This window comes from Chiloscyllium plagiosum, unplaced genomic scaffold, assembly GCF_037043375.1.
Source record: "Chiloscyllium plagiosum isolate Xiang-an unplaced genomic scaffold, Cpla_swu_hap1 HiC_scaffold_22, whole genome shotgun sequence".
NCBI lineage: Eukaryota > Metazoa > Chordata > Chondrichthyes > Orectolobiformes > Hemiscylliidae > Chiloscyllium > Chiloscyllium plagiosum.
This window is the reverse complement of record NW_028270160.1, coordinates 33,643,422-34,651,285: the sequence shown is the minus strand read 5'-3', so window position 1 is coordinate 34,651,285 and position 1,007,864 is coordinate 33,643,422. Positions and strand designations below refer to the sequence as shown.

Below are 1,007,864 nucleotides of genomic sequence, written 5' to 3'. Positions count from 1 at the left end.
TAAATTTGGCCACAATATATAATCTGGCCCAGCAATGAATATCAGGTCTTGTATGTCTTTTTGAAGCTTGAAATATGGTTTCAGTTACTTGATTTAATTGGATCCACCCTCTAATAATTGGCTGGGTTGGTGTTTTAGTTGCCTAGCTGCAATCATCTGCTGCTGTGCTCGACCTAGACAGGAATGTGCTGAGTATGCAAACACTACTTCGATTATCTTTAACACCTAAATTATACTTTCTGGCCTGACAATAATTAGGCAGTCAAGTTATGAATGTTTTGAAAATTTGCCCAAAATCTATGCAGATTTAATTTTTTGCCGAATGTGTTTCCATATTTACTTAAATAATACAACTAACTTAAAAGCCATTTTAGCCTTCACTTGAACTATCGGCTACTTGAATCAAACATCAGTTTGACAGGGAAATAATTAAATGAAATTGAATTCAAATTTGTTGTCGAATCTAAACTCTTATTGACCACCAAGCTGCACTTCAACTGATCTCTGGTCTCTATTAATTCTCTGATATCCCTTCTACTTCTTGCTTACTAATTCCAATTAACAGTGACTCAAATTCTATACTTTTAATTCTCTAAGTGCTCTCTTAATTCAATAATAGCCGCTATTCTGTTCTCATAACAACAGTTAGAGCCGTTGGTTGCTCAGTAAATTATTAATATAATCAGTAGTTCACTTGTTATTGGAGACGCGTGATATACAGTGTCAGGATAACATTGTAGTGAGCCATTCCAGGCTCGGTTCAAAATATAAGCTGGGTTCACAAAAATCAAGCTAACTCTGTGGCATGGATTTCACTTTCCTTGCAACTAATTTTAGTTTGGGTCCAGGAAGAGTGACACCATCGAAGAGGCTAAGCTGTCAATCACATTGAAGAATTCTCACAGAGGAATATAAGAGCAAGATTTGGACATTAAGTTCCTGCACTGTCATTCTAGACTGTAGATGATCACCTACCTCTATGCCATCTTCCTGCACTAACTTTATATCCCTTGTTGTCATTGCTAACTAGAAATCTAGCAATCTCTATCTTGAACTTACTTAATGCCTGAGTTTCCACAGTTCTTTGGGTAGATAATTACAAAGATTCACCACCCTCTGAGTGAAAACGAACCTCCTCATCTCAGTCCTAAATGGTTTACCTTTTCTTCTGAGACTGTGTCCCTGGGTTCCAGATCTTACAATTGCTGGAACCGTTATTTCTGCATCTCCTCTGTTCGTCCCTTTAAGAAGTTCGTAAGTTTCAATGAGATTACCTCACATTCTTCTTTACTTTAGAGAATACAGGCCCAATCTCTTCAATTTTATAAGACCATTCTACATTCCCAGGAATCAATCAGCTGCATATCCTCCTTAGCAAGTATGCCCTTCCTTCGGCAAATGAATGAACTGCGCACAACATGCCAGGTGCAGCCTGAACAGGGTTAAATATGATTGAAGCGAGTTTTCTTTCCTCCTTTACTTAAATAATCTTGTGATAAAAGCTAACACAATGTTAGCCACACCTGCACGCAAGTTTTCACTGACTGATGGATCAAGACACCTAACTCTTTATAGCTATCAACGTTTTCCAATCTCTCACCTTTCAAGAGGTTCCTCGCACCTCCATTCCTCCTAAAAGGTGGATGATCTCACAATTATCCACAATGTATTCCATCTGCTTTATTCTTGCCCACTCAAGCAGTCTGTCTAAATCCACTTGAAATCTCTTTGGATCCACCCCAGACAACAAAACAGGAAGCAACACACTGGTTTTATCATGCATTTATTATAAATTTTAAAGAAACAATATGTGTATTAAACAAATACAATTAAAGGTAGAAACTGAGATACCAAATTTCTTCTTCTTCAGGTCACATCCTTGATTACCCATAGGTTGCTGATCCAAGACTTGTGTCCAGTTGCATTCTGGGGCAGGAACAGGAGGCAGGCCCCATGTCTACCTCAGTCAGAATAATGATTGGGCCTTGACTGACCTTGCACAATATTATATACAAACATTTAAAAAATAATATTACTCTAAGGATCTGTCACAATTTTATTACTTGATAAAATTTTTATAGTCTCAAATTAGTTTTTCAGAGGCAGAGGTTGTTCAACAGCAATTAGGATTTAATAAATTGTGAGAAAGAAAATATCCTTATGAAACTTCATTGCATGTTCAAGACTTTCTACAGTGAGGACAATAGCTTAAAAGAAGATATTAATGACAGTTCAGTGACATCTAATTGATTTCCATCTGTGAGACCTTCACTAATGTATCCTGGAGAGGAATAGAACCTGACAGCAACTTCTTGATTTCGGAGTTTACCTGTGAATGTTTGGATGGTAGAAATACTGCCAATTTGAAAGAGTGAACACTGACAATATCACTATCTTTAGAACTGCAATGTCAGAGCTAGTGATTCATCATTTAATTTGTGACACCAATGTTGGGTCTGTCATTTACATTCAAGGTAAGTAATTGACTGTCTCCAATAGTGTTCAACTGAGGCTGTAGAATGTATGTTCCATGCACTGCAGTAACTCACTAGGGTCAACATTTCGGACACAAGCCCTTCATCAGGAATGAAGCTTATGGGCTGGGGGGCTGAGAGATAAATGGAAGGGGGTGGAGTTGGGGGGAAAGGTAGCTGAGAATGTGAATGGTAGATGAAGGTCAGGGAGAAGGTGATAGGTCGGAGAGGAGGGTGGAGCGGATAGATGGGAAAGGTGATGGACAGGTCAGGAGGGCGGTGCTGAGTTGGAGGCTTGGGACTGGGATAATATGGGGGGAGAGGGGAAATGAGGAACTTGTTGAAATCCACATTGATCCCGTGCGGTTGCAGGGTCCCAAGGTGGAATATGACGCATTCTTCCTCCAGGCGTCAGGTGGTAAGGGTTTGGCAATGGAGGAGGCCCAGGACCTGCATGTCCTTGACGGATTGGGAAGGGGAGTTGAAATGTTCAGCTACGGGCGGTGGGGTTGGTTGGTATGTGTCCTAGAGATGTCTTCTGAAATGATCCGCAAGTAGGTGTCCTGTCTCCCCGATGTAGAGGAGAGTTACACACTGTCCTGACTTGGTAATGTGTGCTACTTCATTGTCACTTGCTAGTATCCTGAAAGTCCCTATGAGAAATACCAGTGTGAGATCATCAACACCAAAAGGACTGCAACAGTTTGTGGAAGGGTCTCCACCTTTTTTTTTTAGGACATGGGAAATAAATGTAACCTTGTTACTGTTGCCCACTGCACAAAACCAAATTAAAAACACCATGCAGAAATCATGAAAACCAAATTATTGTCCTGAATACAAATCTTAATTCTGTCTAAATCAGAATGCACTTTTAATATTAACTCAGATCAGAGGTAAACACTTTTGGAGGCACAATTTTGCTTGTGCACTAACTGTTAGGGTGTAGTTTAAGATTAGATCATTGAAATGAAATTCAAGTATGTTTAAATTTGAGAAGAATCAATGCTGAATCAGAAAGTATTGAATTCTGTTACCCAGCACTTTCCCAGCTGTTTTGACTTGCTGTGATATCAAAGAAAATGAATATCAACATGCCAGAGGAGTGACTGCTTTTCCCCTGCTGGGAAACTGGCTGTATATCATAGCATGGGGTGTTGTACACTCCTTGTAATGTTGTTGTTGATCATAGAGTACACTTCATAAAATCTTTTTTTAAAGAAAAAGCGCTGTAATGTTAGTCGAGTAGCCAAGAATACTTGTTTTCCTGGTATTAACAGAGAAACTGTGTAAAAATAAAGAAATATTGTTTACCTCTGTTCATGTATAGAATTCAACAGGAACCTACATTGTTAAAAATGTTATTGTGTGAACTAATGTTGGAACTCTTGAGGATCATTTGTGGGATTAGAAGGCACCTCCTGCGTGGGTAGCTCTTGTTATTCAGAATTTAGGTGGGATTGAAGAGCAGGGTTGATGCCTGGAATTTGAAGGAGCTGTAGCAACTTCCTGGAAAGCATTCAAAGTGTGGAAAAGCAATGATGCAATGGTCATGTTACATCTACAAGGAGGTACACACACACTGTAGCCAAACATGTTAAGTTTACTTCAATAAAGATTTTATGTTAAACGCACTATACACACAAATCATAGTATCGGAAGTGACACTATGGTGAGTATTGCAGAGCTATGAAAAAACACAGTTATAAAGTCACAGAAATCTACAGCACAGAGAAAAGCCCTTCAGTACACCAAGTCTGTGCCAGTCAAAAGCAAGCACCTAACCATTTAATCCATGTTCCAGCACTTGGCCCATAATGTTGCATGCCTTGGCTTTGTAAGTGCACATCTAAATATTTCATGTTACAGGCAGAGAGACACAGGTATGTGCAGAGCTGTGAGCTGCCACCAAAGTAAACAAAACTGAAGATCAACAAGCAACTCACATTAAAACACAGCTGAAGAGAAAATGGGTTTTCCCTATGCTGTCCTGTTCAAATGACAGGCAATATGCAGCAAAACCAGATTTCCTTCCACATACAATGGCAGAATTATGAAATAGTAACTGATTTATTGAGCAAACCAGAAATGTTTCAAGATGTTACGTTTTCACAATTGGTGTTTCAAAACATATTTCACTCTAAATCTTTCTGAAGAGCAGAAAAAAAATGAGTAATTGTTCAACAAGCTTTGAAGGCACATTTGGAATCCTAAGTGAATGTTATGTGTGAATAGTATGTATTCAATACTAAGGAAAAAAGTGAAAAAAAAATCAATGATCAATATATAAAATCATTGACACAACTCACAAAAGCCTGTGAATTTGCAAAATTAAAGGATGATCTAATTAAAGATAAGATTGTATGAGGCATATGGGATCATGAAGTGAAGGCACACCTACTGAGAGAGGAGAAACCTATAGTCATGACAACAATCTTCATCCAGTCATACGATATGCATCTGTGTTGTGTGCAATGATAGTTCTGTGTGTGGTTACCATGCTCATTAGTTAAACAGTGAAAGGGTTGTGCCTGAAGCGGCGACTCTGTTGCTCCACAGATGCTGCCTGACCTGCTGTGCTTTCTCCTGCACCTCACTTTATTGACTCGGACTTTCCAGCATCTGCAGTCCTCACCATCTCCTAGTCAACCAAAAGACACTATCAAAGATTGCACATGACTAAAGGTATTGGGGAAGGTATAGAGAGCAAATGATGTCCATAAATAGAACTTACCAATATTTCAATAGTAACTCTTTCCACTATCTTCTGTGGAGCCTATTAATTGAATTAATCATACCCTCACTGAAGTATTCGAGAGAATCTTACAAAGGTGACTTTGGAGGCAGGAGAGGCAGGGTGATATTTGCCTGGCAGTGACAAGTAACTAGCTATCAGCAGTTAGGTGCACACTTAGGTTCAAATTGGTGATATCACTGGGATCTTGCTATTGAGACTAAAGTCTAGCTGCTGACTGGAGGTGACCTCCAAAGAGGGCCACAACTGTTGCTCCTACTCCTCAATGCTGGCACAGTAGCTACATTTGCAATTTACTAAACCTTCTTTTGAAGTATTCAGAGGAGTCCTTCACCTTAAAGCCCCTCATGGTCTTTCTTATACATAGGCAGGTCTCCCGGAGATCCTGGCAGACACCCAGAGCATAAGATGCTTCCACAGATCCTCCTTGACATGCTTCATAAGACAAGATAGTTGGAGGTGTCCTCTCAATTTGTCACCCCCAGTAGAATAACAAGCAGGTGACCCACAAGTCCTGGGTATGTCCTAGAATTTGTTTAAAAACTAAGGTAACAATTTTCTGCCAGTTTCTTTTAGTTTTGAATTTATTCCTCCACCAAACCTTTAAGAACATTTAGCAAACAGCTATGGTACATAAAACAGATTATATGGTCAATATTCTTGCTACCTTCATTTAAGTCACGTGTCTGAAGTTCTGCTGCATGAGTCACTCCATTATGAGTTGTTAACAGCTGTGCTACAAGCAACAGCCTGTCAAAATCTGGCTTCAAGTCTCCCAGCTAAATCCTCTTGGCTTATATTTTAATATTTACCTTGGACCAAATCCTCCTTACATGTCAGGATTGTTACTGCCACAATTTCCAGATTCTGTCTCCCACTGTGACCATTTTGTAGGTTTGAGCAAAGGTAGTGTTGGAAACCATCTGCTTCTGTGTACGTGTCCAAGATGTTAAGCAATAACATCAGAAAAGTGCAACCATGTTACTGTGGAAGGTGTTCCTGGCCATTTTATTTTTAGACAAATGTTTAAAGGTATAAGTTGAACAAATTTTGGATATTAACTTTCCCAAATAAGTGATTAAGCACCAAGGGGGCAATTGCAAACTTTCGACAATCCATTTACAAGATTTTCTGAATAGGTGCCATATTTCAATTGCAGGATATTGCTGCTGTTCAAGTGTTGTTTACATCTGATCTCCTTCTGCCAACAACCCACCTTTTGGAATTTTTAATGGGTCTTTCAATTTTTTGGGGTAAACTATTGGAAACTCAAAATTAACTTATACCATATTGCAGACAACCTCTGCTGTGTCTGTTATAAAATACTCCTAATAACTGAACCTTTATGAAAATGAGCCAAGTCCCAACTAATGCTCTGTAAATGGGAATCTTGACACTTATACATTGGGTGTATTCTCTCTAACCCCTGAATAATGTGGACCATGGTGGAAAGGTTGGGAAAATTGCGTGAGATATTCAGCAAGGACCTTTTGATGTTGAAAAAATGCAATCCCATTTTCCATACAAATATTGAATGGTGAGATGAGATTCTTGTTAATGAGTGGTGAAGACCTATTATTGAAGATTATAACTTATTAAAACCCTCATTGCTACCTAATCTCACTTCATTAATATGCAGTTTCTCACACTCCCACCTGCTGGATAGAAACTAGATGTGAGAATTACCAACACAAAAGTCAAAGCAGTTACCTGGAGACTCCAGCTCACCTACTGCTCCTCTGGACTTACATCTTTGGGCACCCGGCATTAGCATCTCAAGGCACATACCAAGGACAGTGACTGTCCATAGAGCTTGGCTTCTCACAGACAGCAGCTTCACCACATTGTTGTGGCACATCTCCAATACGCTTTCAGTAAAGTTCTGAGCTTCAATGTTGTACTTTTCAGTGCACTGGCATCTTTTATTGCAATGCTGCTGCAAGGACACTCCATGTGCAGGGACTAGCACCCAGCTCACGGTTTGGATCAGACAGTGTTTCAGGGCTGCTTGCTCGCTCTAACATTGCTAACTCAATTTGTACTTACTTTGATGCTCACAGCATGCCTGCCTTGCTTTACCAGTGCTTTGCCTCATCAGCTGCACCTGAAATGACTCCATTTCAACATGACTCTAATATGCTGACAGAGGTGGAGCATAGATATAATGTAGTTCATTCTTCAACTAGAGTGATTGTGGATAATACTATAAACCACCTGAAAATGGATTCTGTTGCTTCAACCACTCTAGGACAGGGTAGGAGGTTTTGTAGTACACTCCAAACAGATAATGCCTCATAATTCTAGTGTGCCAGGCTCTGCATAATTGGAGTAGGCAAAGAGGGAATGTGACGGAGTTAGAGGATCTGGGACAGATGGAGCAGTCTTCCAAAGAGGAAGATGAGGACATTGCGTAGGAAGAAAGTAACTTCCTGCCTGATAGAGTGCAGCAGTGTCATGCATAACAAGCCAGACAAAAGTTAATTGATACTCAGCTCCTAAATGAAATCACCTGGGTATCCATGAGGTACTGTGGGCCATCAGTAAAAGCAGAATTGTATTCAACCACAATGTGTAACCTCATGTCCCAGTATATCCCCCACTCCCCCACACTGTCAAGCTAAAGGGTCAATACTGGTTCAGTGAAGAGTGCACAAGGGAATGCCAATCTTCAGCCAATTTGGCACAATCCATTGATGTCAAGAAATGCCTGATGGCACTGGATATTGCAAAGGCTATGAGCTGTGAAAACTAAAGACTTGTGGTTCGGAAAGAGCTGTGCCCCAAGCCAAGCTCTTCCAGTACAGCTACAACATGCCGCCTACTTGAAATTGTGGAAGATGGCATAGGTCTGTCCTGCATACAAAAAATAGGACAAATCCACTCTGGCCAATTATTGTTTACTCTAGATCATCAGTAACATGAAGAAAGGTATCATCAACGGTACTGTCAAGTGGCACTTGCACAGATCCACCTGCTCATTCATATTAAAAGTTTCCACCACAGCCATTCAACACCTGACCTCTGACAGATCCTGACGTGGGCAAGACATGAACTCAAGAGGCAAGTTATGAATGACTGGTCTTGACATCAAGGAACCTTAGGAAAAGTTAAGACAATGAGAATCTAGGGGAAAACTCTGCACTGATTAGGATCATATTTAATACTCAGGATGATGAGAATGATTATTGCAGGGCAATCATCTGAGTCCCAGGATATTGCATCAGGAACTCTTCAGGATAATGCTCTAGGCCAACATCTTTAGCTGATTCATCAGAAACAGCAGTAACCATGACTTTGTCTGTAATGCTGCTGACCTCTGATTGCCTGGCAGCTCCAGCTGGGAGGAACATCATATTCTGGGTTCCTCAGACAGGAAGAGGTCTGGCTAGTGTTCACCTCAGTGCCTTCTTTCTAAGAGCGAACCTGAGTCTTTCAGCACTTTTCAAGGCAGTGCACAAGACACCCATCTAACTCAGAAGATCTACCCTATGTTTCAGTTCTTATCTGCAATATTAACCCAATTTTCCCTTCTCCAGAGTTACCAGTGGACTACTGGGTATTTCTAGAAATTTCTGTTTTTATCTCAGATTTCCAGCAATTGCAGTATTTTGCATTTTGATCTGTTTCTGCATTGATATCTACTATGCTCATCTGCGTTCAAGAAATCTAAATTAAACTTAAGCTTGAGAGCCTTACAGGTGAAGAAGGGAAGAATAAAATAAAGAAGATATGTTTGTGGTGGGACCACACCACGGAGAGAGGTGAATTCATTCTTATAAAAAGGAGCCTTTATTAACTGCTTAGACTATATACATAATTGGATAAGACAGAGCATTCTTTGAACCATGTTGGTTTTGTCCTGGCTCCAAATGTGTTTAACATTAGCAGGCAACATTTTATATATATTTGTACATTACTGTATTAGAGTTTAATTATTATCCTGAAATGCTTTCTTAGAAGAGGGCTGTATTTTAAACAGAAAATTTGAGGTAAATACATAAAAGGGTACAGTAGTAGGGAGAGGAGCTAAAGAATTTAGTTGAGATTTAGATGATCATATGAGTCTTTTGTAATGCACATTCAATGAAGAAAAACCAGGAGGCAAGAGTGCATGGAAGGATAAAGGTAGAGTAAGTGACAATGCAGCAAAGGGGAGGGACAGGAGGATACAGAACTTTGGGTCACTGAAAGACATGAATTAGTGAGGGAAACATAGGGTTGGTTGGAAGGGAAATGCAGTTTGGAAAGGTGACAGGAACAGGATGCAGCTGAAATGAGGCAGTGGGAGGAAGTATGTGTGGATAAGATAGGAAATGGGCTGCTTACAATCACATATTTTAAATCCAGAAAGAAAAAAAAAATCACTAATAGAAAAAGAAATAACACCAAAAAGGCACAAAGAACATAAAGATAGCCAACATGCCAAAGAAAAAAGAGATAATAAGCAGCGTGAAGACATCAATGACCTTTCAGAGAAGTGCTTACATTCTTTGACTTATCAGGTAGGATTTCATGACCCTCTTTGAAGCAGTTGAGTAAGTGAAAGGACCAATGTATCATAAAATATACGGGGTGGTAGAGAGACCATCAACTTCCTGACCACCCCCGATCAAGTCAAAGGCAGAAGAGGTTGCGGTTGGCTTACCTACTCCTAAAGCAAGCGAGGCTCTTATCTTTGCAGTCACCACATGGACTTCTGATCAGGCATCCTGCACATCACAGAGGGTCTCTCAAGTAGGAAGGGCATCTCGACTGGAGAATCTACTCCACTCCATTGCTGTCTGCCCTGATGATCCCCACACAGGTAATGTCTTGGACCTCCATCACTGGTTGCCAGACTGATCCTGTTGCAGAAACTAGCAGTGGCCAGTACTCCTGGTGGTCCTGCTGGGATAAAGAGCAGTCAGCCCACTGATTGGTTTCTAGCTTTCAGAAGCAGACTCTTCACACTTAAAAGTCCAGGATTCCTGACAGCACAGCAGTTAAATGGCTCATTATCATTTAATCATGTCAGTGTTCCCAGAATGTTACGACTGGCTTAACAGGGCAGTATCATTGGCACAGTTACTAAATCCAGTTCTTCATGTGCAATGTTTTGAAGGAATGATTAGATTAGATTAGTTTCCCTACAATGTGGAAACAGACCATTTGGCCCAACACTGATCCTCTGAAGAGGAATCCACCCAGACCCAATGCCCTACATTTACCCCTAACTAATGCACCTAACACTATGGGCAATTTAGCATCTCCAATTCACCTGACCTGCACATCTTTGGACTGTGGGAGGAAACTGGAGCACCCGGAGGAAACCCACGCAGACACAGAGAGAATGTGCAAACTCCACACAGTCACCCAAGACAGGAATCGAACCCCAGTCCCTGGCGCTGTGAGCCACCGTGTCACCCTTATTATTATTGAATTAATCATTAAACCAGAGTTGGTGGGATTAGTGGAAGAGTACCTAATTAGCAGATGATATATACACACACAAGTATTTCCATTAACAAATCTCCAGTGCCTCTCTTGTCCATGTCCCCAGAAACCTTGACATTCACAAATTCATGGTAAGGAACCAATGTCCTGTCCCCCCATCCAATCCTGGCTAGGTTTCCCTCAGCATCACAAATAAGAAGGTTCATCTGGAAGTTTTGAAAACTTCCTTCCGTTGAGAGTAAGGGTCCCAGTCTTGCATATGTCCAACTGATGAAGCCATAATACTCCCTTTTGGATGCTGATATATTGAATCTTAAATTCAGGATATTGCCCCCTCCCCCCCCCCCCCCCCCCCCCCCCCCCCCCCCCCCACCACCACCCCCCAACAGATATGCTGGATTCCTATTCAAATTTCCAGATAGTTAGAGTTCTGTACTGAGCTACACTTGCTTTGTTAATGGAGAGGAAGCTTTTCTTTCCCCTCACAAGGTACTCAGAAATGATACAAGACCCAATTGTTCTAGGTCTCCACCATTATTTGGGAAATTCTAATAGTCTTCTGCTGGAATTCTCAGGGCTTTGATCTCTTTAGAAACTTGCCTCAGATAAAATGTTTCAGGTCATGCTTTTATGGTGTTCTGTCATTTTTAAAAAAAAATACAATGTCCTGCCCTGCTTTTAAGATTTTCCAGGGCTTTTAGTCCTAATTTCCTGGTCAATTGTTCATCATTGATAGCAGGGAGAGACATTGGAAATCATTAATAGCAAGTTTGAATCCACTTTGTACATAACCAATCTCACTGTCAATGGTGCAATAACCCTCGGTGACTGTAAGATCGATTCAGAATGTTCCAGTCTTCTTATTCAGTCCTTCACCTCAGGCTTTAAAACACCCATGAAAAAAATTCTATTAGAGAAAACTCAGACAATCAAAAGACTTCTGTATAAATAGGTTGAATGATTTTCATGTAAAGATTGATATCTTTCATTCAATTAAGTTGCAAATCTTATTTCTAGTACATTTCTCAATTAGAGAGAAAAAAATGGTAAGTTCCAAGAGATCGGTTGTGTTAGGGGACTCTCTAGTCCGAGGCACAGACAGACGTTTCTGTGGCCAGCAGCGAAAAATCAGAATGGTGTGTTGCCTCCCTGGTGCCAGGATTAAGGATGTCTCAGAGAGAATGCAGAATGCTCTCAAGGGGGAGATGGCCCAGCAGGAGGTCATTATACACACTGGAACCAATGACATAGGAAGGGAAAACGATGAGATTCTGAAGGGAGGTTACAGAGAGTTAGGCAGGAATTTGAAAAGGAGGTCCTCGAAAGTAGTAATATCTGGATTACACCCAGTGTTGCGAGCTAGTGAGGGCAGGAATAAGAGGAGAGAGCAGATGAATGCGTGGCTGAGGAGCTGGTGTATGGGAGAAGGATTCATATTTTTGGATCATTGGAATCTCTTCTGGGGTAGACGTGGCCTGTTCAAGAAGGACAGATTACACCTGAATTGGAAGGGGACTAACATACTGGCAGGAAGATTTGCAAGGGCTGCTCAGGAGGATTTAAACTAGTAAGGTGGTGGAGGGAGGGAGGACCCAGGGAGATAGTGAGGAAAGAGATCAATCTGAGACTGGTACAGTTGAGAAAAGAAGCGAGTAAAACAGTCAGGGCAGGCAGGGACAAAGCAGAGAACAAGATAGGACTGATAAATTAAACTGCATTTATTTCAATGCAAGAGGCCTAACAGGGAAGGCAGATGAACTCAGGGCATGGTTAGGAACATGGGACTGGGATATCATAGCAATTACAGAAACATGGCTCAGGGATGGACAGGACTGGCAGATTAATGTTCCAGGATACAAATGCTACATGTAGGACAGAAAGGGAAGCAAGAGAGGAGGGGGAGTGGCATATTTGATAAGGGATAGTGTTATAGCTGTACTGAGGGAGGATATTCCCAGAAATATATCTAGGGAAGTTATTTGGGTGGAACAGAGAAATAAGAAAGGGATGATCACCTTATTGGGATTATAATATAGACTTCCTAATAGTCAGTGGGAAGTTGAGAAACAAATTCCTAAGGAGATTTCAATTATCTGTAAGATTAATAGGGTGGTTATGGTAGGGGATTTTAACTTTCCAAACATTGACTGGGACTGCTATAGTGTTAAGGGTTTAGATGGAAAGGAATTTAAGTGTGTACAAGGAAATTTTCTGATTCAATTTGTGGATGTACCTCCTAGAGAAGGTGCAAAACTTGAATAACTCTCCTGTTCCCTGGATGCTGCCTGACCTGCTGCGCTTTTCCAGCAACACATTTCCAGCTCTGATCTCCAGCATCTGCAGACCTCACTTTCTCCTCTTGGGAAGTAAGGCAGGGCAAGTGACTGAGGTGTCAGTGGGGGAGCACGTTGGGGCCAGAAACTATAATTCTCTTAGTCTTAAAATAACGATGGAAAAAGGTAGACTAGATCTAAAATTTGAAGTTCTAAATTGGAGAAAGACCTGTGTCTCAACCCTCCACTTTACTAGTTTTAAATCCTCATGAGCAGCTCTAGCAAATCTCCCTGCCAGTATATTAGTCCCCTTCCGATTCAGGTAGAATCCATCCTTCTTGTCCAGGTCACTTCTACCCCAGAAGAGATTACAATGATACAAAAACGTGAATGTGGATGGTATTAGGCAAGAACTTTCAAAAGCTGATTGGGAGCAGGTATAGGGATGGCTGGAAAATGGGAAGCCTTCATAAATGAGATAACGAGAGTCCAGAGACAGTATATTCCCATTATGGTGAAAGGAAAGGCTGATATGTATAGGGAATGCTGGATGACTAAACAAATTGAGAGTTTGGTTAAGAAAAAGAAGGACGCATATATCAGGTATAGACAAGATAGATCGAGTGAATCCTTAGAATGGTATAAAAGCAGTCGGAGTATACTTAAGAGGGAAATCAGGAGGGCAAAAAAGGGACATGAGATAGCTTTGGCAAATAGAGTTAAGGAGAATACAAAGGGTTTTTACAAATACATTAAGGACGAAAGGGTAACTAGAGAGAGAATAGGGCCCTTTAAAGATCAGTAAGGCGGCCTTTGTGTGGAGACTCAGGAGATGGGGTAGATACTAAACGAGTATTTTGCATCAATATTTACTGTGGAAAAGGATATGGAAGATATAGAATGTAGGGAAAAAGATGGTGACATCTTCAAAAATGTCCATATTACAGAGGAGGAAGTGCTGGACATCTTGAAACGCATAAAAGTGGATAAATCGCCAGCATCTGATCAGGTGTACCCGAGAACTCTGTGGGAAGCTGGGGAAGTGATTGCTGAGTATCTTACTGAGATATTTATATCATCGATAATCACAGGTGAGGTGCCAGAAGACTTGAGGTTGGCTAACATGGTGCCACTATTTAAGAAAGGTGGTAAGGACAAGCCAGGGAACTATAGACCGGTGAGCCTGACGTTGGTGCTGGGCAAGTTGTTGGAGGGAGTTCTGAGGGACAGGATCTACATGTATTTGGAAAGGCAAGGACTGATTAGGGATAGTCAACATGGCATTGTGCGTGGGAAATCATTTCTCACAAGCCTGATTGAGTCTTTTGAAGAAGTAACAAAGAGGATTGATGAGAGCAGAGCCATATCCGTGATCTACATGGACTTCAGTAAGGTGTTCGACAAGGTTCCCATGGGAGACTGATTAGCAAGGTTAGATCTCATGGAATACAGGGAGAACTAGCCATTTGGATACAGAACTGGCTCAAAGGTAGAAGACAGGGTGGTGGTGGAGGGTTGTTTTTCAGACTGGAGGCCTGTGACCAGTGGAGTGCCACAAGAATCGTTGCTGCGTCCACTACTTTTCATCATTTATATAAATAATTTGATTGTGAGCATACGAGGTTTAGTTAGTAAGTTTGCGGATGACATTGGAGGTGTAGTGAACAGTGAAGAAGGTTACTTCAGATTATAAAGGAATCTTGATTAGATGGGCCAATGGGTTGAGGAGTTTAATTTAGATAAATGCGAGGTGCTGCATTTTGGGAAAGCAAATCTTAGCAGGACTTATACAGTTAATGGTAAGGTGCTAGGGAGTGTTGCTGAACAAAGAGACCATGGAGTGCAGATTCATAGCTCCATGAAAGTAGAGTTGCAGGTAGTTAGGATAGTGAAGAAGGCATTTGGTATGCTTTCCTTTATTGGTCAGAATATTGAGTACAGGAGTTGGGAGATCATGTTGCAGCTGTATAAGACATTGGTTAAGCCATTTTTGGAATATTGCATGCAATTCTGGTCTCCTTCCTATTGGAAGGATGTTGTGAAACTTGAAAGAGTTCAGAGAAGATTTACAAGGATGTTGCCAGGGATGGGGGATTTGAGATATAGAGAGAGAGGTTGAATAGGTTAGGCATGTTTTCCCTGGAGCGTCAGTAGCTGAGGAGTGACCTTATAGAGGTTTACAAAATCATGATGGGTATGGATAGGGTCAATAGACACAGTCTTTTCTCTGTGGTGGCGGCAGCGGGGAAGGGGGGGGGGGGGTGAGCGGAGTCCAGAACTAGAGGGCATATGCTTATGGTGAGAGGGGAAAGATATAAAAGAGACCTAAGGGACAACTTTTTCACTCAGAGGGTAATGTGTGTGTGGAATGGGCTGCCAGAGGATGTGGTCAAGGCTGCTATAATTACAACATTTAAAAGGCATCTGGATGGGTATATGAATAGGAAGAGTTTGGAGGGATTTGGACCGGGTGCTGGCTGGTGGGACTAGATTGGGTTGGGATATCTGTCGGCATGGACAAGTTGGACCGAACAGTGTGTTTCTGTGCTGTACATCTCTGTGACTCTATGACTTTAATCATGTCCTTTTCTTTTGCAACTTTTGTTTGGCTCCACTTTCATACATTCTTCATAGTTTTCTTGTGAGGTTGTTCCGTTAATTTTGGTAAATCCCCTATATAATCAGTGATGATTTAATGCAGCTTTATGAATACAAATGCATTAGCCATAGAATCATGCAGTAAAGAAGAAGCCTTTTGTCCCGTTAGGTCTGTACCAAAATAGAACATTATCTGCACTAGTCACACTTTTCTGCCCTCGGCCCGTAACCTTGAATGTTTTGACACTTAAAGTGCTTATCCAAGTGCTTTGTTAATCCTGTGATATTACTCGCTCCAACTACCATTCCAGGCAGAGCATTCTCAGTCCCACCACTCTCTGGGTTAAAAACCTTTTCTTCAATTCTAAACCTCCTGCCTTTCACTTTAAAAGTCTGTCCCCTTGCTCTTCAACTACGGGGAGCAGGTGCTTTCTAACCATCCTCTCAATGCCCATCATAATGTTATACATCTCTATCAGGCTCCCCCCTCAACTTTCTCTGCTCCAAAGAAAACAACCTGAGCTTATCCAGCCTGTCTTCATAGCTGAAACTTTCTAACCCAGACAACATCCTGATGAGAAAGGTAAAAACAATGACTGCAGATGCTGGAAACCAGAATCTAGATTAGAGTGGTGCTGGAAAAGCACAGCAGGTCAGGCAGCATCTGAGGAGCAGTAAAATCGACATTTTGGGCAAAAGCCCTTCATCAGGAATACATCCTGATGAGTCTCCTTTGCATCCCCTCCAGTTCAATCCTTCCTATAAATTAGTTCCTGGAACACCACATTGTACTGCAGGTATGGCCTAACCAAACTCTGGTACAGCTCAAACATGATCTCCTTGTTGCTATAATCTATGCTTTGACTGATGAAGGCAAGCATCACATATGCCTTCTTAGCAACCCTAATAACTTGTCCTGCACACTCTGAGCACCCCAAGATCTCTCTGTTCCCTTGAACTTCCTCGTGTACTGCCATCTACATGAATCAAGATAAGTAGATACAAGTTCCAAAAACTATATATACATATCTGCTATTTTTCCTTTCTAAATTAATCCACAAAGTTAAAACTTTTCCTTATTTATGAATTTTTAAATACATTTAAATTACCTCAACAACTTTCAGTAATTTTTTTTTCTGGCGATTATCTTATTAACTTCCCACTAGTTCAAAAGAATGCAATACCAACTGAGCTTACAAACAGCACATCCAGGACACGCTGTGAATGGAAATTCCTGTTAGCAATTACCAAAACAATGTCTAAGTTCAAGGTACAGCTGCAAGCCGGAAGCTATGGCTTTAGTTTGGTCAGTCTCATCTGAAAATGATGTTTCTGGGATCCATCAGAAAATCTGTACTGAGGTTGAATTAAGCACAGGCCTTTGATAGGAAACATTGTAACAATTATTTGTGATACAGAAATTAATGTTGTATAGGCAATTAAGAATTTTCCTATAAATTTAGATGTCCATTAGATGCTTGTAAGTTTACAAATCCTACTTACCACTACAAATTTTCAATTACAAGAAAACATGGTGGCTGGCAGTAATTGAAAACAAATTGGGCGATTATAACAGTTTGTCTTCTTTTTAATAAGTGTTGCAGACAGTCCATTTTTGTCTTTATGGACTATAATTTAGATAAGGGTCTTGAGGGTGCACAGGGAGTGTGAAACACATTTGCCTCACCAAATAAAAGTTATGCAGGCTTCACGCATACCATGATGCCTGTTCTTCTATCTGATTATAGCACTCATTCATTCAGCAGGGACTCGGTTTCACATGAGACTAGCACCAAGTAAAGCTAGCCTGCATCTCTCAAATCCAGCCGGTACCACTTAAAAGGAATGTGCATTCTGGCGGAAAGTGGTTTTGGACAAACCTGTGCAAGTGTTTCTCAGAGGGATGAAAAGAAAGTAATGGAGCAGCAAGGCAGAGACAAGGCTGCCAGATTCTTCGAAATAGTGCAAGGGACCTCAGTGCAGGGAGGACAGTGGTCAGAAGACCATAAAACATAGAAGCAGAATTAGGCCTTTTAGCCCATCAAGTCTGCTATGCCATTTGATCATGACTGATATGTTTCTCAAACCCATTCTCCTTCCTTCACTCTGTAACCCTTGATTCCCTTAGCAATCAAGCAACTATCTATCTCTGCCTTAAACACACTCACTGATTTGGCCTCCAGAGCCTTCTGCAGAAATAGGTTCCATAGATGAACCACTCTCTGGGTGGAGAGAAATTCCTCCTCATCTCAGTTTGAAAGAGTCATCCCTTCACTCTGAGGCTGTGCCTTCGGGTCCAAGTCTCTCCTACTGATAGAAATATCTTCTCATCTCCACTCTATCCAGGCATCTCAACATTCTGTGGGTTTTAATAAGATTCTGCACCCCCTCCCCACATCAATCTAAACTCCATTGAGTACAGACTCAGCATCCTCAACTGCTTTGCGTATTCATTCATCCCAAGATCATTCTTGTGAAACTTCTCTGAACGCCCTCCAATGCCAGCACATCCTGATAAAAAGTCCCTCTTCAGTTCCTCTGCCATTTCTTCATTCCACATTACGACTTCTCCAGCCTCATTTTTCAGTAGTCCAATATCCATTCTTGCCTCTTTCTTGCCTTTTAGAGAATCTAAAAAGCTCTTACAATCAACTTTTATTTTACTATCTACCTTACTCTTATATTTCATCTTCACTCTCCTTATTGCTTTTTTAATTATCTTCTGCTGTTTTTTAAAAGGTTCCGAATCCTCTGGTTTCCCACTAGTCTTCACCACGTTGTATGTCTTTTCTTTTGCTTTTATGCTGTCCCTGCCTTACCTTATCAGCCATGGTAGCCTCGTCTTCCCCTTAGTGTATTTTTTCTTCCTTGGGATGAATTTCTGCTGTTGCTCCTGAATTACCCCCATAAAGTCCTGCCATTGCTGCTTCATCATCTTCTCTGCTTGGTTCCCCTTCCAATCAACTCTGGTCAGCTGCTCCCTCATGTCTTCATAGTTACCTTTACTCAATTATAATACTGTTACATTTGATTCCACTTATCCCTCTCAAACTATGGGTTGAATTCCATCATATTATGGTCACTACCCCCTAGCGATTCCATTGCCTTAAGTTCCCTAATCAAGCCTGCCTCATTTCACATCATCAAATCCAGAATTGACTGTTTCCTATTGGCTCTACCACAAGCCACTCCAAAGATCCATCTCATAGACATTACACCAATCTGATTTTCATATTAAAGTCCCCCATGATTATTGTAATTGTGCCTTTCTTACAAGCCTATTCTATCTCCTGATTTATTTTTTTCCCCACATCCTGATTAATGTTAGGAGGCCTGATGAAGGGCTTATGCCCAAAACAGTGATTCTCCTGCTCCTCAGATGCTGCCTGATCTGCTGAGCTTTTCCAGCACCACACTCTCGACTCTGATCTCCAGCATCTGCAGTTCTCACTTTCTCCTCCCTATATATAACTCGCATCAAGGTCTTTTTCCTTTGTGGCTCTTAAACTGAACCCATGCAGATTCTACTCCTTCCGACTGATTGATTTAATTTCATTTCTTAATAACAAGGCAACTTTGTCCCCTCTGCCTATATGCCTGTCATATCAATTGGATGTGGATCTTTGGCTCTGTTGTTGTCAGCCATGATTCCGTTGCAGCCACATGTCTGTGATACCCAGAGCATCGCACCTTCCAATTTAAATCTACACTACAAGGTCATTTACCTTGTTTCATAGATGACATCCTCAGTCTTGCATTGACTGACCTCTTCTCATATTTGTCCCCCTATCTGCTGTGCCTGAAATTAGATTCCTGATCCTTTCCATACTCTATATTCTATTACTTGTTCTGGACATTTTAATAACCCCGCTGAGCAATCGTCTCCCACCACCCCCCCCATAACTTTTCCCATAATCTTCCAAGTTGAAACTTTATTGCTGGAACAGCACAGCAGGTCAGGCAGCATCCAGGGAACAGGAGATTCGACGTTTCGGGCACAGGCCCTTCTTCAGGAATCTTCCACACAACTGAACGCACACCCCCACTATTTAGTTTACAGCCCTATCCACAGCCCTAGTTATGTGATTCGCTAGGACTCTGGCCCAGCATGATTCAGGTGGCAAAAAAACCCTACAGAATTGTAGTTGCTGGAAATCAGAGACAAATAAATTGCTGGAAGAATTTAGCAGATCTGGCAGTATCTGATGGAGAGAAAGCAGAGTTGACTTTTCAGTGTTAGTGATCCTTCTTCAGAACAGTATAGCCTGCCCCATCAGATCGGCTCCCTCCTTCTTCAGTACTGATGCCAAAGTCTCACGAATTTGGACCCATTTCTCTCACACCAATCTTTTGAGTCATGCATTTACCTCTTTAATCTTGTTGACCCTATTCCAATTTGCTGTGGTTCTGATTTTCCATTTAGTCCCTAGCTGCTCATAGTCCACTTTCTATCTATATTGTTGCTATCAATGTGGACTTTGACAACTGGATCTTTCCACTCTCATTCTATGTTTCTTTGGAGACTAAATGAGACCTCCTGAACCCAGGCACCAGGCAGGCAACACGGGTTTTGGAACTCTTAATCCTGGCTACAGTCAGGAAAGCATACCAATGCCTCTACTTCCTCAGAAGGCTAAGGAAACTCAGTATGTCCACAATGACTGTTATCAATTATTATAGATGCACCATAGACAACATCCTATTAGGATGTATCACACCTTGGTATTGAAACTGCTCTACCCAAGACTGCAAAAAATTATAGTGTTGTGAACATAGTCCAGTCCATCACGAAAACCAGCCTTCTTTCCCTTGACTCCATATACACTTTCCGCTGCCTCGAGAAAGTAGCCAACATAATTAAAGAGCCCTCCTACCCCAGTTATACTCTCTTCCATCAGGCAGAAGATACAAAAGTTTTAAAACATGTTCCAACAGATATATAAGCAGTTTCCTCCCTGCTGTTATCAGTCTTATGAATGGGCTTCTCATATTTTAGGGTTGATCTTTCTCCATACCTTCTTTGTAGCTGTAAGACTATATTCTGCATTCTGATCTATTACTCTGATGCACTTATGTAGGGTATGATTTGTCTGGTTAGCATGCAAAACAATATTTTTCACTGTTTCTTAGTACACGTGACAAAAATGAATCAAATCAAATCAAATCAAATCAGCTTGTGCGAAGCTATTTGTGTAGGGAGCCATACAATCCTCCAGACAAGTATTTAGCAGATAGTGAGATCAGAGTTAGTCTGAGACCTAATAACACTGTATTGGAAAATGATCAAAAACTTCACAGGAGTGGTTAAGGTTAGGAAATGTTATCTTCTACTCAACACTTCTCAATGAACCACACTACCATTCACCACATCTACCAATAAGCAGCTGTGCCTACCTCGCCTTCAAGCAATTATTAATGCTGCAAACCTTACACCCACATCCTGAACTTCCACACACTTCCAGCTATTCAGATACATCAATAAAACATATTACACGTTATGCACTGTCCCTTTTCCTCTCTCTTGGAGGTCAAGATAGTACACAGCAGGAGGTAGGAATGAAGAACTAGCATGGAACATGGATCATTGCATTTCCTTGGCACCTTAGAAGGGATGATTTTCCAAATTATTGGTTGGGCAGTCTCTGAGGCCTTTCCAATAGCATCACAGAAACCACCCAGAATGATGGTATTTTCCTGTCTTACGTTCCTTCAAAATTGCTGTTTATTCACATCTTGTAATTGTGTATGAAATACAAACCTTTTGCTTTATATCCACCCTCATGTCCCCAAACCCAGCAAACACTCCTTTCTGCATCGATTATTTCAGACATCAACATGTTCCATGGCCAGACAGTGCAATTTGAGAAAGAAGGGGAAGTGGAAAAAAGACATCTGATGAAGAAGCATTGTTTCATGATCGGAGGCTTGCAACCATCAGTTCAGAAACTGGCACTGTGCCAAACAGAGTATCAATGTAGGATCTGCATATGGTATGTCACTGGGCACATAGAGGCTCAGCCAAGCCAGAAGGAAAGGGCAATGCATGGGCCACCTCACAGGTATACAAGTTCTACCATAAGAGACAAGGAGACCAAAGAGGCGCCTGTTTTATAGTTGATGACCCTACACTTAGTAGCAAACCTGTATCGCAGTTCTGTACCCACTTCCTTGATGTCCCCTCAATCATTGCTCCCGATCAAATACTATAAACCAGATGCAATTAGAGAGACCTAAGTCACGAATGGGGATGAAGGGGATCCAAATAAAGAAAGCGAAAATATACATGACAGGCTGTGAGTAAATTGGCTGAGAGATAGGATTCTGGGTAATCCAAGATGGAGGGCGGGAAAAATTTCTAGTTGTATCTAGTTGAGGTATTTTAGGTGCGGAGATGATTTCCTCAAATTCCAGGAGCAGCAATGACTGCTTTATACGCTGTTGCATTGTTTTGGAACGTTGGAGAAAAAAAGTCAAAACAACCGCACTTTTAAAAGGGAGAGGAACAGACAAAAGTAGCAACATGATGAGGTCTGTGTAGGAGAGAGGCAGGAGGGGGAGAGAGAGAGAGAGAGAGAGAAAGAAAGAAACTCACACACTGCTAATCAACACAGCAGTGAACCTGCGCAGTTACTGCCTTTGCTGTTTGAATTCACGTATTGCTGGACAATGGAGTGTGTCTGGGATAATTAACAAACATTGAAATTCACAACTAATCTTGGAGGAACTGTTTAGAAGAGGTCACAGCACATAAAAAGATAAGTGGATATTTTTAAGTGTGGCCTTACAGTAAGTCTGCAGTAGTGAGTAGAGTGGGTTTTTTCTTGATTATAGGTTTTATTGAGCTATGTCTTTTGATTAAACTTAAAAATCTAAGCCATAAGTATTAAGTTAGCCTGGAGCAGTGTTTTGTAGAGGAATAAGACAGTGCTATTTTCTGGGACTGTAGATTGGAAGAAGGAAAAATGACCTTTAGTAGAGTGATTGGCTCTTCTTGTCGGATGTGGGAGTTTAGGGAGAGTTTACGTGTTATTATTGAGGATTATATCTGCAATATGGTTGGTTGCGAATCCTATCAGATCGAATGGATTGGTTGGAGAGACAGTTAGAGACAATGAGGAATTTACAAGAACAAGGGGATGTGATGGATGGCAGTTATAGGAAGGGGAAAAAACTGCAGATACAGTCTCATGGATGGGTTAACTCCAGGAAAGGTAAGAGAGCTAAGCAGGTAGTGCAGAGGTGTTCTGTGGCTATCCCCATTTCACACAAGTATGTGTTTTGGAAAATGTAGGGGGTGATGGATTTTCAGAGGAGTGTAGCAAAACAGCCAGGTTTCTGGTATCGAGACTGGCTCAAATGCAATGAGGGGTATGTCGGGTTCCAAGAAATCAATTGTGTTCGGGGACTCTCTAGTCTGAGGCACAGACAGACTTTTCTGTGGCTAGCAGTGAAAAATCAGAATGATGCATTGCTTCCCTGGTGACAGGATTAAGGATGTTCAAGGAGAATGCACAATGTTCTCAAGGATGAGAGGGACCATCAGGAAGTCATTGTACACATTGGAACCAACAACATAGGAAGGGAAAAGGATGAGATTCTGAAGGGAGAATATGGAGTGTTAGGCAGGAATTTAAAAAGGAGCTCCTTGACAGTAGTAATATCTGGATTACTCCCGGTGCTGCGAGCTCGTGGGAGTAGGAATAGGAGGCGAGAGCAAATGAATGCATGGCTGAGGAGCTGGTGTATGGGAGAAGGATTCACATTTTTGGATCATTAGAATCTCATCTGGGGTAGAAGTGACATGTACAGGAAGGATAGAATGCACTTGAATTGGAAGTGGACTAATATACTGGCAGGGAGATTTGCAAGAGCTGCTTGGGAGGATTTAAACTATTAAGGTGGTGCGGGGGAATCCAGGGAGATAGTGAGGAAAAAGATCAATCAGTTGAGAAAAGAAGCGAGTCAAACAGTTAAGGCAGGCAGGGACAAGCAGAGAACAAGGTAGGACTGATAAATTAAACTGCATTTATTTCAATGCAAGAGGGAAGGCAGATAAACTCAGAGCATGATTAGGAACATGGGGCTGGGATATCATAGCAATTATAGAAACATGGCTCAGGGATGGACAGGACCAGCAGCTTAATGTTCCAGGATATAAATTTTACAGGAAGGACAGAAAGGGAAGCAAGAGAAAAAGGGAAGTGGCATTTTTGATAAGGGATAGCATTATAGCTGTACTGAGGGAGGATATTCCCAGAAATACATCCAGGGAAGTTATTTGGGTTGAACTGAGAAAAAAGAAATGTATGATCACCTTATTGGGATTGTAATATAGACCTCTAAATAGTCTAAGGTCTATATAAAACCATAAGGGGCCTGGATAGGATAAATAGACACAGTCTTTTCCCTGTGGTAGGGGAGTCCAGAACTAGAGGGCATAGGTTTAGGTTGAGAGGGGAAAGATATAAAAGAGACCTAAGGGGCAACTTTATCATGCAGAGGGTGGTACATGTATAGAATGAGCTGCCAGAGGAAGTGGGGGAGGCTTGTATGATTGCAACATTTAAAAACATCTGGATGGGTATCTGAATAGGAAGGGTTTGGAGGGAAATGGGCCAGATGCTGGCAGGTGGGACTAGATTGAGTTGGGATATCTTGGCGGTATGGATGAATTGGACAGAAGGATCTGTTCCCATGCTGTACATCTCTTTGACTTTATGACTCTATGATCTGAAAGAAAAGAATGTCAATGAGAGAATGTTACCAACATTACAGACAAATATGGATGCTTTTATTATAGAATAGGATTTTACTGGTTGACATAAGTGTTTTCCTACATTTTGAAATGGAATGTTGTAACCTGTCAGTCATTCTTAACATATTCTCCACACAGCTGCTAGATATTGTGAATCAATCTTCGGCACAAAAATTGAAGTGTTGCGAGGGCACATTGCTTTCATTGTGTCCACTAGATCCTAATGTTCTGTGACATGAGCTTAGTTAGCTAGTCACTGGCATCTAAGCTGGTGGGAGTTTTAGGAAGAAACCAAGCTAAGATTGCTTGCTTTAAACTTTTGACTGAAGATACCTGAAAACCTCTTTACTTGTCTTTTGGACTCACATGCTGGGTTTTACTATCGTTGAAGATGGGAAATGTTCATGGAATTTCCTCTTGCATTATTTGACTGGTTTCTTGCCACCACCATTTTGAGGATGCATTAGAGTCATAGAACCTTATGCTGATTTATTGTTACCCCAATGAGTTCTGTTTCATTTTTGTGTTTCAGTTTCTATTTATAGTTGGTGTTTTAAATTGGCAACACATGTAACTGGTGTTGTAGCTTCATTACACTGCTACCTTCTTGTGATGTAAGTTAACTTCAGAAACACATTAATGTGATTATGACAGAATTAGTCATGACAGAAGTATTAGGTCTCATTTTCAAATCCAAGCTCATGAAAGATAAGTGAACTGAGAATCCTTTAAGAATATACTTCACATTTTCTGCTGTAACCATAGAGGAATATAGGACTAAGGTGGAGGATTATGCCATTTGGCCCTTCAAGTTCGCTTCCCCATTTTATAAAATCATGGCTTTCATCTCATAATAATATGCTATCCCCTTGCTTCACACGAATTTGTCTCTGCCTTAAAAATATTCAAACTTTCTGCTTTTATTATTTTCTCAGGAACAGTGTTCCAAATATTCATGACCCTTGTGAGATAAACAAATTAATCTCATCTCTGTTTTAAATGTGCAACTCTTTCAGCAGTTATCCCTAATACAAGATTCTGTCATAACAAGAAACATTCTCTCCACATTTACCTCGTCAAGAACACTGAGGATCTTGTATGTTTCAATCAAGTCAACTCTTAGTCTTCTAAACTCTAGCAGATACAAGCTTAGTCTGACAAACCTTTCCTCATTAGACAACCTGCCCATTTAAAGTATTAGACCAACAAAATATTGCTGAACTAGTTCCAACACATTTATATCCTTTCTTAAATAAGGTGTCCAGTCCTGTACATAGTACTCCACATGTAGTCTTACCAATGCCCTACATAACTGATGCATAAACTCACTATTTTTGTATTCAATTCCCTTCACAATATCTGATAAGTTTGATTTGCTTTCCTCATTACTTGCTGTATCTGCAGACTAACCTTTTGTGATCCATGTACTAGGACACTCTAATCCCAGTGCATGTCAGAGCTTTGCAATCTCTCACCATTTAGATAATATGCTTGCTTTTCATTTATCCTGTAAAAATGGACAATTTCATATTTTCTACATTATTCTCCATTTGGCAGATTTTTATCCATTCTCTCAACCTATCCCAAACCTCTTGTAGCCTCCTATGTCATCTGCCCTACACCAAAAGACTGGAAGTTGACTAAGAATGTGCCACTATTGAAGAAAGGTGGTAAGGAAAAGCTAAGCAAGTATAGACCGGTGAACCTGACCCCTATGGTGGGCACATTGTTGGAGGGCATCCTGAGCGACAGGATTTATACATATTTGGAAAGGCAAGGACTGATTAGGGATAGTGAACATGGCTTTGTGCTTGGCAGATTGTGTCTCACTAACTTGATTGAATTGTTTTGAAGACGTAATGAAGGGGATTGATGAAGGCAGAGCGGTGGATGACATCTATATGTACTTCAGTAAAGCATTCAATAAGGTTTCTCATGTAGACTGGTTAGCAAGGTTAGATTACATAGAATACAGGGAGAACTAGCCATTTGGATACAGAACTGGCTCAAAGACAGAAGACAGAGGATGGTGGTGGAGGGTTGCTTTGCAGACTGGAGGTCCTTGACCAGTAGCGTGCTACAAGGATTGGTGCTGGGTTCAGTACATTTTGTCATTTATATAAATGCTTTGGATGTGAACACAAGAGGTATAGTTAGTAAGTTTGCAGATGACACCAAAATTGGAGGTGTAGTCAATAGCGAAGAAGGTTATCTCAGAGTACAATGGGGATCTTGATCAGATTGGCCAATGGGCTGAAGAGTGGTAGATGGAGTTTAATTTAGATAAATGTGAGATGCTGCAGTTTGGAAAGGTAAATTAGGGCAGGGTTTATACACTTAATGGTAAGGTTCTAGGGAGTGTTGCTGAACAAAGAGATCGTGGAGTGCAGGTTCATAGTTCCTTGAAAGTAGACAGGATAGTGAAGGTAGACGGGATAGTGAAGAAGGCGTTTGGTATGCTTGCCTTTATTGGTCAGTGCATTGAGTTTGGAGGTCATGTTGTGACTGTATATGACATTGGTTAGACCGCTTTTAGAGTACTGCATGTGATTCTGGTCTCCCTGCTATAGGAAGGACATTGTGAAACGTGAAAGGGTTCAGAAAAGATTTACAAGGATGTTACCAGGGTTGGAGGGTTTGAGTTATAGCAAGAGGCTAAATAGGCTGGAGCTATTTTCTTTGGAGTGTCAGAGGCCGAGGGGTGACTTTATAGAGGTTTATAAAATCACGAGGGGCACGGATAAAGTAAGTAGGCAAGGCCTTTTCCCCAGGGTTGGGGAGTCTAAAATTAAAGGGCATACGTCTAAGGTGAGAAGGGAAAGATATAAAAGGGACCTAAAGAGCAACTTTTCCACGCAGATGGTGGTGGGTGAATGGAATGAGCTGCCACAGGAAGTGGTGGAGTTTGGTACGTTTACAACATTTAAAAGGCATCTGGATGGGTATATGAATAGGAAGTGTTTAGAGGGGTATGGGCCTATTTGCTGGCAAATGGGACTAAATTTATATCAGATATCTGGTTGACATAGAGGGGTTGGATCTAAAGGTCTGTTTCCGTGCTGTATATCTCTATGATTGTATGAATCTACATCGCTAACTTTCCTAATTATCTTACTTAACCTAACCACATCTTTTTGTCATCAGTAAATTGGCAAACATACCTTCTGTTCTTTCATCCAAGCTATTTATTGTAAACAGTTGAGGTTCCAACACTGACTCCTGGGGCACATTGCTCATTATGTCCTGTCAGTATGAAAAATACCTTTTTATGTCTATTCTGTGTTTCTTACTAAGCAGCTAATCTTCTATCCATGTCAATATATTACCCCCATACCATGGGTTTTTCTTAAATACCCAATAACCTTTAACATAATACTTTATCAAATACCTTTTGGAAATCCTAATACACCCACCATTTCCCCTTTAAGGAACTCCAACAGACCAGTTAAACGTGATTTCCCTTCACAAAACCATGTTGAATCTGCCTTAAACTAATCTATGCGTCCTGCTACAATTTAGTTAATGACAGCTTTTATTATGTTCCTTATGACAGATGTTAAGCTAACTGGCATGTAGTTTCCTGTTTTCTGTTTCACTCCTTTTAGAAAATAATATTTACATTTTCTGTCTCCCAATCGAATGGGACCTTCCCTGAATCAAGGGAATTTGGGAAAACTAAGAGCAATGCATCAATTATTACACTAGCCACGTCTTTTAAAATCTTAAGATTAATTCCATCAGGATTGAAATATTTTGTCAACCCACAGTTCAAATAATTTACTCAGTATGACTTCTCTGGTGTTTGTAGTTTTCCTGAGACCCTCCCCTTCCATTTTCTGATCTAAAGCAGCTTCTGGGATTTTGTATCGTCTATGATGGGGACTGATGCAAAATACCTATTCTATTCAGTTGCCATCTTTTCGTATTCTTTTATCAATTCTCCAGACTCATTTTCTATAGGACTCCTCTTCTATAAATATTTATAGAAACCAATGTTTTTTATATTTCTTGCTATCTTTCTAGTATATTCTAATTTCTGTCCCCTCCCTCATTTTTTTTGGCCATTCTTTGCTGTTTTGTACTCTGTCCAATCTCTTGAAGTGCCACTTGTCTTTGCACTGTTATATATTTTTTCTTTAATTTGCATATGATCTTTAACCTTTTCAATGAACTACACATGATAGGTCCCTTACTTAGAGTTCTTCTTACTCATTGGAATTAATCTATTCTGCAACTCTGAAATATCCCCTTAAATGGAGAAAGTGAGGGCTGCAGATGCTGGAGATCAGAGCTGAAAATGTGTTGCTGGAAAAGCGCAGCAGGTCAGGCAGCATCCAAGGAACAGGAGAATCGACGTTTCGGGCATAAGCCCTGAAGAAGGGCTTATGCCCGAAACGTCGATTCTCCTGTTCCTTGGATGCTGCCTGACCTGCTGCCCATATCCCCTTAAATGCCTACTATTGCTTCTCTATTTACCTATCCTTTAAGCTAATGTGTCAATTCATGTAATCACCTCTGCTTTCTTGACTTTCTAATTGTCCTTATTTCTTGAAAAATAACAGTCTTGGACCCACTCATCTCCCCCCACAAACTCAATGCAAAATTTAGTCAGATTTTGGTTGCTACTACCTGGGTGCCTTCACTAGGAGCTACTTAATCAATGGAGTCTAGATTAGAGTGGTGCTGGAAAAGCACAGCAGGTTAGGCAGCATCCGAGGAGCAGGAAAATCGACATTTCAGGCAAAAGCCCTTCATCAAGAATAGGCTACTTAGTCAATGCTGCTTGTTGCACATTATTAGGTTTAGTGCAGCTTACTCTCTGACTAGCTGTAGAATATACTGTGCTAAGAAACTATTCTGAAAACATTCTGTGAACTCTTCATCTCGGCTACGTTTGCATATTTGACTTATCTAGTCAATATGTAGGTTAAAATGTCCTATGATTATCCTCATGTCTTTCTGACAAGTTCTTACTCTTTCTTTCTTTACACTCCATTGTACCGTGTGTTTACTGTTAGGGGGTTGGTTCCACATCCTGGCTTCCTTAATTTAAGCCATTCCATTCTATTAGGATAATACCATAATTAACTAACTGAGTCACACCAAGCATTTTCCTAACTCCCTATACTTCTAAATGTTCTATATCCTTCAATATCCAGGTACAAATCCATGCCACCCTGCAGCCATGTCTCTGCAATTGTTACCAGATTGCACTTATTTATTCTATTTGTGCTCTCAGTTCATGTTTTGTTTCAAATGCATTCAGATACAGACGCTTTAGTTATATTGTTTTATTCTTTTTGTAACTCTTGTCATATGTTGATTTTCTATCAGATTTGTCCTCTCTATTCTTTCCTGTCACAGTCGGTTTAACACTTCCTGTGTTAATATCTTTCTTTCTTCCTGTATCACACTCTGATTTATCACATCTTCTCAGATTTGATCCCTTGCCCTTTCTACTTAGTTTAAAAGCCTGTATAATTCCTTCATTATGCAACTTGCAAGAACATCAGCTCAACATGGCTCATGGAGACCATTCCATTAGTACCCAGGACTGGTACCAGTGCTCCACAAACCAGAACCTACTTCTCTCCCACCAATTGTTAAGCCACACATTATTCTCCCAATTCAGATTTTCTCTGAACCAATTTACATATGGCTCAAGTAATAATCCAAATATCATGACCTTTGAAGTTCTTAAAGTGGTACCTCGCACCTAGCTTCTCATACTGACAGTGCAGAATTTCTACCTGTGTCCTGCCAATGTGGTTTGTATCTAGGTGGACCATAACCACTGGATTCTTCCCCTCCCATCAAACATTCCTCTCTATCTCTGAACAGATATCCTGAACCCTGGAAATAGACAGGCAATATAACCATCTGAATTCACAGTCTATGCTCAGAGAATGCAGTCAATCTCTCTGACTATATTGCTCCCTTTACTAATACGTTCCTTTTTGCTCCTCCATTTGAATGGTTTCCTGTATCACAGTGACATGGCCAGTTGCTCATCACCCTGCAGTGCTCACTCACATTAAAACAAGCTGAAAGAACCTCAAACCCATTGGACAACTGCAAATGCTGAGGCTCCTGTCTCCAGCCCTTCATGACCCTTTACCTACCTCACAAAGCCTCAATTTCCAGTCCATGAGGTCTGACCTATTCAGAAGATCCTGTCAAAACAGTTGTGGCTGCATCCTGGTACAAAGTATCCAGGCAACTTTCCCAGTCTCTGATGCACTGCAGTGACCATAGTTCACCCTGCAGCACATAAGCTCTGAGCCTATGGCTTACCGCAGACATGTTTATCTTGGATCCAGGAATTCTGACATGCTTTAGCTGTGATCCATCCCTGTCTAGCCATCGTTAATGTGTTCTGAGAAAATACTTTATTATTATTTTCAATTAGAAACTTATGTTTTTACATATTTTAATAACTATACCACCAGTTGCTGTATTACTTTAGACCTGAGAAATAGAATAAAATTTAATCAGTTACCAAATACTCATCAAATAACTAGATTTTCCTCCAGTAGCAGAATAAGAACCAATTCCATGAGGCTGAAAATTTCAGGAAAAGCAAAACCAAAGGAACACCTTTGAATCTTCCTTTCCTCGTTCCTTTAATCGCTCACTCCCAGTACTCAATTAGAACTTGCAGTCAAGTGCTAAATCACACTTGCTTCTTTACTAACTAAGCTCAACTGCTCTCTCTACTCATTCTGAAGAAGGGTCGCTCCATCTGCAACATTAACTCTGCTTTCTCTCCACAGATGCTGCCACATTTTCTGACATTTTCTGTTTTTGTTTACAACTGCTCTTTCACTGGAAACCTTGTTAGAACCAAGCTTAAGGCTAGGAACTTTACAACTTAATATTTAACTGAAATTTAACTATTTGTTTCACTACAAACAAAATAAGACGATATAAAAATATTTAGACTTTTACCCACCATCTGCAAGCATTTAGTCCCTCTCATCTGGGTGCTGCTGACTGCCTATCATAACCTGCCTCTCTCTGATCATGGTATCACATTACAATGGAACAGAAGCCAGCTCAGATTAATGAATGACATTCCTATTATGCACAAAGAGAGTGAAGAAGAACACACCAAGGGGAGATGCCAGTGTTGGACTGGGGTGTACAAAGTTAAAAATCACACAACACCAGGTTATAGTCCAACAGGTTTATTTGGAAGCACTAGCTTTTGGAGCGCTGCTCCTTCATCAGGTGGTTGTCTTGTGTAGTGATGTTGAGTGACAGTAACCAAGTAAACAAGAAAACCAAGTTGTTAAACAAGTTCAACAGAGAACAACAGGTATCTCTCCAGAAGGGTACATGGTTACCAGATCAGGATGACTTGTCTGAACTCCATAGCATTACATGTTAGTCTTGTAAACTCTTTCTTACTTGTTTGTATAATTAGTGATTTGGCAACATGTTATGCTTTTGTCTTTGTGGGATAATAAGGTTGTGTTATGTTTCATGGTCAGATATCTTTGCTCCTGATATTATCACTGTACCACAGCATGTAACTTGAGGATATAAAGGTCTCAAAATCAACCTTACTTTGGAGTACTTGAAGCATGACATGTTATTGAAACCACACTCTGTTTTAATGACTTAATGTTAGTCCAGGTACTCATGGTCCTGTACTGGAATATTTGTATATAATAGTTAGCTATAATAGATGCGTGTTGGATTATTTTATACTGCAATATCCAGGCCCAGTTTATTTTGTTAAGCGAGATAACAAACATTGGCACATCAGGTAAAATACTCTGCTGGGACAAAATCACATCACAAACAAGATGGAAAACTGGGACAATGCCATATGTACAACATAATGCAATTGTAACTATTTTGAGACTGATGGTGAAATTATAACAATTTTATTTATACATCACTGCATCACACTTTCCAGACCGATTCCAAAGCAATTCAGAGAATGAATTATTCTGAAATTGCGCAGACATGCGGCAGCAATTTTACATAATCACCAATGACCAGATAATTTGACTTTTGGCGATCCTTTTTAATAGGATGTGGTTCAAACCGGGAAACGTCCCTCCGATAGTGCCATGGGATAAGTGGCACTCAGAACAGGGGAATCCTGGTATTAAATCACCTACTTTACTGAAGATTGCAGTAAAATACTGTACGTAAAAATGCTAATTACATCTCCAAGTTATAGACATTTATCTCTCTTCCAGGACAAAAACTGTTTCAATGTAAGAAGAATATTGAGTATTTCATTAAAAGTATAATTGAGGGTGTGATCACAAACAGGGTGAAAACATTCTTGCTCGGTGCCACTGTTTTGGGGGAGGGAGTCATGGTGGGCGCACAGATAGTTTGTGTCGCTGGTATTTGTGTCTCAAACTTATCTTAATTTTTCTGTGAAGTTTGGAAAAGTTTGTTGTGGAGTGTAATAGGAACTCCCCTCCCCCTCCACACTTCCAAAAAGTGAACAAAAACCGAGTTGAGGCTTCCGATTACTAAAGATACGCGCACTGCCTACCGCCTCGATCCTTTCAGCTTCACTTGTCTGTACTACTGTGCGCGCGTTGTGACTGAGCCATGAAACATTGTTGTACACTACCATCAAACCCGCGCCAGGGAGCTTTTTGAACTTGTTAAAAATACCGCTGCAATCCCAATCCCTCGGATTTTTTGCTGTTTGTAAAAGTTTCAGAAATCCGCCATCAGGTGTGGAGAGATACTGGCCAGTCCGTAGGACAAATTGCTGCTCTCCTTTCAGGCTTTAGGAAAAAGTCTCTCTCTTTCTGCTCAAAGAGCCGTTTAAGAGGACGTTTTATTTTGATTACGTCAGCAGGATTGGCCCATTCATATTTTCAAACTGATCATTGAAGTGGCCGGGCTTTAGGACCACGCGGAGACGTGCATTTGTGGTCGGGCGGATAGCTTCCCTGGGAGGACAGAAGCTGCTAAAGTGGCATTTTCAGAGCGGGGTTTCCCGTCTGGGTCTGGAGCACATGAATCGGGCATCTGAGCCGTGTCCTGCTGCTTTGGGAACACATGTCTCTCCAGCCCTTGTCCCTAGTGAACTTTGTGACAGTAACCGTGATCCTGCCTAGTCTGGGAGGGCTGAATGAGGCGAGTCACCCTCTGCCGGAAATCTCCCACGTCCTGATCTCGGCTCCCTCTATATTATGGTGCTGATCTCCCTCCTCCAGTCACATGAAACGATCGCAAAGTTATCTCACAGTCTGCACAAGATGACAAGAAGACTTGGACGCAATGGTTTGGCAGCAAGGCTGCAAATACTTTATGTTCTGATCAACGTAACCGATGCCTTCGTAGCATCGACCGATGGTGAGATTTTTTTTAAAACAAACAATCTATATTTGTATAGAACCCCAGAAGAATTATAACTTTTTGTGTATTGCTTTTCCTTGTATTTTATGTGCAATGCAACCCTCTTGCTACCGCGCTGTGCCCACTGCTACTAATTCACGTTAGTTGCAGCCATCCAGTGGCCGTTGCAGCATCTGGCTCCTATTTGAATTAATCAAAATACATTGGGAACAAACTTCTCTCCTGTGTACTCCATCAGCGAGACCGTTTACTTGGTATCCTGGGAGATATGGATTCAATCGAGGTGATTCGTGCCCTGGTAACAATGAACTAGACTGGCTTTCTGCCTCTTGGTTAATTTCCAGTATCAGATTGTTGACTGTTAAGAATTTGATTGCCAGATCTAATAATTACTCTGTTCCCCAGTCTCGTCTGCATCGTTTACAGCGCAAAGCAGTTCCAGTTTGTTACACTCTGCACTCTGGAAAATCTAATGACCATTTTTAGGTGCTAAAAGTTGGAAGTATCTTCAAACCAAATATTCTCCTTGTAACGTTTGTCCAGTTAACTCATGCATAATAATAGGACCTCAGCATTTTACTTGTAAAATAACAGGATACTGAACAGAGTGGCTTTGATTGCACCTTTGAATAGAATCAGCTTTTAAATGCAATGTTCTGTGTACCTCACTAACATTCTGGTTTAGAAATATGAAACAAATACATTTAGCACTGTGTAGAACTTTACTATAGGTATCCTAATTAAATGTCGTCATTACATCACCTGTCATCCATCTCTTCCTTACTAGTGTGACCAGCAGTGATTCAGACTTACATGTGCTAGCAACAATAGTTGCCTTCAGACATCAGTACCAAATGTCAGTTTTTGCCCCAAACCTCTGGCTTAATGCTCCAAGGGCAACATCCTTTTCTTATCTGTTATAGTTAGAGAAATGCTCACTGGTATTCTCCCAGTGAAAATGTATGGACTTAAAATATCTTCCAGTACTCTATGAAATTACTGTAGGGCACATGTCTCAGCTCAACTGGTTACACAACAGGAGTCACTTGATGTGTTCCTTGTGCATGACTGTAAAGTCTTCAGGTCTTCTTTTTGTTGAAATATACTCTTCATCTTTTATCAAAAGCTGGGACAAAACATTACTGCTTCCAAGGCTGGACAGACAATAAAATATTCCGTTTATTTCTTCACTTGGACAAATTACCTCAGAATTTATGAATTAGTTCAGCATCACAGGCTAATTGCTTCTCCAGTTCAAGCAGTTGCAGTAATCAGCTGATTATTTTCCCTGCAATGATAGTGAATGCTGTTAGGATTTAGAATTTCCTCCACCTTTATGTCTGAATAAAATTGTTCAAATAATCCCTCTCTTCAAAGCAGAAATCTGGACTTTTGCAAGCTGCATGATTCTGAATTGTTTGAACATATCCTTTTGAAGAAGGCTAGAATCTAATTAGGTGCCATAAGGATTTTTTCAATGTCTTACACAAGGAAATCAAAAAGGATGAAATATTTAATTATAGACGATTGTCCAACTCCTTTGGAAACAATATTGTCAGTTCTGTAGACAATAATAGAAACCAATGAATTGTTTTTGTGTGTGAAATCCAATTTTTTTTATTTCAATGTCAGTGAGATTAATACTCATAGATGAAATACCATTTTTGTATGTGGTCATGGAACCTCAATGTTCCATATCACAGACTGTTTCAAATTCTTTCCCAGACTCAGCAAACAATGAGCTTTCAACCCTTGGTGGGTTAGTATAGGAGATGCTGATATCAGCGCAAACACTCTCCTGCACAAGAATATGACAAATTCTAAAAGAAACTCACTGGAAAGTCAGTAAGAAATCTTGAATTGGTTACACAATGACATGACAGAAGCGTATGAGCTGCTGCCCTTTCTAATTCATAAATAATATGCTTTGCATCATTATAGGGAAGACAAACAAGCACTTTGAAATTCTTCAGAGAAAGAATATTATATTTTATATCTTGTTGCCACCACGTTTACAAAGAACTAGTACTAGTTTTCCTTCAGTCTCATTGAATTTTGAGGGTTATTTCTTAATCAGAGAATGATAGGAACATTATCATGGCACTACAGCAATTATTTAGGAGAATATTGCCAAGCACCTTCACCAGCCACTCCAGAGCACAAATGAAGCTGACTGTCTAGTACAATACTGAAGGGGTGTTACACTGTCAATGGCATCCTCACTTGGATGAGATGCTAAACTGAGGTTTTACCTTCCTCTTGGGTGGATGTAAAAGATTGCATGACACTATATCAAAGAGGAGCAGGAAAGTTATATTTATGGTTTTCAGGCCAATGTTTAAACGTGACTGAGAACCAGATCAGAAAATTTTGAAATACTCGACACATTTGGCAGCATCGCAAAACATAAACTCTGTTTTTTTCTCTCTCTACAGATGCTGCCAGACTTCCTGAGTATTACTCATATTTTCTGTTTTATTTTTGTTCTCCATCCTTTGCAGTATTTTGCTTTTCTAAGAAACAGTTAACATAGTCATAATCATATTTCTAAGGTGGGACCTCACTTTGTGTTTTGCAATCACAACTACAGTTTGAAAATACTTAATCAACTGCACAACATTTTAGGAAGTCTTGAGGTTTGAAAAAAATATATAAATGCAAGTCTTGCATAGTTTTTTATTTCAAAAATGTGCTTTGTTCATAAAAATCATGTATTAGTACATACAAAAGTTCTAAATCATATCTGTACAGTCTTTGCAGAGAAAAAATAAACAAAACATTGGAGTTTTGACATATCTCCGAGTTCTTAACATTTAAAAAAAATCAAAGGCATTTCCTACTTATGCAGGTAACGATTTATGTTCATTTTGAGGCACCAACTGAATAGACCCTTGTTATATTTGGCAAAAAGTCTATAGACAGTGGTCTTTCCCCACTGCACTTCAGCACGTCCCTCAGCACATGGTCGCATGGAATGAGCAAGTCTGAAGCACTCGGGAAGACCAACGAGTTTCAGGCAGATGAAAGGGCATCTTTCACCAAGTTGATAGTCCTCCAGGTGCAGTCAGTGTTGTCTTGGTGTGTGTCTTGGCGAACAGCCCATAAATAGAGTCCTACATCACAGAACTGCTCAGAACAAATCTCGAAAAAACCCATTGCATTTCTCTCCTGACGTCCTTTGCAAAAGCACATTCCGCAAGGAGGTGACTGACAGTTTCTTCAGCAGTGCAGCTGCTTCAAGGGCAGCTTGCAGTGTCACACAGAAATTGGGCATTCATGAAGTATCTGATGGATAGTGCCCTTCTCACCACCAACCAAGCTACGTCTTGGTACCTGTTGGAAAGTACTGGTGATGAAGAATTCGACCAAACGACTTTAACAGTCTGCTCAGGGATGCCCCCGAACCACCCTCAACAAGATTCACACTCTCTCCTTTGCCCACAGAGTCTCAAGGAAGCTACGTGCTGACCACTGCCAGTTGGACTTGTGGTCAAAGGCTTTTTCTTTGCACATTTTTCCACAAGGCACAGGTGATATGGAATGGTCCAACTGCTTGGAGCATTCCACAGTGCCAAGGCCAGAGGCCAGACCCATCACAACACCGGGGGTAAGTAGAACCTTAGTATGTAGTGACACTTGATTTTGCATCCCAAGAGGGTATGCACAGCTTGATGCAGCCACATACAAAGGTGGCAGTCAGGATGAGGGCAGCATTGGATATGTCCTTTCCCCCACTTTATTCAGAGTGTTGTATATGGTGTCACTGTGGACGCAGTCTATCTTTGACCTCCAGATGAAGTGGAAGATGGCTCTGGTCTCAGTTGCTCATGAGTCTGTGCACTGACAGCAGATCTGAGCAGAAAACAGGATGTTGTTTTCCCTCCATGAACAGGGAGGCTTTGACCTGCAGGCCTCCGCTGCCTGGAGTAGCAATCCCTCTGAGGCTCATTTTGGAGAGCACATCCGTCATGTAGGTGTGTGATATCCTGTCAAAGGTCTAGGATGATGAAGCAGACATCCATCTGCCTGTCATACACTTAGGCTCTAAGAAATCTTCTGTTTCAGTACTGCACTGGTTTGGTGGCAGTGAATCACCGACCCACTACAGACCTGATGCGATTGGTAGAATTTTGTAATTGGTCATCAATTTCTGATTTCATCCCTCTCCGCCTGTAGTTGAGGGTGATGATACATTTCCTCATGGATTCGCACATGCTACCAGAAGCTTACTGCTGTACACCTTCAGCAGGTCTTAGCCAATCAAGTCCCACAGAGCTGAACATAACACAGCTGGTAAGCTGTCAGTTCTGGAAGTTTCAGTCTTCTCAAAGGACCCGAGGGCATTGGTCAGCTCATTGAGCTCACCATAATGGCTGGTCCAATCTGTCCTGCATAAAAATCATGATAGAGGACAGGAATAATTGGGAGGCCACATTGTCTATGGGCGTCATGTCATACAGTCTGGCATAAAAGGATTTGCTGACCCTCAGGATGTCAGCCTGAGATGACGTTACTGAGCCATCTTCTTCCTTCAGGTTACTGATCACAGAGCTCTCCTTGTGTACCTTCTGGAAGAAGAAACACAAGCATATCTGATCTTGCTCCGTGGAATGGACCCTGAACCAGGAGATTATGTTGAAGACCTCAAAGGCAAAGATTGAGGCTTGCTGGCTCTTCACCTCTTAGAGATTCTCCTTGACATCAACACCCATTGTCTGCAGCAGGAGTAGGTTCTGCAGGCTTTTCTGGAGTTTGGACAGTTTTCCTGATATCTCTTGCCTTTTGAATATCTTTGAGGATGAAGACCCTCTTGATGTTCCCCTTGACTGTTTCCCACCAGTTCACTGGAGATTCAAAGAGGGGTTTCATGGTTCCCCAATCTGTGTATTCCCTTTCAAATTCCCTAATGTGTTCTGGGGTCAAAGGTTTCACATTCAGCTTCCAGATTCCCTTGATGGCCTGCTGGTTGTCCTATTGGTGACAGCTGGATATCAATAAAAGCTCATATTTGGACTTGTCTTAATGCTTGCCTTTATGTCATGCTTGTAGCACGTGATAAATGGAACTGAAATCGGACATTAGGGATCCCATGGGGGCAGATGAGATACTCAGTGAGGTTTGTTTGGTAAGATATGATGAGAAATCTTTTTTGGGCCTCATGGTACAATTCCGTCCAAAATACTCAACGCACATCTAGAATTAAGAGTTGTAATAACCATGAAACCATTGCTGATTGTCAGGAAAAAAAACCATCTGGTTCACTAGGTGTCCTTTAGGGAAGGAATCTGCTATCCTTACCTGGTTTGGCCTACATGTGAGTCCAGACCCACAGCAATGTGGTTGACTCTTAACTGCCTTCTGGGCCATTAGGGATGGGTATCCCACAAGTGAATAAAAAAAACTTACACTAAGCCAAAAATAATAAGGTACAGCCCATTGTTGTGCCCCAATTTCATGTTATTGTTCTTGGAAATCTATATTTGAATCTCTTCAATAAAGGGTTGAATTTTTTGCTTTAGCTCAGTGTAAGTTATATTGAATTTGTTATAATGATTCTTGCTGCAAGGTCAGGTGAGTTTTCTCACTGTACCTTACCAAACTCACCATATTAATTGGCATGTCTGCCCTTATGGTGAGTACCATGTTTAATTTCCACCCATCTTACCATGTGCCATTCTTGGAGCAACTTTTCACTCTCCATCAATCCCAGAATTGACCAGCAACCCTGGTGCCAGCACCATTTTTAAAAGGCTGTTGTGCCCCTGTACAAGCACTGTCAGGCTAGAGCTGCCCTTCATGGGTTCCTGACATTTGCCCTGGACATGGCAGATAGGGAGAAATGCCCTGCTTTGTGGGCATTATCCTAGAGCCCCTGCTGATGGGGTCATGCGCAGGGGTACCTTTCTTTTCCCCCAGGATGAGCAGTGGAAGCCACTATACCAAACCATGCCAGCTGTTCTGGGGTTCCTACCCAGATTAAAGCAATTTCATTCATTTGGAGGGATACCCAGCATTGTAGGTAGAAGTTCAATGACCTGCTGCATTTCACCTATATAAATGTCATGATTTTCTTTCTAAAATCTCACACTCTATCTCTGCTACTGTACCCACCTCCCCCACCAAATCCTATACTCCACCATTTTCACTCATGCTTGCAACATCTTCCTAACTACCCTCATCCACCTCAAACGGTGGTACCATTCACCCTGCATGTCCTCTGCATGATCTTCTCACTCACTTGGGATACCTCCCCACCTGCGCCGCCAACATTCATCTTCCATAAAATCTTGTTCTGTCTCATTCCAGGAGCAAAGCAGCCCACGGTAAGGCAGAAAGAGTCAAGACCAGTGATGTGCTGCTCATTATTCAGTTCCTCATTTCCTTATGAGCAGAGGAACCTGACTCTGACTGCCCCAAGCAGGACCTTGACTGATATCAAAGGCTGCACTTGATTTACTGTGTCAGGAACCCTGAGCGATGGATATCTCCCTTGACTGGACTGAGACCTACTGACATCCATGTCAAGTTTCCTGACTTTATGTCTGCACTAAATGGCCCAGCAAGACAGCAGTAATTTGAACTTGGTATTTTTGGCTGATGGGTCAGTGTGCAAATAGGAAAGGCATCCAGATTAGGTCAGATTGAGTGAATGCTACAACACTGAGTGAAGAGCCCGGAGTTGTAGCCGGGTCAAGTCCATGATTGCACAATGTCCTTGCTACAGTATTACCATGAGAGTTGTAGTTGTAGCACAGGTGCTACAGTGAAGTGCAGAAGCATCCTGCAAGTGGATTAGAGATATGACATGAAGATTCATAGAGGCTGGCACATGTTAGATGCCGGGGTCTATGGCCATGGGATGCATGTGGCAGGTACCTATGGAGTATATCCGAGATGATGGTCAGTGACTAAAATGGGGGTCTTGCAGCTAGTAGTGAGTTGAATTCACGATATACATACCCTGGATTCCATGTTGAGATTTTCCGACAGCTGGTTTGTATGGTGAGTTTGGTAAAGTTGTAACCTGTTGGGTCGTTAACAAGGTATTTAATAAGCAGTAATGGATGTAATTGGGGAACTTGCTAGCAGGAATCTCACTATGCCCCTTGAGAAAAGTGTACAAAATACAGTGAGATGATCGCGACATTACGATGGCTTTCATTGAACATCTCAGTTATTTCTGCAAATTTCTCGCTGTACCCCACATCACTCAGAGCCTGATCAGATTCCACCCAAGGTTTTCATCTCTGTTATATTATTATAATGGCTCTTATCAAAATCAAAATGTAATAAAATCCCCCCTCTTCTTCCTTGACCTGTTTGCAAGATTGATCTCACACTCTCACTCCAAACCTAGCAAATGTTATTCAGCTGAGTGGGACTGCTGTTACTTAGTTCAGTTCTTGTCTGTTTAATTCTAGCAAAAGAGTCACCTGCAATAGCTTCTCTTCCAGCTTCTATATTGTTATTTATTAGTTCCCGAAGGTTCTGTCATCCTTTTTGTCCACATACTGACCGTTAGCACCATCTCTGAGTACTCAGCGTCAGATTCCACAAGTATGCTGACAGCATCTCATTCCTCTTGATCTTGAACCACCTCTAAATTTGTGAACTGCTTAACAGTCATCCAGAACACAATGAGCTGCATTTTTTTCCAACTACTGTCATTGTCTTTGGCCCCTCCGCAAACACTACTCTTCAGACCCAGCTCTATTCCTCTTCCTGATAACTGTCTGAGGCTGAATCAGACAGTTTGTAAATTTGGTGTCAAAGCGGGCAAGATAATGAGCTTCCAGACACATACCCACACTACCATTAAGATTGTATATATGTACCTTTGTAATATTGCCCTGTTCTGATGTTGCCACCATTGTTCTGACTCAAAAACCCTTATCCCTGCCTTTCTACCTCTTCATTTACATTGTAGAAATATTGCATGCAATTCTGGTCTCCTTCCTATCGGAAAGGTGTTGTGAAACTTGAAAGGGTCCAGAAAAGAATTACAAGGATGTTGACAGGGTTGGAGGATTTGAGCTATAAGGAGAGGCTGAACAGGCTGGGGCTGTTTTCCCTGGAGTGTCGGAGGTTGAGGGGTGACCTTGTAGAGGTTTACAAAATCATGAGGGGCATGGATAGGATAAATAGACAAAGTCTTTTCCCTGGGGTTGGAGTGACCAGAACTAGAAGGCATAGGTTTAGGGTGAGAGGGGAAAGGTATAAGTAACCTAAGGGGCAACTTATTTCACACAGAGGGTGGCACGTGTATGAAATGATCTGCCAGAGGAAGTGGTGGAGGCTAGTACAGTTGCAACATTTTAAAGGCATTTGGATGGGTATATGAATAGGAAGAGTTTGGAGGAATATGGGCCAGGTGCTGACAGGTGGGACTAGATTGGGTTGGGATATCTGGTCGGCATGGACAAGTTGAACCAAAGGGTCTGTTTCCATGCTGTACATCTCTATGACTCTATAACTCAACTTTGATTGGCTTCCTGTGTGAAATCGTTTGTAAATCCAAGGTCATATGAAACTCTGTTGCCATTATCCTCATTCACATCAAGCTTTGTTTGCCTATTAGCCCTGTGTTCACTGAGCCACACTGACCAATCAACAGCTTGATATTAAAAATTCTCATCCTTGTTTTCAAATTCCTCCCTCTTTTGTTTGTCTCAAAAAACCCACAAATATTTTACATTATAATACTCCAGCAATCCACCTGAAGAACTAGAGGTATGATGTAGATCACAGGGTACTAATAGGAGACTCTATGGAGCTGAAAACCAAGATGGATCTATCAAGCTGATTGATCAGTTTGATGTCCTGTAAAATTCTAGCTCTATTTGCTTCCCTGTTAAAGAAATTTATCCAAAGTGTATGATAGTTGATTGATTTCATGTCCATTATTGTACTGCATAATAACCCAAAATTACCTCAATGCTGCTTCTCTGTTATCATTTTATTAGCATTCACATTTGCTTATAGAAATTTAACCAATTTATAACTGGTAGAAGAATACACTGTAGCTAATTAATATTACAGTCGATCATTTAATATTCAAATGCTAGAGTAGAATAATAGATTTTATTGCAAAGAATGTATTAGGTACAAATTCAAAAAATGGAATACAAAATAAGAATTGAAATACTCATGAAGCATAGTGAAATTTATATGAATGCAGGAGAAATATTAAAAAAACAAAAATTAATTTGTAGCTGAATTCTTCAAATAGACTTCTCAAAATTTTAACAAGGTAGTATACGATTATTGGTAGTGAGAAATTCAGTGAAAAAGATAATAATCCAGACGTTATTAACTTTTGACGAAGGAACTATTCTTCTATGTTTCTAAGATCATAATATGCTTATCAACGTTCATAAAAATATGACGTTAAGTATATAGCATTGTGAAATAAAATGTTTTACGTAAGTCAGTCTTTCTTACCTTTAATTCCACTTAAGATGCCCATCCAAGGAGTCTTCTCTAACTCAGATCCTTACAGAACATGTTCAAAGCTTGTTGATCAACCCCAGATGTGTTAGATGTTAAACCTAAAATACCAAAGCTGGCAAGCATGTTGTGCATAGAGTCATCACTTTTTTGAAGAGCAATAAATCATTAATATTAGAAGAGACTCACTTAAGATACAAAATAAAAAAAATTCTGTTTCTAACAATTTCAGTTATAGCTTTCTATACTATATATTGTATGCGCTGTGCTGAAAGGTGGATCCTTGGTTCATAGTCAAGGTACTTAATTCTCAGCCATTTTAGGGCACTTTTTGCTAGTGGTGACTTGTCAATGTCTTTCATTCTCAGAGGTAAGGTGAGAAGGCAGATCCCAAGATCACCTCATTTGGAATGGGAAGCAAATCCATGCTGTTGGCATCTTAATAAACCATTCATTAGCCATTTGACCTAATTGTGCTTTGTGTGTGTGTTGCTCTTAGTGAAGTAATATTCTTTATCAGTATATTCATTGCAGTTTACCTTGGAATTACAACAATGAAAAGATTATTACAAAAGAAGTAGTCCAGATCCTTGAATATTTTGTAGAGTCTTGCCATTTTACATTATTTCTGGTTAAAATGTCTTGATGTGATTGTGAAAAACCTCTATATTATCAAACATTTTGCCAAACGTTTTGGCAAAAGGAAGAATGTATTTTAAGATTCTAATGTTTGTCCCACAATATCCCAACATTTTCTTGTAACTACCAAGTTTGAATTACAACAAAAAAAGTAATGTTCTTGACATGGTTTTTGGTTCATTGTGCTATCACCTGTTTGTTTTTTTTTACATTTCTGTTGTCTTCTCCTTACGAGTCTGTGTGTATTGAATCATTGTGGGCCCCTGGCTCCAAAGACCTAGGGTGGTATCTGGTATTTCATCCAAGTGGTCATTCTTCATGACTATATGCAAGGAATTTAGTCTTGAACCTAACGAAGAATTGACACTGAGATGAGTCAACTTGCAACAAGTCAGAGAGTTTCTTTTAAAAGCACAAAATTCTCAATCCTTACAAACCATGTGCAGGCTCAGACAAACTTTGCTTCCCACTTGTGAATGGTGGAGCTTTCTAGAACTCGTCAAGCAGTCTTGCTTGTTCCTTGCCTTTCACTGTGAGGCTGTCCTTTGTGATGATGTTCCTTGTCCACTGTGACTAAGGTTTTTGGCTTGATGTTTTATATAACATTGAGGTGAGAATCTCCACTTGCATGATCATTTCTAGTTGGTGTAGACAGATTTACACAAGGATTACATACAAGTCAGATTGGAACCATTGATGCAAAATTGAAAAATCATTTGCATAAAACTGTTATTCCCTCAATATACCTAGATTGTATCCAAATGCTATTTTGGTATGAGGGCATCATAGTTGAGTCTAATCCTGTCCTCATCAAATATCCACACATGCAGTTGCAACAGAAATCAGTCAGTGGCAACCAGTAGTGAAAACATGGATAGATTCTCTGTACTCTAGCCCAGGTTTACTGAAATCAGTTGCAGTGTGTGCTCATCACACATGGTTGTGATTGTTGAGCTTACCATACAAAGAACCAAAACTACAGTTTCTGGGGCTTGGAGTTTCAGCAAACCTTTCAAACCCGGGTGAAGGCAAATCAAGAGAACCTTATGACTAACCATTTATATCCTTGCACAAGTTCAACACTCCGTTTGTAGAATCAGGGCAGAAAAAACATTTCAATTACAGTGATCCTTTGTTGGAGTTCAAAATAGCAGGGTAAAGATGGCATTTATGCTGAAGGTGGGGGTGAGGTTAAGGAGGGTTGGAAGAAAATAGAGTATGTGGAGACACTGCTCAGAAACAAAGAGAGAAAAAAGGACAGGCAAATAAAGACATTGTTGATGATGAGTCAAGAGAGATAATCGCTCGAAAGATGCAAACGAAAAGTGTAAATGGTTGAAAGTGAGTTGGCTATGAGTGGAGCAGCCTATACACAACAGGATTTAGGGGTTTGGCGAAAGGTAATGAACATGGAGAGGATGTTCATGTCCTCAAATTGTTAACCTCAGTGTTGACTTCTGAAGGCTGTAAGATGCAAGGCAGAAGACAAGTAGTTATTCCTCCAGCTTTTATTGAGCCTCATTGGAGCACTGCAGCAAGCCTAAGATAGAAATGTTGGCACAGGAACATGGCGGTGTGCTAAAGCGGCAAGCAACTAGAAACTCAGGGTCATTTTATGGACAGGGCATATGTGTTTGCTTGGAAGGTGCAATTGAGAAGTGACCGCTTTGCAGATTATCTCTCCCTTGGTTTGTCAAGAGTAATCTCTTTGTTTGCCTATCCCTTTTTTTCTCTCTCCCTCTCTCTCTCTCTCTCTCTGGTCACTACCTCCATGTACTCTGTTGTCTCCCAACATTCTTCCACTCCACCCCCATCATTGGCATAAAGACCACAGCTATTTTGAAATATTAACAGGGCTTCTCTCTGCACAGATGCTGCCAAATGTGATGAGTTTCTCCACTACCTTCTGTTTGTGTTTCAGATTTCCAGAATCCGCAGTTTCCTTATTTTGTTTCACACTTCCCTTGCCTGAAACTGTCCTTATCCACAAAATAGTTAGTTTTACCAAGATGAAGTTGCACTCTGACTTATTTGAAGATATGTATTAGCACAATACCAAATATAAAGTCTGCATGTATCAGTGTAAATTTCAATTTCTAAACAGAACAGAGCCAATTGTGCCTCAATGGTCCGGGGTGGAATGGTATAAAAGGGCAGCAAAAAAAACTGTTCTAAACCAATTATTATTTCTGTTGCTGAAGGACTGATTTGGTCTTAATTGACTGCCTCCAGCTGGGAAAATGAATTGTTTCCACTTGTACTTTTTATTTGGGAGAGGGGAGTGTTCATCACACTGTATTCATATTCTCAAGTGTAAAAGCGCTCCATCGTCACATGAATCCAGCGTGTGTTACCTGACCACCAGACAATTGAGACAAAATCAGTCCTTCAGCAACTGAAATAATAATTGGTTTAGAATGTTTTTTACTGCCCTTTTATACCATTCCACCCCGGACCATTGAGGCACAATTGACTCTGTTCTGTTTAGAAATTGAAATTTACACTGATACATGCAGACTTTATGTTTGGTATTGTCTTAATACATTTCTTCAAATAAATCAGAGTGCAACTTTATCTTGGTAAAACTAACTGTAACCAACATATTATCAGCAGATGCTGATTGCACGCCCAGCAGAAACTCCAGACTTTGGATTTTATGGCATTGGACTATCTTGACCAACTGAGCCATTAAGCAGATCAAACTTTAAAATGTTATTTAAGCCACGTTTTAACCTATGTAATGGTTCATAGCGAATTCACAATCCCCCAAAATTCCCTTTGAAACCATGTCCAGCTGAAGCTGATTTATATCTATAAAAGGCTCCAGTTTACATGAACATTTGATGTTTTCAGGTTTTACTTCAGGCACAAATCTAAGGCAGGAAATGAAATGCAAAACTATGTGTTGAAAATGCTTGTGCTTATCTTATCCCTCGCGTGGCAGCTTGGCTCAGCTGATAATGCTGTCCTCTGAATCTGAAGGTTGTAGGTTAAAATTCCACTCCAAATTTTGAAAATGTGCAGTCAGTTGAAGGAGTTGTTACATTGTCGTGTGTGTCACCCTTTGGGTGAGATATTGAATCCTGCCCCATTTGCTTGTTCAGCCAGATATTAAAAGAAAATCCATAATACCATTTGAAGGAGAGCAAGAAGTTGTTCTGGTACAAAAACAGAAAATATTGAAAGAACAGGCAGCATATACTGTAGGGAGATAAAAAGAGAGTTAAATATTTTTGCTTGATGTCATTTAAGATTTCTCACATCTCCAGAATTTCGCATTTGTATTAAAACTCTCCTGGCTTTCTTTGACAAAAATGGATTAACTGATTCTTCATCTCTTTTGCTGTTTGTGATCCTGCTATATGCTAATTGCTTGTCACATTTCTTCAGATGATAACGGTATTCACAAGTCATTATTTTTCAGCAATTTGTTGAAGGTACTATTTAATGCAATTTCTTTTTTCTGAGTTCAATATGCTTGCATTTATAAACCACCTTCCATCGTGTTGAAATGTCTGAGACCACAGTGAGTGATATTTGAAGAACATTCTTGTAAACACCAGACGAGCTGTGCCAGATAGCTGCAAGAATTTACACTTATGAACTCCAATCCCTTTTTCTGATTAAATCGTGTTAGTTTTATAAATTATATATAGTACACAGTTCTTTTCCTGGTAAACATTTACAATAAATTGTCTTATCTGTTTCACAGTCTTAAACAGTTCCTTCTTGTAGTGGGCTCCAAATTTCACAACCATTTAATGATCCAGGCATTTTTGGGGGGAAGGGTTAAAGATAAACCTGAAACTGATGTCCAAACATTTTAAATCCACATATTTCTATTCAGTAGAAAGATAAAGCTTTGACATATCAGGAGTCTGTCTGACCTTCCAAAGTAGGAAGCTTAGATAGTTGGTTTCTTAGATAATTTATACCATCGCCAAATATAACCTGAAAAGGAACATGCAGATCATGGAGGTGGTGTGGTGAAAAGAATTTATTTTCTGTGGACAACTTGCAATGCCATTAATATTATCTTAAAATAACACTTCCAAAATATCTTTATGAATTTAAAGCTTGAAAAAGTAATCTAATTCAAATAACTTTAACCAAACAGAAATTCTTATTTCAAGTTTGCTAATCTGACAATTAACAGAACTAATAATAAAACTTAACCCATTACTACAATTCTAATGCAACATCTAAATGATAAAATGCAACTGTCCACAAAGTACACATAAATAAATAAAATGATGATGCCTTAACTAGAAGATATTATCTGAACATTTAAGTACTGTAAGCCTGTTTATATTTAAAGTGATTGAAATACATGTAGCTGTGAAAAATAATGGGAGACAGATTTCTTAATGGTTCGTTTCACGGCTATCCTCAAATCTTTTCAATGCAGAAAACATCAGCAGTGTTCCTCTGCAAATTTAGAAACAGTTATAAATTAACATACACTGTGTATATCATATTTTCAAATTACATTTACAATTTGAATGCTAGTGACAAGAAGAAAATGTAATAATTATTAATAATGGTAATTCATTTCAGAAAGAAGAAACAATACACTAGATTGTTTTGAATAGGTCTGGTTTGATTCAACCTGTCAAAATGTCTCTTAATGTGGTTTGGAACCATAACTGTTGTACTTAGATGAAGTGAGTACTTTGCTTATAGCTGTAACATCCATTTGGGGATCGGTGCTGGACAACTGGATTATGATGGGAAGTGATGACAGCAGCGCAAGTTCAATTGCTGCACTGGCTGAGGTTACCATGAAGGACTTTCCTTCTCAACCTTGCCTCTCGCCTGAGGTGCAGTGACCCTTGGATAAAGCCACCAGTTGTATCTCTGTAATGAGGGAGCAGCATAACTTTACCTTTACTTAACATTCATTAAGAATTGGTGAAATAAGATGGCCAAACAGGTGGTTTTAAAGGTGCAGAAATCCCATTGGGGATTAGTTGCTCAATTGCCAGCATTGTGGTGTGCTAATTACACATTGTGTTTTCTGTACTTCGATTGTGTATTCCAACAAATTATTGAAGTAAACTTAAGTTTCTTGTACATCTTGATTTCAGACATAGTAAATTTGGTTAATTTACTTCATGGACTGGAGCAATTTATTTATTGTCATTGGAATTTGACTATTGCTAGAGCAATCCAAGGTCATAAAGTAATATCTGCAATGAAGTCTTTAGGTATATTGCTGTTATAAACAGTTACAGCATGGAGAGTTGCTCTCAGTTAAGGATTTGCAACCAGCTGTGTTTAGTGCCAGGTGAGTATCTACTTATAAATTTTGCTACGTATATTTTCCCATCAGCCTAGTTTAGAGGCAAAATATAGTTTTTGTTGTTTCCCAAAGTCTTTTAGGAGTTAGAGAAAATACGTGACATAAACCTTATAATTGCATTCACTTCCGTAAATCTCATGTAATGCAATTTTCTACTCCCACCTCCATAATGAATTGGATACACATCCAAATTTGCACCTGCAACAATGCTATTGTGCTGGTATGTGCAATTAGGTGTAAATAACATTAGAATCTTTCTAAAATCTGCCACTTGCCATTCTGATATGAATGTAATGCCAATAGCACAAGAAAAAGCCAATTTCAACAGAGTTCCAATAATAAGTGAGGACAGTCAAACCCAACCTTATCTTCAGCTTAAATCCAAACTTGAAAACAAGTCATTGTTGTCATTGGCAGAATTCTTCCACCTGTGGAAGATGCTGGTGATGTGCAGCAAATCCAGTTGTTGAGAATGGTTAGCTTCATATAGTGCACTTTTGCTGATAACTGAAGAGATTAAACCATCAGAGGCACATTCTATCACAAATCCCTGTATGAAGTGATTATTGGGTGTTGTTGTGAGTTGACATTTTTAGTGTTGGTGTTTCTTGGCAAGCTGTGCAGACACTGATTTTCATGGTGATGTGCATACATTGGTGAATTGATGAATTATAACAAGGATTATTAGATAATAATAATTCGACATGATTTACCTCCTACAGCAGTTGATGCTTTTAGTCATAATGTGCTCTCATAGCCAGAACTTATATCACAAACACCATTATGAACTTATAGATTATTGTAGTACAACGCACCAGACCAACAGCACCATTTTATAAGGCCATAATATATAGGAGGTGAATTAGGCCATTCAGCCCATTGAGTCTGATCCACTATTCAATCATGGCTGATATGTTTCTTACCCCCATTCTCCTGCCTTCTCTCCATAACCCTTGATCCCCTTATTCACTGTACATACAAACATAAAAACCTTGGAACAGAAAACTGTAAGTTAGAACAGGAGCACCCCACTCCAAATCTGCTTTGCCATAGAATATCATCATGGCTGATCACCTGACTAAAGGAGTAATAAAGCCATTGAGGTTGTGGCCTATATGGGCAAGTCTTTGTTGAATGAAGGCAATTATTATTTCTTAATATATTAGAAACTAAATCAATAGGTAACGTTATATGATATGGCTACGGAGGAAAGCCTTTGGATCTTTATCTCAGTCCAATTATATGATTATATTTAGTTTGCGTGACTGGAATAGGCAATATAACTGAGAGTTAAATATATAAAAGCAAGTTAATAGGAAAGTTGTGTAAAGCTAAAATTGAAACATTATCTTAAAAACAAGAAAACAACAACTGGTGAATTTAATTTTTTTCCACATAACTCAGCTTGCTTGCATTTCAGTCATTTTGCAAGTTGATTGGATGCATGATATATAGATGGTGGATGAACTTCAGCTAGTAAAGCTTTGAAAGCCAGTTATAATTTTGGATAATTTGTTTACCCAAGGAAGTAATACTCAATACTTATAATGGCTCTCCAATTTTAATCATTTCAATATAAGTAGCCCTTCTTTCTGCTGTCTAGGCCCTACACTGTGGACTACCTCCCTAATCCTCTTTGCTTCTCCATTCCCATATCCTCCTTTCAGGTGTTTCTTCTCATATCTCCATACGTGGCCTGGTGTCAAATTGTTTTTAATAAATGCCAGTGAAGTGCCTTGAAAAGTTTAATTGTTTTAAAAGTGCCACATCAATGCAAGTTGTTGTCATCTTGGCCAACGTTTATTGTTTAAATGACATCAATAATTTAGATGGTTTAATAACTTATCTCATTGTTGTTTGAGAATAAAATGGCTGTCATGTTTTCTGACATTGTGAAAATAGCATTTGGTTATGCCGTGAGTACTGACAATGCTTGGAGTGTGTGTCACTTCTGCATTGACACGATTATATTTATAGTGGACATTCTGTGAGTGGTAGCCATTTTTGCAATTGGTACAGACGGATAGTGTTGGCTTAAGGCTGACTGTGAATTTTTTAACCTTCTCTAGGCTCTCTTTCCCACCATCTGTCTGTTTTCCCCAGAAACCCCTGATTCATTGCTTCCAAGTACTCCAGTCAGCATTGAGGACTTGAGTTTGGTAGAATGAGGGTGGGCTCTGATCGAAACTTACAGAATAATGAGAGGGCATGATAGAGTGGAATGTAGAAGCTGTTTCTATTCGTAGGAGACACTAGGACCTGAGAGCACAGCCCCAGAGTGAAGGAACAACACTTTAGAACTGAGATGAGGAGGAATTTCTTCAGCTAGAAGGATGGTGAATCTGTGGAACACATTGCTGCAGAAGGATGTGGAAGCTAAGTCTTTGAGTGTATTTAAAACAGAGATAGATAAGTTCTTGATTAGTAAGGGATCAAAGATTATGGAGAGAAGGCAGGAGAATGGGGTTGAGAAACATATTAGCCACGATTGAATGGTGGAGCAGCTCTGATGAGCAGCTATATCTTATGAATTTCCCATGCACCGACTCTGATCCCAGTAAACTTGAAGTCTTGCATGCAACCAACCTTGCATCGCAGATGTGGGAAAACAGTTAACCTCATGTTGCTAGCAAGCTCAATAGAGCTGGTGTTTGGCATATTGGCTGTCATCTATTCAACTTCCATGATGTAGCCAACAGAGCACCACTGAATCAAGAAGGCAAACATGCTGGGGATTCCTGCATGATGACATACTTCTGTATTTGCCACAGAGTCTTGCAAGGCAAGGCCCAATAATGGTCTGAGGAACAAGTGGAAACTGTTGAGCCACTTTTCTCAGTTTGCGTAAGGCTTTACTGCTACAATCTGGTGAATTTAACATAAAAGTATCTGGTTTAGTGTGGGAAGAGTGAAAAGGCTTTGCAGTGGGATGTATCAGGCCCTCAGGAAGTTTATGCCAAATCAAACACATAACCTCTCTTTTGCATTTAGATTGCTGGGCCTGGGATGTGCTCCCTTTTCTCCGGAAGGCAAAGGCAGGACCCAACATGTCTATCATCTGCCTTTGCCCCTCATACTCTGCAGGTAGCTCCTGCATCCTGTTTACACTCAGCACCATTAACTGGGCAAGGAAATTACCTCAACACTCACTAAGGTATTTACATTTTGAAATAGCATCAGGTTTTTCACTATTGTTTAAAATACATCCCAATAGCTAAAAAGACTTCACTGTTAAATATCATTTAAATTTGGTAGAAGACATGCATAAGAAGATTCTTAAATAAAGAATGTAACTAAGCCAACCAGTTCTGTAAAAGATGACTGTTTTAAGACTATAGCATGGAATCAAAAAAAGGTAGCATAAAAGGGAAGACGCTGTGTTGAAATAATAGAAAAATGTAAATTTTTCCCTGTTGATCAATAAAACAGAGGGCATAATCTCAGAGTATCATACCATAGAAACCCTATACAGTGTAGAAACAGGGCATTTGGCCCAACAGGTCCACACCGACCCTCCAGAGAGTAACCCACCCAGACCTATTCCCCTACTATACATTTCTCCTGACTAATACACCTAACCTACACATCCCTGAACACTATAGTCAATTTAGCATAGCCAATTCACCTAACCTGCACATCTTTGGTCTGTGGGAGGAAACCCATGCAGACACGGGGTGAATGCGCAAAACTCCACACAGACAATTGCCTGAGGCTGGAATCGAACCTGGGTCCCTAGCGCTGTGAGGCAACAGTACTAACCGCTGTGCCAACCCTAAGGAAGTGCCAATTTAAGACTGAGATGAGGATGAATTTCTTCTCTCAGAGGGTTGAGTGGCTTTGGAGCTCCTTGCCACAGTCAGCCATGGAGCAGATTCCTTGAGTATATTTAAGGCTGAGGATGGTAGACATTTGATCATTCGGAAAATCAAGGGTTACAGGAATTAGGCAGGAAAATGGCTGTGAGGAATGCCGTATCAGCCATGATCCTATTGAATAGTACAGCACACTCATGGGGCTGAATGGCGTACTCCTGTTCTTATTTCTAATGGTCTGTGGTCTCACAGGGAATCACTTTGTTTGTATGAAGTACTTCTTTTTCTCATCTCTGTTTTAAGATACAATCACCTATGATTCAGTTTGGATTGTTTAATTTGAAGAGATGATGGCATTCTAATAGGTGCATAATATTGAAGATGAACAAATTAATTATTTAGAATGTCCTTGTCATGCAGTTTTCAAGAAGAGAATGAACAGAAGTACAAACAGTTAAATCACCTTGTATACGCTACAATTGTGAATTATTGGAAATCAATTACATAGATGTAGGGCCTTATTATTCAGTCTGAGAGCAATGAGGTTAGGACCACTGCACTTGGGAACAACACATACCGACAGGGTATAAAACTGATCACAATGTCTCAAGGCAAGGTCAGTTTCTTCAAATTAATATCCATTGTTCATTGTAATGCTTGAAATATCAAAACCAATGCCTGGGGATAATTGAGTGCTGAAAACCCTTTAAAGGTCCTTTAAAAGGGAAACAACATAAAATTTTTGGAATGTGATATTATCTTTGTGTTCAAAATAAAAAATAAATTAGTAAGCTACCTGGCTCTGCATGAAAGATCAACACGCAGCGAGACATCGAACAATTCTTCCGCCGCCTTCGCCTCCGCGCCTCCTTCTTTAACCAGGACTCTCGCCCACCCTCTGACGACCCCTTCTCCTACCTCCAACAGACCACATCCACCTGGACACCCATGCTGGCTGCCTACCTGCCCTCGACCTCTTCATAGCCAACTGCCGCCGCGATATTAACCGCCACCTGAACTCCCCCACCCCTCTCACCCACTCCAACCTCTCACCCTCGGAACGCGCAGCCCTCCACTCCCTCCACTCCAACCCCAACTTCACTACCAAACCAGCAGACAAAGGAGGCGCGGTAGTAGTTTGGCGCACCGACCTTTACACCGCTGAGGCCAAACTCCAGCTCGCAGATACCTCCTCCTACTGCCCCCTTGACCATGACCCCACACCCCACCACCAAACCATCATCTCCCAGACCATCCATAACCTCATCACCTCGGGGGATCTCCCATCCACCGCCTCTCACCTCATAGTCCCACAACCCCGCACAGCCCGCTTCTACCTCCTGCCCAAAATCCACAAACCTGACTGCCCCGGCCGACCCATTGTCTCCGCCTGCTCCTGCCCCACCGAACTCATCTCCGCATACCTTGACACGGTCCTGTCCCCCTTAGTCCAAGAACTCCCCACCTACGTTCGGGACACCACCCATGCCCTCCACCTGCTCCATGATTTTCACTTCCCCGGTCCCCAAGGCCTTATTTTCACCATGGACATCCAGTCCCTGTACACCTCCATCCCCCATCACGAAGGACTCAAAGCCCTCCGCTTCTTCCTTTCCCGCCGTACCGACCAGTACCCTTCCACTGACACCCTCCTTCAACTGACTGAACTGGTCCTCACCCTGAACAACTTTCTTTCCAATCCTCCCACTTTCTCCAAACGAAAGGAGTAGCCATGGGCACCCGCATGGGCCCCAGCTATGCCTGCCTCTTCGTAGGATATGTGGAACAGTCCATCTTCCGCAACTACACTGGCCCCACCCCCCACCTTTTCCTCCGCTACATTGATGACTGTATCGGTGCCGCCTCGTGCTCCCACGAGGAGGTTGAACAGTTCATCCACTTCACCAACACCTTCCACCCCGACCTCAAATTCACCTGGACAGTCTCAGATTCCTCCCTCCCCTTCCTCGACCTTTCTATTTCTATCGCAGGCGACCGAATCAACACGGACATCTACTACAAACTGACCGACTCCCACAGCTACCTGGACTACACCTCCTCTCACCCTTCCCCCTGTAAAAACGCCATCCCATTCTCCCAATTCCTTCGACTCCACCGCATCTGCTCCAAGCAGGACCAGTTCCAAAAACGTACAACCCAGATGGCCTCCTTCTTCAAGGACCGCAATTTCCCCCCCGACGTGGTCGACGATGCCCTCCACCGCATCTCTTCCACTTCCCGCTCCTCCGCCCTTGAGCCCCGCCCCTCCAACCGCCACCAGGACAGAACCCCACTGGTCCTCACCTACCACCCCACCAATCTCCATGTACAGCGCATCATCCGCCGTCATTTCCGCCACCTCCAAACGGACCCCTCCCCTCCCCTATCAGCATTCCGTAAAGACCACTCCCTCCGTGACTCTCTCGTCAGATCCACACCCCCCACCAACCCAACCTCCACTCCTGGCACCTTCCCCTGCAACCGCAGGAGGTGCAAGACTTGCGCCCACACCTCCCCCCTCACCTCCCTCCAAGGCCCCAAAGGAAACTTCCATTTCCGCCACAGATTCACCTGCACCTCCACACACATCATCTACTGCATCCTCTGCACCCGATGTGGCCTCCTCTATATTGGGGAGACAGGCCGGCTACTTGCGGAGCGTTTCAGAGAACACCTCTGGGACACCCGGACCAACCAACCCAACCACCCTGTGGCTCAACACTTCAACTCCCCCTCCCACTCCACCAAGGATATGCAGGTCTTTGGACTCCTCCATCGCCAGACCACAACAAAATGACGGTTGGAGGAAGAGCGCCTCATCTTCCACCTAGGAACCCTCCAACCACAAGGGATGAACTCGGATTTCACCAGTTTCCTCATTTCCCCTCCCCCCACCTTGTCTCAGTCAAATCCATCGAATTCAGCACCGCCTTCCTAACCTGCAATCTTCTTCCTGACCTCTCCGCCCCCACCCCAGTCTGACCTATCACCCTCACCTTGACCTCTTTCCACCTATCACATTTCCGACGCCCCTCCCCCAAGTCCCTCCTCCCTACCTTTTATCTTAGCCTGTTGGACAAACTTTCCTCATTCCTGAAGAAGGGCTTATGCCCGAAACGTCGATTCTCCTGTTCCTGGATGCTGCCTGACCTGCTGCGCTTTTCCAGCAACACATTTTCAGCTCTGATCTCCAGCATCTGCAGACCTCACTTTCTCCTCTGCATGAAAGAACCTATCATATGTTTGGAAATAAATCAGCAGGTAGTAAGTGGAATTTTATATTAGGAACCCATTGTCTGAATCAAGACAAACATTATCCCATATCAACTCTTAGAACAACTATTTGAAACAACATTAAGCATCCATGGCAATCGTCAGGCAACGAAGATCTGCTACCGAGTTTTCCCTTGTTTACATAAAATTTAGGACCTTAGCTTTGAGCACAGTTCATTTGTACATTAGTGCATTGGGCAGTAAATAGAGAAATCAACAATACAGGGTGGTTTGGCATCATCATGGCTCGCATTATTGGCCTCATGGAGCTGTGGCAACAGTATTAAGTGCTGTTTAACAGAGTTAAAATCTGTTGTTTATTAAAAACCCTAGAACGCAATGTCCGAGACAGATATTATTTTTCAGAATTCATACTTTGCATTGCTACTATTTCACATTTTGAGTTTCTACTTGCACGGGTTCACAATGTTTCCTATATAGTATTTTGTTATATGTCATACGTTATAAAATTTATATTCATTCCTCAACTGTTAACAACAGTGATTCCATGAGGCAGAATATAATTCCAAGTTGTTGATAGTGTAGAGATGAAACTTGTTTTCATGTAAAGTGTCTCGCAACCATGGTACCCAGTAAATATAACACAATTTATCCCTTCTGTAAGCTGTATCCCAGCAACCAAAAGGAACCTGAGCATTGCAGGAAAAATTGGATGCCATAGAGTTTGTTCTTTTGAAAATTAGTTAATACCAGGTCTGGGCAATAATCGTCCCTGGAACTGTCCAGGGTACCAGACAGATCTTAGCCACATCAAATATGCCAATCAGGGTCTGTAAATCTATTATAAACCCTTGTACAAAATTGATTATAAACCACACATACTTCACACAGCTTTTCTAGTTCTACAACAACATCACCAGTGGTTTTTAAACAAACTGTTGGAAGCCACCTACAAAAAGGTAGCTGACCTTTTATTAACTTAATGCTTATGTGGAGGTAACAGGAATGTTTTGTGGTGCTTGAGGTAGTATCCATGCCTCAGAGGCTAATGCTTTCAATTTCCATCACACCGAGAACTTAATGGCCATAATACTATTGTGTATCATGTGGCCAAACAGAATGATTTCCAACCTGTAATTTTTTCCATTTTGCCTGAAGAATAGGAGAGTTCTTTGGATTGCCATGCTGCAGAAATATTGGCAAACTACTACAGTACTTTTGCAAGCATAATCATGGACTAGCATAAACACTATGGAAGTCCAGCATGGTACCTGAAGAAACAGAGAGAAATGGAGAGAGAGAAAAAGAGCAAATGTGCTTATATTCATTCCACAAAACTACTGTTGATCTAAGCCCTCTGACCCCAACTCACTTTCCCCCTTGCCTGTATACTTGCTCAGTGTTGCAGCAGGTGAGTTTCTTGAGCCTCTGCATCAGGAACAGTAAGATGCCTAATTGGTGTCTGCAACTTGATGCCTTTATGCAGGTGAGGCACGAAACCCAATTTGCATTAAACCTTGTGTATGGATGTACATTTTAGTCTACCAGCAATAATTTCTGAGACTGTTTGCCTCCTGTGGAGTCTTCTGAGGCAAAACAGACTACGATAGTGGATGTGCTGCTAATAATTCTCTGTCCATTGCCCTAATAAGTCAAAATGTTGCACACAAAATGCATGTGTTTTTCTGATATGTTACTTGTTAAGTTCTGGGCTTTATTGGCAGGAGTGAAGATTCAAGTATCCATTGGTTTTGTTTTACAAGTTTTCCATTTAAAAACATACTGTCATGGTAATTGGAGATTATTGATATTCCAGAAAGTTAGTTAGTGAAGGACAGAACTGGAACGAGTCTTCAGAAACTTTTCTAAGTGTTTATTTACATGTCAAAAGTTTACATCTCCGAATGCAACAACCGAGCAACCTGAGAAGTCCCACACAATCAAGGATAAAACAGCTCACTTGGCTGCAACTCTATCCACTAACTTCAGCATTCATTCTCTCCACACGTGCATAGTGTATTAGTGTGTGTCATATGCAAAAGGCATTGCAGCAACTCACTAAATTTCTTCGACAGCACCTTCCAAAGACACGACCTCTATCAGCTAGAAGGACAAGGGCATCAGATTTATTACCGCCAACTTGAAGTTCCCCACCAAGTCACACATTATCTTGACTCAGAAACACATCTCTGTTCCTTCCCTGACAATGGAATCAAAATCCTGGAATTCCCTTTGTAATACGATTATTGATTTTACTTGCACTGGATAGAGGTCAAAGGCTATCTGGGACAATTAGGGACATGGCTCAGTCAGTGGCACTTAGTTCCCATGAAAGATTTAAAAAAAAAATGTAATTGCAGCCTTTGTCTATTTACAGGCATCACCACCTGAATTTGTATGCAATAGAAAATTGTTACCTTTGTGTAAATGCTTTCTGCATTATCACTGAGTTTGCTTTGTCTTCACTTTTTCCTCAAGAGTAAGAATGGAGAAGGAAACATATTTGACAACCCAGCTCTGTCTGTCAATTAAACCTTTCTTTTGCCAGGATCCTCTCTGCCTCTTCATTCTCCTTCTGCTTAACCTGCTTGTCAAGCCTTCTTTGCATCTGCTCTTCCTTCTTTCAGTTAAACTTGAGTGATGGAGCTGTTTACATCTTGGCCTAAGATACTTGATCATTTTTCACCTTGATGACCTCTGTCCCCTCCTTCAGATGCCTTGTGAAAACCTATCTTTTCAAAATTTGGAGATGCCGATGTTGGACTGGGGTGTACAATGTTAAAAATCACACAACACCAGGTTATAGTCCAACAGGTTTAATTGGAAGCACACTAGCTTTTGGAGCGTCGCTCCTTCATCAGGTGGTAGTGGAGGACACAATCCTAACACACAGAATTTATAGCAAACATTTACAGTGTGATGTAACTGAAATTATACATCAAAAAATTGATTGTCTGTTAAGTCTTTCATCTGTTAGAATACAGTGATAGTTTCACTTCTTTCATGTGTAAAAGACAAAATCTTTTTTTAAAAAGTTGCATTCTCAGGTTAGCTGTTAACAATAGTGATAGCTAGACAATATGTTGAAGGTGTTGGCCCCCTGTGTTCTCTGTCTATGACCTGATGTTTAGATTGATTCTAATCTAAAAAGTGAGATAACGGAGTTTTACATGAATTCGTGCTGTTTTTGAGCTCAGAGTTCCACATGAATGCATGCAGTTTTTGAGTAAAGTACAATGTAACCCGCAAGTACAAATTCACCCCATAAAATATATGTGTGCATGTGGGTCTTTGTCTGTGTCTGTCTGGGTTGGGGGTTGTGAGTATGAGAAAGTGTGTGTGTGTGTGTGTGTGTGGTGAGTGCAGAGTGTCTTAAGTCTGTGAGGGGGTGCATGTATGAGTGTGGGAGTGAGTGTGTCTGTAAGGGTATGTGTGGGTGTCTGTGTATATGTGTGTCTGTTTGTATAGGATTTAGATTTAGATTAGAGTACAGTGTGGAAACAGGCCCTTCGGCCCAACAAGTTCACACCGACCCGCCGAAGCGAAACCCACCCATACCCCTACATTTACCCCTCACCTAACACTACAGGCAATTTAGTATGGCCAATTCACCTGACCCTGCACATCTTTGGATGGTGGGAGGAAACCGGAGCACCCAGAGGAAACCCACGCAGACACGGGGAGAACGTGCAAACTCCACACAGTTAGTTGCCTGAGGCGGGAATTGAACCCGGGTCTCTGGCGCTGTGAGGCAGCAGTGCTAACCACTGTGCCACCGTGCCTGTGTGTGTGTGAGTTGTAGGATGGTGTGTGTGTGTATAGTGCAAAGGTGGTCACCTGTAATGTGACATGAACCCAAGGTCCCAGATGAGGCCCTCCCTATGGGTACCGAACTTAGCTATCAGCCTCTGCTCGGCCACATTTCGCTGCTGCCTGTCCCGAAGTCCATCTTGGAGGATGGTCACCTGAAGGTCCAAGGCTGAGTGTCCTGGACCACTGAAGTGTTCCCCAGCTGGGAGGGAACACTCCTGTCTGTTGAATGTTGTGCAGTGCCCATTCATCCGTTGCTGTAGCCTTTGCTCGTTTTCCCCAATGTACCATGCCTCCAGGCATCCTTGCCTGCAACGTATGGTTTTGTGATTTACACATGAAAGAAGTGAAACTATCATGATATTCTAACAGATGAAAGGCTTAACAGACAATCAACTTTTCAATGTATAATTTCAGCTACATCACACTGTAAAGTTTTGCTATAAATTCTGTGTGTTAGGATTGAGCCCTCCACTATCACCTGATGAAGGAGCGACACTCCGAAATCTAGTGTGCTTCCAACTAAACCTGTTGGACTATAACCTGGTGTTGTGTGATTTTTATCTTTTCAAATGCATAGTTAGTCACTCCTCTAAATATTCTACTACTGCTATGTTACTGATAATGATCGGAGTTAGGAATCTTGACTGATTTTCCTATGCATAACTTGAGGACAGTAAGGCCTACTGCCACATTTCTGCCAGTGCCCAGCAGATAGCTAACACAGCTTTGACAATCAGGCTAGAGATCATATTGCTACCTTTCCTACCATAGATAGGTCATACAATTGTTCATTCACATGGATTTATACTTCTTAATCTGTTAAAAATGATAGCACAGAAAATACAATCTGTGACATGGAAGCAAGTATATTATACAAAATTCAGCATGCAGTGTATATAGTGCAAAATCCCTGTCATTAGGGAGCAAGTTAAAGATTCTAACCTACTTCATCTTAGTTACAGCCAAATATATCAGCTGTCAATTATCCAACATGTAATACACATTAAATGAACAAAAGATTATTATAAAATATACTTAAGTGTGCACAATATTGGCATAATCTTCTGATGCAAACATATTTCAAAACATGGTCTTTCTATGAAACGTTTTTGCTTTTAATATAAGCCAAACATGTGCTTACCATGACTGATGAGTACAGATTTCCAAAGTCATATGGTTTGAATGAAGCCATTTATTAGGTCCAGACTTGAGGTTTTCAATACACTGAAATTAGAAGCTTAACATATTCAAACTGCCTAAAGTTAGGTACAGAAACTAGATGTGATACTTCCTTTTTGGGATGATTCTGTGAATTTAGAATTGTGTTTCATGTTTTTCAAAATGTTTGAAGAAAAATGGATTTTGCAGAGTTGGAACTATTTTCAGTATAATAGATAAATAAAAGTACTTCCGTCAAGGATGAAAACTACTCAGTTACATGCTTGAGTACAGAACCAGAGGAATTTGAGAAGTTAAGAATTTTTTTTATTACATTGCATTTTGAATCATAAATTAACAAATATACTGAAACCATATGTAAAATTTTGTGAAAACTTTAGAAACTGCTATTCACTGGGAGGATGGTAACTTATCTGCTATTGCTTTGCGTGCATTTTTTAACAAATCCAATTTTACCCTAAGCAATTTTGCCCTGACAACCCAATGGCGCATTTATTTATCGTGCAATGCAATTATCATTTTATTTGCTTTCAGTTTTTCTCCAGCACTGCTCATAGTGGAAGTTGCTGAAAAATTAGAAGCTCAATTATTGAAATTGTAATGGAGCAACTGCAAGGTGTGTGTAGATGTTGATATTCTGCAGGAAAAGAACTGCCCACCATTAAAGGGCACAAAACTGTGAATGAAATTTGAGTTTAGTTTCAGCAAACAGCCATGGGACCAAGTAAGTTGAATACTCTGAGTTTAAGCCCAAAAATTCAAATCAATTGATGAAACCTCAGTATTTGAGTATGAATTTGCTTTCAAATTGACAACAACGACATGCACTTGTATAGCAGCTTTAATGTAGTAAAACATCCCGAAATGCTTCATATAAGCATTTCTGAATTTGTTATCAGACCACATCGTGAGATATAAGGGTAATGATCAAAGCTTTGGTCAAATTGGCAGATTTTAAAGAGCTCATAAAAGCTACAAATATAGAGGTTTAGGGAGGGAATTCAAGTGCTATGGTGGCTGCAACAGAGCCATCAGTGGTGGAGAAACTGAACTAAAGGTTACTTAAGAGGCTAGAATCAAACGAGTGAAGATCGCTGAGAGGTTTGTAGGGCTGGAAGAAATAGGGCGTGGTGAGGTAATGAAGGCTTTGAAAAGTACGATCAGAATTTTTAAAATAGGGCATTGCTTAATTTGGATCCACTGTAGATCAGCCAACATAGTAGTGGTAAGTGAATAGGACATGGCATTATAAGGATGCAAACAGAAGAGATTTGGATGACCTCAAGTTTAAGGAGAGCAATAATGACATGGTAAAGGGTTTCAACAACAAATGTGCTGTGGAGGGAGTGGCAGTGGGCAAAATTAATATCAATTAATGAGGTAGAAGTTGAAATTTTAAATTAACTTCAACAATTTCACCCACTTTTTAAAAATGGACATACAAAGCAGCCTGTTGTGTAACCCAAATTGTAGTTTGATAGCCAGTTTAGAAATTGAACTAAAAATACCTGTGTTGTTTTAAGATTGATGCTTCCCTGTGTCTTGGTGGAGGTATTTTTATTTTGTACTCTACTCATGCTACATTGTTCTGAAGTTTATTTGATTCTACCACTGGATACAAAGGTAAATTAATATTCCTTTCTTCAGTTTTGATGTATTTGTTTTGATGCTAATGAACAATTATCTCACTTTTCCAGAGAGAAAGATAACATGCATCACCAAAAATCATAATTTTCACAAATATCAGCATGTTTCGTTCTGATGAGACCTCTAAATTGAATATAACTCTATAACTTTGAACTGAGTTATCAAAAAAGCTTTTACAATGGCTGCGTATTATCAGGAAATGGGATAAATCCCGCCATCAGGATCGCACCAGCAATTTGAACCCACCTGCACGCGAAACTTTCTATCAATTCTGATCCTACGTGACCTGCAGACAGATTGAGTCCAGAGGAAGCAGCTAAAAACCCTCACTTCCATTCTGAAAAACCTCTGCCCTATGATTCTGATTCAATCAGTGGCTCATCTATGCACAGATAAACCTTCTTACTATTTCGAATCATAGAACCGCTACAGTGTGGAAGGAGGCCATTCGGCCCTTGGAGTCCACATAGACCCTCCAAAGAGCATGCCACCCAGACGCACTCCCCTACCCTATCCCTATAACTCTGCATTTCCCATGGCTAATCCACCTAACCAACACATCTTTCGACTGTGAGAGGAAACCAGAGCACCTGGAGGAAACCCACGCAGACATGGGGAGACTGTGCAAACTCCACACAGACAATCACCTGATGGTGGAATCAAACCTGGGTCCCTAGTGCTGTGAGGTAACAGTGCTAACTACTGAGTCACCATGTCATCCCAAAAACTTCAAAACCCCCCTCATCTAATTCCCACATCTCTTTAGCCTTCAACCTCGTGCACCCTCACACTTTCATCCTCAATCCCACCGGACCTTTCATTCCCTCACCCTTTATGAACAGAACTCACAAACCCTATAAGAAATAGTGGTCAGGTTTTACAGAACTTTAGTATTACTGAAAATAGACACATTTTGTTGAAGCTTTTCACTTTGCACTCATCAGGAAAATTCATTGGAAATACCAATGTAAAGGCAGATCAGTGCATGTGGTTTTATTGGATTTTCTAAAAACTTTTAATAAAATCCCACATAAGAAGTCATTGTGCAACATCAAAGCATATGGGATTGGTAGTAATGTACTGGCACAGATTGAGAACTGGTTAACAGTCAGGAAACAGAGAATAGGAATGAATATGTCATTTTTACAGTGGAAGGCAGTAACAAGTGGGGTGCCACGGGGTTGATGCTTGGTGCTTCCATCTACCCACAATATATATCAACAGTCTAGATGAGGAATTAAAATGTAATCTTTTCAAGTTTGCTGGTGACGCAAAACTCATTTGAAGATTGAGTTTTAAGGAGTACGTAAAGAGGCATCATGACAAATTAAATCAGTGAATAGGCAGTGAATCACAGACACAGTTGAATATGAATAAGTGAAGTTGTCCACTTTGGAAGGAGAAATAGAATGATAGAGCCTTGTTTAAATCATGATAGGGTTGGAAATGTTAAGTGCAGAGGGACGTAGGTGTCCTTCTAGGTTGGACACTGTAAGCAAGCATGCATGTGCAGCAGCAAGAGGACGACTGGTATGTTGGTCTTCATTGCATGACAGTTTGTGCACTGAAGCAAGGCAATCTTGCTGGAGCTGCGCAGACACATCTTGAAAATAATGTACAGTTATTGTTTCCTTACTCAAGATAAGATGTACTTGCCATGGAAGGAGTACATTGATGATTCACCAGACTAATTCCTGGGATGGCAGGTTTGTCGTATGAGGAGATTGGGCCTTTATTCAGCAGCTATTAGAAAATTTAGATCTCATTGAAACACAAATTTCTAACAGACCTGGCCAGATAAGAAGCAGGCTTCAGGGATCCAAATCAACTCGTCATTGTTTAAGAATATGCAGTAAGTTACTTAAGACAGAGATGAGAGAGTTCTCGACTCAGAGGATGTGGAGGCCATGTCACTGCATATATTTAAGAAGTAAATAGATTTATAGGAACCAAAAGATGTCAAGGAGTATGAGCAGAGAATGAGAGTACGCTGTTGAGATGCAGCACCAGCCATGATCATACTGAATGATTTAGTGGGCTAGATAGTTCAAACGGCTACTCCTATCCCTATGCTCTATGATTCTAATGAACATTTATGCTGTTTGAGAGGGGAGTGCTGTATTAGTAAGAGGCGTTCCCATGAACAATGCACTAGATAAATGATGACTGATAGCTGCCAAGTTTTGTTCAAATTTTAAAACAGACAGTTTGTCTCTGATTGGTCAAAGCATTGTCCTGAGAAATGAACCAGAAAATGCTGTCACCTAAAGAAAACAAACACAGGTGCTGTATTTTTTTCTGTCTGCAAAGAACAGAACTCTGTATTAATATCTCTTTTGTAGTGTAGTGTGCTGTGAGCCAGGGACAGACAGATCGAAGTTAGTTGTTGACATAATTCTTTACACACTCAGGAATTTTTAGCAAATATTGTCCATTTATGGAATCACATCTAATGTTAGACATTGTTTTGAGTTTTGCAGGCATGGGCTGATTGCTCACGGTTAATGCTTTGCTTGCTGCAAATGGCTGAAGGGATTTTCTGTTTGATATGATTTGCAAATGTTTGGACATATAGCCTATCTATCTCACATCACACCGACACTGAAATTCATCTGCCACCTTACTTATTTGTGTGATAGAGTGAATGTGTTTCGGCTTGATGTCAGGATTATATTAGTGGCAAACATCACTTGTGGTGCTACTGCATAATAGGAGCAAAAAGCAGCTAGCTTCACCTGTTGTGCAATATTTCATATACATTACCCTTCGATAATAATTTGAGGTAGACTGGGCACTAGATCAAAGTTGACAGCCTTGTGATGACTCATAAATATACAGCGAGAAAAAATCTGATCAGAGTGACCATTATCCCACAGAACAACTTTGATGAGCCCTCAGTACATGTCTAGACAGAATGTATAAAAGCAATGGGAAAAGATTAAACATTAGCACATTGATATCATACCAGTCGATCCTTTCAATGGTGAGACGTACACTGTACCTGTATGTACATGAGATGAACTTGATTATCTGAAAACTTTTCCACATTTGTAATATTGCTTCTTTACTTGACATCTTGCCAGTTGGCAGAGGTAACAATCTGTAAAACACATTGTTTTAGGGGAGTTAATTTTTCAGTCACATTGTCACAACTTGCCTTCCAGAATACAAACACAAGTTATACTGCCACATATAATGTAAAAGGAGGCAAAACCATTTTGCATGACTTTTAAAATCTTGCTACCTCCAGTCTATGGTTAACAGCTCCATGTACATAAGAACGTAGGAACAGGAGACGGCCATTCAGCTCCACGAGCCTCTTCCACCATTTACTGAGATCATGGATGGTCATTGGCCTAACTTCATATATCTGCCTTTGACCCATATCCATTTATACTTTTGCCTATTTATCTCAGATTTGAAAGTAACAACTGAGCTAGCATGCACTGCCATTTGTGGAAGAGAGTTCCAAATGTCTACCACCATTTATGTGTAGAATAGTTTCCTAACATCTCTTCTCAACTGTGTGGCCCTAATTTTTAAAACATGTCCCCTAGTTCTAGTATTCCCAGCCAGTGGGAATAGTTTAACTATACTGTCTTTTGCTGCTAATATCTTGAAGACTTTAGTCAGACCATAAACTTTTAAATTCGAGGGAAAGCAGGCCTAAACAATAGGAAAATGTAGAAACAACAAATCAAAACATTGTTTTTTTTTCCAGGGGTTGCTTGCATTTTGACCAATAGCAAATGTACACTGAATGAATGATGATTTCATTCAGCTCAGATCTAATGGAACTTGATGGGCTGAATGCCTGATTCCACACTTTGGAGATTTTATGATTTTATGATTTTATTAAAACATGTCCCCTAGTTCTAGTATTCCCAGCCAGTGGGAATAGTTTAACTATACTGTCTTTTGCTGCTAATATCTTGAAGACTTTAGTCAGACCATAAACTTTTAAATTCGAGGGAAAGCAGGCCTAAACAATAGGAAAATGTAGAAACAACAAATCAAAACATTGTTTTTTTTTCCAGGGGTTGCTTGCATTTTGACCAATAGCAAATGTACACTGAATGAATGATGATTTCATTCAGCTCAGATCTAATGGAACTTGATGGGCTGAATGCCTGATTCCACACTTTGGAGATTTTATGATTCTCAATTTCTCTGTACCATGGCCACAGAAGCGATAACACTTGCTGCAGTTGGATCGATTGGTCACGATCTTGATGTGTGGAGAATATCAGAAACAAAACAGTTCCTTAGTAACAGAAATAATCAGCATTCACATCACAAACAAGTAACAGGTTACCATAGTCCTTAAACAGTGAGATATGGTGGACTCTGATAATTAGGGCCAGGAAATGGACTGTTGACATAATGGGCCTTATTCTGATGTATACAACACAATCCAAGCCACACAAATTGAATAGGAGATTGTAGATCTGGGAGGATATCTGGGTGAGAGAAGGCCCACAGAAGACTAATTAAATGTCACCTATGATTGTTTATGCCTCACGGATTTTCTATGAACAATTTATAATAACCAGTGACATGTTTAAGGTTGCTTATGTCGATGATTTGTATTCAACATAGTTATTCAATGCATACACTTTACATGCAGAATCCTGTGATTACAGATGTCTTTAACCAGTACTGTGTAAGGAGAAAGTGAGGACAACAGATGCTGGAGATCAGAGTCGAAGAACGTGGTGCTGAAAAAGCACAGCAAGTCAGGTAGCGTCCAAGGAGCAGGAGAATCAATGTTCCGAGCATAAGCTCTTCATCAAGAATGAGGAATGTGGGTCAAGGGGGCTGAGAGATGAATGGGAGGGGGATGGGGCTGGGGAGAAGGTAGCGGGGAAAGCAATAGGTAGTTAAAGAAGGGGGTGAAGGTGATAGGTGAGAGAGGAGGTGGAGTAGATATGAGGGTAGGAAGTTGGACTGATAGGACATTTCAAGAAGATGGTGCCGAGTTGGAAGGCTGGATCCGGGATAAGGTGGGGGGAGGGAAAATGAGGAAACTGGTGAAATCCACATTGATCCCGTGTGGATGAGGCGTTCTTCCTCCAGGCAACTTGCGGATCAATTCAGGGAACATCTCTGGGACACCCAAACTAAACAACCGCACCGCCCTGTGGCTGAACACTTTAACTACCCCTCCCACTCTGCCAAGGACATGCACGTCCTGGGCCTCCTCCTTTGCCAAACCCGAATCACCTCTCCCATTTGTCTCCCAGCCCCCTTGGCCCACAAGCCTCATTCCTGATGAAGAGTTTATGGCCAAAACATCGATTCTCCTGCTCCCCAGATGCTGTCTGACTGGCTGTGCTTTTCCAACACCACACTCTTTGACTCTGTATTTTTTTTTGGAGGGAGAAATAATGCACTCCACTCCCTGCGGCGCCCACCTCTTTCCTCTGAATTATATTTTTTTTAATTATTTTTTTTTTTTTCCTCTCCATTTTTCTTTTAACCCCCACACTACCACCTAAGTGCAGTAGTGCTTATTTTATCCCCAGCACCCATGGTGTGTGTGTGCAGGTGTGAGACACATCTCCTGTTTATTTTATTTTTTTTTCCTTTTTTCAAATTCCACCACCAGGAAGACAGGAAAACAACCGTGTGGCCAGTGACAAACACTGCCCTTCACATCAAAGGGCAGTGCTGTGTGATCAAAACAGTGAAGGGGAGGGGAGGGGAGGGGAGGGGAGGGGAGGGTAGGGACTAAATCAAAATAGTCTTTGACTCTGTATTGTGTAAGTGCCTGATTAAAGCAATTGTTGCTTGTAGGGTCTCTCATCACTCACAAATAGAATCCATGTCCTCTGGTGGAAACAAAACCATTTACTCTGCCCTTTCTGGGTGTGTTGGCAACTGTTTTTCATTTCTATTGCAGATTGGAAATTTGGAAAAGATAGAAGGCAACACAGGTAGCACTTCCTAGATTAACCCCAGGTTCATCCTATTAATCTGAGTGACACCCCCATCATCCTTTACTTTCTTCCTTGCACTGTCTGCTCCATTAACTCTGAACTTCCACATACTCCCACCCAACTTGTTCGTTTACGTCTTCATCTCCCCACTGTACCTCTTGATTAGATTAGATTACATTACAGTGTGGAAACAGGCCCTTTGGTCCAACAAGTCCAGACCAACCCGCAACCCACCCATACCCCTAATTTACCCCTTACCTAACACTACGGGCAATTTAGCATGGCCAGTTCACCTACCCTGCACATCTTTGGACTGTGGGAGGAAACCGGAGCACCCGGAGGAAACCCACGCAGACACAGGGAGAACGTGCAAACTCCACACAGTCAGTCGCCTGAGTCGGGAATTGAACCCGGGACTCTGGCGCTGTGAGGCAGCAGTGCTAACCACTGTGCCACCATGCCGCCCATTGAGCTTCAGGTTAGTTATTCCAACCATCATGATCCATTGTCTCCCTGTCAAAGCCAGTGTGATGGTGACGATGGATGACAAGCACTCCCGCAGTAACTTGTGCCTTCCAGTTCTCTATGGACCTGTCCATACCTGTGAGTTGCCTCTATTCACACATATTACCTCTTCCAATATGCCAGCAATTCTCACAATTGAATTCCCACATTTTTATATTACAATAGTAGCCCCTAATAACCCTCCCTTGACTTCCAGGACTGACCATGGTCCATCTCCTGACCAACTTGGAAGGACAGCCCTGAATGATGACTGGTCAGACTGCTAACTGATTTATCACTATTCCCCTAACTGTACATGTGAACCTACAGAACTGACCATGGCCCATTCCCTGGATTATAATCACACATAACCACTGACTCTAAACACCCTGTGTGAGCGATTGACTATGTCCAAGCCCCTGGACTGAGATTGGATGGTGTGCAAGACTGACTGTGGCCAACCCTCTGACTGATGACAGTCCCCCTGGACCTGACTGAGGACTACTCCTTGTAGACTTTGTAACATGTCCATTTGGCTGAAGTGCATTCAGTGTGTTTGCCGTGTACACTGTGGGTACATGATGTGGGCAAGAGATTGATGTACGGGTACAGCAACATGATGCCACCCTCTTTGCTGCTGGCAACCATGACACGCTGCCTGGCTTTGTGTCGACAATGAGAGGTAAAGCGAAACAGAAATAACTGCAAGTTATAAATTCTGAACAAGATAACAATGTGCCAACAGGCAAGGCAGGGCCAGTGTTAGTGTCTAAGCAATGGCAAAGTGAGTGAACACTAAGATAACATGTGCAGAACCCTGAGATACACCCGGTTCCAATAAATGGGATGGTGCTTGTCCCTGTGCAGTAGGCGGCCTGGCAGCATATAGCAATGGAAAGTGTTGATGATCTCCAAGTACAGTATTGAAGTATTGAAATGCATTAGAAATGCATCAGAGATGTGCCATGATGCTGTGAGACTGATGAATGCTCGAGCTGAAAATGTGTTGCTGGAAAAGCGCAGCAGGTCAGGCAGCATCCAAGGAACAGGAGAATCGACGTTTCGGGCATAAGCCCTTCTTCAGGAAGCCTGCTCGACGCATGTTCGATGCTATTTTCTTTGGATAAGTGATGCAGCTGCCCACAAAGCACTGGCCAATATGTAGTCTTGAAAGAGCAACCACTGAGCTGAAGCTGATAGGGACCCCCTCTGACTTTCGTGTTGGAAATTGTTATTTTTTTGCTGCATGGGGAAAGCAGAAATTTGTGTATAAATAAGGCAATATTAGATAATAATAAGTAAGCCCCTCATTGTTCACTAGCGAAACTCTTTCCTCACTGTTAAAACCTTTGGTGGAAAATTATACATTTTCTCTTGATGATGAAAATCTAACTTTACCAACATTGCTATATTTTTACAATTGACGAGCCATTTTCCACATCATTCAGACATCGGGAAGATTTCACCCTAATGTTTTTCAATTAAGAGTAATAAGCCTGTAACTCAATATTCAGGGAAGATTATATTTAGGATGGATGAATTCTCGTCAAATTTCATCCATACATACTGAACGAGTCCCAATTTATTGCCGTCTAAGCAGTGGAGTTGTTCACATCGCAAGTCTGATTCAGAGCAACAATTTTTGTTTGTTCCAGTAGATTGGTTCTATGTTACTAATTTTTACCATTTTCTGCACGTAACTGTGGTTTTGTCATGAACAATTTCCATAAGCATAAGTGAGATTTCTGGGCAATTCAGTCCATTTTCCCAAAGATATTGATGAATTGCGGGTGAGAGTCATACTTGATTGTCAAAGCCATGTCAAGTACTGAAGTGTTTTGGCTTGTTTACTTTGTAATTGATTATTGATTGGCTTGTTAAAATCTTGGCTCTCACATTGTGAGGTATAATCTCTGTATAGTTTCAGACAAAAATATTTCACAAAAACCAAAGATGTGAAAGATTTAAAATGTTTGGCATTTTTAGCAGGAAGGAACTGAGTAAGAGTATTTATAAATAAAGATGGGCAAGGAAGTTGCAGGAGTATTAAAAATATTTGTTAGAAATTAAATATACATTACCTATTCGTGTGGCAATCATTATGCTTAATTAATATGTTAACTGAGTTATTTCACAGTTATGGTAGGCTATTTGAAGAGAATGAGAAATTTCTTTATTGAGGGAATGGGAATCCTGTAGAATTCTCTTCTTTGGAAGCACTTGAGACCAAAATATTGACTTCTTTCAGGAATAGGATACATATAGTTCTTTGGGCTAAAGAAACCAAAGGGTATGGGGAGAAAGGGGGAACAGTTTACTGAATTGGATGATTAGCTAGGATTATATTGGAAGGTGGAGAAGATTCGAATGACCTATTCCTACTTTCTATGTGTCTATTCTTCAGTATGCATGTAGAACTCTATGGTGTACTGTATGTAACTTGCAAAAATATTGACAATTCCATTGATCCCCTGTTGCATTTAAAAATGTGTACAATACACTGCATACAGATAATAAGACTGACAATTTTACATATTGGTTCAGCATTTTTGAACTAGTTTTATATTAGGGACAATTATTCATCGTTCGGTTACTAGGGAATATTAAGTAAATGAATACTATATACACACCCATACAACAAACACAGAACAGAATCAATCTTCCAGTCTTTTTTTGGCCAAGTGTAAGTGATGTTGAGTTTGGTGGAGTGATTCTCACCACAAGGATGAACAGGTTTTCTTGCTGTATCTTACCAAACTTGCCATATTAATTGGCATTTCAGCTCTCATGGCAAGTATCAAGTCAGTTTCCTGTCCAATCTTATCACATGCTGTTCCCAGAGAAACTCGCTGTTCGCTGGTGATCCCAGAAATGACCGTCATTCCTGGTGCCAAGGCTGTATTTAAATGACTGTTGTGTGCCCTGACAAGCACAATCTGCCTAGAGCTGACACTTACCTTGGACAGGGGGAAATTGGCAACTCAGTTTGCGGACATGGTCCTGGAGCTTCTGCTGGTCGGGCTGATGTACAACTGGGGACAAAAGACCATAGACACAGGAACAGTAGTAGGCTATTCAGCCCATTGAATCTGCTCTGCTATTCAATGTGAGATCAATTCCACTTTCCTGCTTTTTTCCCTGTAAACCTTGATTCCCTTATTCTTTATCAATCTGTCTATCTCAGCTTTGAATACACATAATGATTCAGCCTCAACAGCCTCAATGGTAAAGAATTCTGTAGAATACTACTCCTTGATGGAAGAAATTCTTCTTTATTTCTGTCTTAAATGAGTGACCTTTTGGGGGACTTCTCCCTCCCCTGGGACCAGTAATGGAGGCCAAGAGATCAGACCAAGCCAACCTGGTACAAGGTTGACACCTATGTCGAGGCAGTCTCAGCTATCTAGAGGCATATTCAGCTCTGTAAGAAGAAGGTCAATATTCCTTTCTAATACAACAGCGTAAGTGCCACCATTTCTCGCTGACACCTCACACTCACTCTATCGCTATTACTGTATCCACCTCCAACCAAAGCACATGTTCAACTACTTTAACTAATGCATGCAACATTTTCCCCACTCACCTTTACCCACGCTAAAGTGTCTCAGCACTATTCCTGCGTCCCTTTTTGTTGCCAACTTACTCTCTTGGGAAACCTGCCCCGCTCGCACCAAGGGTAGTAACTGTGCCATCCGCTTTCATCTTCCATCATATCTACTCCTGAGTCCGCAGCACAACAATCCACAATAGGGCAGAAAGAGTCAGGCGAGTGATATGGGCACCTCATCCTTTATGAACAGAGGATCCTGACTCTGACTGCCGTGAGTAGGGTTTGGGATGGTGTCGGAGACTGCCCATGGCTAACTATGCCAGAATGGCATGGTAAGATTAGTAATATGAGCTAGGTGTTTCTGCCTGAGGAGGCAATGTGTAAAAAGGCAAGGCAATCCAGGTAGGGTCAAAGTGAGTGAGTGCTATGATAGGAGTGAAGAGCCCAGAGACACAGTCTGGTCCAATCCCTGAGTGCACAATGTTTTTGCTGCAGCATTACAATAATAAGTTGTCAGTGAAGCTCATAGTGCAGCTTTGAAATACAAAAGCGTCCTTTGAAGCAGATTGAGATGAGTCACGAGGGCTGTTAGAAGTTAGTTGAATCCAAACGCTAATGTCCCTGAATGTGAGGGTGAGTTGGTTGGTGCCTATGCACCATGTCCAAAATGTTGGTACCCAGGGTCCAACATGGAGGTCTTTTGGAACAAGCAACAAACTGAATCTGTCAAGAACCCACTCTGCTTTCGATGTCAAGTTTTTGTATGTCAAATGTGGTCGGATCACAACCAATGGTGCGTGGAATGTTAACAAAGTGTTTAACCAGCAATAAAGAACATCAATTGGGAACTCACCACTCTCTCATCAGAATCTCACTGCATTACTTGGGAAAAACAAATGATGAGATGATCTCAACATCGAGATGGGCTTCACTAAACATCTCACAAGACTCTATCACTCACCTTCCCATACCCCTGTCACTCAGAACCTAATCCAATTCTCTCATAAAATACATACTAGATTACTCATAGATGTACAGGAGGTGACGCTGAAGCATGCACATAAGTGAATTGCTTGTTTGGCCTGTATTAAATTTAGAAGCACATCAAAAGTGTCGGCTGACAAATATATCAATCATTTGATAACTGGCCAATTATGTAAAATGACTTGAAGTGAAATGTTCTATCATATGCAAATTCTTTAAAAATCAAGCAATCTGGTTTTAAAGAAAAGATGAGAAGTGGAAGAGCCATTGTCTAAAAGAAATTATTAGAAAGGTTTAATATTGAAAACTTCATAGTTGTGTAGAAAACATGATCATCGTATTTTGATGAATATATTTTAGCTAATACATTGACTGTTGGTGATTAGAAGAAACTTAATGTTATCTCGTGTGCTTTTCTGGGCATAATAGTATTCTGCAATGGGTTAGAAACAACAAGAAAGTTATTCGTTATCAGATTTGAACAAAACAAAGTAGCTAAATCATATTTTTTTGGCAGAAAAACAGTATCATTATCAAGTTGCCTATTTTAAAATGATCAAAAGGTAAAGGTCTAATTTTTGTTTTACAAATGAAATCCTCCAAAATATTGCATTGTTTTGAAATCATTGACCAGTGTGGAAAGATGAAGCGTGAAATTTTCCACTCCCTGGAAGTGGTGAGGACATTTGTATGAATGGGAAATAATTATGTGAATTGGCTCTGGATGGATACTCCCTCCCCCCACTCCTTGCTAGCTTACCAATCAAGATCCACTGGGGACTCTCACAACTAAATCCCTTAAGTGGTCAATTACAGTCACCTAAAGGCTTCAAGCTGCCACGTACCTGTGCATCTACGCCTGGCAACAAAAAAAGAGCTGATTTCTCAACTAGGGGGACCATCACAACCTGCCTATCAGTTTGCGAAGGGGGTTTTATTTGCCCCAATCTGGGGGCAAACAGACAGAGGGCCAGATGGGGCAAGTGTGTAGCCTCTGAAAGCTTAACCTCTGCCCTTATGTGTCCAACCCCTCAACACCCTTCTCCCCATCACTCCCCATGAAAAGCAAAAGGAAACTATTTACCTTCTCGTCTTCTCCCCTGAAGATGAGGTTTTGACCAAATGGTCTTTGGACCAAGAAGCTGATTGTCAAGGCCTACAACAGGCTGAGATGCTCACTAGGCAGCTCTTAACAAGCTGACTTATAAAGAATTACACTAAGAATGAAGTTATACAAATAAATAAAAACATTAAGATAAAACTGGAGATCAGAGTAAATTGTTGTCATTCTTCTTTATTGTGTCAGGAGTGGGCAGTTTTGGAAGCTATTTATAAGGTTGTTGCACCAATCATAAACTTCCTGTTAGTTGGTTTAATCAGATTAGAGTACAATTTCACATGTGGGTGGATGTAGGTTAATGTAATGCATAAGAGAAAATTATGGCCTCCACTAGGATTTTGCCATTGCACAGCATAATTAAAGGATGTTCAGGCATCCCATGTTTAGTAGTTGGTAGAAGCAATCCAAAAAATGCTCTCAAAGATACCTTGCACTTTCCCAAAATGTAGGTATGGAAAAATCCCTTAAAAAGATTTTTTCTTTAAATTAGCACTCCAGAAGTTTCTTGTCTTGTTTTTCTGTAGTAGGTTCCTGAGGCCTATTCTGTCGAAATATTCACTTCAATTTCAAGGGGAGACCCATTGATTTATTTGTGGGTGGTTCCATGACAAAATAAAGCCTGACCTCCACACTTTTGCCTATGCACCTGAATTGAGGGATGTTAATGTACTGCGATTGGTCCATGTAAATCTGGCACTGGAGTAGGTTGCATGCATTTGGGTTTCTGTAATGTATTTTAATAGCGACTACTTCTAAAGTAAAAGGAATTGGCAGTAGAATCACATGACTATAACAAGCCACAATTATAAAACATAAAAATGCATTTCTCCAACGATCACCCATTTCCTGCAGTTAGAAATTAGACAAGTTACCCCTATATATGGTCAACAAAGAAAATTGGCATTCATGAACTAACTCATGTATTTATTCCATTTCAGACTCTGCAAATACATTTCATCCCTGATTTTGAAAGCTTTCAGATCTTTAAATGGCACGCTATGACTTAAACTGGTACCTGCTCCAACATGGAAGTCGTTCAGAGCAAACTGGTGAGCTGAATCTGCCAGGTGTTCGCTCTGGCTTCCACGTCGAGTTTTCTCAATGTCTAGCTTAGTTAGTGAGCTTGGTAAAATGGGAGGCTGAATATTGATGAATCAAGTTGCAGTGATTAACAAGCAACAATCCCCCTTAATTGGTAACTCACTGTTTCCTCATGAGAGACTCACCAAGCCGTTTATGAAAAGCATAAAAGATGGAGTGGGATGCTCCCAATGTTGGGATTGGCCTCACTGGACTTTTTGTCTGATTCAGCCACAAACCATGTTATGTCATCTACACCCTATAAGATTCAGCCCATGCCATTGCTGGGTTGACTTCTAAAGTTTATTGTTATTTATTGTTTTATTTGAGTGAGAGCTGCTTCTTGTTCTGTGCATTAATACCACTGCACATCATTAGCAAAGAGTTTGCATATAATTTCATACCCTGATGGCCCAGACTGTCAGGAAGTTCACAAACCCAAACACAACTTTCACATCTATTGGTTGCTACATTTCTGATACAGCACTTACCTTGTCAGGATCATGTGGAATCCTTTTGCTGTCAGTATATGTTCTATGTACTTGACATCAAGCATCTTCAATTACATATTTTTAACTCATCCATTTTTTCTGAATCATACTTTCTCTTCTGTTGCTTTGCGATGACTGTCTCTTATGCTTTTGTTTGCTTACCATCAACCGTCAGCTGTTCAAAGAACAATTTCTTTGTCTGCTTGTCTTTTCTTCCATACTTTCAGACCTTCTGAGTTGGTGGAGCTACTGGTCCCTCTATCTTATCTTTTAGGCTGGGCTTAAGAACGATTGGAACTCTCCCTGGCAAATACTGAGTGGATGGCTCACACTCATATCTACCTGGAAGACATCCAAGACCTGCAAATACATCTTTGCAGTCTCATTGGATCTGTTCAACATTCATTTGGTGACCTGTGAAACATTGCACATCTCTTCTTGCACATGTAGTGTTCCCAACTCAAGTATTAGACTTGCTTCAGCTGAGATGAATGGAGTTTGCTGACTGTCAATTATTTAGAACTCCAGTTTTTCCCATTCTTCCTCTTGCACAGAGCTGTAGCTTCATTTGTTCTTGTGGGATGAGTATCATTCCATTATATAGCCTCAGTTTTATTTTTGAAGACTTCATTTTTTTACCAATTTATATAGGTATGTGAAGCTCATGATGTTTCATGAAGCACTGGTATCTAATGCTTCACATTCACCTGATGCTCTCCTGTAGTTATCTAACAGTCATAAACCATATATCACCTTTAGACGTGATGTGCCAACCAGTTTCATGATATGGAGTGACTCAGTAGAATCATTGTTAGATGTCTCTCCAACGACCATCCTCATTGGCTTCTCTCGAGCTAAGGACATATCATAGCAATAGATCACAAGTCTGGATTGCCTATGGACATATGGAACTTTTTAATTGCAATATATTCTATAAAAGAGGGCATATGGTCAAAAGGTGACTGCAGATATAAATTCAGTGGCCATTTGTCAAAACCTGTGTGAACCAATGGAATGTCACACCTGTAGAGTGTCAAGGAAACTTTCTAAACAGGGAGGCATAAAAGGAAGAGATAATGAGGGGCTGAGTACTTCAGTAAACAGTTAACACCTAAAATTATGTCTCAAATTTAAGACATGTTTATCTTTCATGCCTTCAGGAATATACAAAAAATGTTTAAATCCTACTACAACCCTTAGTTTATACGTTGCTACTGGGCTGATGAGCTGTTGTTGGCTACTGTGCTGTAAAGGTCACCACTTGATTACAGCCAATAGGCACAACTCTGCTGCCAGTAGAAGAGAAATAATCTCTCACTTTGGAATGCTAGAAACCATGCAAACCAGTAATGTCACAAAGGAAATGGGACAAAAGCCAGTCAACTAATTGCACAGCCAAGAATCTTGAAAATAATTGCTTCGCAACCAGTGTCAATGTTACCAACTTAAAGGCCACATTATTCCATCATCGAATCTTCATGGAACACAGAGATTGACTTGTATACCATGTAACTGTTGCATCTTACTCAATTCATTTTTATAATCTGCATGTACGCATGCCGTGTTTATAGTTATCTTTTATTGTGTTTAGCAGCTTATAAAGTTACCCCTTCCTTAGCATAAGAAAGTCTGGTTAATTTGGCTTCTTTTATGGCTTAAATACATTTAGATTGTGAAGGGGTATCTATGAGGAAATTATTCCTTTTTAAATTCAGCTTGTTGTGACAAATTGAGAGGGGGCTGAATTAAAATGGGAAACTACTGCATGCCTTTTCACCTCGGAGGTATCTCATGTGGAATCAAACTGGGGACCCTTGTTTGGGGACCAGACATAACAAAAATCATTCTACTTTTCACAGGTAGAGCACTGCTTCCCTCAAGCTGAACATGCTTCTTTTTGTGTGGTGTTCGCTGTAACTTACACTCTGGCGTTAATCTTTCTGCTTGCCCGTCTGCAAATATTTCTTCTTGTTTTCCAATACGTTGTTCTTTTTTGATCTGGAATGTCTCTTAGTGTAATGCGAGCATCAACAGTTCCCTGTTAATACTTTCTAACTGATGGTTGACAAGCTCAGAGCTTCTGGACACTTTGGTAGCCTGTTAGCTCTATTGTTGAACACGTCCCTTTCTTTGAGGGTTCAAAATTTGTCTTTATGCCCTCCAAACTTTCTCCAGTCAGGCTTTTCTACTTCTCAGAACTAGATTTCAACATAGCTTGTAGAACTATGTCTTTACACTGATAACAGAGTTGCCACTCTTATTTGTTACAGCATTTTAATCAATTCTGTACCTATTTCAGAGTTTTGCGACTGAGACGGAAGAAATTCTAATTCTGTCTCATGTCACATTTTATTTCCTCAATAGTAGGGAGGAAGACTCAGAGCCATTCTAACTCAATCAGGAAAATCTAACTATATAATGTCTGCACAATGTTAGCTTCACACTTCTAATATCATATTTCAGCTCGTGTGTTTTACCAGCAAATACTTAAAAGTGAAATTAAGTTGCATGAGTATGACAAGCTGCAATTGTATAATAAATTTCACCAAACAGTCTGCTAGGAACCTGTGAGTTAAAATTTAATTCTAATATACTTTACTCCACTGTTTTTACCTTTTCCCAAATAGCTATAATTATAAATGGTCTCTAACATCAATATAGGTCTTAACACTGTACAAATTTTGCAAAATATTAATACAAACCTTTCAGATTTGGAACTAATGTCTGTTGCTAGGATTTTTTCTTAAAACATAAAGTATGCTGAAAAAATATTTTGCTTAACAAGTCATTTTAACACTTCTTACTCTAATATTTCATAATTTCTGCTGTGAAAACCATTTTTTTAAAAATTGCAACAAGCTGAGCTCTGCCTTTTGTTTCTACCTGTTACCATAGCATCAGGATCTTTGGCTGGAGATCAGTGGTACAGCCACAACAACAAAAACTATGTGTTCCTGTTATCTCTAGGTCTAGGCAGGCTGTCTTTAATAGAATGACAGGCAAAAGTGAGGACTGCAGATGCTGGAGATCAGAGTCTAGATTAGAGTAGTGCTGGAAAAGCACAGCAGGTCAGGCAGCATCCTGATGAAGGGCTTTTGCCCGAAACATCGATTTTCCTGTTCTTTGGATGCTGCCTGACCTGCTGTGCTTTTCCAGCACAACTCTAATCTAAACTTTAATAGAATGACACTTTAGTGCATATATTTATGTTGACAAAAATACTTTTCTGACTGCTATGGTGATTTAAATGTAAGCATGTTGAAGAAACTATTGTGTATTTGGAAACAAAATAGTTGCCATTTTATTATATGTGTCTTCAAAATTGTTTTGGTCTCTAAAATTCATTGTCAGGTTTTACATACAATGCGACCATTTTTGATTTTCATTTCGCAGATGTGAAAGACCTCCAACTGTTTTGGGCTTCTGTGAGCATGATCCATTTACAATTACAATGATGAAAAATGTACATTCTCATTTATTGTAGATTTGTGATACACGTTTGCTTAGGTATACAAAGAGCTGAACGCATGCATAAATTTGGATAAGATGGGAAACCATTGTGTGCATATGGGAATTTGGAGTGAGACATATTATCTTAAGCTTTTTGTAACCTTTTCAAAAAGTGATTTATGTTATAAGAAATAAAGCCAGATTTTTGTTACAAAAAGCAAAATCTTGAGTTATTATTTCTTAAAAAGAGCATGTTTTAAACATTTAGTGCTTTACCAGCAAGACAGATGAAACATCTTATATTGTACCCTTGGGCTAATCCTCTGTGTTTAGGGATGAAGAGAAATTTGTGGTTCAGATGTTCCTTTACAGCTGGTTTTATGACACCAGAAGGCTAAAATCATTGATCTATCCCATTTTGGTAAAATTTATGAAATACTTTCATGTACAGATGTGATATTAAGAAAACAGAGGAACAGTTATGCAAAATAATATATAATTCATAGGATAAGATACCTTCCCTTGTATTGTACTTAAACCTAATTGTTATAACATCGCAGTAAGGACAATAGGCAGAATTTATGACCCAGTGTAGTGGTGTGGAAGGGGAGGCTGGATGATGCCATAAAACTGAAAAGGTGAAGTGAAATGGACTGCCCGTCCATAGTCCAGGTGCTTCACTCAGGCTTGGGGAGTGCTGAGCATGGCCTTTTTGCCTAGAATTTAAGTGGCCAGTTAAGAGCAGCTTTCCACTATTTCTAGCATTCAGTGCGCACTGAGAAACCATTCTTCACTTTTCTCAGCAGCAGTCCAACCTTAAGATGGAACCAACCTGAATAGCCTCAAGGAGGCCAACTGCAATAACGTCCATTCTGCAGCCTATTCTACATTTACTTAAACACCAAAAATTTGTTTTTAAATAAGATTTAGCTTCATACATCTATGTAAGGTACATAAGTTTACTTCAGTGTATTTGAATCTGTTCTTATCAAAGAGATGCTTTTACTTGCTCTAGGATCACTCAATGTCTTCTGTTCTCCTACATAAATAATATATAGCTTCAGTATTTGATTCATATTTTGGTAAAAAAAAAAGCACAGATCCCTCTTCAGACATTTCAGCTAAATGGACTATTCTTGTGATACAAAAGTGTTGGAAAAGATGATGGTATTGGGAATAGTTTTCGGTTGCTCTAGACATGAATTTGAGTCTTCTCCTATGCTGCAAGCTTTTATATGGTTCTTTAGGCAATATCTGTGACCTTTATGTGTTTAATGTATTAAATATTTGAATAGAGGCAATCTAAGAAGAGGTTTATTTTTGTGGAGTTCTTCTGAGATTATGTCAGGCAGTTGAACTCCAGTATCATTAACAAAAGTAGAGAATATGGACTGCACCTCATTTTCACCAAGGAAGGAATTCTACATTTATCCTTTGGCCTGCAGTTTTAAAGCATAAAGTGCTGGAAAGAGTGAGGTTTGATAAACAATGATACAGGAACAGTACCTCCCTTTTGATATCTTTTAGAGTTAAGTAAATGTTTTGGTAAATGCATCTTAAACCTAAGTAAGAAATTAAATTAAGTTGTCTGTTATTTTATGACATCATTGCTCTGAAATTGTCATTGACATTTCTTTGCAAGCTATTCATCTTTGTAAAAATCAATAATGCTTTTGCTCACAAAACCAGTATCGACTGTGCCATTCAATAATTATTGAAACTTTAAGCTGTTGAAAATGTCTTTAAATTAAAATTGCTTTCTAGTTTTCTTTTCAGAATTGTAAAAAAAATTAGCAGCCTTTCTGCACTAACAATTGAAACTAACTGTAACTGTACTTTAAAATGTCATACTGTAGTAATAAATACTGACTACTTATCATATCTTCATTTTTAAGAACTCTCATCCTGTGAAATGTACAATGTAAAAGAGATCAAGGTAGATCATTAGTATCTTGCAACAAATACTCTACCTCCTTTGTTTTACTTCTAGCCACATATACCAGTATCTCAGCATCACTGACCAGTTAGCTTGAGAAAGTATGCTTAACATGTTGCATGCAATGCCTTAGCAATTGAAGTCAATGGTAATAGTGGATGTTTAATGCTACTTCCATGATGTAGTCAGCTTTCTAAGGCAAATGTGTTTGTTTTCATGGTATGGGCTGTATTTATCCAATTTCCTTTATAATTTTATTAAATCTGCTTCCACAGCCTTTCAAGCATTACAGTCGAAGTTAAAACATAATCTCCCCATCTCCTTCTAAATCTCCTTTGTAAATCTTTTGTCTGTTATCATCAATCTGTGTGTTCTTGTTACTCCCCCTTTTAACAATGGGAACAGTTTATCCTTATTTCCGCAATTGAAACCCCTTCATAATCACTTCCTAACCGTCCCTGTTCTAAGTAGATAAATTTCAGTATCTCCAGTCTCTCCACAAACCAGAGTTCCTCCTTTCGGAGAATTCTCCAGACCCTCTCAAGACCTCAACATCCTTCCTAAAGGGTGGTGCCCAGAATTGATTATAATGCTCCAGCTGAGGCCTAACCAGTGATTTATAAAGACTTGGCGTAACTTATTTGTTTTAAACTCTGCCTTTGTTTATAAAACCAGAATCCCACTTGCATCTTTTATGGCACATCTGGACTTCAGAACAGGAGAAGGCTACTTGGCTTCTCATTCAGCCCACCTTCATTTCATACCACTAAATGTCTTTGTAAAACTAAATTCCAGCAACCTCTGATTTAAGATTTAAATTGATTTATCATTGTAGGGGAGCTCCAAATCTCTACAATCTTTTGTGTGTAGAATTGTTTATTAATTTCACTCCTGAAAGGTCTTGCTCTAATTTCAAGATTACATCCCCTGTTCCTAGATCCCTCCCATCTCCTTTCAGCAGGAATAGTTTCTTTCTATTTGCCCTATCTGCTTCACTTAATATTTGAAATCTTGGATAACAGGTTTCAAAAAATGCAACCCTAGTTACTGTAATCTCTCCTTATAATTTAAGCTTTTATCATTCTAGTAAACCTAAACTGCACTCAGTCCAAGGTTGCTAAAGTTTGTTAAGTTTCTTTTTTTAAGTTGTTCTTTTTATATCTGAAGTTGATGACCTTACAATTACCCCTACTTTGGATTCCAGTTCCATGGTTTTACCCATTCATTTAATCCATTAAATGTCTGCAATGTCATGCTTTCATCTACATTACTGATACTAGTGCCGATCATATGTCGTTGGCAAATTTGAAACTATGGCTTTCTCTCTTATCATTTAAATTGTTAGTAAACACAAACTATCATAATATATTACTGATATCATGGAATCCCATGTAGATCCTTGAAGAACACCATTAGTCATTTTCTGTCAATTATCCTTTCACTCTGTTTCCCACCACTCAAGTAATTATCAAACCAGATCAATAACTTTCCTTCAGTTACATGGGTTTCTGATGAGGGACATCATTGAATGCCTCCAGAAATCCGTATAAATAGCATTGATAGACCTTATTTTGTACACTACTTCTGCCATTCTTTTGAAAAGCAGTTCAGTCAAGGTCACAAACCATGCTGTTTTTTTCCTAACGTAATTGTAAATAAAAATCAAGTCGATTTTGATATTCCCTTCAAACTTCTTTTCATATTCCCTTTTTGTAGCTCTTACTATCTACCTTGCCACATTTTGCATTTTTCTCAGTTTGTTTTATTCCTTTAAAGAATAGAGGCAATGCACGACACGCTAGCATTTATTATCCATCCCTCCTTGCTCTGGAACTGAGTGCTTGCTAGGCCATTTCAGAGGCAGTTAACAGTCAACCGCTTTATTATGGAACTGGAGTCACATGTTGGCCAGACTAGGCAAAAGAAGATCAGATTTCCTTCCCTAAATGGCATTAATGAACCAAATAGGCTTTTATGATAGTTCACAGTAGTTACATAGTCACCATTCAGCTAGATTTCGGTTTCAAATTTTGATTGCATTCAGATTTAACAATCTGCTATGGTGTGACTGAAGCTCAGGACACCACAGCATCGAAGGCGGGGTCACTTTACCACTATGACTGCACACCACCACCATCCCCCACCCCGATCTGTTTCTTTTTAATGCATTTTGCTTTATTTTCTCTTCCAGTTTTATATTGTCTCTTACCTTTCTAGTTATCCATAGCTGTTCTATGTAGGCATGTAGAGTTCTTGCCTCTTGAGAGTATTGATGGTTCTTTAGTTTTAACTTTTTCTGATTTTCTGACATATTGTAAGGAGACTTTTTTTCAGTTTGCCATAGACAGTCTCTGTCTCACCCCATTTAAATCAGCCTTACCTAACCAATCCTGTCTTAGCTGTTTTATACTTTTACCTTTCAAATGCTGCAGTCACTTCAGCCATATTAGAATTACTATTAAGTAAGTATTCTCATCTGTAGGTTCAGGAATTCAGGAAACAATATTGACATTTGTGGATAAGATGATAAATTATTCTGAATAGTGTGACAATAGGCTAACATGGCAACTAAGTAATCTAGAGTTGCAATTTAACGTAAAAGATGAATACATGTGTTTTGGCAGACTAAGAAAAGTAAATGTAACATTTTAAACATTGTTACAGCTATAGTACCTTGCCTATTTTTACTATAACTACAAAGGTTAAGGAATTACTCAACGCTTTTGGAGATAACATGTAAGCATCACCAGACGATTGGCTGGATGGCAAAAAAGCAGAGATTATGCATAATAGGTCTGTGTCTGATTGGCAGGATGCAACAAGTGGAGTCCCAGAGGACTCTGTGCTGGGGCCTCAACATTTTACATCAGTGACTCAGGGAATGAAGACAGGGCAACTAAATTCGCAGATGACACCAAAATAATAAGAAAGTATGGTGTGAAGAAGACATAAGAAAGTTGCAGAGAGATATAGATAGGTTGAGAGGCTGGATGAAAATCTGGCAGATGGAATATAATGTGGGAAAGTGGGACAATGTGACTACAACTTGCTGTTGTTCCATCTGGTCCACTCACTGAGAGAATTTCTTGCACTCATCATTATGTCAATACTGCTACTTCTATTTCTGGTGTATCAATTATGATAGTAAAAATATTATCTCTGATCTTTTATCTTCTTGCATTTGATAATGAAATATTTTTGTTGTTATTTTTCTGGGTGTGATAATTTTGTAAAAATTAAATCTGTTTTAGACACCTGCTTCGCATTGGTTCTCATTTTGTTAATGCCATGATGTTATGATTCTCCCTTCAACTTTGTCTTTCTTGCTTTCGAGGAGTGCAGGTCTTCCATGTGGTTTAGCCCTACGCAGCAAGCTGCATCATATGAATCAATAGTAGGATTTTACCCCCTACAATATATGGGCTGGTCTAAAAGTAAGCACATTAGCGAAAGGAAGAAATCATCCTTGCTGATAACATTTAGAAATATCCAGGGATGCAACTGTATTTGCTGGACGAAAGCTGTGATGTTTATATGTTGTATGGCAGAAGTTGGTTTTAATGAGGGAAATTTGTAGCATTGCTTATTTGATTTTAAGTCAGAGAGAATCTTTGTTGCAAGAATCTTGATAATGCATGGCTTAATATACTTCACTTTGCCTACTGCTGCAAGGTATAAACTTATATTTTTCGTTCTTGACATATAAAAGCCTGAACAATGTGTTACATTATGTACATTTAGGAGCATAGTCCATTTCCGATCTTTAACAATGATGTGTTTACAGGTAATACATTGTCCAGTAAACTCTCATCGCCTAGGCAACAAGGCCATCTAAAGCAGCTGCAACAATATGAACAAATAGTTCCTTACCTCCTGGATGGAGATCACCAGAAACAATCTAGCAACCTGCATGGAAAGGTCAGCATCTTTATTTTCCTGTTTCTAACTTGAAAAAGTGACCTATGCCTGATCCGACATAAATCATTCTTCATAGTGGATCAAGTAGATATAATTGCCACTGTGTACTTTTAATATCTTTCTAACATGACTTACAGTGCTTTCTGTCTGGATTTTTAAGATTAGAGTTTGTATCCAAAGAAAATTAAATATTGCCTAGTTGGGCAAAAACAATCATAGCATTTTGAGAAAAAAATTATAATTTCCAGTAATGTTTATATTAATGTTTAAGATCAGACACAGGCCATTCGACAGAAATATTCTAATTTTCACAGGGGACAGCATGCAGCCAAATCTGACCTCAGCAAATTTCATGCGGCTTAAGTTTACTATAACCTCTAGGCTGAGGACTGCTGCCCAATCCATTCATTATTTTCATTGTTACTTATTACTTTCCTGAGGATAATATCTTCCTAACATTTTGGTACCTTTACAAGTCTACTGAAGATTTTATAAAAAGACCAGTACCTGGTATACTGAGGTCAATGAATGCGGGCATGTAGTTGGAAAACTAAAACACATTCAATTAATGTAAAGTTTGGTATCGAGTACCAGAAGCTGGACTTTTTTCTTCTGTGCTCTCTAGTGTTTTTTTTACTGTTTCTTATCTGATGTTAGCGCTACAATGGTAGAATTCACTTTTAAATTAAAGTTCAGAAGAAGCCCAAACATGGTTTACACTACATAGTCAGAACTGAATTCAAATTGAAGTTTTGTGACCATTGTTATTCAGGATGTGACTAGTGATGTTCCTTAGGGATCTGTGTTGAAACTTTATTGCTGGAACAGCACAGCAGGTCAGGCAGCATCCAGGGAACAGGAGATTCGACGTTTCGGGCACAGGCCCTTCTTCAGGAAAGAAGGGCCTGAAGAAGGGCCTGTGCCCGAAACGTCGAATCTCCTGTTCCCTGGATGCTGCCTGACCTGCTGTGCTGTTCCAGCAATAAAGTTTCAACTTTGATCTCCAGCATCTGCAGACCTCACTTTCTCCTTAGGGATCTGCACTGGGAGGCTTTTCATGATATTTATAAATGACGTGGATGAAGGAATAGCAAGGAGAAATTTGGCATGTAATACACAGATCTACATCAATTCCTCAGAGCGGGTAATGCTAGGGGCTACTACCTGTGTGGTCCATGTAGTGTTCTACTTTGATCTCGATGAAGAATGGCATATGAACTATTCAGGGAATAGCCTGTGGTGCTGGCTGCTCTGGGAACCAACCTAAGTCTGCAGAAGCAGCGCTACATGAACACATTTCTCTCTCAGAGGGTGGCACAATAAATAATATAGATTGGAGCAGAAAGTTGCAATAGGGTTTTGATGGATTGTGGATTTTGTGGAAAATATGATATCATTCACTCTGGACCTAAGAAACATGGAACAAAGTAAAATAATGAGAAATTAAGATCATTGGATAAGAAAAGATATATCGGTCCAAATACAGAAATCACTAAAAGCTAGTGGACAAGCACAAAAATAATTTAGAAGGCTAGCAGAATGTAGAACTTTACCTAAGAGAGTTGGAATACCAAGGGTTGAAAATTGAAGAAGTCTTAAACTCTGGTTAGATCCCATTTGGAGTACTGCATCCAGTTCTAGGCATCATTCAGCCAGAAAGATATATCAGTCTTCAAGGCAGAGCAGTTCAACTTCATAAAATGATAAGACAATGAGTGTTAAATTATATTATCTGGGTACATAAACAAGATTTGCATTTTCTTGAATGTAGAAGGTACATTACTTGATTTTATTGCGGTGTTTCCAGTGTGTTTTTATTGTTTGGATCAGGATTCTGGTAATTTGGATTTACTTTATTCTTTTACATGATATAGGTGTCGCTGGCTCGCCCAGTATTTATTGTCCTCTTGATAGCTGACAAAGTACTCCCATTGATTCAGGACCTCAGAGAAATCTAGACATCCATCTGTAATGCCATACTTCCTACTAGGGGACACTCCATACCCGACCAACTGTCCTACATTTTGATGCCACACCTTCTGGTTGACTGTAGACATCAACAACTGCAACTTAGTAACTGATCGGAATGAAGTTCTATGTTTAAATAATGCTCAACCTCCTGAAGGGAGATCAGAGAAGATGTGTTTACTTTGCTTCACAAGTGGCACATGAGGAACAGGTCAACTCATGACTATGCCCATCAATGTCAGACCATCTTCCACATTGTGATAGAATCATTCCTGCCCACATCTCGATCATTCTTAGTGCATCAGCTGAAACTGTTGAATGGATTGCTAATCTCGACATTATACTTCCCAGCCATATGAATAGTAATAATTGAGGTGTTAAAGATGATTAAAGAATTTGAGAGAGTAAATAAGACAAACTGATTCATCTGATGGGAACAAGGGGCCATAATCTCAAAATTAGTGCTACACTTTCAGTCTCAAATCAGAAGTAATGTCAGGAAACAATTGTTTGAACAAAGGGTAGTGGAAATCTGGAATAAAATAAAGATCTGCAGATGCTGGAAATCTGAAACAAAACCGTAAATTGCTGGAGGAATTCAGAACGTTCTGAAGAAGGGTCACTGGACTCAAAATGTTAACTCTGCTTTCTTTCCACAGGTGCTGCCAGATCTGCTGAGCTTCTCCAACAATTTTGGAATTGTCATCTCAGTAGACCAGTGGAGAATTTAAAAATTGAGATTGATAGAGTTTTGGCTTTTCAAATATATTACGGGTTAATAAATGAGGATTGGTAGAAGGAGTTGAGATTCAGACTAACAATGACTGAATTAATTGGTTAAACAGGCTTGAGGGGTTGAATGGCCAACTGTTGTTTGTGAGTTGCCACCTGCAAATTTGATGTAGCACTGTCAAGTGTCTTTGCTGAAGTGATAGTGAATGATATAATTGATTGCACTGGAAGTATACTTACTTTCATGTCTATATGGAAGAGAAACTATTTGGCAGTAATGGAATAGCTTACTGAACTTCTTTTGGAGTGGATAGCAATGATCTTTGGAAGGAGGGCATTTTATAATACATTTCTAATATTCTTATGACCGTTACTATTTATTCCCATTTATTTTACCAACAAGTGGGACATTTCCTTATGATCACAAAGCTTAATAACATTTGCAACAGGATGCCCTAGCAATTTTCTTTAATGGGCCATTCAGTTGTTCTTCTAAGCACTTGCATGAGCACAAAAGAGTTACGACATAAAATATCAAATTCTGAAGCTCACATAGATAAATCTCTTTCTATGCTAAATTGCAATCTATCAGCTTCAATTTGATGAGTCCATTTGAATTTTTTTGTCTTGTTTTGCAAAAATACTGGTTTTGTAGCCCTCAAGTTATTTGCAGTCTGTAACTTAGATATCTCTGATTCACAGCAAAATAACTTGCGACTATGGTCTGCATTATTTTTTCCTTCACCATCATTCCTCAGGGCTCTATACTTGTTCCTCTCTGATGTTGGAAAGGTAGAACTGCGTGTTGTCTGCAAAAACATGAAGCCGTCTTTTAGTGACATTATCCACAGGCACAGGACTATTTTATACGCATATGTAGCTCTGCTTCATCACCACTGACTTGAAATTCCTAGCTGTCCCTTTGTTGTCAGACTGCATATTTTGGATGAGATGCTCTTCCTTTCAAAGGAATATTGATAATAATGAGAATATTGGGTGGAATCTTCCTAAGCTCTGTGCTATGACGAGAAGTTTGGCAAAATCAAGTGAGATTTCAAGAGTAGCCTTTCTCAACATCAAGACCAAAAAGTTGGATTTTCAACCAAATCCCAGATCCCAAGATGAGATGCTTACCAGTGAGTAAAGACAAGCCTATTAATGGCAATTTCTCATCATAACCCTCATTATTACCGAACCTCACCTCATTAATACCATTCTCCCACTCACTGGGTAGAAACTAAATGCAGTCTGAGCTAGGGACAAAACTGCAGATGCTGAACACCAGCTCACTACCTGCTCCTCCGAACGTTCATCTTCAATAGCAGGCACCAGCATTCCAGGGCGTGCTAAATAGGGAGTGACCAAACACATCCCACACCCACAGACATTGGCATCTGAAACATGCCAGCCTCCATCATCATGGCACATCTCCAGTGCACTTACAGTAAATGCCTGCACTGTGCTTTGGAGCCTCTAATTGCAATGCTCATGTTAGGACATTTTGGACAAGCATCCAGCTGATGGATTGAATCAATTTACAATCTCAGGACTCGCCACTCAGTATCATAGCATACACTTACTGAACGCCTATCTGGATGCTCACAGCATCCCTGGCTTCGCCTGGCATTGTCTTTTGGCACTATGCCCCCGCCCAGCCAAAACCTGAAGGCTTACAGTACATCAAAGTTGCTGTTTATCACAGACACAAAGTCAGGTAGCCTGTCACAGTTGTCAGCAATCAGTCAAGGGGATGAACATCTTGGTGTACTACGCTGTACTATGCCAATCTCACACCTACAGCGTGTGCCAATAGCCTACGTGGCAAACAGACTCCATGTGCTTCAACCAAATGGCTATATTCCAAAGTCGAAGGGGAATAGTCCTTTATAAAAGCAAGGGGTCTGCTGTCACTCAAGAAACCCTGGTACACTAAGGGCAGCATCTGTCTACATTCAAGGGTTTGCCACAGTCAGCCATCCACTCAGACTTGTCAGGATCTATAATCAGTCCGGTAAATCCAAGACACGTAGTTAGGGGAGTCACGGATCCTCAGTCAGTGAATTGTATGGAAAGTGTTCAGGGTCTGGTCAGTGATCAGTCAGGACTGTCCATCCAAGTATGTTGGGGGTTAAGTCACAGTCAGTCCTGAGATTATCAATTAATATCGGGGGAGGGGGTACCAGAGGATACTCTTATGGCAGGAAATTGGGGGGAATGAACACTGGAGATGAGACATAGCAACATGGGACGCAGACAGTGAATGACAGTGAAGGGAAAATATTTGACTTATGAGGGTGATGGGAGCTGAATGTCCATGGGAGGACATGGATGCAGAGAGAGGGTTTTGGGTGGTCACCACCAGTGTGGCCTGGATGAGGAAAGTATGCGTCATGATGATGGGCGTGGCTAAACTGTACTGACAGGCTCAAGGGGTAAGGATGAGAATTGCAGAGGGATCAGTAGAATGGGTATGCAGGGAGTGCGAGGTAGAAAAGTACATAGATGTTGGGGAAGGGCAGCTACTGATGACCAGACCAAACCTGGGACCATTATGGTGAGCACATTGTGTATTGTCTTCCATGATCTCTCCATTCCTACAAACAACCTACAAATGGAATCTAGTTACAATGAAAGGGGCCCAGGAATTCTGATAGCTAGCTCACCCCCTGCTTCTCCAAAGACTTCCCACTATCTACAAGGTACAAGTCAGGAATGTGATTGAATAGTCTTCACTTCCCTGGATGACTGCAGCTCCAACAATACTTAACACTCTCAAAATGAGCCAGTACAGAGCAGTTCACTTGATTGGCACCACCCACTGTCTCTAACATTCATTACCTTCATCATCAATGTACAGTAACAACGGTATACAACATGGGTAAAATGTACTACAGTAACTCATCAAAGCTCCTTCAACAGCCTCTTCCAAACCCATGATCCCTATCGGCTAGAAGACCAACTGCATCAGAAGCCTGGGAATACCACAACCTGCAAGTTCTTTTGCAAGCCACACACCATCCTGAGCTGGAATTGTATTCCTGTTCCTCCAGTGTCCTTAAGTCAAAATTGTAGAACCTGCTTTTTGACAGCACCGTGGTTACCTTACACCCCAAAGACTACAGTGGTTCAAGAGATCAGCTCACCACCCCTTTTTCCAGGGTAATCAGGGATGACTTTGCTACTGATTCTTTTTTTTTAAATTGAAACACTTTAAAAACAGAAGGGTGCTAAAAGAATTTATACAAGTTTGTAGGTCGCAGATTATACTCAGTTGGGACATATGTAATCTTGATAATGCCATTGTTTGTCCCTTGGTTTTCATTTTCAGAAACCTTTTGTTAGATACCATCACTATAAGTGGGCATTTTAAATGTTTTCAATATATTTTACAGTATCTTCTAGAACCAACTTGGAAGATTTGCAGAGTGGCTAAAACAGGCCATTTTTTCCCCAACTTATTTATGTGCAGAGACTATTAATGGCACTCTCAGGGAGTACTTGACTACTTAAAGTACTTCTACTCAGTTTACTTTTGCATTGATGAGAGCAAATGCACACTTTTCAACAGGAGCATCAGCTGTTTAATGTGTGTTAGTTGTCAGTTGGCACATGCCATCATTACTGTTAACATAATATTACTGCAACAGATTCATAGAATCCCTACTGTGTGGAAACAGGCCATTCCACCCATCAAGACCACACCAACCCTTGAGGGCATCCCACCCAGACCCACCCCCTTCCAACCGTGTAATACTGCATTTTCCATGGCTAGATACAGTGGGCAGTTTAACATGGGAGAACATGCAATCTTCACACAGTCATCTGAGGGTGGAATTGAACTCAAGTACCTGGTGCTATGAAACAGCAGTGCCACGGTGCCATCCCTATTACAATGTTTATGATCGGATATCACAGAGCATTGAATTCAAGAATGATTTTAATGTAGTTTATTTAGGAGCAGCAGTTTCTAAGCCGCATTAGCTAAACCCAAAAGCAAAGGCTTATGACCTGTGACAGGTTAGGATGATTTATTGAACGAGAGCGTGAAGGGACAGGTGAAACTGAATTTGGTATTAGGGACTGTAGTTTCTGTTTGCAACCTTCTGTTTTGTTCTCTTTCTGCTCAAGCTAACCAAGGCAGGGATCACTTTGAAAAGCTCTTTTTTTTTCTGCCTCTCAGAAGTTTGGTTTTTAACCTTTTCTCAGATAGTTTGTTTATACATGGATCATGAGATCCAACCTTATCAGGAATGTCTCTGCAAGAGACTTATCCTTGGCAGGGATAACAGGCCAGTCCTATGTTTCTCAGACAACAAACTGCGATGATAGCATTCTTCATTACATTTTTATAATATGTGATAAACTTATTAAAACTTTACAGTGATTTCTGATCAAATTCACCCACTGCTGCAAGACATGAAATTTTTTTCCATTTTTAGTATTTTTTTTAAAATTCACTCATGGGACATGGGCTTTTCATAGCTGGACCAACATTTATTCCCCATCGCTGGTTACCCTTGAGAATGTGGTGGCGAGCTGTCTTCTCAAACCGCTGCAGGCCATGTGCTGTAGGTATATGCACAATATCCTTAGGTAGGAAATTCCAGGATTTTCACCCAGTGACACTGAAGGAACAGCAACATACTTCCAGGTCAGGATGATGAGTGACTTGGAGAGGAACTGGCTGATAGTGGTGTTCCCATTTATCTGCTGCCATTATCCTTCTAGATGGAAGTGGTCATGGGTTTGGAAGGTACATCTAAGGATATTTGATTGAATTTCTGCACTGTATCTTGTAGATGTTACACACTGCTACTACTGAATGTTGATGTTGGAAGGAATGGATGTTTGTGCTGCAGTGCTAATCAAGTAGGTTGCTTTGCCCTGGATGGTGTCAGGCTTCTTGACTATTATTAGAGCTGCACTCAACCAGGGAAGTGCGAATATTCTATCACCTTCCTGACTTTAGCCTTGTGGATGGTTGAAAGGCAATGGGGAGTCAGGAAGTAAGTTACTCACCATAGTATTCCTAGCTTGTGGGCTCATGTAGCCACTGTATTTATTTATATGGCTAATCCAATTCAGTTTCTGATCAATGGTAAACCCCAGAGTGTTGATAGTGTGAGGTTCGGTAATAGTAGCACCATTGAATATCAAGGCGTAGGGATTAGATTCTCTCTTATTATAAGCAGTCTTTTCCTGGCATTTGTGTGGTATGATTGTTATTTGCCACTTGTCAACCAAAGCATGGATATTGTCCAGATCTTGTTAGATTTGAACATGGACTGCCCAAGTGTCTGAGGATATGTGAATAGTGATAAATGTTGTGCAATCATCAGTGAATATCCCATTTCTGACCTTATGATGGATAGAAGGTCATTTTTGATGCAGCTGAAGAGTATTTGGCCAAGGATATGACCCTGAGCAGAGATGTCCCGGAATCGATGACTGACCTCCAACAATCACAACAATTTTCCCATGACTCCATGCATTGGAAAGCTTTTTCCCCCATTTCCATTGACTCCAGGTTTGCTAGGGTTCCTTGTTGCTACACTGGGTCAAATGCAACCTTTAGGCCAAGGGCTGTCACTCTTACCTCACCTCTGGAATTCAGCTCTTTTGTCCATGTTTGAACCAAGGCTGTAATAAAGTCAGGAGCTGAGTGACTTTGGCAGAACCCAACCTGAGCGTCAATAAGTAAATTATTGCTGAGCAAAATATATTAGGTCATACATTGCAAAATGAACCTCTAGGAATATTACAAAAAGCATTAAAAATGGAGGAACTACATAAAAAGCAAGGACATTATACTAAATCATTATAAAACATTTGTTAGACTTCAGGTGGAGTAATGTGTTGTATTTTTGGGCAACACGCTTTCAGGAACGGTATTGAGGCCTTGAAGAAAGTTCACAGAAACTTTATTAGAATGGTATCAGGTATGAAGGGCACCGGTGACATAGCGAGACAGGAAGAAGCTGAAGTCACTGTTTTTTGAGCAGAGACCTTAAGAAGAGTTGTTTCAGAGGTGTTAAAAATCCTGAATTGTTTTGATATAGTAACTGAGAAGAATCCGTCTCCAATAGCAGCAAAGTCAATAACCAGAGGTCATGGATTTAAAGTGATTGGCAGCAGAACCAGAGGCACCAAGTGGAAGCTTGTGGTTTATACAGCAAGGTAATATGATCTGAAATGTACAGCCTGGGAGGGGAGTGGAAACAGATTCAATACTAATATTTAAAGGACAATTAGATGCATACTTGTTTGGAAAAAGGTTCCAGTGTTATGGGGACAAGCAAAAGGCTAGGATGAATTGGATAATTCAAAAGAGCTGACATAGATATGATGGGCTGAGTGAACATTCTGTGATTCCATTTGAATTTTGGCTGTAAGAAGGACATTCTCCAGAGGCTGCATTGCAGGATAAGTTATAGAATTTTTTGTTGTTGTTGTGGGCTGTGTGTATTCCTACATGTCAGTGAATGTGATGGAGGACAACTAAAAACAGGATGACATTTGCCCCAAGCCTGATTAACAGCACTGGACTTTACCTTTCCTTACTTCATTGATGCTGTCATAGCAAAGGATATTAATAGTCACATCTTCAGTGGGAATAAAGGGTTTGTAATTTGAATCTTCTTATAGTTTGAGTGTCAGCCAGGATTCTGTTGGTAGTACTCTCACCTCTGAGTCACAAAGTTTTGGGTACAAGTTCTAGCCGTTACTTGATTTTTAAAAAATCAGAACCTGGCACTGCAGGGCAGTATTGAGGGAGCACTGCAATGTAATATGATGCCATCTTCTTGATAGTAACATTCAACTGAAGAAACATCTGCCCAAATGGTTAGATGTGAAAGATCCTACGGTACAATTTCAAAGAGCAGGGCAATCAGCTCTGTGTCTTGGCCTATATTTCTAACTCAATCAACATCACAAACAATTATCTGGTCAATCATCTTGCCTCCTTTCATTCCTCTCTCCTTCCTTTCCTTCATTCCTTCCCTCCCTCATTTTCTCCTTCCTTAGTTGGTTCCCTCTCCTTTCTTCCCTCTTTTCTTCCTAGTGCAGTTTAATGGCCACCTAAGGACCCAATTGTTTTGTTCTGTTTAAGCCAATATTAGAAGTGTTTCCAGTTACTAACTTGAAATGGACATTACATTATGCATGTATTATGCATATTCCTTGCTGAATTTCAGAAGTAATTTGTTCAAAAAATGAGAAGTAATGGCAACTGTTTCTGAGAATATGAAAAAAGACTGTTCGATTTAATTTGGGGCTCTGAAAATCCCATGAGATGAAACAGATTTTCTCCTGGTCTGTGGTTTGCCAGCTGTGCTTCTCATTCTGAGAACTATGAAGACAGACACTGAGTGCAGTCTGTTAATGATAAACAGCAACAACTTGCATTTAGTTAGCAGTCTGTCAGAAAGCTCCAACATTGGTCTAATTAAGTTTCATAAAATACAATGTCTGATGTTTATGTGCATTTTTCAGACCCTAAGAACTCTCAATGGTGCAAATACTTCCAAAATCTGATATGAACAGGGCAATTTTACAAGACTTTAGTTCATTGCCTAAGTCAGTTACTGGACATCTGGGTCTTCACTTAAAAGAGCTTGAAATTGAACTGCTAGGATCCCCATTTCCAACAGGGAAGCAATTGAATCTTGTAGTTGTGCAGTTAGTTTGGAAAAACTTAGTTATAACCTTAATGGAAGATGCTCATTTCAGGAAGATGGAGCAGTGCCATAAACTGCATTTATGACTCCCTTGGAGCCCATGAGCTCCTTTAACTGACAAAGTTAATGGTTCCCATGCTATAGAAAAAGGAAGTGGAAAACATAAAGTAGAGAAAGAATAGATATAGTGAAAAGTGAAATACGCAGAATTTCCCATTTTAAACCAATTTCATTGGTGACACATGGTTTTAAACTGTATATTATTCATTAATATAAAGTTTTATTTGTGGTGATATTCACTTCTGATAAAGACTGTGAAAGTCAGAAAGGCAGAATAACTTAGAAATGAATTTATGCAGTTAATATCAGACACCATCTAATGGTCAAAATTTATTTGTTCAATATCTTAGTAGCAATCAACCATTCATTTTAATACATTAAACTAGAAGATAAAAGAAAACCATATGCATAAAGGTTTGCATGCTAACATTGTAAAGAGTGTTTTCCAGATTAATTTACCCTATGCCTTATTCTGATACCTTATTATGCTTTCAGTGGATCTCATAAACTGGGCTTGAAAAACCATCAATAAGCAAGCAACTTCTCAATCAGATTTGTGCATTTTTTGGTCTGTATGACTTTACCTAGTCCTCTCAAACTAAGATGTGCCGAATGTTCGTTGTATAGGTATACAAATCAAAGAACTGAAATGAATGATTTATCTGGGATGTAAACTTAGGAAAATACATATGCAAAAATTAAAAATCTTAAGATTTAAAATTTTAAAAAATAATATTTCAAAGTTAATATAAAATAAATAGAGAAAATGCTAGAATCTACTATTGAAATTGAAAATGATGGTAAGATTGAGAATAGCCAACATGTATTTATGAATGAGAAATCATGTTTGACAAAATCTGTTGTTGTTTCTTGATGATGGATCTAGAAGAATAGATAATGCGCTGGGAGTACAGATTTAAACCCCACTATGGCGGCTAGTAGAATGTGAAACAACGGAGGAGGCGATAGTCTACTGAGATTGGGGGAATGATGACTTTGTGAGATTATCATTGGACTGTTATTCCTGAGACCCAGGTAATGTCCTGGAGAAAACAGCAAATGCTGGAGATCACAGCAGGTCAGACAGCATCCACAGAGAGAAAGCAAGCTACCGTTTTGAGTTCAGAGGAGTCTTCATCAGAGCTGAAGTGAAGTGTGGAGGGGGCAGCACAGTTGGCGGGGGCAAGTTCCAATCACTTAATCTGAACTATCAATATATTTTCTCCCTAACAAATGTACCCCACCGTACCAACACCTCCCCCACCTCCCCAAACTATAGCATAAACGCTGCCTCCTCCTTGTTTCATTTCAACTCTGATAAAGAGTCATCTGGACTCGAAACGTTGGCTTGCTGTCTCTCCCATGGATGCTGTCTAACCCATTGTGATCTCCAGCATTTGTTGTTTTCAGTACAGATTCTAGCATCTGCAGTGATTTGGACCTGGGGTTGAATCCTGCCACAGCGGATGGTGGAATTTGAATTCAATGAACATCTGAAATTAGGAGTCTAACGATGACCGTGAATCCATTGTCAATTGTCAGAAGAACCCATCTGGTTCACTAATGTCCGTTAGGGAAGGAAACTGCCATCCTTACTTGATCTGGCTTACATGTGACTCCAGATCTTTTGGTAACATTGGTTAGGCCACTTTTGGAATATTGCGTGCAGTTCTAGTCTCCTTCCTATCGGAAAGATGTTGTGAAACTTGAAAGGGTTCAGAAAAGATTTACAAGGATGTTGCCAGGGTTGGAGGATTTTAGCTATAGGGAGAGGATGAACAGGCTGAGGCTGTTTTCCCTGAAGCCTCGGAGTCTGAGGGTTGACCTTATAGAGGTTTACAAAATTATGAGTAGCATGGATAGGATAAATAGGCAAAGTCTTTTCCCTGGCATCGGGGAGTCCAGAACTAGAGGGCATAGGTTTAGGGTGAGAGGGGAAAGATATAAAAGAGACCTAAGGGGCAACTTTTTCACGCAGAGGGTAATACATGTATGGAATGAGCTGCCAGAGGATGTGGTGGAGGCTGGTACAATTACAACATTTAAGAGGCATTTGGATGGGTATATGAATAGGAAGGGTTTGGAGGGATATGGGCCGGGTGCTGGCAGGTGGGATTAGATTAGGTTGGGATATCTGGTCGGCGTGGACAGGTTGGACCGAAGGGTCTGTTTCCATGCTGTACATCTCTATGACTCTATGACTCTTAAACTGCCCTCTGAGCAATTAGGGTTGGGTAATAAATGCTGGCTTAGTCAGCAATGGCCTCATCCAATGAATCGATTTTTAAAAATCTGTAAAATAAAGCTGATCGTAATTATCGTGATCATGGCAAATCTCATCAGTTGCTGTAAAGTCCATCTTTTTCATTGATGTCCTTTAGGGAAGAAAATCTGCCTTTTTTAGCTGACTTGGCCTATATGTGACTCTGGATCCATAGCAATGTTATTGGCTTTTAACTGCACTTCAGTTCAAAGACAATTAGGAATGAGTAACAAATGCTGGCCTTGAAAGAATAAAGAAGAAGCAATTTCAGCCTGTGACTAGTGAGGAACTTCAGTTCAGTGTGAAGGAGGGCTATTAACAATGCATACCAATCATTTGGATGTGGGGGCTAGATGCAATATTTCCAAATTTGCTGATGACACAGAACTGAGTGTGAAAGTGAATTTATTAGAAAGAACAGGAGTGCAGAGGATTTCTCAAAAGGTGAGAGATTGGAATGTGTTGATGCTCAAAAAACCTAGGTGTCCTTGCTCATAAATTATTTTAAGCTAACATGCAAGTCCGCTGGGAGTGCAATTGGTATGTTGGCTTTTTTTACAGAAACATTTGAGTCCAGGTGTGAAGAAGTCTTGCTGCAATTGTATAGAGCCTTGGTGAGACTGCACATGGAACATTCCTTCCCTGAGGAAGTGCAATGAAAATTTAGCAGACTGATTCTGGGATAATGGATTGCTTCATGAGGACGTACTTAGGACACTGCGTATTTATTGATTAAAACTTAAAAGACCGGGAAGGGATTTTATTAAAGCATACAAAATTGTAACAGGCCTCATCAGAGAGGTTGAGGGAAGAATGTTTCCTCTGGGTGCAGTGTCTAGAACCAGGGAACACAGTCTCGTGATAAGAGATAGATCATTTAGGAGTTTGAGGAAGAATTTCTTCAGAGGTTGATGAATGTTTGGAATTCTCTAACCAAGAGGGTTATGATGATTCAGTCATTAAGTATATTCAAGACAGAAATTGACACATGTCTAGATATTAAAGATATCAAGCAATAAGTAAATGGTGCAAGAAAATGGAATTAAGATCAAAGCCCAGCCATAAATTAGGTGATGGGGAAGCATCCTATGGTCCTATATAATTGGCTTCAGGTTTTTCTGGAAGTTAATGTTTAATAATACAATAAATCTTTTGGTGATCAAACAATTAAAAAATATAGCTCTCAGGGAGAAAGCAAAATTTAACACTCCTTAGATGCATTTGAAGGAAGCATCTCTGCTTTGAGCGTGTCTGAATTTCAATTTTTTGGCAATATTAGTTTCAGACCATGCAGATTACATTACCCACAGATGCCAGAAGTTCAGCCAAACTGAAAAAAGATTTCTTCATCACTGTGGGGTTTATTCTTGAGGCAGCTGTACAAGTATAAATCATCTGTTTTAGCTTTCTGTGTTCACGAAGGTTGTAACAGAGAACGAAGACTTAGGTTCAAGTTTGTGCACTAGATACTACAGTTAAAAGGGTAGCGTTTCCTGGATCTGCACACAAGCTGAATAGTTTTAGCACAACAAATATCAGAAAATTGTATGAGTCAAAATGTATGCCTATATCAAATCCTAACTCATTTTTCTTCAGACATCATTTTTCAATATTGGCAGAGCCTGGGCAATCCAGTACATCTGACTGTAGATCTTAGAAAATCTGCCTAATACATTTGAATTATTTGATTATCTTCAGTACATTTATCATCAATACAAACTTTCACTCTACGGTGTCACAGACTGGAATAATACATTAATTCAGACAATACTAAACAACAATGAATACCTCAGGCCATGCATGATCAGTTAAGAAGAACAATGAGAAAGTTAGCTGTAATCAATTTATTACATGCAGATTATTTCTTCAGTATGTCCATCCACCCTGAAATTACACTGTATGACTGTTAAACTTTAAAGACTTAACATGTTCACATACAGTTGTGTGCCCTCTATTCTAACAGATTCAGCATTCACTTTAACTGGTTGAAAACTGTGCAATGAGGCTCAATTGCAATGCCCTAAGCATCTGGGAAAAGGAAGGTAGTGTATTTACAACCTCAGTAAAACAGGGCAAAGAGGTTCAGAAAACATTTAGCTGTAACAGCGTTGGTAAAATGGAGCCATAAGGTAAATTGTAAAGGTGAAAGAGGGATCACCCATCTTTCAACAAGGGCTTATTTTAATATCGATGTCTAAGCTTTCACGAGTTGCATTAAGTGTTTCTCCAGGTATAGAATCAGTTTCAATTCTTAATTAACGCAGGCTTTGTGGAGAGTTAACATCTATTGAAAGGTGATCAATATTTACATGAATTAACTCTTTTACTTTCCATTCTACTTAAGGCCAAAGGACATAAGGAGAAGTAGCATATTATAGTCATTTCTCTCCTCATTCAGGGAGCATTATTTAACTTGGCAATTGGATCTTGCCCACTGGCTGGAGAGCAGGTGCCCGGTGCCCACATATTAAATGGAAGTCAGTCATTTCAGTGGTCGGCAGTGGGACTTCCCTAGGTTCAAAGGTGAAAATCCCATCTGCTGAGAGCTGGGGACCAATCACAGGCTGACATCTCTTCAGGTGGTAACTGCTGGTAATGCACCTACCAGTTGCCCAGGATAAGTGAGTGATCCCAGGCAAGATGTGAATGAAGATAAGTGGCAGTGAACTGAAGCGCTTAAGTGGACATTAATTGCTTTGTGTTTAAATTCCTCATCTTCTGTCGTCAAACTTGCTTTGGGAGTCAGTATTTAATTCCACTCAGCTTTTCCCCCCCTCACAATCTGGACTTTGCTGCCTGCTTTCACAGTATTATCAGCTGGGCAGTTCTGATTATAATACGTAAAATGCCAGAATTCAAAATAGCCCAGTATCAGCTGGATACAAACTACAGAGGGAATCAGTGAATAGACTAAACACTACTTCAAACAGTATCAGACATCTACAAACAGAAGGTCTAACTACCCATGCATTTTAAATACTATATTTTGTGATTTTTCTATTTTGTACCACAGAGTCACCCAAAATGGGCTAAGTTCCTAATTGAAGCCGAAGGCAAACAGTTGGTCATCGAACTTGAAAGAAATGAGTGAGTAGTTCTTATGCAGCCTGAGCTACAAATTGATGACATATGTAACACCGAAGGCAATAACTGTGTTCTGTTAAACGATGCATAGCTTCTGGTAAACATTTTATAACTCTAATGTTCCTATTTAAATTTAAATTACTTTAAACTTAAATAAACATTAATCAACACATTCTAAGATTTTGGTAAATATGTAATATTGAACATTCGTTTATATAGTAGATGAAATGTTCATACTAATTTAGCTTTGCTTTATGTATTTGTCTTGTGATGAATATGATGACAAGTTAGTATGTCTTAAAGACCTTGCTGTTATTATTATTAATAATTAAAACATGTAACAATTTTTTTTATCATCAATCAAATATTTCTGTGTTGGCAGAATTGGTACTTTGTGGTAATATTGTCTTGCCCTTATAAATCTGAGCCTCAAGATTTCAGTTAAATATTTTTACTATGAATGCTCCAGCAATGCTTGAGTGCAGACATCACGCTCAATTTTAAAGTTGGAGATTATGGTTTTGACATTAAATCTGTCTCCTGAGGATTATAAAGTCCTTACTATACAGAACAAAATAATCCTTTTTTTGTATTACGCAACTGTAGTGAAAAGAGACGAGTTTTGGTTTTGGAAACATAAGCACTCAAGATGGAAATTGATAAGGTATTTTGAAAAAATTGCACATGGCAATTAATTTTGAACCTCCAGCAGCTGCCATTCCTTGAAGCTCTCCCTGTTTTTATTCCATGGAGACATTATGACTGCACTTATTTGAACAAATGGAATCTTTGTTCCTGTAAGCCTCAGCTACCTTTTACAAAAGATTGGTTTGCCTGCGTTCATTTCAATAACTAGTGAGGATAACCTGAGCAATGATGATGAGTTCATCAAAGTTGATTGGTAACCAATAAGTTTTTTAAAAATTTGCTCATGGGATATAGGCATCACTGGCTGGGTCAGCATATACTGCCTGTCCTTAGTTGCCTTTGAGAAGGTATTGGCTTTCTTCAAGTTCTCTAGTGCAACTGCTGAAAGTAGACCCACAATGTTGCTTGGTCAAGAGTACCAGGACTTTGACCCATCAACACTGAAGGAACAGCAATTTATTTCTATGCCTGGATGGTAAGTGGCTCACACAGGAACTTGCAGGTGGTGTTCTGCTGCCCTTATACATCCAGATGGTACTCATGAATTTGGAAGGTGTCAATAATGAACATCCTTATTTCTGATCTTAAGATGGATGAAAGGTCATTTATAAATGAACATGGTTGGGCCTGGACACTGCCCTGAAGGGCTCCTGCAGAGCCCTGGAGTTTAGGTGACCTCCAGCAAGTATAACCATCTTCCCTTTGTGCCAAACATTTCTCTATCCAGAGGAGAGTTTTCTCCTGGTTCCCATTGACTCCAGTTTTGCTAGGCTGCTTGAGGCTACACTGAGTTAGATGCGACCTTGATATCGAGGGCAAGTGTTCTTACATCACCTCTAGAATTCAGATCTTTTGTCCATGTTTGAACCAAGGTTGTAATCAGGTCAGGAATTGAGTGGCCCTGGTGGAACCCAAATTGGGTATCAGTGAGCAGATTATTGCTAAGATGGGTTGGATGGAAGGGTCTGTTTTCATGCTGTACATCTCTATGACTGTATAAGTGCAGTTTGATAGCACTGTTGATGACACCTTCCATCATATTACTGATGTTTGAATGCAAACCGATGGGGCATTAATTGGCCAAGTTGGATTTGTCCTGCTTTTAGTATACAGAACCTAACTGAGAATGTACCATATTGTCAGGTAGATGTCAGTATCGTAGTTATATTGGAACAGCCTGGCTAGGGGTGCTGCAAGTTTGGGGCACAAGGCTTCCATACTATTGCCAGAATGTTGCCAGGCCCCATTGCTTTTGCAGTATCCAGTGCCTCCTACCATTTATTGACATTATGTGGAATGAATCGAGTTAGCTGAAGATTTGCGTCTTTGATGCTGGGGATCTCATATTGGTCTTGAAACATTAACTCTGTTTCTCTCTCCACAGATGCTATCTGACCTGTTGAGTTTCTCCAGCATTCTCTGTGTAATGTTTCAGATTCCAGCATCCACAGTATTTTTCTTTTTTATGGATGTCATGTAGCTAGCTTCCTAAACTGCAGCCATCCTTTCAAACACTATTTTTTAAAACAGCTTTTTCGCATTTCAGTTCCCAGTTTTTAAAAAAGCAAAATTAAAAGACATGGTCCTTCAATATGGAAAGTAAATGCTTTTGAGGATTGCCAACTAAAGCCCTATAAGAGTCCAGTAGTGTTGATTTCTCCTTCGTTCCATATTACTCTTATAAATTTGCTTTTAGTCATTGCCTTCAGTTGCTACTATTAACTATGTGCTAAGTAACCACTGTAAGGTTTCTTAAATTAGATTTGCAATGAACCTACCAGAAATAGTGGGAATTCTGTTGAGATAACAAAGCAATATTTGACTAGTTTATTCGTACACTGTACAGCTGAAGCAGAATTTATTCAGAACAGAGGAAATCAACAAAATCGATACATCTGCTCCGCAATACCATTAAGAGACTGGATTTTTACCTGGTTTGTGATAAAATATTGTTTCTCTATTGTTACAATTAATATATATTTTTAAAGACATATTGGGTTAAAATCCAGTGTTATGCATGTGAAGTGAGGAGGGTGAAACTTCTTACCTGAGTGGGGAGATCTATGGTGGTCCTGATATCAGGCCTTGTGGCTTATTTTTAACAAGCTAATTTAGTACAAGTAGTCAGCAGGTGAATCATCAATGTGGATCTGACTTGAGAGTTGCTGACAGTGCCACAACAGTTCTCAGGCAAATGGATCTTGAGGAGAACAGAGGCAGGGAAAGAAGTGTGGAAATAAGACTCAGGAGGAACATAGACAAGGTAAATATTCAGAGACAGTGAAAAATGGCAAGGTGGGGAGTTGGGCACAGTTATAAGATCAGTGGTCCAATGTTGATCAGAGCCCAAGAATGATGGAGCCTGCATTCTTTAAATCTGAAATCCTTAGGTACATTCTAGCTTCTCAAAAAGTTATTGTGTTTGAAGTGTGAATCCCAAAATCTACTACTTCCTGAGTTCAGCCAAGGAAACCAGTCTTGTAGTGGGGGTCTCAAAAAATATTAGGCTCATTATTCTCCCAGGTATGGCATTATTAGTCAAGGACAGTATTACGGTAGCAGACAGGACGCTTGAAGACTCGTCTACTGAGGTAGTATGGGCTGAGGTTAGAAACAGGTAAGGAAAGGTCACCCTGCTGGGTGTTTTCTATAGGTCTCTGAATAGTTCCAGAGATGCAGAGGAAAGGATAGCAAAGATAATTCTGGATAGGAGCAAGACTAACAGGGTAGTTGTTATGGGAAACTTTAACTTTCCAAATATTGACTAGAAATACCATAGTTCAAGTACTTTAGATGGGTCAGTTTTTGTCCAATGTGTGCAAGTTGGTTTCCTGACACAGTATGTAGACAAGTCAACAAGGGGCGAGGCCACATTGGATTTGGTACTGGGTAATGAACCTGGCCATATGTTAGAATTGGAGATAGGTGAGCACTTTGGTGATAAGGACCACAATTTGTTTAGATTAGCAATGGAAAGGGGTAGGTGTATAACACAGGGCAAGAGTTATTGCTGGGGGAAAGGCAATTTTGATGCGATTAGGCAAGATTTAGGATGCATAGGATGGGGAAGGAAGCTGCAGAGGATGGACACAATTGAAATGTGGAGCTTGTTCAAGGAACAGCTACTGCATGTCCTTAGTAAGTATGTACCTGTCAGGCAGGGAGGAAGTGTTCAAGAGAGGAAGCTGTAGTTTACTAAAGAGGTTGTCAAGAGGAGGAAGAAGGTTTATGTTAGGATGAGATGTGAAGTCTCAGTTAGGGTGCTTGAGAGTTACAAGTTAACCAGAAAAGACCTAAACAGAGAGCTAAGGAAAGTCAGGAGGGGGCATGAGAAGTTATTGTTATGTAGGATCAAGGAAAACTCTAAAGCTTTCTATAGGTGTATCACGAATAAAAGAATGACTAGAGAAAGATTAGGGCCAATCAAGGATAGTAGTGGGAAGTTGTGTGTGGAAACCGAGGAGATGGGGAGACACTAAATGAATATTTTTCGTCAGTATTCACACTAGAAAAAGACAATGTTGTAGAGGAGAATACTGATGTACAGGCTACGAGACTAGATGGGATTCAGGTTCACACGGAGGAGGTGTCAGCAATTTTGGAAAATGTGAAAATAGATAAGTCTCTTAGGCTGGATGGAATTTATCCTAGGGTTCTCTGGGAAGCCAGGGAGGAGATTGTAGAGCCTTTGGCTTTGATCTTTATGTCATCATTGTTTATAGGAATAGTGCCAGAAGACTGGAGGATAGCAAATGTTGTCCCCTTGTTCAAGTAGGGGAGTAGAGACAACCCTAATGATTATAGACCAGTGAACCTTACTTTGATTGTGAGTAAAGTATTGGAAAAGGTTATAAGAGATAAGATTTATAATCATCCAGAGAGGAATAAGTTGATTAGGGATAGTCAACATGGTTTTGTGAAGGGTAGGTCATGCCTCACAAACCTTATTGTGTTCTTTGAGATGGTGACCAAGTAGGTGGATGAACGTAAAGCAGTTATTCAGGTGCATATGGATTTCACTAAGGTGCTTCATAGTCATAGAGTCATAGAAATGTGCAGCATGGAAACAGACCCTTCATTCCAACCCGTCCACGCCGACCAGATATCCCAACCCAATCTAGTCCCAACTACCAGCACCCGGCCCATATCCCTCCGAACCCTTCCTATTCATATACCATCCAAATGCCTCTTAAAATGTTGCAATTGTACCAGCCTCCACCACATCCTCTGGCAGCTCATTCCATACACGTACCACCCTCTGCGTGAAAAAGTTGCCCCTTAGGTCTCTTTTATATCTTTCCCCTCTCACCCTAAACCTATGCCCTCTAGTTCTGGACTCCCCGACCCCAGGGAAAAGACTTTGCCTATTTATCCTATCCATACCCCTCATGATTTTGTAAACCTCTATAAGGTCACCCCTCAGCTTTCGACGCTCCAGGGAAAACAGCCCCAGCCTGTTCAGCCTCTCCCTGTAGCTCAGATCCTCCAACCCTGGCAACATCCTTGTAAATCTTTTCTGAACCCTTTCAAGTTTCACAACATCTTTCCGATAGGAAGGAGACCAGAATTGCACACAATATTCCAAAAGTGGCCTAACCAATGTCCTGTACAACCACACTATGACCTCCCAACTCCTGTACTCAATACTCTGACCAATAAAGGAAAGCTACCAAACGCCTTCTTCACTATTCTATCTACCTGTGACTCCATTTTCAAGGAGCTATGAACCTGCACTCCAAGGTCTTTGTTCGGCAACACTCCTTAGGACCTTACCATTAAGTGTATAAGTCCTGCTAAGATTTGCTTTCCTAAAATGTAGCACCTCGCATTTATCTGAATTAAACTCCATTTGCCATTTCTCAGCCCATTGGCCCATCTGGTCCAGATCCTGTTGTAATCTGAGGTAACCCTCTTCGCTGTCCACTACACCTCCAATTTTGGTGTCATCTGCAAACTTACTAACTATACCTCTTATGCTCACATTCAATAAGGTTCCCTACAGTAGGCTATTACACAAAATACGGTGGCATGGGTTTGAGGGTAATTTAGTAGTTTGGATCAGAAATTGGCTAGCTGAAAGAAGACAGAGGTGGTGGTTGATGGGAAATGTTCATTCCGGAGTTCAGTTACTAGTGGTGTGCAGCAAGGATCTGTTTTGGGGCCACTGCTATTTGTCATTTTTATAAATGACCTCGATGAGGGCATAGAAGGATGGCTTAGTAAATATGTGGATGACACTAAGGTCGCTGGAGTGTGGATAATGCAGGTTACAGAGGGACATAGATAAGCTGCAGGGCTGAGCTGAGAGGTGGCAAATGGAGTTTAATGCAGAAAAGTGTAAGGTGATTCACTTTGGAAGGAACAACATGAATAAAGAGTATTGGGCTAATGGCAAGATTCTTGGTAGTGTAGATGAGCAGAGAGATCTTGGTGTCCATATACATTGATCCCTAAAAGTTGCAACCCAGGTTGATAAGGTTGTTAAGAAGGTATATGTGTGTAAACTTTTATTGGTAGAGGGATTGATTTTCGGAGCCATGAGGTCATGCTGCAGCTGTACAAAACTCTGGTGCGGCCGCACTTTGAGTATTGTGTACAGTTCTGGTCACTGCATTATGGGAAGGATGTGGAAGCTTTAGAAAGGTTTCAGAGCAGATTTACTGGGATATTGCCTGGTATGAAGGGAAAGTCTTATGGGGAAAGGCTGAGGGACATGAGGCTGTTTTCATTAGAGAGAATAAGGTTAAGAGGTGACTTAATTGAGACATACAAGATAATCATAGTGTTAGATCAGGTGGACGTTTTTCCTCAGATGGTGATGACGAGCATGAGGGGTCATAGCTTTGAATTGAGGTGAGATAGACATAGGGCAGATGTCAGAGGTAGTTTCTTTAGTCAGAGAGTAGTGGGAGTGTGGAACGCACTGCCTGCAACAGTAGTAGACTCGCCAACTTTAAGGGCATTTAAATGATCTTGGATAAATATATGGATAAAAATGGAATAGTGTAGGATAGATGGGCTTCAGATTGGTAAGACAGGTTGGCGCAACATCGACGGCTGAAGGGCCTGTACTGCACTTTAATGTTTAATGTCCTGATGGGTAACTATTTCACACAGAGGATGGAACGAGCTTCCACAGGAAGTGTTGAAGGCGGGTTCAAATATGACATTTAAAAGGCATTTGGATGGGTATCTGAATAGGAAAGGTTTAGAAGGATATGGGTCAAATTCTGGTACATGGGACTAGGTCAGATTGGATGCTTGATTGGCAAGGATGCGTTGGACCAAAGGGTCAGATTCCGTGATGTATGACTCTATGACTCTATGAATGATGAGAGTTAGTTGTAAAAACAAACTGTTGATGGAACTGAGTAAAGTATTTGCACTTTAGAAACAAAAACAGTTAACAAGCCAGTATCTTGCAGCTTGACCCTAATGTTAGGTAAAAAAAACAAACAAAAATGTTTAAGTAAAGAGTCAGTCTTACTGGATAGTGTTATAACTGCAGCACATCAGTGAAATGTCCAAAGCAGGCTGGGCAAGTCAGTTCAATCCCCAATGAACCAAGCTAAAGCCTGCCGTTAACACTGTTGCTAAGTGACCAAAGAAGTGCTACTCTGCTGAATAAAAATTTACTAAACAGACCTTACTCTTTCTACAATTAATTATGTACTTGAATTACTTGCAGCATGCATTATTCTACCAATAGAATTGACCTTGTCATTCGTTAATGCCAAATTCAATATTTCAGAGAGGTGCATTTAAATTAAAACAGATTAGTATTATGTCAAATACTCCATACATATTTCGGGACTTATGTTTTTGATAGCAGCATCTATTTTGTTTGCTGTTCATTGACTGTCTATCTTGGTGTAGAAATTCGAGGCCATTAGAGTAGCCTCAAGTATATTAAAATTGCTGCACAGTCTTTGACAGCCAGCTTTTGCCCAAAACGTCGATTTTCCTACTCGTTGGATACTGCCTGACTTGCTGTGCTTTTCCAGCACCACTCTAATCTAGACTCTGATTTTCAGCATCTGCAGTCCTCACTTTTGCCTAGCATTTGTTCACCTGCTCACTGACTACATCCTGCTAACCATCTGAAGCTGAAGCAAACGTTATTAAGTTGATGCAGAGACAAGCTTCCCACCACATCTTTGTGTTTGTCAACTTCCACCTCCATAACATCACTGCCTCAGCTAACTTGAGGCAAGAACCCTCGTCTGTGTTTTTGTTACCTCTGGATTTGACTATTGTAGCGAGTTCTGCATATCCTATGTAAATTTGAAATCATCCAGCACTCGGCTGCCCATTTCCTAACACACATGGTGCAGAGTGATATTGGATTTGAAATGGTAACTCTATTTCTCTCTCTGCAGACGCTGCCAAACCCACTGATTTTCTCTACGTGTTCGTTTCAGTTGACCAGCATCAGCAGTATTTTTGATTTTACTTGATGCATACATCATTCCTGTATTTGCTGATTTACAATTGGCTCCCTGTTAAGCAAAGCCTTAAATGTAAAATTCTCAGCCTTATTATCAAAAATCTCTGTTGCCCTGCCCCGCCTATCTCTATTATTTTCTGCAATCTTATTATCTGCTAAGATATCTGGACACTCCTAATTCTGGTTTCTTGAGCAGCTCCCATTTTAACATCACTTTATGTACCTGAGTGTTAAATTTTGTTTGTTAATGCTCCTGCAAAGCACTTTGGGAGGTTTTAATACATTCAGGGAGATATCTAACTGCAAGGTTTTACTGCACTCTTCGATGTAACATCATAAAATTGCTTCAAGGTCAGTATAATAGTATTGTTATGGAGCAGATACATCAATACTGCATTGGATTTAATTCTACCTTGTTAATGGGTTAGAAAGCCAAATGGGGGACAAATTAACTTCAGCAGCCGGCTTACCCACTGCTTTGCCATTGAGCGTTGCAACAGTGCAGCTGCGTGCTTGTGTAATTGATGCCCGCTTCTCAAACTCAATCTGCTTCTGCAAAGATTTAACTGACAGCAGGAGAGGCCGGCCAAGTAGTTTCCCTCCAAGGGCTAGTGAAAGGAATGGGTCAGTCCAACTTAACAGGCCAACTCTGTTCATTGGACTGCCTCCCCTACCATGATTTTACTCATCCTCCCCAGGTTTCTCCCGCAGTGGTCTCTCAAACCCCAGCCACTCATTTTCCTTGCTGATACCTTCCAGCATGGAACTGACAAGAGCAGTGTAAATATTCCAGCCAACTAAGAGGCCAGCAGCTCCCTGAGGTGGGAATACCTCCTCCACCAGGACAGAAATCCCATTTCTAGCCTGTGCAATGAAATGGCTGTATGGTAGCCAATGTTCCCCTTGTTATGACCAGATAAGGAAGGGTGAATTGGCCTCACTTTGCTTTTCCCTGATTGGTTACAGAAATCATTCAAATTCATTTCACGATGCATAAGTGCTTTCCCCAATTAAAATGCAGTTCACTGTTTTCCCCAGAAACAATAATCAGCCAAACATAAGGTTATCTTTAGTAAAAAATGTCAATTTTATTATCCACTAACGCTGAGATAAAGAATAAAGATGCAACTTTAAGTAAACAGACTCTGAAATCAAGGACTGATTCCTGATAACACAGGACTATTGTATGAAGGGAGACATGATTGGTTGCAACTATATTCACTGGAATATGGAAGAATGTGTTTGTGTTTGTGTGTGTGTGTGTGTGGGGGGGGGGGGGGGAAGTGGGGTGGGGGGGGGGATAGGGGGGTGGGGGAGGTGGTGTGTGGGGATGAGTCTCACAGACACCTCTAAAATTCCAAGAGGTATAGACAGGATAAACACAGGAAGGATATTCCTGATGACCAGGAGTCAGAGCCTATGGCCATTTAAGACTGAGATGAGGAGAAATTTGTTCACTCAGAGAATGCTGAGCCTGTGAGATTCTCTGACACAGAAAGCAATTGAAGCTAAAACAGTGAACATTTTCAAGAAAAAGATAGATGTAGTTATAGAATCATAGAACACTGTAGAACCTCTTCTGTCCATTGAAGCTGCACTGACAAAAATTACTCTGAACCTACACTAGTCCCATTTTCCAACACTTGGTCCAGAGCTTTGAATGTTATGACATTTTAAGTGCTCATCCAAGTACTTTTTAAAGATTTTGAAGTGTCTTGCTTCAACTTTCCACCCAGGCAGTGCATTCCAACCTCCAGCACCATTTGCTCAAATCCCTTCAAAACCTCTTGCTTTTCACTTTAACACTATGCCCCCTTGTAATTTACCCTTCAACTAAGTGCAACAGCTGCTTCTTAGTGCTAATGGGATCAAGGTTATGGGGTGAAAGCAGGAACAAGCTGCTGAGATGGATGCTCAGCCATGATCATATTGAATAGTGGAGCAGGCTTGAAGGGCCAAGTGGCCTACTCTTGTTCCTATTGCCAGTGTATCTATATAGACCATTTATTTGTAGTAACAAATCCAGAACACAATGCCCTAATGTATCTGTAATAAACCTGGTGTTCCTATAATTTTCTTGTGAATTCCTTAGTGTATGAGTTAGTGCTTTAAAAATGAATACGTTTTGACGTTCCTTCTCTTTCCACCCTTTGGCATGACTTTCCCCTCTCTACTGTTGGTGAGGAAGGTGGCAGGAAAGGCTAATGATTGGGTGGGTTGGCACTAGAGAGATACTTCAATTCCCTCCACCTCAGTAAGTACATTCTGAGTAAAAAAGTCTATGGATGCCATTCTCAACTTGCCACCAGCTCAATTACCTGCCTTGCCAGCAGGAGGGGTAGCTGTCTCCATTGTTGCCAGTCTGGGGCAATCGAGGGCAGGGATGTAGGGCAAGTGCGTTGGCTGCAGAAGGCCATCCCTCTGCCTTTGCCATCACACCTTCTTCTCATGACCAGATGACCTTCCCACTGGTCACCAATGCAGCTCTTCATGGCTGTGCAGCCTGACACTGCTGTACTGTTCTTCAATTCCTTGAGGTTGCCAGTCTCTGTTTGACCAGCAGTCTCAGTGGGTGGAACTTCAGCAGTGAGGCTCCTGATGGAAATGAGAACTTCTCCAGAAAGCCATTAAGTAGCGACTAGGTGCTTAATCCTGCAAGCTTTATTTTATTGTTGGAGGTGTAGAGTAAATCATCCTTGAGGTTACTACCCCAGCAACTCAGTGGCACAGAACACTAAATGCATGAGACATAAGAACAGAAATAGACCATTCAGACCATCAAATCTGCCCCTTGCCTGTGTTTCCATAGCCTCCTCATGATAGACAGCAAGCCTGAGACAAAAATCTCTACAAAATGTCTCTATATTTAAACAGCAAAGGGAAGGTATTCTTTCAAGTTTCTTTTCCTTTTGTGTGTTAGTGTCTGGTTGGACATGTCCTCTTCAGGAAGTAAAAAGACAAGGGTTATAATTATCAGCTTAAGAAGCTCTAAGCAGGACATGATTTAAAGCTGAAAAATGTGTTGCTGGAAAAGCGCAGCAGGTCAGGCAGCATCCAAGGAGCAGGAGAATCGACGTTTCGGGCATAAGCCCTTCTTCAGGACATGACTTAAAACTTAACTTGTTTTTCTCATGTAGGTTTGTAAACTCATGGAATATTTGCTACTAAACATGACTGCGCAATCTCTGGAAGCTTTAGAGAAGGAAATAGAAAGGTTGCTGATTAGGGAAGAAGGATATTATCTTGGCACTGATTCAGATCAGCCTGTCTGGAACAAGAATTCAGGGAAAAAATAATTCAGCTGGAATAGTTGAATTACCTTCCTTTGTTCCAAAACATACTGTTTTTTCACACAGTGGATCACAACTCTCGATTCCCAACATTTGGAAGCCCAAAACTCTGGTGCTGAAGTCTTGCAGAATGCTTGTTAATAAATGGATGTAAATATGCCATTTAGAAAAAAAATCATAAAGTAATTCTTCACCTGAAGGCTCACGTTTCATTTGTATATAATTGTTCTTGCTGCTGTTATGTTAATATACAACAATTCCTCAAGGTATTTTCTCACAATCCTTTATCACTTTAATAAACTTAAATTATTTATTTCCCATTATAATTTGTCACCCATCTCTATAATTTGTCACCCATCTCAGTATTTTGTTTGTCTCTTGTTTCAATTCTTTAAGACGTTGTTAGACATTCTAAGTTAAGTTGATAGCTGGAAATGTGTTGCTGGAAAAGCGCAGCAGGTCAGGCAGCATCCAGGGAACAGGAGAATCGACGTTTCGGGCATAAGCCCTTCTTCGGGCTTATGCCCGAAACGTCGATTCTCCTGTTCCCTGGATTCTGCCTGACCTGCTGCGCTTTTCCAGCAACACATTTCCAGCTTTGATCTCCAGCATCTGCAGACCTCACTTTCTCCTCTAAGTTAAGTTGATAACCAGCTTTATTATTAAGTGCAGGACATTGAATAGTGTTTGAAGAAGGTTATTTGCAGGAATTTCCTCACCTTCTGCTCTGCTGCTTTACTTTTGGAAGATGTCAGCAGCAAGTTATTTTATGTGAGTAAGTGAGGCTTTTTCTAACCTTTCACCAAATTTAAAGCAACACATTGAAGTTAGCCCAAAGAAATTCATGCAATTCATGCAAAAACAGCCACAAGCAGCCCAGAAGATAGTTTATTACGATAGCATTTCTCCTCTCCTGTTGAAGGCTGAATCTTGCGAGAATTTATTCTTCAGTTGTTAGCAACCTAATCTAACAGACCATTCCTCATATGAGGTTAGGTGGGACTTGTCAGCAGCTCATAACATTATAAAAGGCATGACAGTTGAGTCTGATCCAGTTTTAATTTGATGTTTTCAAATGCACACTTTACCAGTATGGATCACGAACAATCAGAAGTGGAAACACTGCTTGGTTTCTCTGACGATGAGGACTTCAATTAATTCAATCAGCTTTAGACTCAAATGTGTCAGCTATAATACTCAGTACTATCATATGTGACATAAGATACATTACCTGTGCTCTCCTGAATTAAGGTATCAAAAAAACCCGCCTAATGTTGAGCAGCTGTTAACAATTCAGCTACAAGAGATTATGGTTTTAGTCATTAATCTCAGGCTTTAATAGTAATGAGCCTTTTTAACCAGACATTTACTGCTGTTCTACATCCAGCTTCAATAGAGATAAAACCATTTCCCTTTATGAAACTGAGGCCTGGAGAGCTTTTAGGAATATGATAAAAAATGGAACTCTGTATCATGACTCATTGTTGGGAAGACACTTTGGCTTGAAAAGGAGAAGCTTTGGATTAATACCAGTTGTAAAAACATCACCCATTTCTTTGAAATTGTATTTTAGAGTCTCATAAATTTCAAATGTCTATTTCATCCATTGCAGTAAATGTCAGCTTTTTTAAAACATGATCTAATGTTCCAATATGCCTCATCCACATAAAGTTTTCCTCTTTTCAAGTGTACATGCTTTTATGCGGCATAATAAGGATTATTGTTGAGCAGCAATGTTTTGTTTTGTATTAGATTTACCAAAGTTTGTAACATATTTAAAGTGATACATTGTTTATTGTAATCCAGATGTTAGATCATTTTGGCACTTTCCTGCTTTCATTAATGCATTTTATTTAGGACATAGGAACATAGAAATGACTTAGTTGGATTCGTCAGTATGCAATAAACTCTGTGCAAAAAAGTGAACAAATGTGAAAAAGAGTGGGCAGTCAGGCTTTGTCTTTCCACCACGGGCGTAATTGGGGCAGTAGGATAACATGCCAGGTTTCCAGTCAATATCTATCCACCTAACTGCACCCTCATCATCAAATTTGCCGGAGCAAAGGTATGAAATTCCACCTTAGAGTTAAGAAAACAATGTAATAAAGGTATATGGTCTGAAGTTTTGCTCTTCACATTTATTATTCACAATCACTGGCAGCTAATTATATTTCAATTCACAACAGGTCTAGTATTGTCATGATCATGTACTGCCCATGGGCTAGCTTTACAGAGTTTGTGAATGCACATCTTGAAAAGACAGACTGAAACTTTGAATTTGACAAATTTAGCAATTTGTTATCTGGTAATGGCTATATATTGTTAATCAACCAGTTCAAACATGTAAGATACATCCTGGGAAGGAATTTGAACCTGGACCTACTGCCCCAGATGTAACGACAATACCATTATACCACAAGAACCCTCTTCGTATTTTTAATCAACTAGTTTTGACATGTTATGACACACCTCCAGGCAAGTAGAGCTTGAAAATGGAACTACTGGCCCAGGGATAGGGACATTACCCAGCAATGACTATATAAGCTATTGCATGGTTCGTCAATGACCTTTCAGAGCAATTCCTTCCTGGTTTGGTCTAAGTTGACTCCTAGGTGAAAGTGAGGACTGCAGATGTTGGAGATTAGAGTCAAGATTAGAGTGGTGCTGGAAAATCACAGCAGGTCAGGCAGCATCCGAGGAGAAGGAAAATCGATGCTTCAGGCAGGAGCCCTTCATCAGTTGACTCCTGTCTCAATCAACATGGTTAATTGGTAATGTTCTCAAGGAATAGGGGAAGTGCAATGAATGCTGTATGTCTACTTGCTATGAACAATTTTTAAAATAAATTGCTTCTATTTTACATTTGCATTTCAATGTGTTAAAGGCATGACAGCAGCATGACCCGTCATACTAAGACAGCTCCATCAACCGCAAACAAAACCCATTGAAAAACTCTGATAAAGTATTAATTACAAGAAGTTGAAATGAAGTCCGGATTATTAGGAGGAAAGGAAGGTGATGATAAATAGCAGAATTCCTCATTGAGGTGAATCATGGATTTGAAGATGGAGCAGGGACTTTGGGGGTGGTCTGTTTTTGACCCCGGCTGTTCCCACTATGATGAAACAAACTGAATGAGATCTCCAAATGTACATCTTGTATATATTAGAGGTTTGCTGATAATGCTAAGCCGTGTGGTTAAAGGAAAGTAAACAGTGTTCATAAACATTCCTATCAATTAAACAGAGGATCAAGGATGTCCAGATGAATTTTAATGTAAACAAATATGACGTAATTCATTTGATAAATGTGTGCACAGTGACGGGTTTCCATTAAATTGATTAGTATTGATGGAACAGGCTATCATTCACCAAAGCTTTCCAGCCAATATAAAACTGCCATAAAAATTCACAGCACCCAAACTATAGTTGAATCTGTCTTTTTTTAAATTGCAAGCAAATAGTTCAGTATTGGAATGTCAAACAAATAGCTATTGGTGTTTAAGTTACTGTTCACGATTTTGAGAATCTCTGCTACCAATTGAGACCTTTAAGTGAACAATTAATGCCAATTTAAGAATCTCACCCATCACTTTTGATATTAACCTTGCAGTTTGGAGAGGAAACTCGCCATGTGGGGAATCTGAATAAAAAACTGGTGTGTTTGCGGCTTCCGATGAAGTCTGTCACTCAGGTGCACTCAATAGCTGATGGAAGGTACTGGCATTGGGTGTGACTGAGTGAATGGCCTGCTGAGAGCAACCCCACACACCCTTGTTACCGTGCACCCCCCCTCACCCATTGTGAGCCCCAATATGAGACCTACAGTGACAGGGAAGGATGAGGGCATTGGAGGGACTGAAAAATTACAATTTCAAAATATTATTTTATTGGGAGCCAGTGCAGGCCAACAAACACAGGAGTGATGATTGCACAGGACTTTGTACAAGAAAGGACATCGTAGCAGCAATAGCAATGTTTTGGATAACTTTAAGTCAAAGTCACCTCTGCTTTACTGAGTTTAAAAGGGCTAGATAATTTAGTGGCTTTGGTGCAAGTGGATTCTGCAGAATGCATAGGGAACAACAAACTGTGTATAATTCTAAAATGTTACAAAAAGTAATCGAATTACAATGCTATACTATTATTCTGTGTTTGTAGACTCACAACTTCACTAGTACTTCACTCGTAATACGAGTGGCACGGTGCCACAGTGGAGGAGGGGGGGGGGGGGCTGCACGGTGGCACAGTGGTTAGCACTGCTGCCTCACAGCGCCAGAGACCTGGGTTCAGTTCCTGCCTCAGGCAACTGCCTGTGTGGAGTATGCACATTCTCCCGTGTCTGTGTGGGGTTTCCTCCGGGTGCTCCGGTTTCTTCCCACAGTCCAAAAATGTGCAGGTTAGGTGAATTGGCCATGCTAAATTGCCCGTAGTGTTAGGTGAAGGGGTAAATGTAGGGGAATGGGTCTGGGTGGGTTGCTCTTCAGAGGGTTGGTGTGGACTTGTTGGGCCGAAGGGCCTGTTTCCACACTGTAAGTAATCTAATACCTCTTCTGCTGTGCTGAAATCAGCAAAGTATAAAACTTCATGATCATTGAAGATTGTGATTTTTACATAAAGGCATATTTGCACAGCTTTAATTTGAGACTACCACCATGCTGACATCACTGCTGTCTGAATCTTGCTGGTTCTGACACCAGGTTCGTCTGAACCATACTGTTGAATCATGTCTGAGGCAGCGGCAGAAAATATGCTGCCATATGGCATCACTATATTTTAATTTACTGCTGTGAATATAAAACATAACAGAGCAATGAGACAAGATTTCAACTTGTTGAGTTCTGTCGTTAAGGAGATTTGTCCCAGAAAAAAGTTCAATTTAGAAATCTGCTCACCAGCCAGCAATGAGATTTGATATTGATTGACAAGGTACTATTTAATGCAAGTGTTGATGGAGGGTGTGGATGGGGTCTCAGCTAGTAGCTGAAGAACAAGCAAGAACCTGGTATTGCTGCTTTTGAGGAAGGTTTGTCAGTATTAAGTGACTCTCGGCATTGAAATAGTCAGTAGCAAGTCTTCCCTGGTATTAGGGACCCTGGAGTGGAAAATCTGCACCTCCCTGAGAGCTGTCAGCTAATCAGGGGCCAGTCACTCTCCATTACAGGCAGGATCAGTAAGAGCAGTGGCAGCTGCCAGCAATGCACCAGGGCAGCGGCCTAGACTTGTCATGGGACTACAACTACGCCACAGGTGAGTGATGGCAGAATGGGTGTCCTGAGAAAGGCAGGAAGATGGAAATATTCATTCACAAGGACGCAGTGATGACACTTACCAAGCCTCATCATTGCCAATGTGTCCTTTGATCAGGTACTAGATGGGGTTGGTTTTCAGGCTGTTTGCAAGACAACTGTGCTGATTGAATACCAGCAGCAGCATGGTGAGGCCCTTAAGTGCACACTTGCTCCTCAGTTAAGGGTCTCAATTGGCTGCAAGACAAGAAGAGTCTTCCCACCAGGCACACTATCTTCCCCCAGTGCCCACCTTCTATTAATTATCTTAGCCCTCAGACTCACCACAGGTGAGGGCATCAAATTTAGTCTGCAGTTTCTATATTGTGTCAGGGAACTTACTTTTATGTTTAGTTATCAAAAAAGGAAGGTCTTGCAAAGCAACTGTAGCTGTCATTTGAAAACCTTAGCATCTATGTGACATCTAATTGCAACCCAGGAGACAATGACATCCCTTTATAGGATTGGACTTAACACAGAAGTGTGGAGTGTAATGTGCCAGACGAAAGACACTCAAGACAGTTGGTCATTCTTCACTCAGCCAAATGGATCCCTGCCTTGATTTATTATTTTATGTATATTGCCAGATGCTCCAAGTTATTCAGACACTGATGGCTCTTCAGACTAAATCACAAAAATGTCAGATTGTTGTGCTTATTTTTATTGTTGCAGTGTGTTAGTCAAAATTACATCTTAAGCTGATTGCTTAATACAACTACCAAAGTTAGTTTAAGGCATTTACATGGATTTCTCTTTCCTTTTGTTACCAAATTTCCTCAAACTCCATTTTTTTCATCATACTTCAGTTCAGTTTTAAAGTCACTTTCAATTGTCAGCTCACATCTATGGGAAGTTAGTTGCAAATCCCTATGGAAAATATGTATATTTTACTACAGTATGAACTGTTCCCTTCAGGTGCATAATTTAATCTAAGTCTGTGCAGAACACTGCAAAGAGTGGTGTAAGTATTTCACAGAAATCCCTTTCTAAGTAGGTGGATTTCAAAATTTTCTGTGGGGAAAATGACTGCGAATGAAGTCATATTCTATCAGGACTGGTAACTGTCAAATTCTGATCAACAAATTGAAGTGGGCAGTCAAAGAGATTTACTGTACAATCAATGCCCTGTTTATGTAAGCTGAAATCTTTTGATCCCATTTCACATCATGTAAGATCATTCCCTTCCACTCCATCCCATTTCCTTTCTCTCTTGTCTTACAAATAATGGCTTACCACTTTGAGCCATTGTTTTTCTTTTCATTCCATTGAATACCATTCCACTTTGTTTGCATTTTCCCATTAGAAAAAGTGCACTCCTATTCTTAGCAGACACAAAGACAACATCAAGGCATTACATTGCATATTAAATTTATTGTTTTTCCAGATACACATTTTCATAATTTTAGCAGATTTTACATGGATTTCCTGAATTCAGAATCCTAATAAAGACCCATATGGCTGGGAAAGCAAAGGGAAAGCATGTGTCAGTAATGTTCAAACTGTTTTTTCATTTGGTTATGTACTGGGTGGAAAATCAGCCAGTACAGGTTCGCAATCTTCCATTCATGTCATACTCGTGCAAAATATCCAGTGTCACTAGACTCTACATTTTATAGAAAATTCCAAAGAGAAAAGTGCTTACATTAGAGAGAATCTGGAGTATGTAACAGAAGTGCATCTTTAGATCATCTTTACCACTGAATTGGATACACAGCAAGAGCTGTTTATAATCTTATCCAAAACCTACTCTTCTCAAGAATGTGTTGTTTTCAAAGAGGAATTCCTGTGGACAAAATATGTAAGACAATTATCTTTTTCACTGCCTGGGTGTAATCTGGCAGAATGGTCATCTGTCCATTGGAGAACCTGTCAAAACTTCATTTTGTCGAAGTCAGTAAATGTACATTTTAAATCTATTGAATGTAAGATTTTGGCTTAGTTCCGAATTCAGTAAAATAATTGATAGTGTAAAGAGATTGCCAAGATGTCCAAGGAAATTCTGCCCAATATTTCAAATTTTTTCCATTGCATTGGAAAAATGATCAGTGTTGCACTGCCTTATTCTGGACACTTGAATAATTTTTCACCAGAAATAATGGCAAACATCCATTTCAAAACAAAGAGGAGGCATTGTGGTAACACACAGCCATATAAGGACTGGGAGAAAAGGATTTAAATTTTAAAGGAAATGTTCATCATGTTAATTGATCACGGGACATAATTTATTTCAGTCCATCTATTGCAGAAATCCTCACTTACGTTTTCATTCATCCTCATTGTGTTCTATCCTGTATCCTTTATGAACATCAGCTCATCCAAAGCCCTTATCCTGTTTTGTAGAATCACAGAATGATAAAATGGTTGCAGGAGGTATTTCAGTCAGTGAAATCCATGTTGATATCCAATCAGATGTCAAGTTCCAGTTCATCCTTCATTCCTGTTCTTGATGACATGGTAAGGTGGCTCAGTGGTTAGCACTGCTGCCACAGTCTGGGTTTGATTCCATCCTCAGGCGACTGTCTGTGTAGAGTTTGCACATTCTCCCCGTGTCTGTGAGGGTTTCCTCCCACAGTCCAAAGATGTGTAAGCTAGGTAGATTGGCTTTGCTAAATAGTCCTGTGGTATCCAGGGATGTGTAGGTTAGATGTGCTAGCCATGGGAAATATAGAAGTGATGCTCTTCAGAGAGTTGATGTGGACTGGTTGGGCTGAATGTCCTATTTCCACACTGTAGGGATTCTACTCTATTCTATAACTCAAATTTAAAATTCTGACCTTAAACCTCTAGCCTCTTTTTTATCTCTGACTTCTTCTAATCGTACAAGATTCCTCTTTTACAATGCTTTTAACCACAACTTCTTAAAATCTTAGGCTCGGTGCCAGTGTATTTTAAATCATAGTGAAGTACCTTCGATGATTTCCTACAGTAAAGACACCATATAAATACAAATTGTTGTATATGTCAAATTAACCACGCCAAAAATTAGAACCGTATTTCTGAGGGAAATATGTTCAGTGAGACTATTGTAGGTTGTTTCTTCTCATTTCTGTCATTGTTGTCTTCTGATCTATTTACAATGTCTTTCAGATGAGGCCACACTTTCTCTCTGATGGAACTATTTTGAAGAAGGGCAGAGGAGTTCTGCCTAAAGTCCTGGCTAATATTTATCCTTCAACCAACATCAAATTAAAAAAAAATTAAAAATACTTATTTAGTCATCTATCACATTGCATTTTTGAGAGCCTTGCTATGTGCAAATTGGAAATTATATTTCCTACATTACAATAATAACGTACTTTGAAAACACTTCATTGGTTCTGAAGCTATTTGGGAGATCCAGGGGTTGTGAAAGATGCTATATAAATGCAAGTATTTATTCCTTTATTTTGTGACAATTAATTTTGCCTCAGTGCTAGTTTGGAACACAAGGCCCCAATTAATTTATACTAATTAGATATTTGCCAGAGTCATTCAGAAGCATCAGCAGTCAATATTACAATGCTTGGTTATGCAGGGGCATCGGGTGGGTGTGGTGTTTAGTGGAAGGTAATATCTTCTAGGTAGAGAGAATTTAGATCACCTACTATGTTAATTGGGAGGAGGCTTGCAGAGAGACCCAACCATCCTTGTTCCATTAAGAATGGGAATGATGATTATTGTTAAAGCTTAATCAACCAGCACAATAAAAATCTGCATTCCAGACTCGGCCATGTAAGATTGGCTAATATATGTTTGCCTTCCCTTCTTATTTAGGAAAGTGGAGCACATGCTTGGCAAATTTCTGGTTTAATCACATACTAATTTTCATCAGCTATTTCTTTTGCATTCTTACATTTTAGGTCATGTTAGAGTTTACTTCTTGAAGAACATCAGAGAAGTTATTCTGGGAAAATTGGGAATAAGGCAAGGGGACATTCTGTACTGTGGAAAAGACCACAGTTATGCATGGCCTCTGAGAAGTATGTAGCTCAGGTCAAGCTTCATTACTGCTCATGGCTAGTTTTGAAAATTTAATCTGAAGGCTGCATTGGTTCCAGAATTCAAACTGCATATTGGAATTAAATCTCTTTCTGGGCCTGTGTTCAGTACATAGGGCTAATAGGTTCTTCTGCTGAACTGAGCTCTACAGCAGGAGAGCATTTTGAAATGCCGTTCATTTCCTTATTAAGCATAACATTTTTCCACATATCATTTTTATGTACCTGGGACTTTACTGTGGGTTCTGCTCTCAAAATTTCTCCAGACATCTACTACATATTTTTGTAATATAAATACTAAATCTGTTTATTTGGTGTTCTTCCTCATTATATATCCCCAAACTCTCACCCTAACCCTTGTATTAAATATTAAATTCAAACATTTACTTTTTGAAATGCACACTGTTTCAATACTGTAATTTTTTTTGACTCTATGAGATTTGAATGCTTTAACTGGTTTAATGAAGTTTGTGCTGTGTCAGTGGTTTGGAGTCAGTGGTTTGTGCAGCTCTTTTCTAGAATATTAAAAGATCTATTGCAATAGAAGGAATGATTGCTCAGGCTGGTTATGCAAGAAAAGGGGTTTAAGCATTTTGGGATCAAATATGATTTAAACTATTTGGGATTGTGGAATGTAAATTTTCGTATGGACTACTTGTGCTAAATGTGTATTTTTAATTATTTTCTTATCTTCCTATGTGCTTAAATAAAGTTCTAATTATAAACAGGTGTGAGATTTGGAGATCAGCCCTGATGTCACCTTAAGGTCTCAGTGATGTTATTCGTATAGATTCATACATGTTGATAGCACAGAAGAAGCCCATTTGGCCCATCATGTCTGCAACATCAACAAAGATCTGACCACACTAATTTTCCATATTTGACCCATAGTCTTGCAAGCTATAGCAATGCATGTCAGCATCTAAATATTGCTTTCAATGTTCCAAAGGTCTCTGAGTCAACCATCCCTTCAATCAGTAGTTATGCTGTTTGGTTATTGACCCCTCTACTAATGGAAGAAGTGCCTTCCTATTTATATCCATTTATGTCCTTCATAATCTTATATACCTCTATTAGGTGCTCTCTCAACCTTCACTGCTCCAAGGAAAACAACCCTAGACTTTCCAATATTCCTCATATCTCTAGCCCAGGCAGCATCCTGGTAAATCTCCTCTGCATCTTTTCTTGCACACTCACATCCATCCTACGATGTGATGGTCTGAACTGCTCACAATACTCCAATTGTGGCCTAACCAGCAATTTATACAGTTCCAGCATGACCTCCTTGTTTTTGTATTCTATAACATAGCAAGTGCCCCATATGCTTTGTTAACCATCTTGTCTACTTGCCCTGCAACCTTCAGGCGTCTGTGAATATGTACACCAAGGTCCTTCTGACCTTCAGTGCTTTCCAGGGTCCTATCATTCATAGTGCAATCCCTAGCCATGATAACCTACCAAGTGCATTACCTCACACTTGTCTGAATTAAATTCCATTTCCAACTGCTCTGCCAACTGACAAGTCTGTTGATAGTTTCCTGCAGTTTATGGTTATCCTTCTTCCTGTTTGCCATTCTGCCAATTTTTGTGTCTTCCACAAACGTCTTGATCATGCCCTCTACGGTTGAATCCATATAAATAATGTACAACACAAACAGCAACAACCCCAGCACTGATTCCTGTGGGACTCCTTGTGAAACAACACCCTTTCTTCCTACTTCTCAACCAATTTAACATTTTGCTTTGGATCCCACAGGCTCTTACTTTGTTGATCAGACTGCCATGAGGGATAAAAAGCCTTCCTACAGTCAATTAGACCACATCAAAAGCTTTCCTTTATTGGTCAGTGCATTGAGTATAGGAGTTGGGAGATCATGTTGCAGCTGTACAGGATGTTGGTTGGGCTACTTTTGAATATTATGTGCAATTCTGGTCTCCTTCCTATAGGAACGATGTTGTGAAACTTGAAAGAGTTCAGAAAAGATTTACAAGGATGTTGCCAGGGTTGGAAGGTTTGAGCTACAGGGAGAGGCTGAATATGCTGGGGCTGTTTTTCCTGGAGCATCGGAGGCTGACCTATTAGAGGTTCATAAAATCATGAGGGGATTGGATAGGGTAAATAGATAACGCCTTTTCCCTGGGTTGGGTGGGTCCAGAACTAGAGGGCACAGGTTTAGGGTGAGAGAGGAAAAATTTAAAAGTGATCTAAGGAGTAACATTTTCATGCAGAGGGTGGTGCATGTATGGAATGAGCTGCCAGAAGAAATGGTAAAGGCTGGTACAATTACAATATTTAAAAGGCATCTGGATGGGTATATGAATAGAAGGGGTTTAAAGGGATATGGGCCAAGTGCTGGCAAATGGGAGTAGATTAATTTGGGATACCTGGTCAGCCTGGCATGAGTTGGACTGAAAGGTCTGTTTCCGTGCTGTACAACTCTATGACTCTAAATGCATTATCCTCAACAACACTTCTGATTGCCTCTTCAAAATATTTGATCAAATTTGTCAAACACAACCTTCCCTTAACAGATCCATGCAGACTGTCTCTGCTTAATCCCTGCCTCTCTAAGTCCAGACACATTCTATCTCTCAGAATTATTTCTAATCATTTCCCTACTACGGATATTACAAACCAGAATGGTTTGTGATTTCCTGGTCTATCTCTTCCACCCTTTTTAAATAATGGGAGAACATTAGTAGTCCTCTAATCCACTGTATCTCATCTGTAGCCAGAAAGAATTTGAAAAAGACTATGAGAGATCCTAATATCTCTACCCTTCCCTCCCTCAATAGACTGGAATATGTCACATCTGGGCCTGATCCATTTTCACCCTCTCTAACCCTTAAACATCTCCTCTTGCTCTGACTCTCTCTCTGATTTAATTTCTTCTAATATTTCACAGTCCTCTGCATGGATTCTATACATGTACCATTCTTTCCATTGGGAAGATTGACACAAAGTATTCTTTGAGGACTGTACCCATGCCTCCAAGGTCCACACAGAGATTAACATCTCTGCTATATATTTAAACCATCCATTTGGGATTTCCTTTATTCCACTTGTCAATACATGCTTGTGTATGCTTTCCTAATATCCCTTTTAAGTTCCCTTCTCTAGGGACTTTGCCATATCGAGCCCTCGGTATCTGCCATAAGCTTCTCTTTTTTTGCTTAATCCAAACCTATGTGCCTTGACAGTCAGCATTCTCCAGACTTAGTCCCACTCTTTGTCTTTATGGGAACATATTTGCCCTATATTCTCACTGTTTCTTGTATGAATGCCTCCAACTGGTCTGACACAGAAAACTTCTGCAAATAGTTGTGCACAGTCCACTTAAAATCCCTTCTGACTTCTGACTAAATCCAGAATTCTGAATGTCTACCTTCAATTCACAAAGAAATACGTCTTTTTTGGTAAAAGAGATGAAAGTTTCTGAATTATGCCCAAATTATTGCATTTTATCAGAAGTATTAAATTTTCTAGAATTAAAATCCTTGGGCCACACAGTCCATACACAGTGTTTGCCAATATGTTTTCATGAAGAAATTGACATACAGATGGCAACATTGGCGTATCCACTCACAATCCTTTAATAAGGGACATGTACATTTCAGCCAAAATGTCAAACAGCTGGTAACACTGTTGGAAGGATAGGTTGAATTCAGGAGGGGTTCTGTGCGATGCATTCTGTGGTTTGAAGAGCACTGTATATAGAAAGTATTGACATCTGTTTGAGTTTACACCTTTACATTCAGCCTATGTATTCTAAACTAAGCTCCAAGTACTGTAAAAAGCAGAGATGACAATGTGAACATTGTCTGAGGCAGAAACTGCTACATTGCTAATATTCAGTTTCTAACTTGAATCCAAGGAATGAAAGTTTCTGGCATCAATTTAGGAACAACTACGTGTCCACCAGCCCTGCATCTTTCACAGACTGTGGTCTAACATTCCTTCCTGTACTGAGATGGTCTGTAGGGAGTGTAAGGATTTCAGTGTAGAATAACATCTGGAGGGGGCACTTAATAGAATTATAGATTATTTGTTGTTTTGCAGATTTTCCCACAAATAATGTTTTATGTTTTTATGCACCATTGAAAACTGAATTAATTTTTACATATCCCTATGGTTTGTGTATTTTGGGCATTTTATTTATGTACTTAAAATAATCTATGATCACAGATATCTTTTTGGAGGGCTTGAGCAGAAATGTTTCATGAGGTTGCCTGGAGCCTTTTCCATATTATGATATTTTCTATTCTTTGGGCAAATATTCCTGCTAGTTCAATTATGAAACACCCAGCCTGAGGATACAGTACATGATGGTGGGTACAAGGAGTGCTCTTCATGCTGCTCGTTCAATACGGCTGTGCAGGCTAACATACTTACCGCATGAAAAGCTCTATTGTTCCTGTGCAGTAATCATTTAGCTTTCAGTCTTTTAACACCGTGAGGGAAATTTTCCTGCATTTTGTCCTGGAAAAATCTCCTGAGGCAGGAAGGAAAAGATGATTCCCATCATGTCTTTTATGTTTCTCTGGGACTTTCAAGGGAGCAATGCTTGGTTCTAGTCAGCAATAAGCTCAAGCCAGTTGGAGAATTTCTAACAAGGCAGGAGGTAGGAACTTATCATCATCTTCCCCTTTTTGGCTGCTTCCTAGACATCACAAAGCAAGAGCTGTCAAGTAAATTGATACTGTGGTCGAGCCCTGGATTCTCACTGGACAGAGTGATTGAGAGAGAAAGCCAAACATTTCAGTTGAGAAATAGCTGCATTTTTTACAAAAAAAGTCCAGTTGAACCTTTTGGCTGGCTGTAACTCAGTTTTTTACTCCTTTTCCTATTGCCAGCCCTACCCCTACTTTGGCTACATTGTTGCTGATGCGTGGTGTGGTGAATAAAAAGAACAACCTCATAGCTATTTTGGAAATATTACAGAGAAGGTGAGGTAATCTGAACCCCACAGGGTGAACAGGAACATGTTGAGACAGGTTGTAAAAATGTGAAGCCCAATCCTAACCTGTTGCAAAAATCTGCCAATTTTCAATGTAGTTACTGTTGCCTGGGTACATCTCAAGTATTGTCACTCCGGAGAGGTAGGTCCATCATTATAATACTTAATTGAGGCTCCCATCATTTGAGTTTAATGGCAGCTGCATGATCCAACACGTGTATGTTTTTAATTAGCATTGGCCCAGGAGAAGGGATATTTCCTCTCGCCCCTCAAGCAAACCTTTTAACAAAATCTACCTCCCTCCCTGCCATCAGCAAATCACTCAGCAATCTTTAAATACCACTACAATCATTCAACCACTACCCGCCACTGTAAGCTCTTTCTCCCCCCAACTATGCCTCAATCATTTCAAATTGCTGGGAAACACTAATTCCAGCTATGCTGCTGTACTGCTGAACTTCCGACCTGGACAGGAAACCAAGTAAAACAATTATTGTGAGGTCTTGCAATTAAATCTTGCAGAATCTCCATGTTTCTTGCATTTCCACATTTTCTGACTGCAAAAAGGTAAGCTCTGGACCCCTCGTTGTTCCCCTGTAAATGTTGGGGTCCATCCATCAGAATAAATATGAGGTTTCTAATAAGAAAAATGCAGGCCGATGACATAATTTTATTTTTTATCCCATTTCTCATTATAAAGCTGTTACTGCTCTTATTGCGAAGAGCAATAATGGAGTTGGTACAGAAGGGTCCTATTGCTTTGCCAGTTACTGATAACAGTGCAGATTATTTATTTGCCTTGTGTGGGTAATTGAGATGAAAGCACAGAAACAGATTGAGAAACCCTGTACAACAGATTAGTGTCAGCTGCAATTCAACCTTTCCTATTGGCAATTATTACATCTTCTGAATGAAGATTTCAGGACTTTTCCAAGATTTGGGCCTAATTGGGAACTCCTAAACACACTGCACACTGCTGTTCATGTAAGCAATAGGAGAAGGTTAAAATCCACTTGCTGACTGACCAAGGGGCATTTTAATAATTTCACTAATACAATTCCAGATGTAGTTTTACATCCAGATTGGAATTATTGTAATTCATAAGTCTGTCAGTGCAGTACATTCCTCTTTAATGTGTATATGGATGTCAGCCTGATCTGATGAGCACATTGCAAATGCATTGAATAATGAGAAAAAAACTATTTCCCTTCTCCATAGTTCCATAATCAGATGGAATTTTGACATGGAAGAAATTCAATAAAAAAATTTAACTAGATGAAAATATAATTTGCAACAGATAGAGAAAAGGAACATTCACAAAACGCTTAATGTCAAATCTTTAGTGTATGTCTGACAGCCCCAGTATTCTCATGTCTCTGGAATTTCATTTTGTTAAAAGAGAATAAATTTGCCTTTTAGTTTAATGTGATCCCGGAACTTTTCTATTAATTCAGGCTATGTGGTCATCGCTGATTAGGCCATCATTTTTTGTCCATTTTTAAATGTGCTTGAGACGATGGAGAGCTGCCTTGAACTGTTGTAATTTATGGAAGGTACTTCCACAGTGCTTCTGTGGGAACGTATTTCAGGCTTTTGACCAATTTGCACTGATAGAATAGTGATATATTCCAAAGTTAGAATAATATGTGGGAATTCCCACTGGGAATTTGGACGTTGTGGTATTTACCTGCTGTCCATGTCCAAGTAAATTAAGGAAGACTGAAACCATTGTTTACAATCCCCATTTCAAAATCCATACCCTTGCTCCTTACTGCACACCTTTCCCGGGTGACAGTTTGTGATCAAGCCAGTTTCTTCACAATTTTGCAGTCATATTTGATCCCAAGGTGAGCTTCTGACCACATATTCATGTTACCACTAAGACCTGTACCTCCATTCCATCACTCAGCTTCTTCCATGTCTAGTTTCATTTGTCGCTTCAAACCTCTTTCATTCTTTCAATACCTCTTGATTTGAGTATTTCAGTGGATTCCCATCTGGTCTTCCAAATTCTATCCTCCATAGGCTTGAATGGTGATAGGCTAGGCAAGGGGGAGGTGCAACGACAGTTGTGTGTCTTTGTACACCAATCGCGAAAAGTAAGCATGCAGGTTCAGCAGGTGGTGAGGAAGCCAATTGGTATGCTGGCCTCAGAGCAAGAGGATTTGTGTATATGAGCAAAGATCTCACTTAGCAATTGAACAGTGCCTTGGTGAAATCATAGCTGAGTATTGGTGCAGTTTGGTCTCCTTACCTCAGGAAGGATGCAATGCAAGAACTGCAATGAACAGTTACCAGTACCTGGGATAGTAGGACTCCTGTATGAAGAGAGACTGGATTGGTTGGGACTATGTTTACTGGAGTTTAGGAAAATGAAGGGGTGAGGACTCTCATAGAAGCCTGTAAAATCCTAACAGGATGAGATAGGGTAAACGCAGAAAGGAAAATCCGATAACCTGTCTTCCAGTTTTTGCAACCAAATTGAATAAGCTCACAGTTATCCACATAATACTTTGTCTGCCATTCATTTCCCCACTCACTGAACTTGTTCCAAATCACACTCAAGTCTCTCTGCATCCTCTCATCCTCCCAACCAGCTGTGTCATCTGTAAACCATCTGCAAATAATTAATATATATTATGAACGGCTAAGGTTCAAACACTGATCCTTGCAGTGCCCTGCTAGTTACTGCCTGCACTTGGAAAAAAGACCCATGTATTCTTACTCTTTGTTTCCTGTTTGCCAACTAGTTCTCTATCCCTGTCAGTACACTACCCTCAATCTCATGCGCTTTAATTTTACGTACTAATCTCTTATGTGAGACCTTATTGAAAGCCTTCTGAAATTCCAAGTAAACTACATTCACTGGCTCCCTGTTATCAATTCCACTTGTTACATCCTTTAAAAATTGCAGTAGATTTGTAAAGCATGCTTTCCCTTTCATAAATCAATGCTGACTCTGTCCAATGCTGACATTGTTTTCCAAGTAATAAGCAACCTGGGGGTTGTCATGAACTAGAGACTGAACTGGAGAAGTCATATAGATACTGTGGCTACAATAACCAGGTCAGAAGCTAAGAATACTGCGAGAGTAATTCACCTCCTAACTCTCCAAAGCCTGTCCATCATCTACGAGGCACAAGTCAGGAGTGTGATAGAATACTCCCCACTTGCCTGGATGAGTGCAGCTCCAGCAACATTCAAAAAGACTAACACCATCCATTTTACAACAGCCCAATTGCTTGGAATCACATCTACAAATATCCACGAGCAAGACATAACAATAGCAATGTGACCCATTGATAAGGTGCATTGCAGAAATTCACCAAACGCCTTAGACACTAGATGGACTGCAGTCGTTCAAGAAGGCAGCTCACCATCACCTCCTCAAGGACATCTAGAAGTGGGCAATAAATATTGACCCTGCCAGAAAGGCCCATATTTCATGAATGAATACAAAATAAAGAGCCTTCAAGATTTGTTGGCTGATGAGGTAGTTGATGCATTGTTTTTAATTTTCCAAAATTCCCTTGGTTCAGGTTTCATCCTACTAGTTTGGAAAATAGTGAATGTAACTCTTTTATTCAAAAGTTGGGTGACAGAAATCAGGAAGCTACAGGCCAGTGAACTTAACATCTGCTACAGGGAAAATGTGAGACGTTATTATGGAAAAAAGTTATGGCAGGGCATTTTGATAAATTCAAAGGAATTAGACAAATGAAGCATGGTTCTATGAAAGGGAAATCATGTTTAACCAATTTATTTATAAGGTGGAGATAGACAGATTCTTGTTGGGCAAGAGGGGGTGAAAGGTTTTGTTATACAGGCAAGTGGATTTGAGGTTACATTCAGATCAGCCACCATCCTATTCAAAGATGGAGCAGGCTGAGGAGTTGAAGGCCAAATCTCTGCTGTTAATATGTATGTTTGTATGTATGTTCGTGTATTCATAATCTTATCCCACTTCAAAGACAGGTCATTGCCTTTATAAGGTGCTGTTAATTAATCTATAAGCCCCTCTGCCTCTCACACACATGTAAACACAAATAAACGTACACACACACACGTACGTACTGATGGTTGTGGAAGCAGTCACACAGCACGAATCCTATACTGATAGTCCTCCAGCTTATGTAAAAAAAATCAATTAAAATTGCAAGCACTATTTTATTTCAATCGAGTCAAAGCAAGCTTTTATTCCTCCACAATTTACAGGGCAAGGGATTTAAGATCTTGACAGCTTAACAGTTCCATAGAGTGCTTGTACTTTGTATTCACAGAAACAACCATCTAGTGTTACCAATCCTAAACAGAAGCCCGAACCTCTCTGCAAGGATGCCCGGAGCTCTCCGAAAAAGGAGATCTCTGGTAGGTTTAGACTTTCCCACAAATACCAAAGCCTATGAGTCGTGTTTCAGAAATGGTGACAAAAATTTCTTCTGAGTTAAAGCAACTGTGATCTTATGTATGCTGGGGCCTCCAATTCCAAATCCGACTCCCGACAACAGTGGGTGCTATATTTGGGAGAGGCTTCCAGAATGTTGACTCTGGCTAACTAGAGGAGCCCTTGCAACTCAGCAAACCAATTGAAACCCAAGAAATGAAAACTAGTGAAATTGGATTTTGCTTGATAGGGGATAATTATAAAGTTCAAGGAGATAAAGCAGATACTGCACACAACAAATGGTCAGGGTTTGGAATACACTCCAGATTCAATAGGAGCTTTCAAAATGAAATTAGAAAGAGAATAAAGATTCCAGAGAAATGGAGTGACACTGGGGTGTTTGGACTGGCATTTGGATTACATTATCAAAGAGCCATGACAGACCTGGTGGGTCAATAGCCTTCTTCAATGCTCCAGTTTTGCTGATTCTCTGGTGAGGTGAGGCCATGAAAGAAAAATAAAGTGAGGAATAACTTTGAGGATTGTGAGCCAATGGGGTTTAGTGAAGATAGAAGTGATGAGTGTTGGATAAAGTACCAGCAGCAAAGGTTTGAATGAGGTTGAGTCTCTGGATTTTGGAGGATGAGAGACACACAGGAAAGCAATAAAGTTATGAAGTCTGGAATTTTTGCAGATATGTGTAAGAATTTCAACAGCAACTCTCACAGCCTTTAACCTCTGTCCATTCACCCCACCTTCAGCCACTTTCCCATGAACCTAGGTCGATGATCTCTCTTGTCCCCTTAGTGTTTTATCTCTCAATCCCATCTTGCAGGCCTCCCATCCCCAACCCCTTGACCACCAATTCCACCCCCCCAGCCTCCAATCTCAATCTCACCCTTCAAGATCTTTGAATCTCCACCTCTCAGGACTCTGACTCCCCCCTCACCCTTAGCTTGTCTCTGTGGCTGCAGCATCCTGCCAAAGGCTTAACCACTTGATAGCTAGCTTCCCTTCTAGCTGACTGTGGTCAGGAAGTGGAGAAAAATGGGTCTTGTATTGTAATCTTGTAATGTACTTTTGCAGGAGCTCGTCCTTCCAACAAAATGTGAAACAGGACAGAGCAGCATCTATCCCATGTCTCCTTTCTCAAGTCTAGACAGAGGCTTTATTGTGACAGGAGTATTGGATTAAGGGAGAAAGCTAAGGTTACTGAGGTTATGAAATAGGCTCATGCCTTTTGTGTGTGGTTGCCTTCAATTGCAAATGTTACTTTGCTCCAAATGAAAATAGTGTTTGTGTCTAAAATGCACAGGATAAAATAAACATTGAGTGTCAATATCAGACGATCAATAATACAAACCAGGACTTAATATTTGAACCACATTTGTATATTATGTTGCACTGTGGCTAGCAGGGAAACATAAGCTTAAAGGCTTTAGGTATTTCCAGCAGACCCCCTAAGCTTCTGTAGGCTAAGTAATGTTTGAACTCTCAGCGCTGCAATAATGACAAAAAAAACTGACAGACTGCATATTACATTATATTTAAGTTGGTGCTTTTTTTGTTTTGCGTAGTATTTTGCAAAAAGGTATAAAGCAGAAATTGAAAATTAACCTGGAACTGTTTACGGAAAGTGGCTACTTATTGGCCTTATGTGAAAATATCTAGTTGGATCATGTGTTCTACTCCAAGGAATCTAAAAGACAGAATGCTATTGCCAATTGTATTTGCATTTCTAAATTATTAGTGTTTGCTTCAAATTGGTTTATTCAGAAACTTTGTTAAAACATACTTTAAAACTTGCCTCTTTGACAAAACTCCTAGTCATCTGATCACAAGCTGCTGTGAAGTGGTTTGGTGTGTTTCTCAACATGAAAGGTGCTGTAAACATATCAACTTGTTGTTGTAGGTTGATTTTAGGAAAAGCAGTATATGGCACCCAACTCTACGTGAATCTGTATTCCTGACAGCTCCATTAACGCGTTTTGGATAGAAAGGTTGGTGCTGTAAATCTGACATAAAGTAAAAAAATCCTGGAAATACACCACAATTCCACCAAGATTTGAAAGCAAAAGAAAATAATTCATGAGAATTGCAAGGAACTGTTCAGTTCTAACTAAGGATCTATGTCCACAACCTTGTCTTTTATCCTTTTAGAAACTATTAAGACTGATATTTATTTTAGGTGTTCAATTTTGAATTTCAGGATTAATCATCAGAAATATTGTTCAGAGATGGGAATAACACTTATTTCTGTCGGTTTCTGATACTATAGGGGAACATTTAATTCCCAGGAATGGATGGGGTTTGAAGTAGTGGGTTTAAATAAGCCTCCTTGGAGACAAGACAAATCCCTTGAAGAAATGGTTATTGGCCCCTCAAGGGAACCCCAGACAGATACAAAGTCATTACAACAAATGCTACCAGTTCAGAGTAAAACCACTGAGCAGGCCAACAGGCACCTGAAGTTACAATTTCATGTTAGGATTGGTCAGGTGGTGCCATCCTGCAAAAGTTTTTCTCATTGTAATGGTCTGTTCAAATCACCATGACATGAGCCACAAGAAAGGAGTGAATCGATCTTGAGGATAGTGAGACCCTGGAAGGGAGCAGTTCATTGGTGAAGGAGTAGTAGGAGGAAGAGGAAACAGAAGGATATGTTGCTGAACAGAGAGCTGCCTCTGTTACAGGACAAGATGACATTCTGCTGCCAATGTGTAAAAAAAGGATCCAGCTCCTCTCTTTTACCGTGTTTAGCATTAGATTCAGGTGGGAATTGATGTCCTCCCCTGTCATGGTAGCCAGACCTTTGTCGTTCTTGTAATATCTTGCTTCCTTTATGGCAGTGGAATGCCTTGTGCAATCAGTAGATCTGTCCCTCAGAACAAGCAGATGCCTGCCAATGGGCATTCTAAATACTAAATCTCTGTTCCAGCTGCTGCTGACTCTGGAAGCACAACTAGAAATAAATAATGATAATCTCATAGCTATTACGGCGACATGACTGGATAATGCTATGGATTTGGGCTTAAATATTGAAACATACAGGAACTTAGGAAAAGGTCAAGGGATTGCTCTGTTAGTTAATGATGATATTGGGTCAATAGAGTAGAAGACCTCAGTTCAGGAAAGCAGGACATTGCAGCATTTTGGATGAGATGAGAAATGGTAAAGACAAGAATTCACTTTGGGAGCTGTGACCAGACTGCCTAAGAGCAATGTCATGGGAGAATGGAGTATAAAGGAAGAAAGAAATGGGATAGAAGCGAAATAATAGGAATGCTGGAAATTGGAAATAAAAACAAAGTATTGGAGAAACTCAGCAGGTCTGGCATTGTTGTGGAGTGAGAAACAATGTTAGTATTTCAAGTCTGACATGACTCTTCAGAATAATGACAGCATTATGTTAGAATTACAAAAAATAAATGCATTCCAACAACAAAGCAAAATTTCAAGGTTGGATCCAATTAATAACGGAAATTAAGGAAATGGCAGATGAATAGGTTTTTTTGCAACAGTCTTTATTGTAGAGGATACAATTGACATCAGCCTTCTACTGCACGCCCTGCACACTCAAGAATGTGTGTCCAAACTTCATCCAAACTCCACCTACAAGTTTGCTGATGATACCACCATTTTAGGCCCGATATCAAATGATGACAAGACAGAATACAGGAAAGAGATAGAGTGCTTGGTGATGTGGTGCAAAGATAACAATCTCTTCCCTCAGTGTCAGCAAAACTAAAGACCTGATCATCAACCTCAGGAAGCAAGCAGGAGGGAATGCCCCTATCTCCATCAATGGAACTGAGATGGAGACGGTTGACCATCAACTTGCTAGGAATAACGATCACCAACAATCTGTCCTGAACTACCCATGATGCGACGGTCAAGAAGACACAAAGATGCCTTAAGAATTACAGCATGTCCATAAGGACCCTCACCAACCTTTACAGATGCACCATTGAAAGCATTCTATCTGGATGCATCACAGCTTGGTACGGCAACTGCTTTGCCCAGGACTGTAAGAAACTACAGAAAGTTGTGAACACAGCCCAGATCTTCATGTAAGCCAACCTTCTATCCATTGACTTCTCGTTGTCATGGAATGGCAGCCAATATCATCAAAGACCTCTCCCACCCCAGTTATGATCTTTTCCAACCTCCTCTATCAGGCAGAAGACACAAACGTTTAAACACACATACCAGCAGATTCAAGAACAGCTTCTTCCCCGCTGCTATTAGCCTTCTGAAAGGATCTCTCAATTTTCAAACCTAATGTTGATCTTGCTTTCTGTGCACCTTCTCTGTAACAGTAACTCTGTATTGCTCACCCTGTTCAATCACCCAATGATCTTTGTGCAGATAGATTTTCTATGATGTGAAGGTTGTATTCTTGTGCAACCCTGCATTATCGAAAAATCATCCTTTAGAAACAGTTCTTAGAGTGTTGGCAATGTAATCACATTACAGTCAACACACGTTTTAAAAGTTCGCACTTTAGAAACAGTATCCCCAGTTCATCAATCACATTACAGCGAATTTGCGTTAATGAAATGTCTGTTGTCGCAGAATAACCTGCATGTTATGATCAGCCTGTAGCGCACATAAAACAAAACTTTTTACTGTATTTAGATACATGTTTCAATAATAAATCAAATCAAATCATCTCAGAAATAGCTGTAAATTGGGAAGTGGAAGTAAGAAAGGATATGAAAGGAATTATAATCACTGTGGAAGTGGTACTGAGCACATTGTTGATGCTGAGGATTGGCATTTTCCCGGGTCCTGATGACCTTCCTAGGATCATCTGAGGATATTAACAGTAGCGACGAGTGAGACAGTCGATGCATTTGTTTTAATTTTCTAAAACCCCCTTGATTCAAAGAAGGTTCCATTAGATTCAAAAATAGAAAGTTTAATTATTTTATTCAAAAAGTAAGGAAGACTGAAAGCAGGAAACTACAGCCCAATTAACTTAACATCTGTCATTGGGGAGTTGTTAGAAGCTATTATTAAATATGTTATACCAGGGCACTTAAAAAAGTTCTAGATAATCAAACAGAATGAACATGGTTTTGTGAAATGAAAGCTTTTGATTTTGGGGGCAACATGTTGGCATGGACAGAAGATTGTCTAGCTGACAAAAAAACAGAGAATGGGCATGAATGGGAATTTTCTGGTTGGTAAAATGTAGTGAGTGGTGTACCACTGGGATCAGCACTGGGACTTCAGTGTTTTACAATTCATATAAATGACATGAATGAAGGTTCAGAAGGTATGGTTGCTAAATTTGCTGATGATACAAAGATAAATATAATAGTAAGTTGTGAAGAGGATATAAACAGGCTAAAAAGATTTGTGTGCAGATCAAACAAATCATGAGGAAATCTTCCAGAATGTGAATTTATTATGATGGCAATTAAATACGAAGTAAGGAGATCATGCTTCAGTTCTATATTGGTGAAATCACATCTGTAATGTTGTATTAGTCTCCAAATTTAAGGAAGGGTGTGAATGCATTGGGAGCAGTTTAGATAAGGTTTACTGGACCAATAACTGGAATAGGTGGGTTGGCTTGTAAAGCAAAGAGAAAAGGTTGGAAAGCTGGGCTCGTATCCACTGGAGTGTGGAAGAGTAAGAAGTGATGTGATTTAAACATTTCAGATCCTGAGGGATGATGACAGAGTGGATGTGAAAAGCGTGTTTTCTTATCTGGGCGAATATACAAATAGGAATCACTGTTTAAAAATAACATGTCACCTGTTTAAGACAGACATGAGAAGAACTTTTTTGTCTCACGAAGGGTCATGAGTTTTTGGAACTCTTGTCCTTAAAAGGCAGTGGAAGCAGAGTATTTGTAAGTTTTTAAGAAAGGAATAGATATATTCATGGTAAGCAAGGAGTGAGAAGTTTTGGAGTAAATGGGATTGTGGAGTAACTGGTCAGTATGATTCTATTGAACAGTGGACAGTGGCTAGAGGGACCAAGTGGCCTATTCCTGCTCCTAATTCTTTTGATAATCTAAGCTGTCAGGAAATCCATATCAATTAAGGACTCACTCCCATGACAACCAGTTTAATCAGTTTCCCACCATGTTTCCTGAAACAAAGTCTGGTTCCCGTTGCCACATTTATGGCAAATGTTCAGCTCCTCAATTCTGAAAACCTGAGGCTGAGGGTTCCTGGTCCTTTGGGAGTATGATTGAAGGTTGGAAGCCTTGAAAATGGTGTCAGAAGGCATCAGGAGCCATCCCACTGTCTTGCCTTATGTTGGAAAGTTGTTGTTTGGATGCCCACCTGGAGACCAATTGACTCTGTTGTGTGCCAATTAGGAGTCACCACCCAGCTTCATGGGTATTTTGATTTCAGTATTCAATGATCCCTCAGTTCCTCTTGGAGGAGCTGCGCTGTTCATGTGCCTTCTTTCTGGAGCTGCAGTCTCACAATGTCCGCCACTAGTGGCAATGGTGGTACTGCTGACAATGTGTTGACCTGGATTGCACCTCCTGCCAAAATAAGATAGCCTCCTCATTTCAGCCCTACCATGGGAAAGGGCAAACCTCAGCCCTTGGTTTCATTGGAATGGTTTGGAACCTAAATTGTTTTGATGTCTAAAAATACGTGATTGCATTGTTAGTCTATTTTAAAAATACAATTTTAACAATTCACTTTGTAGCTGCTCAGTAAATTATAGCCTTCAATGCTCTACGCTGTGGTACTTCAGCATACTGTGTAACAAAAATAGGATCATGGCGATTAAATAACTGTCTAGCTTTGTAATTGATGTAATGTAAAACAGTTCTGATCTGCTGCTGATAATATTTCAATCTTTCTGTTTTGTAGTACTTCAAGTCACAAGCAATGTTGCTGGTGCTCCTGGTACAATCACAATGCCACCTAGTTTCAGTTTAACACTGAAATTTATTTTTGGGCACCTAAAGCCTGTGCATGGGATTGTTTGAGAACTGGATAGGGAGCATTGGAGATCCCAAGTTGGGAAGTATTTTGGGTTAGTGAGGTAGGCCATACTAGAGGGAACAGGCTGCACAGCAAACTATGCTGCTGTTAGAAAGACATTTAGTGAACTGGTAAGCAAGTGAAGAACATATTGTTTAGTTGTGTCAATTCAAAAGGCAGCCAGTCAAGAAATGCAACTGTGAAATTCGGTGAACATGATCTCTTTGGTCTAATGTCCATAATTTCAGTTCAGATGGTAATTTGGAGAGGCCAGGACTATTTTCCTTGGAGAAAAGAATGCTGAGAGGTGAATTGATGGAAGCATTCAAAATCATGAGGTACCTCAAGATAATAGATAGGGAGAAACTGTTCCCATACATGGAACGATCAAGAATGAGAAAGCACATGTAGAAAGTAGGGAAAGGGTCATGAGGATTTTGTTTTATGCAGCAAGTGATTAAGGTCAGAAATGCACTGCCTGACAGTGTGGTGAAGGAAGATTCAGTTGAAGGAATTGGATTATTATCTAAAATGGAAGAATGTGCAGGGTTACAGTGAGAAGGTGAGAGAATGGCACGAAGAAAACCTGATGCAGAGAAATGGACCAAATGATGTCCACCTGCATTGTCACAATTCTGTCATTCTGTATGCCTTGCTTAAGAACATAAGAACTGGGAGCAGGAATAGATAATTTAGCCCCTTGAATCTGCTCTGCCATTTAATATGATCATGACTAATTGTACCTCAGTCTCAACTTCACTTTCCTGTTTGTTTTCCATAATGCTTCAACCAGTTACTAATTAATAATCTATTATATCTCCTCTTTTAAATTTTTTCATTGTCCCAGTATCCACCACACTCTGGAGTAGTGAAATCCATTGGTGCACCATCCTTTGAAAGAAATATGCCTCCTCATCTGTGTTTGAAGTCTGCTACCCATTATCCTAAAATTATGATCTCTTGTCCTAAATTGCCCCAGATGAGGAAAATGTTGGATGTTGTGGGATTGACTGGGCTGTGAAATGTCAAAGAAAATGTAACCTAGGTTGGAGATATTCATGAGGTTATGTAAAGTCGAACACTTGTTGTTTGAGTTTTCTTGAACTAGGAGTGGTACGATAACATTACAATTTGTTCAAAGAAAAATTGAAACTATTTTAATCTGTTGATTTCTAATTGCATATAAAGTGAAGTATATTATTTTTAAACCTGTGCCAGTTCAAGGGAATTTCTGACTGTATTTTATGCACATAATAATTGACAGCATCAAAGAAATTCATTATCTATGAAATAATTTGAGATGTCTTATTCACTTATGCTGATCACAAACTCTGATTGGGTTGAATCAGGTTTTTTTTTGTTATTTGCCAAGTTCATAGAATAACGTCACAGGGCATTGCGGGAAGGATATGTTCTCTACCCCGTCTTTCCTCAAGTCAAACTATACCAGTGGCTTCCCTTCAAGTCCTGCACACTGAAATATGCTGTCAGATTTTCCAATAGCATCTGCAGGCAGTTGGCTGTACTTTCTCACTTTTGGACCCCACAGGCTGTACTTATGGTCTGATCGGTGAGTCAGTTTCCCTTCTTCAGCAGAAAATGTTAGCCTCAGGTCAGACATCCTGCTTTCAGCTTCCCTCAATAACTTTGTCTTAATCTGATTGAGGGCAGTGGTCTGCATGTCACCAATTATGGCCTTCGTGGTGAGCACTCAACGGAAACATGTCATTTTCTGTATTCCTTTGGGAGCAGTTTCCTCATTGCAGGGAATCCTGTATTATTGGCTGACATATGCTGACTGAGTATTGTCAAGTGCACGTAGCTACCAAGCTACCCCCTCTGCAAACTTCCTGTATCTGGAAGGAATGCTCCAAGTTCTGACTAACTGTTTCTGTGAAAGTGTTGTCCTCATTTATTTCTTCACCCCCATCCCTCCCGCCCACCCCCATCACTCTTGCAGCTTTTTCATTTCCAACCCCTCCTGAAGCCTCTTCCCCCATTTCTCTTGTGGCCCTCTCTACCCCACCCTTCTCCTAGCCTTCTCCTCCTCTTCCCATTCCTCTTGCAGCCTTCTGTTCTTGGAGTGAATTGAATACTTTGGTTTTTTAAAGTAGTCTGCAATAGGAAATAATCCTTCATTTCTACCTTAATCCAGGAATGCCCAGGGTGCAGGGCATGTCCTCACATGGCCATATCCAACCTTGGTCGAATGCTCCCCTTTTAGGAACACAAATCATTTTTGCTGTCTAAATATATCGCTGTTCTGCAGACATTGGAAGAGTATTATGCATATGAATCTCATTATCCTAGCAACTCCAACAATTCCTTCATCCAACAGCGGTCAACTGTGCCAGCATTTTGGAAAGGGCCAAGAAAGCTGTGGGAATGCCTGTCAGGAGACTAGAATACATACTGCTGCCATAGCTCATAGCCCAGGGACAGGAGCTGAGGTGAAATAAGATAAGGCATTAATTTCGACCTTGATCGTAATGAAGCACGTGAGCTATCCAGATGCCTGGAGATATCAAGGGGAGTGTTAAATTCTGACTCACAAGTATCCTCAAGATTATTGTATCTTGCTAAGTCCTGTTAAACATTGTCCTAATTAAAGGGTACAGCCACGCAAGAGGCAGAAAGATTTAATTTGATTTGATTTATTATTGTCACATGTACTATCTGGCAGAGCAGACTCAATGGGCTGAATGGCCTAATTTCTGCTCCTATGTCTTATGGTATCTGGGTACAGTGAAAAGTTTTGTTTTGTGCTCAGCACAGGCAGATCATATCATACAAAGAGCAGAAGGTGGTAGAGCAGAGCAAGGAATAACAAGTTAGGCTGCAATGAAAGTGCATGGTCAAAAAACATGTTAAACATTAGATTTGATTTGAAGGGAAAGGCAGCAGCAAATAGAGGGAGAAGGAATAGCTTATTTATACAAAGATGAGCTGAGTTATACAGAGTCATTAACCAGTAATAAATGCTAACTAAGAAATGTTGATGCTATCGCCTGTGCAGTCTGAAAGGAGCTTGGGATATGTATGTTAAGGATGGAAGTGATCTCAACAGTCACGTATATTGATGTGTATGTCACGGCCTGAGACTTTGGATGATGATTAGGCAGTTTCAATAATTTGTTAAGTCTCCTCATTCAAGTTGAGATAAGTATTCTCCCTGAAGCTCCTCAGTGTTCAATGCCTTTCTTGTAAAGCACCCTCCTTCTTTCTTTTCTGGCAACTTCTCCTACTCTCTGATGCACTCTTTAATTCTCTTAACTACTATATTCAAATGCAGTCCCATCACATCACTCATCTCTGCAGGCAGACAGTTTGTGAGACAAACGTTAACAACATGCGTCGTGCAAAAAAAACCCTCCAGCTAGGAGGATCCTCCATGTGAGAATTTTCACAAAATGAAAAGGTCGCAAGAAATAGTAAACCACAGCAACAAATCTTTTTGACCATCCATTAGATGTTAGTGGTGAAATGGCCTTGATACCAATTATGGTCAAGTATGGTAAGTGAGCTCAATATGTGGTATGCAAATATTAGGGGTGATCCAACTCAAAGATAGATTTCTCAATAATGCAGGCCTGTCATCTGTGTGCATTACTCTTAACTCAGGATGCCGATGCTTGTGCTATTCTCTTTACCAGTATGTTAGACTTGTTAACCACTATTTTGAGATTTTTGAAGGACACATGCACTTGGAAAACAGGTGTTATGCTGCCACGGGTATATTATTGCAGTGGAATAGCACCATTCTTACTATAATTGTTTCTACCTTCTGCCAGTGCACTTTATGAACAGATTTGCTATTCATGCAGTGAAACAATAGCAAGCCCAACTTCATAAACACTTCAATGTTACCCATCTTGTACACACTCCTGGCCATAAGTAAACACTTTATTTAAATAGTTTATGAAGGTCAAATTGAGAATCACTATCTTTTTCTTAGGAACACTACTATGTGCTCAACTTTCTAAGGTCACAATTAAATCAAACTTTTGGCAGTTGATGTATAGTCTCAGGGGATGTGTGTCTGAACGAAAGTGCACAAATGGTCATCTCTACTCAAGGGACCATGAAAGCATGTGAAGAATGCAAAGTCAGCAAATAGCTGTGGGCTTTTAATGCTTTGTAATTACTTTGACTTACTTAAACAGAGACGAGCATTTCTTCGATATGTTAACCAGAATTATGTATATTAACTTTCACTTTTTGCTTATATTGTTTCAGTAATGCAAATTTATACATAATAAATGACACCTGCTGCTTAGTCTTTGGAAGATTAAATACCCCAATATTAGAGATTACAGCTAAATCAATTTGAAAGCTGGAGCCAGCCAAATGTAGGCTGTCAAGTCTATTTAAGCTTTTCTTAGTTGTTTAAATAGGTTCTAATTCAGACCTTTGTGCTCAGCTGTACCTATGTTCCTGGAAAAAATGACAAGCATATGCATGAATGAACAAGATGCACATGCTAGGTGCCGTTTTCTATGCCTCTTCTCTACAGGAGAAGAACACCATAGATCTGGAGCAGAGAGTGAATAGATGTGAGTGAGAGAGTGCTTAATGTTTCACTGTCAGCCAGCGTTTCGTTTTTACCTGTGCAATCCCACATCCTTCTGTCTACTTTTCCTGGAGGTGGGATGAGGATTGGAAGGGCTACCCACCCACCTATCAATGTCAGGTAGCCAATGAAGATAGTAGTTAAATTACGCATCACAAGTCAGCAGGAATCCTGGCTGTAGGAAAAGAGGTTTGGCTCATTCTGGCAAAATGTAGGACATGTTTCCCAAAGGCATTTGTGCTTGAACCACTGTTGTTTACAATATGCATAAAGAAAGCTGGACTCAAGAATTGGAATAAATGTGGTGAAATATGCAGATACCACCAAACTGAGGGGTACAGATAATAATGTGGACAATTGAGCCAAAGTGTAGGAGGACATAAACAGCCTGATAGAGTATACAGGCAAAGGGAAAATTAGGTTTAACACAACAAATTATGGCGCATTTTGGTGTGTGAAATTACAAAAGACTACTTATCTCTTGAAAGGTAAGATTCTAAAACACATAGTGGATCAAGATCTCCTGGAATACAGATACTTATATCACTAAAAGTAGCTCCAGGAGTTAATGCATCCACAAATAATGCAGAGTATTCTGGTTCATTTCTAGAACAGGTGGTGAAATCATGGGGTTAAGCTCACTTTGCGTGATGCTTTGGATTAATCATACTAGGAATTCAATGAGCAAGTCTCCATGTTGCAGAAAGAACACTGAAGTACCAGACGAAGTGTAGATAGATTTTCAAGGGTGTTATCGGAACTCAGTGGATGCCACTATCAGGAAAAATTGAGCAGGCGCAGTCACCTCTTTTCCCTGGAGACCTGATAAAAAGCTTTAAAAATGCAACAGGGTTCAGTAGGGTGAACACACAGAAATTATTTTAACTTGTGTGCAAATCCAAATAAGGGGCATCTGTATAACATAGCCATCACAAACAAAGAGTTTAGGAAAAACTTCCTTCCCCACACGATGAGAACAAGGTTGTTATCAGGTGAAATTGTTGAAGAAGATAGCATTGATGAATTCAATGGGTGGTTAGGTTAATGTGTGAATGAGAAGGAAACAGAAAAATACAGGGGCAGAGAGGGAAGAGATAATTTGAGTTCAAGGAGAGTCATGTGGAATATAAACATGGGCTGTGTGGTCTGTTTCTGTTCTGTTAGATACTGTGTGGTGTGAATTTTTTTTTCTGGTTGCTGTGTACACTGTTCTTTTTTATAGATTTCATGTTTTTTTGGATTGTTTTTACTTTTTTTAACATCCTTTTTACCATGTTTTGCCCTGCTATACAGTCATTCTTGAGCAATAATTTTGATTGTATATCCATTATTCAAAAAAAAGAATTGTATACTTTAGCTTCAATACTAAAGTAAATAACACTGACAGACTACTTTGGAAAGTTCTGCTGCAGCCAAAGAACTAGTCTAAATAAAAATCAATTTCTTGCTCAATGAAAAGTGTATTGTCCAGAATAAAAATCTATTTATTTTGATGTAACACTCTGGGTATAATACTCGTATTGCCAGTGGGCTGTTTAATATCTAACCAAGCTGTGCTTAATTAATACTGTCACCAAATTTAAGGAGAAACAAATTCGCCTTGACTGATGTTATCAAGGCTCAAACACAAGTGGTCACTTGGAAAAATATAGCCCTTAGTTAGCAATTTATATAAGATAGAAGCTGGCAACTCCTGCTTTTGTCTGCCACATGTAGCAATGAGAAGAGACTGGACATGATCAGCTATTTCCTTTAAAATCGTACCAGTTATTATTTAATTTTATTATATAAAAATACTAATTGAACCTTTAGCTCAGTTCAGATGTATTGGTTTAGTACAGTTGGCACCTCACTTATTTCTGAATTGAAAACCATGGGTTAAAACTCCAGTATGAAAGCTAAGATGATATTCCTTTAGCAGCGCTGAGATAAGCTCTCTTTCAGACAGAGTGTTGTTGATGCAATTTAATATGTAAAGGCATCATCAATCTGTTAGAAGTGGTTGCTGTAGGACTTTTACTGGTTATTTCCGATAAAGTAGAAATGTTTCAAGGCTTGAATTGTCACATGAAGTTTATGAAGTCTTTAGAGAGCTGTGTCCACCCTCCTGAAGCAAGGAACAGTGTTTGTAATGTCACCCTTTCCTAAAGGAGCTTCTCAGAGAAATTTGCAACCTGAGATAGGAGGAGCTGTTGCCTCAGAGCAGGGTGAGGACAGCATTGTCAATGACTGTGAAGGTGATCATGGCTTTGCACATCTTCATGTCAGGCTCCTTCCAGGCTGCATCAGGCAATATCTCCAAGTTCTTGTGATCTGACATCCACTCTTATTGAAAGAAGCTGTCTGATGCAAAGAGAGAGAAATGTATCTGGGGGTAAGGCATGGCCTGGTGGTATTATTGCTAACCAATTAATCCAGAAGTTCAGCTAACATTACGAGGGCATTGGTTCAAATCCCACGATGGCAGTATTTGACTTTGATAGAATCTGGAATTAAGTGTCTACTGAAGATAATGAAACCATTGTTGACCATTGGAAAAAACTGGCTCAGCAATCACCTTTAGAGGAGGAAATCTGTCATCCTTTCCTGGTCTGGCCTACATGTGACTCCAGACATGTGGTTGACTTGTAACAACCTGATGGGCAATAAATGTTGAACTAGCTGTAGACACTCACATTCCATGACAGAATTTTTAAAAAAGTCAAAGCAGGAGGAACAAAAGTATGGCTTTAGCAGGACTGTGCACAGATATTTTGTAGGTGTTATATATAAATTGAGTGATGCACTGCAATTGCTCAGAGTTTTTTTCTCCCTCTATAATGATGTACGGAGTAGAATTGCATCCCTGCTGGATATTGAAGAGACTGTGTATGCTGACACCAAGGAGCAAACATAGTCACAATGAAATCTTGTAAATAAATTGAAATAAAGAGAGATAAAAACCTATCCAAACCCCTAAAAATGAAAGAAAAAATGTATGACTGAATTACAAATCATTTTTTAAAATTGTACAGAATTAGCTTTATATTATGCATGTGCATTTGAAAACAATTGGAGGTGAGCATGTGCAGTCAGAATTTATCATTGGATGATTGGTGTCAGCAGACGCTGTCATAAATTCTTGCTACAAAGGTAGCAGCCATGTTTTTTAAACTTTGTGCCAATCCATCAGTAGGAAGAGGTATTAGGTCGGACGTCCGTACTTAAATTGATAAAACACAGGCCAAGATGAAGTGCATCCAAGGATACTGAAGGAAGTGAGATTGGAAGAGGCACTGGCAATAATGTTCCAGTCATCCTTAGACCCCGGAGTGGTGCTCGAAGAATTGCAAATGTTACAACTTTGTTCAAATGAGTAAATATGAGACCAGGCCAGTCATTTTAAATTCAGTGAACTTTGGTAGTTTGTCTTCCAGAAGTGATATTTGGGGCAAAATAAACAGTCATTTTGGCAAATGTGGGTTAACTAAGTAAAGCCAGTGCGGGTTTGTTAAATGTAAACCATGTTGATGAGGTCATCAAAATCATGAGGGGTCAGGACACAATAAATAGGGAAAATCTGTTCCAATTATTGGAGGTTCAAAAATTTGAAAACATGTTTTCATGTTGCGAGTGGTTAAGATCAGGAATACATTAGATTACTTACAGTGTGGAAACAGGCCCTTCAGCCCAACAAGTCCACACTGCCCCCCCCCAAAGAGCAACCCACCCAGACCCATTCCCCTATACCTAACACTACAGGTAATTTAGCATGGCCAATTCACCTAGCCTGCACATCTTTGGACTGTGGGAGGAAACCCACGCAGAGAATGTGCAAACTCCACACAAACAGTTGCCCGAGGCGGGAATTGAACCCGGGTCCCTGGGGCTGTGAGACAGCAGTGCTAACCACTGTGTTGCCCCTACCACATTGCTTGAGAATGTGGTGGAGGCAAGTTCAATTAAGGCATACAAGAAAGAGTTAGTATTTTATCTGAAAAGGAAGGATGTTTCAGGGCTATGGGAGAATACAACAGAGTGTCTTTTGATCAACTGCTTCTTTGGAGAGTCAGAACAGACATGTCAGGCTGAATGGCATTCTTCTGTGCTGTATCCACTTTCTGGTTCTGATTCTATAACAAGAACTATATAGGTACAAGGAAGACCATCAAACAATTGGCAAACAATAGTCTTACTTTCTGAAATCCTCCAGAGGACCTCTGCATTCCAACCTTGATTGACTATCCAGAGTTTTGGTTGTATACTGTATGTTCTAGAATGACAATTATGAGGGACCACCTGGGAAGCAATGCATCTTGGAGGAGGATGAGAGCAAGCAGTCATCCATCTACTCGAGCTCTCAGAGACCTACTCAATGAAGATTGCTTCTACTGAGTCCACCCTCCTAATCCCCATTCATTAACGGTCATACAATTCACATCTCTCTTTTTACAACAACCACCATCTGATTGCTTTCCTTCGCTCCACACTTGCTAGTTTGACCTCACTTCACGACAAAGGCAAATTCCAACATCAAGTCTAGATTTAGCACACGTTTAGAATCTTTGAATCCTATGGTATAGAAGAGGCCCTTTGGCCCATCAAATCTGCACCAAAAAAAATTCTAAATCTACACTCATCCCACTTTCCAGCACTTGCCACATAGCTTTGAATGTTTTGACATTTCAAGTGCTCATCCAAGCACTTTTTAAAGGTTGTAAGGTATTTTACTTCAACTGCCCTCCCAAGCATTGTCTTCCAGATTTGCACTCTGAATGAAAGTCAATTTATTCAAATCCCTTTTAAGTTTCCTGCCTTTTACCTTAAAATTATGCCCCTTTGTTATTGACTTTCAAACTAAATGTAACACCTGCTTTCTATCCACCTTGTCCATGCCCCTCATAAACTTTTACAACTCAGTCAGGTCCACCTCAGCTTGCTCCGCTCCAAAGAAAATAACCTGAGCCTATCCAGCCTTTCTTCATTGCTAAGCCATTCCATCCCAGGTGGCATCCTGGTGAATCTCCTCTGCACTCCTTCCACCGTAGTCACATCATATTTATAGTGCAATGAGCAGAACTGCACAGCAGAAACCCAACTTTGGCCTAACCAAGGTTCTGTACAACTCCAAGATAACCCCTCTGCTCTTATAATCTATACCACGACTAATAAAAGTAAGTGTCCTGCATGTCTTCTTAACTAACCTGCCCTGCTGGCTTCAAAGATCTGTGGACAAGTACCTCAAGATTCCTCTGTACCTCTGAGCTTTGTAGTGTCCTGCCATTCATTGAGTACTCCCTGTCTTGTCACATCTCCCAAAATGCATCACCTCACACTTATCAGGGTTAAATTCCATCTACCACTGATCTGCCCATCTGATCACTCTGTCTATAACGTCCAGTAAACTAAGACATTCTTCCTCATTGTGAACTATCTGGCCAATCTTTGTGTTATTCGCAAGCTTACTTTTCATCCTGCACTGCATTTTCTTCTATACTATAATGACATACAATAAGGGATCCAGCACTGATTTCTGTGGTATACCCCTGGACACCAGCAACAACGAGCCTTCTAGCACCATCCTCTGTCTCCTATCATGAAGCCACTATTGCATCCAACTTACTGAAATTCCCTCAATCCCATGTGCTTTTACCTTCTTTATCAGTCTCCCATGTGGGACCTTGCCAAAGGCTTTGCTGAAATCCATTTCAACTACATCATCTGTGCTCCCTCAACTCCATACCCGATCACTTCCATACCCGATCCTTGAAAAATTCAGTGAAATGTATTCAGCACGACCTCCCTCTGACAAAGCCATGCTGACTACCCTTGATCAAACCTTGCCTTTCCAAGTGGAGATTAATTCTCTCCTTTGGAATTTTCTCAAATAGTTTTCCTACCTCCGACATAAGGTTCACTGATTCGCTGGTTTATCTCTACTACCCTTCTTGAAAAGTTGAAGAACATGAGCTGACCTGCAGGCCTCTGGTACCTCCCCTGTTTGAAACATTTGTGTCAGAGCCCTTGCAATTTCCTCCCTCATCGTCCACAGTCGATTCAACTCATCCATACCTTGGGATTTGTCAGCTTTTAAGCCCCACGAAAACATCCAAAACCTGCTAAGTCCCTACATTAATCTGATGAAGAACTTCACAGTCCCTCTCCCCAAATTCTGTACGTACTTCCTCCTTCTCCCAAGTGATGTCAAAGATGAAGTATTTGTTTAGAACCCTATCAATGTCCTCTGGCTCCAAACACAGATTGTTCCCGTAGTCCCTAATGGGTTACTAGCTACAGAATTCCTGGGTTCTGAACTGTTTTTGTAACCGTAGTGTTTTTTTCCCTGTTTTAGTTCAGTTTCTGGTTAATATTAACCCTTCAGATATTGACTATTATAATTATTGATAATTATAATGATAATTGATGTTTATATATTGAAGATTGCAATCCCATTGAATTTTTAAGGGTGGGGGTTAGATTCTTAGGAGATGCTCATTGCCTGTCGCTTGTGTGGCATAAATGTTTCTTTCCTTTTAACAGTCCAAGTCTGGATATTGTCCATGTCTTGCTGTGCATTGTCACAATCTGCTTCAGTATCTGAGAAGTCATGAGTGATGCTGAACATTAGGCAATCATCAGTGAACTTCCCCACTTATGAATTTAGGGTCATTGGTGAAGCAGCTGAAGATTTTTCTTATCTTCTGATAGAAATACATGAATATTTTGGTCATATCCTATGTAAAAATGCTAAGTGTTTACAAGTTAAGTATAATTTTACTGCTGAGGTTCTGGAGTATTTCACTTTTAATGAAGAATTGATTTGAGTAAAGTAGCAAAAACAAAGAAACATTAGTGGTGTACATTAAAAATAACTAAAGTACAAGTTGAGCAATCATTCATAACAAATAATATTTGGTTTTCATCCAATCCACATGTGTCCTCAACACAGGCTCAGTATCATGTCTGGCACCAAGTGAGGTTTACATTACAGTTCAACTCTTTTATACTTCCATTAAAAAAAATCAGAATATCCTGATCCCAATCTCTTTCAAAATAATCCAATGGAAAGAAAATAAAAACAAATTTACATAGAATGTAACTTTTACATTTCAATATTAATAGCTGGAAAAAGACTGGGCTGAGATCATAAGTTTTGTTCATATTCAGAATAATCACAATATCACATACTCGACACAATTCAGTCACCAGATGCCAGGAGTAACCTTTCACTTTTCAACTTATACTATCCAAAACTGTCCCGTCACGATGCTGTATTAAAACCTATCTCTTTTGCCAAATGTTTTGCTGATCTACCCAAATAACGTGTTTTACAGTTTGCTGTCAAACTCTGCTTTATAATGCGCTCGTAAAGCACCTTGTGGTGTTTTATTATGTTAATATTGCTACATAAATACATGTTGTTGTTATTGAAATATCGAAATATGATTGCATCTCATTTTCACTATCTCTTCTCAAAGTGAAAATAATTGCAAAAATTAAGACTTGTATGTTAATCCAGTGCTGGTTGTAACACTGAATGAAAGGCTAAATTATAGGCATATACACACAGATTAATCAGACATAATGACTGGATTACTAACTGTGTATCTACTAATTTTATTTGCTCCCTCACGCTGCTTTCGCAGTGACTCCAACAGATTGAAAAAATATTTTAAAGATATAGGAAGAGTGAACCACAGGATGGTAAACTTAATCATAATTGTCTGTAACTGATTTTGAAGATATAATGGTAACAGTGTCTCAATCTTTAACTTAGCTCAAATATTTATAAAGCTAGCTCTGATAATGTTCAGTTTATTTTTGTTCTGTTCTATATTATTCTACTCAGCATTATTTTCCTCTGTGATATTGTGTTACAAAAGAACATTCTCTATCAGTGGTTCAGAGGAAGTTTCCACTGAGAATTTATATTAAATCAAAAAGATGAGGAAAGTTCTGATCTGTGGTGACCGCATTGACTGACCTGCTCCTCGGATGCTGCCTGGACTGCTGTGCTTTTCCAGCACCACTCTAATCTAGAGTTAAGACTGTTAAAGGTTACCATTAATTAATCTGAACATAGAATGAGCAGCCTTCTATGCTAAACTAAATGGATGCTAGACACAGGCATCCTCAAGACATTTAAGAATTATTTAGATGAACACTTAAAGCACATAGCATGTAAGGCTATGGGATAAGTCCTGGAAAATGGCTGTTTGATGACTGGCACAGAAACGTTGGGCCAAAGGCCTCTTCATGCTATAAAATCTCTATGATGCTATATGATTGCACTGCTCGAGGTTTAGAGTTATGAATGGTACATGAGGACATAATTGGGACAAATAGTTAATTAGATTTTTACCACTTGGTTGAAATACCAGAAGGTCACTGCTGATCATGGAATCATGCTCTATCATCACTCACTGCCTTCAGAGAAAGGAATAAAATAAGCAAAATTAAACTTGAAGAAATGTGTTTACTTTTAGAATTGTTAGATCATCCCAATACATGTCAATCCCTTTCAATACAATTTAATGGAAAGAATATTAAATCAATTTTCCAGCGAATGTAACTTTTACATATCAACATTAATTGTCAGGAAAAATATCAAACTAGCCTGTGATCCCAAGAGGTGCCAGGATCTCATTCATCAGCTGTAGAGACAGCGAGGCACCAGCTCTGCCTCTTCCAGGGAATCAACTAGGCGGAAGTGGGTACTGCAGATGCTGGAGATTAGAGTCAAGATTAGAGTGGTGCTGGAAAAGCACAGCAGGTCAGGCAGCATCCAAGGATTTCATAAGGTGTCCATTTTCCTGCTCCTTGGATGCTGCCAGACCTGCTGTGCTTTTCCAGCACCACTCTAATCTTGACTCTTCCAGGGAATGCCTACTGAACTATATACCAAACAGTGGTGCAGCCACTAGTGGATCTTCCTTTAGTATTGTAGCAAGATGAGGTATACACTGTTGTAAGTAACTATTCAGAGGCTTTACTAAAGACAAAACAAAGGAATTGTAAGAAAGGACATCTTATTCAGCCCTGTAGACTCAGGGTGCAGTTCCATGTGATCACACATCACTAAGGTACAGCTCTTTACTCATATACTCAATAGCTACTCCTACAGAAAAGACATAATTAACCGTTAGCTCTACAGGAATCAAGAGCCTGTGACAGAAGTCCCAGTGCAAGAGCTGGTACTGGTTAAACGCTGGCAGCTCTTGTACTCAGCAGCACCACAGAGGAGGCCATGCCTGCTAGAGGAAGAGGACCCCAGTGTCTAAGGATCACACAGAACCCAAACCAAAAGTAAATGATGAATCAGCTCAGTAAGGAAGGGGTTGGTTTTGGGTTTTGACCATGGGGAAAGGGGTACCAGGGGATTCAGAAGCAAGGATAAGGGGGTGAGGACTGGTGGGCATTCCCCTGCCTGATGGCCAGTCTCTCAATAAGGCAGTCATTGTCCATGTCAGCCTACCCAACCTAGATAAGCTGCCTGTGGGGCTATCAGAAACAGACCTGTGGTTAATCCCAGTGGCAATGGACTGATGTCATTTAAATGCTCTTAAAAATGTCCCAAAAGTTCCATTTAAGGACCTCAGTTAGTGACTGTGCAAGATTTGGCTATATAATTTCCTGCTTAATTAAGTTCCCTTCCCACCAGCAAGCTGCACATTTCCAGCAGCAGAAGATTCTATCCAAAGCATCTTAATGTCTTCTCTATCTACTTAATGAAATTACCACAGTGTCTGTTTATCAGCCTCTTCCTATAAGGTAACACTTTACTATATACTATCAAGAATTTTTATTTTGCATTTCTTGAAATTTACTTCGAATTAAATTGTCAGTCATTATCTTCATTGCTAATTAGCTCAGTTAGCCAATTTAATTTGGATCAAAGCAGACTTTAGAATATTGGTTTTAGGCAAGCACTGCATCCCAACTTCCTGGTGCTGCTGTTCTACACGTACATCACTTAACTACCTTTTTAAGGGCATTTAGGTATAGGCAACAAATACTGCCCTTGCCAGTAACATTTATATTCTATGAATGAGTAAAAAATAGTTGTCACTATCCCTCAGAGGCAGACTCAAGAAATAACCTGCATCTCAAATTGTTTAGTTAATGTTTCAAATTGCACAAAGGGAACAATGTATATCATCTATAATTTTATTATGTTAATGTGCCTATGGCAGCATTAAAGAGTGTTCAGTCAGTTCAGCTGTTGAAATACCAAAAATAGTTTATTGTAGAATATGTATTGTGCATTTCTGTGTCGGTTGTTGCAATCAATCTGCAGTGGAGTAGATTTTGTGGTGTTACTGAAACTATTTTTAAGTATGTGGATTGCTTTCATTTTTACTTTTTATAAAAGCTAAAGCAATAAATCAACATTTTATAACAGCAGATGAGAACAGTGTCTAATAATGTTAACAAATCTGTTAGGTAAGGTAATCTTTATCTTCATGATCTTACCACTTGAATATGTAGAAATCTAGAAAGATTTGTTTCTGAATTTGAGATTCAAATGTCGTGATGATATATGTAATGATTTCTGGCACAGCCTGAAAGGTATCCTATTCTCAAGTATAACATTTTTCTAGTGTAATTACGTGCGAACGATTAATGCAATGAATGGCATCGGCTGTATATATTCACCTAACTGACAGCTTTTCTGTACAAAATCAAGGCAATCATCTTTACACGTTATGTGTGCCAGAAGGTTCCACCAGACTAAATATTCTCTATAAAGACACTACACAGATTAAAAGAGGAGCAAAAGCAATGAAAGTGCATTTTGATAATTATGGTCGTTTGTACATTTGGTCACATTCAAAACCGACTCTGCAATGACCTCAGTGTTTAAGTCTGCCAAATGTTCTTCTGCACCTAGATCATGATATATTTTTAAATACAACAACATGTGTTACAGCTAAAAGTTAAATGGCGCCTTCCTCATCAAAGGGTGGAAAGGGTTAGGCAAACAGTGGTAATTATAGGCAGTGGTAGTAAAGTATGTACGTAAGAGATTGGGCCAGCCCTGCAAAATATCTATGTTATTGTCAGAAGAACTAAAATGAAATTTGGTGGACAGCTGAATGTTGATAACTTGTTCAGAAGTGCACGGTAATGGAACATTTTAGATGTTTTTGGGGTATCCATTGAGTATGCACAGGATTTCTGAGGTGGATTGCAAAGTTAAGCAGATTATATGTGAACAGTTGTGCATAAAACCATATAGCAATCATGTAAACCAGCAAATTCACAGCTGAATAAAAAGTGCAACTAAAAATGATGCTTTTGATGTCATAGGATATGAATATGCAATTAGAAATAGTGGGAGTGACACTAACAAGGTCAGTGAACTTATTGGAGTTCTGACAATAGAGGATCCAAGGCGCTTGGTGGTAATAAAATTTGATCTTCATCATAACCATCAAATATAATAGAATATTAGAGGGAATCCATTCATCCAGATTATTGATCCAATGCAAGGCAGGAAAAGAAGACAAAAGTTAACTTTCTCTTCAGAAAAGCTAGAAATAGTATCTTTCAGAGTGAGGAGTGAAGTTATGAGAGAAAATCTGGTGGAATGTAAAGTAACCAACAAAGTTGCTGTCGTTCATTTTTACCTGACCCAAGTTACAATTGTTCCCACAGCGTGGTTTAATGTGGTGGACAAAATTATCAGAAAATACATAAACAAAATCTTCACATCTCAGAAGACTGAATTTTCAAGAGAAGTAAGTGGATTAATGAAAGAAACCTTACAATATCATGATTCTACAGTTTCATAACATTGTTAATTACATTTTGTGAGTTATCATATCATAACCATTCTTTCATTTATAGTGTTCTTGTAGTATTTTTGTTGTACCTTTAATAGTGATGCTTGTTCCTCAGTCCTGCAGTACAATGTACTTTAATTGAAGATAAAGTGGAACATTGCACAACAAGGACTGGGAGGCAGGAGACATAGGCCATGAGATGGAGAGCCCTTCATGTGCCAGGTTCCTCTGATTAGTGAAGAACAAGATGAACAAGGCCATCCACCCGCTAGGATGACCAGATATACCTTGAGAATGAGTCCCTCTTTCTCAAGGGGGAGCTTTCTGCTTCAATAGTGGAGAAAATCATCCTGGATTTGAACCATTCACTCTGTTTTGCTCTACTTAGATGTTATCAGACCTACTGAATTTCTTCAGCTTTCTCTGTGTTTGTTTCAGCCAAACACATTTTGGAGTCAGAGACTAATATCTGTGTTCCTCCTATATCCTGAGGGACTTGATGGACTCTGACAAGTCTGTTCCACTTACCTCACTTCTCGGCTCTCCATTGTTGCACCTGCTCCAGGATCTCCCGCAGTCACAGCAGTGATGACTGTTCATAGTGGTCCTCTGATAGGTGACCAGTGGCTCTTAGGGTCAAGACAACACATTTAAGGACACAGGAGTCCCTGGTGCTAGGCACTTAACTGGCTGATTGGCATTTAGTCCTGTCAAAGCCTCCACAAATAGCCACAGCTGTGATACCACTGGTTTTCCAGCTGGTGGATAGAGACTGCTGGTAACATTAAATTCAAGGGGCAGCATGGTGGCTCAGTGGTTAGCACTGCTGCCTCACAATGTCTGTGTGGAATTTGCACATTCTCCCCGTCTCTGTGTGGGTTTCCTCCGGGTACTCCGGTTTCCTCCCATCATCCAAAGATGTGCAGGTTAGGTGAATTGGCCATGCTAAATTGCCCGTAGTGTTCAGGGATGTGTAGGTTAGGTGCATTAGTCAGGGGTAAACATAGGATAAAAGGGGAGGGGAATGTGTCTGGGTGGGTTACTCTTCAGAGGGGTCGGTGTGGATTTGCTGGATCGACAGACCTGTTTCCACACTGTAGGGATTCTATAAAAAACATGTAGGCTGGCTTAGTTAAGGCAAGTGATTGTATGTAGTTAGTATTAGTAATATTTCTGCCATCTCAATCTTTTGTATTGCTTCATTTGTCCAAAGGTCTTAGATTGTTTTGTAAAAATAGCTTGTTTGCTATTTGCAGTTAAGAGATACTTAAATTTCTTGGATCAGCTTCTCTGCGTGCTTTCAGCCATGAGAGAAATGATTGAAGAGATTCAGTGCTAAAACACTCCAGAGATCGATTAGGTAACTGCTATAATATCTGGATTATAGTGTCATTTTTGTAATTTAAGTTAAGAATTACTACTGCCAATATAATTGGATGAACACAATGTGTTTGTGTGCAATTCCTCTGCTGTTCTATCAACAGTGTATAAATGAGCTTAAGCGTCCAGTAAAATACCACCCAGAGAATATCGTCTTCAACAGATTGAGTATTGAAATTTGTGAATATCTCCAGCTAGCATTTCCAAACAATATTCTTTTATAAGAATTGGAATGATATATAGGCAACTGATACTTCCAAAACAAGATGGTCAAGAGAAAAAAAAAATCAATTGCGACACAATAAAGCATTAATGCTTGATGTAAAAGAGTAAAATACTGCCAGAAGTGTAAGCAGAGTGGATCTCGGTTCAGTGGGTAGCTTACCTACCTCCATTCTCTGAATGCTGAGCTGACGTCCAGCAGATTAGTCTTATCTGTTGAGAATGGAGTGGTCAGTGTTGTTGTATCTAGCCAGTCCTCCTAGTTGGGCTAATGACCTATCCGTACTGAAAAAATACCTTGTTGTGGAAAAAATAACTTTGGGATGTTCCACAGCAGTGGAAGAAATGGGTGTTTCTTACGCTTTTGGATACAGAAAAGAGAATAAAAGGTAGCGCAAGCCCATTCTTAGGTCATGCGGCTTAATAAAGCCTGCTTTGCTTTCAGGCGTGGTGAGCATATTGTTGCTTCATTTTTCCAATGTTCATTGAAACATTTTGATCATCATTCAGTCGGATGGCTGATGAAGCCTGGCTTTTGTAATATCAGCTGAAAATTCTGTGAAAATGCTATGGCAGAAATTAATCAGGAGCAGTCAGGAACATAAAATTATAAAATCATAAGATATAAGAACAGGATTACGCCTTTCGGCCTCTCGTACCTGCTACACCATTCAATAAAAACATGGCTGATCTGTGATCTACTTCGACTTTTCCTGACCCCGTCCCCCACCAAATCCCCTGTCCTTAATTACCCTGTGGATCAAAAAATCTGTCTAACTTAGATTTGAATATATTCAATGACCCATTTATCATTGCTGTCTAGGGAAGAGGATTCCAAAGATTAACAACGATCTCTGAGAGAAGAAATTCTTCGTCATCTCTGTCTTAACCAAGACGCATTACTTTTAAGCTGTGTGCTTTAGCTCTAGATGTTGAGATTTTATTAAAAGCAACATAGACAGGTGTACTGTAATCTAATTCATGTTTGTTTGGGTTGTAGCTCAACCTCCCTCCACTTATACTGTTGGCTTCAGCCACTCAAGGAGAGCATCCCATATGCCTTCTTTACTATAAATGTATGTGGATAAATGTATGGTTATTCACTTTGGTGGCAAGAACAGGAAAGCAGATTACTACCTAAATGGAATCAATTTAGGTAAAGGGGCAGTACAAAGAGATCTGGGTGTTCTTGTACACCAGTCAATAAAGATAAGCATGCAGGTACAGCAGGTAGTGAAGAAGGCTAATAGTATGCTGGCCTTCATAACAAGAGGGATTGAGTATAGAAGCAAAGAGGTTCTTCTGCAGCTGTACAGGGCCCTGGTGAGACCACACCTCGAGTACTGAGTGCAGTTCTGGTCTCCAAATAGTGGAATCAAGGGATATGGAGATAAGGCAGGAACAGGATACTGATTAAGGATGATCAGCCATGATCATATTGAATGGTGGTGCAGGCTCGAAGGGCAGAATGGCCTACTCCTGCACCTATTGTCTATTGTCTACCTTCAGGGGTATGTGGATGTATATACTCTAGGATCCCATTGACCACTGCATTTCTCAGAACCCGACCATTTGTTGAAAAGAATCATTTCCTTGTAGATTTTCACAAAATGTATTATCTTACACTTCTCTGAGCTACTATTGTGCCTACATGACCAGTCCATTGATGGTTTCTGGCAGCACACAGCTTTCCTTCATTTGCCACATGATCAATTTGACATCATCTGCAAGCAATATAATCATGTATGCCACCTATATATAAGTAAACCTAAGTCATTCATCTGTGCCATAAAAGCACTGGGTTCAGCAGAATCTCTAGGAAAACAACCTTCCAAACATAGAGATGTACAGCATGGAAACAGACCCTTCAGTCCAACCCGTCCATGCCGACCAGATATCCCAACCCAATCTAGTCCCACTTGCCAGCAACCGGCCCATATTCCTCCAAACCCTTCCTATTCATATACCCATCCAAATGCCTCCTAAATGCTGCAATTGTACCAGCCTCCACCACATCCTCTGGCAGCTCATTCCATACACGTACCACCCTCTGCGTGAAAAGGTTGCCCCTTAGGTCACTTTTATATCTTTCCCCTCTCACCCTAAAACTATGCCCTCAAGTTCTGGACTCCCTGACCCCAGGGAAAAGACTTTGCCTATTTATCCTATCCATGCCCCTCATAATTTTGTAAACTTCTATAAGGTCACCCCTCAGCCTCCGACGCTCCAGGAAAAACAGCCCCAGCCTGTTCAGCCTCTCCCTGTAGCTCAGATCCTCCAACCCTGGCAACATTCTTAGCCTCTTAATTCCAGATTTTAAAAAAATTATTGAATTCAAATTCCACCATCTGCCATGGCAAGATTTGAACCCTGGTCCCCAGAACATTACCTGAGCTTCTGAATTAGAGCCCAGCAGTAATACAACTAGGCCCTTGCCTCCCTACAGGCATGTACTTCACTAAATAAGTCAATACTGAATCTCTAAACAATCTGTGCCTTTGTCAACACATTCAGGATTGTTTCCAATAATTTTCATACCATTGAGGTTAGCCTGACTGGCCTGTAATTAATCAGATTATCCCTTCCTCCCTAAGCAAGAGTAGAAAATTAACTGTCCTCTGGTCTTGGGGCACCAGGCTCGTTGCCAGAGAGACTTGGATAATGACAGTAAGAGCTTTCGCTATTCCGTCCTTTGCTTCTCTTAGCAGACCTCTGGGCACAGTAATTTAACATTTCATCTGGGTCGCGTGATTTATCTAGTAATTTAACATTTCATCTGGGTCTCGTGATTTATCTAGTAATTTAACATTTCATTTGGCCTAGAAATTTGTCCACTTTCCAGAATGATAAATACTGTTTTCCCTTTCACTATCTTTATCCCATTCAATATTTCACACTCCTCTCCTTTAACTACAATGATTACTTTGTCCCATTCCTTTGTGGAAAATATATGTAATGTTGATCATTAAGTATTGTGCCCACATCAGTGTGTGTACTAACCCCTCCAAAAATGTTACACACAAGTTACCGGCCAGCTCTTTCATGATTCTTGTCATAATACCTAGTAATTTTGAGAGTTTCAAGATTAGAATAGGTGTCAAACCTTAAATTAAACACACAGTGTTTGGCTTTGGTACTGATATAACAGATCTATTCAATCATCCAAGAAAACTTTTGTTAACCAGGTACTTCCAAGAAAAGACAGATTGTAATTATGATGGACTAAATTTACTTGTATCAACACAATGAGTGCTACTGCCAGTGTTTCTGCAAGTCATGCTCTGTTAGTGAATCCTACGAGACATATGAGAGTTACCCAGAGTGATTTGCCCTCCAGGTTCATAAATTTCCATGTCTTGCTTCTGTTTGGTGTACTTCTTGGTCGTAGAGTGAAGAGCAAGACATTGTGTCATTTAGAAGCTATAGCCTCACATTCACAACATTCATGATCTGCTGTGAAAGCAACAGTTCTTTTTAATTATGCAATTTTATTGACTCCAGTGCAGTCAGTGTATCCATTAGGCCATCTGCCATTTTTTCTTTCCTTTTTATTGCTATATGTAGCCAAGAATGATCATTTCAGACCACAAGGCACAGCAATAGGAAGTATTGACTGAAACTAATGAGACCAAATCTAGATATATCTAGCCATATTCTCAGGACATCTTAGGCAATGAAACCTAGTTACTGTTTATTCCACACTTTTACTGGTCACCAAAATGTAAACTAAGAATGTTGAATACCTGATGAGAATCCTGGTGATTCTTTGGATTGCTTACACATCCCATCCACCAGAAAACCTTCGTGTCTTAACTATTAATTTGTGTTTTATTCTTTACATCTGCATGTCTTCATGTTAAACTCCAAGTTCTATATTTAGGTTTAGTTCTGGAAACTGAACAATTTAATTAGCCATTCAAAGGATTCATATTTTCCCTGAGGAAAATTTGCTGAACTGAAGCTCATGAACAACAGTTTTGTATTTAATTAATAAATAGCTGCAGGAAATTATCAGCAAGTAATGTTCCATCGCCATGTGCAGTATTTTGAACAATCAAGACATATGTAACTAATTTACTTTATCTTGACAATGATATTGAACTTCTAGATGAGCATGTGATATGTTGAAATCACTATGAGTGTAGAAAGTTTATGCAGTAATCCTTTGTTGCAACGTGGTGTGCTTATTGCAGACTTAGAAAAATTGCTCATTGAGAATTGCAGTATAATTCTACAGGACAATTGATACTGTTGGAGTGTCATCTGAACTTAATTGAGCATCTTTGTTTTGTGTAATGATTGTTTGCAGAATTTAAGGATCTGATTTTCCTTCCTGGATCAGGAACACAGAGATGGGAGATTTCCTAGCTCTGTGAACCTAATCTGGGAAAAACTGGCCCAACAGGTTGGAATTTTGTTTTCGGGCAGCTGGATTTCCTGGGAGGCAGCTGGTTGACTCCAGAAGGACAGCAGATCCTACTGGCTGTGAATGTGAATTCTACACAAGACCCACTTCCTTGTATTACAGTTTAATGAAAAAGAATAAAATCAGCATTATCCCTCTGGCCCTCATCCTGATACATTTCCTATGCCAATCCATGCCACCCATGCACTAACTTTAATGAAATTTAGTGACTCATACTGTCACTAACAACTGGGTGATTGCGGAGAAATCTGTGCCATCTGTCCTGACGCCATTTGCTGTTTGATGTTCCCTGTGGTTGTTTGATCACAATTGTCTGTTTACCAATATTTATCTCATATTAATCCTTGACGTTGGATGGTAAGTAGTATACTGTACATAGTATAGATTGCTTTATTGTTCTAATCTTGTATAGTACAGTTCAGTTTGATTGTTCAAAACAGTAGAATCTTGTTGCTTTAATCTCTTAGTAAGGACATGGGATCACATACTCCATCTCCTTTAAACAAAGAAAGGTTACTGGTTCCTAAACAGATCGTAACATAAATATAGCCATCTCGGGATTGTAACATAATTTGGTAGCTTCTCCAGGATTATTAAACAGTTCTTTGACAATTCCTTGATAGTTCTTTGACAGATTGTCAGCTCTCTGGTTGATATTGCTAATGGTTCAATGCACTTTTTAGGCACATTCTTCTAAGAATCCCGAATGTTATCCTCATAAAGAGGGCATTTGACTGCCTAAGCGCACCCGATTACCCCTTGAAGGTGTCCTGGTTCACATCCACAGAAGTACTTCAGTTCTCCAGGCAGGTAGTATGGCTTTTCAAAATACATTTGCTGAAACAGACCTATTATGACTGGATCAGCTTTGTGAACTTAGAGTTCCAGACCCTAATTGCATCTAAATGAAGACAGCTGATCATTTAAATGGCCAGCTATCTTTGTAATTGTGCTCATGTGCGTCTGCCCCACAAAATCAGAAATGACGTGCTTGGAGTGGGACTTCTGGATTTCCAGAAATCTTCACCATTTCCTGAGTGTTAGCTGAATTTTCTGACAAGTCTACACTGTTCCCAATGTGAGGAGTTTTAATTGCAAATTTTAATTGCATTTAGTTTTCAAGATTGACACAGAATTAATTTTCCATTAGTAATATGTGTAAGGTTGGAGTAAGACATGACATAATTATTAATGGAACTGCAGAGTGAAGCATGCTAATAGCTCCATTTTATATGTGGTCTAATTGTAGATATGCTAAAGGGTTTGATTGATAGCAGTTATAGTTGATGGATCCATTAGAAGTTGGAAAAATTATGCACTAGTACCTGGGTCACATGAAAATAAAGTGGCTTTTTTTTCTCTGGTAATGCAACATTTTGATGTTTAAAATTTAGAATTCAGAAAAATATTTAACTGTTAGTTTTAAATACAACGTAAATCAAATTTCAACTTTCTAATGAATCTTTAGTTTGATTCTTCATTTTTCTTTTATGTTAACAAAACTGATTTATTGAAGGTGAAATAATCTTTAGTCAATAGTCATTGAACTTTTAACGCTGTCATTAACAATTTCTGTGCTGAAGGCTGTGTCAGAAAGTAATAAATGTTCTTTTGAATTGTATTCTTCAATGTTGCATGGACAACATGGTTAGTCTTGAGCTTCAGGAATCCTTTATGTGCCGCTGCTGTAGTCCATCCATCAAGAGAACAAAAGAATAAAATAAAACAAAGACTGGGGACACTGAAGATCTGAAACAAAGACAGAAATTGCTGCAGAAACTCAGCAGATCTGGCAGCATCTGTGCAGAGAAAACAGATTTCATGTTTCAAATCCAGTGACCTTTCTTCAGCACTGATGAACCATCAGGTTTGATGAAGGGTAAGAGAACTAAAGAAACTTGGATTCACTCAAAAAAAGATAGAATTTACAAGCAAGTAGGGCAGAAAAATTATTTCATGACATGTTCTAAGAATCAAAGTAAGTATTGCTTCTGGCATAATTCACAGTTCACAGATTAATCTGTACTTTTCCAACAGTAGGAGGTAAAACAAAGCAGCTACTTATGTTTTCGAGTCCCAGAAATTGAAAGTTAATTTAAAATTATGTCTGCCACAATGCTGCAAATTCATGACTAACTGATCACCAAGAATTTTGATATCATTGAAGGAACTTTCAGATTCTCTAAACATGGCAGCTTGATATTCGATATTGGTAAAGCTCTCAAATTAATTTAGTCAGCAAGCATCATGAAGCCACAACCAAATGGCTAAATAAAATGATTTAGACTAGATTTCAAAATAACATTTTGATGCTGTCCTTCATTTATAATTCCTCACTTGAGTTCAATGTTTCACCCTCCATTACTCCCTGCAACTTACTCATTTAATCCTGGGCTGTTGCTTGGGGACATTCGTATGAGGTGGTGAGCCATAGTGAACAGTGCCTTCTCTTCCTTCAGATCAGATGTGCCCCGAGCAGAGCCAAAGAACATAGGTTAGGGTGTTAGCAGTAAAAAATTTCATTGAACAGAGTTTAGTTTGTGGGGATTTGTAAATTATGGGCTCTAGTGAATTGAATATATTTATATCATTGACTGAGTGAGTGATTGAATTAGCCAGTAAAAGAAAAAGTAGTCAAAACATAAGGGTGGTGCTGTCCCTGAGCTCCATTTTCTCAGTGAAGTCTGACACCAGAATTTTGAGGACTTCCTCTTCATCCTGTGTGGAGGACAACTTGGGGGCCCCTTTGAGTGTGCAGCCTTTATCCTGTATACATTAATGAAACATATTGGGGTAAATTTTCATTTTCACTGCCTGGGTGGTAATCTGTCAGAGCTGAGCAGCTGCCCATTGGAGGACCTGGCTGAGATTTGTTCCATTGATTTATCTCCAGGAAGGAGAATAATGTGAAATCACTGTTTTGTTGTCATTGAATGTAATTAACAATTCCACAGTTGGAAAAGCCTGCAGAGTATCACAAAATAAGTGAAAGCAGCCAAAGCGATCAATGTTTGTTTTGATAAGGAGTTTTATAGCTAAGCTGTCTAGAAACTGTTGTCTCACATTATTAATGGTGAGATGTTGATGGTACCGACTCCACTTCACATCAGTGGGAATAAAAGAACTCTTTGAAATGTGCATTTTTGGTTCTTAATCTTTTGTCCTTGCTGTGTAGATGTTGCAGAGCCTATACAGCAAGAAGCAAGGTAGCCTAACAATTGTACTTACTGGTGCAATTAAGAAGGCATTGTATTTGGAATTATTTGTAAAACTGGATGGCAAGCTAAACATTTCTGCAAGTGAAGTCTAGCCATTTGTAAGAATATTAAACTTCAGGCAGCTGTGCAATTTTTTTCTGTAAAAGCTTTAGAACTGAGATTGAAAAGCATGTTTGTGCTAAAAATCAATGACACATTCACAGAATTATCAAAAGAATACAGCGCAGTAGGAGGCCATTTGGCCCATTGTGTTTGTGCTAGCTCTTTGACAGAAGTAACTAATCAGTCCTATTTACTCTTTCCTAGAAACCTTGCAAATTCACTTCCATCTAGCATTTCTCCAATTTCCTTCCAAAAATTATAATTAAATTTACATCCATAGCTGCAATATATTCTAGGTCATAGCACCTTGCTGTGTATTATTTTTCTCTGATATTGCCTCTGATTCTTAAACCTACATGCTCCAGTTGCTGAATTTTCCAACACTAAAAGCAGTTTATTTTATTCATTTTATCAAAAATCTTCAAAATTTGAAACATCTTTATCAAATCTCTCCTGAGGCTTCTCCATTGTAAGATTTCCAGTTTCTTTAATCTCTCATGTAACAGAAGTATTTTGCCCTCGTAACATTCGTGTAAACACCCCTACATTAGAAATCTCCGAAACAGTGACACTTCTCCTAAACGATGGCATATGGAATTTGTCACACCTTCCAACTTGGGACTAATCAGTGCATCAAATAGTGTAACCACGACTTCCTTTCTTTTGTATTCTGTGTACTGTATTTTCATGGTTAATGTGAGAATCATAGGATCCTGATGTCAAAATTCATATCTATTACTTTTCAGTGCCTACCAATGCTGTCTTGATCATGGGGTGACTGGCACAACCTACAGTTGAAACTGTAGGCTCTGGCAGAGGTTTGAGACAGGGATAGGAATGGGCTGGTTAAATGACCTTTTCACTGGTTAAGAGACTAGCCCATTTCTGGAGATGTGTGTGAGATTCTGTTGACACTTCCCACTTCTCCCCAATCCCCGACTCCCTTTCTTATGACTCCTCACCCCTCATACACCCCAAACCACTCAGCCATTATCCTTTATAAGCAGATCTCAAAATCATATCATATAATTTCATATTCTTTGAAAAGCTCATAGATCAATGAAAATACACAAACTTTAATAGCCATACAAAATGATTATCGTCTTTGAAAACCTGTTAAAATCTATCAAACAAATTCACATTCCATTCACCATCTATGACTAGAAACCTTGCTGGGCATAATCCATTAGTGGATTATGTTAGGCATTCACAATGAAATTCCACTCAAAATTGAATAAATAACTCTTTGCTGAACTGAATTCATTAATGGGTTATAAGTCAGCAAAACATTTATAATGAGACTCTCTTGAACAACTATGTTAACAAAATCACACGTGCTGGATCCATTAAAGCTTTTGAACATAGACAGAAGCTCAGTTATCCGTCAATACTTTGAAACAGCCAAATAAATGTCTGGGTTGCACTTCAAGAATTAAATAACAGCTCAAACATTGGTCAAAGCTTTGAAACAGCCATACAGATGGCTGACCTAAACTTCAAGGATGAAATAAAGCAATTGGAACATTTCAAATCTAAATCATCAGATGTAGACTTCAGTATTGTACAACGCAGAACATCACTTTATCCAGTAATAACATACTCTGATGCATTTGAAGAATTTTCTCCTGTCACTGTGCTGTTCTTGGTAGAAGTGACAGCTGGCAACTGCACTCTGTAAAGGGCACTTATCCTGTCAAAATAAAGTACCATGATCACACACTGTAGAAAATATACATGTCTAACTTATGGTACAGTACTGCATTATGACATGAAGTTGGTAACACCTTTTGAACATATCTTTCATACAGTTCACACCTCCAAACTGTAGTTTCAAGGCAAACCTATACCATGCCTTTCAAATTAGGTTTGATTCCATCAAAAGTATGGAAGGTCTGAAATGTACAAGTCTGTAATAGAGTGAGCAAACTCTGAAACATCATCATGTGGCCATCTAAGCCAAAACCCTGTGCTTGCTTTATAAATGTGCATAAGTTTGAAAGGTTTAATACTGAGGAGTGCCTTAAACATCACCCACTATGAAGATGTTATTTGGACTTGGTGGGAGTCCAACTTAGAATTTCGAAGGTATTGGAGCTATCATCTAGATTTTTCTCATTGCCTCTGTCACAATGTCCAAGACATCAGTGTAAATTGTACATTGTTGCTGCAATGCAATAAACTAAATTTGTTTACGATAAGGCCTCTTCCTATTAGACTAGCAAGTGTTTTTTCTCTACAACACTCGACCAAGCAGGCCTGATAGATTCACACCAGGAATGAAGATGGTGATAGTAAATCTACCAAATAGCTCATTCAAGAACACTCATCAGATTGGTCAGAGTGCTGGGAATGAGAGTGGGATGGCTGGATTTAGAACCAGCTTTCCAATTTTTTAAAGCCTGGCCAATGCACCCGAATTCTGTATGGAAATGGGGAAATCTAACCCAACTTCTGAAGCCTAGGAATTTGCATTCCTTTTAATAGCCTTCAGAAAATCTGTACATCCATATTTTGGGCTCTCTACTTCTCCACCCCTTTAGAATTTCCTCATTATTTTTGATTCCCCTTCTTCCCATTCTTCCTACAAATTTGAATAACTTTATCCTGCTTTGAGCTTAGTCTGCCCATTTTATGATTTTCTAAATGTCTGCTAAAGTCTATTACATACCTCATTGTTTATTATAATTCTGAATTTCTGTCTCAGTCAATTACACTTTCATGCACCTACTGTCTCTTTAATCATCTTATGGTTTTAATGTTGCCTCTCACTTAGGTGTTGGCTGAAAGTCTTAATAATAATAGTTTAATGTCATTGAAAAGATGGATCTTCCTGAGATAAATTGAAGACCTTATTACAGAAATTTTGAAGTAGAGTTATAACACCCTCGAAATGTTAACTCTGTTTTTCTCTCTCTACAGATGCTGTCAGACCTGTTAAGTTTCTCCAGCATTCTGTGTTTGTTTCACATTTCCAGCATTCACAACATTTTGCCTTTATTTTCCGAAACATTTCTTTGAATTATCACCTTAGTCGGATAATGGACATTTCTGTACTTTATTACTTTATTTTTTGCTACTGTCTGTTTTCTTCCACTCCCAACTCAAGTTGCACACTCCACAAAGTTCGGTCTTTTTTAGCTGCTGAGAAGCCTGGAAACTAATTAAGATCACAAAACTAATATGCGAACTTCAAAACTAAAATGGCTCATTACTGTAGGTTTCGCAAATACATTGGTCAAATCCTTCACAATATTTTCAATTGCTGAGCACAATTTCAATCCCGGTGTTATGATAAGGAATAAATGCACCTCAAATGTTATAATGACCTGCTGTGTATTGCTTCTTTTACATTTTACTGCTACATTTTAAAATGGCCCTTGTATCACCAGGTGGCAGATGTTACCCTGTGGTAATGTACATGAGCCTTAGCTAGAAGTGGAACTGGAGGAGTAAGGGTGGAGTTCTGAAAATCAAACCGAATGCTTTCAAGAAACAACATGAGCTAAAATGGCCAGCTGCAGGTCAGCACTTTATTGAGCAGAGAGGTTTCACATTGTCAAGCTGTGAAATGTTTTTACCTGTCATCTAGTGGAAAACACGCATGCAATTTCCAAACATAAATCCCTGAGACATTGAGTTTTAAAACAAACATTTGGCTTTGTATTTGGTGAGTTTTGTTTGTTTCATACACATGCACAAATATCTCTCTCCTTATCTTTCATTCTATCACACAGATAGTTTCTCTGAATTTATACTAACATGACAACCTAGAGTTGCCAATGAACAACCAAGTCCAATGTTCAGACAGCAGTAATATGTATTTATATGGCATCCGAGATGCTTCACAGGAACACTGTCAAACAAAAATTTGATATGTGTAAAAATAGTTTGCAATAGTTCAATCTAGAGGCAATTGTAACCCCCCCAGATGAGGGGTTCCGCAGGAAAGGGGTAGAGGCGGGAGCACTGTCAGGTGATGTTATAGAAATAGAAATAGGCTATCTTCATCATGGTATAGATATGTAGGCAAAATCTCACCTTGGAGTCACATATAAAGCCAGCGTTGCAAGATGCCTGGTTTAGACTGAGACAATTGCCAGAGAGAGTGACGAAATCAGTAGCAAGAGAGGAGAGTTTGTGGTGAGAAAGGCAATAAATTCAGTCTTGTCAATTTCTTGTAAGAAAATGATTGAGCGTCAGTACCTGATGTTGGGTAAGCAATTATGGTGAGATTGGAGGTGTTGAGAGAGAGGGTAGTGAGAGGGAACTATACATCATCGGAACTCATGTGGAATGTGACACCCATGTCTTTCTAGGACTTTGTCAAGGATTTCCATGCTGGTAAGAGATGGGAGAGAGCCAGGGATAGATCCTTGTGAAACACTAGAAAAATAGTGAGGGAGTGAGAAGATATTGCAGGTAGTTATCAGTCAAGGATTGAATAGATGAGAATGGAACCAGGCCAAAAAGTGTGAGGAGAAAAGTTTATCTTTGCTACAGTCACATCAGATATCATTTTAACATTCACAAGAGCTGTGATTGAACTATAATTATCAGAGAAACCTGTTTCAAGAAAGTCAAACATGGATTTCCAAGTAAGTTGACTGTGGGTTTGGGAAGTGTTATTCTTAGAGATGAATCCTCTAGGGGCAGCACGGTGGCTCAGTGGTTAGCACTGCTGCCTCACAGCACCAGAGACCCGGGTTCAATTCCTGCCTCAGGCAACTATCTGTGTGGAGTTTGCACATTCTCCCTGTGTCTGTGTGGGTTTCCTCCGGGTGCTCCAGTTTCCTCCTACAGTCCAAAGATGTGCAGGTTAGGTGAATTGGCCATGCTAAATTGCCCGTAGTGTTAGGTGCATTAGTCAGGGGTGAATGTAGGGGGCGGGGTTGCTCTTCGGAGGGTCGGTGTGGACTTGCTGGCCGAAGAGCCTGTTTCCACACTGTAGGTAATCTAATCAGTTGAGGTCAAGCCGAATACAACCTGTACTTTCTGGAGATTCCACCGGGCAGCTCCAAGTATGAAGAAAGTTGATGCAGACAGTCTTAGAGGTGTTTTTCTATTCATTCGTGGGTGACGGCATTTATTACCTGTCCCTAGTTAGGGCATAGAACAATAGAACAATACAGCGCAGAACAGGCCCTTCGGCCCTCAATGTTGTGCTGACCTGTGAACTATTCTCAGCTCGTCCCCCTACACTATCCCACCATCATCCACGTGCTTATCCAAGGATTGTTTAAATCTCCAGCTCTTGAGAAGCTGGAAGTGAAATGCTTTCTTGTACTGCTGCTGCCCATGTGCTGTAGGTAGACCCACAATGCTATTAGGGAGAGAATTCCAGGGTTTTTACCCAGCAACATTGAAGGAATGGTGATATACTTCCAAGTCAGGATGATGAATAGCGTAGAAGGGAACCTGCAGTAGTGTGTTTTCATATATCAGCTGCACTTGTCCTCCTAGATGGAAGTGAGTTGGGAAGGTGCTGTCTAAGGATCTTTAGTGACTTTCTGCAATACATCATGTAAATGGAATACACTGCTACTACTGAGCATTGAGTGACTGAAATGTTTGCAGATATGATGTCAACCAAATAGGCTGCTTTGTCTTGAATGGTATCAAGTTTCTTGAATGTTGTTGGAGCTGCAGACAACTGGCAATGGGAAGTATTCTACCAAGCTTTTGACTTTTGTCTTGTAAATGGTGGACAGACTCTGGGAGTGAGGAGGTGTGTTACTTGCTGCAAAATTCCTAGCTTCTGACCCATTCTTGGAGCCACTGTATTTATATGGCACATCCTGTTCAGTTTCTGGTCAATATTAATCCCAGCATATAGACAGTGGGAGAATTCAGTGATTGTGATGCCATTGAATGTCATGGGATGATGTCTCTTAATGGGGATGGTTGGCATTTGTATGCTGTGAATGTTACTTGCCACATTCAGCCTAAGTCTAGATATTGCAAGTCTTGTAGCATTTGGACATGAACTGTTTCAGTCTCTGAGGAGTGGAGAATAGTGCTGACTATTGTATAATCGTTGCTGAACATCCCCATTTCTGACCTTATGATGGAGAGAAGGTCATTGATGGAAGTAGCTGAAGATAGTTGGGCCTAGGACATACCCTGAGGAACTTCTGGAGCTGAGATGAATGACCAACAACCACTACCATCTTCTTGCGTGCCAAGTATGACTCTAACCATCAGAGAGTTTTCCCCATGATATTCATTGATTCCAGTTTTGCCAGGGGTCCTTGGTAACACACTGATGCGTCTTGATGTCAAAGGCTGTCACTGTCACGTCATCTCTGAAATTCAACGGTTTTGTCTGGCAAGGCTGCAGTGAGGTCAGGAACCGAGTGGCCCTGGTGGAACCCAAACTGGGCACCAATGAGCAGGTGCTGTTTGATAGCACTGTCAATGATATCTTCCATCACTTTACTGATGATCAAGAATAGACTGACGGGGCAGTAATTGGCCCAGTTGGATTTGGCCTGCTTTTTGTTCACAGGACCTACCTGGGCAATTTCCCATATATTTGGTAGATGCCAGTGTCGGAACTGCACTGGAACAGCTTGGCTAGGGGAGCAGCAAGTTCTGAGCACAAGTCTCCAGTGATGTTGCTAGAATGTTGTCATGGCCATAGTCTTTGCAGTATCCAGTGCCTCCAACTGTTTTTTGATATCATGTGGCTAGAGTTGCTAAATCTATTCAAAGTCTGTCCTATTTAGCACAGTGATAGTGCCATGGAACATGATAGAGGGTATTCTCAATATGAAGGTGGGACTTTGTCTCCTCAAGGGCTGTGCAGTGGTTACTGTTACCACTACTCTCATGGACAGTTGCATCACTGGCAAGTAGATTGGTCATGATGAGGTCAAGTATGTTTTTCCCTCACCACCTGATGCTGACCCAGTCTAGCAGCTATGTCCTTTAGGACCTAACCAGCTTGATCAGTAATGCTACTGCTCACCCATTCTTTGTGGTGAATATTGAAATCCCTCACCCAGACTAAATTCTGCTACCTTTGCCATCCTCAGTATTGTTCAACATGGAAATAATTAGCAGGAGGTTTCCTTGCCCCTCTTTGACCTGATTGTCTGGGATCAATGTTGACTCACAGGCAACTCCGTCCTGACTGTATACCGCTGCACCACAATCTTAGCTGGGTTTAACCTGCCGGTGAGACACAACGTATTCACGGATGGTGATGATGCTTGAGACATTGTAAGGTTTGATTCCATGAGCATGACTGTGCCAGGCTGTTGCTTGACTGGTCTGTGAGACAGCTCTCCCAATTTTGGCACTAGCCTCCCGCCAAACTTAGTAAGGAGGACTTCGCGGGGTTGATAAGGCTGTTTCTGCTGTTGTCATTTCCATTGGTTAGTTCAATGCCGGATGGTCTGTCCATTTCATTTCTTTTTTGACACTTCATGGCAATTGATACAACTTGGTGGTTTGTTAGATTGTGAGCCAGTCTTTCAGGTCAAAGAACTTTTCAACCAGAAGCAAGAAAAACAGTACAACATTTCTTCCCAAGATGTGGAGCTGCTGGTGTTGGACTGGGGTGGACAAAGTTAAAAATCACACAAAACAGGTTTATTTGGAAGTACAAGCTTTCAGAGGGCTGCTCCTTTGTCAGGTAGCTAACCTGGAGTAGCACTCCAAAACCTTGTACTTCCAAATAAATTTGTTGACTACAACCTGGCATTGTGTGACTTTTACTGTTTTCTCCCAAGACACTTGTCTAACTTTGAGGTATAAATCATTCAAAACTAGATTTTCTGGGCAGGAAAATTGTTTGTTTGCCTAACACCAGACCCAAAAGCAATTGTTCTACCCAAGACAACAGGCAGGATTACGAATATCCTCAAAGCAGCCATGATGAGGACTACAATGCTGGCAACCCATTTGGGTCCCTGGCTAAAATAGACCAAAATGCTGATAAGGTTTATTTGGAAGACACAGAATAAATTGCGAGACTTCTTCGGAAACTTGCAGAGATGAAAATAATTTGTTCGAGACAGCATAGAAAATTCTAAATAGCTTATCAGTTCATTATTTGACACTCAAAGGACTACTTGTCTTGCATGTGGCGTAGACTGAACAGCGTGCATTGGACCTATCACCTATCTCAGGACCCATTGACTTCGAGTGAAGCAAATTATCTCCAATCCCAAGGACTAAAAGGCTGAATGTACAGAAACATTTGGGTTGAACTGGTCAATTCAAGTTCTGGCAACAATGCCCCCTGCACCTTACCACCATCCTCAAATCCCCACTAACCTCATACTGATCCTATAGTGGAAGGGACTGCAAAATTAACACTTTTTTATTGTTTTGTTATTGGCACTTCTTTGGTAAGTATTGTAGCAATCTTAAAATGTCATTATTTTGGTGTACACAGGTTCTTAAACTGGAATACAACACTGATGATTATATAAATATGTTGTCTTTGGGAGCCCTTTTTTTCCTGTTGTCACCAATTTCATCTCTCAAAATAAGTAAGACTCGAGCCAGACAAATCGAGCGAAAAGGTTGATCACGTCGCATTGTTCACCTTAAGACAATTCACAATCTGAAAAGGTATTGGAAACAATTTGATGTGTAACAGTAGGTTATTAAATGACAAAACAGAATCTAATCAGGAAAGACTTAATGCAGTCAATTCATGTCATATCCTAGAGGTGATTATTGACATGTTTTCTTTTATGTATATTGCTGCTATTTGTTCAAGTAAATTATCTATCACTTGCAGATTGATTTCACAAAGGCAAAATATAAAGGTTTTGAGTAATACAATAATCTGACAGTTTTGATGTTGGCTGCAGTTTGGATATACTGAGAAAAAGGATTGTTTTCATAATTCTGAGAGAAATAAATTTTTTATTGACAACAAACACAAATGGGGTCCTCTGCTTATGTAACATTTGCTGTCTAATTTTTAGGAAGATATGCAAAGGAAGGCAATTGTATAAACTCAACAGATAAATTTATCTCTTAACTGATGCAAAACTGCTTTTTATTTAAACAAAAATAAAGAACTGCAGATGTTGGAAATCTGAAACAAAATTGAAATAGCTGGAGAAATTCAGTAGGTCTGTGGAGAGAAAGCAGAGTTAACATTTAGGGTCCAGGGACTGTTCTCCAGGACTCTGAACTTCTTCTGTACTGAAGAAGGGTCAGTGGACCCAAAACGTTGATTCTGTTTTCCCTCTACAGATGCTGCCAGACTGGCTATGTTTCTCCACCTATTTCTGTTTATGCTTTATGATATAGATTGATTTCAACAATTAGATGCTAAGATTTTCTACTAAAATTATGTATCAGTTTGTCATTGATCCTTTGAACTTAATAGTTTAGTGTTGCTAATTTTACTGGAGTGACTGTGATTCGTTTGAATCAATGTGAATTTTGAATTCATGTGAGAATGCAGTGTAAACCCTTTGCAGAAATCCAGAGGCACTGGTTTCTCAGTGCACTCTTATTTCATGCAGCTGGTCTCACTTCAGTTAAGAAGAAATGTGGGTTTGCCTGTCAGATCTGGCTTTTATATTGGACACAAGAAACAGTACCTAGTTGTCTTGAATTGTATGCAGTGTGGATGTAGGGGGTAGGTAAAGTATGTGGGCCTCTTTCTTTCATCGAAAACATGTGGGCTCTACTTTCTATTATCATTCTCTATTTTATCAATATTATGGTTGTCACTGGTGTTCTGAACTTACATCTTCTTCACCTCCTGAACTGGAAACATACCATCTGAATGATGTGAACTGAAGGCACTGTTTGATTTTGCCTGGCCCATGAATCTGTGAGGTTCAGTTTCCCTGGTGGTCCATGGTACTCCATCTGCAGTGTTCAATTTCACTGGCAATTCCGGGGGAAGGCGGAGACGTTCCTTCTTTGGTTGCTAATTTCTCTAGTGAACTTTGAAAGCTGTCACTGTGCATCCTTTAGGCGAGAGTATATTTTTGTAGGCATCAGATTCTGTTGTCAGTTCTTCAGAGATGGACAGATGGCATCCTATTCCAAAAGCTAAAGCCACCTGATAATTCATCCCTAATTATTAAAAATAAAAGTCTTGTCTGTGGTATTGGCAGAAGTGTTTTTCCAGTTTCCATGAGCTGAAAATGTTATATTCCTTCAGTCCATTTCACTGAAACTTTACAGTGGTTATATTTCAGGGCAGAACAGAAGAAGCTGAGTGTATCTTGAAATAGATCCAACTGTAAGCTTCAATAAATGTACACATGATGTAACATGTTCATGATATAAGCCATTTTAAACATCTGAATATTTTTTCACTAATTAGGCCTATTATTTTGAAAACTCCCTTGTAAGGTTTACTATGACTCACTGAAACGTTGTAGTTACATTTTCTGGAAATGGTGAAAATTAATTCCAGTGAGTGACCCTTCACCCACTTCTACTGATCCTGAGTGCTGTTTCTCAAAGAGTGATTCGAGAGACAGCTATCATGTCTAGTTAACAAAATAACTTGCAGCAATCTACTAGTTACTCTTAACAGGCTTAATTTAGTGAACAACTAATGTGCTATTTAAAAGCAAAATCTGTGGAACAGTTGATAGGAAGTGCTTAATAACATTTGTCTGAACAGCTGCTAAGGTTTGAATTCCTGGCTGCATCGTTTGTCCTGATTGACAGTTCACTCACTGTATTAACTGATTGAGGCACCAAATTGGAGGGAGTGTGTCTAGTGGGTGAAGGGGTAGTTGATAGCACTGCAATTGTTAAGTGAGATGCACTTATTTCTGAGTCAAAAGGGTCCTGCAGGGTTCAAACATAAAACTCAAGGCTGATATTGCAGCACAATAGTGAGGGAACCGGTACTTGTTGTCATTCAGATTGAATGTTAAAGTTGAGGCTTGGATGGATGTAAAAGATCCCTTGCTATTATTTGTAAGACAAACAGGCAAGTCCTTTTCAACATCCTGACAAATATTTATCCCTCAATCAATATCAATAAAACAGATTTTCATATTGTTGTTTGTCAGTTTTCTGTGCTGGTATTACTTGCCATGTTCCCAACATTACCAGGAGTGGATAAGCTTCAAAGAGTACTACATCAACAATAAAGCAATTTCAGACATTTGATGTTTGTGAAAAAATGCTATAGAAATGCAAGTTTTCTTTTAAAATGATGAGTGTCAACTGAAGTTTAGCTTTTGTTCACCAGATAGCTTGTCCAAAACAGCAAGTGGCATTTATGGGCAGTAAAGGGAAACAAAGTTGAGGATCACAAGACACTAACAGAATCATCTATGTTACACTTCATGAGAATAAGTTTTGTTATTGTCAAAGCTGACAGATTACACTTTGCCACAATGCCAAGGTTTAGTTACTTCCCAACAGTTCCGATCTCCAAAGCAGTGAAAGTTTGTGAGGAACACCGGTAAAGTTCTCAACTCGTTTTTGACTCTTTCTGACATTTTGTTTTTGCTGACTGCCTACTGGTTTACAGCTTGTTGTAGCTATCTGCCTCCTAAAGGTCAATGAGCCCAATCCCTCTCCAATTTCACATTAAATGCATGATTTATTCTCCAGTGGCATTTATTTCTCCTAGTCTGTATTAATATTTGGTGAGTACAAAGTTAATTTCCTATTCATCAAATGGTAAGGCTTACAATGTCAAGATTATAGATGCTTGCTATCACTCTGAGAATTACATTATTACAGTTTCATTTGTATACATTACTTTAAATCTAGTTTGATTTATATTCTCAATACAATAACATGGTTTGATTGCTAAATCCAGTTGAATGCTTTAATTATATCAGTATTTTTACAGCCAATCAGAATCATGCTATTTTAACTCCAATAATATTGTTTATTTTATTCCTGTCACTCTTTCAAAACAACTCTTGTGTTTTGAGAAATGAGGAGGAAGGATGGGATTCTAAAGAAAGATCATCTCAAAGTTTTGGAAATCGTGGATTCGTCTGTACATTTCTCACCTCAGTGCGTGACTCACTCAAAACATATGGGAGCACTTTCTGTACTACAGATGTGGTAGCATTGGTAGTTACATGGAGCTTTTTTATTGCTGTCATAACCTTCTTCTGTCATCTGACTTTAGACGACTTCAAGTGGAGCTCTGTAAACGCATTAAAGTCAATTGCTTCATTTTTTATAAGAGTAGTATGCATATGGCAAAGCAATTTAAACGAATTTATGGTTTGTCCCTCTATATAAACAGTGCTGACTCAGTAAGTTGATGCATCGTTTGCATTGACATGCCACTCATATGCAAAGGTTTCTTTCCATTCATTCATATGCACTGTGCAATTCAGAAATATAATAAGTTTTTTAGTTGCCTATCAGTGGATGTTTAGCATCCTTCCATCTGTGTGGGATGATGGGAAACCAGTCTCAGAACCTTGGCTGAGGTCAAATGAGATCATTGGCTGCACTTTGTTTGATCGCGGAACAAACTGACCCTGGAAAGGCAAAGTTTGACACATGTGTCACACATGAAGTTGGCCCTTGCTGGCGTGTGGGGTGATGTCTTCCAGTGCTTTGTTTGCTGACCTGGCACCTGCTTTGGAGGTGATCATCAGCAAGAGTCTTATGGTTGTCATCATTAATGTTGAAGGCTTTTATGTCTCTTTGGACAGCATTGCTGAAGTAGAGGTTTGGACACAAAACTTCTCAATTTAACATTTCCTTTTGGAGATGGCTATTTTCCACTCCATTTACATGACCAATCTAATGAAACTTTTCTTGTATCTCTGCTAGAACACTTTGAGGAAGTAACAAGCAAGTTAGACCAGGGAGAGTCAATGGATGTTATCTACCTGGACTTCAGGAAGGCCTTTGACAAAATGCCGCACAGGAGGCTACTGAGTAAGATAAGGGCCCATGGTGTAAGAGGCAAGGTGCTAGCATTGATAGAAGCTTGGCTGTTTGGCGGAAAGCAGAGAGTGGGGATAAAAGAGGCCTTCTCAGGATGTCAGCTGGTGACAAGTGGTGTTCGCAAGGTTCAGTGTTGGAACCACAACTTTTCACTTTATAGATTAACGATCTAAATGAAGAAACTGAGGGCATTCTGGCTAAGTTTGTAGACAATACAAAGATAGTTCGAGGGACAGGTAACATTGAGGAGCTGGGGAGGCTGCAGAAGGATTTGGACAGGATGGAGAGTGGGCAAAGAAGTGGCAGATGAAGTGCAATGTGAGAAAGTGTCTTTGGTAGGAAGAATAGCGGCATGGATTATTTTCTAAATGACGAGAAAATTCAGAAGTCTAAAGTGCAAAGAGACTTGGGAGTTCGAGTCCAGGATTCTATCAAGGTAAGCTTGTAGGCTGAGTCAGGAGTTATGAAGGCAAATGCAATGATGGCATTTATTTTGAGAGGACTTGAATATAAAAGCAGGGATGTACTTCTGAGGCTCTATAAGGCTTCGGTCAGACTACATTTGGAGTATTGTGAGCAGTTTTGGGCCCCATATCTCAGGAAGGATGTACTAGCCCTGGAGCGTGTTCAGAGGAAGTTCACAAGCATGGCCCCAGGAATGAAGAGCTTAATATATGAGGAACGTTTGAGGACTCTGGGTTTATACCCAATTGAGTTTAGAAGGATGAGGGGAATGTAATTGAAACATACAGAATTTTGAATGCCCTGGATAGAGTAGATGTCGGGAAGACATTTCCATTAGTAGGAGAGATTAGAATCTGAGGGCATAGCCTTACAGTAAAGGGAACACCTTTTAGAATGAGACAAGGAGAAACTTCTTCAGCCAGAGTGTGGTGAACCTATCATTGCCACAAAAAGGCTGTGGAGGCTTGGTCATTGAGTACATTTAAGACAGAGATAGATAGATTCGCGTATCAAGGGGATCAAAGGTTATGGGGAGAAAGCGGGACAATGGTATTGAGAAACCTATCAGCCATGATTGAATAGCAGAGCAGACTCAATTGGCCAAATGACATAATTTCTGCACCTCTTATGGTCTTATGGCCTAATTTGCACTAACGTGCTCAACTTTGATGACTTTCTGCTGGATTTCCTTTTACAGAATCAAGGAGATTTTGTGGGCCTTTAAAATTGATAGACAGTATCTGATTGCAGAATTCCCATCCCTATTCCCAGTTTTTGCTAACATGAGAGAAACGTGCAGCAGCGACCTCACACCCAGCACTCCTGACAGAGAAGCCGCCATCACTTCTCCTAAATCCCAGAAATTTTCAGGGAGTCAGGACAGCTTCTCAAGAACACATGGTTTATGGTCCCTTACTGGTGTGTGAACCACAGTCTGTTCAGCAAAATCTTTTGAAAGATAACTTCCAGAGGTCTTACCAATGGTCCACAAAACCATGTCCCCAGCCCCACCAATGGTCCCTGTTGCCTTCCACATCAAATGACAGTCCTTCTATGCCCATTAGCCCAGTATACATTCAGTACAGAACCAAAAATTGTGCAAAGACTTTAAAAATGAGACATTGGTAACTTCCTTTTAAAAACATGCAATCATCATAACCCTAAAAAGTATCAACCAACCAGACTTGAAAGGTTTCAAGAGCAGAAACCGCAGAATCTGACCCCTATTTTACCTTGTGGAAACAAGAGACATTGATGAAATAGATCTAAGAATGTAAACCACACATCAGCTCTACAGAACACTGAAATTATGACTCTTAACTGTAGTTAAGGGGAAACTACAAGTCAGGGGAAACATTTATCATCAAAATTTATCCTATCTCGTGCCTTTTTGATTGCAGATGTTTTGATGACACCACCTGTAAGTGTTCTAAATTTAAGGAAATAAATGCTGATGAAAACCTGGAGAAGCTGGTCTTGTTTTCCTTAGAGCAAAAAAGGCTAGAATTATGTTTGATAGAGATACTTAAAATAACGAAGGATGTAGAAAATGTAAATGAAGAAACTATGTCCAATGACTAAAGAGTTGACAACCAGAGGACACAGATTTAAGGTGACCAGAAAACGAAATAGAGACAATATGAGAAATTCTTTTTATGCAACAAGTGTTTAAGATTTAGAATGCGCTACCTGACAGGATGATGAATACAAATTTAGTGACAGTCTTCAAAAGGGAATTGTATATTCCTGAAGGAGAAAAAATGGCAGTGCTATGGAGAGCATCAAACTAACTAAATTGGTCTTTGAAGGAGCAGACTGAAAGGACCAAAAAGCTTCCACCTGAGTTGTACCATTCTGTTATTCCATTTGGTCTTTAATTCAGTAAGTTATGGTAATCACAATATTTCACAGTTAAATATTGAAAAAATGGAAGCCATCATTGAATTCACAACAAAATAAATGCAACTGCAAAATATTCTGTTGATACGGTTACAGTTTCGAAATAACATTTGATATCCTCAAAATAGGTAACAGTCATGAATGGAACGCACAGGTCAATTGTAACTGGCCATCCATGTTGCTGAGTTACAGGTAGCACAAAAGGAACCCTGGAGCAATGTACAGTTCATGTGGTATCTTCTAAGAAGAGCCATAAATTAATTTTCCAAGTGTGTTATTTGTAATAAGTTAATTACATAAGAGTTACATATATGCCAGTTGGTGTCATTTTCATCTGATAGAATAGAAACTAAGCGATGTAAGTAATGAAAGCTAGATCAAAATTCCCTGTAAACTAGTTTCTCAAATCCTTGTTATAATATCAACAGTTGACCTGCTAATAAGAAACCACAAAGGAATTGTGATTGTGATAAGTTGTTTTAGATTTTCAAATTTTTGAAAATTAATGAATCTTCCTTTATTATGAAGTAACTAAAATGCCACACATGTGCTTTTATGAGAAAAATGATCTTCAGAACACATCAGATTTTTCATGATTTAAATTCTTCGATATTTTGTAGGCATGCACATGTGCAGTGTTAAATTCATTCCTCTTTTGAAATAGTTAATTTATTAATTCACCACAGAAAAGTGTACCGTGCTTGCTGGGTTCCAGCAAGTGTCAAAGCCACTGTGAAATTCTTTCAAAATATATTTTCTTCACTGAATATCATATATCGGTTTTATGTATGCCCAGTTTTGCATCTTTTTAAGTTTATAGCAAAACCCAGGGTATTGAAGGCTGTAAGAGGATCTGAAATGAGCACTTCACATGAAAATATTAAAACATCTCAGGAATTAGAGCAGGTCTTCGTTAGTACCAGTATCGTTTGAATGAGTCAAATAACCTCAATCCTGCTGAAATGTCCATACTTCTGGAAACAAAGAAAACAAAGAAAATTTACAGCCCAGGAACAGGCCCTTCGGCCCTTCAAGCCTGAGCCGATCCAAATGTACTATCTAAACCTGTCAGTCAATTCCTAAGCATTTATATCCCTTTGCTTCCCACCTACTCATGCATGTGTCCAGACGCATCTTAAATGAATCTACCGTGCCAGCCTCTACCACCTCTGCTGGCAACGCGTTCCAAACACCCACCACCCTCTGTGTGAAGTACTTGCCGCGTGTATCCCCCTTAAACTTTCCACTCCTCACCTTGAAAGCATGACCTCTGGTATTTGAACCCTTCGCCCTGGGAAAAAGCTTGTCTCTATCCACCCTATCTATACCCTTCATGATTTTGTAGACCTCAATTAGGTCCTCCCTCAATCTCCTTTTTTCTAGTGAAAATAAATCTAACCTACTCAACCTTTCTTCATAGCTAGCACCTTCCATGCCAGGCAATATCCTCATAAACCGTCTCTGCATCCTCTCCAAAGCGTCCACATCCTTTTGGTAATGTGGCGACCAGAACTGTACACAATATTCTAAATGCGGCCGGACCAATGTCTTGTACAATTTTAACATGACTTGCCAGCTCTTATACTCAATACTCATGTATACTATATTCCTTCTTGACCACTCTATCCACCTGTGCAGCAACCTTCAGGGTACAATGGACCTGCACTCCCAGATCTCTCTGCCCATCAACTTTTCCCAAGGCTCTTCCATTCATTGTATAATTCGCTCTAGAATTAGACTTGCCTAAATGCATCACCTCACATTTGTCTGGATTGAAAGCCATCTGCCACTTTTCTGCCTGACTCTCCAGTCTATACTGTGCAATATTGTAATCATACAGTAATATATTCATTGTTATATATACTGCACAGCATAAAACTGATGTACAGTATATAAAACATCATGTTGTACACAAACCATTAGAAAGGAATTTGTGATACTACATTTTTACCTATATTAAACACAATGACAAATTGTGTAAATTTGAAGGTCATCTTTCTAGAGCATTGTAATCACTAATTGCATTACCATATCACCTGTTGACATTTTTTGTCTCAAACTGATACCAAGCCATATTCAGACAGATGACCAAATGCTTCTTCTTTGACATACCTCTGCTGTTGAAAGGTGGGCGAGAATATAGAGAATTTTGTTCATCTATTCCTGTTTTTGCATTAGTTTATTCCATTTTGAGGTGTTCAGCATCTTGTTTAAATTCTAATGAAAGATCAACCATGCAGTCTAGTATTAGCCTTCTGCCAGCTTTGTTTCTGTCTTGCCTAGGTCTCTTGCCCTCTCTTCTCCCATCTGTTCTTGCCTGGGGTCCATCATTACCTCCTTTTGCTAGTGCAACAGTGATTGGAATCTTTGTGTACAAACTTGAACTACGATGAATTATTATGATAAAAATGTCAGAGCTGCCCTTCAAAAATGAAAGTATTAATTTAAAGGTGTATTTAGGCACGACATTAAAATGACAATAAGCCAAATTGCAAGAGGCCCACTCACACATTGTTATTAAGTCGAGCATCAAAATAACCGAGGAACTCCAATGTAACTCAATTTGCCTATAAATGTGCTTGGTGCCAAAACAAAATGAGAACGCAGTGACACAACAGATATATGTAAAGTATCTTTAATTTTCAATTTATTCACACCTGCCTTCATACTATCAAATACATCAAAAATGTTCAGGGTTAGGTTTGGAAAATCTCCATACTCTTTTTCTGCATAGTGTGCTGTCTTTGGATGTGTTCAGCAATTTCTGCACGTAGTCAAACATGCTTTCAGTATTTCCATAACCTTCTTATTCTTCTTTTTCTTGATGCTTTTTGTCCAATTTCCTGCTCCATGTAACAAGTGTACTGGAGATCATACAGGCAGATTTTGTTAATCTCACACTGCGTGGGTAATGTCTTGACATTCGCAAAGGAATGTAGCGTCTTGGAGTTCCTATCATTGTTGGCACAAAGACATGGATGCCTTTGTTCTTTGCCTCATTTGCCAACATTATACATTTCATCTTTGAACAATTAAGATGCAATCTGGTAAAAGGTAATAAAATAGTCTATTTTCATCCAGGTTCAAAACATGTCTTGGTACATACATGCTGGAGTTCAGAATAGTGGGGTGAGAACGCAGAATTCATAGAAACCCCATAAAATCTTAACAAGACTTGATATTTAGGTACAGAAAAGAGGTTCCCATTGACAGAGGAGTCCAGCACTAGGGGTCACAGTCTAAGGACAGGGGTAACCCATTTAGGAATAAGACGAGGAAAAATTTCTTCACCCAGAGAGTAGTGAACCTGTGGAATTCATTACCACGGAAAGCAGTGGAAGCTACAACATTGTATGTTTTCAAGAAGGAGTTGTATATAGCTGTTGGGCTGAAAGGAAGCAAAGGATATGGAGGAGCAGTGGGAACAAGCTATTGAGTTGGATGATCAGCCATGATTATACCGAATGGCTGAGCAGAATGACATATACCTGCAGCTATCAGTACGTTTCTATGTTTACTCATCCAGGATATGGGTGAGACAACTTTGAAGCCATTATTGCAAAATTCCCTGTGACTTTCTGCTGTAGTGTGACACAGCCCCACTCCAATTGGTTGGTGTGTTCACATGGCAAGCCACTCCACAACTTCTATTGGATATCCTGTTCTGTCAACAGGAATGGCTAACAAGTTCATGACAACAATAATTTTGAGTCAACCAAATTTAACACATCACAATTTCACTGTATTTCTGAAATTAAGTACTGATAGAAGACCAGTCCACCTTGTGACACATCAAATTTATTTTGCTAAACCAACTTTCTGCTGTTGTTGCTCTCCCAAATTCAAAGCAATAGAAATATAAATCAAATGCAGAACCTGTATGAGACAAAAAAAAAACTGCAGATGCTGGAATCCAAAATAGGCAGGCAGGAAGTTGGAAGAACACAGCAAGCCAGGCAGTATCAGGAGATGCAAAAGTCAATGTTTGGGTATAACTCTTCTTTAGGATTTGGGGTAGGTGTGGGGGAAGCTGCAGATAAAGGGGATAGTCGAGGCAGGGTGGCGAAGTGGGGATTGGTGAAGACGGGTAGAGGGTACAACCTAGTTGGTCAATGGGAAGAATTAATCCGTTGATGGCAGGGAGCAGTGAAAGGGAGGGGGAGGGAGTGGGGGATGTGGTGAGGGAGGTTATTTGAAATTGAAGAGCTCAATGTTGAGTCTTCCGGGCGTAGGGTGCCCAGGTGGAATATAAGGTGTTGTTCCTCCAATATTTTGGCAATGGAGGAGGCCAAGGATGGTCATGTTGCAAAGGGAGTGGTTGGGAGAATTGAAATGGGCGGTGGCTGGGAGGTCTGGTCGGCCCCTGCGGACCTGGCTGCAATGCTTGGTGAGCTGCTCCCTGAGTTTTCGTTTGGTCTCCCCGATGCAGAGAAGACCATATCGGGAGCACCTGATGCAGTAAATTAGGTTGGAAGAGAGGCAGGTGAACCTCTGTCGCACCTGGAAGCATTGAATGGAGGTAAGGGGGTGGGGCACCTGCAGGTTTCGCATCTGTTCTAGTTGGAGGGGAAGGTTTGGGTGTTTGTAGTTGGGGATGGCGTGAACCAAGGACTGTTGGAGGGAATGCACCTTGCGGAAGGCAGAGAGGGATGGGGAGGGGAAGATGTTCTTGGTGGTGGGGTCTATTTAGAGTTGGCGGAAGTGTTTGAGGCTGATGCATTGGATGTGGAGAATGGTGGTGTGGTAGGTGAGGAAGGGGGACTTTGTCTTTATTGCATTGGAGGGGGTTTAGAGTGGTGGAGTGGGGAATAGAGGTGGTGCGGCAGAGGGTTGTCTGGATGACAGATAGAAGAAAAGCACATTGTTCAAAATAAGTGGTCATCTGGGATGCTCGTGAGCAGAATGTCTCCTCATCCGAGCAGATGTGGCAGAGGTGGAGGAATTGGGAGAATGGGGTGGTGTTCTTGTAGGATACTGGATGGGAGGAGGTGTAGTCCAGGTAGTTATGGGAGCCTGTAGGTTTGTAGTAGATGCCTGTGTGGAGACTGTCGCCGGAAATGGAAATGGAAATGATGAGGTCAAAAAAGGGGAGGGAAGTGTCCGAGATGGACCAAATGAATTTAAGGGCAGGGTAGAAGTTGCTGGCGAAGTCAATGAACTGCTCCAGTTCAGCCTGGGTGCAGGACGCTGCATCAATGTAATCATCGATGTAACGGCGGAAGAGTTGGGGTACAGTGTCTGTGTCGGTACTGAAGAGTGACTGTTCAATATAGCCAACAAAGAGGCAAGTGTGGCTGGGGCCCATCCGGGTACCCATGGTCAACCCCTTGATTTAGAAGAAATGGGAGGAGTTTAAAGGAAATGTTTTGAGGGTGAGAACCAGTTCAGTGAGGCAGAGGAGGGTGTTGGTAGAGGGAGACTGGATGGGTCAGCTGGAGAGGACGCATCAGCTGGAGTGTTGTGTACAGTTCCAGGAAACACATTTTAGGAAGAACATGAATATGTTAGAGACAATAAAAGACTTTTGATAATGGTTCCAAGGATGAGAAACTTCAGTTGTGAGGTTAGAGAAGTTGGGGTTATTTTCCTGGAGAGGGGATTGCTGAAGGGAGATTATAACAGAAGTTTTCCAAATGATAAGGGGGCTAGACAGTGGTTAGGAAGAAACTATTTCTGCTTGTAAAGGGATCGAGAACCAGAGGGCACAGTTTTAGACCCTGTTTTAAACTCTGTTTTCTCTCACAGACATTTCCAGACTTACTGAGTTTCTACAGCAATTTCTACTTTTGTTTGTTTCAGATCTCTAACATCCACAGTTCTTTGTTTAAAAAGTTTTGTAAAAGAAGCAAATATGGGGTGAGATTTCTTTTTTTCTCACAGCAATATGTTAGGGTCTGGAAGTGTAGTGGAGGCAGGTTCAGTTGAGGGATTTGGATGATTATTAAATAGAAAAAACATGCATGTTTACAGATTATGGGTGGCACAGTGGCACAGTGGTTAGCACTGCTGCCTCACAGCACCAGAGACCCGGGTTCAATTCCCACCTCAGGCGACTGACTGTGTGGAGTTTGCATGTTCTCCCTGTGTCTGTGTGGGTTTCCTCCAGGTAGCACCGTTTTCCTCCCACAGTCCAAAAATGTGCCGGTTAGGTGAATTGGCCATGCTAAATTGCCCGTAGTGTTAGGTGAAGGGGTAAATATAAGGGAATGGGTCTGGGTGGGTTGCGCTTCGGCGGGTCGGTGTGGACTTGTTGAGCCAAAGGGCCTGTTTCCACACTGTAAGTAATCTAATCTAAAATTAGCATCATTTGACACTTGCACATCTCTTCAACTGCATGTGCGAATATCTGAATAGAAATATGTCTCGAATTATGGAGTGTATTAATGGTAGACTCTTCACTACCTTGTCTTATACTTTGTTTCAAAAGTGTCTGGTGACCTCACATATGTTTAAATCCGACCTATTTTGATATTATTGGAACTTTCCAATTGTAAATCCATTTAAATGCTTCAGTAAAAGGTCATCTTTTCATTTCAAGGTAATAGAATGAATAATACACACATTTCTATCACAATGCAGTTCAAAGCAAACACTAATTAAATTAACTCTTAATTTATCTCTAGTATATTTCACAATTTCCTTAGATTTCTTTGAGTTGGAGCTACCAGAAGAAATATTGTGATTCAAGTAACTTTAATCATTTAGATACCATGAACTGTAGTGAAACTCTGTTGGCTTTAGAAATATTACAATCCACTGGACATAATTAATGGTTAACACTAATTATCTACTCATGACAAAGCTAATTGAAATTCACAAAACGTGTGCACTTAATGATAAGACTTTTTTTTTCATGCCAAATTTCAGTCATTGACTAAATCTTAAGAGATTGTACCACTGGCTAGTTTCCATGCCACAGTCCAAAACATTGATGAGAAGAGAACTATTGTTCTGTACAATATATTGGCTTCAAAAATACGTGAACAAGGAAATTTAACACAAAGAGATTCATTGTGACTGTTCTGAATTAGATATTGCTTTGATTTTTATTGATCTACTTAATTCTTTATTACTGCCTGTTCAGTGTTCATTTGTTATATTGATAAATACATTTTTTTTTGTTGTTGCCAGCTCTAGGCTGCTGAACTGACTTGTCATGTATTCAGGCTGTAGGAACTAACCAACAGAGCAATTAATATGCGACAATGTGTCAGGAAGTAACAGGGTACAAGTTATCATTGCAGAATGTTCCAGAATCAGTGCAACGTGGCAGATGTTGTAGCAGTACATTGTGCACAAGTCTGGGCGAGCTCTGATAATGGAAACTGTCATGCAGACAGCACTGCTTTGTGTTCTTTGATAGAAAACGCCTATCGAATTGTCTACAGATGCTTCAGTTATAGCATGTATAATACAGGGCAAAGAAAGGTTATTCCTCTGGTTTTTATTTAAAGGGACCACAATCATGTACACTCTGCCTGAGCAGTCATTTCAAATAAAAGGCCGTTTATTATTATAGTCATAATATTAAGTTACCCAGTGTCATTTTAACTGTGTTCTGCAAATCCATAAACCCCTATGCACAATAGTGAAGGTTAGAAGGCGTGAGTATTTAATGTAGTTCTGAAGAAGGGTCATTGGATTTGAAATGTTAACTGTTGTCTCTCCATAGAAGGTGCCAGAATTGCTGTTAATATTTAATCTTTTTGGATGGCATGATTGCATTGTGTGTTGCCAAGGCAAGCAAACTCTCTTTTACCTTTTTATTTATTCTTTCTAATAAATTCACACTCAATAAGTAAATCATTAGAGGACCATTTGCTATGGCTCAGATCATTTGAAGTATCAGTACATTTTCACCAATACTTTGTTGAGTATATTCTAAGCAGATAGAATATTACTGCACACTGCTAAATCATATTAAGCATTAAACAATGACAGCACTTATAAAATACAATTAATTTATGATGCATAAGAGATTACTTGAACAGTGTACTTCCACCTTAATTTCAATACTGGTGCATAATTAATGAACCAGATTGCAATTTTCATTTTATGGTGTCCTTAAATTGGAGTCATAAAACAGTCAGATTAGCTTAATAAAATTTATGTGTAATATTTATTATGAGAACGATATATTAGATTCTATTTTCTGGGGTGGATTTAAGCCTAGGTGGCACTGCTGGAAAGGCTAGTGCTCTGGACCTAACCTGCTCATCCAGTCTGCATTACATTCTGTATCAGTTATACATGCAAAACAGTCTGTAAATTGTTTCTAAAGAAAGGAGCAATTATGGACCATTTATCTTAAGTGTTTCTGTACATTAGGTCACAGAAAAATTTATACTTACCTCATTTATGTGTATCTACAATTCTACCATTAGGATAAGTGATTCAATTTAGCAGAGTGCAATTAACAGTCAGACAGGTATCACTCTCAAACAGTCTGAACGACGGAAATGATAAATGCATTAGCGAGCATTAACAGACAACCACTTCGTTAATATATCCTTAAGTAAGTAGGATTTCTTTCTCACATAGAGAGCATTCAAAATGACAGTGTACTGCAGAAAGATATTAGATTTGTAGAATCATAGAATTTTACAGTACAACAGGAGGCCATTTGACCCACTGTGTCTGTACCAGCTCCTGAAACAGCTACCCAGCTAGTCCCACTTTCCAGCCCTATCGCTGTTCTTCTATAAATTCATCACTTTCAAATATGTATCCAGCTCTCTGTAATCTCCAGTGGAATCTGCCTCCACCACTCTCCTATGCAGCACATTCCAAATCCTAACAACTCTCTGAGTAAAGAAGTTTCTCCTCATCTTACTCTTTTGCTAAGAATTTTGAAATTGTGACCCCGAGTTACTGACATAGGAGAATGAGCCCATTTTCTCTAGTCATTCCTTGTATCTAAAATCCCTCATTCCCAGTATTGTTCTACTAAATCTTCTTTGAACTGACTCCACAAAACTGGCTTCACCGTTAATCAGGGAGATGGTAGCTACATCAATGTTCCTGGTATTCATCGAGTCAGTAAGTACAGCTCACTCACCCCACGTTACTTTTAATCTAAAAGTCCAATATCAAAATATCTACTTTTTGTTCAGAGTTTATTCAAGTCAATTATTTTGTCACATTGGTAGCAATCTTTGGTGTGCCATTCAGCTTTTCAGTGCTCTCTAATGAGCAAACGTCTTTGGATTTCAAATGCAATGTCGATCAGATTATGAGGAACATTGATTTTAAATGTCAGTAGTCACACATCAAACCTCCAAAATTACAACCTTGATGATATTTTGAACTATGTAATCAGTTTCAGACAAATGTCTGTGTCTTTAAATACTTCATTGAATAAAATAAATGGCAGTACAACTGCAATGTCTTAAATAAGCCAATGAAACCTGATGACTCTGTGGTTCCAGTTTTCTGTAGCCTGAGAAATGTGCCAAAAATAATGGCTAAAGCAAAGGAATTAACAGAAGGCTTGTAGGCATTTTTGGAATCTTGATTTTTTTTTAACAGCAGTTTATATGTGGAGAATAGATTTATCCCTTTGTCAGTGCTTGAATAGGAGTTCCCAGATACAAGGTCAGACACTAAAATCTAGAATGTTTGAATAATCCACAGGATTATCCACAAAGGCTAGCTGTAAGGTTTCTAAAAATGTTTCATGAAATTAATTTAGAACGAGAGGTACGAGTGTATATTCTCACTGCTCATTACAAATAGGGCTGAAAAACAAACTGAAGTCACTAATCTTTCAATTTTATAAAAAGGCAAGGATTATTATCATGAAACTGTAATGCTTACAGTCAAAATAATTTTTGATTTTTCAAGAGGGAAGTAACTCAATTCATTTAATGAAGGTTGATTTCATAGTCTGCAGATTATGGTTGATACTGTCTTAGGAGATGGGTGAATAATATAAACATGGTGAAAAAAAGCCTACCCCTGACCTGTCAGAATTTTACCAAGTGAGGGAGAACAGGCTAATTAGTGGCTGAAAATAGCCATGGTTTTAATGTGAGAATTGGAGGCGTGTTCTCATTGGTGGTGCCTACAGATCTCACGAAGGATCAATGGTTAGGCTGCATGTAGATTAAGTAAGTTTTACAGGAAACAAACTATTTTCACTTTGGGATTTGAAATGAACATTAGGTTTCTTATTAGCATATCCAAAGGACCCATCAAAGGGTAAGAGGAGAAAGCGGGGACAGGATACTAATTTGGATGAGCATCGATGATCAAATCGAATAGTAGAGTGGCAAGAAGACCAAATTTTTATGTTTCTTGAACATGTGCTTGAGTTGGCTGCCAGTGAGATATTAACAGAAGTTGAACCAATCTGGTGTTGGATATTTTTCCCCTGCTGTTTGGGCATAAGACATTCAGTCCCTAAATCTGATGATTTTACACTTATTTCCTGAAAAATCAGTGCCACACAGCCCAATTCTACCCCTGTATATTCTCAGATATATTCTGAATAGGAATGAACAGCTTCCAAAGATAGCATAGTAAAATTTGTAAATAACACCAAGTTGGGTTAATAGTACATCAAAAGAAATCAGTGAAATTTACAAGAAAGTATCAGAAATGACTGAACAAATTAAAGTATTCAAAGTTTGAGCATAATACCTTTTGGAGCTGAGCATTATACATCGTTCAAAGGGGAATTATTCAGGTCAAATAGTTGACCAAACATTAGATGCATCGTCAATGAAAGGACAAAATTTGTGCAGACACATCTAAAATTAAGAAAATGACTCCCGGCTTTCAAAGAATGCTGTACTGAAATCATTTAAAGCGCACTGTACATTTGTAGTCTCTCTATGACGAAAATAGAATCAGTGAAAACAATTTTAAATAGAGGATGAGGAAATTAAATCCATTCCCATTATTAGGAATAGGGGCCAAATTGTGAGATGTGATTTCAGCAGGATAAAAGGAACAATACTTCCAGTAGAGTTACCTCTTGCAAATCAAGTTAAGGAAAGGTGGAGGACACTATAATAAGTCTACTATTCCTTGAGTCATTATCTTATTAAATAGTCTCTTATTTCATGTTAAAAATGTTGATTTGTTGGAAGCATTCAAAATAGAATTGGTTCACATCCATTTTTCTACAACGGTCAGAGGGACGGATATTGAGTTACTGAAGAAAATAAAAACTTATCGGCTAAAATCTTGAAAAAGAACAGTGTGATGGGATAAGCTAGATAGAATGAATGACAGTCTTTACATTTAAATATCATTCTCTTCATCTTTCACATTTCCACACAATTTAATGATTGCTAGAAAATGGCAAGAATAACATTGCATTATCTCCAAATCAGTGCCAGAGGGAAATCTTCCAAATCTCAACTTGTCACCAGCTCACAGCAATGACAAACACCTTCAGAAGTTGTTTGTCAATGAAGTAATGCATGGACATCAATTAATTTGAGTTGCAAGAAGGTAAGTTTAACCCTTTATTTCATCTTAGACCAGATGAGATTCAGACTTCTTTGTTTCTTCATGCATGCATGGGAGATGAACACTTCAAGAAAATGACATACAGTTGAAATTGTATTGCAAGAACAAACTGTTTTATACTGTTTTTACAGATAACGAGCTTCCAATCACAGGTTACAAATTTACTCACCCCTATCTAGGGGGTGGCATGGTGGCTCAGTGGCTCAGTGGTTAGCACTGCTGCCTCAAGCAGCAGGGACCTGTGTTCAATTCCTGCCTCGGGTGACTTTTTGGAGTTTGTGCATTCTTCCTGTGTCTATGTGGTTTTCCTCCCACAGTCCAAAGATGTGTAGGTCAGGTGAATTGGCCATGCTAAATTGCCTGTAGTGTCAGGTGCATTAGTCAGGGGTAAATATAGGTTAGGGGAATGGGTCCATGTGGGTTACTCTTCAGATGTTCGGTGTGGATTTGTTGGGCTGAACGGCCTGTTTCCATACTGTAGGGGTTATAATCTATCTCCACCCTGTATGTTTGTATAGTTCACATCCCAAGTATGTACTGTATCATCTACCATGTTCAAACAAATACATATGACTATATTTTACAATCATATCCTCATATGTTCAAACCTCAAACTGTTAGTATGTACTTTGCATTTACCTTTCAGTCTATCCTATGCCTATACAGTCTATTGTCTCTTTCACTGGAAATCAAGACAGCAATTTATCCTTAACAGAGTTATTAACTATACAGTGCACAAGGAATAAAGAAAGTTATTTGCACTCTGATCCAGAAGCAGCATTGCAAATATGATGTGGGAATATTAAAGAATGAAAGCCATCTGAACCCTTACATGTAACACTGGCAGCATTTCAGAAGATAAAGGGATAGGGTTCATCTTAAGCAGTGGATCAAAAAAGGTGATCAGATTAGCAGCCCCAGATACACAGCACTTGATATTCGTTCCTGTTACAGTTGATGGAGTTAAATATCAGGCATTAAATATAACATGGGGCAGATCTGATACCACTATTTTATTCCACCACCTAAGACAAATTTTCAATGTTTCAACATTCATATTTCTAGTGAATTTAACGAGAATATGTACCTTACATGCCAATTGACATCTAAAAGGACAGGGCCTGAAATTTACCAAACATCAGCTGACGATTCCAGGATGTTTCATGGAGGGGTTCTCTCTATGTGCTCTAGTTAATCACCTAATGCAATTCTCCACTGCTCATCTTACTTTGTATGCATCGAGATTATATCGCGCCATGCTCACACAATCATGTGCTTACCAACAGCGAAAGTACAGGCCACTGACAGGACTCCCAGGACTCATGCTGCTGGTGCCATATTTAAACCTTAACTGTGCAATGGCACAGTCACTGCCAGCCATATTCAGCCCTTCACAGTGCATGTAGTGGAAGGGAAACAACATGGAAAAGCTTCTTCGGGCACATAGATTACAGATTACAGTGTGGAAACAGGCCCTTCGGCCCAACAAGTCCACACCGACCTGCCGAAGCGCAACCCACCCATACCCCTACATTTACCCCTTACATAACACTACGGGCAATTTAGCATGGCCAATTCACCTGACCTGCACATCTTTTGGACTGTGGGAGGAAACCGGAGCACCCGGAGGAAACCCACACAGACACGGGGAGAACGTGCAAACTCCACACAGTCAGTCGCCTGAGGTGGGAATTGAACCCGGGTCTCTGGCGCTGTGAGGCAGCAGTGCTAACCACTGTGCCACCGTGCCGCCCATAGGTGTCACAAGTGACACTTGTTGCAAATAGGACATCACATTCATTAACATATTGCTATTTTCCATTGTCATCTGTTTGATTGACTGTCATTGTAACTGTCACTACAAGAATCAAGTTTCTCCTTGGTGCTATACCATGTTAGAAACATGTCTAATGGAGTGCAACTCTTTCCCTAATGCTCAGTGTAGCATAACATGCTTACATTGTTCAGTGTGGGAATAGCACATGTTGGAAAGCCTTCAAACAGTTGAAAATGTTAGCTTTTACTCAAAAACATAAAAAGTAAAGAAAAAGCAAACAGCTGTGTTTGCCTCTGGGAACAACAGGGACTATTTTCCTTTCAAGCAACAACAAACTTACAGTCAATGAATAATCATTGCACCGAGCTCACATCTATTGGCATTGAGTGTAATTAAATCTTATCTGGTTAGTTGAGCCCGATGCTGCATCACTCTATCATACTGAATGTGATGCTCCTTCTGCTCAGTGGCCTCATTTGCATCCAAGGAAGACTGCTGCCGCTCTGCCAGCTTGTCAGTGTCCATCACATCCCTTGTTTTTCTGCTTGAGTTGTGCAGAGCACAATATGCAGAGATTATGCAGCACACTTTTCTGGAGTGGATAGTATGCACACCTCAAATTGATGATTGACCAGACCCCTTACTGATCTCTATACAGATCCCTGACTGAATTACCATGAATCCTTCGACTGGTTGCATTTGACCTGCGTGACTGACTATGGCCCACTCCCTGGACAGCGGTATTATAGAACACCTGACCCTGATCACCACAAGAGGCCAACCAACCATGTCCAAGCCCCTGGACTGAGGTTGATCTATGCCTCAGTTGACTGACTGTGACAACACCCCTCACTAAAGACAGTCCATCTTGACTTGAATGAGTACTACTCTCTTTAGACTTTGAGACATGGCTATTTGACTGAAGCACATGCAGTGTGTTTGCCACATAAACCGCTGGCCATGTGACATTAATGTTGCATAGTGCCATACAGCAACACGATCACCCTCTTGACTGATCACTACTGACAACCTTCACAGCTACCTGGCTTTGTGTTTGTATTGTTGGAGTCACTCAAGTTACTCCAACAAAGCAGAGGAGGCCCATAAGTACCCACAGAAGAATGCTGCTTTTCTGATTCCTCTCAGTGAAGAATGGAGGTGTCTTGACACTAATTACCTTTGCCCAATATGATTTTAAGACATTTTACAACCTGAATGTGCATAAGTTCCTGGGGTTGCATAGCAACAATCCCATACATGTCCCTTTAATACCCAAAATTTCATTTCTATAACATTCCACCTATTAGTTTTGAAGCCTGAAAACTGTTTGAAGCAGAATTGTAATTTTCAAATTTATTCTTCCTATCCTAATTTTATACCATCACCACTATAGTTTGTAGTTGCCAACTTTAAGCAAAATCCTGGACCATTCCCTATTTGCAGCATGAGGTGTAATAAACCAGATAATGTTTTCTAGAAGTTTTGTATCTAATCATTTGAAAGTCTATGATAGTCGGTTCTCTAGACAAAAAAAAATGCCATATCACAATTAGGTTGGTGTATAATGTGCATACCTCAGTGTAGTATATTCCAAAAAAATCAGAACTTACATAACATTGAGCATTTCACCTTGTTCTGAAGAGGTTTAAAGTCAAAGACCACTATTCGCCCTGCTTTTTATCTGATTTCACACTTTATTTTTGCAGGAGGGTTTTACCACTTCCAGAATTTTTTTATTTCCGATGGCAAAGCATGGTTTTCCTCCCTTTTTCTTGCTTTACCTCTATATTCTGAATATTTTCCGCACTCTGCTTTCTCATAACAGTTACATTAGTGTAGATGCAAATGCAAGCACTTTGGGGATTAATTGTACAATAATTATATATTTGGAAAAATAATTTAAAATATAATTGCTATTAATTGAAAACAAAGCATCGAAACTCTGAATTATTTCAATGCAAGTCCTGCCAGAGCCAACAACTGCAGTTTTCTCCTCACTGGGACAGAATGATTTAAGAACTTGGATAATTTATGAGCAGCATCTGATCCCAACAACATTATTCAGTTTGACACAAACAAAGTGACCATAGTAGTTCATGAACTTTCCAATTATTGAAGTTAGAACTTAGGTTTGGATGCCGTTCCAAGAGAAAAACCCTCTGAAGGGAATTATCCTTTATCGGGCTGCAATTATATTCTCCAAGAATGGATTGACTTATCTGGTATTGAAACGTTGTTGGTCACACCGTGGGAAAATTTAATTGAGCATACTTTTCTGCTCTGTGCGTCAATAGCAGGATGATGGTAATTATCTGATTGACAGATGAATTTCTTTACGCAAATTTGTAGTCACAATAGAGTCTAGTTTCTGTTCTGAAACACCTGGGCAAGAATTAAGGTAGAGGATCAATCTTGATCATATTGAGGAGCATAGCAGGTCAAATTGTAAATGGGTCACTCTTGCAGATCTGGTCCTACTTTCTCACTCTTTTCCCAAGTAGTATTGTTTCTCTAGGTTAAATATCCAATTCCTTTTTGAGAGTCACAATTAAATCTGTCACCACTAGAAAACCAGGGAGTGCATTCCAATCCTAAACATGAGCTCCACAAACAAATTTATCCTCATACAAAAACAGAAGTAGCTGGAGGAACTTGGCATATCTGTGGAGAGAAAGCAGAGTCAATGTTTACAGTCCAGTGACCCTTCTTCAGAGCTACTGTCCTCATGCTGCCTTAAGTTCTTTTCATATTCAGTGTCCTGTGATTCTTAACCCATCCACCAAATAGAACAGATTCTCCATAACTGCACTGTCTGGATTGTAATATAAACCGTGTAATTTCTATATATTTTTAATATCAGTTATTTTAAGTTTGGAATTGCCATTTTCTATGCATCTGAAAGTGATAATTATCCTATAAATATTTCTGTAGCCATGCTTTTAAAAGGGTTTGTAAGAGCTACTTTGACAGCACTAATGGGTTTTTGTTCACCTTTGAAGCATTTTGACTTGGCAAAGTAAACATTTATGCTTTAAAGCCCATTCAAACATTCTAGATTTAGCATTTTTTAAAGTTTAGGACAAGACCATTAGTTTAAAAGGAGATATTTCTCATTTTGTTTTACTTTGTTTTGGGTAATTCCTTGAAGGCTTTGGATGGAAATGGTTGTATAGAGCCATACATCTGAGAAGGAGAGAATGTAGCAAAACCAGCTTGCCTTAGGTAAGGAGTTAATAGTACTCCAAAACCAGAAGTTTTGAGAAAATCCCTAAAGGTGTTGCTTGAAGCTGAGTATGTTTAAAATCATGTATACAATTACTCCAGAAAGAAACTATCAGCATTTCCAGTCACAGTTAAAGTCACAGTTAGCTTAAACTGATCAAAATGATAGGAAAATATCCTTTCTGTGGCATAAGTACTGCACAAAGAGTGCTTTTGGGTACTGTACAAGGGATTTTTTCTGGAATTTGCAAAGGTGTGTTTTGGGATTAATGGAATTTTGCATTTACCGTGGATTTAAAAGTTATTGAATCTGTGTTATAAGTGAATAATCTGGTTTATTCTAATTTATCTCCATTTCTTTTTGATTAATAAACTTAGGTTTTATTGCTGAAACTGAATCTGCAGCATTGTGTGCTTGTGTTTCAGTGAGAGACCACCTCAGTAAAACCTAAACAAAACAAAATACAACCTATCTAGTAATAGTAGATCCAGTAATAACATCAGCTGGGATCATAAAAGATTTCTCATGGTTATGACCACCTCAATCAAACCACACAATCTTCCCTTGTCTGAAGAGAACAACTTCAAATTTCCATGTATGTACAAGTAACTGTAGTCCTTCATGCCTGCAAGCAAAGCCTCCTCAATCTTTTCCAAACTCTTTCCAATGCTTTCACTCCATTCTTAAAATATAGTTTCCAGTTGAAACCAAACCAGTTTTTTAGAAAGCTTTTTTAGTTAGTGTTTACATCTGCCCAACATACATACATAAATAAAAACCAAAAGAACTGCGAATGCTGTAAGTCAGAGACAAAAACAGAAATTGCTGGAAAAGCTCAGCAGGTCTGACAGTATCTGTGGAGGGAATCAGAGTCAACATTTTGCGCCAAGTGACCCTTCTGATGTTAGCTCTGATTCTCTCCACAAGCTGCCAGATCTGCTGAGCTTTCCCAGCCATTTCTATTTTTGTGTCTAACATATATACTGTACATAAAGGCTATGTTTTCAGCTGATATGGCTTTCATAATTGGGAGGAAATCACACTCTGCTAGGCTCAAATACAAAATACTTAGCCCCATAAATCTTTGTTACCGAAAAGTTGATTTGAATTTTTTTATATTAAAAATCAGTGAGCAGTCATTCATCATTTGAAGGTCCTTGCTATGAAGAGGTTAGTAACTAATATAAGAAAATTGAATTAAATGAGGCTGCTGAAATGTGCAGAACAAGCAATAAAAACTTATCAGTAATAATTTTTTCAACCAGCAAAATTGGCACTTCCATAGTGGAACAAGCAGATATTTCACTGGGCTGTCTGTGCATTCTAGAAAATGCTATATGTTAATACTTTATATATATAATATGAAGGTACAGATAGAATTTATAAAAGGTGGCACTCAGATGAGGTTACAAATGGATTTCAAGAAAGAAATGTATGACTGAATGTTGCCAGAAATTGGTGAAGCAATTTCAAGGAGTTTCATGGATGGTTTCTGTCCGTCAATTCCAGTCGGCTATCTCATGCTGTTTTTTACACTTCTCACCTCATTATGTATGTGTCACAGTTCCATGGCATCACGGTTACGCTATCATGCTCACCAGTGGAGGAAGTACTCACTGCTGCCAGGTCCTTCTGGGAATCCCAGCACTGACACTAGATTTAAACTCCAGCCTGTACACCAGATAAATTGCTGCCAACCTGGAGCTGCTCATTCCAATTGCAATGTAGCCACTACAGATGGCTGACAGAAGCAAGCTGGCATCCTGATATGCTGACAGGAATGTGGAGGTCCTGGTGGACAAAGTGTGCAGAGAAGAGCTAACCTCTTTTCTCAGGACTGCTAGAAGAAATCATGGTGCCAAATCCTGCCAGACTGGTATGAAATTGCCATCTTGGTTTGCATGACATCCATGGTTTGGAAGAATGGCCAGCAATGCAGGAACAAGGTTGATGAACTTCTCCATTGCAAAAGAATAAATGCTACTATCTTCATTCTGCTACCTCACACTCACTCTAACTCTGCCATTGCGACTATCTCCCACCAAGGTTTATGGTCTCACAATCTTAGCATAGCATACAGTATCTTCCCATGCTCACACTCACCCTCCCCAAACCCCCCAAACTGCTAACCCTGCATGCTCTCTGTGGTGCCTATTCACATGGGGCATCTCATGCCCCTATCTTCACATTCACTGGCAGCCACTTGCATCTCATTCAATCCCTCCCTTGGTTTATTCCAAGAGAAAACATCCCACAATAGGATGAAGAAAGTTAAGACAGGTGGTTAGGGTGCCTGATATTCATCTCCTCCTCACCTGTGTTCTCTGTTGTTGCTGTCTAGACGTCCAAGGTCCGTGACTTCCGGAACTGGAAATCAATGTCTCCGTTTGCCAACTGGTATGTGCGGACCATCCAAGTGGCATGCAGCTTGGAGGAAACATTATCCCTCGCCTCCTATTTGGAGACAGGCCTTCCTTAGGGAAAGTGGTCTGTCAGCACCTATGTGTCATGCTGAGACCTCCATGTCCTGATAAACATGTAAGGTCCATTGTCAAGATTCAGAGTCTTCCCAGGTTCAAAACAATATGACCTGTGGTGAGAAATTTGAGAAAATCAATGACATGTTGAGTGAGGCCTTTCTCTTCGCTGAGACTGGCAAACTGCATTTTCTAACCAAGTCCTGCTAATGAACGATGAGAGGCCTAATAATGGGGATTATTGCTCAATAACACCCTCATTATTACCTAACCTTGCCTCATTGATGTGCAGGCTCCCAGCCTCCCATTCACAGTAGAAACTAGATGCTGAGAATTCCTGAGATGGAAGCTGAATTTGGGACCTGGTGATTCCAGCTCACCACTTCTTCCTCTGAAATGCCACCACGAGACACCAATATCTCAGGCACATCCATGGGCAGCAGCCATATGAAGCCCATATTCACAGATATTGGCCTCTGAGACAAACCAGCCTCTTTGCATCATCACAGGGCATCTCTGATCCATTTACATTTCGGAGTGAACCAGCATCTATTATTGCTGTGCTGGTGAAAGGACACTGCATGTAAGAACAAGTATCCAGTTCACAGTCTCACCAGACTGCAGTGTTAAAAGCTATAAGGGTTAAACAGCTGAGAAGAAATATATATACGGTCTGCAAACAGAAACATGCATCTTTTCCCTTCTCTCTCTTTCCATTTAGGAAAAAAGACAGAAAAACAACAAAAATGTAACAGAAAGAATTCTAATACAAGAAAAGACCTAGGTTCATCTTAGCGACTATTGAATCAAAGAATAATCACTATCCTACACACAACCGTACATCATTCCTGAAATTAAAAGGTCTGTGCAAAAATAACTTTCCACTTTGAGATCTGGACTTTTGATCTTCAGAATTTTATTTATTTTTTACCTGTTTTTATCCTTTCTCAAACCATTGCCTTACTGATGATTGAGTGTACGTGTATTTGGGGTTTGTGAAAGGGTATCGTTTAAGTTGTAAAGTCGCAGATCAGAAATCTTTTCATTTTTTTTTGGATAGTTAAATGTGTTATTTTCCATTACTGGCAAAACCTGATGTTCATTGCTTTTATCCTAAATAGCAGTTCATCGGGCAAATTGGTCTTTTGGATGTATAATTGGCATATATACATTTTGAGATGGTTTGTGGAAAAATGGGTCATGCTTATTGGCAGTTAAGCTATAACACAGTTAAGTTGTAACACAGGGCAGATATCTAAAGTACCCCCCCCCCACCACCACCTCAAACCTTTGCTCCACATTTACTTTAGGGTATCCTTTCACTGGACCTGGTAATAGAGGATGCTGCAACATGTGAATAGCATTGAACAGTCACTTAAGGCCATAGACAAAATAGTGGGAAGGTATTATGGACAGAATGCAATGGGAATTAATGGTAAGAACCAACAGTGGGGGATGGTTACAGAAAACTCATTGTTTCATAATGGAGGACATGTTTTCAATAAAACTGCCAATTATTTGTCGGTCAGATATTAATAGCGCAAGAGCCTTCTGTGATGCCCCTTGAATATATAATAATTGTGACCATCACTGATGATGCAACAGAGAAAGTCAGTTTACCCTGTAACCTTCTGTAGATCAGGACACAAATGTCTCCAGCGTCTAGCTGAGACTTGGTATTTCTGCTTTATATCAATATAATGCTTTCTGAATGTCCTGAATACTGACGTCCTCAGGCTCTGCTATACCATAAAGCAACAGTAACAGATTTCATCAATAACAACAGCAAAGCGCATTTATGTTCTGAAGAAGAATCTATTGGATTCAGAACATTAACTCACTTTCTGTCTCCAGAGATACTGCCATAGCTGCTGACTTTCCTCAGCGATTTATGTTATTATTTCAGATTTCCAACATGTACAATTTTTTTTTAAATTTGAGTTCATTTATATAACTTATTTAACACAACAAATATCCCAATGTGCTTCACAGAAGTGTAATGAGATAAAAGTTGAAGAAGGAGAGAGTGAGTGAGATTATTCAAAGTTTAATCAAAAGAGATAGATTTTAAAAGGAGGTTTAAAGGAGGAAAGAGAGTTGACCAGGGATATGTGTTCAAGGAAGGGATCCGTGATCTTAGAGCTTAAACAAAAATATTAGCAAAACACAGGAAGTGAGAATGGACATATTGAGAGCTGTAGGAATGCAGAGCCTCAAACTGTTATAAACTGAGAGAATGTGAGAGAAGAATGAGGACATAGAGTGATTTTAGTATGAGGATAAAAAGTTTAAATCTGTGACATTTACAAATTGTAATCCAATGTAGTCATGATTTGGAGACATCCATTGTGTGTCAGGAATACTCTCGGTTGAAAATTCCTACATGCTATTTGCTGCTATCAATGATGCTGTCATATTTCCAAATACTATTATTTGGACTGCTTACTAGTCACCCACTATCCTTTACTAAAAAAACCTTCTTATTAAAATTTTCAAAAGCTCATTTCAGTAGAGTACGTAATCCATGGTAGTTGCAATAGCAGATGAAAAGTCAGTCACCATTGCTTTTCATATCAGCTCACCCTTGTACACATCTTTCATTAAAATCAGAAGAGGATCTTGTTCCATAATGTCAAATCCTTGCCTTGAGTGTCTGTATTGGTTCACCTACTTCAATAGAACTAACATCCAGAGAAAGCTTCCTATATGAGCTGCTCCTTGCTGTTTTGGTCAGAACTAGTAGCAACAATAGTTGTCAACTGTAGAGAGAGCAAGTCGTGAATGTGATGTCTACACTTTTTTCAGATAATAAAATGTCACAATTTGAAAAAGTGACTATTGCATATGCTGTATAGTGTGTGATAAAGTGACCTTGAGATAAGTAGAACAATGAGAACTGTTACCTGATGTGAGACTGAGAGCATGAACATAAACCCAACTAATTATGTTGATTGTTCCAAGACAAAGTAAGTACTGAATGTGCCAATTTGCTAGATTTAAGACTGTACAGCTTCAGGGCTTAAAGACATTCAACATGTTTAGAATTAAAAGCTACTGGAACTTAAAGAAAGAATCAGTTATAAATGAAGAATGTTTCTCGTATTTCTCTGAATTCCTCTGTGTGCAATAATAAGGTACATAGCTATCAGAGAAATAATCAACCTTCATTAGAACAATGCATAAATTAGAAGCTCACAGGAGTGTGCAATTGAGTGAAGTGATTAGTGTCGCCTAAAGTTTTTTGAATGGTCTCCACTGTGCTTTCTATGAAAACAAATGTCTGATGTGAACAAACCATTGTTTTTTTGTTCTGAACAATTGTTTGTGACAATATTTGCAAATTATGAGGCCAAGAACAGGAGGTTCTGAGCAACTGAGACACCACAAAAAGATCTGGAAAATCTAAGGCAATATTTTTTTGGGGGGGTGGGGGGAGGGGGGGGGATGTGGGGTGTGGGGTGGGAGGGTAGATTGAGATTTTGAAGCATTATAAAGCATTTCTTGCAGTGTCACCTTTTTCTTGGCAATTTCTTTGTCTAATTCTGAATAGAATACATTTCATTTGGTAATGGTCGGTTTGGGCTTACTTCGACCACAAGAAGTATTTAATCCCAGAACTGAAATTAAGAGTCAATTATGTTTAAAGAATAACAAAAGCACTATCATCCAGTGTCTTGGTAATGCATCCTAATATTTGTGAATGAATCCAGTGTCAATACATCTCTGTTGTAAATTTTAATAGTACTGTATCTATTTATCTTATGTTGCTTATGTTAAATTTATACCCATGTTAGTATATCCAGTGCTATGTTGCAGTTCAACAAAGATTCATCTTACTCTAGGTCAGATGCTTTATCATTACTTAAACTCACTCAATTTGCAGTTTGATGGAAATCCATTTTATTAGTTCCAGTCTGACACAATGTATGGATATCTAACTCACCTTATCTGATTCCATAACATCCATGTCCTGCACTGTGGTATATTGGCCTAGCAACAAATAATCCATGACCTGTGCTGTTTTAACATATTGAAGAGAATTTCTTCCTTCTGATTATGACATCATTCTAGTGTGGTACTGGAAGTAATACCATTGTTTGTAAACATCAAGACTGAATAAATGCACTTTCAAATCATTTCTGTCTACATTAACCTGATGCAAAAATCTCCTGACAGAGGCAACAAATTCTAAGCAGCTATAAGAGTCAGTGAGATGCATCCACAGTAATGCTATGTCAGATGAAACACAAAGGCTTCATATGGGCCCTGAAAACATTCTGGCTACAATACTGAAGATTAATACTCCAGAGTTAAACTTGTCAAGCTATTTCAGTATCTATAACAATGGTCTTATCTGACAATGTGGAAAATTTACCTGGTATGCCCTGACCACAAAAAGGATGACAAATCCAAACCAGTTAGCAATTACCTAATCAGGCTACTTCCAATCATCAGCAAAGGGATGTAAGGTATCACAGACATTGCTATTAAGCAGCGCTTGCAATGAAGTTACCTGGTCACCAATATTCATTTCTTCAATAACGAATCAGTTACAGGTTTCATTGTAGTCCTGGTCAAAACATGGACAAAAGAGCTGAATTCAAGAGATGAAGTGAGTGTGATGTCCTTGGACTTCAAGGCAGCATTTGACTGAGTGCGACATCAAGGATCCTTACCAACATTGAATTCAATAGGAAGCAAGGAGGAAGCTCACTGTTGGAGAGTTGGAGTCATACCTAGCCCAAAGGATGACAATTGTAGTTGTTGGAGGTCATTCATCTCAGGTCCAGTACTCAGAAATTCCTCATAGTGGAACCAGACCAAGTCATCTTCAACTGTTCCATCAATATGAAGTCTGAAAAGAGGAGTTTCGCTGATAATTGCACAATATTGAGTACCAGTTGCAATTTCTCAGATGAAACAGTCGGTGCACATAATGAATGGATCCTGAACAACATTCGTCCATGCCTGTTTAGTGGCAAGTAATGTCAGACAACAAAAGAGCCAGGCAGAGATCATCAACAAGAGAGACCATACCATATCTCTTCAATGTTCAGTGGCATTATCATCATTGAATCCCCATCAACATCCTGCTATCATCATTGACCAGAAACAGAACTGCAGCAGTCATTTAACTACTGTGGCCACAAGAGCAGGTCAGAGACTGGGAATACTGTGGCAAATAATTCACTTCCTGACTCATCTACAGGGTGCAAGTCAGGAGTATGACGGGATACTCTCCATTTCCCTGGATAAATGAAACCCCATCAGCACACAACAAACTCACATTATCCAGGATAAAGAAGCTCATTTAATTAGCACACCTTCAGAGATCACCCCTTCCATCAGCAGCACAGAGTGGCAGCAGTATGTACCACCAACAAGATGCTCCACAGAAACTCCCAAGGCTCTTTAACATCTTCCAAACACCCAGCCTTTGCCATCTAGAAAAAAATAAGAACAGCGAATGCACGAGGAGAGACCAGCTGCAAGTGTCCCTCTAATTCATATGCTATTCTAAATAATAGCCATATATTCTTGTCTTTTTGTCACTGGCTCAAGATTCTGGTATACCCTCCCTAACAGCAATGTGGACATATCTACACTGAACTGATTCCAGTGATTCAAGGGGTTGGTTCACCACCACAACATGCACTTCAAAGACAATTAGGAATGGGCAATAAATGATGGCATTGCCAGTGACAAAAGCCACAGGAAGCTGGAGTAATGCTTTATTATCCAGTATGCACATGCTATACAATATATGTGGAAACAAGCATTGTGGATTTGTTACCAGCAGAAGTTTAGAGATGAGAGGCCAGTCTTTATGTGGAAACTCATGCTTCCTCTGAGACACTATAAGCATTTGCCATTCAAATTTCAAAGGAGGGCAATTGTGTATGCTAGGTACAACGTGGTCAGCACACTAGGGAGCTAGCTACTTTCAGGTGAATTGGGTTTTAATTCAAAGCTGTCTGTACTCTCCAGTGACCGAGTCTGCATCTTAAATGGCAAAAATTTTATAAAAGTACAACTGCTATTTGGAGTTACTTAAGATGCCCAATGGGCAGATTCAGATTTGAAGAATGTTCATTGCACTGAATTGGACAAGTTAATTGTAAACTGATTCCAGAATAACTTTTCATTAGGCAAGTAAAAACGTTGAACTTGAATTCATTTACATCTAATCCATTACAGTCCATTGGAAGACCATGCTGGAGAATTGTCATTTCATAAGCAATTGTGATCTTGATGTTTTCTAGTCCATTTCAAGTGTTTTTTAAAGAATATTTGCATTGCTGGGCCTGAAATATCCAGCTGATCCAAATTTATTCTGCTTCTCTAGAATAAATAAAGCTATTGACAAAGTCTGACATTGTCATGTTAACTTAAATCAGCAAAGGAGTTTGAGAAAAATATTCTCCCCCTTAAGGCATACAGAAATGCTTTGCTTCCTGTCATAAATCCTGAACAGTGAACCAATGCTGTTTCACTTATTATACATGGTACAGCTGTGGTTGTCTCCATTGTCTTACAATGGTCACAGCTCCACTGTTGCTTTTTCTGTTATCTGAAATGAGAAATGCAAGCCACATTAGCAAAGTTGTGCCTCATGTTACAGACAATATCAAATCAGTCTAATGTATTGAGGTAGATCAAAGTACTTTTTACATCACTAATTTTACTTTTGTCTGAAGTCCACGGCTCATTAAGTGGTAATTTGATCTTAGAAACAAAAGCAGTGAAATGATTAACATCATTGTAGCCTTTATTTAGCTTTGGATACTCTTTAATGTTTCCATAATTGTTACTTGTGCTTTTATCTCTGCAAACTCAGATTATTAAAGACACTTAGTAATCATGAGACTTAGTGAAGACGAGCCAAAAGTGTTGCAGCATTTAAGTTATTCTCTATAATCTAGTTATTGAACTTTACATTCTTGTCAGTCTTTCATAAAGTTTTAATATCCTGTCTTTGCTGGATGTATTTTTACTTTGTAAGTACGAGACATATATGTGGCATGGGGGATTTCATGGATCTTTTCACAACTAGAAGGAATCAGGGCAATTCTTTTTATTCTATGAGTTTTGTGAACAAATGGAACACTACAACCTTATATTTGACCATTATTTGTGTGCATACAGCGCAATTGTGGAGTGTTTGAAATTGTGAAATAAGAATCACCTTTCCATTACTATCAAAACTGAAGTGAGTAAGAACCACATTGACTGAATGTGCAACATTTAAATTTTAAAGGCAAGGAACTGTGGTGAGCCTAGTGTGGCGGTGTAACTGTGATAACTTTCTTTTTGCTTTACTTTTTAAGTGAACCATTAAATGATGACATAGCCCATTTTAGATGAAAGTTTTAACTTTTTTGAAAAAGACTTCTAGGTTTGTTTATAAAATGAATGAAAATAAACATCTTAACTTTAAGTTTCTTTGTCAACAATTTTAAGTTCTTCATTTGGATGACCTGCTTATTTAATATTTTTTGCGCCAAATTATCTAAGTTAAAGAAACAACTTTTAAAGCAGTGACATGTTTGTCAAATATTTTCATAACCTCTCAGTGACTTTAATAGTAATAAGATTAGCTTATTTCCCATGTGAGTGTAGCCTAGTCCTATTTGCATTTATCACTTCATAAATCTGAAGTTGTACTTGTGCATTTATGGATTCTATAACTGTGATGTAACCACAGAGAAGTTCAATATTTTATATAACAATGACTGTTATACAATTGATTACATTTATCTTTAACTTTGATTTTCTAACGTTAAGCTGATATGTGGAACACTTTTGGACTTTGTGAAACATTTTCATCTAATAGAATTAATAGGTTTTTTAGCCTTATGTTTTGGTCTTATTGTGATATGCTACAATTTGTCATCAGGGATGTTATTAAAATTTATATTGCCTTCTAGTAGTGTTTTAGTAAAATGCTGTGACAGGATTGATAATGTACTGGTCCAGTTAGATTTTTGATCTGATTTGAAACTTTAGGGATAAATATTGTTCTGCATCTATGTTTGTGCTTGTGACTCATGACATGTTCACACATTGAGGCACTGTGAACATTTGGTGCTTCTTCCTCTGTTACTGGGTGGTAGTGTCGGTCTGAGCAGTGTCCACACTGCTGAGTGCTTAGCTGTGGAAAAAGCATCGCCCAACAAGCTCCTCTTAAAGTCAATCTGTCTCTCTTAAAGGTAAGATGCTTTGAATTATGGTACGGTACTGCTGAATGTTATTGCTGCAATTCTGAAGAAAGGAAAAGAAGCACCAGGGCAGAGATACAGCTTGCAGTTCATCAATGTGGCATAAGAAGCCTTAAAGCTGGATGTGGACTTGAGAAAAGAGATCTATGTTTCTGTGGTAGCCAGAAATCCCCAAAGGAGAACTCTTTGAGTTGAAGCAGTAGCTGGAGAGTTTTTTTAGATTAGATTATATTACCTACAGTGTGGAAACAGGCCCTTCGGCCCAACAAGTTCACACCGACCCTCCGAAGAGTAACCCACCCAGACCCATTTCCCTCTGACTAATAGACCTAACACTATGGGCATGTTTAGCATGGCCAATTCACCTAACCTGCACATCTTTGGACTGTGGGAGGAAACCGGAGCACCCGAGGGAAACCCACACAGACACGGGAAAAATGTGCAAACTCCACACAGACAGTTGCCTGAAACTGGAATCGAACCTGGGACCCTGGTGCTATAGTCTCAAGCTCTGAATTGATCTCATGTAGTTTGACAAGGCTAGTAAATGAATCTCTATATGACATCTCTACCTACTATGCCACAAACTTTTCATGCCATTCGGTGCACCATCATCAGACCAACTGCAGCACTTCGTGACACTCAGAATTAAAATCCAGATATTCCACCTCAACATTCACACTGGCCAATGATGTTAACCTCAAAATTAGGCCTTTGATGTAACTCAGTCTATTCAACAATGGCAGGCTCATACGCAAGCACAGTATCATACAAACACTGACATTCTTCCCTCCCCCTTACAGGACAACATCATTCTGAACTGCTGGAGGAGTCTTTCCAAGAAGATAGCTCCTGGCTGTGACATGTCATCTAATGACATTGACGATGTTCCTCAATTACATGCCTTTCTGTGCTATGTTCCAGAAAGCCAGCTGGTGAACGATAGAACCTTTACACACTATTTATTACTTGCTTATTTGGGGAGTCTATAAACATCGATCATGGACTCAGGATACAGGGTTGATCATTTCTTTACACAAAGAATTGTGAAGCTGTGGAGTCCAAGTCTCTGAAAGTATCCAAGGAAGAGATTGATTGATTTCTTTTTGAATATTCAAAGCATTGAGGGGTATGGGGAGAAAGAGAAAATATGACATTGAGATAGAAGATCAGCCATGAACATATTGAATGATGGAACAGGTGTGAGGGCTGACTGGCCTACTCCTGATCCCAGTTTCTTTGTTTCTATATTTGCAGAGTTACACATTCTGATCATGCCCTGCCTAACCCCAACCACCACATTTAAGCTTACCTCTATTTACAGGAATTTAAGTGAGTCACCAATTAATGTTCAATGCTTTCATGTAATTAAACACAATTTTCACCGTCTCCTTATTTGGCATATTGATTGACAATGTTGCCTGAGCCTATTGCTTTCTATTCTCATGCTCCTTCCCTCAATCCAACCTTCCTCTTTCTGGCCATCTGTTTTTAGACACCCAAGAACTCTCACTTATCAAGTCACAACTGCATCAGGTAGAAAAGTGAACACAGCAGCATGGTACTGGTGAAGCATCTCTATCACATGATCTGTAATTCACAATGAATAAGTCAGATGCTGTCATGGTACCTTAGTTTAATTACAGGCTTATAATCAGCATATGCTAATGGAAGGATATAAATGGTTTGCAACTAAGTCAGGGGAACAGACTAGTTAATTCTGTGAAGGTTGTTGTCACAGATGATGGAGACTTTGATGAGGATCTCGGTGAGGCAGTATTCAGGAGAAAACTGATGAAGATACAAAACAAGAAACTGAGGACATTGGTTGTCCTGTCACATAACTTCCCAATCCTCTCAAATGAAATAGATTTAATTGAGGAACAAAAACTCAGTGAGAATGATATGTCTGTGGCTGACTAATCAGATTAAGGAGTGTATTGGACTAAAAGAAGAGGCTTATAACTTTGCTAAGATTGACAGTAAATTGAAACATCTCCAGCAAATGAGAACATAAAATGGATAAGAAGGAAAATAAATTGTATGTGATAGTGAACTAGCCAGGAATATAAAAATGCATTATAAGAGCCATGATAAGTTTATGAAAAGGAATAGAATGTTTAAAGTTTGTCCTCAAACACCAAGATAATAGAAATTATCACGGGAAATGAGGAAATAGTGAAGGCATTGAATGAATATTTTGTGTATGTCATTACAGAGGCAAGAGTGTAGTGCTGGAAAAGCATCTACAGTCCTTACTTTCTCCTGTATGTCATTACAGTACAAGGCACAAGTTATGGAGCAGAATAAATGGTACCCTACAGGGGCTACTGAGAAAATTCAGTAATTAATTTCAGAGAAAAATTACTGAAGGAACTCTAATAATAAAAAGTCAGCAAATCCTGATGGCCTTATTCTAAGTTTCTAAAAAGGATAATTAAAAAGATAGAATATATGCTGCATATCAGTTTCCAAAATTATCTATATTTTGAAACAGAACCAGAAGACTGAATGTTAGCAAATTTAAATTTTGCTGTTCAAGAACAGAGAAAGATATTGGATATCTACAGGCCTGTTTGTCTGACATCAGTCATAGGGAAAGCACAACCATCTGTTAAGTAAATCTTTGCAGTACACTTCGAAATGCATCATGTGATTTGAACAAATCAACACAGTTTTACAAATGGGAAAAACTTGGTGTAATATGTTAGCATAGATAGAACAGTTATTAACATACTGGAAGCATAGTGTAGGGATAAATGGGACATTTTCAAGTTGGTAGGCTGTGGCTCATGAAGTCCTGAGGCCTTATATTTACAACACATATAAATGATTTGGATGAAAAGTCCAGGAGTCACATATCTAAAGTTTCTACTGGTACAAAACTAGATGGAATGCAAACTCTGAAGATGACAAAGATGCTGCAAAGAGCCATAGACCAGTTAGGTAAATGGGCAATGTAGTGATTGGGATCAAGATGACTACGTTAACTACAAGGTTCCTGATTGGCCCAAGTTAACAACCCAAATCAAGAACCTTGTGGTTAACCAGGTCAACCTGGACCCAATCATTGCAGGCAATAATGTGGTACTTAAACTATAATATGGAAAAGTGTGAGGTTATTTCTTTTGGTATAGGATAAAAAAGCAGAACTTTTTTTTTAAAAGTGTAATACTTTAATGTTTGCATTCAGTGTAATTTAGGTATATTTGTGAAAGGAACCCAAAATGCTATAGCATGCAATTAGGAAAGTAAATGACATGTTTACCTTTATTGCAAGGGAACTGGTGTAAAGTAATAATGAAGTCTTGCTACATTTATACAGAGCATCATTAGACCACCCCTGGAATACTCTGTGTGATTTTCATGTCAATGTTTAAGGAAGAACTGTGTTTATGGAGAACAGTGACCAGTGGTGTTCCATAGGGATCCGTGCTGGGACCACCGTTGTTTGTGATATACATAAATGATCTGGAGGTATAGGTATAGTTAGTCTGATTAGCAAATTTGTAGATGGCACTAAGATTGGTGCACTAGCAGATAGTGAAGGGGACTGTCAGAGAATACAAAAACAATAGATTGGAGAGTTGGGCGGAAAGTGGCAGACGGAGTTCAAAATGGAAAAGCCCTGGGGAAAATTGATGTACAGAGAGATCTGGGTGTTCAGGTCCATTGTACCCTGAAGCAAAGCAAGTTGATAGAGTGGTCAAGAAGGCTTACAGCATGCTTTCCTTCATCGGGCAGAGTATTGAGTTCAAGAGTGGCAGGTTATGTTATAGATACGTAGGACTTTGGTTCGGCCATATTTAGAATACTGCATGCAGTCCTGGCCACCATATTAACAATGGGATATGGATGCTTTGGAGAGGGTGCAGTGGAGGTTCACCAGGATGTTACCTGGTATAGAGGGCACTAGCTATGAAGAGAGGTTGAGTAGGTTCAGATTATTTTCATTAGAAAGACAGAGGTTGAAGGGGGACCTGATTGAGATCAACAAAATCATGAGAGGTATAGACAGGGTGGATAGCAAGAAGCATTTTTGCAGAGTGGGGGACTCAATTACCAGGGATCACACGTTCAAGGTGAGAGGGGAAAAATTTAAGGGAGATATGTGTGGAAAGTTCTTTATGCAGAGGGTGGTGGATGCCTGGAAGACATTGCCAGCAGAGGTGGTAGAGGCAGGCACGATAGCGTCATTTAAGATGTATAGACATATATATGAATGGGCAGGGAGCAGAGAGATACAGATGCTTGGAAAATAGGTGACAGGTTTAGATAGAGGATCTGGATTGGCGCAGGCTTGGAGAGCCGAAGGCCCTGTTCCTGTGCTGTAATTTTGTTTGTTTTTTGAAGGGACTGCTTACATTGGAGGCAGGACAGTGAAGGGTCCCTGCAATGAGAGCACTGTCCTGTGATGAGAGGCTGAGTAAACCCCCTCTGTATTCTCAGGAGTTCCAAACACTTAAGAGGGTATCTCATTGGAGTATTTAAGTTTACGAAGTGGCTGGACAGGTTAGATGCTGAGAGGTTGTTCCACTGACGAGGGAGTCTAAAGCACAGTTTCAAGATATGGTGCCAATCATTTCGGACTGGGTGAGAAGAAATGTATTCACTCAAAGCATATGAGTTTTTGGAATTCTCTACCTTAGTAGATTGTGGACATACCATCATGGAATACATTTAAGGCAGAGACAATTTTTGATCTGTCAGAGAATCAAAGGAAATCAGATCAGTCACAATCACACTGTATGATGGAGAATGGTCTTCTCCTGCTCATTTTTCTTATGTTCTTGCAATGTGCTTTTCCCAACATGTGGCACCATACACATTCAGTGGACACATGCCCGCTCCATTCCAAGGGCTTTAGTTTCTGTTCATTATGTATCCAAAATTGGCGGTCTTGTAATTTTTTGAGATTTAATATATAAATGCAAAAAGTGATTTGTGGAAAAATTGTATTATAGCAAATACAGCATGCCACACAACCTTTCTTTGGTGTTTATGCAGTCAAATCTTTGGAACAGGCCGCTCTTGTCTTTCTAGAAATATGACCAAACTTTCCACTGAATTGGGAATAGCACATGGGACATAAATGCTCAAAGCCCTGATTGAATGAGTATAAAGTTCAATAGATTTGATCAAATTGTCTGGAATGACAGAAGATGGTGAAAGGATGGGTGCTTCCAGTTCTCCCAGGCATAGCTTTTGGTAGGGAGGTGATCAAAAGCCAGCACTAATAATGCCTGTAGAGATTTCCACATGTTGTCCACACCTTAGAAACATATGTGAATGTGGGAGAGTGACTCATGTGCTGTGAAGACAGAGGGAAAATGATGGAAGACAAATTTTCATTCAATAATAATCTTTCAGAATATGTACTTAATCAAGTATGTGAAAATGTATTGAGAAAATAATAAGTAATGATCTGAATTTATTAAAGTCCAGCTGAGGAAAAGTTGAGGCAGTGATTTGAAACATTTTGGCAGAATGTACTACATTTCATAAGGAATGAGATTCAATTCATTGTAGTCATTAATTCTAGCCTGATCTAATACTGTAATACTTCTGACAATTGTTATAAAAGGCACTGACACTGAAAATCCAGGGTCATAATCGAAGTGGATATGCCAGAAATGTACCTGCCAAGACCCTTCAATCCTCATCTAGCCAAGCAGAGACAGAAATAAAAAATTATAAGGGAACCTACTGTTATAGAGTCATAGAGATGTACAGCACAGAAACAGACCCTTCGGTCCAACTCGTCCATGCTGACCAGATATCCCAACCCAATCTAGTCCCACGTGCTAGCTCCTGGCCCATATCCTTCCAAACCCTTCCCATTCATATACACATCCAAATGCCTTTTAAATGCTGCAATTCTAAGAGCCTCCACCACTTTGTCTGGCAGCTCATTCCATACACGTACCACCCTCTGCATGGAAAAGTTGCCCCTTAGGTCTTTTTTATATCTTTCCCCTCTCACCCTAAACCTATGCCCTCTAGTTCTGGACTCCCCCACCCCAGGGAAAATCCTTGCCTATTTACCCTATCCATGCACCTCATGATTTTATAAATCTCTATTAGGTCACCCCTCAGCCTCCGATGCTCCAGGGAAAAATAACCTCTCCCTATAGCTCAGTTCCTCCAACCCTGGCAACATCCTTGTAAATCTTTCTGAACCCTTTCAAGTTTCACAACATCCTTCCAATAGGAAGAAGACCAGAATTGCATGCAATATTCCAAAAGTGGCCTACCCAATGTCCTGTACAACTGCAACACAACTTCCCAACTCCTGTACTCAATACTCTGACCAATAAAGGAAAGCATACCAAACGTTTTCTTCACTATCCTATCCACCTGCGACTCCGCTTTCAAAGAGCTATGAACTTGCACTTCAAGTTCTCTTTGTTCAGCAACACACCCTAGGACCTTTCCATTAAGTGTATAAATCCTGCCAATATTTGCTTTCCCAAAATGCAGTGCCTCACATTTATCTAAAATTAAACTCCATCTGCCACTTCTCAGCCCATTGGCCCATCTGATCAAGATCCCATTGTAATCTGAGGTAACCTTCTTCGCTGTCCACTACACCTCCAATTTTGGTGTCATCTGCAAACCTACTAACTACACCTGTTATGCTCACATCCAAATCATTTATATAAATGATGAAAAGTAGTAGACCTGGCACAATCCTTGTGGCACTCTACTGGTCACAGGTCTCCAGTCTGAAAAATGACCCTTCACTACCCCTCTCTGTCTTCTGCCTTTGAGTTAGTTCTGTATCCAAATGGCTAGGTCTCCCTGTATTCCATGAGATCTAACCTTGCTTACCTGGGGAACCTTGTCGAATGCCTTACTGCAGTCCATATAGATCATGTTTACTGATCTGCCCTCATCAATCCTCTTTGTTACTTCTTCAAAAAACTCAATCAATTTTGTGAGACATAATTTCCCATGCACAAGGCCATGCTGACTATCTCTAATCAGTCCTTGCCTTTCCAAATACATGTACATTCCTGTCCCTCAGGATTCCATCCAACAACTTGCCCACCAGCACTGGTCTATAGTTTCCTGGTTTGTCCTTACCACCTTTCTTAAACAGTGGAACCATGTTACCTAACCTCCAGTCATCTGGCACCTTGTGCCAGATCATTAATTTTCATTGTATATCCCATTTGTATCATAAATATTAAACTAGTAATACTACTGAGAATACTGAATTATGCATTTACTTTACAACTTTAAACAATTTTAAACGTAACTTCCCAGTTTAGAAATTCAACAAATGAAACATTAACATTTCACTGGATGCAAACTATTTTCTTGATGTTGAAACATTGATAAAACACCAAGCATCGTAAGCAAAGCCAATGACATATTCTTGCTAGGAGCTCTCCAGCAGTATATTAATTATTTAAAGATTTTTGCTTAAGCCACTGGGCCTGGAAGCTTGAGACTAAGTGCTTTTTCTTTTATTTATACCTTGCTTTTGATCAGTGAATATCTTTATCTGTTTCTGACCATTTTTAATACTGCAAAACCCTTGGTGGAAAATTAGATTGCTCCTGAAAATATGATGTGGAGGTGCCAGTATTAGACTGGGTTGGACAAGGTCAAAACTCACACGATACCCAGTTATAGTCCAATGAGTTTATTTGAAAACACTAGTTTTCAGAGCTAGCCCCTGATGAAGGAACTGTTCTCTGAAAACTAGTGTTTTCACATAAACCCATTGGACTGTAACGTGGTGTCATGTGATTTTTGACCCCTGAAACTAGGCAGGTGTTTGCAATTCCTGACTAGCCCATATATGTTTAATCTGATGCTGTTATGTTGCCAAAGCTAATTGTGCTTTACAAAAGCTGCATCTCTGAGGAGGATCCCAAAAAATATGAGCAGCCGGACTTCAAACGAGCCTGCATAATTTAAAGTAAGTCTGCAAATCTTCAAAGGAGATGTGCTTAAATTGGAACAGATTCTGGAAATCATTCTAAGAGCAAGATTGACCTGAAAAGCACATACAAATGGCACAATATTGGACAAGAATAAGCTCCAAGTTTCTCCAACGACGCAACCAGCACAGGAGTTGGACCAGAAGCTAGAATACATCCTATCCAGACAATGCAAAGGCAGTAGAAGCAGAAGCATTGTGTGGGTCATTGTCAGTTTTGTATTCATGAGGACATTAATGCAGCCCCCAAAGAAGGTTAATGACTTCCCATGAATGGTCAAGATAAGTGAATGTGTCTTCAAATGCCATTTCATTACAACTGAACAACTAAATCTGGATTACTCAATTGGCCATTCATTCCTTCACACAACTACGAGCAACCATAACTAATGACTTACATCTGTGAGTTCACCACGCCTTAACATACTTGCAATTTTGCCTGTAGTCACCAGTGAGCAGAGAGATTTTGCAAGGGCTCAAAGGAGTCCAGCAATCCATCTTCCACAAGATTACAAGGATTGTTGACACAGCACCTGGGGGAGTAGTAGCAGTTGTTTGGATGATGAACCAATTGGATGATGAGCCCTTCCTGAAGAAGGGCTTATGCCTGAAACGTCGATTCTCCTGCTCCTTGGATGCTGCCTGACCTGCTGCGCTTTTCCAGCAACACATTTTCAGCTCTGATCTCCAGCATCTGCAGTCGTCACTTTCTTCTGATGAACCAATTGCCCATCTCAGCATGACAGGTTCTTCCTCTCAATCTTGCCATGCTATGGCTGAATTTGCTGTTGTCTGCCAGCCAGAATGCCACCCATGCAGAATGGATGCATCCAAAGCTAGAACTGTGTGAGTTCATTCTTCAAGTTGTCTGCAAGCTCCCCAGTGAAAATCAGCAACCTTCTAGCAGCGCTGCTACAGCCAGTGTGGTAGCACTGTATAGCAGCACTAGAATCAACCAAATGGCAAAGGCACAAAAAAAAGGCTTTCAGTGAATGTATGTCAGTGATTATTTGACTTTAATGTAGATAGTTTGATTGATCATGCTAAGTTGACATTATTCCCAGTGGCTTTTATTTCATCGTTGTGTTCAAAGCGATGTGTGATGGTCAATACCGCAAGGAAGTAGGATATGGTGCCATTGTTGAATGGGATATTGGAGTTATGTTCATTTTTAGCAGTCAATTGAGCTGATCACAGACACCCCAGCTAAAAAGACATTGAATTGGTTTCCTCCTCTTTCTCCTCCTCTGCTTCCACTTTCTAACCTTCTCTTCACCTACACACTGCATGTTGGTGGCAAGGACTTCATGAAGCTCAACTCATTTTCCCTGTCATGCTGTCGGTCAAATGAGATAGAAACTAGAGCATTCATGCTGGTGCAAGTAGTTTGCATAGAATCTTGTGTGAGAACTAACTTGTCATCTTTCTTTTTGTTTAACACAGCCTTTTATTTAAATGCGCACAGCCTGTAAATATTTTAGCATGGCCACAAATGAGCAATAACTTATAGAGACCTACTTGTTTTCGGCTTGTGATGGAATATCTGTGTTGCTAGGCAACCATGCAGTTTAGAGGAAATATTGACTTGTGCCACACTATTCCTGTAGATGCACCAGAGTGTATATGTATCGCCAGGAGACTATTTCAGTTCCAACAGAATACCTACAGTGCTAAAGGTGCAGAAAGCCATTAATTAGAATATCTATCGATACCTAAATTTCCATCATTTTTTGCACTAAGTTTCTGATTTGAGGACACTGTAATCTTTATTGAAATTGTGGTTGAAGACCTCTAGTGGCATTAAATATTTGAATGCAAAGTTGTAAACCTTTCTAAATTGTTAGAACCAAATCCAATACAGATAAGTAGGCACATTAAGAGGCAGCAATCGACATTAACCAGATAAGAACACTATAAACTTAATCCCTATCATTCTGCTCCAAACCCAGATGCCACATCTCTCTTCAGTATAGTTAAAAATGAATTTAAATACATAGAAATCTTTTGATTGTAGGCAACATCTGACAGATGCTACTGTCAGCTTTTTACACCTTTTAATGTTTATGATGGAAATTGCTGAAATGTTATCATTTTAAATTATTTCAAGTCTTTCAATTATAATCTTGTGTTTAAGCTCTCTTATGTATGCAAATTAATTGGAGCATCAAAAACCTAGCAAGTTATTTGAGAATTGGAAAGCCCTTTATCCTATCCAGAAAATGATTGGCTATCTAACCTTTATCCAATGTACTTTCTATGAAGAATAATAATTAGCATTTCTTATTGCAAATCTCTCATATAAATCTAATGTACATGAACTTGTTTTTCCAAAGGTAAGAAATCACAAATAATACATATTTTGACAGATTACTTACTTAAACAGATTACTTACTTAAAAGAGAGGCAGAACGGCAGACATCATTGTTGTTGAAAATGAGAGGCATAAACAGAAAATGCTCAAAATTCTCAGTAGGCCAGATAGCATCTGTAGTAAGAGAAACAGGGTTACAATTAATTGTGTTCCTCTTTCTGGAGGTACTTGTTCTGCTGAATATTACCAGCATTTTCTGACTATATTGTTCATCAAACAGCCTGTGTCAATGAGTTATGAATTACAAGCATGCTTAATGGCTACAAATACAATAGTTTTATGTGTGGTGTTTGACATTCTAGAGACTAACCTATGATTCTATCTAGAGGTTTCATTTTAATTTTAAAGCTTATAAAGATGGGGAGGCATGGTGGCCCAGTGGTTAGCACTACTACTTCACAGCACCAGGGACCTGGTTCTGCCCATGGGCGGTGTAGAGTTTGTACATTCTCCCAGTGTCTACATGAGTTTCCTCTGGGTGCTCCAGTTTCCTCCTTGGAGATGTGCAAGTTAAGTGGATTGGCTATGCTAAACTACCCATACTTTCTAGGGAGGAGCAGGCTATTTGGATTAACCATGCGAAATGCAGGGATAGGGTAGGGGATGGGTCTGAGTGAGGTGCTGTTTGGAGGGTTGGCGTGGACTCGATGAGCTGAATAGCCTGCTTCTTCTCCATAGGGATTTTATCATTCTACGAAAATGATATTTAATGGAAGCATATACAATTCTTCTATTGTCTTTGAGGCAATGTATTGTGTGCTGTTTTCACCCATAAAAGGTGGACATATAATGGGTCTGTTAGGTTCAATGTGTTGATGAAATTAGGAAAGTAGGTTTCTAAGTCCCATTGTTGGATTGTGGATTTCCAGACCTATTTTTGTTTGCAAGATTTTTGATGGTAATAGTGAAATATCACAATGCTTTGAATTTATTAAGCCCATTAGCTCATCCAGTGCAGTCATCTGTTCTTGAATTATGCTAATACAAACAATTTAGCCATGATCCCTCAACTTAAGCACCTGAACAGGCATGTTTACTAATTAGTGCATTCTTAATCTTCCTGTCAGAGTGTAGAGAGCTAGAAAATAGTAGCCCAATACCTTACTACATAAGAGGACCTCAGAGCATTATGCTAACTGCACTAATATAACCAGCTGATTGTGTTTTGCAGCATATTTAACATACTACACATCGTAGTTCCCCTCAATGTCATAAAATGACATTATATTATTACATTTTCTTGGTATGTTTTACTAACAACTGGACATGTTTGACACTTTAAAAGTACAGGAAAACTGAGCAGTTTACAGGAAAGGCCTGACCATGATCTTGGAGCACTGGAGTGCGTTACAAGATTGAAACTCAATCAAGAGATTCAGATAGCATCATAAGCCACAAGAGACTATGCTTGAGGAGTTCCCCAGTCATCCGAACCAGCAGTGTGTTATAACATAAGACACACTCCAAGTCATTGTTCCTTTTTATAATAGCTTGATATCATTTAGCATTTCTTAAATATTTGGAGCTTTATTATTGGTGTTTGTATCTTCTATTACTGGCACTAACCACTGCCGTTACGGCTGCTGAATATTTTTGAGATGATCTGTGTCCTGAATCAGGAAGTGGCAATGTTTTACAACATTATGACAGTCAACTGGCATTATAAAGGAAGAGAGGATTTCTACTGAGCAATAATACTCTGTTTTGACAACAATAGTTGCAATTGCAATGGTTATTTTGGGAGGGGAGGGGAATGTATCAAGCATAAATTCATTAAGAGTGCTATTGCTAAAAATACTATTTCTCTAAGTGGATTTACCAATTGGTAGAATGCAAACGCAGTGAGATTATTAACTTTTGGATACAACAAAATCAATGCAACCTAGTCAGTTTTTCTAATATTAAATTGGTTTATTGGCTGAAGGCCAAAGGGAAGCCCATTCTCTGGAATCAGATTGACTCATTAATGAGAATGTATTGCAGTATATGGTTAGACATGATTTTCTCTGGTTTCTATCTTTTCATAGTATCATAAACATAAGAACAACATTATCTCCCCGTTTTAAGAATTCTAATTTTGCTGGAACAGTGGGCTTCTTTGTTGATACTGTTCCTAAAGTACAGTCTGCAGAGGAAGTGAGCTGATTTGTTTGTTTATGTTTGGGTCACGAACCACACTCCACAATGTTCAACTTAAACTAAACAGTGTTAATAATAGGCAGAAGCTTTTAAAGATTTTGAGACAGTGCTTTTACATGAATTGGCTTTACTGGCCATTACCAATTTCATAAATTGGTTCAAAATGATCCCACAAATAAGATTCATGTCATTAGATTTCTTGACAGCTGGATTCAGTGAGACAATATATGAATAAGATGGTGGGATTCTTGTAACACAGTGGTGATGTCCCTATGTCTGGGCTAGAAAGATCAGGTTCAAACTCCAAAGGTGTGTAATAACATGTCTGAGCAGATTGATTTGAAAATAGCTATAACTGAGGTGGTAGAATCATTATAAGATGGATGGAAACAACAAAACTGTTCAGGGAAATCTATGTAATCTTTCTGCATCTGGGGCAAACAGGTAAGAGAGGTAAAGTGCTTAACTCTTTCATGTCACTCTTAAATGACTTAACTGACCTCATAGCAATATTTTTTATTTCACTTGTACACAATTTCAGTTCTGTGTTTCTGTTCATCCGAAAGTGCAGTGTGACAGGGAAAAAGGTGGGGGATGACACTAAGTTCATTCAAAGAGCCAGTGTAGACACGATGGACCAAATGGCCCCCTTTTGTGACAAATCTGTAATTCCACTTGTGACCGCTTACTGCTCCAAAAGTAACATTGCCTTGCACATTTGAAATATGTGCATCTCTTGATTTTTTAACGTGTAGTACTATCCTTGTATTACAGTTATATAGCAGTATCCAACTTCCATTCCAGATTATAATCAAAAAGGGAAAAATATATGTTCCCTTACAGTTAGACAACTCAAACAAAGTTACGTTCTTGACAAAACATTGGTAATGAGATTGTTCACATTGTTGGGGGTGGGGATATTCATTAAAAGATGAGGCTGTAATAGCAAGTTCCATTGAAATAATCTGGAATTTTGTTTTTTAAAATTCGTACAATTGGCATTATCAATATTTCTCTCTAGCCATGACAGACATATATTTCAAAATGTTTAAGTGCCAGTAATAATCCCATTGTTACTTTTTCTGTCATGGAGTAGCTGTTTTGATGTTGAATTAGCTTTCTAGAAGGTTGTCTTACTGGCTTCTCTAAGACCAAACCATGCTCTTGTAATAGAACTGCACCCAGTTTCAAATCATTTGCATCAATTGTTAGGGGCATGGTGAAATTTGGTAAGGCTAACTCTGGTTAATTGATCAAAAAGACTTTCAACATCCCAAAAGGATTTGACTAACTACACTCCATTGGCATTCATCAATTGTAGAGCTGCCCTCATGCTGAAATTTGGTATAACTTCATAATAAAACCCAGATGTTCCCAAAAATCCAATTTCCCATTTAGCTTTGGGGGCAGGGAACTCCACAAACTTATAATCTTGATGTTATTGGCAGTATTTGTCTTTGTCCTACAATATCAATATTTGGGCAGACCCGGGTTCAATTCCCGCCTTAAGCAACTGTCTGTGTGGAGTTTGCACATTCTCCCCATGTCTGCGTGGGTTTCCTTCCACAGTCCAAAAATGTGCAGGTTAGGTGAATTGGCCATGCAAAATTGCCCATTGTGTTAGGTGAAGGGGTAAATGTAGGGGAATGGGTTTGGGTGAGTTGCTGTTCGGAGGGTCGGTGTGGACCTGTTGGGCCAAAGAGCCTGTTTCCACACTGTAAGTAATCTAATCTAAATATGCCCATTCTAGGTTTCACATGCCTTTTCAAAATATTTTTGGAATGTGCCCTTCCAAGTCAGCCAATTGAAAGAATTGGAATCTTTGTTCAGGGAATTACAAGTGGTTCTCTCAAATGCCACTCTATACCAGGAAATTATCAATGTAAACACTGCAATTAAAAATGATGGCTATAAGTTGGTTCATCAGTCTGTGGGAAGCAGGCCCGTGTTGCTGAAGTGGAGATGGTCAAGAGCATTGAGATTTTAGGAGTGATGCTCACCAACAATCTGTCCTGGTCCATTCATGTTCAAGAAAGCATAACAACTCCTCTGCTTCCTCAGGAGGCTAAGGAAATTTGGCATGTCCATAAAGACTCATAAAGTTTTATAGATGCACCATTAAAAGCATCCTATCTGGATGCAGTGTGGTATGGCATTTGCTCTTCCCAAGACCCCAAGAAACTACAGAGAGTTGGGAACAAACACAATCCATCATGTAAACCAACCTTCCTTCCATTGGCTCCATCTATACTTCCCGCTGCACCGGAAAAGGAACCAATATAATCAATGACCTCTCCCACCCTGGTTATATTCTCTTCCACTCTCACCCAGCAGGAGATATAAAAATTTGAACACACGTATGAACAGATACAAGAACAACTTCTTCCATGCCATTTTCAGACTTTTGAATGGACTTCTTAAATGTTAATGTTGACCTTTTTTTGCATTTTCTGGGCAGGTGTAACACAATATCCTGCACTCTGTTCTGTTACCCTGATACACTTGTATAGTATGATCTGTCTGTACAGGGACATAAGACAAAAATTTTCATTCTAACTTGATATAATGTAATAAATCAAGTAAAATACCTTGTTGTTTTCCCACCATCTAACGTATGTGGCACATTTTATAAAACATTCACTGCCACCCTTTTACCCAGTTTGAGAAGGATTTGAGCAAATTCACATAGCTCCTACTAGATCTTTGACCAGACTCAAATCTTTCCTCATTGGAACATTCCCCAGAGCCAGAGCTTTCTTTTTTTGACATTTCAGTTTCTAAACTTGTATTTTAATACCCCCTGTCCTTTTCCCTTGCTTCAAATTCCAGTTCTACCTTCTTAAATTTTCTTTCTTTTGCCTTTTCTTTATGTTCAAGTGTACTTGCCTTTTAATCCACTCTTTGAAGTGCTCTTTCTCTTTTCTTGCTCTCTGGAATGCTTCTCATTTAAGTATTTTTTATTTCCATTTCTCTTTCATGTTCAAGCTGCTTCATTTACAATTGCTAATTCAATTGACTCACCATCTGGTTTAGTGTGTTGCTGGAAAAACACAGCAGGTCAGGCAGCATCTGAGGAGCAGGAAAATTGCATTTTGGATTGGAGTCCTTCATCGGAACCTGCCCGAAACGTTGATTTTCCTGCACCTCAGATGCTGCCTGACCTGCTGTGCTTTTCCAGCAACACTCTAATCTTGATTCTGATATCCAGGATCTGCAGTCCTCACTTTCACTATCTGGCTTGCATTGCTGTTCTTCCACTTTCAGAATGTAGTGTTTTTACCTCAATGTGTCACCTCCTAGCCCTCCTATATTTACTTCTAACGATAACCTCCGAGGAAGTTCAGTTAGCCTAACCTTGGTGATAATTTATAAGCCATTAAAGGTATAAATCTACCACCCTTGGAAATGACTGAGCAACTGCCAAAGCCACTTTGATGTAATAGTCACCACAAAGCCAGGAGACCATAGGACTGCTTTCTCATTCGAGAGAGAAGGCAGGTGATGAAGTTGACCTGAGGTTACCACTCCTCAGTTAAGGAAAAAGTCAAGAAGGTAGGATCTTCGTGGTGACCTCAGTCAGTGTGGGCATTGCAAACCAGCCATCTCAACAACTGGGCTACCGACTCCCCTTCTTTGATATAGTAATGCACAAGAAACCTAGTGTATTTCCTGTGTCCTTTTTCAATTATTAGAAACGCATTTCTAATTTAATGATGCCCTAGTTGAGTACCCAGAATGGTTCTTCCTTTTAAAGTTATGACTGAGGTTGGAGTATGCACTAGTAATCTAGTCCCACTACTCTGGAGGTCACAACGTTAAGTAATTTTTTCCAGTTAACAGGATAACCAGTTAAATGCCTTATCTATATCAATTTGAAAAAACAGAATTTAGCAATCAGTTTTCTTAATAAACACAGCTGTTTGTTCATTATGAAAGCAGAGCACATTTTATAAAGATGCAATGATTGCTTGATGTGCACAATCTGTAATATAGAAGATAGATATAATATGCCCCTAAATATTCCCAAAACACACAAACACTCTTCAGGAAAATGAGATATTCATTGAAGGTAGAAGAGTCTGTAGTCTATAGCTTTCATGTTCTGGTACGTGGTCATGAATCAAGCATTACTGTCTCCGAAGTCTTGTAAGACCATAAGAAAGAGAAACAGGAGTAGATCATTCGGCCCCCTTGAGCCTGTTCTGCCTTCAAAGCATAATGTCTGACCAATGTTCCTCATGTTTATTCTGATTTTATACCTTCTGATCCTTACTCTCCCAAAAGGGGAAGTGTCGTCTCAGCATTTACCCTGTTAAGCCTTTTAAGAATCCTATATGTTTCAATGAGATCACCTCTCATTCTTCTAAACTCCAATGAGTAGAGTCCCAACCTGTTTAAACCTTGCTAATAAAACAATCCCTCCATGCCAGGAATCATTCTAGTGAATTTACTCTAAACTGTCCTCAGTGAAATATCTTTCCTTAAATAGGGGACCAAAACTGTTGGCAGTGCTCCAGATGTGGTCTCGTCAACACCTTGCACATTTGCAGTAAGCTTCCCTTAGTCTTATACTCTAACCTCCTTGAAATAAAGGCCAACTTTCCATTAGCCTTCCTGATTATCGACTGCACTTATGTGTTTATTTGCTATGTTTCATACACAAGTACCTCCAAGCCCATTTATGTTGGAATTTCTGCAGGTTTCCCCATTTAAATAATACTCTCGTTCTTTTGTTCATCCTTCTAAAATTATCAACATTATATTTTCCCACATTATAATTTGTATGCCAACTCTTTGCCTATTTACTTCACCTATGAATATCTCTCTGTAAACTTGTACACAGAGCTTGGTCAAAAGATAGAAGCTTGAATTGTTTCTTCAATCACAATTTCTAAAGAATGACTGGGTTTCACCCTGAACTGATGTAGAGAGGTTTTATTTCGAGAAAAAAGGGAGCATCCAGCTGAGCAGCTTGTTCTTCGTAAGCTTTTCTCCAAATCAACATATTCAAATCAGAATTTCCTCCAACTGAACCAAATAACCTTTCCAAGTCAGTTGCTGTTCAAAAAAGCTGCAGAACGGATCAATAGCAAAGCAAACAGTTATCAGCAGTCACGTGATTTCTAAGAAACCTTGTTTAAAACAAAATTTCTAATGTGCACAATGAACTTTCTATGACTTCTTTTTCTAAAATAAACACTTACTGGTATTTCTATAAAACTTGAAATAAATCCATTTTCCACAATTCTTCAAAACAATAGTCTTTCAAGCAACATTGAATATAAAGCATCTTTGTAACAACTGGCACTGGCTTTCATCTCTCTCACACCAGGACTGCAGGATAGTGTTGGAAAGATTATGCATTCTCAACAGGACATGCACTGTTCATAGCTGTCTTTTAATCTTTTCTCAGTGTTGGTGCCAATAGACTCATCACTTTACTCAATACTTGCCTAAGTGACAAATCTTTATAATATTGTAAACAATGAAAAAGCATTTTGTGCGCTGAAACAGACTGCTCTGTACAGTAGTTTTACTGTACTTCATCTCAACCTATCAATGTAACGTGTAAAAGAAATACATGTAGCCAAAGCTTTTCATATTGCACTCATCAGGACAAACACAAGAAAGCTGAATTTCAATCGACCGCAACAAATACACCAGGAGAAAAGGGTGCTGTTGCATTGGCAAGTCAGCTTTGATAGGTGAAGGCACTGCCAAGTATAAAGCAATGGGAAACTGTAGGCACCCCAGTTCCCAGATAATTTTAAAAAATTCAATGTTTCAATTTTTTTTAAAGAAGAATGAATCCCTGCAAATTCTTCTTCCAGCAAGCATAACTTGAGTCACATGATGAGTTTGACTAATTTTCTGAAATTGTTTGTTGAAATAGCTATTAACATACTCCTGTTCATGCAGCAAGTACTGTCTAATCATGGAACTGGTAAACATTATATTTTAAATTTAGCAAGCGTAAGCTTATTTATTGTGGTCTGTACTCTGCTTATCATTAAAAGAACATTTTTATTCACAATGTGGTTCAATTATGTGGTCGGCTGAAGACCTTAATGGATTGAAATTCAGTGTCGGTATCACACCAGGTACATAGATTGTACATCCCAATGAATGGGTGATTGAGTCTAACCGCATGTTCCTTTAGTTGTGTTTTAATAATTAAATTAGATAGCCACACAGCGTAATGGTCTGATAATTGCTAAAAAAAAAAATCAGAGGCAATAAAAGGAAAAGCTTTCTTAATAATGTTTTTTATTAACCCTGCTTATCAGGTGATGAGTACAGCTTCAATAACAGCCTTCAAAACAGAATTGAGTCCATATTTGTAAACAAAATATTACTGCTCTGTTGGGAAAGAGCAACAGCAAGGGACTAATCGGATTTGTCCTTCAAAGAGCCAGTGCAGGGTTGATGGGTTGATTGGGCTTTTTCTGTGCTAACTTAGGATCATATGAAAAAGCATTTTCAAGCTACAGAAATCACCATATAAAGTTTTCCATCCTGATCAGGTAATCTCAGCAGCTGCTGTGCCTCCTGTGTCTCAGAAAAAATTGCACAAAGTACAGGAGTAGTGCAAAGTCAGGAAACCCAGAATTGGTTGGGTCTGTCTCTGACACATGCAAATTAAACCAGCGGGACTCATTGAGTTGATTGCAGCAAGGCTCAAAAGCCACGAGCAAGCTCAAGAGACCCGTTTTACGAGGAAAAATTGCCCATAAACGAGCTCAACAAATTTTCTCACGAAATAGCTTTCTATGTTGATCCTGCACAGCATATGCTGAAAAATGCAAAGAAATTCATTACTGTTATGTTATAGATTGCATCCACCAGTTCGTTACTTATTCTTGTATGTACCACCATGCATTGTATTTTGCTCTTTTCTTTGTTGTTTACCCAACACTCTGACATTATAAACAAATGTTTTAATGATATTTATACTATATGATCATAAGCAGTTAGAATTAAAGGTGAGTATCCATTGACCTCAGGGTAAACTATTTATAATGCTTCTCCAATATATGCAAAAACCCTTAACACATTGTTTATTGATTTATTGACCAAATTACTATTTACATTCTGACATGTGACTGAATTTTGTGTATTGAACTGTCTGTCATATACTCTATTGAACACCTTCTGAAAATGCATTTACCTTACAGCAGCTTGTACCTCTGTTATCTATCACAACATTAAACCAGGGTTCTTTCATTTTCTAAGGATGAGTTATCTGCATTCAGTAATTGATGAGCTTTTTCAGACTAATCCATGTAGTTTATTTAATGCACAAATGTAGTTACTAATCTTTTCATTGCTGTCACCACTGGTCTTGGGAGTTAATTAACTCTAATTATGAATTATGTGAACAGTAAACAAATATAAACTGTTATGTCTCCTGATATTTAAATTTGAGCAGTAAAATTTTATGAGATGAAAATGTCTTGCCATAAAGGTTTTTCGTACCAAACTCTGGAAGGATGCTGTCTGCTCCCAACACATGCACTGGGAAATGTTAAGATAATTAAAATTAGTATTTGCTACTGAATTTACTTGAACCATCCAGAGTAGTCATGATGGCAGAGTTGTAAGGGAAAATCAGGACGCTGTAACCATATTTAATTCCACATCAGGAAAATTGTATGCAATTAACTTAGTAGTAGGAAGGTCCCGATATGGGAATTCTGCTTACTGGTGTTGAGTTAAGCTTATGAATGGACCAATACCACCAGATAGCTGGGTGAGCCCACTGGAATTTAGTAGGCCTAAAAGCCTGTTGGATTTGCCTGCAGCCTGGTAGGAAGCCGAATCCCTCATTTGCAGACACTTAGTGTCTGATTGATGGAATTGAGAAGCTATGGATTTCTGAACATCAACTCCTGACCTTGCCTCTAACTCCTTACCATCCCCTCACTGCTATTGCCCCATTCTACACCTACCCCCATTCATTCCATTCCCTAGCCCATACCATTCCCTATCCTGTATCATTTACCTGAATCCAGGTATCCATGGAGTCATAGGGTCATGCAGCGTAGAAACATGCCCTTTAGCCTACCATAACTGTGCTAACCAACAAATACCATTTACCAACTAATCCCATTTATCTGCACTTAATCCATAGCCCTGGTATTTTAAGTGCTCATCTTGATGCTTCTTGAATGTTGTGAGTGTCCCTGCCTTCATCATCCTCATAGGCAGCACATCCCATATTCCCACCATCCTGTGAGTGCAAAAAAATTTCTCAGATCTCCTCTAAATTACTTACCCCTCACCTCAAGCTCAAGTCCTCTGATCTTATTTCTGCCATGGGGATAAGTTTCTCACAGTCTACCCAGCGGCAATCCTTGGGCTGAGACTTGGAGCACTGCAGACAGCAGCCACCAGCCACCAGATTGACAGGCAGTTCCCATGGATGTGATCGCTGACCCATTGGCATTTTAATTGTGTGAAAGGCCTGATGCTAGCCAGTTAGGTTACCAGTACTGGGCCTTCCCTCTGGAAACAATGCATGGATTCTGCTGGTGGCAGAAGGAAAGTAGGAGAGACCCTCATTGCAGTAAGTAAATCCCAGCCATGAGATGTATTTTTCTATATTTCTGATTGGGACTGCATGCAGTAACCAGCTGAAGTATACATGATGACATAAACCTTCACAACGGACTCAATTCTGTAACCATATCTGAAATTGTTACCACCACAACTCAATATATGGAGCAAAGGATGCAAATCTTTGCTGCTGGCAAAATGGAGTGATAGATTCTGCACCATTTGTTTTCACAAGTGCCTTAATATGGCCTAATACCTTAGGATTTGGCCGCAAAAATGTAATGAAATTCCAGGTTATTTCAACTCACTAAATGCCTCTCTAATCAGCCTAAAACATTAAACCCTCACCCTGACGCTGCATCCTTCCCAGCTGAGGCCTGAGGAGGGTCCAGGCATTGGGGTTAGGTAGTAAACAGCTCTTACATTGTTTAATCCATTCAATTCCCCAGAAATGGAGCAATGAGGAGCAGTGTCCCACCATAAAATAGGTCAGGGGAGGAGGATGGGTGACAGGAACACCATTCAAGCTGCATACTGACCCGGGCTGGGTGAATAATATTCAGTGCAACATGACTTGCATTTCAGATGAAATGGCAGAGCATTGGGGTTATGGACAGCATAATGTAGCTTGCTGCTTCAAGAGTAACATCAGAAGGATTATATACAATGAGACATATAATGGAAATGCACTTCCTTTCATGAATAGATCCACCCTATTAAATATCAGTCCAGACACTGAGAGTTTCAAAATCACGTATAATAATTTATAATTCTGGCAGTTATGAGAAACTGGCCAAATAGCTCTATGCTTAATGTTCTGCCCATGTTCAAAAAAGTAGTATAACTCTAAAGAAAAATTGCTATCCTGCAAAGTTTTTATGTAATTGAAAAAACTGGTGCTTGATTATTTTAGATTTGCAGGAAGAAAGATTTTTTTATCTTGAATCACACTGTGTGCATCTGATCCAGAGTTTGTCAGTGACAATATATTCAATGAACTGTTTATGATCTCTGTATTATATGGGACTATGCTTTTAACTGTTTCATACTGTTCCTATTTTGCAGTGTGCTTTTTGCTGAAAACTACACAGAGACACACTACCTATTGGATGGCAGTGCTGTCATAAACACACAGAATCATACGGTAAGTAACTGCAATCTCCTGTTTGCAAACAATAAAACCACATTGCTATGTTTTCAAGGATAGTCGTTAAAGTGCCCAAAAGTGTACTATGCCAGCACTAACAAAGTTATCCATGTTAACCAATTAAATTCACCATTGCTTATGTATTTCTAATTCTTCTTAGTCTCTTAATTTGTTAAAAATGTCCGGACTAAGTGTTTACCATTCAAATAAAATCACATATATATGTGGAGGAGTGCTTAATACTCAAACTTACACATCAGTATAAGTTTCATTTGATCCTGTTTGAACCAACACATCAATTACTTTATGGGAATGAAAAGTTCACTTCTTTAGCAGATAAAAGATGATTTAGCCATGCTTGACCTGCTTGAACTGCTTCTTATGGCTGCCTGATGACATTTGCAGAACGGGAATTGTTTGAGGCCATCCTGCTGTTTCAATGAAACACTTAAAAGAGTGGGCCAAAGGTGAACGTTGATATAAACTGCTCTGATTTGGAAGCCATATACTTCAGTTTATTTTCATTGGCCTTGCCTTGCTGTTAATAAATTGTCATTATTTCTGGTTTTACTCTTAACACCCTTAGAGAAACTTGATTCTATTTCATTCCAAATGTTGGAAGGATTACTTGGAAGAATCACATGAATTGCAATTGCTGTTTGAGTATCAACACTAAAGCGCTCTTGGTTTGACATATCATTGCTGTATTTAACATGGCCAATATTGAATTTACTGCTTAAGCACTTGTACTATCGCACTACTACTGCCGAGTATTGCTCCATGTTGATTTTCCTGACCTCAGCTGACTTTACTGTCCTTGGGCTTGCGGAATAAAAAAAAACAAACAACATTCTCACTTTTGATTGTGTATTAGTGATTCTGCTGATACGTTTTCTTATGTTTATGACCATTGAGGGTAGGTTTCCTGTCAAATGTGACAGCTTCCACTGGCAAACATCCCACTGACAGGCCCAAATTTCTATCTTCAAGACTGGAATCAAAAGTTTCTGGTTAATGTTATCCCAGGATGTCAATGAAGGGACGTTCAATGCTGGTGCTGTCGTTGAACATCAAGGGAAGGTGTTTAGAACTTGTAGTTTGGAAATAGCCATTGACTGGAATGTGTATGGTTTGAATATTAATTACCAAACCTGAATGTTATCCAAACCTTGAGGGATATCACAGAATCCCTACAGTGCTGAAAGAGGCTATTTGGCTGATCAGACAACAACAACCTACTTGCACATTGGTTAAAACTGAAGGTGCCTCGATACTGGCCAGCTGCCCACTTCCAATTCATTAATGATCCTGTTCTGAGTATTTGGGACAGGGTCACAGATAGGATGGATATGCAACTGAGAAATTCTGCCACTCCTCTAGCAGTGGAACAGGTCTCCTGTAATCCATGTAAGCTGATACCACAATAATATAGCAAATGCATTCATCATCCCAAAGGCATAACCATAAACTTATATAGGCCTGATGAAATGGTAAATTAAGAGTGCCATTGAGTCCCAGATTTTGACAGTATTGAAGAGCAGTGTGCATTTTGACCTAATGTTTAACCATATATGTAGCATAAAGTGGAGCTGTATTGTCAACTGTGCTACTTCTTTCTTGAGAAAGCAAATATTTAATATAGAAACAGTAACAAATATATTAGATTTGCACATATGGAAAGCAATTCTTAATCATACCCTTTCTATTTTAATGGTACTATGTAATTTGAGAAGATGACTATTGCTCTTGTCCTCCTGGAGCTCTTTGGTTTTTACTGCTCTCATGACCTCACTCTACATTATCTCAATGATCTTTTTTCAGCAGTGCATGCTTCATTCCCCTAATACTATATATGCTTTTGTGCCCATTCTCTGCACTTCAATTTAATGAACCACTCTGGCTGCCATTGCGAGCATTCCGTCTGGTTTTTCCCCTCGTTTCCCATTGCCTTGCCATCTTCCACCTTGCTTTCAGTCTGATTCCTAAAACAATCACTTCCCTTTGACTCACGATTTGGCCCAAGTTTCATTTCTTTGCTGTTTACCCTTTCTTCCTTCTGCTTCCCAGCTTTGATGTGTCTATTTAATTCATGAAAAATGCTGTTGAGTTCAAAGCAAGAGAGGAGAATTAACTACTTTTTTATCCAGTTCCATAATAATACGTTGCCATATGTTTTATCCTTGGGTTTACAATTGCAAGGTTTTATTGCCAATTGAATAGTTTTAATGATTCTGGGTTGAAAACAAATCAAAACTCCAGTAAAAATTATTACCTATTGTATGGTTGTACAAAATTCATTCTTTTGTTTGATGCATCAGTTTTCAAAGACTCAGTTCATCACAGTGATTCCATGAGAATGTTTCACAGAGACAGATTTATGCAGCACACTATCATAAAGAAGATTTACTGATAGTATCTGATCACAGGAGAGTAATAGAGGAAAAAGTAGTATCACTTAAGAGAATGAAATCTTACTAATCTATGATGCTTTTAAGCACATAGTCAGGGATATCCTGATGAGCATTGATCAGAAGAAGGTGTACTAAAGAAGAAGGCATTACTAAATGGTGTAGCATTAGTTAATGTTCTGAGGAGTGCCAGGAGACTGACCTCCATGGCATTTAAGAGAAAAGTGATCTGGATCTAAGCTGCTGAAGTTTCTTTATTTTCTGTTTAGGCTGAAAGATAAGGTGACCAGTTGCGTTGAATATTCAATCAGAGGCAGGAAAGGATGCTGGAGATTGCTTAGAGGACAGGAAACCTAAAGTAATGAATTTCTAGCAGATCCTGCCAAATTTAGCATGCACATTTTTTATTTCTACCTCGCAGCTTTAGAAGCTGTCTGATTGTTGGGCAGGTATGCTTTTGACAGATGGCCATTGAATAGGAGGGACAAAGAAATAGAAAAGACTTGGCAGGGGTGGGCTGGGGAAATATTAGAAGCCAGAGAGAAGACGGGTATTCAGATCAGCATAAATCTGAGGCCAAAGGTAAGATTGGAATCTGGAACAGGTTGAAGAGCAAAGCTCAAAGGGAAGATTGCAGAGAGCAGTCAGAGAAACTAACAGGCCTGCTGGAGGTGATCAGACAGACGTTGAAGTGGAAATCAGAAGAGTCGGGAAAAGATCGACAGGATGTGGGCTTGTCCAATTGTGGAGGTTTGGTGAAGCAAGAAAACTGGATCCAAAAGGTTAATGCAAAGTCACCAGCACCCAGATCTGGCAGTACTTTCATCTCTTTAGCTGCTGACTTTCCCAAAACTTGGAAATTAAGCCAATCAGGACTAAGCTTAAAATGGTGCTAAACATGAGGCACACAGTATCATTATGGTATTTAAATTTCCACCCTTTCTCCTGGGAGTGAGTTTGTTGCATATGCATTCCCTGTCCCACCCCATTAAAACTGAAGCAGATGTGTTGGGATTGGAATTCAGATTTTTAACATTCTAACATCCTACCCTACATAAAACCACCTACTTATGTGGCTGAAACACTCCACCCTCCCACCTCTTTTGGCATCAAACTTGGTTCACCACTGGAAATCCATTATTATAGATCACAACCAAATCTGTCTCTGATCTCAGTTCTATTGAATTTCAAATTGATTAGAATTTGTGTTCTGCTCCACAAATTGTTTCTGTTCCATTTCCGAGTGTTACAAATTATTTGAACTACAACGTAATCTCTCCTTCACCATTAAGCATTATTTCCTAATCTTCAACATGTTGCCATTGTTCTGAGACCATTATTTTTGTGTTAGTTCGTCAAAATATGGTAAAACTCGGGTTAAATAAGTTATGAGCACTGAAGTAACTGTGTTGGACAGGAAGAGGAAAATGTTACATCCTATCCTTTTACAGGTCTGTGCTGATGAGCTATCCGTTTTGTACAGCCTCAAAATTTCCTGCTTGCCTTTAAATCTAAAATGAATTTGTTACTATCATAACATTGAATATTAGAGAGTGTACTAGACACAAGAACCTCCAGTTTGCATTGTACATTCTGAAGAAAATTATAATCCCATACTGTTATCGAACATATGTTTAAAATAAAATTCCATAGGCCTTTTATGATATTATATTTACAATCACTTATAAAAACAGGCCACAGAAAATAATGTTTTAGCATATTACTTGTTAAAGAAACTAACATTAAAAGAATAAACTTATTCAGACCCTGACAAATAGAAACATGCTTTATTCTTTTGAGGCTCTCACTGCTGCTGCTGTGTCTCTTTTCTGGTTCTTCTTTGCAGTAATTTCCTGACTTCCTGATAGTAATTTCCTCCTACATACCAGTGGCATAATTACTAAAAGCCAATCAGGTAGTGCTTTAAGTTATGTGTGCATTTGGAGACCTGATTTTGTTTTTGACAAGTTATCGGATCACCCCCACCACCATACACATTGAGGCTGTTACCAGATTTAGATCTTTAAGTGACCTGAGTACCTTATATTTAGGTGTGTGCCTGCTATCTAATTATCCAAGGATGTTACAATAACATTTCCTTACTTTTATTCTTTAATGGGATGTAAGCATCACTGGCAAGGCCAGCATTTGTTGCCTGTCCCTAATGTCCTTGAACTGAGGGACTTATTAGGGCATTTCAGGGAAGTTAAGCCTGAAATTTACATGCCAAACAAGCTAAGGACAGAAATCTCCTTCACTAAAGGGCATTTATGTGGGAGATTTTAAGGCAATCAATAATAGTTGTCATGGTTACCATTAATGAACCTAGCCTTCAAATCTAATTCATTGAATTTGAATGCCACCAGCTGCTTTGATTAAATTAACTGTACCCATAGCATTACTATCAGCCTCTGCAGTACTAGCCCTGAGATATAACCACTTCACCACCATCTCCCACTTTGTGACCTGAATCATGCTTCTTGTGTGCTACTTCAATCCTCCGAAAGTCAGATTGAAACACCTGATGGGATAAAACCAGATACAGATCATTAAATTTTTCAATTTAACTGAATATACAAAGTAACATTAGTAATCAAATCTTACCTTGATAGATTCATCCAACTATCTCTGTTACATATGCTGGTCCTTAACAGCTTTAGACTTCAGAAGCATGAGTTTACTTTTAGTAGACGGACCTTTGTCCAGCTTTAACTGGATGGCTGATTCACTGCCCTGGATCTTTCTGCCCCTTTTCTCTATGTGATCATGGAGTATTTGGCTGTCTTTATTTTCCTCTAGGTCAGTGATTCAAGAGGAACTCTGCCAATAACGCTAGCTACTCTTTGCTGGAAAAAAATCACATTTTTTAAAGCTTTTTGTCTTACCCTCATCTAGACAATTTGCAAGAAGTACCAAGATAAAAGATAGAGAGGGGAATAAGAGGACTCAAAGGCTAGAATCAAACAAGGCCACAGTTAACAGTACTGGAAATGGGATAAAGAACAATAAAACAACAGACCTTAAGGCTTTGCATCTCAATGCATGGCGTATTTGAAGTAAAGTGGATTAATTAATCACACAAATAGTTTAGTGTGAGGGAGGAACAAAGGAAATCTGTACTCATAGAGAAATGATGTTGAAGAAATTAATGGGTTTGAAGGCTGATAAATCCACATTGCCAGATAATATATATCCCAGAGTAGTTAAGAAAGTGGCCCTAGAAATGGTGGATACATTGGTAGTCATCTTACAAGATTGTTTAGACTCTGGTACATTCCGTACAGATTGGAGAGTAGCTCATTTAACCCCACAATTTAAAAAGGGAGGTAAGAGAGAAAACAGTGAATTAGAGACCAGTGAATCTGACGTCAGTAGTGGGAAGTTGTGAGAGTCCATTATCAAGGATTTATAGCAGAGCACTTATAAAACAGTGGTAGAATCAGACACAGTCAGCATGGATTTACAAAAGGAAAATCATGCTTGACAAATCTACTTGAATTCTTTGAGATTGTAACTAAAAGAGTTGCTAGGGGGGATCCAGTGCATATGGTTTATTTGGAATTTCAGAAAGCTTTTTACAATGTCTCACATAGAAATGAATGTGTAAAATTAAAATTCATAATATAGTGAGATGGATAGAAAATTGGTTAGCAGGCAGGAAACAAAAGCAGGAATAGTTTTAGAACAGGTCAATTTCTGAATAGCAAACAGTGACCAGTGGGGTACTGCAGAATATTAGGACCCCAGCTATTCAGAATATATGTTAATGATTCAGATAAGGGAACTTAATGTAATATCTCAAAACTTGCAGATGAGACAAGATTGGAAGTGTGAGCTATGAGGAGGATGCTGTAGGGTGATTTGGCAGGCTGAATAAGTGGGCAACTGCATGAAAGATACATTACAATGTGGATAAATATGTGGTTATCTGCTTTAGTAGCCAAAATGAAAAGACAAATTATTATTTCAATGGCTGTAAATTGAGAGAGGGAAATATTCAATGACACCTAGGTGTTCTCCTGCACCAGTCTCTGAAAGTCATCTTGTAAGCATGCAGGCGCAGTATGTAGTAAAGAATGCAAACTGTATGTTGACCTTCATAGAGGATTCAGATACAGGAACAAGGATATCTTGCTGCAATTATACAGGGCATTGGTGAGGCCACATCTAGAATATTGAATGTAGTTTTAGTCTCCTTATCTGAGGAATGCTGTTCTTGCTATCGAGGGAGTGCAGTGAAGATTTCCAAAATGGATTCTTGGGATGACTGGACTTTCATATGAGGAGTGATTGAGTTAGTAAAGATTATATTCACTACAGTTTAGAAGCATGAGGAGGAATCTCAGAGAAATCTAAACAATTTTATCTAATATAAAGGGTAAACAATATTTATAATTTGTGAGAGCAGAGTGCTGATTTGGTCAGCAAGCAGACTCTGATTCATAAAGGCATTGCCATGCAGCATGCACTAGTGAAATGATGACTGACTACTAACAGCCAAGTTTTGTTTAAATCTTAAACTAGATAGATATTCCCGAATCGGCAAAAGCATTTCCTGAGAAATTAACCAAAGAATGACTGTGACCTACTTTGTTGAGTTGTAACTGGTGCGATGTGTGTATATATATTTCATCTATCAGTAAAGGATAGGCCGTGTGCATTAATGTATATAACTTGCAGATGTGCCATGAGCCCACCTGACAACCTGAATTAGTTTTGTTTGCAAGGGCAGGTTGGTTGGGTAAGGTCAGTGCCTGGCCTGTGTGAACAGCTGAAGGGATATGCTTTTTGATACAATCTAGAGTGGACAGGCAGGAAGCTGGAGGAACACAGCAAGCCAGGCAGCATCAGGAGGTGGCGAAGTTGATGTTTCATATCAGATATGATGTTCATACTAAAATTTGTGTGATCAGCAGAATGTAATTTAGCTTGATGACATTATCCTGATAGTGGCAAACACCATTTACATAGTGAATGCATTGTAGTAGGGTGAAACATTCTCTGTCACACCACCTCAACTTATCAAAGTCTGCTTTCCAACCAATCAGCAGTCTCCTCTCATTAAGTGTAAATGTTCATTTCCTTTGATATTTCTTGCAAAATGTCCTGATAAATGCAAAGCAAAAGTCTTGAAGAAATGTCTTGTTTTCAGCAAGCACTAGTTGCTAAAGGACTATCAGCTATCATTTCTTGATTCCTTGGGATTTGGCTTTAAAATAATCTTGTGTCACTCTCTCATGAATAAGGAAGATCCTTGCATAATAAGCCAGCCAATGTCAAATCAGTTTGGAAACTAACATGACATAACAGTGATCATCCTCCAGCAAGAAGACAGAATGTGGTCAACAAACATTCGACTAAGGCAATTTGTTCCTACCTGCAAAAAAAATCTCTTTTTAACAAGTTGTTGACCACAATTTGTCTGAAAACCCAGAGGCTTTCACATGTCAATTCACATTCAAAGAACTGTGAGATATGATCTCATCCATACCTGCAATGATCTCATGTTAAAGGATTAATTTTTCACACTGGAGAGAAGAAGGAAGAGAGATGACTTGATAGACATTTACAAGGTAATGAGAGACATAGATAGAGTGGATAGCCAGAGACCTTTCCCTAGGGCAGAAATGACTGTCATGAAGGGTCATAATTTTAAGGTGATTGGAGGAAGATATTAGGGAGATGTCAGAGGTTGGTTCTTTATACAGAGAGTGGTGGATGTGTGGAATGCACTACAAGCACTTGCAGTAGAGTCAGAGATATTAGGGACATTTAAGCGACTGCTGAACAAGCACATGGACGGCAATAAATTGCGGTGTGTGTAGGTTAGGTTGATCAATGCTCAGCACAACATTGTGGGCAGAAGGGCCTGTACTGTGCCGTAATGTTCTATGTTCTAAACATGTGATTTGTTTCTCATTATTCCATTCTTATAAGTATTTGTCTGTGTGTTTGATTAAGTGAGTATTTTGTTCTGTTTTATTACTCTGAGTGAGTAAACTGTTTTTTCTTCTGATTTACACTTATCAGAAAACCTGCTTGTGTCTATCTACTGAAGTCATAACACTCAAATGGTTTAAATCACTCCTAAAATATATATTTTCTCCTCCTTCTCTGAAGATGTTGATTGTTTGTAAGCTCTGTCCATCCCTACAAAATAATGCTTCTTTTGTTCCTTTTCCATGCCTTGTGGCATATGAGGTTGCCAACGTAATGCTTACATCTGTATCGATAGCTGTTTTTTGTTTTCGCAGGACAGGTTACTAGTCTGCAGTCTGTAAACTGACATGCATCTCCACATCAAACATGGCTAATCAGGAGACTCTCTCACTCTTAACTGTCTGCCTTAGGCATATTGGTGAAGATGGTGACATAATGATCCAGAAGCTCATGCTAATGCTGCAGGAGACATAGATTGCAATCTCATCACAGCAGCTAGTGGAATTTAAATTGAATTAATACATCTGGAATTGAAAGTGACCATGAATAATGGTTGTAAATGTCGATCTGGTTTACCACTCTCCTTTAGAGAAGGAAGTCTGTTCCATAATCCTTAACTGCCCTCTGAAATAGCATTTCAAATCAATCAGTTCAAACACAATTTGGGATGAAGAAAAATGCTGTGCTTGCCAGTGTCATCCACCTCCTATTAAAGAATAAAGAAACCTTGTGAACAACTGAGGGGTGAGGGAAAGTTATCCCACTATTTCTCTCCTTCATAACACAACCTCTTCTAGGCTTTCTTGTCCATCCTCTCTGCCTACCAGGTACACAGGTAGCAATGTAAAATCCATCTCTCCAGGTGATAAAGGTTCCTGCAAATTATGGAGTTAGTACATTGTGTCATAATGTTGTCACCAGATATAATTGTAAACACTGCATATGTGCTGCATGACAGTGCAAGTTGTAAGGAAGACAAAAGTTATTGAAGAAACGGGCTTTACATTTGGAGCGACTACCTGCCTCTGACGTGAATGTGAGCAGTGCCATATCTATAACTCGAGAGGATGATAAACATTTGACAAAGAACCAATGCTAAATATAATGCAATGCAAGAATGAAAGAAAAATGATGGCTGAGACTATTTTTTTCTTTCTTCTAAGATATTAAAAGCTTTCATCTATAATTTCTGGAATTGTTTGTTCAGGTGCAGTACGAATGGATAAGCACATAGTCTTAATTGAATTTCATGGTACTATTTTGCTTACTTTCCATTTTATGAATCTGGTTCACTGCTGCAACTTAACTGAAGTTAATAATTATCATAATATTTATAGAAAATGTGCACTGGGCTACAGTAACATACATTTCAGAGCCCCATTCATACCGCATATTATTGCAAAGTAACAACTCCAAAATAAATCGATCAGGTTCCTAACTTAGGCAGTGAATTGTGTTAATAATTTAACACTTAATGACCATGAATATTCTGAAATTTATTCTGTCAACTCTAGTTTGGTATTGCTATCTAGATTTCTTTTGTTACTACAACAATTCCATTGGGTATCATAATCTATATGTTTCAATACTATGATAACTGTTCCATTCTTTCAGCATGTATGTAATTATTGATATTGGTAAGTGCATTTTAGATTCAGTACATGACTTACAGGGATCATCCTATCCCCTTAAATTTGATATAGAAGTCAATCGGTTTTGTCAATTGATTAGTGTTAAGTAATAAACCAATCACCTACAGCTTCTCCATGGTATTCTAGTATTTAATATCATCTTCTCAACTAGAGCAAAGAGACAGATAAACCAGTTTACAGCTATATGGATAATCAGTTGTTGAAAAGTCCTACCAATGTTGTGTTTCCTCTTTCTGTAATGTTAAAAATTTATTCTTACATCTTCTTCTCACCACTTCTTTTGGGAAGTGGGTGTCACTAGTGATGAAGTTTTATGGTTACTATATATTAGTCTACATAATTTTTATCGCAAACAGTCGGGTTCTTAACTCATATTGGTATGATGGTATACCTATTTAGAATGTTAGGATATCACAGCCATGCATGCATAGTCAGTACTTACTAATGTTGTTCTATATTAGTCTACACATAACCAACTGATTATACTGACTCCTTTACACAGGCAGACTGACGACAGGCAAGTAAGATACCTTTATAGTGGATCATTACATATCATGGTGTGATGTAACTGCCTTAAGTATACAGGCCTGTCTGGTCTGGAATCTGTGTCATCATTCAACATCCCAACTTCTCCCATCAGAGAATGAATCACAAGTATAAGGATCGATATGTGTAATTGTTTTTGTATGTTCAGATAACATCTTGTGCAACATGAACAATCTCGACATAATGTAGTTATCATAACTTGATGGTATAACTTCACTCTGCAGTATGCCTTCTGTCTTTGCAGATGGATATGTAACATTTGTCATGTATGTATAGTTGCTGCAGCTAACTAGCTGTCATGACCAGTTTTTAGTCTACACTTTCTGAAACCTTCTACTGTCCACATACTGCCTATCATGCTGCCATTTTTAAATCCATTACTGGGAAGTGGGAATTACTGGTTGGGCCAACATTTATGACTTATCCATAGTTGCCCTTGAGAAGGTGGTGGTGAGCTTCCAAGTTAAACTGCTGCAGTCCATTTGTTGTAGGTAGAACCACAATGGCAGTAGGAAGGGAATTCCAGGATTTTCACCTAGCAACAATAAAGGATCAGTGATAGATTTCCAAATTTGGATGGTGAGTGGTTTGGAGTGGAACTTCCAGGTGTGTAGTGTTCCCATGTACTTGCTGCTCTTTGTTGTTATAGATGGTAGCGTTCATGGGTTTACGATGTAACTCTAAGGATCTTTGGTGAAATTCTGCAATGGATCTTGTAGATGGTAAACACTGCTGCTACTGAGCATCAGTGATGGAGGATGTGAATGTCTGTGGATGTGATGTTAATCAAGAGGGTTACATTACCTTGGATGGTATCAAGTTTCTTGAGTGTCATTGGAGCTGCAAGAAAGTATTTCATCACACTCCTAACTCATGCCTTGTGGATCGTAAGTAGATTTTAGTGAGTCAGGAAGTAAATTATTCATTGCAGGACTCATAGTCTCTGATCTGCTCTTGTCACAGAACTTATATGGCAAGTCTAGTTCAGTGTCTAGTCAATGATGGAGGGTTGGTTTAATGAATATTGATCTGCATATCCCAGACCACATTCAGTCGGTTCCTCTTGCAATAGATATTTGAAGTTTACTTGTAACAGTAACTACTTACAAAGCTACAATAACACAGATTTACACACATGATCTGGGTTGGGTGCTTACTGATATTACTGTACATAATACACACACATAACCGACTGATTCCTTCAGATAGAAAAAAAATGGCTGCTGGCAAGATGGCATAAAACACCAGAATGTTTTATATTGTGATGCCATGTGACTTTCTTAAAGATACAGGCCTGTCTGATCTGGAATCTATACCAGAATAAAACTGGAGGTAAGGTGAGTGTTTGTTATCCATTCCTATTTGTCCTTGAATTAGCAGTGAGCTAAGCCAATTCAGAGGGCAATTGAGAATCAACTACTTTGCAGTTATCTGGAGTCACATTTAAAACAGACTGAATAAGGACACCAGATTTCCTTCCCAAAAGAAGATTAGTGAAATTGTTTTTTTTGTTTGTTTTTTAACAAGTGGCAATGGTTTCATAGTCACCGTTGCAGAAATAATATTTTAAATCCAGATTTATTAATTGAATTTAAATCCCACCAACTACTGGTGGAGTTGTGAAATTTGACTCCATGTCCCCAGAGCATGAATGTGGGCCTTTGAATTACTAGCTTAATGTGATTATCACTGTGAACTCACCTCCGCTAATAGTGATGTCTTTATTTTGGAATAGATAATTTTGTTTGTCTGTGAGATATATTCAATATGAATATTAAATTATGTTAGTAATACTTATTATGACTATCAGAAAAATGAGCTGAAAATGTGTTGCTGGAAAAGCGCAGCAGGTCAGGCAGCATCCAAGGAGCAGGAGAATCGACATTTCGGGCATAAGCCCTTCTTCAGGAATGAGGAAAGTGTGCCCAGCAGGCTAAGATAAAAGGTAGGGAGGAGGGACTTGGGGGAGGGGCATTGGAAATGCGATAGGTGGAAGGAGGTCAAGGTGAGGGTGATAGGCCAGAGTGGGGTGGGGGCGGAGAGGTCAGGAAGAAGATTGCAGATTAGGAAGGCGGTGCTGAGTTCGAGGGATTTGACTGAGACAAGGTGGGGGGAGGGGAAATGAGGAAACTGGAGAAATCTGACTTCATCCCTTGTAGTTGGAGGGTTCCTAGGCGGAAGATGAGGCGCTCTTCCTCCAACCGTCATGTTGCTATGGTCTGGCGATGGAGGAGTCCAAGGACCTGCATGTCCTTGGTGGAGTGGGAGGAGGAGTTGAAGTGTTGAGCCACGGGTGGTTGGGTTGGTTGGTCCGGGTGTCCCAGAGGTGTTCTCTGAACCGTTCCGTAAGTAGGCGGCCTGTCTCCCCAATATAGAGGAGGCCACATCGGGTGCAGCGGATGCAATAGATGATGTGTGTGGAGGTGCAGGTGAATTTGTGGTGAATATGGAAGTATCCCTTGGGGCCTTGGAGGGAAGTAAGGGGGGAGGTGTGGGTGCAAGTTTTGCATTTCTTGCGGTTGTAGGGGAAGGTGCCGGGAGTGGAGATTGGGTTGGTGGGGGGTGTGGACCTGACGAGGGAGTCACGGAGGGAGTGGTCTTTTCGGAACACTGATAGGGGAGGGGAGGGAAATATATCCCTGGTGGTGGGGTCCAGGTGACTTCCAGGATATCGTAATATTCCTCGGAAGTGTGGAGCAGTGCTTGTACAGAGCAAATTATAACTCCTACAGATTATCTTTGATATCTTAATGAATTTAATGGAATCTTGCTTGTAATTTTGTATTGCTGTAGCAGTCACTATGAGGTTTGACAAATTAAAATGTTGGTTATGCACCACGATTCTTTTACCTGAAATATCTTTTTATGTTTAACTTCAATAGCCTACAATACGAGTTAAATGTATGTATTCAAGGAATAATTCAGTTGAATTTTCAACCTATTTACCATCAAGCTGGACTACATATAGTTCCACCAATAAAGCACTGAACACAGAGCATGGAAGTTACACTGAGGGCCAGCCCTTCTATTCTTGCTTCTGTCTCCTGGTCCCCCGTAAGATTTAAATTACCTGAGAGCTCGGATATCTCTCTGTCTTTTGAACAAGCAAACAAAACATCCAATATAAACAGAAGACTTCACCAATTATTATTGCTATAGCACACACATTGGTAAGGAAATATGAATGTGCAAACATTATAATAAGTGATATGTCTACAAATATTTACCAGTTTATAGATACTTATTTTCCTAATTTACATGTCCAGAGTTATCATTACACATCTCTGGAGCAGGTCAGACATGAATCCAAGCCACCTGGCTAAGAGGTAGAACACTGCCAATGTGTCACAAGAGCCCTAGTTTACTCATTTATACATTTATATTTTCTCTTAACTTTTCAATAAGCATAGTTTCTAAATCCGAATTATTATATTTTATCTGTATTCAATTAATATAATTGCATAAATTACATTCCAAATCATAAAACTATTATCATAATATTTCTTAAGTAAGAAAATAATGATGGTTAGCTTCTACTGAACTGGGCGAAAGAGCTGAATGGTTACGTTAATATAGAGAAAAGAGGTGGGATTGAAATCATTGACTCAGTAATTGTATTTGAGCCGATGTGTGCGTTTGCAGAAACATAAAGAGAGGTCAAACAGTCTTTCACTAATGTCTTTTGTGAGAGAGAGGACTCCTTAAGTGGACTATCATTTCAATAGATGAATTTCCTTATTGTACAAAGAGTTTTAACTTAGAATCAGTAACAGTCACCTAAGAAATTTGTCCTTCTTGGGTTATGTCTGCCAGAAGCTTTAGGATGAAGGAATTAAAGTAAAGTTTCCATAATCTTACTAGACCATAGGGCTGGTCTCTCAATAGACAGAGACAACTGGTTGTAGTTTAATCTGAGGTGAGACAAGAGGTTGAGAAGGTGAGTCCTTCATGATAACAGCAGCCAGTGCAGGAATTGAACCCACACTGTTGATGTCACTCTGCATTATCCAGCCAACTGAACTAACTGACCCCGATGAAGAAAATATTGACTTGCTGAACATAAAAGTAAATTCATGATGAGCTCAAATGAATCTTTGATCTTGTTTGTAACCCGTAACCTCTCCCTTCTAATGCTGCTGCCAGTTCTCGGGTTGTCTCCTTCTCCCCAGCTGAGACTGCCCCCAATTGTTTAGCTCCCTTCAGCGTGTGAAAAGTATGAGCTGCACTCTTTGGTCAGGACATTCTTCTCCCTAAAGGTGGGTGAGAAAGAGTAAATGACCATTGGGAGATATCTGCCTCATTCCGGCCATCACAACAATTACATTTAGGGTGGAAGGTCCATCGTCAAGCTTCCTAACTCACCTGCGATCTGCTTACCTGCCTTCCCAGAGAAAATTGGCTGTCTTTTAGATTAGATTAGATTAGATTAGATTACATTACAGTGTGGAAACAGGCCCTTCGGCCCAACAAGTCCACACCGACCCGCCGAAGCGCAACCCACCCATACCCCTACATTTACCCCTTACCTAACACTACGGGCAATTTAGCATGGCCAATTCACCTGACCTGCACATCTTTGGATGGAAACCTTGGGAGGAAACCGGAGCACCCGGAGGAAACCCACGCAGACACGGGAAGAACATGCAAACTCCACACAGTCAGTCGCCTGAGGCGGGAATTGAACCCGGGTCTCAGGCGCTGTGAGGCAGCAGTGCTAACCACTGTGCCACCGTGCCGCCCAATCGTCCTGACTGGGAAAATGGGACCACTTATCTGCTGTGTTTGAGTAGAGCTCTCAATTTGCCCCCAACCTGGGGAGTAATCAGGGGAACGGATGGGTAGCAGGAGATTGGCCTTTGTGAACTATCCACTTCCACTTGTCTCTATTCCCCAACTCCACCCCCCCAACCCCCCCAATCCTGTTCACCCCATGACCCTACCCTGTGATTTCCCCTGCACACACTCCCCCAGTAAAAAACAAAAATCTTTCACTGGTTGGACCTCTGTACAGCTGGCAGTCTGGACCTTCCCTCGGTCACTGGGAGAAAGAAATGCTTGAGTAACATTAATAAGATCAAGGATTCATTTCAGCTCAAATTTGTTCTTGTGTTCAGTGAGTCTACGTATCCTTCAGCCCAACACTTCTGGCAGAGGTAACTCAGCAAAGGTGTTGCCCTAATGCAACAGCAGCATGGGATATCTTTACTGTAGCACTGGTTTGATAAGACACCCTTCCACTCACCACAAATATCAATCCTTTTAATGATCATCCCTGATAATCAGGGGATCCCCCACATTCCATACCACCTCCATGAAAAATCACACCTACTTAGAGAAGGGGGCTGACATCTATGAAAATTATCATGAGTGTTTAGCTGTTCACCCTAGCGATAGAGTTGGCAAGGATAGGAGTACTGTAAACAGGCAAGCTACATGTGCCACTGGCCTACACCTGTAAAAGAGCCAGGAAATGGGAATAAGAGTCGAAACCCTGCAAATCCTGTCAACCATTTCTAAAGAATTCTCAAGTCGATTTGGCTCAACAGAAATCCAGACCGATATCTCTCACCTTCCCTTTAGTTGTACATATGTATCAGGTCTGTACTTTTGTCTAAATGGGAAATCTTTTACAGACCGCTTATAATTGTGTTGGATGGAAACATTATAATGTCTGATTGTTGCCAGAGTGTTGAGTAGAATCAATGAAAGGTTACATTTCAATGATCAGTTTTCAGCAGGTTTTCAAGAGTGTTCCTTGTAAGGAAAAGGGAAATTCCTGTTTAATTTAACTTGTTGCAAATTAACTCCTGGCAAACAAGCTGCTTCCAACATGTGGTATTTCTGTTCTGGATGGCACAGGATTCATTTTTCTCTTTAACAAATTAGTGCATGGAAGATGTCAGTTAATTTTTATTAAAATGCTTTAGTGATTAAAATAAATTACTGTTCCTACAGCCCTGTGAAAGCTGGTCTAACAGAGGCCCAACAATCAAACTTATGACTTTAAAACTAACAACAAATACAGAACACTTCTTCTTTACTGAAGATCTTAGATTCTTTTGGGGAATATATTTTGTCCAGTGAGTTAAGATAAACATTGAAGAATGTATTTAAAATTGTTATAACCAAAGGATCCTATTTAGTCAAGCAGCAACTCATTCATATAGAAATTCTTCTGTACCAATATTTTCACGTTTTTAATTTAATCATCATTCAATGAATATTATTGTATATTGTAAAAAATTGAAAATTTGCAAGAGAAGAAATATAGTTCATGCTTTACAATATTTTCTTTTAAGGGTCGCTGCTACTACCACGGTCACGTGCAAGGATATTCTCAATCTATTGTCAGCCTCAGCACTTGTTCTGGTCTCAGGTATGAATCAAACCCTTTTCATTTGCAATGCCTATACAGAAATAGGATCATTCTGTTCTGGGTGAATGTGCCAAATTGATCATTATTCACGTTGATTTGCTCCATTTTCTGAAATAAAAATCTGTACCCCAAAGCTTACTTCACAGATAGACGGAGAACAAAAGAGCAGGAAATTGACCGACTCCAAGATATTTTAAGGCGCTGAACTCCTGATTTTCATTCCCTCTGAACAGCGCTGCCTGATTATCATGTTATGGCTCACCAAAATCATGCAGATGAAAATTGGAATTTATTGAACTGGGAATTAATGAGGCCATTCATCCCAACATTTAAGGTTTTGTCTTTAAAAAGCTTGTTTCTTATTATGCCTTTTATTTCATATGGTTTTATCTTTCACTGAGAATATCAATCCGATTTCAGAATGTGATTAGTTTTTGAAGTTACAACTAGTTGAAAAGGACCTGAAGTTTTTTATATATAAAATGCCCTTAAATGTGACAACGTTGTACTTCTTATAACCGGAGCTGCCAAGCCAGGTTCTTTAATACAATTGCTCTGAAGGAAACCTGCAATTCATGTACATAGTAATAGAACTTTTATTTGGTGCCTGTGTTACAAGCTTTATGTTTTTGATCCGTGCACCTGAAGTAAGATTTAGAGCCATTGAGTTGGTCTCTGGGCACCAGTCTCTGGGTGGAGTCCCTCTACCATTTCTGACAGCAGGGGAAAAAGGACAGGTAAGAATCACAAAGGAGGAAGACCTAAACTCAGACTCACTGTCCAGTTTGATGGTCCCAAGGTCTTAACCCAATATGAGAGAGATTTATCAGGGACCCCAGTGCTGCTCAGGCCTGGGCCCCTGGCCCTGTTATCACCTGGTCCTGACCAAAGAACATTAGCTCCCACTCCTGGTCTGAGCACAGTGACCCCTACCCCCAACCAGAGAACAGTGTCTCCTGCCCCAACACAAGCACACTGGCCCTCACCCCTGCCTCAAACACAGTGTGCCCCATTCCCTGACCCAAGCACAATGGACCAACACCTTGACTTGAGCACAGCGCACCCACTGGCCAAACCTAACACAATGGCTCCGCACTCTGACCCCTAGCACACAGTCTCCCTCTCTAGTTGATAACTCAGCTATTGGGCCCTGACACGTTCCCCTCATCTGTGCCTTCACCCACAATGTGAGAGTCAGGAATTTTTGACATATATGTACTCATTTGTCAGGTGAATAATGTTCATTTAAGCACCATGTCCTTGAGAATTTCAAATCCCTATTTTTAAACGTGAAACAAGCTGAAGCCGTCAGTGAGAGCTTAGAAAATCTTCTGATTATGCATTTTCAATTAGGCTCTTTGTTAATAATTTCCCAAGGAATTAATGATGAGTATTTTGCATTAGTGTTTACTGTGGAGAAGGAAATGGAAGATATGGCATGTGGGGAAATGGATGGTGACATCTTGAAAAATGTTACAGAGGAGAAAGTGCTGGATGTCTTGAAAAGCATAAAAGTTGATAAATCCCCAGGATTTGGGGCGGCACGGTGGCACAGTGGTTAGCACTGTTGCCTCATAGCGCCAGAGACCCGGGTTCAATTCACGTCTCAGGCGACTGACTGTGTGAAGTTTGCAATTTCTCCCCGTGTCTGCGTGGGTTTCCTCCGGATGCTCCGGTTTCCTCCCACAGTCCAAAAATGTACAGGTCAGGTGAATTGGCCATGCTAAATTGCCCGTAGTTTTAGGTGCAGGGGTAAATGTAGGGGAATGGGTCTGGGTGGGTTGCGCTTCGGAGGGTCGGTGTAGACTTGTTGGGCCGAAGGGCCTGTTTCCACACTGTAAGTAATCTAATCTGATCAGGTGTACCTGAGAACTCTGTGGGAAGCTAGAGAAGTGATTGCTGGGCCCTTTGCTGAGATATTTGTATCATTGACAGTCACAGATGAGGTGGCACAAGACTGGAGGTTGGCTAATGTGGTGCCACTATTTAAGAAAGGTGGTAAGGAAAAGCCAGTGAACTACAGACCAGTGAGCCTGATATCGGTTGTGGAAAAGTTGTTGGAGGGAATCCTGAGAGACAGGATTTACATGTATTTGGAAATGCAAGGACTGATTAGAGATAGTGAGCATGGCTTTGTCCATGGGAAATCATGTCTCACGAACTTGATTGAGTTTTTGAAGAAGTAACAAAGAGGATTGATGAGGACAGATCGGTGTATGTGATCTATATGGACTTCAGTAAGACGTTTGACAAGGTTCCTCATGGGAGACTGATTAGCAATGTTATATTTCACTGAATACAAGGAGAACCAGCCACTTGGATACAAAACTGACTCAAAGGTAGAAGACAAAGGGTGATGGTGGAGGGTTGCTTTTCTGACTGGATGTCTGTGATCAGTGGCGTGCTGCAAGGATCGGTGTGGGGCAACTGCTCTTCATCATTTATATAAATATATTGGATGTGAACATAGGAGGTATAGTTAGTAAGTTTGCAGATGACACCAAAATTGAAGGTGTAGTGAACAGTGAAGAAGATTATCTCAGAGTACAACGGGATTTTGATCAGATGGGCCAATGGGCTGAGGAGTGGCAGATGGAGTTTAATTTAGATAAATGTGAGGTTCTGCATTTTGGAAATGCAAATCTTAGCAGGACTTATACAGTTAATGGTAAGGTCCTGGGACGTGTTGCTGAACAAAGAGACTTTGGTTCATAGCTCCTTGAAAGTAGAGTTGCAGGTAGATAGGATAGTGAAGAAAACGTTTGGTATGCTTTTCTTTATTTGTCAGAGTATTGAGTACAGGAGTTGGGAGGTCATGTTGCAGCTGTACAGAACATTGGTAAGGCCACGTTTGGAATATTGCATGCAATTCTGGTCTCCTTCCTATTGGAAGGATGTTGTGAAACTTGGAAGGGTTCAGAAAAGATTGACAAGGATGTTGCCAGATTTGGAGGATTTGAGCTATAGGGAGAGAGTGAATAGACTGGGGCTGCTTTCCCTGGACCATCGGAGGCTGATAGGTGACCTTATAGAGGTTTATAAAATCATGAGGGGTGTGGATAGGATAAGCATAAAAGGTCTTTTCCCTGGGGTGGGGGAGTCAAGAACTAGAGGGCATAGGTTTAGGGTGAGAGGGGAAAGATATAAAAGGGTTCTAAGGGGCAAATTTTTCACGCAGAGGGTGGTGCATGTATGGAATGAGCTGCCAGAGGAAGTGGGGAAGGATGGTACAATTATAGCATTTAAAAGGTATCTGGATGGCTATATTAATAGAAAGGGATTAGAGAGATATGGGCCAAGTGCTGGCAAATGGGACTAGATTAGGTTGGAATACCTGGTTAGTATGGACGAGTTGGACCAAAGGGTCTATTTCCATGCTGTACATCTCTATTACAGAATGACTCTATGTTTGACTCATTTTCAAAAGCACGTTATTTTAGTAGGAAGTTCTGAGTTCACAGTTTGATTGCTGGCTTAAATTGAGGGATAAGATGTCTTTAATTTGAGCTCTGAATAGAAGTGTGTAAGTAGGTTTGTCGTAGTTGGGGTATGTTTTTGCAAGAAACAAACTACTTGAGGAATTTAAAGTTTTGAATGCGTTTGTGAATGAGACATTTTTCTTGTTATCAAGTGTGTACGAATATGAGGTGAATTAGATTGTTTGAATCTAGGAAGTTGAAAAATGTGCACTAGAAAAGGCACAGCAGGTCAGCCTGCATCTGAGGAGCAAGAGAGTTGATGCATCTGCCTGAAACATTGACTGTCCTGCTCCTTCGATGCTGTCTGAACTGCTGTGCCTTTTCTAGCACCACACTTTTCATCTCTGACTCTCCAGCATCTGCAGTCCTCACTTTCTCCTGAATATAGGAGATGGATTGGGAGTATGAGGGAGCAGGGTTCGGTTAGGAGACATAAATTGACACGAAAGTGGCATATTTGGATGGGAAAGGGTTATGAGTTGGAATGGAGGTGGAAGGGGATTTGAGTGGGTAGATGGCATGACTCAGCATGGAGGTGGCATGTTGATTGTGACAGCCCATTAGGGTCTTAGAATATGAGCTAGAGAGCCTAATGGCTTCCAATAACTGGACATAGGCTTAGAGAAAGAGGATAGCCCTTCTAACCAATCCACCTCAACACTCACCCATCCCCAAGACAATCTAGAATCTTACTTTAGGGTTGACGGGCCAGATTTATTCTTGTCCCTGTACCTCCCCGGAGGGAACATTGGGCCTAATGGGGCTCTTTAAAACCAAAGCGAGTGTGCCAACTTGGAACATTTCCCAAGTTGAGAGTGAAAATCTGTCCATAAGTCTTTTATATCTTTTATAGCTCTCACAATAAAATGCAGTCTAAAATTTGCTGACGTTGTAACAAACGGAAACAATTGTGCACAGTTCAGAAGCAGTCTATGCTGCTTTTGCTTTGTTGACTAATGCATGTCACTGAAACATAACTAACATTAGATACAAGAAACATCTGCAAACGATCTATTGCATGACGAAAGCTTGTTTTACATTACCAACCTGCTAAAGATTGAATCGTGTTTTATAGTTTCCCAAAGTAATCTGTTTTCCATCATATTTGTTTCTGACATTCTAAAAGGAAACTAAAAGTTGAGTAGTCCAACATGTAGAAGTTGGATCCCAATGTTAGAACAAAATAATTAGAAACGTTTTAGGACAAAGCACAACAGTGAGAATAGTGTGCTTCCCTGGGTTTTCTTATGCACTTGTATTTATGCTTCCAGCAATATACTGCATCCACCTGCAGCGAGGTCACAGTTATGATCTGAATAGCCAGTAGAGTGTATTTCAGTACATATATTTCCCTCTGTAGCAAGGTTGTTTAAAACAGGAAATTGAGTTTAGGCATGTTGCATCTCTCTTACAGTGACAAGAACTAGAAGTGATTGTTCAGATTTTCTGCACGAGCATGGTACTTGGGAATGTGAGTTTGCCTCATGTTGGATTTATACAGAATTGGCTGACAACTCCAAGCTATGTCTGGTAACTTAGGGAAAGGGGCTTTCAACTTAACTCTGCGGTTATTCAGCCAATTGTGATAAATATTGCATTCTAATAATGAATGCATGCCTTACTTAACTAAGATTATTGTCAGGATGCACAAAATGGGCTGAATTTTCCCAACCCCTGAACAACGAGTCATTCGGGAAAATATGACAAGATCAGAAAAATGAGATTCTCAATGGGGAAAAGAAATCCCATTTTTCATCCAAGTTTTGAACAGTGAGATGAGAATTTTGCTAGTCAGAGTGGCAATAGATCGATTTGCATGCTTTAACATCTCATCATTACCTACTCACTCCTCATTTATATCCAGTTTGTTATCCTCCCACATGGTGGAGAGAAACTAGATAGTGACAGTTCCTGACATGAAACTCGTTGCAGGTACCTGCCAGTTCCTGCAGTCAGTCCTACAGGTCCAGGGCAGTTAGTGTGGCTACTCATGGTAACTCAGTCAGGGGGCTGCACAGTGATCAGCCAAGGGTCTGGTAACTCATTTGTCAGGGTTGTATTTCCAAGTGGGTGAAGGATCATGGTGCCACAGTCAGTCTTGAGCTCTGATTGGTCAAAACCAAAGCAGATTATCAGGAGCCACAGCTGTACCAAGAAGTTGAAGAAGTCAATTTTGAGGATGCAGAGGGATGCAGAGGGAAAATGAATTGTGACAGGTGTAACTCAACACATAAGGATGGGAAACAATGGTGCTTTGGAGAATACGGGGAACTGTGCAAAGGGAATTTCATCAATGGTCACAAGGATACTAGCTGTAATGGGTGCAGAGTAACATTGCTGAGCTGTTGGCCCAGGGCTCAAGGGCAATGTTGGGCAATGATGGCTTAAGTAAAAGACTTGGGTGTGAATGTCTGGGAACATATAGCACATGGCATTGATAAGAGTGCAAGGAAAAAAGAATATATAAATTTGGGACGAGCCCTTTGGTTAGCAGGCTAAGCCTGTAACTCACTCTGCCAAGCATAGACCTGTGTTACCTTCCATCGTCATCTGAATCCCAAAGGTTCAGTGGAAATAAAAATGGATGACACCACATTTGGAGTGGATGGAGCAACTGGTTTCATCTGTCTGAGCACATGGGCTCTACTTGTGAATTGTACAAGACCCTTCATGGGGCAAGATCATTCATACAGCACTTCCACAGCACAGGTTAAAACCTTCTGACATCACCAAACCCTGCAGTGTGTGGAATATAAATCCGGATCTCAAGCAATTATGACCTGTCCACGGTCATTGTAGATTGAAAGTAGTCATCTCTATGATGCACAAATAATCACTGGTGACCTTTAAAATGTCACCTGCTGGCCATATTCCACAGAAACAATCCACGGGCTGCAGAAGGACACAGAGCTGCTTTACTGTTACCTTGAACTGCAAGTATTCACTAAATTACTTTTATATCCAATGCTGCATTTCTTGGGTGATTTTGAGGGTGGGGGTCAGGTTTTCATAAATCTACTACACTTAAAGCTCATATTGGGTTTGTTACTGTGGATGATGTTACATATATCAGAATAATGTCCACTATGTTAAATTCCATGTAGGGGTATTCTATTTCCCTCTGACAGATTGCTCCAGGTTCCATTGTATGGAAGACTGCGTAAACTGTCACCTGTGTGATGTGAATGCTGATGGCTCACATTACTAAGAAGCTGTTCTGTTTCTGATATTCCCCACATCGGCTCATTGGAGCCGTGACCGATGGATCCAGCCACAGTACACATTATTATAACTGAGGCCGCGATGCAACAAAGACACTGAGAAATCGAGAAGCAAAAGATGAGCCAGTAAGCTCAGGACCAGGAGCAACCTCCAGTGGTCTACATAAGGAAATTGCAGCTGATAGTCCCCTCTCATTAAAGAGAAGATAACAGGAGGACAAAGTGTATTGTCCTCTATATCGTTTCGCCCAGATGAGGAAGATGCAGTTTTACCACAGACTGAGGGTATCCTGGGGCACCATCAGAACTGTGGCATTTGTTGGAGTGAGCCTCGCTGAATGGTGGGTGGCCATTCTAACGCAGTGGCCATCAAGGCAATTGGTTCCTTTCTGAGGTCTCTCCGTGCTCAATCCACAAAAGTTTCAAGGCCATAATGGGAGTAATTTGTGCCAGATCACACTGCTCCATCTTGTTTCCCCAGAATGAGATCAGTGCTGTGGGCCAGGAAGTAGGCTTTGCCAACATATCTGGCTTCTCACATGGACCAGGCCGCTATATGTATGCACGTTGCCGTGAGAGCACCATCTCAAAGTATGGCAGACATGGTCAATAGAAAGAAATTCTATTCCACCAATATACAAGCCATCTGTGATCATTGGTACCACATCCTAGAAGTCTGCACCAGGTACTCCAGAATGTAACATAATTTTTGAAAACTCTCAGGTTCCTGCTTCATTTCAAGGGCTGGCTGCCTTACACGGATAGTTAATAAGAAGCAAAAGCTACTATCTCTGAACATGGATGATGACTCCATTACTGACCCCCTCACTGAGACAAAGTATTGACAAGATGCAGCCCATTCTTTAGCAGGGCCATCCTGGAGCAAATGATAGGCCTTCTGAAGATGAAGTTCTAATGGTTTACTTTGTCTGGGGTTTGGGGTACTTTGAAGTACAGATGTGTCACATAATCCCAGCATCCTATTGGAGGAAGCAGAGAGGATGTGATGATGCTGAAAAGCTGGTAGAGTGGCAGTCATCTTCCAAGGAGGAAGATGGAGATGTTGAGCAGGAGAAACATTGCCTTCTGCATGGTAGAGCAGTGCAGAGTCAGGCACAACAAGGCAGACTGGACTTGATTGACGTCCCCTAGGAGAAAATGAGGACTGCAGATGATGGAGATCAGAGATTAGATTAGATTACATTACAGTGTGGAAACAGGCCCTTCGGCCCAACAAGTCCACACCGACCCGCCGAAGCGCAACCCACACCAGACCCCTACGTTTACCCCTTATCTAACACTATGGGCAATTTAGCATGGCCAATTCACCTGAGCTGCACATCTTTGGACTGTGGGAGGAAACCGGAGCACCCGGAGGAAACCCACGCAGACACGGGGAGAACGTGCAAACTCCACACAGTCAGTCGCCTGAGGCGGGAATTGAACCCGGGTCTCTGGTGCTGTGAGACAGCAGTGCTAACCACTGTGCCACCGTGCCGCCCACAAGTCAGGAGTGTGGTGCTTGAAAAGCACAATAGGTCAGGCAGCATCCGAGGAGCAGGAGAATCGATGTTTCGTGAATAAGCCCTTCATCAGGAATGAAAGGCTTATGCCCAAAACGTTGAATCTCTTGCTCCCCGGATGTTGCCTGACCTGCTCTGCTTTTCCAACACCACACTCTCGACCTTTATTGGCGTCCCCTTCCAGTTGATGTTAGTCATCATTCATTGATTGTAAATTTTGTTGTTGCTTGAAAGGCAAGCAACTTCTGAATATTCCCAGGCAAATGCAGATTGTTTTGCTTGTTTTTTTTTTCTTGGCTTTTCATGTTATTCAGTAAATTGTTGTATCAGCAACTATTTGAAGGCCTTCCAACATGTGATGCTCTTACAGTCAACAATGACAAGGTGTTATGCCACACTGGATGCTAAGGGAAAAAAAATGTATACTCTTTGATGAAAGGCTCATGAAACTCTTTACTGAAGAACAACTTCTGTGAAAACAAATAGTTCTTCAGTCTTCATAATTTCAGACAGAAATAGAGCAAATATTTCAGGTCAGAACTGACAAATGATCATCAACCTGAAATATTGAGCTGAATTCTGTCATGAGTTTAGATGTCCAGCTGTTGTGTGTGAATGTGGGATCCAATTCCCATTATCACAAGGTGTCAGAATCAAAGCAGCATTTTACCAGAGGCATCTGATTAAGAGACCACCATTTGTTTGAAGATGGCAGCCCACCTTTTAGAGCCACTGGTGCAATCAGAGAGCTGACAGCTTAACTGTCTCAGTAGACCCACCATTTTAAGGACAAAATATAGGGGACCATGATGCCACAGTGCCTGAGTCGAGATGGTAACTTTGTTTAATTTTGATGTCAGGATGAGACAGTTAAGCAGACAAGATGCAAGGAAATGGAAAACTTTGAAGATTTTCAAAAAACATATTGCAAAAAATATTTTTTCTCATTGCTATGTGTAGCTAAGTATTATAGTGAGAAAGAACATGTTTGCAATAGCGTAACTTTTGTTTTCCACTGCTTGAGTGGTGATCCTTCTAAATAGATTGTCCATCTGTTGTAAATCCATAAGATGACTATCCCATTGTTTTAAATAAAAGGGGGCTCAGGAGATACATAAGATGCTTGGAAATTTGCTCTGTCGTATCTCTACCTAAACAATGAATAAGAAAATTTACTTCCAATATCTTTTTGATTGGTGAGTGGAACAACTCTTCACCCATAATGACTAAAACCTAGCACATTGAGTTAAGCCAATCATTTTCCCTAATAATTTGAGAAGAAAAGAAAGTAGTTATCTAATTGCACTTTGTAATTTCAAGTGTGTTATGATGTGGTTGAGGGAACTGACTTTGAACAGTAAATGAGTTTAACAGATTGAGGGAGATGAGTTAACGTTGATGGGGGCAGAGTCATTTTTTTCTGTATTCCTTGACGTTCTGTTCTGCTTCTGCTGCAAGGCAACCTCTTGACAATGTCATCAGCATTCATTATTTTTAAAAAACTCAAAATGCGCAGATTGTTTGCAAATTTGAAACCTCGGCTTCAGTCAAACATAGTGCCCAAAGTCTAATCAATATTCAAAACAAAGCAAGGCAATATAAGCACCTAGGTATGTAGAGCAAAAACAGGGAATGCACAGCAGATCAATCATCAGTAGTGGAGAGAAGACAGCTAATGTTTCAAACTCGTATCCGTCTTCAGGGCTTAAAAATTAGAGAGAAACATGTTAAATGCAATAGAAAACAAAAAGGAAAAGACAGACAAAGATAGAGAAACCATCTCAGTAAGTGCATCTTTGGTTTCAGTGTAAAACCTCACAGATTTTTCTCCTGTGTTTTCAACCTTTCCCAAAGTCTTAGCTCTTCAAACCTTATTGCTTCAATAATTAATTTAAAATTTATTAACATTCCTTAAATTATTTGTTAAATTTAAAATTCATTCAATTGATATTTCCTTTCTGTGCTTGCTTGTTCTTTTCCTTTCTTTCCTGCTTTCCATATTTCATTATTATCTCTTAGTTCATCTCTTAGTTTTCAGGAAGAAACAACCCCCAGCTCTTGATTGTTCAATCCACAGATTCTGGTGTGAATCATCTGTTTTTCCCTGTTCCCATCTGGGTTACTGAACAGATTTTTTTTGTTATAAAGGGGAGGGGAGAGAAACAATAAGATTAGTATTGTTTGAATATGCACTCGTCATCCACGATCGAATGGCAGAGCAGACTCAATGGTACGAATGGCCAATTTGTAATCCTTTATCTCATTTTACCCAATTTCAGAGTGATGTGGAGTAATAATGAAAGATCTAGAGCACACCCATACAATACTTCCAGCTGTGCCATCATGACATGTTTGCAGAAAAGAAAGTACCTGTAGGTACCTAAAGGGCTAAGTGATCCCACAACCTAAAATTAAGATCTGTGTCCTGTATTCCTGACCATATACAGTCATAAATAGTGGTGGATAAGTATATAAGAAACAGGAAGTGGAGACTACAATGATGGGGAAGACCACTGAATTGGTGCAAAAGATAGACTGAAGCATTTGCATTCATCTTCAGCCAGAAATTCAGACCAGATGTTCCAACCTTGCCTTCTCCTGATGCTCCCAGTATCACAGATACCAGTTTTCAATCAATTTTATTGAATCCACATGACATCAAGAATACAGGACTCTCCAAATGTTATGGACCTTATTACATTCCAGTTCTGGAGCACAAGATTTCATTATTACTGCATTCCAATAATAGTAATGAAATGCTGTACTCCCAAACTAGTCATGTCCTTATAGGCAAGCTGTTTCAGTACAGGTGATACACAGGCATCTAGCCAACAATAATCCAAGTAATTCCTGTACTCAAAAACAGGAAAAATTCAACTCAGTCAATTACCACCTCACCTGTCTACTCTTCATCATCAGCAAAGTGATGGAAGGTGTCATCAACAGTTCTCTCAAGCAAAATTTACTTCCCAATATCCTGTTCATTGACACTCAATTTGGGTTCTGCCAGGGTCATTCAGCTCCTGATCTCATTACAGCCATTGCCCAAAAATGGGCTTGGGTTGAACCCCAAAAATGAGGTGAGTGACTGCTTTGACATGAAGGCAGCAGTTGACCAAGTATAAAATCAAGGAGTGCAGCAAAACAGGGATCAATGTGAGTCAAGGGAAAAAACCTTCTATTGTTTGAAGTCATACTCAGCTCAAAGGAGGATAGTTCTGGTTGTTGGTAGTCACTTCAGCTCGAGGAGTTCCTTAAGTCTCTCCTAGGGTCAGCATCATCAGCTTCTTCATCACAAGGCCAGAGGTGAGTATGTTCGCTCATGATTGTACAGTGTTCAGCATAATTCACGATTCTTCAGATACTGAAGCCATCTGTGTTCATTAGCCACAAATCATGGGTCCCAGTCAGATTTGGGCTGATAACTGGCAAGTAGCATTCATACCATACAAGTGCCAGGCAATGGCCATCTCCAAAAACAGAGAATCTAACCATCGCACCTTGATATTCAATGGCACAACCATCACTAAATCCCTTATAATAGGGTTACCATGCACCAAAAACTGAACTGGACCAGCCATATAAATATCACAGCTACAAGATTAGGCCAGAGGTTGGGAATTCTGTGGCCAGTAACTCACCATCTATATTTCTGATGCCTGTCCACCATCTACAAGGTCCAGGTCAAGATTGTTAAGGAAAACATTGCATTTGTCGGGATGATTCTAGCACCAACAACATTCAAGAAGTTAAATACAATCCAGGACCAAGCAATCCATTTGATTGACACCTGTCTATCACTGCCTTCACCACCAACAAACAGTGGCAGCACTCTGTATTATCTACAAGATGCACCGCAGTAGCTCACCAAGCTTCCTATGATACCACCTCCCAAATCTGCAACTTTTACGACTTAAAAGGACATGGGCAGCAGATGCATGGGAACACCCCAAACTGCAAGTTACTCTCCAAGCCACACACCATCCTGGGTCAAAACTATACCGCTGTTCCTTCACTGTCATTAGGGCAATATCCTACAACTCCCTACGAACACGACTGTGGCTATCCCCACACTCCAAGAACTGCAATGGTTCAAGAAGGCACAACACCACTTATTGTAGGGCAGTTAAGGATTGCCAGCAATGCCCACACCCAATCACTGAATTAAACAAATGCATTTATGCATTTTCAACACATAAGCAACTCTGCACTTTACTTTCAAAAGGTGCCTTACCACTCCCAGAGCTGTCCTGGGCTTATCTCTCTATCAGTGTACACAGCTCTCCAAAATAATGATGCACTGAGAACAGACCTACTTGTTACCTGTTCTAATCTGCATATTCTGGGTCCCACACTCCAGGGAGTCCAAAACCCGATCTCACTGTAGGCAGTTGATCATTTATATCGCTAACTGCTTCGGTACCAGGTATGTGTAACTATGGACTGCCCTGAGTCCCATTCTGGCAAAAATGAGATGCTGGATCTTGGGGGGGGGGGGGGGGGGGGGTGAGACTAGGAATTCATGGCTTCATCCAGAATTTTCATCATAGTGGAGATGCTTTCGGTCATTATGAGAATCTGAGTCATTGCATCACACAGACTGGGAAGCTATTTCCACTATTTGTTCAAAAAAGCAGGACAGTGATGAAGTCCATAAAAGCATGAGACGTAGGAGCAGAATTAGGCCATTTGGCCTTTCAAGTTTGCTTCTCTATTTTATCATGACTGATGTTTCTCAACCCCATTTTCCGACATTTCACATGTAACCTTTGATCCATTTACTAATCAGAACCTATCCATCTCTGTCTTAAATACACTCAATGACTTGGCCCCCTCAGCCTTCTGTGGCAATGAGTTCCACAGATTCACTACCGTTTGGCTGAAGAAATTCCTCCTCATCTCAGTTCTAAAGGGTTGGCCCTTCAGTCTGAGTCTGTGCCCTCGAGTCCTAGTCTCTCCTATCAGTGGAAACATCTTTTTCACGTCTACTCTATCCAGACTTCTCAATATTCTGTGAGTTCCAATGAGATCCTCCCTCATCCTGCTAAACTCCATCGAGTACAGACCAAGAGTGGGAGAATTAAATAAAATCTAGATAAGGAGTCCAACAGTTTAAGACATGTCACTAACAAAAGAAGTTTGAGAAATGTTCTTATCTGCAGGACAAATCCGGTTTTCCAGTGTTTTTGTCTGTATTACTTTCTCATCACTTTAGTGGTACAAGCAGTCAGAAAGGCTGGGAATTAATCTGTCTCATCAGTTAAGTGACATTTAATTCCTAACATCCAAACATTTAAACCCTATGAATGGGAAAAAAAAATCAATAGATTGCTGCTGCGTTCAAAGAAAATCTCGCTGTGGTGTAATGTCATGGTAAAGAATATTAAAACTATGTATTTAGTGAAATCAAAGGAGGGTTTCATGGTAATGTGAAATTTGAACCAATGTTAACCTGTGACGAGTCTAGGAAAGTACTGACACATGAAATACAAGCAGACAGTTTATGTTGGCACTTTCTTCACTCCTGACCATGGTGCATTACATCAAATCAATTCAAGCTCTCAAATAGTTGGAAAATACAAAAGCTCCTTTATGCTTTATGGTTTCCTGAAATTTGTTGATTTATGGAATTTAATTGGGTACTCACGAAGGATAAATTGCTACAAAATTAGAAAGTGCTGTGGCAAACATTTCAGTCACCACTTAACAAATATTAAGTACTGAACATAGTTTTATTTTAGCCAGCGTGATAATAAGATTAAAAACTGCAGGCTTTGCAGAGTTTCTTCAGTTTAAACTCAAAAAAAAGGGGAAGACTTTATTCCCTGATAATTTGAATGGTATCCATAAGTTCTGGTCATTCTTTCACTGATCTATTTTAGTTTGCTGCATGTTCAGAATTTAATATTACAACATAAAAATGTTGTTAAATATTTGTGTGCATAATGAACACACTTAGGAGCAGGAGTACAGTAGGACATTCAGCCCCACTATACTGCTCTGCCATTTAATGTAACCATGCTGATCCAATTGTAGCCTTAGCTCCAGCAATTCCTGCCTATCCCAAGAACTTTAGATTACCATTCTTTAGAGTAGAGAGTTCCGAGGACTCAAGTCTCACTGAGAGAAAAAAAAACTCCTTCTCATCTCTGTCTTAAATGGAAGATCAATTCTATTTAAACCATGTCCCCGAGTTCTAGTATCTCCCCTAGGACAAACACCTTTCAGCATTCACCCTGTCGAATCCCCTCAGGATGTTATGTGTTTCAATAGATCACCTCTCACTCTTCTGATGGATACAGGCCCAACTTATCTCATCTTTCCTCATAATATTTCCTCCTCTACTATCCGAGGTATCAGTTGAGTGAACTTGCTCTACATTGCTCCTAACACTTTTCCATTCTTTCTTAAATAAGGAGCCCAAAACTGTACACAGTACTCCATATATGACCTCACCAACATTCTACAACTGTCGCAAAACATCTATATTTCATTACGCTTGCAATAATAATTTGTTGTTGCTGTATTCTAAGATTTTGCGATTCATATACCAGGACATCCATAAGACCATAAGATACAAGAGCAGAATTAGGTCATTTGGCCCATCAAGTCTGCTCCAACATTCGATCATGGCTAATATGTTTCTCAACCCCATTCTCCTGCCTTCTCCCCATCTCCTTACTAATCAAAAACTTACTTATCTCTGTCTTAAATACAATGAGTTCCACAGATACATCACCCTCTGGTTGAAGAAATTCTACTTCATCTCAGTTCTAAAGGGTTGTCCCTTCACTCTGTCCCTCCTTACCTCAAACTTCTGCAATCTCTCTCTGTTTAAGTAGTACATTGCCTTTCTATTTTTCCTGCGAGAGTGAATGAGTTCACATTTTCTCACGTATTGAGCATCTATCATATTCCTACCCATTCCCTTAACCTGTCTGTATCTTTTTCAAACTCTTTATGTCCTCTTCACAATATAATTCTTTTATTTACTTTGTGCCATCAACCAAGTTGGCAAATATGTATTTGGTCCCTTCATCTAAGTCATTGATATAGATTGTAAATAATTGAGACCCTAATACTGATCCGTATGGCATACGGCTTATCATAATATGCCAACTGAAAAATGACCGATTTATTCCTCCTGCCTGTAACCTATAGGTAACCAAATCTCTGTCCATATTAACATGTTATCCCCTACACCATGATTTTCTAAGTCCCCCGCTCTATCTTCTTTAATAAAAATAAAATCCAGCATTTTCCCAATGACAGATATTTAACTGGCATGTAGTTTCTTATTTTCTGACTCCCTCCTTTCCTGACTGGGAGGAGGCATATTCTCTATTTATTATTCTAATAAAGCCTTTCCAGAATCCAGGGAATTGTAGAAAATTAAACCAATGCATCTATTATCTCAGTAACCACTTTGTTGAGGACCCTAATATGAACACCATCAGGACCTGGAACTTGTCAGCTTTTAATTCTGATAATTTTCTCATTATGCTTTCTCTGGTGATTGTAATTGTTGTATGTTCCTCACTCCCTTTCAAAGTTAGTTAAATTATTTGAAGCTTGATATTTGTATTCTCTACAATAAAGATAGATGCAAAATAACTAGAAAAACTCAGCAAGTCTGGCAACATCTCTGAGAGAAACAACGTGAATGTTTTGAGCCCAATATAACTCTTCTTCAGGACTTTTTATATTTTAGATTTCCAGCATCTACTTTCATATGATACAAAATATCTGTTCAATTCATCTGCAGTTTCTTTATTGTCCAATATAAATTCCTCAGTCTCACTTTCTGGAGGGCCAATCTCATTTTACAAGTTCTTTCCATTTTTAAATACCGAAAGAAACTCTTACTTTCTGTTTTGTATATTCCTAGCTAGTTTTTTTTCTCTCTTTCCTCATTATTCTTTGAGAAATCTTAGATGTTTTAAAAATATTCCATCCAATTTTCTGGCCTAATCAACCCTTCACAGACTTACATGCTTTTCTTTTTGATTCGAAACTATCTTTAACTTCCTGAGGTGACCATAGATATGCCTGCTTCTCCAGAGACTTTCAGGGGGTTTAAAGGTCTGTTTAAAATGTCTGCCACTGCATCACTCTGACCCTTAACCTAGTTTCCCATTCACTTTAGCCAATTCTGTCTTCATACTCTCTTATTACCCTTATGTAAGTTTAAAACATGAGTCTTAGACCCACTCTCTTCTCAAACTGTATGCAAAATTCAATCATGTCATGATCACTGCTACTGAAGGGCACCATTAGAATGAGGTCGTTAATTAATCCTATTTCATCCCAGGTTACCAGATCGATCTAGAGTAGTCTGCTCTCTATTTGTCTCCAGAAAGTGCAGCTCTAAGAAACTGTCTTGAAAATACTCTATGAACTCATCTTCCAGATTACCTTTGCCAGTCTGATTCATTCTATCTATATGTAGCTTAAAGTTTACCTGTGAATGGCAGCTTTTACACCTAAAAAAAACTATCCATATGTGCTTCACTATGGTATAATCAGACAAAAAAAATGGAAGCTACACCAAAGAAGGAGCTATTAGAAGGGATGCTCACAAGCTTTGTCCAGAGTTGTTTTTGAGGAGAGTCTTGGAGGACAAGGTGGAGAAAAGCAGAGGGAATTCCAGACTGTGGGGCCTCATTGGCAGAAGGCACAACTATCAATGGTGGGAGGATTTGACAAGAGGTCAGAATCAGCACAATGGAGAGTTCTTGGGGAATGTTATAGAAGAGACTACAAAAAAAGGGCAAGGTGAAGCTCTGAAGTTATTTACTCTATTAGTGAAAGTTTTAAGTTGAAAGACTAGAATCTGTCTGTTTTGACCAATTTTCTCTATTTTCCTTGATAGGGGATTTGTTTCATTTGAAAATAAAAGTTATATATTAGAACCCATTGAAGGTGTCACCGATAACACACACTTGATCTACAGAGCGGAAAATCTTAAAGGAAATGTGGGTACCTGTGGACATAACTTCAGAACATCATCTACAACTGTGGATACTGACACTGAGTCCTTACAGAGGTCTTCTACAAGGGTAGGTTAATTGCATTTGCTTAAGGGAATAAAATACCACATGCAATGTGTGGCCAAGTAGCAATGATTTTTTAAGAAGCTTTCTAAAAAGAACTTCCTAATGTAATTATTTTGCAATAAATCTGTCACATATTTGAAGATTCCTAACAGATTTAATGTATATGACTGTTTTTCCTGGCAATTATCCTTAGCAATAGTCTATCTTTTAGTATAAAAGATATGAGCAGACACAAAGATGTTGGAGTTGGATGTTTTTCCTTTCATGCAAAGCAATTTTTTAAAAAAAAATGTTAGGATAAGCGCATTTTTAAACAAAAGTACGTGGCTAAGTGTCTTCTTCCAGTTCATGTAAAACTAGCATTTGGAAAATTGCGGGACACTAACTCATTGCTGTTAAGGTCAGCAGATGAGCAGAACATTCTGTGCCTAGCATAGCTGTGCAATGTCATAGGTTCATTGTTGAACATTGCAAGGAAAACATTAGATCTACAGTTCCACACTTGCATCCCATTACCCATTGATCTGATTTGCAGTTGAGGAATGAAGACTTCCCCAAATTAAACTTTGCAAATAAGTTCAAAAAGATGAAAAGTAATACAATGAAATCATGCATTTGACATTAAATCATCTGAAATATTTTAGAACTGGCTCTGGGTGGAAGGTAATATTAAGAACTGCTTTTCCAAGTGCAATAATGTTAGCTAGTGCAAGCAACATGGATATGCTTGCAAATCAAAATTACTATCCAGGTTAGTTGGACAGAATTTGTTTTGGTCAGTAATATTCAACACATGAAATTACATACAGGTCATTCTGCGATAACATGTCTTTCATCAACGCAAATTTGCCGTAACGCGATTGGGGACACTGTTTCTAAAGTATGAACTTTTAAATGTGTGTTGGCTGTAACGTGATCACATCGCCAACACTTTAAGTGCTGCTTCTAAAGCACAATTTTTCTATAACGTGGGATTTCACAAGAAAGCAACCATTGTGTTGTAGAAGAACTGATTGTGTATTAAATTAAAAATTAGTTAATAAGAAGAAGCAACTGTTGGAGAAATGTTTTAAGAAAAACGCATCTTTAATGATTTTCATGTTCTCTGGATACCTCAAAGTACATCATGTCAAAAAGTTACTTTTGAAGTGTAGTCACTGCAATTTTGTGTGCAAAGGAAATAGTAAAATTTTGCAGAGTTGAAGTCCAATCAGCACACATTAAGTAGCAAGTTAATGTGTAATACTGATGTTAGTTTGGGAAGTGGGTGAATAACATTGACCAAGATATTGGGATGATTCCTTCTTCAGTTCAAATAGGGATTTGAGCTCTTTTATATCTGCATGAATGTGGTAATGGAACTTCTATTTAACATCAGTGAAACAGAACTAGATTGAAATGCCAACCTAGATTACAACTAGATGCTTAAATCCAAGAGTAAAGCTTGAATCCATAATTGTTTCATAATCCATTTCATACAAGGGAGTTATCAACTGCTGCTATCAATTGAACAGCACCATTTTAATTCCTACCTTTCACATGCAGCTATAAAACATTTTCATGCATATTCTTTCTTAATCTGTTAGTGGTACATAATTCTCAGTATTTAATGTACAATTGTTAATGTAATAGCTACACTGAAAAACACTCACCAGTAATGTTGACTTGTGCTATTCATAAACTGTTACAAATCATTTGAGAAGAAACAAAAACAATTACATGTTTTAAATCAGATAAGGTTATGAATCTCTTGTTTATTACCTTCGCTTTTGAAATGTTTAACATGATTGTGACAACATGATGGATTTACAATCCAATCAAGTAATCTAACTGACTGTCAGTCTATACCCTTAACTGAAAAGAAATTAGCCAACAGTGTTCCTTTGTGTTATAAGATAATAAACATCTCCTAAGCAATCTTGACATTTAAATTGGGGAATTTATCACAAGTAGACTCAATACAACTGAATACCATTAGAGTTATAAGTGATTGTTTTTTACACTTTCACTTGTCTACCAGGGCCCAGAAACAGGTGTCTGTTTGGCTGTTAACATACTAATAACTTTGTCATTGGGAAACTGCCTCCAGGATAAGGCTCAGTTGCAAAGTTGAGTATGTAATAAGACAATGTTCTGTGTTCATTTCTTTTTTCAGCCTCAATTCCAGAAAGAAATTGAACCATTTAAATATGACAGGAAATTGTGAAAAATTTGAAAATTCTTCAAACAATAAAAAATCCAAGTTTTAAAAAGGTGTCTAATTTTCATGTTTTGTATACAATAAGAAAATAATTCCACAGAAGAGTGAGAAAATGTTCTGAGTCTCATACTGCCACAAGATTCCTATGTTAACATTACTAGCATATCAGGTGAATGTTGGCAATGTCAACATACAAGGCTTTTTATTAGCAGTGTTAATAAAATAGGATTTTGCTTATGATTAAAGAGAAATTGAACCCGATATGTGGTAGGCATTGTACATGTTGATGAGGGCCACATGTTTTAAATCTGAAGAATGTCCAAATTTCCCAATGTTTGGCACTCGAGCATTATCATCTGGCGACAGAAAGCTTTTGTGTCTCCAAACCAATTAATGACTTTGCCATGTAAGCGGAAAATGTTCAGTTTCCAACTTGTTTTCCCTGCATAGAAGAAATGCATTAAAGAGTATCTCCATTGGACATTCATATATATATATATATATATATATACTATTGAAATATAAAATCCTTTGATAAAGCACCTTTCTGTACAGACCATGTACTAATTCTAGAGGGAGAGGTTTATACATGGAAATTTGAGACCTTCACATTTGGTTGAAGACACAGCCAGTGTATTCAGAGTTGGGGGTAAACTGAGTTATTGGAGGTTTGAAGAACTAAACAGGATGAAAAAAATAGAGGAGGAATTTAGCACAGAGCTTTAAGTTCTAAATTCGAAATGTTCAGGGATTGACAATGTTGATTGGCTGGTCAAGTATGAGTGTAGTTGGTGAAAGTTAGAATACAGACAGCAGACCTTTGGATAAGCTGAACTTCATGGAAAATAGGAGGATGACAAGACGTGCACTGGATTAGGTAGGTTCTGGATGTATATTAGCATCTAAAAGGAGTTAGGCTAGATTTTGTGAGCTATTTTGTGTGCAGCCTCCAGCAGTCTCTTTAAGGATCATTAGCTTATCCAATGATCATCTAATACAGGTAGGTTGGTTCACTCAAATGGTAGATTGTGGTGCTAATAATGTCACAGTCATGACCAAAGACGTTGTTACGATTTGCAAGTCGAGGGTTCACACTTGTAGGCTATGCATTTGTCATTGCTTTGGGTGGTGCGGTGGCTACCTCACAGTGCCAGGGACCCAGATTTGATTCCAGTCTCGGGCGACTGTCTGTGTGGAGTTTGCACATTCTCCCTGTGTCTGCATGGGTTTCCTCTGGGTTCTCCGATTTCCTCCCACAGTCCAAAGATGCGTAGGTTAGGTGAATTGGCCAAGCTAAATTGCCCATAGTGTTCAGGGATGTGCAGGTCAGGTGCATTAATCAGGGGTAAATGTAGAGTAATGGGAATTGGGTTTGGGTAGGATACTCTTCGGATGATCAGTGTGGACTTGTTGGGCTGAAGGGCCTGTTTTCACACTACAAGGATTCTATGATTCTAAGATACACATATGCACACAAGCTTTGGCCATTTGCACCTGCAAATTGGAGACCTACAGCTAGTGCAGCACCTTGGTTTTCATATTTAAGCAACTTCACGTCCACTTCAGGCAACTTGTTCATTTGGTGCACGTCTAAAAATTACACCAGGTGGGCCTTATGCAATTAAAGGCCAGCTGTCATGACCTCTCTGTCAGATCTTCAATTACTGCCTTTATGTGATTAAAAAACAGTTTTTTAAAATGCCTCAATTTGTTTTAAATAATCTTGGTGAGACACTAATTAGAAAACAAAAATTTGTATTGCATTTTCAACAAAACATATCAGACAAGGAAGTTCACATGTGAATGTTTATCTTTTCTATAAAATTACCAACAGTTTGATGATGCATTTGACCCTTAGTTATATCACTGATGACAATAGGTTACATGGTTACTCTGAAAATGAGATTTGACACAACTTTGATAACCTGCAAAATTTTAAAACCCAACCTCAAGTTAATTGACTGTGTAGAAAGTCTAGACTCTCCCAACTCTAGAAATTTAAACTTGCCCTTGAGGGTTGGAGTTCTGAGCATTCCTGTATTAATGAGATGCTGGCTGGCTGAACGAGGTACTGCCTTTACAAGGAGTGTAGACAAACGGAGGTTGGGTTTTAGCAAAAGGTTCACATACTGTCTCTTCAAAAACAAAAACAGAAGTTGCTGGAGAAACTCAGCAGGTCTGGCAGCATCTGTGAAGAAAAAGCAGAGTGAACATGTTGATACCAGTGACTATGCTTTCTCTCCACAGATGCTGCAAGACTTACTGAGTTTCTTCAACAATTTCTGTTTTTAGTTCAGATTTCCAGCATCTGCAGCTCTTTGTTTTATCTAACTGTCACTTGAAAAACTCATTACATTTAGTGTTGTATAGAGTTTAAAAATAGTTAATTATTTGAACATGCTTTACATGCCTGTGATGGTTAATAGAAATATTGGTGTGCCATTGTCACAGACACTTCTCAAGCTTTGTGATATCTTCTTTACTTCCTCCTCTATTATAGGGTATATAAATAGAATTTGAGAGCTTTATAGAAATAGCAACTTATTACCTGTACCTTGTTTTGCAGCACAAAAGAGACATATCGAAGACCACTAAATATGTGGAACTTGTTATAGTAGCAGACAATCGAGAGGTAGGATATGAACTTACTTTCAGTTCAAGGTACTACAGACTAATTTTTCAATTAGGTATAATTTTGCTATTTTTATTCTGCTCCTTAACAACTGCAAAAAAGTGCACCACCTTAGCAATATCTCATGAAATGTGAATGAATTAAGAAGGAGCATCTTAATCATTTGCTATGTGTCTCTTTTTGTTTGTCCACATTTTGTCAGCTAAGCGGATTGTCGACCCTCAGCCAGTGTCTTTACCTTTTCCATTGCAATTTTAGTGCAAGATTATGGGATTTCAGTAGTGAGACTTTCCACAAGAAATATGTACTCTTGGAATCCATGCCCTGTCAATCAATTGTTCCAGCAATTAATATGCTTTGATCTATTTCTGTTGTTTCTTTAATTATTTAGAAGTTAAGAATTGTTTTAATTGAAAAAATTTCCCCAAAATACCTGAGTAATCATTATCAGCCCATGCTGCAATATAATGAAATGTAGGAATTTAGGAATGGGCCAGACCACCTTAGAGACACCCACATCCTACGAAATTTCTCATATCTTACTGTCAAATCATTCACCCAGTATTTATCTGGTTTGCTGATAAAATTAATCTTTTCTTGCAGTCAGATTTTATACCTTTATCACTGTCACTGTGTGATGATTGACTAAAAAATGAGAATAAATTTCAATTTACATGTAAAACTGACATTTGCAGATTCGCCATGCAATTACACAGCATCCCCTCCCCCATCACTGTTTTTCTTTTTGTCAGTCGAGAGGAAAATCAGACTGATCACATGATGGGCTGTTGAAATGGAGGCAGCAATTCTTCATTTACAGCCAAAATGAAAAATCACCCTCTTAATTTTTCCCTCTTTAAATTTGGTACATCCATACTAAAACTTACAATATGGCCAAATTTTTATTTATTTATGTTTCTAAAAGTTTAAAAAGGCTAGTTCTCTTAGTTCATGACATGAACCATTTAAGAACATCAAAACATGTTTGGACCAGATTGCCTTGTGCAGTTAGCTAGTGGCCAAGATTAATTCTCATGCTGTGATTTACTGATCCTAAAGTTACGTCTCCACATGACCTGAGCTAATGGAAAATGACAGTGATACATAACATCATATTCTAACAATGAACACTGGTACAACTTACTTCTTCATAAAAGATGTCCATCCTATTCAAATATCCTCATGATTGTGACCTTCTCTGATCAGACAAACTTTGTGGCTGTAATGTATACTGTATTCTGTGAAAGCATTATAATCTCATCATTCATACGTAAGCAACTGTAACTCTATAATGCATTGCATAAAAACAGGCATTGAATATTTTTGCAAAAGTAAACCATATGCTATTAGAATCCTTGAAGAGATTGATAATATTTTAAAAGATGTAAAATTCCAGGGAATGACTGAAAGGATCACAACAAAATTTCACGATTTTATTGTAACACTAAAGGCAACTTTAACTAAGCTTTATTTCAGTAGAAAGTATTAATTCTAAAACTACAGAAAAGTTACTCATTGGCCTTAAAATAATCAAAGGTCAACCTCTATAGTTGTGCTTTATTCAGTTCCTTAAACTGACATTTCATTCTCCAGGAACCAGTCAAAGGTGACTATTAACTCCCAGGGACTTGCTTAATTTCTTTTCCTTTCCCAGTCAGGTAACTACTAATCTAGAATTGACTTTTACCCTGAGGGATGAATTGGAGATTCTTCCCTCAAACCAAAACTAGGTGAACCTTCTTGCTCTGGTTAAACTGTCTAAAACTTCAATTTGAGCACAAGCTCCCACCCACATTCTATGTGGTGAATAATAAAGATTTGCTGCCTTTCTTCTGTGTGTGATATTCAGGGATATCTTAAGATAAAGCTCTGCGAATTTATATTACAATGGTTTGCTATGGATTCTTCACCATCCTGAATCCCACACTCTGGTAATGCGAATCGCATGGGCTTTCTATCCAGGTGGAAATGTGAACTAACTATCCTTTAGATCCCTAGGTCAGCTATCTGAAGATAAAATGACACTCTTTAAACATTTAGAAAACATAAAATTCTTAGCACTTCCATATGAGATGTTGAGACTAGTAATCTACCTAGAGTTATCGCAGATGTCTTTTCCATTGTCCACAGGTCTAGGCATATTGTACCTTTTTCCATTAAATTAATTTGGGGTTCACTGCCACCAAAGCAACCAAACTAGCCAAGCTTGTTGTCAAGGAGGATTTAGAGCAGGTCACATGATACTCTTTATTATTCTGTTTTTCTTCAAATTAAGCAGAAAGTTCAAAAAGATAGCAAACATCTAAACTTCATATTTGTAATAATGTGCACCCTGGACCTCAATCACTTGCCCAAGCTCACTTTTAAGAATGGGTAATCATCCACATGGGACAGGAGCAAAGTTCCAGTGCCTACCACATTTGAAATCTTGAGAAATCCCGTTAGGAATACTAGGAAAGATAATGTGCCACTTTCCCCACTTCAGAAAGTGTGTGCCCCTTACTATCTCCTTATACTGAGACTAGGTTTTAAAAATATTTTTTAAATTGTTGCATTTTTGGGACTGCAACCCTGATTTAAATGCTTGACTCCCATTTTGGCCCATTGTCTCTGATTGTCACAAATGTATGCCTGGTCCAGGATGCCAGACCCTGGGTCTAATCTTGTCAACAAGCTTCTTGAGTTCCTTTGAAAGTTGCAAATGGAGTACACCGATACACCCATATCTCTAAGTAACATTCAAGCTCAGTAAAAACTTAATCAGATACAAATAAAAATTTAATGCGCATCATTTGTCAGATAAGTAAGTAAGTAAGAACTAGGACCAGGTGTGGGCTATATGATCCCTGAGCCTCCTTCATGGAATCACTGTAAGATCATATCTGATTGTGTTTCACCTCTATTTCACTTTCGCATCGGATCCCCATGTCCATTGATTCCTTGAGAGTCCACTTTGCATACTCAGTAACTGAGCAACTACAGCCCTTTGGGATAGAGAATTCAAAAGGATAACAAATCTCAAACAGTTGTTGAAGTTAAGGTTGCAAGTCTCATAATCCAGTGTGCCATGAACATTTTAGAGAGGACCATAATTGTCAGAAGTGATAAAGTAAACTTCATAAGCCAATGTAAACATAATTATAGTAATCTTTTGTGTAAATCTCAAGTTTCAGAAACAAGGGAAGGATTTGGAAAAGACTAAACAGAGACTGATAGAAATTGGCAATTTTGTGGATAAGGTAAGTATGCAAAACAATATTTTGAAAGCAATTAATTTTGTCCAACTATGTGATAAACAGAGAAGGGAGTAAAATGCATGTGTGATAAATGTTGTAGTTTGAGAATCAATAGGAACATGTCCTTGCTTATGATTTCTGCTGATAAGACTTCATTGAGAGATGCTGTCAGCTAGAGTACACTTGGAATGGTGACAAGAATAAGAAGTGTTCGATAAGGCTCACCTCGTATCTACACCCAAAAAACTGAGCCTCATTTAAGTTCATCCCACAAACAAATCCTGTGCCCTGTGAGAGCCTTAAAAGATGCCTAACATAGTTTGAAACTTGTGGAAAAAGACTATGACTATCTTCTCAAACTGATTCCCCTCTACTCTAATCAGCACCAACAACTTCTGTTTGTTGGAAACCTGTAAATAATGAAGCGTCCCAAAGTACTTCACAGAAACATTACAAAACAAGGTCGATACAGAGCCAGGAGAAAGTGAGGACTGAAGATGCTGAAGTACCAGAGTCAAGAGTGCAGTGCTGGAAAAGTGCAGCAGGTCAGACAGCAATTGAGGAGCAGGAGAATCGACGTTTCAGGCATAAGCCATTCATCAGGAAAAAGACTGATGAAGGTCTTATGACCGAAACATTGATTCTCCTGCTCTTCAGATGCTGCCTGACCTGCTGTGCCAATCCTAGATACAGAGCCACAAAGGAAACGGGAAGTCAGTTGATCAAAAGCTTAGATAAGAATGACTTAAATGGAGAAAGTGAGATGTAAGCAGAAAGGTATAGGGAGGAAATTTCAGAGCTTGGAGCATGGCAATGGATTCTTTGGACACAAATGGTGGAACATTTATGATTGGGAATGCTCAAGAGACCAGATTTAGAGGAGGTCCAGATGTCGCAGACAGTTATGGCTTTGGAGGAGGTAGATTGGCAGGGTCACAAAGACATTTGAAAACAAGGATGAGCTTTTTAAAATCAAAACATTATTTGACCAGGAGTTCATAATCATCAGTGAACAGAACGGTGTTAGGAAATGGAGCTTGCTGGGAGTAAAGAATTGGACAACAACATTTTGGATGACCTCACATTTATGGGAGGGCAGAATGCGGGAGATCAGCCATAGTGCATTGGAATAGTCAAGTCTAGAGGGGACAAGAGCAAGGAGGACGAACTCTGAATAGATCAGCTGAAACAAGTGAAGATGGGTTGGAGGATTTGAGCTATAGGGAGAGGCTTAACAGGCTGGGGCTGTTTTCCCGGGAGCGTCGGAAGCTGAGGGGTGACCTTATAGAGGTTTACAAAATTATGAGGGGCATGGATAGGGTAAATAGGCAAAGTCTTTTCCCTGGAGTCGGGTATCTAGAACTAGAGGGCATAGGTTTAGGGTGAGAGGGGAAAGATATAAAAGAGACCTATGGGGCAACTTTTTCACGCAGAGGGTGGTACATGTCTGGAATGAGGTGCCAGAGGATGTGGTGGAGGCTGGTACAATTGCAACATTTAAGAGGCATTTGGATGGGTATATGAATAGAAATGGTTTGGAGGGATATGGGCCGGGTGCTGGCAGGTAGGACTAGATTGGGTTGGGATATCTGGTCAGCATGGAAGGATTGGACTGAAGGGTCTGTATCCATGCTGTACATCTCTATGACTCTACGACTCTATGAATAATGTTACTGAGATAGATAAAAACAATCTTAGAGATTGCTTGAATATGAGTTCAGAAGCTCATCCCAAGATCATATGTGACACCCAAGTTGCAATACAAACTGGCTTAATACCAAACTGCTGGCAGGCAGCAGACTAGAGACTGTAGTTAAGGGACAGAGTTTGGAGCAGAGACCAAAATGTCTTTAATTACAAATATTTAATGTTCACCAATATTAATACTTATCATCACATCATCATCCCAAAAAATGATAGTATAAATGTGGGACTGGAGACTAAAGGGTCATTCTTGGGGCAGATGGAGTCCTTAAGACAATTTTGTTCTTGTATTAAAGATTGGAATTTCTTTACCTTCGTTATATTATTGAAAGTTGTAATGAGATGTATTTGATAATTGTACTGCTTAGCATTCTTGATTCCATTTTCCCATGGAAATGAAGATGGATTTATTTTCATACTGTAAAGAGGAAGAGAATGAGGGCATGAAAATTGTCAAATTAAAAATGCTTGCAGTCGAACATCAGAGAAGGTAGCTCTCCAATGCGGTGGACACTCAGTTACCAGACCTGCACAGTAAGAACTGCCACAGAAAACAATACTCACCCTCCATCGTCTCCAATAAAAACTATTGGAGAAATATGTAAACTTCTAGCTCAAATCCTACACCCAAGGAACATATTGTATGGAGCAGTCTAGTTCATCACTACCATAAACTCAATCCTCCCACGCAACAACAGGTGATGTACCCCACATTAGCCAGTTGTCAGCCACGGACACTTGCTTCAAGAGAGTTACACAGTTTGGTTCTCCAAGAACATTATTTCATGTTATGTGCTCATGATGTTGGAACAAGAAAAGGCCTGCTACTTCCAGACCCTAATGTTCACGAAAATGGTAATAATTGTAAGGAACATGACCAGCATTGAGGATCTTATGCAGGAATGAATAATTAGCACCAGAACAGTCTGAGGTCAAATAAAATTATTCTTTATGCGATGTGGATATGTTTGTTGCCCATCACTATTTAACCTTGAACTGAATAGCTTTGCTAAAGTCATCTCAGAGGCATGGCTGTGGAGCCGCAGGATGCCCAGAACAGGTAAGGATGATAGATTTTCTTCCTTCAGAACATCAGTGAACCAGATGTGTTTTTATGACAATCAACAATGATTTCGTGATCACCATCGTTCTGCCTTTAATTTCAGATTTATAAATTGAATTCAAATTGCACCAACTGGAATCTGCATTGATCACTAGGCTGGTGACATTACTGCTGCACCACTGTTTTCCTTCAGTAAATAACTAATATTGAAGATTGCTTCATAGAATAAATCACATCACACCTCCTTGTTCTCACAAAATGCTTGACCGATAATAAAATTCTAGATGATCTCCCAGGGCGATCAGCTGCTGACAGGCTTTCTTCCAGTACAAAAGAGGAGAGAGACATACCTGAAGCACATGAAGGCATTAGAGGAAGGCTTGAGGTACCAGCCATGCTCAAAGTCACTAGCAATATGTCCACATGATGAAACTTACTGGTTTAAGGCACAGGCTCAGAGATTAAATCACATACTATCATGTCTTCCAGGGACTGTAACATTCTTTTGTTTGGACAATCTACAGAACAGAGTTAGCCGCTGTACTGGAGGACCCCAGTATTTTAAAAACACTTTGTTGTGTTTTTATCCACCTCTTCAAACTCATCAATGTAACTTTCTCCAGGGTAATCTACAGGTTGTGAGATACTTCCTGCAATATGCTATAGATGTGGATAGTGAATTACGTCCATATTGCATCTTAACAATTATGTTTATAGAATCTATCTCCATTTGAAATGTATTCTTCTGGTCGTTACTCTTATGAATGTGTTGAGATCTGGATTCTCTGGGTTTTCAGCTCAGGATGATCATCTTTCACTGAATATCCACTGCAACTTGTGCTTGCATAGCGTCTTTGATGTATCAGAGAAGCTTCGTAATGCAATTCCGGAATGTAGGCTCTTGACAGCTGAAGACGTGACTCCCAAATATCTTCTGCAAAAAACAATGGAGTCTTCCCTTTATTTCACTCCAGGTTTTTATTCTCTACCATGCTCCATGCTTCACTCAGCAACAACTCTTTTACTTCACTAATTGCTTACAAGTAAGCTCCTTGATGCTAGTTCTCAGTGGAAAATACTGTATGACAGAGTTGTTGCGGAAATGGTAGGAATGGTACTTCCCTGAGTGGTAGTAGATCATGTAGGAAGTGCCTGGGCTGCCATTAGAGTGTCCAACCTTCTTTTTGAAAGGTACTCCATGAAGTGACATACAAAAAAACCTTCTTAGCAATGCAGATGGTGACAATGCATCTGGAAGACCTCATTGCTGAGTACAAAAGCAAAGCAAAACTTTGGGAAAGCACGTGAGGCTGAAATGGATTTGGATCATTCTTCTACTGAGAAGCTCACCTCCAACCTGATGGTGGCCTATCGACACTCTTTGGTGTTGTCTCAGAATTTGTCGAGCCTACTTATCTTTAACATGGCTCTCCTCCATTAATATTTCCCCGATGAGAGAATGCATTAGATTAGATTACTTACAGTGTGGAAACAGGCCCTTCGGCCCAACAAGTCCACACCGACCCGCCGAAGCGCAACCCACCCATACCCCTACATTTACCCCTTTAACCTAACACTACGGGCAATTTAGCATGGCCAATTCACCTGACCTGCACATCTTTGGACTGTGGGAGGAAACCGGAGCACCCGGAGGAAACCCACGCGGACATGGGGAGAATGTGCAAACTCCACACAGTCAGTCGCCTGAGTCGGGAATTGAACCCGGGTCTCTGGCGCTGTGAGGCAGCAGTGCTAACCACTGTGCCACCGTGCCGCCCACATTGTTAACATCTTGTAAGTGTCATAGTCTCTGTCCTCGATACAAGTGCTTACATGCCAATATGATGACAATATAAGTTGTTGGCTTAGATAAAATGTCTTTGCAAATTAGGAGTGGCATTTATTACATCCACTGTGAGTCAAAAGAGCAACTGCTAGGTTTTGATGGTGATTAAGTGTTTGAAGAGATTTTCTTTTGCATTGGTGAGTACTCTTGACCACAAAAGCTTTCCCTGGAGAGAAAAGAATCAAAAGCTCAATTACCAGCAACAATGGGGACTGATTGAACCCTTGATTGTGCTAGTCACCTGCCTCTAGACAACCAATGAAATCCTCCAATAGCAACCTGTTACCACCACTAGTGAGAAACCTTGCCATCACAATATCTGTCTATTTTACTTTTCTTGGAACAGAATGATAATTTTAAATAGGAAGTTCTTTCCAATCATTGTTATCATAACTGCAGTTAAATTCAATAATTCTTAGCAAATGCAAGATGCTGCATCTCTACCCTGACCATTCTGTTGTTTTTCATGAATGATGATTGTTCTGGCTGTGGATGAGTCACTACAGCCACCAACTGTCCAACCCCACCTTTACTTTTGGTTTTGATCCAGATACTTTACCAGTTCTTATTTGGTATTTATTTCATTTTCATAGTAATTGATTCGGGAAACTCTAACAGTGTAGATATTAACAAATGGTTACCATCAACTCTGTTTAATCAGGGGATTTTGACATTTTTTTTCTGTTCTTTCATAGATGTGTAAGTTCTGGTCTTCGGATGCTTTTGGAAAATGTTCATAAAAGATATAGAGACCAATAATTTTGATAGATTATTTTGGTTTTAGTGAAATGATAGACAATTGTGAAGAATGACAAGAACCAATACGATAACGTGTGATGGTTTAAAGTAACTGAAATTATTAGCCCAGATTTTGTGGTCAGGAGTAAAGTGAATTTGCTCACTACTAATTTTGGAGTAAGCTTTCCATAAAGATCTAGTGCTCTCTATGACATGGATTCCCTCATTGCAGATATTAATTTGAACCTGGCACCAGGTTAAGGGGACGTTTAGGCATCAAACAATAGTATTATCATCAAACAATGTGAGTAGCCAATCACATTGAAGAATTCTCACAGACAACAAATCAGAAAGATAAAGGCACTGATTATTCTTTATTTTTAACATCATTTTATTGAGAGTGAAATAAAGAGTGGGACATAAATAGTGAATTAAGAAAGAAGTTAAAAATCATAAATTTTATAAATAACATCACTTTTGAAAATGTTGAGTTCTTTTCATCATATTTGTGGAATGTCAGAAGTCATCCGTTAATTTTTCAGTGCCCATGAGATTATTTGATGATAATTATCATAATTATTATGTTCATACACAATTAAAAGGCCCAGATGCACCTCATTTAACTTCTACTTGATTGCAGTCTATGGGGACATCTACAGCACACCTGATGAAAAAGCATTGAATCAATGATGTTAACTTATAAATGTCAGTATTGAACTGTGTTTGTGTAGTCTCTGGGATTTGCTGTAGGTTTTGGAGGGGTGATGACAGTGAACACTTAGTTTAGTTGTTGCAACATCCAGCCAATGATTACATATTGTGATTAAATATGACCCATTTATGACTTTTTGGAGGTTTCATTGTCTTATAATGGATGTAACTGGTATTAAATGATGATTCACTGAACTACTTACAGCTAATATATGGCCCCTATGTTCCTTTGCGTATAATACTTATTTTATTATAGTTTTACAGATCCTTGAATATACGAGTTGCCCTTGTTGGAGTTGAAGTTTGGACTGACATGGATAAATGTTCAATAACTGGAGACCCATTCGCCACACTCAATGAATTTCTTGACTGGAGGAAAATGAAACTACTGTCCCGTAAACCACATGACAATGCCCAACTCGTGAGGTGTGTACTGCATGGTACAATTAATTCTGTAGCCATGGAGTCAACAAGACCCAATCATATGTGCCACAATCTTAATACATCATACAGTTGCACTCTTTTCTCAGTTATAGTATTAGAGATACACAATCCTTTATCCGAAATCCGATTTCGGAATAAATTACATTTTCACCATGAAATTTCTTTTTAATTACTAAACAGCAGATGAATGGGTGACTAGTATGAGTGCTGAGTCACACTTGATGTCTGCCAGTGCTGGGCCACGCTACCACATCTCATCAGAGTGATGTAGTTCGAGTGGATGTGGAGTTGGGTCACCTGTTTGCATGCCAAACTGACGTTCCACATTCCACAAAAAATATTTCAGATTTTGAAGCTTTTTTAATTTCGGAATTTTGAATAAAGGATTGTGTACCTGTATTGCTAGTTTAGTCACATCAGCTTTGACCTTTTGATGTTGACACATTTACATTTCAATCAAGAGTGTGGTGGAAAAGCACAGCAGGTCAGGCAGCATCTGAGGAGCAGGAGAATTGATGTTTCGGGCATAAGCCCTTCACTTTCTTCATATTTACATTTCAAACAGTTGAAACAAGAGGAGATATACGAACAAGAGGTTCCCATTTGCCCTCTCAAATCTGAGTCACCATTCAGTCGGATCTGTATATTCTCTCTTTGTACCCACTTTTCAGAATCCTTCATATCCTCATGTAAAAACAATTGACCAAGTTCAATTTTAAGGTTGTCTCCAGCTTATGGAAAAATTCAACTTAAAGTCGTAGAGTTTTACAGCATGGAACTAGATCTTTTGAACCAAACTGGTCCATGCTAACCAAAATGTCAGTCAAACAAACCCCATTTCCCTGCACTTGGCCAATTTCCTTCTAATCCTTTCCTATCCATGTATTTGTCCAAATGCCTTTTAAATGTTGTTAATGTACCCACCTCAACCATCTCTGCCGGCAGCTCATTCCATATACATACCTGTGTAAAACAGTTGCCCCTTAGGTTCCCTCTCATTCTTTCACCTCTAACCTTAAACTGATGCCCTCTGGTCCTTGATTCCCCAACCCTGGAAAAAACAATGAGTGCATTCACCCTATCCATGCCTCTCATGATCTTATGCATTTCTATAAGGACCCCCCTCAGTCTCCTCTGCTCTAAAGAAAAACATCCCAGCTTGTCCAACCTCTTCCTATTAACTCAGACCATTGAGTTCTGCCAACATCGTTGTAAATTTCTCCTGCACTCTTTCTAGTTTAATAGCATCCTTCCTATAGCAAGGTGACAAAAACTGAACATCATACACTAAGTGTGGCCTCACCAATGTCCCTACAACTGCAATATAACATCCAAACTTCTATCCACAAAGCCCTGACTGATGAAGGCCACTGTGCCAAAAACCTTCTTCACTGCCCTGTCTACCTGTGACTCCACTTTCAGAGAATTTTCCATCTGAACTCCAAGGTCCCTCTGTTCGAGGACTCTTCTTAAGGCCCTACCATTCACCATGAAACTCCTACCTTGATTTGACTTTCCAAAATGCAAGACCTCACACTTGTCTATATTAAACTCCATTTGCCTTTTCTCAGCCCTCAGCTGATCAAGGTCCTGCTGCAATTTCTGATAACCTTCCTCACTGTCCATGATACCTTCTATTTTAGTGTCACCTGCAAGCTTACCAATCATACCTTGTACATTCTCATCCAAATTATTGATATAGATAACAGACAGCAGTGGGCCCATCACTGGTCCCTGAGGCATTCCACTAATCACAGGCCTCCAGTCCGACAAGCATCTTTCCACTGTTATCCTCTGTTTCCTACCATCAAGCCAATTGTCTATCCAATTTGCCAACTTGCCCTGGATATTATACAGTCTAACCTTCCAAATCAGCCTATCATGTGAAACTTTATCAAAACCTTTAATGAAATCCGTATAGACTATGTCTACTGCCCTGCCCTCGTCAGCCTTCCTGGTCACTTCATCAAAGAACTTTAATAAATTTGTGAGACATAATCTCCCACTGACAAAACCATGCTGACTAATCCTCATCAAACCCTGTCTTTCCAAATGCATGTATATCTTATCTCAGAATCTTCTCAAATAACTTACCTACCACAGATGTTAGGGTTACTGGTCTATAGTCCCCAGGTTTTTCTTTGCAGCCCTCCTTGAATAAGGGCATAACATTCACTACCCTCCAGTCTTCCAGGACCTCACCCATGGCTAACGATGATGCAAACGTATCAACCAGGGACCTGGCAACCTGTTCTGGACAATCATTGAATCTACATTGAAATCTCATTGAGATACAAACAAGATGTATTAATCAGAATGAGTGTGACAGACATTATAATACTGGTCTGTATACATCCAGTCCACCACATAAACACTGCATCTCATTATGCATTAAAATGCCACTTTACTGCCAGTTTCAAGGCAGGTCAGTTTCCATGTTAAGACATAAGTTCAGATGAATGTTGTGTGTAAGTTACAATTCCAGCTCTCAATATAAAAAAACATTTGAAATTGTTGATTATGGAGAGTAAATTATCTCTAGAAGTACTCCACCAGTTTTCAGATCATGACTACTCGTAAAATTCTCCAACTAATGAAATACCTGGGCTGAATCTGAACTCAGCTGATGATTAACAGAGTTAGACCAGAAGAATAGTTCTCATGAAAGATATTTACATAAAATCTCATGTAGCTTTACATGTGCCAAATCACGACAGGAAAGAGAGGTGATAGCAAGGAACAGCAATCTGAAACAAACAGCACCTCATAAATTAACTTCTCAGTTAAAAGCAAAGGATAAGTGAACTCAGTTGGAATCCTTCTTATTTGTGTTTAAACCACTTCCTGTTCACTCGAAAGTATGAGATTCTGACAATAATTAATGACAACGGCTTTGTAAAATAAATGTTGTGCTATCAAAAGGAGCTGAAAATCCACATTAAATTTATTTCAGGCACCAGCCGACAGCGGGATATCACATGAATATTGCCAGTATCACTAATCCTCATTTCTAGACTAGAGAATTAAAGGCTGCTGCTTTTCAGTTTTTATGCTAGATTTCTGCTGAGTGCCTTGATTCCTTTCTGGAACCTGATACCATAGGCATTAGGGACGTGAAATTTAACAGAGATTATCAGTAGGCAATTTAACCATGGGGTCATTATGGACAAATCCAAACTTGTCCTCAACAATTGCTTTTACAACAAAGTCATTAGATAATGATTAAGACTAGAAGTTTGGCTGAATTTTTCCACTGTTATCTAAGATGCCACAGCCAACTGTAACACCTCTAGTACAGTCCTGCTGAGATCAGCTAACTGAACACAAACCAGGAATGAAACTCAAATTTTATGGCACAGTTTATTGAAAATCAAGTGAGACCGTAATTTGAATCTGACAGCATCAAAGAGTAATTTATCCACAAGTAAATTCACTGCCTTAATTTTGTATAAGGCATTTTTTTTATTTTAGACTTCATGTTCACTCTTTCTATATTATATGAGAAAAAATTATTGAAAGAGATAGTAACAAGCTCCAAACTCACAGTTAATCTATTGTACTTTAAATTAGGATCAGTTATTAATAATGAACTGAATACGTTTATTTTTATGATGAAATTCAGCAAAAGGATTTTCCATGCACTGTTTGTCATGTCAAACAATGAAATAATACCGGTGGCAATATGGAAAATGTATTTCTTCTGAAAATATAAAAATAAATTACCCCAGAAACCTCACAGGGAATAAATCATTAATTCTGGATCTAATTTTTTAAATGACAATCTGTCACAAGGATAAAATGCTTCAAAACCTTGGACAAAATTTAATTTCACCACTGGAAGGGGGCTGAGACGTAACTGAGTGATGGTGGAGGACGGGGGTACAGCAGAGGTGCCTTTGGTGGTGGTGATAATACATATAATCAGTTCAGAATCTATGGGGTGGAGAGCCTGATGTCTTCCTTACCATTTCATCCAGGGCTGGGAACGTCAAGCAGGTCTACCTGCCCAGGCCAATTGAGCCCAATTTATGACCACTAAAGAGGCACCATGTAAGATCAGTCATAATGCAGCTAAACAGGTTGAATATCAATTTAAACATCCTTCCAATAAGTCAATGGCAAACATTGAAAGTAAGGAAATTTCCTGGTCAATCAGAGCCATATGGTAACAGCCTTCTGAGTTAAAAGACTCCACACACACAAAAGACTCCATAAGCAAGTGTTAACATTGTTCTGAGGGACTACCGTACATGCATGAACACTCAATGACAATCTCATATACATACACAAAAGCACAATTACATACAAACATATACAATCACGCATCCTCTCTCTCTCTCGTTCTCTCTCACATACACACACACACATTTTTTTAACAGACATTCTGCTACCTTTGGTAGAATACTTTGATGACTTCCCTTCTGACACAAAATGAAGGGTCTGTGGAGCTTGTTTCCATGGAGAGCCCATTCAGCACACTGGGAGTGAATTTACTGGTTGTGACAATGATCCCATCCACTTAACAGACAGTCTGTGGTTACCCTTCTTCAGGGAACATTGATGGGAACACTGACAGGTTTAAATGTCATTCAGGCAGCAAAGGTTCTTAAAGGCAGAGCTGTATTCAGTCAGAGTGCTGGCAGGTTTTTAGTCTCTACAGTGGCACGGGAAGCAATAGCCACTATTGGTATCACAGCAGGCCCAAGAGAAATAACAATAACGGAAGCCTTGCAAGAGAGATGAGTGGAGTGGGCATTCTGAGACGAGTCAAGAAGTCCCCAGTAGTAGTGGAGGGCTTTCACTTTGAGGGAAAAGGGACCTCAAATCAGGATGAGAGGGGGCAGTCCTTGCTGCAAGGGGCATGCTCCAGAATAAATGTTGGCTCCTGCTCCCACTAAGCCTGAAAGGAAGTCCTCAGGGTATACCATTAACTGGTGTTCAAGTGGCCCCCAGCAGGATGGCTGCCCTCAGCCTTCCCTGCTGCTGACAACTGGAGGAATTTGAAAAGGCAACTGACTATTCCTATCTCTTAATGTCTTCCCAACCCACTACACAGATACCCCATCTCCCAATTTGCTGCTACAGTGAGGAGTGGGAATGAAATTCTGCCTTCTTGGAGAGCAGGGGTTATAAGCTAAAAAAATCAATAGCCCCACCTGTTTATTCCTTCCACCACAGTTTCTTGACTGAGAGCACTAAATTACCTTCACTTATGAACATTCCTCAAGTAAACATGGTCCAACTAAAGATTTATCCTTCGTGTTTTGAATCCACCCTGGATCACAGGTATCTCAGTGATGTACAATGTTCCACAGACAGCTGTTCTCACTGCATTCTGAGATCCACAGTCAGTGCCATGCATCGTTACATGCACACTCATGGCCACTCTCTCCAACAGCACTGTTTCACGCTGGCTCAGAGTTGCATTGTCCCTCCAGTTTCACTGCATCTTCTGGCTCATTTGACAGGCTAACAAGAAACTTTTTCTTTTCCTTTCGAGCATTAAGGAACACACGATTCAACTCAAGAGATACCCATAGCCCTCTAGAACCTTCCTCCCCTCCCCTTCCGCTCGCTGATAATGAACGTTCTGTACTCAAAAAAGGTTTCAGTTTTGTCCCTCTAGGTCCCCAACTTAATGAATTTTGGGCACAACATGACTCTTCTTCCATCACGTTCACCTCCATGCCCATTTCTTTGGACAAGAGCCCTCTCCCCATCCAACAGACCCCTTCACCCACCTCCTAACACTCTCACTCCGCTTAGACTCCTCCCTCCGGCCTTTTACCTGCACCCTTTATTGAGAATTGTCAATGTGACTTTGGTTGTCTCAATTTCTCCACACACACCCCCTTCCATTCCAAGTTATCTCCCCAAGAACTGACTGCACTCCGTGCTCTCAGATTCAACCCTGACTTTGTCATTAAACCTGCTGACAAAGGTGGTGCTGTTGTACTTTGGCATATTGACCTCAGCATAGGCTGAGCACCAGCTCTCAGATACCTCCACCCATCACCCCTGCACCATGACCCCACCACAGAACACCAGGCTATTGTGTCCACTGCAGTCACAAGACTCATTTCATCTGGTGATTCCCCTCCCCCACTGCCTTAAAACTCATAGTCTCACAACCCCGAACAGCTTAACTTTACCAGTTTCCCAAAATTCATAAACAGAACTGCCCGGTCAGGCCCATTGTTTCTGCCTGCTCCTGCCTCACAGAACTCATCTGTTCCTACCTTGACTCAGTTTTTTCTCCCCGCACCCAGAACCTTCCCACTTACATCTGTGATTTCTCTGATGCTTTATGTTACTTTCAGAATTTCTAGTTTGTAGGTTCCAGACGCCTCCACATCACCACAAACTTGCAATCCCTTTACACATATAATCTCTCATCAGGACGGTCTCCACTTCTTCGTGGAAGAAAAGGCCTGAAATGTCCCCATCTAACACCACTCTCCTCCGCCTGACCAAGCTCGACGTCACTCTGAGCAACTTCTATTTTAACTCCTCTCACTTTCTTCAGGTCAAAGGTTGGCCATGGGTACCTGCATGGGCCCCAGTTATGCCTGTCTCTTTGTGGGGTAAGTGGAACATTCCTTGTTCCATTGCTATTCCATCCCCTAACCAAAACTTTTTCTCTAGTAGATCAATAATATCATTGCTGCTTCCTTCTCTCACCCAGAATTAGAAACGTTTATCAATTTTGCTTCCAATTTCCACCCCATCCTCACCGTCACCTGATCTATCTCTGACTCCTCCCTTCCCTTTCTTGATATTTCTGTTTCCATTGCTGGGGTTAGGCTGGCCACGAATATTCACTACAAACCAATTGACTCCCACAATTACCTTAACTATATATCTTTACACCCCACTTCCTGTAAAGACTCAATTCCATTCTTCCAGTTCCTCTGTCTCTGTCACAACTGTTTTGATGATGCCAGTTTGACAAGGGAGCTTTGAAATGTCCACCTGCTTCCTCAACCAAGGCTTCCCCAGCACCATAGTTGACAGCGCCCTCAACTGAATCCAAGCCATCTCCCACACTTCAGCCTACTTGCCCCTTCTTCCCTCCCACAACAGCGATAGGGTCCTCACCTACGGTCCACTAGCATCCACATCCAGAGGATCATTACCTGCCATTTCTGCCACCTCTAGCGGGATGCCACCGCCAGACACACATTCCCCATCTGTCTCCTCCATTGTCAGACTTCCACAAGGACCATTCTTTTCAGGATACCCTGGAGCTCACCTTCTTCACTCCCAACACAGCTCCATGACATCTTACCCTGAAACCACAGAAGATGTAACACCTGCCCATTTAACGCTTCCCTCCTCGGTATCCAAGGGCCCAAACATAGCCTCCAAGTGAAGCAGCACTTTACCTGTACTTCATTCAGTCTAGTCTATTGCATTTTCTGCTCAGAATGTGGTCTCTTCTACATTGGGGAGACAAATCATAAACTGGTGACTGCTTCACAGAACAACTACATTCTGTCTGCAAAATGTGTTTCTAGTTGCTTGCCATTTCAACACATCACCATGTTCCCTGGCCAACATCTCAATCTCAGGCTTACTGTATTATTCAGAGAAGCTCAGCGCGAGCTGGAAGAACAGCACCTCATTTTTTGCTTGGAAACTGTACAGCCTTCTGACTCGATATCGAGTTCAACAATTTAGGGCTTGAGGTACCTTTCCCATGCCCTTACCCCAAATCCGTCAGACCAGGCCTTGTTATCACTTGGTCTGTTATACAAACTACCCATTATTAGCCACTAATAGCCCCATTAGAAACCATTAGGCTGACCATTATCCACTCCTTTACCACTCGTTTACCACTTACACCTTCCCCACCCACCCTATCTGCTGCATTAAAAAATAACTTTTTCCTGTTCTGAGGAAGAATCACTGGATCTGAAACGTTAACTCTGATTTCTCTCAATGGATGTTGCCAGAGCTGCTGAGCTTTTCCAGCAATGTCTGTTTTCGTTTCTGATTTCCAGCATCTGCAGTTCTTTCAATTTTTTAAACATGATCCCAATGCATCTTCTTCAGTAATGACTCCAGCTCCCTCTGGATCCTGAGCAGCCAGAGGATAAATGTCAAATCAGCATTTTACTGGTTTCTCTTGTCAACCCGAAGGTCCTACCATCATGGGAGACCCAGATCTGTTGTTTGGTTTCTGGCCTGTTTCCCAACTGTAGGCCCTGTCCCTGAACTAGGGCTACCTTCAATCTACATAAATGTTCCTGGGGAGGAATTCCCAGTGATCCTTGGATTGGAGAGATACACAGCTCCTGACAAACATTGAGGAAGGCTAAATAGGCAGGAAAATTGTTGTATTCCCTTTTAAAATTATTTTGAACTATGGTGGTCAGCTGCCAACAAACATTGGAGAAGCAAGAATAAAGCAATCGACGTATGTGAAGACAGATCCCATATTTGGTTCCCCTTCCCAGTTCTCATCCTGTGATACATAAAATCTAGTTAATTCCCAAACCCTTAGCAGTGGAAACTTTTTGAAGTCAGGAATTGGACTGCAAAGCATATTTCTCCAATGAACATTAGACATGTTTCTCCAAGTTATGTTTATTTGTTAGATTACTTATATAATGAAACTCATGGGACAGTTTTCCTAACACATTGATTCCTGAGGAAAATGATCCAATAGGTGCAATCCCTGCAGTATTGATTATGCTGATGGAGTTCTCAAAATATCTCTGCTTGTAATTTTTCTGCAACTCATTGACACATGAGTGATGATTCCATCACAGGCTTTATATCATTAGATCTGGCTCCACACAGAAAAAGTACTGGATGTGAAATGTACCCATGAACAATTCTCACAATTGAAAGCCAGAGTTCTGAGCTGGGAGTATGGAACATTGCTGTTTCTTATTACAGCATTGAGGAGTGTAGCCAGCGAATTTCACTTTTTACACATTAAATCCAAATGCTTTCTCTGCTCCAGTATAGAGCGGGTACTTAGAAAAATAAAGTGAATGTTAACTTAAAAATAATATATTTTTATAAATTTGAGAAGTTTAATTTACAATTAACAGAGACTTGATTATGTTAAAACGTATGTGAAAAGTAAATAGCTTTTGAATTGAATTATTACAGACCAAGTTACCAGAATGGTATTCCCTCTTCACAAATGAGCTCTTTCTGCATTCTTACCTCACTGCCAGACTAAAATGTCAATTTGGAAAACATACATTTTTACTGCATCAAATCACATCCAGATTGCTCTTTAATTTTCTTCTAACGATGGAAAGGGATCATGAACATCCATCTGAAATTAGCACATGTGCAGAATAAATGTAATCTCCCTATCCAAATCATCAACAGAGATTATGAATAGCTGGGACCCAAGCATTGATCCTCACAGTATGCCTCCAGTTAGCACCTGCCAATTGGAGAATGATCCTTTTATGTCTGGGCTGTTTTGTCTGTTAACTGATTCTCAATCCATACCAAACATAATACATCCAAATCCATGTGTTGTATTTTATTTACAATCTCCTGTGTGGAATCTTCTCAAAAGCCTTCTCAAAATTTAACTACACCATAACTGTTGCTTCCTCCTTACCTTTTCTGCTATTTGTATCCTCAAAAAGTTCTAACTGGTTTGTCAGTTCCATCACTGATTTCCAAATGTACGGATATCACACTCTTATAATAAATTCCAGCATTTCCCCATCACTGATGTCAAGTCACAAGTCTATAGGTGCCCTTTTTCTCTTCCCTCCTTTCATAAATGACATTTCCTGTTTTCCAGTTTACAGGGACTATTCCAGAATCTATAAAATATTTTAAGTTTGACCGCCAATATATCCATTCATTACAACCACCTCTTTCAAGACTCTATTATAGAGATCATCAGATTCCAGGGACTTATCGGTTTTCACTCCCATTGATTTCTCCAGTACCACTTTTTTTATTAATACTAATTTATTTCAGCTCCTTATTCTTTCAAGTCCCCTAGTTCTCTTGTTTTCCAGGGAGGATTTTTATATCTTTCTCCATGAAGACATACACACAGTATTGTTTAGTGTCTCTGTTATTTCCTTATTCACCCTTATACATTCCTCTGTCCCTACCTGTAGTGAATCCACATGGCTCTTTGCTAATCTATTCTTTTTTATAAACAAGCTTTTTCTCAACTGTTTCTACTTGTGGATTCTATTTTCTTTATCTTTTTTCAGCTTTGTTGAATTCTAAATCATTCACAATTTTCAAGCATATCACTTTTTTGACAACTGTGTAAGATTCATCTTTTGATCTAATACAATCTTTAACCTCCCTCGTTAGCCAGGGTTGGATCACCTTACATGTTTCCTCTAGTACCACAAAGGAACAAGAATTTGTTGTAAACCATGTATTAAATGTTTAAATTTTCAGACATTTCCTATCTATTGTCATACCTTTTAATGCAGTTTCCCAAGCTACCACAGCCATTTTTCCCCTCATGCCTTCTTGGTTTCTTTTGTTTAGATTGAAGTTTGCAATCTTGGATTGAGCTACATCAAACACTGTAAAACAATAAAGCCATCATGGTGGTTTTGGTAGCATTGGGAGGTGTAATCCTGTCCAGCAGAGTTAAACTGGTCATTTGTGGATAGCAATCGACAGGCATGTTGTCAGCTATAGCGGAGTCAGGTCAAGTTAGAGGTGGGAATGATGTGAGTGTTGCATCAGGTGGATGGGGTCTGGTTAGACGTCTAAGAGATGTACATTAATGGAGGGAGTCAGCGTAGGAGGTAAGTTGGGTTTTTAATTCTCTAACTTCTCCTGGATAACAATATAATTTAACTGAGTTGGAATCCTCTAAATTTAAAGGGCTTCTTTGCAGTGTTCCAGATGCAGGGGAATTACCCACTGGAGTCTTAAACTTCCTGGCAGTTCCTACAGATGCAGCTGTGTCAGCATGATCCCAGTACCCAAATCCAGTGGCCATCTAGCCATCGGAATTCTTTTATTTTCTAATCAGTCTGTTCAGAAATGTTATGACATGCCTCTGGAGCAGGTGGGACGTGAACCCATGCCTTCTGATTCAGAGATAGAAACACAATCATTGTGCCACAAGAACCCTGAGTCATCAGAACGCCTGGACCAACATATTGGAATCAAAATGAACACATCAACATCTTGACCATTTAATTAGAAATAATCAACACTGATTGGAGTAAGTTTGCACATCAATCAATCAACAATCTCCCCATGTAAATAATAGCAAAGGTTTAGAGGCTGTTATGGTACAGTGGTTGTGTCCTTATCTCGGGCAAGGAATGCCACCTAATCCAGATGTGTGACATAACCTATCTGAACAAGTTGATAGGAATATCCTTAGAGCTTTAAAGGGATCTAATGGCACAGACCCGACCTCTATATTGGAAGGCCTGTGTTTCAAGTCCCTCCTTCTTTACAGAAGTCATAATGCTTTTGAAAAGGTTGATTTAAAAATATAGTACAGCTTTTTTATGCAATAATCTTCAAGTAAGCATGTCATGCTAAACACCTTACATGTATCTCAATGGCTATCACCTCAGAGGCTGTTGTGCATTGATGAATCAAAATCATTTCAGAAAATGGATGCTCAGAGGTATCACCTGCAGTTTTGGCTTATGATACAATATTTTCTTCAGCCATTGTTATTGTTTTTAACGGATAAAATGTCTATGCTTATTCATTATGTAGTTTGTGAAAAGTGACCCATGGAGGTATAATCTTGAAGACAAATGAAAAGAGGTAATATAGAATGGGAAAATAATCAAAGTTATAAAATAGAGATACTTTTCTCAGCAATTTATTGACTCATTACTGTTCTGTCTTCTTTTCGCAATTGTCTAACCATCTGTTAATAACGTATGTCAGAGTGGACTTCCCATCAGAAGTCCCAAATATCAATCTTGGTATCAGCCCTGTTGCTGTTACTGAACAAATAGACTATTGAAATTATGACTACATTCAGTAAGGTAAAATCTTTAACTTCATAACATGCTGAAGTGTCTTTTGTTATATATTTGCAGTGGGATATACTTCCAAGGAACTACCATTGGAATGGCACCTATAATGAGTATGTGCACAGCTGAGCAATCAGGAGGGATTGTTATGGTGAGTAGTGATCAGAAAAATAATGCATGGTGCAAACCTAGAATCTGCCTATTTCTATCGGACTATTAATTTCATACTTTTAAAGAAAAGAAACTGAACTTCGAACACTTCTTTCAACTCTGTGACCTAAGTTCAAAGGCAGTACAGCCTCTCCCTTTCTATTGATTGCAGACAGCCAAAGTGATATGAATGTGGTCAGTCTTTCTGCAGTTTCTGTTGAGTACATGTTCACAGCACAAAATGGCAATCAAACTGTCGTAATTTGTAGTTTTCTCTAAATAAGATACATTCTATGGGATTTGCAAATGTGTAGATATAGATCCAGAATTAGATCAATTTTTAGAGTTTGAGTAAAGGAACATTATTTCATTAGTTTGAGAAACTAAGGCTGCTTTTGATCTTTCATCATTGACGTTCATTCTAGGATCTGGGAAATTACAGGTGTTCCATTTTCCTTGCCGGTAAAAGCATTCATCTAAAATCATTTCCCTGAATTCTAGATTTACGAAAGAGTTTATTGTTACTAGTATTCTGTACCTGTTGTGTTAATATGTACAGACTGACTTAAAACTAACTGTCAAAATATGCTGTATATGTGTGTTCTCACTTGCTCTTTTGCTGTCCTTGGTAGAACTGCTAAGTCAATTTGTATACGGTGCAGAAATGGGACACTTAACCTCTGAGACAAAAAAAAAGGGAATCTGCTGTATTTCAAAAAATATATTTTGTTAATATCCCTGACAGATTGCAGTGTTTACTGTATAATATTGTGGGAATTGTTTATCTGGCATTACAAGGCAAGTTATATTTCTTGCCCATCTACACCCCTTCCTCAACCAGAACCTTTAATGATTTGTTAGTGACTACACTTCCTAAAGGAATATGTTATATTTATAATGTAAAACTGAAAGAAATTGTTTCCAAAATACTGAATTTGCAACAAGTTCATTGAAACAATATTTTATAACCCTCACGTGTTCAACATTATTTTGCTTTATCCGTTTGTTTTCAAATTGTCAAACAATAATCCACTTATGTGATTCTGAAGCCAATTATTTAAGTACCAACAGATTTCCCATATTTCCTTAAGGAGTCAAATTAAAACTTTTAAAAGTCTCAATCAGGGCAGGCTTCTCTTGCCATTTCTCGTAATAAGTAACAACACATTAACCTTTGTTTATGATGGACTTGAGCCAGATATTTAGCTTTGACTTTAGAATTATGAATTGTATAATAATAAATATAATTGTTACCATTTGCATATATCATGATAACCATGAGAGAATTGAAGTGTAGCAGAGGGGTCAAAATATTTATTTTACGAAAACACAGAGTATAAAAATTGTAATCCTTTCACTAAATGATTAATTCAATACCAATTAATTAGTTCGTGCTAAAATAATAGTCAAGGTGCAGAAAGATTATACTGCAATATTTGTGTCAATACAAAGTGATTTCTGTGTTTAATCAATTCAAAAGCAGCAGCATAGCTAAGAAATTAAGTTGCTCGATCGATAGCATAATCATAATCACTGTGAGGCCACCTGAGGTAAATAGTCTCACTAAGCATTAGCTTTGCAGCTGCTGTGGCAATATACTTGGGCCACTTTGGAAACAATTTCTTTCAGTTTTACATAATTTTTAAATTTGTTCTTTAATTTATGCCGAATCAATTCTTCCCTGACATTGAAATGTAGCCATCAGTTCAATGACTATGGGTATATATTTTAGCAGAGATCAATTTGACCAGCCATAAAGTAATACAGGACTGATTGCATAACATATCACTGGCAGCTGTAATGCACTTCTTAAGTGCCTTAGGTGACAAAAGGAAAGGTCATGTTGTTAGTGAATAGTACTTGATGTGAACTAATAGATCAGATTTAAGTTCTCCAGTTCTGCTACATCCAGTTGTGAACTGTAAATTATCAAAATATATAATGCTAAGGATATGCTCATACTTATGAAAGAACAAAAATGATGTGGATGTTGGGTCTGTATTGTCTGCAAATATCTTTTCATTTATTTATTTACTGAATGCAAATCCGAGCAGCCAAGTGAAAGTTTCTTCTGAAGGTGACGAGCCTGACAGTTAGGCTAAACAGGGCCACATCTCAGTAATGTGAAACGTTGGTTGCGTCTCTCCATCAGTCCATAAACAGTTTCTACTCAGGCTTCAGCCTTACAAGTAAGCAGTGTAGGGTACACTCTCCAAATCCCACAACCTAATGTCAAAGGCCTAACAAACCTCATTGGATAGATTCTAAATGTCCATCACAATAGCCTTAAAAATTATTGTGGCCTTTAAGTTAGATCTTCCAATTCACCAGAAGGTTTTCCCTTCCAAACTTCTCCACTAATTACCTTGCCAAGCATTTTGGGCTCAATCTAATTGACATAACTTTGACAGAATTGCCTAGGCTTTTCTAGCAAAATTACAGAAAGTTTAATGCACACAAAACAGTAGTATGTAAGTTGACTGACAATGTGTGATATGGAAGAGATATCACCTGGATTGAATTGCCACAAAATGCAGCATGTTTCACTGTCAGCACATTGTAGGATGGATCTCATCATCAAATTCCCTGTGGAACTGCATTAGCACATTCAGTGTGCAGTGTTGTTGTTATGAGAATAGTAGAAATTGTAGAGTCTCATCTCTGCTGGTAATAAGTTATTTTCATAAAACTCCAATCATCAAAAACTGCTCCTAGCTCATTTCCACCAAACTAGCTGTGCTCTTCACAAAGGGGAGCTAGTTAGGTAATCCACTGATTTATCTATTTCATTTATTCTTTCTTTGCATTTCTAATGGATGCATTTTTATTCATATACATCTACCTGTGTGAATCTACCTGTCATTATAAAAGCACTTCAGTTGCTTGCTAATCCATGCTGGTCCCACGACTCAAACAATATTCTTTGTGATGATTTTTAAATGTATGAACTTGAAACAATTGCAAGGGTTAACAATGACATCTTTCTTGCGCAACTAAAAAAATTGGAGACCAAACTGTCCTGAATTTTCTTATTTCAGCTGAGTTAGCAGAAAGGGTTCTAAAGTTGGCCTCAGCATCTTGGAATAGGGTGGAGGAAATTCAGCCAAGCTTGCTGATTGCTTTTCAGTGATCTTTGTTTTGTGTGTGAGTGTGTTTGTAGAGTTAAGTGATTGCAGGATCAGGCGCAATTGTATTGATTCCCAGAATATAATTAAGTGCTTTAAATTAATGAGGCATATCCACTGGGTGAGAAACTGAGGCAGCCAACACCTCTGGAATTATGCCCCAGCATGAGTGAGCATTTTCAGTAAAGGAAATGGTGGGGAGAAAGGACCTCTTGAGTTGCACTGCTGATTGCTGATATCCCCTATTAGAATACACAGACTTGTAGATTTTGGCTCTGAAACCATGCCCCGGCATAGGTCAAACCTTCAGACGAGGAAGATTTTGCCAGGAAAGGTTTAGTAAGGAGTTTGTTCTTCTCTCTTGCATGTTGGAAACCATAGGCTTCGGTTTTTCATTTGCAAATTCCAAGTGCACTTTTTGAACTTGCTGCAGATTTTTATTAGAACAAAATATATCTTCCTTCATTCTAAAGACTAAAAGCAATGTAAATTAGACTTTAAGATCAGCAATGATATATTTGGCCCTAGTACAATTGCTGATTCATCAAGCTGGATCCAACATGTTTAGTTTTATCTGTTAGTTTTCTTAGTTTGAAAATGTAGGTTTCTTTTAAAATTACTTTTATTAGATTGGTATATTTAATTATGAAAGGTAAGAACCACTTGCTACTTAGAAAATAATGATGATATGAGCATTCACTGACATTATCATTGCTAAGTACCCAGTGTCAACACCCTGGAGGCTGCCATGGACTGAAGTACCTTAGGCAGCACCTTCCAAACCATAACAGCTATCATCTAGAAGGGCAAAGAAAGCAGATAGGTTGCCGTCTAGTCTACCCATCTGATACCCTTGGAAATATATCGCCGTTCCTTCAGTGTTGCTGGACCAAAAGCCTGGAACTGCCCCTCTAGCAGCATTGTAGATTTTGCTGCAGCAAATAGACTACAGTAGTTCAAGAAGGCAGCTCACCACCACCTTATCAAGGGCAACTATGGATGGACAATAAATAGCAACACCCAATCCCCTGAATTAATTATTGAAAAGAAAAAAGAAATATGCAACCAGCTTCAAATAAAATCTAGCCTTCTGAATTTTGAGGTTTATTATCAGAATAGATTATTTGCCTTCAACATGAAATCACTTATTGCTTGCCTAAAAATTCTTGCAACAGTCTTTTGGAAATTCCCATCAATCACTGTATTTGCTTACATGTCTTTGATGGAAGAAATAGCAACTTCTCTGGAGCTTCTGATAATCTTTCACTGACATAAAATTGAGACAGCACTGAAAGAGACCAAGCCCTAATCTTAGCCAGACCAGATAATAAAAGTTTGAGAAGTTGTTATTTCCTGTGCATGATGTTTTCTTTCTTTTTCTATGATTAAACTTGTTGAGGTGGAAGACCCATTGACCTAACTAAACTGCTTTTGGAAAGGTCCAAACTGCTTTCTGATTGGTCGAAACCCACAAATTGGAGAGCAGCTTTTTTTTAATTCCTCCAGATCTAGAAGGTTTAAAAATCTGCTGCTGAGCCAATGATCCAATCCTCATTTCTCAGATTTATCACTCAAAGCTAATTTCAAGTGTTTTTACCATCAGCGGTTGCATGTATTATCAGAAGAAGTTGGCAAGTACTTTTGCCAAGAGATGGCAGTTAACATTCTATATATATATTGAACTGGAGCAGGCTTGAATTTTAAAAAAGAACAATTTACAGATTATGCAACTTCAGAACAAAGAACTGTGGCAGGTGGAGCACAGTGTAGGGAGTTCTGAGGAGTTAGTTTCAGATACAAGAAAGAAAATTGGAATAATTTTTTTAATGACAGCAAGCTAAGAATTATGATTAAATGAAAATGCATGCAAACTAAAGTTTAAAAAAACTGAGAGGCATTGCGTTGAAATCAAAGCACCAACATTCACCAATGAATCTAAGTCCTCAGATAACATCCCCAATTCCCAGGACGAATTTCAACAATCCTTTCCCTTCTAAGGCGGGGGAAAGAAGGATGTTTAGAAGTAGCACAATAAGCTTTCTTCAGCATGAAGGCTAGTGTCATTATAATTTGGAGGTGCCAGTGTTGGACTGGCGTGTACAAAGTTAAAAACCGCACAACACCAGGTCATAGTCCAACTATAACCTGGTGTTGTGTGATTTTTAACTAGTGTCATTACAGTCCTCATTGCAAATATGGTAAGTGGCCAAACATTTCTTCACTGGCAGTGTGGAATGGAGTCGGTCATATTTCTCCTCAATCAGGACTGAGGGTTTCGATTGAATCTCTGTTAAAGAAATTGAGAGATTATTGGCCTAATTAATATGTACTTGTGTAATTGTGTGATAATAATGTGGGATCTCCATTTTTCCAACTCTGTTCTATCCACCTCCCTCAACCCAACTACGAAACTAGTCACCTGTTACAATTGCTGTCTTATAAGGACGAACAATGCCATATTTTTACCTCTGAAAGATGTTCATGTTCTGTACACTATGAACTTCCAAATGAGAACATATTGATGGTGAGCAAGCTATTTCCTATATTCAGGACTTTGTACTGACTGGCCAAATGTGACTCAGCTACTCTAGCATCAGGTTTACAGGTATAAATTTGTCCACTGAGTTTATTTAAACTTAGTCCATTGGGAATGACAATAAGAGCAGTTTTTTAAAAAAAAATCTGTTCCTCAGTAACCAGATGTTACTTTGGAACAGACTTTATACATGTGTGATCTTTGTGGGCAAGGCTTCCTGCTTTGAGCACAATTTCTTAAAGTCTTATTTACTAATCCAATGTGAATCCCAAAATTCTGTTGAAGCAGAATATCTTTATTATTCCATATGTTCAAAAATATTTGATGTATTTTATAATTCTATAAAAATGTTTTTATTTATGTTTAAAATATTTTATAAATAAATTGAAATTTTAAAATTATCTTTATATTTTATAAAGTATTTCATATTTTGATAAAAGTGGGGCGATAATGTATAACTAAAGGAATGGATATACAAATGTGCCTGAAATAGTGCAGGTCCAGGGTCTGGGCTGGATAGAAAAACCATGCAACAAGACAAAGATAGTAAGAGTTGTAGAAAGAACATTTTAAAAGATGCTTGTGATGGATGTCAAGATTAACACAAACATTTTTCAGTTATATTAGGAAAGAAAGGGGAGTCAAGAGTTCCTTAAAAAGTGTTCTTTAAAAAGAGGTGCAAATATCATGGGAAATGAAAATAAGGAAATTGCAGACTTGTTGAGTAATTACTATGGAGGGAGATTGAGCGTAACAGAGTGAGTGGGTTTGAGTGTGGGCGGTTGCGTAAAATGCTGAATTCACAACATGTCAGGAATTCAGCTCAAATCTGCTGACCATCCTTTTAAATGTAGCACATTCAGCTGTGTGCGAGAAATCACTCTGGGAGAGGAATGTTGCCAATTTAAATATGTTAATGGGTAGTTAGCAGTTGTTTTAACCAGAACTACCAATTTTAATAGCGGGCGCATAAGATTCTCAAGCTTTGTGGAACTTGCCAGTGCAGGAAAGATAAGTGGAGAGTAGGAATTGAGGGGATTGAACAAATGAAAGTCAGAAATGCTTTAAATACTGAGATCTCACATTAGCTTCCTTTCCTAAGTGAAAAACATTTGTTTTTGCAACTTGTTCTGGGAGAGTGCTTTTCCTACTTTGAAGATGATTTTCGCCAACTTGGAGGTCATTGCTGCTGCTTTGAAATTTTGTCTGTGTGATGTGCACTTCTGGTCTGCCAGACTAGACAAGGACAGCAGTTGCATTGGGAGCCTAGCACTTGCATGTTCCCCTCCAAGCCACACATCACCCAGTTGGAACAGTCTGACAGTTGCTTCACTCTGAGTGGATCAAAATCCTGGAACTTGCTTCCCAGCAGCACCGGATGTACCTATTCATCCAGAACTGCAGTGATTCAAGCAGGCAAGTCTCCACCAACTTCTCAAGGACAATTAGGAATGGGCAACAAATGCTGGTTTAAACAGCAATCTAACATATCATGAATCAATGTAAAACAAAATCAGTTCAGCTTTGGTGTCACTTATGTAGCTTTGCCTTGAAGCTGTGATGAGGACCAAAATGAGCAGCAGCACCAGCCCTTTTCCTCACTTACCTGCTATTCCACAAGGAGAGAGTAAATGAGTGCACAGTGAAGCTGACAGGAGGTGCTAACCCGAACACAGGATGTACAGGAGTTGGATCAGCTTCCAGTGATGAATCAGTGCCTCAGGAGGCTCAGGGTATCACATTTATAGTTTAGTGAAAGATCTCATACCACATAGACCTGTAACAGCAGTTTACCAATGGCTGCCAAAGTCACTGCCACACACAGCCTATTAATGTTTGTCTTCTTACAGGTATCTGCATGAGATATTTGCAAAACTTCAAAAATCTGCTGACCACAAATAAGTTGCACAAAAGACAGATGGCATGTTTACCAGGGTCAGCAATTCTGTACACTTTGCCACACATGAGGTCAATCAGAATAAGTAAACACTTGGGTTTGTGGCTATGGCTGGCTTCCCACAAATCCAGGGAGTCATTGACTGCACACATATGGTAATAAAAACACCCAGAACTCTTCCAATCCACTGCAAGAGATGCATTCCATTAGTGTTCAGCTTGTTTGCATCTACAAAGATTATCTAGTGTATGTGTGGAGGATTCCCAGGCAGGTGCCATAATGCTTTCAGCTTGCACTCTCCTTAAACTCCCCAAATTTTGAATCGGATTTAGCCCTTTGGAGGCAGAAGTTATCCATTTGAGGGATACCTGTTAGGAGCCCAAATAGTGGGGCCCACTGTGATATAACGATGTAAGCAAAGCTCACGGACCACAAAAACTGTTCTCAGGAAAGCAGGATGTTGAAAGTATGCATTAGATACTTGGACAGTTCTGGGGATGATCTCCAATATAAACCAATCAGGCATCAAGTATGGTAACAGATAGCGCAGCAGTGAGGCTTGGAGAATACAGGAGGAAGAAGGTGTTAAGCATACCACCTCTTCAGTGGAGAAGAAAGCAGAAGATACTATGACTAGGGCACCGGTAGGAACACACATTGTTATCAGGGATGGCTTGATTCTGAAACAGTTTGTTTAGATTCATTCCTTTGGACAAGAGGCAATATATGTGTGTTGACTGAGGAGGGGGTCCAGTGACTGGGAAGTGGAATTGTTTTAAGTAGGTTTCCCACATCTTTGTCTCTTTTCTCCATCTTCCCTTTCAAGGTCCACCTATACTTAACCTGCTCCAAAAGGAGCTAGAGAGCACTTTGAAGAATGAAAGCTGGATTTTCATCAATCCTGTTTAAGATGGCATTCTAAGATAGCAAACCATTTATGAAGGCCACCTTACGCTGTCTGTCTGTCTGCCTGTCTGTCTGTGGGAGAAAGTGAGGACTGCAGATGCTGGAGGTCAGAGCTTAAAAATGTGCTGCTGGAAAAGCACAGCAGGTCAGGCAGCATCAAAGGAGAAGGAGAATCGACGTTTCGGGCATAAGCCCTTCTTCCTGAAGACGGGCTTATGCCCGAAACGTCGATTCTCCTTCTCCTTTGATGCTGCCTGACCTGCTGCACTTTTCCAACAACACATTTTTAAGCTAAAAGCTGCCTGTCTGTCTGTCACCATTAATGCTCAGTACAACGGACTAAAGTTTCAATGGCTGAAGATGGCATTCTGAAGGCCTGAGACTTATGATATACCTTATTTGAGACCGATTCCTCCAGGCTCCCTCCAAATGTGCACAGACTGGCTGGAAAATCTGCCAGCAACGCATACATTTCTTTGCTGCTGTTTAGAATTATCCACTTTATTAATAGCCTCCAAGGCTCAATATCCACATTCAGCTCAGTGATGCTTGGAGCCACCTGTATTCTCCAACAGGGATTCCAATTTTCTCGTCTAGGATTTTCATAGAATCCCTACAGTGTGGAAGCAGGGCCCACACCGACCCTCTGAAGAGCACCCCTCCCAAACCATACCCCTCCCACACCTTCACCCTATTACCTGAGCCACTGTGTCACCCTTGCACTGCTTCCTCACAGCGCTGGGGATTCAGGTTCGATCCCACCCTTGGGCAACTGTATGTGTGGAGTTTGCACATTCTCCCTGTGTTTGCATGGGTTTCCTCAAGATGCTGCAGTTTCCTCCCACAGTCCAAAGATATGCAGGTTGGGGGAATGGCCAGGCCAAATTGCCCATAGTGTCCAGGGACCTGCAAGCTAGATGGGTTAGCCATGGAAAATGCAGGGTTGCAGGAATAGGCTGGACGGTGGTGGATCAGCGTCAATGCTCTTCAGGGAGTCAGTGTGGACTAAATGGGTTGAATGGCCTTCCACATTGTAGGGATTCTCTGATTTTGGAGAAAGTAAATGAGCAAATTGCATCTGCTTTCACCATCATTTTCAAACCTATCCCAATTCTAGATTGGAAAATTACAATTGTAGTTTTGTTACTTTAGAAAGGTGAGAGAAAACAGTAAATTATGGATCTGTTGATCTATTCATTGTTTTGGGGAAATTATTAGAATTTATAATTAAGTGCAGAGTAAATGGAACAGTGAGAGAAACCTAAGTTGATTCAGGAGACCCAACAAGGAATTGTATAGGCTAGGCTGGTTAGCTTGGATGACTGGCTTGTAATGTAGAGTGATACCAACAGCATGGGTTCAATTCCTATACCAACCGAGGTTACCATGAAGCACTCTCCTTGTTAACCTCTGCCTGAGGCATGCTGGTCCTCAGTTAAAGCTCCACCAGTTGTTTTTCTCTAATGAGAAAGCCGCCTGATGCCCGAGTAACATTATGGTGACTTTTCCTTTACCCAATCGACACTGTCCATAGGCCTCAACTATTCACTATCTATTAATGGTTTATAAAATACAATAGAGAGCCATATTTTCAACCATGTTAATGACACGTACATTAGTGGTATGGAATAAAAGGAACATTGAATTACAAAGAGAAAGTGATAAATTACGTGGGTGAACTAAACTGTGCTAAATATAGTTTAGGTGATGTGTGAGGCAACTTTGGACCAAAACATGGTAGCCACGTGGATGCAACTGTCAAGAAGGCTTCTTCTTCCTCAGGCAGCTCAGGAAATTCACCAACTTCTACAAATGTACCATTGAAAGCATACTGTCCAGGTGCATAACAGCCTGGTATGGCAACAGCACTGCCCAGGACCATAAGAAACCACAGCAGGTGGTGTGCACAGCCCAGACCATCATAAAAGCCAACCTTTCATCCATATACTCCATTTACATGGCACGTTTCTGTAGAAAAGCTATCAACATCATCAAAGACCCATCCCACCTGGGTAATGATCTCCTACAACCTCTTCCATCAGGCAGAAAATACAGGAGCTTGAGCAAAAGCTGGTGTCAAGCCATTATTAGACTGATGAATAGACTGTCTAATTTCAAATAATACTGATTGTACTAACGCTGATCACGCCTAATGCAAGCCCTGTGCTATGTAACCTATATACCTCTGTTTAAGTTTTTTTTAACATCCTATGATCTGTACATCCTTGCTTACCATGATCTGCCTGTGCTGCTCGTAAACAAAGCTTTTTACTGTATTTTGGTACATATGACAATAAATCAATCAATCGAGTTATTTAAATCATGTGAAGCTAGGATATCCAAAGATGTTTAGATTTCCATTTATACTACTAAACTCTAGCAACTAAGTTTAAACATTAACCAGAAAGCTAAACAGAATGAAAGCTCTGATTATGAGGATAAGACATAAAAAGTAGAATGTTATTTGATTGCTATATGAAGCCCTACTTAAGCCACATCTGCACCACATGGGCTAGATTTTACCCCACCCCGGCCGTGTCCCTCTTTCCACCACCCTGTCAGCATGATTTTGGCTGGTGGTGGGAATGGTGAGGCACATCAAATACAGGGGATGACAAGGCCACCAGCTTCTTGTCTCCACCAATCCATAATGAGCTGTACCCCCAAAGTATGGTTAGTGAAAAGGTGTTGAAATCAGCAGCGTCTGGTTTTTTTACATAAATAATTGTTAGCAAGCCAATTGACTTCAATATCATGTTGCCCATTTCACAGTACTATTGGCATGGGCAGATGGACAGGGAACTGTTGAAATGGTTGATGGTGGGATGCAAAAAGCATTGACACTACCTCCCACCCCCCCACCTTCTCCCATTCTACTGCCAATGAAGTTTCAGCTGATTGGCCTGGGAAGGAGAGCAGTGCAAATTCATTCTAATAATACCTGCACTCCTGGGTTAGAGGAGAGGTTAATGAGGCTTATGTATCTGGAAAAGGAGTGGGTTGTGGTTTTTCGGGTTTTGAAAGGAATTGATAGCATGGATAAAAAAAATTACTCTTTTCAACTGACCTAAAAAAGAGTATGGTGCACTATGCTACAAAAAGCAGTTGATACTGGGTTCATAGTTTGAAGTCTGGGATTGACATTTTTGTTAGTCAAGGAGGATTAAGAGGTACACAATTAAACAGGGTCAACTGGGTTAGGATACAGCACAGCTGTCCTGGAGATGAGTCATAACATGTCTGAACAGGTTGGTTATAGGTATCTGTAGCTCAGTTAATGACAGAAAAGAGTTAGGGCATCAAATACCCTATTCCTTTTCTTATGACTGTGGAAATGAATGTAGACACTCAGAATTTCTTCATAGAGAGGTGTTCATTTACTGATTTAGACTGTAATTGATAATATGATCAATTTCTGGTTATGATTTAATTTGATTTCTGTACCCTTTCCAATGCCATTCTTGAAGTACAAATTTTGAAATGTAACTAAACATTGTTCTCTAATTTTACCAGGATCATTCAGACAATCCTCTTGGAGCAGCAGTAACAATGGCCCATGAGCTGGGCCACAACTTTGGCATGAATCATGATACTCCTGAGCGTGGCTGTACCTGCAGGGCAACATCAGAGAAAGGGGGCTGCATTATGACACCATCCACAGGGTAAGCAGGAGCATAATTAAATACCATAAGTGAATGTGGTTGTCTCTCCTTCCCATTGAAGCTTGGATGTTGCCCAAGGAAATATTCCAAAGCTGAGGTTTTGGAAAAAAAAGAGAACAAGATTTTTTAACTGAAAAGCAAAAATGTGTTGACTATCTATAAGATTCTTTGAATATACAGTTAGCCAAAAACAAACCCTCAGAAAACTGCCTTATTTGTTGTCTCAGTTCATTTTAGTTCATTTTCTTTAACACTTCATAAGTGCATCTTTGCTGGGTTGTCCTGGATATACTCTCAAGACACTATTTGTCAATAACCCACTATAGTCAGGATTTAAACAGTGTGTAGTCATAATGTCCGGAAACTGAGCTATGTGTTGACGTCCTGATAAAATTGTCCAGAAATATCAAAGAATGAATTACAAATCTCATAGAGTTATTGAGACAATTCAGAATGTGATTCAAATGTACAATTACAAAATTTATGGTTGCCCTATATTACGTTAAGACAAGAAAAACCCGCAATGTGCACTCTGCAATCTTCACCACTGTATTTAAGGGTTTTTAGGATTGGGATTTTGGTCCATTTATGGAGACTTATTTTCAAAACATTAGCTAAATGGAATAGATTCTACTATCCTTTTTTGGTCATCTTGTTATAGGAAGGATATTATTAAATTGGAGAGGGTTCAGAAAATATTTACCAGAATGTCACCTGGAATGAAGGGTTTGAGTTATAAAAGTAGGTTGGACTTTTTTCACTGGAGCATAGGAGGTTGAGAGGTGATCTGATAGAGGTTTATAAAATCAAGAGAAGCATGGATAAGGTGAATAGCAAAAGTCTTTTTCCCATGATGTGGGAGTTGAAAACTAGAGGGCATATTTTTAAGGTGAGAGGAGAAAGATTTGAAAAGGGCATGAGACGCAACATTTTAACACAGAGAATGGTTAGTGTGTGGAATGAACTGCCAGAGGGAGTGGTAGATGCAGGTATAGTTGCAACATTTACAAAACATTTGGATAAGTTTATGAATAGGCAAGATTCAGAGGAATATGGGCCAAACACAGGTTGGCATGGACCAGTTGGACCAAAGGGTCTGTTTTCATACTGTATGACTCTATGACTCTATCATGGTAGACTAAATATGGACAGCATTTTGAGCTGGTATTAATGGGTGGTTTGCACAGGGCATTTAAATTTCTTTAGAAATGCTAACCATTTTAACAATGGAAATCTTCATGCTATGACTACAATATTGTGACACATTAAAGATAATTTCAACCTAACTTACCAGGTTGGAAATTGACTCATCAACCATATATTTTATACCCTGTTTAGTTTTGCCAGGCTAAAAGTGGATGGTTGATACATGTCCATCCATATTCCACCGGTGAGTCAAATTAAAACTGCCACCATTGTGACTAGGGCAATACTTTTCCTAATAATAGGGAAGCGTGAACTCAAATATTTGCCTGATTGTTTTTGTCTTAGTAACTCAAAGTTTATTTATTAGGAAAGAAAATGGAAATAGATGGAAATCGATAAAATTGACTTGCTTACCATTGCATTGAGTAGACAGTACATCATGACAAGTTCAGTTGTAACTTTCTTGTGGCTTGTGCATATTATCATCAACTCACAATAGATACATTCCAAGCAACAGGGCCTGCTGCCAGCATCGTTGATGCAAACTTATTATTGAAATTTAGGATTATTATCCCAGACTAATGTTCAAAGATTACAACTCAGCATGGTGATGTCACACAGACTTGAAACTGCCAAACGGAATTAATTATGTGCTGTCTTCCTGCTGGGACTAACTATATAGCCTAAAGTTTTATTTTTCCATCACACTGCAGTTCATTGTAAAATGACTTTGTCAGTACAGGAAAACCTGGATTACTGCATGTTACAGTAAATATTTCACAAATAAAGTTCGACCTTACTTTATTGTTGGAGTCAGTCATGCTGAGGTTGAAACTCTACTTATGGAGAAAATAAGTAGTAAGAAGAACATCATGCAAAACCTCTCTCTGATATATTGCTTGTGACAAGGGTTGTATGGTTTTACCAGCAGCACAAGATTTCATGTGATATGCAAGCAGAAATATCAGTTTTACCCAAGAGATATACTGTTGTAATATGTACTCCTGGGTCTCTATTACTTTTCAGAAGTAAGCTGTCCCAAGTGCTAACATTTGAGCTTGTTTCAACATTTTAATCTCAATTTCTATTGTCCAATGGACTAGGCTAAAATCTGTGTTGCCAAACTATGTTTATTTCAATGTTTTATTTTTCTGCTTTATTTTAATATAGTATGTGATTTATGAACAAAATAAACAAAAATTAGTATTTATCTAGCAGTTTTAAAGTAGTAAAACATTTCAAGACACTTCACAGAAGCATTCTGAATCAAAATGTGACACAAAGCCCGATAATGATCCATGGATAGATAATCAGATGCTTGATCAAAGAGGCAGATTTAAGGAACATCTTAAAGGGTAAAAGGGGAGGAAGAAAGTCAGAATGTTTATGGAAGGAAATTGCTTAGTAGCTGGAGACATGGCCACTATTGATAGTAATTAATCAAGGACATTCAAGAGAACAGAAGTGAAGGGACTGATAACTCGGAGGGTCGGACTGCTGAAGGAGATTATCCAGGTCGGAAAGTTCAAGACCACAGAGGAGACTAAAAGAAGAATGAGAACCTTTGGGAGACTCCTTGAAATCTACTTACAGACACCTGATTGATAACCTCAAGATCCAAGCTCTAAAGTACATGAAGTGTCAGTTTCTTAGCTGATGCCTGTGAGTCTGAGTGACAATGGTTCTTCTTCATCACATTTTTTCTGCTCTTTCATGTATTTCTCCTCTCCCACTAATTGGACATGACTTGGAGACACCGGTGTTGGACTGGGGTGTACAAAGTTAAAAATCACACAACACCAAGTTATAGTCCAACAGGTTTATTTGGAAGCATTATCTTTTGGAGCAGCACTGCACCAAAAGCTAGTGCTTCCAAATAAACCTGTTGGACTATAACTTGGTGTTGTGTGATTTTTAACGAACTGGACAGGCTGTGTTATTAAGTATATCAAAGGAGGAACAAGGGTAGGATTGTGCTGAGGGAGGTTGGGGAAGCTTGCACTATTTAGTTTGTAAATCAGAAGCAATTGTGTGACATGGATCTAGTGGGACAGGAGAAAGTTTGAATATATTATTGTCACCATGGCCTCAGTTATGGTTGCTCCAGTGATGACAAGAGCTATCTCCCCCAGGGGGTTAAGGACATGCAGCTAACACTGTACTGCTGCTGCTGGATGTGCACCATCTTGTCCTTTAAGATAGAGGGAGGTTTACTAAGGGGTGTGGTGAAAGATGGTTGGATAATGGGGCTATCATGATTAAATAGTCCAAACTGTAAGGAATTAAATGTTGGTGTGAGGCTTACAACATGTCCTTGTTGTGACAGCTAGGTGAAGCTATATATGTTATGTATTAGTTGTGGTTGATAGAGATGGTTGGCAAGTGACTGATGGGCATGTGGTGTATTGTGCAGTGTGTGAGGCTAGTGTTGAGAGAATTTTGCATTTAAAGATGGCCATTTGTGAGGGGAATTAATTTCTTACAGGACTGTATTCTGATCCTCAGGGCTCGACTTGTGGCATTGACCATTAGTTATTTGATTCAGAGAATTTGTCTGAAAGACCTGACCACTTCCTCCTCCTCTCTACCTTTTCCATCCAAGCATCTAGACCCCTAAAACTGTATGCCAAGTTGCAACATGCTTTTCTGACATTGTCATTTGCAACCAACTCCTTCAGCCAGAATGCATCATCAAGAGGCTTATTGGTTGCCTAAAGCAACAACAATTAGCTTTAAGTAGTGCTTATATCATCCAAATGTGAGTCGTCGGATGAAGCATGTAGCCATTCAGTACTACGTTTAGCACTGACCAAATGCAGCTATCATGCAAATCAGTCGACACAATGAAGTTTCTCTCATTGGAAGTAACTGGTACAACTTAATTATGCACTGCGACATCCCCTTGTATTCTTTTTCAGGCCCTGTCTAATTTCACAGGAACTGTTTATTGAATAAATAAACTGGATCTTTATAGCCAAAAGAAGGAAAACATTAGCATTTTACCATCTTTGCATCCATCAAACATAACTGTGAGATATGGGAAAATAACATTTCACCTATATGTAGATTTATATGACGTGTGCAAAAAAATCCAATGTGAAGTAACAAACTATAGTTCAGCAACTTTCATCCTGTTCTGTCATGCTCAATCCAAGGCCATTGAACGTTGTGCTAAAACACACACATGCTTTGAAAAATTGGCATGTAAGTGGTTTTCTCCATTTATCAACTTCAGAGGATGTAGTGTTTCTGTTTACCAAATTTAAACACAGCCAATCTATCTTGGCTTTTTATCAGTGGTTTTCTGCAGATGCAGATGTAATTACTTGCCAACACGCAACTGTGCTCTAATCCCATTGCTTTTAACATTCACTCTTTTTTTTGTTCAAAGTTTTCTAAAATGTCAGCAGCAGAAATGGTCTCAGATTCAAACACATAGTTCATATATCTCACCTGTGGTACTTTTGTAATTTATTTTCTTGTGGAATTGCAACATGAAAAGCGTTAGTGAAAGGGAGATGAGCCAACCACTGATATGTTAGAGCTGATTATAGCTACTTCACTTGGCTGTCTGATTTCCTCTAGGAAAAACTGTTGTCTGAATGAAATTCCCACTGTGGTCTGGAGACAGACCCCTCTGGAATAACGTAGCAAGCTGTCAGCTTTGATGAATTAGCACTAGAGTTTACTTTATGCTTTAACCACAACTTCAAAGTTTTACTGTTACATTTGTAAATTTAATATCTTTTGTCAACCCAGCCTGGCCATGCATCAAATCTGTCATAGATCACAATAGCATTAAATTTTTATCATATGGCTTTCCTTGTTAGAAAGTGATTTTATGTATCTTGTGAAAATAATGTTTCAGATTAAAGCTCAATATTTTCTTGTAGATTTTTGGAAATAAGGTGGGTGTTTGGAATAGAGCAATACCTAAGTAGTGTTTCAATGTAGACTTTGAAATGTTATAAGATATTCACCCAGATATTTGTGAGGAAATGTTGTGTGTGCCGGTAGGTGATGTAGTACCAGAAGATTTAAGGCAGCTCCTAATCTCGACCCGATGGACTCGACCACCCAAACAGCCAGACTGAAAGGCTGGATAGCTGTTGGGCTAGAAGATCTGTGGCATCAGGTCACAACTGGGGGCCTGAAGGCAGAAACAAAAGAAGGGTTCATGCAACAGAGGGGACATTGGTGAAAGCTTTCCCAGAAAGATGGAATTGACGGGTCAGGGCCAGGGTTTGGAGTCATTTTAACAGTCAGGTGATCACAGTGCTGGAATCACAGGGAGGTTAATGGATTTACTTGTTGAGCTGGGGAAAACATTCCTGCTTCTCTTGGCCTACAAACAAGGCTGGAAAATCACATACCCATTTGATCCAGCCTGGAAAGCTGCCAACAGGCACTAGATCTGACCCAATGTCTCAGTAAAATACTTAACTAAGGGACTTACATCTGGAGAATATTACAAATCCCTACCTGCTCTATCCCACCTCCAACCCATCTCACCGCACGTCCATTTCCAGTCCACCTTGGAAGTTAACATTATTCTATCGTTTCATTTTTTAAAATTCTGTTTTTGCCATATTCCCCGGTGATGATACAAACAAAGAAACAAATGGATCTGTCTAGGGAAAGAATGAAGGAGTCTGCTGTCTGAAAACAAGAAGAGAAAAAAATACAAGACTGACAAGCCTAAACCAGCGAAGGAAAAGTAATGGGGGAAATGTTAGAATCTGAAATTGCTGAACTCAGTGTTGATTCTGGCAAACTATAATGTTCGCATTGAAAGATGGGGTGCTATTCCTTAAGCTCATGTCAAGCTTCAATGAAACACTGCAGCAGGTCAACAAGAGAAAAGTCAGCCTGGAAGCAAGGTGCAGAATTAAAGCAAGAGATAATTAAAGACTAATTTACTTAATTTAAAGATGTACACATTTTAACTTATATTAAATCATTGATTTCCCTAGTTTGAAGCTATTTATTTCATAAGGTGACAGTAATAATTTAATTACAAAAGTTTACAATACGTTATACATCCATGAAACACCTACCTGCCCACATCTGATGCTGCACCTTGATAGATTTCATGTTCTCTCTGTCTACTGTTTATCCTCACCCAGTGGTCTCAGTTGCTGATTGCACTCTCACTGTGCTTTTGAGCCTCTGGTCCTTTGAACTCTATTAGTCTTAGTCACTGATCTTGCTCTTCTGTGTATCCCATCTCCTACACCCTATTGCTAACCTGATATTTTATGTATTTTTGTATGTCTATAGAACACTTTATTGTTTATTTTATGTTCCTTGAAAACTTAATAGTTTCTCTCTGCTCTCCATTTTTGCTAATTTCTTAATCATTTTGTTATGTTCTCCTCTGCTATTCATGTACTTAGTGTATGCCTTTTCCTTTGGTCTTAATTATATTCATATTTCTTTACTCATATATTACAGGCTAGTTTGTTCCTTTTTTTAGTGGGTTGCATGTTTTTGGTTCTCATGGTCACTGATTTAAATATTTCCTATTGTCATTCTATTTCTATATTCTCAGTATTTATTTCCAGTGTACATTTCCTAATTCCATTCTATTTCACTTAAAATCAGCATTTCTCCAATGTATTACCTTGGCATCTGTTTTACTTATCACTCTCTTAAAACCTAATATGTTGTGATTGCTCTTGTTAAATGCCCCATCCATTTTCTTTCCTTATCTTTTCCAATATTTTTCTCATTAGCAAATCCAGCAGTGCTCCTGCTCTCATTGGGATTTTTACACAATGGAGGGAGGAGTGCATGCATTGGAAAACTCTATTCATTTTAGGTATTTTATTAGTAGTATTTGGCAGTAGTGAAAACTCCTGTGATTATTATTCTATGTCCTTCATTCATTTAATATTATTGCTTCCATATTTCTTCCTCTATGTCCTTTCCATTATTAGATGATCTATGATACGCTCCAATTATCAGGACCAATTTTTTTCAGCTTTTACTTCAATCTTCATGAATTCTGCTTCTGTTAATTGTGTTCTGTTAATACTGTGAACATTTGTTAATATCCCATTTCTCAACTGTCATCGTATTATTCAAATTAATGCAGCAACCTACAGCCTTTTTTCTTTCCGAGTTCTTTAAAATTAAATTATAATCTACAATATTTGGTTGTCAGCCCAGTTCTTTATAATGCCATGTTTCAGATGTATATTGTTGTTTGCTGTTTTTCATGCCTTCAGTACTTCATCTTTTGTATTTTTGTGTGCATTATTATGTTGTCTATGCTTTGGACACTTCAACTAGTTTTTACATAAACTCATTTACTTGGGTACTATACTTGGGAGACAAACAGAAAGGGTTAGTGTTACTTACAATTTAATGTAATTTTATTCACAAAATTACAAAATTACAAAAGGGGCCATATGGTTGAATATTATGTATAAGCTTGCTCTTTCATGATAAAACCATGATTCTTCCATTAATTACTCTACCCGTTGCATCATTGTCTTTGTTGCAATCCTTATCAAAACTATTGCTGGCTACCAGTTTAGGACCAGGTACTTATCTATGCATTTAAACTTGGTCAGGCTGTGCAGTCGGTTCTGATGAACTTGAGAAAGATTGGTCTCGCACGTAGTTGTCTTCTCTTTCTTTCCAGGTATTTGGAAATTCAATTGAGACTTCACTGAGGGAATTGCTACGAGGTGTTCCTCCTTATCCCTCCTTGCTGAATCTTTCCAGAATTTTGTCTGGCCCTTAGCCAATCAATCTTCCAGGTCAAGGCCACAATGTCCAGTGGGAGCCCCATGGTCATGGCAAGAACCTGGGATGCCAGTGAACCGCTTGCTCTACTCCAATACAAAAACCCGCCTTGTTTTCCAGGGCGCGTCCAGGCTTATCCTTGCCTGTTTAGAACATAGAACATGACAGCCTTTGGCCCTCATATCCATGCCATCACGATGCCATTCTAAACTAATCCCTTCTGCCTGCACATGGTCCATTTCCCTCTGTCCCCTGCCTGTTCATGTGTCTATCCATATGCCTCTTAAATGTTGTCATCATATCTGCTTCTAACACCTCGCCAGGCAGCGCATTCCATGCACCCACTACCCTCTGCTTAACAAATTTGCCTTGCACATCTCCTCGAAAGTTTCCCCTTCTCATCCATGCCCTTATGTGGATGCTTTGTGCTTGGCCTGTCCTGAAAGTCACATCAGGCCTAGCTGTTCAAAGGTTGCCCATTCTGGTTCTGAATCATTAGATGTAACTTATACATCTAATTTACATGCAGTTCCTTTTACTTTGTTTTTAATGGCCTTTTTATGCTCCTATTTTATATCTGCATTCCCTCATATAAGAACAGAGGTCAGAATTTAGTACCCTGTGCATTAGATGTGAACATAGAACATAGAACATAGAACAATACAGCACAGAACAGGCCCTTCGGCCACGATGTTGTGCCGAACATTTGTCCTAGCTTAAGCACCTATCCATGTACCTATCCATGTACCTATCCAATTGCTGCTTAAAGGTCACCAATGATTCTGACTCTGCCACTCCCACAGGCAGCGCATTCCATGCCCCCACCACTCTCTGGGTAAAGAACCTACCCCTGATATCCCCCCTATACCTTCCACCCTTCACCTTAAATTTATGTCCCCTTGTAACACTCTGTTGTACCCGGGGAAAAAGTCTCTGACTGTCTACTCTATCTATTCCCCTGATCATCTTATAAACCTCTATCAAGTCACCCCTCATCCTTCGCCGTTCCAATGAGAAAAGGCCTAGCACTCTCAACCTATCCTCATATGACCTATTCTCCATTCCAGGCAACATCCTGGTTAATCTTCTCTGCACCCTCTCCAAAGCTTCCACATCTTTCCTAAAGTGAGGCGACCAGAACTGCACTCAGTACTCCAAAGGTGGCCTTACCAAGGTCCTGTATAGCTGCAACATCACCTCACGACTCGAATTCAATCCCTCTGCTAATGAACGCCAATACACCATAGGCCTTCTTACAAGCTCTATCCACCTGAGTGGCAACTTTCAAAGACCTATGAACATAGACCCCAAGATCCCTCTGCTCCTCCACCTTACTAAGAACCCTACCGTTAACCCTGTATTCCACATTCTTATTTGTCCTTCCAAAATGGACAACCTCACACTTGACAGGGTTGAACTCCATCTGTCACTCCTCAGCCCAGCTCTGCATCATATCTAAGTCCGTTTGCAGCCGACAATAGCCCTCCTCACTATCCACAACTCCACCAATCTTCGTATCATCTGCAAATTTACTGACCCACCCTTCGACTCCCTCTTCCAAGTCATTAATAAAAATTACAAACAGCAGAGGACCCAGAACTGATCCCTGTGGAACTCCACTTGTAACTGGGCTCCAGGCTGAATATTTACCATCTACCACCACTCTCTGACTTTGACCGGTTAGCCAGTTCTCTATCCAATTGGCGAAATTTCCCACTATCCCATGCCTCCTGACTTTCCGCATAAGCCTACCATGGGGAACCTTATCAAATGCCTTATTAAAATCCATGTACACTACATCCACTGCTCTACCCTCATCCACATGCTTGGTCACCTCCTCAAAGAATTCAATAAGACTTGTAAGGCAAGACCTACCCCTCACAAATCCATGTTGGCTGTCAAACTGCTTGACCAATCAGGAACTTCACCACTGAATTTTCACCCTGTCTCTCAGGAGAAAGTGGGGGTCAGAGAAGACTGAAGGCAAGGCAAGGATGAGCCCCCTTCCACTGCTCAACTTGGCAGGCACACCCCACTGGTGTGTCCCGACAGCATGAATTTCCCAGCTGCCAGGACAATTGGGCCCAAGGTGAATTAAGGTCCTTCAGTGATCAATGGTGGCAAGCAATGACTTTCTCACATAAAATGTAGATTGTGAGGTCACAAGTGTCTCTTTGGGGCGAACCCACTCAATTACTTGCCCTTTTCGCCACCTCTAGGGAGGAAGGTAATCCTACCTATAAGAATTAAGAGTACGATTAGACTACGTGGCATATTTAACCTGTTCCTCCATTTCATATGAGCTTGGCTCATCTTTGGCTTCAGCTCCACTCCCTCCCACTCCCAATATTCCTTGATTCCCTGAGAGTCCAAAAATCTGTCAATCTCAACCTTAAATGTATTTAATATGGGGCATCCACAACCCTCTAAGGCAGAGAATCTCAAAGATGAACAGCCCCTTTGAGTCATGCATTTCACCTCCTCGCAGCCCTGAGTGACGGCCCTCTTATTCTGAGATGTTTTAGATTTCCCAGACAGGGAAACATGCCCATTTGTCTTTCTCAAGTTTCTTTGTTCTGTCCTGTATAGTATATTTATTTGACTTTTTTTTTCATATACATCTTATTTCATATACATCTGATTCCTTTCAGCTTGCTTTGAGCCTTCAAAAGTCCTAAGTTTGAATGGTCATGAAGTGAATCAAACAATGCACCATGTTTTGAGACCACGAGGGAACACAATACCTTCATTTTTCAACTTGTAGAGAAGAAATTCTATCAGTAAAAATCCATAACCAACCAAACAGTGCAGCAAGATTGTCATGGAAACTGAGATACCTATTTTTGTCAAATGTCCAAATGATATCCCTTTCCTCCTCCTATCAGAATACATTGAGGCACATTAATTGACAAACCAGCAGGACCGAAGGAAACTTGAAGCAAAAAAGCAATACTAATTTATACTTCCAGTGTTGCTATGGCTGTGCCACTAAGAATATCTGTTTACTTATTACCCATAATGACAGTGGGAATCTGATGAGATGACAGGTATAACATTAGAGTCTGTCTGAACATACATAACATGCATTCAGACGGAACAAAGTTCATGATGAGTGAAATCTTTAAACTGATCTGATAACTTGCATATCATGAATTTAGTTTAAATTCCACTTACTATTATATGAAGATTCAAAAATGTTCATAGGTTTATCAGTTTCTAACTACAACAATTTATATAATGTAGTGCCTTTAACAGAAAAAATACATCTGTATCATCATCAAGCATTACATTTCTGTTGTTCAGAAAGTTTTGTTCTCAAGGTTGTCAGTTGTAATTGTAATGAAATACTTAATCTTCCAATACTGTGCCTATCTTCCACAGTTTGAACAATCTGGATTCAATTAGAGGTGCACAAGAATTGACAGGAGAGAATTAGAAAGCAATGATACGTTAAGAACAAACCAGAAATGCTGGAAACACTTAGTAGGTCAGTCAGTATCTGTGCAAAGATGTGAAACCTCCATCAGAACTTTAAAAGAATACAGGTGAACTGCATTTAAAATGAAAAGAACAAAAGGAAACAAGGAAACACATAATACTCACATATACGTTCTCTCACAGTTCAAGTCTGCAGTTTAAATGCGAAATAAAATTCAGGTTATGCACAATGACCATTACTGAGACATGTAATGCAGAGGTCATGTCTGTGCAGTGGCCCACAACTATTAAGACTTGACAGTTTCACAAATGGAACAGAAAATGCAAAACTGATTTTAGATTTCGAAACAAGGGATAGTTGTGTTTATTAGAAAGAACTATTTTTCATAAGTTACTTTCCACATTTGTAATTATTATAAGTTTTATTTGAGGATTATATAATATGCTATGTATCAAAGTTGTACTGCATAACAAGTCAAATAAATATGACTTTTTTTTCCCCAAGCATCTGGATGGTGGCTTTTTGTCAATAGAAATCTGTTCCCATAAATGTCTTTTGATAAATCATCTTCCTCTAATTAAAATTTGTTCTAAATAACATACTTGATGCAATTCAGATGCAGTGGATGCATTGAAGTAGATATAGGTTTTGATTTTAATTAAAGTTGTAATTCCAATGAGATATCAATGCTTTTATCTCAGTTTTTATGGAATTATACTTGTGAATAAAAAGAGATGGTGAACTGAACAGATACAATGCAAATATTTAACTATTATTTTGAATTTAGTTTGGAATATTCCCAACCCCTGATCAACATGAGCAACATGGGTTAGACAATTGGAAAAAGTGAGACAAAATTTTAAATTTCTATCTAAGGTTTAAGCGGTCAGATCAGAATCTCACTTGTGAGCAGAGAGTGATCTACTTGTATGTATTAACATCTCATTATTATCTAAGCTGACCTGATTTACATGCAGGTCAGTATTTTCCCCAACAATGGAGAGATGGTAGTGGTCTCCAACATGACTGGGTACTAGGCATTTGCAGCTTCCCAGGATCTTTTCCAGGCATCTACCTTGGCCAGCTTCATTCTATCATCCTGACACATCTCAGACTCACGATAATGAAGCTCACCTCTTCAGTACTGCACTGGAGCTCACCAATACCTTCCAGACCATCTTACAAATACGGACAGGAGCTGATTAAATGCTTAGGAATGAAGTTCACCTCAGGGTTCTTAGCTTGCTCTCTTAAGAAGAGAGACTACTTTGTGCCTAATTGATTTTCGCAGTAGCCTTTCCTTGCCTTTTAGCATGGACACAAAGCCAGGCAGCCTGTCATGTTTGGCAACAATGAATATTCAAGGGAATGGATATGTAAAGCACCATGCTACACCAGCAACATACATGGCAAACACACTGCATTAGCTTCAATCAAATGACCATGTCTCAAAATATAATGAAAGTAGCCCTCAGTCAAGGGGGACTGTCGTCAGTTAATGGGTGTTGCCACAGTCAGTCAAAGGTACTGTCCAATCTCAGCAATCTCACATTGCATTGTGACCACCATCTTGTAATGCAACTGACATAATAAATAGAAAAGGTGTTCATTTGGTCAATGTACAAGTCATTGTGATCATTGGTATCACATTGTAGAAGTATGCATCAGGTCCCCTGGAACTGCCATGATGGCTATATCCTTGTTAGCTTTCAGAACCTGCTTCATTTCAAAGGCCAGGTGCATTGCAAGGAAGGATGCTGGGAGACAAAAGCCATCCTGTGCAAACATTACCGATGACTTTGTTATGGAACCCTGTGCAGATTCTAAGCATAACTATAATGCAGCCATTCTTCAACCAAGGCCATCTGGGAGCAGACGAAAGGCCTTCTGAAGATGAGGTTCCTTTCTTTGGCTCAGTTTGGGGTGGAAGCTTGCCATACTCTCCAGACATTGTACGCTGTATAACCCTTGCATGTTGTGCTCTGCATAACTGGAGCAGGTAAAGATGAGATGTGAAGGACATTGAAGAGTTGGGAGAGTAGCAGGAATGTTCCAATGAGGAGACTGAGCAATAGGAGCATCATCTTCACTGTGATAGACCAGTGCAGTGCTGGGCACAAGAAGCCAAACAGGATTTAATTGACATCGCTTCCAATAGATCTCAGTTTGGTGAAGACACCATTCAGTGACGTAAATTTATTGTTGTTCGAAAGACAAGCAGCCCTGTTTGCTCCCAGAAACAAATGCAACTTTTTTTGTTTCTTCTTTCTCCTTTCCTTTGTTTCATAAGTTAACTTTAACAACATTTTCAGCATGTTACAATATGTAAAACTTCCACATTGAACAATGATGAAATGTTATGCTGTGGTGAGTGTGAGGGAAAGTGTAGCGCAGTTAAGATTAAGTAGCTTTGTTCTTGTAGCTGCAGAAACAGTGACGGTCGGTCAGGCAGGTTATAATTTAAAGTGCTAATATATTTATGAATGTGATATTCTGTTAGCAATGAAGTGTCATCCATGCCACCTATGTGCCTTCAGAATCTTTTCTTTTTCATTCCCTCTCCACTCTGTCTACTATAAAGGGCTATTCCTGGCTGGCAGCATTTGGCTTGGTGCACAGCTGAGCTTTAAAGTTGCTGTTGTTGACACGAATCCCAAAGGTGTTGTTGGCAGCAAGTACTTCTGCAAGGGCAGCACTATAGAGGTGTGCTTGTTGAGGTGAGCCATGGAGAATTGTATGAGATAACGCACTGGAGCTCTGAGTGAGAACCCCCATGAAACTTCTCGAAATCCGGTTAGCCAATTTTTGGGAAAATCCAGCCTTTTAGGTTTTGGCATCAAGATAAGTTTTATGCAAAGTAGGCTTGTTTTAAATATTACAGCAACCATTGAGAATTGATTTAGTTGTAAACATTAGTATTATGTGAAGTGTTTTAATCTTCTGCCGATGATCCCAATCTAACTTGTACATACTATAACAAATGCCGCATATTGTTAGCAACGTTATGCTGGAATCTTAGTTTTCAAACTTAATATGTTAATTAATCAGTCTTTCCTCTCTTTACAATGTGTGTCCTATTCATATTTATGAAAACTGATAAAGAAGAAAGAGGATATAACAAGTACCATTGCATTGAGTTGCACACTTAACCTTAACCCTGTTTTTCTTTTCAGATATCCTTTTCCCACAGTATTTAGCAGCTGTAGCAAGAAAGATCTGGACAGTAGCCTGGAAAAGGGAGTTGGAATGTGTCTCTTCAACATGCCAGAAGTCAAAGAGCTCTATGGTGGGCAGAAGTGTGGCAATGGTTACGTGGAAGAAGGCGAGGAGTGTGACTGTGGTGAACTCGAAGTAAGGCAATAAAAGAGGCACTGAGTTTGTTTCTTAGTTGTGTACAATTTACAATTCACTCTTTGGGGATGAGTGTCAAGCTTAATTCTGAGCAGAAGTTTTTCACAAAATAAGTGCAGAATAGCAATGCTTATGGCCAACATACTTAATGTAACTGTATATTGTATTAACTAGTACTATTGTAAATCACTGTTTGAACAAAAGACACAGCTGATTCCAAATCCCATGTGTGTTATCAAAATGTTCATACATGAAGTAGTAAAAACATCAATTTCTAAACCACACAACCCACACTTTGAAACATTTTGCATGCTGTCCCAGAATAATATTGTACATTATCTGCATAAACTTACAACAAAACAAGGTAAAGTTGCCATAGTCCCAGAGGACTATAGGCTTGCTCTCTCATTAGAGATACAAACCTAAACTGTTGGTATCATTCTCCAGCAGTCCAGCCAAAGAAGGTGGGTTCAATTCCCACACCAGCTGATGTTACCATGAAGGACTCTTCTTCTCAAACTTTCCCCACACCTGAGACATGGTGACGCTCAGGTTAAACCAGTACTAGTTGTCTCTCTCTAATGAGAAAGCCACCCTGTGGTCTGTCGGACAATGTTGACCTTACCTTTTACAGTTAAAGCAATAGAGACAAAAATCCTGCAATGACCAATAGACACTGCAAGTAGTGGGTTAATTCACTTTTATCTGAAAGAATAGATAATGTTGGAATGAACGGCCTTCCTTTAGAGAAATAAATATAACATGCCATCCGACCATTTCCGAATAGTGGTAGTGGCAACAAAAAGTGATGCCTTTGGCCAAAGACATTGAAAACTTCTGTGTCAAGTTGTCAACTGTTCCATTAAGAAAATATTTGAGGACAGAAACGAGAGAACGTAAGTTTGTACTGGTGACCAAGGTTTGGTGAGATATCTAAATTAGACATGTATAGTGAGTTTGTTGTGGCTTTCAGAAACGTTATCAGTCAATCAAATGAGCTAATTTATTTTCTTGCATTTTCCAATCATCACTCCTATGGGATAAATGAAAATCTGAATGTGGCATGCAGAATCATTCAGACAATTATATCAATAGATGACTTATTTTTTTAAAAATGGCTCAAAATTATTGAGATTTGAATCTTTCAATGTATGCAGACAAGCTTTTGTACACTGTTACCTAATAATAATTACAAGTCAAAATGTTTTCCTATTGTATTGTCTATTGATCTGATTATTGAGTATAAATGTATGGACATAAATAAATCTGCTTTTTTTGAGGAATGTACCAACCCCTGCTGTAATGCAAGTACCTGCACTCTGAAGCCTGAAGCAGTTTGTGCTCATGGACTTTGCTGCAAAGATTGCAAGGTAACAGAATTTTTTGAGAACTTGGGTTACTTCTCCCTCAAAAAAAACAACTTTGTATCCTCAGTTTTGAAACCATGAATCTTCATAAATACACATCTCTGAAGCTGAACAGAATTTAATAGATGTGGCAGGGATACCGAATGGTAGCAACATTGTCCCGGACATGTTCGGGATGACCAATGGGACTTACTCCTTCTTTTGAGCCTCTCAGCTCATGTGAAGGAAATTTCTCTCCAGAGATTCTGGTGCAGGATGGATAACCTTCCCAGAGAGCTGCTGACCAATCAAATCTTCATTATCAGTGAACACCATCAGCAGCAGTGACCAGAGCCAGTGCATGTGGCCATGAAGGAAGATCAGCGATGGAATCTCAGAGCTAACATAAGTGGGATGGGGTGGCAGGAGCTCCCTTTAGCACCTCAGTGACAGCAGAAAAAGGAGATCCAAAGGGGTGGCACTGTGGTTCAGTAGTTAGCACTGCTGCCTCACAGCTCCAGAAATCCAGTTTCGAATCCAGCCTCAGATGAGTGTCTGTGTGGAGCTTGTAAATTCTATTTGTGTCTGCGTGAGTTTCCTCCAAATATTCCAGTTGCCTCCCACAGCCCAACGACATGCAGGTTGGGTAAATTGGCCATGTTAAATTGCCCCATAATGTCCAGGCTAGGTGGATTAGCCATGGTAATGCAGTGTTATGGGGGTGGGTCTGGATGAGATGCTCTTCAGAGGGTTGGTGTGGACTCAATGTGCTGAATGGCCAGATTTCATACTGTAGGGCTTCTAGGATGGTATGAATGTGGTGGGGTGCGCTGTCCTTTACTGGAGCCCTCTGTTCTGCAGGTGCCCTCAGCCATCCCACTCCACCTTCCTCTCTCTTGGCAGGCTCCAGACTGACCTGCCAGGGTATTCCTGGTGGGAGACCCACATTTAGTACCTCCACTGGCTGCTGCCTCAATGCCATTGGCAGTCAGATGAGGTCCTAAAGTGGTTGCTTAAGAGCCTCAATTGTTTTCCAGACAGGATGGCCATCCTCAAGCCTTCCTGATATGAACTAAATCAAAAGGAAGTAGAAAAGGAAGGCAATGGCAATCTCCACTCCAGTTCTTCCTGCCCAATTATTTTCCCCCTCCCCCCACCAACTGCCTCTAGATCCACTCTGCAGAGTCATTGCTTGCCACCCACTGCATGTAAAATGATATGAAATAGAGAGTCAGGATGAACTGCACTTATCAGATAATTAATAGATGTAGAACCCAATATAGAAACTCAATCAAAAGGTGAATGTTGCACTACATTGGTAAAACGTTGTGCTTGCCAAGGCATTTGGATCCACATGTGATTTTTCAGAGAGTGGACTTATAGTTTTGGTTGGAATGCCAGGCCAAGCAACAAGGTGAGACGATTTTGGTTATACATAGCAATTCTGAACACAAGGTGGGTGAAGTTTCCAAATATTTTACACACCTAGATTTGTTCTTCCCAAATTTGCTGCCCCTCCACAACTTCAACCCCAAGGCATCACTGTCTTCTAAATTCAGTAGGTCATATTCCTTGTCCTTCTTCAAATTTTCGGAGTGCTGCTCCTTCGTCAAAGTCACAATGTACTCTAGATACATAGACCCTTCCTTGGGGTGGACGATACACTAAGCTATGTTAGTCACACATCTATTGGTATTCAGTCATGTAGCAGTATTGTTAAATAACTGAGAACAGCTCAATTTCTGTGGTATAGGAATGGGATATGAATATAAATAAATTAGCTCATATATATTAAAGGTGAAAGATTTGCATGCTAAACATTTTAAGCAGATCTCATTTCTATTATGGAAATAATCAACAGATCAAGCAACATATGTGAAGAAACAGAAATCAGCTATCGGGCCTCAGAGTCCTTCCTCAGGAAAGGAAAGCTCGATAAGGTTCCACATGGTAAACTGGTTAGTAAAATTAGATCACATGGGATCCGGGGGAGCTAGCCAATTGAATATAAAATTGGCTTGATGGTAGGAATAAAGGGTGATGGTTGAGGGTTGTTTTTCAGACTGGATGCCTGTGGCCAGCCACAAGGATCAATGCTTGATCCATTGCTTTTTGTCATTCATAGTAATGATCTGGATGTGAATATAGGAGACATGGTTAATAAATTTGCAGATTACAGCAAAATAGGGAGGTATAGTGGATAGTGAAGGAGATTACCTCAGAGTACAACAGGATCTGATAGGCCAGTGGGCTGAGGAGTGGCAGATGGAGTTTAATTTAAATATGTGTGAGGTGTTGAATTTTGGTAAGGCAAACCAGGGCAGGACATATAGAGGTAGGTTCCCAGGGAGTGTTGCTCAACAAAGAGACCTAGGGGTGCAGGTGCATAGTTCCTTTAAAGTGGAGTCATAGTTAGACAGGATGGTGAAGAAGGCATTTGGCCTGTTTGCTTTCATTCATCAGAACATTGAATAGAGGAGTTGGGACATCATGTTGTGGCTTTAAAGGACATTGCCCAGACCACTTATAGAATATTGCATACAATTCTAGTTGCCTTTCTATAAGAAGGATATTGTTAAACTTGAGAGGTTGCAGAAAAGATTTACAAGGACATTGCCAGGACCGAATGATTTGAGTTATAGGGAGAAGCTTCATAGAGTCATAGAGATGTACAGCATGGAAACAGACCCTTCGGTCCAACCCGTCCATGCCGACCAGATATCCCAACCCAATCTAGTCCCACCTGCCAGCACCCGGCCCATATCCCTCCAAACCATTTCTATTCATATACCCATCCAAAAGCCTCTTAAATGTTGCAATTGTACCAGCATCCACTACATCCTCTGGCAGCTCATTCTATACACGTATCACCCTCTGAATGAAAAAGTTGCCCTTTAGGTCTCTTTTATATCTTTCCCCTCTCACCCTAAACCTATGCCCTCTAGTTCTGGACTCCCCGATCCCAGGGAAAAGACGTTGCCTACTTATCCTATCCATGCCCCTCATAATTTTGTAAATCTCTATAAGGTCACCCCTCAGCCTCCGACGCTCCAGGGAAAACAGCCCCAGCCTGTTCAGCCTCTCCCTGTAGCTGAGATCCTCCAACCCTGGCAACATCCTTAGAGGTTTATAAAATCATGAAGGGCATGGATAAGGTGAATAGCTTAGTTTTTTTTCCTAGGCTGGGGAGTCCAAAACTAGAAGTCATAGTTTTAAGGTGAGAGGGGAAAGTTTTGAAAAGGATTTGAGGGTTTCAGCTCTTTTTCAAATTGTAATCACCTTTAATATTTTCAAGTCTACTGAAGACTTTAAGACTCCATGATTAACTGATGAACTTCAATTACTCTTCAAATTCTGCCCAACTTACTGAGTAAATTTTGTATATTTTTCTGTTCTTGTTTTCAGATTTCCAGTATCACTATTTATGTTCTTGTTGCTTGCATCGCTCTCTTCCTTTTTTTAGTTTTGTTCCAAATCTTTAGAAACTAACATTTTCATCTTCTACAAAGTGTAAATTGATCAAATGGTTCTCTTATTGTACATTGTGAGTAAGCATCACCTTCAATATCACTGCAAATGCTTTCATTGCTCTAATAGCAGTTTGAAATGCAGTAGCTTACCTACTTTGCTCTTCTGTGGTCAAGTGCAAGATGAGATCAATGTTTTAAATGTTGTGATGAATGTGACAAGCTTTGTCAAGTTGCAGCTTTATCGGTACTGATGGTAAAGCTGATGGAAGCCTGTGTTGAAGTAGCGCCCAGGGAATGCTGCCCAATTTATTACTGATTCACTGGGGACATCTATGGGTCAAGTTAAAGATCAGTTGTATGAGGAAAGATTGTTTTTAGTTAATCTATAGTCTTTATCTATTTGATACAATACAATGTAGAGTAGCAGATTGGTATAAGTGTGTTCTCGTTCTGCAACAGAGTATGAGGTCAATGAGATAACGTTCCAACTTCCAGCTGCTACCAGGCAGAAATTCAACCATTGTGTATAGACATTTATTTGTGAAAAAGGCACAATTTTACTACCACTTAAGTTGATGGAAGGGATACAGAATATGATATATTTCCAAATTACTGGAATGTTTTGCCAGCATATGAGGGCCTCTGCTGGTGGTGCAAAGGTGGAAAATTACCCCTTAGAAGGAGAATAGAAGAAAAGATTTTAAACAAACATAATGTGACCCTTCTATATATCTTCAATCAATCTGTTTATATTGGAAATGAGGACTGTGTTTGGCTTGGGGTTACATGGCATTTGTATTAATAGCAATATATGAGAAGACCCAGCCAATGATTTCATTTAATTTTAATGGCAATTATTTCCCTTATGCAAATTGACAGGAAAATCATTCCATCAACATTTTGGTAGAAATGCTGCCAAAAGTGTATGTGATGGCCCCTCAGGATGAGTATGTTATTTGGTCATGGCAAGAGACTGCACATGTTGCCTTTTAACCTGGGAGGCTGTTGTCCTGCAGCTACCACAGTTCTGGCTGGCCAAGAAATTCTCTCGTTCTTACCATCTGCCATACTTTCATCTGAAGGATTTATAAATTTCTATTCAACCTGTTTGGCCACGTTATGATACAACTTTCCTCAAGTCCTGAGGTGGGACTACAGAGGTAGGAACACTACCATGATGCAATACGACCTCCTGTGCTGTTAGAAGTGTGATTTCCACACGTGGCTTGATTCAACGCTAATTGCCATAAATTTCCCAAACTTATTTAAATATTTTCAGTGTGTTTATTCATGTGTTCCTAACTGTCCTTAGGAGCTTATCATTAGAGAGATGTTGGGGTGGGAAATGATAGTTGCTAAAGAACTCTAAAACCTCGAGAAGCTTAAGAAGCCAGTCAGATCCCCAAATGCATGTTGTAGCCTCATTTTGTTAAAGGACATCATATCTATGATGGACATTGCTGCAATGTCTTCCTCTGAGACAACTTCTATAATGTTATTTAAACTTTCTTTCCAGTGTCCTGTTGCCTTGTAACTATAGAAACCTGTCCATCTTTTTATTTCATTCTCACAATGTGGATGGCACTGATAAGCATTGCTTACTATATCTAGTTGTAGTGGGAATGTAGTTGTGGGTCAAAATTTTGGAACTTATTTTCTGTCAGGGCTATAGATATATTTATACCACGTGGACTGCAGCAGTTCAAGAATGCTGCTCACCAACACTTTCTTGAGGGAAATTAGGGATGAACAGTATGTGCTTCCTTGATCCACCACCTGTGACAAAATGTGAAAATGATGGTTAAATTCCAATTCTCAAACTGCCACAGTGGAATTGGAGTTTGTGTTTTCTATTATTTGTCAGTATTTTTGGGTTACAAGTCCAGCAACACAATACTGGCATATGTAGGATACTGTATCATTGAAGCAATAATGAAGAATATGCAACACATAGGGATGAATTATCATATCTGTCTGCCACAGTTTTCATACTAGATGCAAAGAAACCCGAGAAAAATGATCTTAAGGGCATGCGAGAATTGTGAGTGTCTCTGCAGAGTTTACTCCCATGGTGTCACCTAATTTTATTGTCTCCATTTAAATATACCCACTTTAAATTTGCTTAAAATGTTTATTGAATCTATATTAAATGTTAAGATTAACATGTACTATAAACTGATTTACACCAGCGAAAGGCCATCATTCTGTTTTCGAACATTTAAAATACACGATGTAACTTTCAGCCCATTGATGCATTTTCTTTTTTTGTTGTTAATGTATATTTACAGCTGAAGCCACCAGGAACCCCTTGCAGAGATTCCAGCAATTCTTGTGATCTGCCTGAATTTTGCACTGGAACAAATGCACATTGTCCAGCTAATGTGTATCTGCACGATGGGCAACCCTGTCATAAGAAGGATGGTTACTGTTACAATGGGATATGTCAGACCCATGAGCAACAGTGTATTACTCTTTGGGGACCAGGTAAATCGTGATTTTAAATCTAATACAGCATAGAACATTATTGACTGATCATTGTATGATCATTTTTGGATGTATTCAAGACAAGATTTTAAAATTGCTGTTACGGATCTGAGCCCTTTATATTGTATGTATTGTATGTATAACTTAGGAGAAATTGAGGACAGTGGATGCTGGAGATCATAGTCGAAAAGGGTGGCACTGGAAAAGCACAGCGAGTCAGGCAGCATCTAAGGACCAGTAGAATTGATGTTTCAGGCATAAGCCCTTCATCAGGAATGTGGGGGAAGAAGCCCCCTTCCTCCAGCCACCACCCCCCTCCCATCCTAAAATTCCTGATGAAGGGCTTATGCCCAAAACATCGATTCTCCTGCTCCTTAGATGCTGCCTGACCTGCTGTGCTTTTCCAGCGCCACACTTCTCGACTCTGTATAACTTAGGAGCAGAGTAGGTCATTCAACACTTCAAGTGTGCATTGTTATTCAATAAGGTCATGACTGTTCTGATTGTATTCTGAATTCATATCTACCTCTGATAACCTTTGATTCCCTTGCCTATCTATCTCTACCTTAAAAAAAATTTAATGAAACCATTTCTACCACCTTTTGAGGCAGAGTTCCAAAGCCACACAACTCTCTGAGAAAAATGTTCCTTTCATCTCTCTTCTACTAGGATCATCCCTAATTGGAAAGCAGTGTTTCCTGGTTCTGGACTCACCAACAAACAGAAACATCCTTTCCATATTCACCTTGTCAACACCATTCAGATCTTATCAATTTCAAATAAATCATCCCTCACTCTTCAAAAAATATAGTCAAAGCAATTGCAGCCTATCCAATCTTTCCTTGTAAAGTAGCCTGCTTATTCTATGCATAAATCTAGTAAATCTCTGCTGGACTACCTCCAACAAATTTACATCCTTCCTTAAATAAGGAGATCAAAACAGCGCACAGTATTCGAGGTGTGATCTCATCATTGCCCTGCATAACTGAAGCCAAATATCCTTGCTATTACTTTCATTTTCCAGCATCCCATTAGCCTTCTTAATTCATTGCTGTATCTGCATAATAACACATTGTGGCTGATGCACTAGAGCACCTCAATCTCTCTGCACCTGGAATTCTGCAGTTTATATAAACTTTGATGTAATGATTGGAACCATGGCCAGATGGATCTCATTGACTATGAGATTCTTGATTGGGGTTGTTAATCTGGGTCAATCAGGGAACCCTGGCTGACAGAAGGTCCCCTCAGTCGAGACACCATGTACAGTGCGCACGTAAATAAAGGGTGACTTGGTAATGGGATAGTGGCATCTGTGCAATTGTTTCACTTAAGGAATACTTGGTTATTCTGCTAAGTTTTTGCACACTCACTAACCTATCGATATTGATCTGTATCTTTGCTATGTCATCTTCACAACACACTTTCCTACCTACCTTTGTGCAAACTGCAAATTTAGCCACAAGTCCTTCAAGTCATTGATATAAATTATAATACATAATGGGCTCAGCACAGACCTTGAGGAACCTCACTTACTCACATCAATCTGAATACTCTCTGTTTTCGTGCCTGGCATCCAATCATTCATTGTGCTAATATGTTGCCCCCTATACCATGAACTCCTACTTTACGCAATAATGTTTTATGTTCAACCTTGTCAGAAGGCTTTTGGAAATTTCTCATCCAGGAACAAATGTCTACCTAAAACAGCTGTCATTATTATAGAGGATCTTTAGAGAAATGGTTGTGCTATCTTCAGGGCTGATAATCAGCCTTTCTACACAAAGGCACAGATGTTAATGAAGTGGTATTAACTCCAGTTGGTAAGACGTTTGCAGCGTATATTACCATGATGTGAACTTGAAACTAGTGAGGAATAGATGGTTCTTGACATGATTCTTTGGTTCATTTTGATCAGAGATTGTTCCAAATAGATATGAAAAGCTTAATTTCTGTACCTAATGTCCATAAATCAAATGTTATATTTATGAAATCCTTACACCAAATACATTTCTAATAAGTGAACAATATTCCTCCATAATTCACCAGTTTAGCTCTGTCATTGGTATAAGATGAAAGGTAGGTCCATTTCTTAGCACTTTGTTCATCTTGAGATGTATTCATAAAAGTAACTGAAATTATTCCAACTCCTTCAGGTGCCAAACCTGCCCCTGGAATCTGCTTTGAAAGAGTTAACTCAGCAGGTGACCCATACGGTAATTGTGGGAAGGACTCGACTGGTTTGTTTGCAAAGTGTGACATCAGGTACAAACATACATCTTGCATCTTCTCAAGACACAAACAGTTGACTGAAGACTTTTCCGCTCTGTAATTACTGTATGTAAAAACATATAAAATGTACAGAAACTTGTACAAACTTCCTGTTAGCTTTGTGTTTTTCATCACTGCCTTTGGATCTACTCCCTACTTAGCACACATCACTTGATTTTGTTATATCGGGTGACTTTATTATATACTACCTGCCCCACAATTGGAGGATTTCATCTTTGAAGTGTTAGTACCTCTTACCTGTTATGAGAATTTTAGATGAGTATAAATTTAAGTAAACTAGAGGGTGGAGGCCTGTTTTGCTTTTTATTTAGCTGTGATATAATTCTTCTACCTTATTTCATCTGTGACCTAGGAACAGTGTATCTGTGAAGTGTTTTATTCTCGTACACTGTTCTTATTTTTTTTTAATTTAAAGGCCTGTGGTAAATGATGCTGTGTTTAGAGCCATAAAGTTCAGTTGTCAAGTAATGTAGGTTATATTATTTGTAGTTGAAGAGTGTGGTGCTGGAAAAGCACAGCCCGCCAGGCAGCATCCAAGGAGCAGGAGAATCGACGTTTCAAGCATAAGCTCTTCGTCAGGAATGAGAGGGGCTGAGAGATAAATGGGAGGGGGTGGGGCTGGGGGGGAGGTAGCTGGGAATGCGATAGGGAGATGAAGTTGGGGATGAAGGTGATAGATCGGAGAGGAGGGTGGAATGGACAGGTGGGAAGGATGATGGACAGGTAGGACAGGTCATGAGGGTGGTGCCAAGTTAGAAGGTTAGATCTGGGATAAGGTGAGTGGAGGGAAAATGGGAAAACTGGTGAAATCCACATTGATCCAATGTGGTTGGACGCTCCCAAGGCAGAAGTTGAGGCGTACTTCCTTCAGATGTCAGGTGGTAAGGGTTTGGCAGTGGAGGATTCCCAGGACCTGCATGTCCTTGTCAGAGTGGGAGGGGGAGTTAAAGTGTTCGGCCACGGGGTAGTGGGGTTGTTGTATGCATATGTCCTGAAGATGTTCTCTGAAGCCTTCCGCAAGTAGGCATCCTTACTCCCCAATGTCTCATTCCAGCACCACACTCTTTGACTCTGAAATCCAGCATCTGCAGTGCTCACTTTCTCCCTATATTATTTGTAACCAGCATTTAATTTTCCACCAGTCTTGATTTTCTGCAATGACAAAATCATTATTCCTTAAAAATTAATTAAATATGTATGATGTCTTGTTCTGGCTAATCTGAGTTTACTTTCCATCCATGACATTCAAATTTCCAATGGCTCACATTAGTTCTATCTCTGTAACGATTCATTTTCTATTAGTGCAATAGAGCCGTTTATCCACTTATTCGAGTTCCCAGAAAATCTTTTATAGATGTCCAACTCTGATTCCCTAATTTCCCCAGAACTTTAATGTTTTTGCCTACATTTTGCTGCCTGATTTTGCAAGCAGCTTAGATCAAATTACCAAAGAATAACATCAGATTTCTTTAGGAGCCGACACCAATTAGTGAAAAGACTGTTCCATTCTCCCCCAGCAGTTCAGATTGAAACAGTAAAACAAAATTGTGGATGCTGGAGATCTGAAGCAAACAAAAACAGGAGCTGCTGTAGAAACTCAGTAGGTCTAGCAGCATGGAGAGAAAACAGAGTCAACATTTCAAGTCCTGAGACCCTTCTTCAGATTGATGGTTTTGTTCAGGTTGCCGGTTTTCTGGTTAGTTACAGCAGTTGGCACTATATTGCCCTCAAAAAAACTAGTTTCTGTGCTGAACTAGCAAGGATATCTATATTCTTAAGCAGCAAGATGTTTGACGTGGGGACATTTTTAATTTAAATTTGAACAATCATAATTTTTGAGGAAATGCAAAGATTTGGAAGTTAAATAGTAGTGAAAGTAGGTGTGAGCCAGGTCATAAGCCCACTGCATATATCTAAAAAAGCTAATGATTGGAGTACAGCAAAATTTTTCACAAGCTTCATTTGATGGTTAGTCAGGCAGTATCCATGGAGAGAAAGCAAGCTAAGGTTTCAAGTTGAAATGACTCCTCATTTAGACTCGACATGTTAGCTTGCTTTCTCTTCATGAATGCTGCAATGATCCTGTGATCTCCAGCATTTTTTGTTTCCAGTTTAGATTCCAGCATCTGCAGTAATTTACTCCTCATTTGTATGTTAGTCATGAACTGGAGGTGGTGGTAGGGTGGGCCCCTTGCAATCTTGGCATTTTGAGCAGTCCACCCCGCCCAGCGCAAAGAAAACATTCCACTGGCCAGAATGCCAGGCTCCTCCTGGCTCCATGTTCAGTTAAGAAACAAGTATCAAATGTATGATTTGGGTGGGAACCTTAAGAAATCTATTTGAGCACTCTTGGTTTGATTGCTTTGCACCTGAGAAGACTAACTGTAGCATACACAGTACAAACGGTGATCAGCTGCAAACCATTTACCCAAAGAGACCTGAAACTCTTGTTAAACAATTGTTTGTGGAATGTGGGGCCATAATATCGGACCAAGGTGGGTGTCCTGGACTACTACAGGGCCCCCTATCCATTACAGCAAGCAGTGCACATCTGATGCAGGCTGAGCACATAAATGCTGCACATCATTTTCACAGAGATATGTTTAGTTAAAGTTCATTCAAAATTTTCATGAAGGTATTTTCATGAAGAGAATGTTTCCAGTTGGGCCCTGGTGATTGAATTCCATAGCTCATAGGAAAAAGCCTTTTGACCAAGAAAAATTACTTTTTGAACAGACATTGAAGCAGTAACATCTCATTTATTTCCAATTTCAGCAATCGGATACTTTTGTGAAAATATCCCAAGTCAATTCTGGATTGCTATGCATGAATTTATTAAAGCAGCAAGAAGGATACTCTAGAGCTCTCAGTTTTTAAAGCTATGTGCAATTTTGAAATTATATTTCAAACCAGATGGTGACATTAAGAAGCATTCGTTACACCCAAAACAGAAAAATTCAAACAGAATGCAATAAAGTCTGTGAGAAGATTTGTAGCTCGGGTGCTCGTTGTTGTGGTTCTGTTTGCCAAGCTGGGAATTTATGTTGCAGACAGTTCGTCCCCTGTCTAGGTAACATCCTCAGTGCTTGGGAGCCTCCTGTGAAGCCCTTCTGTGATCGTTCCTCCGGCATTTATAGTGGTTTGAATCTGCCGCTTCCGGTTGTCAGTTCCAGCTGTCCGCTGCAGTGATCGGTATATTGATTGAATCGTTTCAATCAATAAGCACATCGACCTGGACCCAATATACCGACCACTGCAGCGGACAGATGGAACTGACAACCGGAAGTGGCAGATTCAAACCACTACAAATGCCGGAGGAAATATCACAGAAGCGCTTCACAGGAGGCTCCCAAGCACTGAGGATGTCACCTAGACAGGGGACGAAATGTCTGCAACACAAATTCCCAGCTCGGCGAACAGAACCACAACAACAGAATGCAATAAACTGACACCAAAAGAGAAAATACTGGAAAATCTCAGCAGGTCTGGCAGCATCTGTAAGGAGAGAAAAGAGCTGACGTTTTGAGTCTAACTGACCTATTGTTAAAGCTTTGACAAAGGGTCAGTTAGACTCAAAAAGTCAGCTCTTTTCTCTCCTTACAGATGCTGCTAGACCTGCTGAGATTTTCCACTATTTTCTCTTTTGGTTTCAGATTCCAGCATCCGCAGTAATTTGCTTTTATGCAATAAACTGACCTTGCTTTCAATTTTTATGTCAATGCAGCCTGTGGGTTGACCTTTATTTCCAAATTAGCTTGAACAACCAGATTGTAATTCAGGTGAAAAGTGGTTCTGTGCTGACCTCTCTGGGAAGCTGAGGTACAAAATAATTCTCAGGGCCCAGGCAGGATTTCATCTGATAGGTTTTTATACAAGAGTGTACTTGAAAGACAAATCACTATTTCTTGATACCTTTTACAAACTCACCCCATACATTGGGAATATGAATTCCTTTTTTGATTACAATCCACAATCTTTAATTTTTAATGAACATTTGTAATTTTACATACCTTGTTCAGACTTAGGGCTTATAGGGGTCTGAGTACATGGACTATGGCCACATTTGTGGCAGAATTGGATGGGCAGTCATGATAGGCTATCCTGACTTCAGGAGTATCTCATTCCATCTTTTATGCTTTTCACAAGCAGCATGGGAAGATTCTCACTTGGCAGCAGCAAGTTGCACATTGTTCGGGGGGTTATTGATTGTTAAATTGTTTTTTATGGTCCAACCTGCTGCATTTAATATTCACACTTCTATCTACAAAACTTACCATACAAGCTGGATGATAAAAGTTGATATGGAGATCAGAGCAGGTAGCTGGAGAATTCAGCTCACTGCTTGATCCAAAGAACTTCCATGTTGGACAATGGGCATCAACATCTCAGGGCATATTCCATGGGCACCAATTTCATGCATTCCACATCCATGGGCATTGATATCCGATATGTGCCAGCCTCTCCAACCCTTAAGGCACATCACCAATCCAATTACTGGACACTTCTGCACTTCAGTGCTGCACCTCAGGCTGTACCAGTAACTGTTGTTGTAATGCTGCAGCAAGGATATTTTGTGCTTAGGGACACACACTCAGCTCAGGGATTGGGTCAGGCTGTATCTCTGGGCTCTTCACTCACTGTCATAATGCTGACTCACTTTGACCATACCTGGATGCTCACATTGCCTTTCCATTTTGCAAAGACACAGAGGAAGGAAGTTTGCCATGGTTGCCAGTGGGCCTCAAAGGGGATAGCCTTCACTCAGGGGGCCTCAGCATAGCAAATCAAGATCATTCATATGCAAAGGCATGGAAATGGTCAGGCAGCCATTCTAAGTCCGGATATTCTATATGTAAAGGGTGAGGAGCTGAATATCAAATAGGCCACCACCCATATTGATTTTGCCCTTGAGGGGCTGTATTCATTCTCAAATGAGAGAGAGGTGTATTGTAGGGGAGATGAAAGTGGGTGGCATAGCTGATAATTCTGATGCAGGTGGGGAGGTATCCTGAGCTAGTTAATAGCAGTGCTGGGGGCTTGCAGGGTTATTGGTGTCGGAGTTTGCGTTGGCTGACAGTGAGTCAGGGAAGGTGTTCCTGGCTATAGATCAGTGGATCATGAGCCATATGGGAGGTGGATATAGTAACAGAGTTACATTGAATGTGAGATATCAGAGAGAAGATGGTGGCACTTAACACTGGTGAAGTGGAGAATGTCATTAATCTTCTTTCTCCAGTGCTGTGCATTCCTCCAGATGACTGAGACTGTACTGACCTGGGTGGCAACCTCTTCTGTTTGTTCTGAGGGAGTCATATCAGACTTGAATTGTTATCATCTGTTTCTGTCTTCTCAGACGCTGCCAGACCTGCTGAGCTTCTCCAGCATTTTCTGTGTTTTTTCTTGTTTATTCCTAATCAGCGGGTCACTATTGGAAGATTAGGTGAAGTCACTATTCATTAATATGATCGCAAGCAATCCATGTGTCAATCAGCCCTTAACAAATGTCTGGGTGGTCATTCATAGTGTAAGCTTTAAGTCATTTTTCAAGATGATGGCTTAAACTAAACACAGACTAAACTGGTGATTTAGCTTCAGATCAAATGGTGGTACCTCAGAGGCTCTTTAGTGCTAAATTATTCAGAGAAAATTGCCCCCTTGAGTTTTATGGTAGCAGTCAAAGAGAGGCTTTGGTTTCACCTTTGGAACAGATAAGAATAACAGGCCTTCTTGTAGTATTGTTTTTAGATATTACAGAGCTATACTATGAATCAGTTAAAAATAGCTGTTCCTATTTTACAAAATCAACAATTCTTTGCCAACACTTGAACTGACTAAGTGAAAAATCTTAGATAATCTGGAGGAAATTTTGGCCCAGACTTTGTCATTGTAATGAAAGTAAAAATCAGTGTTTTACCATCACAGAACAAAGAACAGTACAGCACAGGCCCTTTGGCCCATCAAGACTATGCAGGCATATGATGCCTTTCTAAACTGAAAATCTTTTGCCTCCACGCAGTCTGTGTCCCTCTATTCCCTGCCAGTTCATATATCTGTCTTTTAAAATGCCTCTTAAAAATGTTACTCTTGTATCCAGCTCTATCAACATCTCTGCTTACCAGGCACATACCACCCTCTTAAAAAGATTTTAAAAAATTGCCTCACACATCTCCTACCCGTTTTTATCTTAAACCTATATCCCCTAGAAATTGATGTTCTACCCTGAGAAAAAGACTATCATTTCTATCCATGGACCTTATAATGTTGGAAATATCGATCAGGTCACCCTCATTCTTCGACTTTCAAGTGAAAATAAACCAAGTTTGTCCAGTCTCTGACAGCAGCTTCTGCAATCCACATGTGCTAAGTTGGTCCCAAATTTTCAGCAGTAGCTATCAGTACTCTCCATTTCCCCTACATTATTAAAGTCCGCATGACTGCAATAAATGGAAATAATTGAATAGTGAGAGCTTATACTTTTACCCTTTATGTCTTGCCATTAAAACTCTTGGAAGTGTGGTACCTTTTGAGTGTAATTAAGTTTAACTGCAAGCTTAGTTCACAATATTTATTAACAACCCTGAAAGAGTAGTCTTATATTAGTTGAATGTCACGTGGCTCCATTATGTTAAGAAACTCCATATATTTCTATTTTGTTTTAAAAGTATGGCAAAGATAATTTAGTTTTAGCTAAATTCCATGTTCCTATCCAAAGTATTTACTGTGGCATTTGTAAAATTTAAAATGAAAAGTGAAGAGATTCAGTGTTTTTACTTTCCTACTGATTATGAGAATACTTCAAATTGATTGGCTATTTGCCCTGCTTCCAGCCATAAGTTGCTGCTAGATGCCTGGGGATGGCCTTGAATTGCTGCAAGGTTCAAATGGATGTTTCAAAGTGGGATGTTTGAACCAAAACATCATCAGATCTTTGCAGACAGCTATGTTTGATGGCAGCAACAAGAGCCTTTGCTTCAATGCTGACTGCAAAGTTCACCCTCCCTTAAATTTGAACTGCAAATGTACCCATAGATGCAAAACAAAAAATGTTTCTCTTTTTAAGAGGCATCCTAATACTTTAAAGAGACTGATGATCAACAGGCTGATCGCATATTTGCAGACAAATTCTTAGGTATATGACAACTATTTTATAGTGTCAGTCTTACAAGACTAACAAGTGAATGTGCAAACAGCTCATGGGATTAATTCGTAGCAATTTTAATATAAAGCTCAACAAACATATTAAAGCTTTATTTTAAAGGCAAATGCACTGCTCATTTCATTCGGCAGTTAACAGGAGAAACACGATTATTTGCTTTTAAATTTAAAATGTAATAGCCAAAACCATCTTTGCAGAAGGCTGAATAAATTCTGCCAGCAGAATACTGATATGTATATGAGAAGCTGTCGATTCAGCAAAAATATCTTACCCGCACGCACAAGAACAACTTCACTTGAGGCCTAATCGTTTATTCAGTGCACAGGAGCCTCATTATTTATTTATTACCTAGTAAATTTGGCAGCTCAGACTATACATTACTTAAATGAACTGCAAGTTGAACATTTTCCAAAGTTACGAACTAAGTTGACTGAAGCCTGTTTGTAACTTAGTCAATCAAAACAGCCAGGTTCAGGAAATATGGAAAGAAATGTTACACTAAATGAGAATCCTCTGATGGCAGATGAACAACTGTCAATTAAATAAAAACCTTTTATATAGAGAGAGTATTACAAATTAAGGATTAATTTGGATTTTTGTACAGGTACTTCCCTTTCAATGCACTTTGTAATGTGTATCATCAGTAAAAAATAGAATTCTCAGTGTGCTGTGTGGTCTGCTTACAAAATGGAAATTTTGGAAGATGTTCAAAGATATAAAAATATCACTTCTTTGGATTTAGCTGAGTATTTTACCACAATAGATGATATTTTTAATGTTAATGGATTGACATAATCTCCCAAAGCTTAACTATTCTCTGGATTCTGAAGTTTAATTTGTAGCCATCATCTTTCCACTTTATGGGAATGTGCCCTCAGTTATACAGTCTGTCTACTTTTCTTAACAGAGATGCCCAATGTGGAAAAATACAATGTCAGGGAGGAGCGAGCCGCCCTGTCATTGGGACAAATGCAGTCTCCATTGAAACTAACATCCCCTTGCAAGAAGGTGGAAAGATCTTGTGCCGTGGCACACATGTCTATCTAGGGGATGATATGCCTGATCCAGGGCTTGTACTAACAGGCACCAAATGTGGACAGGGGAAGGTAGGAATATGCCATAATCAATCATTTATTGAGCCTTCATTCGAGTAAGCATTCTCCTCTTTAGATAAGATTTTGTGTTGCTAAATATGAGTTGACTGACCTTTCGTTGCAGTGGGAATTACTACAGAGGACTAAATTGATAATATTGAATAACTGTAAAGATTTGATATTTGCCATAATTTTCAATGTATTTGTAAGTTTCATAACGCTGACCATTTTCCTAAAATAATATTGTGACCTAATAAGATATATTGGGGTAGATTTGCCTCCATGGAGTCAGCGCATACCTAAACCAAGAAGATTGATAGGAGCTGTTCCTCAAGCCATTTCACCGCTATCAGCTTGATTTGCCAGGGCTGATTATGCCAACACACACAGCTCCTCTGAGCAAAGACATCAATGTTAGGCTCACCAGCAGAGGCCTTCAGGTAAGGTCCAGGAAAACAGAAAAGGAGCAGAACACTGAATGGCTGTTCACAGCCACTGTAGTGTCAGAGGAGTGTTCCCGTTCCTACTGGCTTCACAGAATTTATCGCAAAATAATTTTTAATGCCATGTAATTTTTTTATTCAGCATCAACAGTTTGAGGAAAATTCAATTCCCCTGCCCGATTTATTGCCCACAGAGTTTGAAAAGGGTTCCGTAAAGCACGGTAATGCTTGTTGGAGGTGTTTGCTCAGGTGGTGATGAAACTGGAGCCCTGAACTTCGCTTAGGAAATGCAGCATTTAGTTTACACACAAGGTCACACAGAGAGTAATAACACAATAAACCAGATAATCTATTTTAATCAGGCCTGTTGATGGATAAATGTTGACCTGTATGTCAAGGAATTCTCCTGTTAACTTAGATTAATTCAATGGGACTTCTGCATCTACGTGAGAAGACAGACTGAAACTTGATTACTTAAAGTTTCATCCAGTCTGAAAGACAACACATCCCACCATGCGAGCACCCTCTCTTATTGTACTTTGCTCAAGTTCCTGGATAGCATTTGCCACCACATTCAGGATTAGATGGGAATACTACTACAAGGCCTAGTATAAGTATAATCCTCATCAAAATATCAGCGCAGACACCCATTTGGCAGTGCTTACATGAATTTCTGTTGTGCAATAGAATTTATGCTCAAAATCATTTGTACCCTGAACTTGCCACTTGCCCATATGGGCAAAGCTCACTTTAGGGGCTACTGATCTCTTTGTAGACAGTTTGGATGGATTAGAAAGTGGATTTTTGTGGAGGGTTTTGGAATAGGAAATTTACTCAAGAGGCAGGAAGGCAGGTGGTGACCCGGCTGTGCTCCCACCTCCACACCAATTAAGATCATGGCAGGAAGGCAATTAACCCACTTTCAGGTCTCTCTTTCTGCTGCTGATGGTATTACCTTGGGAGTGGGCTTACCTTATAGGAAATGAGACAAACAAACCTGTGTTGAGCTGTCTCTGGGATCCCAAGGGGATTGTGGGATGGGGTTGGTATCGCTCATTTAAATATATTAAGTGCCTGAACAAGTGATCCAGGAAAGGGGGAGGGTCAGACCATCTGATCATTATTGCTTCTCACCCCCCATTTCCACACCCTGTGCAACCCCACCCCTTGATTCTTGCCCTGCCAATATTCGGGAGTCCGGCGACGATGCTGCACCTAATGGATGGATGTCATATGGACTGCAGCCAGCATCTCCCTGTTGCCAGCATCAGATTGGCCATTTGTACATTGGTTTGAAACCATTAACACTTTGAGCCCTAAATTTGTTCAGCATCCTGGGGTCCTCGATCCTGAGGAATCCCTGCTGTTGTCCTGGTATGTACCAGAGTGACACTTATTGCAGTACGCCTTCCCTAAAAAAGACACCATAGGGCACCCATTATCTCTTCAACTGATGGATAAGATCCCATTTCCTCAATTAAACCAGCCCTTTCAGTGCAGTATGTGATCCTAATGGGAAAACAAGAATGTCTTCTTCCTGCTTTGTACTTCTCACTTTAGTTTCTGAAGTCTGAGTTGCTGTCTAACACTGTTTCCTATCGACATGAAGAAAATAATATATTTCAATTGGTTCACTGTGCAGCAACTTTTGTGACTACATTAATTTTAGCAAAGAAGGAGAAAATGTAACCAAATCCTAATAATTAATGTGCACAATGTGCATAATCCCTACTCCAGCTTCTTTCATGTTGTGCTTGTGCAGCAAGTTAAATAACTGTAAGTGGAAGGACTGATTATACTACAGTACTGTTACAGTTTTCAATGTCATTTGTGCACTATGCTTGGTGGACAATTCAGTTGTGTGGATGAACATAAAAATTTCATTTTTTGAACCTCACTAGTTTGAGGCCAGGAACACTCCTCCTGTGATCCTTATTTTTCTATTCATGTCTAACACCCATTGGATGTTAACCTGACTGGAGTTTGAAAAGCTGAAACTGGAAACATTTTTCAGTCTCCATTTTTGTTTGTAGAATACATTTAGAATTATATAAATTGTACAGCCTAGAAACAGGCCAGTCAGCTCAATTGATTTATGCTCATGTTCACAATCTGTATCAGTCTTAACGTAAAAAGCACAAACTAAATTAAATTTGTAAATTATTTATCCTCCTACTGTATTTTGTCCAGCCTTAGAGAATTACTTCATTAGATGTGAACTTGAATCAGAGTTTTAGCTGTAGCATTATTGCCCAGTTATTGTAGTCCCTGGCTTGTGGCCAGTGAGTCTTTTCCCAGATGTAGGGTGTAACAATTGTCATTCTAGTTTCCCTGTCTTTGACTGGATTTCTAAACTGTATAAGCAGCACCGTTCTGGCACAGTGATAAATTGGATTTCAAGTACACTCCCTGTCATCTCCTATCTGTATTAATCCATCAACAGAATCAGAAAGGTTTTCATCCTCAGCACTTTTTTTTCTAAGTTTCCTTGTTCATGATTGAACTTTTTAATTTCAGAAAGATGAAAATCACATCAAAGTATTGATAAAGTACCTGACTTCATGAAAGCAAAATAAAAAGTTCAGTGTTGCAGAAATTTTTGCCATTCATTTTGAAGAGGTTTGAGCCTATCCCTTGTCCCACATCAAGCTGTTAACCTACCATCCTGAGTTGGCTAAAGTTACTAAAGTCCTACAAAACCATAAGGCTGCTCTGTCATTAGAGAGAGAGACAGTTGGTGGTGGTTTAACCTGAGGGTCACCATGTCTCAGGGGAGAAGACACATTGAGAAGGAGAGTCCTTTATGCTAACCTCAGCCAGTGTGGGAATTGAACCCATTGTTGGCAATGGGGGTGGCACGGTGGCTCAGTGGGGCGGCACGGTGGCTCAGTGGTTAGCACTGCTGCCTCACAGCACCAGGGTCCCAGGTTCGATTCCAGCCTCGGGTGACTGACTGTAGAGTTTGCACATTCTCCTCGTGTCTGCGTGGGTTTCCTCCGGGTGCTCCAGTTTCCTCCCACAATCCAAAGATGTGCAGGTCAGGTGAATTGGCCATGCTAAATTGTCCATAGTGTTTGGTGCGTTAGTCAGAGGGAAATGGGTTTGGGTGGGTTACTCTTTGGAGGGTCGGTGTGGACTGGTTGGGCTGATGGGCCTGTTTCCACACTGTAGGGAATCTAATCTAATCATTACTCTGCATCACAAACCTGCCATCCAGCCAACTGAGCTAAGATACCTTGGCACCTCAAAGTTAAAACTTTTATCGTTGTGCCTTATATCCCTCATGGCTCATCCTTCCCTATCTCTACAGCCTCTTCTAGCATTGTAATCCTGTCACCTCCCAAATCATGTCCAAATGCTTTGTCTCTCTGGCTCGGGCATCTTGTGCAGCCTCTTGCCTTGCCCCATTATTGATTTCAACTGCCCAGATTTGCCTAAGATTCAGGAACCCTTTCTGGCTCCCTCACCTCTTAAAAAATAAACTCTTTGGTCTTTCTTCTGATCATTTTCCTGAATGCATTTGTTTCATTGGCTCAATATTTATTTTTGATTATGCTTCAATTAAACATTCTATGTCATTTTCCATATTAAAGCAAATGATGCAACTGCTCCAGTTGTTTAAGCAGGGATGTATGAGGACTGGACATTAATTTACATTGTACCACAAGGGATTATAGAAAAGAATGCTTCACATAAAGTAACTCAAATGTTGATCAGAGGCACCACTCTTTTGTTTACTTGCATAGTCAATTTTCTTTATTTAGAATAATGCAGACATTTGTATTTTCTCAGATTTGCCTAAATCGACAGTGCCAGAACATCAGTGTCTTTGGAGTGATAGAATGTGCTTCAAAATGTCATGGCCAAGGGGTAAGATTGTGCAACAATGCAGATAAAATGTGTATAATAATTCCCTAATTATGCAAATAACCATACATTTTTCTGCATGTAGCTACTTTTCTTGGTCAAGTGAAGATTCATCTTATATAATGCAAGCATACTCCAATGTAAAAAACCAAGGATGGATTGAATGAAGTAGGATCATTCTTAAATTTAAATGTTCAATTCTTTAAAGTTTGTAGCCATCTGAAATTAGTCTTGTTCTCAACTGACAACATTAATCAAACTGTTATGTAAATGTAATTCATTTCCACGGTTGCAAATTAAGTCTTATCGAATATTTAATATTAGCAAAGCAAAACTGAAAATGTCAGTTCTGATAATATTAGATAGAATTTAAGAACCAGTAGTAACAGCAACAGTAACAAACATTTTCATCAATGCCCTGTGATGCAAGTCCCAAGTCCCTGTTATGTGCTTAGGAGGGAAGATATGAATAAGTTAAAATCCAAGCCTCATTCTCTGATGGATATGTTTTGGGGGAAAATGCTCTGAATTTATAAAGATAATTTTGGACCAAGCATTGATTTTCTATCTCAACCTTGAATCTACGTAGAAGGGTTATAAGAGCTGAATAGAACTTCTGTTCTAATCATGTAGGATTGAAGGATCAAAAAACGCCAAGTCAGCCAAGAGAGCTCACTCCATTATCCAAGTGGTGTTCACCAATCGGACTAGGTTGTAATGATTTTCTATCCTAAAATAGCATGCCTGCACTCCTGAATGATTCATAAATCAATGTACTTCTCTTCTGAATACTTCAGTGGATTTTCACCTCGGTGACTGTTTGATTCTTAAGAAAATAAGACTTAAATGTTTCAGAGCTTAGCTGAATTCAGTTTGTCATGAACAGCAGATTTGTAATGCAGAGTGGGTTCCTGCACCAGCTGAGGTTACCATGAAGGACTCTCCTTCTCAACCCCTCCCTCACCTAAAGCATGGTAACCCTCAGGTTAAACTACCATCAGTCATCTCTGTTTGATGAGAGAGCACCCTTTTGTCGAGTAAGACAATATGGGAGACTTTATCATATTAATCATGGCCATTTGTTCTCTTACCCTAATCCTTTCTCATGTACCTTCATGCACCAATCTTATCCAGGATCCTAATTATTGCAAACAAAGTTACAGAATGGCTTTCTCTTGTTTTCAGTCTAAACACTAAGTATTTTTGCTGATCTCTTCTGGTTTCTGTCTGTAAATATGGCAGATTTCCTAACAAAATATGGATGCATGAGCAGACTGGTCTACTTGGCCACATCAGCTATGACCCAAAGGTGTTGAGTGTCTCAGTCATTCCCCTATTTCCCCATCCCCATAGATCAGTTTGTCAGTCAGTACCAGACCATGCTGCCCACGAAAGCTCCTGCCTTGGAGCTCTTGCTTCACTTTTTTTGCCTGAAATTCCTCTGCATAGAATCTGGAGCTTTCCAGTGAAGAGGAAACAGTGTTATTTTAAGGAGAGCAATTCTACCCACAGACTGTGTCTGTTTGGGATCGGGGAGCTCCAAAGATTCCTCACTTTGCTTCAACTCCATTCTCTTCAGTTCACCACCAGCGTCTGTTACAGGAGGGGTTAGCCACATGATGCTCTCATTGATCATATATGTGCTAGGGATTGGGCATGAAGATTTAGACTCTATTTTTCGATCACTTTTTATTCTATGTAGCTGTGGATGTTGGCATCATTCTGTAGCGATATGGGTTGTAGCTTGCTGATTAAATTTTCTTATTTTTGTTGAGCTTAGTAATCATTCTTGCAGTAAATTTCTGTAAGGTGAATAAAAATGTGTGTATGAGTAAATGGCCCTTTTTAACCCTTTAACCCTTTAATTGAATAGGGTAAATGGGGAAGAAAGAAAGGTATGGCTCCTTTCACAACTACCAGATGACTTCAACTGCCAACCAATGAGGCAATTTTGAAGTGTAATCAATGTTGTAATGCAGAAAATAGAGTAGTCAACTTATGCAAAACAAATTCCCACAAATAGGCAGGTGATAGTGACAAGCTGCTAGCATACGGAGCAATATTAGATCAATGTTGCACTCTGCAGTACAGTAAAATGTATATCCCCTTGACTCAGGACTGCCTGGTTGTGTGGCTATGCTAATTGGCACAGCAAAGCAAGGCAAGGTAATGCACAGATGATGTGAGCATTCAGGTAGACACTAAGTAAGCAAGCACTAAGAGCTTGAGGAAGCAGCCTGAGAAATGTCCTAATCCAATCTGTCCATACTGTGTCCCTTCTACAGCCTTCCAATACTTCTTGCCACTGTGTCGTACAATGCAAATCTGTGCTTTCAGAGCACCCTGTCAACCTTCTGGAGAGAGGTTTTATTTATTCAATTAGAGGATGTGGCATCGCTGGCTTCCTGAGCATTATTGTCCATCTCAAGTTTGCCTTGAGAAGGTGGTGATGGATTGTCTTCTTGACGTCCATTTGCTGTACGTAGTACCATAACGCCATTAGGGAGGGAGTTTCAGTGACTTAGCGACACTGAAGTAATATCAATATTCTTCCAAGTCAGGATGATAAAAGGCTTGTAAGGAAACTCATAGATGGTGTTAGTCTCATTTATCTGTTGCCTTTGTTCTTCTAGGTGATAGTGGTCATGGGTTTGGAAGGTTCTGTTTAAGGAGCTTTGATGAATATTTGCAGTGCATCTTGTAGATAGTACACACTGCTGCTAGTGAGGGTCCATGGTGGAGGGAGTAAATATTTGTGCATGTGGCACCAATCAATTTGGCTGCTTTGTCCTGGATGGTGGCAAGCTTCTTGAATTTTATTGGAACTGCACTCATCCAGTCAAGGGAACGGTATTCCATCGTACTCCTGACTTGTGACTTATATGGGGAACTGATTTTGGGGAGTCTGGAAAAGAGTTAATATAGCTGCAATATTCCCAGGCTCTCACCTCTGTTGTGGTTATCAGAGGCCAGTCATCTAAACTCCAGCACATTTTTTCCGGAGCTCCTCAACCAAGGCACAACCATCTTAAACTGTTTTCCTCAAAGGCCTTCCCTTTATCACAAAACAGAAAGTTAACTGATAATTGTAAAATGTTCCATTCTATTTGCTGCTTCACAGATAAGGAAGCAATCCATTCACGCAGCCAGACCCAGTCAACATCTGGGCTTAGGCTGAAAAGTGGCAAGTAACTGTTGTGCCACACAATGACCATCTTCAACCAGAGAGAGTACAATCCACTCCCCATGACTTTAGTGACATTACTGTCATTAAATTTTTCACCATTACTGTCATTAAATTTTTCAATTGTTCATTAACGATTGACCTTGAATTGAACAGGATCAGCCACAAAAATACAGTGGCTACAAAGACAGGTCGGAAGCTTGGTGTCCTGCAACAAGTGGCCTAATATCTGACTCCACAAATGCTTTCCACCATCTATCAGGCAAGAGTTGGGAGTGTGATGAAATTATGCCATTCCCTGTTCTGTCTCACCATACCTATCATCTTCACTGAAACATCTCAAACACACATAGTCTGTTTTAATACCTTCCTTCATCAAAATTAGTTATAAACAACAGATGACTTCCATCCAACTATTGAAGTTTTCAATTTCTATTATTTAGGCAATGTATTATCCAATCTGTTGTATCCTCCTTTTATTAATAGGTTTCATCGTCATTGGCTATCTTTTGTTTTAGTTTTATCGTTCTGAATTTCAGTCATCTTGTTGTGGTATTCCATCAATGTCCTAATGACGTGCAATATGGATCTCTCAAATGAACTAGCTATAATTTAAGAATGAATTGAGAAAAAATGAGAAAATATCATTGAATTTGTGAAGCCTGCCTCATCTCATAAAAAGTGCCATCAATCTATCATTACCAACTGAATTGTTGGGAGAGACGAAAAGCCTGATGGAAAGATCTCTGATTTAAAATATTTAATTGAGCTCCACTCAATTAAGAGAGTTCCACTCTTCTGTCACCATTTCCGTTTCTTAATTTCTTACCTGAATGATCTGGCTTATTTCCTGTTTTGTTGCATCTCCTCATAATGTAACCCACAAGATCCAGGTCACATTCTGGTGAATATGCACAGTGCTGTTGCTAATGCCACTATACCCTGCCTAAGGAGGTTACCAACATTACTGTACATAGTGATCCAGATGGAGTCTAATTAGGACTTAATATAACTGCAGCAAAACGTCCTTTCTATGTCCTTCGCCTTTTGATGTTTTATTGTAACCGATTTCTATATTTTGGTGAGTTGTTGCTGATGAAAGGAGAAGTCAAGTATATGGCATTTGATGTCACATGGCACTAAGTGTAGATCTTAGTTTGTAGCAAGAACAGCATAGAGTCATAGAGATGTACAGCATGGAAACAGATCCTTCGGTCCAACCCGTTCATGCCGACCAGATATCCCAACCCAATCTAGTCCCACCTGCCAGCACACAGCCCATATCCCTCCAAACCCTTCCTATTCATATATCCATCCAAATGCCTCTTAAATGTTGCACCACTTCCTCTGGCAGCTCATTCCATACACGTACCACCCTCTGCGTGAAAAAAGTTGCCCCTTAGGTCTCTTTTATATCTTTCCCCTCTCACCCTATGCCCTCTAGTTATGGACTCCCCGATCCCAGGGAAAAGACTTTGCCTATTTACCATCTCAGAGAGACCTGTAATCCTAGGTGTATTCAAACACAAAGGATTGAACTGCATTTGGAATTCACACGGGATAAGTTGGGTTATATCTGAGAAAGGAGATATGGCTATGAAAGCAGGTTTTGTAAACATCTGACCTAAGATCAGAAGGGAAATGGAAAGCAATGAATCTCTGTAAGATGACTTTTTTTCAGAAAATGAGTGACAATGAATTCTTCACTAAAACAAAAGTAAATTACTGAAATATGAAATCTGAAATATAAAACTGAGCAACATTACTGCAACTCTATTAGTGAGGAAATAGATTTTTACGAAGGTCCCGCATGTCATTGTTATCTGCAGGTTGAGTGGCAAATCAATTTACTTCCCTGCAAGGGCCTTCCTCATTTTGCAAGTGATCAATATAAATAACAAGGATTTGCTTCTCTATGGTGGTCATCTGTGAACTTAAATCACGATTTTCTTCTCTCACCCATGTCTTTTTCAAATGTAAGATCTTCAGTCGTTAATTGCAGCAGCAAGTTTCCTTCAACTATATCTCTTAACTGAATTTCAAACAGTCAAATTCAACTTGTAATATTTACTCTGTTTCTCTTTCCCAGGCTGTCAGACCTGCTAAGTTTTTTTAGCTCTTTCTGTTTTTATATTCTATACTTTGATCTACAGAAGATAGCCCTTCCTGAGGAAGGGCTTGTGCCCAAAACGTTGATTCTCCTGTTCCCTGAATGCTGCCTGACCTGCTGCGCTGTTCCAGCAACACATTTTCAGCTCTGATCTCCAGCATCTGCTGTCCTCACTTTCTCCTCTACAGAAGATACAGCAGGATCTGAATAGGATGGAGACATGGGCAGAGAAATGGAATACGAAAATTAATCTGAACAAATGTGAAGTGATGCATTTTGAAAGGTCTAAGCAAGAGGAAAGTATACATTAAATAGCAGAACCCTTAGAACCATTAACAAACAGAGCAATCTAGATATACAGGTCCCTGATTCCCTGAAAGTGGTCACACAAGTGAATAAAGTGGTCAAGAAGGCATATGTCCATCAGTTGGGGCATAAAGTACACAGGTCATTGTTGTAGCTGTATAGAAATTGAGTTAGGTCACATTTGGAAAATTGCATTCAATTCTGGTCACCACACTACCAGAAAGATGTGGTAGAGGGTACAGAAAAGGTTTACCAGAATGTTGTCTGGTTTGGAGGGTGTTAGCTCTGAGAAGAGATTGGACAAACTTGGTTTGTTTTCACTTGAATGTCAGAGGCTGAGACGTGATCTGATAGACATTTACAAAATTTTGAGAGGCACAGATAGAATGGATAGTCAGAGTCTTTTTCCCAGGGTAAAAATGTTAATTATGAGGGGACACAGGTTTAAAGTAAAACGGGGCAAGTTTAAAGAACATGTGAGAGGTAAGTTTTTCACGTGGATTCATGCAATGCAGTGCCAAGGAAGGTGATTGAAGCAAATGTAACATTTAAGAGGCATTTTGACAGATACATGAATATGCAGGGAATAGAGAGATACAGACCACACACAGGCAAAAGGTTTTTAGTTTACAAAATTATCATGTCTCAGTGCAGGCTTGGTGGGCTGAAGAATCTGTACCTGTGCTGTACTGTTCTTGTTAGATATCCATTGTTCCATTGTAATTATTTTTTCACCAGTTAAATAATAATAACTAGTTGGTGGTATAGGATGTGAGTATTGCTAAAAGCAAATACACATTTTGTTGAAATTTTTGTCTTACACTTGTCAGAATAATTCACAAGAATATCAATAATTTATAGTGAAAACTAACATTTATACTGCATGAGAGGCAAGTGCTGATTGGCTAGCAAGTAGACTCTGTTTGGCGAGTGCATCAATTATAAATATTTGATAGTTAATTGCCAGACTTTGTTTTAATTTTAAGTTAATTTTAGGGAGCTTGACTGATTGGTCAGGGTGTTTCCCTGAGAAATGAATCAGTGACTGACTTATTTATTTTGTGGAATTGAAATAGATGCAATGCATGTACATGTTCTTTCTGTCTGCAAAGCAGAAGGCCTCATGTCTTCCAATACATGCAAATGTGCCACATTGTGGGCTTAACTGACTATTCTGAATTCATTGTCAATGTAACAGTCAGGAATATGCAACAACAGTCATCCAATTGCAGAACCACAGTGGGTTCTCTACTATGTCTACCGCAAATCTTCCTTCACTGGTCACAATACATGTTGGGATTCCCACACTCCACATACTGTAAGATTGGCCTTATCACCAACCATGTAAATAGGAGCCAAGCTATTTGTTCACCATGCAAACTTAGCACTTATATGGATGGATTAAACCCTGATCAAATAGTTTCTCACGAACTATTGCGCAAACTCATGAATAGCTCTAAAGCGGTGAGTGTAGGCCCTGAAAAGTATTCAGTATATCTCAGATTACACTGGAAGGGTAAGGTATCTCAAATGTTTGAGCAGCATGTTGAGCCAGTTATTTCACACTGCTACTATGCAGCAGCAACTCTATTCACCACTAACAAGATACTGCCAACAAGCAAAAACAACATTCGGCCTATCACACAAGTGAGTAATGTAATGTACAAATTTCAATGCCAGTCTAAAAGCAAGAACATAGACTGTACATCCTAAATGCTGACAGATTGCATCAAATAGTTTATCTCTTCATCAATTCACTTGTGCTTGCAAAAGTTGCAGTACAGTGTCTAACATTATACAATTGAATCACATTTACTGGATCATCCTTAGTATACAAAGAATTATGGCAGCAACCAATTTAGAATTGTCAGTCAGGCTCACAGTGTGAAGTAATTGCAAATGCTCTATTTATTAATACACGGGAGACTGTCTTATGCAATTAGGATGTACATGCACTTAACTCAACAAAATAGGTGACAGGCATTCACAATGTAATTTTTCAGATCCTTGCAAGTTAACTACCTGGTTTAAAATTTAACCAAAGCCCAGCAGATAACTGTAAATCATCACTAGTTGCTGCATTCCCCAAAGCAAGTCATACACCAATCTAAGCCTACTTGCCAACCAATCAGCTGTTGTGCACTCATGCAGTATAAATATTGGTGTTTCCATTGAATTTGTACACTTGCAAATTGTCCTAATGAGTACAAGACAACAAGCCAGAGATTGTACAACATTGATTTGCTGGGATGGTGCCTGATAGGAAGTAAATAAAGGATGGAGCAAGATTTGAAAAAAGTTTCTACTCTTTTTCCTGAAAACAACACAAAAAATAATGATGACAGAAGTGTTTTAAGTTTGCAAAAGGCTAGATTAGAATAACAGATTTTGTGAGAGATCAAAAATAAAAGATTAAATCTGGGACATCTCGAATAGACACCAAAAGGAACTTGTTTATATAAGTTATATATGTATGGAACTAACTTCCAGGTTTAGTGAGTGAGGCAAGAATATAGTTTACTTCCATGGTCCCTCTAGATTGGAGTGTGTTTGATTGGACAGGAGGCTATGAAGTATGGATACCTTACTGTAGATTCAACCCACCTCCCCTGAGCTTTGGGTGAGGCAAGAAGTTGGCAGCCTTTCCACTGGGAGGACAATTGAGGCCCTTAATCCTCCACTTAAAGATGACTGACGAGGTCTATCCCAATGCCACTGCAATTCTATCAATCACACAGCAAACTGCAACCTATTAAGAGTGGCGCCCTCATTCTCAGGCACTCTGTGCTCGATTAGTGACCTGGCATTGGGAAAGGAATGGCTTTGAGATACCATCTACTGTACTTTTGGTAGACTTGCTGACCTTGCCTGTCAGCAGTACCCCAAAATTCCCATCCTTCCTAACATACTCCATTCAGATAAAAGCCCAAGTACAATTCCAGCAGTAACCATCGGTCTTGGTGATGGTGCTGATACTCAAGAGTTGCGGGTCCAGACTGGTCAGACTGGCCAACACTCTCAGGGTAGGATTTCCATCCTTCAGCGTGCATAATTCAGGGGGAAACCTGGCACTGTCCAAGTAAGAGTTTGTTGTGATAATTAAAATCTGGTTAAGATTCAACATTACCTTAGGCTTGTAAAGAAAGAAAAGGAGCTGAAGGGATATGGGAGCTGTGCATTTTAAGATGAAGTCTACCCTCATGTAAGTAAACATTAACTTTGTCAAATATGACTATCAATAAGGGATTATTGGAGAGGAGATCTCTTGGAATCCTATAGATTCAGGCTCCTGTTCTTTGTGATCTGACATCACTTTGACATAGCTCCTTATGCAATTGCTCAGTAGCTAATCCAAGAGTAAAGGTATAATTGACCCTTTTTCCACACTCAATAGTAGGTATCATTAGAACTGTTTGCTCATGAGGAATGGAAACATCGCCATGGACTGGTTGTGGTAAACATATTCATGTTGTAATTTCTGTGGGATTTAAATAAAATAATTTGAGAATACCGTCCTGACTTCAAAACTACTATTGATATTCAGTGTTATTAAAAGAAATTGAAATATTGAGTTTAAAGGGAATCTATGTAACTTTTACCTCATAATTAATTCAAACTTTTTTTTATCTTTTAGCATTTTTGACATTTTGTTTCTCATTACTAGAGCAACCCTAGAGTGTTCCAGTTGTTGCTGTCATTGTCTGATAGTGTTAGCAAAGGTAACAGAGCTCTTGAGCTGTTACAGTATAGCAATTGATCCCCTTAGAATCAATATCAAAGGGAAGTCTGGTAGCCTTGAAATTAAAATTGGCAATCTGTAAAGGGCTGGAAACCTCTTTTTTTTCATTATTTGAACCAACCAGAGTTTTATTGACATTATTTTACTGATTCAGTGTTGGGGAGTGGTACTGCACTTTATTTTAAAACTTGGGACTGATTAACAAGCAATGAGATGGTCCAATATGTCAGTGCACTAAAGAATATTAAGCTACAGGACTTCTACATGATCTGGGTTTCTGGGTTTTGCAGCACTGCTTGGGAATTTAGCAAATGAAGGTTTTGTCTATGAAGTTCAAGCGACCAGTTCAATACATTTGTAAATGCACATGAATTTTTTTTGTTAGATCATATATGATGTGACAAGATTGAAGAAATAATGAGAAAAGTGTAGCATGTTTAAAATCAAATTAAAAATAACATTTTAAGAAGTGATTATGAAGTTAGGTAATGTATTCCGGTTTATAATTAAACAAAGATAAATTATCTCATCAAGAAAACATAGGCTGCTATAAATGGGATTTTACCATATCTTAGAACTACATATTCATAAAGAAAACAGATTGGAATTATGTCGTCATGAAATTGCAGCAGGATCTTGATCAGCTGGGGAAGTGGACCAAGAAATGGCAAATGGATTTTAATATGGAAAAATGTAAGGTCTTACATTTTGGAAAGTCAAATCAAGGTAGGAGTTTCATGGTGAATGGTAGGGCCTTCAGCAGTATAGTGGAACAGAGGGACCTTGGAGTTCAGTTGCACAGTTCTCTGAAAGTGAAGTCACAGGTCAATAGGGCAGTGAAGAAGATCTTGGCACATTGGCCTTCATCAGTCAGGGCATTGAGTATAGAAGTTGTACAGGATGTTGGTTAGGCCACACTTGGAGTATTGTGTTCAGTTTTGGTTCCCTTTGCTACAGATGTGAGTAAACTGGAAAGAATGCAGAAGAAATTTACAAGGATGTTGCCAGGACTCAATGGTCTGAGTAATAGGGAGAGGTTGGACAATCTAGGACTTTTTTCTTTAGATTGTAAGAGATTGAGGGGGGATATTAAAGAAGTGTATAAGATCGTGAGAGGCATGGATAGGGTGAACGCTCGGATTGTTTTTCCCAGGGTTGGTTAATCAAGGACTAGAGAGCATCAGTTTAAGGTTAGAGGGGAAAGAATAAAATGGAACCTGGGAGGCAACATTTTTAGACAAAGGGTGATATGCATATGGAATGAACTGCCAGCAGAAGTGGTTGAGGTGGGTACATTAACAACATTTAAAAAGGCATTTGGACAAATACATGGATAGGAAAGATCTAGAAGGATATGGGCCAAGTGCAGGGAAAAGGGGTTAGTGTTGATGGACATTTTGGTTGGCATGAACAAGTTTGGGCCAAAGGACCTGTCTCCGTACTATAGGTCTCTATGACTCTGTGACTCAACTGGAAGGTGTTCCTATTAATCCGGCCTCACTGCTGTACAAGCTCTGACAATGTGTTGATATGGACCAGACCAAATCCCCTCAAAATATTCAAAAGATAGTCTAGACTCTAACTTCTTCTTATTTTAAAGATATAGGTGAGATGTTGCATTCCAGATGCAGTTCGATTGGTCGAGCTACCAGATTTAAAGCGAAACACACTTTATTCATCTGTTATAGTTAAAATACAACAAAAGAAAGCAGGAACAGAAACAGAAGTTGCTGGGAAAGGTCAGCAGGCTTGGCAGCATCTGTGAAGAGAAGTCAGAGTTAATGTTTTGGGTCCTGTGACCCTTCCTCAGAACTGGGGAAAGAAGGAATTGAAAAAGCTTAATTCGATTGGAAATCTTAACAGAACAATAGATGCCGTATCTATTACGAATTAGCCATTCCAATGTAGCAACATCCTTGGCAAAAGGCAAAGTCAGAACACAGATTGTAGCAGGCAGAGACCCCCCAGCTTTTAGCTGTAACTGAGAGAGGGACAAAAAATAGCATCCATCTCAGCAAGACCCCAACAGCAACTGCTGAAAGTTAAACTAAACATCCTGGTTCTGTGAGAATTTGACCACACTCATTCAGGCTGCTTCCACCGTTTCAACTTTACAAATATCCAAGGCCTCACAAGCTGTTTACTCTCATCATACTGTTAGGCTGTTCTGCTTTAAAACCTCTCTTCAAAAAAAAAGGACAAGATAACCTCTTAAAGTCCACAGCATCATCAAAATGTAGATACTCGATGAAACCACCAAGATGGTCAATTTTCCTTAAGGGATGCTGTTCAGGACAAAAGTATTTCAGGCTATGTTTCATTATTAAAGGGAAAGTAACTGTTAATTGCAAACATACTTTTTCTGTAACAAGTGGCAAACATGGGTGACAAATTTACTGCCATGTGAGTTAAGTTGCACACATTTTAAACCACAAAAAACACACACGTTTATTCATGAATTAGATAACTTGATGCCAACATTATGGGTTGAAAAATAGATACCGGGAAAAACAAATTCTGTTGATCAAAAGTACAGACCACAAGAGTGAGATGAGTTATTTCTCACAGTGTTTTTGATTCTTAGTAGAGATGATGCAATGTTGTATGCATTGTGATGATCAGTCTTTCACTTAATAGCTAATCGGGTAGCGCCCGGTCTTTCCTTTTATTAGAATTCTTTCTTTCAGAGTCTTCAAATTTTGTCTTTTTCAGTCTGTGAAAGAGAGACAAAAATGGGTGAGAAGTGCTCTTGTTCACAGGCTTTTGTTGGTTTCTTGAATGCACTGCACTCACAAGTCTCTATCAAACTGCAGCTGGACCAATCCAAAGGCTGACGTGAGGTAGTTTTTCCTGACTCAAAGATTCCTGGTACCACTCTGACTCACAAAGTATCCTTCTCACTGCTCCAAAATGTAACATAATTTTTATAGTTAAAGTGTACACTGCATTTGATCTTCAAGTTACAAAAATGTTCCTTGTGCCTTTAGCATTCATGTCCATTTTCCAACTTATAATTCAAAAAGGCAAAGTAAGCAGTCCCTTGCACTGTTTGCAATGTCTTTCCAAAGAATACTCATAATGCTCGCAATTCATTTACCATGAGCAGTGTATTCCTCATCCCTATCAACTTGTTTTATAAACTTTTCTTCTAAATCAGTTTTAATTGACTTTTGATAGTTTTTTTTCAGAGGTTTTATCTTTATAAAAATGTAACATTGTATTTTTTAGCCAAAGAAAGTAGTTTGATGAGCATTGCAGGAAATTTGACACCTACCATTTAATAATAACATTCAGTATTTTGTAAGATTCTTGTTCCATGTATTTTATCATGTGATCCTGATAAATGAGAATTCATATAATTATAAGCGTTTTCTGCAAATGCATTCCTCATGATATAATGTTAATAATGTTTTATATTCATAAACCCTTATTCAATCTTATTTTGAATATTGCATTGAACTCGTGCTTTTACAATGGATCCATTTAATGTTTTGAATGTAGTAAATCTGGTTGGTATTTTGGTTTATCCTAAGAGTTATTAAGATACACAGCATTCAATACAAGTCACAATACTATCTAAGTATATTTTTCAAAAGTCGTGTTTATTAGTATAAAGAAAGCTAATCAGCTCTTTTATTGAATTATTGATTCTAATAATCATCATCATTTCTGCACCTATAAGGAGAGACTAACATGTGGACTGTGCCTATACCTCTAGAATCCAGAAGAGTGCAAGTTGTTCTAATTGAAACACATAAAATACTTAAAGATTTGATTGGAGAGATCCAAGAGGGGGCTCAAGAACAAGCACAACAGTTCCAGAATGAGGGGTCAACCATTTACAACTGAGTTGAGGAGAAATTTCTACACTCATTGGTTGTCCAAATCAGCCAATTCTATGCTCTAGCAGCAAGTTAAAACTTAGATCCATTAACATTCCCAAGAAAATTATCACTCAGAAGAAGGCATGTGAAATTACCATGTATAACAATGTCAATAAAATCCTTTTTTCACAAAACAAATCAAGACTGCAGAAGCAATTTCACAATCTGTGTAATATCCTTTCCAGACATTAAAAGTAATTGCATAGACAGCCTTTCCTTATTATTACTCAGATAATGTGCAGCACAAAAAAAACTCAGTTTTGCTTGTTCAAATAATTTACTGCAGATGAGGTTTCTAATCACTAAATTGTGCCATCAGTTGACTTCAGTTCTAATGTATTGCTACATTTTGTTAATTTGTTTATTCATTATCTTAATGAGATTTTTGTGAATCCCACAAAATTGAGATTCAGGTAACCAGCAAGCACATTTCATTTCCTTCTGGCAACTCCATCAATTTAGAAATGTTTAAGTTTTCTGAATTTAAATTTGAATTATTAACAATGTTATATTTTTGAAGACAGAAATGTTTGCTTTTTAAGTGATCTGTATCTCTTAGAAATATTTCTGATTTTCATTAATGTGCAATGTAAAAGATTTTCACCAACACTCTGCAACCCTTTATTACAGTTAGAAAGAAACAGGGATATTCAGTGTTCATGTGGTCTCAGCATTGATCTAAGTGCTCAGTTTTATGTTCCCAATGAGCAGCTTTGCCCAGCAGCAGTGCCTCTCAAAGATTTGCTGGCTCTGAATATGATTTTTCAACCACTTTAAATGAGATTGGAAAATTATGCACAATGTGCAGTTGAATTTTGGATATACATTTGTAGCAGCCAATGCTACCCACCAGGAACACAAAGTGGAAAAATTAACCTTGTAGTGTTTCTGGAATAAGGAATCAATGGTTGGCAAAGGAAGGAAGCTCATGACAGAATAATAACACATTGGTTCTGCTTAAAAGGTTGAACTCAATTTCCACATGTTCTCATACTTACTGCTTTTTTGCCAATTACAATCGGTTTGCCTTACGGCGTTGCCTTTATGTTGAACTATGTGACTGAAAAATAGAGACATGGCATGTACCACCCTGTGTCTATGCTGCACTTGATCAGGCTAATGGAAAATGTATTGGATTAACTATGTATGGTTCAGTCTCCAATATTCACATCCTTTTTTTTTAAATTCATAAGACATAAACATTGGTGCTAAAGCCAATATTTGTCATCCACTCTGAATTGTCCTTAAGAAATATGCCTAATCTAGTTTCAATCTATCTTTCTCTCCTCCACTCTTCAGAAGTGCTTATCATGCTTTTTGACCCTTCGGCTTAAGGCTAAGCTTTCATTGGTGAATGGTAATAGTGTCAATTGACTGTATGAATAGCATAGCAGGGTTTCTCCTGTCCTCATGTGCTAACTACAATAGTTCCAGCAGAAGTCACTAGAGGACCATATGGAAACCATAAGATTTGGGAACAGGAGTAAACAATTCAGCCCCTTGAGACTGCTCTGCCATTGGGTAAGGTCATGGCTGATCCAATATTCCTCATGTTCATTTTCCTGCATTTTTGACTTAAGCCTTGATTCCCCTATTGATCAAGAATCTGTCTATCTTTGTTTTAAATATTCACAAGGACTCTGCCCCACAGCTCTCTGTTGCATGGAGTTCCAAAGACTCACAACTCTCTGAGAGAAGAAATTCCTCATCTCAATCTTAAATTGGCACCCATTTATTCTGAGACTATGTCCCCTGATCTTAGATTACCCCATGAGGGGGAACATCCTCTTAACATTTACCCTGTCAAGCCTCATAAGCATCCTTTATGTTGCAATGAAATTACCTCTCATTCTTCTAAACTCCAGTGAATAGAGTCCCAACCTGCTTAGTTTTCACTGGTAAGACAATCCCTCCATACAGAGGATCACCCTAGTGAGCCCTCTATGAACTGCCTCCAATGAAATTATATATTTCTTTAAATAAGGATACCAAAACAACTCACTGACTCCAGATGTGGTCTCACCAGCAACTTGTACAGTTGTGTAAGACTTCCCTATTCTTATACCCCAACTCCCTTGAAATATGGGCCAACATTCCATTAGCCTTCCTGTTTACCTGCTGCACCTATGCTCTAGCTTTCTGTGTTCCGTGCACAAGTAGTCCCAAGTCCCTTGCAACTTTCTGCAGTTTTTCTCCATTTAAATAATAACTCTGTGCTTTCGTTCTCCCTTCCAAAATGAACAAATTTACATCATCCCACATTATACTCCACTTGCAACTTTTTTGCCCACTTACATAACTAATCAATATTTCTCAACAAACTGTTTGTATCATGCTCACAACTTGCCTTTCCAACCATGATATTCAGCAACGAGCACTCCGTATGGTTTTTTGACTCCCTGGTTAGAGATATAATTTGGAGCTACTGATTGAGAACAGCTGGCCAGCAGCCTGAAATAATGCAGACTGCCATGCCATACAATGCATTTACCAATCGATCTATCTAGACATAGTGGATTTGTTATTAATTCTAAACATAAAATCTGAAACATTTGGCACACCACTTATGAAGGTGGCTAGCTTCATGTGTATTGCACATAAATTGATAAGTAAAATAGAAAAATAAAACTTTTTCTTCACTTGAACTGTTAAAATTGCTTATAAATTATTTTGTACATTAATAGGTTTGCAACAACAATAAAAACTGCCACTGTGACCATGATTGGGCTCCTCCATATTGTGATAAACCTGGTTTAGGAGGGAGTATAGACAGTGGACCCATGAGGCTTGAAGGTGAGGAATGGCTGTATATTCCCATAACAGCAATGCATTACATTCACACACATACAAGCTGATGTTAAAAACTTCTGCACAAGTCCATCAGCATTTCTCTTGACTATAACAAAACATATTTTTTTAAACTAGCTGATGAATAATATACAATATGTAATATTAGAAATAAAAATCTGCTTCTTATATTTGTACGAAGTATCGTAATGTTAAAAATCACACAACACCAGGTTATAGTCCAAAAGGTTTAATTGGAAGCACTAGCTTTCGGAGCACTGCTCCTTCATCAGATAGTTGTCAGGTGATCAGGTCATGAAGGAGCAGCGCTGCGAAAGCTAATGGTTCCAAATAAATCTGTTGGCCTATAACCTGGTCTTGTGTGATTTTTAACTTTGTACACCCCAGTCCAACACCAGTATCACCAAATCATATCATAATGTTAATATGTAAGCTCCCTTCTTGTACAGGGCACTAGCACGCTGAAATGCAGAATAAAATGAACATTTATAGCTTGAACCAATTTTAGCACGAGCTTTCTATAATAAAAAAAAACTGTGTTACTAAATTACAAACACATTACTTGAACTATGCACTGAATATGATCTCTTGGAATTTGATTGGTGTTTGGGGATAATTTACTGATCAGCCACTGTAACTTTAGCAGAAACCACATTTATGGGGATGCTCCAGTTATAGCAGTCGATTGAAAGAATCCTTGAGGAAATTCATGGAACCAAAACTTTAGAAATTGATGGAATAAATAGACAATGAAGCAATTAACTAGATTCATTAGTTGATTACACCTTTATGCGACTGGATAGAAATTATTTTGAAGGCATTGTTGCTGGCAAAACTGAATCTATATTTATTAATTTTTTTACAGAAAGTAACAGCCTGTTTGTGGGCATACTAGTTACAATCTTGAGTCTTATTGCTGCGGGGGTGATAATGTGTTTCAAACGGAAGACATTGCTTCAGCTGCTCTTCTCACATAAAATAACAACAGTTGAAAAGTTAAGGTAAAGTCTTTCAAAAAATATTTTCACGAGTTTTTTGAACGGATCTGTTCAATGATGTTTTCTTTTACTCTTAAGATTCTGGTTAATGGTAATGCAGGACAAGTCAGATTGCAGAATGAAACTTGGCTTGATAGATTATAAGATTAATTTTTGTAGTTGGTTACCATGATAGTCAAAAAGCATGAAGTTGCTAATGGGTCTTTAAAAAATGGAATGCAAATTTATTGCACGGAAGTAAAAGAACAAAGATATGTTTAAATAAATATAAAACAGTTTAAGAAGATTTTAACATGAACAACATAACAGAGCTTCATTTCTTAAAAATGTTATATTTAACTGAGTTTCCAGTTTCGATGGATCTAAACCTTTTTTCAGTTTGGACAGCTTAAAAACTGTTACACAAACTTTTACAACTCGGACATTTTACAAACTAACCTGGCCATCTGTAATGGTGAATCTGTTCTTCTGCATTGAAAATCTGATTCTTCTGAATGGAAACCTAATTCTGAATTCAAACATCCCTGTCTGTTATCTCCATGCGTCATCAAAGTATATTTTGTAAATACTTCATCAATTAACTTCATAGACATAATGTTAGATGCCAAATTGATGTATTGAATCCAGTTTCAAATGACCTTTTGACCTATTTTTAAAAATTCCTTCATAGAATGGAATCACATATCTTTTTTACCTTTACTTCCCAACTGATTATAACATAATCTTTATCAAAATCTGTATTCTTATTAACAATGTATGAATAACAAATTGTTAATTTGCAGGCATAGCAAGTGATTAGGAATGCAAATAGAATATCAGTGTTTATTGCAAGGGGAATAGAATATGAAAGTAGGCAATGCAGCTGTAAAAAGCTTTGATGAGGTAATATCTGAAATGCTGTGTACAACTTAGGACTCTTGTAAAAGAATTTTGTTGCCCTAGAAGCAATACAAAGAAAATTCATTTGACTCATTCCTGGAACGTTCAACTTATCAATTTAAATTGATTTGTGATTAAAAATATTTGTGGTGCACAAATTTTCCTATCAATGAGCAAAGCAGTTGAAGGTTATTACTGTATTGCATTGGAAAAACTGCTGAGCAATGCTAACTGGTAAATAATAGTTGATGAACTTCAGCTCTTCTATTACAATAAAGTGCTGCAAAATATTTCAGAGATAAACTTCTAAATAGTTAAAACTTTCATTGGTATATTAATTCTATAAGTGTCTTCTCCCTATGTAGTCTGACATTCCATTTTATTGGCAGGACCCAAGTTCTAGATGTTACTGACATTAAAACTATAAAAAATGGAGAACTTTCCCTTTGTCTATAGTGTGGAGTGTTTCATGCATATTCTCTGAGTATTGAAATGCTCCGAGGTCTTGGATCAAATTTGGGCTGAATTTGAAGCCAGGTACCCGATGTGAAGTGACAGAGCACAACCAGTTGTATAACTTTCTTTCATATTCTTCATTTCCAACTCAAGCAAACTATTTCAAGGTTTTTCTCCCCTTTTTCTCCACTTAGAACATAAGAACCAGTAGCAGGAGTAGGCCATTTTGTACTTGCGAGTTCTCTCCGCCATTAATAAGTTCATGGTTGATTTTTTCATAGCCTCAGCTTCACTTACTTGCCCTCTCACCCTAACCCTTAATTTCTTTACTGTTCATAAAGTTATCTATCTTAGGGTTAAAAACATACAGTGAGGAAGCCTCAAATACTTCACTGGGTGGGGAATTCCACAAATTCACAACTGAAGGAGTTCGTCCTCAATTTGGTCTTAAATCTGCTCCCCCTAATTTTTAGGCTATGTCCTCTTGTTCGAGTTTCACCCGCCAGTGAAAACATCTTCTCTACTTCTATTCTATCTATTCCCTTCATAATTTTATGTTTCTATAAGGTACCCTCCTCACTCTTCTAAATTCCAATGAATATAATCCTAGACTACTGAGTCTCTCCTCCATAAGCCAACCCCCTCAATTCTACAACCAATCTAGTGGACTTCCTCTGCACCCCCTCTAGTGCCAGTACATCCATTCTCAAGTAAGGAGACTGAAACTGCACGCAGTACTTACTCCAGCTGTGGCCTCACCAGTACCTTGTACAGCTGTAACTTGACCTCCCTGCTTTTAAATCCAATCCCTTTAGCAATGGAGGACAAAATTTCATTTGCTTTCTTAATTGCCTTTTGCACCTGCAGATCAACCTTCTGTGATTCATATACAAGGACACCCACGTCCCTCTGCTCTTTGCATGCTGCAATATTTTACTGTTATTCCGACCAAAATGGATGATTTCACATTTATTAACATTGTCCTCCATCTGCCAGACCTTTGACCACTCACTTAAACTATCTGTGTTCCTCTGCAAATGTTCATAGTCCTCTGTACACTTCGCTCTATCACTCACTTGCCCCAGTCCTTAAAAATACAATTGCATATAATCAAGAGGGAAATAAAAGGTGGCCTGTTTCCAAGTTTGTAATTCTGCTGATAGTAAGTCAACTTCTCAGTAGTTTTTAAGGTAACAGACTGCACAGTATAGTAAAGAGACAATTAGAAAGTGATCAATTTGTAAAATAAATCTGCCCTTATCTCAGCCACCTGGCTGTGGAGACATTAAATTGGATATTGTTTTCCCAGGGCAAAATATGATTTATGTAGATTATCAGACTTACCCATGGTCAAAGAAACTAATTGTCCAACTAAATATAGGAGAAGAATAACTGCTTGGAACAGGTATCTTAGGATATTGATGTGCTTTTCAAATTTTACCATATTTATTGGAGTGAAAATTAGAAACAGTTTGTGGAGTGAAAAACTTGGAATAAATTGTGACAGATAAAGGTTTAGCCATTTGTGCTAGAAATGTCTGTATTATATCTGGATTTCAAATACTGTAATCATAATTGACTGGATAAAGATTGTGCAGATTAACTGTACTGAGATTTTTGCTGTTCCTATTTGCAGGACTGTAGGTCCAACTAGATCTTCAACCCCAAGCCAATCCAATAGTACCTACACAACTCCCATTAAAAGACAAGTCAACATTTACAAGGTATGTCATTAGAAAAATCTATTGAGCGAACATTCTGATCAGGTCCAATAGCTGATGCAAGGGTGTGATATGCTACCACCCCTTTCTGGATGGACATGATGTAGGTAGCAGGGAATCACTTAGTCGCTTGGTTATCTTCCCGATTATGGTGTGCAGCCCAATCCTGTGTTGTCTGGTAAGTGGTTACACACCCAGCAGGAAGTCTAAATTTGTGTAAGACGAACACCAATAATAACTCAATGACATCTCCTAAAGTGGAGGTGCATTCCAGCTGCAGTTGGTGCTAGAAATGGCTGGTGTAGAATTTCTGATGAGGAGGAAAACAGACCAGTGGAAGTAGAGGCTAGAGAAGGGACTTATAGGTTCCCAAGTACAGTAGTGTCTTGCAGGTGAGATGTTAATATAAGGCTCCAAACGAATGGTTGCGTAAATGTAACAGATATAAACAAATTATGTGTTCCATCTTGTTTGCCACAAAATGAACTTCCAAATAAATATTCATAAAACATATTTGCAAACCGTATTTGAAAAAAAGTAGCAGAGGTATCTCCAGTGTTCAGGCATATATTTGATTATCTAGTCGTTATCACATTGCTGTTTTTTGGAAATGTGCTGTGTGCATATCGGCTGCCATGTTTCCTACGTAAAAACAGTGACTCCCCTTCAAAAAGTACTCCACAGTGACTAAAGCAATTTAGGATGTACACTGGTAAATGCATGTCTTTCTTTTATCTTCTATTAACAATTTGTTTAGTAGCTAATTAATGTTCTTAACTGCAAAGTTTAATGTGATACCTGGTTAATAAGGCCTGAGGAGCAGTGTTGTATGATTGCTAACTAACATAACCTGAGCAAACATTTTATTACAGTTAATTTTTGTTGGGTATTCATTTCAGCAGACAGACAATCTGCAGTCAACTAGCTCATTTACATCCCCTACTATGCGAGATCAAGGTGTGCGAGAACCACCTTGCTATCAGCCGGTTCACATTAGTAATCCTCTGCCGAATTCAGTCGCAAGAGCAAATTTGCACTTTTCCCTGACACCTCAGCGGGTGCTGCCCCCACTGAACCACAGCACGGAGTCTAATTCAGGAGTACCAAGCAGACCATTGCCAGCTAAACCCTCCTTCAGAAATCCACAGGTATGCATATATGTTCTGTGTGCTACAGATGTCTAAATGAGACCACATGATGAAGTATTCAAGAGAAGTCTAATATTTGCAAAGAGCTGTCTCTCTGATGTTTCTGCTTCTTTTACTAATGACTTTAAGCTTTCTCACAGTAAATTGTGGTGATTCAGACTATTAATGTTTATGCAAAACAGTCTTAAGTATGGAAAGGTATATAATTCAACTTATTGTTTCGTTGCTCACTATACCATTGTTCAACTAAGGTTATTTCAATTTATTTTGTGGAAGGGAATCAACTGTCTTGATTAAATATTTAATTACTGCAAAACAAATGATGCATTCCATATTGTTTGCCATCAAGGTAACTTCCAAATAAATATTCATAAAACGTATTACCTAGGCCTCGTTTCCAGTCACATAGACTTAACAGCCCAAGTAGAAATGACAGTTGTAACTCACGGCATCCAGATTTTTTGCTAAACCTCAGCCAAAGTTGTAGTGATGGAGCAGGAGCAACTTCAAGAAAATTCTTACCCCACCCCACCAAAGATCTCAGCTCCTTTGTTTTAGAAAGGTTATGTAAACATTCAATGGCTGGTGTGACATTTTGCTTTAAAATGACAACTCAAAATCTTACATGATGTTTTAGTCGCAAACTTTGACCTGAGCTTGTGTTTGAGAGAAGTTGAAATAAATGGCTTGAAGAAAGCAGAAAAGTCATCTTGTTTTTGAGAATGATTTGAGTGACAAACAGAAGGAAGATAGCGCCGTAGAAAAGGTTGCTGAAACTTCTTGTTCAATGACCAACTTCGAATAAGAAACTTGGAATTCAAATTCTAAATATATGCAAATGAGGTGTTTTACTTTAAAGGTGATCTGTTGTAAGTTTGACTGTTGTTGACATTTGTGGCTTGTTTTGCCATTTGAGGGAATTTCAGTAGGATGTTATTTCTGAAAAACCCAAGCACAAATTGTTGGAATATGCAAGGCTGAGATAGGCAGATTTTTGATCAGTAAGGGTTTCAGAGAAAAGAGAGGAAAATGAATTTGAGGATTATTAGATCAGCTGTGATCTCATTGAATGGCGGGTGCAGACTCAATGGGCTGAATAGGCTACTACTGCTCCTCTGTCTGATGATGAACTGTTTCTAAAACTGTTCTCGACCTCTCAATCTGATGCATGTGTGTGACACGTGAAAATAAAATTGTCAGCATTCAGATGTGAAAAGACACCACTAGTGGAACATAAAAGCCTGAGAAACAGTAGTTCTGATTTTTCTTAATAAATTCATGGGATGTAGGCATTGCTCATTCCTAACTGACCTCGTGAAGGTGGTGGTGAGCTGCTTTCTCAAATAAATCTGAATTATTTGCAGTGGATCATCACATTGCTGTGTAGCTAGAACCACATATAGGCCAGACTAGGTCGGGTCAGTAATTCTGTTTCCTTAAGGGAAAACAGTAAATCAGATTTTTTTAACAGAAATCTGTTAATGTTATGGGTAATATTATCGAGTTCCTTGTTGCCATCTGCCCACTGCAGTGCCACCAATTTTACAAAGATCGGCTAATTTTATGATTAATATTATTGAGAGTTTCTTATTACCATCTGCCCACTGCAGTGCCAATGACAGTGGGGATTTCTCCAGTGGCAGATTGCATTTATTGATTCAAGGAAGTGAGTAGCTGATTTGCATGATGAAATCCTCTATGAAGGGCCATTTTACTGGGTTCCTGACATTTGCTGCCAGCATCATGCTACCCTGTGGTTCCAAGCACCAAGATGGCAGACAAAGAATTGGTGTTCCTTAACCCCTCCCCAACCATTTCCCCACCCCTGAAGGGTTCTTCTCTCATCCCTTGGCCCTCTAATCCTTAATTTTTTAATTATCTGGTGGGCCCTAGAAGTTTCTTTCCTGCTTCAACAGTGTTGGGGATGGAAAAAAATTATGCAGGGGATGGTAACTAGCTGCGGTCACCAGAGGGCTTAGGAATGGGCCTTTCCACCTCGGAGAAAGAGAATTCTTCTGAAATGACTTGATCATAATGTAGTCCACAGATTGGAAAGGATGCATGGGTTCACCACTAGGGACAGGGACAGCTGCCTTAACAAGGTCATGATTGTGCATGATGAGATAAGACACAGCCTTGGTGTAATCAAGGAGAGATTCCTGTGTCAGGAGGAAGGGTAGATCAGCAGGGAGGTTGGTTGGTCTAGTCGCAATAGGCATGGGCTTACCCATCAAGATCGCAAAAGGGGTAAAGCCTGTAGTCCGGTTAACCTGATTCTGGATTGTGTACTGAGCCGGAGCAACGCATCAGGCAAGGGCAAGCCTGTGCCCTGCGCAATTTTAGTAAAGACAGTCTTGAGAGTGCCATTCATCCTTTCCACCATGCGATTGGTATGGTATGGGATGTGATGTTTCCAGGTTATCCCTAGAGCCTTATTAATCGCAGTGACAATATCTGCAGTGAAATGAGTGTCCCTATCACATTCAATGGAGCCTGGCATCTCTTAACAAGCATTTAACCACCATTCGAGTATCATCTTTCTTGGTGGCAAAAGCCTCAACTCATTTTGAAAACATGTCAAGAATCACTAGCAGGTAGTGGAAACCCTGCCTTGTTGGCATATGTGCAAAATCTATCTGCAGTTGAGCAAATGAGCCTGCAGGGGCTGGGAGGTGGTCGTATTTAGCCACTGGTTTAGAATTATTTCTCTGCAGGCAAATGAGGCACCGTGATAGCAAAGAGCAACCAGGGGCATACCAAGAACATGCAACAGCATGCCACATACCCCGCTTCCCAACGTGCCCAACCCCATGGGCAACTAGGGCAAGGACACGCAGGTGAGATTTAGGGCAAATGATGAAGCCATCAGGATGTGTAAGAAGATGCAGTGAGCAGGATTCGGTGGTGCCCAAATGAGTCCACCGATCCTTCTCAGATTGGGGGGCTGAGTTGCTGAGTCATGCAAATGCCTTCAATTAGGTCAGGAATGACGGGAAATTGTTAGGGGTATGCAAAACCTGCACAGTAGGATTTGTAGGGGCCATACGGGGTACCCGTCAGCAAAAGCATTACCACAGGTATCAGGATCCCAAGCAGCCGTACGGCCAGTACATTTGATGACCGGTATAGCGGATGGGAGAAGGATGGCTTCCAAAAGATTGTTAATGTTGGAAGGGTTTCCCCAAAGAAGTGATGAAGCCTCGAAGCTTCCAGAGGGTGCCGAAATCGTGAACCACCCCAAAAGCATGGCAGGAGTCTGTATAAATATTGACAGATTTGTCAGTGGCAAGGATGCAAGCCCAGTGAAAGCGATCAATTTAGCTGCCTGAAGTATCATTAGGAAGCACAGCAGACTCAAGGACTTCAGAGGGCATACATATGGCGTAGCCAGCTCATGTTTGATGATCGGAGGGTCAAAGGAGGACCCATCGGTGAAAAGGACCATATCAGGGTTATCTAAAGGGGTCTCAGAAAGTTCAGGGTGAGGGGTGATGACCTCATGAACAACATGCAAACAATCATGGTCAGCTGTCAGAGAGTGGTTGGTGGCAGAAAGTAAAGCTGTAGGATTCAAGGCTGGGGCACGGCGCAGTGTAACATTAGAACAAGAAACAGGATGCAGAAAAATGTTGAGTTGTGTTATGGACTGGGCCAAACCACTCAAAATATTCTTGAGCAGGTAACCCAGACTATAACTTTGCAATTTGTTTCAGTGAGTGTACAGTGAAAATTACCCAGAGCTAGATTGACTACTAAGTTTTAAAACAGACAAAAATTTATTCACAAAATTACACAATGAAACACAAAGAACAGAATAAAGAACGCCTACAGAGCTCAGTCTATCCAAATGAGACTTAATTATGCTGTTACGAATATACACAACAGTCCCAATAAGAAAACCCTCTTGACAAACAGTATTAAAAAATGTAACAGACGCTTACAGGTTGAAGTTAGAAGGACAGAAAGAGAGAAAGCCTGTTCACACAGTCCACCGCTGAACTTCCCAATCAGTTCTGGACTGAACGAAGTTGCTCAGCTCGAGAGCTGACCGCTCCCCTTTCATTCTATAGGTCACTTCTAAAACATGACCACTTTAGCCAAAGTCTCATCTGTTTACATATAAACAAAAGGCCTCTCAAAATCCTTTTCATCTCTGTACCAAACCAGTTTGATTAGAGCCCAGCCTGGCTTATTACCCTGTGAAAAATATCAAGGACAGAGTCTCCTTGAGCTTAGAAAAAAAAAGGACAAGCTTTGTGACAGTTGCTATGGAATTTAGCAGCAGGGAAACTGAATGTGGAACAAATACTGTGCATGGATGATCCAGTACAGAGGCAGCCACCACGGCGCACAAATATGCCGGTATTCCCCTCATACCAAGTGCTAACTCTACAGGGCACCAGAAATCCCCATGCATTTGTGTCAAAATGCCTGAAGCATATCCCTCCTTCTCGGTAACATAAAGCTGGAACGGCTATGAGTAATCGCGAAGATCCATGGCAGGCACAGAACTCAGTCTTGAATGTTAACTCTTCAAAAGCATGTGTCATTTCAGGTGTCCATCATACTTTTGTTGGTTATTTTGGTGAAGATGCCTCCCTGATAGGTGTATCGATCTCACGAAGGTCAGGAATCCAATGCCTACAGTAATTCACCATCCCCAGGAAAGACCTCAATTCAGTGCATACAGCAGGGGGAGGGAGGCTGGTAATGGCAGTGAGACGGTCAGGGGGCAGGGTTCCAATAACTTGGGAAAGTGTGAAGCCCAAGTATTGCAATTTATGCTGACACAGCTGCATCTTGTCAATAGAAACCTTCTGGTCATCCTGTGCCAGGCACTGAAGCAGGGTAACAGTATCTTGCATGCAGGCATCAGCAGAGGCGGAGGTGACAAGCAAGTCATCAGCTTAATGTACAAGGACACTGTTGCAAGGCATGTGAAGGGTTGAGTGTCTGCTGCACAGCGGTAGTGTAAACAGTGGGGCCCTTCGTATACCCTGGGGGAAGCTGTGTCCATGTGTACTGGTGACCGCCAGAAGTAAATGCAAAAAGGTATTGCCTTCAATGGACAATTTAGCAGAGAAAAAGGCAGAGCAGAGGTCAATCACAAAAAAAACAAGCATTGGAGGTAGGGACATTAGTGAGAATAGCATTAGTATCAGGCACCACAGGGGAACAGGGAACAACAATGGCGGTCACAGCCTGTAAATCCTGCATAAACCTCCATCTGTCCGCTTGTCCAGGCTTTGGAACCAGTAAGACGGGAGTGTTGCAGAGACTCCACGTGGGCACAAGGACACCCTGCTTTTGGAGGGAAGTAATGATGGTCGTATCTCTTCTGTAGCAGCGGTTGTTAACTCATATTGGCAGACTGAGGGCAGGCGAGCATCAACCTTCAAAGTGACAGTATGTGGTGGGGCAGAAAGGACCAACCCGGCATGGTTAGGGTGGCGTGCCCAAAATGTGGGCGGCAAGCTGTCCAGAAGCCACAGGCAATCGTAGGAAGATGCAGCCGAGGGGTCCAGCATAATAAAGGTAGCAGTGATGGTGCGGGTAGGGAAATGCACACAGATTATGTTTGGATTGAGCATAGCAGCATGTAACAATGATGAATCATCGGGGTAAGGGGATTGAACAAACAGGGAAGCTTGCGGAGGCACCCCATGCATGGAGGCTAAATCGCTAAACGTGCAGGGGGTCTTGAGGATGATGGGAATAAAAGGTATAGAACTGGGGAGGAAAAGCTGAGACTGCTGAGATGTCAGTGAGACTTCAGCAGAGAGTCTCTGGTGTCCAACATAGCAAAGACCTGTAAGGGTAATGTAGGTGTCTTTATTCAAGTGTGAATCCGCTAGCACAGAATATGATGAGTTGGGAGCACACGGTTGAGCAGCCATGCAATAGAAATCATAAAGGGGATGACCAGTCAACAAGACTCATTGCAGAAAAGAGGCACAAGGGGATGAGTGGCCCCGCGCAATTGTGTAATGAGGGATCAAATAGCGAGCATATCGGTTGGTGGCACAGTGCCAGATGTAGAGGGCAGCTATAGATCATGGCAGTGGTGAGTCAGTCAGTGCAGAACTTTACCCCCCCACCATAGCCTAGGGGAACCAGGAACGGGGAGAAGGGTCCACAGAGAGGGAGGTGCAGAAGAGTGAGTGACCCTGGAATACACCAAAACCGGAACAGCACGAACACCCCCAGCTTCACTGTCATCGTGGGTTTTCAGAAGGGGACTGGGAGAGGCGTATCGAAGCAGCCTGCTGAACTCCCCCCCTCCCCCACCCCCTGCCCCGCCGCAGCCTTAAGCACTAGGAGAATGGGGGGAAGGGTCATACACTTGGGGTTGCATAGTGGTGCAAATGGTGGCTGTGAAGATGTGAGCCACCATAATGCTGCTGTATGGCAGTGGCCAAACTGACCGCAAGACCATTTGCCAAATTTCCTATCTGGCTGAAATGAACCCGTGACTGAGGAGTCGTATTTTCTAAAAGCAGATAAGCCTCTCTGTCATGCTTAGTGTCAAAAAGATTGTGTCTGTCCATGTTATTAAGGGTAGTGAGTGCAATCTGCCAAGTAAGCTTCTGGGCTTTGTATATCTGAGCGTGATGTGGTGAGAGGCAATTGATAAGGGTCTGGACAGTGAGTTTCTCATTGTCCTCTATAGGCTCGCTGAGAGCTCTAGAGAGCTCGCTGAACTCTCCTATGTATCCCTAAAATGAGCAAGAAAATCAGGGACAGTTTCAGTTGTCTTTTGCAGGCAGCGAGTGACCTCACCAAAGTCATTCTGCTGTCTAGCAATATTCATGATGGTATCTTTAATATGTCTACCCAGCCAGTCAGAGTGCTCTTCAGCCGTGGCCCAGTGTGTGTGGAGGGAATATCAATGGAGCCCTTAATGGTAGCCCAATGGGAACCATAAGCCAGTTGAATTAAAGTCTGCACATTCTGTGGAAGGCAATTGTAAATGTCGCAAGTTTGTAAAAGCCAATTATATAAATGAACAGGGAGCTTGATGGGATCTGGGGCATGCTGTAGATGCCGCAGACCTCAGCATGGGTCCAGGTTTGTCAAGCAGCATATCATCGATCATGATTCTGGGCAACTGTGGGGCGAGATGGCTATCAACTTCCGAGGGGACACTTCCCTTGGAATCAGTGTGCTGTTGTCGCCAACTTAAATGGGTATCGTAACAGTGGCCAGTGTTAGTAGAGTCAAGCGCAGTGAAGCAACAGACACAGGCAGAGATGCTGTTGCAGCAGCACCACACTCATGGGGGGGATGTTTGAGGGGTGATGCAGAAGCACTGCTGGCTGCACCGCTGGTTTGTCCTCCATTATGAGTGACAACGATAGCAACAATCTCATCCACTAAAGGTTTGGGTTCCAGAGTCAAAATAGGGATTTTAGGATATTGAGGAGAATAGGGCGGAGGCATAGTGGGAACAGGCGTGGGAGATTGAGGATTTCCAGAGGTTTGGTGGTGATTCTTAACCTTGGGGGGCTGGTGTCCTTCTGCAATTTCCTTAAACCTTTCTGGACATCGGAACATATAATTCCCAGGTAGAATTGCCATACCCTTCCTTAATGTTAACTAACCAGTAATCAATCTTGTCTAATTTAAATCAACTTGCGTAAGGCCAATTTCCATGGGACCACCCATACAAATCAAGGGTAAAAGGAATACCATAACGAGTGTCACCCATCTCCCTCCAAACAATGTCAGCTGCTGAACCCAGAGGTACCAGCTGTTCTCCTGCCTCATTCTTACACTTCACATATTTACCATGACACTGCTGTGTCCTTTCGGAGGGAGCGAAAGGTTGCGGGCCGCCCTTCTCACCAGGACGAGGTAATCTCATCCCCAGGGGCAGCCCGTCACTGGTGATCTTTGAAAGTTGCAATCCCATTGATCTGTATGTCGGTCAAACAGGGCGAACGAACAAAACAAAGCAACAAAGTGAAGCAAGCCAAGCCAAAAGACAGAGACAACAGAGAAGCCGAGACAGGCAACAAATATTGGGATCCAAATCAATCTCTCAAGGCGGACACAGCCGAATTAGTTACAAAGACCGGCAGGGTCTCCTTCAACCTGATCTTGCCTCAGCGTCTCACAGCCCGTAGCTACAAGGGAACCCAGCTCCCTTCTCGCGCTTGTTAGCTCAGAGGAGGAATGGTCACAAACTGCTGGTGGGAACTTTTGGAGCAACTCCAAAACTTAACCTCTATCACCACAGCCCAACTGGCCCATGGTTTAAGGTTCACCAAAATAAAACTCAACCTCCATCAGATCACTAAGGACCACTAAACTAAAACTAGTCACGTCTTTCGCCACAGTCTGACTGTTTTGTGGCTCAAGAATCGCTAAACTAAAACTAGCCTCTATCACCACAACCCAATCCCACTCAGTTCAGCTCGTGGCTCAAGGTTCACCCACCTGCAGCAGTCACTTCGCCTCTCCCGTCTGGTCGCAATATCTGCCGACTCAGGGAGGTAATCAGCAGAATAGAGGACAAACTTTAAGAGATTCCAGGAAACCTCGTGAAATAGAGGTCCTGCCGGCTACGCCAACTGCTGGAGACGGAAGAAAAATATACAGTGGGTGACTCGCTCGTAGTGGTCCCACGGGGAGAGACAAGTTGACTGAATGGTCACAAGTCACTCTGACGAAATACAGAGAGTTGTGTGCTTATATAGGTTACAGTCATTTTAACATTTAGCAAACTGTTAATTGCAGGATAATGAGCAAGCTAGACACCATGCCCAATCATTGGCTTCAGTCACATAATGTCTGGACATTGTCGTTTAGGAGCTGAAAAGCAGATGTTAGTATAAAATAGGCCCTTGCAAAGAGAAGAATAGCTCCATGCAAGGAAATAATTTGTTTATCAGGTATCAGTACAGCTGCAAGGCCAACCGTCTCAGCTGGGCATGGGAAACACAGGCTTTTAGCAAGCAGGCACTAAGATGAGATTTAAAATGGCTTCCAGACTTTTACTATGTGACAAAATGGCTGCCACGATTCTAACAATTCTCTCACAAGCAGTCTCCCCCTGTCCTGCTGAGGCTTCAGCAGCAGCATTGAGCCTCACCTTCCAAACGTTTTTGAATGATGAGCCTTCCAGGGCAGCCCCTTAAGAGGCTACCTGTAGAAAAATCACTGTGTCCTCCCACTGCCAGCAAGTACAGGCTCAGGACCCACTTTTTGCCCACGGTTATGTCTTTAGATCATTAGTCCACATCTTTCATCTCCCAACATAAGCACTCTTCTGCCATGCCTCCTTGGGAAGGCTAGTTTGTCCACTAATTGTATAACCATTGTGATATCATATTTAAATTTAACCATGCATTATTTGCATGATGTACGATGTTAAGAATGCACTTGTAGCATCTGTGAGTGACATAATTGCACAATTCCATCTAACTGCATTATTCCACTGCCTTCTACACAGAAGTATCATTAAAAAAATTTTGTATGTCATATTACCATAGCAACATCAGTCTTCTGACTCCTAGTGTTTGGGCCTCCATTTAAATTTTCACTTGCATAATTAATTATGAATATTTCTAAAGAACCCAACATGATTTCATTCTTTTCAAAAGAAAGAAAAGATGCAAATGCTTAAAATCTGAAATAAAAAAAGTAATCTGCTGGATAATATCAGCATATGAAAAGAGAAAAGGTCCCTGTTTAACATTTACTCATGAAATGGTGACCTATCTTTTCTCTTTTGTCAGCTTTTGATAGATCTGTTAATATTTGCTTATATTATAATTGATGTTATTAGAAAATAACATTGGGTTTTATTCCTCTACTGTGGGGAAAGGGGAAGGAAATCGCTTGTGGTGTTTTATCTGCAATTAGTACTTTTCTCTTTGTCTGACTTAACATGTTAAATCTCTTCCTGTTAAATCAAAGTTGTAAAAAGTTACTATTTACCATAATGAATGAAGCAATTATTGTTATTAAGTATGTTGGCACTTTATAAATGAACAGCAAATAGAACATTTTACAGATTGCAAGTACAATTTACACTCCCAATTATAGGCATTAGTCAGCAGAAGACCGATTATTATCCTCCATTTGTATTAGTGGCAGTTAACCACATCTGATTCCAAGACCATAATATATCTGGAACTGTCACCATTTGGCAAGCAAAATAACTCAAAAGCAGAAAATTAGACATCCAAGCCAAAATTTTAAAAGCTCTGATTCTCCATAACAGTGCAGCTAAAAAGTTTAGTTGGCATGATTGAAGTAACATGAATATTGCTCTATTAATTAAGGTAAGCAATTTCACAAAGCATACTATGTAATTAAACCATCAACTTTGTTTCGCCACCAAAACAACCCCATGTTGGCCTCTTTGCCAGACTGAACCATATTATTTGTAATCTCAGTGTCCAGCTTGACCCTGAACTGAATCCAACCCCACGACCTTTCCATCAAAATGCATCCACTTGCACCCCTATACCTGCCTTCTCTCCTTCTTTAATCAATCTGCTGCAGAAAGCTTCCTATATGTTATTCCAGGCCTGTTTACTGCAAGTTCAGAAGTCACATAACACCAGGTTATAATCCAGCAGGTTTATTTGAAATCACAAGCTTTCAGAGTTCTGCCCCTTCATCAGGTGAAGGAGCAGCACTCCGAAAGCTTGTGATTTCAAATAAACCTGTTGGATGTAAGTTTGCTCACTGAGCTGGAAGGTTCATTTTCAGACGTTTCGTCACCATACTTGGTAACATCTTCAGTGAGCGTCCGGACGAAGCACTGCTGATGATTCCTGCTTTCCATTTATATGCTTGGGTTCCTTTGAGTTGATGATGTCATTTCCTATGGTGATGCCATTTCTTATGGTGATGTCATTTCCTGTTCTTTTTTTCAGTGGGTGGTAGATCGGGTCCAAGTCAATGTGTTTGTTGATAGAATGCCGGGTTGGAATGCCAGGCTTCTAGAAATTCTCGTGCGTGTCTCTGTTTGGCTTGTCCTAGGATGGATGCGTTGTCCCAGTCCCAAATAGAGACATGCACGCGAATTCTTTGAAGCATGACATTCCATCTGGAACTCTGTCAACAAACACATTGACTTGGACCCGATTTACCACCCCCTGAAAAAAAGAGTGGGAAATGACATCACCATAGGAAATGGTATCACCACAGGAAATGACATCACCAACCCAAAGAAACCCAAGCTATAAATAGAAAGCAGGAATCATCAGCAGTGCTTTGTCCGGAGGCTCACTGAAGATGTTACCTAGTATGGGGACGAAATGTCTGAAAACGAACCTTCCAGCTCAGCGAGCAAACCTACATCCAGAACCTCAAACTGAGCTACAAATCTTCTCAAAACTCGCTAAAACCTGTTGGATTATAACTTGATTTGTGTGAATTCTGACCTTGTCTACGCCAGTCCAACACCGGCACTTCCACATCATGTACTCTAATGCCCTCCTGTTCTGCCTCCCAGCTTCGAGCTTGCGTCAACCTGAGCTCAGCCAACATCCTGCTGCCCATGTTCTAACCAGTATACGTCTCTGTACCCATCACCCACTTGTGCTTCCAGTTCACCAATGCTTAAATTTTAAAATTCTTATCGTCATTTAAAATGTCTCTGTTGTGTTGAAGCTCCTTCTTTCCAAAACCTCTTCCAACATTTCATGTCTCTCTCAATTTGTTCCATCACTGTCATCTCATGTAATCACAGTCAGAAAAGCAAGGAATTGTAGCATATATGTAATTGTATATTTATGAACAATGCAGGTATTGCTTCTCTACTTGGTCAGTCTACTGAAATCTCATTGTGTTGTTCATGTTGATTGCAGGGTCCCTCTATCCGCAGTCCTCCACAGAAACCTCTGCCAGCAAATCCCATAAACAGGCCATCACAACTGGATGCTCCCTTCATACAACATCCTGAGATCCAGATCAAACCTGTCAGGTGAGTTACTTATACAGTTCAGCTTTTACTTGACAGTGAGTGAAAGAAACCCATGAAAAACAGTCTAACTGATTTAGATTTGGTAGTCAAACACAAGAATGCATGCTCCATAACTACGCTCACAAGCAATGCACCAATTTAGTATACCTCCAGAAAGCCAAGAGAATGCTCATGAACTTCTATATGACTTTGGAATCTTCATTGCTTGGATATTTATTGAAAACATGATGATATATGTGAATGTGAAGCATGATGGAATGGGCTCATACCAGAAGCCAAAATTGAATATTTGATAAATGGTGAAACCCCCAGACATTAATGAATTTCATATGTACAAAGATATGAATTGTAGATTAACTTACTTGTTTTTAAAGACTGGTTTCTCTGTATAATATGTGTCAAAAGAGTTCTTTCCTCTCTCTCCCTCACCTTGGTTCTCCTGCTGTCTCAAAACATTTCTCCAGTCAAGAGGCTTATAAACACCTGCCAGTATTGCTTTTGAGGTTACCTGGTAATTTCATGAAATTGATTTTCTTGTCAATTTTGTATTACTCTCTGTACGGAAGCATATAGTCTCTGCTTGACATCTGCCTGACACAACCAAAATTAAAAATTTGTACTGCAGTATCATCTTGTGCCTTCCTGCTGAACAGTACAGCACACTGAAACGCTGACCTGTTTCTATATTGTAAAAGGTTATACTTAATTAAAGCTTGATAATAAAGTATTTCAATGATGATTTAGGGCCACTTATCGAAGAGGTTAATTGGTTAAGATTCAATGAGCATTATAGTTCAAAAGAAACAAAAGACAAATAGAATACTGCAGCAGAAAGCAGTTATTAATTTAGATTTCACAGACATATTATTTTCCACTTTGCCTGTTCTATGGGGTACACTGAGTACTCTTCTTGTTAATAATCTTAAATCAAGAAAAATTGTATTTGAAATCTGAAAATACAACTTGCATTCTGAAGTCAGATCTGGAATGTTGCATTAAGTAGCTTTCTTAAATCTGGTGTATTCAAAGTAACTTAATTTAACAATAAATACAGATTATTTCATTTATTAAAAAGTTAGCAACTTGAATCCATGTCATTAAAAAGCCAAAATATTGAGATAATTTCCTATTTCCTTTCTATCTCAGCACAGCAACCCCAACAAAATCTGCATTCTTGCTGACTTCCCTTTACCCCACTATTCTTGAGCTATCTAGGTCTTATGGCCTAAAATCTCAACATTTTGCACTCCTCCTTAAATTGCTGTGTAAAGGCTATCTTGTTGACCGAGCTGTGCAATGGGCCAAATATTGTTTGCAAAATAGCAGTGAAGCTGAAGTCACTCCCTGTTGTTCAAGTCGGGGCAGCTGTATGAATATTTATCTCTCCAAGCTGCAATCACTTGCTGTTAATTTCGTGAAAGCCAACATCATGCTATCTGCTCCCTGATGACTTACTTTAAACGGTATGACATTACTGTTCCTGCTGTGCAGTATATAGAACATAATAAGTCTTAGTTATTGCAAACAACCTCTCTATCAATGAAATTTCACTAGTACAGGTGTACATTTTGTTTATTTCAAGTATTAGTTGTTTTTCTAGAGATTAAAATAATGTAAGATATTGAATCAAATTGTTTTGCTTTCTTTTCTCCTCTCTCAATCTAGTCATTTCTCCTTCTTTAGTTCTCGTTCTATGCTTGATTTAATATGGAAATTACCAGGTCTAATTTACACTTTCTTTCATGTACTTGCACTTTTTTCTTTAACAAACCTTCATTCTGATTCATTCAGGAAGTACATGTTTGTTTGTTCTGTTCACTCAGTATCCTGTTATCAACTTGCACTTGCAGAAGCCTGCCATTCAAACATTTAAAAATCTAACCATGCAAGGCCAAATCTAATTAATAGAAAATGCTGTTAAAGAGCTAGCAACAATGTCATTTTAATAGATTAATGAACAATAATTTGGATTATATACTCTGATTCTAGTAAATGGTGTGATTTGATAGAGGGGCGTAAAATTATAACGGGATAAAGCAGAGGATAGAAACAGATTGCTGAAAGTTATCTTTCAAGATGGTGGAAGCCATAAGTTTGGGAGGTACTATCGAAGAAGCTTTGATGACTTCCAGCCTACAACAGGGAAAGAGACCTTTTGGCCCATCACGTCCATCTTATCGTGAAGCACTGACTTACTCTTGTCCCATTTTGAGCACTTGACCCACATCCTTGTACACTATAGCACTTCAAGTGATCACCTAAATACTTCTTAAACATTGTGAAGGTTCTGACCTCTACCACCCTTTCCTGTTCCAGATACCCACCACCCTCTGGATGAAAAAGGTCTTTCTTAAATCCCCTCAAACCTCCTGTCCTATACTTTAAATCTGTACCCACCCAGGTTATTGATCCTTCAGCTAAGGGGGGGAAGTTTCTACCTATCTACCTGATCTATGTTCTTCATAATCTTCAAACAGAGTCCCCCTCAGCCTTTTCTGCTCTAATGAAAACAACCACAGTCTATCTAGTCTCATTTCATAACTGAAATGCCCCAGCCCAGGCAACATTCTGGAAAATCTCCTCTGCACCTCCTCTTGCTGCAGGCTGTCTTGTAGTTATTACATTCTACAGCAGTGATGAAGGGATAGATGCATAGAGACATGGATATATTGTCAGTCAAGCTGTGTGCCTGGTTCTGGCTATTGGTTATGACCTGATTAAGTTACACCCACTGAAGAAGGTGAAGACTTTAGGGAGTGTGGAGCTATGTCGGTTGTCAAAGGTTGGGTGTTTTGTGACTGACTCTAGCAATCATAGCATTAATATGGCTGATCCAGTTAAATTTCTGGTTAATAATAGCCCTCAAAATTTAATTGATGGGGTCATGACATAGAATGTCAGGATACAGAAGTTAAAGGCTCTCTTTAATGAGATGATCACTTTCTAGAGTTACGTGGCATAAATATTATTTGTCATTTATAAGCCAAAGCCTCAATGATGTCCAGATCTTGCTGCATATCTTCATTATCTAAAGCATTCTGAATGTGTACAACAATTATCAATGAACAGCTGCAATTCAAATCTTCAAATGGAGAGAAAGCCTAATAAAGAGAGACAGCAGAAGACAATAGTCATGATTTGGAGATGCTGGTGTTGGACTGGGGTGTACAAAGTTAAAAATCACACAACACCAGGTTATAGTCCAACAGGTTTAATTGGAAGCACACTAGCTTTCAGAGCACCGCTCCTTCATCAGGTGGTTGTGGAGGACACAATTGTAAGACACAGAATTTATAGAAAAAGTTTACAGTGTGATGTAACTGAAATTATACATTGAAAAATACCTTGATTGTTTGTCGAGTCTTTTATCTGATCGAATACCATGATAGTTTCACTTCTTTCATGTGTAAATCACAAAACTTTTTTTAAAAAGTTACATTCTTAGGTTAACTGTAACAATTGGTGTTAGCCAGATAATGTTGAAGGTGGTAGCCCCCTGTGTTCTCTGTCTGTGCCATAATGTTTAGACTGATTCTAATCTAAAAAGTGAGTTAACAGAGTCTTACATGAATTCATGCAGTTTTTGAGCAAAGTACAATGTAACTCTGCAAGTACAAATTCACCCCACAAACGTATATGTATATGTGTGCATGTGGGTCTTCGTGTGTGTATGTGTGTCTGTCTGTCTGGGGTGGGGGGTTGTGAGTGTGGGAGAGAGTGTATATGTGTATGTCTGTGAGGGAGTGTATGTGTGAGTGTGGGAGAGTGTGTCTGTAGGAGTGAGTGTGTGTGTGTGTGTGTGTCTGGGGTGGGGGTTGTGAGTGTCTGTGAGAGTTGCCAATCTCCAAACACCATCCTACAACTCACCCGCTTTATCCTCGATCACAACGTCTTTACCTTTGACAACCAGTTCTTCATTGACACATGGAACAGCCATGGGGACCAAATTTGCACCCCAATATGCCAACATCTTTATGCACAGGTTCGAACAAGACTTCTTCTCTACGCAGGATCTCTAACTAACGTGCCACAGCAAGGAACTGTAATTACCTCCTCAGGAGACAGACACGTGCTGCAACCGATAGGGTACCCTTCGTTGTCCAGTACTTCCCAGAGAGAGGTGTGTTGGACAACACAATTAAATTTAGTGCAGATAAAAAAAAGACGAGAATCTATATAGCATCTTTCATAACCACAGAGCATTCATTGGCCTTGAAGCTCCTTGGAAATATTTTTGACAAAAGTGGCAACCAATTTGTACACAGCAGTGTGACTGTGATGGGATGTTCTGTTTGTGATGTTTGCCTGGGAATATTTCTTGGTCAAGAAATCAGATATGACTCTCTTGCTCATCTTCAATCATTGAATTTACCTGACAAAATACATAGACCTCAGTTCAATATCTCATCCAACTAACAGTACCCTACTGACAGGCTAGATTTTTGTGTTTACATCCTTGGGAGCTGTATGTGAATCCACAATTTTCTGATTCAGAAACTAGATGACTCACAACTGAGACACAGCTAAATGTGATTCTGCATAGTTCCTGCTGATGGCCAACAGCACTTTGCGGGCCGTACTGAAGTACTCCCATCCAAAGTGCATTCTCTGTTTATACTACTGTCACTATTCCCTCCAAATGATGTTCAGTATGTGGGAATAATGCATCACCAGTTATGGGAGGATGACAGTTATATTGTTTCATTGGTTCTATGTCTATGTTAACCTGAAACATCATGGATTCTGGAATCAATGTTGTGGAATCCCATGGCCAATCACACCCGACTGCAAATTGTTGTGCTCCTGTATTTAGGAGATCTCAGCTGTCTTTGGATAGGTCAAGCCTATTGACTTTAAATTCTCACCTTTGTGTTCACTTCCTCACTGCATCCCATTATATCCATGTAACCTGCCCCAACCCTACAACCCTCTGGGGTACTCAACATTCCTGGAACTTCAGCCATTTGCACATTCCCCATTTTATTCACCCCACCTTCAGTGGTTGTGCCTTCAGGACTAGTTTTCTAGAATTCCCTCAATAAACCTTTCTACAGAATTCTTTTCTTCTAAGATGCTATTTATTAGAACCTGGATGTTCAACTAGGTTACTTGAATATCACTTTTGTTGTCTCAGTGTCTTAATCGGTTCGTGTGCATTGCATTATAATATTTAATTATGTGAAAAGCACCATATAAATGCAAGCTACTGTTTTTGTGGCATCACTAGCTCATTTGTACTAGATAAAGTTTATGCTAAAATAGCAAAAAGAACAATGTATGTCTAGTATAGTTGAGGTCCACTGAACAAACCTTGAGGACCAAATAGATACATGAAGAAACTGTGATTAGCTCTATCCTAATTTGATTATAGTCTTATTTATTTCAGACCAGCACCCAAGAAGCCTCAGCAGTACAGTAAAATTAACCGACCATGTTGACATCGAATGATGAAAAGAATTTACCTGCCAGCAACTGACCAAACACGTTTGCACTACAAGAGAATTCTAAATGGAGTTAGTCCTCTTATTAACCAGCATTGCAAGTAGGAAGTGTTCTTCTATATATCCATTTCTGTGCTAGCATTTCTTGACTGGCATGGGCAACAGATAGCACGGTATAGGTGACTGCCAAGCTATTCCTTTTACCCTAACTAGAAGAGAAATATTCTTTATCTGCATATAGTTGAGAGATGCTGGTACCTCAGTCTTTTATACATTGGAAGTGGTCCTGTCATCCTCCTATGATTAATATCTCATGGTACCACAAAGAACCATAGCAATATGCCGTAGTGGCTTCATTGTACTACATCACTGGGTTTTTTTTTAAGTGTACCATTTGCTTCCACACTAAAGATGCATTTTATTCCATTTTTAACTAATATGCCATCAAAGCAATGTATTTAAACAGTAAACACACCAAAATATATCAGTGCCTTCACTGTATAAACAAGATACCACGTGGACACAATACCCTTGTGTACTATGTCATCAGATCCAGTCATTTTATGGGTTGTATGACAGAGGGCCATGAATGGCTCTTGTAAAATCAATCAAACTTTTGTATGACTTAAGAAACCACATGATTAGGCATTTTAATTTAACAGAAGTGCTAAATATGTTAATAGTGATTGATCAACTGTTTGAAATGCGTTCTTATACTGTAAATAAGAGGTAAACTCACACCACTAAGGGTTGTGATAAAATTAGTTGGTGCTTAACATATTTTGTGTACTATAATAGAACTGATAGATGAAGGGATTCTGAGCTCCTGTTTTTGGTGCTGTGGCTCCTTATGGTGCTGTGTACTTGCTCAGGTACGTGTAAATTATTAATTTATGTTGAATATTTATTACAATGCAGTGCACTGTGGTAGACACTTTTACAGTAGCTGAATTTTCTTAAAGGAAAATTTCTCTGAGTGTCATAATTGTGATCATTTTCAGTGAAAAAAAATTCTGCTTAATTGCAACTAAGCAGAATAAATGTATTGCTCTAAAGTTACTAGGGCACCAATAAACACAATGTGCTATTATTCTTAAACAGAAGGAATTAGAATAAATCAAATTGGGATGAGGAAATTCAGCACAGATTGGATTGATTCACAGAATTCATCAAAAATCAAATCACTGCATTGTTTCCTTTTCAGGTCAACCATTTTGTAAAATGATTTTTAAAAATTCCAGACTTGTTATTAGTGTCTCTAGTTTATTGATTAAACTATACTCACATTTTTGTAGCATTTACATATACTAGAAGGTCAGCTAGCCACTCAGAGCTCTTTTTTTTTAAATGAAATGTATGTAACATTCCATTTAAGCTAGTTCAAGTTTGTTGTGCATTTTAGGTTTTACAGGGAAACAATTTCCACATTTTGTTTTCCTCTGCTGTTGATTCAAGGTAATGCTTGTGAACTGTCCATTATTCACTAAACTTGGTGTTCAAATAATTCCCTTTGTGTCAGTACTTATTTTGTGCATCGTCAAGTTTTAATTCTTTGAGATTGCACTAATAAGTTTATATCAAAATAAAGAAGAGTTTGCATTGAATCAATTATCTTTGTGAAATTATAACAGTATTAGCTAGAAAAGAGGAAAGTGAAAGAAGCTTTCCTTCCATATGTCTTACATTCATGAAATATACATTAATCGTTCTGGGTAACACATATAATACTTTGAGGTCAGAAATTGTATTTAAATTGCATTTAGAATTATCTTCTGGCAAGCCACAGAAGCAAGCCAAGGATATTTCATTTTTGATTAATGCATAAAAACCTACTCAACCAACTGGAGTAGGAAGGTGTTGTTCATAAATCAACACTTTAAGGTTGTTCAAATAACCTTAAAAATCTAATAGCAAAATAAAATTTTAAACCAACCTCATGACAATCCATTGGAATAGAGTTCAACTTTGAAGAAGCAAGCCATTCTGTATCATTACTTAAATGTAATTACAATCTTTAGTTTCAGCTACATGATGTAGCATAAGGAGATTTTCTGATGCAATGGGTAGTGCTCTTGCCTTTGTGCCAGAATCTACGGATTTAAGCCTCAATCCCTGACTTGGATGGTCAAAGGAAATGCATTCATAATAGGACCAAACATGTACATTATCATTCTGCAGTCCTTCCAGCACACTGTTGGCAGGCAGTAACAGTGGGAGAGATTCCTGGTCAGCCATGTGACAGATAAAGAGTAAATGCTTCCACCATCATCATTCCTAGATCCAGATTGCAATGAGCATGTAAAAGTGAATGTTGCCACAGTAACTAGGACACCTTAGGGGTGCTGGCGGTGGATGTCTCATTTGGCTGACATTGACCAGATTGATTCCAACAGCATGAGGTCCGATACTTGTTTCAGCTGCAGAACCTACTTGTGGTGGAGATAGCTACGTTGTCGGTCAAACCAGCCTTTAGGCAGATAACGGAAGAAGTTTGAACATCAGGAAGGTGTGGTTCTTTTATGTCTCGATAAAACAAATCTTAACGCAAATAAAACTCAGCCCTTTATGGTCAGTATACTGGGCCATAAATGGAAAAGGATACTCCTTTACGTCTTCTGTGAAGTGAATTCTAAAATAAGGTTCATGGCTGATTGTAAATCCTATACAGAATTGACTAAGAAGAAAAATTGAAAAGCAAACTATGAGTGCTATTATCTGAAATAAAATCAAAATAGGGTGAAAGTGCACTTCAGATTAATCAATGTATTAAAACTGAGAGAAGAGACCTATCCATACATATGTATCATTAAGAAAAAATTGTTGTCACCAAATCTATCCAGTATAAAATACCATAACCTGTTTGAAATTGTGTTTTCATTTATATCCACTTGTCTGTCAGCCAATGATTTGCTCTGCCCTTTGTTAAATAAAATTTTCTCTTATCTTATTTTCAATTTCTTACTGAAATCCAAGACCAACTTTAATTTAAAAACACGAGCCTCATAAAGGTCTTAACAAAACATCTTAACTGTAAGAAGTGCCTTGGCTAATATGCTTAAAAGCACTGGTGATCAATGTTGGAGCACTAGTTGAAGGCTTGGTTAGAAGTACATATATTCCAAACTATGTTACAAGCCTCCTACCAACTGATTCAGGCAGAAACATAGCAGTCCCATCAAATGCTCATGGACAACTGACGTAGCCCAGTCAGAACAGTAGAAAAGAAGGGCTTTGCATCCTCACTAAAAATACAGGGGATTATGACAAAATAATCAGATACTTCAACAATAATAATTTTTGCCATAAGATTTCAAGTTTGAAAAACAGAATTTAGTCAGTGAGTAAAACAGTGATTGGGGTGAAATACTCATACAGAAGCAGAATATTGCAGGTGCTGGAAATCTGAAAAAATTACTCAGGCAAATAAGGCAACATCTATGGACAGTAATAGAGATAACTTTCCAGGATGAAATGTTAACTCTGTCTCCACAGATGCATCCTGACCTGTTGCATATTTCCAATATTTTTTGGAATGAGATTTGCCTTTGACGTTCCCAATCTCCTGAGTATTTCCCGAGTCTCCCTTCATCTTGTAAATTCTGGTCTTCCATACTCTTCAAGTAGACTGATCACATTCTGTGGAACAGAATATAAGCCATTCATCATTAAATAAAAATATAAAGTAATTGTACCGTAAATAAGATACTAATCCATCTCTAAGTTAACAAGAGTATCAACAAAATGTAAAATACCTCTGTGCTAAAGGATTTGGCCATCTCTAGGACACTTGTACCATACTGGAATCAAATAGAGAAAGATGTAAGGATTCAGAGGTCTAAAAACAGTAATATTGGCATTTTGCTAAAGATAGTATACTTGATCTACTGTGTCAATGTACATTATGTAATCAATTCAGATATTAAACATCTTGTTCCCTATAACTTATATAGAAATTGGTATGTATTGACGTATCACAAAAAAAGCTTGACAAGATTCAAATATGGTAAGCAAATAGTTGTTAGTTATGTACTTCAAATACATGCAATAACTTATGGTAAAAGTATGCCAATTGATCAAATTCAATTTCCAGGTGTAGAAAGTTTAGACTCGTTCTATATCATACTGGAAAACAATCCTAAATAAAAGTAGGGAATGATTATTTCCACTTTCCTTTCAAATTTAAAAAAAAACTAGGATTGAAAATTAAGAATGTTGGCAAATTAGCTTAATCATAAAAAACTGAAACACACAACAGCCAAAATCAAGCACCAGGAATTACTGCTGTTGAATTGGCCAGATAATGCATTATAAATGCACTAAATATAGCTTATGGATAATTGTGTCACTGTGGGAGAACCTCAAAGAAGTGAAGACAACAGAAATCGACAGTGCTTGAGGACATGCCAGCAGCATTGGCTAGATAGGGCACATAGAAAACCAATCACCCTCTTTTTAAAGGGACTGAGAAAATAAACCTTCAGTTGTCCAATCAGGTCCCAAACATGCAACTACAAGCAGATCCCACATCTGCTGAGTTGCAGGCCAAATCACTCACCCAGAATAGCAGCATAACCACCAGGGCCAGGGAAACATAGGCTGAATGTCCTTGTTCATTGTCCAAATCCCTTCTGATGAAGCATAAAAAAGTTCTTCCCAAACAAACCTTTATAGAAAGCGACAGTGGGGGCTGATCGCTGGCATATTTATGTTCTCAATTTACTTCCTGAACAGAAATGCAATAAAATTGCTAATGGTGGAAATGCTGAGCTGGTCAGTGGAGAGTCAGTGTTAATGTTTCTGTCACTGATTGTCAGACTTGGAAAAAGAAAGAGTAAGAGATGTAACAAGCAAATGCACTGTCCGAGAAACAGCGCAGGTGACAGAACAAAAGACAAGGTCTGTATTAGGATGTAAAGCAGGAGAGATGAAGTGTTATACTGGATGATGTCGCAAAGCAAAAGGAATGGGCAATTAGACAAGTGAAGAAACAAGAGATGGCACTGGAGGATAGAATGAGAATAGTAAAATCATCACCAACAGATGCCTCCATACAAACATCTTTGGTTAGAAGTCTACCCCAGTGGCACAGTGAACACTTTCTCCCGACTCCAGAATTCCAGTCCCACCTGGACAGCTCCCTGTTACCCCCAATACTATCTGAACCTTTTTGTTGAGAATTGCTGGCATGACACTGGCCATCTCAATTTCTCTGCTTCTTTCATTCACTGTAGCTTACTTGTCCCTGAATCTGTAGCACTCCATTCTTTCAGGTCCAGCTTAACATTGTCTTTAAACTTATTGGCAAATATGTTATGTTTGCAAAGAACCGCTACCTTGTTAAGGTTGAGTATAAACTTTCTCATGCCTTCTTCTACCTCCAGGACCATTACCCCGCTACTAAACATCAAACTACCACTTTTAAGACAATCAGTGACCTCAGCACTTCTGAAGATCTTCTCTCCATGGCCTCCAATTGCATAGTCCACAACAATAACAGTTCACTTCCATCACCTTCCCAAAAACTATGGACAGGACTGCCATAGTTTGTAGCCCAGTCAGTTTGAAGCCCAGAAAACAAATATTTTTTTCCTACCTGAAAATAACTGCACAGGAGCCTGTACCCCATCACCAAGTCACCCTTTATTTACTTGTGCACAGTACACTGGCTGTGGCCAACTAGCTCAGAGTCAGTCCCCTGAGTTGAGAAGATTTTAAATCCCTTGGTTATATATATTTTTTTTCATGTGTGCATGCAGGTATAGAACACAGCAAAGAAACATTAAGTGCAGAAAACTTTATTTGTATTCCTCCACCAGGAACAAAAGACACCCGAGTAGCCAGGGACAAGCAGTGCCCCATTCCTTAAGAGCAAAGCCTGTGTGAACAAAAAAGTGAAGGAGAGGGTAAGGGTTAAAGCAAAATAATGTTGCTGAGGAAATAAAGCACACCATGCCCTACCAACCTTCGCATAAACCAAATCATCCGCCGACATTTCCGCCATCTCCAAAAAGACCCCACCACCAGGGATATATTTCCCTCCCCACCCCTTTCCGCCTTCTGCAAAGACCGTTCCCTCCGTGACTACCTGGTCAGGTCCACGCCCCCTACAACCCACCATCCCATCCTGGCACCTTCCCCTGCCATCGCAGGAACTGTAAAACCTGTGCCCACACCTCCTCCCTCACCTCTATCCAAGGCCCTAAAGGAGAAAGTGAGGTCTGCAGACGCTGGAGATCAAAGTTGAAACTTTATTGCTGGAACAGCACAGCAGGTCAGGCAGCATCTAGGGAACAGAAGATTCGACGTTTCGGGCACATGCCCTTCTTCAGGAATGAGCAGAGAGTGTTCTGCAGGAGAAGATAAAAGGTAGGGAGGAGGGACTTGGAGGAGGGGCGTTGGAAATGTGATAGGTGGAAAGAGGTCAAGGTGAGGGTGATAGGTCGGAGTAGGGTGGAGGCGGAGAGGTCAAGAAGAAGACTGCAGGTCAGGAAGGCGGTGCCGGGCTGGAGGGATTCGGCTGAGACAAGGTGGGGGGAGGGGGGATGAAGAAACTGGTGAAGTCCAAGTTCATCCCCTGTGGTTGGAGGGTTCCCAGTCGGAAGATAAGACGCTCCTCCTCCGACCGTCGCGCTGTTGTGGTTTGGCGGTGGATGAGTCCAATGACCTGCATATCCTCGGTGGAGTGGGAGGGGGAGTTGAAATGCTGTGCTATAGGGTGATTGGGTTGGTTCGTCCGGGTGGCCCAGAGGTGCTTTCTGAATCGCTCCGCAAGTAGGCGGCCTGTCTCCCCAATATAGAGGAGGCCACACCGGCTGCAGCACATCCATCAAAGTTTTACCTTTACATCCACCAATATCATTTATTGTAACCGTTACTCCCGATGCGGACTCCTCTACATTGGGGAGACTGGGCGCCTCCTAGCAGAGCGCTTTAGGGAACATCTCCGGGACACCCGCACCAAGCAACCACACCGCCCCGTGGCCCAACATTTCAACTCCCCCTCCCACTCTGCCGAGGACATAGAGGTCCTGGGCCTCCTTCACCACCGCTCCCTCACCACCAGATGCCTGGAGGAAGAATGCCTCATCTTCTGCCTCGGAACACTTCAACCCCAGGGCATCAATGTGGACTTCAACAGTTTCCTCATTTCCCCTTCCCCCACCTCACCCTAGTTCCAAACTTCTGGCTCAGCACTGTCCCCATGACTTGTCCGGACTTGTCCTACCTGCCTATCTCCTGTTCCACCTATCCACTCCACCCTCTCCTCTCTGACCAATCATCTTCATCCCCTCCCCCACTCAGCTATTGTACTCTATGCTACTTTCTCCCCACCCCACCCCCACCCTCCTCTAGCTTCTCTCTCCAGGCTTCAGGTTCTCTGCCTTTATTCCTGATGAAGGGCTTTTGTCCGAAACATCGATTTCGCTGCTCCTTGGATGCTGCCTGAACTGCTGTGCTCTTCCAGCACCACTAATCCAGAACATGCCCTATAGTGCGCACTTCTCCCTGAAAACCTCAAGGGTATTGGTAGACACCGCACACTCCTTCTCCAGAGACACCTGGGCTCGGACATAGCCACGGAAGAGGAGCAGGCAATCGACCATAATGACCCCCTTCACGGTCTGCTGCCTGGACATGTTTATGGCCAGCATGGGCAGACCACAATGAGAAATACACTGTATTGCTCTTCAGAACCTGTCATAAAGCAGTCTGACATTAAGCTGCAATCCACCTAAATTCGAAAGCACACTGATCCAATCCCTGCAGGTACGGAGGACATCACCAAACAACAATGAGCAGACAACAGTCAACGTGCAACAGTGACAAAGTAGCACATTGCATTTGAATCAGGAAGGACTCAAGCTTACAACCGTCTGATCCAATGTCATATATGTTATCCATTAAGCCATTGGCCCAACAGGCCAACATCCACTGTATTTGTTTTTCTCTTACAGAGTCAGTCCCCTAAACTGAGGAGATTCTAAATCTCTGGGCTTTTTTTCTTTCTTTTTATTTTTTTCTTGGAGGAGAAGAGATTTCCCCTTGTTTAGGGAATGCATTTGTTCTTTTGGTTTACTCAATTGTGTTTTGCAAAAAAAAAGAAATCCACTGTATATTTTATTTTCTTTTGCTTATTTTTTCCCCAGCACCCATATTGTGTGTGCAGGTGTGATACACAGTGAGAGACACAAGGTGCACGAATCTTTATTCAATTTCCACCACCAGGAAGATAGGAAAACACCCGAGTGGCCAGTGACAAGCAGTGCCCTTCACAAAAGGCAATGCTGTGTGATCAAAATCCACTGTATAAACAAATTGCAAAACAGTTTACAAAAAACATTTACAGCTGTACACAAGAGACAGCAATTTTACATGGGAGAGGAGCAGCAAAGCTAGGCCCCAAACCCTACCGTTCAACCATTTTACAGGGAGATGAGGACAAACCTCAAATCCCAGTTCCACATAGGACAAGACAGTAAAATCCACTGTATACTTTTTTCTTTTCTTTTTTTTTCTTTTTTTTGTGTGTAGGTGTGCGACACAGTGAAAGACACAAAGTGCACGAATATTTATTCAATTTCCACCACCAGGAAGATAGGAAAACACCCGGGTGGCCAGTGACAAGCAGTGCCCTTCACATCAAAGGGCAGTGCTGTGTGATCAAAACAGTGAAGGGGAGGGCAGGGACTAAATCAAAATGGAGTTGGAGGGAGAAATGATGCACTCCACTCCTTGCGGCGCCCACCTCTCCCTGAACAACTCCAGGGTGTTGGTCGACACCGCGTGCTCCTTCTCCAAGGACACCCGGGCTTAACGTGAGGACCCGAGTCCATTCTCCTAGTTTCTCTGTCTCTACCTCTCTACCACATCAATTCTAACAATGCCACCTTCCAAATAAGTATTCCAGTTATATCTTTCTTTGTCCCCAACTAAGGGATTTCACCCGTCCCCCACTCTCTCCCTGCATTGTGATTGGAAGGGACACAGATGTGCCTATTTCATAAGAACCTATCTCCCTCTCAGCATTCTAAAGGTGTGTTTCCTCTGTGATGCCCTCATCCACACCTCAATCAACAATCCTTCCCTTCCCATAGGCCTTGTTATTCAAACACAGGAAGTGCGACAATTATATTTTTAGTCCCTTCCTGCTTACTATTAAGGGCCAACATACTCTTTTCAGGTGAAACAGTGATTTACATGCACTTCTTTCAATTGCTGCTGTGTTTGCAGCTCATCATGCAGTTTCTTTTATATTGGGAAGACCAAAAGCCTACTGGAAGACGTCCTTGCGGAACACCCTGCTTGGTCTGAAAGGGTGATACCAAGCTTCTAGTCACCTATCATTTTAATTTCCACACCCCCCCACCCACTCCAGGTACCCCCCCAGCCAACTCTAGCCCTGTAAATTCGACATATTTATACTATTCCAATAAATTTCAATGTGAGCTCAAGGAAGAGAACCTTATCTTTCATTTCGGCATTTTATAGTCTTCCACACTTAATATTGAGTTCAAGAATTTCAAATCACAGTCTCTGCCCCCAGTTTCACAGCTAGCAACCATTGATAGTGATATTTCCATTTATGCCTCTTCTGATACTTGTTCTATTACCACCTCCTTTTGCCTTAACCATTTAATCTCATGTGCCTTCCATTCTATCATAAAGATTCCCTTACATTCCCCACCCCAAAGCACACACACAGACCCTCCAAAGATCCTGTTCTTGCTGGGAACCTCTCATTCTCTATCTAATGAAGCTGTGTAGCCAATAGTTTCTTTTTCCTTTTTATTTCTATTTCTTAGATACACTGATGTGCAATCAACTTGCTTCATGGTAGCAGTGTACCTGAAGGGATTTGGAAATTTGGAACCAAAATATCAATTTCTGTTCATATAATCTCTCTTACAAAAATAGTCTGTCTATTCAAAGCTTGAATCTATTATTGTAATTACCTTATTTTTTACAGCAGAATCAGCCCCATTATTCAGCAGCAGTTGGACCAGGTTTTCATAGCTATTGAGCACTGCCACCTATAGTTTTTTAAACAGTAAATAAAAATGAACATCAATTGTCACTGTGTAAGTGGAAATGGTGTGGTTTAAGTTAACTTGATTGATCTAAGCAGATCCGAACATTACCAAATTGTAGAATGACATGACATGTCAGTTTAGGTGTGTACTAAAGTGGTCAAAACCTCAAATTTGAAGAAACAAAAGTGGATATTTCACCTCGAAAGTGGTGAGGAAAGAAGATTGTGAAGGTTTGGGCATCAAAACTGGGGTAGTAGGTTAGAAGAGAGAGTTGGAAGTTAGAGTAGATGCTGCCCGTTGAACTCTGGATAACTTTCTCTGCATATAGAGTTTGGGTCATTCAGGGAGAGCCATGTGAATGTGTTGAGGACAGCAGCAGAAATAAAACAAAGAACTGTGGATGTTGGAAATCTGAAATAAAAACAGAAATTCCTGGAGAAACTTGGTAGGTCTGGAAGCATCTGTGGAGAGAAAACAGAGTTAACATTTTAAGTCCAATGACCCTTCTTCAGATAAGGTATTGGTAATTTAGATTAAGGTCAGAATGCTGAGTCTGAGGAATAATTCAGTACAAAGTTTAATTAAGGAAAGTGGAGATGATTTCAGGAAGAGAGTCACAAAAGGACTTTGGAAAGTGAGAAATTTTAATACTGCACAAATTAATCCAATCAAATCTACTATTTCCAAATCACAGACAGAGAGAAAGTTGTATGTTTGAAAGTCAATTGTGCAGGCCAATTAGTTTTAGACTTTTCAAAGATGTCTTTGGAGCAATTAGCTTTTAGCATTCTATAACAACTACTTACAGAACACTGGAAGCAAAGAATTGTAAAAGTAGCGACTACTGTCTTCAAACATTCCCAAGAATCTGAAAAGATAATCTTGCCAAATCACCTATTAACGGCGAACTCCTGTTTTCAAACTGGTTATTTGCGTTTGATTTATATTAATCTTATTACAAATGTTCATATGCATCTGAGAGATGTGTAAATCCTGTTCATGAGTGAGAAATGCAATTGGCATCATTGGAATATGAATGTGATTTGTCGGCAACGAGATTAAAATTATGGTTCTTTTTCATTGTACTCAGTGGAGTACTCTAGGGCATTGAGCCATTGATTGCAGTATGCTCCACTATCAATTTCCTCACAGTAATCACTGCCTTGTTGATAATGTGGTTATTCATCAAACGTGTTAAAAGCTGCAGCCCAGGTTAACATGGTATTAATGGGTACAAGTGTTCACAAGATTGCAAATTATTTACAGATGAAGAATATTCAGGCCACCTTCATTAATCCATCCAGAATAATATTTACCATTCTCTCAATATTGTTTTATTTGAAATTATTTCAATGTGTTCTTTAGACATCTTTATTCCTGCACTTAAATTCCTTTGTGATGAAGGCCAATATACTATTTGCCTTCCTAATTGCTTGCTGCATCTGCATGCAACTTTTAGCTACCCATGGACAAGGGTACCCATATCACTTTGGACACACGCACTTCCCAACATCTCTCTATTTAAGGAACACTTTGCCATTCTGTTTATTTTACCAATGTGAATAACATCAAGCATTCATAGTATATTCTATACCAAGTTCTAGCCCATTCATGTATCCTATACAAGTCCTCTTGTAGTCTCTTAGCTTCAACCTAACATCTTATGTTTCTCCAGTTCGGGTCATCAGCAAATTTGGAAATATTGCATTGGTCCCCACAACCAAATCATTTATGCAGATTGTGAACAACTGTGGACTAAGTACTGACTCTTGTGGTCCCCCACTAGTCAACAGCCTGCCATCCTGAGAATGGTCCATTTATTCTTACTGGAGGAGAAAGTGAGGTCTGCAGATGCTGGAGATCAGAGTTGAAAATGTGTTGCTGGAAAAGCGCAGCAGGTCAGGTAGCATCCAGGGAACAGGAGAATCGACGTTTCGGGCATAAGCCCTTCTTCCTCATTCCTGAAGAAGGGCTTATGCCCGAAACGTCGATTCTCCTGTTCCCTGGATGCTGCCTGACCTGCTGCGCTTTTCCACCAACACATTTTCAGCATTTATTCTTACTGTCTGTTTTATGTCTGTAAACCGATTCTCAGTCCATATTGGCATATATTTCTCCCTATCCTTGCTCTGATTTTGTTTATAAACATCCTATACAGAACTTTATTAAATGCCTTCTACAAATCCAAATACACTACATTATTTTGTTATCAATGCAACAAGTAATATGCTCAAAAATGCCAAGTTTGTCAACCATAATATCACTTTCACAAATCTATATTAACTGCCAAATGTTACCATTCTTCTCTAAATATCCAGTTATCACATTCTTTATCCCATATTTCCCTACTATTTCAAAAATTAGCAGGTCTGTAGTTCTCCATTCTCTCTTTTCCTATGTTCTTAAATAGTTGGGTTACATTTGCTACTTTCCAATTGCAGAAATCTCTCCAGAACCTATGGGATTTTAGAAGATATCTATACGTCCATTACCTCATCAGCCAGCTCCTTCAACAAGGTAAAAACAATGACTGCAGATGCTGGAAACCAGATTCTGGATTAGTGGTGCTGGAAGAGCACAGCAGTTCAGGCAGCATCCAAGGAGCAGCGAAATCGACGTTTCGGGCAAAAGCCCTTCATCAGGAATAAAGACAGAGAGCCTGAAGCGTGGAGAGATAAGCTAGAGGAGGGTGGGGGAGGGGAGAAAGTAGCATAGAGTACAATAGGTGAGTGGGGGAGGGGAAGAAGGTGATAGGTCAGGGAGGAGAGGGTGGAGTGGATAGGTGGAAAAGGAGATAGGCAGGTAGGACAAGTCATGGGAACAGTGCTGAACTGGAAGTTTGGAACTAGGGTGAGGTGGGGAAGGGGAAATGAGGAAATTGTTGAAGTCCACATTGATGCCTTGGGGTTGAAGTGTTCCGAGGCAGAAGATGAGGCATTCTTCCTCCAGACATCTGGTGGTGAGGGAGCGGCGGTGAAGGAGGCCCAGGACCTCCATGTCATCGGCAGAGTGGGAGGGGGAGTTGAAATGTTGGGCCACGGGGCGGTGTGGTTGATTGGTGTGGGTGTCCCGGAGATGTTCCCTAAAGCGCTCTGCTAGGAGGCGCCCAGTCTCCCCAATGTAGAGGAGACCGCATCGGGAGCAACGGATACAATAAATGATATTGGTGGATGTGCAGGTAAAAGTTTGATGGATGTGGAAGGCTCCTTTAGGGCCTTGGATGGAGGTGAGGGAGGAGGTGTGGGTGCAGGTTTTACAGTTCCTGCGGTGGCAGGGGAAGTGCCAGGATGGGAGTGTGGGTTGTAGGGGGGGCGTGGACCTGACCAGGTAGTCACGGAGGGAACGGTCTTTGCGGAAGGGGGAAAGGGGTGTGGAGGGAAATATATCACTGGTGGTGGGGTCGTTTTGGAGATGGCGGAAATGTCGGCGGATGATTTGTGTTTATGCGAAGGTTGATAGGGTGGAAGGTGAGCACCAGGGGCGTTCTGTCCTTGTTACGGTTGGAGGGGTGGGGTCTGAGGGCAGAGGTGCGGGATGTGGACGAGATGCGTTGGAGGGCATCTGTAACCACATGGGAAGGGAAATTGCGGTCTCTAAAGAAGGAGGCCATCTGGTGTGTTCTGTGGTGGAACTGGTCCTCCTGGGAGCAGATACGGCGGAGGCGGAGGAATTGGGAACACGGGATGGCATTTTTGCAAGAGGTAGGGTGGGAAGAGGTGTAATCCAGGTAACTGTGGGAGTCGGTGGGTTTGTGTCTCAGAGTACCTGCAGGACACTGGGAAGGGGGAGGGTGAACAACATGGAATCAAAAAAAATGAGGTCTTTCAACAAGAATGTAGAGTTAGGCTGTAGATTAAAGAGGAAGACTACTAAAGTTGTAATCTCTGAATTACTTCCAGTAGAGTATAGGAATAGGAGAATAGGTCTGATGAGGAAGGGTTTCTGACTTTTGCATTATTGGGACAGCTTCTGATGTAGGTGTGAGCTGGACTGGTTGCACCTGAATTGGAATGGGTTCAATATCCTTCCTAGGAGGATCGCACATGGGAAGGTTTTAAACTGATTTGACAGGTGGATGGGGCACAGGGTAGATTAAAGTTGCGGAACAAGATCCAATCATATATTGAAGGAATGCGAGGACAGTCCAGTCAGCAGTCAGAGAATGAGCAGGATAAGGTAAATGGGAGGTCCAGAAAGATAAATTGTATCTAATTTAATGCAAGAAGCTTGATTGGTTAGGTGGACGAACTTAAAATGTTGATCAGCATGTGGAGTATAATATTGTTGCAATCACTGAGGTATGGTTGAAGGAACAGCAGAATTAGCAATTCAGCATTTGGGATATAGAGGCTACAGGCACAATAGGAGTAAGAGAGGTGGGGACATTGCATTACTGATAAAGCAAACCATCATTATAATAATGAGGGAGGATGTCCTAGAAGAGTCTTCAAATGAGGCCATTTGGTGAGAGCTTAGAAATGATTACTTTGCTGTGATTAATACAAGTCTCCCACAGTCGGAGGGAGATAGAGAAGTAGATATGTAGGAAATTCAGAAAAAGGTGAAAGAGAAATAGGGTTATAATTGTACAGGCTTTGCTAACATTAACTGGAATCACCTTAGTGTGAAAGTATTAGATGGGGTGGAATCTTTAAAGTATATCCAGGAGAGCTTTTTTGTGCCAGTATGTAGATGTTTCAGTTTCTGGTCTTTAGAATTTGATAGCCGCTGTGTTGAGTCTTCATACAACTGAAATTAGAATTTCTGAGTTTTAAACAATTACTACAGGGTTTTAACCAAACACTTCTAGTCTGAAACTTCCAAATTAAACTCCCTGCACTGCGGTAACCTATTTCTAACAGTTCAAAACTATTTCTCTCCTTCAGGAGAAACTGTTTTACACATCTAGCTTCAACCGCATCTGCAAACTGAAACCAAAAAATTACTTCAACCTATGGGTATTTCCCCTAAGCCAAAAGAAAAGCAACTCCAAATTCTTTTAGCTGAAGCCTATTACTCTTCTGTGTTCACTCATAAAACTCTCCCAATGTAAACAAATTCTCAACAGTCTTCAAGAACAACTTTAATGTACTTTTTTTTAATCAGCATGCTTACATAGATATTTACAATTTAATCATTTAATTCCTGTGTAGACACAGACCAAATTGACATACCACTAGTTCAAAATTCAATTTCTAATATAGCTATTAAAGTTTATCTTATTCATTGTCCTTGTACCTCAATGTCTTTTATTACAACTTAATTTTGATCAGTATAATCATTGCAATTTGAGGATGTATAAAGTATAAAGTATTGTACGTCAGGAAAGAGCAGAAATGCCAACCATTAGTGGTGTTGTTCCTTTCTTGTCTTGGATATTCACATTTGCACCAGCTTTAATTAAAAGAGAAGCAATCTCAGTACTGCCATTCAGGACGGCAACTCGCATGAGTGGTGTCCACAGTAAATGTCCATCAGTGATGTCAACCTGTTCACAATTAACAAAAAAAAACAGAGAGACATGTATATCATGCCAAAATATCTGAAGTAACTTCATTAGGAAATACAATCAGCGCTGACCAGTGGACAGAAAGAAAAAAAAAATCCATCATGTCGCATTGATCCAGCTTCCCTTCTATTATTAATCTTGGGAAGTTAATTTCCTGAATCACGTATGATAATTTTCTGCCAACTACTATGACTCTGCTTTTGTTATGTTAGCACATCCTGAGTTACCCCATAAGAGAAGAATAGGGAGCAAAAATTGACCACATGGAATCACAGCTGCTAAAGAACAGGAAGGCAGATTACTACCTAAATGGAATAAATTTAGGTAAAGGGGCAGTACAGAGAGATCTGGGTGTTCTTGTACACCACTCAATTAAGGTAAGCATGCAGGTACAGCAGGTAGTGAAGAAGGCTAATAGCATGCTGGCCTTCATAACAAAAGGGATTGAGTATAGAAGCAAAGAGGTTCTTCTGCAGCTGTACAGGGCCCTGGTGAGACCACACCTGGAGTACTGTGTGCAGTTCTGGTCTCCAAATTTGAGGAAAGACATTCTGGCTATTGAGGGAGTGCAGCATAGGTTCACGAGGTCAATTCCAGGAATGGCAGGACTACCTTACACTGAAAGACTGGAGCCATTGGGCTTGTATACCCTTGAGTTTAGAAGACTGAGAGGGGATCTGATTGAGACATATAAGATTATTAAAGGATTGGACACTCTGGAGGCAGGAAACATGTTTCCGCTGATGGGTGAGTGCCGAACCAGATGACACAGCTTAAAAATACAGGGTAGACCATTTAGGACAGAGATGAGGAGAAACTTCTTCACCCAGATAGTGGTGGCTGTGTGGAATGCTCTGCCCCAGAGGGCAGTGGAGGCCCAGTCTCTGGATTCATTTAAAAAAGAGTTGGATAGAGCTCTCAAGAATAGTGGAATCAAGGGTTATGGAGATAAGGCAGGAACAGGATACTGATTAAGGATGATCAGCCATGATCATATTGAATGGTAATGATGGTATAGGTACTCCAATGTGCTGTGTGACAAACATGCCAATTAAAGATTAGATTCCCCAACAGTGTGCAAACAGGACCTTTGGCCCAACAAGTCCACACGAACCTTCAAAGAGTAACCCACTCAGACCCATTTCCCTCTGACTAATGCACCTAACACTATGGGTAATGTAGCATGGCCAATTCACCTGACCTGCACATCTTTGTACTGTGGGAGGAAACCAGAGCACCTGGAGAAAACCCACACAGTCACCTAAGGCTGGGATTGCACATGGGTCCTTGGCACTGTGAGGCAGCAGTGCTAACCACTGAGCCGCCATGCCACTCTAAGATTAAAACTAATCTTATATAATTAAAACAAACAACATAAACGTTTAAAATTTGAATCAGCCATTCATCAAACCATGTGTGTGGCTCAAATTGAATGTATGCCAATATCACAGATTCAGGGTGAATTTTATCCAACTGAAATGGGTTGGGGGGGGCGGGGTTTGAGAGCAGGTATTGGATTATAAATCTGAAAATGATGGCACATGAGGAATCCAGAATGTTCCAACTCATTTCTTCATTTAATGGGAAACTGGAAACCTGCTTGTAGCTATTAGGTCAGACACTTCAATATGCTAGGTAGCTATTGACTGACAATTCATCAGCAATCTGGCTTCAGTGACCTGCTTATAGGTTTCTTGAGCTGCGTGGACCTTACTCACGGTCACTAAACAAGAGCACAGTGGGACATCATACAGCATCAAAACTTTCACATAAGTAAAACCCAATAGCTGTGGCCATGCCCATGGAAAGGACCTGTACCCTTACCTGTTATCAGAGTATGATTTCTGCGAATTAGAGGGCAGCAATAACATTGTGGAAATAATCACCCTGTACTTTACTCAGCCTGGTTTGAACTAACCTGCTGTCAGTCTTTGCTGTGGGAAGGGAACACGTTATGCAGCCATTCTAGAGTCATAGAGTTGCACAGCATGGAAACAGATCCTTCGGTCCAACTCATCCATGCCAACCTGACATCCTGAATTAATCTAGTTCCATTTGGCCCATATCCCTCTAAATCTTTCCTATTCATATACCCATTCAGATGCCTTTTAAATGTTGCAATTGTACCAGCCTCCACCACTTCCTCTGGCAGCTCATTCCATACACAAACCACCCTCGGCATGAAAAAGTTGCCCAGTAGGTCCCTTTTAAATCTTTCCCTTCTCATCTTAAAACTATGCACTCTAGGTTTGGGTTCCCTTACCCTGGGAAAAAGCCTTTTGCAATTCACCCTATCCATGCCCCTCATGACTTTATAAATCTATATAAATCACCCCTCAACTTCCGACGTTCCAGGGAAAGTAGCCTCAGCCCCTTCGGTCTCTCGCTGTAGCTCAAACCCTCCAAACCCCACTTTTGAAGAGAACTAAAAAAAAGGGCAGTAATGCCAACACCAGCAGCAATAGTGGCAGCAATAACAGCTTCCCTTCCGGCTGCCACATGTTGCTCAACACAACTGAAGGTCAAAGCAGGTCATACCCCAAAACAATGTCTACAAATTGACAACCAGCTCCCTAGAAATAACGTCTCAATTCTTTGTGACTTATCATTGCTGACAACTGCTGATTTTTAAACAATAACTTTTTCCATGACAGCTAGATGGACGTGCACTGCTAATAGCTGTTAAGGTCATGACAGCCCTGAACTTCTACACCTCCAACTCCCTCCAGGCATCTGCAGGAGAATATCTGTAGGATTTCAGAATTTGCAGCACACAAGTCCATATCCTAATTCAAAGATAAATTGTTTGCAATATCATTTGGTCAATGAGCCAGGCAGACATATAGGCTCTGGCCTCTAGGGCAGTGGCTGTATTTCTGCAGGTTCAGGGAGTCAGAATATGTATATGTGGTAACTGAGGTACTCTTGGATCATTCTGGAGCATTCAACAACCAGAAAGGATTCCGTTCTCTCAATGTCAGGCTACTATAGTGTTTGTCCTACCAAGTGGATGTGGCACATGTTTCTTTCAGACAAGGGCTTCGAGGACACAGTTAATGATGTCTCGAAGGAGCTCAGCTAATGATGCAGGACAGATAGAACAGGGGCCACCTCGCCACGCGATCAATCACTGAGCAAGCATTGGTTTGATGTGAGATTTGTTTGCCTTGATAGTTCTGGAAGTGCTCTTCCAAATATTCCAGCAAGGGCATTTAAAATGGTGATGTTCTGCTCTACCTTACACAATTTGATGCTGCACAGAGTTAGAAAGGAAGAGTGCAAACTTCAGGCTGCTCAGCATCTTCAACTGAAAAGCAAGGGATTAGGACCAACTGGAGTCTTAGGAACATACTTTGACAAGGTTGGCTGCAGCCAATGATGGCCTCATAATAGGCATAATTCAGCTCATGTATAAGCTTAAAGACACTGTAACATTAACCCCTTAGGGCCCAACCCAACCACTCCCCCTATTCTCCTCACCACCTCAACACAAAGTATTACCCTTAGCTATAAATCACTTGATCACATGTACACAAGTCATACGTACTTTATTTTGGGTGTACCATTCTGATTCAGTCTTTTGTACATTGAGAATTGGAGTTCAGCAATGTGAAGGGGAAGATAATGGACAAACTTTATTTTTAAAAACTTTCTTCATTTACTATTTCACACGTAAAATAATTCTGATAGAAAACACTCAAATGATAGTTATAAATTGGATGCATGTTGTATCTGATCAACCCTTTCTAGATTTTTGGGACATATTTCTTAGACCAGACTCTCTATTACTGACATCAGAAATGTTCATAGCAGTGGGCGGGTATGGACCTGCAGATTCACCTTTGCTGTTATCAAGGCCAATTAAGCTAATTAAGGGCTTCACAAATATCCTCAAGTTTTTTGAATTACTGGAGGTGGTCAGTGTTTAGGAGTTGCCTCTCTCAGAGCAACTGAAGTCAAGTGTGGACTAATAATAAAGAAACAACAGATTATTTTCTAAAAGATCTGTGAGTGAACGCTTTTCTTAATCAGTTCTACACATCATTGTCAATCAAATGACTACTTAGCTCTATGTATGGTGTATACTGGGTGAAAGAACATGGCAAAGCTATAAAATTGCATGAGGTGCCATGGGAGGTTAATGAGGGACATGTTAACAATTGGCAGGGGGTTTGAAGAGCCATGGACATGGGATGTCATTGAGGTGGCATAAGGAATGGGTGGGAGGAATGATAAAATGTATGGAATAAGGGCTAAATTACCTAGAATCCTTTAATAATGCAACGGAGACAAAGTACCAGACAGCATCTAATTAGCTTGCTTTGGTACTCAGCCCCTTCCCCTGGCTATCTTCGCACATTTTCTGGGATGAGTGGGCCCAGCAGAATCTGCAACTGTCTCTCCCTCACTGAGGGTGTGATCACAAAATTCATTGCCTTTAGATCTGACGTGGGTCCAGGAAATTTCCACTACCTGCCTTGATTGCACAAATCCAACTCAAACTCTCTCACTTGGGACAACTTGCAACTAGAAGTTGAGTGACATAATGAGCATCCCACTTGGAGGTGGATTTCTGATCTCAAAACAGACCTGGGTCCTGCTTCACACCTCCAAGTCAAAAATTAGAGATAGATCAAAGGAGAAGACTCATAAATGTGCCAGAGAAAGTGTAATCCTGAGGATTCAGAGACATGTAGAATTAAGCAAAGAGGACCAAATAATTGATAACGAGAGCACAGAAATTGAATGTTAAATAGGAAAAGATTGTCAAAGTCCAAAGGATTTTTTAAAGAGAAAAAAATTAACAACGACAAATATGAGTCCACTACAGGCAAAGGCAGGGTAATTTATAATAGAGAAATGGCAGACAGGCTAAATAAATACTGTGTCTCTCTTCACATTGAAAGAAACAAGCAGTCTCCCTGAAATCAGTAATATTCAAGGTCTAGTGACAATGTGGAACTGAAAGAAATTAGTATCGGTAAATCGTTGTGTAAAAAAATGGTACTCAAAGTTAACAAAAGCCAGGGACCCAATGACCTTCATTCCACAGCGTTGAAAAAGATGGCTCCCAAGATCATGGATACATTGGTGATCATCTTTCAAAATTCCCTTAAGTCTGCAACAGTGCCTGCAGATTGCAAATGGAACCCCTGTTTAAGAAAGAAGAGAGAAAATATGGGGACTACAGACCTGTTACCCTGATAGCAGTAGTAGGGGAGGTGTTAGTTAGTTCAATCAGGTAGACTGTGGCTTGTGATGCAGAGCAACAGCAACAGTGCAGTTTCAATTCCTGTGGCAGCTGAAATCACCATGAAGCACCTTGCTTCTCAAACTCACTCCTTAACAGAGATGAGGTGACCCTCAGAGTAAACTCACTACCCGACCCCTTTGTCAATTTGAGAGAGTAACCGCAGTCTGAGATTGTGGAGACTCTCACTTTAAAAGTAGGGAAAATACAAGAATCTGTTACAAAGGATATTACTGGATATTTATAAAATAATTGTCTGATTAGATAGAGTCAACAAGGAATTATGAAGGGTAAATCATGTTGCAAGGTCTGATAGTGCATTTTGAAGAAGTTTCAAGCACAGCTAATAAAAAAGATCCAGTAGAATGCAGTGTACATGGATGTCCAGAAGGTAGAAGTCATTTGATTAAGTCCCATACAGAATTTGAGTGAAATTAAAGCATATGAAATAATGTGAAGACACCAGCATGAATTGAAGATTGATTAACAGGCAGAAAGTAGACATGGTCACTCTCAGATTGACAGGCTATAACCAGCTGGGTACAACAAGGATCAGTGCTTGGACCTCAGATGTTCACAATCTCAAAATCAATGCATTGGCTGTGGGAGCCAACTGTAATATTTCCAAGTTTACAGATGACAAAAAACTTGGTGGGCATGTGTGTTGTGAGGAGTTGCAAAAAAGTTCCAAGCAAGTCTAGACAGGCTAAGTGAGTGGGCAGGAAGGAATATAATGTGGGTAGACATGAAGTGCAGAATTTTTCTTAAATGGTTAAAGATTAGAAAGTGTTGTCATGGGTGACACAGTGACTCAGTAGTTAGCCTCACAGCAACAGGGAACTGGGTTTGATTCCTGCCTCGGGCGACTGTCTGTGTGGAGTTTGCACATTCTCCCCATGTCTGCGTGGGTTTCTTACCGGGTGCTCCTGTTTCCTCTCACAGTCCAAAGATGTGCAGGTTTGGTGAATTGGCCATGCTAAATTCCCTATAGTGTTCAGGCATGTGTAGGTTAGGTGCATTAGTCAGGGGAAATGTAGAGTAATAGGGTAGGGGAATGGGTCTGGGTGGTTTACTCTTTGAAGGGTCGGTGTGGACTTGTTGGGCATAATAGCCTGTTTCCACACTGTAGGGATTCTATGATTCTGTGATCCTAGATGAGCCTGTTCATAAGTCACTGAAAGCTAGCATGAAGACGCAGCAAGAAATTCAAAAGGTAAACATATTTTAAACTATATCACAAGCGGATTTGTCTAAAACGAATAAAAGAATCTTGCTCCAAATCGATAGAATGGTGCTGAGACTGCAACTACAACATTGCGTGCAGTTCTGGACCCCTTACCTAATGAAGGATAATCTTGCCATAGTCTGATTCCTGGGATGATGGAACTAACCTATGAAGCTAGACTGAGGATACTGAACCCATATTCTCAGGAGTTTAGAAGAATGAGAGGCGAACTCACAAAATCTTCGCAAGTATAGACAGACATGGTGCCAATGTGATGAATGCCCAGGCTGTGTGGTATAGAATCAAGGGAACCAAAGGAAGACCATTTAGGACTGAGATGAGGAGGAGCTTCTTCACTCAGGATGTGGTGAATATTTGGAAGTCTTTACCACAAAGGACAGTGAAAGTTCAGTCATTAAGTGACTGCATTAATAGATTTCCACATATGAATGACAGGTAGGGGACACTGCAGGAATATGGCATTGAGGTAGATGATCAGTAAAGATCTAGATTGGTGTGCAGGTTCAAGGAGCAAGATGACCTACTTCTACTTCTATGTTCCTAATACCATCGATGAATCCATGGCTATCAACGTCCTCAAGGTTACCATTCACCAAAACTGAACTGATCCATCCATTTAAATATTGTGACTGCGAGATCAGATTAGACACTAGAAATTCTGAGGTGAGTAACTCACCTCCTAACTCCCCAAAACCAGTTTACCATCTAGAAGGCATGTTAGGAATGAGATTGAACATGCTGGGGGCAGTATGGTAGCTCAGTGGTTAGCACTGCTGTCTCACAGCACCAGGGTCCCAGGTTCAATTCCAGCCTCGGGTGACTGTCTGTTTGGAGTTTACCCATTTTCCCCATGTCTGCGTGGAGGGTGCAGGTCAGGTGAATTGGCTATGCTAAACTGTCCATAGTGTTAGGTACATTAGTCAGAGGGAAAATGGGTCTTGGTGGGTTACTCTTCGGAGGGTCGGTGTGGACTGGTTGGACCGAAGGGCCTATTTCACACTGTTCCTGGACAAATCAACAACACTCACGAAGCTCAAAACCATGCAGGATTGGCATGCCTGTTGAATTGGCACCCATTCACCACCTTCAATGTTCACTCCCTCCACCAATGACTTAAATCAATACCACCTACAAGATGCATTGAAGTAATTCACCAATGCTCCTGTACTACAGCACCTTCCAAATTTGCAATCTGTACTACTTAGAATGTCAAGGGCAACAGATGCAAGGGAACACCATCACCAGCAAGTTCCCCTCCAAACCATAGATGGTCCTAACCTGTAACTATATTGCTTTCTTCACTGTCACTGGGTCAAAATCCTGAACTTCCTTCCTAACAGCACTGTGCGTGCACCTACACACTAAGGACTGCAGCTCATCACCACTGACTCCAGAGCAGTTAAGAATGAATAATAAATGCTGGCATGGCTCGCTAAATCACATGAGCAAATTTTAAAAATGTATTTTCGCACTACTTATGCACAAACATGCATTCTTTGACAGTCTCAAATGATACCTTTCCTCTCCCAAAGATGTCCTGGGACCAAATCCAAGGGGGCACCTTACCTCTCTAAAAGAGTCTCCAAAAGAAATGCACAGGGAACAGACCTGCTCTTACCTGGTCTAATCTCCACACTCTGGGTTCCACACTTCAAGATGGCAAAATTCAATTTCATTGGAGCTTGCTTTGAACAGTCTACCTCCAGGAACTGCACATGTGTGAACTATGGACCACCCCAATCCCATCCCTGCAAAAATGGAACAGGCTGGATTTGATGGTTGAGGGACTTGGGATTCTTGACTTCTTCTGGTATTTACAACGGAGATGTTCTGCATCACAACCAAAGTGTCTGGATTCTCCGCTGACAAAATGCTTCCCTTTGATCAGTGAAAACCACCTTCATGCTCTTTTTAATTTAGTTGATTTTGATGATACCTTTAAGGTTTTCTATCAGAATTGCCACATTTCGAGGTTTATGCATGTACAAAACATGCTGAACAAATCAAAACTTTTAATGGTTTCATTTGCTAAAGAGTTATAAAGCTAGTCTGCTGATGGATTTACACACCTTACAACCTTCATTTATCATCCATTCAATCACATTGATGTGTCCCCCATCTGTAGCCCAGTGTATGGCAGATGAACCCCCATTGTCTCGGGATTCCCACGTAGCTCCAAATCTCCAAAGACATTTCGCCACATCCAGGTGCCCAGCAAAACAGGCCAGCATTAAGCTGTAACATGAGAAGTCAAGGCACAGTCTTAACCCAAAACATGTCATGTACGATTTTCTTCCCTTTTAAATATGTTCTACATTTACCTGACTTTAAGAATTGATTCTCACATTTCCCATTTGTGGGGAGGGCAGGCTGGATCGAAAGGCAGGCCAGATGACCTGGGAACAGCAGAGCAAGCTACTGGTTCCCAAGTGTCAATGTATGCCCCATCACCCATTGACTCTCATATGCCCCACCTCCAAACATTTCAATGGTTCTTTACTGTCTGCACAACCTAATGCCAACTCATTCTAATTCATGACTCCCATCCCATGCATATTCTTTGCCCTTCCTTCTCTTTGCCAGCTTACCTATTATCAGCAGAGGCACTGGTCAGGAGGCATGATTACTGGAAGTAACATTATCTGCCAATGGATGATTTCGTTATTGAAAACAAATGCTTTCAATGACACAAAAAAAATTCATAACATTGAAATTACATCAACTAATCCCTTGTGCAAACAAACATTTCAGTTCAAATCCTCAAAACTTTATATAAATAAATATTTTTCTTAAGTGCTTAAGCCTTTATGTAGATAAACATTTCTATTGTATAAGCAGCTGTAGTTTTCTACCAAACTGCTCATTTGAGAGACACCCCTACATAGAAATTATAGTTTGGGAAATCAATAATGCAGCACAAATCAAAATTTGGCAGTCACAGTCATTATCCTAATCATCAGAAAAGTAATGACAGCTGTTCTGTTAAGCTGTGCTTACTCAGAAATACCTCACGGACTGACGCTCAGTTTGAGTTCTGCCAGGGACACACAGCTACTGAATTCATTCCAGCCTTTAGCCAAACATGGACAAAACAATTTAACTCCAGAGGTGAGGTGAAAGTAACCTTGACATCAACTCAGCACTTGACCAGGTATGCTATCAAAGAACCCTAGCAAATGAGTCAATGGGAATCAGGATAAAACCCTTCCACTGGTTAGAGTCAAGCCTAGCAAAGAGGAAAGTTGGCATTATCAGAGGTCACTCATCTCAGCTTAAGGCCATCTCTGCAAATGTTTTTCAAAGTAGTGGCCTAGGCTCAACCAACTTCAGTTGCTTCATTAAACAGCATTCTCCCATCAATAGGTCAAAGTGAGGATGTTTTGTTGATGATTGCATACGTTCAAATACTGAAGCAGCCTGTGCCTGTATGCAGTGAGACCTGGATAATACCCAGATTTGTCTGATAAGTGACATTCACACCAGCAAGTTGTCACACAATGATAATCTCCAATGAGAGAATTGAAGTACCTACTTTTCACAATCCAAAAGGAACTCTTACCTCCAAGGAAGAGTGCCTTACCCCTCCTAAATGTATCTCAGGATCAAAAAGATTACCATCATTCTCTAAAAGGGTACCCTGACAATTAAAAACACACTGAGAATAAACCTGCTCTCACTTCATCTAATCTCTACCCTCTAGGTATTCCAAAATCGTTTTTTATTGGAGGCAGGCTGCCATTTAAATAGCCAGCTGCCCCTAGGAACCATGCATGGGAAAACTACAGACCAATCCTCAGCCTATTCCCAAAATAATAAGTAATATGGGTTTGGGGTCAAGATTTGTGATTCCTGATTTCTGCCAGCTTTTCACCATAGTGGAGACATTATTGCTCATGGTAAAAATCTGGGGCATCTAAAATAGATTATCTAAAATTAGTTTTGACATAGAACCCCTCCAGTGCAGAAGGAGGTCAGCCAGCCCATTAAGTTCACACCTACACTTCAAAGAGCATCCCAACAAGACCAAGCCCTCTACCATATCTCATAACCCCATATTTGGCATGGCTACTCCACCTAGCCTACACACCCTCTAACAGTACAGACAATTTCAATATGGTCTAATTACCTAAACTGCACATCCTCAGACTCTAGGAGGAAACCAGAGCAGCCGGAGGAAACCCACGCAGACACAGGAAAATCGTGCAAACTCCACCCATTCCCCAGTCGCCCAAGGGTAGAATTGAACCCAGGTCCGTGGTGCTGTGAGACAGCAGTGCTAACCACTGAACCACCATAATGCTCAAATTGGCAATTACAATTTTTTTTTCTACGTATGATTCAATACAAATCAGAATTTCATTCATTGCCAGGTCAAACTAGATTGTCCGACAATCTCTTCGATGCTTTTTTACCATTTGCTTTACTCATTTTTCACCTTACCTGTCTTTACCACTGCCATTTTTCTGATTAACATCAGCACCAGATTTTATCAGAATTTCCACTATTCTGGGAGACGAGGAGAGAAGTATTAATTAAGGTATGTCTCACAGTTAAGGAGGAAATACTTTTTAATAAACAGCTATAACAGGACTTTTTTTTTTCCGTATGCTCCTCAAATTAAGTGGTGTAATTATTGCCTTCTCTGCAGCATGTGCACCACTTCATTGAAATATTTATACTGAAATGAATTTAGCTTATTGTAGCTTATTCTGTTATTACAGTCAAGACAATTTTGATGCAGGGAGCATAGTAAAGCATTGCCATCCTTCATTTGTTCCTTTGGTTAAAAAAAAATGTGGTGTTTGTCTCTTTTATATTGTAACACTTTTTCAAGATGCTATCTTCATTTCATCCTGCCCTTTATCCAATCTCACCCCAATCAGTCCAAGCATCAAACAGAACAAAGAAGCCCAGTTTGATCAACAGCCCATCCACCACCTTAACTCTACAGCTTGCAGCATCTACTGGAATCTCTCAAACACATAGCTGCCAGCGAGAAGAACAAGGGCAGCAGACACATGGAAACACTATGATCTCTAATGAACTGAGTGCAACGTCCCTGCCCCCTACCCTGCTGGGTATCCTTTCAGTGGAGGAGGTATGGAAAATATTTGCAGGCCCAGTCCACCTACTTCCCTCCCACCACCAACCTGTTCCCCATTATATGTTGTTGTGTTAATTGCTTGCCCATCCTTAGATCTATTTAGCACTTTAAGTGCCCAATGAATTGATAAAAGGACTTAAATTTACATCTACCACCATAAAATGTTAGGTAATGGAATACCAGCCTGAATGCAAAAGGTTTCGTGTTTGAAAGTGTTTAATCGAAAAGGTGGGAAGAAAGGCAGGGGCATATGGATCAGAAGGTGGTCTGTGCACATTAGGGGCACACTCCTAGGATGTCAGCACACAGAACTCCTCCCTCCCACCTGCCTGCCAAAACCCAGACCGTGTAAACCCTGAACTCTTGCTCGAGCTTTCCCTGTCATAGACTCATAGAGATGTACAGCATGGAAACAGACCATTCGGTCCAACACGTCCATGTCGACCAGCTATCCTAAATTAATTTGCACATTCTCCCCGGGTCTGCGTGGGTTTCCTCCAGGTGCTCCAGTTTCCTCCCACAGTCCAAAGATGTGCGGGCCAGGTGAATTGGCCATGCTAAATTGCCCATAGTGTTAGGTGCATTAGTCAGAGTAAAATGGGTTTGGGTGGGTTACTCTTCAGATGGTCGATGTGGACTTGTTGGGCTGAAGGACCTGTTTCCACACTGTAGCGAATCTAATCTAATCTAATCTAGTCCCATTTACCAGCATTTGATGTGCATCCCTCTAAACCCTTCCTATTCATATACTCATCCAGATGCCTCTTAAATGTAATTGTACCAGCCTCCACCACTTCCTCTGGCAGCTCATTCCATATACACACCATCCTCTGTATGAAAAAACTGCCACTTAAGTTCCTTTTAAATTTTTCCCCTCTCACCCTAAACCTATGTCCTCTAGTTCTGGACTCTCCCAGGCCGGGGAAATTTACCTTATTTACCTTATCCAGATCTGGGACATATCTATCTCCAGTTGCTATCAATCATCTTCTTGTACCTCCTTTAGGACCTACCATTGCCCACTACTGTGTCCTGGCACTGCTGAAAGTGCAGGAGCAATTAACCAATCCAATTGGGAGGAGGTCCACCTCTAAGCCTGGTTAGCCTGCACTCGGTGTATTAGCATTGAGAGGCAGACTTTTAAAAGGTTTGCTGTTTAAGACTGACTTTCCTGCCAAAGGAGGGAAGGGGGCAGTAAACAGTCCACAGTCATCTTCATAAAATCCAGGCCCATATTTCCCAACAAGTCACAAGTCACATTCATCATCACTACGTCACCACCTTAACCTAACAATATTGTCTGAGTACCCTCAGTACACAAATGACAGCAGTTAAAGAAGGCAGCTTACAAGCATTTATTAAAAGTAAAAATGGAAATTGCAGTAATTATAAGCCTCACTGATGATGCCCATATTTCAAAGTTTTTTGTGAAAACATACCATAAACATCTAATGCTTTTCCTTCACAGTCAGACTTTTAGTATAATTCTGTACTACCCTATTGCAGAGAAATAGAGTCATAGACGTTTTCAAGGAGCTGTGAACCTGTATCCCTAGATCTCTTTGTTCTACAACACTTCGTAGGGCCCTATCGCTGACTGTGTAAGTCCTGCCCTTATTTGACCTACCAAAATTCAACACTTGCATTTATCTAAATAAAACTCCATATGCTATTCCTCTGCCCAGTTGATCAAGATCTCACTGTATTCCCAGATAACCTTATTCACTGTCCACTTACCACCAATCTTGTTGTCACCCAAAAACTTACTAACCATAACTCCTAAACTCTCATCCAAAACTTTTATATAAATGATGGTGGACCCAGCACCTGTGGCACACCATTAGTCACAGACATCCCCATTGAAAAACAACTCTCTACCACCACCCTCTCTGTCTTCTACCTTCAATCCAATTTTGCATGCAATTGACCAGCTCTCTCTGGATCCCATGAGATTTAACCTTTCCCAATAACCCACCATTCAGTATCTTGTCAAAGGCCCGGCTAAAGTCCACGTAGACAACGTCTACTGCACTGCCCTCATTACTTTCTTGGTCATCCCTTCAAAAGACTCAATCAAATTCATAAGATAGAATTTTCCACACACAAAGCCATGCTGACTATCCCAAATGTATGTAGATTCAATCTCTCAGAATCCCCTCTAACAACTTACCCACCATAGATGTTAGGCTCATTGACTGTAGTTCCCAGGCATTTCCCTGTAGCCGTTCTTAAGTAATCATACAACATTAGCCATGTTTCAATCTTCGGGCACTTCATCCATGATTGTTAGTGATACAAACATTTCTGCCAGGGGCCTTGCAATTTCCTCCCTAGCTTCCCACAAAGCCCTGGGATAAACTTCATCAGGTCCCAGGGATTTATTCACTTTAGTGCATTTTAAGACTTCCAGCCCCTCCTTTTCTGTAATGTGGACTCTCTTCAAGTCATCACTATTTATTTCACCAAGTTCCCTGGCATCCATGTCTTTCTCGATTGTAAATACCGATGAGAAATATTCATTCAGGATCTCACTTGTCTACTGCAGTTCCGAATGTAGACGAACCTTGTTGATTTTTACAAGGCCCTATTCTCTCTCTAGTTACTCTTTGGCCCTTTATGTACTTGTACTTTCCCTTTGGATTCTTCTTTACCTTATTTGCCAAAGCCATCTTGTGTCCTCTTTTAGCCCTCCTGGTTTCTCTCTTGTGTACTCTGTCACTCTCTATACTCCTCAAGGAATTCACTTGATCCCAGCTGCCTATACATTGTCATATACCTCTTTTTTTTGACCAGTGCCTCAATAACTATAGTCATTCAGGATTCTGCACTCCTGCCAGCTTTACCCTTCACTCTAACAGAAACATACTGGCCCCGAACCGTAATTAATTCACCGTTGAAAGCCTCGATGTCCCTTTGTCTGCAACCAGCCTCACCCTATCAACTTTTGAAAGTTCCTGTCTAAGCCTATCAAAATTGGCTTTGCCACAATTTAGAACTTTAACTTGCAGACCTGACCTATCCTTTTCCATAACTACTTTAAAACTAATGGAATTACGATCACTGGTTGCAAAGTGTTCCCCTACTAACACTTCCGTCAATTGCCTGCCTTATTTCCCATGAGGAGGTCATGTTTTGCCCCTTGTCTAATAGGGCCATCTACATACTACATTAAAAATTCTTCCTAAACACACTTAACAAATTTCTCCCTATCTAAGCCCTTAACACTATGCCAGTCCCAAGTGATATTAAGAAAGTTAGAATCCACTACTGTTACAACCCTAATATTCTTGCAGCTATCAGCAATTTCCTTATGTACATAGTCCTCAATCTCCTGCTGACTATTGGTGGATGACCTATAGTACAATGCTATCAAAGTGATTTTCCTCTTTTTATTTCTACACATTTAGTTTCAGCAGACAAAGCCTCAAGAATGTCTCAGTACTGCCATGATGTTCTCCCTAATCAAAAACGCAATTCCCCTCGCTCTCGCTCTTACCTCCCCTTCTATCTTTCTTATAGCATCTGTACCCTGGAACATTGAGCTGCCAGTCCTGCCCCTCCTTCAGCCATGTTTCTGTAATAGCTATAATATCCCAGATGCAAGCAGCCATCCATGCCCAGAGTTCACTTGCCTTACTTGTCAAGCCTCTAACGTTGAAATAAATATAGTTTAACCCAGACTTTCCTTGCTTCCTGTCATGCTCTTACCTGCCCTGTCTAGTACTGGGTTACTAAAACTGCCTTTACTATTTAACATGCTCTCATTAACTTCTGTACTGTCCTCAACCTTCTCTTTCATCTTCTTACTGATTTGGTTCCCATCCCCCTGCCAGACTAGTTTAGACCCGCCTGAGTGGCTCTAGCCAGGATATTGGTTCCCCTCCAGTTCAGGTGCAATTGTCCCTCTTGTACAGGTTCAGCGCTGTCCCAGAAGAGATCCTAATGGTTCAAGAATCTGCATCCCTATCCCCAGCACCAGCTATCAAACAATGCATTCATCTGCCAAATCCTCCAATTCCTACTCTCGCAAACACGTGGCATCAGAAGTAGTCCAGAAATGACTACTTTGAGCTCCTGCATTTTAACCTTCTGCTAATTCCCCATAATCACTCTTCAGGATCTCATCCCTTTTCCTAATTATGTTATTGGTACCAATGTGTACAATGACCTCTGGCTGCTCAACCTGCCACTTAAGGATTTCATGTAACCGCTCAGAGACATCCTTGACCCTGGCAATATTCTTCTCTCCTAATCAAGGCTGTCATTTCCATTTTCCCTCAGCATCACCTGTCTTTTTTTTCTTCTCTTCTGACATGACAACGTTGCATTTTTTTCACTACAATATTACAATGATTTCTAACATTTAAAACACAATCCTGCAAATATGTATGTTTATGAGCAGTCACCTCAATATTAGCCATCATCACTTTCCCTGGGGCAAGCTTACTTTGTGGTAGGGAAATGAAGGTCACAAACATTAAATTACATATGAGCATGGTTTAGCGGTTACCTTTGTCAATATTTGCACATTGCTCACTCGGTAAAGCAGAACATAAACTATTGATCATTCTGGTGTTTATGATTTTCTCATTGCATGCATTACATATACTTTTAGAAATGTTTCAAACCTCAGTGCTTGTAGGTATGAATTGTTCAACATTTACATTAATGGCTATAAAACCTTTGCTATGTCCATCTCATTGAAGTGTTTCTTTTGTAAATGTGTTTTTTTTTAAAATGCATAGATATCAAGTTTTCTTTCAGTTTGTATTAACTTACCATTTTGAGATATTCTAAACTGTCATGGTTTCATATGGAACAAATAAATCAACTAAGTCATTCTCCATATTGAAGATCAGTTTTTAGCTGAAGTGCAAGATATAACATCACTGTAACATAAAACTCTTAACTGTGACTGCTGAGACAACACTAACATGCAGCTCTGATTCACACACACAGCTTTCTTCATGTGTGTTTATTCATGATAAATAGTCGGGCTGTCAAAGGGACACGTTTTTCCCACAAATGTCCCAGATTCAGAATTCACAAGTGGTTGATTTGCAAGCACGTTGCTATGGCGACAGTCCCAGGTGGGATATTATATCTAAATGTCTAGATCACGTACTGAGTTTGCACTGCAAATAAAAGTTAAATTGTTACACAATTACAATTTTAATATAATAATTTCCTAAATGTAATGGATAAAGGCCCATAATGTACAGATAGACTGTTAACAGTGCTGTTGTTATCAGGTATTCCAAATATCGAATATAAAGAATGGTATTTTGAAGTGTTTCTTTCCTTCTGCACATGGTTATTAATGTGTCAATGGCTTGGCTCAAGATTAATTCCCTAAAATTCTATTCTCAAAATATTGGTGACCTCCTTACCTTACATCCTATTTCACATCTGTTGATGTTCTATACATTTTCTTTTTCCACATATCAACTTTGCACCATCTGGTTTTCTACATGTGCTGCACAGCCTAGGGGGCAGTTGATATAATTTTCATCTGCAGAGTGTAAATCCTAAGAGGAATTTTACCTTCCAGTATTGTTTGAGTTGGCTCACCATCTAAAATCTTTCTAAAACCATCAGTAAACCATCATGTGGCTGATTTTGTGTGATGGATTGAGATAGGGACCACACAGAAAATAACATGAACATTGAAGGATGTTTTGAATTATTTCTTTTATGGTGCATATTTTTTATGAACCTTAGGAATACCTTTTTAATATACTGGAGGGATCCTCACAAATAGTTCTCACAACATTGCTATTCATAAAATGTAGACAGCTCCTTAAAATGTGCAAGCTGCCTATTTCTAAATTTTTCCAACGGACCAATTATGAACATTATAATTGAGAAACCTAGAAAGAATTCCAAGATCATGGATTCACATATTCAGAATGCAATTGACAAAGAGAACAGAACTGAACAGAATTTTAAAAATGCTGGCAATAAACATTAATCTCTTATGATCAGGAAAAGATATAACTCAAGCTAATAGCTTGGGTATTAAAAACCTAAAATGGAAGTTACCATTTTGCCAAACCCATTTGCATTATTTCAGGTTTTCTTTATACATATATTTCTTTCTTCTTACTACTATCTGCTAATTTGTGTAGATTCTGCAATTCGCAATGTAATGAAAAGTTAATAAGATGCTGTAGGGAATTTCTGGGATTGCAAGTATAAGATTCAGGAAATGTACATTTCAACATGTAAACATAGAAATTACAGATAGAAATTTGACAACCACAGGAAATTAATGCAAGCATTTTACCATTGAACCACTGAGAAATTTTGCACCTCTTGTACAAATACCTTTGGTATCCTTTCTGAGCAGCTAACATAAGTGGAGAGAACCCACGCTCATCAAGAACATCCACCTTCATATTTCTGAAAGAATAATCAATAGGTTCGAAATGAAATTCTTCTGAAATATTCACACAAGAAACAGAAGTCTACTTTCAAACTAAAATATAATAAATAAAGAACGTGTTTAACATCTTAAATGATTTGCTGCCACTTTATGCTCATTTATGAAGACTGAACAGATGAGATCATGCAGCCAGCAAACTCTCATAAAAGTACTAAATAAAGAAAACTCCCACCTTAAAAAGTACAAAGAGGGCTGATTGGTGTTGGGGCAAAACTATTTGCTGGACAATATTTATATAACGCGCATAAGTTTACAAATAATTTATAATTCAGGTATTAATTTCAGTTTTACTAAAACAGCATCCATATAACTGGTTATATTTTGGTGTATACAAAATTGTTATTTGAAAATACTTTGCTCTTACTTATATGCATGCTTCTTCATTTGTAAAAGAAAACCGATAACCCAAAATTCACATAACACCAATATATAAAAATCAGCATTAATGTTCCTCTTTCATCTCACAAAACTCAGTTGCACAGAAGTAAAACTATACTTATAGATAGCAGTTCTTTTCTTCAATGGCCCTCCTTTCTAATTGTCACCAAGGATCATCATCTGCATGGCTGAAGGTAAATTCTAGTTGTTCTCTCACTCCATGAAAAACTCTGATGCTGACAGTTTCTGCTCTGCGCTAATTCATCTGCAACCATTTCAACACTAACACATTCAGGCTATTATTTGCTTGAAACTGTCATCGAGGAAGCTCAGAGTATTATAGAAAGTGCACCTGTCATGGCAGATCTGAATATCAGACGCACAGTGGTGGAGCTTATCAAAACTTCTGACATTTGCTATAGGTAAAACTCCAGGTTGTAATGCTATACAGTCTGAACTCATCAAGCATGGGAAACTAGAACTCCAGCAGCATCTACACAGACCTCTCTATCTCTACCCGAAAGTAGGGTCAGTGCCTCAGATCATAAGACGTGAGGGCAGAAGCAGGCCTTGCAGCCCATCAGGTTTGTTCCACTGTTTAACAAGACTGTGACTGATCTGAAAACTCTCAACTCCACAATCCTGTCTTCTCCCTGTAATCCATGATTCCATTACTAACTAAAAACGTTACCTCAGCCTTGAATACACTTAACAAGTAAGCATCTACAACCCACTGCAGTAAAGAATTCCAGCAATTCACTACCCTTCGTCTTAAATGGATGTCCTCTTATGACCCCTTTTTCTAAGATTATGCCCTCTGTTCCTAGATTCTCTCAGAAGTGGAAAAATCATTCTGTACTTACCCTGCCAAGAACCATAAGAACTTATACATCTCAATAAGGTCATCTCTCATTCTTCTAAATTCCAGTGAGTACAGACACGATGTACTTAACCTCTCCTCAGAAGACAGTCCCTCCATACCAGGTAATTGCCTCGGGAACCTTATCTGGACTGTCTCCAGTGCCAGAATATATTTCCTTAGATAAGAGGACCAAAACTATTCACAGAATTCCAACTGAGGTCTGACTAGCGCCTATAATTTGAGCAAGATTTTGCTACTTTTATACTTCATTCCCTTTGAAATAAATGCCACCATTTACCTCCCCTATTACCTGCTGAACTTATATCCTAGCTCTTTGTGTTTCCTGCAGGAGAATTCCCAAATCTCCTTGTGCTGACATAAAATCAAAACACTGCAATATGCCTAAAATATGAAACAAACACAGAAAATGCTACAGAAACACAGTAAGTCTGGCAGCATCTGTGCAAAGAGGAACAGAGTTAATGTTTCAAGTCCATTCTGAAGACGTCATAGCTGCTTAGCTTCTCCAGTATTTTCTGTTTGTTGCCTCTGTGCTGTAGCGTTCTGCAGTTTTTGTCTATTTTATAATATTCAGCTCCTTTACTCTTTCTATCAAAGTGGATAACCTCACATTTTCCCACATTATATTCCATCAAGCAAGCTTTCTGGGGGCTTCCCTACCTATTGTTGTAATTTTGTACCTCCTTGGGAAAAATGTAGACTTAATTGCCTCTTCCAACTTAGGTGGAGGTTTTCTAAAATTTTGCAACTAAAATAAACACCTTCCTTTGATCATGAGCTCATACACAATGCTTGTCCCTGGCCCTAATTGTTCACAAGAATTTGTGGCTGTAGCCTTAACCATGTTCTCCCACCAAAATGGCCTTCAAATTATGCATCTCTCAATCTTGTCAGTCTTAATTTTTTTTTAAATTAACTTATTTCCTCGGGGACGTGGGCATCACTGTCTAGCCAATATTAATTGCACATCCCCAGGTGTCCTTGACAAGGTGGTGGTGAGCTGCCTTTTCGAGTCACTGCCAGTCCCTGAACTCTAGGTTGACCTAGAGCTTTGGAAGAATATTGGGAAAGTAGGAATCCAAAAGAGGAATTAAGAGGGCTGAAAGGGGTCATGAAATTTCTTTAGCAAACAGGGTTAAGGAAAATCCCAAAGCCCAATTCATATATAAGGTGCAAGAGGGTAACTAGAGAAAGCGCTGGCCCACTTAAGGACAAAGGAGGAAAGCTATGTGTGGAGTCAGAGAAAATGGGTGAGATTCTTAACGAGTGCTTTGCATCAGTATTTACTGAAGAGAGGGACATGACGGATGTTGAGGTTAGGGATAGATGTTTGTTTACTTGAGGTCAAGTCGGCATAAGGAGGGAGGAAGTGTAGGGTATTCTAAAAGGCATTAAGGTGGACAAGTCCCAAGGTCCAGATGGGATCTATCCCAGGTTGCTGAGTGAAGCAAGAGAGCAAATAGCTGAAGTCTTAACAGATAACTTTTGCAGCATTCTTGAACATGGGTGAGGTTCCAGAGGATGAAAGAATTGCTCATCTTGTCCCCTTATTTAAGAAAGGTAGCAAGGATAATCCAGGTAATTACAAACCGGTGAGTCTGACATCAGTGGTAAGGAAGCTGTTGGAGAAGATTCTGAGGGATAGGATCTATTTACATTTGGAAGAAAATGGGCTTATCAGTGATAGACAGCATGGCTTTGTGCAGGGAAGGTCATGCCTACCAACTTAATAGAATTCGTTGAGGAAGTGACAAAGTTGATTGATGAAGGAAGGGCTGTAGGTGTCATATACATGGACTTCAGTAAGGTATTTGATAAGGTTCTCATGGTAGGCTGATGGAGAAGATGAAGTCGCATGAGGTCCAGGGTATACTAGCAATATGGATAGAGAACTGGCTGAGCAACAGGAGACAGAGAGTAGTAGTTGAAGGGAGTTTCTCAAAGTGGAGAACTGTGATCAGTGGTGTTCCACAGAAATCCATGCTGCGACCACTGTTGTTTGTCATATACATAAATTATCTGGAGGAAGATATAGGTGGTCTGATTAGCAAGTTTTCAGATGACACAAAGATCTGTGGAGTAGCAGATAGTGAAGGGCAGCAGAGAATGCAGCAGAATATAGATAGACTGGAGAGTTGGGCGGAGAAATGGCAGATGGAGTTCAATCCGGGCAAATACAACGTGATACATCTTGGAAGGTCCACTTCTAGAATGAACTATATGGTAAATGGAAAAGCCCTGGAGAAAACTGATGTACAGAGAGAGCTGGGTGTTCAGGTCGTTTGTACCCTCCACGTGGCTCAATTCTCCACTACCTCCTGATGAAGGAGCATCGCTCCAAAAGCTAGTGTGCTTCCAATTAAACTTGTTGGACTATAACCTGGTGTTGTGTGATTTTTAAATGAGAGGTATGGACAGGGTGGATAGCAAGAAGCTTTTTCCCAGAGTAGGGGAGTCAAGTACTAGTGGTCATGACTTCAAGGTGAGAGGGGAAAAGTTTAAGAGAAATATGCATGGAAAGGTTTTTTCCGCAGAGGGTGGTAGGTGCATGAAACACGTTGTCAGCAGAGGTGGCAGGGGCGGGAATGATAGCATCATTTAAGATGTATCTAGACAGATACATGAATGAGCAGGAGGCAGGGGGATACAGATCCTTGGAAAATAGGTGACAGGTTTAGATAGAAGATCTAGATCACTGCAGGCCTGGAGGGCCGAAGGGCCTGTTCCTGTGCTGTAATTTTCTTTGTTCTTTGACCCACAATACCTTTAGAGAGGGAATTCCAAGATTTTGGCCCAGCAACAGTGAAGGAACAATTATATATTTCCAAGTCAGTATGGTGATTAGCTTGGAGGGGAATTTATAGCTGGTGGTTCCCATGTATCTGCTGCTCTTGTCCTTCTAGATGGAAGTGGTTGCGTGTTTGGAAGGTGATGTCTCAGGATGCTTGGTGAATTTCTGCAGTGCATCTTGTAAATTATACACACTGCTATTACCGAGTATCAGTGGGGAGGGAGTGGATGCTTGTGGATGTAGTGCCAAATAAGCAGGATTCTTTGTCCCAGATGGTGTAAAGCTTCTTGAGTGTTGTTGAAGCTGCACCCAACTAAGCAAGTGGGGAGTATTCCATCAGTCCCCTGACTTGTGCTGTATAGATGGTGGGCAGGCATTGGGGAGTCAGGAGATGAGTTACTCGCTGCAGTGTTCCTAGCATCTGACATGCTCTTGTAGTCACTGTATTTATATGTTAAGTCCAGTTGAGGTTCTGGTAGCCCCCAATATGTTGATAGTGGTAATGGTAACACCATTGAATATCAAGGAGTGGTGATTACATTGTCTCTTATTAGAGATGGTCATTGCCTCACATTTGTTTGATGTGAATGTTACTTTCCACTTGTCAGTCCAAGCCTGGACATAGCCCAGATCCTGTTGAATTTGAACAAAGACTGCTTCAGTATCTGAGGAGTTTGAATGGTGCTGAACATTGTGCAATCATCTCCAATCCTGACCTTATGACGGAGGCAAGGTCATTGATGAAACAGCTGAAGATGGTTGGGCCTGGCACACTACCCTGAGGAACTCCTGCAGAGATGACTGGAGCTGAAATCACGGACCTCGAACATCCACAACCATTTTCCTATGTGCCAGGTATGACTCCACCCAGCGGAGAGTTTGCTCCCTGATTCCCATTGATTCCAGTTTTGCTCAGGTTCCTTGATGCCACAATCTCTCAAATAAGGCATTGATGTCAGGTGCTGTCACTCCCACCTTCTCCCTTTTATCTTTAGCTTCTGACATCTTAAATCTCTTAAATCTACTCCTCATGCTGCTATTACTACAGCCTTGGCATTAATTAATTTAATGGATCTTGATTCCCTACTGTGCCCTGCTCCAGTGCCTATTTACAATGCTCACTGAGAATATTAAGTATTTTGTTTTTGTTTCTATCCTTTCCGGTCTGCTCCTATGCAACTTTTACTGTTAGGTTTTTTACCCTTGCCAAAAGGGATTGGTAACATTGAAGTGGGACTGTTCCCTACAGATGCTTCTTCTCTAAGGACCCTGTAACTGCCAAGTATGACTGGTCTCTTTACTGAACATACTAGTTCTAGCCCACACTGTCTTTCTTGCATCTCTTACCAAGAGATGAGTTGAAGGCTTTTGCCTGGAGTACTGGGGTTGCCCTGTTGCTCCTTCTATGAGTACTGTTGATTGCTTGTCTGTTCAAGCTTTTGCTGTCACTAAGTGACTGAGTGTCCCTAAAGCAGCAATGCCTTTAAAATGATAAACCCGTTTGTTTTCTCTGAAGTTTTGCTTCTGGGCAGATGGGTTTTTTCACCATTGTTACTTGAAGATAATTAAGCAGCAGTTCCACCACTGAACCCTATGCCATCATTTCATATATTCAGCAAACCAATCACAATCAGGTAATGATTGGGGTAGGATCCTCTTTTCTATTCTGTGTCTGAGGGCTGGGAGAAAGTGAGACTGCAGATGCTGGAGAGTCAGAATCGAAAAGGGGGGCACTGGAAAAAGCACAGCAGGTCAGGTAGCGTCCTGCTCCTGCTTTCTCAACTACCTTCCCCCCCAACCCCAACCCCCTCCCATTTATCTCTCAGCCCATGGCCCACAAGCCTCATTCCTGATTAAGGGTTTTTGCCCGAAATGTTGATTCTCCTGCTCCTCGGATGCTGCCTGACCTGCTGTGCTTTTCCAGCGCCACACTCTTAACTCTGATCTCAAGCATCTGCAGTCCCCACTTTCTCTAGTGCTTTTTCCAGCACCAAACTTTTCGGGTCTGGCAGTCTGTTTGGTTAACAGGACAAACCACTAGTGAGTCTTAACAAAAAGAGTCACTTGTCATCAAACTAAGATATATTTTATTACATAAACGCAATGGGTACGAGTTATATTGATTAGTTAGATATCATTACTAAAACTACCAGTGACCAGGAATGGCATATCTGACCCCATCAGGATCTTAAGCTAGACTCCTTATTTCCCACTCAAGACCATGTGACAGCACCTGACTACCATCCTTTCACTACTAATGAGTTTACAGAAGACTTTGTGATTTCCTTTCAGGTTAGCTATCAATCATTTTTTAGAATCTCTTTGTTTCTCATATTTACTTTTCATCTGCTTCCTGTATTCTGCTAATTTCACAACAGTATTACTAGCTGATATCTATCATAAGCACATATTTTGTTCTTGAACTTCATTTCTATCTTTTTTGTTGTCTAGATTTGTGTTTTCTATCCTTCCCTTTTAAGGGAATATCACTTGATTGACTTTCCCAAGAACCATGTCTAGCAGTGCTTCCTTTCTTGTAGAATTTACTGCTGTTGGAAATTCTCCTGAGCACAATCAAGGAACACTTGCCCCTTGCTACCCCATATACTACCACTATCCAAATCTGCATTCAGGTAATTAAAGTCTTCCAATGTCGCTATCTCATAATGTTTACATTAGTCTGTAATTTCGCTACAAATTTGTTCCTGTACATCCTTCCCACTAGCTGGTGGACTATTATTCTTACCTATTTTATTTCTTAGCTCTCACCAAATTTATCCTGTCCTTGAACCCCCTGAAATACCATCTTTCTCCAGTACTAGAATGCTTTCCTTGACCAAAACCGCTACCATTCCTTCTTGTTTCCTCTTCCTATATTTTCAGATCACTTTTTAACTGGGAATATTTAATACCCAAATCTGCCGTTTCTTAAACCAGATTTCCATTATTGGCACAACAGCACAATCCAAGGTAATCTGTGCTTGAAACTCCCCAGTCCTAACAACTACACTCCTTGCATTCACACACACTCAGCATAAACCTGAGTTAAACTTCATTACTTCTTTCCTTACTCTGACTCCACTTATTATCTGACTATTCTTTAATTTAGTATTATCTGCCTCTGCCAGAGTGTCATACATCCTGGTATTACTTTGTAATATTCGCTCCTTTTTCTCACATCCCTGATCAGTTAGTTTAAATCCTCCCCAAAAGCACTAGCCAAACACCCCATCAGGAACTCATTCAGCTCGGTTCAGATACAACCCATCTGAATATCTAGATGCCTTCTCCTCCACAGCCAGAGTCCCAGGAATCTAATTTCTCCATTCTCGCACCAACTTATTTGGAGAAAAAATATTAAGAGTAAAACAATTGAATACTATTAACCATAATCACTAGATAAAAATATTAAGCCTATGTCTGTAAATAATAATTAAAGTGATGCTGTTGCAAGGATTTGTAAATAATCAACAAATACAGTGGTACCACATACCCTGACTGCAGAATATAGCATACTTCCTCTATGTCATTTTTAATTACAGCGCAGTGCAGATGTTTTCCATATTTCAGTTCCCCTAATTATAAAAGAAAACAAAAATGAAAAACTGAAAACCTACATATTAACCATGAAAGGGAAAAAGCAACACAGAATGTTTATTACCATTGATTAACTCATTGGCTGGATGGCCATCAGTGGCAGGTTCAATTCCCAAACCAGTTGGGATTATCGGGAAGGACTCTCCTTCTCAATCTCTCACATTACCTGAGGCATGGTGACCCTCAAATTAAACCACCATCAGTCATCTCTCGCTAATGAGAGAAAAGTCCTACGGCCTTGTAAGACTATAGCAACTTTGCCTTTAACCCCAAAAGGCAGAACCCCCACGACTTTCTCACTCACCCATTACTGTGCATCAAGTTGAGAAACATTCTGCCTCAACTGTTATTATGTCAACAAGTACAGACAACATATAAAACATGGAATTTCTAAAGCATATTATTTATCACACCATATCCATGATCTTAGATAGATAGAAATGTAAAGAAATCACAGACATCTTGGGGTCCTTTTACAGAGTTTGTAGGGTCTAGACTCTGGTTTGAAAACTCCTGTCTTCACTACCACCTTCTCAGAGGCAATTATTGAATGACAATAAGTGCAGGTCTTGCCAAAACATCTGCATCTCAAGAATAAATTTAAAAAGTCTAATTTTCAAATAACTTTCCTATCTCAGTTGAGAGATAGCAAACTGATGAGAAATGTTTTGCAGCTTTGTACAGTCCACCCAATCTTCATACAAATTTACTTGAGATTGCCCAAACTTGTTTTGAGAACATTAAAAAGGGGTTAAATCCTCTCACGAACTTGAGACAGATTCAAAACAACAGACAGAAGTGAAAATGTTGTATGATAATCAATACTGCTATGTAATCACATAGAGTCATAAACAAATATATCTTAACAATGTATTGTAGCAAAACTAAAATACAAATGTTTTTCTTTCAATTATAGTAATGAGCACACACTGATGAGAATATGAAAGATCAAAGAGGTGAAGCAGGGAGTCAGGAACACTGGTGTTATTGCCAATAAACAAAGAGAGAAAAAGTAAATGCTGGCACGGAGCTGAAAACAGAAATATTTCAATTATGTCTCCTACATTCTTGTCTCGTCATGTGTATTCAGAGATTGTAATCACATTGTGTATCTAAGATGGGCATCCTGGTTAGTTTGATGATGAACAACAGTTTAATTTTTCATCGTCTCTTTGGTCTTGGATACCCTCAACAACAAATGTTCACCGCTAAGACTGAAAGCAAAATATTTGTACAATCTTATCTTTGTTATAAGACTTCTGTGAGACATATTTGTTTACGAGTCCATTTCTGGGTTTATAAAATATTGTGTTAGTAATACTTTCTTTGTTTAACTCTTGTCCTATAAAGATTTTTGGTTAAAATGTGAAATGTTTTGGCACTATTTCTCTAATCTGTAGTTGTGAATTTAAATTACTTTTAAAAAAAGTTGTAGTCTCTAGGTGCCATGTTAGCTCAGTTGGCTAAATGGCCTGCATGTGTTACTGAATAAAAGCAACAGTTTCTGTTCCAGCTGTAATACACTTGGGTTCTGCCTTCTTGACCTAGCCTGAGAGTGGAAGGTACTGGCAAACCACCCACTGACAGAAACTGCCAAGAACACAACATGAAGCATCAGCAGATAATGAGCCAAGGACCTGCCTTCAGGCAAAGGATGCATAACACATCACTTGCCTCTACTGAGATTTTAACAAATAACACCCTAGTAGACATTAAAAAGAGGTTAATTTCTCTCATCAGTCTGAGATAACATCAAAGACAAATCCAAAACAGCAGCCAGTAGTATAAAGCTAGTTTGGTAATCATCAGTGCCACATAGTCTCATGGACTCATAAACAAATATGTCTCACAGAAGTCTTATAACAAAGATAAGATTGTACAAATATTTTGCTTTCAGTCTTAGCGGTGAACATTTGTTGTTGAGGGTATCCAAGACCAAAGAGACGATGAAAAATTAAACTGTTGTTCATCATCAAACTAACCAGGATGCCCATCTTAGATACACAATGTGATTACAATCTCTGAATACACATGACAAGACAAGAATGTAGGAAACATAATTGAAATATTTCTGTTTTCAGCTCCGTGCCAGCTTTTACTTTTTCTCTCTTTGTTTATTGGCAATAACACCAGTGTTCCTGGCTCCCTGCTTCACCTCTTTGATCTTTCATATTCTCATCAGTGTGTGCTCATTACTATAATGAAAGAAAAACATTTGTATTTTAGTTTTGCTACAAAACATCGCTGAGATATATTTGTTTATGCCTCTATGCGATTACATAGCACTATTGATGCTGCCTGATCTGCTGTGCTGTTCCAGCACCACACTCTCAACTCTGATCTCCAGCTTCATTTACTAGCTACTCAAGTCAGGTGTTTTCATTCATCTTACCTTAAAAATTCCAATTCCCAAACTAAATGTTATATTCCTGGAATGTATGATTCATGAAATTACATATTTGTAACTGTATATGAGATTAGTTTGAGCAGTCTCAAATCAGTTTCTACTGAGCTCGTGTACTGAGCAAAACAACAGAGAATTTTCAACATGCTTGCAGAAATAAGAGTTCGCTGTTTGAACAGAAAAGGAAATCTGGTCTTTATATAAAGACTTTTTAAAAAACCAAATTGCAGCTAGAACTAGTCAGCATCAACCTGTTCCAGGCAACTAAGACATCACTTCAAACAACTAATTGAACATGATAGTAATGTGGTGCTACTAATTCAGAGCATCAAGAGTACAATTCTTTCAGCCGCTTGGTAAGAGACTGCTCTCTGCTTTCTCTTGCATCTGAAGTCTGAGATCAAGTTGACAACTCAATCAATATTCATTCAGCTCCTAAACTGAACTGCATATACAAATAATTGAGTGTCATCATGATAGCAATACAAGAAACTGTGAGTAATAAATTTAAAGTTGTAAATCCTGGAGCATTCTTACCAGTACATCAACCACTAAACTAAACAAGCTAATAGATACTGCAAGGTTGTAGAAATTGTGCCATAAGCAATAAAGGAAATAAGTGAGACTCACGTGTTGTAGAAACTGTCACAATTGGGCTGTAGGCACAATTTCCTGTAGAACTAATGACTTTTAGTCGAAATCTATATGGGGTGGAAGCCTCAAGGCCTGTCACAACATGATGTTTTGCATATCCTCTGGAAAAATAAAGACATATAGAATTTTGGGTCAACTGAACAAATAGCTCCAACATTCAAGAACTTAAATGTAAAAATTATTTTTAATACATACTTACAAAATAGTTAAGTAGCAATATTATTAAAAGAGTAAGCATCACTACTACAAAAGGTCACAAAAGTAGAAAAATTTAATCAATTTTAATATGTTTTCTACTGAGGTTTGAGCATAAAATATTTTCTGGTCATGTTATTTGAGAACAGTCTGACTAAGTTACTGAGACTTATCAGTGTCAGAGAACCATATAGGCAAATTAGCATCAGCATCTAGATTCTTTAATCTGGGATACTCCAACTGTGTAAATTTAATAAATCTCCAGTCAGTTCTCCCCAAGGACAGGAAATCCTGTAGCAAAGGTACTAATGCGAAGACATAATGTTTAATATTAAGTGTTTCAGCATGAAGAATCATGGTGTCACCAACTCATAAATAAGTCTAGTGATGAATACTGTGTACAGCGTATTCAATTTCATAAATTTAGAGATGACAGCACATATTCTCCTATAGTTAATAAGCCAAAAAAGAACAGGTTATTGTGAAAAAGAAACAAATTATCAAGTTCATCAGAGAGAAAAATTGTTTCTTTTTACTCTGATAGGATTTAATTTCATACAGAATGAAAGAATGTTATATTGCTGGGCTAAATTAATGTTGTCTTGTTGCCTACCAATTTGAAACCGATGTACTTCTGCCATCTAGTGGTGAATATCTAATAGCACGGAAATTAAATTTGTAAAAACAACAGTGAAAATTGTCAACAAAGATATTCCCAGCCTACTGCAGCAGTCTTACTATTTTAGAAAGGCACCAAAGAGGTTAAAGAACAATGATTTAAAACAAAAAAAAATTTAATAATTGTTCTATATAATTCTTAGCAATTGCCGGTGTTTATAATAGTTTGAGTGTTTGAGACTACATAATGGTAAAACATTCTAGATTATTCTTCGTGAAGCTAGATGCAGTTTTAACAGAGCCCATGCATAGAAATGTCTTTCCTGACTGAAGCTGTGAATTGATCAGCAAGAAGCTGTCAGTATACCAGCAGTGGTAACAAGCACAATGGTGTTGTTGCAACAGAAATGATCAATTGTTTTGTTGTTTTGCTTAATTTAGTAGCAAGCCCATAACTGTTAAGCTCCACAGTTAGTTAATTTAGCAAAATGGAACAGGAATTTATTATATATCTAAAATATTTGGTTTCCTTTTTGTTAGCATCACAGATCCTCAAATGTTAATTGTTACTCAACAGAATATCAAATGAAAAAGACACAAGGAAAGTGTTGAATATGAGTTTTACTAAACAAGCGGCACGGTGGCACAGTGGTTAGCACTGCTGCCTCACAGCGCCAGAGACCCGGGTTCAATTCCCGCCTCAGGCGACTGACTGTGTGGAGTTTGCACGTTCTCCCCGTGTGGGTTTCCTCCGGGTGCTCTGGTTTCCTCCCACAGTCCAAAGATGTGCAGGGTCAGGTGAATTGGTCATACTAAATTGCCCGTAGTGTTAGGTAAGGGGTAAATGTAGGGGTATGGGTGGGTTTCGCTTCGGCGGGTCGGTGTGGACTTGTTGGGCCGAAGGGCCTGTTTCCACACTGTAATCTAATCTAATCTAAATCTAAGCTTGCCATTTCATAATTGTAGTGTAATAGTACTTAAAAATTAGCTACAGTTTCCCTTCACAACATTATTTCTACAAACATACTAATACGTATAAACTATTTATGTTTCGGGAAGAATAGAAGCATGACAATTAGAAAACACATACGCAGTGTTTTGTCCGAAACAAATTCAAACAATTAATACCCGAATGTCATGTAAACACAAGAGGGCGAACAACACAACTTCGGTCATCAATATGCTCCCTTATATAGAGTTACGTGCAATCCAGATCTCAGATTTGTGTAATTTCCAGAATGAAATTTCTGCAATTACCTTCCTGATTCTGCAAAATCATGCATGTGGAACTCCAGAATATTCAGCTAATTTTCATCATTTAACCATGGCTGGTTATCTTTGACAAGAGAAGAAATTTATGTCAACTTGTATTTATATGGGATAAGGGCAATAAACCTTTGAATGAGCAAGAACATTTTTGTGGAGTTCAGAGAAGCAATCTTACTCTTCTTGCCCCAAGGGGGAAAGTTTAACACAACTTACAAGGCCTCATCTTGCACATTAGACATTACTGAACAGATCAGACATACAGTGCATTGCACTGAGATGATGTACAAAATGCTATTGAGGTCCGATAATAGGCCTTTGGATTTAATCTGCTTATAAGTATGAGATCATTTTTGTAGGAACGATACTGCCTCGCTATTTCTTTGAGTGCCTTAAATGTCCCAAAATCAGCAGCACTCCGACCATCGTGGAGCAGGAAACTGTCCCACTGCACATTAACTTTTAATCTGTCTATTACCACTGGGTGAGCAGAGTTAACCCCCACCCCCCCCCACCCACAATATTTCTTACATAGTGTCAATAGAATTGCACTAAATTGCATTTGGGCAGAGGTCAAACAGAAAAGGTATTCCCTCATTTTTCTTTCCTTAACAGCCAGGAAAATGGTACACATGGGTGTTGGGAACAGGAAAGCTAGCTCTCTAGTGGACAAACTAGCAAAAACATATACTAGAAAATGTCATTAGCTGGGTTAGGAGCTCGTTCAATTCAAGAACCATACTACAAAATGAGACAGGAGTTCCTGCTACTTGATTTAAAGTTGCCATAAATTGAGATGGGAATTGCTCATGTAATACAAAACAAACAATGTTGGAAATGCTGAACGGGTTTGGGGTATCTATTGAGAGAGAAACAGAGTTAACTTTGTAGGTCAAACTTTGTAGGATAAAGGCTCACCCACTTGAAATACTAGTTCTGTTTTTCTCTCCACAGTTATTTGCAGAGCTGCTCAATCTTCCTTGCATTCTCAGTTTTTGATTCATAATTGTAGTATTATAACGCTTAGCTCTCCTATAGATGCTGATTAATGTGTTAGGAGCTTTGGTTGAAAATTTTCAAAGTTCTGATCAGGGAATTCTGGTTTATTAACTAAGATAATGACTGAGATGATATTCCTGCTAGATCTGTAATCTAATGACTAAAAAAAAGAGCCTCTACTGCTTAAATTCAATGAAACAGTCATGGAACAGGCACGTGTTATATTTCTGAATTGTTTTCAATATTTTTGCTGGTTTCCTGAAGGCCAGAATAGGTCCTTACTTGACTAATATCTGAGTAATTTTCCAAACTCAAGGTTCAAACCTACTTACTGTATTTTACCTTACTGGTTACATTGCACATTCCCAGATGATCTTTGCTAATTTAAAACGCTGGAGAATACCTTCTAGATTATGACTTAGGTTATAAACCACTAAGCTGGATTTTTAACATGTAAATCAATAATTGAAATAAAACAATGACACTACACCTCAAATATTGTCTGCAATTTTGGTCTCCTTATTATATGAACATAGGCCATTCAGCCCCTCGAGCCTGTTCCACCATTCCTATTTAAGGATGGATATAAATGCGCTGGAAGTAGTCCATGGAAGTTTACTAAACTGATACCTGGGATGTGTGTTTTTAATGAGGAGAGATTGGTAGGCCAGGCTTGTTTCTACCAGAGTTAGAAGAGTAAGAGATAACTGGATCTCAGTAGGTAAGATTTTGAATGGCTTTGATAAATGAATATGGAAAGGATGTTTCATCCTCTGGGTGAGTCCAGAACTTAGGGTCACTCTTTTAAAATCAGGTGTTACCTTTTTAGGACAACGATGAGAAGATATTTTTTATCTCTCAGGAACTTGTATGAACTTCGCCTCTCTGCCTCAGAAAGCAGGTTTTTATATCTCTAAGGCATAGTTTGTAGATCCTTTTTAGAAAACAGAATGAAAGGTTGTATAGGGTAGATGGGCATGTGAATATAAAAACAGATCAGAGCATGCTTAGGGAATAGGAGGGAGTTTGGCAAATGGTTAACTTGTGCTCTTATTTCATATTTTCTTTTGTAATATATAGATTCACATTACTTAATTGTTTAAACATTCCAAACATCTTACCTTGGAAGACATTTGCCAAAACAGGGAAGGTATCTCTGCCAAATCTGAAGGCATGTTTCATGCAACTGCTATGAATGGCTGTGTAAATTAATATGGTATTGGATGCATTTTGAATACTGTTTGAGTATAAAAGCTGCCTCCAAAACTGTACTCCTGCATCCTTATTTTTCAGTCAGAGGACAGGCACAACAATATCAGTTTCCATTGCCATGATGTCTGAGTTAAATAATGTATGTCTGACATGTATAGAATACAAAGCAAAAGCTACAATAGTTGCACAATTAGTGGTTATATTTTAATGATTTTTTTTTACAGAAGACTTGTTTAGAATTTTTAATTAAATGGATAAATGAGAATGGGGAAATTTAGTGATAGGAAGACAATTAACTGTAAAAGCACCCATTAAAGTCCAAAAAATAAGGTTGACATTAAGCTGATCATCTGGTATTATGGTGACCATGTGAAAGTTGGGAAAAGCAAAGGAAGAGGAAGAATTAAAAAGCTCAATGAGCAAAACAAGTTTCTTAATAAATATTATCTAATATTAAATGTTTTCTATATATTTTTTCCAAATGCACTTTCTTTAAATCATTTAAAAGTGATTTCTCTAAGAGCACAGATACGTTAAACTTTTTTGTGTGGTAGGGCAGGGAGGGTAGTTTAAAGGATCTGGCTTATGAATGTGCTGAGACTTCCAGGTTGTTAAGCAGGGAACATTATCTACGATACTGTCAAGGACTCCTTCCTTTGCCAACCTAGTAATACGCTTGGTCTTTATGCATGCTTATACTTTGACAGGAAACCATTTTTTTTACTTTGGGTCAATAACTTCAAAATTTTTACAGTCAGATTTGATGGGCTTCAGCTGGCTGAATGTCTGGGAGATGATGAATCAATATTTCACATTCCACCTCACATCATTAACTGATGTGGAACATCTGGGGTCTTATTGTTTGTGCTGGCCCAGCCAGTTACCTCCATGAACAAATGAAATGAGCCAAAGCTTGAAAAAAGTTATATTTTAGGGCAGTAAAACTATTTTGTTAAACTGGTGGAAAAGTTAAAGGTTACTGGAATGTAAAACAGATAGAACAATACAGACTTGGTTAAATGAAAGCACCTTTTCAAAAACACAAAATTACATGGTAATACAATGAGATTTTCCTGCAGGGGAGAGAATTGTAATTCCATTTTTTTATTTCCTGATGCCTGTTATAACCTTTGGCTAAAAAGAGAAAATTGGTTATGACTTCACAAATGCTACATACATCTACATTCAAGAAGGAAAAGATAGACAAATATAGGGCTGGATCCTACCATATATTTTCACAAGCGATCATTTTTCAGCAAGTTTCCTGGTATCTCTTCCAAGAGGCCTAACAAGTTTTCTTGCACTATCATTCCAAACCTGCCTCATCAACTACCTACCATGGCTCTATGGTGCCCCACTCATCCAATGCTAGCTCAATTCTCCCACTCATGTAGATGGATACACTCACATCACTGACACCAGCACAATATTTAAAAAATATCGTGCACTCGGTCAAGCGCTGTCAGTCCATAGTCCTGTTCATCACACTTCCCTCAGGTATGGCAAATAACAGGAAATTGGTGCCCTACTTTGCGGACAGGAACCAGGGAAGTCCAGCTGGATAGAGTGGTACAGAAGAAGGATGTGCTCTTCCCACAGGACTGGCAGAGGAGGCCATAACACCAGACGCTGCCAGCCTGGTCCGACATTGAAACCCAGGTCATTGCATCCTCATCCCATCTGAAATAATGTTCAGCAGAGTAGGAAGATGGTCAGTGACCTTCTCTGCTCTGCCAAGTTAAGTGCCATCCTCTTCTCTCTGCTTCCTCACACTCACTATATTTATGCTACTGCACCTACCTCTCACCAAGTCTCATGCTCTACCACTATGTCATTGCATCACCCATCCTTCACTTTCCCCTACCCACCTAATTCCTCCACACTATAACTCTACATGGTCTCTGTGCCTCTGACTCACTCACTCACTCAAGGCACCTCACCACCTTTCCTCCACCTACACTAGTATCAACAGCTGTGCCATCTACTTTAATCTCATTCAGTCACTTCTCATTTTCCCTCAATCAAGGAGAAAACAGCATATAACGGTAGACATCACACCCTAAGAAAAGTAGATCCTGACCTTGACTGCCCAGAGTGACTGAATGACCTCTGGAACGATACTGGAGGCTGCCCTGGACTTACTGAACACGATCCCCGACTGAAAACTGTCTCCCTTGGGGTTTACTCCACTAAGGAATTGAGACATGGCCATTTGCTTGAAGAATCTGCAGTATATTTGGTGCATACACTGTTGGCACATGGCACAAATGTGACATAGATGGCTTGATCGATGGTTGCTAATAACCATGCCAAGCTTTCCAGCCTTGTGACTGTGCTAAAAGGCTAGTAAAGACAGAAGTACTGCCCGTCTGTTAGCTCTGGCTGAGGGGGCAAAGTGTTAAAAGGCATGGCAACACAAGGCAAGGATGCTGTGAGTCTCCATGTTGCACGCAATGAATGAGCGTCATAGCGGCTTGGAGTCAGATATCATGGAAACAGACCCTTCGGTCCAACTCATCCACATTGACGAGACATCGCAATCTGACCAAGTTCCATTTGCCAGTATTTAGCCCATATCCCTCTGAACCCTTCCTATTCATATACCATCCAAATATCTTTTAAATGTTGTAATTGTATCGGCTTCCACCACTTCCTCGGGCAGTTGGTTCCAACAAGTCTCTTCACAGCCCAGATCCTTCAGGGCCTTGGAAGATATTGGGAGAGAGAATGATTTCTAAGCTACTGAAAGTGAAAAACAAATCATTTTAAAAAAGAAATGTAAAAAAGGAAGAGTAAATTCAAGGGAAAAAGTAGTAAACATTAGTACTGGTTAATTAAAATTGTTTAGCTATGACTTTAACATCTTGGTTGTCGAGAAAGAATTCTTAACGTATTCCTAAATTTGCTTGACATCAATCTGAAAGTTTCTTCTATTCCTAGAGTCACGGTTTAGGTTTCTTAACCATGTACCTCAACATCATAGAAGCCAAATCTTCTTCATATCTCTGTCCCAAGACAGGTGCAACCCACAACAGCACAACCTCCACTATAAGAACAGCAAGGAGGCAAGTCACAAATCCGACACATTTGGAATGGGGGAAATCAAACCACATGCTATTGAAACCAATGTGATCCACACCAATCATCTAGCCAACAAAGTTATCCAGAGAAGCAGCATGTGTCCATGCAAGACCATAGCCAGTATATTTCTTAACAAAATTCTCAATGATTCTTGAAGTTTTGCTTTTTGAAAGTTACAAATTTAATTGTTTGAGAGATTAAAGTGCAACAGGAATCCAAGAGTCAAATTCCCATTGAAAGCAAGTAAAACATAAATGAAATGGAACTTAGTTATTTTCATGGTCTTAAGTGATTCAGAATCCAAACATGAGAACGTAAGAAATAGTGGCCCAAGTAATGCTTACTTGGTGCATGCTCACACAGTAACACAAACGTATTACACAGGGGTTGCACAAGGAGCAGTCCATTTAGGCTGTGTGCATGTGCAACCACATGAGAAGCTTAAAGTGATGGTACAGTGCAACAAATAGGCCATGTACAATGGGCGGCACTTAGAGGAAATATTGAACCTGATTAGACTCTTCTGTCCCTCAAGCCTGCTCTGTCGTTCAATATGATCTTGGCTAACCTTCTACAAGAACTTTATGTTCTCACCCAATCCCCAATCCCTGATTCCCTACAGACCAAAATTGTATCCATCTCAATGTTAAAACTGCTCAATAATAGAACACCTAGAACTGTTGGGGCAGAAAATTCCAAAGACATTTACAAACACAATAGTCATAACAATAATAATAACTATGTCACACCAACAATGATATAAATGAAAATCTGTTCTGGAGTTAGAAATTATCTGGCTAAGCAAGGGAAAAGGAAACATGTCACTGGGAGGAACAAAGTGTCCACTTAAGCAACAGTATAAAGTAGAAATATGACAAGGATTGTTGGTTGTCTTAACAGTCACATGACAATCTGTAATTTGATGTGTAAGTTGCCTGCAAATAGTGGTTAATCAATGCTGTGTTTGTAACATTAAAAATCCTAAAACTTTAAATCTTATTGATTGATCCTTTCAGCCAGTCACTAGAAAGTTATTGGTCTCTAAGTGATCATAACATGTTTAAAATATTCAATAAAGCTAAGTGAACATGATTTGCCTTAAATAAATCAATGTCGGCTTTCCTTAAATTAATCAACATTTTATAAATGAGCATTGTGTCACTTACTCACATAATTTGTACTGTCCGAGATGGAATACGTTTAAAATAGGATTCAGGAAATGAAAGTGAAATGTTGTGGCCCACTTAGCAATGCTAACATATCATGAGGAGATATAATTTCCAATTTTGACATTCATTTATGTGAACACTTGTTTCTTCTGGCCGTGCTAAATCTGACCTAAAGCTAAAATACAGAACCTCGATCAGTAGATTTCACCCCCTAAAACAAATCTAAAAACTACTACCATAATCTTTGAAAATCATTTAGAATTATAGTCCTGAGTGAGTGGCAGTTATTATATGGTGTAATACCTGCAAATACATGTAACTGTTTTTTTAAAAGATACAAGTAGTCTTACAGACGTTATACACAGAACAGGCCATGCAGCTGAATAAATCTGTTTCTCCTCTGGCAGTCAATTTGCTAATGGTAAAATCCCATAAACATCAAAGAGCTGATTTTTTTGGTTAACCTATTCTGCTGGGTTTGGTTGGGAATAAATTAGTAAGGATATTCAGAGAACAGCTTTCTTTAAAAAATAAATTGTTTATATCCCTTTGAAAGAGCAGACAAGATTTTAGTTTAATGACTCTTTAAAAAATGCAACATTTCTAATGATGCTCTCAGTCCTGCAAAAGGGTCAGGCTGGATTATACTGTCATGACTACATTGAGTCATACAGCATGGAAATAGACTCTTCGGTCCAACTCGCCCACACTGACTAGACATCCCAATCTGACTAATCCCATTTGCCAGCAATTGGACCATATCCATCTAAACCCTTCCTATGTATATACACATGAAAATGCCTTTTAAATGCTGTAGCTGTACCAGCCTCCACTACTTCCTCTGGCAACTTGTTAGTACATGCACTCCCCTCTGCATGAAAAAGTGACTCCTCAGGTACCTTTTAAATTGCATACCTCTCATATTAAATCTATGCCCTCTAGCTTTGGACTCCCCCACCCTAGGAAAAAGACCTTGTCTATTCACCGTAGCCATGCCCATCAGGATTTTATAAACTTCTTATAACATTTTATAACATGTTCCTGTTAAATGTTACTTTTTAGTTCATTAGAGACAATTGGATTTTTAATAAGACAGTTTTTGACCAAAAACAAAGACTCCTACTGAAACTAAAATTAGTGGCTGCCAATTTACAATGTAGTTCATATTCCGCACCATAGGGATAAAAATGAAAAAATATCAAAGGCTTTATCAGAGACAATAAACTCTTGGAAAAGTGTAAACAGATTGTTTCCTACCTTATCAAAAATCAAGCTTTACAATGCATAAGCAGGAAAATGAGCAGAAATTAATTGATTGAACAAAAGTTCTTGATTTTCTCAAGGTGACTGGCTGTATGAGCTACCTTTTGAAACACACAATGGACTTCTGAACTTCTCAGTCAGAAGTGACCAACTAAGCTTTGTTTGTGTTTACCAAAGTAATGTTTTAGCAAACGCAGTGCTTGCTGACACTTGAAAGGACAGACAACTTCCCACATATGCTAATCCTCAATAGCACATTCGCATGCATCTAGACACAATACACCATAATGCAGAATTTACTTGTGACGTCATATACAAAGTGTGCATACATGGAGAAGCGCACACACCTTTCAACTGGTGTTCAGCAGTGGGGAGCAAGGACCGGGGACAGTGAGAATCTCTGTCTCCATATTAAAGTCTGCGCAGTTTGACTCGAGGCTCATAAAACATAGGAGGAGAAATAGGCCAATCAGCCTTTTGAGTCTTCTCCACCAGTCAATGAGATCATGCATGATCTAGTAATCCTCAACCCCATTTCCCTGCCTCTCTCCTATAACCCTTGATTCCCTTAATAAGACCATAAAATGTAGGAACAGAATCATCCCATTCGGCCCACTGGAATTGTAACAACATTCCTACAAGCAGATAGAGAACTTTTAAAGAAAGTCTTCAATTTCCACAACAGTGCCTCCAAAAAAACAAAAAGACATCAGGGACAACATCAAACTCCAGTTGAAGACCAAAACCTTTGGGAACCACAGTCTGACTGGACAGCTGGCTAGTCAGGGAACACTCCTTTAAATTATTTTTCTGTTTAAATTTTAAATTGGTCAAAATGTCAACTTTGTAATTTTGTAATTTATGTTCTTGTATTTTTGTTTTGTGTGTGTGCGTGTGTGAGTTACGGAGCTCGGGACATTTTTAACATTTTTATTATTTTTAACAGGAATGTTTTAGTATAATAAAACCCCTTACATGTTTAATTCAAGAAAACCTGTGGCTACTTTTTACACATCGCCATGTACAATCAAGTAAACAATGAATTGGCAATATATTTATTTTAATTCAAACTCTGTCATAGTCAAAGGACAAGTGGGTAAAGCAGGGAACCAATCCACCCCTCCTCACCTGGTTGTGACAATGTGCTGAAATCTGACAGTCTAATATCAGTGTGCAGTGAGTCAGTTTCCTTATGTATCTTTTAGGTCACATTGACACTCATTGTTAAAGCCTGATGATGGCACAGCTACTTATTCTATCATGCTCAGTGTTCCATCTTGTAATAGTGCATTGATGATGCAAAGGAAGACACAGCAGTGACAGAAATGTTAATGGCCTAAATTTTACATTGCCTAAGTTCAGAATCATCTGAAATTCCACGCCTACGTCTACTTGTTATTGAAGAATTTACTGTATTTTTTAGCAAGATGTGTGGCAGAACTGGTTCTGTTAAACAACACTGATAGATGCAGTGACAGACAGATTAACTAATCAAGAAGAACTTAGATGGACGTTTTCTCAGCTACCACACGGAGGTAAGGAACAAAAACACTGGCTGTGCTCAAACTATATATCCACCAGCTGTTCAGCTTTCATTTCATTTTATGTTGCATACCATTCTGAACATATAACTTTATAGTTCAGAAATGTCAATACGTCAGATTAAAGGTATTTGATGGCTTTTGCCCTGGAGATTCCTGGACAGGGGCTTCCTGTTACAAACCCGTCAAAGAATCCTCGAATCTTGCCGCGGAGCAGATCATTGTCAAAATTTCAATGACTGGGTAAGGTTGTCAGGATGGTGAGTGAATAGGATTCCAGGTGGGTGAGAAGAGTAGAGTGCCAAGTTAGAAGGTGTAGGGTGCCAAATGAGAGAGGTGGTAGAGTGCCAGGTGGGGATAGGTGGTTCAGTGACTGGTGGGTGAGGGACATTGATTAGCTGATGAGTTTGGGGGTATAGATACACAAGTGGATTTACTTAAAGTAGTGCAAGGTGTTGGGTCAATGAGGTGTTTGATCAGGCAGGGTGAGGTAGGGTTGTGGGGGGAGGCGTTACATGCTGGCTATCAGATTTGTTTAGGTCCTTGTGATCATGTCAGGTGGTGTCAGTTCCATTAGGGTTGGGGAAATGGTGTGGGAAAGGGGTTGGGGAGTGTTGGGGTGGTGGTGGAATGTCAGTTCCAACAGGGTCATGCTGTCGCCATGGAGTGTCAAGTTCGATGGGATGGAGTGACAAGTCCAGCAGGGGTGGGGGATATTGTCGAGTCCAGTGGACATGTGTCATCTCTGATCAGGAGCTGGGGTGTTGTCGGGTCTGGTGGGGGAAGAGAGTTTGTCATGTAGCACTTGGAGGTTGTGGATTCAGGCAAGCTGTTGTTGGGAAGAAACTGTGGAGAGTCAGAGTTCAAGTTAATAGCTAACCCGGTATTAAAACAAATTTCAAGACCTCTAACGTTTTCTGGGTAAATATTAAGCTTAAGTGAGTTAAAACCTTACAAATTCTCTGACTTTAAGGGACTTCTTTCAGAGAGTTTCAGACACAGGGGTATTGACAATTGAAATTTTCAGATTCCCAGCAATTTCCTCAGAGTCAGCTCTATCAGGATTTCCACATGGTCCGAACATGCATCTCCAATCTACACTGCAGGAAAATTGTCTCAACATCAAAAAGTCTGGGCTACAGTAAATTTCTCAGTAATATTTTGTTCTCAACAAGCAAAATGAGTTTTCTGTCAGTGTGAGGAATCAAAGCCATACAATATCTATGCTGCAATTTATCACAGAGGACTTTGTGAGGCAGAGTGAATGATCATTTTAAAAGTTTAAATACTCACGTGTATATGTTACCATATGTATGTGTTTTAATGTCCTCCTCTTCAATTGAAAAACATAGCCCTCGATTAGATGCTATATATCCTTGCAATTGGTGGTGCTTATTCCAGTAAAGTTCAATACTGTGATCGGTCACTTTACCCACAACTGGAGGATCAGGCTTGGGGATTTCTACTTGGCCATTTTTTTTAAAAAAAGAGGTGAAAACACATCATAAGGTCATAAGGCATTGAAAAGTGCTCTTCTACAGAAAGTTGATGAACTGTAAAAGATTGTCAAAGTCCCATTTATATTAACACAACATATTTTGCACTGACTCACCATACTAAGTGAATGAGGCTACTTCTGTAAAGATGCCCCACATCACAATATTATATCATTTTTATATGTCTTTTTGTGGCAATACTAGTGTAAATAACACTAACATAATTGGGAATAGTTCATAAGCATTGCAAACCTATTAAAAAGGTTGAGACTCTGAAGGGAGATTACTGAGAGTGAGGTAGAAATTTAAGGAGGTCCTCAAGGGTAGTAATATCTGGATTACTCCCAGTGCTACGAGCTAGTGAGGGCAGGAATAGGAGGATAGAGCAGATGAATGCTTGGCTGAGGAGCTGGTGTATGGGAGAAGGATTCACATTTTGCATCATTGGAATCTCTTTTGGGGTAGAAGTGACCTGTACAAGAAGGACGGATTGCACCTAAATTGGAAGGGGACTAATATACTGGCAGGGAAATTTGCTAGAACTGCTTGGGAGGATTTAAACTAGTAAGGTGGGGGGGTGGGACCCAGGGAGATAGTGAGGAAAGAGATCGATCTGAGACGGGTACAGCTGAGAACAGAAGTGAGTCAAACAAACAGTCAGGGCAGGCAGGGACAAGGTAGGACTAATAAATTAAACTGCATTTATTTCAATGCAAGGGGCCTAACCGGGAAGGCAGATGAACTCAGGGCATGGTTAGAAACATGGGACTGGGATATCATAGCAATTACGGAAACATGGCTCAGGGATGGGCAGGACTGGCAGCTTAATGTCCCAGGATACAAATTCTACAGTAAGGACAGAAAGGGAGGCAAAAGAGGAGGGGGAGTGGTATTTTTGATAAAGGATAGCATTACAGCTGTGCTAAGGAAGGATATTCCCGGAAATACATCCAGGGAAGTTATTTGGGTGGAACTGAGAAATAAGAAAGGGATGATCAACTTATTGGGATTGTATTATAGACCCCCCAATAGTCAGAGGGAAATTGAGAAACAAACTTGTAAGGAGATCTCAGCTATCTGTAAGAATAATAGGGTGGTTATGGTAGGGGATTTTAACTTTCCAAACATCGACTGGGACTGCCATAGTGTTAAAGGTTTAGATGGAGAGGAATTTCTTAAGTGTGTACAAGACAATTTTCTGATTCAGTATGTGGATGTACCTACTAGAGAAGGTACAAAACTTGACCTAGTCTTGGGAAATAAGGCAGGGCAGGTGACTGAGATGTCAGTAGGGGACCACTTTGGGGCCAGCGACCATAATTCTATTCATTTTAAAATAGTGATGGAAAAGGATAGACCAGATCTAAAAGTTGAAGTTCTAAATTGGAGAAAGGCCAATTTTGACAGTATTAGGCAAGAACTTTCAAAAGCTGACTGGAGGCAGATGTTCACAGGTGGCTGGAAAATGGGAAGCCTTCGGAAATGAGATAACAAGAATCCAGAGAAAGTATATTCCTGTCAGGGTGAAAGGGAAGGCTGGTAGGTATAGGGAATGCTGGATGACTAAAGAAATTGAGGGTTTGGTTAAGAAAAAGAAGGAAGCATATGTCAGGTACAGACAAGATAGATCGAGTGAATCCTTAGAAGAGTATAAAGAAAGTAAGAGTATACTTAAGAGGGAAATCAGGAGGGCAAAACGGGGACATGAGATAGCCTTGGCAAATAGAATTAAGGAGAATCCAAAGGGGTTTTACAAATACATTAAGGACAAAAGGGTAACTAGGGAGAGAATAGGGCCCCTCAAAGATCAGCAAGGCGGCCTTTGTGTGGAGCCACAGAAAATGGGGGAGATACTAAATGAATATTTTGCATCAGTATTTACTGTGGAAAAGGATATGGAAGATACAGACTGTAGGGAAATAGATGGTGACATCTTGCAAAAGGTCCAGATTACAGAGGAGGAAGTGCTGGATGTCTTGAAATGGTTAAAGGTGGATAAATACCCAGGACCTGATCAGGTGTACCCAAGAACTCTGTGGGAAGCTGGAGAAGTGATTGCTGGGCCTCTTGCTGAGATATTTGTATCATCGATAGTCACAGGTGAGGTGCCGGAAGACTGGAAGTTGGCAAACGTGGTGCCACTGTTTAAGAAGGGTGGTAAGGACAAGCCAGGGAACTATAGACCAGTGAGCCTGACGTCAGTGGTGGGCAAGTTGTTGGAGGGAATCCTGAGGGACAGAACGTACATGTATTTGGAAAGGCTAGGACTAATTCAGGATAGTCAACATGGCTATGTGCGTGGGAAATCATGTCTGACAAACTTGATTGAGTTTTTTGAAGAAGTAACAAAGAAGATTGATGAGGGCAGAGCAGTAGATGTGATCTATATGGACTTCAGTGAGGCATTCGACAAGGTTCTTATGGGAGACTGATTAGCAAGGTTAGATCTCATGGAATACAGGGAGAACTAGCCATTTGGATACAGAACTTGAAAGGCTTCAGAAAAGATTTACAAGGATGTTGCCAGGGTTGGAGGATCTGAGCTACAGGGAGAGGCTTAACAGGCTGGAGATGTTTTCCCTGGAATGTCGGAGGCTGAGGGGTGACCTTATAGAGGTTTACAAAATTATGAGGGGCATGGATAGGATAAATAGGCAAAGCCTTTTCCCTGGGGTCAGGGAGTCCAGAACTAGAGGGCATAGGTTTAGGGTGAGAGGGGAAAGATATAAAAGAGACCTAAGGGGCAACTTTTTCATGCAGAAGGTGGTACATGTGTGGAATGAGCTGCCAGAGGATGTGGTGGAGGCTAGTACAATTGCAACATTTAAAAGGCATTTGGATGGGTATATGAATAGGAAGGGATTGGAGGGATATGGGCCGGGTGCTGGCAGGTGGGACTAGATTGGGATGGGATATCTGGTCGGCATGGACGGATTGGACCGAAGGGTTTGTTTCCATGCTGTACATTTCTATGACTCTATGAACACCTTTTCAAGCATGTAATTACAATACTAATAAAGATTGTAACAAACTAATTGTTATTACAGTTAATAATCAAGTCTTTATAAATGGTAAAATTTAATATTTAAATGAACTATTAAGAGTATTTCAGTCTGTTAAGAGCTCGTGTCATGTTGATATTAGAGATGCTGAGGTTCATTACTTGAACCACCAGAATTTTGAAACCTGTGGAAGTTGTTTTCATTTGTAAAGTGTAATTAACCATCATTTTTTTCCTGCTGGACAACCAGCACATTTATCATTGAATGATAATGAAAGTATTGCAAATAAATACACTTTCTGTCAAAAAACATTTATATTTAGTGACATTTTACAGTCATATCTATTTGTCAACTATTTTGTACCATGGGATGGGTCTCCAAATGCCACAACCTAGGCTTAAACAGAGGCAGCTAAAGGGTGGCCTTTTAAAGCCTCAGTCCAGCATTGCCAATGCCACCCCTCCAAGCCTCCCATCTCCCCATGACCTCTCCCCTGAGAGAAGAAAAATAAAGATACTCTTACTACTGAATCCCCTGAGAAATAGGTCTTAACTAGGGACTTTAAAACCCAGAAGCTGCCTGCCACTGATTGGCTGGCAACTTCTGGGATCACAGACTACTAGCATTGAGGCCTGTAATTGGGCATGATATGCATCTCCCTTGCTTATCAGCTTTCAATAAGCTGAATGACAGACAACTGGGTGAACACTTACATTGATGTGGGCGGTATGTCAGTTGCCATCTAACAACCTAACAGTCTCATCCCCACACTTTGAGGAAAAAGAGGGAAAGTTCTGTCCATTGTATCTCTGCAGAAATTCCTTACAAAAACAGCATCCAGATCCAGGGTCTTTTCTGTATGTTATGACACCCGTTCTACTCCAAAGGCTGACAGATCCTAAGAAACCATCAATGTGCAAACTTTCAAAAGCAAAATATTGTAGATGGTGGAACAGAAAATGCAGGAACTATTCAGCCAACCTGGTAATGTCCATGCGGTCAGAATGCGAGTTTATGGACTTAACTTTCATAAGAAATAGGAGCAGTAGTAGGCCATCTGGATCCATTGAACCTGCTCCATCATTCAATAAATTCATGGCTGATCTTTTCGTGGACTCAGCTCCACTCACCCACCCCCTCACCACAACCCTTAGTTCCTTTATTTTTCAAAAATCTATCTATCTATGTCGGAAAAACATTTAAAGCCTCAGCTTCTTCACTGGGCAGGAAATTCCACAGATGCACAAACCTTTGCATGAAGAAGCTTATCCTCAATTCAATTCTAAATCTGCTCTTCCTTATTTTATGTCCCCTATTTCTATTTTCACCCGACAGTGGAAGCAACCTCTTTGTTCCCTTTCCCTCAAATTAGCCAAATATCAACTTTGGGAGCTTCATGAGGATTTCTCTCTGTGAGCATTAGGTAATTTTGCAAACAATTCTCCACTGCTTTCCTTATTAGGCATGCACTATACTTCTGCAGCGTCACATTTGTATAATCTTTTCCTCACCAGCAGCTGAAGAGCTCATCGCTGCTGGGACCTTCCAAGTTTCTGACCAGCTGGTGCCATATTTAAAACCCAGTCGTGCACCTGGTCATTTTGCTCCCAAACAGGGATGAGCCCTTTCCAGCACCCTCTATCAAATCTCCTCTCAGCTTTCTTCTCTCCAAGGAGAACAATCCCAACTCCAATCTATCCTCATAATGAGGTATCTCATTCCTGGAACCATTCTTGTAAATCATTATTACACTCACTCTCCTGCATTCAAATCTTTCCCATAATATGATGTCTCAAACTTTGCACAATACTTTGGCTGGGGTCTAACAAGTATCTTGTGGAAGTGCAACATCACCTCCTTACTCTTATACTCTATGTCCTATGAATAAAGTTGAGGACACCATATGTTTTATTAACTGCTCTCTCCACTTGTCCTTCAATGATCTGTGTACATATACACCCAGGTCCCTCTGCTCCTGCACCCCATTTAGAATTGTATCCTCTTTTTTATGTTTCTATGTTCTTCTTATCAAAGTGCATTACTTCTTGGCATTGGACATCATCTGCCAACAATATGCCAGCTCTATCAATTTGTCAATGTCCTTTTGGAGTTCCAAGTCTGTCCTCCTCACAGCTTACAATTCTTCTAAATTTTGTATCATTTGCAAAATTTGAAATTGTCCCCTAAATACCAAGATCCAGATTATTAATATATATTATGAAAAACAAGATTTCCACATCCAACCCTTGGGACTCCACTATAAATCTTCCTCCAGGCCGCTTGTACATTCATTGCAGCCTTTTCAAAGGGTCATGTAGATTGCCAATCTCCGCTACATTCTCCTAGAAACATTTAAATATGGAAACTAGAGGAGTAGGCTTTTCAGTCCTTTGAGCTGGCTCTGCTATTCACTATGGTCAAGGCTGATTGTTCAACTTTGCATCCTGTTCCTGCTTTCTCTCCATGCTCTTTGATCCCTTTAGCCTTAACAGCCAAATCTAATTCTTTCTTGAAAACATTCAATGCTTTGGCTTCAACTACTTTCTGTGGCAGAGAATTCCACAGGCACGCCATTCTCTGGGTGAAGAAACTTCTTCTCATCTCAGTCCTATATGGTCTACTATGTATCCTTTCTCTATGATCCATGATTTCTATGGCAACACCCTGACCAATTTGAGTCTACCTGCCTGGTCTGACAATTAAGATTGATAGTTAATTGTTCTTGGTGCACCTCTATGCCAATGATGTCCCAACCAACCATAAGCACCTTTTCATGTTGAAAATGATGTCCTTTTTTACAGGTATATTTCTTGTGTCCTAGATCTGACGAGTGCAAGACAAAAAACTTTGACTTCTTGTCCCTTTTTTTGGCAATGTTTAAGTTCTGTACTAATAAGCAACAACAAAGAAATACAAACTTCTGGAAACTGACAACACAGTTCTGTTGTCATTGTGTGAGGGAGGCAGGTGGTTAACATTTCAGGTTCACTCTGTCTTCTCATTTGTAAAATTCCAATGAGACTGAACAGGCACATCCTATGTCCACTCACCTTTACAAGATTTATTTCATGAGACATGGGCATTGCTGGCTAGGCCAGCATTTGTTGCCTATCCCTTATTGCCCAGAGTGCAGTAAGAATCAATGATATTGCTGTGGCACTGGAGTCACTTAAGATTAGATTAGATTACTTACAGTGTGGAAACAGGCCCTTCGTCCCAACAAGTCCACACCGACCCGCCGAAGCGCAACCCACCCATACCCCTATATTCACCCCTTTTACCTAACACTACGGGCAATTTAGCATGGCCAATTCTCCTGACCTGCACATCTTTGGACTATGGGAGGAAACCGGAGCACCCGGAGGAAACCCACGCAGACACGGGGAGAACGTGCAAACTCCACACAGTCAGTCACCTGAGTTGGGAATTGAACCCGGGTCTCTGGCGCTGTGAGGCAGCAGTGTTAACCACTGTGCCACCATGCCACCCACATGTAGGCCAGATCAGGTAAGGATGGCAGTTTCCTAATGGCTGAAAATGTGTTGCTGGAAAAGCGCAGCAGGTCAGGCAGCATCCAGGGAACAGGAGAATCGACGCATAAGCCCTTCTTCGCCCGAAACGTCGATTCTCCTGTTCCCTGGATGCTGCCTGACCTGCTGCGCTTTTCCAGCAACACATTTTCAGCTCTGATCTCCAGCATCTGCAGACCTTACTTTCTCCTCAGTTTCCTAATGGCTAATAGTGAACCAGATGGGTTTATCCTGACAATCAACAATGGTTTCATGGTCATCATTAGACGCTTAATTTCATTTTTTTTCAATGAATTCAGGTTCCACTATCTGCCATGGCAGGATTCAAACCTGGGTCCCAGCACATTATTTGGGTCAGTGGATTAATAGACTAGTGTTAATACCACTACACCATCACTTCCAGGCAGTTCCCCACAAAAAAAACAGGTAGGGCTGGCAGGATGTCTGTTTGAAGTGTAGCCCAAAGGGAAGTGTGACATTTATGAATTGATGGGTAATATACACTTTATTATCATTGCTGTGCTACAGCCCTAAGATTCCATAAACAACAATGAGCAATTGTATTCATTGAGAAATGAATTCAGTCAATAAGGTGGGCTTAATGAGAAATTTAAAGGAAAGTAGTTAGGTGGAAGGACTCGGGGTGGATTCCAGATCATTTGGCTTCAGCAGCTGAAGACGTGGACATTTAGCAGGATAAAGAAGGTGGATATGCAAAATGCAAGAGTATGATCATAGAATCAGAGAATGGTTGCAGCATAGAAAGAGGCCATTTGGCCCATTGTGTCTGTGTCTGCTCTCTGATAGAACAACTCACCAGTGCCATTGTCCAGCCTTTTCCCTAAAACACTGCACATTTTTCTTTTTCAGACAATAATCTAATTCAATTTTTAATGCCTTGACTAAACTTGCCTCCACCGGACTTTCAAGCAGTACATTTCAGAGCATAACCATTCACTGTGTGAAAAATCCTCTCTCATGTTTTCATTGCTCCATCTGCCAATTATCTTAAATCTGTGCCATCTGATTCTCAATTGAATCACCAGCTTTCCCTATGTCCCCTATTCGGACCCATCATGATTTTGACTACCTCTATCAAACTTCCTCTCAAATCTCTTTTCCCCCAAGAACAGTCCAACTTCTCCAATCTACCTATTAAATTGCATTTCCTCAATGCTGGAACCATTCCCATGAAGCCTTTCAACACCCTCTCTAACACTTTCACATCCTTCCTAAAGATGAATTGGAAGTTAGGGGCTGAGGAGGTGTAGGGGGCAAAGGATTACAAAAGTCTAGCTCCAGTGAAGAAATGAATGATGTCTACGGGATTCTATAAAATGATGAAAATTGTATTTGTGAGGCATTGGATCAGCAAGGACAGGGATGTTGACTTGATGCAGATTAGGATAGATGCAGCAGAGTTTTGTATAAACTGAAATTCAAGGATGAGAAAGACAGAGATTAAAGACCACGGACAACAAAAGTAAAAATAAACTGCAAACTGCTGGCATAAGAAACTTCTAATGGAATGAAATTGCACACTTATAAAAGTTTTTTCAGATCAGATCAGAGACGAAATTGGCAGTAACCATTAATTATCATGCTGTTAACAAATCATTTACTCCTGAGTACATCACATTAACTTTTACTGAGGTCTTTAGTGGGGAACACTGTTGAACATAAATCTCAAGTTCACCCCCATTGCACTGGTTTCATTGCTGAGTTGATCACGTGTTATATCATGCTCTGCGGAGGTGCCAAGTGCCTCTGACAACAACTTTCAGATTTCCATGATTAACTCTGCACACACAGACACCATACTTGCTATACAATTTACTCCATAGTAACTACAATTATCTACATAATGTAGATAATTCATGCCATTATTTATAAAAAAAATCACAAATGTATTTTCAATCTAATTTGCAAGAAATTGTAATCATTCATTAGTGTCAGCATGCCTCAGTTAGTTTTACTCTCTCCTTTGCATCAGAAAGTTTCGAACATTCTCTGAGATGAGTGTGTAATTTGAGAGGACAGTACAATGCTCAGTGAATGATTGGGACTTCATCAGCCTGCCAGGTGAATGCAAAAATTCTTTGGAAACATTTAGCAAGCAGCATAAAGTTTGCTCAATTGATTGTCAAAATTCCTCCTTCATATAACACCAGAAGATTTTGCATAAACATTGCTTTGAATTACTACTAAATAAATTATCATGCCTTTCATTTGCCCCAGTCAAAGTTCATTTTAAATAATCAGAAACAAATGCAAATTCCCTAAACGAAGTGTTTGACAACTTAAGTGTCAGACTTGGCATCAATGGTAGCACTCGCTCCTGCCTCTGAGTCAAGAACATGTATATTCAAGCCGCAGTCCAAATGTTGAGTATAGTGTATAATCTAAACTAGCATTTCAATACAGTATTGAAGGTCTACTGTATTGTCAGAGGTGCTCTGTTTTTGGATGAGGCGGAATAAGGCCCTGTTTCTCTGTTCAGGTGAGTTTTTAAGAAATCCCACAATATTCACACATTTTCTAATCAACATAGGAGGTTTTCATACATGTTATCATACACCTCTAAGAGCAGGTGGGACTTGAATTTAGGTCACACGCTCAGCTGTAGGGACATTACTACTGCACTACAAGAACCCCTCAGCTTAATGCTCAAAGTATAGGAAGTTCTTTCGGTCAGCTGGCCAATAATTATCCGTCAGTAACTCCCACCAGCACCTCCAAAATTTAGCTTCAGTATGTGTAATCTTGGCCAAATTCAAATTGAGCGTCTTTTTTAAAATAAAAGTTTAAACTTCATAAAATAATTCCTTATTTGAGAGTATCTTGGGACATTCTAGAAAAAGCTACTTATTAGCAAATTATTTATTTCTATATGTCGTTTTACATAGATAGTAATGTAGCTTAATACCGAAATTCAGTATAATAAGTACTTATTACTGGTTAATTAATATGATGTATGTTATCAGTGTAGGTAACTTTTTGGACATGGTATTTTGTCAGTGCTCACGTGTGCTCTCATTGTAACTGTACGTAACATCAGTGACCCATGAACCACAGACATTTTGTTTCAATCAGCGAATTCATTTACAAACTTAGTAAATTGAAGTTACCTTCCATGATAGATGTAGGTTTTTATTTTTCAATTGATCAATTCTCCGTATGTTGAGGCTGAGGTTGTAGCCTCCCAGTGTCTTGTCCACCCTCTCTCAGCCTGTGCTCACGGCTTGATCCAATCCTCTCATTCCCTGCTCAGGTCATCCGACGCCTTTCCCTTTCTCTCTCTCCTTCTCCCTTTTTCCATCTCGCGTTCACTTTCCGGACGCTGATCCTTTGTTGCCCGGGAAACACGAATCCTCTGAACCAACGGCGCCCCACACTAATCAACCTCGCTGCTTTGTCGTTGTAGCTGAGTTCGCCTTCATGTGCTATGTGATTGTAGACATGGAGACTCTGCGTGCTCAGTGCTATGCTCACTGTGCTAAACAAAAACACCAAAGGTGAGGCTTTATCACTAACGAAACCAATGAAATAAATTAGACGTTGGTCAACAAGCAATTTTAGAACTTGTATCACTTCTTCATGAAAATATTGTTAATGTAGTGTTGAATGTTATGGTCTAGTTAGTCAAATAATATTTGATCACTTACATGGAAAGGTGAGAGTTACTCGCCATGTTATAACTAAGTTAAAGGTCACACAACACCAGGTTGTAGTCCAGTAGGTTTATTTGGAGGCACCAGCTTTCGAAGCGCCGCTTCATCAGTTGAAGAAGCAGCACTTCGAAAGCTAGTACTTGCAAATACTTCTCCATCAATTTCGGTTTCTATTTGTATATAAATACTGCTTCTTCCTCGTCCGTCTTTCTAAATTCCTAATAGTTCGACCGACAACTTCCATCTCCTCAATACAACCCGGTTGTGTTGAAATCACGATTAATCAACATTCCCCAAGGTTACAAGTATGTGGAATTCTTCATCTCCCGGATTCCTGTAAGCCCTGTCTGTTATAATAAACTCCAATTCGTTTATGCATCATTTTCTAACTTACACAGGCTCTTTAGTTCTGATCAGCCGTGGCTTCTCGTTCAAACACGAAAGTGAAGTGCATCTGAATTGAATTATGAACTAGATAAATGCGAACTGCACTTTGCAAATACTTTCTAATCAACCTGTTCAACGATGTTACTACATACTTCTGGGGCAGGTGCAGCGTAAACCCAGCTCTCCTGATCTAGAGGTCATGATTCGGAGATGCCGGTGTTGGATTGGGGTGTACAAAGTTAAAAATCACACAACACCAGGTTATAGTCCAACAGGTTTAATTGGAAGCACACTAACTTTCGGAGCGACGCTCCTTCATCAGGTGATTGTGGAGGGAAGGGTTTTGTGATTTACACATGAAAGAAGTGAAACTATCATTGTATTCTAACAGATGAAAGGCTTAACAGACAATCAATTCTTCAATGTATAATTTCAGTTACATCACACTGCAAATTTTTGCTATAAATTCTGTGTTACGATCGAGCCCTCCACAATCACCTGATGAAGGAGCGTCGCTCCGAAAGCTAGTGTGCTTCCAATTAAACCTGTTGGACTATAACATGGTGTGTGATTTTTAATCTAGAGGTAGGTACACTACCATTGTGTCACAAGACCCCTTAACCACACTTGGTATGATTTTACAGAATCACAGAATAGTCACTGGGCAGAAGGAGGCCATGAATGCACTGACTCTTCAAATGAGCATTCTGCTCGTGCAATTCTCCCGCCATCTCCTTGTAATCCTTTTCTTTATTTCAAAAATATACTTTATCACAAACTATCTCTTTATATGGTACTGTACAGAAGCAAATCAAGTAAACAAACATTTGAGTTTGACTCTATCCCAAAAAACGAAAGACACTATTTCTTTCCAAACAACAAATGCATTTTCTTCGGGATGCCTTGATCGAACCTGCCTTCCCCCTACCCTGAGGCAGAATATTCCTAGTTATGACTGGCCAATGGGCCGAAGAGTGGCAGGTGGAGTTGAATTTAGATAAATATGAGGTGCTGCATTTGGAAAGGCAAATCAGGCCAGGACTTAAACACTTAAATGTAAAGTCCTGGGCAGAGTTGCTGAACAAAGAGACCTTGATCTGCAGATTCATAGTTCCTTAAAAGTGAAGTCCCAGGTAGATAGGATAGTGAAGAAGGCATTTGGTATGCATGCCTTTATTGGTCAATGCATTTAGTCTAGGAGTTGGGAGGTCATGTCGTGGCTGTGAGGCACATTGGATGGGCGACTTTTGGAATATCGTGTGCAATTCTCGGAAGGGTATTGTGAAACTTGAAAGTGTTCAGAAAAGATTTACAAGGATGTTGCTAGGGTTTGAGCTGGAGCCAGCGGCTGTAACGACTGGGGCTATTTTTCTTGGATCATTGGAGGTTGAAGGATGATCTTTTAGAGGTTTATAAAATCATGAAGGGCATGCATAGGATGAATAGCCAAGGTCTTTTCCCCAGAGTGGGGAAATCCAAAACTAGAGGGCATGAGTTTAAGGTGACAGAAAGGAAAAGTTTAAAAGGGACCTAAGGGGAAACTTTTTCACGGATGGTACTGTATGCAAAGAGCTGCCACAGGAAGTGGAGGAGGCAGGTACAATTACAATATTTGAAAGGCATCTGGATGGGTATATGAGTAGGAATGGTTTAGAGGGATATGGGCCAAATGCTGGCAAAGGGGACTACATTAATTTAGGATACCTGGTCGGCATGGACCAGTTGGACTGAAGGGTCTGTTTCCCAGCTGTGATAAGTGCAGCAGGTTCGGTTAGTGTCTATTCCTTTTTTAAGCAAAATCACATGACACCAACAGGGCTATAACCTGATATTGTGTGATTTTTAACTTTGTCCACCGCAGTCCAACAGCGGCGCCTCCACATCACATCTATTCCGTTTGGAAGTTTACTTTCTGGAGATGAGAAAGGGATCCACAGTACAGTGCCTGCTCGGATTGCGGACAAACACAATACAATCTGATGTGATTCACATTCGATGACAAGCAGAGAGGGTGATTTGCATTTCTTTCAGGGCCCTGGCCAGCCGGTTCTGTGGCAGATGTGTTTGTGCAGCCGGTTACTGAGAGACCAATTAAACCTTTCACACTCTGCAGTTTCCAACAAGCATTCCCCCAACCGTTATTGTCAGGAGATTAAGTGGCCACATGACTGTATTATTCTGTACAATACTCTGTCGTTTAGCCCGGACTATTCAGTCAATACATAGCGCGACACGTGGGCTGGGATGGAGGGAAATCGGCAGCTTTAACCAAAAAAAGGATGCGCTTGTTTTAGTGAAGTACCTTTAAGCAGTCGGTTTGCTTTAATTTCGTTTGCAGATGATCGCTGGCAACAACAGACGATTAGGAGAGTGGCAAGTGGCTATGGACTGCAGCAGGAAATGCTGGTGTTGGTCTCCAACTCTTTACAGGACCAGGTATTGATAGAACAAATGATAGGAAGTTGAGCGTGATAGTTCTGCTAAGCCCCCTCCATCCACACAGGCGGCAATGGCTGCTGTTCAAGTGCATACGACAAAGCCGGACAGTGCATCGCCTTGTGACAGAGAAACTTTCTCCGAAGAGTTTGGATCCGACAGTGGCGACGAAGTTTTACTCTGCGATGCAGACTTGGAGCTGAACCCCTTTGATGGGCTGCCTTACTCCTCTCGCTATTACAAACTCCACCAAGAACGAAAGCAGTTACCGGTGTGGGGAGCAAAGAGCGCCTTCATGGCGAGTTTAGTGAGTAATTCCTTTATCATCCTATGTGGAAACGCCAGGATCGGGAAAAGCAGTCAGGTAAGAGCAACCAAGGCAGTGGGAAATATCCAGCAGAAGTAAACGCTGGCTTATTAGGCTTTTGGCTTTAAAGACTGTTCTGTCACATGGTTCCCAATATGTTTTGAAAAAGGCGCCAATATTATCCATGTTTTTTTTTCTCTACACTAGTATGAGGCATGGCTACTATAAACTTTCAAGTGAGCTTTTTTCCACTAACGCTATGCAAAGCTGTAAACGCAGAGCTGTAATTTCTGCTGACCTGGCCTTAATGATAAGGCTGGCATTGAAAGGACAACACTGGCACAAGGGAGTACAATACATGTTTTGTGATTTGTTTGTGTTATGCCAATATCTAGATAATATGAACAAGTGTTTACGACATGTTCATCAGTAATGATAAAATAATATACTTTTCTTCTGGGAATCTTTTCATTTGTAAACTAAATTTGGCAATTTTTCCATTTATTGAAACATACAGCACATTTGGAGATAGTTTTCACGAATATCCTGAACAAAATCGACAATATATTACAGATGCTAGATTACAGACATAGAAGATTTTAAAAACAATTGGATAAATGTTTTCTTTCAAATTCTAATTGATTGGAATGCTGTGCTTAGGAACACGTGATCTTTGTTGTGTTAGTTGTAACATAGATAGCAATTGGTAAAGGTAATGATGTTTGCTATAATGGCATTTTAATGTGTTTTTGAGAGGAAAAGTCAAGCAAACCCCCTCTTTAATTTGATCAATGGCTGAAGAGTGGCAGATGGAGTTTCATTTAGATAAATGTGAGGTGTTGCATTTTGGAAAGGCAAATCAGGGCAGGACTTATACACTTGATGGTGTTGCTGAAAAGAGACCTTGGAGTGTAGGTTCATAGTTCCCTGAAAATTGAGTCCCAGGTAGGCAGGATAGTGAAGAAGGTGTTTGCCTTTATTGGTCAATGCATTGAGTGTAGGATTTGGGAGGTCATGTTGCTGCTGTACAGGACATCACTTTTAGAACACTGTGTGCAATTCCAGTCTCCCTGCTTTATGAAATATGTTGTGAACTTGAAATGATTCCTAAAAGATTTGACAAGGATATTTCCATGGTTGGAGGGTTTGAGTTATAGGGAGATGCTAAATAGGCTGGGGCCATTTTCCCTGAGTGTTGGATGCTGAGATTTATAAAATCATGAGGGGCATGAATAGGGTGAATAGCAAAGGCCTTTTTCCTGGAGTGGGAGAGTCCAAAACATTGCTAGGTTTAACTTGAGACCAGTTTGTTTAATTATAGGATCATAGAGTCATACAGCACAGAAACAGACATGTACAACTCATCTATCCTGACCAGGTTTCCCAAACTAAACTAGTCCCACTTGCCTGCGGTTGACCCAAGTCCCTGTAAACCATTCCTATACATGTACCTGTCCAAATATCTTCTAAATGTTGTAACTGTATTTGTTTTACCACTTCCTCTGCAGTTCGTTCCACATATGAACCACCTTCCTTGTGGAACAAGTTGGCCCTCGGGTCCCTTTTAAATATCTCTCCTCTCTCTTTAAAAATATGCCCTCCAGTTTTGAATTCTCCTTTGCTATTCATCTTATCTACACCCCTCATGATTTTGTAAATATGTGTGAAGTCACCCCTCAATTCCTGCACTCCAGTGAAAAATTGATGATTTGCATCCTTCAGAATTACAGGATATAGTATTTTTGAGTTCTGAGTGAATGGAAGTCTCTTCAATTTGCTCTATCAGTGAACGTCTTTCCAGAGGCTGAGAGAGACAGAAAGAACGAGCAAGCCTTCCAGTTTACATTGTTAGTAAAATCAATTTTGATCTCTCTGCTCTGCCCAAAAGCAGTTGAGTGGAAAGAAAGTTTGTGTATTGCCATGTCTGGCATCATTACATTTTCCAAACTGGATAATTTGCAAATGACTTCCATCACAATACGTGAAGTTTCTAGAAAGATGTAAATCAAATAGAATATATAGATCTTAGGTGATACAGCCATTTTGATGTATGTTAATTTCAGTTCTGATTTTTGTTTTCTGATGATTTCATAAATTGGCTCAAACTGTCGTCAGGTGATCATTGCAGCCATCTTAACTCAGCATCTTTCCTTTTTAAAACCATTTTCACTTATGAAATGTCCTAGGTATTAAAATTGGACGATGGAAGTCAAAAATTGATATTCCATGTTACTGCTATCATAACATTGTTTTGCTTAAGCAGCATGGATATTCAGGTTTATTAATTCGGCTAACTTTTGATGGAAAATGACACAACTTTAGTTGAAAAGTCACATTTACCTGTAATTGCTATTAGCATCTATTGAGAAATAAAAAAAATGTGGAGGCAGACCTCTTTTGCAATGAAGGTGGCATTGTTAATCAGACTATGAACTTGGCACAGCCATGTTGACATGGATATAATAAGTAGTGATTTAGATGGACAGTTTTTTTCTTATCATTTGTGGAATCTGAGCATCAGTGGCAATGTCAACATGTATTGACCATCCCTAGTCAAAATAGAGGTGTTAATGAGTCACTTACAATTGAGTGGCTTGCTATGACATTTCAGAGGACAGTGAAGAGTCACTCATTAGCAGCATTATGGTTCAGTGGTTAGCACTGCTGCCTCACAACGCTGGGGACCCAGGTTCAATTCCAACTTTAGCTAATTGTCTGTGTGGAGTTTGCACATTTTCCCTGTGTCTGTGCAGGTTTGCTCTGGTTTCCTTCCACAATCCAAAGATGTGCTGGTTAGGTGACTTGACTATGCTAAATTGCCCATTGTGTTCAGGGATGTGGAGGTTAGGTGCATTAGTCAGGGGGTCAATATCGGGTGGGGGAATGGATCTGGGTGGGCCACTCTTTGAAGGGTTGGTGTGGACTGGTTGGGCCAAATGCCTGTTTCTACATTGTAGGGATTCAATGTTGGTTATATAGTTGATGGAAAAAGTATGCTGCAGAAAAGGCATTGTGTCTCAAAATTCCACTGCTAATATAGAACAGGAATTTAACCTCAGTTACAAATTGTTCTATTTCACGTGAAAAAATGTACAGTTGATTTATTGGCAAGAGTCTTGAAGTGTGTGATTGTGAGAGGACATGCAGAATTGCGAGTATGTAACATATTGCTACTGTGAATTGCATGATAAACTACATCCCCATTGATTGAGCTGAAATACACTAGCTGAAATGCTGTGCAAGTGAATATGATGGTAACTTGAGAAAGGAAATTGAATACACACTTAAACAGGTATGCAGTGGTATGCGGAAGACCTGAAAAGGGGAAAAGTTGAAACATTCTTGCATAGATTCAGCAAAGACAGAATGGGCCAGATATCTACTTCTCTGCTACACACCTGTTTATATCTAAGTGCAATAATGATGCATTTGGCTATGTTTCACTACTTAAATATATATTTGCATTTGTGATGTATCATTCGATTATTGGGTTTACTAATTGTGCTGATTTGCTCTTCACATAGCAGAGTGAACTCAGAAAGGTGCATCTGGACAGTAATAGACCACATGAGTCTGTTTTAAAGCAGATGCCAACAAAAATATGACTGGCAACAATGGTGACTCATGAAAAACTCACTTTTCATGCCTGCCTGACAAGATTTGTATCAAGTGTATTGAAATGGCCTACCTTCAAATGGAAGCTGGTAGTAGAGAATTACAGTCACTAATACATATTGGATGGACACTGTAAAGAAGTTGAACATCCAAATACCCATTCTCTGTAAGTGATAATGGTATGTATTGTAGACTACCATTTACCACAGACAGCTCTAACGGAGTCTGGATTAGTGGTGCTGGAAGAGCACAGCAGTTCAGGCAGCATCCAAGGAGCTTCGAAATCGACGTTTCAGGCAAAAGCCCTTCATCAGGAATAAAGGCAGTGAGCCTGAAGCGTGGAGAGATAAGCTAGAGGAGGGTGGGGTTGGGGAGAAAGTAGCATAGAGCATCAATGAATTTAATACACGCCGTGACGTCGAACAATTCTTCCGTTGCCTCTGCCTCTGAGCTTACTTTCACAATCAGGACTCCCGCCCACCTTCCGAGGACCCCTTCGCCTACCTCCAACACACTGCATCCACCTGGACACCCCATGCTGGCCTATTACCTGCCCTCGAACTCCAACCTCTCACCCTCACAACGCGCAGCCCTCCAATCCCTCTGCTCCAATCCCAACCTCACCATCAAGCCAGCGGATAAAGGGGGCGCAGTGGTAGTCTGGCGCACTGACCTCTACACCGCTGAAGCCAAACGTCAACTCGAGGACACCTCTTCCTACTGCCCCCTCGACCATGACCCCACCCCCATCACCAAACCATCATCACCAAGTACCTGGTGAGCTTTTCCCATGTTTTCTTTTAATCTGTACAGTTACAGGATTCATGGCGTCAATGAAAACTGAAAAATATGGCTATTGATACTTTTTATCAAGATTATGTCAATTTTTGATTTCAACTTCCATTTATGCTGGTTCTCAAAAACAGGCACATTAAACTGTCTTAAACGTTTATTTTCTCCAGTTCTTTGTAATAGTTCACATTAATGTGAGTTTGCAACAGATATTTTGGATAAACATTGTTTATGTTCTGTGTCAGAACACTATATGTATCAGTGTTTGAGAATTTATTTCCGAAAATGTGAATCTATTTGCACCCATTCCTTTTATATTGAACTTGCACAGAAGCTGCCAGAATTTCTACACCATTCTGTGCTTGTTTCAGATTTCCAGCATCTGCAATATTTTGCTTTTATTCTATGTAAATTTGTTCATTACATCCATGCATTCAGGAATGTGAACTTCTATTTCCAATCATGCATTAGCCGTGCACCCTCAGAATTATTTCTTTTTCCTTTCCTGTCCACTACATGTATTATGAGATATTATCCATGGTCGGCATTGATTGACCTGGTGCACAGCTGGGCTTTAAACACGGTACCAGCAGCAGAATTCCTGAAAGAACCAGCAGTGGCTAGTACTTCCATCACTGGTGAGCACAAGGTAGCATATGAGTAGTTCATAAGAGACATGGTGCATACAAAATCATGCGAGGAACAGACAAACCTTCCATTGAAATGCACCAAAATTGGCACTTAGTCAGCTTTTGGTAAAATTCAGTCCATAGCATTCATTTTAAAATTTGAATTTTTAAAAAATATTTTTAAAATCTCTGGAAGTCCTCCTAGCCAAATTTGTACAGGAGTAATGGCTACATATGTTTGAAAGTTGTTGAGAGCAGCCATTCCTCCTGGGTACAGTTTTGTATATCAGATTTTAAAAATTGCGATTACAAAATAGTGTCAGCCACATACTATATTGGAAGTGAAAGGCTCATGTTTCAAGCCTAGGTTTTCCCTTTTAGACTATTGTCTATAAGGTTTAAAAGTATTTATGATTAGTTTTAAAAAGACATCCCTTTCCTTTTAAGCAGAATATATAAAACATAACTTGAAAATTTATGATAATTGTGTAACCTCAGATACTATGTACTCTCTTATCTATGTCCTAATGTTTAATAGATAACTAAGCAAATAACTTGTATTACTGTTCTGGCAATATTGCAGACTGTCAGGTTGCACTTTGCACAGTATTGATCACTCTTTTGTTCTGTCCTACTACCTTTTCATCCTTCAGTATGGCTGCAGCATGGTGGCAAGAATGTATTTTCAAGTTTATTTTCAAGTTGAGATGCGTATCGGTGGCTACATGTTTTGTAGGGCTTGAGGATGAAAGAGCAGAGCATGAAGCCAAAGCAAAGTGGGGTAATTTAAACCAGTAGTTTTTTAAACAAATGAGGTCAATATCTCATCAAGGAAAGCAATATAAAGTATTGTAAAAATAACAAATGGCAAAGTACATAAGTTAGGCAACATTAATGCCATAAGTCACTTAAGGTAAGTTGAACTATTAAATTGACAGTCTTAAGCAAGAAGGACTAGGGAAAGAAAAGCAAGTAATCTGAGGGGCATGTTGTTTCATGGTATATTTAGAACCCAGGGTAAAAACAATGACTGCAGATGCTGGAAACCAGATTCTGGATTAGTGGTGCTGGAAAAGCACAGCAGTTCAGGCAGCATCCGAGGAGCAGTAAAATCGACGTTTCGGGCAAAAGCCCTTCATCAGGAATACAGGTATTCCTGATGAAGGGCTTTTGCCCGAAACTTCGATTTTACTGCTCCTCGGATGCTGCCTGAACTGCTGTGCTTTTCCAGCACCACTAATCCAGAATCCAATATTTAGAACCCAGATAAGATAAACCATAGACCAGAGAACACTAGGACCCATTCTGATTTTTTACTGCACCATAAATGCTTTTGTCTATTGACCTAATTGTGATGAACAGATTGGGTGCAGTGTGCAGCTAGTCAGCATGAATCAGATTAGAAGGTGAATGAAGCAAATTTGTGTCTCTTGAAACAGGTTGGGAGCTATGCACAGCAAATCAGTGACGAAAATACAGCAACAGCAAATGCCTTCAACCTGTCTGACCCAAAGTTTGACTTTCTCTGTGTCTTTTGAATGGCCAAGTGGTTTAAATCTGTTGAGTTTGGTGGAAATTACTTTTTAAAGTATTTGACATGCAAATTATTAGTTAAATAGAGCAAAGATGACTGGGCAAGCAGTCCATTACAGCTTTTGATTGTGGTGTGATCCATTCTGACCACATCTACAAGTATTAGCTGCTGGAGGAACTTCAACTCAGAGCTGATGAGCTAGAGTCCAAGGAAAGAGGGAGCGTTCCTGTTTACTGCGTTTCAGAAGACAGCTGAGGCCTTTTGATTAATTGCAACAAATTAATCACAACAAATGTGGTCCGTGGTCAGAGACAGGAGAGTGTGACTACAAATGAGGCAGTTATGAGAAGGTAGAATTTCACCTTGGAGGAGCCAAAACCAAAGGTTTATCTAATAGATATGAGGTTCTTCATCCTAGTGTGGACGAGGTGCAGACTGCAGGGAGGACGAGTGGACTACTAAAACACTGCGGTTCAGAGTACTATTCATTTGGGGTGGGGGGAGGAGAAAGAGAAATGTAAGAATAATAGGGAATAGCACATTTAGGGGAGTAGAGTAGATACTGTTCTCTGCAGCAAAGATAGAGTCCTGAAGGCTTTGTTGCCTGCCTCATGCCAAGATTCAGGACATTTCCTCTGGGCTAAAGAGGAAATTTGGGAGGGGAAACATCCAGTTGTCATCATGCATTTAGATACCAATGAAATAGGTAGGATTAAGAAAAAGGTTCTGTTGATAGATTATGAATATCTGTGAACTAAATTAAGAAGCAGAGTCTCAAAGCTAATAATCTCCATATTATTACCTGAAGCACTTACAAATCGGCACACCGTAAATAAGACTATAGAGGTAAATGCGTGGCTCAAAAGTTGGTGTGGGAGAAATGGGTTCTGATTCATGGGGCACTGGCAGCAGTACTGGGGAAAGAGAGAAATGTTTCATTGGGAATGCTTCATTTGAACAATGTTAGGTCCAGTGTCCTGGAGAAACCTCTATCTAGAGTTCTAGATGCAATTTTAAACTAATTAGTGGGGAGAGGGATCAATTGAGGGGAAGTTTAAAAAAGAAACAAGAGAGGAGAAGTGCAAGGTGCTGAAAATATAAACAATGAACATGTGGCAGAAAGCAGTAGGTTCCTTAGTCTGTCCTTAAATATCGTTTAACATAGTTCTTAAATATAAGAAGAGTCCTGCAGAAGTTAGAGCCAGAATAATTAATAATGGTAAAAAGAATCCAAACTTAAGGCTGTTTATCTGATGCACACAGTATTTTTAACATGGTTGCATCAAAATAAATGAACATTACTTTACAGCTCTTACAAAGACATGGTTGCAGAGTGACCAGGACTGGGAGTGCAATATTAAAAGGTATGTGATGCTCCATAAGGTCAAAAGGTTAAGAAGGTGGAGTAGTGTTATTAATAAGAAGGGATCTGTACAGTGATGAGGAGTTATGTAGGTGCAACTAATCATGATGTGGAATCATTTTGGACGGAAATAAGAAATAGCATGGGAACGAAGTCACGGGTGGGAGTTGTTTGTAGCCCGCAAAAAGTTGGCTTACTGTAAGAAGAAGTATAAATGGAAGGTCGAGAATTGTGATGGGTGATTTTAATATTTACTTTGATTGAACAAGTCCAATTGGCAATAGTTACATGGAAGATTAATCACAGAGTGCATCTGAGATTGTTTCTTAGATTGCATAACCTACCTAGGAACAGGCAAAATCTAGTAATGTGTAATGAGATAGAAGGAATAGGAGATCATGTAATTAAGGATGCTGTATGGAGTAGCAATCCCAACATGCTAGAATTTCAACATCAGTTTGAGGGAGAGCAGCTTGGGTCTCAAACCAGTGTATTCAACTTAAACAAGGGTAATTGCAAAGATATGCAGAAAGAGCGGTCTAAAACAGGCTAGGAAAACAGACAAAGGGGAAGGTCAGCAGACAAGCAGGAGTGGATATTTATAACACTCTGCAAAAAATTATTCCAGTCAAGAAGAATGGCTCAATGAGAAGAATGAACTATCCCTAGTTAACAAAAGCAGTCAAGGAGATTATTCAATGAAAAATTAAGGTATATGAAGCAGCAACAATTAGTGGTAGATCAGAAGATTGGGTATTTTTTTAGGAGCCACCATTGGATGAGTAAAAAGTTAATGAAGAGTGAGGAAATTAATTATGAAATTAAATTGGCATGAAATATATAACCAAATGGAAAGAGCTTGTACAGGTATATAAAATTAAACAGTAGCTAAAGTAAGTGTAGGCCTTAGAGGATGCAACTGGAGAATTGATAATGGGGCACAGGCAAATGACAGATAATTTAAACTAAAATTTTGCGTCAGTGAAAGATTCTATAATCTCCCAAAGATAATAGATGTGCATGTTAATGGGAGGAAAGATTTTGTAAAAGTCTCTGTCACGAGGGACAAAATGTTCAACAAACTAACCAAGGGCAGACACATCACCAGGGTCTGATGACTTGCATCCAAGAGTCTTAAAGGAAGTAAGTACTGAAATACTATAGGCATTGGTCAAAATATTTTAAAACTCACTGGATTCTGAGAGGGTTCCAGTGGATTGGAAAAGACTAAGGTAATACACATCTTCAGAAAGGGAGGGGGACAGAAAGCAGGAAACCACAGGCTAAAGTCTGTTGCATAAAATCGGTTGTTTGGAAAATGCTAAAGTCCATTATTATGGAGGAAAAGAATGACATTTAGAAAAGTAACACAATCAAATGGAGTTACCTTAGTTTTGATAAAGAGATATCATGTTTACCAAATTTGTTGGATTCTTTGATGGTATAACTAGCAGAGTTGATAAAGGGGAACCAGTAGATGTAGAGTATTTGGATTTCCGGAAGGCTTTCAATTGAGTTCCACATAAAAGTCAAAAATTACACAACACCAGGTTATAGTTCAACAGGTTTATTTGGCAGTACTAGCTTTTGGAGCACTGCTCCTTTATCAGGTAGCTGTGGAGCAGAATCATAAAACACAAAATTTACAACAAAAGATCTCAGTGTCATGCAACTGAAATGATTTATTGAGCAAACCATTCGGCTTTTAGAATGGGTTGCAGGTTTTGGTTCATTGATGTGTAAATCCCAGAGCTTCTTTCCAGTCACATTCTTGAGGTAACTTAAGGTTTCATAAAAAAAGGTGACATCTCAGCTCAGACAATGCATTAAAGGTGTGAGATTAGAGTCAGTCTGTATCCTAATCTTGAGCCAGACTGATTTTATTGTACAAGATAAGAGCTCATGATAATGTAGTCGTATGGATTGAGGATTGGTTAACACATCAAAGATAGAGAACTGGGATTAAAGGGGTTTTTTTTCAATTTAGAAATGCATAACTGGTGGAGTGTCACATGGATCATTCGCAGGGCAACAATTAATTACTACCCATATTACGGACTTGGAAGATGGGGCAGAACTTGCTAAATCCAAAAATAGGTTGAAGGGTATTTGTGATGAAGACACAGAATCTGCAAGGAGAGATTGATATTGGCAGATGGAGTTTAATGTAAGACTGGGAGGTCATACACACACATAGGAAGAATCAAAAGACAAACTGTTAATTAAACGGAGAGAGATTGTAAAACATGCTGCACAGAAGGATCTGAGTGTTCTTGTGCATGAAACGCAAAAATGGTTAGCATTCAGGTGCAGCAATAATTAAGAAGGCAAATGGAATTTTGGCCTTTATTGCTATAGGGCTGGATTTTAAAAATAGGGAATTCTTGTTACAGCTATCCAAGGTATTGGTGAGGCCACATCTGGAGTACTATATGCCGTTTTGGTCCCTGTATTTAAGAAAGGGCTTGCAAGCATTGGAGAAAGTGAGGACTGCAGATGCTAGAGAATCACTCAAAACGTGTGGTGCTGGAAAAGCACAGAAGGTCAAAGAGCATCCGAGGAGTGGAGGACTTGACTTTTTGGTCAGAAGCCTTTCATCAGGAATGTGGAAGGGGCAGGGGGCTGAGAGATAAATAGGGGGGTGGGAGTGGGGGTGGGGCTGGGGAGAAGGTAGCTGGGAAGGTGATAGGTGGATGCAGGTTGGGGGTAATAGTGATAGGTTGGTCGGGAGAGTGGAGCGATTAGGTGGGAAGTAAGATGGACACGTTCTTTCTCCAGTTGTCGGGTGGCTTGGATTTGGCAGTGTCACTTCAACTCCCCCCTCCCACTCCCTCAACGACATGTAAGTCCTGGGCTGCCTCCACAAATCCAAGCCACCTGACAACTGGAGGAAGAAAGCCTCAACTTCTGGCTTGTAACACTTTAACCACATGGCATCGAATTCACCAATTTCCAAATCTCCCCTCCCCCCACCTCATCCCAGATCCAACCCTCCAACTCAGCACTGTCCTCGTGACCTGTCCCACCTGTTCATCTTCCTTCCCACCTATCCTCTCCACCTTCCCCACTGACCTATCATTATTACCCCCAATCTGCATTAACTATCGCCTCCCCAGCTACCTTACCCCCAGCTCCACCCACTCCGTATTTATCTCTCAGCCCCCTTCCCCCTTCACATTCCTGATGAAGAGCTTATGCCTGAAAGTCTCCTGCTCCTCAGATGCTGCCTGACCTGCTGTGCTTTTCCAGCACCACACTTTTTGATTCTTACAAACATTGGAGGCAATTCAAAAGAGCTTCTAAGATGAAGGTCTTAACTTATCGAGAATAGGCAAACAGGTTTGGCCTTTATTCATTAGAGTTTAGAAGGTCGAGAATTGATTTTATTGAAAGATACAAGATTCTGAGAGGGCTTAACAGGGTGAATGTTGAGAAGATTATCACTAGTGGGAGAATTGTGAATGATGGGCCATAGTTACAGAATAAGCAGACACTCATTCTAAACTGAGCATGTGAAAGACTTTCTTCTCCCAGAGGGTAGTGAATGTCAGGAACTCTCTGCCCCAGAAGGTTATGGAGGTTAGGTTACTGCAAGTATTTAAGAAAGAGGCAGATGGATTTTTGAAATTTTGAGGAGTTGAGGGCTTTCTTGAGCTGGTAAAAAGGAGGAATTGAGGCTTGAGGTCGATCAACTATGAATGGCAGGGCAGGCAGGAAGGGATGAATGGCTTTCTCCTGCTCCAATTTCTTATGCTGTTATGACCTATTGGAAGAAATACCCAAGCTGTTCAAATTACTATCTTGACTTATGGCTATCCAACATGTTCCATGTGCAATATCCAGGTGCATACACATAATGTCTGTTTCTAAATATATAGTGACAAGTACAGGTGAGGCAATAGCCTAGTGGTAATATCACTGGACTAATAACCCAGTAACCCCAGGTTATGTTCTGGGGACCTTGGTTTGAATCCCACCATGGCAGATGGAGGAATTTGAATTCAGTTTTAAAAATCTGGAATTAAATGTCAAAGGATGGTCATTAATCCATTGCTGATTATTGGAAAAACCCATCTGGTTCACTCTTGTGCATTGGGAAGGAAACTGCCATCCTTACCTTGTCTGGCTTGCACGTGACTCCAGACCCATAGCAATGTGGATGACTCTTACCCATCATCTGGGCAAGTAAGGATGGGCAATAAATGCTGCTTAGCCAGTGACCCCCACATTCTGTGAGCATAATAATAAATAAGAAAAAAAAGTGCCACCATGCAAATGTTGGTTAAGAGTTTATTAATTAATGCTCTGTTTATTCTGAAGCCATCTAACATTTTTTTATAAATGTCCAGCTGTATGATCAATTGTAATGTAATAAAACATCATGCTAGAAGGTAGTGGTACCCTGATTGTTTCATTTGTTATCTCTTTTAGATCCCACAGTGGTGTGCAGAACACTGTCTTTCTTCCAAGTATCAGCATGGTGTTGTGGTGTGTACACAGACTCATAAGCAGACGGCTGTCAGCCTTGCACTTCGCGTGGCAGATGAAATGGATGTCAACATAGGGCATGAAGTGGGCTACACAATTCCATTTGAAAACTGCTGCATCAATGAAACTATCCTGAGGTCTGTGTGCTTGCATATACTTTTGGTGACCCTTGCAGAATGATCAGTCAAATGCAAATAGGAAACAGACTGCAGCTGCAGGTCCTTCTGCAAGCAAATGACACCATATGCTGGTCCTTACCATTTGCATTACGCTTTACAAGCATCAACAATAGAATGCAATCACAGTACCGGGACAAAAAGAGAGGATTAGAATGAATAAGATTAGTTGGAGGGGGACAAAGATAAAAGAAAATCTGAGTAAAATAAAATTTGAACAAAGAAATAAAGGCAATTTAACAAGAAGAGTATATTAACTTTCATAAATGCTTAAACCGATTAAAAGTAATTGTAATTACCTATGGTTGTAGGAGAAATACTTTGTAAATAACTACTTTTGATGCATCCAAGCAAATAGCTTACTTCTGCAAGGTCTGATGTAGTCCTGCTGCACATATGCACACAATATATTATGTTCATAACTTTAAAAAGCAAATGAATAATTGAGGGATGGTGACTACTTAGATGTAGCAAAGCTAATACTATCACATTTTAGCTTGACTTATTTCCAGCTCATAAATATATGTTTATGATATCTAAATGGAATAACAAAGCACAGAAGTTCAGAAAATGTGTAACTGTTTCTTTCTTTCCCCATTAATCCAATGTACATTTGAACATACTATATTATTTTCAATAGCAAGAAAAGCTTAGGAGGTCTTGTGATACCATGGTATTGTCCCTTCCACTGGGCCAGAAGCTCTGAGTTAACAATTTGATTGTTGGCCTTTAAGATGTTACAGTATGTCTGACATCATGCAGGAGAGTTCCCTTGTCAGCCATTTAGTAGGATATGATAGGTTATGTAGGATTCTAAGTAACATCTAACCTTTTCTTTCATTTTAAACAAACTCAGATCAAAACCACCAAATAACAGTATTTTAATATTCTAGATACAGCACAGATGATATGCTACTGCAGGAAATGATGTCAGATCCTCTATTGGAGCACTATGGTGTTATCGTTATTGATGAAACTCACAAAAGAACAGTTTCCACAGATGTACTACTAGGCCTTCTAAAAGACATTGTGAGACAAAGGCCGGAACTAAAAGTTGTAATAATAAGCTCTCCTCATATGTCCAAGAAGCTGCATTCCTTTTATGGCAATGTTCCTCTCATACAAGTGGAAAATGAAGAACCCATTGGATATCCCGTTGAGGTTGTTTACAGTTGCATACCTCCAGAAAACTATTTCATGCCTGCACTTAAGCTGCTGTTTGAGATACATCATACAAGGGAAAAGGGCGATATTGCAATTTTTCTATCCTGTATAAAGGTAAGCTCATTCCTTGAAGGTCTTACAATATATTCCTTCTCAATATGACAATATAGGAAAGTTGGAGAATGCTTAGTTAGCCTGGCAGCTAAAACCAAAGAAATTATGAGCCATGTCTGTGAATAACATAAGTCAAATTACATGTTTTGTTTCATTCGATAATTTCATGTGTAATATTTTCTGTTAAAGCAGAGGTGATACAACGGCTCAGTAATTAACTCTGCTGCCTTACAGTGCCAAGGACCCCAGTTCAATTCCACCCTTGGGCAACTTCTGTCTGGAGTTTAACACATTCTCCCATGTCTGTGTGGGTGCTCCATTTCCTCCCATAGTCCAGAAATGTACAGATAAGGTGGATTGTCCATAGTGTCCATGGATGTTCAGGCGAGATGGGTTAGCCATGGAAAATTCAGGGCTAGGGAGGTGGGTCTGGAGGGGATGCTCTTCAGAGGGTCATTGTGGACTCAATAGGGGGGGGTTTGGCCTACTTCCGCATAGTAGGGATTCTGTGATTCCATGACAAGGTTTGTTTGTCATAACTTTTCTTGAAATGTTGTGATGAAACTATGACTTTTCTGGCAATTAACACACTTTTATTTTATATCTTGTACAGAAATTTCAAATCAATAGGATGTTTTAATTTATATGTTTTAAAGATAGGCTAATGACTTACTTTCTGAATTTTAGTAGCTTCTTTCCGAAATATTTGACTATTTGGTACATTGCCGAAGCACCTTCTTCAGATATTTGCAATTTGTTGCAGCTTTGAAATGGCACCCATTGTCTTTGAACATTTGTATGATTTTGAGACAATATGCATGATACATGGATACGTATGTGCCCACAGCTTGGTAACATAGTACAGCACCTTGGCGCCAGGAGGCACCCTCCATCAGGTTGCCACATACATGATCCATTTTAGGGCGGCGAAATAAAGACATATAATTTTCTAGCATTATTAGTGAGTAAATAAAGCAGCTTTCTTGTGCACATTAATATTCCATATCTGGCAGAAAGTGGAATTTCTGTTCCAGAACTATCTGAAACCCCCCGCCCCCACCCAGTGACTTATCCTCAGCTCCCACCTCTTCCGTATCCAAGTACAAATGTACAATGCCACCTTGAAAAGAATTACAGTCAGATCATGTATGCTGCCAACTCTACCTTTCTTGACCTATCTGCCACCTCTGCGTTATCAGTCGGCTTGTCCAACATCCATTTCTCCCATCATTCCGTAGCCATTGTCCCAGGTACAAACAAATAGTTGCAACTCAACATCCTTTTTGATCCCAGCTGACCTTATGGCCTGTATCATCACTCCAGTCTCAGTCTGTCTTCTCCCGAAACACAATAATCTAGGTTTGATTATTGTACTGGTATCCTGGCCAGCCTACATCCTTGAGTCTCCATGAGTGTCATCTCATCCCAAATTTAATATATGTAACCACAATAAAATTCACTAAAGAGGAGGAAAACAACAACAAACTGCCATTCCTAGATGTCACAGTGGTGCGGACAGTCAATGGGGAACTTCAAACCAGTGTACACAGGAAAACAAAACATACAGACCAAATATTGAACTACAGAAGCAATCATCCCAACATCCACCAACAAAACTGCATCAGAACATTATTTCAATGAGCCAGCACACACTGCAGCACAGAGGAACTAAACAGAGCAGAGGAAAATCACCTATATAGTGTATTCAAAAAGAACGAGTACCCAATGAACACAGTCTGCCGATTTCTGAGGAACAAACCCGGACAAGCAGGCAAAACATGTCCAGAGACCCTAGCCATTCTCCCCTACATTAAGGACATCTCAGAAATGACTGTCAGACTACTCAGACCCCTTGGCATCATGATAGCCCACAAACCCATCAATACACTAAAACAGCAGCTAATGAACTTGAAAGACTATATACAGATAACAAGCAAAACTAATGTCATCTACAAAATATCTTGCATGAACTGTAACAAACACTACATTGGACAAACAGGCAGAAACCTAGCCACCAGGATGCCAGCCACAAAAAGACATAACCCACTCTCACTAGTATCCTTACATTCGGATGAGGAAGGACACCACTTTGACTGGGATAACATATCCATCCTAGGAAAAGCCAGAAACACGCACGAGAATTCCTAGAAGGATGGCATTCCAACTGAAACTCAATCAACAAACACATTAACTTGGATCCCATTTACCACCCCCAAGAAAAAGAACAGGAAATGACACCACCATAGGAAATGATGTCACCACATCAGAAAAAGACATCACCAACCCAAGGAAACCCAAACATATAAATAGAAAGCGGGCTACACCACCAGTGCTTCATCCGGAGGCTCACTGATGATGTTGCCTAGTATGTTGACGAAACGTCTAAAAACAAACAAAACTCATTGAGCAAACCTACATCCATAACCTCAGCCTGAGCTACAAATCTTCTCAAAACACACTAGTACCCACATGTTTAAAGCCCTTTATGAATTGACCCCTCCCTATCTCTATAACACTTAATGAGAATTGCATTCTTTCAATTCTGGCCTAGTGAATCTTCCACTCTCTTTGTTTCACCAAAAATCATCTCAGCCTTATGTTCTAGAATTCAGCACCTGAATTTCTACAAATTCTTTGCCTCTTTAAAACCCTTTTTACAACTTATCTCTTTGACCAAACTTTTAAACAGCCTTCCTAATATCTATTTCTTTGATGTACCATTAATGATCTCATTTCACTAAAGCACCTTGGGTCATTTTTTTCTACATTAAATATGCTATATAAATGCAAATTACTTTTGAGTCAATGACATTGATTTTGTGCTTGAGGGACTGATGTTGCCAGGTCATCAGGAAAACTCGCTTATTCTCTTTTAAAGGACAGAAAATAATTGTTTATCTGCTTCACTTAATTTGTTAAATATCCTAATGTTCACACAGCATAGTGTACCAATGTTTGCAGAATGTAAGAATCTGTTTGTATTTTACTTTTGCCAATTCACTGAAATAAACCAAGGTGAAGGAAAACTATTTAAGTTTAAACAGATACAAATGTATTGTCCCAGTATATTATCACACTACAATAAGTTTTATGTGGAAATGTCTTTAATTTGGTGTGCCTTGACTGATGTCGTAAATGTGTGTTGGATATTGAATTAGTGTTGGAAACAGTCACTGTTTTTGCGCACAGAAGTATGCAGGGTTCCACATACAGCTAAATATCTGACCAACTTTGGTGTTGGACTTAAAGGATTAATTTGATCAGAACACCTCGAGTTCAAATCATTCAATGATTTCTTGAGCAAACATTGAATAAAAATACAACCTTTATTTGTCATCCAAAAAAACATAGTTTAGACAATGTAGCTCTCCAACTAGTGTATCCACTAGCTTTAACTTGGAAGCATAAATTGTGTTATTCTTGAGCCAGGCTGCCACTAATTAAGCTTGCTATGGGCATTATGCTAATTTCTGAGGGAATAAACAAATTACAATAGAGATTCCCTAAGGATATGGTGGAGGCTAATAGTATGGATTCCTGTACATGCAAGTTAAATAGCAAATCAAAAAGAAAACTACATATTAGTATTTTAAAACATGCCATACGTTAAGCATAACATGGTTTGGAAGAATGACTCCCAATGTATTCCATGACTGGGCATTTTCCAAACCTCATGTTCAAATTTCTTGTCGACAAATCAATATAAGTTGGTGACACTGATTATTCAACAACTACACTGCTGCTGTATCATGCAACTAGCAAGATGGTAAATGGGAAACTAATAGAAGCTTTTCCATTTAGCAGTTATCGTAGTTTGGCAATTATTTCAACCTTGGAAATAATTTCTGAAAGGCCAAGATTTAACTTAAAAAGTACAAAATCCAAGTGAATCCGTTGATGATTTAATTAATGATCTGTACAGGCTAGTAAAGAGTTATGATTATGGTGACTTAAAGTAAAAATTCTTAAGAGGCCTAATCATCAGCGGCATTGCTGATGAGTCTTTGTCAGATTTATTACAATCCACAGAAAATTGAACTCTAAAGGAAGCCATTCAGATGGCGAGTGAAGCAAATATCTGGAAGCAAAACAGCTCAATCCTAAGAGGAGAGGATAAAACTTCTAAAAGATAGGAGATCTGTGGAATCTACTGAATTCTTGAGGTACAAATCCTCAAAAGACACTTTAGGTAGACCAGTTGGTAGGATGCTGGACACACTAAGTTCTTGCCAATGCTATGGAGCAATGAAACATCACAGGTATGAACAGTACGAAGCATTAAAATTGAATGCTTGTATTGTGTGAATGTAGCTTTAGGTTCAAAAAATGTGCGGAACACAGCCACAGAAAAGCAAAATACCACACAACAAAATAAATGAGGTGAAACAGTTGCCTGTAGAAAACAAACCCAAAGGTTTACTAGGGGAAGTCAATGACCCAGACCAAACATTTGGCATGCAACATCCTTGTCAATGGCGATATCACAATTTCAAGTTATACATGGGAGTACATGTTACAGTAATATCTGATAACAAGCATCATTGACAAAACACTTATCACAGCTAACAGATGTTAAACTACACAGTCAAGGGTTCATTGTACTTCAAGTTAAAAGTTGGCCATAAATAACAGTCCAACAGAGGGGACGCCAAATACCAGGAAATCTAAATGTATTTCCCAAATAATAAATTTCCGACCTGAGTAGGACATCTCTTGACCTCAATCACATTCAAAAAAATGGATTAGTAAAAACATTTAAAAAAACAAAGAAAAGCTGGTAGAAATTTTGTTAACTGCTGTAAGCTCATGGCAGAACTAAAACAAAAAGGAGAAACTCTTGGTTAGTTATGTTGGAGTAAAACAATTGTTTCAAACCATAAATGATTGATTGTACTGGTTTGGCTGAAATGTTTTCCAGTTATCAAGGGTGAAGAGTTAAAGCTGTAGTGGCAAGTGTGCAGCAGAGGTTTACGAGAATGGTTCCTGTTATGAGGATAGATTGGGTAATTGGGATTATTTGCCTTGCACAGGTGAAGGATGAGGGCAGATTTGATAGCAATTATCAAAATGATGAGGGGTCTAGACAGAGTAAATAGACGGAAACTATTTGCGCTTATAAAACCATTCAGAACCACGGCAAAGTTTTAAAAGCATTTTGCATAAGAAACAAATACAAGGTGGGAATCACAGAGTCATAGAGATGTGCAGCACGGAAACAGACCCTTTGGTTCAAATTGTCCATACCGACCAGATATCCTAACCCAATCTAGCTCCACCTACCAGCACCTGGCCCATATCCCTCCAAACCCTTCCTATTCATATACCCATCCAGATGCCTTTAAGTCCTGCAGTTGTACCAGTCTCTGCCACTTCCTCTGGCAGCTCATTCCATGCACGTACCACCCTATGCGTGAAAAAGTTGCCCCTTACGTCTCTTTTATATCTTTCCCCTCTCACCCTAAACCTATGCCCTCTAGTTCTGGTCTCTCCCACCCCAAGGAAAAGATTTTGTCTATTTATCCTATCCATGCCCCTCATGATTTTATAAACTTTAATAAGGTCACCCCTCAGCGTCCAACGTTCCAGGGAAAACAGCCCTACCTTATTCAACCTATCCCAATAGCTCAAATCCTCCAACCCTGGCAACATCCTTGCAAATCTTTTCTGAACCCTTTCAAGATTCATAACATCTTTCTGATAGGAAGGAGACCAGAATTGCATATAATATTCCAACAGTGGCCTAACCAATGTCCTGTACAGCCGCAACATGACCTCCCAACTCCTGTACTCAATACTCTGACCAATAAAGGAAAGCATACCAAACACCTTCTTCAGTATCCGAACAACCTGAGACTCCACTTTCAAGGAGCTGTGAACCTGCACTCCAAGATCTCTTTGTTCAGCCACACTCCCTAGGACCTTACCATTAAGTGTATAAGTCCTGCTAAGATTTGCTTTCCCAAAATGCAGCACCTGACATTTATGTAAATTAAACTCCATCTGCCACTTCTCAGCCCATTGGCCCATCTGATCAAGATCCCGTTGTAATCTGAGGTAACCTTCTTTGCTGTCCACCACACCTCCAATTTTGGTGTCATCTGCAAACTTACTAACTATACCTCTTATGCTCACATCCAAAACATTTATATAAATGATGAACAGTATGGACCCAGCACTGATCCTTGTGGCACTTCACTGGTCACAGGCCTCCAGACTGAAAAACAACCCTCCACCACCACCCTCTGCCTTCTACCTTTGCGTCAGTTCTGTATCCAAATGGCTAGTTCTCCCTGTGGTGCATGTGATCTAACATTGCTTACCAGTCTCCCATGGGCAACCTTGTTGAATGCCTTACTGAAGTCCATATAGATCACGTCCACCACTCTGCCCTCATCAAACTTTTTTGTTACTTCTTCAAGAGGTGGTCTGGATTTGGAATACACTTTCTGGAAATCATGTGGAAGCAGGTTCAGTGGGAGCACTCACAAGGGAATTGGATGATTATTTAAATAGGAACAATGAGCAGGGATATGGAGAAAAAGCAGGAGTTTGACATTAAGTCAAAATGCGCAGAGAGTTGGTGCAAGCATAGCAGCCTCCTTCTGTACCAATACAATTCTGTGATTCTGTGAAGAGAATTCCGATTTCAAGTAGCAATGGCACTTAGGAAAAAGTGTTAGCAAAGAAGCAGTAACCTAAATATCTACACCACTCATGGATAATGGTAGGCCATGCCAATCGTTGCAACATATGTGAGTCAGGTTGCCACAAACCATAATGAACAAATGTCTACTCCAAAGTAAGTCTGCCATTAGGGAGTGGACAAGTGCAAACAAAATGTCCAATCTTCCCAATTTCCAAAGAAGAACACCCTCAAAAAATAGTGCATTATATCTAGTAAGAATGAGTCTCCAGTTAACACAATACAAAATGTGAACAAGTATGGGTTTCATCAATATTTTGCTTAGGGTGGGAAGGGAAAGCCCATCATGTTCAAGAAGTTGTAGTAATAAGCAGAGATTCCAATTCAGCAGAGATCAACAGGTGAATAAGAGTCAAATTCCACTGTCACAAATTGAAGATGGGTGTGTGCAGTGATTGGAACCAGTTTGACTGCATTGACTACGAGGTCCTTGATTGGGGTTGTTAACCTGGGCCAATCAGGAAAGCCCTGGCTGACCACCATAAATAGGAGATCCTCATTGTTTCTTTCTACACCTACATGCACAAAACATGGGTGCTGGGGAGAAATAAGCAGTACTGCTATTTGGTAGTAATGTGGGGTGGGGATTTAAAAAAGAATCTAAAACAAGGAGATTAGAATCTACTCTGTAAGGAAAAAAAAAATTAAAAGAGAAAGAAAAAGGAAAAAAAAACAAAAAAATATAAACAGGAGATTTATTTCACTTATAATTTGAGAAATTTGCAAAAGATTGTCAAGCTAATTATCACTCTGTGTCATGAACACTCTGTTTATGGTCAACAGGTTATTGGGTAGGACTTGAACGTCGAGCTTCTGACTAGAGGCAGAGGAGCTGGGAATGAGTTCTACCCATTGAGCAACACTTCCTTATCCTAACAGTCTACCAACCAATCAATGCTGAGAAAGTCCACCACACCTAATCCTATTACCACCTCCTTCAACCCTGATATTATCTCAGCCTGCTCTGCTAGTAACCCTTCACATCCAAATATACACAGTGTTCTGTGTTGTTTGAACAGATATACATGTTGCAGCGCAGAGACAGGAAATTCTGTCAATGTTTATATGCCACATGAGCCTCTTCCCAGCCCCTTCCTCGAACCCTGTCAACATCTCCTATTCCTTTCACCCTCATGTGTTTATCCAGCTTCCTCTTCAATATATCATTTTCATTCAGTTCAACCATTCTTCTTTGAAACAATCTTCTTCCCCAATCCACCCCCTCTCGATAAGGAAGTTTCTCCTGAGTTTCTGACTGCATTTATTAATGATTATTTTAACTGATCCTCCATTTTTAAAATGCTGAGAAGTGGAAACATTTTTCTAACTATATTGCGACACGGTCTTTCATGATCTTAGTACCTCTATCAAGTTGCCTCTCAACATGAATTGAAAAAGAAATATAAACAGAAGATGTAGGATCTCTTGAGTTCAGCGGACTGACTACAAGCTGGCGGGCTACAGCCAGTGTACTGTGCTGTGATGGATAAAAAGTGACTTGGTGTAAAGATACCAGCCTCTGTGCAGTTATTTCAGTGGTGACATGAGAAAACAGGATGTGCCTGAAGGACATTCGCTTATAACTGTCATCTTGGAGTTGGGGTGAGCATTTCTGCCATCATGCCTTAGGAAGCTTGACTCATTTGATCCTGCTGAAAATGTGTTGCTGGAAAAGCGCAGCATGTCAAGCAGCATCCAAGGAGCATGAGAATCGACGTTTCGGACATGAGCCCTTCTTCAGGAATGAGGAAAGTGTGCCAAGCAGGCTAAGAAGCCTCCTTATTTGATCCTGCTGTCAAAGACAGGGCCCAGTATGGGGAAAGAATATGATAATTTTTTTCCGGGCAAATGACATTGCAACAGATGAAAAGCAACAAATAATTTTTCTGACTGCTTGTGGACCCACGGTATTGTCGGTTTCCCAGAGGCACCAGACACTAAAACCTTCCAATAGTTGACTGAGTTGGTTAAGAAATATTACAACCACAAACCTCCTCTAATCCGAGGCGCTGTCGGTTTTATTCGGCTATTAGAGAACTGGGGGAATCTGTATAAGGATACTTGATGAGGTTGTGACGACTGTCAGACGCCTGTGATATTGGTATAACCCTGAATGACATGCTGAGAGACAGTTTGGTATGTGGGATTAATGGTGTAACTAAGCAGAAACGCTGAAGCCCAACTGCACTTCACACATGCACTACAACTAGCCTTGTCATTAGGAAATGTGACAAGTGGTGCATGGTAACTACAGCACATCCCAATGGAAGTGGACACTCTCATCTGTCCAACTGAGCTTGGGGAACACCACTTGACTGTAGGCAATCACAGAGCCTCACACAGGGCATATCCTGAGCAAAGGATTTCCAAAGCCCCTCCCCCAAGTCCCTCCTCCCTACCTTTTATCTTAGCCTGCTGGACACACTTTCCTCATTCCTGAAGAAGGGCTTATGCCCGAAACGTCGATTCTCCTGTTCCTTGGATGCTGCCTGACCTGCTGCGCTTTTCCAGCAACACATTTTCAGCTCTGATCTCCAGCATCTGCAGTCCTCACTTTCTCCTTTGACCCTAGATCAGGCCACAGCAGGACCCTACAAGGCATGATTTGAGTGAGAAAACTCATAGGCCAGAACCCAAGAGAATGCACACCCTGGAAAGTCCCCTTTCATGGGTTGGAACAATTAAATTGCTTAGCAACGTCCAAATCAGAACCAATTAATGTTTGGCAAAATTGTCAGCCAGTTCACATGGAGGTTGATACCGACGTAGCAGTATCTGTGGTTGCAGAAGTTGGCTTTAACAAGATTCACTTGGGTCTCCAAACTTTAAGTTTGCCAAGACCTCAGCCAGACTGAGAACATACAACGGGGAACCATTGCAGATTAAGGGTAGGACTTTGGTTCCAGTCTCCTATGAGAAGCAGTCGGTGCAGTTACCACTGATGGTTGTAAAAGGCTCAGACCCAAGCCTATTGGTTGAGAAATATTCACCTAGATTGGCTCAACATGTTCTGAAAATGTCTGCATCAGTGAAGTCCTAGTGAAATATCCAGGTGTCTTTTAAGAAGTGTTTAGGACTATCAAAGGGGCCAAAGCTACTTTGCATGTTGACCAGGAAGCAATTCTGAGAGTCAACTGCACCTTTACAAATAGACTGTCTCTGTGGGTGAACCAGGCCTCTGTGGGTGGACCAGGCCTCTGTGGGGACCTGTGTGTGTGTGCTGTGAGGAGTTCATCTGCTGTCTTCAGGGTGTGGACTCAGGCTTTCTGATGGTAACTTGTTTCACCTGCATTGTTTCTTGTGTGACCCTGGGTCTGGCAGTCCTTACTGTAAGCCAGACAGTGAGTAGGTTGTTCTGAAAAATGGAAGGTCAGTAGGCTGTCCCGAAAGCTGTCACCCCAAGAGCCGGAGGGTGGGTAGGCCACCCTGAGCGCCGTCGTCTGCAGAAGTATAGGGATAGGCCATCTTAGAGGTGGCCAGAAGGCACTGTTATGACATGGGATAAATCGTTCTGCTAATTTAAACCAGATACACAGAAAAACTCACCTCACGTCGTAATCTGTTAAATTTCGAGTGGCAAAGAACTATCCCAAATATTACTATTTAAAGAAAAATTTAACAATGTCATTATTTAAGTCTAAAAAAGAACATTAGAGAACAACTATTTACAACTCCTTTCTCTTAAACCAACCTTTTACGTCCCATTGTACAACACAAGTCCGATAAATTCCCTCCCAAAGGAGCGTATGGGTAGGCTGCCTTTGAGTAGCCAAAAGGTGGGAGAGGCGAGCTGTTTGCTGGTTTACCAGGAGTATCTGTGTTATATGCACTGTTTTATTATTTGGTTGATTGAATTTGTTTTGTATGTATTTATGTCTACTATTTTCTCCTCAGTAAATGAAGGTGGGATTTGGAGTTCATCCTCATTTCCCTGTAAATTGGTTGTGCGGTGGGCTTTCAGGTCTGGTTTTGCCGTCCTCATTTCCTTGTGTATTGTTGTTTATTGTTAACGGTTGACAGTTTGTATTTTTGTACAGTTTTAATAAAATATTACATAACCAGGGAACCAAAAAATAAACAGGAGATGTAGAATCTCCTCAGTTCAGAAAACCGACTCTGAGCTGGTTGGCCGCAGCCAGTGTACTGTGCACAAGTGAATATAGGTGACTTGGTGACGGGATATTGATTTCTGGGCCGTTTTTCAGTGTGCATACAGCTCCGTGAAAGACATAACTAAGAAGAGGCAAACAAGATCCAAGAAATAGCACATAAAGAATTGGTGATATATCAGGGTCTCCAATATAGAAAAGCCATATATCACAACCCCTCCATGAACAAAACACAAGAAGTTAAAAGCCCTTCAGTCCAAGACAGAACAGCAGATCTCAGACAATCAAGAAGGCAGTTCAGGTCAGCTGCTTTCTACACAGCAAACTATAAATCTTCCGAACCTAACAAGGACATTTTGGGACAAATAGCTATACCTTCAGATTGTCTGTCTGAATTTGTCAAGTCAAAGTCTTGGAACTAGATGGTAGTGGTAACTGTAAACATATAAACAAATATATAACAATAAAAGAATGAGAACAGAAAAGGCGTGTAGGAAGATTTTGCCTGTGGGTCTGAAAATACTTAACTAAGTTCAGGAACCACCACCCAATGTGGTGATATCACAAGGATTTGGTGTGAGTAAAGTGGGAGCTTGTAAGGGACCGATCTGCGACTGGTGCACTTCTAACCTCCGAACGTTGAATAGGTTTATGTAATTTGTGAGTAGTTACAATAATGCAGAAACTTTTTATTGTTTACTTAACAAGACCCTGGTTAGAAAAGGTGGCTAACTCTTTCTCTCTCTCACACACAAACAGACACACACACCTTGTCTACTCACAATGACATTGCTGGATGCACCTACAGTAATAATTCAAGGAATATAAATAACTAAGTTCTTGAATATGCTGACACAATTGTCTGTTGCCTTTATCAACTCCTTTTAGAAATTAAGGAGGTGCTCTCTGATTGTCTTCCTCTCGTGATGTCATTAATACTGGTCAGTAAATTAAAAGCATTCAATTTTATTTCAAGTAACTTCATCTTTATAATTTAAAAAATACTCCTGAGACTTATTGTTTAATATTACACATTCTGTTATAGTTGCCTTTCTATTTCTTCTGCTTTAAATTTTGATAGTTGCAGAAATGTCTCTGGCATTTTTGAACTGATCAGGTTACCATTCTCTCCTTGTGAGTGTTGAATGTTGCTAAACTTTACGACCATAGAGTATCATAACTACACACAATCTACACATAAATATAATGTGCTTTTACCAAGAATCGTTGAAGGGTAAATGGAAGAGTAACCATCTATTTGTCTTTGAATAAGTCCACCAATGGGCAGTAGCAAAAGAAAACTGATGGGCTTAGAATAATGATAAGTCTTTTGTTACAAAAATTTAGATTTTTTTTGTGGTTTGAATGATAACAATCTGATCAAGTATAAGGATACAACAGTTAGTTTTCTTCATGCTTTTGATTGTAAGTTATTAGAATTTGCATGACATTTTATGTATTTGCAGGAAATTGATGAGGCCTGCAACATAATCAGACGAGAAAGTTCTAAACTGCACCCAATGTTAGGAGAACTTGTGCCAGTTCCTTTTTACCCAGAGCAGAGTAGGTATGTTGATGGACCAAGTGACATATTGGAGAAGAACTCCAGGCAGTACAAAAGGAGAGTGCTACTGACCACAAGTATGGGAGAATCCTTAATTTGCATAGAGAATGTCAAGTTTGTCATCGATGTGGGCATGGAAAAAAAGAATGTGAGTACACCATATCTCTTTGCTGACTTTGTTTAGTAACTGTGTATTAAACGTTTGGATAGCATATGCCAAAGTACAGAAATTGCACAATGGCAATCATTTATAACGTTATTGATCCAAAACAATCTTTTCTTGGCTCTTGCACCAGAACACAAAAGAAAACCAATGAGATTGGAATGAAGAAGAAACAAAGGAAAAGCACAGGAAATGTTTTTCCAGTTTCCATTACCAACCCTTCTTCACAGAAGGATGTTTGTGTCCTTTCTTTCTGCAGCCAAATAACTTTATCTTTTTAAGCAGAAGCCTGATTTCTAACTTTTACATTTTTAAATCAACGTTTTTGGAAATCAAGTTCTCAAGTGGAGATTGGAGCTGAAAATGTGTTGCTGGAAAAGCGCAGCAGGTCAGGCAGCATCCAAGGAACAGGAGAATCGACGTTTCGGGCATAAGCCCTTCTTCAACCCTTCTTCGGGCTTATGCCCGAAACGTCAATTCTCCTGTTCCTTGGATGCTGCCTGACCTGCTGTGCTTTTCCAGCAACACATTTTCAGCTCTGATCTCCAGCATCTGCAGCCCTCACTTTCTCCTCAAGTGGAGGTTGACATTTATACCTTTTGGAATGATGATAAATCTTAATTGCAGTCCTTAACAAATGATGCCTTGATCTAGCAAATTTATTAGCTTGCATGTGTTTCTGAAGAAAATGAGTTTTTTTTATTTGGGTCCATTAGAAAATAAGGAACTGCTTATTAATTATTGATTTGAGATTGTTGGCTCTTTTTTTCAGTGAGGAAAATGCTGCGCTTGGCTGGAATGGAGAAAGTCTGTGACAGATTGGTTTTTCACATCCTGATTTGTTTAGCCCCGTTTGCTTTGGGAAATACTTCCCTTTTAAATAAATAATCACAATGCCCTTTTTACCCTTTTTTATTTTTTCATGGGATATGGGCATCACAGTATAGCCAGCCTATCCCTGATTGTCTTGAGAAGATGGTTTCAGTGTTTCATTTTCATTTCTCTGCCCAAAGGCAAATCCAACCATTACACCAATATCACTGCAATGGTCAGGCAAGAAGGCAGCCGGTCAGGTAGCATCTGAGGAGCAGGGGAGTCGACATTTCGAGCATAAACCCTTCATCGCTCCATCCCAATTAGAACAGGGATCAAACCCCATGGTGGTCAGCACTTATTTGGTGCAAACCAGCCATTCAGTCAACTGAGCCAACCAATTCCCAGTTCCGAAATGGTGTGACAGCTTGCACTTTTTATGCATGCTGTAGTCCTGAAACGAAAATTGTGACGATAGAAATCCAATTTCCTTTCAATCACATGAGTGACTAGGAATCCCTCCCAATTTTGTCACCTGTTATTGATGTATGTTGGAAAAAATTAACACCTATTTGGCCTCATTGTGAACACATCTTTCTTGGCTATCAAGTCCTAGAATGGGAATCACAGAATAGTAAATAAAGGAGGCCATTTGACCCATTGTATCTGCACCAGCTTTCACTTAGTTTCATTCTTCATCCTTATCCCAAAAGCTTACAGTCTTCCTTGTTCAGAGAACAGTCTAATTCCCTTTTGAATGGCTCATTGAACCTGTGTCCACCACTGTCATGCAGTGAATTCCAGACCTTAAACACTCAGTGTGAATTTGTTTTTCAGATTGCTTTTGCTTCTTTAGCCAATTAATTTAAATCTGTGTCCGCTCAGTCCCAATCCTCACAAAAGGGTGCAGTTTTTACCTATTCACTCTGCACAGCCTATTTCAATCTTCTGTCTGAGAGAAAAAGAGACTATACATTCCAATCTGTCCTTATAGCTGAAGTTTCTAATCTATGGAACTATTCTTATGAATCTTTTGTGAACTCTCTCTCCAATGCCTTCATAACCTTCCACAGTGCAACACTCAGAGCTGGATGTGAAACTCCAGCTGAAGCTGAACCAGAATCCAATTATACAAGTTATCTATAACCTCCTTGGTCTGATATCAATATCCACCATGTACTCAGTGAACTGTAGATTGTGTAGCTCCTTTTAAATTTGTAATGATCCAAGTAAAAACAGACTAGCAATAAAGCTTTTATGTAAAAAAAGTTTGAAGTTTAGTTTACTACAAGGTATCGCTGAAGTTTTCCTAAGGATAAAGAAATACATTTATTAACAAAATTACAGGTATCAAAATTAAAACAATTACAATTTAGGTTGAATTTGCATGAAGAAAATCCCAGTAAGTCTATGTGGTGTATTGTTAGAGCCATGTGCTGAAACAAAGAGGTTAGCTCTCTAAATGAGGTCTAGCAGCTTTAAGGGATATTATGGTTGGATAGGTGGTGGTTTATTGTAGATGAGCCACCTGGACAGCATGATTTGGGAGGGAGAGAAGATTCCTTGTTTATTCAGTAGTTCTGTGCTTTTGGGACTTTCACACTGCCTGACTTTCTTTCAATAGAACAGTAGATGGTTTCTGTAAACCTTTTCTCTTTAGTTAAAATTGTACTGAAGGTAGTTCTCAAAGCTGTCTACTTAAGAATTTTACACAGTGGATGTTCAGAGGTCTTTTTTTAAATGCAGTCCATAGGTCAAAAATGGTGGCATGTTAGATTTGAGGAACATTGGGATGTACAAAGGAAGAAGTCAATTATGCTGAGCCATTTTTAAGTTCTTCCTGTTGCCTGCGTTTCTTTCTGATGCTTGATTTCTTATACTCAAGCACCTGGTATTTCAAGAATGTATACATATCCAGATATGACTCTGAAATCCACTAATATTTGCAGCTGTGTAGTCAGGTGACTTGTAACTTTTTTTTGCCCTTTGTGTCAAGTTGGTCAGATTAGGTTTGAAATCTATATCATCATAGTAGACTGTAAAGTCATAACGCCTTTGACCATGACATTAAAATACTGTACATTTTATTAAGTGTGCCCTCTAAATTTGTCTTGCTATCCCCAATACTTACACACATATACATACCTCCATGTTCCTTTGCTCATGTGTCCCCTTTGGGATTGGGCCTTTTATATTGTCTCTTCCCAGAGCCTCTTGATCAGCGGCAGAGACAATACATACTGTACTGCAAGATCTTCTTTTCAGAATTTATTTTTTGAGTATTCAAAAAATTTCTAATTGAAATTATTTGATCTTTTTGGGGTATCAGAGATGTATGGAATGAAGAAGTGATAGGGTTTCCATCCAGCAGCAGAGTGCTGCAGCAAGAGCCCATGTGTGGGTGAGCAACTTTGGAGTTAGATTGAAATGGGAAACAAATACTTGTAGAATTCTGATGAGACATACATAGAAGCATGTTAAAAATTCATTTTCTTGTGAAGTTTTAGTTAATTGACATATATCCCACTGGTTAAAAATCTGTATTGGCCATCACCAAAGATTAATTTTCCAGGTGCGTCAACCCTTGAACCTCAGTTCAAGTCCCACAGTTTGAAAACAATGCTACTGTTAACTGGTATACTTTACTGAAAAATGAAGAAATGTTTTCATGTACAAAGGCTAATGATTGGTAGCATTTTGTACATCTACGACTAGAATTGACAGAAAGTTTATTGTTAATTAATTGTTTGGCAGTTTACTAGTCTACAAGTAGGTAAACAAATTACTTACAAAGTATGCAAACTCTTAATGGTGGCTTTCAGAAATCTTAAGAAATTCTTGCGAATGGTCTTACTATGTCCAACAATTGTTAAAACACTATCTTGGAAACAAGTGAAGTAGTCCAGTGTAATAAGTCATGGGAAGCTGATAGGCATGCTTATAAACTGAATAATTTTATCTGATAAAACTCCAGCAACCCCTCTGAAGTCCCAAATACTTGATTTTATCTGACAGGAGCCTCAATTTCCTAGGTCGTGGCATGCTGAAAATGTTGCTAGGTGAAGAGTGTGCATGTGCACTGCATATATGGAGATCATCTACTTGTGTGAATTTCTCCACAGCTTTGTTTAAAGTAGCTTTGTACATGTTGGATACCCAGCTGCCTAAACAATTCTGCTTCTCTTTCATTTTTATTTATTGACTGTAATTTTGTTCACTGTTTAATCCTAGGTTTACAATCCAAGAATACGAGCAGATTCCTTAGTGACACAACCCATCAGCAAAATCCAGGCTGACATGCGTACACAGATCAGGGGCTTAGCTGGATTGGGTAACATTTCTGAAATCATTTGATATTGTTTAAGATAGATGAGATAATATACATAAATCAATGAAATATGTGTGTTAGAAACTCGAACTACTGAAACTGGTGATACCAAGAAAGCAGGTGATACCCTTATGTTGTAGTTGCATCAAAGGGACTTTTACTCTAGAGTTTCTTGTGCAAGACATGGGAGTGGTTGATGCTGGTGATGGTTCCTTCCTTTGAGTAATACCAACAAAATCATTTGCAGTGAGGGAAAATTAATTGCTAGCAATATTGGGGTGGGTATAAGAATATGTAAGATAATATGTCTTATTGCACAAACTCAGGATAACATTGTGTTCATTTCTTGACACCAAAGAATTAGAAATGTTAAGGTTTTCCATTCACTCTACTTCATGGAACAAATATTGTTTTTTCCTGAAGTTTTATAATAACTATTATTGTAGCCTTTTATTTTGCATAAAAATAAACTTTAAATTGTATAACTGAGCTATTCTAATTGGCTTCTTAAGGTAAATGTTTCCGATTATACACTGAAGAATTTCTGAAGAAAGAGATGACAGAGCTTTCACCAGCTTGTGTACTAGAATCCAAGCTTACTCGCATGGTTTTATTCCTGAAAAGAATGGCTATAGCAGACATGGGCCAGTGTGACTTTATTGATAAGCCAGGTAATATTATAGTAAAATATGCATCAAATGAGTGAAACGATCCAGTTCTGAAGTGAGATGTTAATGTGTTTAAAATATCAAAATTTGACCTAGGTTCTCCAGTTCCAATGAGGTGTCAACACTTATGTAATCTTTTTGAAACCTCAATTTATTTTCTGGACTTGAAAATTAAGTAATCCATAAATCCCAATATACTTATCAATTCAACACTTTTTAGACAATACACATGTATTGCTAAAAATGTTCTACATCTTTAGTTTTAAACCCAATGAAAAATAATCTCACTTGAAAAACTTTAAACATGAAACTGTGATTGATGTACAAAGCATATTTCAGCAGCATGTATATTATCCTATCGTAATCTCACAACACATAAGGTCAGTGTTTGCATTATATTTTACTTCTGATGGCTGCATTTAGCTTTCTCTGCATTTTTTTTATAAATTCCATTGCCAGGATACAATTTTGTTTGTATTGCACAAATCCTTTGTCTCTTTCCACGTTGTCAAAACATGATCCAATGCCTAAAATCAGAAATTTTGAACAGCTGCAAGTTTCAAAATTAAAATTATGTACAGTACATTTAAGTCTATAAAAGCACTCTTTCTCGATTTAAACAGATTGATTTCAGAGTGTGTTCTGGCCTACTAAAAATCTGTCTTATGAAAATCTATATGCTGTCATCTGTACCCTAATTAACAGAGCAGTTCTAAAGCCATTGTTAGGAATCTATTGACTAGCTATGTCAGAGATGGCTGAGCAGTACTGTATGCTACAATTATGACATATGCCAAACCTTTCAGATTGTTAAATTCAGCAGAAATTAGAAACATTCGTGGAAGTTCATAAATTCTACACAATCAGCTGTACTCTGGCTACTGAATATGAACAAGATGCCAAAACAAAATTAAAGTATTTTCCAACACCACTGCATTAAATAACCCAATTTACCCAGTAATTGTAAAGATAGTTTGAGAAGAGAAACAAATTACTATACTTCTGAACAGTTGTAGAAAATTTAGGTGCATGCATTGCTTACTGTAATGTTGATCAAATTATTTTCTCAGATCTCCGCCTGCTCCCAGCAATTAGGTTCAAGGATGCTGCACTTTAAATAATGTAGTTAGATGTCATGGACCAAAAGATTGGGTCTAGATAGTTTAATCAACCTGTTCAAACATGTTATAACACACTTCTGGAGCAAGTGTAACTTGAACCCAGACCTTCTGGCCAACAGTAAGGACACTACCACTCCGGCACAAGAACTCTTTGAGTGTGGGTCATGGCAAGCTTAAACGTAATGGCTAATACTTCATGTAATTAGTACTTATGAACCACTTGAACCTGCTCATTGCCTATACAAGTTGAGCATGACTGGTGGATTCCTTACAGCTTCGAGTCAGCAAACATGATTTTTTAAAAATCAGCAGTTGATACTGCAGTCTAAAAATAAAGTTTTGACTGAGATAATAATTATACATCATAGCAGCGTAGAAAGAAAAGAATGATGGGCACATAAATTGTGTTCATATAACATGCTACAATGTATAGAATTTAAAATAAGTTAGCCATTACATAATAAACAACTATTTTGCCTTTTCCACCAGCCCCTGAAGCCCTAATGCAGGCATTAGAAGACCTTGATTACCTTGCAGCCCTGGATGATGATGGAAATCTGTCAGAAATTGGAATCATTATGTCAGAGTTCCCACTGGATCCCCAAATGGCAAAAGCTCTTGTTGCATCCTGTGAATTTGATTGTGTGCATGAAATGTTAACAATAGCTGCCATGGTAACAGGTACTTGGGCAACTAGTTACATTTTTGTACTATTTTTCCTGTTTTCTCCATGTTGCACAGACTAAATATTTAAAGCAGCAATACCAGGTAGCATGTCAAACAATTTCAGTCTTTACTTTGAATGATGACATGTATTTAAAAAGAAAATTAGATTACAATACTCATATTTTTGGAAGAAACACAAGTTTTGTTTTACTCTGTAGGCTTCCATAACTCCCAGCCTTAAAAAGTCATTCTTCTTTAAAATGTTCGAATTTGTGTGCGTTAAGTTTTGATTATGACATCTGTTTTCATTTGACATTTTAAAGATCTGCTAGATTTTGATGTACACATGTTCATAGAACATATTTCAACTTTTGAACATTAGAATTCTTTCCCAGAAAGTTTACACAAAGCTTCAATACATTTCAATAGAATCATGAGTACAATAGAATGACAAATTACACCTATAAGCTTCTGCGGTAATTGTTTCCTATGTTTTCTTTCTGTAAAGCTCCCTTTTGTTTCTTGGATCCACCTCCTGGTTCAGAGGAAATTGCATGCACTTGTCGGAGGAAATTTTTGCATTCAGAGGGTGATCACTTTACCCTTATAAATGTTTACAATGCATACAAGCAGAACAAGCTGTTATCATCAAACCAATGTAAGTAAACTTTAAAATCAGAGGAAGGAAGACAGGTGATGGGGATCTTTGTTAACTGTTAAAAAAACCCTTTTTTTTGCGTAAAGCTTTCCCTTTAAACTCTAGTTGTTAAAAAAGTTGAATGAAAAAATTATTTCAATTGATTTTTACTCCTATCCATCTTCTGTAAAGCTTACTATTTGAAAAACACAAAAATTCTGTTGTTCAAATGAATTTTGTTTTACTCTTATGCAGTCTGTGAAGATGAAAAGTGGTGCCATGACAATTTCTTGAATTGCTCTGCTCTGAGGACAGCAGATGCCATCCGAGCTGACCTACTGGAAATTATGCAGCGCATTGAATTACCCATTTCAAAACCTGCTTTTGGTACACACAAGAATTCACTGAATGTGAAAAGAGCTTTGTTATCTGGTTATTTCATGCAGGTAAAAACTTTTGGGAATATCTTTCACCGTACTTTTGTAACTGACTCTGGCTTCTGAATTGCGACTGTGTGTAAAAGTACAAGATAGCACTGTGAAGAGTTGCAGTGTCCACTCAAAGAGTTAAGGACTATGCAAATATTTATTTATCTCTCTAGACTCTTTATTTATCATTCTCTTTACTGTGTGTTATGGTACAGCTCATCAGTTTTTTATTTTCTTCATAAAAGTCCAATCAATAAATGGCCAAATGCTTCACCCATCAAGTGGCTTTGAATACTGCTCAAGTTGGAGACACAAATTGACAATTTGAGAACTGATGCAAGAATCCTTCCATGGCAGAAACTATAGACTTGCTTTACTATTACTTGAACATCACACAGTGATAATACAGGAATTTTTAGTTCTACAGTTTGCAATTGTACAAACTTTCATTAGGCCAACATAACATTCCTATTTCTAGACAGCTCGAGACGTTGATGGATTAGGAAACTATGTCATGCTAACGCACAAACATGTAGCACAGCTGCACCCTTTCTCAAGCTACTGTTCCACAAAATTAAAACCAGAATGGGTTTTGTTCCATGAATTTACAATATCTGAGAACAACTGCATCAGGATCGTTTCAGATGTATCACCTGAAATGTAAGTGTACCTTCATAAATTCTTTCAGAGTTCAGAATCCAAACAGAGGACCGTTTAAAAATCTCGATTATAAAAGTAGTTAATTGAATGCTTTAATTTGTGTTGGCTTCAGATAGTGTCAGTTAATCTGTGCAATTAAATGGCAAAATTACCATCAAGGGTTTGAAAAGATATAAAATCAGATAGTAAAACTGGAATGATGTATAAATATTCCCTCAGTCTCAAATTGCATGACCAACTCAGAACAAAAAGGTTTTTCGGCTGATGGATGTCATTTTGAGCAATAATGATAAGAAATACCATTGGTGAATCTTGATTTTTCATATTTAATTCTTATTTTCCTATATAAAATCTGCTTCCTTCTCTTAAAAGTTGGAGTTTATCTTCGCCAGTTAATTAGCAATTCAAATTAAAGGATTTTGCCTCTAACCGTTTCCTTTCAAAATGACGTTTGAGTCATTTAGCATGGAAACAGTCCCTTGCTGACCAGGTTTCCCAAACTAAACTAGTCCCATTTGCCTGCATTTGGTCCATATCCCTCCAAACCTTTCCTATTCATGTACCTGTCCAAATGTCTTTTAAATTTTGTAACTGTACCCGCATCTACAACTTCCTCAGGCAGTTCATTCCATATACACACCACTTCTCAGGTCCCTTTTAAATCTATCTAAAATCTCACCCTAAATCTATGCTGTCCAGTTTTGAACTCCCCGACACTTGGAAAAAGACCTTTGCTATCACGTTATCTATGCTCCTCATGATTTTATAACCTGTACACAGTCATCCCTCAACCTTCTAAACTCCAGTCAAAACTCCAAACTCTCCTTATAACTCAAACCTTCCAGTCCCATAAAATCCTTGTAAATCTTTTCTGCGCCCTTTCCAATTTAATAATATTCTTCACATAGACGGGCGACCAGTACTGTATGTGGTACTCCAGAAGTGGCCTCAAAGTCCCGCACTTCCACAACATGACGTCCAAACTCCTATCCTCAATGCTCTGACCAATGAAGGCAAGCATGCCTTACACCATAAGAGCAGAGGAGCAGAAATTAGACCACTCAGCCTATCGAGTCTGCTCTGCCATTCAATAATGGCTGATAGGTTTCTTAACCTCATTTTCCAATTTTGACCCCCTTGGCAATCAAGAACGTATCTCTGTCTTAAATATAATCATTGACCTGGCCTCCACAGCACTCTGTGGCAATGAATTCCACAGATTCATCACTCTCTGGCGAAAGAAGTTTCTCCTTATCTCTGTTCTAAAGGGTCTTCTCTTTACTCTAAGGCTGTGTCCTCAGGTCCTCATGTCTCTTGCCAATGAAAACATCTTTCCAATGTCCAGGCTGTTCAGTATTCTGTGAGTTTCAATCAGATCCTCCTCATCCTTTTAAACTCCAAGTATAGTCCCAGAGTCCTCAAATGTTAAGCCTTTCATTCTCGTGAACGTCCTCTGAACCCGCTTCAGGGACAATACATCCTTCCTGAGATATGGGGCCCAAAATTGCTCACAATACGCTAAATGTGGTCTGTCCAGAGCCTTATAAAGCCTCAGAAGTAATCTCTGCTTTTAAATTCTAGACCTCTCGAGATGAATGACAACATTGTATTTGCCTTCCTAATTACCTACTCAACCTGCAAGTTTACCTTAAGATAATCCTGGACTAGGACTCCCAAATCCCTTTGCAGTCCTGATTTCTGAATTTTCTCCCCATTTAGAAAATAGTCCATACCTCTATTCTTCCTATCCAAGTGCATTACCTCACACTTTCCCATGTTGTATTTCATCTGCCATTTCTTTGCCCACTCTCTTAACCTGTCTAAATCTTTCTGCAGCCTCCCCGCTTCCTCAATATTACCTGCCCCTCCACCTACCATTGCATCATCTGCAAACTTAGCCAGAATGCCCTTAGTTCCTTCATTCAGATCATTAATATATAAAGTGAAAAGTTGTGGTCGCAACACTGACACTTGTGGAATGCCACTAGTCACTGGCTTCCATCCTGAGAAGGACATTTTTATCTTCACTCTGCCTTCTGCCAGACAGCCAATCTTATAACCATGCTAGTGTCTTGCCTCTAACACCAATGGGCCCTCATCTTACTCAGCAGCCTCCTGTGCGGCACCTGTCAAAGGCCTTCTGGAAATCCAGATAGATAACATCCATTGGCCCTCCTTGGTCTAACCTGCTCATTACCTCCTCAAAGAATTCTAATAGATTTGTCAGGCATGACCGCCCCTTGATGAAGCCATGCTGACTTTGCCCTATTTTACCATGCACTTCCAAGTAATCAGACATCTCAAATTCACATTGATCTCCAAAATCTTACCAACGACTGAGGTCAGTCTAATCGGTCTATAATTTTCCATCTTTTGCATTACTCCCTTCTTAAACAGGGGATTACATTGGCAATTTTCCAGTCCTCTGGGATCCTTCCTGACTCCAGTGATACCTGAAATATCACAACTAAAGGCTCCGCTATCTCTTCAGCTATCTTCTTCAGAACTCTGGAGTGTAGCCCAAATGGTCCAGGTGATTTGACCACTTTCAGACCTTCCAGTTTTTCATTCACTTTCTCCTTGTTGATGGTCACTGCACTCATTTCTGCCCCCCAGCGTGCATGAATTTTTGGGATATTACTTGTGTCTTCCACCATGATGATTGGTGCAAAGTAGTCATTCAATTCCTCAGCCATTTCCTTGTTCCCCATTACCAGTTCTCCATTATAATTTTCTAGTGGCCCAATGTCCACTTTACCCCTTTATATATCTAAAGGAACGCTTGCAATCTTCCCTAATATTACTGGCTAGCTTACCATCATATTTAGTCTTCTCCCTCCTTATTTCTTTCTTTGTTGTCCACTGTCAATCTTTGAAGGCTTCCCACTGCCCTTTGAAACATTACATGCTCTCTTTTGCTTTTATGCTGTCCCTGACTTCCTTGGTCAGCCATGGTTGCCTCATCCCCCCCTTTAGTATGCTTCTTTTTCCTCAGGATGATGTTTTGCTGTGTCTCCCAAATTACTCCCAGAAACTCCTGCCATTGCTGTTCCACTGTCTTTCCTGCTAGGTTCATCTCCTGGTCAATTTTGGCAAGTTCATTCCTCATGCCTTTGTAGTTGCCTTTATTCAACTGTAATACTGTCACATTTGATTCTACCTTTTCCCTCTCAAATTGTAGAGTAAATTGAATCAAATTATGATCACTGTCTCCTAAGGGCTCTTTCACCTTAAGCTCCCTTTCAAGTCTGCCTCATTGCACAACACTAAATGCAGAATTGCCTGTTCCCTAGTGGGCTCCACCACAAGCTGCTCCAAAAAGCCATCTTGGAGACGTTCCATAAATTCCTTTTCTTGCAATCCAGTACTAACCTGATCTTCCCGGTCCACCTGCATATTGATATCCCCCCTGTCTCCTTGTGACACCACTTTCAAGGAATTTTGTACCCAATCCCCTTAGTCTCTCTGATCAGTAACAATCGTCAAGGATTTACCATTAAATGTTTACATCCTGATCTCATTTTTCTTCATAACATGCAACACCTCATATTATCTAACTTAAACTCCATATGCCACTCCCTGTCCATTGACCCAGCTTGATTGTCAGTCATCCATTTTTCAAACCATTGTCACACCTATGCAACCCATATCTTCCAGTTTCAACAAAAAAGATCAATTTCAACATCCCTTCCAATTAAAAATCTCCATACTCTTTCTTTCCTACATTTCAATGCCATGCTGCTTCATGATTAATTTTCAATGTAGCTTCTATAGTGCTAAAGAACTGAAACTGGATGTGACCTTTGCTGAACATCTCCATTGTCTTTGAAACAATCACTCCAACTCTAAGGCTTGCACTATTTCCAACGTGTTCTCCTACTATACCTGTAGTCATCTGTAGCATCCATATCATCTCCTCTTTTTGGTAGGTAATACTGAGGGCTAAATTTTGACAGCCTCTCATTTTAAGATGAAGGCCAAGAAACAGGAAGCCTGGCAAGATATGGTGGGAAGGAATTGAGCAACTTGTTCAATGTGTTCTAACCACAATGACATTTTGTCAACACTTTCCTTGGCCACTAAGATGCCCTCTCCTTATAGCTGCAGCTTCAGCACTGACAAATGCTCTAAGTGCTGAGTTGGCAGTCCTTTGAGTGGTTCAGCAGACCTCTTATGGTGAGGTAATAGAGCTTAACGCTGCCAAAGCTGAAATTATTTGTTATCTCAGGGTCTCAACTGCCAGCCTTATATTGGTTTGCCTCCTGCTTTCATTGCTGGAGATGGGACTCCTAGCTCATGCATTAATATTCAGCCCTTAGACTTGCACCTATATTCCTCCGTTAGCCCAAAATCTTTTGAGTCATTAATCACCTATTTCAAACTTTGAGACCTTATTTCCTCAAACTTAATACTGGCAAAAGATATCCTCTTCAATTCCTGCAAGTCCTCTAGCTTTTGTTTCTATCCATATGCTTGAGCTATGACAAAGACATATAGTCATGAACTATTCAACCCCAAATGTAGATATGAAAAAAACCAAATTGCTTAAAAAAAAACTCAGGCGGTCTGGCAGAATCTGTGAGAGGAAGCAGAGTCCACATTTCAGGACCAGTGATCCTTCACTGGAGATTACTTCTCATTCATTTCTCACCAGCACTCCAAATACCTACTGTTACTAAAAACTTGAGATTCCAGATACCCAAGCTGATCTCTTTTCCACTGCTACTGAAATTCTATTTGGACTTTACCGCTCATTGAATTCCATAAAACTTGTCCAGCATCTTCATTTAATTCAAAGTGCCAACGCCAACATATTCACTTATTCAAATTCAGTGCTTCCTGTAATTTTTCCAACATTTTCAAGATCTGGACATATACAAATAGCCTTGTGTGCAGTGCAAATTTCAAAATTTGCAGACAAGTTGGAAGCATTGTGAAGTAAGGAAGATCATAGTAAGTTGAGAGAACACAATTAGGTTAGAGAATGGCCAGCAGACTTGAAGCAGAGATTTGTCATATGATTCATCAAAATGTGAAGACAGAATTATATTCTTTGTTATATTGTAACTAAAATTGTGCAATCATTGAAGGTGATAGCACAGAAATTGCTGGAAAAACTCAGCAAGTCTGGCAGCATCTATGGACAGAAAGCAGAGTTAAAGTTCCAGGGCCAATGACTCTTCTTTGTAATTGTTGTTTGCTTAGTTATGCGGTTAGATTGGAGAAGTTGAGGTTATTCTGAAAAAAGGCCAAGGGAAGATTTAATAATAAAATTTCAAAATCATGAACGAGTCTCGAGTGAGTAAAGATAAATTATTCCCATTGTGAAAGAGTCACAAACCAGATGATTCTGATCAAGGAGAATGGCAAAAGGACATTATTTCTGGAATGTATTGCCCAAGTGCGTAGTAGAGGTAGATTCAAATCATGGCTTCCAAAGAGAAACTGTTAAAAACCCAAAGAGAAAAGAAAATTACTGGGCTACAGGGAACAGGTACAGGAGTGAGACTAGCAGAGTTGCTCTTTAGACAGAGCTTGCATTGATATGGGCCAAATTGCCTTTTTCTGTGCTGTTAGCAGTATGTTATTTGACTTGAATTTCAAGTCACTTTTCACAACAATCTTGTGGTGGTTTTATCAGTTAGACATTTCAGCACACATCTGTTACTCCTCTCTCTATGCCCTACAACATTCCATAAAACAATATCCCTTGATGCTCTACCCTTATTCTGCTTTACTCTTTACTTTCCTCATACGACACTTAAATTCTTTCCTTCCAAATCCTCTGGAAATATGAGGAATAACAAGAAAATTGAGTTAGCATGGACATAACATTTGTGACTGTGTTTATAACATTTTTTCCCTCACTTCCACTTATTTTCCCAGCTCAACCTATTTTGTGTTTTTTTTTGCTATATAGCACATATATTCTATCTTGGATAAACTCAAATCAGATATAGATTACTTTTACTGCTGCATCCTTAGACATTAGCGAGTAAAGCATCGACAAAAAAAAATTATTTTGACGCATTTAACTAGTGAATCTGGCAATATAAAATTGCATTAAAATTGAGATTTGAGAAAACTAAGCCCTTACCCATGGTTACCTATTAATTGTGGTTAAAAATTGAAAATCTCATTCAAAACAGAATCTGAAAGAGGCATTCATGTTCTGAATGACGCTGCACCAAACCAGTTATTTTCCCATTACAGTGGAGTCATTTGAGTTAATTTACATTAATACTATCTGAAGCTTTGTAGATGTGTCAGGTAATAACCATCCAGACTCTCAGGAAGACCTTCAATAATGTTTCAAATTACTTTTGGTCAGGTTTAAGTTACAACAGTCTAGCGTGAGCCTGGATTCTGGTGGCAATAGGGTTCTGTTGTTATAAGTTCTCTTTTTGACTGAGCGATATAAGTGAATAGCTGAATTTGTCAGTAACTGAAGAGGTCAAACACAGCTGGTTGTGCTTTTTTTTTGAATGTTTGTTCAAAACACAGTTTTGAAATGCACAACAAAAAGGCAGGCTTAAGTTACATCAGATTCTTCATTTGACATTTTGTTTCCCCTATAGGTTTGTACAGCTGGCTCCTCAGTATTACTTCACCAACCTACCCCCTAGTGAGAGCAAGGAACTCCTACAGGAAATCATTGATCACTTCTCAAAACTGTCAGATGGAGAGGAACAGCATGTATCCAACAAAGAAAACAAGCAAGAAGATCTTAGCCACCAGCATGAAGACAGATGTGTGATTCAATGATGGACTGAACTGCACAATTACCAGAATGGGCAAAAATAATTCAATAGAACAATAAAAGGCCAAAGCTTATGTTTCTATGTTGTGGAAAAATGTCACATAAAACATCTCCAGGAACTTGAAAAGCTTTAATTCTCTTTAAAGCTGACTTCTTAGATTTTCCTCTTGGTTAAACTTTAGCCCAAATGTATTTCTTTCTTTGAAAATTTTAATATTCATTTGTCTAAATAAAAACAGAACAAAACAAGAAAATGTTTTATATTTCTATTTCAAAAGGTATCATTTCATTAAAATACCAAGTTAATGTTAAAATACTGCATATTTACAATTTGAAACTTTAGTACAATTTATTTGTCCAAAATGGATGACTTCTATAGTTTCAGTTCATCATATTGTTAAGTACTCCTCGAGTTTGTTCATGATTGCATTTATTCGGTCAGCAGGAATTAGCATAACTGTTCGAAGAGGTTTCATAGGTATATCATCAAAAGACCAGCGACCAGACAGACAGCTGTCACTGTCTTCTTGCACAGAGTAGCTGTATGTTATAACAGATTGCTAAAACGAAAGCAGATAATTAGAACATGGAAGTCAAATTAAAAAAGATACAACATTCAGTGATGCATTTAAAGTTTAAACCATAGTAGACATTACATTTCCCTTATTCACAGATTTCATTAAAACAAAAAACTGTAATACACAGGTATTTTGACAATAAGCTTAACAAGGAAGTAAATCAAACTTTAACTGACCTATCACACCAAATACAGGAATCTGCTTTAACTGGCACCTTATAAACCAGTACTTTCAATAAACTGGCAAAAGTTAGATGTCTGAAGTAATGGAGGTTTACTGTGTTATCACAATCTCCATGATGTCCGAGTAGTCAGTTGAGGGTATGAGTGAGAAGGCTCTCTGCTATTAAATTTTATTATTTCAATTGCATTATTTCTATGATTTATTCTGTAAATAAAGTATAAACAGTGGTGTGTCTACCACTGTATTACACTTCTGTTACTTAGTGTGTGATTTACATTGATTACATGGAACTTTTATTCAACCGGCTCACTGCTCATGGACCCATAGGTGCCGGCTAATAAAACACTTACCGTACTTTTTTTTTTAAAAAGGATAGGGTGCAAGGAACTCACCTCATAAAAGAATTCCTCTTCTGCATTTGTAAACATTAGTTCTTCTTTCACTTTGCCCTTTTGTTGTGGCATGTTTTTCTTTCCCACTTCCATATAAGTCTTGCTGATCATAAGGTAATAATGACTTTTGCCACAAGGTTTATTGCTCTTGTGGGCATCCATCAATTCAGTCCTAAACACATTCAAGATAGTGTTGAAATTAAAAATAGGAAAATTTTCATGAAAGGGATATGTTAAAGTAGAATATTTAAAGAATTGTGCTTCTGTTTGCCAAATCATTAGCTTTACATTGCAAATAAATAACAATCACTCAATTATGATCCAAAACATTAAGTTCTTCTTCATCACCAGCCTGAGTTAAACTCAACAGCAGTATCATTAGCTAATATGTTTCTGGGCTTTTGAAAGTCCAGAGATGGACCTCTAGTACCTTGAACACTTCTGGGCAATACATCTTAAATGATAGATATTTTCTAATCAGACTATGCAGAGATGTTGTTATGTGCCTCTACAGCAGGTGGGACTTGAATCCAGACCTCCTGTTTCTGAGGTAGGGACAGTATGACTGCAGCACATGAATATACGATTCACAAAAAAAAGTCAATAAGTAGACCTCAAAAGATTCCCTCCAACTCAAAGCCATGGAGACACGCAGAAACATGCCAAAAATCTAATGAACCATATACATGCACTTCTTCTCAGGGTGACACAGGCACACCCACAGATATTATACGTTCCTAGCTGTCTAAAAGGTTGGAAATTTATGAGAAATTCATTAACGCTTTTAAAAAATAACCCACAAATATCCTACCTGAACACCTACTTCTAAAAGATCTACATAACTGTACTGATAGATTCTCTTGTCCGACACTTCATCAAGAATTCCTGAATACTTGTTCCATGTGCACATTACAACTGTCAACAGGGATAGAAACCAGATGTGGAGAGGTGGTCACACCACAAGCTAAGACTCCACTGACAGGGAGCAAATGGATCACTTTCAGGCATAGAAAAGGAAACCAGTAGGTATTGCAGGAGTCCCCTATGGACATTCCCCTGAAAATAGGTATACTGTTTTGGAGCAGACAGAAAAAGAAAGTGGAGAGAATGGCCTCAGAGGAAATTAGCAGCAGCCAAATTCATTGTATCACATTTAGCTCTGCTGCATTAGAAGCAAGGAATAGTGGGGGAAGGTTATAGTAATAGGGGATTCAGTCATAAGGGGCATAAGTGAACATTACTGTGGTCACAACGAGTTCAAGGATGGCATGTTGCCTCTCAGGTGAGTGTCAAGAATATCAGTGTGACTACAGGACATTCTTGATTGGGAATGGGAGGGTGAACAGCCAGTGGTTGTGATACATGTCTACCAATAATATAGATTTTAAAAAAAAAGGAATCAGCTCTTAAAAAGAAAACTCCAGTGAGTTGGAAAACAAGTTAAAGTAGGACCTCACAAGGTAGTGATTTTGATATTGCTACCAGTGCTGTATGCTGGAAATAGCAGGATATACCAGATGAATATGTGGCTGGTGAAATGATACAAGAGAAAGATTTCAGGTTTCTATAACATTTGAACAGGTCCTGAGGGAAGTGGGATTAGTATATGCAAGGTAGATTGTACTTGTGTAGTACGATCGGGGAGACTTTAAACTAAAAGACAGGAGAACTGGGAACCTATAAGAGGAAGACAGAAGACTGGGAAACAAGGGCGAAAACAAAATGACAGAATGGAAAATATGAAAAGTGATAGCAGAGCATTTAATGGCAAAAATCAAACAGAGCCACAGTATGAAGTAATGCAAACAGGACTAAGAATGTTAAAAAGACATGCTTTAAGGCCTCGCATCATAATGCACACAGCATTTGCAACAAAGCAGATGAATTATTCACATGAATAGGTATAAACAGTATGATACTGTTGGGACTGCAGAGACATGGCTGTAATGAGCGCTGGATGGAAATTGAATATTTAAGGGCATTCGGTTTAAGGAAGAGCAGACAGAGGAAAAGGAAGTGGAGTAGCCATAAGGTGGATGGGATGCTCTTCAGAGGGTTAGTGTGAACTTGATGGGCCGAGTGGCATACTTCCACACTGTAGGAATTCTATGGTTCTATACAATGTAGGAGTAGAAAGAGAGCATTGGGCCCATGAAATCTGCTCAGACATTCAATCATGGCTCATATGTTTCTCAACCCCATTCCCCTCTCTTCTCCATATAAATTTGATGCCTTCACTAATGAAGAACTTTCCTCTCTGTCTTAAATACACTCAATGACTTGGCCTCCACAGCCATCTGTGGCAATGAGTTCCACAGATTCACCATATTCTGGTTGAGGAACAAAACTTCACTAGCCGCTGCGGTAAGATCCATTGCTGGTTAAAAGGTAAATTAATGCAACAGAAGAAGGATATTAACTCCAGTGAAGTGGAATTTAGTGGAAGAGCTTAGAAACACCAAGGGGCAGAAAATGATTGTGGGAGTAGTGATAGTCCCAAAGTGCAGTGGTAATGTCAGTGAAGGCATTTGAGATGCACATAATAAAAATAACAGCTATAATTTTATGGTTGACTTTAATCTGCATATAGATTAGGCAAATCAGTTTAGTAACAATGCTGGAAACTCAAGGGGGAGCTAAAGTATGTGATCAGTGCTTGGACCCCAGCTATTCATAATACATATTAATAATTTAGATGAGGGAACTAAATGTAATATCTTCATGAACTATGAGAATACAAAGTTGCTTCATTGCAATTTGGACGAGTGAATGGACATATGCTTGGCAGATAAAATATAACATGAATAAGCTTAGAGGAATTTGGGGGGGAAATCTCATAGAAACCAGTCAAACTCTAACAGGACTAGATAAGGTAAATGCAGGAAGGATGTTCGTGATGATAGGAAATTCCAGGACCTGGGGTTACAATTGAAGGATATAGAGTATGCCATTTAGCACTAAGGTTAGGAGAATTCTTTTCCATCCAGAGTTATGAGTCTATGGAATTCTCTATCACAAAGTGTTTGTGGACACAATGTTGAATGTTTTCAAAAAGACAAAAGATATAGTTCTTAGGTCTAAAGGAATCAAAAGCTATGGGGAGAAAGCTGGAACAGGTACTGAGTTGGATGATCAATGATGATCACACTGAATGGCAGAGCAGGTTTGAAAGGCCTTATCCTGCACCTATTTTCTGTTAAACTACACTTGTGTGACCAATCCACTATATTATACTTTGTTATCTCTTGCATTACTTGTATTTATCATCAAAACTTTGTTTAGATCTGTCAGTAAGGGAACCACTGAACAACTTTTAGTATTTCAGAAACAACTCATTTTATTCTTCCTTCACTATGAAGTTTAAATTAAGTGGTACAGGTCTTAGCATGCTTTTTCATTTCCTAACTGAATTAGAACTCCTTTACCAGTTTGCAAGTAATGGAAAATCAATGGAAGCACCAAGCCAAGCTATTGTGGCATTCAACCATGCTAGTTTTGGAAATGACATGCCAATCAAAAGAAAACTAGTATCCCAATTACTCCATTAAGATTACCATTTTCAGCCTAGACAGGGTGATAAACCACTAGTGTATCTATTTCAACACTGTCTATAATACAAAGTTGGATAGTGATTAGATCCAACTTTTGTAGATATTCATTATGACTTAGCTGGAAAATATGGGCAAGATTGTGGTAGCTGAATTAAAGATTCATCAATTCATACTTAAAAAGGAATTTGTACAGCTGCTGTCAAATTTGAAGTATCAAAAATGAAACCTTACTATATATCAAAAAAAATTGCAGGCCCACATTTGAATTTAGAAGCCATGGGGTTGAACTTAAACTGTAGATTTAGGCTGTCTAACATACTGGTCTTACCTGTCTACAACTTTTTTTATGGAATACATAATATACTAGCAAGTACAATTATGAGTGTATGCAATAAGCAACAATATTTTTTTCTGACCATTTACTCCAAATATGAATCAATACTTTGTCTGCTAATGAGGGCCTCACTCATTTACGAGGAACTTTTAACTAATTTTATTGTACTAATTTGTGTCACTGGATTAGAAATTCAACATGTTTCTGCCAACACCCCCACCATGTCCTTGGATTGTTCACAAACAAGCCTTTTATCACAACACAATAGCTCAGCATAGGGTACTTACTGGAGTTGTTTGTGCAAGGGCAGAGAGATCTGTGGTGGCACATTGATGAAGCGCTCACAGATGAGAAAACTCACTGGCTTGCTGTTGTCATTTAGTATTTTGTCCAGCTGCTCAGCTGTACCCTGGTGATGAGACTTGGACTGGCTCAGAACCAATTCTTTAATCTGCTCAACAGACTCCATTCCCTAGAGATCACAGAAATAAAATCAGCCATAATGATTTACATTGTGAATTAGTTTTATGCTGAGGCACAATGATATTTAAAAAGTAGCAAAAATCTGCATGTTTTTCAGATAAAACTTTCAATCATTTATGTTACTGAAAAGGCTTTAACAGCAAAGTAGCCATTATTGAATATCATGATTTAGAGATGCCGGTGTTGGACTTGGGTGTGTACAAAGTTAAAAATCACAACACCAGGTTATAGTCCAACAGGTTTAATTGGAAGCACACTAGCTGTCGGAGCGACGCTCCTTCATCAGGTGATAGTGGAGGGCTCGATCGTAACACAGAATTTGTAGCAAAGATTTACAGTGTGATGTAACTGAAATTATACTTTGAAAAATTGATTGTCTGTTAAGCCTTTCATCTGTTATTTTCACTTCTATCACTGTATTCTAACAGATGAAAGGCTTAACAGACAATCAATTTTTCAAAGTATAATTTCAGTTACATCACACTGTAAATCTTTGCTACAAATTCTGTGTTACGATCGAGCCCTCCACTATCACCTGATGAAGGAGCGTCGCTCCGACAGCTAGTGTGCTTCCAATTAAACCTGTTGGACTATAACCTGGTGTTGTGATTTTTAACATTACTGAATATCCAGTGGCTTGAAAATTTTATTGCAGCTGTCAAATTGAAGGTACAGTTTATTTTGAAAACTTAAGAAAATCTGGATTAGAAGAAACATTATTTATTTTTATTTTAAATTTATTTAACTTCAAACTTACCCAACTCATGCAGCTCGAGCAAACCCTTGCCACAAATGAATTTAAATCAGTTTGAATAGATGCGCTTTTAATTATGATAATGTCTCTTGTTATATAGTTGCATAACTGCTTCTAATGAATACTGTATATGTCTCCACCTATCACTGTTGCATTTTTTTTCCCCACCAGTTAATAGGCCACTACTTAAAGTAAATCATGCAATTCTAACAAAAGCAAAGTATAACTGATCCCAGATCGAAATCTCTTTAGATCCCCAGAGATCTAAAATGAACACAAAAAGCAGTGAAGAAACTCTGGTTTGACAGCAGTGGAGAAACAATTAAGGTTCAGAACAATAAGATTCTTCTTCAGAACTCGAGCTTTCTCCAGAACTTTGTTTTTATTTCATGACATTCTAATTTTATGCTGAATTACACAGAAGTATAGAAGTGGTTTCTCATGCTATTTATACTTTACGCAGGCAAAGTCAGTTCTAAACAGTTAAATGGAAAATTACCAAATTACAGACATAATAAAGAAAATTAGTCTAAATGAAATATTTGGAGCATCTTACCTTTTTATATAGCTTTCTCCAAACTGTCAATTCTCACTGTACTTCCCATTGTTTCCTCAAGTCTAACTATTTATTTATTTCTGCAATCATGTTATTTCTTCATTGCAATGCATTTCATGGCAGGTTGAGCTTCCAGTATTTAATTTCTGAACTTGCTTGTTGACGACTTTGGACTGCACAAAATCACCTTTCCCCTTGACTAGCAAATTTGAGATTTGCCGGTGTGTATGACAGACATTTAGACCCATTGTCCCAAAGATTCAGTATGAAATCAAAAGCATGGGGCAGCTAAATCGCAAACACATAAGCAGTTGTTACATAAAATGAGCATAAAAAAAGAGCCATGCCAAGTAAAATTACCAGGTGCTCTCAGACATTAGAGGAATACAAATATTTTAGACCCACAAAGATTTTTGATATCAAATTATTTGCATTGAAGCTTTGCCTTGAGATGCAGTGCAACATCTATCTTTCAGCACAAGATGAAACTAGCCGATTATGCCTATTCACATTTTTCAGCTGGAAACATTTTATCCACTTCTGACAAAGACTCTTTATAAATAATCAGTTTCCTTTAAAATGATCTTTAATCATTGCCTTTCAAGTGACTTTTGGAAAAATATTCCATGTTCAAAATGCTTTCTATTAAAATTCTTTTTAAACCTCTTTATTATTGAGTAATGACTTATTGTATTTGTCAAACAGTGGATAATAATTTTCACTAATTGCCTGCACAGTATCTTTTGAAAGTTTTTGAAAGCTGCAACTGGATTCCACTTCAATCTCCACCTATAATATTTTAATTCCAGGTCATTTCAGTCAGTCAATGATCATCTCTCCTCTTCTAATCACTGAATCTGGTGGTGTTGTATGCACTGTTCTTATTCTCAAAATTTACATATCATATTCAATGAAGTTTTCACTAATGCCCTTTTAGGGAAAGGAATCTGCCTTCCTTACTGCATTTGTCCTGCAAGTGATTCCAGACCCACAGCAAAGTGACTAACTTTTAACTATCCTCTGAAGTGACCTAGTAAGCTACTCCATTTTGGCAAACTTCCATCAAGTCCAAACAAAAGGATGAAATTGACAAACCATGCAGCAACAATCTAGGAACTAGAAATGACAATTATGAATAGCCCTGTTGACATTACAAAATCCTGCTTTACATCATCTGGGAGGTTGGGCCAAAATTGACACTGCTGTTGCACAACGACTGAAACAACAGCCTTACATCATATTCACAGAATTACAGCTTACAGACAACACTGCAGACACCACCACCACAATCTCAGCTATATTCTGTTCAAATGGCAGGACAGACCAAACAGAGGTGATGGGACAGCGGTACACAATCAAGCAGGCGTTCTCAAGACCTCATGATATCTCAAGTCAAGTATAGGAAAGGAAACCTCATGCTGTTTATTATCTATTGTCTTCAAAGACAGTCTGTAACTTCATGACCTTGCATATCTCCCAATCAAGTGGATGATCCATTCCAGCATCCTTCAGAGGATGCCATAAGTGCAATATCTTGAAACAATTCAATTCATTCCACATGACATCAAAAAGTGATTGAAGTAACACTGGATACTGCAAAGGCAGTTTATTTGTACAGAATCATTCGCTAGCCATAGTACTGAAGGGCTGCTCTCTCAAACTAGCTTTCCAGCACAGCGTTAGCATCTACTGACAATGGAAAAATGGCCAGGGAATTTCCTGAACATAGAAAACAAAACAATATGACCTTATCAGTTATTGCCTTATCAATAAACTTGATCAGCAAAGTGATGACAGGGCCATTGACAATGCTATCAAGAAGTAACCAGACCACTGATACCTAGTGTCACTCAATTTTTAGCCTCACTGCAGTCTTGGTCTACACGTAGATAAAAGGACTGAACTCTAGAAGTGAAGTGCAAGTACTGTCTTTCTCAACGTAACATTCGACCAATTATGGCAGCATGGAGTTCTCTAATGACTGAATGGTGGCCAGCACCATTTGCAACTCCTCAGGTACTGAAGCAATCCATATCCATATCAGCCAAACCTAGAATACATTCAGCATTTGGCTACATGGCAATATCCACGACAAACAAATAGCAGGCAATAACTATCTCCAACAAAAGAGAATCTAACCATCATTCTCTAAACTTTCAATGGCTGTGCCATCACTGAATCCCCGACTATTAACATCCTGAGATTCCCACTGAATAGAAAGTAACCTGGAGGAGTGACATAAATACTGTGCCCATAAGAACAGATCAAAGATTAGGAATCCCGCAGCAAATAACTCACCACCTGATTCCGCAAAGCCCACCCACAATATACAATGCACAAACCAGGAGTAGCAAATGGTACTCTCCACTTGCTTTGATGAGTGCATCATTCAAGGAGCTTGACATCATCCAGGACAAAGCAACCTACTTCATTAGCACCTCATTCAAAACCTTTAGCATTCACTTCCTTCATCACCAATGCACAACTGCAGTAGTGTGTACCATCTAAAAGACAGACTACAGTAACTCACCAAAGCTCCTCCAACAGCATTTTCCATACACACAATCTTTGCAACCTAAAAGAACAAGAATTGGAACACCAACTGCATATGCCGCCCCCCCCCCCCCCCACACCACTCACCATCCTGACTTGGGAATATATTGCTGCTTTTTCACTGTTGCTGGGTCAAAATTCTGGAACTACCTTTCTCGCAGTACGGCAAGTGTACCTACACCTCACAAACTACAAGGCAGCAACTCACCACCGCTTCCTCCAGAACAATCAGAGATGGACAATAAATACTGGCTAAACAGCAACATCGATTCCCATGAACAAATAAAATGCATATATCTTATTACAATTTCTTCCTCACAGTTTGCCATCTGGTGTTGGCAAACTTTGATAATTCCCATATACATGTTTAAATCAGTAAAAGAGGACAAAAACACAATTCCCACGGAGGCTCCTGTAGAACATCACGATCCAGTAAGCTTTTAAAAATCCATATACCCTATTCTTAGATCGCTTTTCTTGAGCATTTCTATAAATACCATGTTCTCTTTTTTGTATAATACCTCTTAGATGACAAAACATACATATCTATTAACTTCATTCTCATTATCTCCATTCTGCAATTTTTCCCCAAAAGTTAATTAACTTGCTTAAGCATTACCTGTCTTTTGCAAATCAACATTAACTATTCTCAATTAGCTCATGTCCAAGAATTCGGAGATGGTTGGGAATGTAAAGTAAAGTAATCAGATCAACCATCAGGCTCAGGGGGTTGAGTGCCCTACTCCTGCTAATTCACACATGTGCAGCTCACTACCATATTTCCTATTCACTTATTTCATCCTAACTGAGAAATTCTAAAAGTTTACCCAAATGTCCCAGCCTTTCCAATTTTGAACATGGACGTAACATTTGTCAATCTATAGCCATTTGGCATAATTCCTACCCCCAAAAGTGCTTGTAAAATTTAAGAGTAGCTTGTTTGCTTCAAAGGAGGTGATTAGCACCATTGCCCTTTTTCAGGGCAAAGCACCAAGAATCCTGATTTCAATAATTTACATCAACATAAATGTTGAGCTTAGTTGCAGTATTTAATAGCTATTAAATGTATTGGTCATGAAGACAATTTTTAAAACAGTCAAGGAAAACATGCAATAATTTGCTTAATTTCTATATTAGATGATATCAGTTGCATGCAAATTCAGGAAAATTAATACTTCAATCCCAAACATAAAGCAACTTACAAACTCAGTTAATGCATAGTGCATTTACCTTTCTTTCAGTCAGATTTATAGCAGTGATGAACCCAAAGATATCATCTTCATCACCATCTTCATTATTTCCATCCAATATCTCAGCTTGCTTTAAATATAAAACAATTCAGTTATACAACGCAGTGAAGCAAAAATTCAGGCTAAGTAAAACATACAAGTCTTATTTCCATTTAATACCGAGGAACACTTCAAAAAAGTCGTACATCTTATTTTATTTTGAACCCCTGATACCTCATTGACTTTCATGTTTCGCCAATATCAAATCCGAAGCAGGCCCTTTATTGCATCATATTACGAATACAATTTACATGGCACCAAATATTGCAATGTACTTTAATAATATCAAGGAGTCAAGATTTTAAAATGTCAGGAACTGTTCTCATCTTAAAATTAAAGATACTTCTAGTAACACATTCCAATGTCATTCTTATAAACACAACTGTCAGGGCAAAAATATGTTGGCAGTAATGAGGCAATTAATATTGATATATTCTAATAAAGCAATATGCATGAAATATTAATCCAAATTTCTTCGCACCTCCAACATTCTGTTGTGATGTTTCATCCGCCTACATTGAAGTAGCACTATTTCAAATTTCCAACAAGCTATTATCCTTGTATAATTGGCCTGAGAGGATAGTTATTAAATCCAATAAGTAGGCAGTAACAGGATTTCTTTCACTACATGTTAGAGGAGAATATACATTTTACATATAGGCTATCATGACAATTATACATCTTGAACCGTAGCAATTACTATACAAACTGAACTCTTACATCAAAGCTCTAAAAGAAATTTAGAAATAATAGTTGCATTTCATAAGGAAGGCATCTCAGTGATACTAATACCATCTGCTCATAAATCTCCATCTTTGCTTATGATAATTAAATCATATCAAGGATATGAAACATTACAGGTGAACAGAATAATCTGGAATTAGCAAAACGTGCATCACTAATATCCAATCACTATTACGATCTGCAACTTTTTATGAACTAATTTGGACCAATTAAAAACCAAATTTAACTGCAAAGTTAAACTCAATTCTCAAGCTAAATCTGTGCAGAAAAAAAGTGAAGATGAATGGAAAACAATGCTAATATTATCTTTCTTAGTTTTGATCAGGTACTTTGTCATAATATTTAAGAATGTACCCAATTCTGATGACTTACCCGAATAACACTTCCAACATGATTTTGCTGTATGATGATGTCTGCTAGTTCAGTGATGTTGATGCTGGCCTTGAGAAATAACTGCAAAAGGAAAAATAATTGAATGTGGTATTAAAACTGTTGTAAATAGATACTAAATTTGCAAACCAAAACCTACATGCAAAGAATTTCAGATTTTCCAAGTTACCTGTTGTAACAATCTCTTGATTCCATTATGATCACTGTCAGATATGGTATGCGCTTCAAAATCTACTTGCACTTCCTGCAGAATAGAAACATACAAAGTTTGAGAGAAGATTTGTAGCTCGGGTGCTCGTTGCTGTGGTTCTGTTTGCCGAGCTGGAAGTTTTTGTTGCAAACGTTTCGTCCCCTGTCTAGGTGACATCCTCAGTGCTTGGGAGCCTCCTGTGAAGCGCTTCTGTGGTGTTTCCTCCGGCATTTATAGTGGCCTGTCCCTGCCGCTTCCGGTTGTCAGTTTCAGCTGTCCGCTGTAGTGGCCGGTATATTGGGTCCAGGTCGATGGAGTTTGTTGATGGTGTTTGTTGATGGAGTTTGTGGATGAGTGCCACGTTTCTAGGAATTCCCTGGCTGTTCTTTGTTTAGCTTGCCCTATAATGGTAGTGTTGTCCCAGTCAAATTCATGTTGCTTGTCGTCTGCATGTGTGGCTACTAGGGATAGCTGGTCGTGTCATTTCGTGGCTAGTTGATGTTCGTGGATGCGGATCGTTAACTGTCTTCCTGTTTGTCCTATATATTGTTTTGTGCAGTCCTTGCATGGGATTTTGTACACTACATTAGTTTGCTCATGCTGGGTATCGGGTCCTTCGTTCTGGTGAGTTGTTGTCGGAGTGTGGCTGTTGGTTTGTGTGCTGTTATAAGTCCTAGTGGTCGCAGTAGTCTGGCTGTCATTTCAGAGATGTTCTTGATGTATGGTAGTGTGGCTAGTCCTTTGGGTTGCGGCATGTCCTCGTTCCGTTGTCTTTCCCTTAGGCATCTGTTGATGAAATTGCGAGGATATCCGTTTTTGGCGAATACCTTGTATAGGTGTTCCTCTTCCTCTTTTTGCAGTTCTGGTGTGCTGCAGTGTGTTGTGGCCCTTTTGAATAGTGTCTTAATGCAACTTCGTTTGTGTGTATTGGGGTGGTTGCTTTCATAGTTCAGGACTTGGTCTATGTGTGTGGCTTTCCTGTGTACCTTTGTGGTGAATTCCCCGTTTGGTGTTCTCTGTACCCTCACGTCCAGGAATGGAAGTTGGTTGTCCTTTTCTTCCTCTCTCGTGAATCGGATTCCTGTGAGTGTGGAGTTGATGATCCGGTGTGTTTTCTCTATTTCCATGTTTTTAATGATTACAAAGGTGTCATCAACGGATCTGACCCAGAGTTTGGGTTGAATTTGTGGTAAGACTGTTTGTTCTAACCTTTGCATTACTGCTTCTGCTATGAGTCCCGAGATCGGTGAGCCCATGGGTGTTCTGTTGATTTGTTCGTATATCTGGTTGTTGAATGTGAAGTGTGTTGTGAGGCACAAGTCCAGTAGTTTAAGTATGCCGTCTTTGTTGATGGGTTCAACATCCTGTTGTCTGTTATGTCTGTTCAGTAGGTTGGCTATTGTTTCTCTGGCTAGGGCTTGGTCAATAGAGGTGAACAGTGCCGTTACGTCGAATGAGACCATGGTTTCTTCCTTGTCTATGTGTATATTTCTGATGATGTCCAAGAATTCCTGTGTTGATTGTATAGAGTGTCTGGATCCGGTGATCAGGCGTTTCAGTTTCTGCTGTAGTTCTTTAGCCAGTTTGTGTGATGGCGTCCCTGGTAATGATACTATGGGTCTGAGTAGGATGTCTGGTTTGTGCACTTTAGGTAGTCCATAGAATCTGGGGGTGTTGTTGCTTTCGGGTTTCATTCTTTGTAGGTCAGACCTGGTTATCTGTCCGTTTTTTTGTAGGTTCCTCAGTGTGTTGTTTATCCTATTGGTGAGCTGTGGGGTGGGGTCAAACTCCCTCTTTTGGTAGGTGTTGGTATCTGCAAGTAGTTGTTGTGCTTTTTGGATGTACTCTGCTTTGTCCAGGATGACCGTCATTCTGCCTTTGTCTGCTGGTAGTATGATTATGTTCTTATCGTTTCTTAGCTATCCCTAGTAGCCACACATGCAGAAGACAAGCAACATGAATTTGACTGGGACAACACTACCATTATAGGGCAAGCCAAACAAAGAACAGCCAGGGAATTCCTAGAAGCATGGCACTCATCCACAAACTCCATCAACAAACACATCGACCTGGACCCAATATACCAGCCACTACAGCGGACAGCTGAAACTGACAACCGGAAGCGGCAGGGACAGGCCACTATAAATGCCGGAGGAAACACCACAGAAGCGCTTCACAGGAGGCTCCCAAGCACTGAGGATGTCACCTAGACAGGGGACGAAATGTTTGCAACAAAAACTTCCAGCTCGGCGAACAGAACCACAGCATAGAAACATACAGTCCATAGGGCAACACTGGCAAAGTCTGTGTTCTTTACCCCATTTGTAATTGCAAAGGTCGTGACAAGGTTCCACCTTGCACCACTGTAGTTAGGTAGGGAGCTCCAGGATTTAACCCAGTGACAGTAATTAATATATATTTCCAACACAAGCAACTTGGAAATGCCACTGGTATGGCAAATGAGTTTGGGAAATTTAGAAGGAATATTGGTGAATTGCTGCAGTGTATTTTGCAATGCATATTGGTGTGGAGGTGGTGAATCTAGTGGTTAAGTTGAAGGAGGTCCTAATTAATTGGGCTCTCTCGTCATTCTTGCCCCCTTCCCTTCTTACCCTCCTCCAATCCCTTGCCCCCTTCCCTCCAACTTTCCTGTCTTGCCATCCTGGGAATGGGGAAGAGAAGGTAGGAGAATGGGATTGAGAAGTACATCAGCCACGACGGAGCAGACTCGATGGTCTGAATGGCCTAATACACCTTACAGTCTCCTCACTCTGTACTCCCCGACCCCACGTGGTTGCTCGCGCTCGGGTTCTGTCCCCGTCTCGCGGTCGGCTCGGCCGTTATTTTCTCACTTGCTGTACTTCTTGCTCCGATTCTCCGCTGCTGTCCCCGGACTCCTCCTCCGTTTCACTTTCCTCTGCTGCCGGATCCAGTTGCCGCCGTTTGACCGACGACGCCATCGCCCCGAGCGCAGCGTCAGCGGAACTACATTTCCCACAGCCGGAAACCACGGCTCTGGTCCGACAACCGTTTCCGCTTGTCGCGATAATTAATAAAAAAAAAACCCACCGTTGATTCTGTATCAGGTGAAATGTGAAGAAACTCCTCTTTATTAGCTTCAGATTAAAACTTCCGTTTGGGTACAGGTATCACTTAGAGCAGTCCACTTGTGACCTTCGACCCCAGAGCGGGGGGCCTGCGGTGACGTCATTGCTGGGAACTCCTTGTCAGTGAGTGATATAAATTTAATGTGCACTGTGTATTGGGCGGATCTGGATAATGGGGAACAGGAATATGGTGGGAGAGTAGAACAGGAGTTGAGGGAAAGTGGAATATAGGGGCATCTGGAATATGGGAGGAACTGGAATATAGAGGGGTCTGGAATGTGGTGGCTCTGGAATAATGGGGGGAGGACTGTAATATAAGGGAATCTGGACAACAGGGCATTGAGATATAGTGGGGACTGGAATTTAGGGTACTTGAATATAAGGAAGGACTAGAGTATAATGGGGATTAGGGTCAATAGATTTAAAGCTGGAGAAGCACAGCAGGTCAGACAGCATCTGAGGAGTAGCAAAGTCAATGTTTCAGACCAAATACAGAGAGGATCTGGAATAACGTGGAGATTTGGAATGTAGGGGGACTTGAATAGAGGGAGGACTGAATATAGGAAGGAACTGGAATATTAGAGGAGATCTGGAATATAGAGAGGGACTGGAATATAGAGAAGTAAAAGGATGGCTGGAAAATGGGAAGCCTTCAAAAATGAGATGATGAGAGTTCAGAGACAGTATGTTCCTGTTAGGGTGAAGGCAAGGCTGGTAGGTGTAGGGAATGCTGGATGACTAGAGAAATTGAGGTTTTGTTCAAGAAAAAGAAGGAAGGATATGTCAGGTATAGACAGCAGAGATCAAAGGAATCCTTAGAAGAGTATAAGGGCAGTAGAGTATACTTAAGAGGGAAATCGGGAGATCAAAAAGGGAACATGAGATAGCTCTGGCAAATGGGGTTAAGGAGAATACAAAGGGGTTTTATAAATACATTAAGGACAAAAAGGTAACTAGGGAGAGAATAGAACCCTTCAAAGATCAGCAAGGCAGCTTATATGTGGAATTGTTGAAGATGGGGGAGATATTAAACAAGTATTTTGCAACAGTGTTTACTGTGGAAAAGGACATGAAAAGTACAGAATGTGGGGAAATAGATGGTGACATGACCCCACCCCCCATCATTAAACCATCATCTCCCAGACCATACAGAACCTCATCACCTCAGGAGATCTCCCACCCACAGCTTCCAACCTCATAGTCCGGGAACCCCGCACTGCCCGGTTCTACCTCCTTCCCAAGATCCACAAGCCTGACCACCCTGGCCGACCCATTGTCTCAGCATACTCCTGCCCCACTGAACTCATCTCTACCTACCTCGACACTGTCCTCTCCCCCCTAGTCCAGGAACTCCCCACATACGTTCGAGACACCACCCACGTCCTCCACCTCCTCCAAGACTTCTGTTTCCTCGTCCCCCAACGCCTCATCTTCACCATGGATATCCAATCCCTCTACACCTCCATCCGCCATGACCAGGGCCTCCAAGCCCTCCGTTTTTTCCTCTCCAGACGTTCCCAACAGTACCCCTCCACCGACACACTCATTCGTTTGGCCGAACTGGTCCTCACCCTTAACAATTTCTCCTTTGAATCCTCCCACTTCCACCAGACCAAAGGGGTAGCCATGGGCACACATATGGGCCCCAGCTATGCCTGTCTCTTTGTTGGCTACGTAGAGCAGTTGATCTTCCGTAATTACACTGGCACCACTCCCCACCTCTTCCTCCGCTACATTGATGACTGCATTGGCGCCACCTCGTGCTCCCACGAGGAGGTTGAGCAATTCATCAACTTCACCAACACATTCCACCCTGACCTTAAATTTACCTGGACCATCTCTGACACCTCCCTCCCCTTCCTGGACCTCTCCATCTCCATCAGTGACGACCGACTTGACACTGACATTTTCTACAAACCCACCGACTCCCACAGCTACCTGGATTACACCTCTTCCCACCCTACCTCTTGCAAAAATGCCATCCCGTATTCCCAATTCCTCCGCCTCCGCCGTATCTGCTCCCAGGAGGAGCGGTTCCACCATAGAACACACCAGATGGCCTCCTTCTTTAGAGACCGCAATTTCCCTTCCCACATGGTTAAAGATGCCCTCCAACGCATCTCATCCACATCCCGCACCTCCGCCCTCAGACCCAACCCCTCCAACCGCAACAAGGACAGAACACCCCTGGTGCTCACCTTCCACCCTACCAACCTTCGCAGAAACCAAATCATCCGCCGACATTTCCGCCACCTCCAAATAGACCCCACCACCAGGGATATATTTCCCTCCCCACCCCTCTCCGCCTTCCGCAAAGACCGTTCCCTCCGTGACTACCTGGTCAGGTCCACGCCCCCCTACGACCCACCCTCCCATCCTGGCACTTTCCCCTGCCACGGCAGGAACTGTAAAACCTGCGCCCACACCTCCTCCCTCACCTCATTCCAAGGCCCCAAAGGAGCTTTCCACATCCATCAAAGTTTTACCTGCACATCCACTAATATCATCTATTGTATCCGTTACTCCCGATGCGGTCTCCTCTACATTGGGGAGACTGGGCGCCTCCTAGCAGAGCGCTTTAGGGAACATCTCCGAGACACCCGCACCAATCAACCAAATCGCCCAGTGGCTCAACATTTCAACTCCCCCTCCCACTCTGCCGAGGATATGGAGGTGCTGGGCCTCCTCCACCGCCGCTCCCTCACCACCAGACGCCTGGAGGAAGAACGCCTCATCTTCCGCCTCGGAACACTTCAACCCCAGGGCATCAATGTGGATTTAAACAGTTTCCTCATTTCCCCTTCCCCCACCTCATCCTAGCTTCTAACCTCCAGCAACTCGATCCCCTGACCTATCCGGACTTGTCCGACCTGCCCAGCTCCTTTTCCACCTATCCACTCCACCCTCTCCTCCCTGACCTATCACCTTCATCTCCTTCCCCACTGACCTATTGTACTGTATGCCACTGTCTCCCCACCCCCACCCTCCTCTAGCTTATCTCTCCACGCTTCAGGCTCTCTGCCTTTATTCCTGATGAATGGCTTTTGCCTGAAACGTCGATTTTGCCTGTCCTCGGATGCTGCCTGAATTGCTGTGCTCTTCCAGCACCACTGATCCAGAAGAAGGTTTCCAGCATCTGCAGTCATTGTTTTTACATCTTGAAAAATGTCCATTTTACAGATGAGGAGGTGCAGGATATCTTAAAATGCAAAAAGTGAATAAATCCCCAGGACCTGAACAGGTGTACCCTCGAACTCTGTGGGAAGCTAGGGACGTCATTGCTGAGATACTTGGATCTTTGATAGTCACAGATGACATGCCGGAAGACTGGAGGTTTTCTAATGTGGTGCCACCAATTAAGAAAGGTGGTAAGGAAAAGCCAGGGAACTATAGACCAGTGAGCCTGACATCAGTGGTGGGCAAATTGTTGGAGGGAATCCTGAGAGACAGGATTAACATGTATTTGGAAAGGCATGGACTAGGGATAGTCAACATGGCTTTGTGCAAGGGAAATCATGTTTCACAAACTTGATTTGAGCTTTTTGAAGATGTAACGGAGAGGATTGATGAAGGCAGAGCGGTGGACATGATCAGCAAAGTGTTCGACAAGGTTCCTCAAGGTAGACTGGTTAGGAAGGTTAGATCACATACAATACAGGGAGAACTAGCCATTTGGATACAGAATTGACTCGAAGATAGAAGACTGAGAGTGGTGGTGGAGGGTTGCTTTTCAGACTGGAGGCCTGTGATCAGTGGTGTGCCACAAGGATCGGAGCTGTGGCAACTGCTTTTCATCATTTATATAAATAATTTGGATGTGAACACAGGAGGAATAGTTAGTAAGTTTGCAGGTGACACCAAAATTGGACTGCAAAGAAGGTTACCTTAGAGTACAACAGGATCTTGATCTGATGGGATTAGGGGCCAAGGAGTGGTTAATGAAGTTTAATTTAGATAAATGTGAAGTGCTGCATTTGGAAAGGCAAATGAGGGCAGGACTTATACACTTAATGGTAAGGTCCTGGGGAGTGTTGCTGAACAAAGAGACCTTGGAGTGCAGCTTCATAGCTCCTTGAAAGTGGAGTCGCAGATAGATAGGATAGTGAAGAAGGCATTTAGTATGCTTTCCTTTATTGGTCAGAACATTGAGTATAGGAATTCGGAGGTCATGTTGTGGCTGTACAGGATACTGGTTAGGCCACTTTTGGAATATTGTGTGCAATTCTGGTCTCCCTCCTATAGGAAGGATATTATGAACTTGAAAGAGTTCAGAAAAGATTTACAAGGATGTTGTCAGGGTTGGAGAGTTTGAGCTATAGGGAGAGGCTGAATAGGGTGGGGCTGTTGCCCTGGAGCATCAGAGGCTGAGTAGTGACCTAAAAGAGGTTTATAAAATCATGAGGGGCATGGATAGGGTAAATAGAAAAGGTCTTTTCCCTGGGTTGGGGGAGTTCAGAACTAGAGGACATAGGTTTAGGGTGAGAGGTGAAAGATTTAAAAGGACCTAAGGGGCAACCTCTTCATGCAAAAGGTGGTGCGTGTTTGGAATGAGTTGCCAGAGGAAGTGGTGGAGTCTGGTACAATTACAACATGTAAAAAACATCTGGATGGGGACACAAATAGGAAGGATTTAGAGGGATATAGGCCAAGTGCTGACAAATGGAACTAGATTAGATTAGGATATCTGGTCGGCATGGATGAATTGGATCTGAGGATCTGTTTCCACGCTGTACATCTCTACAGACTCTACTGAAACAAAGTAAGAACTGGAATAGAGTGGGGATCTGGAATAAAGTGGGAATTTCGAATACAGTTGTGGGGACTGCAATACAGTGGGGTGAGAATATAAGAGGAATCTGGAATATAGGGAGGGACTGAAATACAGTAGGGGAGATGTGAAGTGCAGGGGGGGATTGAATATAGGGGACTGAAAAATAGGGATGACTGAAACATAGTGGAGGGTCTGAAACACAGAGGGGACTGAATATAGGGTCATTCTGGAATATGGAGAGAACTGAAATATTGGGGAGAGTCTAAAATACAGAGAAGTGGAATATGGGGGTGTGTAGAATATGAGAGTTCTGGAATATAGGGAGGACTGGAATATTTGGGGGAATCTGGATTATGGAGGTGGATCTGGAATATGGGAAAGGTTTGGAATCTGGCAAATTTGTGGAATATGGTGGGGGGGATTTGGAATAAATAGGGTTCTGGATATAGAGGAAGTCTGGACATGGTGTCAACTAGAATATAGGGACTGTTCTGGAATATCGTGAGGGGATCTCGAATGTAGGGAAGGGATCTGGAATGTAGTGGTGTCTGAAATATTGGGCGAAATGCTGTCTGGAATGTAGTGGGGAGAGGTAGTCTGGAATACTGTGGAGCGGATCTGGAACATACTTGCAGACAGATATCTGGAATATATTGGGAAGAGTCTGAAATCTAGGGAATGCAGACAGGATGAAATATGTGGTGGGGAATTACAATCTGAAATATAGAGATTTGTCTAAAATATGGGGTGGGGGGAAATAGTGTGAACTACTGTCACTGTTTGAAATACAGATCCACTGACAATGCAGAGAGGGGACAGTGTGAAATATTTAGGTACCTTTTGTTAATATAGAGAGGGACATTCTGAAATAAAAGGATTCCTTTTATAGTATAAACAGAAACTTTCTTTTAAAAAGAGATCCCTCTTACATACAGAGAGGGACAGTCTGGATTATAACGATCTGAAATACAAGGAGAGGTGATCTGAAATATGTAGAGAGAAGGACAGTCTAAAGTGTATAGAGTGACCAACAAATACATAGTCAATGATAGTAAGTAATTTAAAGAGTGAGCGATACTCTCTGAGTATATAGCTGACACTTAGAGGGACTAAGTGAAATATACAGAGATAGATAATCTCAAATACATGCATAGTGACAGTTAGAAATATAGAGAGTGAGAAGACTCAGTGACAGTCTGAAATATGCAAAAAAAATGATAGTCAGAAATATAGACAGTACTGTATGACTTTTCAAAATGATGATCTGAAGTAGGAGCATTGACATCTCACCCAGAATGTCGGAGTAAGCTATTTGGCCGTTTGAGCCTGCTCTGCCATTCAGTGTGATCATGGCTGATCATCCAAATCAATACCCTATTCCTGCTTTTGCCCCATATTCTTTGATCCCTTTATACACGGACAGACAGAAATACAGAATGAGCCACAGTCAAAAGTATTATAGTAATTGACAGTTATAAGTAGACAGAGTGACTGACAGGAATATATCATCAGAAACACTTTGAGAGTTTGGAGGTGATTCCAGAGAGGCCATAGAGGGATTTGAAAAGGATTAGAATTTTAAAATTTAGGAGTAGTTTGACCAGGAGCAAATACAGTTTGACAAGTACAGAATTGATGAGTGAATACGACTAGTGCAAAAATACTGCAGAATTTTAAAAGAGCTTATGTAATGTGGGAATGAAGCCAGGAGTCTTTTAGACTCGTGAGTCTAGAAATAACAAAGCATAGATCAGTGTTCAAGCAGCAGATGTGCTGAGGTAATGATGATGCAATGGAGTTGGAAATCAGTTAGTCTTAGTGAATACGCAGATAAATAGTCTGAAAACTGTTTTGAGGTCAGAAATGCCACCACTGTTATGACAATTTAGTTCAGCCTCAGACTGCGGCTATGGACCCGTGATGAAACAAAATTTGTGGTACTGACTAAAGACAATGGTTTCAGTCTTCCCAATATTTAATTGAAAGCGATTACTGTTGTTAGCTGTCAGACAGCTAGTCTGATAATTTAGCAATAGTAAAAATCAAGAGAATAAGAATTGACAGACTGAGTGAGAGCTACATAGAGTGAGTGGTGTAAGAATACAAACAGTATGAATTTCAGTTACATGCAGAGTCACATAAACTGAGTGACACTTATCTAGCAGAATACTGTGACACCCAGCTACATACTGAGTAACAGTGACAAGTTACAAATTGAACCAAAGATGAATGCAGAATATCACATTGACAAAGACATAGTTTTGACTGACAGCTACATGCAGAGGGACTTCGTGTTGAGTGACTGAGATACGCACAAAGTAAGAAGTACTGTAAAAGTAAGAAATGACACTGAGTGGCATTGAGAATTAAAATACTTTCAATGAGCAACAGAAACATCAATATTCAAATACACAAAGCGAACCACAGAGGGAAACATTAAGATATGTGCTCTGAATTTTCCATGCATCTGTTTTTGGCATGTTTTTGGTAGGGTGGGCATGTAAATTTGGGTGGGTGCCAAACTCACCATCTTCCCACCCATCTCTGAGCCCACCCCCATACAATCATAGGTGGACAGGAGCCAAACTCTGCAGAATGTCTGCAATATTTCAGTAAATAATTAGGAGTCAACTAAGGTGTTACCATGCTTAGTGACTTCAGTAATATGTTGCCTGTACCATTAGGCTGCCTTGTTGCTCCTAACTGCAGTCATAGCTGCACTTATTACAGTTGTTGTGGTTCTGTTCACCAAGCTGGAAAGTTTTGTTGCAAACGTTTCGTCCGCTGTCTAGGTGATGTCACCTAAACAGGGGACGAAACGTTTGCAACAAAAATTTCTAGCTCGGCGAACAGAACCACAACAACGAGCACCCGAGCTACAAATCTTCACCCAAACTTTGAACTTATTACTGTGCTCATAATGCTGCTAGGACTGCTGGAGCTGTCAGTTAATCAGGTTGGCCAGCGGCTTCAAAAGGCAGGACCTGTCCCCAGTGAAGGGCAGTTGTCCCAGTCTCCACCATCAATTCAACTGGCGACACCAATAACCCCCACCCCCTATTCTGCAATGTTGATGGGTGCAGGACGGCTTTCTTTTTGGTGAGTCAACTGCCCACCGACTTTGCTCTGGGGTGCGGTGGGGCATTTGGTAGGCAGGGTGTCTCCACCACTAAGTCGAAAGGTATGCTGCTGGATAAGCACAGCAGGTCAGGCAACATCCAAGAAGCAGGAGAATCAATGTTTTGGTCATAAGCCCCTTATCAGAAGTGTGGGGGGTGGGTGTGGGGGAGAGGGGGCTGAGAGATAAATAGGAGGGTGGGGTGGGGGTGAGGTAGCTGATTAGGTGCTAGATAGGTAGATGCCTCCATCACTGACCCCTGTAAAAGTGTGCCCATTGTGATTTTGCTTGGACAGTAACTATTTATTTACACCACATTTACATGTTTAGAGAGTGAACTGGACTGAATCAATAGTCCTTCACCACATATACAAAGCAAATAAGGGATTTTTGTTCACATTGCAGAGTTGGAAGATGAGGGTTTGTGCCTCTATTGATTAAACAGATTCCTAATATTTAAATTGTTTAGAGTAAATTAGAGACCTGCCCATCAGGAGTCATTAGTATCAGAGTAATGTTAAATTGAATTATAAATAATGACATTATGAATAAGAAATCAAGATCTCAGATGTGGGTTTGACATTATTGCTGCTCCAAAAAGCTGCATTAACCTGAACCCAAATAAACTCATTAAACAATATAGTTCATTAACTATTTTACTGGCATTCCTATCTCAAAGCAAGCAATGCATTGGGAACATTTCAGAAAGGAACATTGTGGCAGTTACAATGTTCACTTGTCAACAGCCAGGGAAGACTATTAGCCCGAAGAGTAATAAGTTTTTATCATTGGAAAGTTTTAGAATGTAATTGTCCTTTTTGCAAGTTGTATTAAAGCTAGTAAAAAATAGAATAAATATGGATATTGCCCCCAGGCTATAAATTAAATCCCCAAGCCAAAACAATATTTCCTGAATTGCCTGCACTAAATTATTAATAGGAACTTGCTCAAATACAACAGGCACATCACCTTTAATTTGAACTAACATGTTGACATCTTGAAGTGTCAAGATCTATGGGATTAGTGAGATTTGTGCATGTTTCTTGCACCATTCTCCAGCATGATTTTTCGTTGTTGGCTACTTTGTGGAAAGATAAGATGAAACAAACACATAGTCACCACAGTAAAAACCGCAGTGTTGCATTATCTGGCACAAAGAAACACTGCCCTCGGGTTGAATCATAGAACCCCTGCAGTGTGGAAAAAGGGCCTTTAGCCCAACAAGTCCACACCAACCCTCTGAAGAATATCCCACCCAAACCCATTCCCCTACCCTATTACTCTATATTTAACCCTGACTAATGCACCTAACCTACATATCCATGAACACTCTGGGCAATTTAGCATGGTCGATTCACCTAACCTGCACATCTTTGGATTGTGGGAGGAAACCAGAGCATCTGGAAAAAACCCACACAGACAAAGAGAGAACGTGCAAACTCCATAGACAGTCGCCAAACCTGGAATTGAACCAAGGTCCCTGGCGCTCTGAGGTAAAAATACTAACCACTGAGCCACCATGCCGTGTTCAGTGAGAAAAAGATAAAAACATTGATAAGGGACATCATTTCAAGATACAGTTTTTTTAAGAGAATGATGATAGAGTCAGGTACAAATGAGTACACAGAATAAGCACATAGAAAAAACAGAGTGAGCTGGACTTAATTTTCCCCAGAGCAGATCTAGAACATATGACAATAGGAACATAGGAGCCCCTCAAATGTGTTCTGCTATTCTAGATAATGGCTGATCATCTCCCTCAATGCCATATTCTCACACTGACTCCATATTCCATAAGACCATAAGACATAGGAGCGGAAGTAAGGCCATTCAGCCCATCGAGTCCCCTCCACCATTCAATCATGGCTGATGGGCATTTTAACTCCACTTACCCGCATTCTCCCCGTAGTCCTTAATTCCTTGTGACATCAAGAATTTATCAATTTCTGCCTTGAAGACATTTAGCGTCCCAGCCTCCACTGCACTCTGTGGCAATGAATTCCACAGGCCCACCACTCTCTGGCTGAAGAAATGTCTCCGCATTTCTATTCTGAATTTACCCCCTCTAATTCTCAGACTGTGTCCACGGGTCCTAGTCTCCTCGCCTAACAGAAACAATTTCCTAGCGTCCACCCTCTCCAAGCCATGTATTATCTTGTAAGTTTCTATTAGATCTCCCCTTAATCTTCTAAACTCCAATGAATACAATCCCAGGATCCTCAGCCGTTCCTCATATGTTAGACCGACCATTCCAGGGATCATCCGTGTGAATCTCCGCTGGACACGCTCCAGTGCCAGTATGTCCTTCCTGAGGTGTGGGGACCAAAACTGGACACAGTACTCCAAATGTGGCCTAACCAGAGCTTTATAAAGCCTCAGTGCTTTTATATTCCAACCCTCTTGAGATAATTGACAACATTGCATTCGCTTTCTTAATCACGGACTCAACCTGCATGTTTACCTTTAGAGAATCCTCAACTAGCACTCCCAGATCCCCCTGTACTTTGGCTTTACGAATTTTCTCACCGTTTAGAAAGTAGTCCATGCTTTATTCTTTTTTCCAAAGTGCAAGACCTCGCATTTGCTCACATTGAATTCCATCAGCCATTTCCTGGACCACTCTTCCAAACTGTCTAGATCCTTCTGCAGCCTCCCCACTTCCTCAGTACTACCTGCCTGTCCACCTAACTTTGTATCATCGGCAAACTTCGCTAGAATGCCCCCAGTCCCTTCATCCAGATCATTAATATATAATGTGAACAGCTGTGGCCCCAACACTGAACCCTGCGGGACACCGCTTGTCACCAGCTGCCATTCCGAAAAAGAACCTTTTATCCCAACTCTGCCTTCTGTCAGACAGCCAATCCTCAGTCCATACCAGTAGCTCACCTCGAACACCATGGGCCCTCACCTTGCTCAGCAGCCTCCCGTGTGGCACCTTATCAGAAGCTTTTTGGAAGTCTAGGTCGACCACATCCACTGGGTTTCCCCGGCCTAACTTACTTGTCACCTCTTCAAAGAACTCCAACAGGTTTGTCAGGCACGACCTCCCCTTACTAAATCCATGTTGACTTGTTCTAATCCGACCCTGCTCTTCCAATAATTTAGAAACCTCATCCTTAATGATGGATTCTAGAATTTTACCAACAACCGAGGTTAGGCTAATTGGCCTATAATTTTCCATCTTTTGCCTTGATCCTTTCTTGAACAAGGGGGTTACAACAGCATCTTCCAATCATCCGGGACTTTCCCTGACTCCAGTGACTTTTGAAAGATCTCAACCAACACCTCTGCTATTTCCTCAGCCACCTCCCTCAGAACTCTAGGATGTAACCCATCAGGGCCAGGAGATTTATCAATTTTAAGACCTTTTAGCTTTTCTAGCACTTTCTCTTTTGTAATGGCAACCATCCTCAACTCAGCCCCCTGACTCCCTTTAATTTTTGGGATATTACTCATGTCTTCCACTGTGAAGACTGATGCAAAGTACTTATTAAGTTCTCCTGCTATTTCCTTATCTCCCATCACTAGGCTTCCAGCAGCAGTTTGAAGTGGCCCAATGTCTACGCTTGCCTGTCGTTTGTTTCTTATGTATTGAAAGAAACTTTTACCATCATTTCTAATATTACTGGCTAGCCTACCTTCATATTTGATCCTCTTCTTCCTTATTTCTCTCTTTGTTATCCTCTGTTTGTTTTTGTAGCCTTCCCAATCTTCTGATTTCCTAGTGCTCTTGGCCACTTTATAGGCTCTCTGTTTTTCTTTGATAGATTTCCTGACTTCCTTTGTCAGCCATGGCTGTCTAATCCCTCCCCGGATAATCTTTCTCTTCTTGGGGATGAACCTCTGTACAGTGTCCTCAATTTTACCCACAAACTCCTGTCATTTTTGCTCTACTGTCTTCCCCCCTAGGCTCTGCTTCCAGTCTATTTTCATCAGTTCCTCTCTCATGCCCTCATAATTACCTTTATTTAACTGTAACACCATTACATCCGATTTTGCCTTCTCTCTTTCAAACTGCACTACCATATTATGATCACTGCTTCCTAAGTATTCCCTTACTTTAAGATTTTTTATAAAGTCTGGTTCATTACATAGCACTAGGTCCAGAATAGCATGCTCCCTTGTGGGCTCCATGACAAGCTGTTCCAAAAAGCCATCTTGTAAGCATTCCATGAATTCCCTTTCTTTGGATCCACTGGCAACACTATTTACCCAGTCCACCTGCATATTGAATTCTCCCATGATCACTGTGACCTTGCCTTTCTGACATGCCTTCTCTATTTCCCGGTACATGTTGCGCCCCTGGTCCTGACCACTGTTAGGAGGTCTGTACATAACTCCCACTATGGTTTTTTTGCCTTTGTGGTTCCTCAATTCCACCCACACAGACTCCACATCATCCGACGCTATGTCATTCAGCGCCATAGATTTAATTTTGTTCTTAACTAACAAGGCAACCCCGCCTCCTCTGCCCACCTCCCTGTCTTTTCGATAAGATGAAAACCCTTGGATGTTTAACTGCCAGTCCTGACCCCCCTGTAACCACGTCTCTGTGATGCCTATCACATCATAATCATTCACGATGATCTGTGCCATTAGTTTGTCTGCTTTGTTATGAATGCTACGAGCATTCAGGTAAAGTGCCTTAATGCTAACTTTCTTATCATTAGAGATATTAGAAGTCATAAGATGTCCTAAGTTATCCTTCCTTTTTGCTGCATTCCCAGTCTGTCTCAAGTTTAAATCTGCCTGCACATATGCTATCCTGCCGCTTATCTTTCCATTTAACTCCATACTCCCTGTCGCTTTCACTTTCCCTTCCCCCCACCTCAGAAGTTTAAAGTCCGACTGACCACCCTATTTATCCTCTTCGCTAGAACATTGGTACCAGATCGGTTCAGGTGGAGACCGTCCCAATGGTACAGATCCGCCCCGGTTCCAAAACTGAAGCCAATGCCCCATGAAGTGGAATCCCTCTTTCCCACACCAATCCCTTAGCCATGTGTTTACTTCCCTAATTTTCTTATCCCTATGCCAATTGGCACGTGGCTCGGGCAGTAATCCAGAGATTATGACCCTTGAGGACCTGTACTTCAATTTCCTTCCTAGTGCTCGATAATTCCCAAACAGCTCCTCCACCCTAGCTTTGCCTATGTTGTTAGTCCCAACGTGGACCACAACAACTGGACCCTCCCCCTCCCACTCCAATATCCTTTCAAGCCGGTCAGAGATGTCCCGCACCCTGGCACCGGGTAGGCAACACACCATGCGAGACTCCAGATCCAGCTTGCAAAGGATACCATCTGTCCCCCTAATTATAGAATCCCCTATAACAACTCCTTGGTGTCATTAGCAATTAGAAGTCTATCAATCGCTATCTTGAGTTTACTTAATGACTGAGGTTCTCCAGCCTTCTAAGGTAGAGGATTCCAAAGATTCACCACCCTCCAGGTAAAGAAATTTCTCCTCATCTCAATCTAAATGGTTTGCCTTTTATTCTGAGGCAGTATCTCCTGGGTTTGAGACCTCCTGGGTTTGAGGCAGTATCTCCTGGGAAACATCCTTTCTACTTCGCACCTGTCTATCTCTTTAAGTATTTTGTAAGTACCTAGTAAATTAGTCTCAGTCTTCCAAACTCCAGAGAATACAGGCCCAGTCTGCTCAATTCCTCCTCATAGGGCAGTTCCAGCATCTCATGAATAAATCTGGTACACCTCAATGTAATCTCATTCAAGAGGATCAGAACTGTAAACAAGACTCCAGTCTCACCAGTATTCTATTCAACTGAGCAAGACTCCTTAACTCCTGCACTCAGATTCTATTGTGAGAAAGTCCAGCATTTGGTTTGCTTTTTGAATTGCTTGCTGCACGTGCATGCTAGTTTTCAGTGACCTATGAACAAGGACGTCTAGGTCTTTTTTGATGCCAGCATTTTCCAATCACTCCAATCTTTAATGCAATGTTAAGTACCTTTGTTTCTCCTACCAAAGTGGATAAACTCTCACATGTCAATGTTGTATTCCATCTGCTGTGCTCTGGTATAATCAGTCAGTCTAAATCCACCTGAAGCCTCATTGCATCCTCCTCACAGCTCAGATTCCCATCAGGTTTTGAATCATTTGCAAATTTAAAATATTTCACCTGGTCCCCAGATCCATATTATAGGTATAGATTATGAACAGCTGAGACCTGAACAGTGGGATACTCTGCCAACCTGAGAATGGCCTATTTATTCTTACTGGCTGCTTTCTGTGTGTTAACCAGTCTTTAATCATTGCTGGTACAATATCCCCAACCCCACCCACTTTCATTTTGTTTACCAACTTCCTATGTGAGATTTTATCAAAAATCTTCTGAAAGCATCATCAAAAATCTCCATCAGGTTAGTCAAACCTGATTTCCTCTTCATAAATCCAAGTCACATCTGTTCAATCAGACAATAATTTTCTAAATATCTAGCAAAAACATCTTTTAAAGTAGAATGTAGTATTTTCTCTACTACTGGTGCCAGGCTAATAGATCTATAATGTTTCCCCTCTCCCTCCTTTCTTTAACAGTTTGGTTAAGTTTTCAACCTTCCGATCTGCAGGCACCATTGCAAAATTAGCAGAATTTTTGAAAGATAATCACTAATGCATCTACTATCTCTCTAGGCATCTCCTTAAAGGTCATTGGGCCCAAGGATTTGTCCCATTAATTTTTACAATACTGTATTTTTACTAATACTAATTTCTTTCAGCTATACAATTGGTCACTGAAATTCTGGATCTTCATTATTTCAGGGAGGCTTCTTGTGCTTTCCTCTGTGAAGACAGACATAAAGTACTTATATCGCTTCTCTGCCATTTCTCTCGTCCTTATAAATTCATCTGTCTCTGACTATGATGGACCCACATTCGCCTTTGCTAATTGTGTTTTTTTTAATAGATATTTTTATTGGAAATTTAACATTTTTACAAGTTTACAAAAATAAACAAAATTCTCAAGTACAAACATTGATATACAACTAAATCTTAAATAAATAATAACCAAAATTTAAGAAAAGAAAAATACCGAGAAAAAAAACCAAAACTCAACTAACTACTAATCTAACCTACAACTAACCAGAGTGTATAATTAAGGCTCTTACATTATTCAAATAAGAGAAAGAAAAGAAACCAACGGATAACACAGAAATTGTATTATTTTTACTTATCTACAGAGGCTTCTACAATCCGATTTATGTTTCTCGCCATTTGCATTCATCCTGTTCTCTGTTTTTGTAACAATTTCTTTGTCATCTTTACATAATTGTAAAATATTCCAAATCCTTAGACTTGCAACATTTTTGGGCAGTTTTATAAGGTTTCTCCTATAATTAACATGCCTTGCTATCCATGCCACTTTTGCATTTTCTGTCAAACTGGGAATCGTATAAAATCAAGCAAATGGTCTTCTTGCCACCTCCCCACTTATTTGTGACATTTCTGAAGTTTTACAGTTGGGAAACATCTGCTGTTCACCTGCCCTTTGGCCTTTTGAGGATTCCTCTGCCACTGTTATTTTACCTGTACTAGGGAGGCTGACATCATGTAAGAAACCCAGTCAGTTTAATTGCACAGGCAGGTGTCAAGCAAGGGAGTACAGTTGAGGGCTTTGTGGAGAACACCATTGCAAATCCTCTGGCCTGACCCCATGTATTATCTGATCCCTATTACACTTTCCCCTGGACTGAAGAACCCAGCCTCCCAACCACTTCACTCCCTCACTGAGGCCCCTAACTCCAGAATTACCAGGACTCCTCAGCATGATGTGACTGTCTATAGTATTGGCATTGGACTCTGCTCCCAGCTGGTGTTGTTAGTCTACAGAGTTTCTGATTGTCAATACCTTTCCTCCTGAGAAATGGACAGAAGTCTCACCATAAAGCAGTTAACCCTGCTTCCAGCATTAAATTGCTGTGGGCCAATCATCAGGATCATTGGTGGGCTCCCCATCCATCTATCTCTTAGCCGAGGATGCAAAGGTTGGTGCCCTGTAAATTCCAACCCTATAATTTGAGAAACAGTGAGAAAAGGACAGACCCATGATCAGGTACATGCAGAATGAATGGACAGAAATAAATACACACAGGAAATGGAGGTAATTGTTTGAGGTACAGTAAGCAAATACTTAAGTTACTGAAAGTAAAGGGGACCTGGGTTCAACTCCCGCCTTGGGCAGTTGTCTGTGTGGAGTTTGCAAATTCTCACCGTTTCTGCATGGGTTTCCTCCGGGTGCTCCGGTTTCCTCCCACAATCCAAAGATGTGCATGCCAGGTGCATTGGCCATGCTAAATTGCCCATAGTGCAGGTACATTAATCAGGGGGAAATATAGGGTGGGGGAATGGGTCTGGGTGGGTTACTCTTCGGAGGATCAGTGTGGACTTGTTGGGCCGAAAGGCCTGTTTCGATTCTGTCAGGAATCTAATCTAATCTATAAAGGGATTAATAGAAAAGATATAGCAAACTTAAAGTAAAATGCACTTCAGAATTCTTAATGCACAGTACCAACTTGAATCTCCAGTATCTCATTAAGTATGTTGCATAACATCAAACAACAGTACAGTTGAGAAAGAAAAATCAAGATTCAATGCCCAGCATGTGCTGAAATAGCTGACCTCTGTCAAGATGGGACTGAGTGTGTTACAAACATTGTTACCATTCCTAGGCAAGTGAAAACTTAGCTGAGAACACAGACTTAATTAAAACAAGTTTTGTCAAACAGGTATATTCAAATAATTAAATATTATATATTTGCTGCATTGACAATGATATTGACAAATATTGGACATGGTATTAAGCAGCATGTGTGAAATGCTTTATTCCAATAATGGGATTTGAATGTACACTATGCATTATTCAATTATTTCTTCATACATTTGCTACATTTCACTTTTGATACACAGCCACCTCTTTGAGTGTCTGAAGCATTTCCTTGAAAGATGAGACAGAGACAGAAACTGGTGTCAACAAAAAAAGGCTTATCGTAAAAAAACATTTGTTGAAGTGGGTAGTTTACTGACTGCAGTGTAAATCTTGATGATTATAATTTGAACGAAACCCTTAGATATTGTTATCCAATCCTTAAAACCAGGGTGTTGCTGCAAAACGAAGGCATGAATGATTATTTGACACACTGTTATCTTCTTATAACAAACATAGGTCTGTACTTTTCAATTTATAGTTCTGAGCACCAAGCAGTTTAGTTCTTTGTAATCCACTTGATGTTAGCAATACTGATGAAGTGTGAGAAATGAAAGTCCTTTTGCTTAAAGATCCCAAAGAAGGATTATTGGAACCTGATCCATATGTTCAAGTAAGTGGCCTGAAAAAGATTAATTTTGATCTTTTTATGTTATATTTCTGTAATTCTTAAAATGTTATTATATAGAAATATTTATTCAAAGTAATACAGATTTTATTAATACCACCTTGTTGCAAATATCTTGATTAATCAACGTATATCTAATGTACTATTAGAGTAGGCATTTTTTGTGCAAGATTTTACTTGAATAACAACAGTGTAAGCTCCATTATGTAGTTTTATATGAAAAAGAGTCAGAATTTATACAGCACAATCTAATTTGAATTGTTTTTGTTATCAGGAATTTACTACACACGGCCTTCAAGCAACTTTAATTCCGGTTTTGTCATTTGAATTTATATCACTTCAGGAATTAACAAAAAAGGTAAAATTTCTAATAATTATTGATTTTGTGTTAGGTTTCAGGTACTAAAATGCCAGTGGTTTGAAATTATAACACAATACATACTAAAGTTGCCACATTGTGACAAGCAGAAGTTAGTATTGGGGTTTGTAAATTTGAAATGAAACGAAGAATTATTGTCTACATTTTGACAGGAAGAATAGAAAAGCTGAAATATTACATAACTTGGGAAAGACTGCAGAGAGGTGCAGTACAGAGAGATTTGGGGGCCCTAGTGTATGAATCGCTAACATCTAGCATTTGGTTTAGCAGATGATAAGGAAAGCAAATGGAATATTGATCTTTATTCCAAAGGGAATGGAATATAAAAATCTACTAAAACTACATAAAGCACTAGTCAAACACAGCTTAAATACTGTGAACAGTTTTGTTCTCCTTATCTAAGGAAAGATATACTGGCATTGGAATCAGTACACAGAAGACTCATTAGTTTGATCCTGGGTATGGAGAGATTCTTTTATGAGGAGAGATTCAATAGGTTGGGCTTGTACTCATTGAAGTGTAGAAGAATGAAAGGAGACCTTATTCAAATATATTAACTTATTATGGGGCTTGACACGGTAGATGTGGAGTGGTTGCTTCCCCTTGTGAGAGAGTTAAACTAAAGGATATAGTCTCAGAATAAGGGGTCATCCATTAGGACAGAGATGAGGAGGAATTTTTACTCTCTGAGGGTACTGAATCTGTGGAGTGCTCTCGACCCTGGTTTGATAAGTATATTCATGATATAGACAGTTTTCTTATTGTTAAGGGAAAAAAGGCCATTTGACCCAAGGTTTCTGTGACAACCAAGAAAAGCTATCCACTCTAACTCATGTTCGAGCTCTTGGTCCATAGCTCTGTAAATTACAGTGCCTCATGTACATGTCCAAGAATTTTGCAAGTGCAATGAGGCTTTTTTTTCTACTACCCTTTCTGGAAGTAAGTTTGAGGATCCCACCATGATTTAGTTGAAATAAAGTACTCCTAATTCCTCCTTTAATCCTTAAGCAAGTCACTTTAAACCTATGGTTTTTGGTTATTGACCTCTGCCGGCAGAAATAGGTCATAGAGTCATAGAGATGTACAGCATGGAAAGACCCTTTGGTCCAACCTATCCATGCCGACCAGATATCCCAACCCAATCTAGTCCCACCTGCCAGCACCTGGCCCATCTTCCTCAAAACCCTTCGTATTCATATACCCATCCAAATGCCTTTTAAATGTTGCAATTGTACCAGCCTCCACCATTTCCTCTGGCAGCTCATTCCATACACGTACCACCCTCTGCGTGAAAAGGTTGCCCCTTAGGTCTCTTTTATATCTTTCCCCTCTTATCCTAAACCTATGCCCTCTAGGTCTGGACTTCCCAACCCCAGGGCAAAGACTTTGTCTATTTATCCCATCCATGCCCCTCATAATTTTGTAAACCTCTATAAGGTCACCCCTTAGCCTCCAACCCTCCAAGGAAAACAGCCCCAGCCTGTTCAGCCTCTCCCCATAGTTCAAATCTTCCAACCCTGGCAACACCCTTGTAAATCTTTTCTGAACCCTTTCAAGTTTCACAATATCTTTCCAATAGGAAGGAGACCAGAATTGCACACAATATTCCAACAGTGTCCTAACCAATGTTCTGTACAGCCGCAACATGACCTCCCAACTCCTGTACTCAATACTCTGACTGATAAAAGAAAGCATACTAAATGACAGTAGACAATAGGTGTAGGAGTAGGCCATTCTGCCCTTCAAGCCAGCACCACCATTCATTATGATCATGGCTGATCAACCTCAATCAGTATCCTGTTCCTGCCTTATCCCCATAACCCTTGATTCCACTATCTTTAAGAGCTCTATCCAACTCTTTCTTGAAAGTATCCAGAGACTTGGCCTCCACAGCCTTCCGGGACAGAGCATTCCACACACCGACCACTCTCTGGGTGAAGAAGTTTCTCCTCAACTCTGTTCTAAATAGCCTACCCTTTATTTTTAAACTGTGTCCTCTGGTTCGGGACTCACCCATCAGCGGAAACATGCTTCCTGCCTCCAGAGTGTCCAATCCTTTAATAATCTTATACGTCTCAATCAGATCCCCTCTCAACCTTCTAAACTCAAGGGTATACAAGCCCAGTCACTCCAATCTTTTAACATAAGATAGTCCCACCTTTCTGGGAATTGACCTCGTGAACCTACACTGCACTCCCTCAATAGCCAGAATTTCCTCAAATTTGGAGACCAAAACTGCACACAACATTCCAGGTGCGGTTTCACCAGGGCCCTGTACAGCTGCAGAAGAACCTCTTTGCTTTTATACTCAATTCCTCTTGTTATGAAGGCCAGCATGCCATTAGCTTTCTTTACTGCCAGCTGTACCTGCATGCTTGCTTTCATTGACTGATGTACAAGACACTTAGATCTCGTTGTACTGCCCCTTTACCTAACTTGACTCCAATTAGGTAGTAATCTGCCTTCCTGTTCTTGCCACCAAAGTGGATAACCACACATTTATCCACAATAAACTGCATCCGCCATGCATTTGTCCACTCACCTAGCCTGTCCAGGTCACCCTGTAATCTCCTAACATCCTCCTCACATTTCACCCTGCGACCCATCTTTTTATCATCAGCAAATTTGCTAATATTACTTTTAATATCATCATCTATATCATTAATATATATTGTAAAAAGCTGCGGTCCCAGCACTGATCCCTGCGGTACCCACTGGTCACCGCCTGCCATTCCGAAAGGGAGCCGTTTATCACTACTGTTTGTTTCCTGTCAGCCAACCAATTTTCAATCCAAGTCAGTATTTTTCCTCCAATACCATGCACCCTAATTTTGCTCACTAACCTCCTATGTGGAACTTCATCAAAGGCTTTCTGAAAGTCCAGGTATACTACATCTACTGGATCTCCCTTGTCCATCTTCAAAGTTACATCCTCAAAAAATTCCAGGAGATTAGTCAAGCATGATTTCCCCTTTATAAATCCATGCTGACTCTGACCTATCCTGTTACTGCTAACCTGATATGTCGTAATTTCATCCTTTATAATTGACTCCAGCAACTTTCCCACCACTGAGGTCAGACTAACTGGTCTACAATTCCTTGCTTTCTCTCTCCCTCCTTTCTTAAAAAGTGGGACAACATTAGCCACCCTCCAATCCGCAGGAACTGATCGTGAATCTATAGAACATTGGAAAATGATCACCAATGCATCCACGATTTCTAGAGCCACCTCCTTCAGTACCCTGGGATGTAGACCATCAGGTCCCAGGGACCTATCAGCCTTCAGACCTAACAGTCTCTCCAAGACCATTTCCTGGAAATATAAATTCCCTTAAGTTCAGGTCCTTCAGCCACTATTACCTCTGGGAGATTGCTTGTGTCTTCCCCAGTGAACACAGATCTGAAGTACCAATTCAACTGTTCTGCCATTTCTTTGTTCCCTGTAATATATTCACCCGTTTCTGTCTTCAAGGGCCCAATTTTAGTCTTAAAATGCCTTCTTCACTATCCTATCTACCTGCAACTCCACTTTCAAGGAGCTATGAACCTGCACTCCAAGATCTCTTTGTTCAGCAACAGTCCCTAGGACCTTACCATTAAGTGTATAAGTCCTGCTAAGATTTGCTTTCCCAAAATGCAGCACCTCGCATTTATCTGAATTAAACTCCATCTACCATTTCTCGGCGCATTGGCACATCTAATCAAGATCCTGTTGTAATCTGAGGTAACCTTCTTCGCTGTCCACTATACCTCCAATTTTGGTGTCATCTGCAAACTTACTAATTGTACCTCTTATGCTCGCATCCAAATCATTTATGTAAATGACAAAAAGTAGAGGACCCAGCATCGATCCTTGTGGCACTCCACTGGTCCCAGGCCTCCAGTCTGAAAAACAACCTTCCACCACCACCCTCTGTCTTCTACCTTGGAGGCAGTCCTGTATCCAAATGGCTAGTTCTCCCTTTATTCCGTGAGATCTAACCTTGCTAACCAGCCTCCCATAGGAACCTTGTCAAACGCCTCACTGAAGTCCATATAGATCACGTCTACCACTCTGCCCTCATCAATCCTCTTTGTTACTTCATCGAATAACTCAATCAAGTTTGTGAGACATGATTTCCCACGCACAAAACCATGTTGACTATCCCTAATCAGTCCTTGCCTTTCCAAATACATGTACATCCTATCCATCAGGATTCCCTCCAACAAATTGCCCACCACCGAAGTCATGCTCACTGGTCTATAGTTCCCTGACTTGTCCTTACTACCCTTCTTAAAGAGTGGCACCATGCTAGCCAACCTTCAGTCTTTCGGCACCTCACCTGTGACTATCGATGATACAAATATCTCAGTGAGTGGCCCAGCAATAACTTCTCTGGCTTCCCACAGAGTTGTAGGGTACACCTGATCAGGTCCTGGGGATTTATCCACCTTTATGCGTTTCAAGCCATCCAGCACTTCCTCCACTGTCATATGGACATTTTGCAAAGTGTCACCATTTATTTATCATTCCTTATCATTCACTTTATCTAGGCTCCTCATAATTTTATCTGATGCTCTCCTCAGCCTCATCTGTTTAAACAAAGCAACTTGAGTGTTTCTAATACTCTCCTCAGCCTCATCAGTTTAAACAGAACAACTTAATCTTTCCACATCATTAAAAAGCACCATACTGGCAACATCTTTGTAAACCTTCACCTGCCCTCTCTGGATCCCCAAAACTGTACCAGCTCTCTAATTAGTGTTTTATACAGTTCAAACATAATCTCCCTGTCCTTGTTCTGTAGGCCAGTAAAGGAACATTTTCTGTATATTTTCTGCAAACTGTGCCCAACTATTTAATTAGTCGATACGCAATGAACAAAATACCTTGAGGTCTGGATTGTTGAGTATTGTACAGAAATGTACCTGATTCCTGTGAGTGCTGAGTTACATTTGCATTCTGCAAAATAACATGGTTGTGTCAATGCATTTTCCAGTGCAAAAAATCTATTTTTGAAGACTATAACATTTTAAAATGTATCAAAGTAATAACAATTTTCTATGAAATATATTAATTGTATTTATATTTATATTTGTTTTCATTCTTTTTGATAATGTACAGTGCTGTACATTTTACATCAAGTTTGAACAATACCTTAGTCTCTAGTCACATTTTGCTAATCGGGATTCCAGATGACCTAATTGCATTTCTGATTTTTAAATATAAAATGAGTACTAGATGTCATTGTTATGCATATCAGTGTCATACCCATTCTCACAATATACTTTTGTGTATTTTTACATTTTTGTTAATTTGTTGTCAATATAATATGAAAAAATACACTATTTTTGCTCAGTTCTGTAATGAGGAAGAAGATAATTCTTTGTCATTTTATCACAAACTAATAAAGTTCTTTGCATTCTTCCTTTCCTTACATGACTGCTGTACAGCCTTGGTTACTGAATGGTACAGACATTACTTATGTAAACATGTATATGACATACACTCATCCGTGGAGAGAAAGCAAGTTAATGTTTTGAGTCCAGATGACTGCATCAGAGCTCTTTCTTAGCTTGCTTTCTTTCCATGATTGCTGCCTGACGTTCTGTGATTTCTACCATTTTTTGTTTTCAGTACAAATTCCAGTATCTGCAGTAATTTGCTCATACACTTACCTGTATTGTGCAAGTTGAGTCATAGAATGTCTACATTGAGGAAGCAAACCATTCTGGCCCATCTAGTCCACATCGACTCCCCCGAAGAACATCCCACCTAGATCAATCACCCGAACTTACTCTTGTAACACTGCATTTCCCATGGTTAATCCACCTAACCTACACATCCCTGGACACTATGGGGCAACTTAACATGGCCAATCCACCTAATCCGCACATCTGTGGATAGTAGGAGGAAACTGGAGTGCCCAGAGGAAAGCTACACGAAACTGGGAGAATGTACAAACTCCACACAGTCATCTGAGGGTTAAATCAAACCTGGGTCCCTCGTGCTTTGAGGCAACAGTGCTAACCACTGAGCCACTGTTTCTTTTATCCTAAAGTTAGTACATGTACCAAAATGGTGTCAACTGTAATTCAGAATTGTGGCACAGCAATATACAGGGAGAGATATTAATCTGTTACTGGGATTATGTAAATTACATTTTTGCTTAAGTTAAATTTGTACTATTTTTGATATATCCAGAAACACATCTTAAGGTGGTCTATCATTAAAAATATTCTGTGGCTCCATGAGGTAGTGAGTCTTTGGTTTCATGCTAGCGAGTTAACAGATTTGAACAGTAATAGTGGGCGTGCATCATCATTTGTCACTGGTCCATTGTCAGGTTCTACCTTCCTCTTAATTCCACCTACAATGAGAGGATATTGGGTAGCCCCTCGCCACAACCTCATCCACCCTCTCCTCCCTCCTCCCCCTCCTCTTTCCCCAATTCCTTCTCTCTTGCCATACTGTGTCTTTCCCACCTCCTTCAACTCCTCTCTCCCCCCCACTTCTCTTTCACCATCACTCACTTTCCGCAATCTGTAATTGCCTTTGAGAAGGTGGTAATGAATTGCCTGTCATTATTGTGCTGAAGTACACCTACAATTCTGTTAGGGAGGGAACTCGAGGATTTTGTCCCAGCAACACTGAAGATATAGCACTATATTTCCAAGTCTGGACGGTGTGTGATTTGGTTTCCATCACCCCCTACCCCCTCCTTCCAAGAACAATATAGAGAAGCTCATCAATTCCTTAGTCATAAAGATTGATGCTCCAATTAATTGCTACCATTGGCTTCCCTCCATTTCCCTAGCACACTAAGCTGAAACTCTCCGCTCATAGTCCTAAACAAATATCTCTCTCTAGTTTCCATGGCTAACATTACATAGTCATTACAGCAAAGATATTTCACGTTATCCGTGTTTGTGCTTTACAACAACCTTTTCTCATTCCTCTTAATCAAACTTGTATCAAAATATTTTTCTATTCCTTGTTCCCCCACCTGTGTTTATATAAATACAGCTGTGCTATTCATTTCAACTGCTCTATTTTATTGAATTTCACTTTGAGTATAGAGTTAGTCTGACGTCAGTGGTAAAAAGATTATTAAAAAAAATTCTGAAAGACAGCATTAATCAATATTTGAAAGACAGGCATTGCTCAGGGATAGTCAGCATGAATTTGTTAGTGGGAGATCCTGTCTGAGGAATTTACTTGAATTTTGTGAAAAGGTGACTAAGTACGTTGATGAGGGTAGCGCAGTTGAGGTGGTTTACATAGACTTCTGTCATGCCTTTAACAAGGTCCCATTTGGAAAGCTGGTGTAGAAGCTGAGAGCTCATGGAATCCAAAGCAAGTTGGCATCCAAAATTGGCATACAAACAGGAGGCAAATAGTGATGATGGAGGCTTGGTTTTGTTATTGGAAGTCTGTGACCAAACGTGTACCACAGCATTTGGTGCTAGGACCCTGACTGCTTGTTATTTACATTAACAACTTTGATGTGAATTTAGAAGGTACAGTTAGTGAGTTTATAGATGACATGAAAATTGTTGGTGTTGTTGATAGTGAGGGGGGTGGACTCAGGCTGCAGTCTGGTATTGATCAACTGCTAAATTGAGCAGAGCAATAGCAGATGCAGTTTAATCCTGACACATGCGAGGTGATGCATTTTGGAAGCTGTAATAAGGAAAGGATATACACAATGAATCATAGGTCCCTAGGGTGTATTAAGGAACAAACTGGCCTTGGTGTACAAGTCTTTAGATCTCTAAAGATGTCAGCACAGGTAGACACGGTGATGAAGAAGGCATGCAAGATGGTTGCCTTCATTAACTGAAGCTGAAAAATGTGTTGCTGGAAAAGTTGCCTGACCTGCTGCGCTTTTCCAGCAACACATTTTTCAGCTCTGATCTTCAGCATCTGCAGTCCTCACTTTCTCCTAGTTTTTTCATTAGCTGAAGCACAGAATATTGAAGCAGGGAAGTCTTGTTACAATGTAGGACAATAGTTAAGTCACACATGAAATACTGTGTGCATTTCTGGTCACCACACTATCAGAAGGAAATGATTGCATTGGAGAGAGCACAGAGGAGATTCACCAGAATGTTGCCTGGGGTGAGCTGAGTTTGTTTTCCTTGGAGCAAAGGATGCTGAGGTGGAATCTGATTGAGGTTTGGATAGAGTAGATCGTGTTAATCTCCTTTCCTGTGGCAGATGTGTCTAAGACCAGAGGATATAAGTTTAGTTGGACTGAAGGGTTTGTTTCCATCCTGTACATAAGTGAGATTCAGTGCATAAAAGAAGTTGAGAGTTTTAGTACAATAATAGTTTGAATAGTCAATTCAAATAATTGTCAAATTCACATAAGGATTATAACATCACCATATTGTAACAGCTATTTGAATTGTACTTCCTGTGTTCTGTACAGGACTACATTTTGTAAAGAAATACATTTATAAAGATGTGGGTGTACTGAAACGTTAAGAAAGTTAAAAGCTAGCAGAACTACCTGACAGCATCAAGTGTTCTGAACAAGATATAATGTAACCTTTTGGTCCAGCAGCTAGTGTAGCTGGTTGCCTGGAGACTAAAGCTATTTTGAATTAGGCCAATCAGTTTAAATTATACCCCCAAAAAAACCAAACTCCAATCAAGTTTGGACTTAGTATATTGACAATATTAGAAGCCAATGACACAATCCGATGCTTTGGGGGTATAAGACTGGGAAAAACTGAAAAGTTGGAGGAGAACTGCCAAAAGACTAACAGGTGTAGGCTGCTAATAAGAACTCTCTGAGAGGTACCTGTCTAGAGAAGGAGTTTGCACAGAAAGAAAAACATTGATACCGACCTGGAGAGCAAATCTACAGAGGAAGATAAAAAGAGAAGATTTGATGGCTGCCTGGTTTTGAAATTTGAGTTTTTTGGTAAATCTTAATCAGGAGTTTTATTGGACTGGTATTATAGAAGGGAAAGTAAAAGATAGGAAGGAGTTGTAAATACTTATTTGTTAATTATTCTCTGTTATGCTTTAAGAAATAAAGTTGTTAGTTTTACTTTAACTAGCTCTTCGCCCCTCGAATTTTCACAGATTACTGCATGGGATAAATCTTTTGTGTTGCAGGTTTAAATTAATCAGGGTGGTTTACCCAGTGACGTAACAAGCCTATGAACTAAAACTGGTTTTGTAGAAGATGACGAGGCAGAGACTAATTAAAATTGTAAATTTAGTGCACAAAGAGGCAAGCACATCCACGTAATATGTTTCTCATAAGCAATTAATTGTACAGTAACACTGTTTCATTCTAATCTGCATGTAGCTTTCACATCCTGAAGTTTATGGTGGTCTGATATTTACCAGTCCCAGAGCTGGTGAGGCGGTGACATTATGTTTGGATGAAAAGGCTTTTAGAGAAGGTAAGTGATTAATAAATTGTATCAGTAGTTTTTAATAACTTTAAATTGTTCTAAGACAATACCTTCCACAAATCAAGTGAGGTAATACACAATTTGCATATTCTTTCTTGCATGTATTTTACCTTATTTTGTTAATGGTTTTGATTTTCTGTGAATAGTAACTCATTCCACTCAGCCACCCCACATGGAACAATAGAAAGCATCATGAAAGATTCAAAGCACTAGCAATCCTATCATCTGTTCAAAGTTATGTTTTAGAAAAGCATTAAATAGTTTACTCAAAAGATTTGTATAATGCTACCAGGCATAGGGACTTTGGTTATCTAAAGAAAGTGGAGAAGTTGTGTTGTTGTCCTTACAGCAGAGACAGTCAAGAAAAGATTTAATGTAGGTTTTCAAAGTTATTCAGAACTCCTAAAATGATTTTGCTGCAGATCCTAAATCCTTTTGTATTTTACTTTTTATTTTAAGAAAATATGGATTCTACAGGTTTAATTCCAATCAGTTTTATATGAATACCTTGACCACATAGATTACAGTTCTCCAAGAAAAAGACCTTCTTTGGAGCAACTTTGTAGCCAACAATGCTCAAATCCTAAACATGAGTAGAACCAGAGAGTATTAAAGTACAGAGGGAGGCCTACAGTGTGTTATGCCTTTGAGAGCTCTTGAAAAAGAGTAGCAATAGACCACGTCCCTGCTCTTTCTGTTACAATGCTGGCACTTTAAAAAGTTTATTTTGTCCTTGGTTTTTTAGAAGAGAGGTCATAGATTCAGAGGTGCCAAGCAGTCTAGGGAGTTTAACAGTTTGCAATGGAACGGGAGTGGCTAGTTCTCCCAGTTCAGATTTTGTCTAGTTTTCTACACTGTGGTAGCCAAGATATTGGAGTCCAGAAGAGTTGCAGGCTTCAGTAAAGGATTCCTTTGAATTTCTCTGAAATCTCTCTCTGGACGTTGTTCCCTCCTGCCTGTAAGAATCTGTGTTTGAATTTACCTTTTTGCGAAGGGGTATGTGTATGGGATGTTACTGTATTGGAACAGTTAATTAGTTAAGTTACTGTACTGGGTCAGTTAAGTTTTTCAGTAGTTAAGTTATTCTAAATTCTACTTTCCTTTTTTGTGTTTCAATGATAGTGTTTAAATTCTGTTTTGCTTAAAGCCAAGTGGTTTAACCAGTTGCATCACACCTGGAACACCCACATCACATCTACCTTTAAAATAAGAAAATGTTAGGGTCTAGGCTTCCTTCTTAAAATATTTTGAGGGGGTCTGGCCTGGTCCATAACACTTCCCATAAGCTTTTCTTTCCCCATCAGGTATTCATCCAGTTCTCCTTAAAGTTATTATTGTGTCTGTTTTCACCACCTTTTAAAATAATGTATTCTGTATCATGACAACTTGCTGCATAATTTAAAAAATCCTCGTGGTTTGTTGTTCTTTTCCTATCACTTTAAGACTGCAACCTCTAGTTACTGACCCTTGTTCCACGGGAAGCAGTTTCTCTTAAGTTACACAAGTAAAACCATGCTTAATTTTGGAAACCTCTAATCTATCGTTACTTTCCTTTCTTCTAAGGAGAACAAGCCCAATTAGGTTGATTTAATTTTGTTGAATCAATAATGAAGAATTTCTGGAAGATTCAAGACTATTGATATTTACAACTATTTTCAATGAATTAATGAACATACTGTATTATTAAGGGATTAAAAGAAAATGCACCAAATAAAAGAATCTGAAATAGAAAGAAAATATTGGAAATGTGCATTTACTGGGGATTTAAAAATTAACACTTCAGGGTGATTCTTCATCAGTACTGGTTTTGCCTATGTCATGTTTTTATATTTTGAATATTACTTGGTTTACATTAGAATATATCAACCTTGTCTCTGAAAACCACAGAAAATGGAGCCAGAAAATGAAATCAAACAATTTTCTTCTTTGTTTTAAACAATAAATTTCAGTTAGAGTAGTCATTTCTGTTTGTTTTTAGTTCAGATGTCCATCATGTGCAATTCTTTGTTTTATTAGCTCATGATGGTCGTTTGCTATTAAAATTGCTCAGTTTGTTATTAGAGAAAGTATTGCAATCATCATTATAGACTGGATTACGTAGTAGTGATTAATGTCATTACTGCTTTGAAATTGACAGCAACTTTTGGAATATCAACACATGCAATTAAATGTGAAAATCTAGAAATGATCGTATGTTCAAAATGTGTGATAGTGAACCTATAAAAATCCTTTAGTTGTATTTTATTAAATGAATTGTAACTAGGATTTTAATGCTATAACAAATTAATAATTACTGCTAAGTATCCCTGAAAGAGTTATTTTATATTTGAGTATTGCTGAAAAAAGGCACATTTTTGAAGCACTCATCTTGCACCCATCTGGACTTTTCACAAGAGTACAAATATTTTTTAGCATTGCAGAATCACAATTGGACAACATTTGCAGGAGAATCCTGAATGTGCAAAGATTTACTCTTAACGGCCCATTTACAATTGTTAGTCAGACTTATAGTGTGGCACACTTGTGTGTTCCAGAAGCTCCATATATCAATACACAAGGCCCTGTTATTTGCAGTCAGAAAAAACATGAAACATGCCTGTTGCAAATCTACAAAATAGGTGACAACCAGTTATTGATTGTCCAATCAGAGTTAATCTGCCTTGTTTAAACTTTGAGTAAAGCCTAATAGCTACCTGTCAATCATCATTAACTGGTGAAATCTCATATGGCAATGCCTCTTCAAATCAGAGGCCACTTGCTAACTGGCTGGGGCTTAGGTAACTTGATTTCACAAGCTGTTGTTTTTATGTGTGAGCAGCTCCTGGCCTACATAATGCTTCTCTCGTGCTGTGTAAATCTTGGTATCCCCCTTGAACTGGTAAAGTTGTGAATTGACACAATGAGTGCAATACAAAAAACTTGGACAAATGTGTCTTTTTTCAACAAAACACAAATTCTTTTCTACTTAAAAAAAACTAATTAAATGTTTAAATATCAAATTTATTTAATATGAGAAATTCCATATAATGTTAAAATTTTAAAAAGGTACAAAGTTTTAGCTTTTACCTTAATCCAATGTACGTAACCAAACCATTTATTTGCAGTCTGGAAAGTATGAATTGCTTCACTGCTGACTGCAAAATCTAGTCTGCTGTAATCTGGAGTAAAGAATGAAGTATGAAGTACCATAATCTTACATCTCTGGGTTGGAAAAGAATGATAATTGTTTTTATGCTTAAAGATTATTATACAATGAAATGATTTTGGATCCAACGAGTAGTACATACTTTATATATACACATATTTTGAAGCATACTATAATAAATTCTACTATAATAAATATATTCACTGATTTTTTTTCATTGATTTGAATTCTTAGATTTAGTAATGATTAGGAAGACTGTTGACGTAAACATAGAATGTTGTATCAAAAACCTTAACGTATTTCATCATGTTTCCAAATCTCCATTTTTATTTATAATAGAATGGAATAATAACTTCTTAAAAGACAAGTGGAATGAAAAATCTGTCTATGTTGTAGGAAAATCTACAGCCAATTTGGGTAAGAAAACTTAGTTTTGTGCACAATCAGCTCTTCTATAACACAACCATTGTGTTCTTGTGCAAACCTGCATTATAGAAAATTGTGCTTTAGAAACAATGTTTAATGTGTTGGCAATGTGATCGTGTTACAATCAACACATGTTTTAAAAGTTCAAGCTTTAGAAATAACGTCCCCGATTCATCAATTGTGTTACAGTGAATTTGCGTTGATGAAACGTGCATTGTAGCAGAATGGCCTGTAAATCGTATATGTATGTGCACTAATAGTCAGAGCAAATAAGCAAATATAATTAATCAGAGTATTGTGGTAAATTTGCATATTGTGAAAGTGAACTTTAAGTGGCTATCCCTGACCTTGCAAATTGTAATGCCAATTCAGAGTACTGCTGAAAGTTGAAATACTAGGCAATCTACCAAATTTTCGCAGGATGAGGATATGGAGCTTGAGAATGAACTTTTAGACTGGATAGAAAATTAAGAAATGGTGAGGCCACTTCAAGATTGGGCATGTGGGAAGAGGCATGGTGTCAGGAAAGGGCTGAGGTTTTTCAAAATGTCAGAGGTCTATTAAGGAGCAGTTGGGAAAAATTAAGATAATGGAAGGATATTTGAACAGGAAGCATCAGGGCTTACATTATGCAGGTTAATTGCAACTTGATCTTTTTAAAATAATTCCTTACACATAAAATGCTTATGTTAGTTCAAAAAGAGCTTATTTTTATATCTACTGTAATGAATCATCTAATAACAATAAGCTGCGTAGGTCCTAAGCTCTGAAATTCACGATCTTATGGAAAAGTCAAACACCATGTTACAGTATAAGGTGAATGGCAAAATACAAATGGCAACATCAGACATATCTTTTATACACAGCATGTTAGATTTTGGGATGCAATGCCTGATAGTGCAGTGGAGGCAGATTGAACCATGGTTTTCAAAAGGAAATTGAATAAAAATGAAGAGAAAGAAATTGCAAGGCCATGGAAGAAGGAGAGGAGTGGATTAAGCTGAATTGCTCTTGCTGAAAACACAGTGGGCTAATTGGCCTATTGTACTCGTCATTCTAACAGCTCCATTTTTTTTATTTCCTTTGTTTAAAACAGTTCTTAAAACCTCCCTCTTTGACCTAAGTCTTTCTACCCTAATATCTGCTCATGTGACTTAAAGTCAAATATTGTTTTAACCCATGACATGCCCTTGAGGCATTTTATTTCATTAAAGACATGATATAGCTTGCTATGATACCCTGCTTTGGGGACGGATCCCTTTTTCCCTTTCGCTGGTCCCTGGAGGGTTTCTTATATTTAGGCATTTTTATTACTCCAGTATTTGGTAATTGTACAAGGCTAATTTTGTGTATTTATTGGAAAGGATAAGGCAGGACCTCCAGCGATGGGGAGACCTACCAATTTCCTGGTTGGGTAGAATAGCACTAATCAAAATGAATGTCCTGCCCCGTCTCCCATATCCTATGAGAATACTTCCGGTGATGCTGCCGAGGACGGCTTTATGTAAATTATATGGCTGGCTGGGTTCCTTTATCTGGAATCATAGGCGGCCCCTCATTAAGCTGAAGAAGCTACAGCTTCCACAGGCAAGGGGTGGATTGGACTTCCCAGACTTTAGGAAATATCAGTTAAGTTCCCTATTAAGTTACATAGCTGATTGGGTCTTGTCTGATCCACAATCAATCTGGTTGGACATCGAGGCTTCTCAAGTAAAATACCCACTTATTAACCTTTTATTCTCAGATAAGAGGAAAATCATTACAGATCACTGTAAAAACCCTATAATACTAAATACAATCAAGGCTTGGAATGTAATGCGGCAAAATGAGGGCAATTCACATAAAACATCCCCCTATGCACCGATAGTGGGAGCATGGGGATTCCAACCGGGGTTAACAGATGCCACTTTTAAACTCTGGAGATCCAGGGGTATCTCATGTCTAGGGGATCTATTCAAAGATGGGGGCCTGATGTCTTTCGAACAGCTTCGTCAGAAATTCGGATTACCCAATGGAGACCTCTTTCGATACTTCCAAATTCGAGATTATATACCGAAGAAGACTACGTTATTAGATAGTCTTTATAAATCCGATAGAGAATGTAGTGTCCTACGACCAGTGGGGGTATCTTCCGTCATTTATCATTTACTACATGATGAAGTATCGGGAGATATGGATAATCTGCTTAAAACATGGGATCAGGATCTGGGACTAGAAATCTCCACAGAAACGTGGAATGATATTTGGGAAAATGCTAGAAGAATTACTATTTGTAACAGAACCCAGGCTATCCAGCTGAAGATACTTCATAGGGCCCATATAGCACCGGTTCGATTGGCAAAATTTAAGGCAGGAGCATCGCCAATGTGTCCTAAATGCAAAATAGAGGTGGGCACTCTTGTACATTGCTTATGGACCTGTCATAAGATCCGTAGATATTGGACTAAAGTAGCAAGTACCCTGACAGAAATTTTAGGAACGGAAATTAAAGTGGACCCTGTATCTCTCGTCTTGGGCTTTTCGAACTTTCCCTCCCTGGACACGTACAGGAAGAGACTATTTTCTATTCTTTCTTTCTGTGCAAGGAAAAATATTTTGGTGAACTGGGCGGCTGAGGGCCCCCCTGGACTTTCAAATTGGCACAGACTAATTATGGAATGTATTCCCCTTGACTTCCTTACAAATATGGTGCACCGAAAGACCGAATTATTTTATAAAATATGGCAGCCCTTTTTGATTTACATAAATACAGATATTTCGGCTATCCTAACAAGGGCTTTTATTTAATTGAGATTACAAACCTGGCTGGTCCGGGGTCCCTCGGGAGAGGAATCCCGCACGAATATGGGTTTTATTATATCTGATGCTAACACATCCCGAGCATGTAAGAGACTTAAATATACACTCTGGTTAGTTGTAGGTTAGATTAGTAGATAGTTGAGTTTTGTTTGTTTTTTTTCAGTTTTTTTTTGTTGTTTTGTTTTTTTTTGTTAAATTTTGGCTATTGTATATTTGAGCTAATTGTATATCAATGTTTATATCTGAGAGTTTTGTTTATTTTTGTAAACTTGTAAAAATGTTAAATTTCTAATAAAAATATCTATATAAAAAAAAAGACACGATATAGAAATAACAGGAGTCTTTCTTCTCAATACTGCCTGTACCAAGACCTCCAAGACAATATTAAAGAAATTGGTGTTTCACAGTGCTTGTTTCTATCACATTTGTGCTTTTCCTTATGTCTCTCCTGTAAGCAATATTCACCCTCACTCACAAGCACATAACCGTTCAGTTATAGCTGCATGCTTGCATGATTAAAATCATCAAGTAGCACAATATTATGAACTACCTGAGTCAATAGTAACAGTTATGTACAATGGCCAAGTCGCCCTGATTCTTGAGGCAAATGGACTTCTTTAACCCTTGACATTGCGGGGTTCTATGGAGTTGCTTGATAGCTACATTTCACTCAAGTTGCTATTAATCAAATATGAATGTAGTCAGCCAGTGTCAGCAGACTATACGCACAAATGTACTTTCTAGTATTAAGTGAACTTGATAGTAGTTATGGCTGTATGTTTTTCCTTTTCCTACCCAAGGATGTAGTAGTGCCCAATTACTTCTTTAGCTGAGAGCAGCTAGCTAGACAGCAATGAGGGATCAAACCTGGACTGAGTGAAAGATTGGTAACCTGAGGCCACAGTTATAGAGTGATTGCAGAATAGGCATTAGTGACATGAACAAAATTTTTAAATTAATGGTTAGATTCAGAATGGACCACTGATGGGGTGATGGATGCAGATTCAATAGCAGTAAGATAATTTGATAAATACATGATGAGGAATGAATGGAGGGATGGCAGGAAAGATCAGGGTAGTGAAGTTAGCTGGATTTCTCTTTGAAAGATCTGGTGTAAACTCAATGGTCAGAATGAATTGCAGAATCGCAGAAGTCTTATGGCACAGAAGGAGGCCATTCAGCCAATCGTGCCTGTTCTGCCACTTCAAATGAGCATCATTACCTCCTGCTTTTTTCTCTGTACCATTGCACATTAGTTTTATTCAAATAATTATCCTCTGCCTTCTTGATGCCTCAGTTGAATCTGCCTCTACCATACTTCCAGGCAGTACATTTTGTAACCTAACTACTCACTGAATGAAAATGTTTTTTCGCATATCACCCTGGCATCTTTGCAAATCACTTTAAATCTCCCTGTTGTTCTTTATCATTGTACAAGCAGGAACAGTTTCTCCCTTTCTGTTCTATTCAGCCCATTATGAGTTTGAAAAACAATATCCACTTAGCTTTCTTCTCTCCAAGAAGTACATGGTAAGGACAAGCCAGGGAACTATAAACCATTCAGCCTAACGTCGGAGGTGGGCAAGTTGTTGGCGGGAATCCTGAGGGACAGGAGGTACATGTATTTGGAAAGGCAAGGACTGATTAGGGATAGTCAACATGGCTTTGTGCTTGGGAAATCATGTCTCACAAACTTGATTGAGTTTTTTGAAGAAGTAACAAAGAGGATTGATGAAGGCAGAGCAGTAGATGTGATCTATATGAACTTCAGTAAAGCGTTAAACAAGGTTCCTCATAGGAGAGTGGTGAGCAAGGTTAGATCTCACGGAATAGAGGGAGAACTAGCCGTTTGGATACAAAACTGGCTGAAAGGTAGAAGACAGAGGGTGGTGGTGGAGGGTTGTTTTTCAGACTGGAGGCCTGTGACCAGTGGAGTGCCACAAGGATCGGTGCTGGATCCTCTACTTTTTGTCATTTACATAAATGATTTGGATGCAAGTATAAGAGGTATAGTTAGTCATTTTCAGATGACACCAAAATTGGAGGTGTAGTGGGCAGCGAAGAGGGTTACCTCACATTACAACAGGATCTTGACCAGATGGGCTAATGGGCTGAGAAGTGACAGATGAAGTTTAATTCAGATAAATGTAAGATGCTGCATTTTGGGAAAGCAAATCTTAGCAGGACTTATACACTTAATGGTAAGGTCCTAGGGAGTGTTGCTGAACAAAGAGATATTGGAGTGCAGGTTCATAGCTCCTTGAAAGTGGACTCATAGGTAGATAGGATATTGAAGAAGTTTGGTATGCTTTCCTTTATTGGTCAGAGTATTGAGTACAGGAGTTGGGAGATCATGTTGCAGCTGTACAGGACATTGGTTAGGCCACTGTTGGAATATTGCATGCAATTCTGGTCTCCTTCCTATTGCAAAGGTGTTGTGAAACTTGAAAGGGTTCAGAAAAGATTTACAAGGATGTTGTCAGGGTTGGAGGACTTGAGCTATAGTGAGAGGCAGAACAAGCTGGGGCTTTTTTCCCTGGAGCGTCAGAGGCTGAGCTTATAGAGGTTTACAAAATTATGAGGGACATGGATAAGATAAATAGACAAAGTCTTTTCCCTGGCGCGGGAGTCCAGAAGTAGAGGGCACAGGTTTAGGGTGAGAGGGGAAAGATATAAAAGAGACCTGCGGGGCAACGTTTTCACACAGGGTGGTACATGTATGGAATGAGCTGGCAGAGGAAGAGGTGGAGGCTGGTACAATTGCAACATTTAAAAGGCATTTGGATGGGTAAATAAATAAGAAGGGTTTTGAGGGATATGGACCGGGTGCTGGCAGGTGGGATTAGATTGGGTTGGGATATTTGGTCGACAAGGACGGGTTGGACCAAGGGGTCTATTTCCATGCTGTACATCTCTATGACTCTATAAGAAAAACAAAGCTAAATATTTAAACCTAGCCTATAATGGATTGAAAAAATGTGATGTTGTCCAAGAGTCACTATCTCATGGAAGAAAGTTGCCCCAGTGCTTGTGGCTGATGCATTCACAAGTTTGAGTATACAGATTACTTCCATAGGATTTCCTGTAGACTTATGTAATTTTAGTCATTTCATTTCTATCATGCTGATTGATATGTAACAGCAGCCAGTAAAAAATATTTTAATTTTTTTTTAATAGTAAAGGAAATTGGTCTTGTAACACAAGGAGAAGACTCAGGAAATGCAGAAAAACTAGCTGAGCACATCTGTAACAGTAAGTGAACAATAATCTTCAGAATTTGTGAAATTTTAGAAAATACTTAAATTCAGTTCATACATGTTACGGATGTAGCGATTTTTGCTTATTGAGAACTTAACAATTAATAATTAGATACTGACCTTAATCAGACATCTTGACTTGGATCTATATCTGTGTTCCTTCCTGGAATCAGAACCAAACCCAGATCTTCTTTCCTAACAACTGCGGGTGTATCTACACCAGATAGCCTGTAACAGGTCAAGAAGTACACAGCCACCTTCTCAAAGGTTGTTACAAATAGGAAATAAATGCTAAATTTGCTCACATGCCGTGAAAGAATTAAAATAAAGGTTATTATCTAAGAAAGTGAGAAGATAAATATATTGGGCTATGTCTTCATTTCTGTTAGAGACATTCTGTTGTTCAACAGCAAACAGAAATAGTTATATTTTTAGAAATAGTGTATAATTTTTAAGTTTCATTTGTCTTTTGTATTTTTGTGTTAATAAGAGGAAGACATTTTTGAAGTTTTTGTGGGCTTGGTGCTGGAGGGTTTGGAGACCTATTTGTATACATGCATTTTTAATGAGATTTTACAACACCTGGTGGGAAATTCAATAAGTCTATCAATTGACATTTGCCAGAGAATGGAAGCAGGATTAATTAATCCGACATATGACTGTAAACTGAATTTAGGGAACTACTGTGTTTGCCCTGAAGTCAACGCAATAATAAGTCTTTTTTTTTAATTAACATCTTATTATTTGCATTAAAAATACAAACTCTTGAGAATATATTCACTAACTGACCTCCATGGTTTAAAAAAAGTATGGTCAGTGTTTTGTCAAGTCAGGTTTCACTCTAGGATCTAACTTGTACAGCTTTAACATCAGTTGGAATTTGACAATGCATGTGATTTACATACAATGACATCAAGAAATACATATGCCATGACTGATAAGGCGAGTTATTGTTACGATGCAAACTGAAATATTAAGATTTGAACTGGCAGTTATGCGGCAATATTACTTGAAGTGACTTCATTATGGTGTATTATGTAGAATGTTTAGCACAGGAACAGGCTATTCATGTTGGCTTTGTGATTTCATATTCACAGCTTGTACAATATTGATTGTGCTTTGCATTACCATGCATGGATAGAAATTGTCAGAAGTCCCATGGTACCAGGTGAAGTCACACTTCACCTGACGAAGGAACACTACTACAAAAGCTTGTGACTTTAAATAAACCTGTTGGACTATAATGTGATGTCATGTGATTTCTGACTTTGTCCACCCCAGTCCAATATTGGTATCTCCACATCCCAGATAAACGTATTAGAGCCTTATTTCTAAAGAAAAAATCTTGTTTTCATTTCTACAGAAGAATCTTCAAATTCCCTGCCTCTTCTGTTTCCTTGTGGTGCTCTAAAAAGAGAGATACTTCCCAGATGTCTAAGAGAAAAAGGTACATTTTAATTTTCTGAGTTACAAAGAAAACTATTCATACTGGAAATGCGTAATGAAATAAAGAATGCTGGAATAATATTGTACACCAGTCAGCATCTTTAGAATAATGTTTTTGTAGTGACCTTTCATCAAAATCCATCAGTCTTAATGAAGAAATGTTAAGACGCAGATCCATCTTCTACACATTTATTGTCTTTTTTAAATAAGAACCTGCATCTCATTAAGTGTGTTCTCACTTGAATTACATAAATAAAGAATTTAAAACTGTCTGTGCTGCTGGACATTTAAATTACAGAATACAGCAATTACTGCCAAGTGAAAGGGAGCATGGTTTGCCTCCCCAAACTTTCCTGCACTACGAGGGTATAGTTGGATTGAAGGTGCACTGCACATTTTTGTAGAATCTGTAATCAGAATCAGAAGCAGAGCTTTTTATTAATGTAAAGAAAAAAGACCATCTGTTTTTTGCCACTCCTCAGAAAATCTGCTTGCTCCAAGGCCACTATCCTCGTTGGCCCTTCATTCACACAAGTTATCATCAGCAAATCACCACACCATCATATCTGTTCTCAGACCAATACTCACACCACTTCAGTCCTTCAACATTTTACCGTGAAGGTCAGGAACATCGATGATTTGCATGCTTCTGTCAGATTTCTTTGTGCACATCTCATGTATCTGTTCTTAGTTTGCTCTCGTAGTGCTCACTCACAGATTTCATTACTGACTTATGGGTTGCCAGCCTCTGTATTGGTCACATTGCTTTATTAATACACAGGTCTTTAGTACTCAGTTATAGGCTGCCAGTCATTGTAATCTGCATTGTTTTCTAGCACATAGATAGTCAGTTTGTCACAGTGAGGAGCACTAAACAGTTAAGAGGGTGGGTATATCATTTTACAGCACCGGGCTACGTCAACAGGCTCAAGGAGTTGAATCATACACTCTTGCTCCTAATCCTTATGTCCTTTTGAAACATCATCCTGCAGTATGTTCCAACAGTTTACACAGCAAATGCTCTGCATGTGCTTCAAAAAATTAGTCATATGTGAAAGTCAAAGGGGAACAGTCCTTAGTGGGATGAAGAGGGGCTACAGTCAATAAGGAATTACTACCACAGTGAGTCCTATTCCAGTCGAGAGGATTTGCCATGGTCAGTCCTTGAGGTCAAGTGCAACAAGTTTGATGATGACAGGTAAATTAATCAGATGCTGTGGAGACATCAGTCCAAGGGTGTAGATCACGTTTTCTTTCAAAGAAACAAAAAGAATGATTGAGTATGATGGAAGTGAATGAAAAAGCAATTCCTAGTGAAGCAGAGGCAGGAGGGATCATGAGGATCATTGAGTGAATAGGAGGTGCACAGAGCAGGATTAGTTTGTAGTTTGGGAACTTGAGGAGAGTGAGAGCATTTGAGTAAATATGATGGATTTGAGACATGTAGTCCTGAGCCTTGGTGAGATGTGTGTATGGTGACGGAGATAGAGTGAGCGGTGGTCTTGGGAGGGTGAGGAGTGGAGAGAATATTGTGACATTTATCCATGCAGACTGCAGAAGATTATTAGCTGTCTTCCTGCACAGCTGGGCATTCTGCTTGAACCAGGACACAGCACTGATCCAGGGTGCAATTTGTGTTTATGTTGGCTTGGTCTGGTGGCATAGCCTCCTGTACTGGGTCTGCAATGCCATCCTCTCCACTACCTTGTCCACCAAGGTCTCCTGGTGCTCCTCTGTGAAGTCAGGAGGGGGCTTTCCTCCGTGTCATGTCCATGGTGATAACAGTAAAGCATCACGTTATGAGGGCCCAGTGCTGGCTTGAAGCTTCTGGAGTGGTATGTAATTGGGCTTAAATATGGTGCCAAATGCTTAAACAACAAAAGATCCTATCATTGGAGAACACTTCAGCCTGTCTGGCGGTGTCATTCTCAGAAAATGGTGCCCAAGAGCACATAATTAATGAGGGGAAATGGAAAATGATGTGAGAAAAGTTGCTTAGAGCCATGGCAGACCAAATGCCATGAATTTTCTGCTCCAAAACGTGCTCACTGAAAATGGGAAATTTCCACCCATTAATTATTCTTACTCTTCCAATCTATCACAAAACTTAGCTTATGTGCTCTTTCCCATCCTTTCTCTTTCAATGCTCAAAATAAATTACATTTCTAATCATTCTCTGTTCTGATGGAAAGTCATGGATCTGAAATGTTAACTCATTCTCTTTGTCCACAGGACCTGCAGACCTCCAGTATTTCCAGCATTTTCTATTTTTGTTTCAGTAATGCAGCATCCGTGGTATTGAACATTAAGATTGAATATTATATGTTGTTAGTTGATGCAGTATTTGTTTTCATATTCCTTTTTGTTCTCAATGCTTCATTCTATTCCTGCTATACTTAGCTTCCACAAACATTTTCAGAACACTAGTATTCATTTATATGGGAAATGAGAGAGAATGAGCAGAAGCAGAATTTTCTCCCCTTCACATTCTCCTTAAATAATCTTCAAATTTTGGCCTGTTACAGTATGATTCAGACTTAGTCTATTCAGCAGTCCAGCTATTCAACATTGCAGCTACTCAACTGTTTCTAAAACTGTGCTGAAAATGTGTTGCTGGAAAAGCGCAGCAGGTCAGGCAGCATCCAGGGAACAGGAGAATCAACGTTTCGGGCATAAGCCCTTCTTCAGGCTGTAGACACTGTTTCTAAAACTGTATCTATTACAACATCCATATAACTCTCTTGGATAAACAATGAATGCTGCACATTCAAAATGCCTATTAAGAATTCAGACACAAAAATTTACATATCTGATTTATGGTTTGCATTATGTTCCTTTCATTAAATGTAATTTGCAATCCTGTACGATTGTTGTTTTTTAATCTACAACTTATTTACACAGAGGTGGAACCTTGCAGCAAGTAAACTTAGGAAATTCTAATTCCTGAAGAAGGGCTCATGCCCGAAACGTCAATTCTCTTGCTTCTTGGATGCTGCCTGATCTGCTGCACTTTTCCAGCAACACATTTTCAGCTCTGATCTCCAGCATCTGCAGTCTTCACTTTCTCCTAGGAAATTCTAATCCCAACTATCTGGGCTATATTTAAATCTAGATCTCAGAAAGCCTATTTTCTATCCAACACCCTCTTTCCAGAGTTTTCAAATAATTTAATGAGTTTTTCTCACAAAGTTTGCTGTAACACACAGGTTAACATTGCAAACTTGCTAAGAATCAATTCTTGCTGATGTATTGGTTGCAATTAATGTTGAAAGAGGGAATGTTAATTAAATCTGTTCGAATTCTACAAAGAATAGTGTACATAAAGAGGAAGTGTACTTCATCAGAGCTTTTACAATGTTTTTGTTTTCAATTTACAAAAATCTGCACTAATTTCAGGTGTTCCATTGGAAAGTTTAACTGTCTATAAAACGTCTCAGCACCCTTGCTTCCAGCAAGCTTTGGATGATTATTTTTCAGAACAGGTACGTGATTATTTTCCATCACATGTTTATTTAAATATATGGAATTATGTTGGGTATGTGAATTGTTCAGTTAACTCTGTCAGCTAAAGTATCCACTGACAGGTATCATTTTGTAAAAGGTACCTCTCTATTGTAATTGTAGTGAGTGTCTTTCCAGGGTTTAATCGCTGTACACATGTTTTTTTTTCCAGTTTTCCCCCATAAATATCTACTCAGTTTACTCATAACCTCTTCGTACCTTGGGTGAATTAAGGTTGACAATTGTGAGCAGTCAATAGATTGCAGCACAAGTGGAAGAGGACAATTTCAATAATGGTGGCATTAGCCAGCTGTGGCATTTTCTGACCAATTACTGATTATTATAGATAGAATTGTGATGATGCTGTCACTTTAAAAAGGTTATTTTGTCCTGTGTTTTTTTTTTCAAGAGTGGTCATAAAGGCAGAGGTGCTGTAATGTCTACTTTAACAATGGCAGGGGAGTGGCTAGTTCTGTCAGTTCAGATTTTTTCCAGTTTGGTTTAGTTGTAGCAGTCACTGAAACTGCTATAGTGCAGAAAGGCTCCAAGCTTTAGCAGATGATTCTTGACTGACTTTTCCCTGAATCTCTCCTCCTTTAAGAACCTATGATTGAATTTACCTTTTGCCAAGGGGTGTGTTTATGAGATGTTACAGGAATTGGAGCAGCTCCTTAGTTAAGTTGCTGTGTCAGGTCAGTTAAGTTTCCAATACTTAAGTTATTTTAAATTCCATTTTCTTTTGTTCATGTTTCAATTGTAGTGTTGAAACAAATTCTTATTTTGCTTAAAGCCGAGTGGTTTGACCAGCTGCATCACATATGAAATATTCATTTTATATCTGCCTTTACACTAAGAAAACGTTAGGGTCTAGGCTACCTTCTTAAAATATTTTGAGGGGGTCTGGCCAGGTGCATAACAGAATGAATGAATGTAAATAGGTTGGAAGAGCCATGGGTTCCAACAGGTTATATGAGAGAATCACTTGGACAAACTGAGTACAGTTGAATGTTTGCACAAAACATCCAGTTTGGAGAAAATTTCCAACGTAAGAAATGAGGAACATTGGCATTTAGTATCAGGGAACAATCACCATGAAATGTAGTTTAAAAACATCTGGTTGACTAATGTCCTTCAGGGAGCTTACAAAATATGGGTTTTATATGATTCCATTGGAGGGAGCAAAGTTGTTTGTCTGTTTGCTGGTAGACAATATGCAGGTGGGAAGATGTACACTTTCAACGATATGAACAAATGGAAATTTAAAGACAATGGATGGTTAGTCCTGGCATAGCTACAGGAAGGAGTCACCAGAGTGAACCATGCTGCTGCTTTTTTGAAGACTAAAGGAAGAGACTTTGATGTTCATTAGATATTGGGACTTCAAAACAGACTTAAATTAGCCTTTTTGAAGCTAGATACAAGGTTGCACAATTCTGCAGAGAGTGTACTATCTCAGAAAAGTGATGTGGAAGTTCAAGGGTGTGAAAATGGCAATAGTTTAGTGCAGTAGTGCCTATGAAGTAATGTTTAGTTGATGTTGTAAAAGTCTCAAAGCATGGAATCTTGTGTGATTTCTTTAAATTGGTCATTCACAATTCAGATCTCCTTTTTGACAAGTTATAATAACATAATAACCATTCTACTTCCACTGAAAATGTTGTCCAAGGTTACCATGAATGTAATTCAAATTTCTGAAGCTAAAGTGTTTAAAATCATTTTCCTGTAAAGACACCGCCTTCTTACACACTTCCTCGAAGAGGTCATTATGAATAGCACCTAGTTGAGAAGGATACCCTACAAATCCATCTCCTCAAACAACCAGGCTTGGGTTTCCTGAAGTTGCTGTTGACCCTCTCCAAAGTATTGAATATTGACAGATCAGTTGTAGAGATTTCACTTTGATGATAAGCTTAGCAAGGAAATTAATCAAATTATAATTGACCTATCATACTAAATACACTTATGAACCAGTACTGTCATTAAACTGGCAAAAATTATATACCTGAAATACTGGACATTTACTGTATTATCATGATCTCCATGATATCTGAGTAGTCAGTTGAGGATTCAAATGAGAAGGCTCTCTGCCATCAAGTTTTATTTAAGGCAAAGTTGCATTATTTATGTGATTTATTCTGTAAGTATTACAGTGGTGTGTCTTACCCTGCATTCCATTTCTATTACTTAGTGTGTGCTTTTATGTTGATTATTTGGACCTCTTGTTCAACCACCTCCTTGCTGGTGGACCCATAGGTGCCAGCTAATGAAACGTTTGCTGTACATTTTTTGGAATGGGGATGGGATTCGTTATGGTAAAGTTTCACTTTTCCAGTTCCTTCCAGGATATTAATACCAGTATTAAATAGGACCAGTCAACATAAGGGAATAAGTATAAATGTGAACGTTCCACATTGATTATTGCTCAGTAAGAGAGTAATAGACAGAAAATGCTTAATACTAGCATCATATATCAATGGGTCATTAAAAATATGAACTCACAAATGCCAAATGTACTGCATGTGATATCAAGAAATGGTTGGAGGCATTGGATACTGCAAAGGCAAGGACCATGAAATATTCTGGCAATTTTACTGAAGGCTTGTGCTCCAGAACTTGCCCCTCCCTGAGCCAAGCTACTCCAATACAGTTCCAACATCTGTCCAACAATGTGGAAACTTGCACAGCTCTGTCTTGAACTCACAAAGCAGGACAAATCCAACCCGGCCAATTACTGCCCCATCAGTCTACTCTCTATCATCAGTAAAATGATGGAAGGTGTCATCAACAGTGCTATCAAACAGCACCTGCTCAGCAATAACCTGCTCAATGATGCACAGTTTGGATTCTGCCAGAACCACTCAGTTCCTAAACCCATGTTCAAACATGGATCAAAGAGCTAAATTCCAGAGGTGAGGTGAGAGTGTCAACTCTTCACATCAAGGCTGCATCAATGAGCCCAAGCAAACATGGAATCAATAGGAATCAAGGGCAAACTCAGCTCCTCATCTCCACTCAACTTCCAGATATCTGTGCAGGTGTTCCTCAAGGTAGTGTCCAAGGCCCAACCATCTTCAGCTGCTTCATCAATGACCTTCCCTCCATCATCAGGTCAGAAATGGGGATGTTCGCTGATGATTGCACAATTTTCAGTAACATTCACAATTGCTCAGATACTGAAGCAAGGTAAAAATAATGACTGCAGATGCTGGAAACCAGATTCTGGATCAATGGTGCTGGAAGAGCACAGCGATTCAGGCAGCATCCGAGGAGCTTCAGCAAAATCGACGTTTCGGGCAAAAGCCCTTCATCAGGAATAAAGGCAGAGAGCCTGAAGCGTGGAGAGATAAGCCGTACCCCCTAGCTTATCTCTCCACGCTTCAGGCTCTCTGCCTTTATTCCTGATGAAGGGCTTTTACCCGAAACGTCGATTTTGCTGAAGCTCCTCGGATGCTGCCTGAACTGCTGTGCTCTTCCAGCACCATTGATCCAGATACTGAAGCAGTCCAGTTTCAAATGCAACAACATCTGGACAGTATCCAGGCTTGGACTGACAAGTGGCAAGCAATACTTGCGCTAAACAAATGCCAAGCAATGATCATCTCCAATAAGAGACAATTCAACCGCGATCTCTTGACATTCAATGGTATTATAATCAGAGTCCACCACTATGAACATCCTAATGATTACCATTGACCAGAAGCTCACCTTACTCACCACATAAGTGCAGTGGCTACAAGAGCAGGTCAGAGGTTAGGAAGACTGCATTAAGTAACTCACATCCTTGTTAAGTTCTTTGTCTTCCTGAGATCCTTACACACTTGGTGCAACAGCAACACACCAATTTCTGTGAACAACAGCCAAATTTTATTAAGCAGAGTACAGTACAGACTTTCTGGAGGAACCTTTAACACACACCTCGCAGGGCTTACGGGGTTGTGGCAAAATCTCTCTCCATACAAAGGAAACAGTCCTTCCTTTATTCAAAATTTTTACATCATAATTTACAATGTCCACAAGGCAACCCCCAGTCATTCCCTCACAGTCACATGCCATTCAAGATACAATGCAGTGACCATTTCACCTCCAGAAACAATGTAATATAAATCATCCCTTAATGGCCAGATTTGGTGTGAATGGTATTTTTTTTTAAACTGCAGGGAGTAGTCAGAATTCCAACAATAATGTTGTTATTGATTTTGAATAGGTGATGATGACAATGTAAATCATCCCTGAATGGCAAGGGATGGGAATGTAAACCTCCCACATTCCACCTTTAAGGCAAATACACACAGCCGTACCCCCAGGGCATTCAATTTCTTGCAGTCAGCAGAGAAAATTAACTCTTCAATATTACATTCCCTCCTTTTATCATTCCATAATAACCACCTAGGTGGCACTACCACCTTTTTAAGAATCTTACTGCCAGTACTTAAGCAAGTTATTGACACAACATACAATTATTATAACAAGAATTACTAGTCCGTGCAGCGGATAGAATCTGCAGGATCCTCCCATGTGGAAACAAAAAAGTGTTTACCAGTAAAGTTCTTAAATCCACAGTCCTTAGTGACCACTCCACCCCCTCCAAGTTGATTGGAAATGAGCCAGTTATCCAAAATCTCCTTCAGTAAAGATCAACCTGAAAACAAAATCCAGTATGGCCTTGCACTCCACTCCACGGAGAAATCTGAATTCTTGAATAAGGGCAGTTAATTATTTAACAAACTGACAAGACTTCCATCCTTGCTGAGATGCTTCAGATGGAGGATACCAGCGCATCTGTGTGTGAAGTGCAGCACCTGCAGCATCAGGCTAGGAGAATGCAGCATTCTTTGGTGCTTCTGCTCCCGCTCTGCTGTCAAATGTAACAAAGTCAACTGGCTGATTTGATGCTATCTTGATCAGTGAACCATCATATCCTTAAATGATCAAAAGAGAAGGCAAAGGTTTAATATCCATAGGAAGGCCACTGACGAAAAGCGTACTGACTTCCTCTCCACTGTTGTTAGCTCCTTCAATTTTCGTGCTCATGACTGGGGAGCTGATTGAATCCAGTGGATCAGATTGTGGAGGGGCGGTCAGTGGTCCAAAGGCATGTTTTACCTATGAATGGAGAAACTCTAGAGACAATGTTAGCTGCTGAAAGTATTTTTGCATTTTTTTCTCTCATTCCTTCCTTGCCAAGGTGGATATCAGTATGAAGACAGTCACACATTTAAATTGTGTCTGTCTATTTCAATATTCTTCGAATTCTTGAAGTCTGTTACTCTGTTCACTATTTATGAAATTGTCAAGTTTTGTACAATCTATAAACTTCTAAATTGTACTCGCTAAACAATTCAATCTTTATAAACAACAATCAATGGTCCTAAAATCAAACCCTTGGATACCCCATTCAGGTTATTCAAAAATTATTTTCCTTTAACAAGTTAATACTTGGCTGATGTGAAAGCTGTCAGGAAAAGTATTTCAAAATTCTGAAACAGCAAGAAAACAACAAAATGTTTCCTATCCTTTACCCATTGAAGAGGCTGTTTCAGTTCAGATTTAAATCTCAAATATTCATGGGAAACAAATGCAGACTATATTAAAATATGTTCTCCAAATGACACTTCCCAAATAAAACAGTCAGAATTACAATGGCAACTTTGGCAGAGATCAACATTCTTTGAATTTGCAATATGAAGGGGGCCAATGTGTAATGTTAAACGATTAAACTGTACTATCTCTTTGGACGTTAATGTAATGTGAAAGGGTTAAATTGTACATGTCTTTCTCCAAGGAGCTGAACATGCTGGAAATGGGTGGGGCCGATATTCTGTTTCTTCCACATCATGCAGGAATTTAGATGACTATCCATTATAATCCACACTTCATTTGGACAACCATTTACTACTATTCTACTGCTGTTATCAAATTAAACTCTCAGTCCCTTTCATAGCCATCCCCAGCTAATCAAATTCGTTTGCATTATCATCCTCTGATACTGAAGTATATCACACCTACATTGTCTTGGGGAATCACGGAGTTAGGAAATCATTTGCATAACAATTCCCAGGATTAGGGCATTTACATTATTTCTGAGGATGACCTTATCCTACCATTGTACCTGGCATGACATGTGGTTGTTGGGGGTGGGGGTGGAATTTGGCCGGAGTAGCTGTGAACATTACCAACTGACCTGTATAAAGGCAATGTGTTTCCTTTGTTCGGGGCCTATTTGACTCGACTTTGCACACCTGCAAAGAGTTCAAGGAGGTCACCTCGCTTGAGCAGGCTTTAATAAACTTTAACTGTTTGCAGAAGTTGGTGTGTGCAAATTGCATCTCGTGTGTGAAACCTCGGAAAAAGAACCTAACAAATGAAGTCTTATCAATAATTGACAGAACTGAAACAGCTCAGCCTCAAGTTCTAATATTCTCTAAAATCTTAACAAAACATCAAAATTAAAATGCACTTTTCTTTTTGTGAACACTTTACATTAAAAAAACAACAGAGATACTTTAATACAATCTCATCTGGCTAAAGCATAACCACTGACGTAGTTGTTTTTTTTGAAACAGGATTTATAGAATTTCAAACAAATTAGGGGCTCAAGGGCCTCAATCAGCTTGCTTTAAGGTTACATGTTTTATCATTTTAAACAGGACCTAATGTTGTACAATTTCAATGTAAAAACAAAATCTGCCCAATTACTTTGTCCACAAAATGCATTGAATTGAGATCCTGATTCAAATAAGACAAAACAGTTACTTTAAAGGATTTTCTGAACCAGTATTTCAACAAATCAAAATATTTAAATATCAAACTCTGTATGGCATAATTTATATTGAAACTCCCTTTTTCGACCTATGTATTAATACAACCCTAATTTCAGCATTTTTCAGATCTTTTTTGCCTCCTCTCGATGAAATTATATTTATAAAAAGAGAAAACCCTCACAGCGGACCACACAGTGCCGCAGTCCATGCCACTCCCCTCCCCCAGAAGAAGGACTCGCAGAGTCAAGTCCACAGCCCAGAAACTGAGATTCAACAAAAACCCAGTCAAAGCTTCCCTGTTAGTCAATGTACTTTGTCAGGATTTGAGCGGACCGTCTCCACTTTCTCCCCCTTCTTCCGGTGAGGCCATGTTGTGCTAAAAGTACTTCTAAGGGGAGGGGTGGGGGATAAAGCCGATAAATCTTTTTATGCTTCAGACCCTCAAATCTCGTGTCTGTAGTGTCCACACCCACTTCAGACCTTTGTGTGGGGAATTTCCCCTCTTAACAACCGGTCTAAGGCAGGGTGATAGAGACAGACACATTAAATATCCTCTATCTTTTCTTTCTTATGTTACACTCTATGTTCCGGAGCCTCAAACCTCTCTACTAAAGCACTTTAACCCCCTTTTACCTAGGTGGACTTTAACCTCTGAATTCTCAATAACTTATGATTCTGAAAGCAAACTCATCAGCGTGGAAGTGCCTAAGTTACCTCTGAGATTCTGTCACCACAGAGTCCTAGGGGACAAGGGGTCGGCTGAGTGGTAGGTTAAGGAGAGAGATCAAGGTAAATCTTACCTCGTGGGGTCATCCGTCTCACACAACTGGCACTCAGACGATCACTTATTCAGTCCATCGGGAAGCTCCATGTATGTTGGAATTCCACCGCTGCCACCAAATCTTTAGTTCTTTTTTTCCTGAGGTCCTTACAAATTTGATGCAACTGCAACACACCAATGTCTGCGCACAAGCAAAATTTATTAAGCACAATACAATACAAGCTTCGGAGAAACCCTGAACACTCTTCGCCATTGCTTACGAGGCATGTCCAGCGTTTCCGAACAAAGGAAACAGTCCTTCCTTTATACAATATATTTACATCACAGTCAATAATGCTCACAAGACAACCCCCAGTCACTCCCTCCCAGTCACATGCCACTCAAGACACAATGCAGTGACCACCTCACCTCCAGAAACAATGTAATGCAAACCATCCCTTAATGGCCAGATCTGGTGTGAATTGTATTGTTTTGTAACTATAGGGGAGTAGTCAAATATCAATTGAAATGCTCCTATTGATTTCCGAGTAGGGGATGAAAATGTAAATAGCTCTGAATGGCAAGGAAATGGCCACGTAATTGGCTCTGAATAATAGGAGATGATAATGTAATTTCTTACAATCTATCTGTAAGTCAGCAGCACCTTCGCCCTCAAACCCTACCCCTCCAACAGCAACAAGGACAGAACCCCCCCCCGGTGCTCACCTTCCACTCCAGCAACCTCCACCAGCAACCAGCATCATCTGCTGACATTTCCGCCACCTACAAACAGACCCCACCACCAGGGATATATTTCCCTCCCCACCCTTATCCGCTTTCCGCCAAGACCATTCCCTCCATGATTACAAACCATCCTGGCACCTTCCCCTGCCACCGCAGGAATTGCAAAACCTGCGCCTACACCTCCCCCCTTACCTCCATCCAAGGCCCCAAAGGAGCCTTCCACATTCATCAAAGTTTCACCTGCACATCCACAAATGTCATTTATTGTATCCATTGCTCCCGATGCGGTGTCCTTTACCTTGGGGAGACTGGAAGCCTTCTCGCAGAGCACTTTAGGGAGCATCTCCAGGACAACCACACCAATCAATCCCACCGCCCCTTGGCTGAACATTTCATCACCCCCCTCCCCCCTCTGCTGAGGACATGGAGGTACTGGGCCTGCTCCACCTCCACTCACCACCCGATGCCTGGAGGAAGAACGGCTCATCTTCCACCAAGGGCATCAATGTGGACCAGTTTCCTCATTTCCCCTCACCCCATCTTACCCCAGTTCCAACCATCTAGCTCAGCACCATCCTCATGGCCTTTCCTACCAGCCAATCTTCCTTCCCACCTATCTGCTCCACCCTCCTCTCCGACCTTTCACCTTCATCCCCACCTCCATCCACCTATTGCACTCTTAGCCACCTTCACCCCAGCCCCAAACCCCTCCCATTTATCTCTCCACCCCGGAGGCTCCCTGCCTCATTCCTGAAGGGCTTTTGCCTGAAATGTCGATTTTCCTGCTCCTTGGATACTGCCTGACCTGCTGTGCTTTTCCAGCACCACTCTAATCTTGACAGCATCCCACCCTAGCTTCAGGACATCCAACTTCCTGTGGGTCAGCAGGGCAAGTTAACTCTTTAATATCATATTCTCTCCTTTTAAACCCAGGGGATTTGAACTCCAGTTAAACTCAGTAACTTATGATTCTAAAAGCGAACTCATGAGCATGCAAGTGCGTATTACCTCAGAAATTCCATGACAACAGAGTGCTAGGAGACGAGGGGTCGACTGAGTGGTAGGTTGAGGAGAAAAATCGAGGTAAATCTTACCTTATGAGCCCATCCATCTCACGCAACCAACATTCAGATGATCATTTATTCAGTCCATCTGGAAGCTCTGTGTATGTTGGAATCCCACAGCTGCCACCAAATGTTAAGTTCTTTTTTCCTGAGATTCTTGCACACTTGATGCAACTGCAACAAACCAACGTGTGTGAACAATAACCAAATTTTATTAAGCAGAATACAGTACAAACTTTCTGGAGGGACCTTTAACACATACCTCACAGGGCTTACGGGGTCATGGCAAAAGCTGTCTCTGAACAAAGGCAACACTCCCTCTTTTAGACAAAATCTTTACATCATTGTTAGTAATGCCTATAACACAGCCCCCAGCCACACCCTCACATGCCACTCAAGACACAACGCAGTGACCACCTCACCTCCAGAAACAATGTAATGCAAACCATCCCTTAATGGCCAGATCTGGTGTGAATTTTTTTTTAACTACAAGGAGTAGTCAGAATTCCAACTGTAATGTTGTTATTGATTTTGAATAGGTAATGATGACAATGTAAATCATCCCTGAATGGCAAGGGATGGGAATGTAAATCTCCCACATTCCACCTATAAGACAAAGACACACCACCCCACCCCCAGAGCATTCAGTTTCTTGCAGGTCATCAGATCAAATTAACTTTTTAATTTCATATCCTAACTCACCAAAGCATCTATAAGGTGCAAGTCAGGAGTGTGATGGACTGCTTCTCACTTGCTAAGGTGGATGGTTGCAGCTCCAACAACACGCAAGAAGCTTGACATGCAAGAGAAAGCAGCCTACTTGATTGGTGCCACATCCAGGAGCATCCACTGCCTTCTCCACTGACGCTCAGTAGCAACAGCGTGTACTATCTACAGAATGCACTGCAAAATTTCACCAAAGATCCTTAGATAGCACCTTCCAAACCCATGACTACTTCTGTATTGAAGGACAAGGACAGCAGCTACATTGGAACACCACTGTCTGCAAGTGCCCCTCCGAGCCACTCACCATCCTGACTTGGAAGCATATCACTTTTGCTGCAGTGTTGCTGAGTCAAAGCCTTGTTTAATTGCATTGCGAGCCTACCTATAGCAAGTGGACTGCAGCATTCAAGAAGGCAGCTCAGCACCATCTTCTCAAAGGTACCTAGGGGTGTGTAATAAATGCCAGCAAGCAAATGACATCCACAACCCATGCGTAATTTTTTTTTTAGAAGGCAGGTACATAAAAGCAATACTGTCTCTTTAAAGTTAGTTCTAGTTGCCTACGGCTGAACATGACAAAATGGCTATTAGGGGTTTTCTTTTTAAGTGACAGACAATTGAAGGAAAGTTTAGCTGATGCAGCATTTCATATAGCTCAAATCATGGACTGCACAGACAAACAACAAAATGCCTCTGCATTTTAGTAAGATGGGACTAGACTGCAGACAGCAAGATTCTGATAAGGCAGCTCAGATGAAAACCATCAGATTTGAGATTTCCAATTTTTGTATGAAATAGAAAGGGAAAGCTTGACCTACCTGAGATGAGGCTTTTTAAATAATTATAATTACGTATTAGAGTAGACACATTCGTACAACACCAGTAGTTTAAATTAATTAGATATTGGGGAATTAAATTTCTGAGGTGGTTAGCTTTGGATGCAGACGTACCTTTGAAGAAACTATTTTTCTCCATCAGCAAGAAGATTTGAAAAATTCGGTCCAACCCATCCATGGAACCAGATATCCCAACCCAATCTAGTCCTACCTACCAGTACCCAGCCCATATCCCTCCAAACCCTTCCTATTCATATACTCATCATATACTCATTCATATACTCATTTGGGCGGCACGGTGGCACAGTGGTTAGCACTACTGCCTCACAGCGCCAGAGACCCGGGTTCAATTCCCGCCTCAGGCGACTGACTGTGTGGAGTTTGCACGTTCTCCCCATGTCTGTGTGGGTTTCCTCCGGGTGCTCCGGTTTCCTCCCACAGTCCAAAGATGTGCAGGTCAGGTGAATTGGCCATGCTAAATTGCCCGTAGTGTTAGGTAAGGGGTAAATGTAGGGGTATGGGTGGGTTGCGCTTCGGCGGGGCGGTGTGGACTTGTTGGGCCGAAGGGCCTGTTTCCACACAGTAAGTAATCTAATCTAATCAAATGCCTTTTAAATGTTGCAATTGTACCAGCCTCCACCACTTCCTCGGGGAGAAAGTGAGGTCTGCAGATGCTGGAGATCAGAGCTGAAAATGTGTTGCTGGAACAGCGCAGCAGGTCAGGCAGCATCCAGGGAACAGGAGAATCGACGTTTCAGGCATAAGCCCTTCTTCAGGACTTCTTCTGGTAGCTCCACCAATCCTCTGGTAGCTCATTCCATACACGTACTGCCGTCTGTGTGAAAAAGTTGCCACTTAGGTCTCTTTTACATCTTTTCCCTCTCACCCTAAACCTACGCCCTCTAGTTCTGTACTCCCTGACCCCAGGGAAAAGACTTTGTCTATTTATCTTATCCATGCCCCTCATAATTTTGTAAACCTCTATAAGGTCAACTCTCAGCCTCTGACGCTCCAGGGAAAACAGCCCCAGCCTGTTCAGCCTCTCTCTATAGCTCAAATCCTCCAACCCTGGCAACATCCTTGTAAATCTTTTCTGAACCCTTTCAAGTTTCACAACATCTTTCCGATAGGAAGGAGACCAGAATTGCACACAGTGGCCTAACCAATGTCCTATACAACCACAACATGACCTCCCAACTCCTGTACTCAATACTCTGACCAATAAAGGAGAGCATACCAAACGCCGCCTTCACTATCCTATCTACCTACCACTCCACTTTCAAGAAGCTTATACACTTACCATTAAGTGTATAAGTCCTGCTAAGATTTGCTTTCCCAAAATGAAGCACCTCGCATTTATCTGAATTAAACTCCATCTGCCACTTCTCAGCCCATTTGCCCATTTGATCAAGATCCTGTTGTAATCTGAGGTAACCTTCTTCGCTGTCCACTACACCTCCAATTTTGGTGTCATCTGCAAACTATACTTCTTATGCTCGCATTAAATCATTTATGTAAATGACAAAAAGTAGAGGACCCAGCTCCGATCCTTGTGGCACTCCACTGGCCACAGACCTCCAGTCTGAAAAACAACCTTTCACCACCAACCTCTGTCTTCTACCTTTGAACCAGTTCTGTATCCAAATAGCTAGTTCTCCCTGTATTCTGTGAGATCTAATCTTGCTAACCAGTCTCCCATGGGGAACCTTGTCGAACACCTTACTGAAGTCCATATAGATATGATCATAGTATTAGATTGAACTATGTATAACTTTGTAAGTAAAGTTTTGTTAGATCTGTTATTACAAATATTATAACAACTGGTAGAAATTAACATCCTTCCTAATATTCTGTACTTAGATCAGCAAGGGATATGAATTGCATGATCGAATTTGAAAAGTCATTGGTAATAAGCGAGTATATGATGTGGCTGACAAATGTCAAGGAACAGACATAACAATAGGTGTTGGTCATAAGAGTTCGAGGACAGACGGTCTGTTTGGGGGGGTCTGGCAAACCCCACAATATGAATGGGAGGACTTAGAGTGGACCACAGAGTTGTCCATCATTGATTGTGTATTCACAGGATTGTATGTATAGGTCAGATAAGAATGGCAGGCACTTGTATCGATGTTGCATGTAACCATTCTAATGTGGCATATACAAAGTAGAGTGTCACTGACTTCTCCTTCAACCTGAGTTTTAATTAAGAGAGCAACTAAGCTCCACATGAAAACCAGACTCAGAGTGGTCTCTGGCCTCTCCCACAGATGTGGTAAAGGAGCTCCAAGTAAAGATCGATTTGTGCTACTGAACACAGACCTCAGCTTCCTCTTTAAAATTCCTCTCCAATCCTAAAGATATAATTAATGAACACTTAAACATATTCATTCTAACCCACAAATCTAATTAACCTTCAAGAAATAAATGTTTACAATACCAACATTAAAATATTTAGTTATGTCCACAGGGCATTCCTGTGTACACAGTTTGAAGGGAAATGTTAACCCATTTCTAACATATAGGACAACATATGTACTGAATTAGTGAATAGCGGGATGCCATACAAACATATTATAAATTTATATATGTTACTTGTAAATTCCAATGTATCTATAATGGTAAAAACAAAGACTATTTATTATCTGATTAAGATGATTGATAGCAATATGGTATGCTATTCTGTCAAGAGATGTATTTTCTCATGGAATTTCATAGTTTGGAACTGGTAAGAAAAGTACATTAATCTGTTTTCCTTTCTCCCACTAGGGAATCCCAGATATCATCACCTTTTTCAGTCCTTCCGGTGTTAAATTTTGTCTGAATACTATCAAAAAATTGGCAGGGGACCTCTTTGACACAATTAAGGTACTATTCTTGGAAATATCTTTTGGCATGTACTTGACTGATTTTATCTCAAAAATAAAGGCAACAACAGAAGACCCTATAGAACCAAATCAACAATTGTGATTTTACAGGATGTTTCCTGCATTGTGGAGCATGCCACAAGCAAGCCAATACATAAATTAATTGATGGCAAGGTTTTCTAGTTTATTGAAGCAGTAACATAGGGAGTATGAATCCATATAAGATCGTTTAATTTTAACCAGATATATTCTGATTGATCCCACACAAAAAAATCAGCAATCTTCTTTAGTTATTCTTGCTTTTGGCACATGTTTTTAATTCATAATCATCATTACTGTGATCTCTGGGTCTGACTTTTTACAAGGTTGATTCTTAACAAATGGTTGACAGTTGAAATTGTACTTTTTTTTCTTAGTAATTCTCACATTGCTTTTTTTGAACTATTTAATGCTGGGATTTGGTGCTGCATTTCCAATTGCAAGACTATTTGTAGACATATTTCCTAAACATGCCAATAAAAGCAAAATATTACAGATGCTGGAAATCTGAAATAGAGAAATTAAGTACTGGATTAACTCAGTAAGTTTGGCAGCTCCTGTGGAGAAGGAATTAAAGTTAATGCTTTGAGTCCAAATATTCTTTTTGAAACCTCCAAAGAAGAATCCTTAGACTCAAAGCATTAACTCTGCTGCCAGACCTGCTCAGTTTTTCAGCATTTTCTGTTTTCCTAAACATTGTTTATACCAAATACTTAACTGATGTGCAGAATTCCATTACCATGGCAGTTGTGCCAAGAGTTTGTGTTGAAAAAGTGAGCAGTTGCTTCTCAGCTTTTGACATCCCCTGTCTCTATGCCACAAGGATCAGTGCTGGGTCCACTTCTTTTTGTCATTTATATAAATGATTTTGATGTGAGCATAAGAGATATAGTTAGTAAGTTTGCAGATGACACCAAAATTGGAGGTGTAGTGGACAGCGAAGAAGGTTACCTCAGATTACAACAGGATCTTGATCAGATGGGCCAGTGGGCTGAAAAGTGACAGATGGAGTTTAACTCTGATAAATGCGAGGTACTGCATTTTGGGAAAGCAAATCTTAGCAGAACTTATACACTTAATGGTAGGGTCCTAGAGAGTGTTGCTAAACAAAGAGACCTTGGAGTGCAGGTTCATAGCTCCTTGACAATGGAGTCGCAGTGAAGTGAAGGCAGCAGGATAGTGAAGGCAGCATTTGGTATGCTTTCCTTTATTGGTCAGAGTATTGAGTACAGGAGTTGGGAGGTCATGTTGCGGCTATATAGGACATTGGTTAGGTCACTGTTGGAATATTGTGTGCAATTGTGGTCTCCTTCCCATCGGAAAGATGTTGTGAAACTTGAAAGGGTTCAGAAAATGTTTACAAGGATGTTGCCAGGGTTGGAGGACTTGAGCTATAGGGAGAGGCTGAACAGGCTGGGACTGTTTTCCCTGGAGTGTTGGAGGCTGAGGGGTGACCTTATAGAGGTTTACAAAATCACGAGGGGCATGGATAGGTGGGGTGGGGTGGGGGAGTCCAGAACTAGAAGACATAGATTTAGGGTGAGAGGAGAAGGATATAAAAGAGACCTAAGGGGTCATTTTTTCACGCAGAGAGTAGTACGTATATGGAATGAGCTGCCAGAGAAAGTGGTGGAGACTGGTACAATTGCAACATTTAAAAGGCATTTGGATGGGTATATGAATAGGAAGGGTTTGGAGGGAAATGCGCCGGGTGCTGGCAGGTGGGAATAGGTTGGGTTGGGATATCTGGTCGCATGGACAGTTTGGACTGAAGGGTCTGTTTCTGTGCTGTACATTTCTATGACTCTATAATTGCCTAAAGTGCTTTGTCAACTAATTCCCCTTTGCAAGAAGCCATATAAGATAATTGGCTGGAAGCCTCTGTTCAAGTTGTTTATGCTTCTCTATAATTATCACTGCTTGTTTCTCTGCATTTGAGTTCTGCCTTAGCCGGTGCTTTCTCCTAATCTAGCATCTAAATGGAGTGAAAGATTTTATGACATTTTGTTTGATTGTGTTTACAGTTTGCAGCAATAGGACCAACAACAGCTGATGCCATGGTAACAGAGGGACTGACTGTGAGTTGTACCTCAGAAAAACCTACAGCTCAAGATCTAGCAGCTAGTATAAGAAAAGTGCTATAAAAAAGTGACAAATACATAGCAGCAAAACATTGTTTCTTTTTCTTTAATGGCTAAAATGTTTGCTTAGTTAACATGTGTTCTTTAGATTCTGTTTAAATTGTAGCCTTGTTTCCTATCATTGTAAAATTGTAAAATTACTTTAAATCAGGAAATTTCTCTTTAATTAGTCTATTTCTGTAACATGATTTTCTAAAATATATTTGTGAATCCCAGGAAATTGCATGTTCCTTAGTCAGACTGAGACAAAGGTGTAAGAAATCTCTTTATAAGGTAGTATCTCATTTACGGTACACAATCATTTTTTTATATATCTTTCCCAAAGGTTTTGAGAAATCTTGATTTTTATTTCAAATTAATGTGAAAGTCTAGCAGTGCTGTAATGTAAATAACAAAGTATTGGATTCTAATCTTTACAATCATTTTTATGATAAGAAGAATAATTTTGGAGTAGTGGGGATATGAATTTGGGAAGTATGTCTGCACCATCCCATTAAAATGTTTATTATTCAGGTTGATGATAACATATTTAAATTATGCATATTCTTTCAGCCTATAAGGTCTATGATTTGAGAGGAGAAAGTGAGGTCTGCAGATGATTTGAGACTCTATGATTTGAGACTCAGGGCAGAATTTATTCACTAATAGGATTTGGATATTGCTGACTAAGCCAGCATTTATTGCTCAGAGGGCAGTTAGGGTCAACAATATTTGTTATGGGTCTGGAATCATTTGTAGGCCAGACCAGGGAAGAATGAAATGACAGACTTCCTTCCCTAAAGGACTTTCGTGAACCAGATTTTTTTTTTAATGACAATCGACTGTGGTTACATAGTTGTCATTAGGCTAGCTTTTTATTCTGGATTGCTGTTGAGTTCCGTTTTCACCAGCTGCCATTTTAGGATTCAAACACATGTCCACAAAGCTTTTGCCTGTGGTTTTGAATTACTAGTCCAGTAACATTACCACCATACCATCACCTGCCCTCTGTACGAGATTTGCTCAGTTGTATTCAATTCGGTGACAATTTTTTTTTGAACATAAATATAACTGATAAAAATTATGTTTTGTTTCCAAACACTTTGCCTCTGTTTTGTCTTTGGAATGCCAGTCAGAGCAAAGATGACTTACATTTCAATAAACTTTCTGAGCTGAATCTAAACTCTAAATAAGATTGTGGTCTTATTCACCATTCATTTCTGCAATGTCCTGTAAGTTGGTGAATGACAAAGTCTAGCGTCCAACCAGGATCTTGTATATTTTTAAAAGCTAATTTGATTTTTTGAATCTAATATTGTAGTTTATTGTTTGCAATGTTTTATTTATTTTATCAAACCAGAGCAATACCTAACATTGTTTAATATTGTTTGGTCTTTAAAAGGACAACAAGAACTCAGGCTAGGGGCTGCACTGAACTGATGAATTTCTGCATGTCAATAGTTGAGAGAACAAAGACTTTTAAAACAATCCATGACTAAATATATTGGTTAGAAATTGGGAACTCTGTATTCAAGTGAAATATTCATTTGCTTTTGTTCAATGAACCAGATTTATAACTTACAGAACCAATATCTAGTTTGTCAATGTTCATCAGAAAAGAGAAGCATGAAGTGCATCCTGAATGCTTAACAATGGTCTAGATAGTGCACTGGGGAGAACCGAGAGTTTTTACTTTTGTTCCTCCAGTGAAACTGACTACTCCTTTTAAGATTAGATTACCTACAGTGTGGAAACAGGCGCTTTGACCCAACAAGTCCACACCGACCCTCCCAGGAGTAACCGACCCAGTCCCATTTCTCTCTGACTAATGCACCGAACACTATGGGCAGTTTAGCATGGCCAATTCACCTGACCTGCACATCTTTGGCCTGTGGGAGGAAACCGGAGCACCCAGAGGAAACACACACAGACACAGGGAGAACGTGCAAACTCCACACAGACGGTCGCCCGAGGCTGGAATTGAACCTGGGACCCTGGTGCTATGAGGCAGTAGTGCTAACCACTAAGCCACTGTGCCGCCTATTAAAATACAGAATAATGAAGAAAACAGAAGATTCGTGTCACTTCAATGGGCTCATTTTGGCAGTATCTCCCAACTGTAATCAGTGAGAAATTTTACAAATTAACAAAATGTGGGAAAAGATTTGCTAACCCACGATAGGCCCACAAAAGCAAAATTGGCCAAACTGTACCAGAACACCCAGAATTCCTGAGCAGCTCACAAGCTGAATCATACAGCACGCAGACAAGGCAATACACTTTAAGCTCCCATGGACATGACAGAGAACCACAGATATCTCAAAGTCCCAAGGGCAGTTTCACAACCCAGCAAGACCCAAGCCACACAAAGAGCAGAACAAACAGGCACCAGTAAGGACATGCTCCAGGAACAGGACAATGGAAGTATCTCACCACTTCAGAAGAGACATTAACACCTACCTGTGAAGATGAATGGAACCATGGTACTGTCAGAATGTTGCATTGTGTGAAGGAACAGGACATTCATCCAATAAACTGTTTTCCAATTAGCATCCTTGCAACTAAATTATTCCATTTCCAGAAATATTATAGTTTCCCATTTCTTAATCAGTGTCATTGTGCAGCATTACTATGTGAGGAGAAATCTGATCTACCTGTGCAGACTGTCAGTTCTGTGTCAGCCTAGTCAATTTCTCTTCCAGCCATATCCTTGCAGTAAACTGTTTGACAATTTCACTTCCAGCTGAGTTTTGTGATCTCTAACCTTTTGGGCAAATTTCTCCGACACAAAATTTCAAATCTTACTTGTTAGCCTTATTATAAGAATCCTGAAAAGATGACAGAATAGAAACAAAAGAACTGTGCATGCTGTAAATCAGAAACAAAAACAGAAATTACTGGAAAAGCTCAGCAGAACTGGCAGCATCTATGAAGAGAAATCAAAATTAACATTTCAGGTCCAGTGACCCATCCTCAGAAGGTTACACTTTGGTGATTGCAATGCAGCTGGATTTTTAAGGGTAGTATTTTCATATTTACTGCTAAACATCCTGACAGGCTTTGAAAGAGAAATTTATATTTCTAGTATGTCATATTTCTTCATTATAAAAAAATGTTACACTTAAAGTTCGATAAGCTTGGCTTATCTTCATTTTACCTTCTGTTTTAATTAGTCCATAAATTTGTTGTTATCTGAAAATATAAATTAAAGGTGTTGTGCTTTAATTTCCTTTTTAATGTGTGTGCATACTTCAGTGTGTTTTTCTGCGTAATGTGCTTGCTGATATCACTGCTGCAGCAAGCTATGACACCACTTTAACATGACGCTAGACTTAAAATGCCACTGAAGAAGAGGAACACCACACCACAAAACTCCCTAGATATTTGTAGGCAGCTGTCTTCCAGATATGTGGTGTACATCACTGTTTCACCATTGACCATAAAATTGAGTCATGATCAGAGTCAAATGGAAAAAAAAATACATTTTGGTTGTTGGAGAATAAAAACATCCTTGTGGGAGTTATTGTTTGCCCTAAAAGTTGCAGTTTTTCTCCATCACTGTTTTTGTAGCATTTGATAACTGATGAATATTGGAATTTTACAAATCTAGTAAATTAGAAGGGAGGATTTTAATAGACTGAGGGCAATATAACCCCAAAGAACAGCTAATATGGGGTTTGGCAAGTGGTTAAAATTTGAAAAATTTCAAATGTTCCACCAATCAGTCTTAAACCCCCCCCCCCCCATTTGCATATTTAGTAGATTTGGGGCTGGCCACGGCAAAACAGTCTGCCCTCGAGTGGAAGGCCAGAGCTGCTAAGTCTGATAAGAGGATTGCGTGCCTCCTTTGTTCTTCCAATTTCTTTTGACCAAGTTTCCAGCATCATAGAGGCTTTGAGAAGGCTGTATTCAAGAACACCATCCATATATTGTGTTAAAAACTTATAAGATCTGTTTGTGGATGAGGAGGAGCATGCGTACTGACCTGTTTCCAGGTCCATGTTCGCCAAACCTCTGTGACTATGACTGAAACTGCTGGTTTTTTTTACCGTGATCATAACTAGAACAACCTCCCTCAAAAACCATATCCAGAACCCCCAGCCTTCCCTGTGACCATGACCTACACTTTCCTAATTAGAAGCAAAGTACTGTGGATACTGGACATCTGAAATAAACGTTGAAAGTGCTGGAAAAACTCAGCATTTGCAGAAAAACAAACAAACTTAATCTTTCAAGTTCAATATAATTCTCTTTGTAGCTGAAGGAGGCTGGAAAAATAATATTTCTGGGCGCCCTTGTTTTCTGTTACCATCAGCATCTCCCTTGCCTTTTGCTCTGGGTAGTTTTACCATCTGTTCTTATTCCTCCTTGTTAGTTTTTCAACAGCATTAACTACTAGCACTTTTGCTGCCATGTTCAGTTCCAAAGAAGAGTCATTTTTGGACTCTAAATGTTAACTCTGTTTTTCTGCCTACAGCAGCTTTAAAAACAAAGTGGGCAGCACAGTGGTTAGCACGGTGGCACAGTGGTTAGCACTGCTGCCTCACAGCGCCAGAGACCCGGGTTCAATTCTCGCCTCATGCAACTGTCTGTGTGGAGTTTGCACATTCTTCCCTTGTCTGCGTGGGTTTCCTCTGGTTTCCTCCCACAGACCAAAAAAGTGTAGGTTAGGTGAATTGGACATTCTAAATTGCCCGTAGTGTTAGGTGAAGGGGTAAATGTAGGGGAATGGGTCTGGGTGGGTTGCTCTTCGGAGGGTAGGTGTGGACTTGTTGGGATGAAGGGCCTGTTTCCGCACTGTAAGTAATCTAATCTAATCAGATGCTGCCAAACCTGCTGTTTTTTCTCCAGCACTTCCTTTTTTATCACTACTAATCCATGATTCTTCTCAGTTATTTGCAGGATTTTCTACTCAGTAAGCCAGGAACTCGTCAGACTGGCTGTCAGATGGAAAACCTGTACAAACAAAAGCTGTCATATCTGACAAAAATGTATTCTAGCTCTTTCCATCAGCTTTGCAAAGATACATTCCAGGGGAGATGGGCAATAGTGTCTTCCTATCACAACTGCTCTGTGTGCTGTGTGCAAAGATACAGGATTCCAGGCTTGCAGATCAGTTTTTCTCCTCACCAGGCAAATAACAGTTTAGCAAATTACTTTGACAGGTATCCTTCTGACAGATCCACCATTACTAGATATTTCTTTCGATTTTTGGCATATCCCCAAATAATTCCAAACCAAATCTTTGGGGACACAGTATCTGCTCAAAGAAAATTATATCATCCATGTGCCAGGAAGCTTTGACCTCTATTTGCCGAAATTGTCATCCCTATTGTTCCCACAGCCTTTCTGGTGGGCTTAGACAAAGGTTTGAATGAACTCATAAATGAAACATTAGGGAGAGTATAGCAGTGTCACAAAACTTGTCGATATTATTTGAGATGTTGCTGCTGATGTTTGCATAGAATCATGGATACGTTTGCAGATTTCCTCCACCTGATGCATTTTGGAGACCCTCCATCATTTATACATGGAATGTATTGTCAAGAGCCTGTGGTTCAAGGTAATGAAGAAGGTGCTTATCCTATTATCCTGCCCATTGGCGATTACGTATATCTCTGAGTAATGTGAGGTTATCAGAGATCTTCCTGGCAGGTACAGTGCAGCTCAAATCATTGGGAATCACTGACTCCAGAACAAAAGTGACATACTCACAATCAAACATGCCATCGACTTTGATTTTTTCCTTCTGTCCCTTTTGCTTCTGGGTGAGACTGACTATATCTTTTCTCATATATGCTGCCAGCCACAAACATACTCTTCTTTTCCAGTAAGCGTGGACCAATACTGTCTCTTTTTTATTATTTAACTTTTTTAAAATTCAAACCATTCAGAGATGTTATTAAACACCTCTGGAGCAGGTGGGACTTGAACCAAGACCTCCTGTTTCAGGGATAGGGATGCCAATCCAGTCTCAGAGCTGCTTCATCATTCAGTTGCTGAGGACCTAGAATTTTCTTCCTACTCCGACAGAGTTGTCGATGTTTCTCTATAGACAGTTGCAACAACCAGATCACACACGGTTACACATTTTTTTATTCATTCATGGGACATGGGTTTTCTGGCTGGACGAGCATTTGTTGTCCTTGAGCAGGAGGTGGTGCGCTGCCTTCTTGAACCATTGCAGCCCATGTGCTGTAGGTAGACCCACAATGCCCTTAGGGAGAGAATTCCAGGACTATGATCCTGTTAACAGAGAATGGACATACCTCCAAAACTGTGGCTTGGAAGGGAACTTGCAGGTGGTGATGTTTCCATGTATCTGCTGCTCTCTTTCTTTGAGATGGAAGTGGTTGTGGGTTTGGAAGGTAATGTTTTTGGAAGATGCTACTGAACATCAGTGGTGGAGGGAGTGGATATGTGTGGATGTGATGCCAAACAAGCAGGCTGCTTGTGAGTGTTGCTAAAGCTGCAACCATCCAGGCAAGTGGGGAGTATTTCATCACACTCCTGACCTGTGCCTTGTTGATCGTAGGCAGGTGTTGGAGAGTTTGATTGTGAGTTACATACTGCATGAGTGCTAGCCTCAAAAGGGGCTGTTGAAAGGCTGGGGAAACCTGAATATTTTCTAATTAACTTGTTCAGAGATGCTATCGCAGACCTCTGGAACAGATGGGACATGAACCTAAAGCCTTCTAGCTCAGAGAAGCCACAAGAGCCTAAGTCCACCAGTGCAGAAATCTGGTATTCCAATTCATACTAAGCAATAAAGGCGCTTAAAATTTAAGGGTCTAAATTAGAGTGGTGCTGGAAAAGCACACCAGGTCAGGCAGCATCCGAGGAGCAGGAAAATCGACGTTTCGGGCAAAAGCCCTTCATCGTATTTTACCCGTGTGTAAAGATCACTTTCAAGAACTCTGTATAGATTTTCCTGCTCCTCGGATGCTGCCTGACCTGCTGTGCTTTTCCAGCACCACTCTAATCTACACTCTGGTTTTCAGCATCTGCAGTCCTTGTTTTTACCTACTTAAATTTTAAAGCAAGGCATTTAACATAATCAAACCAATTAAAATCAATGACTTTTTGAAATAATAGTTATGTCAAACATTTAAGAGAATTAAGTATCTATCCTCCAATCCCCTTTGCACATGTTACATTCTCTTAGGTACAGCCATGATGCACCTCTCCGATCATTTAAAATCTCCTGTAATTTCCTTTAAAATTTCCTATATTTTATTTTTTGCACGATTCAGAATTTTGAATATAAAGCTCTCCAAATCGACTTGATGCAACACAGAGTTCTTGAAAGTGATTTTTACACAAGGGTAAAAGTACGATTGGATTGATTCACACTTTTCCTGACAACTTTCAAATTGCAGTCGACTCTAAAGTTTACAGTTTGCCTCCATCAACCACCCGAAAATAATCTACAGCCCGTTCAACTATCAGCAAATAATTGCTGAAAAAAAATCACCAACTGCATTCCTTTTGGCGTGGTGTTCTCAAAACTCCTTTCCTGAACGGAAGTCCTCCAAGTTATATTTACCAATGATCGTAAATATCACCTGATCATCTTTATCACCTGATGAAGGAGCGTCGCTCCTAAAGCTAGTGCTTCCAATTAAACCTGTTGGACTCGAACCTGGTGTTGTGTGATTTTTAAGATCGTAAATAAAGTCGAGAATGGGACAATTTGAATTCTTTTTGTTTAAAACATTAATTTAAAATGAACAAAATTGGGAAAGTAGGCTCGAAACACAACGTTTTATTGATGTAAAGTTAATTTTTTCACATTAAGCTCATAATCACCAGATGATTCTGGTCGCAAATGGCTATCGCAGTTCCATCGTTATCAAATTTACATAACTGTTACATTTAGAGAACTATCAAATTTACATAACTGAAATAAACGGTGTTTACCAACTTTAGAAATCTAAACAAGAGAATGACCGCATCCTGGTTACAAATCTCATTTTACACAGCAGCTCACCTTTTAAAATGCAAAAGCCAAAGGACGCAACACTTATATGTTCTTTCTATTGAAATTGTGTTGCTGTAAATACACCATGGGTCCGTTAACAAATAACACCAGAATTCAGGGAGCCGATGTACTCCGCGGGTGGGATTGAAAAGAATATTTGCGAAACTCGAAGAGGTTATTTGAAGTTTGGCGAACGTGGATTGTATCAGGCTGGCTGCGTTTGGTATATAAACTTCGTAGGTTGGCGAGACCGGCTAGTAATCGTCAACATGCGGCTCGTCTTATACCTGAGCGTGTTCTGGCTCACTGTGGGGCACTGTGAGAAACTGTTTCATAATCGTGATTACTCGGACATCTCCTCATCCTCACAACACCAGGCACGTCCCGTCCGGAACCAAGCTGCGGCTGAGGTAGGAAAGCACAGCTGAACGTTTATTATCGGTGAAACTCGTTAGTTGTGGTATATTGGTTTATTAGGAAGCCACTGAGATGTATTTGAGGAGATGGTGCTGTCATGTCTAATTGGAATACCATTCCCCTGGGATCTGAACAATCTTTGTCTATTCTTTAGGGCAGGGTTTTGGATCAGATATGTTGATGTGACGTGGCTGAATTGAGGAAGAAATTTGAATGCGGCTGCAGTTTCAGGCGATTGAGAATGGTGTAAAATGCAACGTGAACCAATACCCTCCGAGTTTTACACACCAGTTCTGACTAAGAGTCATTGACCTAAGACACTTGTCCACAGATTCTGCTTATCGAGAATTTCCAGCATTTTCTCATTCTATTTCATTTGCATGCTTACCTGTTAAACTTCGGTACGACATGTTTATTGAATTTGGGAAAATATTTTGTTTTTTTTAATTCAAGGAATACCTGCGTAAATATGGATGGACAGATCAAATAAACTGGGAGAACATTCAACGCCAGAAAACTGAGAACTCTGCAGATGAACATCGAGCTCCGCAAGATTGGTTGGATCGTATCAAGGAAGGCGCCTCAGCTTCCAAACAATGGCAACAATCTCAAGCTGAGTCCTCTGCTTACATTGAAGCTTTAAAACAGTTCCAGAAGGCCAACGGGATCCCGGTGACTGGAGAGCTAAACAAAGCCACCCAGGAAGCTATGAACAAACCGCGATGTGGGGTCCCCGATAGATTAGTGTCTGAAAGTACTTTTATGGATAATGAGACACACGATATTCTCAACCAAACCTCTGATTTCAACAAAACAACTGATACCAATGGTGGTGCCAACATGACTGGAACCTCCAAAGTTCGCAAGAAGCGTTTTTTAAAGATACTGCTTTCTCCCAGTCAGCGAGAGGTGCCTGTTGGCCCGGACTTGTTTAATAGAGCACCGAAAATGGCCTTTTCTAAAGCAAAACTTACGTGGCGCCTGATGGGAGAAGGTTATAGCAACCAACTCTCTGTTGAAGAACAGAAACATGTGCTCAGAATGGCTTTTAGGATGTGGAGTGAAGTAATTCCTCTAGAGTTTGAAGAAGACAACCATTCTCCTGCATCAATGGTTGACATCAAACTTGGCTTTGGGACAGGTAATGTTGATATACATGTCCCATTTAACAACTTCATTAACCCAAGAAGAGAAAATATGCTAACTTTTGTGTATCAATAAAATAAAGATTTGAACGAACAATTATGTGAGGTTTGATACTTTGCCGTGGAAAAGTGTTTTCTTGGTATACATCAATTGTAGTCCAAATGATAAGTACTAACGTATTAAGCATGATCATTTTTGCTTCAGGTCGACATATGGGCTGCACACGAACATTTGATGGCAATGGACAGGAATTTGCTCATGCTTGGCAATTTGGTGACATTCATTTTGATGATGATGACCATTTTACAACACCAAACAATGGGAATGGAATTAGCCTACTGAAAGTAAGAATCATCACCAGCATTTCTGAACCTTACTTATTTTTATGTTTCACTTTCTATGTTTGTGGTTAAATTTGTAACAGGTCGATTCCAAACTTCTTGAACTGAAATATTTCAGAGAATATTTGTTGTAATATCCTTAAATTTCATAATTTTCTCTCATCTTGAAAACTATGTTTAAATGGCATTGCTATAATATAATTGACATTGGTGCCTACCCTTACAGTAGTACAAAGAAAGAGGTGGAAATATTTTGCTGTGCATTCACACCGTTTTGAGTCACAGCGGGTTTGTTTTTATTTTGTGTCAACACTTCATGTATTTTAAATTACTTGTGGCAATATCCCAAAAAAATGGAACCAGATTGTGGAAAATAGCAAAAGTGATGAAGAAACTTACATATACAAATCAATGTTTGTAGCATAACTAATAGGATTGGTGAGCTGCAAAGTCAAGCTGAGACAAAAGATTGTGATGTGGTCAAGAATTGATGTTTAATAATGGTAGTTGCCACATCTTCAGGAAAAGTAGGGAAACAAAGAGTGAAGAGTGTATGTTATTATTGATTAAATTCAATAATAACATTATTGATTAATGTTATTATTGATTTAATCTTATTGATTAAAGAGTGATATTACAGTTCAAAGTGGAAAGGATACACTAGGTAGTTCTAGGCCTGAGTCTATTTGTCTCAAGTGTTAGGAAGCAAAGTGTATTTGTGGATGGATATTTTACAGGTTGGGAGGGGTGTCTAGCAGTGTTCCTAAAAGTCAAGTTTAGATATGCTGCTCTTTTCAATTCTAATAAATAATCTACATAATGTTTCAGGTAATACAACGTTTAGCAATATTATAGATAATGGTGAGCATAGTTTTAGACTTGGGGATGACAAGCAAAATGGTGAATTGAGCAGAAGTGTGGCAAATGATGTTTAGTGCAGATAAATGTTAAATGATTTGGGAGAACTAATATTGAAACATAGTATAAATGGTTTTGTTTCGAAAACTGCAAATAGCAGTTGGAGGCAGTTCAGAGAAGGTTCATTTGGATGATCCCTAGTAAGGATTTCTTATGAGCAAAAGCTAAATAGGTTGGAACTCTACTTAATGGGCTTTAGAAGATTGAGAGGTTGGAGAGGTGATCTCATTGCAACGTATAGAATTCTTAAGGGGCCTGACAGTATGAATGCTGAGAGGACATTTCCCTCATGGGACAGTCTAAGATTAGAAGGCATAGCTCAGCATAAAAGGATGCCAATTTAAGACTGAGATGAGGAATTTCTTCTCTCAGAATGTTGAGTGTCTTCGGAACTACTTGCCACATGAAGCTGGGGATGCAGAGTACTTGTGTATACTTAAGGCTGTGATAGCGAGATTCTTCATCAGGAGGCAAATCAAGGGTTGTGGAGAAAATAGAAAGTGGACGCGAAGAGTGTTGGATGAGCCATGATCATACTGAATGCTCCTGTTCCTATTTCTTATGATGTTATAACCATGATATATAGAAATGCTTAAAGATGGCAGGGCAGGTTGATAAGATGACTAAACAAAAAAAATTGTTTATAAGTGGAGGTAAAAAGAATTCATGAATCACTTAAATAAAAGCAATATACTATCAATGTTGAAGTCTTAAGTAAAAATAAAAAATGCTGGAGAAACCCCACAGATCTGGCAGTCTGTGAGAGTGAATCAAGTCAATGTTTTGAGTCCAATGTGACAAAAATTCTTCAAAGAAGTGTCATATTAGACTTTCAACATTAACTGTTTGTTTCCACAGATGCTGCCAAACCCATTGATCTTCCCAAACATTTTGTTTTTATTTTGTGTTTTTTTAGGCTTTAGTAGGTATCCTGTGGACAATTCCAAGCACTACACTTCAGGAAAGAGCAAGAGGATAGAGGAGAGGCTGAAGAGTCAGGACAGTTCTCCTTGGAGCAGTGAAATTTGAATGAAAATTTGAAGATGAAACGTTTTGAATGTGTTAAGACAGGAGAGAGACAGATAAAACAAACTCCTTTATCTTCCACCTTCTGTTAACAAGCAATGTTCTTCCCCTTCTCTCTCCCCTCCTCCCCCAACCCCCTTTCTGAAGCAGAATGTGGTGTATTTCTCCCAAAGCCCCTGCTGAAGTCTGATTTTAAAGTAACCCACAACAAATTTTCTTGAGCAAGGTTTATTCATGCATTCAAACCCAGGGATGATTGTTGCAACCCATGCACTAACAAACAAGCAAACAAAGAAGCAAAAAGGAACAGGCGTTTACAATTGAGAATAACTTAAAAATCAAAGACATGAATATTCATTCATAAGGTTGTCTGAGTCCAGTAAGTTATTGACCAGTTGACTGAAGGTGAGGTGTTAAAGAATTTCTTCAAAGGTGGTGAGGGTGTACCAAGATGTGTAAAGAGGGAATCAGTTTACTTTGCAGGCAAGTACTTTTTTTTCTCAGAGAAACAAGTTTTCAGGAAATTTACTTGGATTTGAGGCTGGCTTAGCCATTAGCCTGGAATCTCATGTTAAGTTTGATTCTTAGCAGATTGAGGTAAGGATGGGGAGGAACACAAACATCGCAATTACATTTTTCAGAGACCAGAGGAGATTAGTCATGTGACAAGCCCATAAGGATTCAGTTTCTTCTTATCAAGTTGTTTTTACCCTCTGGCCAAGAATCTATTGTTCATCTTAGGAAATAGATGATGCTTTAGTGGTCCACAAGTAAAAATAGTTTGATGATTCTAACTTTTGTTTTCCTCTGCTGCTGGAGAGTATTACTGTTGTTCTTTTGTGTTTGTGACTGTCGTATCCAGTCAAATGAAAGGGCTGAAGATTCCAGGAGGATAAATGTATAAACCCTGGTTTGATCATTGCTATTAGAATTTTTCAGAATTGTAGTTAACTTGCATCATATAATTGCTAGACTATGCCAATGTCCGCTTTCAAAATTGGATAATATAGCTTTAAAAAAAAACAACTAATTATCTGTTTTCAGGACTTGCAGGCCTGACAATAGACATAGAATAGCTCTTCCCTCCCATGTGAATCAATAACCAGAGGTCAGAGAGTTAAAATCAGAGCCTGAAGATCTAGAGAGATGAGGAGAAGTATTTCAATTTGGAGTTAATGGACTGGTTCTTGAAAAGGCCGTGCAAGTTGATTCTTTAAATAACTTGTAAAAGGAAGTTGAATAGGTACTGGAGGATGAGGAACATAGATGGTTGTAGAGCTGTGGACTGAAGCAACAAGCCTCTTCAAATAGTCAGCACAGAATAATTTAAATACCTTTTTCTCCACTGTAGGTTTCAATACAGTGGAAGATTGGATGGCAATTTTAAACAGCCTCTCTAGGGAGAGTGCAGGCAAGCTAGATCTGCTTGCCAGCAGGTACAATCAATGGATGTCAAAATTAGAAAATAGAATTTCCCTCTTATGCCAGATTGGTAAAGCCAGTTGTAGTATCTTCACTGTCAAGTGTTTGAAACAGTTAACAAAACAGTTCAAAGACTTTCTTGAAATAAACAAAAACAAAGTGCTGAAGAATTGCGGGTGTTTTGAGCATCTATGAGAAGAGAAATAGAGTTAACCATTTGTAAATACATTGGAATGTTAACTTGAAATGTTAACTGTTTCTCTCTGCACAGATACTACCAGACCTGCTGAGTTTCTCCAGATCTTCTCTGTTTCAGATCAAAGGCATCTATTGTACTTGCTTTTGCTGAAAGCATTGCTTGCTTAGAAACTTACCTACATATTCTGGGTTTTAACACTATTAATAATTTGAAAGCATACAAAACTAATGCTCCTTGTTTCAGCATGGTAATCTAACCAACATTGGAACACAAAGGGTGCAGATGTAATATGGAGTTGACTAGTCATTCTTTGGTTAGCTTATTTCATGACATATTTCAATTTGCCCAAATGTATAGGTGGCTGTCCATGAATTAGGTCATGTACTGGGTTTACCTCATATCTACAGAATGGGCTCAGTGATGCAGCCCAGCTACATTCCACAAGATTCGATGTTTGAGCTGGATTGGCTTGACAGGAAAGCGATTCAGCAACTCTATGGTAAGAGCAAAACACCCAAATTTAAATTTCAGTAATATCTAATGAATATTTTAATTACCTATAACACATTAAAGACATTTTCTTAATATTACAGGCTGCCATCAATCAAATCCAGTATCAATAAAAAATGAATGATCAATTACAATAATATTGCAGGTGGTAAATAACGTTGAGGCATGTTTTTAGAATGATTTGGTCCAACATAATAGAACCTTCTACAGCTTAGTCTCTCCCTAGTTTGTCGGTAAAGCAATTTGCAATGAAATTCTTGCAGAACTGCATCTTTAGGTTGTTTGTCAATGAAAGATCTGAGCTTTCAGAAGAGTTGATTAAACAATTCATTTCTCAGCTGAGAAACTGAGGGACAAGTCCAGAGACCTTTAAAATTTAAAAAGCAAGTTTTGTTATTTTTACAATGTACAAATTTCACCTCTTTTCCATAAATGCTTAAAAATATAGATACCAAGTCAAAAGAGATACTAATTGGGATGGCCAATGCTTTGGTCAAAGGGTTTCTTAATTAAAGAGTTTTTTTAAAATGAGATACAGTGGTGACATAGTGGAGAGGCCTAATCCTCACCCCTCCAATACAGTACTTGTAACATCTTGCTTCACAACAGCAATTCGTAACTAAATAATCTCCTTGGAAAGACAAAACAATAAGAAAAATACTGAGAATTTCCTCTAGCAGCCTTTAGCAATGAAAATCTGTCAACAAGACCATTATTTATTATACTTAATATGTAATTTACCTTCTGTATGCTGAGATTTCTAACCAAAATTAGCACAACTCTCCCTTTGCAATGAGTGAAACAATAGCAATTTGTTCCAGAACGTGAACATTTTTTGAGAAAAGTTGCACCTCCAAACATCTAGCTCTCATGCAACGTAAATGTCCCCCACTTCTCTCTAACCAATCTAATTGTAATAATCTATCTTAATAAAAACAAGCTAGCGCAAAAAGTTGATCCGCCAAGTGACTAATGTCAGGAAATCGAATGAAAATGCAGCCAAACTGAAGGAACAAAGAATGTGGCCTCGATATTTGAGTGTAGAAAGCTGCAAATTAAGTGTTGACTCATCCAGATGAGCAAAAGGAGGAGACTTTGCATTCAGTGCATTCAGAGTTGGAGTTATTTTTGGATCCAAAATCCCTAATTTCACAGATGCTGAAAGAACCATGTGACTTGCTTGCTATCACAAATACAACATTCTAAAATATAACAGCTTGTATTCGTCATAATTACTGAACTTTATTTTACAATGGCAATAGATTTGACTCAGATCATTCTTTTCAGGTGTGTGCAATAGTCCTTTCGACACAGTGTTCGACTGGATTCATAGCGAGAAGAATGAATATGGGGAGACAATAATTCAATTTAACACATACTTCTTCAGAAATAACTTGTATTGGCTTTATGAAAATCGTAACAATCGAACACGTTATGGAGATCCCATTCCACTCTCAGTTGGTTGGCAAGGAATCCCAAGTAGTGGCATTGATGCTTTTGTACATATATGGACATGGACAAGAGATGCCATCTATTTCTTCAAAGGTGATTCAATCATCAACAAATTTTAAACCAGTTAATTAATGAGATGTTAATTTCAATATCTACTTGTACTGTTATACAGGTACCCAATTTTGGCGATATGACAATGAAAATGATCAAGCATACACAGAGGATGCAGAGGGAAAGAAATATCCCAAATTAATTTCTGAAGGTTTTCCAGGTGTTCAAGGTCCAATTGATACTGCTTTTTACAATAAAAGGGACCAAAACATATATTTCTTCAAAAGTTCAAATGTAAGTTTTTTTTTGTGTCCTTGGGATGTGGGCAACATTGCTAGAATTTGCAGTCTGAACCATTTGGCCACCTTTGTGCCAAATTCTGCTATCATTTGAAATTGCTCTAATAATGCTATTTTGGGAAAACCCTCACTAAATGCACTACCGAAGATTACTATCTAAACTAGTTACAGACTATACTCAAAAATAATTAAGTCAAAATGTTATTTCAATAAGATTGGAATTCCTTGTGTTGAATGTCAAAATGTTTTAAAATTCTTACATTTATGCAATTCTCTACAACAACATTTAGAATGGAAACTGACTATACATCCTCTTCACATTGTTCCCTAATTTCCTTTCCTGTCACTCCTCTGTCCCACCATTGGAACTTTAATTCATGTATTTGTAACTTACAGGCTTGACTCTTTCATTGCACGCCTGACTTCCCTTCTTCAAATCTCTGCAAACTTAGACTCATTCAGAACCCTGATGTCCAGATCACATGGTAAATCCTGTTAACCATTATTGCTGCTTGCTGCTCTATATTGGTTTCTATCCATGAATCTATTTTTAAAATTCTAATTTTCTTGTTCAAAACACTCCAAGGCTTTACCCTTCCTCATTCCTGTGACCTCCTCCAACCCTCAAAGGACTTCAGATTCCTTCAATACTAACTTTTTCTGCATGTCCTCTTCTCATTGGAAGCCTCGCTGAACAGAATATGAAAAAAATGTTTATCAGCACAATTTGAATCATTTACACCACTTGCCTTCAACATACAATACCTAAAAGTCAATTGGAGTATAAGGAGCTTGGGTAGCTACAAATTAAAAACCCTTAAAAAAAAGTTAAGGCACAGCAGGCATGGGGTGGATTTAACACCTGACTGCCCCCTTTTCAATGGTTATGTTCACATTTGGGTGCATGAGTACTTCCACGTGGAGTCCACAGGCTCACTAGACCTTTCATCACCGGTGGGCTTTGTAGGCACCAGGGTGCATCATATCCCAGACTAACAGTTTGATTTGAGTTTGCCAAGTTTGTTAATATGCTGACCCTTTTGTTACAGAAGCTGTTTAAGGCATTTATTTATTTAAAGAGCACAAGTTTAAGGCTGACACTTAAAAGATAAATGACCCTTTTGATGGTCATTTGCTTTTCTGCAACTCTCATCAGTCAATTGCTTAAGTATACAATTGAAGCTGCATGATTATAGTTTTAGTTTGTTTACCTTTTTAGCTTTTCCTCAATGTAATTTTGTGTCTTCTCTATACCGAGGAAGTGGTGGAGGTTAGTAGAATTGCAACATTTATAAGGCATCGGATGGGTATATGAATAGGAAGGGTTTGGAGGGATATGGACTGGGTGCTGGCAAATGGGACTAGATTGGGTTGGGCTATCTGGTCAGCATGGACAAGTTGGACCGAAGGATCTGTTTTTGTTGGGACATCTCTATGTCTCTATCATTGGGTCTTGGGAGTATGTAATTTACCTTATTCTGTGTTGTTCCTGTTTAAATCTCATTAGTCAAGGTCATAGACTTGGCCCTCATGCATCAGATTATTAAATGCTCTAACAGATGAAAAATTAAGATAAACAAGGGAGCTTGACAGGATCTGTTTAAATTCTAATGCCTAGGCCTCTTGTGGCATAATGGTAGTGTCCCTAACTCTGAGTCGGGTATCTAGGTTCAAGTCTCACCAGTGTCATAACTCTGATCAGGCCATTAAAAATAATTCTTATGCTGTTTATCTTGGTTTGGCTAGAAGAACTTAATATTTGAAAACATCCGTAAGTACATTATTGCACCCCTGCATGATGTAGCGTTTCATAGGTGCAAGTAGACCAATAAAAATGCTGATTTCACAAGTGACTCAACTGATCACTTACCAGTGACAATTTTTCATTATAAAATTTCAGTTAACACATTTCATCAGACCATAATTCTTTTTTTTTGAAGGACCATTTTAATTAGTAAAACAAATTTTAAAAAAACAAGCAGGAAACAGTATTTTAAGATTTGATGGTAACTTTAAGATTTATTTGAAAATAATTTGGTAATGATGACTGAGCCTTTGAGGGGAAGAGTTTTTTTTAAGGCTTGTCCAATGATTTTTCATCTAATTATGGTTCAGGGATACTGGATTACTTTGGAAACAAAAAAAGTGATGCTTTTGTACACCTGAAATGGACACTTCCCAAGTCTTACTGCATTCATTTTCTTTATAGGTGATCACTTTCAATGTGAATACTAACCAGATTAATGGATATCCAAAAAGAATTATAGACGTATTTCCACCAGTTGTACAGAACGATCATCCCATTGAAAATCTGAATGCTGCATACTACTCATACCACTACCAGTCCATATTTTTCTTCAAAAGTAATTTCTTTTGGAAAGTAGTCAATGACTGGGATAAAAAGCAGAACCCATTATTGCCAATAAATGGTCTAATGCCTAAGAAAAATATATCAGATCAGTGGTTTGATATTTGTGATGTCCATTATTCAATGCTGAATAAGAATTAAAAATTGCTTCAAATGTTTTCACAAACTGGAAACCTGTGAAAAGTGGTTAAGGCATATATGACAAAGGCGGTTTTGCATTGCAAATGCACAATTAGCCTGCTTTTTACATTTAATACTACAAGATTTTATCCCAGGCATATGCAAAATCATGTGACTAGAAATTAAAAGTTGAAACCATCTGTAGTAAAGTTGTGCCAAACTGTTGGTAATTCCATAGATAAAGACTTTTATATTTGTTAAATCATAATACATTAAGGCTAACGTATTTATAACACTGTGAAAACAGTGGACAAGTAAACAAATGTAGTCAAACTAATTAATTTGTTTTCCATGTAAGTACTACATACAAATTTGTTTTCTAATTCAAACTGTCTTGACATTTCACTGCCTGTTCTAGCTTACATATTTGTTTGGTATCACTGTACATAGACTTCAATTGACAACAAACTGCATGATGGGTTGTTTCATATTTTATTATATTGTTTAAAAATGTCGCATAGTATTAGTTTGTGTCTATTAGCAGCAGGAAAAAACCCATTCTTCCAAACAATATGCATTTCTGAGTAAACTCTGCAGAGCTCTCATATACAGATAATATGCACTTATTGAACAGGAAACCTGAAAAATCTGACTTTTTAACTATAAAAATTACAAAAGAATTTCAGATCTTGCAACACTTTTGCAATAAACTATAAATAAAGTAACCAGCTTGTTCATTTAACTTCCAACATTTTTAATATGGCTTGTGTTATCCTGTGAAACCTAGTTATCTTCCACTTAACATTTTTTTTAAAAGCTGACAAATTTTGAGATGGATTCATAAATAGCTGTTTTCACTGAATAAAATTCTCCAATTCGGCCCAAAATACAGTGGAAACTTCATAGAAAACCAAGGGAATAAAACCTGACCTAAACAAAACTATCAGAATCTTCATTTGGTACTAGTTATCAGGCACACTAGTCCCAGATTCTACATGTGCTTTTATATTTTCCCATTCTTCACACTTCTTAAATTGACAGTACATGAAGTAATTTCTAAATTCAATCCTGATTTTTAGAAAAGAATGTTGCATTCCAAATTACCTGGAGAACACTGCACACTTTTTCAATGTATATACACAATTGTAGTTACAAACTTTACATGTTAGCAAAAGTCCTGCAATGCTATTATGTAATATACAAACTGTACATCTTGAAAAGTAGACATTCATTTGTGATTTTAGAGAAGATTTGTAGCTCAGGTTATGGATCAGGTTGTACGTTTGCTCACTGAGCTGGTGGATGTGTTCTCCGAAGTTTCATCACCATGCTATGTCACATCAGTGAACCGCCGATGAAGGCTTCATTGGCGAAACATGCTGACGAAACAGATGAGAACAAATCTACCAGCTCAGCGAGCAAGCTTACAACCAGACATTCATTTATTGAATTTTATTTATCAAAACACAATCTGCTTGTGTAACTGTAAACGTTTAACCTTCTGACCAAGGAGTGTGTTATCATGTGTAACACCCTTTTACCCCAATCATTTGCAACAGCAATGAAAGTTAAATAATTTTAAAATAATTCCGAAGCGAGTGTACTCCTTTATTTCACAAAACTATCAGTACTAATGACCAAAATGAAAATTGTGCACATAAATAGCTGCTTAATTCCTGCCTTACATCCTCTTTGAATGTCAATAAGAAAGCCTATGACAACAAACCATTCAGACTAAGGCTGATAAGAGGCAAGTAAAATTTGTGTCACAAAAGTACCAATGACAATTTCAATGAGGTAGTGAGCCTCACTATATCATGACACTGAATGCCGTTAATACAGTCAAGTTCTTCACTCTCAACATCATGGGAATCATTCTTAACCAAAAACTCAACTGGACAAACTATATAAACATCTTAAATAAATCAGAGACTGGGTATTCTACAAAGAATGATTTACCTCCTAACTTCCCAAACCCGTCTCGGGGCTAAATGATACAATTCACTGTCCAATTGCCTACGTACACATAGCTGCAACAGTTGATGATCTTAACACCATACATCAAATTCCACATGGTCAGCAATTCATCTCCTATATCAAATGTGCACCAACCTTCAATTCCAGCATTATCTTCTATCTATGCAATGCACTGTAGGAAACTGCCAAGATATCTTTGCCTTTCTCCCAAAGCTGATGACCTCCAATTAGAAAGTCAAAGTCTTCAGGTGCACAGGACTATCAACTCCCAAGTTTTATTTATATAAGTTTAGATATTCCCATTCCTTCACTGTTGCTGGATCAAAAATGCCCTCCATATTGTGGCAGCAATTGCATCACACCAACTGCAGTATTGCCTTCTTAATAACAAGTAGTAATTGGCAATAAATTATGATTTTCCCAGCAATTTTCCCACATTTTAAGAATTTTAAAGAACCATCCTGATATTCATCAACTAGTTATGAATGCAGATGTTCAAAAAGTTTAGTTCACCTTTTTCCTTGAAAGTAGCTTCACGGTACTGGTTTCCACTTGATTCATCGACACATTGGTTTAAAAGCAAATAAATCTTTACTATCTGTACATTGCCACCAAGAGAAACATGCTAGCTTAGTTATTAATATATGAATATTTTGTTCAATAAGCAACTAAAATGCAACTTGCTACTTGTACCAATTTATGAAACACTGCTTTGCGAGTTAAGGGCTTAAAAATTCATTAATATATCTATTTCCATTCATTAATCAACATCTAAAGAGGGTCATTCATTTTGATAGTATTTACAATGTAAACAATTACGTACGTATTTCATGTAGAAACTCACTGACAAACCTCTGAATACAAGGTGCACACATATTGTAATTCACAATATTTGAAGAACAATTTCATTTCAACAAAAAACAGTTTATTTCGGTTAGCAATTTTCTCTTTCTCTTGATGGCAGTGACTCATGTTGTGAGACAGGTCTCCTCAGTTCCTCATCAAGTGGCCATTCTTCAAGTGGAGGTAGAATGTCGGAAGAAACTATTCAAATCTGAAGTACTACTGTCTTTACCAGACATTGCATTTATTCCATTTCTGAGAAGGGTAACTGAAAAGCTATTGAAAACAGGGACAATGAATGTTATTCCTCCTCTCACCTCAGGGATAATATAGGTACCAGCAGCAGCTTTACTGACAGCCTGATGGAAATGGGTTACTCACAACAAGATCTGAACCTGGGAACTTCTTGCCTGTGTGTCAATATGACATTCATGGGTAAACTAAATTATTGCTACAAGACAGTTTAAATTGGTACCAGTCATTTGTAAGTACTATCCACACCGATAACTCCAATGATTTAAGATTTATGTATCGAGTGATAAATGCCTTTTGAATTTTGCTAATTTGCCTTTAAACAGGTTGTTTCAACTGTCATTGTTCAACGATCATCTTAGCAAAAATAAATTCAAATTTTATAATGGGCCTTTGAGTACAGCAATGGGGGAAACAACTGATGATCATACAGATCCAGTCTCATCAATTGATGATCTAGATGATAAATATTTCAGTAAACTCAGTATCAATTCGACTCTCTGTATTAGAGGGATGTCCTTATCTGCTGTTGCCCGCAACAATGTTGAATAAGCATGCTTGTAGTTTTTCAACAGTATTCGATCATCACCAACACCACTGTAAAAACACAAAACAATGTCATTACTTTAAGCCAAAATTAGTACAGAAATTGACAAATTGAGCTCGATCCAAATCACTCTCAACTACAATGAGCTAACAGCCATCTTCAACTGAAATACCACTTGTATCTAAATTTGCATTTTGATTAACAGCAGTAACATTAGAACTACTGTAGCCAAAATTAAGAGTTAGATTTTGCCTCTAACAAGAATACACGTATAAGACAGAGAGCATAGTTCACTTACGAGTTATTCATAAACACAAGTTCCTCACTCTCCATTCAGAGACAATAAAAACCTCCTCACATTTTAGTCCTAAAGATACTTAAATTGACAGAACAAAATACCATCATACATACTCACTCCACATTGGAACATAAGGTGAGGAATTCACCTTGGTACTGATAGAATGGCATAATCTTTTTAAAAGGCACAAAACTTATTAATATCAGAAGAAATTAGAAGGAATACAGAATAGCACATAGGTACAGCAAGCATTAAAAAAGGGAATTGGTATTTTATCTTTTATCGTAAAGGAATTGGAGTGCAAGAATAAGAAAGTCTTGCTACGATGTTACAATTGTGGGTCAGATGGCCAAATTTATGTAACAATCTGCCTGGGAACATAACTTTTCCTCTTAAACTCGATAAAATGCAGTATCCCAGGAACATACTATGAGAATGAAGCCACAAAACTCCATGCTTAATAAACTTAAATATACATTGCATTAGAACATTAATACAATCAACAGTACATGTATAACTTCCATTTGAACAACCATAACTAATATGTGGTAAATATGGGTAATAGACTGTGATTGAACACCACAAAGACCAAATCTAATGGCAAATGTGATCAAGACAGATCCCACAAATTTCTCAGTAATTTCCCCCAGATAGCTATGACATGATGGATCAACAAATCTCATTAAACTTTATAAGGATCATAATTTTTCATTTTGGGCAACCCGGTTTGTAATTTCCTTCCAGAATCATTCGGTCATGGACTGCATTAATAACTGCTCTTGTTCTGGTTAATCACCTTTTTCTGGATCTAAGCCACCCCTGGAGTCAAACTCCATTCCAGTACTCATGCACAACAATTTCAGCTCTTAACTGATAGCTAGCTTCACCAGGCTAAAATTGCCCCTATGTTTTATCAGAATTCCAATCTTGTTTTGTTGCATCAGGTAAATATTGCCTTGTAAGCTCTTCAACTTCCAATTTCTCAGTTACACTGAAGTATTAATGCTCACAGGATATGCCCAAACCCTTCACTGCTTTCCCTATACAGTACCAGTGATGCTCTCACCCTTGCAGCTGCCCAGCACTACTCGGTTCTGATTTAGCTGCCTAATTCCTAGAATTTGTTCCTGAATTTTCATTATTCAGCTGCTCTCAACTCTTCACTATATCCCATAAACAGAATTTGTGTAGTTCGGCTGCCACATCAGCAGTACATTAACATAAAAAAAACAAGAACAGTAAGCCATTTAGTACTTTCATCCTGCTCCACCATTCAATATAACCATAGCTAATCATCCTATTCAATACCCTGTTCTTGCTTTCTATCAATACCTTATGATCCTCTTCGCCCCAAGAATCATATGCACACCATTCTTGAAAACATTCAATGTTTTGGCTTCAAAGACCTTCTGTGGCAAATTATTCACAAGCTCATCAGTCTCTGGGTGAAGAAATTTCTCCTTAGTCTAAATGGCCTACCCCATTTCCTTAGAGTGACCCTGATCTTGGGCGCCACGCTCATCAGAAAAATCCTTACCATGTTCATCAGAAAACCCTTCCCATGTTTACTGTATCTTGTCCTGTTAGAATTTAGTAGGTTTCTGTGAGATCCTACCTCATTATTCTAGACTCCAGGGATCATAGTCCTAATCAATCCAGACTCTTTTCATAAGTCAGTTCTGCTATTCCAAGAATCAATCTGGTAAACCTTTGCTGTATTCCCTCTACAGCTTGAGCATCCTTCCTAAGATAAGAAAACTAAAGCTGCACACAGTACTCCAGGGTGTGGTCTCACCAAGGTCCTGTACAATTGCAACAAAACATCCCTACTTCTGTGCTTGAATGTGCTCGCTATGAAGGCAAACACATCATTTGTCTTCTTCACTGCCTGCTGCACCTACATATTTACTTCCAGCAACCAGTATAGAAGGACACTCCAATCTCTTTGTAACTCCCCCTTTCCCAACCTTATTGCCATTCAAATAATCTGCCTTTCTGTTTTTGCTACACTTCACATGTATCTACATTATATTTTATCTGCCATGCATTCACCTATTCAATCTGTCCAAATCACACTGAAGCATCTCTGGATTCTCCTCACAGTTCATCTGTCTACCCAGCTTTGTGTTGTTTGCAATCTTGAAGCTATTACATTTAGTTCCCTCAACTAAATCTAGGCACTGACTCCTGCAATACCCCACTAGTCACTGGCTGTCACTCAAAACGACTAATTTACTCCTACTCTATTTCCTGTTTGCCAATCAGTTCGCTATCCAAATCAGTACACTACCTCAATTCCATGCACTTTAATTTTACATGCTAATCTTATGTGGGACCTTATCAAAAGCCTCTCAATGTCCAAGTGAACCAGATCCAGTGTCTTGCTCTCATCAACTCTACGAATTACATCCTCAAAAAATTCCATAGATTTGTCAAGTATGATTTTCTTTTCATAAATCCATGCTGACTCTGAAAGACCCTGTCACTATATTCCAAGTGCTCTGCTATTAAATCTTTTATAATGGACTTTGTCATTTTCCCCACTACCAGTGTCATGACAACTGGCCTATAATTCCCCTGATTTCTCTCTACCCCTTTTTATATAAACAAGTGGGGTTACATTAGTTACCCTCCAAACCATAAGAACTGTTCCAGAGTCTATAGAATCTTGAAAGGTGACCACCAATGCATCCACTATTTCTAGGGACACTTCCTTAAGTATTCTGGGATGTAAATTATCAGGCCCTGGAACTTCTCTGTTTTAATCCCATTTAACAGCAGCATTCCCAACTTCAAGTCTGCACCTTTCTGTCTCTCATCCTTATTCACTTCCTGCAACCCCTGAACTCTTCTGTGGAGACCCTCAAAAAGTGTTTTGAAAGACCTATTTAAAATTTTAAGTAAGCACCACCTTGATTGCTGGGTAGAAGTGTTTTTTGAATGTTGCAATTCAGAGATTGATGGCTTCTGAGCACAAAAAATGCTTACAAAAGGAATAATTACAATTGTACAGAGTTTGGCCTAGACCACACCTTGAGTACAATGTTCAGTTTTGATCTTTATATCCAAGGAATATACTCGCCTTAGAGATGGTATGGTGAAGTTTCCCTAGGTTATTTCCTAAGAGAGTATTGTCTTATGAGAAAAGGCTCAGTAAATTAGGCATATGCTCTTTGGAGTTTAGAAGATTGCGGGGTGATCACATTGTAGCATTAAAGATTCTGATGGGGGCTTGACAGAGAAGACACAGAAGTTGTTTCCTCTGGCAGATGAACTGGAAAACAAGAACATGGCTTCAGGATAAGGATTAATCAATCATTCAGGAATGAGATGAGGAGAAATTGAATCTTTAGAATTTTCTATTGATGTGCCTTTTTTGAATGTAATTAGGGCTCAGGTATTTGGTGTCCTTGAGCATAAAGTGAAATGGAGAGCAAGCATGAAAGTGGAGTTGACGTAGAAGATTAGCGATGATCACACTGAATGGTGGAGCAAGCTCAAGTGACAGTATGGTCTATTCCTGCTACTATTTCTTGTATAGTATGTTCGCATACACACAAACAATTGTGTTGTGCATGAAAAGTACACAATAAACATACCTAGGGAAATTGGCAAAAAGTGGTAATTTGATAAATAAAGAAAAGACTGCATTGCATTACCTGCTTTTCTTTTTAGAGGTCAGTAGTTTGATAAGTTGAAACAACAGGAAAGAAAATCGAGCTTCAAAAATGTTGACAAGATTTATGATCTCTTCTTCATTCAAGCTGGAGGAATCATTTTCAGGCATTTTGCCATCATGGCATGCTTGACAATTTCCTTGCTAATATTAATATGAAAAAGAGAAATTTTAAACTTGAGATGACTTCTGAACATTCATGATAATTCAAATTTTTAACGTCTATTATCTCTCCATGATGGATTTAAGATAATTTGACAAATGTCCATAACACAATAAACAGAGAGAACATGGCCATATTAGCTAACTTTTTGGTAAAAAAGTTTTGGTGTCAGGTCAAAGCCGATCCGTTGTAGTCAAAACATCTGGCCCCTTTCTTAGCTATGAAGTTGTTGACAGAGTGGGATAGTGAAAATTGAAACAGAATAATCCTAACGCATGCTTCCAGATTCGTCCCCAGAGATCCCTTTTTGAAAAGCTAATGACAAGGTGGTTTTCAAAGCACTGATTTCCCGTAATATGCTGTAATGTACATTAGTGGAACAAGTATTAAACCCACAGGGTGAAAACAGACAACAGGCACTAGGATGCAGATTGCCTTCCCATATTGTCAACACAGGTGTTTCCTGAACATCCCATCAAATAAAGGTGAGCAACAATCCCAAAATGTTAGCTGGGCAAGGCTCCTCCAGCAGCAGTTGAAGTATAACAGCTGCACTTTCATAAGCTTGGGCACCTCTGTCTCTCTGGCCATAAGGGACCTCAATAAATAGTAGTGAGGTCCATCAGCTCTGCTGAAGACATCGGAGCAGCATCTCAGTAGTGGAGTTCAATCAAAAATCTATGAGAGTAACTAAATACGATATAGAGCTCAAAACCAAAATCAACACTAGCAATGCATTTGTTGTTTCTTCTCTGGTCAGCACTGTTAAAAATTTACTAATTAAGAGGGTGGGCTTAATGGTTTCAATTCATTTTACGCAAAATCAAGGGAGTGGTAATGTTAAATTACCTTTGCAACTTATCAAGAGATTATACAAGTTACCAAAAGTACTCATCCATCAACTGCTCCCTGCCCAGACAGCTCTCCTTCTCATATTTGTCTATAAACAATCAATCATTCTTCATCTGAAGCAGCTTTCTTTTTGATGCTATATCTTTTTCAACACCTGCCCCTTCACATTGCAAGCTGTGCAGAATGCAGCAAAATAAATGTGACCTACATTGCCTGGACTACATTTTAAGGAGCCTCCATACCAACATAAGTACTGAATCTTTACTTCAAAACTCTTATGATCTGCATTATCCTGCTCCATGGTTCTTACACTGTTATGACATTTTTCAGAATTGGAGGACTGTCATTAGCCAATGTGGGGTGATTATCACCTGTGTTCCTGCAACCATCTGACATTTATGAATGGGTGAAAAAGTGAAGGAAAATTGATAAGTGTCCCAGATGAAGCTATCTTGGATTCTGCCAATAATAAAAAAAAGTGCAGATTCACATGAGCCTTTCTGGTTTTATCACAGACCAAATGAACAATTATGCTATGAAAGACCTTACTATGTTTTTAATAACTTCAACACTGCCATGCTTTTATCGGTCAGAATCCAGGCTCCAGAATTCCCTTCCTAAATCTGTCTGGCTCCCTACTGGATTTTTGCCCTTTGATAATAAGTCCCTCCTTTTGACAATCAACAAATACTCAAGGATGGTTAGGGGAATGAAATCAGAAATGAGCAAATTTGAATCTTAGTGGTGTAGAGATCCAGCACTCTATCACTAAGGTCCTAATGACGTCAGTGCTATAGACAAGTGCCTATTGAAATTAAATGCATCAGTCAGTTTTACTCAGCTTGTTTGTCAATAGAGCAAACCCACTCAATTAAAATCCTGGTGCCCAGATGGCATCATCAGACTGCAATTGAATATATAATTTATACAACGTGGATATCGAAGAAAACTCATCATAATCATGCAATTGTTTCATGATAAGACTAGTCAAAGTCTTGAGTGGGTGGGGTTCTGAAACAGTTCTATTCCTGAGGAAAGGCTTTTGACCAAAATGTCGATTTTCCTGCTCCTCGGATGCTGCCTGACCTGCTGTGCTTTTCCAGCACCACCCTAATCTAGACTCTGGTTTCCAGCATCTGCAGTCCTTGTTTTTACCGGGGTTCTGAAACAGGCTACCTTTCAAAAGCTACCTGATAGTAACTATTCATCTCAAGATAAACTGCCCTTTGATGACAGTATTAAATTCATTACATGAATACTTCAATGTCAAAACTAGACTGTCCAGTGAAATATTTGCTCTACACTTTGTGGTTGACTGTAATGTCACTGCCCACTCTGCATTAGATTTGTAAGCCAGACTGAATACGTCCAATAATACATTGAATAAACATGGCCCGCTCGAGTATTACCAAACCAAAACTTGTATCAGACCACACTAGGTCAGTTAAATATCCCTCCTTCCAAACCTTTTGAAGGAGAGAATCTGGAATGAAACACAATAATCATGTCATCACTAAGAATTCCAAAAGCAGATCAATCCAGATGCAGAATAAAACCCACCCTTTCTCCTTGGTCTCCATCCTGATTGCAGAGAACCAGCAGGAAGATATTTGCTTTTCTTACATCTGTCTTATTTTAGCAGCTCTTAAACAATATTATTATTTGTGATCAACTGAGCATCATCAACTAAACATACTAAAGCGATTTCACTAAGGGATGCTTTGACTGGCTGAGGGAAGATCTACCTTATCTTTACCTACAACCATTTCATTGATTTGAAATGAATTTGACCTCAGTGGAAAACAAACCTTGCTAGCTTCTGTATCATTTTTCCTTCCTTCCCTTCCCCTACTAAAATAATTGGAAAACATTTACCAGTGCTTGCATGCAGGAAAGTTCACTCTGGATAAGCAGAAATGGATATTCTGAGTTGATGATTATATCCAGCGCTCCTGAAAGAGTCTTCAGTTTTGATACGTTGCTGTTTTGATCTACAAAGCAAGGAAAGTAAATTTCACTATTTTATAGTTTTATTTTAATAGGAATGTTACAACAAAATAGAAATAAGTTTTGAATAAGCTTGTTAGTTTGTAGTTTGCAATTTTCTTGACCACACCAGAAATTAAAACTTAAACAAACACTTAGAAGTGAGTAGCTTACATTTTAAAATTAATCAAAAATGGTTTATTGCTCAAAAAGCAAACTAGGAAACACTTGCATAGCAATCTTCCTGCAATAGTTGCCAAGTTATTCTGCTTGCTAATATGGAGGAAAAAAATAGCCTGAGTGGAAATATTTGGGGTGCAAAGTGATTTCACTCAAACTTTTAAAGAACCTGTGTTCAATGTGTGGAATACAGTGAATAGCAAGCAGATAAGCCCAGGAGCTGTACAGACTTTGAGGTGGTTTAAAATGAAACTCAATTTTTCAAGTGCACTAATACCAACACATACATTTGCAAGATGATTCTTTTTAGAAATGTAATCCACCACTGTAACACCAATCTAAATAGAAATTGTGTTTTTTTTTTAAAAAGTCATTTTCAATAATTACTGATGCGATTTAATTTGGTCGAAAATGGCAGTGATTTAGAATGTTTTATTCTTTTGCATTTTCAGCTGAATTTACCAAACCACTACAAAACCCAATATATATTTTTCAAAACAAAAGTTTTCTTAATATAAAAGTGTATTTAAAAACAGCAGTTAATGGAGGATATTTTGCAAAACTGGTAAAATCTGGGCTTAAATCCCAATTGCACTCTAAGCGAACCTCCCTGTGTTTTTTTGTAATGAGGTATAAATAATTATCTGTACAGAAGTTTTGGTACCCCATCTGAAACAGATACCCATTTTATTAATCAATTTCAAAAGCTAAGTTCGGAAAAAATATATTTGCTTCAAGAGGCGCACTGGATTCATCAAACATTATGTCAAGTCTTCAAGGGTTAAAAATTATGAGACGAGGTTACACATATAGCTTGCAATCTGCGGTTTTTCTTCAATATCTTGCTTCTCACTGACGTCATCCTAAAATGTAACATCAGATTTTACATGCATGCTGACAGCATTCAGTGCTGCGCCACTACCACCTTTTTAACACTCATTGAATAAAACTGATTATCCAACATTCAGTACTAGATGTATAGAAATTTCCTAACGACATAGAAAGGGAAAAGGATGGGATTCTGAAGGGAAAATATAGAAAGTTAGGTAGGAATTTAAAAAGGAGATCCTTGAAAGTAGTAATATCTGGATTACTCCCGATGCTACAAGCTGGTAAGGGCAGGAATAGGAGGATAGACCAAATGAATGCGTGACTGAGGAGCTGGTGTATGGGAGAAGGGTTCACATTAGCATCTATTCTGGGGTAGAAGTGACCTGTACAAGGATGAATTGCACTTGAATTAGAAAGGGACGAATAACTGGCAGGGAGTTTTGCTAGAGCTGCTTGGGAGGATTTAAACTAATAGGGTGGGGAGGGGGGGGACCCAGGGAAATAGTGAGGAAAGAGATCAACCTGAGACTGGGTACAGTTGGAAAAGGGAGCGAGTCAAACAAACAGTCAGGGCAGGAAGGAATAAAGCAGAGAACAAAGTAGGACTGAAGTAAATGCAGTTTAATTTATCAATGTAATAAGTCTACCAGGGAAGGCAGATGAACTCAGGGCATGGTTAGGAACATGGGACTGGGATATCATAGCAATTACAGAAACATGTCTCAGGGATGGACAGCACTGGCAGCGTAATGTTCCAGGATACAAATGCTATAGGAAGGATAGAATGGTGGGCAAGAGGGGAGGGCGGATTGGCATTTTTGATAAGGGATAGCATTACTGCTGTAATAAGGGAGGATATTCCTAGGAATACATCCAGGGAAATTATTTGGATGGAACTGAGAAATAAGAAAGGGATAATCACCCCATTGGGATTGTATTATAGGCCCTCAAATAGTCAGAGGGAAATTGAGAAACAAGTTTGTAAGGAGATTTCAGTTATCTGTAAGAATAATAGGGTGGTTGTGGTAGGGCATTTTAATTTTCCAAACATAAGACTGAGAGTGCCATTGTGTTAAGGGTTTAGATGGAGAGGAATTTATTAAGTGTGTACAAGACAATTTTCTGATTTAGTATGTGGATCTACCTACTAGAGAAGGTGCAAAACTTGACCTACTCTTGGGAAATAAGGCAGGGCCTTATAGCGATGAAAATTGTGATAGAAAAGGAGAAATCGGATCAAAAAGTTCTAAATTGGAGGAAGGCTAATTTGACAGTATGAGGCAAGAACTTTCAAAAGCTGATTGGGGGGGGGGGCAGATGTTCGTAGGTAAAGGGATGGTTGGAAAATGGAAAGCTTTCAAAGTTGAAATAACAAGCATCCAGAGACAGTATATTCCTGTTATGGTGAAAGAAAAGGCTGGTAGGGAATGCTGGATGACTAGAGAAATTGAGGTTTTGGTTAAGAAAAAGAAGGAAGCATATGACAGGTATGGACAGGAGAGATCAAGTGAATCCTTAGAAGAGTATAAAGGCAGTAGCAGTATACTTGGAAGGGAAATCAGGAGGACAAGAAGGAAACATGAAAAAGGGTTAAGGAGAATTCAAATTGTTTTTCTAAATACATTAAGGACAAAAGAGTAATTAGGGAGAGAACAGAACCCTGCAAAGATCAGCAAGGCAGTCTACGTGTGGAGCCGGAGGAGATGAGAGAGATACTAAATGAGTATTTTGCATCAGTGTTCACGGTGGAGATGGACAAGGAAGTTATCAAATGTAGAGAAATAGATGGTGACATCTTGAAAAATGTCCATATTATGGAAGAGGTGCTGCTGGATATCTCGAAACACATTCAAGTGGATAAATCCCCAGGACCTGATTAGGTGTACCCTAGAACTCTGCAGGAAGCGAGGGAAATGATTGCTGAACCCCTTGCTGAAATATTTGTACCATCGATTGTCACAGGTGAGGTGCCAGAAGACTGGAGGTTGGCTAACTTGGTGCCACTATTTAAGAAAGGTGGTAATGATAAGCCAGGGAACGATAGACCAGTGAGCCTGATATCAGTGGTGGGCAAGTTGTTGGAGGGAATCCTGAGGGACAGGATTTACATATATTTGGAAAGGCAAGGACTGATTAGGGATAGTCAGCATGGCTTTGTGCGTGGGAAATCATGTCTCATGAACTTGATGGACTTTTTTTTTTAAGAAGTAACAAAGAGAATCAATGTGGGCAGACCAGCAGACATGATCTATACGGACTTCAGTAAAGCATTCAACAAGGTTCCTCATGGGAGACTGGTTAGCAAGGTTAGACCTCATGGAATACAGGGAAAACTAGCCATTTGGATACAGAACTGGCTCAAAGGTAAAAGACAGAGGGTGGTGGTGGAAGGTTGTTTTTCAGACTGGAGGCCTGGGACCAGTGGTGTGCCGCAACGATCGGTGCTGGATCCACTACTTTTTGTCATTTGTATAAATGATTTGGATGCGAACATATGAGGTATAGTAAATTTGCAGATGACACCAAAATTGGAGGTGTAGTGGACAGCAAAGAAGGTCACCTCAATGTACAAAGGGATCTTGATCAGATGGCCCAATGGGCTGAGAAGTTGCAGATGGAGTTTAATTTATGTAACTGTGAGGTGCTGCATTTTGTAAAAGCAAATCAGAGCAGAACTTATACACTTAATGGTAAGGTCCCAGGGAGTGTTGCTGAACAAAGAGATCCTTGAGTGCAGGTTCATAGTTCCTTGAAAGTGGAGTCGCAGGTAGATAGGATAGTGAAGGAGGCATTTGGAATGCTTTCCTCTAATGGTCAAGAGTATTGAGTATAGGAGTTGGCAGGTCATGATGCAGCTGTACAGGACTTTGGTTGGGCCATTTTTGGAATACTGTGTGCAATTCTGGTCTCCTTCCTAATGGAAGGATGTTGTGAAACTTGAAAAGATTTATAAGGGTATTGCCAGGGTTGGAGCATTTGATCTACAGGGAGAGGCTGAATAGGCTGGGCCTGTTTTCCCTGGAGTGTTGGAGGCTGAGGGGTGACGTTATAGAGGTTTATAAAATCATGAGGGGCATGGATAGGATAAACAGTTAAGGTCTTTTCCCTGGGGTGGGGGAGTCCAGAACTAGAGGGCAAAGGTTCAGGGTGAGAGGCGAAAGGTATAAAAGGGACCCAAGGGGCAACGTTTTCACACAGAGGGTGGTATGTGTATGGAATGTGCTGCCCGAAGAAGTGGGGGAGGCTGGTACAATTACAGCATTTAAAAGACATCCGGATGGGTATATGAATAGCAAGGGTTTGGAGGGATATGGGCCAAGTGCAGGCAAAGGGACTAGGCTAGGTTAAAATATCTGGTCAGGATGGGTGAGGTGGACCAAAGGGTTTGTTTCCGTGCTGTACATCTCCATGACTCTAAGTATTGCTGTCGGTCCGCACTGCAAACTCCATTCCTTTTCAACTGTCTAAAGCAAAAACAGTACACCTCTTACTATGGTGCCACATCTCATCTTGAGATGAGGTTCTGAAGGCACATTTCAGCATTACTGCCATTCACTTCCATTCTATAACATTGCCTGGCTACAAATAGCACAGATCTTTTGCTGCCGAAACCCTTATATGCCTCTGTCACCTCTAGACTTGATGATTCCAACACATCATCACACTATCTTTCCTGTCCATGTTTTAATTTGCATCTGTCACCCGTGGTTGATGACTTTGGAGTTTCTAGGGCAATATCTGGATTTTAAAATTTTCTATTATTCTCCATGTTATCGCAGTACCTTTACAATTCCTTACTTTAAAATTGTATACAGTACTCAAAAGAATTTCTTTTTAAAATGAGAGTAACAAAATTAGGTTTCTTTGAATCTAACATTTACTTACTTGCCATCTGAAATTCTGAAAATGCAACCCGTTCTAGCTGAACACGTAGCAGTTCACAAGGTGCATCTTTCAGCAACTGAAACAATTTCACAGCCTTATTGTAATGGAGATCAGCCAAACTGCGATGCTGCTTACGAAAATGGTCATCACCAACCTAGATTTCAGAAAAAAGAAATTACATATATATCTTTTCAGTTAAGACTTTAAAAAAAAAGTTATTTAATCTTTGTAAGGATGTTAACATAAATAAAACAATTGCTGCCAGCTTCTTTGTCTCTTGTTTAAGATAAGCTTCTTGGATTAAATGATTGCGAGAATTCATGTTATTTGAAATAACCAATCTAACCAGTTAACCAGATTGTGATGCTTGGTTTTTTTGAATGAACAAAACCAGAAAAGGTAATTTCAGTCATCCAAAGTGTGCCCAAGACTTATGAGAACAATTTTCAAGGTGTTGGGACATCTGGACATCAAGAGAATTTCAGAACCAATGAATTACTTTTTGATGTGCAGTCATTGTGACACACTGACTTCCTCCACCACTGACGCAGTGTCAGTAATGTGTCCATAATGCACTGCAGTATCTCACCAAGGCTTCATTTTGATGATACCTACCAACCCTGCAAATTTTACCACGTAAAAGGATAGCAAAAGCATGAGTTCCTTCTATTTGGACTCGGAACAAATTGCTATCGCTGTAACAACACTGTAGTTGTACCTAAACCACATAGTAGTAACTTAAGGCAATAGTATACCACCATTTTCTCAAGGACAGTTAGGGATGGCAGTACATGCTGGTTTGGTCAGCAACGCTCAATCCAACAAATGAATAAACAGAAAGGAAAAGCTTTGAAAGGAAAAGCTTCCACCATAACTATAGCTTAATAGCGACATTGATCTTATGCAGTCACCCGAGAGGCAGGCATGATTTAATTTGATGTCATCGGAAAAGCAGTACCTCTAACTATGAACTGCTCCTTAGGAATTGCATTAAATATCACTCTAGATTAAATCAAGATTCTCCAGTGGAGATTCAATCTACAACTTGCTTACTCTTAAAGGAAATCACTGATTCAAGATTGATATTCAACATAGCCAACCGACACAGTAAAAATCCACTAAATTATTTAACAACATAGCCCAAATAACAGAATACACAAGTCAGAGGAAGTCATGATCAAATTCTGTACTATTTCGTATAGACCACAACTTAAGCATATTCTTTAGTGATGGTCATCAGCACAGAGGAAGAATAAGTATTAGATTACTGCAGACCTATGACGTTGACTGCTGGCATTATAACCATGAGTTACGAAGACAGATTGGAAAATGTGAATTGTTCACTTTAAAAAGGCGATAGAGAAGTTATCCTGAGATAAACACAATGAAAAAAGTCAATGCAAGCCACAGAATCAAATCAGTAAAAGGTAAATTTAAAATGTATTAGAAGATTCTGTTCATAAAAAGTATAAATTCCCACATGAAAACCTAAGTATCATTAACAAACTCAGTAGTTTTTGCAATGGAGTAGCTTTAGGATGTTTATTAACAAATATAGAGTAAGTGGCCTTGCTCGTCCAAGTATAACTTACAGTCTGCATTGCCACATATTCATCTCTAATACACCACTTCGAAGAAACTGTATATTGAGAAATATAAAATACAAAAATAAAGTAACAATTCCTCACTTAATAAAGGGATTGAGGATGATAAAAAATTTTGAAAGCGTGATGCCGCCTGAATAAAGGTTTCTGCATCACACTGTTCTATTTTATTCATTTATGGAATGCGGGCAGTTATATTGCCCATCCCTAGTTGGCTAGAGGAGAGTTAAGAGTCAACCACCTTATTGTGGGTCTGAAGTCACATGGGTGCAGGTTTCTTTCCTGAAAGGACATTAGTGAACCAGGTCAGCTTTTCCTGACAATTGGCAATGGTTTCATGTTCATCAATAAACTCTTCTTTTCAGATTATTGAATTCATCTTCCATCCAGAGTATGATTGCAGGTCCCTAGAACATTACCTTGGTTATTGGATTTATAATCTTGCAATACCATTAGGCCATTGCCTATTCCCATTGGAGTGCATAAGATGACAAATTCACACAAATAAATAATACGTGAATTATATAAATATCGAACACAAAATGAAATACAAAGATTTATATTTCTTTAATATTTCTCTCTCCAGCTTAATTCAACAAAAATATCATTCCTTCAAAACAAATTTGTACAACACTACCCTAATCATTTTAAAAAAACTCAAATGACATTCAAATATAACATGAGTAAGATATCTGTCAACTGATGTGATTTATCTTCATATTTATATAATGTTTTAACAGCATATATTTTGCCTACATATTGGAATTGTCATGAGGTCACAAGAATCACAATCCTGAGTTCAAGATGGATTTTTGAAAGGAATACTTTTAATTATTTCGCCTCTGTTAAATTTGAATGGAGTAATATTTGAGATAAAGTGCCTTGACAAGTGGCAAACTGTTGCATTATGTGAGATTTTTGCGGTTTTAAGCATATCTTTTCATTAAGTAGTTTTAAATTACCTGGTTTCTAAGAGAATTATGATACATAGAGGCAAGTCTATGATGAATTGTCGCAGCCCGGTACTGACACAAGGGTTGTCTTGCAGATTCTGTATGTATATCACAGTATTTGAGAGATTTCATCATAGAATCAGCAACTTCTCTCTCAATCTGAAAAATTGTAAGACAATAACTTCAATTATCTAACAAGATCTCAATTAACCTCAAGTAAATACTTACTGAACATTACTTCCAAGAAGGAAATAATGACATCTTTTAGTGAGTTTTGAGAAGATTTGTAGCTCAGGTTGCAGGTTTGCTCGCTGAGCTGGAAGGTTTGTTTTCAGACATTTCATCACCATACTAGGTAACATCTTCACTGAGCCTCCGGATGAATCACTGGTGGGAAAGCCCGCTTTCTATTTGTGTGTTTGGGTTTCCTTGGGTTGGTGATGTCATGTTCTGTTCTTTTTCTCATGGGATGGTAAATGGGATCCAAGTCAATGTGTTTGTTGATCGAGTTCCTGTTGGAATGCCACGCTTCTAGGAATTCTCACGCATGTCTCTGCTTGGCTTGTCCTAGGATGGATGTGTTGTCCCAGTCGAAGTGGTGTCCTTCCTCATCCGTATGTGAAGTTACTAGTGAGAGTGGGTCATGTCTTTTTGTGGCTAGTTGATGTTCATGTATCTTGGTGGCTAGTTAGGACAACATTGGACGAACAGGCAGAAAACTAGCCACCAGGATACATGAACATCAACTAGCCACAAAAAGACATGACCCACTCTCACTAGTATCTTCACATACAGATGAGGAAGGACACCACTTTGACTGGGGCAACACATCCATCCTCGGACGATGGAAACAGAGACTCGTGCGAGAATTCCTAGAAGCGTGGCATTCCAAGTGGAACTCTATCAACAAACACATTGACTTGGATCCCATTTACCAACCCATGAGAAAAAGAACAGGGAATGACATTACCAGAGGAAATGACGCCACAACATGAAATGCCATCACGACAGGAAATGATGTCGCTAACCCAAGGATACCCAAACACACAAATAGAAAGCTGGCTCTACCAGTGCTTCATTCAGAGGCTCACTGAAGATGTTACTTAGTATGGTGAGGAAACATCTGAAAACAAACCTCCCAGTGAGCAAACCTACAGCCAATGACATTTTTATTACAACAACAGAATTATCTTTAAATGACTTTTTAAAAATATGACAGGGTTTGTTCATGAAAACCTCCTTCAGTTATTCAACACCTTACATTTAGTTTTAAATTTGATATAGTTAGAATCTGATTTGTTATCCTAGATTTCCTACGTGTATTTTAGAAACATGTTTGTCCAGAATTTGCATGAGTAAAGCATACCCAATGAGTTAAACTTCTTCCTCACTCTTCAGCTTGTTGCTGCAAGTGAAAGCTGATAACAGAGGTGTGGGCATCATGGTATATCAGACTTCAGGGAATGATAATATTTTCTCTTTCACCTTCATCAATGAAATTAAAAGAAACAATAAGGAATGACTGAGTAGGAAATATGGAAGTGGGAAAAGAGAGATTGAACTGAAAAGAAAGGGAGGAAGTAACGAAAAGCTAGAGAAAAGGTGAAATTCATAAAATCTTTAAGACCGATTTACAATCTAAAAGGAAGGAGATACCAGTTTGAACTAACTGGTGTTCTGGACCAGACAGTACAGTGGCAATGCAGAACCATAAAGTCTTGCAGTCAGAAGATGTTAAGCCATAATTTTGTGTGTTAAACTTTACGTAGTTCATTTCGCAAGCATCACAATTGCTTGGAATTACCGAGAAGCTTGAGGACGATGCCAAACTCCAGGCTGTGTCAGGCTAACGGTTGAGTGGCAGAAATTGTTCAGTAACTTATGTATGCCTTGCCAAAAATTGCTGACCAACTTACACACTAAAGATATCTGGCAAATAAAGTGCACAATTATTTTGCTAGAAAATTGTTGGTTGCTGCTTAAAGTATATAACCTTTTTTGTGCTACAGAATCATTAATAATCATTGAGCTCCCTCTGTTGGCAACGTGTGCAAACTAACCATCTGGTACGCTATTAAACCCAAGTTCACGACCCAAGTTCTCGGAAGGTTCCAGATTGCTGAAACACTTACCCATGCCACTGTTCTCTCTATACTTGGTTATTCCAATGCTCCCATGGTCAGCCCCTTATATTACACACTGCAGTTTGTTTAAAAAAAATCTGCTTTTCTCTAATTTGCTCTATGTCCTTTCCACCTATTGCCCATGCTCACTTACTTACATTGACTCCTGTACCTATAGTGCCGTCATGTTGCATTATCCATCTTGCTTTCAAATTCCTCAAACCTCAACACTTTAGCTTGTTTATTACTAGTTGCTGTGGCTTCAGGTACCTAAGTCTTAAACTCTAGAATTCCCCCCTTTAACCATGTCTGCCTCTCTTTCCTCCTCTAAGATGCTCCATAAAACCGATAAGTCTGGCCAAAATTTTGTTTTTCTCTCCACATATCTGATTACGTGGCTTTGTTTCAAAACATTCTTGTGAAGTACAGTGAGAAATTGACTAAGACACTATATTAAAGCAAATTTGTGACAAGTAGATGACACAAAGCTAGCTCGGAGCATGAGCTGAGGTTGCAAAGAAGCTTCAGTGTGATTTGAACAAGCTCAGTAAATGGGCAAGTCCATGACAGATGCAAGATAATGAGGATTCATGTAAGATTATCCATTTGATAGCAAAAACAAGGCGGCAAACAGCTATAAATTGAGTGAAGGGAATTGAGATCTGGGTATTCTGACACACCAAAGGTTCAGCAAATGGTAAATAGGCAAATAGTATATTGCCCTTCATCGCGAGCACAGGTGCAAGGATGTTTTGCTGCAATTATTCAGGGCCTTGGTGAGATCATACTTGGAATAGCATGCAGAGCTTTGGTCTCATTATTTGACAAAGATGTTCTTGCTATGGAGGGAGTACAGCAAAGACATCAGACTGATTCCAGGGATGGCATGATTGATGAATTAGTTAGGATTATATTCAGTGGAATTTAGAAGAGTGGGGTGGGATCTCATAGAAACCTATAAATTTCTAACTGGACTAATAAGGGTAATTAATGTGAGATGGAAGTTCCCAATAGCAGAGGAGTCCAAGGTTATGATAAACCATTTAGGAGTAGGATGAGGAGAAATTTCTTTGTCTGGAGTGTGATGAGCCTATGGAATTTGTTATCAAAGAAAGCAGTCAGGGTCAAAACATTGTACGATTTCAAGAAAGAACTAATTAGAGCACTTGGTGCTAAAGGAATCAAATGATATGGGGGAAAACAGAAACAGGCCACTGAGACAGATGAGCCGTGAACATAATCAATAGAGCAGCAGGTTCAAATTGTCTACTTCTGCTCCTATTTTCTATTTATTATTGATGCTCCGTATAATTACATATCACATATGACGTAGAAATAGGCTATTCAGTGCTTGCTCTATATGGCAGTATTTATTCCCATTACTATTTAAATACATGTATAGTATCCATTTCAACCAGTTCCTGTGGTAGTGAGTTCCATTTTCATGCCACGGAGTAAAGACATGTCTTTTGAATTCACGAGTAAATTTCATCATGATCTTGAGTTATATTCTTCTGCACAAATCCAACTATTCTTAACCTCCGCCAAGTAGTAGTAACAATATTAGACTTGGGCTCAGTTTTCTAAATTGGAGAGAGGAAAGCAATTTAATGGTGAATCAGACTCCTGTATGGTAGTTCCTGGAGGAAATTCGGTGAGAATAGCATCACTGTTATCCTTCCACGATCTACTGACACTTCCCAAAATATGAAACCATTTACTGAACTGAATAAGGTGAACAGTGGACTAAAAGGCCACGTACTGCATCTTGTTCAATACCTGTTCCTGAGCTTTTCTTGATAATGGAGCATAATCTTGTTCTAGGGTTGCCATTGTAAAATAGGTTGTTGATAGTTCCCATTTTACAGAATCCCAAACAGCTGGATGTTTTTCCCAACTGGTAAGTGATCTCATTGCCTTTAGATAGTAATCCACAGCCTGTGTGTAAAAGAAAGACTTTAGGTAAGTTAAACCCGTGAACTCTGCAATTCCAGAAGATGTTTAAATGTTAATTTGCATCAGTAAAAAAAGGACACATGGATATCAGATAGTTTAAAAGTGTTTCCTGCAGCATTTGCATAAATGACATGGAGATTTTAATTTAATACAAGGGGAAACATTACACAGATTCATGTCTAAAAGTCCCATTCCATGTGCTCAAATTTTTTTCATGAAATAGTTTTAAGCATTTACTTTTGATTTAAATAACTGAATTCACATCTCCAGGGCATAATTTGCTACATCGGAGTTGAGTTGCTTCGCCACAAAGAGAAGGATTCAAGCTTCGAGCCCTTGAGAGCGTTAAATTAGCTATCATTTGAGGTAACAGTTCAAGTAATACAAATGTTCTTAGCATGCATAGACTAGGGAAATGGGGGAATTAACCATTGTCAAGATTAATGAGCTGTCCTCAGTGGACCCTAAATGAAGACAGTGTAATCTCAGTGGCACGATGTATCCTGATCCAAAATCAAATAAACCAAATTAAGATTAAAAGTGAAAGAAATACATGGAACACACCCAAGACAGGTGGTGGTGTTGTGAAAATATCATTGAATTAGTAAGCTCAACTCCAGGCTGTGGACATGGGTTTGATATCCACTGTGGCAACTGCTGAAATTTAAACTAAAAAAAAGTCTTGAATTAAAAGCCCAGTGGTGACATTGAAACCACTGTTGATTATAGTTAAAAAGACATTTGGGGGTTCATTAATGTTCTTTAGGGAAGGAAACCTGATCCTGTCTGGTATGTGCACGCCTCCGGACCCACAATGATGTGGTTGATTCTCAGCTCCCTCTGAGCAATTTGGGATTGCCACTCCTTGAAAAATCCAACCAATAAGATCAAAAAGAAATGGACTTGGATATTGTGGTCAACATCAAACAAACAGTGCCTATCATAACATTAAATGCTCTCTTTGGGATTTGCACTGTAAATTATAGCAATTAGCAGCTAAATAAAGGCAGTGCCTTTCTCGGGATTCCAAAAACTGCATGAACAGAATAAGTAACAGTGTATGTCCTCAATACTGAAAAATCCTTACTTAGGACATGGAGGGTCTAAACCAGGAAGTGCAAGGTAGAATATTTAATTTAGTGCTGAATGATGTATAGAAATAAAAATAAAGCATTAGAGATAGATAGGATTCAGAGAAAGATGAGACATAAAAGAAAAGGTTCCTTTTTAAAAAGGCAGCAAAATATGAAGGATTACTTTTAAAGTAAGACAGAGTATGCTATTAAAACAACTTATACTTCATTTGAAAAAGCTAACATTTTTCTGCCATTTTCAGGTGGCTATCTAGTGGGCAAACACCACACTCCTCAGCCTTCATGTACTTTAATGTTCAGTTTCTCAATAAGGTACCAGTTTAGTAAAGCAGCTTGGATAGCAATCTTCTTAGTTCTACTGTGCCTGTGCTGACACTGGAGATTGTTGTATAAATTACATCCAAGTAACGATGAGTGTTGAAACCCTAACCATTATTCCTAACCCCTCCCAAGAGTCTATGCCAGTAAAACATTTAGGGGAGTTAATGTGAATATTTTCCTAATATGTCACATTTTGCCTAAAATCCCTTTTTTTGTGCAATTGCTTAGTCATTCTTGCATGTGTAACTAAGATTTTTGTTTTAGTCTTCAACTGTGTTATGAGAGGGCACTTGAATATGAGGGGTGATTATTAATTCCTATTTTTAATACTAAAGTAATGAGTTAAAATTATGGAAATAAGCTTTAGATTAGTTACTGAAAGTGGTATGGAAGTCTCGAGCAAAATGTAGGATAGAGCAGAGTTTTTATGCAGACACAATGTGTGGAATGTGACTCATATAAAGAAAAGAGTATTACCAAAAGCACAGATAGATTGGGGTCTCTCAGGCACTGGAAATTTTATGCAATCTTGATAGGGATGTTTAGACATAGATTTTCTTATAAGTGAGGCAAAATGAACAAGAAAGAGTTGTGTAAGGTGTCTTCTTTATGATGCTGACAGGATTTTAAGTCAATGATTTAGCTTCTGATCACCAGTGAAGGTGTGAAAATACATTTGGATGGGATCCTGCAGCTACCTAGCTTTGCATCAATGTTGGATAGGTTCCAAACCATGAGGAACTAAACTCTATTTTCTGAAATAAAAACATTGTGCACGTCAACAGTATATTCACCATAGCATCGGAGAAGTTATCAATAGCCATCAAAAGATTACCTAGAAGCTAGATTTAAAATACTGAACAGAAGTTCAGACGTGGATCAGAATTTTATACATCTGCATGGTAGCCTGTCTGAGAATGTGTGACTGAAGTTGTCCTCACAAGTGAAGATTGTATAGCTTGTTCATACATGCCTTCAGCTGAAGTCAACTACTGAATAATTTTGGAAAATGTAATTCAAGACTTTGATAAATAGTCAAAGAAAACCATAAAAGACATGCCTTATTATAATACATGGCTTCCTCAGGTGAATATTCTCCTCTTTTCGAATCACTTCCAGTTGGAGTATGTGCCTGCGCGCAAAGTCTCATCAATCTCCCAGTGTTACAAAGCAATAAGGCAGCATTAGTTTCATCTTCTATAGTCTCAAAATCTTGAATACCCTTTTCAAAATAAGAAAAGCTTTTCTTCCAAAGCTCTTGTTCTATCATTGTTATTCCTTTGCTTGCTGCACAGTGAAGAAACATAAACATATTATTGTTCCATATGAAAACATTTATCTCAAAGATCTTTAACATTCCCATGACTTTTAGCTAAATTTTCCTATTACCTAACGGGAGCAGCAAGGTTATTTCAAATAGTTCACAGTTCACCAGAAAGGTGTATGGAACAAGAACAGATAGAATCCTTACCTGTTCCTTCAGTTTGCACAGCAGCAGCCTGATTCATGTAAAAAACTCCAACCTCATTTCTGCTGTTGCCTAATCTCTTCAACACTTGTTTAAGTTGCTCGACAACATGAACATTCTGATCACAGGAATGAAGCAATTCATTTGCTGCCTCGTAACATTTGCAGCTTACTGAAAGTTGGTATTCCAAGTCTGTATAAAGCTCTGTAGCCCAGCTGAAAGCTAGAACAATGACAGTTATACTCAAACTGTGAAGAGGAGGGAATTAAAGAAAAAACTAAAGGACAGTTAAATACTGCTACTAGTTTTAGGTAGCTTCTCTCTTTTTGTATGAATTGTAGTTTGCAGCAGATAGTTGGTTATCCTCAGTTCTCTTTCCACATTCCACACTTGTACTCTCTGACCAATAGTGGTGAAATACTGAAATATTATTCCACAGCACACCACCATCTGTCAGTCAAAAAATCCTTCCAATCTAATGTTTCAATAAAGTAAGAGGAGGAAAAAAAAGAAAAGCCCAATCACTTTCTAAAGAGCACTCACTGGAGGTTCAATGAAACTCATGGTATTCTTTTCCCAAGAGGCCCAGAGCCAAGAGTAGTATTGACACCACTCCCAGCACTGAGATGAACAACAAAGAGATCAGGGATACAGTTCAGTGCTATTCTATGCGGCAAAGCTATCCATTAAACACTGATGTTTATTCCATGGAAAAGGTTGGAAGCATGAAGTCATTCTAGACAAAGGCCAAACTGATACAAAGTACTTAAAATAATCCAATCAGACAGAGTATTTTTACGATATTTGCCCTAAAAGCAAATGTTTGTAGGTCTCATAATTGTCTTCAGAAATTTACAAAAACTGAACTTGCAGTCAATGAGGGATGGTAGTGAATGTCATGCTGTCACTGAAATTCCATTGTTGATAGCCCTACATAGTGGGATAATAGCCAGTATACCAGTGATGTGCATTGCACAAGTTTTGTTTTGGAGGACTCCAAAAATTGTCTTATTTTGTAGTGAAAAACATGAGTGTATGTTAATCTGAATTATTCAGTGCACAATGTTGCAGCAATTTAGAAAAAGTAAGTATGAAAACTAACCTTGGCAGCTGGACTCTCTGTGGAGGCTATGCAAAATTTCTTGATCCTCTCTAGTTTGGTAGCTATATTCCTCTTGATAAGCTGCTCTATTACTGGCATGTTGAGCTAACATTAACTGAATGTCACCATTAAGTGTCAAACATTGACTAAGAAAGAACAGGACTTCAGGTGACAAATTGTTAATAAGGCAGCAATAGGCATCTGTCAAAAGGAATTAAAAAAGGCAACAGTTAAGACAATATGCTTATAATGGATATACCAGAAGGTCTTGTGCAACATTGTTCATTGTAGCCCAGCATCTGGAGTGAGAAATGATAGTCTAACATTGACCAGTCTTCTCGCTGCAGGTCATTTGCCCATTGTTACAATATAGCAACTTTACTGAAGCATCAGATCCATGAAATATTTACTTAAAAACACAAATAGTTGACTAATATGTTTATTTTTCAACATCCCTTGGAAAAATACCTTCTTGCTGTATCTATCATTAAAATGGAAAACTTTCTTTCTCCCACAAACCCTCTCAACAGGGGATTGCAGCTCTTATTAAAAACGTTGCTGATAAACAAGGCAGCTTATTTCGCTTTTGAATGTCCAAAATCCAACATGTTGTCGTAGTTGTGGGTATGTTCACTGAGCTGGGAAGTCGATATTCAGACATTTTGTCCCCTATCTAGATGACATCTTCAGTGCTTTGGAGTCTCCTGTGAAGTACTGCTGTACTGTCTCTTCTGGAATTTATTTGTTTCTGTTCCTGCCACTTCCGGTTGCTCATTACAGTGGCCAGTATATTGGATCTTGTTAATGAAGTCCGCGGATGAGCATCATGCTTCTAGAAATTCTCTGGGTGTCTTTCTTTTTAGCTTATCTTATGACCATTGTGTTGTCCCAGTCAAATTGTCGTCTGTGCTTGGGGCAACCAGGAACAGCTGGTTGTGGCATTTAGTGGCTACTTGGTGTTCGTGAATACTGATTGCTAGTTGTCTTAGTGTTTCATGCAGTCTTTGCATAGAATCTTTTATATTACCTTTGACTTGCACAATACGGTACAGGGTCTTGTGTTCTGGTGAGCTATTGTCTGACTGTGGCTGTCAGTTTATGGGCTGTCATAAATCCCTGTGGTCGGAGAAGTCTGGTTGCCAGTTCGGAGACTTTTTTTTAAATGTAAGGTAGCATGGCTAGTGCGTTTTGTCTGTAAAGCATCTGCGATTGAGGTTGTAGGATATCTGTTCTTGGCGAATGTAGTGGTGGTGTTCTTCTTCTCTTACAACAACCACCCAAACACACACACAAAAGAAGCTGAATTACGATCCTGTTCAAAAGCGCTACAACACACTGCAACATTCTCAACCTACACAGAGAACATCATGTTGATAGTCACGCTTCAACTATGACTCACCAGGATAAAAGACCTGCACAGAGTCAGATGTACAGCACGGAATCACACCCTTTCATCCAACTTGTCCAGATATCCCAACCCAATCTAGTCACACCTGCCAGCACCCAGCCACATATCCCTCCAAACCCTTCCTATTCACATACCCAATTGTACTGGCTTCCACCACTTCCTCTGGCACCCTCTGCTTGAAAATGTTACCCCTTAAGTCTCTTTTATATCTTTCCCCTCTCACCCTAAACCTATGCCCTCGCGTTCTGGACTCCCTGACCCCAGGGAAAAGACTTTGTCTATTTATCCTACCCATGCACCTCATGATTTTGTAAACCTCTATAAGGTCACCCCTCAGCCTGTGACGCTCAGACAATTGTAATTTACAAGATTCCATGCAAAGACTGCACGAAACACTATATAGGACAACAGGCAGACAACTAGCAAGCCGCATCCACAAACACCAACTAGCCACTAAATGCCACGACCAGCTGTCTCTAGTAGCCCCACACAGATGACAAGGACCACAAATTCGACTGGGATAACACAACGATCATAGGACAAACTAAACAGAAGAGATTTTCTAGAAGCATGGCACTCATCCACTGACCCCATCAACAAACATATAGACCTAGATCCAATATACTGACATCCGAAAGTAGCAGGAACGGAATCAAATAAATTCCAGAAGATACAGTACAACCGAGATTCACAAGAAGCTCCAAAGTACCATCGATGTCACCTAGACAGAGGACAAAACGTCTGCAAATATATTCCCCGCTCGGCGAACATAACCACAACTACGATAGCTGACACCCAAGCTACAAATCTTTAGGCAAACCTTGAATCCAACATGTTAAATGGAGATATTTGCCACTGACCAAACCTGACGAGTGTAGCCATAGTGACTGACCTCAGAATCAAAGCTTTCTCATAAGCAAACCCTTTGCGCCACATCAAATAACAAGACACTTGCTGCAGAAAAGTCTTATTTGAAAACTCTTTAGCACAATTATTATCAATTGTTTTAAAACAAGAATGTCAAAACCAATGACTGTCTTGCCCCTATGCACAAATTTTAATTTGCATGCTACAACTGAATTTCCCAGGGCTTCTGATTCAAAAACACTATTTGCTCATTAGCTGTAAAGGATATTCTCTCAATAATTGATTGGAGATTTACATCCCAATGAGGGAGCAACCTTTTACAATTCTTGAGATGGATAGGTCAAAACAAAAAGCTAAAATCAAGCAGGTGAAGAACAATTAATGAATTAATACTATGAACAGAACTAAGTGCAGAGTAGCAGTTCAGACTGATGCAAAAAAAAAAGGGTACATAAGCCGCACCAATGCCAAATGGGAAGTGGAGAGAATTAGCCTTCAGCTATTAACAGGTGACAAGTAACCTGGCAGGCAGCAACAGATAAAAACAAAGACCAAATAATGAACAGTATACAAGGCAAGGTTAGCACTGTCAAATTATCCAAAGGGAGTAAGTGTTTAAATTTTGATGCATTATATGAAATATGAATGTTTGTTTTTCTAAAGAAAATCTCTCCGAATTCAAGTAACTATATACTATAAGAAAGCAGAATTAAAAATACATGTAATAATTCTGTAATCCAGTGTAGGAGCTGCAATGAATTGTTGGATCAATGGAATTAACAAATCATGCTATCAATGCAGAGAAGCTTATTGCTAAGCTCCCAACACTCTACCTTTATTCTTCTCAACAATTTTACAATCTCTGAAAAACAAGAGGGCAAGAACCAGAGCAATTTCAACAGGGATGGGCATATTAGTTATGCTTTTTTTTAAGTGGACAACTTGGCAGTCATCATTTTTATGCATCACAAACAATGTATTTTGTGAATCATTTTTCATGGTCAAAGTACCAAAACAGCTCTTATGAAAGTTGTGCATTGATTATTGTGCGGTGCCCATTCATCCGCTGTCGTAGCCTTAGCATGGAAACAGACCCTTCGGTCCAACCCGTCCATGCCGACCAGATATCCCAACCCAATCTAGTCCCACCTACCAGCACCCGGCCCATAACCCTCCATACCCTTCCTATTCATATACCCATCCAAATGCCTCAAATGTTGCAATTGTACCAACCTCCACCACATTCTCTGGCAGCTCATTCCATACACGTACCACCCTCTGCGTGAAAAAGTTGCCCCTTAGGTCTCTTTTATATCTTTCCCCTCTCACTATAAACCTCTTCCCTCTAGTTCTGGACTCCCCGACCCCTGTTCAGCCTCTCCCTGTAGCTCAGATTCTTCAAACCTGATCAATCATTTATAAATTCATAACAGCAAATCTTGATTTACTAAAATCTCTCCAAATGTTTGTTGATCTTATCCTTTGATTACTGTTTCTAAGACTGTTTAGCCTGTAGTTTCTTTATAATGTTCTTACAATTTTTCTTGAACAAGGGTATCACATTACCTGTCTCTAATCATCTGGCAGCTCTCTCATAACCAGTGAAGTCAAGAAGTTTTTAAAATTCATTTGTGGAATGTGGACGTTTCTGGCTGGCCAGCATTTATTTTCCATCCCTAGTTGCTCTTGAGATGGCAATAAGCTGGCTTCTTGACCAGCTGCAGTCCACCTGATTATGTCAAGATTACGGCAAACCCTTCTGTTTCTTCACTCCCACTTCCTTTTGCAATGTGGGATGCAAGCCAGCCAAACCAGTCACCTTATGTACTCTGACCATAGTTAGCCTTTCCAGTACATCATTTCTTGCACTTTTTACTCCATCCATTATTTACTGATTTTTCATAATCATATCTACCATTAGGAAATACTTAGTAGATACAAATTTCTCAAGTATTCTATCCTTGCCTTACACCTCCAAAATATAATCTGAATATGATGCATATCTCTTACCAACGAATTTATTGAAGTTGCAATAATTCTAGAGAGTCAGTTTTCAAAACAGAACACATTTAATTTTGTGCAGCCACTTACCCAGAGATTGTAAAGCAAGTTTAATATATCTTAATGCTCTACCATACTTTTGCAAAGAAGTAGCTGCATCCGAGAGAACAAAGTAAGCTCTTGAAGCTTTAAAGGTTAGATTTAATTTCATTTGATACTGCCATGTATGTGGTATCATCCCAGATTGGCTGGGAAGCTCAAGTGTTTTATGAGCTGGACCAACTGTAAAAAGTAAAAGCACGAAAATCAAAATCACAATATTATTAGCCAAAGAACTCTAAAGTTTAAAAAAAAACACAGGCAGGTCACAACGAGTATTAATGTGGATTTCAAACAAATGATTTTGAATGGGTCCTCCATTAACAAAAAAATTAACTTCTTTTTCCCCCAGTCTGAAACCATGTTTTGATTACAAGGAAATGAGGGAACTTATGAAAGAGAGGAGCTAATTTTAATGCAGTTGAACATAATCTACAGTGACACTTCCCACTTAATTAAAATAATTTAAATTAATGAATGTATAAACAATAAAAATGTATTCAAATGAAACAGAAGCATATTGAACAATAATATTTGTATCTAGTGGTAATATATTTGTAAGCAATGTTACTATAATGCTGAATTTCACAGAGTAAACTTTGAAATTATGATAACGTGCAATTACGCACAGAACATAAACACTATTGGGTTGTCATAAATATTAAAATACATTCAAAGCACTAAAATTAGTAGCTTGCAGGGGTAACAATTTTAAAAGCAACAGGAAAAAATGTAAAACATGCAGAAGTTATAATTTAACAAATGAAGTATTATATATGGTGCTCAGGCTGACATTTTCTCAACAACTAATTACCTTTGTCTAAAAACAAAGCAATTTGTTTCTTAAGAGCTTTGTGACCTGTGCATTCAGATTCATCGGCATACTTCAAAGGGATTGGAATGCTGGGATCAGCAGCTGGGAGATCAGTCTCCTTTTTAATACTCCCATCAACAGCCTTCAACCCCTGAAAGAAACCAACTTGATTAAGATGAGCCTAATCATAGTTCTTATACAGTAGAAAAGTGGCAGATTATATGAAGACTTTTGATAATTTAATGTTCATATTTATGTTTAGAGTTACACAGCATAATGTAACACACAGATAAGATGAACATTATATTAGACAACCAATGAATTTTCAACAATTATTATAGCTTGCAGCATTTTTTATGATCTAGAATAGCTAAAAGCCATAAATAAATTATTTAATTACTAACAGAAAGGTGTGTAATCTTTCAGCCCTAGACCAACCTTGGAGACATTTGAAAAGCTGAGTATCAACTAATGACAAGGTTATGTCATCATCCCATGCTGGTAATTTCCACTAGCACAAGACAAGCACTTTCAACTTGGCTCTTTTGCAGGTAAGAGCATCTTGCACACTCACCCCTCAAAATCTTCCTAGTCAGGCAAACTTCTGAATGACTGAGGGCCAGTCAGGATTCAGAAGTTCTGAAAGGTAAATAAAAAAAAAAGGCTTTTCCTTTTCCTCATGCATCTTGTATGGAAGCACAGAGTGTTGAAATGCTGAGGATAAATAACTTAGTCAGAAATCTGCTTTGAGAAAAAAAAACCCGTGGTTCGAAATGATCACCCTACAGAAGTGTCCAACAGAATCTGTCACATGATCAATAACAGCAACTTTCCCTCACTTCACCGTCTTAATTTGTCCATATATATATGGACATTGACCAAAACAGAACACAGAAATAACTTAAATATCTTGAAAAAAGAAACAAAAGTCAGATAATTATCTCAATGATTCTATAGGATTGCCAACTAGTAGAATTACCAAAAGCACGTCACACTTAACAGTTCAACCTCCAGTGCAGTCTCAAATGGAGATGATAGAAGCCTGAATAACACCACCTTAAGGTTGTATATATAATGTACATTACAAACAATAATTCTGAAGTAATGAATTAATTACCTCAAGAACATAATTGAGAACAACTCTGCATCGCTCCTCTGTATCATGACAAACTGGAAATGCACAGCTGGGCTTCAAAACAAAAATTGAGTGTAAAACATTCTATTTAATTAAGTTATTCAAAGCAGTCCCCCCTTAATATGGCCAAACTCAACACCAGAGACGAAAGATCCTCTATTCTCAGTTTAAGCAAATCTATTCAAAGAAAGATCTATTCTAACTGTAGTAAAGTTTTTATTTAATTGAGAATGGAATAAAAATGTAGATTTTATGGAACGGTTTCCCAAATTTATCATTTGTAATGATGTTGTATTATAATATTTATTAGACTTGGTACATACATTCATCTAATAAAAATGGATTCATACCCTTATCTGGTGTATTGACTTGTACTTCTCAGGTACAGACAATTCGCCAACAGATTTAATGATAGCAACAGCTTTGCTGTCATCTGAAGGTTCAGAGCCATTGCTGAAAGAACCATTTTCATCACTGTCCTCAGGAAGGTCCTCATCTTCACTATAACTATCAGAATTCTCATTCAAATTTGACCCATTTTCATCTCGTTTTGGTGGTTCATCTAGTTGGAACAGCTCAGAGATCATGTAGTTGGCTGAAGCAATAATTTGCACAAACTGAAAAATTGTAGTTACATAATTAGTGGAGAACGTGACTGGAAAGAATTTACTTATTCAGCACAGGACCGAAAATCATGGTTATCAAGTATTTATTAATTGCAATCCACCATCCATAGTACTTTGCAAATTACATTTCCTACCATTCCAAAGCTTTTTGACACACTTTTTTAAAATTCTAAGCATTGCAAATACAATGAAAATAGCAAGATGTAAATTCTTAAAAATTGATAATTATTTTAGGCAAAGGAACTAATTAACCACACAATTTTAGATAATTCTAAGGCAGAATCAAAGTTTTAACTGTACTTAATTTTTTAAAACCAGTCAATTTCTTATTTAATATGAATTGCAACCGATTAAGGAGTGCTAGGCTCAATCCTGTTGTAACCTGCAAGAAATTTTGAAAGTCTTTAGAATTTGTAATTCAGGATAAAACCACCACACATTCTATTTAAGTAAATTAGAGTTGTCACAAAGATTTTTTAATCTAAAAGCGGTTACTTGGCTCAAGGAGACTGTCCTTGAATTTTTTTCAAATGGGCAATAAACCAGGCTGAGTTCCGATCAGTCTGGTTTGGTAAAGAGATGAAAAGGATTTTGAGGGGCCTTTTGTTTATACGTGAACAGATAAGACTTCAGGCCAAAATGGTCATGTTTTAGAAATGACCTGTATAATGAAAGCGGAGTGGTCAACTCTTTAGCTGGGCTGAGCAGTTTGTTCAGTCTTGAACAGGGAAGTTCAACAGAGAGCTTGTGAAAACTCGATCTCTTTTCTGCCCTTCAACTTCAACTTGTTAGCATGTGTTCCATTTATACTAGTTTTTTAAAGGGAGTTTGCTTAGTGGGACTTATATATACTGTATATTCAGAACAGCATAATTAAGTCTAGTTGGATAGGTTAAGTTCTGTAGGGGTTCTTTATTCTGTTCTTTGTATTTCATTGTGTAATTTTGTGAATAATTTTTTGTCTGTTTAAAAATCTAGTAGTCAACATAGCTAACATAATCCAGGTAGTTTTCACTGTATACTTACCGAAACAAATTGCAAGGTTATGGTCTGGGGCTGCCTGCTTAAGAATGTTTTGAGTGCTCTGGCTTAGTCCATAACAGAGGTAATTTAACATAGAATTTCTATGCAATTACAAAGCTAAAATATAGCTGAATACGCACAATGAAAAAGGGCATTTTTGGTCTAGTGAATGTAAACAATTGAAAGCTTTGGTGTAAAATATAAAAACACAAAACATTTGAAATGTCAATATACATTTCATAAATTTTAAGAAGTGTGCAATGCACAATTTATACTCCTCTTGAATACAAGTAATTCAAAAATTAAATCCAAAGTACCTGGGGATGCCTTTCTTTATCCAGTAGTTTAATACAATTTAACAAGAGGGTCCTTATAATCCCATAATGTTTCCTGTTCTGAACTTTCTTCATCATCATGTTGCTTGCAACCCTGTAAAGCACAGTACATATCAACACAAGGGCTTGAAGACTGAGAACATAACTGCTGCATGACATATCTATTTTTTACAGTACTGCACACAAATTTGAGCAGATGAGCACATTCACTGTGATGCATCTATCACCATTTTTACCTTCTCTTGCTTTTGCTCCTTTTTCCCTTTGCACCTCCATTTTCATGGGAGGTGATGAATAACAGGACTTGATAGGGGAAGGAGCCAGTAATATTTTCCCTATGGGCCTTGTGCACAGGATATGTGAAGAGGAATATGGAAGAAATATGACCAGCAATCCACTTTGCTCATGCACTACTGAACCACTTGGTTCCTTCGCAATTTATGGTCTTTAATTTCCCATAACCTCTACATCTCTACACATATTCACACCCTACCCCACCATTACTCAAATCACTTGCAATCTTCATCAATACTGTCTTCTATTCCCCACAGAAGGCCTACTTGCTTTTAAATACAAATATCTTGATCATCCAAATAAAGTGAAACATTAATAATCATCCAATTTGATTCAGATGGAATTTCAAAAATCTGTCTCTGTAACAAGCAAAATAGTGTAGTTATATTCAAGATTCCCATACTGAGGTGGGATTCAGAATTTGTGCAGTGAGCAATGAACAGGACTTAAATGGCTGATAGTGACTGTTCAGAATGTGTAGATATAAAGTTGTTAATGCACTGATTAAGATATTTAGTTTATATCAACAATATTGAGAACAAGGGAATAAAACTACTTGAAAGATGAAAAGCACATTTTCTCATATTCTTCACAGGAGTCAATGACGGATGCAGTTTGAATGAGTGCACAGACAAGAACCATCTACATTCATAAGTTCTATCACTGAAGTTGGAGTGATTTTGATTCAGGAAAGCAATATAGGTTCCCATCTGTTTCGCTGATTAGTGTAAGTTTACCAATCAGGGTTGGAAACCCTATTTCTGAATAGATTGGACAATAAGACAGACATCTTTGGAGAAATTATCTGTACGATCCTCTGAGCCAGCAACTTTCCCAACTGAAGGTAACAAATCCATGCAACCAGCAGCAACGTAGATCACTGCTGAAACCATGCATCTTCTTTTTGATATTAGACTGCCACAAAAATTCAAAGATCTGGAAGACACTTCGACAAGCTACTGAGAAAAGGTAATTAGAGGCTGGAGCAGGTGGCAGGCAGTGTGACAGACAAGTGGATGCTGTGACAGGCAGATAAAGTAAGATGGAAGTTGGGTGCAAGTCATATGGTTAGGGTACAAGGTTGGGAAAGGAGTCAGATCATTAAGCACGTGCAGTGCGAAGCTGTAGAAGGGGGAAAAGATGATAAAAGACAGGAGAAGCAGAAGCAGAAGCAGACTGGAAGGAAGATATTGAGGGGGATACTTGCAATACATCACCTGTGGCAGGTGAAGTTTTTTGTAGTTGGACTAATCTCATTTCTTAACTATAATCAGTATCCAACATTACCCACACATGGGCGCTTCTTCCCAAATAATGGGTATTTGAAAATAAGTTTCTGGAAAACTAAAATCCCTTCTCCAACTAGCTCACAGCACAACTCCACCCCACCTCCACTCGCTCCCCTCTTAAATTAAATTAAATTTAACTTAAATTAAAACCAACAGATAGACCCTGGAAAATTTGGACCATTTTTCATATTTTTGGAACCATCCCTCAAAAAAGGTGAGGTAGACAATGAAATTAATCACTGCGTCCAGTATGCTACGTGAACCTTCACCTAACCGAGAAAGACTAAGTATTTGAGTCAAGATATCGAACCCACAACTAAGGCAATGATTTACTAGGGAGCAGAGATCCTTGCTTCCATGTGCTTTGGCAACTTATAGATACCGTATAGCAGGCACCTGAGAAATACCCTAAATCCAATGGCAAAAAAGTGGCACCTTCTCCCAAGACAACTTGTCCAGCAGTGAGGAGTTAAATCATTCAACTTCTCTCTGCTCCCCAAAATGTCGTTCATACGCCTGACAACTGCACTCCCAAACAACTGGACTACACATATTCGGAGATTCCCAGAGTGACAGCAGGGACATCCTCAAAGTATTCCTGAAGCATCCTTACTGCCTTGTGGAGTCCATAGCTTTTGAAGTCTACGGCTTGTGGCCAACCAAAATGGAGAAGGCTCATCCAGGAAAGCACTAACACAGAAACTTTGTCAGGAACAAGCAAAGACAAAGTCAGGTATCAAAGAGAGTGCACAAACCTCAAAAACATCCATCAACCCAACCTTTCAAGTACTGCCTGACCACATGTGGCAGGGTCAGAAAAATACATGCATTGAACTTAAGAGTTATTTCAGAACTCACTAAACAGGATCATCCTCAATCCAGAGGAACTGCTGACAAAAGAAAAATATTTTAAATATTAAATATTCCACTCAACGCAATCACTTTTTCCTTTTCAACAAGGAAGTGGTTCCATCACAGGAGAACTCCACGTAAGTTAAGTGAAGCTTTAAAGTTCATAAACAGAAACTACCAAATGAAGCAAAATATACAACAGGGAATTATATTTCATAGTATGTGGAGATATTTCTATTTCAAAGATGAACATCTTAATACCATTCAATCTGCACTTTCTGTCATTTGCACAGTATGAGAAGAAAAACTTTCAAGATAAGAACTAATATTAAATTTAAAGCATAGGTATCCAACAATATTGCTTCCATTTTCAGCATTATGGATGCCATATACATCAACTTGCTCAGGTTTTAATAACTTGTCGATAGCATCAAGTTATATGACCAGGCAATAAGACTGAGATATAAAGTTTTGATTGTTTGGGCAAAACAAAGTCTGATGGATCAAGGTTAAGAATTTTTAAAAAAATTTCAATAACATTTCATAAGTTGAACAGCTATAACCTATAGTACAGCAGAATTTGCATTGGTAGGTTCAATTGCACACTTTCAATCTTCAAAGAGTATTGATGCACCATACAAGTTTCAGGCAATTATTATACAATGGATGAATTTGAAACAGACTCCAACTAAGGAAAGGTTTTACTGGATTGCCTGAAATTTTAGGGACAAAACCTATACATTCCAAAAAGCCTCAAGGGTGAATGCCTTCTTCAGCATTCATGAAGCAATAGACAGGGCTAAAATTAGCAGGGGAAAAAAAATGAAAGAAACCAAACACCCGTCACACCAGCAAGGAACAAGTAGTAGAAAGGTTGAACACAAATGCAAATATATTTAACGTCTGCCAGTTCACCACAGGCACAGTACCCAAAATCTGGCTGTCTGAAAACCAGGATTGACCAAAACAGGACACATTTGTAATTGAGAAATTTAGCATTTGAGACAATGCACATTGGTTTTAGTCCAACTTAAAACTTCTTGCCCAGATTGGAAAATGAACAATCATGTTAAAAGACTGCTGACTGCCATGCTGTTGTACATTCTGCTCTCTTGACCATATTTACAACCATGTTCACAAAAGAAAATAATAAATCAATTCTAGTAATTGTACTTTTTAAATGGCACGCGTGTACAACCACCCTGGATCAGACCTAACACAATGAGCATATTGCTGTACTCCCAAAATTTGCTTGATAAGCAACACCTAATGTAAAAAGCCAGACACTGTTAAACCACTAACTGAAGATCAAAACTGCCTGACAAACTGTACTTAAATCGTCCAGGTTGAGCTCTGTCAATGAACCCATTGCAAGACACCAAAATGGGTTACGGTGACTAGCACATCATGGTGAATGGCCAAAATCCAGGAAATTTCAAATTCTGTCATAGTCTCTCTTGCAAGGGTGCCATAATCTTGACATTGTGTATATATATATATCCAGAAATACAAATAAGGCAGTAGAATTAAGTTTACAAGCACTGGTAGAGAAACCATCCCCTTGCCTTATCCCCTTCTTTGTGTAGGATTTATGGTCCACCTCTCGCTTAGTTACCAGTTCATATAATCATAAATGGAAGATTATTTGGATATCTCAACAAGAAAGTTACCATCCCTCCATTTCCTCCCATTGGTTGCCTTGTAATATTTCCTAATGATATACAGAGAGAAAATAAAATAGAGAAAACTACTATCAATATACTAAGAAAACTTACTTGTACAGTAAGACAGCAACAGGCATGGTGAAAGGGTTTTGGTACTTGTCTTCAGTTGTTTCTTCACAAAGTGTCGTCAGATCATAAAGTTTTACAATGTCACTTCCGCTTGCTGGAAGAAACAAAGGTAAAAGCCATTTGTGGAAACAAATTTTAAATAGCTACATGTTCCAAAACATGGTTTTCTTTTTAAGCCACAAAAGACAACTACTTATGCAATAACTCAATAGTTTTGCAAGCATACTTCACAAGTATGACTGATACTGACTCATGATTAGCAGACAAAAATTCTCAAGCTTGAAGATCTGATCTTAAATCACAATAAATCAAAGGTTATTTTTTAACGAATAGAAGAAATAAACATTAGTTAATGTTAAATGATAAACCATCTGTACCTGGTTCCAAAAATTAAGATATAGCAAAACTAAGGCTTCTCATCCACCAGCTTGAACAAAATGTAGCACAATCATAGTGGATAGACATTATGCCTGCAACTTAGCAGCAAGAAACAAATGTATATATCAGAGAAAAGTACAAGAATAGTTACAGGGATGCAAATTTAACAAATGAATGATGCACCCAGAAATGAAAACTTGGAGAAAATGAAAGTTTGAAAGCCAACATGAAGAGGTGTCCCAAAGACTTCTATGGGCATAGAAACACATAGGGTGGTAAAAAAAGTAGAGCTGAATAGGGATTAAAGAGGGAATTTACACCTGGTGGTGGGGCATGGCTGAAATGATAAATGAATACTTTGTATCTGCCTTTACCAAAGAGGCAGATGCTACCCAGACCAAGGTGAAAGAGGAAGAAACTCAGTCACTAGAAAAGCTCAACACTGATAGGGCAAAAGAGTTGGATAGACTGCTCGTACCTAAAGTTGACAAGGAACTGGGACTAGATGAGATGCACCTAAGGATTTAGAAGAAAGTGACAGTGGAAGTTGCAGGGCACTGACCACCATCTTTCAGTCTTTCCTAGACTCAAGAGGTCGTGCCAGAAAACTGGAAAATTGCAAACCTTACAACTGTTCAAGAAATGCTTTAAGAATAAACCCAGAAATTACAGACAAAATGATTTATTTCAGTTATGGGGATGTTTGAGAAACAATTATTCTGGATATAATTAATAATAACTGAAGAAGGGCTTATGCCCGAAACGTCGATTCTCCTGTTCCCTGGATGCTGCCTGACCTGCTGCGCTTTTCCAGCAATACATTTCCAGCTCTGATCTCCAGCATCTGCAGACATCACTTTCTCCTCATATAATTAATAATGTCATGGGAAATGTTGGGTTGATTAGAAGAGTCAGCATAGATTTCTAAAGAGGAAATCACATTTAACTAACTGGCAGGAGTTTTTTTTGGTGGAGTAACAAAGATTTGATGACAATAACATTGTTGATGTTGTGAACATGAACTTTCAGTAAGGCATTTGATACAGTGCCACACAGATTTGAGAAAAACTAACAATCATGGAATAAAAGGGTCAATAGCAACATGGATACAAAATTGGTTAAGTGATAGGAAGACAGGAATGGTCAATGAATATTTCTCAGTCTGGAGGAAAGTTTGTAGCAGAGCTCCCCAGGGTTTGCTTTTATGACTGTTGCTTTTCCTGATATATATTAATCATTGGATCTCTGAGTGGAAGGGGCAATTTCAAAGTTCGCAGATTACATAAAACTTGGATAAATTGAGAGGAAGACAGTGTTGAACTCCAGAAAATACATACAAATTGAAGTTTCAATGCAGAGAAGTGTGAGGTGATACATTTTGATAGAAAGAATATTGAAATTGAGGGATAAGTTAAATAGAGGGTACAATTCTAAGGAGAGGACAGGAGCCCTTGGAGATCTTGGAAGCAGCAGTTCAGGTAAATAGAGAAGTAAAACATAGCATTCTTGACTTAATAAGTGCAAAGAGTACAACAATGTAGGTGATGTTAGACATGTATAAGACACTTGTTAGACCTCATCCGGAGTACTGCACACATTTCTGGGCAATTAAAGCAAAGATGGGCAATTTCACACATTAAAGATGTGGAAGTATTGAAAAGATGTAGAAACAGTTTTCAACAATGGTTCCAGGGATGACAAACTTCAGTTATATGGATAAATTGAAGTAGTTAGTATGGTTGTCCTTTGAGAGAAGGTGAATAAGTAGAGGTTTATATAACGAGTGGTCTGGATAGAGTGAGATAGGGAGGAACTGTTCCCACTTATCGGAACAAGATGTAGATTTAAAGTGATCCGCAAAAGAAGCCAAGGATGAAATGAGGAAAAACATTTTCATCCAGTTAGGATATGAAATGCACTACTTGGAAATATACTGGAGGCACACTCAACTGAAGCATTCAAAAGGGCATTGGATGATTAATTGGATAAGAACACTGTACAAGGGTACAGGCAAAGACAGGAAACTGGCACTAAAAATGATACTTGTTTGAAGAACTATTGCAGGTAAGATGGGCTAAATGACCTCTTTCTGCATCATAACATTTTTATAATTCTGTAAAATAGAATTCATAGTAGTTCGTGCTGACTTAGCTTCTTACTTGTTCTATGTTTAAAGCAGATTAATGCTCTGCAGGTAATCTGACTACTTGACTCTCTACAACAGAGAAATACCTTTTGTCCCTAATGTGGCTACGCTTAATTACCAATTACATGTCAAGAAATAGTCAGTGCAACATCGGCAAATGTATACATTGCATAAAATAAATCAGCATTTGCCTTGGAATACACCTACCTGCAAAACACTGTTTTAAATCTGAATTCCAATTAATATTTTTGCTCACCTTTAAAGAGCCAATACGTATGTCCTTCTTTAGTACAATTTGCCTTTAGAAATGAAAGAATATTCTGAGCAATATCTTTTACCACTTTAGTGGAGAAACTGGACTTGTCTAAATTAGGGATATCTTCTGTCTTTATCATTTCATATCTCTGTAAAAGCATACAAAAATTACAAAATTAAAAATGGGAAAAGAAAACTGAACATTTACTGATGATCAAAAAGCCATTTAAATTGACCACTGTCAAGTTTTATCCAAAGATTCCAACCATTTGTACTGTTTCAGAGGCTTTGCTCTCGTGCCCGAGTGAAATCAACATGACAACACTCACTCTCGAGCATCCACATATTGCCTCTTATCTCATTTTTGTCCCAAAGCACTACTTAGAGATTTGCATATTCAGTTAATGTTATAAATTATTAAACGCTGTTGCACACTAAGGTGGGCAAGAACTCTCAGAAGAACAGCAATTCCAATTCGGTATGTGTCACTAAAAACAACATTTAGTAGAGATAAGTTCTGAAGTATTTACAGTGAATAAAAGGAAAAATGCCAGTGTTAATGAAAAAGAGTGACGTGCAATGGGAATGAGACCGAGCACAATTTGGAGAGTAAACAGTCAGCTTCAATTGTGATGAAAAGTGCAGTGAGAGTTCAAGGGGTAGAGGGACAAAATTTGGGAGATGTGGAATGGAATGGAGGGTGGTGGTGGTTGGGGGGATGGGGGGGGGGGGGTTGTTGAGGCCAATTTTGGAAGTGAGATTAAGTCTACTGATTACTTTGGAAATGCATAAACTGCAGAAAGATCATGTTGATGGAACATACATTTGGAATTGCATCACTGTATTAATTTGGCTTAATTTCAATACATTAACACACCTAGGCAATTTAATAGGAGGACTAATAGCTTTAAAACTGTTTGGATAGGATGCAGTTGTCTCTCTGAACTGAGTTTCTAGAGCGTATGTTGTCTATATGTGCTGTGGTAAGAGGATGGGGTTGGAGGAGAAGAGGATTGGTAGCCTTTTTGGAAGGTATGCAAACTATTTTATTATAAACACAAATATCCTCAGATCTTTTTGATTTCTCAACAGACTACCAATTGTGAAACTGAAGAGGAGTTATTTTAAGTTAATGACCGCATAATCTTTTATACTACATTTCCGAATTTTGCAAAGGAGCATGTACCTGAACATCCCCAACACCAGGGAAAGAAAACCCACTAAATCTGGAACGAGACAGGCAACAGTATTTCCAAGATGCACTTCGAATTTGAAATTTGCCAGTGATTCCTGACTAGAATGAGCCTGTTAGCAAAAACTCTTACAAAACAGGGTTCAAAATCCTTATCTGTTCTGAAGCAATTATTTTAAACAACATAACTACTGTTAGTGGTAGAAGCAAGTCTTGAAATCTGGGGAAAAAAATTATACGCAGATACTAAAGCACTACCATAAACAAAGGATACTGGAATTTTTCCGATCCTCAAGTGCCCATGTGCATTTGGTAGAAAAATGCATTTCTGTTTTTCACACTTGAGCACATTAAATAAAAATTAAAATATCAGGCTTGAACTACTAAAAAAAAAGTTTTATTTAAAATCTAAAACAATAAAACCATTTATTTTTACCTGTACAATCCCATTAACGTGAAAGCACATGACAAGTTCTGGAACATTGCACATTAAATTGTCGAGCCAATAGTCAATCCCTGTCAGAATGTTAATTGGTTTGTTGCTATCTCTAAGAATAAAACAAAATGTCACAAATCAAAGCTTGCAACATAAGCTGATGAATTTTTGCTCATACGAGTCAATGATAATTGATAAAACCAAAAAAAATTTAAAAATTGAGGAATAACATTTCTAGGATTAACACTATTGCACAAATTCTTGTATAGGATCATGGATAAACCATAACATTTGCCAGTTTAATTTTTTTTCAACCAGTTAAGGGATGTTATTGCACATTTCTGGAGTAGGTGGAACTTGAACCCCAGCCAACTGGTCCAGAAAGGGATACTACCATTGCACAACAAGAGCCCTTGGACAACTGATTTGATATAGCTAGACAAACTGGTGCATAGAGTTGTCATCTTGTAGATATTTTCTAATCAAACTATTCAGAGATATTATGACACATCTCTGGCAAAGGTGGAACTTGAAGCTGGTCTTTCTGGCTCAGAGATAGGGACACTACCGCTACAGCTCAAGAATCCTCCTCCATTTATCAGTTTGTATTATCCTGTGTGATTCCTGCCAGGTGCACTTGGATTTTTAATTCCATCCCTTCCTAGTTGTTAACTTTGGCTAAACCCAATGGAGCAAAGCCCGATGTACTATTTAACTTTAAACTAAACTTTAAAGTCACAAAGCCCAAATGCTTGCAATATGTACGGAATGAACTGCCAAAGGAAGTGGTGGAGGCTGGTACGATTACAACAATTAAAAAGCATCTGGATGGGTATATGAATAGGAAGAGTTTAGGCGGATATGGACCAAATGGTGGCAAATGGGACTAGGCTTATACAAGATATCTGTTCGGCATGGATGAGTTGAACTGAAGGGTCTGTTTCCATACTGTATATTTCTATGACTCGATAACAGTAATCCTCATTTTCAAAAAATGATCACATGAAAAGCATACACACTGTTACTTTGAGTCATAGAGGTATAGCATGGACCAACCCATCCATGCCAACCAGATATCCCAACCCAATCTAGTCCCACCTGCCAACACCCAGCCCATAACCCTCCTAACCCCTCCTATTCATATACCCATCCAAATGTTGCAACTGTACCAGCCTCCAACACTTCCTCTGGCAGCTCATTCCATACACGTACCGCCCTCTGCGTGAAAAAGTTGCCCCTTAGGTCTCTTTTATATCTTTCCCCTCTCACCCTAAACCTATGCCCTCTAGTTCTGGACTCTTCCACCCAGGGAAAAGATTTTGTCTATTTACCCTATCCATGCCCCTCATAATTTTGTAAACCTCTATAAGGTCACCCCTCAGCCTCAGACACTCCAGGGAAAACAGCCCCAGCCTGTTCAGCATCTCCCTTTAGCTCAAATCCTCCAACCCTGGCAACATCCTTGTAAATCTTCTCTGAACCCTTTCAAATTTCACCAACACAAAATATCCACAAATTCTGATAATCCAATTTGTGCACTTCATTTTTTTTTTAATATATGAGCTTACTGTGCTTTATTTTCTTACTTATCAATGTCAGACAGCAGAATCTTCAGACTATTATCCCCTTACATTTCAGAGTTATTTTCTGAAATATCTGTGTTTGCTAGGTCTTCACGAACATTAAACCATTCAGTAAGTAGTTCAACAGCTGTATTTGTTCAGGACTGTTTTGGATACATTTTAATTCTGCCAACAACTTCCCAGTATAACACCATCCACAACATCCACAGCAGCAGCAACCCCCATCCAACCCCTTCTAACCTAGTCACAGTCTTTGTAGCTTTGAAACATTTGCACTCCTGTAAACATCGCATAAATGCTAACTTTTTTTATAACACTAGCAACACCTAACTCCACCTCGGTCACTACTATTGACTTCAAACCTGTTGAAACACTATCAACCTGACACCAAGTCGCAATGACCCTTAATTTGTCAACAAATTCAAGTCTTTTTTTTTCACTCCCTTTAGTAACTAAACAGCGAATCATAAAGCTTATTGAATGCCCCTCAGGCTAAAATAGATGCATCATTTAGACATTTTGTTCAACCAAGTTAAAGTTTTGCATCTTGCAGTCTAAAAACAGACATACATATCCATTGTCTATACTTAGACCCTCACTCTTTTTGAAAGAGTTAGCATGTCATTCATCAAGTTTGTAAATGCTTTCAACACGAGCCTCACTATGTTATTATATCAAGAACTTACAGCAAGTCTACTATGTAATATTTAAAGCTCAAAATAGCCACCATTTCTTGCTTGGTTAACTCCACTGTTCGAGTGAATTTCAAAATTCTTGAATGTACTAGTACCTCACAGAATTCAAGCAGCAATAGGAGTCAGGGAAACAATGATTAGCAAACATCACTTCTGATCTTACAATGGAGGGAAAGTTATTGATGAAGCAGCTGAAGATACTTGAACCTAGGACACCATCCTGAGGAATTTTTGCAGAGATGTCCTTGAGCTGAAATGACTGACCCCCAACAAATACAAACCACCTTCCTTTGTGATAGGCATGGCTCTAACCTGTGGGTGAGTTTCCCCCATTTCCCATAGACTACAATTTTGCTAGAGTTTCTCAATGCAACACTCAGTCAGACATGGCCTTGATGTCAAGGGCAGTCACTCCATACTCACCTGTAGAGTCCAGCTCTTTTGCTCTTTTCGGACTAAGGGTGTAAAAGGGTCAAGAGTTCAGTTATAACCTAAACCCAGGATCAATGAGTAAGTTACTGTTATGTAAGTGCGACTTGATGGCACTATTGATGACACCTTCCAGAAATTTGCAGCTGCTGGAGAGTACAGTGATTGGGTGATAATTGTCCAGGTTGGAATTCTGTGTACAGGGCAGGATAGTGCAACTTTCCACACAGTCAATGCCAGGGTTGCAGCTATACCGGAACAGTTTGGCTAAGGGCGTAGCAAGTTCTGGAGCACAAGTCTTCAGTACTATTGCCATAATGTTGTTAGGGCCATTGCATTATCCATTGTCTCCAGCCATTGCACATGTCACATGGAGTGAATCTAACTGGCTGAAGAGTGTCATCCATGATACTGTGGGCCTCCGCAGGAGGCTGAGGTGGATCATCCACCTGGTACTTCTGATTGAAGATTGTAACCTTCTGGTTTCCAATATAGATAAGCTCTTTTCTAGAAAGATTTTTGATGGATCTTGTACGCTTTAGATTTAGGAAATGCATTAGTCTGAACCTAATTGCTTCAAATTTCCAACTAATTTGAGAACTGTTATAATTCCTTAAAAACCTTTGAAAAGTAACTACAAATTTGTGAATTGAATGACTGTCAATCATGCACACAAATGAAATTACAATTTATTTTTGCATGAAAGTAACTCAACTCCTCTCACCTACCTCTAAAACAAATGGTACTGAATTGCACTTGGGACAAAACATTTGACTACGATAGACACCCAAGATATTTATTTATATGACTTGGCAGGTATCAAAAAAGAAAGCAAGGAAGAAAATGTTTGAAATTTTGCTAAGTAGTACAAAAAAGTTCCAAACTTGTTGAGTTGTTTTTAGTTATGATCCCATTTGAATTATTACTATTAGTATCAGCTTTACCCGTTTGGCATTGAGGAAGAAAGAGTTACTTGAATGAATAACAACCTCAGTCAGTCAACAAAATAACACCTTTCATATTGCATAAAGAACGTACCTGAGTCTTAAGCTTACAGCTGGATATTTTCCACCTCCGAAAATAGGCATATTTGAACCGACAAGCATATGAATATCTTCAAATGTCCAAAGAATATTCCTGACAAAATCATTTTTAAGTCCCTTTAGAAAGGGAGACAAGTTGTCAAAAAGATACTTATTTTTAAAATAGAAGAGTGAAGAAAGAACACTTGAATATAATCAGGTATCAAGGAAAGTGTAACAAACTTAACAATACCAATTTTATTTATCAAAATTCCAATTGGGACCTATTATAAAAGCTCCCTTTGTTTAGGGAAATACTTGGAAATTGGTCATCTTCACCATACCTGACTGTTTTCCCCTTCATTCAAAAAAGTAGTCAGGTTTTGTTCTTTCGGGGTAGAGGCCACCTGCTCTAATACATATGTGGCTTCCAGAGGAACATTCCCCTGCAAAAGGTGCAAGCATGTATATTTTTACCCAATACACACACTATTTTAGCATTTGCATAGTGTTAAAACATTAATACAGTAGAGCCTACTTAAGATCTGGTCCCATTGATTAACTCTCCTTCACTCCTTTTACAAAATCATTTCTGATCAATGCAATGCAACTTAATTATAATATAATTTCTGGCTCACCAAGTCCTGTTTCTGATCAAAATTAAGGTAGTAATTTCATTCTTGGATTTTTTTCTGCCTTCTTATTCAGCAATGGCCTGATCAAGACTGACAAAGTTTAGCGTGAAAATTAAAATTCATCACGCTCTTATCAATGAATGTTTGACTGCCACTCAAAAGCACAGTAATCTGTATTACAGGAATTAAAAGCATCAAAAAGCTTTTAAAAATTGCATCATTTAAAGAAAGAACATAAAATTCCAGATAAAAATCATTGAAACTGATCTTGAAGACTCCACTGTAATGGATTTGCATAGTTAACAGAGTGTAATGGTATTCTTTGCTCAGAAATATAGTAGATATTAGAGCAAAGTTTGCTTTTAAATCAAGTTTCTACCATTATTAGTATTCTATAATTAGGAAAGGTCTTTTAATGGAATTAATTATTTGAACACATTTAGAAAAAACAGTATCAAGTCTCAATTCTTGAAATATGATTATTTAGTTTGACCCCAACAAATACACTAATTTCCCCAAGATTATGTTAAAAAATGATCTTTATAATTAGATGGGCAATGAATATTACAGTTTTCTTATTCTTTCAAGTATACAGCTCCATCTAAAGAAATATAGTTAATCTGTTCAAACAATCATGCTAAAATGAGCTAGTTAATTACAAAAACTGGCTCAATTTATACACAAATTATAATGTAACAAAAGGACAACAGCGAATCAATTTAAACTTAATTCAATAATTCTGCATTGAAAACAGTGAGATCTCAAGACATTAACAGCTTTTTATCAGATATTCGCCTTGAGCTGACTACACGCCCAAAAGAAAATTTTACAGAATGTCACTAATTTAATTGATTCGAGAATAAGTAGCCTCACTAGACATTAAGAAGATTTCAAAAGGGCATAAGAAAATAATTAAGTCAAATGAAAGATTGCTGGAGTGTTTATAAATTCAACCTAATCATGAACTAGGAGTTATATAAATTTCACACTAACAACTTACCTGTTCCTGAGGATTTCCATCTTCAGGGACAGAAGCAGGTGGTCTCAAGGGTGCAGGCCAGGAGGATTCCTCTACAACTATTGGGTTTACCTGGGGCTGGGTGTCAGCAGGTTGCGCTATAGGAGTTGGAACAGTTTCTGCTCCACAATCTCCATTGACACTAAAAGTATTAAGAAGAAAATAATCAATATTATGTTTACAACTAGAAAAAAAACTAATGGAAGTAAAAAGGGAACTGAAAAATAAATATTGTGGCAAATGAGCTAAATAAACTGAATTTGTAGGCATGAAAAGCAATTCTCAGTGAAATTAGATTATTTAGATTGTTAAAATAGATTTTAACTTTTTTAAATATATATATTCTACATCAAATATAAACAATTTTGAATTTGCTTTGAACAAACACAAAATTGCCGTTCACATCTATTACATGAAAACAGAACTCTCAAATAGTTTGCCATGGCTTGCTCATTAACCTATATTTACCTCATGTTATTCTGAGTGTTGGAGCATAACTGTTACATAAACTGCAAATAGGTTTATTTCCCTAATTTCATAAAGTTTACTTTGTATGTAGAAAACTACAGAATATTGTGGTCTTATTCCCAGATCTGGGGTCACAAACTTTATCTCGTTCAAACAAAAATAAATCAGCTGGTCCCTAACCACATCATAACATAATCTGGAATGTGTGTCACAAAGCTAGTCCCTTTTTTTTTGAAAAGCTAGGCTCAAGAAGACTGCGTCTGAAGAGGGGTAATAAATCGTGCCAGACTCCAATCAGTCTGGTTTTGTACAGAGATGAAAAGGATTTTGAGAGGCCTTTTGTTATATGTAAACAGATGAGAATTCAGGCCAAAGTGGTCTGAAGTGACCTGTATAAAGAGAAGGGAGTGGTCAGCTCTCTAGCTAGTTGAGCTGAGCAGTTTTAATTCATTCTTGAACTGGGAAGTTCAACAGGGGGCTACGTGGAAACTCTCTCTCTCTTCCTACCTTCAACTTCTACCTGTAAGCATGTATTCCATTTATGCTGGCTTTTAAGGGGACTTTGCTTATTGGGACTGCTGTGTGTATTCGGAACAGCATAGCTAAGACTAGCTGGATAGGTTGGGTTCTGTAATGTTCTTCATTCTGTTCTTCATTTTTCATTGTGTAATTTTGTAAATAATTTCTTTTGCCTGTTTTAAAATCTAGTCATCAACCTAGCTATCTTACTCCGGGTAATCTTCACTGTACACTTTTTTTTTTAAGATTACTTACAGCGTGGAAACAGGCCCTTCGGCCCAACAAGTCCACACCGACCCTCCAAAGAGGAACCCACCCACACCCATTCTTCACCTAACACTATGGGTAATTTAGCATGGCCCATTCACCTAACCTGCAAATTTTTGGACTGTGGGAGGAAACCGGAGCACCCGGAGGAAACCCACGCAGACACGGGGAGAATGTGCAAACTCCACACAAACAAGTTGCCTGAGGCAGGAATTGAACCCGGGTTCTGGCACTGAGAGGCAGCAGTGCTAACCACCGTGCCACCGTGCTGCACTTACTGAAACAAATTGCAAAGTTAGGTCTAGGGCTGCCTGCTTAAGAATGTTTCGAGTGGTCTGGCCTAGTCCATAACAGATTGGGGGATGTTAAACAGTGAGTGGAGGCGCTGGTGTCTTTATTTCGCATGTTGGTTTGGTTGGGTAGACAAAGGTTGGGACAGGAATGGTTCTTTTAGTCACCAAAAGTTTTCTAGATGTGGACACTGTGACTTTGGAGGTTTTGCAAAAGGTGAATAAGACCAAGCTGCAAGAATTAGCAGAGAAGCTGGAATTGTAATTGCCTGCTTCTGTGAGGAAAGGAGAGATAATTACAGCAGTAGCTCAGCATTTAAACTTGCTGGAGAAACCATCAGAATCTACACAGATGGCAAGAATTCAGTTGGAAATGAAGCAGCTTGAGCTGGAGGTGAGAAGTAAGCAAAGGGCAGCAGAAAAGAAATAGTTTCAGTTATGATTAAAAACAGAAGAGGGGAAAGAGAGAGAGCAGCAGAACAGAGAGAAAAAGAGAGCAGCAGAACAGAGAGAAAAAGAGAGCAGCAGAAGAGAGGGAAGAAAAGAGCAGTGAAAGAAAAAGAGAGAGCTTTTGAACTTCAAAAACTGACACTTGAAAAGGGAAGTCAGCTTAAAAGACTGAAGATAAGGCCGAGGGTAGACTCAGTGAGGAATTAGTGTGAACTCATGTCGAAGAGCAGAGAATTAAAACAGTGAATTTCTCGCAGCTGAAGGGGCTGATGATTATGAGTTGGTCCATAAAACATGGTTTGGCTTCCAGAATCAATTTCAGTCCATGAGGGATAGAAATTGGGCAAAAGGAAATCCGCATGTGGAAAGGGAAAGGTAGATCTCAGTGAAGATCATAAGGAGAACTTAACATATAGTAAAAATGAAACTCTTAAAGGGGACAAGGAAGTCAAAAAAGCTCTGGTTTTCATTATAATAAAGTGGGCCACACGAAATCACAGTGTTGGTGGGCTAGGAGAAAGCCAGATATAGGAAAACTGGACAAGCGTGGAAGTTTTGTTGGACTAGTACCAAAAAGCACAAGGGAAATTAGACAACTGCCTCAGTGTGCAAGATAATCAGAGGTCGATTAAGGAGGAAGTGCCAGATCTGCTTTAAAAAATATACATGCAAGCAGGAGGTAAGGATGTTACAATATTAAGGGACACAGGATCATCTTAATGCTGAAGGATGAGGAGGTATGCACTCCTGAGAGGGTATTGCCAGAAAGGGTACTGGAAACAGGAATTCATGGTAAGACAAAAAGTGCTCAATTATTTAAAGTGAGGCTAGAGAGTCCAGAGAAGATTGGAGAATTTGTGGTAGGAGTACTGGACAAATTCTTAGCTCCAGGAATACAATTGGTCCTTGCAAATGATATAGCTAATTCACCGGTAGGCGTGCTGCCTACTCTGATTGAAAAAACTGAAGACTCAACTGAAGACCTGGAGAATGTTTACCCAGGAATTTTCTGTGTGATCACAAGATCACAGAGGCAGAAGTTGAAGCAGGTGAGATCAAAAAGCACAGATAAGGAAGCTGACAGTGTTATCTGAAACTTTGTTTGATTAGATAAGTGGAACAGAGAAGGACTAACTCGGTAAACATGCCAGTATATTTAGCTCTGCTAAGCTAATTGAATTACAGCAGAAAGATGAGTTAGAATAGTTATATCAAAAGGCATTTACTGAGAAAGAAGTGAATGCATTCCTGTGTTATTACTTAATAAATCATTTCTTAATGAGGAAATGGAGACCATCACATATTCAAGCAGATGAGAAATAGGGAGAAATTCATCAAATTGTTTTGCCAGTAGGATATAGAAAGGCAGTGCTAGGAGTGGTGCATGAGCTACCACTTGGAGGTCATTCAGGAATGAGGAAAACAAGCTAAAACATAAAGACATTTTTACTGGCCTGGACTACACAAAAATGTAGTTGAATTTTGCCAGACGTGTCATACATGTCAGCTAATCGGAAAACTACAGGCAGTAATAAAACCTGCACCTTTAATACCTATCCAGCATTTGAGGAACCTTTCACAAGAGTCTTGCTTGATTGCATAGGTCCCCTACCTCAAACAAAAAGCGGGAATAAGTATTTATTATCAATAATGGATGCGTTGACTAGATTTCCAGAGGCAATCCCATTACTGAATATCACAGCCAAAAGGGTTGTAGAACAATTACTTAATTTTTTTTACTAGATACAGACTACCAATAGAGATCCAGTCAGTTCAAGGATTAAATTTCACATCCAAACTATTTCAAGGTGTTTATGGATAACTTGGGAATAAAGCAATTCAAATCTATTGCATATCATCCAGAATCCCAGGAAGCGTTAGAGAGATGTTGAGGGCTTATGGTCAGAGTTATCCAGATGATTGGGATAAGGGAATTCTGTTTGTACTTTTTGCAATCAGAGATGCACCAAATGAATTGACCAAATTCAGTCCATTTGATTTAATTTTGGTCATGAAGTAACAGGAACATTAAAACTGATTAAGGAGAAATTAATAAATCAGAATTCTGAGACCACTCATTTTGATTTTGCATCAAATTTTAGAGAATGATTAAATAGAGCTGGAGAGTTGGCAAGACAGCATATAAAAGTATCACAGCATATAATGAAACAGGAAGCGGATAAGAAAGCACAAATTTGCAATTGGGGATAAGGTATTGATGTTACTTTGAGTAACAGGTGGGCTTTTAAAAGCAAGGTTTAGTGGACCTTATCAAATTGAGAAGAAATTGAGTGAGGTGAACTACTTGATAAGGACTCCAGACAAGAAGAAATCTCTCAGAGTGTGTCATGTGAATATGCTCAAAAGGTATTTTGATAGGGAAGGAAAGCAAGAGGAGAAGGTGTTAATGATTACAGCACAGAAGGAAGAACCAAGTTCAGAGGATTCTGACTTGGACATTCCTCATAACAAATTGGACAATGAGGAAGTTGCCAAAAATTGGGATAAATTATTGAGTTACCTTCCACAAGAAAATTGAAATGACCTGAAAGAGTTATTACTATCGCATGGGAGATATACAGAAACAAGCTGGGAAGTACTAACCTAATTGTGCATGATGTAGAGATGGGAGATGCTGTTCTGATAAGCAACATCCTTATAAGGCATAACCCTCTAAAGTTGGCACAGGTTCAGAAGGAGATAGAGCGCATGCACCCAGATGGCATAATCAAAGTGAGTTAGTGACTGGAGCTCACCCATAGTCATGGTGCCAAAGCCAGATGGTACCCAATTGTTATGTGCGGACTATCACAACGTCAACACTGTTCCAAAGACTGATGCATATCCAATTCTACTTTTGGAGGACTGGATCGAAAAAGTGGGACAAGCAATTTCCATTTCTAATTTGGACTTGCTCAGAGGCTCCTGGCAAGTACCTCTATCAGAGACAGCAAAGGCAATTTCAGCTTTCATAACGCCAAATGGACTATATCAGTTCAAAGTCACGCCATTTGTTTTGAAAAATGCTCCAGCCACAGTTCAGAGACTGACTAATAAGGTCATTGCCAGATTACCCAACTTTGTGATGACCTGGTGATTTTTAGTCACCCATGGAAGGAACTTTTGCAACATTTATCTGACTTGTTCGATCAACTTTGGAAGGCAGGCTTGATGGTAATCCTAGCTAAATGTGAATTTACCAAAGCCCAAGTCACTTTCGTGGGCCACGTTATTGGATATGGACAAATGACCCCACGAGATGCCAAAACAAAAAGTAATTGGGGAACTTCCCACACCATCGGTGAGAAACGCAGTACTACGGTTCCTTGGGTGGAGTGGATTTTAACGGATGTTTGTACTGAACTTTAGCAATGTGGTTGCTCCGTTCACCAAATTGTTAAAAAAGGGCATCAAGTTTCAGTGGACAGAGGACTGTCAAAAGGCATTTGACAGCCTAAAAACTGCATTAACCACTGCCCCAGTATTAGCCACACTGGATTACACGAAGCCTTTCAAGGTAGCTATCGATGCCTGTGATGTGGGTGTCGGTGCAGTGCTCTTGCAGGAGGATGACGAGGGGAATAGAAAAACCCATCGGATAGTTTCCCAGGAAATTGAATATTTATCAACAGAAATATTCAACAGTGGAGAAAGAGACTTTAAGCTTGGTGTTGGCATTACAACATTTCAGTGTTTATATTAATGGCAATGCATCTGAGACAATTGTATACACTGATCAGAACCCACTGACATTTGTGGAAAAACTCAAGGACAAAAATGCCAGACTGTTTAGATGGAGCTTGTTGTTGCAACCATTCAGTTTGACAATTGTGCATGTGGCAGCTTGCGAAAATAGCCGAAGCGTTATAGAGACTCAATTGAGATACAGAGAGAGGGGAGTAGTCAGCTCTCTAGCTAGCTGAGCTGAGAAGTTTTAATTCAGTCTTGAACTGGGAAGTTCAACAGGGGGTTGTGTGGAAACTCTCTCTCTTTCTGCCTTCAACTTCAACCTATAAGCATATGTTCCATTTGTACTGTTTTTTAAAAGGGAGTTTGCTTATTGGGACTGCTGTGCGTATTCTGAACAGCGTAATTAAGTCTAGCTAGATAGTTTGAGTTCTGTAGGAGTTCTTTGTGTTTGCTTGTGTAATTTTGTGAATAATCCTTTTGTCTGTTTTAAAATCTAGTAGTCCACCGAGCTATCTTTTTCTGGGTACTTTTCATTGTACACTTACCAAAACAAACCACAAAATTAGGTCTAGGGCTGCCTGCTTAAAAATGTTTTAAGTGGTCTGGCTTCATCCATAACATATGCAAATATAGATTAGAGAATAGGGGAGGATAGGCTTAGCCTAAGTTATATAGTTTGTAAAAAAAAAGGTAGTTCACAATTCATAGCTTGGAGTTTGTATTAGCTACAGGCAGAATCATCTATTCCATAATCCGTCTCTAGAAATCATTTGGAAGTCAAAAAGCAGATTAATTAATTAAATTCCTTTGAGTTTCTGCAGGAGAATTCACAAAAGTGATACAAGTAAAATCGAACTTGTCCAGTAACTAGTCCTAAAGAGAGACATTATAATCAATGTTTTTTCCAATATATCATGGGAAAGAAACCAAATTCCTAGATCAGATCATACACTGAACACACAAACAGGTCTTAACTACCATTCAAGTCTAATTTCTGCACAATATTGAAAAAATAGTTTATGAAATTTGGTTACATTTAAACAGATATACTAACTTATTTTATGCCAATACAACAAGCCTAGTAACGTCCAAGTTGTCAACTCTTTACTGACTGCTCATAAATTTAAATTAGCCCTCACCTGTAGTATAGAAATTTGGAAAGAATTGCTTTCTGATAGAACTGCTCCTTGCTTTTCTTTTTTCTTTGCCATTTTGGATCCACAAGTCTTTGATATAATTCTTTCAGCCAATTCCAGTCTCCTGTCTAAAATGAAACAAGTTTTCATTCATTTGCAAAACATTGCATTTCGAACAGTTTACTGTCTAAATAAAATTCCACCACAGCTCAGTTAAAGGATTAACATAGATAAATATATACTTCAGGGCATGTTCTTTCATTCTCACTATAAAGAATCAAAACATTTGACTGAATTATTTCAGAGAATAGCTTGTGCCCTGTAAGCATCTAATCTGCAAAATCTTAATTAGATTAGATTCCCTACAGCGTGGAAGCAGGCCCTTCGGCCCAACAAGTCCACACCGACCCTCCGAAGAGCAACCCACCCCATTCCCTTACATTTACCCCTGACTAGTGCACCTAACACTATGGGCAATTTAGCATGGCCAATTCACCTAACCTGCACAACTTTGGACTGTGGGAGGAAACAGGAGCACCCGGAGGAAACAGACATGGGGAGAATGTGCAAACTCCACACACACAGTTGCCCGAGGCGGGAATTGAACCTGGGTCCCTAGCGCTGTGAGGCAACAGTTTTAACCACTGAGCCACCATGCCGCCTGATGTTGGGAACAGGACATAAAGCTTTGAGCCTGCTCCATCATTCAATGAAATCATTGCTAGTCTGATCTACCTGATGCCAGTTTCCTGTCCATACCTCAAAACCTGTTACCCTATAGTTCAAGAATCTGTTTATCTCAGTCAATTCCCAGGAGATGTGAATCACTTGGGGTCAATTCAAAGACATTGACGATCTGCTTAAGAGACTGAGCAAAATTGGGGTTTACAGATGTCAGTATAAGTAGAAAAAGGAAAACTGTTTTCAGTTGTTGAAAGTGTAAATTACCATGGGATAAAAAAATGTTTACTCAGCATTGTATTCTTCAATCCTTGATACAAAGTTCTTTTATAGAACCTGAAATGTTGAGATGTCATACTTTCAACAAGAAGTCAGAATGATCCTTTAAATCAGCAATTTCTCAAACTATCAGAACAAAGGATTGACAATCTTTTGAGGAGAAATTCTTCTGCACCTCAAATCTTAAATGAGCAACCCACTGTTTGGAAAATGTGCCAAGTACATTTCCTGCCATTCCCCCACCGAGACATTCTCTCAAGACTAACCTTATCTGGCTCCTTCTCAGAACAGCCCCTCATTCATCTCAACACCATTGAACTTAGGCATAACTTGCTCAATGCTTCCTTACAAAACAATCTCTTCATTCCAGGAATCAACTTAGTGAATCTTCAACTGCCAAAGAAAATATAGCCTTCCTTAAACAAGGAAACCAAAACTTTATTCTATGCCTTGCAGTCCCTGATCCCATTAACAGTTACATATACAAAGTTACTGTATTTCTATCTGTATTACAAAGGAAGGCCCTGAGCTGGACTACACCAATCTTTAACAGGATGGAGAATTGCTACATATTCAGGCATCTATGTAGATGGCACAATACTGGTACTACCTTTCAATAGTTAAAATGTCTAAAATTTCATATTTCATTATATGATAGCCCTGCTGTATTCAGTTAAATGGAGATGGTACTTGGCTTGGATAGACCAGTGTTTAGAAGAGCAAAAGTACCAACATTTTGGTTCCCAAAAAGATTCAAGCGTAGTGGAATTCTTACACTTATTTTAATAACATGTAGGAACTTCAGCTATCAGAATTGTTACAATTTCTGAAGTAACAAATAACTTTTTAATAGAGGAATTCGAATTTTGTGCTGTCAACTGAATGACGCATCAAGATTATGTTTGAGTAATTTTACCACCACAAATGACAATTTTAAAAAGACTACTGACTGAATATTATTTTCTTTTCATAGGCAACTTGCACTTTAAGCAAATTAAGAGATATTTGTTCCCCATTTCACTTCAAGCATAACCAAAAATCTTCCTTTTTGTTGTATTACACAGTTCTTCTCCAGCCAGGAAGCAGCAACAATTAATTGTCGCTCCCCAGAGTTTCTGATCCCAGAACTTGCACTGAGTGGGTCACAATATACACACTTAACTTTGGTCTCAGCTACTTGAATCTTCCAACCTCCCTGAAAACCTCACAAACAGTCTTAAACGTGACTGCACATTTCCACTTCAGTCTGCATGGTCGACAATAATCAGCATTTTCTCTGCTTTAGCATAATTATTTACAACTTGATATCTATAAGATTTCCTAAGACTTTTGGAAACTTTATGTCTACTTATGACACAGTCAGACAACTGCCGTTGTCTCTTCAAGGGTAAATAACTTCCAAATGGAAGCAAAGTACTGCAGAGGCTGGACATCTGAAATAAAAACAAAGTGCTAGAGAAACTCAGCAGGTTCAGTAGCATCCATGGCGATAGAAATACAGCTAATGTTTTAAGTTCAATGGGACTCTTCTTCAGAACTGAAGAGGGCTGGAAAAGAGATAGCCTCTATGCAGGTGAAGAGTGTGGGGTGGGGAACAGGAGGAGCAAATAGAAGACTGTAAGGGTGCCCAGAGCAAAAGGCAATGCATGTGCTTATACCAGTAAAGATAGTGATGATAAGCAGCATTCCCTCCAATTTCTTTGTAGCTACACAGTCCTTTGAGGTCCATGCATGTCTTGGGGAAATGGAAGTCAATGCTGCAATTGACATGCTGACACCAATCACTGTTGGTTGAACCTTGGAACTCAGAGGAATGTTGATGACGAGTAGGTGTTTGCAGCAGAAAATAGGTAAACTTCTGGTGTTTTTGGTTTTGGGAGGCCTCCCATCAAAATGGAGAACTGTTACAAATTATGTTAAGAACTAATCAATGCTTGAAACAAATCATCGTGTCCCATTAATTGCAAATGAATCAGATAAGGGATAGTATCCAAAAGCACTCTCTCCCTTTTGCTCAACCATTAAGGTTTTCCAAAAAGATGGTACTGATAGATGGTTTTATATGAAATTATTTCATAGCTAGAACAACAGTAACTTATAATTACCTGGGACGAGGTCATAAACAATTCCTGAATATCTAATTCATCAAGCAGAAGGGTCCTTCCAACGCGATGAACACCCATGCTGACATGTGATTTGCTGTAAGGTATCTTCAGTAACTTCTTTATGTTCTATTTTTAACAAAATGTAGGACATTAAAATTCATTACCACCATAAAATGAAATAAGCACTCACTTAGCAACCAGAGATACATTTAATTAATCCGTTCGAAGGAATATAGCTGTTCACTGATTTAATTTATGAAATAACTTACAAGCCTTATAGATCATGCAAAATAAATTGAACATAGCGGTTTAAACAATATTTTATGTCTCAATATCCAAAATAGTTATTCAAAATTAAGTTTTAGAATTTTTAAAAACATAATGTGGAATACATCGGACGTAAACATAATTAAGAATAAGAATTTCACATTTTCAACATATATTTTGCAGGAAAAAATACATGAATGCATTTAACATCCAGATATATTTTACTTTAGATACCAAATAGCTTTCTGATGCCAGCAATTCATTTGTACAAATTTTTCACATTGGCAAAATCACATCAAACTGCGACTAATTTCAAGCCAAGCGCTTTGCAAATTTTAGAGGGCTTGTGAGTTTTTACCTTCATAGATGAAACAAGAATCGTTACAAGTTGAATAAATGTTAAGTGGATATTTTCAGTTTAAATACACATTAGCAAATAAAAACATTCAAATAAACACACCAAAATGGAGAATTCCTCCTGCAAGGAAAAAGTGGCCGGTGGACTTGTGCATCACAATGATTTCTCACAAATATTCCATTCATATTGAAAGACTAGTATTGAAGTGGTAGTACATATTATCTGACTGAAGTTAGAGTTTCAAACATTACAAATGAGAAACTTAAATTATACATCATTTCCTTGTCAGATCCCTCAAAAATATATTCCCATTACAGTAAAATTTGAACAGCAGAAATTATAAAGTATTATACACGATTTGATCAAAAAATCCATATTGCTGTTTTATACTCGACTTAAGCCTCCTTCTATTTTTTTTAGACTAAATCCATCATGATAGTCATTATTAACATTTTATGCTTATCTGGTTTCCCTTTAAATACAAATATACCATTTGCTTCAACCACTGCATGGTAGTGAGTTCCACTTTCACACCACACTGAGTAATGACCGTTTCTTTCAAAATTCCCCACTGGATTGCTTGATGACTATCTTATATTGATGGCTTCCAGATATACTCTTAAGAGGAAACATTCCCTGGGTTCTACCCTATCAAAGCCATTTGTAGTTTTTTTTATTCTTTGAAGGGATGAATGTGCTGCTGGCAAGTTCAGCTTTGCTTGTCCATCCATAATTCCCCTTGAACAGAACTCTTAGTCAACCATTTCAAGACGCTCTGGCATCACATATACCAGACCAATGACAACAGCAGATTTCACTCACTGAAGTGACACAGGTGGCTTACTGCAACAACTGATGTTGCCATAATGTTCTGGGGTCATGGGTTCAAATCATATAAAAGCAGCACCAATCAACAGATCTGTATTATAAAGCTCTTTGACAATTTAGCTTCATTATTTTTCACTCTCTGTTTTACTCCTGTTCTAATCTTTTCACATTTTCTCTTTCTTCTTGGATGTTGGTGTTTTTCATGTATGTCTCTACTATAGCCCTTAATTATTCCCACGTCTCTAGTCATCCTTGGAGTACACTAGGGTTTAATATCCTCCATCGAGCAAACTATAGTTTTCCTTCACCATTAATCATAAGATCCAAAGTTAACTAGGATGCAAAACATTGCAAAAGACCCAATGCTCTTAAAGCTTACTTCTTGCAAGGAAAATATTGCTAAATATTAAAGCAATTTTCAATATTAAGGTCCAATGGAAAAAGGTGACATGAAATGCAAGGAAAAAAACGATCCTTCTATTTAATAAACATATTGGCCCAGAAATTCTGGTCAGGATTGAAAAACATGGTTTTCAACTAAAAAAGTACACACTTACCTTTTGATCAGTTTGGTGCTAGGGATTCCTGGACGATTATGAAACTGCAGAAACCAGTCCACGAATTCTCAGTCATCAAGAGGAGAGGATTGATATGGAAGCTACACAGCTTTTGCAGCAGTAAGAACACCATGAACTGAAGTTTAAATGCCCAGCAGCATAGACAGCAACTCTGACAGCTACCATGAAAGGGTATGATTAGTAGAGTAGATGGATGAATGGGGCTGCCAGATGGGCGAGGGTACCAAATGGGGTGGGCAAGTATGTTAGAAATATTATAATGCAAATAGACGAAGCTATTAGTGAAACACAGCTTGTCGAGTAGCCACATTAATCACCAGTTATCGGCAATGAGACAAAGGAGAGTCACAGTTCTTGTTTCACAATCTTCCTGGAAGATGATATCCACAGATAATCTAAGCAAATGTCAGAAAACCCACACAGCTTTGACACATTTCTGCTTATAATTAGCATGGTAGAAGTGGATACATGGAATCTGCTAAAAATTCCTATACTGATTGCTATTGTAAAGTATACATATGAAAACAAATATCAGACAAGGCTCGGGGAAAGGTAGCCAAAAAGCACACTAGTGTGCATCATCAGAGCTTACAGTGAGAAAAACCACTGGAACAAGACACCAGGGATGCTGCATTATCCCATAAATTGTAAGCAAGTGTGAATAACACTATTTATGAGAAAAGAAATTTAGGGAATAAAGTTACAACATTTTTTGTTTAAGATACCTGGAATAAAGGCAGCCCCCAGGCTGTGAACGGACTAAACCATTTGTAAGTACAGCAAATGCTCATAAATTAGACTTCTGCATGGGATCATGCTCATAAGAACAAGCTTAAGTCAGAAATAACTAAGTCCCTTTGTACAATTTCGATGAAATCCACATTCTGTATTCATTTGTACTTATAAGCCAGCAATCTGTGAAAACCATGGCATTGAGGGAACTTGCGTTCCAATATTAGTTACATCTGATTTTGTCTTGCAATAAAGGAAAGATGTAGTTGGGAGGTTTTCAATTGGTCACTAGATCAACTCAGAGTCAAAGGAATAAGTTCAAGGCAGTAAAGGTGCTGCTGTTAGTTTTACTGCTGAGAAGGTGGAACTGTACTGTTTGGGCTCAGGAAGAAGTCTTAGGAACTCTTGGATAGCACTAAGCAGTCAAGGCTCAAGAGATATGGAAAGCCAATAGGTATTGGGGTGAGGGCTCAGGAAAGATACAGGAGCTACAAGGCTCAGAAAGCCCACAAGCAGATTTTACTAAGTGCAGCTTAGAAGCATTAGAGCTCAGAGAAATCCAGGGACAAGTACTTGTTTTGTGAAGCTTTCTGTTTCAGGACTGGAATCGTGCCTTTGTTTGGATGCTAAATTACACTTACAAGGTTCCAAGAAAGCACTATTTCAGGAAAGGAAAACAAACTACCTAGACACGAGCAATTGTTAAGGTTGTCCATGATGAAGCAATGCTTGAAGGATTTCTAAAGTTAGGTCTTCAAAAGTGAAAAACTGGAATACCTTGCAAGATTTTCATGAGATTTGATGACCACCTGAAGTTGATTGCGAACAAAAGACATGGGATCTGTTTAAACCCCATTTGCTTTTTGATGTGCTCCTATGGGGTATTCAACCACAGTTTGTCTTGATATCCATATTTACTACCAGTTAAATCTGTACCTAAGAATACAACTCATATAAAATAGATTGCACTAATATTATAATGTATATTTAAATACATTTGTCGATTCAAAACTATGAATATGGTGAGTAAAAGTAAATGGTAAAGTTGCCATTGTCTAAGAGGTACAGAAGGCCATACTCTCATTACAGAGCGATGATTGCTAGAGGATTACCATACCTCAAGTAAGGGGCAAGGTTGAAAAGGTGGGACCTTCAAGGTAACTTTAGAACGCTCTTACCACCTGGATTCACAAACTTAAATTTACAAAGTTACTGGTCTCTAAACAGTTTAAAACATGTTTGGTGGTTTGGTCTGGGATCATAAAAATCTAAACAGCAAGCTTCCTTGAAGCTTCCAAGATGGACTTTAGTGCAGTACAATCTCAGAACCATAATAATTTAAATTTATGGAATGCCAGTCAAATATTAAGAAAGTCTTATTGTGGTATTAGGATTCGAACTGAATTTAAACCAGAGGGTTGGCATTAGAGCAAAACAGAACATTTGCAAAGTCACAATTATGATTACACTGCACACCTAAATGAACATTACAATGGAACAAAATAATCTGTACAAATAATCAAATAAAAATGCTTCAGCAATTATTTGTTTTATTGTAGACCCCTTCAAATACATAGCTCAGCTACTCCCTTTCTGACTGTGGCAAAGAGACAATCAACCTTTGTTGATATCAATTAAATTAGAATTGCTTAACATTGATGCACTTGAAGGAAAGAATTCTTAAATTTTTGGAAAACTTTCAAAATTGCTATACTAGACAGACAACCTGTGGCTTTACATAAAGAACTAATTAAATGCATATCAGTAGGAATACAGTACCTCAGAATCAGAAACAACATCAACATCATTTCCAATGCAGTCAATGAAGTCGTACGCCATTCCAAAGCTTAAAAGAAAAATAAAGTTTGATTTTCTTAATAAAAATAGAATTAAAAAATCTTCAAAATGTATGTCAAATAGAAATAATTCTGATGAAATGTTCTACATTAACTTCCTCTTTAATAGGATATGCATTCCCAGCATTTTAGATTAGATTAGATTACATTACAGTATGGAAACAGGCCCTTCGGCCCAACAAGTCCACACCGACCCGCCGAAGCGCAACCCACCCATACCCCTACATTTACCCCTATACCTAACACTACGGGCAATTTAGCATGGCCAATTCACCTGACCTCCACATCTTTGGACTGTGGGAGGAAACCGGAGCACCCGGAGGAAACCCACGCAGACACGGGGAGAACGTGCAAACTCCACACAGTCAGTCGCCTGAGTCGGGAATTGAACCCGGGTCTCTGGCGCTGCGAGGCAGCAGTGCTAACCACTGTGCCACCGTGCCACCCACTTTTGTTAGCAAGAACTCCTTCAAGAGGCAATTTTTACATTTGATTAGCATTAGTGGTACAAATGATATATCTTAAACAGTCATATTTGCAGCAATTTAATATCAAATGGTGGAATACGTTATCTCAAAAGGAGCATGTTGTTTGTGCAAAGAAGGGGACATTTTACAGTCTAGTACATTGCCAATAGCTGAGTAAATTCTGTATTTGACAGGAGGCTCATGATGTAAGTATCTAGAGAATGTTGACTAAGGAAAAATCCTAAGTTATTACATTATTTATTTGTAACAACTCAAAATGGCATACCAAGACAGTTTATTAAAAATTAAAACCTAATTACTCCCTTAAATTAGGTGGGAGTGAAATAGATAAACCATAATTTCCTCTAACTGATAGTCATGCATTGCTTCCCCTAATTACCCTACTCTTGTTAGAATAAAGTATACGGCCATCAGAAAGTAATTGGGCTGAGCTTTGAATGATGATTGATAATGACTGCAATGATCATCACAGAATGCAATGCTGTAGCAGGATGTGATGCAGGAACAATGTAGGTTCAAAACAATGTTAACATTTTTCCCAAGTCTTAACTTTATAATACTGTGAGCTTTTCACCAAACTACATTAGCTCATCAAGCAATGCCTCAATTTTAAAATTTTCATGTGATTTACAAGTCCCTCCATCATCTTGTCTCTTTTCATCTCTATAATCTTCTCTAGCACAACCCTATCTGCACTTCTCGGATTTCAACCTTGAGCTTCCTAGATTTTAACCACTTCTCCATCAGTTGCCATGCCTTCATTTGCCAAGGCCCTATACCTTTCTGTCACTTCAGCTAACTTGACTCCTTTAAATCGCTTAAACCCAATCCCTTTGGCCAAGGTTTTAGATATCTGACCAATAGCTTCTAATGTGACTGTCATATTTTATCTTGTAAAGCTCCGGCAAAGCCTTTGTGACATTTCAGTGTACATGGACAGACAGTCCCTGGTTGGGAATGGATTCCGTTCCTCAGATTGTTTGGAAGTTGATTTATACACAAATCGGAACGCAATGCAGGACAATATAAAACAGTCTGTCATAACTACAGGAAATGTTTGTACGCAGAATTACATCCTTGTACAGGATTGCAATTACAAATCAGACATTCATAAATAGGAGACCTCCCATGTAGGTTTTCATTGTTATATGCGGAGATTACCAAATGACTTTTGTTACAAAGAGTTCAAACTCATTTTGAAATAATTTCACACTGAAATATTAGTGACCTAAGAACATTATTGGAGCACCATTATTGTCATGATAAGAAATTTTGTTACTCAGAGAATTTCAAGTCCTTTTAGTCAGAATTAATCCGATCAGGAAACTGTCAATGCATTAGCTTTTGTAGAAACATAAAGAACAAACATCAACAAAATTAAACATGGGTAAATTTACATCCCTGAACAATTTAGTTCCAAAATATGTCACCTGGAAAATGGCTTGCTCTTTTTGCTTGTTCCAAGAGAGGTTGCATCCATTTGTCCAAGCTGGCTAATCCCACGCAGCCAATTTGCAGGAGGCAACTTCAGGTCTGTCTTCTCTTGAAGCCGAGCATATGCTGCAGGAGGTGGAGCAGCAGAGTATTTCACCACTGCTGTACTTTTCACCTCATTACTTCCAAGAACGCTTTCCTGTTTCAAAATGAAACCATTTAATCATTGCTGTACAAAACAGCTGACAGGTAGCTTTGTTGCAGTTATTGACACAACATCACAAAAAATGCTTTAACTAATCATTTGTTTCATTGCTATTGTAAGTTAGCTTCCATGCATAACAGCAATGACTGCTCAAGGTAATGTTAGTTGTGAAGTACTTTGATGTGGCTTGAGATCATGAAAGGTGCCACATAAATCAGTTATTTTTTGTCTTCATTAAAAAAAATTGATCTGTACATTGTAATGTTATAAAATGGTTAAATACAAGATATTAGAAAGAAAACAGTTATTGTTGGAAAAAGTGAGCAGATTTGGGAGAATCTGTGGAGAGAAAACAGTTAACATTTCCAGTCCAGTTACCCTTCCAGAAAGGCAGTTCTAGTTGTTTTAGTTCAATCAACCCATCCTCAGGATATTGCTGTACAAGTTCCTTTGGGTTATGTCCCATACCCACACATCTTCATTCTTATATTCTTCATTATATCATTACCATCAAGCCAGAGATTCTGATTCAGAAATCTGATTAAATGAGGACAGCAGGATTGAATGCCTGAAGCAGCACAGGTATGAATAAAAATGAAGTGCCAAACTAGTAATGCTACAACACTCAGCATTTCAGCCAGTAGTGTAGAATGGATAGTCCATCTTAGCTTCTACCTGAGGTCCCCAGCATCACAGCTTCAAACAATTTGACTCATTCCATAGTGAATGTATGGGAAAGCAAATGCAATGGGACCAACAAACCCCATCTGTAATCATGAAGAGTTGCACTCCAGGCCAACTATTGCACTACATTAACATTTAGCCAACAGTGTGGAAAAATTACCAAGGTACACTCTGTCCACAAATACAACAAATCCAATTTAGTCAGTTATTGCCAAACCAATCTGTTCTCTATCAGCAAGCAATAGAAGACATTTTCAACAGTGTTATTAAGTGATAGTGCATTACACACACAAAAGCTTGCTGCTGGATGTTTGGGATCAGTTAGCCAAACAGCTTCTGATCTTATTAAGCCCCGGCTCAAAAATAGGCAAAAGGGTTGAATTCAAGATTGTACGATTAGGCCTTCATCAGGTATAACTGACCAAGTATAGCACCCTGGCAAAGCTGAAGTTAATGGAAATTGGTGATGACGATGGCCTATGGTGTTAATGTTAGTCTGTTAATCCACAGGCAATGTCCTGGGAACCTGGGTTCGAATTCTGGCACCATAGGTGGTGGAGTTTGAATTCAATAAAATTATGGAAGAGTCCAATGATGACTCATGAAACCACTGCCGATTGTCAGAAACACCCAGCTGGTTCACTAAAGTTGTTTAAGAAAGGAATCTGCCATTGTACCTGGTCTAGCCTGCATGTGACTCCACAGCCAAAGAAATATGGTTAACTTGGAGTCACATAGGTGTACAGCATGGAAACAGGCCCTTCGGTCCGACTTGTCCATGCTGACGCGATATCCTAACCTAATGTATTCCAATTTGCCAACACTTGGCCCATAACCCTCTAAACCCTTCCTATTCATATACCCAACCAGATACCTTTTAAATGTTGCAATTGTACCAGCCTCCACCTCTTCCTCTGGCAGCTCATTCCATACATGCACCACCCTCTGTATGAAAAAGTTGCCCCTTGGATCCTTTTTAAACCTCTCACCCTTAACCTAAGCCCTCCAGTTCTGGACTTCAACCCAGGGAAAAGATCTTGTCCATTTACCCTAACTATCCCCCTCACGATTTTATAAACTTCTACAACGTCATCCCTCAGTCTCTGATGCTCCAGGGAAAACAGCCCTAGTCTATTCAACTTCTCCCTATAACTCAAATCCTTCAACCCTGGAAACATCTTTGTGAATCTTTTTGGAATCCTTTCAAGTTTCACATCCTTCTGATAAGACAGAGATGAGAGTTGCGCATAATATTCCCAAAGTGGCCTAACCAATGTCCTGTAGAGCTGCAACATGACCTCCCAATCCCTATAACCAATGATCTGACCAATAAAGGAAAGCATACCAAACACCTTCTTCACTATCCTATCTACCGGCAACTCCACTTTCAAGGAACTATGAACCTGCACTCCAAGGTCTTTGTTCAGCAACACTCTCCAGAATCTTACCATTACGTGTAGGAGTCCTGCCCTGATTTGCCTTTCCAAAATGCAGCACCTCATATTTATCTAAACTCCATCTGCTACATCTCAGCTTATAGCCCATCTGACCAAGATCCCATCATAGTCCGAGGTAACCTTCTTCACTGTCCACTACACCTCCAATATTGGTGTCATCTGCAACCTTATTAACCATACCTTCTATGTTCACATCAAATCCATTTATACAAATGATAAATCATCAATCGTCTGTTACTTCTTCAAAAAACTCAATCAAGCTCATGAGACGTGATTTCCCATGCACAAAGCCATGCTGACTATTCCTAATCAGGCACTGCCTTTCCAAATACATGTAAATCCTGTCCCTCAGGATCCCCACAGCCGGCAAACTGATTTTCTTCAAGTCTCCCTGGAACTTCCATTTGAAGTCACCTTTCATCTGAGTTTCAACATCCTCAAAGGCAGCATTCCCATGACCATAAATTGTACTTAAACAGATGTAGCTCAGAGTAACCCAACCCTATTCCCATTGCTAAAACTTTCAATGTATACACCTATACCCAATGTTTACATTATCAGGAGGAGTTGCAGGCAAATGGTCATTTCGAGGGTTTTCTGCGCTCTGTCCTTTGAGAAATAACCAGGATCCTCCGGGGTAGGGGATAAGCGGGTGCGAACAGTAACTGATGAGGGATGCATTCAGGTGGACAGCGGTAAGAGAGCAATCTCAAAATTAAAAAAAGTTTCGAGAAAGCACAACGGAACTCCTACCTACCTGCTTCAAGTCACAAGATTCCCTACTGTTGCTGCTACTCTCCCTGATCTCAGTGTTCCGAGGGACAGAGCCACTGGCTATCGCCCCACACTCCCTCCCCTCCATCGTTACTCGATAGCGTGGGGGAGACGGGTAACGCCGGGCAAAAACATGAACCGCTTCCTTGCCCAGAACGTTCTAGAAGTCATTACGAAACAAGCGGAGTTAAACTTGGCACCAAGGGCGGACCGAGTGTTTTGCTGCCCTCGTGGCAGCAGCCAGAGACGCTCAGGTCCGCAGTAGAAACTGCCGTTCCCAGCCCCCCCTCCTCCGTCCCCGAGAGTGGGCGCAGCGGCACCACCGTCACCAGAAACGTCCGCCGCACGAGCCGTGGCCAGGCGCCGGAAGTCCGCTACCTAGCTTCCGGCGGCGCTCGGAGTTCCGTCAGTAACGGTCGCAGCCCGGAAAGCGGAGAGGGAGGTCTGCAATTCCTCGTGCCTATTGCAGAGGAGACATCCCGATACACACGGAGGAAAGAAAATATTTCCATTCTGACTTTCACTACCTGGCGATTTACCCTTTCCTCACCCAAAGCGTTTTGTTGTTCTTTAATCTAAAAGAGTAGGGAAAGTACATTCAGTAGTTATAATGGTGAACAGAACTTTATGAATTTGTACCCGGGGCTGAAATCCAGAGACATGTCCAAATGATCAACTGATTGAATCAAACAGAATGCCTCTTTGGTGGTTTGTAATCGGCAGGGTGCAGATTGTCAACCAGTCGATGTTTGCAAAAATCCAAATTGAACTTAGATTACTTACAGTGTGGAAACAGGCCCTTCGGCCCAATAAGTCCACACCGACCCTCCGAAGCGCAACCCACCCAGACCCATTACATTTACCCCTTCACCTAATACTATGGGCAATTTAGCATGGCCAATTCACCTAACCTGCACATCTTTGAATTGTGGAGCACCCGGAGGAAACCCACGCAGACACAGGGAGAATGTGCAAACTCCACACAGTCGGTCACCTGAGGCGGGAACTAAACCCGGGTTTCTGGTGCTGTGAGGCAGCAGTGCTAACCACTGCCACCATTCTGCCCACTAAATGTTGGAGATGGTCTTCATTTGGATAGAGGTACAGTTAGTAAGTTTGCAGATGACACCAAAATTGTAGGTGTAGTGGACAGCGAAGAGGGTTACCTCAGATTACAACAGGATCTGGACCAGATGGGCCAATGGACTGAGAAGTGGCAGATGGAGTTTAATTCAGATAAATGTGAGGTGCTGCATTTTGGGAAAGCAATTCTTAGCAGAACTTAAACATTTAATGGTAAGGTCCTAGGGATTGTTGCTGAGCAAAGAGACCTTGGAGTGCAGGTTCATAGCTCCTTAAAGTGGAATCGCAGGTAGATAGGATAGTGAAGGCGGCGTTTGGTACGCTTTCCTTTATTGGTCAGAGTATTGAGTACAGGAGTTGGGAGGTCATGTTGCGGCTGTACAGTACATTGGTTAGGTCACTGTTGGAGTATTATGTGCAATTCTGGTCTTCCTATCAGAAAGATGTGATGAAACTTGAAAGGGTTCAGAAAAGATTTTCAAGGATATTGTCAGGGTTGAAGGACTCGAGCTAAAGGGAGAGGCTGCACAGGCTAGGGTTGCTTTCCCTGGAGGTTCGAAGGCTGAGCGGTGACCTTTTAGAGGTTTATAAAATCATGAGGTGCATGGATAGGATAAATCGACAAAGTCTTTTCCCTGGGGTGGGGGAGTCCAGAACTAGAGGGCATAGGTTTAGGGTGAGGGGGGAAAGATATAAAAGTGACCTAAAGGGCAACATTTTCACGCAGAGGGTGGTACATGTATGGAATGAGCTGCCAGAGGAAGTGGTCGAGGCTGGTACAATTGCAAAATTTAGGAGGCATTTGAATGGGTATATGAATAGGAAGGGTTTGGAGGGATATGGACCGGGTGCTGGCAGGTGGGACTAGATTGGGTTGGGATATCTAGTCAGCATGGATGGGTTGGACCGAAGGGTCTGTTTCCATGCTGTACATCTCTATGACTCTAACCTGCTAACAGATAAAAAAAACCTGCAATTTAAAGTATCAATTAAACTTGTGAAGTAACTCATCTCGCCTTGCTGAAAACAACATATGTTAATTTCAGTGATCAATTCTCTAACAAAACAGATATGATCAAGTCTTGCACCTTTTCTGAATTACCTGGGTGATTAGGGAGTCTGAGTTCCTGGCTGTTTTTTCCATGGCAACACTCTGGGTAGTCAGAGATGTCTTGCCATTTTCTTCCTGTAGCATAAACTGTTGTTATCATTTGAAGGTTGGCTTTCTTGTGTTGGCCCTGGAAGAGGAAGACAAAAAAAAAAGCATAAGCAGCAAGTCTCTCTGTTCGGCAATATTCAAGATCTTTATGACTAAAAAAACAAAAAAAGTGATTAGGATTGTTCCTCATGAATAACATTTTTTATTCTGATGTCAGCACATATTTACCCAAAAGCAGTATAAATGTAGCTATGATTAGAAGTAAACTACACACTTTATACATAAGTGTCTGTATTTCACGAAATGCTGCATTTTCTTTTGATTTTGTAGCATCGGGAAAATACAAAATTTCATGCTAATGTTTAAATATTCCTGAAATGTAGTGCAATCCATACACTGGAAAATACTGATGACTTCAGCACAGTTGATACTATGCTTGAGCTCATTTTCACTAAATGGCAGTATATTGATGAGATAAGCTTTGGAATTTATATATTCCAGGAAAGTTAATATTTGCTATTTCTGTTGAGACAAATAAAAGATACATAACATTTGACATCAAAATATGACTGATGAAAAACTGAAATGAAAACAAACTACAGAAAATGATTATGCAGTCTACTGATAATTCAACTATTAAAACACCAAATGTTGATCATAACAGCATTCTCTGTTAGAGAATTAGGGTTAACATTTCAGTTCAGTGACCTGTATCATCAGGGCACAATTTTTACAATTGAGCTTGAAGTTAGCCAGTAATTTGAATTAATCAACACAAATGGAGCAAAGTGGGAACTTAGTGATGCAAATGAGAATTAAATATTTTAAATTGAACAAATTTAAATCAAGGGCAGACTACCCATCATTCATGTATTCTCAATTTTACTTAACTATTAACAGATTTGTTAAATGGCAGATAAAACAATAAAGAGCTTTTAAAAATAAAGAATCTCTGTTGCCTTTAGAGAGAGGTGGGTACCATGGAATATAAGTGCTTTTTTTCCCCTACCCTTCCTCCCCATCTCCCCCTCACTTTTGATGGTTTGCATGGGCTTTGCTTGAATGTATTTAATTAGCTACACAGGTTCTTGTGGTGCAATGGTAATGTCCCTACCTCTGAAGCAATAGGTCACAGTTCAAGTTCAATCTGCTCCAGAGGTGTGTAAAACCATCTCTGAAAAGGTTGATCAGAAAATATCTAAAGAGCTTCTGTCAGACAGACCCTTATGGTACAGTACTCATGTCCCTACCTTTGAGCCAGGAGGCCTGCCTACAATTCTCATCTGCCCCAGAGGTGTGTCATAACATCTGTGAACAGATTGATTAGGAAAATATAGTAGAGTTCCTGTTTATGTTTGTGTCTGGGTATCATTGAAGAGGGAGCACAAAGTATTCACCAATATTCTTGATGCCTTTAGAGAGAGGTGGGTACCATGGGGACTTCAATGCTTTATTTTACCCTTCAACTTGATTTTGCTTTCACCCCTTCCTGTTCTCCCTACCACACCCTCACTTCTGATGGTTTACATTGTCCATAAGTATCTAATTGGTTACACAGGTGATTTACTGGTGGTGGTTAATAGTTGGAAAAAATGTCCCAGAGATTCGATTGTGTCTAAGAACACTCTGGAACACATATTATAAAAAGTGCTGCTATAAATTGTGCACAGTGGCAGATATACAAACTACCTTGTATTTTTTAACGGACACTATTGACAAATGGAATGATAGATCTTACAGGACAGAAGAAAGTCATATGGTCTGTTTCATCTTTGTCACTTTGAAAAAGGTTGTTTGATTTAGTCTCATACTGCAGATATTTTTCCCATAAACCTGAAAATTAATCAATCACTTGCCCAGTTATTTCTTAGGAGTGCCAAAGGTATTTTAGAGGCTTCCACCACTCTTTCAGGGTGTGCATTTTGATCTTAGCAAGCCTCTGGGTTTTATTCCCATTGAAACATTATGGCAACTACTTTAAATCTGTCAGATCTTGTCACTGATCCACTTGCCAGAGGATCCACATAACTGAAGTCTGTTATCATTTGTATAATTATGGTTCAATATGAATTGGGAACAGAAGATATTATACCTTAATCATCATTCTCAGTGTTTGATTGACCTGTTCTAAAGCCCCTTGTGTCTGTGGGTGGTATGCTGAGGAATTAACTATGTTACACGCAGACTGCTCATTATGTTGTGAAAAGTTTTAGACATATAATTGGAACCTCAATCCAGCTGGATATTAATTGTTAATCCATATTGAGTGAAAAACTCTGTTAACCTCTCCATAATTAGCTTGACAAAAACTGTCCTTAAGGAATTAGCAGTCAATCAAAAAATTATGGATATACTGGTTTCCCACTCCTGTTTTCAGAAGAAGTCCCATATAGATTGCCATCATCCCACTGACTGATTACCCAAAAATTGGCATGGGAATTAGTCTAGTTCATCTTGCAGCTGTAGTTTTCCTACAATCTAGCAGGTATAACACATTTTTAAACAAGCTATACCATATTCTTTTGAAGTCTTGGCAAGAAAAATGTCAACTTATTCAGGTTTGGACCTTCTGGATCCCTATATGTATTATGTAGGAATTTAATTGGATATCCTTAATATCTCCTGATGATATTTGTGCAGCATCACTATCTAGTGAACCACCATCTATCTTCATTCACAGGTCTGCGAGGAGGTCTTCATTTCCTCATTAAAATGATATTTTTAATATAATAGCATCCTGAAACTATCTCTGCATAAATTTCAGTTTGAGCAGATTATGCTTCTTAATTCTCGATTGATTTGCTGAACCTTGATCAGAGATTTATGAACATTTCCTTCAGATTATTCAACTTCCCAAAGAAAGTTTCAGAAAGCCAAATATCTGTTGTGCCAATTTGGCCTTGAACATTTGAATTTGTTTAGCCATTGCTCAAGTCACTACACATGAAGGCAAAAATCCTAGAATCTTTTCCTGCAACTTCTCTAACTGCTTTCTGTGATTATTAATGAAGCTACTATGTTACCTCTGGCAAATCATTCCCAAAGTATAATAATATACCTACCTCACTTGAATGAAAAGGAGATACTTTTCAACAAGCATTCCCTGTGGCTCTTATGTACCTCATTCAGATGTGGTGCTTGAACTTGGCTTCACAACTGCAGCCAGAGCCACAGCGGGGTCTGCTGTTCTCATGGTAAGGGCCTTTTGCATTCATCTTGCACACGCACACCTCGAAGTCCCATGGGATTTTCGTGCAACTTAAATCCACATGAATGCAACCAATCTTGTGACAATGAAAATACTTGTGTTCAAGCATCACTTCCATCCTCAGCACCTTTGTGGTCTCAGGAAGAGGTCCTTAGACAATCTTCAGATTTGTGGGGGTGATGGAAAAAGTGTTTGGCTTTGTGGACAAACTTAATCAACAGTAATTTCACATGTCTAGTTTTTGTAATCTGGTTGTCTGTGTGGATTATTTCTAATGGAGAGTGTTGGTTTTTAAATTCCTCGAGGTGGATTATTATGGCTCTCATTTGTAGTGTCTACATTTGGAGGGTGCCTATATCTAATGGTCAAAGTTAATTTGCTCAACTCTCAAAATTTTCCATAAGGTTTGCCAAGGTTGCTTCTGGAGATTCTGAAATTTCTGCATGTAAATCTCGGGAACCACTCATATGCAGCAAGAGTAGTCTTCTTTGCCATCTCATAATCTGTAGAAACTTCCTTGGAAAGCTCTGCTAGTTAGCTTGCTTTGCACGAGCAATGTCCACAATACATTTGGCTACCCCATTGTCTAGCTCTCTTCTGAAAATAAAATTAAAATGCATCTGTATCCTTATCAGCCTTTGGGAGTGTGCGCACAAATTTAAGCAGCTCCCTACTGGTACTTCTTTCTCTGAAATGCTAGCTCTAACTTCATCTTGTCCAACTACATCTGTACCAGTCGAACATTGTCTTCTTCTGTTTCTACTTGTCACTCTGGCTCTTTTACTCAGTTTTTAACTTTCCAAACACTAATTTCTGAAATTCATTTCCAGTTAGATATTAGATTTTGATCTAATATCTAACTGGAAATGCTCAACCACAGTCAGCAGTTGCACAATAGATAATTCCTTTAAAGAATTGTAATCTATCTAAGGCTGCTGCACAAATTTGCTTCTGTTAAAATACAAGAAATTTAAAGCACAAGAAATTTTGGTGTCTTTCCTTTAATTCTTTTCATTTATTATTACCCCACTTCAATTCGACTTTTGTTTTGGCTTTGAGCTATCCCATAAGCCCCTAATTTTATGTCACAATCAAGATTGAAGGAGTGCATTGTTTGTGTTTATTCCCACTATTCCACTAATTACAACATGAATGTAACTGTTTTAGGTTTAACGATTCCCAGTGTCCTCTCAATGTTTAAAGAAACAAGTTCTTCTCCGTATTCCGAATCCTGCCACAATCCTTTAAGTGTCAATCCTAAAAGAAAATGAAGCATCTTTATAACAAGATCAAACTGGGAGTAGCGAAATATTGCAGCAGCAAGCAAAGTAAAGTCTTTCCCCGGGTTATGAACGCCCGACTTATGAACACCCGTACTTACGAACCAACCTCTGTAAAGTCTATTATTATTTTAAAAATCGAGTTACATACAGTGGTTTGTACTAACAAACGGGCGGACTGCTTTGCGCGACACTCAAAACACTGCCTGTTTTCAGCGGTTCGTCGGCCCGAAGCCAGGCAAGCTGTGTTTGATATTGGTAATAATAAATTGCATTTAGGCATCAATGAAGATGATGTCTGAGACTTGCTTGAATCCCATGCTGAAGAACTGACCAATGAGGACCTTATGGAACTGAAGCAGCAGATGATAGCATTTGAGGAAGAAGGCTGGGACCTAGAAACCCCAGAACCCAAGAAGTTTTAGCTGAAGCCTTTCATCTCATTGAAACAGGGATGGTAAAGTTAGAGGTACAAGATCCTAATGCAGAGAGGTTCACCAACGGATAGTTACCAATGGCGTCAGTTGCTACAAAGCCATTTATAATGATAAAAAGAAAGGCGCTGTTCAAGCCACCCTTGATCTTTACTTTAAGAAATTGACTTCAGAAGTAAACCCCCAGTCTCCAGCAGCAGAATCAGACACTGACATTCCAGTAACAGTATCAATCCCTGGCTCTCCAGCACCAGACCAATCCTCTCCAACACCCGGCCCATCAACCAATTAATAAAGTCATCTTAATTATTAATTAAGGCCCCTTCCAGTATGCAAGATATTGATTGGAACGAGAGTAAGTGTTAACCTTTAATCATTACCTTTTCTATTTAAACAGTTTAAGAAATTTTTCTTTTTTTTATATACCTATACACACACACACATTCTTTCTCTCAATTATAAATACTGTACTGTAGTCACATTAATTATTATTACTATATTATTATATTTAAGATGTTTTAGGTAAAATATATACTATATACCAAGACAAACATTTGACTAATTGGCACTAGATGTGAACCGTATGTAACTGTTCTGACTTACATAAAAATTCGACTTACGAACAGACTTAAAAACAGAACTCATTTGTCACCTGGGGACTTCCTGTACACGTGCAAATGAGCACAGGAAATTTGGGTTACAAAGGCATGTTAGACAGTAGAAGGATAGAAGACTCTCCCTCTTATTCTAAGTCAGAACTACCCAAACTATATTCCAGTATGACTGCATTTTAACACATAAACACTAACACAACCCCAGATGCTAACAAAAAAAAATGAAGCTACAGTGTAATATTAATTATTTAATTATTAGTTTGTGTACTATACATCAACATGGAAAATTTATTTTTAAATTACTCTTAAAGTCAACATGTTATTATTTTGTGTACCAGATCTAATGACCCAAACATTGGGCCATGGTGTTTGGAACAATTTGCTGTTATCACAGTGACTCTTATTTTCACAATTGTTTAGGTGCAGCTTTTGAAAGATGTTTATTTAAACATAGACATAAACAGAAAAATACAAAAATCGCTAGAAATAAATATATCGATTGCACTGGTGTGACATATTTGTACAGACACTTGATCTGATGGGCCATTGGACTGAGAAGTGGCAGATGGAGTTTAATTTAGATAAATGCAAGGTGCTGCATTTTGGGAAAGCAAATCATAGGAGGACTTATACACTTAATGGTAAGTTCCTCAGGAGTGTTGCTGAGCAAAGAGACCTTGGAGTACAGGTTCATAGCTCCTTGAAAGTGGAATCGCAGGTAAGATAGTGAAGAAGGCATTTGGTATGCTTTCCTTTATTGGTCAGAGTATTGAGTACAGGAGTTGGGAGGTCATGTTGCAACTGTACAGGACATTGGTTAGGTCACTGTTAGAATATTGTATGCAATTTGGTCTCCTTCCTACCAGAAAGATGTTGTGAAACTTGAAAGGGTTCAGAAAAGATTTAGAAGGATGTTGTTAGGGTTGGAGGACTTGAGCTATAGGGAGAGGCTGCACAGGCTGGGGCTGTTTTCCCTGGAGGTTCGAAGGCTGAGCGGTGACCTTTTAGAGGTTTATAAAATCATGAGGGGCATGGATAGGATAAATCGACAAAGTCTTTTCCCTGGGGTGGGGGAGTCCAGAACTAGAGGGCATAGGTTTAGGGTGAGGGGGGAAAGATATAAAAGCGACCTAAGGGGCAACATTTTCACGCAGAGGATGGTACATGTATGAAATGAGCTGCCAGAGGAAGCGATGGAGGCTAGTACAATTGCAACATTTAAAAGGCATCTGGATGGGTACATGAAAAGGAAAGATTTGGAGGGATATGGGCAGGGTGCTGGCAGGTGGGACTAGATTGGGATGGGATATCTGGTCAGCATGGACGAGTTGGACTGAAGGGTCTGTTTCCATGTTGTACATCTCTATGACTCTATAAGTAAGATTGGTAAAATATGATTTCAAATTTAAATGGAGTATGCATATTGTCACATTTGCTCTTTGCCTTCATCTCATTATATTATTTGAAGAACCTAAGGGATTAATGATTGCCTTCCTCACAACCCTTTTGCTGCCTTGAACTGGTGCACCAGTTACTTGATTCAAATAGATCGAAATGTCACATCTGACACCTTAATGTTAGGTTAAAATGCTACAATATCTAATTAAAAAGTGCCATACTTCATTGGATCAATAGAGTGGGATATTGTTTTGTCTGCAATAGAAATCAGGATGAATTTTGACAAAAAATACAATTTCTCTCCACACCTTCTTTACAAAGGCACATTCCACAAGAAGGTGAACAAGGCCTTTTCTGCTTCACAGCTACCTCCAGGGCAACATGCAGAGGGACTGAAACTCCACCGTGTGGGATGGATCGATGAGAAAGACCTTTTTCTCCACAAGTCAAATTACATCTTGGTGCATGTATTTTAAGTTCTGGCATGAGACACTTTGCCTGATGATTTCGAGATCTGCTCAGGAAGCCATGTGACAGGATACATTGTCTCCCTTACTCGCCCTCGATTGTGCTGGCCTCTTACCTGCCCTCGATCTCTTCATAGCCAACTGCTGCCACGACATTAACTGCCTCAACTTCTCCACCCCTCTCACCCACTCCAACCTCTCACCCTCGGAACGTGCAGCCCTCCACTCCCTCCGTTCCAACCCCAACCTCACTATCAAACCGGCAGACAAGGGAGGCGCGGTAGTAGTTTGGCGCACCGACCTTTACACCGCTGAGGCTAAACGCCAGCTCGCGGACACCTCCTCCTACCGTCCCCTTGACCATGACCCCACACCCCACCACCAAACCATCATCTCCCAGACCATCCATAACCTCATCACCTCAGGGGATCTCCCATCCAGCGCCTCCAACCTCATAGTCCCACAACCCCGCACCGCCCGTTTCTACCTCCTGCCCAAAATTCACAAACCTGACTGCCCCGGCCAACCCATTGTCTCAGCCTGCTCCTGCCCCACTGAACTCATCTCTGCATACCTCAACACTGTCCTGTACCCCTTAGTCCAAGAACTCCCCACCTACGTTCGGGACACCACCCACGCCCTCCACCTCCTCCGTGATTTTCGCTTCCCCGGTCCCCAACGCCTTATCTTCACCATGGACATCCAGTCCCTATCCGCCTCCATCCCCCATCACGAAGGACTCAAAGCCCTCCACTTCTTCCTTTCCCACTGTACCAACTAGTATCCTTCCACTGACACCCTCCTTCGACTGACTGAACTGGTCCTCACCCTGAACAACTTCTCTTTCCAATCCTCCCACTTCCTCCAAACCAAAGGAGTAGCCATGGGCACCCCCATGGGCCCCAGTTATGCCTGCCTCTTCATAGGATATGTGGAACAGTCCTTCTTCCGCAGCTACACTGGCACCACCCCCCACCTTTTCCTCTGCTACATCGATGACTGTATCAGCGTTGCTTCGTGCTCCCACGAGGAGGTTGAACAGTTCATCCACTTTACCAACACCTTCCACCCCGACCTCAAATTCACCTGGACCGTCTCAGACTCCTCCCTCCCCTTCCTAGACCTTTCCATTTCTATCTTGGGTGACCAAATCAACACGGACATTTACTATAAACCGACCGACTCCCACAGCTACCTAGACTACACCTCCTCCCACCCTGCCCCCTGTAAAAACGCCATCCCATATTCCCAATTCCTTCGTCTCCGCCGCATCTGCTCCCAGGAGGACCAGTTCCAATACCGTACAACCCAGATGGCCTCCTTCTTCAAAGACCGCAATTTCCCCCCAGACGTGGTCGACGATGCTCTCCACCGCATCTCCTCCACTTCCCGCTCCTCCGCCCTTGAACCCCGCCCTTCCAACCGCCACCAGGACAGAATCACACTGGTCCTCACCTACCACCCCACCAACCTCCATATACAGCGTATCATCCGCCGTCATTTCCGCCACCTCCAAATGGACCCCACCGCCAAGAATAAATTTCCCTCCCCTCCCCTATCAGCGTTCCGAAAAGACCACTCCCTCCGTGACTCCCTCGTCAGGTCCACACCCCCCACCAACCCAACCTCCACTCCCGGCACCTTCCCTTGCAACCGCAAGAAATGCAAAACTTGCACCCACACCTCCCCCTTACTTCCCTCCAAGGCCCCAAGGGATACTTCCATATCCACCACAAATTCACCTGCACCTCCACACACATCATTTATTGCATCCGCTGCACCCGATGTGGCCTCCTCTATAGTGGGGAGACAGGCCGCCTACTTGTGGAATGTTTCAGAGAACACCTCTGGGACACCCAGACCAACCAACCCAACCACCCCTGGGCTCAACACTTCAACTCCCCCTCCCACTCCACCAAGGACATGCAGGTCCTTGGACTCCTCCATCGCCAGACCATAGCAACACGACAGTTGGAGGAAGAACGCCTCATCTTCCGCCTAGGAACCCTCCAACCACAAGGGATGAACTCAGATTCCTCCAGTTTCCTCATTTCCCCTCCCCCCACCTTGTCTCAGTCAAATCCCTCGAACTCAGCACCGCCTTCCTAACCTGCAATCTTCTTCCTGACCTCTCCGCCCCCACCCCACTCCGGCCTATCACCCTCACCTTGACCTCCTTCCACCTATCGCATTTCCAATGCTCCTCCCCCAAGTCCCTCCTCCCTACCTTTTATCTTAGCCTGCTTGGCACACTTTCCTCATTCCTGAAGAAGGGCTTATGCCCGAAACGTCGATTCTCCTGTTCCTTGGATGCTGCCTGACCTGCTGCGCTTTTCCAGCAACACATTTTCAGCTCTGATCTCCAGCATCTGCAGTCCTCGCTTTCTCCTCCCTTTCCCACACGACCAGTAAGGCTTTCACACAAACTAGATTTAAAGCTGGGTAATAAATATTTTAACTTTAACAACAGAATAATACATTGTTTGTGGCATAACATTCCTGCTCTCACAATGAGCATCACCAGCATAGGACATCCACCGCTGTATTTCGAAAGCTCCAGATGGATGCAAATAAACTATTTAAGATCTGAATTTGAAATAATTCGGAGGAGCGCTGGGCATAAGTGGGAATTGCATTGTTCAATCTGCCTTCAATTATGGCATTCAAATCAGTTACTGATTTTTAAGATAAAATGTTGCCACTGAAGTATGGTTCAGGAAGGAGTGTTTTCTTTCGAAGATCTCCAAAGCACAGTACGATTTTGGAGAGGGCTCGCCCTGGAGGGTGTGCCTTCTGTTCCCATGGTTTCTGTAAACTATTCAAGCTGAACCTGATGCTCAAGCCTAAGAACGACACACCGAGGTGAGGTGAGAGAGAGAGCTTCGGAACATTGGTATTACATTTTGTTGATTATTTTGTTAACATTAATGGAACATTTGTTGACCATTATTTGATTCGTTTGTTACTGATACCAGGGAAGCGTTCCTTCCGTTGTTCGGGAATGCCGCGTACCCAGTTGCAGTAGAAACACAGTCGCCTTGAAGAGAATCTCAGTTGTTGTCTAAAGTAATAACAAGTCTGGGAGACAATGCCTAAAGGAAGGAACTGTAATCCGAGCACCCAAAACGATGGAAAATGGGTAGGGAAATTAATGGACTTAATCTTAAAAATCGTAAAATTGATTTATTAATTTTAATTTGATGTTAAGTGGGGGGAATTTTGTTCTTTTATTTCTAACTTACGTTAATTCAAACATTATTACGAAATACCACCATTAATACAACAGTTTTATTAACATCTGGAGCCTACGTTTCTTATATCACAGAATCATAGAAAGATTTAAAAGACAGATTTAAAATGTTTGCAATACGCAAAGTTGCACTAAATATTTGAAAAGGTTATGTACTTCCAAGAAGGAAAGCCAGATACTAAATTGTTGTTTGTGAACCTTTCAACTGTCAAAAGTCATTGTAATGCAGCATGGTTGATTTTTGTTGCTAATACACTGGAGATATTATAAGGAATTGGATAACATTAGGAATAAAAACCGTAAACAAATAAGGATATTATTTCACAAGAGCCATATAACATGATAACCAAAATGATGTCAGTCATACCAGATTCACGTTTCACTGCGTTTTACCTTCCTCAGGCTATATGAGGAATCTCCTCATCCTCTAACCACAGAATAAATTCAATTTAGGCTGACATTGGTTGATCCATTCAGTTTTTCGTTTTGGTTCAGTTCTGGTTTTGGTTGCATACAGTGGAAGAGCTACAAGTCTCTGAGCCATGGAAATAGAATGCAGGAGAGGACTTCTCCTAGGGCAGAAAGAACATTCTTAGTCAAAACTGTCATTTGATGGCTGGTTCTTTCATTTAAAAAAAAACAAGATAATGACTCTTTTGATACCTTCCCAGAAGACAAAACCTAAGCAAAAAATGTATGTAGTTCTGACCTTGTAAGCTTCAGAATATACCCCACTAACTTAGCTTTAGCACATCTAACAAAGCAACTCTTGAGGAATAGGATTTCACCATTGGGTATCTATGCTGTATACCTGCTCAGTTCCTGAACTTGATTACAAATTTAACTGTTACCAGCAGACACTTTATTTTTGTTTCTGCTGACTGCAGCACTCTATGGCAAATGTTATATAATCACATTGGTGACTCTAACATCCACCTGAGAACAATTCATCAAGGGTCAGTGGAGTAGGGATTTATCAGAGGAACTACAGGTGAGAATGACAGATTTGCTTTCATATAGAAACTTTCATGACCAAAATGCTTCACAGCCAATAAAATATTTTGAAATGTAGTCACTGTTGTAATGTAGGAAATGTGGCAGCCTGTGTGTGCACAACAAGCTCCCAGAGAGAAAAAAATCTTGTGATTTAAGCCATGTTAGATACTGAAATTTTACTTCAAGATGGCTAGAATGTTGTCAGATACCTGTGTACATTATTCCATTATATCATTAACAAATGCCTGTTCTATAGCTGAGAAATTTCTCAAGTTTAAGTTAACAGTTTTTGGAAAATTTTTACCTGGACACTGAATATGAGAACTTACCCATATCTACAGCATTTTATATTTATTATGATTTTCATATAGAGGCACTCAGGTGCTGTTGAAACTCTGCAGATTTAACTTCCTTGTCATTTGAAGGGTATAGGATGGATTGAATCAAATCTTTAGGAAGATAGTGGCAATGCATTTTTAAGTTAAGGTTATGTTTATTATTCCGTACATGAGGAGTTCCTAATATCAAGTGTTGGATTTTCAGTTTGGATTTGAGATCATAAGCTAACCCTGACATCACACCATACACAACAATTATTTTTGGTGAGCCAACAAATTAGTGGGAGACAGTGACGACTGCAAATGCTGGAGATCAGAGTTGAGAGTGTGGTGCTGAAAAATCACAATAGGTCAGGCAACATCTGAGGAGCAGGAGAATCGAAATTTCGGGTGTAAGTCCTGCTCCTCAGATGCTGCCTGACCTGCTGTGCTTTTCCAGCATCAGCAAAGTAGTGGACAGAGGGTACACTCTCCATTCAATTAAGGATAGTAGATGAACACTGGGGCTGGCAATGGGGGACAGGGGATGGAGGACGCGGGTGGGGGGAGTGGAAGTGGAGGTGGTGGCTGCAGATGCCTGTAGAGAGAGAGAGAGAGAGAGAGAGAGAAAGAAAGAGAAACTTTACAACATGTGGCTAAAGATTAGTTTTTTTAAAAAATTGACTTTAAAGCAGCCACGACTGTCAGTCTGTGAACATAGAGGAACAATCCTTACATTTGAAAGTCAGCAGCCACAACAGGTAACCACAAGAGCAGACACATTCCTAGCAAGATGCAGTGTTACCCCCCCAAGCCCGCATCTCCCCATTTCCTTGCCTGCAGGTTGCTTTCTCTCATGGACGATATCTTTGCTTCAGTGAAAGGTCCATCAGCTGCAAGCCTTAATAGTCCATTTAATTACCTCATTTGGCTACCCACCGCAGTTGAGCAGATAGCTGTTCCAACCTAACCAGGCTTATCGAAAATGGCTTACAGGGAATGGTGGCTCCAGAAATCCACCTGCCAGCTAATTGCATGAAATTCAGGCATGCCCACCCCCCTGCTACACCCCCATTGGCCTTTGAAAGTCTAACCACAAATATCTGCTGAGATGATGTAAATTGTATTGTGACCAATTCCTGACAATCTCCCATTGTGGGGATGAGGTCACAGCTGGACAACAGTGGGTCTGTGCTGATTTGAAGTACTTGGGTCTTGGCTCTGCGAATCAATAGTTTAAACTCAGGTAACTTAGGTGCCCTTAAGGAGAAAATTGTATCCTCCATAGGTAAACAACAGAAACTTAGCTTGTATAGATTTTTCAGAACCTTTTTCAAGAAACTCAATTTCAATTAGTAATGAATTTCCAAATAAGTCAGAAAACCCACAAAATAAAATAAAGAAGCAGCTAGCTGGTGCACAAAATGAAACAATTCCTCATTATAGGTGCATTAGATTAATAGAACTTTGCATTTGTCTTCATTTTATCCTAGTGGAGATCACGAGGAGTGCTTCCTTCCCAACTAAATTCTGCAGTTGCAGTTTCAATTTTTGGAAAGCTGTGGGAAAATTTGTTTCCATTCATTTCCCAATAAATTATTGTAAGTCATTCCTTTCCCACCCCAATCCTGTGAAGAAAATCCTATGTATCGAATTTTTGAAGCATCTCTACTCCCTGAAACAAAGACTTCCACTTTTATATGACATTTTAATCAGTGGGTGTGTCGAAGTGTTTTTACAGCCAATGAAATGCATTTTGAAATTGCACAAAGTAAGAAATATCAATATGATATTGATTGAGGGATAAATATTGGCCACAGTACTAGATAACTCCACTACTCATCTTCAATGTAAAATGCCTTGCAATCTTTAACATTCACCCAAGCACCCAAACACCTCATCCAAAATGAATGTACCTCAAACAGAGCAGCACTCCTTCATTCAAGTGTCAGATTTAATTAGTTTGCTCAAATGATGAATTGGAACTTGAAGGAAGTGTATGAACAATTTAGCTTTGGTTGACAGTACTGCCCACTTGAAGTTGTCACATGTAGTTGTCATTTTCAGTGAAAACATAACTGATTTGATCAAAATGTAGGAGCCAAATTACAAGATTTTCTTGAATGCAAGAAAGGTCTTTCTAAGATTAGTAATTCTGAATTCTGTATATCAATGTTTCTGGATTTGTGAACATGTGCAGTAGAGCTTGTATACTCAGGTACATAGAAGGAACTTTCGGGTGCATGCGCAATTGCAACCACACCAGGTGTCAGTAGACACTGGCTTTAAGAACAGTGAGTTTCAGATAATTGAGCAAATTGAATGATTTAGTTCATATGGTAGAATAGATACCCAAAGCCACAAAGCAGTGGCATGTTTGTATTTAAATTATGCTGGCTATTTGACATTTTGTAAAACACAGGATTTTTTTTGACTCGATATACTCATTATGGTGCTCGCAATCTGTCAATTATTTTCATCAATTGATTCACCTCACTTATAGGAGAAGGAAATGTTATACTCACATTATCAGGTCCAAAATAAATACGTAATCTAAATTTATTTTTAAACCAATAATCTAACTGATGACACTGACCTTCTATGATCTGAAACTAAGGAGGTCATGCAAAGACATTGTTGTCTTCATATGTAGTCTTCAATTTGTTGCAACCAGCTTTGCTCCCTTCTTTATAACTCTTTCCTCATCAGTGGCAAGAAGCATATTTCTTTTCAGCATGTAGTTGTCACATTTCAATGAAAACGTAATTGATTTGATCAAAATGTAGGAGCCAAATTACAAGATTTTCTTGAATGCAAGAAAGGGGAATTTTATTATTTGCTTCCTGGAAAAGATAATAAAAATGCAACATTACCACACATACACAAACACATATAATCAGGTTAAAGAGAAAGAGGAAGAGTTTCTAGTGCAGACAGAAAGGTATAAGCAATGGTAATTCCAAGTTCTTAGAGTGCTTGAGTTGTGACAATGATCTGAGGCCAGACTGTTTAACTTTGGCACATAGCTTCAGCAGTAACAAAATTTTTACGATATCCTTGAGTTTTTCAAATTACATTTTCGTTGGGCACAGTCGAAAAGCATTGTCTTCCATACATTGCTTACAAATCCACTTTTCCTTGGCACTCCTCTACTTCTCAAAATCAGCTGTTATAATATAGTTTAGTGCATATTCTAGATTCTACTTTCTTTGTTTTAGCTGGATGATCTGCACCTCAAAGTGTAAGTTCAAAATGGTGTGAATCAACTGGGAAATATAGAAACAAAAACAGAAACTGCTAGAAAAGCTCAGCAGGTCTGGCAGCATCTGTGGAGAGAAATCAGAGTTAATGTTTCGGGTTGAGTGACCGTCCATAGAATTTTACAGCATCCTCAGTTCTTTTGCTTTTTATTGGGATATATAGATTTGAGTTCAATGCCTTTTATAATTATGTTAATTTTGTCTCAGACTGATCTTGGTTTATTGATGATTTCATGAGCTTGGCTCAACTTTGTCTGGTGACCACAGCAGCCATTTTAGATCAGCATTTAGCCTTTCTAAAATAATTTTTAGTCTTTGAAAGCTTTCAGGTATGACAGTCAGATGATGAAAGTTTAATATTGATAGTTCATTTTCCTATGGTTGTAACAGTATTGAAATAAAAACAGTAACAGCCCACTTATATAGACCACTAGCCCCAGCTGCTGGATGTAAAGTCTTATCCTGTTTCATATTTTGCATACAGAATGTATAGTGCTCAGTTATCAATAGAAGCCTTGCATGTCCATTCTTTCAGTTTAACCATCCAAATGTGCAAGAATTCCGAATCTGTGTAGAGCCTGAATCTACGGCAGATAAATGTATGACAATGCAAAACCAGAATTTTTCTCCAAGCAAGTTAAATGATAAATTACCATCATTGTATGGCGAATATGAGAAGGTAAGGCAATGTGCTATAAAAGTAGATGCACCATTTTTAACACTAAAGTCAATCTACATGAGCAGTTTGTCCTTCTGAAAAGGAATTAAATGTCCATTGTGCCATCAGGAAAGGAGACCACTGCTGGGACTTCGGGTAATTCAAAACTCCTAGATCCCAGTGGAAAGGTATGTCAGAATTTCACCAGGTCTAGTCCAGTAGGCCTCTAGGAAGTGAGGGAATGAGAGTTTGTTTAGGAGTGAAAGAGTGCTGGAACAGTCAGGCAGGGGCAGTGGGGAATCTTTGGCAGTTGCCTCCATTGGGCACAAACAGAAGAGACACTATCTCCACCTGCAACAAGGTTGCGAGTGGAGTGCATGTGATAGGGGGAGGAAGTTCTTAAGTAGCTTTTAATTGTCCACTTAAGGACCTCAGTTGGCCTGCAGGCAGGCTGTCCTGAGCATCCGTGCCAAGGTTAAAATAGAAGTAACAGAGTGCAGGTGATTGGCATGGTGCCGTCCTTGTACCTCAGTTTTTGTTGCCAGACCATTCTAGGGGAGGATATAGAATTCCACCTGATGTTGCTAATATATGTTATGGCAACTGTCAAAGGAGATTATTTGAGGAGACACTTCACCCTATTGTAGTGATTTCTGTCTGCTGCTAATGCATTGCTGCTTTATGCTCAATTTATTAGTTGAGTTTTGAATATAGAACTGATATAATTCATGCAGTTCTGAAAATAAGTCCTTACTATTTGCAGTTCAAATTAAGTGCAAGCAATAAATATGCTAGGTCTTCGACATTGTCACCATTTTTGCTGGTGCAGCAACTGGTTTGGCAAAATAGCAGATTTTTGTATTGTTTTTATATCAAATGGACTGGGTAAGGGTAATTTGAAAATTGGACTTGGCCATCAGTGTTGCCGACAGAGCTAATTCTTTCTGTGAGAAGGCTAACAAATACACTTTACTCACCACAAAATCAGGTTCTTGGCAAGGAAGATACTAGCACTAAATGAACCCTTTCTTCCCAGAATTAATTAATTCAAAAGTTATTTGACAGCTCAGATTTTGAACTTTCCCAAATAAAGTACACTCCGTGCTTGCTTATCTCACTGCTTTCTCCAAATACTGTTCAACATGGAAGAATACTGCTTTATTACCTGAGAGAGAACAGTGGGTGGTAATCAGTGGAAACTTTCTTTGACCTGAAACCATGAAACCTCACAGCTTCCAGAATCAATATTGAGATCTTCCCGAACTACCTCTGTTTGATTGTATTTCAATGTGCCTCTGTCCCTTGTCCTGTTGGTGGAACAATATATATTTAAGATCTTAAATCATTGCACTTATTCATTCTACCTATAAACTTGGTGTTGATTGAATATGGCAACAAGGAACACCAGTAAACCTGAATGCAGTAGGAATTGGAAAATAAACTTTCTATTGGTTGGAGTCAACAAATGGGAAGCTAAGTGCAATACTTTTGGAGTTCTCTTGTCACGGCCCAACCATCTTCAGTTCTTCTTTAATGATCTTCCTTTCATCCTAAGGTCAAAAGTGGTGATGTTTGCTGATGATGGCACTGCATATATTTCTATTCACAATTCTTCAGTTAAGAAAGTAGTGTATACTGGCGTGCAGTACTCAGACTTGAGTTGAGAACCAGGTATAACAACTGAACAACATGAATGTGAGTCTCTCATTTTGCCTCATTAAAATGCGGTTTTATTCCACCTGCCAGATAGAAACTGACCAGTGATAATTCCCGATGTAAAAGTCAAAGCAGGTACTTGGCAACTCCAGTTCATCTCTTGCTCCTCAAGACCTCTATAAAACACTACGAACCATCGTCTCATGGCATGTTTCATGGGCAATAACCATAAGCAACCCCACTTCTCTGAATTTTGGCATTTAATATATACCAGCCTCATTGCACTCTCTGGGCGCATCTCCAATTCACTTATAATGCAATTCTGCACTTCAGTGCTGCTCATTGGAGTACAACAGCATCTTTTTTGGAGATGTGATTGCAAGGATTGTTTGCAAGTAGGGGATGGCACCCAACTGTTAACTTTGACCCGACAAATGGCAAGCAATAGTCGAGTGGTATAGTTACTAGACTAATAATCCAAAGAGCAGGTAATATTTTGGAGCTCCTAGGTTCGAGTCCCACTACTGCAGTTCTGGAATTAGAATTCAATTATTACAAATCTAGTGTTAAAACTCTAATGATAACCATGAAACCATTGTCAATTGTTAAAAAAAAGCACCATTTGGTTCAGTTCTTTAGGAACAAAAAGGAAATTAACCTAGTGTGGCTGACATGTGACTCTAGCACCACAGCAATATGATTTTCTCTTAACTGTCCTCTGAAGTGGTCTAGCAAGTCACTCAGTAGTAACCATCACTAGAAAGTCTAAAAAAAATGAAATTGGACAGATCACTCACAGGTCCTTGTGAAGAAGGGTCATAGGACTCAAACATGATATCTATTATCCCTCAATAAATGCTGCCAGACCTGTTGTGTTTCTCCAGCAAACATGATATCTATTATCCCTCCATAAATGCTGCCAGATCTGCTGTGTTTCTCCAGCAATTTCTATTTTTGTTTGTTTCACATCTCCAGCATCCACACTGGCATCAAGCAACTCCAGCCAAATTGGAGTCAGTGGGAATCAGAGACAACAAACTTTACTTGCTGGAATGATAACTGGCACAAAGGAAGATAGTTGTGGTGACTGGAGGTCAGTCATCTCAGCTCCAGGATATCTCTGCAGGTATTCATGAGGCTAATGTTCAAGGCTCAACAATCTTCAGCTGCTTCATCAATTATCTTCCCTGCATCATAAGGTCAGATGCAGGGATGTATGCTGATGATTGCAAAATGTACGCTGCCATTTGGGACTTCACAGACACTGAAGCAATCCATGTACAAATACAACAAGACTTGGACAGTATCCAGGCTTAGACTGACAAGTGGCAAGTAACTTTCATGTCACACAAATGCCAGGTAATCTCCAACAAGAGAGAATTTAACTAACACCTCTCTGACATTCAATGGCTTTGCCATCACTGAATCTTCCACTATCAATATCCTGGGGGTTACCATTGACCAAGAACTGAACAAGACTAGTCATAAAAGTTCTGTGGCTTCAAGAGCAGGTTAGAAGCTAGGAATTCTGCAGCAAGTAAGTTTCCCAAATTTTGTCTGCCACCTACAAGGCATAAGTCAGGAGTGTGATGCAATACTACCCAATTGCCTGGATGAGTGCAGTTTCAATAACACTCAAGAAGCTTGACACAATCTGAAGAAGGGCTTATGCCCGAAATGTCGATTCTCCTGTTCCTTGGATGCTGCCTGACCTGCTGCGCTTTTCCAGCAACACATTTTTAGCTCACTCATTTTATGACAACATTGATGTCACAGCATTTCTGCCTGATCTTGCCTTGCAGTTTGGAACTTCTCCAGAGCTTGAAGGCTCATAGCACTTCTGTGTTGCTTTATCTTTTCACATAGATACAAAGTCAGGCAGTTGGCTTTGTTGTCATCAGTGATCAGTCTAAGCATGGACCTGTTGTTGTATGGGACAGTGCTATGTCAATCATACACCTGCATCATAAGCTAGCAGTGTACATAGCAAACGCATTGCATGCACTTCATCCAAATGGTCATGTTTCAAAGTCTAAGGGGAATAGTCTTTAGTGTACTGTCAGTCAGGGGTCTGAGTACAATAAGTCAATGGCACTGTCTGCCCTCAGTCCAGGAACACATCATTCGGCTGCTTGGAGTAGTCAGGATCAGGGGTACATATCAGTACAGTCTATGAGTGGGCCACTGTCACTAATAGAGGTCAACTGAATGCAAATCAAGAGGGTTATCAGGGAATGCTGCTCTGTTGTGAAGTTGAGAAACTCAATTACGGGGATTGAAGGCAGCAATCTGGGATGCAGAGGGGAGAGGAATGGTGGGAGCCGATAGTGCATCGGATGACACTGAATGCTTTAGGAGGACCTCTTATTCATAGTCACCACCGACATGACCTCAACAAGATTAAACTGTACAGCCAGGGCTCAGGGGATAATGATGAGAACCGCAGATTTGAGGGCTGCAAGGCACAAAGCACAAAGATAATACAAGTTCTCATAGGCTGCATAGGGAAATGGAACTGATTCCTTCTCACCCTGAACTGTAAATATTTGCCAATATGCAATGATGGCTTTCTTAGATGATTTGATATTGGGGCAATTTGGTACTAGTACTCATACAGCGCTTAGAATCTCCTACTGTCTCTTTGCAACATGACTGGTGCTGCATGAATTGAAATAAGGTTTTATTGTAAGACTTTCAAGGAGGATCATTCCATAAACATTTTCATCAGAATGCTCTATGTCCCATTATATGGAGGAGTATGCAAATTTGTGATTTATGAGTAATGCGAATGCTGACTGTTCAAAATAGTGAGGACTTGTACTTAGGTTTCTCACACAGGTTCATTGCAATTATGACTGAGAGATCCAGCCATAGCAGGGTTTATTATCACTGTTGTTGTGATGCAATAAAGGCATGAATAAATAGAGAAAGGACAGATGTGACAGCAAGCCCAGGATCAGCAGCAAACTGCAACAGATGCCAAACAGCTTTCACGTGAAGAGGTCACGGCTAAATCTCCCCTCAGTATAAACAGGATAGCCAGAGTCTTCTGTCCTCTGTGTTATTTCCTCTGAATGAGCACAGGTTACAGATATCCCAGGTCACTGTCACAAAGTATGTCAACTGCTGGAACAGGACCTGTGACCTGAAGGTGTTGGTGGCTTAATAGATGACAGCTGCACTCACCTTTACACATTAATTTCTTGCAAGGAGTGACTGAGGCTGATTGTAATCTCTCAGTTATCCATGCACCAATGCATCAAGTTTATTACCGATGCCACTTGTGCCAGATCTCACCATTTCACTTTGTTTCCCCATGATTTGGTCAGTGTTACAGCCCAAGCAATAAGCTTTGGCATGGTGCAGGCTGTAATAGACTGTATACGAATCACATTGAGAGGCTTAAATCACAACATAGCTAAGTTCATCAGTAGAAAAGGATTCCATTCTATCAACATGCAAGTTACCTATGACTATTGGTATATCCTTAGGACCTGCCATGATGCTTATATTCTGCATTTCTGCTGCAATTGAGGGGCCAGATGCCTTGCATGGACAAAGGGCTGCCCTTTCCAACCATGGTTAATGATCCTGTTAGGCAACCCTGACTGAGAGTGAGTGTCAATACAATGCAGCCCATTCTTTTACCTGTTCCAGTGCATGGATTTGTCTGGGTGGACCTTGCAGTACAATCAAGGTGGAGTCTGCACAACTGAAGCAAGCAAAGAGGAGATGTGCTGGAAGATGATGAACTGGGAGAGTTCCAAGGAAGAAAAGGAGGACATTGAGCAGGAGGAGCATCATTTTCTGTTTGACTGAACACACCAGCTCTATGGATAACAAGCCAGGCAGGATTTAATTGACACTCAGTTCCAGTAGATGAAAGCTGGGTGCAATGATTGTTCATTGATTGCTTGCCTTTAGAGTCACAGAGTCATAGAGATGTGCAGCATGGAAACAGATCCTTTGGTCCAACCTGTTCATGCCGATCAGATATCCCAACCCAATCTAGTCCCACCTGCCAGGACCCAGCTCATATCCCTCTAAACCCTTCCTATGCATGTACCCATCCAGATGCCTTTTAAATATTGCAATCGTACTAGCCTCTACCACTTCCTCTGGCAGCCCATTCCAGGCAGTGCATTTCAGTAACAAAGACAATCCAAGCCATTATATTTTTCAAAAGGAAATTAGGTAAAGAAGTGAAAAGGAACAATGAGAAATAATTCATGAGAACACAAAGAAAATTCGATTTGGATAGTTAAAAGCTGTATATAAAGCAACAGTGGAACAGCTAACTGTGGTGGGCTTAGTAATGTCCTCCTGAAATTTGTATAAACTTTATTGTTTTGATAAGTATATTGAAAATTGAAACAGTTCAACTAATTTTTGCAATAAATTTTCAGGAAGAAAATAAACAGAAAATTTTCTGTAAGCTTTTTCAAATGTTGGGGTGATTTCGAACGTTAATGTAATTTTTAGCTCATTTACAGCAGCCACTAACACGATGAGCAGAGAATTGATACAGAGGTAGATTGGACATTCATCCAACTATTAAGCACCAACAAATTTAATGGCTTTCTGTTCTGAGAAACAAAAGCAGCTTCTGACTCTTTTTAGTCTTACTTGCTATTGTTGAATAACAATTGATGTTTTGATCTAGTTGAAGGCTTTCCTGCATGTCCTGGTTCCAAATTGAACAATAATAAAATGTTGGGACATACTGAATGTTTAGGAAAGAGCAGTGCTGAGAAAAAGAAGATTATAAGATGAGATATGGCAAAGGATGTAGGATGTGTGGATTGACTCTGAAACAGCAATAGGTGTCAGTCAGTATAATGAAGTGTGAGATATGTCACCTATATGCCCTGAGAGGTGTTGATTTGTGGTTGCTCAATTGCTATATGCAGAGAGAAGAGGAACTCCAGACTGTCAATGCTTGATGGGGTACATGGCTGACTTCAAAAATCGGGCAATGGCAACAATTCTGGATATGACAGCAGTGGTGACATCCTCCACTTATGTTAAGTGGGAGAATAAGACAAACAATGTTCAGGCTGACCAATTTGTTCAGTAAATTTCCCACCTATTGATGGATATTGGACATCTCTCTTTTTCCCAATGGATCTGCAAAGTAAAAATAACTTGACGAGCAGTATTTAAAAGCTATAGAGCATCAAATTAGTTTCTTCTTAGTAATTAGTGACCAATTCCTGGTAATGGTTTTCTTTAAAATAACATTGAAACTACCTAGAATTGAGTTTTATGATCCTGAATCTGAATGGATCTCCAAGTCTTGTTACAATGGGCCATGAATATCACAAGGAAAAAAGAGACTCTGACTTATAAATTTCTTATGGCCTAATGACATCATAAATTGTTCACAACTAATGATCTATGTTTGTATTGCAATTACTGTCAGTTTGTGGACAAATCTTTCTCTGCAACAAGGCCCCATTGACAGTCATTTTGTTCAGTTCTTCTGTTTTGCAATATTGTTTAAGGGAGTAATGTTGATTAAGATATTTGAAAACCTTCTACTCTTTGAGTAAAGTCATGGGACCTTTAGCAGTCCTCTTTAACATGTAGACAAAGTTTACTATTGCATTCAGAAGAAAATCACAGAATCGCATAAATGTTGCACTGAAGTCTGGGAATATGGCTTAAACTCACAGCCTTCTCATTTGGAAAGCTTTATGAATAGAACTGTATCATTCTCATACAGTTATTAAATATATCTCAATATTTGTTAATTGTTAATTAATATAAATTGTTACAGAATTCTAAAATATTTTATACTTTGTCATAATCTATCACAGAGGAGATTTCCACGCACAACGTATAGTTTGGATCATACACTTAAACCTCTTCCCTTTGTAAGTACCTGAATTTATTGATACTATTGAAGTCATTCAATTTAAGAAACTCTGTCAGATATCAAATGCAATATCGTTGACATTATTTGTGCTTCAATTCAGTGGAATTCAAGTTGTACAAAATAAATGCTAAATTGAATCTCAATGTCTTTCTAAACTTGTGAAGTTTTGGTTAGTTTCTTTTTCTAACTGCCAATCATATCACATTCCACTCAGTTTACTACAGGATTTTGTTTCTGTCTGAACTGACTCAGGGCTATGATCTCCATTGTAATTTCATGCGAATGCTAAATTTGACTGCAAGCAGGTTGTTGTGTTCTGTCGATGAGCAGTGTATGGTAATAAGCCAAGACCAGGAGGACATCACATGACTAGCAGCCATGAGGGAAGCAAGAAATTAGCAGGATAGACTAAGAATGTGTAAGGGTATATTGTTCTCAACTGCAAGTTATTAGTTTATATGTTAAGTAAACCTATTTGAGATGTTCAAGTAATTTGAACCTCTGCTACTGAATAAGTTATTATGAGAGTGGTAATTCTGTGTTAAAGAACACATCTCTAGAATAAAACACCCTGAGCAATGGAGGTTGGAGCTTGACATTGATTCCACTGAAACTGAAATCATTAATGCAAATTTTTTTGTTGGTATCAAACTGCTTAAGGCAAATTAAGTCTTATTTGTAGCATATTAAACTCCAGTGCTATTGATTTATGTTAATTTCTACTTAAATCAGCATGGTAGCCTCATTATCCTATCTCATGGCTTCAAAGGCCTCCTGCAGATCCTTCTACTCAGCGTCCTCTTTCCTTTTCCTGGTGGGATTCTTGGCTGTTCTAGTTGTGTCAGTCCTGAAGCGAGCCATACTTGCCTGCAATGAATCAAAACCTGGCAATAATCTTCTTTATTTTTTATACCTAGTGTATCCCAAGCAACTATGTTGTCAGTTGTAAAGCTTGCCATGAAAAATAATTGTTGGATCCTTGAGGAACCCCTGCTCCATTGATCTAGCTAATTGAGCTATTATCACACCCTATTGTGTGGCACATGAGCGTACTCAAAATGTTCTTCATGGTGGCAAATGGCTTTCACAATCAGAATATTTTTAAGCATCGTTCAAACCATATACCTTGCTGACTTTAGGATGTGACTAGTTTTCATCAGAATCTTCTTTAAATATCTGTCTTTGGAATACAGTCATCTCCAGTTATAAATTAGGCAGGGATTCAGTTGTGATTTAACATGGTAACCCAAAGCTTACAAGGCAGAACATATCTGACAAAAGCCATCACTGCTTGGTCAATGCTTTCTTTTAAAAACACCTCCCATACTGGTTTTTAGATTACTTATTGTACAAAGCTATTTTGGTGGATACTGTAGTGTTTATGATTATGGTGTGAGCTGTCAAGGCACGCAATGGATGCCAAATAGCAATAATTGGTTACTTTATTGTGACTAATATTAGTAAAAGAGGAACAAAATTAGCTGCTGTCAAAGGAGATGATCCACACCTGCTGATTTCTTTCATTGCTTGTAGCCTTACCATGCACTACACAAGACTATAATATCACTGAATAAACAGCTCAGTTCACCCGGTGATGGCAACTACTTCAGACAAATACTAAACTTTCCGATAGCAAGTGTGAAATAACATTTTATTTCGAATGATTGATTTTGGAACATGTAAATATAATTGCTGGTTTATTTACAGCAAAATAATACAAAGCAACATTTTTATGCTGTTCTTTACTTTGAGTAATCTTTCTTAATTTCAGCAATGATGTATTTTAAGTTTTATTCCTCTCTTTTCTATGCCATACAGTGCACCCCATATTGAATAGTTTAAGTAAGCAATCTTCTCCTAAGCTATTTGTAATGTTATGTAGTTGATCATTAATGAGTGTACAAGACTATGCTTTGCATCCGCTATTTGAGGCAGTTGTGGTTACTACCCATTTCCATTGATCTAGCCAGGATCAGTATGTCATGAAATAATGGACTTATTTCTAGTTGTCTCGACAGTTTTTTAATTTGAATTGTGTGTTATTTTGTCTCTTATAGGACTTGGAACAGAAGAAACCCTCTATAGTAAAACAGACTGCACATACTTTTGAGCTGTGGGATCAAGGAAATCCATCTGAGATGAGTGGTAGATTTGGTTTTACCATATATCAGACATCTTACCAGGGTAACCAGGAGACAGAACGCCCCTTCTGCAGACGTTTCCCCAAAATTCCTAGCAAAAGATCCAAACTTGCTCAAACTCAGAACCCTACTGAAGTAATGTGGTTTGGGAAAAATAGTTCCCTATATAGAACTCCGCTAGAAATTTTAGGTAATACTCAACGTCCTCTTTATCCTTCTGGGAAGAAGTCCGATCGTACAAAATCTTCCCGAACAAATTGCAAGTAGAGTAGATTTCTACTTGTATTTCTTTTAGTCCTGTACATTTATACTTTAACAGGAAATAAAAATAGATAGATATGTCAGTAAATTATATTTTATATGTTTATTATTGACATGCAGATTCTGAGTGTCTGTTGATTTCCAACCAGTGCAACTGTTCCTTGCAAGTACTCCAAGCATCTTCCACTCCAGCTCTGTCCCCAGTCTTATGTTGAAGAAGCATTTCTCCTGTCATTTCAAACAATGTACAATATCTAGGAACCAGGAATAGGCCATTCAGCCCTTTGATCCTGATCTATGGCCTAACTCCATATGTCTGCTTGGGCCCATATCCTTTGATACCTTTGCTTACTAAAAATGTATCTATATCAGACTTGAATTTATAAATTGAATTAGCATTGAATGCCATTTGAGGAAGAGAGTTCCAAACCTCCACTACTCTTTGTATTGCTTTCTAACATCTCTCCTGAATAGCCTGGTCCTAATTTTTAGACTGTGCCTCCTGATTCTAGAATTTTCAACCAGTGGAAATAGTTTATCTACAACAAATAAACTAAAATTCATCTTTCAGCTCCTCATTTATTCATTTTCCTAACAGATAACACAAAACACACAAGTAGAAAATCAGAAAATAAAATTTGCCTGAAAAGTTGTCTAATCTTTAACAATATCTAACAATAGATAGAGAAGTTGACATGAAAATTTTTGAATCTCAAATGTTTTCTAATTGTCTGATACAAAATAGATCAATGAGTGTATTTATTTCAAGACAATGAGGAAATATCTTTAACTCAGACTATCATTGTGTTTTTTTTGGACTGCAAACTACTGAAAAGTGAGCTGGAGAAATTCTATATATGATCTTAAAAATAGCGTGTGTGTGTCTGTGTCTGTGTCTGTGAGTGATTTAAGCCTGTGTTAATTACAGATTAAGTAGGACTTCAAGATTATGATTAAGAGTTTCATGGTTGGAATTTCAAACTTCATGAAGTATTGCACTGCAACATTACAGATGCATTGGACAGGAAACTCATTTGGAGAGTACTACTGCAGAGGCACCACAGATTCTTTCCCACATGATGGGAGAGAGCTGGGATGTGGAGCAGGAAGTGTTGCATCCAGAATCAGGATGGGGTGGCATAGTGCATCAGTGGTTAACACTGTTGCCTCACAGCGTAAAGGACCTGTGTTCAATTCTACCCTCAGGTGACTGTGTGGAGTTTGCACATTCTCCCTGAGTCTGCATGGGTTTCCTCTGGATCCCCTGGTTTCCTCTAAGGGTCCAGATGTGCAGGTTAGGTGGACTGGCTATGCTAAATTGCCCATGGAGTCCAGGGATCTATATGTTAGGTGGGTTAGCCATGGGAAATGCAAGATTATGGGGATAAAGTAAGGGATTGGTCTGGGTGGGATGTTCTTCAGGGGTTGTTGTGGACTCAATGGGCTAAATGGCCTGCTTCCACAGTGCAGGGATTCTAATCCTAATGATTGGAAGAGTGAGATCACAGCATCATGGACACCAGCGTAACAAGTACTAAAATCTGACAACAAATATTCAGGGAATGTTTTCCTTATTCATACTTAAAGCAATGCACATTAGGAAGTGGGATTGGATTTGTACCTTGATTAAAAATTGTAGACAATGTACTTCCTTAGATTAAAAGGAAACAGATGACTGAGTTTTAATAGTTGGACAAAGGGATTGTCTTGGGTGTGGCTAGCAATGTTAATGGTGTTGTGTTGATTTTATTTCATTGACTTCATTTGAACTGCTCATTTTCCAGACCTATCCTTTGGTGCATTTCTCATTCAACAGCATTGTAACTTTCAGGCCAATGCTACAACTAATTTTTATGAAAAGGAAATGATTTGAATGCAATAGTTGGATTGAACTATCTTTCGGATGAAGTGGAACATGACTTCTGATGACATTGTCAGATGCTGTCTTGCACACAAATTAAGTAAAATGTGCATGGTTGAGACCATTGACGTTTTCTCTGACAGCCAGGTGAGGAGCAGCAGGCACAATAGTTACATTTGTCCCATTCTTTGTCCTCAGCTGCCAATCATTCTGTATCTCTTCACACCTGCAGCTTCTAGCTGCAATAGGATGTTATGAAGTATGTAGAAGTACTCAATCATTCCGAAAACCTTTAAACCGAAGGGCTCCTCCAGGTCTGTGAAGGCACCTGAAGCACATTTTGTTCTATTCTTTCCCTTGTGATCATATGATGCCTGATATATCTCTCATCTGGTTTATTGGTTGGATTCCTCAGAATCATCTGCCAAGTCTTGAGAAAGTATTATCCCATTCTGTCAGGAGCCAACGTATGGGAGATATGACTGAGTCAAAGTAAATGAATCATAGAAATTCCCTGGATGTCTAGTGCAGACATAACTGTTGACTTTCAGGAGATCATATACCATTTAAACATTGGTCAAATGAAATCCCTCCAGTTGCTTATGACTGAGGATACGTTTATTGCCACTTGTGTGCAGTTAACTTTTGTAGCTGTGGGGCACAAGTCACTGTAGTGGAGCTGATTTCTCTCCATATTTGATTGGCCTCATCCATGAATAAATGAATGTGGATGGAATGTTTTGTAGGGTAATATTTATGAAAAAGTTAATGTTGAAGCTGCATTAAATTCCACCAACCTGATGTGTCACATTCTTTCGATGGAGTAAAAGCAGTATAACACTCAATCCCAACAGAGGTCCTACATATCATCTCTGGCTCCTGATAGACATAACTGCAAAGACTATAGAATCAACATAACTCGTAACTTGTATCTGTTGTTACAATGTCACAAACTGCATCCTATGTGAGATGATGTTCTCATTCAGGTGCAGTACTGCATTATCCTCTACTACTGTTAATTAACAGGCCTTCTAAGTCAGACTTGAGAGTGTGGTGCTGGGAAAGCACAGCAGGTCAGGCAGCATCCGAGGAACGTGAGAATCAATGTTTTGGGCATAAGCCTTTCATCAAAAATGAGGTTTGTGGGCCGGGGCTGAGAGATAAATGGGAGGGGGGATGAGGTTGGGGGGAAGGGAGCTGAAAGCGATAGGTAGATGAAGGAGAGGGAGAAGGTGATAGGTCAGAGGGGGGAAGTGATGGACTGGTCCGGAGGGCGGTGCCGAGTTGGAGGCTTCGGACCGGGATAATGTGGGGGGAGGGGAAATGAGGAAGCTGTTGAAATCCACCTTTATCCTATGTGGTTTCAGAGTCCCAAGGTGGAATATGAAGCGTCCTTCCTCCAGGCATCGGGTGGTAATGGTTTGGTGGTGGAGGAGGCCCAGAACCTGCATAGTCCTTGATGGAGTGGGAGGGGGAGTTGAAGAGTTCAGCCACGGGGCAGTGGGGTTGGTGGGTGCGCATGTCCCAGAGATGTTCTCTGAAACGATCTGCAAGAAGGCGTCCTATCTCCCCGATGTAGAGGAGACCACACCGGGTGCAATGGATGTAGTAGATGACATTGGTAGTGGTACAGGTGAATTTCTGACGGATGTGGAAGGATCCCTTGGAGCCTTGAATGGAAGTGAGGGGAGGGGTGTGGGCGCAGGTTTTGCATGTCCTGCGGTGGCAGAGAAAGGTGCCAGGAATGGAATGTGGGCTGGTGTAGGGTGTGGACCTGACGAGGAAGTCACAGAGGGAATGGTCTCTCTGGAACACTGATAGGGGTAGGGAGGGAAATATGTCTTTGGTAGTGGGGTACGTTTGGAGGTAGAGAAGTGACAGAGGATGATATGATGTATGCAGAGGTTAGTGGGGTGGAAGGTAAGGGCCTGGGTGGTTCTGTCCTTGTTGCATTGGGAGGGATGGGGTTCAAGGGTGGTGGTGCATGAAGTAGAGTGATGTGCTGGAGAGCATCAACCACGTGGGAAAGGAAGTTGCGATCATGGAAGAAAAAGGCCTTCTGAGACTTTCTGAGATGGAATTGGTCATCCTGGGAACAGATGCAGCGGAAGCGGAGGAATTGGGAATAAGGGATGACATTTTTACAGAAGGTAGGGTAGGAGGAGGTGTAGTCTAGGTAGCTGTGGGTATCGGTGGGCTTGTAGTAGATGTTTGTAGTTAGTTGGTTGCCGGAGACGGTGATGGAGAGATCCAGGAGGGGAGGGAGGTATCCGAGATGGTCCAGGTGAACTTGAGGTCAGGGTGGAAGGTGTTGGTAAAGTTGATGAACTGTGCAACCTACTCATGGGAGCACGAGGTGTCGCTGATACAGACATCGATGTAGCGGAGGAATAGGTGGGGGGTTGGTGCCGGTGTAACTGCAGAAGATGGACTGTTCCACGTACCCGACAAACAGGCAGGCATATCTGGTTTGGTGAAAGTTGGAGGATTGGAAGGAGAAGTTGTTGAGGGTGAGGACCAGTTCAGCCAGGCAGTTGAGGGTGTCGTTGGAAGGGTACCGGTTGGAACTGCATGAAAAAAAGAAACGAATGGCTTGGACAGATCAATGTGTACAGGGACTGAATGTCCCTGGTGAAGATGAGGCATTGGGTGCTGGGGAAACAAATATCTTGGTGGATGGTGTCATGAACGTAGGTGGGGAGTTCCTGGACTAAGGGGGACAGGACAGTGTCGAGATAGGAAGAGATGAATCCAGTGGGACAGGTGCAGGCTAAGACAATGGAAGCGGGTTCAGTGGGACTTTACTGGGTATCCTGTTCAGGTCCAAACTGTGTTGGTCTGAATGTGGTTATCATCCAACAGGTTAATTTGGATGTACTAGCTTTCAGAGTGCAGCATGGAAAGAGGGAGTTAGTGTTTTTGTGGTGTAGTGTCAGTGTCCCTACCTGAACGATTAGCCACATGTTCAAGTCCCACCTGCTCCAGAGTTGTATAATAACATTTCTGAACTGGTTGATTAGAAAAAATCTGGAAAGGATGATTTCATTAGCAGGGACTGGAGGTGTATCTTCACCCAGATAACCGTATTCTGATCTGATTTTTGTAAGTTTCTGTTGCGCACTTATTTCTATTTTTGATACAATGCCTTACCAAAGGCTGTTTAACCTGAATTAATAGTTGCTTTAAGATTAGAAAGGAGCATTTCTCTAACACAGTAGAACTTTTGGGGGCCGGGGGGAAATATCATCATCCTGGATAACAATAATTTAATTTAATTTTGACACATTTTTGTTGTAGTTCTATAAGATTTCATTGGCTATTTGGTTTTGTTTTTGTTACAGTAACCCATGAGTGCTATTTAACTCATTAAAATTTGCTTTCAAAGAATAGGAAGGAGGATTGGTCCTTTACACCGGAATGTCTATCCCTTTTCTGAGGCTATGCCTATCGTCAGGTGACTCTGGAGAGGGAGCATGCAGAGTCTGCCAGTACAATGGAAACCTTTTGGACTTGTGGGCATTGCAAGGACTGGAGAGTATCAACACTCCTGTGAACACTAATTTTAATTTAATTATGATATGTTTCTGCTAATCACTTTTTTTTCTAATACAGATCCCTCCCCAGAGGCTGGCTATCCTACCTAATGTTTATTTCGAAGAGTAGAAAGGAGGATTAGATCATTGCACCCAACTAACTGCTTTTCTTTCGAGTTTGTATCCACACCTGTGTCCTTATGAGGAGCAGGTGGCATCCAGTCTACATTTCAGACTTTCTACAACTGGCAGGCACAGCAGTGGCTGAGATACGTCATTTTGCTCAAATTGATATTTAATTCAAAATGTTCCAAGTTTCCTTGTTATTTTTTATGACACTGGGGCTACCAATTCTAGTTTGTTTCAATTTCGCCCATTAAATGCCACCAGGGGTTGGTACTGCAACATATCTCTGCTGCTTCAGAAAACAAAGCCTTCATGACCTGCGAGATGTGCTTCGTCGCCTGAGGCACTTCAGTTCCATCTTGCTGCTGAAGCACATCTTATGTCTGTGAATCTTATGCTGACATTCTCATCCCCATTTATGTCCCCATTCCATCCTCTCTGACAGATGGAACAGCATGTGGCTGCAGAGAAGGTATCTCTTTGTGTTGTTATTGCAGCTCTTGGTTCCATTCTTGCAGTTACTCCTATTGCTTCTCAGAGTCATGACTTTGCTTTGGCCTTGTTGGCCTTGACAAGTTCTACAGTGCTCAGATAACCTTTGTACTAGTTGCTAAAACCAAAATGCTGGGATAATTTCATGGTTAATACATGATCAGCAATTATTGCTGATCCATTATTGCCCCTGAGAAGATTATGGTTGTGAGGTGGAGGGACAGTCAAAATACCATTGCAGAGGACTGTGACTCAACTACAGCGAACAAACCAGCAATATAGTTCCAAGCCTGGGTATTATGCAACTTGGCAGGCAACTTGCACATGTTGATATCCCCATGAGTTTATTGCCCTCGTTTTAGATAAAGTTTAAAATCACACAACACCAGGTTATCGTCCAACGGGTTAATTTGGAAGAACTAGCTTTCAGAGTGCTGTTTCTTCATCAGGTAACTAGTGGGACAGGATCATAAGACACAGAATTTATAGCAAAAGATCACAGTGTCATGCAATTAAAATGATATTAGATTACTTACAGTGTGGAAACAGGCCCTTCGGCCCAACAAGTCCACAGCGACCCACCGAAGCGCAACCCAGCCAGACCTATTCCCCTACATTTACCCCTTCACCTAACACTACAGGCAATTTTAGCATGGCCAATTCACCTAATCTGAACATTTTTTTTGGACTGTGGGAGGAAACCAAAGCACCCGGAGGAAACCCACATAGACACGGGGAGAATGTGTAAACTCCACACAGTGTGGTCGCCTGAGGCGGAAATTGAACCCAGGCGCTGTGAGGCAGCAGTGCTAACCACTGTGCCACCGTGCCGCCCACAATATTGAACAAACCTAGATTGCTGTTAAGTCTTTCATGTTTTAGAATAGGTTGCAGGTTTTGGTTCATTCCATACATGAACGACTCTATGTGTAAAAAGTTGCCCCACATAGCTTTTTAAAATTTTTCTCCTCTCACTTTAAACATATGCCCCCTATTCTTGAAATCCCCCTCCCTTGGAAAAATACACCTGCTATTTACTTTATCTATACCCCTCATGATTTTATAAACTTCTATAAGGTCACCCCTCAAAATTTGTAATACAGAATCTTACACCTTTAAATAAGATAAAAGTTTAGGTCTAAACTATCTCCTTGATATATTTGAAGAGCATTTTGTCTGATCCACAACAAAGGGTTCTACCATTACTGTAGGGGCATTTGCTATAAGCTCTTCACAATGTGAATTCCCTGTAACACGAGTGGATCATTGGAATCTCTTCTGGGGTTGATGTGACCTGTGTAAGAAGGACAGATTGCACCTGAATTGGAAGGGAACAAATATACTCGTGGGTAAATTTGCTAGAGCTGCTCAGGAGGATTTAAATGAGTCAGTGGGGGGATGGGACTCAGGGAGAGAGTGAGAAAAATCAGCCTGAGACTGGCGCAGTTGGGAAAAAGAGCAAGTCAAACAGTCAGGGCAGGCAGGAACAAAGCAGAGAATGAGGTAGGAATGATAAATTAAACTGCATTTATTTCAGTGCAAGGGGCCTTGCAAGGCAGATGAACTGAGGGCATCGGACTGGGAAATCAGAATGATTACAGAGATGTGGCTCTGGCAGCTTAATGTTCCAAGGTATAGATGCTAAAAGAAGGATAGAAAGAGATGCAAGAGAGGGGGGAGTGGCATTTTTGATTAAAGATAACATTACGGGAAGATATTCCTGGGAATATGTCCAGGGAATTTATTTTGGGTGGAACTGAGAAATAAGAAAGGGGTGATCACCTTATTGGACCCCCCAGTAGTCAGTTGAAATTGAGAAAAAAAATTGTAAGGGGATTTTAGTTATCTGTAAGGAATCCTGATGAAGGGCTTATGCCTGAAACATCAATTCTCCTGCTCCTCGGATGCTGTCTGACCTACTGTGCTTTTCCAGCACCACAATCTCAAATCTGATCCCCGGCATCTGCAGTCCTCGCTTTCTGCACCTTGGATGGAGAGGAATTTGTTAAATGTGTACAAGAAAATTTTCTGATTCAGTGTATGGATGTACCCATGAGAGAAGGTGCAAAAATCAACCTACTTTTGGGAAATAAGGCAGGGCAGGTGACTGAGTGGTCAATGGGGGAGTACTTTGAGGCCATAATTCTATTCATTTGAAAGTAGTAATGCCAAATGAAAGACCGGATCTATAAGTTAAAGTTCTAAATTGGAAGAAGGCCATAATTGACAATATTAGGCAAGAACTTTCAAAAGTTGATTGAGAGAGGATTGAGGCAGGTAAAGGGATAGCTGGAAAATGGGAAGCATTAAAAAATGTGTTAACGAGAGTCCAGAGACCGTATGTTTCTGTTCAGGTGAAGGGCAAGGCTGATCGGTGTGGGGAATGCTGGTGACTAGAGAAATGTCTGGTTAAGAATAAGAAGGAAGCATATGTCAGTGTATAGACAGCAGAGATTGAGTTGTTCCCTAGGAGAGTATAAAGGCAGTAGGAGTATACTTAAGAGAGAAATCAGGAGGGGAAAAAGGGGACATGAGATTACTTTGGTAAATAGGATTAAGGAGACTCCAAAGGAATTCTATAAATAGATTAAGGACAGAGACAATATTTTCCTATTAGGGTGAAAGGAAAGGTTGGTAGGTATGGGAATGCTGGATGATGAAAGAAATTGAGAGTTTGGTTAAGAAAAAGAAGGAAGCATATGTCAGGTATAGACAGGATAGATCAAGTGAATCCTTAGAAGAGTATAAAGGCAGTAAGAGTACACTTTAGAGGGAAATCAGGTGGGCAAAAAGGGGACATGAGATAGCTTTGGCAAATAGAGTTAAGGAGAATCCAAAGGGTTTTTACAAATACATTAAGGACAGAGTAAAGCCCCTCAAAGATCAGCAAGGTGGCCTTTGTGTGGAACCACAAGAGATGGGGAGATACTAAATGAGTATTTTGCATCAGTATTTACTGTGGAAAAGGACATGGAAAATGTAGAATGTAAGGAAATAAATGTTGACATCTTGAAAAATGTCCATATTATAGAGGAGGAAGTGCTGGATGTCTTGAAACGCATAAAAGTTGGTAAATCCCCAGGACCTGATCAGCTGTACCCTCAAACTCTATGGGAAGCTAGGGAAGTGATTGCTGGGCCTCTTGCTGAGATATTTGTATCATCGACAGTCACAGTTGAGGTGCCAGAAGACTGGAGGTTGGCAAATGTGATGCCACTGTTTAAGAAAGGTGGTTGGGACAAGCCAGGGAATGATAGACCAGTGAGCCTGATGTTGGTGGTGGGCAAGGTGTTGGAGGGAATCCTGAGGAACAGGATGGAGATGTATTTGGAAAGGCAAGGACTGATTAAGGATAGTCAACATGGCTTTGTGCATGGGAAATTATGTCTCACAAACTTGATTGAGTTTTTTGACGAAGTAACCAAGAGGATTAATGAGGGCAGAGCGGTAGACTTGATCTATATAGACTTCAGTAAGGCATTCGACAAGGGTCCTCACGGGAGACTGGTTAGCAAGGTTAGATCTTGTGGAATACAGGGAGAACTAGCCATTTGGATGCAGAACTGGCTCAAAGGTAGAAGACAGCGGGTGGTGGTAGAGTGTTGCTTTTTTTAGACTGAAGGTCTATGATCAGTGGTGCGCCACAAGGATCGTTGCTGGGTCCACTACTTTTCATTATTTATATAAATGATTTGGATGTGAGCATAAGAGGTATAGTTTAGTAAGTTTGCACATGACACCAAAATTGGAGATGTAGTGGACAGCGAAGAAGGTTACTTTAGATTACAACGGGATCTTGATCAGATGGGCCAATAATCTGAGGAATGGCAGATGGAGTTTAATTTAGATAAATGTGAAATGCTGCATTTTGGGAAAGCAAATCTTAACAGGTCTTGTACGCTCAATGGTAAGGTCCTAGGGAGTGTTGCTGAACAAAGAGACCTTGGAGTGCAGGTTCATAGCTCCTTGAAAGTGGAATCCCAGCTAGATAGGATAGTGAAGAAGGCGTTTGGTATGCTTTCCTTTATTGGTCAGAGTATTGTGTACAGGAGTTGGGAGGTCATGTTGCGGCTGTACAGGACATTGGTTAGGCCACTGTTGGAATATTGCGTGCAATTCTGGTATCCTTCCTATTGGAAAGATGTTGTGAAACTTGAATGTGTTCAGAAAATAGTACAAGGATGTTGCCAGGATTGGTGGATTTGAGCTATAGGGAGAGGTTTAACAGGCTGGGGCTGTTTTCTCTGGAGCATTGGAGGCTGAGGGGTGACCTTATAGAGGTTTACAAAATCATGAGGTGCATGGATGGGATAAATAGACAAGGCCTTTTCCCTGGGGTGGGGGAATCCAGAACTAGAGGGCATATGTTTAGGATGAGCGGGGAAAGATATAAAAGAGACCTGAGGGGCAATGTTTTCATGCAGAGGGTCGGGTGCTGGCAGGTGGGACTAGATTGGGTTGGGATATCTGGTCGGCATGGACAAGTTGGACCAAAGGATCTGTTTCCTTGTTGTACATCTCTATGACTCTCTATCTCTTGAGGGCATAGGTTCAAGATGAGAGGGGAAAAATTTAAAATGAACCAAAGGGACAAACTTTTGCATGCAGCTGGTGATGTGTGCATGGAATGAGTTGCCAGAGGATATGGTGCAATCTCTGTAATGGCTGTGGTAGTTCATGGAGGGTTGCCCTGTAGATGAGACAGGCAAAAATACGAGAATAATGATGAAGTAATCTTGGGCATTGAAATGGTACGATACTGAGAACATGATAATTTTGAATATGTGGTCTTGCACAAAGGTGGCCTAACATTCTTCACGATGGGATGTTTACATTGGAGCTTTCACTTGACAATTTGAAAACACATTTCTGAAGGAAAAAACCCACCATTTGACATCCTGTAGTCCCTCCTACTTCCATCACAACATTTTTGGTGAGGAGGCAAAATAAACTAACATGGTGACATCAATACCCCAGGGCTGTGTTGCTCTATAGTGCTAGGTGTGTTTTCAGGCAGTTCGGGCAAGTTGCTAATTCAGCTCTTATTTTCAAAATGTTTCAGAGTCCATTAAATATCCATTATTTTAATGGTCCATTAATTTAATGACACATGCATGGTAATGTTGTTCATTAGTTAATACTTACATAGCTTCAGGAAAGAAGCTACACATTTCCAACCCTGGTAACCTTGATACACTATATTGTGTAAGCGCATTTTTTTTAGCTCACACTCCAGTAATTGTGGAGCTTAATAGCTGTTTGAGGAATGAGCGTCATCTCATGTCAATGAAAGCAATTACAAAAACTCCTTTATAAAACCTAGTATTTAGTTTGCGCAGAACATTAGTAAAAGCATGCTTAACATAAAAGAATCAAAATGAAGGTTATAACTTATATTGAGATAATGGTTTGGAGTGGAATTGTGCAGCTGAATTTAGCTCCAGGTTCCCAATCCTATACCAGCTGAATTCTGTACTGGGAAATTGAAGGCAATTGTGGCTGGAGGAGGCAATAGTACCCCAACAGTTTAATGCAGGGCTGCCTGGCATGCTGTACTGTGGCCACCCCATGCCCCTTTCCACCCCACTTTCTCCCCACCTGCTAGCTGCTACTATTTCTTTGGAGGTTGCAGCCATATCAGAAGCCGATTCGCTTGCTGAACTAAGTTGACACTTTATTTGGTAACTCGTCACTGATGGATGGCTCACCATCATCACTAGAAACCATCTCATTGAAAACATGCTGGTGGGGTTGGGGGAGTATGTCAGTAGACCGGGATGATAGCTGACAGCAAGAAATTGCAGGCATGCTTATCTCCAAACTAACTTCCACCTCAGGATGAAAGTTCTGTCATCAGAATCCCTTACAAAGGAATTGCTTCTACTTCTCAAAGATTTAATTTCCCATTTTAATTTTATTCCTCATTTTGAAGAGCTTCCCCAGTAGAGTAATTATCAAGCCAGGATACAGTCACAGCAATATTCCCAGATGTTTCAGTAGGATTAGGGAGGGTGGTAAAAAAGGAGGGGGGGTGGCGTTGCTAATTAGAAATGGTATAACAGCTGCAGAAAGGCAGTTCAAGGGGGATCTGCCCTTAGAGGTAGTATGGCTGAAGTCAGAAATAGGAAAGGTGCAGTCACCTTGTTGGGTTTTTACTATAGGCCCCACAATAGCAGCAGAGATGTGGAGAAACAGATTGGGAAACAGATTTTGGAAAGGTGCAGAAGCCACAGGGTAGTAGTCATGGGCGATTTCAACTTCCCAAATATTGATTGGAAGCTCTTTAGATCAAGTAGATTGGATGGGGCGGTGTTTGTGCAGTGTGTCCAGGAAGCTTTTCTAACACAGTATGTAGATTGTCCGACCAGAGGGGAGGCCATTTTGGATTTGGTACTCGGTAATGAACCGGGACAAGTGATGGGCTTGTTAGTGGGTGAACATTTTGGTGATGGTGACCACAATTCTGTGACTTTCACCTTGGTTATGGAGAGAGATAGGTGCGTGCAACAGGGTAGGTTTTACAATTGGGGGAAGGGTAATTACGATGCTGTAAGACAGGATCTGAGGAGCATAAGTTGGGAGCATAGGCTGTCGGGGAAGGATGTCGTGGAAATGTGGAACTTTTTGAAGGAACAGATACGACATGTCCTTGATATGTATGTACCGGTCAGGCAGGAAAGAAATGGTCGCGTGAGGGAACCTTGGTTGACGAGGGAGGTTGAATGTCTTGTAAAGAGGAAGAAGGAGGCTTACATAAGGTTGAGGAAACAGGGTTCAGACAGAGCAGTGGAGGGATACAGGATAGCCAGAAGGGACCTGAAGAAAGGGATTAGGAGAGCCAAGAGAGGGCATGAAAAATCTCTGGCGGATAGGATCAAGGGTAACCCAAACGCATTTTATGCGTATGTGAGAAACATGAGAATGACGAGAATGAGGGTAGGTCCAATCAAGGACAGTAGTGGGAGACTTGTGTATTGAGTCGGAAGAGATAGGAGAGGTCTTGAATGAGTACTTTTCTTCAGTATTTACGAATGAGAGGAACCGTATTGTTGAAGAGGAGAGTGTGAAACGGACTGGTAAGCTAAAGGAGATACATGTTAGGAAGGAAGATGTGTTGGACATTTTGAACAACTTGAGGATAGACAAGTCCCCCGGGCCTGATGGGATATATCCTAGGATTATGTAGGAAGCAAGAGAGGAAATTGCAGTACCGTTGGCAATGATCTTTTCATCTTCACTGTCAACGGGGGTGGTACCAGGGGACTGGAGAGTGGCGAATGTTGTGCCCCTGTTCAAAAAAGGGAATAGGGATAACCCCGGGAATTACAGGCCAGTTAGTCTTACTTCGGTGGTAGGTAAAGTAATGGGAAGGGTACTGAGGGATAGGATTTATGAGTATCTGGAAAGGCACTGCTTGATTAGGGACAGCCAGCACGGATATGTGAAAGGTAGGTCTTGCCTTACAAGTCTTATTGAATTCTTTGATGAGGTGACCAAGCATGTGGATGAGGGTAGAGCAGTGGATGTAGTATACATGGATTTTAGTAAGGCATTTGATAAGGTTCCCCATGGTAGGCTTATGCGGAAAGTCAGGAGGCATGGGATAGAGGGAAATTTGGCCAATTGGATAGAAAACTGGCTAACCGGTCGAAGTCAGAGAGTGGTGGTAGATGGTAAATATTCAGCCTGGAGCTCAGTTACAAGTGGAGTTCCACAGGGATCAGTTCTGGGTCCTCTGCTGTTCGTAATTTTTATTAATGACTTGGATGAGGGAGTCGAAAGGTGGGTCAGTAAATTTGCAGATGATACGAAGATTGGTGGAGTTGTGGATAGTGAGAAGGGCTCTTGTTGGCTGCAAAGGGACTTGGATATGATGCAGAGCTGGGCTGAGGAGTGGCAGATGGAGTTCAACCCTGCCAAGTGTGAGGTTGTCCATTTTGGAAAGACAAATAAGAATGCGGAATACAGGGTTAACGGTAGGGTTCTTAGTGAGGTGGAGGAACAGAGGGATCTTGGGGTCTATGTTCATAGGTCTTTGAAAGTTGCCACTCAGGTGGATAGAGCTTGTAAGAAGGCCTATGGTGTATTAGCGTTCATTAGCAGAGGGATTGAATTCAAGAGTCGTGAAGTGATGTTGCAACTGTACAGGACTTTGGTTAGGCCACATTTGGAGTACTGTGTGCAGTTCTGTTCGCCTCACTTTAGGAAAGATGTGGAAGCTTTGGAGAGGGTGCAGAGAAGATTTACCAGGATGTTGCCTGGAATGGAGAATAGGTCGTACGAGGATAGGTTGAGAATGCTAGGCCTTTTCTCATTGGAACGGCGAAGGATGAGGGGTGACTTGATAGAGGTTTATAAGATGATCAGAGGAATAGATAGAGTAGACAGTCAGAAACTTTTTCCCCGGGTACAACAGAGTGTTACAAGGGGACATAAATTTAAGGTGAAGGGTGGAAGGTATAGGGGAGATGTCAGGGGTGGGTTCTTTACCCAGAGAGTGGTGGGGGCATGGAATGCACTGCCTGTGGGAGTGGTAGAGTCAGAATCTTTGGTGACCTTTAAGCGGCAATTGGATAGGTACATGGATGGGTGCTAAAGCTAGAACAAATATTCGGCACAACATCGTGGGCCGAAGGGCCTGTTCTGTGCTGTATTGTTCTATGTTCTATATTGTTCTATGTTCTATGTTCTAAGTCGGACACCACACAGAATAGTGCAATTCACACACTTGGTACCCTTGTCATGTGTTTGGGGTCTAACTGTATTTAGTCTCCCAAAGCAAATCTGTTCGAGTCCATGGAACATTCTGAAAGAATTCTTCATCTATCATTTAATTGTATACACACATTTTTCAGTGTTTTTTGGCTCCCTTCTAATTCTCTCTTCTTAATCATATGGCTTTGCCATGATTGTATGCACTTTGTTCTCTGAAAGGTATCTGGAATGCTACATCGAAGGGTGATCTGTTAAAGAATTAAATACAAAAGATGTTAGTGGTTAGCACTGCTGCCTCACAGGGCCAGAGACCTGGGTTCACTTCCTGCCTCAGGCGACTGACTGTGTGGAGTTTGCACATTCTCCCCGTGTCTGCGTGGGTTTCCTCCGGGTGCTCTGGTTTCCTCCCACGGTCCAAAAATGTGCAGGTTAGGTGAATTGGCCATGCTAAATTGCCCGTCGTGTTAGGTAAAGGGGTAAATGTAGGGTTGTGGGTCTGGGTGGGTTGCGCTTCGGTTGGTCGGTGTGGACTTGTTGGGCCAAAGGGCCTGTTTCCACACTGTAAGTAATCTAAACTAATGTAGTAAATGTAGGATGAGAGAATGTTTTTCTTTTCTCATGCTACCCAATAAGAGAAAGATACAATTGCATTTCTTCAAAAAATTGATATTCACACGCTTTCAGTAGGAGGTTGGAATATCTACCTCTCTCAAGTTGTATCCATTCAGTCATGCAACTCTGACATCATTTTATCATTCTACTTTTACCTGATTGTAATCCTATTACTCCACAGACATTGGACACAATATCTGCTCTCTCCATCAGAGTTGTACACTACAACTCCAGTATGTACAAACCACAGGAAATACAGCAACAACTCACCAGGTTACTTAGACAGCATCTCCTGCACCATGATTGTTACCACCCAGAAGGAAAAGAGCAGCAATGCCAAGGAAACATCATCAATTTCAAGTTTCCCTCCATGGTTATGCACCAATCTAATGTAGACTTATTTTGTGACTCATTTGATATTGGATGAACATTCTGAAATACCCTATATTGCACAAAGAAGGTAATGCCTACCACTGCCTTTTTATTGGATGTGGCAATAGACAATAAATACTGGATTGCATCTATTCACATTGAAAGGATTTTTTTTTCAATTGGACATATTCCTGCACAATCAAGAGTAGTAGCTCTCAGAGTAGTTACCTTGCCATTGATTCTGTAATCCCACTTTTTATAATGTCTATTAAAAGCCCAAATCTATTACTCCAAAACTTCAAGGACATTCCCAGCTATGAGATAATCCACATTAACTTTTCCTTTGTCAAATAATATCAGGCAGCGAAGTGATCAAGATCATTCTACATTTCTAAATTTCAGCACAGTGATACTCATGCTTCATCACTCCTTCCAGTTGTATCATCTGCTAAAGTGTACAGAACTTCATGTAATAAAACTTTTCAAAAGACGTTAGACACAATGGCAACCTTAATGCTGAATCTTGTAGCACTCGTGAGAAACTGTATGCCAACTGGATACCAATTTCTGTGTTACAAATCATTGTTCACCAAACAACCATTTGCCAATTACAGTTACATACATTTCCATCTATTCCCAAAGTTTTGATGTTGTATACTAGCCTATCATATGGGCAGCGCCAATTGCCTTTCTGAAATCCAACTAGATAACATTTACAATTTTTCTCTGATGCTATTAGTTCTACTAATTCCACAAAGAATTCTAAGATACTAGTTAAACATTGCCTCTCATTGCTAACTTATACTGAATTTCTCAAAGAAGCTCATTCTTCTCAAGATAATTCCTTTTATGATCTTCATAATCTGTCAATTTTCCAATGTGGGACATAGGAATTGGAGTAGGCGAAAGTGAGGACTGCAGATGCTGGAAATTAGAGTCAAAGTCTTGAGGAGAGTGCTGAGTTGGAAAGTTAGAATGGGGACATCTCTGGCACACCCACACCAACCAACCTCACTGCCCTGTGGCCGAACACTGCAATTCCCCTTCCCACTCCACCAAGGACATGCAGGCACTGAGTCTCCTCCATCGCCATTCCCTAACACCTGACCCCTGGAGGAAGAATGCCTCATCTTCTGCTTTGGGACCCTCCAACCCCATGGCATCAATGTAGATTTCACAAGTTCCTAATTTTCCCTCTCACACACCTTATCCCAGATCCAAACTTCCAACTCAGCACCGCCCTCATGACTTGTCCTACCTGTCCATCTTCCTTCCCACCTATACGCTCCACCCTCCTCTCCGATCTATCGACATTACCCCCACCTCCATCTACCTATTGCACTCTCAGCTACCTTCCCCCCCAGTCCCACTCCCCTCCCATTTATCTCATCAACCCCTTGGCTCACAGCCTCATTTCTGATGAAGGGATTTTGCCCAAAATGTCGATTCTCGTGCTCCTCGGATGCTGCCTGACTGGCTGTGCCTTTCAGCACCACTCTCTCGATAGGAATAGGAGTAGGCAATTCAGACCATCAAGCTTACTCGGCCATTCAACACAATCATGGCTGATCAAATAATTTAAAGTCTTCTACCTACAGTGTTCCATGACCCTTTATGCTATTGATAATTAAACTTGTATAAACCTCGAATTTAAACATATTCAAAGCCTGAACTTTCACTATCTTCCAGGCTAGCGAATGTCAAAGGTTCACACCTTGTTAAAAACAATTCTCTTCATTTTGGTATTAAACAGGATCCCTATTATTTTTAAATTCTGGGAGTCAAGAAGTGAGTTACGTGCTGCAGAGTTCCTAGGTTCTGACCTACTCTCATAACCACTGTATTTACATGGCTAGTCCAGTTCAGCTTTTGGTCAATGTTAACACCTAGGATGCTGCTGATTGGTGCTTCAGCGATGGTAATGCCTTTGATTGTCAAGGAAAGATGGTTAATTCTCTCTTGTCGAAGACGACCACTGTCTGGTATATGTGTTGCATAAATGTTGCTTGCCACTTGTCAGCCCAAGCCGGGTATTGTCCAAGATTTGTTGTATTTAAACATTGACTGCTTCAGTATCTGAGAATTTGTGAATAATGCTGAAGGTTGCACAGTGAACATCTGCACTCCTGACTCTACAATGGAGGGAAGGTCAATGTTGAAGCAGCTGAGTATGGTTGGGACTGGAACACTACTCTGAAGGAGTCCTGCAGAAATGTCGAAGCTGAGCTGACTGATGTCCGAAGACCACAGCCATTTTCCCATGTGCCATGTATGACTCCAACTAGTATAGATTTTTCCTCTGATTCTCATTGACTCCACTTTTGCTCAATCTATTTGATGCCACACTTGGTTAAATACCTTCTTGATATCAAGGGCTGTTAATCTCACCTCACCTCTGGAATTCAGCTCTTTTGTCCATATTTGAACCAAGGTTGGAATGATGTCAGGATCTGAGCGGCCTTGTGGGAATCTAAACTGGGCGTCAGTGAGCAGGTTATTGCTTAGCAGGGGTTGAGTGATAATGATGAACCCTTTCCATCACTTTATTGATGATTGAGAGGAGACTGATGGACCTGTAATTGGTAAGGTTGTACTTCATATACAGAGTATAATTGATCAATTTTCCTTATTGCCATTGCTGCATTGGACCAGCTTGGCTAAGGGCACCATTTCAGTACTTTTGCCAGAACGTTGTCAGGGCCCAAAGACTTTGCAGTATCCAATGTCTTCCACTAATTCTGGATATCACATGAAGTGAATTGAATTGGCTGAAGACTGTCATCTGTGATACTGGGGACCTCTGAAAGAGATTAAGATGGATTATTTACTTGGCACTTCTGGCTAAAGATTGTAGTTGAATAATTCAGACTTACCCTTTCGCACTGATGTGTTGGGCTCCCCCATTATTGTGGATGGCAATATTCATGGAGTTTCCTCCTCCAATGAGTTGTTTAAAAATCCACCAGCTATCGTGACTGGTTATGGCAGGACTGCAGACCTTAGATCTGATTCATTAATTGTGGAATCTCTTAGCCCTATCTATCATTTGCTCCCTCTATGTTTTATCCTGTAAGTATTCCTGATTTGTTGCATTACCACGTTGACAATATATATTTTAGCTGTGCTTGGTGCTACTCCTGCATGTCCTCCTTCACTCTTTATTGAATCAGAGTTGATCCTCTGGTTCAATGGTAATAGTACAGTGGTGGCTATGCCGGGTTATGAAGTTGCTGATTGTCTGCAGTATGTTATAGTTGCCTAATTTGAATTGCTAAATCTGTTCCAAATCTCTTCCATTTCATATGGCAATAGTGCAAAATACAGTGAAGGGTATTCTCAGTACAAAGATGGGACTTCAACTTCACAAGGACCATGCAGTTGTCACTCCTACCAAGATGGTCATGGGTCAATGAAACTGCAGTGGGCAGCCTGGTCAACAGGAGGTCAAGTTTGCTTTCCCTCTTGTTTGTTCTTTTACCATCTGCTCTGGGCCCAATCCAGCACTTATGGTCTTCAGGGCTCAATCTAGCTCAATCGGTAGATTTCTGCTGAGACACTCTTGGTGATGGACAGTGAAATCCCCTCCAAGAGTACATTCTGCACCTTACTACCCTTTGTGCTTCCTCTAGTGGAGTGCAATAGTGGAGCACTGATTCATTCACATTGATTACCTGTCTCTGGATTACCAGTTCATCGACAATGCCATTGAGAAAAGACTGTAATGCTTCACCTTATTCTTTTATTTTTCTAGTTTATATCAAGAAGGACTTTAGTATTAACTATTACCTTTTTTATTTACTTATTCTGTGAAGGTAATGCTTAACTTTTTAACTTACCTATTTACATTTGTACCTAAGATGGCACTGTGTATAGCAATATTCTACACTTTTCACTGTACTTCTGTAGTCAAGAGTGTGGTGCTGGAAGAGCACAGCAGGTCAGGCAGCATCCGAGGAGCCGGAGAATTGACGTTTCGGGCAAAAGTCCTTCATCCTGTATTTCTGTATTTGAGTGTGTGTGACAATAAAATCTAAATTTAAATAAATGGGCAATTGCATTAATCAAGTTCTTACACTGTACAGGTTAACTACATCTGTAATAACAAAATTCCCACCTCAGGCAACTGCCTGTGTGGAGTTTGCACATTCTCCCCGTGTCTGCGTGGGTTTCCTCCGGGTGCTCTGGTTTCCTCCCACACTCCAAGAACTTGCAGGTTAGGTGAATTGGCCATGCTAAATTGCCCGTAGTATTAGGTGAAGGGGTAAATGTAGGGGAATGGGTCTGGGTGGGTTGCGCTTCGGAGGGTCAGTGTGGACTTGTTGGGCTGAAGGGCCTGTTTCCACACTGTAAGTAATCTAATCTAATCTCATCTAAAAAAAATTCTGCATATAAACTGTGTGCAGTGACTAACAATGTCAATTACAAATCCTGACCACAAACAATTATAACCATGTAATTGATTACTACAATTTAGTCGTAGTGATCTCTGTGAAGCAAAGTCATCAAATGGGGTCGATTAAGGGTCACCTATGATCCACAATTCCTAAAGACACTTCAATGTCCTTACGCTACACAAAGTGCTGAGCTGCTTTCCTCTCATACTGAATGACCTGCAAATTATTGACAAAACATTCTTGTGTGCAATACTGCCTTTCTTGGATTTTGTGGGAAGTGCAATGATTCAGGAATCCTACTGCACATGTCGTCTCCTACTGTATGAGTTTGTGTTGTATAAGATTTGCTCTGTCAAAGATCCAAGCATAGGCATTTCCTTGTCAGAGTACAGTACTCCATGTCCTGATGTATCTAGACTATGGTAAGCTGTCATTCCTGTGTACTGTTACAGCTGACATTATTATTTTGTTTCTGATATTCCCCACAGAGTCTTATTGGAACTGTGACCAATAGATCCAACCATAGCAGATGTTGTCATCACTGTAATCATTGCAGAATGAAGGCACTGAGAAATTGTGGATGAATAGCAATGTCATCAAGTCCAGGGCCAGCAATAACCTCCATTGACTATGAATAGCCTTCAGATGAGGAAGCTGTAGAAGAAAGTCCCCTCAGGATGTGCAAGGGGTACAGGAAGCCCAAAGGCTAACATCCTTAATATAAGATGAGTCAGTAGCAATGTCACCAAATTGCAGATATCCCAGGACATTGTAACAGAACTATGTCATCTGCTGGAACAGGACTTGTGATCTGAAGAATGGGTGTCCATCAAACTGACTGCTGAGTTTGTTTTTTTCTGCAACTAGTTGTTTCTAAGGATTCACTGGGGGCCTGGGTGGATCTCTCAATTCTCAACCCACAAAGGTATCAAGGCAGATGTTGATACAATTTCTACCACATCGCACGGTCACTGCTGCAGCCCAGGCAGTAGGCTTTCCCAACATAGCTGGCTTTTTCGAGGTGCAATACCTGAGAGACTGTACACACATTGCATTGAGGGCACTATATCACAATGTGGCTGAAGTCATCAATAGAAAAACGTTTCATTTCATAAATGTGCAAATCATCTGTGATCATCAGTCCCATATCTTAGAAGTCTAGGTATGAGACTAGGGTACCCTGGAAGATGCAATGTTGCCTTTATTTTTGAAAACTCTCAGATTTCTATTTCATTTCAAGGTATATGCGGCACGGTGGCTCAGTGGTTAGCTCTGCTGCCTCACAGCATTAGGGTCCCAGGTTCGATTCCGGCCTCGGGCAATTGTCTGTGTGGAGTTTGCACATCCTCCCAGTGTCTGTGTGGGCTTCCTCCGGGTGCTCTGGTTTCTTCCCACAGTCCAAAGGTGTGCAGGTCAGGTGAATTGGCTATGCTAAATTGCCTATATTATTAGGTGCATTAGTCAGAGGGGAATGGGACTGGGAGGGTTACTCTACGGAGGGTTGGTGTGGACTTGTTGGGCCGAAGGGCCTGTTTCTGCACTGTAGGGAATCTAATCTAATATAATATAATATAAAATGCCTTACAAAGATGGTTGCAGGGAAACAAAGGGTGACCTCTGTAACCATAGCTGGTGACTCTGTTATGCAATTCTGACTGAAAGTAGATACAATGCAGTCATTCTTCTAAGTGGGCCATGTCATCAGATGGTTTTCTGAAAATGTGGTTCCAATGCTTGGATAAGTCTGTGGGGTTCATGTAGTCCACTCCATCAGAGTGCGTCAGATAATCTTGATATGGGGCACCCTGCAAGAATTCCAGTAGGCAAAGAAGGAATGTGATGGATGCAGAAGAGCTGGGACAATAATATCAGTTTTCCAAGGAGAAAGAACATCACATTCAGCCTGATAGCAAAGTGCAGCATCAGACACAATGAGCCAGACAGGACTTAATAGATATTCATTTTCAATGGATGTGAGCTGAGTGAAGTCATCATTAAATTAATTGTTTGTTAAAAGGCAAACAGCTCTTGTTTAATCCCTGAAGCAAAAATTGTTTTTTTTCTTTCTTCACTTTTCCTGTTGTTTAATAAAGGTTAATGTTAACAACTGTTTGAAAGCTTAACAACATGTGGTACACCCACATTATACACACACAGGATGTTATGCTGTTCTGGGTGTTACGGAAAGAGTAGCGTGCCAGGCAGAGTTCTAATATGTTATGACATTGAAGATGAGTTACCTCATTAGCTTCACTACAATGTCAGTCAATCAGACAAGTAATGATGAATGTGATATTCCATTTCCAGTGACATGCCACTTGTGCCACACATGTGCCCTCAGAAGCTGTTCTTTTTGTTTCCTTCCAACTACATCTTCTGTGAAGGGCTATTCCTGGTTGGCAGTGTTTGAGGTAATATACAGCTGGACCTGGTATACAGCAGGAAACTCTGAAGATACCAACAGTTGTGATCACTTCTGCCACTGATGAACACAAGGCATTATGAGTTTGTGTTGTAGAGTAGTGCATACATAATGAGATTAACATCAGAGAGTTGCAAGAGGCAATTTGCTTGAGCTCACTGAAAGAAACTCTACATGAAACTCCCGGAAAGTGACAATTAGTTGGCTGAATTTTACCAGTCTGTCATCGCACTGTAAAATCTGGGTCAAAGTCCAGGGTTATTAGAAAACCTATGAACAAGACCATTACAATCTCCTAACTGAATCAAGCTGCTTCACAATAATGGAAGTTACCAAATGTGTGTTTGTCTCAAATGAGGCAAAAAACCAATCAATCATTGAAAGAGATATATCCCTCATAGGATTAGGAGAAGGCCATTCAGCCCTTGGAGTTGTTCTGCCATTCAGTGAGATCCTGGCAGATCTGTATCTCCACTCTATTTACATACCTTGGTTCCATGCCTTTAGTATACTTATTTGAAAAGAATCTGATTCAAAAATACAATAATCTGTGGAAGCTGGAAATCTGAAAGGAAACAGAAAACACTGAAAACTCCAGCAAGTTAGATTTAACATTTCAGATTGATGATCTATTGTCAGAATACTTAGTCAAAAATCAATGGTTCAATTTGAAATTGTTAGTCATTATAGCAAACAAGATTTATTTGCCTTGTGAAACAGAATGTGTCATTGGTGCTATGTATGATATATTGGAAAATAATGTACAGTATGTACAATAGGGCTACTTCCCATTCGAATAATGAACAAACCAGTAGAGGGCAGCACACACCTATTCATAATAAAAAAAGCAGGAATAATATTGTTGAACAGATTTTTATACAATAAATTGAACACTATCTCATGAATGAGATCTATCTGTCTAAATGGGACATTGGATATTAAGCTATATTTGTCTTTACTTACAGTGACTCATGAATGTGGGTAGATAACTTAAAACAGATGTCAGTGACTGGTCCCTTTCAACAGTTGCTAAGAGCTATGAAGCATCAACCAGGCACAGCATTTTCATTCATTTTTTTCTTTTGCATAATGTTTCAGCAGTTTCATTTTCTTGATTGATGTAGCTCAGACTTGGGACCAAGGTGGTAAGGAAAATCAATCCTGTGGCATTTCAGAACTCTGAGTAATACTGCACCAGAACCTGGCACTTGTTTTATAATGTGATGACATTTATTGGGATTCAAATGTTTTGGTGAGTGGGAAGAAACAATTAGTAATTGAATCTCATCATATTACTATGCAAACTGCCAAAATTCACACTGAAATTAAGGTAACCACCTGCTCAAATTTGACACAGTCTCTTTTTTTTCCCTGTAGCTTGTTAAGAAAATGTTAAAATATAAACTGGGTGGCACTCGTTTAGTCTTTACCTTTGTTTGAGCTAATGTGGAAGCCTTAACTATTGTACGTATTAAGGTTTCAATTATTTTTCAGCATCAGAAAAGTAAACATCAATTCTCATGCCACCAAGTCATTTTGCTAACAGGCCCGGACCAGTTTTACAATTAGAAATGGGTAGTAACCTTAATTCAATTAGGCAAACTAACTTAATTGGTTCACATTTGAATTTTTAAAAATCATTACTTTGATAGCATTTCTTTAGATAACTTGGTTCCTAACAAACAGACTTACCAGAAAAAAATGATCACTGTCCTTAAAAGTGGTCAACGGTGATTTGGTCATGTTGTTTGTAATGGGTTATCTCATATAGGAATATGTACCCTACCCCCACAGCTTGATTTCTTTCTAATGATTAGCATCTGGAACTTGTTAGTCTGTTATTTTCTTTGCTGTTCCTTAATAGCAGAAGCCTCAAAGCATACTTGGGCTTGGTTTTGACCAGATTCAAATAAATTCCATCTGGATTTTATGTTATACACAGATGCAGATGTTTTATTTTGTTTTATCTGAACTCACAGCAACTCTTACTGTGTTGACATGATAGGTAGTAGCTTTTAATAAAAGCAAAGTACTGCAAATGTTGGAATTCTGAAACTAACACAGAAAATGTTGGAAAAATTCAACAGATCTGGCAGCATCCGTGTAGAGAGAAACAGAGTTAATGACTCAAGTTCAGAATGGCTCTCCTTCAGAACTGAACCTTTGCAACAAAGGTTGCCACACTTCCTTATCAAAAGGTAACAAAATAAATTGCAAAACAACAGGTTACTAAGCTGTCTTAACCTCAGTGTAACAAAACAATTTATGCCTCTATTATTACCAATGGCAAAACTAATGTATGTAAACAAATATATTGAACGCAAGTAGATGGACTGTAGCTTTAATTCAAGATAAAAGAATGAAGGAGGTCATGTAATCTACTCTGAGTTCTGCCTGACAATGGGCCTGTATGGCTTGGTTACCATGGAGACCAGGGCCTCGGTTGTGTGCTATTTGAATGCACATGCCAGGTATAACCCCTGAAAACCAAGGCAGACATATGTGTTCTTATGATTGAAGACTTTCAGATTCAACAATTTTGAACAGTAACAGAGAAGGATGTGTAGTGATTGTAATGGGGTCAGCCAGATAGACGTCATAGAGTATGAATTCCCTGACCGGGATTGTTATTCTGATCCAATCAGGGAGCCCTGGCTGACAAATATAAACAGAAGTGGGAGAGGTGGGCACTGTGGGGTGTGGAGTGCTTTGTTCCCCCCTCTGACTCTATTTTGATTTAGTCACTGTCCTCTCCTTTCACTTTTGATCACACAACATTGCCCTTTGATGAGAAGGGTACTGCTTGTCACTGGCTACTCACGTGTCTCCTTTCTTCTTGGTGGTGGAAAATGAATAAAGATTTATGCACTTGTTGTTTTTCACTGTGTCTCACACCTGCACACAGACAACATTGGTCCTGGGGGGAAAAGATAAGCACTACCGCTATTAGGCAGGAGTGTGGGGAAATTCGAAAAAAAGGAGTGTCTGAGGTTCTCTTCACTTTGAGAGCTGGCTCTGAGGGAGCCAAAAAAACAACATATAAACAGGATTATCAGACCTCCTGTTCACTCTGAGAGCTGGCTCTGAGCTAGCTGGATCAGTGTCAAAGACTCTCCGCATGTAAATAAAGAGTGACGGGGTACTGACCTCTGTGGAGTTATTTCATGAAGGAATAGCAGTTTCTGTTGTTTAGAGCATTAGTTGCCGACTAAATAATGTTTACATAATTGTTGCTACTAGTTGTTGTTTTTTATATATATAATATATATATGCAACATTTTAAAATTTGAATTCTTGCTGTGTAATTCCTTTAAGTTGGTCACTGGGAATTCAAATACATTTTTAAAAAGTTATTGGTCTTTGTAGGGACCATAACTATAATTTATACTAAGCCCATTGTTGCTTTCACTTTCACAAAATGTGAAAGTGGGTGAGGCAAAATCTTCAAAATAACAGTAAAAATCTTGGAAATGAAATTTGACTTCAATAATCATGAAACAACAATTCTAAGTATAATTTTTTTCCACAGACATGGATGGGTCAATGGGAAAGTTGTTTGCAGTTGAGTTAAATTTGCAGATAAATAGTTAGATAACTTTTAAAGTTTATTTTGGTTAGCGTTGGGAGTAGGGATTATTTATGTAGAATTTTCCCATAGGAGATGGAACAATGATATCCTTGACTAAATAAGAAGTATCCAAAAGCAGCTAAAATTTAGCTGAGGAAGCTGCATGGTTTGATGTTCAAGGAAGTTCACAATGATTCAGAAAAATGTTTACCTAACCAATTTATACCATGATATTGTTTTTGTTGAAACCACTGTATGACAAATACTGCCCCCCAAAATTGACAAGACCCATTACATAAATTACCATAGCTAGTACAGCAGGTTAAAGCTGGGTATTTTTTGGGAAGTAACTCATCTCATGACTTACCAAATCCTCTTGACTACCTATGTGACACAAGTCAAGAGTCCGATGGAATACTTGCCAATTGCCTGAATATATGTAGTTGCAATAATACTCTAGAATGTGATATCATCAATGACAAAACATCCATGGCCCAATCTAACAGTTTACCAAACACACTCTTCAGCAATTCTCTATACTTTTTATTGTGTGTATTATCTACAGAAGGCACAGCAGAAAGTCCCAGCAGTCCTTCCCAAATTTGAGGCCTTAACTAGCCAGATGGACAAAGAGTGTAAGTGAAGGAATATCCCACCATCTCCTAGTTCCCCTCCAAAACATGAAACATTCAGACATGGAACAATAATTGCTGTCATTTCACTGTCACTGGGTCAAAATACTAGAACTTCTTCCATTACAATGCTGTTAGGGAGCCTTTAACTCAAAAATAGCAGCCGTTCAAGGCATCAATTAAGGTCTTCACACTGGCAATTAAAGATGGATAATAAATACTGGGCTTGCATTTCTCCCTGCAACCTATGAATGAATAAAAAAATGCACCAACACCTTCAGTTTTCTCTCTTATTCACAACCATAGGCAATTTGTACACTTCAGGAATATGAAAGCTGTTTGCCTTATTAACAGCGGCTCAAATTCAAAGAAAGAAAAGTTCGCAGTTTTTTTCGTGATCTCCAAATGTCTAAAAGAACTTTGTGTTTTTTGGCAATGTGGAGAATGTTGTGATTCAGGTAAAGTGGCAGCCAGTTTTGGGCTTGGCAAACTCCAACAAGCAATGTGGTGATGACCCAGTAAAAGGTAATTGATTGTCAGTACTCTGGTAATACAGGATGATGGGTGGGGAAAGGATGAAATAGGATAGGATTATGTGTCTGTTCCTCTGCCAAAGCATTTTGTTTTTAATTTTAAAAATATATATATTTGTTGGATGCTGCTGAAGACTCTTGAGTGGATTCATCCCATTCCACTTTTGACAAGGATGTTTGATAAAATGTGCATTAGATTCTTCATTTACATATAAATGGACCCTAAAACCTTTATGAATGCCTGAACACTGGCTTATCCAAATATGAGGTGATCGTGTTATGTCTCACAGTCAGTATTTCGATATACCTCTAAGAGGCATGCTCATAATATCATCACTGCATAGTGGCATGTCACCTGAGGTCATAAAAATCTCATACTCAATCTAGCCTCAGATCATTTGAAGCATGACACACTACTGAAAGCATGCTGTTTTGTTGTAATCTAATAAATTAATGTTTGCACAGATACTTTTTTATTCACCCATAGAATATGGGTGTTGTTGGATGGGACTACATTTATTGCCCTTAGGATGATATGCTTTTGAATATAATAGCTAATTGTATGAACATCTGATGGATTCTTCAATATCGTGATATCCACATCCAAATTTTTTATGTTAGAAAGGATAATTTAAGCACTTGCTACATCAAGTAAAACACCCTGCTGAAAGTAAAATCATACCACAGATCATCCATCTTTTAGTGTTCTTTTGTTGCAGGATCCTGTTCTCTGAAATTGATCCATATTGTTGTAATGTCATGGCCACAAAATTGGTGCAGCAAGTACTATTTTGATACCAACATGTTTTGCATTAATTTTTCTAACAGTCATTGCTTCTCTGATCATGCTTCAAAATACAGGAATAATAAATTATTGGTTATGAACGTGAATTTGATAATTATGTTTGATAACTAGTAATAGATGTAAACTGGACTTAAGCAAGTCATGTAAATTTACAGCATCCTGCATTTTCTAAAGTTATGATAACCATTTTGTTAAGAATATAGAAAGATTGAAAACAGAAAAAATATCTTCAATCTGTATAATTATGTCTAAATTTTTATTAGAAATGTATTTGGATTGGTTAATTTTCATGTCAGGACAATAATGACCTTGGACTGGGTTTGGTTGGATTTGCCAGGGAATAACATACCATCTCCTAATAAAGAGTACCAAAGCCTGACATACATGAGATGGGGTTCCTCTATTAACTGAAAAGGCTTTAAAACGCAATTCTGAAGAGTCAGGGATTTATTTCAATCTTGAGAAAGCTGAATGAAACTCTGGTATTATTGTGAAGGAGTCAATAGGAACAGGAGAAAGTGAGGACTGCAGATGCTGGAGATCAGAGCTGAAAATGTGTTGCTGAAAAAACGCAGCAGGTCAGGCAGCATCCAAGGAACAGGAGAATCCAACCATGTGGTTTAGGTAAGCAAGATTATCTTTGAGTGCATTTTGATTTCTTTGAGAAATAGATAACTCAAGTGGACTGTGGTATATTCTATAATATAAACTGTGGTATATTCTATAATATAAGGAGACAGCTGATAAACTTCCTATAAAAGATCAAGCTCAAACCTATAAGGATTCAAGACAATTAGGAATGAGAAACAAATGCTGGCCCTGACAGTAACATCCATGAAAGATTAAAAGGGACTGGCTATAGGGAGAAAACAATAGAGACTTGCTAGAAGGACAGCAGTAGGTCAAGATGGGGTGAGGTGCACAGGGAAATGTCATTATCTGAATAGATGTATTAAAATGGACTGAATTACCTTTATCTGTAAATATTTCATTATCATGTAAGTCCTGGACATAGTTGAGCAGTTTAGCAAAGCTGCATACTGCAACAGACCTAAAGACTTAAAATAACTGAAATGAGATATTAAGTTTCACATACGGTAACAGTTACTAGAATCAAACAGGTTCTTTGTTTTTCATACAATGGAGCCTTCAGACTAAGTAACATAAGGACAATTTTTTTGTCTTTAGCACTCCCAATGCAAAGCACTCTGTGCCAAGGGAACATATTGGGAATTCAGACGTGCGATATGCCATTCATTAAAATTAATGGATGGAAGAGTGCATAGGAGGTGCATACTAAAATTTGCAATATGTTCTTCCTGGATCCAGTATTCTGTACTGAAGTGCTAAGATTCATAATAATTAACCCCATAGCCATATCAATCATTTTATTTATCATGAAGATCTAAATTATATTATCATGCAAAATAGAAAAAGAGAGCGTATGAGTTTACACTCACAAGCTATCAAAAAGTAACATTAGGTTGTGTGTAAACAGTCAAAATTCCCTTGTGTCATATAAACTCTTAGAATTTTGACACTTCTCGGCTGAGTTGTAAGGATTGTTTTTAAGGTTGACATGGAAATGAACAGGATGAGAATGTTACACTGATGGTCAGTATGCTGCTCCCTGGCTCTATCCTTCATCAAGGCCATTTTCTCAGAAAATTCCAGTTGGTCACCATGTTCCCATAGGTGTCAAAGTACAGGTTGTCTGTCCAATGGCAGCAGACCAGAGGGGACAGCACTCCAGGAAGGTTTATCTACTCTCAAAACCTGCCTGGCGACAGCTGTCATTTGGAGATCCCCTCCATAATGCTGGCCAAGACTGCAAAGAGGTTATTTTAAAATTGAAATTTAAAAAGTTGGAGAGAGCATGCCTCCACTTTGGGGATCCCTCTTTCCCCCTTAATTGAAAAGCCAGCTTCTGCTTCTTAAATTTTAGAGAGGTCAATGGGCTAAGGAGTGGCCGATGGAGTTTAATTTGAATAAACGTGAAGTATTACATTTTGATAAAACAAACAAGGAGGATTATATAATTAATGGTAGGGTCTTGGGCAGTGTTGTAGAACAGAGAGACCTGGTGGTTCAGGTACATAATTCTTTGAAATTTGTGTCACAGATAGACAGGGTGAATAGGAAGGCATTCAGCACAAAAGCCTTCATTGCTCAGACCTTTGAGTATAGGAGTTGGGAAGTCATGTTGAGGTTGTACAGGATATTGGTGAGGCCTATTCTGAAGTACTGTGTGCAGATCTGGTAACCCCACCATAGGAAAGACATTATTGGAGACAGCTCAGAAAAAAAAAATCAGAATGTTGCTGGGAATGGGGGGTGGGGTTTGAGTTGTAAAAAAGATAGGCTGGATAGACTGGGACTTTTTTCATTGGAGCGAAAGCATTTGAGGAGTGACCTTATAGAGATTTATAAAATCATGAGGAGCCTAGATAAGGTGAATAACAAGGGTCTTTTCCCTAGGATAGGGTAGTTCAAAACTAAGGGGCCTATTTTTAAGGTGAGAGGAGAAAGTTTTAAAAAGGACATGAGGGATAGCTTTTCTTCACAGAGAGTGGTTCATGTGTAGAATGAACTGCCAGAGGAAGTGATGGATGCAGGTACAGTTACAACATTTAAAAGACATTTGGATAAGTATTTGGAAAGGAAAGGTTTGAAGAGATATGGGCCAAACACAGGCAAATGAGACTGGTTTGGCTTGGGAAATGGTTGGTGTGGACTAGTTAGATAAAAGGGCCTGTTCCTATGCTGTATCACTTTATGACCCCTTTTTGTTCAGTTTACCTTTGAAGCACCTGACACAAATTTTAACGTTTACTTCATATACTGCAATGTAATTTGATATTGGTTTGGTCTTATTTTATTATTTCTACACTATTACCGGCTGCAGTTATAATTGTCACATAAATTATATCTGCATCCACAACAGACAGCATTTTTATAATCAATCTATTCAAATACACATCTGGGACTTGAACTCAGACCTCCTTGATCAAAAGTAGGAACACCATAACTGCACCAGAAGAACCCCAGATATTTTCCTAATCAACTTGTTCAGTGATGTTATTGCACACCTTTGGAGTAGATAGGACTTGAACCCTGGTCTTTTGGTTCAGAGGTGGGGACATTATCACTGCACCATGAGAGCCCTAACCAATGCTTGATCATCTTTCACAGCTGCTAACAAACGAAAGATCACTAGTAGAACAAAAACAGCAATAAAATCCCACTCTATGCAGAATAGAATGATACATATTGCTTCGAGGATATATTAAATGAAAAATACAGCTCAGCACAATGTCCTGGTATATTGTGTCACTCTTCTCACTGATAAGACTAAGCTCATTCAGAGAAAGTAGATAAAAATCTTCACAACCTCACCTGACAGTGAGACCAGGAGAAAGATCAAAGAGGAAGGCGTTTGGTCTTAGGCCAATGTGATCCTAACTCTGACTGATCTCGTTAGCTCAAATCTTTGGAGCTAATTTATGCTGCCTCCTCCTTCCTTACTGTAACTGTCACAATTACCTTTATAACTTTGTATGCATCAGGATCCTTTTAGTTATCATTGCAGATATCACCCACCTGTTCCAGTCTATGAAATACAACTGCATCATGTTTGTCAGCAATTGCATATTTTCCAAGTTCAAGGAATGCATCATACGTCTAATAGTCACCAGGACTTACAATATTTCTGGGATTTGTAGCAATAGCTTGTTTCCCTTGTGTCCATTGAATTGACAATTGCACTAATGTCACTATCAAAGCACCAGAAAGTGGATATTAACAGGAATGTACTTCACTTAATTAATATTTAGCTGTCTAATCACTGCAGAAAGATCATGCATATCTTAATGTTTCAAAGGGAACTGCCACAAGCATACATCCACAATACTCCATCTTCCAGGTATAGAAGAGGATTGACATCAAGGATTATAGTACATGGCTGACAACACCTCTCGTCATCCTAGTACTACTGACTGCTCAGCATAATCACCACCATGGGACCACAACGAGTATCACAAGGCACACTACCACTGAAGCAATGGTTCAGGTGCTGAGAAAGGACTGGTGATTCCTGCAGTATGAGGTGTGGTGTATGTTAAAGAAGTTAAAGTCTTCCATTTATATAGAACCTTATAGGAGCACATGGTATTGTTAAGTGACTTGCAGCCACTGGAGAACTTTAAAGGTGTAGACATTGCTGTTCTGTGGGAAATTTAGGAGTCAATCGTACACTGAAACATCCCACTAACAGTAATATGTTAGTGACCAGATAATATATTTCTGTGATATTCATTGAGAAGAAATATTGGCCAGAAACCAGGGATGACATCCCTGCCCTTTCCTAAAGAATACACTGGAATATTTTAAATTCATTTGAAAAGACAGATCAAGCTTTGGTTTAACATCTCACCTAAAAAATGCTTCACAGCACAAAAATACAGTGAAGAGGGCACAGCAATAGGAAGGATAATTATTTAATAAGAAAGAGTTGGTGAAGATGAGAAAGAAGCAGAAGAAACAGAGAACAAAACATAAATTGCTCGAGACACTCAGCAGATCTGGTAGCTCCTGTGGAGAGAAATCAGAGTTAATGTTTCAGGTCAGAAAGTATGTAAAATCCATTATAGTTGGACAAGCCAAAGATTAGTTCTGGCCATTTGCTCATTCCTATTGCTGAAGAATTTGTGTCCCTTTGCCTTAATAGACTTTGTAACCTTCGCTAACATTCCTTTAATGTTGCATTAAAGAATATTGATACATTCATAAAATTATCTTTGAATGTAGCATTTGAAGCTAAAACAACACTTCAGATCAGTATCAAATATCTTCATGGTGACTAATTTAATAGAAATATTAATTGCATTACAATCTTCACTCAATCCAGAGCATACTTCTGTAAAAAGGTTTACTGACTCACAGCTTTTGAGGTCATTCCTCAAGTGGTTGCAACTGGTAGAAGGTGAATGTAGCTCATGTGCTCACTATTGAAATGCTTTTGATTATGCAGTTTATGCTCAAAGCTGTATGAACCTGCTTGCAAATTTCAGCACTTCACCTGCTGCTGTGGCAGCCGAGATGAATTGATTTTCTTGAACCACAATAGACAATGGTTGAAAGGATACTGAGAGTTCAGCTGTTTTAACATAGAGGGAGTGAGGGGTTCACACATCTTCTATTCTGTTACACTCACAGAGCTGGGCCTCACCAGACTCCCTGATCTGTTGCCTGCATAGGTTTTGAAAGTGAAACTGAAGACTTGCATTTATATAGAGCTTCTCACAACCACCAGATGTCTCAACACATTTCACAGGCAATTAAGTACTTTTTGAATATAGTGACTGTTGTAATGTTAGGATTGTGGCAGCTAATTTGTGCTCAGCAAAGAGATAATGATCAAATGATCTGTGTTTGTGATGATGATTGAGAGATAAATAAATCCCAAGACACCAGAAATAATTCCCCTCCTCTTCTTCAAAGTCATGAAATGGGATATTTTATCAGATCAGGCGAATTGGGCTTTAGATTAAGTTCTCAGTAAAATTGACATTTCTGACAGTACAGTGCTCTCTCTGTATTGCGCTCAGTCTCTGGAGTGAGGACTTGAATGCAGAATTTAATGAGTTGGAGGTAAGTGTGTGACCAACTGAGCCACAGTTGAAAAAGTGGGTGGAATTTCCTAACTTTTCCGTTTCTGGAAGTTGAAACCTTGAATCTGTATGCTATCTAAACAGTAACATCAGCTTCTTTTCAGAGGGATAGAACTTCCCTATTGATGGCCATTTGCTTCAATTTAGAGTGCAGATGATGTAAAACAGAATGCCAAATAAGCTGGAAGCAGAGTCCTGTATAAATTCGCATCGATGTCCAAATTATTTGGCAGACTCTCCAATATTATATAACTACCTGTGCAAGAAAACTATTTTTCTGCTCATAGTTTGTACAGAAATACCCATTTCTACTTTTGTAAGCTCAGCGAAGACAGGATCTCACTTTCTGGTAAACCATCTTCTCTTTAACGCTGATGGTTAAAACATTCTTCAGGACTATTAGGTATGGGCAAGACTTGTTGGCCTAGACAGCAATGCCCATATCCCATGAACAAATAATTAAAAAATGCTGAATTGACCATGCTAAATTGAATGTGTCACCAATGCAGTTCCCTATAACTGGCTTTGTTAGTGAATCTCTGGTGACATTTAAGAAGTTTAGAATGTATGACAATGCCTCCTCAGAAGGGTTGCCCTCCTCTAAAGGGCAGACAGTGGTTTAGTGGTTAGTACTGCTGCCTCACAGTGCCAGGGACCCAGGTTTGATTCCAGCCTCAGGCGACTGTCTGTGTGGAGTTTACATATTCTCCCCGTGTCTGCGTGAGTTTCCTCTGGGTGCTCCACTTTCCTCCCACAATCCAAAGATGTGCAGGTCAGGTGAATTGGCCATGCTAAATTGCCCATTGTATTAGGTGCATTAGTCAGAGGGAAATGGGTTTGGGTGGGTTACTCTTTGGAAGGTCGGTGTGGACTTGTTGGACTGAAGGGCCTGTTTCCACACCGTGGGTAATCTAATCTAATCTCACTGTGCTAGAGACCTGGGTTCAATTCTTCTCTCGGGCAACTATCTGCATGGAATTTGTACATTCTTCCCATGTCTGCATGGGTTTCTTCCCACAGTCCAAAGATGTGCAGGTGAGGTGGATTGACTGTGCTAAATTGCCTATGGTATCCAGGGATCTATAGGCTAGGTGGATTAGCCATGCAGGGTTACAGGGAGAGCATGAGGATGTGGTTCTGGGTGGAATGCTCTTTGGAGGGTCTGTAGGGACTTGATGGGCTGAATTCCACATTGTATGATTCTTATTTTGGAAGTCCTTGCTGCTGAGAAGAACCTGGCAGAATCCTAAGAAGGGCAGGACTGCGGTTTTAATATTCTTGACACAAAACTGAGAAAGGAAATAAAGTACAAGCAGTGGCAATATTGATTAAGGAGACATTGCAACACTAAAGTGGAAAGTTATCCTAATGGTCAAGCACAGAACTTATATGGCTGGACTAACTAACTAAAAAGGTTTATTATGATTAGATTCCCTACAGTGTGGAAACAGGCCCTTCAGCCCAACAAATCCACATCGACCCTCCAAAAAGTAACCCACCCAGACCCATTTCCCACTGAATGATGCACTTAACACTATGGGCAATGTAGCATGACCTGCACACCTTTGGACTGTGGGAAGAAACCCACACAGACACGGGGAGAATGTGCAAACTCCACACAGCCAGAGGCTGGAATTGGACCTGGGACTCTGGTGCTATGAGGCAGCAGTGCTAACCACTGAGCCACTGTTCCACCCCTATCATGTCATTCAGGGTCACCTAAAGTCCATCAACTCATGGGAAAAATAAAGAGGAACAAATCCACAAGGAATGTCAGACAAGACTTGTAGAGTATAATAATGGGGAAATTTAAATTTGGAATTTAGACTGAGATAATTACAGTTGTCGTAAAGACCTAACTCATAACTTTTGGCCCAAATTTTCCAGTCTCTGGATTTCTGGACTGAAATGCATGTTACATTCCTATGGAAATCCTGATATCTTGACCTCTGTGGGAACTGCCTGGGAGGTTTAAACTTCTGAAACTCTTACTCCCCACATCCCTCCCTGATTCTTTTTTGCAAAATTCTGGAATGGAGGGATAGTAGCAGTATGGAAATTGGTTGAATGACAGGAAACAGAGGGTAGTGGTGAATGGTTTTCTTGGACTGCAGAAATGTTTATAGTGGAGGTTTCTTGGGATTAATGTTAAGATCTCTGCTTTTCTTGATATATATTAATGACCTAGACTTCTGTGTACACTGCACAGTTTCAAAATTTATCAATAATACAAAACCTGGGAGTATTGTGAGACATGCAAAGGGTAATGAAGAATTTCAAAAGGACTTTGACAAGACAATGAAATGGGTAGATAAACGGCCAAAGAAATTTAATGTGGAGAATTGTGATGAGATTAATTTGAGATGAAGAAAGACACTAGAAAATAAAGGGTATAATTCTGAAGGGAGTGCAGTCACAGATGGATCTGAGTCTATATATATATCATTGAAGGTGGCAGGACAGGTTGAGAGAGTGGCTAACAAAACACAAGACACTCTGGGCTGTTTCAACAGTGACACAGAATACAAATGCCAGGAAGATATGATAAGCTTGGTTTGGCCTCAATTGGAGCATTGTATCCCGTTACAGAGGAGGATGTGAAAGCTTTAGAAAAAAGGCAAAAAATGAGAACAATATTGATTCCAAGAATTAAGCACTACCGTTGTGTATGTACTTTGGAAAATTTGAGATGGTTCTCCTTGGAGAAAAGATTTGATAGAAGTATTCAAAATCATGATGGTTCTGGACGAAGTAGAGAGCAAGAAATTGCTCACATTTGTGAAAAGATTGAAAGCAAATGGGCACAGATTTAAGGCAATTGGTAATGGAAGAAATAGTGATGTGAGGAAAAGACATTTTCCCATAACATAAGGTTAGAATCTGGATGCACAGTCTGAGAGTGTCCTAGGGTAGACTCATTCCAGACCTTCAAAAGGGAATTAGATCACCAGACATTTGAAAAAATATGCAGGGCTACTGTAAAGGTTCAGAGAAGACAGCACAAATGTGATGGGCCAATTGACTATCTGCACTGTAGCTAATCTCTGATTCTATGAACCTCAAGGCAACTGAAAGCAAACAAAGATTTGTTTGTCACTGCCAAAATCCACAATCTAGCTCGATTGTATCAAGCCAGCTACATGCGTGCTTTGCTGAGATATGTGAATGTATACATGCCAGGATAATAGTTAGAGATACTTTTAGATAAGTTCCTGGCTTTGAAATCGCCATATGGTTCGTTCTCAAGGGTCAAGAGTTTTGGAGCTAGTCTAGCAGCAGGATAATGATATTGGATTGTGTTAGTTCTCCTTTCTTGCAGAAAGATGTAGTGAGGTCAGTCAGTGTCTACAGAAAAAGGAAGTGCGGTTCCATGTATAGAGCACATACAGAGAAAAAAGAAGCAACTTGAAAGAAGGATGTGGAGATGTTAAGTAAATGTCTGGAGGGCACAATGAAGAATAAGTCACCAGAGGAGTTTCTTATTCTGTGATAGCTGTCATCAGAGAATAGGATGTCGTTTGTGCCTGCCGTGAAAACAACAGCAAGAAATGAGTGTGTGCTTGAACTGAGAATGAGAGGTGGCATAATGGGCCCATGTGATGGGTAGTGAACAATGTATTGTAGTACAAGATTTATTTGGTGCTGGAAGAGATTGGAGGATGTGTTTTTGACAGAGGTGAAGAAATGAAAGCATGAACTCTCTGTCACTGTTTTTGTCAGTAATTGACATATCTCCTGCACTGAACCCAGATCAAGGGATTGTTATTCAGACATCCTAGGCCCGTTCAGCATCCACTTTGCTTCCTGCCATGAGCAGGAAGGAGATCTTTTTTCTTTAACCTTATCTCTTGAACCAGGGAACTCTACAAGGATTTCTGATCCATCTTTTAACACGTGACACAAAAACATCAGTAAAGTGTATTCTTGCTTTAAATAGGCCTCTAGAGATCTACTAGAAACTGTTATCAAAAAGTTGGCAAGCTTTCCATTCCCAATGCGATTAAATAGAAACATACCAATTAAATTTAAATGAGGTCTGGGAATAAAAATACCTCTTAAGTGCATTTTACACTGGCCCACACTGAGTTAACCTCATCTAGGTTAAAATTGACCTCATTCCATATTTATATATATATACATACACAGGTAGTTCAGTAAGGCACTTACAGACAAAAGCAGCATCTCATGATTTGATTGTACTCTGGTCCAAAATCCTCATTATTTAGCTCTTGGTTTGTATGGCACATTTTGTAGCAGATATAGCAGGTACATTCCCCTTCCTTATGTCAGGGAAGACATGTTCTGATCTGGAATGTTAAGCTTGAAAGTGGGAATGTATGTATCCTTGCTCAAACAGTGCATTGGCAGCACTGTTCGTACCAACATAGCTCAGACCACAAGTCCCTTGAAAAATCAACATGAAATATGTTGGAATTGGTCAGAATCAAAAACATGGAATATGATAATTCTTTTTGTTCATACCATCAAATTTTTGTAATTTCAACCTTTGAAATTTATAATGATGTCCAGATACTAGGTAAAGTATCGATAAAACATTAATTAAATAGCTAAGGATTTATGGTTGAACAATGGAAGAAAGATAAATATTCTGCTATCATATTCATCTGGAAAGCATGCTAAAGTACATGGAATTTTAAGAATGAGTATAGATGATGCTGAACCCATTTAACCTAAAATTTATATTTAATGTGATTATAACATCATGCTTTACATAGTTGTATTTTGCCATCATAGTTTTATTCCATTGCAATTATAAATTATATCGAAAACCAAACTTATAGATCTCCATCTCTCACAGTTTTGGAAAGTGTACTCTTTTATTTTATGCATGATGACTGTAAGATGAAGTTGTACCTTTTTAAAAGGTGTGGCATTTTATGGTTTTGTAATTGAATGGGAGAGGTTGGTTAACTGCAAACATTTTCACAAGAGCAAGTTGCTTCTAATGTAAGTTATTTTACAAGCAATTTTTTAATGTCTTAAAGCCTTTTTGTTTCATACAGTTTTCCAATTCTCTAGCAACATTCCTTTATTCATTTAGACTGACTGGTAAAGATTATTACCCTTTATTACCCATCATATTTTCATGGTTTCCAGGATTCTTCTGTGCTGTTTCAGATAAGAAAGTTGTTGGCCAGGAAATTTGTGGGAGAACTCATCTAAAGCTGTGTTTTATTTTTGACAGTGAAGATTGGAAATAGGATATCTAATCCTCTGGGCAAATGTATTTTAACCTCAGACTCAGAAGAGCACCCACTTACTAAGCAGAGCAATTTTTTTTTCATTTCCTAAATCAGCCATACTTCTAGCCTCTTGGAGTGCAATTGCCAATTTTAGTGTCAATTTATGTTGAAAGCAGCAAACAATTGAGGGCTGCTGTGCTGAATTATGGCAATTTTGCACAGTGCATCCACATGCTATTAGGAAGAGGGTCGGGATTAGCCAATTCTTTTCATGTAAAGACTTCTCTGCAGAAGATAAAGAGCTCTTGAGCATCACGGAAGACTGGACTTCAGCCCATGTCCATGAGATGAAACAATCATGTATTAACCTATCACGTAATTCACCTTCCTTCAAATCTCTTCTCCACAGCATTTTAAAAAATGCAGCCAGAGAAATTACCTCTGAGTGAAAAGTGGAGAAGTTCAGTGCAAAAAATCTCAATTAGTACGATTAATAATATTGTATGAAGCAAGAAAGATCATTTCATGGTCGGTATTTGTTGCCTGAAGTGGCACGAGGAACATACCCAATCAACTGATGTAAATTATTCACTTATTGATTATATGCAGATATATTGTCTGGAGATCGATTTCAGTTTAAATTTGTTACAGCATGATTCTTTGATTATCTGTTGCTTAATTCCATGATATCACATTCTAAAACTTAAAAGCATCCAGTATGTCTGAAATCTGAGGCCGTTAGGATCTAATGGAGATCTATCCTGAATGAAAATCATTGTGCCTCCAGGCCTTCAATAGAAGAGAATAAGGCTAATAGTCATTTTTTTTTCTCACAGATCTTAGTATCGTTGAAAAAAGACACATTTTGTTGAGCACTTCACTTTTCACAGTTGAGGAATTCACGAAAGTACCAATGTAAAGGGGAACATGTTGATACTGTGTGAGAAGAGAGTGCTCATTACTTGGCAAGTGAACATCGATTGGTAGAGGCATTTCCATGTAGAATGCATCAGTTAGATGATGACTAACAGTTTAGATTAGATTACTTACAGTATGGAAAAAGGCCCTTTGGCCCAACAAGTCCACACCGACCCACTGAAGCGCACCCACCCAGATCCATTCCCCTACATTTACCTGTGCACCTAACACTACATGCAATTTAGCGTGGCCAATTCACCTAACCTGCACATTTTTGGACTGTGGGAGGAAACCGGAGGAAACCCACGCAGACACGGGGAGAATGTGCAAACTCCACACAGTCAGTCACCTGAGGCGGGAATTGAAGCCGGGTCTCTGGCACTGTGAGGCAGCAGTGCTAACCACTGTGCCACCGTGCTGCCCACTGACAGCCAGGTTTGGTTTAAAACTAAGCCAGGTTGATTGACTCTGATTGGTCAAGGTATTACCCAGAAGGGAAATGGTTGTAACTTATTTTTTCAGGCTGAAATAGTTGCAGTGTGTGTGCATGTTTTATCGGTCTGCAAATTCCAGGGTTCTGTAGCATGATCTATATAGCTCCCAGTACTGTATACACAAGTGTGCCAGACTATTAGCCCAATTGATAATCTTAAATTAGTTGTCAGTGTAATTCTTAGCACACTCAAGATTATGGAGCAAATGTAGAATCACTGAATCGCATCTAATATTAGAATTTTACAAGTAAGGGTTGGTTGGGTATGGTCAATATCCTAGCCTATTGTGAACAGCCAAAGGGATATGCTGTTTGATATGATCCACCAGTGCATTACAAACACCAAAGCAGCACCGAAATTCATATATCATATTACTCATATGCATGCTAAGCACGATATTTCTTTTGCTTGACAGAAGCTTAAGCCTTGATAAAATATGTGTTTTTTAAAGAAATTATGTACTGATTCCTTAACATTCCCTCATGTGTGTCATATTTTTGTAGTGCTGCTGTGGACACAAGTGAGAAGGAGAAAAACACACAGAAGCAGATTAACACGAATAACATGACATCTTTACTCTGATAGGCTCCTATTACAGGGATACTCCTCCCCAAGGGAGTTAAGGGCCTATGTCATAGAGTCATAGAGTCATAGAGATGTACAGCACAGAAGCAGACCCTTCGGTCCAACTCGTCTATGCCGTCCAGATATCCTAACCTAATCTGGTCCCATTTGCCAGCACTTGGCCCATATCCCTTTAAACCCTTTCTATTCATATACCCATCCAGATGCCTTATAAATGCTGTATTTGTACCAACCTCCACTACTTCCTCTGGCAGCTCATTCCATACTAGCAATACCCTCTGTTTGAAAAAGTTGCCCCATAGGTCCATTTTATACCTTTCACCTCTCACCCTAAACTCTCACCCTGCCCTCTAGTTCTGGACTCCCCCATCCCAGGGAAAAACCTTGTTCATTTACCCTATCCATGCTCCTCATGATTTTATAAAATCTCTATAAGGTCACCCCTCAGCCTCCGACGCTGCAGGGAAAACAGCCCCAGCCTATTCAGCCTCTCCCTATAGCTCAAATGCTCCAACCCTGGAAACATCCTTGTAAATCATTTCTGAATGTTTTCAAATTTCACAACATCCTTCCAATAAATGGGAGACCAGAATTGCATGCAATATTCCAAAAGTGGCCCAACCAATGTCCTGTACAGCTACAACATGACCTCCCAAATTCTATACTCCTATAGCAATAAAGGAAAGCATACCTTCCTTCTTCATGACAGTATCTACCTGCAACTCCACTTTCAAGGAACTATGAACCTGCACTCCAAGGTCTCTTTGTTCAGCAACACTTCCCAGGACCTTACCATTAAGTGTGTAAGTCCTGCTGTGATTTGCTTTTCCAAAATGCAGTACCTCAATTTATCTAAATTAAACTCTATCTGCCTCTCCTCAGTCTATTGGCTCATCTGATCAAGATCCCATTATTCTCTGAGGTAACCTTCTTTGCTGTCCACTACACCTCCAATTTTGGTGTCATCTGAAAACTTACCAGCTATACCTCTTATGCTCACATCCAAATTGTTTACATAAATAATGAAAAGTAGTGGACTCAGCGCTGATTGTTGTGGCACACCATTGGTCACAGGCCTCCGGTCTGAAAAGCAACCCTCCACTACCACCCTCTGTCTTTTATCTTCGGACCAGTTCTGTATTGATTTAAATTGTTTCTCTAATTGGGGTTTCTTCATTTGAATGTTGTTGTATACACACTGAAAAAGTAGAAAAATGTGGCAAAGACTAATCTATAGTGAAAATATGTATATGCCAACACTTTCAAGAGTACATTGCATTTTTAACACATGTGCTGTTGAAATATGGGTGTACATGAAATGATATGGAAGAGCTGTAAGGTAATGTTGGGGCTTGCCACCAATGATTTTAAATGTAAAGCAAGGTGATATGCAAATTGTGAAATATACTTGGTGCTTTGATCTGGTGCATACTGTTTAGTCAAGTCACCTTGTCAATTGTTTTGCAATATGACATTCTCTTCTGCTCATGCACCTAAGCCTTGCAAGCATTTCATAGAGCTTTGAGTTGGGAGAAACCTAGAGACTCTTTCCTTTTTAAAAGAAGTAAGTATTTGGAGTAGAAATTCGTTTCCTTCATAAAGTATCAGCTGGTCATCAACTGAAGATAAATTGTCAATCCCACACTTCCAGCAGGGTTCCAAGTGAGATCAAGGACTGCAATATAGTAGCATGAATTCTGGATGTAAATTTGCTTTCTAAGCTGGAAGGTCTGTTTTCAGAAATTGCGTCACCATACTACATGAAATCTCAGTGAGCCTCTGGTGAAGCACTGGTGTTATGTCCTGTATTCTATTTATGGATTTAGGTTTCCTTGAGTTGATGATGTCATTTCCCATGTTTGTGTCATTTCCTATGTTGGTGTTATTTCCTGTGTTGGTGATGTCATTTTCGATTCTTTTTCTCTGAGGGTGGTAGATGGGGTCCAAGTTGATGTGTTTATTGATAGAGTTCTGGTTGGAATGTCACACTTCTAGGAATTCTCATGTGTGTCTCTGTTTGGCTTGTCCCAGGATGGATGTGTTGTCCCAGTCAAAGAGATGTCCTTCCTTATCTGTATGTAAGAATACTAGTGATAGTGGGTCATGTTTTTTTGTGGCTAGTTGATGTTCATGTATCCTGGTGGCAGGTTTTCTGCCTGTTTGTCCAATGCAGTGTTTGTTACAGTTCTTACAAGGTATTTTGTCAGTGAGGGTCGTTTTGCTTGTTATCTGGAAGGCTCCTTTAATTAAGTTCATTAGCTGTTGTTCTCGTGTGTTGGTGGGTTTGTGCGCTACCATGATGCCAAGAGGTCTGAGCAGTCATTTCCAAGATGTGTTTGATGAGGGGAGAGTGGCTAGGGTTTCTGGACGTGTTTTGTCTGCTTGTTTGGGTTTGTTGCTGAGGAATTGGTGGACTGTGTTCATTGGGTATCTGTTCTTTTTGAATACACTGTATAGGTGATTTCCCTCTGCTCTTCGTACTTCCTCTGTGCTGCAGTGTGTGATGGCTCGTTGAAACAATCTTCTAATGCAGCTTTGTTTGTGAAAGCATTAGTGGTTGCTAGGGCAGGTCAAAGGTTCAGGTTTCTTGCTGAAAGTAGCTTTTTTCCTAATTCCCAAAAGTCTGTCAACCATCTACAAGGCACAAGTTAGGACTGTGATACAATATCCTCCACTTGCCTGTATTAGTACGGTTCTGGATTAGTGGTGCTGGAAGAGCACAGCAGTTCAGGTAGCATCCGAGGACAGGCAAAATCCGAGGACAGGCAAAATCGACGTTTCGGGCAAAAGCCCTTCATCAGGAATAGCTTTTGCCCGAAACGTCGATTTTGCCTGTCCTCGGATTTTGCCTGTCCTCGGATGCTGCCTGAACTGCTGTGCTCTTCCAGCACCACTAATCCAGAATCTGGTTTCCAGCATCTGCAGTCATTGTTTTTACCTCTGTATTAGTACTGTTCCAATCTCAACTCCATCAGCCTGTTTGATTGGCATTCCATTCACCACCTTAATCATTCCTTCCTTCCCTCACCAACACACAATGATAGCAATGTGTGCTACATACAAGTTGCATTGTAGTGACAAATCAAGCTTCTTTTTACATCTCCTTTCAAACCTGTGAGTTCCATCATGTAAAAGGAGAATGGCAATAGACACATGGCAACACCACCATCTCCAAATTTCTCTCCAAGCCACACAACATCCAGATTTGGTTGGTTATAATAGAATCTAATGGAATCCCTACAGCATGGAAACAGGCCATTCAGCCCAACAAGTCTACATCAAGCATCCCACTCAGACCCATCCCCCTGCCCTATATTTCTCATGGCTAACACACCTAACCTACATGTCCCTGAACACTATGGGTAATTCAGCATGATCAATCCACCTAACTTGCACATCTTTGGACTGTGGGAGGGAATTGGAGCATGTGGCAGAAACCCATGGAAGAATGTACAAGCTCCACACAGACAGTCACCCAAGGCTGGAATCGAATGCAGGTCCCGGTCATTGTGCAGCAGCAGTGCTAACCACTGAGCCACCATGCCTCCCCCACGATGTATGCATGTCAGTCCCTCACAATGTGTGCGCGTGTCTCTCCCTTGCCGTGCAACACTGTTATATCACTGTTACTTCACTGACATTGGGTCAAAATCTTGGAAGTCTATTCCTAACAGCATCCTGGTTGTACCTACATTACATGGCTATCAGTCGATAAAGAAGATGGCTCACCACTACCATCTCAAGGATAATTAGGAATTAGCAACAAAACTCATGGCAAGAAGCACAAAACTATTAATTTCCACATGTCCAATCATACTGTTAGATCAACACGAAATATCCACGAGAAAACCCAGTGAAGCAAGGAAGGGGTGGTAGGGTGAAGGAAACTTGGATGACAAGAGTTGTGAAACATCTAGTCAAGAGGAAGAAGGAAGCTTACTTAAGGTTGAGGAAGCAAAAATCAGACAGAACTGTAGAGGGTTACAACATAGCCAGGAAGGAATTGAAGAATCAACTTAGGACAGCTACAAGGGGGGGTATGAAAAAGCCTTGGTGGGTAGGAGTAAGGAAAACCCCAAGACGTTCTACACTAATGTGAGGAACAAGAGGATGGCCAAAGTCAGGATAGGGCTGATCAGGGATAGTGGAGGGAATCTGTGCCTGGAGTCGCAGGAGGTAGGGGAGGTTCTTAATGAATACTTTGCTTTAGTATTCACTGTGAGAGGGACGTTATCCTTTGTGAGGACATCATGAAACAGGCTGATATGCTCGAATGGGTTGATGTTAAGAAGGAGGATATGCTGAAAATTTTGAGAAACATGACGATAGATAACTCCCCTGGGCCAGACGGCAAATACCCAAGGTTACTATGGGAAGTGATGGAAGAGATTCCTGCACCTTTAGCAATGATCTTTGCTTCCTCTCTGTCCACTGGAGTAGTACCAGATGACTGGAGGGTGGCAAATGTTAATCCCTTGTTCAAGAAAGGGAAAAAGGATCACTCTGGGAATTATAGACCAGTCAGTCTTACTTCGATAGTTGGCAAATTATTGGAGAGGATTCTGAGATAGGACTTATGATTATTTGGAAAATCAGGTCATGCCTCACAAGCCTTATTGAATTCTTTGAGGATGTGACAAAACACATTGAAGAAGGTAGATGTAGTGTATATGGATTTTAGCAAGGCCTTTGATAAGATTCAAGAAGTAAGGAGACCTGGGATACAGCGACATTTGGCTGTCTGGATACCGAAAAAGACAGAAGGTGGTAGTATTCAGCCTGGAGCTCGGTGACCAGTGGTGTTCTGCAGGGATCTCTTCTGAGACCTCTGCTCTTTGCAATTTTTATAAATGACTTGGATGAGGAAGTGGAAGGGTGTGTTAGTAAGTTTGCCAAGTTTGACATGGAGGTTGGTGGAGTTGTGGATAGTTTGGAGAGCTGTTGTAGGTTGCAACGGGACAATGATAGGATGTAGAGTTGGGCTGACAAGTGGCAGTTAGAGTTCAACCTGGAAAAGTGTAAAGTGATTCATTTTGGAAGGTCAAACTTGAAATGCTGGTTACATGGTTATAGGCAGGATTCTTGGCAGTGTGAAGGAACAGAGGAATCTCAGGGTCTATGTGCATAGATCCCTCAAAGTTGATAGGGTTGTTAAGAAGGTGTATGGTGTGTTGGCTTTCATTAGCAGGCGGATAGAGTTTAGGAGCCATGAGGTTATGCTGCAGCTCTATAAAGCCCTGGTTAGACTACACTTGGAATATTGTGTTCAGTTCTGGTTGTGTCATTACAGGAAGGATGTGGAAGCTTTAAAGAGGGTGCATACGAGATTTACCAGAATGCTGCCTGGACTGGAGGGCATGTCTTTTGAAGAAAGGTTGAGGGAGCTAGGGCTTTTCTCAATGGAACGAAGAAGGATGAGAGGTGACTTGATAGAGTTGTACAAGATGATGAGGGGCATAGATAGAGTGGATTGCCAGAGACTTTTCCCAGGACGGAAATAGCTATCATGACGGGACATAATTTTAAGGTGATTGGAGGAAGGTTGAGGGGAGCTTTCAGAGGTAAGTTCTTTACACAGAGAGTTGTGAGTGCATGGAATGCACTAGCAGCAGTGATAGTAGAGTCAGATACATTCGGGACATTTAACTTCTTGGATAGGCACATGGATGATAGTAAAATGTCGGGTATGTCGGTTAGTTTGATCTTAGAGTAGGATTAAAGGTCAGCACAACATTGAGGGCCAAAGGGCCTGTATTGTGCTGTTCTGTCCAATGTTCTATGTTCAAAAACTTATTTTAAAAATTTGAATTTACCCTTCGTGTTTGGACCATAGTATGCCATTTCTAAGATATAACACATGCTTAATAACAGAACTTTATTTTTCCTGAAATGTGTTTTCCCACGGTCCATTAATCAAAGCCACATTGATGGCAAGATGCACCAAATGTTTGTCTTTTGTTTATTTTAACAATTTTTTGTCTCAATGGATGTGAGATCAGACTCCCAGAGATATCCAACCATATCAAATTTTAAAGCTCTTTTCAACATGCGCTGATTGTAACAAAGAATAGAATCTTGTAGCTTCGAAAGATAATACTTTCCAAAATATAAAATATATTACTGTGCTGCAATTTTTGAAAGTAAGTGGAAGGCTTGACTAATAGTACATACATAGCACCTAATCGTAGAAAATTGTTGTCCTTGATGTATTGGTGACAACATTTCTTGCAATGAGCTGGTTGTAAGATTGTGTGCTGTACTTGACTAACAGCAGACAATCTGGGATTTTTGTTTCAGTGCAGTTCAACATGCAATCACAACTGATAGTTAAAGGTAATAATCCCTGTTGCCCATTCTCTCCTAATTCCCAATGTGCTTTCTGAACAATGGGTGGTGCAGGAGTGGTACCTAAGGCATTGTTTGTCTTTGTTGCATGTTTAGAATAGCCTTGTAAAAATATTGTTTCCAGGTTCACTGCCTTTGCATTGTTATTTGTATCCTGTTGTGTTTGTCAGCAGATTTTAAGCCCCTGTTGATTTCTAACTCACTATTTTAATAAGTAACTGCACATTCTGATTCATCTGTTGTTGCTAATAATTATGTACCTCACAGAGCTTCCTGAGCCTATATTTTTTGTTTTCAATACTGTTGAAGGTAAACTTAATGTGCCCCTCATAAACAACTGCTGTTATCTGTTAAAAACTGAAATAAATTCGAATGCAATAAATGAAAGATAACCTGTGGCACACATTATCAGCTGACATTTACAATGTATACATGACTAATAGTTAAACTGAATGTGCTGTTTTTGGATGCATGAATAGAATTTAATCTGCGGAATTCAGAATTAATTTTACTAATACCTGCTCATGTATGCACCTATATGTTTCAGAGCATTAATTATACATTCTCTGAAGCAGACTTAACTTTCTGGACATTCATACCCATTCCATCAGCTTTTACCAACTTTTTTGAACGTCTGGCCCATTGATATAAAATGTGCACATCAGACAGCAAATCAATGAAAATACAGTTGCAATGAGGGAAATATAGCCTCCACATGGTTCCTGATAGTTGTGCTGAATGCATGAGCATCCTGTTGTGTTCTGGCTTTTACTATTCAAAGGTTGGCAGAAAGGGTTGAAATTTTTCCTTCCCCCACAGTGTAACCTGCAGTCAACCATGAAGCATGCACAGGCTCCAAATGCTGCAGTGAAACATGTTTAGAAGAATTTTGCTAATTTTTTTCAGGTAGTCCAGAAGCAGGTTTTCGTCCTTTCTTTACTGCTGATCTCAGAACTCTGCTGCTGCAGGTTTAGCAGTTCCCAATTCAGCACAATTCGCCAGAGTCCATCAGCAGCACACAAATGATCCCAGGCCAGAAATCAGACAGAGAGCAGAAATTCCACCCTCTGCCAACCAGCCATAGAGTAAAATCTCTCTTGGAAAGTTAAGGTAAACAGATCACTTTGAAATATAAATATAAACATAAACTGGATTGACATAGCTAAAGATGTACAATTGTCCCCTTCAATGTGTTCTTCCTTTACAGAAGACATTTATTATAAGGGGAAAGGTTCCACAGCAAGTACCCAGTGCCTCTGTAAAAGCACAATTATTTATTTCTGAGGCTTGATAGTGGATTTCATTTGAATAATTGATTGTTTTCTTCCTGCCTTATGATCATTAGTCTGCACCAATTGAAAGCATCTTTACCTTTGGAAGAAACCAGCTCAGCATATCTAGCATATTCTGGTCACACACATAGGAGAAAACTTAGTGGGAGATGGAGAACACTTTGTCATCAGCCCTGCTGCTTCTCAATGATTTACCATTCGGAGAGGCATTTACTGACTGGTCTCAGAGAGCTGCTGGCACTTTGTGGCCCTAGCAATGCAACCTGGGAGCAATGTCATTTCTAGGATGAATCAAGTCCCAGTGAAGAAAAGCCAGGATTTGAATGGAAGGCGAGGGATTAAGAGTTTTTTTTTTCAGGAAAAAGGCAGGATCTTCACAGGCTTGGAGTGAGAAGTTAGTGGTTAGATCAGAAATGAAACTTTTGGCAGAGTGGCTCAATTGGAATGGGGACCTGTGATTATATGCGACCCATCTTAAGGGTCAAGGCCTGAGCAGTATGACCAGCCAGGAATACTCCTAGTCCTGACCTTCCGTCAACCTCAAAATTGAAGTTGGGTGAAAGCAGCACTTATGGGACCATTGATTTGTCCCTGAATGGCCTAATGTGGGACAAGGGTGAGTGGGCTAGCTACTCTAGATCTCACCTGTCCTCTCTAAAATTGTGGACAGGGCAGGTGGGATGGCTCTGCATAAATTGCACTACACAAATCCAATGGTGAGGACCCATAAAATTCTGCCTACTGCAGCCTTTCAATTCCAGAGGAAATTTTATTCAAGACCTTTTTTTGGAACATGTCTTAGTATATTTAAATATTTAAAATTGTTAAATATATTTAAATGTAATTTTAAATTTAAATAGTTGTCCTAATTGACATTTGAAAAAGCCAGACAGGAAATTCTCATCAATTATAAAATGTGCCTATCTTTGCTAGTATGTCATTCTAATTTGAGTATGTACTCATACATTGCTTATTGCATACACTATGGAACAGACAGAGGAACAATATATCTGCAGAAAAAATAGCCTAGTCTTAGATTAGCTTTTGGAACATCAAAAACTTCCACAAGAATCCTAAACACAAACAAAATACAGTTGTGGGAACCTCTACAGACTTTACAGCTGAACAATATCTTCTCACACAGAAATTGCTGGAGAAACTCAGCAGATCTGGCAGCAAAGTGAGAAGAGAAAATGTTTCTCGTCCAGTAATTGTTCAACAGAATAGCTTCTTCCCTACACTTCCATATTACGTTTAGTACTGCAGATGTTGCGGCTAGGGTTACTAGGTATAATATTCAACTCTGTCAAGAGCACACCACTGGCACTTGGACAAGCCATCCATTCACCCAATCCCATTTTTCCTTCCACTGTAGACAAAATGAGTGGGGTGTGTAACATTTAGCCAATCCACGAATCCAATAAATGTCTCTCCCTCCCTTAGCATTCTGCCAAAGTTTCAATTTAATCCCAATTATATTGAGCTCCAGGTCAGTGTGCCTGCTATGTATACTTATTATTTCTTATTTTCTCCTTTATTGAGAAAGTGGCTTATGTGTGATTGACTGTGCTTGCCAAGGTGAAGTTAGATATCTCATTTTGCATAGCATTCACCCCACCATGGTAAACACATTTGATTCTGCCAATCCTGGATAAATTGCTGCAAAGTATACATTCATTTGTCACTGAATTTGATCAGGCTTGCCACAGCAGTGGCTTTGAGGGGGACATAACTAGTCACAACCGAGTAGATAAAATAAGAAAATGAATAAAGTTTAAAATTGGAGAGGGAAAGATAGATACACTGGTGTTAATTATAAGCTGACAAGATGCTTTCTTTTATAGACTGCCAAATCTAGAAAAATAGTTTGACCCTGAATAACTGGCAAGTACAGTGTTGAAGCCTTACACAATGCTAACGGCATTAATAATACCATGTGAGCAAGAAACCGCAAACAGGCCAAATTATTTTTGTTATCAATTAGGTGGATTACAATATCAGTTCAACTGAGGAAAATATAAAGTAACATACTGAGGAAAAGAAATAGAAAGAACATTGTTGTGGTTCTGTTCGCCGAGCTGGAAGTTTTTGTTGCAAACGTTTCGTCCCCTGGCTAGGCGACATCATCAGTGCTTGGGAGCCTCCTGCGAAGCGCTTCTTTGATGTTTCCTCCAGTGTTTATAGTGGTCTGTCCCTGCCGCTTCCGGTTGTCAGTTTCAGCTGTCCGCTGTAGTGGTTGGTATATTGGGTCCAGGTTGATGGAGTTTGTGGATGAATCATACTCAGCATTGGAGATTCATCCACAAACTCCATCAACAAACACATCGACCTGGACCCAATATACCAACCACTACAGCGGACAGCTGAAACTGACAACCGGAAGCGGCAGGGACAGACCACTATAAACACCGGAGGAAACATCAAAGAAGCGCTTCGCAGGAGGCTCCCAAGCACTGATGCTATCGCCTCACCAGGGGACGAAACGTTTGCAACAAAAACTTCCAGCTCGGCGAACAGAACCACAACAACGAGCACCCGAGCTACAAATCTTCGCACAAACTTTGAATAGAAAGAACATGTACCCTAAATATATCCTTCATAGAATAAAGGAACTCTAAATTCTGACTTTTAGGAAATTAGATCTCTATAAAAGCGGAAATGTCAGTAGAAGTTGGCCTTAAAAAGGCTGATGAGATCCTAAGTTCTACACATCACTGCATTAGATACTGAAAGGGGGTACGTATTGCAATTGTAAAAGATATTTGTTCTGTCAAAAGTTGCAGTACTGCACATTCTGGACACACTTATTGAAAATATATTAAAGGTATGAAAAAAACGATGCAGCAAACATTCACAGAATGATTCAACAACTTGCACTGAAATATTGGTTTTAGCATAGAAAAATAATTTGTCAGTAAATTAATGGTGATGTCTGAGAAATTAGTGAAATTGTAAGTAGTTTGTAAGAAGGAGGATACCATTTCAAGGAGGATACCATTTGCTTTCTCTGGCTTTACTTTTGGCTGGTCAATACAAGTGATACAAGAAAGTTCGCATTTACTTTGCACTGGTAATTTAGTTAATCTCCTCTAATAGCCTCAGCTAAGGTAACCTGACAATTTGAGTCAGGATATCTTTATACACAGTATCAAAAAAAATCAGTCCAAGACTGGAAACTGGCTTTAGAAGCTCAGTCTCAGTACTAAGCCTGTTTTGAAGGTAGCTGACCTAGTGAGCAGTTGGACAGTTACTGGTGCTTGCTGAGATATATAATGTAATAAAATAAATCAATAAATTGTTCTTTGTTCCATTGAAAAATTATTTTCTTTTACGTCTTTGACAGCTTATATTACTCTTTCAACCAACAGAGTCAGAGCTGATAAGCTCCAAGAGCTCTGTCAGCTCAGCCTGGGTTCTTTGCTCTGTGTAACCATAGTTAAGTTCCTTTCAGTGTCCCTTTCAATTGTATTTCCAAAGCATAATCTCACAATTTCTTTCAATTAACTGCTGTCCTACTGATATTAGGCATCATAATGCCATCACCCTTATCTGCTGAAAGAAAGCAAAGAATAAAGCAGACAAGTTTAATGTTGCAAGAAAAAAAATGCATCAACATCACAGGAGTGACAAGCAAACAGTAAATCAGTTTGTAGCCTCATATTTCATTTCCATTGCACATATTAATAGTGTTATTTTGAATGATTCTTACTGTGCTGCACCTCAGTTCAGTAAATTTCTTTTACAAAATAGGAAGGCATTATTGTTCATTTGTTGCATATCTAATTTATCAAAGTAAGAAAATGTAATTAAATTAGAAACTGATCAAAAGATGACAGATATCAGAACTAAGCCTGAGTTACTTCATGACCCCATGCTCACAATTCTGAAAGCTAAAGTTTTAGTTTGCCGAGGGCTCACTGCTATTGCCTGAATACAAATGAAAATCATAAAAGTAGCAACATATATAGAACTGAGTAAAAGAATCAGCAATTTTCTTTTCTTGTTCCAATGCTAAACAAAACAAAAACAACATGACATGAACAAAGAAATAAACAAACAAAGAAGATTCCTGATGAAGGGCTTTTGCCCGAAACGTCGATTTTGCTGAAGCTCCTCGGATACTGCCTGAACTGCTGTGCTCTTCCAGCACCATTGATCCAGAATCTGGTTTCCAGCATCTGCAGTCATTGTTTTTACCTGAACAAAGGACACATGGGATTTGCAAATGTCAACTTTTTGCCATTCATCTAACTTATGCTAATTGTACATTTAAAATGTAAGAGTTTGCAGATTTTTTTCCTGAAACTCTGACTTTCTCACCTTAAACCTCCTTATCAGAAACCAATGCTGAGTATGATTCTACCTGAACTACACACTGTATGCACACACATATTTCCAAAGGAATCACTGCAAAGTAATCAGAATCAAGATCCCTTAAGAATACTTTCTCCTAAATGGCTGCCAAAGTCAGTTATTTTGCATCTGCTTCTTACAATTTTGATTAATTTATTGATTAATTTATTTCAAACACATCATGATGGATCATTTCCTTTTCGCAATCATGTCCAAATTTTTGTTTGTTCTACAGCATACAGTCAAAGAGATGTACAGCATGGAAACAGACCCTTCAGGAGAGAGTGAAGTCTGTAGATGCTGGAGATCAGAGTTGAGAGTGTGTTGCTGGAAAAGCACAGCAGATCAGGCAGCATCTGAGGAGCAGGAGAATCGAAGTTTCGAGCCGGAGCCCTTTATCAGGAATCAGGCTCCGATGCTGACATTCACAAAACAGATCCTTCAATCCAACTTGTCCATGCCAACCAGATATCCTAACCTAATCCAGTCCCATTTGCCAGCACTTGGTCTACATACCTCTAAACCCTTCCTATTCATATACCAATCCAGATGCCTTTTAAATGTTGTAATTGTTCCAGTCTCCACCACTTCTCTAGCAGCTCATTCCATACACACACTACTTCTGCGTGAAAACGTTCTCCCTTAGGATCCTTTATATTGGTCCCCTCTCACTTTAAACCTATGCCCTCTAGTTCTGGACTTCCCTACCCCAGGGAAAAAGCCTTGTCTATTTATCCTATCCATGCCCCTTATGATTTTATAAAACCTGTATAAGGTCATCTCTCAGTCTCCGATGCTACAGGGAAAACAGCTCCAGCCTAGTTAGCCTCTCCCTTTAGCTCAAATCCTCCAACCCTGGTAACATCCTTATACGTCTTTTTTGAACCCTTTCAAGTTTCACAATATCTTTCTGATAAATAGGAGACCATAATTGTATGCAATATTTCAAAAGTGGCTTAAACAATTTCCTTTATAAATGCAACATGACCTCCTGACTCCTATACTCAATGCTCTGAGCAATAAAGGAAAGCATACCAAACACCTTTTTCACTATTCTATCTACCTGCGACTCTACTTTCAAGGAACTATGAACCTGCACTCTATGATCTTTTTGTTCAGCAATGCTCCCAGGACCTTACCATTAAGTGTATAAGTCCTGCTCTGATTTGCTTTTCCAAAATACAACACCTCGCATTTATCTAAATTAAAATCCTCAGCCCATTGGCCCATTTGATCAAGATCCCTTTGTAATCTGAGGTAACCTTCGCTGTCCACTACACCTCCAATTTTGGTGTCATCTGCAAACTTACTAACTATACCTCTCATGATCAAATCCAAATCATTTATATAAATGACGAAAAGTAGTGGACCTAGCACCAATCATTGTGGCACATGACTGGTCACAGGCTCCAATCTGAAAAGCAACCCTCCATCACTACCCTCTGTCTTCTACCTTCGAGCCAGTTCTGTATCCAAATGGCTAGTTCTCCCTGTATTCCATTAGATCTAACCGTGCTAACCAGTCTCCCATGAGGAACCTTGTCAAATGCCTTACTGAAGTCCATATAGATCATGTCTACTACTCTGTCCTCATCAATCCTCTTTGTTACTTCTTCAAAAACCTCAATCAAGTTCATGAGACATGATTTCTCACACACAAAGCCATGCTGACTGTCCTTAATCAGTCCTTGCCTTTCCAAGTACATGTAAACCCTGTCCCTCAGAACTCCCGCCAACAACTTGTCCACCACCGATGTCAGGCTCACTGGTTTCTAGTTCCTGGTTTTTCCATACTACCTTTCTTAAACAGTGGCACCACTTTTGCCAACCTCCAGTCTTCTGGCGTCTCATCTGTGACTACCGATAATACAAATATCACAGCAAGGGGCCCAGAACTCACTTCCCTAGCTTCCTACAGAGTTCTTGGGTACACCTGATCAGGTCCTGGAGATTTATCCACTTTTATGCATTCAAGACATTCAGCACTTCCTCCTCTGTAATATGGACATTTTTCAAGATGTCACCATTTATTTTCCACATTCCATATCTTCCGTGTCCTTCTCCGCAATAAATGATGCAAAATACTCATGTAGTATCTCTCCCATCTCCTGTGGCTGCCTACATAGGCTGCCTTGGTGATTTTTTTGGGGCCCTATTCTCTCCCTAGTTACTCTTTTGTCCTTAATGTATTTATAAAAATTCTTTGGATTCTCCTTAACTCTATTTGCTAAAGCTATCCCATGTTCCCTTTTTGCCCTCCTGATGTCCCTATTAAGTGTACTCCTACCTGCCTTTATACTCTAAGGATTCACTCGATCTCTCCTGTCTATACCTGACATATGCTTCTTTTTTTTCTGAACCAAGACTTCAATTTCTCTAGTCATCCATCATTCCCTACAGCTACCAGCATTTCCTTTCACCCTAACAGGAATATACTGTCTCTGAACTGTCGTTATCTCATTTGTGAAGGCTTCCCATTTTCCAGCTGTCCCTTTACCTGGGAACGTCTGCCCCCAATCAGCTTTCGAAAGTTCTTGCCTCATACTGTCAAAATTAGCCTTCTTCCAATTTAGAACTTCAACTTTCAGATCTGGTCTATCATTTTCCATCACTATTTTAAAAGTAATGGAATTATAGTCACTGGCCCCAAACTGCTCCCCCACTGACACCTTAGTCACCTGCCCTGCTTATTTCCCAAGAGTAGGTCAAGCTTTGCATCTTCTCTAGTAGGTACATCCACATACTGAATCAGAAAATTTTCTAGTATGCACTGAACAAATTCCTCTCCACCTGAACCCTTAACACTATGGCAGTCCCTGTCTATGTTTGGAAAGTTAAAATCTCCTGCCATTACAGATAACTGAATACTCCTTACAAGTTTCTTTCTCAATTTCCTGCTGACTATTAGGTGGTCCACAATACAATCCCAATAAGGCGGGATCTCTTTCTCATTTCTCAGTTCCACCCAAATAACTTCCCTGGATGTATTCCCAGGAATATCCTCCCTAAGTACAAAAGTAATGTTATCCCTTATTAAAAATGCCACTCACCCTCCTCTCTTGCCGCTCCTTTCTATTGTTCCTATTGCATTTGTATCCTGGAACATTAAGGCTCTAAAGTAATGAGGGGTACGTCAGGTTTCAAGCGATTGATTGTGATAGGTGACTCTCTAGTCAGAGGCACAGACAAATGTTTCTGCGACCAGCAGTGAAAAATCAGAATGGTGTGTTGCCTCCCTGGTGCCAGGTCAAGGATGTCTCAGGGAGGGTGCAGAATGTGCTCAAAGGGGAAAGGGACCAGTAGGATGTCATTGTACACATTAGAAGTAACAAGGAAGCGAAAAGGATGAGATTCTGAAGGAAAAATATAAAAAGTTGTGCAGGAATTTAAAAAGGAGGTCCTTGAGAGTAGTAATACCTGGATTACTCCTGGTGCTACGAGCTAGTGAGGGTAGGAATAGAAGAATAGAGCCGAAGAATGAGTGGCTGAAGATCTGGTTTAATGGGAGAAGGGTTCACATTTTTGGATCATTGCAAACTCTTCTGGAGTAGAAGTGACCTGTACAAAAAGGATGGATTGCACCTGAATTGGAAGGGGACTAATATACTGGCAGGGAGATTTGCTAGAGCTACTTGGGAGGATTTAAACTTGTAAGGAGGGGGTTGGGACCCAGGGAAATAGAGAGGGAAGAGATCCATCTGAGACTGATATAGTTGGGGAAAGGGAGCGATTCAAACAGTCAGGGCAGGCAGGAACAAAACAGAGAACAAGATAGGACTGATAAATTAAACTGCATTTATTTCAATGCAAGAGGCCTAACAGGGAAGGCAGATGAATGCGGGCATGGTTAGGAACATGGGACTGGGATGTCGTAGCAATTACAGAAACATATTCAGTGGATAATGTCAAAAAAATGCTTAAAATGGCCCTCGCTTGTTTTAGGTTTAAACTTCTGTTTAAAGTCTGTGTAAAGGAACACGTATTTTTGCCTTTGGACTATAGACTAGAGAATGCAATGAAATGAAAACTGGACATTGCTATGTGGCCAAAAAGTAAAGGACAGATTTTTTTCTGCAACTTGAAAATCAAGTGGGATTGTGTGGTGTCCTCCAATCTCTGCAAGACAATGTGTGGTATGTTATAATAGACTTGAAAAGAATGGGCTAAAGTGGGAAATGTGTCAGAATGATGAGAAGTCCAGCGAAGCCTTCTCTGCATCCAGAGCAACCAACTGCATCTTTTAACTGAGCTCCAGATATTGAGGCGAGATTCTCACTAGAAAGTGGCCAGCTGAATGTTAAGGGGGATTACAGTTTACGAGCAACCTCAATAATGGCCCAACTAACTTCATTAATATGAAGCTTCCTGTCCTACCACCTGCCACTAGCCAATCAGACACCAAGAATTCTCAACATGGAAGTCAGAGCAGGTACTGATGACTTCAGCTTGCTGCTTGCTCCAAAGGACACCCATGTTGGACATCAAGGGCACAGTCCCTGGATAGATTAGATTAGATTACTTACAGTGTGGAAACAGGCCCTTCGGCCCAACAAGTCCACACCGCCCCATCGAAGCGCAACCCACCCATACCCCTACATTTAACCCATTACCTAACACTACGGGCAATTTAGCATGGACAATTCACCTGACCTGCACATCTTTGGACTGTGGGAGGAAACCGGAGCACCCGGAGGAAACCCACGCAGACACGGGGAGAACGTGCAAACTCCACACAGTCAGTCGCCTGAGTCGGGAATTGAACCCGGGTCTCTGGCGCTGTGAGGCAGCAGTGCTAACCACTGTGCCACCGTGCCGCCCATAGTGACCATATACACTCCATTTTCATAGACATTAGCACCTATCAAGTGCCAGCCTCTAAGAATATTCATTGCACATCTCTGATCTACTTACAGCACACTTCTACACTTCAATTTTGCACCTCCGGGCACAATGGCAATAATCATTCTAACGGTGCAGCAAGGACATTTAGTGCTCGGGAACACATACAGCCTGGTCAAGTTCTTGAGCTGGGTATCTCTGACCAGTTCATTTGCTCTCTTAGCATTCATTAGTGTTGAGCCTACCCAGATGCTGACAACATCCCTGCCCTGCCTTTTTGTACCTTGACTCTCAGCCAAATACCAGCTTCTCAGTGCTGCTGCATTGCCTTTCTGTTCAGTACAGACACAAAGGCAGGAAGTTTGGCATGTTTGTCAGCAATCCTCAGACAAATCAAGTGAGAGAGCCTTTGTTCAGAGGGTTCCAGCATGGCACGTCAAGGGCAGCCTCTGAAACCAGGCCTGTGATTTGGACCTGATTAGTCAGTCACTTGAAAAAGCCAAGGGACGCAGAATGGTTATAACAGAGTTTTTGAAAAGCCCATCAAGACCTGACGGGCCAAACAGCCTCTTGCTGTGCTGTAGAAGTCCAATTCAGGATAGCCAATTAATCAACTTGCTGAGCCACTGTGGGAGATAAATTAATCATTTAAAAATTAGGAGGTTAGGTTCTTTGCTTTGATTTTATTTTCAGAAATCCTAACCTGACTATTTGATCTTTTAATGGATATGGAATTCTGTATTGTGGAAGGAAGTGACATTTATAGAGATGGCAGCAATTTTTGCTTCTTTGATGCCTAACACACTCATCTCAGTTTGATATCAGTCAACCTTTTGAGCTCAGCATCAGCACTGCTGTACTCTCTCATTCAAAACTTTAATACATTGCTGAAAATTACAGCAAACCAACATCAATAGGATTGCACGTCACTAGTCTAAAAAGATATTGTGTTAATATATCAAACATAACAGACTAAACTGAAACTGACAATACTATTAAACTGTCCTATTGCAAATCAGAAGAAGAGTTGAAATATCAGTCATCAGGAATATAAACCTGGATGCTCCATGTGTTTCTTTGTGTTAAAAATGATCTGGATGACAAAAGAAAGGCAATTTCAAATTGCTTTCCATTCATAATTAATAGGAAGAAAATATAACCAAGAGACCACAATATATGGAATAGAAAATGAATCCAATTGATACCTGTTTTACATTTCTTGCAAATGTTAAAATCTAAGGTTTTTTTAACTAACAATTTTGCTTTTAAAAGCATTTGTTACAAATTAGACTGGGCTCGTTTTTGGAGCCTGACTTGGCACTTCATGAGTACGTACACCCTCACTCAATAGTTAGCTCTTCTGCTTCAAAGCGCCAGGGAGCTGGGTTCAAGTCCATCCTCGATTGACTGCCTGTGTGAAGTTTGCACGTTCTCCTTATGTCTATGTAAGTTTCCTCTAGGTGGTTTGGCTTTCTCCTACAGACAAAGATTTGCAGGTTGGATGGATTGGCCATGCTAAATTATCTCTTGGTATCCAGGGATGTGCAGGCTAAGTGGATAAGCTTTGGTAAATGCAGAGTTACAGGGATAGATAGGGATCTAGGTTTTGGGTGGGATGCCCTTCAGAGGGTTGGTACAGATTTGATGGGCTGAACAGCCTGTCCCCACACTCTAGGGATTCTATGATTCTATCTTACCATTACAAAGTGGAACTTGGGTTTAATTTACAGATTTACAGAAAGCCTCCAGTGTCAGTTGTATGTTCACAGGCAGCTCACTGAAGGGGAGAATTACATGTTTGGTCGTCGGCAGGAGATCTTTGATAGGTTCAGAGGGTGTTGCTTTGCACAATATGGACAGGTGCTTGCCTGGATGGTGACATCTGGGGAAGCATTCTGCCTCTCCATGCTCCACAGAAAATATATTTTCACACTTCCAATTGAGAAATAACTAATTTTGCAAGTGAGTCTTTAAACAGCTATTTGCCTTTCGTTAATATATTTCAAAGGCCTTATGCCTGTTTGAGGCATCTGCCGAAGCCACCTAGGAAATGATCTAATTTAACAGTGCAGATTGGTTACAAATCACTTTGCCATGAAATTGTTAAACTTGAATTAATGCTTACCAGTTACTATTATTATCTGTTTCTTTTGGTGGGCCTAAACCAGGTACCATTCTCCGATGTAAAAAAAACTGTCAGACATAAGGATTAGGAGAAGGAATAGGTTGAAGTTTGCAGTGTTCAATACCATATAAATGATCATCACATATTACAGAGAACCTAACAATCTCTCCTTGACTATCAATAAACCCTCCACATCAATGTCATGGGATTACCATGGACTAGAAATTTAACTCAAATATGATACAAGTGCAGGTCAGCAGCTGAGAGTTCTGCAGCAAGTATACCCGTGCCTGACTCCTTTAGGAATTGTCAAATCAGTGGTTTCTATAGACTTTAAAATCATAAATTCCTATCAATAGTTTCAAATTAGAGTGCTGTGTGACTTGGAGGGCTGTGTGACTTGCAGTTTGATGCTTGACTAGCCTGTGAGACAGCTCTCCCAATTTTGGGACTTGTACCCAGCTTTTATTAAGGGGGACTTTGCAGAGTTGACAGGACTGCCACCTTCTCTGTTACCTAAACCGATGCCAGGTGATCTGTCCGGTTTAATTTCTTTGTTGAGATCTCATAGCGATAAATACAACTGAGTGGTTTGCTTGGCTATTTTTTTAAAAAAATTCACAGGATGAGGCTGGGTAGTTTGCATTTATTATCCACAGTGCAATTGAGAGTCAACCACATTGCAGTGGCTCTGGAGTCACATGTAGGCCAGACCAGGTGAGGATGGCATATTAGTAATGCCCTTCCTTTCTGGAAGGGCATTACTAAACCAGATGATTTTTTTCTGACAATTGACGATAGACTCATGGTCATCATTAGACTATTAATTCCAGATTATTATTGAATTCAAATTCTACCATTTGCTATGATGAGATTTGAACCTGGGTCCCAGAACCTTAGCTGAGTTTCTTGATTAATAATCTAGCAATAATATCACTTGGCCATTGCCTCCCTCTTCCATTTTCTACTCTTTCACATTGAAATATCTACATCACTTAAGTACCTCCTTTCACCAACGTAATTGAGAATAGAAATTCACTGTGTGGTTGTTAATCACAGTCTTTGCTCTGTATTCTACTGCTGACTGACAGCATTGTTTATCACTCAAACAAATCTTTAAGGTCTGATTCCATTTGCAATGCAGGTTTAAAAACATGATTTATCTTGAGATGAAATTAGATACATTTTTCATAAAATATATCCTCTAATATACAAATTATGAAAGAAAAAATCATTTTATATTTAATTTCTTCATAAAATTCAATAAATACAATTACATTGTCTGGGCCAATTTGTCAGAATATCCAAGAGAGCTGTCATGGACCTGCTCAATTGACATGAATAAAAGCAATAGAATCTAATGAGAACATAGACAATCTGATGGTGCAATTAACCAATATTAATTATAGTTTGCTTGACTATACAGCAGACCTTTGCTCACCTAATTACTTCACAGCAAGGATTCCTTTGTAATCTTTCCTAAATTTTAATTTTCCATGAAGTATAAACATCAATTCTAAACAAGTAAACATTATGGAATTTGATGCCCACAATCAAGTGATATTCTTATTGCTATAATTTTTCAGGAGAAGTCACTAAGTGGAGAATCACAGTTTCAATGCAGGGATGGCAGTCAGAAAGGGCAGGAATTGCAGTTAAAACAAATGGAGTTAATCCCAACCTAATTCTACTGGCTGGTTTAAGAGTACCTTAGGTATCGACTATTTATTGTTCAAATCGTGTAGAGGAATTAAAATAAGATATATTAAGATATAAAATGGAGTCTTGAAAGATTGCAATCTGAAATAAAGTTTACTTTCTTCTAGACAGAAGTGTAATTGCGATAACATTTATTTTGTCACAGTAACAAATATATTGTAGTTACAGTTAAGGAGTTTAAACGATGTCTTTGGAATAAGTTTGGTCAGAAGAAGGAAATTGTTCTCAAAATAAACCAAGTTGTGCAAAGGGAGAAAAAAGCTCAATTATTAAATAATTTAAGATCAATTTCTATCATGGGTTATAAATTTACTAAATGGTAACTCGGGCTTGTTTCATTTTGGCAATTGTTCCTTAGTCACTATGTGTTGATATACATTACATGCAGAGTGGACAGTGATTATGACATAGGATAGATATTAGAGTATTTTTTTTTCAGGTATTTAAGTTCTACAGTATGCTGTCAAGCTTCCTTGAGGTTTCAATATCTGGTCTTTTTTTGAGTTGTTCGACCAGATTTGGAGATTATCCTCTTCAGATGGAATGTAGTGTGCTTCAGGAATGTCTTAAACTCATTAGCAGTGTATAAAAGACATTCGAATTGTCCTAGTGAGAGAAATTGGATGTAGGTCACTTTCAAAACTCAAAATGATCCCCTGGGATTCTGTCATGCTTTTCAAGCTTTTGTGCAATCCCAACTCATCTCAAAGGATCTTATCTCAAATGATGAAGTCAGAGTCAGTGATCTTTGCAAGGTATTCAGGTTAGTGTTGCTACACACGTATTAGACACTTTAGAGGCACAAGATACTTTAGAGGTTGGATTTAATAAATAAATTAGATATAAGTTATAGCTATCACAGAATTATCTGATGAAAGTGGATGTAAGGAGTTTGAGGGGTGCTTAAATGTTATTTCTAAAGGTTTGGATCATTTTTGAAACTTTCACTGCACCCCCAGCCTGACACCTCCATCACAGGGTTAGATTAGATTTCCTACGGTGTGAAAAGGCCCCTTGGTCCTTTGAAGAGTAACATACCCAGACACATTCCCCTACCATTACTCCTGACTAATGTACCTAACACTATTGGCAATTTAGCATGGCCAATTTAACTAGCCTGCATATCCTTGGACTGTGGGAGGAAACCCACACAGACATGGGGAGAATGTGAAAACTCCATACAGACAGTAGCCCGAGGCAGGAATCGAACTCATATCTCTAGTACTGTGAGGCAGCAGTGCTAATCACTAAGTCAATGTGAAATCTACCAAATGAGCACATGTCAAGAAGTATAGATTTATATATGTGCTGGAAATGTGTTGCTGGAAAAGCGCAGCAGGTCAGGCAGCATCCAGGGAACAGGAGAATCGACATTTCGGGCATAAGCCCTTCTTCAGGAATTTCTATCATGGGTTTATATATGTGTAAGATTTATATATGTGTAAGGTCACTTTATATAATTATTATGGAGACAGGGTAGTCACACAACATAGAGTCACAGAATCATACAGTATGGAAACAGACCCTATGGTCCAACCAGTCCATGACAAACATAATCCCAATCTAAACTAGTCCCACCTGCCTGCTCCTGATCCATATCCCTCCAAACCTTTCGTATTCATATATCTACCCAAATGTGTTTTAAACATTGTACTTGTACCCGCATCCATCGCTTCCTCAGGAAGTTCATTCCACACTCAAACCACCCTCTGTGTAAAAGATTTGCCTCCCATGTCTTCTTTCAATTTCTCTCCTCTTACCTTAAAAATATGTCCCCAGCCTTGAAATCCCCCAAGCTAGGGAAAAGACAACTACCATTAACTCTATCCATACCTCTTATTATTTTATAAACTTCTATCACGTCGCCTCTCATTGTCCTACGCTCCAGTGATAAAAATCCCAGCCTATCTAACCTTTCTTTGTAAATCAAACCTTCCACACCCAGCAATATCCTGGTAAATCTCTTCTGAATCCTCTCCAGCTTGATAATATCCTTCCTATAATTGGGTGACCAGAACTAGACACAATATTCCAGAAAAGGCCTGATCAATTTCCTGCACACCTCAACGTGACTTTCTAACTCCTACACTCAAAGAACTGAGCAATGAAGGCAAGCATAACAACTGCCTTTTTAACCATCCTGTCTATATGGGGATAGAGTGGAATAAAACACCAGTTTATAACAAAGTAGCCGTTCAGGTACTCCTGTTCCATTCTGTATACACGCAGCACAGGTTATCAGGCGTCTCTGAGGAGCTCTGTGTAAGAGCAGTGAAGTCTACCACAGAAATTTTAAGGTATCTCTATTACTTTATGTAGGATGACTTGCAGCCATACCCATCTCTGTACAACTTTCAGTAGCTATGAATGCATTCACTACCTTGAACATCTATATATGATTTTGATGATATATGTAATATCAGTCAAATGGCAACTCTGCATTTGTCAGGTCATTGGTATCTATTGCATGATTGCAGCCCAATTTAAATATCTTGGAATTACACCAAAGTAAAAAAGAGCTGGTATTTATGGAATTGATGGCTTTCCCTGGGTCCATGGTGCATTTGATTCATTGATGATGCTCAGGCTGCTTTAGTTAGAAAAAACTTCACTCCTTCATTGTTTATAAAATGATTGATCAGTATAATGCCTGCTGTACTATGCATAAACTTTCTATGTTGCTTTCATTCTATATCATTCAGCTTTCACTATCTCTTCAATAGTTTCTGGCTGACAAATTCTAGCCCCTGTTCTAGTGATGAATAAACATTTCTCAACCAACAGCAGAAAAGCAGTTCAAGGAGGTGTAGGAATCTACTCGGCTTCCAGCTGGAGGACAATCAAACTGTGAGAAGCATACTAAAACTACCTGGAAAGATTGTGAGAGGCTCTGCAGCATTGTCCAATCAGTCTATGATAACTTGCTTTCTCTGTTACAGGTTTGCCAAACAGGAACAGTTGAAGTGGATGAGAGAGAGGACCCTTTCTCTGGTAAATCCAGAACTATCAGAGAAAATTATTAAAATTAACCAGCAATCAGAGAAGCCCTGAATGATCATTAATTTGAGCACCAGAAGATAATTTAGAAGGAATTTTGTGTAACACTGTCTATCTTTGATGCTATAGCTTAATATCCTTCCCTCATTTCCAAATATAGAGACCTAAGCCAGGAGCTTACCAAGATGAGTGTAGCTCCAACAACAAGAAGCTTGACAAAATCTGATGAAAGCTGCCTGCTTGATTGGCACCACATCAGGAAACATTCATTCCCATCACCACTGACACTCAGTAGCAGCCATGTGTACTATCTATGCTGTACTGTATAAATTCACCAAAGATTCTTAAATAGCACCTTCCAAAACCATGACCAATTCTACCTGGAAGAACAAGGGCAGCTGATACACGGGAACATCATCACCTGCATGTTCCCCTCCAAACCACTCTTCATTTTGATTTGGAAATGTATCACAGTTCTTTGTTGCTGGGTAAAAATCATGAAACTCCCTCCTTACCAGTATTATTATTATACCTATAGCATGTAGACAGCAGCAGTTCGAGGAGGCAACTCGTTGCCACCTTCTCAAAAGAACAAGGGATGGACAATAAATGCTGACACAGCCAGTGATGCCCATGTCCTACAAGTGAATAAAAAAACACATAAGAGCTCCTCCAGGTATTTAAAAAGACTAGCTAAATTAAGTGTAGGAACCTTAGAGAACACCTCTTTGGAATTAATAATGGAGAAAATTGAAATAGCAGATAATTTAAACCAATATTTTCCATCAGTCTTCATGGTGGAGGCATTATAAACGTTACAGAAATATAGGTAAGCAAAGTGCTAATGGGAGGAAAAATCGTGAACAGTTTCTATCAGGAAGGGCAAAATATTTGACAAACTAATTGGACTTAAGACAAACAAATTACCAGAACCTGCTCACCTGCATTAAATGATTTTAAAGGATGTGGTGACAGAGTGTTCCAGCAGATTATAAAATTGTGAATGTGGTGTGGGTTCATAGTTATAGAATAAGGGAGATGCAAAATAATTTCTCCTCACAGTGAATGGATAGAATTTTCTACCCCAAAGCCTTGTGGAGGCTAGATCATTGACATTAGTTAAAGAGATACAGATTTTTGAATAATTGGGAGTTTAGGACAATGAGGAATTGGCGTGAATGAGGAGTTGAAGCCTGGGGCATATCTGCCATGATTTTAAAGGCTAGCAGATCAGTCTGGAGGGAGTCTGGCTGACCTATCTCTGCTACTACTTCTGTTCTTATGCACAGCTACTCCTACCATGTAACCCTATTTTGTGCTGACATCACCATACTCCCTGCCACCTGTTTTCTTCGAATAACCCACTCATCTCCAGTCCAGTCCTGGGAATAGGTCTCCTGGAACTTGTGTATTTCTATTCCTGGGATCCAGAATTTCTGGGATGAGTGGAAGGTAACCATGGTAACAGTGCAGTGCAACCAATGAAAAGTTTTGAATACTCCAGGCACTACTTTTATCAAATATTTAAAGAGCAGGAGTTTTAAACAACTTGACAGTGTGACAGTTGTTTTTAGAAGTTGTTTTTCATGTTCATGACAGTTTGTTTTGACAGCTTTCTTGACAGTTCTAATGCATTTATATACTAATGACACATAATCACTTCCAACTTAAAATTCTTAAACGGCAGCATACCTTCCCCAAATGAGTCCAGGGAGAGTAATTTTCCTTTCCAAAAGAGTACCACACCTTTCCAAAGGACCTAGCAAGTGTTAAAACCTGCCTCTACCATGTCTAATTTGCACGCATCATGTTCCCCATTCCTGACCAATAAAAATCAGATATGATTGGACACAGCTGCTGCATTATATGAGCAGCTGCCTCCTTGACCTACAGTAGTTGTTGTGTTCTTCGATGGGACTTTTACATTCTGGACTCCATAGCCATTTTATAAAAGATGGAGAGGTAATGCCAAACATACTGAATAGCCTACAGCCATTCAGTTTTTAGCTTCATTCACAAAGAGACTTTGGAACGGTATCAACGAATAACTGATGCCCATTAAATATGAGTACCAACCAGTATCCTTAGTACAGGATAGAGATAATTGAAATAAACAAAGCATGAGAAAGAAGTACAAAAAAACAAATCAAATATTGTGCACTTTTGAAATCTGCCATTGGTGTTCCAGAAAAAGTGTATTGATATTGATGGCTTCAACCTTTTACACTGTTGTGTTATTGTTGACTGTTGTTTGTCTTACAAGATGAAATAATTCCTCGCTTTGTTTAATTTACGGGAGGTCAAGACCTTTGTTTGCTGTTGTAATCTGTCAAATGAAGCCTCAGGCCAGTGCACAATTGAGGTTTGACAAATTGAATACAATTCATATAACTTTCTTCGAGCAAAACTATTAGCCCAGAATTAAATAGAAATATATTTCAGACTGGCAGATGTGACCAAATACATTTGGTGTCATTGACCATACCCATACCTTTTCTGCATGAATTGATTTGTATTATGGCTTAGCTCTTTACCAAATGTCAAATAATGAGCAGTACCACAGAAAACCTTTAAAATATTTTGTCGAATTGTCCTTTAGGGTCAATTAATCTTGTTGTTATTTTTAATACTCTAGACTGGTGAAACCTCATTTAATGTACTGTACAGTCAGTTCTACTATAACATATATTTCTTCAATGCGAATTGGCTATAACACGATTGAAGAATTTAGGCCATTATTAGTAGACCGTGAACTTTCCTTACCAGTATTGGTTTTAACGTGATTCCAGCCCCATTAGTTTAAATATGCTGCTATTATGTGATTTTTTTATAACTCAGGGTCGGTCATACAGGAAAGGAACTATTGTGTTATATCAGAACTGACTGTACATTCATGAGATTATTATATCTTAAACACTTTTTACCATTTATCATTGGGACTAATGGGGCATGGGAGCTAATCTAAAATAGTAAAGAATTTTCTATTGAGCTTTTCATTACATTTCTCTGTAACATTATTTTTGAAAGTGCCAATTGATGTTTTCTTTGATTGCTCAAGATGTGACATATTATGCTTTTCAAAAACAGCTCAAACACCTGCGTATTTTCTTAATTCTGTTGCAAAATACACATATAATTTTTTTTGTATAATCCCAATCAGTGATGTGGTGACATTATCAGATTTTATTCTTTATATATTCTACTTTCCCTTTTAGAGTGGATCCTCATAATCAATTTTGCCTTGATCACAAAACAAATGCTTTCTCAGTAATTGTCTCAGCCCAGTACTTGGTGGGAAAATGCGCACATTAAGAAACTGTGCTGAATTTAGCACAAATTGATCCTAATATAGAGCTACCCAAACTATGCCCCATGGGCCACATTCAGCCCTCCAAGTCAGTGGTGAGCTGTAGTTGGGGCTGCTACCTCCTGAAGAGGGATGGTGAAATAATTCCACAGAGGCCGGTATCCCATCTAACGTCTGAATGTTTGACACTCCTGTTCATATCTGTCAGCCAGGCCTCCCTGATTTGGCCAGATTAACAGCCCCAATCAGGGAGCTCATATTCTATGAGATCCACTTGGCTGACCTCATTACAATTACTACACATTGAAGCACATCAGGGATAGAAATGGTGTCAGGTCAGAAACAGGTCTGTGCTATCCCCAGATTGATGAAAGACTTGCCTCTGGTCCATCCTGGTGCCACAGGAAATAACTGGAGACCATTACAGATACTGTAGCTAACTTAAATTTGACTGTTGAGTACTCCATACCAATGCTGGTTAATACATTGTTTTCCTATGAATACTGACCCAAAGAGTTCATCAGTGAGCCCCCAATTCAGTACAGGTACACAATCCTTTATCTGAAACACTTGGACCAGCTGAGATGAAGGTGATGGTGTTCTGAGGAAAGTTTGAGCAGGTTGGGTCTGCACTCATTGACTTTTAGAAGAATGAGGTGCAATCTAATTGAAACATATAAGGCTGTGAGGGAGCTTGACAGGATGGATACTGAGATGATATTTCCCCTCACAGGAGAATCTTGGGATAGAGTTTAAACATGAAAGGCCTTACATTTAAAACAGAGGTTGAAGAGTTCTTCTCTCACAGGGTCATTAAGCTGTGGAATTTTCTTCTCCAATGAGCAGTGGAGGCTGGGTCATTATATATGTTCAACATTGTACAAAACAGATTTTTAATTAAGATGGAAGTCAAGGATGAAGTGGGCCAAGGAGGAAAATGGAGCTAAGGCCACAATCAACTCAGCCATGAACTTATCAAACAACTGAGCAGGCTGAAGAGGCTGAATGACCTTTCCTGCTCTTAATCCTTATGTTTTTATATGAGATGACCTATAACTGGATTTGATAGAGATGTTGAAATAGTGGATTGGGGGAGGCTTTCTGGTGCAGGGAATTGATAGAGTAGGTCCAAAGAAATGCTCTCATGCCCTCATATGAGAAATGCTCTCGTATGATGGCACATAATCACTCTCCCAAGGCACATGATTCCAATAGGAAGCAGGAAAAACTCCAGGAGACAGACCTGAAGAATGAAGGAAAAAAGGGAAATTTATCTAAATGCCCCAGAAAAAGAAATGCAGAAATGATCTAGGACTTTTGCTGAAACCTGTTCAGTAATGGAGGCATGCAGCAATCCCTCATTCACAAATGGGAGGATCAGAATGCGGCATTCCTTTGTAAATTCTGGAGTTTGGCAACAAGGTCCCTGACCACATTAACTGGGAAAAACACCATAAAGAGGAAAAACAGATCTGGAGTAGCTGTGAGTGAGACCCTGAAGACAGGACCAAACAGGCAGTGTCTGGATGGCAAAGGGACCCTTCCTGCTTGGTCCAGGCTCCACAGGGCCCTTCATTGCTTGTCACTTCTACCACTCCACATGAAAGATTCAACAATTCCTACTGCAATGGAGCTCCACCAGCAACCCACCTGTGATGCAGCTCTACCAGCAGCCCACATGCAATGGAGCTCCACCTGTGATGCAGCTCTACCAGCAGCCCCCATGCAATGGAGCTCCACCTGTGATGCAGCTCTACCAGCAGCCCCCTGCAGTGGAGCCCACCTATGATGAAGCTCCACCAGTAGCCCTGCTGTGATAGAGCTCCACCAGTAACCTAACTGCAATGGAGCTGCACTGTACCCCTTTGGAGTCACGAGTTATTGCTCCCTCCTCCCCCCCCCCCCCCCCGCCAACCCCTGTCACCCCCATCTAATTCAATCATCATTTCCCTCTATTCCTTTCTGCCTTATCCATTTATTCAGTTTCCCCTTACATCCTGAGGCTTGAAGCCCAGTTGGAAACATATTCACTACCACTACTTGTGGAAATAAATAGTGATATCTTGAAAAGTGTCTATATTACAGAAAAGGAGGTGCATAAAGGTGTTGGGACCTGATCAGGCATAGCCCAGAACTTTGTGAGAAGCTAGGGAAGAGATTGCTGGGTCTCTTGCTGAGATATTTGTGTCATCAATAGCCATAGCTAGAAGACTGGAGGTTGACTAATACAGTGCAATTATTGAAAAAAAGGAAAAGCAGGGAACTATGGACCAGTGAGCCTGACGTCAGTGGTAGGCAAATTGTTGGAGAGGATTCTGAGGAACAGGATTTACATGAATTAAGGCAGGCAAGGATTGATTAAAGATAGTCAAAATGGCTTTGTGTCTGGGAGGTCATGTCTCACTAGTTTGAGTTTTCTGTAGAGTGACATGGAAGACTGATGAAGGCAGAGCGGTGGGCATTCTTTATATGGACCTCAATAAAGCGTTCAAAAAGATTCTGCATGGTAGACTGGACAGTAAGGTTAGATCACATGGGATCTGGGGGGAGCTGGCCAATTGGATACAAAATTGGCTTGAAAGTACAAGACAGAGAGTGATGGTGGAGGCATGTTCTTCAAATTGGAGGCCTGTGGCGAGTGATGTCACAAGGATTGGTGCTGGGTCCACTGTTTTTTGTCATTTATATACATGATTTAGATGTCAATATAGATGCATGGTTAGTAAGTTTGCAGGTGACGGCAAAATTGGTGGTGTGTTGGGCAGTGAACAAGGTTGTCTCAGAGAACAATAGGGACCTTGATCAGATGGGCCAATGGGCTGAAGAGTAGCAGATGCAGTTTACTTTAGGTAAATGTGAAATGTTGCATTTTGGTAAGGCAAACCAGGGCAGGATACAGTTAATGATAGGGCTCTGGGAAGTGTCGCCAACTAAAGAGACCTAGGGGCGCCGGTGTACAGTTCTTTGAAACTGAAGTTGCAGATAGGAAAGGTGGTAAAGGAGGCACCAAAACAGAAATTACTGGAAAAGCTCAGCAAGTCTGGCAGCATGTGTGGAGAGAAATAAAAGTTAATGTTTCAATTTGAGTGACCCTTCTTCAGAACCCTAAAACGTTGACTCTGATTCCTCTCCACAGTTGCTGCCAGGCATGCTTAGTTTTTCAGCAAATTCTGGTTTTGTGTCTAATTTACAGCATCTGCAGTTCTTTCAGTTTTTATTTGGTGAAGAAGGCATTTGGCATGCTTCCCTTCATTGGTCATAACATTGAGTGTAAGAGTTGGGAGGTCATGTTGCAGCTGTACAAGACATTGGTGAGGCCACTTTTGGAATACTGTGTACAATTCTGGTCACCCTTCTGGAGGAAGCATGTTGTTAAGCTTAAGAGGATGTTGAAAAGATTTACAAGGATGTTACTGGGACTGGAGGGTTTGAGCATAGGAAGAGGCTGAATATGGCGGGGCTTTTTCCCTGGAGCATCAGAGACTGAGGGGTGACCTGATAGAGGTTTTTACAATCATGAGGGCCGTGGATAGGGCAAATAACCAATGTCTTTTTCTTAGGGTGAAACAGTCCAAAACTAGATGACATGTATTTAAGGTGAGAGATGACAGATTAAAAAATGATGTGAGGGGTAACTTTCAAGCAAAGGATTGTACATTATCTGGAATGAGCTGCCAGAGGAGGTGATGGAGGTGAGTACAAAATTGCAACATTTCAATGGCATATGAATAGAAAGGTTTTAGAGAGATATGGGCCAAATGCTGGCAAATGGGAGTAGGTCATTTTGGGATGTCTGGTCAGTGTAGATGAGTTGGACTGAAGGGTCTGTTTCTGTGCTGTTTGGTTCTCTGATCTGGGTATAACATTTACATCAGAAATTAATTGTTCAAATTAATCTTTCAAATATGTTATATTCCTGAAGTCTAGCCAGTGAAGCTTAGAACTGGAGCCAAACTTGCAATTTTTCTGTAAGCCTTTATTGAAGTATGCACCAATCAACCCAACAACCACAGTTTCAGTTGTTGTCCAATTATCCCTGTTTTGAGTGCCCAATTAGAAAGGGGTACTTTTCCCACAATGTAACAAAAGTCAACCAAAACTTTATCAGTCAAATTAGTATGGCATTCTGACTTGATGTTCTATTCAAGCACCCTCCTACGCACACAATGCCAATCGGTGATGCAAGCACTTAAGCTTGCCAGCAGACATCACGTGTCCCCTTTCTAGATTCCAAGACATGGACATAGCCAAATAAAGGAGGCAGGCAGTCAGGTCTAACAATTACTTTGACGACCTGCAGCGTATAACTGGTAATAGCCGCCTTGAACATGAATGTCCATTTATAGGATACAAATGAATCCTCAGCTAATGTTCACTTGTATACAATTAAACATAACTAATTTACAGTTAACAATGTGCACTGCTTATGATTACTTCTTTGGAATGTCTGAAAAATATAATGAAGGTGTGCAGCTTTTCTTGATCCCTTTTTTTCCTTTGCTCTCAACATAACTAATGTTCTCCATTTCTGCAGTTGATATTGAAAAAAAACTATATAAAAGAAGTCAGAACACAAATACTTTTTTCAAAAACATTTATAATTTTTTTCTGAGGCTCTCTCCAACTAATTTGAGCCCACTCTGGACTCTCTCTGAAGCAAGCTGAAGTGTTCTTCAGTAACCAGTTAGAGAGCCATTGCTGACCCATTGACCCACAATTATTTAGAAAGCTTTCCTAAAAAGCTAATTCATAGCTACTACCAGCACTAAAAATAACCATTTCAGAGAATTTCTAAAGTGATGCGCAGAAGTGAGTTGTTAAAACCAGAGACACCTTTATCATATCCGGAGGTTGCCTTCTAGCAAACAGCATAGGAAAGCTAAAATATTTAGATTCAGAAGATAATCCACATGCATATTTAGATATTTTCTTTATAGCACATGCTTTCTACATCACAATTTTGAGGCAATATTTCTTCTTATCAGCTTTTATCATTGAAGTTGCTGATTGATATTAATAATATTAATAATAAAGTTCATACGTAAATATGTTGATGCTAATTATCTGCTGATCATGATGATATAAATTGCAAATTCTGGTTATCTGCTGTAAGGAGTGTCTTTACTCTATCCTTTAATGCCAACTTTCACCTTGATTTCATTTAATATTTTCTGTGACACTAATGAAGGAGGGAAAAGCTACAGAGAGGGAAAGGGAAGAAAAGGAGAGAAGACAAAATGAGGGAAGAAAAAAAGCAGTAGAAGAATGAAGAGGGGGGAGAAAAATGAGCTATCATGTGGAAAGTGAAATGAAAGTTCAAATGCTTTGGAGGTAACTAAGATGCTTGGAGCCAAGACTAAATGGTAGGAAGACAGAATCTAGTGAATTTTCCATTGGGAAATGACAGGACAATAAGGTTTTATGTCAGGATCTGTAATGGCTTTGATTATTGAAGTCCTAATTTTTGAGATGGACTAATAGGGAAGGAAAAGATAGTTACATGTCATGGAGTTGCCATTTAATAAGGGTGGAGGAATTTGAAAAGCCGCATGCAAACCCTGCAATGATAGCCTGAGACTGGTGGGATCTGGGCTTGGAAAAGGGAATTATCAATACCAAGAGACAAACTTGGTGGAGTATTTTCGTGTTTAACATGAAAATTAGGGGTTCTAATAATTATGCTTTTAGTGTTTTGTTATGGATGTAGGGTTGTTTTCATTTGATTGACTGTCACATTAGGCTGACAACACCATTTACAGGTTCCCATTGGGTCACTATTACCATACAGTTTTAAAAATTCCTTTTTTATAGTTGCGCACTTGCTATCTCATGCATTTCCTGTAACACTTCGCCATTGCACTTTGTAACAATATCCAATTTTTCATACATCTCTGAATCACTGCAAGTAATATTATAGGAGGACTTACACTTAAAGATCATAATTAAACAGATGAAAAGCAATGCTCCTTGTCGTCATAGAGATCTACATCATAGAAAAAGACCTTTCAGACCATCCCATTCAGACTAGGTGAAAATGACAATCTAACTATGTGGTTTTATATCTTACAGCTAGCATGCAGTGAAAACACATGCTCGTGATATCATCACCGCACCATATCATGTAACCTGAGCGTACAAGGGACTCAGACTCCATCTCAACTAGGTCCACTTGAAGCATGACATGTTGATAGAAGTGTGCTTCTGTATGTAACCAAAGAATTTGTTATTAGCCCAGACAGTCAAATGCCTGTGACTGTAAGAAGACCGTAATAGCATCTGTTTATTCTTTCAATATCATGTTATCTATGTCTGACTCTAAGCCACACCATGCAGCAGATCACTCCTCACATGCAAAGCACAGAAAGTTAGATAGTAATCTATTCGGGGAAGATGTTTTCAATGGAAATATGAGACACTAGATAGAATACAAATATTATTTATCTTGCCTATCCACTTTCTACTCACAGTGCTATCTGAAAACATTAACAAGGATTTTCACTTATGCAAAAGGTGCTCTACTCTCTCCAATTCTGAACCACTTCATCTAATGCTTTATTAGATGAAGCAACTATATTCAGCCTGTGAATGATAGTGCATTGTGTTTGTTTGGCATCATGAGCAAACTTTCTGCCAAAGACACATTGAACAATTTTCCTACCATGTGCCACTTCTCGTAAAGATCCAAATCTGAGAAATTAGCTTTCTTCCATTGGGCAGATTTCTACTGTATTTCTTGTCATGTTCCTCTACTCTTTAAATACGGTTAAGTGGTATGTACAACTAGCAAATTGGGGAATAATCTGCCTTACTCTGTTGAGGATACAAGAATCCTTTAAAAAGTAAGAAAAAAGTTATTCTATGGAAAACATTAGCAACAATTCCCAACATTTGGCATCCACAGACATGTGGCATCTCACAGAAGTCTCTGGGATAGAAATGAGGATTATATGGATTAATTACTAACTTTCCTGTGTTAGGAATCCTCAGATCAATTCCAGCATAATCAACTCCTCTTGGAATCTGAAATGAGTTAGTTTATATTTACATAGAATTTACATAGAATTTGGATCTAGATAGCTAGTCTTTTTGACTGACAATGCAGTCTCAGAACAGTGGCACAGGTACCATGATAATCAGGCACTGCTCAAGTCCGCAGGACATGTCTTGCCACATAATGAGTATTTACTAATTTAAGGAATGTGCGTGCCTTTTCAGTGCTTTTGTGCATAATGGAGACAGTGATCTCCAATGAGCAGCATGACTACTACTGGGAAAAATGATCAATGCCCAAAGGAATGCAAGGAGTGATCCAATTCTTCCAGGTTGATAAGGAACATGGATTTCAAGTTGTGTTTCAACAATCATACTCGTGCACCTGTACGTTGGCAAAAACAGCAATATGGGCAGCTTTATCTGCGTCATACTGTTTGAGAGCTGAGATCAAAGTGCTGAACAATGTGTCTGGCACCTGTTTGATCTGTGAGCAGCACATTCATTCATCAATACTAGCTGGGAATAAGCCAGCATCATAAAGGTACAGAGTAGTGTTGTCTCCATGTTGCAACTTGGCTGAAGGTTGCTTGCTCCAGATGGCAAATCACTGCAACTGGCACCTTGCTGGCCCACAGGAAGCTGTGACAGTTGTCCTTATTGGCAGGTTGGTGTGCCAAGGTCTGCACATATGGTCCTATGCCTACTAATCTGCCTGGCATCTTTCTTTTACTTTGTTCTACTCTCTACTGTCTGAACTATGAAATGCTTCACTTAAAACATTTCAAAATAATTTTGGTTTAAGAATTACATCAAATGCATTACTTAAATGGAAAAACAATAATTGAAAATATAGAAAAATAATAACATTAACAATGCATTAAAAGTCTGATGAGCACATTCAGATATTCTATGTTCATGGAGCTTCCTAAGCTCTCATTCCAAAGATAGGTTGAAGAACTAAGGGACTAAACTACCACAAATATAACAAGAAGGTGCAATATATTTTTAAAAGTGTTTATTGACAAAAGGCAGGGCCGGAATGAAGCTTAACATTGCCCACTCAATAGTCATCTGCTGTTTTCTACCTATCTCTGGAATGCCAGCAAAACTTTGTGGTGCAGTGGATTGCATCACTGAATCTAAGATATAGGTTTTGAGGTTGAGTCCCATTCTTGGACTTGATGGGCATCACAGTGCTGTCATAATGTGGCCAAACAGGTTGCTTTTCAACTGTAAACTTTTCCAGTATACCTGGGCAGACTGTAGAAGTGGGAGAATCTCTTGGTCAGCCATGCTCTGATGCAAAGGGTCAGGCCTTCATGTTTTACACTTTGGCAAAGTGCTAATCAACTGTTCCGGGAAATGTTAGCTGTGGAAACAGACACAAGCACATGCTGCAGGTGTCATTACAAGCAGAAAGGTTTTTAGTCTGGTGAAGAGTGTCAATTGGAAAGGTGGATGTTAAAACATTCCAAGTCTCAACCTGACTGCATTTTTAGTTTGTTCACCTCCACCCCCTTCTCCCACCACCACCACACTCAATCAAATCCCATGGGGTGGGAGAAGGTGCGGTCAGAGTTGAAATTGGCACCACCATATTCGCCACTTGATCAGGTTTCTGCTCAAAAATGCAAATAATCTGATCCTGTGTTACAATCCAATCAATTCTTCTAGTTAATTTTGACCGAATTCGAGTTTTCAGAGTGACATAATGTTAACACATTCATTTTAACAGATTGGAAAATAAAATATAATAGGGAACCATATTTGTAAATTAAGTTAACATGTCACTTCCTGTCTTTCATTTTTTTCTGTTACATATATTCGATGACAGCATGTCCTTAAGAACATTCAATGATTTAATATATAATTTTATCTATTTTTAAAACAAGAAATTGTACAATGGTGATTTGTAAATTGATGAAACCTACAGCAGGGAACCTACTTTGTTTTGTAAAACATAAAAAATATAATGGTGATTTTATGTGATTATTATTATTGCCAGAGTGTTTTTTGTTGGGGACAAGACTTAATATAAACCATGTCTGTGATTTACAGGATCACTTTTACATGTGGAGAAACTTTCATATAAAAGGAGGCAAATGTGATTCTGGCTTATTGACTGGCCCTGCCTGAATAAATCAGAACTGCATTTTGAGTGAAATCTAAATGAATTGCAAATGTTGTTTTGAACTCAGCTTCTGACTATCACAATTTAATCTGAAACTAAAAGTTCTCGCTTTTACATTGCAAATGTTGTGACTTTTAGTACAATTACAATCATTGGTAGAGATACCATTGATTTACTGTGGAAGATTTTCACAAAATATATTATCGAGACAGGTTGTTCAAAACAGTTAATGAATACAACAGCATCTCAAAGATTAAATGCACTTCCAAAGGCAATAATGAATGCTGCAGACAAGCAACATCACATGTTTGATGTAAATTTAAATTGCTAGAAAGTGCACATAATTGGAAGGTAGGTAAGGATTAGATCTGTACTGGCTGTAATGATCTCTACTCAGCAGCCAGTTTCCCATTTCACAACACTCAAGCTCATAAAGAACAGTCAACTTGGCTGACAGATTAGAGAGCTATGGAAAAAAAAAATGAAATGTTGAGGGAAAAAAAATGGAAAACATTGGCTCATATTTTGTGGCTCTAATGTGGCTAAACTATTAGCATTTATTTAAAACAAGGAACTGCAGATGCTGGAAATCTGAAACAAAAATAGAAATTGCTGGAGAAACTCTGCAGGTCTGGCAGCAACTTATGGAGGGAAAGCAGAGTTAACATTTCCAGTCCAGTAACCCTTCTCCAAAACAATGACAATCAAACAACCTGATAGCTTCAAAACATTTCCAGTTGCAATAAATTGAGAGACCAGTGAGCCAGTGCAAAAGACGAGGCTAGAGAATTTACAATCATCTTAGGCCAGAAATGCTGAGTAGATGATGTAAAATTACTCCACTTTAAATCCTCAGCATTACAGATCCTAATTTTCAGGTAAGGTCATTCGCTTCATATGGCTTCAAGAAATGCCAGAATGCAGTCAAAACAACAAAACCTTTGGGCTTTGGCGACCTTACAACACTACTGAAGACACATCCCCCAGACTAGTTGTGCCCCTGACGATTGTTCTATAATAGCTACAATACTGGCATTGATCAACCAATATGGATAATTGCTCCAGTATACTAAAAATGGAATAAATTCAACTCAGCCAACTTCCACCTCATCAGTTCACTTGTGATCATCAACAAAATGAGGGTCATTAAATTGTAGTTATCATAGCGCTATTAGAAACAGAAACAGAAACAGAAATATGTTGAAAATAAGAGCAAGAGTAGGCCATATGGCCCACCAACCCTGTTCCATTATTCAACATGATCATGGCTGGTCATCTCTCTCAATGGCAAACCCCCATTCTGTGCCTATGCCCCTTGACACATTTAGCTTCTAGAAACCAGTTTTTTTTCTTAAATATATTTAATGACTTGGCATCCACAGCTTTCACAGGCAGGTTGACCATCCTTTGCCGAAAGAAATTTCTCTTCATCTTTGTTTGAAATGGCCTATCACGTACTCTGAGAATGTAATCCCTTGTTCTGGATCCTTCATCAATCATGGAGAAACATCAATCCTGTGTCCATTCTGTCCAGGCCTGCCAGCATTTTATAAGTTTTTACGAGATCCGTCTTTATTCTTCCAAACTCTGGGAACGTGGTCCATGGAGTGCGCCATGAGACGTTGCTGCTCAATGTCCAACATGGAGGTCCTTCAGAGCAGATGGTGAGTTAATTCGCCAGACACCTGTTCCGATTTCAAGTTTTCTTGATGTCTAGTTTGTTTGGTAAATAAGGAAACTGAATATCAATGAGGTGAATTGGACTGTTAACAAGGAATTTAGAACAACAATCCCTCTTAAATAGCAACTCCCCTCTGCCTCGTCAAAAACATGCCAAGCCACGTGTTGAAAGCATAAAAGATGTTGCGAGATTCTCCCGACATTGAGATAGGTCTCACTGGACTTCTGCCACAAATCTTGTTATAACTTAGTCAATCAAGCTCCGATAAGATTCTGCCCTCTTAAGCTGAACTAAAGACCAATTTTTACTTGAAAGACATCATTTGAGATATCCAACCGATCATGTTTACTAAGTTGTCACCCAGCCCTCACTGACTCAAGGTCCCACTAAATTAGCTTATGTTTTCCCTGCAATGGTTGTCTTGAATAATTTCAAAACTCACCCCTTTCATACAGCTTTCCAACACCTGATTTCCGAGTTTATTTCTCAGTAATGTTAGACATCTGATTTGTTTTTGTCTCCCAACCTTGGAAATCTCCGCTACTCTCTTGTGCTGTTTTAATAGCACCCACACCACATACCCCCCAACACCCCCACCAAACCACTCCCCCTCCTGGCCACCCCATCCCAAACTTTTGTGCTGGTTGATTGATTTCCACTTCTGCTGTCCTAAACTTCTCTACTCTCACACTTTCTGTCGTACTTGCTCAGCAGTAGCCTGCTCACTAATGTTCAGTCTGAGTTCAGTTAGGGTCACTCAGTTCCTGACCTCGTACAGTCTTTGCTGTAGCTTGGTCAAAGAAGCTGACCTCCAGAGGTGAGGTGAGAGTGACAGACCCTGACATCAAGGCAGCAGTTGAGCAAGTGTGATGTCAAGGAACAAAACTGGAATCAATGGGAATCAGGGGAAAACTCCCTTTTGGCTGGTGTCATACCTAACTCCATATGTTATAGTCATTGGAGGTCAATCATCATTGTTCCAATAGCAGTTCCTCAGGGTTGTATCCATGTACATTGTTTCTCCAGGTGCTTCATCAATAACTTTCCCCTCCCCATCACAAGGTAAGAACAGGGGATGTTTGTTGATGATTGCATGATGGTAAGTCACACTTGCTGTTCCTCAGACACTGAAGCCATCCATGTCCACATACAACAAGTCCTGGGCTGGGACTTCTAGGTGGCAAGTAACATGTACACACAAGTGCCAGGTATTGATCATCTTCAACAAGAGAAAATCTAACCATCTTCACTTGACAGCAAATGGTATCATCATTACTGACATTGCTATGGTCAACATCCTGGGTGTTACCATTGATCAGACTGTTACCAGCCTTATAAATATTGCGGCTACAAGAGTAAGTCAGAGGCTTGGAATTCTGCAGTGAATAACTGACCTCCTCTCATCCCAGAGCCTTTCTGCAATTAAGAAAGCACATGCCTGGAAAGTGATGGAATACTGTCCAGTTGCCTGGATGGGTGCAGTTCCAAAAATACTCATGAAGCTTGAACTATTCAAGACAAAGCAGTCTGCTTCATTGGATCCCCATCCACCACCTTCAACATTCACACCTTCCAGCACTGAGGCACAGTGACAGTAGTATAATGTTTATAAAATAGTATTGTGTACCATTTATAAAATACAAAACAGGATCTCACCAAGGCTTCTTTAACTGCACCTTCCAAACCATCTAGACAGACTAGGCATCAGATGCATGGCAACAACACAACCTGCAAATTCTCCTCCAGGTAACATGACATCTTGATGTGGAACTATATCACCATTCCTTCAATCATGTCAGGTCAAAATATCAGAACTAAGTTCTTACCACTATAGTTGGTGTACCCACACTCAAGAACTGCATCCTTTCAAGAAGGCATAGAACCACCTCAAGGTCAATTAGGGCTAAGCAATAAATTTCCACTTTCTGTGAATAAATTAAAAACCTATTATCAACTGTAACATATCTTGGTTTTGCAATTGTTCCTTATTCTATTTTCCTATTCCCTAGTCCCACCATGCACATATTTTTATAGTAGGCAGTTGGCATTCTGTTCATAACCAGTGTTGCTAGGTAACTGTATGAGATTAGCCAGGATAACTTTCTATGCAATAAACACCATACAATAGAGTTCCTTCTATGATTCACCTTTTTTTAAACAACAATTCACTCAAAATCAATATCACTGACATGAGACAGCAGAATTATCAGCATCGGTTGCACAATTATGTTCAGTGCATAATTAATTTCGGTGATCTTTGTGCTAGTTTTTAAAAGATTATTGTGCTACGCTAACCCTCAAAATGGACACGACCTCCAGGATCAATTAATTTCTGATTTCCATTAACTGTGGTCAACTTCAGACTATCAAAGAATCTCTAAAAGTTCAGTTTGGAGCATAGACATTAAAGGCATGTTTTAGAAGTTTTAAATAAAGTTTACAAAGAAACTGACTTCTACACTCCACAATAGCTACCAAATGGTAATGCATTTTTTGAAAAAAATTTTCAATAATTTAACATTGCTTTACTTACAGAAGTTTAGTTTGCTGTGATTTAAAATGCTTAATTTTAGTGGTAAGCCTGTTTTCAGCTGAAGTAATCAAACTCCACTAAGTTGCCAACTTTCATAAGTGAAGAATTTTATTTGAACAAAGTTTAAGAAGGCTTCAAGACACTGCCTGATTATATTGGTTCATGGTAGATTTCACATTTGACAATGTGGAAATAAATTTTAGTGGGAACTTGTTGGGAAAAAAGAACCCTCAAATTTGGGTACAATTTGTGTCCAGATCACTAATTTTGCCCAAAGTAGAAACTCTACCCCTTTTTAATACTATTTTAATTGAACATGAATCCTCCTCAATCACATCTGGCAAACACTTTTCAGTGAGTGGTCAGAGATCTCAAGTCTGACCATGAAAGGAAACAGTGTTCATCTCCTTTTTGGGCACAATGCAGTTTATTAATTTCACCAGTGCAATGTTAAATTTAAACGTCAATATATTCTTTAGTTGTAAGGAATTTCTAATATTATAGCTTCTAGTATATAAATTTACAACAACATGTTAAAGAATAAAACACTATGATTAGGATCAGCAAAACTGAGACATCAGGTAATCTGGTAATGGCTTAAATTTCACAATAAATTCCTTGGCGTGCCAGCAATGGACCGAGTTCTACACCCTATTTGCAGAAAGTGTCTCAATTAAGAGAATACAGACATTACTACCAAGATTGAGGTGTACACGGCTGAACTCAAGAAAATACAGATCAAACTTTAATTTTTCATAATTCAGATTTGTCTCTACACAGAAGTTTAGGAGACACTGATCATAGCAGGGAGGCAGGAAAGGAACAAGTTTGACAGTAGGGTGGGATGTAAAGAGGCAACTGGATGAGACTTAAACTCTAAGAAATGGTATCCCATCCACAGCCTGTCAGCCAGACAATTTGGCCTTCAGGACATTAAATATGAAGCAGACATTAAATTTGAGGCAGACTGCTTGTGTAAATATTTTAAGGAAAGACTTGCCTTTCCAGAGCATTTTAGTTAATGTTCCCAACAGTAAAATTACAGTCGGTGAAATTTGGAGTTGCCACACTCTTTTATATTTTTAACCTCCCATTAGTCTTTGGAGCTTATAGCTTCCCACTAAGTGACAAAGAATCTTGGATAATTACTTTCAGGTATGCTTTAAGAGAGTTTCAAATTTCCTTCCTTGTGTTTTATGGTTCTGAAGGGGTTAATGTTGGAGATTACATTAGGTTACACCCAATCTGATGATGTCATACAGTCTTCAGTGGACAAGTGTGAGTCAGCTCTAGATCCTGATGGAATCATATGTAACTTATATCCTGCACAGATTGCTCCATGCAATAAATTGTATCTTGTTGTTAAGTCAAGTGCTTCTTCTTATTAAAATCACAAGTGGTTCATTTTCTATGGCTGTTAATTGAACAGAACCTTAGACTCAGTATTCGAAATTTAGTATTTTAGTATTCAGAACTCTTGTGATACAGTGGTAGTGTACCTAACTCTGAGCCAAGAGACCTGGATTCAACTCCTTCCTGCTCTACAGGCATGCAAGAACATCTCTGAGCAGATTGATTAAAAAAAGATCGTGAGCTCTTGTGGTTCAACAGTGATGTCTATATCTCTGGATCAGCAGGACTGGGTTCAAGTCCCACCTGCTCCATAGTCGTGTAATAACATATCGAACAGGTTAGAAGATATCTGGAATGAAATGACTAGTGGCTGGCCATTAGGAAACAAGTGGTGCAATTGTGGAGTCCCTGCCTCTGGATTGGGAGGCCTGGCTTAAAGTCCCACTTGCTACAGAGCTATTTTGTAACATGGTCAAACAGGGTGATTAGAAAATATGTAAAAAGGAAGATTCTGTCTAAACTGTTACTATTCACGGTAGGCATTCTTGCAAGAAGAGGTAAAAACAATGACTGCAGATGCTGGAAACCAGATTCTGGATTAATGGTGCTGGAAGAGCACAGCAGTTCAGGCAGCATCCAAGGAGCTTCGAAATCGACGTTTCGGGCAAAAGCCGAAACGTCGATTTCGAAGCTCCTTGGATGCTGCCTGAACTGCTGTGCTCTTCCAGCACCACTAATCCAGAATCCTTGCAAGAAGATTTGGAAATCAGAGTCTAGATTAGAGTGGTGCTGGAAAAGCACAGCAGGTCATTATTCATTTAGAAAGGGGGACTGATTTTAGCATTACACCGAAACTGCAAGTGGTTGGTTCCTGAAATGTATGACACATTCATTCCTCAGTTTTCTGTTTCAGTTCCATGCTGTTTTCCCTCCCTTTCCTCTTTAAGTACAAACAATCAGGCCACATACTTCTTTATGTCCACTCTCAGTGACTCTGTTTAATGACCTTATTAACTACACATGCATTCTAGGGCAAACAGCTATTGTGCTAATATCGTATTTGGAGACAATTTGAATTTATTTTCTTATTTCTATTGTATTCAGTGCAGGAAAAACGATAGAAAATGGCAAAGACTGTAAATTGCTCCATTTGTATTGTCAACATGCTAACTGTAAGTAGCTCTAAATCAACTGGATTTGCAACGTAGCCACAGCTAATAGTTCAGTAGCTTTTACTAGTGTTATTTACTTTTCTTTGTCCCATTTATAAGGTCCTTTCAATAAAGTCTCTGCTGGAAGCACAGAGCCATTTCCTTTTCTTCAACTGTGACTTGCTAATGCATGCATGCTCAGTAATCAGTGGAGGTTGAAGGCTCCTTGATCTATTTTCGTTTAGATTTGAGTTGTTTCCTTTTCTCATATTTACAGCCTATAATGACTCATATAGTCATTTTATGTAAGAAATTACTGCCTGCCATTGACTCATTTTATTTTCCTTTCCCAGCATGGACTCATTGAAATGAATCAATTCAGCAAAGCGTACTTCAAGAGGGCATTGAAAAATAAATAGGAAGGAAAATCTTAAGAAACATCAAGCAATTCTGTACTCCACCAGAGGTAAATACATCCTGTCTTCTAATTATATTCAATCCGGGTCAGTATGAACAAACTATTAGCACAGTTGAACTGAATCCTGTGGTGTCTGTTAGGCTTTTAAAATTATATTATGGAAAATGAAAATAAATCTTTAAGAGATGCAAATACATGTTTACTTTTATTGCTCAAAAAGTCATTTCCAACACTGATTTGTGGAAGGCAGTAATACTAAACTGTAATATAACCCACAGCACATTGCATCAAAATGGAATTTTGGTGTTGAATTGATTTTTTTGATTCTGGTCTGAGCAGGACAAGCTAAATAACAAGTTAAAACATACAACAAGCCACCATTTGCTTATCCACAGTTGTCGAGCACATTATTAATATTTATTATTATAATGATATTCAATACTGGTCCAGATTCATTTTCTTTTATGCTGAATGTTAGTCAGTTATCTGCAGTTACACGACAGATCACCAAGGCTGCAGTGATATTTAGTTTAATGCAGTACTTTTAACATTGTACAATTAAGTCATGTTTTCGTTTAGTAGCCAGCAGCTTGAGGCTACATGTAGTTATGCTTCCAAATGCTATTTAATGCAAATTTTATCTAAAATATGCACATACTAAATGAACAAAATTGCACTCTGTTTTCTTAAAACATATATAAAAGCTTAATGTGTGTTGAAGATTCACACCAACAATAGCTTTATATGAAAGAGTGCCATGCAGCTGTGCTTTCACATGTAAATTTTTTTTTAAATGTTAGGGAATCAAAATGTTATAACTAGAGTGTTGTTGGAAAGGATTTGTCTTTCAAACGACCTTGTCAACACTGCAATGCCAGATGATTTTCAAATAGGTTCATAAATTTGGATGTGCATAAGTGCAGCTGAAAACAATAAAATATTGTGTGGAGATGTTGCGGTGACTTTCAAAACAGTTTGCATTTTTTTAACCATTTTATCAATTAACATTTCATTATTTATTTTGAACTTCTGCTTGTATCTACCCCTGCCCTAAAATCCTCATTTTTCTGTGTCTTTCTCACTGTTGCACCTATCCTTTAGCCAAGAATGTGAGGTAATGTGCATTGTATGTTTCTCCAAGGCAACTATTTTTGCCAGTTCAGTGTTTGCTCAAAAGATGTAGGGAAAATATGTTAGCACTTCTTTTTCCAAGCAGATAAGCATCACTTATAATAGTGCCTCACCCATCAGTTTAGTTAATGGCTTTTCAGTATTTGGTCAGTTTCTGAAAATATGAATGCCTTCATCAGTACCAATTTAGACATTGCAGATGATGGTATTAACCTCACACTGAGCACTCGTGGATAATTTGTGAAATATTCAAATTTATGCTTTCATTGTTGATTCTGATTTTATAGTTACTGTCAATATGCTTTCAAAGTCTCCCCAGAAAGAGACTGAATGGGCTTTGGCTTTGGATTAACTCATGAAGTACTAGTTATGTCACAAAGTCCAAATGATCATGTATTCAATACTTGCTCTGCACTGTATTGACTGGTCTCAGACAGGGCAGAAGTTGCAATACTTTAATTGGTCTCCGAGTCCCTATTTTGGGAAGGGAAATCATTTTCACTGATTGCTATTCAATAATCACTGGCAAAATGTTTGAATATTTAGTCATTAGAGCAGGAATCCACTGAGCTGTAGAAAGTCCCAGGGTTAGCCTGGACAAATAGACATGGCGCTTGCATTGTTCTATGACCATCTGCTTGTTCAATACGATATGCTTACTTCATCTTGCCTGCTCATTGTTGTGTTCAACCTGCATGAAACACTAAGCTGACTCACTGCATGCTTCTGTGCAGGATACAAAATTGTGAAAGGCTTGCACAAATTAAATTATCCCACACTATTAAAAGCTAGCTTGCTTCTCCTAAAGGGCAGGGGCATTCTGCCTGGAGACTGTAATGGATATCCTTCAGCAGGTCATCCTGATTTATTGAATAATGGCACTACATGGGAGTGCTTCAAGGTTTTCAGAAATTGCACTAGAAATCCAGGTGGTGGTGGTAGAGAGAAGAGATATCCTGTAGCTAATGTGGACCAGGCTGCACTCCACCCCCGAATGAGCCTCAGAACAGCAGTGGGAGCACATAGCTGTGGAGGTCAAGGTCAAGAGCCAAGTCCTTAGGATCTGGGTCCAATGACCCTAATACAACGTCAAGTTCAGTGGATTCATCTTCAAACACCACATTCCACCAGCTGTGCTATTGGACACACACTCTGCCCAGTGCAGCACAACCTCCTCACTTAACTACTGACAATCTTTACAAATTGAGACTTGTATCTGACATTCATATTTCAACTCAACTTCATACATTTTACAGTTTCATTTCACAGCCTGCCTGCACTGTTAGCCATTCAAGTGACAGCCGGATCACAGAAACAGGTTGCGCCAAATTCATGGTCACAGGGCAAAGTGCTGCATAACCTGAGGCAGCAAGAGCTAACCAGAGGGACACTGACATGTCTGTATGTTCCTATCCCAGCAGAGGAGACACGTGATCACCATAACTGAAACAGCTATTCCTGAGGGTCTGGCCAGTGGTGAGGTGAAACTATTGTAGGTGACAGTATTCTCAACGAAGTTGGAGAAAGTGAGAAATGCAGATGCTGGAGATCAGAGTCGAGAATGTAGTGCTGGAAAAGCACAGCTGGTCAGACAGCATCCGAGGAGCAGGAGAATCGAAGGGCATAAGCCCTTCATCAGGAATGAGGCTTGTGGGAAGGGACTGAGAGATAAATGAGAGGGATGGGGCTTGGGGGAAGGTAGCTGAGAAAATGATAAGTGGATGAAGGTGAGGGAGCAGGTGATAGGCCAGAAGATGGACAGGTCCGGACAGTGGTGCCAAAAGGAGGCTTGGGACTGAGATAATGTGGTGGGAGGGGAAATGAGGAAGCTGTTGAAATCCACATTTATCCCCTGTGGTTGCAGGGTCCCAGGGCAGAACATGAGACGTTCCTCCTCCAGGCGTCGGGTGGTAACAGTTTGGCCATGGAGGAGGCCCAGGACCTGCATGTCCTTGACGGAGTGGGAGGAGGAGGTGAAGTGTCCAGCCACGGGGCAGTGGGTTTGGTGGGTGTGGGTGTCCCAGAGATGTTCTCTGAAATGGTCCGCAAGAAGGCCTCCTGTCTCCCCGATGTAGAGGAGACCACACCGGGTGCAACGGATGCAGTAGCTGACATTGGTAGAGATACAGGTGAATTTCTGACAGATGTGGAAGGATCCCTTGAGGCCTTGGATGGAGGTGAGGAGAGTGGTGTGGACGCAGGTTTTGCACCTCCTGCAGTGGCAGTGAAAGGTGCCAGGAATGGACTGTGGGCTGGTGGGTGTTGTAGACCTGACGAGGGAGTAACGAACACTGACAGGGGTGGGGAGGGATATATTTCTCTGGTGGTAGGGTCCATTTGGAGGTGGCGGAAGTCCCGCTCTGTTTGGAGGTGGCGGGAGTGGACCCCTCCACCAGAGATATATTTCCCTCCCCACCCTTACCAGTGTTCTGAAAAAAACATTCCCTCCGCGACTCCCTCGTCAGGTCCACAACATCCACCAGCCCACAGCCCACTCCTAGCACCTTTGTCTGCCACTGCAGGAAGTACAAAACCTGCGCCCACACCACTCCCCTCACCTCCGTCCAAGGCCCCAAGGAATCCTTCCACATCCATCAGAAATTTATCTGTACCTCTACCAATGTCATTTACTGCATCTGTTGCACCTGGTGTGGTTTCCTCTACATCGGGGAGACAGGATGCCTTCTTGCGGATCGTTTCAGAAAATATCTCTGGGGCACCCGCACCCATCAACCCCACTGCTCTGTGGCTGAACACTTCAACTCCCCCTCCCACTACGTCAAGGACATGCAGGTCCTGGGCCTCGTCCACTGCAAATCGTTATCACCCGACACCTGGAGGAGGAATGCCTCATATTCTGCCTTGGGACCCTGCAACCACACGGGATAAATGTGGATTTCAACAGCTTCCTCATTTCCCCTCCCCCCACATTATTTCAGTCCCAAGCCTCCAACTCGGCACCGCCCTCCGGACCTGTTCATCACTCCCCCCCCCCGATCTTTCACCTTTTCCCTCACCTTCATCCACCTATTACTTCCTCAGCTACCTTCCCCCAAACTCCACCCTCTCCCATTTATCTCTCAGCCCCTACCCACAAACCACATTCCTGATGAAGGGCTTATGCTCGAAATGTCAATTTTCCTGCTCCTCGGATGCTGCCTGACCTGCTGTGCTTTTCCACTCTCACACTCCTCAACAAAGTTGTCCTGCTCACATTTCACTACCTTTGATTGCACAAGCCCCTCTGAGTTAGAAGCAGCAGATGGTGTAAGCAGCTACCTCTTGCTTCCTCACACCTTCCCACCTCACCTTCTCCACCTCCCCCAACTCCTGCCTCCTTAATTGTGACCTCACTCTTTTGCCTTTCTTCTTGCCGGTACCCAGGAACTGCTAAAGGTAAAGGAAATGACATAGGAGTAATAGGTAGAACAGCAACAAGACACTAATGACAAAGCAACACTGCCACTTGATTTAACACACACAACCACCAGGTCAGGGACTGACTCTACACACAGTTTAGAGGACAGCACAGAGGTTAGATCTGCATATAATGAGATGTTAAACAAGTGGCCTGCAGCCACAGAGAATAACAGTAACACAGGTGCCACATTGCCCGACGGCAAACATTCATGTGGGTTCCGATGCTGAGAATTCATGAACACTTTGATGAGACATGTTACTCTGAAATGCTTTGTGCATTGAGCGCTCTACCAGAAAATCTACATGTAATGTCCAACAGTATGAAGGACTCTGACAGTAACGTGCCACAGGATTTTGTGCAGAGCTAGGAGACCATCCTTACCAGAATGGGAATGATGGCCAAAGTCATGAGAACACCAGTGGACGCAACCAGAACGCTGTGTTTGACGGCTGATGTCTCAGCTGCATTTGCAACACAAGCAAAACGTCTGGACCTTATAGTGGAGGGTCAGGTTCATGTCATGAAAGCGCAGAATGCTGTGCTCGTGACAGATACAAGTGCTCAGTAGGCTGGCTCAGTGGTTAGCACCACTAAATTGCCATGATAAACTGCCCATAGTGAGCAGGGATAGCAGACTAGCTGGATTAAACATGAGAAATGCAGGGTTACAGGAATAGTGTACGGGATGTGGGTCTGGGTGGCATGCTCTTTGGAGGATCAGTATAGACCCAAAGTGCTGAATGGCCTGCTTCCACAGTGCAGGGCTTCTATGATTCTATGATTTGCAGGGTATCACAGAAATCCATCCTTCAATGCATTGTTGATGAGGATTGTCGCAATGTCACTGGCAGTGGCTCTCTGCATCAACAACTTGCATTTGTCATGCCACTCTGCTACCCTGCTAATGACATTAACCAACTTAGACTGTTGCCACAGTGTCATGAACTCTAATTGAGCCTACTGTTTCCAGAATCCACTTGCTGTTCTTAATTTGATGATAAACACTGAAATACCTCCTACTGGTCTGTGACCCTTAAGATTGCAGTGCCACATGGCCAGCCAACAGCAGAAGGGTTGAAAACAAGAGCATAGTGCTAAATATTGAAGTGCCAGAACAATTTAAACTTTAAACCATCACAAAGACTCCTGTTTCTGGAATGGTTGGAGATGTTTTCTAGCCGCAATACCCTCTTGTCGTGTCCCTCATTTGAGCAAGATTCTGGTAAGAGTCTGTCGCTATCTCTGTGAAAGGTAGATGAATTGGACAGGTTTCAGCATCTGGTTGCAATGGAGTGTCTGAGAGCAACGAAATGGGATATTGTAGATTCATTGTCAAAATCATCTTAATGTTGACTTGATGCTCCAACGCAATCATTTATTGTCTAATTGTCACAATGTTTTCATCCCAATGCAAAGTGCAATGACATATTTTTCACACTTGAAAAGTGCTATAGAAATACTAAATGTCATATTCTTTACATAATTGCTTTTTGAATTTAAAAAGTTTCATTATTTATTAGATTCATTATGTATGCCTTTTATTTACATTTTTATCACATTGAGTAATGGCACCTACATAAATATGTGTTACATTCATTGGATATTACTTTCTGAAGGTGTAAAACTAGGTCTACAGTGACTTGAAAAGCTTTTATAATAATATTCTTGGATTGAGCTGAAAATGTACTCCTAAACAGGGAGGTTATAACAGCAAATTCAGATAAGCCAAAAGATAGGAGGTATCAAGTTTATACCTTAGTGCCAAAATACAGTGACAGTTGAGGTGTTCTTCATTATCTCATGGTTTATGTCCACATTTTTTACTACTCTTTTCAACTTTCAGAGCATCCTGTGCTCTAGATCATGATCGTTCTTGTGGATTATGCAAGAAATATAAGTATCATCTTGACAGAGATAATTCTGTGTTGGGCAATAATAGATCTTCAGTCTATGGTTCAAACAGTTAGCATTTCTCTTCTTTACAACACAACTATTTAATTATTTAGACCATAAGATATAGGAGCAGAATTAGGCCAGTCAGCCCATCAAAAAGAAGTGAAACCTACTCCATGAAAGAAATGTCACAAAACACTACTTTGGATGCATAGGTTATTACTTGCGTGTAACATAGATACTCCAAGTATCTATTTGTCTCATTGTTTATATAATTACAATATAAAAGCATCACATCATGGATGATGTGTCCTGCTATTTCTCTTAATATTAAATCAGACAGTGAGAAGGAAAAAATATTTCCCCTATTAATACTCAAACAATTTTTTTTTCCTCACATAAATATGTCCCCTATCATCGATAGAGTTCCCATTAGTGCAATATAATTCAGTAGATTGCTACTATAAGAACTAGTGATTTAAATTATTCATGGTGAATTATTGCATCATAAAAATGATCTTAATAGTCCTAGATATCATTCCAATTGCTACAAATATTTAAACTGCTTCAAAGACCATTCTGGTGGTCCCCCCACATACCTGGCTTCTCTCCGATGTTGGCACTCCAGTTTACCTGCTCTCAGTTCCACACCAGGAACTCTAACAGTTGCCTCACCACTTGACTATTCTCCCTCAATCTATAGACTTGTCTCATAATTGTCTCTATCCCTTTCTCTTTCCTTAGCAATATCCTATGTTCCAGGCCTTTAGACATCAGCTTTTCCCCTATTTCTTTCAATTTTTCATGGGATGTGGGGATCACTAGTAAGACTAGCATTTATTGCCTATCTTTAAAGGTGTTGGTGCGCTGTCTTCAGGAACCACCCAGGGGTAAGTTACCAGCAATGTTGTTGAGAAGGGAGCTTCAGGATTTTGATCCAGGGAGAGTGAAGAAACAGTGATTTAGTTCTAAGTCAGAATGGTGTGAGGTTTGAATGGGAATTTGTAGGTGTTGGTGTTCCCATACAACTGCTGCCCTTCTCCTTCTAGGTGATAGAGATCATGGGTTTGGAAAGAGCTGCCGAAGGAGCATTGTTGAGTTGCTGCAAAGCTTCTTGTAGATGGTACACATTGCGCCATTATGCATCAATGGTGAAGATAGTGAATGTTGGGTGTGTTGGATGGATTGCCAATCAAGTGGGATGCTTTGTCCCGAATGGTATCAAGCTTTTTGAAGCTTTTTCGGGGTTCGTCCCATCCAGACAAGTGGGGAGTATTCTATCACACTCTTGACTTGTGACTTCTAGAAGGTGGAAAGGCTTTGGCGAGTCAGGAGGTAAATTATTCACCTCAGCATTCTGAGCTGCAGATTTGCTCTTATAGTCACAAGCCTTGTATCAAAATCATCTGTGACAAACACTGAAATCCATTAGACAACCATCAATTGTCTTTTCACTCGAACATCTTTTCTTTAAAAGGTTAAACACATCAGAAATGCTCTTTTTCATATTATCAGGATAGTAACTACTGTGTGTATGTTATAGATCTAATACACAACACAAACAAATAAAGTACCTGGCCATTAGTTACATAACTAACTCTCCTGCTGTCCTCTTGGGCTATCGCATATCAGATTTGTCGTCATAATTATAGATAATTTTTTACATGATTGAAGATTTTCATGTTTCAAGCGCCACTCAAAGTCATGAAAAATTCATTGAAACTCAATAGCTACTGAGCCCTGTGGTACCCGTTTATTCAGATAAGAACTAAATACAACATCTCAAACATTTTCCATGATACATGTTACAAACATTCAAAAGCTAGAGGATGCAATCAGAGAATTATCATCATTTGTCTTTGTTAGAACTGGTCATAGAATAATAGAATGGTTACAGCAGAGAAGGAGGCCATTGGTCCACCATGTCCTTGCATTTCTGGAAAAACTTGTCCTTCCTGTTGAATGCCAGATTTAGTTTTGGGATTACAATGGTCTGACAGGCTGAGATGGCATTGACATTGGCAACTCTCTCACCATCACTCAATGGCCATGAAAGATCTTTCACTTCAGGTGATTCACCAATTGTCATTTGGAACCTGCAATTAAATCTGTCCCCCAACATTATTTCAGGCAGAGCATTCCAAATCCCAATACTTATTGCATACAAAAATTTTTCCTCTTGATGCCTTTGGTTTTTTTGCCAACCACCTTAAATTGGTGTCCTTGATCATTCTGCCAATGCGAGCAGTTTCTCTCTGTCTACTTTGTCCAGATTACTCATGTCATGAACAGTTCGATCAAATTTCCTTGCAAAAGCCTCTTCATAAATGAGCAACTGAAGTTCATCATGCCTGGAAGCATTCTTGTAAATCTTTTCTGCACTTTCTCTAAAACATTCCTAAAGGATGGAGCACAAATTGGACATGATACCCCGGTTCAGGCTAAACTAGACTTTTCTAAATATATCATCCGAACTTCCTTGCTTTATACCTTTATTTAAATAGCCCAGGATCCAGAATGCTTATTAAACCACTTTCTCAACCTGCTTCGACAACTTGAGGTGGCCAAGGTTAGCATATAGATCTGCATGTCTAACATTTGAAAGGTAATAAATTCTTGTTTAGTGCTTCTTCCAGTTAAACCGTGATCCTTGGCATTTACTAACCTGTCATTTATTGTTTGAAAGGCTTTTTAAATCCATAAATATCCCACTAAGTAGAGCCAACCTGCTGTTTTATACAGTGACTGCTGCAGGTGAATTTTAATCAACAAGGCAGGAAATCTTTACCACAATAGACATCAAATTGCATATGACCAACAGTAGAAAAGTCATAAACAGCTACTCCAATCAGCCTGAACAATAAAATGAGTCTATATGATCAGAAATTGAAAAAGAGTCCAAATCTGTGGAAATAATATCCTTATATTCAATTCACATGGTACTTTAATTTCCTTCCGGCTGTACAGAATGCAGAATATAAAATCAAGGCAAAAAGTTCAAATTTCAGTACAGATCAGCCATGATCCCAAAAGAATCTTTGAATAAGTTTGACAGCTAATTGTCCAATTTCTTCTCCTATATTCTGCCTAAACTTTACAGTGGGCTTGAATCCATAACTCGTTCAGGATATGTTTTTTATATAATGCAATTGGCCACTTCCAAGCTAAACACAAGGTCAAGATTTTGAAATGCATTCATTACGACCTGACTGATTGTATTTCAATCTCATCAATAATGAGCACATTTTCCTTTCTCTCTTGAGACCAATGGCTTTCGCTGAACTGTTTCTACAGGCAGAAGTTGCCCTCCAAAATTTGACTTAAGATAATCCTTTCTGAATACTTTCGCCAGGAGGATTTGATAAACTAAGTGACACAGTAGTGTAAAATCCAATTCAAGCTCAACTTCAGCCTTGTCCGTCATTTACCACTAAGTGGAGTTGTTGGTGTTGGACTTGGGTGGACAAAGTTGAAAACCACATAATGCCAGGCTATAGTCCAAGAGGTTTATTTGGAAGTTCCAGCTTTTGGACCGCTGCTCCTTTGTTAGGTAGCTGATCGCATTAGCTACGTGATGAAGAAGCAGTGCTCCGAAAGTTTGTACTTCCAAGTAAACCTGTTGGACTATAACCTGGTGTTGTGTGATTTTTAACATTTACCATTAAGACTGGACAGTGATCAGAAACAATACCCATGGCAAGTTAAGTTCCAATCCTTATCTTATGGTCACTGAGATAAATTGTAGAATGTCAATGCCATCTCAGCCTGTCAGTCAGTTGTAATCCCAAAACTAAATCTGGTATTCAACGGGACGGATCACTGCTATCACAGGCAGTGCCGGTACAGAGGGTTTCAAAACCTTGCATTATGATGTTAGGTATAATTGCCTTTAATAGTACATATCTTAAACTGCTGACTTGGGCGGCACGGTGGCACAATGGTTAGCACTGCTGCCTCACAGCGCCTGAACCCGGGTTCAATTCCCGCCTCAGGCAACTCTCTGTGTGGAGTTTGCACATTCTCCCCGTGTCTGCGTGGGTTTCCTCCGGGTGCTCCGGTTTCCTCCCACAATCCAAAAATGTGTAGGTTAGGTGAATTGGCCACGCTAAATTGCCCGTAGTGTTAGGTGAAGGGGTAAATGTAGGAGAATGGGTCTGGGTGGGTTACGCTTTGGCGGGTCGGTGTGGACTTGTTGGGCCGAAGGGCCTGTTTCCACACTGTAGGTAATCTAATCTAATCTAAGTATCCATTCTACATGCAGCAGCAGCCAGAGTCAAATGTTTATCCTTAGCCGCCTTATTAGTTTTTTTCTGTATATAGTCTTATCTTCAAATAAAGAATTCATATGATTGGCTTACCAAACCATGTCATACGCTTACTTCAAAAATAATCATGTTAAATAGTGTGTAAGAAATGGGCGGAGCTGAATGAGTCTAACTTATGGAAATGAAGGGATTGGAAAGGGGAAGATGAGCATGAGGGGGATAAAGTGTAAGGTGTGAGCAATGCATTTTGAGGGTAAAAGAAGTACAAGCATGAATGGAGAGATGGAGTAGAGGGGAAAAGAGAGAAAGAGCATACTGGAGAACAAATGCGTACTGGCATTATTGGATTACAGCAGAAAAAGTACAAAGTGAACTGTTTGGGAAGACAGTGGTGCCAATTTGAACAGAAGACGAGAAGATGAGTATTGGATGATGAGGAAAGGATATTCTTGAACTTTTTTTTAGAAAAGATCAACGTTTGCTTATTTTCTGGATTGTTCAACCTATTACAACCTTCATCCAATAGGTACATATCCACACATACAATAACAACCAGGAAAATGAACTCTGGCTCATTTTAACTACCATGGTCTGAGAGCCAACTCCTGGCTCACCACAAACTAAACATAAACTAGAGATTGCACCAGGGATTTTTCGCTCTGCAGTGTTTAGTTTTTTTTAAATTTTGGCTCAATGGTTAACACTGCAGTCTCACAGCGCCAGGTACCTGGGTTCAATTCCAGCCTTGGGCAAGAGTCTGTGTGGAGTTTTCACATTCCCCTCATGTCAGCATGGGTTTCAAAGGCAAATAAGGGTCAATCACATTGCTCTGGGTCTGGAGTCACATGTAAGCTAGACCAAGTAGGCATAGCAGTTTTCTTCCCTCAGGGACATTGGTTTTATGGTCGTCACTGGTGTCTTAATTGTAGATTTTTATTGATTTCAAATTCCATTTTCTGCCATGGCAGGATTCAAACTCAGGTCCTTGGAACATTATCAGGGTCTCTGGGTTTATAGTCGAGTGATAATATCACGAGACCATTGCCTTTTCTCAAGGTAGATAACCACTGAAGTATTGCAGAAGCTCTGCAATGGTAGTTAAAATGAGCCAGAGTGGGCGGCACGGTGGCCCAGTGGTTAGCACTGCTGCCTCACAGCGCCTGTAGACCCGGGTTCAATTCCCGACTCAGGCGACTGACTGTGTGGAGTTTGCACATTCTCCCCGTGTCTGCGTGGGTTTCCTCCGGGTGCTCCGGTTTCCTCCCACAGTCCAAAAGATGTGCGGGTCAGGTGAATTGGCCATGCTAAATTGCCCGTAGTGTTAGGTTAAAGGGGTAAAGGTAGGGGTATGGGTGGGTTGCGCTTCGGCGGGTCGGTGTGGACTTGTTGGGCCGAAGGGCCTGTTTCCACACTGTAAGTAATCTAATCTAATCTAATCTAAAAAGAAGCTAGATTTTGCTACCTCTCAAACAAAATAAGTATTCTCTCATTTGAAAAACATGAACAGCAATTGCTAACCTACAGCTAACTATCTTGATCTAGTTTCTCTGATATTTCATTGCATAGTTCTGAGGTAATTTGTTGTAAAAAGATTTGATATAATTGGAGACACCTTCAAATCACTGAATTCACTAGTATCTAATTTAGAACTCTGAATATGTAAGAAAGGAAGGAAATATTTTGAATGAAGATAGTTACTAGGCATTTATAAATTTAAAGAAAATACAAACTATGTGAGTTGGCAGAAACTGTTAACCGTCAGAAATTATCAAAACTGAAGTAAAATGTATTAACTTGAATTGTGTATAGACATTATAGAAGTAAACAAAAATAGTTCATTACTAATAGCAAAGAAAATTGGCATTTTTGGATAAGTAAAAATTCAGAAAGAGAAAACTGTACTGGATTGGGAGAAGCAGAATGACAGATGATAGGTAATTTATACAGTGCTAATTTGTGACTATGCATGTGCTGACAATCACAACTTCCTAGCATGACAGTTGATGGACTGACCCTTGACATTTAAACTTCAGGTCACATAAAAGGCTTTGGGAAAATCCTAGCACATATGATGTTAAAGTAAAAGACAGCTGCTTGCGAGGTCCATTCAGTTGCACATTTACAAAGTGTCGCTTTAGGGAAGATGTTTGCTTTTCAAAGAAAAATCATATTATCTGGCCAAGGCACTAAAATGCTCCAGCTTCAGTTTTATTATCATAGAAGAATAGATGAGAAAGACTAACAATAGAAGTTTCACATTGCTGACAACATTTTAATCATACCACTTAAATTGAGACAATCAAGGGAGAATGCATAATTTCCAAAAGCACTATTGCAAAATTTATTTTACAAAAGCCTTAAAAATTATTCTAAAATTAAAATTGGCAAACTCAAAATCCACTGTTTACCTGCCATATATATTTAGTTTATTGTGACCTTCAGTACAATGAAGAACTTCAGATTTAAACAGGAATATTTATAAAAGCTGATGAACAGTTTGTGGAATTTAAATATTTACATGACTTTAAAATACATAGATATGCACATATTTGATAACTACAGAATGAGAGAAATTAACTCTTGACTGAGAGAACCGTGTGGTATTTTCTTTAGAGCTTCATATGCAAAACAGTTGACAGTTTACAGGAACAAGAGGCAAAAAGTGTCTGGGTCTAAAAAGAAGTTACTTGGAACTACAGTGGCCATCATTGATGGCTAACCTGAAGGTCCAATGTGGAAAGGCTGTAGAACGTACATTTTCCAGCATTTGAGGACATGTTGACAAACAGGGCCATAATGCCCTCTTATCTAAAAAGGACAGTGAAACTCCAGGACTTAAACCTGAGAGAAGTAAAAGTGAACCCTGAGGAAACAGTAACAAAGTGGACTCTCTTTTTTTTCACTTGTCAGGTAGGTGAATACTGGGGACCTTTGCTTCAGGTCAGAAATGCTTGAGCAGTTTTGATAGACATGGTAGTCAATTGTTTTGAGGGAAGGGGAGGTGGGTGCATTTAAGAAAGTAAAGCAAGAGATCACACCTAGATCAGCTGTGAACTTACAAAGTGGCATATCAGGCTAGAAGGATCGTATGGCCGAACTCATTTTCCTCAGACCTATGTTATCATATTCCAATAAGGATTTCATAGTATGCTAAGTTTGAATCATTTATAAAGGAGACAGTGGCATTGTTGTGAATCTTTCTCAGAGATACTTAAAAAAATTAAAATTAATTTATGATGCTACGTATGAAATTAGGCTTTTATTATAAATTTCAAATGTTTAGTTAATATTTGATGTTTATTACTCACCTCTCAGATCAGTTTTTGATATGCTTAATTAAAACTTTTCATATTTGAAGTATGCTATTGATTGGTGCAGCAAATGATCACACACTGTGAGCTTCAAAGAATCATTGCCAGTACTCAGATAAATGATCCACAGGCTCAGAATAGAGGGCACAAATAATTAATAGACGCCCCTCTGCAAACCTCTGAAAAACTACATTTGCATTGGAATCAGAGTGTGGGGTGTACCTTACACAGTCACTAATTGGCAAAAGTATTATTCTCATTATGATTATTGGCTGAATGGGTAAGGGCTCATGCCCGAAACGTCGATTCTCCTGCTCCTTGGATGCTGCCTGACCTGCTGCGCTTTTCCAGCAACACATTTTCAGCTCTGAATGGGTAGCTTACAATGCAGAGTGATGGCAATTGGCGAAGGTAACCCGGAAGGATTCTCCTTCTCAATCTCTCCCCTCATTAGAGGCATGGTGGCCCTTAGGTTAAATCAGTCATCTCTTGCTAATGAGAAAGCAACCCTATGGTCTAGTAAGACTATGTTGACTTTTAGTCAGGATGCTGGAGATAATTAAAAGGACACATATAAATACAGATTATCTGGTCCTTATCATTTTGCTATTTATCTGAGCTAGTTGCAAAACTATAGAGAAAGAACAATTAAAAAAATTAGAAGATGAAGAGTCTAAGGACTGAATTTTACCAGAAATGGATTAAGTGTCAAGTTTGGTAGGTTTCATGGTTCATTCTTTGTGAATCCTGGTGAGTTTTCTCTACGTTCGCTTTATTAGCTCTATGGTGCCCTGCTTGTGCTATCTTCTGCTCAGCAATGGCAGAAGTAGGCCCCACTGCCAGTCCTCCCAGAATTCCTTGCATACTAGTGTCATTTTGAAAACCCAGCCATGAACCAGATCAAGTCATGCCTGCCAGGAGCTGCCCTTCACACTGTACAGAATGGGAGGGCAATACAAACAAATTGCTCTCAGGCCACAAAGGTGGCACAGATGTATACACAAGTGCACATTTGTAATTGTTTGGCTGTTAAAGAATAAAGTTGTCCAGGTCTTCTATCCTTAGTGCTGTGTGTTGAACTGTCACTTTAGGAGTCCAATCCAATCACGTGATGTAATGAGAATGTCACCAGCCATTATTTGTGGGAAGCAGCTTAGTCTCACCTTGCGGTTTGTAGAGTAAATATTTCCATGATAAAGCTTCTGCTGTTGAACACTTTGACTTCCTGCTCCTTTTTGGAATGTAACTCTAAGCATCTTAGGGAATGGTGCTCTTTCCCAATGTACTTGAAAGCCTTTACGGGGTTGAAAAATTAACTTTTATACAGCAAGAACAAACAAAAAGAAGAAAACAAAAAAAAACTGCTTTTGTTTCTGGGGACAGATAGAGACGTTTTGCCTTTCAATCAACTTTACAGTCAATGAGTGATCACTGTACCCAGCTCATATCTATTGGAAGTGGGTGTCAATCAATTTGATTTGTTTTACTTAATGCTGTTGTGTATCATGTTGAAGGTGATGGTATTCCTGATAATTATCCTTGCTTTCCTCCTCACAAGACCTCCCTGTCTCTCCAACTCTTCAAAGTCCATGACATCCCCTCTTTATCTAGTCCAGAGGACAGCATGCAAGGAATATGTAACATACTCTCTCTGGAAGCTGGTCCATTTCTGATGCCTACATCAGAAGGATGCAGATGACCACTTCCCATGCAGCGTGGAGAAATTTTTTCGTTCACTTGTGAGACATTAATGTCACTGACTGGCCAGCGTGCATTGCCTGTGCCTAGTTGCCCTTGATAGTGGTGAGCTGCCTTCTTGAATTACTGCAGTCCATGTGCTGTAAGTCGACCTACTTTGCTCTTAGGGAGGGAATTCCAGGATTTTGACCCAGTGGCAGTGAAGGAACGGCGATATATTTCCAAGCCAGGATGGTGAGTGGTTTGGAGGAGAACTTGCAGGTGATGTGGCGTGAGAGTTTGGTGAGAGTTTGGATTGCCAATGGCTTTTGCATCAATAAGGTGTTCCCAGTACTAAGTCATGGCTGCTGTTGTGTTCTCAGTGGCATCTGTGTCCAGTGCAGGTTCTTGGAGGTGACGGCAAAGGCAGGTTTGGGCCCAGTACTTTGACAATAAATAAATCCAATCAATTCAACCATTTCTAATGTCACATGAAATGAATTGAATTGACTGATGACTGACATCTGTGATACAGGGGACTTAAGGAAGATGCCATGCTGGATTATCCACCTGTTTGTAAATACTTTAACCTTATCCTTAAAATCGCATGTGTTCACCACTGACATTGTTGAGGGAGGCGATATTCATGAAATCTTCTCTTACCGTCTGCTGTTTAATTGCCCACCATCATCACCATCTTTTAATTTACTTGATAGGGCTGTAGAACTTTGATCTCTCTGATTCATTTACCACTCTCTGTATTGTACATGTAATCCTGTGTATCTTGTTTTTAGCTATTCTTCACACTGGAACATTTTCACTTTTCATTGAACTAGGGTTGTTCCCCTGATTTGTTGACAGTCATTGAGTGAGGGATGTGCTGGGTCATGAGCTTGCAGATTGTGACTGAATATAGTTCTGCTGCTATGACCACAGCATCTTATGAATGTCCAGTTTTCAGCTGCTAGATCTGTTTTGAATCTATCACATTTAGTACAGTGGTCATCGCCACACAACAGGATAGACAGTGGTCAGACTGTAAGTTTGCTCACTGAGCTGATGGATTTGTTCTCAGATTCCCATATGTGTCTTTGTTTAGCCTGTCCCAGGATGGATGTGTTGTCTCAGTCAAACTGGTATCCCTCTTCATCTGTGTGTAAGGATACCAGTGATAGTTGGTCATGTCCTTTGGTGGCTAGTTTGTGCTCATATATCCTGGTGGCTAGCTTCCTGCCTATTTGTCCAATGTCCAATACTTGTTGTTGGTATGGCATCCTTTCAATTCATCAGGAGCTGGTTCAGTATGGTGGTAGGTTTGTGAGCTACCGTGATGCCTAGGAGCCAGAGTAGTCTGATGGGAATCTCTGAGATGTCTTTGATATACGGTAGGAATGTACGGATGTAACAGATCTAAACAGGAAGACACACATGCACAGAGACTCTAGCCCCCCTACAGTACATCAAAGACATCTCAAAGATGACCATCAAACTACTCCATCCCATAGGCATCATGGTAGCCCATAAACCTACTACCACACTGAAACAGCTACTGATGAATTTAAATGACTCCATAGCAACACAAGCAGAACAGACATTCATATACAAAATACTCTGCAACAAACGTTACATTGGACAATCGGGCAGGAAGCGAGGCACCAGGATACATGAACGCCAACTATCTACCAAAAGTCATGATCAACTATCACTGGTATCCTTACACACAGACGAAGAGGGATACCAGTTTGACTGAGACAATGCATCCATCTTGGGACAGGCTAAACAAAGACACGCATGGGAATTCCTTGAGGCCTGGCATTCAAACCGGAACTCCATGAACAAACATACAGATTTAAAACCCATTAACCAATCTCTCAGAAATAGAACTGAACGTGATATCACCCACTACACCAGACCAAGCCACATAAATAGCAAGCAGGACAGAACACCAATGCTTTACCAAAGACTCACTGATGATGTTACCTAACATGCTGATGAAACATCTAAGAACAAATCTACCAGCTCAGGGAGCAAACATACAACCTGATCCACAACCTGAGCTACAAATTTTCTCCAAAATCTCAAATAGAGAGTCGTCTCATTGTGAAAATGGGATTTTGTCTTCACAAAGACAGGCAAATTCTTCACACAGAGGGTGGTTCTCATGTAGAATGAATATCCTTAGGAAGTGGTGGATATGGATGCAATTACAATGTTTAAAAGATGCTTGTATAAACACACAAAGAGGAAAAGTTCGGAGGGGCTTACCATTATCCATCTCTTTGTCTACTACTGATGTAAAAGCTGAGGCACAGCAATTAGAAGACTTGTTATCAGGCTTCTCACATGTTTAAAACAAACATCAATAGACAAATGATACTGTCCTCCTCTCTCTACAAGAATCTCAGGGAGTCCCTCTCCCACTGCAACTCCCAGGTCATTTCCTCTGCCCTGAAGCTCTTACTCTATGCTACTTTCTCCCCACCCCCACCCTCCTCTAGCTTATCTCTCCACGCTTCAGGCTTTTGCCCGAAACATCGATTTTGCTGCTCGTCGGATGCTGCCTGAATTGCTGTGCTCTTCCAGCACCACTGATCCAGAAATGATACTGTCAGTTAAACCACATACATAAAAACTAGAAGTAGTAGTAGTAGTAGCTTTTTCATTTTTTTCAAGTACTTCCACAATTCAATCTGGTCTTGGCTGATTCTCTACCTCAATGCCATATCCCTGCTTTCTCCCCATATCCCTCGACACTGTGATAATCAAAAAAAAACTTCCTTTTCTTGAATATATTTAGTGATTTGGCCTCCACAACTCTCTATGAGAGAGAATTCCACAGATTTACTCTTTGAGTGAAGACATTTCTCCTCATCTCAGCCTTAAATGGTTGATTTTACATCCCGAGACCACGCATACTGGTTCTATCATCGTTTCCTTTGGATCAGCACCAAAGCTTGTGCGGCCTATTACTCCCCTTATTTGGTGCAAGCTCCCCCTAGTGGCTGTAGGCCTTTATCTCTTACAGACACTGACTCATGTTCAGTAATACTTCTTAAAAAAGACATAACCATAAAGGAACCAGAAAAATAGAATCAAGAGAATGAGAAAAGGACAGAATAGTGGACCAAGTAAAAGAAACAAACAAACAACTTTTCTTCAATAAAGCAAGATAGCACAGATCATCAATGAGAAATGGAAGCCAAGCATTTGACTGTGGATTGTACAGCTAGTGACATATTCCCTGACTATAGTTATTTATGCAATATATGCAGCTTTACCTTTTCGATCAAGACATAAATGGTCTTGAAAGGAGAGCACGTAAAATATTATTTGCTATCAGCCGAGAGCGAGCTCACCGAATAAACATGTCTGGTTTTACTGAGGATGATAATTGTGGAAGAGCTCAAGATACATAGAACAAAGAACATTACTGCGCAGTCCAAATCCTTTGGCTCTCGATGTTAAGCCGACCTGTGAAACCAGTCTAAAGCCCATCTAACCTGCACTATTCCATTTTCATCCATATGCCTATCCAATGACCATTTAAATGCCCTTAAAGTTGGCAAGTCTACTACTGTTGCAGGCAGGGCATTCCACACCCATACTACTCTGAGTAAAGAAACTACTTCTGACACCTGTCCTACATATATCACCCCTCAATTTAACGCTATGTTCCCTTGTGCTAGCCATCATCATCCAAGGTAAAAGGCTTTCACTGTTCACCCTATCTAACCCTCTGGTTACTTTATATATCTCAATTAAGTCATCTGTCAACCTTCTTCTCTCGAACGAAAACAGCCTCAAGTCCCTCAGCCTTTCCTCATAAGACCTTCCCTCCATACCAGGCAAAATCTTCATAAATCACTTCTGAACCCTTTCTAAAACTTCCACATCCTTCCTACAATGCCGTGACCAGAACTACATGCAATACTCCAAGTGCGGCCAAACCAGAGCTGTGTACAGCCGCAGCATGACCTCATGGTTCTGAAACTAAATCCCTCTACTAATAAAAGCTAACACACCATATGCCTTCTTAACAACCCTATCAACCTGGGTGGCAACTTTCAGGGATCTATGTACATGGACACCGAGATCTCTCTGCTCATCCACACTACCAAGAATCTTACTATTAGTCCAGTACTCTGCATTCCTGTTACTCCTTCCAAGGTGAATCACCTCATGCTTTTCCACATTAAACTCCATTTACCACCTCTCAGCCCAGAACTGCAGCTTATCTATGTCCCTCTGTAACCTACAACATCCTTCAGGACTATCGACAACTCTGGCAACCTTAGTGTAATTCACAAATTTACTAACCCATCCTTCCACGCCCGCATCCAGGTCATTTATAAAAGTGACAAACAGCAGTGGCCCCAAAACAATGCTAGCGGTACACCATTAGTAACTGAACTCCAGGATGAACATTTCCCATCAACCACCACCTTCTGTCTTCTTTCAGCTAGCCAATGTCTGATCCAAATCACTAAATCACCCTCAATCCCCTGCCTCCGTATTTTGTGCAACAGCCTACTGTGGGGAACCTTACTGAAATCCATATACACCACATCAACCATTTTACCCTCATCTACCTGTTTGGCCACCTTCTCAAAGAACTCAGTAAGGGTTGTGAGGCACGACTGACTCTTCACAAGACCATGTTGACTATCCCTAATCAACTTACTCCTTTCTAGATGACAAGATATGCATCAACTTCCAGATTAACAGACTTATATTGTGGTCTGTTGACCACTTCTTGAGTATTCACATTCTCCCCTTGTCCGCGTGCGTTTCCACTGGGTGCTCTGGTTTCTTCCCACAGACCAACGATGTACAGATCAGGTGGATTAGCTGTGTTAAATTGTCCATAGTGACTAGGGATGTGCAAGACAATTGGATTAGCCATGGTAGATGTAGGGTTATGGGGATAGTGTAGGGGAGCTGAGTCTGGATGGGATGCTGTTTGGAGGGTCAGAGCAGGCCCGATGGGCTAAAAAGTGTATTTTTGCTTTGTAGAAATTCTATGATTCTACTTTAGTGCCAGATACCACAGCAAAGAGCATGACTGTGATTTTTCTGAAGAAGAACTCACAGAAAGGTAACTGTGTTGGTAACTTTTGAAAAGATTGGTAGCTCAGGATGATGATAAGTATGTAAGTTAGCTAGCTGAGCCTAAAGGTTTGTTTTCAGAAATTTCGTCACCATACTAGGTAACATCATCAGTGAGAGTCTCTAGTGAAGCGATGAAGATATGTCCCACCTCTCTATTTATAGGTCTTGGTTTCTTAAGGTGGGTGAAGTCAATTCCAGTTCTTTTTTTCAAGGGAAAGTAGATAGTAATGCAGAGAATTGAACAAGCTGCCCTCCCATTTATTCAACTCAAATTTTGGGTCCACTATGTAGATGACCAAATTAGAGGAAACATACAATACCATCAACAATATCCTGACAGGCATAAAATTCACAAAAGAAGAGGAGAATGACAACAGACTCCCATTCCTAGACGTGACAGTTGAATGTACAGTTAACAGAGAGCTTCAAACCAGTGTCTACAGAAAAGCAACAAACACGGATCGAATACTTAACTTCAGAAGCAATCATCCCAACACCCACAAACGGAATTATATCAAGACATTATTTCAATGAGCTACATCACACCGCAGCACCCAAGAACTACAAAAAACAAAAGAAAAATATCTACGCAATGTTTTCAAGAAAAATGGGTATCCAATAAACACAATCTGCTGATTCCTCAGAAACAAACCCAAACAAACAGACACAACACAACCAAAAACTATAGCCACATTACCTTACATCAAAGACATATCAGAAATGACTTTCAGACTACTCAGACCCCTTGGCCTCATGGTAGCCCACAAACCTATCAATGCACTTAAACAGCAACTGATGAACATAAAGATCCATTAGGTACTACCAGCAAAACTAACATCATTTACGAGATACCATGCAAGAACTGTAAAAAACACTACAGGCAAACTAGCAGGAAACTTGCCTCCAGGATACACGAACACCAACTGGCCACCAAAAGAAATGACCCACCACCACTAGTTTCTATACATAGAGACAAAGAAGGACACCACTTTGACTGGGACAACACACACATCCCAGGACAGGCAAAACAAAGACATGCATGAGAATTCTTAGAGGCCTGGCATTCCATCAATAAACACATCGATTTAGATCCTATCTACTTTTCCTTGGAAAAAAGGAACAGGAAATGACATCACACACCTAAAAAAACCAAGACCTATAAATAGAGAGGTGCGACATGCCACCAGCAATTCACCGGAGACTCTCACTGGTGATGTTTCCTATATGGCGACAAAACTTCTGAAAACAAACCTTGAAGCTCAGTGAGCTAACTTACATACTTGTGTTGGTACCTGCCTTGACAATGATCAGAGTCCTTCTTGAAAGATCTTCTGGGCAAATAAAAAAGGCCATAAAATTGATGCCTTGCTGGAAGATGGATGCCAACATGAAGTCACCATGTGCTAAGCCAAAGTCAATTACATGTTTTGAATGCAAAAACACTATTTCTACAACAACATGTAGCAAATCAGCAGGATCTGTCAGTTATACACACACCTACTCAGACGTTGTCCAGTATTTCTTCATAGTTGGCATGGTGGCTCAGTGGTTAGCACTGCTGCCTCACAGCACCAGGGTCCCAGTTTTGATTCCAGCCTCAGGTGACTGCCTGTGTGAGTTTGCACATTCTCCTCATGTCTGCGTGGGTTTCCTCCGGTTTCTCCCACAGTCAAAGATGTGCAGATCAGGTGACTTGGCCATGTTAAATTGCCCATAGTGATAGGTGCATTGGTCAGAGGGAAATGGGTCTGGGTGGGTTACTTTTCGGAGGGTCGGCGTGGACTTGTTGGGCCGAATGGCTTATTTCCACACTGTAGGAAATCTATTCTAATCTGCAAAGCATTTGGCACCAAAGAACAATAGGCATGCATGTGTCTAGAAAGCCCTTTTAGAGGGTTGAGGGCCAGGCAGTGGATGCAGAATCATGAAATATTTTTCAAGGCAGAGAATAGATTCTTGATAACCAGTGACATGAAACATTATTGGGGAAATGCAAAAGTGTAGAGTTGAGATTAAAATCAGATTGGTGACGATCTCTTGAATCATGGAGCAGGCTTGAAAGGCCAAGTAGCCTAGATTTACTCTTTGTTCACATGTTCATAAAATTATGTTTCAAAAGTCAAACCAAATCCTGGTATGAGACCCTGGTGAATAATAAGGTCCAACACCACATGTGAGCAGCATGGAAATTCATCCAAATGTATACAAAGATATCAATGAAATGAACAGCCAGCAAACCAAAAGGCAACCTTTGGAAGATGAACAAGTCCTTCATGTTAATGGTATGAGACAACAAGAGCTTTTATGACCAGCAACTTTTGGATGTCTCCAAAAGTCAGGTCGGCATACAAAGAAAGCCACAATAGTACAGAAGCTACACCAATATATTATTACTATGTGTCTAAAAAGATATGTACCCCAGAAAAATGGCATTTCATGATACAATCTCTTAAAGAGCTCTCACAACTTATTTCAGATTTTCAATTCCATATGGTGATATACCACAGTGCAGTGTCAAAATGCAAGCTGAGTTTGGATTTGTAAAATCATCAATTGATGGTGGCAGGAAAACAACATGCACAGATTTCAGCATCATAACCATTCACAAGACTCAAACCATACCCACTGTGGTAGGGCAGATCTCAAGGATAATGCAATTCCATTCATCAATCCCAAAAGGAAGTGCCATGTGCAAGTTCAGGAGAAGCTTCCAGTAGAAATGAGTGAAATGGTTCAAAATGATCTCATTCTGAATGTCAACCAACACACGTTTGGTGTAGTTCCATCACTTGTATCTTAAAAAAAGATGGCACTATTAGATCCAAGGCACCTCAAACTCTAACTTAAAAGGAATCCACATAAAATACTCACAGTGAAATAACTATGTCCTAAATATACAGTTGTTAGTTTCTTTTCCACATTCAATGCGAAACATGGCTACAGGTGATCCACTAAGACAAAGAGTCCCAAGAGCTCACAACATTTCAGACATCATTTGGACAATACTACCAATTGGGCAATCAGTTACCCAGACCTATTCCAACAGCACAAGGGTAGAAATATTGAAAATATAGCCGACTGTATTAGCATTGCTGATGGGGTCATGGGTCAACAGCTGCGCATACCTGCACCTAGCAATGACAGCAACAACAGCACGGATTGGCATTTAACAATGTGAAGTACAGATCAAAGTCAGCTAGATAAACTTTTTTTGTGTCCATTTACTTCAACCATGGAGCCTGTCTTGATCCAAGCAAGGTCAAGTCCTTCTTGAGCTACAAATAGATTCTCTATATCTGCATGATGTTCTTCTACTCCTTGGGTGGAAATTGCAATGAACTCATGTGACTAAGGAAAATGAAATCTTTGTGACAGATTACTTTTCCAAATTTCCCATTGTTCAACAAGTAAATCTCACAGGTAAAGGAATATCTAGACTGCTTCCTTGGACTTTTCAACTTTGCAGAAAAATTATCTCTGCTGAAAGGTTTGCTCAAGAAAGATACTCCCTATGAGTATCAAGGTGACCCGCATTATGTTTTTGATTCTGTCAAACAACCTCTGTTGACAAAAGCATGCCTATTGCAATAGAACATAACCAGGAAAGACAGGGTTCTGGAATTAGATGCAATGCAAAAAACTCCCAAGCATCTGCCTTTTGCAAGGTAAAAGTCTATTCTCTTGGATTGAAAGTCCTGTCATCAGTGGAGCCAACCATTCCATTATAATGTGTGAGATATCACCTCTTGCATTTGGCATCTTGTGATTTCACAGCGACTTAATTGGCAACAAGTTCACAGTTGAAATGGATCATAAATCACAAGATATGATCAGCCGTAAAGCACTACTGAGTTCACCAGTTTGCTGCAATTACTTGTCAGATCTAAGGGTATGACTATGAAATCTGATCCAGGCCAGGTCCCAGGATGATTGCACCTGCTGCATTGAGTAGATGGCCCAAACTGTACAAAGATCAAAACTCCCCTCTTGAGCTACAAATGGATTTTTAATAACTGCATAATGTTCTTCTACTCTTTGGGCAGTAATTGCAATGAACTCGTGAATAAGAAAAGTGAAATCTTCATGACAGATCACTTAGCGAGTTTTGAGAAGATTTGTAGCTCAAGTTGAGGTTTTGGATGTAGGTTTGCTCGCTGAGCTGCAAAGTTCATTTCCAGACATTAACAAGCAGACAAAACACTTCCAGAAACCCTAGCCACCCTACCCTACATCAAAGACATCTCGGAAATGACTGCCAGACTACTCAGACCCTTTGGCATCATGGTAGCCCACAAACCCACCAACACACTAAAACAGCAGCTAATGAACTTGAAAGACGCTGTACAGACAATGAGCAAAACTAATGTCATTTGCAAAATACCGTGCAAGAACTGTAACAAACACTACATTGGACAAACAAGCAGAAAACTAGCCACCTGGATACTGAACACCAACTAGCCACAAAAAGACATTTGTATCATATATCACTAGTATTCTCATATACGGATGAGGAAGGACACCACTTCGACTGGGACAACACATCCATCTCAAGACAAGTCAAATAGAGACATGCATGAGAATTCCTAGAAGCATGGCATTCCAACCTGAACTCTATCAACAAACACATCAAGTTATACACCATCTACCACCCCCTGAGAAAAGTAACAGGAAGTGACTTCACCACAGGAAATAACATCACCACAGGAAATAACATCACCAACCTAAAGAAACCCAAACATATAAGTAGAAAGCAGGAATTTTCAGCATTGCTTCACCTGAGGCCCACTGAAGATGTTACCTAGTAGGGTAACGAAACATCTGGAAATGAACCTTGCAGCTCAGCGAGCAAACCTACATCCAACAGATTACTTCTCCAAATTTTCCATTGTTCAACAATTTAGCAGCTTAACAAGTATAACCAATACTGAAACAATGACTGATATTTTCATCTTATTTGGCATACCAGAGTGGATGGTGTCTGACAACCGATCTCAGTTCACTGGAAAACTATTGCAAGAATTGTGTAATATGTGGGAAGTGACCCATAATACATCGTCTTCCCTCTAACCATCCTGAAATCATCCAGCAAAATGTAAGATACTTACCATCAAATCCAACCTCTTCAACTGTTGAGCAACAAAACAAGACTTTTGCATTGTAACATTTATGGAGAATCATTCGCAACACAACTTATCCGTAGAATGCAAGTGCAAATGATTTTGCCTTACAACCAATTGCATAGCCATTTTGAGACACAGTACAGTCTTCTTCAACAACAAAGCAGAATGAAAGAGATGCATTACCAGTGAGCTGGCAGAGAACTATGCACTAGACAGACAGTGTGAGTCAGAAAATGAGTCACAAACACCTGGATATCAACAAAGGTTTATAAAATATGAAATCTGCCCAGATAATATGAAGTCATTACCAATCATGGTGCTACATTGTGAAGGAGCAAAAGCCAGCTGAAATGAACGTGCAATGTACCAATCATGCATTCAGAGAGAAAGAAAACTCTGGTAACAATGAGTGTACAGTGATGCTGCAGAAGGGCACCCGCCAGCAAGGCAACTTGGACTAACTGAAAATAAGGCAAATCTCTGCAGATGGGCATACAATCACCCAATCAGGATGAGTTGTCAACATCATCCAAGACATTATATTGAAAGTTGAATTATTAATCCCGTTAACTTCTCTGATTTTGCATGTCTGTATAATTGTTGAATCGACAACACATTTTTATGGTCAATATTGTTTATCTGTTTGGGAGTTTTGTGAAAAAAGGGGACGTTGTGCAATGTGTTGCTGTTATGAAGATTTAGGTATACTGTACTTTTAAGAGAGTTGAAAGCTCGCAGTGACAGTACCAAGTATTCTCAATAAGGCACAATGTAACATGTACTCCAGCTACTGGGGTAGCTGGTTGCCTGGAAATGACAAAACAGAGTCAAATTAGGCCAATCAGTTTCAATTATACCGCAAAAAATATCAAATTCCAATCAAGTTTGAATTGAATATATTGACAATCTTAAGAGCCAATGACACAATCCGGTGCTTTGGGGTATAAGACTGGGGGCAATTGAACAGTTAGGAGGAGAACTGCCAAGCCAATGACATCAGCACACTGCCCAGAAAATAGCTCTCTTAAAAGGTACCTTAATCTAACAGTAACCTGTGAAGCAGACTTCCCAAGAAGAAGAAGACAAGAATTCAGAGAAAACTGAAAGCAGCCTAGTTTTGAGATAAGAAGTGTTGTTTTGTAAATCTTAATTGGGAGTTTTACTGGGCTAGCATTATAGAAGGGAAGGTAAAAGATAGGTTAGAGGAAGGACTTGTAAATAGTGGTTAGTTAACTATTCTCTGTTATACTTTAAGAAATAAAGTTGTTAATCTTTACTTTAACTAGTCCTTGGCCTATCGAATTTTCACAGATTACTGCACGGGATAAAACTTTTTTGTGTTGCTGAGTTAAATTTAAGCAGGAGAGTTTGCCCCATGTCGTAACAGATTTTGGGGCTCATCCAGGATTTGAACTGGTTTAGACAGATTTGAATAGATTTGGGAGTTACAAACTATCCAAGCAGATTTAAACACTTGCAGGTCAGTGTCCTAGATCTTTAAATTAACCGTAGGTAAGGCAATTTGCTTAATTTTGGTGATTTGTGGTTGATCAAATTAAAAGTGAGAGAAATGGCTCTTATAACTATTGAAGAGGTTCTGGGACTTGAAGATGATTCTCAAATTTGCCAAGAAAGCTTAGAAGGAAAGAAAAAGGTCATATTTTTAGAGTTAACAAATAAGTTAGATATGGGTTTAACTAAGGACCAAAGTAAAGCTGAAACTATAAGGGAGTTATTCAAACACTTAGGTATATCAGAGAAACAGAGGTAGAAAAACTTAAATTACAATTGAGGAAAATGGAGTTAGAAGATAAACAAAGAGAGAGACAGGAATGAGAGAGGACACGAGAAAGAGAAAGAGAGAGAAGAAAGGGAGAGAGAGGAAAATGAGAGAGAAAGTTCTTAGTTGATCAAAGAGAGAGAAGAAAGGGAGGGAAGAAGAGAGAGAAAGAGAGAGAGAATTTGAACTTGAGAAGTTGCAACTTAGTCAGCAAAGTCAAGTTAACAGGATAGAGATTAAAAGAGAAGGTATATATATGTCAAAACTGCCACATTTTATGAGAAAGATGTTGAAGCCTTCTTTATTTCATTTGAAAAATTGGCTAGGCAGATGGATGGTCCAAGGGTTTATGGGTAATACTAGTTCAGACTAAACTGGTTGGCAGAGCTCGTGAGGTATTTGCTGCATTGTCCAATGACGTGTCAAGAGACTATGAAGAGGCTAAACAGGTTATTTTAAGTGCTTATAGACTGCGGTTCAGAAACACAAGGTCAGATTTATGTTGAGTTCGAAAGAATTAAACATAGTAATTTTGATTGTTGGTGCGTGCTTTGAAAATAGATAGGACATTTGAGACTCTAAGAAAGATTATTCTGCTATATGAGTTTAAAAACTCACTTCCAGAGATGGTAAGAATTCACGTGGAGGAACAGACAGTTCAGGAAGTGAGAAGGGCAGCACAATTAGCAGATGAGTACATGCTGGTGCATAAGACAAGCTACCGACCAGAATTTCATCCTGTGAGGGATAGAAGTTGGAACAAAGGGAGATCCTACACTACAAAACCAAGAGTAGAGAGCAATGGAAAGATTTTACCACAGGTTAAAGAAGCCCAAGAGAGTGGGTAGGAGGTGAAAGGCCTCAGGTGTTTTCACTGTAATGGAGTGGGACACAGAAAGTTACAGTGCCGGTGGTTTCAGAAGGCTGCATACATGAGGATCAGTGGTCAGCACAACAGCGTGGGCTGAAGGGCCTGTTTTGTGCCGTACTGTTCTATGTTCTATGTTCTAAAAGGTGTTTTCACTGCCAGAAGGTGGGATATGTAAAGACACAGTACTGGTCATTAACGAAAGGCACTGTGGGAAAAGGTGTGGTAAAAGAAGCTCAGGTAGTGGCATTAGTGAAGGTAGTAAAGGAGACCTTAGAAGAGCCGAAGAGCTGTAGGAGAGTGCATAACCTAGGCAGGGACACGGTATGGAGTCCGTACCTGGTCTCTACAAAGAATTCACCTCTGTGGGTAAAGTTTACTCAGAAAGAACACGGGAGAGGGACAAGAAGTGATAATTTTGGGAGATATAGGATCTAACCAGTCGCTGATAGTAAGAGATAAATGAATATCCACTCTTTTTGATCTGTCACCTGAGAGTGTGGTAATTTGTTGGATAGATGGACAGAAATTTAGCATCCCCCTATCCAAGATCAGGTTTGAGTGCCAACTTAAGACTGGGGAAATTACAGTGGGAGTGATTGACAGAGTGTCAGTTCCAGGAATTCAGCTTGTACTTGGGAATGATTTGGCAGGATCTAGGTGGGAGTGAGACACCTTGTTGTGAAGAAGCCAAAGGAAGACCAAGAAACTGAGGAGTTAAAACAGAAATATCCTGGTATTTTCCCTCACTGTTTGGTAACCAGATCCCAATATCAAAGGTCACAGCACGAAGTGAAAAGTAAAGAGAAAGATGAAGGAGTTGAGGTTCAATTAACGGATATCCTGTTTGACATAATGGTGCAGGAAAAATCTGAACAGGCAGAGGTCAGACACAAGTGTTTCCTCCTGAAAAACTAAGAGACTTGTAACAGCAAGATATATGTGGATGCGTATTCTGAAAAGGAGGCAAAGAATATTCTGGAGGATAGTATCTTTCAGACAATAATCCTAAGGTGGAAATGGAGACCACAGCAGGTTAATGCAGAGGAGAAATGGGCCGAAGTGCACCAGACTGTGTTGCTGGTAGCATACGGACAGGAGGTGTTACGGGTAGCACATGAACTACCTGTAGGAGGTCACCTAGGGGTACGAAAGACTCAGGCTAAAGTACAAAAACATTTTAATTGGCCTGGAATGCACAAGGATGTGGTTAACTTTTGCTGAATGTGTCATACATGCCAATTGGTAGGCGAGCCACAGACGGTAATGAAACCAGCATCTTTGTTAACAATTCCCGAACTTGAAGAACCTTTCACGTGGCTTATAATTGATTGTGTAGGTCTCCTCCTGAGAACTAAAAGTGGGAACCAGTACTTGTTAACCATAATAGATGTGTATACCAGATTTCTGGAGGTAATTCCATTACGGAGTATCAAAGAAAAAAGGGTAGTAGAAGAGTTAGTAGATTTCTTCACATGATATCGGCTATCCAGAGAGATTCAGTCAGACCAAGGGTCAAATTTACTGGTAGGCTGTTTAAGAAGGTTATGGATAGCTTCGGTAGACATCACTTTAAATCCAATGCGTATCATCCTGAATCCCAGGGAACTTTAGAATGGTGTCATCAGACCTTGATTACCATGTTGAAAGCATACTCTCAGGATTACCCATTTGTATTGTTTGCCATTAGAGATGTCCCAAATGAATCTACTTAGTTTACTCCCTTTGAGGTAATATTTGGTCATGATTCTGGGTAATCCAAGATGGAGGACAGGAAAAATTTCTGGCTGTAACAGCTGCTCCTTTTTTGAGGTATTTGAGGCATTGGAGGTGATTTCCTCAAATTCCAGGAGCAGAAATTACTGTTTTATTCATTGTTGCATTATTTTGGAACTTTGGAGAAAACAAAAAGTCAAAACAACAGCACTTTTAAAAGAGAGAAGAACAGACGAAGGAAGCACATGGTGAGGTCAGTGCAGGACAGAGAGAGAGAAAGAAACCCATATTGCTAACTGAGTTAGCATTTACTGCCTTTGCTGTTGAATTCATGTATCGCTGGACATTGGAGGGCATCTGGGAAAATGAACAAACAGTGAAATTCACAACTGATCTTGGAGGAACCTGTCTGGGAGAGGTCACAGCACAGGAGCAGATAAATGGATTTTAAGTGTGACCTTAAAATAAGTCTGCAGTAGTGAGTAGAGTAGGCTCTTTCTTGATTAAATGTTTTATTGAGCTATGTCTCTTGATTAAACATAAAATAAAAGCCATAGGTATGAATTTAATCTAGAGCAGTGTTTTGTAGATGAATTAGACAGTGCTATTTTCTTGGTCTGGTAGATTGAAAGAAGCAAAATAGGCCCTTAGTAGAGTGATATGCTCTTCTTGTCAGATGTGGGAGTTTAGGGAGAGTGTACGGGTTACTGAGGATTATATCTGCAATAAATGTCATTGGTTGCGAATTCTATCATATTGAATGGATTGGTTGGAGAGGCAGTTAGAGGCAATGAGGAATTTACAAGGGCAAAGGGATGTGATGGATGGCAGTCATAGGAAGGGGGAAATCTCAGATAAAGTGACATAGATGGGTTAACTCCAGGAAAGGTAAGAGAGGTAGACAGGTAGTGCAGGTGTCTTCTGTGGCTATCCCCATTTCAAACAAGTATGCTGTTTTGGAAAATGTAGCGGGTGATCAATTCTCAGGGGAACGTAGCACAAGCAGCCAAGTTTCTTGTATTGAGACTGGCTCGAATGAAATGAGAGGTATGTTGGGTTCCAAGTGATCAATTGTGTTAAGGGACACTCTAGTCTGAGGTACAGACAGACATTTCTGTGGCCAACAGCAAAAAATCAGAATGGTGTGTTGCTTCCCTGGTGCCAGGATCAAGGATGTCTCAGAGAGGGTGCAGAATGTTCTCAAGGGGGAGAGAGTGCAGCAGGAAGGCATTGTACACATTGGAACCAATGACATAGGAAGGGAAAACATTAAGATTCTGAAGGGAGATTACAGAAAGTTAGGTATGAATTTAAAAAGGAAGTCCTCAAGAGTAGTAATATCTCGATTACTCCTGGTGCTACGAGCTACTGAAAGCAGGAATAGGAGGATAGAGCAAATGAATGCATGGCTGAGGAGCTGGTGTACAGGAAAAGGATTTACATTTTTGGACCTTTGGAAGCTGTTTTGGGAGTAGAAGAGACCTGTACAAGAAGGATGGATTGCACCTAAATTGGAAGGGGACTAATATCTTGGCAGGGAGATTTGCTAGAGCTGCTCGGGAGGATTTAAAATAGTAAGGTGGGGAGGTGGGGGAGGTGGTGGGACCCGATAGTGAGGAAAGATTTCAATCGGAGACTAGTGTAGTTGAGAACAAAGGCGAGTCAAATAGTCAAGACAGGCAGGAACAAAGCAGAGAACAAGGTAGGACTAATACATTGAAATAAATACAGTTTAATTTAAGCGGCCTAACAGGGAAGGCTGATGAACTCAGGGCATGGTTAAGAACATGGGACTGTGATATCATAGCAATTACAGAAACCTGACTCAGGGATGGACAGGACTGGCAGCTTAATGTTCCAGGATACAAATGCTACCAGACGGTAGCAAGTTAGTCTTAGTACTAGGTGCGCAAATTACACCAAAATTGGAGGTGTAGTGGACATCAAAGAACGTTACCTCAGATTACAATGGGATCTTGATCAGATGGGCCAATGGGCTGAGAAGTGGCAGATGAAGTTTAATTTAGATAAATGCGAGGTGCTGACTTTTGGGCAAGCAAGTCTTAGCAGGACTTATACACTTAATGGTAAGATCCTAGGGAGTGTTGCTGGACAAAGAGACCTTGGATTGCAGGTTCATAGCTCCTTGAAAGTGGAATCGCAGATAGATAGGATAGTGAAGAAGGAGTTTGGTATACTTTCTTTTATTAGTCAGAGCATTGAGTACAGGTGTTGGGAGGTCATGTTGTGGTTTTACAGGACATTGGTTAGGCCACTGTTGGAATATTGTGTGCAATTCTGGTCTCCTTCTTATGGGAAAGATGTTGTGAAACTTGAAAGGGTTCAGAAAAGATTTACAAGGATATTGCCAGGGTTGGAGGATTTGACCTATAGGGAGAGGTGTTGAATAGGCTGGGGCTGTTTTCCTTGGACTGTCAGAGGCTGAGGGGTGACCTTATAGAGATTTATAAAATCATGAGGGACATGGATAGGATAAACAGACAAAGTCTTTTCCCTGGAGTAGGGGAGTCCAGAACGTGAGGGCATAGGTTTAGGGTGAGAGGGGAAACATATAAAAGAGACTTAAGGGGCAAATCTTTCAAGCAGAGGGTGGAATATTTATGGAATGAGCTGCCAGAGGAAGTGGTGGAGGCTGGTACAATTGCAACATTTAAAAGGCATCTGGATGGGTATATGAATAGGAAGGGTTTGGAGGGATATGAGCCAGGTGCTGGCAGGTAGGACTTGATTGGGTTAGGATATCTGGTCGGCATAGATGAGTTGGACTCTGTGACTCTAAATGAAATTAATTAAAGAAAAACTCAGGACCAATGCTGCCCCACAGAGTGAGGATACAAATCCAGTTGATGTGAATTTTGGGGTGCCTCAAAATAGATTAAAAAATGAAGTAGTCCTTGAGGAATGGGATAGGTTGGTAAGCTATCTATCTCAGGAGCATAGAATGCAGTTGAAAGATTTGTTACTGCAATACAAGGACATCTGTAAGAATCAGATGGGGAAGACGAATGCTATTGTACATGAAGTAGATGTAGGGATTACTGCTTCGATAAAACAACACTCTCTCGGTTTAATCCTTTCAAAGCCAGACAAGGTCCAAATGGAGGTGGAGGCCATGCTCGACGAGGACATCATTCGAACCAAGCCAGAGCGAGTGGAATTTGCTGATTGTCTTGGTTCCCAAACCCAGACAGGACTCGGCAATTCTGCGAGGATTATCAGAAAGTCAACGCCGTTGTAATATCAAACTCATATCAAATTCCTAGATTGGAGGACTGTATCAAGAAAGTCGGACAAGCCAGTTACATCACCGAGTTCGACTTAATGAGTGGTTACTGGCAGGTATCTTTATCAGAGACGGTGAAAGAAATGTCCACGTTTGTAACCCCAAATGGGCTATATCAGTGTAAGGTAATACCCTTTGGAATGAAGAACACACCCGCCACATTCCAGAGACTTATGAACAGAGTTGTGGCTGGGTTAACAAACTGTGCAGTCTATTTGGATAGTGTAGTGATCTTTAGTAAGTCCTGGAAAGATCACATGGTACAATTGGCAGAGCTCTTTGAACAACAACAAGAAGCAAAACTGGAGATAAACTTAAATAAAACAGAATGTGCGAAAGCAGAGGTGACATTCTTGGGACATAATATCGGTCATGGAAGGTTGACCCCACAGAACCACACAAGGATGGAGGCCATTGAGGAATTTCCATCACCAACCTCGAAGAAAGAAGTGCTTCGATTCTTAGGACTCAGCGGATTCTTTCAGAAGTTTGTTCCAAACTTCAGCAGTGTAGTGGCACCATTGACCGATTTGCTGAAGAAGAACACAAACATTCGGTGGACAGAACCATGTCAGGAGGCATTCAAACATTTGAAATCAATATTAACCACCAAACCGAACTACACCATACTTGTCAAAACCTTTAAAATTGCCATCGATGCTAGTGACATAGGAGTTGGAGCTATACTCCTACAGGAAGATGAGGATGGGATTGAACTGACAGTTGGTTACTTTTCAAAGAAGATCAACATCCACCAGAGGAAATAATCAAAAAGGAACTATTGAGTTTGGGACTGGCCTTACACATTTTAATGTGTATGTCACAAAGACGGTTGTGTACACTGATCACAATCAGTTTACAGTTTTAGAATGCTTTAAAGACAAGAATATGAGATAATTTTGTTGCAGTCTTATGTTACAGACTTTTAATTTAAAAATCAAACATGTTGCGGGTCAGAAGACTGTAATCACAGATGCGTTATCACGGATTTAACTGATAGAATTTAGATGAGATTTGTCTCTATTTAATGTTTCTTTATATAAAATATAGGAAGAAGTTGATTAGAGTTATCTGTATATTAGGGTAATATGTAGAGAAAAAAATGAATCCATCTTTTCATTAAGATGGTTCATTTTTTCTTGGGGGGAGGTGTTATGGGGATGTGGGTGTGCTGTACTTTTAAGAGAGTTAAAAGCTCGCAGTGATAGCACCAAGTGTTCTCAATATGACACAATGTAACATGTGGCCCAGCTATTGGGGTAGCTGGTTGCCTGGAAATGACAAAACAGATTCAAATTAGACCCATCCGTTTAAATTATACCCTGAAAAATACCAAATTCCAATCAAGTTTGAATTGAGTATATTGACAATCTTAAAAGCCAATTACGCAATCCGATGCTTTAGGGGTATAAGACTCAGGGAAATTGAATAGTTGGGAGGAGAACTGCCAAACCAACAACATCTGCACACTGCCCAGAAAATAGTTCTCCTTAAAAGAACCTTAATCGATCGGTAACCTATGAAGCAGACTTCCCAAAAAGAAGATGACAAGAATTCAGAGAAAAGTGAAAGTGGCCTAGTTTTGAGATAAGAAATATTGTTTTTAAATCTGAATTGGGAGTTTTATCAGACTAGTATTATAGAAAGGAAGGTAAAAGATAGATTAGAGGAAGGACTCATAAATGGTTGTTAGTTAATTATTCTGATATACTTTAAGAAATAAAGTTATTAATTTTTACTTTAACTAGTTCTTGGCCAATCAAATTTTCAGAGATTACTGCACAGGATGAATCTTTTCTGTGTTGCTGGTTTTAAATTAAGCAGGAGAGTTTACCCCATGTCGTAACAGTTGCCACAAATGCGCAATGTACCTTTAAGGGACATGTACATGAAATCATCGCTATACCACAGTATGTGACCTAATGGTACAAAGCTTTCAGAGTTCTGTTCTTTTGCAGCATGACACATTGAAGGAAGCATCTGAATTGAGCCAAGACATGCAAGAACCTGTGGTTGTCATGTACATATGTAGACACTAGGTGCTGAAATACAAATTTGTTGCACTTTTCAGTATTATGTGACCTAAATTTTGTTTTTACGTTATGGCATTATTATCACAGTGTGATAGTGGCAAATCATCAAAATATCACACTATTGTGGGATATCAATTATCGAAATATCACACCATTGTGGGACATCAATCATCAAGATATCACCATTGTGTCATATCATATCAAAATATCATGCTATTGTGATGTATCAAATCGTCAGAATATCACACCATTGTGGTATATCAAATAATCAAAATATCACGTTATTGTGGTGTATCAATTCATCAAAATATCACGCCATTGTGGTGTATCAAATCAGCAGAATATCACACCATTGTGGTATATCAAATCATCAAAATATCATGCTATTTTGGCACATCAAATCATCAAAATATCGCACCATTGTGGCATATCAAATCATCAAAATATCACGCCATTGTGACATATCAAATCATCAAAATATCGCACCATTGTGGCATATCAAATCATCAAAATATCGCACCATTGTGACATATCAAATCATCAAAATATCACGCCATTGTGACATATCAAATCATCAAAGTGTCATACCACTGTGGTGTATCAATCATCAAAATATCACGCCACTGTGACATATCAAATCATCAAAATATCAAGCCATTGTGACATATCAAATCATCAAAGTGTCATACCACTGTGGTGTATCAATCATCAAAATATCACACCACTGTGGCGTATCAATCATCAAAATATCACGCCACTGTGGCGTATCAAATCATCAAAATATCACACCATTGTGGTGTATCAAATCTGTGGTAGGGTGGGGTGGGGTGGGGAGGTTGACCATTGTCCATCCCACCCATAATTCTAATGGAAGTAGAAAGACAGCAGGATTCATGTCAAACACAATCTACTTGATTGAATACCTTTCCCACCTTGCCATTGGCAAGAGAATCTTGCTTTGTTATTTATTTTATTTGAAAGTACTATTTATTCACAATTAACCATGACCACATCATAACGATTTGACTTTTCTTTTCTACCAGAGTTGCAAAAAAAGCCATTTAAAATACCTTCCACTAAACAGTGCACAACCAGTTCATTTCTTCCCATAATCTGTTTTATAAAAGGCAATTTAAAAATATTCAATTGTGCGATCCTCATTGACAGAGAGTCTCAGATCTCAGGTAGTCAATACAGAACAGCTCAATTTCAATACTTCTGTAATAACACCATGTAGTTGTGTTAAATTCAAAGTATTGATGTGATTCATACTCCACTATCACCAGATGAGGTTACTGAAGCATTTGGTAATAAGTGTACTAGTATTGGTAATCTTTCTGCGATTTGCCCATGAAGGGGACTGTAACACTCAGCATATCGCAACACAGTTTGATTTTGGGTCTACCTTCACCAACGATGGGAAATTGTACATGGTCAGCAAAGGGGAATACTTTATGTGGTAAATTATCTTTAATCATTCTGTGCTTTCATGTGTTAAATACAGATACATATGCATAATGGAGCACGGTTACTTGTTTGTAAATCAAGGACACCAAAGAAAATTGCAGTGTTCTTAATGGCACTGCTGATTGAGATTAGATAATTGAACACAGATCAAAATTCAACCTAGAAAAATTCTGTTCTGTTGGGCTCATTTTTAGTGAGTCATAAATATGACATTATTTTCCATTAAAATGGTCTTCAATGTAGTGATGTAAAAATGCAGTGGCAGGCTGCAAAATGTTTAAAATACCAGTTTTAATAGTTTTATAACTTATTTGGCACAGCACTTGCAACTTAATTGGAATCACAAATAAATTTGAAATGTTTGTTGCTATTCTTGAGATACCAAAGTGGTGTGGTATTATCATTCCAGAATGATTAGCTGCAAAGTGACTTTCCATTTCCTTGTGTGTTATTTGCATACTGCGACATAGTGGGGAGTCCCTGAAAGTACCATGAACAATGCTAGCAACATTCAATTTTGTTTACCATGGTCAGAATAATGGGGTTGGTTTTTTACCAAATAGGAGGACTTACCGATGTTGGGGTCAAGTTCAAGGACCTGGCTTCTCAGTTTGGAAGTTAATGGTGGACGAAAGGCGGTCCCGACTGCAGGTTTCATATTGAAAAGGGATGCAGCATTTAGGTTTAAGGCATCATGAAAAGAGACACCTGGATGGGAGAGGAGGAAAGGGTTGAATTCAAATAATGACTGCAATTAGACTGGGAGACATTCAGGTATAATAATGCCTCCTTTGAATTGCTCCTCCAGGTACCAAAGATAGATTGGGAAGTGCTTTGACAATTCAATGGGAGGAAGAAACCAGCAAACTTCATTAAGAAGGCTGGCTTTAGGTCACAGATGAGATCAGCAGTCACCAGTTACCAATATATCAATTAGGATGTACTTTTTTCTCTGGTGATGGTGGCATAATTAGCAAATCAATGTTCTGTATTGAACATAATTACATGGTGTTCTGAGAGAACAAGAGGGCAGAAACATTGCATCTCTCTAGACTACCTGTGTTCTGAGACTCACTGGCACAGACAATGGGTGACCACCTAATTTCACTGGCCTTAAATCATACCACAGCATTGCATGCTGTTTAACACCACCTACCTGGACAACACTGTCTTCATGGACACTGGTATTCAATATCTCCATGCTGTAGAATCTCACTGATCTTTTAAACCGGGTTGCAATTTCTACAACCATGAGCCACCAATTATGGCCATATCTGTCCATCTCTTTCACGTTTCCTATTGCCCCTCTGGGTGATGCAGCCCTACTCCCTCAACTTCTTCCTCTCTCTCAGTCAACTCCTCACCAGAGGAGTCAAAATCTGATAAGACCTACAGTTAATTGCTGTGCTCAAATCCGAATCATCCCCAAACTCCAACAATATGTGTTGCACCTTATTACCATAGGCTGTCTCTAATGAGTTCACTCACTTGGCAGTTCCTTGTTTTAATGCCTCTTAACCTTCCAGTGCTGCTCTCAATAGCTTTGATATTCAACCACCTCTTAACTGTTGTTGAACTTGCTTCGCTGGTGAGCTTCTGATGCTCTGCAGATCCCTGGCATCTGTTGTAAAATTTTTAAAAACTCAGAATTGCAGCTGATTGATTTCTTAACATGTTTGATTGACCTTCCCCCACCAACATCACCACTGTGGCCCTTGCAGCTAAGTAGCCAATAATGACTTTTAAATATTCTTTTCTCTGGGTTACTTTTGCGACACAGAACTTTGATTGTTCTCAATATGTAGGTGAAGCTGCAATAATTACCTATGTTGGGTTTACATCTTATTTTGTAACTTTTGAAGCATCATCCTACAGCTTCACATCCATCTGATTATTTCCATTTACCTGTTTCACCACCAGGAATTTGTTTATTTTTGACATTTTATTATCTTATTATCTTTGCCAAGCTCTCATTATAGTCATTGATCTTTTTACCATTTTGTGTGTCTTCTGTTACTGCAGGTTCTTTCTGGTGGCAATGGAATTAAGATTTACTTTGTGTCATTACAATCCTTGTTAGCTGAAAGAATGGAGAATTACAATTGTATGATTATAAAAGCATTGGAAAGAGACATGGAAGTTTTATTGTCTATGGGTTGTAAATTTGCTCGCTGAACTGGCACATTTGTTTTCAGATGTTTCGTCACCATGCTAGGGAACATCATCAATGAGCCTCCAGTGAAGTATTGGTGTTCTGTCCCACTTTCTATATATGTGTCTTGCTTTCTTAAGGTGGGTGATATCACTTCCAGGTTCTTTTTCTATACCATGCAAGGACTGTAATAAGCACTACATCAGACATCCAGGCTGAAAACTAGCCAACAGGATACACAAACACCAACTAGCCACCAAAAGACATGACCCACTATTACTAGCATCTTTACATTCAGATGAAGAAGGACACCACTTTGACTGGGACAACACACCCATTGAGGACAAGCCAAACAGAGACATGCATGAGAAATCCTGGAAACCTGGCATTCAAACCAGATCTCCATCAATAAACACATTGATTTGGACCCTATTTACCAACCTCTGAAAAAAACCCAGAAATGATATGACTCTCCTTAAGAGACCAAGACACATAAATAGAAAACAGGACAGAATACCAGCGCTTAACCAGAGGCTCACTGATGATGTTACCTAGCATAGTGATGAAACGTCTGAGAACAAACCTGCCAGCTGAGCTAACAAACTTACATCCAGAACCTCAACCTGAGTTACAAAGCTTCTCATAAATCTTATTATCTATATTTTCAATACATATGTACGGCTATTGCTTTGCCTTAATCCAACCTTTACATTTTGCTCTTCTTTTCTTATTCAGCAGAATCAAAGCTACCAGTCCAACAAACATTTGAAATATGTCAGAGTCACAGCCACATGTTAAAGTCAGAATCAGTAATATTACCTTTTGCTAATGGTTTAAAATAGATGATTATTGGATTAGCTGTTGCTTGCTGAACTCCTTCCTGTTTTCCTTTCTATACAATTCCACCTGTTTTACTAAACAACAGTTAAAATAATCTCTGGAGTCTATAAAACAGAGTGTAGATGTAGGTTTTACCTCAATAAGAATGAGCAAATGGACTGTGGAGCAATTTAAAACTCAATGGTTTTTCTTAGAGGTTAAAAGATCCACATGTAAAATATCTTTACATTTGTTTATAAGGATTCAAATATCACTAGAGATGGTATGAGTTTATCTTCAGCATTAAGACAAGAAGTATGTGTTTCAGTAAGAATAAACACATCTTTAAACACATCTTTATTCTTGATCACTCAGGAGCAGTTGGTAATGCAGTAGTTTCATTGTCATGAACACCATCAATACACACGCTTCTGAATAAATAAGGACAAATGTCATGGCAAAACTGCCAATGTATATGTACGTTTGTTATGATTCATTTGGGTTCAGAATTTTCAGCACCGACTGAGTTAGGTAAAATGTTTTTTCGAGAAGCTGCTGATTTAAAATTTGGTGTAATTCAATGCTGCACAAAAAAAATCAAGTTACAAAACGTTTAAACTATTAAAGTGCAGAAAACAAGAGAATGGTTCAAATGCACCTTTTGCAAATGGTGTTTGAAAGGATTTTGTAACATCAAAACCAATGGAAAGATAAAGATTAAAGTGATGAGCACATTGTACCCATGTAACTACTGAAAAACAAATGCATTTCTGTATTCAAAGACCAATCATGTGGCTTGCTTTTACATTTTTCCCAGAGCAGTGTACACCAGTATTAAGGCAATAAATAGATTCCCATATGTAAGCATGGATCCAATTAAAACGCATGTTTTCTCTGGCTCATCAAAGTGTAAACAACTCACTTATTGTTTAAAGCTACCATTAGTCATGCCTAAAGTAATATCAGCGTGTTCCTTTATCAATAATGCAATTTTAGTGCATTTCTTGGTGTTCGCAAGCAACATAGCTGATTCAGGAAGCTTAAGATTGTGACGCAAACAGTAAAATAGTGCATTATTCACCCAAATGATGATGACTTTGTAGCACTTAAACTCCCTAGCTGCTAAAAATAAAGTCAAGCAAAAATAGCCAGCTATTTCAAAAGGTCATTGGCATGTCTATACGTCACAATGGTATTATCATTCTAGTCTGACAAATCCATGGAATGTTTCTGAATGAAATTAATCTGTAACAAGCATTATCAACTAAGAAAAGCAGTCTGATTTCGGGCGAGGGCAACCAACCGTGTGCTTGGCTATAGTCAGTGTGTCTGACATGACACAAACTGACAGATACAGTGCTGTGTAGTGCACATCCCTTTGAGCAAATGGTTCCCAAGGGCTCAGATGAAAGCTTCATTTACCCCAAATCCCTCTGAATCTCTTAAGACATAACATCTGTTCAACTTCTAATGTAAAAAAATTTGCTATTTACAAACTTAGGTTCTCACAGGAGCACTGATTAATCAAAATATCTTAAAGTCTTTTCTTAGAAAAAAAGTCTGCATTGAACAAGCTTTCTTCATCTTTTCAATCCACCTTGCTCTCTTAGTCATGACTGATCAACATTGTTCACATTGATTAGACAGAGTAGCTATAAGGATCAAAGACCTGGTTAAAACCATGCAGTGCCTTTCCTTGCAATCTGCTTTGTGTAAAATGCAAAATGTTGCTGGAAATTTGCCTTCTCAAAATGAAATATGAAATAGGAGGTAATAATATCAGACTCATAATTAGCATATTCATCATTGTCAGAAGATATTCATTTATAAATAATTTTCAGAAAATAAAAATTAAGCTGATGTTCTCACAAACTACTTACTGTGTAAATGTTACAAGATATCTCCTCAGCTTTTCATCCTTTCAAGAGTAGTTAACACTTTGCTGCAGGCAGGAGGATTACTAGAACATGAATGCTTTTGACTTCTGAAACAAAAATTACGCTGTGCTCAACAGAAGAAGATAGGATTCAAGAAAGAACTGTATTTGATGGTCAGTTTTTCCCATCTCTGAGCACAGAAAGAGGTCACTTGGTCAATCATGTACAGAACTGCTCATTGCTAGCACAATCCAAAACAAATCCCACTGTGCACCCTATTGCCATATCCCTGTAACTTTCTATTTCAAATGTTTGTCTTTTTCCCTGAAAGTATGCATGATTTCTACCTCAACTACTTACAATCGTAATGTATTCATAGTCTCCTAAATATTTAAATAAATACATTTCTCCTAACTTTTCTCTTTCTTCTCTTAATAACCATTTTTAATTCATGATTTTCACCACAAATGATTCAATGATAACAAATAATTTGTTCCCCTATTCATGATCAATTTTAAAATCTCTTGCATAGTTTTACACTTATTGTTCCATTGAAAGTAATCCCAGTATTTTAAATGTCCTCTTATAATAATTGCCTTTCACTGGTATCATTTTAAACAATGGTAAGGAGAGACATAAAGTCAAAAATTATTGTCTTGCATGTGTCAAAACTGAAATACAAAAACACCGACTGTAGAAAGAACAGTTAGGGTGGCACAGTGGCTCAGTGGTTAGCACTGCTGCCTCACAGCACCAGGTTCAATTCCAGCCTTGGGTGATTGTCTGCGTGGAGTTCGTACCTCCTCCCTGTGTCTGTGTGTGCTCTGGTTTCCTCCCACAAGTCCAAAAATGTGCAGGTCAGGTGAATTGGCCATGCTAAACTGCCCATAGTGTTAGGTGGATTAGCCAGAGAAATGGGACTGGGTAGGTTACTCTTCGGAGGGTCAGTGTGGACTGGTTGGGCTGAAGGGCCTGTTTCCACACTGTAGGCAATCTAATCTAATCAATTTATACAGCATAAATAAGAATGCCAATTGATTGGCATGGAGATGTAGCAGGTTCTATTAACTGTCCAGTTAACTGGCTTATTGGTCAGGGTATTGCCAAACAGATGCAGAAAGGATTGGTTCTCTCCAATGCTTTTTCCTCATTGGAAATATCTGGAACGATTACACTTAGCAAACAAGGCCCTGTGTATGAATAAATGTAGATTCTAGCACACACAAATGAGCCTTACTGATAATATTAAAATGGGTTTCTGGTGTAATTTTTAACATGCTCAGAATTATTTAGTATATGTGTTCCAAAGCAGAATATGTCTGATATTGGACACTATGCAACAATTTCTCCCCTCCCTGGTGAGTTGGGAATAATGTCAAATGAGAAAATGAAATAGGCAGAGAATGAGAAAATTACCTCTTCTATGTTGAGAAAAGGTGCTTGACTTAGTCCTGAAACCTGAAATGTTGAGTTCAAACTTTCTGAATTAATTAGGTTTACTCTTAGACAATAAAGCCAACTTCAATTTTATTAACTTGGGCTAGATCAGATCAATGAGCCACTTATGTAGCTTATTAATTTCTAAGAATTACTGGCCTTATTTCTACATAAATCTGTAGTTATGGTTCTATTATAGAAACTTGCAATTGAGTGAGATTTTGAAACTAGAATTTAAAATGAAAATGTATTCATAAATATCTAATTATCTTAGTAAAATAACTGAAGAAACAACAACATTATTCTGGCACACTTTCTTGACATTGAGCGAGCATTTGATAAAACGTGCCATTATGGAATCCTAGTAAAATATGATTCAGTGGGAATTGGGGTAAACTCTCCAATGGTTTGAATCATATGTTGCACAAAGAAAGATAGTTGTGGTTATTGGAGACCTTTCGTCTCAGCTCAGGACATCACTGTATAAGTTTCTCAAGGTAGTGTTCTAGGTTCAGCCATCCTCAGTTGCCTCACCAAGGACTTTGCCCCCTTCATAATTTCAGAAGTGGGGATATTTGCTAATGATTGCACAACATTCCACACCACTCTTGAGTCCTCAGATACTGCAGTCAATGTCAAAATGCAGCAAGATTTGAACAACATTCAAGCTTGAGCTGATAAGTGGCAAGTTACAGCTGTATCACACAAGTGCCAGGCAATGACCATTTCCAGTAAAGAGAATTCAACTGTTGCCCCTCTACATCATCAGCGTTATCATCACTCAACCCCTCACTACCAACATTTTAGAGTTCCCATTAATCTGGATAAGCCATATAAATACAATAGCTACAAAACTGTGTCAGAGACTGGAGTTCTATGCTGAGTAGGCAACACCTGAGCAAACCCATGACCAGTACCATCTAGAAGAACAAGGGCAGCTGATTCATGGGGTCACCACCACCACCTGCAAGTTTCTCTCCAAGCCACTCACCAACCTGACTTGGAAATATATTTCCTTCAGTGTTGCTAAAGCCATGGAACACTTTCCTTCATGGTATTGTGGGTATATCTAGAGTACATGGACTGCACAGTTCAAGAAGGCAGCTCACCATTGTCTTCTCAAGGGCAACTAGGGATGGACAATAAATAACGGACCAGCCAGAAGTACCCTCATTCCTTGAAATTTTTTTTTAAGTAATTCACTTCCTGACTCCCCAGTCTCCAGGATGTGATGAATTGCTCTCCAATTGTCTAGATGGGCACAACATCAAATAAGCAGCTGATTAATTTGGTACCCAAACCAACACTTTCAACATCACTCCCTCCAGTACCAATACAATCAAGAGACCATCTAGCCAGCTCTCCTTGGCTTTCAATGATATTACTGTGCTGAACTTTCTCATCATTCAGACTTGACCAGAAACTCAACTGTTCGGCAGCTTAAGGCTATGGGTACTAAAGCAGGTAAAACGCTGGGTATCTGCTGTTAGTCCATCATACTCAGCAAAGCTGTCAACATCAATGTCAAGCACGGGCTTTTGGGAGAAGCTGGGATTTTCAAGTAAAAACATTATTGTGAATAATGTCATAGGAAACATGCTGATAAATATAAATTTTACACTGCTTAAGCAATTTTTGTTATTTAGACCACAGGGAAGTAGAAAATCATGAACAATTGATTCTTTCCATTAATCCCTCTTTCAACTTGAAAATCCTCTCCTTTCCTAACCGCAGTAAAATCCAACCAATATAGTTTCTTCATCCCTATCAGAAAAAAAAAACTAGTATCTGATTATGCTGTAAAATGCTCAAAACTGCAGAGGCATCAATGAAAATCAAATGGTAAAATTTGGAACAAGTCCTGACTCATAGATGATCATGCGACAGCTGTCAAGGAGTCGAAAGTAATCACAGCTTGTTAAATGTGTGTAAATAGACATCACATGCAGCTTACCACAGTTATGATATTAACAAAAATGAACAAATCTTACAGTGAATTTTCAGAACTTTCCTCAGTAGTTTCCCTAACCTCTTCCATTTCAAGTGGTTGCTGCCATCTGCAAATTCCTCCCATCCTGACTCAGAACTGTGTCACTGTTTCTTTGCAGTCACTGGGTCAAACCCTGGACCTCCATCTGAACAGACCCCATCTACCTGGTTGCTGTTCGAGGGTACCTGACCACAAGATCCTGCAGCAACCCCACGACATGTTGCTTGCCAGGAATTCAGCAGGAGTCACCACAACCCAGTTCGTTGTCATAGCTATGCGACTGCCCAAGAAAACAAGACATTGCAGCAAGTTGAGAAAAAGGGCAAATTGAGAAAAAGGTAGCAATGTATTGTGAATAAAATATTTAAAGGAAAGCTCTCCCAGTAATGAATGTCTCAGAACTATAATCATTGCAATTCGCTCCATTCTTCACCAAATTTTATTTGTGTAATTCTGGTAGTCGAGATCACCCAACAACTCAGACTAGCTCCCTCCAGTCTGCTGGAAAGATAACAGAAAGATCCTGTGCCTGAATTCAACCTTACCTCCCAAGGTCTCCAGCTACATCCCTTCCCCACTCCCTTCCCCAGGTATAGACACACACCCCAAACCACTTCCCTCTCCAGGCTTGGAGAACTCCCCTCCTTCTGCAGACTTGGAGACTTGGAGACTGCCACCCCCAAACCCTTCCTTCACTGGGTGTGAAGACCCTCGTCCCACCCCATCCTTCCTTCCCCATGCTTTGAGACCTTGCACCCCCACTGCAGAATGATGTCAGATTTTTTTGGTAGGGTTATCACCTCACCGCTAACCTAATTTTCACCTTTAAGTGAACTCATGTTGATTTTTTATTTTAAAAAACTCATGATTCGCACAGTAGATTTTTTTTTCCATTTAAAATTGATTGTAAACTGCTACAATTGATTGAGAGTCCAATCTGTGTGTGTGACAGGGGAACCATTATAATCTCTCCCTGTCGTTGAGTCACACAGCAATGTAGGACAACTCGTAGTATTTTCCTGGAACACTAGAAGCATTGACAATGGCTTTGAATTAATTTTTAAAATCTTGAATTTCAATTTCAGTCTAGAAATGAAATGTAAGAAGCGTGGCTAAATCATGTACATGAAAGAAAGACGATGCCTTTATGTGTTACCTTATATCTTTGAAAGTATTTTACAATCAAATATCATGTAGGCAAACCCAGTAAGCACTATTTACTCTGCCCATCTATTCATCACAGTTTCAATTATTTCAATAGCTATTTTCGCCTTCTGTTAAGAATTCATTACAACTTTCAAGATATAGTATTACTGTACACAGAAAACAATGATTTCTTGAATCAAAGCAGAATCAAGCAAGTCTCAAAGTACATATGCTTACAGGATTCAATTTTTTGATTCATAATCAGTTTTTTTTTGCCTTGCAGGGTATTGTTGTGCAATTGATTTACTTCACTTTCAAATTAAGACAAAAGCCCATAGCATCTACAGTAAAGGTTATATTCCTCTCTATTTTGTCTATAAGCAATAAGAAGACTTCCTTGAGGAATGGGCATTCTCAAAGGCATTTGCGTACTCTGATACACATTTTCCTCTGTTATTTCACTCCAGGTCTGCACTTTAGTTTATTGCTGTTCTTTCTGATTTTCTGAGTGGATAATATCCAGCACCTGAACAACTTGGGCAATGGGGAGTTGCTTGAGAAAATAAGATGAGAATGGCAAAAATATGATTCTCAATTGGAAACAAAAGCTATTCTCCACCAATGTCAAAATGAAATTCTTGCCAGTGAGAAACCTTTTTGCACCCATTAGCATGTTACTATTACCTAATCTCACTTTATTAATATACAATTTCCAATTCTCCTCCACACTGGATCAAAACTAGATGAGGCAATTACCAACAGGAAGAGCAGGTACCTGCTGACTCCAAATTGCTCTGTGCGCCTCTAGGTCTCCATTTTGAACTGCAGCCCCCAATATCTCAGGGCATATTCCATGGCTAATGATTGGCAGAACATCCTGAGCATGTAAGTTGGCATTGGACACGCACCAGCCTTACCACAGCTTCATGGCACACCTCTAACCCACTTACAATATAGTTCATCATTTCAATGCTGCACTTTGCAACATACAGTCATAGAGTCATAGAGATGTACAGCATGTAAACAGGCCCTTCGGTCCAACCCGTCCATGCTGACCAGATATCCCAACCCAATCAAGTCCCACCTGCCAGCACCCGGCCCATATCCCTCCAAACCCTTCCCATTCATATACCTTTCCAAATGCCTCTTAAAATGTTGCAATTGTACCAGCCTCCACCACTTCCTCTGGCACCACTTCCATACACGTACCACCATCTGCGTGAAAATGTTGCCCCTTAAGTCTCTTTTATATCTTTCCCCTCTCACCCTAAACCTATGCCTTCTACTTCTGGACTCCCCGACCCCAGGAAAAAAACTTTGTCTATTTTTCCTATCCATGGCCCTCATGATTTTATAAACCTCTATAAGGTCACCCCTCAACCTCCGATGCTCCAGGGAAAACAGCCCTAGCCTGTTCAGCCTCTCCCTATAACACAAATCCTCCAACCCTGGCAACATCCTTGTAAATCTTTTCTGAACCCTTTCAAGTTTCACAACATCTTCCTGATAGGAAAGAGACCAGAATTGCACACAATATTCCAACAGTGGCCTAACCAATGTCCTGTACAGCCGCAACATAACCTCCCAACTCCTGTACTCAATACTCTGACCAATAAAAGAACCAAACCAAATGCCTCCTTCACTATCCTATCTACCTGCGACTCCACTTTCAAGGAGCTATGAACCTGCACTCCAAGGTCTCTTTGTTCAGCAACACTCCCTAGGACCTTACCATTAAGTGTATAAGTCCTGCTAAGATTTGCTTTCCCAAAATGCAGCACATGGAATTAAACTCCATCTGCCACTTCTCAGCCCACTGGCCCATCTGGTCAAGATCCCGTTGTAATCTGGGGTAACCTTCTTCACTGTCCACTACATCTCCAATTTTGGTGTCATCTGCAAACTTACTAACTGTACATCTTATGCTCGCATCCAAATCATTTATGTAAATGACAAATAGTAGAAGTCCCGGCATTAATCCTTGTGGCATTCCACTGGTCACAAGCCTCAAGTCTGAAAAGCAACCCTCCACCACCACCCTCTGTCTTCTACCTTTGAGCCGATTCTGTATCCAAATGGCTAGCTCTTCCTGTATTCTGTGAGATCTAACCTTGCTAACCAGTCTCCCATGAGGAACCTTGTCAAACGCCTTACTGAAGTCCACATAGATCACATCTACCACTCTGCCCTCATCAATCCTCTTTGTTACTTCTTCAAAAAACTCAATTAAGTTTGTGAGACATGATTTCCCACGTACAAAGCCATGTTGACTATCCCTAATCAGTCCTTGCTTTTCCAAATACATGTACATCCTGTCCCTCAGGATTCCCTCCAACAACTTGCCCACCACTGACGTCAGGCTCACTGGCCTATAGTTCTCTGGCCTGTCCTTACCACCCTTCTTAAACAGTGGCACCACGTTAGCCAACCTCCAGTCTTCCGGCACCTCATCTGTGACTATCAATGATACAAATATCTCAGCAAGAGGCCCAGCAATCACTTCCCTACTTGTGCAAATTATGATGGTGGACAGGCTTTGGGGAGTCAGGGAGTGAGTCTTTTGCAGTAGGATTCCAAGACTCTAACTTCCTCTAGTAGCCATGGTATTTATATGGCTACTAGTGAAATTATATGACTGGTTATATTTATATGGCTAGAGCAATTCAATTTCTGGTCAATGGTAACCCCAGGATGTTGGTAGTGGGGGATTCTCACAGAGTTCTAGGGTACACCTGATCAGGTCATGGGCATTTATCCACCTTTATGCATTTCAAGACATCAGCACTTCCTCCTCTGTAATATAGACATTTTGCAAGGTGTCACCATCTATTTCCCTACATTCTATATCTTCCATATCCTTTTCCACAGTAAATGCTGATGCAAAATATTCATTTAGTATCTCCCCCATTTTCTGCGGCTCCACTCAAAGGCTGCCTTGCTGATCTTTGAGGGGCCCTATTCTCTCCCTAGTTACCCTTTTGTCCTTAATGTATTTGTAAAAACCCTTTGGATTCTCCTTAATTCTATTTGCCAAAGCTATCTCATGTCCCCTTTTGCCCTCCTGATTTCCCTCTTAAGTATACTCCTACTTTCTTTATACTCTTCCAAGGATTCACTCGATCTATCCTGTCTATACCTTACATATGCTTCCTTCCTTTTCTCAACCAAACCCTCAATTTCTTTAGTCATCCAGCATTCCCCACACCTACCAGCCTTTCCTTTCACCCTATCAGGAATATACTTTCTCTGGATTTTCATTATCTCATTCCTGAAGGCTTCCCATTTTCCAGCCGTCCCTTTACCTGCGAATATCTGCCCCTAATCAGCTTTTGAAAGTTCTTGCCATTGCAATACAGCAATCAGAATATTTTGCACACATGGAAAAGTTACTAACTCATAGATTCAACCTGGTTGCATCTGAAGGCTACTCACTTGTACTCTCAGGGCTCACTCATTTCGTACTTTCTTTTCTGCTCATAGTGTCTCTCATTTGCTTTGTCTTGACTTTTTGGACTTTGCCCCTTAGCCAGAGCTCAAACATTCACAGTCCTTCTGTCTTGGCTAGCCTTTTGGTATAGACACAAAGCCAAGCAGCTACTCATGGTTGTCTGCAGTGATCAGTCAAGGGCATCAACACGCTGGTATATAGCCCTGTGGTACTTCAATGTTATCCCTGCAATATTTGCCAGCAGTGTACATAGCAAACACACTGCCTGTGCATCGACCTGCAGTCCAGGAAGTAGGACACAGTCAATCCTGCAAGTCCAGTTCAACCAGTCCAGTGAGTAAGTTAGTCAGTCAGTGTGCTGCATGGAGATTGCCAGGGGTCTGGTCAGTCAGCAGTTTGAACTGACTGTCCAGGTCAGTCAGTTGGGTGAGCCATAGGCAAACCTGGAGGCAGTCAAGAGGGCTAATGAGGTAGGGAAGTTGGTGAATTCAATTCTGCAGATTAGAGACAGCATGCTGGGATGCAGAGGACACAATAATTGTGAAGGCAGTGAAAGGGAAAATAGACAGTACAGGCTATAGGGCGGACTGAATGTGGTAAAAAAAAATGTAGGTTTACTGGTAATTACAGAGTATCTATTAAATGTTCATGACGTGAATGTATAATGTGATGATTTGACAATATTAAATCAGGACAGTGTGGTGGCTCAATAGTTAGCACTGATGCCTCACAACATCAGGGACCGGGGTTCGATTCCACCCTTGGTGACCATCTGTGTGGAGTTTTCACATTCGCCTTGTGACTGCACTGGTCTCCTCTGGGTGCTTCAGTTTCCTTCTCCAGTCTAACAATGTGCAGGTTAGGTGGATTGGCCATGCTAAATTGCCCGTAGTGTCCAGGGATGTGGAGGCTGGGTGAGTTAGCCATGGGAAATGCAGGGTTAGAGGGATAGGGTGGATCTGAGTGGAATGCTCTTTGGAGGGTCGGTGTGGACTCAATGAGCTGAATGGCCCGCTTCCATGCTGTGGGGATTCTATGAGCATAATATAATCATGTGTATTAGTTTAAATATGATTGGATGATACAGTCATGTATACTAACTTGGAATGCGAACTATGAAATATGATTTTTGGGTGGGCGATACGGGAGCATAACTGTGTAACCTATGATTGGAAGCCTACCTGTAAAAACAGTAAAAAAACATATTCTTGCAATAAAATTTGAACTGTATGCCATTTTCTTGAAGTGTGCAGCTTCCACTTATGCACAAAAAATGTCTCAACAAAGAAATTTGAATCTCGAATGGTCTGAGTAAATAAAGGGTTAAATATCCCTTTCGGGGGAAACAATCGTGCATTGGGGGCATATGGGTAACTGAAGGAGCAGGAGTCATCGAGGGTCACAACCATCCGACCATCACTGAGGCACAGTATAACACAGTAACAAATCCGAAAATGTTGTGATGTTGGGAGTTGAAGTTATCATTCAAAGAGGTGTGTGAGAACTTGTGAAAGTTCAGTACTAATGGGCTTGACAAGGAATTCAAGGAAGACAGGAACATGGAGGTTCAGCAGTACCAGTTGATGACCAGGCTGAGCTTGCGACTCACTGTGTTGACTTCCCTACTCATGTAAATTGTCGATGTGCGCTGGAAATAAAACGGTTACAACCAAGTCCAAAGTGGGTGGAGTAAGTGTTTTCTCTGCTTGATCACACGGTCTCTGGCTGTGAATGATGTGAAGCTGTTCAAGGGGCAGTTGCATGAATCAGATACTTTCACAGTACAGGTTGAATTAATCTGTAATCACAGTACCCTGCATGGGAAATACATGAAATTTGGATACAAATTGTGGCAACAGGGAGCCTTGACCTTATTTTTGGTCATTGTAAATTGAATAAAGTCAGTTCTGCGAAGCAGAAGTAATCACAGGTGACTCTAATCACAGGCACCTGTGGGCCACAATTCACAAATATAATGCAAGGTTTCATCTGTTGCACAAAGGCATGGAACTGATTTTCTCACACATTGAACTGTACGTATTCACCAACATACTGTTACATGCAATGTTATCTTTCTTAGGTGATATCCAGGGTGGGCGGATAAGGTATCAGTAAACATACAGCACTTGCAACCTCATACTGTGTTTGCACAATACAGTTTGTGCTGTATTCATTGGAGTAAGGTCCCTATGCCGAAGGACAATGTAGAGGCATGGAATGCCTCTCCTTGTCAGAGTGCCCTCTTATCCACTATATGGAGGTGTTTCGTAAATTGTCAATTGTTTGTAATACAAATGCTGACTCTTCATATTATTAAGCACCTTTTTAAAAATTAATTCTGTTTCTTACATTTCCCACACAAATTCATTGGAAGCACAATTAATGGATCCTGCCACAATAGATATTATTGTCGCTGCTGTGTGATATTACGAAGGTGTGGAAAACTTGAGGAGGAACAGATGCACCAGCAAGCCCAGGATCAGCAGCAACCTCCAGCAGATACTGAACAGCCTCCTCATGATGATGATTACTGGATGGCTCCGTTAGGAAACCCTCTGGGTGAGGTTGAATGTCGATACATTGCAGCTTATTTTTCAGTCAGAACCATCATGGAGCAGACAACAGGAACCCCCTCCCCACCCCCCCACCCCTCCCAAAAGGTCAGATCCTGATACTTGGATTGGGTTGGAGAGACCCTCACAGAATATGCTGCATATTCCTAGTAAACTGTGCACTGCACAACTGAAGTAGGTAATGAGAGTTGTGATGGACTCTCAGAGCTGGGGTGAGCAGAAACAGTCTCCCAAGGAGGAAGATGAGGACATTGAGCAAAAGGAACATTACCTTCAGGCATTATAGAGCTCTGCAGGGTCAGGCACAAAGAGCCAGACAGGACTTATTGATGGCTGGTTCCAATAAATGTGAGCTCGGTGTACTGATTTCTCATTTTGCTGTCGCTGAATAAACGTGAATGTTTTCAATTGTTTGAAGTTTTTTCCAGTATGTGAGGTCTTGATTTGAACAATGAGATGATGTTAGGCTAACCTGGGCACTGGGGATCTAAGATGGGATGTTACCAAGATAAGAAAACTATGCAGCTTTGTTCTTAAATAGTAACGCATTTACAAACGTGCATTTGTCATTGTATCAAAGTGTCAACCGTGCCATCAATGTCCCTTGAGAAGTATGTATTCTGGGGTTTCCTTCCCATTACATGCACTGTGGAGAACGTGAGGACTTCAGATGCTGGAGGTCAGAGTCGAAAAGTGTGGTGCTGGTAAAGCACAGCAGGTCAGGCAGCATCCGAGGAGCAGGAGAGTTGGCATTTCACACTTTGAAAGGCAAGTGTAGGCTGGCAGCACTTGACCCGGTGCATGGCTGGGCTTTAACCAGGAATGGTGGGCAATCCTATCAATGTTGAGAACTCACATCTCTGGCAAGAAGGAAGATGCGACAAGTGTGGCATCAGAGATAGATGGTGCAGAGCAAATGCAATGAGTTTTAGAAGTTAGTGCAAGAAAATATGCCAGGGCCCATGGAGAGAAATGTTCCGTGAAACTCTCCAAAGTTTACACTTAGTTGACATCTGGTAAAATTCAGCTCCCTGTTTAAGCTTACTTACTGAGTATTTATTTTATGCAGGTTTTTACTTTCAACTGACGTGATGACAGCCCCTTTAGAAGTAGCCATATAAATATCAGGTTGGAATGGTTCTGGACCTCATAGGGTTAGTTATATTGACAGAGATCATTAAATGCTTCAAGGAGTATGTTGGGTCCAAGGTAGAAAAGGTGGATAATGCAGTGTAAGAAGCAAAATTATTCAAGTGAGATAAAGTAGCAAATATTCTGTAGCTTTTTCTTAATTAACTTTATGTATCACATAATATTTATGCAGAACATTTCCTGAGAATTAAATGGTGGTATATTTAATGATAACATACATTGCTCATGGTCTGTGGAAAGACATGTGTCATTCTAAGTTACTAGTTCCCTTTGCCTTAAAACTTCATTATCTTTCTCTGGATCTCGAACCTCCATTGTCATTTAACATTTGGGACTTCTCAAAAATCACAAAATTTTGAACATAGGTATGTGTGTAATGGCTTATCTTATGCTTCTGCAGAATATTCATTTCAAATATCAGGGCCGAAACTACTTCCTATCATCATAAAACAAATTCACAAAACCACTCCCCATCCAAATATCCATTTGCATCTTGCAATAAATTCCGTAGTAAAGGCTGGAGAATGAAGAAACTGTTTTTATACTCATACTGTCAAAAATGTTTGGCATCATCAGTATGATCAAAAAGTGGTTGAGAGAGAAGATTCAGCTCACTAGATAATACAATGCAATAGTTTATTGATGTGCTTATATATGATGCCACATAGTGATACAGAATTGAATTACCTTATTATTGAGTTCATAACCTTAGGCTCATCATTGTCTGGATGGTGCAAAACCAAAGCCACAGAGAAGATGAAGGTCAGAGAGAGGGGGGAAGAGTATTCCCCAGCACCTTCATGCACCAGTTACAGCTGGTTTAAAGATGCATTGATGGAGACCTTGGAGGAAATTGCTTTCTATGATAGTTGCTGTAGGGAGGACAAAGTTCCAAACAACAGTTTGTTCTTGGAGGTATTAAACATTCCTGACTTATTATACAGTCATAGAGTCATACATCACGGAAACATATCCTTCGGTCCAATGAATACACATTCCCAAGCTAAAGTAGTCCCACTTGCCTGCATTTGGCCCATGACCCTCCAATCCTTTCCTATCCATGTACTTATCCAAATGTCTTTTAAATATTGTAACTATACCTGCATCCACCACTTCGTCTGGCAGTTCATGTTAACCACTCATGTCCATTTTAAATCTTTCTCCTCTCATCTTAAAAATCATCTTGGGGAAAAAAAATCTTTGCTAATCACTTTATCTAAACCTCTCATGAATTTATAAACTTCTATAAAGTCATGCCACAACCTCCTATGCTCCTAGAAAAAAAAGTCCCAGCCAATCCAGCTTCTCCTTATAACTCCATTTCCAGCAACACCCTGGCAAATCTTTTCTGAACCTTCTCCACTTTAATAATATCCTTCCGATAGCAGGGGGACGAGTACTGCAGAAGACTACTGTCCTGAATCAATGTCCTGTTCAACTTCAACAGGGCATCCCAACTCCTATATTCAAAGGTCTAAATTGATTTGGCAGGGGGATGGGATCCGGACTTGTAGTCCAGCAAGTAGGCTAGCTGTTTGTCAGGATGTCCAAGTGTGTGGGGAGGCTGTGAAGAAGGTAGCACTGACAGGGAATACTTGCGGACACAGAGATGGGTTCAAGTGCGTATACTTCAACGCAAGGAGTATCAGAAATAAGGTCGGTGAACTTAAGGCATGGATAGGTACCTGGGACTACGATGTTGTGGCCATCACGGAAACGTGGATAAAGAGGGACAGGAATGGTTGTTGGAGGTTCCTGGTTACAGATGTTTCAGTAGGATTCGGGAGGGTGGTAAAAAAGGAGGGGGGGTGGCGTTGCTAATTAGAAATGGTATAACAGCTGCAGAAAGGCAGTTCGAGGGGGATCTGCCTTTAGAGGTAGTATGGGCTGAAGTCAGAAATAGGAAAGGTGCAGTCACCTCGTTGGGTGTTTACTATAGGCCCCCCAATAGCAGCAGAGATGTGGAGAAACAGATTGGGAAACAGATTTTGGAAAGGTGCAGAAGCCACAGGGTAGTAGTCATGGGCGATTTCAACTTCCCAAATATTGATTGGAAGCTCTTTAGATCAAGTAGATTGGATGGGGCGGTGTTTGTGCAGTGTGTCCAGGAAGCTTTTCTAACACAGTATGTAGATTGCCCGACCAGAGGGGAGGCCATTTTGGATTTGGTACTCGGTAATGAACCGGGACAAGTGATGGGCTTGTTAGTGGGTGAACATTTTGGTGATGGTGACCACAATTCTGTGACTTTCACCTTGCTTATGGAGAGAGATAGGTGCGTGCAACAGGGTAGGTTTTACAATTGGGGGGAGGGTAATTACGATGCTATAAGACAGGATCTGAGGAGCATAAGTTGGGAGCATAGGCTGTCGGGGAAGGATGTCGTGGAAATGTGGAACTTTTTCAAGGAACAGATACGACGTGTCCTTGATATGTATGTACCGGTCAGGCAGGAAAGAAATGGTCGTGTGAGGGAACCTTGGTTGACGAGGGAGGTTGAATGTCTTGTAAAGAGGAAGAAGGAGGCTTACATAAGGTTGAGGAAACAGGGTTCAGACAGAGCAGTGGAGGGATACAGGATAGCCAGAAGGGACCTGAAGAAAGGGATTAGGAGAGCCAAGAGAGGGCATGAAAAGTCTCTGGCGGATAGGATTAAGGATAACCCAAAGGCATTTTATGCGTAAGTGAGAAACATGAGAATGACGAGAACGAGGGTAGGTCCAATCAAGGACAGTAGTGGGAGACTGTGTATTGAGTCGGAAGAGATAGGAGAGGTCTTGAATGAGTACTTTTCTTCAGTATTTACGAATGAGAGGAACCGTATTGTTGAAGAGGAGAGTGTGAAACGGACTGGTAAGCTAGAGGAGATACATGTTAGGAAGGAAGATGTGTTGGACATTTTGAACAACTTGAGGATAGACAAGTCCCCCGGGCCTGATGGGATATATCCTAGGATTATATAGGAAGCAAGAGAGGAAATTGCAGTACCGTTGGCAATGATCTTTTCATCTTCACTGTCAACGGGGGTGGTACCAGGGGACTGGAGAGTGGCGAATGTTGTGCCCCTGTTCAAAAAAGGGAATAGAGATGACCCCGGGAATTACAGGCCAGTTAGTCTTACTTCGGTGGTAGGTAAAGTAATGGAAAGGGTACTGAGGGATAGGATTTATGAGTATCTGGAAAGGCACTGCTTGATTAGGGACAGCCAGCATGGATTTGTGAGGGGTAGGTCTTGCCTTACAAGTCTGATTGAATTCTTTGAGGAGGTGACCAAGCATGTGGATGAGGGTAGAGCAGTGGATGTAGTATACATGGATTTTAGTAAGGCATTTGATAAGGTTCCCCATGGTAGGTTTATGCGGAAAGTCAGGAGGCATGGGATAGAGGGAAATTTGGCCAATTGGATAGAAAACTGGCTAACCGGTCGAAGCCAGAGAGTGGTGGTAGATGGTAAATATTCAGCCTGGAGCCCAGTTACAAGTAGAGTTCCGCAGGGATCAGTTCTGGGTCCTCTGCTGTTCGTAATTTTTATTAATGACTTGGATGAGGGAGTCGAAGGGTGGGTCAGTAAATTTGCAGATGATACGAAGATTGGTGGAGTTGTGGATAGTGAGGAGGGCTCTTGTCGGCTGCAAAGGACTTGGATATGATGCAGAGCTGGGCTGAGGAGTGGCAGATGGAGTTCAACCCTGCCAAGTGTGAGGTTGTCCATTTTGGAAAGACAAATAAGAATGCGGAATACAGGGTTAACGGTAGGGTTCTTAGTGAGGTGGAGGAACAGAGGGATCTTGGGGTCTATGTTCATAGGTCTTTGAAAGTTGCCACTCAGGTGGATAGAGCTTGTAAGAAGGCCTATGGTGTATTAGCGTTCATTAGCAGAGGGATTGAATTCAAGAGTCGTGAAGTGATGTTGCAACTGTACAGGACTTTGGTTAGGCCACATTTGGAGTACTGTGTGCAGTTCTGGTCGCCTCACTTTAGGAAAGATGTGGAAGCTTTGGAGAGGGTGCAGAGAAGATTTACCAGGATGTTGCCTGGAATGGAGAATAGGTCGTACGAGGATAGGTTGAGAATGCTTTTCTCATTGGAACGGCGAAGGATGAGGGGTGACTTGATAGAGGTTTATAAGATGATCAGAGGAATAGATAGAGTAGACAGTCAGAAACTTTTTCCCCAGGTACAACAGAGTGTTCAAAGGGGACATAAATTTAAGGTGAAGGGTGGAAGGTATAGGGGAGATGTCAGGGGTGGGTTCTTTACCCAGAGAGTGGTGGGGGCATGGAATGCACTGCCTGTGGGAGTGGTAGAGTCAGAATCTTTGGTGACCTTTAAGCGGCAATTGGATAGGTACATGGATAGGTGCTTAAGCTAGGACAAATGTTCGGCACAACATCGTGGGCCGAAGGGCCTGTTCTGTGCTGTATTGTTCTATGTTCTATGTTCTATGTTCTAATGAAGGTAAGCATACTAAATGGCTTCTTAACCATCCTGTCTACTTGTGACGCACATTTCAAAGAACTACATACCTGTCTAGGTCTTTCTATTTACAACACTACCCAGGGCTTTACGATTAATTGTGTAAGCCCTCTCCTTGTTTGTTTTACCAAAATGCAATACCTTGCACTTATCCAAATAAACTCCATCTGCCACTCCTCAACCCATTAACCAAGTTGTTCGAGACCTCTTTGTAATCCGTGATAACCATCTTCACTGTCTGCTATTCCACCAATTCTGGCATTGTCCACATCCCATGCATCCTATATTCTCATCCAAATCACTTATATAAGTGACAAACAAGAGTAGACCCAGTACCAATCCCCGTAGAACACCACTGGTCACAGGCCTCCAGTCTGAAAAACAGCCCTCCACCATCACCACGTGTCTCCTACCATCAAGCCAATTTTGTATTCAATGTCATCTAACTTTACTAATTAGTTTACCATGCAAAATCATTTTAAAAGCTTTACTAAAGTCCAAGTAAACAACGCCTACCACTCTGCCCTCATCAACTATTTTGGTTACTTCCTCAAAAAACTCAATCCTGCTTCCCTCACACAAAGCTGTGCTGACTATTACTAATCATTCCTTGCCTCTCCAATGCATGTAAATCCTATCTTTCAGAATCACCTCCAAAATCTTACCCACCACCGATGGCAGACTCACAGGTCTATAGTTCCCAGGTTTCTCCTTACAGCCTTTCTTAAACAAACAGGTAAGTATATGGTGACAAGTTATTCAATGATGCTTAAAATAAATGTGGAAAGTACTGAGAAACATATAACTTTTTACATGCTTGAATATCTGGAACTGAAGAAAATTTTTACAAAAATGAAGTCAATCATTTCTAGTCTCTGTATACAACACTATTCCGATCAATTGACAATCATTAATTGTACCGATGAAACTATTGACTGATTAACTGGGGTAATAAACACAGTGAAGGAACAGCAATAGAGTGGAAAGTCAGGATGATGTGTGTTTTGGAAGGTAACATGGAGAAGTGTTGTATTCAATTCCACCCACTGGCCTTGTTCTTCTAAATGGGAAAAGGTCTTGTTGAGATGAGGATGGAAAGAATATTTAAGATGCTGATGACGTCAAGATTTTTGAGTGTTTTTAAAGCTGCACTCAAACAGGCCAGTGGAGAATATTCCATCATACTCCTGATTTCAGCCATGTCAGTGAAAAACCAGCTTTAGAGAGTCTGGGTGAACTATGCACTGCCAAAATTCCTAGTATCTGACCTGTACCTCTATCTACAATTTTATTTGATCTAGTTAGGATTCTAGTCCTTGTAACCCCTTGGATGTTGACAGTGGGGGGTCTCATCAATGGCAATGCCAATTAATATCAAGGGGTGAAGCTTAGATTCTCACTTGTTGGAGATGGTCATTACCTTACACTTAAGTAGAAAGTATGTTTTAATTCATTCATAAGTGTGGGTGTTACTGTCTGGGCCAGCATTTATTGGCAAGCCTTGAGAAAGAGTGAGTGAACTGTCTTCTTGAATCACTGCAGTCAATTTACTCCAGGCAGATCCACAATGATTTTAGGGATGGGGTTCCAGGATTTAGACCCGGCAACACCGAAGGAGCAGCAATATATTTCCAGGTCAGATGGTGAGTGGCTTGGTGTTCCCATGGATCTGCTCATCTTCTCCTTCTAAATGGCAATGGTTATTAGTTTGCAAGGTGTTGTCTGAGGTATCTTGGTGCAATTCTGCAGTGCCTTTTTTAGATGGCACACAGTGCTGTTACTGCATGTTGATGGTAGAAAGAGTGAATGATTGTGGTTGAGGTGCCAAACAATTGCCCTGATTTGTTTTGAATGGAGTTGAGCTTCTTGAGTAAAGTTGGGAGTGCATTCATCCGAAACAGTGAGCTATGTTCCATCACACACCTGACTTAGAGTCATAGAGTCACAGCATCATTGAGACGTACAGCACAGAAACAGACCCTTTGGTCCAACCCATCCATGCCGACCAGATATCCCAGCCCAATCTAGCCCCAGCTGCCAGCACCTGTCCCATATCCCTCCAAACCCTTCCTATTCATATGCCCATCCAAATCCCTTTTAAATGTTGCAATTGTACCAGCCTCCACCATTTCCTCTGGCAGCGCATACCATACACATATCCCCCTCTGTGTGAAAAAGTTGCTCCTAAGGTCTCTTTTATATCTTTCTCTTCTCACCTTAAACCTATGCCCTATAGTTCTGGACTCCCTGACCCCAGGGAAAAGACTTTGTCTATTTATTCTATCCATGGCCCTCATAATTTTGTAATACTTTATAAGGTCACCCCTCATCCTCGGACTCTTCAGGGAAAACAGCCCCACCCTGGTCAGCCTCTCCCTATAGCTCAAATCCTCCAACCCTGGCAACATCCTTGTAAATCTTTTCTGAACCCTTTCAAGTTTCACAACATCTTTCTGAAATGAAGGAGACCAGAACTGCACCCAATATTCCAAAAGTGGTCTAACCAGCCGCAACATGACCCCCCAACTCCTGTACTCAATACTCTGACTGATAAAGGAAAGCATGCCAAACACCTTCTTCACTATCCTATTCACCTGTGACTCCACTTTCAAGGAGCTATGAACGTGCAATCCAAGGTCTCTTTCTTCAGTAATACTCCCTAGGACCTTACCATTAAGTGTATAAGTCCTGCTAAGATTTGCTTTCCCAAAATGCAGCACCTCGCATTTATCTGAATTAAACTCTATCTGCCATTTCTCTGCTCATTGGCCCATCTGATCAAGATCCCGTTGCAATCTGAGGTAACCTTCTTCGCTGTCCACTACACTGCCAATTTTGGGTGTCATCTGTAAACTTACTAACTATATATTTTATGCTCACATCCAAATCATTTATGTAAATGACAAAAAGTAGTGGACCCAGCACCGATCCTTGTGGACTCCACAGGTCATAGGCCTCCAGTCTGAAAAGCAACCCTCCACCACCACCCTCTGTCTTCTACCTTTGAGCCGGTTCTGTATCCAAATGGCTAGTTCTCCCTGTATCCCACGAGAACTAACCTTGCTAACCAGTCTCCCATGTGGAACCTTGTTGAAAGCCTTACTGAAGTCCATATAGATCACATCTACCACTCTGCCCTCATCAATCCTCTTTGTTACTTCTTCAAAAAACTCAATCAAGTTTGTGAGACATGATTTCCCACATACAAATCCAAGTTGACTATCCCTAATCAGTCCTTGCCTTTCCAAATACATGTACATCCTGTCCCTCAGGATTCCCTCCAATAACTTGCACACCACCGATGACAGGCTCACTGGTCTATTGTTCCCTGGCCTGTCCTTACCACCCTTCTTAAACAGTGGCACCACATTAGTCAACCTCCAGTCTTCCGGCACCTCACCTGTGACTATCGATGATACAAATATCTCAGCAAGAGGCCCAGCAATCACTTCCCTACTTGTGCAAATTATGATGGTGGACAGGCTTTGGGGAGTCAGGGGGTGAGTCTCTTGCGGTAGGATTCCAAGACTCTGACTTCCTTTAGTAGCCATGGTATTTACTTGGTTAGAGCAATTCAATTTCTGGTCAATGGTAACCCCAGGATGTTGGTAGTGGGAGATTCAGTGGCCACAATGCCATTGAATATCAAAGGGTAATGGTTAGATTTTCTTTTGATAGAGATGGTCACTCTCTGGCATTTGTGTGACACAAATGTTATTTGAATTCTGTCAGCCCAAACCTAGATATTGTCTACACCTTGCTGCATTTGGACATGGACTGCTTATGTTAATATTCAAAGCATGCAGTTGTCCAAGCCTGAATGTTGATGGGTAATGCTGTGTTTGGGCATTACTTCTTCAGTATTTGCAGAGTTATGAATGGAATCAAATACTCTGCAATTTAAAAGAACATCCCTACTTCTGACCCTATAATATAGGGAAAGTCATTAATGAAAAGGTTGAGGATAATTAAATCTAAGTCACTGTCCTGAGAAAGTCCTGTAGTTAGTCAAGCAGCTGAAATGATTAGCATCAAGCAGCCAAAGCCATCTTCCAGTGTTTATTATAATTGTAGTCAATGCAGAGTTTTCAATCTAATTTCAATTGTCTTCAATGTTCTAGTTTCCTTGAGGCACTCTCAGTCTGATACATCCTGATACCAATGGCAGTCACTCTTACCTCACCTCTGGAACTCATTTTTTTTTGTTCATGTTGGGTCTAAGGCTAGAGTTAGATATAGAGTAGAATAGTGTTGGCAGAACCCAGACAGGGCATTGGTTAGCTGGTCAATGCTGAGTAAGTGCCACTTGATATCACTGTGAATAAGACTTTCCATCAGTCTGCACTTGGTTGAGGGTTGAATGATGGTGTGGGGAATTTTCCAGATTGTTTCTTCAGGTCCTTCCTTCTATATTGTATTACCATTTGCAATGACTTCTCTTCTGTTTGATATAGCAACATCCCATGAATACCCAACTCCCATTCCACCCTCTGCTCACCGGTCTGAAATGTTTAAAACATGAAAGACCTAATAAGAGAGCTCAGAAGAGCCAGGAGGAGACATGAGAAGTTGTTGGCAGATAGGATCAGGGTTAACCCTAAGGCTTTCCACAGGTATGTCAGGAATAAAAGAATGATGAGAGTTAAATTAGGGCCAATCAAGGATAATAGTGGGAAGTTGTGTGTGGAATCAGAGGAGATAGGGGAAGCACTAAATAAGTATTTTTTGATAGTGTTCACTATAGAAAATGAAAATGTTGGCGAGGAAGATACAGAGATACTTGCATCTAGACTAGAAGAGATTGAGGTTCACAAGGAAGAGGTATTAGAAATACTGCAGAGTGTGAAAATAGACAAGTCCCCTGGGCCGGATAGGATCTATCCTAGGATCCTCTGGGAAGCAAGGGAAGAGATTGCTGATCCTTTGGCATTGATCTTCAAATCATCATTGGCTACAGGAATAGTGCCTGAGGATTGGAGGATAGCAAATGTGGTTCCCTTGTTCAAAAAGGGTAGTAGAGATGACCCTGGTAATTACAGACCAGTGAGTCTCACTTCAGTTGTTGGTAAAGTGTTGGAAAAGGTTATAAGAGATAGGATTTATAACCATCTAGAAAAGAATAATCTGATCAGGGATAGTCAGCACCGTTTTGTGAAGGCTAGGTTGTATCTAACGAATCTTATTGAGTTTTTTGACAAAGTGACCAAACAGGTAGATGAGAGTAAACTTGTTGATGTGGTGTATATGGATTTCAGCAAGGCGTTCGATAAGGTTCCCCACAGTAGGCTATTATACAAAATGCGGAGGAATGGAATTGTGGGAGACATAGCAATTTGGATCAGTAATTGGCTTGCTGAAAGAAAACAGAGGGTTGTAGTTGATGGAACATGTTTATCTTGGTGTCCAGTTATTAGTGGCGTACCGTAAGGGTCGGTGTTGGATCCGCTGCTATTCATCATTTTTATAAATGACCTAGATTTGGGCTTAGAATGGTGGGTTAGTAAATTTGCGGATGACACTAAGGTCGGTGGAGTTGTGAATAGTGACGAAGGATGTAGTAGGTTGCAGAGAGACATAGATAGAATGCAGAGCTGGGCTGAGAGGTGGCAAATGGAGTTTAATGTGGACAAGTGTGAGGTGATACACTTTGGACGGAGTAATCAGAATGCAAATTACTGGGCTAATGGTAAGATTCTTGGGAGTGAGGATGAGCAGAGGGATCTCGGTATCCATGTACACAGATCTCTGAAAGTTGCCACCCAGATTGACAGGGTTGTTAAGAAGGCATACAGTGTTTTGGCCTTCATTAATAGAGGGACTGAGTTCCGGAACCAGGAGGTTATGCTGCAGCTGTACAAAGCTCTGGTACGGCCACACTTGGAGTATTGTGTACAGTCTGGTCACTGCATTATAAGAAGGGTGTGGAAGCTTTGGAAAGGGTGCAGAGGAGATTTACTAGGATGTTGCCTGGTATGGAAGGAATGTCTTACGAGGAAAGGCTGAGGGTCTTGAGGCTGTTCTCGTTAGAGGAAAGAAGGTTGAGAGGTGACTTAATAGAGACATACAAGATAATCAGAGGGTTAGATAGGGTGGACAGGGAGGGCAAACACAAGGGGACACAACTTTAAAGTGAGGGGAGATCAGTATAAGACAGATGTCAGAGGTAGTTTCTTTACTCAGAGAGTAGTAAGGGTATGGAATGCTTTGCCTGAAATGGTAGTAGATTTGCCAAGTTTAAGTGCATTTAAGTCGTCATTGGACAAGCATATGGACGTACATGGAATAGTGTAGGTGGGATGGGCTTCAGATTAGTATGACAGGGCGGCGCAACATCGAGGGCTAAAGAGCCTGTACTGCACTGTAATGTTCTATGTTCTATGTTCTATGTGGGGTGTGACTATTGCTGACATTTTCAATTATTTGTTTTGCCTTTAAAAGTAAGGCAAAAGTGAGGACTACAGATCAGAGTCAAGATTAGAGTGGTGCTGGAAAAGCACAGCAGGTCAAGCATCCTGATGAAGGGCTTTTGCCCGAAACGTCGATTTTCCTCCTCCTCGGATGATGCCTGACCTGCTGTGCTTTTCCAGCACCACTCTAATCTAGATTTTAAAATGGAGAACTCACCTTCTCACTGTTCATACTTATGAGGTTGTGAATATATACATTTGTGCAGACCTGTCAATTAGTTGGACAACACACGTGAGATTTAATGTGAAGTTCATTAAACTTTCTGTTTATATTTGCATTTTTGGTTTGTGAAAAGTTAATTTGTGTTATTTGTTCTGTCCTTTGAAATATGCTGCTTAGATTCAATAAATTTCAAAAATAATTTTACAAACCTAACTTTCTGTGTGTTTATAAAGCCTTGCTGCTGCCTAGTGCAATTTGTTTCTTTATTGAATCCAGTATAGTTCATAAATTACATTACCTAAAGCAAGTTTTTATTTTATTTTCCAACTGCTTTTGAGAAAGTATTGTGATTTCAGCTCCAGTAATCTTCTAAAGTCATAGTCCAATCTACTGGATGTTGTCTTTTAAAACTCCAACAACAGTGTTTTTAATACTTTCCTTGTAATTTAATACTGCTGGCAAGTTCAGGCAGCATTGAATATGGATGCATTGACTATATTTAATTAGAAATAGCACTTTTGAACTTGTGAATGCCAATTCACTCAGAGAGAAAACATTTTTCTAAACTGTGATTTATTTTTCAGATCTGATCAGTCCAATCATAAAGAAATTATGAATATTGGATGCACTTTTAGACCTTTGATATTTACCATAGACATCCATTAGAGTATGAATCTGTCTTGACTTAATCTCAGATTGCTTTTTTTTCTTAAATGTTGCTAATTAATGCATTTTGCATTCAAATAAGATAGTACACTGACATTAAAGGTCAAAATGAGGCTGAGATTTATGCACAAGTGTGATTGTGAAGTTCAATACATAATATTTCCTTTTGGAAATGTTTCATTTTAATGCTATTGCTTTTCTGTAATTTTCTCATCAAAAAGCATGTCATCACAAAGGATGATTGTTCAGTATTTCTGTGGATATTATAGTCTAATCATAATAGTTTGGCTAATTTTATGAATATTAATAAGACCTAAGGGATTTAAATAACAGTAATTTACCATTTGCAATAGTCATGCAATTCAGTTAACAGCCCATCATTTCTGATTCCAGACATACCTGAAAGATAGCAATAAATCTTTGTAGAAATCCCTTGTATTGTGCTACTACAACAAGTGAAAGGTAGACGTCTGATGTAAATTTATGTTTTCAAAAATTGCTCTTGATAAAGAGAAAATCATGTATTTTTGCTATTAAAAGCCTAAATGCATATTTTTAATTTCTGTTTCTCTACATCAGCATTTTTCAGGTTTTTGCTAATATTTGTTCTTTCACACTGTGATTCCTCAGCAAATTTTTTAAAGTTATTTGTTGGACAACATGGAAGGTGCTGAAATATTTTCAAAGGCAAGTGTAGCTCAGAGAGCTGGCAGAACAGGAGAGTTAAGCCCTCAGTCAAAGTGTGGGTCCATAATGTTTTGCACAATGTCTCATCCAGATGATGGGCCAAGAGCTGATTCCCTGTGATTGAAACACTGCTGACACCAGCTCAGATCACCACAATCTGTTTCCATGGTTACCAAGAGAATGAACACTTGTCCACTTACTTCAGGAACCTCATTAAATCAGGCAGCAGGAGAGCAGCTGTGTTCTCAATGTGTTCCACTGACAGCATTCCACTCATTTCATGATGCTCAGGTGATCTTCAGCCCAGGGTAGGCCAAACTATTCAAAATTTTGAGGGAGGGACAGATGGTACAACAAACGGAAAAAAATGCTATAATACTCAACATTACTCAAAAGTGAGTAATCCACTTTTCATTGTTTTGCTTTAATTTATAATACTGCAAAATGCATATACTTTAAAAATATACGTGTCACTGTCATTAGAAATAAAGCTGTGAAAATCGGTTGCAGTGAATACATTATTAATTAATGACATTAAAATATTTTTGTTCTAAACAGTTTTCTATCACTTGACAAATCATGTACTGATATTAGCACAGCAACAGGCAATTCCTATTTAATTGACTTTCATCTGGACTTAATAAGTAAAATATCCAATACCACATGTGCTTTCAAGTGTTCCATGACATGAAGCAACAAACACTCTGATCTGAATGTTCTACCTACAGATATATGGCAATAAATTCAACAGTGATTATTGATTTCTTTCAACCACTCCCACCCAAAACATAATCTAGTAATCTATTGAAGAGGTCGGTTACACAAGTTGAGTAAACTAACAAACATCTCCAACAATGCATCACTACACTTACATTTTGATGATTTCCCTCAGCTTTTCCAAGTCATTTCTTTTTGACTTCTCTATGTTCCCTCTTCCCATTCTCCCACAGACACGAAAGTAAACTAACGATATGCAATCAGTCTTTGCCAATCTCAGACAGCCAATTCCAATACCGAACACCCAGATGGCCTCCTTCTTCAAAAACCGCAATTTCTCCGCAGACATGGTTGACGATGCTCTCCACTGCATCTCCTCCACTTCCCGTACCTCCCTTGAACCCCAACCCTCCAATCGCCACCAGGTCAGAACCCCACTGGTCCTCACCTACCACACCACAAACCTCCAGATACATCGTGTCATCCTTCATAATTTCCGCCACCTCCAGGCAGACTCCACCACCAAGGATATCTTTCCCTCCCCTCCCCTCCCCTATCAGCGTTCCGGAAAGACCACTCCCTCCGCGACTCCCTCGTCAGGTCCACACCCCCGACCAACCCAACCGCTACTCCTGACACCTTCCTCTGCAACCACAAGAAATGCAAAACTTGCGCCTACACCTCCCCCCTCACTTCCCTCCAAGGCCCCAAGGGATCCTTCCATATCCGTCACAACTTCATCTGCACCTCCACACACATCATTTACTGCATCCGCTGCACCCGATGTGGCCTCCTCTACATTGAGGAGACAGGCCGCCTACTTGCGGAACGTTTCAGAGAACACCTCTGGGACATCGGCACCAACCAACCCAACCGCCCCGTGGCGGAACACTTTAACTCCCCCTCCCACTCCGCCAAGGACATGCAGATTTCTCCAGCTTCCTCATTTCCCCTCCCCCCACCTTATCTCAGTCCCAACCCTTGGACTCAGCACCGCCTTCTTGACCTGCAATCTTCTTCCCGATCTCTCCGCCCCCACCTCCTCTCCGACCTATCACCCTCACCTTAATCCCCTTACACCTATCGCAATCCCAACGCCCCTTCCCCAAGTCCCTCCTCCCTACCTTTTATCTTAGCCTGCACACCTTCCTCATTCCTGAAGAAGGGCTTATGCCCGAAACGTTGATTCTCCTGCTCCTTGGATGCTGCCTGACCTGCTGCACTTTTCCAGCAACACATTTTTCAGCATAGTTGAGAATGAACCAATTTTCTCATAACGATCCCATTTCATTACACCTAGTCACTGTCTGAGTGATTGTTAGAATTTATAGTTATTTTTATTACTAAATCCAGTTGCTGAAACAATCTAAAAGAAACAAGGAAATTTAATTAACACTTCACAATTAAGATGCTTTTTGATTCCAAGAAAGAAATAGTAACTTCAATATATAATTTAGTACCTGATCGTAAATAATAACCTTGTAATACCCTTCTGCCACACGTGAACATTACATCTGCATTTTTGTTTCTTTAAGATGATAAAATTGCTATTTACCTTCACAGTTTGATGCACTCTATCACTAGTATTTTGGACAATCCAATAAGAAAATTGTTGAATAGAAATCAGATGCAAATGATTATGATGATGTTTCAATACAGTGCACAATGCCTATCTGAGAAATAAATTAGAAAATCCTGGAACAGACAAGCAGCTGGTGGGAAGGTTGTTTTAAGGACTATGAGATGAACATTGTTATATTTTGGTACTCATCTATTGTTGCTTGAAAATGGAGCAAACAAATGGGTAGCTACTATATAAGTTTACAATATTCTCACCTACTTGACTTGAAGTATAATTTGCATCTTCAGAATCCCAATGATTCTTTTGTTAAAAGAGCTGAATAAACTGATCTACCCATCGCCTCATATCCCTTTGTAAATATTTAGTGAAATCTCAATGTGTCAAATCCGTTAACCCAAAATTCTAGCTGTGTCTAAATTGGCTGGTAACTCTAGGTTAGCTGAATTTGTGCCAGCTTGTCATATGACCATATCAATGATTTGGGATGAAGTTAGATCACATTAGTGCATGAAATAAGATAAGCTATACTTTGACTTTGAGATCTCTCTGTGAAAGCCAACAAGGATAGGTGAGGAGGCTGGAAACCCTGAAGGGTCGAATGAATACTTACCCACACTGGCTTTCCTTACTGAAGTTGCAGAGTTCTTAAAAATGTTCCAAGATTGTGTACTGCAGCATGAAAATATGGAAAAGATATTTTATTGCATTGGTGGCATGGTGGACTGCATTGACGGCGTGGTGAACTGTATTGACATTGCAGGGACTGTATTGATGGCACGACAAACTGTATCGAAGGTAAAGACACTATATTGATGGCATGGTGAACTGAATTGAGAGCATGATGGACAACTGATGGTGTGGTGGATTGAATTGATGGTTTGGTGAATTGTAATGAAGGTATGGTGAACTGTATTGATGGACATCGCACACTATTTATGACATGGTGCATTGAACTGATGGCATAGCAGGCTTTATTAATGATGTGGTTGATTGTATTGATGGCATGGCACACTGAATCAATAGTGTGGTGAACTGAATTGATGGCATGACAGATTGAATTGCGCTTGTCTGAAGACAACATGCTGAGCTCAAAAATAGTTACTGCGTTTTTCCAGAGTTAACGCCCAACATTTTTCATTGCCTTTTACTGCATAAGGTCAGGCCATTATAAGGTATGAACAAATTGAAAAATAAATAAATGTTTTACATAATTACTGTGTCACTGTGTTGCTTTCTTATTTGGTTTCTTTGATATAGAATATGTTTTTGTTAAAATCATGTTGTTTAGGCGCCTCCTCAGCTATCTTGAAGCTCCACTTCACATGAATTTGTGGGCAGACTCCCTTTGACTTATTGCAATCTTACTGTATCCATTCACAGCTCAAGCGAGACAGGTGAAAAGTCAATGCAAACACCATTTTCAGTTATGAGTGGGGAAAATAAATCACTTTGAAGAAATTTGTGAGAAGTGTTGGTCAATAATGTCCATGCTTATTTTGCTATCTTTTTCAAGGATTTTGCAGACACTGCAGTTCGATAGAGTGATTAGGTTATTCCAGCTTCAGAAAGCTCAGTCGTAATGTCTGACATTGTTCATGAGCATGTGCCAGAAGATTAGTTGAGGCATCAGACCATGCCAAAATCCTTCTCTCTTGCATTATGAGCAAACCAATGCTCAGTATAGTCAGTCATTATTGTCACCAGTGTATTAGCCACTAAATTGCAGGCACAATATAAATTATGGCAAAATTTAAAGAGAACTGACTAGTCTGCAAACAAAAAAAAGTTTTCTTGACTAAGAAAACAGCAAACAATTTACTTAAACAGTTCATTGCAGCAAATAGTCAATCTACCCAGCAAACATTGGGTCTAATTAAAATAATTTCTGCAGCAATCTTAAGAAACAGAACTCAGGACTGAAACTACTACAGAGTATCCTGACAAAGGAAAAGGTATTTCTTCTACAAGGTGTAGTGAGTAGAGGATAGTTACACAATGCAAATTATAAGTGTCAAATGAACCTGCTTGCTCACATTTCCAATAGTGGTTTGTTGAGATAATTACCCTATCATCTCCTTTCTGCCAGAAAAGAACAGACCTTCATTCTTTCTTGGAATGCTGACCAGCATTTTTTTTTTTGCCCACTCAATGGTCCTTGAAATGAATAGCTTGCTACAGCGTTTCAGATGGAAGTTATGAGTCAGCCACATTGCTCTGGGACTGGAATTACTTAGGCCAGACCAGATAAAGGATGGCATATTTCCTTCCATTAAGAACACTAGTGAACCAGGTGTGTTTTTACAACGATTGTTAGTTCCATGGTGACTGTCATTGAGATAAGCTTTAAATCAAGATTTTTTTTCTTTTATTAAGTGAATTTAAATTCTATGAGCTTCCCTGGTGGGATTTGAACCCATTCCTGGATGTTTGAAATACTGGCTGAATGAGACTGTGTCACCACCACTACCTTGGCTGATAGTCCAGAGAAAAGAACAAGTCTTTTGTTCAGAGTGATAGAGATACAGCACAGAAAAAGGCCCTTTGGCCCATTAACTCCTCACTGGTCAAACAACCATCTAACTATCCTCTTCCAGCACTTGGCCCTTAGCACTGTGTGCCTTATAACAGGTGTATATCTAAATAAAGTGTACTTATTAAAAGTTGCTGCTTCTACCGTCCTTACAGGGCAGAGAGTTCCAGATTCGTACCAGCCTCTATGTGCAATTTTCTTTCCTTATATCCTCGATAAACCTCCTGCTCTTTAGCTTAAATGTATATCCCGGTCATTGACCCCTCCATCAAAGGGAAAGGTTTCTTCCTGTCTACCCTGTTTATGTCCCTCATAACTTTGTGCATCTCAATAAGTCCCCTCTTAGTCTTCTCTGCTTCAAGGAATACAACCTCAGTCTATCCAAAACAAAAAAAAATAGAAATTGCTGGACAAACGCAGCAGGTTTGGCAGCATCTTAGATTTAACGTCTCAAGTCCCGTGACTCTTCATCAGAACAGTTCTGGGTGCTTCCCAGTGTCGTACGTTCATCATGTATTCCCTTGCCTTGTTTGTCCTGCCCAAATGCACCACCTCAAACTTATCTGCATTGAATTCTACTTGTCACTGATCAGTCCATGTGACCAGCCCATCTATTTCCTTGTTTGTTCTTGCAGTTCTTTCTGACACCAGCTACAATGGCATCTGTAGACATATTACAAAATACTTGTGTGTCCAATCAACTTATTCACAAGTAATCTCCAGCAGTTCATCAAAAATAACTAATGACACAAAAACTGATAGTTGATGTCAATTTCATGACAGGAATGTCTGTCTAATTGTCAACTACAACTTTAAATTTCACCCTAAGTCAATCTTCTTTGTACATTCAATCAAAATCAATACCTGAACTGTTTTTCTATGAAGAGCTACAAAATTCCAAGTCCTGTAGCAAATACTACAGGGTTCACAAAATGTCTTTTCTATAATCAGCTGCTGATCGGCTTTCCAGTGTTAGTTTCTACTCCACAATCTTAAGGCACTGCTCTCTTTGTTCTCTCTTTATCCCACGTTAGTCCCTAAGCTGTCCTGGGAGATGTAAACATCAAGTAGTTTTGCAGATTGATCACCATTTAATTTTAATCAGGTACTCCAAGGGATATCCTGACTCCGAATTGTGGAGAAACTATATGCCAAAACCCCATATCCCACAGCACACTAATACTGCTATTACTACTAGACTGTCTTGATGTTTTGTTTAATTGCTGTACTACCAAAATTTAGCACTGTATTGAATTAAACAAAATATTTGTGGATTTACAAAAACAAGTAATTAAATGTATGTTCTTATTAACTTAATTTATATTGGGAGATATTACTTGCTGGTGGGCAATCTATATGGTAGGATCTGTTTCTGTGAAAAAAAACAATCTGGGTAAAAAAGTTGTGATGCAATGTAGGGAAAATGTTTACCAAATATTTTCTTAGATTGGTGTTTTATTACAAGGTAGTTGAACAGACTTGTACACAGGTAAAATTTGTGTCAATTAAATGGAAGACGTGCAGATTGCATACAATTTTAAATCTGGTCAAAGGAGAATTTATAACATGTAAATAAAGCCATAAATGTCCATATAAGTTTCAAGGTATCCGCAGATAGATTTGAGTTAGTTTCCTGCAGAACAATTCTTTGTATTTTAAGTTTTTACTGTCCATTTTTCATCAAGGAAAGCAATGTGACAGTAAAAGATGTGCACAGGTCAGCAGGTTACTTGTAATGAAGGAAAAAGGGCAGCAGGAGAGGAATAATGGTACCAGGTGCCAGATAAAACCTGTTGGATTCCACAAAGTTCAGAGACAATGTAAATGAAAATGTCTGGCTGCAATCCACCGTTGGTTCATGGTATCACAGTACTATTGCAGTACTTGTCAGCAAGTTCTTTAAAACACAATGCCATCGAGTAATTAAGTGCATTTTTGAACAACCCAAATAGTATTCCAGTATCAGAGGTAATGTAAGAAGAGGATAAATACATTATTAATTGGAAAGTGTGGAATTTGTTCACTGGACTCATTCACCGTTATTAAAATCTCCCAAAGGTCTGAATCTAGACATTTGTTAAGAAGTTGTGGGTATACAGTACCCAAGACTCTGGTAATTTGTGGGATCGATGGACAGAAATTTAGCGTTCCCCTATGTAAGTTCAGGTTGGAGTGTCAACCTAAGATTGGGGAAATTATAGCAGGAGTGATTGACAGAGTGTCCATTCCAGGAATTCAGTTTGTTCTTGGGAATGATTTATCAGGATCCAAGGTGGGAGTGATACCCTTTGTTATAGAGAAGCCCAAGGAAGACCAAGAAACTGAGGAGTTAAAACAGAAATATCCTGATATTTTCCTCGACTGTTTGGTAATCAGATCTCACTATCATAAGTCACAACACGAAGTGAAAAGTAAAGACAAAGATGAAGGAGTTGACGTTCAGTTAGCGGATATCCTGTTTGACGTAATGCTGCAGGAAAAACCTGAACAGGCAGAGGGTCAGACAGAAGTGTTTACTCCTGAAAGACGAAGAGACTGGCCACAGCAAGACTAGACAATAAAAGAAATATCTATGGATGCATACTCTGAAAAGGAGGCAGAGAATATTTCATAGGGTTATTATTTGAAAAATAGAATCCTAAGGCGGAAATGGAGACCATGGCAGGTTAGTGCAGAGTAGAAATGGGCCAAAGTGCACCAGATTGTGTTGCCGATAGCACACAAACAGGAGGTGTTACAGGTAGCACATAAATTACCTGTAGGAAGTGACCAAAGGGTATGAAAGACTCAGGCTAAGGTACAAAATCATTTAAATTGGCCTGCAATGCACAAGGATGTGGTTAGCTTTTGCTGAACGTGTCAAACATGCCAAATGGTAGGTAAGGCACAGGCGGTAATAAAACTGACACCTTTGTTGCTAATTCCCGCATTAATGAACCTTCCACGTGGGTTATAATTGATTGTGTAGGTCCTCTCCCAAGAACTAAAAGTGAGAACTAGTACTTGTTCACCCTAATGGATGTGAAAGTGAGGACTGCAAATGCTGGAGATCAGAGCTGAAAATGTGATGCTGGAAAAGCGCAGCAGGTCAGGCAGCATCCAAGGAACAGGAGAATCGACGTTTCGGGCATAAGGATTCCTGAAGAAGGGCTTATGCCCGAAACGTCGATTCTCCTGTTCCTTGGATGCTGCCTGACCTGCTGCACTTTTCCAGCAACACATTTTCACCCTAATGGATGTGTCTACCAGATTTCCGGAGGCAATTCCATTATGGAGTATCAAGGCAAAAAAGATGGTAGAGGAGTTAGTAGCTTTCTTCACACGGTATGGGCTACCCAGAGAGATTCGGTCAGACCCAGGGTCAAACTTTACTGCTAGACTGCTAAAATTGCTATACTGCTAAGCTATCCATAAGGAGGTTATGGATAGCTTAGGTATATAGCTTGTGTATCATTCTGAATCCCAGGGAACTTTTGAAAGGTGATATCAGACTTTGAAGACCATGTTAAAAGCATACTGTTAGGACTACCTGAATGATTGGGATAAAGGTATACCATTTGTATTGTTTGCCATTAGAGATGCCCCAAATGAATCTACTCAGTTTACTCCCTTTGAGTTAATATTTTGGCATGAAGTGAGAGGCCCTTTGAAATTAATTAAAGAAAAATTGACAGGAACAATGTCGGAGATCTCACACTTAGATTGTGTACCAGAGGTGAGGGAGAGACTTAATAGAGTAGGTGAGTTTGATAAATAGCACCTGAAGAGGGCACAGTATAGATTGAAGCAGATGGCAGATAAAAGCTCTGACATTCAGATGTTTTCGCAAGGGGATAACATATTAGTACAGTTAGCAATGATAGGAGATCCCTTCAAAGCCAGGTTTGGTGGTCCCTATCAAATTTAAAAAAGTTGAATCAGGTGAACTAATTAGTAAAGATGGCAGATAAGAAAAAAATAGGTATTGAGTATGTCATGTGAACATGTTGAAATCGTAATATACTAGAGAGAAAGATCTGGAGAATAAGGTGTTAATTACTATCCTGCAGAGTGAGGAATCAAATTCAGATGATATGGATTTTGAGGTGCCTCTAGATTAAAAAATGAAGAAATCCTTGAGGAGTGGGATAGATTAGTAAGCTATCTGTCTCAGGAGCATAGAATGCAGTTGAAAGATTTGTTACTGCAGTACAAGGACATATATAAGTATCAGCTGGGGAGAGGACTGATGCTATTGTACATGAAGTAGACGTAGGGAATACTGCTCCGATAAAACAACACCCTCTCGGTTTAATCCTTTTAAAGCCAGACAGGTCCAGATGGAGGTGGAGGCCATGCTCAATGAGGACATCATTGAACCAAGCTAGAGCGAGTGGAGTTTGCTGATCATCTTAGTTCCTAAACTGGATGAGACTCAACAATTCTGAGTGGATTGACAGAATGTCATTACAAAATCAGACTCATATCCAATTCCTAGATTGGAGGACTGTATTGAGAAAGTCAGACAAGCCAGTTACATCACCAAGTTGGACTTAATGTGTGGTTACTGGCAGGTACCTTTATCAGAGACAGCTAAAAAAAATCTGGATTTGTAACCCCAAATGGGCTATATCAGTTTAAAGTGATACGCTTTGGAATGAAGAACACACCCGCCACATTCCAAAGACTCATGAACAGAGTTGTGGCTGGGTTAACAAACTGTGCAGGCTATTTGGATGGTGCAACGATCTTTAGTAAGTCCAGGAAAGATCACATGGTACTGTTGGCAGAGCTCTTTGAACAACTACGAGAAGCAAAACTGGTGATAAACTTAAATGAAACTGAATTTGCAAAAGCAGAGGTGACATTCTTGGGACATAACATCGGTCATGGAAGATTGACCCCCATGGAGTGCAAAGACGAAGGCCGTTGAGGAGTTTCCAGAACCAATCTTGAAGAAAGAGGTGCTTCTATTCTTAGGACTCAGTGGATTCTATCAAAAGTTTGTTCCAAACTTCAGTGTAGTGGCACCATTAACCAATTTGCTGAAGAAGAACACAAACGTTCGGTGGACAGAACAATGTCAAGAGACATTCGACCATTTGAAAGCCATATTAACCACCAAACCAGTTTTAGTTACAACAAACTTTTCAAAACCTTTTAAAGTCGCCATCGATGCTCATGACATAGGAGTTGGAGCTGTACTCCTACAGGACAATGAGCATGGGATTGAACTGCCAGTTGGTTACTTTTCGAAGAAGATTAACATCCATCAGAGGAAATACTCCACAATCGAAAAGGAACTATTGCGTTTGGTACTGGCCTTACAACATTTTAATATGTATGTCGCGAACAATATATCAGAGACAGTTATATACACAATCCATTTACACTCTTAGAACGCTTGAAGACAAGAATATGAGACTATTTTGGTGGAGTCTTATGTTACAGACTTATAATTTAAAAATCATATACATTGTGGGTCGGAAGAATGTAATCGCAGATGCGTTTTCGTGGACTTAACTGATAGAGTTTAGATCAGAATTTGTCTTTATTTAATGTTGTATATATTCAGGTATATGGGAAGAAATTTAGTTGAACTTTTCTTAAAGTTATCTGTATGTTCGGGTAATGTGTTTAAAAAGAAGAGAAAAAACTTCTTTTCATTATGATGGTTTATTCTTTTTTTCTAAAAGGGGCGATGTTATGAAGATGTGGTTATACTGTACCTTTGCTAAAAAAGAGTTAAAAGCAACAGAACTACCTGACAGAACCAAGTGTTCTGAAAAGAAATATAATGTAACATTTGGTTGAACAACTTGATTAGCTGGTTGCCTGGAAATGACAAAACAGATTTGAATCAGGCCAATCAATTTAAATTATACTATGAAAAATAGCAAACTCCAAACCAGTTTGAATTTAGTATATTGACAATCTTAAAAGCCAATGACACAATCCGATGCTTTGGGAGTATAAGACCAAGGAAAATTGTACAGTTCAAGGAGAACTGCCAAGCTACCAGCATGTAAAAATTGTCTGAAAAAATAACTCTCTTAAAGGTACCTTTATCGATCAGTAACCCGTGAAGCAGAATCTCTAAGAAGAAGAAAAGACTACACGGGAAGATCCAAATAGAAGAACTGAAAGCTGCCTGGTTTTGAGAGAAGAAGTTTTGTTTTGTAAATTTTAATTGGGAGTTTTATCGGACTAGTATTGTGGAAGGTGAAGGTAAACGATAGATTAGAGGATGGAGTTCTAAATAGTTGTTATTTAATTATTCACTGTTATACTTCATGTAATAAAGTTGTTAATTTTTACTTTAACTAGTTCTTGGCCCATTGAATTTTCTCATCTCACCTTTTTGAAACTCAAATAATACAGGCCCAGCATTGCTGCAATGTAGTTTCTTGGATCATCCATTTCACTTTGGACTATGTTATGTTTTTCCTCTATTGTAAACTGTTCTACCCCATTAACTTTTTTTATGTGAGTGGCTATTTGACTTCTTGCTGTCTGTGAGTGCGACCTACTTTCATGTCTACATTTTCCTACTGTGATCTATCATGTTACTAATAAAACATTGCTTTTTAATAACAAAAATGGCATCCACAGTTTTTTGGGTTTTTTTATTGCTCTTAAATAGTTGGACATTGCTTGTGCCTGGTGAAATTTCCTTGCTCCAAACCCTTGATAAGGCTTTTTTTTTGCCACCAAAGCAATAGAAGGGTTTTCCTGCATTTCTTGTAACCAAAATGGAGTTCATTTCACATTTCGGCCAAAAGGGAGGCTTCCCTCCTTCATGACCAGAATGATGGAATCTTGCTTTTTGTACATCTGAAATTGAAGATTTTTATTTCTTTAATAGCTTTACTGAATAATTCTCACTACCTGCAGCTTCAGTAACCCTGTTTTAATAATAGCTCTTTCCAGCTAATTTCAGCTGTCTGCAACTCTAATAATAATCTCATTTCTATCATGGTTTCCTTGAACTATTGAACTTGCAGACAGCGGGAAATGATGCTTTGCACTTCTTCCAAAAGTTTCACTAATGGACACCCACCTCTTCTGTGGCTTTAATAAAGCCTCCAAAATTTCTTCTGTTTGATCTTACCCACTTAAGTTTTGACCATGTCCCCTCATCACTTCAATTCTGACTTTGTGAATTCCCTAGATCTGTGACCTCAGTTTGAAATGCTACTGAGGCCCTTGATTTCTCTTACGGTATCCATGCCTTGTGATGCCTACTCACTAAAGCAGTAACACACAATCAGAGGTTCAAGTACAGCACTACTAGCTTTCCCAGCCTGCAATTTTGTGATATTTTTAAAAGCATTCCCTTGCTTGCTAGGGATTTTAATTTTACTCACAGACCCTCTGATGTCTGTTCGTTCTCCAGCTGAACCCTGACTTGGGACCATTCCTACAGATCACTGGCGCCTGATGCAAATTGCAATTGCCTTGGAGTGACAAATGGTTTGTCTCCAAGGAATTCCAAAATCTTCTACTGCAAAGCATCTCTTACTAGGTCGGGAATAGTTTTACTATTGACTGTAGACTCTGCCTTGTTGAATGTTGTCACAAGGACTTCTTATATTGGATTCTTGAATGTTCAGCTCTTCCTGCTGTTTTAAGCGTGCATGACCAAGATTCCTAAAGCTGTGTCTGAGGAAATATTCACCACTGTTAACACATGCTATATGAAATGAAATCTCCAGCATTGCATGCCATGGTGTATAAGACTTTCTGTGCTATTGCTCACCGTACCTTTTTGGCACTATCTTCTTCAAGGCTACAGGATCGACTTGGTCTGGTATTGTCTTACACAAAATGTAGTGAATTACACTTGAGCAACCAAGTACAAGTTACACTGATATGAGATTGTTACAAAGGTTAAGAGGAAATCCTCAAAGATTGGTTTAATGCTTTCAAGATCCTGAAATGTTTTTCCGCAAGGTTTGCATGACATCATCATAGAGGGTAGTGCTTAATGCACTCCTCAAAATTAAACCTTAAGACTTTCAGACTCTTATACGAGGTCTCACTTCTAGAAGTACCTGTGCAAATATTTCGAAGACAATGAACAAAAAGCCTTTCCTTAGATCTCTATCCATAGGACTGGTCTCATTTTAAAATGTGACAGAGTAACATTAACAACAAATCTTATTTATAAGTTTTAATACAAGTTCAAATTTATCAAACAAAATTTAAATTAAAGATTCTCATTTGTTTACCTATATATTTGTACTGCACTACCTTCTTGAATTGGAATAACAAATGGTTTGGACTTCTTTTATTCATTCATGGGATATGGGCATCACTGGCCATTGTTGGCATTTATTGTCCATCCCTAACTGCCTTTGAGCAGATGGTGGTGAACTGCTTTCTTGAACTATTGCAGTTCTTGAGATGTGGGAAATTGGAGAGCCCTGTTAGTGAGTTCCAGGATTTTAACCCAACAACAGTGAAGGAACAGCAATGCACTTGCAAGTCAGGATGGTGTGTGTCTCTGAGGAAAACTTGTAGGAAGTAGAATCCTCATGCATCGACCATCCTTGCACTGAGGTGGGAGGGTTTGTTTGTTTGGAAAGTGATGTCAAAGGAACCTTGGTGAGGTACTGCTGTTTACCTTGTAGATGGTACGTATTACTACCACTGTTCATCAGTGCTGAAGGGCATGAATGTTCAGGGTGGTGGTTGGGGCACCAAACAAGCAGGCTGCTTTGTCTGAGATTGTGTCAAGCTTTAGGAAGTTTCTGGAGCAGCACCCATCCAAGCAAGTAGAAAGTGTTCTATCACACTCCTGACTTGTGCCTTGTGGATGGTGGACAGGATTTTGGGGTTAGGAAGTGAGTTACTTATCGCAAAGTACTTAGCCTCAGACCTACTGTAATAGCTACATGTTTATATGACTAATCCTGTTCTGCTTCTGGTCAATGGTAAGCATCCAGTACGTTGATAGTGGCGGATTCAGTGATGGTAATGGAATTCAACATCCAGGGGTAATGATTGGATTTTGTCTTGTTGGGGGTGATCATTACCCAGCATTTGTGTGGCATAAACATTACTTGTCACTTCGAAGTCCAAGCCTGGATGTTGCCCAAGTCTAGTTGCTTATAGAAATTGACTGCTTCAGTATTTGTGGAGCTGAACATTGTGCAATCATGAGTGAACCTGGGCACTTCTGATAGAGAGAAGTTCATTAATGAAGCAGCTAAAGATGGTTAGGCCTAGGATAATATTCTGAGGAATTAGGGCTCTTGTGATACAAGGGTACTTGGACTGAAGTCCCACCTGCTCCAGTGATGTGTCATCACATCTTCTTTTGTGCTAGGTATAATTCCAGTCGGCAGAAGGTTTTTCCTGTATTCCCATTGACTACAGTGTTGCTAGGGCTCTTTGATGTCCTGTTGAAACACATTCTTGGTGTCAATCTCTCTGTAAACCCACAATTATATAACCTTGAAATGTTGCTATTCTTTTAACCTTCTAATCTTCCCAACAATCTAACTGCTCAGATGATACTCTATTGTAAATTGATGATTCTTTCTAATTTGAACAGTGCAGATAAATTAAATGTTGCTAGACATTCAGACTTTCGACTTCAGGTCTGTCAGAATCCAGACTATGCAGCCTTATTTCTGGTTCGAATTCTGATTCAAATAATGTAGCTAAGTTAGAAAGTGGTTGCAAATGCACATTACTGAGTCAGTCACTCAGTTGTTTGTGTTAATTGTGTATGGCTTGGCTCCTTGCCACAGTGATCTTCTCATAGGTTAAATTGATCAGAGATTTCTGAAACATTGAGCTGAAATTTATGGGGCATAGTATTCCCTGCTCACACTTCTGGAGCTCACGCTGAAGCTGACAGCCATATAATTATTTTATGCTCAGAGAGGCCACCTCTCGTTCCAACACACCAATGAAAGGCTATAAAATCCAGCCCATTGCAGCAACCTAACCTGGAAATATAACTTTGAATGGAGCTGACATTTACCTCCTACATGATTGTGTTGACTTAAACAATACTTCATTAGTCATAAAGCTCTTGGAAAATTCTGACGTTATGAAAGGAGCTTTGTAAATACACATCTTTCTTTCTTGGAATTAAAAACAATACTAACCTAAACTATATAGAAAATGCTTATTTTTGTCACATACCACATTCCAGAAGTAAGTCCTTGAGTAAGCTACACTGAAGACATTGCCAATGCTATTTTACAATTCATTATATAGGATAACAAGTCTAACCTCTCTAGGCCTGTGCTCGCTTTCCCCTTTACACTGGTAAAATTCATACTTTAAGTATCAAATTTCCACTTTAATGGACAAATGTAAATTAGGAACTCAGTCCAGAGTTTCTGTTTGGTGATATCTTAACTTTAATAATTATCCACATAATAATGGATTAACGATATCTATCTGAAAATCTATTGCCTCATACAATTCCATTACATCTGTGTATCCAGCAGCAGCATCAGCATTATGTCCTACCCTATAGTCACATATCATCCAATGGTTTTATATGCTAATTTCAACAAGAACATTTACTGAAGCTAACAAGATCTGAAAATCCTTATCACTAACTAAGCAAAGTTAAATGACTTGAATTTCTGAAGTACTGTGAAACAAAGCAACCTAAAAGAAGCGTATTTTTTTATCTTTTCATCTCCAATCCTTAATTATTTCTTTAACTAGTTTCAATTCATAGTTTTCTTTTGTAGTCTGTTGGAACATTTTCTTAATATACAGTTTCATTTTTCAATGCATTCAATTTCCTCTGGTTAAGTTCAAATTGCATTTGGTAAATCGTGAATGACTAAAAATATTTTTTTCAGCAGTGGAAGTGACCCCTTACATGTGCACAATTCATTGTCTGACATTCTCTTACATGCCTGGTTGAAATTTGCAAGCAATGTGCTGGTAAATTGCATGAGTGAACCAATCGAAGAGTTGCAACCAGTTATGAAATATCATGGAACTTTAAAGGCCGACTTCAATATTTGAAACTTGTAACGTTGTCAATATTGAAAATGCATGAGACTGATGTTCCATTGTACATTATATACTGAAATATATGACTATTTTGTACTGCTTATTGATGTCATTTGCAGAATATGTATGTTTACTAAACTTACACTCTTTCAAATTTTAACAAATTAAATATTTTCTAGTTTTTTAATATTTATTTATGGGATATAGACCTCACTGGCTGGACCAGAATTTATTGCCCTTGTGAATCTGGTGGTGATCTGCACCTATAGTTAGTGCTGAGCACTTTCTGATCAGATATAGCTTTGTAAAGTTCCTTGTGCCATATCTTACAAGCACCTTTATCTCAGCTTCAGAAACGTGACTCAGTGTTGTACTTTCATTCCCTGCAGCTCTTCATTACTTCTATTGGACTGCAGATATATAAAAATTATTATGAAAATGGAGATAGTTCCGTTCTGTGGACTTGCAGTCACTAAGAATTGAGTTAAACCTTCTTGAACTAATTTCACAGTCAGCAGATGGAAGAAATATTTATCCCACTATTCCAAGTTCAATTGAAACACCAATTCAGCGGACTCCAGTACTAAATCCTAAATGCAATGCTAAGTCCTCTCTTTTGTGTGTTTCTTATATGTAAAAGAGCATGTAATATTTCAAAATGCTTTTCTGATTGCCATATTTAAAATAAAATGCTTGAAATATGTAGCACCACAACTCATTTGTTGTCTAAATTTTGCAACTTCTGTAGAATACAGCATTTAATACCTATGAGGCAAATTAAAATGCATTGACAGTGCTATCAGTTGGAGTCGGACCACATGTAACCAGAACCTGAGAGAAAAGTTCTGATGAAGTCCTGCAGGAGTTTACTTTGTAAATGGCCATTATATGTGTAATGCTTTATAGTGACCCAGTTTGGATGGCTGGTCTGCAATGCAAAGTGATGCCAACAACGTGGGTTCAATTCCCGGGCTGGCTGAGGTGATCATGAAGGACTCTCCTTCTCAACCTCTTCCCTTGCTTGAGGCGTGGTGACCGTCCGGTTAAACCAATCGTCACTGTCTATTGAGAGAGCAGCCCTATGGTCTGGTAAGGCTATGGTGACTTTACCTTTAGTTTCTGGCTCTCTTCTATTGAAGACATGCAAGTCTAAGTCATGATGTTAATGCATTGCAAAAGTGATTTTCAAACTATTTAAGGATCTCCAATACTAAGAAATGTGGGAAAGCAAAAAAAAAAGCTGTCAGCTCAGCAGAGCAGAATCAATGCCTATAGCTACAACTGGAGTGACAAATTGTTAGTGAGTCGAACAACAGTTGAAAATAGACACATTAAGGTATAGAGAAGACCTACCCTTTCCCGAGCCATTGTACCAGGTGGATGGCTTTGACTAGACTGCACATTGGATTAGCTGATGTCTACTGCTCTGGATTTGCGGAGAAATCAGACAGGATAAAGTCAGGGTGCTACTGTATACAGTTGGCAGCAGCGCCAAAGGCATTTTAATTTAACAGTGAGTCAATGAGGAAACATTGGATATACAGAAGTTCTCACTACCTTTGACTCCTGTCTTAGTTTGAAATATGATACTAGTACAGACTGCCCAAAACTCAGCTGCAAGTATTAATTCTTTTCAAACGGATTACCATTGGCTGATAGTTGACCCGTGATGTGACAGGGCACCAGAATGAAAGTGAAAAAAAAGGGATGATCATGACCATTGTTGAATGTTTCCTTTTGCTGAGAAATGATCACATTGTTACCATGTCAGCCTAGCAATCAGAAATGCTTCCTACTGAGCCTGGGAGCTTGCACTGATTTGCACCTTATTTGCAAAGTAGATGAGTGGATCAATCAAAATGAAGCTGACAAGATAGATGTGACCTAAATTGTTCACTGAACCAGAAAAGCTACAAACAGCATTCTACATCATATTGAAACCAACTTCTGAGGCAGTGTGCCTTTACACAGCTAGGAAGGTTCCACACACTCTCATACAAAAGGTCAAGAGGGAGATTCATTATTGCATAGTTGCACAGTTTAAAGGGCACATTGCTCTGCAAGTTTTCTTTGTCTTGGGGAGAAGGCATGTGACATACATCTTCAACTTTGATTGCATCGAGATGGATACTATATCTGAATAAATAATGATAAAAAGCTTGATCTGATCAACAATCACTTAGCCCATCTTACTAGAAAAATCAATCCTTCATGAAGAACTGTTGCCAAATTTCCTGGAATGTCTTTCGTTGCCGAATGGACCTTCAAGGCCTGTGCATTGCAGTGGCGTCCAGAAGTGGATGTCATTCATTGGAGAGACTTTGGTAGTAGACTATTAATTCAGAAACTTAGCTAATGTTCTGGGTGTTCGGGTACAAATCTAACATGGCAGATGGTGGAATTTGAATTCAATATAGAATATGGAATTTAGAGGCTAAGGATGACCCATGAAAGTATCATTGAAAAACCTCATCTGATTCACTAATGACCTTTAGGGAAGGAAATCTGTCATCCTGATCTGATGGGGATTGCATGTGACTCTAGACCCATGGCAATGTGGCTGACTCTGAACTGCCCTTTGGGCAATTAGGGATGGGCAATAAATACTGGCCTAGCCAGAGCTGGCTACATTCTGTGAGTGAATAAAACAAATTGGCATATCTGGAGTTTCCCAGCAATTGCATAGCTCAGTGGAACATTGGTCGCTGCCATTAGTGTATAAATTTCAGTCGTGCTCTTCTCTGGTTTTGTCCATCACTGTAACATCATTAGCAATACCTGCACATTCAAGATTACTTTCAGTACTTCTGGCCACATTCTGCTCGAATAGATCCTGACTGACTGACTGACAGACTGAAATACACTTCCTGCAAGCAATATCTTACAAGTGGTGTTCTGAAAATAGAGATTTTTTTTAAAGATTCCTTTGCCAAGTAATTTAGATCCTGCAAATTTGAGAAATGATTCTTGTGTTGAATTTTGTCTGGGCATCTCTTTAGAGAAAAACTTAGATATCTTTAATCCAAACATATACTGATTATGGCAGCTTTCATTACCATACACATAGTAGAATTGCAGCAGTTTGTGCTGATATATAAATTGACTAGTACTATGATGTTCTACAAAGTCCAGGTCCCTCTTAGGCTTCTTTGATATGTGAACACTGCACTTTCAGAAAGTATTGAGAGATGGAATTGCGTCTTCTCTGTAGTGCAATACAGCATCACCTTTAATGTTTCCTCAGGAGTTGAATCTATCAGGGTATATTTGTTCTAAGTCCTGGGCTTACTCAGAGTAAGCAGTCCTGAATTCTTTTACTGCACTTGGTTTCTCGATGGTCTTGTGCATGAACTCAACGTTGAATTCTGTGCACATTGGTAATCCTGTAATTGCTGATTTATTCATGTCCACCAGATTAAATCTATGAGGTTTCCTTGTAGAATTGACATGGCTACATTTCATTGTCGATGTACCAATGCAAGGGATGGAAGACTGATTATGTGCAATTTCATTTTGCTGTTATAGTAACATTAACATTTGGTTCCTATCCTTCAGGTTTCTGACTGGTGAGGCATTTATACTAGATCCTGTGTCAAATTTGTTCTTGAACATGTATTTATCAAAGTCCTTTGGGCATTTGAAAGAGGCAAAACCTTTTAATTGTTTGATTTGGCCTATAAATTGTGGTTGGCTTCTTAGCTTTGTAGTTTCTTCAGTCTGATTTGCCACCTGCACAGATCACTGATCTGGCTAGCTCACAAAATTGAGTGCTCGCTATTTAGCTAGTGTCATAAGCATCTTTTTTTGGTTTTCCTGGGCCTGGGTGTAAATGTAATGACAGCATGATTAATCTCTTGTCTAAGAATATTTCCTGTGGTTTTTCTAGTTCACAGTACTGCCTTTTTTTTAGAAAATATCACTACAGATTGTGTTCTTGAAATGCAGAATTACCATGCTCATGCGGGATTGATGAGTAATGTAAGTCTAATTTATTTGAGATTCTCAAATAGGTTATTTACAAACAGATTGATAAGTTATAGTAACAGAGTATCCGACTCATACACACCCACTGTTTAGCCTGCACCTTAGACTCTTTATGCAGGTCATCCTGGTCCTTGGCTCATTACTATACTCAGTTCATAAAGTAACAGAGCTCTGAAAGCAATAATACAGCATTGATCTCTCAAAAATATAAGTAATCTGTATGGTTTAAAAAGCCAATGTAGAATGCGTACTATCCAGAAGTATTATGCCATTGGCAAGTCTTCATGCGTTGTCACTAATTATATTTTAAAGCAACAACTAGAGCATTGTCATCACCTTCTGTGATCTGCTAGTTTACAATCACATGTTTTTCTCCAAACTCTGAGACCTATGTCTTGGCACTCCTCTCTGTAACTGGGTTCTTGACTTCCTGACCCATAGACTGCAATCAGTAAGAATAGGTGACAATATCTCCTGCACAATAATCCAAAACACCAGTGTCCTGCAAGGCTGCATACTCAGGCCCCTACTGTACTCCTTATATGCTCACAGCTGTGAAACCAAATTTCACCCAACTCCATTTACAAGTTTGATGATGCCATCATCATTGTAAGTTTGATCTCAAACGTTGATGAGACAGAATACAGAAAAGAGATTGAGGACTTAGCAACATGGTGTAAAACAACAATCTCTCCATCATGTCAGTAGAATGAAGGATTTGGTCATTGGCTTCAGGAAGTGGAGTGGAGGGAATGCCCCTGTGCATCATTGGTGCTGAGGTGGAGATTGTCAAGAGCATCAGGTTCCTGGGAGTGATGATCACTAACAATGTATCCTGGTCCACCCATGTAGATGCAACAGTCAAGAAAGCACAACAATGCCTCTACCTCTTCAGGAGGCTAAGGAAATTTGGCATACCACAAGGACTCTTGTAAATTTTCATAGATGCACTATAGAAAGCATTCTACCTGGATGCATCACATTGTGGTATGACAACTGTTCTTCCCAAGACTGCAATAAACTAGAGTGCCATGAACACAGCCCAGTCCATATGCACCCAGTCTTCCTTCCATTAACTCATCTATACTTCCTACTGCCTCAGGAAAGCGACCAACATAATCAAACATCCCTCCCACCCCGGTTACACTCTTCTTTGTCAGGCAAAAGATATAAAAGTTTGAATACACATACGAACAGATTCAAGAACAGATTCTTCCTTTTGTTATCAGAATGTTGAATGGACTTCTCAAGTGTTAATTTTGATCTCTCTCTCTGCGCCTTCTCTATGGCTATAACATTCTATTCTGCAATATGTTCTGCTCCTGATGCACTTTTTGTGATACAAACTGTCTGTCGAGCATGCAAAACAACACTTTTCACTGTATCTTGATACATGTGCCAACAATTAATCAAATGAAATCAAGATGCAGACATTCAGAAATATCAAACCCAGGAATGTCTGGGTGTTGCCATGTGTCTGAAACAAGCCTACGCCTCTATCTGATAATCTGGTATGTCTCAGGCCATTTAAGTTCTCCAATTGTTCAATATGTGCAATCCATTGAAAAGACAGCAAAATAATCTTGATGAACTCCTCTTTCTCACCTTAGCCATGGTATTACCTTGGGTGGGATCTAATTTTCATTGGTGTTGACTATATCCCAATGGATTGAGGTTAATCAACTACACATCTCCACTTCAATGACAGTTGTCAAAATATTTAAGAAACATTTTGCCAAGCATGGCATTCTAGATATGTCATTTCAGATTATGGTCTGCAGTTTACTGATGACCGCTTGAAACACTTGACTGAATTGTTTGGTTTCCTGAACATCGCTAGCTCAGCTTGATACCATCAGGCCAATGAAAAATTGATTAACTGGGGGCACGGGTGGCCAAGATGGTCAAGGCCACATTAAAGTAATGTGACGAGGTTGACCTGACCTTGTATGGTTACCAGTCCATACTTTTATACAATAGTTTGATTCCTTTTGGAGCTCTAAAGGTTAGACGGTTACATATTCAGCTCCTAGTTCTCCCAAAAACTCTTCAACAAAGTATTGCAGAAACTCAAATGAAACAATGAACTGCAGATGCTGGAAACCCACAACAAAACAGAAATTGCTGGAGAAATTCAGCAGATCTGACAGCATCTGTAGCGAGATTACAGAGTCTGGGGTCTGGGGGTGGGTAAAAGACATGGAAGAGGATGTTCAGACTCTAAAATTATTGAACTCGATATTGAAATCTGAGGACTGGTCCCCAAGCAGAAGATGAGACACTATTCTTCCAGTTTGTGCTGAACCGCACTGAAGCACTGCAGCAAGCCCAAGATGGAAATATTGACCAGGGAGCAATGTGGCTGGCAACTGGAAACTCAGGATCATTTTTACACATAGAATGTAGGGTTCTACAAAGCAGTCACCTAATCTGCGTTTCATCTCCCCAGTGTAGAAAGAGATCACATTGTCTATCTGCTACTTATTAAATGAATCATCCATGATGTCTGATAGAGTCATAGAGCATGGAAAGAGGTAATTCAGCCCATCATATCAACGCTAATCGTCAAACATTAATGTATTCTAATCCCATTTTCCAGCACTTCGCCTGGAGCCTTTTATGGCTATGGCATTACGAGTGCTTAACTGAGTAGTTCTTAAATGTCTTAAGGGTTCCTACCTCTACCAGTCTTTTAGGCAGTGAGTTCCAAATACCCACAAATATGTTGGCTGAAATCTACCATGAACCCCCTGCTCCTTACCTTTAAACTGTGCCTCCTGGCTACTCTGTACTAAGAGGCAATATTTCTCCCTTTCTGTCCTTTGTATGCCCCTCAGAAGTTTTTACACCTTAATCAGATCGTCCCTCAGCCTTCCCTGCTCCAATCGAAAAAAATCTATCTAGTCTTCTTCATAGTTGAACTAAAGGAATAAATTGGAATCCAAGAAATCACAAAATACACGAGCTCAGATATAACCTGATAGAGAGGGGTTTTAATGAAGTCTTCCAACAGTCTAGAACATATGACAAAATCTGTACCACTGTAAACATTGCATATGTTGTGACAATTTCTACTGAAACATTTGTGATGCTGTGGGTCAATTCACTAACTTCTTATTGATATTAATCTAGGTTACAGATACCAACTAGAATGGATGTCCATATTAAATATTTGGTAGAAGATAGGCTCAATGATGAAAAACAGAATAGGTTAATGATAGTGCACTTCTCACAGTTGCTATCTGAGTCTTTTGTGAGACATAAGTCTGGACTTGAGCGTAACATTATTAATAGCACATTGAATTGAATACCTGAACGACAACACAAACACTGGTTAGCTCCTTTCAGGAATAGTCCTTTATATCATGATGAGTGCAGCTTATTTTGTGATGTCTGTTAATCCTAATTGCCATTTACACGCAGTCTACCATGTAAATAGCCAGAAAGTGTTTATTCTTTCATAACAGCATCATTCCAGCTCTCCTTTCTATTGACAACATGCAGGCCTCAGTCATGGCTTTTTAAATATTCATTCACAGGATGTGGGCATCACTGGATTGGCAAGCATTTTTTGCCCATCCTTAGTCATCCTTAAGAAGTTGGTGGGAGTGGCCTTCTGGAATGCTGCAGGTTTTGGGGAGTAGATGCACCCACAGAGCTGGAAGGAAGTGAGCTTTGAGATTTTGACACGACAGTGACACTGCATTAATGCAACTTTGAAACAAGAGCTTTACTTTTGCCCTTGAAATTTTAAGTCTGCTCCAATGTGACAACTTCATACATCAAACAGTTCTAATTGGTAATGAATGCAAATTGAAACGGAGAAAAGAAAAATAATTACCACCTTTTATTTTCAGTGACTAACTCGAGGAGAACAGTAGCATACGTGCCTTGTGCAATTGGAAAGTGAGCCAAATTCTCTGTGGTTGAGTAAAACCATGTGGTAACAGGGTTGAATGTGCTAAAGGTCAGGCAGTAGATTATTTAATTAAAAGAAACTTGAAGCTTTAAATTACACAAGACTGCTTTCCCAAGCATCTCTAGTTCTTTAAAATATTCAGCAGGAAAATAAACAAACAGCTGTTTGAATGAGAACCTACATACTTGTGTGATTTCATTTGGTAGGAACTGACTTATTCAGAATTAGTGAAAGCTCAAAGACTCTCCCAGGTGCTGAATTTCTCATCAACAACAAAACTTGATTTTAACCAGGAATAAAGGATCTTTTTACTTCCTAAACTGATGCACATATACTGTGGTATTTTAAAGTCGAAGTACATTTCTGATGTTTGGTATTATGTCATTATTATGTACATACTTGACATAACTTAGTCATTTAATTCAGTGAATTCCTACTCTGACTATTCAGATGAATATATTTCAGCAGAACCAATATAGGTCTTAAATGAAATGAGTTCATGAGGAGGTCAAGTGTAAACATGGCCTCCCTCCTCCAGCATCAGTCAGCAAATCACAAAGGAGTCATTTTTCCTTCAAGCATAATGGCTGTTGTGATTCATCACTGGACTTTATGTAAGGCTTGCAAAGTGCTAATACAGCAAAATTAAAACTCAAAGAAGTGTGATCTATAACCAATAGAACTGTAGAGAACACTTGTTCTAGAAAGATTAAAGCAGATATAAATAAATCCTCACTCAAGAACTGTCATCCTGTCATTTAAAAATTCCTGCGATTTGCATACATTTTTAGTTCAACAGGCCATGTTCTGATCTTTGTAAAAATGATCCATTGATCAGTGTGGAATCATAGTGCAGCATTTTTTAACAGACATTTCATTTAAATCTTCACTATTAAAATTGCCTGGAATCATAATTAACTTAAAAGCTTCAGCAAAGCCATCAGGTGATAATGCCGTGCACTTTTTGTTGTACGAACTATTCAAGTTCCTACTAACTTGTCACAAATGTGATTCTATCTGTATGTGAAACTCCTCAGGATAACACAGTAATGTGTCCATACATAGACAATAACTCTTTACTGAAATTAGATCAAAATAACAAAAATATCAAAACTAAAGTTTTAAGGAACCAAGCTTACAATATTACAAGAATTTTTGTATTTTTAGTGGTTTTCCTGAAGTAAAAATTCAATCAGTATGTATTTCACATGCTTATGATGTGCATAGTAGATATGAAGACATTGAAGCTGCATAGGACATCAGCAAGGACAAATAGAACTAACCAGTGAATGACACATCAGCCCATTTTTCTCCACTCATCAGCATATTAGATACATGTGCAATTCCCCATCGATAAACCCTTTGAACATTCACATCTGGGTATCCATGGAACAAAGTCACATATATTCCAGAGGTGCCTGCTTTTTGTTATCTTTGGGAGCAGTTTAAAGCAACACAGAAGTGCCTTCTGAACTCAAGAGACAACCATAATCATCTGCTCCAAGTGTGTGGGAATTCAAAACTCAGAAGAGAGATAAATGGATATCAAGGAAATTGCTAGGAGGTCTCAGGAGTGTGCTGTCACTTTTAATGGTGCAGGCTGATCATAAATCAACGGTACTGGAAAGTAGCACCTTAAAATTTCCGAACATGTAATAAGCACCTTTTACATTTTTTCCAAATCACGTCTTCTTTAAATACATGAATTGAATATGTTCCAAGTAAGAGTGTAGTCCATTAGTACTGTGTTAGAAGACATTTTCAGATGAGTGTTCAGATTAACATAAAACATAATTTATCCTAAGATGAACCAAATGGTGACGTGGAAAACATGATACAAAAACAGAAAACTGGTATTGCCCATTAGGTCAATCAGTCACAGGAAAGCACAAAAAGAATTTAGTATTCAATTATCCAACCTCTGATTATAATGAAGGATTGCACTGAAACTGTTAACCTGTCTTTCTCTTTGAACTGATCTCTGACAAGCTGTTTATTTCCTGTAGTTGTTGTTCTATATTCTGTTTATATGAATGATATGGTTTATACTCTGATATAAAATTAGAAGTGAAAGCCTGATTTATTTTTGTAAACTACTAGCAAGAGATTTCCACTTGTCCTCATTTCTCAAATGCCATTAAAAGAGATTCTTTCGCAGCTTAATGAAGAGGCAAATGGTTCACAAGAGGCCAACAGTAGTGTTTACTGATTTGACATTAAGTTTTCTCATTTGGGGTAGCTGTGATACTAGCAGAAAAATTACCAATTAGAAATGGATTTTATCTCAAGTACTGTAGTCAATAATACTGCTCTGTGCATCTATTTGCTTATTATAACAAAAATAGATTAGCATAAACATGAGACCATAAACAATAGAAAGTGCAAATTTATTCTGATTTTTTGTACCATTCTGAAATTGATAATGGAATTAAGAGACTCTTTCTTTGTCTTTTAACAAAGCGATGAGGAAGGCCAATAATGAGAACTTTGTGCACAGTTATTAATGTCAGGATGCAAATGGAAAGTGACTCTTTGACTCACATTTTGAACTGGCATAAGTCAGGCAATGATCTTGAAGCATTGTTAGAAGTAAATAGTATGCAGTTATCTTCAGCCCCATACATCAGTCATTATTGGTTATTTCTTAGTGCAGCACAAAGAAAGGGAGAGCAACCTGGGAGAGGGCAGGGGAGGAGCATGATTTGTAGAGCAAACTAGCCCAGAGAAGAGAATGAACACTCAAAATTCAGCTAACATGTGAAGGAGGAGCAACGATGCTGAAATTTAGCAAGGAGACTGTGACTGTTCAGTGCCACTTGATACATAAAGTCAGGGTAGTTAATAATTGGCCTGGAATACCAGTGCAGTAAAGTTCACTAATTCACATAATTTTCATAACATAGGATCTTTCCTGAACCCACAAAAATTATAAAGGGTTATTTATTTTGTAACTCACAGCTCCATTGTCCTGACCCTGGTCAGAACAGTGTGCTGAAAATTAAGACCCACTATTCTCTATGTCATTACAAGATGAACTATGACTAATTTAATCTCTGGGATGGTTAACATCATGGGTGGGAAATATAAAGGTAAAAAAGTGCAAATATCCCAAACTGTAAACAAATTTGGGATTTTACTCAATGTTCCATTTAATATTAACTCTTGATGAGTACTTAAAACAAATGGTTTGAAACTTGCTTGGTAGTCTGTGAAATGTTCAAATTATCTACTACATTTATTGTAATAAGCAATGTAAATATGTTAATGATGATGATGCTACTCTGATATCAAACGAGAGAGCATACCAGACAGAACTAGTAATGGAGCAGGTATGGATCACTGCTGGAAAGCTGCATTCAGTAACATGTATGAAGAGATTGAGAGAGTCTTACTCTCTGATAAAGACAAATTAGGGATGCTGGGGATTTAGAACAGCATCAGCCTCTAAAAGTGTAACTGTCGGTATACTTCGCCCTACAGAGCCAAGAGAGTAAAGAATCGATGGAAGAGTCAGCAGCTGTTAAGAGTCTGTGTGAGGAGCTCAATTCATAACCTTAGCTCTGACAGCTCAAAGCCCAGTTATAGCAGTGTTACATTGCAAAAGTAACTACATTTAAAACACTTTCTTAGCCATAAAATGCTTTGGGATGACCCGTGGTCACAAAAGGAGCTACACAAATGCAATGTGTTTATTTCTTGTTGATTTTCCAGTCATTATTTATTGCAGCTATCCTAGGCATATCTAAAGGGACATTAGTAATAGAACACACACATTTTCTTCCCCCCCCCCATTTAGAATCTCTTACAAATTTCTTAGGATTGTCGTACTGTTTCCATTCTGGGGCAACAAACTACTGCAGATTCCTTTGAAGGAAAGGAAGCATTTTCGAAAGCTATTAGTCCATAAAGCATTCTTTTCCAACATGGCATTGCAGAACCATTGATTGTGTTTAGATGAAGGCAGCAGCTAGCACACTTAGGGCACCATTTCATGAAAGAAACAGGAAGGTCGAGTTGGGAAACCCCCGACTCAGTAGGCATATCTCCTTGAATGAGCCAATCGTATTTTCATTTCAGAATGCATTGGTGGGATTGAACTGTGCCTGCCGCCTTCAGAGATGGCTACCAAAGTGAATGAGTGCCAAGTCAAGTGGGCTAAGGCATCCTGATTCAAGCATTGCTCTTGGATTTCAGTCCAATATAGTTAAAGCTTATTAGGCTTTCTAGTCCTCAAATTAAGCCCTCCTAGTTTCCATGCTTCCATACCTCCTGTACTCGTCTCAAATCTACTTGGATTCCCCTCTCACTGCCATCTCACTGATACACTAACGCTTTCTCCACACTCAGTTACCCTCTACAGCTATTCACACAAAAAATGCATGATAGACCGACCTCAGATATCGTAAGGCGATGCACAAAAGGATCTAATAATCTCGTAAAGTTATCATTCAAGCATACCTAACATTGAAAACAGTTTCATTCATGAAAGCCATTCAAAAATGTAAACCCTGAGGTAGCCAATCTGTATTACAAATATCAATTTCACCAACCACAGCTTATCCCTTCATAACCTCTTTAAACCGTCAATCAAATGTCTTTACATCCCTCCACTGAGATAAATGGCCTTGCCATTTGGATACTCAGTCAAACACTCACAGTGGGCTCAGTTATTGTAACAAACCTTGGAAAATGTAAACAGTGAAATTTATTTAAATTACAAAATGAGTTAGCTGGTTTTTTTTGAAGGTACAAAAGATGGCATGCCAATCAATGTACTCTAATTGCAAGTGTTTGTTTTACCTACTGTAAGTGAAAATGTACACTGGTTTTCAAGTCTAAAGAGCTAGAAATTTAAATTACTTCAGATCATGACACTTAAGTGGATCTTAAGTCTGCCCTTCACATGCATTTATACCTCCTTCACAAAATTGTGGCCCCACACTACAGGTTAAGACCAGTGGAATCTGTTTACACTCAAAAATCAGGTAAAATTGCTCTGCTGAGTTTGGGTCACTTGCTTGTTTGATTCATATTCCATCCCTCTCCTGAAAAAGTGGGATCTGCCCAGAATGAAGGTGAGACTTCTATATTCAAATTCCAAACACCATTTTTAAAAGTCTCCCAAGATGTCCATGCTTGTGAAAATACAGACTTGTGAACACACTATTAAGCATGAATTCACAAATAATGTCCATGCAAACATGTTAGCTTGACATTTAATGCAAATTTAAGTTATACAATTTATACAGTACCTGTCAATTGATCTGCGCAATTGCCTAACCAAACATGTGGACGATCTATGACAGTTCCCTCCTCATCAACTGTACAGTTCTTAATTTACTTGAAGTCAACCATTTCACGAACGATAGTCTATTACCTATTTCATTTCTCTCCCAGCATAAAAGCAGTGATTTGCAAATGTATTAGTTGCATGAATGCAACAATATGCAAAATAGTTTATCATTTAACTTTATCCCTCCTAATATCCTTCATATTTAATCAAGGAATTAACCACATGAAAGTTTTGTCATTTCTTTGCTCATGTGATATATTTTGAAATATCTATTCAAATTACCTCCTAATTTCATTACATTGATGTCTTGTAGTAATATTTCTGTTGTATTCTGGATTTATTTTTCATGTCCTAATGAATTTTTCTGTCCTTCATCAAATTGTTCAGAATGGTTGATGTAAGTCCACTTACTCAATGGTGTACTTCCAAGATTTTTGTTCATTTAGCTTGTTTCTTTGTTACTTTGTCACTCTTGTAATGCCCTCTTATTTGTTGTTTTCATTGTGGAGTCCATACAGTCGTCTATGAAGCCAGCAATGAGATTTGGATTTCCAATATTGTTGTGCAGTCTACGGCTGCAATAACAACATTTTTATATTTATTTAATTCACTCATGGGATGATAGCATTGCTGGCTGGGCCAGTGCCAACATTCATGGCATATCCCTAGTTGCCCTTGAGAAACTGGTGGTGAAACTGCTTTCTTGAACAACTGCAGTCCGTGTGATGTAAGTAGAACCCACAATGCCATTCAGAAGGCAGTTCCAAGATTTTGACTCAGCAACACTGGAGGAATGAACAACAATGAATTTCCAAATCAAAGTAGTGAGTGGATTGGAGAGGAACTTACAGTTCCCATATACCTGCTGCTCTTGTCCTTCTAAACAGTGGCAGTCATGAGTTTGGAAGGTGCAGTCTAACAGATAGTATTAGTAGCTAATGAGCGTCAATGGTATAGGGAGTGGATACTTCTGGGTGTGGTGCCAGTCAAGGGGATGGTTTTGTCCTGGATGGTGCTAAGCATCTTGAGTGTTGTTGGAGTTGTAACCATCTAAGCAAGTGGGAAGTATTCCATCATTGCCTTGTAGATGGTTGACAGGCTCTGGAGAATCAGGAGGTGAGATAGCTGCTGCAGGATTCCTAGCCTTTGACCTTTTCTTTTAGGGACTGTATTTGTATTTGTATTTGATTTATTTATTGTCATGTGTATCTTGTTACAAAATTCAATGAAAAGTGTTGTATACTGTTGCCACTCTCCGCACCATCTTAAAACACTGAAAAATAAACCAAAACACAAAATAGGAAGGCAGAAGAACAAAGAAAGTTTTAAAAAGTATTCAACTTGACAGTTCTTCTTTTTCAGTATTCTGCCATGGCATGTGGGCCTGTTGGCCAGGCACAAGTCCCCTTTACCATTCTGCTGCCACTGGAGCGAATGTCACCCACTCTTCAGCAACATCTCACTTCCAACAATGCCCTAGCCACTATGAGCTCTCACTGGACTTTGGCATTGCAAATGCCACTGATGCTGCTGGGTACCGCACCAACCAAAACCACCATGAGTCTGCTTCAGACCCCCCCCCCCTCGATGATGCAGGCACTGCTGGTGCTGCAGGACCTCATACTGGGCCCAAACCTGCCTTTTTCATGAATCCACTGGACGCAGACGCTGCCAGGAACCCAATCTCACCTCCTCTGTGGAGGTGCCGGTGTTGGACAGGAGTGGACAAAGTCAGAAATAACATGACACCAGGTTATAATTCAACAGGTTTATTTGAAACCATAAGCTTTTGGACTGGTGTTCCTTCATCAGGTGAAGTGACTATAACCTGGTGACATGTGACTTCTGACCTTGCTCGATATTACCGTCAGCTGGGATCATGTCAGAATAACTCAACTCATTTCTTGAATGTCAAGATTAGTGAGGCTTAGCCTTCAAGAGCAGTTCAATTAATTTAAAACAAGAGGCTTTGTTATTTGTAGTCTCCACACTGACTGAGTTAATAGTGAGTCCTGATTGTTCTCCTCTTCTTCTTACTTTTCTAGTTGTTCTTCCTCTTCTTCCAAGTTCAGTAATGGACATATTGGTCCACCTGTGTTCACTGAAACAGCTTTGCGTTTTGTTCAGTGCTACTTTACTAGCTCTCTTCCCTATCTGGAGTTAGATTTTATTTGAGCATCATTAATAGAATGAGCAGTCAAAGTCAAGCCTAATTAATTTTGTGTAAATTCAATTAATTGATGTTCAACAAGCCAAAAAAACAGGTAATGTCAATACTGTCCATTAGCATGCACTATATCTGATGCTCCCAAGAGCAACTTTAAATTGTGATTTGAAATCGTGATGTAAAGTTAGTGCATGCTCTATCCCTGAGCCCTAAACAATTTTACCATTCTGTTATATTATCATCCTTAGTGGGATAGGTTTGTAAGCTTAAATTTAGAAAATCCAAAATGAACTCAACAGCAAATAAATCCAGGTCCACAACAGATGCCATCTCCCTAGCCCTAAACTAATTTCTGGAACTCCTGAATAACAAGGACACTCATGTCAGGCTTCTACTCGTCAACTACAGCTCTGCCTTCAACACCATAATCTGGACCAGACTGATCTCAGATCTCTGAGACCTAGGTCTCAGTTCCATCCTCTGCAACTGGATCCTCAGCTTCCTGACCCACAGATTGCAATCAGTGAAGATAGACAACAGCACCTCCCCAATGATAATCTTCAACTCTGGCGCCCTGCAAAGATGGGTTCCCAGGTCCCTCTTTTACTCCATGTACAAGCCACAATTGTGTGGCCAAATTCCATATGAATGCCATCTACAAGTTTGTTGATAATACCACTGTGGTAGGCCAGATATCAAGGAACAATGAATCAGAATACCGAAAGGAGACAACAGCGCTTGGTGTCATCATACAGTGATAACAATCTCTGTCTCTCAATGTTGGCAAAACGAAGGAACTGATCATTGACTTCAGGAAGAAAGGAGGAGGACATATCCCTGTCTACATCAATGGAGCTGAGGTGGACAGGATTGAGAATGTCAAGTTCCGGGGAGTGAAGATAACTGACAAACTGTCTGGATGCCCATGTAGATATGATGGTCAAGAAGGCACAACAATGCCTTTTCTTCCTCAGGTGGCTTAGAAAATTCAGCATGTTCATAAGATCCCTCACCAACTCTACAGATGCACAATAAAAAGCATTCTATCTGGGTGCACAATGGCCCGGGATGGCAACTGCTGTGTCCAGGACCGTAAGAAACTACAGAAAATTGTGTGCAAAGCCCAGACCATCATGGAAGCCAACCTCCCATCCATAGACTCCATTTCCACTTCTCATTGCTGCGGAAAGGCTGCCAACATCAAAGACCCCTCCCACTCTGGTAATGCTCTCTTCCAACCTCTTCTGTTGGGCAGGACATGCAGAAGTTTGAACATACCAATAGATTCAAGAACAACTTCTTTCCTGTTGTTGGACCTTTCTAATTTCAAATAATGTTGATCTTGCTTTGTGCACCTCGCTCTGTCTACGCAGCCTATCATCTTATATCCTTGTTTGCTCTGATCTGCCTGTACTGCTCGCAAAACAAAGCTTTTCACTGCACTTAGGTTCATATGACTATAATAAATTAAAACAAATCAAATCAAATTAGCCAACCTATCTCTGGAGCAACGAAACAGTCAGCATGCCCTTGTAGATCTAAAACGAGTATTTGATAAATATAATAGCTGGATGTATTCATGTGAATTTTTTGCTATTATGCAAAGTGCAAGAATTAAATTGGAAGTTTAACACCAACTGCCACATGATGGAAAAAATAATTTCACTAATTTGTTATATTGGATATTCCTTCCTCAAACCCTTGATGGATAATATAGTAAGGATCAATGCTGAAGGACAAGTACTACCTGAGCTTTCTTTGTACTTATCTCTTGGCTCACTCAAATGGCCCCTCAGTCTGGATGGGCACTGTCATTTCCTCATATTCTTATGACCTTCATATATGGAACAGTACAGGAGGCAGAACTGACCCAACTTTTGAAATAAAAAGGGATAATTGATTTCTTTGCAATTTACTGAAAAACCTGCATCAATCCTCTTTATGATATCACGGTTATCAATAATTATCTTTCCAAAGTCCTAGCCACAGTGCAGTAACTGGTTAGCAGCAAGGGTCTGAGAGATCCTGATATAATGATAGAACATAGAATATAGAAAAATACAGCACAGAACAGATCCTTCGGCCCACGATGTTGTGCCAAGGATTATTCCTAATCTAAAATAAAATAACCTAACCTAAGCATCCCTCAATTTACTGCTGTCCAAGTGCATGTCCAGCAGTTGCATAAACGTCCCTAATGACTCTGCTTCCACCACCAGCACTAGCAACACAATCCATGCATTCACAACTCTCTGTGTAAAGAACCTACCTCTAACAGGTCCTCTATACCTTCCTCCTAATATCTGAAAACTATGACCCCTCGTGACAGTTAACCCTGCCCTGGGGAAAAGTCTCTGGCTATTGATGCCTCTCATTACCTTGTATCAATCAGGTCACCTCTCTTCCTCCTTCTCTCCAGAGAGAAAAGGCCAAGCTTAGTCAACCTGTCTTCATAAGACAAGTCCTCCCGTCCAGGCAGCATCCTGGTAAACCTTCTTTGCACCCTCTCCAAAGCCTCCATATCTTTCCTTTCATAGGGCGACCAGAGCTGGACACAATATTCCAAGTGTGGTCTCACCAGGGTGTTGTAGAACTGCAGCAAAACCTTGCAGCTCTTAAGCTTGATCCCCCTGTTAATGAAAACCAAAACACCATATGCTTTCTTAACAACCCTATCCACTTGGGTGGCAACTTTGAGGGATCTATCCACTTGAACACCAAGATCCCTCTGTTCCTCCACACTGCCAAGAATCCTCTCTTTAATCCTAAATTCAGCATTCAAGTTCGACCTTATAAAATGCATCACTTTGCATTTATCCAGGTTGAACTCCATCTGCCTTTCTCAGCCCAGTTCTGCATCCTGTCTATGTCGCATTGCAGCCTGCAATAGCCCTCGATACTACCAATGGCACCTCCAACCTTTGTGTCATCGGCAAATTTAGTAACCCACACCCCGACCTCCTCATCAAAGTTATTTATAAAAATAACAAAGAGCAGAGGACCAAGAACAGAGCCCTGCGGGACACAACTCACCACTGACCTCCAGGCAGAATACTTTCTATCTACAACCACTCTCTGCCTTCTGTCAGCCAACCAATTCTGAATCCTGACAGCCAAATCTCTCTTTTTCCCATATCTCCTGGCTTTAAGAATGAGCGTACCTTAGGGAAATGCCTTGCTGAAGTCCATATACTCCACATCCATTGCTTGACCTTCATTGACCTGTCTCATCACCTCCTCAAAGAACTCAATAAGATTTGTGAGGCATGACCTGCCCCTCACAAAGCCATTCTGACTGCCTTGAATCATACTATGCTTTTCCAAATAGTCATAAATCCTATCCCTCAGAATTCTTTCCAAAACCTGCCGACCACAGATGTAAGACTGACTGGTTTGTAATTGTCAAGGATTTCCCTATTCCCCTTCTGGAAAAGAGGAACAACGTTTGCCTCCCTTCAATCCTCCCGCATGCCTCCCGTGGAGAGTGAGGAAGTAAAGTTCTTCACCAGTGGCTTAACAACCTCCTTTCTCCCTTCCCGGAGCAATCTAGGATAAATCTGGTCTGCCCTGGGGACTTATCAATCTTAGGGTTTGCCAGAATTTCCAGCACATCAACTTCATCAATCTTGATCTGTTCAAGCCTGTTTCCCAACTCCTCAAAGTTCTCATTCACAACAAGGTCCCTTTCCTTAGTGAAAACCAAAACAAAAAACTCATTTAGGGATTCCCCTATCTGCTCAGACTCCACCACAAGTTCCCTACGCTATCCTTGACCAGCCCTACCTTCTCCCTGATCATTCTCTTATTCCTCATGTATGAGTAATATGCTTTTAGGTTCTCCCTAATCCTTCCTGCCAAGCCTTTTTTATGCCCCCTCCTGGCTCTCCTCAGTCCATTTCTGAGCTTCTTTCTGGTAAGCCTGTAATCCTCTAAAGCTGTGCTAGCTCCTTGCTTCCTCCACCTTACATAAGCTGCCTTCTTCCTTTTGATGAGAAGCTCCTCTATTCTCGTCATCCAAGGCTCCTTAATCTTAACCCCTTCTTACCTGTCTCAGAGGAACAAACTTGTGTATCACTCGCAACAACTGCTCCTTAAACAGTCTCCACATGTCTGCTGTGCCCTTTCTGTGTAACAATTACTCCTAATCTGCACTTCCCAACTCCTGTCTGATAGCGTCATAATTTCCTTTTCCCCAATTAAATATCTTCCCTTGGTGTCTGCTCCTTTCACTCTCCAAGGCTATGGTAAATGTGAGGCAGTTGTGGTCACGGTCACCAAACTGTTCTCCCACCGCAAGATCTGACACCTGTCCTGGCTCATTGCCGAGCACCAAATCCAAAATGGTCTCTCCCCTCGTCGGCCTGCCTCCTACTGAGTAAGCAAACCCTCCTGAACACACCTGACAAAAACGGCTCCATCCAAACCACCTGCACCAAAGAGGTCCCAGTCAATATTGGGAAAGTTGAAATCATCCATAATAACAACCCTGCTACCTCTGCATTTTTCCAACATCTGCCAGCCTATGAGTTCTTCAATCTTCCTACTGCTATTAGGGGGTCTGTAGAAAACCCCCAATGAGGTGCTGCTCCTAACTTCCACCCACACTGACTCAGTAGCCGAACCTTTCTCAACAACCTTTGTTTCTGTGGATGTGATGCACTCTCTGATTAGCAATGCTACACCCACCTCCTCTTTTTCCACCCTCCCTGTTCTTTTTAAATGTTCTAAACCCTGGAACATCTAACAACCATTCCTGCCCCTGTGAAATCCATATCTCTGTTACGGCCACAACATCATAGTCCCAAGTACTGATCCATGCTCTAAGTTCATCACTCTTATTTCTGACACTCCTTGTGTTAAAGCAGACACACTTTAACCGATCCCTTTGTCTCATCACATGATAAAGCTTCCTGATAGATTCATTACATCCTGTCACTGCCCCATCTACAACTACCTCCCTCTCAGATACATAGCTCTGGTTCCCAACTCCTTGACCAAATTAGTTAAACCTTCCTGAACCACATGAACAAATCTCCTACCCAGGACATTTGTGCCCCTCCAGTTCAGGTGCAACCCGTCCTTCATGTACAGGTCTCACCTTCCCAATGGTCTAAGTATCTGAAGCCTTCCCTCCTGCACCAGCCTCGTAGCCATGTGATAAGCTGCACTCGCTGACTGTTCCTCACCTCATTGTCTCATGGCACCGGTAACAAACCTGAGATCACTACTTTACTCGTCCTGCTCTTCAGCTTCTAACCTAGCTCTCTGCAGTCACTTTTCAAATCCTCAATTCCTTTCTTGGCTATATCATTGGTGCCAATATGTACCAGGATTTCTGGTCACCCTCCCCCTACAGAATCCTGTAAACCCGATCGGCGACATCCCAGATCCTGGCACTGGGGAGGCAACAGACCTTCTGGGAGTCCCGTTCCTGACCACAAAATCTCCTGTCAATCCATCTAACTATTGAGTCCCCTACCACTAGAGTTTTTCTATTCTCGCCCCTTCCCTTCTGAGCCTCAGTACCAGGCTCAATGCCAGAGACCTTACAATTAGGCTGTCCCCACAAGCAGTATCCAAAGCGGTGTACCTATTGCTGAGGGGAACGACCACAGGGGATAATGATGATGACTAGAGAGTGCCAGTGGCACCTTTACTCCACTACATGCATCCAACTCTTACAGCAATCATTGTCCCAGAGTCATTTTTCTCAAAAGTGGTGATCCCATCAACATTGACATGTTGGCCTGCTTGATGAACTGTCTGGTCTTTTTCTGCACTTCAGAATTGTATATTGATCACCATCGAGTCACTGATATGGGTAGAGATCTTACTGCACCATTATTCTTGTGTAGCCATCCAGAGAAGAAAATCTCAGTTACAAAAAAACAAATTACCAAGCCAACCTAGCTGTCTCAAGCATGTTTATTTCAAATCATGCAAATATTATAATTTGAAGGATGCAAGTGAAACAAAACATAAATTGCTGGAGAAACTCATTAGGTCTGGCAGCATCTGTGGAGAGCAAATAGAGTTAACATTTGGAGTCCAATGACCCTTCATCAGAATTATGGAGTTGCATGCATCTTGCATGTTAAACTACCCCCACTCCTTCTCATAGGAAATCTACAACTGTAGAAAATAGAAGCAAGTCTGCTATTCAATATGATCATGGTTAATCCCAAAACGTCGACTCCCTTGCTCCTCAGATGCTGCTTGACCTGCTGTGATTTTTCCAGTGCCACAGTTGATCATCAACTCAGTAACCAGTTTCTGCTTTTTTTTGCCATACACTATGATCCCTTTCATCCTCAGAGCAATGTCTAACTATTTGAAAACATTCAATGTTTTGGCATCAATTGCATCTGTAGCAGTGACTTTTACAGGCTTACCATTCTCTGGGTGAACCAATCTCTTTTCATCTCCGTCCTAAGTTGCCTATCCCATCTCATTAGACTGAGTCCTGGTTTTGGACTCTCTAGTCACAGGAAACATTCTTTCTGGTTTTACACCCAAATCGTCCTATTGAAGTGTTCTAGGTTTGTATAAGATTACCCATCATTCTTCTACACTCCAGTGAATACAGACCTAACCTATTCAATCTCTCTTCAGACACCAGTCCTGTCATCTTAGCAATCAAACTCCACTTCTTCTAGTGTGCATTGTCACATGCCTTCATACCCAATGCTACATGGACTCAGTTCATAATACACTGCAATACATTGTATACAAGAACCATATATTTTCTGCCCCAATGTCTCTATTATCTTGATGCTGTTGTGAAAAGAACAAACATCCTGTGATTTCACTGTTACTTCATGATTATGTCATATAAAATAGGCTTCAAGCTCTAGGTTCTGTCAGAATATATTTGCAGGGTTCTTTGACAGTGTTTAATCAAACCACGTGATCCCTCCCCTCAATTATTCCATCAACACCTCTAATCCCTCTCTCCCCACCCCATTTCTACGGCCTTATCTTCCCTCTCTGCCATGGTATCCAGAGACTTACTTTAGATTTTGAATCTGGGTGCTGCCTGTCCACTGCTATTTTATCACTTTAAGAGGAAATATGGGAATGATCAAATAATTAGGAAGTAGAACATGTGACCAACAGCCATTGTACAGTTTGATTTGCAGCACGTGAGGCAGTAGCTGTGCTTTCCTGTAGCTGTAGTTGCTGAAACTTCCAATGAATTTTTGCAAGTCATGTGTTGTAAAAGGACATCTCGTTCACTCTGGTGATCATATCTTTTTTAAAGAGCTTCAAGAGAGTCATAGGACAGAGGTGAGTGTAGTCACTAAGGATAAAGAGCAGGGGAATCTGAAAAGTCGGAAGGTTGATAAATCACCCATACCAGATGGACTACATCCCAAAGTTCTGAAGAAGATGGCAGAGGAGATTGTGGAGGGACTGGTGATGATCGTTCAGGAATCACTGGAGTCAGAAAGGGTGCCAGAGGACTGGAAATGGCTCATCTAACACCCCTGTTTAAGAAGGAAGGGAAGCAGAAAACATTAAATTATAGGCCAATTAGCCTGACCTCAGTTGTTGGTAAGATTTTAAGAGTCCATTATTAAATTTGGGATTGTGGAGTACAGGGATGTGCATGGTGAAATAGGCTGAATCAGCACAGCTTCATCGGGGGAGGTGATGCCTGACTAATCTGTGAGAATTCTTTGAGGAGTTAATGAGCAAATTAGACAAAGGAGAGCTAATGGATGCATCCTATTTGGATTTCCAGAAGCAATTTGACAAGGTGCTGAACAGGAGTCTGCTAAATAAGACAAGAGCCCATGATGTTTACGGCAAGGTACTGGCATGGATAGAGGATTGGCTGACTGGCAGATGGCAGAGAGTAAGATTATGGGGTATTTTTCATAGATGGCAACTGGGGACTAGTGGAGTTCTGCAGCAGTCAGTATTGGAACCATAACTGTTCATCTTACACATTAACGATCTGGGTGAAGGACTTGAGGACATTGTTGTTAAATTTGCAGATAGCACAAAGAAAGGTGGAAGGACAGATAGTGTTGAGGAAGCAGAGATGCTGCAGAAGGACTTGGACAGGCCAACAGAATGGGCAAAGGTGTGACAGATGGAATAGAAGATGGTTGTCTTAAGGTTAAGATGTAGGTTCAATTGGCAGTTAGGAAGGCAAATGCAATGTTTTCATTTACTTTGAGAGAACTAGAATACAAAAATGTGGATGTAATGCTCAGGGTCAAGAGGGTGGTACTGGAATAGCACAGTAGGTCAGGTAGCATCCGAGGAGCAGGAGAACTGAAGTTTAAGGCATGTCCCCTTCATCAGGAGCAGTTATCATTTTCTCCAAGTCATGCTAAGGGTCTGGTTAAACTGCAGTTGGAATATCAAGAGCAGTATTGGGCCCTGTATCTAAAGGAAGGATGTGCTGGCCTTGGAGGGGGTCCAGAGGAAATTCAGAAGAATGATCCTAAGGAACAGTTGAGAATTCTAGTTCTGTACTCAATGGAGATTAAAAGGTCGAGGGGATCGTATTAAACCTACAGAATACGGAGAGGCTTGGCTAGAGTAGGTCTGGAGAAGACGTTACTACTAATAGGAGAGACAAGGATCTGAGTGCACAGCCTCAGAGTTAAGGGATAACCCTTTAGAACTGAGATGAGGAGGAATTTCTTCAACCAGAGGGTGGTGAATCTGTGGAACCCATTGCTGCAGAAGACAGTAGAGGCCATGGGACTAAGTGTCTTTTAGAATGAGATAGATAGGCTGTTGGTTAACAAGGGAATCAAGGATCATGAAGATTAGGTAGGAGAGTGGGATTGAAAAACATATCAGCCATCATTGATTGGCAGAGCAGACTTGATGGGCTGAATGGCCTAATTTGGCTCGGATATATTATGGATTTACCCATGCTGGTTCCAGAGATTCACCCAAAGGCTTGAATAAGACACAACCAAACCAAAAGCATGTGCAGTACACTGGAAGTAATAACGAATGTGTCAGAGTCATAGAGTCATAGAGATGTACAGCATGGAAACAGACTCTTCGGTCCAACCCGTCCATGCCGACCAGATATCCCAACCCAATTTAGTCCCACCTGCCATCACCCCGCCCATATCCCTCCAAACCCTTCCTATTCATATACCCATCCAAATGCCTCTTAAATGTTGCAATTGTACCAGTCTCCACCACTTCCTCTGGCAGCTCATTCCATACACGTACCACCCTCTGCGTGAAAATGTTGCCCCTTAGGTCTCTTTTATATCCTTCCCCTCTCACCCTAAACCTATGCCCTCTAGCTCTGGACTCCCCGACCCCAGGGAAAAGACTTTGCCTATTTATCCTATCCATGCCCCTCATAATTTTGTAAACCTCCATAAGGTCACCCCTCAGCCTCCGACACTCCAGGGAAAACAGCTCAGCCTGTTCAGCCTCTCCCTGAAGCTCAGATCCTCCAACCCTGGCAAAATTCTTGTAAATCTTTTCTGAACCCTTTCAAGTTTCACAACATCTTTCCCATAGGAAGGAGACCAGAATTGCACACAATATTCCAACAGTGGCCTAAACAATGTCCTGTACAGCCATAACATGACCTCCCAACTGCTGTACTCAATACTCTGACCAATAAAGGAAAGTGTACCAAATGCCTTCTTCACTATCCTATCTACCTGCGACTCCACTTTCAAGGAGCTATGAACCTGCACTCCAAGGTCTCTTTGTTCAGCAACACTCCCTAGGATCTTACCATTAAGTGTATAAGTCCTGCTAAGATTTGCTTTCCCAAAATGCAGCACCTCGCATTTATTTGAATTAAACTCCATCTGACACTTCTCAGCCCATTAGCCCATCTGGTCCAGATCCTGTTGTAATCTGATGTAACCCTCTTCGCTGTCCACTACACCTCAAATTTTGGTGTCATCTGCAAACTTATGAACTGTACCTCTTATGCTCGCATCCAAATCATCTATGTAAATGACAAAAAATAGAGGGCCCAGCACCGATCCTTGTGGCACTCACTGGTCACAGGCCTCCAGTCTGAAAAACAACCCTCCACTACCACCCTCTGTCTTCTACCTTTGAGCAATTTCTGTATCCAAATGGCTAGTTCTCCCTGTATTCCATGAGATCTAACCTTGCTAATCAATCTCCCATGGGAACCTTGTCGAACGCCTTACTGAAGTCCATATAGATCACATCTACTGCTCTGCCTTCATCAATCCTCTTTGTTTCTTCTTCAAAAAATTCAATCAAGTTTGTGAGACATGATTTCCCACGTACAAAGCCATGTTGACTATCCCTAATCAGTCCTTGCCTTTCCAAATACATGTACATCCTGTCCCTCAGGATTCCCTCCAACAACTTGCCCACCACTGAGGTCAGGCTCACTGGTCTATAGTTCCCTGGCTTGTCTTTAATGCCCTTCTTAAACAGTGGCACCACGTTTGCCAACCTCCAGTCTTCCGACACCTCACCTGTGACTATCGATGATACAAGCATCTCCGCAAGAAGCCCAGCAATCACTCCTCTAGCTTCCCACAGAGTTCTCGGGTACACCTGATCAGGTCCTGGGGATTTATCCACCTTTAACCATTTCAAGACATCCAGTACTTCTTCCTTTGTAATCTGGACATTTTGCAAATGTCACCAACTATTTCCCTAAAGTCTACATCTTCCATATCTTTTTCCACAGTAAATACTGATGCAAAATATTCATTTAGCATCTCCCCCATTTTCGGTGGCTCCACACAAAGGCCACCTTGCTGATCTTTGAGGGGCCCTATTCTCTCCCGAGTTACCCTTTTGTCCTTAATATATTTGTAAAAACCCTTAGAATTAAGGAGAATCCAATTTGCCAAAGCTATCTCATGTCCCTGTTTTGCCCTCCTGATTTCCCTCTGAAGTATACTCCTACTTTCTTTATACTCTTCTATGGATTCACTCGATCTATCCTGTCTATACCTGACATATGCTTCCTTTTTCTTAACCAAACACTCAATTTCTTTAGTCATCCAGCATTCCCTAAACCTACCAGCCTTCCCTTTCACCCTGACAGGAATATACTTTCTCTGGATTCTTGTTATCTCATTTCTGAAGGCTTCCCATTTTCCAGCCGTCCCTTTATCTGCAAACATCTGCTTCCAATCAGCTTTCGAAAGCTCTTGCCTAATACCGTCAAAATTGGCCTTTCTCCAATTTAGAACTTCAACTTTTAGATCTGGTCTATCCTTTTCCATCACTATTATAAAACGAACAGAATTATGGTCGCTGACCCCAAAGTGGTCCCCCACTGACACCTCAGTCACGTGCCCTGCCTTATTTCCCAAGAGTAGGTCGAGTTTTGCACCTTCACTAGTAGGTACATCCACATACTGAATCAGAAAATTGTCTTGTACACACTTCAGAAATTCCTCTCCATCTAAACCCTTAATACTATGGCAGTCGATGTTTGGAAAGTTAAAATCCCCTACCATAACTACCCTATTATTCTTGCAGATAGCTGAAATCTCCTTAGAAGTTTGTTTCTCAATTTCCCTCTGACTATTGGGGGGTCTATTATACAATCCCAATAAGGTGATCATCCCTTTCTTATTTCTCAGTTCCACCCAAATAACTTCCCTGGATGTATTTCCGGGTATATCCTCCCTCAGCACAGCTGTAATGCTATTCTTTATTAAAAATGCCACTCCCCCTCCTCTCTTGCCTCCCTCTCTGTCCTTCCTGTAGCATTTGTATCCTGGGACATTAAGCTCCCAGTCCTGCCCATCCCTGAGTCATGTTTCTGTAATTGCTATGATATCCCAGTCCCATGTTCCTAACCATGCCCTGAGTTCATCTGCCTTCCCTGTTAGGCCCCTTGCATTGAAATAAATGCAGTTTAATTTATTAGTCCTACCTTGTCCCTGCCTGCCCTGACTGTTTGACTCACTTCTGTTCTCAGCTGTACCCGTCTCAGATCGATCTCTTTCCTCACTATCTCCCTGGGTCCCACCCTCCCCCCACCCACCCCACCCCACCCCCCCCCCCCCCCCCCCCACCCCACCAACTCCCAAGCAGTTCTAGCAAATCTGCCAGTATATTAGTCCCCTTCCAATTTAGGTGCAATCCGTCCTTCTTGTACAGATCACTTCTACCCCAAAAAAGATTCCAATGATCCAAAACTGTGAATCCTTCTCTCATAAACCAGCTCCTCAGCCATGCATTCATCTGCTCTATCCTCCTATTCCTGCCCTCACTAGCTCGTAGCACTGGGAGTAATCCAGATGTTACTACCCTTGAGGACCTCCTTTTTAAAATTTCTGCCTAACTCTCTGTAAACTCCCTTCAGAGTCTCAACCTTTTCCCTTCCAATGTCGTTGGATCCAATGTGGACAATGACCTCCTGCTGGCCCCTCTCCCCCGTGAGAACTTTCTGCACCCTCTCTGAGACATCCTTGATCCTGGCACCAGGAAAACAACACACCATTCTGCTTTTTCTCTGCTGGCCACAGAAACGTCTGTCTGTACCTCTGACTATAGAATCCCCGAACACAATTGATCTCTTGGAAGCCGACGTACCCCTCGTTGCATTAGAGCCAGTTTCAATACCAGAAACTTGGCTGTTCGTGATACGTTCCCCTGAAAATCTGTCACACCCTACATTTTCCAAAACAGCATACCTGTTTGAAATGGGTATATCCACAAAAGATTCCTGCCCTAGGTGCCGACCTCTCTCACCTTTCCGGGGGTGAACCCATCTATGTGACTGTATCTGAGACTTTCCCCCCTTCCTATAACTGCTATCCATCACATACTGTTGCTGTTGCAAATTCCTCATCGCTTCTATCTGTCTCTCCAACCGATCCACTCGATCTGATAAGATTCGCATCCAACAGCATTTATGGCAGATATAATCCGCAATAACCCTTAAACTCTCTTTAAACTTCCACATCTGACAAGTACATATCACTGCAAAGGACAGTTTTGCTCCTTCACAATCTACAGACCCAGAAAATAACACAGTTCTTATTCCTCTACAAACACTGCCCCAGGTTAAATTAATAGCTATGGCTTATATTTTAAGTTTAATCAAGAGACTTATCTCCAAAAACATATAATCAAGAAAGAATCCACTATACTCACTACTGCAACCTTTCTTTTGGACAGACTTAAAACAATTAACTTATCTGATTCTGTGCAGTGAACTTCGCCCAACAGTTCCTCCAAGATTGGTTGTGAATTTCACTGTTTGTTAATTTTCCCAGATTCACTCCAATGTCCAGCGATACACAAATTCAAACAGCAAAGGCAGTAACTGTGCAGGTTTTCTCTCTCTCTCTCTCCCTTGCTGTTGTTTTGACTTTTTTTTCCAAAGTTCCAAAACAATGCAACAGCATATAAAACAGTAATTGCTGCTCCTGAAATTCGAGGAAATCACCTCCAACACCTAAAATTCCTCAAAAAAAACCAAGCAGCTCTTACAGCCAGAAATTTTTCCCGTCCTCCAACTTGGATAGAATCTGAACCCGCATAAGCACAGGGACATACAACAACTTAATAAGTAGGGTGACGATTCCATGCAGAAAATCTTCAACTGGGAAATGACTAGGCTTTCCACATTGTGAATGTGATATAATCATCCTCTCACTTTGTTATTAATGGTGAGCACTCATGGTTAGAGTGGTGGAATGCAGGTCTGAGCACATTTCCAGCAGCATTTTATTGGACCTAGGCCTCTAAAACTGCCACTACCCTTGCCATAGAGGCAGCTAAGTGCTCACATGCCTGAGCCACTCCTTCATCTTTCCATCCAGTTGAGTGAGGGCTTCTGCTTTCCCTGCCTGATGTTTCCTTGCAGGCTCCCCATAATGCTTATGGCTGAGTAAATAGACATGTCTTCTGCATGATGCTGAACAGCTTTCTGGGCTTCAATAGTGCTTTCATTGTCAGAGACCTCAGATGTTTCTTCCTCCATGAGTCATCAGATTCTCACCAGATTGTGCCTCACTCTAATCTACATTGAGTAACCCCTAAGGTGAGAGACATTTTCCTGGTGGAGGATACAAGTGAATACATCACAGGCATCATCCTCAGACATCTTTGTGCCCCCTTCCATTTAAACCACCTGTTTATCTCTCATACCTGTGGAAGAGAAGAGAGAGAATTTGTTGGTGAAGATGCAGAAACCCTTATGTAAAATGAATGAGAGTTGCCATAAATCATAAGAGAAGAGAAGAGATTGTAATGTTCCTCACTGCTCCTGCTGCCATATCTATCTTTATTTCCATGTATTGGTGGAGTACTAGGCTTGCCCCTCATCTGCCAGCAGAATAGCCTCATCTTCAAAAGGGATCCAATAAGCTTTCACTTAGTGGCTGGGAGACTCTCATCATTATGTTGTAAGATGTGGAGAGCATGCCCTCTTGTCATCAAGCCAGCGGGTTAATTAATACACTTCTATTAATTACACTGGTAGTACTGGGATTCCACAAAGGGAATGTGTCTGTGGGTACTTTAATTTTCTCTTGGCATTCAGTCTGCTGTTCAGATCATATGCTTACCATGGGTGGGGAGAAGGAGAAGGGAGGATAGTTGGCACAAAATCAATGCTGTATCCCTTGAACTCTCCAATCAATGTCACTTCCCAGGCTCCCTGTGCTCACAAACATCACTCCCCTGCAAAACCACCAAATGACAAAAATTGAGAGGCTGCTTAAGCCATCCATGCTATACCTTACACTTCACTCCGCAACAACCTGTTCAGTTCAGCTGCCTGCCATCCATCTTGGCACCCATATGGATCAACCTTCCTGAGGAAGAGCTACAAGCTTTCTTTATCCAAAATGTGGAACAATCTTCTGATGACTTGCTGACATCTCTTAGAGTGGTGGTTGTTTGGGGTGTGCTGGTGGGTGTGGCAGTTGGAGGGGAGGTGTGAAAGTTCAACAGTTGACTGCTCCACCAACACTTTGAGTACTGGCATTGAATATTTTGCCATTTGAAAAACATTCCTGCGAGAACATTACAGCATAAAGAAGTTTATTGTAAAAATTGGCTCAATTTGCATTTCTCAAAAATCAAAAATTCTGTTTATTCATGCTAGAATATCATAGCCTCTTAATCAAAAATTATGATTTTCATTTTTTACACCATGTTATATTGTTATGAAAAATCTTCTTTGAACAGAGTCATAGTCAACTCAAGAGGATTTCAGACAATGGAGAATAAACCTGTATTCATCATCATAATAAAAGAAACACCCCCTCTGGCAAATAGATATTGCCAGTCAAGCAAGAAGCCCCAACTTTGATGTTAAATGTTTTGTGTGGATGGATATGCTAATGGGATGAAAAAACAAAGACAGTACAAATATTATAACAAATAATATAAATTCGGTTGGATCTTACTTAGACTTTGAAATTAATTTACATCAAATGGATGGAAAATTGAGCTTATGAGTTATGTAATGAGACAAAATTTCATGCTAATCTTGATCCTAAAATTTTCTAGTGAATTATTGTGGAAGCAGATAATTGAAGTGCAGATAATGAACGATCCATGGCTCAATCATAAGTTTAAAAAAAAAGAAATAAATAAAATACAATAAAAATCTCGCTGCATTCAGCATGTGGAAAAATCAAGGAACATTAGATAGCTCAATAGTCAATCATTGTTCATTTGTTACTTTAATATAGTAGTATGATTGAATAAATAGTTCAGATCCAATTCATACAATAAAAGATATTTATTATTCATGAAACCATATTCTCTGTTCTAAAAAGGCATATTTTCTGAAAATAAGCAAAGCATCCACTTGAAAATGCACAAAAGTAAATTTATATTAAAAGTACAACAATAAAATAACCTTGTACTGACTAGTTACAAAAAAGCTTCATAATTAGATTTTTTATCTCATCTTTACAAAACAGAAAAAACTCATTTGTATTAGTAATTAAACCTTTCATCATAAAGGCAACTACCACCAGAGAATGTTTCTGTGCAATGAACTCAAACAACAGTTAATTCATTTGAATATTTAACAATTATTAAAATGTATTTCTGTTTTTCAATAAAAGATTTTAAGTGGTATTTATCTCAACAGATATTTGATTTAAAAATATTTAAAATAAAAATTGAAAATATCTATTCCAATATGTTTGCACATGCCACCAGTAAGACAGTATTAGAACCCCAATTTGTAAGGATTCGCTGCTTATTTTAGAGTTAGATTTTTAGCCTTGTTGAGGAACAAAAAGCTTGTTTGACTATTAGTATAAGAAGGCACTCAAACCCTCAAGTATTGCATTTTTTTCAAGATTTGATTTTCCTTAAAATTCAACTCAATCTATCTTTTTAATGTAGCCATATTCAAAATATTGATCTGTCAGAAATGTTATTAAAAATGGTTAAAATTAAATACAAAGCAATAAATTGAAATATCTTAAATGTACTTTTCATATTAGTGACAAATTCAAACAATTAATAGCAATAATATTATTTATTGTGTAACCAAAACGTAGGCTATTCTAATGCCTTGATATACAAAGTACAATAATTCATATTCTGTTAGGTTGATGTGTTCAAATTTTAATAAAGCAATTAATCTTTTCAAATATAAAACCTGCCAACCTAATGGCTACAGGCCAGCAATGACCTCTGACAGGTTTTGAACCTATGCTCACATAACAATAAAACTCTTAATACCATGTAGTTGAATAATATTACATTAAATGTAGTTTAGTCTGGAGCAGACTAAAAAAATGCCAGACAAGACAGTTCAATTCAACGTCAGGAGACAAAATCCATCTGTTGACGCACAAGTATTTGTCAATTTATCCTCCTCAAACAGGTGCCAGAAACAGTAGCAAACTGGCCAGTTGTCCTCCTTCATCCTGTCCAAGTAACCATTATTCATCAGGGAGTATTAGCAAGGTATTACTCCAAGAAGGACATTGAAAATGATTCTGATCGTCTCCCATCCAACATCAGCATATGTACATTTCCAATAGGTGCCATTGATAGCAATTTTTGAATGACAATTTGAATAATTTTATTCCCCTTGCCAATCACAAGGCTTGTTTGCTAATTCTATCATCCCATTGTAATGCCTCAGACTAAGTCTGGAAGCTTATTTTTACTTAGTGTGAATGGTCAACTGATAGTTACAGATCAAGGCCCTTTACTTGCCTTATCTCACCATGAGTGGTTCCATTATCGCTTTTTGGGACTAATTGTTTGACATTTTTTTAAAAAGCTTGCTACAAATACACACTTTCTCCATTGTACAGACAGATCATAGAGTTACATTTTCAAGAAAAAATAAATTTACAGAACTACAAAACCTGGACTGAATCTCTTTTATAATGAACATAAAGCAAAGCTTTTCCTTAAGAAGACAATGAATAATTGAATCCATAAATAATTAGTAAACTCCTACAAACTAATGACCAAGTACAGTCTTACTGTTGTCATACAAAAACATTCTGGAATAGAATGGACATCAATGGAAATGAGTATTTGATTGGTTGTATAATGGACAGTTGATGTACAAAGATCAGCTTACTGTCTGTGCCAACAATAGAAGTCACTCATTTGTTCATTTAGCAATAAACTTGGTCCTTCCTGGTCTATATAGCTCATTGATCCCCAGAATCAAGAATTGGCATGGATGAAATGAATGACTTCTCACCAAACTTTTTGTATGGTAAGATAATGCATTAATAGGCAACTGATTAACAAATTCAGTTCAACACAGATAAATGTTATGCGTGTTTTAACAGAAAGAATAGAGAGGTCATATTATTGGGAAGATGCCAGTCTGGGTGGGGCAGGGGAACAAAGAGATCTCAGAGGACAAATTTTTCAATCAACTTTAAGTTGCACCACAGTTTACCAAGTTTATAGTAAAGCAAACCAAGTATTGGGCTTCATATCTGGAGGAATGGAATGAAAAATAGGGAAGATATGCTCAAACTACATCAATTTTTGATTTTGGAAGGCAGTTAAGATTGCTATGAATCTAGACTCACATATAGGCAAGAATGGCAGATTTGTTTCCTAAATAATATTAGAATAGAAGATTGGTTTTGTGGACAGTCAATGATGGTTTCTTGGTCATCATTACTGAGACTAGCTTTCAATTCCAAATCTTATTCATCAAATGTAAATTTTGCCCAGCTTATATTTGCAGGAACATTCTATTTTGCTCAAAAATGCACAATCTGCAGGCAGTCAATCCATATATAACATTTTATAAATTCCTACTTTGGAAATAGAGCCAGCCTGACTCAAGATTGAGTTACAGACACACTCTAACCACACACCTTTAATACATTGTCTGAGCTGAGATGTCACCTGTTTTTTAATAAAACCTTAAGTTATCCCATGACTGTGAATTAAAAGAAGTTCTGGGATTTATGTATTAATGAACCGAAATCTGCAACCCATTCTAAAAGATGAAAGACTTAACAGCATTCTAGGTTTGTTCAATATATTCTAGGTTTGTTCAGGTGCATGACACTGTAATCTTTTGCTATAAATTCTGTGTCATGGTTTTGCGCCACAGCAACCTGATGAAGGAGCGACGCTCCAAAAGCTAGTTCTTCCAAATAATCCTGTTGGACTATAACCTGGTGTTGTGTGATTTTTAACAATATCCACTATGATAGTTTTCATTTGGTCATGGGATGTGAGTGTCACTGGCTAAACCAGCACTTGTTGCCCATTCCTCATTCTTCAAAGGTCAATTAATAGTCAACAACATTGCTGAGTATCATGCCTGATCAGACATTTAGTAAGATCTAGTTTGAAATTCGTAAACCATTCATGTTCCATATCAAGTAATACATTTGGATGGCAAAATGTATAAATCTCAGCTTAAAATTAATATTAAATCTAACATCAATTATTGTGTGCATTCCCTATCACATCATTTTCCTCTCTGACTTACATTGGCACCTTGTTATGCAACATCTTGATTTTTAAAATCTTATCTTTGTTTTCAAAGCATTCCTTATCTTTGCAATCTTCTCCATCTCCACAACCCTCCAAGATATCTGCACTTTCCTAACTCTGGTCTATTGCACATATCTGATTGGTGACTGTGCATTCTGTGTCTTGACCCCAAACTCTGGAATTCTTTCACAACTCCTTTTCAATTCTCTACTTCTCTTTCCTTCTTTAAGACACTTCCTCAAACCTATCTCTGTGGCTGGATCTTTTGTCATCTGCCATAATCTCTCCTTATGTGGCTTCGTAACACACTTTGTTTATAAAGCCCCTGAAACACACATTGCATTACTTAAAATGTGCAATATAAATATTTTAGTCGTTCTACTACTTTTCCATTGAAATTGTTTCCCTATCTCACTCTTGTCTGTTTAATTTCTAGACACATCTTAGTTGTATACTCCCCAACAAAAAGAAATAGCGTCTCTGTGTCTCTTTTACCCTATCCATTTCACTTACTAATGTGAAAGCTTTGATTGATCACTGTTTGTTTTTCTAAATTCCAGGGAATGGAAACTCCAATTTGTGTACTCATAACCCACAATTTAACCCTGGGACTCCAGATATACCTGCATTCTTCCAAACTCAGTGTACCCTTCCTAATGTGTGGTACGCAGAAGTGCTCACTTTTCCAAAGTATGCTCTGATATGACTACAGGTTGACTGGCAATTGCTTATCTTTGCCATGTCCTTTCTTTTGCTAATGCTGGTACCTCAGTAGAAGCCAGGTGGTCGATATTGTAGGATTTTAATAAAGCTGAGTGGCTTAATTGGCTATTTCAGAAGGCAGTTAAGAGTCAACTACCTTCCTGTGGGCTTAAAGTCACATCTAGGCCACATCAAGTCAGTACAACATGCTTCCTTCCCATTTCATTTTATGAATGTTCTCTATGAAGAAACATTTTTCTTATTGTTTGGTACAGAAAGCACAAATCCTGAATAATTTATTATTATAACAGAAATTTCATTCAGAATGTTAATTTTTAAAAATCGAATCATTTCAAAATAAATATTCAGTGAATAAATGTTTCATGTACAAGAAAGAATCAACGAAAAGAATTAGAATAAATAAACAATACTTCTAATGGCATCATCAGTAATGAGTTACCTTTGTACCAATCACTGCAAATTAATAAAAACTTAATTTCCACAACATTTCATTCTATGTGCAATGGGAACATTTACAAATTCATATTTCAAAATAAAAATTCAGAATTTATTACGTATCAATTAATATTTCAAATCCTACCATTGCAATATATCTGTTCTGAAAAACTCAACTTCTAATTTTCAATTTTTGATATTTTTATGCCAGTTTTTTTCCCCAATTATAAGTTCGCATGTCTACATTTATAGTGGATGCTACCTATGTAAATATCTCACATTAATAATATCACCTACCAAGTATGGCACTGTTGCATCACACAGTTTAGAGTTACAGAAACTGCAACTATATACTCCAAGCAATGTTATTTTCAAATGAAATTAGACCTGTCCTTTCCCATGGAGGTGCATTATTTGATGAAGGAATTTTCCTGATGTACTAGCTAAATATTATTCAACAAGCTTCACTGTTGAATCAAAAAGACATAACCTGAGCTTTAATTTTACTGTTATTTACCAGCCACTTGTGGGCAAAATGGTTACCATATTTCTTTCACAATTGAAAAGTTCTTCAAAGTGAGAATTGAATGCCGTGAAAGGCGCGAAAAAAATACACGTTATTTATTTGTTTCACTAAACAGTTGTAAATATATAACTGAGTTGTATGGTGTGTAATATTATTTGTTTCAATAGACAGCACAGAAAAAATCAAGAGCCGCATAAATGTTGTGATCAAGTTTAAATTTTATACAATGACCATTGTATACCAAAATCTTGTGAAGTGACTTGTGAGTTTCTTATGCCTTCATCCCTTAGGTCAAAGAGTCATAGAGTCATAGAGATGTACAGCACGGAAACCCTTCGGTCCAACCCGTCCATGTCGACCAGATATCCCAACCCAATCTAGTCCCACCTGTCAGCACCCGGCCCATATCCCTCCAAACCCTTCCTACTCATATACCCATCCAAATGCCTCTTAAATGTTGCAATTGTACCAGCCTCCACCACTTCCTCTGGCAGCTCATTCCATACACATACCACCCTCTGTGTGAAAAAGTGTGTTTGATTCATTCAACTGATCATCAGAAGAAGCTGCAGAACACCTGTAGGCTGGTCAACCTTACTCAGTCCACTTAAGAAAAAAATAGGTGAGAAATAGATATTCTTTAAAATAAATCTGTCCCATTCAGCTCTTTTCCATCACAAATAAAATGAGTCCTACAGAAATTCACAGCATTATTATGCCCCTGGTTTAGCAGTAACTCTGTTGATCTGTCTGCTTTCAGCAATATGGAGCATCAAACTGTCACATGAATCAGTGGAGTTTGACATCACTGAGTGCTGCTTCTCAATTGTCTCCATGGCTGTGGGGTGGCTTGTATTGCTCTTAAGTCACTTTAATTTTGAACAGCAGACAGGTAATATTATTAGATGTTAAGTGTTGAAATGTTCTATTCTACAGTGCAGTTAGTTTATCGCACCAGCAATGTGAAAAGCTACCTGAGAGGAAGACTATGTGCCCATTTTACTCAGTATCGAAATGGAATTCAGTACTCTGAGGAATGACTGCTGAACATTAGCCTTAAGAAAAATAATGAAGGTTTACATAAATTATTAGCAATAGTCACTGATCACAGTTGATGTCTTAAAAGCAAGAATGTACAGAAATATTAAAAGGCATCATACTGATAAATAAAAGTGCGATGGTTTGCAAGTTTTGCACGACCTGAATATCTTCTGTTTTTCATTGGTGTTAATATGTTCAAATTAGGTAATATTTTCTAGGTTCTGCTAGTTGGAATGATTAGCCAATGGACATTATTAATTTGGATGACATCAACAAGTAAAAAATGTGAAGAAAATATAACGCGACATGTTTTCCTTTCACCCTAGTACAACTACATGCAATTCGCCTTATAAAGCCACAATTTGGGCAAGTAATAATGATCTATTATTAACCTGACTACAACCTTTTATATGATGATTGAGAAAGATCACATTGAAAGTGATCTCCTTTCTCCAAATTCTCACTGAGTTGGAATAATTCTGGAGCTATTTAGAAATGGTGTGCAGAATCAACTGTGAGGTTCCCACCTTCATTCCCAACCCACCCCACTTTTTGCTGGAATGTATTAAGATACAGGCAATCTCAACCCTGCAACCCTGACCTGACTGGTCACATTAAAGGTGAAAATGTGTTTCTGGAAAAGTGCGGATTTGTGGCGGATATGGAAGGATCCCTTGGAGCCTTGGAGGGAAGTAAGGGAGGAGATGTGGGCGCAAGTTTTGCATTTCTTGCGGTTGCTGGGGAAGGTGCCGGGAGTGGAGGTTGGGTTGGTGCGGGGTGTGGACCTGACGAGGGAGTCACGGAGGGAGTCATCTTTCCGAAAAGACCACTCCCTCTGTGACTCCCTCGTCAGGTCCACACCCCCCACCAACCCAACCTCCACTTCCGGCACCTTCCCCTGCAACCGCAAGAAATGCAAAACTTGCGCCCACACCTCCCCCCTTACTTCCCTCCAAGGCCCCAAGGGATCCTTCCATATCCACCACAAATTCACCTGCACCTCCACACACATCATTTATTGCATCCGCTGCACCCGATGTGGCCTCCTCTATATTGGGGAGACAGGCCGCCTACTTGCGGAACGTTTCAGAGAACACCTCTGGGACACCCGGACCAACCAACCCAACCACCCCGTGGCTCAACACTTCAACTCCCCCTCCCACTCCACCAAGGACATGCAGGTCCTTGGACTCCTCCATTGCCAGACCATAGCAACACGACGGTTGGAAGAAGAACGCCTCATCTTCCGCCTAGGAACCCTCCAACCACAAGGGATGAACTCAGATTTCTCCAGTTTCCTCATTTCCCCTCCCCCCACCTTGTCTCAGTCAAATCCCTCAAACTCAGCACCGCCTTCCTAACCTGCAATCTTCTTCCTGACCTCTCCGCCCCCACCCCCACTCCAACCTATCACCCTCACCTTGACCTCCTTCCACCAATCGCATTTCCAACGCCCCTCCCCAAAGATCCTCCTCCCTACCTTTTATCTTAGCCTGCTGGACACACTTTCCTCATTCCTGAAGAAGGGCTCATGCCCGAAACTTCGATTCTCCTGCTCCTTGGATGCTGCCTGACCTGCTGCGCTTTTCCAGCAACACATTTTCAGCTCTGATCTCCAGCATCTGCAGTCCTCACTTTCTCCTGATCACATTGAAGGGGCAGGCATCTCCTAGCCAATAGCAATTCATGAAGTTGGACCAGCTTCTCTATGACGTGTGCTCCATAGCCCCTCAGAGGAGTTGTAAACCATAATCTAGATTCTGGCACCTTTTAAAAAATGTCCCTCACGTTCTTACCATGGAACCACCATCTCAATTCAGTGTAAACTCACACCTCTCACCCACCCTCATGGACACTTTATATTGTCCAGTTCAACTCAATGGAGGAGAAAGTGAGGTCTGCAGATGCTGGAGATCAGAGCTGGAAATGTGTTGCTGGAAAAGCGCAGCAGGTCAGGCAGCATCCAGGGAACAGGAGAATCGACGTTTCGGGCATAAGCCCTTCTTCAGGAGAAGGGCTTATGCCCGAAACGTCGATTCTCCTGTTCCCTGGATGCTGCCTGACCTGCTGCGCTTTTCCAGCAACACATTTCCAGCAGTTCAACTCAATGTCAGCCATTCCCCATAGTCACACATATTGTCCATGCCATCTCAATTCTAAACTCATGCCTCCACAACCAGTTCCTTGTCTTTTGTATATTGTGCCAACCCAGTGCCAACTTATGAAATCCAGTCACTCCCCATGATCCGTCATATTGTCCATGCCAACTGACTATGTAGGCTTGGCTACAAGCAAAACAAATACAACCATTAGCTTAACAGGAGATTCTTTATTGACAAATGAAGTGAATTGTTGTCTTTGATTAACTGACATCTTTAAGTGGTCATAAAAGTTTGGTCTTTCTGAGAAATCTTTGTCAATATCTTAATGTTTATTTGATGTGAAGTTTTGGAAATCACTATTACTGTCACTTTAACGATATATCAAATTGACACTTTTATAGAGTTGTACGAACAGTGGAGATAGAACATAGAACATTACAGCGTGGTACAGGCCCTTCGGCCCTCGATGTTGCACCAACCTGTCACACCAATCTGAAGTCCATCTAACCTACACTATTCCATGTACATCCATATGCTTGTCCAATGACAACTTAAAGTTGGCGAATCTACTACCGTTGCAGGCAAAGCATTCCATACCCTTACTACTCTCTGAGTAAAGAAACTACCTCTGACTTCTGTCCTATATCTATCACCCCTCAATTTAAAGCACCCCTCGTGCTTGCCGTCACCATACTTGGAAAAAGGCTCTCCTTGTCCACTCAATCGAACCCTAATATTTGTGAAATTGCTTTCTTTTTTCCTCTCAGCAGTTCCTCTCAGCATTGTTGTGGGTCCATTGGCCGCCTGCAAAAGGTGTACTAGCTCTATGGGTCTGGAAAAGACATGGGTTAGCATTCAGTTGACTTGGAAACTACAAAAGAGCATGTGGCCATTAGTGGAGGGGTGTGATAAGATCTGACGGATAATGGCAAGAGTGGCTAAGAGTCTTCCAGCACTACAGAAACAAAATCCCAGAAAATCAAGGCAAGTCCTCTAAGCAACCCACTTTCGCGCGTGCCTCCCTTGTGGCCACCAGCCATTTGCATCCAGGTCTGATGGCTTTAACTCCAACTTGCACCCACCCTTCATCTTTTACTTTAATCATTAACAAAATAACACAGCAACAGCATTCCAAACCAGGAAAGGAAAGTTATGAAGGTATGAGTGAGCACCTTTAAACTAAAATGCAGGTGCAGCTATCAAGTTTTATTTTATAGTTTAAAAAAATGCCTAATGAAATGGAAAGCAACATACAATACTTATAACAAATAACCTAATAAATTACAAATGGAGATGAATGAATATTGAAATAATTTAGGCACTGCTTTGAAATTAATTATACTCCATCTATTCAAAGCTTAGCTGCTGAAGATTAAAAACTACAGTTCTTTGTTTACAATGTTTTAATTTTAATTGTTTCTTTGATGTGCAAGTGTAAAAAGGTTTTGCACCTGCAAAGTAAAATGCTTTGAACAGCCAAAATCAACCACAAAGCATCTCATAAACACTTCATCATATATTTCAAATGTCAGTCTCTGCCAGCATAAAAAACCCTTGATAATACCTTTGTGCGCCTTTGACTTCCTTTGATTAATAAATGCAAACAACTTTCACTGTGAAAACCCCACAGCGACCTCTGCATAACAATCAGGGACAACCTCTGGCAAAATGATGCACCAAACAGCGCCCACAGTACCTCCTTCAGCTTCGAACCAAATTAAATCCAAATCTGATAATCAGCAACCAGTACTGGAGGCTAACAGCAATGATGCTTCACAATCTCAGCTCCATTTATTTAAAAAGTAACAAAGTTTTAAATGCTACATTTTATTCATTACCTATTCATTAAAGGTACAAGGGAAAATATTGTCACCATGGTGACGATTTTGTGAATTCGTGGTACATAATAAGATTCTTCAGTGTTTACTCTGAGGGAAAGAAAGCTGCTGATTTTTTTTTAGCTCACTGAGCCTTCGTTGTCACTGCAGTTATTTGGATGTCAAGTCATGTTACTCACTCAACTTGCCTGAGGTTAAGTTCTGCTTGTGCTACTGAACTAGTCTGCACTTTTTGAGTGGTCAGCTTGCATGGACATCCCTTATATATTTACTGTGATTGAGGAATCATGAATTACTAATTCAGCAATGTTGTTACCTCATGAATTAAGCCCTCCACCAGCACAAACACACTGCAAAATTATATACTTTTGTGGGCTAAAAATTATCAGCAGTATTGTTGAATTTAAACTACATTATTTAAAAAGGTTTATAATTGCTATTCATTTTCACTGGGATTTATTTTAAATTAGTAAAATTAAAATCAGCATGAATATAACTGACTTTACTTTAGAGGTTTCAAAGCACCCCTTGGGCGCCCATTACCTGCATGTAAGTTTTGATGTATGTCACATAATAGTTCTGCACAAATCAGAATTCTCCCCATGAAGCTTCTGTTTTCGATATGTACTGACTTAGTGCTTTTAAATCTGTCTAAGTTGGTTGCTGTAAATTGGCCAGCAGAATTGATGATTTGAATGTAAATCCTCAGGTTTAATCTGAATCGGTAACATAAATCCTTTATTCTGTGGGCAATTCTGTTCCAGTATCTGCACATCATATTCTGGGGGTGTTTTGCACTGCTTTTAATGCCTTCCACTTTCTCCCCATCACCAGAACTAAGGAAAAACTATGTATAAGAATAGTTGATCCATGATATGCTGCATCTTATTGTCTCCCCAGTATGACTGCTGAAATCTGATGTCTATGGTATAGTTAATTTTCCAGTACTTTATCTGCCTTGACAGGGTAAAAAGATTCAATTTAATTGCATGTGCAAGCATATGGATTTTCGTGATCTCTAAATCTACCAGCACCATTGTGAAGTTATCCAGATGTTCATCAAGTCTCTTTAACAGCAAAGGATAGATGCCAAGCACAAATATAATTGGTTTATAATAATATAGATTAATAATTAATAGTGACAATAATTAAATGTTTCTATTCTCTAGAAGAAGCAATATAACATCGATTTCCCTTGGTACTTCAATTCTCAATATTTGTTTTGAACAGAGCAATATATTTGTACTGTTATTGCACTGAACCTCACCACACTTACTTTGTATCCATGCAACGACAGTGTCTTAGCAACATTATAATTTGCAGCTGTTTTTTTCATTTGAAAAGCACAATGTATCTACCTGATGCTGACTTTTAAAGAGAGAAAAGGTAAGTAATATTGATTTACAGTTGGTAGCTGTTGTCAAACGCATGGAGCAGAAGTGCCTAGGAACTTTGCTGATGGCTCATTTTTTTGAGATCAATAGTGAGTGGTAATAAACTGATTCAGCTTTTCTCTAGTTCGACGAAGTTTTTGTGGTGAAAGCAGCTCATGCACCTGCAGCACATTCACCTCCGCAGGGCTTTTAACTTACAGCCAACATCTGTTCTGTTTTGATTCCCTTAAGTTGTCACGTATGCAGTGCATGGAATAGTGTTACATGTTCATGTACAAAACCATATACATTTAGTGTTCCATCAACCAGGGATTTTAAGTAGTTGCAATGAATGAGAAGGGAATTTGTTGTGGCCTGTTTTCAGGTATGTAACTGATGGCACACAAGCATTGCGTGGGTGAACCAGAAGGTCAACGATTTGTCTGAAATTTGCCTTCCAGCCTATTGTATTGTTAATACGAGTTACCAGCTCATGCCATGAGCCTGACATGGATTTTGGTTTATTCAGTTACAGGCTTTAGGTGTCATGGCTAGACCAGCATTTATTGCCCATCCCTAATTGCTCAGGGGAAAGTCAGTGTCAATCATATTGTTCTTGGTCTGCAGTCACACATAGGCCAGACCAGATAAACTCAACAGTTGCCTTCCCTAAAGTACATCAGTGAACCACATGGGTTTTTGCAACAATTGACAATGGTGTCACGGTCATCATTAGACTTAATTTCAGCTTATGATTATCGCATTCAAATTCCACAGACTGCTTTGGATGAATTTGGGCCTAACATGTTCATGAAGGCTCATAAATGGTTCCACGATTCATTGCCATGGTGCAGCTTTTGGGTCTTGAAGGCCTTTGATCCCTAATGCCTGTTTGTTGCTCCTGATTATCCCTGTGCATGTTGATGAAGTTCCTCAGTGCTGAGACCAGGGGATCCTCTCCTGACAGGGGCTGAGCAAGTGCCTGGTCTCTGGCAATCCTCCTAGTGTTAGTGGCCTGCAGCACTTCTCCCTCACCCATCTTCGGGACAGTCACTGTGTGGTGCTCGCCAGCCTCCGATTCTCCACTGTGAGCCTACTGATTCCACTGAAGTGTCAGTGTTGGAGCTGGTGGTGGGGGCGGGGCAGTCTGCAGGCAGTCTTGCTGATGCGTCCTCCAGGATCTCAGCATTGTCATCCTCAGAGGTCAAGGATATGTCTTTTGGGAGACATAGGTGGTTCTCATGGAGGCTTGGGAGGCTGGCTGCAGCTGTAAGACACAAGAAGTAGAAGGTGTCAAGGCCAACTGGTTATAAGTGGTGCCCGATGCATGATATTGACTGGCTAGTTAAAACACCTTTGCAATCGGAGGGCAAGTGTTCCTTACACAGTTACTGGGACAAGGATGTCTCTGCATCCCCGCAGGTGTGGTCTCAGTCTTCTCCTGCAAAAGCAAGGATTCTCTCATCGTATGGAGGATTGTGAGGGCATTAGTACATCTTTCTAGTTGATGGCACAGATGTTAGGGCTGGTGCATGTGGGGGAAAGGTGTTGAAGAGTTCCAGAGGAGTGAGGGGTCAACATGAAATTCATGCAGAGTTAGTTTAATGGGAGAATGGGAGATAAAGAGAGCAAGTGAAGGAAGGTGTTACATACAACAGAGGGGGAGTCAGAGCATGAGCCTTGGTAGAAGGCTCCAAAAAACTAAATGTAGTATAGTTTTAGTTAAAAACAGTAACTTTCAGCTCATAATCTCCGCCAACAGACATTATGCGTGACATAAGTAGAATGGGTGAAGCTGAAGTAACCAAATATTAACCCCTTCAGAATCATGGCCTTAGTCAACAAGTTCCACTTGGTGACTTGAAACAAAAACAGGTATTACTGGAGAAACTCTCAGGTCTAACAGTATCGGTGGAGAGAAAGCAGATTTAACATTTCAGTCGAGGACTGGATGGCATTAGATAGTGCATTTACAAAATGGCCAATCAGATGAATTATCAACTTGTAAATCCTATCAATGTGCTTACGCTGGGTGGTCAGAATTGGGAGAGCGTCCTGATCAGCCAATACTTGATGTTGAATCACACATTTCAAACCATTGGTGACACGTTATGAGTGACCTGTGCCAGGATAAGATAGCCAAGGGAACAGATAAATTATAAATACTGTCATGATTTGGAGATGCCGGTGTTGGACTGGGATGTACAAAGTTAAAAATCACACAACACCAGGTTATAGTCCAACAGGTTTAGTTGGAAGCACTAGCTTTCGGAGCGACGCTCCTTCATCAGGTGATAGTGGAGGGCTCAATCCTAACACACAGAATTTATAGCAAAAATTTACAGTGTGATGTAACTGAAATTATACATTGAAAAATTGATTGTCTGTTAAGCCTTTCATCTGATAGAATACAGTGATAGTTTCACTTCTTTCATGTGTAAATCACAAAATCTTTTTTTCGGGTTAGCTGTTAACAATGGTGATAGCTAGAGAATATGTTGAAGGTTTTGGCCCCCTGTGTTTTCTGTCTATGCCATAATGTTTAGATTGATTCTAATCTAAAAAGTGAGATAACGGAGTTTTACATAAATTCATGCAGTTTTTAAGTTCAGAGTTCGACATGAATGCATGCAATAATGTATTGTTTCAGTTACATCACACTGTAAATTTTTGCTATAAATTCTGTGTGTTAGGATTGAGCCCTCCACTACCACCTGATGAAGGAGCGTCGCTCTAAAAGCTAGTGTGCTTCCAATTAAACCTGTTGGACTATAACCTGGTGTAGTGTGATTTGTAACTTTGTACACCCCAGCCAACACCGGCATCTCCAAATCATGACTACTATCGACACTACTAACCGCCGGCCTAAAGTGGAGAGGATCTCCAAGAAAATCGCACATATCGACACAGACATCAAGTTTCTAAAGGAATGCAGGCAAGCAGGAATGACCCCAAAAGGATTACGGATCACGAACCCACTTAGGTCGACCTATAACACAGACTACGCAGAGAGACTTTGCAACCGCACCTCTCATAAACTCCTCAATCACCTCATACACCAACTCTACAGCAGGCAACACCTTGAAATTCAGATGGAGTCCACACTCTCAGCCTGCACTCAAGATGCAGCAGTACAATTACGCGACATTGCCAAACAGACAAGGCGACAAAACTACACCATGTACATGCACCCCAAGAACAAAAAAACTGGAGAAACTTGACATTCTCACCAGTAATAGCAAAGCCCACCCTGGAACCACAGTAGACAACATTATCATTGCGGGGAAGTCTATTATCTACTTATCGGATCACACCTTTCGACCGGAAGAGATTGAAGTCCTGAGTAGGGGTCTCAACTTCTGCCCCACTGCCAAAATGGACCCATTGGTTATGGCAACAGACACGGAGGAGTTCATCAGACGAATGAGACACCGGGAATTCTTTCAAGGTGCCAACAGTGATCTCAATGAGCCCACTGATGAACTGGAACAGTCATCACAGTGATCTGCAGAGGAGCGACCAAAGAAGGTGTCAACTTGGACTCTACCGGAGGGCCGCTGCCCTGGGCTTGACATGTACGTTCAACCCGTCAGGAAATATATAAATGCCAGATTCATCAGCTGTACCCACAAGATAGAGCAAAACATTACCCATTTACAATGCAATGCCATCCAGGCTCTCAAAACCAATCACAACATTGTCATCAAACCAGCAGATAAAGGAGGAACCATTGTCATTCAGAATAGAACAGATTACTGCAAGGAAGTGTACTGACAACTGAACAACCCGGAACACTACAGGCAACTACCAGCTGATCTGACCAAAGAACACACCCGTGAATTAAACACAGTGATCAGAACTTTGGATCCAGTCCTTCAGAGTTCCCTACGCGCCCTCATCCCACGTACTTTTCCTGTAGGTGACTTCTACTGCCTTCCAAAGGTACACAAAGCCAACACACCAGGACGTCCCATCGTGTCGGGCAATGGGACCCGATGTGAGAATCTCTCCGGCTATGTGGAAGGCATCTTGAAACCTATTGTACAGGGGATCTCCAGCTTCTGTCGCAACATTATGGATTTCTTACAGAAACTCAACACCCACGGACCAGTCAAATCGGGAACATTCCTCGTCACAATGGACGTTTCCGCACTCTACACCAGCATCCCCCACAATGATGGCATTACGGCAACAGCCTCAGTACTCAACACCAACAATTGCCAATCTCCAAACACCATCCTACAACTCATCCGCTTTATCCTTGATCACAACGTCTTCATCTTTGACAACCAGTTCTTCATCCAGACACACGGAACAGCCATGGGGGCCAAATTTGCACACCAATATGCCAACATTTTTATGCACAGGTTCGAACAAGACTTCTTTTCTATGCAGGATCTCCAACCAACATTATACATCAGGTACACTGACGACATTTTCTTCCTCTGGACCCATGGCGAGGAGTCACTGATAAAACTACATAGTGACATCAACAAGTTTCATTCCACCATCAAACTCACTGTGGACTACTCTCGACTATCTGTCTCACCCTTGGACACATGCGTCTCCATCAAGGATGGACACCTCAGCACCACACTCTACCGCAAACCCACAAACAACCTCACAATGCTTAGGGCGGCTCGGTGGCACAGTGGTTAGCACTGCTGCCTCACAGCGCCAGAGACCCGGGTTCAATTCCCGCCTCAGGCGACTGACTGTTTGGAGTTTGCACGTTCTCCCCGTGTCTGCGTGGGTTTCCTCCAGGTGCTCCGGTTTCCTCCCACCATCCAAAGATGTGCAGGGTCAGGTGAATTGGCCATACTAAATTGCCTGTAGTGTTAGGTAAGGGGTAAATGTAGGGGTATGGGTGGGTTTCACTTCGGCGGGTCGGTGTGGTCTTGTTGGGCCGAAGGGCCTGTTTCCACACTGTAATCTAATCTAAATCTAAATCTAAATGCAACACTTCTCCAGCTTCCACCCAAAACATATTAAAACAGCCATCCCCTATGGATAAGCCCTACGCATACACCGGCTCTGTTCAGATTAGGAGGAACGTGACGGGCACCTGGAAGTACTCAGGGATGCCCTCACAAGAACGAGGTAGGATTCCCAACTCATCAACCGCCAGTTCTGACATGCCACAGCAAGGAACCATAATGACCTCCTCAGGAGACAAACCCGTGCTGCAACCGACAGGATACCCTTCATTGTTCAGTATTTCCCAGGAGCTGAAAAATTACTCCATGTTCTTCGTGACCTGCAACACATTATCAATGAGGATGAGCACCTCACCAAGACCTTCCCCACACCTCCACTACTTGCCTTTAAAAATCACCAAGCCTCAAACAGATCGTTGTTCGTAGCAAGCTGCCCGGCTCTCAGGACAACTCCATACAACCCTGTCACGGTAGGCGCTGCAAGACGTGTCAGAGTGTGGACATAGATACCACCATTACGCATGGGGACACCTCCCACCTTGTATGTGGTAGGTACTCATGTGACTCAGCCAACGTTGTCTATCTTATACGTTGCAGGCAGGGATACCCGGAGGCATGGTACATTGGGGAAACCGAGCAAAGGCTACGACAACGGATGAATGGGCACCGCACAACAATCAACAGACAGGAGGGTTCCCTCCCAGTTGGGGAACACTTCAGTGGTCCAGGACACTCAGCCTCGGACCTTCGGGTGACCATCCTCCAAGGTGGACTTCGGGACAGGCAGCAGAGAAAAGTGGCCGAGCAGAGGCTGATAGCTAAGTTCGGTACCCATAGGGAGGGCCTCAACCGGGACCTTGGATTCATGTCACATTACAGGTGACCACCATTGCACTATACACACACTCAGATACTCCTACATACACACACTCTCACACGCACACAAGCACTCCTATACACACAGACACACATATACAATGCCACCCACACACATCCTTCCAGACACACACACTCCCACACTCTCACATGCACCCCTCACAGACTTAAGACACTCTGCACTCACTACACACACACATACACTTTCTCACACTCCCAACCCCCAACCCAGACAGATAGACACACACACACACAGACAAAGACCCACATGCACACATATATTTTATGGGGTGAATTAGTACTTGCGGGTTAAATTGTACTTTGCTCAAAAACTGCATGCATTCATGTCGAACTCTGAGCTCAAAAACTGCATGAATTTATGTAAAACTCCATTATCTCACTTTTTAGATTAGAATCAATCTAAACATCATGGCATAGACACAGGGGGCCAACACCTTCAACATATTCTCTAGCTATCACCATTGTTAACAGCTAACCCGAGAATGCAACTTCTTTTTAAAAAAAGGTTTTGTGATTTACACATGAAAGAAGTGAAACAATCACTGTATTCTATCAGATGAAAGGCTTAACAGACAATCAATTTTTCGATGTATAATTTCAGTTACATCACACTGCAAATGTTTGCTATAAATTCTGTGTGTTATGATTGAGCCCTCCACTACCACCTGATGAAGGAGCGTCGCTCCGAAAGCTAGTGTGCTTCCAATTAAACCTGTTGGACTATAACCTGGTGTTGTGTGATTTTTAACTATATATTGTCATGTGTGCTTACCAGGTGATGGCGTAGTGGCAATGTCACTGGCCTAGCCATCCAGAACTGCAGATCAATGGTTTGGAGACATTGGGTCCCAATCCCACCTGGAATTGAAACATTTTTATCATATTAATGCATAACCATTATCCTATAAACCCATTTGATTCACTAATGTCCTTTTGAGAAGGAAATCTGTCAATTTTTTTTAACCTGGTCTGGCCTACATGTGCCTCTAGAACGATTGGTGGGAAATAAATGTCTGACGAGCCTGCAATGCCCATATCCTAATAATAAAATAAATATAAAAGATCCCAAGGCAATTTTGCTAAAAAGTTCTTGCTGCTGATATTAGTCAATAAATATTTTAATCATTGTTTAACAAAAACTTGAATCTATTCAGTTCAAAATAAAGGCCTTTGTCAAAAGTGTATTGAGGAATGATATGCAAACAGAAAAGTCATTTATCCTTAAATTCACTAAGAGTGCTGAGAAGAAAATTTGCCCCCACCACCCCCACTCATGAAGTTCATGCAGTTAATTGTTCTATAACCTTGTAAACTACAGTGTTATCACCTTAAGCCTGCTACAAGGTAATAGCAGTCATTGATATCCTGTGGAGCAAGGATGTCACACCAGCAATGCTTCACCACTTTCTGCACAAAGACTTGTAGCTGACGGCCTATGTCAAACAACTCAGCTGTTTCGTCCTGCTGAGAGTACAAACAATGTCATGGAAGTGTCTTTGATACCGTACAACTGAAAACAAAAACCAACATTTCTCAAACAACTGCAGATCATACCAATGTTCTTTTTCATTCAGTTGCATTTGGTGGAGTCCATTGAAAAAGTAATTGTATACAAACGCTTGGTGATTTGGAATAGCTAAATAAAAGGGACTGATGAATTAATCAAGCCAACAGAAGAAGAGGTAGTTACAAAACCGAGAAAGCCAGAAATTTAAAAATGAGGGTCAAGAAGGACAATGAGAAATGGGGTTTGAAAAGAGGTCACAACACGTGAATGATAAAAGACTAGCTTAACTTTGTTATATTCCTCAGCTCCTCATCATTTACCCACATGATGTCAGCAGATGTTACTAATCAGGATTGTGGTAGTGTCCCTACCTCTGAGCCAGAAAGCCTGAGTTGAAGCTCCACACATGTCAGAAGTGTGTAGTAACATCTCTGAACAAGGCTGATTAAAAATATTAATTGTTGGAAAAGCTCAGCAGGTCTGGCAGCATCTGTGGAGAGAAATAAGAGTTAATGTTTTGAGTCGAGTGATCCTTCCTCAGAACTAGAGTTTTGTTAACTTTGATTTCTCTCCACCGATGCTACCAGACCTGCTGAGCTTTTCCTACATTTTCTAGTTTTGTCCCTGATTTACAGCATCCGCAGTTCTTTCGGTTTTCATTTTTGATTAAAAAATATTTAGATAAAGCGATGGAGCATTATTTCTGACAACCTAGTTTAAGAAAATAATCTTTTCATTTTAAATATTTTACCAGCATTGATTGTCAACAGATATCGTGCATCCAAATAACTAAACACATTTGACATGCTTTCAGATTTTCTTGAGAGATGCTGTGGTGGTATGACTTTCCGTTTTCATTATAAATTAATTTTCTAGTGGTGCTTTAAATTTACTATTTTATTTAATTACAATTTCTCACTTTCTCTTACCAGATTCTCCTTCAGTTTGTTACTGTATTCAGGATACTACATGCTTTGCAATGTCATATGCTTTGTAATGGTTTTAGGGAAGAGGTTGATTTTGAAAGTGGTGTCATTCCTGATAAATAAATTTTCAATAAGCAAGTCCATGTGAGCCAATGATCACGATGTATGCACGATCAACTGCAAGGGATACATTTAAAGTTTATGGTTGGATTGCCATGGCAACTTATCAACAAAACTTTACATTAAACCTTAACCTTGTTCCTCATAGCAGTTAACATTCATTAGGACCAGGAAATTTGTCCTGATAAGCATTTGAAGAATTTCAAGAACGTCATGCAAATCTTTTCCAAGGTTATTTTTTTCAAATTTGTAAATTGGAGTCACGTTGAATTTATTTATTGCACATAATAGAGTGACAGACATTCCCCAGTTCCACTATGTTGACAGACCACAAACATTTGAAATCGCTGACTGAAAGCTAAGATATTCCATTCTACAACCGCCATTAGTATGATGTCATAACTAACTAAATAATTATTTCTCATAACAGGCAAAGCAAATTTAGGGGAATTGCTTAAGATTGAGTGGAATAGAGATACGTCGAAAAGTGTGGCACTGGAGAAGCACAACAGGTCAGGCAGTAATCGAAGAGCAGGAGAATGGATGTTTCAGGCATAAGCCCTTCATCAGTAAGGTGGTGGGTGGGGATGGGGGGGGGAGTAGCTTCGAGATAAATAGGAGGATGGGGGTGGGGCTGGGCCTGGGGAGAAGGCAGCTGAGAAGGCAATAGGTAGATGCAGATTCAGGGTGATGGTGATAGGTCAGAGGGAAGGGTGGAGCAGATAGAGGTAAGCTAATGTAAAAGACTGAGGAAAAAGAGCACGTAGATAAAAGTATGAATTGTGAAGTAAGACCTCCACACAATACTGTGAAAAATCCATGACAAAATCCATAACAACTTTCAACTAGAAAGACAAGACAGCAGGTACATGAGAATACCAAGTTTCCCTCCAAACCACCCACCATCCTGATATGGAAATCACTGTTCCTTCACTGTCACTGGGTCAAAGTTCTGGAATTCCTTCCCTAACAGCGTGGTGGGTTGACCTACAGCACATGGACTACAGTAATTCAAGAAGACAACTCATCACCATCTTCTTAAGGGCAACTAGGGACAGGCAGTAAATGCTGGCCAGTCAACAATGCCCACGCCCCACACCCCATGCCCCACAAATAAATAAAAATAATACGTTTTAGTAAAGATGCCAAGGTTTCTTACAGATTGTGTAAAGGACAAGGGAAAATGAACACAGGAATAGAACAATATGAAACAATAATGCACAATATGAAAGTTCAAAAAGTATTCTTTAAGTACACAGAGCTCTGGGGATTGATGGCAAAGTCAGGTCTGTATGAACTAACAATGAGGTTATATTAACTAAATATTTGGAGAAGCTTTAGGCAGAACTGTCTAGCAATTTAGGAAATTAGCAGTAGAATGACCTCACTATCAACAGCAAGATGAAATGAAGAGACAAAGTTAGAGTTAATAAAATACAGGACATCCAGAGAACAGTGGAAGGAGGGACAGGTCAACAGCTAGAGGAAAGCTTATTGTTTGACTGAAGAGTTGGTGATGTGAAATAGTGCATTTAAAATCTGTAGAGAGAAACTGAAGTGCCTGATAGCAGATGAATCAGCTATTATTTTGAACACAACTTACCATTGTTAGTTTTCATATCAGTGAGAGTAGCCTGTGTGGGCTGGGGTTATTATGATGTGTATACTGCTGATACTATATATGATTGTATAGTTAATGAGTACTGCATAGATCTAATTATCTCTATTCCTGTTCCTCTTGTTCTCACTATCTGCATGAATTTTCTTGGGCGTTGCAAAATTTTTTTTTTCCTTGCCTTAAGCAACGCAGCATAAAAGAGTATGCAATTGATATAAAAATAATTACAGGCAATCCCTCAAATTTAAAAGATAATGTTAGGAATATGGGTGTCTCTGAGTAAGGCCAACATTTGTTGACCATGCCTAACTGAGGAAATGGTGGGTTGCCAGAACACAGAGTGAACATTTTGGATTCTTATGACAACCTGTCAGTTCCATGATCACAAACTGCCATAGAAGCATTTCCACTTGCATTCCCTGGAATATAACTCCTGGCCCTTAGATTATTAGTCAGTCATGTAACCACTGCGTTACTGTGGTTAATAGTTAATTAGTGTAGTCCTCATTCCAGGGAAACCATGATTACTTGTCAAATTATACCAGTCCTGCCCTTTTCATATTTCCTATGTAAAAACTGTAAGATAATGTAGAATACATTGTGGAATTGACATTATCTGAGAGACAGTTCAATTGTATCAGTTTTCCTGAAACTCTTCACTTGTGAAAATTCATGTACAAAGAAAAATCCATGTTCGTGGAGAAATACATGAAAAAAGTCATTGGTATATCAGCGGATGAAGCTGGCACAGATCCACTAGGAATACAACCTCTGGACAACTACAGATACAGTAATACTATTATGCATTCACCTATGCAGACGCAGTCTACAGTACTACATTGCTACATGGGAAAATAGTGAGTTGGGAGCTTAAAGGATAGGAAAGAACATGACTGAACCTGACATTGCCTCTGAGGTAGACATAGAGCATCAAATAGGCCAACATGGTAATGTCTAAGAGCTTTCACTTCATACAGATGTAATAAAATGTCCATCCCATACATCAATGTTGGGATCTTCTTACTCATTTGTATTTTTTCAATGATTTACACAGTGATTCGAGAAGTGCCAGTAGAGTTTGCTGGTGATACCAACCGAGATCTTTTAAACATTGAGGAAGAGTGCAAAAGATTGCAGGAGGATAAAGAAATGAGCAGAGTTGGCAGATAGGTGAAAAATGCAGTTCAGTGTTAAATATCATAATCTGAGAAGATAAACATTGAAAGGAAATTGTGGGACTCTACAGGATGGAACGATGGGGAGGTTCAAGGATCAAGGTGCAGAACATGAGAAGATATGAAATAGGGGCTGAAGCAGTTAATTGTCCACTTCAAGCCTGTTTCATCATTCAGTACCATCATGGCTGAGCTGATTGTGGCCACAATTCCATTTTTCTGCTGGCCTATTTTAATTATTGACTTCCTAACAATTCAGAAATCTAACAGCCTTGCCCATATTTAATGACCCAGTCTCCACTTTTCTCTCTGGCATGGAGAATTGTAACATTGAATGAGATTCAAGAATTTGTGTCTAAGGATATTGAGTATGAAAACACACAAAATATAATGAGCTAGATATTCCTAGCTCAAAACATCAGACCCGACAGCGGGGATAGGTGAGGGCTGGAGCCAGACTCACTGCAGTAAAAACAATGACTGCAGATGCTGGATACCAGAGTTTAGATTAGAGTGGTGCTGGAAAAGCACAGCAGTTCAGGCAGCATCCAAGGAGCAGGAAAATCGGCGTTTTGGGCAAAAGCCCTTCATCAGGAATATAGGGTAGAGAGGGGAGGAAAACTTCAAGGCAGGCATCCTTGCAAGAGGATTCACAGTAGGGTTAAAATCAACTAGGTAAAAACAATGACTGCAGATGCTGGAAACCAGAGTTTAGATTAGAGTGGTGCTGGAAAAGCACAGCAGTTGAGGCAGCATCCAAGGAGCAGGAAAATCGATGTTTCAGGCAAAAGACCTTCATCAGAAATACAGCAGACTCACTGCTACAGGATACAGATTGAAGGCTAGCATAGAGGTTGTTATGAGCTGAGGCAGGATGGTTAATGGGCTAATTTTCTTTGCTATTTCTTTATATTTTGGCCCTCTAGCCTTCAACCGTCACATGCCATCATTCCCAGTCAGCTCACTATTCTACCTCCATGCTCCCACCCAACTACCTATAGCAATGGTTGGGTCAATCAATACAATTAAGGAGCTCATTAGGACCTCAGCTTTGGTACTTTGTAAATTTTCACAGGTTGTACAGTGTGATGTAACTGAAATTATATATTGAAAAAGACCTGGATTGTTTGTTGTCTCTCATCTTTTAGAATGACCATGTTGGTTTCAGTTCCTTCAGGTGTAAATCGCAAAAATTTTTTTTTGAAAACGTGACATTCTCAAGTTACATTCATGTGAGAATGTAACTTTTTTCAAAAATGTTTTGTGATTTACATATGAAAGAACTGAAACCAACATGGTCATTCTAAAAAATGAGAGTCTTAACAAACAATCCAGGTCTTTTTCAATATATAATTTCAGTTACATCACACTGTAAACTTTTGCTATAAATTCTGTGTCTTACAATCTTATTCTCCACAATCACCTAATGAAGGAGCAGTGCTCTGAAAGCTAGTGCTTCCAAGTAAACCTGTTGGACTATAACCTGGTGGTGTGAGATTTTTAACTTTGTACACCCCAGTCCAACACCGGCATCTCCAAATCATTTCATAGGCTGTGCAACCTTCAGGAACTATCCAGTGCGGACCATCTTGAGGGTTGCAAAAACAGAATTGGCTCCATTTTGAAGAGGCATAATGAAGCTGAGGGGACCTATCATATGATATGTTTAAAAAGTGTTTGACAAATTCTCACATTCCTACCCTCCATGTCTGCAACTGCCCTTCAAAAATATGTAAAATCTGCAGTTTCCATTTACCCAGTTTTAAAACTTCCTGTTTGTCTGGCAGCCACAGCAATTCCTGCAGAAGTGAGTCAGAATATGACCTCATTTCCAGTGAACCAGCTCCATTTCCACGATCTCCTTCACCTATTGGCAAGCAGATCCAACCCTGACCTCATTGACAGCTCACCTCCATCGATATATCAGGCAGTTTCTATTCCTGTTGTGGGTGCATTTGTGATCCAGAATTTGTGACCCATCTCCCGATTCCATTTCCACCATAACCTACAACTTAGGAACATGAGTAGGCCAGTTGACCCTTCTATCCTGCTCAGCCTTTCAATAAGGTCATGGCTGATGTGAGTGTGGCCTGAACTCCACATTCCACCCTTCCCCAAGTAACCTTTGATTCCCTTATGTTAGTCAAGAAACTATTTATCTCTGACTTAAAAGTATTCCATCGCCATCCCTTTATGTGGAAGAGAGTTCCCAAGTTCCAAGTTCATGATCCCAAGAGAAAATATTTCTCCTAATCTCCCTCACCCCTTATTTTTAAATGGTGTCCCCTAGCTCTAAACTCCCCCATACAGGGAAACTTCTTTTCAGCACCCAGGCTGTCAAGTTCCTTCAGGATCTGGTGTAATTTATTAAGGTCACATCTCCTTCTAAACATCAATGAAGGTAGGCCCACCCTGTCCAATTTATACTATAACTCCCTAATCTCAGGAATCAGAAATCCAGTCCAGATCAAAAGGACAGCTGTGCAGCCTCCTTCAGCTTGGCACCAAAGTGTCAGCATTGATTTTTGTGCTGAAGTTTCAAGAATGGAAATTGAACTCACAAACTACTCAGAGGAAATCTAATAAAAAAAAGACAGCTGGCAATGAAACCACCGCTAAAATCAAGTATTCCAACTTGTTGACAAATCAGCAAAAATTGGGACCGAGCATCAGAACTATCACTGCAACAACGAAAGGCAAAGTTAAAGGAATGTTTCCATGCCTATTGATACTAGAACAGAAAGCCCTTTACTAATAGTGGCATTTAGAAAAGAGGCTAACATAATCTAATGATTTGGAGGTGCCTGTGTTGGACTGGGGTGTACAAAGTTAAAAATCACACAACACCAGGTTTTAGTCCAATTAAACCTGTTGGACTATAACCTGGTGTTGTGTGATTTTTAACATAATGTAAGGGATGTTTAATCATTATTTGAAAAGAAAGCAGGGAAATGGCTGTTAAGTAGCTAGCACTGGTTAACAAGTAAGTTACTGGTGTATGTACATGGGTAAAATAAACTGTTCCAACTTTTATGATTTTATAGGAGGTAAAATCATCCATATTTTCAATACTAGTGCTCCACGTCTACACCCAAAGACACGCCTAGAGTCAAAACATTTTCATGAAAAGCTAGGTTAAAGAGGCCTTGGACGTCCTGCTTAACCATGTCCTACCTCTAAACTAGGTATTGTATTCTACTTACAAACTTCCTTAAATTCTCATAGGTTTCTGTATTCTAGTAGCATAAAGTAGAGCATTAGCCAGGGATATCCTATGTTACACACACTTAGACAGATACTTGCATTTGGACATCTTCTGTCACTTGCATAGAGGCACCAAAGCAGACAGTTTACACTTAATTACATTAGAAAGGATTGACTGCCACTCATCAAAGCTGAGTCCTCACAAGTTCCATGAGGTCTCTGGATCCCATTATCATAGTTGGCTGCTTTCTTTTTCCAAATATGTTGAAGCCAGAGATTATAGGATCTTGGAACCTCAAAGGCATCAGTATTCAGGAGAAATGTTCCTACTGTGCTTGCCATCTGCATACTAAGACTCTCACAGCAGATGCCATTGATGTTGCCTTGTGTTCAATGGCTGAGTGCAGTTCGGGCACCTGCTCAGTCATGGCATCATTCCGATTCAAAAACATAGAAAAATTCCAGATGGTGGACTCATAAATAACATTCCAACTCTGTTAAAAAAGGAAACGGTGACTGGTTTTCTTGATTATGTTTGATTGCATTTTCCTGTCAACTGTTGCATGTCCTCAAACACAAACCTCAATATCTATCTGTAGATGTGATGTTGCTTTTTTTGTCTCAAATGGCTACCTTGTGAGTCCCATGACACCTGAGGAAACAGGAGCTGTCTCTGGAGCCGCTGCTGGGAGATGGGCACAGCCTTACCTGCTCCTCAGGAAGTTTGAATCACATTGTATCACAACTTTGCTGAAGTTATCTCCTTCCTCTTGGATTGAAGCATCTGAGATGCTGCACTGAAGAAAGGAAGTAAATGAGGTATGGGTGATAATCAATGATGTGGGGTCGGAGAACACAAGGATGAATCTTGCTGTGTAAACTCCAGTGTGATGTGTTACTATCATAACTTCCACTGTCATCATTCCTATTACATCATCCTGCATTATTTAAAAAAAAAAGAAAAATCATGTTTCTTGTTCATGCAACCTTAAGAACTCCCAAAACATTTTCTGACTAAAACATACATTTGCAGTGTTGTCAATGTTGTAGGAAACACAGCAGCCAGCTTGCATGCAACAACTTTCTTCAACAAACCGTGAGAAGCTGACTAGGTAATCTGTTTCTCGGATGTTGACTGAGGGATAACTATTGCTCAAAGTAGCAGGGATAACTTCCTTGCTGTTATTTGGAAAGTATCAAGGAATCTTTGGTTTCAATCTGAGTAGGCATGAAAGGCCTCATCAGATAGGCAGCTTAAATGCACTGGATGATCAGCATTCATTTTTGTGCCCAGGTCATGAAGCAGGACTTGAACCCAGACCATTTTGCATAAAGCCAAGCAGTGCATCAAATGAGAATGTGTGGTGCTGGAAAAGCATTCTGATGGAGGGCTCCTGCCCCAAATGTCGATTCTCCTGCTCCTCGAATGCTGCATGACCTGCTGTGCATTTCCAGTACCACACACTCTCCACTCTGATCTCCAGCATCTGCAGTCCTCACTTCCTCTGAGTATATTAAATGAATCATTAGCTGACACTTGAACTATTATGTATAATTAGAGAATGAGTGAAAGCTTTGTTACAATGGTTCATTTGAAACATTTGCATCAATTGTGAAGTTTGTACATCATTCCTATTTTGTTGATCAGCTGCACCATGACTGAGAATTCTTCTCGAAAGTTTATTTTTCTCCCTGTGGCTGTTTATTGAGTGCTGTACATTATGCCATCCTTAAGAGCCTGCAAAACCTCACCACCTGAAGAAGTGTTCTGAAAAAAGATCACTGGACCTGAAAGATGAACTCTGCTTTCTCTCCACAGATGTTGACAGACCTACTGAGTTTTTCCAGCAAATTCTGTTTTTATTTATCACCACTAAAACCTTTATTTGCTTTCCCTTCCTCTCCTGCTCTATTCCTAAATTGTAGACTAATATGAAATGTTTATGTCACTTATCAGTTGTGTAATATTTTGTTCCCAAGTAGCACTGACACATTAATGCAGATTGATAATGAGTTACCTATTGGTTATGTGCATGTTCTCAACTCCAGTCTTACAGGAGTCACACTGTTCAGGGCATGTTCTGACAAATGCGTTACAAAGCCAGATGTAAAAAAAAACTTGCTATGTTAAATATAATTTCACCCCAAGAAGTTTCTTTGTATCAACAAAGAAAATAATATGCTTCATAAGGATTTGATTGGCACAATATTGTATCAACTGTTATAATGCCTGTTGTTCCGTATGCATTATCACCGATGGTGATTGCAAACGGTAGTAAGTAGTGTTAAGTAAAAGTGATAGGAGACCATTGGAAACTTCCCTCTAAAAGATTTTGATGGAAGCTAATTATGACTTGTATTATTCTGTATTTTATAAATAAAACTGGTTGAAAGGTTTCATTTGATAATTATGCCAATAGACTATGACTGAAGGCTATCCAACAATGAATGATTATTGAAGAAACTGATTTCAATGTTGGTTGAATCTATGTTGAACATCATCAAATATATCACAGACTTCTCCACAACACAAAATTCAATCCTATCAAAAGATGGTCTATAAGAGGTATGGGAAAGGTGGTGGTGTCTTGACAAAGATCTTTGTGTTCTCTTCAGCCACGGGCAAAATCCTAGAAGACTGGAGAATAGCCAATGTTGTCCCTTTGTTTAAGAAGGACAACAGGGATAATCCAGGAAATTAAAGGTCATTAAGCCTTACATAAGTGAGAAGGAAATTATTGGAGAATATTTCTAGGGACAGGATTTACTCGCATTTGGAAAAGAATGGATTTATTAGGAATAGGCAGCATGGTTTTTGGAGAGAGGTCTTGTCTCACAAATTTGTTTGAGGTTTATGAGGAAGTGATGAAGATGATTGATGGGGATAGGGCAGTGATGTTGTCGACATGGACTTTACTAAAGTATTTGACATGGTAAACTGGAAGATTAAGGATCCACAGTGAATTGATAAGTTGTAATCAAGATTGGCTTGGCCATAGAAGATAGAGGTGAATTGTGGAGGAGTGCTTTTCTGACTGGTAGTCTGTGACCGATGGTATTTTGCATGGATCAGTGCTGGACTTCTGTTGTTTGTAGTTTATATAAATTGCTTGGATGAAAATGTAGGTAGTCTAATTAGTGAGTCTGCAGTTGACATGAAAATTGATAGATTAAAAACTGAAATAACTGGATACTGTAAATCAGCAACAAAAAAAAGGAAATTGCTGGAAAAGCTCAGTAGGTCTGTAGCATCTGTGAAGAGAAATCAGAGTTACTGTTTCAGGTCTAGTGACCCTTCCTCAGAAATTATGGCAGCTAGGAAGTGTTGATATTGTTTGCAGGGAAATGGTAGAGGGAGTTTAATCCAGTTTAGTGTGAAGTAATGCATTTTGGGACGTTAAATACAGAGGAAAGTACACAGTAAATGGCAGGACCCTGAGGAGCATTGATATACAGATGGATCTTGGGGTTCAAGTCTACAGTTTCCTGAAAGTGGCAACACAAGTGAATAAGGTGGTAAAGAAGTATATGGTATGCTTGCCTTCACTGTTGCGAGTATTGAGTTTCAAAGGTAGCAAGTCATGTCGTAGTTATACAAAACTTCAGTTAGGCCACATTTGGGGTATTGTGCGCAGTTCTGGTTGCCACACTGTAGGATGTGGAGTCTTTGAAAGGGTTCAAAAGAGATTTACCAAATGTTTGCCTGGAGTGGAATGTATTAGCTACAAAGAGAGTTACATGAGTCTCAGAGGTTGAGGAGTGACCTGATAGCAGTATATAAATTCATGAGAGGAAGTATAATGCAGAGTCTTTTCCCCATAATGGAAGTGTCAAATACTGGGGGGCATAGATTTAATGTGAGAAGAGGAAAGTCTGAAGAAGATGTGCAAGGTAAGTGTTTTAAGCAGAGGGTGTAAGATGCCTGGAACACACTGGCAGTGGAGGTGGTAGAAGCAGATACAATAGCAAAGTTTAACAGGCATTTAGACAGACAAGCAGGGGATAGAAGTTAATGGACCCATGTGCAGGCAATTGGGATTAGTTTGGAATGGCATCATGGTTTGCACAAACATGGTGGGTTGAAGGACCATTCCTGTGTTGCACTGTTCTATGTTCTGTGTTCTACAGCTTAATTGACCGTGTTTCCAGATTCCTCATGGCACTGCTTACACTCAGTTGGATTTTCCTGACCCTTTGACCTTGCATAGTTCAATAACCGCAAACATCAGGGAAACTAAGATTAGACCTAGATGGTTGGATCCCAATGCTTTCTACATTCCTTCATGATTTCCGATGTGTTTCTTGGGGGTAGGAGGCCAGGAATTTGATAACACCAGCATTAAACATGAGCTAATTGAAAAGATGTTAATAAGATGTCAAACACCCAAACATGGGCATGACTTACTCATCGCTGGTGGTCCCAGCACAGATACTTTTGGTCAATTAGAGGGAAATGTAGTCTCCTTTCCATTTTAAGGCCTTTGCAACTGATTGCCAATGTGAGGGTAATTTTCTGCCAGTGGGAAAGTTCTTCTGTATATTTTTTATTGTTGGTATCATACAAATGTAAGTGTGAATTATATTGGGAGTGTGGTAGATGCAGTAAAAATGAGCCTTCATGGCTCATTGGCATTGTCATGATGGGCTGAAAGGCCTGTTTCTTTGCTTCTATGACTCTTAATCAGCCAGAATTCACCTCAAAATTACCGTTTTAGATCATAAGGTAGGCATACCAGACAGACTTAAAATAAATGTGCTGCAACAGCTGCTAGGGACTCAAGCAGTCACTTGCACAATGTAATGTTGCTGTTGTTCACAAATGAGATGCAGCTTGAGATTGAGTCTATTTCTCAAGAGGTAGCTGGCTGCCTGGGGCTAGCAAGGGAGCACACATGGCCATACGGGTGAAACCTATGATTCCTTGCACCTTTGAGATTCCTTCCACTCTGTTGCAGTAGTCTGTAATGCTATTACTGGTTGTCAGTGGGAAATTAGATAAAATTGCTTGCTCCAGCAGACAGTGTATTCATGACTTGCTTAATGCATCTATGTAGAAATGATTGACAAATATTAAGACTATCCCCATGACCGTTTGAAAAAGCCCCAAATCAGAAGAAAGAACTGCACTTCATAATATTAAATCTACAAGCACCAGGTTGAGTGGATCACAAAGCTGCAAAGCCATCATGAGATGGCAGGGGTGATGGTATAATGTTGAAGTCACTGGACTGGTGATTCAAACTAATGTTCTAGGGACATGGGTTCAACTCTCACCATGACTAAATTTGAATTCAATAAAATTCTGGAATAAAAGACTTAAAATTGTTGTAAAAGCCTATTGTCTTTTAGGAAGGAAAATTGACATAATTACACGGTCTGGCCCACATGTGACTCCAGACTCACAGCAGTGTGGTTGACTCTTAATTAGGTAATTAGCAAATGACATCCCATGAACAATAAAAAAAAGTTATATCTTCCTCTGTTCTCAAAGAGCAAATACCATTGCCATTGAAATATAGCTCAGTACCTCAATGTATGCGAAGGAGTGCAGACTCGATGAGACGACTGAGCCAGATGAAGCATTTATATCTTTCAAAAGAGGATGAAATATATGATGATAGACCTACAACTATAAGCACCCCTGGCAAATGAGATTTTCTCTGTTGCAGATTCTTGCAAGGAAATCTCAAGTACAAAAGGAGCCTCTATTTGGTCACTGGAAGATTCGGTGCTGTGTTTAAGGAGGCCATATTATGTGGGGTATGCCAAGATCCTGCTCCCTACAGGAGGGACTCTCATATTGTGGATGGTCTGTCAGTAAAAGGGTATAGTTTTGCATACAAGGCTCTGCACCAGTGACTAGAGGATTTCATCCATGTTCATCCTTTGTAATCCCTTTTTCACCATCATTACTTTTCATTTTATTGCACAGCAAAGGAAAAGGTAAAAACAACTTATTTTCTGCACCAATAAATCAACTATGAACAAATGAGGTCCAATCCAGCTGCAGTGGCAGAAATGACTGTCATCTAGCAAATGAAGAGAATTATGTATAGTGTTGTACGTTATCAATGCTACAGTAAACCACAGGGGTTGATGTGGCAGCTCCAAACATTGTCACTCAAGTGGAGAAGTAATTCAGCCCACGGCACAATTTATGAACTCCTTCAGCTTGGCTGTTTTCAGAGAATGTCATGCAAGAGAAATCCCGATACTAAACTGACACAGGCCACAATATCTTTGGCAGTGCACCATGTTCTTTTTTAAGGTCAAAGGTTATGTGCTCGTGAGGACTCTCTATCCTCAGACTTAATGTCATTTTTTCATTCCTGCCATGTGATACGGTTACATATAATACAGTGGCATTTTTCCAGATTGCTGTTCCAGAAAATATTTACAAACAATCTGACATGCTGTCAACTAGTAGACAAGCAGCACAGAGCACAAGAGATTATATAATGTATTTTTATCCTTTTCGCGCTCTGAGCTCTAAATTAATTTTATTTTTGTCTGATATTTATTTTTGCAGGTGAATCTGTGAGCATTGTTTCAATTGTACAACGTAGGCACAAGGTATGATAGCCTGTCATAAGGATTCTACATCGTTGAGTAATGTGAACCAATGCTTCTGAATGACTGCATTCTTTTATAAGTGCTTTGTCACCTTATACTTATGCTTCAATGTTGCATAACTTTAATATTTTTCTTTGGTTCTTCAATTTTGAGTAAGATTTCTCTGACAAAAACATTTCAGTAATCAAATGGTGTCACATTTTGAAGTACAAACTTTGTTGTCCCACACAATGATACTCTCAATATTCCAAATGACAATTTCACAGTCTTGGTCAAATTGTGTAATATTCACCCCCACAGAGGTGCCAGGCAATGACCATCTCCAACAAGAGAGAATGTAATCATCTCCCTTCACTTCATTGTACTCCAGCAACCATTGATCAAAGCTTAACTGGACCATCAGTATGTATACTGTTACTGCAAGAGTAAATCAGAGGCTGGGGATGCTCTAGTGAGTAGCTCACTAGCTCATTGCCAAAGATGGCATCACCTAAAAATTGCTGTCTAAGTTCTCCTAACTTGGAGCTATACCATTGTTTCTCTATTGTCGCTGAGTCAGAATCTTAGAACTCTTTGCTTAACAGCACTGTGGGTGTACCTATGCGCCAAGGTCTACATCAAGAAAGCAGCTCATCACCACCTTATCAAGAGCAATAAGGATAGGCAATAAGTGCTGGCCTAGTTTGTGACGTCTAGGCGGAAGTGGGTACTGCAGATACTGGAGATTAGAGTCAAGATTAGAGTGGTGCTGGAAAAGTACAGCAGGTCAGGCAGCATCCGAGGAGCAGGAAAATCGACATTTCGGGCAAAAGCCCTTCATCAGGAATGAGGCCTCATTCCTGATGAAGGGCTTTTGCCTGAAATGTCGATTCTGCTACTCCTTGGATGTGCCTGACCTGCTGTGCTTTTCCAGCACCACTCTAATCTAGGTAGTAATGTCCACATTCCATGATCAAATATAAAAAATAACTGCAGGACACTGGCAACAATGTGCACCATGCACTACCAGGGCTCCTTGAACTGCACCTTCCAAACCTGTGACAGACATTCCCTTTAATTTTTCCTGCCACTGTTCAGACCTCCGAGGTCAGCACAGCAGAGGTGCCCGAAACTGGAAGTCAATGTGGTCGCACAGCATAGATAAATCCTCTAAGCAGGCAGTAGGCCACGCTTACAGGGAGCCTCACCCAGGACCTCTACTACCTTGAGGGCAGCAGATACATAAGAAATGATGAAGACAAAGTGTTAGTTCAATGTCTCATTTGAAAGATAGTAACTCCGACACTGGGCTGAAGTTGAAATCATAAACCAATAATTAATCCCAAGTGTAATGTACATTATTTAATCTTCACAAGAAACTTCTAAATCTAAAATATATTCTACTAAGTTGCTTTGTAGAGATATTTCAGTCCAGATTATCTATATGTACACCTCTCTGCTTTATTTTATTTGAAAACAAGTCATCTTAAACAGACTTTTATTTTGACAGTATAGCACTCTTTCAGATCCATACTGAAGTGTAAACCTAGACGATGGACTAAATCTTACATTCCTTTGGCTAAGTCTGAGTTGTATTGAGATCTTTGAACAGAGTCCTGCCATGAAATCAAGAAATGTTTTTCACCATATCTTAGCAAATTCACCACATTAACTGCACACCCAATTGCATTTATCACATCCAATTCTGGCCCTATCTTACCATCCACTGTTCCAACAACTCATCATTCAGTTGGTATCCTCCACAAAATGTAGGTTCCAGTAATGTGCAGATGAACAGGACCCAAATGGTTATTTACAAGTTGAACCAATTGCTTTGTGGATGAGGGACTAATTATCAATGACAAAGGTCTTCTGCCTGCCAACAACCGTGTGATTGTTGTCAGGTAGCTGAACAGGTTAGACTGTAAATAAGACAGAGAGAAGCCAGTCAAACCAGAAGTCAAACCAGTAGATCTGCAGCGATAACAAACTCCATCTCAGTTTTCTGTAGTAGACCATTTTAAATTTGAAGAAAATTAGCTTATCTTTCCTTGTGACTTTAAACTGGATAACTGAGAGACATTTTATAAGTGAAACAGCCACCCTGAGTCTCTTGAAAACCAGTGGAAACATTTAGTAAAAGGAATGTCGAAGAGAAACCTTCAGATAATCAAGAACAAACACATCAGGGGTTTCTGAACAAAGGTACAAAACTATCGTTGTGTTTTTTTAAGGATATTACTTTGAGTTAGAGTTTACTTACTTTAGCTTAATTGTTTACCTGCAGCCAGAGTCTAATGACTTGTTGCAAGCAGTAATTTCTTGTTAAGTCTCGGAACTTGGTTTCAATTAATTGATGGTGAAAATCAGATAGTTTGGAGATTTTGTTGTGGTTCTGTTCGCCATGCAGGGAATTTGTGTTGCCGACGTTTCGTCCCCTGTCTAGGTGACATCCTCAGTGCTTGGGAGCTTCCTGTGAAGCGCTTCTGTGATCTTTCCTCCACCATTTGTAGTGGTTTGAATCTGCCGCTTCCGGTTGTCAGTTCCAGCTGTCTGTTGTAGTGGCCGATATATTGGATCCAGATCAATGTGCTTATTGATTGAATCTGTGGATGAGTGCCATGCCTCTAGGAATTCCCTGGCTGTTCTCTGTTTGGCTTGTCCTATAATAGTAGTGTTGTCCCAGTCGAACTCATGTTGCTTGTCATCTGTGCATGTGGCTACTAAGGATAGCTGGTCATGTCGTTTCGTGGCTAGTTGGTGTTCATGGATACGGATCGTTAACTGTCTTCCTGTTTGTCCTATGTAGTGTTTTGTGTAGTCCTTGCATGGGATTTTGTACACTACGTTGGTTTTGCTCATGCTGGGTATTGCGTCCTTTGTGCTGGTGAGATGTTGTCTGAGAGTGGCTGTTGGTTTGTGTGCTGTTATGAGTTCTAGTGGTCGCAGTAGTCTGGCTGTCAATTCGGAAATGCTCTTGATGTATGGTAACGTGGCTAGTCCTTTGGGTTGTGGCATGTCCTCATTCCCTTGTCTTTCCCTTAGGCATTTGTTGATGAAATTGCACGGGTATCCGTTTTTGGCGAATACATTGTATAGGTGTTCTTCTTCCTCTTTTTGCAGTTCTGGTGTACTGCAGTGTGTTGTGGCCCTTTTGAATAGTGTCTTGATGCAACTTCTTTTGTGTGTGTTGGGGTGGTTGCTTTCGTAGTTCAGGACTTGGTCTGTGTGTGTGGCTTTCCTGTATACCTTTGTGGTGAATTCTCCGTTAGGTGTTCTCTGTACCATCACGTCTAGGAATGGGAGTTGGTTGTCCTTTTCTTCCTCTCTAGTGTAACCACAGGGACGCCAAGACAGCAGACTTCCTAGCAACACTAAAATGCACACTCAGGAACAATGGACTGACAGAGGAGACACCACAAACAGTGAGACAAAATATCGTACCTCTGATAACAAGGAAAAGACAAACACATAACCTCAACACCAAGGAGAGGGAAGCACTAAAGTCACTGAGAAACGATAAGAACATTATCATACTACCAGCAGACAAAGGCAGAATGACGGTCATCCTGGACAAAGCAGACTACATCCAAAAAGCGCAACAACTACTTGCAGATACCAACACCTACCAAAAGAGGGAGTTTGACCCCACCCCACAGCTCACCAATAGGATAAACAACACACTGAGGAACCTACAAAAAAACGGACAGATAACCAGGTCTGACCTACAAAGAATGAAACTTGAAAGCAACAACACCCCCAGATTCTATGGACTACCTAAAGTGCACAAACCAGACATCCCACTCAGACCCATAGTATCACTACCAGGGACACCATCACACAAACTGGCTAAAGAACTACAGCAGAAACTGAAACACCTGATCAGCAGATCCAGACACTCTATACAATCAACACAGGAATTCTTGGACATCATCAGAACTACACACATAGACAAGGAAGAAATCATGGTCTCATTCGATGTAACGGCACTGTTCACCTCTATCGACAAAACCCTAGCCAGAGAAACAATAGCCAACCTGCTGGATAAACAGAACAGACAACAGGACATTGAACCTATCAACAAAGACAGCATACTCAAACTACTGGACCTGTGCCTCACAACACACTTCACATTCAACAACCAAATATATGAACAAATCAATGGCACACCCATGGGCTCACCCATCTCTGGACTCATAGCAGAAGCGGTAATGCAAAGACTAGAACAAACAGTCTTACCACAAATTCAACCCAAACTCTGAGTCAGATATGTGGATGACACCTTTGTAATCATTAATAACACAGAAATAGAGAACACACACCGGATCATCAACGCCACACTCACAGGAATCCGATTCACTAGAGAGGAAGAAAAGGACAACCAACTCCCATTCCTAGACGTGATGGTACAGAGAACACCTAACGGAGAATTCACCACTAAGGTACACAGGAAAGCCACACACACAGACCAAGTCCTGAACTACGAAAGCAACCACCCCAACACACACAAAAGAAGTTGCATCAAGACACTATTCAAAAGGGCCACAACACACTGCAGTACACCAGAACTGCAAAAAGAGGAAGAGGAACACCTATACAATGTATTCGCCAAAAACGGATACCCGCGCAATTTCATCAACAGATGCCTAAGGGAAAGACAATGGAACGAGGACATGCCACAACCCAAAGGACTAGCCACACTACCATACATCAAGAGCATTTCCGAACTGACAGCCAGACTACTGCGACCACTAGTACTCATAACAGCACACAAACAACAGCCACTCTCAGACAACAACTCACCAGAACGAAGGACCCGATACCCAGCATGAACAAAACCAATGTAGTGTACAAAATCCCATGCAAGGACTGCACAAAACACTACATAGGACAAACAGGAAGACAGCTAATGATCCGCATCCATGAACACCAACTAGCCACGAAATGACACAACCAGCTATCCTTAGTAGCCACACACGCAGATGTCAAGCAACATGAATTCGACTGGGACAACATTACTATTATAGGACAGGCCAAACAGAGAACAGCCAGGGAATTCCTAGAGGCATGGCACTCATCCACAGATTCAATCAATAAGCACATCGATCTGGATCCAATATATCGGCCACTGCAACGGACAGCTGGAACTGACAACCGGAAGCAGCAGATTCAAACCACTACAAATGGCGGAGGAAAGATCACAGATGCGCTTCACAGGAGGCTCCCAAGCACTGAGGATGTCACCTAGACAGGGGACGAAACGTCTGCAACACAAATTCCCAGCTTGGCGAACAGAACCACAACAACGAGCACCCGAGCTACAAATCTTCTCACAAACTTTGAATTTTGCATATTTCTTCAAAAAAATGTTTTTGTGCTGACTCTGAATACCCTCCTGATGAGTGTGACAAGCGGCCTGTCTATGTGACTATACTGGACAGGATATCATTACAGCAATACTGATAGTCTTTAGCTTTGTCTGAAGGGCCAACATGCTAATTCCCATGGAACAGCAAGACATGAGGACGTGAAGGTAGATGTTAAGTGAGTGATTGCTAAAAGGGCAAATCTGCAGCCCTGAGATGCAGCCTGGTGCAATCAATGAGCTGGGGACCTATCCCTGCAGGCAAAGTGTCCTTGCAGCAGCCTTTCAATGCAAGTTGTCGGTGTGCCTTGCAATGCAGGTCTGTGTTTCTCAAGCAGCCTGGGCCAATGTATCAGAGAGGTGCCATGTTGGTTATGGATGCCAATGGCTATAGAGGTGTGTGCAGTTGGTGCCTTTGGATCCTATTAAATGCGGTTTGGGTGTGAGCAATACAGAGGCCATTCGGATCAAATAGGTTGCTGAATCTGCGAGGTACCTGCTCTGGTATCCATGCTGTGTTTTCTTGTCATTTAGCGTTTGATGAGATAGAAAGCTATGTGCCATTGAAGCAAGTAGGTCCAATAAAAAGGCATTTAGCAAGCATTGATCTACTTAAATTGCCTAGCAAGAAACATGTCTCACTGGTTGTCAAAAGTATAAACAATGGAGCCCAATGGTCCCAGTGTCGAGATGGGCCATACGTCTCACTATAGACCATGTCACTCACATACCTGATGTGTTTCAGTTTCTTGGAGTGGGGTTTAAATCCACAAACTTATAATTCAGAGATGGGATTTTGACCATTGCATCAAAGCAAAGTGAGAAAACATTTGCAATGCTATTGACCATTATTTTAGTAACTACAATTATTGAGTATCAACAGACTTGAGAATCTATTTTTAAATTAATGATGTACGTGGAGGTTGATTTGGCTACTGTTGGGCTGTAAAGCATTTTCATTCATTTTCCTTATACACTCTTTCAAAAATATTAGGGCTGATTCTTGGAAATTTAATCATTGAAATTTCGGAGACACAGCTGCCTTCCATCATAGGTATCTTTCTCCAGCTGCCACTGGGCCTAAGTTGAGAGGAATTTAATTCTTTCTGATATTTAAGCCAGTATTTAATTCCCAAGTGTAGTGTGCACTATTCATTCATTATAACCAACTTCTACATCCAGAATATGCTCATTTAAGTTGCTTTGTAGAGGTGTTTCATTAAGGATTATTTATTTGTATGTCTCTCCTTTATTTCCTTTGAAAATAAATCACCTTAAAATACTGTTTAAAAAAAAGACATGACCTTCATTGTGCAAGGTCAAGTTTCCACAAGGGTAAAACTAACATCACCCTCTCTTGTTTTGGTGACCAATGTAAGGTGCACAAGTTTCTTTACTGTACACTTCAGTTAATTAACTCATACAGAAAGCTAATCTGAAAGATGACTGAATCAGGGATCAAAGAAGAAACTTGAAATGCCAGCCTTCAAAGGTCCTACTTTTCCTGTCTTTCTTGGAAATTAATTTCCTTGTGAGAAAATATATTTTTGACATAGCTATAATTTACCCATGTTTGACTGTAACTACCGTTGATGTATGGTGGTGTATGGAAAAAGTCAGTGGCAGCAAAGCACAAAGAGCACAAAGGCTTGTTGTTTGATGTATGCCAGCACAGTATTGTGTGTTAACCGAGTCATCTTTCTTGGAGTTAAACCAAACAAAAGCTGAGAGAGTTGTTTGTGCAGTCTGTTCTGGGGCGAAACCATCCAGGATTATCTAACAGTGGTGCAGATTACACTGACTCTTTTTTAGTTTTATCTGTCCATATGCTCCCAGAAGACTAAGGTGATGACTGATGATGCCTCAAGATTATTACAAATCAAAAAATATTGAGCTGCACAAAAATGAACATGTGTGCCTGGACACTAGAAGCATTTTCTATTTGTACTTGTGGTAATTTTTTAATATGCAAATAACAATTCCAGAATCAGATGTCTTTTTCAAGCATGTTTATCTTTACTTAGATAATACAGCTCCCAAGCTACAAATTACAATATTGTATGTTCTGTGCACTTTCAGTAATGCACTGCCAAACAATGCTCCATATATCAGATACATACAGCCTCACACCAAGGTTTGCAGAATGCTATATTAGAATAAGCTTTAGTCTGGTGGAACAAATATCTGATAGTGGTTGTAACAGTTGCTGAAACTCTTTTGAAGTAGAGAGAGCATTCCGTGTCATTCTCAGAGTTTATGATATCATAAGAATCATTCAGCCTGACTCAAGACTCTGCCATTTACAATTATTAATTTATTCACAGCATTACTTCCTTTACTTTGGGAATGGCAATTATATACAACTAAAAAGTAAAATTATATAATAAATAAATTATTTGGTCAAAATTCATGTCTCCCGCTCCTTCTTGAATGTTCAGTCACTAGAATTGTTCTATAGATAGGTTTGAGCTTTGACTTAAAAGGAAAAAGTGCTATTCTTAAACTATGCCTTGTATATTAATTAACAGTTAATTGTGTTTAGACAGTAGCTATTAATGGAGGAATCGTCTGTATTCATATATCTCGAGGAAGACAGTTTTATGACAGTCCTTATCTTTGGGCCAGAAGGTCTGAGTTCAAGTCACGAATTCAGGATATGACAGCCACGAAGATGTGTCATTACGTGTTACATGAACAGAAGCAAATGGAAAGATGGATTATTGTTTCAAAGCCCATGTTAGATAGTGAGTCTCTTAAGGAAAAAAACTTGTAAATTCATAAAGACTTGTCTCTAATGTTGTATTCTTCATTGTCTGACTACTGAGTTCCAACATCATGCACTCAATAATTTATCATACCACTGCTGATGGTAGCAATGTAGAGTGTTAACTTGCAAAAGAACACTTTTCCCTGCATGTTTTCTTTTAATAAAACAATGTGAACAACTTTGAGAAAATGCAGTAAGTAAAGGATGCAAATTTTGAAATTATTGCAATATTTTATAAATCTACATTTTTGGTTTGACTTGATTTCTTACTGTCACATGTGCTGACATCCAATAAAAAGTGTTGTCTTATGTGCTTTACAGGCAGATCAGACAGTGCAAATGCATCAGAGTAACAGACCAGAGTGCAGGATATAATGTTATAACTGCCAAGGAGAGCAGGGAGAGACCAAAGTTAGCATTAAAGAGGTCTATTCAAAAGTCTGATAACAGCGAGGAAGAAGCTGTTCTTGAATCTGTTCATATGTGTATTTAACCTTTTATATCTTCAGCCTGACTGATGAAGGTGGAAGATGGTTGAACCAGGGTGGGAGCGGTCTTTGATTATGTTGGTTGCTTTCCAGAGGCAGCGGGAAGTATAGATGAAATCAATGGCTGCTGCCACAATCCTCCGCCACCAATGGCTGCTACCAGCATCCAGGCTCATGCTGGGCTCCAGCTGCTGCCATGCTCCATCACCGCCGCTGCCTTCACAACTCCAGTTTTACAAATGCCCAAGGTCCATTTGGGGCCTATTCTCCTCCATGCTGGGCTTGCTCAAGGTCCATGAGGTCCACCACCAATGCCATGCGAGCTCAAGAGATAAGTAAGGAAAATAGAAGATCGAAAAAACAAGAAAACAGAAAAAGAGAAATTCCATTGTGCAGTTTATGGATGTTATTAACATAATTTGTTACAGTGCTTTCTTTTTGTACCTTATGGACAGGGAAACCTAACCATTATTCTTGCTTTATTTGATCATTGGTGTGGGCATCACTGGCTGGATCAGCATTTATTGCTCACTCCTAATTGCTGATTCCTCAATCTGAGTGTCTTTCTTGGGATATCACAGACAGCAGTTGAGAGTCAACCATGTTGCTATGGATCTGGAGTCACATGGAGGCCAGACTGGATAAGGACAACAGATTTCCTTCTCTGAAGGATATTGGTGCTAATTGATGAACATGTGGAATGAATTAGATGTTAACAGGATTGAATGAAAATCTGCTTAAATTCAAGTAGTCTTGTTATGAAATGCTTTCTAGTTAATATTTTATGTGGTCTTGGGTTTGTTTGATTGTGGAGATGCCTGGATTGATTTTTAGAAAGGTCAATTAAAAGACACATTGGAACATTTTTTTTAAATAAGGCATTTCATGGTTTTGCATTTTGAATTAATTTAAGGGAAAATATTTGACTGTTTCACATTGGATTGTTAGCTATTTTGTTTGAACAATATTTACAGGCTTGGGGTATGTCATTTGGAAGAAAGACCACTGCAGAACAAACTATTCAGCTCATGTCCCTGTTTATGAAAGAGCTATGCTGAGCGATCATAATGTAACCTGATTCTTCCTCTGGAAGAATGACTGAGAAAAACTTCTCAGTATAACAATGGCTGAGCAAGCGATGTCTGCCAAAGCTCCAGGAACAAGCAATATTCATTAGTGATTTGAGCACACATTCAAGAACACCAGATCAGAGCCAGGAATATTGTACATTTAATCCGTTTTGCACTCACTAGGTCATTTGGGAGGTCTGGAACACAGATTTTTCCCTTCTAAGCCCGCCTGGAAGAAATGTCTAAGGACTATGAGTAAGTTCTCTAAGTGCTCCTTACTGGTCTTCCCTGTTATTAGCACATCGTCTAGATCAATGATGACTTGGGTAAAGTGCTCTCCATCATCCGCTGAAAAATGGTACATGCTGACGATACCCCATGTGGCAGACTTGTATATTGGTACAAACCTTTACGAGTATTAATTTTAACATACTTCTGGAATCCTCATCTAACCACAAGTATGATTACTTCATGTCTAGCTTCATGAGACTTAGCTCCCCTGCCAGCTTTGCAAATAAATCTTTTGTGTGAGACTTTGGGATTTATCCAGCTTCGAAAATCAGTTTTTTCTTTGTTTAAAATCCCCACAAAGGCGAATCAACCCATTGGCTTCATAATTGATACAACAAGTGCACCCCATTCTGCTGATTGGACTGGTTTGATGATTCCCGCCTTCTCTTTCCAGCCTTCTGATTTCTGCCTCTACTATTGCCCATAAGGCAAATGGCACTTGGTGGGCCTCATAGAATTGTGGATTTACTTCCTGCTCAACATGGAAGGTGTCCTTGACTCCTTTGATAGTCCCTAGATCTTCCTGAAAAACATTCGGGGATTTAGTTAGGACTTCACTCAGGTAGCCATTTTCTAATCGAAAAATATTGAGCCAACCTAGGTGAATGTTTCTCAGCCAATTTCATCCCATCAAGCGACTCAGTGATAACTGCACCAAATGCTTCTCACAAGAGACCAGACTGAAGTTGTACCCTCAATCTATAAATGTTCCCCGGTATAGCTTCTCAGTTTAGTTGAGGTCTTGCGCAAACTTAAGGATTGGACTCCAGAGCGAATTTTGTTAAAGGCTGGTTCTATAATCATTGAAACAGCCGCGCTGTATACAAAGTAATCAAAGAGAAGATACAGTGGATTCAAAAAGAACAGGTACCCAATGAACATATTCCACCAATTTCTCAGCAACAAACCCAAACAATAAGACAAAACATGTCCAGAAACCCTAGCCACTCTCCCCTACGTCAAAGACATCTCAAAAATGACTGCCAGGCTCTTGGCATCATGGTAGCCCCACAAACCCACCAACACACTAAAATAGCAGGAAATGAACTTGAAGGTCCCTATACAGACAACAAGCAAAATTAATGTCATTTACAAAATACCTTGCAAGAACTATAACAAACACTACATTGGACAAACAGGCAGAAAATTAGCCACAGGATACATGAACATCAACTAGCCACAAAAGAAATGACCCACTCTCACTAATATCTTTACATACAGATGAGGAAGGACACCACTTTGACTGGGACAACACATCCATCCTAGGAAAAGCCACACAGAGACACGCATGAGAATTCCTAGAAGCATGGCATTCAACAAACACATTGACTTGGATCCAATTTACCACCCACCCCCTGAGAAAAGAACAGGAAATGACATCACCACAGGAAATGGCATTACCAACCCAAGGAAAGATAAATACAAAGCGTGTCATACCACCAGTGTTTCATCCAGAGGCTCACTAATGATGTTACTTAGTATGGTGTCAAAATGTTTGAAAATGAACCTTCCAACTCAGTGAACACACCTACGTCCATTTCTTAACTAAATCTTTAAAGATTATAGTATGTGGTGCCTCAGGGAAGGTTAGGCTCCTAATAACAGAAAAAGCTGTGGGTCTACAATCTGTCAGGGGAATTGATTTTCATCTGCCCCAATGTCATTTGCCCAGACAAAATAATGCACATATTGGGCCCAGAAGTCAAATTTCCCAAATAATGGCACGATGCTGGATATGCACACCCAAATTCAAAGATGACTGTTGCGAGCGAATTTCTTCAGAAGCATGCTTTACTCTCATCGCCACTGAAATAACTCCACTGAGGCTGGTATCACATCACCCTTTATTTACACATGGAAAGTCCTTGAAATTGATCCAGCTCCCTCAGAGCCATCTCTCAGAGTGAACAGGAGATTTGACACTTCTGGTCTTATCTCCCAATCAGATTAACAGACCAAATCAGGGAGCTCGTATTCTATGAGATCCTCATCACAATCACTACAGGCCCTATCAAAGCATGTGGAATTAACATGGATGTTGATGTATACTGGCCATGAACTGAGAGCATTCAGCTAAAAAAATCAAGGACATGGGAAGTATATAGGTAAAGCGTCACTTATGAGTTTTGTAAGTACACAAATTGTACCTGAGGAGAAGAGCATTGCAGAATTCAGATTTATGTCTCAGAACTAAAATATTTGTAAGTAAGTTAGAGATGCCATCAACACTTTGGTGTGATTGAATGAACTGCCTGCTTTTACAGCAGTTCCATCAAGCTTCAATAATAAATATACATTTATTTTTGCTGAATGATTTGAACACTACTCATTCCATTGCACCAGTGAATAGAATTCAGAAAAATACTGCAATTGGCAACTGCACTGTAGCCGATGACAGCTAGATGTAAATCATTTTGATTGTCTTTCTTTGATAGATTTGAACTACGGGACTGTTAACCAAAGAACAGAAATATTCTTGTTGGGGTTTCAAATTAAAATACAATGTTTGAAAAACAGAATTTCTCTGGTAATAGAATTGATTATTTCACAATCTAATCAACAATTAGATTTGGTTTTCATTCTTTACCAAAATTAAATCATATGCATCCTTTTCAGGAGATCTGTTAATTCTCCTGAATGGAATGAGTTTGAACAGGTTCAAATTAGTTCTCATAACAGTCAAAGTCCACATGTATTCTTGACCGCAATTTTGCACAAATTGCCCAATTCATTCAGCCCTCCAGCCAGCTAAGAGTAGCAAATGGAAGTGAAAGCTACGTGTGGGGAATGGTGTTCATGAGGTTCCATTGCATCTATTGGACAGCATGTCAGGTCTCTATATTACATCCAAACAGTGGCTGTTAAGTGGCTTGGAAGTATTTGATTTTGCCAATGATCACAACAGGGTAAAGTGTTCAGTTCCTTTAAGATTGCCATTCCTCACTTAACCACAATCCTTACATTACAACTTTAACTATACTTCAAAAGTGTTTAACTGACTGTAAAGTGCTTTGGAAAGTCTTGAGGTCATGAAAGGTGTTATAAAAATGTAAGTTTATCTTCCTTCGATGAGAATGGAAAGTAATTTCTAGAACTCACATATATCATTCTGTTTGGGGACTGGAAGACTATCCTAAAGCTGGAAAAATTGTGTAAAACTGCAGTTCTTTCAAGCATCAATAGTAAAATGGTTTACAGCTTATGAATACATTACTGTCCTCTGCAGTAGGCAGTCTCTGCCTGTACTGTAATAAAAATAATTAATGATGCAATAATATTAGACAGAACCAAGCAGAGAATATTTTGTACACATTCTTATCTTTATGATATACTGTCGAACAGTTCACCAGACTTCATTTTTTATTAAAGTAAAAACCTGCCCTTTCAGTTAATCGACCGCTATCTGTCATTGCTGACATTTAATCGAGCAGAGGCTGCAAAAAGAAAGAGAAAGGTTATGCAGACAGATACATTTTTAAAGCAATGTTTTTTTCATGATAAAACTAGCAAAACGTAACATTTTCAGCATGTTTAAGTAGGTATTGTGATGTGGTATACCAACAATGACCTCCCAAATATCCTCCTTCAATGGACTGATGTTCCTATGTGGGACCCTTATATGTTTGATTTGATTGGCATTGGAACTGGATAATGACAGAGACCAATAATATTGCTACCTTTTGAACACCAACATTTCTCAATAAAATTCACTAACTGCTCTGGCAATAGTAGTTACTTAAAGATGGGAATGTCAGTTGATGAAATTCAGAACTCAACCTGAGCTTTAAAATTAAACAAAAATGATTTATATCCCTAGCAAATTTATATAGTAAGATTCTTCCCATATCTCAAAACCTCTTAATTCAGTTTGGTTACTTGTCAGAGACATAGGGCTAAGTCTTAATCGTTTTTTGGCTAAGCGTCAGCGGTATCAAGTTCTTTGGAGAGTTTATGGCCACAAACAAGATGTCTCTCTGTCTCTCACCAAACTCATCTGATTAACTACCTACATTATCTCATTAATTTGGTTAGACCCACACTCGGAGCACCGTGTGCAGTTCCCCAGTCTCCCTCGGTTAGACTCACACACAGAGCACTGTGCAGAGTTCCCTGATCTCTGCAGCCCTCTCAGTTAGACATGCACTCAGAGCATCATGCACAGTTCATGGTCTCCGTAACCCCCCTCGGTTAGACCCACACTGGGAGCACTGTGCACAGTTCCCTGGTGTCCATATGCTCCCTCAGTGAGACCCGCACTCGGAGCACCATGCACAGTTCCCTGGTTTCTGTGTCTCCCTCTGTTAGACTCACACTTGGAGCATCGTGCATAGTTCCCCGATCACTGTGCCCCCCCCCCACCCACCCCCCACCTCACTTAGACCCACACTTGGAGCACCGTGCAGAAATCCCGCTCTCACTCAGTCAGACCCACACTCAGAGCACCGTGCACAGTTCCCTGGTCTCCGTATTCCTCTTGGTTACACCCACACTCGTAGTACCGTGCACAGTTCCCTGGTTTCCCTCGGTTAGTCCCACACTCAGGGCACTGTGCACAGTTCCCTGGTCTCCGTATCCCCTTTAGTTGGACCCACACTCGGAGCACTGTGCACAGTTCTCTGATCTCCGTGCCCCCCTCGGTTAGACTCAACTTAGAGCACTGTGCACAGTTCCCCAATCTGTGTGTCCCCCCTTGGTTCGACCCAAACTTAGAGCACCAGCACAGTTCCATATTCCCCTCAGTTGGACCCACACTTGAACCTTGTGCACAATTCCCTGATCTCCTTCAGTTAGATCCACATTTGGAGCACCGTGCATAGTTCCCTGATTTTTGAACCCTTCGGTTGGACTTGCACATGGAGCACTGTGCACAGTTCCCCAGTCTCCATATTCCCTTCAGTTAGACCCACACTCGGAGCACCATGCACAGTTTCTTGGATCCATATTCCCCTCGGTTAGACCTACACTCGGAGCACTGTGCACAGTTCCCCAGTCTCCATATTCCCTTCAGTTAGACCCACACTCGGAGCACCATGCACAGTTCCCCGCTGTCCCTCAGTTAGACCCACATTCGGAGCATTGTGCACAGTTCTCTGATCTCCATAACCCCTCGGTTAGACTTGCACTTGGCACACCATGCATATTTCCCCGGATCCATATCCCCCACGATTAGACCCATACTCAGAGCACCCTGCACAGTTTCATGGTCTCTGTATCCCCCTCAGTTAGACCCACACTCAGAGCACTGTGCACATTTCCCCAGTCTCCCTCGGTTAGACCCACACTCGGAGCACCTCGCAAAGTTCCTTGATCTCCGTACCCCCCCCCCCCCCCCACCCCCCACCTCAGTTAGACTTGCACTTGGAGCACTGTACAGTTCCCTGGATATGCATCCTCCTCAGTTTAAGCATCTGGACCCTGTCACAATGCAGTCTGGATCCCGTCCTGGGATGGGGTGATGGTGTAACGAGTTGTGTGATGTTCTCATTCATGGTTTCAGATGACACAAAGCTGGGTGGGAGGATAAGCTGTGAGGAGCATATAGAGATGCTTTGGTGTGATGTGGACAGATGCATGGCAGATGGCGAGCAATGTGGGAATATGTGTTTTTACTCAATTGGGTAACAATAAAAGAATGGTTCATTGTTATCTATATGGACAAGAGATTGGGAAAGCGGGAGATGAAGTGAGACCTGGGTATCCCTCATACACCGAGCACTGAATGTCAGCGTTGGCAGGAGTAACAGGCAGTGAAGATGTCAAATTGTATGTTGGCCGTGATAGAACTGTACAGCACCGAAAGAGGCCCTTCGGCCCGCAGCACTGCACCGACACACAATGCCTTTCTAAATTAAAAACCTTTTGCCTCTGTGCAGTCCATACCCCTGTACTCCCTGCCTATTGGTGTATCCATCCAGCTGCCACTTAAGCTGCTATTGGATCTGCCTCCACCAGCTCCTCTGCCAGTGCCTTCCAAGCACTTACCACCCTCTGCATTAAAAACAGAACTTGCCTTTCACGGTGGCTCAGCGTTAGCACTGTTGCCTCACAGCACCAGGGACCCGGGTTCGATCCCAACCTTGGGGTGACTATCTGTGTGGAGTTTGCACATTCTCCCTGTGTCTCTGTGGGTTTCCTCTAGGTGCTCTGGTTCCCTCCCACACTCCAAAGATGTGCAGATTAGGTGAATTGGCCATGGAAAATTGTCCTGCAGTGTCCAGTGATGTGTAGGTTAGGGTGAATTGTCCCAAAGTGTCCAGGGATGTGTAGGTTAGGATGAATTGGCTATGCTAAATTGTCCAATAGTGTTCAGGGATGTGCAGGTTAGGATGAAGTGGTCATGCTAAATTGTCCCGTAGTCCCAGGGATGTGCAGGTTATGGTAGTTTGATTGTGCTAAGTTATGAGGAGAAAGTGAGGTCTGCAGATGCTGGAGATCAGAGCTGGAAATGTGTTGCTGGAAAAGCGCAGCAGGTCAGGCAGCATCCAGGGAACAGGAGAATCGACGTTTCGGGCATAAGCCCTTCTTCAGATTCCTGAAGAAGGGCTTATGCCCGAAACGTCGATTCTCCTGTTCCCTGGATGCTGCCTGACCTGCTGCGCTTTTCCAGCAACACATTTCCAGCTCTGTGCTAAGTTATCCCATAGTGTTCAGGAATTGTGTAGGTGAGGTGTATTAGTACGGGTAAATATAGGGCAGGGAGAATGGGTCCGAGTGGAATACTCTTTGGCGGGTCGGTGTGGACTTGTTGGGCCAAAGGGCCTGTTTCCGCACATTAGGAATTCTATGATATCCATCAAAAGACCAACATCCCTTGCACTCACACCACCTTAAAAATGCCGTTGTGCTCCCAGCCAAGCACTGGATGTTGCTCTTAACTAGAACTGTAATTGCACAGCAGCCACAAAGCCATGCTGCTCACAGCACAGAATCGATATGGCTGACACTACTACATTCTCTCACTCTAGCTACAGTCTAACCCATGCCACACAATGTGTCTGTCCTTAGCTACATCTTGACTAAACACCTTCTTCTGTCCCCAGTGCCCACTGGGGACCTGCAACTTGTTATTGCCTCAGAGGAGAGTATTACATACATATTCCAAACATGAGGTTTTATTTACAGACAGCAAAAGTAAATGCAAGCTAAACATATCGACGCCACAGTTCACCCCCACAATGTTAATCAAATGCTGGCATCATGATCAACAACTGCTTTACAGTCCCAAATGGTGTGCTGCATCCAGCACCTACTGACAGGAACCAGGCGTCATTGAGGCTTCTCTGGCTCGACACAGCTGACATCCGTCATGAACAAGTTCAGGTTCCGCTTCCCCAATTTCCTTGTGCTCCTACTCAGAAGACTGTTCTTATTGCCCCAGTTTCCCATAATCTATCAGATGACCTCACTGCATTGCTGCCTGGCAGATGTGTAAAAGATGCAGCGATGTGTTCCCAATGTTGAGATGAGCCTTACCAGATTCTCACCCGATTCTGCCACAATTCTCGCCATAGCCCACGTTGTTCAGGGCTGCAATTTCCATTTGGTGGGAATGGGAGTAGATACAAATGCAGTTTGAAATTTGGTGTTTTGGATGGGGATGTGAGTGCTAACTGAACGTAGCAACCTTTGGACTGCAATGTAATTTTTGATGGGATTGTGGAGGGGGAACTATTGTCTGGAATCGACCAGTTTCAGAATTTCAGTCAGCTTGCGGTTAGGAGAGCCACAGGGAACAATTCACAGTGGACGCAGTGAGACACTCACACTCACCTGCTGAACCTGTGCTGTGTACTGCTGTCTTTGCTTTGTCGGGACCTGCCTTGTGACCCAAATGGAAGTCCTTTAACTATCAAGACCTTCAGGATATTGAGTCATGCTTCATCTGCAGCATTGCATGGATCAGCTTGGACCTGGCAACCATCTTGCACACCATCAGCAGATCATGGATCCCTTATCATGGAAGGCAGGGGGCTACATCCATTTTGAGACAGATGAGTGAGTATGGTAAGAAGACATTGGAATCTGCTACCATTGTTAGATTGTCTCAGACCAGACAGCAGATTCCTGAATGGAAAATGATTCAATTCATTCATTGAATGTCAGAGGGTGGTGGTGGAAGATTGTTTTTCAGACTGGAGGCCTGGGACCTGTGGAGTGCCACAAGGATCGGTGCTGGGCCCTCAACTTTTTGTCATTTACATAACTGATTTGGATGCGAGCATAAGAGGTACAGTTAGTAAGTTTGCAGATGACACCAAAATTGGAGGTGTAGTGGACAGTGAAGAGGGTTACCTCAGATTACAACAGGATCTGAACCAGATGGGCCAATGGGCTGAGAAGTGGCAGATGGAGTTTAATTCAGATAAATGCAAGGTGCTGCATTTTGGGAAAGCAAATCTTAGCAGGACTTATACACTTAATGGTAAGGTCCTCGGGAGTGTTGCTGAATAAAGAGACCTTGGAGTGCAGGTTCATAGCTCCTTGAAAGTGAGTCGCAGGTAGATAGGATAGTGAAGAAGGCGTTTGGTATGCTTTCCTTTATTGGTCAGAGTATTGAGTACAGGAGTTGGGAGGTCATGTTGCGGCTGTACATGACATTGGTTAGGCCACTGTTGGAATATTGCGTGCAATTCTGGTCTCCTTCCTATTGGAAAGATGTTGTAAAACTTGAAAGGGTTCAGAAAGAATTTACAAGGATGTTGCCAGGGTTGGAGGATCTGAGCTACAGGGAGAGGCTGAACAGGCTGGGGCTGTTTTCCCTGAAGCATCGGAGGCTGAGGGGTGACCTTATAGAAGTATACAAAATTATGGGGGGCATGGATAGGGTAAATAGGCAAAGTCTTTTCTCTGAGGTTGGGGAGTCCAGAACTAGAGGGCATAGGTTTAGGGTGAGAGGGGAAAGATATAAACGAGACCTAAGGGGCAACTCTTTCATGCAGAGGGTGGTACGTGTATGGAATGAGCTGCCAGAGGATGTGATGGAGGCTGGTACAATTGCAACATTTAAGAGGCATTTGGATGGGTATATGAATAGGAAGGGTTTGGAGGGATATGGGCCGGGTGCTGGCAGGTGGGACTAGATTGGGTTGGGATATCTGGTCGGCATGGACGGGTTGGACCGAAGGTTCTGTTTCCATGCTGTACATCTCTATGACTCTATAACTGCAAGAGGTGTATCCTCCAGAAATGTATTTGATTACCCCAAAGCTGTCATGATTTCTTGATCTTTCAGAGGTCCCATGTGCTAGACATCTTTAGATCAACATCCAAGCTTCACATATGATTGTAAGGGTCTTAAGGCATATTCTCTAATGACATGACTCCTGATGTCAGTCTGGTACCCAGTCCAAGCTGGGAAGTAGCCGTAACCAGAGCCATCTAACACAAAGCTACATTCAGCAGACTGTTGTCATCTTGAAAATATGTTTAGATTGCTTTTGATAGCTGAGTGGTGTCCCCAGCCTTCCATATTGTGGTCCCTTATCGACAGAGAATTGGAGCGAAATGAAGAAGAGGGATTGTGGCCACTGTCCCTTGGAGAAGGAATGGGAAAATGAGGAGGAGAAGGCGGACAAAGGTTAGTGTTGGAGAGGGATCTGGTGCCCACACATTGGAGGGAGGATGCTGAGGCCATCCCAGGGCCCATAATGATTGACAGGCCTGCATGGCCACAATGGCCATGCTAATCCAGCAATATTTCACATGAGTGGCTCCCATTCTGAACTTGCATTACGTCAAGATTTCCTGCCAGAGGGCACATTTGAATAATCCCATCAATGGCCACAGAGCATGGGATCTCCACCATCACCATCGCCCATCATCACAAACTAGGTGCCACATCTAGAGCAATGCATCTCCACCAAGCCATGTCCTCTCTTCACCTTCTTTCAATTCTCTATTACAATTTCCTATGAATGCCCACAGATCTGAGTAGCATCACTAAACAACATAATATAACATAACATCAGTTGCAAACAACAGAATGTAACCTAACAATCAGATCTAATCATACATGGTGCTTCCCTTGTGGCTCAGTATAAAGTATAGCAACATGAATGTGCGGGCATTCACCACAGATCCCCTTATGCCATCTTCATTCTGGATGCGGCTTTGGGGCTCCTTTATAGGCAACTGTGCTTGCACCATTGTCGGGGCAGCCTGCGTCATCATGCAGTGAGGCTTCAGAGTCAGCAGGGCATAAAAGACAAGGGATAAAGGTGTCCTCCTCATCAGTTTCTTCGACTGACTCAGCCCTTTCATGATGCTCTTCAAAGATTGGTGAGACCATGGCTGGACTGTAACTGGCATCCTCTCCTCATATCTTTGAGCCATCACTGAAATGGTGTGTTCCATATGACAGAGAGTGTTGTTCTTTCTGTGTTGACAGCATACTGCTCCTATACCAACTCTTCATAATGCTGAGCAGTTGACACTCTCTCAATGGAGGAGCTCATGCATTCAAATTCCCAAGCCACGACAGAGATCTTTAGCTTAATTCTCAACTTCTACTGTAAGGTTAAAAAAGTGCAAACGTAGTAACTATCCACCTCAGGGCTGCTGGTGGAATGCATCAATTGTATGTTTAACTTTCAATTCTAACTGTGTAGGTGTATCTGTTTGATAAATTAGCCAGGTCAACCAGAAGATACAGTTTTATGTGAACCCTTGTAATAATTATTTAAACTAGATAAGTTGATGCAGAAGGCAAGGAGGAAATTAATTCTCGATGAATCTGATCAAAGAGTGATAATTGCCCTCTATGTAACAGATGAGGATTAACGCAGGAATCTAGAGATACATAGATTAATCTGACATCTTTAATAAGGAGTTAGAGATAATCCACAATTGGATATATGTACATGAATAACAGAAGTATCAAGAATAAAATGCCTGAAGTGAAGAGAATTCCACCAATAGGGAGTATCAACATAGTAGATGCAAACTATGAGTGTGTCAAGGAAAGCCAATCTATTTTGTCCTCTATATTTATGGTGTCTTATGAATCATAACACAGAACACTCCATAACAATTCACAACTATGAAATCTCACCAAGGCAAAATACTATCCAAAATTTCAGGCAAATTAGGAGCTGGGGGTGTGGAGGCAGGGTGGGTGGTGAAAAATCTAGCATAGTTACTAAGTTTGCAGATGACACCAAAATTAGAGGGGTAAAGGACAACGAAAAAGGTTACTTCAGAGTGCAACGGGATGTTGATCAGATGGGCCAATGGGCCAAGGAGTGGTAGATGGAGTTTAATTTAGATAAATGTGAGGTGCTGCATTTTCAAAAGTAAATCAGGGTAGGACTTATAAAAATAAATAAAGGTCCTGGGGAGTGTTGCTGAACAAAGAGACCTTGGAGTGCAGGTTCATAGTTCCTCAAAAGTAGGATCGCAGGTAGATAGAATAGTGAAGAAGGTGTTTGGTATGCTTTCCTTTATTGGTCAGAGCATCGAGTGTAGGAGTTGAAAGGTCATGTTGTGGCTGCACAGGACATTGGTTAGATCATTTTTGGAATATTGTGTGCAATTCTAGTCTCCCTTCTATCGGAAAGATGGTGTGAAAGTTGAAAGGTTCAGAAAAGATTTCGAAAGTTGATGCTAGAGTTGGAAGGTTTGAGTTATAGTAAGAGGCTGAATAGGCTGGAGCTGTTATCCCTGGAGCGCGAAGGCTAAGGGGTGACCTCATAGAGATTTATAAAACCATGAGAGGCATGGATAGGGTAAATAGACAAGGTCTTTTCCCTGGGGTGGTGGAGTCCAGAACTAAAGGGATTAGGTTTGTGGTGAGAGGGGGAAAATTTAAAAGGGAGCTAAGGGGCAACATTTTCACACAGAAGGTGGTATGTTTATGGAATGAGCTGCCAGAGGAAGTGGTGGAGGCTGGTACAATTACAGCATTTAAAAGACATGGATGGATATATGAATAGGAAGGATTTAGAGGGATATGGGTAAGTGCTGGCAAATGGGATGAGATTAGGTTAGAATATCTGGTCAGCATGGACCAGTTGGACAAAGGGTTTGTTTCCGTCTACAACTCTCTGACTCTATAATCCTCTTTGACTGCTTTTGGTCATTAGAACTATTCCAGGAAGTCACATCGGCCCTGATTTACATCCCTTGTACATAGTGATTTCAATCTTAGGCAGAAATAGGAACATCTTTTGCACTTTCTTTCTCTCCCTTGAGTGAATTTCACAAATCAGCACCTGCTGCATGAACTTACAATCTATTCCACAGGTCTACTATTATTTGAGAAAAGAGGAACCAGCCAATATCTAACCTAGTCTGCCTGTACATAGTTTGTTTGTATGTCACCTTATTCCCCCCAACATATTCAGTTGAAAGAAAAATCAGGGTCAGACCCAATGATCAAAGAAATCCTGAGCTGCTTTATTTTCTAAATAGTTCAGCTTAATTTATTTTGCCATCCCTGAGTATAGTGGATATAATTCCCATTCCAAGATTTAAGGGTGCAATTTGCTGTGCCACTGTTGTAGAGTGCATATAAGCACTGCACTATTGGAGGAGTTACCCTCTGAGGAGATGTCAGCTGCTTGCGTCCAATCGTAAAGATCCAAAGCATTATTATATACAAAGCAGAAGCCTGGCCAATGATCCTTCTCCAAATAAGCACCATGAATAAGAAAGGTTAATTTATCACTTATCTCATTGCTAATGATAACACAGAATGGCAGTCATGTTAGCCTGCTTAACTGTATCAATACACTCTTTTACATCAATAAAAATTAACTGTGTGAGTCATTGGAGATATTCTGATGAGAAAAAATATATAATTGCAAGCTTTTTTTTAATTTATTATTTTCTGTCTTACTAGTCAAATCCTTTCACTTATCTATTTTCATTTTCAGGTATTATTTTTCATTATAGAAACTGTTCCGCATATTAATACTATTGCAACAAGTTGTTACAAAAATGCAAAAAAAAGTGTACAAATTAGACTTTAATTTCACACAATGTCTGTTGCAAGACATAAAATTCTGTACCACACCCTGCTCAGTTGCCAAATAGCGATGGCTTGAATTGTTTAGAATGATTTGTAAGCTTTTGAACTTGGTATTTCCCTGGTAATTGTTCCCTGCTTACTTTATGAGTTATCAGAAAGCAAGTAACATTTTCTAACACTATATTGAAACGTTTATCCCGAAGGCTCTAAAAATAGAACAATGTAAATTATTTTTCTGCTTAATACAGTAAGTTGTTTACACAATTCTTGCTGCTGCAATGATCCATCTGGAATTGAATCTGATTAAAACAGCGACAGTGAGTAATCCAAAAGTGCTTTCACAAGTATAAGTACATTATCTAACAGCTCAGCTTGGCAGGCCAATGTCTTCATGATGTCATTGATTGATTTCAGTCCCTCATTCATGGCTGCCTCAGTTGAAAGGGGTGCTTGGATTGTTAGATATTCAGACAATATTGAGTCTTTTGTCCGTTTTCTTGACATGAACGTGACATAAAACTTGAAACCCTAAAGTCTCCATCTGGAAAGAGAAGGCGTGTCAAAATATTTGGTCAAGATCCTTTGTCAGACGAGGATGTTATGGTGAAAAGTCTACTATCAAAGTAGTGGCTTATCTTTTAGATTACATTACAGTGTGGAAACAGGCCCTTCGGGCCAACAAGTCCACACCGACCCACCGAAGCGCAACCCACCAATCCCCTACATTTACCCCTTACCTAACACTACGGGCAATTTAGCATGGCCAATTCACCTAACCTGCACATCTTTGGACTGTGGGAGGAAACCGGAGCACCCGGAGGAAACCCACGCAGACACGGGGAGAACGTGCAAACTCCACACAGTCAGTCGCCTGAGGCAGGAATTGAACCCAGGTCTCCGGTGCTGTGAGGCAGTAGTGCTAACCACTGTGCCACCGTGCCGCCCACACTTCTTCACTTCTTACCTGCTGGCAAAACTTCTGTACAGTTTTGCAGTTTTGCAGTTTTCCTTTTTATGTGTAATAATGATGATTGCGTCACTCAATAAGAATGTGTGCTGAGACAAAATAATGATCTAACTGGTACACTTATGTCCAAGTCAGAGTAACTCCTTTGTAAGTTATATGTGTGGTTGTCAATGCCTCTATGCCAGTCTTGTAGTCAATTGTATAACTTATTTAAGATGCACAGATGGGGTTGGAGGTCAGTCACCAATTTGTTGCATTATGAAGCAGCATAGTTCCAGCTCATGCTTCAAGAATATGTGTTTTATTTAAATCAATCCAAATTCATTTGAGCTAAGATTTCAGGTTTAGGAGGTATTGACTGGAAAGGCCCTGCAGATAGATGTCACAGAAATGCATTTCAGCAAAGCAGTCAGTGACAGAACAGCCATATTCAACTACAAATATAATACAAACTACCGAAAACAGGCCACATGGAAACTCAATGCTGCTCAAGTTGCTGATTTCTCAACAAGAAGTTTTAATTTGTTTTGCAATTTGGCAATATTAACATCCAATTTGCAAATGGCTTAGATGTGACAAAGAAAGAAGAGGCATTTTTCACTCTTCTTGACGTTTCTGAATTAGCAGCTATGAATTCCTGAAATGCTAACATTATGAATTGGTTGCATCTTGCATTGAGTTGAACACAACATGTGTGGTCTGAGTACAGCAGAGATATTTTTCATGTTTTCATACTTGAACCACAAAGGTTCAGCTGTGGTGATGGGACTTCCATGCTCATTCTATCCTCAGTGCTCTTGGTTAAAATTCACTTCCTGACTTCATTCCCCCCAAATGATAATGTACCCTGTACCAGTACTGAATTTAATTTTATTTCAAGGACTCCATATAAATATAACAACAGCAACTCTCCATCAGTGTCAGCAAAATGAAGGAGCTAGTCATTGACTTCAGAAAGAGGAGTGGAGGACATGCCCCTGTCTGCATCAGTGGTGATGAGGTGGAGATAATCGAGAGTGTCAAGTTCCTGGGAGTGTCTGTTCTGATCCACCCACATCAATGCAATAGTCAAGAAAACAAAATGATGTCACTACTTCCTTAAGATGCTCAGGTAATTCAACATGTCCACAATGTCTCTTACCCATTTTTATAGATGCACGAAAGCATCCTATCCAGAGGCATCACAGCGTGGTATGGAAATTGCTTTTCCCAAGACCACAAGAAACTGAAGAGAGCCATGAACACAGTCCAGTCCATCACACAAACTAGCCTTCCATCCATTGACTCCATCTACCCTTCCTGCTGCCTCTCAAAAGCAACCAACATAATCAAAGACTACTCCGATTCCGGTTATACTCTCCTCCACCCTCTTCCATTAGGCAGAAGATATAAAAGTTTGAATACACATACAAAGAGATTCATGAACAGCTTCTTCCCTGCTGTTATCAAACTTTTGAACAGACTTCTCAAATGTAAATCTGATCTCTCTCTGCACCTTCTCTGCGGCTGTAACACTATATTCTGCATTCTGTTCTGCTACCTAATGGTAGTGTATGGTATGGTATAACCTACCTGTTTAGCATGCAAAACAACACTTTTCACTGTATTTTAGTACATGTGACAACAATAAATTAAACTTACTTCATAGAAATAAATTAGCTGACCCCCTGCTTCACACATCGCCCATGGAGTAGACTACCACATAACACTGAATGTAGCAAATTTAAAGCACTTAATACAGAACTGAAGCAGGAAGTTTGGATGTTTGGTAAATAACAAGGTTCTATGGATAAACCTGGAGCTTTCCTGATGTGCATGGCTCAGGAGTGCACTTGCAGGTGCAGTTACTCAGGATAGACTCTTCCCAGTCCCTGAACATACAGGGGTTTCTCGACATCAAAACCAAAAGGTCTCATTTTCCAACCAAGTTTTCAATGTCAACATGAGATTGTCACCAATGTGTGGTGAGAGACGTTTTTACATTAACTGTCACTCATTAACAGCCTAATTAATACTTGATCCCACCTTATTAATACACAGCTTCCCATTCTGTCACCTACTCGGTAGAAACTAGATGCCATGAATTCCTGACATGAAGGTCAGAGCAGGCACCTGGCCACACCAGCTCACCACTTGCTCTGCTGAACCTCTAATTAAGACTGTGGCACTAACGTCTCAGATCACAATCCATGGGCAATGATCACATGTATACCATGTCCATGAACCTTGGCATTTGACACATGCCAGTCTCATTGCTTTATCATGGCATATCTCCAATCCATGTACAGCATATTTCTGCACTTTAATTGTGCAGGGGATGGTAATTGGCAGTCATTATCACTGTGTCCTTGATGGGAGAAGTATGCATCATGATAGTAACTGGACTAAACTATAGGAAAAGGGCTTTGAGGTGGGAATGAGAGTGGAGTTGTATGGAAACATGTAAGAGATCAATACTGACAGGCTGTTCAAGGAGTGTCAGGTCAAAACGGCCATGGAGATTTGGGTATCCCCTTGATTATGAGGCAGATGCTGTGAGTCATGGTGCCAGTTGGGACTTCCATGTCGTCTCTACTCCAAAATGAAACCAGAAATGGAAAATGGTTGCACCACACCCAGAGTAGGCAGTGTCACTGTTTTTCTCTTCTGTCCGAATATGCAGATTCAAATCCTGTGGACGGAAGGTCCTTCATGAGGTAATAGCATCAAATATGCACTTGCACGTTAAAGCCATTTGCAATCCTACCATTGTACATGTAAAATGTATGCAGTGTACAGCTATGTGGGATGCAAGTCCAGGTCATTGTTATAACTTACAATAAGGATTGTGTTTTAAATTGTTAAATTGCCAGAAATATGATTCACAATAAGTTAAAAGTACTGAGTTGGATTTTCCAAGGATTGTGATGGTAGGTTGCTGAAAATTTAGTGTGCCAAATGGATATGGGTATATGGTGCTAGGTTAAGTCAGTTGTGTAGGTAGGGGGAAAAACGACCCAATTAAATGGGATTTCAGCTGAGAAGTATGCCAACTGTGGAGGAAGTAGTGTGCCAGGTGTAGGAGACCAGATGAGTAGGGGTAGGGTGCAAGGTGGTAAGGTAAGTGATGCTGTGTTTAGGATTGTTCAGGGTGGATGGGAGAAATTGGATCCGGTGACAGGGGGTAAATGTGGATATTGGATCTGGAGGGTTCAGGTCAGGTCAAGTTGTGCAGAAGCTGGGGGTAGGTGTTGCAGAGGGGTTGGGTCTGGCAGAGGGAGAAAGGAAATCAGATCAGGTCAAATGAGAGGCAGAAGAGTGATAGGTCAGGTCGGACCGGGGTGGGTCAGTGGTACAGGGGAATTGTCGTGTTGGGTCGTTGGTGAAAAGGGGTGTGATGAGTCCCAGGGATGGAGTCCTCGATGGGTGAGGGCAATTGGGTCACTGGGCAGAGAAGAGGAGGCTGAGTCTATCAGGAGAGGAGGGGTCAGGCACAAGGGGAAATGAGGGGGTGGTTGTTGGGCTGGGAGAGGTGTACCTTGGTAAGTGTGGGATCAATTTAATAGTTATTCAGGAGTTAGAATGTGTATTTAATAGTTTAACGTTTCATGAGTGACTATTTTACTTTACTTAAATGGAGTTTCAGAGGGTTTCAGACATACAGGAATTCCCAGTGGAAACTTCAATTTCCTGTGCAATTCTTTCAGAGTGTGTTAGGATGGGGATTCTTAATAGTCTCCATGTGAAACTCCAATTTACACTGGCCATTGGAGAATCCAGGCCAAATACTATCAATTATTAAAGTTAAAGAGTGTAACTCTTTTTTGGCATAATTAAGCGCTGATGATAGCATACTTATGATGTCATTGGACTCGTCATTCAGAAATCCAGACTAATCTTTTCAATTGCAGTTGATTGTGGAATTTAAATTCAACTACTTCCATAGTTTCGGCCATGTTAAAATTCTCTTCTTCACTAAAGTGGGATGTCATATCTGTTACAGCGTAAGCCTCTCATGGAGACTAACAGGATAATGTTATAGTAAGAGCTGGTATAATGGAGAACCAGAGACAACTGACAAATATTTTTTGCCCCATGAATACCATGGCAAATATTGAAATAAGCTAGGGGAAGAGTTATCTATTTTCATGCGTTGCATTTAACGTTGAATTCATTACTTGAATCTGGTCTGCTGGTTGTTATCACTGGGGATAATAATTGGAAATAATCTTGGTTTTGCACACAGTGCACAAATTGTAATGTTACAGTAAAATGTCTTGTTCTGTATTTGCTCAAGCAGCAGTCCAATATTTTGTACCCAGATGTACTCAGGTGCAGCAAATTAAAAAGAGATTCAGCCATATGTATTTGTTTGTGGAAGCGTCTACCTATGATGTAACACAAGGCTATATTAGATTTCAACAAATGGTTAAAATGGATACCTTTTCATGTCAGAAATTCATGTACATTAATGAAATGCAAGCCATTGCAAAAAACTTACAATGAAGGTGATGAGCTTAACTTCAGGTAACCGAGTACTTAACAATTCCATTTAGTGGTTCAAAGCATGCGACGTATCATTTCTTTTGAGTTGCGTTAAATCTTTTAACAACTCCATAAAACTTTGATTACAAAAAGGGTCAGGCAAGATTCTTCTCAGGGAGTGATGGCTTAGTGGTATTATCTCCAGCCCAACTAATCCAGAGGCCATGCTAATGTGGGCACGTGGGCTCAAATCCTACCACGGCACAGAATAGAAATTGAATTAGTTTCTTTTTCAAAACTCTTAAACTAGAAGACAAATGATGACCATGAATCTGTTATTGATTGTTTGGGGGGGAAACATATCTAGATCACAAATGTCCTTGGGGGGAGGACACTTGTCACCCTTACCTGGTCTGGCCTACATGTGACTCCAGACCTAGAACCATGTAGTTGACTCTTAACTGCCCTCTGAGCAATTAGGATGCTCAATAAAATGCTGGTTTAGCTAGTGACACCCACTCCTGTGTATGAATAAAATAAAAAGACAGGAGAGACAGAATAGTCAAAACACTGTTGTAATCTTACAAGCAACAAAATATTTTTCATCAAACAATCTATTATACTTCACCCGGTATTTTCTTCTGTCAAATATTGGAACTGCAATTGGTTCCAATAGAAATCATTAAGACCAAATAGAAAACAGATCTTCACTGCAGCTATGACAAAAATGTCAGGTGGTTTAGCTTTTTAATAATGGTCAGTAACAAGAGAATATCTCCTGTTTAGTTATTGAACAAATCTGTTACCATTGTTTTGGCTGCACTTCAACTCCACCTCCTGATGTTTGGACACCCTGTACAGAGGGGGACATGGGCCAGTTGGAGGCCCTCCTCATGGATCTGCTCCTGGGCCTGGTCAAACTATCCATCAATAGGTCCAAGCAACAGGCTGGGAAAAGGTCATCATTCCCGACTGCCTTCCCCTCTTCCATGGATATGTTTGTGGCTAAATGTCTTCAGAGAGGGAGCACATGGTGTTCATCAATACCCTTTAGAGAGCAGCGGGTATTATTTCTCCCTCAACTCCATTTGTATTTAGCCCCTTCCTCTTTCCGTAGCCTCTCCGATTTTAGTTGTACTGCCCCTGGTTTATCAGTGACCTGAAATCGTTAACTGTTTAATTGATGACATGGGTGATTTGGTGGTGGTTTATTAAAAGAAAACAGCAAGAGAACCATGAAGTTGCTGTATGCCCTGGTTGTTAAATGTAAATTGCTTTAAGCCAAGTAGGTGGAAACAGCTGAGAAACAAAAATTTCTCTGCTCAATTAAATTTGTCTTCACTGGTTGTAGCATGTCAATTTTGAAGTGTATTGTTTTATATCATGGTAGTAAAGAACAACAGTATATGCTAAGAAACACCAATGCCTCAGTGAATTTATTCCTTTCTTATTCAATACTGCACCAAATGCACATCCATCATAATGTCATTGATGCAAGTAGTAAACTGCTACATCTGACCCACCATCTGTAGAACGTTCTGGGGGACACTATCTCAAATGCTTGCACATATAATTACGATGTTCTACAAACATCCTTCGAACTGCAGAAAGCTTGAGCTGCTTGTGGCAAAATTACGAGGATAAGGGAAGATTTTTCTTGATGCAATTCTCTTGATCAGCAACAGCTGCTGCCAACTATTTTATACCTTTAGTTTCTGAGGGCCACTCAAACTCTAACACATGCTACATCTACCTCAGGCTTTATTTTGGATAGTGGTGGAAACGAAAGACTGAGATAATTAGTCTGATACAGAGTGCTCTTGCTTTTCTCTCTTTGCTTGTTTCTGTGACATATCTAAGATGAACAAACAGGAGAGAGTTAAGCTGGGATAGACAAGCAACACAACTGGCTCCCAACACAGTTCTGTTGCTGCTGGTGACTGAGAGTGTTTGCTTGATGCTTTGTTTTCAGGTACCAGATCTCTTATTGTTCTATCCTATTTAACATGATGCTGGTGCCATACAGCAGAAGGGAAGTTTCTTTAATGTTAAGTTGGAAGTTGATCTCCAAGAGGATGGTCACTGGTACTAATACTGTCACGGGCAGATTCATCTGTGACACATAAACTGTTGGAACAAAGTCAACTTTTTTTTTTACCTTTTTATTGCTTCTCTCAGCAAAGTGTGAGCAGAGTTTCAGGACCCTACCTAGACTGCACTCCATGCCCTCGTGACTCTTACCACTTTCTTCAAGTCGGAGGTTGAGGGGTGATCTTAGAGAGGTTTATAAAATCATGAGGGACATGGATAAGGTAAAAAGCTAAGGTTTTTCTCCTCGGGTACAGGAGCCCAAAATTAGAGGGCATGGATTTAAATTCAAAGGGGAAAGATTTTAAAGGGTCTGAAGAGTAATTTCTTCACACAGAGGGTGATGCGTGCATGGAACGAAATGCCAGAGGAAGTGATGGGGGTGCATACAATTACAACATTTAAAAGGCATCTGGGTGGGTATATGAATAGGAAGGGTTCAGAGGGATATCGGCCAAATGGTGGTAAATGGGGTTTCTGGTTGTTGCAGACAAGTTAGTCCAAAAGGTCTGTGTCTGTGCTGTATGACCTTATGACTCTTCATTTCCCAATGATATTCTTGGAATCCTGCTCAGAAGTACCAAAGCTTCCTACATTTGGATCTCTTCTCGAAGATGATGATGGAAGGTTCCATTACTTCTTGCTTGTTCTTTTTAGCTGTTATGTACGGTCACTGTTTCCTTTTTGAAGAATTAAAGCTAAATATATTGAAAACAGCTCAACTGTTAGTAAGCATTCTTGCACTGAGTGCAAAAAACGGCAACTTCATGTAATGTGATTTTTTTCCCATTTGCCTTCATGGGAAATAGAGACATGTTTACAAAGAGGGAGGTAGAACAAAGAATCTCGTCAGGGCACCTTTGGATAAGTTGTAGATGGTCTTCAAATGCTGAAACCAAGGTGACTACAAATGTGAAACATCAATCTTACATTGCATAGATCTGTCCAATGCCTCTGATGTTGACAGCCTGATGAGGTCCTTTACCTGAATCTTGCATTATATTGGCCAGCAGCAGTTGGTGCAGACACCACTGACTACCAAGGTCCTCACATTTCACTGTGACAGGACCTTCTTTGGTCCGAGTTTTCCTCTGGGTTAAACAACCGTTCCTTCTTTTCCCCACTTAAGCTTCCACAGAGAAGCTGGAAAACCTGAGGGTTTTGTCAATCATTCCTAATGTTTCAGACATGTTCCCTTTGATCCTGGTTAATGAAGTTGTTGCTGTCATCTTTACACAACAAAAGTGTTCTGTCTTTAACTAATTTATTTGCACACAGGCACACACTCGAGATGCAGATGTGGTTAGAATTGACTGACTGACGTCTTTACCAATATCTCAAAGTCTTTCATTTTAAGTAACTTTTCTGAGACATTAGCAAAGGCAAGAAATCTGCAATGTATTGGTATGTTGATGTTACCAGACCCAGACTTCAGTTTTTGACACGTGGTGCTGGATGACGATGGAATAGAATAGAATATCCTTTATCGTCGCGTGTACTCCAGTACAGAAGTACAGGAGTACAGTGAAAAGTTTTTACAATGGCTGCCTCTATTGGCGCCATCTTAGGTACAAGTACCGAGGTACAAACTTTGGATACAAAAGACGAATTACTTAGTATTTAAAAAAATAAGTTAGGAGTAAGATAGTTACAACATAGTTAAAGGATTGATATTACAGTCCGGTAAAGAATTTCAAATTGACTTTATATTGCAGAGGCATTTCAGCAGATCAGAGGGCACCAGAGGTCTGACCACCTGCACCAGGCCCCAGTCCAACAACAGTCCCGCTCCACTCCAAGTTTCCAGTCAGCTCCACACTGGCATTCGGCTGCACCAAGGTAAGTCACGCTGCTCCAGGACTTGCTTTTCCTCTCGTGGATCTCATAACAAAGAGGAATCCAGTCAAGATTTGTTTACTAAGTAAAATCTAAGGATTAGAACCTATGATCTTTTTGCTCCACTTCAACATCAGTCAGCATAGTTAACTAATCCTATTTATAATCCTTTGATGTTGCTTACCTCCTTGCACTGTTTAACTTTCCTTTGGCAGTTAACAGCTTGTATTTCATTTGACACTATTGACAAAATGTTCAGGAGAAAAAGAAGTAAGTTCACTTACTGAGAATCAGTAAAGCTGGGAGATTTTGACAGCTGAAGCTAAACATTAGGAAGGAGTTGATACAACCTGCCAACGTTCTTGAAATTAGCAATGAAGGAAAGCAACAGCCTTGGTTTAAATCAACAATATAAATAGAGCACTGCTATCCAGAGTTCCAGCTTTTGTATCGTTTGTCACACATGCTTTATTTTATTTTGCCTTGTTTACCAAAGTATGTATGTATAAAACAATAAACCAATGTATTTATTTGAAATCATCAAAAGACAAATACATCATTGCTGAATCCAACAGTCCTTTTAATATTTATAAACAGCAAAAATGCTGTATTCTACAAAAAAGTGCACTTATATCAAGGATCTTGCTGAAGCACAAATGATCCTTTTTTTTCACAACTCAGATTGCTATCAGCATGAAGACAGATAAGGTTTCTGACTATGGAAAGAGAAACAACAATGTTTTTGATGTGTTTTCTGATACATTTTTTGGGTCAATCCAAAAGATCAAATAAATATAAGCATCAGTATGTTTTTCAAATAAATAGAGCAGCTTCATTAATAACACACTTTGCTGTTTTACGAGAGGAGACACTATTTTTCATGAGCAAAAGCCATGTGAATATCAAGTAGATTGGTCCTGCCTTTAGCATCTGATCTGTCAGATTGCAGCATTATTTCCATGTTGATGCGAGCTAAGATATTACAGTCCTTCATTATCCTGACAGAGCGCATCTTTCAACAGGGATCTCAGAATTTTAGGTTCTCAGCTAACAATAGACGAGGCTCACTTCCTTTTTTATATTCAGTTCAGGGACAGCATTTAAAAAATAATTTGCCATAGCAGTGTAATTATCAAAATCATAGCCTACTATTGAATCACTGAGACTGGCAGGGCAGGAAACAGTAAATAATGTACTGCAGAGATGGCTTACATGTGGCTTTTTGGTCATCTTCATTTCCAATATTTATAATAATAATTTTGCTAATGCAATAATAAGCAATTTCACGTCATTCAACTAAATAAGCCTGTTTTGGCCTTTTTGTCCTTCATTTTTCTTCATAACATTCACAAGTATAATTTGCTTGAGTAAAATATTATCACGCGACAGTAAATATGCTAATACATTTTAAATTGCTAAATTAATTCATCCCTCAAAAGTTGAAATATCCATTACTATCAGTAGGTTTTTCATAAGAGATTCTCATTTAATTTATCTTGTTGACAGCCTTACAATAAAACACAGACTGAAATACATTTTTTTTCATTCAAAACTACAACTTCATATAGCCATCAAAGCAATCCTAATTTCATGACTCAATTCTTATAGAGTTTTAATGCATATGAAATTCCATTGTCAATATTTGCTATAGTGTTCAATATGTATGCATTATTATGATATGGACTGTCAAACTGTAACATCCATCACCTGTTAGTTCTAGCTGAGACCTGGAGGCCACCAGGAAAATAGCAGTGAGGTAGAAACTGGGTTACACAATGCCAGATCAAAGGAAACAAAAGCAAGTTTCGAACATTAACCAGTCCAATTAGGTTGTTGTAAACCCAAATCAGAATTAGTTGCAGAATGCCAGTCCAAACATCCTGAAGGAGGTAAATATCAATGACCTACAGACTTCTGAGAAATCAAGTTTATAAAAATACCTCAAACCAGTACATGGATTCTAGAACTGCACAGTGAAGGGTTAAAACTTGGAAAGAGGTCAGAGTTCAGGGAACAAATATGACTGCTAGTCCCAAAGCAAGCTTTAAATCCAGTTTGAGATGAGGAATATGTGTGTGTTGTCATCCTAACTTATGCCCTGCAATTTCATTTGACCTTGTAATGGAATGCTCACGATAAACTAAAAGGAGAAATAATGTTCATGCTTACTTTCCGTGATGGTGGGGTGTTACGATAATGGTCTGTCAAATATAGCCCAGCAACCAGTTCTTTAAGTGATTATAAATAAAATCTTACCTTTAAATGAAAAGTAGAAACACTTTGTTTTCCCAAATATTAATAGTCAGTCCTCTTTTATCCTAAAATCACTGGACGATCTTTAGATTCTTTTCCACTCCTGTCAAATTTTAATATCCTGTTATACCTGAGACCTTTCAGGACAAAAGTGGTCATAACAAAGGACAAATACTGACCTAAAATGGCATCTATGAGCACCTGACCACAGAAATGAAACTATCTGAAATAAAATGCCCATTTTAACTAAAAACATTGAAACCAGGCAGCTGAGTTAGCACCAAGGAATTGCATCCCAAAATCAATTCAGACTTGTCGGATAAATGCAGATTGGAGTTGCCTGTAACTGCTTAACTTGGAAAGAAGATGAAGTCAGACTTGGAAATGTTCAAGCAAACCATGTTTCAGTAGCTATTCTTGAGCAACAAAACCTAGAGAAGAAATGAAAGATTCATAACAGCAGAACCAAGAAGGCTCTCATTTCCACACCACAACCACCATCATCTCCCCAACTTGATTCCTCCTCATCACCAATAAAGATAATAACAAGTAAAAAATCAAACTTGAAAAAAAAATTACCAAGAAATTTCTCCCACTGCTGAGGGTACAGGCCAGCCATTGAACTTGTGGTATCAGGTTAAAAATCCACCACCTGAAGGACTCTAAGGATTTTCAAACCATAGAGCCTTTATTCTGTCTTTCTGTACCAAACACTCTTTCCCTTTAAACTTCATACCCATGTTTGCTTGTGTGTTTGCTGCCATCTTTTTATTACTTTTTCTCACTGTTAGAATGTAATAAAATTCCTTTTGCTTTCCCTCAAGACCTAGTTAACTACATTTTTAATTGACATGTGACATTGTTGCACGTTAAAAACAACTTGACCAAAAGGATTATAAATAGAGGGCAAACAAACCACATTCTGTAACCAGCCATAACAGCATCAGAACTTATATTATTTTGAAACAAAAAGGATTGATTATTACATACAATCATAGTGTCATATAGCACAAAAAAACAGACCTGTACTGATTGTAATGAGGTCAGCTAGATGACCCAGTAGAATGTGAGTTCTCTGATTGGGGTTGCTAATCTGGTCCAATCAGGAAGCCCTGGCTGATGGATGAAAACAGAAGTGGGAGGGATGGGGGCTTGCTGGGTCTGTATTGTCTGCACTTTTGTATGTAACAGTACTGTCTAATGTACAACTATCACTGCTGTTGTCTCTTTATATCTTTGTGAAACTGGGATTTGAGGTTTGTCCTCATGTCCCTGAAAAATGTATGGTAGGGTTTGGGGCCTGGCTTTGCTGCTCCTCTCCCTTGTAAAATTGCTGTCTCTTGTATGCAGCTGTAAATGTAACTGTTTGTTGTAAACTGTTTTTGTAATTTGTTTAATAAAATGAAAACAGAAGTGTCTGCCATCCTATTCACTCCAAGAGCTGGCTCTGATGGAGCTGGATCAGTGTCAAGGACTCTCCATGTGTAAATAAAGGGTGACTTGGTGACAGGATATCAGACTCTGTAGAGTTATTTCAAGACGATTGCGCCCAACTGGTCCATGCCACCCAACTTTCCCAAACCGATCCAGTCCCATTTGCCTACATTTTTCCCATATCCCTCCAAACCTTTCCTATCCATGTACGTGTCCAAATGTCTTTTAGATTTTGTAATTGTACTCACCTCTACTACTTCCTCTGGCAGCTTGTTTCACCTTATCTATGCCTCTCATGATTTTACTTGTTCCTGAGACTAAATCTTTTAAATCAGATCTAAATTCAGAAACAGTTTCTGTGCAGTGATGTGAAGTCAACCAGCGTTTGGTTGAGTTTCTGCCAATTTTCCAGTTTTTGAACATTGTATTTATGGTAGAAAATTGAGATTGTACTGATCTGCCAAGGTTGTCAACAATATATGGTGATTTTCTGCCTTGAACAAATCTTTGGAAATGTGTTAGGGAAATGTAAATTTCCAGTATGCTGGCCTGCTATTCAATCAGAATGTTGGTATGGAATATTTCCATTTATATTTATTTAGGTAGCAATGTCCAAACTTTCCATTGGCAGATAATCTTACAGGAGTGACTGCTGCTAAAATTGATCACATTGCTACTGCCTTTCGTATATTGGGAAATTGCCTGTCCATAATTTACCATTCATCAATTTCAACTGAAATATAGATTTGACTGATTTTAAGTACACTTGTCTAAAATGATCTGAGACGATTCTCCCATTGGATTACCCGGAGTGATGTTTTAATTGTATCACAACCGGATGATATGTCAACAGTGGCCCTCAACTTACTGCATAGACTTCACATTGCTGATATTTAATATTCTAGCACAGAAAGGGAAAAGACTTGGAGGAGTTTCAAATGTAAATCAGGTTGATCGGCAAAACAAAGAGCAATGGTATTTGTGTGCCAAGATGTTGCAGAACATTCAATTCAGTGGACAGATTTTCCACATTTGGCTTTGTTCATGTGGCGAAAAATAAAGAAATTGAACTCTGAATTCAGTCTGGTGCATCTGTCATATGTGATTAGCACTGTGAATTGTGTGAAAGACTCATCTCTTATAATGCACAGATACTTACTTTTCTGCGAACATGGTAGTTTACGTCTGTCCAGACCTCTTCAGCCAAGTGCTTTGAAGGCTGATCTCAGCAGAAGTAAGGATAAGAGATTTACTTCGTAAAGTTTAGAGTATACATAAACCAATGAATTAAATCAAAGTAAGATTTTTGGCAGTTTGGAACATCAAAGATGAGCAATGAATTTATGAAAAGCAAACTATTATTGACCAAGAATATTTGCATATGCTTTGAAGGACTTGGAAGTTTATGATTTCAATGCATGGAATACCTTACAATGGCTGATATATGCAAATATGTTTCCCCACCTGCTTTTTTCTCCTACTCTCTTCTTTTGAAGCGAAGCATTTGCGTTGATTTCTAAAGTTTTTTAATTGCTGAAATGCAAAAGAATATCCTGGTCATATAAAAGTCTGTCCAAACTTAAAATAGATACTACAAAATGATATGTTTTACAGACACAAAACATCAGACAAAATACACATCAAATGGATCAAAATATTGAAATAGTTGAGAAAATATCTGTGCATTTCAAAATTTTGAATGTGAATGTCACCAGATCCTTGGAATTATGATTCCAGCTAGTATTAATATTGTTTTTCAGTTAGCCATTAGCAAGAAACCAGATGATTACTATTTGTACAGTTTTCTGCAGTTGACTTGTCAATAATTATTTTTTGGTAGTCTTGAAATCATTGTAACCATTTCTGTTTGTTGTACTTGAAGTAAGTACATTAATGTTTGGTCCTCTGTCTCTTTGAATATATTCTTTCCAAAGTTCTGCAATTCATTTAGAGTTTAAGATCAGTTCCAGAAAATATTCTTAATAGTTTAGTTGTTCCATAGTATTCATTTTCTTACAACTGCACCCTAAACATGTCCCTAGCCAAAGAAGGACAACATAAAGGTGATGAACTTGGCAGAGAACAAATGTCATAATGACTTAAAGCAACATATTCTACCTCCAAGCTGTGTAGCTGAGCTGACAATCAAGGAAGAAAAAGGTAAAAACAATGACTGCAGATGCTGGAAACCAGATTCTGGATTAGTGGTGCTGGAAGAGCACAGCAGTTCAGGCAGCATCCAAGGAACTTCAAAATCAACGTTTCGGGCAAAAGCCCTTCATCAGGAATAAAGGCAGAGAGCCTGAAGGGTGGAGATATAAGCTAGAGGAGGGTGGAGGTGGGGAGAAAGTAGCATAGAGTACAATAGGTGAGGGGGGGAGGGGATGAAGGTGATAGGTCAGGGAGGAGAGGGTGGAGTGGATAGGTGGAAAAGGAGATAGGCAGGTAGGACAAGTCAAGGGGACAGTGCTGAGCTGGAAGTTTGGAACTAAGGTGAGGTGGGGGAAAGGGAAATGAGGAAGCTGTTGAAGTCCACATTGATGCCCTGGGGTTGAAGTGTTCCGAGGCAGAAGATGAGACATTCTTCCTCCGGGCGTCTGGTGATGAGGGAGCGGCGGTGAAGGAGGTCCAGGACCTCCATGTCCTCGGCAGAGTGGGAGGGGTAGTTGAAATGTTGGGCCACGGGAAGAGGTGGGGAGTGGTGCCGGTGTAATTACGGAAGATCAACTGTTCTACATAACCAACAAAGAGACAGACATAGCTGGGGCCCATACATGTGCCCATGGCTACCCCTTTGGTCTGGAGGAAGTGGAAGGATTCGAAGGAGAAATTGTTAAGGGTGAGCACCAGTTCGGCCAAACGAATGAGAGTGTCGGCAGAAGGGTACTGTTGGGGAAGTCTGGAGAGGAAAAAACGGAGGGCTTGGAGGCCCTGGTCATGGTGGATGGAGGTGTAGAGGGATTGGATATCCATGGTGAACCTCTTCCTCCGCTACATTGATGACTGCATTGGCGCCACCTCGTGCTCCCGCGAGGAGGTTGAGCAATTCATCAACTTTACCAACACATTCCACCCTGACCTGAAATTTACCTGGACCATCTCTGTCACCTCCCTCCCCTTCCTGGACCTCTCCGTCTCCATTAATGACGACTGACTTGACACTGACATTTTTTACAAACCCACCGACTCCCACAGCTACCTGGATTACACCTCTTCCCACCCTACCTCTTGCAAAAATGCAATCCCATATTCCCAATTCCTCTGCCTCCGCCGTATCTGCTCCCAGGAGGACCAGTTCCACGACTGAACACACCAGATGACCTCCTTCTTTAGAGACCGCAATTTCCTTCCCATGTGGTTAAAGATACCCTCCAACGATTCTCGTCCACGTCCCGCACCTCCGCCCTCAGACCGTAACAAGGACAGAACGCCCCTGGTGCTCACCATCCAACCTACCAACCTTCGCATAAACCAAATCATCTGCCGACATTTCCACCACCTCCAAAAATACCCCACCACCAGGGATATATTTCCCTCCCCACCCCTTTCTGCCTTCTGCAAAGACCGTTCCCTCCGTGACTACCTGGTCAGGTCCACGCCCCCCTACAACCCACCCTCCCATCCTGGCACCTTCCCCTGCCACCACCGCAGGAACTGTAAAATCTGCGCCCACACCTCCTCCCTCATCTCTATCCAAGCCTTCCACCTCCATCAAAGTTTTACCTGCACATCCACTAATATCATTTACTGTATCCATTGCTCCCGATGCGGTCTCCTCTACATTGGGGAGACTGGGCGCCTCCTAGCAGAGCGCTTTAGGGAACATCTCCGGGACACACGCACCAATCAACCACATCGCCCCGTGGCCCAACATTTCAACTCCCCCTCCCACTCTGCCGAGGACATGGAGGTCCTGGGCCTCCTTCACCGCTGCTCCCTCACCACCTGACGCCTGGAGGAAGAACGCCTCATCTTCCGCCTCGGAACACTTCAACCCCAGGGCATCAATGTGGACTTCAACAGTTTCCTCATTTCCCCTTCCCCCACCTCACTCTAGTTCCAAACTTCCAGCTCAGCACTGTCCCCATGACTTGTCCGGACTTGTCCTACCTGCCTATCTCCTTTTCCACCTATCCACTCCACCTTCTCCTCCCTGACCTATCACCTTCATCCCCTCCCCCACTCATCCATTGTACTCTATGCTACTTTTTCCCCACCCCCACCCTCCTCTAGCTTCTCTCTCCACCCTTCAGGCTCTTTGCCTTTATTCCTGATGAAGGGCTTTTGCCCGAAACGTTGATTTTGAAGTTCCTTGGATGCTGCCTGAACTGCTGTGCTCTTCCAGCACCACTAATCCAGAATCAAGGAAGAACTGCTTATCTGCTAAAGAGATTTCCATAATGTCATTTCTGAACAAACTATAAACTGAAAGCGTTAAGTGTTAAATATAAGAATATATCACCCATAGTGGTCAGAAAGCAACAGACCTTAAGTGCCAGGGAAATGCACATTTACTGTGTTTATTAGACCATTCAAACCAAAGTACGCCATTCAGTCCAATAGCACCCAGATGGAAAGTTACACGGTAATGTTGCATAATGTAATGCAGTTTGATTGTACACAGTTGCCAGAGTACATTGAATAACAGTTTCTGCTTAATCTATTCAACAGACTGTTGGAAAAACATTGATAGCATCATTTGCAGTTTTGAAATGTCACTCAAACTCTCTTGATTCCTCCCTTGAAGTCCAATGGTGAAACATGGAGCTAGCATCAAGTTCATTTGTAATCAAAGCAAAAGGTATTAGAGAAACTCAGCAGTTCTGGCAGTTTCTGTGGAGAGAGAAACAGTTGATATTTCTACTCGAGTATGAGGGGTAGGGTGTAGGTTTGCTCACTGAGCTGTAGGTTTGATATCCAGACGTTTCATTACCTGGCTTGGTAACATCATCAGTGGCGACCTCCAAGTGAAGCGAAGCTGTTGTCTCCTACTTTCTATTTATATCTTTCTCCTGGATGGGGTTCCTGGGGTTTGTGGTGATGTCATTTCCTGTTCATTTTCTGAGGGGTTGATAGATGACATCTAGATCTATGTGCTTGTTTATGGCGTTGTGGTTGGAGTGCCAGGCCTCTAGGAATTCTCTGGCATGTCTTTGCTTAGCCTGTCCCAGGATAATGTGTTGTCCCAGTCGAAATGGTGGTTTTTTTTCATCCGTGTGTAGGGCTACGAGGGACAGAGGGTCGTGTCTTTTTGTGGCTAGCTGGTGTTCGTGTATCCTGATGGCTAACTTTCTTCCTGTTTGTCCTACGTAGTGTTTGTGGCAGTCCTTGCATAGAATTTTATAGATGACGTTGGTTTTGTCCATGGGTTGTACTGGGTCTTTTAAGTTTGTTAGTTTTTGTTTGAGAGTGTTGGTGGGTTTGTGTGCTACTAGGATTCTGAGGGGTCTCAGTAGTCTGGCTGTCATTTCGGAAACTTCTTTGATGAATGGTAAGGTGGTTAGGGTTTCTGGCTGTGTTTTGTCTGCTTGTCGTGGTTTGTTCTTGAAGAATCTGCGCACTGTGTTTTTTGAGTATCCGTTCTTCTTGAATACATCGTATAGGTGGTTCTCCTCTGTTTTTCGAAGTTCGTCTGTGCTGCAGTGTGTGGTCGCTTGTTGAAATAGTGTTCTGATACAGCTTCGTTTGTGTGTGTTGGGATGGTTGCTGGTGTAGTTGAGTATTTGATCAGTGTTTGTCGGTTTTCTGTATATGCAGGTTTGTAATTCTCCCTTGTCCTTTCTTTCTACTGTGACGTCCTGAATTTGAGTTTGTTGTCAGTTTCTTCCTCCTTGGTGAACTTTATGCCTGTGAGGGTGTTGTTGATGATGTCTCTTCAGAACTCAAGTTCATTCTCGACTGGTGTCCAATTGCATACAGAGTAAATTTTCTCAGTGATCCTTTGGGCAATACGTTGTGTGATCATTTGTAAGTTCTATAAATATCTTCAGCAAAGATAATTTAAAGACATTTTAAAAATATCTCTACTTACTTGTTCATTAATTTTGAACATGGCAAGAAGAGTAGAATTTACTTTCAGTAACTGTACTTGCTAATGTTAATGTTTTAGAGTCATTTAATTTCATTGAGTAATGCAAATGCTACATTAACTTTTTAACTATCTTAAGAATCCTTGGTTTTTCAATCATATCTTCATCCACTGTCATCTCTTCTATGTAATTATCTATTTCTGTTTCAAGTCAATATTCAAAATCAGCAGTTTGTTGACCATCCATCTTTAGTAATTTCTATTAAAATCTCATGTTATGCATGTGCTCTTTCATCTTTTCAGTTCTACATCATTCATGTGTACATTAGGAGGCAACTTAATCTTTATGACCCTTCTTGAAATGTCCGCTCAGGGTAATATATAGTAATACAACATTATGTCAATAATGTTCTTTGCAGTACTGCACTCAAGATAAATACTAAAAATATTGTTTTATGATGAATTGATATTTTTAGTCGAAAGTCTAACGCATGTGCTTCAAATATGTTGCTGATAATAATACATGATCTCACATTGACATACTACAAACATCATAAAAAATTATCAGCATTGTCATATATTAAATTACTTGGGTTAATTGGACCTGAAGTAAATGTCTGAATTGATGATTTTAATTCCTTAGTAGCAAACATTTAACGTTTTTAATTTATATTGTAATTGGTTAAATTGTGCAAATGATCCTTTTATGTCTTTACTTTAATGCACTGTGTACAATTTGTTCACTCTAAATGTTTGTGTTTTGTTAAATGGATTACAGCACACTCTTCCAATCCAGCAGCTTCAGGACCAAAGCCATGTCAGAATTAGAATTTTGCCAACTTTCAGGTCGGGCATTTGGGCCATGGCCGGCTTGGATCAATCTGGGTAGGGTGGGGTCAAAGGCCACATGGAGTGTGGGAATCAACTGGCATGCAAGTATCAAAATGGATAATATGCTTGCCTAGCTAAGTAGTCCTGCCAGCTTCATTTAATTTCAGTAAAAAAAAATTTTTAAATATGCATGGGAATCTGGTTTTCAGACAAATCTTGTGTTTCAACAACTGGTTTTGAGAGAGTGTGCCTGCACTTGGCAATATTTTTAAATTTTAGCTGGAAATTGAGAAAAAAATGTTGTTTCTTACTGGCTGATGTTACTTAGCAATGTGTAACAGCTGTCTCAGCAAACCATGTAAGATGTAAAAGAAAGGACAGATGCACAGAAGGTGTGTAATATAATTTCCAAATTAATGAAGCAGTTACTTCAGTACAGACTAGGATGATAAAAGAGGTCATGGTGAGTGGTGCCTTTGCTCTATTTCATACAAAGCTGTTGAACATGTTATATGTTTACTTAGCAGGTTTGTCATAGCCAACCAGAAAAATGTTCACAAACATTTAGAATGTACTTCCTACTCCATAACATTAAAAAATCAGAACTCGTCATGTAAGTCAAGTTACTCAAAAACTCAGTGATTTTATACAATAAATATATTTCTGTTGGAAATAATAATGGGAAATAATAAAAGAATTATTCCTCTATATCTAAGTAGCATAAAGGATTTATAGATCAGTGGTGCTGGAAGAGCACAGCAATTCAGGCAGCATCCGAAGACAGGCAAAATCGACGTTTCGGGCAAAAGCCCTTCATCAGGAATAAAGGCAGAGAGCCTGAAGCATGGAGGCTCTCTGCCTTTATTCCTGATGAAGGGCTTTTGCCCGAAACGTTGATTTTGCCTGTCTTCGGATGCTGCCTGAATTGCTGTGCTCTTCCAGCACCACTGATCCAGAATCTGGTTTCCAGCATCTGCAGTCATTGTTTTTACCTAAAGGATTTATAACCAAGATATCTCCACTGCCTTCCTCCCTCAGCACTGACCAATTCTTCCTCCAGGAAAATTTCAACTTTCATTTCAATTTGTCCAGCTCTTTTTCACCTGCATTCACTGCCCTCCTATCCTGCCTTAATTTCTCTCTCCATAAACACTTCCTCACCCCAGACCAGCCCTTATTGAAGACCCAAACCACATCCTGGAACAGTTCTTATTGAAGGTCAAACCATATCTTAAATCGCTGAGACAAAGGTAAATCTTCCCTCTTTGTCCCTCTTTGTCCCTCACAAGCTGTCTGCAGCTTTTGGCGCAGTTGAGTGCATGATCTCTGACCAATGGATCTCTGCTGTTGTCCAGCTGGGTAACTGCAATGACCCGGTTCCATTACTGTAGACCCAGTCACTGCCAGTGTATCACTAGGAATGGCTCCTCTTCCAGATCTTGCTCTACCTCCAGTGTTCTTGAAGGATCTCTTCTTGGTCTCTTCCTAATTCTTCTCCAGATGCTGCTCCTCTGTGCACTGTTCTAAAACCACATCAGTCTCTGTCACGTACAGTGAAGACACTCAGCTTTATGTCACTATCATCTCTCTGAATTCCTTCATTGTGTCTATTATCTAACTGCTTGTCTGGCAGAGAGTACCAGATAAGTAGAACTTTCCTGCAGCAAATCATTGGGAGAGTCAAAACCATTCTCATCAATCTCCATAACAACACCACAGTAAAGGATCACTCATTACAGAGAGACAGCTGGTAGTTTGACCTAAGGGTCATCACACCTCAGGCGAGAGGCAAGTTTGAGAAGGCAGGATTTTCATGGTCACATCAGCTACCAAAGGAAATGAACCCATGCTGTGAGCATCACTTTGCATCACAAATCAGCCATCCAGTCAACTGAGCTAACAGACCCTGAAATATTGCACCCAGAACCAAGTTTATGGCGTACAGGGCAACCCTGATCCTGAATCTCCTGTATATATCAGAAACATGGACCATGTGCAGCAGACACCACAATTTCCTGGAGAATTATCACCAGTGCTGTCGTTGCAAAATCCTGCAAATCCACTGGCAGGATAGGGGCACCAGTATGAGCATCTTCTCCCAGGTTAATATCCCCAGCATGAATAAATGATTTAATTGTCATGTATATTTTACAGTGAGAAAAGCACTAAAATATTGTGAAAATCTTTTCCACCATCACCACGATCTGGTGCCATTTTGAATAGTTTCATGAATGAGAAAGAAAATAGAAAAATATAGCTTAAGAGGAATCAGTCCTGAGCCAGCTCATCATTGAAGCCCTGTGCCTCCTTCTCTCCTCCACTCCCTCACCGCCATTATACCAGACCAGACCAAAGATGAAGTTGCCACTGTTCAGGCACCATCTTTTGCCACTAGGCCACTTCTCCACAGCCACCATCTCACCACCATCTATATCAGATCCGCCAATATCAGAGTCACATCTCTCACTGCTGGGCCCATCTTGTTGATGTTGCTGTGATGCTCTTCCATCACTGACAGCAGTGGACCCAACCAATGATGAGGCCGCCAATCCTCAGGCGCTATCTTTCGCCACTGGTCCTAGTTCACCGACATCGCCTCTGCCAACGCAGCAGTCGCTGATTCTGATGCCAGTTCCCGTGCTTGCCCTGGATTAGTAAGTAAGGGCTCACCCGAGTCAGCACTCAGCTCACTGGCTGCCACCATGAGATCCCTGCTGAGCCCATTTGAGTCTGCACTGGGGTTCCTCAAGTCGGCACTGGGTTTCCTCACCACGGCCAATGCTGTGTGAGCTCAGGACAAGAGGTAAGTAAAATAAAAAGAAAAAGAAAAGCTGTAGGGGCGGACAAGCCGTGGCTCATGAACCCTTCTCTGCTGCCAGCTTGATGACGTAATACATAATAGTATTGAGGCACTGGTCACTCATGGACAGCTGCAATGAGTCAGTCATATTGTCCACATGCCCAACACAAGGCTCCATTAGACCATAAGATATCAGAGCAGGATTAAGCCATTAGGTCTACTGAGTCTGTTTTACCATTTAATCATGTTTAATATGTTTCTCAACCCCATTCTCCTCCCTTCTCCCTATAAATTCGATCAGCTTGCTAATAAAGAACCAATCTATATCTGTCCTCCTGGCCTCCACAGCCTTGTGGCAATATGTTCCACAGCTTAACCACTCTCTGGCTGAAGAAATTCCTCCTCATTTCAGTTCTCAAGGGTTGTCTCTTCACTCTGAGGCTGTGTCCTTGGAACGTAGTCTGTCCTCCTACTGGAAGTATCTTTTCTATTTTCACTCTATCCAGGCCACCCACTATTCTGTAAGTTTCAATGAGGTCCCCTCTCATTCTTCTAAACTCCATTGAGTCCAGACCCAGAGTCCTTAACCACCCCTCATATGACAACTCCTTCATCCCCAGAATCATTCATGTGAACCTCCTCCAGACTTCATCCAGTGCCAGCATATCATTCCCTAAATATGGATCCCAAAGCTGCTCACAATATTCCAAATATGCTCTGACCAGAGCCTTAAACGGCCTCAGCAGTACATCACTGATCTTGTAGTCTAGCCCTCTCCAAATGAAGCTTAACATTCTAACTGCCAACTGAACCTGCATGTTAACCTTAAGAGAATGTGGAACTAGGTCTCAAACTCAAAGACACAAAGTCCCTTTGTGCTTCAGATTTCCAAAGCCTTTTCCCATTTAAAAAAAAGTCTACACCTGTATTTTTCCTGCCAAAGTACACAAAGTGGGCAGCACGGTGGCACAGTGGTTAGCACTGCTGCCTCACAGCACCAGAGACCCGGGTTCAATTCCTGCCTCAGGCGACTGACTGTGTGGAGTTTGCACGTTCTCCCCGTGTCTGCGTGGGTTTCCTCCGGGTGCTCCGGTTTCCTCCCACAGTCCAAAGATGTGCGGGTTAGGTGAATTGGCCATGCTAAATTACCTGTAGTGTTAGGTATGGGGTAAATGTAGGGATTTGGGTGGGTTACGCTTCGGCGGGTCAGTGTGGACTTGTTGGGCCGAAGGGCCTGTTCCCACACTGGAATGTAATCTAATCTCAATTTTCTGACATTGCATTTCATCTGCCTCTTCTTTGCCCACTATCCTAACCTGTCCAAGTCCTTTTTCAGCCTCTTCACTTCCTCAATACTAATCATCTCTCCACTTTGTGTCATCTGCAAACTTAGCAACAATGCCCTCAGTTCTTTCATCCAGATCATGGATATATACAAAGTATACTCCGAAACAATTGCTCTACCCCAAGCCCTGCAATGGTAAACCATCACTTGGAGAGCGGAGGGAATGCAGCAGGGACACCCTGAAAGCCATCCTGAACAAATGCATCATCCCCACAGACATGTGGGAATCATTTGTCCTAGAAACCACAAACCAGAGCTGAAAAATCTGCAAAGCCGCCAGCTGCTTCAAGTGTCACAGAGTGAAGCATGTGGAGACCAAGTGCAAGTGGCAGAAATAGTGTGCAGAATTCAGACCATCTCACTCAGCTACCTTATCAAACACCACCTGACCCACCTGCAGCAAAGTCTGCAGCTCCAGGGTAGGGCTGTTTAGACCTCGCAGAACCCCCCCCCCCCCACCTTCTAACAGTCACACACACGCGATCTGTCTGAGGTTGAACCAGACTATTTCAAAGCTTGGTGCCATATATGACCTTGAAATTAGCTTCTGATGATGTATCTGTGCAATGACTAAGATCACTTATTTTCATTTTAGTAATATTGTCTCAGCCCACATCTGCCCAAGTTCATCTTCCGCTGGATCCCTCATCCATAACTTTATTAATTCTAGATTTCCAGTAGATTCCTGACCTGCCTCCTGCATTCTACTCCATTTCAGGGTAAGACCATGCAATACTCTGCTGTCCATATTCTAACTGTACCCAATCCCAAGATGATTTGTGACTTAGAGGGGAAATTACTAGTGATGGTATTCCCAATCCATCTGCTGCCCTTTCCTGTCTAGTTCATAGAAGATGTCATTCAAAGGAACTTCGTCACAGAATCTTTACAATGTGGAAACAGACCATTCAGCCCAACAGATCCATACCAAATCTCTGAAGAGCATCTAACCCAGACCCATCCCCCTACCCTATCCTTGCATTTCCCAGGGCTAATCCATCTAACTTACACACAATGGGCAGTTCAGCATGGCCAATCCATCCACCTAACCTGCACAACTTTGGACTGTGGGGGGGAAATCAGAGCACCCAGAGGAAATCCACGCAGACATGGGGAGAATGTGCAAACTCTACACAGACAGTCGCCCGAGGCTGGAATTGAACCCAGGTCCCTGGCGCTGTGAGACAGCAGCGCTAACCACTGAGCTACTGTGCTGCCCCAAATTTGATGGGTTGAATGGCCTACTTCTGCTCCTACACATTATTTGGGTCAGGGTATATTCAGGGATGGTGATGATAGTAAATGTGACATTGTAAAGTATGATTCTGTGAACATGATTATGTCAGGCTGTTGCTTGACTAGTCCGTGAGAGAACTCTTCAAATTCTGGTGCTAGATTCCAGACATTAGTAAGGAGGACTTAGCAGGGTCAATAGGGCTGAGTCTGCTGTTCTTGCTTTGATGCCAGGTGGTCCATCTGATTTAACTCCTTTTATGTTGAATCTTTTATTGTTATAAAATGCAGCAATTTTCATGGAAGCAAGACTATGAGAAATCAAGACATTGGATTTAAAGAGTTGAAATTCCTCTTTAAACAATAATTGTGAATGAATTTTTTTTTGCAACAATACATAATAATATACTAACAAAATTACACTGTCAGAAATTAAAAATCACACAACACCAGGTTATGGTCCAACAGGTTTAATTGGAAGCACACTAGCTAGTGTGAGCAAATAAACCTGTTGGACTATTGGTCAGACACTGAGCTTGAATTCCAGGTTTAATTGACCTTCACACTTGAGAATGCGCTAAGGAGTGAACATACTAGCTTCTGAGGATGAGTAGCAATGCTGGTGTGCAAGTGGCACAGTTGGAACAGAATACTATTGCTCTAGTGTATTTTGGCAGTTGATTTGCGTTTTTGTTTCACTTTGAAGAAGTATTGTGTTATTTTAATTGAATCAGACTGAGCTACATGCCCTGCATGCCTAACGTTCTGAACATCATAACATTATTTCTTAATATCCTCCCAGCATCTTTCTTTCTTGTTTTCTGCCTGCTTATGTTGTATATATTGATATGAAATGACATGATCTTATGGGATTCCATCAGGCATGGCTACTACACATTTCAAATGTTGTTATTTGATCCATATCTTTAAATAATATCAGACATAATAGAAAATGACAAGAGTTACAGTTCGAGAAAAAAGGAACCAATTATTTGCCAATTTATTAGTAAAATAATAATAAATTAAATGTATTTCTTTAACAGATAGAAATACAGTTATTTGTAAAAATATTAAGTGAAGTAAACCTTTACTCTACAAATAATAGTGTGCATTTTTATAATGTCTTCAATGCAGTAAAACATTCCAAAATGCTTAATTGAGATTTATCAAAACAAAATTTAACACTGAACTATGTGATGTCATTTTAGGATAGGCAATCAAACGTTTGCTCTTGCTGAGAGTCTTAAAGGAGCAGAGGGAGATAGAAAGGTAAAACTTTTGGAGAGGTGGGGAGCAACTGGTCTCCACGATGAAATGATTACTAGAATGAGGAAGTCTTTGAGAGGTGTTGAATTGGAGGTGGTAAATGAAAGGATCCAGGCCATGTTGGTGTTGAAACTATCAAGATAATGTTATGGCTGGATAAGGAGAGGGATTCCACTTTCCTCTTTTTACTTTACTCTTGGTTGTTTTGTCACGACAAATAGTTTCATTTCATTCTTAGCACACAACTATTACACTTCAGTGAACAGGTAACTAATTAATTCAAAATTAAAGGAGCCAAATTATAATGCTTTATTGAGTGAAAGGAATTTTATTAGCTACTATCTAATGAAGATTAAAAAAAGCAACATCAAAGACAAAGACACTAACTACAAACACATCCTCACAAGAAGAAGGGAGGGTGTCTAGGACAGGCACAAAGATAAAGACATTTGGAGCTTGAAGTTATTGAGTCCTTGAGTTGTGAGAAAAACTTGACTCCTGACTGTTTAGTTGTTGTCTCATTTTCTCAACTTGTAGATATCCTTGAGATTTCAGTGAATGATTGATGATCCACATAACTTTTTCCCCTAGCCCTGCCTTTGAGGTTAATAGACACAGTGAGACATAGAGAAAGAGGGAGTCTTCCAGTTCTTGCTTAAGAATTGATTTTCCTTCTCTCTGCCCTGCTGCTCAAAATCAATTGTTGAAATGTAGTTCAATCTTTATTCCTGAGTCTAATTCCATCATTTATTTTCAATCTGGATAATCCGCAGGCAGATTTCATCCCAATTTATAACTTCCTGAAAGGTATGAGTCAACTGGATAAAACAGATCTGAGTCTCACTGTCTTTTATGACAATGCTAATTTTGGCTCAGACTGACCCTTGTTTATTAATAGTTTCATGAGCTTGGATAAACTAGATCAGGGAATCACAGCAGCCATTTTAGTTTAGTATTCTTCTTTATAAAGCCATTTTTAGTCTATGAAAGGTCTCAGCTATGAAAATCAGATGTTGGAAGTTAAATGTTGTAGTCCATTTTTACAATGATTATAACAAGCAAAAGACATATTTTTAATTATATTCTTATTATTGCAAAATTATTTTATTTTGCTGCAAAAAATTGAAACGTGATAAAACAATGATCATTTTGCCAGTCTACACAGCTGATGTGGACACTTATCAGCTGGCAGCAATATGTGGATATGCACTGTCCATTGTCAGAAAAACATGATTTGGAGATGCCGGTGTTGGACTGGGGTATACAAAGTTAAAAATCACACAACACCAGGTTATAGTCCAACAGGTTTAATTGGAAGCACACTAGCTTTCGGAGCGACGCTCCTTCATCAGGTGGTAGTGGTGGGCTCAATCCTAACACACAGAATTTATAGCAAAAACTTACAGTATGATGTAACTGAAATTATACATTGAAAAAATTGATTGTCTGTTAAGCCTTTCATCTGTTAGAATATAGTGATAGTTTCACTTCTTTCATGTGTAAAATCACAAAACCTTTTTTTAAAAAAGTTGCATTCTCGGGTTAGCTGTTAACAATGGTGATAGCTAGACAATATGTTGAAGGTGTTGGCCCCCTGTGTTCTCTGTCTATGCAAAGTACAATGTAACCCTGCAAGTACAAATTCACCCCACAAAATATACGTGTGCATGTGGGTCTTTGTCTGTCTGTCTGTGTGTCTGGGTTGGGGGTTGTGAGTGTGAGAAAGTGTATGTGTGTGTGTGTGTGTAGGTCCGAGGCTGAATGTCTTGGACCACTGAAGTGTTCCCCAATTGGGAGGGAACCCTCCTGTCTGTTGATTGTTGTGCGGTGCCCATTCATCCATTGTCATAGCCTTTGCTCAGGACAACTCCATACAACCCAGTCACGGTAGGTGCTGCAAGATGTGTCAGAGTGTGGACATAGATACCACCATTACGCGTGGTGATACCTCCCACCTTGTACATGCCAGGTACTCATGTGACTCAGCCAACGTTGTCTATCTTATATGTTGAAGGCAAGGATGCCCGGAGGCGTGGTACATTGGGGAAACCGAGCAAAGGCTATGACAACGGATGAATGGGCACCGCACAACAACCAACAGACAGGAGGGTTCCCTTCCAGTTGGGGAACACTTCAGTGGTCCAGGACATTCAGCCTCGGACCTTCAGGTGACCATCCTCCAAGGTGGACTTCGGGACAGGCAGCAGAGAAAAGTGGCCGAGCAGAGGCTGATAGCTAAGTTCGGTACCCATAGGGAGGGCCTCAACCGGGACCTTGGGTTCATGTCACATTACAGGTGACCACCATTGTACTATACGCACACACAGATACTCTTACACACACACACTCTCACACACACACAGGCACTCCTATACACACATACACATGGACACACATACACACAGATGCACACACAGACACCCACACGCACTCTTACAGACACACACACTCCCACACTCTCACATGCACCCCCTCACAGATTTAAGGCACTCTGCACTCACTACACACACACACATACATACACTTTCTCACACTCACAACCCCCAACCCAGACAGACAGACACACACAGACAGACAAAGACCCACATGCACACATATATTTTGTGGGGTGAATTTGTACTTGCAGGGTTACATTTTACTTTGCTCAAAAACTGCATGCATTCATGTAGAACTCAGCTCAAAAACTGTATGAATTTATGTAAAACTCCATTATTTCACTTTTTAGATTAGAATAAATCTTAACATCATGGCATAGACAGAGAGCACAGGGGGCCAACACCTTCAACATATTGTCTAGCTATCACCATTGTTAACAGCTAACCCGAGAATGTAACTTTTTTAAAAAAAGGTTTTGTGATTTACACATGAAAGAAGTGAAACTATCACTGTATTCTAACAGATGAAAGACCTAACAGACAATCAATTTTTCAATGTATAATTTCAGTTACATCACACTGTAAATTTTTGCTATAAATTCTGTGTTAGGTTTGAGCCCTCCACTACCACCTGATGAAAGAGCGTCGCTCCGAAAGCTAGTGTGCTTCCAATTAAACCTGTTGGACTATAACCTGGTGTTGTGTGATTTTTAACAGAAAAACATGGGTAGTATGCTCTGATGACAGTACATTATATATTGAGGGGTTTTTGAGAACTTGGTTTATAAAGTGGAGAAAAGGGATTTTAGTTTTTAGTCCTATCCAGAAGCATGATTCCAAAGCACATTTCCAAAAGTATCAGGTGATTTCAGTTAAATGGCCAACAAGGCAGCTGGGGAAATGGTTGTCTATGTGTTTACTAACTTGAATTTTACGAGAGAGAGAGAGCGAGAGAAAGAGATAAAGTTAAAGAACGACATAAGCAAGTTCATAGAGGGAAAAGAATCATAGCAGTTAAGATGTTGTTAATAGCAGTCTCCAAGCAGTGAGGCTGGAGAGAAGTTCTGAGATGCCTAGGAGTCATAAAAAAAAGCTCTAAGAGCAACAGGGTGTGGAGGTGTCAAAGAGGAAGACATCCTACAAGGCTGTTGAGGACTTGAGTTTAGGGAATCCATATTAAGTAATAAGTGAACTGAAGTGGCAGCTTATAAAGAGACATAAGCAAAAGAAAATTGCATTGAGCGAATGTACAGAAGTCTGTTAAAAGGAAATTGATTATAGCCATGCCAGGTGACCAAGAAGCTTTCGTGTGGTGTTAAAAGTTACTCTTCACTGATGTTTGAATGTAGGATTATCCTGGGATTAAAGGGACAAATCTTTCTCTCTGATATCTGTAATGAGAACTTTTATGTTTTTTTTCCGAAAGTACATTGGCAGCCTCTTATAAATATTTTCAGTGACTAGGCTTCAAGGTGAACCAAAAAAAAATCAAACCTGTGGTCTATTGAGCCAGGTTCCACTAACTTGTTTAGTAATATCATCAGCTGGGATTGTACCAAAGGGCCCAAATTCCTAATATTCAGTATTGTTAAATGAGCCTCTCACTAGCTGTGCAGACTGGTAAGCATAATCCTTATTCTTGAAGGGCTAGTCTTATACGTTTCCTGATGTTAATTGTGTAAATGCATCGCATGTTGTAGTATTCACCCTTGCAGACTAGCATGATCTTCAGTCTCTACTGTGTACGCTGATATCAGTTGAAAAGTCAGTTATACCCCTGGAATGGTTTCTGCAGCCTTGCAGTAAGATAATAGATTTTTGTTAAGCAGGGCTATCATGGAATGTAGAGCAAAGGCGAATAATTTGAGTTGGAGTACAGATCAGCTGTGATCTAATTGAATGCTTCAGCATGTATAAAAGGCTGAATGGGCTACTCTCGTTATTGTGTTTCTGCCTTTTGATTCTTTCCAATTCATGTTTCTGGACAGTAACAACTCCAAACATTTTCCCTGCACCTCCTGTGTGTTTTGTCTGCAGGATGTCATTTTACTCACCATGCCTTCTTATTGTTCTGTTTTAATGACCTTGTCATTAGTCATTCTTCTTGGCCAACTACTTTGCAGTATTGTTCTGCAGTGTTACAACAGAAGTCCTCCATTTCTGTTTGATCAGTTAGCTACAATTTGCGCATCTATACCATTCTGCTAAATACAAATAACTCCTTAGTACTTTACATTCCATCACCAGCTTAATTCACAGTTTCATTGATATTTTCTTGGAGTTGTTAAATGCTTCATATGTCATTGGCATCCTCTATTTACCTTTGCTAATACATTGGCCATCTGACAATACTCCTATGTATAATATTACCTAAGTGATATAGTTTCCTATTCTCACTCTTCCTTTAGGCTATTCATGTTTCTTTGTGATTACAATTGACCTTATCCTCTTACCATCTGCTTCCAATCCATACTTCAAATTTACCTCATTTGCCTTCTCAAGAATCTATTGTATTGTCCTTTTTTTGCCTACAATTAACATTATTGTAGGTGTACTTTAGATTGTTTATTAAAATTCCATTGATCTTGAACCGAATTTCCAAATGATCCAAACTATCTCCAAAAAAAATTCAGAGCACACAAGAGAAACAACGTTGGCTTGCTTATTTATTGATTGTTCTCTATTTTGATAATACATGGCTGATTCCTACTTCTGCTTGTTGGTCCCAATACAAACTTCAATAAGTTTCCTCTCTGCTTATTTAATTTCAACTGGTTGCATGATATCTATTACTCTATCTTGCTTTGATCAGGCAAACTTCTCAAACTATTAGAGTTTTCATTTTTGTTCACAAATTATTCTTAAATTACATATTCTTTGGTGTGCTGTTTCCCAAAACAAGGCTCAGTTTTGCTTTTCTGATGCAGTTTAAATAATTCTTTGAGGTATGATTTTTATAGGTACTTTTATTGTGAACTTTTGACACTTTGGTTTTTTTTCTTTTGTTAGAGTGTCATGTCTTTAACAAATTCATGGGTACATTTCATAAGCTGTCGACTAATGGAGTTAGATAGTTTTATGTAAACTAATGAACACTCATATTCTGCAGATTCTCTTTGTTTGATAAGGTTCTTGTGAAAGTGCCTTGGGATATTTTACTACATTCAAAGCTCTATATAAATGCAAATTGTTGGTGTTGAAACCATAGTTTCAATCTACCTTTTAGTTATTTGCAGCACACGTCCGCAATGTGGAAAACACCAGTTTGTTTATTTGCCTGTCATTTAGATTAGATTCCCTACAGTGCGGAAACAGGTCCTTCGGCCCAACAAGTCCACACCGACCCTCCAAAGAGTAACACACCCAGGTCCATTTCAATCTGACTAATGCACCTAGCACTATGGGCAATTTACCATGGTCAATTCACCTGGCCTGCACATCTTTGGACTGTGGGAGGAAACCGGAGCACCCGGAGGAAACCCACGCAGACACAGGGAGAATGTGCAAACTCCACACAGACAGTCGCCCGAGGCTGAGAATTGAACCTAGGACCCTGGTGCTGTGAGGCAGCAGTACTATCCACTGTGCCACCATGCCACTTCTTTCAACATTCTTTTATGAGACATTGACATCACTTGTAATAGAAATATTTGCTAAAAATCCCTAATTGCCTTTGAGTTCAGTGGCATGTCTAAATATTTTGGACAACAGTTAGAATTCAATTACTTTGCTTTGTTCTGGAGTCACATGTAGGTTAGGGTGGGTAAACTTGGTAGATTTCCTTCTTTAAAGAGCATGAGAGAACCAGCTGGGTTTTTACAACTATCATTAATTGTTGTCATGGTCACCATTGAGAGTAAGCTTTACATCCCAGATTTATAAATTGAATTTAAATTCCAGCAATTCCCAGAGCATTTAATCTGGACCATTACATTAGTCAGTGATAATACCACTAAACAGCATCCCTGTGAAATAATTGACAGATTTGCCTAATGTGTTCTTTTCATGTCATTACAGCTTCTGCTTCAGATCTGTTACCTTATAGTATTTTTCTTTGTTAAACTGTGTCATTCTAATAATGGAAAAAGTTTAAACGAGCAGCTTCTGGAAGCTATACATCATTGTTGCATTGTTTTCCTGTGACATTATTTTAAAATGGAGGGCAAAATCTTACAAGGGGTCAGAGCAATTTGGGTACAGAAACGTTTGTAGCAAAAATTGGATGAGAGGTCCAATTACAGCTATCTCATTGCAGGAGCCTCTCATTGCATCTTTTATCATTTTGCCAAGGGGCAAGCTAAGTTTCTCACCAGGCATTGGTGAGTTGTTAATTAAGGAGACGAATGCTTCTGAAATGTCTTAACAATACCACAACTCAGCTCAACTTCCAAACAAGCTTCCAAATAAGAGAAATTTTAACATGGAATTCAGAGCGGGTACCCAATGCCTTCAGGTCACTGCTGGCTGTTGACCTGCACCACACTGAGACTGAGCAAGAGGGAGGAGAAGCCTGTGCTTCTGAAACAGCACAAGAGGAAGTGGAGACTACAGCTTAAAGACGAGTGTGTGTAAGTGGGACAACATTTCATAAAGAGCAGGAAAGAGAGTAAAAGCAGCAGCTTCTCAAACAACATTAGAGATTGAGTCAGTAGCTGCTCGAAGAGAAGAGCGAACCTGTGTGAGAATGGCAGAGGCAGTAGGAGACAAAAATTAACAGCAAAGACCCTCTTCAATTTGCCCCTTCCTATAAGAACCAAAGCATGATATCAAGGAAACCAGGGAAATGATTGGGAATTCCTCCTGTATCTCTTGAATGGCCAAGTGGTTAAAATCAGGGGATGTCATTACAGCTGAAGGATACAGTTAGGAAATTCACCTTTAAAATAATTTAACATCAAAATTAATTAATTGAATAGAATAGAATTGGCTGGGCAGATGATGTATTGCAGCTGTAGTACGTGGGAGCTGTTGGATCCATTTTGATCCATGGTGACTATATCTACACCAAATATTGGCTGCTTGAGGAATTTTAGCTCAACATTAATGAACTGTGGACACAGTTATATATCAGCGAGAAGGAGAAGTACCTAGACACTGTGTTTCAGGAGTCACATCCCTTGGATTAAATTACATCAGATTTGTTCTGTGGTCAGTGTCAGAAGGGTGTGACTACAAACGTAGTAGATACAGGAATCCAAGTTTAGCTTTGGAGGAGCCTCAGCCAGTGGTCTTATCTAATGGATAGGAGGTTCTTGCTCCCAGTGTGGACAAGAGCATAGACTGTAAGAAGAATGAGCAAGCTGACCAAAGCCCAGAGTGCCATTCAAGTTGAGGGAGAAAAAGAAATGCAGTTTTAATTAGAATAGGATAGTTAAGGGAACAAAAGACAGAATCGTGAAGACTGCATTTCCTACTTGGTGCTAAGGTTCTGAACTGGAAAGGAACTTGGTGTGGAATGGGAAGGATCCCGATATCAAGGTCTGTGTTAGTATCTATGACGTACATGGGACAAAGAAAGAGGCTCTGCCAAGGGATTACAAGCAGGTCAGATTTAAATTATGAAACAGAACCAAAAAGGTAATAATCTCAGGATTTACCAACCTGAAAAAATGCAAATTGGTACAGGGTAAATAGATAACTCTGTGGCTCAAAGATTGGTGTGGGAGAAATGGGTTTCAGTCCATGGGATACAAGAACCAGTGGTGGGAAAGCGTGAGCTGTCCCATTGGGAAGAGCTTAATTTGAACCATGCTAGGACACATATCCTGGTGAATCATAGAACTAGGGTTATAGATATAGCTTTAAACTAATTTAGTGGAGATAGAGTGTTCAATTGAAGGGAAAAAGAAATAAGAGGCTAGATGCAACTACTGAAGGGGTGAATAAGAATCAAAGCATGACAGGAAGAGTTTTAAATCTATATCGAAGAATGCAGAAATGAGAACCGCGGAGAATAACAATGGAAAAAAGCCAAAGCTTAACACTTTTTATCTGAATGCATGCAGCATTTGAAACAAAAAGATGAGTTGACAGCAAAAATTGAAATAAATGAATGTCTTGATAGCTATTATGGAGATATGATTACAAGGTGACCAGGAATGGGAATCAATGTTCAAGGATATTCAACATTCCCAAAGAATAGGCAAAAAGAGAAAAGAGATGGGGTATCTTTAATACTAAAATGCAGTAGTGAGTAGTGATGTAGTGGTCATGATGTGGATTCAGTTTGGGCAGAAATAAGGAATAGCTAAGGAAAGAAGTCAGGGACAGCAGTCATCTATAGAACCTGAAATGTTGCCTCACCTTAGGACAAAGTCAAAATTAGGAAATAACTGAAACATTTACAAAGGACACTACAATTGTCATGAGTGATTTTAATCTGCATTTTGACTGGACAAATCAACTGAGCAAGTATAATATGGAAAACAAATATCTGCAGTACATCAGAGATTTCTTGTTTGAGACATAGATTACATAACCTAGCCAGGAACAGGATATTTTAATTCTGAGGCGGAAGATGAGGCGTTCTTCTTCCATGCGTCTGGTGGTGAGGGAGCGGCGGTGGAGGAGGCCCAGCACCTCCATATCCTCGGCAGAGTGGGAGGGGGAGTTGAAATGTTGAGCCACGGGGCGGTTTGGTTGATTGGTGCGGGTGTCTCGGAGATGTTCCCTAAAGCGCTCTGCTAGGAGGCACCCAGTCTCCCCAATGTAGAGGAGACCGCATCGGGAGCAACGGATACAATAAATGATATTAGTGGATGTGCAGGTAAAACTTTGATGGATGTGGAAGGCTCCTTTAGGGCCTTGGATGGAGGTGAGGGAGGAGGTGTGGGCGCAGGTTTTACAGTTCCTGCGGTGGCAGGGGAAAGTGCCAGGATGGGAGGGTGGGTCGTAGGGGGGCGTGGACCTGACCAGGTAGTCACGGAGGGAACGGTCTTTGCGGAAGGCCGAGAGGGGTGGGGAGGAAAATATATCCCTGGTAGTGGGGTCTGTTTGGAGGTGGCGGAAATGTCGGCGGATGATTTGGTTTATGTGAAGGTTGGTAGGGTGGAAGGTGAGCACCAGGGGCGATCTGCCCTTGTTGCGGTTGGAGGGGTTGGGGTCTGAGGGCGGAGGTGCGGGATGTGGACGAGATGTGTTGGAGGGCATCTTTAACCACGTGGGAAGGGAAATTGCAGTCTCTAAAGAAGGAGGCCATCTGGTGTGTTCTATGGTGGAACTGCTCCTCCTGGGAGCAGATACGGCGGAGGCGGAGGAATTGGGAATACGGGATGGCATTTTTGCAAGAGGTAGGGTAGGAAGAGGTGTAATCCAGGTAGCTGTGGGAGTCGGTGGGTTTGTAAAAAATATCAGTGTCAAGTCGGTCGTCACTGATGGAGATGGAGAGGTCCAGGAAGGGGAGGGAGGTGTCAGAGATGGTCCAGGTAAATTTAAGGTCAGGGTGGAATGTGTTGGTGAAGTTGATGAATTGCTCAACCTCCTCGCGGGAGCACGAGGTGGCGCCAATGCAGTCATCAATGTAGCGGAGGAAGAGGTGGGGAGTGGTGCCGGTGTAATTACGGAAGATCAACTGCTCTACGTAGCCAACAAAGAGACAGGCATAGCTGGGGCCCATACGTGTGCCCATGGCTACCCCTTTGGTCTGGAGGAAGTGGGAGGATTCAAAGGAGAAATTGTTAAGGGTGAGGACCAGTTCGGCCAAACGAATGAGAGTGTCGGTGGAGGGGTACTGTTGGGAACGTCTGGAGAGGAAAAAACGGAGGGCTGGGAGGCCCTGGTCATGGCGGATGGAGGTGTAGAGGGATTGGATATCCATGGTGAAGATGAGGCGTTGGGGTCCGGGGAAACGGAAGTCTTGGAGGAGGTGGAGGGCGTGGGTGGTGTCTCGAACGTATGTGGGGAGTTCCTGGACTAGGGGGGATAGGACAGTGTCGAGGTAGGTAGAGATGAGTTCAGTGGGGCAGGAGCATGCTGAGACAATGGGTCGGCTTGTGGATCTTGGGAAGGAGGTAGAACCGGGCAGTGCGGGGTTCCCGGACTATGAGGTTGGAAGCTGTGGGTGGGAGATCTCCTGAGGTGATGAGGTTCTGTATGGTCTGGGAGATGATGGTTTGGTGATGGGGGGTGGGGTCATGGTCAAGGGGGCGGCAGGAAGAGGTGTCCTCGAGTTGGCGTTTGGCTTCAGCGATGTAGAGGTCAGTGCGCCAGACTACCACTGCGCCCCCTTTGTCCGTTGGCTTGATGGTGAGGTCAGGATTGGAGCAGAGGGATTGGAGGGCTGCGCGTTGTGAGGGTGAGAGGTTGGAGTGGGGGAGGGGGGTTGACAGGTTGAGGCGGTTAATGTCCCGGCGGCAGTTGGAAATGAAGAGGTCGAGGGCAGGTAATCAGAACCCCCCATCACCAAACCATCATCTCCCAGACCATACAGGACCCCCCATCACCAAACCATCATCTCCCAGACCATACAGAACCTCATCACCTCAGGAGATCTCCCACCCACAGCTTCCAACCTCATAGTCCGGGAACCCCACACTGCCCGGTTCTACCTCCTTCCCAAGATCCACAAGCCTGACCACCCTGGCCGACCCATTGTCTCAGCATGCTCCTGCCCCACTGAACTCATCTCTACCTACCTCGACACTGTCCTATCCCCCCTAGTCCAGGAACTCCCCACATACGTTCGAGACACCACCCACGCCCTCCACCTCCTCCAAGACTTCCGTTTCCCCGGACCCCAACGCCTCATCTTCACCATGGATATCCAATCCCTCTACACCTCCATCCGCCATGACCAGGGCCTCCCAGCCCTCCGTTTTTTCCTCTCCAGACGTTCCCAACAGTACCCCTCCACCGACACTCTCATTCGTTTGGCCGAACTGGTCCTCACCCTTAACAATTTCTCCTTTGAATCCTCCCACTTCCTCCAGACCAAAGGGGTAGCCATGGGCACACGTATGGGCCCCAGCTATGCCTGTCTCTTTGTTGGCCATGTAGAGCAGTTGATCTTCCGTAATTACACCGGCACCACTCCCCACCTCTTCCTCCGCTACATTGATGACTGCATTGGCGCCACCTCGTGCTCCCGCGAGGAGGTTGAGCAATTCATCAACTTCACCAACACATTCCACCCTGACCTTAAATTTACCTGGACCATCTCTGACACCTCCCTCCCCTTCCTGGACCTCTCCATCTCCATCAGTGACGACCGACTTGACACTGATATTTTTTACAAACCCACCGACTCCCACAGCTACCTGGATTACACCTCTTCCTACCCTACCTCTTGCAAAAATGCCATCCCGTATTCCCAATTCCTCCGGCTCCACCGTATCTGCTCCCAGGAGGAGCAGTTCCACCATAGAACACACCAGATGGCCTCCTTCTTTAGAGACTGCAATTTCCCTTCCCATGTGGTTAAAGATGCCCTCCAACGCATCTCGTCAACATCCCGCACCTCCGCCCTCAGACCCAACCCCTCCAACCGCAACAAGGGCAGAACGCCCCTGGTGCTCACCTTCCACCCTACCAACCTTCGCATAAATCAAATCATCCGCCGACATTTCCGCCACCTCCAAACAGACCCCACTACCAGGGATATATTTTCCTCCCCACCCCTCTCGGCCTTCCGCAAAGACCGTTCCCTCCGTGACTACCTGGTCAGGTCCACGCCCCCCTACGACCCACCCTCCCATCCTGGCACTTTCCCCTGCCACCGCAGGAACTGTAAAACCTGCGCCCACACCTCCTCCCTCACCTCCATCCAAGGCCCTAAAGGAGCCTTCCACATCCATCAAAGTTTTACCTGCACATCCACTAATATCATTTATTGTATCCGTTGCTCCCGATGCGGTCTCCTCTACATTGGGGAGACTGGGTGCCTCCTAGCAGAGCGCTTTAGGGAACATCTCCGAGACACCCGCACCAATCAACCAAACCGCCCCGTGGCTCAACATTTCAACTCCCCCTCCCACTCTGCCGAGGATATGGAGGTGCTGGGCCTCCTCCACCGCCGCTCCCTCACCACCAGACGCATGGAAGAAGAACGCCTCATCTTCCGCCTCGGAACACTTCAACCCCAGGGCATCAATGTGGATTTCAACAGCTTCCTCATTTCCCCTTCCCCCACCTCATCCTAGTTTCTAACCTCCAGCAAAACTGTCCCCTTGACTTGTCCGGACTTGTCCGACCTGCCTATTTCCTTTTCCACCTATCCACTCCACCCTCTCCTCCCTGACCTATCACCTTCATCTCCCCCCCCACTGACCTATTGTACTCTATGCTACTCTATCCCCACCCCCACCCTCCTCTAACTTATCTCTCCACGCTTCAGGCTCTCTGCCTTTATTCCTGATGAAGGGCTTTTGCCCGAAACGTCGATTTCGAAGTTCCTCGGATGCTGCCTGAACTGCTGTGCTCTTCCAGCACCACTGATCCAGAATCTGGTTTCCAGCATCTGCAGTCATTGTTTTTACCACAGGATATTTTAAGTCCAGTGATGTGAACTTAGATAGAATTAATAAGCAATCTTGTAGTTAAGGCTCCTGTAGGCGGTAGTGATCACAGCATTGTGGAGTTTCTAATTCAGTTTGAGGGACAGCAGCTCTGGTCTCTAACAAGTGGCCTCAACTTAAATAAAGATTATGATAGAGTTATGAAGAGAGTTGTCTAAAGTGGACAAGGAAACAGTCTAAGGGCAGAGACAGTGGATAAGCAGTGACGGACATATAAGCAAGCATTTCATAATGCACAGCAAATTTGTCTTCCAGTCAAAAAGAAAGACTCAATGAGAAGGATGAATCATTGGTGTCAACAAAGGTCATCAAGGAAAGTATCCAATCAAAAATTAAAACGTACAAATGAGCAAAAACTAATAGTGGGCCAGAGGAATGAGATCTTTTAGCAACCAACAGCGGCAAACGAAAATGCCAATAATGAGGAAGAAAATTAAATTGGCAAAAATGCAAAAACAAACAGAAGAGCTTCTAGGGGTATATAAAAAGAGAATAGCTAAACTCAATGTGGGACCTTGGATGGTGTAACAGGGGAGCTGATAATGAAAAGAGAAACAGCAGATAACAAACTAACTTTTGGGTTGGTCTTACATTAGAGAACTTTAAAAACATCAGTAGAGGAGGGAAAAATCTTATAACAGTCTGGATCATGAGAGACAAAGTACTTAACAACTAATAGATCTAAAGGCAAACAAGTGGCCAAGACCTGAGAGTCTGTATCCAAGGGTTTTAATGAAAGTGACCGCAGAGATAATAGAGGTGTAGGTCAAAATAGTCCAGAACTCACTGGATTCCAGGACGGTTCCAACAAATTGGAAAACTGCTAATGTGATGCCTCTGTTTAAGAAGGGAAGGAGACTGACAGCAGGTAACCAAAGGCCAGTTAGCTTAACATCTGTCGTTAGAAAATTGTGCTTTAGCCCAAGCCAAAAGCAATCAGGACTGTTGCATTGACGTGTTTTTATTTGCACACAATCACTGACAGGCTGCTTGCCAGTACGGTTTTGCCAAGGGGAGTGACATTTTGATGTATGGTACATTGAGATGGCAATCTAACACCTACAGCAGGTACCAGCTGTCTGAATAACAAGCACACTGTGACTGCTGTGTCAAAATCTAGATGGGGCTAGTCCTCAGTCCACAGTGTGATGCTCGAAAAGAACAGCCGGTCAGGCAGCAACTGAGGAGCAGGAGAATCAATGTTTCAGGCATAAGCCCTTCCTGATGTCAATTCTCCTGCTACTCGAACGCTGCCTGACTGTTTGGTCTTTTCCAGCACCACACTCCCGATTCTGATCTCTAGCATCTGCAGTCCTCACTTTCTCCTAGTCCTCAGTCCAGTCAATGATGTACTGCTGTTGGTCAGGGGTCTGCTGGTGCCATCAGTCGTGGACACATTCCGTATTACGTTCAAGTGCTGGGCCACAGTCTGTTGTCACCTTCAAACCCTCACCTCAGGAGATATGCCTGATTGCAAGTTGAGGACTGGGAAACAGTCAATCCTGCAGGGTCAAACAGCCAGGGAAATAATGCAACATCAGTTGAGAAGGTGTAAAGACAACAATTTGGAGTCTGGTCAGTCATGTCTAGGGACTACCTGTCAATGTTGGTCAGAGATCTGGGACATATACAGTCCTGGAAGTTGTTCCATTCCTCATTGAGGATGGTACAGGTCAAGCGAGAAGATCACTGCCAAAAGGAGTTCAGGAGTCTAGGCTTGGAGAGTGGAGGGTAATGCTTTGTAGGAATATCCATAGGCCTGGTATTGATGGTCAGCTGTATTCCCTGCCAACACTTGCAGTTCTCTAGATGTGCAATGCAACTGAAAAATGGCTGCATAATGCTCAGTTTGTGTGGACCCAGAGTCACTTTGATGGGTGAAAGTGTAGCGTCCATGACTGCTGGACATTAGGACATTGAAGGGGCAAATACATGAAGCATGGGTTTGCAAACTCCATCTACATTTCATTTGCAAACACTTTTTGCCCATATGCAGAGTGAATTTACATTTCAAATGTTGCTCAAAGGTAGACTGCAGCATGTCGTTATCAGAGTTTAGATCAGAGTGGTGCTGGAAAAGCACAGCATGTCAGGCAGCATCCGAGGAGCAGGAAAAGCCCTTCATCAGGAATAGAGGCAGGAAGCCTCCAGGATGGAGAGATAAATGGTGGTGGTGGTGGGGGGGGGGCTGCTGGGGAGACGGTAGCAAAGAGTACAATAGGTGAATGGGGGTGGGGATGGAGGTGATAGGTCAGAGGGAAGGGTGGAGCAGATAGGTGGGAAAGGAAATTGGCAGGTAGGACAGGTCATGAGGACAGTGCTGAGCTGGAAGGTTTGTTGGGATCCTCCAGTATTGTCTGGACCAAGTAGGTTACACCATCCTGGCCTGCTGTGTTCTGCACAACTGCAGCAAACGATGAGATAATGTGATAGATGCAGAGAAGCTGGAGGTGGGGGGGGGGGGGGGGGGGGGGGGAACAGGAGAAGATATGAAGAGAAGCATGAGGGTATTGAGCTGGGAAGCTTTCTTTATGTATAACAGAGCTCAGCTGCGTTGGCCCCGATAAACCAAACAGGACCTGATTGACACTCCTTTCCAGTAGGTACTAGCTGGGTGCAGAAGACCCATCATGGGGGATTGTCAGGGTCATAGGATCATAGAATCCTTACAGTCCAGATGAAGACCGCTTGGCCCATCCAGTCCCCAATGGCCTTCCAAAGAGCATCCCATGCAGAGCCACCCCCCACTTCCCCAACTATTCCCTGTAACCTTGCATTTATCATGACTAATCTTTCGATAGTGGGAGGAAACCAGAGCACCAGACGGAAACCCACGCAGACATGGGGAGAATGTGCAAACTGCACACAGTTACCCAAGGCTGAAATCGAACCTGGGTCCCTGATCCTGTGAGGTTGTGTGCCACCATGCTGCCCCAGGATCAATTTGGTTTGCACTGTGGCTGTGAACTACAGCCAACATTCATTTCCTTTGAGTTCCTTTTTTGCTGGCTGTCAATAAAAGCCCATGTCTGGGCTTACCTGAAGGCTTGCCTGTGTGTGATGCTCCCTTACTGAGCAGTGATTCGATGTGAGTTGCTGCTGGGCACCGGGGATAGAGTACTGAGGATTCAGAGAGGGTCATCAGAAAATGTATCCAGGGGCAGATAAAGTGGGTGGCCTGGTGGTTAAACTAGGGTGAAAGAATGGGGTTGTATGTGCGAGTGGGTGTCAGCCATGCCATCTATGTGTTGTGGGCAGCATGGCTTCATCCACAGGGTGAGGGGCAATACCAGATTGCCAACACTTATCCAGCTGCACATGGCTTGTCAAAGATGGCATGGTTGCAAGTGATGCTGGTTTTTTTTGCCAGATATCTACTGATTGGCAAGTTTTTATGGGAACAGTGCATTGTAACATGTGCTTAGAATCTGATGTGAAGGATGTCATGGGGCAGAGTAGATAGTTAGGATATGTTGAAAAATCTCACTCGGCCTCACAGCAGGACTCCCTCCAGTCAATTCAACACAACTCTCCCCATCTATTTTTCTCAGTATCTTTGACATTAATTCACAGACATAATCCAATGATATGAAAGGGATTGTAATATATATATATATATTTATATACATAATTCTTCTATATAATGTTACAGCTTTTATTTATAGATAACACATTCAATTATAGTGAACTGTAATACAATAAGTTTTCATAAGGAAGTCTGCTGCATTTAAAAAAAAATTGTTTCAAGCAAATTGAATCTAAAAGAAAGCAATATCTGGGCAATTTTCCACATTGCAGGGTAGATGCCAGTGTTGTAACTACACTGGAAGAGATTGGCTGGGGAGCAGCAAGTTCTGGAGCACCAGTCTTCAGTACTATTGCCAGAATGTTGTCAGGGCCCATAGCCTTTGCAGCATCCAGTGTCTCCAACAATTTCTTGCTATCATGTGGAGTGAATCAAATTGGCTGACGTTTGGTGTCTGTAGTGCTGGGGACCACTGGAGGAGGCCGAGATGGATCACCCACTCAGCATTTCTGACTGAAGATTGCTTTGAAAGCTTCAGCCTAATCTTTTGCATTTAGGATGGGGATATCTGTGGACCCTCCTTCTCCGTCGTCCATCACCATTCATGACTGGATGTGGCAGGACTGCAGAGCTTAGGTCTAAACTTTTGGTTATGTGATCACCTAGCTCTGTCTATCACATGCTGCCTTTGCTGTTTGAGATTCAAGTAGTCTTGATTGGTAGCTTTACCAGGTTGACACCTCATCTTCATGTATGCCTGATGCTGCTCCTGGCATGCCCTCCTGCTCTCTCCGTTGAACCAGTGTTGATCCCCTAGCTTAATGGTAATTGTTGATATACCGGGCCACGAAATTACAAATTGTGCTGGAGTACAATTCTGCCACAGTGCCTCATGGCCTCATGGATGGCCAATCTAGAGTTGCTAGATCTGTTTGAAGTCTGTTCCATTTAGCACAGTGATAGTCCCATACAACATGATGGAGGGCTTTCTCACTGTGAAGATGGGACGTTGTCTCCACAAGGACTGTGCGGTGGTCACTCTTACTGATTCTGTCATGAACAGATGCATCTGCAGCTGGCAGATTGGTAAAGATGGGGTCAAGTATGGTTTTCCCTCTTGTTGGTTCCCTCATCACCTCTCACAGACCCAGTTTAGCAGCTATGTCCTTTAGGATCAGCTTGATCAGTAATGCTGCTGCCAAGTCACTCTTTATGGTGGACATTGAAATCCCCCAGACAGAGTATGTTTTATGCCTTTGCCATCCTCAGTGCTTCCTCCAAGTGTTGTTCAACATGGAGGAGAATCAATTCATCAGCTGAGGGACGATAGTACAAGGTAATCAGCTGGTGGTTTCCTGAATCCACGAGACTCAATGGAGTTCAGAGTCAATGTTGAGGACGACCAGGTCAACTCCTTCCTGATTGCATACTATGGTGCTGCCACCTGTGCTGGGTCTGTCCTGCCTGTGGGACATATATGGGATGGTGATGGTAGTATCTGGGACAGGTATGATTCCATGAGTCAGGCTGCTACTTGACTAGTGACAGCTCTCCCAATTTTGGCACTCGCTCCCAGATTTTGGTGAGGAGGACTTTTCAGGGTCAACAGGACTATTTCTGCTTTTGTCTTCTCCAGTGCGTAGGTCGTTGCCAGGTGATCCATCCAGTTTCATTTCTTTGAGATTTTGTAATGACTGGTACAGCTGAATGGCTTGCTCAGCTATTTCAGAGGGCAGTTAAGAGTCTGTGGATTGGGAGTCACAGGTGAACATGCCAGATTTCCTTCCCTGGAGGGCATTAGTGAACCACATGAGTTTTTCCAACAATTGGGAATGGACTCATGATCAACATTAGGCTCTTATTTCCAGATTTTTATTGAATTCAAATTCCACCATCGGCGGTGGTGGGATATGAATCCAGATTACTGGAACATCAGATGAGCTTCCGGATTAACAGTCTAGCAATAATACCACTAGGCCATCACCTTGTTACTTAAATAAGAGCAAAACCACAGCATGTAAACCAGTATTCTGAAGCCATTTTAAGGAATTTTAAGGAATCTGTAACATATCAAGGAATGTCTTTTGGTGACTGTGCCAAATAGTACTGCAAATTGCAAATTAAAGTGGCTATATATTCATGGGTCATTAACATAGACTGTGACTGGATTTTTTTTTAGTGCGATCCCAGCCGGCTAGATGTGGGTATGTGGGGTGGTGGAAGGAGCCAATACAAGGATGTGGTCCAGAGTTCTGCCAATATTTCAGCCTTGTGATCACATGTATATCAGTCTACCAGGATAGGGTAGTGGACAAAAAGTGATAAGTCTCAAAATGTAAACATAGCATGTTGCTTGGCCTGTGGCTGCAGAGACAACTGATGAGGAGGACAATTTGTTCTTAAGAACTTTTAAATCATAGCCAGTTCACTTAAATTTGCAATTAAGCATTTTAAATCCTTCTTCCTCCACCAAAGAATTCTGGATTTCAAGATTGAGACAATTTTAACAGATGCAATACGTACCTGAAACATGTTGTGGTAGAAATTGCTGGGGTGACCAAATAATGAGTAAGTTTCCTGAATAAGGTTCTACTTCCTGCTTTTTTTTTTACACTGAAGGGGGGGACTGGTGGTTGGCATAATTCAAGCAGAACATCATAGGCTGGTATCTTTGCTCCTAAACCATTAGGATATCTATCTTTCTAATTATCAGCTTAATACCTTGTGTCTCATTTTCTGTCTAATAGTGAAACCTCCCCAGTAATTCTCTGCAATGATGCACTCTATGCTGTTTTATGTTACCTCAATAAGAACAAAACCATAGCTTGTAAACCAGTATGCTAAGCCATTATACCTCTGTAACATTTTAAAGAATATGTTCTGGGTGACTGTGTCAATCTGTACTGCAAAAGTGCAAACTGAAATGGCCATCCATTCATGGGCCATTAACATAGACTGGTGAGAGTGATGCTCAGCCTGATAATCTCAGGGCCGTGTTTGGGTTTCCAGTATATTGCACTGAACCAACACACAGTAGGATGCACAATCACAAAATGGAATTCTGGAAATGCTCTCAAGTCAAGCTAACATGCTGTTAAGGGAGCTACTGCTCTTTCTTAAAGTTGCTCTGTTACAGAATGGGGAGAGAACAGGATTGGCACAAGATGTTTAAGCCAGCAGCAGTGAACTTCTCAGGGCATTAAAAAACAACCGAAACAAACTAGCCTTAAGGAATATTCCAAGCAGATCATATTTATTTTCCACTTTATTGTGCCACTTTAAACAGACAAGTAACAACCTTGTGAAGTTTGATGTGGGATCTAATTTATGTAGTTTCCCTTGGACAAAGAGATGTTTCTTTTTCAACAGTGATTTCTCATTCTTGATATCAAAATTGGATGAAAGGAAATCAGGCTAAGTCCATTTTCATCTTTCACTTTGCCATCTTACCGTAACAGTGACTCCAATGTCGAACAAGTATGATGTTGACATAAAGTTCATTACAGCTATAACTTCATGTTTACACAAGATGGCAGTTATCTGGGGCATTTTTCCTGCAATCTGCACCTTTTTAATATCAATATTCCAGTGACAAAATTATGTATTTCTGCATAAATTTTGAATTGAATGGGTGGCTGCCTTTTTAAAATGTAACCATTGTGGACAAGGACTTTTAACAGCCAACTAAATTCAGAGTCTGGCACTAAACCTATCTATTACAATGCTGTGAAGTTTGCTCTTATAGTTTCCCTGGTAACATGTTTGAAAGCAAGTCCCATATTTGATTCTCAAATTAACACAGACTTCATGATTTAGTTTGTATTTAACTGACAGTTTCATTTTGAATTTGTGATGTCAGATATTCAAAGTCCAGGATGACCAAGTAACTATATTTGAAGAAATAAAAAGCATTTTTTTTAATCAGGAGAGTTAAAAGCATTCTGAATGAAAGGCATTTGGCAGTTGGAAACTCTCATGAGAAAAGACAAAATTCTCAAAGCAATCCAGAGACAGCTTGGGAAGAACCAACAGGTTGATGTGCTGTGCCAGTTTTTATTTCCATTGCCGTGGAAAATATTGCCAAGATTTTTAATTTCAATCCAAATAAAAGAGATACTGAGACTAGGAAACAGCCTCTGAAGAGAATTTGGATATTATTTCTGTGACCTAGGAGAAAGAAGATCTGGCAAGCAATGAATAATCCACTGCTGATTTGCTATTAATCTGATTTCTGTAATTGTGAAGTGTGTTCTCCTTACAAACATATGCCACCCCCTACCCTGACATTCTCAAGACGACAAGGTACCTGAGCAAACTGCTTAGGCTCAACCAAGCACCTCATCACACTGAACTGGGCACTGCTTTGAGTACTCCTTCCATGTTGAGTGCCAACACACACCTCCATTCTGGAGAAGGAATCTGTCAGCAAGTTGCTGGGGTTGGGGTGTGGGTAGGGCGGTTGCACTTGGAGAGGCGTGAAGAAAGATGGCACAGGCAAAGTTGAAGAAGACACAATGGGCTTAGAGAAATTTAACATATCAAGCTGTTTAAACTGTTCGGTAGCTCAGCATCAGTGGTGCTTGGAGCCACTTGAGATCATGTCACACATTTAATGCAAGTTGTAGATATTCCTTGAAGGTCATATAACCCACATTTGTGCTTCCTTTCACTATGAATGCTTTAACTGCTGCTCTGGCAGTGTTGAGCTGTAAGCTGCATACTCTGGATTCATTATGTTGAATGTGTAGAATCAGATTGAGACAATCATAAAGCAGGACTTGCATTAAGTTATTGCTGCTCAGAGACTTGAGAACAGCTAGATTAAAAATGAGTTAATGAGTCTTGCCCAACAGCATCAAAATTGCACATGTACTGTTTCTCATGGAACAAAAACTAAAAGGAAACTAATGGACTTTACCGTGCAATCTGCATTGCATTCAATCATATATTTTGTACTAAAAAGTGACTTTGTTCATTCACAATTGCATCATTTTGACCAATGTTTTTGCTTCATTTCCCATAAAGGCTACAGAATGATTTTGACAATACTGGAAGTCCCCAATTTATGAATGTCCAATTTACAAATCGTCATGCTTATGAACGCATTCCCATGCAAGAATGTATTGACATTAATTTTAAAACTTTAACATCCACCAAGACAGCACAGTGGCTCAGTGGTTAGCACTGCTGCATCACAGTGCCAAGGACCTGGGTTTGATTCCTGCCTCAGGCAACTGTCTGTGTGTAGGCTGCACATTCTCCCTGTGGCTGTGTGGGTTTCCTCTCACAATCCAAAGATGTGCAGGCCAGGTGAATTGGTCAGGCTAAATTGCCTGTAGTGTCAGGGGTAAATATAGGGCAGGGAAATGGGTCTGGGTGGGTTACTCTTTGGAGCGTCAGTGTGGACTTGTTGGGCCAAAGGGCCTGTAGGGAATCTAAACATGAAAACATTTCCTTGCGTGTATGAATGCCTATTTTATATTGTCCTGCAATGTGTTCCAACCTGCACACAAATGAACTTGTGAACGGACTCAAGAATGGAACCTGTTTTCAAGCTGGGGACTACATGTACAGAAAAAATTATTTTATCATGTAGGATTCTATTTTGAAGTAACCAGGTTATGGTTCTACTTCACTATAAACCAAGCAGGAATGGCTCACCCTGGTTTATAGGAAATACGAGGTGTACCTAAGTTAGTGAAGGCTAATACAGAAACAAGAAAATAACTCCTTAGGAAATTTAAGTTGGTGAAATAATTGCACAGAGGCCAGGTCCCATCACCAAGTCACCCTTTATTTACCAGTGCACATTTCCCTGGCTGTAGCCAGCCAGCTCAGAGTCAGTCCTTAACTGAGGAAATTTTCAATCTCTTGGTTATATTGGAAGGACTTTTGCCCGAAACATGAATTTTACTGCTCCTCGGATGCTGCCTGAACTGCTGTGCTCCTCCAGCACCACTAATCCAGAATTTTTATCTATATTGGTCAGCCAGCCAGGGCTTTCCCATTGGTCCAGGTTAACAACCCCAATCAAGAACCTTGTAGAAAATGAGATCCTAATAACGATATCCCCCCCACCAGCTCCACCCCAAAAATCTGCGAATTCAGGCCTGGTCTTTCACTTATAGCTTCTCTTGTGATCAAGGTCCGGTTCCTCTGACTCTGACATGGTCACAGGTGGCATGCACTGAACCGTAGCCTGAGTCTTGCATCTGGAACATCTCAGGAGAGTTTCCTCCTCTTCCTCCAGTAGGAACCATTTCAGACTCTGAGGTTTCCTCGACATTAGACAGAGGGCGTGAACCTACAGCTTCTGCCAGACCTTTGGGCAGTTCTGAGGGGCCAGGTGTGTTTTACTCCTATCCCATTTGTAAGATAACAGCTTTCAGGTGATCCATGTGTTTGTCCAGGACTATATTACCAACCTGAACTTTGTAAATCATGGAACCTGACCTCACGTCAAACTCACCTTGTACCCATACAGAGCCATCTTCATGGTTTCAGCACCATACTTCAACTCCTGAATTAAATTGTCTCGCTAGCTTAGAGGTGGCATTTGACCAGCATTTATGTTCCTCCTGAAATTTCACTCTTCACTTCCCCCACATTCCCCCACCCCGCGGTCTGTAAAATATCAAGTTTAACATGGTGCGGAGTCTTCTCCCCATCAGCAACTCTGTTGGGCTATCATTGTTGTGGCATGTGGGGTGTTCCTATAATCGAACAGGAACTGGGACAGTCTGGTATCAATTGATGCTGTAGGCCACTTCTTTAAGGTTGCATTCAATGTTTGGACCGCTCTTTCCTTTAGGCCATTGGACAATAGATGGTATGCAGAAGTCCTTATGGGCTGAATGCCATTGGACTTTAGGAAATATTCAGATTCCCTGATAAATGGCATCCCGTTGTCCATGACCATTACTTCTGAGGTCTGTGTATCGAGAAAAATGCTCGCAGCTTCTCAATCGTCATCCTTGCATTTGCTGAACAAACTTTATGCATGTCCAGCCACTGTGAATGTGTATCCATAATGACCAGCAACATTGCGCCCATAAAAAGATGGCATAGTCGACATGCAACCAAGTCCAAGGATTTCCTGACCGTTCTCATGAATGTGGGGGCACTGCTGGTGGCAATGTTTGTCCTTGTTGGTACTCTGGGCACTGCCCCACCAAAGCAGCTATGTTGGCATCCAATCCTGGCCACCAGACACAGCTTCTTGCCAGCATCTTCATTTTGGGTGGTTTTAGTGTCTTGTGCCTCTGGGAAAATAAAGCCCCTTATAACCGACAATGCCATGGGCCCACACGCAGTCGGAAGGATTACTTGTTATTTTTCATCTGCCACAATATTATTTGCCCATTAAAAAAAATCACATTATTTCTACAGACTGGACCCAGTCTTCGACAGCAGGATCAAATGAGTCAAGCTTTCCAAATAAAGGCATGATGCCAGAAATACTTACCCCATCTCCCAGATGACTGTTGCAAGGGAATGTTCTTCAGGATTGTCCTGTTTTCTCTTGTCGCCACTGAAATAACTGCACAGAGGCCAGTATCCCAACACCAAGTCACCCTTTATTTACCAGGGAACAGTACACTGGCTATGGCCAGCCAACTCAAAGTCAAACCTCAATTGAGGAGATTTTAATCTCCTGGCTATATATATTTATTTTCTTCTTCTAAAAGCAATCAATTAGGTCCATGTATGGACTAAAAAAGACTTCATTTCTAAACTGGTGAGCTAGGACTCAATAAGTTTGCTAATTTATAAATTGCACCGCTTTTAAAATGCACTTATATAAAAGCATTTATACAAGAATAGGTTACATCTCAAGAAATTTTACCACAGTATTTATTACCCCTTTTCATTTTAGATCAGAATATTATGAATCATTTTTCAGCAAGATGAAATACTTTCAATAATTGCTTCCAATTCTAGATAAGGGATGGAAAACATTAGCCACGTTGTTTCCCCGTGATTGGGCAAAGAAATCAGGAATGCAAGACCTATTGCAACAGGGCACAGAAATCTAATAGGAGAAAGTGAGGACTGCAGATGCTGGAGATCAGAGCCGAAAATGTGTTGCTGGAAAATCGCAGCAGGTCAGGCAGCGTCCAAGGAGCAGGAGAATCGACGTTTTGGGCATGAGCCCTTCTTCAGGAATGAGGAAAGTGTGCCAAGTGGATTAAGATAAAAGGTAGGAAGGAGGGACTTGGGGGAAGGGTGTTGGAAATGCAATAGGTGGAAGGAGGTTAAGGTGAGGGTGATAGGCTGGAGTGGGGGTGGGGACGGAGAGGTCAGGAAGAAGATTGCAGGTTAGGAAGGTGGTGCTGAGTTTGATGAGTTTGAGGGTTGGGACTGAGACAAGGTAGGGGGAGGGGAAATGAGGAAACTGGAGAAGTCTGAGTTCATCCCCTATGATTGGAGGGTTCCTAGGCGAAAGATAAGGCGTTCTTCCTCCATCCGTCGTGTTGCTATGGTCTGGCGATGGAGGAGTCCAAGGACCTGCATGTCCTTGGTGGAGTGGGAGGGAGAGTTGAACTGTTGAGCCACGGGATGGTTGGGTTGGTTGGTCCGGGTGTCCCAGAGGTGTTCTCTGAAACGTTCCGCAAGTAGGCAGCCTGTCTCCCCAATATAGTGGAGGCCACATCGGGTGCAGCGGATGCAGTAAATGATGTGTGTGGAGGTGCAGGTGAATTTGTGGCGGATATATGGAAGGATCTCTTGGGTCCTTGAAGGGAAGTAAGGGGGGAGGTGTGGGCGCAAGTTTTGCATTTCTTGCGGTTGCAGGGGAAGGTGCCGGGAGTGGAGGTTGGGTTGGTGTGGGGTGTGGACCTGACGAGGGAGTCACGGAGGGAGTGGTCTTTTCGGAACGCTGATAGGGGAGGGGAGGATCCCCTCTTACCTCCCTCCTTACTTCCCTCCAAGGCCCCAAGGGATCCTTCCATATATCCGCCACAAATTCACCTGCACCTCCACACACATCATTTACTGCATCCGCTGCACCCGATGTGGCCTCCACTATATTGGGGAGACAGGCCGCCTACTTGCGGAACGTTTCAGAGAACACCTCTGGGACACCCGGACCAACCAACCCAACCATCCCGTGGCTCAACAGTTCAACTCTCCCTCCCACTCCACCAAGGACATGCAGGTCCTTGGACTCCTCCATCGCCAGACCATAGCAACACGACGGCTGGAGGAAGAGCGCCTCATCTTTCGCCTAGGAACCCTCCAATCACAGGGGATGAACTCAGACTTCTCCAGTTTCCTCATTTCCCCTCCCCCTACTTTGTCTCAGTCCCAACCCTCAAACTCAGCACCACCTTCCTAACCTGCAATCTTCTTCCTGACCTCTCCGCCCCCACCCCCACTCCGGCCTATCACCCTCACCTTAACCCCCTTCCACCTATCGCATTTCCAATGCCCCTCCCCCAAGTCCCTCCTCCCTACCTTTTATCTTAATCCACTTGGCACACTTTCCTCATTCCTGAAGAAGGGCTCATGCCCAAAACATCGATTCTCCTGCTCCTTGGATGCTGCTGACCTGCTGCGCTTTTCCAGCAACACATTTTCAACAGAGATCTAATAAACAACAACAAAAAACAGCCAATGGTCAATAGTGACAAAGTAGCACATTGCACTCAAGTCAGGGAGGCTGCGAACCTACAACGATCTGATCCAATGTCAGCTACATTAGCCATTATAACACTGGCCCAACAGACCATCTCCTGGTTATATTGGTCAGTCAAGGCCAAGGTCAACAATCCTAATCAAGAACCTCATAGACAACGAGGAGCACCTGGTCCCAAACACTACAAAAGGCAGTGTCAAACATTTGACAGGCAGAAGTAAGAGACACTCCACCATGTCTGTGGTGTAATGGTAATGCTGAAAACTCAAAACTAGGTGACCCACGTCCAAATCCCAAAATGTCTGAATGGTGCAGAAAGTGATCTCCATGGCTGATCTATTTCATTTCCCCCTCTTCTAGAATCTGTAAGTAGAAAGATACATATGTAGGAAAATATTTACATAAGCTCTCCTGAACGACAAGCTACAATGTATGTTTTTATCAAGATTTAATTTTGCTCCCAATGTTGGGTTCAATGGTTTCACTAGACTTAATTTAAAATATTATTCAATCAAATTGACAAGAAGCCTGTAAGAGTTCCTCTGCATTTCTCTCTCAATTGTCATAAACTTTAAACACCCAAATCTTTAGGGAGGCAAAAAAGGAGGGAAGGAAGGGAAGAAAAGGGGAAAGGGAGAGACAAAGGATGAAACAGGAAGCAAAGAAGGAAAGCACATTTATATAACACCTTTCATAACTTCAGAATACCCTAAAGTGCAAATGAAGTCCTTTTGAGGTGGAGTCACTGTTGTAGTGCAGTGAACACAGCAGCCAATTTGTGTACACCAAGCATCTGTAAACGGCAATTGAATAAATGACCAGTGTGTCTGCCTTAGATGTTAGTTAAAGGACAAATTTTGAATAGTACACAAGAAAGAACTTTCCCTGCTACGTTCGAATGCAGTCAAGGGATCTTTAAGATCCAGAAGAATGCAAACAGGACCTTGTCATAATGTCTCATCCAAGAAATAGAACTTGAACAATTCAGCCTTGAGATTGAGCAATGAGACTTCAAAATATCACATTTTGGGCACAAATTTCAACTTTAGTTTTCTTATGAAATAGCTGCTACACTGTAAACATATACCTCCAATCTACTCCATAACAAAGGTAGCCAATTCTTTCAGAATAACCAGGAATCTTTTGAAATAAGGATCAATCTTCTATAGTTATCAAAATCAACATGAGAGATTCTAACTTGCCTCTGAAGCAAAGAAATTAATATTCTGAAAATTGCTACTGATGCGGGTTGCACTCATAAATGTTGCTGCCTGTTACCTGAGAGAAGATAAAACCATTCATATATAGTTAGGCAAAACTGAGCACTGCAGATGCTGGAGATTAGAGTCTAGAGTGTGGTGCTGGAAAAGCACAGCAGGTGCATCCAAGGAGCAGGAGAATCAATATTTCAGGCAAAAGTCCTTCATCAGGATTCCTCCTATCTAAATGTGCACAGTTCCCAGAACATCTCACCACTCGGCAGGTATCAGCCCAAAGCCCAGCATCTTTAAAATACTGCAGTGCATCTAGGTGAGCACTGGCATTCTGAAGCTGCCTTGCAAATTAATAGACAGAATCAGAACATGTTGGAAAAGGGGAAAATGGCACTGTGTTGTTCTGATGGGAACTTGGGGGTCCTGGTGGATGGGGTAGCACAAAGCAGAAGAGTCCTCTTCCTTCAGGACCAGCAGAGGAAGCCAAGCCACCAGAGCCTTCCTGCTTGGTCCCAGGTTTCCACCCAGGTCAATGGAATCTCCAGGATCTGGTGAAATAGCCTGCTATGTAGAAAGAAGGTCAAATACTTTCTCCACTTAACCATTGTGTGAGTGCTATGTCTTCTCTCTGCTACTTCAAGCTCACCCTATTTCTGCTCCTGCTCCCACCACCTACCAAGGCTCATGTCCCACCATCCTCACTACTGTCTGCAACATTTTTCTTCCCTCATTGTTCCTCTTCAGCCTCCCACCCCACTAACTCTGCACGCCCTCCATGTTGGCTCCTCCGTTTTTGAGAAAACATACCATTTCTTCCCACACCCACCAGAACAAGCATCTGTGACGCCTGCTATCATCTCACTCGTTTCCCCTCACTTTTTCTCATTATAGGGAAAGACTGCCTTTAACAGGGCAGAGACAGCCCATACAGGTGGTGCATGCCTGACATCATTGTCCTCACCCTCTGTAACGGCAGAATACTGACCCTTGCAGGAGAACACCAGAACATTCCTGTCATGGTGTCAAGATGTGCCAAACACATAAGCACCACTGCCACTCTGTCAATAATGCTACTTCACATTCATCTTGCAGGTTAAAGACTCTAACATGGTCATTTCCAGCTGCTGATGTGTCTTCCCTTTAAGAAATACAGTCTGTCTTAAATAAACACAAAGAACTACAGATGTTGAAAATCTGAAGTAGAAATAGAGAATGCTAGAGAAACTCAGCAGGTCTGGCTGCATCTGTAGAGAGAAAACAGAGTTAATACTTTGAGTTCAATGACCTTACCAGACTCAAAACATTAACTCTGTTTTATCTGAAGGAATGCAGCAAGCTTTAAATGGAGTTCATGCTGGAGCCATTGCAGAGGCATGCAGCCACTCAGCATCAGATTTAATTCTGGGCTGAGCCCTACTAGCATTTAAAGTAACATATGGCACGAAGTTTGTATGTTGCTGTAGGAGAAGGGATTTAAGTAGGATTGTGGATGTCCCAGCAAAATGAAGCTACAATGTTATGAAGGCTTCATAATTAATATTTTTGAAGACTTCAGTTTTGAAGTATTATGAGAAATTTGATTCATTTCAAGTTCTGTGGTGATACCTGGTCTGGTGTTTAAAAGGTCAATGAAAACACACAATTGGACCTTCTTCTTTTTCAAAAGGCATTTTCTGGACACCATCTTGTGATGATGCTGCTCTTTTAACAAGGTTACATTGTCCTTGGTTTTTATTTCAGGAAGGTCGTAAATGACATAGACTCCGAAAAGTCTAAGTTTGAATGGATTTAGGATCAGTTTGATTATAGGTAACAGATACTGCCTCAGGCAAAAAAGATTTCAAGTTTTTAAAAAAATGCATGTACAACGAAAGGGGAGTGGCCAGTTCTCCCAGCTCCGTTTTTTCTCTGGTTTGATTTGGTCTGGCTGTTCACTGAAAGCTGCTGGACTCAAAGAAGCAGGTCCCTGCTGACTCTCTCTCTGACTTCTCTCCTGTAAGACCCTGTGTTTGATTTTGCCTTTTGTGCCAAGGAGTGTAAATGGGAATTGTTGCAAGTGTTGGGAACAGCATCATTAAGTTGGTATAATTTGGTGGGTTTTTGGATAGGTTAAATTATTCAGTATTCTGTTTGTTTGTGTTTCATTCAGTAATCTTGTAAACAAATTCTGTTTTGTTTAAAACTAAGTGGTTCTACAAGCTGCATCACTCCTGGAATATTCACTAAACACATGCTTAAAACAACTAGTGAAGTTAGGGTCTGGGCTACTTTCTTGAAATGTTTTGAGGGGGTCTGGCCTGGCCCATAACAATTTGATTCAACTAATTACTGGTCTTTTTTTTTCCACACTGTTCTGTTTGATCAGTGTTGTTCAGGTAGTTGGAGAATGTGTATGCAGAAGTATTGGTTGCTAAGCTCATCTCCTCTCTTTCAGAAGAACCCTTGTTGTGAATTCAGTGTCAAACCCGATTGTTTTCTTGAAGAGTAGCTAGAAGACTACTTGATACTATGTTTTCTGAGCAAGCTATATCTGCCAAGACCCCAGAAACACTATAGTGTCCAATATTCTGCCTATATGCACCTGAATGCCACATTTCATTCTTATTCTTTTGTTTCCTTCAAGAGTTAAACATTTCTGGCCAAAAGTATTTTCTTTCCAAGGTGAATTTCTATAGAGAGAAATTAGACTTTTTCTCTTTACCTGGTGAGTGTATATGCATTTGTGTTTGTGGTTTGGTTTATTTAGCAGGGTAAACATATGTATTTTCATATCTCAAACAGATGCTGCAAGACCTGCTGAGTTCCTCCAGCACTCTGTGCTTTTATTTCAAATCTCCAGCATTTTGATTTTATCCAAATGTTGCTACTTCCAAATCTATTCCAAAATGGTTAAACTCCATGAAGAAATAAACTGAGGATTTAACTCTCTACTTTCTCACATACACTAATGCTCTGTGTACAAAATGATAACTTGAAAAAATGAGGATGGAAGACTATGATTTCTCTTACAGTCAAATATGGAGTTGTGACAAATGTCACAAAGCATGCAACTTACTGGACCTCAAACCAAGAGGGTCAGTTGTGTTTGAACCAAGCTCATAAAGGACAAGTGATGGAACAGACACTGTATCCATGCTTCTAGTTCAATCAAATGGAAACTGATGCAATGGAAAGGCATCAAAGGAGTCATTGATACAATCAAACACACAAGAGAGGTGGTGCACCATCAAGAAGTTCAAGTAACAACCTGATTATTTGAATTGGATTCTGGATTAGTGGTGCTGGAAGGGCACAGCAGTTCAGGCAGCATCCAAGGAGCTTTGAAATCGATGTTTCAGGCAAAAGCCCTCCTGATGAAGGGCTTTTGCCCGAAACGTCGATTTCGAAGCTCCTTGATGCTGCCTGAACTGCTGTGTTCTTCAGCACCACTAATCCAGAATCTGGTTTCCAGCATCTGCAGTCATTGTTTTTACCTATTTGAATTGGAGTCATCCGACAATTCATCTTCTGCCCAGCAGAGTTCAAAAGACCACATAGATGACTTAAATTCCCAATCTTCTCTGATTTAAAAAACACACAGCACCAGGTTATAGTCCAACAGGTTTATTTGAAAGCACTAACTTTCAGAGCGCTGCTCCTTCATCAGATGGTTGTGGAGTATAGCATCGTAAGACACAAAGTTATCGCAAAAGTTTGCAGGGTGATGCCACTGAAATTATATGTTGAAAAAGACCTGGATTGTTTGTTAACTCTCAATTCTTTTAGAATGACCATATTGGTTTCAGTTCTTTCATATGTAAATCCCTGAACCATTTTTTAAAATTACATTCTCAAGTGAACTTTAACAATAGGTGCCATGTCAGCTCAGATAATGCTTTGAAGGTGTGAGGTGTCCTGTGTAAGATTGTCTGTGCCCCAATGTTCAGACTGATTCTATTTCTATTTTTTTAGAAATTTTTGTTATAAATTTTTGCTATAAATTCTGTGTCTTACGGTCTTATATCCACAACCATTTGATGAAGGAGCAGCACTCCGAAAGCTAGTGCTTCCAAATAAACCTGTTGGGCTATAACCTGGTGTTGTGTGATTTTTTTTAACTTTGTACACCCTAGTCCAAAACCAGCACCTCCAAATCAATCTTCTCGAAAGGGGTTGAGTCTACTCATTCAGGTAGACTAGGGAAATCACTATAGCAATTGTCGCCATAAAAAGAAAATTGAAATGGGAGATTTGGCTAGAGATGCAGCATGAGAGGTTAAGTCTGGCAGTGTGGCATATGAGACAGTATATGTGAACACAGGAAGTGGTGCAATGTCACATGATCTTGCTATCTCTTGAAGCCTCATGGAAAGAAAAAGCCACAAAAAGTGTTTTTTTAACCTCAGCAATGTAATGCAGCACAATGTGCCCAAACATATTATAGCTGCCTGCTTCAAAATGAGCAGTGACAGGTTCGACACCACATGTTCTGATCACCTGTTTCTAGCCTTACCTCATTTCTAACCCTTTGATTCAGAGATATGTGTGCAATAACTGAGACAAGGCTGAGACCTGAGTGAGTATGTATACAATGATTCAACAGTGAATAATGTAGGTTTACACCACACAGGCTAGCATTGCACAAACACTGATGACAATTTGTATACAAATTACAATTCTTTAAACGTAACATTGAAGAATTACATTGTTTATTTTCTCAAGTTACATTTTTATGAAGTAAATACCCAGCATCATATTGATTTTTTCTTTCAGTTTTGAAAAAGGGCTATACAACTTGCCGGTAAAGTAAAAATCAATGTCATCAATTCTCCTTCATTTTTTCCAATGGCCAGCATTCTTAATTTCCTTCTAGTGTATCGGGTTACTTAGTGCACTGTGAATAAAGTTACTTCAGTGAAGTAATAATTGAATGCAGAGGCCACACACTAGTGATAGGTTATGGATTTTCCACATTTTTTGGTCAGGAAGGGGGGGGGGACCAAAGCAATGGTGTCATTTATACAATTAGCACAAACGTTCCAAGTGACATCTGAAGCCTAAATAATCCTATCAACTAAGTCAATCAAATAATACTTCTGGAATTGGGGGAAAATGTAGCAGCTTTCAGAATAGTTCACAAAGCGCAGTTTGCTGGAATAGAATAAGGAGTTCCTTCATTGGTTGTGAGGTAGTATTGATCATTCTTAAATGTAAGATGCTGCCATGAAATATTCTTCAATTTTGACAAGTCTGTCAATTTCTGTTTTGTTGGGGTGTATTTAATATACATTAGTTGGCATATTCTCTCACTCCATATTCTGCACTGTAATGGCTGATCTCAGCTCTCTCGATAACGTGCAATTCAATTGGTTTCATGAATTCTCTCCAGTAATTCCTGTTGGAAAGTATGCACTTTTGGACATTTAGTGAGGACAAATTCTGACTCTGCCACATTGTCCCTGCTCTTCAGTCATTGATTGATGCTTACTATCAAGACTTGCAAAGGAATAACTGTCTGAGCATGTGACTAGAGGATGGCTATTTCCCATGGAATAATACCTCAGTATAAATCAACCACCTTCCGAAGAGGAGGGCAAACACTTGAAAACAGGTGATGTAATAATTTTAGAATCATCCTGGCAGAAAACCAATGGGAACAGTTTGGTCACATATTTTAGACCCCAACTGTGTGAAGTGATTTCAATAAAAAATAAAATTATACATGAAACTATCCTTCTCTCCACTGATCTAAATTCAGATCCCTCTCACTGTGGGTTTAATAACTCTTGAAAACAAAGTTTTAGATGAAACAGGCAAATAAACCTCAGACACGGCCATAATATTAGGGTATAAATGATTCACGCATCTTTTGTCACTGATTTTAAAATGGAAATATGAATATAGATGTTTGAATCTGGAAACAGAAGTTGATTATTCTGCACCTTGAGCCTGTACTGCCACTCAGTGAAACCATTGGCCTAACTGCATCCTAATTCTTTTTAAACTATCTTAGTTTCATTTCCCTTATAAGCATTAGTTAGCAAAAAACAAATGAAATCAGCTTTAAGATTGTTAATTGACCTAGCATCTATAGCTTTTTTATGAGAGGATGATTTGCGCAACCATCATTCTTGATCCAGATCTATTCCTTTGTCCTTTACTTTCCCACCAGCAGAAAATGTTTCTCACTATTACCTTGTCAATTCTTTTCAAAATCCTAAAAACCTCAATTAAATCACACCTTAATCCCCTGCACTCCAAGCAATACAAATCTCGTTCATGTAAACTTTCCTTTCCTCATAATTTAACCTTAGATCCCGGTAACGTTCTGCACCACAGACCTTTCAGGGCAGCTATGGCCTCCCTAGTGTGAAGTGCTCAATTATATATACAGAACTGAAGAACTGGTCCATGCAGCCAAATATTGTAAAGAAAACCTTTGTTCTCAGCATTCTTGTTATTCTTCCCATGTTTCAATGGAATGAGACGGAAATCCAGTTCTGGATTTTCATATCTGAGGCTTGGGTTTCAATACTGACTGGATTGATGAGCCAACTATGTCTCTGTAACATAATGTCCTTTGTAAAATGAAATTGAATAATCTCAAATAAGTTTATAGTGTTCATGGGCACACAGCATAAAATCCATACTCATTTACCACTGGTCACCACTAAACTGTCTACTTCCCTCAGGAAAGTCACAGGATACTCACTGATGGGAATAAAAAGTATTACTTTGGATTTGTGCTGGAATATATTTCTGAAACAAAGTAAAGGGAACTTTAGCCAATATCATTTGATGTTAGAAAGAGAAAATGTTCGAATTCCAACATTTAACATCCTACACATTGATGAACTATTCTACCTGAAAGTTATCATTCCTCAATAGGAAATTGACCATAGCCATGTGGTGCTCACACAAAATGCTTCAATTAAAATATTATTTATTTCAGTTCATGGGCGTTTAGTGCAAATGGAACTGCACAGTATTTCCATCTCCTTACTATTGTTAGAAATTATTTTGTTCTATTGTTCACCAGGAAAGACTGGCAGGAGACCCATTGTGTAAACTATGGCTCTGTTGATTACACACCCATCCCTACGTCAGAACATTGGGTGGAATATTGTAGGGATCTGAGCAATGTAAGCTATGGTGGGATTTTGGTTGAATCAGATGAGAAGTCCAGTGAGGCTCATCTCGATGTCGGGAACATCCTGCCCATCCTTTCTGCTTTTCACAAGTGGTATGGCGAGTTCCTCACCAGACAGCAGCGAGTTTCCAATGAAAGGGGTAATTGCTCATTAAACTCCTTATTAAAGGCCATTAATATTCACCTTCCAATCTCATTTTACCAAACTCATCAGGCAGCCTACCCCTTGCCTTGACTCTTGCTGCCTTATTTAGAGCTGGTATTTTCCTGGAAAGAGAGACAGGCGAATATTAAAGGGGTTGAAAGAGGTGTGTGGAGTGAGTGAGTAGGCAGCACAGTGTAGGGGTTGAGCTGGATGACAGTGAGTGAGTGCAGACAATAGTGAGAGTGGTAGAGCATGAGACACGGTGGGTGGGTGACCGTTTTCCTTAAATGCCGTGCAATCCGCCTGACAGCGGAGAGTCTTCAACCTGAGCTGGCATGGTCTGGTGCCATGGTTTTTACTGCTGGTCCTGGGGAAAGAGGACATCCCTTGTCTGCACTTCTCTGTGCAGCAGGACATCCAGGTCCCAGCCCTTGCAGCTTGGTGCTGATTCTCCCCAGCCTGCCATATTTGGGCAGACTAGCTCCAGAGTGACAGTGCTTGTCTGGGTACACAATAGGCTTTCAAAGATGGTGCAGGTGAAACGGATGCCAGTGAATTCTGGAATATCTGCGGCGAATTGTCCTGGGAACAGTGCATGGCAATATGGGGCTAGAATTGCTCTGTAGGATGCTATGGTGCCAGGGTAAGTAGTTAAAGACATCAGATACAATGAGAAAATCCACAGGTAGCACAGCAGAAATCTCTTCAAAGACCTTGGCGCAGCTAAGATTCAGCCCTTGGTGGAATGCAAAGCTAAGTTGACACACCAGTGCACTATTGAGGAAGCACACGACACTGTATATGGACGGTGCTATATTTTCAGTTAAAAGTTAAAGGAAGGCATGTTGCTGTTGGTGGAAGTTAAAAAGCCAGCAGCACATATTTCAGAAAAGAATAAGAGAGTGTTCCCTCTGAATTAGTATTTACCTTTCAATCAACATCATTAAAAGATACATTGTCTGGTCTTGATCACATTGCTGTTTGTGTGAACTTGCTGTGTGTTGGTTGTTTGCAAATTAGCTGTTATGTTTCCCACATTACAACAGTGATTATATTTCAAACAAATTTTGCTGGCGATGGAATGCTTTGGGATGTTGTGAAAGGAACAAAATTGATACAAGGTTTCTTCTTTATTTTTTGTTTGAATAATTAAGTAATTTAATTTCACTCTGGGATAAATAGTGATCGCTCTGCTTAGTAGGTCTAAGTTAAAGCACTATAGTGCTGCAGCAACATCTCAGACTTGTGCTCCCCAAAAAGCTGAGTCTCCAATTTGGAGTTGCAAAGAAGCAGTGCTGATAGTCTATAGTTCATGAAATTCTATTCTTCCATTTGATGTTAAAAATCATGGTTTTTGTGGGCTGCAATAATTCACTGGGTGGTCCCAGAGAGTGCAAGGAACTGTTTAATCACACAATCTGCCTTGCTGAGCACAGCTATCCCCTGGGAATACTGATGTGTTGGATTTGGCCTTATTTGTCATCTTTCATTTTAGTTTTATTATTGTTTTTCCCGTTGCTGTATTTTTACTGTTTATTGTATTCACGTATAAATGAGAAAATATAACAATAAAATCAGAACACAAAATTGCAACCAGAATACTGGTGTGAACAGGCAACATCCTCTAAATATTGAGTGAAAATATCAATTGTAGGTCAGTGGAAACCTGCTCACTTACACAGAATAAATTAATATACAATTACCATTCTAAGGTATCAGAAATGCAGAAGGAATAAGCTGAACACAGTTAAGTTTGGAAGTATTACACTGTACACCTTAGGGGGTTTGTTCATGCATTAAAGCTGAAGCATCAAGCTGCTGACAGATGTTAATTAAGTGATGTTTACATTTTTGATTTACTGCCTAAACAAAGATAAGACAGCCTCCTCAAAACAGTGTGAATACACAGTCCAAACACATCTATTAAACCTGTCACACTAAACATGACAGCTTTCTTCTAACCTAACAACCATGTTTCTTAATTTACATATTAATGAGAAACTGAAACAGGCAACGCACAAATTATTTGTAGCTAGACAGGGACTGCTCCTGACCAATGGTATAAACTTGCAGTTAACATCACAGCACACAGACTATTGCAGTACTGACTATTTTACCTTTATCTATCCTGTAAAATACATTGCTCTATTGTCTGCACCAATGATCTACCCTGAGACAAAATCTATTTTCTGCTTAGGAATTGAATGTGTTAAAACCCAAAGGGTGATTTGTGCACCACAAAAATAGACCTGTTCATCCAGCAAATTGTGATGGGTAAAATCAGACCAATTAAACTTATTTGTGAATTGTGTACATTTTAGTATGGCCAGTTTCAGCTAAACTATAGAAATGCAATATCTTGTGTCATTCGTGTCAAAGGTACATTAGAAATGTACATCAAAGCCTCAGTCCAATGTAAATAATGCAACAGGGGGACTTCAAAATCTGCCTGGGTGGATGAAATTTGATGAGTCGAATATTATTACTGTACATACTGACTGGTCTGTGCATATAACAGTGATAATCTTTGCAATCTGCAAAAGTAAACAATATGACAACATGCGGCCACTTTTGAAGTCAGCTGAAGCTGACTATGACTGTTTATTAGGGCTTGTAAATACTGCATCTGTTAAAAGATGACAATAGATTATGTGACAAAGGACCAAGGACATCTGTAATTAAAGCTGTCACAGTTGTTACTTATTATCTAGTTATCATGTGTTCCTTTATCAACCACTACTTTTCCTTATTCTTCTGCAATTGAGCCGTATCATTTGTTTTGACCTCAACTGCAGCGTACACTTTCAAAGTGTATCCCTGAGAAGGGATAATGGCCCAGACATTCCAATACTGAAAATGTGTTGCTGGAAAAGCGCAGCAGGTCAGGCAGCATCCAAGGAACAGGAGAATCGACGTTTCGGGCACAAACCCTTCTTCAGCCCCTCTCAGACATTCCAATAGCCAAATGCTCGTTGGATCGGCATAAACTGGAATTGCACATCAACATCATACAGAATTTCAAACGCAGTAGACCCTATGGAATTTGCCTGGAAAACTGAAGATTCCGATGGACAATTCCCTTTACCTTGAAACCTCCAGAAAACCCTTTAACATCGGAGAATTTGGAGGGTTCCACTTCCATGAAGTTAACAAACTCCTAGGAAAAGTTAGGTCACTAAAAACCGACTCAAACTCCTGGATAGTTATTAAATTGTTCTCCTCCCAATCTAGACCACCACACTAACTCTAACCATATCTCCCAAACTCCTTTCAACCCCAGGACTCCTGATAAACAGCCCTTAAACAGAACCCAACTAACTCAACATAATTGCAGCACCTCCACCTCTGAGACCTGACACCCAACACCAACCTGAATCTCAAGGACAATACACCCTCTCCTGTCATTGACTCCAACACACCACCACCTCCAATCTCCAACAATCCACCCTAAGCACTCATCATTCACCTAGCACGATGGCACTATTCTTACCTAGCATTCTAACCCCTTAGGCAATTGCCACCTAACCTCACACTTACCGAGCATACTTAGCCCTTCACAGCAGTTGACAAAGTGTCTGGCTGGGCTGCTGAACATTTAAATTTCAGAAATCACAATGACTGCTGCAAAGGTAGGGCCATGGCTGATCTCGAAAAGTGCAGCAGTTCAGGCAGCATCCAGGGAACAGGAGAATCGACGTTTCGGGAATAAGCCCTTCTTCAGGAATGAGGAAAGTTTGTCCAGCAGGCTAAGATAAAAGGTAGGGAGGAGGGACTTGGGGGAGGGGCGTCGGGAATGTGGTAGGTGGAAAGAGGTCAAGGTGAGGGTGATAGGTCAGACTGGGGTGGGGGCGGAGAGGTCGGGAAGAAGATTGCAGGTTAGGAAGGCGGTGCTGAATTTGATGGATTTGACTGAGACAGGGTGGGGGGAGGGGAAATGAGGAAACTGGTGAAATCCGAGTTCATCCTTTGTGGTTGGAGGGTTCCTAGCCGGAAGATGAGGCGTTCTTCCTCCAACCGTCGTTTTGTTGTGGTCTGACGATGGAGGAGTCCAAAGACCTGCATGTCCTTGGTGGAGTGGGAGGGGGAATTGAAATGTTGAGCTACAGGGTCGTTGGGTTGGTTGGTCCGGGTGTCCCAGAGGTGTTCTCTGAAACGCTCCGCAAGTAGCCGGCCTGTCTCCCCAATATAGAGGAGGCCACATCGGGTGCAGAGGATGCAATAGATGATATGTGTGGAGGTGCAGGTGAATCTATGGCGGATATGGAAGTTTCCTTTGGGGCCTTGGAGGGAGGTGAGGGGGGAGGTGTGGGTGCAAGTCTTGCACCTCCTGCGGTTGCAGGGGAAGGTGCCGGGAGTGGAGGTTGGGTTGGTGGGGGGGTGTGGATCTGACGAGGGAGTCACGGAGGGAGTGGTCTTTACGGAATGCTGATAGGGGAGGGGAGGGAAATATATCCTTGGTGGTGGGGTCCGTTTGGAGGTAGCGGAAATGACGGCGGATGATGCGCTGAACATGGAGATTGGTGGGGTGGTAGGTGAGGACCAGTGGGGTTCTGTCCTGGTGGCGGTTGGAGGGGCGGGGTTCAAGGGCGGAGGAGCGGGAAGTGGAAGAGATGCGGTGGAGGGCATCGTCGACCACGTCGGGGGGGAAATTGCGGTCCTTGAAGAAGGAGGCCATCTGGGTTGTGCGTTTTTGGAACTGGTCCTGCTGGGAGCAGATGCGGCGGAGTCGAAGGAATTGGGAGAATGGGATGGCGTTTTTACAGGGGACAGGATGGGAGGAGGTGTAGTCCAGGTAGCTGTGGGAGTCGGTCGGTTTGTAGTAGATGTCCGTGTTGAGTCGGTCGCCTGAGATAGAAATAGAAAGGTCGAGGAAGGGGAGGAAGGAATCTGAGACTGTCCTCTGGGACACCTCTGGGACACCCGGACCAACCAACCCAACCACCCTGTAGCTCAAAATTTCAATTCCCCCTCCCACTCCACCAAGGACATGCAGGTCTTTGGACTCCTCCATCGTCAGACCACAACAAAACGACGGTTGGAGGAAGAACGCCTCATCTTCCGGCTAGGAACCCTCCAACCACAAGGGATGAACTCGGATTTCACCAGTTTCCTCATTTCCCCTCCCCCCACCCTGTCTCAGTCAAATCCATCAAATTCAGCACCGCCTTCCTAACCTGCAATCTTCTTCCCGACCTCTCCGCCCCCACCCCAGTCTGACCTATCACCCTCACCTTGACCTCTTTCCACCTATCACATTCCCGACGCCCCTCCCCCAAGTCCCTCCTCCCTACCTTTTATCTTAGCCTGCTGGACAAACTTTCCTCATTCCTGAAGAAGGGCTTATGCCCGAAACGTCGATTCTCCTGTTCCCTGGATGCTGCCTGACCTGCTGCGCTTTTCCAGCAACACATTTCCAGCTCTGATCTCCAGCATCTGCAGACCTCACTTTCTCCTCATGGCTGATCTCCCCCCACGTATGCGACAATAAGGGTGGAATTGTGTTAATTTCAGCTATGCTCCATATGTACAAAAAGGCTGGGATGGAATTTGCAGCTAAAAATGTGGAGCTCAGTACTAACTGAACTAAAATATGGGCAGAGTGGCTCTGACTATGATTGCCACTCCTCTGAATATTGGGCAATGGAAATTGTCGTTTGGTTTTAACTGCACAGTGAACATGTTTCCTCATTTTATAAACAGACCAGTTGGAACATTTTAAGTAAACAAGAATACTTACCCATCTGGAAGCCTTATTGTCACACCTTTTTGTGTGCTTGGGCAAAAACGTTTTGTGTCAACTTGTACATGCAAATCATAGACGATGCAAACAAAATGATACACTGTACAATTTTGCATTTTCCTCCAACTCCACATACTAAATTTCCAACGTTCTCCTCAGTAAGCAGCTTGTTCCTATTACCCAGTGGTTTATGGTTTCAGATCTGCTACGTGGCTCTCAGGCTGAACACTGCTATTAGTTGCCAATGGCACCTTTTTGCTGTGGAAATTGAAACACAATAGAATGTATTTTCACCTGGTATTGTGGATGAAGTTCAGGCTATTTCTGTAATGGACAGTCAATTCACAATGCCAGTTTTACACTCAGCTGGCAAATTTAAAATCAGTCCCTGGAAATTGCTTACTGCAGCAGCTTCACCTCCCATCATACCATGCCCAATACCATTCATGTAAGCCTGTATTTTTGATTGTCATACTTCTGTTAAAACGTCTCTATTTAGATTGGTTTGCTATCACAACTTTTCCTCATGTTTTCTACGTACCCCGAGCTCTTTTTACAGATATATTCACAACTTGCCTTAACGTTCTTTGGATCATACAGCTTTTGCTCTCTTTTGTCAGAACCTTTCTAATTATTGACACCTTGTTAATCAAATAAGTGATTTACTTTAGTTCCTTAATCCATGCTTGGGGAATATTCTACCTGAAAATTCACCAACAATACAATATTTTAGATGTCATGAAAGCTTGACTGATGCTGAAACAATACTTTGTCTAGTTGTATTGAATCCTCTCAGTGACAATTGCACATTCCATTTCATACTGGTTAAATGACACATAGGAATTGGAGAAGCATTAAAGAATAATTACCATGGATAATCATTTCTGCCAGTTTGTTTGTGGCTACTAATGAAACTGCTTAGTCCAAGTTTGTTAATTTTCAACAAAAAGCCCAGGAATTTTGTCATTTTTGAAAAGTAAATTGATTTCTTGATTTTCACAATTGCAATTTCATTAGGAATCACTGGACAGTGATCACGTGTAAAAGTCTTGATTGATATCCCTCTCTCTGCTAGAGTAAGCAAGCTGCCACCACTTGACTCTACTATTGCCACAACTAAAACTAGGACCTGTTTAATAAAAAGTTGTCGTGAAGGTCATGGTAATTGTTAAGTAACAGTTTAAGATGAATACCAGAAATCAATTGTATCATCACACTTCAAAGTCAAATAATTGCTGGAGTTCAATGCTGATAAAATGTCCCTTTAATCCTTTAAATTTTGACTAGTAATTAATCTAGTGAAATAATGATTTAGTATTACAGATAAATGCAATCACTAAGAAATATTGAACTGTGACTTCATTGAAAATCAACAAAAAGCAATTATTTGAATCATACGCAACAATCAGTAATCCTGTTACAGCATATCCTGAATATCCTTTAGCTGGACATCTGATCCTTAATACATTTTGACTGGTAATTAAAGTTAAGTGCAACAAATAATTATTCTATACATTTTCAACCAATTAAAATGGATCCTTTCAATAGCAATATTTAAGATTAATGTGTAAATGATTCCTGAGTTCGGATCAAGAGATAAATATTCAAAATGTTTCAAAATGAGAATAAATCAGGTTGGTTTAAAAAAATTCAAGTATAAAACTTGGGAAACAGTAACATTACTGAAATACAAAACTGAATTCAACATACCAGATGCTTAAGACACTTTGATTTATTGATTTTAAGAAAAACAAATTGCAAATAATTTTTATTGATTTTTAACTAAAACTAACATTTTCCTTGTTTCGTACCAGAATGTGAACCAGTTGTGATTAATTAATAATTAATTGTAAGACATAATTAATAACAGAATTACAGGGGCAAGTCAATTTTGGTCTGTTTTAATCCCACATGTATTAGTCTTTTTTAATGATATAAATTATGTAGTTTCACAAGGTTCATTATGTAAAATACTTAATCCCAAGGTTTCCACAAAGATATGTACTGCAATAAATTCACTTGACAGCCAACATAATCAATTATTAATTTAATAATCATATTGCTGCTGGTGCACAGTCACTGAACTTTACAAATAAGAGACCAAGTGTTATGTCAGGGTTCCCATATGGCAGATTTATGCAGTCTAAACCTGCAAAGAAAAATCAAGGCTAGTTGAGAGATCAGTTATGCTTTACAATCTGGTGCTAGGTCCAAAATGTTTCCTCCAGCTGGATGACAATACAACTTTTGATGCAATTTATATTGCATCAAAAATTCAAATCTATTTTGAAAGCAAAGTTTCCACTATGCTCTGTTTTATTCTGAAATTAAAATTCCCTATGATTATTTAGTTTTGCCTACAAAGGTATTTGAAAAAAATTTCATCTCTGAACTCCACAGTTACTTAAGTAAAAAAAAAATTGGCTCCAGTCCCTAGGCTCTTGTCTACGACATCTGCCATGGCAAGATAAAGTATGATTATAGAAAAGTATCAAAATAAAATCACTTTGAATTCAACCTTCACAATCTCTTGTTCAATTTCTCAAAAGTGAGATGTATTTAAATTGATCTATTTGCCAGAGTTGCTTATTTTTCATTTATTCCGAGTTCAAACTGAAAACTAACAGCAAAGCAAAACTATGACCCTGTGTCCCTCACACAATGCAAATTGGTGAATGGTCCAAAATTAGTTGGCTACTAAATTAACAGCATCAACTGGTTTTAGTAAGCTAGCAACACATAACGAAAGAAACTGCAAGATAACAGTAGAGTAACAGAAGTATTAAAGCAAAATGTTATAGATGCTGAAAATCTGAAGTGAAAACAGAGAATGGTGGAAATACTAAGCATGTCTGGGTGAAGCAAATATTCTGGGATAAGTATTTAGTACATGAAAGACAGGTGTGCAAAACAAATCCATTGTGTGTGATGACCTTGGTGCATGTCCTCTGATGGTGCAGGAACCAAAGGATGGCATTGATAGAAGGGATGAGAGGCAGCCATTCATACTGTGTGTCCTAGATTAGATTCCCTACAGTGTGGAAATAGGCCCTTCAGCCCAACAGGTCTACACCAACCCTCCAAAGGGTAACCCACCCAGTCCCATTTCCCTCTTCCCTATAGATTCACAATGGTATTTCTTGCATTCTTGAGGTGGAAACCTGAGGAGTGAGGCTAAGCTGACTTTTTTCCCGTCAGCAGTGAATTCATGGCCAGAGTGAGAGAAATGCAGGTCCTCATGCGTAAGGATTGTACAATAGACTTGATTCTCCTTGGTGGTTGCTAATGTCATCTTGGAGAAAGTTAAGCCAGAGCTGTGGGAGAGGTCAAGGTTTTGATAAATTCCTCTTCCATCTGTATAATTTTCCCCTAGTTTCTGGCACCTCACTTGAGGTTCCTCTGCCTGCTTCTGCAACTCCAAGTCTATTGGAGCTCATCATCATCTTGGGGATATGTGTCTGATGCCCAATGCTTCACTTACTGTCAAGTATCCCTGTTGACACAGCCTCTGCCAAATGTTGAGATCTATTTGTAATCACCGGAATATGACCTCAGTTCTATACATGAACCCTTGAAAGGTGGTGTGACCCTAATTGAGCCATTAGAGGATGAGGGAGAGGCAGATGACAATGCATCCTCTGGGTGCTCTTTATCTTCATCAGAGGTGAATTTGTTTGTTAGCACTATCAACATAGCCCTTCTCAGCTTGTGATAATGATCTGCAGTGGAGAATAACAAAAATAATCCATCTCAGTTTGTCTGGAAAACCTCGTGTCATGAGCGGCTGAAATGTAACAATGTCTGAACACTCTCCTGGAGATATTCGAGCTCTGTTGGCTGACTAGTCCAGCCTCACCATCTGCACTGAGCATCCTCTATGTTCCCCAGCAACCTCCAAAGCCTCTGCACCAAAGGTATGATTAAGCTTAGCTCAGCCACTCCTCCTTCTGTCTTTGCCCTGTCGTAGCAATCGAATGTCTCCATATCTACTGATCAGAATTGTTAATATGCCAACAGACACCCAGCTCCCTTGTCTGCATGAAGTTACATGCCATTCACTGGCAACACAATCTAACAGATATCCAATTGCCTGTCACCCAGCCTGACCTCTTTTGTTGTGTGGTACTGAGGGTAAGCATGCATTTCCCAGCCTGACCTCTCTGCCTACCTGCAAAGTCCCTTGGTTGGTAATTTCTTGAGAGGCTCTTTGATGCACACCACTCACTACTTAGCCTGGGTGATCAGAGAAGATGCCTCTATCCATATGCAGCACTGATACTGAATCTTGGACGGACTGCATAGCTGCATCGGTGATGATTCAAAAGACTGCATTAGTCAAGAAGGTGGCTCTCAATTCCTGTCTCTGGGGCATGGAACAATGTCTGTAGCCTATGCCGGATAGCCTGGAGGAAAACCTGCCAAGAGGTATTGGTAAAACATGGAACTGTTCTTTCTCGATGGCAACAAGTGGATGATGACTTCTCCGAGCTAGCACTAGTTTTGGTTGCCTGAAGAGATTGGATGTTTGCAGAGTTGGGAAGTTTACAACCCATCCCTAAACTGGAGTTTAGTCAATTCATGGCAAGGGTGGACACTTCCTGCCCTTTTGCTGCATATTGCTTATGAGACAGATGCCTATTGCACGGTCTTGCAGTTTCCATTGTATTTGGTGTGTGCCAGCTGCTGACGGATGAACAGGAATGATTGCATTATTGGGACATGCTTTTGCGATTTAATGAGACTTCAACTCCTCTTGGTGGTAGCCTTCTCATTATCGAATTCAGTCAAGTTAAACTGGGGCATAAGACAATAAGACACAGGAGCAAACCATTGAGTCTACTCTGCCATTTGATCGTGGCAGATAAGTTTCTCAACCCCATTCTCTTGCCTTCACCCCACAACCCTTGATCCCCTTACCGGTCAAGAACCAAGACCTCTGTCTTAAATACACTCAGTGACTTGGTCTCCACAGCCATCTGTGGCAATCAGTTTCACATCCTCAAGCTGGAAAAGTTCCTCCTCATCTCAATTCTAAAGGGCCATCCCTTCATTCTGAGGCTGCGCACTCATGTCCTCTTCTCTTCCAATAGTGTAAATATCTTCTCCACTACCACTTTATCCAGGCCTCTGTAAATATTCTAAGCTTCAATTGGATCCCTCCTCATCTTTCTAAACTCCGTCTAGTACAGACCCAGAGTCCTCAACTGCTCTTGATATGGCAAGCTCTTCATTCGCAGGATCTTATAAACCTCATCTTCACCATCTCCAATGCTAGCAAATCCTTCCTTAGACATGGGCTTCAAAACTGCTCACAATATTCCAAATGTGGTCTGACTAGAGCCTTATACAGCCTCAGCAGTACATTTCTACACTTGTATCCTAGTCCTTTTGAAATGAATGCTAATTTGTATTGTCTTTTCTAACTGCTAACTGAACCTGCATATTAATCTGAAGAGAATCCTGAACAAGAATTCCCAAGTCCCTTCGTGCTTCAGATTTCCAAAGTCTTTCCCCAATTAGAGAATAGTCCATGCCTCTATTCTTTCTACCAAAGTACATAAACCTCACATTTTCTCACATTTTATTCCATCTGCTATTTCTTTGCCCATTCTCCCAACCTATCCAATTATTTTGCAGCCTCCCTGCTTCCTCACCACGAGTTGCCCCTCCACCTATCTTTGTATCATCTGCAAACTTCATAATAACATGTTCAGTTCCTTCATCCACAACAACCTGCTGAAGGACCAGAGCGCTGAAAGCTAGTACTTCCAAATAAACCTGTTGGACTATAAACTGGTGTTGCGTGATTTTTAACCTTGTACACCCCAGTTCACCAACAGCACCTCCAAATCATTCATCCAGGTCGTAAATGTCTAAATAAATCTGTTAAGAACTAGGCCAGACCACTCAAAACATCCCTGAGCAGGCAACCCAAACCCAGGTCAGATGAATTGGCCATGCTAAATTGCCTGTTTTTGTTAGGTAAGGGGTAAATGTAGGAGTATGGGTGGGTTGCGCTTCGGTGGGTCGGTGTGGACTTGTTGGGCCGAAGGGCCTGTTTCCACGCTGTAATGTAATCTAATCTAATAACTTTGCAATTTGTTTTGGTAAGTGTACAGTGAAGATTACAGTGGAGTATGTTAGCTAGGTTGACTACTAGGTTTTAAAACAGACAGAAATTTATTGATAAAATTACACAATGAAACACAAAGAACAGAATAAAGAACACCTACAGAACTCAGTCTATCCAAACTAGACTTAATTATGTTGCTCTGAATATACACAACAGTTCCAATAAGCAAACCTGCTTAAAGACCAGTAAAATAATGGAACAGATGCTTACAGGTTGAAGTTAGAAAGGTAGAAGGAGAGAAAGAGAGAGGTTTCACACAGCTGAACTCCTAACTAGGGTTCACTCCAGACTGAACTGCTCAACTAGAGAACTGACCGCTCCCCTTTTATGAGATAGGTCACTTCTAAAACATAACCACTTTGGCCTGAAGTCTCATCTGTTTACATATAGACAAAAGGCCTCTCAATACCCTTTAATCTCTGTACCAAACCTGTCTAATCAGCACCGGGAGTGTTTTATTACCCCTCCGAAAAAGAAACAAGGACACAGTATCCTTGAGAAAAGGAACAACTTTTAGAAAAAAGAGACCAGCTTTGTGACACCTCCCCCCTTAAAAAAAAATGAACCAGCAATACCCAAAGATGGCTTCTTTTTTAAAACCCTTCAAAACCTGGTTAGTAGTCTAAACACACATATATACTATACTAACTATAAACATATAAACGTGCACAACCACATGTAAATTAAGGCCACGGCACATCCGCTACTGAATGCCTCTGTATCTCATTTGAGCCTCGATAACACATCGGCAACCAAGTTTTTGCGAGCTGCCACATGCACAATTGTCAAATTGAATGGCTACAACAACAAGCTCCATCTAAACAGTTTGGCATTTTTGTCCTTAAACGTTTCCACAAATGTCAATTGGTTATGATCAGTGTGTATGTTTGCCTCAGATGCATTTCTGGTAATATAAACACTGAAATGTTGTAATGGCAACACCAAGTTTAAAGTCTCTTTCTCCACCATTGAATATTTCTGTAGATGAACGTTCAATTTCTTGTAAAAATACCTGATGGGTCTTTCTATTCCCTCGTCATCCTCCTGCAGGAACACTGCACTGGCACCCACATCACTGGCATCAATAGCCACCTTGAAAGACTTCAAGTAATCAGGTGCGGCTAATACAGGGACTGTGGTTAACACAGTTTTTAGGCTGTCAAATACCTTTTGACAGTCCGTTGTTGACTGAAACTTCTTGACTTTTTTTAACAATTCAGTGAGTGCAGCAGTCACACTGCTAAAGTTGGGCACAAACCTTTGATAAAATTCACTCAATCCCAGGAACCGTGGTACTGCTTTTTTTGTAGACAGTGTGGGAAATTCTCCAATTACTTTTGTTTTTGCATCCCATGGGGCCATTTGTCCATATCCAATAACATGGCCCAGGAAGGTGACTTGGGCTTTAGTAAATTCACTTTTAGCTAGGTTTACAACCAAGCCTGCCTTCCGAAGTGAATCGTACAAGTCCGATAAATGCTGTAAATGTTCCTTCAATGAGCGACTAAAAATCACCAGATCATTAATATACACCACACAGTTGGGTAATCTGGCCTTAATCTGACTTTATTAGTCAGTCTCTGAAATGTGGCTGGAGCGTTTTTCATATTAAATGGCATGTCTTTGAACTGATATAGTCCATCTGGCATTATGAAAGCTGAAATTGCCTTTGCTCTCTCTGACAGAGGTACTTACCTCTGAGCAAGTCCAATTTAGAAATGTAAGTTGTTTGTCCCACTTTTTCGACACAGTCCTCCAACTGTGGAATTGGATATGCATCAGTCTTTGTAACGGTGTTAACTTTCCAGTAGTCCACACAGAACTGTTGGGTACCATCTGGCTTTGGCACCATGACTATGGGTGAGCTCCAGTCACTGCAACTCACTTTGATTTTGCCATCCTGGAGCAAGTGCTCTGTATCCTTCTGAACCTGTGCCAACTTTAGAGGGTTGTGCCTATGAGAACAGCATCATGCACAATCAGGTTAGTATTTCTCAGTTTATTTCTGCATATCTCAGCATGTGATAGTAATAACTCTTTCAGGTAATTTTGATTTTCTTGTGGAAGATAACTCAATAATTTATCCCAATTTTTGACAAGCTCCTCATTGTCCAATTTGTTATGAGGAATGTCCAATTCAGAATCGTCCGAACTTGGTTCTTCCTTCTGTGCTGTAATCATTGACACCTTCTCCTCTTGCTTTCCTTCCCTATCAAAATACCTATTGAGCATATTCACATGACACACTCTGTGAGATTTCTTCCTGTCCGGAGTCTTTATCAAATAGTTCATTTCATTCAATTTCCTCTTGATTTGATAAGGTCCACTAAACCTTGCTCATCTGTCACTGAAGTAGCACCAATACCTTATCCCCAATTTCAAAACTGCAATTTTGTGATTTCTTATCCACTTCCTGTTTCATTATATGCTGTGATACTTTTAAATGCTGTCTAGCCAATTCTCCAGCTCAATTTAATCATTCTCTAAAATTTGACACATAGTCCAAGTGGGTAGTCTCTGTATCTATTAATTTCTCCTTAATCAACTTTAACGGTCCTCTTACTTCACACCCAAAAATTAATTCAAATGGACTGAATTTGGTCAATTCATTCAATACCTCTCTGATTGCAAAAAGTACAAATAGAACTCCCTTATCCCAATCATCTGGATAACCCTGACCATAAGCCCTCAACATGGTCTTCAGTGTTTGATGCCATCTCTCTCATGCTCCCTGCGATTTTGGATAGTACGTAGTAGATTTGAATTGCTTTATTTCCAAGTTATCCATAACCTCCGTGAATAGTTTGGATGTGAAGTTTGATAATGATCTGATTGGATCTCTATTGGTAGTCCGTATCGGGTAAAAAAGTTAAGTAACTCTTCTACAACCCTTTTAGCTGTGATGTTGCGTAATGGGATTGTCTCTAGAAATCTCGTCGACACATCCATTATTGTTAATAAATACTTATCCCCACTTTTTGTTTGAGGTAGGAGACCTATGCAATCAATCTTGTGAAAGGTTCCTCAAATGCTGGAATAGGTATTAAGGTGCAGGTTTTATTACTGCCTGAGGTTTTCCGATTAGCTGACATGTGTGACATGTCTGGCAAAATTCAACTTCATCTTTGTATAGTGCAGGCCAGTAAAAATGCCTTTGTATTTTAGCTTGTGTTTTCCTCATCCCTGAATGACCTCCAAGTAGTAGCTCATATGCCACTCATAGCACTGCCTTTCTATACCCTACTGGCAAAACAATTTGATGAATCTCTGCCTATTTCTCATCTGCTTGAATGTGTGATGGTCTCCATTTCTTCATTAATACATCATTTGTTTCATAATAACACACAAGGATGCATTCACTTTTTTTCTCTGTAAATGCGTTTCGATATAATTGCTTTAAGTTCTCATCTTTCTGCTGTAACTTGATCAGCTTAGCAGCGCTAAAGATACTTCCATGTTTCCCTATTTGCTCCTTTTCTGTCCCACTTATCTGATCAAAAAAGTCTCAGATAAAGCTATGTCAGCTTCTTATCTGTGCCTTATGATCTCTCCTGCTTCAGCTTGTGCCTCTGTAATCTTGTGATCATACAATCTGGCAAAATTCCTGGAAAAACATCTTTCATTTCTTCTGTTGCCTGCATCTCCACTGGCTTTTCAGCTAGAGTAGGCAGCACGCCTACCAGTGAATCAGCTATATCATTTGCGAGAGCAATTTGTATTCCTGGAGCTGAGAGTTTGTCCAGTACTCCTACCACAAATTCTCCACTCTTCTCTGGACTCTCTCGCCTTACTTTAAATAATTGAGCAATTTTATCTCACCATGAATTCCTGTTACCAGAACCTTTTCTGGTGATGGTCCCTCAGGAGTACATATCTCCTCATCCTTCAGCATTACAGAATGAGAGGATCCTGTGTCCCTTAATATTGTAACCTCTTTACTTGCTACTCTTGGCCTATGGGAGTAAACTTTACCCTTGCATGTATATTTTTTAAGCAGATCTGACACTTCCTCCTTAATCAACCTCTGATCACCTTGTACACTCTGAGGCAGTTGTCTAACTTTCCTTGTGTTTTTTAATACTAGTCCAACAAAACTCCCAGGCTTGTCCATTTTTTCCTACATCTGGCTTTCTCCTAGCCCACCGACACTGTGATTTTGTGTGGCCCACTTTATTACAATGAAAATACCGGAGCTTTTTACCTATTTTGTCCCCCTCAAGGGTTTCCTTTTTACCCTGTGGTAAGTTCTCCTTATGATCTTTCCCTTTCCACGTGAGGATTTCTCTTTGCCCCAGTTTCTATCCCTCATGGACTGAAATTGACTCTGGAAGCCAAACTAGGTTTTATGGACCAGCTCATAATCATCAGCCACTTCAGCTGCTAACCTTGCTGTTTTAACTCTCTGCTCTTCCACATGAGTTCGCACTACTTCAGGCAGTGAATTTTCAAATTCCTCCAAAATAATTACCTCTCTAAGGGCACCATAGGTTTGCTAAATTCTAAAAGCTTTTATCCATCTATCGAAATTATTCTGTTTGAATTTTTCAAACTCAATATAGGTTTGACCTGTGTCCCTCCTTAGATTCCTGAAATGTTGTCTATCAGCTTCTAGTACAAGCTCATATGCACTTAAAGTGTTTTTTTTTCACCTCCTCATACTCCCCAGATACTTCCTCTGATAGGGATGCAAACACCTCACTAGCCCTACGTACAAGTTTCATTTGGAAGAACAACACCCACGTTGCCACTGGCCACTGCATTTGTTTAGCAACCTTTTCAAATGAAATGAAGAAGGCTTCCACATCCTTCTAATCAAATTTAAGCAATGCTTGAACATGCTTAAACAGTTTCTCACTGGGCTTCTGACTACCAGGGGCTTGTTCTTCCTCACTCTCTTCCTCACCTTCAGCCTTTATCTCCATATTTTAACCAACTTTCCTTTTTAAGTGTCAGTTCCTGAAATTCAAAAGCTCTCATTTTCTTTCTCTTCTACTGCTGTCTCTTTTTCTCTCTGTTCTGCTGCTCTCTTTTCCCTCTTTTCTGCTTTTAATCGTAACTCAAACTGTTTCATTTCTGCTGCCCTGTCCTTATCTCTCACCTCTAACTCAACCTGCCTCATTTGCAATTGAATTCTTGCCATCTCTATTGATTCTGATGATTTCTCCAGCAAGTTGAAATGTTGAACTACTGCTGTAATTATCTCTCCTTTCCTGAGAGAAGCAGGCAAGTCCAATCCCAGTTGGTCTGCTAATTCTTGCATATTGGTCTTATTCACCTTTTGCAAAACTTCCAAAGTCACCGCATCCACTTCTAGAAAATCTTTGGTGACTGAAAGAGCTTTGTCTATCCAACAAAACTAACATCCGAAATAAAGGCACTAGCACCTGTTTAAAATTTACTGTTTAAAATCCAGCAAACAGCCCTCAATCTGTGAATAAATTTCTGTCTGCTTTAAAACCTAGTAGTCAACCTTGCTAACTTACTCCGGGTAATTCTCACTGTACACTTGCCTACCAGACCACTCAAAACATTCTTGAGCAGGCAACCCAGACCATAACTTTGCAATTTGTTTCAGGGAGTGTACAGTGAGAATTACACGGAGTAAGTGAGCAAGGTTGACTACTAGGTTTTAAAGCAGATAGAAATGTATTCACAAGATTACACTTGAAACACAAAGAACAGAATAATGAACCCCTACAAAACTCAGTCTATCCAAACTGGACTTAATTATGCTGTTCTGAATATATATAAAACAGTCCCAAAAAGCAAATCCCCTTAAAACACCATTAAAAATGGAACAGATGCTTTCAGATTGAAGTTAGAAGGGCAGAAGAGGATAGAGAGAGGTTCCACACAGCTGAACTCCTAACTAGTTCTGGACTGAACTGCTCAGCTAGAGAGCTGACTACTCCCCTTTCATTTGTCAGCCATGGTTACATCATCCTTCCTTTAGTGTGTTTCTTCTTCCTGAGATGAATTTCTAAAGTGCCTCCTAAATTACCCCTAGAAACTTCTGCCATTGTTGTTCCATCATCTTCCCTGCAAAACTCCCTTTCCAATCATCTCATTGTACAGGTCACTTCTAAAACATGACCACTTGGGCCTGAAGTCTCATCTGTTTACATATAAACAAAAAGGCCTCTCAATACCCTTTAATCTCTGTACCAAACCAGCCTAATCAGCACCGGGAGTGTTTTGTTACCCCTCTGAAAAAAAACAAGGACACAGTATCCTTGAGAAAAGGAACAGCTTTGAGGAATAAATGACCAGCTTTGTGACAAATAGCTGTGGTCCCAACACCGACCCCTGCAGAACTCTACTTGTGACTGGTTGGCATCCTGAAAAGTTTCCTTTATCCCCACTTTCTGCCTTCTGCCAGTCACCCAATCCTCTACTCATGCCAGTACCTTTCCCCCAACACCATGGGTTCTTGTCCTATTTAGCAGCCTTCTGTGTGGCACATCGTCAAAGGCCTTCTGGAAATCCAAATAGCTCCCATCCAATGGTTTTCCTTGTCTAACTTGCTCGTTACCTCCACAAAAAATCCTAACAGATTTGTCAGGCATGACCG

The 1,007,864-nt window shown here is 40.0% G+C and overlaps 8 protein-coding genes and 1 long non-coding RNA gene across 22 annotated transcripts; 6 read left to right on the top strand and 3 right to left on the bottom strand.

Moving 5' to 3' along the window:
• The first annotated feature begins 33,207 nt into the window (after window positions 1-33,207).
• Window positions 33,208-378,637, top strand: adam12a (ADAM metallopeptidase domain 12a). 5 transcript variants are annotated; one of them, XM_087998952.1, is made up of 25 exons: window positions 33,508-33,621; window positions 52,004-52,166; window positions 75,733-75,843; window positions 85,536-85,669; window positions 101,385-101,458; window positions 228,579-228,657; window positions 245,506-245,582; window positions 262,678-262,864; window positions 267,628-267,693; window positions 270,861-270,932; window positions 277,248-277,417; window positions 289,468-289,552; window positions 301,529-301,677; window positions 316,189-316,366; window positions 317,647-317,736; window positions 323,471-323,666; window positions 325,823-325,931; window positions 334,022-334,220; window positions 338,444-338,521; window positions 354,426-354,534; window positions 355,415-355,550; window positions 358,519-358,606; window positions 359,503-359,751; window positions 371,577-371,692; window positions 377,079-378,637. In XM_087998952.1, the coding sequence occupies exons 3-25, from the start codon at window positions 75,783-75,785 to the stop codon at window positions 377,128-377,130; spliced, it is 2,754 nt and encodes a 917-aa protein (XP_087855078.1). In that variant the 5' UTR covers window positions 33,508-33,621; window positions 52,004-52,166; window positions 75,733-75,782; the 3' UTR covers window positions 377,131-378,637. The 5 variants fall into 5 exon arrangements, with proteins under 5 accessions (XP_087855076.1, XP_043568552.2, XP_087855077.1 ...); XM_087998951.1 differs by lacking the exon at window positions 52,004-52,166 and having other exon boundaries at window positions 33,484-33,621; XM_087998950.1 differs by lacking the exons at window positions 52,004-52,166; window positions 75,733-75,843 and having other exon boundaries at window positions 33,208-33,621; window positions 359,506-359,751.
• A 2,000-nt stretch (window positions 378,638-380,637) lies between these two features.
• On the bottom strand, window positions 380,638-447,250 carry fank1 (fibronectin type III and ankyrin repeat domains 1). Its single transcript, XM_043712622.2, has 12 exons — window positions 447,159-447,250; window positions 443,927-444,294; window positions 434,064-434,232; window positions 421,403-421,527; window positions 418,265-418,346; window positions 410,602-410,676; window positions 403,611-403,676; window positions 401,240-401,405; window positions 392,509-392,652; window positions 387,087-387,164; window positions 380,886-380,930; window positions 380,638-380,769 (listed from the first exon to the last, which is right to left on the bottom strand). The coding sequence occupies exons 2-12, from the start codon at window positions 443,931-443,933 to the stop codon at window positions 380,719-380,721; spliced, it is 1,008 nt and encodes a 335-aa protein (XP_043568557.2). The 5' UTR covers window positions 443,934-444,294; window positions 447,159-447,250; the 3' UTR covers window positions 380,638-380,718.
• Window positions 447,039-489,102, top strand: LOC122561389 (putative pre-mRNA-splicing factor ATP-dependent RNA helicase DHX32). Of its 3 annotated transcripts, none has more exons than XM_087998954.1 (11): window positions 447,048-447,599; window positions 459,964-460,157; window positions 461,090-461,474; window positions 473,753-473,998; window positions 478,058-478,157; window positions 478,667-478,825; window positions 480,433-480,624; window positions 481,118-481,267; window positions 481,502-481,692; window positions 482,153-482,334; window positions 488,913-489,102. In XM_087998954.1, exons 1-11 carry the CDS (start codon window positions 447,366-447,368, stop codon window positions 489,097-489,099), a joined length of 2,220 nt encoding a protein of 739 aa, XP_087855080.1. In that variant the 5' UTR covers window positions 447,048-447,365; the 3' UTR covers window positions 489,100-489,102. The 3 variants fall into 3 exon arrangements, with proteins under 3 accessions (XP_087855081.1, XP_087855080.1, XP_043569089.2); XM_043713154.2 differs by having other exon boundaries at window positions 447,052-447,656; XM_087998955.1 differs by lacking the exon at window positions 482,153-482,334 and having other exon boundaries at window positions 447,039-447,656; window positions 488,913-489,093.
• A 103-nt stretch (window positions 489,103-489,205) lies between these two features.
• Window positions 489,206-504,091, bottom strand: bccip (BRCA2 and CDKN1A interacting protein). Of its 2 annotated transcripts, XR_006314932.2 has the most exons (8): window positions 503,944-504,091; window positions 501,071-501,145; window positions 500,884-500,964; window positions 499,709-499,798; window positions 494,420-494,604; window positions 490,248-490,419; window positions 489,423-489,654; window positions 489,206-489,319 (listed from the first exon to the last, which is right to left on the bottom strand). XR_006314932.2 is itself a non-coding variant. In XM_043712628.2 (7 exons), exons 1-7 carry the CDS (start codon window positions 504,049-504,051, stop codon window positions 489,484-489,486), a joined length of 882 nt encoding a protein of 293 aa, XP_043568563.2. In that variant the 5' UTR covers window positions 504,052-504,091; the 3' UTR covers window positions 489,347-489,483. The 2 variants fall into 2 exon arrangements, 1 of the variants encoding a protein (XP_043568563.2); XM_043712628.2 differs by lacking the exon at window positions 489,206-489,319 and having other exon boundaries at window positions 489,347-489,654.
• A 96-nt stretch (window positions 504,092-504,187) lies between these two features.
• On the top strand, window positions 504,188-563,557 carry uros (uroporphyrinogen III synthase). 3 transcript variants are annotated; one of them, XM_087998956.1, is made up of 11 exons: window positions 504,188-504,321; window positions 521,296-521,427; window positions 521,717-521,800; window positions 531,127-531,223; window positions 534,720-534,797; window positions 540,783-540,857; window positions 542,226-542,309; window positions 545,705-545,790; window positions 559,470-559,568; window positions 561,631-561,684; window positions 563,462-563,557. In XM_087998956.1, exons 2-11 carry the CDS (start codon window positions 521,365-521,367, stop codon window positions 563,549-563,551), a joined length of 810 nt encoding a protein of 269 aa, XP_087855082.1. In that variant the 5' UTR covers window positions 504,188-504,321; window positions 521,296-521,364; the 3' UTR covers window positions 563,552-563,557. The 3 variants fall into 3 exon arrangements, with proteins under 3 accessions (XP_087855082.1, XP_043568565.2, XP_043568564.2); XM_043712630.2 differs by having other exon boundaries at window positions 563,129-563,557; XM_043712629.2 differs by having other exon boundaries at window positions 561,631-563,557.
• A 5,516-nt stretch (window positions 563,558-569,073) lies between these two features.
• Window positions 569,074-580,305, top strand: LOC122561143 (matrix metalloproteinase-21). 2 transcript variants are annotated; one of them, XM_043712620.2, is made up of 7 exons: window positions 569,076-570,117; window positions 570,578-571,265; window positions 571,475-571,614; window positions 575,534-575,675; window positions 576,974-577,231; window positions 577,311-577,483; window positions 579,698-580,305. In XM_043712620.2, the coding sequence occupies exons 1-7, from the start codon at window positions 569,833-569,835 to the stop codon at window positions 579,995-579,997; spliced, it is 1,986 nt and encodes a 661-aa protein (XP_043568555.2). In that variant the 5' UTR covers window positions 569,076-569,832; the 3' UTR covers window positions 579,998-580,305. The 2 variants fall into 2 exon arrangements, with proteins under 2 accessions (XP_087855075.1, XP_043568555.2); XM_087998949.1 differs by lacking the exon at window positions 576,974-577,231 and having other exon boundaries at window positions 569,074-570,117.
• Window positions 580,306-580,451: 146 nt separating this feature from the next.
• edrf1 (erythroid differentiation regulatory factor 1) lies at window positions 580,452-648,282 on the bottom strand. 4 transcript variants are annotated; one of them, XR_015760931.1, is made up of 26 exons: window positions 647,942-648,282; window positions 644,835-645,037; window positions 642,840-642,906; window positions 638,298-638,423; window positions 635,236-635,360; window positions 628,395-628,554; window positions 627,104-627,205; window positions 626,776-626,897; window positions 623,031-623,142; window positions 621,404-621,551; window positions 618,606-618,717; window positions 614,378-614,489; window positions 612,762-613,028; window positions 612,394-612,465; window positions 611,277-611,427; window positions 610,454-610,645; window positions 606,088-606,288; window positions 604,989-605,207; window positions 604,578-604,804; window positions 601,926-602,084; window positions 598,033-598,182; window positions 595,467-595,620; window positions 590,460-590,575; window positions 587,553-587,713; window positions 586,976-587,167; window positions 583,516-583,645 (listed from the first exon to the last, which is right to left on the bottom strand). XR_015760931.1 is itself a non-coding variant. In XM_043712609.2 (25 exons), the coding sequence occupies exons 1-25, from the start codon at window positions 648,044-648,046 to the stop codon at window positions 583,474-583,476; spliced, it is 3,735 nt and encodes a 1,244-aa protein (XP_043568544.2). In that variant the 5' UTR covers window positions 648,047-648,281; the 3' UTR covers window positions 580,452-583,473. The 4 variants fall into 4 exon arrangements, 3 of the variants coding, with proteins under 3 accessions (XP_043568544.2, XP_087855074.1, XP_087855072.1); XM_043712609.2 differs by lacking the exon at window positions 586,976-587,167 and having other exon boundaries at window positions 580,452-583,645; window positions 647,942-648,281; XM_087998948.1 differs by lacking the exons at window positions 586,976-587,167; window positions 612,762-613,028 and having other exon boundaries at window positions 580,452-583,645.
• Window positions 648,283-660,603: 12,321 nt separating this feature from the next.
• On the top strand, window positions 660,604-676,537 carry LOC122561148 (testis-expressed protein 36-like). The gene is made up of 4 exons (XM_043712631.2): window positions 660,604-660,740; window positions 665,960-666,103; window positions 673,558-673,614; window positions 675,674-676,537. Exons 1-4 carry the CDS (start codon window positions 660,690-660,692, stop codon window positions 676,022-676,024), a joined length of 603 nt encoding a protein of 200 aa, XP_043568566.2. The 5' UTR covers window positions 660,604-660,689; the 3' UTR covers window positions 676,025-676,537.
• Window positions 676,538-759,669: 83,132 nt separating this feature from the next.
• LOC122560962 (uncharacterized) lies at window positions 759,670-805,921 on the top strand. Its single transcript, XR_006314863.2, has 3 exons — window positions 759,670-759,793; window positions 760,126-760,238; window positions 805,679-805,921. It is a non-coding gene; the product is annotated as an uncharacterized LOC122560962 (long non-coding RNA).
• The last annotated feature ends 201,943 nt before the right edge of the window (window positions 805,922-1,007,864 follow it).

Bases quoted from the DNA above. Each gene is read 5' to 3' on its own strand.
- adam12a (XM_043712617.2), top strand. From the start codon at position 33,459: ATGGTGCTGATCTCCCTCCTCCAGTCACATGAAACGATCGCAAAGTTA. The intron at 85,670-101,384 runs GTCAGCATCTTT...TTTGTACCACAG, and splicing joins CTAGCAACCTGCATGGAAAG to AGTCACCCAAAATGGGCTAA. The intron at 325,932-334,021 runs GTACAAACATAC...TTTTCTTAACAG, and splicing joins TTTGCAAAGTGTGACATCAG to AGATGCCCAATGTGGAAAAA.
- fank1 (XM_043712622.2), bottom strand. The intron at 403,677-410,601 runs GTATTTGTACAA...CTCGTCTCCCAG, and splicing joins GCTCAGAAAGGATACCAAAG to AATAGTGGAAATTCTGATAA. The intron at 380,770-380,885 runs GTATTTTACATT...TCTGTTCCACAG, and splicing joins CCAAATCCTTTAGCACAGAG to AATGTGATCAGTCTACTTGA.
- LOC122561389 (XM_043713154.2), top strand. From the start codon at position 447,366: ATGGCTGCTGTTCAAGTGCATACGACAAAGCCGGACAGTGCATCGCCT. The intron at 461,475-473,752 runs GTAAGCTCATTC...ATGTATTTGCAG, and splicing joins TTTTTCTATCCTGTATAAAG to GAAATTGATGAGGCCTGCAA. The intron at 481,693-482,152 runs GTAAAAACTTTT...TCCTATTTCTAG, and splicing joins TATCTGGTTATTTCATGCAG to ACAGCTCGAGACGTTGATGG.
- bccip (XM_043712628.2), bottom strand. From the start codon at position 504,051: ATGGCGTCGTCGGTCAAACGGCGGCAACTGGATCCGGCAGCAGAGGAA. The intron at 494,605-499,708 runs GTAAATGCACTA...TGTGATCTCTAG, and splicing joins TAAATCTGACTGAAAGAAAG to GGAATGGAGTCTGTTGAGCA. The intron at 489,655-490,247 runs GTGAGTTCCTTG...CTTTCGTTTTAG, and splicing joins AAGAGGAATTCTTTTATGAG to CAATCTGTTATAACATACAG.
- uros (XM_087998956.1), top strand. From the start codon at position 521,365: ATGAAAGTCCTTTTGCTTAAAGATCCCAAAGAAGGATTATTGGAACCT. The intron at 521,428-521,716 runs GTAAGTGGCCTG...TTTTGTTATCAG, and splicing joins AACCTGATCCATATGTTCAA to GAATTTACTACACACGGCCT. The intron at 540,858-542,225 runs GTAAGTGAACAA...TCATTTCTACAG, and splicing joins AGCTGAGCACATCTGTAACA to AAGAATCTTCAAATTCCCTG.
- LOC122561143 (XM_043712620.2), top strand. From the start codon at position 569,833: ATGTACTCCGCGGGTGGGATTGAAAAGAATATTTGCGAAACTCGAAGA. The intron at 571,615-575,533 runs GTAAGAATCATC...CCAAATGTATAG, and splicing joins ATGGAATTAGCCTACTGAAA to GTGGCTGTCCATGAATTAGG. The intron at 575,676-576,973 runs GTAAGAGCAAAA...CATTCTTTTCAG, and splicing joins AGCGATTCAGCAACTCTATG to GTGTGTGCAATAGTCCTTTC.
- edrf1 (XM_043712609.2), bottom strand. From the start codon at position 648,046: ATGGAGGGGAGGGAGTGTGGGGCGATAGCCAGTGGCTCTGTCCCTCGG. The intron at 638,424-642,839 runs GTACTGTATTCC...TGTTAAAAATAG, and splicing joins ATGTTGTTTCTGATTCTGAG to AACATAAAGAAGTTACTGAA. The intron at 618,718-621,403 runs GTGAGCAAAAAT...TGTTTCTTCCAG, and splicing joins TACGTATTGGCTCTTTAAAG to CAAGCGGAAGTGACATTGTA.
- LOC122561148 (XM_043712631.2), top strand. From the start codon at position 660,690: ATGCCTAAAGGAAGGAACTGTAATCCGAGCACCCAAAACGATGGAAAA. The intron at 666,104-673,557 runs GTAAGGCAATGT...AATCTATCACAG, and splicing joins TGTATGGCGAATATGAGAAG to AGGAGATTTCCACGCACAAC. The intron at 673,615-675,673 runs GTAAGTACCTGA...TGTCTCTTATAG, and splicing joins CACTTAAACCTCTTCCCTTT to GACTTGGAACAGAAGAAACC.